At 47.3% G+C, this 1,051,522-nt stretch overlaps 6 protein-coding genes, 1 long non-coding RNA gene and 1 pseudogene across 12 annotated transcripts; 4 read left to right on the top strand and 4 right to left on the bottom strand.

Annotated features, from left to right (window-relative positions):
• Positions 1–3,984: 3,984 nt before the first annotated feature.
• ADGRD2 (adhesion G protein-coupled receptor D2) lies at positions 3,985–26,791 on the bottom strand. Its single transcript, XM_047069311.1, has 24 exons — positions 26,657–26,791; positions 25,441–25,535; positions 24,997–25,060; positions 24,457–24,669; positions 23,498–24,139; positions 23,001–23,099; positions 22,552–22,637; positions 22,010–22,291; positions 20,743–20,854; positions 19,888–20,022; positions 19,246–19,369; positions 18,689–18,794; positions 15,165–15,320; positions 13,814–13,917; positions 13,452–13,554; positions 13,036–13,189; positions 12,368–12,501; positions 12,166–12,281; positions 11,183–11,303; positions 7,133–7,174; positions 6,970–7,014; positions 6,131–6,189; positions 5,804–5,834; positions 3,985–4,253 (listed from the first exon to the last, which is right to left on the bottom strand). Exons 2-23 carry the CDS (start codon positions 25,474–25,476, stop codon positions 5,822–5,824), a joined length of 2,946 nt encoding a protein of 981 aa, XP_046925267.1. The 5' UTR covers positions 25,477–25,535; positions 26,657–26,791; the 3' UTR covers positions 3,985–4,253; positions 5,804–5,821.
• A 28,352-nt stretch (positions 26,792–55,143) lies between these two features.
• On the top strand, positions 55,144–114,162 carry PSMB7 (proteasome 20S subunit beta 7). Its single transcript, XM_047069292.1, has 8 exons — positions 55,144–55,220; positions 55,662–55,755; positions 56,483–56,580; positions 58,022–58,162; positions 64,307–64,422; positions 84,784–84,842; positions 110,852–111,003; positions 113,922–114,162. The coding sequence occupies exons 1-8, from the start codon at positions 55,159–55,161 to the stop codon at positions 114,031–114,033; spliced, it is 834 nt and encodes a 277-aa protein (XP_046925248.1). The 5' UTR covers positions 55,144–55,158; the 3' UTR covers positions 114,034–114,162.
• Positions 114,163–115,154: 992 nt separating this feature from the next.
• Positions 115,155–201,565, bottom strand: NEK6 (NIMA related kinase 6). 2 transcript variants are annotated; one of them, XM_047069280.1, is made up of 10 exons: positions 201,453–201,565; positions 160,735–160,852; positions 149,466–149,606; positions 148,090–148,152; positions 143,282–143,392; positions 138,784–138,892; positions 138,286–138,393; positions 128,152–128,246; positions 120,192–120,305; positions 115,155–116,753 (listed from the first exon to the last, which is right to left on the bottom strand). In XM_047069280.1, exons 2-10 carry the CDS (start codon positions 160,822–160,824, stop codon positions 116,643–116,645), a joined length of 942 nt encoding a protein of 313 aa, XP_046925236.1. In that variant the 5' UTR covers positions 160,825–160,852; positions 201,453–201,565; the 3' UTR covers positions 115,155–116,642. The 2 variants fall into 2 exon arrangements, with proteins under 2 accessions (XP_046925236.1, XP_046925226.1); XM_047069270.1 differs by lacking the exon at positions 201,453–201,565 and adding an exon at positions 168,194–168,291.
• On the top strand, positions 130,254–133,534 carry LOC124504030 (uncharacterized). The gene is made up of 4 exons (XR_006960288.1): positions 130,254–130,492; positions 130,897–131,119; positions 131,306–131,481; positions 131,707–133,534. It is a non-coding gene; the product is annotated as an uncharacterized LOC124504030 (long non-coding RNA).
• Positions 201,566–346,721: 145,156 nt separating the features above from the next.
• Positions 346,722–366,039, bottom strand: LHX2 (LIM homeobox 2). Of its 2 annotated transcripts, none has more exons than XM_047099958.1 (5): positions 365,920–366,039; positions 364,208–364,410; positions 362,816–363,223; positions 356,973–357,171; positions 346,722–347,009 (listed from the first exon to the last, which is right to left on the bottom strand). In XM_047099958.1, the coding sequence occupies exons 1-5, from the start codon at positions 366,037–366,039 to the stop codon at positions 346,722–346,724; spliced, it is 1,218 nt and encodes a 405-aa protein (XP_046955914.1). The 2 variants fall into 2 exon arrangements, with proteins under 2 accessions (XP_046955914.1, XP_046955906.1); XM_047099950.1 differs by having other exon boundaries at positions 356,973–357,178; positions 362,820–363,223.
• Positions 366,040–438,391: 72,352 nt separating this feature from the next.
• DENND1A (DENN domain containing 1A) lies at positions 438,392–947,842 on the top strand. Of its 4 annotated transcripts, XM_047069232.1 has the most exons (25): positions 457,897–459,769; positions 481,840–481,910; positions 569,690–569,733; positions 594,276–594,325; positions 606,016–606,135; positions 682,802–682,871; positions 687,978–688,058; positions 692,610–692,663; positions 708,100–708,210; positions 728,611–728,711; positions 745,060–745,105; positions 770,036–770,137; positions 795,175–795,300; positions 881,428–881,532; positions 881,911–881,998; positions 883,878–883,918; positions 886,204–886,275; positions 887,528–887,584; positions 896,115–896,246; positions 905,423–905,554; positions 927,017–927,105; positions 941,090–941,218; positions 941,521–941,610; positions 943,962–944,220; positions 945,375–947,842. In XM_047069232.1, the coding sequence occupies exons 1-25, from the start codon at positions 459,612–459,614 to the stop codon at positions 946,566–946,568; spliced, it is 3,522 nt and encodes a 1,173-aa protein (XP_046925188.1). In that variant the 5' UTR covers positions 457,897–459,611; the 3' UTR covers positions 946,569–947,842. The 4 variants fall into 4 exon arrangements, with proteins under 4 accessions (XP_046925182.1, XP_046925196.1, XP_046925176.1 ...); XM_047069240.1 differs by lacking the exons at positions 457,897–459,769; positions 905,423–905,554; positions 941,521–941,610 and adding exons at positions 453,345–453,557; positions 920,279–920,335; XM_047069226.1 differs by lacking the exons at positions 457,897–459,769; positions 905,423–905,554; positions 941,090–941,218; positions 941,521–941,610 and adding exons at positions 438,392–438,474; positions 920,279–920,335.
• LOC124505429 (uncharacterized) lies at positions 852,757–852,905 on the top strand (annotated as a pseudogene).
• A 2,942-nt stretch (positions 947,843–950,784) lies between the features above and the next one.
• Positions 950,785–971,677, bottom strand: CRB2 (crumbs cell polarity complex component 2). Its single transcript, XM_047099937.1, has 13 exons — positions 971,581–971,677; positions 964,009–964,332; positions 961,933–962,128; positions 961,673–961,812; positions 961,060–961,245; positions 960,749–960,862; positions 957,181–958,056; positions 956,583–957,091; positions 955,885–956,050; positions 954,300–955,083; positions 953,365–953,481; positions 952,691–952,808; positions 950,785–951,009 (listed from the first exon to the last, which is right to left on the bottom strand). The coding sequence occupies exons 1-13, from the start codon at positions 971,675–971,677 to the stop codon at positions 950,785–950,787; spliced, it is 3,852 nt and encodes a 1,283-aa protein (XP_046955893.1).
• Between the last annotated feature and the right edge of the window lie 79,845 nt (positions 971,678–1,051,522).

Raw genomic sequence — 1,051,522 nt, 5'->3', positions numbered from 1 at the left:
CCCCTTGCTCCCAGCTGTCTGTCCGGAATCCGGAGCACAGGTCCAGGGAGGAGGTTCGGGATTCCCTGGCGGGCCTCCATGTCCCTTGGGTCAGAAGTCATCCCTTCCCCCTCTCCAGGAAACAGAAGCAGAGAGAGGTTGAGCGGGCAGCAACTGGGGGAGAAGAGAGGGTCTCCAGAACCCCCTTCCAGAGACCAGGAAGGAAGCCCTCTGTTTTGTAAACTAGGGGTAACTGAGTTTGCAAAATTGGGCAGGCGCTGTGGGGCCTAGAGGGCTCCGGGGGGGACGGGTTAGGACACAGACCTCCTCCCTAGCCCTTCTACCCCATCTGACTTCTGCAGGGGAAACTCTGACACGCTATCTGAAAACAGTTTCACTACAATCATCTTTCTGCCCCTCTCCCACCAGAGGAGAAGCTTGGCACACTCCACGTTCTCCCCCCAACCCACAGTTGGCCAGCCCAGGCTGGTATGTATCTGCAAGGCTGTAGTCAAGAGGTTTGTGGGCTTAGGGGTTTTGTTGCTTTCCAGATGCTCCTTGAAAGGTATGTATGTCCAGGGCAGGGGACAGAGTTGAGGATTGAGGCTGGGATTTGGGGATTAGCACCAAGTACAGCCCATGGTTTCTCCCCAAACACCCGCATGCCAAGTACCCCATGGGCGGTGCCAGACCGCTGTTTCTGAGCCCCCACTTCAATCCGGAGAAGAGCTGTTGCTTGCCCCTCCTCAGATGAACAGCAGAGTGCCCTGTCGGGGGTGATGGGCTCCAGAGTGTCTGTGTATGGGAATATGGGTGAACTTGAGGAGGGCGTATGGGTCTCCAGCTTGGGGACATTGCTGATAAGCCCCTCCCTTGTTGGCCTCATCCCCTTGGGTCCCTTGCTGCAAACCCTTGAAGCTGGACTTCGGCTCCCTGGCCTCCTGCCCTATGTCCTGAAAGACACGGTCCAGGGCCAGGCACTAGGGAGTGGCCTTAGCTGTCCTCTGTCCGGGGCTGGGCGTCCACTGTTTTTCCTGCTTTCACGTTGCCACTGCAGCTTGTGCTGAGCCTGCCCAGTGGGAGGTGACTGGGCATCCGTGCTCCCCTGCCTTCCACTGCCCTGTCTTGGTCCCTGCCCCTGCCCACTGTGATGTGTGCCCCTGCCAAGGCCAGAGACCCACAGCCCCAAAACAAGAAGTGCCCTTAAGAATCTCCCCAGCCCCTGCAGCCCTGGAATAAATTTTGCAATTAGTTTCCAGCTCCCTTTGTCTATTTATGTTCCGGGGCCAAAGCGGAACCTCCCAGGTGGGTGTGGGTGGTCGAGGGTAGTGCAATGCTCTGATTGGGATGGAGGTGACAGTCAGATAACCTTTGGTTCAAAATCTGGGGCCAAAGTTGGGGCACACCAGCCACTGTTGGGGAGCCTTTTGGCCCCACCTCATACCTGGGACCTTGCGGTACCCAGGAGGCTTGGGAGATGCTTAGGTCTTCCTGGGCTTCAGCCTCAGTTCCACTACAGCCGTGCAGATGGGGGCACCTCAACCACCTTGGGCAGATGGGGGCAGTCATTTAATGAGCACCTACTGTGTGCCATCCCTCATATCCCTGCCCCTACCACAGCCCTGTGAGGTAGGGGTTAGAATCCAGGAGAGGGACTTGGTCAGTGACCTGCAGGGGCAGATTCAAACCTGGGTCCTCTTGACTTTGGAGCACTGGCCCTTTCCTCTCTGTCCATCTGGTGGTGGCCCCAGGGCCAGTCCCTCTCACTGATTCTCTTGCCCTCCCACCCCCGCTGAGCACAGCTGAGACCTGAGGAATGCCTCCTCGGCTCTAGACCTTGTCCCAGGGCTTCGCCGGCTTTCTCTGTCCATTTTGTCTTCCCGTCTGCTTCTCAAAGCCTCTTCGGCAAGTGGCAGCTCCAGATTACAGCCGAAGAAACCAAGATACAGAGGGGGCGAGGTGACCTGTCAGACGTCACACACCAAGAGGGAGTAGAGCCATCATTCAAACCTCCATCGTCCTGACCAACCTGACTACTCCTACGGCCACCCCTGGTCCACTTCAGGCCTCTGTGCACGTTAGAAAAAGATGCCGGGGCACACAGCTTGGCAGTGGCTTTTATGCAACGAAAGCATCCCTTTCCCTCCCGGCACCTTCAGAAGGGAAGTAGGTGCTCTTTTTCCTGCCTCTGGGGAGCATCAGGTCTTTTGGGAAGGCCCTCTTAGTCATCTCACGTTCCTGTGTGATCCATCGTGTCCTGGGGCCGGGTAAGATGAGGAAGTGAATGATTCTGCCCCTGGCGGGGACAGGAAGTGTTCACAGCAGCGGGGTCATCCATACTGGGTTTTGAAGGTTTTGAAGGTCCACCGGCTAGACAACAGTTGGGGGCAGTGTGGGCAGAGGCAAGAGTTGGAGCAAAGGGATGGAGGGGTGTCAGCCACGGGTGTCTGGGGACCTAAGCAAAGTTACTCTGGCTGGAGAGTAAAGAGAGTGGGTGGTGGGGAGGGAGGGTATGGAGCAGGAGGAGGGAAGACCCGAAAGGACTCCTGGGTGCCCACCCCTGGACGTCTCCTCCTGCCAGTGCATATGATTAGTTGGTGGGGAGGCAGGAACCTCCTGGAAGGCGGCAGAGGTCTCTGCAAAAGCAGGCTGTAGAGACCAAGTGCCTGCCCAACTCAGAGCCACCTCCTTGCTTCCCTGGCAACCCTGCTTCTGCACTGGGGCAGCAGGTGGCCGGGCTGAGCGCCCTGTTCTGTGGACCTTCGGTGGTGGTACCCAGCCTGCCCCGCCCCGCCCCTCCCCCCTGCAGCACCGCTGTGTCTTCCTGGAGCAGGCAGGACGGCCTCTGTCTCCCCCTCCCTCTGAGCCCGCCCGTCTTTTATCTCTTTCTTTGCCTGGGGTGGGGGTGGGGGGTCCTTCAAGGGCTTAAACATCATCTCCATGCAGCAGGTTCTGCGGTCCCACGGTTCCCTGAACATCTCTGAAGACAGCTGACATTCCTGAGTGCCTACCGTGTGCTGGGCCCAGGGACTACCACACAGGACTGCATTTACCCCTCATGTCACCTGTGGGGTGGGCCTGATGTCCCCCATTCTGCAGATGATGGGCTTTGGAAGGTTCGACAGCCCCCCGTCCCCAGAATGAAATAACCAGACCTCTGGCCTTTCGTGGTGGGTCCACCACCCCTGGACAGACAACCCAGGTGGGGCCCCGAGCGGAAGCAGCACATAAGGTGGAGAGAGCAGGGAACAGCTTGTGCCTCCCTGGGTCTCAGGGCTTCTCACGCAGCCCTGCCCTGCCTCCACTCACATGCGTCTGGAGTGGCTTCCTGCCTCCTCCAGGGAGGCTGCTCTCCCCCGCTCCTCCCTCCTGGGCTGTGCCACATCCTCTGGCCCCAGGAGCGTTTGAGCCAGGCTGAGGGCAGGAGGGCAGTGTTAGCAGCCCCTGGGCCCCTGCTTCACCTGGCTTCCAGCTCAGGGCCCGCCCTGGCACAAAGCCCTAACACATCATCACTGCTGCTCACCTCGGCCCCCAGCCCAGCTCTAAGAAGGGACCCGTGGCCCGTGGCCACAGAATCAGTGGTGGCAGGACCTGCTCCCACAGCCAGACTCCAAGTCCTCCTGCAGGATGACCCATCGTACCTGGAGCTGGTCCCACCTGCCCCCTGCCTTCTCCGAGCAGTCTGCCTGGGTGACTCCCACTCACAGTGACTGCCCCCGCCCCCTGACCCCCATGTTACCCAGCCGGGAGACTGTCTCTGGCCTCAGTTTCTTCCTCTGTACAATAGGGGTGATAGCGTTCATGGGGGCTGAGGTGAAGACTCACAGCTCTAAGGTGGTCAAGGGCTCAGTACCAGCCAGGTACACAGTAGGTGCTAATAGATGTTGGCTGCACCTACCCTGTTGAAGCTGGGGCTGTCTTGAGACCAAAAGACAAAGTGGCAGCTTCCCTTGTCCCACCCTTCTCCCAGGAAGCCTGGCAGGGTGACCCCCAGAGAGGAACAGGTCACAAGAGTACCCTTTATTGCTAGAGATACCACAGGGCTGTCAGAATTTCAAGGCAGGTGGGGAGGGTCAGAGCGGGTAACAATCTTGGACAGGAAGTTGGGGGACTGAGCTGTGGGACCTGGCACAGCACCCGGGAGGGGTTGGGGGGGGGGCTCCTGAGGGAGAGGCAGTAGGTGGTGGCGGAGGCTGCTGTCTGTCCCCGGGGGGGCCCCCAGTTGGGCCTTTTAGAGGCTTGGAGTCAAGTCCGCATGCACTCTCTCTAGAAACCTGGGAGGAAAATGTTGGGCTGAGCTGGCAGATAATCACGGTGGGGACCCCTGGAGGGGAACTGAGGCTGGGGGAAGACCTTGGTGGGGATTCTGGACTGGGGAGACCCTGGGCAGTCTCCCGCAAGCCCTCTACGAGCCTGTTTCTCTAAAGAACACCTGATGCCCAGAGGGCTCCCTGGTTTCAGGAGGGGCGGTGGCCGGCAGGTATCGCGAGGGACACGGAGCTGGCAGCCTTCACTCCCCGGCACCTCGTGTTCAGGCCACCTGAGAAGGTCGCAGGGTGCGGGGTGGGGGTGGCGAGGGCGCCCGAAGGGCGGGGCAGGTTGGGGGTCCGGAGGAGGGCGGGGCCGGCCGCAGGGCGAGGTGGAAGCGGCTCCGTTGCTACGAGCGCCCTTAGCAACGCACCCATTCAGCAGAGACAAAGGCGCTGTCACTTGAGCGCAGAGGCGCCGCTGCCGCTCTTGTTCCCACCCGCGCCGCGCCTGCGAGGGTGGGGGGAGGGGCGGGATGGGGGCGCCGGCGGGCCCCGCGGAGGGCCTACCGCGCGCTGGCCTGCAGGGGGCGCCTCCTGCGCACTTTGCAGAAGGGGAGCTGAGACTCCAGGGGACGGGGACACCAGCTAAGGGTGGAGGCCCGCTGGGAGGCTGGGGTCCTAGAGACTTGGGTTTCAAATGTGCCTCCGCTGACACCTCTGTGACTGCCCCTGTGCCTCACTTTCCCCATCTGCGGGGTGGGGCCTGACCCCAGCTCTGACACTGCTCAATTTCCTCATCTGCACGGTGGGAGGATGGTTTCCCCGTGTCCCCGGATTAAAGGAGTCAGCAGATGCCGGGCTTTATAAAGCCCAGAACCCAGCTCTGGTTAGGGCTGCACGAACATGCCTCTTGCCCATGCCGGAAGGAATCCCTTGGTTGGTTTGAGGCTGGGCAGTGCCTGGCGGCCCCTCCTACCTATGTAGTCTTAAACCTATGTTTTAAGACTGAGGGAACTCAGGCTCAGAGAAGCTGACAGTGACCACAGGCCCCTCAGCTCGCCTAGGGCCAGGCTGAACTCCCCAGGCTCAGTCCTCTCTCCTTGAGCTGCGCCTGGGATGGGCCCAGCCTTGCCCCGCTGCCCCCAGGCCCCCCTCACCTGTCCAGCTGGGGAAACAACCCAGAAGGAAAGCGCTTGCCTCTCACCGGGTTTGGAAGTCATTTCAGGGCACAAGGCATCAGGACAGGGGCTCTGAGTGGGATGTGGCCAGGAGGCCGAGGGGGGTGGGGGAGGCAGACAGAGTGGGTGCACAGAGGAAGGCGGGCTCCTTGCGCACTGGCCCTCCTGCAGCACCAGCTCTGGGAAGGGTCCCAAACCCATTCCCTAAGTACACCTCTCCCAAAGAGCACCGTGTCTCCGGGCCAGGCCTACAGTGTGCTAATGGAAGACTTCAGGCTTCCACGAGGCGTCAGGTGTGGCTGCTTCTCAAATCCCTTCCATCCTGGTGCAGTGGGGCTGAGGGGGTGTCCGGGTGCCAAGGGGAGAGGGGGGACCCCCCTGAGATGGGAGCTGTACCTGATGCCTTGAATGCTGTCAGCTCCACAGCCTGAGGACAGAGGAGGCTGTTAGGGGGGTGGGCCCCTACTCCTTCTGCTCCCCCTTGCCCTGGGGGCCCTTGGCTCCCTTGGTGATGACTCCCCCACTACCCATGGCCTTGGCGTTCAGGTTCTGCCAGTGTGCAGTGAGCACCTCCCATTGGCTCCCAGTGCCCTCGCACCTGCTGAGGAATGGGGCCCCTTGGATCCCCAGAGGAAGCCCCCCCACCCCCACCCTACCCTAGTCCCTGTGGGACATACTTGCTAGCCCCTTGGCAAAACCCTGCCACCCCTGTCCCAGCCTCACCGGTCTCTCAGGTTCTGCAATGGAGGAGAAGGTTGTGGAGATTCTGGGGCTGTGGGTCCCTAGCCGGGGAAAAACACTCGAGTAGGTGAACTTTTAGGAGGCTGAGGCAGGAAACTCTTTCTCTGCTCTCCTGCCCTGGACAGGACCTCATTATCAAAGACTCTAAGGTTCCAGTCAGACTTATTCCACAGATTAATGATGGAGAAACTAAGGCCCAGGGAGGGAAGGTAACTTGCCCAAGTGCACACAGCAGGTAAGCTAGGAAGCTCGTATTGAAACTCCTGGCCTGGCCTTACCCCCGTGCCCTGTCACAGGGCCCCAAACCTCATCCACCCACCTGACTTTGGGAACCCCTAAACCCCATCTGCGTGGAGACCCAAGGAAGACGACCCTGGGCAAACCCTGCCTCTGGGCTAGGAAGCAGGGGCCCCTGTTCCCTGGTGGTGTGGGAAAAAATAAGCCATTTCTAAGCTACCTTCCAGGCCCCGTGTTTGCAGAATTCCCTGGGCCTCAGTCTCCTTGTCTCTCAGATGGGTTGACAGGATCTGCCATTGCCTTCTCAGCTTTACCTGAGCACTGGGGAAACTGAGGCACTGGGTAGTACTCAGACTGGAGGGTGGTGTGGCCTTACCTCTAATAGCCAAGTGTCTTCGGGCTGGAGCCAAGGCTACAGGGTTGTTCTGAGAGACCTCCCAGGGACCAAGGGACCTAGGGTGGGACCCTGGGCCTATGGGGCTGGAGCAGACCTGAAAGAAAGGGGTGTCAGCACTGGAATCCTGGCTGTGAGTGGGACCTCCTGGCTCCCAGGATCCCCACCTGCCTGCACCCACCATAAAGGCCTCTGTTGCCTTTTTCTCAGTCATCCTCTGCAGGGCATTCCGGACCTAGGGGATGGGAATTTGGGGTCAGTCCTGGGACCCTCCCCCTGACCCCCTGGCCACAGGTCCCCAGCAAGTAAGCCCTACCCACCTCACCCCCCGGCAGCCAGCGCCCTTGACTCACCTCCCCGTTGTAGGCAGCGTAGACCAGGAAAATGTATGGCCCCTGGGGACAGACCCAGGATGAGGGTGGGTGTCACTGCCTGGGACCCCCTCCCTCCCACCTGGCCTGGGGCCGCAACAGAAACACACCCAGAGATACCCCGAGACATTCAGAGATGCAGGCTGATGACCACAAACCCTGCTGACCCACTGTGCCCTCCTGCACTTGGGAGGGGGCATCTGTGACATTCTACAGCAGAGAGAACCAGAAGGGGGCTTGCCCCACTACCCCCCATACCTTCAGCCTCTGGCCATCAGGCAGCCTCTTGTCCTCTATGCCTCTGTCCCCTGCCACCTGCCCCATCCTCATGGCTGCAGGAGTGGGTGGTGGGAGGGGGCACACCTTCCTGTAATCAAGGCTAAATCAAGTCCTGGAACAGCAGACCTGTGAATGCATTCTGACTCGAGCCTCTAGCTGAGTGTCTCTCCCAACCTCCTCCGTGTCAGAGGCCTGGCCTCCCGCTGTGTGTGAAGGACTCAACACAGTGGCCGAGTCATAGCTGGCTCTTACTCCCCACGCATGGGAGGACCAAGAGGTCTTGGCCACTCACAAAGTAACTTGGGGTTACAACCCTCATAGCAGCTCCATGATGGGGGTGGGGGTGGGGGTGGGTTAATCCTATTTGATGGGGAGGGACCCTGGGGCCTGGGGCAGGAGACAGAGCAATGAGTCCCAGGCCCTGGAGTGTGGCTAAGCAGAATGGAATTTAGAGCCTGGGCCTTCCTGATTCTACCTGGATAGGCAACAGCCCCTGTCCTGAGGTCAGACTAGAGCACACGGGTTGGGGTCCAGGGAGCTCCTTGAGGCCTCAGACAGACCCTGGCATCTCCCCCCCACCCCCCACCGGCCCCCACAGCCAGCCTGTCCTCTCACTGCAACTTCTGCACTGCCTTCCCCGTCCTGTCTCCTTTTACTGGCTCCTCAAACCCAAAGGCATCTTTCCAGACTCCAGCCCAACCACACCCGCGCCTGCCCAGCGTCCTCCCAGGCTCTCTGGTGCCCCCGGGATCATGTGTGAGCTCCTTACAACGGCTCAGGGGACCCTGTGCGGTCTGGCCCCCATGTCTCCTCCTGTCCCATTTCTCACCAGCTCACGTGACCCCCGCTCACGTCTCCATTGGATCTCACCATGCTCCCCTGACTTCATTCTTTCCCCTCACCGTGTCTGGGTGTTAGCTGAGAATCATTCTCTCCAGGGAGCACCCTCTCCGCCTCCCCATGAGTGGCTCCTCTGTCCCCACACTGCCCCCACGTTCCTCTGGTCTCTCAGCCTCAATCATGCCAGGCTGTCGGAGTGTGGTTTTGGTGTTTGTCTCTCCCTCAGGCTGAGACCTCCAAGGATAGATTCTTTGATTCTGTGCACAACTATCCTCTTTAGTAAAGAACACAGAGCAGGTGCGGACTGGCTGAATGAAACCGATCCGCTCCCGTTCACGGTGCTCCCGGTGTGTGCCAGGTATTTGGCTTTGCCCTTTGCAAGTATCCTCTCAGTTGAACCCCACAATGACCCCATGAGGTGGAGAATATGATCCCCCTTATAGAGATGTGGAAACTGAGGCCTGTTTCAATGTGTCGGGGCCCTCTAACAAGACTCAGCCCAGGTAAGTGTGAGCCAGAGCTGGTTAAAAGCGAGGCCCAGCTCTCCCACCACAAAACCCGACACGGGAGCCACAAAGAAACAAATCAGCCCTGAAGAGCAAATGAGGCCCGGCTGAGCTCAGTCCCTGTACCCCAGGCTGCTCCTTGCTCAACTCAGTAGGGAAGGAAGGCGGTCCTGAGGGCAGGTGCTGCCCGGTGTATGCCCCAGACAGAGAGAGAGACGGCGGGAGGTGGGCAGGGAGAGGAAGACAGGGAGGGAGAGCAGGTAGATGGAGGAGAGGGGAGAGGAAAGGCAGGCCTGGGGAGGGAAGCTGGGCAGGGACCTAGAGCCTGACCAGGGGACCTGCCAGCAGATGGTCACAGGACATCAGGGTGGGCCCAGGTCTCACGCCATCTGACCCCGCAAGGCAGCCTGTCCCCTCCTTCACCGGGAGACCTTGGTAAGGAAGGTCTGAGGCTGACTGGGAGGGGAAGAGAGGTCATGCTCAGAGGCAAAAGCTAGAAGGGTCAGGGGTCAACAAAAAGGGAGACAGCGAGAGGCCCACGGAGGGAGGGCCGGGTGGGATCCAGGCCAGAGGGGGAGGGGGCTGTGATGGAGACAGCCTGAGACAGAGAAGGAACCTCAGAGAAAGTTCAGAGACGGAGACATGGCTCCGCCTCTGCCCACCTGAGGGCCACGCAGGGACGAAGCTACAGTGGTCGCCATGGCGATGGGCCGCTGCTGCCCTGGATGCCACTTGGGGGGCAGGGTGGAGGGCTAACCGGGCAGTGGCCCAAATTCGAACCGGGGGAGCTCCAGGAGCGTGGGGCTTGTTGTGTCAGGGAAGGGGTGCAGCACCGCCCCTGTCCCCTGGCCACTCAGGCCCACGCAGGTCTCTGGGAGCTGTGCTTCTTTGGGAATAACTGGAACCCCAGTTTTTCTTCACTTTCTGGGCCCCTCTCTTGGCATGGCCTCCATTCTCCCCCAGCAGTGGCCCCGTCTTTCCTCTCTCCACTCCCACACCTGGCCGAGAGTGACGAGTCCCCACGGCCCTGGGGGAGCCGACACCATGGACCGGGACCCTGGTAATCACCACCCTCTGCACCCTTCCTCGCTCCCTGCCCCCTCCCACCCTCCACACTTCACTCCCTGGCCTTGGCCACGGTCAGCTCCACAGGAGCATGGCATTTTGCTGCTTCCTTTCCTGCCCTGTCCCCTGTGCCTGGAACGGTGCCTGGCACCTGGTAGGCATTTGGCAAATACCACGTGGATGGAAGAAAAGCTAGGTCAGAGCCCTTCCTGACCTCAGCCCCACACCCTGCCCAATCTGGGCAGCTCTTCCAGGAACAGACCAGGCCCACGTGCAGAGGGCTGAGAACACAGACTCTGGACTTGGGCCCCAGCACTGCTCCTTCCTCCTGCGGGGCCCTGGAAATGACCTCATGGGGTCTCAGTTTCCCCATTTGTAAGGCTTATTCGGAGATAGAAGTACGAACCTGGCCCGGGGCCCGCAACACTGAGGCACCCCAAGTGGTTGCTGACAGCCTCGGGCTCCTTCTCCCAGGAGAGGACAGAGGATCCCCAGGATGAGCTCCAGGTCCCATGACTCTACAGAATTCGTACCCGATTTCCTGAGCTTGCTTTGTCTCTCCCTGGGTCACCCCACTTCTCAGCCCTGACAGGAGCTGGGAGGAGTAGGTGCAGACCACAGGGAGGGGTGCTGGGGGTGCAAGGGAGGCCGAGGGCAAGGGCAGGGGCAGGGGCAGGAAGGGCCCTGCTTGGACCCACCTCCCTCCCAGCACTCGGTCCCCCGGGCCGTGCCTGTCTGTGTCCATGTCTGGGTCGCCCACAGGGTTGCAAACCCCCTGAGGACAGGGACCCAGTCTGACCCCTCTCCGTGGTGGCTCCCGGACACGGGACCTGACAGGCACCCAGGAGGGTTCCTGCAGCCCCACTGTTACTGCCTCACCTAGGCGGGCTGGGCACTGTCCTCCTAACCAAACCCTTTTCTGAAGTGTCGTCCTCACCAATGCAGCAGCTGATACTGTCCCACAGCGGGCCACCCGCTGACCCCGAGGGGAGAGGTCACCAGTGTCCTGCACCCCTTCCTTGGCTTCTTGCCGAGACCCAAAGAGTCTCTAGTACCAGCCAGGGGGCTGGAACTTCTGCCGCATCCCTGAGTCTCTGGACCTCAGCTTCCTCAGCTGTGAAATGGGCCTCAAATCCTTCCCAAAGAGGCGCTGCCTCTTTGATTTGAGGCTTTGTTCCCACTCTTGCCCTCACCCTCTGGCCTCTTGACAATGCCCCTGGTTGCTGTGGTGACTCCCATGACGGAGAAGACACTCCTTCCCCCAACTCTTGACAAACCAGTCACTCTGAGCTCCACCGCGTGTCAGAGCCCTGGTCCCAGATGGTCCGGGGCCCGGAGGTACCTGGAAGGAATTGAGGCCCACGGCGGCGTAGGCCCAGGCCGGGCTGAGGTGCACCAGCGTGCCGACCAGCCAGGTCAGGCCCAGGACGGGCAGCAGGACCAGCACCGGCTTCACTGTGGCCCTGCAGGAGAGCGGTCGGGGCTGAGGGACGCCAGCGCGGCCCGGGGGGCCCTGCAGGGTGCTGGGGAGGGCTGCAGCTGGGAGGTGCCTGGAGAGGAGCCGGAGCTACACATCAGGAGCCGCTCCTGACTTAGGTGTAGCTGGAAGCTTCGGCTGGACCTCCTGCCCCTTCTCAGACCCAGAAGTGGTATGAAGTAGGGTAGCGGCACTTGGGAGACGGGGTCCCGGTCCCAAACCTGGCTCAGAGGAAGGGCAGGGCAGCCGTCCCGAGGGACGGCTGAGGACTGGGCAGTGGATCCAGGGGGCGTGGAGTCTAAAGAAGTCTTCCCTCCTCAGGGGCCCCTGGGGCTCCCTGGCTTTTCGGGGACCTGCTGACTTAGGCCGCACTGCCTTTGGCAGAGAATGGGGGGAAGAGGAGGGTCAGGGGTGTCCTCCTTCTGGCAGGATGTGGCCCTGGAGAGTGAGGGGCATTCTTGGCAGGGGTAGGGACCTAAATCCTCACTCTGAACCTGAACTTCTGGGGACTGCCTGAACCCCGGGTCTCCCCTACCTTGTCCCTACTGGGTCATCAGTGCCATCGGTACAAGGTGAGCCCCCAGGACAGAGGCTTGTGTCTATATCCCCTCCCACTCACATACACTCAGGATTGATTACCATCCCCCCAGGGGACATGCATGGGCACGTGCTCACACGTGTCCACACGCATGAGTGTGCAGGTACGCACAAGCCGGGACACATGTGCACACACAGGCCCGTACATAGCCTTGCACACGTGGCCACGTGACCACGTACCGCCACCCTGGACTCACACATGCTCACACCCGACGAGCCTCACATCTGGCTGCCCCACTTCTGGCCCTCACCATATCTGGATCGTGATTTGCTGCCGCAGGCAGGGCTGGGGGCTCAGCATGCGGGCGCGGCGGCGGGCACTGGACACAGTGACCATCACTACGCGGACCAGGATGCAGGTGTTGGCCTGGAGACCCGGTGTCAGTGGGTGAAACGGCTTCCCCCTTTCCCAGTACGACCCTCCCCTCCAGGCCCCCAGGCCTCCCTGCTCACAGTCAGCACGAAGAGCACGGGCCCCACAAAGGCCCAGATGGTGTCCGTGTGCACATTGAGCCAGCAGTGGCCAGCGGCCACATAGTCGTCGGGGGACATGGCCACCGTGATGGCCACGATGGCCACGGGCACGCCTAGGGGAAGAATAAATGCCCTCAGGACCTCGCCACGCATTCTGTCCTCTCCAGGACCTGGCCTCCAACCCAGAGCCGCAGCCCACAGCTGTCCCACGGTAGCAGGTGCACTGGCGGGCACGGGGAGCTCTGGGAAGGGGGCTGGGTGGGCCCGATCCTTCTGGGGTGGCCTTGGAGCCCTGAGTAGCTGGGGAGCGGGAGAGCGAAACTGAGCTGAGGGCTCAGGCACGGGAGTCAGGGGGGATGGAGGGTGGTGACTGGCACGGGGGTCAGCGGGCCACGAATCGGGGAGACAGCGCTAGCAGTGGGGGGTTGAAGTGGTGGGAGTGGAGAGGGTTAAGAAGGGCTGGGGCTGGGTAAAGCTGGAGGGCGACTGGGCTGAGGAAACTGAGCTTGCGTCAGGGATGGGGGTGCTGGGCGCCAGGTGGAGATGGGGATCGGGTGGTGTCGGGCTGTGGTGGGGTGGGACAGCAACAGAGGCCATGCGAGGCAGAGTAGGGAACAGAGCAGGAGTGGAGAGCAGAGGGGCCTCACCCCAGCCCGTGGCGTAGTAGAGAGTCATCCTGGGGCCTGGGCGCATGCGCACGGCCACCACCTTGCTCCACAGCAATAGGCCCTCCACCAACATCCAGGAGAATGCGACCAAAAAGAGGAGATGCATTGCAGCTGTGACGGCCACACACGCCACCTGTGGGCAGGAGGGTGGCAGATCCCTACCAAGGCCAGCAGTGGCCGCAGCCCTGCCCTGGGTCCCATGCCCATGCCTGGCATTGCCAACCCAAAGAGGTACCGGCGGGGAACGTCTCGGGGAAGTGCCCTGGGCCCAGCTCCACCATTCTGGCCGTGTCCCCACCCACCCCAGGAAAATGGAGCCAAGTGACGATGCGGGGGACGACCCAGGAAAGATTGGCCCCCCCCTGAACTCACAAGCACGCCTGCCGGGTGCCCACCTTGTTGGCCTTTGCCCACTCGCTGGCCATGAGGAAGCCCTCGGCAGAGGCCAGGGAGAAGGTGAGGTTCTTGTGGACCGTGGCTCGCTCTGACCTGGGGACCCTGGACAGGCAGGGGTCGGTTAACAAGGACACCACCACCAGCCCCCACGCCCCTACCAGCCCCTGCCTGCTGGGGTCCCTGGGGGTGGGCTAACCACGGGCAGAGACAGCAGCTCCACGGGAGGCCCACAGCCCTAAGGGGGGCCCTGGGGCAGGCTCTTCCGGGGCCAGGGGGAGACGTGCCCGGAGGAGGCCCACAGAGGCCCCCATGGGTGGGCTGGGCCCCGGGGTGCCGGGCTGCTGTGCTGAGCTCATCTCACCCAGCTGCCAGGAAGAGCAAGAAGGCGGTGGCCAAGGCGCAGAAGGACACTCCGCAGCCCACAAACGACAGCGTCCTCAGCAGCGACTCCTCCCCGGGGCTTCTCTGTGGGAGGGCCGGAGACCCCAAAGTACAGCGAGCCCGTCACGGCCCTGACCTGCCCAGACCAGGCCTCGCCCTGCCCTGGTCCGGCGAGGCTCCCCAAGGCTCCCCGTCTGCAGTGAAGCAGGGGTGGGGACAGCACCGGCCAGCCAGGCCAGGCCTGCACACGGCAGGCACTTAATAAGAGAGCGTTTGCATGGCCTCTCCTGCTGGCCCTCCCTAAACTGGCCCTGATGGGTCCGGCTTTCGGCTTTCGCTGCAGCCGCTAAGAGCCGGCTCGGAAGCGACAGACACACCCACTGGGAGCAGACTGTGTGTGACCGCCCCCCGCTGAGGAAGGGGCCTGGAGCTGACAGGCAAAAACGGCCACGCTCTGTTTCCACAGGGCAAATGTGTCGGCGAGCACGCTTCTCTGGCGTGCTCCCCAACACACCAAGTGACCCCCGCATTCCTGAGGCTCTGGCCCTGCCTCACTCAACCTCAGAGTCCCTTGGCGGCTCTAGTAATGCACCTCCCCCGCTCTCCTCCGGGGATTTGGGAATTTGTAAACGCTGGGCCCTCCCAGGGGCCTCCCCCGGGTCAGTCTCCTTTCACGTCTGAGGTCCGAGTTCGGCTCAGCCGCGGCTTTACCTACAGGCTCTTCGCCTCCAGCTGAGACCTCTTCAGCCCCGACACCCACCGGCCCCACGGCCCTCCACCCTGCGGCCTGTCTAAACCTGCTACCTGCCTGTGCCCTCTCCAAGATGACTCCCTTGTCCCCCAGCTGCCCAGGCCTTTGTGCTGGGCCACCCCCTCCTCCCCCAGTCTGCCCACTGTTCCCCAGTGCAGGCCCCCTGCCCTCTGCCTAGGCGACTGGCCCACAGACCCCTCTTTGCTCTTTGCTCTGCCAGCCCACTCCTGGCACCAGTGGGGCTCCCTCAGGGCCATCCAACACCTGCTTAACATGTCCACGTCCGTGCTCTGCCCATCGGGTCTCCTCTAGGCTCTGTGCCACCTGACCCACGCCACCTTGCTCCTCCGCCTTCTTCTACTCCAGGACCTAGCACTGGAAGCTCCAGACAGTCAAAGTTCTAGAATGTGTCCAGCCTGCCTGTCAGTCTAGCCTCCTTGCCTCTGCTCAGACTGGCCCTCTGCTTGGAATGCCTTTCTGTTCAGTTCTTGGTCATCCTTTAAGACTTGGTTCTGACATCACCTTCGCCCACTCCACCCGCCCAGCCCTACCCGCCCCCCCCCCCCCCCCCGGTACTCACCTGGACGTCATACACCTGCAACAGGACAGCAAAGTTGGTGCTGTGGTTGCAGAAGCACGCGGTAGAGTCCCGGTACAGGGTGGCCACAGAGCAGCCGGTAGTGGCCCAGGAGCCCCCTGTGTCTGGGCTGGGGGAGGGGAAGGAAGAGAAGGGCTCCTGAAATGGGGTGGACATGGGGCTGGGGATAGGTGGCAAGCAGGGGAAAGCCTCTCTCCAAAGCGTGGGGCCCATCAATGCTCTGCCTCTAACCAGCTTTGTGACCTTGGGCACGCCTCTGCTCTTCCCTGGGCCTCAGTTTCCCATCTGTAAAGTGTACTTAACGCTCTCAGGGATGGTAGGGGATGGGGCTAATACCGGCGATTACCACTGATTAACTGCATAACTTACTAAGCAACAGTGATTGATGTTCGGCTAAAGATACAGGGCAGGGAGCTGGGGCTAATCTCTGAACCCTCCTCTGCTCCTTCAAATGCCCAAGGGTCATGGCTTTGGATAGATGTCAAGTCTAATGCTTATTTGATGGATGAATCTCTTCCCAGGCATCCCACAGAGTGAGCCTGCATATCTCCTATGATGGGGTGCTCATTACCTCCTGGGTCACAGATTCTCTTGCTCTGGTTTGTCCTGGAGCTGCTAGGTAAGAGGTTGAGGCCACCCCCATAAGAAAGGTGGCAAATGGAGACCAAAAACACACCTCACCTTCAAGAAGAATGGATGTCTTAAAAAAACAAAACAAAACCCAATTGTCTTATTTAAAGAACTTGAAAATGGCAACTCACCTGATGCTGAAGTTCCAGAAGGCACAGACAGGTTCCACCAGTTTCTGCGGGAAGGCCTAAGGGCAGGAAACAGGGGTAGAGTCGCTGTGTGTGTGTGTATGGAAGGGGGAGAGAGTCCAAGAGGATGCAGGGGGACATTGAGGCCTCTTTGAGTTTGAGGGTCCAGGGGTTTGCCCAACGTGGGTCATGGGTGAAGAGGTGGGAGAAAATGCCAGCAGGGAAGCAGAGGGGAAGAGGGGTGAGTAGGCTTTCATGCTAATATTGAAATGTTTCATGCATAATATTGAAATACTGGGAGCAAGCTAAATGTCCATCTTTTGGGGAGCGGTTAAACCGCGGTGACTCTTCCCTCTTGGGATGCTCTGCACCCAGCAAGAGGAACAAGCAGTTCTCAGTCTACTAGCAGGGAAAGAGCTCTGTTATACGTTGTTCAATAAAGACAAAAGCTGCACCTCGTTATACATGGTATGAGCTCATTTGCATAAAAAATACGTATATCCGGTCTATATAATTGTGAAAACACACACACAAGGCCTGGGATTAAATGCACAGCTAATTTAACAATGGCTAGATCTCAGTTTGAATGTGTTATGATGAACATGCCAGTTCTCTGGTAATTAAACAACGACAACAGTGTAGATTTTATGTCATTAAGCAGTGAGGAGACATCAGGCAACCGGTGGCAACAGCCCCAGTCCAGACAGGGAAAGCAGCCCGAGCTTAGGACTTGGGCTATTTGTCCCGACTGGAAAGAGTAACAGCAATGTCACCTTACTAGACTATGACACTGTGTGTCACATTCTTCATGTTTTTTATTGTGGGCGATCATCCTAGTAACCTAGGAGACAGGTATAAATTCATGTAATTTCCAACAAGGAAACAGCTTCAGAGAGGGAAATTAATCTGCTCAAGATCACACAGCACAGAGCTGAGGCTGGGTCCTGACTTGGTTATGCTCTTTCCAATAGTCCATGACGATGCCTCCAGGGAATGTAGTATTTCTTGGGTTGACTGAATTATCACCCCATGTATTCATTCGTCCATAATATTTTCCCCGGGGTCTCAGATACTATGTTGGGTGCTGGGAACACAAAGAAAACCTGCTGTTTGCTTTTGAAACGGATAATCATTACACTGCCGGTAGCATTTTCAAGTGGTATAAACGGAAAAAGCAGTGTGACTGTACAATCAAAAGCCAAAAAATTATGTATTTGTGTCCAGGAGCCCTATACCTGGCCACATATCCCCAGGAAACAGTCACCAGAATCAAAACGTATTATGAGTTGGAGTGCCCGGGTGGCTCAGTCTGTTAACCATCTGACTCTTGGTTTCAGCTCAGGTCATGATCTCACAGTTCATGAGCCCGAGTCTCACATCAGGCTCTGTGCTGACAGCACAGAGTCTGCTTGGTATCTCTCTCCCCCCCCTCTCTCTCCCCCTCCCCCACTCATGCTGTCTCTGTCTCTCTCAAAATAAATCAATAAACTTAAAAAAATTTTTTTAATGTATTATGAGTGAGGATTTTCACAGGGTTAGGCAGGGTTACTTGTTAGAAAAAAAAAAACAAAACGCTGCAGATACTCAGGACTCATGACCAAGAGATGGGCATGTTCATTGTGGACCATCCCTGGGGAAGGTGGTGGAGCTGGACTTGACCTCAGTCAAGGCCTATACATGCTAGGACTAAACAGCAATGAGAAAGGATATCTGTGACCAAGACAGTGCCAAAAACACCAGCAGGGAAAACAAGGGACATAAATGTTTACATGGCTCGGCTGAAAGAGGAAGGACTTTGATTTTGCAAAAGCAAAAAAAAAAAAAAAAAAATTATGGTTTTAGGAAAAATTTAAGAAAAATTGCAGGCATTAGGAAAAACAAATTATGGTACATCCATGTAGTGGAATCTTACTCAGCAGTACAGAGGAGCAAATTATTGAAACAGGCAATAATATAGATGATTCTCAAAAACACCAGCTGACAAATGAACCTTGAGCACAGCATGCCCTATATGATTCCATTTATGCGAAACTTTAGAAAAGAGAGACATAATCTATAGTCACGAGAAGTAGATCACTGATTTGGGGAGAAGGCTGCCTGGGGAGGGGCCCAAATAAGCCCTTTGGGAACGTGGAAATGTTCTTTACCTTGACTGGGGCAGTGGTACCTAAGTGTGTATACTGCTCAAAACCCATCAGGTTGTCTAGTTAAAGTGGATGTTTTAGTGTCTGTAGATTTATCTACTTCAATCAAATCGGTTTTTAAAGTCTTGGGATGACATACAAAAGACTGATAAGATGTGGTGTGGTGTGTGTGTGTGTGTGTGTGAGTGTGTGTGTGTGTCCAGGATTAGTGGTTGTGGGCAAAGCAGACTTTGGCTTTCTCTGAAACTACTGTTTCAAAAGCAGGAAGGAATTTGTGTATTTCATGTAATGAAATTAAACATTTCTTGGCCATCTTTCCATGTCAGTTTATGGAAAAATACCTCATTCCTTATATGACTTCTGCTGACTGTTCCACTGTGTAGCCCCACATGGCTTTTTGAGCCATCCCCTCTTGGTGGACATTTAGGCTATTTCCTCTCTTATGAGCACATTGCAGGGTCCTTGAGGACAATGGGATGGCTTGTGAGTTATTTTTCTTGAACATTTTTAGACTTTGGTTTAAATGAACAAATATTGGGGTATGGGAAGACCAAATCAGGGTAAGTGTACCGGTGGTGGTGGTTCCCAGAAGCACCCCCAGTACCTGGGTCTGGTGTTGCAAGTGAAAGGTCACGGCCGTGCTGACCTCCCCGGTTTCATCCCATACCTCAGAGGAGATGATGGCTGACCCCACCTGGGTGCTTAGAAACCTGTGGGGAGAAGGGGAGCTTTTAAGGGCACCATATCAGTTGGCTGTGCGGCAGAGGTCATGGATGGCTGAGGTCATCTCATCAGGACCCTGTGTGGGAGATGACACCCTCTGTGTCCAAAGAAACACCAGGAAATATCCTGTGCTTGAAATTTGGGCATCTGGGTTCCAGTCTTGCCTTGGGGACTTGGTGGTAAATTCAGTAAGCCCTGTCTTCTCTCTGAGTCTCAGCACTGACGCCAGGACCCTAGACAGTAGTTGAGCCAGGTTCCAGCAGCATATCTTTGGAAGGCCCAGAGATGTGCGTGTCTCGGGGATGGGGAGGGTTTGGCTCTGGTTGCTAAGGGCAGAATTACCTACCAGAATGATGGCTCTGGGATGGGATGGAGGCCTGGCCTTCCCTGGGGAGGGGATCCAGACCCTCAGCAGCCTACTGGGTAGGGCCCACTCACCTCTGCAATTTGCTTGCCTCTTCTGAGCTCTCAGGGGCCTGGGGCTCCAGGCCAGGTTCCCCTAGGGTTTGCCGGAAGACACTCGAGCTGAACCAGCTGTGGATCACGGTGACTCCAGAGAGGCCTGGCTGAGTGGGAGGAAGCCTAAGACCCCACCCTGTGACTGAGCAAGCACCACGGGTTGGCCCCGAGGGAGATGCTCTGCCCACCTTACGATCAGGGAAACTGAGGCTCAGAGAGATTAATTGACTTCCCAAAGATCACCCGGTTAATAAGTGGAGAAACGAGAATTCCAACCAGCAACAGGGCATGCACTTAACCTGGCAGCTCTAAAGCCCTTTGCCTCATGTCCTGATTCCCCAGCCCCGGGTGACAGCAAGGGTGGCGGCTCCCTCCACCACCCACTTCTAAGAGGAAATGGGTGGGGTTCAGCGGAGGAGACCAAGTGAACACCTACTATGTGATAAGCACTTTTAACCCCACAGCAGCTTACAAGGCAAGTACTAGCATGACAGTCTTCCAGATAAGGAAACAGGCTGTGAACAGTGAGGTGACTTATTCAAAACGGCAGAGTTAACCCAGGGCTAACTGGCGCTAACCCAGACCCCAGCAGGGCCCCACCACCCCCTCACCCTCACCCACCTTTCCCGAGGAGGCGTTCCACTTCACCTGCGGGGATGCGGATGTGGCCGGGCCCCTCCGGATGCCCACCGGGCACCGTGAACACATAGCCCTCCGTGCCAGCCTCCATCAAGCGTAGACTCCGCACCTCCAGGCCTGGGATCAAATGGGGTTGGGCGGCTGGACCTTCCAAGGGAGGTCTTTCTGCAGAGCTGGCCTAGCCGGCAGGGGCTGCCCCCCCTCTCCCCACCACAGGCCTGGGCCACTATTCCAGCTCAGAGAGGTTCAGCGACTTGCCCAAGGGAGATCTGACTTCTTCAGGTCTAGGGGAGGGGATCACTAGAAGCAGGTCCCTGGGGGGGGGGCAGGACCTGACTATCAGAAACCACTGGGTGCCTGGAGGACACAAGTTTTGCCAAAGTTCCCCATAAATGATCTCCCCCAGTCAATCTACAAACACTCACTGAGTGTGTACTTGGGTCTGGCCTGAGATCCAGAAATGACTCAGAAATACCCCTGGCTTTCAGGGAGCTTTGGCAAAAACGAAGTAATTACCACAAAATGCAACAGGAGATATTTCCAAGACATAGGGGTAACAGCAAGAGGAGGAACTGTCAGGAGAGAGCTAAAACCAGGCAAGGCATCCTAGAGGAGCTGATGCCCAAACAAGGTTCTGAAGGCTATACGGGAGTTTGCTAAGAGGTCGAGGAAGAAAGGGCATTGTGGATGGAGGGCGCAGCACAGACAAAGGCAGGGGACAGAATGGAGTGTCCGCGGTGGTGCTGACAGCTCCCAGTGACCAAAGCTAAGAAGAAATGTCTGAGCCCGGGCCCCCCCAGGGCCCAGATGTATGGGACGGGTGCACAGCAGGCTCACCGACACAGCGACGCTGGATGTGCATTCGGGGCCGCCCAGGGGTCAGCGTGGTGCTCAGCAGGGGCGCCAAGCGCTGTAGACTTGCCACCAGGGCCATGGGTCCGCCAACCACCTGGGAGGAGCCACATCTCAGCCCCTCCTGCTTTGCGCCTGCGGCTGCCAGCCGCGACCGCTGTAGTTAACACATTCTCAGAGATCTGTGAAGTGGCCTGCCTGCTCCAGACCCTCGGTGGCCCCGTAGGGCCTCCAGGATCAAGTCCTGGGTCCTCAGGCTGGTGTTTGAGGCCCTGCCCGATCGGCCTCCTCTGACGTCTCCAAGCCACGTCATCCTCCAGCCCAGGCGAAGGCCTGGTAGTCCTCCGTGCCTGCTGGCCGGTTGTTTGCTAGCTGGGCACACTCTGCAGGCGGGGCCGTGCCTTCCCCTCCTTTGATCTCACTCTGTGCTAGACCTATAGAAGGGACTCGACCTTTCGGTTCCAAAAGGGAAGCCGTGTGGGGGTGAGGCCAGGTGGGGGCGGGGGGGGGGCTTGCAGTAATGGAACAGCTACTCTAGGCAGGGCGGGTATGATCACCTCTGTTCTTCAGGGAGGAACACCAGGGTTCAGAGTCCAGCTTTTCCTAGCCTACCACAGTGCCTCAGTCCCTCAGCCAAAAATGGGTTTATACCCTTCCCAGGTTGGGCGCTCGCTGCCCAAACAGAGGAACCGTTCTGTGGAGCCGGCCTCCCACGCTGTGTCATCTCCACCCCGTCCCCAAGCCTAGGTCCCTGTTCTGTCCTCCGAGGCCACAGAGGCACCATCTCTGCTCCTTCTGCCCCAAAGGCTTTCAGGTGATGTCTATGATCCCTTGTTCTCTCCTTTCTCTAGGCCAATCACTCCCAAGCCTACAGCCACTTCTGCCAGGACGACGTTTCTAGCACCCATGCCATCTGGATAGCATCTCTCTATGCTCTCCTGAGCATCTGGGCTGTTTTGGAAGACAAGATGGCTGGATACTCAGCATAGAGGACCTGCCTCTGAAGGTGGTCAGCAGAATCTTGGATATGGGGGGGATCCTTATGGATTCCTGGCTCTTATTTTCAACCACAGAAGCTATTATTCACGAACAGTTGTATGTGGAAGTTCAAGTTACATCACAGGTAAAAGAGGAGCTTCTCTCGAACGCAGAGACGGACCCAGCGATGGGTGCTGACTCACCCACGGCTACACAACAAGCTGGTGGCAAGGACGGCAAGCCCCCCTGCCCCACCCAGCCCTGCCAGCCTCACCTCGCTGATTGAGAGCCACGCGCCAGCCAGCTGCTCCTCCAGGACCAAGCTGGCCACAGACATGATGCCCTGGCCTAGCTGCTCCCAGGGCCCTGTTAAGGGCTCTGGCTCCCCAGCCCCGAGGGCTGTCACTCTCTTTAGGAAGTGCACGACAGCCAGCAGTGCAGCCGGCCCCAGTGGAGCTGACTCCTTTGCCAGGACCCTCTCCAGGATACCCAGGAAGCTGGAGGCCTCAGCCAGCGACAGGTGTCCAGGGGCTTCAGAGAGGGGGTCAGGAAGCAGCTGTGGGCAGAGGAACCACTTACTGCCGGCCTGGCTGTCAGGAAGAGATCTCCCAGGGATCACACTTGGGCCCCACTAGGGTCTTCTTAGTGGGCACGTGTCTAACCCAGCTCTCCAGAGCTCCAAAATAGGGAATACGAACAACCTTAATCCCTGAAGACACATTTGGTGGGTGTCCCCTTTATAGGTGAGGAAACTGGGCGGCAGGGAGGTGACCCATAGTGTCCCCAGACTCTTCAGCCCCCAGGAAGGGGGCTCACCACTACGGTCTTGGCCAAGGCATTGACTCTGCTGATAACATCCTGGCCAGGCCACGACTGGGCATCCTGCAGCCGCTGGTAAGTGTCTGCAAAGGAGGGGATGCCAGGCTGGGTCCTGAGCAACACCGCCCAGAGGTGCACCACCCACCATTTGCTGCCGAGGGAGGAAGAGCATGTCAATAGCTGTGCGTCCGGAGCCTTACACAGTGTTCTAGATGGGGAAACTGAGGCATACAATGGCAAAATCATTTGCCCAAGGACACACAGCTGGGGTTCGTCCCCAGGTCTGTCTGGCCCCGCTGTCCTGTGGTTTGAACTCCGTGGAGACCCTGAGACTTTGAGAAGATTCTAAATTCCCAGTTTGTGCCAAGTGCTCACTCCCTCTCAGCCTACACTGGTCCATGCCCAGTTTCCCCTTCAGCAGAGCCCTGGGGACTGCCAGGGCGCACCTGTCCGGTAACAGCAAAGGAAGAAATGTGGTTGAAGGCAGAGCAAAGAGCCCTCGGTGCCGGATCCTGGGTTCCACGTAGGGCACTCTTCTGAGGGCACTGGCAGGGATGGGAGAAGTGTCAGCGCTTTATCCTGGTTCTCCAGCAGTCCCTGGAGTCACCTGTTCGGGCCTTGAAGGCACCTGCACACCTTAGGGGGCCAGGACGCGTAGCCCCGGAGTTAGGGGGCGACGTGGTAACCCGGGTGAAGGACGCTGCAGCCAACACAAGGCTGGGCAAGGCGGCCAAGGGTCGAGCCTACTCAGGCTACTGGGACTGAGCTTTTTGCCCGACGTCTGGGAGGCTTGGGGGAGCGTGACCAGAGCTGGGCGTGGCCAGGTTCACAAGTGGTGGGCTGGATCTTGAGCTCACAAGGAAGCGCGCAGAAGCCAGGGGGCGGGGCGTTGAGCCGAAAGGCGGGGCGGGGCCTACGAGCCAGAGGGCGGGGCGGGCCATACCTGGACAGAGCAGGCGCACCCGCAGGGGCGGCAACAGCGAGGGCGTGACGTCCAGGGCGCCCAGGTCCCAGCGGAAGAGCAGGCCGCCGGGTGGCGGCGCGCAGGCCCGTGCCCGACGCAGCTGCGCGGGGCTCAGGGCCCGAGCCCACAGGTGGAAGTCGGTGAGGTTGCCGCTGAAGGCATCGCGCGCCGAGAAGCCACCGCCCAGAGAGTCCTGATCCTGGCCCAGCACGAGGATGCCGCCCGCTGGCACCGGGTGGCCCGCGCCCAGTCCCCGCGCCCCGGCGCGCCGCCGCCCGTCGGCAAACAGCGCCCAGCGCCCGCCGCGCTGCTCCCACGTGGTGCACACGTGGTGCCAGCGGCCGTCGGCGCGGAAGGCGGCGCGGAAGGGCGCGTGGTGGCCGCGCACCACCAGCGCCGCGTGCACGGCGCCGCCCGGCTCGGCGAAGGCGCGCAGCTGCAGCGCGTTGGCGAGGGAGGGCGCGGCGAGGGAGAAGAGCGCGGCGGCGTCCGGCGAGGCGGCGTCCCACTGCACGTGCGCGCACGCGGTCAGCGCCCCCAGCGCGGGCAGGGGCGTCCGCAGCCGCGCCGCCCTGTCCGCGGTCCGCTCGCCGAACACCAGCGCGGCCGTGGGGAGCGCGCCTGTGGGGACACGCGGGCCGGGACCTCAGTGTCCTCAATCTGCGCACTGCCTCTGACCACCCACTGGCGGAGCTCCGGGGCCCCTCCTGGGCTTTCGGGTGTCTCCCAAACTCGGGAAGGAAGAAATGGGGGCTCCAGTGCCCATACCCAGGCGGTCAACCCTGCGTTTCAGTTCTGGACGAGGGAACCTGAAGGTGCGACGGGGACTTCTGGGCTCCATTCGGTAGGGCTGTCACTGTGAGCTCCGGTCTCTGGAGCCCCCCCCCCCCCTCGCCACCTCCTCCTCCCCACTTCCCAGGCCCTGGGCCCACACTCACGCCTCTGGGGGGGTCTCCGCAGAGGGGCCTCCCTTTGGCCCACCCAGATGGGGTTGGGCAGCCGTGGAGCAAGGACCTCAGCTGGGGGCGCCAGTGCCAGGTGGCCAAAACGCTGCTCACATGACTCTTGAGCCTGCCACCAGCTCAGCTGCTGCCCTGGGAACTTGCACACCCCGTCTGGGGTCTCCACCACCTCACCGGGGTCCACTGGAGCTGCAGGGTCAGAGGAGACACAGTGTGGGAGAGCAGTGTGTGGGCCTGTGACCCTTGGGGTGGGCTGGGCGTGGTGGATACTGAGCTAGGAGTCATTTGGGTCCGAATGCTCTATGACCTGGTGGGTCTAGTCCTTTTGTTTTGTCATCTGTATACTAGCAAGAATAAAATAGACACAAGTGAAACCTTCACCCCATGGCCGGGGATGGTGGGGCTGAACTAAATGGCATCTCCTCCCTTCCTTTGCCTTAGAGGCCAGTGCACCAGGTGGACCACAGGCTGGCGGAGCTGGGGAAAGGGGAGCCTCTCTGGGGCCTTTATACCAACCTGGGAGCCAAGAGCTCCTTGCTTCACCTGGGGAGTTGGAGTGTGTCCCAGAGAGACTCCTTATCTGAGAGAGAAGAAGACAGGTTGGGGCTGGGTTGGGGCTGGGTTGGGTCCCCACCCCAGTGTGTGCAGTTAATGGGTGCTCTGGCAGGGTGCACTGGAAGCTGCAAGCTCTGCAGTCAGACCTGGGTTCAAGTCCCACCCAGAGTGTGATCTTGGGCAGGCGCTTCACTGCCTTGAACCTGTTTCTCCCGCGTGAGGAATAAACAAGCTGATGAGTGAATGCAAAAGGTGTCGCACCAGTGGATGCTTTTAGTCTGTTGTTATGCCAGGGGCTTATCCTGTGTGACCTTTGCAGTGGCCTCAGAGGTGGCCACTTGGAACCCAGCAGCTTTGAGTCTCCCTTGGCTTCCTCCCCCACATCCCCCCACCAAGTTCAGGTACCAGGAGGTAGAGGAGGCAGTAGCACCAGGAAGCCATTCTGGATCCAGCAGGGGCCAGTGAGGGACAGCAGGGGTCACAGGTGTGGCCAGTGTGGACTGAAGAGGAAAAACGCAAAGGAAAGTAGCTCAGCATCCTGCCTTACTACCCGCTCTGTCCCCTACGGGGTCATATTCCCCATGTTTGGCTCCCAGACCTCACTGGGCTGGGAGCCCAGGATGGGCTGGGCACATCTATGTGACATTTACTTGTACAAAAGGATGGTCTCCAGGAGCCCCTTCTAGGACCACAGCTGGGAAACACTGTAGCCCTGGTGAGCTGGGAACGGCAGGGGGTCAGGGGGAGGGAAGGCCAGAGAATGGTGGGAACAGAGTGTAGGACCCTTGTAGGTCTCCTTGTGTTCTTTTGGGCTCATAGCTTGGCATTCAAGGTTCTGCTTAATGAGGCCTCTGCCAAGCTTTCTGGCCTCACCAGTCTCACTATCCGCCCGTGCAACCACCTTTCCCCCTACCCCCCAAGCTGCTCCCATTCCCCCATTTCTCCAGGCAGCAGCTCTTCTCCAGAGCTTTGACCATCCTGTAGCTCTTGCCCGGACTGGCCTTGCTCCCTCAGTGGCACCTCCTACAAGATCAGCTTGTGATCCCTTCATCTGCTCAGCACCCTGGCCAGGCGCTGTAGTGAGCTGAGGATACCCTAATTGTGGGTGGTTTGGGCATTACTCTTAAAAGTCTGGGGGGCTTCAGGCCTCCTGGGTCTCTGCTCCAGCAGTGGCCAAGCACAAATGGGTCTCAGAAAACACTGGAGATGAAATAATGCTCTACTGTGTCCTGCCAGCTGGCCTCATGCCATCTGGAAGTCTGAAGCCGTCACCAGTGATAATTCATACCCTTTCCCCCTTTCCAGATAAAGTGCCTAAATATGAAAATCAAACACATCCCAGCATGGGAAAACATGGGGGTTCACACTTTGGACTCTGAAAAGCACCAATTTATTGTCGCTTTTCCCCTTTTTAAACAGCACCTATGTCCGCCCTCCTCCACCCCCCCAACCCCCACTTTAGTGGGTGGGAATGGTATGAGTCTGGTCCAAGACTGAGGCTTGGTGCCTAGTCTGTGCTGGGCACACAGTGCGGGCTCAATAAATGCTGATTGTCTCACTCCCCTGTTCACTCTGCCTGTATTTGCCCCCACATACTCCTGGCCCCCCCTTCCTTGCTCACCAAATACTCGTTGGCACCCAAAAGGGAGATGCGAGGTCTGGCCGCCGCCACTGCGTGTCCCTCCTCCGCAAGGGGCCAGTGGGGAATCCCTCTTGGGCTGATGGGCCAGGACCAGGGCCTCCCCTTCACCCGCGCTGATCCCTCTCCTCTTCAAAGCCCAGGTCCTCACCTGCTTCTTCTGGCCCGGCGCCTACGGTCGGCTCACTCGCTGCGAACTGTTTCTGGGACGGAAATCCAGCAGCGGAAATCTGCTAGCTCTCTGCCGTACGGTGGAAACCTCGGGTGCGGGGCGGGGCCGAGGCGGTGCGGGGGCGGTACTAGCAGACCCCGCCCCTCGACCCCAGCCCCGCAGTCAGGGACACCCGCCTTCTGGGCGCGCGGAGGACAGGGCAGGCGCCCCAGCCGCGCGAGCAGTGGGAGGGCACGTGGGGCGGACCGCGGGGAGTTCCCCAGTTTCTGGACTGGACCCGCCGTGCCTCTCCCCCCTTGAGTAGAAGGGGCCACCTTGGGAGGCTTGGATCCCAAATAAATTTGTGGATCCTTTGAACCAATCCCATCTCAGGCTGGACCGTGGGAAAGGAGGGAGCGTTCAGTAGCCTGCGCTGGACCCCTGCAGGCCTCATTTCCTTTACCTTCAACCCACCGTGAGGAGGGGCCACCATGAGGACTGAGGGCTCTCCCCCAGGTTGGACAGCTAATGAGTCGCAGAGCCCAGCCTTGAACCTGGGTCTTTCGGTCTTCATCCAGGCCATTCAAAACGTAAGGGCAAGGTGACAGGAGAGGCCCTGTGTGTGTGTGTGTGTGTGTGTGTGTGTGTGTGTGTGAGGTGGGGGGAATTGAAAAGTTTTGGCCTCTGAGGGCAGAGCCTGGGACAAGTGGTGGGGCCAGGAGCAGGGAGAGAAGCTAAGGGGACTGGGGAGGGACACAGAGGTGGAGCTCCCAGTAGGAATGATGTGCATCTGGGACCCGTGGCACTCTCCTGCCTCAGTAGCAGGGATTCCTGCTTGGGAGGGAGATCAGACAGATCCAAGATCACCTCGACTGACCTGAAGCACGTTGCCTAATTTCTCTGAGCCTCAGTTTCCCCATATGTAACATGTGGATAATAGTACACAAGTCATGGGGCTGCTGTGTGATTTAAGTGACTGACAAAGCCTGTGGCTTCTACCTGGTGCGAGGCATACAGTCCGTTTAATATCCTTGTCAAAACTTACCTTACAGTTGTTAAAGTAGCCTGCTGGCTGGGGTCCCTGGGTGGCTCAGTTGGTTGAGCATCGGGCTCTTTTTTTTAAACTTTTAAAAAAATGTTTATTTTTGAGAGAGACAGAGAGACAGAGCATGAGCAGGGGAGAGGCAGAAAGAGGGAGACACAGAATCTGAAGCAGGCTCCAGGCTCTGAGCTGTCAGCGCAGAGCCCGATGCGGGGCTTGAACTCACGAACCGTGAGATCATGACCTGAGCCGAAGTCGGACTCAACTGACTGAGCCACCCAGGCGCCCCAAGCATGGGACTCTTGATTTTGGCTCAGGTCATGATCTCAGGGTTTGTGATTTTATATTAAATATAAATATATATATTTATATAAATAAATAAATAAACTTAAAACAATAGCTTGCTAGCAACATGATGGTTTATATTTTTCCAATTGTTTTTATTGTGGTAAAATACATATTAAAAAATTTACCATCTTATGATGATTTCTATTTATTTGTTTTTTTTTTTTTTACTTTTATTTGCTTAAGTAATCTCTACACCCAATGTGGGGCTTGAACTTACAGACCTGAGATCAAGCGTTGCATGCTCTACTGACTGAGCCAGCCAGGCACCCCAATGGTTTCTTTTTAAAAGAATAGGGAAGGGAATCAAAATGGTGATATATTGGTGTCCAGTGTGCTCTTCCTCCAGCTTTCCCTAGGCTCGAGAATTTTCAAAATAAAAGTTGGAAGATAAGAGGTCCCCATTGGGGCAGAGTTCTGAGCACTTCCCAGGTTCCTGGGCCTGCAGACTGTCTGCAGAACTTGACTCTCTTGTGTCTTTGTGGCCCACTCACCACCCCCCTCCCCCACACACCCAGGGAAAGCGGAGATGGTAGGCCCTCCCACATTTGCCCTCTCTCATTCAAGGCAAAGACTCTTGGGGCCCCATTTCGCGTATGTGCAAACTGAGCCCAGAGAGAACACTGGGCTTCACGTAGCAAGGAAGAGGTGAACCCAAGGTCTGCCTCTTAAGTCCACCCTCATTCTCTCGGTGGGTGCAGTGCGCTTTGTATCGACCCCAATTCTCCCAGCCTCCTTTGCATGCCTCCTGTGTCTCCTAACCTTCCTGTCACATCCCAAATCTCTCCCCATTGCCTAAGTTACCACCTTACCAGCATTGGTAACACCCCTGCCCAGGGACTCTGAGCCAACTCCCTCCCTTCAGTGGGGTCACATTTCCTAGGAGTCACTCCTGGAGATGGCCGAGTACTAGGGGGCGAGAGTGGGCCTCCTTGGAGCCTGAGCTGTTAAGACCAGCTTGGGCCACATTCTAACCTAATCTCTCCTCCCCAGAGCCTGGGTATTGTCCGACTGGCAGCCTAGGGCCATTCATCGCCTTTACTGGCGGGTGGCTCTGACAGGCCTCTTGTCTCGGTAGACAGGGCCTGGAGGCTGTTTTGAGTGATGGCCACTGGAGTCCCTGGGCTCATTGTCTGTGTAGATGGGGTGAGGGGCAGTGGAGCTGCCAGAGGTGCTCCTCCTGGGGCCTGGCCCTGCTTTGGCCCCTCAGCCAAACTGCCCATAGTCCAAGCCTAGGAATTTTGGAGGGAGGAGCCAGCAACCGGGACGTTTTCACTTCGGGGTTGCCACAAACCCAACAGAATTGGAGCTTAGCCATCAACCAGCTTTTCCGTGACCTGGGCAAGTCTCTGTACCCTGTATTTTCTCACACAGAATGTAGAGAATCACCCCTTCTTCTCAGGGACATAAAGGGTGGCTGTGAGAAGAGAAGTGTGAGTATCAGAACCGGGGGAGCCCCACAACCTGCCCAACTGTCACTTTTCTCCAGGGGCGACTGGCTCCTGCTCTGTAGATAAAAGTGAGTCCCTTCCCCTGCCCCTATCCCCCTGCTAGCCTGGGTCCTGAGAAACCGGATGGGCCCAGGACCAGCCTTGCCTCCCCTCTTGCCCACTCCAGCCCCTTCTCCGCTCAGCAGTCAGAGTGAGCTCTGCAAAATGTCCATCTGCTCCTGTCCCTCCCCTGCTCAAAACCTTTCTGTGGGTTATCCATCTCTGCCCTCCGTCCTCCCTCACTGGGCCGCTGCCCTGTTACACTCCAGCCTGTAGCCAGAGTGAACATCTTTCTGTTCACACCACCAGACCTTCACACATCCTGTTCCCTTTGCCCAGGAATGGGCAGGAGGGCCCCTCCTCCAAGGCCTTTGTAGCTCATTTCTACTCATCCTTCAGGTCTCAGACTTTCTAGGACGCTTTCCCTGCCCCCAACGTTAAACTGTTTCAGAAGCCCCCAGGTCCCGATAAATGCAGGGGAACTGACTGCCTGTCTGCTCCTCCTCACCACCTCCCCCTCCCCCGCCCCCCAGCACCCGGGCCAGAGCCTGCCAGAGTGAGTACTTTGTGTTTGTTGAAGGACTGGAGGAATGATCTAACAGATCTAGACACACCCAGACGGATGCCTTGTGACTCTAAGATTGGTGGGTGTGTGCTTGGGGGGTTGGTGTGGGGGGCAGTGGGAAGAGAATTCTGCTTTAGCGGACCCCCACGCCAGATACCCACACCACTCATTATGGCCGCTAGAGGGTGAAACAGCTATTTCTTGGCCAAGCTGTTTCCGGCCCTTCTCAGCCAGCGTGAAAAGACAAGCTCCTCCTAATCCTGTCCCCACCTGTCCCCACTTGTCCCCACCTGTCACTGGGGTAGCTCCATAAGCCAGAGGCAGCTGATGAAGTGGCCTCGAGCCGGGAGTCAAGACCCCTCCTTGCCCCAACCTCCGTTCCAGGCCCCCCTCTGCCACTGACAAGCACGGGGACCCAAGTGACCATGTCTCTGCACTTGCTCTTGGTTTCCCTCTCTTGTAAAGTTGGGCTTCTTGCCCCAGCTTAGAATGCGCATGCATATCTGTGACATACTTGGTCTGGAGACTGGTATGCAGCAGGCGCTCCATAAATACCTGTACGTATTAGGGGAAACCAAGAACCAGAGACAGAAAGTGAGCTGTGGTCGAGTAGCAAATCCACGGCACAGCCTAGCCCTCCCCTTTCCTCACACAGCCCACCCCACCCGACCCATCTGTTTTCTCCAAGTGCAAAAATATTTTTACCTCTATCTGACATGACAGTGCTCCAGCAGGTGCAGAGTTTCTTTCGGGGGTGATGAAGGGTTCTAAAATTGACTCTGGTGACGGTGGCACAATTGTGTCAATGTACTAAAAACAATTAAATTGTGTACTTTAAGTGAGCGAATTGTGCGGCATGTGAATTATATCGCGATAAAATGTTATTTAAAAAAATATAATGTGCAAGAAAAAGTGGCAGACCAGGAGTCAGAAGACCTGGCTCCTAGTAGCTGCATGGATTCTTGGCCCCGTTCCCTTCCCCGGTGACTTGGAGCCTATGCCCCACTCTGGCTTCCTGCCAGCAATTTGTAGGGTAAATTGGAAAGTTGAGTCGTAATATGAGCAGAGTTGAAACAAGCATCAACAGTGTGGCCGTTTCTATAAAAATGAATCTCTTACTCTCCAAGATGACTGGCTAAAGAAATGAACAAATACTTTACCAAAGAGGAAAAAAGAAAGTGAAAAATACATGGGGAAAAATTTTCCTCCTCAGTTTTAAACAAAAGAGTGAAAACAAAAGCAACTTTAAGGTATCGTTTTAAAATGGTAAAATTGGGGGCACCTGGGTGGCTCAGTCGGTTGAACGTCCGACTCTTGATTTTGGCTCCTGTCATGACCCCAGTGTCGTGGGATCAATCCCCACGTTGAGCTCTGCACAGAGTGTGGAGCCTGCTTAAGATTCCCTCTCTCTCGGGGCGCCTGGATGGGTCAGTCGGTTAAGCGTCCGACTTTGGCCCAGGTCACAATCTCGCGGTTAGTGAGTTCGAGCCCTGTGTCGGGCTCTGTGTTGACAGCTCAGAGCCTGGAGCCTGCTTCAGATTCTGTGTCTTCCTCTCTCTCTGCCCCTCCCTAGCTCGCTCTCTCTCTCTCTCTCTCTCTCTCTGTCAAAAATAAATAAACTTTAAAAAAATAATTCTCTCTCTGTCTCTGCCTCTGCCCTCTCCCCTGCTTGTGCACACTCTCTCTAAACAAACAAACAGCAAAGCTAAAAAAATAAAAATGGTGAAACTCTGTGCTGGCACAGTTGTAGTGAAATCAATATCCAAATACTGTTACACCATGTAAAATAGCACACTCACTCTTGGAAAGTGATAGACTAATATATTAAGAGCACCAAAAATGTTAAAATCTTTGACCCAAGCAATTCAATTTACGTTTGGGAGAGACATCCAGCTAAATGAAAATGCTTCATGCATGAATATGTTCATCATAGTAGTACGTACAATATTGGAAATGTCGGCAGCTCGTGTCCAACAGATACATTATGGCTTATCCACTTGAAGAAATACTTATTGTCAAACCATTAAAAAGGAGAATTACAAAAACAGTGTACAGATAAGGAAATTACAAGTGACATAAATTAAAGGGGGAAAAGTAGGTGTTAACTTATGATAAAGGAGCCAAGAACATTCAAAAGGGAAAGGAGAGTCTCTTCAGTAAGTGGTGCTGAGAAAACTGGAAAACCACATGCCAGAGAATGAAACTGGACCACTATCTTATACCATATACAAAAATTAGCTCAAAATGAATTAAAGACTTGAGCATAAGGCCTGAAACCATAAAACTCACGGAAGAAAACATAGGCAGTAAGCTGCTTGACATCGGTCTTCATGATGATTTTTTGGATTTTACACCAAAACCAAAAGCAACAAAGGCAAAAACGAACAAGTGGAACCATATCAAACTGAAAAGTGTCTACCCAGAGAGGGAAGACATCAACAACACGAAAAGGCAATCTGCTGAATGGCAGAAAATATTTGCAAACTGTATGTCTGATAGTTAATCCAAAATACATCAAGAACTCTTACAACTCAGTTGCAGAACAAACAAGCAAAAAGCAACCCAATTAAAAAATAGGCCGAAGATCTGAATAGACGTCTTTCCAAAGGCATACCGACAGGTGCAACAGACACGTGAAAAGACAGACGCTCAAATTCACGCATCATCAGGGAAACGCAAATCAAAACCACAATGAGATATCGCCTCGCACCTGTCAAAATGGCTATTACCAAAAAGACCAGAAATAAGAAGGGTTGGCGAGGGTATGGAGAAAAGGGGACCCTTGTGCACTGTTGGTAGGAATGCAAACTGGTGCAGCCACTGGGGAAAACAGTATGGGAGTTCCCCCCAAACATCAAAAATAGAACTACCGTATGATCCAGCGTTTGAGTTCTGGGTATTTCACTGAAGAAAATGAAAACACGAACTTCAAAAGGTACCTGCATCCCCGTGTTCATTGCAGTGTTATTTGCAATATTACAAATCATGGAAACAACCTAAGGGTCCGTTGGTAGATGAGTGGATAATGAAGATGTGGTGTATGTGTATATATGAAATATGATTCAGCCATAAAGAATGAAGTCTTGCCATTTGGGAACTTGAGAACATCATGCTAAATGAAATAAGTCAGATAGAGAAAGACAAATACTATGTAATTTCCCTTATATGTGGAATCTAAAAACCAAACTAAGCCAAACCACTGAGCTCACAGACAGAGACAACGGATTGGTGGTTGCCAGAGCTGGTGGGTGGGGGTGGGCAAAATGGGTGAAGGGAGTCAAAAGGTACAAACTTCCAGTTCAAAAATAAATAGTTCATGGGGAGGTAATGTACAGTACAGTGACTCTGATAATATTGTAGTGCATATTTGAAAGTTGCTAAGAGGATAGATCTTAGAAGTCCTTATAAGAAAAAAAAATCTGTATGTACAGTAATAAATGTTAACTAGATTTATTGTGGTGATCATTCTGCAATATAGACAAATATTTTAAACCACTGTGTTGTACCCCTGAAACTAATATAATGTATGTCAATTTTACCTCAATTTTTAAAAAAAGGAAAGGAAAAAGTAGGAAGCAAAAATTATGTGTTGTATAATTGTAACCAAGTACAACTCTAAGTAAACTCGTAGATATTATTGGAGACCAACGTAGCATTTGTGTCCTCCTTTGTTTTCAACATGTTCTTTCTCCACCTCCCTTGCAGCTACAAATAGTCATGTTCCCATTAAGATATAAACCAAAGTCTCCTGGAGGAATTCAGAAAAATCTTTTTGCTTTTCTGATAAAAGGGATTATCACTGTTTTCACCATCCTCTCCTCCTATTCTCTTCTCTCTGGAATGCAGGTGAGGTGCCTGGAGCTGCAGCAGCCATTTTGTGACCATGAGGCCCCAAGCGGTTGAAAAGCAACCTATCAAGGATGATAGGAACAGCAAGATTTAAAAATCCTGGGTCGATGGCATCATTGTGCTGCCTCCCAACCTAGAAACCACCTACTGTCAGTCTTTTGTTATACAAGGAAAATAGGCCACCATTTCTTTATTTTATTTTTTTTAATTTTAATGTTTATTTATTTTTGAGAGAGAGAGAGAGAGAGAGAAAGAGACAGAGCGTGAGCAGGAGAAGTGCAGAGAGAGAGGGAGACACAGAATTCAAAGCAGGCTCCAGGCTCCAAGCTGTCAGCACAGAGCCCGACACGGGGCTCGAACCCATGAACTGCGAGATCATAACCCGAGTTGAAGTCGGATGCCCAACCAGCTGAGCCACCCAGGAAGTCACCCAGGAAGCACCGTTGTTGTTCGTTGCAACTGAGAGCATTCTTAACTGATACGTGGACAAAGACGTGAAAATACACTGGATGGTGTATGAGATTTGCAGGTAGATAAACGGATTCAGATCCCATTTCTTCCATTCTGTTTTTGTATCTGTGAGTTCAGGCAAGCCACTTTGCCTCTGAGCCTCAATGTCCTCAGCAATGAAATGGAGCTAAGGACACCCACCTGTTGGGCTTTTCAAGGCTAGAATGACAAGGCAGATTTAGAAATGCTTAGTGATATCCATGTTTAGTCTTATCAAACTAAAAGTCTGAACTGATACAAAAACAACAAATGAGCTCATTGTGGTAGGAAGGGGAATTTGTCATGAATTTTCTCCCTTCCTTCCTTCCTTCCTTCCTTCCTTCCTTCCTTCCTTCCTTCCTTCCTTCCTCTCTTCTTTCCTCCCTCCCTTCCTTCCTTCCCCCTTCCTTCCTTCCTTCCTTCCTTCCTTCCTTCCTTCCTTCCTTCCTTTCTTCCTTCCTTCTTTCCTTCCCTCCTTCCTTCCTTCTTTCTTTCCCTCCCTCCTTCCTTCCTTCCTCTCTTCTTTCCTCCCTTCCTTCCTTCCTTCTTTCCTTCCTTCCTTCCTTCCTTCCTTCCTTCCTCTCTTCTTTTCTCCCTTCCTTCCTTCCTTCCTCTCTTCTTTCCTTCCTTCCTTCCTTCCTCTCTTCTTTCCTTTCTTCCTTCCTTCCTTCCTTCCTTCCATCCTTCTTTCCTTCCCTCCTTCCTTCCTTCCTTCTTTCCTTCCTTCCTTCCTCTCTTCTTTCCTTCCTTCCTTCCTTCCTCTCTTCTTTCCTTTCTTCCTTCCTTCCTTCCTTCCTTCCATCCTTCTTTCCTTCCCTCCTTCCTTCCTTCCTTCTTTCCTTCCTTCCTTCCTTCCTTCTTTCCTTCCTCTCTTCTTTCCTCTCTTCCTTCCTTCCTTCTTTCCTTCCTCTCTTCCTTCCTTCCTTCCTTCCTTCCTCTCTTCTTTCCTCTCTTCCTTCCTTCCTTCTTTCCTTCCTCTCTTCCTTCCTTCCTTCCTTCCTTCCTTCCTTCCTTCCTTCCTCTCTTCTTTCCTCTCTTCCTTCCTTCCTTCTTTCCTTCCTCCCTCCCTTCCTTCCTTCCTTCCTTCCTTCCTTCCTTCCTTCCTTCCTTCTTGTCCCAAATAATCTTTAAGGCTGCTCTTGCTCTCTGGTTTCCAGGCAGTGACCCCACCTTTGAGTGGAGTGTCTGGACCTGAGACAGAGGTCTGGCTTTCGGTCCTGTGTGAAGGTAGCGGTAGGTGGAGCTCGAGGCTCATGGCAGAGCTGGGCCGGGGCGCTGGGCTCTTCACCTGGTCCTGGCAGGCGGGCGGGCACTGGGGAGGCTGAGCATCACGGCTGTGACTCGAGGTAAAAATAATCAGGGAAGGACAGCTGCTTCCTTGTCAGCAACCAAGAGGGAAATAAAGCTCATGTCCCCTCCAGCGAAAACCTGCTCTCCGGGTCCCCTGGCTCCTGCCACCAACTGCTCGAAGTCTGCGTGCCAATCCAATTTGAACGCCTGCGATTCACCCCAGAGACGGCTTATTTTAACTTCATCAAGCACAGAGAAAAACATCCAGACTGGAGTAAGTGGGAGGGAGGAGAAGCCGCTTGGGGGCCTAGGCCGGGAACGGGGCCCAGCGCTTCTGCCCCTCCAGCGGGTAGACTTGGGGTCCCCTCCTCCTGACCTGGTTCAACAATTGCCCATGTGGTTAATTCAGCCGAGGCTCAGTGTGCGTGTCATGGGTGTTCCCTGAAATCAAGGGGGTAAGTTAACCACACGGCCCAGCTCAGAAGTTCGTCTCTGATGTCCTCAACCTCCTGTCCTGTCCCCTCTCTTCTCCGGTGCCCTCTCTGGGGCTGTAGCGGAAAGCCCAGATGTGCCGTATTCTCTCAGGCCTCCGTGCCTTTGCACGGCCGCCGTGCCTTCCACCTGAACTGCCTTTCCTATTTCTCTGTCCACAAGTTCTAGAGAGTTCCCAGTCATTCCTTAAGACTCTGCTTGCTTGGTGTCACTGGCTGCTTCCACGCCCCTCCAGGCAGATTGAGCTGTTCTCTGTGGGTCCCCCCAGGATTCTGTTTTAGCAAGGAAGTGGGGTGTCTCCTCTCCTTCCTTCTTGTCCTTTTTATCCATCTCTCTTCTCCTTGTTTCCGGCAAACATACGCAGCCTCTCCTCTCCACCAGGCCCTCTGTTAGCTGCTTGGGACAGATGCGGATTCCAGCCAGTCCCTGCCCCCAGGTGGGGTCTCTGGAGACAGTTGTCAGCATGAGGAGAGGTGATCTGTGGGGGCAGCCACACAGCCGCCTCCAAATGACAAAGTGAAGGATAGTGTTTGCGTTTCTCGTTTTCCTCCTTTATTATTATTATTTTTAATCAAGGGATGGCACAAGCAACATTTCTGACTTCTGCTCTGATTACCAGGGACTCACATTTTAGTTTATTCATTACTCTCTTGTTTTTATGAGCATGCAGTGCCTTATTAATGAAAATAATAACAAAATAACAAATATTTAAATAACAAAGTTTAAATACTATGTATCAGAAAACCCAGTACATTAAATAAAAAATAAAAAATTGAGATAATAATAAAAGAACTGTAATTTAAAATTAAAATTTTTTTATGTTTGTTTATTTTGAGAGAGAGAGAGAGAGAGAGTAGGGGGGATGCAGAGAGAGTGAGAGACACAGAATCCGAAGCAGGCTCCAGGCTCTGAGCTGTCAGCACAGAGCCCGACACGGGGCTCGAACCCGAGAACTGCGAGATCGTGACCTGAGCCGAAGTTGGACGCTTAACTGACAGAGCCACCCAGGCGCCCCTCAAATTAAAAAAAAAATTTTTTTTTAATGTTTATTTGTGAAGGAGAGAGAGAGACAGACAGAGCACAAGTGGGAGAGGGGCAGAGAGAGACAACGGAGACCCAGAATCCGAAGCAGTCTACAGGCTCCGAGTTGTCAGCACAGAGCCCGACACGGGACTTGAACCCACAAACCGAGAGATCATGACCCGAGCCGAAGTTGGACGCTTAACCGACTGAGCCACCCAGGTGCCCCCCAATTTTTTTTTAATGTTTATTCATTTTTGAGAGAAAGAGGGAGAGCGTGAGTGGGGGTGGGGGGGGGAGAGAGAGAGAGAGAGAGAGAGAGAGGGAGGGAGGAAGGGAGGGAGGATCCAGAGTGGGCTTTGCACTGACAGCAGAGAGCCCAATGTGGGGCTTGAACTCACGGACCATGAAATTACGACCTGAGCCCAAGTAGGACGCTTAACTAACTGAGCCATCCAGGTGCTCCTGAAAGTAATTTTAAAATTAAGGTTTACTTTTTTGCCTGGCTTAGTCTTGCTTGCCCTGCCTCCCCAGGGCGGCATTTAGTCTGCATGCATGGTTAGGTTAGGAAAACGCAGTGTCCTGGGCTCCAATGGGATGAAGAACTTACCTTCTGCCGCCTCCCTGCTCTGGGGTAGGAATCCGGGGCTTGTTGATCTGTGACCCCCCCACTGCTGAGCCTGGGGGGTCAGTCGTGCAGGGACAGGACTCGGGGCTGGACAGACGTTGTCTGTTCTGCAGGTCTGGTAATTTGGAATTTCTGGAAGTTGAATTGTTTCTCAGGCCGCATCGGAATGGCCTGGCATCCGGGAGAGAGTGTTAGCACAACCCAGGCTCAGTCTTGGGGGGTGTGGGGTGGGAGATAAGGGGATGGGGACGGTAGGTGCTGCTGAGGCAGGCCTTTCGGAGGGTAGGTAGATGGGGTGAGAGGCAGAAGGTGGGATCCTAGGTGTGTGTGGGACTGGCAGGGAGGGAGCGATGACAGACTGGGAGATAGAAAAGAGGGAACTGGTGTGGTGGCTCAGAGAGGTAAAGCAAGTCACCCAAGGCCACACAGCTGCAGTGGCTGAGGTGGGCTTTGACCTCAGCTCTGTCTGACTCCAACACCCACACTCACCTCCCGTGAGTAGTGGGCGGGGCCAGCTTGAGACACGATCCCTGGGGTTGACCTTGGAGTCCTCCACACCTTTGTCCTCTTGCCTCCACACACTGTGGCCTCCAGATGGACCTCCTTGCAAGAGGTCAGGCTGACCCCACTGGGTTCCTTCAATGGTGTCCACACCTGAAAGGTTGGATAGGGAAGCTATCCTGTGAAGACCGCCACAGAGTAGGGTGGAGAGTGCCCAGCCTGGGGGTCAGGCCAACTGGGAGTCCCCACGTGCTAGCTGTAGTAGGCACCCATCGCTTCCCGGGTGCCAGCACACCCCCTTCTTCGGGGAAATCCCCCTCCCCCACCACTCATGTGACCCCGCTCTGGCTGCCTCTCCTCAAAAGCAAACAAACGAGGAACACAAAACACACCAACTGTAGGCTTGGGCCACGGTTTGTCCGTTTCTCTGGTCGTGTGTGGAGCTGTGGAGTGAAGAGAGCAGGGGCCCTGACTCGGAGTTTCTGAGTAGGAACAATGTGAAATCAGAACTGCTTGTGGCCAGGTATCACGGGGTTAAGTTTGGCTGCCTCTAACAAAAATTGCAAATAAAAGTAGTTTAAACATGCAAGGGTTTGTTTGTTTGTCATGTAAAAGAAGCCTTGTGGTGTCCAGTCCAGGGCTCATATTACTGGCATGGACATCCAGCCTCATGTCATGGCCCCAAATGGTTGCCAGAGCTCCAGCCATTACACCCATGGTTTAGGCAACAAGAAGGAGAAAGTGGAGAAGGGCAAAAGAGGTGCTCCCTCCAGCGGAGTCAGCTTGTCTTCCCTTAGGCAACCTTCCCGTAAGTACCATAGAATACCTTCATTTACATATCACTGGTCGTAAGGGAGAAATGTTATTTATCACCTGGACATTTTACTGTCCAAGTAAAACCAGGCTTTCATCTCTGCCAGTGGCTACATTTCTTGTCATATCCGTATGCAGGGGGAGGGCATAAAGCAGGCCAAGAGGAGGGCGCTCATGAGATGGGAGACAGAAAGGAACAACCACACAGAGAGGGAGGGAGGGTGGAAGGGAGAGAAAGGTACAGAGACAGGCAGAGAGAGAGAGAGAGAGAAAGAGCGAGGCTGAGGGACTCACTGAGTCCCTGAAGGCAGCCCCCTCCTCGGGCTTCCTGGTCTCCTGCTCCAACACATGCTCCTTTTTCTCAAGTGAGGTTGTACTGAGTCTCTGTCACTTGTAACTGGAAGAGCGGGCAAGGATTTACCTTTCGTGAGCCTTGATTTTTTTTGTTCTGAGAAATGGGGATCCTATTGCCCACGAGGCGGAGCTGTGACAACGACTAATGGTGGCAGTGCCCACCAAGCACACAGCACAGGGAGCCCTGCCCGGGCATCCCGTGACCTGGAGCACCTGCCGTTTCTCCTGTTACTTCCTCCTGTCCAACTCCAGCGATCCTGCACCACGAGGGTTTACATGGAAACTGCATCATGTCTGACCCAGGGAGCTGGCCAGGCTCGGGTGAGTTTTCTGGACGCCTGCGTAGTGTGGGGTGAAAACTGAAGAAGCCAGAACAACGGAGAGAAGGGAGGGGCGGGGCTGGAGAAGTGCCAGGGGCAGAGAAAGCCACTGCCACCTTGTTGTAGGGGCATTGTCAGAGCCTGACGCCGGGTGCCAGGCATCGGGGAGTCCACTCTGAGCTTGGACACTGTGGTGGACCCTGTCCAGGACCCTTTCCTGCTCCTTCTGGGAACAACACCTGATTTGGGGGGAGCCCCTCCCTTAAAGGTAAGCCTCTGTGCTGTTGGGAAGGGCTGATCCTGCTCGGTGCTCCGTGGGTGGTATATTTGTTTTCTAATTACTGCCATAGCGAATTACACAAATTTAGCTGCTCCGTATAACACAGATCGATGACCTCACCGTTTGGTGGGTCAGATCTCTAGGTTGGCTCAACTGGCTCCTCTGCTCTGGGTCTCACAAGGCCAAAATCAAGGTATTGGCTGGGCTGCGTGTGTTTCTGGAGGTTCTGTGGGTAAATCACTTGCAAGCCCATTCAGGGTGTCAGCCAGATTCTGTTCCTATGGTTGTGGGACTGAGGTCCTTCTTCCTTGCTGGCTGTCATTCAGAGGCTGGGCTTTGTCCTGGAGAATCATTGTGTGTGTGTGTGTGTGTGTGTGTGTGTGTGTGTGTGTGTGTATATGTGTATATATATATGTATATATATACATATATATATACACATATATAATATGTATATAAAATATATGTAAATATATAGAAAAAAATATACATCTAAAACATATAAAATGTGGAGAGAGAGATAGAGGCAGAAGGACAGATTTACTTTAAGGAATTGGCTTGTAGAGGATTATTGAGGCTTGGTCAATCCAAAATCTACAGGGCAGGCTGGTGGGCCGGAGACCCAGGAAAGAGTCGTAGTTCAAATTCAAATGTAGTTGGCTGGCAGAATTCCTTCTTGCTCTGAGGAGGTCGGTCTTTAGTTCTATTAAGGCCTTCAACTGATTGGATGAGGCCCACCCACACTACAGAGGACAATCTGCTTTTTTTCAGGCTCCACTGCTTTACATGTGAATCTCATCCAAAAACACCTTTACAAAAACATCCCGAATAATGTTTTGCCCAACATCTGGGTAAAACTTGACACATAAAATTAACCCATCATAGAGCAGTACTTAGGTTAGTGCTTAGTTGAATAACCAACGATGGAAATCAGGCTGGGGAGGGCATCTTTAGAATTCTGCCTCCCACAGGGGGGCATATAACCCAGGTTTATCCAGTCAGGGTATGATTCTATGTCCCCGGCCCAGGAGATGGATTGTAGGACGGACACATGACCCGGGTAGCTCACTGGGTCTCCTACGAGAATTGCCGGAGGAGTCATTGCAACTGGGGCAGCCAGACTGGGAGAATGGTGCTCATCTCTGCCACGCTTTAGGGAAAAGTCAAGTGAACGCAAAGCCAAGCAAGAAGAGAGCAAAACCAAGAACAGGAAGAAGTTCTTGAGGCTATTATTTGTGTGCTGAATCCAGCCATCTCTGAAGTCGGCACTGATCAGTGTTGCTGAAAACCGATTCTCCCAAGCCAGTTCACCGCCAATCAATTAACGAATGATTACATCTCTAAAGAAACAGGCAATTGGCCAAATGAATCGAATGTGTCTGTTAAACAAAAATTATTTCTTTTCACTAGGGCTTAGAAGCACGTCCATGACCCCTGTAGCCAGAGAATTAGCTCCTGGCATCCTGCTGCCTCAGTAGATGGGACATCTGGTGACTACGGGATTGAGCTATGCATCACGAGCTGGCATTTCGGGTCCTCAAAGTCTTAGGTCCGGTGGGTGCAGTGGCACCACCTCATCATATATGAAAATTGTACATTAGTGTTTGGGCTCAACCAGGTTCAGAGGACAGAGCTCTGTGACTCTGAGGCCCGGGCCTGGGGCTCGCGAGGGCTGCTGTAGATACTCACCCTTCAGGCCTCAACTCCAAGCCTCCTGCCCCCCTCTCATAAGGACCCTATGACTACACTCCAGCCGCAGCTCCTTTCCACTTGACCTCGAGGCTTGGCCACTGCCCTACTCTGGATGCGGGCTCACGAGGGCAGGTCACTGGGCTCAGCCTCTCTCGGCTGGAGACCGAAATGAACAAGTCTGCCTCTGATCCAGCAACGCTCACAGAGCATCTGTTGTATGCCTGGCACTTCATTTGCTTTTGCCAATCTGGGGGGCAGGCTTCTCATCTCCTTTGTGGGCATGGAAGACTCAGAGAAGCCAAGCGGCTTGCCCAAGGTCACACAGAGCGGAAGTAGCAGGTTGGAAACGAGGTCCAGGGGACTCAGGCCCATAGACGGGCCTCAAGGATGTCAGCCTCTCCTCATCTCCGAGTCATTTTTCCAGGGCCCCCAATTTTAGAGTTCTAGCTCAGTTCCCTCTGAGTTCCGCAGGAGTCGGCTGGGGGCTCTTGGGAACAGAAGACATTAGGTTTCCTGTGCTGGGGGCCCCCTGCCACCCGGCCCCCAAACTACTGTCACCTTTTAATAGATTTCTCAGGGAATGAGTAATTTGTTGCTGGTGCCGGCTTGGCATTCGGCAGGAAGTCCCTGCAGGCCTGGAAGGTCAGCATGGAGCCACTCAAAGGCAACCGCTGGAGGAAGATAGTGGGTCAGTGCTGGCCGCTTAGCACAGCTGTGCCGCCAATTACTGCCCGGCCTGCTTCCTGCCGCAGACGTGCCCAGGGCCAGGGCTTTGAACCCTCGCAGGGAGGCCAGCTTCCAGTAAACAACCCAGGGCAGCGGGCAGATTGACAGCAGAAATGCGGGCGGCCGGCCGGCCACTGGTGCTGCTCACTGCTTCTGCTGGCAGATGGACAAGCCCACAGTCCCCTGGGGGTCCCCCGGTCAGGGGCTCGGGGGCCGTCAGAGCGTCTGAGCCTCACTGCTGGGTAGACAGGCTCCTGCCACGTCCAGGGGGATTTCTAGGCCATAGTTTCTGGGCCACCGAAGATGAATTTTTTTCTGGGTCGGGAAAGGAACCTGGTCTGGGACCCCTTCCCAGCCACCAGCCTGGGAGCAAGGATTTGGAGAAAGAACTTGCAGACGGACAGCAGCGTCCTGCTTCTTCCTCTCTCCCCAGGAAAGCTCCAGAAAGATCTGGGGTGCAATGGTGGCACTGCCAGGCTCTCCAACACCATCTTATTTGGCAGCTAAAAGAAAGGAGGTGCGCTCACTGCACGACTCTGTTTATGTGAAGTTCTAGAATGTTTGGGTATTAGAAAGTGATGGTCTCTTTGAGGGACCGACTGGAGGTAGCAGGAGGGAACTTTCTGGGCGGGGAGTGGAAGTGTTCATATCCATCTTTGTACTCTAATTAACATCCTTCAATGCACAAGCAGTAAATAGATGGATGTGAAGTGATATATGTGGGCTGGTGCTTGTCGCTAAGCAGCCACCTCAAGGCAACTGGCCCTATCCCCGTGGGATGGGACCATTAACTAAAGCCCCGGCTGTTGACACTTCGGAGAGAGAACTTGGGGTGCCCACCAGCCCCCGATGCTTCACTCACTGTCTGCCATGCTCCTTCAGGGCTCCCACGGGTCCAGAGGTGAATGGCTGTTTCTGTGCCCATGAGGCTGGATGGACCTAGCACGTGCTCCGTTGAAACATCCCATTGTGCCAGAGAGCAGACAGGGACTAAAACTTGTGGGGAGCCGTTTTGAAAGGGCTCCAATGGCCAAATTTGGGGCAATGGAAGATCAAAATGATGAAGAACGTGAATGGGTTATGACATAGGATAAAAAATAAATCCTTGAATTTGAAAAAAAAAAAGAATTAAAAAAACCCCAAGGGACTCCTTACAAAAGAGGGTCAACTAAGGAGCGACGGAAACAGAAAATGGCATCTTATAGTGAACAAAATCTGGGCAGAAATCATCAGTGGGTGTTACCACCAGTGGGTGAAAGACTACTGGGAATAGGGTATGCACGCAGTTTTCAAAGAATTAACCCACAAATTGGCATTCTAATTATGTAGAGGAGAAAATCGTTTTACAAAAAGAGAAATCTGACAGATACCACCTCACCCAAATGGTTAAACCTCAGACCACTAATTTTGGGGGGCACCTGGGTGGCTCAGTTGGTTAAGCATCCAGCCCTTGATTTTGGCTCAGGTCGTGATTTCATGGTTCGTGGGATCAAGCTTCCCATTGGGCTCCATGCTGAGTGTGGAGCCTGCTCGGATTCTGTCTCTCTCCTCTCCTGCTGCTCCTCCCCACCCCCCTCAAAATAAATAAATAAATAAATAAATAAATAAATAAATAAATAAGCATTAAAAAAACCCACCAATACTGGGATAAGCCAATATCTTCTGCACCCTGAGAAAGGACACATCACTTACGAAGAACTCCTTCCAAAAAATGCTTACATGCCAAAATCATCAGACAAGTCTATGCCGAGGACCATCCTTCAGAACCACTGACCTGGCCTCTTTAAGAGAGAAGAACAAAAAGCCTGGAGACTGTTCCAGATTGAAGGAGGCTAAAGGGTCAAATGACCAATTCAATGGGGATCTCTGATTGGGTCCAGATCACAAAAGTCATAAAGGTGACACTGGGGAATATGCAGACTAAATATTAGATAATTATATTGAAACCTTATTAAATTGCCTGAACGTGACAATGGTAATATGGGGTTTTTCGGTCTTTTTTTTTTTTCTCTTCAAATCTTATTAGGGAATAAGTGACAAATATAATTGTGTATATCCAGAGTGTACAGCATGAAGATTTCATTACATATGACAAAATGATTACCAGTATCAAGGAAATTAAACACATCCATCATCTCCCATAGTTAACTTATGTGTATGGGGGGGGGGCGGGGTCAGAGTGCTTACCATTTCCTTTCGGCAACTTTTAAGTATGCAAAAAATGTCTACATATGTATCCTTCCTCAAGGAATAATTACAATACTTAGCTTTCAATTCATCAATGTTTACTACCCATTGACAGTGTGCCCAGTGCTGTGCTGGGTGCCGAAATAGAAACAAAAAGAGAGTATCTGCTCTCAGCCCTCAGGGACCACCAACCTCACCGGGAGACCACAGCTAGATTCCCAGGCTCCAAGCCAACCCCTGGTCCCAGATGAGATTAGGGTCCCCAGCGATCCAAAGCTATCTGCTCTGTTAGCGGGGGTTGAGACTAATCCACTGGTCTCTAAACTTCTTCTTCTTCCTTTTTTTTAAAGGTGTGTGTGTGTGTGTGTGTGTGTGTGTGTGTGTGTGTGTAAGTAATCTCTACACCAAATGTGGGGCTTGAACTCACAACCCTGAGGTCAAGTGTCACATGCTCCATCAACTGAGCCAGCCAGGTGCCCCATCCAAACTTCTTAATTTCTTGTTTCTTTATCTACAACATGATTTCCACTTGGGAAAATAAATATATATATATAAAGTATATATTTATATTTACATTTATATTTATTTATTTATTATATATATATTTTCATATAAAATTAAAAGCTAACGAGTGTATGACAACACATCTAATATTTACAAGGATGCATTTTTTCCCTTCCAGTTTTATTGAGATATAATTGACATGTAATATTGTACAAGTTTAAGGTATCCAAATAGTGATTTGAGATATACATATATTGAGAAATGATTCCCACAACTAGTTAACACCCATCACCTTATGTAGTCACAAATCTTTTTTATCTTGTGATGGGAACTTGTAAGATTTACTAAGTAGCTTTCAAAAATAGAATACAGTACTGCTACCCAGAACTCATTTATCTTTTTTTTTTTTTGATGCATCATTGACATACAATGTCATTCGCTCCAAATATTACTTTCAGGTGTACAACCTAGTGATCTGACAATTCTATACATTACTCAATGCTCACCAAGGTGTCCCCGTATGATATTATTACAGTATTATTGGCTTTATGCTCTATGCTAGACTTTTCATCTCTGTGACTTATTTATTTTATAACTGTAGGTTTGTGCCTCTTTATCCCCATCACCTATTTAACCTACCCTCCACACCCCTCCCCTCTGGGAACCATCAGTTTATTCTCTGTATTTAAGAGTCTGTTTGGTTTTTGTTTGTTTGTGTTTGTTTTGTTTTTTAGATTCCACATATAAGTGAAATCATAGGGTATTTGTCTTTCTCTCTCTGACTTGTTTCACCTCGCATAATGTCCTTTAGGCCCATCCATGTTGTCATAAATGGCAAGATTTCATTCTTTTTTATGGATGAGTGATATTCCATTGAGTATATATACTACACCTTCTTTATCCATTCATCATCTATCGCTGGACACTTTGGTTGCTTCTATATCTTGGCTATTATAAATAATGCTGCAATAAATATACAGATGCATGTATCTTTTCAAATTAGTGTTTTTGTTTTCTCTGGGTAAATACCCAGTAGCAGAATTACTGGATCTTATGGTATTTGTAGGCATTGTGGTTTTGCAGGAGAATGCCCTCGTTTTGAGGAGAATCCTGTAGAAGTATTCTGGGGACAACTGAATTCAGTGTGTGATATTTGACTGGCTCCTGGATCACAAAAATCATAATGGATGGGTTGTTTTAATTAAAAAAAAATTTTAGGTGATCTCTATGCCCAACGTAAGACTCAGACTCATGGCCCCAAGATCAAGGGTCATACACTCTACTAACTGAACCAGCCAGATACCTGCATAATGGTTGTTATTAAGATAACTGGGGAAATTTGAAAGTAGATTGAATAATAGAGAGCAATACTGCATCCACACAATGGTATTGTGGTTAGGTAGGAGTATGTCCTTGCTTTTAGGAGATTCATGCTCTAGTTTTTAGGGGTGGATCGTTGTGTAAAGTTGTGTAACTTTCAATTGGTTCATCGGAGAGACGGGGAGGGAGGATTGTTCATTGCATTACTCATGCAACTTTCTGAAGGTTTGAAAAATTCCAACATAAAAAGTTGGGGAAAAATAATGGCTATGTAGAGAATTTGAAAAAAAATGCAGAGAGGCACAAGGAGTAAAATGGGAATAGCCTGATATCCCACCAGTGAGGAATTATAGCTGTTAGTAACATGATTTTTTTTACATACATAATGTACATATACGTTATAAAGTTGGAACCACGTATACTCTGCTCACTTCTCACTCTTTCTTCTGTCATTAAACATGCATTGAAAACACATTTTTTAATGGCCTCTTATGTTCCATCAAAAAATATTCAGTTACTCTGCTGTTGTTTGACATTAAAGTGGTTTCCAGATTTTCTTTAGATTATTGCTATATATTATAATATAAAGAATCCAGTATAATATCTAATATGTGTAATCCACTATCTAATATATACCCAATATATAATACATTATAAAATTCAATATAATCCATTTTAAATAATGCCACAATGAACATCTTTGAGGATAAGAGTCCACATAAGAGTGGAATTTTGGGGTTAAATGCCCTGAACTTTTTCAAGGATCTTGAACTTAAAAAAAATCCAGCTTTCCTGAGGTACAATTGATACACCAGAAAAAAAACTGTATAGATTTAATACACACCGTTGGATGAGTTTGGACATGTGTATGCATACATCTGTGATGCCCTTACCACAATCAAGGCAATAAACGTATCCGTATACCTCCAATAGTTTCCCTTTTTTCTTATGGGGTGTGTGTGTGTCCCAAGGACACTCACCGTGAGCGCTACCCTCTTAACAAATTTTGAGGTGCACAATACCGTGTTGTGAATCGTAAGCGCTGTGTCATATAGGATTCTGAACTATTTGGCAAATGGCTTTTCAGGAAGCTTGTATCATTTTACACTCCCACTAACAAACTACAAAAGTTAGGCACATCATTGCTAACACTGAGTGTTATTATTAGAAAAAATGTCTTTGCTAGATTTGATAGTGACAACAGCACAGTCAGTGAGAATGGTCCGGTGGACACATTTTGGTCCTTCTCTTGCCTGACTGTCATCAGGACCCTCCCTCCATCTCCAGCCTTCTCTCCCGTCGTGGTGGCTGTGATGTCATTCTCCCCTGGTCCCCGCCTGCCTCCCTGCCTGTGCCTTCTCTCCCCACTTCACCTGTGCCTCATCTTTACTTGCCTGATAAATTACTGTCCCTGGCCTCTGTCCTTGGCTCCCCTCTCTCCCTCTGCCCACCCTCCTGTGGCATCGTATCTACACTCGGGACTTGCACCACTTTCTCGAGAACTCTTGTACCTCTCCCCAGCCCAGCCCTCCAAGGCAAGATGTCCTAAGGGAACCCACGTGGAAATTCCTGCCCCCCAAGTCAGAGCCCTGGAGAATGTCACTATCTCCAACCTCTGACCACATCCTGTCTATCCGACTTTCTGTAGTATGTCTTGAAACTGTTCCCTTCTTGCCAAGGTCACTGCCATCACTCAAGTTCAGGCCACCTTCGTCTCCTCCCTGCTCTCCTACTTCCGGCCTCTCCCTGTCCATCCATCTTCTGACCAGTTGCCAGGTTGATTTTCACAACACGCTGTGTGATCGCGTCATCCCCCTGATTAATACCAGAGGAGGGGCTCCCAGGTCCCGCCTGCCTTCGTTCCTGCCGAGTGTCCAACTCCCCTGCCCCCAACCCCTCTCATTTAATGCTTCCCCACATGCCCGGCTCTTTAATGCCTGCACAGGTCTGCTCAGCCTGTCCCTTCCTTCGGGAGTGCACATTCTCTTCCTCCTGCCACCCCAGCTAGCCAGCTCCTGCTCCTCCTCAAAGTTCTGTTCACACTCCCACGTTTTGTTTAAAGGACTCGCTGACGCCTTTCCTCCCCTGGGGGAGCTGCCCTCTCTTTCTTTGTACTTCTTTGTACCCTGTGCAGTCCCTATCAGAAACTTCTGGTCTTTTAACTCTCTTATTCATTTCTGTATTCATTTTTCTTGAGGGCAGAGTCTTTGTGTTCCTGTGCCCGGCACAGTGCCAGACACAGAAGTGAAGTTTGTTCAAGGAATGTCTGAATGAATGAATGAATGAATGGGGTAGCATTTGCCTCGCTGTGGAAAGGCACGGCAAGTCTAGGACCGTAGAGAAGATACAGAGGAGGATGTGCCTCAGAGACACATTCAGAGGTAGGCTTAGCTGGAGAAAGCATCCGTCAGCTGTGGTCCAGCAGCCCCAGGATGCCTTGTTTGGGTGACATGCTCTGCTCAAACTCTCTTTGTCAAGTAAGCAGCCCCTTCTCCCAAGAGAGGACGTGCTGCTTCTCTGCTCACAAGCCTGCCATGGCTCCCCAGGGCCCTCGGGACACGCCCAGGCTTCAGAGCCAGCCTACCTGTCCCGTATAGTTGGAGCCCACCCAGCTTACTATCCTCACCTCTCCACCTCACCCCTGCCCTGTGGCCACACCCACCTACCTGCTCTTCTGCAGACCTGGCAAGCCCTATAACCTGCCCCCCCCCCCCATGTCTTCGTATGGGCTGTACTTCTCTTTGGAAAGCTCTTCCCTTCTCTCTACTCTCTTCCTCAAAGACCTGGTGTCAGCTTCACCTCCCCAAGGAGGCCTGCCCTCACTGACCAGGTACTCACATCTACCCGAATCTCCTCTGTGATGCAAACAATCCCACTTTCTGCAGCCCACACTCCAGGGACCCACGTCTCAGCCTTGACTCTCCCTCCCTGTGGTCATGGGCCTGTCCCTTGTCACTCTGAGTCTCAGCTGCTCTTTCTGTTCCTTCCCACTCAGGGCATCCCCCCTGTGATTCCCGCCCTCATGGTTTATTAAGAGAATCAGATATGTTGAAAGGAGAGGCCGGGACAGGCCTGGGTTCAAATTCTGGTTCCTTTGCTAACCAGCTACGTGACCTTGGGCCAGGCACCTCCTCTCTCTCAGCTTGCAGTTCCCCACCCTTGCGCTGGAAATCTAACAGCACCACCTGGGTAGCTGGGAGGATTAATGAGGTTGTGGCATGTAAAGTGCTTAACAGAACACCTGTCCTACATCTGGAAAGCTCTCAATGGGTGTTGACCATGATGATTAAACCAGGTAGAGAAAGGATTTATAATAAATTCTAACGTGCTACGGTAGCGGGAGGTATTCGCTGATTTCCCAGAGACTTGTACAAGCTCCAGATGGGAAAAGGGGGGGGGTGGTGCCCACTCCTGCTCACCGTCAGCTGGGGGGTCACTCCACAAGGGCTCATTTCATTCTCTGGGGTTAGGTAGTGAAACACCCATCCCAGGCCTTGTTTACAGTGATTGGGATTTTGTGGGTCTCCTCAGGGCACCCCAAATCCACTAAGTGTCCCAGGGAAGTCTGGAGTGGGTGGCGGGAATCCACATGGCTGGGACACGGCCGTGGGCCCGCTGTGCCTTCCCACTGGGCGTCTGTGGCTGGGCAGCGAGGTTCGGCACCTGGGCGCTGTGCCAGGCGCCCTGAAGCCTGGAGCAGCTGCTCTAATTCATGCAAAGGAAGGCGCCCAGGTTTGCCCTGTCTATTTATAGCTTATTTATGAAGAAGGAAAAACAAGGGCCCAGTTGCCTTAGCAACCAGGAGCATCATGGGCTGCTTTCCCTGCAGTGGGAAATTGGCCAAGACTCCCGGTGGGGGGCACCCCCGGATGTGTGTGTATCCTGACAGAGGATGGGGGTGAACCCTCTAGGGCCTGCCCCACTCTGGATTCCTAGCAGCCTACAGGCCACCTCCAGAGGCCCCAAGACAGGGAGGGTGCTTGCCAGGCCCTTGGAAAACCCGGGGTGATGCAGGGGACCACGCACAGCTGAACTCTCTGTGGAAAGGCACGCTCTGGTCTCTCGGTCTCGGTGCTGACTCCTGTCCTGTGGGTGCCCACCCTGCTGCCTCAGACCCTCTTGGGAACGTCTTCTGGCTGCGATCTGATGCCCCTAAAGGGCACTTAGTGCAGTGAACTGAAGGTGTAGTTCCCAGACCAGCACTCCTTAAGGCTGTGATCTGGCCAAGAGCCTGGCACCAAGGAGGGGCTTTAATAAATACTGAATGAACGCATAAATGAAGTGCTTTCATTCAAAGTGCATGGTCTTACTCAGGACGCATGAGGTAAGGGAAACATTGTAATGTTCTCTCATTTTACACATGGGGAAACTGAGATTCAGAGACATGAAGAGACCAGCCTGAGATCACACAGCTGGGAAATAGCTGGGCTGGATGAGAATCCTTGGGGAGGAAACCTTGCTTTTGCTTGGGCAAAGCCCCAGGGAACATGGGAGCTTGGGTTCCAGCTGAGCCGTAATTGAAGGGAGGTGTGGTTCTGTGTCTGGTCTGGGGCTGAGAGGCATGTGGTTTATATCTTGACTGCCAGTTGTCAGCTGTGCAGCCTTGAATCATTGGCTTCACCTCCCTGGGCCTCAGCTGTTTCATCTGTAAAGTGGGGCAGTGATGCCCGGTCCTTGGGGACCTCTAGCTCCCCGAGAGGGCAGGGACAGTATCTGTCTCCTAATCGTCTGTTTTTCCAGTGTTGGCACAGTCTCAGCGCCTGGGATGATCAGGAGAGATCCTGTGTACAAAGCAGATTGGGTGTTCTCAGGGAAGGTGGGTTGTTAACTATATTACTAGGGAACTGAGGCACAGAGAGCTTGATGGTTCCCCTGAGATCACACAGCCAAATCCAGAGCTTTACTGGTCTGTCAAGTTTTGGGGCCCTTGCTGGGGATTAAGTGGGACTGTGTCCACACCCTGGGGAGGGCATTCTGGACAGGGTTGCAGTCCCAGGGGACAGCAGTCATGTTGGACAGGGAGGCTGAAGCAGGGGTTTCTGAGTGCTGGGGACCGGGAGCTGCCCTTCAAACCACTGAAGGGACGGAGGCCCTGTCACAGGCTGAGTGGAGCTTGCCTGGCCTTGGGCTGAGCCTCTCAAAGGCCAGGCCCAGGCTGCCTGGAGGCTCTCTGTCGCCCTCTGCTGGCTCCAACTGTCTTTGCTGGGCCACCTCCAGAGGCCCCAAGACAGGCGATGCCTCCCCTCCAGCTGTCTGAGAGCGATAAAGGTACCTAAGAGATCCACGTAAGAGGAATGCCCCGGGACAAACCGAGATCACAAATCATTTCCATATCCTTTCCTGGCTCCTCTGGGTCGCACCCAGACTCTATGGCCACACAGGCGCCCTGCCACCGCCCTCTGGGGGCTGCGGGCTGCTGTGCTTCCTTTGCCGCAATCGCATTCGAGTCATCACTGTATCTGGTGATTGACTGCCCATCGTTGACGTTCCTTGGCGTGTAGAAGCATCGCACACTTCTGCCTTCAAGTCCACAAAGCTCTCCCTGTGTGAATGTCTGTCTGTAAACTCGCCCCACCTTTATTTATTTATTTATTTATTTATTTATTTATTTAGAGACAATGCGAGTGGGGGAGGGGCAGAGAGAGAGAGAGAGAGAGAGAGGGAGAGAGAGAGAGAATCCCAAGCAGGCTCTGTGCCATCAGCACAGAGTCCGATGTGGGGCTTGAGCCCAAGAACCATGAGGTCATGACCTGAGTCAAAATCAAGAGTCGTCACTTAACCAACTAAGCCACCCAGGCGCCCATAAATTTCCCCTTGTTAATAGGACATCAGTCATACTGGGTTAGGAGCTACCCTAATGCCCTTTTTCCTGTTGTTTTTTTAATGTTTATTTTTGAGAGAGAGAGACAGAGAGAGAGTGCGAGAGGGGGAGGGGCAGAGAGAGAGGAAGACAGAAGTTCGGAAGCAGGGTCTGCGCTGATAGCAGAGAGCCAATGTGGGGCTCAAAACCCAATGTGTGTGTGTGTGTGGGGGGCCTGGGTGGCTCACTTGGTTGAGCGTCCAACTCCGGCTCGGACATGATCTCACAGTTCGTGAGTTCGAGCCCCATGCCGGGCTCTGTGCTGACAGCTCAGACCAGGCTTCGGATCTTCTCTCTCTCTCTCTCTCTCTCTCTCTCTCTGCTCCTCCGCTGCTCACGTTCCATCTGGCTCTCTCTCAAAAATAAATAAACATTAAAAAAATTAAATAAAAAAAAAGAAAAGAAACCAATGCGAGGTTCATAAGATCATGACCTGAACTGAAGTTGGATGCTTAACTGACTGAGCCACCCAGGCACCCCCCTAATGACCTCTGTAACTTAATTCCCTCTGTAAAGGCCCTGCATCCAAATTAGGTCACATTCTGAGGTATTGGGGGTTGGGACTTCAACATAAGAATCTAGGGATGACAGGGGCGCCTGGGTGGCTCAGTCAGTTGGGTGTCTGACTTTGGCTCAGGTCATGATCTCACAGTTCGTGGGTTCGAGCCCCACATTGGGCTCTGTGCTGACAGCTCAGAGCCTGGAACCTGCTTCGGATTCTGTGTCTCCCTCTCTGCCCCTGCTGATGCTCTGTCTCTCCCTCAAAAATAAAGAAACATTAAAAAAATAAAAAAAATATATAAAAAATAATCTTGGGGTGACAAAATTCAGCCCCTAACATGCGGAGAGGAGGTACATCTGGTTCATCTTGTGTTCATTCCCTTGAGGCTGGGCCCAGGGCAGGAGTGAGAGAGTTTGATGAATATTGTAGAGGCGGTTCTAGGATTATTTCCTGACTCCCACGGCGTCCAGGGCATGTCAAACTGTCCTGTCTTGGTCTTATGGTGATGAGTCTCTGTCGTCAGGAAATGGACTTCTCTAGAGCAGAGCTCAGATCTTCTCATTTTTGACAATCACCAGAGGATACACTCAGACTTTTTCATCAGCAGATTCCTGTGGAGGTAGGTAGGTGAGGCTTCATTTTCCTAATTCCACACAAAGGGCCCAGAAAAGTAATGAAAGAGAATTCAATCTTTGACAAATATTTATTGAACACACAGTTGTGACAGACTATGTCACTTCATTCCACAGTTACCGAGGCTGTCGCTTACTTGCTATGAAATGAATGTATTAATATTAAGTACTATTTATTGAAAAGCTGCTATATGCCAGGGATACAAGCTTTCCATGTACAATTTTCAATTCTTACAGCAGCCTTTTACAAATCAAAATAAAATTAATCTAACATAAAATGCACCGTGCAGTTCGGTGGTTTTTAGTATATTCACAATGTCATGTAATCATTACCACAGCCTAATTCCAGAACACTGTCATCACTCCAAAAAGAGACTTTGTGCCTCTCAAACAGTCACTCCCCATTTTCTCCTCCCCCCATTTTCTAGCAACCACTAATCTAGTTTCTCACTGGAAACTAGTGATTTGCCTAGTATGGATTTCACAGAAATGAAACCATACTACATGTGATTTTTTTGTTTTTGTTTTTGTGCTGAGCTTCTCTCACTTAGTGTAGTATTTTCAAAGTTCATTCCTGTTGTAGTATTTACCAATGCTTCATTCCTCTTTATGGCCGAGCAATATTCTGTTGTATGGATGTACCACATTTTGTTTCCAAATGATGGGCATTTGGGTGGTTTCTATTATTTGGCTATTATGAATAATGCCGCTATGAATGTTTGTGTACACGTTTTTGTCAACATATGCTTTTGATTCTCTTGGGTATATACTTCAGAGACAAACTGCTCAGTCTATGTTTAACATTTTGGGCAACCGCTGAACTGCTTCCCACCAGGCCTGTATGAGGGTTCGGGGTTCCCCATAATCCTCGCCAACTTTTGTTATTTTCTGTCTTTTAAATTATAGCCATCCTAGCGGGTGTCCATGGTGGTTTTGGCTTGCATTTCCCTAATGACTGATGATGTTGAGCATCTTCTCATGTGCTTCTTGTTCATTTTCACAGCAGTCTCTTGAGATAACTGTTATTTCCATTTGGCAGCAGAGGAAAGAGATTCAGAACTGAGAGGACTCGCTCAGTGTAAGGAGGACGTGGCACTGTGCCTGGAACTCGCGTGTGTCTGTGTCCTAAGCCCCCACGGAGTCTGATCAACAGTAGACACAGCTCTTGTGTGGTCAGCAGGAGTCTGGTCTCCCGTGCCACCAACTTGGACAAGTCCTTTCCCGGCCCCCAGCGTTAGTTACTCCTCCGCGCCACTTGGGGCGAAATACTCCAAACACGTCCGGGCTCCTCTAGGAGTCCAGAACGCTAAGATCAATCGCCCAGGCGCGGAGTTTGCCCCGCCCCCTCAGGCCAGGTCGCCGCAGGCGCCGGAAGTGCCCTGCTCTTTTTTGCTAGTTCCCGCCCGTGTTCCGGAAATACTTTCTCGGGAAGATGGCGGCTGTGTCGGTCTATGAGTCCCCGGTCGGAGGTTTCTCTTTTGATAACTGTCGCAGGTGTGGCCATGCCCGGGGCCAGGTTCAGGGCGGGAGTGGGAGTGCGGTGCCGGGGTCGGAGCCGGGCCGCGGTCTGATCTGGGAAGTCCAAATGAAGGGTGAACGGCGGGGCCTGCGGCCTGCGCCCCGCGGCCCGTGTGACTCAGGGGAATGAGGGCCTGAGAGTGGGTTTCTCGTAAAGCCGAGTCTGCCTTTCCGCTTGCCCAGCGCACCCGGCCAGTCCCCATCTCTGCCTCCTTGGGCGAGATGCGACCTCTCTCTGACGCTTTGCATGCCGAATAACGCGACACTAGTCCTGATCTTGAGGGGATTCGGTGAACAGAGGGATGGAAAGCGAATAGTAGCTTTTCTCTTCCTGAGTTCCCTATTAGACATTCTTCGTGCCAGTGCGGCGCAAGGTGGTCCTGCCCTTCGACGCTTTATTCTCTGCTTTGCTTTCAGAAATGCCGTCTTGGAAGCTGATTTTGCGAAGAAAGGGTACAAGCTTCCAACGGCCCGGAAGACTGGCACGACCATCGCGGGGGTGGTCTATAAGGTGAGCAGGGATAGGCCGGTAGCAGCAGCAGTGACAGCTGATTACGGGATGCAGGCCACTTGGCCTCCTTTCGCTTCTCTGGGCTCTGTCAAGAAGGGCGCATATTTCAGAGAACGTCAGGAAAAGGGCCTTTGGGATTTGTCGGGAGGTTTTGTGCGTTTATCAACAGTTTATATTCTTTTCTCACTTTGCAGAATTTTTGACAGGAGACCAATACTTTTCTGTCTTAACGTACTGCTTTGGGAAGCAGGGTGATATAATGGGAGAATACAAGATTTCTGGTCAGACAGGTGTATGTAGCCATTTAACTTTTATGCTGCTTCCAACTTTGGGCAAGTCACTTCTCACACCCACGCTTTCCTGCCCATCAAATGAACAGAGTAACTCCTGACTTAAATTGTTGAAAGGGTCGAAAGAGAGAATGGTTATCGTGGTTAAAGATAAAGGGTGGCATATTTTATTTTATTTTATTTTTTTAACTTTATTTATTTTGAGAGAGAGAGAGCGAGCTTGCACACATGCGTGAGCAAGGGAGGGGCAGAGAGAGAAGGAGAGAATCCCAAGCAGGCTCCATGCTGTCAGTGCAGAGCCGGACTTGGGGCTCCATCTCACCAACCCCTCAAGGGTTTGGGGGAAGCAGGGGACGGCTAACATTGTTTTCCCTAGAGTAGAGAGGTGTGGGTTTGTATATGTGAACTTGTTTTAAAATATATGTTTTTAAAAATAGGATGGCATAGTTCTTGGAGCAGATACAAGGGCAACTGAAGGGATGGTTGTTGCTGACAAGAACTGTTCAAAAATACACTTCATATCTCCTAACATTTAGTAAGTATCAGTTAGTTTGAATAGCTCTTATATTTTCAAACTTGCCAGAGCCAACATGGAATTTACTGTGTTCCTTACTAAAACCTGTTGTTTAACTTGTATTTCCTTTTTATCTCCCTTAAATGGTATTTTCATCTGCCTGTCACCTGAGCTGGTTATCCTCACGTTCTCTCTTTGCTTTAGTCTTTAATTCGCTTGGTCCCAGTTCTGTTTCAGCTGTTCCGTCTGCTAAAGCTTTAGTTCATATGCTTGTTTCTCAGCTGGACTATTGCATTTGTCATTTATTTGTTTGTTTGTTTGTTTGTTTGTTTGTTTATAGCAGATTAAAATCCCCAAATTGTTTTTTACCTTGAGAGAGAGCTCAGGGGAGGGGCAGAGAGAGAGAATCCCAAGCAGGCTGTGCAGGGTCAGTGCAGAGCTTGTTGTAGGACTTGAACTCACAAACCATGAGATCATGACCTGAGCCGAAGTCAGCTGCTTAGCTGGCTGAGCCACCCGGGTGCCCCTGCATTTGTCATTTAAATGGCCTCTTTGCCTTTGGTCTCTTTATTATCTGTTCTTTTGCCATATTGAATTTTGTAAAACACAGATCTGATTATGTCCTTTTCTTCTTTAAAAACATTTCAAGTGACTTTTCACATTTCCACACTGCTTTCAGAATAAAATTGAAACTCTGTAGCATGATATTTAAGATCTTGCACAATGTCACAAAAATTTACCTTTTCAGTGTATTTCGCTGCCATCGTCTTGTGTTCCAGTTACAGCCAGACCGTCCCTGTTCGCTTCATCTCTGAGCTCTTTCACCTTTGCTTTTGCCAGTCCCTCTGCTTAGAATTGCCCTTTCCTCTTGTTTTTGCAGTGTTTCTTATTTGATCCTTTCAAATCCAGCTCATATGAAACCTCTTCTCAAAGACCAGAATTAATCGCTCTCTCCTCCAGTTTCCCATAGCATTTTGTGCTAATGCTACTATATCGTATTATATAAGGTATTATAAATTTTGCCTACTTTTGTTTCCTGCACTCAACTTTGCAATCAATTCCTAGGACTGTTTCATATTTTCTTTATTCTCAGCACTTTGGAATGGCTGGTACCTGGTGGTAAATGCTTGGTGAATGTTAAATTTTAAGGTTTTTAATATGTCTTGCTCTTTGGTACAACTCAGATATGTTTTTAGGAGTAGTAAAATGCTCAGTCTGGTAAGAGCACAGAAGCTAATGATTTGCAATGTTCTGTTGAGGCACAGAAAATATATTTGCATATAACAAGATGAGTGTTCTCAGTTTCACGTTTATATAAGATTAGAGTAGTTAACAGTGCAGAATATGCGCAAAAACATCTCTCTGTGTACCTAAACTTGATGGAAGTTACCCAAGAAGCTCCACTTCTAATTGAGCCCTTTGGTAATTGAATTTCATCTAAGTTTCTAATTGTATTTTTTAGTTGTTGTGGTGCTGGGACAGCTGCAGACACAGACATGACAACCCAGCTCATTTCTTCCAATTTGGAGCTCCACTCTCTCTCCACTGGCCGCCTTCCCAGGGTTGTGACGGCCAATCGGATGCTGAAGCAGATGCTTTTCAGGTAAGATTCCAGGATAGGCATTTCTATAGCATCTTTTTCTTATGTCTTAGGTTTTTGGCATCTGGGAACCTAGAAACTACAGAAAAAGCATTCAGGTATACACATTTTATTCTAGAAATCAGTTGTTAACCATTTTAATTTCAGAAGGCTTTTGATTATGTATTTGAATTTATGGCGTCTGTTTTCTTCCCCCATGAAGGTAACACATGTGACCAACCAAGTCATTTCCTGAGGCATAGGGTATTACTGGATTACAAACAGTCCTCTTTTGTTTATAGAAAGAAAGTTACCTTTGAGTTCATCTTGTGAACACAGACACAGACAGTTGGTTTTTTTCTCTCTCTTGTAGGGACAAAGTAGCAGTGAAATAAAAAATTGTATTTGTAGTTGGCTGTGAGTGGGTATAATAACATTAATATTAACCCACATTTACCTGTCTCTTTGTGCTGGGTCCTGTGCTTCGTGCTTTATGCACGATCTCCTTTTATCCTTGGAACTCTGAGATAGGGACTGTTAACATCAATATTTAAGTGAAACTGAGGCTTACAGAAGTATAGTCACTTGCCTGATCTGACCTTCATGCCATGCTGACTCCCACCCACAGCTCCTCTCAGTTTTGTCTCCTTTTTTTCCTTAATCACATCATCACTTTACGTTTGTGTAGGTCTCCTGGTTTTCAAATCCTAAGTCTCTTTTCTCATTTGCTTCTCATTTGCTTCTCGTAAAGAGAAGAGAGGCCGTGTATTAGAGCAGAGCTTGGAAACAGCCTGAGCATTTAGTCATGGGTTAGAATACCAGCTTCTCTTTTGGAGACCTGCATTACCTTTAATAGATTCTCTCTTTCTCTTTCTCTCTCTCTCTTTTTTTTTCTTTTTGAAGTTGATCAGAGGCCTTTATTATTCTGGTCCTCCTCATTCATTAAGCAGCTTACAAAAAACATTTTCTTTATCTCTGCTCCGAGCAGCAGCAGCTGTATCGAGGCCTGCAAGATTAAAGGGAAGCAGGAATAGAAAGCACAGATTGTAAGCTGCCAGCACACAGGCCATGTACTGCCTGTAGAGAAATTATATTTGGGTCACAGTGTCTTTAAAATTATAGTGGTCAATAAATCTAAATTGGGGAGATTGGAATTAAAAATCTGGATTTCTGGCTTTTTTAAAAAATGTTTTTATTTTTTCTGGCTTCTTTTGAAAAAATTCAGAAAGAGGGTGGGATGATAGGTGGCAGTAATCTTCTGGAACTGAGTGGCAGATGTTGCCTTTAGAAGTGGGAGAAGTGCTGTGGTCTGTCGGTCCTTGCCTGGTTTCACTTCCTGCTTGCCTGGCCCTTGCCTTTCTGTGAACTTGTGGGTCTTTGTCTGTGAGTCTAGCATGGCCCTGGGCTCTCAGCACGTGGCTGTGAGGCACAGCGTAGCTGTGTAGCAAGGGCTGTGGCATAGTTCCCATTTTACAGGTGGGAAGACCAGGACTTAGAAGTTTATGGGTAGGAAGTCTAGTCGTATCTACCTAATCCGTGCTCTGGCTGTACTGAGCCCTTATGTCAGTGATTTCCTGTTGTTTATGTCCATGGTCATCGTTGTAATCCTGGAGAATTATCGCTTATCAAATAAATTTTCCCAGTACAGTGGTGAGAACTTGTTAAAGCACATCTGTTATCAAGAGTTCTGAAGACCTTTGTGATTTTGATTTTAAATTTAAAGCTCCCTCTGGTGGTTTGTGTGGTGCATTACATTTAAAACAATTTTTAAACTTGTAAAATTGCAGTTAATAGCAAATGTTCCAGATTCTTTCCAATCATCTCGCTAAACCTAGCAGATGTTTCTGTTAATCTCTTTAGAGTGTTTTAGGAATTCTAAATTCACTTTTTTCAATGTTTTAATGTTTTTAGTTACTTTGTAAGATTTGCAAAATTTTAGTTACTTTGCACAAATTAAATTTTACCAAAGTTTTGAGAGGAACATTTAAAAATTTAACCAGGATGCTTGTGGTTCATTATATCTTCTTACATTTTTGTTGCGTTACATAAAATGAGTTACAAAAAATAAAGTGGTATAAGGGTATTTGACTTTAGAGGTTTTGGTTCAGGTCTCGTCTAAAGCATTTAGAGTTGTGTGACCTTGGGCTGTTCATCTGACCTTTCTTAACCTCATTTTCTTCCTCAGTAAAATGAGGATAATAGTTTCTGACTCTGACTTGAGGAGGAAATGAATAAAGAAGCAAGGCTTACAATAATGCCTAGTACAGGGCCTGATGCACAGTTAGATCCCCATAAAATTCAGAGGCTGAGAAAGAGAACAAGATGTAGTCAAGGTGCTATTACTGTTCTGTTTTTCCCAGAGTGACCCATTTCTGTGTAGGTGAGTTGGTGAAGAAAGGGGGTTTGATAAATAGAAGTGGACATCTTTTCCCTCATTTAAGCAGTTTTTTTATTTTACTTGTATGATGGCTGGATGTATTACTGTTCCTTCTGAGCATGAGCCTCCTAGTTGAATCTAATAGAAGTCTTTGTGGTTCTGTATTCTAGAAACTCTTTGACTATATAGAGGCTCTTTTATTTATTATATTAGTGGTGCTTTTTTTCTTAGGAAAGAATAAATATACATTGTAAAAAAGTTGGAAAATACTGAAAAGCCCAAAGGAAAAAATAAAGATTTTACAATTCAGGGAGAATCATGTTTTGGTTGGGTGTGTGTACTCCCACTCTTTTAAGTTGTTTGTTCACCCATTCATTTGTTCCTTCTTTGCTTCCTTCCTTATTACTAGTGTGTGTTCACAGTAAAACTTAAGACAGAAGATAAGAGATAAACTAAAAATACAAAAATTATCTGAGTTCCTACTACCCATAAGCAGTTGGTGCTAGCAGGTTACTGTATGCCTTTCAAGCTTTTTTTCCATTTACTAATACATATTTTGTTCCATAAAAATGGGATCATAGTTGTATATTCTATCCTAGAATACAACCTAATCTTCCCATCTGCCGGTTCATGTTGCATAGTTTCCATTTGGAGCATTTCAAAATGAATATCACCTTTGAAACAATTTTTGTAAAAGTAACATGCGATGATTATAAAAAATTGCTACAGTGGAAATGTGAAAAGAAGGAAGTAAATGTCACGTGATGTTTCGTTACTTAGACACAGATATTGTAAACCTTTGAGAACTATTTCTTCCACACGTTTTATACTGTTGCTTATGTGCTCCTTTATTACTAAAATGGAATCCTGTGTGTGGTTTTGTAACTGACCTGTTCTCATAATAGTATATGGTGATTGCTGTTCCCAGTAGTAGAAGGGTTTTTACCTTGAGCCCACAGAGGTGTTCTGGAGACCTGTAACCCTCCCAAAACAGTAGAACCTGTGTGTACATTGTTATGGGGTCAGGGTTCCACAATATGAATCCGTTTTTCAAAGGGGTCTATGACCCATCAGTATTAACTTTTGGTGGTATCGCAGTATTCCATTCTCTAGATGTGCCATAATTTAACCAGTTTTTGAATTTTAACAATATTGCTCGTTTTAAGGTAGTCCACGAACCTTTGAAACATAGAACCTTTAGGTACTTACTTGTGTGATTGATTTCTCAGGCTGTATTCTAAAGTAAATTCCTAGAAGTGGATTATTGAGTCAAAGGTATGCATGTTGAACATTTTGATACATACTGCCAAAACCACCGTTTGGAAAGGTTGTACTAAGTTGCACTACCATCAGTAGTGTAGGAGAAATAGCCAAACTATGGAAAGAGCCCAAATGTCCATTGACTGATGAATGGATAAAGAAGATGTGGTATATATGTTCAATGGAATATTACTCAGCCATCAAAAAGAATGAAACCTTGCCATTGAAATCTTGCAACCACGTGGATGGAGCTAGAATGTATTATGCTAAGTGAAATAAGTCGGTTAGAGAAAGGCGGATACCATATAATTTCACTCGTGGAATTTAAGAAACAAAATGGGTGAACATAAGGGAAGGGAGATAAAAGAAGAGAGTTGGAAGCAAACCTTAGGAGACTTTTTTTTTTTTTTTTTATGTTTGTTTGTTTTGGGGAGTGGGGAGGGACAGAGAGATGGAGACACAGAATCCAAATCAGGTTCCAGGCTCTGATCTGTCAGCACAGAGCCCGATGCGGGGCTCGAACTCACAGACTACGAGATCATAACCTGAGCCGAAGTTGGTCGCTTAACCAACTGAGCCACCCAGGCGCCCCAAGAGACTTTTAACTATAGAGAACAAACTGAAGGTTGGTGAAAGGAGATAGGTGGGGGATGGGCTAGATGGGTGATGGGTATTAAGGAGGGCACTTGTGATGGGCACTCGGTGTTATATGTAAGCGATGAATCACTAAATTGCACACCCTGAAACCAGTTTTACTGTATATGTTAACTAGAATTTAAATAAAAACTTGAAATTAACAAAAATAGTGTATGAGAAAACGTCACACAGATCTGGATCGTGTAGTGTTCTGTTGCATAGCTATATATATCCGTTTGTTTAGCTAGTTCTGTTTCCGCTTTTTTGGCATCATAAACTGTTGCAGTAAACATCCTTGTGCATTTATTTCTGTGTATCTGTCTTAGTATATCCTTAGAATTTGATTCCTGGAAGTAGCGTTTCTGGGTCAGTTTTTGAGGATTATAATAACTTGCCAAAGTATTTTAGATTCTTTTAAAGACATCAGACAGAGGTTATATTTAGCTTGGAAGGGAACTAACTGATTATTGTTGACTTTATGTAAACACTGTGTCTGGTAGGCAGTTGGGGTAGTGGGTCAGGCACTGGACCTTGCTGGGGGTGGTGGGTCTGGTAACTCCCCCTCCTTATCCCAGAGCCCAGAGAGCTAGTCTTGACCCTGCTATTACCTCATGTGGCTTAGGACTTGTTTCTTTTCCTCTGGCTGGGCCTCTGTTTTAAGACTGTTTTAAAATCCTTTCCTGCTCTTTAATTTTTCACTTCTAACTGGAAGATTTTTTTTTTTTTTTTTTAAGATTTTATTTCTTTAATTTCTATACCTAGTGATCAAGATCAAGATCAGGAGTCACACGCTGTACCAGGCGCTCCTGGAAGATTCTTTCTGAAAGAACAGTTTGGTAGTCAGGCATGGGGGAAATATTGGACTTGACTATTCTGGTTACCTAGAGCACTTCGTGATGAGTAGTTATGTCTCAGACAGTCTATAGTTAGGGCTTTGATTGGTTCTTGTGTTTATTTGTATCAGTTTTAACAATTATATCATTAGGCAAATTCAGCATGTGCCCATTTCATTTTTCTTCCCAAAGAGCTAAAGGCACATAGTGGAGGGCTTTAAATCTAACACATTTATCTAGCATAGCAATTCTAATGGTAAAAAATGGAACAAATACAGGGAAAGCAATCTGTAGAGGTAGAAAACCAACCAGATAAAGGACACAGAGGAGGAGATAAGTGCACAATTACACGGAGGTAGGGTGGGGTGGGAAAGGTATCCCCCGCCATGTTCCTGAAGAGGCGTAGCTTCGTCCTGTGGGCAGCAGCAGTGGGTTTTATAGGGTATTGTGGAGTTATTCCGCCGTTCACTTCCATGTACGATGAAATATTTTTCTCTTACCCAATATGAGCTTATATCTATGATGATAATTTTGTGGGTTTATTCAAAAGAGAAGGTGTTTTGACATGAGCCATCTTCCTGTGAGGCTGCGGTGAGGTGAGGTTGAAAATTTGAACAGCTTGAGTTTAGCCGCTCCTCAGAGTTCACTTTGAAAGTAGCTTATCTGCTAATCACTGAGAGGTGTGATGGGAAGGGTGCCGATAAATTTTGGAGTAAGCCAAGCTTGGCTCTGAGAGATTGGGCTGGCACTTAAGGTCTTTGGGTTCGTTTTCTCTTCTCTAAAGTGAGAATGATCCTCTTTTAAAGGGAGTTCTGTGACTAAGGAAATAGGCACGTCGGAGGGCCTCACACAATTGAGTCTGTATGGGCTGATAGTGGTGTTCCAACTCATGTTCCTTCAGTCCACATTTTGTTCCCATCAAACAGTAACCACTTAATGAAACAGTAGCAGTGTAAGAAAGCCTTTTGTTGTCTGACTTCTCATACAGCTTTTGGGTAAGTTACAGTGATGCATTGTAGACTCATTTTTTTTTTTTTTTCTTATACATACTCTGATCACCAGGTATCAAGGTTACATTGGTGCAGCCCTAGTTTTGGGGGGAGTAGATGTTACTGGACCTCACCTCTACAGCATCTATCCTCATGGATCAACTGATAAGTTGCCTTATGTCACGATGGGTGAGTGTAACATTTCCCTGATGTTTCAGAATCCTCTTATTTGCCAAGGTGGTCTCTTAAAGAGCTGGGCTATTTCCTATTAGAGGAGCCAGGGCAATATAGTGCTTTGATTCATTCTGCAACATTTATTGAGTTCCTCCTATGGGTTAGGCCCTGTTCTAGGTGCTTGGGATATAGCAGTGAACACAAGTTAAAGATTCTTGCTTGCAAGGAGTTTGTATTTTAGTGGGGGTAGACAGACAGTAACAACAACTGTTATGAATATATTAATATTTTAGAAAGTGATAAATACTAGGAGAAAAAGTTATGCAGGTGATTCTGTACTACAGTTACACAAGATACTACCTTTGGGGGAAACTGGGTCGAGGCCGTATAGAAACCCAGTGTATTATTTCTTATATCCACATGTGAATTTACCATCATCTCAAAACAAAAGGTTAAAAAAATTAATGCAGGGTAAGGGGGCTTTGGAGTGTGGGAGTGGAAGTCAGAATATAGTATTAAATAGAACAAAGTAGGTCTCAGGGTCAGGTTTCAGTGGAGAGAAGTTAGAGTGGAAGCCTCGTGGTGGGAACACGTCTAGTACATGCATTGACTTTTTTTTTTAAGCGAGGGTGACTGGGGCCCCTCTTAATTTCTGAGAGATCAGAGGCATTTAATTCCTCTCTGAACCTTGATTTCCTCACCTGTGAAATGGTATCAATAATATCTGCCATATACACCAGGTTGTAAGGATTAGAAGTAATGTATATGAAGCATCTGGTCAAATGCCTTGTCTATAATAGTGGTTACTCTTTTCAGACTAGCTTTCTACATTTGTATTTAGCTCTAAAGGCTAGTCAAGAGTATTTTTTTTTTTTTTTTAACGTTTATTCATTTTTGAGAGACACAGAGCACTAGTGGGGGAGGAGCAGAGAGAGAGGGAGACACAGAATCCGAAGCAGGCTCCAGGCTCTGAGCTGTCAGCACAGAGCCCGACACGGGGCTTGAACCCACAAACTGTGAGATCATGACCTGAGCTGAAGTCAGACGCTTAACCGACTGAGCCACCCAGGCGCCCCAAGAGTAATTTTTGCTTTTAATGATCACACACACGTGCGTGCACACACTTACACACAAAGGAGTGATAAAATTGGGATTTTCAAATTACGACTTTTATGTTAAATTTCTGAGTCAAATTGTGTAGGTGCAGAAATTTGAACAGGTCATGTGTAGCTGGTATTTTTCCAGCTGTTGTTTACCTCTTATGTTTTTTGTCTTGGTATCTTGGCTCTGAAGAGCTAGGAGAACTGCCTTGAATAGTTTGGAAATTGCCAGTTTGAGACCTTGCTATTCCATCGTGCTCTCTAGCCTCTTAGAAGGTTTTTAGACAACAGATGTTCCCTGTTTGCTGGGGAGAATGATTTACCCCCAGATACCATCTGGGCGAGTCTTTGTAATTATTTTAAAATGAAGATACTTACAGTAATTTTAGAATTGTTCGGAACTGCTTTATTCAAATATATTTGTTATCTCCATCATAGTACTGTTTTTATTTCTCCCTGTTTGATTGATGCCCTTAAATGGAGGTAAAGATGAATTAGCTCTTTCTCTTAAGTAGTTGCTTTTCTTCTTTTTTTTAACTAAAAGAATTTCACACTTGCAGAAAAGTAATGGTAATGTACAATGGACAGTCATATGTACTCTTTACTCATATGTGTCAGTTAACACTTTAGGACACTTGTTCTCGCTTTCTCAGACCTTATTACCGTTAACTTTTTGTGTGGAATCATTTGAGAGTAAGTAGCAGACACCATTATCCATCTCTGAATCCTTTGCCTTGTTCTCTTACGTTACCTTGATAAAATCATGACATTCAGGAAATTTAACGTTGTTACAAAGCAGGTTCAGTTTTAAGCTGGGAAAATTGGTTTCTTTTGCTTTTGAACTGTAGTAATTTGTCTTCCGAGCCCAATCCCGAATTCAGGAAAAGTTGTTGAAAGTGAGCAGTCAGGCGGTTGTGCCGCATGTACTCTCCCTCCTGGTCGACAGTGAACTTGCTCTTCCAAGTCTAGCGTGTCTCCAGGGTGATGCTCCTCAGCCTGAACTCAACGTGGCCTACTTCTGTTGAGAGATCTTTGCTCTACAGAGTCTGCTTTTGCTACCGTGAAAGACCAGATTAAGGAGCAGACATTTGTAACATCTGATGAATACACGAGTAAATGATTACTTTGAGCTGCAGTTTGTTCATCTGTTCATTTATGTGCCAACTATTTCTTGCCTTCTCTGTCTAGGCACTGTGGCTGGCTCCACAGATAGAGATGAACGTGTGGATCTTTGCCCTCGGTATAGTCGCAGTGTAGTGAGGGAACCAGATGTATGAACTGACAAGGGCAGTAGGTAGCAAGGCCAGTGGAGGCCCGAGGGAGAAGGGATCACATGGAAATGGGAGGATCTCAGGAAAAGCTTTGCTTCACATGAACAGAATCTTGAAAGAAGCATAAGTTACCTTCATTCATCTATCAGATACTTAGCACTCACGGTGTGCTGGGCACTGTGCTAGGTGCGGGAATACAGTGGTCAGCACAGCACCTGCCCTCAGAGCTTAGAGCCTCATGTGGGAGACAGGAATTTAAAAAGTAAGTACACATTCATCTGAAAGAATGCGCTGTGCTAAGTGCCCTGGAGGAAAAGAACAGTAATACGAGAAAGTAACAGGCAGGAATATGTGGATAATGGCTGTTTGGGAGGTCCTTACTGAGCAAGTGACATTAAAACATTTTCTAATGATAGTAATTTACGAACATGACAAAACATTCAAGTGGGAATATTACATGAAAAATAAGTGTGTTTCGTATTCCTCCTCCAAAGTAACCACGTTTAAGGTTTTTTTGGTGTTTTTTTCCAGATAATGTTTTATGAAACCGCTTCATGTATCTGTATCAGTCTGTCACTATTAAAGATACACAAATGAAGTCATACCAAACACACTGTTCCCTTATTGTTAACTTGTTTTGGAGAGGTTCTTTATCAGCACAAAAGAAGTTCTTTATCATGTAGATCTGTATCACAATGACAACTGCATAGAAATGCATTATATGGCTGTATCAGGACTTAACCTATTCTAATGATGCATATTTCTGCACTTCAGATCAATTCCTAGCAGTGGAATTTCAGGATGAGGGTATGTGTATGTATTGTTCCTGGTCCTCTGTGGCAAGCGACAGAATTACTGGATCATTTAAGGAAAAGAGAAATATGTTGGAAAGGATAGTAGGTGGCTCATGGAATAGCTGGGAGGGCAGGAGCTGGATGTGGGGCCGTGAGCAGTGTCAGAAATCCTTCTGTGGCATAGGCTGCCGCAGGCGAGCACAGAGTGCTCCAGACCGTGCTGGGGCCACAGGTGCTGCTGGGGCCTGGCTCAGCCTCCCTGACTCTACTGGAACGGATTCTTCCTGACATCCCTTTCACCACTGACGGAGAGTTCCTTATTGGCTGGGGGGGGGGGGGGGGGGAGGATGGGGGGCAGGGATGCTTCTAATTGGTGAAGTTTGGTCACTCGCTCCTAAGGGGGTGGGGTTCCCCAGAATAGGACGGGAGTCATACTATACACACTGCCACTGCTCAGCCCAGCAAAGTGGCAAAGGGCCATATAGCTCATTCTGCTTTTTGAGAGCTGTTGCCAAATTGCCCTCCGAAAAGATTGTACTAGTTTATATTCCCACCAAGAGAATGAGATTGCCGTTCTCTTAACAACCTTACCAACACTGGGTATTTGTGCCAGTCTGATGGGTGAAAGATGGGAAGATGTAGCACATAAGCAGAGACCTGAATGGTAAGTAGAAATTTGCCAGGAATTCCTGCCCTGCTCCTTGTCCCCAAGGAGAGACTTCAGGCCCTGTGTGCACTAGGGACCTGTACGGTCGAGGAACTAAAGGGCCAGAGTTTGCTGGACGGGTGAGGCAAGTGCTCTGGGTGGGGGGAGTGCTCAATGCAGGGGGCAGAGCTGAACTAAGACCTTCTGGAAGGTGGAGTAGAGGTATGACTAGAAAGCTAGGCCCGAGAGGGTCTCAGTGATAGAGGCCAAGTTGTTTGGCTTTTGTCCTGGAGGTTCCCATCTAAAGTTTTCACGCCAGAGAAGGATGGGATAAGGTTTGCTTGTTAGAGCAGTCTTACGGCTGTCGGAAGGAGGATTGGCATGAGGGAGTCAGGCAGAGATGGAGATTGTGTCTGGCCAGAAATATTGAGGGTGTGGCGGGGTTTGGTGACAGTAGCGGTGGCCACTGTCTTTACAGCGAGCCCTCGGTAACCAGCTGACCGTTAGACCAGATCGCAGGCGTCTGGCTTCCATCCTCTCCTGACTTCTCAATGCCGGTTCCTTCCTGGTTCTTGACTGCAGTGGCGCAGTTAGCTCCTTCACCTGGGGTCACCTCCCTTCCAGTTGGGCTGTAGGCCCCTTTCCCTGTCTCGTTTCCTGTTCCTCCTCTACCTGTCCCCTAGGCCTTTGTTGTAACAGAGGCACCTTGTACCTCTCGCCCTCCCCTGGGCTGGCTCCTACACCCTGCTGTTGTAGTGCTGCCTTCCTTCCGAAAGGCCTTTTCTGCCCCCAGTGTTCCTGCTGCTCATCCGGGGTCTAGCCCAGAAGCCAGTCCCTCGTGACTGCGCCAGGCTGGGTTAGCAGGTCCCTCTCGGGGCATTCCAGGATTCCCGCCTTGTCTGCTCGGCCCAGCTCTTGTCCCTTCCACGCATGCGAATGTTTGGCGAATGTTTGAAATCTCTCAGAGCATAGAATCTGTCTTGCCTCCAGTGCCCCAGAGTCCTGTGTGACTCAGTGAATATTTGATGGCGAAATAATTTTCTGATTCGCTAACTGGCTTGTGTCAAAGAGTATCTGAAACTTAGCGTTAGAAACCTTAGCTACTCGTTATTTTTGATGAACAGTTTCCAGTACCCTTGGAATGGAGTTGATTTATGATTTAGGTTGTGGTGCATATGGGGGGCCTGAGGTCCGCTGTGAGAGAATGGCACAAAGCATTGGGGTAAGGTTGTTTTTTTTTTTTTTTTTTTTTCCTTTAAAACTCAGTATCATTTCACATTTAAAGTGTCTTTGTGCCAGAGTCTCCTAGCGCTCTAGTGCTGTCACATTATTTTCAGTTAAAATTCTATGCGAGGGATGCTGCAATTGCTGTTTTATTGACGAGAGGCCTGAACTCAGATTAAGTGGTAACTTGCTTGTTATTGCGGCAAAGCTGGGATCTGGACTCTTCCGGCTCAGGCAGCCCTGGTACAACACGGCTGCTTTGATTTTACCTCTTACAGATGTTACTTCATTAAGCTATTAAGCCTTGCTTCTGAATACTGAAAATACCTCTACAGATTCCCAAAGGGCATTTATTTGTTTTGCCTATTTTCGACTGCCTGTGTGCGGATTTTCTATCCTGCATATTAAAAACGGTATTTGCTGAAACCACTTTGTAGTATCAAAGGAAAAATTTAAAAATTATACAGTTTTACCATCCAAGACAGCATGCTTTTTATTTTTTTGATTTTTATTTTTTCCAATCCAAGTCCGTTGTGAAGAGGAATGCTTTAGCAGAGAATACAAAATAAAACATAGTTTTTGTACTGCCCTGGCTTGGTGTTTGTCATTTTTTAAGTTGCTTTTAGCCATCGTTCCCTTTGGAGCAGGGCTGGCTCGAGTCTCTCCCTATGGCGATGGCAGGTGCGGCACTGCCTTTCTTCCTAACCAGCCAGTTCTTCTGGCTTCCAGTCATTGCTGTCGTCTTCCCTCCCTCCCTTCTCCTTTCCTTAGTTCTTTTTTTTTTTTTTTTTTTGAGAGGGTAGGGAGCTGGATGTTGAGGGAAAAACCCCACAATGGCCAAAATTTGGTGGATCTTGTTTTAATTCATGTTACAGCAGGGGCAGGACATGGATTGAGGGTCCTGACACACTCCGCCCCCCACCCCCCAAACCCCCTCCCCCCCGGGCACAGTTGAAAAATTTGCATGCAACTTTTGTTTTTAATGTTTGTTGATTGCGTGAGAGAGAGAAGGAGTGAGAGAATCCCAAGCAGGCTCCACGCCATCAGTGTGGAGCCCGACACAGGACTTGAACTCGTGAACTGTGGGATCGTGACCTCAGCTTAACTGATTGAGCCACTGAGGTGCCCCTGAAAAATTTGTGTGTAACTTTTGACTCCCTCAACACTTAAGTACATAGTAGCCTATTGGTGACTGGGTAGCCTTGCTGATAACGTAAACAGTCCAGTAACACATATTTTGTATGTATTATGTACTGTGTTCTTTTGATAGAGTAAGCTGGAGAAAATGTTATTAAGAAAATCCTAAAGAAGAGAAAATACATTTAAAGTGCTGCCCTGTATCAGAAAAAAATGCACGTCTAAGTGGACCCATGCAGTTCAAACCTGTTGTTATTGGGGGTGAGCTATAAACCAAACGTCAAACTACAGACACAATAGAAGACCTTCCTGAACGAGATGTCCCACGCAGCATTAGCATCCGCTGTGGAACTGAGGCTTTTCCTAAGTGTAGCTTAAGTGAGAAAAATGAATATTTCATGGAAATTCCCATGTTTTAGTTAAGTTACGAGTTTTTTATTACGAGAAATAACAAAACTTTGTAATTAATCTTCTTTTTTTTTTTTCCCCTGAATGATTTGACAGTAAGAGCTGGAAGCTACAAATTACCCGTAAGACAAGGGTGTCTAAATTTTGTCTACCCATGGGCTTGCATTGGCCACTAGCCAGGTGCCTGAAGGCTACTCTTAATTTACATGGAATAGAAGACACCTGTCTTGTCTTGTGCATCTTTAACATGTTGGCACAGCTTAGTGAGCACGGAGTCCAGGAGCTCCTCTCTGAGGTCTTGCTTTCCTCAGGATTTACTTGGGAGAAGAATGTATCCAATTCCTTGTGGTGTGGCCCTTGGACAGCTTCTGTCCTAAAACCTCTTGTGGACGTGATGTTGACCGTAATGACAGCAACGTTCAGTCAGCAGCTTACCCGTTGCATTGCCGGCAGCTGTCGTGAGATGCTTTACTGATTGAATCTTTGCAACATTGTGAAGCGGCTACGATCGTCCCTGTCTCACAGGTGCAGAAATCGAGGCTCAGAGAGGTGTGCTCACGGCAGACAGCCAGGGTGTGCGTGAACTGGGATGGGGACCCCAGCCTCTGTGACTTTTCTCCCTTGGCCGTATTATTGCTGTGAATGGTGTGTGGCATGTGGTCCAGACCAAATGTGATTTGGTGCATTCTCAAAGAAGAGGAGAGGGCCCCTTAGGTTTTGTTTAATTATTATTTTTTTTAAGAGAATAATTTGCAAGAGACTGCAGGTGATTGATTAGTGTGATTGTTGAAAGCCAGGCAGGATTCTTTGATTTTTCTTTATTAAGAAAGGGAAAAGGGTTTGGGTTGTATATTATTTTATAGACAAAATGGGGGCTCTTTTAATTCTCAGATTAATTAGCTTTTTCTTTTAACTTGCCAGCTTTTCTTTATTAGGCACACTGAAGTACTGTCAGGAGAAGCTTGGGGACCATCTTTTGCTATTAGTTTGGCAGTGTTCCTTGTAACGGCATTGGCAAGGTATATAAAATTTTTATTTTTGCCCACTTATTCACATAAGAATTAATATGAATACAATTTCAAGCATGACATTCCTGGAAATGAGGCCCTTGGACAATTTAGGAATACTAACTTAAGGAATAAACATTGGTATGCACCATTAGGGAAGACTTGGGGTCACTGCCAAGGCCATCCAGGTAAAATTTGATCTCTAGGTAAACTGGTTGTAGGATTTCCTAATTACTGGAATGTACCTCTCAAGCCTCAGTTTACAGAGCCCCCTAGCAATTAAAAAGATTTGGGACAGGGTAGTAAACGTACTGGATGTCTCACCTTGTGGGCAAAAAAAAAACGAGTCTTAGAATTAAGTTGGAACATCAGTAGGGAATTCAGACCTGCCATTTTCTCCGTATTTTTACACTAAAGTGCAACCTTTGTGCAGACATTTTGATATCTCTGCATGACTTGATTTTGAAAATTTTCCTGCTCTGGATCAAATTAGTGCACTGCAAGATGACAAATGTTTCTTCTTTTTTTACTTTTTTTATTGAAAAGAATTTTTTTTTCTTCTTAACGTTTATTTATTATTGAGAGAGCATGAGCATGGGAGGGGCAGAGAGAGGTGGAGGCACAGAATCTGAAGCAGGCTGCAGGCTCTGAGCTGTCAGCACAGAGCCCGACGCGGGGCTCGAACTCAGATCACGACCTGAGCCGAAGTTGGACGCTCAACCAACTGAGCCACCCAGGTGCCCCTACTTTTTTAAATTTTTTAAACTTTATTTATTTTGAGAGTGAGAGAAAGTGCAAGTGAGGGAGGGGCAGAGAGATAGAATGAGAGAGAGAATCCCAAGCGAGCTCCACACTGTCAGCATGGAGCCTGATGTGGGGCCCGAACTCACAAACTGTGAGATCATGGCCTGAGTCGTAGTGGGATACTTAACCAACTGAGCCACCCAGGTGCCCCAGCAGTTGTTGCTTCTATGTTCATTTTCAACTCTTAAATCAGGTGTGGACTGAACCACCATCACCGCATGTGGTTCATAGGCCTACGTAAAAGTCGTTTCGGAGGCCGTGTGGACTTCATGGCTCCAGCATTGCTGGGCAGTCTTTTCCTAATAGTGTGGGCTGAGTGACTGTAGGGGTTCCACAAACATGAGTCTCTGTCAGTCCTAGACTGATGCTCAGACCCTGCTTTCCGCAGGTCAGGGGCTCTGCAGTGGACGGCACCCCATGCTGTTGGGAGCTTTGTCAGACAGCTAGGGACTTCTCAGAGCGGCATTTCTGTAAACCACCTGAGGCATAAGCTAGAATCCTAGAGAAAGGCGGAGCCCCTGGCTCAGTCCTAGTCCTCCTTGTCCAGGGCTGCTCACCTAACCTTTCTGAACCCCAAGTCCCTCATTTCAAAAAAGAAACTGCATTTTTTTTTTTTTTTGACTTGGGAAGGTCCCAGGGTTATGGGGATGCTGCAGTGTCACGTTGTGTGTGAACACTCTGTAAGAAACCATGTATTTTTCTGTGCATCTGGTGCTCTTGACATTGTTTTTCGAGGTAGTGTGGGAGTCCAGTTGGGTTCAGATCTAAGTCCGACATTTACTAGCTTTTGACCATGAGCATTGATTTCATCTGTAGAATGGGGATTAGAGGAGCTCTCCCATGGGAAACCATACATAAAACATTCTTCGTAGCCCAGTGAAGGTGTTCAGTGCACGATATCTTGATTATTTTAGTGCTAATACATTCCCTGTGTGCAGTTCTGTACACTAAGATTTCTCTGGCAGTTTTCCTTCGATTAAGTACGGTGCATTTCAGAGGATTTAAAATGTACAATGCATGGATTTTATATTTTAACATTTGTGCTGCTGTGGAATACCAGGAAATGAAACCACTGGAAACCAAAGATTCACGGAAGTGGGATCATGCATCTTGATTCCTGGTTACTGTGAAGGTGGTATATGAAGCCAATAGATGGTGCCGTTATGTAAGAAAAAGAGAAAAATGTTTACTTCTAAAATTCATCATGTTGTTGCAGGGGATGTTATCTAGCCAGCCCTCCGCAGCTCTTAATCTTTTCTAATTAAAGTGGACTTTCTTCTTGGTTCCGTGTAAAAAAATATTTAATGTCTCCTCTAGGTAAAATTGAATTAATACATAGGGTGCTATTCCACCTGTTTTTTTCCTGCTCTGACATTTTACCGTCAAAGTCTTTTCTGACTTGAGTTCAGTCCTTCGTCTACCCCCAAGTCAAAGCCCTTGCCGGCAGTACTCTTCAGAACAGTGAAATGCAGCCCTTGGAGTTTTAATTTCTTTGCTTTAAACCCTGCTGCAGAGAGAGTGAGGCTAACTAATTCATCTTTACCTGCTCTTGTTTCAAAAGTGGGCCAGAATTGGCCCTGCTACAGGAAAGGGCCTTTATTCTCTTATAACCTAGTGTTCGATGGTCTTTTACTTATGAGACAGACTAAGCGGAAAGTCATTTTATGCATCGGAACACTTTTCACTGTGGAGTTCATTAGAGCAGGGATTTGCTGTCAGCCGTATCTGTCACGACTAGCTGTGTGACTTTGGGTAGGTTCCTTCACTTGTCTGGACTTAGTTTTTTTCAGTCTATAAAATGGAGGTAAAACCAGCTCGTCCCCAGATGGACTAAGTGAGAAAATACATGTAACCGTGCTTTGCGCATTTTTCCACCCTGTAGGATTTCTTATTTGCGCACAGGCTCTGTGGACCAGATAAACCTTTCCTGGTGATTCAGGCCGGGTGTGTCTTACAAATGATTAAACTCTGTGGTCCTTGGTCCTTGAGGGTCTGAGGGACATGAAAACTTGAGAAAGGCCTGCAAAGTGGGACAACCTGTAATTTGGGAAGTTGTTTTGAAACGTGGACCAGAGTGAAGGATGCCTGTGAAAGACCTGTCCGTTCGGACTGCCTTGAGCTCCTCCAGCAGGAGGGAGGAGTGGGTGCCCCACACCCACGGTGCTGAGTGAGCTTCGGTGTCCTGAGGGGGGCCTAGTGCTGCGGGAGACGGAGTGAGAGAGGCCTGTTTTACGAGGATTTCATCCTCTGTCTTATCCCCGAAGCATAGGGTTAGGTGGCTCCTCTGTTGGAAGGAGAACCATTTCCATCCTCATACCGTGGCGTTTCTTAAAAATACATTAATGAAACTTTCACTTTTGAGGCCTGGATGCCCTGATTTTAGTCTTTTCTTAAGAATTCGTGTTTTTAGGGACGCCTGGGTGGCGCAGTCGGTTAAGCGTCCGACTTCAGCCAGGTCACGATCTCGCGGTCCGTGAGTTCGAGCCCCGCGTCGGGCTCCGGGCTGATGGCTCAGAGCCTGGAGCCTGTTTCCGATTCTGTGTCTCCCTCTCTCTCTGCCCCTCCCCCGTTCATGCTCTGTCTCTCTCTGTCCCAAAAACAAATAAACGTTGAAAAAAAAAAAAAAAAAAAACGTGTTTTTAGCCTGTCAGGTCAGTGAGATGTTGCAGTTGCAGTTATAAAAAAAAGTCCCTGTTTCCTTCAAGTGGCATTTTAAATTACTTACTTAGAGTAAAATTTAACTCCTTTTTGACTATATCTAGAAAAGGAACTGCATTTTTTTGGGACATTAGTTTTTGAGTGAAAATGTCGTTGGATGCTTTAAAAATCTATTTCTAAGCATATTAAATGGAATAATATTTTTTTTTTTATTCATTGGGAATAAAAGGTAGACTCTTTGACATTGAGGTACATTTGCTGATGAAAAGGAAGCATTCTTTCCCCTCACGAGGGGTTTAAATGTAATACTCAGTGCTTACTCAGGAGTGAAAACATCAAATTAAACTGTTTATGCTGACAAAGGACAAATCTGGATTTCAGCAACCCATGCAAGATTGTCTGATTGCTTGGCCTGCCTCGCCTGGAAGCTTTTGGCCAGGACTTATAATGAAATGCACGCATACAATTAAACCATTTCAAGTCGGTGTCTTGGGTTTTCCCGAGCGATGTGAGGTGCTCCACTGCTCTCTAGTGGCTGAATGTGGTCCCCTAGCGCCAGCATTGCTTTATATTCATAAATCAGCTCTTCATACATTGGCAGTGTTGGCCTCCAGAGCAGGCACTAACACCGGGAGACTAGTCCTTGTAGACAGGAACGGAGTGAAAAATGATCCCAACCCATGGGTCTGCGGAAAGCACCGAATTTTACCCGGGACGAGTAGCCAGTTGACAAACAATGAGCAAGTGTGAGTAAGCACTCTGTCTGGGAGATCTGACACTGATGGATTAGAATGTTCTGTGTGTTACTCTCTTATCGCTGCATACATCTTACACCTTGGCAGGCCACGGTGGCAAACAGGTCCTTGGGCACTTAAAACAGACCGCTCCTTAGCAGAAGGAGCAGCATTTTTCCTGAAAAGCTCTGGTTAAATTGATTTGGGGGAAAAGCAGTAGAAATCCATTTCCGGCTGCCTGTCAGAACTTCATGACTTTGAGAAAAGAAATTTTGAAGACCTCTGTTTCCATTAAAACTGCCAACCCTGGAACTTGTTGAGGATGATTATATAAAATAGTTCCTGGAGGACGGGGACTTTGTCTTAGAGTAATTACAATAGCTAGTTTTTATTGGGCTTTTCCTGAGTGCCAGGCCTTCTGCTTTCTGTGTCCTTCAAGCTTCCCAGCCACGCAGTGAGGAAGATCCATTCTGCCGTCCTCTCCGTTGTACATTGTACGGGGGTGGAAGCTAAGGCCGGGGCGGCGTGGCTGCCATACTTGCAGCTTTCGGGCGACAGTCGCACTGGGCTCCGAGTGATGGTGCGTCCTGGAGCAGCTTGGCCGCCTTGCGGGGCGGGGCTCTCAGCGCCTCAGTGATGTGCTGGGGCAGACGGTGAAGTGCCGGAATTGTGCCCCCTCCTGCACAGCAGTGTGCCCTCTGATCCCGCTGCCTGGCGGGCTCCTGGGATGGTTTGTTTGAAGGAAGGAGGGGAAGTCGCCCTTCTGAAACATGGAGCCACGAGACCTGGGCTTGAATCTTGGCTCCACTTCTTATTGACTGTATTGCTTTTGCTAGTTGAGCCTGTTTCCTTGCCTATAAAGAGAGGAAATACCTACATCGCTTGAGTTCAGGGTCTGGGACCTAAAAGGCTCTCAGTAAATGCTTTTCCCTTTTCCCGTCTGGGATTTTGTGAGCATAGACCTTCTTAGAAAAAAGCAAATTCAGCCTGCTGGCTTTCAGTTCCTTCTAAGAGTTGGACTTAGAGCATTGGGTTTTAGAAAATTCTTTCAGTCTTTAATTTCTTCAGCATGTCTAAAAACATAGATTCTAGAATTGCTGAGTTTGATTTCGTGCTTTAAAGAACACTATGAAAATAACATCTCATGGCTTTTTAACAAAATTCTTCTGCCCTCAAGCTCTATCAGTTCAGGTGTTTTTGAATATACAGGACAGGTAAAAGTGATCGATAGTAAAATTTTCTTGATACCCTTCCTATTTTGTCCTGAATTCCTTCTGAAAAAGTGAAGGTCGCACTCACTGAAGTACTAATGCTGATAAGCTAAGATCAGAAATACCTTCAGAGGTTTCAGAAAATGGAGACTAATTTCATTGTTCTTTTTATTAAAAAAATTTTTTTGAATGGGCTTGTTTTAAAATAAATAGAACAGGTTCTTGAGTGGCATTGCTAAACAGTGAACGGCATCTGTTTAATCATTTAAAACATTTAACTAAAATTTCAATCCCATTTGAATTTCCAAGCAAAACTACACAAATTAACCATACCCAGATGTGTGCTAATCACTCTGCTGAAATGCGAAGAAAAAGCAATTTAGAAAGCATGCTTTTTTTGCAGTGGGGAGCTAAGAAAATATAGCTGTTTCCAGGCTTACTTTATTAATCTCGATTTCACGCGTTTGGTTTTGCTACGTAAGAGGCCACGTGGTGGAATGGAAGGAGCATCAGAACGATCCGGGTTCAGAATCCCAGATTTGCTAATCAGATTGGTTATGTGATGTGGGCAAGTTCCTCACCTCCTAGATTCTGTCTCCCCTTTTGTAAGATGGGACTACTCTGATCTGCCATGTCTGAAGAGCAGGCAAAACCAACGGGACTGTGCTTTGAAATTTTTTAAACACTATGTGTACTGTGTTATTGTGGTCTGTTTAGTGATTTGTGTGCCACAGTGTAGACTTCTGGATAAGTGGGAGCTGGCTTGGGGCTGATCTGCTCAGAGGACTTCATGATAAAGATGCTTTTACCTTGAAGGCCGTACTGAGGAGGCCCTCCTCGGGACGGTGGTAGACACGGTGTGTATATTTGTTTGAGATGATTGATGGCTGTCGTTCCTTGGAAGTATTGACTCCTGCATGGATTGACCTTCAGGCCCCTGGACACAAATTTCAGGAATCAGCTGCATGCATGCTGCTCTTAGCGTGATGGTGGCAGCTGGCAAGATCTTGGGGTTTTTGCGTTTGCTTCTTGCTTTTTCCATCCCTGTACCATGTCACATTCTTACTTTCTCCAAGTTTATACCTTAAAAAAATTGTAAGTAATGTCTGGTCTTTTGAAGAAAAATAAGAAAAATGTGAGTAAACAAAATAGTATCACTCAGATATAAGCATAATATTTTGACTTATATTTTTCTAGATTTGTGTAATATGTGTCATAGAAGCTTCTGTGTTAACATTGCTTTGGAACATGTTTTTCCCCTCTTGAATATTTTATCACGGACATCTTCTTATTGCCAAAAAAATATTGTGTTAATGACTGTATACATAATATTGTTTATTTTTTCCTATTGTCTGATTGTTTACCTCTAGTGTTTTGTTTTGTTTTTTGTTCTGCTAATCTAAACAGTGATCTTTTTATATACATAGTTTGGGTACTTATCCATTTATTTCTTTAAAATAACTCTAGCAGTGGAATTGCTGGTGGAGATGTATAACTTTATCCTTTCTGATTGATGTTTCTAAGTTGCCTGATAAAAAAGTTCTACTCATTTTTGCTTCTACGAGTGTGTTAGATTTGCCTGTTTCACAACACCTTTGTCAGCCCTGGGTATTATTTTTTTAATCTTTGTTAAATGTAAAAGTAAAAAAAATGATTATTTAATTTAAATTCATATTTCTTTGATTACTAGTAAACTTGAACAGTGTTTCTAAATGTACAGGCCTGTCACATTTTTTCTTTTTGTGTCAACTGCTGTGTCCTTTTTTCTGTTGACATGTTGGTGTTCTTTATCTGTGAGCCCTTTTTATTTATTGATGCCCTACATGTTGCATATATTTTCCTGAGTTTCACAGCCTATATTTTACGTTGTTTACAGAAGTTGGTCTCCCCCCCCCCACGCCCCCAAACCAGTGGCCTGCTGTTAATAAGAGCAGATACTTCATTTTAAAAGATTGGCTGGAGGTGTGGCCCCTTGGTATTTTTGCCTGGGACCCCCTTCTCCTGGAGGTTAGCAGTGTGGATGGCCCCCACTGTCATTTTGAAGCGGGTTAGGCCCCGACAGTCAGAGATGGGGAGCAGACCTGCTTTCCGGGACCCCACAGGGCATCTGTGGTGGGAGGAATTCTTTTAATGGCCACCAAACAGGAGCAGCCAGGGTGCAGTGGTGCCCACCTGGTGGCTGCAGTGGATCAGGGAGCGCAGGGCAGTTCCTGGCCCCCTCAGGCGGAAGAGGGCTGCGTTCTGTATCCTTCCCCCATCCCTGTCTCCACAGCTTGGCTGCTGGGTGGTTTGGGAGTCCCAAGGGGTTGAGCAGGGAGGAGGTGGGAGGTGAACTAGGGACATACGGTGGGTGCAGGAGGTGAGTCAGTGGATAGGGAGCCACTACTATGTCTTGCACCATTCTCTTTTCTCTTTCTTTCTTTCTTTCTTTCTTTCTTTCTTTCTTTCTTTCTTTCTTTCTTTCTTTCTTTCATTATTTATTATTTATTTATTTGGAGAGAGAGAGAGAGGGGGAGAGAGAGAATCCCACGCAGACTCCTGCTTGTCCGCACAGAGCCCGAAGCAGGGCTCGATCTTATGACCGCAAGATCATGACTTCAGTCGCTGTCAAGAGTCGGACGCTTAACCAACTGAGCCACCCAGGTGCCCTGCACCATCGTCTTTCTAAAAGCTGGTCACTGATCGCACCTTGTTTTTCTGTTTTTTGTTTTTTTTTTTTTTAATTTTTTTTTTTTTAACGTTTATTTATTTTTGAGACAGAGAGAGACAGAGCATGAACGGGGGAGGGTCAGAGAGAAGGAGACACAGAATCTGAAACAGGCTCCAGGCTCTGAGCTGTCAGCACAGAGCCCGACACGGGGCTCGAACTCACGGACCGCGAGATCATGACCTGAGCCGAAGTCGGCCGCCTAACCGACTGAGCCACCCAGGCGCCCCTCGTTTTTCTGTTTTAAAGAGCTTCGTTCTGGAAGCAACACTGGCTACTCAGCAACTGTGGGTGGGCTGCAAAAGGCAGCCTTGGTGGAGGTTGCTAAGGAGCAGCTACATGGAGACTACGAATGAGACGGGCTGTCTAGTAAAATGCAGGAGCCCACGGAAGGCATTTTACCCCTGTGGTATCACAGAGGTTTGGACCAGACCAGGACAGATAATATGACATGGTTTTGTGGGTGTAAAGCCTTTTTTTCCTTTTGAACACTGAACTTGCTTCACATCTGAGTTTGTCTTATATTCACCCCAGTATGGTAAATTAGGCAATAAATGTCTTTTCCACTTTATCAAGGCATTTATTGCTATCATCACTCCTTCAGGGCCAGCTCAGAGTTTTCCCCAGCTCCTTCATTTGGACAGGTGTCCTCAAATCAGCCTGGCTTAATTCAGCAGATTCTATTTAGTGCTTGCTGTGTGCCTGAGACTGCTAGGGATGGGGGTGCAGATACGAACCCTCGTGGTGGGGGTTGGTCAGGGAAAGCTTGTGGGAAGAAGCAGTCTCTCGGCTGGGGTTTGAAAGGTGACTAGGAATCCTGTAGACCGTCAAGGGGGCAAAGGGCATAGCATGTGCCAAGGTGGGATTGGCTTGAAGTGGTATAATTTAGGAAATTACTATCAGTTTTATGTTGGTGGGATGTCAAGTGTATGTGTCAGGGTTGAGGAGGGGGTCGAGGGAGACAGAGACCCGATCGTGGAAGGTCATGCACGTCTGCTCTGGCCAGTTGTGGTAGGAGAGGGTGACTGCCTCAGGTCACGCCTGAGACAGAGTCCTGCCGTGTGTTTATTCTGTAATGCCAGACAAGAAGCTTCACCGCTTTAGTGGGGTGACTGAATGGCATGACGTGATGCGTAGCCCATGGCGGGTGCTCAGTGTGCCCTGGTTTCTTCCTCCTTGGCTGCCTTCTCCTCCCTGCTCTTAGATAAGCTCTTTGAGGTCAGGCCTCACACCTCTTGCTCCTTGAGCGCATCCTGCATTTGTGGAAAGCATCCTCCCTCTGACCTGTGTTTCCTTCACCTGACATGCCTGCCGTCTGAAGCAGAGGCCCTCGTCTCCTGGCCTTTCTGTTCATGCATTCCTGAACGGGAAGCCAGGTACTTCTGACTAATTGTCTAAGGTGACCTTGGTTTTGGAATAGAAAACCCGTGTAAATGCTCCTTGGAAGATCGTTTGCCTTGGTTTTGGATTTGGAAGTGCCACGTTTGGGTAGGTTGATGCTGAAATAATGGAATGTATCAGGGCATTACTGTGGCTTAAAAATGGGATATAATATTTAAACGTTTTGTCGGTCTGTGGCTGCTATACTAGTGTGGCATTAGGTGATTTACTGTATATGGTTTTAAGCGGCATGGAAGCAAGATCTAGGAAACCTGAGTGAAATTATTGAAGAATACTGGTCTCCTGGAGTTTACCATCTGTTTTTTCTTTTGAATGGCCAGCTTCCGTTCCTTCCCCCAGTTGCATTGCCTTGAAATTATGTGAGGATTTGCATCTTGTTCTCTGGCCACTTTGGGCAATTGCAGTCATTTTTGAAATTCTGACTTCAGTTTTCTAAATAGCCGACACACGTTCAGGGTTTCCTAGAAACCTGTTGACAGAAAGTCCACGGCTCTCCGTCTCCGAGCGCTTCCACGGATTTCTGAAAAGGGGGCGCCAGAGTCCTCCTTTCCTAAAAAGCTGGGAGCAGGAGCCAATTTGCAAGTGATGTAGAAATTGTTTTTAATGTTGAATTTCCCTTTCTTCTCAAGTTTATTTGGAGTCTGCTTATCTTTGATCTCCGGAGCAGCAGAATCAGGCAGTTTAGCAAGCTTCTGCCTTCCAGAAGACTTCTCCATACCATGCCTGTGCTCTGTAGGTTGGAGTGTGTGTGTTGGGGGCGTGGTGTGAAAGGGGAAGTGGAAATACAGCGGTATAAATACCCCCGTGTCCTTTCTTGACCTCACCTGCAGCTTCCAGCTCTTGAAAAAAAAGTCATCCTCTCTGATAATGTGAGAAGCATCCCCACACTGAAGAGACTCTTTTTTGGGCAACAGTTTAGACATAGTACATAATTTCTGCTTATAGAAATTTGGCCTGCAGCATTGTTCCCTAACAGGAAAAATAATATTTTTGATAAGGGAAGAATTACTACATTGAGAGGAAAGTACTTTTCATTCTTTAAAATATTAGATGAAGCTAAACAGAAGGAAATATATGTGCCCAGGAAAAATTAGAGTAAAATTAACCTGTTTATTATGGTGAACTGCCAAAGAAAGGGTGACCTGAGAGAAAAAGAACAGGGCTGGTAATTTTTAAGGAAAAATGTCTTTTAAGGTAAGCTTAAGCTTAGTTTTCTCTTATACAGTAATTGATTACAGTTTTCCACAAAGTTGTTAGCTTTTAGGTTCCCTGCCCTTCCCTGTCTTTTCCTAACGTTTATTTCAGGCCTCTGGTACATTTACCCGTAGCTCTTCAGAGGGAGATGCTTGAGCCAGATTGGATTAGGCAAGGCTGCTCTTGGGCACATTTGGTGTCTAGAAATGTTTTCTTCCGAGATTTTCTTATTTGCAGTTTTCTTGTTTCTTCATGAGAGCTGGCCTCTGTTTTCCGCACAGAACCAGCTTGTCTTTTTACTGAAATCCAAGACTGGCTCTCACCTGGGCCTTAAAACTGGAGTTACTTTTTCTTCTTGATCCCTGAATCTCAGAGTAGACGAGTGACTCACGGAACGTTGGTGGACTTTGACTCTATTTTCAGGTTTTCAAGGACATGTTTATTAACGAAATTCAGAGGCTTGGCTTTGGTGAATTTGCTCTTGCTTATCTGCTGGTTTTATTTGGATGCACTGGTTTTATAGCTGTTTAATTTCTCTCCTTTCCAAAGGGCTTTTAATATCTCTTTAGATTCCCCCCCCCCTTTTTTTTAAGGAGAAAAAAAATGGTAAGAGGGGAGAATGGGGTTGCCTTTTGCTCCCAAGCCTAAATGAATAGTCATTGCTTGTAATACCGGTCTACACTTGACGCTTCCTACTGCTTTAGATGTGATGTATCCGGTGCTGGGAAGGTAATGATCCTCAACCACAGCAATATTCCATAACAGGAGTATCTGTCATATTCATCGGGATTACCATGTTCGTTGATTTGTGTCTGTAAATCTGCTGTTTCTACCCTTTAAATTTGATCTATAATTGGACCTCCTTAAATGGTTCAGATAAGGTAGTCTGTATTTTCTCAATGCAGCGTGGCTGTCAGCTTCTCCTTTTTCATTATACATTCAGCAGACTTGATAAAATCAGCAGGACACCTCATTTGAAACTGTTTAATCGCTGCCTTTTTCCTTTGCTAAAACCATTGAGGTGGTCAAGCGATGTACACAAATCATTTTAAATAGAAAATATGGTTTTCTCTGTGACCCAGCTAAATAGATAGTGTTATGCAAAACAAGTTAAAAAGTAATAAATGCCAAAAAAATCTTCTAATTGGAGTAAAAAATTGTGGGCAACTCTATCCTCTCTCCAAAAGTACAGTATCCTGAAATATTGCCAGGACTCTGTAAAGACAAGATGATGGTTTTCTAAAGATTCTCTGGTTTCTGAACAAAGCAAGTTTAAATTTTCAAATAGTGCTGAGCTGCCTTTTACATTCATTCAAAGGGGGCCCACGCTTATTTGTAATGCCTTTATATCCTACTTTTGTAGGGAGAATTTGCTGTCTGTTAATATCTATGCAGCATAACCTTTCAGCCATTTGCTATTGTGATAATAAATTTTTGTTTCTTTGTCTGTCATTTTGTCTACTCAGCTGTTACTCTTCAAAGTGCGAACTAAAAATAATAGCTCCAAATAAATGCCACATAATAAAGTGTTTTACAGTTGAAGCCGGAATAACCTGGTGGCTGCGGCTCGCAGGCCTATTACCATTGCCGGTGCTGTGGTTTCTTCCCCGTGTGTCAAGGTGACTCTACCAGGGCCAGCTCATTAAAACAATCTATTCTTTCTAACTGGCCTGGTATTTAGCGCTGTACCCAGCAGCCTGCCAAGGCACAGTTGTGGAGCACAGGTCTCAACAGCGTAGGATGTATGAAATTATGTGCCATTCACTTTTTTGAAAAAATACAAATTCCCCATAACCTCATTTTCATGCTTCAGCGTTTTATTGTGAATAATTTACAATTACTCCTGTCAGTGGTGGATGTTGGGCCAGTTGCAGATTTACCCGAGATAGTGGTAAGTGTGACTTCAGGCTTTTGAAGAGCATTGTTTACCTGGTTTATGTGGCCCTGTAGGATTAATATTTACACCGCGCTTGAGTGGGACGCTGGGCGTATTTTGCCATTTTTGCTGCCCCAAAGTAAACTCGACGTGGAGAAGCTGGGAGTTGGTAAATACACTAAAAATGCATCTTTTTTCTTTCAGGTTCTGGTTCCTTGGCAGCAATGGCTGTGTTTGAAGATAAGTTTAGGCCAGATATGGAGGTATGTCGGTCCCTGCAGTTTTCTTCTCTTTCACGTGTTTTTCCAGTTGTATGTTGGACATTTACAGATCGATTGCCAATTCCTCCAGAGCTCCTATAGCACTGCTGTTAGCTGGAACGCTCTTCGGCGCAGATAAGCATATTTGCTGAGAAGACAGGTTGGTTGCGAGAGCCTCGTTTTGGAGTGGCCCTGCCGTGCCCTCCCTCAGGCTTGGGGAGCCAGCACCCCTCAGCTATTTGCTCTGGCCTCTGGGCTGTCCGGGAGTCTTCTTGGCTGTAGATGCTGCTGCACTGTGGAATGTTTTTGTGTGCACTCAGCTTTCTGTGTCACGGTATCTTAAAATGACAAGTTTTTTTGTTTGTTTGTTTGTTTGTCTTCTCACCGAGAACAGAGAAACCGTGTATATCTTTGCGTGTCACACAGACCTGGTCTGAAAATGGAGGCCGCTTAAAAAGTCCCTATAGATGGTTCTGCATCTGGCAGAAGATGGGGACAAGATCGCGTGTGTAGTGGACCATGCTCAGAGGGTGATCAGGCTCTGGTGTCTCTAATATATTTTTAGGAGGTTCCGTATTACATTTTCTTTGGTGGTGGGGGAGGGTGGTACCTTCTGAATGGCATTCCACCTGTCTGCCTTAGTGATAGATGTACCCACCATTAAGCAACTTCCCTGTCTCCCAGACCTCCAAGAACAAACCCACAGGTCTTCCATTGTCCCTTTCGAAGGAGTGTTCCGTATGCTTGTGTGCATGGGACCGCATTATTCCTCCACTGTGCTTTGTCCCTGCCGCTCAGCCAGCTTGTGGGCACAGAGGTCCTGAAGGCAGCCTTCACTACCTGCTCTTGGTCTGTTGATAGTTGTTAATTTTGTGACAGGGAGTAGCAACTTGTTTTCGACAATTTAGTAGGCTCTTTATACCCTCTTCTTTAATAGGTAGGCATCTGCCGTTCCTGCCTTCGCAATATTGTTTTCTTTAGATACCAGAAGATGTCTCTGGGAGTTGCTTTTTGACAATGCTTTATGCCTAATCATCTTCGGAGAAGATTGCATGTTAAAACTTTTTGATTTTTCCACCAGCTCATTGTCATCAGAGCACCAGCTGTCATCGGAACCCTGAAGCTCTCTCTGCCCTTTAGGTTTGGGCCAAGTGCCCTGAGAGCCAGAGGATGTAGGGTTATGGATGCTGCCCAAGCAGGACAGGGGTCTCCTGCCAGAAGCTTTGTTGCCCTTGGTACGTGACGTTAGCACACACAAGTGACTTCGCCACAGATCGCTAGATTTCTCCCCTTTGTTGGACATCTGCTGGAATTGAAACATAATGACTAAAGATAGGATTTAGCTAGGTGTTTCGTAGTAAAGATAATAGAGTCTTGCTCCAATTAAGGATAGTAAGCAGGTCTAAGTATCAACTATAAATGAGATTAGGATTCTGTTCTCATTTCTCAATGTGAAAATTTATTCCCAGATCAGCATTATTTTCTGTTTGGGGTTCTTAAGTACTGAGAAAAAATAAGATGTACTAGGTCACTTAAAAAGAAAAAGAAAAAAAGGTCTCCCAGTCTCCAGACTAAAGGAGAGGACTTCCTGAGGCTTCACAAATCTATTAGAACTAACGAAGGTATGGGGAGAAAGACTCTGATGATTTTTGTTTAGAAAATCACCTCAGTAATGTCAAGCCCTCCTTTAAACCACATTAATCTTTTCAAATTTTCTTGAAAGCTTTGTCTATTTCCAATTGATTGGAACCTCCATATGTTAGAGAAAAATGGGAACCGCAGAAAAAGTTGAAAGCATGAGGTATATTAAAAGTGACTTTAACCCTCTGCTAAAGTAATTTTACATTATTTAGAGTTTGGATTTGAAGTGATTCAAAGGCCATGAATTTAATATTGATGTGATTCGAGGAAGTAAAGGGAAATGTGGTCATCCCTTCAATAAAATTTGTGCTATTATCACTCTGAAGAATGTGTTCCTTAGATCAATTTTGTATGCATCTCAGACCACTTAGTGTTCTGTATTAGCTATGAGACCTTCAAACAGCCTGACCAGATTCCCATTTCAGATTGATTAATTAATTTCCCAATTTCAGGTGACTGGTTTTGTTCACTGAAGTTGTTGAAACTTGACACAGATGGACAGTGAACAGAATCACTTCATTGTGAAGAAGGTAGTAACCTGTTTCCCCAGTGAAGTGGGTTTAAATGTAAATAGAAAGCAAATAATAGTATAACAACTGTCTGTGGATAGTATTTACTCTAACGGGACGTTAACAGATACCAAGAGAATTTATTATAGAGACTGAGCAGCTGACTGCTGGCCACCTTGCTTTGTTTTGATGGAGATTATGTGATGTGGTTTCAGCGGAGGCTGAGACTGCCAGTCAAGGTTGAGAGGATGAGTTTTAGTGACTTCTTTGCTATGAGAAAGAATTCAGCAAGGTGTCATTTCTGGTTTGCATAGAGCTCGTGGAAACATTTTGGTTTCAGATTTCCCAACTTTATTTTCCTTCTTTCCGGGAAGGCTTTCTGTCTCCATGACAAGAAGCCTTCCGTGACTTTTCTTTCTTGCCTGTCTAGAGATTGCAGGCTCGGGTGGCTAAATCCGCTTATTTCCTTCCAGTATGAGAAAGGATTATGGACATGTCTCACGCAGAGACCCAGGAGAGCGTTGCTGCCTCTCAGAGTGTACGTGGATTGCTAGGACGGTAGCTGTTCTACACGTCACAGAATTGCGTAGGGAAGGGGCCATTTTAGGCTAGCATAATTACGTATTTTTTGCCAGACAGTCATTTTTAGTCCAGACTCATTGAACAAACTCTTGGCTTTTTTATTGTCAAAACAAATCAATAAGAGGTACTCCATAGCCCCCCTCTCCTTTTTTTCTTTTTTAAAACTACAGACCTGTGCCTCGGACAGTGCTGGTCCTAGACTATAGTATTTGTAGGCTGAAAGCCCCTGTCTCCTCAAAAACCTCGTGTTCTTATTGCCTTTTGCTACACGGTCCAGCGTGGTAGCCAGCAACCCCACATAGCTACTGAGCATTTGAATGTGGCTAGTCTGACTTGAGAACACACTGAGTGGAAAATACACACCAGATTTCAAAGACTTAGTATAAAAAGATTGGAAAATAAATTTCATTAATAATATTCTATTGATTACATATTGAAACAGTGCTACTTTAAGTATATTGGGTTAAATAACAAATTACTAAAACTTAATTTCATCTAATTTTACTTTTTTTAAAATGTAGCTAATAGAAAATATAAAACTACATAGGTGGTTCACATTATTTCTGTTGGACAGGGCTGGGATAGCATTGTTTCTTGAACTTGTCATTTGCACATCACATTTAAGGTTTCTGCCATATCCAGGTGCCACCTGTACTACTACTACTGTTATTATTTAAATATTTATTTTTTTAGAGACAGAGACAGAGTGTGAGTGGGGGAGGGGCAGAGAGAGAGGGAGAGAGGGAGGGAGACACAGGATCTGAAGCAGGCGACACAGGATCTGAGCTGTCAGCACAGAGCCCGATGAGGGGCTTGAACTCACAGACCACAAGATCGTGACCTGAGCTGACGTTGGATGCTTAACTGACTGAGCCAGCCAGGTGCCCCTGTGCTATTATTTTTCTTGAAAAATATTTTAAAAATGAATTCACTGTTTTACAAATTGAGACATTACCATTTACATGTAATAAAATGCACAGATCTTAATTAAGTGTACAGTTAGAGAGGTTTTGGCATTTGGGTTTTTGTTGTTAAGGTTTACTTATTTATTTTGAGAGACAGCGTGAGCAGGAGAGGGTCAGAGAGAGAGAGGTAGAGAAAGAATCCCAAGCAGGCTCCATGCTGTCAGCATTGAGCCCGATGCGGGGCTCAATCTCATGAACCGTGAGATCATGACCTGAGTCAAGATCAAGAGTTTGGGATGCTTAACCGACTGCATTACCCAGGCACCCCAGATTTTGGCATTTGTGATTCATTTCGTTTCTTGTCAGTTCCCTTTCTCTTCTTCCCTACAACCACTTCAGTTCACCTTTTTAATATAAATTTAGTTTTTAAATATAGTTTGTATCTGTGAAATCCTGGGTTTGATGTGTTGGTTACTTTTCCCCCCAAAACACATGAAAGTGAGTGCACACTATTAATAGAAATTAAAAGTGTATTCGTGGCATCACCCATCGTGTGTCAACCCAGGGGTATGAATATTAAACTTTGGGAAATGTAGGGCTACATTTCCACTCCACCACAGCCCGTCTTGGCAGCTTGCTGTTCTTTGAATTTTTTTTTTTTAATGTTTATTTATTTTTGAGAGAGCGAGCGCAAGCATGAGTGGGGGAGGGGCAGAGAGAGAGGGAGACACAGAATCTGAAACAGGCTCCAGGCTCTGAGCTGTCAGCGCCGAGCCTGACGCGGGCCTCGAACCCACGAACTGGGAGATCATGACCTGAGCCGAAGTCAGACGTTTTAACTGAGTGAGCCACCCAGGCACCCCGGCTTGCTGTTCTTTGAGTACAGGGTGTACATGCTTGTCATTGAATCTTCACTGCTGGTGTCAGCCAGCAATGCATGCCCTCAGTTGCTTCTTCCTTTATTTGTGTCCTTGTCCTCCGTTGTACACACCTGTCCCATTGTTTTATGGCTGTTTTCAGGGACATCTCCCTCACTTGCCCTTGATAGGGGGAGATCCTTGAGGGCAGAGGTCATGAAATCATCTCTGTTCTTCAGCTTCTTATGTTCAGTAGGTGTTTGTTGAGTTGAGACAGAATAACCCTGCACTAAAGTAAAATCTGAGTCATCAGAAACCACTTGGGAAATTGAGGGGACTTTCTCTTCTTCCGACCTGGAAAGTGCTGAACGTTTGTTTGAGATAACGGAGGAAGATAACTACTACAGTTCTCAACATACAGCGTTGGGCAGAGTCAACAGAGCAAACACCCCATTAAGTACACAGGCGACACAAAGATGGAGCAAAGGGCAGATGCTCATTGGGAAATTATAGGCCAAAAAGCAGAGCAATGAAACCCAGCTGGGATTCATGAATGGCTAAGACAGGCCTCTGCTGTTTCAAGTTATCTGAGCCGATAATTTGCCTCAGGTAGAAGCCCTGGTTTGTGGTTGCACAGAAGCTGTCAGCTAACCATGTGAGTTTAAGGGACAAGTAGAGTCTTTAAAAACCTTCAGGGTACCTGGGTGGCTCAGTCAGATGAGCGTCTGACTTCAGCTCGGGTCATGATCTCACAGTTCCCGAGTTTGAGCCCCACGTCGGGCTCGCTGCTGTCAGCACAGAGCCCACTTTGAATTCTCTGTCCCCTTCTCTCTGCCCCTGCCCCACTTGTGTGCTCGCTGTCTCTCTCAAAAATAAACAAACATTTAAAAAATTAAAAAAAAAAAAAAATCCCCAACCCGGTTGTGACCCTGACACTGCTTTTAGTGGTCTTGCAGTTTTCGTCTTCTCGTCCTTCTCCTTGCTGTTCGTCTGGAAGTCCTCTGAGGGCAGGAACTGTGCTTCTTCATTTCTCTTTCCTCACACCTAGCATGGTAACTGGTGCATGGTGGGCATTAAACCAGCATTTGCTGAGTGAGTGGTTCAAAAGGTGTCAAAAACTGCTTTACTTCATCGTTCCCAGATTAACCCTCCTTTGATGCGGTTTGATAACTTCACCTTTGGTGTTCGTAGTACTCAGCTGTGATAGAAATGAAAGCAGAAAAAAATTGAATTACTTGTGATAAATTCCCGCTTTATTTTTATCAGCAAAGGTGCTTATTTGCTCTGTATTAGCAGGGTAGTGGATCTTGAAATGTGTGAGTTGACCTAATGACAAGGGGTCAGTTACGTTAGAGGTTTTTTTGGTGATGATGAATTGCACGGAGCCGTTCCCCCAGATTTTTTTTTTTTTTCTATTGTTAAAGCTGGGATAAGAATTAAGCCCCTGATCCTGGTTATTACCCAAGGCTGGCTAGACAGGAAAAATTGTGATAACCACACTGTGGCCTTTTGAGTCCATTTTCCAGTTAAGTATAAGGGATTTGACTGAAATACCTGGAAATAATGGTGTTAGCTTTGTGAGGGTATGTATCTTGAAAATTGTTACAATTGCTGAAATAAAAACATTTTATTTTAGGGCGGGGAAGGAATGAAAGGAATCCATCAGATAACTTGGGTTAGTTTTCTTTCCATCCCACTTCTTTGTAAGAAGGAATGTTTTCATTTTGCCCAGTGAGAAATTTAAACTCTTGAAGATTATAATTCATTAAAACGGGTAGAAGATTAATATTTAGTCTGTCAAGATCAATACTGTCCCCTCTTTGCACTAATTGTCAGAAGAGCGTGCGAGGGCCGCTGAAGGGTAGCGGTGTGCGGCAGGACCCTCACATCACAGGGAGATGATTCAAAGGCAAACTGTCCTGCACCCTCTGGTATCGACTTGCAAATTAGCATCTGGAATCTAATTAAACAAGCTTAATGAAAGTAGCAGCTGAATGCTGCTGGAAAAGACAATCAGCTTTTTTCCCCCTCTCTGATACATATTCTGTACTATTGAAGTTGGTCACCAAACACATCGTGTGAGCACAGTTAAAAAAAATTAGCATTTATTTGAAGAATAGAAACTGTTTTTCATTCTGTTATGCATTTGGCATGCTCTGGCGTCCCATGAGAGCCATGCCACAGCAGATAGTGCACAATATTTATAAATCCATGACAGGCAATAATAGCAACTTGAAAAATTCTTTTGCTAGAATCTCAAGTTGAGAGCTGCCAAAAGCGGAGAGGATCAGATCTGCAGTGGCAGCTGCTGTGCCCTACAGTTAGAATTCTAGACTTTGAAGATGCTCAGCTTAAAGAAATGAAGACTGCAGGCTTAGCCAATTTTTGCAGGTTTCTAGAGCTCTGGCGCTCTGCCTTTTGAAGATGAGTTGCTGAAGCTCCTACCACTGCCTGAGGCGTGCTAACACCAGCAGGATCTTTTTTTTTCCCCAGTCTTAGTGTGTCTTCAGTTTTAAGTAGCACATGCTTAGTCAGTGCCAACTCTGATGGTCCTTTCTCTGGTCACAATACCGAGGGATGAGCTCTTACCCTGTACCCTTCAGAGGGAAGCCGCGAAGATAGATGGTGACGTATACAAGTGCCACTTCAGCCGTCTGATTTATGGAGTCATATTTCATCGCTCGGCAAGTGCTGGCCTCTAGAGAAGCCCTTATAGATTGCTAAAGATGTGAGCAGCTATCGCCCTAAAGGCTTGTGGTTACCTCACAGACGTGATGCCAAACACCTAGCTACCGAAGAAACAGAATTAATCTGTCATTGCAGGCAGCTATAGATCCACTTTAAATAATGAAAGAGTTCATACCAATATGGTGTCCTGACAGCAAATCTTGGAAGTAACTATAGTTGGGTTTTTTTTCTTTTTTAAGTCTGGTAGTAGAAAGATACTGAAGTTACAGATTCGTTTGTCCTTTGCAGATGGACAGTAGTGTAAGTGAGCTGCATTATTTTGATTAAAAAGAAGAATTTCTTCAGTTTGGCACATAGACGGGTCCCCAAGGAACACATGGAGGATGGGTTCAGTGTGGTCAGGTGGAAGGGGGCAGGGTTGCTTGGGAGCTAGAGGATTGGGCTGTGAGCCTGTCTCCACTGTCCTCAGGGCATGACTCTTGAGTAAGCCACGGCCCGAGACTGTTCATCTAGAAGATGGGGATCCAGAGACCTGCCTCGAGGTCGCTGTCAGGATTAGATGTGGTCTGTAAAACACCTTATATGGTGGCTCACACAAAATTGGCTCTAAAATATGGCAGCTGCTTCTGTCTTTTAGTTACTCAGTGGTAGGATACAAACCTCACATAGCAACGACTAGATACGATTATTTGTACTTGCATCAGGCTTGGAGATTATAGCAGAATATAGAGGCGATTTCTCTTTCCCATCTAGAAGCTTAAAATCCGAGACAGACTTATGGGGAGGTCATAATGACAGTAGAAGAAGCCTGCTCAACACATACCACGGGCTGTGGAAGGATTTGCCTTTCTGCGGTGACGGGGGAGGAGGTGATGAAGATCCAGTAATCACGGTAGCCGATGCTCGTTGAGTGTTGGCACACTGTGCCAGACTTTTCTAACCGCTTCCTCGGCATTCTCTCCTTTACTTTTCAATAACTGTGCGGGGTCTGTACTTTGTTAGCGCTGTTTTGTGGAGCGGAACATGAGGATGTGGGGAGGTCAGATACCTTGCCCCGGGTCACACAGCTAGTCAGCGGTGGAGTCACCATTTGAATCCCGGTCGGTCTGTCCGTCTGGCTTTAGAGCCCTCCGGCGCGATCCGTCACTGTGCCATTCTGCCTCTTTGCTAGGCTTGAGATTCTCTGACAACAGAGTGGGGAAGACATCTTACTCCAGGTGAGCAGAGGTCTGGGCTGCTCGGGCTGTTCCTTTTCTCTGATGAGGTCTTGTGAAGACGGCAGAAAGCCAAACAAATGTCAGTGGAGGTGCGTAAACCTCTTCGGTGAGCTCAGCGATTGGAAGGAGCCCAGGAACAGAAAGACGCAAGGAAGTTTAGAAATCCAGAGATATTGGGATCTATAAAAAAAAGTCACTTGGCTGTGAAAAATATATTTTCTTCCTCTTTGAATTCATCGGACTTTTTCATCTTTTAACCCTTCTTCACCCCAAATACCCCGTGACTGGCTTTCTTCCCCCGCGAGTTTTCAGATATTTACAAGGGAGCTGTTTTCTCTATATAGGTAGCGTTTAGCTGGCATAAGCCTCTTCAGATTTAGTAATGAGACCAAGAAGTCCTTAAATATTGGTGAATGGCATTTGTCCATTTGAGGCAAATCATGAATAACTTGAACAAAAATAAAAAAAAAATAAGCAAGACTATCATATTTGAATAATGAGGTGCTCTTTTTTTTCCCAACTGCCAAAACTTTTTAATCTTCGTCAACAATTGTTCTGTCCTCCGTCTTATTTCGGTTGCATCTGTGTGACTCTGAGCTCAGGAGCCCTGACAAGCGGCATATGAATTCTGTATTCATTAGTGATCTTGATCCAAATGCCTCTGTCCCTGCCACGGGGGCTCAGGTGTGGAAGCTGCTGGCTAATCCCGCCAGCTGACATTCAGAGGTTTAATGACTCCATGGGTAGGTGACCACTCGCTGGGAGGGTTGCTGGCGGAACCCACACAGCAGACAATGGAGATCAAGGAAGACTATCAGTGTTTAGCCGAAGCACCTTCCTGTGCGACTTGAACCCTGTTGGCATCAAACAGAGTTTTAAGTAAATGCAAAATTAAAAAAAAAAAAAAAATCTGACCTTCGCTAGCTCTTATAAACAATGGTTTTTCTGTCCTGTATTGATATTGATGGGGTTTAAGACTGTTTTTCTTGTTACACTTTAATGGGTGTCAGCTTAATGAGCTGAACTTGACGCACTTTTCCAGATTTTACGTTTGTCTGGTTGCTACATCTGTTTAGGGGTCTTATGTATGTCTGGGAAAAATATATATAGTTAGAGCCTAAATTCTTTCATATTAAATGCTTTTAAGGATCTGTGCTGACGTTTTTGTTTACTGTGATCTCTAGCTTTGAAAAAAAATACTATTAGAATGTGAGTTCTTTGACTTGTGATGTGTCACAGGATGTTTTGACTCTTCTTTATTAGGTCCTGTAGTCTAAAAATGTTGGATGCCGGGGTGCCTGGGTGGCTCAGTCGGTTGAACGTCCGATTCTTGATTTCAGCTCAGGCAGGTCGTGACCCCAGGGTGGTGGGATTGGGCCCTGCATTGGGCTCTGTGCTGAGATTGGAGCCTGCATGAGATTCTCTCTCTTTGTCCCTCTGCCCCTCTCCCCCACTCATGCTCTCGCTCTCTCTGAAATAAGTAAATGAGATAAAAATGTTGCAGACTTTTTTTTTAAATAGTAGCTTCTTCAAGACATAATTTACATCTGTACAGCTCAGCTACTGTAAGTGTACAGTTCCGTGATTTTTGGGCTGTTCACAGAGTTGCACAGCTATCACCACAGTCACTTTGGGAACATCTCCATCACCCGCAGAAGAAATCCCATCCTCATTAGTAGTCACTCCTCATTTACCCTCAACCTCCCCAGCCCTGGGCAATAACTAATCTACCTTTTGTCTCTATAGGCTTGCATTTTCTGGACATTTTGTATAATAGGAATTATACAACATGTGGTCTTTTGTGACTGGCTCCTGTAACTTCCAATGTTTTCATAATATTTCATCCATGTTGTAGCATGTATTGGTACTTCATTCCTTTTTATGGTTTAATACTATTCCATTGTGTGGACATAACCACATTTTATTTACCCATTCATTCGTTGATGGACATGTGGATTGATTTTACTTTTAGGCTATTATGAATAATGATGCTATGAATGTTTGTGTACAAGTTTTTGTGTGGGGCATCTACTGTCTTTTCTCTTGGGTATACATACCGTGGAGTGGGATTGCCGGGTTGTATGGTAACTCTACGTTTAACCTTTTGAGGAACCATCAGACTGGTTTCCAAAGTGGGCTGGGTCACTAGATGTGCATTAGTTGTGTCTTTATTGTTGAATAAAACATGTATTAATGTTCCTTAATAATTTTGTCTCTGGTTGTATTTAATGTAAAGCATTAGGTTTTTTTTTTTTAGAGATGTCAGAACCCAAAAATATAATCCCCAGGGCCCTGTGTAGAATTCTTAAGTAGCGATTTCCAGTGGAGTTAAACAGTTAATTTTAGAAATAAACAGATAGTGAAGTTGGCGTTAGATTCCATGGGTGATTAGGAGAATCACTATTAAACCTTTAGATGATAAGGAGACCCTACTGATGGTTGTTAAAGCTTCTTACCAGATCAGATATGTTGAGTTGTCCCCCGTTTACAAAGTGAGTATGTTCTCTTAAGTTGGGGCACACTAGTGAATCTAATTTGCAGAGGCACAAAGGGACTTCTTGAGTTAAGGTTACTCCCTTGGATCTTTTCCTTTTGTGATGTTTTATAAGGCAGATGGAAGTTTGGTCTTACTCCTGATGATTCAAGAGCAGGACTTTGCTCCCTATGGTACAGAGTTTGGGATTTCACAAGTAAATGCTTCTCTCCCCCTGATTCTGTGGGATTCTTTAGTCTCCCTTGACTTAGGAATGGCCACTTCAGTGTCCATTCATCTGGCTGAGTCTGTTTGTCCTCCTCGCCTCTCTGTCTTCAGACCCTCAGTTAATGGTGGTGGCGGGCCATCATGTCCACCGTCACCGTTTTTCTTCTGTCTGTGATACAAGTTGAAGTTCAGAGTGGAATATTTCTGGGAAGGGGCAAAGGAAATTTTAGAAAGGGTGTCTTAATTTTTTCCCACTTAGTTTCAGGAAATAAAAGGGGATTGGATGGGAGGAGGCCCAGAAAGAAAGGTGTAGCTTACCAAAATCTCAGGCATGCTGGGAATGGGCTCCTCTGGGGGCCAGGCCTCTAGGCTTCAGTAGTCCGCAGATCTTCGGGAAGTGATCCTGTGTAAAATGCGAAGTCCTCTACCTCCAGATCTTTGAGGCCGTGTGGAGAGTACTGCAGGTGCCACACTGCCACAGTCACTGGCTTGGAGAATTCTTTGTTGGTTTTCTGCCAAAAACATTTCTGTGCAAAAATTTTTCCCACTGTGCTTATGTACACTGAATTTCATTTTCTTGTAAAGTCAATATGTAATCAATCAGCAGGTACTTATTGGGCACCAGCTGAATGCGAGACATTACACGACACTTGGTGCTGCGATCCAGAGGTAGGATTGCAGGAGGCTGTTCTGTATGATGGTGGAACGTTCTTATACAGCTATGGGCAAAGTAGATTAAAAAGGAGGGATTATTTTACTCTGTGGTATATAGGTAATTATTTATGATGCATTTCTTTGGAGCAGGTGTTCCCATTTGAAATGTTTTCACTTTACATATTTCCTGTAACTGAGAAAGGCAGGGGGAAATATTCCATACAGGAGAAATATTTCAGAGTATATTGCTTGCTGCACCTGTGGCAAAGATCCAGCAGGCAAAATGTAACTTCTTTGTGACCAGCAACTCTTCAATCAGAGAGAGGCAAGAGCTAGTTTCTAATGTTGAATAGAAATAAATGTTTGGTGACTTTCAACTGCATGGGTAGAATTAATAGGAAGTTATTATTGTTAACACAGTATTCTGGATCATGTTATCAAAGAGAAAAAATGAACTTCTTTATCCGTCTCTTACCAAATTAAATGGTCTTTGCTAACTTGGGTCTCAGGGACATAATTTAAGACACTAAAAATGTCCCCTTTATCTGGGTTGTCTTTTTCTGTTACTCAAGCCAAGACTGGACTGCCATAGCTCCTTGGAAAAAGAAATAAACTCTTTTATTATTTTTATTATTCACTGATTTCTTTCCATCCTGGAACTCTTATTTTATAAAAATTTTGAATCGTAGCTACTTACTGAACAGTGGCTTTCAGGAGAAGAGGGGGAAACTCCCCTGAATTTCACTGTCAAGTAAGGCTGTGTGTCAGGAATCCAAGAGGCTGTCTGTGGTTAGAGGCTCGTGGCTCTTAAACAATGGATTTCCACTTTTCTTGTATATAAGTTAGAGGAATATAAGAAATGAAATATAGGACTGAGTGTTATTGGATGGTAGCTTAGAATCTTATAAGTTTTGCCTTGGCAGGTAATTTGGCATAAATTGTTAATGTAAATCTGGGTTAGTGGTGAAGACGTTATTTTAGTAAAAAAGATAAACTGCTGATTAATTCAGCATAGAACTCAATTACAAATTGAAAGTGTCTCTGCGGGACTCCCGGACCCTAAAGACAGCAGATGTTGAATTGATACTCCAGCATATTTCACAGTGGTATGAAATATTAACATGGTTTATTATACTTGTGTGGTGTGTGATATCAGACAGGGGGAGAGGTGGTGGGCTTGTGGGTGTGCAAAGCAGCCAAACATTACACATTCGCTCATATACACTCAGTGTGATTAAGAATTTTAGGAAAGTTTCATCTTTTTTTTTTTTTTTTTTTAAATGAAATAGCTCTGTGGAAAAATGAAGTGTAAAAGAACATTTGGGGCTAAATATTTAAATGTGGTACCTGTGTACATTTACGTTATACATGTAAATGAACATAAAACAAAGATGGTAAACTTACACAAGATATTTAAATGTTTTTTAAATTTTTTTAATGTTTATTTATTTTTGAGAGACAGCATGCGAGAGGGGGAGGGGTGGAGAGAGAGGGAGACACAGAATCCTAAGCAGGCTGCAGGCTCTGAGCTGTTAGTACAGAGCCTGATGCGGGGCTCAAACTCACGAAGTGTGAGATCACGACCTGAGTTGGAGTCAGATGCTCGAGCAGCTGAGCCACCCAGGTGCCCCAGATACTTAAATGTTAAATGGGACCGCTGTGCACAAGAGTAGGGGAACTTGAGCAGTTGATCTGTCAGCTTTCATGGGCTGGGAGGTTTTCATGGGCTGCTGTCCTAGTTTTACCTTCTGATCTAGAGTGGATGGGAATTTAATAATGCCCCTGTAATTTGCATGGGCACAGAAGTTTTGTTTCACACTCTTCATATATCTGTATCAACTCAAGGAGGAAAATCAGCAAATATTATGTATCGGAAGATCTGAATAAATGGAACTGCCAATATTTGAAGAGATTAGCAATTTTTAAGAGGCGTGAGAGTAAAGTTGGCTTAGATGAGATATCTCAAAGCCATTACTACAGTTATGACAGGTTTTTTGTTTGTTTTGTTTTTTTGCATCACAGCCTAGTCTAGGTTTTGCTAGCTGAAGTAAAAACTGTTCCAAAAATAGCCAGATGATTATGGTCAGAACGAATATACCCTGGATACCTTCTGTTGTTATGAAGGCTTTAAAAAATGGTGCTTTCTCAAAAACACCAAAATTGGCAAAGGCGGAAGGGTAGTGCGGGAAGAAACGAGAAGTTTCTGGGTACCTACGTCATCAGAAGGACCTCTTTTATATCCCCATTGAGTCACCATGAGAAACCTTGGAAAGTATTGAGACGCGGGCCTCATTCAGAGATGCGAAGGGTGGCCTTATGTTCCGTTCACCTAAATCGTATTTTGATCTCCGAATGGGTGCCAAGCTCTGTGCCTGGGTATGAGCCATGGTCCCTTCCTTAGCGACATTTATAACTTAGTGGGGCGGACAGGCCTACGAGCCACTACTGAAAGTAGGGCATGAAAAGCACAAGAATGCAACATCTAAGGGGGGCACAGAGGTAACACAGGAGGGGAATTGGTGGGATCTGTCTCGGTACTTTAAGATGACCTCAAAGCACATGTGACTCCTTGCTTGAATTTTTTCGTCTTGGGGTTTGAGGAAGAGGTGGGACAGGGAGCCTGCAGAAAAGGAGAGACCATCCAGCCAAGGGGCATCATGTCACGTACAAAGGTGCAGGGTAGGGAGAGGTTCCTGCTGTAACTTTTTCTCAGTTGTATAACCCTGGAAGTTTGGACAGCTGAAGATATTTGGAAATAGGAAAACGAAACTCCAGACGGTGTCCAGAGTTGTCTGGGCGGTCATTTCCTGAGTCAGTGTGGCCTTTTAATTAGCATCCGCTCTTCAGTGTGGGATAAGGCCGAGCCTAGCATCCCTGTCCCTGCGTGTGAATATTTAGTGTAGAAAGCTGCCACGTTCCATTAGAGGTGGTTGTGCTTCGGCAGTGGGTGCAGGAGCTGCGTAGACTTTTCAAATGTCCTTTGAGATTTACGTGGCAGTGTAATTGGGAGATGCTGGTACTTAGTGTGTTGTGCATGGTGGAATGTGAGATTACCTGCCGTAATGAGACCCCAGCAGCATACCTCAGGAAGGTAGTTAAAGTTTTAACCTTAACGGGTAATGTTACTTGTGGGTTTCTGTGAGGTAATTTATACTGCTCTCCCCTAACCCTGAAACTGTGTGGAAACAAAAATAAGAAAATGGTATGAAGTTGTGCTAAATTGATATTTTAAAATTCTACCCGGTAGTACAGATTTTGGAAACTGTTTGCGGCGGACAGCGTGTAGAGCAGAGTCGCGCTTGGAGTCGTTGTCACCCTGTCATAACGTTGGAATATGGTTTTTCTAAACTTGGAACTGCGGTGATACCAGAATATTGAAGAGATTTAAGGACTCACTGACTTTGATTCCTTGACAAGTACAGTGATTTCTTTTAACTGAGGTAAATTGAGTAGGGGTGACAGAGGAGCAAAAACGAGGCACGATGGAAAGTGCATGTCTGGGCGCGAAGATTGATTTTTGCCTCTTGTGTAACCCCTGGAACCCCAGTGTATGAAATCCAAAATCCAGGCGTGAAATGGGCTTAAGTCAGTACTTGAGGGTACTCTTAGGAGGACCCTGGTTTGTAAATTGCACTCAGCTTAACAAAAGTTTGTTCTCTTATCCTCTGACTACTACTTGCCCTGAAATGTCAAAAGAAAATGAAACTGCGCTTGCCTTTCTTGATCAGTTTTGGTTAAGATTTATAATCAAACCGTGGCCTGATGGGAAAATAAAGTTAAATGGTATCTTTTTTTGATATACTGGGTGGTTGGAAAACAATTTGACTCATTCTGTTTGCTGAGAGGTTTTATCCATGTAGGCAAAGGAAAACCTTTGAATGTAGTACTGATGTGGTGAATCGATAGGCTGTTGTTTTGGAGTTTGAGGAGTGTACATTCTGTATTAGAGAAATTCATCAGGATTTTCTTAGTTTTACCAATTGTTAACAAGCACGATGAATTGCTGGAATGATTGAGTGGCATTATGTAAGCTTGCAGCTTTGAAGAATTTTAGAAGTGAACTATTTTAAAAAGGTGAACCCGTGAGCGGTCATCAGTTACACCTAAGGATTAGGCGAGCATCATTATTGATTTTGGAGACCAGTTGTTCTGAGGTTCTCGTCTTGAGTGAAAAATAAACATGGGCTTGTGAGTCCGACAAAACTGTGTAGAATCTCAGACCTTCTGTTGTTGGCCATGTGCCTTTGGGTTAGTCCTTTTCCCGGTCTGAGCCTTTGTCTCCTGGATTTGTAAATTGGACGTAAGGATTGTTTCTACCTTAAAGGGTTATTCGGAATAGTAAGTGGAAGAATGCACTTGGCACGGTGCCTGCACACAGTAATGTAAGTTCTTTTACTGTTTTCTTTTAGGATATAATTTCTAATGAAATACAATAAGTGAAAATGTGCTACTTAGTACAGTTCTTATTGACATGGCAATAAATTCTGTATGGAAGGTGTTCATGTGAACACAGGGTTTTATGGCATCATTTTGAATTTCATTTTTAGTATAATGGTTACTCATAATTGATTTGCTCCGAACTGGGGGTTGAAAAAGCAGAGTACTGAGTTACGATCCGTTGCCCATTGCATCAGTAGTTCTGCACGAGTTAGGCTTTTGGTAGCGGTGTTTGTGAACATTAGAGAAAGGGGGAGAATTAGATCAGGTTAGCATCTATCATGGATTTCCTGTGTATCAGGCACTGTGCTAGCAGTTTCTCCTGTGCATAGAGTACGTTGGTTTAATCCTTATGACCACCCCGGTGCCAGATGGTTTTAGGCCTCTTTTGCAGATGAGGAAATTGGGACTTAAAAATGTTGACTTTACCACCAGGGTCACATAGTTCATAAGTAACAGGACTTGGATCTCCTGGGTCTTCATTTTCTTAAATTCTTTGCCGCGGCTCCTCCCTCCCTCCTAACAACCTTAAGTAACTGAGAGGGTATCTGAAGGCCGTGTGTGCCTGGGATCCCGGGAAAAGGTGATCAGGCGGGAGCCTCAGGAGGAGCGTCTGAGTTGGTAGCTCCGCACGATCTCCACCCACCTCTTGCCCCATAACTCCCCCATCTGCTGTCTGCTTTACTTAGGTCTGTTCACTTTTACTTCCTTATAACTTTACTTTGCACACGGCCAAAACCTCATGACCACGATTTTCCCTTAGAACTTCACATTCTTTTGGCTCTTGCCCCCACAGTTGACGAACCCCCATACTTTTTCTGCCACACTCCAGAGGCCAGACAAGCATACTTGGAGAGCCCCTGCCACCAATGAAGTGGCATCTAAAAGTTGGCAAATGTTTTGGTTTTTTTTCAGAACAATAGCTTTTACTGGCTCTACCATTATCTTGTCTGTTTTTGGTGACACCTGTTAGGGGTGCCTACCGCAGGAGCTTACTGGTGCCTAGAATATATAATTTAAGTTAATCATTGCCTCCCATCAACCTACCAGAAAAACGGCTGCCAGGAAGTTATAAAAGGCCTTTCTGTGGTGGCCGAGTTTGTTGAGAGTTGGGTCAGTGCCCGTGACTGATGCTGGAAGTCCGGGCGGCACCCTCCACTTCCCGTCTCCTGCACTCCCACCTGACCACCATTTCCTCTTCGCCATGCCAGCCTCCCAGTGCTGTTGATGGTCCCTCTCCCTGCCCCTGCCAGCCCACCGCCATCTCACTGAGAACGCTGTAATCACCTGCTCCACTTTCGCCTGCTTTGGCCTCTCCTCCCCTCCTGCTTCTGGGTTGCAGTTTCGTAAAGCTCAAACCTAACTACATCATTTGCCGGCTTAAAATTCTCCACTTCCTCTCACCACCTCACATGCAGGGCCCGTGAGGTTCTCTGGCATTCAGCCACACTGAACTACCTACCTGACCACACCTTTCTCCTCCTCCCCACTGTCATGGTTTTACTCCTTCCATCACTTCTGCCCCTTGGCTTGGCTATCATTTACTTGTATGTCAAGACTCAGCCCAGTCTTCATCACCTGAGCCCCTTGACACCTCTGTACCTATAGTTCTCCCATCAGGCCTGCCTCTTAAGACTTCTTTACCACATTGTAGTGAGCTTATCTTCTTTTATAAAAATTTTTTAATATTTATGTATTTTTGAGACAGAGACAGAGTGTGAGTGGGGGAGGGGCAGAGACACACACACACACACACACACACACACACACACACAGAATCCGAAGCAGGCTCCAGGCTCTGAGCCGTCAGCACAGAGCCCAGCACGGAGCCCAAACTCACTAACTGCGAGATCATGACCTGAGTAGAAGTTGGATGCTTAACCGACTGAGCCATCCAGGCCTGTAGTGAGATTATCTTCTTGTTTCCCTTCTCAGCTCTACACTTTGGGCAAGGTCTTTGCTCAGACCTTATTTCCAGTGTTTAGCACAGTGTCTGCGGAGCATAGGAGTGTCGGCGTTAGTAAATGTTTGCTGAACCAAGCTGACCCGTACATTTCTTTCAGAGGTTTTGCATCATTTGAAATTTGCTTCGTACGTGGTCATCTTTAAACTTCCTCAGACAAAGGTGCTCTGTATTACGATGGATCTCCTTCTAGTCCTTCATAATCCTTGTGAGACTCTAGAAGCAGGATTGTGCTATAACACAGGCCCTGTAATAACCTTCCCACATGTGCCCTGCACTCTGCAGTGCTTTCTGTCCTCCAGACTTTGGAGGTGGGAAAGGCTCAATGTGAGTGTGGCTCTTGTTTTTTATCTTTGTTGTGACCCAAGGAACAAATTCAGTTCATTTTCCCCCCTCTGTTTTCATCTGCAGGAATTTATTGGCAGAGTTATCACTGACCACTGGAGAGAGAGAAATATTATGAAGATCTTATTACTACCTGGGGCAACTTGGTTTTCATTTGGAGGATTGTTGAGCATATTTCTTACTCTTTCTTTAAATCCAGTCTTGTTTTTTTCTCTGATTATATTTGATTCACTGCAGCCTTGGAAATATATATTTGTATACACATATGCTGTGAACGCTGATTTCTTCTTCTTGCAGAAAGCAATATGTTCCTGTCTCTCTTGGTCCTTTTCCCTCTGGAAGCTTAGGTGTTTTTCCTTCCATTCACAGTCTCAGAATCCAGCAAGACCTCTTGCTCCCCACTGATTTTCCTGTGGCGGGATAGGAGCACCTAGGCTTTGGTGATGCAAGGCACTGACCTGGCACCCATCCCTGACTCCCAGTCAGACACGGCCGTGTGCCATGAGTGCGTCAGCCAGCCTTTCTGGAGCCTCAGTTTCCTCTGCTCTCAGGCGACGATGAGGAGGATTAATTAAGTAACGTAAACATTTGGCTCAGACCCAGGGACTTGGTGGGTTCCCCTGTTTTCTCACACCCTGGCCTCTCCTTCTACCCTAGAACTTGCTAACAATTCTGTTTGTAAAGTCTGTGCGTCGGGGACGTTTCTGTCCCTTTATTCCTCCCAGCAGCCCCTGGACAGAGGCATTAACTCTGTTCTTCCAACAGGCACCCCGTGGCTCCCAGAGTTCAGTGCCGTGTCCGTCGGTGACCCAGCTGTCCTGGCTTTTCTCTTTCCGTAGTGGCAGCTTCTGCCCCATTTTGGCTCTGCAGCCTCAGACCTCTCTTCTCCTGGCCCTGAGTTGTGATCAGGCTCTTGCATCCTTCAGTGATCTGGGACAGGCCAGCTTGGCAGTGGCGTTGTTGGTAGTTCCTTGAATGTGAACACCCCTTCCCATCCCTGCTGAAAACCTCTGAAATCACTCCTGCACTCCCCGCAGGTTGGTCCTTCCCTGTTTGCATCACCCGGGTCCTGGGTGCCCAAACAGCTGTGGGGGAAAGAAGTGGCAGCACCCTGTAGACCTTAAAGACACAGTCACTGCCTCGCTCCCCCCCAGCTGCACCTCAGTTATGCCTGACAACCCCCAGGATCACACCGGCGGGCCGGGCCCCGTGGACCCCAACAGCTCGAGCCACAACCAAAACTTGGACACCTTTGCTTTTGTCACATAGCCCAGTCTGAAAAAAAATTAACCTTTTCCACCGTAAAATATGTGGCTACACGTGGGGTACGTCACATCTGTTACACAGTGCGGGAAGCATTCTGCTTGTGAGGGGGGGACTGTTTTAAACACTTTTTTGAGCTCTTTAAATTTTATTCAGCCATCAGCCACAAATGACTCCTTCAGGCCACATCAGTGGCATAGGCAGAACCCCGGCGTGTCCACAGGCCACTATGGAACGTTACGTTTCAACCTCTTCCTCTCACGTGTTTAAGGGTCTTTGAGTGCTCTTGTTCCCTGGTCCCCAGTTGGGACTGGTGCACTTCTGGAACTATCCCTTTTGGTCTGATCTGTCTCATAACTCATTTCATCTCTGAGTTTGGCAAAGCCACGAATGCGTTTGAAGTTGGTGTTTCATGTTTTCATTCGTCAACATCCGCACCAAGCCCCATGCTAGCAGCCTGGGATCCGGGGATGGAGACGGGGTGATTTTGGTCCTTTCGTTTGAACCCAGGCTCTCACCACACACCTGGACTTGTAATCTTTTCGGCTGCAGATCATCAGAGCAATAGCAGTTTTTGCCGTTTCGAGAAAATCGAAGTGACAAAAGATAATGCAGGTTTCCCAAGATGAATTTGGACTGCTTCAGTTCTCTTTGGCTAAAATTCTTAGTTTTTAGTAAAGGAGCAAACTGTCATGAACTAAATGGTCCTTGCAGATTTCCTAGCAAACAGGAAAAGTGATGGAAGCTGTGAGAGAGTTCAGCTGTGTCGCCATCCACAGCTCTCCCCGGAGCAGAGGTAGGACAGCCACTGTCCCCTGACTCCCGTGGGACAGTGGGGTGGAGGGCAAAGGGAGGCACCTGCGGTACCCCAAAGCCAGGAGAGCCAGGGCAGCCCTGTTCTTCGTGAAGAAGGCTGAGTGTTTCTTCCTTTTTCATTCAGTGCCTCAGTCACACAAACGGGCCAAGTTTCCCAGCAAATAACTCATTGCATTTCTTTCTCAATTCTTAAAAAAGTTCTAGGTCAAGTCAGCTGTTCCGGATGGCTTGCCATCACAGGTACTCTCACACTCCAAAGCCGTATCTAAAAGTAGTGTGCCAGGGTTTCCATCAGATGCACATTTAATGTTTCGCCCGCCCCTAATGCATGTAAAACGCTGCTCAGCACGCGTAACTGAATGGTAGAACGTAGAGGGTTTATTTAAAGGGTAGTAATTTGATGCTGAACTGTCCAGGGTGCCCATTGGCTGGGGCACCTGCATTTTCCTCTGGCGACATTCCAAATCTAAAAATCACTTAAGTGAGAAGAGAAATTCAATTGTAGCCGTAGGCAAGGATAATGTGGAAAAGTTTCTTTGCAGTACTATTTTGGACCTGCACCATAGTGGATGCCGAGGTAATCTATCAGTTTGTGAGTGTCTACAAAATGCAACTCTCTAGATAACAGGTTTAAAGTAAAGATTTAATACAGTCTCCATCTCCTATGATGTTGCAGTGACAGTTTAAAACTCATTCTCTAAATCTCAGCAGACTTTATAGCTAGCAGTGGGCCAATATAAAGTTTAATGGCATTACAACACATAAATCATCTTTTAAAGATGCTACTAGTAGCTCCAATATTAAATGCAGACAATCGCCTGTGTTATAAATAATTTATCAAACACCATTTCAGATTAGCCTTCCATGCTGAGTTATTTATTTTAGCCTTTTCTGTACGATTCCTAAGGCACTTTTTGAAAGATCCATTACTGGTCAGTTTAATGAACTTGGGGGTCTGTTTTGTCCCCTCAAGCACTCGGGTACAGCTGTGGTGACCATTACATGGCCGACGTGGACCTCTTTGTGCCTTTTACAAGTGCTGCCCATTTGTCATGTAGCGGTAAATGGAGCTGCACATTGGAGTCGAGGGACACATTGCACGATGCAGTGATGGAGACAAACAGATAGCTCTATAAAGTGCTGCTTGTCACAGCTGACTTGTAGTACAGTACATCACTCTTATTGTAATCTCATTTAAGAAGCCGGGGTGGCCCGGGGGACTGATATTCCCAGTTAGTTTGGTCTTTGTAGCCATAAAGCAGGAAGTGCTCCTTTTATATTCTCTGAACTTTTAGGGAGTGTGCTTTTTGCTTGGATTAATTATTACAGGAACTTCTTCACAGAACTGGGTGCAGATTCGTCAGCAGGTTTGTTTGGACCTCCTTCTCCTGGCCTGGGGTCTGGTCCAGGCGGTTGCTGCTTAGAGATAAACGGTCTCTGTGCTTCCAGGAGCCCTCTGGCTTGCTTCATTAAATAAGTTACCTTTTATTAAGCAACAGCTATATGCCAGACACTATAATAGGTGCTTTCTATACCTGATTTCTAATTCTTGCAGAAGTCCTGTGGTAAATCCTAATTTGTCATCACCATACTACAGGGAGGGGAGAGTAAACTCAGAGAGGTGAAGTGACTTGTCTATGTTTGCATAGCAGTAAGTAAGAAACGGGGTTCAGACCCAGTCTTTCTGCCTCCACCTCTGCCAGATTAACTTTTAATCACCAGGTGGTGGTGTTTTGGCCGAGGGTCTCAAAGTAAAAGGAAGCAGCCATTGGGCCAGAGGGCCATTTTTCCGGAAGCCAGGATGAGTCCTACTGGTTGGTGTGCACACTGAATCCAAGTTCCCCTGTGACTAGCAACGTAAATCCATGAGCAGCTGGCTGGGGGAGGACGCCGGCCTGGCAGTGGGAAAGAGCATGGCACCTGGGCCTGACCAGCTGGGGTCACGGGCTCTGCAGGGTCCTCGTCAGAGCCCCTCTGTAGCAGCTGTCCCTGGGCAGATGCTCCTCAGAACTCAGGTTACCCCACGGCTTCCAGAAAAGGGAGCTGCAATTTCTCTATGAAGAATGAATCCTAAAGGAAGAAACGGTGCTTCCTGCATTTATTGTGGGCCAGAGATGGATAAAAATGTGGTGTTTTCCCCAGCTCTTGCTTTTAGTTTGTGGTTCTTCTCGATGGTATTCTTAAATATTTGGTAGAACTTGTTAAAGACAAGAGTTGTTTAATTGTGAAACTCCACTATAAAGAAAACACAGTATGAATATGCCCAGTAGCATATTTGCATATGTGTCTAGAATTCTGAGTATGGAAATACAGTGGTAAAAGACAGTCTTCGACATACGAAGCATTTCCTGGAACATAGTAGGTGTCTTTTAAATATTTGTTGAAGACATTAACTGTGTAAGTAACGGGTAGACAACAAGTCCTTGGTAATTTTCACCCTGTTTGCCTTTTGACAGGTTTTGGTGGGGGTGGGGAACATGGGAAATAAGACATGGCTTCTTAGTACTGATCTCTACCATATTATTACAGTATAGAAACGTGTAAGGCGTGGTCTGTGGGCAAGGGAAACAGTGCTCCCCCACCAGTTGTGGAAATGACCACTGGAGGAACTGCTAGTTGGCCCAGAGATTAGTTGGCAGCCACCATCCTTCTCTTGAACATCCCCGGCTTCCAAAGATCCTAGGTGATTGAGGAGTGACATCCCCCAAGTCAGGGAACTGCTGTCCACTGTCCCTAAGTCACCAAGCAGTCCCCAGCCGAGCAGGTTACTTGTGAGCTGGTGTGGTGCTGTGGCATTCTGGCTCTGAAGTCCAGTGGACCTGTTTTACTGGTTACTAGCTTGGTGACCGTGGGCAGGCCATTCACCCTCTCAGCTATAGTTTCTTTTCAGTACTAACTTCAGAAGAGGGTGAAGGGCAGAGGTAAAAACGATGATTGGCCTGACTCAGCACTTGACACGTTGTAGTTGGTGCTCAATAAAATGTAAGGTTCATTCCATTTCATGGCAGCTTCAATCCTGTGTACATGAGATGGGGGTGGGACTGGAAATAAGATTGCAGGCTTGTGAGATTTTCTTCCTTAAGGAATTATCTTCTCTAGAATTGGTGGGGAGGAGAAGAATTTAAAAGGCATATTTTCTCAATTTTTAAAAGCCTTTTATACTTAGACAATAGCACACACGATAATTTATCAATAAATCAAGCTATACATAGTACATTTTGTACATTTTTAAGTTATTTAAGTTCATCTATTTACATTACAGAATAGTTGCAAAATAGAGGCAGATTCACCTGTGATCTCTGCACTGTCGCATTCTGGTATCTGTGTGCCCAGTTTAATTCATGGATATTAGATATGCATGCCTGATATCATGGGTAGATCTCCGTTTCCTCGGAGTCTTCCCCCATCCCCGTCCCCCAAATCTGCATTCAGTCCTGAGTGCTGCCAGTAGGGTTTGTGACACCCACCGGGTGCTGTTGGCTGGCTCGAGGCACCGGCAGCAGTGACGAGAAAAGCCGTGATGACAGAGCAAAGGAAATCCTCAACAGAGAAGAGAAAGGAAGAGGAGAGGGTTGGTCAGGAGCAGGGGAATAAGGAAGGTGCCCTACACACACGCGCATGCGCACATGTGCAAATGTAGCCATTTAGTAAGAGAAACAAGTTGGAATGAGGCTTAACGAGCAAGTGCGTTAAGTTACTGGTTGGTTTTTGCTGTCTGTTTGGTAGCAGCAGCCATCTCCCTAAGATGCTTGCTTTGCTACCACTTTCACTGGCTTTTGGCGTGTTGGGAGCCCCAGGAGAGAATTCCTGGTTAGAGGATCCTCTGTGAACGGATTCTCACGGGGCCGTAAATGCACACGAGATAAACCAGCTTCGTTGGTCCCACACAGGTGCCACTCAGGAAGTGAAAAAACCTGGTGGCGTAAAGATCCAAATAACCCCTCCGCTCCTCCTGCTGGGTTGCTGAGGATCCCACTTCCAGCAGAGCCCTCTCTATCCTTCTCCGAGTCTGTAGAGGGCGCTCATGTCACTGGAATCCCACTTCCTGGCCTAGGGCAGGCAGAGGAGCAGGAGCCCTGAGTGCCTCAGATCCTTTCGCAAGGGAAAGTCAGCAATCTGCCCTTCGGCGATCTCAGGACGCCTTTGGGGCAGGGAGTGATATTTCTCAAAGGGTGGTATTTAGATGAGCTCTTTAGTTCAGCTTGCACGCTTAGGCACTCACGTGCTGGTGGATTAGGAAGGGGCAGCACAGGTTAGAGTCCCTTCCTTGGGAGAATGGTTCGTTTTTGTCCTTCTTGCCTGAAGAACTTGTATTTGATGTTCTCCACGTCCCACTGTGCTGCCTCCATTACCTGCCTTCTGTTTTACTGCCTTGTTTTCTACATGCCAGGCACGTGGCCTTTCAGCCCTTCCCGAAGCTTTGCTGACCCGGCTGGTGTTCCCACGGCTCCTTCTCAGTTATCTGTTAGCCCATATCACACTTGCCTTGTAGTTACTTAGGTCTCATACCCCCACCGGACTCTAAACCCCTACAGGGCAGAGACCTTGGGGCCTCATCCATCTCTTCAGCCCTAGCTTCTAGCATAGGACCTGGCGTGTGAGAGGCCTTCTCGGGTAAGAAATGAATTAATCCACTTAAGTAACTGTTGGTGACTTAGACTTGCTTCTAAAATGAGTAGAAGAGAGAGTGATTCAAAGAAATGAGTCACTTCAGTGAATTCGTAGGCTCTTTATTAGAAGGCAGTAGATTTTCTTGGGTAAGAGGTCCTGCCCTTGGCTTTGCCACCATTTTTCTAGAACTATAATGTTTTGGTGTGTGTCCTACCACCCCCCCCCCCATGATACTGACTTCTTCATTATGTTACCTGGAGGCAGGTTCCAACCATTATTGCACACTTTTGACCAGGGGTTAGCAAACTACAACCCATGTGCTAAATCTGGCCCACCGCCTATTGTTAATAAAGTTTTATTGGCACGCAGCTACACACATTTGTTTATATATTGAGTGTGACTGTTTTGTGCTACCATGACTGAGTTGAGTAGTTATGACAGAGACAGTAGATCTACAAAACCTAAAATATTTACTTCCTGGCCTTTTACAAGAACAGTGTACTGACCCCTGTTTTAGATGACCCGTTGCTGTCTGCCAGCCCACAGTCCTCGGTTATGCAGGGATTATCTGATGTGAAGCAGCATGTTGAAGAAGGGGTACGTGCATAAAGGGTTTGAAACACCTGGTTCCAGCACTTGCCATTCGAGGAACATTCAGCACATTGTTGTGGTTCTGTGAGATCTCTTCTTCATCTATAAAACGGGCATGGAAAATGTCTGCCTCACAGGTGATTCTGTGCCCTGCCTGTGAAAGCACTCTGTGGGTGTCCGAGCAGGCCCTCAGAGCAACCGTGGACATTATTGCTGCTGTTCTCTTTCTCAGGAGGAGGAAGCCAAGAAACTGGTGAGTGAAGCCATTGCAGCTGGCATCTTCAATGACCTGGGGTCTGGAAGTAACATTGATCTCTGTGTCATCAGCAAGAGCAAGCTGGACTTTCTCCGCCCGTACTCCGTGCCCAACAAGAAGGGGACTAGGTGAGTGAAGGAGATGAAATTCTGCCTGTGGCCCTAACTTCCTTGGCCACTCTCAATCTCTCCGTGGCATTTCAACTGGGTTTTCTTGACTGTTAGCCACGTTAGGTTTAAGTAAATCCAGTGTCCCTGGGCCGGCCTTACACAACAGACCTGTGAGTCATTATTTGCTTTATTTGCTGTCAGGTGTAGAAAAGTGATTTAATTTGAAAATGTTGGTGGGAGAGGGAGAGCAGGGCCCAGGAAAGAGCCTTACCCTGGAGGGTTGTGGGGGAGAGGTTCGAATCGCCTGGTGTTCTTTCTCTGGTCTCTTAAAGAAGCCCCTGAATTCTGTATGAAATTCTGTGAGAAGCATTTTTTTGGGGAAACCAGCCCATAGCTTTTCTCAGAGTGGTCCAAGAGTCGCAAGCAGTTATAAACCATTCGTTAGGAGTCTCTGAAAGTCTTGGGAGCTGACTGGTGCCTCCTGCCCTCCAGGGAGCCCTGTCCTTTAGCCCGTGGCCGTGTGCCGAGCAGGCTCTGTGTGTCGGTGGTGCGGCCCGGGCTCGGACTGGGGGACAGGGTTCTAGACGATTTGCTGAATAGAAGTGGAAGGTTTCCAGCCCTCGTGGCTGGAGCATGCAGACGAGCTGCTCATTTGCGGTCTCCCGTGGCCGTCCGGCCGTCCTCTGGCTCCCGGCCTCTTCTGTGGCCTGCGTGGCTCACGACGTGGCTCCTGACCGCTGCTTCCAGCCGTGTCCGTGCGAATGCAGCACGGCAGGATTTATAAACTCGACCACTTCCGTTTCGCCCCACATCTAGCCCAGAGTGTGGCAAGCACCTTCTGGAATGCTTACTTTAACGCTCACTACTCATACCCAGATTCCAAATCGGGATTAATTCCAAGGAAAGAGTAGAACATTGAGAACCAGCACTGCGCTCGGCATTGTGGGAACTCCCGTGTGCTCATGGAGGGTAGGGCAGCTCAGCAGCAAGAAGTTCTCGCTCAGGGGTTGGAGAAATATCGTTGCCTGGCGTGTGACTTTGGGCGTGTCAGTGTCCCAGTCTTTGAAATGATGGAGCTAGATTAGGTGATCTCTAACGACCTGTGGGGTACCTGGCGCCGTACTGGGGGAGCTGGCTTTGCCAAGCTCCCTGATGGACTGCCTCCCCCATTATTTGCAAGATGCTTCGTGAGCTGAACAAGTCCATGGCGAAGAGTTCGGGGAGGGGGCGTGGTTACACTCCATCCAGACTGAACGGTGTCCTGGGTGAGGATTCCGGAAGCCATGTTTGAGCCACGGAAAAGTATTTGTGTTGGACAAGGAACCTGTGCTCAGCAGTAGCACATCTTAATTCTTGGAGACGCTGGCTTTCCTCTGGAAAGGAGACTGAACGAGAACAGAAACAAAATGATCCCGTCGGCTGGTAGTGAAGATTCAGTGAGGTGGTGTGAAAGGTGCTGGGCCCGTGGCAGGTGTGGGCAGCCTGCTCTCTAGACGGAGCTTGCTCGCTCCTCGGTGCCTGGGCCCTGAGGCAGGTGCCATGTGGCGTCAGGCCCCGTGACGACAGTGTGTACTCTGGGATCTTCCCGTCACCTTTTCTGCCAGTGGCTGATCGCTGGGGCACTCCCTGGGGTAGGGGAACCTCTCCCAGAGTGGGCAGTCCGGGGGGAGAGCGCGGGGGCAGAGCCTCAGGCCTGAGCAGGTGCAGACCCGGCCCTGCACCTTCCTCTCGGCTCTGCCCCCAGCCCTCCGCAGCCCTGCTCCGGGAGGGAAGCCCTCTCTGCATGCCGACACCGGGCACCATGACCAGGGTGGCGGGGCGGCTCCCGCGGCCAGGCCTCCCACAGATGTTGTGCTTCGGAGGAGTTGGGCGCAGCAGCCACGTGGGGCTCTGGCTCCAAGAGGACAGGCTGCCAAGGGCCGGTCTGGGGGAGGGAGCCACGTCTTCACACCGGCACGGGCGGGTGGGGCACATCTTTAAAAGGTGCTTCTGGTCCCTCCTTGGGACCCGAAGGTTTGGCAGAAACGCGGCCAGCCATTCTTTGCTGCTCAGGCTCCTCTGACGTCACCCACTTTTTTCTGCTTCCTGCTCCCTGTTTGAGCACAAGTGCCCATTCGAGGGGGTGATTTTCGAGGAGCACGTGGTCATGGCACAGCTAGCAGCCTTCTGTTAGTCCGTGCCAGATTGACAGAAATAATGTCCCAGCTGGGGACAGACCAGAGGAACAGTTGGATTTGTACTGTTTGACGATATTGTAATTCCTGGCCCCAGTGTGAGAATTAGCAGCTCAAATGTGGATCTCACAGACCGCTTGTGCTCAGAGAAACCGCTGTCGACTCAGAGAGAGGTGTGGGGAGTGTCGTCGCGGTGATCCGCCACGCCGCCACAGGCAGCAGGCCACCCTCCTCGAGGCTCAAGGGTGTCGTCCACAGTGACAAGCCCAGAGTGCGGCTGTGGGCCATTTTTATACTTAAAATGTTCTTGAAGTGTTCAAGAGAACATTTAAGTCATCCTTTTTTCTATACAAGAGAGGGGTGATGGCGGCTTAACAGATCTGCTTCCCGCTGATACTGAAAGGTGCTCTTGGGAGGTTGATGCTCGAAGGCAAATGACCAAGTGTTTTCCAGCATCTTCTGGGGATGGTAAGGTGGTGGGGAAGGAAATCTGAGTGCCCATTAAGTGCCAGGTGCGCTGCAGGAGTGCTTTTAATGCACATCTCTCCCAGGCGTCCCTGTTTTGTGGCACTTGAGCACCGAGGAGAGCGAGCCTTGGGACGGCTGAATGAATCCCCCCCAGGCTACAGAGCAGGGAGTCAGGAGAGCCAGGCTCTGCGTCCGGGCTGTTCGCCACCTTACCTGAGCGCGTGTCCCTCGCTCCGGCCCCGTGTGGGGCCCCTTGAGGAGATCCTAACTCGGCCTTTGTTTCTGTCCCGTTAGGTTTGGCCGGTACAGGTGTGAGAAAGGGACCACCGCAGTCCTCACGGAAAGGGTCACTAGCCTGGAAGTCGAGGTGCTGGAAGAAACCGTGCAGACGATGGACACTTCCTGAATGGTGTCCGTGGATTGGGGTGGCGGGGTTACTGCTCTACCGGACGGGGGGCAGTGGAGGCTCCCCCGTAAGACATTCATTTGGCAGTGTGTGCTGATGAAACCCAATAAAAAATGAAAACCAAACTGAGTGGCTGAGGTCTGGGGGTCGTGTGGTTTTCTTGGCCACCGAGGCTCAGTGACCTGGCCCGAGTGCCAGTCTGCGTTCAAGCAGGCGTGAGAGCAACGTAACCCTCCTGAAAGCGGATGAGGCCTCATCCGTTGCAGAAGTCAGATGGACCTTTCTCCCCACCCCTTGTGCTACTTCTCTTTCTTCAGGGCGGTCCCAGGTTTTTTTGTTTTGTTTTTTTAGGGTGAGGGCAGCACAGCCTTTTACCTCAGCAGCCAAATAGGAAGAAAGTAGAGACGATCAGTTCTAAGTACCCAGAAAATGCAGGTAGGTTAGGTGGACGGTTTGCTTCTCCGTGGCTGTGTACAACTGGGTGCGCTCCACTTGGGCCAGTTTCACGAAGTCAGAGGAACGCTTTGGGGCTGTCGGTAATGAGTAGGATGCCATCATTTCACAGGCACTCAGGCCTGCTGAATGGTTGAAATCTCACGCCTCCAGAGCGTTCTGGAGTAGGCGGTGTTGCTCTCATAGTGTTGGACGTAGATGGCATGCAGAAAGCAAGTTCATCTGGGTCTGAGGCGGATTCTGCCAAGGGTGACACAGTAGAGGCTCAGAGCCTTAAAGAGTAGGTGTTAAAAAAACCTGTGTGGAATCAGAAAAACCTTCAGTGGTAGAGGCGAGGCGGAAGATAGGGCTTCGACTCTCCCCTAGAGATGGCGTGCTGGGATACACAAGAAAGAGTCCCGGCACCAAGGTCTTCCAGGAGGAACCCACTCTCGGTCCAGTCCCCCCTTGTTAAAACTGCAGAGAGAGGGGTAGGGAGAACAATGCAGTTACTTAGGGCAGCGTTGTGGCTGACCATTGTCAGAATTATCTGGGGAGCTGAAGAAAATTCCAAGATTACTCAGAATGCCTGGGGTCGGAGAAATGTTTTTTAAAGGCGCCTCAAGAAATGCTGACACACGAAGCTGTTGTAAAATTACGAATCCATGAATTGTACACATTCACAGAAGTGACCCCTCTTACCCCATTTTATTTCAAACATGGAGAACAAGTACAAAGCAAAGGTTGCATCTGAAGAAAATGTCTCAAACCCGACAGTGTTACAGTAGAACAGAGTTCACACATGGAAACAGAGCAGTGGCCCAGCCCAAGTCCTTTATCCCCAGGGAGGCCTGGGCCCCTGGTCAGCAAGTTGGCTGCAAGCGGACCACCTGACCAGAACGCTAACAGAGCGGGCGGGCATGTCTCTATCTAGCTGGAGGGCTGAACTGTCACCAAGTCAGCGGGTGACAACTTAGACCATTTGAGGATTAACTTGAGTATAAGCAAACGATTTCCTTCAGAGCTTGAGTTTTCCTTAAGTTCACATTTATAAATTAGTCTTCACAGTTAATCCTATTTGGGAACAAATAAATGAACATAGTTCTGGTTTCCTACGCATAATACAGCTGTATGTTAACTCTTACATGGTCCATGGGTCAGTTTTGTGAAGGGGGGAGTGGCAACCATTTTGGGATCGTCTGCAAGGCGATGATGCTAGGTAACTTGCAGATTTTATTTCAAATTCTGTCAGCAACGCTGAAGGTAGATAGTCTTAGTCCCAGTTTACAGATGAAGAAATTAAGGCTCAGGCTAAGGAAGATGCCCAGGGTCGAGGCAGGAAGTTGCAGAACCAGAACTTGCACAGAGAACAGCCCAAGGGCATGTTTTATATATATATATATATTTTTTTGTACCCCATGCTTCCTTCCCACAGAGGACAACGCTTAACACTGATTGTTAAGTGACCTGCCAGCACTGAAGCAGGTGACGGAAGTGCCTGCTACATGGCAGGTGTTCAGGAGAAGGCGGCTGAGCCGGACTGCATGGAAGGCACACGTGGCTTCCCAATATTATTTGCCTTCTGAAGCTCTGTGCCAGATGCTGAGTTCTCCTCATCGTCATTCATCGAGTTATAAACATAGATAAAATATTAGGAAAATCACTCTGCTTAAAAAAAAATTATTTCCACCTTATCCTTTTACAACAGAGCAAGCACACAGCTTGATTTTTTAAAAAAGATTCTAAGAGCTAAACCGAACTTGCTACTAACCATTTTGAAAGGCTCACTACAAATCACACGGTCTCCTGCAACCCCCCTGTTCTTACAAACCTTGACAGGTCACTGAAGGAATTATCCTCAAGATTCACATTACAGTCCAGACACATGGGGCGCGTCAGTGGCTCGCCCAACCACTCACCCTTGGTAACAACCCAGCTGAGATTGTCCACAAAAGTTTAAAGAAAGGACTTTCGAATTTGACCACCGGTTAACGTGTGACCAGTGCCCCTCCCCCCAGCTGCTCTGCGTTCGGCATCTGCTGTAAAGCCCGGCCCCCTCGGGGAACCCGCTGAACCCTCTTGTCTTAGTTGATCTAGGCTACCAGGCGGCCACTTTGGAGAGAAGACTCAAGTAAGGCAAAGTGGTGCGGCTCTGATAAGGCACGCCGCGTCCACGTTCAGGTGCTTGAAGTCCACACGTGCATCTGTTTGGCAACCTGGTGCACATATCCGATGTCCGGTCTCTGGTTGGGGTCGGGGTAGATGCACATACTGACCAGTTCTCGCAACTGTAAGAGAGAGAACGCTGCGTGTTATTTGTAAGGAAGCAGCAGCCTCTTGAGGCTCTGCCGGCACTTGACCTGTCTCGACTCCTTCAACCCTCGCGGCTCTGGGGGGTGAGGGCTGGCACTTCCGGTAAGTGACGGGTGTGCAGGCACGGCCACCGCGGAGAGCCAGCCGAGACCAGTCCTGCGCCTGTCCGGCCCCGAAGGCCATGCTCCGAGACCTCGCGAGCGGGTACGTCCAGACAATCGTGAACTTCCAGCTGCCCATGCTGCTGTGTGCGTGTGCGTGTGCGTGTGTGTGTGTGTGCGCGCGCGCGTGCTGTCGGTCATGCGGATACCCAAACCAGAGGACAAAACTCAAGGCGAGGGCTTATTGATGATAATAAATGCATTAACATGCAGCAGGGCTGCAGTCTGCCCACCCCCTGGCCTCTTTATTGTGCTCATGAAAGACAGAGCTTTTAATTATACAGACACCGAAGGCTGCTCCTGCCTCGGGGTGGGGGAGGGGCGCCTTGAGCCTCTGATCGCCTCGTTCTTCTGATAGCCAGAGTGCCAATTATTTTAATGGTAATTAAAATAATGACCTTAAAAAGCCTACGTCTCAACTTGCATCACTGGGCTCGCTGCACTTTTAAATACCTGGTGCTGGAGGGGCTGGCCGGCCCTGGGGTCGGGGGCAACGGCGGAGAGACTCTTGGTTCTCAATAAGGGGGCTCGTGCGGACTCGGTGGCCACGCTGAGGGAGTCTGGGGAGGGCGGAGGGGTCACGCGGAGGCCCCGGGGCTACTGTACGTGCTCCACGTTTCACACCTGAGGTGTTTCGGGGTGCAGACGAGGTTTTTCCGGGTCGGGCATTGGGAGCATCTCCTCCAATCCGCGTGCCGCCTTTTTGGGGTTCCGCTGCTTTCTCGGCACCGGGAAGCCCCCCGGACAGGCGCTGAGGCCGAGTCTGCGGTCAGCCCAACACGCCTGGAGTCTGAGGCTGCCCACGACAAGCACGTACTTTTCAGAGCCCGACGGCAGTCAGGGGAAGGTGGCGGCTGGCCCCTGACAGCTTAACGTACCCAAGAAAAACACATCAGGGTAAAGTCATTGTGACTCCCAGTTACTCCTCTGTGAGTGGACTGTGCGGTTGGCAAGAAGAGCAAGTTTGGTAAACTTCAGAAATCAAGAGAAACAGACAATAAAGTGTCTTTATACCCATTTCTAAGAGGTGATGTAAACTTCAAAAGTGAGGTGTACTGAGTGACTCCGGTGCTAAGAAGCATCTCTCCTTAACACACTGCCTAGAAATGCTGGGTGTACGAGGTGAAAGCCAGATGCCCTGGGGAGTACGAGGTCACGGAGTTGGAATGATGGACTTGGGAGGGAAGGGTGCTGAGGGCTTTACTCAGCAGATTCATTCATTTCAGCTTCTGTCTGGAAGGCAGAGAGAAGTTGTGATCTCCAAATTGCAAGCCTAAGCTTCTAAATGGTACAGAGTTCCAAATTTGTTCATTTACTTATTTTTTAAAGTTTTGAAAATGCTATTTGTTTGTTTATTTATTTATTTGAGGGCGGGGGGGCGGGGGGGACAGAATCTGAAGCAGGCTCCAGGCTCTGAGCACAGAGCCCGACACGGGGCTGGAACTTGTGAACCGTGAAATCATGACCTGAACTGAAGTCGGATGCTTAACTGACTGAGCCATCCAGGCACCCCTCCCAATTTAAAACGGTAAGAAAAGAGGGGCCCCTGGGTGGCCCAGATGGTTAAGCATCCAACTCTTGATACTGGGTCAGGTCATGATCTCGCGGTCATGGGATTGAGCCCCTTGTCGGGCTCCATGCTGAGCATGGAGCCTGCATGGGATTCTCTCTCTGCCCCTCCCTCTCCCTCACACACACACACACACGCACACACTCTCTCTCTCTCTCAAAAATAAACTTAAAAAAAAAAAAAGGTAAGAAAAGAAAAACCAAATGCAACTATTAACTTGGTTAAGAAATCGAATTTTTCCTTTCCTGCCAACTTCCACTCCAGAGCACTTTGACTTCTTCCAACGATACGTAGAAGAATTCTGTAAACCACTGAGGCAAAGGCCATGAGACTGTGTACTGAACAACCCAAGGAATGTGTACTCCTGGTCCTCTCTCTCTCCTCTGGGAGCGTGCAAAGCCAGTGAGCACGGCCTTAAGTACGAAGGCTGCCAAGAGAAGGGTGGCTGACGACCCTTTTGGCCGGCCTGCCTGGACATGGGGTTCAAGCACGTTGGGAGACCTGGTCTCTGCAGCTCAAGCCCCTGGGAGACCAGGGCTGCCCCTTTCAGAACCTTCGGGATGGGGATCGCAGCGAGCTGCACAGGTGGCACCTCATCCCAGCTGGACACCTGGGTACTGGAGAGATGTGCCATCAAGATACGCTGGCACAGTGGTTGGGGGTGGAGTCTCTGGGTTCAAATCCTGCCTCCACCGCTCGCAAGTTACGTGACCTTGGGAAAGTTACTTTAACCTATCTGTGTCTCGGTTTCCTCAGTAAAATGGGAGTTGGGGAGCGGGGAGGACTCAACGGTAAGTCATAAACGTGGGCTGTTACCGTGACAGTAGCTTCCGGTCAGTGTTAGCCTGGTGCTAAACTGAGCGCATCACGTGCATTACCCTCATCCCTACGCCGACCCTGTGAGGTAGAGTCTAGGATCGTCGCCACGTTACAGACGAGGAAACGGAGACTCAGAAGGGACTCCCCCGAGAGCGGTGAAGGGAGCGTGCAAGTGAACACATCTGTCTATGCCCTCAGCCAGGCTGTGTCGTAAACCTGCCCTTTCATCTTCACATTTGATTCACAAAGGTGAAATCTTAGCCCTATTTTCAAGAAGACGGACCTGAGAAAGGGGACACTCAGCCAGTAGCTGGCACGACCCAATGCCAGACCTGTCCGTCTGCACCCAGAGCAGAACGCTGATGGTAAGAACCCAAGGTGTGACTCAGGTCTGTGACAGCAGGGAGACCAGTCCGCTTGCCGTGGCTTCCGGTCGTGGGAGCGGAGTAGCAGCCGGCCGGCCGGGCTACGGGGCAAGCCAAGGCCCCGCCGCCTCCCGCCTCCGCATCTGGTTCCTGTTGTCCGACACCACGTGGAGCCCGTCTCCGCGACCCGCAGCAGCAAGCGTCCCACTCAAGCACGGGGCTGGGAGCCAAATGGGCAGAAGTGTGCCCACGGGGCCTCCCCGGCCAGCTCCTGCTGGATTCGGTGCCGGTGGGCAGGCCACAGCCTGCTGCTGGGGGCCCACACTGGTGTCTGTGAAACCTCTCCCGTAAAACTAATCTACTTTGCCCCCTTGCTGAGTCGCTTTCCCAGAAATGTCCACCCGGCGAGGTGAACCCCCGCTCAACCCCACAAGATGCCTCTGCTCGTGAGCCACTGCTGGCCATTGGAGTCCCCAGGTCTGGTGACAGCAAACCCACCTTCTCAGAGTAATGTTCTCCAGGGAGAGGTGGGTAGTCACATTGCTCGATCTTCTGGCAAAGGGAGAAGAGATTCATCTTATCTCCATAGAAGGGGCTCTGGAGAGCTGCCATCTGCAAGGGGAGAGGGTGAGAGGCATGAGTCTGCAGCCCTGAGGTCCGGGGACAAGAGGGTCCGCTCCGGATGGCTGTACGGTCCTTCTCTGTCCTTGCTGCGACTGTCGGGCAGGCTGTCTTCACAACCCCAACGAAGCTGGGGTTCAATAGAAAGCAGCAGTTTTAACGTGATCCTTGTCTTATAAGCAAAGCAAGCGGCACAAGGTTTCAGTGACAAAACCCGAAGGGCAACGAGGCGGGGGGAGCCGCGCGCAGGCACACCCCGCCTCACACCTCAGCTCCCAAGGCCTGAGTTTTGGCCGTGTGTGCCGCGCCGGCAGACGGAAAGAGGCTCTGTTCACCGGGATCGGGGCCCAGCAGGCCCGCTCTGGTACCCTGTCTCCTACTTCTAAGAAGCAATTCCAAAGACACCCGTGGGAGGATGTCCGAGGAGTACATTCAGGGAATTACTTACCCGAGGACTAGCGTGTTGGGGGGGGGGTGGGGAGGTAAGGATTTGGTTTGCATGCTGGCTATTTCGCTAGCTGCGAGTTCAGGGTTCTCGCCCAGACATCATCAGGGAGGAGGGGCGGGAGGAAGAAGGCTGGCCGTTGGCCGCCAACGGCAGGGGCCTGGGACCCTCCACTCGGCAGAAGCTCCAGGGTGGAAGCAAGTGCCCGGCTCTGCCTCTACCTGCTGCGTCTTCTGTCTTCTGCCCTCTGGTCTCTTCGTCCATAAAACGGAAAGACGCTCCACGCACAGGGCGGTGGTGAGGCGTAGCTGGCACCAGAGGTGCCAGGAGCTGAGGCTTCCCGGACTCCCCACCCCGACCGTTCAGGGCACTGCTGGCGGGGTGTCTTCAGAGGGGGTACGTGGGAGCTACGGGCGGCTCCGTCAGGCAGCCGCGTGGCGGCCCAGCGCAGGGCCCGCCGGCCCCATCTGCTGATTAATCCACGATGGGATTCAAGTGCTTCTTGTCACTCCCACTCACTGTCGCCTGCCGCCGAGAGACGGCCCAACGCCTCCCGCTAATGAAGTGCCCTTGGGTAATTGTGCCTGCCCGTCCGTTTGGCCTCGGTTCCCTTCGAGGAGCCGGGCTGCCAAGTCCACTCGGTGCAGACTCCTTGGCCGGGGCACTGGGCTACCCGAGGACTCCTCACTTGTCCTCGGGCCCCGGAGGACAGGCCAGCAAGCGCGATCTCAGGGCAGGAAGGAGCCCATGGGTGCTGGGTTTATGGGTGCCCACTAGCTTTAGTGTCCCGGTCTGCCCCCCATCCTCTGTTCACCCCCGTGAACAGGTCTGGCGGCCCCCAGGGCAGGGCGGCCTCCTTCAGGAGGGCCCAGGGGGCTTCAGACCCAGGCAGCATCCTTGGGTCTACACACGGCCTCTGGGGAAGCAGCCGAGCGTGACCTGGAGACTGGTTTCCTCTGACCCCGGTCCAGGCGTCCGCCCGGGGCGGCACCTGTGCGCCCAGGTGCCTGGGCCACGCTCGAGCTTTCAGGTGGACGTTTAGGGCCGGCCTCACCCCTCCTCCCGTGACCAGGGACTCCGACCCCCCCTGAGGAGGGCTGCGGGGAGTGGCCCTGGTCCTCGGCAGGGAAGGCTGTGTACGTGGAGGCCCTGCCCGCCGCGGGCTCCGCCAGCCTGACGGGGAGCTGGCTTTACCACTGAGTGTGCAAAATGGCATCGCTCGGGTGATGCGTTTCCAATAGTTAAAATGAGAGCCTCGGGTGCAAAGGGTTAATTGGGCAGCTTCAAAAGGACATCTGTTGCCACATCGGAGAGCAGCTGAGGCTCTGGGGCGGTCACTCGGGGTGATCTGCGTGCCCCGCGAGTCGTGGCTAGATGATTAAGACAGATTTTCCTGGAAAGTGTTTCTGCTCAGAGTAGAAAGGACATTTAAAATGTTGGTCCACTAACACAGGCCCTGGCTTTCCATGTGTTGGAGCTGGGAGGCTGGCGAAGCCCTTCGACGAGCCAACCTGGTCTGCACGAACCTTGCTGTTTAGGAGTCCAAAAGGGCCCCAGAAATTGGTGGCCTTCAGCGCAGCCCTGCCTCCTTTCCGGCGCCCTCCCACACAGGCCTGACCGGGGTCGGCAGCGGCTCCACCAGGGAAGCCCTCCCCCCTGGCCTCCCCGCTGACAGCGGCTTCTCCATCCACACAGGCAGATTCTAGTGGCAGCGACGTCCCCCCACCGCTGCCCCTCCAGCTGCGGGCCCTGGGCCTTCCACCCGGATCAGGGCACTGGGCTGTGAAGGAACCTCGGGCTGCCTGAAAGGCTGGGATTAGAACGATTACCCCGAACGACGAGATCCTCGCACCGGCGACCACCCACGTCTGCACGGGCACCGCGGAGGAGGAATCGCCGTTTGGGGCCGATCCTGGCTGTCTGTCAGGGCTGCCGGAGCCGTGGCTCTCAGCGCTGCTCCTCAAATGCAGAACTGTCCCTCTGTGGTGTTATCGGGATGACACATGACCGGGGACCTGGGAGAGTGCCGGCACTCGCCCCCGCCGGGGGAGCTCGGAGAGACTGGTGTGCGATCTGAGATGTCACAGGAAGAAGGGCAACTGCCTTTGACTCCTGCTCTGTCGGGGCCTCCGACACCCATCTTGTCACCTAGTGTCTCCCAGAGGCCAATCACCAAGCGGTCTGCGGCCCTGTTCCGCCACGAGGTAAAGGGCAGCCGGAGCACGCTCTGGGTCAAGCCATGATTCCAAACGCGCCTCTGTGCCAGGGGCGGCTGATTCTTAGTCTGTTTCCCCGACTGCTTTCTTGCTGGGTCTCAGTCCCTTGAGGCTGCTGTGAGAAGGTCCCCCGCCGAAGATCCTGAGGCTGGCACCGGATGAGCCCATTCCTTCAGCTCGTGCTTCAGAGCTGAGCTCTCGTGTAAATAAATAAATTCCGCAGAGCCTGGGCAGTCCGCCGGACTGTAGTGAAAACAAAGCCCCGGGCCTTCTAACAAGGCCAAGCCCCAGCATCTCTGGGACAGCGGGGAGGCTGCTGAAGTCACCTGGGGGTCCTGGCTCCTCACAACCTGGTCTTTCGTCTCCTAGGGGCTCTGGGCAGAGGCCCGGGTCCCTTTCTCCGCCAGGGGCGCCTACTCCAGAAGGCCTGCCCGTCCTGCGTGGCCAGGGCCTGGCTCCTGTCCGCAGGGGAGTGGGCTCTGACAGGCAGCCTGGGGACAAGCGCCCATCCTGGCCACTTTCCTGTTGTGTGACCCTGGGAAGTCTCTCCACTTCTCCGAGCCTCAGTTTCCTCCCACAGAGCCAGGCAGGGACTGGCCTAGCGTGATTTCCCTGATTCACCCCAACGTCCCGGGCGGCGCTGGCCTGGCGGGGCTCCCCGCTGCTGAGCCGATTGGCCGGTCTCTCCTGGTGCCGACCTTTTCAAGACAGATCCCGGTTTGCGCCCACTCCTGGGGGACACAAGCCGGTGCTTTGTGGCAGCTCCTCACTAGCCACGGGTCAACATCAGCATCTTAAAGTGACCTCAGGCGTTCCTCCCTGGATACGGGGATGCCGTGAAAGGGGCATGGTGGGCTGAATAAAGGCTCCCAGAAACGTCTGTCTCTTAATCCTTGAAGCCTGTGAACGTGTTACCTTAAATTCCAAAAGGGAGTCAGCAGATGTGATCGAATTAAGTACCCCAGATGGCAGGTTCTTCTGGGTGGTCCAAGTGGGTCCTAAATGTAACCACAAGTGTCCTTACATGAGGGAGGCCGAGGGGGATTTGACTGCAGAGGAGGAGACGTGTTGCCAGAGTGCTATGAGGAGGGGGTCACGAGCCAAGGAATGCAGGTCACCTATTTTCCATGGAAAAGGCAAGGAAATGGGCTCTCCCTAGAACCTGGAGAAGGAACCAGCCTCACCAACACGTGCTGTCCACTGAAATCGATTCTGGATTTCCGGCCCCCAGAACGGTAAGCGGATAATGTTGTTTTCGACTTCGTGATAACCTGTTACAGCAGCCAGAGGAAACTCACACAGGGGGCTTTTGAGACTTCCAGTCCATGCTGGGGCTCCGGGAAGGGCAGGCCTGGCCGCATCGGGCAGGTTTTCTCTCGCTCTGTGCTGTCACCCCAGACCTCACGCACCCCCGCCCCCACCGGGCTCAGGTGTGTCCCTCCGGAGCCACGCCGAATCCTCAGATGTGGTCTGGAGGGGCTGCGTGGGCGCGGAGCCTCTGACAGCTCCTCTCGCCGGCGCTCCTGGAACCCACCACAGGCTGCTTAGCGGGAGCTCCAGCCGTGTCTGCGGGATGCTTCCTCCCAATTACCAAGCCCGGGGCACAGATGCATCTCCCTCCCTGTCTGCTGGGAAAACATCCGCTCCCCGCGGGGCCGGGGGTGTGGGGAGAGGGGTGGTGGCCCGCAGCAGAGCCCCTGCCGCCTGACATCCTCCGAGAGGCTGGCCACGGCTGGCCACATCAGCCACACTAGCCCTCTTCTGTGGGAGGCCCAGGTCCTTAGATCAGTGCCCGCTGTCCCCAAGGATGTCAATGCCCGAAGGACTTGACTGATTTCATTGACCTCCCACTGCCAACACGTCCCTCCCTGGCTGCCAGCTGTGCGGCCCCCCATGCTGCCGAGACGTAAATCAGCTCGGCCGAACGAGAGGCTGGTGCTGGTGAGCCACGAACGCGGACGCTGCCTTGTTTAGACGCGCGTTTAGGTGCCACCGAGACCCAGAGGACCGCCTACCGGGAACCCACAGGCCGAGTGTGGCGGGCCTGGGTGGGCATCGGCCTCCAGAAGCCGAGACAAAGGCTCGGGCAGGGAGCAGGGCGGCTCTGTGCCCGGGGCTTGGCACAAGCACAGAGAGCCAGCTGCCACCCTCTGGCCCCGGGGAGATGAGCCTGCCGCCTGCCGCACCCACCCTGGGCTCACACCCTGGTCGGTGGCCTGCGTGTCTGTCTGTTTATGTTTGCAGACCCTCGGGGTTCACAGAGGCAGGAAGCGGCTTATGGAAATCCCAAGCCCGGAATGGACAAATAAGAGGACCAAACCATCTGGACCAGGGACAATATCCACGAGGGCAGGGGGATAAAGCTGAGTCCTCCATGGAAAAGGGGGCCAAGCTGCACTCTGGTTTCCTGCTGGCCAAAGCAAAAAGGGAAACGTGGCCAGTTGTGGGGTAGATACCAACTGATCGGCCGCACTGGGTCAGCAGCTCCAGGCAGCGGGTGGGGGGGGGGGGCAGGGGCGGGGGATAATGAACTTCAGTGACCTGCCTGCCATTGCCAGAGGGCTTTCTCTGAGCCACGCTCTGTTGGTGCCTCACAGCAAGGGACGGTGTGACCCCATTTTGTACTGGGGCGACGGAAGCTCCTGGAAGGAGACGCTGACTTGCCCCAGGGCCTTCATGGGGTGAGGGGGCAGCTGAGCTCTGAACGCAGGTCCTTCTGCCCAAAGTGGCCCCACACCAGGATCCTGCGCGCTCTCACCCAAATTACCGTAGCCACGTGAGTTAGCTGCATGCACGCATGCGCACAGTCGGATTCAAACTCGCATGCCCCGCCCCCTGCTACGCGGAGGGCATCTGCCTGGTCCTGGGGAGACCGGGAGCGGCAGCCCGGCCCCCTGAAGACTGACCCCGGGGTGGACGACGCCCGGTTAGTGGGGGGCTGGAACCCCCTCCTCAGAGGGGCAGGGGGGCAGGGCTGTGGGTACAGGAGCACGGAGCCTGGGGAGGGTGGGCTTGGCTTTGTCACTGGCCTTAGCCCTGGTGGCCCTGGTGTTCACCTGAAGAAGAGACTGTACTTGGAGAGATGGCTGGAGAGACCCCGAAGTCATGATTCATCTCGGGAGGCAGATACCGGTGCCAGAGATTCTGAGACTCCGGAGCTTTGCCCACCTGGCTTTCATTCATTGTAGGCAAAATGCAACCGAACAAGCCCTCTGGGGCCATTACGAATGTGCAGGCACGTGGGGCACCCAGTAAAAGCGGGTTTCTTTCCTCTCCTGTCATCCTTGCTGAGGAGAGTTCCGACTTTCATCTCTTTTCTCTTGTTGCTAAAGACGCCAATTCCCCTCCACATTCCCTCCCGCACCCACCGTCCTTCCCAAGGTCACCGCCCACCCCCCTGCTCAACCACTCTGACTCCCAAACCCCACGGCAGCCGGGCTGTGGAGGCAGACAGGGACGGGGAAGGATACAGAAGGCAGCCCTCTTCCGCCTGAGGGGGCCAGGAACTGCCCTGCGCTCCCTGATCCACTGCGGCCACCAGGTGGGCACCACCGCACCCCGGCTGCTCCCGTTCGGTGGCCATTAAAAGAATTCCTCCCACCACAGATGCCCTGTGGGGTCCCGGAAAGCAGGTCTGCTCCCCATCTCTGACAGTCAGGGTCCGACTCCCCCTCAGACCTTCAAGATGACACCGTGGGTGGCCCACACTGCTGACCCCCGGGAGAAGGGGGGTCCCAGGCACAAATGCCACCTGGCTTCCTCTTTAACCACTAGGTTGCTTATTTAAAATGAAATGTCTGCTCTTAAAAGCATTTGAGTTGCTGCGAAGTTTCAACCTTGCAAAGGGATCAGTTGTGACCTCAGAGTCTCAATCAGCAACGTGGGGAGGGGGGGACCCTACTGCCAAAGGCCCTGACCACAGGGGCAACCACGGTCCCCACGTGGATCAGCAGTGGGCAGCTTTTTCCTTAAGTTCACGCCCGAGGACTGTGAGGTCAGTTCCCAGAGGCAACAGTCCCAAGGAAGCCAAGAAACCAGTCTCCGTGGCACCCACACACTCCCGGTGGCCCCTGGCTGCTACCTTGAGCGTCGCCGCCCTGGCGGTCACGGGCCACGTCAGCGTGATAAGGGGCCTCTTCAGCTTCTCACTTCTGAGCCAGACCCCGCATGTGCTCAAGTCAGCTCCGGGGAAAGCAGAAAAATAATCAAGGTTCCAATTTTGAAAGCAAACCGTGCTTTCTGGTCTCATGGCCCTTGGAGGATTGTCAAAGCCTTTCACATCTGTTGTTGCATTTATCTGGACGCTGACGGTGCAGGATGGGTACTATTCCCATTTTACAGATGGAGAGGCGGGCTCAGCAGGATGCACAGAATCCCAGAGCTGCCCAGCACGACGGGGCCAGGGTGCTGGAGGGTGTGGCTGCCAGCGTGAAGACACGGGGGGGCTCAGGCCCCCTGCCCTCCCACTGGCGGCTGCAACAGCTTCATGGCTAAGAATGGCTTGTGCTCCCAGACCCCCAGGGTGGCTGGCCGGAATGAGCGGGAGCTTCTATTTGTTCATGGCGTCTCATGACTGGGCCTGCCAAGACTCAGAAATATTCCCGTCCTTCCATCCAGATTGACCACCACATCTGGAAGTGGCCATTTGGTGGCTCCATTTCATGGCTCACGGGAGGGAACAGTGGTCTTTGGTGAGACCCATATTGCTGAGCCCGGGAGAGTGTGGACACCCTCTGTGGTGAGGGCTTCAGAAGCACGGGCCAGAGCTGACCCCTTCTGTCCCCAACAGAAGCCTGAGGCATGGGTGAATGCCAAACAGTGGACAGGAGCACCCTGGTTACCAGGGAAACTGGGGCAACCAGACCCCCTGCCTGTGCCACAAGCAGACACTGGACTCTGTTTCTAGTCTGTCTCCCTCTGAGCTGCCCAAGGGTGGCATGGAACCCAGTCTGCCACTGGTCACACATCTAACAATGTCCTCCAGCCCAACGGTGTTACTCAGGCAGACGATGGCTGAGTGGAGTGAAGGACAGGACCCAGATGGTGCCCATGTCACAGGTGGACACCGTACATCCCTGGGTTCCCACCTTGAGCTGGTCGGGGGAGCCCTGCCCCGGCTGGGTCCCTGACACGCATGCCTCCCTGAATGCCGCTGAGCCGTGAGGCAGACACTCACCTCATACAGCAAACAGCCCAGAGACCAGATGTCGGACTTGAAGTTGTAGCCATTCTCGTGGATCCTCTCCGGTGACATGTAGTACGGCGTCCCCACTGCAACACAGGAAGACGGAAGAGGGGTGGGTGCTTATGCTCTGTGCGGGGAAGGACGTAAGGGGGAGGGGAAGGTGTGGAGGCTGGGGAGAGATCCAGCCTTGGTCTCCCCGGGCGCCTGGGCAGCCCCCTCTCGCTCTCCGCCTGTCCCCCCTCAGCCAGAGGAGACGCTGGGCAGGACTGGAGCTCCCACACCGGATAGGGTGCTAAAGCCCCTGGGGACAGGGACCTCCTCAGACCTGAGAATCAGCCTGGGGGCTGGGCAGCTGGGGACAGTGTTTCTGCCAAGGGCCCGGGGGTGTGGGATGCAGTGGCCAGGCTCTGGAAAGCAAATGATCAAATGTCCTTTAGGGTGAGTGCTTGAATCCTAGAAGAGTCCAGATTTCTCAACAGTGGGAAGGAAAAAAAAAAACAAACCCAAAACCTGTTAATGCTGACCTAACATTCGTGTTCCTAACAGTCCCCCAAGAGGCATACCCACTTTACAGATGGGGAAATGGAGGCTCAGAAAAGCGGCGGGACTACGGTTCAAACACAGATCTTTAGGCTCCAGGAAGTGAGCTCTTAGCCCCTACCCTTGGCTGGCACCAAACGGCATGTCCAGACTTGGGGTTGGCCAAGATGTCTTAAATCAAACCGAGGACAGAAAAGAGATAGTAACCATAAAAGACAAGACTGATAAATTGGACTTCACTAAAATTACGGACTTCAGTTCCCCAAAAGACCATTTAGAGAGTCAAGGCAAGCTGCAGGCTGGAAGAAAACAGTCCTTCCATACATATACCCAACAACGGCCCCATACACAGAATATTTTAAAGCATCTATAATTCAGTAAGTAGAAGACAAACAACCCCCACTCTCAAGTTAGCAAACGACTTGAAAGGGCGCTTCACAAAAGAGAATTTCCAAGCGGCCAATAAGCACATGAAATGATATTTTTCTCATTACTCATCAAGGCAACACAGATTAAAAGCACAGCAAATTACCACCATCCACCCACCTGAGGTTAAAGTTAAAAAGACAGATATAAACCAAGCCTGATGATGTGGGGGGGCAACTGGAACCCTCGCGTATTGCCGATGGGGACAAAAAAATAGTACACCCACCTTGGAAAACCATCTATCGAGCTGAAAACGCTGCTGATCCCATAACCTGCCAGGTCTGTTCCCAGGTCAATGTCCAAGAAAAATGAGTGCTTCTGTCCATCAAGAGCCACGATCAAGAATGTGCAAAGTGGCTTTATTCACGATAGCCAGAAACTAGAAACAAAAGCCAATCGACGCTAGAATGGATAAACTGCTAACGTGGCCTGTTCACACAATGGAACAGTAAACATCAACAAACAGGAGCCACGAAACTGATCGATCTCGCAGACACGGTGTTGAGTGAAAGCAACCGTGACAGAAGGGCATGCGCTATCTGATTCCATTTTTATCAAGAACAGGGTATGTATATACGTGAGAATTCAGTTAAAAAGCAGAGGGGGCACACGCTTGACGATGCGGAATTAATTGTACAAAGATGAGAGGGTTTCCTGAGAGGAGGTGAGCTCCTCATCACCAGAGGCATGCAAACTGCAGCAGAGGGGCTGCTTTGGCGGGGCGGAGGAGGGGCCCAGAGTCAGGATTTGTAAACAGATCTGTGGTCTGAGACTCTGATCCCAGTCCATTCGGAGGATGACTGTCCTGGATGCTTTGCGATCAGACCTTAAAGGTTGCTACTCAGAGAACATTTCCACTGGCCTGCAGATGCCATCTGGACATGATGGTGGCTGCTGCTGCTCCAGCCAGAGTCTGTGTAAGGAGCCGGAGTCCAGGGGCGCCTGGGTGGCTCAGCCGGTTAAGCGTCCGACTTCAGCTCAGGTCATGATCTCGCAGTTTGTGAGTTCGAGCCCCGCGTCGGGCTCTGTGCGGAAGCTCGGAGCCTGGAGCCTGCTTCGGATTCTGTGTCTCCCTCTCTCTCTGCCCCCCCCTCCCCCGCCCCGTTCATTCTCTCTCTCTCTCAAAAATAAATAAACTTTAAAAAAAAAAAAAAAAGGGAGCCGGAGTCCAGCTTGGCAGAGGCTGAGCCTGACATGTGGCTTGTGACCTGCGATGGAAGGATGTCCTGCGTCACAAAACATGCGCGACCCTGAGGAAGAACAGGCCTTTCAGTGAGCTGGAAAACGACAGGCGCCCTAAAGCAGGGGCCCAGGCTTCAGAAACTCATGGGCCAAAGACATCCTGGGGCAACTTTGATTTTGCCAGGTAAGGTGGTTTTAAAAGTACAAAACCCCAACTGCCAGTCAGTGGCACTATTATTATAAAAAGAGAAGGCGGTTTAACACTAGAATAAGTGGGAGAACTCACAATCTCAAACTCAAGGACGGTCCTTTACATTGAAAAGTTTAGCTGTTTGAAAACTTGATTACCTTCTAGCGTTTTCTCAAGTCATTAGAGACGGATGAGGACTTACCACGGCCAACTTGTAAAGGCTGTGAACAGTGATGGGAAGCCCTGCCCTGGGCTTGAGCGCCCTGGGGCAGGACCTTGTTAACCAAAGGGTCTCGGTGCCCTGTGCAGGACCAGGCCCCGGGGGGCATCTTCTAAGTGCCTACTCACACAGTCAATGAATCCGTCCTCGCGTCACTGTTAACACCTTTTTCTTGCAGCCTAATGCACTGCCTGTTTAATGTACTGCCGTGGAGGAGCCTACTGGTTGGTGCTGTATGTGGACACCAACACCCTTGGATGGCAGCAGTCCTCAGCAAGGGCAGCAGCCATCACTTAAATGCATGTTGGAGAGACGGCGTCCTATATGCAACCTCTTCTGGTCACGAGGGAGCAAAATGAATGGGCAAATACGAAGTGGATGACAAGCTCTCAGACCAGACGGTAAGGGACTCTGGCACCAGGAAGGCTGTGGATGGAGGTCAGGGGCCTTGTCCCTCAGCGAGGGACAGCAGTGTCCACTCCTGGCCACATTTCACCCCTACTCCTGACCCAGGCCCTGGACGCTGCGAGCACAGGCTGGTCCCGACGCCTCTTGCCACCCTCAGTCTTGTCCTCTGCTCATCTTAGACCCACCTGGGCCTCTGCGGGAGCAACTTGGGACAGATGCCCTGCAGCGTGGCCAGGCCCACCTGAAAGAGAAGACTTCGAGTGCCCGGCCCCTGCTTGAGACCCTCATACTGCCACCCCAGCCCAACCCTACCTGCTCTTCAGTTCACCTCTGTGCCTTTGCACATGCTGTCCAGGTAAGCTGCCCCTCCCCCAGCCAGGGAAAGCTAGCTGCTCGGTGAGGCCTGGACTTCTGGGTTGTCCCTCTTTTCTGTCACCACTTTCTCCCTCCTCAGGCCTGCCTGTGGTGAAGGCCTTGGGGAACGTGGGGAAAGAAAGGTCAGGGAGCACCACTTCTCCCCCATGCTGCACCCAACCTCCAACCTCTCCATGGCTCCTTCTGCTTCTACCCGTTTCCACAGTGTGGGGGAAAGGCAAACACCCAGATGAACGTGGACTTTCTTCTAAGATGCCAGTGCTGCAGATTCCATCCATCTGCCTGTCCGTCCGTCCATCCATCCATCCATCCATCCATCCATCCATCCATCCATAATCACCCATCTATTGTCTGCTTATCTACCCATCCATCAGTCTATCTATGGTCTGTTCATCTATCCATCAGTCCACCCATTCATCTGTCCTGCATCCAGTGTTAACTGAGCCTTGATGTTGTGCTGGGCCCTCCCAGGAGTGGGCCCATCAGGAAGTAGTGAGTTTCCAGTCCCCGAAAGTGTCCAGAAGGACACAGAGAAAGGCTGGGGTGACCAGGAGCTGCAGCTGAATCACTTGTAGAAACCTGTTAAAAATGTGGACCCCGGCCCATCCCCAGACCTGTGGGATCCGAATCTCTGGGGCCAGCGCTCGGGACACGGCATCTCTCCCTAGCTCCGCGGAGATGCTGACACATGTCACAGTCTGGGGGGCTGCCCCCCCCCCCCCCATGGTCATGCTTTCAGATGCCAAGACACCTGTGGAGCAACCAAGCTTACGAAGTGTTAACTTAGGGAAATCTGGCCTGTCCCCGCTGGGCACTGGGTCCTCGTGCCCCCACCCCTGGGCAGATTCTCCAGATCTCTTGACCCCACCAGTGAGCCTTAAAGTTGGGGTGCTCAGCTTGCGCCGGGTGAACACAGCACCTCTTCCTGTTTTGTCAGCTTTTCCTGGGAATAAGTCTGTAAGACCTGCTTTCTATACTGACAACAGATACTCAAACGGAACGAAGCATAATGCACAACTTGCATGAGTTTTAAAGATAAAATGAGACACTTCAAAGAAATCCCAAGCTTGCGGCTGGCCCTGGAGGATGCATCCCCAAGCCCCAAGGGAGCGGTGATTCTGGGGAAGACTGGGAGAAGCCTACAAGAGGAGGGGCCCTGAAGGCCACAGCTGACTGGGCCCCCAGTCCTGCCCCAGGGGCCCCTGGTCACTGCCAGCAAAGCAGCAGCGCAGACTCTGAGACGCTCAGGCGGGCCCCAGCCCCCTTCCAGCAGCCTTCCCATTGGAGCCCCAGCCCCGCCAGATCCCAGCCAGCCCCCACCCTCACTCCTCGCAGTGGGGGACGGAGCTGGCGTATGAAACAGGAGCCTAACAAACCCCGACCTTCCCCGCGTCTTTGCCTAGAACTCCCGGATTTCAAACCGGGTGGATATCAGAGGAGAACGTGGGACCTCAAAGCGGAGGCTGATTAAAGGGGCCGCATCCCAGAGATGCGCCACTCCTGTCAAAACAAACTTTGCCGCGTCTGGAGATGCTTGCCGTGTTTGAAACGTGTTCATTAGATATGAAAAAGGCAAAGATTTCACATGAAGGAGACGCTGGCGTCTGTGGGCTGCACTTCTTCCCCACTCGGCAGTTTTGAAAATGGCTGGAGAGATGGGGGTCCCCGCTCGACACCCACCCGCCAGGTGTGACTGGGGGCTGGGACCCCGTGTGCAATCGTGGCGGCAGAGGTGGGGACCGCATGGACTCGAGGCAGCACGCGCTTCAACCCCTCAGCAGGAGGGAACTGAAATTCTCTCTCCCAGCCTCAGTTTCCCCAGTGGTGCAACAGAGGGGTTGCACTTGAGGGTCCCCGGAGGCCTCCGCTCCACCTCGTGGAGCCTTGGCTTCTCTCTCTGGAAAACGGGGACAGGACAACTGACCCACAGGGGCAGGTGGAGGGGCTCTGGGAGGCCCCCTCGGGCCCCAAGGAGAGGTGGACTGCAGCCAGGAGGGCGGGGGAGGGGGCAAAGCGAGCGAGCAAGTGAGGGAGTGGGGGAAGAACACAGGAAGGAGTGAGGACCAGATTCCGGAACCCAAGGAGTGGCTGGCTCCCTCCGGGCTGGGCCCTGTGACCCCCATTTCCATCTCACTGTGACCTGTCTTGGGAAACTCCCTCCCCACCCCCAACATCCAACCAGGCCCCCACATCCTGAGAGTGCTCCCCTCCCCTCCACCCACCGACTGGCTTGGCCCTCCCTGTCCTGCCTATTCCCACCCTTCCTCTGCCCCAAGGCGGGGGCCCCTGCCCCCCATGCCTGGCTGGCTTCTTATCCCCTCAAGGGAGAAAGGCCAGGTCCTCAGCCTGGCATTCGAGGCCTCTCCAGACTGTCCCTGCTCCTCGCAACACTGGATCTTTGGGCAGCCACATAGGCACCTCCCTGCCACTCTGTGCAGCACCCTGTTATCCAGGTGTTAGGGTCTCACCCAAGATGGCCCGGGGGTGTCGGATGGGAAGGCGGGCGGCCGCGCTTCGGGCTCTGGCTGGAGCACCCTGTGGGCACCGCGAAGGTGCCCACCTGGCGGCACCCGGGCTTCCTCCTTTGTTAATGGACGGAGATGCTCCCCTCCCCCAGGGAGGCTGCAGCACTGTCGCCCGTAACACCCGGGGTACAATTATTAGAACTGCACTAGGACGGGGGAGACTCTAAGTGGGTTCCGCAACCCGCCCCCCCTCCTGCCCCCAGGCTGTAAGTTCCAGAGAGTAGGGGCCTTCCTGGTGAACGGCCCGGGGCCGGCCTGGCACAGAGCCGGCCAGGTGAATGAGCGGACAAACAGGTGAGCTGCAGTTTGCTTCCCAGCCAGGATCGCGTCTTCCTGTGCTGTCCTCTTGAGACCCTCTCCTTCCCTCTCTGGTGTCAGCTCAACCAGGAACAGTCTGTGCCCTGAAAAATGCCAGGGTGTGGCAGACAAGCCAGGTGCCCCTTGCCAGCCAGGTGTGATCTCCCGGGACCTCCACCAGATCAGAGTTCAGAAACCAGATGTACCTGCCGAAGCAGGTTCTCTAGGCCAGTTACTCCCAAGCGTCCTGGCTGCTGGAACGGGCAGGAGGTGGCCCAGGGGACGTATCTACACGAAGCGGGGTCCCCAGGGGCGCTTGGCTGTGAGGTCCGTGTGCCCACTCAGCAGCTGTTCCCCAGGGCCCACCCGGTGCCAAGCGTGGGCACGCTCACGGGACTGTCAGCATGGCAAGGACCGGAGGCCATCCTCCCTGCCTGCAGCCCTGCCGGGAGGGTAGATGAGCTTCTCCCCTGAGTGGCTGGGCACCCAGAAAGCTCATCTGGACTCAAGCCCATTTCCCAGGATGCCGTGGCTGTGCTGGAGAGGAGCGGACACCTCAAGGAGCTCTAGTCCCTGCGGGCCAGGTGACTACAGGGATGTGGTATCCCTCCCTCTGGGCCTCAGTTTCCTCATCTGTCAAATGGAGATAATAAACCTCGTTTGGGATGACTTTTTAAAAAGCCACACATGTTTCAGACATCTTTTAAGCCTTGTCTTCTTTGTTAACTCACGTCTTCAATGAGGTCGGTGACTACAGAAAACGGAAGCAAAGGGGAAGCCCTGGGAGGATCGGGCACGGCCCCGGACCCCCCAGGGCTGGTCAGGGCACAGTTTAGAGACAGGAGCCCGGCACCCAGCCCATACACAGGGGCCCTCAGGGGACAGTTTTGCCTGCCCCTTCCCACACCACCCTGGGACTGGCTGTGTCTGGGGGCCTCCTGAGAGCAGGGAAGGTTGCGGGATCCCATCTCCAGCACCCAGCCCTGGGCCAGGGCGGTCGGCCAGGAGAAGGGAGAAGGAAGGAAGTTCTGCCCTGTGGTCAGGCCAGGGGTTGACAGCCTGGGAAAGCCAGCGTGCCCTGACCGCTGTACCTGTCTGGGCTGCCCCCACTCGGACCCTGCGAGGTGGCTGAGGCCCGGCACGCGCCCTGGGCACAGACTGCCTCCCTGCCCACCCCTGATCCCAGCCTGCGGCCGCCCTGTCACTGCCGCCGAACAAGCAGGGCCTGCTCTCCCAGCCCTACAATTTGTCTTGCAGCTGCCGCCGTTGCTCGGAGCCAGACACTTGCTTGTAGCTTGTGAGCTGTGTATGGGCAAATCTTTCATTTTTCTTTCATTACGCCGGCGTGTACTGTCACTTAATTTTTATGTATGCAATCCTTCCTGACAAATATGATCTGCTGCCTGGTAATTCGTCTGACGCTCATTCTGTTCCGCGCTCTAATTACGGCTCCTACTCCTGACACCGAGGCAGCCGCTCTGCCACCGCTGGGTACCGCACCTGTCAGCCCGGCCATGGCATGACTAATGCCCTTTCATGCCAGCCTCGTGTTAGCAAATACAGAGGCGGGGAGGGGCCCGGGGGAGGGAGAGGCAGAAGGGGATGCGATTTGCATAAGCCTTGCCAGGGGGTCAGCAGCCTCAGGAGAGGAGGTAGTTGCCAGGGTAACGTGGCTCCCGCCACAGCATCCCCACATAGTAGGTGTGCAGGGACAGCGGATACATAATTCATACTCACGCGCGGGGCGTGAAGGAGCCCTGACCCCCGAGTCCCTTTCTGAGTCACGATGCAACGGCAATTAGTCTGATATCTTGCCGGAGCAAATGTGTGCAGGAGACTTAGCTGTGGCAGACCCGCACTGTGGAGAGGGGGCCTTTCTCCCACGTCGGGGGGGGTGGGGGGACTTCGGGCCCTGGGTTTCAGCTCTGTGCCGTCTTGTGGTGGAGCCCAGCCCTCGGTTCTGAGAGTGGTCCTGGGGGCAGGGCCTCGCCAAGCCCCCTGCGGCCTCTCAGCTCCCTGGCGTCCCCTGGACACGGGCACAAGGCCCCAGGAGGGCTCCTTCCATCCACCACTGGGCCCAGTCGCTGCTCGGAGGCCTCGGGAAGACCCCGGCCTAGCAAGCAGCCTTTTCCCCAGTTCCAATTCCTTCTCATTAATATAATAAGTGCACCAGTCCGAGTCGATAAACTCACACTGTCGGACGAGCCCGTATTTCTGCCCGTTCCTAATGATGTGATCTTAACTGGCTCTGACGAGCGCGCAGTCTCCTCCGTGGAGGGACCGAGAGGAGGGACCTGACTGACAGGGGACAGAGGCAGTGGCTTTAACTCTTCTCTTTGACAGTTGCCCTTGAATGTCTGGCCTTTTGAAGCTCTTAAACCAGAGAGGTAAACAGTCCCAAACTCACCGAAGCACTGATTTTCATAAGGAAGGGTCCGAGGGGGCCAGGGAACAAGGCTTCCTCTCGGCACGGCAGGCTGGGGGGCTCTGGAGGGAGAGCCAGCACGGCTTCCACGGCCCAGCCCTGGTCTTCTGGAGGAAGCGTGGGCTCCGGAGGAGAGGCCCGTGTTCGAGTCCTGGCTCTGCTGCTATGTGACTCAGAAGAATCCCTCAAGCTCCCAGGTTCCAGATTCCTTGTTGGCACAAAGGAAGGGTCCTGTGGACCCTCGCGGCTATTGGAGGTGTGAGTAAAGTGTCATAAACACAGGGGACGTCCTTTCAAGCCCTGCCCACACCCCACATTCAGACACACACACACACACACACACACACACTCGCTCAGGTCGGAGCTGCTGATCTCTTAGTGCACTTCTCCTGATCGTGTGCTTTACCCCGAAAGCCTCTAAGCCATCAGGACCTGTATGAACAGTGACAGATTCCACCAGGAAAGTATGTCTCCGGGAGAACACCTCGCTGTCACCAGAAGCTGCTGTCTGTACTCACAGCATGCCGCAGGCACTCGGGGAGAGGGTGGGGGACACATGGGCTGGGGCCGCGGAGAAAAGAGTGGTTCCCAAGGGAGGGGGTCAGCCTTCACAGGGCAGGTAAGCCTCAGGAGCACCTTCCCCGGCAAACGCCACCTCCAAGAACCAGGGACAGGCTCGCTGGGAGCAGGATGCCCCTGCCATATCTGCATCCTTCCCACCCAGCCCTGGTTAAATGCGGATATGCCCTGCTGTAAGGCACAGGGGACCCCCAAGTCTGTGTTCCACTGGGGGCCTCCCGGTTTCTCTTTCCTAATCAAATGAAAACTCCTCATCCTCCAACATTCCACGTTTCATACCCAGTCACATACTCGGTGTATGGATTCAGAACTGGCATTACTTCACGGAACCCGAAACCCATGCATGCCCAAGTGTATCCCCAAGTCCAACCCTCAGGTGCTCTCCAACTCCCGGAACGGTACCGGCCCAGCGAGCCTGGCGCTTAGGCGCCCCCATCTGTGGCGCCCCCGTGCACCCCGCTCTCCGGCTCACCCGTCCCCTGCTCCCTGCACCACAAGCTCCCTTGCACCCTTCACAGTCCAGCGACAATGTCACCTCCGGCTGGGTGAGACCCTGGTAACCTGGTCCCTGTGGCTTCAAAACTGCAGTGTAAAAGCCAAAACCTGAAAGAGCGCCAGTGTCCCCCACCAGGAGGACTGGACCGAGCGTGGGGCATCCATGGGACGCAACATGACGGGAGAAAGAGAAAGACGGGACCGCCGTCCCGGACGGGCTCTGCCGTCCTTTCCTGGAACGGGCGGCGAGGCAGCATGAGGACGCAGGGGACCCCCAGCCGAGGCCTCTCAGTTCGCCCCGCTCTGGGTCACTGTGGTGAAGAGGTGAGTAAAGACTGGGGCTCAGGAAGGTATGTTCCTGCGTTAACGGACCAAAGGCCCTGTGGGGTGAACATTCGCATCTCCCCGCAGGGTCGCCCAGGACCGCCAGCCGCTGCTGGGATGTGTGCACAGGCCTCCTTACCTAGGGAGTGGGCTGCGGTGGTCTCGGAGCTGAAGAAGCGACCCAGGCCGAGGTCACCAAGCTTCACGACGCCCGTGGCCGTGATGAACACGTTGGCAGGCTTGATGTCTACAGAGGAAGAAGGCAGCTGGTGTGGGGGCAGAAGTTGGGGGGGTGGCGGGTAGGGCAGGACCCACAGTGTCGAGCATCTTGCGGGTCCTCGGGGGAATCAGAGAATGGGCACGTGCGAGGCCCTGGGCTGGACTCCCGGACTCCCCGAAGGCCAGGCAAGATGCTCACACGCCCCTGTCCGGGGAGTACAAAGTGGTCCAGCTTCCTCACGGATGTCCCCAGACCATTCTCCCCGGAGCAGGGAACGCTGCCTCCTGGGCCCCAGGGGTGCCCAGCACCCCACCCCCCGCCCCCGCGGGCTCTGGGGGGAGTGGCGGTGCCCGGACCCCGCGGGCTCTGGGGGGGAGTGGCGGTGCCTGGACCCCGCGGGCTCTGGTGGACGCGTACCTCGGTGCATCACCCGGCGAGAGTGCATGTGTTCCACGGCGCTGCACAGCTGTGCGAAGTACTTCCACACCGTCCTCTCGGGGATGAGCCGCTTCTGCTTCTTAAAGTACTGCAGTGGGGAAGACAGACAGGCCTGGGGGACGAGCCACAAGGGAGGTGGCCACGGGGCAGTGCCCCTGTCCTGTCCCCAGTGGTAGCTGGCACCTGGCACGGGGGCGGGTGGTCAGGCTGCTGAACAAACGATACATCTGGAACAGAGGGTGCTGTGCTCCCGTCTACACTTCAGCCCCAGACGGCCCTCTGTGGCCACCGGTCCGCCCCCACCCAGCGCTGACCTCCCTGCGGGTGGAGCAGGTCTGGCCCAGAGTGAAGGTCCTAGAGGACTTTGCAGAATGGATGCCTGGTCTGCATCTTGAAGGCTTCTCTCAATCACACTTTTTCTGTCATTTTCCGGACACATGCCCGCCTCCCACACAGCCTGATGGGGAAGCTCCTTGCTGGAGCAGACAGGCACGGACTCTGTCTGCCCCTCGCCCCAGCTTGGCCCAGAATGGGGGTACCCGATGCCTGGTGGTTAAATCCCAGCTGCCCTGTCCCCGGGAACCGGCAAATCTCAGTGCAGCAAGGAAATGGCAGGGCATTCTTGAAAGGACCCCCCAGTTTCAACAGGCACTAATCTACTTCATTGCCTGAAAAAACATATTTAATGCTCCAGAAAACAGAACGAAACCCAAAATGCCACCCAAGCTGCACTGAGTGAGCCGTAGGTAACCAAAGGTCCCGGAAGGAGCACACGGGGAAGAGGTCCTCACCCATGTCCCTCCGGGGAGTCTCCTGTGAGCCAGGCCTGAGGGGTGGGGTGGGGGGTGGGGCAGTGACTCACACACACCGGTAACCTGAGTACTGGGTTTTTGTCCAGAGGCTTTTTGCTTCAGAACAACCACCTTTTCCAAAGCAGCCAGAGGCGAAGCCATAGGCCCATTTGTTCGGGCAGCCGCTCGGGTGCAGGGAAGACAGTGGCCGCCCCAGGACACGCTCCCGGCCTAGGGAAGGGAGTTTGTGGCGGAAGACAGGACCTGGGCTCACACGGGTAAGCACCCGCCTTGTGCAGCCACTGTGCTGGGCCCTCGGCAGGGGTGACCGCACCCATCTTACACACGAGGAAACCAAGGGCCACACAATAGCTGGTAAGGGGCAGTCACGGCTCAACCCCAACCTCCCAGGGCCAAGCTCTTAACCCTAATTAACTCTGAATGACACCGGTAACCACCGGATGAGGGACCGAGCTCAGAGAGGTTCAGGAACTTGCCCAAGGTCACGCAGCTGGAGTGCCAGAGCTAGGACTTGACCTGGGCACTTCCGACAACGGGACGGTCATGGCCGAAAGCCCCTGGCCTGGCAGTAAAGCCCCATGAGGCTCTCCCGAAGCTCCATTCTGGGACAGGGACCTCACGGGTGAGCTGCCGAGGCTCCCAGCACAGACCGCTGGCACAGGACCCCACTCCCCTCCACGCTACCCCGGGTCTCTGTGGTGGGTTGGGCTGGAGCGTTGTTTATGCTGTGATGTTGGTTAATCCTCATTACAGCTTTTAAGCTCGGCTGCGAATGGTGCTTTTCTAAATGTCACGTCCTATAAGCGCCGTGTGACATTTAGCGGGAAGGCGCAGAGTCTCTGGTGGGTTTTGGGGGTGGCGGCAACTCTCAGCTTCACTGTCCGTCATAAATAACGTCGGCGCTGTGGCGGTGGTGGCACTGCTTGGCCTGAGGCTGCGGGCCCTTGGGACACAGGGCCTAGGCCAGTAGCCTTCAGGCTAGCCCAATGGGGCGGCCGTGGTGCAGCCCGGCCTGGGGCCCCGGCAAGGTCCCCAGTTCCCCTCAGTACCCAGAGGCAGCCAGAGAGTGGGAAAGGCCACTCGGGGAAACTGAGCTCCTACCAAGTCCCAGGCGTCGTGAAGAGCGTATTGCAGATGGGGAAACTGAGGCATAAGGCCCCCTTCCCGCCAAGGGAGGAGGGTCTAGCAGGTGTGTCTGCCTCCAGACCGAGGGTGTCTCTCCTGCCCTGCCTCTCCCGCTTGCTGGGGGCAGCACCCAGCCAGGGCCCTGCAGGGGAAGCAGCTGGCACTGCAGCAGAGGGAACAGGAACAGGCACGGGGGAGGGCCCTGTGACCGAGGGAGAGGAGGTACCGTGTCAGGAGGGGAGGGCTCCTGAGATGGGGCCGGGAGGCCGCCCCCCAGAAACCCGGCGGGTATGTGACCAACTTGATCTCTGGGCTGGTGTGGGCCCTGAGGAGGCCAGGGAGAAGGGGAGGGCAGCTGGGGAGGGGGCACCCCACCCCCCAGGCCAGGCACAAGGTGCTGGACACCCACATGCCTCCCTCCTCTCTTTCACCCGGAAGGAGCCTGCACCCAGCCCTGCACCCAGCACCCCCACCCCCCACCCCGCAGTCCCTCACGCACCCCCAGGACAGAGATGGAAACCGGGCTTTGTGGGCAAGGGGTTTGATTTGCCCAGTCGCCAACCCCCGACTGTTTGATTCCAGCCCCGCTCTGCTGACTGAGACGCTGCAAGGGCCCTGGGGTCTGCAGGGGCTTCAGGGTGCAGCACCCTCGCCATGGGCCACGTCCCAGGGCCCTTCCTCTGTCTCCCCTCCACCTCCTGCTCACGGATTCCACTCCTACCCCCCACCCCACCTTCTGCTGGGCATCTAGTCTTTCTTCTAGAACACCATGCAAACCATGTCTACTCCCCACCACGAGTCCCGGGAAGCTCCCTGCTGACCTTGGGGCAAGGTCTCGAATCCTGGGCCCAGACGGTGAGGCCCTGGGCGACCTGACTGCCCCACCTCCCCCCGCACTCCCTGCCTCCACCTCACCCAGTACTTTGTGGACTCTGGACTGCTCATCCCACTGGGTTCTTGCAAGCTGTTCTGCCACAACACCCCCTTCCCCCCTGCGCTGTCTCCTTCAGGTCTCAGCTCAGGCCACCTCCTCCAGGAAGCCTTCCTTGGCTCCCACAGGTCCTGAACTTGGCTCGCTCAAATGGACTTGTGACTTTTTGTTCATGGGTCTGCCCTCCTGTTAGAAGGCAAGCTCCCTGAGGGCAGCACCCACGCCTAGGTCTCGGCACCCAGCGGGTGCTGGATGCGTGCGTGTTCCGCAAGAGAACGACATGTGAAGGAGAAACACGGGGTGGGGGGGGGGTGGGGGGATGAAGGAAGAACTAAGACATGATAGAGCACATCTGTTCCCACCAGGGATCTGTGTGGAGATTAACATCCCGGCAAACACATTAATATGTCAACGAAAATATAAAAGCAGGTGATAACAGCTCAAGTAATGCCGCTTCCCAACGACGCCCGAATTCCTAGGAGCCAGATTTCAGAAGAGCAAGCGCTGAGCAATTGCTCAATCCCCAGCGCCTGGTGGGAAAGACGGAGAACCCATGTCTGGCCCCTTTTGCAAGTGTTGCCGGGAGCAAGGTGGGGGCTCCGGTGTAGCTGGCCTCGCTCAGAAGCAGCTGGACTGGGCTGGGGGAAGGAGGCGGTGGGGGCCCATGGCCAACAGCCTGCAGGCTGGTCAAGCCGGCAGGGAAGTCAGGGCCTTGAGGGAGGAGCACAGAGCGGGGCGGGGGGCTGAGGGCTGGGGCTTGGGGGTCCCACAGAGAGGCTGTGTGGCCTCAGGCAGGCGACTAAATCTCTCTGAGCTCTGCTGAGGACGGTGTGTGCTTAGTGAGTGATGTGTGTGCTCAGCACGGTTGTGGCTCACAGGAGGCGCTCCAGCGATGGAGCTGTGATGGTTCCTGAGTCCAGACTCTCGGTGGGCCTGGGCCTGGGCCTGGGCCTGGGCCTGGGCCTCAGGATGGGGGGCAATGGGGGCAGGGCAGTATGGGGGCTGCCGTGGGACACAGAGCAAGAGCCAGACCTGGTAAGTCATTCAACCTCTCAGAGACCCCCGCCTCAGCCACTGCATGGAGTGAGGTGTCCCTCCAGCGCCGGAGCGGCCCCAGGGGGATCACTTGGGTGCTGATGCCTGGAGGCCCTGGCTAGGAAACAGAGAGCGGCGCCACACAGGCACGGCGCTATCCCCCGTGTTACTGGGTATCCTCGGGTAAGTCTCTTAGCCTTTCCGGGCTTAGTTTTCCCTTTGGAAAGTTGGACGCACAACACCTTTTCCCAGATTCTGTGAGCTGGGGTCTGACCTAACATGGGGTTCTATCCCTGTCTCTACCGTGAGGCAGCCTGTGGGCAGCCTGGGGCAGTGGGGACAGCCAGAGGCGTGCTTTCTGTCCACGGCTGACCCTCTCCCAGAGCCTGAGCGGGCACCCTCCAGGCCACGGCTGAGGCCTGTGAGGCACTGGCCAGGGAGGCTGAGTGGCCCTGGTGGACAGCCTCCACCCGAGGCCACAGCAGCAAAGACTCCAGGCCGAGGCGCTGCCTGATCCTGGGCTCCCTGTGTCTGGACGGCCCCCGGGGCCGGCCTGCCTGCCGGCCTCACTCACCTTGATCATCTGCGAGAGGTCACCCGCATCGGCCAGCTCCAGCACAATGTTCAGCTCGTTGTCCTCAATAAACGAGTCCAAATACTTGATGATGTTGGGATGGTTTAGTTGCTGTCCAAAGAGAGAGAAAGAGGGGGAGGCAGAACCAATGAGGGCCGGTCCAGCCTAGCGCCTGCCCCGTGCTGGCTCACAGCACGTATTCATTAGCAGGGCCCTGGCTTTGCTACACAGGGGAGTGTCTCGGGGGAAAGGCCTGTGCTTGGGGATCAGGCAGACCCAGGCAACACTGGGAATGCCCTTCTGCATCTCTGAGTCTCAGTTTCCCCATCTGTACAATGGGCATAATGTATTCATGAGTAGCAGTGAGCATTAGATGCGCCGAGGCCTCTAACACAATGTCTAACTTGGTGACTGCCCGGACCCGAGACTCCATGGACACCTGTGGACAGGATCCTCCTCCTCCTCCTCCTCCTCCTCCTCACCACCGTGACCCTCGGCAGCAGGGCCGGGCCCCCACCGCCCTATTGCTGTGCTCAGCAGGCCTGTGCTGGTGCTCCCAAGTGCGCCCATCTCCCTTCTTCCTCCCTCCTCTCATTTTGACACATCCTTGTGAAATCCTGAAAAAAAACCCAACAGTTCCTGGCGTGCTCCGTGCTGAAGCCCTGCCTCTGGCCTGACCACCATGGCCCACGTGCTTTCCAGACAGGACAGCTCCCCACCAGCTGGAAGTCAGCCCCCGCCTGGCTAAGAGGGGACAGACCTTGGCAACTTTTTATAACTCAGACTGACTGTTTCCACCAAATGATTCCAGAGTCTGGGAAAGCAGAGGGGACTCAAATATTCTGCCAGGGCTTGGTCGGCCAAGTCCACGGGGGCGGCTGTCAGCAGACAAGCAGAGGCCACCGTCGCACACATTTTCTAGAAGACCTGGAAGTTGCTGTGAGAGGGGTGTGGATTTGTGCTGTGTGCCGACCTGTGCCTGTCTTCGGATTCTAAAATGAGGGGGACCTTGGCAGACATCACATGGCTGTGCTATCTGCCATTCGTTCTTTTCCCAAGCCAGGTCTGGGTGCGCAGACACCCCTCAATCAGAAGTCACAGGTGGCCTCTGTCGCTGGCCATGTGTCTGCCCTTCCCTCAACTCCACTCTATCCTGATGTCCACTGCCTGTCCGAGCCCTCAGGCCCCCTGTCCTGGGCCTCACCCCCTTTGTCAGCACAGCAAACAGCATGATTATAGTCTTAGCCTCTACATTTAGGGCTATGATCCGTTTCAAATAAATTTTTATGTACAGTGTGAGGCAGCGGTCAAGGCTCACTTCTGTCCCTTTGGACGTCCAGTTTTCCCAGCACCTGGATTAAGAGTCTTTCCTTCGTCCACTGAACTGTTGTGGTGCCTTCGTCAAAAGTCACCTTTACCCGGATTTTGTTTTGAGGCCTTCCCGGAGCGAACGCTGGCCATCACATCAGCTGATATTTTCCATTTACCAAGAAAAAAAATCAAAGCGAGTGGAATGCTGGCACTTGATCAAGTTGAAAACGCTTTGAAGTCTCGAATGCACCTTATGACGTGCCAGCGCTGTTGTTATTATAAACGAGAGTCCCCTGCTCTTTCAGCCCACTCTTGGAGCTCACCTCCCCACCTCCCCACCTCCCCAGGGGAACCTTACATCCTCCCAGGGAGGCCTCCCCGACACCCACCAAGGTCATCAGCAGACTGGGCAGCACAGTTTTTCAAATGACTTGGAAAGACTGGAGGGGGTCTGGGTGGGAATGGAAGCTTCCGTCAAGGGGGCTGTTACCTCAAGGTGCTGGCTCCTGGGGGGAGGAGGGGGAGGCCTCTCTCCCTGCTCCCAGGGCAGGCCTGAGGAGGGCAGGTGACGTAAGGGCTCCCTCGAATACCCTGCCAGGCTACAAAGGTACAGGCTGGGGCGAAAAGGGACCCCCAGAGGTCAGCTGGGGGCAATCCCCGAGGCCTGGAGAGGGAAGGGACTGACTCTAGAGGACGAAGCTCGGTCCAGAACCTGGTCCAGTAACCGAGGACTGCTGTCCACCCAGAGTCCCCTTCTGAGCCTGCAGCCTGTTGGGGAGCTCAGGCGTGTCTCAAAGGGGACACACCTGGGCCAAGGATGTAGGAAGTGCTCCAAAGATGCGAGTGGTGGGGTTTCATGGTTTGTGAGCGGGGGAGGGGTAGCTGCTTTGGCTTCGTGTATCTAGGGTTCAGGTAATAACACCTCAAGATTCATCTCCAGTGCAACTCCTCCTGGCAGCATCGGCCACCCTCTCGCTCTCTGGCGTCCCGACAATCCACGCCCATGTCTCTCTCACAACCTGGAGCTCCACAGGGTGGGGCTGTCCCCGAGGTCCCGCGCCATGCCTGGCAGTCGTGCTGGCTGCCGAGGGATGGACGACGGGCAGATGGCCAGACGGAAGGAAGGCAGAGGTGACAGTAAAGGGCTCAGGTCCCCCCCCTTGAATCTCTGCCGCCAGGGGCTTTGCTCTGTCCCACTCGTGGCCCCGCTGGGACGTGACACGGCAGTCTGTGAGGATCTGTCTTCCCTGCTGGCTGCAACCTCATGCCCAGCACTCAGTGCTGCTCAAAACTGTGCTGACTATATGAACACATGATCTCTGCCCGTGTTCCGACAGGGTCCGCCTTCCCGCCCCACGTCTGGGGGGGCCTCTGCACTGGGAGGTTTTGGGGTTCGGGTCCTAGCATGAATGACGTGAATGATGTTGCCCAGTGGGCCCTCTGAGAACTGTGGTTCCCTTTGTTTTGCAGGAAACACCTCGCGCCCTGGCGCATCCTGTTGACTTCCTCTGGGCAGGCGGGGAGCTGGATCGGCGTTCTGGAAAAGGGCTGGCGGTGAGCGGCAGAGGTTGTGACCACGATGACAAGGGCTGCCTGTGACCGAGCACTTACACACAACAGATGCTACACTGAGCCCTTCCAACCCATTTTCTAATTCCCCCGGCACCTGAGGACAGTCCTGTTATCATCACTCCCTTCTACAGATGACAAAACGGAGGCCGCGAGTGGTCAACAGCTTGCCTACAGCCACATAGCTAGTGAGTAAGGGGTATGCCCACTTCCAGAGCCATGGTCAATGGCACACGGCCACACTGCAGCCTGAGGAAGCCCCCGGAATAGGCCCAGGTCGCACCAAGCCTCACCTATGACTTCACTGAAGCCCAGAGGGCAGCCAGGGACCCTCACCTATGACTTCACTGAAGCCCAGGGACCCAGAACAAGCCGGCTCGGGACGAGCACACGTACAATTCCTTACTCGTTGTGAATGGCACATGTGCATTCTTGGCCACAAGAGAGGAGAGAGGGTGGGTGACCATGACAGCAGGTCCCCAGGGCTGGGAAATCAGTCTGAGTCCTGAGACCACACCCGGGTCCCAAAGTCGACTGTTAACGTAAAACTTTAAAAAGGTTATCCGAAGGGGATTTTTGGACCTGTAACAGTTGGAGTTAAGGACACCTCCCTGTAAGCCTCCCTGGGACCCATCATAGGCAGGGTCACAAATCACATCAGGCCGCATCCCCCCCCTGCTCTCAGCCGCTTCAGGGGCCTCCCCGTTCCCACGTTCGTTCGAGTCCCACATCCCAAGGGTGGCGTCCGAGGCCGCCACCACCTGGCTCCCCAATTCCACACTGCGGGGATCCCCCAGCCTTCCAGAGTCTGGGACGGGACCCTGCCCTCCTTGGGCCCTGGGTCAGCGGGCATCCCTCGCACAGTCACACCGGCTGCCTGCCTGCTCCCTGCTGCCTGGAAGCGGCTGAGGGCAGCCAGGGACCAGGCCTGAGAGCCCAGGGCAGACCCGGCGATATAAACCGCTAACCAGAAATCCCGCAGTGGGGCTTCCGCATCGTTGCGACCAGCAGCCCCACTTTACCGGGAAGGTGTGGAGCGAGCCCTCTGCCTCCTGAAAGGGGAGGACCTACTGTGTGCTCCACTGTGCTGGGCCCTCCTCGGATATTATTTTACCTCATCTTCTCCAACTGCCCGTATCCCGTGAGGCAGGTATTCTCACCACTGAGCAGATGGGCAAACTGAGGCTCCCGGAGGCTAAGGCAACTTGCTTAAGGTCACACAGCTTGTAAATGAAGACATTAGGATTTGAAGCTAGGCTCCTGGGCCTCCGATACATGGAACATTCCTCCTCCTCCACCACCCGTGAGACCCCAGGCAGAATCCCAAGCCTGGGGAGTAGGGAGGGATCTCCAGGAGAAAGCAGCCCTAGTCTGGGGGCGAGTCTAGTCCAGAGAGTTCTGTTGTCTCTGACTCTGGGGAGACCAAGGAGGAAGCCAGCGGGGAGGAGAAAGGAAAGGACACAGATACCACCACCCCCGCTCCCCAGCCTCCTGTTTGGGTAGGTCTGGGAAGAGCTAATAGGATGAAAACCCTCCAGCACCAGGAGCCCCGGGCCAGACAACTGGCTGTGAATCCTCTCCTGCATCCCGGGCTGGCCTTGCTGAGTCACCCCGGGTGGGGGCATCTCCTGGGTGGCAGTGATTCGGTGCCCTCAGGGGAAGGACTTTGGTGCCAGGTGCCGGTGCCCATAAACAGAATCAACGGGGGGCAAGGACGGCCAGTCTGGGGGCGCCATGAGGCCTGGGCAGAGGTGAGGTGGGGCCCATGCCCGCCCACTCATGAGAAAACAAATGGACCACTAACCCTCAAAAGGGTGTTGTTTCTGAACCTAACCGGCTGCGGTCTGTGACAGCCAACAGGTGGCCCAGGGTGGGGACCAGGCCACCGCAAGGAAGCAAGGGGCTCCTGCTCAGCCCAGGGCACTCACCTTTAGGAGGCCAATCTCCTTGACGCAGTCCTGCCTGGCTTTGGCGTCCATCATCTCGAATATCTTGGGTGAGAGGAAAAAGAGAGAGAGTGGTCAAAACCCAGCTCCCGGGACCCCCACCGGGAGCCACAAGAATGGGAACTCCCACCCTGGCTCTCCCACCTCCTCGCCGAGGGACGCCATAAACACAACGGCTGTTTACCGGGTGCCCATCCTATGCCAGGCGCTCTGGGCTGAATCCTCCCGTGAGGCAGGGGTTACTGGTGCCGACTTATAAAGACCGAGAAATGCAGTGACTTGCTGAGGTCACCCACTGGTAAGTGGGAGGCCAGGAAACGTGCTTGGAGCCTCAGTCTTCACCTCTGGAAATGGGGCCAAGAGCCTGGCCTGACCTCCCAGGTGGTCACGTGGGCTGAGTGAGAGGGTGTACGCACAGCACCTGCCACCGCACACCCTCCCCCCCCCCCCCCCCCCCCCCGCCACCCCGGGGCCCGTTCAGTGCCCGTTCGCCGTGGGCCCTCAGAATACCTTCTGACTCCCGGCAACAAACAGAAGGTCCCCACTACAAAACCCGACATGGCACAGAAAAGCAGGACAAAGAGGGCCAGGCGAGCCCCTCCTTGGAAGACAAATCAGAGCAGAAAATGGGCCTTTTCTAAAGAGAGGAGCCCGCCTCTCCTCCAGCGACCCGGAGCCACATGTGCGGTTTACAGACCAGCAAAGAAACCATCTGTCGCCTGGGTCCCCACCCGTGGCTGCGTCTGCGTCCCCTCCTCTGCCCAGGCTGTTAGGCTCATTCTCGAAGGACAAATGAGCAAACTGAGGTGTCGGGAAACTCTGCTGGGGGATTTAAAGCCACCTTCTGTGGCAACGTGCTGTTCAAACGTGCCCAGTGGCTCTCACTGAAACGCATCCTGGCAGGACTCTGCGGCTGCCAACCCATCTGCTTGAGCCCCCTCCTCCATTTCGGGGGGACACGGAGGTCAGGAAAGGCTCTCAAACCCAGAGGCGACCAGCAAGTGCTGAGTCGGTGTGGGTCAGAGGCTGAGCTCCCCCTCAGCTCGCTCTGTGGGCTCGGTGAGATGGATACTCGCGCCTCTGCGGTTCTTCTGATCTGAGAAACGGGGTGACCGCCCTCACCCACAGGACTGTTCTCAAGACACGACCCGGTATACAGTGGTGCTCAATGCATGCTCATTTGCCTTTCCCTCTAAGGCTCACGATGAGCCTTCATCAACAGGAGCCCACCTAATCCTTCCCACAGCCCAGTGAGCTGGGTGCCGATTTCAGAGGAAGGGTCGAGGACTGGCCGAGGGCCACAATGTTTAGACACAAAAGCTGGCTCCCGTGATGTGGTTTTGACCCCATGGGCTCACCTGCACCTTCTTTAGAGCCACCGTCTTCCTGTCCAGCAGGCAGGTGGCCTTGTACACCTCGCTGAACTGTCCTCGGCCTATCTTCTTCTCGATCTGGAAGTCTGCCAGCGAGCAGCGAAAAGACAGGGTGTTCGGGTGCCTCTGGAGGAGACAGACAGAGGGGTATCAGTAGCCAGGCTGTGGTGAGAGGCCGGGCCCTGGGCAGCTGGGGCCCCTTCCAGAACCCGGCAACTCCAGCAGTGCTCCTCCAAGGCCACGGAGAGACTTTGAATGCCGACCTCACTGTCAGAGACTCCATCGGCGCCCTGGGTGCTGTCCACACCACAACACCCCCCACTCTGTAGATGAGAATCTGAGGCTGCTGGTTTCCCCCATGGCACTTAGCACCACCCCTCATTACCTGATCCCACGGTCATCTGCTTGTTTCTGTCCCGCACTCCCAGAAAGCTGACTCCCTGGGGCCAGGGCCTCGCCCACCTTGTTCACTCCTGAAGCCCTTGTGCCCAGGCTGGAGCCAGCAAGCAGAGCAGGTGTGAAGGAAGTGACCCACCAAGATCCCAGCTAGGGCGAGGCCCCTCTGGGTCTCACTGGCCCCAAGGCCCTCCACGTGTCAGCCCCAACCCTAACCCTACAAGTCATTGTAAGATGTGACTTCCCCTCCCGGGGTAGCCAATCCCATCCAAGAGATGAGAAAACCAAGACTAAATCTGCAGTCTCACCATTCTGAGCCCCTTCTTTGAATAAACAGGCCCCTTTATGGCAACATGAGGGATCCAGACACCTCACGGTGACTCTCCAGGGGCCAGCACAGAAACCCACAACTGAGCAGTATGACCTGCCCAGGGATGGTGCTGCCCAGTGAGGCAGCAGTGGCCACGTAGCCCCTTGCCACCCCACCCCCCCCGCCCCCCGCAACACATGTGCAAAGTGCTCTGGGGAGGAGAGGAGGGGGTGCCTTCTTGGGCCCTGGAAAGGGGAAGAGGAGGGGAGGACGGCGAGGATGCCTTGGCTCTGGTCTGCCCCGCGCTGGCCTGCCAAAATACGTCCTCCTCCTGCTACCCGCCCCCTCGCGCCACTCTGGGACAGGGGGTCACCGCCACTGGGGACCCGCCCCGGCTGGGTGGCGGTGTGAGGACAGGGTCTCACATATAGAAGGGGGACAGAACCATCTGTGGAGTTCATTTTAGGGGGTGAGGGTGAGGCAAGAGGCACAGAGAGCCCCACCCAGGCAGGAAGGGACAAGTGTCTGAGTTTTCTGATGCGAAAAGCCCTCTTCCAGACTTGGGCCGGAAGCATCCAAGAGGGTGGAAGATCAGGAACTTTATTGGGCTGCCTTCTGGAACTCTCCTTCACCCGAATACCAACTTTTAGACAAATAAGCCCCGGAAGGAGCCTGAGGAGCCCTGTGGGGCTGGCATCCGTTTCAGTACGTCTGCTCTCAATCAACCTCGAGTTTTTCCTTCTTTTTCTTTGCTACACGAATGTGTTCAGTTTGAACTGTGAAATAGGCGAAGATAAGGAGAGCACGCCATCACGGCGAGGTGAGTAGAGTCAGCAACCTGTTATGGTAACTCAAAGTCCCCGCCCGACGACCACCCACGAAGCCTTTAAGACCCCACGTGCTCTGCCCACCCACATCCTCACAGCTCTGCGTCCTTGCTATTTTATGACTTTCTCTTGGTCACTTCGCTCCTTCCACACTGACTATCCTTTTTTGTTCTCGCTGGGCCTTCTGCCTGGAATGTCCCTCGGACGCCTCACCGTTTCTCTCCCTTCCACACTTCCGACTCTTCCCCCTTTGTGTTCACCTTCCAGCATTCCAAATCCCATATTTTACTTAGTTATCTTCTTTGTGTCCCGACCACTAGAAGGTATGCCCCGCAAAACGATGTGACATGCTGTAGGCACTCAATAAATGTTTGTTCAGTGAACAAATATTCACATATATGGAGATGGTGTACTTTCGAAAAACACAAAATCGTGGGGTGCCTGGGTGGCTCAGTCGGTTAAGCATCCGACTCTTGATTTCGGCTCGGGTCATGATCTCACAGTTTGTGAGTTCGAGCCCCGCACAGGGCTCCTCGCGGAGAGTGCGGATCCCTGCTTGGGATTCTCCCTCTCTTTCTGCCCCTCCCCCACTCACACGTGTGTGTGTGTGTGTGTGTGTGTGTGTGTGTGTGTGTGCGCGCGCGTGCGCGCACGCTCTCTCAAATAAACTTTAAAAAACTCCACAAAATAGTGTGAACGTTTTACTCTAAGACTTGCTTTCCCCTCTCTCACTAACTGATGGATATTGTTCACTGACAGTGATTTAAATAACTGCCAAATATAGTCCACAGTAGGCTTGTTTCTAGTCTCTCATCACTACAAATAACGTTGCGATAAACATCCTTATGTAGATCTCCTTATGCCTATTTTCTGGGTTGCTCACTGGTGACCTTGGGCAATTATACAAGCTGCTGGGTCTCAGTTGCCTTGTAAGGCAGAGGTATAGAAGCATGCCTGTCTTATAGGGTTGCTTTAAGGATCACGTGAGATTGCTGAGTACCACCCCCAGCACACAGTAGGTGCTCAGTGGTTTTTATTACTGACAAGTGGGGGTGGATCAGGAGAGAGGGGCCCTGAGCTGCTACTCCTCACCCTGGCCTTTCTGAACCTGCCCAGACCCAGCTCTGTGCCAAGGAAACCCTAACAGCACCCGCCTGCCAGGAGTGAGCGATGGAAGTCCGAGGCTCACAGCCTGCTGCCTCCTTCCCTCAGCAAGGTAACGGTGGGGCCAACCTTGGCTCTGAAGTCTTGAGGCATAATTACCTCTCCTGGTGAGAGATTTGAAGATGCTTCCTAGGGGGGCGCTGAGCAGAAGGCAGGGCTGGTGGAGGAGGAAGACCACAATCTTATCCACCATATGCCAGTGCCTGTCTAGTAAGTTGTTCAGTAACAATTAACCTACTTATATACAAAGTGCCCATGTAAGAAAGTACAAGCATTTATTGAGCACTTACTGTGTGCCAGGTACCGTGCAGAATACTTCCCACGACCCTGTGAGTAGGCATCACTGTTATCGCCATTTTAGGAAATTGAGGCTCAGAGGGGAGGCAGTGACCAGCTCCAGACCTCGCAGTGAGTAACGGGAGGGATTTGAACCTGGGACCCGAGACTCCAGAGTCCACGCCCTTTGCGCTATGCTGTGTGGCCTCCCAACTCAGATTCCTCCTCGGCTTTTCCTTCAAGATCCCGTGACTGGCCAGGTCTAGGCTTCTTGCTTCTTGCTTCCAGTCACCTGAGCCCCACCTGTCCCCCAAACAGGGGCCTCTCCAAAACTGCGCCCCTTAGTCCCCTCCATGTCCCCTGAGCTGAGGCCCTCACCTGCCCAGAGCAAGTGCTCAGGGCACGTGTGTCCAATGACACAATGGAACGGGCTCAAAGCAACCTGGTACGCTGCGGGACTTGGTGATGCAGCCACTGTCACTTGTGAGTGCAGCTGAAATCACACACCCTCAGAAAAAGTCACCTACAATGCATCAGTTACTGTACTAGCTGCCTACACAGATTTTGTGACTTAAGTCTCCTCACAGCTGGTCAGTGGGGAGCTGAGACCTGAACTCCCTGACCACATAGAGTCAGCTGCACTGAGAGGTGACATGGGCAGGGCCCCTCCCCTCTCCAGGCCTCAGTTTCCCCCCTGGGACAGCGAAGAGTTTGGAGGAGGTGATCTCCTAGGGTCCTTGCTCTGCAAACACTAGGTGAGAAGCCATCGCAAGTGGCTGGAGTCCCCAGCACTCTCTTGTCCACCCCAGAGATGTGCCCTGAAGGCCATGCTGCCCAGAGGAAACTCCCAGAGGACAGAGGTGACATCCCGGCTGGCATCCAGAGACTCCAGATGCACATCTGCATATGCGATGACCCAGATTTGCATTTCCTGTCACAACCCATTCGACCTAATTAGAGGAGTGAGCTCCTGTGTGGGGGTGGGGGAAGGGGTGGGGGGAGGGGGGGTGGGGGGTGGGGGCAGGTTCCTCTGGCAGCAGCACAGCCTGTGAGGGGGACAGTCTGGGCAGGCTCAGGGCCACCACCATCCTCACAGGGGTGGGGATGGGGCACTGTCCCCAGGGTGGCCTCTGTTCAGGTAGGGGACACCGCAGGCCACACGGTGCAGTGCCCGAGCCAGGAGAGCCCTGGCTCAGATTTAACTCAGGGGATGTGAGCAGAAGAGGAAGAGGTGAAAGGAGTCGTGGCCCCATAAGGCCAGACCTCTCTCAGCCACCTCCAAGGCTTCCTCCCCTGCTGGGGCAGCCCTCAGCCAGCTTGCTCTTGCCCTACAGCTGAGGTCCTCCACAACAGGGGGACGTTAGCGATATCAGCCCCAAGATTCCTCGGAGGATTCCAGATGGTGTTGGTGCCAACCATCCAGGGAGTTCTGAGCTGCTGGGCAGACCGGGGGGCAGACCGGGGGCTGGTGGCGAGCAGCTTGCACTATGGAGACGTCAAGGTAATACCCCAGCCCTGACGGCCTTTCTGAAAACTGCTCGTCTAATAATCCTCACTGCCCCCCGTTACATCTTGGACCCCACGCTGGCTCCTGGGGAAAACAGGCACCAGCCCTGGAGCACGGGTTGGCAGAGGGGTGACCCCTGCTCTGGCTCCATCAGCTGAGACACGGACACTAGGGTGCAGAGGCTGGAGTTCCCATCCCAGATCTGCCACTTCCTGGCCGGGGGCCTTGGAGAAGCCCTCTGGGCCTCAGTTTCCTCAACTGGACAATTAAGGTAATAATAGTGCCTCCTTCAGAGGGCTGCTAGGGGGTAAGAAAGTTACCGAATGAAGGCTCTTGGAAGAGCGCCTGGCACGTGGGAGATGCTATAGGGTTGTTAATGTCATTACTGGTATTGGCATTGCTCTGTCCGAGGTGTGGACCTCGGACAAGGTCGGCGCCTGCCTCCTAGGGGGCTGGGGACGAGCTGAGGCAGCGAGGTCGTGGCTGTTGTTATCACCATCACCATCATCCCCAACCCACGGAAGGTCTGCACTGGGCCTATTTCAAGCTGTGGGCTCTTTGGCTGTGAAAACTACAATGAATTTTAAAATAGGAGAATAAGATCAATGGTATGCCATTTCCTTAACACCCACCATGTCAGACGCCACGTTGGGGGTTTAAAGTATACCATCTTGGGGCGACTGGCTCAGTCGGTTAAGCATCCGACTTCCGCTCAGGTCGTGATCTCAGTTTGTGAGCTTGAGCCCCGCTTCGGGCTCCACACTCTCTCCCTCTCTCACTGGTCCTCGCTCATTCATGCTCTCTCTCTCAAAAAAAAAATATATATATATATATCTATATCTATCTCTCTCTCTCTCTCTCTCTCTATATATATATATATATACACACACCATCTCAGTCTTCACGGCCCCATTTTACAGATGAGGGAACTGAGGCTCAGAGAGGTCACTTACCCATCGTCACCTGACTGCAGTAAAGCAGTGAGGTGGACGTGCCCCTGTAGCCTTCTGACTTCCTGGTCCCCTACATGGGTCGTCCAGGACTGTTTGCCAAGGGACTGAGCTAGACCACAGGCTCGCTCGCCTCCCTTTGGAGGGCTATTCTGTGAGCCACTCACTGGGAAAATGTGGCTGGAAATTCTGACTCCTCACCCCCCTTCCCCAGGGTGGGAGCCCCTTACTTCTCCCCCAGAGGAGGAGCAGATGGGCGGAGAGGCCAGGAGGCGGCGGCAGGGGTGCTGACCCGCTCTGGTGCTAGCTGCAGTGAGCCCGCGGGGGAAACACCATCTCAGAGAGAAGAAGAGCCTCTGGGCGACTCCCTGGGCAGCAGGACGCTCGGCTGAACCAGGAGTCCCCTCTTTCCCTGATCCCATCCCTCCCCCAAGAAATACCACCAGCCTTCTCAGGCCAAGGCCAGACATGGCGGGCTGGTGAACCACCCCAGGACAGCCCCTCCCCAGAAAGCTCAGAGAAACCCAGGCTCTCTTCTGCAAGTCAGATCAAATTAGGCCACGAACACCTCCCACCCTGCGCTCAGTTGAGTTTAAAATGTTTGAACCACAATAAGCCTCAGCCAACGACAAATCCTTAAAAAAAAAAAAAAAAAAAAAGGAGCATAAAATTACATGTTAAAAGAATAAAAATGCATTCGCCCAATTAATTTTCTGAAATCTCATTAAAAAATTTAGCCTGACTAAGTCAGACTTCTGACCTGAATTTTAATCATCTTTACACTGAATGGGTCTTTTTTTTTCCCTGATATTTGCAATGCATCATTAATTTTAAGGCAACTGTTTCTGTGATTTTAAAAAGCATACTTCATCAGAATGACATTTCCTGTAAACGAATTTCACCTTTAAAGACATCTGACATTGTGTGTAGGGAACTTCTAATGGGTTCGGTATACGTGTATACGGTGATGTGTTTTAAATCTGTGTTACACAGAAGAGGGGCATGATTTACAGAGAGTCCATATTGTCAGGCTCTTCACGAGGCCATCCCTGCTCAGCTCTTCACAATCTGGCTAATTTCAAGCCCAAAGCTCATCTTCCCTCTTGCAGATCTCGTGACGAGAAGAAGGGGTGCTGTGGGGCCCCAGGACCCGGGGTGACTCCTGGCTCTGCCCCTCAAGAGCAAAACGCACACGTTATTTACCTCGATTTCCTTCCCTGCGAAACAGAGTTCTGAATAAGACCTGGTTCTCTGAGTTGGGAGGAGGATGGAATGAGGTCAATGCCAGGTGTCACTACTGGCACCATGGCCGCCATGACTGTCCCAACCTGAAAGTCTAGACTCTGCTCCAAGGGCCACAGGCGCGTGGGAACAGTGAGCAAGATGCCCAAAACTTGGAAGTCACCTGGTAACAAACCTAGAATCATCTCAGCTGCGGTGCGTCCCCCAGGACAATTCCCACTAACTGAGCTCAGAGAAAGCTGAGCTTAAACATACATAAAAGAATCTGGGAACCAGCCCCGATGACTAACGAGCCAAGACTTGAAAGGGGAAAGGCATAGAGAGCGTCAGTCATTCCACCACGAGGTTGGATACATCCTCGACTTCTCTCTCCCTCACCCCTTCAGTTACCAAGTGCAGTTGCCTTTCCCCCCCGGAAGTCTCTGGAATCTTTTCTCGCTGTGTTCAGCCGTTTAAGACCGAGACAGGGAAGGGAAGGGAAGGCAGGCTTCCTCCTATTTTCACCTTACTTGTGCCTTGAGCGCCAGAAACCGGTGTTCTTTCAAAAACGCAAACTCCCCTGTCCACCTAAGACCCTTAATGGGCTCATCATTCATTCACTATAGACTCAATTTCAGATGACACAGCCTTTCATCAACACCAGGAAGCATTGGCATTTAAACACCTGCCTAACCTGACTGGTCCTGCACCTTCAAGAGTGGCTCCTTCCTCCTCCTGGGACATCCTCTCCGTCCTGCCCCACACTCCTGATCTTTGCCAGCCCACACATCATCCCTCTAGAGCTCCCCCGTCCCACCCCACCCTCTGGGCTCCCTCAGCATCTGCCCATCCCTCCGTGGGGCCTTCCACCTCTCGTATGGACTGTCTCTACTTCTGTGTGGGGCTCCTTAGCAGACCCAAGGCAGAAATGAGACAGGTCCTTGCTGAATTTATGACACGTCGGCAAACACTTCTTGAATTTTAAAAGCTGTTAATATTTGGCCATTAAATCTTACCTAACTACCAACACTGCTTTGGGAAGATTTTTATAAAGATTTTGGCCTGTGTGATTCAGATCTAAGAGGCAGCAGTCTATCCATCCCGTGAAAAGTAACGCGCATTCCTCTTTCTCTGAATAGGGCTGAATGTAACTGAACTTGGCGTGCCCCAAGCAGGTTTGCAAAGACTTTCCAGATGGAAGACACATTAACCAGGGCTTTCTCAGACAAGAGCACCTTTCTCCTTCTTGGAAATTCACGTGGTTCTTAGTGGGTCAGCTATGTTTCATTCCTGACGAAAATGGTCTGCAGCACACTGGTAAAATCATAAAGCATCGGGACATTAAAGCTCTTTTTCTCAACTGCATTCATTCGTTCATTCATTCATTCACTCATTCATTCATTCATTCATCTGAAATCTCAATGATTTCACATGTGATTCCACCGGGTTCAGCAAACATATTTTCATAAGCTGACAGCTCTCACAGCTAGAAAGCTCCTTGAAATGACAAACCATTAGCCTGCAGCACAGAAAGTTAATGAAACCAGTTTGGAGTGTTTGTTAAGTTGTTCTTTTGACACTGTAGGTATTTCCAACTCTGGGCTCCTGAGTCGTGAAAACTAAAATGAATGTTAAAATATGAGAATAAAATCAGTGACAGGGGCGCCTGGGTGGCTCAGTGAGTTAAGGGGGGGGGGACTCTTGGTTTCAGCTCAGGTCATGATCTCACGGTTTGTGAGATTGAGCCCCACACCAGGCTCTGTGCTGACAGTGAGGAGCCTGCTTGGGATTCTCTCTCTCCTTCTCTCTCTCTGCCCCTCCCCAACTCACACTCATGTTCTCTCAATAAGTCAACTTTCAAAAAAGAGTAAAATCAGCGACACACATCTCCTTGACACCCACAATGTCAGACGCCATGATGCTTTAAAGTATACCATCTCACAGCCCCATTTTCCAGATGCGGGAACTGAGGCTCAGACAGGTCTTTTACCCAATGTCACCTGGCTGGTGATGGATGGAGTTGGGAAGTGAGCCCCACCTGGTCTAGAGCACAGTATTTTTGTCACTGTGGGCCCTGGCTCCTTCCTCTAAGGATGATTTCAGGGAAACAGCAGGGTGTCCTGCCCCGAAGGAAAATGCCTCTGTGGTCAATTTGAGGAGTTTCTATGGCCCGAAACTGGCAAGATTTGGGCCATGATGTCTCCCCAGCTGGTGTTTATTTATTTTTTTTTTATTTAAATTTTTTTTTTCAACGTTTATTTATTTTTGGGACAGAGAGACAGAGCATGAACAGGGGAGGGGCAGAGAGAGAGGGAGACACAGAATCAGAAACAGGCTCCAGGCTCTGAGCCATCAGCCCAGAGCCTGACGCGGGGCTCGAACTCACGGACCGCGAGATCGTGACCTGGCTGAAGTCGGACGCTTAACCGACTGCGCCACCCAGGCGCCCCTCCCCAGCTGGTGTTTAAATACTGGTGCTTCTTGAGTGGAGGAGAGAGGAAGCGTCTGTCTTCATTCCCGCCCGAACCTGCAACAGTGCCGGTGTGAACACGGCTGTGGACCCCAGTTCTGCAAACCCGGCCAGATGCTGGTGGGTGTGGGGGCATCTTCACCGACAGCCACTGCCCAACGACGAGTAATCGCGTCTAATTACACTTAACTATGTCATTACCCACTCCAGCATGTGCGACGAGAGGCCCGGACGCTGCGGCCGCCGCAGCCCGCCGCCGCCTCGCCTTGTTCGTGAAATAATTACGGGGCTCTCTCCTCTGCCAAATGAGGCTGTAATTAACCCTAATTGCTCAAAATGCAACTGGCTAATTCTGGAAGATTAATCAAGGGGGACTCAATTGTTAGTGAATGACTTAATATGACAAATTGCTACATCACCCGAGGAGGCCCCACGGCCCCCAGCCATCAGTGAGATGTCCTGGTGGACTCTGGACCAGCCGTGTCCATAGGCCTTTGGGCTTTCTGGGATCTGCATCCCCAAATTCCATGTAGGAAATGGGCCCGCATCCCATCCAGTAATGGGAACGAAGTACGAACAGTGTAGATGTGCTTGGACAGCCTGCGAGTGCAAGAGCATGGGTACACACACACAGACACACACACACACACACACACACACACACACAGCATCTACCAGTTCACACATCTGGCCTCTGCGTGAACCTATAAAGGTGCTCCCTCCCTTGGGCTGACGCAGCTCTACCCTGGGAAGCATGGCTTGATGGGAGCTCGGGTGTAGAAGGATTTCAGATCCGTCTGCCTCCTTGGCCAGGCGCCTTTGTGCAGCGTGCACCTGTACAACTGCACATGGCAACCCTGGCCAAGCAGGTCAAACACCAGCCCACCTGAAGTCCTCTGACAAGAACTAGGCAGTTAGTAAAAGCTGGTACAAGCCTTCCGTGCCTCAAGGAGGTAGCTGTCTCCGAATCTCCCCCTGATTCAGGTCTCACGGCTTTGGGGAAAAAGCCAACCCTGGACCTGACTTTTCATCATTCCAGGCTGTGCACCAGACCCTACAGCACCTGGCCCTGGCTCTCTGTCCCCCCTAGGCCTTTGTATACCACTTCCTCAAGAAGCCTCTCTGGCCATCTAGTTTGGATCGTGTGCCTTTTTCGAGCTCCATGGGCCCCCGAGTTTCTTCTGCCTGGCTCATCTTTCTCCCCCAGGAGGCTGTGTGCTTTCTAGGAGCAGAACTGGGTCCGTCGCACACACTGCCAGGTAGGGCTATACTACACGTATCTGTAGTTCATTCAGTCAGCAGGCATCGAGGGGCTCCTCTGTGCCTGGCCTGGGATGATGTGACCAGTGATGCCTCGCCCCAGAAGGTCCTCTGTTTAGGAAGGGAGACAGACTCAGGAACCAGCTCCCCAGCGGGACGCCGTGGCCATAACCCAGCACCCGTGCGGCACAGAAGAAGGAGTGGGGTGGAGCTGGAAGGCTTCCTAGAAGCAGCAGCATTTGGACTGAGGCCTGGAGGAGTTGGGGAGGGCACTCAGGCCCAGGGAACAGTGTGCACAAAGGCATGGAGTGTGAGGGCGGCTCGGAACCCCAGAAACTGTCTTCAGGGAAGCTGCAGGTGGCTGCCTGGCTCTCCAAGGATCTACATCAAGGCTGAGGCAGGTGTGAGGAAACCAGCGTCCTGAAGCTCTGCTGCTTCTCGACAAAGAGGCTGAAGAGGGCCAGGGCACAGCTAAATCCAAAAGGAAGGCCGGCCTCAGCTCAGAGCGAGGAAGCACTTTCTGACCCCGCGCACAGGCTGCCCCAGAGCCCCTCACTCTCTCCTTGGGGACTCCACAACATGGCCTTTCTACCCAGCGTGGATCCCACCGAAATAAAGCTGTTCCAGGCACACGGCAATCCCAGGGACAGACCAGAGTCTGGCACAGAGAAGGCTTCTCTGAGTGCTGCTGACTGAAACAAGGGCTGAGCTGGTGGGCAGTGAGCCCCACTCCCACCCCTGGATGCATTCGAGAAGCGACTCTGTCTAGTGGCTGCTGAGGGGCGTCCTCCAGTGCCCGGGATGAAGCAGCCTCAGGGATCTGTGTTCCTCGGTGAATCCCCAGTGCTCTGCAGACAAAGGAAGAGGCCTCACCTGTGGGTCAGGAGGGTGTGCGGGCCCCGGCGTGTGGCAGAGGTTGTTCGGGCTCCCTCCGTGGGGCATGTGGCTGGGCTGTCCGGCCATCCTGCATGCCAGCCTCACAAGGCACAGGCTGCAAAAGAAAATGAGGGCTTTCTTAGACACACGCCTGTTTGCTTTCTCTGCCGGATGGCACTGGGATGAGGCGGGACTGTCAGATTTTACATTTTCCAGATAGACCAGCCCGGGTGCTGGGCGGCCATCCAGCCCAGCAGTGCCTGGGCTAAGACTAGATACCCGACGTGACACGCTTTCCCTCCATTATCCTGTCTGACTGGGTCGCTGGGGTTATCTCTCCCCACTGGATAGAGGAGGTGGAAACACGCTCTGTGCAGGGAAAAGTCTAAAGGTGGCCCCCCTGCCAGCCAAGGATGTGACAGATTCAACCCCACAAGTGCTAGGCTCCAAAGCCTTGTTCTTTCCACATTACTGTCCATCCCGTGCCTCCTGGCAGAAAGTTACAAAGCCCCGTCCCCCATTACCACCCCCACAAAAACCCAGGCTGGCAGCCTGGGTGGTCAGGAGAGAGACCGTGAGCCAGACTGCATGCAGCGGCTGCAAGAAGGACCCAACCTCTCCATCCTCGCTGGGCCCTGATGCACAAAGCACTGGGAAGGCCAAGGCCATGGGGGCCCCTCACAGTGCCGCATACACCTCGGGGCAGGCGCAGAGCCCTCTGTACAGGGGAACCGCCCCTTCTACTCCCAGGGGAACCGCCCCTTCTACCCCCAGGGGTTGGGCTGCCACGTCAGAGGCCCCCAGGAGAGTCAAGGACGCTAGCCACAGCAGCTGCTCCTGATTAAGCACCCACTAGGTGCCCAGGCCGGCGCTAAATGCCATCTAAGAATCACTCCCAATGTCCCTTCCACCCCCAGGGTCACAGGCAGCCTCTGCTGGCCTCCCTAGCAGAGGCCTGCCTCGGGGGCAGGGACCAAGGCTGAGGCACACAGAGGCAGCTGTACAGCCGGAGGGGAGAGCCAGCATCCGGCTACCATGAGCCTCCTGGATGCAAGGGAAAAAGCCCTCCTTGGGAGGGAAGCCTTTCCTCCACCCACAGGCATTTCTGCAGCGCCTTGTCTGTCCAGGGCCAGGCCTGCGGAGGATGAAAGGGGCTGACGCCCAGGAGGCACCCGTCACACTGCAGGCATAAGGTGAAGGCCCCCGAATCTGGCTGCCTCTACTTCTACCAGACCCCGCCCTGGCTGTCCCACCGACTCGACACATCCCAAATAGAGCCCCTGAGGACTGGCCCAGGCTATTGGAGCAGCTTCGTCTATATCCTCTGGAGAGCCAGAGTCCCTAGGAATCAATGACCTCAGTCGATGACCAAGGGGTCCAGATGAAAGTCAGTGCCCTTGCCTTGGGTCAGGATACTCTGAGGTGTAACCCACACTCCAGAGCCCTGGGTGGGGCCTCCCCCGCTCCCTTATGGTCTTCCCCACTCGGCCCTCTCCGGGTCTGCTACTGGGGAACCAACCTAAGACATCACTTTCTCCCCGGACACACTCTGCCTCTCTCAATCTTGAACCTGGTCATCTATACCAGCCAAATCCCAAACGGAGAGCCTTCCCCTGGTCTAGTGGCTCAGCAAGCTGCGGTACATACCTCCTAAGTAAACACATGCCCCCATTAACAGGGGTGTCTGGGCTGCGGGAAGGGAATCTCTTCCTTCCTCCCCGCCGTAGGTTTTTCCAGCCACAGTGGGTGGCATCCAGCCCTCCCAGGCTCAGGGATGTCTGTGATGCCTTCTGATCTATCAAAGCATGTCCACCAAGCCCCAAATGACCCACGACGCTTGCCTCCCCAGCTCTGCCCCCGAAGGGACCCCCGGCCACTCTAGAGCCTGCACACTGGCATGATGGGGTCCAGTGCCCATGCTTCCTCTGCCCTCCAGACGGGCCCAGCTCCTCCCTCACACATTTCCTCAGCTGTTTCGGGGGGAAAGCCGCTCTCCGGCACACCAAGTAGACGGCAGAAATCAAGGCACCCAACTCAGGCTAGCAGGGGGAGCCTCCGGCGGCGGAGAGGGCATGCAGGGTGGGGGCTGCGTCCTGCCAAAGCACAGTCCGTGCTGTCTCCTGTCCGTGAAGCTGCCAAGACGGAGCCAGTTTTGACCCACAAACATGGCATTTTATGTGATAGATGTCTTGCTCCCTTTTTTCTCTTATCTCGAATAGGCAGCAGGGGGAGGGCACCGTGGGGGTGTCTATACCTCCGAGGCCTCTCCCCCCATCAAACCCCTCCCTCTGTCCCAGCGCGGGACTCACCTCCCACCTGGGTCCCCGGGTCTCCCAGTGCCTGTGCCCCGCTCACTGAGCCCCGCTCCACGTGGGCCACGGAGGCTTCCGGAGATGGGACCACAGCCCCCTCGGCATCTCCCGGCCATCTGTGCCTGAGCTCCCACACCGGAGCGCACGCCCCCAGGGTGACAGGGTGAGGACCAGGAGGAAGAGCCCCAGGATAAACAGACAAACACGAGCAGCTTCCTGAGGCAGCGCTGTTACTCAGGGGGGTAAACGTGTGCAACAATAAACCGGATTTGGAGGGAACAGAATGTAAAATGCGCATGCATTTTAAGATAAAACCGGAGACTCCTGCAGGCTCTGCGGCTGCTCGGGGCTGCACCCCCAGACCCCTCAGGGTGACATGTTCACCGTCCTCTGCCCTTAGGGAGACCTCCAGGGAAAGGTTGGAGAAGAACTGTCTTCAGCAAGAAGGTTCTGTCTTTATCTTAGAAGGTGCCAGAGTGGCCTAGAGGCCAGGTGCACGCATGTACTTGCTCATCCGCCCACCTGCTGACTCCGGATGCCCCTTCCCTCATCACACCCCACCCAGCCTGTGGGGGCCCGTGGGCCTGGGTTTGTATCTCAACACTGTCACTCACCAGCCAGGAGCCTGGGTGCCACACTGGGCAGACGCTTAGCAGGCGTTTGCCTGGGTCATTCCTGCCCGCCCCCGCCCCACCTCGTGTGGTATTAACAGCGCCCTCCCAACATCCGCACCCAGAGGCAGCAGACTGCACGCTCTCAGGGCTTCTCAGGAGACCCCAGACCTCACACGGGGCTCCGGGGGCACTGGCCAGGGGTCCCTGGCCTCATCAGAAATAAGAGTAATTAATAATGATCAGTCAATGATTATGTACCCTTCTTATGCTAGGCCTTGCTCTATACACTTCACCTCTTAGCCCACCTCGTTTTAACAACTCCATGAGATAGGGTCTATTATTGTCCCATTTTTCAGAAGAGGAAACCGAGGCACAAGAAGGTTAAGAGATTTTTCCCAGATCCACAGCAGTGCAGCCAGGACTCAAACCCACGGTGGCATCGTTGCCCAAAACCACCACGCTGCACTCCTCACAGGCTCTCAGTGGCAATTCATCATCTTTCTTTGTTACATACAAAGTTGAAAACTTCCTATGTCGTCCCCCCACCGAACAAACAGTCCCCTCAAAAACAGGACCTGTGCTGGGTGGGCAGGGGTGAGGGGCACGAGGGGCCATTTCCCCCACAGGAGCCCCACAGACAGGAGTCCCCAGGGTCCATGCCCTTTGGGACGGCACCGTGGTGACTCAGCTCTGCCGTCCCCGGTACCTTTTCTGCCAACCCCCTGGAGCTTTGGTAAATTACTGTGCCTCGGAGCGGTTCTGTCCAGAACCTAATGGAAGGGCGGCTCCATGTCCTCCCCAGTGAGGAAGAGGGGCCTTTGTTCTAGGAAAGAAGCAGCCAAGGGGGACTCTGCAAGCCACAGAGTCCCAAGTGTCAGAGAGGGACACTACACAGGGGAAGGAGGGAAGAGGGAACGCGGGAGGGGAGAGGTGGGGAGGAGAGGAGGAGGAGGAAGGGGGAGGAGAGAAGGAGTAGGAAGGGAGGGGGGGAGGTAGAGAAGGAAGAGGGGATGGTTGGGAGAAAGGCATGGAAGGTTCTCTGAAAAGAACCTTCAGTTTTTTCCGGTGGGCCAGATCTTTCCCTTGCATCCTGGGGCTGTTGGGAGACCCATTTTATAGATGAGGACACAGGCTCAGAGAGGGGAGGCTGGAGGTCATGTGGCCAGTAAGCTGCATGGGGAGATTTACTCTCACTGACTCCAAAGCCCTTCCTGGGTCCAAGATAGCCACTGCCTCTCGCTCTCCAGGGGTGCTGGATTTCAGAGATTTTGCATTCTGCCCGTCTATACCTCAGTGGAAACCCAACCCCTTCACCCCGGAAATTCCTGCCAAAAACTGCTTCTTAGGGAGTGTTGATGCAGAAAGGCCGAGGCACACAGACACAGAGAGCAGGGAAAGTCCCCCAGCACTCATGGGCATCTCATGGGCATCTCTGGGTAGCACAGGGAGCAAGCTGGCTGCCTGTGCCTGGTGGCTCCCGCCAAGTTGCAGAACAATGAGGCCCAGGCAGCCAAAGCCCAAGTCAGGGGCCAAAAATCCGTGGAATGTGAGACCCAGGCACAGACCACACTGAGGGCCACCTAAAAGAGGGCCTTTCTTCTACAGGAAGCAAGGGCCTTTCTTCTACAGGAAGCAAGGGCTCTGCATTTCCAAGGCAGGGGGGATGCACAGTGTGGCTCCCAGCCTGGGTTCTCAATGTGTGTGCGTCTATCAGGTGCCCGGGGACCGAATCAGGATGCATCTAAGGGTTTAAGCAAGGCCTGCTGGGGAGTCCAACTGCCTAGGTTCAAATCCTGGCCTGGCTTCATTTAACCACGCAGTGTCTCAGTTTCCTCATCTGGAAAATGGGGCTAATAAGTAAGATGTTCCTCTTAGGGTCACTGAGAGAATTAAACGTGTTACCAGATGTAAATGCTTACAGCAGAGCCCGACACAGGTGAGGCACTCTGAGATGCCAGTCGCTCCCAGCACGGTTATCGCTAACCCTCACTGGGCAACAGAGGGCTGAGTGATCGCCTCCATGTGACAGACACGGGAACTGGTGCTCAGAGAGGGGTAGGGGCTCGCCCAGGGTCACGTAGCTGGTAAGTGACAGAGCTGGGGCTCTTGGCCCCCAGATCTTGCTCTTTCTGCCTCACTGCACGTCCTCCTTAGGACCACTCTGGAACAAATGCTTTTATCACTCACGTGAAGCGTGGCTACCTTCGCAAAGCCCCCCGAAACTCTCCTCCAAGCCCTGGCCTTTGGACAAGGCTCTTACTAATGTGGGGCCTGGGTTTCATCTGGGCGCTCCCTGGAAGGGATCGGCTTCTGGGCTGGGCAGTGAGGTTTCTCCAGTGGCCTCTCTGACCAGGACTGTCACCTGGACCTTGCCTCCCAACTTCTGGAAACTTCACCTAGAAGAGTCGTGTCCCTCCTTACCCTACTGACAAATGCCACGCCTCGCGAGGCTGGCAGCTCAGTGGGGCCCTTGCCCTCCCCGTGAAAGATGACTCAAGACTCCAGGTAGGCTCAGGAAGGCTCAGGGTGAGGCCCCGGCTTGGGGCGGGTTCAGGGGGGTCTGTGCGCGTGAGGATCTGTGTGTTGGGGGTCTCATGGTGGTGCATTCCTACACTGTGTGGGCGCAAGTATGTGTTTATACCCCACTTTGTTCCCAGACCCTGAGGCAGAAACAGCGTGTCCTGCCTGCCCTTCTCAAAACGTGTGCACGCAGGTCGGGTCCTCCTGATGACCGCGAGACTTTGAGCCCGGCCATATTCTGGGTCTGTCAACTGAGGCAGGGGCGTCACTGCCCCTCATTCGGGGGTGGGAGTGGTGAAGGCCAACGCGGCTCCCCGGCTGCCAGGCTCGGCCAGGCCCTCAGCCTCCGAGGCTCAGCCTCCACCGGAAGCCAGCCCCCACGCCAGTTTCCCTGAGGAAGGCCCCTCTCGGACCTTCCAGCGGAGTGAACAGCTTTATGGGTTGTTTTCCAAATGCAGGAAACTATCGCTGTGACTTCCCACCCTCCCCTTTCCTCCCTGAACAAGTGACCCAACACCAGCGTGGGCACCAGGGACTTTCCGTCTGTCCAGCAGGCTCCCGGTGGCGGAAGCCCAGGATGGATGCCCACCGCCCGAAGCCGTCGGCCAACCCAGAGAGGAGAGATGCCACAGGCCAGCACTGCCTAACACACCCCTTCACTTACGGAGATCCGAGGCCCAGCCAGGAAACGCGGCAGCTCGCGGAGCCTGGCCGCTGGTGGGGTCAAGGCTAGACCAGCTTCAGCACCACAACACCCACTTCGAGCTCCTCCCCTGAGCTGAGTCACCTGAACAGCTCCCAAGAAGCCCAAGAGGTGCCATCACCCCCATTTTGCAGATGAGGAAACTGAGGCTCTGAGGAGAAACAGCCCTTGCCAGAATCTACACATCAGAGAATGCTGTCATTTAAACGTGCTCCTCAGACCAGCAAGGCCGTGAACAACCAAAGAAACTCCACTGACTTCATGTCCCAGGACGAGGCCTGGGGCCATAAGGAATGTCCTACCCACTCAGACCGGCTGGTGGGGAGAACATAACAGCTGCCACTAATGGAACATGTGCCGTGTTTGTACCCGGCCCGTGCCCAGTGCTGTGCGTACCCTGCTCCCTTACAGCAACCTTACGGCGGCTGCTATAATCTGCATTGTGCAGAAGAGGACACACAAGTTCAGACTGGTTAAGCGATGAGCCCAAGGTCACATAGCACACAACAGGCAGAACTGACCCTTGAAGCCAAGTCTGTGTGACTCCCCTGGTCCATACTGCCTTGGGAGAGTGAATGAATGAATGCGTGAGTGAGTGAGTGAGTGAGTGAGTGAGTGAATTCTGGCCCAGAGGTTTGGTTCTGGCTGCTGTGTCCTTCCCCCATCCTGGCCTCACTTCTCTTCTGGTCTTGGGATAAGCAGACGTTACCCATTCATCATTTGACAGGAAGCAGCCAGAAGTCGTGGGGGCCTGGGAGCCATAGGGGATGAGCCACAGATGGTGTCTGGTTTCCTGACTGGTCCTATGTCCCCTCACTCCCCCCCCCCCCCCAAAGCCACACATGCCGCTCCGATTCCTCAGCTCCAGGACCAGTAGAAGACTGTCTTCTCTAAGACACGGGACCGCGACCAGCCCCGTCCTTCCAGGATGGCAGGACCTCTGTACAGCGTGGGCCTGCAGAACCTAGAGGTCGGCAGCTGATCTCCTGCCTCGTAACCCAACCGCCAGCCCACAACAGGAAGGTTCCCTCCCCTGAACACACAAATCCCAATCTGCTGCTTCCCACCCACAGCTCCCCAGGCCAAGGCCCACGTGCCTGGACACGGCATTCCAAGTCCTGCCCGGCCGGCATGGGCCTGCCCTCCTGCATTTCCCAACTCCTCCACCCCACCCCAGGCCCCCGAACAGAAGGGCCTCCCCTTCCCGACCACATACCCATGTGGCAAAGTCCCACCCGTACATCAGGACCAGATCCTGGGTCCTACTCAGACTTGACACTTCCTGGGAGGTCTTGGTAAAGTCTCACCTCAGATGTCTCCATCCATAGAGAAGCAACAGTCGAACCCTGAAGAGCGGGCACGCAGGGGCAGTGGGGCGCTACCAAGGCCCCCCTTCCCCATCTGCTGGCGTCTAACTGATTTCTTGGTCATTCTCTCTTCCTCCTCTGCTGGCCTCTCAAACAGGAAACCCATCTGTGTGGTCATCTCTAAACCGTCAGTGTCTCGCCCAGGGCCTGGCGGAGGGAGCAGGCTAAATAAACTTCTGACCAGCCAGGGCGGGGAAGCCGGTGGTTCCTCCCACGCTCCTGAAACCCAAGCAAGAAACGTGCGCCTTGGTGCGCAGGGCCCCCCTGTCTCCGATCAGACAGAAATCACTGAGCCACTCAAAACAGACCTCTCCTCACACTGCAGGGCTTCCCAGAGCCTTTTTAAAATTGAGAAGGTTCCTAATCACCTTTCATTTCCTCCTGCTTGTTTAATCAAACTCGATTCTGGGGAGAAAAAATATATATATAGGAGCGGGACACATCTCGTCCTTCAGTTAAAGGAGCAGTGAGGCAACTCGTTTCTGTCCAGGAAGGCCTTTGGCTCCAGGACCTGGTGAAGGCCATGCCTCATCCCACCCGCTGGGAAGAGGAAGACACTTGGCACTTCCTCTGGGCCAACGCGGCACCTCAGCACATCCCCGCTGTGAGGTCTGCAATGAACCCGTTTCACGGAAGGAGAAACCAAGGCACAGAGAAGTGACCCACCAAGCCCCGGCCTCCAGCAGGATGGCAAGTCCTGTGTTTGAACCGAAACCTAACTCTCTCCAAAGTCTGGGCTTTAATCTCATTCGCTTGGGGCAATCCTTGGAGACCACCTCGGAGCTGGAGGAAGCTGGGATCTCACTCACCCACCCCATGGGCAATCCCATCATCCCAAGGACCCCTGCCCTTTAGATAAATGACTTCAGTCTCTCCTCAAGGCCTTCGCAGACTCTGCTCCCCCTCCCTGGCATGAACTGCCTCCAGGCAAACCTGGCTCCTGCTTCAGAACCCAACCTGGGCTACCTCCTCCAGGTAGTTCTCCTGGACTCCCTCAGTCAGCTACTCCTTGGCTCCACAGCCTTTGTCCTCGTGTTGTCGCTGCCTGTTCACATGCTTTTCCCTCCCCAGATGAAGATTTCCTTGAAGGCAGAGACCAAGCCACTCATCTCTGCAGCCCCAGCAGGCCACAAAGGGAGGGCCAGGTAAATGGCTCTCATCTAGTCCGTAAACGCCAGAGGCCAGAAAGGAGAAGCCTGAGGTCCTGGGGCCAGCTCATCCCAGGGGCCACTAGCAATGGATAATTTCAGGGAGAAATTCCTCTACCCCCATCTCCTGTCTCAGACCATAACTACTGCCCTGACAACCCATAACCCAAGGAAGAAACCCAGTGGAGCGGCCCCCAGCTTCGGTGTTTGGGAAAAGCGTGCCCTGGGAGCCACCATAATCCCACCCAGGGATTTCCACACGTGGGACGGTCTTGACCCCCTTGCCTTGCCTTATTTGGTTTCCTGCCCCCGTCTTAAGGTTTGAAGGGACAGCTATCCCCGGTGGGAGAATCTTCTGCGGAGAACTCACTGCTCAGACATCAGACACGAGCCCAGGCAGCCGAACTTCACCCGGGAGAAATAAAAGAATTTTTTCTGCCTCCCTCATAACCTCAGGGCTTCTGGCAGAGCCCGCAAAGACGCAGTGTGAAACCTGGTATTGACAACTGCCCTCCCCCGCAAGCTGGGTGGTGGCAAAGGTCATGCCGGGCTGGAGATGGTGCTGACCCCGCTGGCAGCCCCCACCAGGCGGACGATCAAGTGAGCAGCAGTGACAGAGGCACAGCCAGGTCGGGTGCCCCAGGAGTCCAGGCCCCAGAAGTCTCTCCTGCCTGCCTCCCTGCCACTTGCTGTGCACACCCTTGCGGCAAAGGTGGCAGCAGGAAAGAGTGAGGGCTTCCCCGTAGCTGGAGACAGGGCAGAGGCCAGTACCTTGCAAAGTGGCTCCTGAGAAGCTCGGGAGAAGTGCTGCTCAGCTCAGGGTCGAGGGTGGGTGTGTGCGGTGCAGGGGCCTCTGGGCATCTGGGAGGCCTCTCTGTGCCAGGGCGGGTGAGGGAAGAGGGGCCGGCCCTGTCTCGGTGTGGGACTTCCCCTGCCCGAGACTCCCTTCCCCAGTCCCTGCCAAAAGGAAACTCCCCCACCACCCGCTGCTCCAGAAATAACTCCGCTGCCACCTCCGTGGTGAATGGAACTTGTCACAGCCACCGGGGAGCCCTATGCTCACCAGGGGCTGGAATCTGATGGCAGCGGCCACCAGACAGTCGAGGAAAACACAAGCGTGCCCCAAACCAGCAGGCTGGGAATGCAATCAGAATGCACTCTGGGATCGCCCAGTCCTGCTCCCCTTTTACCTTCCAGGAAACTGAGGCTGGAGGACAAGAGGCTGGCTAGGGCTGTGAGCACAGCAGTGGCAGCATGTGGCCAGGACCCAGCCTCCCTAACCCCTTCCATACTCTACGATGCTCAGGCAAAGGGATGTGCTCTCCAGGCTCTTTATGAACCCCTTTCCCCCAACCCAGAAACAGGCACACTGCCAGCAGACGGCAGGATTAAACCAGCCTGGGCTTTGGGAAGGACAAGGTGTCCCTTCCCTTGTCCCTTGCACTCCATCCCCACCCGTCCCTGCTGGGGCCCAGCAAACGCTAAGAAGTATAAAAGTTCTTGCTGTCCCTTGAAAAGCCTAAGCCTTTCTAGTCTCTTCCTTTGTAAGCTGGGACAAAGATATTTGTTGCCTGAGAGAGGAGAGCTTTGGTAGGAGGTGGCCCTGCTTCGGAGTCCTGGGTCTGCCATGTCCCAGCTGCGGGTACCCCAGCGTTACCACCCTGGGCTGCTGGAGGGGGCCGTGATGTTACATGAATCAAAAGTACTTAGCCATGGGCCCGGCACATAACAGACACCCAATCAATGGAGTTACTATTGATTATTATTACATCCTTATTCAGGACCCATACTCTCCCACCAAGGCTGTAGATCCTGGAGCTGAGGACTCAGCGTGTCCCTGCCTTCCCTTCTTCCATACGTCTTCCCAGCTGCTCTGTGTGTGCAGGGTCTAGGCTGATGGCCGGTCACCCTGAGGTGACTCAGACAAAACCCTGCTGCCTTTATAGTCTCCACAGGAGAGAACCCCCGAAACACAGAAGCAGATCCAAAGGCCAGAAAAGAACATGAAAGGTACCTCCAGGAAAAAGACTGATGCATTCTCACTTTGGGCCAGGCAAGGTCATGGACAGCTTTCTACAACAGGTGGAGTATGAGGTGGCCTAGATGGATGGGCAGGTTTAGGAGCAGAGGGGAAGGGACACAGTGGGATCAAGGGCACGGAGGCTGGTGGACCTGAGCAGATGTGAACTTGGGAAGGCTCCAGGCCGGCCCCGGACCTCGGTCTCCAAAAAGCACCCCTGTGGCCAGCACCTGCCTCCTCCTCCAGAACAAGAGCCACCTCTACCTTGGGCAAACTACCCCCCCTCCCCCCACCAATGCCCCATCTGCAGCTCGACCGCTGGGACTGACACAGGCATATGGCAGCTGAGGCCCCAGAGGGCACACGGAGCCAGATCCTGGCACCATGGCTCGGCCACCTGCCAGCATACCTTCCCCGCCGGCCGGGCCCAACTGTCGGGCATATGCCAGGTGCTGGGCCCCTGGGTGGCCGCTGCTGGGTCCAGGCCAGCCTTCCACAGGCCTGTGGGGTAGACTCTGTGCCCAGGCCCTGATGCGTGCAGCACTCAAGGACCGTCCTCCATAACCTCGCTATGGGGGTGTCATCGGCCTTGACTCACAGAGGAAGCTCCAGACTGGCTGGACCAGGTCCCCGAGTTGGGCACTGTCTGATGTTTTTCTTCTGCTTCTGGGATCCTGTCTGCTGGAGAGGAATTCTCTCCAGGGCAGAGAGCTGCCTCTGAGAGGAGAGTGTGCTCCTGTCCCTCGGGACACAGCACAGCGCCCAGGGAAAACAGATTCACACCGTGTGAGCCAACCCCAGGGAGCCTTCCTCTTCCTCCTGGGCCTGAGGTGGTGAGAGACCTCCAGAAGTCTAACTCAGCTCTGCTCAGCCCCTGTGCCCTCGAACACTCATGTTCACTGCTGGTCGCTCCCCACGCCTGTCCACCTGGGACACGGAAGAGGGGGCAGAGCGGTGCCGGGGGGCGCCGACGGGCGCCGACAGGTGCACCAGCCCCTCTGTCAGCTGCAGGGCCTCCTGAGCTACCACGTGCCTCCGGCACCATCTCCACAAGGCTGAGCTCCACTTCTCCATCCAGTCCTGCCACCCGGCACGGAGTTATTGGCCAAGAGACAATCACAGCTTCTGGGGCCATACCTTCTGGGACAGGTGAGGTCCCTGCGCCTTCCTGTGTCAGGATCCTCGCTGACCCAAGCAGGGCCTGGGAAACGCAAGGCCATTTGTGACCCATACAGGTGATTTCTGCTCGGAGCGGTGGCATGTGGCATGGTGGCTGGCCGGGGAGGGGGTGTCGGGGTGGGGGGAGGCTAGGGCCTGGGACTCTCCCAGGACTGCGTGGCCTTGGGGAAATCTCGGCCTGTGTCTGGGCCTCAGTTCCCCACCTACAACATAGTGGGTCGGCTCCACAGTCGAGGGGTTCTTTCTGTGCTGACGCTTTGTAGGAGGTTGACGGAGGCCTTGCTGGTGTCCCCGGCTGAGCTCAGGGATCCTGTATCTAATCATGTGTGTAGTGCTGGGAGGAAAACCAGATCTTCTGGGTCTGGAATTGCAGAGGGGACACCCCGTCTGGTTCGAGAAGACTTTCAGAAGCCCCCTGAACACTGCCCTTCCCCACTCACGACAAGCCACAGCATATGGGGCATGGCTCACACACCCTCCCCCCCCCCCGCCCCGGGCTCCCAGACACACAAGCACGGAGGTGAGTACGTATGTGGGAGGATCACACACAGAGTACCCCCTAAGTGCGGCGTGCTGGGCCTGGTCCTTCTGGAGTGAGAGCTGCACACACTCGAGCCACTCGTGTGCTCATAAAATAACCCTGCAAGGCAGATACTGCATCCATCTGACAGTTGGGAGAACTGAGGCTCAGAGGTCACGTGGCTTGCCGGAGGCATCCCAGCTGGAGAGATGCCGACCCTGGATGAAAAATGCAGGCCTGAATCCTCGCTCACCTGGACATCCCCTGCAGTGTATAGACTAGGTTCCTGCCCTCAGGGAAAAAGGCAAATGTGGTGGAGAGGGGACAAGAGCAAAGTGCTTATCTAACGTTGCAAAATCACAAAAGGGGCCACTGCTTCTAACTTGAGCCGATCAAGGGGGCTTCAGGGAGGTGGTGGCTCTTGGTCCACCTGGGACCAGAGGGCCAGGGAGTCAGGAGGCAGCCCGGCACAGGCTCTAGAGTCAGAGAGCCCCAAGTTCAAATCCTGTGCTGCCTCTGTCCAGCCACATGAGTTCCAGGCCAGTCCCGAAGTCACCTCGTTGTCGCTCCCTCCTCTGTAAACAGGGGGCTGCGGAGGACCCACTTCTTAGGGTTGTTAAATGAGGACATGCAGGCAAAATACCAGCCTAGGACTATCAGGACCCTGGAACACACAAGAGCTCAATAAACGTGGCTGTCGCTATTACGATTACTCGTTATCATCGTGAAAAGAACAGTGCTTGTTCAACAGCAAACCCTTCTGGCAGCTCGCTCTGCAAACCAACTGTTCACAATAAGGCCAGTCTTCATTCTCCAGGGGACCCCAGTCTCATGGCCAACCGGGCCCCTGGGCCTGCGGATGTGGCTGGAGGCACCCGTGGTCTCTGGGGGATCCCCCCTTTCCGGAAACACGGGCGAGGCCACGCTAGCTCCTGCGGCATTCTCTCGGAAGCTGGGAAGTGATGGCAAAGCGTTTCACAAAGTTACCAGGACGATGAACCTGAGCCGCCCCCCTCCCCCAACCGTCTCAATAAAATAAATCTTGGCCCGCGGCTGGCGAGAGACCCTATATATTTACATGACGATCGTGCCTCATGATCACAGGGCTCGTGGTTCCGGCAGGCGGCGTGTGGCAGGGACGCCGGCGGTCCTAGGAGACTCACTATTTTCCGGCGACTTTTATTGTCCATTATATCCTGGCGTTTACAGGGCTCTGCTCCGGGCCTGGCAGGAATATCGCACACAGTGGGGCCGGCAGGCCTTAATACTGCAGTCGCCGCACAGCAGCTGTGTCTCCGGGGCTCATCCATCCCGCCCAAGTCTCTGGGCGACACCAAGACCCCCAGGAGCCGCGGGGGCTCTGGCAGGACAGGGCTGGGGATGTGTCCCAGGCACAGCTATCACCCCCCACACGCACCCCCAAGCCATCTGCTTGGCTCCAGTCTGGGGTTCCAGGCCGGGGACACTGCTAACTCTGTGGCCTTGGGCCTGCACAGGGGAGGGTGCAGAGGGGCGCTGGAGCCACTGCTGGCTCGTGAGGGCCGCTGGCTACATTCTCAGGGATTTCGGGAGACAGTTGCTATCACTTTGGTTGCTTGAAATCAAACACGGGAGGAAGATTTACACCGTGGAATTTGGCAAACACTAGGCGCCGGGGCTCTGGACAAGTGCCTCCCTCCACCCCCTCCCAGGGAGCTGTTTGTTCAACACTTGGCAGCAGACTTGGGGAGGGAGTGACCCAGTGGGCCACTGTGGGGTACGGGAACTTCAGAGTCAGGTGTGGATCCTAATTTCCTCAACCACTTGCCGTGTGGCCGGAGAGGAGTTATTTCCCTTTCTGAACCTCAGCTTTCTTATTGGTAAAATGGGGACATACCTAAGTTCCCAGGGCCGCTGCGAGGCTTAGAGCACCTTATGGGAAACCCCCCTGTGTCGTGCTTAATACGTATCAGGTGCTTAATAAACAGTAACTTTTGTCACTTATTCATTCAACACCTACCTGAGCACCTACTCTGTACCAGACACTGGGGTGGGGGTGGGGGATACGTAAATGCCCCGGGGGGGGGGATAAATATTTAATTCTTCACATCCGGACAGTTCTTGAACGTCTGCACAGGGATTTATACCCACACCATCTTATGAAGCCGCATGACAACCTGGAGAGGTGGGCAGAGCGGCATTTCTGAGACAGGGGCTCAGGGGTGGGCATGATTTGCCTGAGGCCCCTGTGTGGGGGTAGCAAGGTGGGGCTCAGCCTTGAATCCCCCACCTCCTGCTGCAGGTCCACCGTGGCACCCATCTCCGAATTCCCAGGCTCCGCCGGGCTGGCCCCCCGATGGTGCCCGGCTGACCTCAGAGTGAACCCACACACAGAAGACAGGAGAACTAGGAGCGAGGCGACACCGGTCCAGCTAGTCTCCTGGATCCTGGCCGCTAGTCTCGGCTCCGCGGCCTCCCTGCTCCAGGCCCTCCCCTCTGGGCCCCAGGATCTCCATCAGAAGGTTGACAGGGCTGCACTCGGGATGCTGTTGGCCCTGACGGGCCAGCATCTGTCTCCAGGCTTCCTGGCTTGGCCAAGTGTCCCCTCCTGTCCACAGCCAGAGAGGACTCGGGCGTGTCAACACCTCTTATGCTCCAGCTGGGTCCCAGGTAAGCCAGGGCCTTGTGGGTGGGAAGAAAGAGGGGAGTGAGACGGCACAGGACTCCGACCCAGCTACCCTGGGTTTGCTAACTCACCCCGCTGGGCAGGGCTCGCCTACCCATTTCATAGGTGAGGAGAGTTAAGTTCGGAGGGGTGACCCCAGGCTGGCAGCATCCAGGGCTCAGGGCTGGGGTCCCCAGCAGGGATCAGGAGGCCGCCAAGCCCCTCGGTTCTGACGCCCTGGAGGCCTACGGATGTGACGCTCCTGGCTACCCTGGACTCAGCCCAGAGGGACGGCAGAGCATTTTGCCGAAACAGGGGAGTGAGAAAAAACACAGGCAACACCGATGACTCAAAGAACCTTTGCAACAGGAGGTGGGCGGAAGTGGGTGGCATGCCTGGTGGGCTTCAGCTCACTTCCTAGAAGGATGTGCCACCAGCTTTTGCGCCCGTCACACGACGGTCAGCATGGACCTGCATTCGGGTGGTACCTCCTGGCCCGCCCGCCCCAGGGCCATCACAGGCTGGCAGGTGGGGGCCGTCCACCTGTCAAGGGACGGAAACTTCTCATTCCACAGATGGGGAAACTGAGGCCCGGGAAGCGGGGTGGGTGGGCTGGCTCAGGGATACACAGTAGGGACTGAAGTCTTTAAACTCCTTTACCAAAAGGGTAATTTTTCTATTTGGGGAAACAGGAAAGGAGAAATCCTCTGGAGCTTCAAAAGAAAAAAAAAAAAAAAAAAAAAGGGAGAAAAAAGAACTAGCAGCCGAACAGAATTGCAGCAAGGCCCCCAGCCAGCCCAAAGAGGTTTCCGAAATTCTGTGCAGTCTGAAGTTTTGCGGGCTGAAGGGTCACGCGATTTCCTTTGCAAGAGGCAGAGTTGAAAAAGTCTGACTGAGGGTGAAGGGGGAGGAGGGAAACGTCCACGGGACTAGAAATCATGAGTTTCAGCCTGGCTGCCCCAGTGACTTGCTGGATGACCGCAGACGAGTCCCTTGCCCTTTCTGGGCCTCAGTTTACCCTTATTCATTTACCACGTGCCAAGCCTTGTTCTAACGCCGCTCAAGTGACGTGAATCACCCCTCATAGGTACATTATTATCTCCGTTTACAGAAGGGGAAAACTGAGGCATAAGAAGGTCAGGCACGCTGTGCTGGTGAAGGGCTCGGATCTGGAGCAAGGTGATGCGGTTCCAGAACCCACGCTCCCAACGACAAGGCCCTCTCGCCTGCAGCATGCTGATCTCCAGCGGGCATCCTGCTTTTAGGGGCTTTGCATCTGGGGCTTGGATGCCAGCAGGCCTGTTTCTGAAGACACTGGGCCATCCTCCTCAATCTCGGCTGCCGTTCTGAGCTGCTGTCTTTTCTGTGACCTCTGATTGTGTCTGTTTGCTCAGCAGCCTTTATAACCACAGCCTGGGGCTTCGGGAGGCTCCCAGGTCACTGCAGCCATCGACTCATCTCTTTGAGCCTCCCTGGGTGCCGGGAGTCGGAGCAGGAATGGACGGCCCCGCTCTGATGTCCATTTTGGAGTTTTACACACAGGTCGGCCTCTGGGACCGCGGGAGGGAGACTTGCCATTCAGGCATCCAAGAAAGAGGGAAAAAACATCTATTCATAGCCAGACAGAGCCCGCTCTGTGGAAATGATGCTACCGACGTGACAGGCAGCCCAGCTGTGTAAGAGATTCCCGAAAAGCCTGACCCGGGAACGTCCACGTGGAAGGCTCAAAGGCTTGGGTGGTCACCGAGCTTATAAAATAACGCCTGGATGCTCAACCATGAAATTCCTGAGGGAATCAGGTTCTGACCCAAAACCTGTCTTCCAAAACAAAATTCTTCAGACGACAGACATGTTTTGGCTTAAGCAAGCAGACTGCTGATCTGTTTCACCCTGATCTCTAACGTAAGGAATACTCAGGCTACGAACAGCCACCGTATCATGTGATCCTACCCCAGGCCACACACCACGCCACATATTCGTCCACTTGCTCATCCCCACAGGGCGGGAATTACTATCTCCATTTTGCAGGTAAGGAGACTGAGGCTCGGAGAGGAAGATGTTTGCACAGCTGGGAGACCGCGGAGGTGGAGGTTTGAAATCCGGTGCTAGCCTGGAGCGGAGGGAGCTGGGGACAGACCCAGCGGAACCTGCTGTATACATCACCAGGAGGCCTGGCACACGTGGAAGAGGAGAGAGAGAGTTCTCCACACCTCCATCCCTCCACAGGCCTGGGAATAAGTCCTGCAGAGGGAACGGGGCGGGAAGGGCCGCCGTGACTGCAGTTAAAACGACCAGCGAGGCTGCCTCAGTCCTGCCTTTTCAAAGACACCGGAATCCATTAACTGAGGACGTTGTGCTGAGTACCCAGAAAGTCCCCCATACCACGTTCAAACTGTTGCACGTCCGTGGCAACTGCTAGCCCAACGTGTGCTATTGCCACACTTCTGTTTATTCCTGGGAGCAGGAGAAACTCTGAATCCATTCGAGAGCTCATGTCTCATCAGAGACCTCAGAAGGGCCCCAAGGAAGCCAGCAGTCCACATCCTATATCTTCAAGACCGGAAACCAAGGAACCGAGCAGAGAAGTGTCCAAGGACGTTCAATCATTTGTTCACTGAATTTTCAAACACGTACTATGACCAGCCTCTGTCCTCAACGGGGCTCCTCGTTTACAGATAGGAGTCTCACAGCAACACCTACAGCCCAGCGACATCACTGTTGTGTGTGCCCAGGGTGTGGTGACCCAGGGAAAGGTATGTGCAGTCTGTGTGTCCCATCTCAGAATGGGAAGCAGCTCTGAGCAGAGGAGCAGGGGGAAGGCACTCCAGGCAGGGAGAACAGCAGGTGCAAAGGCCTGACGGCTAGGCAAGTCCGGCATCAGCTGTGGGACAGAGGCCCAAATGACAGCAGTGGCCTCAGGTCCACAGCAGAAAGTCTAAAGCAGGACTGATGAGGGCCCGTGAGCATCTGCACACAGGGCTCATAAGGGCTGCAAAGCCAGACCCCCTTCCAGTGCTCTTCTGCACACCCCTCTGCCTCCCACGGCACCAAGCCCAGGTATAATTTTACTCAGTGCATCACGTGAGGAATCAAAGCCCCACATGTGGTTTAGCGGCATCTTCCCTCCGCCAATGCTACTGCACACACTTGACCTCCTCACGCCTACCATGGTTAGCTCAGGTAACTGTGTCCATCCCCAGGAGCCAGGAAATGCCTACAGAACCTTCCTCTCAAGGGACTATGTTGGGACCAGGTCTCAAGAGTGCTGTGAAGTGTACTTCAGGCCCCACGATACTCTCTCTTATCTGGCTTGTTTTTATTGAGCGCCTACTGTGCACCAGGCTCCGTGCGAGGCACTGGGAAGATTCACAAAAGGGGGTTACAAGCCACTAAGTCACACAGCCATCTCCTAATCGTTCAGGGCTAGAATCATTACTCCAATTTCACAGTGGGGGCGATGCAGAGCTCAGAGAGGCCCTGGGACTTGCTTGAGCGAGATCACTGGCGAGGAGGTGTCAGGGCTGGGATGCTAACCCAGAAACGTCTGACCACAGAGCCTGTGCCAAACTAGATAAGGGTCCCTGGAGGAAGAGAAGAGACTGGATCCCTCCTCCCTGCCACACAGGCAGCCTTTTATCCACAAAGCAGGCAGAGGCTTCGCTGGCGGTACTGCTGGGAGTGGCGGGGCCCTGTCATTGCCGGGAGGGGCCCCCTCCACGCCAAAAGCACAGCCAGGCTTATGCAGAGCACTGGGGGGGGGGGGGCTCTCGGTGCCAAGGTGTCCTAGCAGGTGCCACTGAAAGACTAGATACTGATGGCCTGTCTTTCAAAAAGTTGAAGTGAACCGATCCACTCATGTGTGGTGCCTGCATTAAAGGACAGAAAGAAGTCTAGGACGCAGAGCACAGACTCTGGAGTCAGAGTGCAGGGTGGCTAGGTCCCCTCCCATGAGACTGTCCAGTAGAGAGGGTGTCACACGACCTGGCCCTGGCTGTGGCGACGGCGCTCCCTCCCTGGACCTGGGTCCTTGAGTGCATCTGTCCCCTCCGGCAAGCACGTCAGCAAGGACGCTGGGGCCACCTGGGTCCTGCAATCACAGGCGGCCCTAGCAGTCCATCTTGGGGACCCTGTTTTAACTCAAACAGCGGCAGACACTCCCAAGTATGAACACTTGGCAATGCCCTATCCAGAACAGGCCTTCCTCCTCACCCCCTCAAGTCCCTGTCCCAGGCTGAACAGTGTCCTCACAAAACTCGTGTCTACCTGGAATGTGGGAATATGGCCTCATCTGGGAATAGGGTCTTTGTGGACGTCATCAGTGGAAGATGAGGTCACACGGGATAGGGTGGCCCAAACCCAACGACCGGTGTCTTTATAAGAAGAGGGACACACAGGGAGAAGGGCATGTTATGACAGAGGAAGGGACTGGAGTGATGATTCTACGAGCCAAGGGGCGCCAAGCATCGCTGGCAACCACCAGCAGCCAGGAGAGAGACATGAAACACTCTCTCCCTCGGAACCTCCAGAAGGAACCAACCCCTGCCAACACCTTGATTTTAGGCTTCTGGCCCCAGGACTGTGAGAGACTAAACTGCCGTTGTGAAAAGCCCCCAGTCTGGGGTGATTTGTTATGGGGGCTCTGGGTAACTCACCCACTCCCGCCTCACCCCCAAGCATGGCCGCTGTTCACAGGCCACCAGCTTCCCAGCCTCCCCAAGCACTGAAGACTTCCTGGAAGACTCCAGGCTCAACTTCTGTTTCTCAGGCTGCAGAGGAAATAAATCAGTGGTTCCCAGGTCTGGGGATTTCACAGGCCTGTAGCGTTTCCCCTAAATTCTGAAGATGGACCTTAGAAGGTTGCCAACTTTTTTTCCGGCACTTACGATAAAATTCCCACCTATTATCACCGTCCTGCGTGAAAGAGGACACCTGACATAAGAAAGTAGTTGATGCCAGGCCTGTCTTTAAGTTTTCTCATTTCCTATAGATGGGTGAGAATCTCACACAGCCCCGGGCCTGGCATGGATCTGGCACTGGGGAACCGGCAAACTCAAGCCAGCGTGCCCTCCCGAGTGATTATTTTTATTCAATCCTGGCCGAGGAGAAGTGAGGCTGGCCTCCCCCACTCTCCTCTGTGGACGAAAAAGGTTTTCTCCCTCTCAGAAATTTGCCCAATATACCCCAGTTAACCTGTGGGTCATTCCAGACTGGGTGATCTCCCAGCCCCAGGGAGGAGGCATTCCAGGCCAGTCAGTGAGGGAGGGTCCTAAGGAAAAGAAAATACAAAGGAAAAAGCAGGGGAAGGAGAAAGAAGCCCAGACCCTTCTTTTGAAAAGAAAAAAAAACCAAAGCGTGAAATTACTCAATGTACAGACATCACGGGCCGGATGACTCCAGCTCTCTTCAAAGACACCTCGTAAACCCGCACCCGGCCTCAGAGGGAAAGGCCAGGTGCCAGGCACTCCAGAAGGAGCTTTTCGAAACATCTGGCCCTGGCGGCTTGATGACCCAATGGAAGCCAGTCACCCTGTGCTTCATGAACGTCGCACCCACGTGTGCCACGTGGTAACCCGTGAGGTGTGCTGGGAGAGCCGTCCAAGGGATAAAGCTTTGTATGAGCGTGAGGAATGCTTCTTTTCCAGTAACTCAAGAGCGCTAATTCCCCCGCAGAAGATGCCCCAGAAGTGGAGAAACTTTTGCCTGGAGTGCTAGGATTAACGGCCATGCAGGGGTGGCCTTGCCGGGACAGTCTCGGGCACAGGGCGGCCAACCTCAGATGATAAGGTCTGATGCTGTCGCTTTCCGGGCCGGAGCCCATCGCTCCCTCCCTCCTATTCTGCAAGCCCCAGCCAGGGGCAGGGTGGGCCCCAGTTCTCAGGAAGCCAGGAAACACACTCTCTTCTGGGCGAAAGGCCCAGATTCCTTGAGCGGTCACAGGACACGCTTTTTCAGAGCTGATCCAAAGCCACAAGCGCAGACTGGAAGTTTCTTTGGGCAGCGTGAACCTGTGGGGACACAGACAGGCACACCTGGAACTCCAGGCTGAGAGCCGGCCAGTGAGCAAGGCCCCAGCTGGCGGCGGACTGGCCGGGGCTCTACGGACCTCAGTTTCCTTTTCATCCCATTGTCATGCATCAAGCATTTCTTGAGAAGCCTACAAAGCCAAGCGCTGTCTGAGGCACAGACCCTACCCATCCCCCCCCCCCCCAGAGGGGTCAAGTGGTGGACACAGACATTGGACCGCAGTAAGCGCTACGGGGGAAGTGTAGCTGAGGAAGGGGTCAGGCCATGCAAATAAGGACATGTGGCTTCACACGGTCCCTGGCACAACTAATTCAGACTGGGTAGCAAACTGCTTAGCATGTAATCAGCACTCAGATAAGCCAGGTCCTCCCATCCTCCCACTGCCCAGGTAGAGCACCCGAAGCCAGAAAGAGGTGGGCTGGTTGGGTGCTCGGGGACCAAGTGGGTTTGGGGCCCTATCTAGCCCCACATTTCCTGGGGAACCAAGGGGCCGCCCCCCTACCCTGCCCAACCCTGGCAGACTCCCTGCTTTTTCTGCGTGGGAAAGTTCTGCCTCTGACATCATGCCCACAGTAACGGGTCAAAGCCACCCCTTCTCTAGCCAGCAGGTGACTGTCCTTCCTGAATTTGAACCTGGGCCCCGTCACTTGTTTGCTGGGAAACCCTGGCCAAGTTTCATTCACCTCTCTGAGCCTCGCTTTCATGATCTGAAAATGGGGAGGAGACCTACCTAAAAGGCTCGCTTGTTCAATGACGTGGCGTAGATCAAGTCCGCAGGGTGTGACCGGCACACAGGAGGTGCACCTGCCCCATCTCCGCCCAGCACTGAGGGGAGGGGGTGCTTACAGGAGGGAGGGGCCCTGGTGCAGGAGCAGGAGCAGGCCTGGTCTGGGCAGGCCACGTCCAGCCCTGAGGGAGCTCGGTGTCCGGAAGGAAAGGCCAGACAGAGGGACCAGTGCTCTACTGGGAGCGGAAGTTCACACACGTGGGCAGACCAGCCTCAAGGCTTCTCTGCTGGGTGTCTTGGCCACAATCCTCACCTCTCTGAATCTCAGTCTCCCCAACTGAAATATGGCTTCTGGAGATAATAAAAATGAGACCCTAGATACATGAAGTCACCCAGCCAGTAAGTGACACATTTATCTCCTCACCCTCCTCTGTCCACTCAACATAAAAACACTCAGACTGCATCCCCAGCAGGTGCTAGGCCCTTTGGTGGGCGGGGGGGCTGAGCCCCTTAATGGTAGGCAGAACCCAGTCTCCTTTAGAACCACCTGGCTCCGTGGGATGATACCCAGCGGCTCCTGGGCTAGCCCGGGCTCACCCTCCTGGGAATGTTGCCTCCGTGGAAAACTACACCTGGACAGATCCCAGGAACAGCCAGCTTCTCCGCCGGGCGCGCCTACCGCACCGCACTGCCTTACACCAAACCTGAGGCTGTGAGCGCCCCTCACTGCACGGCTGACGTCGGCTGCCAGACGGGCCGACTCCCGGCGGGCGGGGGGGGGAAGCTGTGGCCCCAGCCCGCCCCTCAACACACACCACATGTCACAGAACGCAGAACTCAGGAGAACTTTGCCTCCTTCACGGCTTTGCCTCTGACTTCTCCAGATCAATCAACCGACCAAGCAATCAATCAATCAAGGGAGGATCAGAATTCAATCACAGTGACAACACAACTCGATCCCTGGGAAGCACGTTAGAACCAGGGATCCTGCAGATTAATGAGACGGCCTGGAAATCGGGAAACGAATGTAGTTAGGGACAGACAGCTCAAATGGGCCTGGCCCTTGGCTGATGCACTGGCATGAACTCCGACTTCTCTCATCCCCAAGAATCAGAACTGCTTCTCTGACGGGGAGGAAAGAAATGACAAGCAGAAATAGGATTTAGGGAAAATAACACACCCATGGCACCTTTCCCCCCCCTTCCCAGAGCAGTGCTGCAAGCTTTACATATTTTATCATTTATTCTCACGTTGTCCCCAGCAAGTCCTAGGCGTTGGCCTTGCCTTTCACAAGAAAGCTGTGAGGGAGGCTGGGGTGCGGAGGTGAGGGGCCTCCCGCCAGACACCCAGCAGGAAGGGTTGGGGTGGCGGGTGGGGAGGTGGGGGGCTGGGGTCGAGTCAAAGGGATGGGACTGCAGCCTCAGGCGGCTGAGAGGCTCGGAGACCATCCACACTGTCGTCCGTGCCGGCGCCTCTTCACCCCCTCCTGGTCTTATCACCTACCCTCACCAAGCCATTTTCCACACACGCCGCCAACACCACCACCCCTCCCGTGTCAGCCTTCGAGGCAGCCAGGTAAAGCCATCACTCCAGAGCTTAGCATCGAAGGCCTCCTTGCCTGTCGGACCCCAATCCCAGGTGGCACCTGTCATCCACCACGTCGGCCCCAGAGAGCGTCTTCTGGTTTCCCGCAACCCCTGCTTCCCACCCCCAATGCTCCACCCAGCATGCCCTCTCCACCCGTCTATCCCCTGAAGATCCTCCCAGGTTATCAGCACACGGGCTCCCAGAGGAAACAGATCTGGGTCCAAATCCTTGCTGTGTGACCTTGGAGAAGTCCCTTTACCTCTCTGAGCCTGGGATTCACTTACACAATGGAGCTGTTTAAAGGTGAAGACTAGCTGATGATAGCAATGTGAACCCCTGAGGGGTGCTCTGATGAAAAAGTACTAATAGCAATAAGAGGAGAAGCTGTTTAGGAAAAGATAGCTGATGATTCTATAGAAATAACACGCTGTTAAGAGAACTGGCACTGGCAGAGGAGGTGCTGGGCACAGGGTGGGGGGCCTCCACCCCTGAATGGGTGGAGGCCTAGGGGCAGAACTTTCCCCCCTGAATACACCCCAGTGACACACAGGCCCCAAGCTCACTCTGAGCTAACCAGGGACCAAGAGATGCCTCAGTGTGCTGCAGGGTCATGACTGCTTTGTAATTCTTCTGCGTTCCCTCTGGCTGCTAGCCTCGCCCTATGGCTTTCGTGGGCCTTGGCCTCACCCCAAAGCCAGGTATCAAGGGCCAACCAAGGAGACTCAAAGGGCACAGAGCTCATGGTCCCTCCCTTTACTGATGAGAACAGAGAGACTGGCCCCCCTCCCCCCGCAGCTGCCCATCAGGAAGTCGCTCCTGACATCTTGAAGCAGCTCAAGCCACGGTGGAACGTTCTTTCTAACCTGCAGCCCCAACTGCTTTGCTCCCTGACACAGGGTCTCCAGGTAGGATCCCAGATTGCCGACCCCGGGCCCCATCACTTGTGCCGTCTGCCCTCCTCTGAGAGGCTCACGGCACTTCCTGCCCGGGAATGTGAGCAGGAAGCGGGGCTGAACCTGCCCGGCTGCCTCTTTCCTCCTGAGCCCAGGCTCTTAAGACCTAAGGAACCAGCCATTTGTGGGAGTTTGGTTTTTCTCTCTTTTTCTTTCCTTTCCCCTCTAAGCAAAACTGCGTGGCAGCCGCTCCTGCCTCTGTCCCCAAGGCAGTTCGAACGGGCCCATCTTGTCCTTGCAGCAGTGACGGCGGTAATTCCGTTAATGGGAAGCAAGACGGATGGTTCATGGTGCCCAAAGTGCAGGAGGCAAGGAATCGGGCCGCCCCCGGGGGGGAAGGAAAATGTTGCCGGAACACACCCTCCTTTGGGGCCTTATTAGGTCTTGAAAGAGCTGCCGCACTCGCTAAAACCTGCTTTTGCCAGCAGAAGCCTCATTTTACAAATACACAACAACAAAAAAACCCGTAAATGGGAAGAAAACCCTGCAGATTAGGCTCCCCTGCTGCAGTGAGGCGGCGCGCCCGCTCAGAGCTCAAGTCTTTAGCCTCGTCGTCTCCGGGTTTAAATAAATAGGTCTGATCGCCGGCTCACCATTTCGTGAATACGGAATATACGGCAGTTTCCTTGCTGTTTGAGGGCTGTCTGCTAATGGAGGAACGGGACAGTCCTGGAAGCATTTCCTTTGAAAACGCCTGTCTGTCCCTGATGTCAGGAAACCCTATCGCCCTGGTTGTCAGTCCGGGGAGGACCCTTGACACCTTATCTTATCACCTACCCTCGCCTCCGGTCCCCAGGCCCACGCTTGCCAGGCCCTCGTCAACTGCTATAATTTCTCTGGTCTTCTGCCCTGAGGGTCAGGGGCATCTCAAAAGCAATTTCACTGTGGAAAGGGTGTCCATTTCCAAAAGTTCGCCAGGACCCACCCTCCTCCAATTCAGAATCAAGCCGCTGAATTGTTCTTTGGGCTTCAGTTCGTCCAAGCGCAAAATGAGGGTGGAGGGTGACGCCGGCAGGAGACAGCGGCGGTTGATAACAGGCTGAGCAAGTGGAGGCAGGCAGCTGGGGCTGTGTGACCTTGGCAAGCTGAGGAACCTCTCTGGGCCTCAGCCTCCTCATCCCTAACACGGGGCTAACGCTACCCGCCTCACAGGCGTGGAGGAAAGAGTAACTGCGATCACTTCTCAGGCCAATCTGAGCATTCTTCTCGACCACGCCCTCCTGCGGCACCCAGCACGGCCTTGACACATAGTGGGTGCTTGCTGAACATCTGCTGCTCTGGGTGGAGCACGTGGTTTTTGACACCCAGAGAAACAAAAACACCCGTCCGCACTAGAACACAGTGGTTTAGGATGTGTGCTCTGGGAGCCAAAGGCCTGGGTTCAAATCCTGACTTGGCCACAGACCCACTGTGTGCCCCTGGGCAAGTGACTCAGCTTCGCTCGGCCTCCCTCTCCCTGTCTGTAAAATGGGGACCAAAGAGCCTGGCTCACAGGGTCACCAAGAGGAGTCAGTGCAATAATACGTGGCCAGCGCCTGCCCAGGTTGGCCCTGGTAACCAGCAGCCCTGAGACCGAGCAGTTCAAAGTCTTGGGAATGCCTGAGGGAAAGTTCCCACATTCTAGCTGGGAAAACCACTTTCTCAAAGCAAGCCCCGTGATGCCATCCCAGCACCTCCCGGGAGAGCTGGGACCTAGAACAACAGGCAGTATGTGAACTCTCAGGAGACTGCCCTTGGAGGGAAGAGAGAGGCTGCAGGAGCATCACCCCAGGAGGGAGCCTCATGGCGGGGATGGGGGGGCACCCTCACCCCTCCCCACACCACAACTCCCATTCATCTGCCTCCAACACTCGGAGGCAGTAACACTGGACATACTTGACTCATTTCTTGCTTGTGACGGCTCTCCCCAACCAGAATGCCAGCCCCGTTTTGTCTCTTTTGTTCATTATGCCCCTTAGAACAGTGCCTGGCTCTGTTGGGTGGATGAATGACGAAACAAAGCAAGGAAGGGACGAATTCTTCCGGAGGGCAGCTCTGGGCTGAGTGATGGCTAACGTGGTCCCCGTGTGCAGAGGAGCTCCTGAACATCACAGGTGACACCAAACTACAGTCCTCGCCCCACACAGGGTTGCTTATTGTCAATACAGTAACAGTCTCCAACTGCTGAATGGCTGTTATGTGCGTTGCTTACCTCACCGGGTCAGGAAAACTCCCCCAGGGACAGGAACTGAGATTTCCCCCTCGCTCTGCCACGTGAGAAAACTGACGCCCCCGGTGGGAAGCAACAAGTCAAGGAGAGTGGTGAACAAAAGGCGGAGGCGTGGCTCATATCCAGGGTGTCCAGGTTAACCCCCCCACCTCCCTCCTCCGTATCTGGACCTAAGACCGCCGCACGGCTGGCTGGTCTCGGAGGGGAAGAGCTGGAGCGAGAGCCTCGGGACCTGCTCCCTGCCAAGAAGGGTGTTTGCTCAGAGGCAGGAGCTGACAAGCAGCAGGGTCTGGCTCCTGTCCCGTCCCCGTGCACACGCAACGGATAGTGGAGGCAGAAGACTCAGCCAGGTGGTGGCCCCGGCCACCCAGCCGAAGAGCACTCACTGGCTTTAGGGGTCAGCCAGGCCTGGGTTCAAGTCTCAGTTTCCAAACCATGTGGCTTATAGCTTTAGATGGTGGCCTCAATCTCTGAACCTCAGTTATCCTCACCTGAAAAATGGGGCCAGCCCAAAGTTGTGGGGATTAACCAAGGTAACACGGATAACGCGTTTGGCCATGCTGCCGGCACACAGTAGGTACTAAACGATAAGCAATAGTTAACTTTCCCAAGCCTCCCTCATTCGTGTTTTCAAGAGTGGCCAGATGTCCACATCTTGTAGCTGCCAGGCCCCCCAGTTTCAGGGCTGAGAACAGCGTGGGAAGCTGGTGGAATCTGAGCTCCCCACCCTCTCTGATCTCTGGGGCACCACCTGCTTGGCATTCTTCCTGAGTGAATGGGTCAGGACCTTGTCATTTGGTTTCTGACCCTTGTCACTCAAGGATAAGAAGGCGGAGGGGATGGGTTTGTCGGTACGATAACATCTGGCAACAACATGAGGAGTGAAATCGGGGAAGGGGGTGGCATTTCCAATTGGCTCGTGTCCATGTCTCTGGTGTGGGCTTGGCAAGAGAGGCCCAGGGTGAGGAGAGGGACCAGCTGGCCAGCTGATAGCACTCACATTGCAGGCCAGTGGTCTGCAGACAGCACCTCACAGGGGAGCTTCTCCCCCGGGTAAGATCCGGCCCCAAGCCCGTGCGGGGACGATACAGGGGCCGTGCTGTTGAAATTGGTGTCTCGGTGGGAGGAGGCTGCTGCCCTCCCACTGGGGCCAGCTTTGCACGCACTGCACGTGACCAGTGCAGTCTCGTCTTGCCCCGCCCTCGGAAGGGAGCCCCGTGCTTGGGAGTTTCATACTTGTGTCCGCTGCCTTTCAAGTCTTCACTTTACCTTTGAACTTGTGTTTTTTAAGTGAAGTCTGGTGGAATAGTGGTGCACGTCCTGGGGGCTTGGGGCCCGAGCCTACAAAGACTTCCGCTCCTGACCCCTAACTCATAACCCCTGCCACCCTCCACCCTTGGCAGGGGCCCGAGTGCAATCAGGGGGTCAGGTGTGCCACAGGGTAACTGCAAGGGTCTGTCCTTGCCCTGTGAGTGTCCCTGTGCCCAAGGAAGCACGGCATTTAACAGCCAATAAAAACCACCGTGACGGATGGAGAGAGACTGACAAGGAACGGGTTTTTTTCCTGCTTTTTAAACAAGAAGACCTGCATTTTCACTTTGTGCTGGGCTTCACAAATTATGTAGTTGACCCTACCTTCCATTTATACGACCTTCTGACTCCTATCCCCTAGCCTGGAGGCCCTTGGGGACATCCCTAGGCCTCCACAGAATTAGAAGACACCACGTGGTCTGCGAAGATCACTGGCCCTTCCCTCACCCCTGCCCCCAGACCTTCCTTTTGGAACCCCTGTAGTTGGTCACTTACTGCTGTCTTGTGGACCAGGCCCAGTTTCCAGGGCTGGGGATGTGACAATCAACAGGATGCCGAGCAGTGACAAAAACAGGCAGGGCCGATGGTGGCACAGACAGGTGGAGGGAGCCTCGTCCAGCGGAGCCTCGGGGAGGCAGGGAAGGAATGGTCCGCACAGGCGCACTGCCTCCCGAGGTGGGGAGTGGCCTCTGGGAGATGGCAGGAGCCCCTCATCTGTAGGGTGGTGACCCAGGGCTTACCTCGCAGGGCTGTCGGGAGACCCAGGGGCTACTGTTTTTAGCGCCCCCGCGTCGCACTGCAGGGACAGCGTAAGGCTCAGGTAAAGGCTGGGGCCCAGGACGGACTGCAGACAGCCCCCTCCTGAATGACCGCAAAGCCAACAGAGAAAAGCATGGCAGAGGGGCAGAACTGCCACTTCCTGCGTCCCCGCCTCGTGCCAGGCACGTGGCCTGGTGGCTCTGCTGGCACAGTCGCCCCTGCTGGGCTAGACATTTGTTCCCAGGGTTTCTACTCCGGCCCGACATGTCACAGACGTCATCTTTCTTTCTGTGATTCAGAAAGTCCAGTCGGTACCAGGTGGCAGTGGCAGCTTTTCCGACAGGACTGGTCACGGGCGGAGCAGAAGACACAGTGACTATGAGCTCAGACTGCAGCCAGCCTGGGTTTGGTCCTGGGCCCCTCCAGCTGTGGAGTCTAGGGCAGATCTGACCTGCCCGGGCCTCGGTGTCCCCTAGGTCACGTGGGATTATCAAGAGCCTCATCCTCGTGGGGTTGCTCCGAGGATCAAATGAAATGACATCGGTGAAGGGTATGGCTCACAGCAAGTGCTCAATAAATGTCAGCCACTGCTATTGTCACGAAACCCGAAAACATCAAATCAAAACCCTGAGCGTCGCGTGGTGCTTCCCAGGATCGCGTGAATCCGCTCCCTCCTTTCCAGCATCTGCCCCGACTCTGCTCCAAGACTACACTCTCCCCCCATTGTCATGGCGCATCAGTCCATAAATATTTAAACAACATGTCATCAGATTATTATAACATATGATCTATAGCACTGATGTGCTGCAGTTCTGCACATTTGGGCTTCGTTTTCAGAATATCGAGACATAAAATATTTATGTATTTAGCCAACCACGAGATCTCACATTCTGTCTCAAAATGCTGGGTGGCGGCAAGATGCGGAACTGAGACGCAACGTGTGAAGGAGATGCCTTGTTCTCACGTCGGTTCCTGGGGCATCTGGATTGTTTCTGGTTCATTCCAGGGCCTGTGAACGGTGGCTGGCTGGATTTGCCACAGGAAGCGGGGGGCCAGGACCAAAAGACCCCATCAAAATGCAGTGAGAGTTCAAACCACAAGGCACTGGATCATTTTCATTCAGCATCTCTATGGGTCTGTGCATAGTAGGTGCTCAGTAAACGACCACAGGGAAATGAATTCACCTGTAGCCCACACCACCACCCAGTGGGCTGGCACCCAGCGGGGATTTGGTAACATTTGCTCTTCTGTTTCATTCTGTCCCCAGTGCCCAGCACCAGTCCAGGCACAGAGTGGGACCCGGCAAATGTTGCCAATGAACAGCAATGGAAAGAATAACGCGTGACCAGATAAATCACTTAATTAGCTAATAAATTAATGAGGGATAATGACTCCCTGTCTGCTGGTCCGGATTACACAGTGTGAGACCTTCCTCCTGAGAAATAAAGGCTCTCCAGTAACCCGTAGTGGATAGGCAAAGGGTTTTTTTCTGGGTAATTAAATATCTCGATTGCTAACATTAGCACATCACAGTGACCATATGTCCTAGAATTTTCAGCACCGTGCAATTTCAAAGATGCCGCCCCGTAAGCCATTCAAGCATCCATGAACTTCTTACATACTAGCGACCAAAGAGCATCTTCCACACTGCCTCTCTTGTCCCCAAATGTCACTAAAATGCTTGTACAGACCACTGCCCTTTTGAGAGTTTGGAAACTGTGCTCATCATGTGCCTAAGCTCTAGATGGGTGATATCTGAAGGCCTGGCGTGCCACAAAAGCATGTGCAAACCAAAGTTGTTAGCTTGAAGTACAAGTATTTTCTGTGCATTAGTTCCCAGATGCTGTGCTGTCACCATTAAGAGTGGGCAGCCCTCACCCTTGTCCCCAGCCTCTCCACAGAGAAAAATCCAGTCTTCATTTCCTCTTGGGTTAGCTGAGGAGGCTGGCATTTAAAACAAACACAAAAGGCCACTAAAATTCCTGGGGGAGATGAACGAAGGAAATGCATACACACTGAGTCAGGCACACCAAGTCTGCACTTGAGATGCTAGTGTAACTAAATCCGGCTGGACTCAGCCGGACCCGCCAAATGTATGGGGGGGGGGCTCCCTCTTCCCCAGCTCCCTGTATGTCTGCCATGTGGTCCCCGGTGGTCCCGCAATCTGGGCACCCACCCTGGTGGCCTGCCAAGGCCACACCAGCTAGGGAATCACTTCCTCTTTCAACTCCCAACCCCCCGTTTTCTGGGCTGGGTGAACTGTGGGCTCTGCTCATTTGCTGCACAGCAGTGTCTGTGCCCAGAGGTGGCTTGGTAAGGTTAAACACCTCCCTTTCCCTAAGCAAACCCCGAAAGAGAAGTGCTCTGAGAAAAAGAAGTATGCCTGATAAAAAATGTAGCTTTGGGGCGCCTGGGTGGCTCAGTCGGTTAAGCGTCCGACTTCAGCCCAGGTCACGATCGCGCGGTCCGTGAGTTCGAGCCCCGCGTCGGGCTCTGGGCCGATGGCTCAGAGCCTGGAGCCTGCTTCCGATTCTGTTGTCTCCCTCTCTCTCTGACCCTCCCCCGTTCATGCTCTGTCTCTCTCTGTCTCAAAAATAAATAAACATTAAAAAAGAAATTTAAAAAAAATGTAGCTTTAAGACATGCACCCACTCAATCCAACCCAATGCTGCTCCTATACGGGCATCAAGAATGGCCCCTGCAGAGAAGGAGCAAAGAAAAAGACCCCAATAACTCTGGGAGGTACAAGCCCTCTATAAGTGTAGGTTTCTCCCTTGGAATAATTTGAGCCTTTCTCTAAGAAACCTTTTCTGAACAGAGAAGGGTCAGTTGGACACAACTCAGCCCTTGTCTGTCCACTGGGAGAAGCAAAGTTTGCTAACAGGTTTAGTAACTTCACACAGACACTCTTCAAGGATCCTGCCACTTGCTCACTTGAAACTTTCCATTCATTCAGTAAATATCCATTGAGCACCGACTACGTGCCAGGCCTAGTGCTGGGCACGGGGGATACAGTGGTGGTTCGCAGGTCAAGTCTTACCCTCATGGAGCTTACGTTCCAGTCTGGGAGGGAAACAACAAACAAAGGAAATCAGGAAGGGGTAGGGGTCCCGAAGAAAAATAAGGCCAGGTCAGGGAAAGAGGAGTAAAGGAACGAGGGACTCATTTTGACAGGATGGGGATAACAGGGTCACTTTGGAGAAGTGACTTTTGTGGTATCCTCAATGAAGGCTAGGAGCGAGTCAGGGGAACACTGGGGTGGGGGGGGGAGGTGGAGGATTTCAGGAAGAGGGGACAGAGGGCAGTATCTGCTTGACCCGTCTGAGGAAAGGTTTAAGGAGGCCACGTGGCTGGAACATAGCAAGCAAAAGAAACACTGCTGAGCATCAAGGCTCCAGAGGGAGCAGAGCCCCACTGCCCTTCCAATAAAGGCCAACCCCCCCCCCCCCCACCGCCAAGGTCCCGCAGGCCTCAGCAGTGTCTTTTCCCACCATTTGCTCCTTGCCACGTGCTGTTCCTTCCAGCTGCCTAGGAGGCCCTCTCCCAGGCCCTGGACCTGGCCACCAACTCACAGCCCACATGACAGGCACTTCCAGATGGCAGCCTCTGCCCTCTGACTCTGCAGACCAGACCCCGATGCGGCCGGCTTCCATCCAGCACACATGCTGATGGTAATTAACTAAGCACATATATCCTGGATTCTCAGTGTCTGTTTCTTCGTTCACACAGTGGGCATAATGACATCTACATCAGAGAACTGCTGGGAGGACCAAATGAGTTAATCCTCGTAAAGGGTGGGGCGGGCGACTGGGTGGCTCAGTCAGTTAAGCGTCCGACTTTGGCTCAGGTCACAGTCTCGTGGGCCGTGGGTTCGAGCCCCACGTTGGGCTCTGTGCTGACAGCTCAGAACCTGGAGCCTGTTTCGGATTCTGTGTCTCCCTCTCTCTCTGCCCCTCCCATGCTCATGCTCTCTCTCACTCTGCCTCTCAAAAATAAAATAAACATTTAAAAAAAAAATCCACGTAAAGGGTTAGAATGGAATGACACATACAGTAGGTGCCAGGTCTATGGAAGGGGGCAAGAGCTGGGGAAGTGGCAGAGGTCTCTGATTTCACACTGCTGGGGGTCTGCCCACAGCCCACGACCCCATCCCGCAGCCCACCCACCCACCCACTCACCCTGTGGTCTACCTGCCCTTCACCCCAGCCCTCTGAGACCTCCAGGCAAACCTCGCGTTTCCCTCAAGGCTGGCTCGGATGCCCTCCCTCCTGGAAAGGGTTCCTGCTTCCCCAGAGAACGAGCCCCGGAAAGATGCCTACTGCAGATGTTCACCAGCACCCAGAGGAGCTCGTGACACAACCTCTGTCCTTACCAGGTTGTTAGAGGCTGTGGGGTGGGGCCCTGAGAGGGTCTCTGGGACCCAGCTCCCAGAATGAGGCCTGACCCAGACATTGGGATGTATGACTCGAATCAATGAGTGAACGGACGGCCGCATACCAGCCGGCACAGGCGGGTCTGGTTAACCAGAGTCCATTCCACCTGCACGACTGTGCACGGGTCTGTGTTTCTGCATCGGACTCCTCGCCCACAGCCCAGGCTCAAGCACCATGACCAGAGCCTTGGCCTGAGAAGCAGGACAGCGTCCATGACCTTGGGAACTGGTCACAGTCTCTCGGGGCCTCAGTCTCCCCATCTGTAAAATGAGAGGCTTTCATGCTTTTATTTTTAAGCATCGGAACCTTGTGAACATTTTTTCCACGTAACATAAAGTTGACCATTCTGAAGTGACCAATTCGGTGGCGTTTAGCACATTCACAGTGTTATGCAACCACCACCTCTCTCTGGTTCGGAAACATTGTCATCACGCAAAATGAAACCCTGTACCCATTAAGTGGTAGTTCCCCATGCTCCCCTCCCTCAGCCCCTGGTAACCACCAATCTGCTTTCTGTCCCCACATGGACTTATAGATTATGGATGTTTCATATGAGAATCTTTTCTTTTTTTTTTTTTAACGTTTATTTTTGAGACAGAGAAAGAGCATGAACAGGGGAGGGGCAGAGAGAGGGAGACAGAGAATCTGAAACAGGCTCCAGGCTCTGAGCACACAGCCCGATGCGGGGCTCGAACTCACGGACCGTGAGATCATGACCTGAGCCAAAGTCGGACGCTTAACCGACTGAGCCACCCAGGCGCCCCGAGAATCTTTTCTTAAAATGACTCCTGTGCGAAGCCTCCTTATGTAAAACAGGTAACGGGGTTAGTGCTGTGGGAAGACAGGTCTGCCCTGCGCGACAACCCCCCCCCCCCCCAGCTAGAGTCCCTCTCCCTTGGTGACCCTTCAGGGAAGGCTCTGATCCCAGACCCCTTTCTTTTCACAATTCTGGTTCTAATGTTGGATTTCTTTTTTTTAAACTTTTTTTGGAAGTTTATTCATTTTTGAGAGACAGAGGCAGAGCATGAGCAGAGGAGGGGCAGAGAGACAGAGGGAGACACAGAATCCGAAGCGGGCTCCAGGCTCTGAGCTGTCAGCACAGAGCCCGACGAGGGGCTCGAACTCAGGAACCTCGAGATCCTGACCTGAGCTGAGGTCAGACGCTTAACCGATGGAGTCACCCAGGCGTCCCTCTTTTTTTTTTTTTTTAATGTTTATTTATTCATTTTTTGAGGGGGAGGAGGGGCAGAGAGAGCTGGAAACAGAGAGTCCCAAGCAGGCTCAGCACTGTCAGCGCAGAGCCCCACGCAGGGTTCGAAATCACAAACCGCGAGACGGTGACCTGAACCGAAATCAAGAGGGTGTCGTTTAACCGACTGAGCCACCCGGGCGCCCTAAAGTTGGATTTCTAAGGCAAGTCCCCCTTCACCCTCCTCCCTGCCAAACAGTGTCCAAGAATCAAGGGCCTCAAGCCTGGTGCTACTGGCCCATTTTCCCAATGAGGGAGTAGAGGTGCAATATTCCAAAGTGGCTCCGGAGTCCGCTGAGGCTCTCCCCTCCCCACACACAGCACGGCAAGGTCTCAGGTGTGAAGAGCGTTTGTGGCCCACGGAAGCTGCCTCAGGAGGGGCGGCCACTTCCGTGGGACAAGGACCCCCCCCCCTTTAGGGACAAGCCAGCCCGACAGAACCCCAAATGGCTTAGGAGGGAGCGCCAAACACGCACGGCCTCTCCCCACCCCCACCCGGGGCCCGGCCTCGCTGTGCGGACCCTCCGCGAGGGCTCCCTGCCCCCGGGCCCGGGGCTGTGACAGCCGCTTCTGTCAGCACAGACCTCTGATGGGGCCCGACGCTGTGTAAATAATTAACAAAACATCTGCCTTGCTTAATAACACACTGTGGCTGACACAGCTCTCGGGGCCTCCCGAGACCCTCCAACTCCAAGAGGACGCGTCAAAACCTTATAAGGCTCCCTTTCCGAGCCTCGTGGGGGGGTGGACGGAGGGCAGCACAAGACACTGACTTCTACACGTTTTCCTGGGCCGCCCAGAGCACCCGGACTTAAAGCCCGCCTCGGTCCAAACCGCGCGTCTCTTCCCGGTCTATTTTGAGGGTCATGATCACGGGGAAGTGCTTCAGCGGCCCCTGACACTGCTTTCAGCCTCACTTAGGGCCTCAGTAGGCAGGGGCGCTGAAAATGCTCCGGACAGAGAAACAACCTTCCTGGCCCAGTGACCCCGGCCCGGTGACCCTAGGAAACAACTAGTTTCCTCACCTCCCATAAAATCTCGGGGTAGCACTTCTGGGGTGCCACCCATGTGCTGAGGGGTTTATATCCATTGTTTCCTGTAGTTCTTCCCTCAAATGTTATGAGGGACAAATGTCCTGATATTGTCTCTGTTCCCCAGTTGGGGAAACTGAGGCTCCGGGAGGTGAATGGCTTGCTCTGGGACTCCCACCTCGCTCCATTTGGTGCCAAAGCTCAAGTCCTTAATGTGATCGTGGGTTAGTGCCTTCCCCTCCTTGGGCCCCAGTGTTCATTCTGTAAAATGGGCGTGTGGTTCTTCTCTGGACTGCTCTGGACTCACCAGAGCTGAAGGTCATTTGCAAGGCAACGGGTACCCCTTTGCACGTCTCTTCCTGACAACTCCCAGTTTCAAAGACTTTGGGGACAACAAGGAACAAGGCAGGGCAGACCTTGGGGAGAGGGGTGGTGGACAAATTCCAAGTCTGCCACTCACCGCAGTGACAAGGGCTCTGAGGCACCAACCCCATATCCTCAACTACAACTTGGGGGCTTTGGGGAGCTCTCCTCTAAGGCGCCAACTCCGTTTCTCAAGGTCAAGCACCGCCCCACCCCCAGCCTAATTTTGAAGTGTGGGGCTTCAACAACTCGAGGAAATGCAGAACCGCAGGCTCTCAATGGCAGCTTCCCTCCCCCTTCCCCTGCAGAAATTCCTTCACACTCTATGGAATTCCTACATAAAGCCCCTTTTTCTCTTCTATGAGGTCACCATCACACAGATGTCTAAGAGAAAGAAAGATCGGCTCCATGCGGATCAAGGCGGTTGGAACTGAATGCATTTCAGATCCCGACTGCACCACCTTTCAATTCGGCCGGCCCCTCGCTCGTCCGTCCCCCAGAATCCAGCCAAAGCAACCAGTTGGGTTTGGGGTGCGGTGATCCTGCCGGTGGATGCCAAGAGGCCCAGCCAGAAGACCGGGCCTTTGCCACCAGACCACCCGAGCAGTCGTCTGTGGAAAAATCCAGAATTGGAGACAGCACAGCAGAGCTGTGTATGTGGGTCTGTTTCCACACAAGCAAGTCCGTTGGAAGGACAGATGTCAAACTGCTAGATCACACTCCACGTTCAAGTTCCCAAATTGAACGTCACAGGAAATTACACCACCAACTGATTTGCCCCAACGTCCGCTCCTGTCTGGAAGCTGAGTTTGAGAAGGCTGTTGGTTTAATTCAGTCTGGGCCAAAGGAAGAGACTGCGAGTATGTCACCCAGCTCAGACAAGAATGGGTGAAGCCACTGACCTGATTTTTTTCTTTTTAAAATAAAAATATTTTCGGGGCACATGGCTGGCTCAGTCGGTAGAACATCTGACTCTTGATCTCGGGGTCGTGAGTTCAAGCTCCACAATGGGCATACGGCTTAACTTAAAAAAATACAAGTCTAAAAAAAAAATAAACATAAAACATAAAACCTTTTCTCCAAAGGCCATCTTGTCACTACCCAAAAGTCAGACATTAGAAGATGGTCACATACCAAAAAGCCACTGAAGATCTTTGGCCAATCCTGGTCATCGTCTACCACCCACGCGTTTCGAAGCCATTTCCCAGACCCCCTGGGAGGTGCTTAGACCACCCCAGATGACGCCCCACACACATGCCAGGAGCAGCCTTGCTCCCCAAAGCTCCACATTCTGGTCACCAGCATTCTGGCAACCATCCGAAGTGACGGCCAAAAGAAAGGCCCGTGGTATGTGCACACCGCTTCCTAAGAATGACATCAGCAAAAATAAATAAATAAATAAATAAAGATAAAAATGTAGGAACAAGGACTATTTTTACCTCCCCAAATCGCAGGCCAGACGGGAGAGAAATCCATCAATGCCAGAAATGTGGCTGAGCCTTCGCACAAGATCTATTATTTCACACCTTAAATTAACGCATCTCAAAGCAATTTGCAAATGTTCATCAATGTGCAGAACACGCTCAGAAGGGAGAGGAATACCTTTTCCTTCCCAACATCAAAGGACACTTGCAGGGGCCCCACACACCCCAAGCGGCACAGGTCCGCACGCACGCACAACATTCCTTTCAAGAACAGCATAGTATAAACCGTGATAAAAAGGAAAACGAACAAGGAAGAGAGACAGGCACGGGGCTAAAATGGCAAGTGACAAGCAGCCTACACGGAAATGATCCTGTTGTCAGGTGTTCAGCATTGGGAGCCGGGGCCCTGGGGGTAACGCGCCATCACTGGGGGTCCAGCACTGGGCTCTGCCTGAGGGCAGTGCCCCAGCTTGCTCCCTCCCCACACAGGCCCAGAGATGCCAACCCATGTTTAATCTCGGATGACTCACCAGGGTCCTCCACTCCCCACCCGCTAACTCCCTTGCTTGGTCTGACCCGAGAAGAGGAAGGGAATATTCTTCTCTTTTCGACAATTGTTTTGACACTTCCCTTCTGAAACCAATCTTTGGCACTTCATGAGCAAAGAAAAAAATGTGAACTGTAGACCTTTCTCTCTGACAGTCCTGGCCCTGGGCGTGGGTCATCCACAGCAGAAGGGCAAGAGTGGACAAGGAAGGAGGGCAGCACCTTCAGGAAGCCCTGTCCCGGAAGGCTGGAGCCGGCTGACGAACCCAGCCCTGAAGGAACCTGGAAGACAGTGACCATTACTTTCCAGGTCCAGTGGGAAGACTGCTGGCTCTGCTCAGACCAGCCTGAATTCAACTCCAGGGTCAACCGCATGGCAGTCCACGATCCTCGGCACGTTATTTAATCTGTGTCCCCAGTTTCCTGTAAAATGGGCATCAAGATAGTTCCCATCTAAGGGTGCCTGGGTGGCCCCGTCGATTGTGGGTCCAACTCTTGATTTCAGCTTAGGTCATGATCCCAGGGTCATGGGATTGAGCCTTGTGTTGTCAGGCTGCATGCTGAGCGTGGAGCCTGCCTAAGATTCTCTACGTCTCTCCCTCTGCCCCTCCCCTGCACAAATGCGTGTTCTCTCTCTCTCTCTCTCTTTCTCTCTCTCTCTCTCAAAAAAAAAAAGTTTTAAGTATTCAAATAGTTCCCATCTCATAGTGTTGCTGAGTGGATTGAGGGAAATAAGCCTAAAGCTTTCAGTATCGTGCCTGGCACACAGGAGACCCTCAATAAATGGTGGCCCCTAATTGTAGCGCTACCTACAGAAAATTATGCACATCGTTTCATCTCTTAGAGCCTCAGTTACCTCATCTGTAAAATGGAGATAATAACCCCCTACATCCTCATGAAGGTTAAATGAATAGATGTGTGAAAACACCGAGCACCCCGTCCGCGCACCTTCAGAGGACAGGCCTGAAGTCAGGCAGGCGACAGGATCCTGCCTCCACCTCCTTTCGGCAGTCCCAGGACACAGGCTCGACCTCTCTGTGGCACAACTGTGATCAGGGCACCGTAGGGGGCTCCATGAGCATGGCTTCCTTTCCCCCTTCCCTGCCCCCTCCTTGCTCGGAGCCACTGGAAACGCCACCGGGCAAAACCAGGAGCTTTGATTCTTCAAACCCTCTTGAAACCCCAAGCCCAGACCAACCTGGGCCACCGCTTCAGTCTGAGACTTTGTTTTGTGAGGACAGAAACTACTTTTTAGTCATTTCCGAAGCAGACTGGGACGGCAGTGGCTGACAAACCACAGGGACCATTTTAAATCCTGGGCCTTTTCTTCTGGGAAGTTAGGCAAGAACCTTCCCAAATGTTTGCCCGTGGGGCTCTCTGCCAGGGAGTGACTCATCTACAGCTCCCCACAGGCATATTTTATTTGGGGGTGGGGGATGGAGGGAGGGCCTGGCCTTGAGGGGAGAAGGAGAGGCAGCATTTCCAGCAAACCCAGAAGGTGTTTTCTTCGTTTTTTGGGTTTTTTTTTTTTTTTTTTAGGACAAAAAAGAAAAAGAATGTGGGTCTTTTTGTTTCCTTCCAGGTTTTGTTTGCTAAAAGAGACGTCCAAAGTTCACTCTGTAAGCTGCTGCTTGGGGAACGGGCGCTTCCAGCCGGCTCTACATCCCTTTCAATGAAATTCTTCTTCCATTAACACCACGGATTTTTAAATGTGCCTCCAAGATTTGCCTGCGCACGACATTTTCCCCTCAGAGAGACAAGCTGAGTTCTGAAAACGCAGGGGAACTAGGGCGCTCCGGAGTTTCTGAAGTTGGCCTTGAAGCAATTGAGACCTTCAACTGCAGAGATTTTCAACATTTCTAAAGCCCTCCCAAAAAACCGTCCCTCAAAGCTGCAGGACAGACCTTGGAAACCAGCATCCCCAGCGTGCTGTGCTGTTTCTTACTGTCTTGGGGACTCACGCTTGGAGCCCGGGCTCAACAAATGGATCAACTGGACGAGTATTCACCTACTTAGCAGAGTAAGCAGAGACAGAGAGACCCCCGGATACACAGACTAGTATCCTGGGACCCCTAGTCTCCCCAGGGTCAGGCCCCCCAGGCACAGGGGAAAGGTTAAAATCTGCCAGGGCCGGAGAGGGGTGAGAACAAAGCCAGGAGACCCAGAAAGAGTATTTAGGAAGAAGTGAACACACGTCCTCCGACACCAGGCCAAGTAGCTCTGCCAGACCCACCATAGCGCCAGCCCAGCCTGGGCACCCGGGGGCCCCATGCAGGGTCCCGACAGCGGGCCCCACCAAACGCCTGGCTCTGAGGCTTCCCTCTCTGCCAGGCCCAGCCTGGCTCCACCGGTCTGACCGCCGGCCCTCATTCACCACACACGGCCCAGCACCCACCAGGTGCCCACCCCTGGCCTACTTCTCTCCATGGGCTCCCTGGCATCGGGGCCAGGGGCTGACGCATCGTGCAAAACGCCTTGTGGGTGCCAAGGGGGGCCCTCGGCCTCCATAATAAACACACTCCCACACTCCCGGACACAAAATACACATCCACACGCACGTCTGTACACTTTAGTCCTCAAAGGCTCACAAATGCACACAGAAACCACTTGTGAACGCTCACACACGTGCGCGCACGTACTCCCCGAACCCACACAACTCCTTCACAAAAATGGGATCCCACGTGAAGCGCTTGGCACACTCCTTGGCAAACAGTAAACAATAAACGTCCAAAAGGGGGCCACGCGCGCGTCCCCCGCACTCCTTCACCGCAAACCCCACCACCCAGACCCTCCGCCGTGCACGCGCACACTCGGGCGCACACCCCGAGGGGCAGACGGACACACGCCGCCCACGCACGCTCGGACGCACGGCCGCCGACACACTCGGGCTCTCGCGTACACTCGCGTCCCGGCCTCCCGCGTACACCCCCGCCCGCCGTCCCCCGCCGAGTCGCGGCCGCGCGCGCGAGCACGCGCACCCCCCTCGGCCCGGCTGCGGGTGACTGCCCCGCCGCCCGGCCCCCGCCCCTTCCCCGGCCCGATCCCGCCGGGCCCCGGCCCCAGGCCACTCACCGGCGCGCGGGCGGCTCGGCTGCCGGCGGGAAGAGCGGCGCGCGGACCGGCGGGCGGCCGGCCGGAGCGGAGGGTCCCACACGAGTCGGCGGCGCCGCGGCCGCACGCCCGTCCGCTCGGTTCCGCCGCCGCCTGCGCGGGCCCGCGCGCGCTCCCGCCCCTCCCCACCGCGGGGCCGCGCCGCCCCCTGCGCTCGTGCGCGCTGCCGCCACGCTGGCCCGGGGGGCGCCCCGCGGCTACCGCCCGGCGCCGGGACCGCTCCGCGCCCCCGAGCCGTTTGGACCGCGGGTGATCCGCTCGGCCGAGCCGCACCCCGCGCCCTACTTCGAAGATGGGGAAACTGAGGCCCAAACTCTCGCAGCGAGTCAGGCCCAGCAGACTCCCCTCCACCCCTCCTCGGGTTCTAGACGTTTAGGATTAGGGTCCGCGATCAGAGGACTCGTGGACCCCTTCCATCCATTCTTGTGTACCCATCACCTAACGTTGCTCCCTTCACGGCCCTGGGCATACTGGCCAGTCAACCAGCGCTTATTGTGCGCCTACTGCATGTGGGCACTGAGGTAGGCTCCAAGGATATCTTGATGTGGCGAAGGTGCTGCTCCCTGCCCTCAAAGTGCCAACATCTCCTCATCTGGAGCTCCCCACTTCCTGTGGACCCCAGGACTAGTAAGAGTCCATGTGCAGAGCTTTCTGGGAGAAGGCTCTACTAATGAATGCTTAGGAGACAGAGTCTCCATGGGGTCCCAAAGGTTGCTGCTCAGTTCCCTGCTTCACTTCCTAAGGGAACCCGTCTCCCCCACCCCACCCCCCAGCCCCAGAGGGGACGCTTCTAGCTTACAAGGTTCCTGTTTCCACACTGGCTGCTTCTCCTCCACATGCAAAACTGTGCTATGTTCCCGAGGACTGGAACCAGGGACTGACACTGACTGCCTGACTACTGTCCAGCTTGGTCACAACACCGTGCTGGGCACAGAGAGGATACCCCAGTATTGCACCTGGCTGTGATCTGTAACAATAATGATACCAACAGAGTACCCACCGTGTGCCAGTCTTACGACCGCACCGCCATTCTGTGAAGGAGGCATGAGGCTGCTTTCGTGCCCATTTTACAGAAGGGATACATGAGGTTTAGAATAGAAGCTGAAAGAAACAAATTCTCTTGCTTAAAGTCACCCAGATGATAAGCGGTTGAACAGGTAGCTGGGCCACAGATTGTCTAATTCCAGTGCCTGCTAATCTAGGCAATTCTACCGCGTGAACAACATAGCCCTGGGCTGCTGGTATAAGAGAGGACAGATGGGGAGGCAGCTGGCCCAGAGGACCCAGCTCAGTCCCAGCCCTTCCACAAACCAGCAGGAGCAGAGTGGATCATTCGGCACATTTGTTAGCCGTTTAGTTGGGGACCCATTTACAACCTCACTTCGCATGATATACATGACAATAAATATCAGGTAGATCGAAGAGGTAACTATAAGCAATAACATTGCAAAAAGTAATAGAAATAAATAGAAGTTCTGAGACCATGTGTTGCAGGGTTACTAGCAGATCAGTGGTCTTGACCACATCCACTCAGCAAACAGTAATTGCTTCATTCAATCACCTGACGCCTATCTCTGCGCACCTGATACCGGTCAGGTACTATTCTAGGCCCTGGGATATGCTTGGGAACAAAATATCGCCCTGACTCTCCTGGGGCTTCAATCTGGGGGTGGGGCGTGGGGAGAAGAAATTGCTAATATGCATGGTGTGGTTAATAAGTTTGGTGGAGAAAATAAAATAGGAAAGGGCTAGGAGAGCACAGGGGTGCTTTTTCATAGAAGGTGCTGGAAGAAGGCCTCTCTGATGAAGTGATACTTGAGCAGAGGAGAGGTGATGAGAGGTCTTCTGTATGTAGGACAGGCCTGAGGTTCCAAGAACAGTCCTGGTAGGCTACAGGACAACCTGAAATTTCCCTTGGAAGGAAACTTTGAGAGCAGTGTCAGACCGCCAGGAAGAGAAGCCCTGGTGTAGGATTTTGCAGTTTGTAAAGCCCTACCCCAGCCTCATGGAGCCCCTTTAACAGGTACTCCTAATAGCCTCATTTTCTAATTAGGAAACTGAGGCTCAGAGAGGTCAAGCAGCATGCCCCAGGTCACACAGCACACAGCCAGCTGCAATCAGCAGAGATGGTTCACACCTCCCGCGAGCTGACGCCAATGCAGAGTGTTAGGGGGATAAAGAAGGCTTGTGCACCTCCCCGCCCCCTTCCTGCCCTCTTGGACTATAATTCAGGAGCTGGCAGGGTGGAGCATTCACTGTTTTCCCGGCCTTTCTCCTCCTCACCCATTTCCTTCCCTCTGGCATGGTCCCAGCCCCAGGTGATACGCTGAGGGCAAAAAAAGCAGGTCAAATTCAGCCCAGAGACTCTCCAGATTCCCTGCACTCCCCCCACTATGTTGGCCAGGGGAGGGGGTAGAGGGAAATGGGTGCAACCTGAGCCCCATTCGACTTTTGTTTTTAACTCAAAGGATTTTTCAGCGAGTCCCCAAATGAGTCACCGTGAAGAGGTGCTTCGCAAAATGACTCCCAGAATTAGAATCAGCATCTCCCTGTGCGCGCTGCCTGACACCTCCTCCCACGGTGGCATTTGTGAATCTAGTCTGGGAGAAAGCCTCTCTCTGTTCACCCCCGAGAGTTTCAGGATTAAGCCCATGTCGTTTCATTATTTCTCTGCATTAGGGGAAGAGAAGCTACCATTGCTGGCCCCTTCTCCACACCCAGCTCTGCATGAGGCATTTCATTCTCCCAGCGCGCCTCGAGATGGGGGCCGTGCTCTCTGTTTTACAAATGAAGAAACTGAGGCTCAGGGTAATAGAGTGGTTTGAACACAGCCAGGATTTGAACCCGGGTTTGCTGTTGTTGTCAGTATTTGGGGAGGGAGCAGTGGGGGACGAGAGAAGGCCTGAGAGACTAGAATCAGAACCAGGCCCTTTGGACACAAGGTTGTCTTGCCGGCTTCCCAACGATGGGAATTTTTGGTGGGGGGACAATCTCGGTTTTCCCAGGAAGTCTCAACTCTGCTTATTGTCTGGACGAGATTACTGTTAACAGCATCCCTTTTCAGTCCGAGAATGTCTCGGTTCGGGTGATCGACGTTAGGGTCACCTGGTTGTATGCAAACGTCACTGCATTGGGGGTTTCAGTTTTTACATTATATGCGGTGCAAAATGGGGGCCCCTTGTCTGCGGGGCCTTGTCCACATCCTGATGACTGCACTTCCAACCGAGAGTTTATGGAACTTTCTAGGAGTAGCAAACCCAGCTGGCTGCGGAAGGAGTCAGGGCTGTGTGTCAGGACTCTGTCCCACCCCAGCTCTGCCACTTACTCCCTGTGTGACCCTGGGCCAGTTTCCCAGCTGGCAAAGTGAAGGGCGGATCTCCAAAAGCCCTGTCAACTTTGACCTTCTAGGGTTTCCCATTGCCCGGTGCATGCTGGGAAACCAACTAACAATTTTGGTAAGGACCAGGAATGCAGGGAGCCTCCTTCCCTTCCAGGCCATCATACGGTTCACTTTTTTTTTAAACAACGTACCTCATTTTTAGCTATTTTAAGTTTTAAAATAGTGTTCTAATTTATTTTTTGAATAGCTAATAACCACAGCTCGAAATTCAAAAGGTGCCGGAAAGGTACCCGGTGAAAAGTTTCCTTTCCTTTCCCCTCCAGCTACCTCCTTCTTTTCCCTGGAAGTAACCAGTATTGCCAAACACACTCTGTTCCCAGGCGGTGTGTTTTGTGTGGTTGTGTGTGTGTGTGTGTGTGTGTGTGTGTGTGTGTTTTCTCATTTTTCATACAAATGATAGTGTCTGGTCCACACTGCTGTATGCCTTGTGTTTTCTTCACTTCCTTGGAGACTGCTTGCTATCACTTCGCAAAGAGCTACTTCCTTGTTTATGACTGTGTAGTACTCCAAAATATTTGCATTTCATCCCCCTTACATTGGCATTTGCTCTGTGTACTGTTCTAAGCACGGTGGGAGATAACAGAAGTTTTGGTCATGGCTCCAGCTCCCAGGGACTTACAGTCTGGTTGGGAGACAAGAAAAACCGAAAATACTGGCGGGACGAAGAAGCACAGGTTCTCTAATGATCCCCAAGTTCATTTGTGAGGTTTGGCTTTGGCGCTAATTTGTTTCCAGCTCCAGGTATGGATAGGGCTGTTGGAAGAGCCCCGACGTGGGTGCTTTAAGACTTGAAAACTCAGGAGTGCAGATTTAGGCATTCTGCTTCTTCATTCTGGGCCTCGGTGTGCTCATCTGTACAATGGGGGCAGTCGCCCTCTCTGCAGGACGGTGGTAGTGACGTGAGATCGTGTTCCTGAAAAGGCTTGATGAAGAGTGAAATGCTCCCGGGCCGGAGGGGCGGGGAGCCTGATGCAGCTGTAAGGAACGGAATATTAAGTGAGGCTAGCGTGCCTCTTCCTGGCCAGAGAGAAGCATCTGATTAAGCTTTTTGTGCTTTTCTGATCCTGTGATAGGAGCTGTTAAACAGTTATCTCCTTCCATCTTTGGCAGTGACATTCGCCAATTCCGGGTGTGCTACAGGCCAGTCCCGGAAGACCCCACACCCAGAAGAGGCCCTGGAACGTGGAAATGACATAAGCCAACAATCTTAAATTAAGGCATGGAGGGCTGTTGGGGATCACATCCCTACTCTCGTAACAGATGGGACTGGTTCAAAGCCACCCCAGCAAGAGGCAGAGTTGCACCCAGGGATGTTGCCACACCCCTGCACCTCCCTGCAGTTCTTCCGTTACTTGCCGTTTCAAGGAACAAATTCAAATGCTACTGACGAAGTGACGAGGGGCAACAATCCAGCACCATTAATACTAGTGTGTCCTTTAAAAAAATTTTTTTTAATGTTTATTTATTTTTGAGAGAGTGGGGAGGGGCAGAGAGAGAGGGAGACACAGAATCCGAAGCAGGCTCCAGGCTCTGAGCTGTCAGCACCGAGCCCGACGTGGGGCTCCAACTCATGAACCATGAGATCGTGAGGTCATGACCTGAGCCAAAGTCAGATGGTTAATCAACCGAGCCACCCAGGCTACTAGTGTCCCCTTTGATTCTCCAAAGTGACTTAGATCAACAACCAAGTATATGGCCCCCTTGTTACTCAGCTCAAATGGGTCAATTACTGTCCAGGTGAGTAAATCAATCAACACCTGCAGCGGGTACAGAGTCAGGCACTGGTGTGGTCCACGCATCTGTTCTGTGACGTAGGTAACAGTGTCCCCAATGAGAAAGTTTACAGAAGAGAAAACTGATGACGTTCGCCAGTGTGTCTAAAACACGGTTTAAGGGGGCATCTGATTGCACAGTCTGTGTTCCCACCCACTCGGCTTTGAACCCAGACAGCAGGTCCCAGGCTGGCCGTATGTCTCCCCCAGGCATCCAGGCATCCAGTTGGCTCTGGGTGCCAAATGAGGGGTCCAACTATCCTTCTAAAAGCATGTGGCTAAGGTGAGCCTCCTCTGGGCCCTCCCCTGCATGCCTAGTTGTGCTGGCCACTCTCAGAGCAGACAGAGGCAAGGGGCCCTCTGGATTTAGGGCCGATGACACCAGCCATCCATCCATCAACCCCAGGTCCCAGGCGTGTAGGGAGTGTTCCTAAGGAGGAGACGAGCATTCGGTCGTTGCATTTCTCAGCCCTGCCCCTCCCCACCCCCCAGTTTTCTGGGAACAGGTACAGTTTTTCCAGGCATCAGGACATGCCAGGCTTGTCTTGGGGACACAAAGAGGAGGAACCAGTGGAGACTGGAGACTGGCAACTGGGAGTGAGGACAAAGAGGGCAGGGCAGGGAATCAGAAAAGGGTTGATTGTTTGAGAAGGTGCTTGCCCGAGTCTGAACCTTGCCACTCCCTACCCACATCCTCAGACCGGCCCTCTGTACGAGGAATGGGGGCAACAAGGGGCTAACCCGTCACTGGGAAAGAAAATCCATTTTCCCTCATCCGATGATATTCTGAGGGACTTGGTTTTGGGGTGGCCATTGCTGTTTGGGGGTGATTCCCCCGAGGCAGGATACATGGGTAGAGGAGCACACCAGTGGAGAAGCAGTCAGTCTGGGGATTCCAGAACCCCTGAAGAAAGAGACTGCCTGGCTCAGGAATGCAGGCTTTGGGCACTGAAGGGAGTCGCTCTGGCAGACCCCCGGGATAGGCAGCCATGCTGACCCCATGCCTTCTGCCCGAAGCCGGTTGTCAAATAGCACGACCTGGTCTCATTTCTCAGCCCCCCCAGAACTGGGCTGGGGCCAAGGGGCTTGGCAGAAACCCAACCTCGGAGCCAGTCAGACCAGGGTTCGAAGCCTGGTTTGCCACCTGCTAGCCATATGGCCATGAGCAAGTCCCTCACTAACCAGAGCCTCAGTTTCCTCAGTGGGAGACTGGAAGTGATGACCTCTTTCTCATCAGGTCATGATTAGGCGAGGATACCAAGTCATCATGTGGCTGAAAATAATATTAACGTCAATGGTTTATCAGACTTAAGACCTAGCGCTTTACATTTTAATTTTTTTTAACTTTTATATATTTTTGAGAGGAAGAGAGAGAGAGTATGAGCAGGGAAGGGGCAGAGAGAGGGCGAGACAGAGAATCTAAAGCAGGCTCCACGCTGCCAGCGCAAAGCCCGACGTTGGGCTCGAACACATGAACCAAGAGATCGTGACCTGAACTGAAGCTGGGTGCTCCACTGACTGAGCCACCCAGGCGCCCTGTACTTTACCTTTTACATGTGTCATTTCATTTCATTATCCCAACAAGCCCTTGAAATGAGTGCCAGCGTTATCTCCTTTTCAGATATCCACACAGCTGGGGATTTACCTCAGTTTCTACACCAGACCAAAAAAAAAAAAAAAAAAAGGCTCAGAGAGGTAAAGTGACTTGCCCAAGGTCACGAAGCCAGGGGGAAATAGTGAAGCTGCAACTTCTAATAGATATGCAGATATATTGAGCTGGCACAGCTAACCCCAGACTCTCATCTGTAAAATAAGCGTAATGATACCATGAATCACTTCCCACTTCTGGCAAATCCCATCCTATATGCCTTTATTAAAAAAAAAAAAAATCCCTGATTTGTAGCGCTTGCCAATTTCCATGGTGTAAATACTCCCACCATGGCTGATTTAAAGCTACTGACAACAGCCTTCGCAGTTCCCAAATACTGAGCCACCGGTTCTTAAGGATCAGCTCTCGCCAGCCAGTGCAAACCTGGCCAGCACATTGCTGGTCCGATCTATCCCCCTCTCCAGGTTCTAAAGGGTGGCCCTGGTGTCAGTGCCTTAATATCCAATTTTCCTCTGTTAGGGAAGAAGGAAGGCAGCCAGCCTGTACTGAGTACCTACTGTGTGCCAGGAGCTATGCCCCTACATCCAAACCTAGGACCTCTTTTTATCTTTGCAACAACCCCTCATTGAAGGTGTTAGGATCTCTGTTTAATAGATGGGAAGAGTGAAGCTCAAAAGAGTAACATCCACTGGCTAAGGTCACCCAGAAAGTAAATGGCAGAACCAGGATTCAAACCCAATTTGCCTGCCTGACCAGACTCTTCCTTCCATCCTTCCTTCCTTCCTTCCTTCCTTCCTTCCTTCTCCTCTCTCCCTTTCCTCCTTTCTTTCTCCCTTTTTTCCTCCCTTTCTTTTTTCTCCCTTTCTCTCTCTCTTCCTTCCTTCCTTCCTCCCTTCCTTTTCTTTCTTTCCCTTCTTCTTTCCTTCTTTCTTTTTTTCTTTTTCAGACTCTCTCCCCTGAAGCAGGCTGTGTCCAAGTAGATCTGGGTCTGACGTGAACAGGTCATTGCCCCTTTCTGGGTCTCAGTTATTGTATCCATAAGGAGAAGGAATTGGGTGGATCAATATCTAATGATCCTTTCTGGCTTCAGTGAGTCACAATTTTAAGATTCCAAGTGGGATCTCAGTGGGGATGGGTGCTCATATCAATGGGCTGAATGCATCCCTGAAGAATTGTTCCCGTTAACCAGGGAGAGACGCACGCAGGAAGGGCATAGTGCCAACACGTACCTGCGATACGTGTACTTGGGAATCAGGGTGGTGTTATATAACCAACTTGGATCTGAACCCCAACCCCTCCGCTTCCTGGCTATGTGATCCTGGGCTAACAGCTTCACCTCCCGGGTTGTTTTTGGTGCTGCTAGAAGCCTGCCCTGTTGTCCTGGAAGCCTAAAGGAGCCATGAAGGGTCCCAAAGTGGAATCCTTTGCTGCAGGTAAAAATGGCAAAAATCCTCCGTCTTTATAAACTACCACGACTCCTTCCCTTCTCCAGCCCCCGTCTCCCCAAGTGGATTTTAGCAAAAGCCAATGCTCTTTGCTCCCCAGTCTGGAAGCCCAAACCAGCTGAAAGCAGAGGGGAAGGCCTGAGGTTTCTGTTTCCAGCGAAGGCAGAAGCCAAGTCCCTCCCCCCTCCCCACCCCCGCCAGTCTGGGCCCACCTCCCTCTGGCCTGCACCGGCTGGCTGGTCTTCTCAGGTTTCTGAAAGCCTGTGTTCCCAGAGGAGGCATTAAGGATGGAGGAATGCAGACCCGGGTGTGACGGTTGAGGGGCTGTGCTGAGAAGCAGTCTGGAGAGAGAGCCCCCCCAACCCCGCCAGCTGCGCCCCAGCCCAGCCCCCACTGGAGAGGAGGAGAAAGGAAGCGGAAAGGAAGCCAATCCAGCAGGCTCTCAGAGGAGTTCCTGTGCTCTGGGTTAGGAATTCTTGTGTGGGGAGGGGTGGGGAGTCGGGAGGGCTCAGACCAGTCGGAGAGAATGAAGGAATTGGTTAATCGGGGGGCTTGAGACAAGAGCGGACAGGGTCCTGGTCAAAGGCGCTTGATGGTGAATATGAGAAGGGACGAATATTTACTGAGCAGCTATTGCTTTCCAGGCATCAGAAAGCCTCTTTACCCGGGTAACCCAGCTATAAAATTGGGCCCTCTTGCTCCCAGCCCACGACCCATCTCAGCAGGGAGTCACATCCAAGAAAAACACGAAGCAAGCAACCCGCAAGCAAATGCATAGGATTTAAAAAAAAGATTATCCAACCCAAATCCAATTCCCAAACTCTGCAAGGCAAAGCGGCTCTTTACTGAAGCCCTCTGGAGCACGGCGGGTGGAGACACACGGAATCAGCACGTCCTGCTGGGAGACTTCCTAAAGTCAGCTCCAGACAGCACGCCCTCTCTCCAAAGTTTGCTTCTCGGAGCTCCTGCGGATGTCTCTCTTCACCTCTGCCTCTCCCGGATTTCTACACTCCTCTGTCACCAGGGGGTCACGGATTCTGGTTTCCTCCGGACAGCCCTGGCTTAAGTCTGTTTATTACTAACAGTGCCCCCTTGCATGCTCAAAAGGGTCCTGGGAGAACAGTAAATACCCCGGCTTTCCTCCTCACTCCCTGCCGACCTCCGGTCAGCCAGGGCCCCTCTGCCTGGCAGGCTTGCAAGCAAAGGGCATACCTTAGAAGGCAAGGGAAGGAACGAGGTTCTTCTGCCAGCACTTTTATTGTCTTGTCTCCAGCACCTGAGTGTTTTCTCGTTTATTCCATACAGTAGTGACCTCGCCAATCAGTCTGCATTCTCTCGATGAGAAAATTTAAGGCCCAGAGCTTAACACTTGGTCAAAGTCAAACATCCAGTGTATCCCAAAGTGGAGACTCAGACTCAGCTCTGCATGAGTCCAGACCCCTTATGTTTCCCATGAGATCAGGTAGAGTGACTGGAAGGAGAGGATCGGCGTGGCACATCCTTAATTTCCAAGAGAGGAATCAACAAGAAACCAACAAGCTCCCTCATGCTACATACAGAGACCCTAAGGCCCAGAGAGGGTTTGTGCCTTGCTCAAGATCACATAGCGCGTAACGACAGATCTTGAGCTAGAACCAGGCACACTTAATCCCAAAACATTCCTGGTTTTTCCTGAGCAGACAAGAAGGCTTGGTGCTACTCAAGGAGAAAGGCAGAGAAGCCTCGGTCACCAGTGTTTCCACCCCCACCCCCAACCCCCACCCTGTGTTGGTCCCACCCATACAACTAAGTATCTGTCTTAGTTTCCTTGTCCAACAGACCTTTCTGGAGTCACTTGAAGGAAGTCTTCTCCTGGCCTGCCCTTGACGGCCCCTCTCCCAGAGAAAGGAGCCTGCTCCCAGACCCCAAGCAACCCCACAGATCGGGGGAGATGTCATGAGGGTGGGAATAGTGTTCACACCCTGGAAGCTCTCACTGCAGTCCCCATTTGTCAAAGTCACCAGTGTGGAATGCCACATCAGAGGTGTCTTGGGTAACCATGTCACCCAAACTTAATATGGTATTTAAGACCCTCTCTCCCATATGTATTCTATGCTCCAGCCATTCAGTTCTAAGTGGACCCTGTTTTTTCTAGTCATCAGGCCTTAGCATATGCTGTTCCCTCTGCCTGGAGTGTCCTTTTCCTTACCTGTCTGAAGAACTCTTATTCATCCATCAGGATCTACATCAAATGCCCCTTCCTGGGGCATTAATAATCATACTGAGGGGTCCTATGGATTATTTACAACAAGTATCCTTCTGATTGGTCAGTGACCAGGACAAGTAGGTTTTTAAATATTAAGGATCTTTCCCAGCCTTTCCCTCTCTGAAGTCTTCCTTGACCCTAGACAGGGTCATCCTTCCATCTCCCAGGGTCCCTTGTACCTCCCTCTGCTGTAGCCCTTCTCCCCCTGGCTGGCGTGGTTGTATGTGCCTCCCCCCTAGATGGTGAGCTCCCGAAGGGCAGGGACACTGACTGGTCATCGTGGTGTCTCCTTAGGTCATGCCAATGCCCAAGTGGCCACGCTAGCCCTTCGGGTGCAGGTGCTGATCCCTGGAGGTGACTGCCAGGAGCTGGAGGAGCACCAGGACACTTCGAATTGTCCCCATTTTTGACAGGAGGTGCATCCTACGGGCTCTCACATCGTGTGTGCTCTCACATCAGCCCACCCCTTCTAGCTGACAGGAGTTGGTCCCACTTTACAGATAGAGAAACCGAGGTATAAAGAGATGAAGAAACTTGGCTAAGTAAGTGATGGGCCTGGGATTTGAACCCTGGTCTCAACCTAAACTGTCTACTCTTTCCATGCAGTTGCTGGGTCCCAAGCAACCTTGCGTGGAGAAGGGCATGCTCACAATGGGGAACTGAGGAGCATACACTCACTCTCCCCACCTGCAGCAGCCCCAGGCCAGGGGGGTCACAGAAGTGGGACTGACCCTTTGCTGTGAGCCCCCCATCACAAGCCTCTAGGTCAAGCTGGCTTTGGCTGCCCTTAACACACATTCCAGACAAGGATTCTAGGAAACGGTTTTGCAGAAGCCGTGGGGCTTTCCAATGAACCAAAGGCACAAATGACCCTCCCACAGGGTCACATTTGCACGGAGCCCTTAGAAGATCTTCTTTGTCCCAGATGCCACCCACATGTTCAGCTCTGTGTTGCTTTCAAGGGGAGTTCAAGGTGGCTTGGTGGAAGCAGCCCCAAGCCTTGGGTCATGGCATCTGAGTTCAAATCCTCACTCCAGTGTTTAACTTGCCCTATAACCTTGGCAAGCCACTTGACCTTTCTGACCCTTACTGGCTTTGTAAGGTGAGGGATTATTGGGAAAATTAAACGTGGTGATTAGTACCAAGTGCCTGGCATGGGGCTGATGTTTCCTCTACAATGGGGATTGACTGGGAGCCTAGAATATTCCCGTCTTTCCAGAGAGGGTCCCTAGTCTCCTTCCCTCCAGTCTCAGTAATCTACAAATTCCCCAGGTAAGAGCACCACACCCCCTTCCTTAACATAACCAGGTTTGACCTTCAGGCTTGTGGGTGGGGAAAGCACAGTCTTTTTCCCTCTGTCCAGAACACTCTCCTTTGAAGCCCATGTGGGAGGCCCCGGGCCTCTTTTAGATGAGATTTTGCTTGAGAGAAAGTCCCTGTACTCCAAGAAACAGAAAGCAGAGTCTTGTCACCTCCACCTCCATGTGGTTTGGACAAACTTTTCAGTATCTGGCTGAGCTGCAAACGCAATATATGAAAATTCCAATTTATTGAATACAAAAGTCACGCCTGGGGATTCACTGGTGGGTTCATTTAAGTAGTCGGCTCCCCTACTTACATTGTAAATGGGTCTCCCTTTATAGAATTGCAAACCACACACAACTTCTCAGATGCCTCCGTAGAGTCAAATAAAGTAGTCTTCCTGAAGTTCTACTGCATGCTGGAAGGTACCTGAGCAGGCATCTCAAGTGAACGCTTCTACCCTGAGCTTCACCGATGATGAAGCCAGCACACATCCAGCATCTCACCTAACTCACCAGAGAAACTATTATCTCCATTTTCTTTCTTCGTCTTCTCCTTCTCCTTTCTCCTCCTCCTCCTCCTCCTCTTTCTTCTTTTAATGTTTATTTATTTTTGAGGGGGGAGGAGGGAGAGAGAGACAGGGAGACAGAGGATCTGAAGCGGGCTCTGTGCTGACAGCAGAAAGCCCAATGCGGGGCTCGAACCCACAAAACCATGAGCTCATGACCTGAGCAGAAGTCCAATGCTTCATGGACTGAGCCACCCAGGCGCCCCTATTATCTCCGTTTTCCAATCTGAAAAACCAAAGCCCGCACAGCGGAAGAAACTCACATCAACTCCCACACAGAGTTAGGACCCAACAGGACTAGAGTGACCTCTCTCCTTTCCCTGTGAACTCGTCTCTTAAGGCAGAGTTTGCAACCTTTCCTCCAGCTCCCATAGAGTTGGTTTCTCTTCTCTGGGTTCCCTGCAACCAACAAGGTGAAGTCTCAACTCCTCAGAATGACAAGCTGCATTCTGACATCTACCGGTTTCTCCAGCCCCAGCGTCATCTGTGTTCCAGCTTCACAGAACACCCCTCCTGGCCCCCAAAATGTGACTTAGAATTATCACCCATGTGAACACTTCAAAGCTGCTAATGTGGATGGGGAAGGGTGCCATGGGCATGAAGGTCATAGATGGGTGCGTGTGCACCAGGGCTGGGCTAGGATGTAGCAAGCTAGACGCCCAAGGCGCAAAATGTAAGGAAATGGTTTGTCGATAAGTTAAACACAGAATTAACATATGACCCAACAATTCCCCTCCTAGGTATGTACCCCCAAAGAACTGGTGTCCACAGCGGCTCTATTCACAATAGCCATACGGTGAAAACAGTTAAAATGTCCATCAACAGATGAGTAGGTAAATGAAATATGCTATATCCATACAATGGAATATTATTCAGCCAGAGAAAGAAATAAAGCGCACCGATACAAGTGACCACACGAATGAACCTTCAAAACATTCTGCCAAATGAGAGAAGCCGGTCACAAATGGCCACATATTGTGTGACGTCCAGAACAGGCAAACTCATAGAGACACAAAGCAGATGAGTGGTTGCCGGGGGCCGTAGGAGGGGCGAGATGGGAGTTTCCTTTGGGAGTGATGAAAATTGTCTGGAACTAGATGGTTCCACAACAGTGTGAATGTAGTCAAAACCACTGACATGTACACTTTAAAATGGTTTCAGTGGTAAATTTTATGTCGTGTGTATTTCACCACAATAAAAAGAAAATGTAAGGAAGCAGTCACTCTTGGGTGCCGACCCGTCCCGCATACCCTGTGCGCACACGTTTTGCGCCTGGGTGCCTCAGCCACCCATTCTCACCCTGGTCCTGGTGTCTGCAGTCTTCTCCGTGGAAGAGAGAATTCTGTGTTTGCTCTGTAAGTTCTCTGCCCACCACCGCCCCTGAGAATCCTTTCTTTGGCAGTCCCGTTCATGGGCTGATGCAGAATAAAAACATTTGGTAAGCAGACTCAGAGATAGGGAATTCAGAGCAGGGATTGCCTGGGAACAGCCAAGAAATAGTTATTGGAGAGAAAAAAGAAATTATAGAGAAAGAAAACAGAGAGGGGGAGGAAAGAGAAGAATTATGAGGCTCAGTTTTTAGAAGAGCTTTAGTGAGATATAATTTACATACCATACAGCTCACCCATTCAAAGCGTACAATTCAGGGGTGCCTGGGTGGCTCAGTCGGTTAAGCAGCTGACTTCAGCTCAGGTCATGATCTCACGGTTCGTGGGTTCGAGCCCCACGTCGGTCTCTGTGCTGGCAGCTCGGAGCCTGGAGGCTGCTTCAGATTCTGTGTCTCCCTCTCTCTCTGCCCCTCCCCTGCTCACACTCTGTCTCTTTCTCTCTCTCAAAAATAAACATTTTAAAAAAGTGTACAATTCAATAACTTTTGTGTATAAAAAGGGTACAAACTGCCAGTTATAAGATGAATGTCTGAAGTACAGTGTGGTACCTATAGATCATAATACTCTATTGTATACTTGAAAGTTGCTAAGAAAGTAGATCTTAAAAAGCTTTCACCTCCCTCCACACACACACACAGTAACCAAGTGAGGTGATGGATGTGCTAACTAACCTGACTGTGGTACTCCTTTTGCAATATATGCTTGTATCAAATCATTGTACCTTAAACTTACACGATGTTGTATGTCAATTACATGTCAATGCAGCCGGAAACAAAACAAATTTTAAAATGGTTTTTAGTGTAGTCACAGATAGGTCAGCTGTCACCAAGGTCAATTTTAGGGCATTAAAATTTTTTTTTTAATGTTTACTTATTTTTCAAGGAGAGAGACAGAACGTGAGGGGCGGGGGGCAGAGAGAAAGAGAGAGACTCGGAATCTGAAGCAGGGTCCAGGTTCCAAGCGGTCAACATAGCACCCGATGGTGGGACTTGAACTCACAAACCATGAGATCATGTCAGACGTTCAACTGACTGAGCCACCCAGGTGCCCCAGTTTGAGGGCATTTTTTATTACCCAAAGAGAAACCATTTTTCTCTTCCTTCAACTCTTGGTTACTGCTTCACGGGATCAGGGTCAATGTCTGCCTGTGGGAATGGGACATCTCTGGAAGGAGGAGCTGAGGCCAGAGCCGGGGTGGAGCATGGCAGCAAAAGGCCCTGAGCAGACACGAGGTAGAGGGACACGTGGTTCAACCACTGAGGACAGCAACCTTAGGATCGCTAGCAAAGGCGAAGATTCACATGTCTAAAGACCTAGCTGTTCTACTCCCGGTTTAAAACCGAGGGGCTTTTGCATTTGTGCAAGAAAACGAAGTAAGGGTGATGAAAGGAAAAGGAAACAACTTTAGTATCCCTCAGCAGAGGAAAGAATCCTTCTACTGTGGAACATGTGCACGGGGGCTGTTATATGACAAGAAAGTGCATGACTCCCTGTGCATGTAGCAACACTTTTCAAAAACATGGTGTCCCATGAAAAAAATCAAGTTGTGAAAGACCGTATGTAGTCTAAATACTATATGTGCATTTTGTCATACATTTTATCATACAAAAGCAATCATATATAATTTTTAACTTCTTTTAGACGGAGAGAGAGAGAAAGAGAGAATGTGGCCACATGCACACGTGAGCAGGGGAGGGGCAGAGAGAGGGGGAGAGAGAGAGTCCCAAGCAGCCTCCACACTCAGCACGAGCCTGATGCACAGCTCAATCAGTCCCATGACCCTGGATCATGGCCTGAGCCAAATCAAAAGTTAGATGCTTAACTGACTGAGCTACCCAGGCGGCCGTTAACTTTTTATTTTGAAACAATTTCAGACTTAGGAAAAGGCTGCAAAATAGAACAAAGAATGTCTGTATACTTTCAGATTCCCTAAGTGTTAACATTTTACCATGTTTTCTTTGTCAGCGTCTCCTCACTATATAAACACATATATGTGCTTTATCATTCTTACCCCTCTAATCTCTGTAGGGGTATAGATATAGACACATATATAGATATATACACATACATACATATATACATATACATGTAGGAGGCATGCACAAAGAAACACACAAGCATATTCTTTTTCTCTGAGCTATTTGTCTTTTGTCTTGTTTTTTAAAGATCTGATTTTTAAAATAATCTCTGCATCCAATGTGGGGCTCAAACTTACAGCCCCAAGATCAAGTGTCTCATGCTCTACTGACTGAACCAGCCAGGTGCCCCTCCTCTGAGCTATTTGAACGTCAGGTTTACTGAGATATAATTTACATATGATTAACGTATGCCTTCTAAGTGTAGGATTTGAAGACTCTTGAAAATAGAATATGGTCTTATAACTACCACCACAGTCAACACACAGAACATTTCTGTCACCCCCAAACTCTTCCATGCCCCCTTGTAGTCCTTCCCCCCCCAACTCCCCCTTATAGAAATTTTATGAGTTTCGTTAAGTATAGAAGTTCTAGAAGTTTTATAGTATTATATTTTATGTCACTCAAGGAATTTTTCTCTTTCATCTAAGTTGTCAAGTTTATGGTCATAAAGTTAGGCATAACATTCCCTGATTATCTTTTCAATATCCTTAGCATCTATAGGGATGTATTTGCTTCCTTTTTGATATTGCAACGTGTGTCTGTCTGTTCTTCCTGATCAGTTTGGCTAGAGGTTTATCAATTTGATTTACATTTTCAAAGAGCCAGTGTTTGGTTTCATTTATCTTCTCTATTGTTTTTCTGTTTTCTATTCAGTGATTTCTATTCTTATCTTTGCTTTTTCCTTCTTCTTGCTTGCTTTGGGTTTGATTTGCTCTGTTCTGTCTAGTTTCTTAAGATGAAAGCTTAGGTAATTGATTTTGGAACTTTCTTCTTCTTGAATATATTCACTTTGGAGCACTTGGGTGGCTCAGTTGGTTAAGCATCAAACTCTTGATTTTGGCTCAGGTCATGATCTCATGATTCATGAGTTTGAGACCCATGATTCATGAGTTTGAGTTCTGTGCTAACAATGCAGAGCCCGCTTGGGATTCTCTCTCCCCCTTTCTCTGCCCCTCCCTCGTGTGTACCCTCTCTCTCACTCTCTCTCAAAATAAATAAACTTAAAAAAAAAGAAAATGAGTATATTCATTTTTAATACTATAACTTTCCCTCTATTATGCGGCTTTAGCTGCATCACACAGACTTTGATATGTTGTGTTTCCACTGCCATTCTGTTCCAAATATTTTATAATTTTCTTTGTGATTTCTTTCCACCTATTATTTGCTTATGCATACAGGTATATTAAAAGTCAAAACAAAATCCGTAGACGAAAATGATACACAACAGCTTCCAGATGGGGCTTATCCCTGGGAGTTGAGTGACAGATGGAAATAGGATAGAAGAAGCGATAGATATTAACAAAGCTCACCAACATTTCAGTTCTTCTTCTGAGCACATGAAATGATTACACTTCACTGACCCTTTGAAGTTGTACAGGGACATATGACTTGCTTTAGGCAATGAAATGTGAGCAGAAGTGACATATGCCGCTTCCAAATGGAAACATCTAAGAGCAAATGTGTGAGTCTTCGTGCTCCCTTCCCTGCATGGTGAGCCTTGGAGTCTCTTGTTGAGATCACAGCATCATAAAATGATAGAGCAGTCATCAGCCTGGGGTCCTGGGAGACTACAATAAATACAGCTCTCTCCAGGCAATCCTCACTGGATATAGAGAACAAGAGAGAAATAGACCTTTGTTAATTTAAAGCTACTGCGGTTTGGGGATTGTTTGCATAACCTAGTCTTTCCTGACTAATAAGGGAGCTTTGATGGGGTAGTTGGTGCGTGTTTGTCATAAAATCTTCTGTAATTTCTGCACATTTTAAATATTTAGTTTTTGAAAGGAAAGCAATATTAGGGAAAGAGGGGAAGTAGAAGAGGAGGAGGAGGCTACTGGGGTGTTGGGCTCCTTTGTTCTAGCTGTTTCTCTATCTCTAGCCTCTGGGTTTGGGCGAGTCGGGGGAGAGGGGCCTGACTGATTGTTTCTTCAACCAGATCATCATCAGGCCACTTGTCACATTATATACTTATTCGTACGTTTATTGTCTCTCACCCTGTAGAAAGTGAAGTCCTTAAGACCGGGGACTTGACGACCCCAGCATCTAGAACAGTGTCTGGCATCCAGAAGCAACTCAGTACCTGTTTGTTAAAAGAACTTATGCAGAAGGTTGATTCCGCTGGTCATCTCTGCCCAGAGAGGACACAGAACTTGTCTTTACATTCCTTCTCACTTCCCTCAAAGCGAACATACAGTGGAGTTGATGGAAGTGTGAGCAGCTGTTTACTCAAAGGCTCGTATATAAGTTCCAAAGCCATGTTTCTGTGCAACGTGTGTGTGTGTGTGTGTGTGTGTGTGCACGCCTGCATCTGTCTGGGCTTGGGATGAGGGGGTTGGGGGCCGTGTCCTTGTGTAGACATCTTCTTCTACTCCATCCCCTGGCCAGGAGGCAGGCACAGACAGGGCCTTCCCCACAACCTCAGGGAAGAGCCTGGAGCTTGGCTTTCTCCAGCGGTCGCAGGGAACGTGGGCCTCGCTCCCAGGGCTGTTGTGAGCTCCTCTGGCAGCCCCTGCCCTGGGACTCAGCTGAAGAAGTTCCCTGGCCACTTGGGCCCAGAGACGCTCTGGCTCCACCAGCCCACGCAGAAGCCTGAACTCGTGTAATTAGACATAATGACACATGGCGGGAGCTTCCAGCATCTCATGCTCTAATGACACATCAGCCTCCCAGCCCATCTCAGGGGCCAGTGAGGCTCTAATTAGGTCTGGCACCAGCAGGTGGGAGAGCCAAGGGGTGAGGGAGCAAGGAAAGAACCTTGGCCTCGGAGTTCATCAACCTGCGTGCCGAGTCCCGTTGGGCTACTTTTTGACTAGGAGGCGCTGGGCAAGCCAGTTCATTTTCCCAAGGTTTCATTTTCTCATCTGTAAGATGGGGCCGTAAATTCATACCACACAGGGCGGTGGTGAGGAGGGTGAGTCCTCCCCAGGGTGCTGCTGGGGGACTGGGGCTGGACTGCGGTGGGAATGGCCTGTGTTTTGGGGAGGGTCTGGGTGCAGGGGAAACCACCAAACCTCCCAAGGCCAGTTTGGCCAAAGTTAGTCCTCCAAAGGCTCGTTGAGGGACCACTGCCCCATATTACCAAATCGTCCGGTTTCCCAAAAACTTGTTTAAGAGATATTCTTTTCAGTTGTGTTAAGCGTACGTTTTTCTGTTAAAAAAATTTTTTTGGAATGTTTTTATTTATTTTTGAGACAGAGAGAGACAGAGCATGAGCAGGGGAGGGGCAGAGGGAGAGGGAGACACAGAATCCGAAGCAGGCTCCAGGCTCCGAGCTGTCAGCACAGCGCCTGACGCGGGGCTCGAACGCATGGACTGTGAGATCATGACCTGAGGTGAAGTCAGAAGCGTACATTTTTCTAATGGATCTAGTCCCTTCCTGGCAGCGTGTCAGGGGTTATTCAATGTGACCAAAGCTAAGCATCGTAAGACCCACACTCTTCTAGTTTATTCTTCTTTTAAGATAATATCCTATGAATATTTTTTCATTGTATCACAGGGGAAATTTTCATTTTAGACTGATTTTGAAAAAATCCCTTAAGAAGTCCTTTTCTGTTTTCTCAGGCCTCTAGCATCTGGGGGATTCTCTTGCAGATTTTGCTAAATAGGCAACTCCACAAATTGTCCAACTGCATTGCTTTGCTCAAAACGTGTTTCTGTTCATTATATTTTTCGATTTTGATTTCAATTTTTATTAAAATTGTACATGCCCTGTGTTCTGCAAGACTTACAGTGCAGCGTCCTACCTAATCTCTTTGCCCTCGATTCCCAGCCACCAGAGGCAACCGCTTTCAACAAGACACAGCAGTTTCTGTTTCTTTTACTTTTGTGCTTCTAAATAACATGCTCATATTGGGTTTTTTTTTTAATTTTATATGAATTCATTGTTTATTGTTGAAAAATCCTTTATCGAATTAAATGTATGAAATATCAATGTATATACAAAGGGATCTCACACATAATATATACCATCATCTTTAAAAAGGCGGGATGACGGGCACCTGGGTGGCTCAGTCGGTTAAGCATCCGACTTCGGCTCAGGTCATGATCACACGGTCTGTGAGTTCGAGCCCCGCGTCGAGCTCTGTGCTGACAGCTCAGAGCCTGGAGCCTGTTTCAGATTCTGTGTCTCCCTCTCCCTCTGACCCTCCCCCGTTCATGCTCTATCTCTCTCTGTCTCAAAAATAAATAAATATTAAAAAAAATTTTTTAAAGGCAGGATGTAAGTCATAATAATGGGTTCTTTCTATTCCCTTTTATTTCTTTTTCTTAGTCCTTTCTGTTTGCTTGTTTAAGTAAACTCTACACCCACTGTGGGGCTCAAACCCATGACCCTGAGATCAAGAGTTGCACATTCTACTGACTGAGCCAGACAGGTGCCCCTGTTCCCTTTTATTTCTTGATTTTCAGTTTTATTTATTTATTTTCATTTTTTTTAAAGAAGTTTACTTTTTAATATTTATTTATTTTTATTTTTGAGAGAAAGAGAGAGAAAGAGAGCAAGCAGGGGAGGGGCGGAAAGAGAGAGACACAGAATCCAAAGCACGCTCCAGGCTCTGAGCTGTCAGTGCAGAGCCGGACGCGGGGCTGGAACTCACGAACTGTGAGATCACGACCTGACCTGAAGTCAGACACGTCACCACCTGAGCCACCCAGGTGCCCCTTGATTATCAGTTTTAGATTGAATTTACTGCATTTTCTACTTTAACAAATAAGAGTTTCCTTCCCATACGATCCCCTTCCCTGCTTCTCCTGGTAACATCTTCCTTATATGATCAGATCATAGTTTTGGGTTAGATAAATATTCACAGTTTATTTTGTGACAATGTAAATGTTATTGATAGCCCAGCCACGGAGAGTGCTATGATTGCATTTACTTTCTTGTACATGTTTCTGTTGCTCCTGGAGTTATTCATCGTCCTGGTTTTTGCTTGCTTGGTTTCAGGGTGTCCATCCCGATTAACCCCAAACTCTCTACCAGGAGATGCGATCATCACACAACCCTCAGCTTCCTCTTTTTCCCAGAGATATACACCAGCAGTCTCCTTTAGCACTTTTACAAAGTTGTGCTGCGTGGGATTAAAAAAGAATTTTAAGGGTGCTTGGGTGGCTTAGTGCATTGAGTGTCTAACTCTTGATTTCAACTCAGGTATGGCCCCAGGGTCATGGGATCGAGCCCTGCATTGGGTTCATAGCAGAACGTGGAGACTGTTTGATATTTTCTCTCTCTCCCTCTGACCCTCACCTGCTCTCTCTTTCTCTCTGTCTCTAAAATAAAAACAAAATAATTTTAAGATACTTCAAATTAAGGAAAAGATGCAACAATGATACTAAGAACTCCAAACGCCCACCCACGTTTCACCAGTTGCCCCATGATATGACTTATAGAAAGTGAACCAGCCCAGCGTCCTTTCCTCCATCCTGCCTTGGGTTTCACACTCTTGATGTTTTAAAGATAACAGGGCGGTCATTTTGCAGAACGTTGCTCGGTTTGGGTTTGTTTGTGTTTCCTGGTAATTATGCCAGGATTGTGCATTTCAGGGCAGGGCGCCACAGGAGAGACACTGTGCTATCTCACTGCCCCTGTCAGGTGCCACTCAATGTCACCTTGTTCACACTGGTGGTATTAACTTCAATCAATTCACCATTTGACCCGGTTTCTCCATTGCCGAGAGCTTGTGTTATTTTTGTATGAACGAGCTTCTGGGTGGGGATACTTTAGCACTATGTAAACATACCACTCCTGGGTCGCCTGGGTGGCTCAGTCGGTTGAGCATCTGACTGCGGCTCAGGTCATGATCTTGTGGTTCGTGAGTCTGAGCCCCACGTCAGGCTCTGTGCTGACAGGTCAGAGCCTGAAGCCTGCTTCAGATTTTGTCTCCCTCTCTCTCTGTCCCTCCCCTGCTCACACTTTGTCTCTCTCTCTCTCTCAAAAATAAATTTGAAACATTTTAAAAATTGAAAAAAGAACCCCACTCCTTATTTCACTTAGGCCCCTAGGTTTAGCTTTCCTTGTGGTCACTTACTTGAAATCATCATCACGATCATAGCTGCCAAGAGGTGATTTTTCTTCTTCTTTTATTGTTTGGTATTTTCTTGTAAGGAAAAGTCTTCTCTTCTGCCCATTTGTTCATTTGTTTGTTCACAGCCGTGTGGATTCGTGGATTCCTATTTTGTTTGATGGGCTATGCTCTATCGCTCATTTGTTTTGATATTTGAATTATATGAGGCTTGGTCCCAGCTGGTTCTTGTGCCCTTTCAACCTGTCCCTTTGATCTCCGGGCACTCCTTCACTTTCTGACACCAGGCGCATCTTGTACTACTCTGGCCCCACCTCAGAGCCAGCCATTCCTCCAAAGAGCTTGATTTCTGTCTAGGGGGAGGACGGTATTTGGAAAACAAGCTCTTGGTGCTCAGTGTGCTTGTTACTGGAATGTTGCTTCTCCCAGACCTTTTTGGTGAACAAGCTGGAGAAAAACACATGCACACACACGTGGGCATACACACACACACACACACACACACACACATATGCATACGCATGCACACACGTGTGCAGCCCACACCTGCACATATACACACACACATATGCACACACACACACAAACACACACTTTAAAGGACACATTCTTGCTAACAGCTCCAATTCCAATCCAACACCACAGGGTTCTTCAGTGTCCTCCTTTCCACATTCACGCCTCCCTTGTCAGCGAGAAACCTGCCTCCTTTAACCTGCGGTGGTTGATTCATCTGCTCCATCCCCTGTCTATACCCGTCCTCTGACCCTCCAGGCTGTGGTCCCACCCGATTTTAACTCTGGCCTCACCAGGGCCACCAGCACCTGCCCGGTGACTTTCAATGGGATGCACTGAGAGAGGAAGGCAGGCAGGAGGAAGAAAGAAAGAGAAAAATAGGCCGACAGGCATGGGATGGTTTTTATAGCTTTAGCAGATTGCAGGGATTTATAGGAATGTTCACATTGTCTCTACCCCACCTCCCCGATGGAAAGAACTAGAACAAAGACTCAGGGGAGAATGGGCCGCACCCCAGGCTGCGCGGCAGATCCCAGAGATGGAGGGATCTGAGGGCCCCAGACCCTGGCTTCTGGTGGCCCTTTGAAGGCCTTGCCAATTCATCTCCTGCACATTGTTAAAGAAACAAATTTTAAGTCAGGCTAAGTGTGGCTAGCCCCAAGAATTGGTGATATGGCAAACCAATTCTCTGCTGAATTAACTCAGTCTAGGTGGGGGGTGGGGGGCGAAAGGTGGTCGCTCCTCACGCACTCTCGGGTCCCCCCCCCCCTTTCATCCAGAGTGCTTCTGCTCATCTGTGTTTAAACTATGGGGCCTCACTATGATCTTCTTAGGTTTAGAAAGAAGATTGAGCCTGGACGCAAGCCCCACTGGGCCTCCAGCTTGCTGTGTGACCCTGGGCAGGCTCCCTGCCTTCCCTGGGCCTCAGCTTCCCCTTTGGGAAAGGAGAGGTTGGGTTCTAAGTTCTGTGCATCTCTGCCTTGGCGTGTGGCACACACAGCTGGGGACCAGTGGAGTCCTCTTTGGCCATCAGTTCCCAGGGCAAAGGAGCCACCTTCCTTCCCATCCTCCTCCCCCCCCTCCCCTCCCAGGAATAGGGTGGCTGGCTGGGCCTGGGCTTGTGGCCAAGGGGAAGCGCAGACAATAAGCCAGAGTCACCCTGACTGCCTGGGGCAGGTTGTGCAACTTCCCCCGGCAAATAAGACTTTGGCCCCAGGACTTTGAGCTCTGGGCAGCCCGCTCCCCTCCCCCAGGCCACCCAGCTTAGGCGACAAGGCTGGGGGAGTGGCCAGGGTGCTTTCGGAGTCCCAGGGGCAGCCAGGCGGCTCTGGGTTCGTGGAGAGGGTCTCAGCAAGAGGGGTCGGCCCACATGCTGTGGGAGCCGGAGGAGGAAGCCGGCCAAGGGGAGGCTCTGTGTGAGGGTGTGTGTGTGCATGTGTGTGTGGGCAGCAGCTCCTGCGGGCTGGGGGGAGGCCTTGCCTGTGACGTGGTGATCCCCATGGTCACGGTCGTCAGGGGAGTTATACTAGAATGGTGGGCCCGGCTGGGTGCACGGGAGTAAACGCACCAGTCTGCGTGTGTTTGAGGGCGCCTTGGTGAGCCGATGTACGCACGTGTTAGCTGTGGTGGGCGTGCACGTTGTGGGACATATGCTGCAGACTACATACATGTGAGATGACGCACACCGTCGTGATCCCACGGGGCCACGTGAGGGCTGCGTGGCTCTGAGTGTGTACTGATGAGTGCGCATGTGAGCGTGGATCCATGTATGTGTGCACGTGTGGGTGGTCGTGTCTGCCCGTTAGGGGTACACATGTGTGCGTGTGCTGATGCATGTGTTAAGTGCCCGGTTGCTGAGCCCGCGGTCTCTGGGGGGAGGGGGGGGTGACGGTCTGTAGACATGTGTGGCCTCTGGGGCACGTGTGTGCGTAGGAAGTCTGGACGCTCATGCGAGTGCTCGCGTAGGACACGTGTCCCCGGGGTCTTGGTCCAGCTCCTCACCTGCTTCACCCCACCCCCTCCCACCAACCTGCCAAGGATGCTGTGTGCTCCCAGTGGGTCTGCATCCCGACCCCCAATTTCCCTCCCTGTACCACGGAGGGCGAGGTTGGACTAGAGCTATCAGGCTCTCCTTACTTTGGGGGGGTTTGTGTAATCACCCCAAGGAACACGCACAACATGAGGGCGTCGAGAGCCCAGGAATCCTGGGATTTACCTTGGCCCCTGGGTGAGGGGAAGGAGGCCTCAAAGGAATAGGTGAGGCCAAGGGCCCGGAGCCTGGGATGGGGCACTCCCAGAAAGGGCCTGAGGGGACCTGCTGGAGCCACCCTTCTGACCAGGCCCTGCTGTGGCCTAGAGGCAGGGGTTTCCTGGAGTGACCTCTACCCCGGACTCCGGAAAGGAAGAAGGGAGTAGGGGGATCACGGCCAGGGGACCTCTGTGAGCAGCCCCCAATAGGAGCCTCAGGGGGCACTGGTTGGGAGGCAGGACTACACCCCTCCACTCACTCAAAAGAGTCTGGCCTGGCTTCTTTGCTCCTTGAGGAGCGGGCCCCTGGGTGGCTGTCCTTTCACGGAGAAAGCCTTCATTCCCCTCAGAGCTTTGGCCCGAGTTTTAAAATTCAAGGCTTTGGCCTGAGTCCCAGGGAGGATCCTGAAGCTGGAGGAAAAGTTACACTTGCTGATACACAGGTCTGTCCAGGCCCTCTGCAGGGGTGGCAGGACGGGGTGCTCTTTGCCTCCTTCACTGTTTTCTTTTCTACCCCGGCTCCCAGCCAGTCCTCCCAGCCTTCGTGCAGACGAGCCTTTGTGCAGGGCAGCAAAGAGGAAGCATCTCAGCATCCTGGCACACTCCGTCTGTCACACAAAGGGCAGGGGTACCACTAGAGAGTTCTGTTTGCTGGGAGCAGGTTCACTGCAAAGAGCTCAAGGGAGCTAGAGTCCTGTCCAGTCCTGGTGTGGCACGCCTGCCGGGCTCGGACCCTGGCCCCAACCACCCAGGACAGGGACCCTGGGCTCGGACAAGAGGGAGGAGATTCCGTGGGAAGGAAAGTCCTAGAGGTCTCCTGCAAAAGTCAGGTCCAGTGGGAGACAAAAACAAAACAAAACAAAACAAAACAGAAACCACTCTAGGTATTTTGAACAGGGGAAATTTAATACGGGGGATTGATTCCACGGGAGAGGAAAGAGCTGAAAAGCCCTACAGCAAATGGGAAGGCAGTCTAGCTAGGGCACGAGCTACTACCACTCCAGGCCGGAGCAGCACAGGGAGGAGATGATGATTCCGCCCAGGGGTGGCTGAATCATGGCGGGGATCGCCGTGGGGCTGAGCCACAGGAGAATGGGTGGTTCTGCGGGAGCTGAAGACAAGGAGGCAGCAGTCAGCGCTGGAACCCTGGCTTCCCCCACCCTCCAGTCCCGTCCCAGCACTTCCCATTGGCCCGGCCTCGCAAGAAGCCAGTTGGCAAAGGAGCCTGGGAAAAGCAGGCTGCGGGAGACGGGCAGTCGCGAGCGAGCGCAGACGGACAATGCCCAGTACTTCCCCATGTTGCACTCTGCAGGGGCTGGGAACTCGGGAAAAGCAAAGACATAATTGGCACCGTCCCCGAGACTGGGGATATGACTAAGTTCTGATAAGAGTTCGATGGGCTTCGTGCGCGCACACACACGCACACGTACACACACCTGCCCTGGGCCGCATGCCCCCTGAACGTTGGATTCACGCTGTCCCCACCAGAGCCCAATGAACTCAGGACAAGGCCCTCACACCAAAGTCGAGGACACTGAGGCTTTCGGAAGGGAAGTGGCTTCTCTCGGGCCCCACGGCTGGAAAACGGCCGAGCCAGGGCTCACACCCACGTCAGTGCGACTCCAGGGACCCAGGGCCTAGGAGGAAAGTGGTAAGTCTGCCGTCCGGTGCTATTGTTGGGAGCAGATGCTGACAGACAACCAGCCTGGGTTGGAGGCACTGGGTAAAATTCTCAGGAGGAGAGAGGCGTTGAACCGGGTGAGACGGGCTGGGGAGAGAGCCACGGATGGCCGATTGGGGAGCATCGCGTGAGTGGCAAAGAGCAGGACTTGGGGACCCAACAGGCTGGGTCAGATCTGCCCTGCCACATACCAGTTGTGTGACTGGATCTCTGTGCCTCGGTTTCCTCATCGGTAAAATGGGCATAATAGCGATAGTCCCTGCTCCACGGGGCTGTGTGAGAGCTGAAAGTTGGAGAAGTGTTTGCTCCTATTATGTGTTATTCTTATTTCTGTTTTATAGGTGAGGAAATTGAGGCTCTGAGAGGTAAATCAGATGGCACCACTAGGAAGTAGAATATGACTCAAGTCTGTGCTGAGTCTGTGTCACCCTCTCCCACCCCTTCCTTCCCTGCCTGGTCCCCCAGACTGCCTGCTCACCCCCTGTGAGCACAACCCATCCCCGCCGTGATGTGAAGTGCCCTTCTCCTCGTGTCTCCCTCTGATCAGTCACCTCCTCCCTTTGGCCTCCAGGCTTGGAGGTGCCACCAGCTTCCCGCTGTCGCTCATCTGTGGGTAGCAGCACTATCCCCCCGCTGGGTTTCTTCTAACCTTCTTGCCAGTCCCTGTATTGACTTCCTTCTGTTAGAAACCTAGTGTTTCAAGAGCACCTGGATGGTTCAGTCGGTTAAGCGTCTGACTTCGGCTCAGGTCATGATCTCACGGGTCGTGAGTTCGAGTCCTGCTTCGGGCTCTGTGCTGACAGCTCGGAGCCTGGAGCCTGCTTCGGATTCTGTGTCTCCCTCTCTCCCTGCCCCTCCCCTGCTCACACTCTGTCTCTCAAAAGTAAGTAAATGTTGAAAATAATTTAGAAACCGAGTGTTTTGGTTTTCCTGCAGAGACCCTGCCTGGTACAGTAGTCGCTGTTTGTTGCGGTTTCCTTGGACCAGGGACGCTTCCAGGTGCCTTTCAGAGGCTAATGTCCAGGTTAGGGACCCTCACCACTTGACGGAAGAGGAAGCAGGGCAAAGGAGAGAGGAAGCCGTGTGCCTGCGGTCATGAAGCTAGTGAGAGGCAGGACCGGGGCCCCGAGTCAGGAGGTTGAGATCCAGAGCCCACGGCCTGCCCACCTCCCCGCCTGCCAGTGGCCACCCTAACTGTTAGGTGACTGCCTAGGTCACCTCTGTGACCTCCCTGTCTGGCTGCTCTGCCCCACGCCAGCCCTCAGAGACACGACTGTGGATGGTATCTCTGCACATCCTCTCCCGCTAAAGACCACCAGGGTCTGCAGGTGATTTCACGTCCTTCACGTTCGGTGGCCTCCTAGCTCTCCCTCCTCGTGGTGGCACCCCTTCCTGCCAGGCTCTTCTCCCCGCCCCGTGCCACTCCTGGCAGGCCCCTCCAGGCCAGGACCCTCGATGACTCACCCACGCAGGGCTTTCACTTCCTCCTCGGATGAGGCTCTTGACCTGCTGCAGCTGCAGAAAGGAGGTGCCTCCTTGGAGGCTTGAAGGCCAGGAGGACGAGTCGTGGGCCCTGTTGAGAGCTCTGGGCCCAGGCCTGAGGGGCTGGAGGGCTGTCTCTGCAGAGGGCAAGGTGGCAGGAGGGCTCCTGGGCCTCCCTGTCTGGCGCTGGGCTGGGCGAACTCTCTCCAAATGACCAGTCTTCTACACAGGCTGGCACACAGGGAGATTGGTCTAAGAACGTTTAAGCTGGAATTACGCCTCTCATCCTTACTGATGGCATTCAGTATACCCATAAACAGAAAGCCCAGTACCGTAGGGAAGCCTTGGAAATACTTCTGGGATCTCTTCACACAGTTTACCAAAAGTGTTTACACAGAAATACTTCCTCATTACAACCTGGCTTCCTCTCTCCCTTTAAAGCACTCTCTAACTCCCAGCTGCTCCAAGGAGTGGGGAAGGGCAAGGCTGAAAAGTAAGCCTCCTCGGTGCAGGTGCGTTATCCAACTTCCGGGGCCCCCATTCCTATCCTGGTTAAATGACCCTGCTGTGGAGTCAGACCTCCATTACACTCCTGGTCATTTTCTGACCGTATGACCTTAAGGAAGATGGTCATCTTCTCTGAGCCTTGGTTTACTCATCTGTAAAATGCAGCTATTGATAACAACTACAGCATCGTGTTTCTGTAAGAATTCGATGAGCTCAGCCAGGCAGAGCACCCGGCACATTGTCAACATTGAAACGCTCGGTAAATGCCAGCTGTCACAATAAATACTCCTGTTTACGATGAGGGTCTACGGGCTCATCCCGTCTGTGCTCGCGTGTTTGGGCCTGTGTCTGTCTACGGGGTGGTCAGGGAAGGCTTCCCAGAAGAGGTGACACTGGCCTTGTGTCTTACAGGAGAAAGTAGGGGAAAGGGTAAGGCCAGACGCCGTTAGAGTGTGGGGAGTGCGTTGGGGCAGGAGAAGGGACCGGGCCGAGAGTGGCCTGGAGGGGAGGCCTGAGCTCCTGGGGCCTCCACACTGCAGCCTGGCTGGAACCGACTGTTGGATCTGGGTGGGTGGGGGCTGCCCCAGCTCGGTCTCTGAAATGCTGGCAGCTCTCACCCTTCTGCCCCCTCCCGTTTCTGGGCCTCCACTTCCTTCCCCTGCACAGACCACAGAGGCGTTTCAGAGGAAGCTGCTACTTATTTTAGCAGTGATCCCTGGACACCCCCACCCGCAGCTGCCCCTGCCCCTCTGGGCCCCTGAAGAGGCACCAGGCTATTCTTCTGAGTCACAGCCCAAAGTACTTATGGGTGAGGGTCAGGTCCCACCCCTTCCCCGCTGCAAACTGGGCACTGGAAGACATGGGTTCAAGCCCCGCTCTGACGCTAACTTACTGGACGATGTCCCGGTCCCTTTATCTTCCAAGCCCCAGGTCCCCATCGGGGCTCTGGGACCTGCGGCAGGGGGCGGGCACTGACTTCTGGGCAGAAAGGGGGGTGGGGCTGGATATGCCCTGGAAGAAGCAGAGAGAGGGTCTCAGGCAGGTCAGGTTTGGGGAGCCAGAGCTTATATTTTGGGGGTCTGTCTTTAAGAAAAACAGAATCACAGGGGCGCCTGGGTGGCTCAGTTAAGTGTCCGACCTCGGCTCAGGTCATGCTCTCACGGCTCGTGGGTTCCAGCCCCGCCGTTGGGGTCTGTGCTGACAGCTCAGAGCCTGGAGCCTGCTTTGGATTCTGTGCGTGTGTGTGTCCCTCTTTCTCTCTGCCCTTCTTTGCTCACATTCTGTCTCTCTCTCTCTCTCTTAAATTTACATAAACATCAAAAAAATTAAAAAAGAAAGAAAAACAGAATCACAAACACAGATTTGCTTATGAAAGTGAATTTCTATTTAGTGAAGAGGAGTCCCGAAGTTTTTTTTTTTTTTTTTTCAGCATCCTGCAAATCTGCCTTTGGAAAGCCTCCTCCAAATCCTCAGGAGACAGTGGGGAGGGAAACTGAGGCAGAGAGAGAGGACGTCACAGGCTCTGCACAGCCACACAGCTGGGGAGTGGAAGGCTAGCCTTTGAACCCAGATTTGTCAAAAATCAATACCCACATTTTACCCCCTACCCTCAGCAGCCCCTCGTAGCGCCACTGAGGTGAGGAGGGCATTAGGGAGGAAGGATGAGAGACTGACAGACTGACAGACTGACAGCCAGGGCAGGGCAGTGCTGGAGAGAACACAGGGCTGTGGTCGAACAGACTCTGACCCAAGTCCCAGCTCTGCCCCTTTCTAGCCATGTGACCTTTCTGGAGTCTCTGTGTCCTCACGTGTAAAATGGGGTGACAGAAAAGCAGTTGTGGGTCCCGCACAAGGCAGTTCTATTTCTGTCTTCACCTGGATCTCGTAAGTTCAGCCTGAACCACGCTGATAATGCCAATGGCTAAAGCTTGTCTAGCGCTCACCTTGTACCAGACGTGGCTCTGAGTACAGCTACTGAACTTCACAACAGCATGATGAGGTAGGTGCCGTGATCACTCCCATGTTCCAGATGAGGAAACTGAGGCCCTGAATCCATACCAGGCTCTGGGCTGGGCGCCAGGCATGCTGTTGTGACACGGGGATGGTCTTTGTTCCTCAGGACCCCAGAACTCCAGAAGGATGCCGGTAAGTGTAACATTTGGGATCTAAGGGAAGTCTCGAGGGAGCAGAAGGGAAGGAGACGTTCCTTGGGACCAGAGGCTTCGTGCAGGACCTGGCATTTGAGCAGAGCCCTATGGATTCCTAAAGGAGTTTTCCACTTTGATCATAGTGGGGGGGCATTGCGGGCAGAGGGAACAGCACATGCAAAGTCAAGAGGCAGAAGGATGTTGGTGGGGAGGGGACAGGAAGCAGGAGCTTGTGGATCTGGGGGGAGTTTGTGGGCCAGGAGCAGTACGGAGGAGGCTGAAGAATTAGCTCCCTGGTTTCTGGTTTTCTTCTTGGGTTCCAGCCCCCGAGCGGCAGCTTCAGTCCTGCGGGACAAGTGTCTGCGAGGGGCAGCCCTGTGCGTGTGCAGGGCAAGTGTAGGACATAGAGTCTCAGTCGGGGGGCAGTCCTTGACATCAGTCTTTGGGTTGGGAAAGCCCGTGGCAATGACCCTTTGCTGCCTTCCCTCCTGTTCTTCTAGCTTTGACAATTCAGAAGCCTTCACCGGTGAAATGAAGCAGGAGAAGATGTGGTCCTTAGGGTCACCCCACTGACCAGCTCCTCTCTCCCCAGCTCCCTGACCCCTTGTCCAGCCATGAGTCCACACGTGCAATGTTTACCCAGAGCAGATGCTGTTCGTGCATTGCCCCTATTCCCTCGTTCTGAGGTCCCCTGCTCCGTAATGACTGTCCCCACTGCAAAGGGGGATACCCCCTATCCCGTCCCCAGCCGTCACGTCTCCACTTCCCCGCCTGGAACTTTCTCTGGCACCGCAGGAACCAACTTCCCACAGGGTACCCAGAAACGCCAGGGCCGGAATGTCCACGGGGGCAGCCTTGACCCAGTGATGGATGGTGGCCAGTGACCAAACACTCCAGCCTACCGGTCACCGGGTAGGACGGCTCTAGGCACACTGCTCACAGTCGCTCAGTGGACCCCCGGGGGGGCCGAGCCCCGGGTGCCCACTGGGTAGCCTGCTCCCTTTTCCCCCTTATTGACTTTCCCCTCTTCCCCGTCACACTTTCCCACTCACCCCTCCTTCCCTAGATTAGCGCCTCCCGGAGAAGCCACGTGCTCCCATCGTCTGCCCCATGTCCCCCCCACCGCGCTCACCTGCTCTCGTGCTTGTCCAGACAGCAAATATGCACGGTACCCACTCTGCCGGACCCTCGTGAGATAAGGGAGGCACAGCCCTGCCCTCGAGAGCCCGCTAACTTGCGTAGATGGACACGGGCTCCTGGGGGCCACGACCTGTCCGCCAGGTGGGCTGGGACAAGAGGAGGGTAAGTGCTGAGCTAAGCCACTTCCTCATCCAGTCGTGGGTCCCCACCCTTGGCTCTCTCCTGTGTGTAACTTTCCAAGGAAGCTTCCGGCAGCCTGGGCTGTGCGCGGCAGGCAGGCAGGAAGAACAATAGTTAACATTTGTGCTCGCCTCACTCGAACTGCTTCACACATATTAAGCCCATTCATCTTCCCCTCCGCCCTGGGACGGATACTCTTAATCTGAACTCCATTTTGCAGATGGGGAAAGTGAGGGACCAAGAGGCTCCTCCGAAGTGGTACAGGTAAGAAGTAGAGATTTTGGTCCAGGCAGCATGACCTCGAGAGCCTGTGGTTCGGCTTCTGTGCTCTACTCTTTGCGGAAGGAGGGAAGGCAGGACGGGTGTCGGTTTGATGCAGAAGGGAGGATTCAAATGCACGTGAGGGCCTGGGCAGAGAAGGCAGGTCAGCACCCCCCAAAAATGCCTGGACCCACCCACTTCCACACCAGTGTGCTTTAGCATGAATGCCACGTACACGCAAAGACAAGTCTACACAAAAGTGTGTGTTTCGCTAAATGCCGCCGTAGCCACCCAAGTGTGTAAATACGTGCACGCCCTCCGCACCCAGAGGCTTGTTCACACACACGTGCATGCATCTGGGCGTCCAGAAGCCACCACACACACACACACACGCACACACGCACACACACACACACACACAGGTTTGCACGTGTGCACAGGCATCGGCACGCGTGCACATCCACACACATCGGCACACGCGAATACAAATTAGCGGTCGCTTCGAATTCTTTGCTTAAAGAAAACTTGTGACTGTATTAAAAATGTAGGACACATTGGCCAAATAATTAAAGCGAGGAGCGAGGCAGTGGGACTTCTCACCACTCTCTCGGGGCCGCCTGTGCTGGGCTGTGCTCAGCGTGGCTTCGTCCTATATATTTGAGGAAGAGGCACTTTATTACAGTAATTTATCACCCCCATAAATGTGGCTCCTCTGTAACGCGGAATAATTTGGGAAGAAATATGTGTTAAAAATTAAAAATGCAGTCGGCATGCGCCCCGGCGGGTCTGCAGGGAGACATCGCCGCACCTCCGGTAACTGCCCGTGTAGCTCTAATACCTACAACTTCCATTATTTAAAGTGTGATTATATTTTTCCTGCTTGGAGCTTTGTCAGCTATAAATAAAAGATAAGGGTGAATTGTTGCGGGGCCTAGTAAGCACTTCCATTATTGGTACTTAAGGGGGCTTGGGGATGGAGGGAGCGGGCAGGGGGTGGGGAAGGATGGGAGGCCACCTGGGGGGTACCGCCTGGGTCTGGAAGGCGAGTTGTGGGCATGGGTGGGCCCAGTCCTTTCTCTGGTTGAGTTTTCCACTGGGTCCAGAGCGACGTGACCCCACGAACCTGGGTTCTGTTGTCCACCGTGGACCACGGTGAAAGCCATCCACAGAGGTTGCCGCCTGCTGTGGCTCCCTACGTGCCGACCCGCTCCTGTTCTCCCCAGGGACCCCACGACCATGGGACACCCAGGGGAGAAGGATGTCACCCACTTGAAGAGAAAGGGATTCATCCACTTGAACGTGTTTGTTTTTTCACAACCAAGAGTTGTTGCTTTGAAGTGAGTCCAGACCGTGGCTGTGAGAGAAAAAGGATTCACAAGAGAGTGTACGTGTGGGGGATGCCTTTATTAGCCAAAGCAGGTCCTTGGCCTCTGAGCCAGAGAGCTGTTCTAATTAAACAGAGAGAATGGGGCGCCTGGGTGGCGCAGTCGGTTAAGCGTCCGACTTCAGCCAGGTCACGATCTCGCGGTCCGGGAGTTCGAGCCCCGCGTCGGGCTCTGGGCTGATGGCTCAGAGCCTGGAGCCTGTTTCCGATTCTGTGTCTCCCTCTCTCTGCCCCTCCCCCGTTCATGCTCTGTCTCTCTCTGTCCCAAAAATAAATAAACGTTGAAAAAAAAATTAAAAAAAAAATAAACAGAGAGTAACACGCCTCTAACAACAATCAGATGGGAAAACAAATGTGTTCGTTTTGTCACAAGGAGAAAAGGAGCAAAATAAAGCTAAATGAAAAAGAAAAAACTGGAAATCATCTCTTTGTCCCGTTTCCCCAAGTCTTGCACGTTTCTCTAAAGTTTTCTCACTTCCCTGAGCCTCTGTTTGCTCGTCTGTAAATTGGGGATGACAGCACCCATCTATCTCCAGGGTTATTGTGGCAATTAAATAAGATAACATCTGTACAGCATTGGGACCGGCTGTCGCCATACCCCAGTTAGAGCTCCGGCCGTCACACTCTTCGGTATTTACCAAAACGATTTGAAAACTTCGGTCCACACAAAACTTTATAGCAGCTTTATTCATGACGGCCCAAACCTGGAAGCGACCAAGATATCCTTCAGGAAGGGAAACGGATAACCAAACTGTGGCCTAACCAGACAGCAGACTATTACTCGCAGATAAAAGGCAATGAGCTACAGGAATGGGACATTATTGTCTTATGGGTATGGAGTTTCATCTTGGGAAAGCGAAAACAGTTCTGGAGGCGGTGGGGAGGCTTGCACAACACTGTGACTGTGCTTACGGCCACTGACCCGTACACTGAAAAGAGTTCAAATGGAAACGTTTAATGCTACATATATATTTTTTAAAAATTTTAGCATTTATTTATTTTTGAGAGAGAGAGAGAGAGAGAGAGAGAGACAGAGCATGAGTGGGGGAGGGGCAGAGAGAGAGGCAGACACAGAATCCGAAGCAGGCTCCAGGCTCCGAGCTGTCAGCACAGAGCCCGACGCCCCACGGACCACGAGATTGTGACCTGAGCCGAAGTTGGACACTCAACTGACTGAGCCACCTAGGCGCCCGTTATGTTATTTATATTTTACCACAAAAAAAAAAAAAAAAAGAAAAGAAAAAGAAAAAAGAAATGGGCTGTCAGGCTATGAAAAGACCTGGAGGAATCTTAAATGTATGTTGCTAAATGGAAGAAGCCAGTCTGCAAAGGCTACATGCTCTATGATTTCGGCCGTAGGACATTCTGGAAAAGACAAAATGGCGGAGACAGTTTGGGATGGGGAGGAGAGGGAGGGTTGAAGAGCCTAAGTTCAGAGGATTTGGGGGCAGTGTCACGGTACTGCAAGATTCTGCAGTGATAGATGCACGTCATTACACATTTGCCAAAACCCGTAGGGTGCACAACACAAGGGGTGAGCCCCTACATAAACTACGGACTTCAGTTGATAATGATAATGCATTGATACTGGCTCATCAGTGGTGGCAAATGTACCACAGTGAGGTTAATATCAGGGGAAGCGGGTGGGGGGATTATAGGAGAACTCTGTGTACTTTCTGCTCCGTCTTAAACCCCAAACGGCTCTGAAAATCGAAATCTAAATATTTAAAATTCAAATGAAAAATAGGGGTGCCCAGATGGCTCAGTCGCTTAGGTCTCCGACTCTTGATGTTGGCTCAGGTCATGATCTCGAAGACGTGAGATGGAGCCCGTGTCCAGTTCCATGTCGGGCGCTTGGGATTCTCTCTCTCTCTCTCTCTCTTTCTACCCCTCCCCCACTCCTGCTTGCGTTCTCTCTCTCTCAAAATAAATAAATAAACTTAAAAGAATAAAATTCAAATAAAAAATAAAAACTTAGGATTAAGGGGCACCTGGGTGGCTCAGTTGTTTGAACGTCAGACTTCGACTTGGGTCACGATCTCACAATTTGTGAGCTTGAGCCCCACATCGGGCTGAGTGCTGTCAGCTCGGAGCCTGGAGCCTGCTTCAGATTCTGTGTCTCCCTCTCTCTCTGCCCCTCCCCTGCTCCCACTCGTGCTCTCTTTCTCTCAAAAATAAAATAGAACCTTAAAGCAAACAAGCAACAACAACAAAAAACCCTGAACACTTAAGATTAACCTTAAAGCTCTAAAAATTAATTTTAGTAATTGGACGGAAGTCATTTTCTCAGTTCTCAACACCACGGAAAGCAGCCTGGAAGCCATCTTAGCAATCATTCCGCCCGGTGACTTCCAAACGCTTTGTTTCTTTTTCCATCCCAACATTTACAGGGCCCCCCAATACACTTACAAAGCCTACCGTGACCAGAGCACGTTGGATGGGAGCAGCAAACAGGTTTGGACTGGCTCAAGCCACATCCTGCCTGCTGGGGCTCCCTGACAGTAACTGTCCACAAGCCCTCGAGTTGGCCTGCGTCAGCCAGGCCGGATCAGGGGAATTCGTCTGAGCTCCACAAACGGAAGCAGCTGATTCAGACCCTTTGGAGCTGGTCCTGGCTGGTTGCATTTGTCCTAAACCAGCTCAAACCACTTGCAATTGGCTGAAATTAGCCCCCAACCTAGAGCCAAGGGGTATGCCCCCAAAAGGAGCCCCAAAGGGAAGAGAAGCTGAGATTCCACTTGGGGCGATCAAACAGGAGTCTGGGCGCAGGTCAGGCTGCATCAGACCCGTCGGGACTGATGAGCCCATTGCTGCTGAGGCCGAAGGGAGAGGCTCTGGCGGACACAGAGTTCCTCGCCTCCCTCCCCAGCCCCTGGAGCACCTCCCTGGGTGAGTGGCTCTGAGGAACAGAGGCCGGTTGGGTTGGGCTGGGGAGAAGATCAGGCAGGTGAGGAGGAGGAAGAGACTCTTCTGAGAAGATGGGGGGAGAGGAGGTGCAGTGGGGCCCAAGGGAAGGCTTTGTAAAGAAGCAAGACCCTGGAGCTGATCTGTGCGCGGATGGGCATGGACTGGCAGGGAGGGAGGTGCTGCTGATGGAAGGGAAAGGGAGATAATGAAGGGTTCCAGTCCTTGAAAAGGTGAGAAGCAACAGGACCGGGGGCACAAGTGGCAAGATCAGCCTCTGAGAGGAGAAGGGTCGCAGCCTTTAGGTGTCAGGAGGGAGGCAGCAAAGACCAAGGCAGATACAATAGGTCCACGGGATGGGGCGGGGGAGACTAGGGTGGCAGTCACATCTCGTGGCACCTGTTCTTTCAATGACATTTGGGACAAGGTCACCTACTGAGAGCTAGGTGGGTGGCAAGGGGGTGGCGAGTTTGAAAGGAGAGAAGATAGGGCATGGTCACCCCAGAGAAGCAAAACACAGGGGGCTCTGGGGGGCAGCTTGAAGGGCCCATTGGAGGTCTGTGGTCACGAATTTAGAGCGAAACCCGGCAGCTCGGGGTGTGATTTTCTCCTACAGTATTCACTGACATGCAATAGCACAGGTCTCCAGAGTACCCAGTAATGCGATGGTTGGGCTGAATAAGACCAGAAATGCCAGGAGGGAACCACTGGACGGAACCAATGGCAAATGGCAAGGGAGCCAATCGAACGGATGGCAGTCCCCACAAGAATCCCAGAACCATGATAGGGGTGGTGCTTGAGCAGTGAGGCAAGTGTCGGTGTGGGGTGTTTATAGAGTGGGAAACTGAGGCCAGGCTGGAGAGGAGACTTATCCGAGGTCACACCGTTATCTGTGGCTGCGGAAGAAACTTCCGGTTTTTAATCACGTCTTAGGTCATTCACTCGTTTAATCGCTAAATTCCCGTTGAGTGCCAACTATGGGCTAGATGCTCTCCACACTGAGGCCAAAAGATCTGATTCCCACTCTCAAATGACTCACTGGATGTAAATATGAAATTAATTCATCATTTTCTTAATGTAGTACGTCTATCATTAAATAGTAACATGCACATTGTTAAACAAAACCCAGCACCGTTATGGCTTGTGTGGAGCTTGACGTATAGTGACTTACTAGTGGGATGTTGGGCCAGGATCTTGGCTTCATATCTTTGTGTCTCAGTTTCCTCATCTGTAAAATGGGGATCTTAATAGTAGTCGCCCCACCAGTGGAGATGGAATGAGTTAATAGTATATAAAGGGCTTCAACATAGTATGCTCTCAGTAATGTAGCTATTTTTGCTCTGTGGTAATTTGAATACACGTATATCCTAGATTCTCAAAAGACCTGTTGCGGCAGCCATTGTGGGTGTTGAACCCATATCCCCTGTGCACTCTCTTTTCCCAGACGTGGTGATGGTGTCCGACACAAGCCTGAGCCCTTCCTCTTGAACCCGGTGCAGAGTTGGTGAACGTGGGCCAGAGGCACTGAGTGGTTAACACCTCCAGGAGCACCCTTTAGCCAAGGGTGCGTGGGAATGGGACACCCTTGGGTGTGCCCCTTGGGTCAGACATTTCTTGGGCATGTTCTATTCTGCCAGTCCCCAGTGAGTCTGAGGCTCAGCTGCCCACAGTGGGCATCTGTTCATTAATACACACATTATCGGCCTTCCTTCTCTGTGTCCCTTCCCCATTCTTTATTGCTATTTCTGGGGATCAGCTTTAATTTTTTTTTAATGTTTATTCATTTTTGAGAGAAAGAGAGAGAGAGAGAGGGAGAGGCAGAGAGAGAGACACACACAGAACTTGAAGACAGCTCCAGGCTCCACACTGTCAGCACAGAGCTCGATGCGGGGTTCAAACCCACAAACCATGAGATCATGACCTGAGCCGAAGTCCGACACTTGACTGACTAAGCCACCAAGGCTCCCCTGGGGATCAGCTTTAAAACAAGCTAGCTGCTTTACTCCATCCTTTTCTCAGATCTGCTCCTGAGCTCAACCAAAGACAGTTGTGATACAAATGGTCCTAGGAAGTAGACTCTCGGGATGGGCCCCTGGGACTGAATCACTCACCGGCCAGTTGGCACCAAGGACCACATTGCTGGTAGGGGCAGAGTGGTTCCAGCCCCTGGTGTGCAGATTCTCTCACCTGACTGGGTTAGGAAGAGGTGCGGGTGGGAGAGAATGCCCTGGTTTATCTCGCGGCCCTAGCATCGGAGAGGAGGGGAGCCGGGGGGGCCGCTGGTAACTCAGGACTGCAGAGTTGTTTAGGTGAGGTTAACTGCCGTGAAAGCCCTGAAGGAGGAAAGTGTTGGTCAGCCCGCTATCAACCTAGGACCCGGTGCGAAAGCCAGAAGCCTGGGCGCTCAACTAGACCTTTCATTCCCAAAGCTGGAGGGCAGACTGTGCCGAAAATCAGACCCAAGATCTGAACCGGAGGAGTAGAGAAGGCACGCGGGAGGCTAAATTCTCAGCCCGGCGGGCCTTCTGTGTTGAAGTCAGCGAGCTGATAGAGAGAAGCGGGGGCCGTGAGATCTCGGATGGGAATGTTCGTGTGGATATGCTTGATAAACCTGAGCCTTGGGGCTGGGAGAAGCGGCTCCTCCTCTTTGCTAGAGCTTCCCGTGGGTGAGACACAATGCCGAGGCCTCACCTGCACCTGCGCTGGACGGTGTGGGCCCCTCCACAACACCCCCGCCCTGGCTTCTCCTCCTTGTGGTCCACACCAATAACTAGGTCTCAGCGTGGCCTGAGGGGGTTGGGATTGTCTCTTTAGGAGTAGGAAATGGACTCTACCAAAAGAACGGCCAGACCTGGCTGATGCGTAGTGGCGGGAACCAGGAGAACACCCCCAGGAGTGGGTCCTGAAGGTCCTGTACCAGGGCAGCGAGGCTGTAAGGCTGAATGGGGAGATGACTGATATGGGAGCACTCTCCCGTGACTCAGCGCATGAGCCCATCTCCTGGTGCCGCCGGGATGGCTTCCAATGGCTTAGATACGAAGTCAGTCCACAGTACATGAGATGGAGATGATGAAACTGTGGTGGCAGAGCACCAAGGGGGGACCAAAAGGCTCCGAGAGGTGGACGTATCACAATGGGCATAGTACGACATAAGACCAGCGAATTCACCAATGTGCTATGCTGGGCGTACCGAGGCAACGCGTGGAGTGCTGGCCTAAGTCCATCTCGCAGCGGGCCTCGTGGGTCCGCAGACCCACCCGTGGTCATTTCCCCAGTCCCTTCGTGGGGCATTGGCTTGGACACGCTCAACGGCTGGCAGAGCCCTCAGTGTGGTTCCTTACCCTGTGGTGTAAAAGGCCTCCTCATAGGGAACGTGGAGTGGAGGCCCCTAAAACTGTCCCCACCCCAGCCAAGATAGTAAATCAGAGCCATACCACATTCTGGGAGGCTGGCCGAGATTAGAGCCGCTCTCAAGGACGTAAAGAATGCGGGAGTGCTGGTTCCTATCAGATCCCCATTTTGTTCGGGCGTACAGCCCCTGTAAAACCTGAAGGATCACAGGAGATGATGGGGAATTAGCACAATCTCAACTACGTGCGGGAGCCTCGATCTCACTGCCTGCCGATCGCGTCGCCTCGGGCACTTAGTAAGCGCCTACTGATCTGCGGAATGTTACCTTCCACCCCCACGGGACACTCGGGAGGGGCAGAAGCACTTCAGAGTCACCTGGGGCAGAGGGCGGTGCGCATTCAGTGTCTTCCCCTTGCTTGCTCTCCCTGTCACCGAGGTTATGGGAACTCTCCTGCTCTGTCACCACAGAATCCGAAGGGATCCTGATCATCTGAACCGGGCTCGCTTGGCGCCTGCGTCAGCCTAACTAAGTGGAATCCACGTTTCCCAGAATTCCGTTTCCTGCATCTCTGGGGTAGCTCGGGTCGCGAGAAGGACGGTTTGAGAGGTTTAGCTAAGATGGGACTGAAGCCACGGACATGTTCATTTCACGCCTGGAAGGTGATGGCTCAGCGTGCGACGCGGCTGCGACCCCGTCTGTGGTCACTTAGCTGCTGACTTATGTTGTCAGGGGGTAGCAGCCGTGTCTCCAGCTTTGCCACCTCTTGCCACTACGTGTGCCAGCCCTACTTCAGGTGCTGGGGATGTGGCAAGACAGGACACGTTCCTGCTCTTACTGAGCGCACAGTCTCTCCGAGGTCAGTGAAGGGGGTGGAAAGTGCTTCAAAAACCGGTTCTTTGCAGCAACCCTGTGCTCTTAACCCTCCTAGGATCTAAATGACCTCCCGGGACAGTATGATCCTACCGTTGGGGTTACGATGACCAAGGTCATCCCAGCCTTTCCATCTCTCCCTCTCGGTTTCTATCTTTCTCTCTCTTCTGGGTTTGCATCTTGAAAGAGAAGAGTCTGCAAAGACACCCTCTGAACCGTTAGCAGGGGTCACTTTGGAGAAGTGATTTTGGGAACAGGGTTTTCCTGCTCCTTTAACACACCATGGAGGCAGAGAAATTACATAATGTGCCCGAGATCACACGGCTGGCAGTTACAGAGCAGAGCGGAGGCCTTGTCCCCCTGACTGCTTCACACATCCCAGTTCCTCCCATGACCAAAGACAGTCCTTTGCGCCTCTCATCCCTTCCGGCTCAACTTGGCCTCCAGACTTCCAACTCGGACTTTCCCCTGAAATCCCCTTGTGCCCTCACTGTCTTTGCCGAGGCTCTGCGGTAGAGGGACAGAATTAGAACTTGCCTCGTGGTGGGAGGTGGTAGCAATGGCTGCAGAAGAGAAGTGACTTTCAACTTCTAGGAATTGACTCTGACAATCAGATCGGGCAAGGGGCTGAGTCACCGGCAGGCCCCTCCGGCTGGGTTTTAATCAGGTCAGATGGTGCAGGGCGTGGGGGCGGGTGGGGGTGCAGAGGGCTCGGTTCCGCTTCCTCCCGTAGAGGCCCAGGCCCTTTCTTGCAGTTTCTGTCTCTTTGATGGGGAGGAGTTGCCCAGCAGGTGTCAATCCAGGCCACCTGGGTGGGCTAAATTTAGGTCCTAAGATGTCAAAGCTGTGAGGACCCAGTATCTTGTTTTGCAGGTGAAGAAGCTGAAATGGAGAGAGGTCAAGAGACTTTCCCCAGGCCCCACAGCTGGACTCACAGCTGGAACTCAAACCCAGGCCTCTCCAAAAGTCACCACACCAACTCCAGAATGAGTGCCCTTTCCAAACACCCACCAACCTGGGCTACCGTCCTGAGGCCAGCCCTGCCTTGGGGTTAAGGGTAGGGAATGGGACACTGCTCTGTGTCTGAGACCAAACACTGTTTTGGGGGCAGACATCTGGCTTCTAATTCTGGTTCTGCAATTTACTGTATGACCTTAGGCAGCTTCTTCATTTCTCTTGAAAGGAGGCATCATGGATATTGTTGGATTCAAGACACAACTGTAACCCAATTGCCTCGGACATAGTAGATAGGCAATGAATGTGAATTCCGTTTTCTTTATGCAATGATTTCCTAAGTGACTTTGGTGGAATCCTGGGGCTCTTTGACAATATCTCAGGGGTCCTGGCTGGGTGGGACCAAACAAACGGTCCCCACCCCCATCTTTCTTCCCTACCCCCACTGCCACGAATGTATGTCCCCCATGAACCAGAGTATTTCTGTCTTTATCTGTCATATGGTTTGAGTTATGCCTGAAATTTTTTAAATGAGTCTGCTACTAAAAATCTGGCCATCCTCCACGGCCTTAAGTTTGCAAACTCAGAGAGGACCTAGTGGAATCGCAGAGAAATAAGAATCACAGCGCTATTTTAACGTTCATGCATTTGGAACCTGCATTAAGGAATGTTGTGTTTGATTGTTGGTTTCCTGGGGCGGCAGGAGGCTGTGGCCACCTTGTGGGTTCCCACTCAAGTGCTATGGCCCACTTCCTTTCATGCTAATGGAACCCACATTTCAGTTGACCACCGGGTGCCCCTATGATTCACAGAACCCCTTCCCCACCACAAGGAGGGAGGAAACGTGCATTAATATGAACAAATCACAGTGGTTCCATCCTTCTTGCCAGTGATCAACTAGGGCGTGGGTGACAGGCCTGTGACAAGACTCTGCCCATGAGACAGGAGGAGATGTTTATGGGGGAGGAGGCTTCTGGAAAAAGATGTCCCTTTTGATTAAAAACAAAAAGCTACGTGGAGAAAAGCTGTCCCCTTCTTCTGCCTGCCCATGTAGCTGTGTGGCCACCTGACCTTCAGCACCCATCTGAGACTTGAGGGCACAGGCCCGAGGACAAAGTGAACCCCCAAGAGCATCTGTACTAATCCCCAATTGCTACAAGAATGCCACAAAACAACCATTCCCCAAACCCAGTGACTGACAATAGGCATGTGTTTGCGTGCTCACAGGTCACAGGTCAGCAGGTTCACCACGGTTCAGCTAATTTAGGCTGGGCTGGGCTGGGCCACTCTGCTTCAGGCTGTGGGTCAAGTTCCAGTCTGTTCCACATGTGTTTATTCTGGGGCCCTATGGAAGGGGCCGCAGCAAAACCAGGGACAGCTCTTCCCCCAGCAGATCACAGGAGCTCAAGGCCAAACCAACTGGCACAAGCACATTTAAGGCCTTGGCTCATGTCATGCCTGCTACATTCCAGTGACTAAAGAAAGCCACAGGCTGGGCCCAACATAGCGGGTCGGGATGTACATTCTCCCCAGGGGAAAGAAGGCCAGTAAATATTTGCTGACCAATACTACTCCAGCCTATCACAGAGGCATGCACCTGAAAATGGCCCTGTCTCCCTGCGGCTTCCTCCTCTGTGACACAGGAAATTCTGCCAGCTGAGAATGGCCAATGGAAGCCAGGGTGCAGGGAGCAGCTGCGTGGCCTCCTAGGGAGAATTAATTGTGAGAAAACGTGGATTCTGGAATAAGTGACGGGGCCTGAGCACAAAGCAGAGTCCCAGAGTTGAGGCAGTGCCTGGAAAATGAAAGCCCCCTAATTCCACTCTCCTAGCGAGATATGTGCTACTCCCAAGGGAGAAAGGCATCGTGTGGGTTTGAACTAACAGAACAGCTTCACTGGGGTGCCTTGCTGGCTCAGTCAGCGGAATATGTGATTCTTTTTTTTTTTTTTTTTAATGTTTATTTTTTGAGAGAGAGAGTGGGAGAGGGGTGGAGACAGTGGGAAACAGGATCAGAAGCACTGACAGCACAGAGCCCGACGTGGGGCTCAAACTCACAACCTGAGCCAAAGTCAGATGCTTAAGCAGCTGAGCCATCCAGGCCCCCTAAGCATGTGGCTCTTGATTATGGGGTTATGACTTCAAGCCCCAACTGGGTATATACAGCTTACTTAAAAAAATAAAAATCATCATCTCTTTCTCTGTGAAAGAACAACTTCATCAACTTATGCATCGCATTAGGACTTAAGCACTTTTACTCCGGGGACTTCCTGACTGACCAGAGTGTTTGTCACAGACCTGGGAGCTGCCTGGGCCTCAGGCCCTGGAACCTTCGGTAAGGGTCTGAAGCGGGTCCAAGACCAAGGCAGAGTCTAGGTGGAGCAGAGGCTGGTGTGGGAGACTGAGCGCCTCAGAGGACGGCCAAGGTGCCCAGCAGGCCCTGAGAGGTCCACCACACAAACAGAGGGGCGGAGGCCAACTGAGGCCGATGCCGCCCGGTCAGATTCATGGGCCCGTGGAAGGCCCCACTGGAGGACACCCAGAACTACCCAGGGGAAGTAGCAGGCAGGGGTTTGTGCTGGACCAGAGGTCTGGGCAAGGATGTGGGCCTGGGGGGGCTGGGTGTGATCTCTTTGTACCCATAGGCTGGTGAGACCTGGACAGACTTATGTCTTGGGCTGAGGATCCCGGGTTCAGTACCCATGTCTTCTGTGTCTCTAGATCCCCTGTGTCCAGCCCCGGGTCAGAAGAGAGCGGGCAGTGGGGAAGTCTGCTCAACGGGCAAGAAAATAATAACACGAACAACAAGAAACTTAACAACAGCAGCTGCTTCTGTCCACAGGGTGTGGACGGTGTCCCGGGAGACCCTAAAAAACACCTGGGGCACTTGATGTCTTACAGGCCCAGGTGTTTCCCTGCCTCCCTCCCCGCGCTGCCTGGGGTGCCCCACTGATTCCAGGCGGGGCTCTGGGGGACTGGCTGGTCCACAGGGAGCTCAGCCAGTCCGACCGCGAGGCTCAGTGACAGAGAATGTGGTCAAGTTTGTGGCTTCAGTGGCCAATCACAGGCACTCTGGTGCGTGCCCCAAATTAGTGAGATGTGTGTGGTGGAAGGGGTGGGCGGCATGTCTCGCTGGGCATGATCGGGCACCCAGGGGCCACACCGGCAGAGGTGAAGCCTGGTGGTGGCAAGAGAAGAAGGGAGGAGGGTGGTGGCTGGTGAGGAGCAGGGGACCTTTGGGGACTTTAGGGAAGTCAAATGTGTCATGGTCTACTGTGACCAGCCGGGCCCTGGGCACTCTGCCCACGTGATCTCATAACCGCCCTGCTTTGCAGGCTGTCCCCGTCTCGCAGATGAGGAAGCTGAGACTCGAGGAGGGAAGTAGCTTGTACTGGAATTCAGAGAATGCTGATCGGCCAATCATTCAAATTTCAAGCCAATCTCTGAGAGGGTCTAGCTGGGTGGGCAGGTGTGGCAGACACCCTCTGTGGCCCTCCAGCCTCTATCTCCTTTTCTGAGACCTGCACCTTCCCCGGGATGGCACTCCACAGGCCCTGTTAGCTGCCCACTTCTCTGGCCCCCTGATGACACCAGGGGTGAACGCTGACTCAGGCTGGGCCAATCAGCTTCTCTCTTTTGCAACTTAGCACTGAGGGTCAGTGATGCTGGGCTGCCTTTTGGTTAGCTGTTCGAAATGAGACATAAGGCAGGGTCAGACTGGCTGTATTTGGCCACGCGTTCATAAAATGGCAGAGAAAAGACACGATCGTAGAGAATCTGAAAGCTGCTTAGGGGAGAGAAAGGGAGACAGGGAGGGTGGGGAGGGTACCTGAAACAGAGAAGCCAGGCAAACGGGGGGGGGGGGGGCAGAACCCAGACGTTAAAGCCCAAAGAGTTAGAGCAAGCACCGAGCTGCCGTCAGCCTAGAATCCACAGATGCTCTGTAAACCCGCCCTCTTGTCAACTACAACCAAGCATTTGTTGGCAGTTTGTAGCATTTGCCAATTTCCGTGGTGTAAATATTCCCCCCGTGGTTGATTTCAAGCTACCGACAGATGTCCCGGGGAAGAGACAGCTGGAAAGACAGCCAACTCCATCCAGCACAGCCAACCAGGAAATGGGGATGAGGACTAGGAGCCCTGGCAGGTGGCCTGGAGAGACCTGGGGCAGGAAGGGAGGGGAGGGGGTCAAGGTAATACTCCCAAAGTATCACTGCAGGAACTTGGCAGGGGTGGCAGTTCCGTTTAAAGGAGCCAGAAAAGACAGCAATACCTGGTTTGCCGTGGGCCTGTGTTTGTGCCCCAGGGGACCACACTCGTGAGGCCTCTGTCTGGCAAACAAGGAGACAGTCCATTTCTCAGAACTCTGGGCTGAAAGCAGAGCTACACTAGCAGCAAAGGTGGGGGAGGTTTCATTCATTCATTCATTCATTCAACAAGCAGTTAATGAGCTCTGACTATGCACCGGGCACCAGAGTTATAGCAGAGAACAGGACAAACACTGATTTTCCCTTCCGTCAGGGAATTTGGAGTCAGATAGAGGATGTGGGCATAGAAATAGGCAGAGAAAATGCACTGTGAGAAGGGCTGGAGGGGGTGCACAGAGCCCTGGGGAGCCCTAAGAAGCAGCATCGAACCCCCAGTGGGGAGGGAGCATCAAGAGAGGCTGTCTAGGGGAAGGGTCTGTAAGCTGAGGGCTGCAGGAAGCATGGAGGAAGGGGCCCAGGGCTGGAGAAGGGAGAGGATTCGAGGCAAGGGAACAGCCTGTGCCAAGACCCCAGAGGCGGGAGGAATGAGGGCCATTCAGTCTGGTGGGAGGGTGGGGAGAAAATGACAGAGTCAGCAGGGGCCTGAAGGAGTGGTCGAAAGGCGTCAGGGGCTTTCGAGCTGAGGGCTGCTGTATCAGATACCCCTTCCCCTCAAGATTCTGGCTGCTCTGGAGGCAAAAGAGGGTCAGGGAGACTAGTTACTAATGTCCCAGCAAGAGCCAGCTGGGGCTTGAGCTGAAGAGAAGGGAGACTGACTCAAAACATATTTTGGAGGTACATGGGTGAATGTAGGGGATGAGAAATAAGTCATCAAGGATCCTGGCAAGATGGTTGGTCTGAAAAATGGAGCGATGGTGGCACCATTTACCAAAGTGTGTGTGTGTGGGTGGCGGAGGGTGGGGGGACCTGGGAGAGGAATGAGTTGGGGTGAGAAGCTTATTATGGGGGTGTTTTACCATTTTTTACACTAAGCTTTTTCCTTCCTTTGGAGAGCTTTTCACCTTGGGAGTCTTGATGGGAGCAGAGACTTCTACCAATGCAAATGCAGACAGAGTCCCTTGTTCAAAAATTATGAATTTCAAAAGATGGCAAGAGCAGACCAGTAAACCAAGCACAAGGCTGTATAGGCCACATGTCCTTGGAGTTGGCCTGACAGAGGCACTGATTTTCCCAGCATGACTTGCAGCTCAGGATGATATTTCAATAGATGGTTTTAGACGAACCATGGAATCAGGTGAAGACACCTAGGGATAGAGGGCCACAGAGAACCCAACACAGCCGTGGGCATTCAAACATTCAGAGGTCCGGGGAAGACAAGAATCAAGGAAAAAAATGAGAAGGAGCCAGAAATGTAGAAAACAGAAGGGTGAGGCATGATGGAAGGTGAGGGAGGGAGTTTTTCAAGCCTGAACTATTCAACAACATTGAATGCCTGCTGAGAGGCTGAGGGATGCTACCATTGAGGGATGCTCCATCAAGGAGTGGAGTTGAGGGTAAGAGGATGAGGTCCTTGGGGGCACCGTTTATCAAATGCTAATGTGCACAGACTTGTCTTGGGGTCTTGTCAAAATGTGAATTCTGAGCCCTCAGTTCCAGGGAGGGGCCTGAGATTCCACACGTCTAGCTCCCAGGGGATGTTGGTCTTGGACCACACTTTGAGTAGCAAGTCCTTAGGGTAGCGGTTTGGCTGCGTAGGAGAGACATCTGGAGAACTTGACCAGCATGGAGCACACCCTAGATTCAGAATCAAAGTCTCCAGGTGTGGGGCCAAGGCACTGGGAATTTCTAAAGTTCCACAGATGATTCTAATGTGTAGCTGGAGTCCAAGACTCATACTTAGGAGTTCAGAGCATAAGGCAGTGTTTGAGGCTTAAGCTAGCTCTTCTTTGAATCCTTCCAAGTATATTATTATTATATATTTATATTATGTATATAATTATTATCATTATTATTATTTAATACTATTGTTCTTAAAGTTACCATTTATTGCCCATTCATTGAGCTAAACACTTTACATTCATTACCAACATCATTATTATTTTGTGATTTCATTTTATTTATTTATTTATTTTTAATGTTTATTTATTTTTGAGAGAGAGGGAGAGAGAGAACGTGAGCAGGGGAAGGGGAGAGAGAGACAGGGAGACACAGAATCTGAAGCAGGCTCCAGGCTCCGAGCTGTCAGCACAGAGCCCAATGTGGGACTCAAACCCATGAACCATGAGATCATGACCTGAACCAAAGTTGGGTGCTTAACCAACTGAGCCACCCAGGCACCCATATTGTTGTTATTTTAAAAATAGGAAGAGTTAATGTTTATTGCAGGCCTGTCCTAGACCAGACACTACGCTAAGCGATTTGCATACATTATCTTATTTCACAAATGAAGAAACTGAGGTTCGGAGAGGTTAAAATACTTGCCCATGATTCCATAGCTAATACATGGTGGAGACAGTTTGCAATCTCACATCTGTCTGAATCAAGCCTATGATATTATCCATGATTGTATAAAACTGCATTTCTCAAATGTTCCTAATAATAAAGATGATCATCTGACATTTGTTAAAAAATACAGATTTCCGGGGCCCTTCCTTGGAGAACCTGGTTTATTAGCTCTGAATTAAGACTCAGGTCTTTATATTTATTTTATTTTATTTTTTAATTTTTAAAAAATATTTATTTTTTGGGGGGGGTGGGAGGGGCAGAGAGAGAGGGAGACACAGAATCCGAAGCAAGCTCAAGGCTCCGAGCCGTCAGCGCAGAGCCCGACACGGGGCTCAAACTCACGGACCCTGAGGTCATGACCTGAGCAGAGATCAAGAGTCAGACACTTAACTGACTGAACCACCCAGGCACCTCTCAGGTCTCTATATTTTGATCCCCAGGAGATTTTTATTGTCAGGCAAGCTTGGGAAACCCTGCTATCACACCTAGTGATAGGACTGTAATGACTTCTTTTATTGTTGACAATTATTTGTTCCCTTCCTGATAAGAGGATGGTATAGCCACACCCTGGCCCTACCCCCTGGTAGGCTGGAACATAGTTCTTGGCACCACTGCCAGGCTTGGCAGTGTGAATTACTTTGACCACCGGAAAGTAAGCAGTATGGCCTCTAAATGTCTAGCACAAGCTTTGAATACGGTTGTATGGTTCAGCTTGCTCTCTTGCACTTTTGTCCTCTGCCATGAAAATGACCTGTCCCAGAGAAGGGGCTATTTCTTCAGCCTGGCTTCCAGAACGAGAAGTCATATGAGGCAATGCTAACTTGCAGTCCCCATGAGAAATAAAGATTTGTTATTGTGACCCTTTGAGATTTGGGGGGAGTTTGTTACACAGCACCGCTGACTAATACGGTATTTATTTATAATACTATACAATAATAGTGGCATCTGTTGAGGACTTCTTATGTGTGAAGCACTTTATTTATATATTTCATCTCTAATCACAGCAAAAGCAAATTGTAAGCTAGGGATTATTGTCTCCACTTTAGACACGAGGAAACTAAACTCAAAGAGGTGAGGTGACTTGTCCAAAGTTGGGAGCAGCAAAGCCACTGCTTCCAGGGCTCTTTGCCCATAGTGAGTCTTCTTGCCCCCTCCCCGTCCCCCTCTTTTCCACCTCTCCCCTCTGCTTTCCACCATCATCAGTCTCAAGTGCAACCTGTTGGCAGAAACAGACATGTGCAATATGTAATTCACTTTAATTAAAATATATTTTAGTGGATTTTTTTTTTCTCTGGGACATAACTCATTTTGATGGGAACCCATTGGATTTTAATGGGAAACCTATTAGAGGAACATATTGTGATCTTTAATGAAGCTGGGTTGTGTGGAGAACCACCTACAGGTAATTAGAAACCCTTCAGGCCCTTGGGGAATAAGGTGAGACGAACTTCGGTTTGTTTAAGACAATTAATGCAGACAATGATCTGGGAACGAATTAAATGGTCCTTGATTAGGAGCAGCTGTGCAGGTGATGTCCTCAGGAAAATGGGACACGCAAGTGGGGCTTTTAAGAAAGAGTGATTATTAATGCTTATCTGTTTATATTGGCAGCCAACTTCACCAGGCTGTCAGTTTGATCAAGTGGCTCCATCTCGCCCACCCCACCTCTTCACGCTACCTCCCCTCATTGATAACTTCTGGGTCTGCCAGTGTCTCAAGGGAACTGCCTGCCTCTGGTAGCAGATGGGTGCGTCCACGTCGGCAGGCTGGGAGCTCCCACTCTCCCGCCGGTAGATGCTTCCATACTGATGGGCACTTCTACATCGGTGGGATTGGGAACCTCTGTATCCTCAAGGATGGCTATTTCTACAGTAGTTAGAATGAGGACTTCTATGCCTATTTGCATGAATGTTTTGTATTTGCATCTCTAGGATACTTTGTACCCCAAAAGGACTTTTTGTACTCCAAAAAGGAGGCATTGCTCCAAGTCTGGGATGGGCTCGTTCCTGCTGGAATACTGAAGAAATCCACATTGGAGGAAATAATAAACAGTGGTTTGTACTGCAGAGAGGAGCATGTTTCCCCTTTGCCTTGGCTGAGGGCCCCTCTGCACATGCAGGGAGGATGCATCTTCACTGGAAGAATGGGAAGGCTGTCTGGAAGAAGAGACATCTAAATTGGGTCCGGGTGGGAGTTAGCAAGAGGGCACTTCTATATTGACAGGAATGGAGCTCACAGCTGTGGGTGCTTCTATGTACATCAAAAGTATCTGCAGTGATTGGGTGGGAGTGTCCCCATGGACGGGAATGGGTATGATTATCTTGAAAGAAAGAACCGGTGAGTCTATACTGGCAGGGAAGGGTGCCTCACACAGGTAGATGGGGCACGTCGACACTCACATGAATAGGAATCCCTACATTTGCTTGAATGAGCGCTTGTATAGATGGGCATGTCTACATTAGCAAGGATGGGCCCTTCTATGCCGACAGGGCTAAATCCCAGAAAAGAACGGAGATTTCATACTGGAAGAGATGGTTGTCTCTTCATCGGTGAGCATGAGCACTCCCACACTGCTCTCTGACATTTCCTGGCCCCTGACCAGTACAACCAGAGCGATTCCACTGACTTCTCCGAAGTCCCAGACCATTCCCTCAACTTAAGGCAACTCAGCTCACAGTCCAGGGCCACTTTGTCCAGAGGTAGAGGAAGTGGCCACACTGTGGGTGGCACAGGACGGGGAGAGATAATGGAGAGAGGAAGCAGGACCACTGGTCACCTACCTGCCCAGGAGTGGGTTAGGAAGGGAAGAGCCCAGAGTGGATTCCAAGCAACTTTCTGGTACTCAGAACTGATGAGGCCGGGAGGGTGGCAGCCAGGACCCCCCACCAACACCAATCAGCCCCAAGCCCCTTCCCCAATCCCCTCACAGCTCAAGCTTCTGGCAGGGGCTGCTGTGAGATTCCCCATGCAACCCTGACACGGGGCTGTAGCTAAAACATTGGTCTGGCAGTTTTCCCTCTTTAAGTTGAAGTGTGATGTTGGCAGGCAGTGAGCTGTGGTGGCAGGCTGCCAGAGGGAGCATGTGTTGGAAATCCTTGTTCCACGTTGCAGCAATCTGGGGCTCCCCCACCCACAAACTGCTCCAGAGCCAGCCAGCCATGGGGGCCAGAGCCTTTCCCTGATGGGGAGCAGCCACCGAGGATAGGGAGGATGAGACACAGGATTAGAGAAACCAGGAAGAGAGGAAGACGTGAATAGAAATGGAGCCACAGAGAGACACAGAAACAGAACCACAGCCAGAGACAGACATAGAGAGACACATGGAGACCCAAGGTCAGAGCGATCCAAGGAGGACAGAATTGAAACAAAATAAGACGCTTGGGAGATTGGATAAAAATGATAGACTGGGTCCAGTCCACTCTCCTCAAATCTCCAGTTACAACAGAAGAAATATATGTATTGATGTAAGTGTATATACTATTGTAACAGTTGCAGAAAACAAGAAAGCCCTCAGTGGATCAGAAACTCTGTGCAATTCCTGAAAGATGGAAAGTAGACAGGCCTCAATTGACAGAAGAGCCCATAGCCCCAAACGCACAAGGATAGCATTACTGTGCAAAGTGGGGCTGGTTCCAGGAATGCTCCGAGCTCAAAGTCAACAGGAACACAGGCTATCCAGAGCAACAGGGGAGCCAGTGCAATAATCAAAATGAGCAACTGAGAGCTGCATTTGGAGCAGACAGTCTGGCCTATTCCTGCCCAACTGCCCCCCCCACCCACCCCCTGCCATTGCTCGTGCTGAGCAGCTGACAGCAGGGGAGTTTACCCATAAGCCAAAGCAGCGAGTGGACATATTTAGCTCTGAGAGTCAGGGACATGCCCTGGGGAATCTAGTGACACACTGGGAAGTGGGAAGAAGACCAACTTCCATCACATACCACTGACAACACTCAGCCACAGTGATCACCAGAGACAAGCTCTTGTGCAAAACCATCCTTCAGAGAGAGCAAATAGAGCAAATCACCACAGAAAACCAAGAAGGCCCAAGCATTTGAGGAAAATCAACACTGCGAAAGAGAGGACTCAAATTTAACAAACGGAAGACCTAAGACTCAAGGGAATAGACTTAAGGGGGCAAACACACAAAAAAGAAGACTTTAAAGTAGTATAATTACCATCCCTGGGGAGATTGGAGAAGATATCATATTCATAAATTGAGAACAGGCTGTTACTAAAATGAAGCACTGAGATCTTGGAATTTTAAAATAATTGTTCAAATTTAAAACTCAGTAGGTTGGCTGAATAGTACAAAATACAGCTAAAGGGAAAACTGGAATAAATTCAAAGACATGCAGCCCCTATACCACTTCTAGGTGTATGCTTAGAAAAACTTTTACATGTATGTAAGGAAATATGTGAGTGTTTACTGTCGAATTGTTTGTATTAGCAAAAAATTGGAAACAATCCATAATCTAACAGAGAATGGATAAGTAAATTGTGGCTTGTTCACACACAGAATCCTATGCAACAGGTTAAATAAATTACCTGGAGCTACATGACTCCACAGGGATCAGTTTCTTTCTTTTTTTTAATGTTTTATTTATTTTTGAGAGAGGGAGAGGCAGAGAGAGGGGGCCAGGGACAGAGGATCTGAAGCGGGCTCTGTGCTGACAGCAGTGAGCCTGATGTGGGGCTCGAACTCAGGAACTGCAAGATCATGACCTGAGCCAAAGTCAGATGCTCAACCTACTAAGCCACCCAGGTGTCCCAGAGATCAATTTCAAAAATATAATGCAAAGTGAATAAAAAGTAATTTCAGAATGATAGATTGGTACACTGTCATATAAAGTTAAAATATGAAAACAATAGTATATGCCTTTTCTATGAATTCAGTATAACATTGATGGTCATATTTCAAGAAAATGTACATTAAAATTGGAACATGTGTATCTAAAATATATAAAGAACTGTTACAATGTGATAGTAAGACAAACAATCCAATAACAATGGACAAAAGATTTGAATTCCACAAAGGAAGATAAATAAATGGCAATAATCACATTAAGAATCCCTAGCTTCATTAGTCATTACAGAAATACGAATTAAAATAATAATGAAGCACCGCACACACTATAGTTAAAAAGACTGGCAATACCAAGTGTTGGCAAGAATATGGAGGAACTGAAACTCTCGTAGGTTGCTGGTGGGAATGATGCAAAATGGCACAGCCACTTTGGAAAACAGTATGTTAGCATCTTATAAAGTTAAACACGCACTTACCCCATAATGTAGCAATTCTACTTTCGTGTATTTACCTACAGAAATTAAAACATATGTTACACAAAGATCTGAACACAAATGTTCATAGTTGCATTATTCAGAATAGTCCCAAACTGGAAGTAATTAGAATGTTCATCAACTGGTGAATGGATAAATGAATTGTTGTACAGACATACTACTCAGCAATAAAAAGTAATTAAACATGAATAATGCATGCAAAAATGTGGCTGAATCTCAGAAATATTATGTTAAGTGAAATAAACTGAACATAAAAGAGTATGCACTATCTGATCCCATATATGAAATTCTGAAAAAGGAAAAGCTATAGTGACAGAAAGTGGTTGTTGTCTAGGGCCAGGGTAGAAGCAGGCAATCAACTGCCAAGGGGCACAAGAAAACTTTTTTGGGTGATGGAATTGTTTTATATCTTGACTGTGATGGTGGTTACACAATTTCATACAAATACAAAAATTCATCAAATGGCACACTTAAAAATAAGTGAATTGTATAGTATATAAATATACCTTAATATAAAGGTAATTTAAAAATCATAAAGACAAAATTCAACATAGTTGTTACCTATGGGGAGAGAAGAAGAAGAAAGGAATTGGGAAGAGAACACAAAAGAACTTCAACTTTATTGATAATATTTTATTTCTTAGAAATAGAAATGTAAAGCAAATATGGCAAAATGTTAAGATCTGACAAATCTGGTGTGTACTAATGTGTACTAGTTTGTTATACTGTTTATTCTTTATACTTTTCTATATTATTGAAATATTTCAAAATTGTTTTTGAAATAATGGATTAGTGAGTTAAAAATAAGCTGAGGAATTCACTAAGACAGTGGTGTAGAATGGCCAAGAGATATGGAGAATGAAAAAAATAGTTAAATGACATAGAAACTAGATACTGAAGTGTCAACATTTTTCTAGTACTTAGTAGGAGTTTCATAAGCAGAAGGTGGGGTTGGGGAAGATAATCAATCAATAGGAGATCATTTCCCAAAGCTGAAGACAGGCAAGAGACTTGAAGTTGAGAGGATCAATCAAATGCTAAGCAAGATAAAGGGAGGGAGAGAGACTCATTCCTGACACACAGTTGGTAAAATTTCAGAAGGAAAAGTCTTAAAAGACAGAGGAGGGACGGAGGGCACTGCTTATTCTCAGAGGAATAAGATTCAGACTGGCAAATGATTTCTATTTGGCAACACTGGAAAACAATGGAAAAAGAGCTTCAAATTTCTGGAGAAAATTGTTTTGATCCTAAGATTCTGTGCATAACTCAACTGGCCTTCAAGAGCGAGGGAGGATCAAAGATATTTTGGACAGAGTGTCTCTGAACAAATATATTATTCACAGACTCTCTAAAAGAATTACTCAAGGATGTACTGCCATAAAAGAAAAATAAAATGAATACAAGACCAAAAAAGACATGGGGTATGGGAAACAGCGATTAAAAAAAAAAAAAGGCAGTATAAGCTAACTAACTTGGATGCAAATTAAATAAATAAAAATATTTTAAAAATCAGTACAACTTTGTAGTCAAGTCTAAATTTTGATGCTTAATATAACAGCAGTAGCAGCATCAACAGAATAACAGCAATAACAACCCAGGAACTTGCACTCCAGGTGATCTCAATGTAAGGTGTACTCAGGAGTGGGGATGGGGATTGAAAGTGTTTTTAACTTGTTCAAGGAGAAGATATAGATCTAGACATATATAGAAAAGTGCAAGTTTAAATACGTGTTAAGAGAAGGAGATTTCTCTTTCTGAGTAGGGTATAGTGGCTAAGGCAAGTCAGCCTCTCACTACATTAGCTAGGAAAAAAAAAGATAGATTACAAAATCATACTATTAAAAACATCACAAAGCTGTGGGAATGAAGACTAGATGAGCTAAAACCCAGAGCAGGAGGAGCCCTTTCTAGAGGAGTTGGTGATCAGCCTTGGGAATATTTCCCAATTCTATGCTTGTCTGAGGATCCTGTTTGGCTCAGGCTGAGAGGCTTTACTGAAGCAAAGAGAAAACAGCAAAGCTTTTGGTGGTCTTGTAGCACCAGTGTGGTAGGTGGAAACTGTCGAAGCCCACAATGCACTGTCCCCACAGAACATTTCTTGAGGTCTGGGCTGTGTGGGAGGCTGACTGGCTAGACCAGAATCTTCTTAAGAATTATGTGAAATCTGTGGTTTCACAGTACTTGGTCCCAATAGAGAGAGGAGACTGCCTCAAACACTAGTGTTCTATCAAGAGGTCAAACCTCCAGAGAGAAGAATAGGATCTCTCAGGCATGTAGGGATGAGGAGACAGACCTTCCAGTCTCTCAAGCAGAAGCTCAGGAGGCCATACCCAAAAAACAGAAATAAATCAGAGATAGGCTGAGACTTTCTAAACTCAGGGGACACCTGGGTGGCTCAGGCGGTTGAGCATCCGACTTTGGCTCGGGTCATGATCTCACGGTCCGTGAGTTCGAGCCCCGCATCCAGCTCTGTGCTGACAGCTCGGAGCCTGGAGCCTGCTTCAGATTCTGTGTCTCCCTCTCTCTCTGACCCTCCCCATTCATGCTCTGTCTTTCTCTGTCTCAAAAATAAATAAACATTAAAAAAAATTTTTAAGTCAACTCAGCCCTCATCCAACTCAATTCCTCATTGTATTGAACTGATCAGCTTCCATCTTGTCTAACAGGGGGATGGGTAAGCCTTCATCTGGAGCATCTGTGATTGTTTTATACACAGTGTGTGGCATAACATTTTTAAAACAATTGTTAAACATGTATAAGGGCAGGGAAATGTGACCAATAATCAATGGAAAATATAAACAATAGAAAAAAACTCATAGATGAATGAAATATTGGAATTATCAGACAAAGACTTAATAACTATGATTAATATGTTAAATTAAATCATTGAAAAAATGGGAAATATGAATGAGAAGATGGAGAACTTCAAGATATTTGAAATTAATAAAAATAATCAAATGAGCATTCTAAAATAAAAATATGAAAACTGAAATTAAAAACTCATTAAGAGATGCATGTGGCTCAGTCAGTTAAGTGTCTGACTTAGGCTCAGGTCATGATCTCACAGTTCATGGTTCGAGCCCCATATCAGGCTCTGTGCTGATAGCTCAGAGCCTGGAACCTGCTTTGGATTCCGTGTCTTCCTCTCTCTCTCTATTCCTCCCCCACTCATGCTCTGTCTCTCAAAAATAAATACACATTAAAAAATATTTAAAAAAAAAACTCATTAAATGGGCTTAACAGCAGTTTAGACACAGCTAATGAGGTAATTAGTGAAGTGGAGAATAGGTCAGAAGAAAATATTCAGATAGGTTAGAGGTATGGAGAGAGGCAAAGAATGCAATACACAGAAAAGAGACAAAGACACATGAGATACAATGAAAACAGGGAGTCTATCTCCCTTTTCTCTATTTTTTAAAAATATTTTCTTAAAGTTTTTATTTATTTTTGAGACAGAGAGAGACAGAGCATGAGTAGGGGAGGGGCAGAGAGAGAGGGAGACACAGAATCTGAAGCAAGTTCCAGGCTCTGAGCTGTCAGCACAGAGCCTGACGTGGGGCTTGAACTCACAGACTGTGAGATCATGACCTGAGCTGAAGTCGGATGCTTAACCGACTGAGCCACCCAGGCGCCCCTCCCTTTTCTCTATTATAACTGTAGTTCAAGAAGGAGAGAAAAGAGGAAATGAGGGAGAAAAGATATCCAGAGAGATAATGCCTAAGAACTTTCCAAGACTGGAAAGTTAGTAGCCCCCAAATACAGGAAGTTCAGCAAACTACAAGGAGATTAAAACAGGTAAACCACATGTAAGGGCATTGATATCATCTCAAAAACAGAAAGAGACACAGAAGGGGAAGACACACATTACTACATTTCCATCAAAGAATTACAGTAAGACAGCTGACTTCTCAATGGAAACCACAGAAGCCAGAAGGCAATGGAATGAAAATTTTAAAGTATAGAAGAAAAAAGAACCTGTCAACATAGAATGCTATCACAACAAAAATAACCTTCAAAACTGACATTTAAAATAAATAAAAGTAAAAAAATTCATTGCCAGACCATTTGTACTATAAGAACTACTGAAGAAAACTTTTCAGACTGATGAAAGCTTTCTCAGACTAGGAAAGTAAGCTCAGATGTGTGTATGAAACTACAGGAAAGAATGAAGAATGAAGAAAATAGATAAACATAAGGCTAAAAACTCTTTATAACAACAATGAGGCAAATGTGTTTTGACCTTAGAAACTATATAAGGTAAAATATATGACAACAGTACCAAAAAGATCAGGAAGAGGTAAATAGAGTTAAACTGCTATAATTTTCTTACATCCTTCAGAAAATGATAAAAGGATATAAGAAAACTACAGCAGTTTGACTCTATTTACCACTTCCTGATCTTTTTGGTATTATTGTTATATGTCTTACCTTTACATAGGACTAACTTAAGACCTGAAGCTATGGAACAATATCAAATGGTCTAATATACATGTAACTGAAATTCCAGAAGTAAAAGAGAGAGGAAAACCAGGTCAGAAGAAATATTCGAAATGATAACAACTGAGAATTTCCCAAAATTAATAAAAGACAACAAACCACAGATCCAAGAAGCTCAGAACACAACAAGGAGGATAACGTTTTTTAAAAGAGAGTTACATCATATTCACACTGCTGAAAATTAAAGATGAACTGAAAAACCTTAAATCTTAAAGGCAGCCAGAGAAAAAATCACATTACATACAAAGGAACAAAGATGGGAATCTAGCAGACTTGTCGCAGAAGCCACATAAGCCAGTAGCGCTTAGAATGTCATCATTAATGTTTTATTTTATTTTTTATTTTTTTTTCAACGTTTATTTATTTTTGGGACAGAGAGAGACAGAGCATGAACGGGCGAGGGGCAGAGAGAGAGGGAGACACAGAATCGGAAACAGGCTCCAGGCTCTGAGCCATCAGCCCAGAGCCCGACGCGGGGCTCGAACTCATGGACCGCGAGATCCTGACCTGGCTAAAGTCGGACGCTTAACCGACTGCGCCACCCAGGCGCCCCCATCATTAATGTTTTAAAGAAAAATAACTAGCAACCTGGAATTATCTACCTAGTGAAAATATTTTTCAAATATTCCAGATAAATTAAAACTATCCTTCTCTGAAGACAATAAAAGTAGAGAACCCAACAGGAACATAATGAAAAACTATTATAAACTGATAAGAGAATTCAGTAAAGAGGCAGATATAAAAACAACACACAAAAACCCATAGCTTTCTGAGCCATTGGTACTAACCAATTACAACACTTCCCAGGGAAAACCCCACTCACAATAGTATCAAAAAATAATAAGTGTCTAGGAGTATAAAGCGCCTGGGTGGCTCAGTTCATTGAGCATCTAACTCTTGGTTTTGGCTCGGGTCATGATGCCAGGGTCATGGAATTGAGCTTCGTGTCAGGCTCCACACTCAGCATGGAACCTGCTTAAGATTCTCTCTCTCTCTCCCTCTCTCTCTCTCCTTCCCCACCCCCCCCGCCACTCTCCCTCTGCTCACACACACACACTCTCTCTATCTCTCTCAAATAAAATTTTAAAAAATTCCCAGGAGTAAACTTAAGAGGGAATTTGTTCACATCTATGAAGAAATGTACACAACTTTATTGATGTAAATAAAGGAAGACTTAAAGAAAGACACACAGCATTCCTAAAGGGGAAGGCTTTATGTCACCAAAAAAAAAAAAAAATACAACAATAAACAACAACTCCATTTCCCTAAGTTAGTTTATAAATTCAATGCAATCCCAATTAAAATTCTACTGGAATTTTTCCAACTGATTCTAAGGTTTATTGAAGGAGGAAACATGTACAAGGATAGTAAAGAAACTTTGTAAACTTTATAAAGAGAACAACAATGGAATCTTTAAGTATAAACTATACAAATATAAAGTTATAGTTATTAAAACATTATGGTATTGATGAGGGAAGATATGAATGAACCAACAAAACACACGGGATTTAAAAAATAATCATAAAAGTTTTAGAAGAAAAAGTAAAAGAATATTTTCAAAATCTCATGGCAGGAAAACCCTCATTAAAAACCAAACCAAAACCAAAACCAAAAGTAAACCTAAAAGAAAAAGATAGATATGGCAAAACATATATAAAATTCTATATGTACCCTAGGGCTCATCTAGAATACGCAAATAGCAAACATCTCATGGCTTACTGATTTTCCACTTGTGACAGACATCATTAATCAATCTCAGAACAATTTCCTGCTGAACCTATACAAGTTTTCACAGTTCTGTCCAAAAGAGTACATTGGGCAGCTATTACCAGTTCCTTATACTTGGCATAAAAAGTGAAGCCATCTGACACCCCAGGGTTATATAATTCTTCCCTATGGATGTGACTTATAGGGGTATTCATGAACTTCTCAGGATAAAAGGCTTTTGTCCCCAGATCATCCAGGAGTACAGCTCCCTCAGAGCTCTCCTTGGTGCTGAAAAGTAGTCTCCATTTGCCTGTAGGTCCCTGGATCTTGCCACTTCCTACCCTGCCATCACTGTTCACATGGTCCAAATTTCCTATAGCTGCCAGAGATGTACCTTGTAAATAAACAGGACCCAGACTATATTAAAGGATGAGTAAAGAACAGTTTTGAAATAACTAATTCTGAAAGGGAAGTGTTAGAATTTGTTACAAGGTATGATCTAACAAAACCAGAACCCAGGTAATTGTGGCAGTCAGAATCAGAGAAACTTCGGTGAACATTAGAGCATCCTGCAAACTATGAGTGACGGTGTGCATGTGGGGGAGTGAGAATCTAATGTTTTCAACCTGAAGCACACCTGAGACAGAGTGAAGATGAAGCAGATCTCAGACACAGGAAATCAGAACCAAATTCAGGCACTGGGAAAGGTGAGTGACAAAGAATTATATGGACATTGATTAAATTCAATTGAAATGATCCTTATTGGCTAATGGATACTTATTTCTTCATGATTACTTCTTTATCATGTGGCTCAAAGACCCAACCCTCTAATCACATGGCTTGACTTTCTGGAATGCTCAGTGTCCATCCTAAGTCTTCTCATTAGCATAAACTTTCTTGGGGTCTATAAGTCACCTCATTAGCGTAAGCCATCAGGTGATTTCTGAGGGGCCCATCATGAATAACAAAGATACTCCTATTACCCAGAAAATTCCAAGGATTTGGTGGTACCTCCCAGGAATGAGGGACAAAGACCAGCCAAATTCTTTATTACACTCTGCCTGTACTTTTGTAATTATCCTTATATTTAGCTCCCTTTAATTTACCTGATTTGAGGGTGCCATCTCTTTCCTACTGGGACCTTGACTAATACAATAAATGAAACTAAAGTTAAACACATCCCTTCCAGAACTTCCATTGGCAAGAATTTAGTGACATGGCCATACCTAGCTGCAAAGCAGCCTGGGAAATATAGTCTACAGCTGTGAGTCCATGTGCCCACCTGTAACTCTGCTACAATGGCAGAAAAAAAGGATGTGTTTGAAGGAATAAATAGCAGTCTGTCACATTGCCTAAGCATTTTAAACATCTCAAAATCTTTGCCTGTTTGATAAACAGAAAATGGTATTTTGTCATTTTATTTTATTTTATTTTATTTTATTTTTTATTTTAGAGGGAGAGTGGTAGTGGGGAAGAGGGGCAGAGGGAGGGAGAGAGGGAGGGAGGGAGGGAGGGAGAGAGAGAGAGAGACAGAGAGAGAGAGAGAGAGAACGTTAAGGCAGACTCCAACCTCAGTGTGAAGCCCAACGCAGGGCTTGATTCCATGACCATGGGATCATGACCTGAGTCCAAATCAAGAGTTGGATGCTGAACTGACTGAGCAACACAGGTGCCCCATATTTTGTCATTTTAATTTTCATTTTTTGTTCACTAGAAAGGAAAAACATGTTTTCATTTCCTATTGACCATTTGTCTTTATTGTACAATGATTTAGTTTTCAGGTCTTTGGTCCATTTTCCATTGACTTTTTAGAGTTTTATTGATCAAATGAGCTCTTTAAAGTTTAAAGATAACTCTTTTTCTTGTCAAAGGAACTTTAAAAAAATGTTAGTTCAAAACCGAAATGAAGAAAGTAATAGACAAATCACAAAAAAGACAAAGTTCACTAAGCCTCACATAAGGTAACTTCTTCCTGGTGACTTATTCCTCATGGATTCATACACACTTTGTCTTCGTCTCTCTCTCTGCTAGTTCAGGTCTCCACGTGGCCATTCTAAGTGCCATCACCTTGGAGCAAGCAAATTAAAAATATTGCTATGGGGGCGCCTGGGTGGCTCAGTCGGTTAAGCGTCCGACTTCAGCTCAGGTCACGATCTCGCGGTCCGTGTGTTTGAGCCCCACGTCGGGCTCTGGGCTGATGGCTCAGAGCCTGGAGCCTGCTTCCGATTCTGTGTCTCCCTCTCTCTCTGCCCCTCCCCCATTCATGCTCTGTCTCTCTCTGTCTCAAAAATAAATAAACGTTAAAAAAATTAAAAATAAAAATAAAAATAAAAATATTGCTATGTTCCCTTCTTTCCAGAAGGTACAAATCTCCTCCTGTTCAGATTGCACCTAATTTGCAGCCTATTTCTCAAGCCCAGGAGACTGTCTTTACTGTAGAGGTCCAGTGAGTGTTAGCTCTTTTGGGGGTTTTCAAGCTGACCACTTCTGGAGAATTCTGGTTAGCCCAGTCACCAGGCTGGGACTTCACAAAATATGATTCTAATGTCTTAATTTGTATTCCTCCCTAAAGTAGAGCCAGAGTCAAGGACTTGGGAACCAAGAGTTTCATGCTGAGGTAATATCACAAAACTGGAGTAATGGAGAAGGGGAGTGGGAAAGGGGTAGGAAACGCCAGGGAGGGGTTGCATTAGACTGGACAAGTGACAGAGTCTTCTGGGAAATCTCTAAGGAAATATGTAGAATACACACTTGCAAATGGTCTCTCTAAAAGACAGTAGAGACATTTGTCCACTGGCTTCCCTCCCCCTATTGGCAGAAGCTGACCGCAAGACTGTTAACTCCCCTAGACTTCCCAGCTGCCTTGGAAAATCCCTAAGTGGCCACCATAGCTGCATTTGAACTTAGAGTTGGGTCAAGCGGATATGGTGTGGGCCACAAATAGCATGGCTCTGTTGCATTTTTTTTCAATATGTAAATACTTCAACCACATACTATGAAAAATACACTTGTTATATTTTGGGTGGGCCCATTCCCAAAGTGGCTGGGACCTCAGCAATATGGCGATGGAAGGGCTAGAAGCTGGACCACATGGAGAGGGTCTCCAGGTGGCACCCAGTGAATCAAACTCAGACAGGGAGTGGGATGCAGAGTGCGAAGACATGTAGCTCCAGGCAGTAGTTTGACAGGCTGAGGCTGCTGATACAGCCCTCAAGGGCTGGACGGCCTGGCCCAAAGGTGAGACCGGTGTCCCAACCATGCCCTATCAGAGCAAGGTATCCACAGGCAGGCAAGGGAGTGTGTGCAAGGATGTTCCTCGTAGCGTGGCTAATTATAGCAATTCAAAAAGATATGCTGGGCAAGCAGAAGGCACTGGTTACAAATTACGATGCAACCATTAAAAATAAAGCCAATTTGCATGAATTGCAGAAGACAAGGGACAAATTGAATTTCACTGGACAAAACCCAGACTGTGGGAAACTCTATAGGCCAAACAGCCAGCGTTTCTTAACAGTCAGATTTTTAAGAGAAGGACAGGGAGGAGGCAAACCTGTAGGTGAAAAGAACTTCAATGACATATAAATTTTTTTTTAAATGGCCAACTTAACTACAGTGTCTAAGTATTTCCACTTGGGTGACAAAACCACAGAGAAATGCAAAGAAGTGATTGACATAAAATAAGGACAGTGGTTATTTTGGGGTGTAAGGAACAGTTGTGGCCCAGCAGGGCACAGGGAGGCATTAGGGAGGCTGGCCAAGTCCTCTGTCTTGAACCAGGTGGTGGTCACAATGGTGTTGATCATAATTCATTAAGCTATACATTCATCTTACTGTGGCTTCTGTCTCTATGTTTTATTTTTATAATAAAAAGGTGGGCTTTTTCTGACCTGTGTTTCCTTTTACCTTTCTGTATTACCTGACTCTTACACAGTGAATCTTTTTGTTTGCATTGAATCATTTAAATAACTATTACTTTTATTTCTTTAAAGCCAATTTTATTTTAGGGGGAAAAAAGAATAAAGCACAGTCACCATGCCAAGCCCATGCCACCTGTCCCCAAGTCCCAACCAGCCCTGTCCTCCTGCCCTCATCTCAGCTGTGTGGTTCTGGCAGTCACATCCTCACTCCCCGGCACTTCATAGTGGCCCATGTTCATGGAACACTCACTCAGGGCCTCACCCTCTGGCACTGGCTTCTTCACTCTTCATGTCTCCAGTGACAGGACCTCCAAGGTGTCAAGAGGATGGCACACCTAGAGCATGGAAGCTGTGTGCCCCCTCCACCTCACACCTGCAAACACAAGTAAAGTATTTTTCCGTCAGGGGTTATAGGTGCACTCAATACGGACTTCTTCCGGGAGTCCAGTAGGGACCTGGAAGAGTCTCTGAGACTGGAGCGAGAACCTGGGATCCCGTGGAGGCAACAGCCTCTGGTAAGACCTGGCCAGATCCCTAGACTCTGTCAGGGACATGAAGCTCTCCCTGGAGGCTCAGCTCGGAGTGGGACTTTATCTGGTGAGAGTCAAAGGTGGGAGGAAGCCCATGGGTCTCCTCCCAGGCTGCAGGACAGGTGGGGACTGGAGGCTGGGGATAGGGGGGGCTCACAGGAGCCACAGACTCATCATCCTCCCCAAACCTGCTCAGCCTGCAGGTCCCCCAAATAAGTGGGCAGAACTGCCGCCCTCCCAGGCCCCACCCCCACCAGGACAGAGTGAGGATATATCTTTGACTCTTCCTTTCCCATCCTTTCCCTCTCCATGGTCTCACCCATTCCACCCCCCTACATCTCTCGAGTTCCCCATTTCTCTCCACCCCTGAGCTACTTTCCACATCCAGGCCTCTTTGCTACATTGAGGGTTAACTGCTGTGACTCCATGATGGAAGGCATGTGCTCCCCCAGGACACTATGACATAGTGACAGTGCCCTGCCTGCAGGCACCTTGCCAAGCACTTTGTTCTCACAACCCCACGAGGTGATGCTATTATTAACCCCACTTTACATATGAGGACACTGAGGCCCAGACCTGTTATGTCAGTTGCCACATTATGTCAGATGTCACATGCTGCAGTAAGGATGGGATTCAAATCCAGGCAGCCTGGATCCAGGCTTGGAGACTGAGAGTGAGGGCTCTGGTATCTGTTAGGTCTGGACTGGAATCTCCCAGTTTCTTGCCTAGAATCTTCCAGGTCAGTTGGGTTCTTGCCAAGCTCCCAGGAGCTTGCAAGCTGTGTAGCCATAGGAAATTCACTTCATCTCTTGAGTCCCAGTTTTTCCATCTGTAAAATGGAGACGCTGATCTTACCTCGGGTTGTGGAGAAGGTAGGAGGAAGCCATGCACGTAAGGCTCAATGGACGGTACCTACTATCTCATTGCTGATGGTGCGTCCTGCTTCCCACCTCCCCTGCTAAGTCCCACCCACCACCCAGCAGGCAGAGTAGTCTTTCTAAAAAAAAAAAATCAATTCTTAAAAAAATAAAAGCCATCTTGATCCCATTATTCCCTGGTTAAAACATTCTACATTTCCCCAAGTCTCCTCCTTGCTGCAAGACAAATCCTCTCTCTTTCCCCCAGAATTCAAGGCCTCCCTGATAATGCCTCTGATGTTCTGTCCCTGGCAAATCTCCTCCTCTGCCCCTCCTGCCCTGGGTTCTCCCTCTCACATCCCACACTCCGTTCCCTGGCCTTTTTCTTTACCTACCAGGCTCCTCACACACCCTCTCCTCTGCACATGCAGTTCCTGCCTCCTAGGACACAATTCCCCACCATGTCCACTTGGCACTCTCCAGCTCAGACCTTAAGACTCAAGTTCAATTTCACCACCTCTGTGGCTCCCCTTCTCTGCCAAGGTGAATTAGCCAACACTCTCCCCTCCACCCTTGCCTTGCAACGCCTTTATCCTTTATCCTTACTCTTACAATGCAAGGTGGAGTTATAGCATCTGTCTCCTTTACTAGAATATACGCTCTTCGAGGCAGAGACCATATGCAGATGAGCCACACCCAGCTTGAGGTTGGGAATGCCAAGTGGCCCTCCTCCTGGGTCCCGAGATCCTCTTTAGCCTTTCCATCTGCCTCCCTGGAGGACAGAGAAGCACCTGCTGTGGGAGGAAGCCCTGGCACCCAGGGTCAGGAGTGCCCCTTATTGGAAGATGCCTTTTGGAGGGCTCTGCCCAGCTCACAAGGCCTTCTCCTCCAGACTGCTCTCCCGTCCAGTGGTGGACCAGCTCCCTTGGACACATCTGATCAGATTGTAGGCAGTGGCCCCGAATGTCCAGTCTCAGCACAGAATCAGATGCAAAGACATAAACCACAGCCATCAAATAGGGAATTAAAAAGAATTCCAGCCTTCACCTGAATGTCAAGAACAATGAAGGAATCCAGACTAGAACTCACAGAAGCACTTCCTGCCTGTCCTTCCCTCTTCCCCGCCCCCACTAGCACCTGCTCCACTGCCTTTCACACACCAAATCCCCAAGATCCCCCTTAGGTTTCTGTTTTTCTCTCCTTCCTTCTTCCCAGTTCTTTATCACGTAGATTGTCTTAACCTCTCACCTGTCTCCTTCCTTCTTTCTGCTCCTATCCCCTATGCCCATTCTTCCGATTCTTCACAACCGGGGAACCAGGTTGGCAAATGATGGTTGGAGAACAGGGCAGGGGTAGGGAATGTACCTGACCTTGGCACATTGATAAATATCATCCCCACCACGTACACAGGGAACCGGGCACTTTCTGTTAGTCTTTTATTCCTGACACTGGTCTTGTGCACAATTTGCATATCATTACCATATTTATCCTCAGGTCTTGCAGCAATCCTGTGACACCTGTCTTTTCCCATGACTTGTCTGCCTTTTATAGTTTACAAAGCCCTTTTGTATTCCCTGTCTCACTAGAACCTCATGATAACCCTGGGAAGGTGGAGACTAATATAGTCCCCATTGTACAGATGGAAAAACTGAAAGAAACGAGATCACCTGCTTAAGGTGCCACAGGCAGGATTTGAACCCAGATCTTCCTGAGTCCAGGGTATGGCTCTTTTGTTCGTTTGTTTGTTTTTAATGTTTATTTTTGAGAGAGAGAGGAGGAGGAGGGGCAGAGAGAGAGGGAGACACAGAATCTGAAGCAGTCAGGGTACAGCTCTTAAACACTACTCTCTCTTTTTTTTTTTTTTTTTTTAGAGAGAGAGAGAGAGAGAGACAGAGAGGCAGGGGGAGAGGGAAGAGAGAGAATCTTAAACAGGCTTCACATGACCGACCATAAGATCATGACCTGAGCTGAGTCAAGAGTCAGATGCTTAACCAACTGAGCCACCCAGGAACCCCAGCTCTCCTGTCTTTTAAACTAAATCTTCTTTCAGCCAATGCTGAGACCACTGTATTCATATTAAGATACACACACATATACACGCAGAATCATATCCATCCACACAGAAACAAATCTAGATTCACACACATCTATACACTCCAACATGCAGAATAACCTGTGGATGCCAAGTGGTGCACGCGTCCACAGGGGCGAGCACAACACCCGGGCACACGTGTCCATACACAGTATAGTCTCCAGCAACCCACGTGTGCATCCTCTACTAGAAAAGCTTCATTAATATGGACAAGAGTGAGGCTAACCTCACTGCTCCCCCTGTGGTCCTCCAAGGCCCTGAACTCCTCCCAGGCCCCCCAGTACTGGGGCCTGCCCCTGCCTGAGACCCTCCACCCCCTTTCCCCCCTGCACATTTCTTTCGTTGTGCCCTTTCCTGAACTCAGCTCTGCCACCAGGCTCTGCTGGGACCTTGTTATTTTTACAGCTGCAGGGAGCAAACTCTCAGAGAGAAGGGAAGGCTTTGCTAAGAGGGTGGGTACCTAATGTTCTGAGTCACTGTCAGCCCAGCCTAGAGGGGCAAAGTTTTCCCCTGTTCAGCTGGGATGGTGGCTGTGGTCAGCCTGCACCAGCTCCGAGGTCTGCCGGAGGGACCTTCCCTGGCAAGCTGGCTCAGTACCTCTGCCAAGTCTCCCCTCGGGGCTGGGGACAGTCTGGGTTGGCTCTGGGCTCTGCGCCCAGAAAGGTCTCTAGACCAGCAGCCAGGAGAAGGGGATTCTGCATCAGTGAGGATGTGAGCAGAGCCCTGGAATTCTCCCTGTTTCACTTCCCCTTGCAGGGTGGGGAGCTCCAGGGCTCTATCCCTTTGTGTGGGTCAGAGAACCTATTGGGTGGTTCACAGCGTCAGGAGACAGGAGGGGAGGGCTGGTTCTGGGAATCTACATGAGGGAAGAAAAGTGTGGGGGAGAGAGGAAGGGAGAGGCTTGGGGACAAAAGGAGGGAAGAAGAGAGCATATTATGGGTAGGGTCTCCTGTTGGATGTAGAAGCCAGAGACGACCACCTCCTGAAGACACGTGCATGTTGCCATCTTGCTCCCACCTCCGTGAATCTGCCAAGAGAGCAGAAGGACTCTGGATTCTTACCGCTAACTTCCATCCCACTCACTGCGATCACTTTAGCTAAAGCGGCATCTTCCCTCCCTGACATCTGGCTGTAAAGACCCAGTGTGACATCAGATGTTCTCCTTCCAAGCCTCCCCTCTTGCTGCCCTGCCTCTCAGACCCACATCCAGCCTCCTAGGCCCCAGAGTCTCTGCCAAGAATTGTCCGTGAGATTGGACACCTCTGAGTCCCTGGCTGTGCAAGGAGTGGCCCCTGGGACAGCCTGGAGGCCCCATCCTGGCACAGGGTCTGGGAGAGGCCTCTGAGGGCTCCCCCAAAGATGCTCTGCATCTTTCTGCTGCAGAGCAAGGATGTTGTTGATTTTAGTGCAAAGAACTCATTATTTCGTTTTCCAGCCCAGAAAGCCCCACGCATGGAGTTAATTCCCCATCCTGACTTAGGGCTAGTGCCAGCCAGAATCGAGAGTTTTACTAAATACCCACTGGGCACCACTGTTTCCATCACAGGGTTAATTGGTCCCCACGAGCCTCAGCCAAGGAAGGCTGCTTGGGCTGGGAGTCCAGAGACCCGGCTGTCGAATCTACATTTGCCAACGCCTGTCAGCTCTATCAGACAAGGCCCTTCCCCTCTCTCGGCCTCAGTTTTCCTATCTGCAAAATGAGCAGCTGAACCTGGACAATTCCCAGAGTCCCTTCCAGCCGGCTCAAACTTTCCATGACATTCTGTGATGCTGACATTTCTATAATAGCCAACCACACGGTCTAGGATGACGTTCTAAGTCATTCCGTGACATTACAGCCATCTACAGCCTTCTCGGATGACATGGAAGGTTGGTCCTTGACATCTGATGACATTTACAACCATCTACAGCATTCTATGACATGTCTTGACATTTACAACAATCTGTGACATTTACAAGAATTCACGATATCCTGTGACATTGACATTCCAGAGCATTTTACGACATTCCTTGACATTCAACAGCACTCTATGGCATTCTAGCCATGATATTCTGTGGCATTCTGTGACATTCTAAATTTATACCTCTCTTCCGAGGGGCCCCCTGGTGTAGCCAGAGAAGCCTCATGCCCCCTCAAGAGCCTCCCCCAAATCTCCTCCCCAAGGTACACGATCCCTCTGTGGCCAGAGGTCATTGAACTTGGGCCTCTTGCGCCATCTGGCCACAATCCTGATGTGGGCTTTGGGGTTGGAGGGGACAATCTCTCCAGTCATCTCCTCAGGAGGCTTTGCTCCCAAAGAGATTCCCCCTCTCACCCCGCCACCAGAATGTTCCAATTAATGACTCCTTCCTTCAGGATAAGGGAGTCCCCTTGTCATAGCATTAAACTTAAGCATACCAAATATTTGTAAAACTTTGACCTATGGGAATGGCAAGTTTATATAGTTCAACCTAATGCAACAGAAAGAATGTGGGTTCGGGAATCAGTCCTGGGACAAATACCCGTGCTACCATTGCTTATAGCTGTGAAACCCAGGCAACCTCACCAGGTCTCACTTTCCTTATCCATAAATACAAATAAGAACTTTTTATTTAAGGGATTGGTGTAGGGGTCGATGGAATAATGCAGGTATAGAGTAAGGCCAAAGATCCAGAACAGAATAAGAAGGCCTCAAAGATCATCTTCCTTCTCCTTTGTTCCCTTCCCTTAAAACAATAGGAAAACAATGCATGTGTGAGGTAGCACAAGTCAAAAAAGAAGACCTACATTTTGGTCTTGGTCCAGCTACGTCCCCACAGTGTACCCTTGAGACAATGATTCTGTTCTGTGGACCTCAGCTTTCCCATCTGTAAAATGGGATGGGAAACACATCAATTCGAAGACCTTCTGGCTCTGATGGCCTGGGCTTCTTTGGCTGGGGAGGCGAGGGTGATAGAACACGGAATCCTGAAGTCTGGTGGGGCAAGCACTGGGGAGCAATGGGCCACCATAGTCTGTGAGGACAGGACACTGGCAAACGGGAGGAGGCAGACCCGAAGAAGCGCTTCCTTCTAACTACTGTGAGATGACAGGCTTGGTTGGAATGCTGCTCCTCCAGTGTTTTAGGAGAATGGCCCCAGTCTCCAGCTGAGGGTGTTGACAGGTACCCCACCTGGTGGGTGGTGCGGGTTCCAGCCTTGCAGGCCCTGAGTGGTGGGAAGGATTCGGGACCGGCGCTGAAACCTTAAGAGACTGCGCCCCCTGGTGGCCAGACTCTGTCACTGCAGCACAGGGCTCCAGGCCCAGGAGGCTGACTCACCCCCCTGACCGCTGGCTTGGTCTTAGGGCAAATTTCTTTTTGAGGGGACACTGGGATCGGGGCTTGGAAAGACGTGACTCAAGTGGGGGCAAGCCTATAGGGTGGAAGTCTGGTAAAGACCCTTAGTCTTTTCAACAAAGTTTAGTGAGCACCTACAGTGTGCCAAGCAGTGTATTGAGCTCTCCTGCCTAGTGTTGAACAAGACAAGGCCCTTGCTTTGCTTGGAGCTCACACAGTCCAGGGCTCCTAGACTGGCTGAGGACCTACTATGGACCCAGTTCTTATCTCTGGACTCTTCACAGTAGTCCTGGGAGGTGAGAATTATCATCCCCATTTTACAGGCAAGGAAACTGAGGCCTGAGAGGCCCACATAGCTGTAGGGGGCAGAGCTGGGATTCATTCTTAGGTGTAGATGATTCCAAAGCTTCCCATCACCTGAGGTTTGTGTGGCAGGAAGAGCCCATCCCGGGCAAGCCTCTCATCCCAGGTAGCCTCCTTTGGGAAATGGGGTCTGTGAGGTGCCAGTGGGTTCAGCAAGGGAGGGAGTGTCCTGACGCTCACGCCCTGTGCCCAGTGGGACCTCCTTCCAGAGTGGGGGGTGCTCCAGGGAAGCAGGCGTCCGGGAGGCTGGGCGTTGTTCTCATTGTCTCGGCCTTCTCTTTGTCTGAGGAGCATCCGGGGCTCGCTCCTCCCCTGGCGGAGATGGGGGCCAGCTGCCTGGAGGGTCTGCTGCTGCTCATTAGAGCCCTCACAGATGCCTCTCTCACGGGACTCCCCACCCCAGGGTCTGAGGGAGAGTTTGACACGAAGCTAAAAATAGCTGCTGTTTTGTTCCTTTGTTGGGGGGGAGGGGCTGGCAGAGGGCTCTGGCTCCCCTTAATGACCTGCCCACAAAGAACAAAGCCTTTGCTCTGGATTTGCTCTGCTTCTGCAGTGCCCCCGCCTCCCCAGCTCCTGGAGATGGACAGCGAATGGTGGTCCGGCTGGCAGGGGCAGGGCCGGGGCCCAGGACGCTGAGTCAGACAACCTGGGCCCCAACAGCACACAATGTGCGGTGACACCTGTGGGCAGGGCTCTGTGGGGGGAGGGGTCCGCCCATGCCATGTGACATAGCGTGTGATGTCATATCCCCGGCACCACTGATAGAGTAAGGGACAACAGATCACTGTGTGAGGCTCGTTGTAGGACTCTGTGGGATTGTGTGCAACTGAGCTGGAGACACCGTGTGGCTGTGTGCAGGTGACACCATGAGTGAGTGATGGCTGTTCATAGTGAGCTTCACGACGTGCAGGTGACACTGCGTGTGACTATTGGTGACATTGGGAGGTGGGGCTAGCTGCGCAGGTGACATAGCAAAGTGGCCCTGTGACTGTGCAGGTGACAGTGACTAACCAAAGGTCAGGAAGCCACAGCAGCCCCCATAGTCTGTCACAAGATTGACCCAGCTTCTAATTCCCTGTCTCTCTGGGCAGCTCATGGGGCCTCCTTCTTAGGGTTTCTCTTGCCCATGGCTCCTGTTCTGTTCTGCTCACTTCCTGTTGCTTTGCTCCCCTGGCATCTCTCTGCATCTGTGCTTGACTCGCGGGGGTCGCACAGATGTGGCCATCCATCACTCACTGTTGGGAGAAAAGCTGGACCAGAAGTAAGTATACCACACTCCTGCCGAGGCTTGTCCAGGGAAAGGAGGCAGCAGTGGGACTTGGGGACGGGCCGGGAGGCTCTCAGCTTCACCTGTAATGTTTGGGTTACTTCCCAAGGGGACAATACGTACATATATTACTGCATATAAAAAGAATTGAAGCAGATGTGACAAAAAAAAGTAATTTGTTGTTAATCTGGTTGGTGTGATTAAGAGTGATTATTACACTATTCTTTTGACCTCTCTGAATTTTTAATCTCTCAAAATAATTAAACAAAAGCAATACAAGCATGTGATAGAGTTTATTATACATAAAAGTGAACATTGATGTCAGGCATTGTGCTGCGTGCTTTATGTGGATTATCTCATTGGATGTTTGCCACAGTCCTAGAAAGGGGTATTACTAGCATCCTCCGTTTTATAGATGGGGAAACTGAGGCTCTAAGGCCCTGTGGCAGGTCTGCTGGCTTTGACATCAACTTCCACACTGCATGGGAGCTCAGGAAAGCCCTGAGTTTCCCTTTGCTGGATAACGTGGCACAGGGGGGAATGAGACCTCTGTCCTACGTATTAGTTATCTATTCCATACAAAAATCGTCCCCAACTGCAATGGCTTACAACAACAGTAATAATTTGATATCTCTCACAGTTTCTCTTAAGTCAGGAATCTGGGGCTGGGCTGGGCTGGGCAGTCTTGCTTATTGATCTTGAGTTTTCAATAAGATGTTGAGGGGCTGCACTCATCTGAAGGTTGGACTGGGACTGGAGCGTCTACTTGCAAGTTGGTTGACTCACGTGTCTGACAAACTGGCAAGACTTATCAATCCCTCTCCATGTGGGCCTCTCCTCAAGGCATCTGGAACCTCCTCACAGCATGGGTACTGGGACCCAAGAGTGAACACCCCAAGAGAACCAGGCAGAAGCTATCCTGTCTTTTATGACTTGGTCTTGAAGTAACATAGCAGCACTTCCTTGGTATTCTACTGGCTGCAAAGGAAGGACTGTCAAGGACTGTGCAGAGTTTGAAATTTTACCCTAATTGCATGCTAATAAGTTAGCCTGCCTCTGCTTCTTGGGTGCTGGCAGAGGACATGAAACAGACCAGAAGTTTGATACTCACAACAATAGCCGTAGTCAGGATTATAACAGAGGAACCCTGATTCCCACAGATCAGTATGAAGGGGGCTAGAAATCACCTGTACACACAGTGGGTTGTGTTACAGGAGCAAATCTGAGCTTAGGGGACCCAAATCTTCTATCACAGGCAGTAGCACGCTTGCTCTTTGCCCCAGATGGGGGCACTATGTCTTCTAGGGGGTTTGCCACACAAACGTCCATGACAAGAGAGCCCAGAACAGAGGATAGTCAGTGCCTGGCTCACAAGTCATGCCAAATGTGAGAGCTCTGTCTTAGTCAACTGGGGCTGCTGTCACATAATACCACATTAGGGGGCTTAAAGAGCAGAACTTGATTTCTCAGTTTCAGAGACTGGAAAGTCCAAGATCAAGGCACTGGTCAATTTGGTTCCTGGTGAGAGTTCTCCCGTTGGCTCGCAGATGGCCACCTTCTCACTGTGTCCTCACATAGCAAAGAGACAGAGAGATCTCTTACGAGGCCATCAGTCTAAGGGATTAGGGCTAAATTAAGTCCCAAAAGCCCTATTTCCAAATATAGTCACATTGGGGGTTGGGACTCTTACATAAAAATTTTGGAGGCACACAATTCAGTCCATATCTAGCTCCAGGTGAATTGTCTCCCAACAGGCACTGCCCAGGAAGGTGAAACGTCATCTTGGAGGCTGGCTATCACAGCTCAAGTTCTGTAGCAGCATCCTTAGGTAATCTCTTCTTTGTGCAACAAGTGGGGAGTGGAGGCCATAGCCTCTTTGTTGTTAGTGATAACATCCTTTGACTAACACCCTTAACTAACTGACTGATAACCCTCCTCCAAGCCCAGGTCCCAAAAGGTAGGAACTAGGGCCCTCATCTCTCACTGTGTCTCTGCCTTCTCTGCCTTTCTTTCTCTCCCACTTTTATCTCTGGGGCAGGCTTTCCTCAATGTCACATCCCTTCTCCTGGCTCTATCCATATGGTTATATATTTAATTGATAAATAGGACCAACAAGAAGTTGACTATTGTGTGGCCACAAAATCCTATTTTTGAATGTCCAAAGCTGAAATTTGTCTTTCTCTTATTTCTTCTGGAACATTCCTAATTCCCCCAAGGCAGATGGATGTTCCCTAATGAACCATTGCCAAGATCAGAAAATTTTTAAAAATTACATTGATCATTTTGAAAACCATTAAGTCAGTTTGCACACAGAATGGTTCAGAAACACAAGTGGGATTATCTAATACACACTATTTAAAAATGTACTTTTTACATTAGAAAGCATATTATAGATTCTATGTTAGTAATACAGATCTGTTTTTAAGTTTATTTTTAATTTATTTTTTACATTTTTAAAGTTTATTTATTTATTTATTTATTTAGAGAGAGCATGAGGGAGAGCAGGGGAGGGGCAGAGAGAGAGGGAGAGAGAGGACGCATCCCAAACAGGCTCCATGCACAGCTCCATGCGGGACTCGGTCCCACGAACTGTGAGATCATGACCTGAGCCAAAACCAAGAGTTAGACGCTCAACTGAGCCACCCAGCTTCCCCAGATCTACATTTTTTTAAAAAAACAGTGCTCTCCTGTTCCAGAGTATAGATACACCACAGTTTATTCAACCATAATTCTTCTGAAGGACATTTAAGTTGTTTCTAAATATTTCTGTATTACTGCAATGCTGTAGGGAATAACCTTACAAATATATCTTTGCCTGCATGTGCTAGTAGTTTTGTAGGATGGATTTTTACAAGTGGAATTGCTGGGATTTAGAATATACATATTTTATATTTTGATAGACATTTGAGTGTGCTCACTTCTCCACACCCACTCCATCACTGAATATCATCAAGCTTCTTAGTTTAGTAAATCTGTTGGGCAAAAAGTGGTTTCCTCACACATTTTAGTTTTAATTGCTGTTAGTGAGCTTAAGCTTTCTTCATCATTTACTGGCCATTTGTGATATTTCTTTCTGAAATACTTGACCATGTATCTAGCCCATTGTACTATTGGATTGCTGCTATTTTCTTATTTGTTTACAGCAACTCTTTATATGTTATAGATATTACTCTTTGTCTATAATATAAATTTTAGAGGCTTATTTCCAGTCAATTTGTTTATCCTTTAAATTTCCTTGATTCCTTTCACTGCACAAAAAAATATTTTTATAGAGTTGGATCTCTTTATCATTTGCTTTATAACTTCTGGGCTTCCTGTTTTTCTTCCACAAGCCCTTTATGAAATAAAGGCATTAACCCTGTCAGTAAGGCTGGATCTTGCTCTCTGAACATTGTCTGATGCTGCCATCTGAGGTCCTGAGACTGCAGCCAAAAGAGGTTACCTCCCCCTAGCCTGGCACTGAAAAGGGGGGCATCCCAGAGGATGATGATGGAGGCAGTGAGGGCCCCCCAGTGGTGTTTGTTGAACAAAACAAGCTGAACTCCCAGGAGCAGGTCTCTCTGGAAGGGCCAAGCTTTTTAAGAGGCCCCAGGGGGAGTCTGGGAGGGGCAACTCTGGATCCTCGCTGCCTGGGAGGCTGTAGGAGGAGACTGCACCTGACACCATCAAGCTTCCTCCCTGTTGTGCCTCTGCCAGCACACACTCATAGCCACTCACAATCGGTGTCACCCAAGAACAGCGAACACAGCTGAAATACACACCCAGGGAGGGACAGCAGAAATTCAATAAAAAATGCACGTGTGTGTGTGTACGCTCATGGACATACATGTTATGTGGCCCTATTGATACAAGGTAACACGTGCACATATAAGCATGCTCACATATACAAAGCACATGTACATGTGTGCACAAATATATAGAAACGTGTACACAGGTCCTTCCATGTACAGCTCTACTAAAAGATGCAGTATGTATCCAATGTATGCGTATCCAAACGTATGCACCTGCTGTCTCAGAATTCCAGCAAGAAATAGTTGGAACACTCAAATAAGGTGAACAGAATTTAATAAAGGGGCCGTTCACAAAGGTGAGGGTAGGGTAAAGGGAAACTGGAAGCAATAGTGATGCACCTGGGGGCTGGCAATAGCAAGGAGCCAGATTGCCAAGCCTAAGCCTGGAGGGTCAGGGGAAGGAGCCATGTGGGAGTCGGGGAGAGCTGTCGCTTTGCAGTGGACTGCCCAATAGAAATTGTGGTAGTCAGACCATCAGATCACAGCCACTACTGAGCCACAGCCTGATGGGGAAGGAGCCAACCTGTCCAGCCCCCTGCCCTGCGATCTGTTGGCCAGGTTTCCCATTGACCAAACCCAACTAGAAGCCAGACAAGTGTCTGATTGATGTGTTCCCAGGGTCGGGGTCTTGGGGGGCATGGCACAGGGCGGAGAGCAAGTCTGAGGGGGACAGAGTATGTCTAACATCCGTGCATGTGTGGTGATGCCCACACTCAGGGCACTAGGGTACACACACACACACACACACAGAAAGATACACAATGCACACATGTTCACACGTGTACGTCTGCCTGCATGCAGTTTAGAGCTCTGTGTACGCAAGCTCAAACAGGCACAGACCCACACTGGCCTGTAAGGAAGGCTGAAAGCAACACTCTGGGCCTGGCCTAGGCCAGAGGCTAGCCCCTCCCCCTTTGCCTCCCCCCCCTTCCCTACCCCTCCCTCCAAGCCCAGAGCCAGCTCTTTGCTGAGCTCTTTGTTACTCTTGGCAAAGACCGAATCCCAGCGGGACAATGGGCCAGCCAGGCCTGCACAAATCACCAGCTCTTTGGGGGCCTTTCAAGGCCTGGCCTGCCTGAGTGACAGCTGAATCAGGTCCAGAAAGGGCAGGGGGGAGGCACTCCTGGAGGCAGGCCCTATAGCCACAGAGCTTGGTGGTGTCCAGGCTCCTGCCTGACTCCACCCCCAGCAAGTTCCCCCCACCCCACTATTGACTCCCGTACAGGGACATCTGGCCTAAGTCAGGGAAATTGGAGCCCCTCACTCCTCTCAAAGCCTTACTCCCCACTCACATCTGGCCCATCCCCAAATCCTATCCATTTTACCTTCTGAGCCCCACCAATGCCACTCCCAGTCCGAGTCCTGGTTTCCTCATGGCCTGGATGCCAGCCGGGCAGGCCGAGGAGCTCCCTGCCTCCAGGGAGCTGCTACTCTTCAGCCAGAGGAACTTTTTTGAAATGTAAATCAAATCGTTTTCCTCTCCTGCTTAAGATCCTTCAATGACTCCCATTTGTCCCTCCAGATGAAGTGCCATCTCAGCCTCCTCGTACACTGTCTGGTCCCTGACCCCATACCAGCCTCTTGGCTCACTAGCTGCCCCCCTCCCTCACCCTGGGCTCCCAGTTCTCCCCAGGCCTTTGCACATGTTGTTCTCTCTGCCAAAAAGCCTTTACCCCAAGTACTTCCTACTGACTCCTCCCAGAGGAAAACTCCTCAAACTAACTGTGGGATGGGATCAAGTTGGGGTTTTTCCCTTTCAGCCCATCATGAAGAAGTGCTGTTGTAAAACACAATAAAATTAGGGGGGGGAATTGGAAAACAAAGTAAGGAAAAACCACCTTGGAAAATAACAGTTTCTTGTAAAGTTAAATATTCACTTACCATGTGACCCAGCAATCCCCACTCCTAGGCACATACCTAAGAGAAATGAAAACATATGCCCACACAAATCCTGTACAAGAACACATACAGTGGTTTTATCACGATCACGCCCAACTGGAAACAACTGAAATGCCCCTCACTGGTGACTGGATAAATAAACTGTGATACATCTATACATTGGACTACCACTCGGTAACAAATGGAAAGAACTACTGATTCTCACAACATAGATGAATTTCAGATACGTTACGCGAAATGAAAGAAGGTTGCATTCTGCATGAGCTGGTCTATATGACATTCTGGAAGAAACAAACTATAAACACAGAAAACAGGTAACTGGTTGCAAGAGCTGGGTTATTGCAGGGGGGCGGGGGTGAGCACTGATGACAAAGGAGCATGAAGGAACTTTTGGGGATGAAGGAAATGTTCCGTATCTTGATTGCGGTGGAAGTAACACGACTATACATATTTGCCAAAACTCACAGAACTATACAGTCGAAAGGGTGAATTTCACTGTGTGTACATTAGCTCCAATAGATCCAACTCTTAAAAAAATGCAAACTCCAACTCCATTTTTCTTACTGTGCTAAGATTGGCACAATGTAAAATTTACCATTTTAACCCTTTTCGAGTGTAAAATTGAGTAGCATTAAGTTGATTCACAATGTACAGTCATGTTGCACAACCATCACCACCTTGCATCTCCAGAACATTTTTCATCTTGCAAAACTGAATCTTTGTACCCATGAATTACAACTCCCGTTTCCCTCTCCCTCAGTCCTTGGCAGCCATCATGGTGCTTCTGTGTCTATGAATTTGACTATTCTAGGTGCCTCACGTAAGTGGAATCACACAGTATTTGTCTCTTGTGACTGGCTTATTTCACTCAGCACAATGTCCTCAAGGTTCATCCATGTTGTAGCAGATGACAGAATTTCTTTCCTTTTTAAGGTTGAATAATATTTCATTGTTATACCACCTTTTGTCCATTCATCCGTCGATGGACGTTTGGGTTGGCTCCACCTTTTGGCTGTTGTGAATAATTCCATTATGAACATTGGTGTGCAAATGCAAGACTATTTTTATTTTATTTTATTTTATTTTTTTCTATTCTATTTTATTTTATTTCATTTATTATTTTTGAGAGAGAGAGAGAGAGAGAGAGAGACAGAACATGAGCAGGGGAGGGGCAGAGAGAGAGGGAGACACAGAATCTGAAGCAGGCTCCAGACTCCAAGCTCCAAGCTGTCAGCACAGAGCCCGATGCAGGGCTCGAACCCATGAACCACGAGATCATGACCTGAGCCAAAGTTGGACGCTTACCAACTGAGCCACCCAGGCGCCTCTCAAGACCTATTTTGAAAAACTATTAGACTTAACACACAGAAAACTATTTTGTCCATTTGCTAAGCACTTACTCTCAATTTTATTATTCATCTCCCTAGTCTGCCTTTTTGGTAGCAAAGTTGGCCCATTCCCTGGGCTGGCTAGATCCTACCCTTCCTGAGCCCCCAGTTATCTCCCACAACTCCCTGGCTATGTCACACCCACTGGAGTGTCCTGTTTGGGATGCAGGGCTCTCTGAGGTAGCACTAGGCTTGAGTCTTTTCTAATTGCAGCCCCTAACTATCCTCTAACTGGGGTTGGGGGAAGGCCCAGGCAAGGGACTCAGTGCAATCCTGTCTGGGGACTATTGGGGAAGCAGGGGTCTGAACCCACATCTGTCTGGCTCCAGGTTTGTATTCTTTGCTGTAAGATACGCACAGTAACAATAGCTCTGAGTTAGAGACAGAACTCAAGGCCTGCCTCTCTCTAGCTGTCATGCTCAGGATTTTTATGGCTTGCAGACTTCTACTCATTTCCAAATTCAAGGTGGGGCCACTGGTCAAGAAGTATTAGTTGTTGTCTGCCTTGTGTTGGTGTTACCTGAAACTGGGTTCTCTTGGTGGGTGTTGAGCCAAAAGACACAACCAAGCCAAGGAATAGGAAAAGGAAAGGTTTCGCTTACAACAAGTGAAAAAGAATACTGTGGATATTTGCCAAAGCAGTGTCTCCTCGAACAGAAAATTCAGCATGGAATTGGAACAAAAGTCATCTTAAGGTGACAGAGTCCAGGTCAATTCTCTGGCTTTAGTAGGTCAGGTATCTGAGTGCTCAAAGGGGTTTAGATCCTGCAGAGATAGGTCAAGAATGTGCATCAGGTCAATCTTTACTTTTGAATCAGCCTTGGGAGTTTTACCACTGACTTATTGTTCCTGATGTGATTGAGCTATCTCCCGGTCTGATAGTGGCTGTTTGTTCTTACATTCTTTTGTTCCCTTAAAAGCATTATCCACTGAGGTCTATTCTTCTGCAATTTCAACATATTCTAGGAAGTTCTGCAAGAAAGGCGCTTTGGGTAAGTAGTGCTGGTCGGGCATATCACAGATGGGCAGGAGCCTGAAATGACTTTTCTTGTGTCTTGTTTTTTTTTTTTTTTTCAGGGGACCACAAACTCTTTCTGCTTACACTGGCTCCCGGGCTGTGGGCTGGGATGTACTACTAATATGCGTGGGCACACGTGTGTACCACAAATATGTTACCTAGGTCTGGGGGTTCAAAACGTGTGTGTCTGAGTTTCAGATGACTCAATTTTTGATTCTTTTTGAAAGAACAGTCATCTCTTTTCAAAGTCCTAGGGTCAGGGAAGGAGCTTTTAAGGGGTGATAGGAGCATAAATCTCTTTTCTAGTGGTTTCCTTGGCACTTGAGCTCTCAGAGGATCATAGGAAGTTTTTTTTTTAAGCTGCAATATACATACAGCATCATGCTGACATACATGCTTACACATAAACATACAATACTATGTGTTTAACCACAGACTGGCCCCTAAACACCTGCTTAGACGGATACATAAATCCAAAGACAACCATATACCCATAAATACACATAAAACAAATAATTGCCAGTATTCATTAACTGTTTCCTACAATCCAGGTATGGTGCTAAGTATTTTACATGCACTGCTTTACTAATCCCTTTGCAAAAATCAACCAATATGGGCATTCTAATTTTCACCCCTGTTTTACAGATGAGGAAAATAAAGCTCAGAAAAATCACTTCACTTCCCAAGGTCACGGAGCTAGGAAGTGGCTGAGCTGAGATTTGAACGTCCGTGGGCGAAAGTCTGAAACCAGAGTGCATAATCATTAGACAATTTGCGAACACAACTGCATACATCACATACTTGTGAATTCACACATAGATCACATGTACTGACACATTGATTCACACCTATAGGCATACACATGCACATGGACCCCCACATATGGCATACTTGTGCACAGAGACACATATACACACAGACATACAGTCAGATACCAGCAGACTCATAGCCACACATTTAAATGTAGACCACACGCATTCATACACACTGAGCTTATGGACATGAGTCCGTACGGAGCTGAATCTAAGACTTAGATCTAGGTTCTGGCATAGACTTCCTGCCCCTTGTTGCCTTCCCTGCTCCCTCCTGGCAGGTAAGTGCTTGCAGGGTTGGGCAGGGCTGCATTGAGCCCTGCCAGCTGGTGGGCATCCTCTGGGGACAGGCTCCTGCCTCCTGCTCCCATCCATCAGGTAAGCAGAACCACCCTTGGGGCCAGCATCACAAAGCGCCACACCTGGCCCCCACCCAGGAGAGTCTGAACTCAAGAAAACTTCCAGGTGGCCGCCACAGTGGCTCTCCCCAGACTCAGCCCACAGCTCCTGCTGCTTTGCAGCACCTTCTGCAGTCGCAGGTGTGGATTATGGAGGCAATGACCTCCTACCTCTTGTGTCTCACCTTCCATTCATCCCCCCAAGACCCCCCCACACCCTGGTGCACGTGGGGCCCCAGGGAACACAGAGCAGCAATACCTAGCCAGACTGGAAGTCAAGGAAAGCTTCCTGAAGAAAGAGGCATCTAAGCTGAATTCTTAACCTGAAGGTAGAATGGGAATGAGTGCATGAGTCAGAGCAGAGGAGAACTTTAGGCAGAGGGAAGCATGTGCAAAGTCCCAGAAGTGAGAGAAAATAACACCTTCGGGGACTTGCAATTGATTCATCATGACTGACAGGAACGAAGAGGATTCCAGAATGATCAAAAGCTTTGCTTTGTGTGCAGGGAGGCTGGGCCTTCCCTGGGGGAAAGAGGTGAGCTCAGAACTACAAAGGCCTTGGGCAACTGCCAGAGCGGTCACTAATTCAGGCCTCCATGAATGCTCTCGGACCCAGAGCACTGGCTCACTGTCCTAGGGCCACCTGGCAGCCCAGGACTTGCTCAGATGACTCAATGGTCATGTCTCACCTTCATGAGCCAAGCTAGTGACACTTCTGGGTGGGTATTAGTAGTCTCATTTTACAAGTGAGGGAATTGAGCCTTGAAGAGGTGAATTTGTAAAGCAAGAGCATGATCTGTCCAGAGCTAGCCATGAGGAGAAAGATCCTTCTGGGTGTGGTTGGGAAAGCAGCCTAGGAAGCCTGTGCTGTTATCTGGGTGGGGGTGAGGGGAGTGACAGGAGAGAATTAGTGGGCCTGAGGGGCCTAGAGAAAGGGGCCTCAGAGACCAGAGACCGAAGCTGGACTTCCTGGGTGGGAGTGGGTCTCCCATCCTTGGTGTGACCTAAAAGGCACTCCTTTGCTCTGCTTCATGCCATACCCAGCTTCAACCCCCTCCCTGAGAGTCCAGAGACTACCCACCCCCATGTCCATGTTGACAGTCTTAAATAAAACTTTCTAAGAATCCTAGAAAATTCCATTAATTTGTATGGTTCCCAAGTAATTTCCCTGTGAGTTGGGTTTATGACTGTAACTGTGGTGACTACACTCCTAATGAGACAGACGCTGCAGTCCCCTCTGCCCAGCCTCCAGCTCAGGCCTTCTCCTGAGCCAGGCCCTTGGCCTATAGAGAGTCAATGACCCTTGGCCATGAGAGGAAGGACTAGGAGGTACAAAAACCAGAGTTTTCATCCTGGTTCTGCCCCAGAACCAGCTTTGTGACCTCGGACAAGTCCTTTCCCTCCTCTGTGCCTTAGTTTCGTCACCTGGAAGAAAGGGGATGATTATAACTATCTCAAGGTAATTCATTACAAAACTGTAGTGAGGATTTAATTAGAAAATGTATGGAAATGGCCAAGCCCTATGCCTGGTTCTTAGTAGAGTTTCTATGGATGGTGATTTTTTTTAAGGGGGCTCCATATTTTCCATGGGAAATAATGTAATATTTTATAGTTCATAATTCAAAACTCTTCTAAAGTGGACCTCAGTCAAGCTTCTCCACCTTATCTTTCCCACAGAACATGGCAGAGCTCAGCAGTAAGGCTCAGAGAGCAGGAGGTGGTAGATATCAATGGAGCAGCACCCACTAGGGGAGGGTACTAATGCGGTCTCAACCTCTGTTAGTCTGAAAGGGCTCTGGGATGGGGGATCCAAGCCTGTGGGTGGAGATCTCTGTGCCTCCTTCTTAGGTGACCTGCATAACATCTCATCCACTTTATTGACTAGGGCTGCCATAATCTCCCGCTGACCAAAACCTTGGCTCTGGGTGGAAGACAGGTGGGTGGTTGGGAATGAATAGGACAGTCCATTTCCCAGATACTCCTAGGACAAAAAGACTCACAAATCAACCCTTCACCAGCGTGGACCCAAGGTCACCAGTGTTTGATGATTTGCCTGATGATGAAATCCGGGGTGGACTCCCCACCTTGTGAGGATGGGGAGTGGGAGGTCTCTGAGATCTGTGGCAGCAGCATGAAAGAGGGACTAGATCACTAGCCAAATCATTTTAGATTCAAATGCTAGTTCTATTACTTGCTGTGTACACATAGACAAGGTGCTCTGTGTCACTGATCTTCAGTCTTTGCACCTGCAAAATGGGGGAAATGACATCTACATCTCAAGTCCATTGGGCATATTAAATGAGATGACATATGTACACCATTGGAATGGTGCCTGGCACTTAGTCGATATGATAAATGTCCTCTTCTCCCAGCTGTTAGCACTAGTACCCGGGACAGCTCCCCACCCTTGCCTGCTTGGCTGCTGTCCACGGTTCTGATAAAAGATTACAATTTGCTGTTCTCTCCCCCTCGCTTCATGTCATTGACCACTGTAGCATTTGCAGAGGTCTTGGAGATCAAGACTTGAAAAATTCTTGTCTCCTCTTCTTTTCCAGTCATGATAATCTGTAGAAAAAAAGCACCTGTCCTCCTGGATCTCTCAGTCCCAGTACTGTAGTCAGGGATGTAGTCAAACCCTTGATGATTCTCTCAGCACATCTTCTAGCAGGATGAATCACAGGTACACACACAACAGAGTATAGGATTTGGACTCTGCCAGACCTGGGTTTGAGTCCCAGCTGTGTTACCTCACCAGCTCTATGACTTTGGCAACTTCTCTGAGCCACAGATTTCTCATCTACACAGTGAAGTTAGTAACTGTACCTCCTCCTTAGGGCTATTGGGAGGACCAACAGGAGATGTTGTTCCTAAAATGATTAGTAGTGTCTCAATAAATTCTCAATTAATTGGTAGCTATCATTACTTCAGACATCTGACTCTGAATCTCTCAATGAGGCAACACCAATCACCATGTGTCCTTTCCAGTAAAGTCAGCTGCAGACCCCTTGATATTGGGGACTGTCATGGAGGCCTGGCTTTCCTTCTACTAGCATGGGCTGTTGTACCTCCCAGGATACTAGTTCCTTTCTTTTTATTTATCTGTTCAGGATAACACCTGCCCACTCTCACTCCCTGTCTTTATCAATTCTTGTTTGGTTCAAGTCCATCCTGTACAGAGTTTGGTTAATATCTATTTGAGAAAGACAGGCAAACTTGGGTTTGAATTCTGGCTCTGCACCTGCTAGCTGGCTCTGAATTCGGGCAAGTCACCTAGGCTCTCTAGCCTCAGCTTCCTCATCTATAAAATGGTGATGGCTACATCCCCTTCCTCATGAGATTGTTGCAAGGAGCAAAGGGAAAATGCATTAAAGGTCTTAGCACAGATGTACATGGCAAGTGCCCAATACCTATTGTCCTTATTATCGTTCTTCTTGACTCCCTGATTTTTGCTTCTACCACTCTTTCCTCAGGATGTTCTGCCTTCTCTATGACAAGCTGGAGAGTAGAGAATCATATCTCCAGCTGCTGTCCTCTCTTCAGAAGCAAAGTGAACACCTGTATTTGGAGCTCATCTGGTGTACTTTCATCTCTGGAGGGGAAGACATGCACGGAGCACATCCTCAGTCCTCTGGGACCTTTATCTCTTACCTAGGGTTGCGATCTTAAGGGGAATGTTCAGCCTTTGTGGTTGTTTTTGCTTTGGGGTGTGTGTGTGTGTGCGTGTGTATGTGTGTCTGTGTCTGCGCACAAACATACACAAGATTATGAGTATGTATATCTGAGTGTAGAAATAGGTATGTCATGTGATTGTAGGTAACTTTTTATGGAATTACATGTAATATGGCACGTAAGAACATGTGCAAATGAGGAACAATAGTGTGTGTGAGGTTGTGCACATGTGTGTGTGTATGTGTGTGTGGGTGTAGCTGTTAGACATGGTGCCAGCTCTTTAGCCATCTGCAGGCTTGAGGCATCTGGGGCCATTCACGAAGTTGCTGGTTGCCAGCACCTGCCACTCTGAGGAGCATTCCCAGCCCGTTGTTTTGGGAATAGCCATGCTTCGATGACTCACAATCCTGCTTACTCAGAATTTTTCACAATCTGACCTAGGCAAGGGATTGTGAAAAGATTTGCCAAGCACATAAGTGGTACTGGGAATATGGTTAGCTTTGTAAAGACAAAGTTCCCCAGTACTTTTAAAACCACCCAGATTGAAACCCCTTGCTTACAGTGAGTGCTTAATTACCCAAGATTCTTATCTGTTCATTAAAGCAACTCTCCTGAGGGACCTTTTTTTTACAATACAATGTTAGCCATTCGTTCGCATTAATTTAAAAGTAATAAAAATTTTGCAATGTTCTATAATTCAGACTTATCACTAATTCACCAACACCCTCCCTCCAATTATTCCAAATCAGGAAAGTTCTATTATTTAACAGCAATATATCCAATACTCAAGGGAAATAATTTCTATGTCACCATTTAGAATTCAATAGCAATAACCTAGCTATAGAATCCCTTCATCTGGACAGAGCAGAAAATTTCCAAACCCTTAACCACACATTGTTTTCTCTGATTTTCACAACAGGTCAGGGGGTATAGTGCCCGTTTATCAGGGAACTGATGCTCACAGTGGTGAAGTGAGCTGTAGCCCAGGGCTCACAAAGCTGATTAGTGAAGGCAGTGAGAATTGGATCCAAGGGGTCTCAGTGGCCTCAGTTTCTCAACACACAATTGCCCCCAGAAAAAGCCAGACTGAACTCTCGTCCTTGGCTATAGGCTCAGGAAAGATGTAGTTTTTGGCAGTTTGTCGTTTCACTTACCCCAGGGTATTGTTTCAGGAAATAGTAAGAAGCAGAGAGATTTTAGCAACAGGGAGAAATTCCTCAAAAACCTATTTCTTCCCTGCCTCCTCCAGCTTATCCTCAGACCCATCCTAAATATCCACTGTGTGCATAACCTTGTGCTAGGGCCAAAGACTGGCTCCCAGGTGGGTCTGTTAGCTGAACCCAAGGACCTCAAGGTCCGATAAGGAGAGATGGAGACAGAAAAAAACAACTATTCCAACCCAGAATGACCTGTGGGGGCAGGGTGGGCAGGGCAAGGGACCGTGGAAGTGCAGAGAAGGGTGGCCAATGCACCCTGCGGGGTGGAGAGTCAGGGAAGCGGAATAACGTGGAGTTGAGTCAGCCAGGCAAAGTATTATGGGCTGAATTGTGTCCCCCAGGAATTCACATTAAGGTCCTAACCCCCCAGTACCTCAGAATGTGACTGTATTTGGAGAAAGGGTCTTTGAGGAGGTAATTAAGGTAAAATGAGGTCATATGAATAGACACTAATCCAATACGACTGGTGTCCTTATAAGAAAAAGATATTAGGACACAGCCACGTACAGAGGGAAGATGATATGAAGACAGGGAGAAGATGGCCATTTATACGCCAAGAAGAGAGAACAGATCCTTCCTTTACCATTGCCAACACCACGATCTTGCACTTCGAGCCTCCAGAACTGTGGGAAACTAAATCTCTGTTGTCTAAGCCATCCGGTCTGAGGTACCATGTTCTGGCAGGCCTAAGGCAAGCGTGAGGAGTTGCAAGTGCTTGGCTGCTGTGGGCTGTCCTGGGCAGGGGGGCGGGGGCAAGACTAGAGAGGGAGCCAGAACCAGAAGATGGGGGAACTGCGCATGCCAGGCTCAAGGTTTTAGATTTTTCCAAAGGCCGTGCAGTGCCGTGGAAATTTTTAAGCAAGAGAGAAACAGTTCTCTAACTACAGGTACCCAAAAGGAAAAAAAAAAAAACAAAACAAAACACCTAACAAGACGATGACAGAACAAACAAATCTTGGAAATGGCCCCCTGAGGCCTCTGGCTCATGGAAACAGCTCCAAAGCAGGCCATAGAGGAGAGGGAAGTACACAGGCTTTTAAGTCAAACAGATCCAGGTATGAATTTTAGCTCCACTATTTTGTTCATGCCTTTATCGATTTGCTTGGCTAGCAAATATTTACTGAGCCCCTACTATGTGTTCTAGGCACTGGGAATACGTCAGTGATCCAAACACAAAGTCTTTGCTCTTTTGGAGCGAGCCTCCGTTCTGCCATACACAATAAACAAATTCATCACTAAATATGGACATGGCAGGTTGTGATAAGAGCTGTGGACGGAAGTCAAGCAGGGGAAAGGACACAGATGGAGAGAAGGATACTTTTTTTTTTTTTTAGATCAGGTGGTTAGGGAAATGACATTGAAGCAGACACCTGGAGGAAAGGAAGGGATTGAGTCCAGCAAAAATCTGGGCAAGTACACTCCAAGGGGTGGGAACAGCAGGAGCAAAGGGTTGGCAGGGGTGACATGCTGACTTATAGCTGCTTCCTAACCCCCTTCAGAGGGCAGAGGCCAAGGATCCAGAAGCCACAGTTCCTGGACTTCGGTGTCTTGACCAGAGTGTCCTCAGGAGGGGTAGGGACGAAGGTCTGACCTGGAAAGCTGAGGAGTGAACGGGAGAGGGAATGGAGACCGCAGCTCCAGGTAGCTCTGGCAAGAAGTTTTGCTCCAAAGGAGGTCAGAGGAGTAGGGTGGTGCCTGGAGGGGATGTGGAGTCACGGGAAGGTTTTCTTCCGGGGGATATCAGACGTGTTTGTGTGATGGGTGTGATGCAGTGGAGGGGGAGAGCGAGGGCTCAGGAAGCAGGGGTGGTCACTGCAGAGGTCAGATCCTTGCTGGCGAGACGGGAGGGTCCGGGGGCATTTCCACGCAGGTCCTGGCCCCACCAAGGAACAGGGAAGGTGGAAAAGCGAGTGAAGGGTGGAAGAAGGTTGGGGAGACCGGGGCGTGTCGACCCAGCCCTGTGCTGCACTGGTGCCGACTCAGAAGAACAGATGGTTATATTTAAGGACTTTTCATGAGCTGGTTATTAAGCCATCGGCAGCTGGAAGTAGGCTGTAGTGGGAACATTTACACCACGGAAATCAGCAAGCGCTACAAATCAGGGCCTTCTGTTTTTAAATTTTTAATACTTATTTACTTATTAAAAATTGTTAATGTTTATTTATTTATTTTTAATGTTTATTTTTGAGAGAGAGAGGGGGGGAGACAGAGCACGAGTGGGGGAGGGACAGAGGGAGAAGGAGACACAGAATCCGAAGCAGGCTCCAGGTTCTGAGCTGTCAGTGCCGAGCCAGATGCGGGGCTCAGACTCACAGACGGCGAGATCATGACCTGAGCCGAAGGTCATGCTCAACTGACTGAGCCACCCGGATGCCCCTAATGCTTATTTACTTTTGAGAGAGAGAGAGAGCACGCAAGTGGGGCAGGGGCAGAGAGAGGGAGACACAGAATCTGAAGCAGGCTCCATGTTCCAAGCTGTCAGCACAGAGCCCAACGCGGGGCTCAAACTCACAAACCACGAGATCGTGACCTTAACCAACTGAGCCACCCAGGCGTCCCTATTTATTTTTTGAAAGAGAGATTGAGAGCAAGCCAGGGAGGGGCAGAGAGAGAGAGAGACAGAGAGGGAGAGAGAGAGAGAAATCCCAAGCAGTCTCTGTGCTATCAGCACAGAGCCCAGCTCGGGGCTCAGTCTCACAGACCATGAGATCATGACCTGAGCTGAAACCAGGAGTCAGACACTTAACAGACTGAGCCAGCCAGCTGCCCCAGAAATCAGGGCCGCCTTATCCAACAGCCGGTTGCTGAACCTTTTCCAACACATCCAATCCAAAGAGGCAGTTGTCTTCCGATCGCCTCATGCTCTCAGTGAAACGAGAAGGTGAGGTGGTGAGCTGACCAGGAGGAGGGGGAAAGGGAGCCAGAGAGGCGAGGAGAAAGACAGAGATATACAGCAATCATCTTGGAGTCAGAAAATCGTCATCTCGCCCAGGAAACTTTCTGGACGGTGTAACCCACTTCTTCCCACTTCCCACTTCCCACTTCCGAGAGCCCACTTCCTGGCCACGTGCCCCCGGGAAATTTGCTCCGTCACTTTGAGCCTCGGTTTGCACATCTGTAAGCGTGGAGTCCCGATTCCAAGGTGATCGGGAGCACGAAGTGAGGTAAGGCACACAAAACATCTGCCCAGGAGAAGAGGGCAGTGGACTGGTTGAATGGCCAGTGATCTGGGTCTCAGGTTTGTAGAGGAAGAAAAAGCTGGGGATAGTTCTCGCTTTTGGCCACTGCAGGAGGTGGCTGACGCCCCCTGCCCACCTCCAGCCGACCTCCTCTGTGGACCGGGATAGATGGAGTCCAGCTTCAGGCTCAGAACGTATTACCCCAACTTCCCCTGATCTATATATTTATCACAATACAGCAACTGCATAATTTAAAGTGGGTGTTAAAAAATATTCCAATGTGTTATGTGATTTTGCATTCCTGGGTGAAGAAAAATTGCTACAAGAAGGTGGTTAATTATTTCAAAAGACAAATTCCATGCAATAAAATAAAAATAGACTCCTTGTCCAGAGGGAAAGTGAGAAAAAAAAAGGCGGGGGGGGGGAGACATGAGGAATGGTCCTCTCTAAATAGAATGTGGATGTTTCCTCAAGTAGTGAGAGGGTCCGTGGGACAGAGGCGGACTCTGGGCACCTGTCACTGGCCAGGAGAGGAGAGGACAAGGGGCAGCGAGAGTGCCAGTGTGGAGACCCGTGAGGAGGCTGTGATTGCTCCAGACGTGGGACGCGGCAATGCCCTAGTCAAGGGGAGGGTGTGGTGGTGGAGTGAAATGGTGAGGTCCAAGAGAACGTGCTGGCAGGCATTGGAAAACAAGGCCCATGGGCCCCCTGGGAAGTGTTGAAGTGGGGAGCCTGCCCAGGAGGCTCTGGTGGCCCAGAGGGGGAGCAGATGAGACCTCCCGCTCCCTGTGGTCAGCTTGCTCCCAGGGATAAAAGGAAAGCACCAGACCCAGTTTATCCTCCCTACGTGAATCAGTCGGAACCGTCACTCCGCCTCCTCTGGGACAGAAGAGTGGAGGGAGGGAGAGAGCCTGGAGTTACACCCACTCAGCCACGTGCAAGGTGGCCTCCGGCATCACCCCAGAACCCCTGCACAGAAATGAGGCAGCAGAGGACAAGCAGGCTTCAGGGAGGGTGATGGGCTCCGCGTCGGCTGGGAGACACCCGGCACCGTACGACCAGTTCATTAGCCATCGGACACATCATCCCGGAGCGCGCGAGAGACCCCGAGACATTTGTGTCCAGCACGGTGAGCTCCCCCTCACCTGCCTTCTCGTGTGGTTTCTTGAGCAGGAGGGGAAGAAGGGGCTTCGGGACAAGTGCCAGGAACCTTGCAGAAATCCTCTGTGCTCAGTCTGCACACATCTGTGAAGCCTTCTGTGTCCCCACTGCTCGGTCTCCTCCATGCCTCGTGGCTTCTGGGTCTTCTCTTCCCGCCTCTCCCGGACAGAGGACTCCCAGAGGGTTTGCTGAATGAAGGAAGCGAGTTGACCATCAGCAGAGAGGGAGAGGCGAGCCCTTCTCTCTACGGCGGCGGGAATTTTCCTTCTGAGCACAGACCTGCTTGGCCTCCCTGCACTTCGGGGTGTGGGTTCATGCCCCAGTTTCTTCTCCAGCTCCCGACACAGCCTCAGTCGAGCGAGGTGTGGCCTCAGCCAGGTGACTTAGCTCAGCATTTCTTCACGGCATGATTGTTGAGGGGCAAGTCGTGTGCTGATGTGATGAGACCAGAGAAACTACTTTTATGAAAGGTGGCAGGAGCTGTGAGCCGGCTGGCTTGGGAGGGTGCAGAGCCCTTCTTGGGGGAACCCTGCTCCCTTATTAAGGCAAAACACCCCCGCGGGCCAGTTTGGTCAGGTAGGGCTCAGGGGGGAGGAGGTCAGGCAGTGAGGAGTCAGTGGTTCTGCCCATAGCTGCTCGTGGGCACTGAGAGGGAGGGGCCCTGGGGGAGAAGGGTCTGGAGAGGGGACAAATGCAATCCAGCAGGCTGAACAGGGCCGAGTCGAGGGCAGTTCCCGTGGTGGGAGGGCCTGAGCTCAGCCGGCAGGGACCATGTCTGACTTCCAGACGAAGGCGCTTCCTCTTGCACTCAACAACAAGTTGGGTGGGTAGGTCTTTGGGGAATGAGGAAGAGGGAGAGCAGTGCCAAGGTTCCACGCTGTGCTCACAGCCTGGGGTGCAGTGGCCTGAGAGGGAGCGGGGCATCAGGGAAACAGGCTGCCGCGCGGTCTTGAGACAACCCCTTTCCCCAAAGAAAGAAAGTGACAAGGTGACCTTTAGGGGCAGGGCTAATGTGAGAACGAGGCAGGAAGGGGGCTAGGTCCTGCTGTTCATGGGATGAGGGTGGTCGTTTTGTTTCAATATTGAGGCTAAGGGTGACCCCGGGGTTGCAAAGGCCTTAGAGGTCCACGGGCAGCACTAATGGCGAGTTACGTGCCCCGTGGCTTAGGGTCATCTCCGTGAGGACATCCCACCCCCTCTCTGGCTTTCTGTTTGACTTCTTGAGTGGGAGAGAAGGGGTGGGCATTTCAGCTGGTGCCTGCATGTGCCAGGGAGTGAGTGAGTGGCTCACATGAATGTCACATGTCACATTGGTGACGTGGGAGAAAAGGTCTCATCTCACCGGCACGGGTGTAGATAACGGGCTGGATTGGTGATGGACGGTGGACGGGTTCAGCCATCTCTGGGGCCGAGAGGCACTGGTCTCCTCCAGCCCCCGCAGACCGGCAGTGGTGGGAGTCTCAAAAGTTCAGCTGGCCCACCACGGGCCTCTGTGGGCTGCACACCGTGGGCGCACAAAGAAGCAAACACAGCTTCTGCCCTCAGTGAGCGGGTTGGGGGGGGTGCGGATCTGTGGGGGAACTTCCATGGTCTGTGTTAAGAATTGTAAGATGTCAGCCTGTGGGGAGTTTGGAGATTGCAGTCACGTCTGGGCACACATCCTTCACCACGCTTGGGCTTAGTTCGAGCAGCTGGGTACCTGTCGTGAGGCTTTTTGCGGGGGGGGGGAGGGGATGTGGCATATTTGTGTTTGAGTGTGAATGGGGGGTAAGGGGGGGATACACGCGTGTGCTTGAAGGTACACATTTGCGTGTGTAACTGGGTGTGTGCACGTGCGAGGATCGGTCGGTGCGTGTGAGCACCGGTTGGGAGGGGGGGCAAGCATTTGATTGTTTCTGGGAAATGTCCCTGAGTGTCTGCGAGTGTCAGAGGGTGGAGCTTAACTGGGGGACGCAGACATACGCACGTCTCCGTGTGTGGGTGCGTGTCTGCGGGTCGCCGTGGCTGTGCGTTATCCACCGGGAGACCTTGGGCGAGTTACCCAACCCCTCTGTGCCTTAGTTTCCCCGGGGGTGAAATGAGGATCCTTAGTACCCACCTCGTAGCTTGCGGCGAGGGCTCCGTGAGATGGTTGGCGCGGACCCAAGAGAGCGCCTGGCAAGCGTTAAGCGCCGTGTCCACGTTTGCTATTGTTATTACTGAAGTGTGAGTTCGCCTACGTGAGTACCCATGTGTGAGCATGAGCGTGTGTGTGTCACGCCCTCGTGAAGGGGCGGGAGTCCCCGGTCTCAGGTAGGGGACTCCCGGCACAAGGAATTCGGGGACAGATGGACCGGAGGCCTGAGGCCTGCAGCCGGCATTGAAGCCAACGCCCGAGGCGAGACCCAGGCCCGGCTCCTCTCCCGGAGGCATCGAGCCCCTTCCCGCTGCCTCCTGGGAGGACGGAGGACCTGAGCCAGACCGGGGTTCCCAGGGCCCTCCTGCCCTCCTGGGCCCGCTGCCTGCCCAAAGATCTGACAGAAGGTGGGGGGCTGGGGACAGACAAGCCAAGGGACCGACCCCTCCTGCTCGGCAACCTGACAGCTGTGGCCCAATTAAAATCAACAGTTCACAGGTGTTCCTGGTAATGACTCACGCGCAGAAAGCTCGGCTCCCTTTAGGGCTCTTCTAAAAAAATTTAGAGCTCTTTAAATTTTATTCACCCACGACATCAAACCCAGGGAGGAAGTCATAAACGTGGGGGGGGGGGCACTGCACACACGTGTGTGCACGCACACACTCACTCATAGGTACACGCGTGAACTAGCACACCCTTGCCAACACACACACACACACGAACACACGCCATCCAAATCCCTACCCACTGTCGCACACCCACCACGCGAGACACACTCACCCATGCCCCACCTGTTCTGGTGCTCTCTTGCTGCTCAGCAAATGACCTGTTGGCTTAAAGCAACACATATTTATTACCTCGCAGTTTCCGCGGGTCAGCGGTCTGGCCGTGGCTCGGCTGGGCCCTCAGCTCTGGGTCTCCCGACGCCGCAGTCAGCGTGGTGGCTGGGCTGTGTTCTTACCTGATGCTCGGCTGCCAGAAAATCCCCACCTAAACTCATTCAGGTTGTCGGCAGAATGAGGTTCCTTTTGGACTGTGACTACGTGGTTCTTTGTCCCGCGGGCCTCCTCGGCGTGGCCACTAAGCTCATCGAGCCAGCCGGGAAGATTTCCCTAGTCCGGGCTAGCCAGCCAGAGCTCTGTGCGTGTGCGTGTGCGTGTGCGTGTGTGTGTGGTACCTAATCACAGGAGTGACATCCCATCACCTTTGCCATGTTCTGTCGGTTAGAAGTAAGTCAGAGACGCCACGACACTTAAAGTGAAGAGATTATACAGGTGTGAATGTCGGCCACCCTTGGGTCTGTTCACACCTGCTCACATTCGTTTACCCACCGTTGGATGCGCGCACTCAGAGATCACACGCCACACCAGCCCATTCACCAACCCCTTTTGCCGGCCCTTGTATACACACTCAGCAGCCTTCAGGCCATCCGGAAGGTTCTGCCTAGCCTGGTCAGACAGGTGAGGCCTTGACACTAAAATCGCTCTGGTGGGGGCACCTGGGTGGCTCATTCGGTTAGGCATCTGCCTTCGGCTTAGGTCACGATCTCACAGTTCGTGAGATCAAGTCCCACATCGGGCTCCGTGCTGACAGTGTCAAGCCTGCTTGGGATTCTCTCTCTCCCTCTCTCTGCCCCTCCCCCCAGTCAGACTTTCTCAAAATAAGTAAACTTAAAAAAAAAATAAAGGTAGCCAAACACCTTCAGAAACTGGAAGCAAACACACTGGCCAGCACCTGTTCCCAGTGTCACTGCCGCTGAAGTCCTTTCCTGATTGCCCAGCTCCTGATCTCGCTCAGTCCTACCTCTTCTCCACATGTTCACATTCCCAGCGTCCACAGGGGCTTGGTCCCCAGACTCCACCCTTGGATCCTGGACTCAGTCTAACACCCACCCGGTGAACTGCCAATTCCTTTTGTTTTCTTTTAAAATTGTATTAAACGTTTATTTATTTTTGAGAGAGAGACAGAGACAGAGAGACAGAGTGTGAGCGGGGGAGAGGCACAGAGAGAAAGACACAGAATCCGAAGCAGGCTCCAGGCTCCGAGCTGTCAGCACAGAGCCCGACGCAGGGCTCGAATTTATGGACTGTGAGATTATGACCTGAGCTGAAGTGAGATGCTCAACCGACTGAACCACCCAGGAGCCCTTGACAATTCCTTTTTTCAATTTATTTTATTTTTAATTTTTGTAATGATTATTTATTTTTGAGAGGGAAAGAGACTGAGCAGGGGAGGGGCAGAGAGAGGGAGACACAGAATCCGAGGCAGGCTCCAAGCTGCATCAGTGCAGAGCCTGATGCAGGGGTTGAACCCACAGACCATGAGATCATGACCTGAGTCAAAGTCAGATGCTTAACTGACTGAGCCACCCAGGCGCCCTGTGACAATGCTTTTTTAAAGTGAAATCCATGACACTTTTTAAAGTCCCAACACTTGCACCATTCCTCCCAACTTCAGATCAGCACAGATCAATTTTCCAGGTGTCTTTGACAAGTTTATTCAATTGTCTGAAAATGTTAAATTAAATTACAGAGCCTTATGCACACCACTGGAGACTTCTCCGAAGGCCAATACCGTGGGAGGGCATGGTGGAGGTTTTGGAGCCCAGGAACTGGACAAAATCTTCTGACTCTCCATCCTTTTGTTTATAAAATGTAAGAATTGTTCCTAATCAGTATCAACTACAGTTAAATCTATACCTATCCTATGACCAGTAACTCCACTCCTAAGTGTAGACCACAGAAATACGTACAAATGTCCATCAAAGCACAGTTATAGAATGTTCACAGCAGAGCTATTCATAACAGCCCCCAAAATGGAAACCACACAAATGTTCATCAGAATAGAATGGATTCTCTCTCTCCTTCATTTCGCTCTCTCAATGTGTGTGTGTGTGTGTGTGTGTGCGTGCGTGCATACACACACACGCACGCACACACATTTTTTAATGCAAGGACATTCTCTTACATACCTTTTCTTACTCAAGAAATCTAATCCTGATTGAACGTGGACTGTATAGTAAAGGCAGAAAAAAAGAAAGAAAAGAATTGGGTTGGGGCTCCTGGGCGGCTCAGTCGGTTAAGCGTCTGACTTTGGCTCAGGTCATGATCTCACAGTTCATGGGTTCGAGCCCCGTGTTGGGCTCTGTGCTGACAGCTCAGAGCCTGGAGCCTGCTTTGGAGTCTGTGTCTCCCTGTCTCTCTGTCCCTCCCCTGCTTGTGCTCTGTCTCTGCCTCCCTCAAAAATAAACATTAAAAAAAAGAAGAATTGAGTGGATACACACATTGTGCGTACACAAAACAGCAATGAGAAAGAGCCGACCACAGCCACGTGCACCCGTAGGCGTGAATCTCCCAACAGTGAGCAAAAGAAGCCTGACACAGAGGTGAACATACCTCGTGATTCCACTTGTGGGAAGTTCAGAAAGGAGCCAAACCAACCTACGGTGTCAGGAATCAGGGCAGTAGCTGTCCTTGGGGGAGATGGTGCCTGGAAAGGGGACACAAGAGGTGCAGGCTGTGTGGGTGAAAAGTCACTGAGCTGTGCACCTGTTTGTGCAATTTTTCGTATGCGTGTGTTACCGCCACAAAAAAACGTAAAAATAACAGAAGACTGCCTACTGCCTGATTTGCACCTGGTACATCATAGCGACTCCCATTAAGACTAGCTCCTCCAAGGGGCGCCTGGGTGGCGCAGTCGGTTAAGCGTCCGACTTCAGCCAGGTCACGATCTCGCGGTCCGGGAGTTCGAGCCCCGCGTCGGGCTCTGGGCTGATGGCTCAGAGCCTGGAGCCTGTTTCCCATTCTGTGTCTCCCTCTCTCTCTGCCCCTCCCCCGTTCATGCTCTGTCTCTCTCTGTCCCCAAAATAAATAAACGTTGAAAAAAAAAATTAAAAAAAAAAAAAAAGACTAGCTCCTCCTTCTCCTTTGTGAAGAATGTTCTTCTTCGTGAGGGGGCAGGAAGAGAACCAGAATGTTCTGTCTTTCTGTTAGCATTACATTCCCAACAAGCGGTGAGTCTGTATCTTGTGTCTCTCTCCCCAGACACACCCCCGAAGCACCTTCGGTTTGTTGCAAACATTTTTCACAAGCTTTGACTTTTCCCCAGCCTTCAAACCTTCAAAACCCTCTTGCACTCCTCTGGATCCTTCTTAATTACGCTCCTCCTGCCACCCTGGGTAGCGCACTGGGGTTGTTCCCACTGATGTCCCCTTCCTCACGGGCCCCCTCGTGGTTAGATTGTCAGAATTTCCTCTCTGCTCTCTCATTCTGCAACTTAATAACCAGCCTTGGCCTTCCTGCAAATTCTTTGACATCCACTCTCCAAAGGAAGTGGAAAGCCAGGGAGCAGTCTGATGTGGGGCCTGGCAGGATGCGGGGACAGCTGGGAACACCCGGGCATCCTATTTGCATGAGGACTCACCAGGCTTCCAGGGAGATAACCTGGTAATGACTTTGGAACTGACAGGTGGGTCCAGGAAAAACCAGGACTCACAGTTTCGAATTAAAAATGGAGATCGTTATCTGTTAATCTCGGGGGCTGTCTGAGTCCCACTCTGTGGAAGTCGTTGTTTTCTGGGGCTGGGTGACAATGGCGATGAGAAGGAGCTGGGGCCAAATCGGTGTGGAACAAGAGTCTGAAAACTTTCTCCGTAGAAAGCAAAATCAATATTTTAGGCTTTGCAGGCAAAACAATACATAAATGAATGAGCGGGTTGTGTTCGAATCAACTGTATTTACAAGACAGGCATGATTTGTGGATACAGAAGATCGTCTGTCCTTTAAGAAATTCCTTGAGCCTCTTGGCAAAGGTAGCCGTGCAAACATCAGTCTCGGGGGCCCTTTGCGAGATTAACAGAATCAAACTCACTGCCGTGCGATGAGAATTGATCTCAGGCCCTCTTCTCTCTTCAGCCACCCTGGGAAGGGACTCAGGTGGATTCCAGATGGGAAGCCTCATTCCCATCACCCTACGCAGTATTGAATGGGCCCCGCATCACCGGAACCATAGACCGGATCCGTCCCAACTGCTTCCTACCACGCATTCCCCACTGTTTACCTGCATCCCACTCCTCTTCTGCCTGCTTTGTTACCCCTAATGCTGGTCCCCGTCACTTCCCTCCTGGAAAACTGTAGTGGCCTCTGCTGGTTTCCCCGTCTCCTCCCTTCGTCCTCTGCACCCCTAGGGGAATAATCCCTCCTAACTCTGATCATGCTATGCCTCCGAAACCTTCCATGGCTTCCACGGCCTGTTTAACAAATCCCCCATTCCCTAACGTAGTGTAGTGGAAACTTATTATTTCTGGGTTTCCTGCCCACTTTCTGGAAACTTCTTCATCTCCCATCCCTAACAGACACATCCGTGCATTGCATCCACAGGATTCTGGCATGAGCAGTTGTGTTAGTCAGCATGACCCTTCCTTGAGCCACAATCGGTTGGTCAAGGTGTGGGCAAATGACTCAAGATGCATCAATCAGAGGACTTGCCTGGAAATTTAGACCTGGAGCTGAAATGAAAGGTCAGGCTCTTTGGATGGCTGAACCTTAAGACACAGAAACCTAACAGCCTTGTTGGCTATGCCCTGCCATGACCCAGGAGAAGAAAAGGCCAGGTGTCAGAGGGAAGAAAGCAGACTGGAAGTCTAGAGGGAAGTGGGGTGTAAGACAGAGAGCACTTCCTGGGTTGGTTATTGGAGATGTCAGGCCCTGGTTCTGTCTGCGCCCAACGCGTGCCCTCAGGGAACTGGCCAGGCCCTCCAATTCTCCTTCTCTTGGACTTGAGTCTCCTAGAGGTGCCCCCCGTTACTAGCAACCAGAAGCGAGATTCCAAATATCACGATTGGGCCATGTGACCCTGACAATCAGAGGCATTGGTTCCTGGAGCAGGGTCCCAAGGTCCTCTGGTCTTCAGGACATTAACCTTTTAATTGAGAATGGAGAGATCTAGCAGTTCCGGAAAGAGCCAGGGTGGCCTGGTATCAGAGCGGGCAAGGGTTGCTGCCAGGGATTTGGGCCAGCAACTAGTTACCAACCAAACAGGTGTCATAATATCCAAAGATGCCAGCTGCTACCTGCCAGCAGAACTGACCAAGCTGATACAGCCGGAGCCTTTACACTCAGACTCCACCTCTTAGCCAGCTCAGGTGGCCACACACACTGAATGGCTAAAGCCACAGAAATGTATTTTCTTGCAGGTCTGGAGGCTGGGATCATGGTGCCAATTGATTTGGTTCCTGGATCTCTCTTCCTGACTTACGTGGCCTTCCTAGTGTGTCCTCCCATGGCTAAGGGAGAGAAAGAGACCGCAAGCTCGCTGAGGTCTCTTCTTATAAGAGCACTAATCTCATCATGAGAGCCCCACCCTCATGACCTCATGTAATCCTAATCATCTCCCAAAGGCCCCACCTCCAAATACTGCAGTGGGGTTTAGGGGCTCCATATGTGGATATTGAGGGGACACAAACATTCAGTCCGTAATACCACCTTACTATCAGCATTCACTCAACAAACATTTGTGGAACGCCAACTTTGTGCAAGGTGCTGGGATCAATAGTGTTGAAGACAGTGCTGGGCCCGCCCTCTTACTCCTTAATAGGTTGTGCATTCTCCCAGGGCCCCCTGTGGGCTTCCCTCTGGAATGCCCTTGCCCTTCTTCTCTGACCTCATACCAGCCTCCAGCCAGCCTCCTCCTCATAGAAGTCCTCTCAGAATCTCCAGTCTACATGGGCTTCCCCCTTCTGTCCCTTTTATTCCCAGCATGCTTCATGCTGCCAGAATCTTCTGGAATCCACCTCATGTTCACATTCTCTCTGTGGATCTCCCACCACCCCACACCTCCAAACACACGAAGCTTGAGGGCTTTTAGAGGACAGGGATGGGGTCAGGGTTATCTCCGTGTTGCCCAGCAGCAGCTAGACTTGAGCTCTGCACGTAGTAGGGACTTTAACTGTCCTCCTCATTGATTGCTGATAATCCAGTTTTATTCTGCAGATATGCTCTGCTGATGGGGCTTGGTGAGAAGCAGGAGTGAACGGATGCTGACAATTCCATAAGGTCACACTGATTACATCTCTCCCCTCTCTGAGCTTTTCACTGCTTTCCCCATCTATTTCCTTTTGGATAAAGGTCAAGCCCCTTAATGTTAAGGGCTGATGAGTTGCTACCTGATCTGAGCCCTGCTTACAGCTCCAGCTCACCTGGAAACTCCAATCACCCTGAACCACTAGCCTTTGCTCCCCTCTCTTGCCTCTGGGCCTTTGCACATGATATGCTGTCTGCCTGCATCAGTCTCCCCGGGATCCCTCCTCTTTCTCTTGGCTAACACTTAGCTTGCTCCAGGAAGTCGTTCATGATCCTTCCACCCCCACTCCCAAAGCCTGGTCCAATGGTCCCCCACACACTCTTCCCTTGTCATAACATTTGTCATTGTCATCACCTATTGAATTGCCCGTACTCTTTGTAAGATTTATGCGGGCAGTAACTACCTCTGCCCAGCCTAACTCGGTACCCAAGCCCCTAACAGAGTGCCCAGAGCCTTGCTATTCGGAGTGTGGTCCTCAGACCAGCAGCATCACCGTCATCCAGGCACTTGTTAGAAACGCAGCTCTTGGGGCACCTGGGTGGCTCAGTCAGTTAAGCGTCCAACTTTGGCTCAGGTCATGATCCTGCAGTCCATGAGTTCAAGCCCCACGTCTGGCTGTGTGCCGACAGCTCAGAGCCTGGAGCCTGCTCCAAGTTCTATGTCTCTCTCTCTCTCCACCCCTCACCCCACTCGTACTGTCTCTGTCTCTCAAAAAATAAACATAAAAAAAATGCAGCTCTTAGCAACCCTGCCCCACCCCATGACCTAGTCTACTATATTCTGTGTTTTAACAAATCCTAGGGAACTCATGTGCACATACAAGTCTGAGAAGCCCTCATTCAGGTCGGTTATTCTCAAACATTGGTAAGTCCTGGGGAATCTTTTAAACTACTGAGGCCCCCTCAACCTGAGAATCTGATGTACTTGCTCTGAGGTGGGGCCTGCAGACCTGGAGCGTTAAAACTCCCCACGTGATCCTAATGTACAACAGAGCTTACGAACCCCTGGTATGCTCAGTAGACACGCCTTGAATGAATGAACGAACATCTATTGAGCATTTCATACAATCTTCACAACGACCCTGTGAGGTATGAAATAAGACTGTTCCCATTTCACAGACAAGGCAGGTGAGGCTCAGCCAGGAGAAGAATTGCCGAAAGCAGTGGCAGAGTCCAAAGCCCACGATCTTTGTCCTGCTCCAAGCTGCTTCCTGGGACAAGGACGAGGATAGTCCTCAGGAATGAAACTTGGCTGCATCCTGGCTCTTCCTCCCTGCACGCAGCAGCCCCTGTAGGCACACGGGAAAACAAGCCCCTTGGGGCACCAGGAGGCAAAAACACACATAAATAAAACTTGAACCCCTGTGCCCGCTGCGAAGATTAGGCATATATTTATAAAAATCACCAGAGCCACTGTTCCTCGGTTTCGTGTTTCATTTACGGCGAACACAAATAGCTTCAGCACGAATATCTGGGATCAAAACAGAGCTTCAGGTTCCGGAGCATCTGTGCTATAGGAGGTGCAGTATGCGCTGAGATAATTTTAGCCAAATGTGTTATAAACAAGATCTGCAGAACTGCGCGGCGGGCTGAGTTTTGAAAACTTAGGATTCTAAATGTATAAATTGTTTGGAACATTTAACATCTAGTCATTAAGCAGTCACCCCCCTGCCCTCCGCTTTCAGTGAGAAGCCTGCCGCACGGCAGCCTCCAGCTGACACCCCCTTCCCAAGTATTAAATAGGGACCACTAGGCTGTGATGCACACACACATGCACACACACACACACACACGTGCGCGCGCACATACGCACACGCACACAGGCACGCGCGCACACACACCAGCTGGTCCAGACCGTTCCTTGGAAGGCTGTAGCAGCACGGAGGCAAAACATCCATTCACCGCTGTGCTGCAAAGACCGTTTCTCAGACACTGAGGCCTCTTTTTTTTTTTTTCTATTGAATTTTTAAAGGCAGTCTTACACCTCAGGTTCCAAACAGCCCCCTTGGATGGTGGAGAGGGAGGCAGAGAGGCAGGGAGGGAAGGAGGGAGGCACTGGGATGTTTATATCTCATCATGTAGTCTGTGCTACTTTGACCAGGTAAGGATATCGTTCCCTCTTTACCAGGGATAAAACTGAGGCAGAGAGAAGTGACATGCCCAAATCAGAGAACTGTCAGGAAGCAAAGCTGGGATTTCAACAGAAGGGGAAATTGTCTAAATGGCAGCCATATGGCAGACAGGGAGTGTTGATACCCACTTGAGTTGTTTCTTTTAGAATACCTGAAATCGTTCTTTCCCCGATTAAACAATCCTTTTTGAACCATAGCACTATGTGCACACACACAGCAACAAATCAAATGGTAGAGAAATGGTTGTGATCAAAAGCAAGTCTTCCACTCCTTCCTACCCCTCCCACCTACCAATTCCACCGGGGAAAAACAACTTAAAAAAAAATAGTTTGTCTTTCTAACTCTCTCTAGCTAATTTGTTTTTCTTTCTCTTTCTTGCTTTATCATCTTTGTACAATATCAACTCCATGATCTAAAAGATGGGAATTCGGCTCACTTAGTTTATCTCTTTTTTTCTTTTTCTCCCAATATGTGGTGCTTAATTATTTTTAAACCCCCTATTTGTTACCTTTGAAACTAAATGATATGTGAATAATTTACTTAAAACCATTGTGCCTTGTTCACAACACATAAACTACTTTTTAAAAAAATATTTCTTGACTCCTCACTTTGAAAGTAACTATTTTGCACTCCTGCCCTTTGCTTCTCCTTTCTGTCAGACTCTGTTTTATATTTACATTGTCACTAGCATTTACATTCTGATCTTCAACCACAACTAATACCTCTGTGCTTGGTCCACAGTTTGACTGTAGGTCGAGAGTCAAGAAATAGCATTTAAATTATTAACATGGTATAGATATTACTTACTGATGAGTCAAGTGATATCTTAGGATCTCACTGCTCTTAAAATCAAATTTCAGGACCTTTGGTTCACTGGTGGGAAACTTTTCCTAACATCACAGTCAAATCGATTTTCTTTTCATATGATCTATCAAACACTAAAAACATTGCCACAGTTTAGTGTACTTTGTATTTGGACCATGACTTTCTTACAAATGTTTGCTTCTCCTGGAGTTTATAATTGCCTTTCTTTTCTTTTTTATGCTTCATTACATCTTCCATTTTTTTTCAAATTTTCTATTATATATTTCTATTTATTTCTATTATATATTCTATTTCTATTTCTATCCACTAATCTGTTGAATTAATCCCTACTCCTTCAGATACTTCTCTTTCTAACCCACCCATTCTCCTCTTCTCCTTTCTAACCCTAGAACCGCACTGTCATTCTTCTGTTTTGCGATTGGACTCACTGTTCCTAATTTTCATGCCTTTTTCTCTCTGGGTTTATTTCCTTATTAATACTAGAAGACATCTTCAAATAACCTCCTGAAAAAGGGTGCATGGAAAGTAAAATTTTGTGAGTCATTGCATGCCTAAAAATAGTCTCTCCCTCACATTTGACTGGTAAATAATGATGGGCACTGCATCTAAGTTGAAAATAATTTTCTTTCAGAATGTTAAAAAATATTTCTTTCATCTTTTTGAACCCAGTGTTGCTGATGAAATGGCTAGTGCTAATCTGACTCCATTCTTTTGTTGGTGGACTGCTTTTTCTCTCTGAAAATTTTTAGGACTTCTCCTTTACCTTGATATTTCACAAAGATGTGCCTAGGTGCAGGTATTTTCTGATCCTTTGTTCTGGGCACCTGGTGGTCCTTTCAATGTAAAGATTATCTGCAAAATTGTGTGCTCCTATTTCTTTGGCTGCTTCCAACCCCTTCTGTTTTCTGTCCACTCTTTCTAAGGCTCAAACTGGTCCATAGATTTATCTTTCTAAGACATACATACCTATGTGTTTCAGGGTCTCGTGAATTTTTTTTATAATCATAATTTTAATCCTTCAGAGTTATTTCTTATCCTCTGTTAATTTTTTTCATGACAACTTGTCTTGGTTTTATGGGCATAATACTTTATAACCTGAGTATATTAGAGGATATTTTAAAAATTTCTTCTGTTCTCAGAATTAGTTCTATTTCCTCTCAGGTCAGTTTTTCTGTTTAGCTTGATCTTTTCTGAAAATTTAATAATGTTGGTTCCCTTCATATGCTTGCTGCTCCTTGGGTGTCTGTTAATATTTATAAAAGGACAGTGGGTTTCCTCTGCTTTTTTGTAATAAGTTTAGTTTTCTACTGGGACTCCCACCAACTGAAGATTTTGACTGCATGTTCTGCAAATGGTAGGGTGCAGTGTGTGACTGGCAAGGCTTTGTTTTAAGGCAAGTATGCCAAGAGTCAGCCCCCAAATGTTATAATGAGAAAACTTTCACTCTAGGTCACTAAAACGCATACCAGGAAACTTAGCTTTCCCAGACAACTTTCTTAGCTCTTTATAAAAGAGTCTTCCAGAGGTGCCTGGGTGGCTCAGTTGGTTGAGTGTCCAGCTCTTGATTTTAGCTCAGGTCATGATCCCAGGACCGCAGGATGGAGCCCTGCATCAAGCCCTGCATTGAGCTCCACACTGAACGTGAAGCCTGTTTAAGTTTCTCTCTCTCTCTCTCTCTCTCTCTCTCTGCCTCTCTCCCCCATTCATGGTCTCTCTCAAATCAATCAATCAATCAATCAATCTTCTGTTTTTTGGCCTGGGGTAAATGCTGCAGCCTGCTTTCTATGCAAGGTAAAAGACAGGGCTGAAGAGACATACATGTAATCCCATGTACAGGCCTACAGGTAACATGCTGCCTTTAGCCCCTTCTTCTCTTTTGTCCTCCACCAAACCTGCTGACTCTAGGACTGAATGTGCCCATGGACCTCCACTGCCATCTTCTCTGTGACCCTCTAGGAGTGTATTCTATGTTGGGCCCACTCTACCCACCAACCCTCTCCTATCTGTTTTCTACCTTTTACACATTTGCTGAATCTGTTGTTTTAAGAGAAAGATGGTGAGCCTCCCCAACCCCAGCATTTGCTATTGTGGACATATTCTTTCTTTAACTTAACTCTTCTTCTTTTATTTCTGTGGTATGTCAGGATCAAAGATGGGGGACAAAGGCATGGGTCCAGTGGTTCATCTTAAACTTGAAGTACTGAATGCCTGGATTCTGCTAGGAATGACCAATGGGTACCACATTTTACAGGTTCTAAACAGTAAGAGTAATGACTTTGCATTAAATAAAGTAAGTTTGTAGAATAAGATAATTCAGTATCTACAATTTACATTACGTAAATGACTGTCCACCAAATGGTAACACTTTTACAAACTTGAAGTAGGTTTAAGGCAGATTCTAATTGTAATGGCTGTTGGGTACTCTGTTTTCCAGATGGCTTTCATTTCCTCACCATGTCCAGTTCCCCAATGACCCAGTGAAGCAGGCATTTTTGCCTACCCTTTGCAGGTAAAGAAACTGAAGCTCAGAGAGGCTGAGTTGCTTGTTCAAGGTCACACAGTCAAAAAGGAACATTTCCCATGGATTTAGCAGAGCTGAGATCAGAGCAGCATCTGGAATGAGAGACTCCAACTTAAGAGAGAAGGAACCCATAAGTGGGAGGAAATATTTGCAAATCATATATCTGAGAAAAGATTTGTATCCAGAAGATACAAAGAATACTTACAACTCAATAATAAAAAGACAAATAACCCAATTAGAAATTGGGCAAAGGATCTAAATAGACATTTCTTCAAAGAATTTATCCAGTAGCCAGTGTGTGAATTATATCTCAATAGAGCTGTGTAAAAAAAGAAAGAAGAAAACAGATGGGAAATAAAGAAGGAATGAAGCCAGAATATCATCTTTTCATTCATGATGCAGTGACAGGATGAAGCCAGGAGGACCCAGGCTGAAGTAGGGGTGGGTGACAAGTGGGACCTTATCAGGAGTATGGAGGCACAAGCAGGAGACTAGACAAAGATGGCAAGTCAGTGAGATCTTTTAACAGTTACCCTTGTCCCATTGGGTGGCTGCGCCTGTCTTAAAATGACACTTGCATTATAATGATACTCCCAACTCCCTCAACTGCAGCAGGGTGGGGTCCTCTTATGAAAAAGCTCCTCCCACTCTCGCCCACCTCCGCCTCACCCCTGCCTTCTAAGAACAGGCTTCACTTATAATAATAGCTACATTAGTGGCAGGGAACTGGGATAAACTCTTTAAAAACATTTTTTACTATAGAAGATTTCAAACATGTACAAAAATAGGATGGTATAATGAACCCCCATGTACTCATGCTTCAGCTTCAACAGCTATTGATGTTTTGCTAATCTTGTTTCATTTATGCACCCCACCACCACCATATGCTAAGCTCTCTACTTATGCATATATTATCTTGTTGAATCCTCACAGCAAGCCCATGATGTAGGTGCTCTGATTATCCCCACTTTTCAAACTAAGGCCCAGAGAGGTGAAGTCACTTGCCCAAGGAAGTGGCAATGTTGGAATTCGAACCCAGGACCATCTGATTTCAGACCCTGTGTTTTTATGCTATCCCCAGCTGTGTGCAGCAGAAGGATAGAGAAGGATATCCCCAACCCCGCCACCAGCAACCCTCAATCCAACACCTGCTCTCTTTGACCCACCTTGCAATGAGCACTGACCCAGGGAGCGCTTATTTTTTCCCCACCTTTATTGAGATATAATGGACATAGAACCTTGTGTAAGTTTAAGGTGTCCAACACGATAATGTGATACATGTGTATGTTGTTAGCCTCGTGAGCGTGTGTGGTGAGAACATCTAAGATCTACTCCCTTAGCAACTTTCAAGTGCACAACACAGTTATTATGGTTAACTGTAGTCGCTGGGCTGTACATTAGATCCCCAGAATCTCTTGATCTTTTAACTGGAAGTCTGTACTCTTTGACCACTTTCACCATTTCTCCCACACCCCTGCCCCTGGCCACCATGAACCTACTCTCTTTTTCTATGAGTTCAGGTTTTTTAACATTCCACATATAAGTGAGATCACACAGTATTTGTCTTTCTCTGTCTGGCTTATTTCAGTGAGCATAATGTACTCAAGGCCCATCCACATTGTTTCAAATGGTAGGATTTTTTCTTTCCTATGGCTGAATAATATTCCATTATATGTGTAATAGATGTGTATATACACATATATATCACATTTTCATGTATATATACATATATTAACACATTTTTTTTATTGGCTCATCCATCAATGGACACTTAGGTTGTTTCCATGTCTTGGCTATAGTAAATAATACTGCAATGAACATGAAGATGTTCTCGTTGAGATAGTAATTTCATTTCCTTTGGATATACACATAAAGTGGGATTGCTGGATCATAAGGTGGTTCCATTTTTTTTTTTATTTTTTTAAAAAAATTTTATTTATTATTGAGAGACAGAGACAGTGCATGAGCATGGGAGGGGCAGAGAGAGAGGGAGACACAGAATCTGAAGCAGGCTCCAGGCTCTGAGCTGTCAGCACAGAGCCCAACTCGGGGCTCAAACCCATGAACTGTGAGATCATGACCTGAGCTGAAGTTGGATGCTTAACTGACTGAGCCACCAAGGAGCCCCAGTTCCATTTTTTAAAAGTTTATTTATTGAGAGAGAGAGAGAGGCAGAGAAAGGGGGAGAGAGAGAATCCCAAACAGGCTGCACACTAAGAGTGGAGCCCAACACAGAGCTTGAACTCACAAACCACAAGATCATGATCTGAGCCAAAATCAAGAGTCAGACGTTCAACCAACTGAGCCACCCAGGAACCCCAGAGTAGTTTCATTTTTAATTTTTTGAGGACTCTCCATACTGTTTTCCATAGTAGCTGTACCATTTGTACTGGTTTTCCTTTTCTCTGCATCCTCACCAACACTTGTTATCTCTTGTCTTTTTATAACCGCCATTCTAACAGGTGTGAGGTGATATACCTCATTGTGTTTTGGTTTGCATTTCCCTGATGGTTAATGATGGTGAGCACCTTTTCTTTAGGAAAATGTCTGTCCAGATCTTTTGCCCATCTTGAGATTGGATTATTTGTTTTGTTGCCATTGAGTTGTATGAATTCCTTATATATTTTGGATATTGACATCTTATCAGACATATATTTTGCAAATATTTTCTATCATTCCACAGGTTGCCTTTTCATTTTGTTGATTGTTTTTTTCACTGTGCAGAGGCTTTTAGATTTGATGTAGCCCCATTTGTTTGTATTTGCTTTTCTTGCTCGTGCTTTTGATATCATATCCAAAAAATCATTGCCAAGACCAATGTCAAGGAGCTTTTCTCCTATGTTTTATTTTCTAGCAGTTTTATGGTTTCAGGTCTTTAATCTATTTCAAGTTAATTTGGGGGACTGGTGTAAGGTGGGAGTCTGATTTCATTCTTCTGTATGTGAATATCCAGTTTTTCCAACACCATTTATTGAAGAGACTATCCTTTCCCCATTGAGTATTCTTAGCTCCCTTGTCAAATACTCGTTGACCATAGATTGTTGGGTTTATTTCTGAGCTCTCAACTCTGTTCCATTGGTCTATTTTTATGCCGGTACCATACTGTTTTGATTATAGTTTTGTAACATACTTTGAAAGCAGGCAGCATGATGCCTCCAGCTTTGCTCTTCTTTTCCAGAATTGTTTTTGGGTTTTCAGGGTCTTCTGTGGTTCCATATGAATTTGAGGATTGTTTTTTCTATTTCTTTAAAAAAAAGTCATTAGAATCTTGATAGGGACTGCATTGTATCTACAGGTTGCTTTGGATAGTATGGACGTTGTAACAATATTAATTCTTCCAATCCCTGAGCATGGAATACCTTTCCATTTGTTTGTGTCTTCTTCAATTTCTTCCATCAGTGTCTTACAGTTTTTGTTGTACAGATCTTTCACCTCCTTGGTTAAATGTATTCCTCAGCATTTTATTGTTTGTAATGCTATTGTGAGGGGGATTATTTTCTTTATTTCTTTTTCAAAGAGTTTGTTGTCAGTGTATAGAAATGCAACCGATGTTTCTGTGTTGATTTTGTTCCCGGCAACTTTGCTGGATTTGTTTATTCTAACAGTTTTTTTTTTTTCTGGAGACTTTAAGGCTTTCTGGGCATCCCATTTTTCAAAACATCCCATGTTAATGATGTAGAAACTGAGACTCAGAGTAGTTAAATAACACACCCGGGGTCACAGCTAGAATTCACAATCTGGGCTCCATTCAAAGTCTGCCTAACTCCAAAGCCTGGGATCTTCCTAGCACAAGATATTGCTTCTGCTGTTCAGCCCCTGAAACAGCCCTAAGCATTGGATGGTGCAATACCTAATAGAGAAGAAACAGAGAAGGAAAAGAAAGATCAGATTATGCACTTCAGCGCCTATAGCTTCTTCCCCACTTTAACTGCTATGCCCCCACCTGAGTGCATATGTGATGTGCAGCTGCCTATATGGAGGTGGGGAGTGACCATGGGCATCTGCGTGTGTCTCTGGATGTTTGTGTGTCTGTGAACATGTGGTACGTGCTATCATTGTAGCATGTGCTGATATGTCTGTGTGATATGTGTGTGTATATGGGGGTATGTGTAGCGTAAGTCCTGTGTTGGTATGTGTTTGTGTGTGTGTGTGAGGGGTTGCGATATATATGGAGATCTGTTTGTGTGGAGTGGCATGGGTTTGTGAGCCATGATGTGTGCTGTGTGTATGGGGGGGGCATGATGTGTAGCATAGCGTGTGTTCCAGGAGAGGAGATCCAGGGACTGGTCTCGGGCGTGTTTTCCCTCCTCGAGCATCCCAGCATCTTGCTGACACTGATCTGGGTCTGAGAACGTCTTTCCTGAATAAACATGATGTCATTTCCATTCCATTCAGCCTGCGCCGGGACAGCTGCTGTCAGCATCACTGAGGGAAATGCCACCTCGGCCCTGACAGCTGCCACTTGGCACACTTTGTAGAGAGCTTCTCCGGGAAGAAAAAAACCAGCCAGTCATGCAGATGCTATTTAAAGTATGTTGCATCTTGATGAGAAATGTAGAGGAAGCTAAAGTGTGCTGCAGGGATGGCTCGGGAGCCCGGGCTGGGGGGAGGGGGAGACTTGGGTGTCTATTGCACAGGTTCCATGTATCTCGAGCTAAGTCTAGCCTTACATCCCATTTTACAGATGACGAAACTGAGGCCCAGAAAGGGGAAGGGGCTTGTCCAAGATCAAAGAGCAAGTCAGAGTCACAGAACATGAGAGCTAGAAGTCACAGTCAAAATTTTCAAATGTAACTCCTGCAATGCATCAATGGGGAAACTTTGGCCCAGACAAGAGAAGAAATGTGCCCCAGTTCATGCAGCGAATCAACGGCAGAATAGAATCCAGTTCTCAGGGATGAGTATTTGACCTTTGGCTGGAACACACCGAGAGCTTCTGTCTTGCATACAGTAGGAGCTAAACAAATACTTGCTAAATGAGACTTGCGTTACTTTGGATGACTTGGAAATGCATTGAATTGTCCTTATCCCATCCCTGCCTTTCACACTCAGGAATATCACATTGCTTGCTATGCAGCTGCCTCTAGACCTTCCAACATCCTGGAATTGTTTTCTACTCCATCAGGGAGTATATATGATGTGCCTGGTCAGGTCAGGGGACTTCTTACTCCTTTAACTGAGTGTTATGCAAACCATGGCTTGAGTTTGACTCCACCTGGCTGACTTCTCCTCCCCGTTCAAACTCCTTTCAATGACATTCAAAGCTTTTCATCACCTGGTCTCTTTTCACTTTCCATGCTTTTCCCATTAATCCTATAATTTCTCATTCTCCCAGAGTAAACTATGGTCTTTCATACTTCCATATGCTTCTGCATATGCTTTTGCCTAGAAGGACCTTTCCCTGCTTGTCAAACTCCTACTCATCCTTCAAGGCCCCACTCTAATATCATGGAACAGGTAAGGGAGATGTTCTTGGACTCACAGCCTCATGGACATCCCTTGGTCACAAACCTCACCACAATGAGTTATATTTGATGATCTGACTCCTTTATAAGATCAAGAGCCATCAGGCAGTAACAGAGGCTGAGCAGTGTCTGTATCTCCAGCATCCAACTCAGAGCCTGAAGTAGAAGGTCTTGAAGAAATGTTTATTGAGTGAATATTGTGCACAACGACTTACTGATGGACCATGGCAGAAACTCTGGCCCAAAAGGCTAGGATAGCCCTGAAGAAGTGAAAGGAAAGAATGACACCAGCATGGCATTGTATTCCAGGTCAAATGAAGAGGTCAACCTCTAGCAATTCATAAAATTCAGTCAATTGTGTCTTTGAGATCTTACTTCTCCCCTTTCATGGCCCCCGTCTGACTCCATTCTCACACTTGTCTTGCACCTCACCGATACCTAGAACATCTACCAGGCTGCTTGTCTCTTGATGGAGCAAGGCTCTAGAGTGACCTCTTATTTCTCCCTTAGCTTCCAGAAAAATTCCATTACTCTCATTGAGATGGATTGTCTTGGATGTTGGGAAAGCAATCTGACTTATAATTCAAATATAACAAAATAGAAATAGAATACGATCAAAACTTGAGCATTCAAGTGAAAACCGAGTTTGACAACCGCCTTATACTTAAAGACTAACGAGATGTCGTCAAGTGCAGCTTTCTGATGTTGTATATCAAAATGTGTCAATATTTGGAAGCTCTGCACAGTACAGTCAACCAATATTTTCCAAATGACAATGAGTTACAATACAAAATTATGCAAAAGCTCCATTCAAGATGCAAGATATCAACTATACTCAAATTTTCAAAATCGAAATTAAAAAAATAGACGTATTTTATTTTAAAAATGCAAAATAGACCAGTGGATTTTTATGAAGCAGAATATGAAAAACTCACTGCTATGATTCAGAGTAAACATTGCAACGAGCTTTTTAGAAACTACTACTTCTCGGGGCGCCTGGGTGCCTCAGTCAGTTAAGCAGCTGCGTCTTGATTTCTGCTCAGGTCATGATCTCGCAGTTCGTGAGTCTGAGCTCCGCGTTGGGCTCTGTGTTGATCTTGTGGAGCCTGCTTGGGATTGTCTCTCTCTCTCCCTCTCTCTCTGCCCCTCCCCTTCTCTCTCGCTCGCTCAAAATAAATAAATAAACTTTTAAAAAACTACTACTTCTCAAGTTTTAGTGTAGTATCGTAGAATATATCTATAGTTATCTGAAAAAACTATTAAAATTCTCCTCCTTTTCCCAACTACTATTTGCATGAGATCAGAGTTTTCTTACATACTTCAACCAAAACAACATATCACAATAGATAGAATGCCAAGAACAAATGTAAGAATCTAATTTTTTTCTATTTTTTTAATGTTTATTTATTTTCGAGAGAGAGAGAGAGAGAGAGAGTATGAATGGGGGGAGGGGCAGAGAGAGAGACACACACACACACAGAATCCCAAGAGACTCAGAGAAATGCAGTGTCTTTGCCCAAGGTTCCAGCGGGAATGTGCAAAGCTGGGATTTGAGCCAGTCTTATTCAGTTACAGAATTTGCCTTCTTTCTGCCCCTCTCTGGTGAGCCAGTGTGTACGTCCATCCACACATACAATCCTCATGCAATCACTCGTTGGAAGTGCTTTATTTGTTTCAAGTCACCCTGTGATAGTTACTTGAGATGCACTTTATAATCTGGAGTGAGGCTTGTTCAGATTTCTTAGATACAGAAAATTTCTAATGCATTTAGAGGGCAGGGGGGAAATTATGAATGCCAGGATAAAATACCAGGACTATTTTTGGTCTCTCGAGCAATGGATTGATTCAGAAGGACTCAAATAAATTAGCTTTCTTACATTGAGTGATTCATTTGCTGAAAGACAAAATTTTCATACTATTTATCTTAGTTTGGAGTCTTCGAGACAACTATTTGGGTGCAAATAGCTTATTTGAGAGATGGTCCCAAGGAGGATGGTGAAGGAGCAGGGAAGCAGGTCAGAGAAAGGAACAAAGCCGGTAACGGTGCATTACTGCAGGGGTGACCACCGTGGGCAGTCTGGGCTTAGTCCACCTGGGGATCTTCAAGCAAGGGCATGGAACATGCCTCAAAGGGTCAGCTGAGGGGCAAGAAGCTGGGGGATTCATCCACCAGTTCCATCCCCTCATTGCTGAGGTTTGCTGCTAGGGCAGTAACTCTCCAGCATTTCCCCGTGCCCACAGGTGGGCAGAGCATGACCAGAGAACAGCCTCAGGTAGAGAGAGCAGGCTCCCAGCTTGTAGGGAATTGTCTGCCTGTGACCTTGGGATAAGCTGAAGGGACATGGAGAGGCCGCCGATAGCATGTGCCCAACAGCCATACCTTTCATCCCTTTATTCAATAAATCCTTACAGGAGCCTCTGTGTGTGTGCCAGGTCTTGTCCCAGGCCCTGGAGCTACAGAGACGATCGACCAGCACAAGCCCCACCCTCATGAAGTTACCCATGGGCTGGCCCTTCACACCCACACTCCCCTGAAGCAGGAGAGTAGATCGGGAGGCTTTCTTAGTAGAAACAGATACTGTTAAATAGCTGGATAACAAGCATATAGAAGCAGAAAGACTCTTCTTTCCTTTTGTCTTTTTTTTTTTTTTTAAGAGAGAACGCAAGTAGGACAGAGGCAGAGGAAGAGGGAGAGAGAGAATCTCAAGCAGGCTCTATGCCTAGCACAGAGCCTGACTCGGGGCTTGATCTCACGACTGTGAGTTCATGACCCAAGCTGAAATCAGGAGTCGGACGCTGAACCTACTGAGACACCCAGGTGCCTCTTCTTTCTTTCTTTCTTTCTTTCTTTCTTTCTTTCTTTCTTTCTTTCTTCTTTCTTTCTCTCTTTCTTATGATGCCACCATGGGCCTCTGACTGGCATATAAAAGCAATGAGTACCATTTTTGCTGTCCCTGTTTTGGGACAGTTTATGCTTTGCTGTCCCTGTTATAGGACACTTTGCACACATTATGTCATTTAATTCAAACAACCCTGCTGGTCGGGAACTGTGAGCCCCATTTTAAAGATGGAAAATTGAGGATCAGAGAGATGCAGTGACTTTATCAAAGACATAGCAGCTTAAAACCAAAGTCAATATCAATCCACCATCCTGGTTCTTTCTCCCCGCCACACCGTGGAAGGGAAGAGTGAAGAGGGGAACAGTGAGCAGGAGTGGGGAGAAGAGAGAAAGTGGGGAAAGGAAGAAGAAGGAAAGGAGAGAAACAGGGGTAGAAGAGGGAGAGCCTGTGGGGACAGAGCTTCGTGTTACCTAACACGTGTCTTCGTCCATATTAGGGAAAGTCACCCCTCTGAGCCATCGCAGCCCTACAAGCTTAGCTGCAAGGAACACATTGTGTGTAAAAAAAAAAAAAAAAAAGAAAGAAAAAAAAGATGTCCCTTCCTACTGATGGATGAAGCTCTTCCCAGGGCATGAGGTTTGGCAAGAAGAATGAGGGATGGATTTCGGGCCTTCTTTTCCCCTTGCTTGGTCCCCCTGAGCAGGAAGGTGAATCAGAAGAGCACAAAGGCCAGTTTGTATTGATTCAAGAGAAGCAGGAGAGCTCCTAACAGAGGCAATCTTTGCAGGTCCCACAGGCAGAATCGTGAAGACACTCAGTGTCTAGAGGTGATAGGAGAGCACTCTATTGACTTCCTCCTATCATTCACACTTCCGTCTTTCGCCCATCTTGTTCATCTACCCAACCTTCCACCACTCCTTCATGCTTCTGCCTCCTTCCATCTGCACATCCATCCACGCATCAATTCAGTCACTGCAAAAACCCTTTGAATCCACTCTGTACAAAAGTCTCCGTTGGATTCTGGGCAGAGGTAGTCAAGCAGGCACATCTTCCGGACCTTCGACGAGATGCAAACAATAGACACTAGGAACCAAAGGAGAAAAGTAGAGAGAGGAGGTATGGGGGTGGGGAAGAGAGAGGACGAGGGAGAGGGAAGGGGAAAGAGAGAGAGGTCACAGTCGAAGAGGAATTGTGTGAAAACAGGAAGAGAGGGGAAAACTACATGGAGGAGGTAACTGGTCTAGGCTTTGAAGACGGGGTAGAATTTATCAGGGAAATGCAAGTCATCAAAACCACAATGAGATACCACCTCACATGCATCCCCTTATGATAGCTACTATGCAAAAAAATAAAATAAAATAACAAGTATTGGAGATGATGTGGAGAAATCGGAACCCTTGTGCACCGTTTGTGGGAATATAAAATGGCACAGTCACAATGGGAAACAGTAGGCAAGTTCCTCAAAAAAATTAAAAATAGAATTAGCATATGACCCAGCAGTCCCACTTCTGGCTGTATACCCCAAGTAATTGAAAGCAGCTCTTAAAAATATATTTTAACACTCATGTTCATAGCAGCATTGTTAACGGTAGCCCAAACGGGGAAGCAACCCAAGTGTCCACTGAGGGATGAATGGATAAAGAAAGTGTGTTATGTGCATACAATGAAATATTATGCAGCCTTAGAAAGGAAGGAAATTGAGACACGTGCCACGAAATGGGTGAACCTTAAGGACATTAAGGAAAGCAAATAATCCAGTCCCCCCCAAAAATACTGTATGATTCCACTCGACATGATGTATTACAGCAGTCAAATTCTTGGAGACAGATGGGGCGCCTGGGTGGCGCAGTCGGTTAAGCGTCCGACTTCAGCCAGGTCACGATCTCGCGGTCCGTGAGTTCGAGCCCCGCGTCAGGCTCTGGGTTGATGGCTCAGAGCCTGGAGCCTGTTTCCGATTCTGTGTCTCCCTCTCTCTCTGCCCCTCCCCCGTTCATGCTCTGTCTCTCTCTGTCAAAAATAAATAAACATTGAAAAAAAAAAATTAAAAAAAAAAAAAAATTCTTGGAGACAGATAGTAGAATGGTGTTGCCAGGGGCTGTGGGGGGAGAAAGGAACGGTGAGTTGTTGTTTAACGAGCACAGAGTTTGGGACGTACAAGATGCAAAGAGTTCCGGGGATTGGTGGCACAGAGATGTGAATGTATTTAACACCTACTGAATGTACACGTATCCATGGTTAAGAGAGTGACTAAGGAAACAGGAAGGGCACCTGTGGCTGCTCCTCCCTGAGTGATTGGCAAATGACCACGTGGCACGTGGAACTGAAGGATGCATTCTGAGCACTTGCCAGTCCCCCCCATCCCTGGGGACAAATCAAACAAGTGGAGAGGCTGATGGCACAGCTGAAGCCTTGCAAGCAACGAGGCAGAGACCAGGACCAGCTGGGACTTGGGGGCTAATGTCGATGACATAGCCTTCGTCTTTATAGACTAGTGAAGTCCAAGGTGGCCAGGCTGCCCTTACACTTCTGATCCAAATATATCTATTAAAATTAAAAATGTGTATGCTCTTTGACCTAGCGGTGCCGCTTTTAGGTATTCATCCTACAGAAATACAAGAGACCAAACATATATGTTTATAAGGATGTTCATTGCAGTGTTGCTTATAACTTGGCAAGACTAGAAACAACTTAAATGTCCCTCAGTAAGGGGAGGGGGTGAAATTTATTCTGAGACATCAGTGCCATGGAATACTGTGCAGCAATTTTGTTTAAATGAAGTCGTTACAGATAGGGTACAATGATCATGGCATATCGTTATACGAAAACAAGAAAGTTGCAAAAGAGTGTGCATGGAATGATGACGCCATTTTTTGAAAAAGTCATTACTACTGCAGATCTTCATTTTGCATAGAAAAAGCTGTCTAGAAGATTAGACAGCAAAATATTCACAGAGATTTCTCTTGCCAGGCAAAGCCATGGGGAAACATTTGCTTACTATATTAGTGTCCGTAGGCAGTCTATGCAGTGGGTAATAAGAACCAACACTACAGTCTCACTGCCCAGGATGGGACAGCGCCCCGTTGCAACACCAACAAGCAGAGTGACCTCTGCAAGGCGTTCGACAGTCGTCCATCCCCTTCTCTGTAAAGTGGGAATGATGGTTACTTATCTCAGGGAGGGGTGAGGACTAAATGAGCCGGTGGACCGAGAGGCTGCAAAGCGTAGAGGTTCAACATTGAGGGTTTGTGCCAGGCAGACCCAACAGGTTGGATCCCCTGTTCCACTGCTCAGAAGCCTTGGGCAAGTCACTTAACCTCTGTATCTCGATTGTCTCATGCATCAGATGAGAATGAACTTAACTACCTTAGTATAACAGCCCTTAAATACAACTACCTTGTAAACTACGGTTTATATAGTTTATATATATAAACTGACATATAGTAAGTGCCCAACACACGTTGTTTGGTATATGGTTGTGTGATATTTGCATTTTTATGATGTACATGCATTTTATCTTTTTCAACACCTCTATTGAGACATATTTTTACATATTATAAAATTCACACATCTCAAGTGTATAATACAACAATTTTTAGCAACTTTACCGACCAGTGTAAACATCACCATAAATCAGTTTTCAGACAATTTCCTTCTCCATGAGGTTCCTCGTGCCTGTTTGCTGCTGATCCCCATTCACAGCACTCTGACCACAGGCATCCACTCTTCTTTCTGTCTCTATATTTTTGCCCTTTCTGGTCATTTCATATCAACGGAATCATACAATATGTGGTTTCTTATATCTGGCATGTTTCACTCAACATCGTGTTTCTAAGGTTTGTCCATAATATATTATGTGCCTGTCATTTGTTCCCTTATTTGATGAATACTATTCCATTGTACGGATATATGACCATTCCGTCTGTCTGCTCACCAGTGAATGAACATTTCAGTTGGCTACAATTTTGGGCTATTATGAATAGTGCTGCTAGGAGCATTCATGTACGAGTCTTTGTGTAGACATCATACATTTTCATTTATCTTGGGTAGAAGATGCCTAGGTGTGAATTTGCCGGGTCTTATAGTAAGTGCATATTTAACTTTTTGAGAGACTGCCAAACTATTTTCCAAAGTGGCTGCACCATTTTACACTCCCCCCAGTGCTATATGAGCATTCCCGCTGCTCCACATCCTCGCCAACACTTGCTATTATCTGTTTTGGTTTTTTTAGCCATTCGAGTAGGTGTGAAGTGGCATCTCCTTGTGGCTTTAGTTTGCATTTCCCTAATGACTAGACTGCATTTTACTTTTGTAGTCAGAAAACAGGGGCGCCCAGGTGGCTCAGGCGGTTAAGCGTCCGACTTCGTCTCAGGTCATGATCTCACGGTTCGTGAGTTCGAGCCCCACGTCGGGCTCTGTGCTGACAGCTTCAGAGCCTGCTTCGGATTCTGTGTCTCCCTCTCTCCCTGCCCCTCTCCCCTCTCAAAAATAAATAAACATTATAAAAAATAAGAAAACAAAAAGAGTTTGGATGAGTAACCATTCCTCTTTAGTGAGTGAAAGCTCTCCCTGCCCCTTTCCTGCCTCTCTCATTCCTGTCCCACCTCAACATGAACAAACACTCCCCCCCATCTGCCTGGGGGAGGAGGCCAGAGCAGACCCAGCGATATCAGCACCTGTTCTCCAGCAAAGGAACCCTGGCAGCTAGGCTGTTGAATATAATGGGACCCTCTGTCCTGCCCCAGACTATCTCCTCCCCGTGCGCACCTGCCCAGACTTACCCAGGGGGAGCCTAGGGCATGCCATCTTAGAAGGTCACAGGAAAGGAACAAACCACAGGGACTACGCGGGGTGTCCAGATGGAGGGTTTAGCCCACCTGCCTCCCTCCCTCCACTCAGGGCCAGGAACAAGCTCTAGACGTGAGAGCAGGTCAACCCACAGCTGCCTGGGCCCATCCTGAGTTGCAGGGCTCTCCACAGGGCGCTCACGAGGGACCTGGAAACTGGGTGATAAAGGCTGGGTCCTTCCCTGGTGTCCGGAAGGATGCCTGGCACTGAATAGTGGCACTGTGCCCCAGCACCTGTGTGCACATGCAGCGTATGGTTTAGCGGTCAAGGGCACAAGTTTTGGAGGCAGACACCATATCAAACCCCAGCACTGGGCTCTAAGGAAACCGAGAAGCCCCCACAGTGTAAGGAGTCAGTCACTAACCCTCACAAGCCAGGGTGACGAGTGCCGTGACAGGACGTACAAGGGACCTGGGGTCCAGGAGAGCGGACAGAACAACAGTTTGCGGAGGGCCCTCCCATGCTGGGCAGAGGCCTGAATGTTCCCCATCCTCCTTGGGGCCTTGTGACGTATGCGAGGTAGAAGTTATCTAAACCGACCTGCACGTAACCGATTTGCGGGACTGGTGGCTTCCCTCCCTTCCCTGGTTGAAACACACTGACACTGCCCACCAAGGCTCGCGGCTCAACCTTCTGCAGCCTTCTCCAGCCTGCCTGAGCTCTGCTCCCCCTGGCTGAGCTGTGAGCTACCAGAATCTGCAGAGTTTGCCTCCAGAAAGGATTGGCCAATTTGCGTTGATCGTTATAATTATGTAATTTAGCTAAATAAAACAAGAAGTGAAATCTGACTGTGAGAGAGAGAGAGAGAGGAAGTAATGTTTTGAGAACAACTAAGTCCGATGCTTTGGAAATAGGCAATAAAGACGGATTGCTAAAATTAGATCTGTTGCTGTAGTTTGGGGGAAGATGTAGGGTGGGTGGGAGGGAATAATAACAATGTAGAATTACAAACTCAGACGGCTTCACAAGGGTTCTAACGATCCATTTAGAAAGAAGAAGAGGCTGGAAATCTTTCGCAGGGCTCTGTGGCCGCAGGCAAACAGGCACAGGAGAACTCCAGTCAGAGGATTCGAACCCGGGGCAGCAGCTCCAGCCCCCTGTGATTATTTTATGTTACAATAAAGTGTTTAAAGTGTTTGTAAATCCATTATAGTGACTACCTTTCTCAGCTGACCTTTCGATTACGTAATCAACTGTTTCGTTTTGTTTTTGATGTTTATTTATTTTGAGAGAGAGAGCACGCGAGACACACTCGAGCAGGGAGGGGCAGTGGGAGAGAGAGAGAGAGAGAGAGAGAGAGAGAGAGAGAGAGAGAATCTCAAGCAGGCTCCACACTGTCAGTGCAGAGCCCCACCTGCAGCTCGATCCCACAAGCCACGAGATCAGCACCTGAGCCGAAATCAAGAGTCAGACACTTAACCGACTGAGCCACCCGGATGCCCCGCTAATCAACTACTTGTTAGCTGAGAGGTTTCTACTGGGTTATTATTATGCCCATTTCACAGACGAGGAGAGTAACGCAGGAGAAGCGAAGTACACTGTTTAAGGTCACACGGCCAAGAAATGCTGGCATTGGAACCCGGGCCTGAGCAGCTCCTGAGCCAAGATCCTCCCGCCCCTCCCACGGCCTCTGGTGGGTGGGGGCACTGAGTGTGAAGCGGAGACTGTGTGAGTGTGGGTGTGAGAATGGGTGTGTGGAGGGTGGTGTGGTGACAGTGTCTGCAGGTGACAGTGTGACAGTGTAAGTCCTGGGCATATGTGTATGTGTGGAGATGAGTGTGTGTGTGTGTGTGTGTGTGTGTGTGCGCGTGCGCATGCACATGTTCCTGACACGGTCTCGGTGCCAGCCTGGCCCACCTCCTCAAGTTTCCTCTGATAACTACACTGAGAAGCCAGTCCGGGTCCCAGCAGCATGGCCTCCAGAGGGGCGCCTGCCCCGTGCAGAGACGCGTCTAAAAAACCCTGGCAGAGGGAGCCTCAGGGACCTGGGACCCAAGGAGAACGCTTGGACATAAGTGATCAGGGCACAGCCCAGAAATGGCCCCACCTCATCTGCCCTCCTGGCCCCAAGGGGTCAGAGGGTGGTCGGCCCTGCCCAGTCCTACACCCCAAGGAGGGCCCAGCCGAATTGGTAATGTCAAGCCCTGCCCCCTCCTCAGCCCAAAGAGGCTGCCCACCTGGGCCTGCCGGGGACCTCCACCTTTCCAGCCGGCAGCCTCACCCTTTTCCGGGGGCAGTGGGCCTGGCTTCTTCATGGGAAACCTGAGGGCTCAAAGGACCCCCGATTTGGAACCCCTATGCTGTGCCATTTTTCCTGGGGGTATGTGGGTTCCAGGGCACATCAGGATGGTGCGGGAGAAAAGCCAGGCAGCCTGGGTTGAAATCAGCACTACTCACTCAGGGAGGCCTGGGCAACCCGGGCACTTGCCCTTCCCACAGCTCGTTCTCTGCATCTGTTCAATGGGAGCGGGGGCACCCCCTTGTGAAAGGCAGGGAAAGGCTCACACTCAGGACTCTCTAGGTCCAAGCTCTTGTTCTCACACTTGCTCGCTGTGTCAGCTTGGGCAAGTGACTTAACCACCCTGTGCTTCAGTTTTTCTCATGTATAAGAAGGGACTGATAATAGTACCTATTTATTCGTAGTTATGAAGGTAAAATGAATTAATGTATGTAAAAACTTAGAATAAACATGCAAGACACATAAATCTATAGCTGTTTGTTATTATGATTGTCATCATTATAATCATTATGTTTAACATTGCAGAGTTTAGGTGAACGTGAAATTAAATGCACTCAGCACAGTGCCCATAGGAGCCCGGGACATCTTGACTGCCCCTCCCAGCCTGGGGAGAAGGCGGGGAAGACACATGAGGAGAGACCTGGGAACGTCCCAGTTTGTACCAGCCTCTCCTATACTTTCTAGGACACGAACGTCCTTCCCACATGCTCAGTACTGTCCGCTATGCGCGTATTTCCTGTCTCCTACCTCGTTTAGGCTAATAGCAGACTTCAGCGGGGTTCTCGCCCCCATTTTCGAGACGAGATAACTGAGAAAGTTTCCAGGGTGTTTTACTGCCACCCAGAGGTCAGGATCCCAGAACATTCGAGTCAGAAAGAGCGTCAAGGCTCCCCGACCCCAGGAGTGGTTTCATCTCCCATGCAGCTGGGGCGGACTGGCCCTGGAGGCCTGCTTGAGGCTATGTGGGACCTCAGACAGAAAAGGTGCTGTGATTGATCAACACATGAACACAGAAGTGTTATTGGTCATCCCATTCTCACCCGTCCCCCTAACTTAGTGTATGACTTAGAGATGGGAGCCACTTGCCCATGGTCTCAAAGGACATAGATGGTGCCCAGTGGAGACAGACACTGCCCAGGCCAGATTCTTTCCCCCATCTGGCACTGGATCATTCCTGCTTTCTCGGGGAGAAATTTTCTTGGTGCTTCCTTCCCCATCTGTGAGTTTTCTAGGAATTAACTTATGCAGAGTGGACTGAGAAGCTTGTGGGAGGCTGCCCCTGCCTCTGCCCAGGCTCCTGCCGGATCCCGATGAGCCTCATGCCCCTGTAGCCTCCCACTCTGGGGCTGTTGGTTATCCGGAAACTTCAGGAGCAGTATGAACAAAGTAGGTCTCTGATATACCATCAAGCTGTCCTTGTCACCCAAGTCACTGGGTGCAGACCCAGCAAGCCTGCCCCACCATGCCACAAGAATGTGTACAGCAGCAGAAGATGCCAGCAAGGCAGCCAGAGCAAACAGGAACATGGGAAATACACAGAGATGCGCATAGCCCTTAAGCAAAGATGCGAAATTCACATATGTGCATGATACATATATGGTCACACATACACAGTCAGGAGTAACAGAGAACCCAGAGAATATAGCGTAACAAAACCCACACACACCTGCTACCTTGAGTTAAGACGTGGATGCAATGAATCATTTTTGCTTTAGACGGTTTTTATGAAAGAAACCGATGTTGAAGACTTTTAAATTTTTTTTTCAACGTTTATTTATTTTTGGGACAGAGAGAGACAGAGCATGAACGGGGGAGGGGCAGAGAGAGAGGGAGACACAGAATCGGAAACAGGCTCCAGGCTCCGAGCCATCGGCCCAGAGCCCGACGCGGGGCTCGAACTCACGGACCGCGAGATCGTGACCTGGCTGAAGTCGGACGCTTAACCGACTGCGCCACCCAGGCACCCCACCAGGCCGTTTTTTAAAACCCACAAACAATACATAGTATTGTGTGAGTTTTAAAATTTTGCACAGATGATGTCATGTTATACTTAGCATTTTCCAACTTACTTTATGTATGAGTTTCCTAGGGCTGCTCTAACAAAGTACCACAAGCCAGGCGGCTCGAAACAACAGAAGTTTATTCTCTTGCAGTTTCGGAGGCAAGAAGTCTGAAATCAAGTGTTGGCAGGACTGTGCTCCTCTGAGGTTCTGGCCTCTTGTGATGTCCAGTGGTTGGCTGTCAGTCCTTGGCTTCCCGCTGCATTTCTCCAGCCTCTGCTTTTGTCATTATGTGGCCATCTCCCTCTGTGTCTCCGCCTTCACCTGGCATTCTCCCTTTTGAGCGTGTCTGTGTCCAAATATCCCTCTTCTTATAAGGTCACCGGTGATGTTGGATTAGGGCTCACCCTAATGACCTCACTTTAGCTTGATTGTATCCACAGACACCCTGTTTCCAAATAAGGCCACGCTCATAGGTAGGACCTCAACATATCTTTCAGGGCGACACAATTCAATCCATAACACTTTTATTTATTTTTTTCAACGTTTTTTATTTATTTTTGGGACAGAGAGAGACAGAGCATGAACGGGGGAGGGGCAGAGAGAGAGGGAGACACAGAATCGGAAACAGGCTCCAGGCTCCGAGCCATCAGCCCAGAGTCCGACGCGGGGCTCGAACTCACGGACCGCGAGATCGTGACCTGGCTGAAGTCGGACGCTTAACCAACTGCGTCACCCAGGCGCCCCTCCATAACACTTTTAAAAATCAAAATTATACTCTTTAATATTTATCCAGTGTTGATAGATGTAAGGCGAGGCCCTTTGGTGTATGGTATGATGTTCTCTTTTATAAATAGGTAATACCGATTTATTTAATTACTCTATTGAGAGATACGCGAGTTGTGTCCTAGTTTAATATCCATGACATTTCCTTGACCACCGTGCAGGGATTTCTCTGGGGTGCATTCTGGGGAGCAGAACGGCTGGCCACTTGGTATGCGTATTTCCAACTTGCGTAAGTTACTGCCAAATTGCAGTATTTGAGAGTTCACATTTTCCCACATCTTCACCAACACTTAATAGCGTCAAGCTTTGAACCTTTGCCAGTCGATGGGTGTGAAATGGAATCTCTGCTGTTTAATGTGCATCGCTTTGAAGCAGTGAGGTTAAGTGTCTTTTGTATGCTTATTCACCATTCCTGCTTCCTTTTTTGTGAATCGTTCATAGCCTTTACCCGTTTTTCTCTTGGTTTGTCTTTCTCTTATTGATTTATGAGAGTTCTTTACATATGTGGACATTAATCCTACGTATGCTGCAAATGTCTTCTCGCAGACTCTTGCTCAGATTTTTAACTTTGCAAAGGGCCTTTTATTGCACTACAGTATTGGATTCGGTTGAGCCTAAAGCAAATAATATTTTCCTTTATGATTTCTGGCTTTTATAATTTACTCCTTTCCTATCCCAAGTCATAAAGAAATTCTCCTATTCATTCTCTACAAACTTTTAAGATTGTTTTTCACATCTAAGGCCTTAATTCATGTTGCTTATTTTGCGTACACTGTGAGATAGGGCCTGATTTCATTTTTTCTCATACAGAAAGCTTCTCCAGCCCCCATTTTTTTATAGTCCGTCCCTTCCCCTCACAGATTTGTGATGCCTTTTGAACTTACACTATGGTCCCATATAAGTTGGGTCTGTTTCTGGGATTTCTCTTCTGTTCCATTGATTTATTAGTCCACTCCTGTGCTAATCACCAGGATACATTCTTATCAAAGCTTTGTAATAAATCTGGATACGTTTAGGATAAGAGCCCTACCTTGTTCTTCCTCAGATTTATCCTCAGATTTTTATTTGTGATCTTAGCTATTCATGCACTTTTACCTTTCTGGGTGGATTTTAGAATCAGCTTAACAAGTTTGATGAGAAATGCTGTTGGGGGAATTTTAAATCGAGATTACGTAGATTTTATGAATTAATTGTGGAAGAGTTAAAGTAGTTAGGAAGTTGAATCTTCCTTTCCGTAAACATGGTACATATCTTCATTTCTGTGTGTGTGCCTGTGTGTGTATGTGTGTGTGTTCTCCAATAATATTTTGTATTTTCTTCACTAAGTTATTACACATTCTTTGTTCGTTCATTACTAGACCATTTAAAATCCTATCTTTTTTTTCTGTTACATTTGCAGTCTCATTGGTTCCTGGTAGATAAGCACATGATGGATTTTCTATGTTAATCTCATATCCAGCAACCTCAATCCCTTTCTTTCTAGTTCCAGCAGGAAAGATGGGGAGCTTTGGACTTGCTGACTTACAGAACCCAGGTCAGGACACAGTGTAGGCTATGTGTTTCGAGCACGGATTTTGCCATCTGACAGGTGAACCTGGGTTTGAGTCTTGGATTTACCACTTACTAGCTGGATAAATTACTTAGTCTCTCTGAACTAATGATCACATCCATCCCCTGAGTTATTTCGAGAAATCAGGGAGATAGAGTGCATAAAAGGGCCTAGCACAGTGCCGGGCACAGAGAAAATGTTTAACAGATGCTGGCTCTTATAATGTTTACCGAGTGGCTTCCCCTGCTTAGCTGGGGAGATAATAACCCATAGTAAAATAAATCACTACCTGCCTCTATTTATCATGAAACAGCTATACAGAGTTGCCAGCATTTGAAGCAGCTTGATTATAGATTAACACCCACAATCAGTGACTTCCCTAGTGACTGCTGATTTGGAATTCATGTTTAAACCCCAGTTGTTCTCTCTGCCATTTTAATACACGTGGCCTCCCAATCAGCAAGCAATGGATTGTCAATAACCATTGATGTGAGAAGCCTTGGAGGACAAGGATGGGTAATGCCCATCTCTCTGACCCTGCCCCATGCCCCCCGTCCTAAACCACTCTTGAGTGATGTGGTGGACATCAAGTGCTTTAGACTGGATGTATCCACCTGTCCAAATACGTATGTTGAAATCCTAACCCCCAATGTGATGGTATTTGAAGATGGGGCCTTGAGGAGGCCATAAGGTCATTCCTGATGAATGGGATGAGTGTCCATATAAAAGAGATCCAGGGAGCTCCCCCACCTCTTTTACCATGTGAGAACACAACAAGAAATGGCTGCCTATGACCCGGGAAGAGGTCCTCACCAGACACGCAATCTTCCAGCTCCTTATTCTTGGACTTCTGGGTCTCCAGAACCATAAGAAATAAATTTGTGTTGTCTATTAACCACCCGGGCTATGGTATTTTTGTTGTAGCAGCCCAAACAGACAAAGACACCCAGTCAGACCATCCCAAACATACCCTCCAAACAATTCATGTGGCTACTTCTTCATAATGTGGAAAAAGATAAAAGGGGAGAATTCTATCAATTATATTGATATTATTAGTAGTGTCACTACAACTCCTAATACACTGTAATCAACCATGTACACAGGGCTCAAATCCAATAGCTCTGAAGCCAGAGCCCAGAAAAAACTAGATGGTGGCTGTTGATAAAGAAGGAGAAATGGATCTGGGTAGGGGTCAGGGCTTTCTAAGACACAGTCAAAGGAAAACCAGAAAGTACACCTGAAAAGATACCCTGAAGGGTCGCATGATGTTTCAAGCTGTGTGTAATGCTCACGTGTTTTGTTCAAAGAAGCCATCCCATGGAGCTCCTGGGTGGCTCAGTCAGTTAAGCCTCCGACTCCGGTTCAGGTCATGATCTCATGGTTTGTGGGTTCAAGCCCCATGTTGGGCTTTGTGCTGACAGCTCGGAACCTGGAGCCTGCTTCAGATTGTGTGTCTCCCTCTCTCTCTACTCCTCAACCACTTCCATTGTGTCTCTCTCTGCCTCTCAAAAATAAATAAATGTAAACACACACACACACACACACACACACACGGAGTGAATATCCCTACAGAAGAAGTTTAGCTCAGGAAGGGGCAGGGCCAGGACGTGAACCCAGAGCCAGTCCAATGTTTCTAGTTTTTGTTGCTTTCCAAGAGAGCGAGTGCTTGTGGATGGATCCGCACCACTCCAGGCTTAGTGAGTGTCTTCAGCCACCTGTGAGTGGTGTCACTGGGCTGCAGAGTCATTTCAACGCGCTGCTGACTCTGGTCGCCAGGCCGAGGAGTATTTGATCACACTGGTAAGCACTTCTGCCCAGTGGCCGGGTATGGGTGCAAGTCCTAAGCTCATCCGGGGGTGAACTGAGCACACAGCCGTGGCCAGGGCCCTGGCTCTGGCACCTCCCTTGGGTGCCCCCCTGGCAGGATGGCTTCCCAAAGTACACAGCAGCTGTTCTGACTCCATGGAAATAGTTGAGGCTGGCACACCTTACCCCTTCTCCCCCTGTCTCCCCCAGACCCCCCACTCCCACTTGCCAGGGAGCCTGAGGCACAGCTGAGGCCAGGTTGAGGGTAGGAGGAAGCCTCTGGGGCCCAGTTCCACAGAGCCTACCCTGGCAGAACTTTGGGGCCCAGGGCATTGCCCCACCCCTTAAAACCAGCCAGAGTCAGTACTGCCGCAGACAGCAGCCTAGGGGGTCGGAGGAGAGGGGCTAAAAGAGAAGGCCACCAGAAGACTGCCAAGACCCCAAAGCCTCAGAAGTCACTGAGTCCACCACTTTCCGGCCCATTGCACAGGTAGGGAGAGTGAGGCCCCAAATCGGACTCTACAGGAATGCCCATCAGATCTGCCCATTGGAGAAAACATACAGGCAGACCCTGTCCTCTCTTCCCTGGAAGGGGACCTGAGAGGGCCCAAGCACAGCTAATTATCTCCCAGCCCACCCCCAAATACCTGTGCTTGACCTTCCCCTCCCAGAAGCTGGAACTGGGGCCCCTGAAGGTTGCGGGCTCACTTTCCATATGGCACTCTCTATGTGCTCCTTCTAAAATGACATTAAATCACTTGTCGACTCTTCCAAATTTCTTTTATAACAAAGGTGGTACATGCTTTGCTAAATAAATACACACCGACTCTACGGCCCAGCAATTCCACTCCTACTCGTGTATGCAGACATGAGTGCGTATGGCCACGAAAGGACCTGACGCACATGTTCACAGCAGCCTTGTTTGGAGTGGCTCCAAACCAGAGACAAGTCAATGCCATCAAGGGATAAATGACTTGTGTGTTTGCACGATGAGGTGTTGCACAGCAGTAAGAAGGGGATGAGCCACCGACATGTGCAGCAACACGGATGACTCACACCTTTATTATGCTGAACCAAGAAAGCCAGACAGACAAGAGGACTTTCTGTATTATGCCATACACATGAAGTTCAAGAACAGGTAAAACTATTACAGACAATAGAAGACAGGACAGCGCTTACCTCTGGGGGCAGATACATACTGCGTAGGGGCACTTTCCGGGGTGTTGGAAATGCCTACACCTTGACCTGGGTGGTTACATGGGTGTACATACATAAGTAAAAAGATTACCAAACCATACATTTTTACACACGTTACTGCATGTAATGCCACTTTCAAAAATAAAAATGTTTTCAGTGTATATAAGCTATAAAAGTACATGGGGGTGCCTGGCTGGCTCAGTCAGGAGAACATGTGACTCTTAATCTCAGGGTCGTGAATTCGAGCCCGGTGCTGGGTGTAGAGATTACTTAACATAAAGAAGAAATAAGCTCACGGTCACTGATAGGAGGTGACAAATGCAAAGTTCTTTAAAGAAATTCTAGCTCTCCTTCTCCCAACACCAACCACTTTTCCCTGCTGAGTGTCAGATTCCATTGTGGGTCTTGGAGTCCGTCTGGAGGAACATTGTTGGGAGATGAACCAGGAGGACTTCCCTGCCTCCAGAAACCCACCACTCATTTTTAAAAATGTTTTTATTTCTTTTTGAGAGAGAGAACGAGAGCGGGAGAGGGGCAGAGAGAGAGGGGGACAGAGGATCCAAACCAGGCTCTGTGCTGAGAGCAGACAGCCCAATGTGGGGCTCGAACTCACGGACCATGAGCTCATGACCTGAGCCAAAGTCAGATGGTCAACCAACTGAGCCACCCAGGCGCCCCCAGAAACCCACCATTCACTTGATGGAGGCAGGAGACGAGTTGCAGCCCACCTCCATACCCACCCTTCCAAGGCCCAGTTTTCTCAGATTGTTGTCCCCCTTTCTGGGGCCCTTTCTGCAGGAAGGGGAGGAGGAGGAGGACCCCCCCCCCGGGCTTGGCGGGAGCACCATTAGCCACATGACATATAGGCCAACTCTGCCCACTCATGCTCCTCCTAAGCCATACAGAGGAACATTCAGCCACCAGTTAGCAACTGAGCCTTCGGCTTGTCTCTGTCTTCTCCAGGGACCCTGGAACTTGGAACAAAGCAACGATCCCACCCCTCCACCCAAGATAAGATCACTCAAGAATCCCAAAGAGTTAGGGAGAAAAATAGGAAAGTTAAGGAGTCTCCACCTCCTGCTTTTACATCTCCCATGATGGGGAGCTTACTACCTTCCAAGGTACCTCTCCTCTCCCTAACTGGTCCTAACTAAACAAGTCCTTGCTCTCAAGGAGAGGAAATCCGTGGCTTGTAGCTCCATCACTAGGGTGACCAACTTGTCCCAGTTTGGCCGGGCCTTTCCCAATTCGGGTGCTGCAAGTCCAGTGTCCCAGGAAAGCCCTCAATCTGGAGCAAACCAGGAGGTTCGTCGCCCCGTTCCTAGCTCCACCCTCTGGGCCGGTTAGGAGACATCGCCTCAGGGATCCTCTTCCTGGGGTACCACGTCCAGGCCCAGCCGCCACCCCAGGCCTGATAGCGTAGCATTTCTTCATTCATACATTTACGTATAGCCCTTCAGAATGGCCTAGAGACGTTCAGGCCTGGGTGCTGCTTCGGGACAAACCTGGGTTCACATTCTGGCCGTGTGACTTTGTACTTGTTACGTAGCCTCTCAGTGCTTCTACTTGGTCTTCTCAAAGTGGAGATAATAAGCATCTACCTCCCAGGAGTTTTGTACATATTAAATGAGATAATGAATGGGAAATGTTTCACACAAGGTCTGGCATCTAGTAACTACTCATAGACTGTTAGCTTTTATTCTAGTATTCACTCATTCAAAAACATTTATCGTATATTTAGTCTGTTTGGGCCCCAGTTTAGGCACTGAGGACACACAAATAACCCAGACATGCTCCCCCTCCCCGCCCCACACACACCAAGCTGCTCACAGGCTGGTGTGGAAAGCAGAGGAAGACACAGGCAGTTATAGTCCAGCATGAAACAGGCTGTGAGGAGACAAGACAGAGGGAAAGACCTGGGAAGTTTCCCAGAGGAAGTGACTTCATTCTGGGCCTGAGAGAAGCCAGGGCGAAAGGTGTTCCCTGAAAGACGGACTAGTTTGGGGGCAAGGACTAGAAAGCATGAAACAACAGAGCTGCTCAGGGATTAACGAGGGATTCTGTACCACAGAGTCTAGGCTGTACGTGGAAGAGGCCAGAGAAGGAGGCAGTCTAGAAAGAATTTTTTTTCTTGATAAAATAGGAAAATATTTAAATGCAATAGAATATATTTATTTTAGTTTTATTTTTAGAGAGAGCAGGTGAGAGGGGCAGAGGGAGAGAGAGAGAATTTTAAGCAGGCTCCACGCTCAGCCCAGAGCCCAACGTGGGGCTCTATCCCACAATCTTGGGATCATGACCTGAGCCAAAATCAAGAGTTGGACTCTCAGATGACTGAGCCAGCAAGACACCCCTAGAATATATTTATTTTAACCCAAAAGCCAGTGTCATGTTTTTAGGGGAAATCCTTAAAGGCATTCCCATTACGATGAAAAATAAGAAAAGCGTGTCTATTTTCAACACTATTATTTAAAATAGTCTGAAGATACCAACCCTTATGATTAGACAAGAAAAAGAAACGAAAGGTATAAAAATCAAAAAGGAGGAAAATTGATCATTACTTACAGAATCAACGGAAAAACCTTTATAAATAATAAGGGACTTCAGTAAGGTGGCTGGGTGCAAAATTAATATACTGAAATGAAAAGCCTTCATAAAAATAAAACAGTCAGTGAGAAGAGATAATGAAAGAGAAGTCCCTGTTTACAATAGAAGCAAAAACGATAGAATATTTAGAAATAAATTTAACAAAAATAAAATATACAAGATTATTAGGAATGTACGTTACACCTGAAACTAATATAACGCTGTGTAGTTATTGGAATTAAATTTTATTTTATTTTATTTTATTTTTGGAAATAAAATTTAAAACAAGAAAGAAAGAAAGAAAGAAAGAAAGAAAGAGACTTTAATAAATTGCTGAGGGGCTTAGAAGAAAGCTTGAACACGTAGAATGGTTTTAGATTAGATGACTCAACATTACAAATATATACCAAATCTTTCCTAGTTTACATATTATATATTTGTATAAAATATATATGTATGTACATATATATATTCTGAATATATGTATTATGTTCTGGATACATATAATACATATATTCTGGTAAAAGGCTAATAGGAAGCTCCTTCTAAAGTCCTTATGGCAATGTGAATAAAAGGAAATTCTGAAAAATTCTGAAAAAAGAAGAATATGAGTGGGGACCAGTCTTAGATATTAGAACATAATATAAAACTACAATATTTTAAGGGGCGCCTGGGTGGCTCAGTTGGTTAAGCATCCGACTTCAGCTCAGGTCATGATCTCACGGTCCGTGAGTTCGAGCCCCGCCTTGGGCTCTGTGCTGACAGCTCAGAGCCTGGAGCCTGCTTTGGATTCTGTCTCCCTCTCTCTCTCTGCCCCTCCCCTGCTCACACTCTGTCTCTCTCAGAAATAAATAAACGTTAAAAAAAATTTTTAACTACAATATTTTAAACAGTGTGCTAATTTTAGATAGATGGACCAATAGAACAGAATAAGACATTTGAAAGCATACTTGTAGTGGATAAAATTGTGTCCCCCCAAAAGTTATGATCAAGTCTTAACCTAGTGAATATGACCTAATTGAAAATGGGTCTTTGCAGATATAATCAAATTAAGATGAGGCCATATTGAATTCAAGTCATATTGGATTAGGCCGTCATCCAATGGCTGGCGTCCTTAGGAGAAGGAAATTTGGACACTGACATAAACTCACAGGAGAGGCCATATGAACACTGAGGCAGATATTGGAGTTACACTGCAACAACCCATGCAATGGCAAGGGTTGTTGGAAGTCACCAGAAGCTAGGACAGTCCAATTGCATGATGTGACCCACCAGAGGCACCACAGGGAGTCTGGCTTTGCTGACATCTTGGTTTCAGGCTTCTGGCCTCCAGAACTTTGAGAGAAGACATTTCAGTTGTTATATGCTACCCAGTTTGTGTGCTAATTTGTTACAGCAACCCTGGGAAATTAATACAGTAGCTAAATGTGTATAGGAATTTAGTTAGAACAAAAGCGATACTGCTAATCAGTACCAAAAAGATGGATTATTCAATAAAGATGTTGAGACAACTCGGTAGCCAACCAGAGAAAGAGCTGAACCCCTACCTCACACCTTACACCAAAACAAATTCTAGAGTGAGTAAGACCTGGTAGTAATTTCAAAAGTGTTCTTAGACTAAGGAAGGCCTTATGAAATATAAAACAATTTAATGAATCCATAAATGAAAAGATTGATAAAGCTGGCTACACAAAATTATGTTTAATTCTTTATGAAAAATAATATAAACAAAGTCAAAAGGCACATATTATAGACATATCACATGTTCCTGACAAAGGGCTGATAGCCTTGCTATTTTAAGAGCTCCTACATAATCAGGAAGAAAAAAAAAACAACCTAATTAAAAGATAGGCAAAGGATATAAACAAACAGTTCCCAGGAAAGGAAATGTAAATGATTCTTAGTCATACGAATACATGGTCAACCTCCCTTGTAGCAGGAGAAATGAAATGACAGCTACGAGATATCATTTTCTATCTAACAGATTGACAAAGATCCAAAAGTTTGATAACATGCTGTGCTGGCAAGGCTGTGGGAAACAGACTCTGTCATTCATTGCAAGTGGGAGGGCAAATTGGTCCGATCTCCCTGAAGTGCGGATTTGGCAATATCTAAGTAAATTAGAAATCTACATACCCTTCCACCAACAACCCCATTTCTAGGAATTTACCATACAAAATACATGCGCATGGCAAGTTGACTATGGATATGGATATTTATTGCAGCTTGTAATGTAGCAGTAGATTGGAAATAGACTAATTTTCCATCAGGAGGGGACTGGCCAAATAAGTTCTGGAACATCCATTCTGTGGAATACTATGGACCGTTTTGAAAATGGAGCAGTTTCCTATTTCTGACGTGGAAAAAAATCTCTGATATGTAGTTAAAAGCAGGGAGTGGGGGGCGGGGAGCAAAGCTCAGAACCACACGGACAGTATAATACCATTTGTGTAAGACCTACTTTATGGACGTGTTTTCATAGGCATAGAACGTCTCCCCAAAGATACAGAAAACACGAATAACAGAGACCGCCTTTAATTAAGGAACCAGGACGCTGGATCAAGGTGACTACATACTTAAAACCTTCCTATTTTACATACAGGTGTTCCTCATCCAAAAAGAACTCGAATATATTAAACAAACAACAACAACAAATCCTGAAGAAAGCCCCAAAAAGTGAACGTTTTCATCTGAGATCCGAGTTTAACTGTTAGCGCCACCATTTCCTTGGACACGTTTTTTTTCAGCTCTTAAACTTCAGCTTCCCCAGCTGTAAAGTGAGAATGGTAACACTGCCCACCTAAGGATGGAGAGAAGGCACACAAGTGGCGAAGGTTAACAACTGGTGAATCTCCAAAGGGGTTCATGGAGTTATTGTATTATCGCCTTCTCGGCAATTTTGAAATTTTTCCCAAATAAAGTGTTTTGGTGGGTTTTTTTGTTTGTTTGTTTAAAAGTTGCTGATTCCTGTGTCCCCGCCCGACCTCTTAAGTCAGAACCCCTGGAGGTAAGGCTGGCAAACCGACTTTTTCTCCCAAGCACCCTTGTACTCTGAGCACCACCGGACCAGGACGTAGGTGGGGCGAGAAGCCAGGTGACCGCGCCTGGTGACTGGGCCACCCCAGCATCTCACTGCTGGCCGCTTCCCTCCAGGGCGCAGGTAAAGAGGGCCCTGTTCCCTTCGGGCACCTGCCTGACAGGGGACTGGGAACCGGGCTTTGGGGACAGAGACTGGGGAAGGGGACCCTGCGCTTTCTGCCTCGGGATTGAGCGAGAGAAGCAGAGCCCCAGGCGCCAAACCCCGCCCCCCACCCACCGCCAGGGCTCCCTTCGCGGGGCCTGTGCCGGGACACGCAGGGAACCCCGGCCCTGGCCCAGCCCCCATCAGATAAGGCCGCCTCCCCCGCGCTGGCAGCCCTCGGAGCCGGCGAGGAGTTTACGTAAGCCTGTTGTTGATGGAAAAACAAATGCACCAGCAGGCGTTTCCTGGCCTGCTTGGAGCCGCGGGCCCCAGACGCTGGCTCACCCCGGAGAGGCTCCGTCCAGACAGCTCCCCGGGGGGCTCAGGCGAAACTCTGGGGGTCCCCTGTGCCGGAAGACTGGCTCTTAGGGGGCCACCCAGAGCCCCACCGCCAAGCCCAGGCCGCCTCGCCCTTGAGCCCAGCATGCAGGAGGCGGTTAATCGGTGCGGGTCTTCGCCCCTCTCCCTCCGGCCCTAGCACCGGCCTGGGCCTCCCGGGGAGGCGGCTCTGGCCCTCCTCTCCCCGCCCCAGCCTGGAGCCCAGGAGGGGCCGCATCAGGCATCCGTCAGCACCACTTCACCCGGCGCTCGCTGCATGCCCGGCCCTGCTCCGGGGGGCGGCGGCGATGGAGGTATGGGAACCGGGAAAGAGCCGAGAATGAGCCTGTGCTAGGAGAACCTTAGCGGGGAATCGCAGCCGTCCGCGGGGCCTCCTTTCTTGCTTTTCAGAATGAAGGAGAGCCGAGGCAGACCTTCACGGAGCTGTCAAAGGCAGAAAGGAGACAACCAACCGAGGAGGACGTACCCCCCTCCCCAGCCCATACCCATGTTTGCCAGGAGGGAGGCAGATGACCAGGGTTCAGATCCCAGCTCTGCCAGCGGCACGACCTCATCACCTTATGCCCGAGTCTCTTTATCTATAAAATGAAGCTGATTCTTGTACCAACCTCAAGTTTTGAGACCGTAACCAGACATTTTGAGGATTAAATGTGATAATGAATACGAAACCCTTAAAGTATGCCTATCATAATGTCTGGCGCAGAATATCACACAGGAGCATGTCCCCATAGATGTAAATATCCGCCTTTCCATCTTAGCACGGACGTCTGCCTTTCAGGGTGGCCTTTCCTGACCCCCGCCATAGGTCAGGTGCCCCAGTTATACTCCCTCCCAAGTCCCCCTTCTCCACTCCTCCTGGAAGCCCTCTTTGCCCACGTAACCACCCCAGACCTGTGTCTTCTCCATCAGACTCTGCACCCGCTGTGTGCCAGGCTTCGTGCTGGCCCTGGGCATCCAGAGGCAAATCACATTCTGGCCCTGTCCTCCAGGGGTTCCTAGCCTGGTGGGGTAAAGATGGGTACACAGAGCAAGGGGCAATGAGGAGACCCAGTGGATTTGGACATCACTAAGAATGTTATGGGAATTACAACGAAATCACGTGCACAGAGCACTGGCACGCAGCAGGACACACAGTAGGTACACCCCAAAACCTTAATTACATAAAGCGATACTATTTAATAGTGGAAAGGCCTAGAATGAAACACTGACTCTGCCGCTTACTTGCTGTGTAAGCTCTAGCGAAGTACTCTTTCTTGGGGCCTCGGTTTCTCTGATTATCAAGGGAGATGCTATTATTAATGACCCATTGGGAGGCTCCAGTGGGATTCAAACAAGTCGATGCAGGTGGAAGCACTTTCTAGGCTCTCAGAGGGTTCGTTCTATCAGCTACAAACTATCCTATCAAGGCCAGTCGGGCGAATACAGCCGCGGACAAGGCTTTGGTATCAGACCTGGTCTCAGGACCCAGCCTGGACACCTTTTTGTTTTGTGACCTACGGCTAATGGCTCAGCCTCAGTTTCCTCATCTGTAAAGTGGGGATAACAATATCTCCCAGGGTGACGTGAGGGGCCAAGAAAATCAGAGTAAGAGATCGTACTTGTTGCACACTTATTCAATGCCAGACAGGGCTTTAAAGTGATTTTTATTTATGAATTTGTCCACTGCTATTTTACGGCTGGGAAAATTGAGGCAGAGGGATTTTAAGCAACCTACCCAAGGTCACACAGCTGGGAAGTGTTGCCAGGAAACAATCCTGGCAGTCTGGCTGGCACTGGAGTCCAAGGTCCTGGCCACCCTGCCTCCCTGCCTCCCCGAAGCTGCGTAAAGCACTTAGAAATGGCACATGGTCCAGCCTCAGCGAACAGTAGCCGTTATTATGATTTTATTAATATATGTGTTGATATCATCACGATCTTAATTACTCATCAGTCCCTTCTTCGCGCAGGGCAAGCTGGAGCTCTCCGGCCCTGGGTGGGTGCCAGCTGAGAGCTGGTGCCAGGAGCCTAAACTGTGGGCAAAGTTTTATTTCCTGGTCACACCCAATGACAGCCCATGGGGTGGTGAGGCTAGTGGGTCCAGTGCTGGGCTGGCTCCCAGGGGAGCATGAATGTCACAAGTGGCCATCTTTGCCCAGTCTGTCACTGGACACCCACTCGGCTCTTGGAGCAGGGCAGGGCCAGGAAGGGGAGGCGAGGGCAGACACTGGGCCTTTTGTGTCCTGCTCCCCACGCGGCCCAGCCCCGAAACCTGTCCCCACCCCTGCCCCGGGCTGGGCAAAGGGTGTGCAGTGCCCTTCTGGGAGAGGAAAAACTTCAGGCGGGAGTCAAGAGTCTGACCAATACCCTGGCTCCACTGCTTTCTGGTGGAGGGTCCTTGGGCCCGTCCCTCCCGGCTCTAAGCCCGGTTTCCTCATCTCCAAAATGAGGCTTAGAGAGCTGGACTCAGGTACAGGTGAGGGTTAGGAAGGGAGAGGAAAAGAAGATACTGGTCCTGAGAGGGCTGCAGCAAAGGGACAGGGAGGGGGCCTGGCCACCTCTCTGTTGGGTGGAAATGTGGTTAGGGTTTTTCACCCCCTCCACGGACAGGCCCCGATCGCCCTTGAACCCCAACACACACTTCCCAACCTGCAGTACACAGCAACCACCTTGAACGCCTGTGTGCACCCGAACACACAGAGGCACACTAACACACACACCTGAATACAGACACACCCCTGATCTCTCACACACACACACACACACACACACACACACACCCTTGATCACAGGCATACGTAGACCCATATCGACACACTCCTAGTAAGAGACACACATAGACACACCCCTGGAATACACACACACACACACACACACACACACATCTGATCACAGACACACACATCTCAACAATACAAAGGCGCCCCCAAATTAACACCCACACCAACATGATCGCACACACCCCCTTACACCCACCACACCTCAATGCAAGCTACATCTCCGACCCCCGCCCCACAACCCGCCCCCATCACACACGGGCTCCAGTGCTCAAGGAGGCCACTGGAGGGCAGAGTGAGCCCCTCGGGGAGCCCAAGGTGAGTGCCTGGAACTGCACCTCCTCACCCCTTCCCGTACTTGGGGAGCTCTTCAGGCTTGAGCCCAACACTGCTGCCCATAGGAGCACAGGAATGAACCTAAAAGGAGGGCAATGGGGGGACCTACTGTGTGCCAGTCTCTGCGCTGTGGGCTTCCATATGCTGTCACAGCCACTAGACCGGACACACACGTTAAGGGGCTCAAAATTATCACTCCCGTTTTGAAACTGAGGAGAGAGTCCGGAGCCCGGAATAGATCTCAGGTCTCTGATTCTCTCCTGCGAGTTTTCTTTAGTGTAGACACCTCCCGGCCAGGAGTGTCTGGGGCGGGCGAGGGGGTTGGAAACCCCAGGGCTATGCCGCGGTGCACCGCCAGGGGGCGCCCTCCGCCCGGCCCCTGCGGGGGCTCAGTCGCCTCGCGTCCGGCGTCCCTCTTCCCAGCCCCTCGGTGCCCGCGGTGCCCCCGCGGCTCCCCTGGGAGCTTCCCTAGGTCCTGGCGGGCGCCCCCGCAGGATGTCTCGGCTCCCCACCCCGCCGGATCCGACCTCGGCTCCGGCTGCCGCCCCCTCCCTGGTCCCCAGGGGCCATCTCCAACAGCTCCGGGCCCGCGGCCACCCCCTCGGCCCGGAACCGCCCCAAGCCCACCCCCACCCCGGGCTCTGAGAACCTCGGAGACCATCCCACAGCGCACGCAGAGACTCCTAGAGGTGCCTGAGCTGAGAGACCGCGCCGTTTCCCACGAGCAGCGCATCCCTGCGTGCGTGCCCTGCTCGACGCTGCGGCTGCCTGAGTTCTAACAGTGTTCACAACACCCTGGGAAGCGGGTGTTACCGTTACCCGTGTTGCAGATTTAAAACGCTAGAAGCTCAGAGAGGTTAAGTATTTTGCACAGGATCCTTGGAGCATGAGGTGGCAGGACTGGGTCTAGGGCCAAATTTCTAAGGATTAGACAGACCCTCAACCACAGTGATTGCCCCTACTGACATTTCTTCTCTGCAGGATTTAGAAAGTATTTAAGGACCCACCCGGTACCTGCCAGGCATCGTCTGGGTGTAATATAAAGACAGACGCACTGAGTCATGGAACTTACAGTGGCAGGAAAAATAGTAAAATAGTCCCAGAATACGCACCTACAGTTCATCATTAATTGGCTCACTTACTAAAGATGTGTTACTAGGAGCTAGGTGCTGGCCGTGGCAGGGAGGGCCCACCTGCCATGTAAAGCTTGGATGAATTTGGTGCACTTGGCCGACTTTGAGCCCAGAGACAGGTGGGTCCCAAGTCCTGCCGGAGAGGTGGGCAGGGACCAGCTTGTGCCCAAGTCTCAAACACCAGCTTAAGGACCAACTTGCTCAGGAGGGATGGGAAACTCAAAGAAGAGAAGCAATGGGCAAATGTCCCAGGTCTCTTTTGTGCCTTTCTCATGTGGCTTGGAGGCCCCAAAGGGAAGAACCAGCTAGCGCTATGATGTCTTAAGGCATCAAAAATTCAGCAAGTCCCAACCCCAAATCCTTAATTCTCGTCCCTCCACCACCCCCCCCCCAACATCCTTTTCCCCAGTGACTTCTCCCATTGCAGTGAAGGGCATCACCGTCTACCCAGTTATGGCTCTGTCCCCCGCTTCCCTCCTGCCCCCTCATAGCCAGTCTGCCTTCTCTCCACCCAGTCAGATGCCTCATCATCTGACTGATCTCAAGAGCCTCCTCTCATCCATCCCTGTCCCCTCCTGCCTTGATTCATCATTCCCAACTTCCTGGTGCTATCAGAATGAATACCTAATCATGCTGCCAGGAAAGCCCATGGCTGTGTCTTCAGCCACCACCCCGCCACCACCACCATTCTGGCCCTTCCTCTGAGAGCCCCAGCCACACTGGAGGGGTACACCTTTTAATGCCTTGGACCAGCTGGGCTCTGGGCCTTTGCACACACCGTTACTCCTTTTTCTCCGCCTCCCCGTCCCACCTGCTAAGTTAATTGCCACTCGCTTGTCTGATTTCTCAGTGATACCTTTCTCCAGGAAGCTGTCCTTTTCCTCATGTGTGTATACGCGGTCACGGTCCCACATATGCCTTATCACAGACATCATTAAGAAGTTACTCTCGAGGCTGTTGGACATTTGTATTCTCCACTAGTCTCGGAGTTGCCCTACTAGGAGGGCAAGGACCATCTCATTCACTGGTATCCCCAGTGACCGACACAGGACCTGCCACTCAATAAGGGTCCTTACACAGGATAAACCCAGTTCTGCTGCTTCCTGACCGGGCACCCTTAGCTAAGTCCCTTCCCCTCTGTGAGCTTACACTGCTCTTCCCTAAAACGAAGGCGCTAGGTCCCCAAGTGGCGCTGCCTATCAGAATCCCTGAGGGACTTTTCAAAACCGCCCAGGTGACCACCATCGACATCATCGAATTGGGAGTGGTGGGTGCATGGAGGGACAGTCGTTACAAGACTGAGTGAATGTTGATACCTCCGGAAGCCGGGCAGTGAGTGCACGGGCGGGCGTTCAGTACACTCTTCTGTTTACTTTGTATATGTTTGAAATTGTTCAAAATAAAAAGCTTTTTATAGGATACGCCAGCCAGGGCTCCTCCCCAGTGAGTGGTGGAGAGCTAGTAAGGGTATTTGGGAGAAGCTGCTGGAACGGTTCGGAAGCACGTCTCTGGCTAGAGGCTCTCTGAGGCTGCTTCCAAAAATTGGCAGTGATTCTCTCCTGCCCACGTGAGTGCCGTTCACTGGTGGAAAAATACCACACCCTGAGCGCACGCTTCTGTCCTCTCCCTTAATCCCCCTGTGGCCCCAAACACTTCTAGGTCAGTCGCCTGATCTTCCAACTCAAAAAGTCCCCCCACCCCAACATCAGTCTCTGCCAGGAGCCTCTTCTGGGCTTCCCCTGCATCTGGAAACCCCAGTCCCAGCTACACTCGCACCCGGTCTGCTTCTGTAAGATCCTAGCCTGGGCCTGAAATGTCAAGGTCCCCCCCGCCACAGTGCCTGGCATGGCGGGGGAATTGGTACGGGTCAACTGGATTGGCTGAATTGCGATGAAGGTATCTTTGGGGCCCCCAAACTGTGTGATCCTGGGCAAAACGCTTCTCCTTGGCTTCTCACTCTGTGAAATGGATGATAATCCCTGTCTCGTAAAGCTGTGGGGAGGACTCAGTGAGATCATGACTATAAAGGTGTGGCAAGTTGTGTGGCAAGATGGTCACCCCATGCAGAGCTAGCCTCTCCCTCCTGGGGGCGGGGCGGGGGGTCCTGTAACCCCCTGGGATTCCCTTATGTTGGGAAGTGGCTGGCTGTTGACACGTCCGTCTCCCAGAGAGCCCCGGGAGCCAGAGGGAGGGGCTGTTGGCCAGATAATCTCCATGTCCCCGGTCCCCAATGCCCAGCACTGGGCCAAGGAGGGGGGCGGGGCAGAAGAAGGGCAAGGTGGAAAGGGAGAAATGAAGGGCCTACTGGCACGCTTACAGTCCCCAGGGGCCAGAGGGTCCAGGTGGCCCTCCCTGGGGCTTCCGCTGGCAGATGAAGCCTGACAGCCTCCACTCTTACAGCAGGACACATAGGTCACAGCAGCAAACACTTCCTCTCCAGAAAGTCCCATGTGGGACTCCAGCCTGAACACAAGGTGGGAAAGGGGGCCTGTCGGGCCCGCAGCCTAGGAGAGAAGAGGGGTGTCAGAGGCAGCTACCCGTAGCCCCCAGGACGAAGTTCCTGGTGTTCAAGGTTATCTGTGCTGAAATTTCACCCACCTGTCCAGGGGCACCCCCACCGTTAAATCACTCTCCACTCCTGAATGTGTTCTGTGGCCTCTCGGCTGTGCCCTGGCTGTTTCCCCAGCCAGGAGTGCTCCCCTGCTCCCCTCCTCCACCCAGTCACATTTGGTTCATCCAAGTTTCCAGCTCAAATATCATCTCCTCCTTGGAGTCTCCCCAGTTCGCAGGACGCTTCCTCACATCTCCTCCATGGCTCCCCCCTGTATTTGGTCAAATACAACATGTACACAAATACAGCACGTACACATGGGTCCTGACAATGCCCCTGTCAAGTGGATACCCTTGGCCCCATCTTACGGATTAAGACACTGGAGTTCAGAGTGGCCAAGTACCTTGCCAAAATTATTTCAAAGCAGAGAAGACTCTGGAAGATCTGCCCCAGACCTCCCCACTATGGGGAAAAGGAGACTCGGTAGGCTGGGACAGGACGGGGGGAAAGTCACGGCCGAGACCTCAGCTCCTGTAGAGTGCCTAACGACGATCTTGGGCATGCGTCCCAAGAACCAAGAGACTCCCCATATTCACAACAAGTGGGGAGCCCAGAGGGTCTTGGAGACGGTCCCTCGGTCTCCTCTGTGGCAGCATGAGGGGAGGTGGGGACAGTGCCCCAGAGCCACAGATGGCAGTGCTGAGAGGACCTCCTCCTTCGATCCCAGCACAGGTAGACCGAGCTGGACTGGCAGCCTCAGCGCCTTCCCCACTAAGCACCTGCCCTCCTATGTCTGTCTCTCCCTCGGCCTGGGACTCTGTCTCCCTTCGCCCTCTCTGAGAGTCTCCCTTTATCAGTCTCTAAGCGCCCTTCACTGTTTCTCTGGCTCTCTCTGTCTTGGCCTCTCTCAGCCTCCGAATCTGTCCCGGGGTCTGCCTTTATCTCTGAGGCTTCTCTTCTCAGTCTCTTTGTCTTGTCATCTGTCCTCTGTGCCTTGACACTCTGAATCTTGGCCCCCGTCTTTGTCTGTCTGCCTCTCTGCCTCTTTACTACTCTGCTGCTGTTTCTCTCTTTTCAAAAGTCGGTCTATTGTTGATCCGTCTGTCTCTGCCTCCTGCCCCCTGTATGTTTGTCACTGTCCCTTTCTTTCTCTGTCACCCAGACTCTGCACTGTCTCTCTGCCACCCTCCCTATCTCCCTGTCTCGAGCACTATCTTTCCGAGTCTCTGTGTGTGTGTCTCTCCCAGTCTCTGACTCTGGGGAAAGCAGTGTCTCCTCCACAGCGCCCCCATCCCTGGCCTGACAGCAGCTTCCAAAGCTGCTCCCGTGCAGGGGGAGGGGGACCCCCGGGCATCATTCCAGGGTCTGCTCCATCTGGGTGGCAGTGCTGACAGACGAGATAGGGATCGGACTCGGCTCTGTCCGGGCCTGAGCAAGGGGGCACAACCAGGCTATGCGGGGGCGCCTGGGTGCCTGCAAACGTTTGCACGTGTGCACATCTGGGTTTGTGTGCGGGTCTCCCTGTGTGGGGTGGTCTGGGTGTCTGTCTAGATGTATTTGTGAGTGTCTGGGCCTGTTTATGTCTGTCTGCGAGCTTGTATGTGTGTCTGTATGTAGGGCTGTCTGGGTGTAAGCAGCCTCCATGAGCGTCTCCAGAGCGGACACGTGCGCTTGTCTGTGGGCACGTGTACAAGCCCCCGGGAGTACCTGGACTTGTATCCTGTGCTCATCCAACACGCCAGGCCCCCTGCTCGCGTTCTCTCATGCAGCCATCCGTGCGGTGCAGATCCTATTACCCTGTCTGACAGAACTTGGGGTCTGGAGACAGATCTGGTTCAAATCCGGGCTTCGTCACCACTGGCCGCCTGACCTCAGGCAAGTTGGCTGATCCTGAACAATCCTGAATTCATTCAGCAGAAATGTATCGATCGAAACCAGATAAAACGAATCCATGGTGCTAGAAGTCAGGATAGGAGCTACCTTGGGAGGGGTTCACAGGGAGGAGGCCCAAGGGAGCCTTTTGGGTGCTGTCGATGTCCTATATCTTGATCTGGGTGGTGTTTCCATGGTGGTTGTTCTTTTAGAAACCATTAATCAAGCTGTTCGTTTCAGATGTGGGCACTTTATGTACATTATACATGAATAGAATAGTTTACAAAAACTTACTGAGCTCCTGCCGTTTTCCAGGCACTCAACAGCAATAACCGCAGTAGTGTTTGTGAGTGTGTGTTTTTAACATTTCGGGAAGTGAGTCAGTCCAGGCTTTAAGCACTCCCAACCCATTCCTCCCCAATCCTGTCCCAACCAGGATGGCACAGGGAGGACAGGGGAGTCCCCAGTCCTGGGCTGGATTGTTCCCCTGCCCAATCTCTCCTGGCTGTTTTCTCCTGAGGGCAGCTCTGATTTTCCCTCTGGATTTTCACATTGGCAGGCCACTAAGGGACATTTTGCTAGGTAACTGCTGGCATTCGATGAAGCTGGGAACAAGATGCTCTGCAGCAGGGCTCAGAGCAAGAAATCAGGGATGTAAGATGCCCAGTGGACAGATACCACACCCGCTTGATGCATCCGGCAATGGCAGGCGATGCCTGGATACACACATGCCTGCTCTCCACCTGCAACATCCTCATGAGTCATGTCTGTGACCCAGTAAGAGATAGTGGGCCTCTACTATAGGCCAGGCCCTTTGCTGGGCCCTTCAACACACCTTGCCTCGTCCTCACTAGAGCTGTTTATAAAGGTCACTATCTTCATCTTCCAGCTGAGGAAATGGAGGCCCACAGAGGTAAAGTGACTTCCCTCAGCTCACACTGCAACAGGAGAGACTCCAACCTCATTCCGCCTGTCGCTAATCCTCTGTCCTCCCTGGATGTGTCTTTTCTGTGGGTTTCTGAGGTTGCCTGAAGCCTTAATAAAGGAGCTAAATTCATTTGCTTCTGCCCTCTAGGCAAATGATTTATTGACTTAATGAATTATTTTTTTATTCATTAGGAAAACTGGAGTTTAAGCTGCCCTTTGGTGACAGGCTTCACTCCTAATAGGGATAGGCCTTCCTTGTTGCCTAAACCACCCTCCCAGCCCAAAGAAGAGCAGAAAAGGCAGATGTGATGACCTTTGACTTCTATATTCAGCAGGATGTACTTAATATTTGAAATGAATGAACTAATGATATACTTTGTGGACATACTCTCCACTCGGCACCTATGGCACCATGTTAAGATGATCTCTTCTGGGGCGCCTGGGTGGCTCAGTCGGTTAAGCATCTGATTCTCGGTTTTGGCTCAGGTCGCGATCTCATGGTTCGTGAGTTTGAGCCCCACACAGGGCTCCACTCTGACAGCACGGAGTCTGCTTGGGATTCTCTCTCTCTCTCTCTGCCCTTCCCCTGCTCGCTTTCTCTCAAAAATGAATAAATAAATAAACTTAAAAAAAAAAAAAGATGATCTCTTCTGTCTCTGCCTCCACTCTAAATTCCTTGACAGCAGGGCCTGTAGGGACTTCGTCTCTGGATCCAAATTTCTGGCATTCCAAAGCCTGGCACAGAAGAAGGGACCCCATGCACATTAAAAATAAATATTATAAATAAGGGTAGACCCCAGATATACGTCTGGACTTTAGTAAGACGGTTAAGTCCTGTGAATTTCGCGCCCAACTAAACAGCAGTGACACCAACTAGTTTCAATAAGTGGTTTTATTACTGGTTAGATTTTACAAATTCTGATATTCGAACAGACTTCCACCTTAAAATTCTAAAACAACAAAGCGACCGTTGGAGGGGGTTTGATTTTTCTTTTTTTTTTTCTTTTTTTTAGGACTATTCAAAGTAACAAACTTTTTTTTTGTTTTTTTTGTTTGTTTTTGTTTTTGTTTTTGTTTTTTTTTGCATTTTTGCTCTGGTCATAAATATACAGAGAGAAAAAGAGGGAGAGAAAAATGAACAAGTCATCCAAAGTATGGACATAAAACAGTATTCCTAAGGCACGTGGCAGTCTTTGAAAATACAGAAGCTCTAGCCAACTTAAATTATTTGTTGTTTTTCCTCGCTCAGTCCACAAAACTGTACAGTGACACAAATGTTGTGTTGCAGATAGATTTTCCAAGTAACTCCTCAATCCACACCGCTGCATTAGCCGGACGCACAATTTTTTCTTCCTCTGTTTCCAGGCGAGATCCTAAAATGTGGTTAGTTAGTTGCTCAAAGCCTCTATTTTAAAATACACTTGGAATTCAACTAAAGATAATTTCTTTTTTAAAGAAATTGTGGGGCGGGGGGGTGGGGTGGGGAGGGCGTGAGTCACTAGAAAAGGTTGGTGAGAGTCGTTTGTGAGGGGCTGTGAGGCTCGTGGCCCTCCAGGTTGCCAGGCACAGAAGTTAAGACTGACGTCACAGTTGGCAGGGCGGGGCTAGTCAAGTCTGTGAGGGTGGTGGGCGTGCTGGAGGGGCTGAGCGAGGCATTGGAGAGCTCCGAGGCTGGCCCCGAAGGCGTCCCGGTCTGCAACGCTGCCTCCGTAGACTTGTCCACACCCGTGTTTTCCTGCCGTAAGAGGTTGCGCCTGAACTTGGCCCTGGCGTTCTGAAACCAGACCTGCGTGGGGCAAGAGAGAGAGAGAAAAGAAGGACTGGTTAGGGGAAGAGAGGCAGGGACTGGAGAGTAGCAGAGCATTCCCCAGGGATGCTAATCTGGGTTTTCGGGGGGGGGGGGATAAAAAATTGGGCTGGCAATATTTTGCTCTTCATAAAATAAAATTTGCCTTTGCCCTAATTGGCTATTACTGGGTTTCCCTTTCTGTTAGAAGGTTCTAGAGCTAAACAACATGGTAGGCACTAGCCATAGGTGGCTACTGAGGACTTGAAATATATATGACTAGGGGGCGTCTGGGTGGTGCAGTCGGTTAAATGTTCAGACTCTTGATCTCGGCTTGGGTCATGATCTCATGGTTCTGTGGGTTCGAGTCCCACATAGGGCTCTGTGCTGATGGCGGGGAGCCTGCTTGGGATTCTATCTCTCCTTCTCTCTGTCCCTCCCCTGCTTGTGCTCGCTCTCTCTCTCTCAAAATAAATAAATAAACTTGAAAAAAAAAAAAGTATGACTAGCCAAAAAGTGGCTCCTTGTAGATGAAAACACAGAATTACACTGGAAGATTCAGTATGAAAAAAAGAAGTTAGGATATCTCAATAATAATGTTTCTACCTGTTATATGTTGAAATGATAATACTTTGGATATATTGGGCTAAATGAAATATATTCTTAAAATTAATTTTATCAGCTTATTTTTGTGTTTTGAATGTAGCTGCTAAAAAAATTTAACAATTTTTTTTAACATTTATTTATTTTTGAGAGAGAGAGAGCATGAGCAGAGGAGGGGAACAGAGAGAGGGAGACACAGAATCTGAAGCAGCCTCCAGGCTCTGAGCTGTCAGCCCAGAGCCTGACGTGGGGCTCGAACCCACAAACCATGAGATCATGACCTGAGCTGAAGTTGGCCACTTACCCGACTGAGCCACCCAGACGACCCCCTTTTTTTTTTCAAATTTTTTTTTATAAAAAATTTTTAAATGGAAAATTACATACGTGGCTCACGTTGCATTTCTATTTGACAGCACTGTTCTGGAAGATGTGCACAAATCAAATCTTGATCATTGTTCACAATGGTTGAGAGATTTTTTTCTTCCCCCTTGAAAGTCACCTTTAAGCAGGCAACAGAGGGGCACCTGGGTGGCTCAGTGGGTTAAGCATCTGACTCTTGTTTTCTGCTCCGGTCATGATCTCATGGTTTGTGGACTGTAGCCCCACATGGCACTACCAGTGCCGAGCCTGCTTGGGATTCTCTCTCTCCCTGCCCCTTCCCTGCTTGCGCTTGCTCTCTCTCTCTCTCTCTCTCTCTGCCCCTCCTCCGCTCTCTCTTGCAAAAATAAATAAACATTAAAAAATTTTTTTAAAAAGAACTGAGCTTGGTATGAAAAGAATACCAAAGAGAAAGAATAAGGGTTTATTTTCATTTTTCCTTGGGCACAGACACACACACACAGACACAGACACACACACACACACACACCCATCCACGCCCATACCTTTGCACACAAGCCTGTTCGCTCTCAGGAAGACATGTGTGGAAACTCATCTCCACGGCACCCCCTCCCCCAACTATGACCACCTGTCTAACTGCACAGAGAGATCTAGCTGTACCCAGAGGTCCTCAGAGTACTTTGAGAGAGGCCTAGGAAATCCAGGCCACCATGGGGCTGGTTGGAAGGGGGGGGGGGGGGTTGTGTCTCCTAAAGAAAAAAGCCTGAAAGGCAGGGCCCCTTCACTTCCCTTTGCATGAGAAAAACACCCGCCAGAAGCCTCCCCATAAAACAAAGGGCCTTAGAGAATTCTACGGATTCTGGGGTGTCCAGTTGCATATTTCCAGATGTGCCTGCATCTGCCTGTCTTCCCAGTGTCTCAGGCAGGGGTGGGAAGACCTCACCCCTGGCCCCACCTTCCCCTGGAGACCACCCCACGACTTGGGCCTATGGTGTCAAACTAGCCTTTCTAGTTGCCTGATAAGATTTGTGCTCATTTAAAAAGCACATCCAGGAGAATCCTGGGGTAAGGAGAGAGACTTGGACCCTGTGAAGTCAGGAAATAAAGCTCTTTCCCCAGCATGCTGGATCTTCCCGGGAAGAAAGCACATTTTCCCCTGGCCTTCTGCCCAAAGCAAGCCCATCACCTTTTCTGGAGGTTTGCAGATAAGTATAGTGCTTCTAAGACCACCCTCAACGTGCTCCTCTTAGGGTAGGGAATCCTTCCCTGCCCAGCCTGCAGAAGTCTGCAGGGGTGAGACTGTCTCGCTGGCCCCGGGAATGGCTGATGGTAAAATGGATAAAGTCTGCAGAGGCCCTCAGGGACAGGAAGCGACTTCCCCAAAGTCTCACGGCCTCCGACAAGGCGAGAGCCTTGGGGCCACCCTTTGCCTCTGTCCTGGCCTGTGTGTCTCTCTCCAAGCAGTAGCTGGAGCAGGGAGCCCCGGGGGTGGGGTGCATGGCTCCCAGGTCCAGGGCTCTAAGCCCTCGGGAAGGGCTGGAACCAGTTAGCTGCCAGCTGTTTGCTCTTTCTCCTGCGTTGCCCCTAACAGTGATTTGTAAACAATGACACCATCTTCCACAACCGCCCTCTCTGCTTTACTGAATCTGAGGCGCTGGAAATCTGGCGGGTGAAAATCAACAACTCAACTAGAAGCAGGGTTGCTGTGGGGTTTGGTGTTGTGTTTTTCACCTGAAGCAGGGCTTCGCCAGAATTCTCTCCTGACCATTTTACAAAGGCCCCTCCTGAGCGTTTTGCTGGGGCAGGGCCCCCTGTCTAAGTCCACTTCATGTCCTTGGGATGTGGTACAGGGACCGGCAAAGACTAAGATTCAATAATATGCATTGAATTAATAGCAATGATGATAGATAACATTTGTGGACCACCATGTCCCAGGCACCATGCCACCCTCTAACGTGCAGTCGTAGGTTATCTTCAAGATAAGCCAAGCATCCCCACTTTATAGATTTGAAACCAGACAGGCTCAGAGAGGTGAAGTCACTTGCCCAAGGTCACACAGAGGCCAAGCTGAGACTGGAATCCAGGAATATCTGCCATTAAGTCCATACGCTCCCTACCACATGATCCTGAGTCAGCAAATAAATGAATGAATGAATGGGTGAGTGAATGAGTGAATGAGCACAAAAGCAACTGTGGTGAGGTGGACAGAGCACCAGCTGCAGTTTCCAGTTCTGGTTCTGCTACTGACCAGTCCAGTGACCTTGTGCTAGTCCCTTACCTCTGGGTCTGCCTCAGTTTCCCTACCTGCACAACAAGAGGGCCAGACCACCCCCGCATGACCTCTATGGCCCTTGGGGTTCTGACAGTCTGGGATTTCCAGCAGGCGCGAGATGATCTGCCCCACCCACCCGTCTTCTTAAACTGGCAGCCCCTTTTCTTCATCCACGAGGAGTGCCTTCGCCTGGTGCCCAGGGGACCCCCAGTAAGTCCTGGGTGAATGAAGAAGCCCACACTACCGCATGCCCCTCCTCAGGCACCCACTGGCCCTGCACGCTGTGTTTTGACTCACAAATTCCCTTCCTTAAGATTCTTTCATCAAGGGGACCAAGGGAGTAAGTGGAAAACCCATTTTGCCTCACAAATCCCTTTCTGGGTCACTAAGGGAACCAGCCCAACGACAAAAGCTTTATGCCCAAAGATGTCCATTGTGGCATTAAAAAAAAAAAAAAAAAAGATTTTATTTTTAAGTAATCTCCACACCCAACATGGGGCTCAAACCCACAACCCCGGAGATGAAGAGTTGTGTGCTCCACTGACCGAGCCAGCCGGGCACCGTTCCCCCTCCCACCCACCACCCCCCCCCCCCGGCTTTATTAACATTTCATTTTTCCATTGTGGTATTTTTAAATAACATCAACTAATGGCCGCGTGCAAAGTGTCCAACCAGATGGGGCAAGTGGAAATCATGACACAGACACTCCATGCAGTTGCAGGGGTAATGTCTTATGATGAATGTTATATGAGAAAAAAAAAGAATAAAGAGGCTATGTCTTGGGGAGCCCGGCTGGCTGGCTCGGTCGGTGAAGTGTGCGACTCTTGATCTCGGGGTTGAGAGTTCAAGCCTCGCTTTGGGTGTAGAGATTACTTAAAAACAAAAGCTTAAATAAAAGAGAGAGAGAAGCTCTGGTACAGCAACTTCATAAAGAAAGCAATGATGACAAATAATATTCACTCACTAAGTAGCAGGCATTGTCTAAGGAGAGTTTTAAGCATTTCACACATAGTAACTCATTAGTGCTTTACAAGGTAAGCGCTAACATTATTTTTTTTTAAGTTTATTTACTTTGATGGGTGCTTCAGTAGCTCAGTCAGTTGAACGTCCGACTTTGGCTCAAGTCATGATCTTGCGGCTCATGTGTTTGAGCCCCGGGTTGGGCTCTGTGCTGACAACTCAGAGCCTGGAGCCTGCTTTGGATTCTGTGTCTCCCTCTCTCTCTGCCCCTCCCCTGCTCATGCTCTGTCTCTCTCTGTCTCTCAAAAATTAAAATAAAAAACCTGAGAGAATCCCAAGTAGGCTCCTCGCTGTCAGCACAGAGCCCGAGGCGGGTTCAAACTCACAGAACCCAGAGATCATGACCTGAGCCGAAATCAGGAGTCAGACACTTAAACGACTGAGCCACGCAGGCGCCCCACAAGTGAGCGCTAACATGATTGCCATTTGCAATTCTTTGTTGCACATCTGTCTCCCTTCTGGATTGGAGTTCCAGCTCCAGCGGGTCCCATTCACTGTCTGGGTCACACCCCATCCAGAACATGGCGGAAGGTCAGCGTATTTGTTGAACAAATGGGTGGCCAGAGAAAAGCTAGCATTCTCGGTTCCTGTGTTCTCACACAAGTCAGTGACCACTAACCAGTCATCTGAAGAATGTTTTTAAGCTGTTGGTGGCTAAAATATATTTTCTGCCAAAGTCACACCGGGAAGCCCTAAGGAGACTTTCAGCCACCCAAATCGGTCAGCTCACCTCCCCTGTCCCGAAGCCTGGCCTACTGCCTTCCTGACCCTTCCCCAGGAAGGAAGAGGGACTGCTCAGACGGGCATCTATGTGCTGCGGGAAGGTCTGCAAGCATTTACAAAGCTTAAGGCCTTCGTGGACCTCTGTCCAAGGGACAATTCTCTCTCTCCCCGTGACCTCGCCCGCTGGTAGAATGTGAGAATTGTGGTGGCCGTGCCGTGATGACAATTTTGAGCACTTTTTATGCATTTACGGCTTTACAGCAGGATCCATGCTTTGCTACCAAGACATGGCATCTATGACCCGCCCCTTCCCTTCCCTTCTCTCCACCTGTACCGCTGCATTCTACAGCTAGACCCAAGGCGGGAGGGCCACAGCCCTACACTGGGCGATGCTGGAAATAGCTGTGGAATCAGACCGATCTAGGCTCGACTCCTGGCTTCCTCACTTACTAGCTGTGGGACTTAGGGCTAGGGTCCTAGTCTCTCTGAACCTCAGTTTCTTCATCTGCAAAATAAAGATAATTAAATTTTTTTATTGTGTATGAGAGGTAGGTTGACTGAACCCTACTGTATAAAAGTGTGTGTGAGGTACATGTGCATTGAGTCCCTAATCTGTAAATTTTTTTAATGCTTTTATTTATTTATTTTTTAATTTTTTTTTTTAATTTTTTTTTTCAACGTTTATTTATTTTTGGGACAGAGAGAGACAGAGCATGAACGGGGGAGGGGCAGAGAGAGAGGGAGATGCAGAATCTGAAGCAGGATCCAGGCTCTGAACTGACAGCACAGAGCCTGACGTGGGGCTAGAACTCACGGACTGTGAGATCATGATCTGAGCTGAAGTTGGATGCTTAACCAACTGAGCCACCCAGGCGCCCCATGTTTTTATTTATTTTTGACCCAGAGAGAGAGACAGAGCATGAGTGGGGTAGGGGCAGAGAGAGGGGGAGACAGAATTTGAAGCAGGCTCCAGGCTCCGAGCTGTCAGCACAGAGCCTGACGCGGGTCTCAAACTCACGAGCTGTGAGATGATGACCTGAGCCGAAGTCAGACACTCAACCAACTGAGCCACCCAGGCGCCCCCCTAATCTGTACTTTATACATTACACTTGAAGTCATCTCATTGGCTCCTTGCAAACACCCAGTGAGTATTAGTATCGTCTCCATTTTATAGCTGAGGCTGCTGGGGCCCAGAGAGGTTAAGTCACTTGCTCAATATTGCTCAGAAAGTAGGTGAGACAGCTGAGCCTGGACCTCACATCAACTGACTCCAAATTCCAGCAGGGTTACTGCATCCCAGGCCTCCCATATTGATGGTGCTTCTGCATTACAGATCCAGGAGCAGCCCAGAAAACCTACACACACACACACACACACACACACACACACACACACACACACACCTTATATCACCGACCTCTGGGAACACAGCCTCAATCTCAACCTGTCCCTGCCACACAGACTCTCTCCAAAGGGTGGAGGTAGACCACCACCTCCGCGGGGCTCCCAAGGCCTAGTACCATTAAGCTGGTGCAGACAAGTGATGAGGAACCATTTCATGGGCACCTACTTTGTAGCAGGCAGCATGCTGCCAACGCCTTCTCAATCCTCAGTTCTCAAGATACAAACTATTATTACCTTCGTTTCGTAGATAAGTAATCAGGCTCCAGGAGGAGATGTTAAAGTGCCTAAATCACACTGCTGGTAAGTCCAAAAGGATCTGAACCACTCTGTTACCTTCCAAAGCCACACCACCACCTGCCTGGCCCCAAACTGCCCTCACCCCGCCTCCCCCAGCTGGCCCAGCAGCAGTTAGGACCCCTGGGAGAGAGCCCCACCCTGCCAATGCCTGGCTCCTGAGACCTCCAGCAAATCACTTCATCTCGCTACTTCTTAAGCTTCTCATCTGTAACATGGGCAGGAAAACATTAAGGGAAGGTAGATGAGTGGCTGGAAAGATAATGTTTCGCAAACTGCTGCATAATCATGAACAGTTGTGCTTTAGGGGCTATTAAGGATCAGTGCAAGAGACCTGGATGTCTGAGAAGAGGGAGAAAAGTGGTCTAGTACGCCCCCACTCCCAGCAACATACAGGCCCTACATGATCCTCCCACTCAGGAGCGGGCACTGCCGGGTTGGCTTAGTGGAGAAAGAGCTACATCCATGGACCAGACAGGCCTGGATTTGGGTCCAGCTCTGCTACTTACTAGCAAAGTATGACTTGGGGCAAGTGGAAAGCATTTGGGCCTCAATGTTCTCATCTGTGCAGTGGGGAGGAGGTTATCATGATGCCTACCAGTGAGAACTCAATGAGCAAATGTATTTCACAGGCCTTTCAAAGTGCCTGACACACCGTAGTGCACTCAAACATTCATTGATCGGTAGACCCACCATGACTGTCCGTGCTCTTCTCTCTCAGCTAGTTCCATGTCCCTGGCTTTTCTGAGTCCCCATGGTAGAGGGGACACACAGGTGTGAGCAGGCCTGGCTCGGGATTGTAGGGGAGGAAGGCTCAGGGCAAGCATTCACCCAGGTCCCTCTGGTGAACCTTCCCTTAAACAAAGAACAGTTAGTTCTTCCTCTGGTCTCCAACAGAACGCCCCTCCCAACTGATCACACTACGGAGAAACCGAATGTGGGTCTGTCTCTACAGCTAATAGGTGAGTTTCTTCTGGGCCAGGACTGTGGTTCATTCATCTCTGTGTCTCCAAGGCCAATAGATATTGGCACCCCAAGGTGCCAATAGATATTTGGCCAGATGAAAGAATGAGAGACAACGATACTGGAAATCCGATTTGTTCCTAAATCAGGTAAACAAGCCTCTTGCCTCAAAGGCCAGCAGAGTGTGGCTCCTTATGCGGATTCAGACTCAACGATGGACACTTAGTCTCTATCATTTAGTCAGGATAACAGGGAGAGGTATATGTCCTAATGGTGCCCATTATATAGGTGAGAAAGCTATGGCTCAGAGAAGGTAACTAATTTGTTTAAAATGCACAGCCAGCGAGTGAGTAGAGGGACAGAACTGAACCGAGGCCCTCCTGAACCGAGCTCTCTGCTTGACTCCAAGTGCCTGCTCCTGTCCTGGCCTGATTCACCAAATGGCCCCCACCAACATGCCATAAGGGGCTCTAGAGAGAGGAAGGGACAAAGTATCCTAATAACCAGAGAAGAGGCTGATGACCAGATTCGCCCAGGGCTGAGGAATGGCGGTGTGTGGGGGGGGGGGGGTGCCAAGAAGGGTCCCCAGACTTAACCCAAGAAGGTCAAGTCCAAGGGAAATGGACAAGGGGGAATCTGAGACCCAGTCAGGAGCAGCAACGTCCTCACCCCTTCTCAAGCCCAGGCCAGAGGGACCCCTCAGACAAAAGGGACGCAAGGAGGGGAGAGTCCCACAAGGAGCCGAGCCCCGGGGGTAGGGGGCGGGCCCAGAGAGGCGCATCGGCGCCCCATTGGCCAGCACTCAACTCCCTCAGCTACGTCATTGAGCCCTCCAGAGAGGGGCTCCCCTCGCGTTGCGCAGGGGTGCAGGCCTGACTACAGGAATCAACCAACCAGCGCCCCAGTCACAGTCCATCCCGCCGCCGCCATCACACCCAAAACGCTTCCCCCTCCCCATGACATACTCGCAGGAGATCTTAGGGTGACTGCGCAGCCCTTGGTTTCCATCATCGTCATTCTCACTACCCCCCCCCGCCCCCCCCTGCAGTGTTGCAGTCCCCCAGCCCTAAGTCCCCAACCACCTGGGGCTGGAGGGGGAGATCAGACTGGCCTGGACTTGAATCTCAGTACCTCCCGTCCAGTTGTGAGACTCTGGTCAGATCTTCCTCTCTCGATTTCCTCCCCCCCCCCAATGTAAATTGCTCTCCCCACAGCCACAGGTTCTAAAGAATAAACTGGTTACATTGTGCTATAAAGAAAGATGCTGTCCCACCTTATCGCTGTACAGATGGGGAAACTGAAGTCCAGTGACCAGAAGAATCGCTCCTACTACTTAATACCAGTTGACTTCTTAACCTAGCTCATGTTATTCTTAGCTACCACCACTGAGCAGATACGTGTCAGCTACCGTGGTGGACACCTCCTCATCTCAATGGTTCCTCAAATAAGCCTGCAGCAAGATAATTTCTTGCGTCTGTTTCACATATGAAGGAACTGAGGCCCAGAGGGGTTAAATGATTTGCCCAGGACTGTGAAACGAGTAACAGGGAGAGCTAAAGATTTGAGAAGTGCTACTCCAAATCCCTGCCATGAATCTGGGTCAAACAGGAGCCTGGGACTCCCCAAACTGGGCTTCTTAACGTCTCTGAGGTAGGGACAGGACCTTCAAAGTCTAGGGAAAGCTCTGGATCCTCTATCCAGAAAGCGCCCTCACATACAAGTGCAATTCTGCGCAGTTTCAGAGGTGCCCATCGGCCTCTAGCTCCCTGCAGGCAGATGAGCTTCCCGGACCCACCCAGGGGATCAGCCCACACCCCCCCCCAACCTTGCTTCTGGGAGAGTCTAAGAAACAACAAAGAGACAGAAGAAAAATCTAGAGAAAGAAAGAGAAACTGGAGACGGCAAGTCAGGAAAAGAAGCAGAAGGAGGAAAGAGCTAACAGCAATTAGCTTGGACAGCCATCCTGGGATGCGCTGGGTTTATCTGAAATGCTTGAACCTTTTACTACGTGAACATATTTGAGTGTCACTCTAGTAATAAAGAGCAACTAAGAAGTGTTTACAAGAAAGAAAGAGGCTGAGTGTAGAGACAAAGAGGAAGAGGGACACACATACACAAAATAGAAAGATTAGACAAAAATTGGAAGAGGAAAAGTTAGAAAGAAAAAAAATCCCTGAAATACAGCTAGAGTCTGAGGAGGTAGAGAAAGGGTAGAGAATGACAAAGACAAGGGCACACATAGAATGGAAGGTCCTTCCAAAGCCCATGGCAGCTACGGGGTTCGGCCGCAGGCCCGGCAGGCCCCGGGTGCCCCCGCCCTCAGCCCCTGTCCCGGCCCAGCTGACCTGGAGGACCCGTTTGGTGAGGCCCGTCTTTTGCGCAAGCTGCTTCAAGTCCTTGGCGTCGGGGTTGTGGTTAATGGCAAAGTAAGACTTCATGGTCCGAAGCTGGTGGTGCTTGAAGGAGGTGCGCATGCGCTTTGTCTTCTGGCTGCTCGGGTAGGGCTGGTCGCGGTCCAGGTGCTCCGCGTCGTTCTCGTTGCAGCTCAGCGCTGGGGAGGGGACGCAGAGGCGGCGGGTGAACCTCCTGACCTGCCCCCTACACCGCCCCACCTGCCACCAAATGTTTCTAGCCTCAGGACCACACAGCGGGAACTGCACCGCGCTGAGGTGAAAATATTATCCCCATCTTCTAGATCTATAGGAGAATCTGAGGCTTCCCGAGAGCCACCTGCCCGAGTCACTCAGCTAGGAAATGGCGGGATTCAAACCCAGCTCTAAGAGAATCCAAAAACCATTCTGTGCCATCGTGTCAGAATAATAACAACCAACAGCTACAACTTGTTGATGGCTATTCGACTCCAGATGGATGATGTGCGTAAAGGCTTTATATATTTTCACCGAATCCTTAAAACAACTCTAAGAGCCTAGCATTATTTCCTCCTTTTTACAAACGTTGAAACTGAGGATTAGAAACGGGAGTCACTGGACTTGAATACAGAGCAGTGTTCAGGACTCCTGGGCCCACACTCTTCCTGTTTCCCCCTGCACTCTCTAAGGAGGGAGGCTGTCTCCCCCCGACAGTGTCGGCACCTGGCACCTGAAAGTGGATGACTGACTGACATCTCTCCACTCACTTTGATTTCACCCTCATCGGTTCCCCAAACCAGAAGTTCTGGATGACACTGGGCCGCCGGCACTGGGCTAAGGTCGGAAATTGTATCTTGCAGTTTAATCCTCATCCTCACCACTGCCCTGGGAAGTACTTGTTTTCCAGTTACACAAATGGGCTGAAGGGGCCAGAGAGGTTAAGCGATCTCTAGAAATCTCACGGAGTGGTAGGATTCTAACCCGAAAGAGAAGGAAGTTGGAGGAAGAAATTGACATGTATCTGACACCGAGGGTATGCTTTTGGCTTTACATACATCATAGGGCCTTCACTACTGCTCCAAGAGGTGGCTACTGCTTTTCATCCCATTTTTGAGATGAGGAAACTCCTGCGAAGGGAAATGAAGCCATGTGTACACAGCCACACCACTGGTAAGGGCTGAGCCTAGATTCAGTATTGCAGTCCTTGCCCGTTTCCTTCCACCACGCCACAAAGGCAGGCAAAGATGACGCACGACTCTTTGGGGAGCCGGTCCCCATCCAGAAGGGGCCCAGCTGGGGCCTGGCTGCCAATGCCTGGAAGGCAATGGGGGTGAGGGACAGGGGTGGAAACCTAAGGCCTCAGAAAGTTGCTTGGTAACCTGGTGCCTGATGGGGACATCAGGAACTCCAAGATTCCTTCATCACATCCCCAGCCATCCTACATGTAAAGTCTTAGTTTGGGGAAAACCTCAGAGGAGATCAATTCAGTCCCCTTAAAGCGGACAACTGGGAATATGTCTTGTGCCCCATCATATGCCCGTAACAGAGCTGCTAGATTTAGCAAATAAAAATGCAGGACATCCAGTTAAATCTGAATTTCAGATAAACAACGAACAGTTTTTTAGTACGGCTTTAATTTTGCATGGGACATACCTATACTGAAAAATTAATTTGCTGTTTACCTAAAATCCAAATATTGCATTGGATACAATTACACTAAAAAATTACTCATGTATTTAAAATTCAAATACTGCACTGGATACTCACACTAAAAAATGTATTTGGTGTTTACCTGAAATTCAAGTGTAATTGGATGTCCTGCATTTTATCTGGCAAAACCACTTCAGAAGTACTCCCGATCTCCTGGTGACCTAACTCCACCCACTGCTCAGGTGGGGAACAGTCCCTTGCAGAAAGAATTTGCAAGATGCTGGTCTTGTCACAAATCTTGAAGCTGTCAGCAAGTGGCTACACTTCCTAAGCGTCCCTTCCCACACGCACCCAGGCACCCAAGTCCCCCACCAGGGCTGTACTCCCACTGAGAGCGCCCAGGGTGAAGAACGGGGGTCCAGCAATTTAAAAGGGATCAGAAAATGACTCCAAACAGAATCCATGGAAACTGCCCTGCCCCCACTGCAGGGAGCGACCCTCTCCTTGCCCCCAGTCCCCAGCTCCACGGGGGGGTGGGGCAGGCCTCCCCACGGGGGATCTCTGGGCCCATCCCTCTGCCCAGTCCCCGCCTGGGCCTTGCTGCTCTTAATGAGCTCCGTGGGGACCCCGGCGCCCCATTCACCCAAGGGACGTGCCCTGAGTGCGGCCTAGATGGGAGGAGGTGGTTTGGGGGAGGGAGACAGAAAGGGCACAGAAAGGAGAGAAAGACACAGAGGTAGAAAGACAGACAGAAGGGAGAGAGAGTAAAGGAGAGGGGGGAGGGAGGGGAGGTGGACAGGGCTAGGAAGAAAGAGAGGAGAGACGGAGGAAAAGGAAACAGTGGAGATGGGGAGAACCGGAGAGAGACAGCTACAAAGACAGAAAAAAAATCAGGAAAAGACACAGAGAGAGCCTGAGGGGACAGCGAGGCCTGGAAAAAAAGGAGGACTGTGTGGTGGAGGGCCCAGGTTAAGGAACAGAATCCCGGATCTCAAGGAAACCAGGTCCCTTCGGGGAAGCGTATTCCAGAGCCGTTACTGGCCGGGGAGTGGCGAAAAGGGGAGAGAGGGGAAAAGAGGGGAGGGCAGAAAAGGAGCTGGCCCAAGATTGGGAGGCCGAGGTGGCCAGTGGCCCGGGCAGGGGGGCTGCGCTGGGGGAGTGAAAGCAGCCGGGAAGCAGCCGTTGAGTCCAGATTTGTCCGGTACCCCAGGCGCCCTCACTCCCGCCTCCCTCCCCACGCCCCGGCCGGGTCGAGATTCCCCAAGATCGGATCCGGGGAGGAGCGAGGGGCTGAGGGGAGGGGGAGGAACAGGCTTTCTCTCTCCTTTTTTTTTTTTTTTTTCCTCTCAATTAGGCCGATTCAATGGAGCTAAAGAGCTCGTAAAATCATGAATAATTTACTCGTGATCTGTTATTAACCCATCGGGTTTCGAGCTCTTGTCGCTGGGACTGAACCTGTAATCAAATCTGACTTCGCCTCATTTTACTAAAGACGAGATTGTAGGTTCAATTGTCTAAATAATGGATTGGAATCAAATCAGTAATTACGCCGCCAGGCACACACACAAAAAGCTGGGGCTGGGGGAGGCCCGGGCGTCCGGCCGGTCCGCGCGGGACTCCCGCGGCCGTGGCTTACAAACCCCGGCGCAAAGTGCGCGGCCCGGGCCTCGTCCGCGCCCCGGCCCGCTGGCAACCCCGCTCAGGGGTTTCCTTCTGCCTCTGGGACCGGGGCTGCGCTCTCGGACCCGAGGGGCAGCCGGAGCAGGGCTGCCGCGGCCACCGCCCCGGAAGGACTTTCCGACCCTGCGGCCCCGCCGCTTTGGCTGCCCTTCCCCAGGCGGCGGGCTGGGCGCACCGACGGCCGTCCCTCCCCAGTCTGCCCGAGCTCGCCGCCCTGGAATAAGGTGCCGCCGCTCCGCCACCGGACTGGCCCACGGAGCGAAGGGCTTTGCAAGGGGTCGGTGTAGCTGGGCTCCCGGGTGTGGGACACTCACACCAGCAAGCTCGTGTCCTCAACGGTCAGAAACACGCACACACGCTCTTGCCCATACACACGACCCGCAGTGCACCCTCCACCCTCCACGGTGCCCTTTCCAGCCGCCCCACGGCCCATACTGCGGCCATTTCTCTCCTGCCCGGTGCGGGGAGAGGAGGAGAACGGCAGCCAGACCCGGGGAGGCCTGGCTGGGCCCGGCGCGGCCAGGGAGGCGCCCCCTTTTCCCAACCCGGCCCCGGGAGCCCCGAATACGCGAGCGGCGCGGCCACCGCCGCCGGCGCGCCGTGTGCGGTTTCTTCCGCCTGAGTCAAGGCCAGAGACGCGCGCCGGGAGAGAGAAAAAGACCGGAACAGAGAAACCCAGACAAAAACACACAGAGGGAGAGAGACAGAGAGAAAGGGGGATCGAGAGAGTTGAAAGGTAAAAAAGAGAGAAGGGTCAAAGAAAAACAAAAAACAAAAACCGAGGAGATGGCATGGGTGGGGAATGCCTTGTAGTGGTGCCAGATCCCTTGAAACTCAGCCTCCAGCCACATCTTCTCGCTCGGTGCCGCCGGACCTCGCCAGCGAAGGCGGCAGAGAAGCAAGAAGCACAAATAAATTTCTGAAACTCTTCTGCCTTTCAATTCCAAACCCAGTTGCAAACCTGCCCACGTAGAAAAACATGATCCCACTCCCCACGCGCTCTGCGGCCGAGTCAGCCTGCTGCTTCCTACTGGGGGCCGACCCCATTTGATAAATAGACGTGGCTTTGTTTGGGGGGGGGGACCCGGCCTGGACCCGATTTAGTTTATTTTCAGGGTGCTGAGAGATGAAGGATGGAAGTTTTTGAGAGCCGGCATCTCCGGCAGAACCTTCGACAAATCTTTAATCTGCCGCCACAGACCTGTCTGCGGCCACTTCACCATTTACCAGACTGGGGGCTGCATTTTCCTCCCAACTCCACACACTGAGACACATACACCCATCCATCTTCCAACAAGCAACTTCGTTGGATCGAACAGGGGACAACCCCCACCCCACCCTGCCCCTGGCTGAATTTTCCTCCCCAGCCAGCTCAGATTTTTAAAGATCAAAATAACCCTGACTTCTTCCCCCACGCTGCCCTCTCCCCCCAATCCTGGGTTTTTGTTTTGTTTTGTTTCCACTTGCGCATTAGACTAAGGGGAAAAGGAGGAAGAAAACAAAATCCCGGAATCCGATTCTGTCGCAAACGAAAGAAAGAAAATAATTGCAAATAAACTCTATCTAGTTCAGAAGCCCGGGGAGTCATAAACCTTTCCCGGCCTTGCAGACGTCGGGCAGATGTTGACGGTTCAATTTGCCGGGCCCCAGAACCTCCACAGCTGTCCAGAGCTGGGAGGGGTGCGGGAGGGGGCAGAGCCTCTCCTGGAAAGGCTTGGGGTTCTGAGATGCCGGAAATGTGAAACGAGCCCTCCACCCGACTCCGTGAGAGGCCGGGCCTACTCCGGTCTTCTCATCCCCGGGCGCCGGCCTCCAAGGGTCGCCGCTCTCATCCCAGCACCCCGCTGGCGCCCAGAACTCCGAGGAAGGAGCCGGGGGAAAATCGAGACCTGGTGGAGCAAGAGGATCCGCGGGGCACAGTGACCCGCTCTTGTTCATAAGGGTCCTGGGCCCAAGTTTCCGGAGCCTGCTGCCCTCAGTACATTTCACCTGACAGGCCCAACGCCAGGCCCAGCCAGTTACCCCAGGCCACCACCAGTCCTTTCTGTTGGGACCGTCGCTGCCCTGCCTCCTTCATCCATCGCCACAGCTCCCTGTCCTCAGCCCCGCCAACCCAGAGCCTGTTTGGTGCCGGCTCCTCCTTGCTTTCTCTATCCTCACGCTTTCTGACCAACAAAGTGGGGGAGAGGCCCAAACCAAAAAACTGCCTCTAAAAATTCTCTCAGCGACGAGGCCCTGCACCGGGGTCAGCAAGACTCGAATGCACCTTCTCCTTCCACTCCAGCCAAGTGCGCGGAGGCTGGAGCCGAGGAGCCTAAACGTCCCTTCTGCTAGGTCCTGTGGCACCTAGGGTCTGGGGAATCTAAGGACTAGAGCACCCAGAGTGATATATACATATGCGTATCACACTGAGATTCACTCCGGCTTCAGGCGGTGGTCAGCCACGCACTTTCCCCCAACCCGACGGGGGCGCTCGGTGCGCCTCGAACTCACCAGCGTTGTAGGCCGCCAGATCCGCCCCGGGGCCGGGGCTCTTGCGCTTCCTCGGACGCCCCTTCTGCACCGTGCCCACGCCATTGTAGTAGGGAAGACCCAGCGGATTGGCCCCGGCTGCGCCCAGCCCGGCGCTCTTGGCCGCCGCCGCTGCGGCTGCCGCTGCCGCCACGTCGGCGTGGTTGAAGTGCGCGGGGTACTCGCCCTGCAGCAGCGCTTCGAAGTGCAAGCGGCAGTAGACCAGGCTGTCCTTCATGCCGAAGTGGTCACCCGTGGTCAGCATCTTGTTACACGTGGTGCATGTGAAGCAGTTGAGGTGATAAACCAAGTCCCGAGCGCGCATCACCATCTCCGAGGCCGAGATGCCCAGGTGGCAGCGGGCGCAGCGCTGCACAGAGAACCGCCTGTAGGGACCATGGAGGGAGGGACTGTGGGGACACACGGTTGGGTACCCCCCATATCCCTCCTCCAGGTGCCGCTGCTGCCACGGGGGGAGATCTACTCCTTAAAATGGGAACCAGTCTTAAGTTGGAGGATGGGGAAAGAGGGAACTAGATTTTGGCCCAGGTCTTGTCCTACCCTAAAATACAGTTTCCCTTAAGCATATGTATGTCCACAATGCTTCGACCTTACCCAGAGTCTGGGCAAGCCCCAGGAAAGCCTTTGCTTGGGAACGCAGGGAGAGGGAGGCTACCCACTTACCCTTTCTCAACCTTTACCCCTGCCCTCCATACCGGTACCTGACAATCCTACAGACTTTTGTAATTTGGCAGGGGGGAGGGGGGAACAGAGACAGGGAAAAAGAGAGAGGGGAAGGGAGAGAGAGAGAGAGAGAGAGAGAGAGAGAGAGAAGGAATATAAACAGACCCTAACCCTAAACCAGAGGGGAGAAACAAGAAACTTGTAGCCTGTTAGTGACTCTGGCTCTTTAACCCTACAGGCAGCTTTCACCCCCATCTCCACGAAAGACCCGGAAACGCACCCAACTGATCCCCCAGCTCTCCCTCCAACTTTGTCGCACACCAGCCCAGGCTGCCTGGGCTTGGTATGGGGGGGGGGGAGGTGGTGCTGCCTGTTTCTGTTCCCTCTGCTTGACCCAAGAAACTTCAAAGGGAGAGGGGTGCAAAGACCCCCCCCCCAACCCAAGCTTATTTATGGTCTAAGCTCAGAAGAGAGCCCTTTACTCTGGGTCCCTATAGTTCTCAGACCTTTCCAGGAGTTCCCTCAAATTCCTGTTTGAAAAGGTTGTCACCCCATTTGTACTGGCTTGGAGAAGGGGGGACCCAGGTGGGGAACCCTCCCTTGGGACTGGAGGCCAAGAAGACCGGGTCAGATTGTGTCTGAGATTAGGGGGTCCTGGGGGGCAGAGGGTCCTGAGTTGGGGGTACCTGTAGTAGTCTTCCTTGCAGTAGATGCTCCCATCCTTGCTGAAACAGGTGAGCTCCGACTCCAGGTTGAGCTTGCACTCGCAGCACTTGAGGCAGCGCATGTGCCACTGCTTGTCCACCGCCAGCAGGTAGTAGCGGTCTGAGATCTTGCCCCCGCAGCCAGCGCACAGCGCGGCTCGGTCACTGCTGATGGACGGCATGGTCTGCGGAGGGAGGGAGGCGGGAGACCGCAGCGCCTGCGTCAGCCTGCGACTTCACCACCGCTTGGAAACGGGCACCCTCAGCTCCCCCCCGGTTGCTCGGGCTAGCCCTAAACCCAGAGAGGGCCGCCGGGGTGTGCGGTGGCTTCCTCGTCCCCAAAAGGCCCATAGTGAGGAGGCTCAGAACCCAGGCCCGCCCACACAGCCCAAGCCGGCCACAGGCCCAGGCCTGGCTGCTGGCCTGGACGGATCTCCCTCCTTAGTTCTCCCCCTTCCTGCCCCCTCTGCCCTTTTCCCAGAAAGGCTTGGGCTGTGTTTGAGGGCTGGGGCAGCAGTGGCTACTCCAGTCAAGCCCTCCAAAAGCTCTCTCAAAACTGTTTCTTAAAGGAGCCACTCTGCTGGGCCCCAGGAAAAGGGGTAAGATGACCATTAAAAGTCCCCCTCTCTCTACACAGACTCCTCTCCTCTCGGGAGACACAGAGAGTTCCTGGCCCCGAGCCCCAGTGATCTCTGGATCCGTATGCCAAAGGTTTAGGCCAGGACAGGTCGCAGCCACGTCTGCCCCTCCACTACCTTGGCCACACTGGCTGGGGCCCTCTTGGGTTCTGGGAGATGGTGAGTGGAGTGCAGAGGCACCCTCAAAGTCTCCGAGTGCAGGACAGAATGAGAGTTTAATCCAGGAAGAAGAACTCAGAAGCCGGAGGCACTGAGGCTGCTGCCCTTGCTTTCCAAGTGGAGAGGCTTCCCTCCTGCTCCCCACCTCCTCGGCCTGGCCTCTAAAGGTCACTTCTGGGCCCAACTTGGATAGCGACTGCTTGCCTGGCCCTCTGGGAGGTCTGAGGTGAGGAACTGGCTATTTGGAGCTGGGCTGGCAAAGCCAGGTGTGGAGATCCAAATGGACTCCCCTTCCACAAGAGCCAGGCCAGGGCCTGAAGTCCCAGCCCTGGCCTGGCCTGGCCAGGTCGGCCGGCCAGGAGGCCAGGGGCGTGATCAACGAAAAGCACTGGCCCAGAAGACTTGGACCCCTGAAATTGTGTTGGGGAGGGAACTCCGATTGCCAGGAGGCGGGACGCGAGCGGCCCACGCCGGCTGGAGCCCCAGTGCTCCCGTTTGGTTCGCCTTTCCCAGCGCCGCAGGCGGCGCCGCCAGCAGCTACAGCCGAGTAGTGGAGGGGAACGCGGAGCTGGCGACCAGAGGGGCCCGGTGTAGTGAGAAGAGGGCCATCCCGGGACGCGGGTAGGACTTCGCTCCCACTTCGGGAGAAATGCTCTCTTGCACCCTCGGGGTCTGAAATTTCGGTTTAAACCTTGTTTCCCTCCTCGGCCCCAGCAGCCGGGTTTCCCCCGAGCCGGGAGCTACGGGCCTTGCATCCTGTCCGCGGATCCCCAGCGCCCAGTCCCGTGCGGCACGAAGGACGCTCCCCAAAGTGCCCCCAAACTTCGGAGAGCAGAAGCGCGGACCGACCCGGCCCCGTCCCAGCTTTCAGCCCCGACCCCGCAGCCGTGCGCCTACCGTCTCCGTGTCGCCGCGGTCGATGGCGGAGCTGATGGCGGGAGCCTCGCTCTTGGCCCTGCGGTCCATCTCGTCGATGACCCCGTGCACCTCGGGGCCCGACAGACTGTGGAACAGCATCGCGGCGGGACCGGCGGGGCCGGGGGCGCGGCTCCTCCGCGGGAGGGCTTGCCCCCCGCCTCAGCTGCCTGGCGCTCCCGGCGCTAACGGGCCCGGTGCATCGCCACCGCGGCCCCGGCCCCGCCCGAGCTCGGCTGCGCCCCCAGGCCGGGCTCCGGGCCCCGGGCGCCCGCGGGCCAGGACGCCTCCCGCCGAGGCGCAGGGGCAGCTACATCGCGGGGCGCCTGGGCGGCGGCGCCAAAGCCAGGGTCACAAGGGCAAGGGGCGGGGGGGGGGGGCGGGAAGGGGGAAGCCGAGGGCAGAGGTCGGCGCCCGCCGCGGGCGCTTTCACGCCGCGGGCATCGCCCGCCCGGCTTCAGCGCCCCGGGCGCAAAGCAGGAGCGCAAACTCTGCCCGAGGCGGCGACGGCTGCGGTCGGGGCTCACTCGGGAACGGCTAGGTGCCCGCGGCGGCCCAGCTGCCTGGACCTCTCCCCTCCCTGGGGTGTGCCCCCAGCCCTAGGAGACCCGCTTAGGCGCTGGGTCGGCGACTGTAGTACGGGTTTCTCCGAAGCCAGCGAGCCGAGCCGAGACACCGAGAGAATTGAAGAGGAGGAGGAAGAGGAGGAGGAGGAGGTGGTGGTGGTGATGGTGGTGGTGGTGGTGGTGGTGGTGGTGGTGGTGGTGGAGGAGGAGGAGGAGGAGGAGGAGGAGGAGGAGGAGGAGAAAAAGGAGGAGGAGCAGAGTGGGAGGTGGAGCCGCCGACCGCGGGCCCAGCCGCGCGCAATGCTCTCCAAGAGCGCGCCGAGCCCAGCCCCGGCTCTGCAGTCCGCGCCAGCCAAGCGTCCGCGCCTTTTCTACAGCCGCGCCTTACATCACGTCCTGCCGCCGCGCCATTGGCCGCCCAGCACCCCGGGCCCTGGCAGCGCGTGCTCCGGGAAGGCGGGAGACCCGAGAGGGAGGGGAGAGCAGGAGGAGGAGAGGAGCGACGAGATGGTGGGAGCTGGTGGGCAAGGCTGGAGGGAGGGGGCGGGAGGAAGGGAGGGAGGAGGGAGAGCGCGGGGTTTGGAGTTTTTAAGCTACGAACAGTTTCCTGCGATTCTTTGGGACGGAAAATTAAACCCTCTCTCCCCGCCGTCTCCATCCTAAGAAGGCGCAGCCAGAGGATGCTTGAAGAGCTCTCACTCGGGTCTCCCCTCGGCCCAGAGCCGCCGCCTCGGGCACCGGCTGGGGAGGCTTGGGAAGGCAAGCCTGGGGCAGAGCTGCGGGAGCCTTCGGCTGCTTCCCGCGGAGCTCAGCCTTCGGCCCAGGCTCCGCGCTGCGGGTTGCGGGCGGCCGCGCAGGCCTCCTGAGGACCGGGCTGAGCCAGAGCGGCAAGAGCCAGCGGGAGCTGTTAAGACTCCGGGGAGAGGAGGGCCAGCCGGAATAGCCTCGCTCCAAGCAAGCTAGGGCCCACTTTATGGGAGCGTGTAGCTCATTCCTGCACTTCCCTGTCCCTCTGCAGCCTGGAAGAGTGGACGGGCGCATGGCTTTAGGGACTAGGAAAGGAATAGGTTCGAATCCCAGTTCTGCCATTTACGTGCAATGTAACCTTAGGCAAGTGACTTAACTTCCTTTAGCCTGTTTCTGATCTTTCCACCGAGGGCCAAGACAGCACCCTCCACACAGATGTAATGAAGAAAAAAAGATCATGGATTTAAAGTACCTAGAATACAGTAGGCGCTCACCAAACTTTCATCACTCCCTCTTTTCTTTTTCCATCTCCCCCTATTAAAAACTTTCCTACTGCAACATACATTCAGCGTTCCTGAGGTTCCTAAAGACCACAGGCCCATCCTCTGCCGGCTGGTTGCATCATGCCACAGACCCAGCTGTTGACAGACGTCCACCCTGCCGCCTGACTGCACCACTTCTCCAAGATCAACAACCCGGCCTGTGGGTAAATCTCAACTGCCACCCCAGCCCCCAGACTTCAGGCTCAACCTAGTCTCTTGGGGACTCAAGGATGACACCTAGGTGTGTGGTGAAGCTGAGATTTAGGAGATAAAAAGTGACTGTGGGGAAAAACTCAGTGAGCAAGTCAGTGACAGAGTCCCATTTTCTGGGTCTGCTTTGGAGGCGGGTCAGTCTGATCTGTGCGGTTCATCTTACAGGGCAGAGCTTGGGGGGGGGCACAAAGTCCTACCTTCTACCTACCGGACGTAACTTTCAAACATAAATATATGTGTGCTTGTACTGCCCAAGCACATGCACTAGTGTTCGTGTGTGCAAACACACATGTTCATCTCTGTTGGCATAAAATACGACCAGCAGCGATGTAGAGCTAGGGTCTACACAGACACATCAAGTGTAAGTGTCCAGTGCCAGGCGGGAGGATGCACTTGTAAACGGGTAAATTGCATGTTATACATGCAATTGCATGTTCAGACAATACTACCTAAATCACTGCGTGCGCTTCTCCGAGGCCACGTTTTGCGTATTTGAAAAAACTCCTTAAGTTACAAGTATGTGTGTACACGCTGCACATGCACAGATGCCCCAATGCGACGGAAGGACCATCAACCCAAAGACGCGCGCGTGCGCGAGTGTTCACACAGACGTGTGCCTTGGCGCCTGCACACGGCCCGCGCCCAGGCACGCGGACGCCTACACGTATACACAGGCATGTTTTACCGACGCATCTGGGGCACTTTCTTTCAAAGAAAGTAAGGAATGAAAACCTAATCTGGGAGTCACCGGGGTTCATCTGGAGGTCGCCCAAAGGGTAGAAAAAATTGTAACAACGCTGGAGAGGGTGTCCTTGGTGCAGCTCCGCGCCCAGGCTAGATGGATACAATACGCTTTCGAGAATTCTAGGGGCTGCTTTAGGAGGAGGGGGGCGGGTGGGGGAGGAGGAGCACTCGGCAACTCTTGCCGCGGGGCTTCTCAAGAAACAGGGAAACGCACCCTGCGGCTCTTCACTCCCCCCCCCACCCTCACAAATGTAAGTACACGATTTTATCGCCTGTCCGACCCGCAGCCCACGCCCATCCCTGACCGACCCCAAATTCCCTGGCAGTCAAGATTCCCGCCGGTGCGCCCGCTTAAGCATCCCTAGGTGTCAGGCTGGGACGCGCCCGGGTCCGCTAGAGACTCAAAAGCATCTCCCGCCGCGGGGCGGGATCTGGGTGCCCTAGCCCTGGGCTCAGAGGCGGGTAACTTTGCTAATCTCCCCCAGCGGCGGGGCGGGGGTGGGGGGTGGGGGGGACGTCGCACAACCGCTGAGCCCTGTCCGTGAAGACTAAACAAGGAAAGGAACAGGCTGTAAACACACATCCTGACACGTGAGTGACATTTACACGGTGCGAGAAGCCGCAGCCGAGGGGAAGGCAGGGGGTAGGGGGAGCAGGTAAAAGTAATATTCCGAGGCGTCGGAAACGGCGGCCCCTCGACGCCCCTCCCCCAGATAGGGAAAAAGAATCCCGAAATCCCCAGAACCTGCCTTTTGTGGGAGGTGACAGGTGAACGGGATTCAGGTCTGGCTACTCACGCCGCTGCCTACCTCCCCACCATCTGCTTCCTCGCAGACAAGCAGACCCGGCGCATAATGAGGTAGCAGCCTCCAGCCGGCCACCGTGACTAACTCAGAACAAAAGCGCTCCCTCCACGCCTCTTCCAACAAAGGGGCCACCAGCCCCGGCGCTCCCCGAAGGCTGCGGGGCTCCCGGCTGCCGGCTGCGGAGCTGCCGCGCGCAAACTTCCCGGGGCTCCCGGGGCTGCCGGCGCCACGGAGCCTGGGCCGCGGAGGGAGGAAGCACACGCGGCCCAGAGAAAGTGAGGCCGGGCGGGGCGGGGGACGAGGGGGTGGGATCCGGGGAGCCGCGGAAGGAGGGTGATTGATCAGTGCGCTGTTCCCGGCGCTCGGTCCCGTTATTAGAGGCGGCCAAAGCAGGGCCACGCAATAACCTCCGAATCGCCAACTAATTGACGCTGCAGGCAACTACTTCATTGTGCGCGCTGGTTTTATGTCTTCATAGCCGGTGATTGACAAGGTGTAATTAGTCATCTCACTCGGTGATAAACATGGGCACCCTCCTCCCGCGGCATCAGGCCGTGTGTACCAGCAGAGGAAGCGATAGTTGACGCTGATATACCATTAAATCAAAATGAAGACGTTCAGAAGTGTGTGTTTGCTGTGACGCTCTGATGGTTTATTTCTCAAATACGGCACCAACAGATTTACTTGATTTGCAAGTTAACTACAACATTAACTGGTTTTATTTATTTTGCCTCTTCCTTCCTCTTCCTAGGCAGGGATGTTGCTCTTGGAGAATGTGAAGACAGTTTGCTTCTTGACAAGCGAGCGAGCGGGCGCCCAGATTTTTGCAGCCTCTCCGAGAGTCTCCCCCGAGGGAAAGGCAGGCAGAGAAATCGCCGGATTTGGGAGTCACTAGGGAAGGATTCCGCGCGGAGGGAGCCGCCCTCCTTGGCCCCAGACCGGCTGCCTAGGGCCCCCCCTTTGGGCACTGCCAGTGGATGACCTGAAACTCTGAGGATGGTCTTGGGGATTGGGGTCGGGGAAGCCTCTCGGATAATAACTGCAAATAGAAAAAGAGGCAAAAACAATTTCTTCTCTGCCTTGAAGCAGAAAGGACTGTGTTCTTAAAGCCGCTGGTTGCAGTCACAAGGCCAGTTGCCTGCCTCCGTTGCCTGCGTAAAGTGTAATGTCGCCGGTTTTTCCAGTAGCACCATTCAACAAATTATATTCCTTGCTCCCGGGAGTGGGTCCTGCTTAGGGGAGTGTGTGTGTGTGTGTGTGTGTGTGTGTGTGTGTGTGTGTGTCCCTCTACAGTGAGGCTACTAGAAGTGCTGGTTACTCCTTCCAGAAACCTGAAGGTTTAAATTTTAAAAGAAGAGGGAGCATTGCTCCCTGGGATTGCTATAGTCTGTCTTGACCCTAATTCTGGTTAGAGAATGGCAGGGACTGAACAAAGCCACCAACATCTGAAAGTCCACTTCGAAGGTATCACACTAGCCCCCAGGATCCGCCCCCCCGCCCCCCCCCCCCGCCGCCCTCCAGTGGGGTAGGCTTCCTGCACTTTCCCCTTTCTAACCTCTGTCTCCTGTTTATACAGCAGAGGGATTAATGGTGGTTCTTTGCCACTGCGCAGGAATGTGGGGTTGTGGACATCTTCAAGAAAAGATGGGGTGAGGCCAAGTCACAGGGATGGCAGAAAAGCCCCGTATCTTCAACAAGGATTCCCCCCTCCCTTCCCAGGCCTGTGGGCCTCCTTCAGCAAAGAGGGGGAGTGTTTTATATTGATGTGAGAGGCTGTCAGTCAGCAGCAAATCAGCTCAGGCATGGCTACCTCTTTATGAAATCAGCTCATTGCCTTGGTCACACCTTAGAGAAAATCCGGTGGTCGCCGCTATCGATAATAAAAACTGGTGGGGCCTTAGTTGTTTCCAAGAAGAACCTCATGTCTGTGGACAGATAAATGCCCATCTCAGGCAGAGAAAGCCCAATTCTTCCTTCCCTTCTCCCTGCAGCGATCTGAACAATTCCGAAACCACCTCCCTGGGCGTCAGCTGAGCAGGTTGGGGGAACTAACCAGGGCCCTCTCTCTAGGGCCCTGTTAAATGCACAGAACTTAAAATGAAACACGAAGTGTGAATTTCAGGTTTGAACATGATGCATCAGGATACGTGGAGGCTGGCAGCCCCTTTCCTCCCTCCTGCATTTCGGTAGCAGGTATTAATATTGTATTAAATGTTATGAGGAAGTAAGGGCTGCGGAGAGGAATATGCTCAGATGCAATTTTGTCAAGGTTTTTATCTGTGATTATGATTCCAGATGTAGAAACTCCCGGAGGAGGGAAATGAGGGGCTGCTGGCGTGTGACATGTGTTTTAAGGTGTTTGGCAGTGTTTCTCAAAGTGGTGACAAAATGTTCAATTTTATTACAGCGAATCGGTAAAAAAAATATGAATACTAGGTCAGAGACGGTTCACCCCAGCAAACGGATTTACCCTTATTGATTTGGGTGGGGAAAGTTTGTATCTGGGTCCTGCTTAAATCACATTGTCAACAGTGTAAATCTGTCATATCAGATTATTCTTAAAGAACACTTGTAACAAAATACACAATAGCTGATTGTATCTCCCCCACCTACTAATTTCCATGCAAAGATGTAGATTGCCCTGGGCTGGGGCACACATACACACACACACACACACACACACACACACACACAGTAAATATTGCAACAAGATGGTCAATTTTTTTTTTTCAGCCGGTATAACTACAGCCATTCCTTGAGGGTAATTTCTTTTTAATCTAACCCAGAATACGACCCAGTCCTAGAGGGGCCATTTTGCTAATCTCACTGCCTTTTAGGTTGAAACACAAATAAACGGCAATAAATTTCTTCACACAGGGAACCACGTTTCGCTGAAAGGAAAATCAGGAAGACTTTGTGTGAAAAAAAGGGGGATGGGGGAGGAAGAAGCTGAACTCTCGACTAGCTGGCAACTCTTGTATCTACATGCATGCCCTGGAGACTGGGAGTATTTCCCACCACAGTCTTTTTTAATTTAGAGGCATCTCTGCCATCCCTCTCTGACAGCAGGATACCCCTAAACTCTTTCTAAGCGAAGGTTTCCCCATAAACATTTTATGAGCTTTACATACACTAATCGACATGGGTGCCCAGCCAGCACTGACCATACCAGGGAATGGGTTTGGTAAACATTTCCAGAGAACAAAAAGAGGGGTTTTTGGCTAAAGATGCTGGACCAGGCTCCTCCTTGGGTCCCCAGTCATAGGATGAGAGTCTCTACACACTTGCTGTAGGCATTGTTGTATAGATCACCCTGTGTCTAGCAGACCCAGTACGTTTCTCAGCCCAGTTCACGAAGAAACCCACACATAGCGCCAGCGTCTACTTAATTTAGGCTAAAGAATGTTGATTTTGGCTTCCCAGCCACTGGCACTATTTTACCATCACAAAACACTCTAGGCTCCTAGAAGAAATTGCACCTTCCTTCGAGGTAAGAAGGTTCCTCTTCTGTGAGGTGATGTAGGATGTACGTTTCTGAGGGGAGCAGTAAGGTTGCAGGAAGGGAAAATGCTCACTGTGGCCACCATCTCTCACCCTGAACTTCCGGCAGAACCATTCCCCTACCCCAGCCCAACTTCCCACTGGACCCATTAGCAAATCTCTACTGCTATTTGGGAAGCTGGCATTGTCTCTTTAGGCGAGGAACAGTCATTTCCCACATGTTTCAGCTGAAGCCCAGCCCCTCATGCCTTCCCCCCCATTTTTATTCTTCCATTAATTAAAACAACTAATGTCCCATCGATTATCTTTGCGTGAATGAAAATCATTATGGGCCCTTGCAGGTATACCGGAAATTCTGTTTGCTTAAGTATTCACACTTTGATTTCCAATAGACTCATTTTCTCAGGCATAAAGAAATTCAAACAAAACAAAACAAAACAAAACAAAAAACAAAATCTCCTGACACTTTGCAATAAAGCAGGAAGACTAGTAGTAACGAGCTTGTGCTGATCTCTTACTAGAAGTGTTCAGATGGCCCCCGTTTTAGAGCTGAATTATACTACCTGGTAAAGGATTCTAGACAGTTAAAGCAAACATTGATAGGTCATCAGACACAGGTTTTGAATTTGTGCTTGTGTTGAGTCAGATGAGCTGATCCAAATTCACTTTTACATTACTGTGCTAGTCCTCGAAAGTAAAAAAAAAAAAAAAAAAAAAAAAAAGGCAGGGGACAATCAGCTCTATTTGGAATTTCTCAGCTACTTGGCCATTTCAGCTTGTATCTCCATTTCTGGGGGCTGCCATAATTAGAGCAATCTATTTTGCATTTACTTCTCTTTGCAAGCACTACATTATTCACTCTTTCCTGTGCTTATTAAACAGTGCCACCTGCACCAAATTCAACAAAGCTCTTCCATCAGTCAACCCAGCTAAGGATCCCGGACCATATATTATCATTAATTGAGGCTCAATTGAATAGTTGACGATAGAGGCATGAGTAAAAGCAACACATTTTCTAGGACCTGTTTATAAAAATATTTTAAGCAAAAAGCAAAAAACAAAAAACCCCCACACATTTATTCTCCAAATTGTTATCTTTTATAAACTCATTTCATTCTCTCTGTACAGTAATTCAAGTAGCAATTAGCAAGTCTTTTAATTAATGAACTATTCCCTGTAAGTCACCAAGGTGCCTCCAGTACAAATGTCCTCCTTCACAAGGTACTAGCAAATGCAGTCAATATTTTGTCACCCAAAGCCTTCGAAGCTGACCGCCTCGATTGTCCTAAAGCTATAAAAAGGATCTGAAGACTCAGAGACAAGGCTGGGAAGCAGAAGACAATTTTCAGTAAACCAACCATGGATAGTCTGAATCCAGAGAAGGAGTGGCAGAAGGAAGGGGACCATCAGAGAGGAGAGGCAGAAAATGAATGTAGGTAGGTATCAGTGGTTAAAGAAAGACACAGAAAGTTTTGTGCAGAGATGGGACCACCTCGGCTCCAGCTATGTTATAACAAACTCTCCATCTAAATGCTGATGATTTACACATTTTTAAGAGCCTCAAACCTCACTATGCCTTGTTCTTTAAAAAGCGTCCTGCTTTGTTCAAAATACTGCTTATCTTTGGCATTGTCAACAGCTCTGCATCTGGGAGAGATTAATTAAGTGATAGGTCAGACACAATGAGGTGAAAGGGCATGTCCACCCAATCAGGACTGATTCATCCATTTCTTGGTGGATCAACTTTTTTGAGGGATGCCAATTTCAGTTCTATTTCCAGGGAGGATTTATCAATAGGAATGCCTGAGCTCCCCCAGTGAGCGTCTCTTAGCTGGAAAAGATTTTTCTGCAGATAGAGAAATCTAAAATCTACACCCTGTCTTTTTAAGATGTGAAACCAAAACCTAACTATAAATTGTATGCTTAAGTTTCACTGATCTGGGTGAAGGCTGATTTTCTTGAACACGATCCTTCTATAAAATAGCTAATTGGATGATTGCAAATAAGATTGCCAAGCAACTCAATCAAAAAAATGAAAAGTTTGCTCTCTCTCCTCCCCCTTCCCAACTATTTCTTATTACCCCTTCCTTCCAAAGTCCACTTTTAACTTCTAGAAGGCAAAAGGAGAGAAAGAGATGTGAAAGAGAGTAGGAGAGGAGGTGAGAGGGGAAAAGAATGAAAGGGAAAGGTTTTCTAGATGTCGACTGATTTTTTTTAGACCAATTAGAGGTTATCTTTAAATCTCTATCCCTCCACCCCTTCCACACCTTTCTAAATAGATCTTTAGATTAGCGAGAAATTAGTTAATTGGAAAGGACTTGTGGCCAGTTCACCCTGTTCCTAACCAAAAAGGTCTTAAGGACCTTAGACTCCACTCCCAGAAATGACACCTTCTTCTCCATCTCTTTAATAGCACATCAGTCTGGAGCAAAATTGTGGCTACCAGTGTGTGTGTGTGTGTGTGTGTGTGTGTGAGAGAGAGAGAGAGAGAGAGAGAGAGAGAGAGAGAGAGAGAGAGAAAACGAGACAGAGAGAAGGAAGTATACTCCCAGTCTGTGAATAAGCTTCAAATAAAGTGACTGTTTTGGGTAGACTCCCCCCAAAAACACTTGGAATATCGTTACCCTATTTGTGAACACCATTTCAAATGAAGTTCACATTTTCCAAAGCACTTGGTGGTGGTGGGGGGGCAGTTAAACAATGGTTTGTGTTTTTTGTAACTGACCAGCTATTTCTACTTCTCCAAAGAAATGCAGAATGCCAGTTTTTGTAACTATCCAATTCTTTAAATCATCTGGGATCCATCTATATTTATAAAACCGAGCAGAAATACTTAACAGCCTGATCAATAGCCATTGACCGTCAGTGAACCCCACACCCTAACATGCACAGCTTGATCATGTATATTTGATCATCAAAAAATTCAAAGCATCTTGCAGCACCGTATCAAGCTTCCCATAAAATAGCCTGCCTTTTTCTGTGGTCTTGAAAAGAGTGTGAGCTTCTCTCTCTTCTGCATTCATCTATCTATCTATCCATCTATTTACACACACACACACACACACACACACACACACACACACGCCCCTCCCTTCTGGAGAATTTATTGCTCATATATTTGATGAAGAACAAGGTAATTAACTGTGAGGCTGTACATCTGGGTGGCACTTCATATCCATTGCAATAATAAAACACTTTTTTCCCATTTTAGCAGAAGAAAGGCTAGTCCTGCCCACAGATTCAGAGGACCCCAGAGTCTCCGTCTGCAAAGCCTCCTTGTTATAAATCCTGCCTCCCTCTTAAGTGATGGCACGCACAATTGCACCAAGGGGCACTAAGTTTATCTGTGCAAAAGCATCATTGGGGAAGCTTGTCCCTTCTCAGACCTTCAGCATCAGCTTGTGAGGGTTTGAAATAGACGTGGCTGGCTCCTCTGTCCTCAGTCTGCTTGCCAGCAAACAGGGACAAGAGTCCAAAGGGTCTGTCTTGCAAAGGGCCACAAGTAGAAGAGGTGTATTTTGGGATCTCAAGGGCTGATGTCCCGAGCATGTGCCAGTAACCTCCAGTACCCCCCAAAAGGACCTAGCCCTGCAGACTCTTCTGATATTCAGGGGTCAGAAGGCTGGTTCTAAGTTTCTCCATAAGGTATGCCCGATCTGTCCAAGCTGCTCCAAGGGTCCAGCCCAGGAATACCAGCTGGCAAGCCTGCTCCAAGGCTACAGCACAGTCATCTAACCCCAGCTCCAGAGATCACCCTCACCCCCCTCTCCCAGCCAGTGAAACATATTACCTGCAGAACCTCCCATTTCGGGAGTCCCCTGCTCTGTATTCCGAACCGTGCCCGGGACAAATTTCTTGGGGCCCTTCCTTCTAAAAGCAGCAGCATCTGGGCTGAGGCTCCCTCCTTTATATGGGGGGGGGGAGACTTCATATGATAATACGTGTAATATGATATGGAATGACAGAATGCATGACAGTTGCCCATAATACGGAGAAGTCAGTCAAAGGACAGAGGGGACATTTGGATAATTACCATCCATTGGCTAGTCAATCACGCGAACAGAGAGAAACTGCACAAAACCCACAATGGAGTTGGGAAACAAAAGAGACCCGAGCCAGACTCAGGATTAACCGGTCTAAAGCGATCTAAATGCTTTTGTATCTGAAGAACTGAGGCTCCCCGGTTACCCCCCCTTCCCAATCCCAGGGAACTAATTGCGGGGATCAGAGTTAAAGCTCTCTCTCTCCTTTCCCCATTCTCTTTGTAGACTGCTCACCACGCAGAAAAAAAAAAAAAATGATTTCTCTCTCTGTGTTCATTAAACTATTTTAAAGTTAAAGGGATGGGGGAGGGAGGCTCGATGTGGCCCCTCAGCCCAGAGGCTGGGATTCTTCAGCCTTCGAAGGGGCTGGGACAGTCTCCTTGCCCTCAATTCTTTGTTTCGGGGTAAAGTCTTCCCTCCCTGCCCCTGGAAACAAATGCCCTGTTCACTGGGGAAGTTGCCCTTTGCCTGGAGGCTAACATGGATGGCTGGTACCCTGCTTTGGGTGATGAGTCCCCATAACTGGCCCCTGCACCAGAAAAACACAAGGTCCAACCCCTGGCCGAAACCTCAAATTGAGTCTGCACACTCAGAATTAAGTGGGCTAAAAAGGTGACAGAGAAGGGGATCTAGGCTTCAAAATGGGAGAGTGAGACAGAAGACGGTTGTAAATTGTAAGGAGAGAGAACTTCCTTATAAACTGGGGAGTGAGAAAGAGGAAGAAAATCCTAAATCGGAGCAGGGAGAGAATACGCTTAATTGGGGAAAGAAACGAGAAGAGTCTCTTTCTGCCGGAGAAAGAGAGAGGCAAAGAGTTGAATCCTCAAAAGAGACACAGGAAAACGGTCCCATAAATTTTTAGAGACACAGAGATGAAGGCGAGAGAGGATGAGGATTCCTTGAAAGATAAACGACAAGAACAGAGATCTCTGTCCCCGAGAGCAAGACCCCCCACCCCCACCCCCTCGCCCCCGATCCCAGGACGGAAGGACGGGTAACTACTACCTCACCCATTTCCCACCAGGTCCTCCCTGTGCAATTCTAACTCGCCCAAAGCCCTCCCGGCCCCGGCGGGGCTCTCGCGCGTCCCCGGCTCGGTGGCAGAGGTAGCTCCGGGTCAGAGTCGGCGGGTGCCCTCTGGGCCCCTGCGCGCGCCGCCCCCACCCCCACCCCCGCGCAGCCCCCAGACTCCTGGGGCGAGCCTCGGCGCCTCCTTACCTTTCCGAGTCCTCCGCAGCGGGTGTGGCCGGCTCTGCGGGCGGCCCCGGGCCGGGGCCGGGGGGCAGGGGGCGGGAGCGCCGGGCTGGGGGGGAGCGGCAGGGTGAGAGCTGGGGGGGCTGGCACGGTGCCCAGGGGGGGCGACGGGGCAGTTGGCAGCCCCGGGGCGTGGGGACGAGCCCGGCCCAGCCGGAGGAGGTGCGAGATGGGGGAGGCCGAGGAGGGGCGCCGGGGCCCGGGCCGGGGGGCGGGGGGCTCCAGCCTGCGGGACCGGCCCGGGAGCCGGCCGAGGCGCCGGGGAGGGAGGCCCGGCGCCCGGGCGGCCGAGGACCGGGCGCGCGGATCAGAGGGGCTGTTTTGTCGCCTCGGCTGACAAATCAATCAGGGCCCGCCGAGCCGGGGGACTGGCACCGTGTCTGCGGCGCTCTCGGCTCCCCGGCCGGCCCCGCGCCGCCAGCTGCCGGCCGCCTCGAGTGGGCGCGGGCCGCGCGTCTCCGGCTGGGTTGCGGTCATTGGGCTGCGGGCGCGTGCGGCCGGGGGCGGGGGCGGGGGCGGTGGCGCGGCGCCGGGAGGGGGCGGGAGGAGGCGGCCCCGCGGCGCACCCTCCCCGGCCTCCCCCGCCCCGCCCGCCGCCGTCCCGCGCCCGCTCCGCGCGCTCTTGGGCCCCCAAGCCCCCGGTCGCTGTCACTAGCTCTGGCTGTTGGATCTGGCCGTCCCTGCCGTCCTCCCTCGGTCTCTCTTCATCTCCCGGTCTCTGTCGCGTCTCTCTGTCTGCCCTCCTCTGCCGGTCTCTCACTGTGTCCCCAGCGGTCCTGCTCACTGCGCCTCTCTTTTTCGCTTTGGATGGTGCTGCTGACTGTCTTACCCCTCTCCCCTCGGTCGTTCCCACCATCTTCTCCCTCTCTTCCTTCTTGCTACCTCCCCTCACTCTCCACCCTTCTCTCCCTTTGCTAGGAGGACTCGCTGTCCCTCCCTCTATCCCTTCTTGGAACGGCAGCCCGGGGAATGCAGCTTAAGTCATTTCTCCGCTGAGACCTCGGACAAGTCACTTCCTCCCAGCTGCAGTGTCCTTTTCTCTAAAAGGCGTTAAGCGGCTCTTGGTGGTGAGGCTGGGAGGGGCACTGGGTGGGGGGCACGCAGGAGGTGCTCAGTGACTCTGGTTTCCCCTCTCGGAGTTCATACTTACCCGGAGGCAGCAGTCACTGTGGTAGCCGCCTGGAACCAGGGCTCCTGGGGTGCCACGTGTGCCCCGCAAAACCCTTGTCGCCAGCCTTGAGGGCCAGGACGAGTACCAGAAAGCCAGTTGAGCAGAGAGAGTCAAGGGCTTTTTAGGGTCCCCAAAGTCCTCTCTCCACCTCCCCAGAGCTGGAACCGACATTTCAGCCTCTGTCACCTGCTGGTTCTCCCTCACTGACACCAAGCAGAGGGGCAGTACTCTCCTGTCCTTAGACGCAAGCAGGAGAAAACCTATTTCTCCTGACTTTACACCCGCATACGTGTGCGCACGGGCGCGCGCTCACACACACACACACACACACACACACACACACACACCATGAGTGACTTTAAGTTTCAAAGATGTTTCCTGGATGGAGTGTGATTTCAGAGTCAGACAGATTCGGTGTCAAGACCACTTACCTAGTGCATGGCCTTGGGCTAGTCCTACCACTCTAAGCTTCAGTGTCCTCATCTGTAAATGGGAACAATAACTACCTCCTTTCTAGGATTATTTTAGGATTATCCGTAGTATGCATAAAGTGCCCTGCCTATAGAAGGTTATTCATTCTGTTCAGCTTTTCTTCAACAAATACTTATTAAGTATTTTTGCTTGGCACTGAGGACACAGCAATTCGCAAAGCAGGCGTGGTCTCTGCCTTCGTGCAATTTGCAGTCTAGCTAGGGAGACAGACTGTGAACAGCAATTCCATAATTATTTCACGACAGTTGTACAAGTGCCATGGGGGAATACAGAGTGCAGTGAGACCTAACATCAGGGAAACTGCCCTGGGTGGGGGCTCAGGAAGGGTTTTCTCAAGGTGCCATAGAAGCTGAGACCTGAAGACAGGTGTGGGGCGAGGGTTGCAGTTGGCAGGAAGTGGAAAGGAGCTGCTAAAGGGAGACTGTTCTTGGCAGAGTGACCAGCATGTGACAGGGCTGGGAGGCAGGAGGGAGCCTGGTGGGTGGTAGGAAGGACCTGTAGCTGGACCAGAAGGAAGGAGGGGCATGAGGCTAAAAAGGGTGCGGATGAGGCTGGAAAGGTGGGCAGAGCCAGGCATGGAGGGGGCGGGGCTTGTAGATTCTGAGGAGGAGGCTGTACCAAGGTACAGGGGAACCCCAGGAGTCCTGATTTCTCCTGTTCTGAAGTGGAAGGAAGACTGAAGCCAGACCCACTTCGCATATATGTCCTTTGCCTTTGGTCCTTCTTGGGGATGTCATCTCTTGTCCCCTCCTCTGCTCTGTCCCAGCACTGTCCACTCCACAGTGTCATCGCCTGCTTTGGCACCTATGTCCCTGGGACCTATGTCCCCGCCCCCTGGGCACACACCCAGGCTTGGTTCCTCTCTGGGCCCTTACAGTCAGTCCCACAGGAGGTGCCCACAGCCGGCATTTGATATTTGAACAATCAGTAGCTACCAAGTGCCTGATGTGTGCCGGGCTCTATGCTGGGCATTGCCCCTGCCATCACAAAGTGCTCGTTTTGTGGGGACGACACTTCGGAACAGACAGGACTAGGACGGCCATCAGGAAGGAGTCCCACAGGAACTTGGGATGTGGGATTGGAAGCTCTTTGATGGCAGGCCCGTCCCAGGTTTACTCGCCTGGTGTGGTCTTAAGGGTGTGGCACAAGGTGGGCACTCGGTGATGTGTTGAAAGGATGAGAAAGAAAACTAAGGTTTAAATGATCCTATAGTTAAACTAAGGGTGAAGGACAAGTAGGAGTTCAGTGAGCCAAGCGAGGATAAGGAGACTTGCCCGTGGAGATCTGGTTAGTAGCAATACACAGACGGGAGGAGACCCAAGAGTCTGTATACAGGGAGGGAGATAATGCTTACTGAGCTTCTCCAGGCCAGGCGGGTACTGGGCACTTTCGTGCAGTTACCTTAGCTGACCTCCACAGTGCCCCTGCCTCATCAGCACTATTGACCTCGATTTTCTGAATAAGCGCTGGGGCCCAGAGACGTGAAGTCACTGGGCTCAGGTTGCACAGCTAGTAAGAGACTGCATATGCACTTGAACCCAGGTCCGCCCGCTCTCCTTCACTAAAGAAGAAAGCAAAAGAGGAGGGAAAAGGCAGAGGAAAGAGACAACCGAGAACAAAAGAAGAGCTGTGGCAAAGGAGTGAGCTCCACGAGTAATTTTTCCGCTTAAAAACAATTCCCATTTCCCAGCCCTGCAGAGGCTGGCGCAGCGGATCTGAGGCGAGGCCGGCCCTCTGACTCGCAGGAGCCTGCCGAGGGGCCCCGGCAAGCTGCTTCAAAGCCAGCCTCCTCAGCACAAGCGCTTTTCAACTTCACACGGGAAACTTTCCAGGGCTGACTTCTTGCACTTTGTTTCCAAATCAAGAGATGGGGAAGTCCCTCTCAGCCCAGCAGGGAGGAGATCGCACTGAGAGACTTGCCCTGGGGTTCCCCACTTGGCACCGGGCTCCCCCACCTCCCAAGGCAACCTCCCAAGGCAGGGAGCCTCCCAAGGCAACCTCAGTGGGGTGAGGGCAAACTGCCCCCTGCCCTAAGTGGGTCCCCAGGGAGGATTCAGGATGTGGGCTTGACAGCAGCTTCCTCCTGGACAGATAAGGCCTCTCTTCCTGTGTCCTCCCAAGCCTGGTCTCTGCCAGGGTTCCCGGTGGTATTTGCTGACCAGGTGCGACCGTCTCCCAAGGCTTATTATAAAAATACACCTTGCTCTTCTCTGGGCAGCGGCTTCAAAACCAAACCACACTCACTGTCATCTCGTGATCACCATCTCGAGCAGCGGCGAAGGGTTTTCCTAACCCTCGGCTCCCTCTGATTTTTGGAATTCAGATTTGGATTTTGGATGTACATCAAGAGGCTGGCTCCATGCATTTTAATTAAGCTGTCTTTTTTCATTTATTACTAATACGCTCCTCTTAACTATGATTTATTTGTTAAACAAAGCACCATAAGCCGTCACTTATTCATCTTAATTTCAACAAAATTAAAGTAGTCGCTGTTAGATTGCACCTAATTGCTCTTGCAATGAAAAGAACGGAGATGTTAATCAAAATAAATTGAAGATAAACAATAAAATCATTACATCTTTGCAGCGGTAAGTGTAACTAATCAGTTTTGACTCTCAGCGACCAAACAGGAATAATGAATGTGTCACTGAAGGCGTGCTCATTAAGGAAAGCCGCTGCGGCCTGGGTCCTCAGGGCAGCAGACGGCCACCCTGCCCATGTGGCCCTGAGGGTTCTTGCCTCTTGGGTTGGGCAGAGGGGCCTGTAGCAACAGAGAGAGCAGGGAGGAAGCTCATAGAATGGGAGACAGTCCTGAGTGAGGGATCCTGAGGTTGCCCTGCTACAGAGGGGTTCTCTCGCTCTGATGCGAAAGCAAGAGGTCCCAGGTCTATTTCCAGACATCCCAACTAACCAAGGACGGGGAGAGAGACAGGCAGAGATCCAGGGGACACAGACAGCTGGACACACACTGGGGGACATAGTAGAGAAGAGTCCAGGAGAAAGAGACAGGAGAAAGAGACATAAGTAGACAGAAAGAGACCGGGACAAGAGACAAAGGAAGAGGGGCAGAGCAAGGACAGGAATGGATGGTCAGACAGGACCTGTGAGGAAGAGGCAGCTGGGATAGGGTGGTGGAGGAGGGATGGAGAATGAGCCCAGTAGGGAGACGGAGACAAAGAGACAGAACCAGAAGGGTCTGCAGAGGTGGATGCTTGTTAATATTGAGCCAGTTAAAGCTCAGGAGGTCTCCGGCTAGGATTCCGGAGACAGAAGCCATCCTCGAGAGTCTGTTCAGGCAAGTGACCATCAGGTTGGGACCCCAGGACTGGGCTCTTGGAACACAGAAGGGTGGGGACACTGAGACAGATGAGGAAGAAGACCACCCTGGGGAGTCTCCTGGGCTCATCCTCTAATTACAGGGATTTGCTGGGCCTAAAGGGTCCAGACTGTAGTCCCTTCCACATTTTATAGGCTTCTTCTTCTTCTTCTTCTTCTTCTTCTTCTTCTTCTTCTTTTTAATGTTTTATTTATTTTTGAGAGAACACAAGTGGGGGAGGGACAGAGAGAGGAGACAGAGGATTCGAAAAGGGCTCTGTGCTGATAGGCTGACAGCAGCAAGCCCAGTGTGGGGCTCGAACTCACGAACTGCGAGATCATGACCTGAGCTGAAGTTGGATACTCAACCAACTGAGCCACCCAGGTGCCCCTCACGTTTCATAGACTTCTGTACCAGCCCTTGGGTCGCTAGCCTGGGCACCAGATGCTTAGCCAGAGAGATACAGCTCAGGGTGTTCTGGCTGAGGCTGCCTCAGCAACGCCCCTTTCCAGGCTGGGAAGACCCAGAATGCGGGCCACTTTGGGAAATGGGGCAATGCGAGGGTATGGCTATTGTGGTAAGATTGGACAACCAGGAGAGACAACCTAAAAGACATATTTTTTGAATGCCAACCATGTATCTTGCCCTGAGCTGGGCCCAGGAAATAGAGATGAATCAGATATGATCTTCCTGTATCAATTTCCTTATCTTTAAGCTGAGGTTAATAATTGAGCCTACTTTCTGTGTTTATTATGAGGATTAACTGAGTTAATATTTGTAAAGAGCTTAGAATGGTGGTTGGCCCCGGATAGGGCCGTGTATGTGTGTGTATGTGTGTGTGTGTGTGTGTGTGTGTGTGTGTGTGTGTTAAATAAAATAAAAATTAAAAAATAAAATAAAATAAATCTCTGCCCTCATGGAGAACAGAGTTCGAAAGAAGAGATACATTCATTAGCAGTCAAGTTGACTCCAGTGGAGTAAGGGTCCGTACAGACGCACTTCAGGATCCAGAGTGGAGGTAAAGCCTCCAGCTGAGCAATCTTGAAGGAGGAGTAGAAATCAGTCAGATGAAGAGCGTGGGGAAGGGGAAAAGAATCTTCTGAGTAAAGGGGACCATGAGCAAAACCATGTGGGCAAGACACGGCAGGATACATCCGGGATGTCAAGGGAATCGGAATTGAGGTCAGGCAGGAGACCAGGGGCTCGAATCTTGATGCGTCTTGGCATAACCATTGACGAGCACCAGGGCGGGCATTTACGGTTTGTTTGTTCGTGCCTGTTCAGCATGCACTTGCTATCCTCGGACTGGCACTTTTCTTTGGGAATTGTCTTCCCTGCCTTTTTCTCCTTCTTCCTTTCCAGTCCACCTGGTTCTGGTAGAAGCAACGCCACCAAGACGCCAACGGAGGGAGCACGTGACCTAGGCCCAAGCCAATCAGCACATTCCATTCCTGTGGCCACAGTGATTGGCTGAGGGATGGACAATGGGGGAGAGCCGCTCCTGGGCTCAGGCTCAAGGGCCTGGGGGAGGTCTTTGAGTTTTGTGTCCCTCTCTAATATAGCAGGATGTAGGGCCCAGGGCTGCTGCCACCCTCCCGCTGCCACGCAGAGCTCGACACCGAAGCCAACAGAGCAGAAGGCAGCACCACACATCAAAAGGAGTTCCAGTAACATCGTTTGGCCTTCAAGCCCAGCCAAGATGAAGCTAGCTAGCCCTAGCCCCCCGTTTCGTGAGCCAATAAATTCCTTTTTGTGTAAGCCAGTTTGGGTTGGGTTTTCCGTCACTTGGAACGGGAAATTCTAGCTGATAGGCTTCAAACGGGAATGTGACACCATGTGTATTTTAGTAACATCACTCTGTCAGTCACGGTGTAGCCGAGTGACGGAAGGGGGTGAGCTTGGAGGCAAGGAGGCCAGAGGGGAGGCTGGCTTATGATGAAGCCACCCAAGACGGCTTATGAGGAAGAGCAGGCAGACCTAGGAGCTCTGGTCGCCACCAGTACGCGAGTTTCTTGCTGCTGTTGTAACAGATCACCGCAAGCTGGGTGGCTGAAAACGAGGAAGGTGTATTCCCTCACAACCCTGGAGGCTGGAGGTCGGATTCGAGACTCAGCAGGGTCGGACTCCCTCTGAAGGCTGTAGGGGAGGATGTTTCTTTCCCTCTCCCAGCTTTGGCTGGTTCTAGGTGTTCCTTGGCTGGTGACTAATTCCCATCTCCGCTTCCGTCTTCACGTGGCTTTTTTCTCCTCCCTGTCTTCTCTTCTGTCTCTTAGAAGGACACCTGCCATTGATTGGATATAGGCCCCACCTGTGTAATACAAGATGCTCTCATCTCAAGACCCTTAATTATGTCTCCCAAGACCCCTTTTCACGAATATGTTCACGTTCATAGGTTCCAGGACATGGACGTGACTTTTTGGGGTCAACCCACTGCAACCAGCAAGGAAAATGATCCCCAGACCCCGAGAGACCTGAATGAATATTGCTGATTAGAATCAGGAGGCCAGGAAAGATGAGGCCGTGGTGAGAGGGCACCAGGGGGCACAGAATTTAATATATCCCGGCTGGGAGGAGTTCATTCCAGGGCAACAAGAGAATTTGCACACAGGATTGCCAAGCCACTGTTCTGGTTTCCCAGGGAATCTGGGAGAACCAGAGAAGGCTCAAGACCCTAAGAAGTGGACAAGGGTGGTTTGCATTTTCAAAGTCTGCAGGCCAAGAGATTCAGCAAACACAGTGGTGGTGAGCTTGACATTACTCTGAGCAGTTTTCCAGAAAACTCAGGGCTTGCAAGAGCACTTAAAAGAGAAGGCAGTGATTCTCAGGACTGCACACTGATTCCCTAAGAACAAGGTGTGCCAGATCAGTCTCATTTCTTTCTTTGCCGGAGTCACTGGATGGGTAGATCATGAAGGATGTGGTGAATGGAGTGAGCCCAGCCTCTCCCTGTGTTCTTACGAACAAGACAGAGAGACGTATGATGGATTTGAAGATGACTAGGAAGTTGACTACCCATAATCAAAGGGTGTTGACAGGTCTCTGTTTCATGGAAAAAGAACTCTAGTGGGGTACCTTAGCTCCTCTATACTAGGCCCTGTTCTGTCCACCCAAGTCACATGTGATGGTGCCGATCATTGGACAGCCTGCTTGTCCCACTGGCAGATGGTTTCGGGAAGGAAGAACCAGAGATTGCTGAATGATAACACTCTTTTTTTTTTGATGGGGGAGTAGTAGAGGGGTGCCTACTATGCCAGGACCTGAACTAGGCTCTGGTAGAAAAATGAAGAATCAGACAGAGAGACAGACAGGTACCTGCCCTTATAGAGCTCACTGTTCAGTGGAGAAATCATACAAGCACATTTAGTGTGGTAAGCATCCAAAATGATCTCAACAGGATGGGGTTTACAAGATGAGGGGAGGCAGGGGAAAACATGAACACCTGCCCCTGGCTCCAAAGCACCAACAGCATCAGCTCAGAAGGGAGACCTGGCCAACAGCAGCCCAAGTGAAGTGGAGAGGGCACTGATGTGTGTGGGGGGGGGTCCTCCGGCCCTGCCATGCTTGGACCTTGGCTGACCTGCACTCTCTAATTTCATGTAGAGCCTTTCCGCTTCTATAGAGTAGCATAGAAGAGGGTTTGAAAGTGGGCACAAGGAGTGGTAAAGATTCTAAGGACAACCGGAGGCAAGAATAGGAAGGTTCAGAATCATACTGTTGATTATTGTGGGACCTGGAAAACCAACGGCTGGGGCAGGGGTGGTTGGGAGGGAGGCAGTGTGGTGTCCTCCTCCCTCACCCCAGGCCAAGATACAGTTGACCGTGACTTAGGAGCCCTAGAAGCCACCCCAGAGCAGCATGGGTTGAGGGGGGCAAGGAGGGTTGGAGATACAGAGCCACTGACTCTTCTAGGAAACTTGTCTACTCCCAGGCCAAGGACAGAAGAAATCCTGTTACATGGGAGGGAGGGAGAGACGCACACCCACATCATCACCATCTCCCAGGCCCTGCGCCTACCTCAGTGCCTGGCACACGACACGGACTTAGTGAGGGTGGCCTGAAATAGAGCAATTTCCAACTCCGGTTCTCTGTGGCGCCCATCTCAGAAGCTCATTTTTACCATCTGTAAAGTGGGCCAAGATGAGCAACGCACCATGTGACAGAATTGTGTGAAAATTGAACAGAAAAACTGAACAGAAAGCCCTGTTCAAATACAGGGAATTAAAGAAATATAAGAAAGCAACCTCCGTATGACTGCCTCATGCCCTTTTAGTCATATTTTAGTGGCAAAAAACAGGACCAATTTTCTGATAAAAATTTTTCTCTTCAATTAAAGAAGGATAAATTAAGTTGTAGGGACTGACACTTTTTCTGTGAGACACAAGGCATACTAGCGATATTCCATAAATGTGTGTTTGCTTCCCCACCATCGGTTTATATTAAGGAAGGGGAATTTAAATGGAGATAGGCCCGGGACGCCTGCTTGGCTGTCAGTCGAGCGTCCAACTTCGGCTTAGGTCATGATCTCACGGTTTCATGGGTTCGAGCCCCGCTTCGGGCTCTGTGCTGACAGCTCAGAGCCTGCAGCCTGCTTTGGATTCTGTGTCTCCCTCTCTCTCTGCCCCTCCCCTGCTCGTGCCGTCTGTCTTTCTCAAAAATAAACATTTGACAAAAATTAAATGGAGATAGATAGACCTGTGCAGAGGAGAGAGGTTTGGCCAACCTGAGATCTGCTTCCAAATGTCCTCAGCTGGGACCCTGAAGTGTCTCACCATGTTAGCTCCCTTCCATCTGGAAGCTTCACCTCCTTCAGTCTGGTGACCAGATGATGGCCTTGGTCGTGAAAGTTCCATTTATGGTACCAGGCAGAGGGCTTAGGGACTTCACTGGATTGGCTCACTTTTCTTATTAACAGAGCCTATCACTGTCCCCTTTTATAGGTGAGGAAACCGAGGCTCAGAGGGAGAAGTGACTTTCTCCAAGTCACACGGCCAGCAACTGGCAGAACTATGTGTCAAGCCCAAATTTGTCTGGTCCCGGAGCCCATGACTGTAACTAGGACACTAAGCTGCTTGGGTGCACACTCTGGAGAGCCGGTGGGGCTGGAAGACAATGATGCCCTGGGAGTGGGGTTCCCTGGGCTGTCAGCAGGAAGAGGTAATCTTCCCAGTCGGTGGCGCTTTAAGGCAATTGGACTCCATGGTGTCTATGCTTCAGCCTCGTCTAGGGATTTCCACGAAACAGGGGGTGGCTCCTAAATTCCCCTTTGAAGTGAGAGCAAGAAGCAGGAGCTCCTGACGCGGGATGGCTGGATGGCGTGTGTCAGCGGAGGGCCAGGAACACACAACGACACCATCATAGTGGAGGTCAGCATGGCCCAGAGGAGCCTTGGGTTGGGTGCAAAGCCTGGTGGTGGGGAGAACCTGCATTAACTCTGTGCCGGGCCTGGGGAAGGTGGAGAAGAGCCCCGATTTGGCCATCGTGTCTCTGTTTAAGCTGAAGAAACGGAGACTTCAAAACACCCTATATAGGGGCGCCTGGGTGGTTCAGTCGGTTGAACGTCCAACTCTTGATCTTGGCTTGGGTCATGATCTCACAGTGTGTGAGTTCAAAACCCACATCAGGCTCTGTGCTGACAGCATAGAGCCTGCTCGGAATTCTCTCTTTCTCCCTCTCTCTCTGTCCCTCCCCCACTTGTGCTCATGCTCTCTCTCTCTCTCTCTCTCTCTCTCTCCTAAAAATAAATAAATAAACTTGGAAAAAAAAGAATTTTCACATGATCTAGCAATTCCTCTCCTAGATATATGCGTTCAAAAGAATTGAAAGCAGAGACCCTAACACCCATGTTCATACAATATTATTTACAATAACCAAAAGGTAAAAGCAACTCAAGTGTCCATTGACAGCCGAAAGGACAAACAAGATATGGTCTCTGCATACAGTGGATTATTATCCAGCCTTAAAAAGGAAAGAAATTCTGACCCCTGCTGCAACACGGATGAGCCTCGAGGACATTGTGCTGACATTCAGCCGTCACACAAAAGGATGAATGCTGTACGGACCCACTTATATAAGGTACCTCGAGTGGGCAAGTTCCCAGGGATGGAAAACAGAATGGTGGTTGCCAGGGGCTGGGGACTGGGGAATGGGGAGTCCTCATGTTCATGAGGACGGAGTTGAAGATTGGGCAGATGAGAGGAACACCTGGGTGGCCCCGTCGTCGGTTAAGCGTCTGACTCTTGATCTCAGCTCAGGTCTCGATCTCAGGGTCGTGAGTTCGAGCCCCATTTTGGGCTCCACACTGGGCATGAAGCCCACTTAAAAAAAAAAAGATTAGGAAGATGAGAAAGTGGAACATGGATGGTGGTGAGGGTTGCACAACAGTGTGAATGCGCTTAATGGCACTGAAAACTTAAAATGGTTAAAATGATAAATTCTAAATTATGAATATTTTTTTTTATTTTAAATACTTGTTTTTTTTTAATTTTTTTTCAACGTTTATTTATTTTTGGGACAGAGAGAGAGCATGAACGGGGGAGGGGCAGAGAGAGAGGGAGACACAGAATCGGAAACAGGCTCCAGGCTCTGAGCCATCAGCCCAGAGCCCGACGCGGGGCTCGAACTCACGGACCGCGAGATCGTGACCTGGCTGAAGTCGGACGCTTAACCGACTGCGCCACCCAGGCGCCCCAAAATTATGAATATTTTAACACCATTAAAAAAACCAAAGCTGACATTGTCCCTACTTCTTTTTTTTTAAAGATCTCATTTTTAAGTAGTCTCTACACCCAATGCAGGGTTCGAACTCACAACCCCAAGATCAAGAGTTGCATGCTCTACCGACTGAGCCACCCAGTCACTCCGCCCCTATTTCTAATAAAATGTCTTCCCAGATGAAAAGGTAAAAACAAAAATCAAGAACAATGTGCTATGTAATCTTTTTTTAAAAAAATTTATTTATTTATTTTGAGAGCAAGAGCACAAGAACAGGGGAGGGGTAGAGAGAGGGACAGAAGGAGGATCCCAAGCAGGCTCTGCGATGTCAGCACAGAGCCCAGCGTGTGGCTCGAACTCGTGAATCTCGAGATCCTGACCTGAGCCGAAATCGAGAGTTGGATGCTTGGGGCTCCCGGGTGGCTCAGTTGGTTAAGTATTCAACTTCGCCTCAAGTCACGGTCTCACGGTTCGTGGGTTCGAGCCCCACGTCGGGCTCTGTGCTGACAGCTCGGAGCCCGGAGCCGGCTTGGGATTCTGTGTCTCCCTCTCCCTCTCTGCCCCTCCCCCAGCTCGTGCTCTATCTCTCTTTCTCTCAAAAAGCAAATAAACATTAAAAAAAAAACAAACAAAAACTTGGATGCTTACCTGACTGAACCACCCAGGGGCCCCTGTGCAGTGTGATCTTTAGTGAGGGCTCACAGCATGCTGGGTACCGTGGCAACTGAGTTCCATGCATCATCTGTTTAGTCCTTTGGAACCGTCACAGCGGTACCCGTTTTCCACGTGAGGAGGCTGAGTATCACAGAGATACACCCCAGGCCTTACAGCTAGGAAGTAACTAAAGCCTGTGCTCTTTTGTTTTGTGACTTTTTAATTTAATTTAATTTAATTTAATTTAATTTAATTTTATTTTATTTTATTTTATTTTTTAAAATATTTATTTATTTTTTGAGAGAGAGAGCGCACGAGCAGGCCAGGGGCAGAGAGAGGGGGACAGAGGATCCAAAGTGGGCTCTGTGCTGTTAGCTGATAGTTGATCTCAGCTCAGGTCTCGAGAGCCCCCCCCAATGTGGGGCTCGAGCTCATGAACTGTGAGATCAAGACCTGAGCTGAAGTCAGACCTGAGCTGCTTAACGGACGGAGCCACCCAGACTCCCTTTTTTGTGTGTGATTTTAAATGTGTGTTTATTTATTTTTATTTGCTTCAACAGTTTTTTTAAATGTTTATTTGTTTTAGAGAGAGAGAGAGACAGAGCCTGAGTGGGGGAGGAACAGAGAGAGACAGAGACACAGAATCTGAAGCAGGTTCCAGGCCCTGAGCTGTCAGCACAGAGCCCCACACGGGGCTCAGACTTACGAAGTGCAAGATCAAGGCCTGAGCCGATGTGGGACGCTTAACCCACTGAGCCACCTACGTGCCCCTAAATGTTTATTTATTTTAGAAAGACAGAGAGAGAGAGAGAGAGAGAGAGAGAGAGAGAGCGCATGAACAGGGGAGGGGCAGAAGGAGGGAGGGACAGAGGATCTGAAGCAGGTTCTGTGTTGATTGATAGCAGACAGCCGGACATGGGGCTCAAACTCGCAAATTGCAAGATCATGACTGGAGCCGGTGTGGGACACTTAACCGACTGAGCCACCCAGGTGCCCGGAGCCCATGTGCTGACACAGGGAACTTGCCCAAAGGAGCACAGCCTAAAGTGGCAGCCCTGTTTGTCAGACTCTTTTTGGTGCAGAGGCAGAGTGAAAAGCGGGGAGAAGTCAAAGTCCTTGGCATACTTGACCTCTAGGCAGGGTGGACAGGCAGCCCAGGGGCTGGCAAAGAGGGTCTATGAGAGGCCGGTAGGGAGCCCTTCCTATGGCGGACACCCTTTTTGTATCTTAGAAAAGTCCTTGGGGCAGCTTCTCCTCCCCGTGTTTTATTGCCTGCTGGGAATTGCAAGGAATCAGAGCATGTCCAATAAATGTTTTATTCTATCCTGAGCTGGCTCTCTTGGGCAAAATAAGCTCCTTTCTCCGGGAGGAAATGAAGGGGAAAGCATTTTTTAGGGCACCTATGTGGCAAGTTGTCTCTTTATTTCACCTGGAATAACTTTTGACTCCGAGAGGTAAAGCAACTTGCCTAGGCCCACACAGCTGGTCAGTTCCCAAGGCCCAAAACCAGCTTCTGGCTTCTGGCCCAGGACCCAGCAGATATTACCCTCCACTCTGGAGCTTTCTGAGAGCTGAGGCTGCTTCCCTCCCAGCCTCTGGGGGCCCCCTGTCTGGTTGTCCAGCAAGAGGAACACCCAGCAGGGCTGTGGGCCCAGGAAATCTCTTGGCATTGAAACTACAGAAATCCTCTTCCGGCCCCAAAGGGCACTGGACTGATTAAGTCATTAAAGACCTGTGAAGGTGACTTTTCTTGGGATGGCCCTCCACGCACAGATCCCTGCCTGCTTCTGCAGCCTCATTTGTCACCAGCCTCTGTCTTCCCTCCTCCCAGCTCCCCCAAGCCACTGTGCTCTTTCTCTCCCCAGGCCTTTGCCCCTGCTGTTCCCTTCCCACAGGCACCCTCACACCCCCTCTCTGCTGATCTAATCACTTCTCATTCCTAGGTCTCCCTCAGCTTACGCATCACTTCTTCCGGGAAGCCCTCCCCGATTCTCGCCTGCAGCCTGCACCACACATATGTTCCTAGGTACTTGTATATGTACACTCACTCTCACACACACACACGCTCACACTTACATACTCTCACGTGCTCACACACTCACACGCACGCTCACACAGACCTTCTCTAGTGTTCACGGTTGCGTCCCCAGTGCCTACAACAACACCTGGCCCAGAGCAGGCCCTCAGTACATTTTGGTTAATTGAAAAAAATACATTCAGACTTTGTTAACAATCTGGGATTTGCCACTAAGCAGCTGGAGAGGCCTTGGGCAAGATGCTCAAGCTCTCCAGGACTCAGTTTTCTCATGGGTAAAATGGGTATGATAAAAGGCCCTACCTCACAAGGGGTGTGGAGTCGATGGGAGGTTCTACATAAAGTGCCTGGCACACTCACTCATTGTGAGGCCTTAGCAAATTGTAGGTACCCTATGCTGGGGTAAATGTGCCCTCATCATAGCCCTCAAGCTTCCTTTGCTGAGGGGAAAATAGTATGTGCAGAGATTAATATCTGCTTAAGAAGCCTATGAACTCCAGGGGCGCCTGGGCGGCTCAGTCAGTTAAGTGTCCAACTCCCGATTTCGGCTCAGGTCACGATCTCACAGTTGACGAGATTGAGCCCTGTGCTGACAGCGAGGAGTCTGCTTGGGAATCTCTCTCTCCCTTTCTCTCTCTGCCCCTTCCCTCTGTCAAAATAAATAAATAAACTTAAAAAAAAAAAAAAAGAAATCTTATGAGCTCCAGAATTAGAAGTTTGAGGCATAAGTACCTTGACCTTCAAGGAGTTTATGGTGCCATGGGGGAGAAAGGCCCTTCATAGACAGTGACAGAGAGGGCTGTGGTAGGGGGGTCCTGGATGGTTTCTGGGGCCTGGAAGGCCCCAAGGATGGCTTTCCGGATGAGGCAATGCTGGAGCTTTACCAGGAGAGAAAAGGCAGAGATTTAGGGGGAGGGACATCCTGCAGGCAGCAGAAGAGGCGTGGGCAAAGGTATGGGGGCACCACTGAGGAACGGTGAATCGATCAGAAGGACTGGGCACTTGCTGGGGCTGGAGGAGGCTGGGGGAGGGTGGGCACTGGCCAGTGAAGGGTGGAGGGAGCCGCCATCTTAAGGAAGCTTTGAGCTGTAGGCCAAGAGGGCCATGGCAAGTTTCCGAGCGACTGAAGGGTGAGGTTGAGAAGGTGGCATCACCAGATTCACTCTCTGGAAAGAGCATGGCCGGGGCTGAGACTGACAGAAGAGATTCCGTAGGGGGCACATAAAACATGATCCCCCTAAGTTCATAGACATAAGTCACTGGGTTTGGGGTCAGATAGGCCTTGCTTCCTCTCTGGCTCTTCTTAAAGCTGTGTGGCAGGTGGCTGGCCCTTTCTGAGCTTATAGTTCTCACTGTGAGTCAGGGACAAGGAGACTGACCTGCAAGGGTGCTGAGGGGATTGGGTGGGATTCTGGATGTGCGAGCGCCCGTGGGTGTGGTGGGCACCACACCAAGGCTCACTCCTTCCTCTCTGGGCCTAAGGGGGACATGATCCCAATTAGCCAAAGGACTTGGGTGTAACCAAAGCTCCAGGTCTGTTTGGTGCCCATGTTAACCAGGTTCCTTCCAGAAGCAGCCTTCGGGACTTTCTGGAACACACCCAGCATCTCCAACACCCCTTATTAAAGACACCCTCCAAAATGGCTGGAGTGTCATCACCTCAGGAATGGGCAGGTGGACCTTTGTAGCCGCACATCAAAGCTGCCCATCCCTGGTTGCAGAGTTTATAACCAGAGTGACGCAGACACAAGATCTTGTGCTCAGGGAGATGTCCCTGATGCAGACCTCCCATCCACCTCGCTAGTCTGCCCCCCAAGACACGGGGAAGTGAGGGAACTTCAGGAGATTCAAGGCATACTGGATGCAAGCTATGAGTTCCAAAGGCTCACCAAGTAGCTGAGAATATGTCATATTCCTTCCCTCTCAGCTCTGCACACACATTAAATGTCACTCTTGTCCCCTACGATGTCGCCCTTTGTTAATAATAATCACATCTCTCATTTCTTGACCCTGACTGCGTGCCAGGCACCTTGCTAAGTTCTTTCCTTGGACAAATTCTCTTTACAACATCAAGAGATGTATAATTGCTAGCCCCACTTTACAGATGAAGAAACTGAGGCTCCCAGAGGTTACTTCACTTGCCGAAGTTATCGAGCTGAGAACTGGTAGGCTAGGGCTCAAATCTGGGTCTGTGAGCTCTAGATCCTTTACTTATCGCTGTTGCACTCTTCAGTTTGTTTAAAAAGATCCTGTCTAGGAGTACCTGGGTGGCTCAGTTGTTTGGCCGTTGGACTCTTGGTTTCGGCTCAGGTCATGATCTCGCGGTTCGTGAGTTCGAGCTCTGCGTCAGGGTCCGCGCTGAGAGTGTGGAGCCTGCTTGGGATTCTCTGTCTCTCCCTCTCTCCCTGTCCCTCCCCTGCTCCTGCTCACTCTCTGTCTGTCAAAATACATAAATAAACTTTTAAAAAAGCTCCTGGCTAGACAAGGGGATGGGGGCAAAGATCCTATCAGTTGGGCCAAGGCCGGGCTTTGTTGCAATCTGAAAGGCAGGTAGTGGAGTCTACAGGAGGTTGCTAAGTCTCACTAAGGAGAGACTGGAAACAGAGCAGGGACTGGTCTCTTTGGGGCTGCACTGCCGGAGACCAAGGTGGAAACAGGGGGCTGGAGGACCCCACTGGGTGCTTCTCACAACCAAACGCAGCTCTTACCTAGTCCCTCACCCCAAAGACCCTTGCTGGCTCCCTGTTGATGCTGGGACAAAGTACAACCCCCTGTCTGGCACGCAAGGCTTTTCCTAAGCTCTCCACGTCTAACCCTGTACCCCCCAGCCCTACTCCCTGCCACTCGGCCCCTCCTGAGAGCCTCACCACTCTTCCATAGCCCTGTGCCCTTGTACATGCTGACCCAGCTGCCTGAGATCCCCTTCCTGCTTTTCCCATTCGGCGAACTCCTGTCCATTCTTCAGCACCGAGCTCAGACATCAGGGAAACCAACACAATCTTTCCTGCTGGGACATCTCCTCTCTCTCTCTCTTAATATCTGTCTCTCTCTCTACCTCTATTCCTGCCTTTATCTCTTTTTGAATGTTTATTTATTTGTTTTGAGAGAGAGAGAGAGAGAGAGAGAGAGAGAGAGAGCACAGAGGGGGAGGGGCAGAGAGAATCCCAAGCAGGCTCCACACTGTCAGTGCAGAGCCCAATGCAGGGCTCGATCTCCTGAACTGTGAGATCATGACCTGGGCCGAAATCAAGAGTTGGACACTTAGCCGACTGAGCCGCTCAGGCCCCGGCCTCTCTCTCTTATTTCTACCTCCACTTCTAGCTCTCTGTCCCTAGCACAGGGTGCAGTACAGACGAGGCATGTGAGATGCTTGGAAAAGAACAGATGAGCCAAGGGGATAGACGAAGGTTATGGATGTGGTCACGGGAGGCTCAAAATGCTGTCCCTGGGAAAGGAGAGAAGCAAAAGCCTGAGGGAGAGGTCAGCGTGGCTGGAGGGAGATTCCAGTTTCTTTTGACTGGCTAAATGAAAAGCGACGCCCCAAGATTCTTTTTCAAGAAATATTTTTAATGGGCTTTAGGACAACTAATTCTTTGACAGCTTCATTACACTCATAACTTCTTCTTTTTGTTAATTTTTTAAATGTTTATTTATTCCTGAGACAGAGAGACAGAGTGTGAGCGGGGGAAGGCCAGAGAGAGCGGGAGACACAGAATCCAAAGCAGCCTCCAGGCTCTGAGCTGTCAGCACAGAACCCGACGTGGGTTTTGAATCCATGGACCGTGAGATCATGACCTGAGCCGAAGTCGGATGTTCAACCGACTGAGCCACCCAGGCACCCCATACACTCATAACTTCTGAAGGGGCCTCGTGCCCCTGTCCAAACCCAGAAACCTTCCCTTAGTTCCGCTCCATTTCCTTACTGATTCCAGAAGTCAGAATAGGATAAGATCTGCTGCGGTAACAACCACCCCAGAATTTCAGTGGCTCCTTCTGTGTGCACATTGCGGGGTGGCCGGGGACCTCTTCTCTACATTGTTCTCCCTCAGGGAACCAAGCTCAGGAAGGCTCCTCCTCTGTGCCCCTATGATTGCTGAGGCAGAGAAAAGCCAACACCACAAATCGCTCGCTAGCTCTTAAAGCTTCTGTTCAGAGGTGACTCACGTCATTTCTGCTCATATTTCACTGGCCAAGACGAGTCACGTAACCTAATTTTACAAATTGGCAGAGAAGTGCAATCCTAGCATGTGCCTTGAAAGCAGAGCAACGGAAATATTTAGCAAGTAGCACGAAGTACAACCGCACGCATCAACATTTACTGTGCACCTACTATGTGGCATGTGTGGTAGGAGTTCCGGAATGGGAGGTGGGAAGTGCTCTGCCCCCGCGTTACCCCTGGGGTGTCCCTGGGGACTCCTGCCGGGCTCAGTTACCCCTTCTTCACACTGTGACGTTGCCAAAACTCTGCACACATAGTTCCTTCTGCTTCGAATGCCCTTTCTCTCTTTAGCACTTGGCAAATTCCCATCCTTCCTTCTTCCTTCTCTTCCTCCCTCCCTTCCTTCTTTCATTTCATAAATATATACTGAGCACCTCGGTGTGCCAGCACAGTGCGTGGTGTTTCAAGATTCAGTACAAATATATCATGTGTTCTTGGAGATTTTCCCTGATTCTCTCACTTGAGTAACAAATGCTTTCTGCTCTGGGTTCCCAGCACTTTGGATAGTCCTCTGCTTATCCTCTTGGCCTCCAGGTATCTGTGTCCACACTGTATTTGCTCACTAGGCTATAAGCTTTGCAAGGGCGAGGACTGTCTCTCATTCATCTCCATATTCTCATTCCCTGTGCTTGTGTTCAGAAAAGGATTGTTGACTGACCAGTCAACTGGCTGAGTGAATGAATGAGCTAATGAATGAATGTCCGATAATAAGTTGCATACAACTTATGGACATGACTTCCCACTGCATTTATTTTTTATTTTTATTAAAAAAATTTTTAATGTTTGTTTTTGAAAGAGAGAGAGAGAGAGAGAGAGTGAGCAGGGGAGGGGCAGAGAGAGAGAGGGAGGCACAGAATCTGAAACAGGCTCCTGGTCTCTGAGCCATCAGCACAGAGCCTAACACGGGGCTTGAACCCATGAGCCATGAGATCATGACCTGAGCTGAAGTCAGACGCTTAACCAGCTGAGCCACCCAGGTGCCCCTGGATTTTATTTTAAATGCAGTGGGATGGGACACCTGGGTGGCTCAGTCAGTTAAGCATCCGACTTTGGCTCAGGTCATGATCTCATGGCTCATGGGTTCAAGCCCCGTGTCAGGCTCTGTGCTGACGGCTCAGAGACCAGGAGCCTGTTTTGGATTCTGTGTCTCCCCCCCCCCCCCCGCCCCTTCCCTGCTCACTCTGGCTCTCTCTCAAGAATAAATAAACATTAAAACAATTTTAAATAAAATAAAATAAAACCCAGGGGTGCCTGGCTAGCTCAGTCAGTAGAGTAAGTGACTCTTGATCTCAGGGTTGAGAGTTCAAGCCCCACGGTGGGTGTAGAGATCTTTAGAAAAGGCAAAATAAAATCCAACCCCCTTTCCACAGCCTCCCAGGCCCTGCCTGATCGGACCCTGGCCCACCATGTTCGGTTCTATTCATCTTGCAGACAACCAAAAGAGCAAGTTCATTCTTGCATCAGGGCCTTGGCGCCTGTCATGCCCTCCTCCTGAAACACTGTATTTCCAGGTCATCGCTGGGCTGGCTCCCTCTTCTCATTCTAGCCCCAGCTCGATCGCTGCCTCTTCGGGGAGGACTTCCCTGACCACCCAGTCTAAAGCAACTTTCCACTGCTCTCGTTAGCGCACTCTCTGTTTTATTCCGTTCAAAACACTTCCTCTGAAGTTATTTAGTTTCTTTATTTGCCTCTGCTCCTCTGTTCTGCGCCCTCCTTCTAAAACACAAAGTTTATGAGAGCAGAGACCTTATCTGACCTCTTCCTACTGCTGTCACTGGGGCGCTGAGTGGTGCCTGGCACGTAATAGGTGCTCAGTTCTTATCTGTTGGATGAATGAGGGAAAGGTACAATGTGAGCCATTATCTAAGAGTGGGGCAGCCTAAACAAGGGGGGGGGGTTCCGTTGCTCCCCATCTGCCAGCAAAGCCACAGGCCAATCAAGCCACAGGCCTTGAACCTCCTGGCCCTCCCCCCCCCCCCCACTGCTTCCTTAAAGGTGGGTGAGCCGCAGAGCAGGCCGTGAGATGTCTGCACATCGAGGACATTGACATTCTCAACAGGCACACGCCTGAAACCCCACCGGGCCATCCCTCCGGTCAGAAGCAAGAACTTGACTCGGAGCAGAGAGGTCCCGCGGGCCATCTCCTCGCTCACCTCACTCCTGGCCCCCGGGCCGCGTCGCTGCCTGCTGCCCGAGCTCCCGGCCCCAGAGCAGCTGTGGCGCAGCCCCGGGCTTTAAAGCCAGACTGGGTTTTGCTGCTGTTCTTCCTCAGAGGACGGGGCACGGGGCAGCCATAGCCCGGCTGGCAAGGCAGACACAGACTTCAAAGTCCGCTTCTTTAACCGCTCGTTGCCAGGCAGCCGGAGGCCAAGGGGCTGCGGGCAGGGTGGGGTGCGGCCTGCATCGGGCAGTGCTGCACGTGCTGGGGTCGGGGAGGGGGCCGTCTCCCCTGCTGGGGCCAGGCAGGTTCGTATTTGCTTTCTTCTCTCGGTAGCAGGTGAGAGCGCCACGAGGAAGCATCGGGAAGATTCATGGCTGGCTTCCCCGTGTCCTGTATGGGACTAAGTGGAACACACTATACTCTCTCGAACGCTCCAAGTGTCTTCCTTGCGGTGTGGAGACCAGCCCTCTCATTCCCCCACGTTGGTTCACTTTTTCCAGAGGGCAACTTTGCAACCCGTGAACATGCTCTGAAAATGCATACCCTGGGACCTGGTGGGTCTCCTGAGGACTGTGCCCTGTAGAAGCTAATACAAGTATACGTTGATTCGTACGGGAAGTTGTTCCTTTACTGTTCACATAAAATGAACTGTTGGGGTCCTATTAGGTGCAAGGCACTGAACTAGGTACTAAGAATGTGTTCATGAACAGACAGACGTGATCCCTTAGGATGCCTTAAAAATCTCAGAGCTTAGGGGCGCCTGGGTGGCGCAGTCGGTTAAGCGTCCGACTTCAGCCAGGTCATGATCTCGCGGTCCGTGAGTTCGAGCCCCGCGTCAGGCTCTGGGCTGATGGCCCAGAGCCTGGAGCCTGTTTCCAATTCTGTGTCTCCCTCTCTCTCTGCCCCTCCCCCGTTCATGCTCTGTCTCTCTCTGTCCCAAAAATAAATAAACGTTGAAAAAAAAATTAAAAAAAAAATCTCAGAGCTTAGTGGGGGAGAGAAAAGTCGAACAGCCATTCACAGAGCTCCTTAGTTGAGATTATACCAAGTCCTTTAAGTGAGCAACGCAAGGCATGGTGGGACAAGGTACAAGCAATGCTTTTGCAAGTGAAGAAAGGCGGCAGCCCAGGTATCTATCCACGGGTTAGCGGCAAGGGAAGTTGGGGTGCATCCATACTTGGGATTCCCGTGCAGAAGGACTGAGGGAGCTCTCCGGGGTCCCTTTTATAAGGGCACTAATCCCACTTATTAGGGCCCTGTCCTCATGACCTAATCACCTCTCAAACCTTTACCTCTCAGTACCCTCACAGTGGGGATTAGCTTCAACCTACAAATTTGGAGGTGGGGTGGGGGGTGGGGGGGACAAACATTGGGTCTATAGCAATCTGTTAAAAAGAATGAGGCACATTAAATGCGCTGACAGTAAAAGATGTTCTCGATGTAGTGTTAAATTTTTTTTTAAGGTGTATGGTGTGCTTAATTTCTGTAACACTAACAATTATTATGTTATTTGTGTGTGTTATTAATATTTGCATGGGAAGAGACTGGGAGAATATGTTCCATGTTGTTAACAGCTGTTATTTTGGGGGAGGGGAATACCTGTGACTTTCACTTTTTAAACATTCCGATAATGTTTGAATTGTTAAAAATAGACACGCAATACCTTGGTAAAAAGAAAAAATAAAGATGGGGGGGTGGAATCTGATGCCGACCATTCTTGTGACTATCAGCCGTCCAGAATCAAGGCTTATTCAGAGAGTGGAATCTTCCTTCTGGGAGACATAGTTCCTTCCACCCAGGCCAAGAATCACAGTAATTAGGGAGTGGAAAGGTCTGTAAATGTCAGTATGGTGCAGTGAACAGAGCGTGAACTTCAAAGTTGGGGAGAAGCGGGTTCTAATCCTGGCTCTGCCATTCTCGAGCTGGCGATCTGCATGGATTGTTGGGTCTCAGTTTCCTCCTCTGTGGGAAGGATCTAATAATCTCTCCCTCACAGGGTCGTCTGCAAATGCTACCTTAGAGTTTTCTCGGAAAGCTACTAACTCGGTGGCTTTAAATGGAGGGAGTGCCTTTGCCAGACCTGGAAGCATCATATGGAATCGTTGGAAGAGGAGAAACAATTTTGCTCTTGGGTTTTCTTGCAGGGAAGTGGAGTTTGCTTACATCATCCACCTGGGAAAATCCAGGAACCCGCCTGCTTGCTGATAAGAAGTGGTGATTTCGGGGTGCTTTGCTCAGCATCCCTCTCTGCCACAGAGAAGGTATCGGAGTTTGTTGACCGAATACATGAGCGAACTACTCGAACCTAGAAGTGACTTGCGGTTGTCACCCAGTGTGGAAATCAGCTGGACAGTTCACCGAACAAAACCCACATCTCACTGCCCAAAGAGTCTGGATTGTGAAACGTCTTAGGTATAATCCCACCAGGCACACTTCCTCATCCAATACGAGCCTGGGGGATGCTCAGACTCAAGCTGGCTCTCAGGGGTCTTGGCTTCAGTAGCCAGCTCCAAACCGGAGAAAATAGTACAATTCAGGCAGGAAACTCCAGTAAGAAGATAATATTCTGAGTTGATTATGTAGCAGACACTGTTGTAAGCCCTACACCCGGATTGACTCATAAGCCCCTACAGGACATGATACCACTACCCAGATCCTTCTGTGGCCTGATGTTGAGGTGTTCCTACCAAGCCGACGCTCAGCCAGCAGGTGGGTGGGCAAGAGCTGAGCCCAGGGTGCACCTGGGGCCTCAGAGTTTCCCCCAGACACATGGGTACCAGATGGGTGATGGCCAGACTGCTCCTGGGCTCCACCTGCCCAAAGGGCAGGTGTCTGTGCCCTCCCTCCACCGCCCCGCCCTGGTCAAGACAAGTCCAGAAGCCTGGTGCGCTGTGGGCCAAGGCTATGCCTGGGGTCAGGACAGCCCTGTGTGGGATGGCCCCTCCTGGCCAGTCCTGCAGGCCTTCTTGGAGAAGGGAGTGTGGTCACCTCGTAATGAGCTAGTCTCTGGCACACCAAGCCCAAGGTGGAGGCAGAGGGTGATGGAAGACGGCCCACGGTCCTCACTGGAAGGCCAGGGGCACTAGAGAGAGGCAGAGGCTCCTCTCTGCTCTCCCTGCTTCCCACTCCTCTTGTACCACGAAGCCGTGGGGGTCTTTTGAAAACACAAACCCGACTCTACCATTCATTCTCTGTTAATGGCCCTCAGAATAAAGTGGTGGCTGTTTATCTTGGCGTTCAAGGTCCTCTGACCTGGCCTTTGCCTTCCTCTCTAGGATCATTTCTGACCATATCCTCCACCCCCACTCTAAACACACACTCAAACACACTCACACACACACACACACACACTGCCATTCTGAACAGTTTCCTGGAAGCTCTCTTAAGCTTCTATGACTTTCCATCTGCTGTTTCGTTTGCCTAGAATGTTCTGTCCCCCTTCCTCACCCAGCTAGCTCCTACTTCTCCTTCACGTTGACCTTCACGACTCAGCTCTGGCAACATCTCCTCCAGAAAGACTCACTGACCCCCAAACTGGGTTAGGTGCCCTCCCTGGTGTCTCGTGCCCCCTCCCTCCATCACTGTGCGTATCAGGCTGGAGTTGAACCGTTTTTCTGTGTGTCTCCCTCCTTAGACCATGAGCGGCTCCTCTCTCAGGCTGGACTGGGGGTGTCTCACCGCCGTCCCCCCCGAGCCTCGCCAGGCCCCGTGGAGGGCAGGTCACCGTTCGGGCGATGGTTGCTGAGTGAATGAATGGATAATAGACAAGAGACCCTCAAAGTCTCTCCCTTCTGCCTCTTTTCCTTCAAGATTGTGAGACTGGCAGCAAGAGGGTTAAAGCATGGAGATGCTCCAACATTGTTAGCAGCGTGAGGACCAGGTGAAACCAAATGGTTACCAGGCTGCCAGGCCACATCCACCAGGCTCTGCTTGTTCCTGGCACCACATATGGTCTGCACGCCTGCCCGCCTGCCCAGGAGAAGGGCTGAGCCGGGAGGGCTCTGGGGGCTGCAGGGCTCAAAGTGTGCGTGCCTGGTGCAGGGAGGAGGAGGGGAGAACCGAGGGGATGCAGGGGAGATAAATGAGGAGGGAAAGGAGGAGGAGAGAGAAAAAGAGAGCGATCGAGGATGAAAGAAGAAAGAGAAGGTGGGATGGAGAGGAGAAGGCGGGGTGGGGGTGGGGGAAGTAGGCAACATTTACCCAAAAGAGAAATGGACATGACGCTGTGATTCTTGGGAGCTAGACAGCGAGTGGACCAAGAACTCAGCTGGCCCACGGGACTTTCAGGTGACACGGAAGCCAGGGGAAAGTGAGCAGGAGAGAGAAACGGAACTGTGAAGGTTTGATCAGGAAAGGCCTACCAGGGGACCCTGTTGGCACTCTGGTGTGACCCAGAACGGCACATGCTTTGGGGTGTCTTGACATTTTCTGGGCCCCCTTCTCACGGCTGGCACTGGCTAAGGTCGCTGTGTCATCTGCCTGGGACACCCTGAGCTCAGGCTAGAAATTTGTGGACCACAGAAACCATTTCTTCCCCTCAGTCCGATGCCTGGAGAGTTTCAAGTCTTGTGCTTGTGCGGGCTGGCCAGACTCCAGTTCTAGGAAGGTGGCCTGGCAAGCCAGTCATTCCTGGTGGCTAATGCAGAATTTTGCAGAATCTTGTGACATTAGGCCACCAAAATGATGCTGACTTGCTGGTTTTGAGGGACCCAGACTGTTCACATAGGACCTGCAAGAAATCTACGCCCAGTGCTCCGCCAACCTTAGGAGGACCCACCGGGTTGGAAGGGGAAAGGAGTGTCTGTTTGAGGAAGGGCAGCCTTGGCTTCCCTGCTGAGCTAAAAACGGGCGGCAGGTGCAGCGCGTGCAGCTGTGACAGTTGCCGGTCCAGCCAGCATCTCTCTCCCCGCTATGACCGCCAACCGGGGTCCTGAGTTTCTTCGCCCACCTGGAGAGGAGGACATCCTCTCTCTCCTCCTCCATCAGCCAGGACAAGGTAAGGAGGGAAGGTGGTGGAGGATGTTGCGGGGAAAGAGAGGGGACGTGGGCACAGAGGAGTCAGAAAGCTCACAGAGGAAAGTAGCTTTTATTCAGCTCTAAACGTGAAAGCTGAGACACAGGCTTCCCCAAGAAAACAAAGGCGACTATCTTCATGACCTTGGGTTCGCGAAGATTTTTTTTAAAGCCGGACACACAAAAACCTTCCACCGTAAAGAAAAATATTGATAAATTGAACTTCACTAAAAGTTCTGTTCATCAAAACCCATCATGAAGAGAGTAAAAAGCAAGCCACGAACTGAGAGTCTTTGCAATGTGTTTATCCAACAAAGAACTTCTACCTAGTATATACAAAGAGCTCTACAAATCAATACCAAAAAACTCCCCGGATAATCCAATAGAAAACTGGACCAAAACCTTAACAAGACACTTAACAAAATCAGGAATCCAAATGTCCAGTAAACGTAGGATAAAATACTCAGCATCATTAGAAATCACAGAGGTGGAGGGGTGCCTGGTTGGCTCAGTCGGTGGAGTGTGCAACTCTTGATCTTGGGGCTATGAGTTCAAGCCCCACATTGATCATAGAGATTTTTTTTAAAATTTTAAAATCTGGGGCACCTGGGTGGCTCAGTCGGTTGAGCATCGACTTCGGTTCAGGTCATGATCTCACGGTCCGTGGGTTCGAGCCCCGCGTCGGGCTCTGTGCTGACAGCTCAGAGCCTGGAGCCTGTTTCGGATTCTGTGTCTCCCTCTCTCTCTGCCCTTCCCCCGCTCGCACTCTGTCTCTCTCTCTCTCTCTCAAAAATAAATTTTTTTTGCTTTCATGTTTTCTATTTGAATTATTTACATTTTATTTTTTTTTCAAAAATGAATTTTAAAAAAATTAAGCAAATTTTTTAAAAATTTTAAAATCTTAAAAAAAAAAGAGGAAATCACGGAGGTGGAAGTCACCATCACAGTGAGATATCACCCCACACCTTGAATGGCTAAGATTTAAAAATCTGACACTCTTGGGGCACCTGGGTGGCTCAGTCAGTTGAGTGTCTGACTTCAGTTCAGGTCATTATCTCACCGTTCGTGAGTTTGAGCCCCGCATCGGGCTCTCTGCTGTCAGAGCTGAGCCCGCTTCGGATCCTCTGCCCTCCTCTCTCTCTGCCCCTCCCCTGCTTGTGCTCTCTCTCTTAAAGATAAATAAAACATTTAAAAAATGTTTAAAAATTAAAAAAATAAAATAAAAATCTGACACTCTCAAGTCTTGGTGAGGATGTACAGCAACAGAATTCTGTACTCTGCCGGTGGGAGTGTGAATTTGCACAACCATTTTGGGAAACTGGCATTATCTTCAAAGGCTGATCACATGCACACTTAACATAGCCATTATTAAGTATTTAGTAATAGAAGCGAGAGTGCAGATGCACCAAAATGTATGTACAACAATGTTCATAGATTCAGAGACAGAAAGTAGAATGTGGTTACCAGGGGCTGGGGAGGTGAGAGTGGGGAACTATCTTTTAACGGGTACAGATTTTCAGTTTGGGAAGATAAAAACATTCCGGGAATGAATACCATGATGGTTGCACAACAACGTGCATGTACTTAATGACCTAAACTGTGCACTGAAACCTGGCAGAAATGGTCACTATGATGTCCATTTTGCCACAGTAAAAGAAAAGAATATTCAGAGCGACTTTTTTCATATTCATCCACCTAGAAATGACCTAAATATCCATTCAGGATAGAACGGATCAGAAACAAAAGGGAACAGAATGGATAATAAATTGTGATAACTCTGTATAAGGGACTACCACTCTATAGCAATAAGGACGAATAAATCATTACTACAAGCAACCACAGGAATAAATCTTACAGACAGAATGTTGAGTGAAGGAAGCCGGTTTCCATCTACGTAGAGTTCAAAAACAAGCAAAATGAACCTATGGTGTTAGAGGTCAGAAAAATGGTCATCTTAGGGGAGCAGGTAGGGAGCAGTGAGGATGTTTTGATGTGCTGGTAATGTTTGGTTATCTTCTTGTGAATGATGGTTACACTGGGGTGCTTATTTGAGAAAATTCATCAAGCTTATGATTTGTAAATTGTGAATATTTCTGTGTTCCTGTTGTATTTCAGTAAAAAGTTTAGGGGCACCTGGTGGCTCAGTCGGCTGAGCTCCGACTTCAGCTCAGGTCATGATCTCACAGTCTGTGAGTTCAAGCCCCGTGTCGGGCTCCGTGCTGACAGCTCAGAGCCTGGAGCCTGTTTCGGATTCCGTGTCTCCCCCTCTCTCTGCCCCTCCCCTGCTCACACTCTGTCTCTGTCTCTCTCTCTCTCAAAAATAAATAAACATTAAAAAAAATTTTTTTTAAGTTTAGTTAAAAAAGAAAAAAAAACTAACCTTGTTGTTGGGGAGACATGCATAAATGACTCTCATGCCACCAATAATCTATTCTGTGCCTGACACCTTCTGTATTAGTCAGGGCTGTCCAGGGAAACAGAAACAACAAGAGATATATATTTATTATAAGGAATAGGCTCACATGATTATGGACGCTGACAAGTCCCAAAATCTGCCGTGGGCGAGCTAAATCCCCAGGAGAGCCAACGGTGTAGTTTGAGTCCGAAGGCTGGCAGGCTCAGACCCAGGAAGAGCCATGTTTCACGTCAAGTCAGAAGACAGGGAAAGACTGAAGTCCAAGCTCAAAGGCAGTCAGGCAGAAGGAGTTGCCGCTAACTCAGCTTTTTTGTTCTATTCAGACCTTCAACTGACAAGATGCGGCCCACCAACATTAAGGAGGGCCATCTGCTTTATTCTGTCTACTGAGTCAAATTGATCTCATCTCATCCAGATACACGTAGAATAATGTTTGACCAAATATCTGGGCACCTTGTGGCTCAGTCAAGTTGACCCGTAACATCAACCATCACACCTTCCCTGCATCAGCTCAGTTAGTCCTCCCAGAAGCACTAGAGAAGAGCTTAGGCTTTAAGGCACCCTATACACTTCCTCAGTGTCTATCGGCCTCCAATTTCTGCCACATGCATAAGCTTGGGCTAACTTGTTGGAAGAGGAGAGAGCTCATGTGGAAGACTGCTGAGTCACCTAGCCACGGCCACCCAAGACCACCAGCCCCCAGTCCACCCACAGGCTGACCTCATAGCCACTGGAGAGCTTTACAAAGTTCAGCCAAGGCTGGCTTGAAGCAGTAGAACTGCCCAGCTCATCTATAGGCTCATAAGCTAAAGAAATTGTTTTAAGTCTAAGGTTTGGGATGATGTGTTAGGCAAAAATACCTAATGGATACATCCCCGAGGCCCTGTGTGATCCCCAGTGGCATTGGCGCTCCAGCCTTGAGTTCCCAGTGAGGATGTTCCTCAATCTTATGTTACAGTGGCACAGAGATGCATCCCGTCTCTCCTCTTAGACTGTGAACCCCTTGAAGGGAAGGACTCTGGCTTGGCTTCTTTGCCCGACTCTAGGACCCTTAGCAGTCAGGTGCGCGATCCTTGTTGGTGCGTGAACACGTGGGCGGCACCAACCCACTCATTAACATGTGACACAGTCAGGCAAGGGAGTCCTATCAAGCTCACAGCATTTCACCACCCTGTGCATATGAATTCCATTCATTCGTTCACAGGCAGAGATGGCTCAGCTCCAGTCCCCACAGTTGAGGAGCTCACAGCCAAGTTGGAGAGAGAAACTCATGAAGAATGAACTGCAGCAAGGAACCGAGCACCCTGATGTCAAGTGCAGCAAGGAACGGCAGTTCAGGTGGGGCCGAGAGGGTGGGCCGTGGCATCAGAAAGGCTGTGAGTTCAAGTCTCAGCTGTTAACTTACTAGGACAAGTTACTGAGACTTTTCATCCCTCCTGGTGCCATAAGGATGAGATCATTTATGTCAACTGCTTTGCATAATTCCTAGTGAATAGCAAGCCATTGTATTCATCCTAAAGATCGTTATTATTACACCGGGAGAACCAAAGATGGAATCATCCAGGCCCCCAATTCAAAAATCCTAAATGCCCTGAAAAACAGCACCAACACACCAACGTTTTCTTTCAGAACTGACTAAAACCTCACCTGACCTGACACGAAGCTATTTTAGTCCTCATTTAGCGTGTGAATATTCATGCAGTCACTGCAGACACATTAATGAGTTTTGTTATGGGGACCTGCTCCATATTCTGTTTAAGCTCTTGTATACAATATGGTATATGAGCTTTATATATTTTGCAAGATCGAGAAAATTCCGAATTTCGAGGCCCACCCAGCCCTGATGCTTACTGTCCTAAGCATTTTATGTGAAGTGGGTGATTTAGTGGATATGTCGATTGGGGGGAGCAGGAGACAGGGAAAAGCCTGGGAAGTTTTGTGGGGAATCATCGCTTCAGCCGAGCCTGAAACGGAGCGCAGATTAACCATGGCAACAAGGCAGAAAAGGTGCAGCGGGCAGCGGCAGCCTCTGTAAGATGTTGGAGGAATAGAAGTGAGGATGTTCTGTGGAACCGCAGTTCTTTAGTGTAGCTGACAAGGGGAGGGCCGGGGAGAGCACCAGGGTAGGAGGCCGGGAGGTGTGGTAGAGACCGGATCATTGAAGGTCTTACACGCACAGCTGAGGAGTTCGCTATCTATCCTACAGGCAATGTGGAGTTGTGGGTTCTAGCAGAGGAGGGCCAGGTCAGACTTGTGTTTTAGGGAGTTCCAGGTAGGCGAGACCCTCCTTCGAGCGGCTTGCTGAAATCCAGACTCACTCTGCCTACAGCCTCCCCCAATCCACCCCGACCACACATGGAAATGAGGCTGCTTTGGCATGGTTTGCCTGGCACAACTCGACTTCTAGAAAACATATCTGTAAGAATCGATCATGTTGTGGCAGGAAACCAACAAAGAAGCAGGCAAGTGTGGCTTTGAGAAGTCGATAAGCAAGGTTCTGTGGGCAACCTCCAACCACGACTTCCTCAGCTGCCCCCTCCCCTGCCCCCCTCCCGGCTTCTATGCCATCGGGGCCGACCTGGCCTGCGGGCCAGGCCCAGCCGGAGAAGGGCTCACAGCTCCGCTGGTCTCTGCTCCATGACGCTGTCACACACACTCAACAGCACCCATTTGCAGCCCAAACAGACACTGTTCACTTCTCAAGTTGGTTTTAAATTTTGCTCTTTTTGTTCCTGTTTTTCATTTAGATTTTTGGCTGGTTCAAGTTCGACAGGCAATTTCAACACTGAGATCGAGGGGAGAGAATATAGCCTGTAAAAGAGCAGACGACGTGCGTGTCTCGTGATGTTACTGATTTTAGAGGGACCCTAAGAAGGTACATACGTGCATTGAGTCCGTTCGGCCAGGTCCCCAGATTCGTGGCATCCCACTGTCTTCATCTAGTATGACCCCCGCCCCTAGTTTTTTGGTCCACTACCTTTCTTTCATAACCTTGACCCTGCCCCCAAGGCATCCACCTTTGCGTATCGGGTGTGTGTTCTTTCAGTCCATCTTCCGTATCTTTATTCACATGTACGTAAATATATAGCATTGCTTTGCGTGCACTTTTAAAATTCTACAGAGGTGATATCGGCGTGCATCTAATCCTGTTTCTTACTTTCTTCTTTTGACATTATCTGTAAGTGGATGTAAGTCATTCCCTTTGACAGGTGTCGTATTTCATCCCATGCATTTCCCACATTTGACTTACTCATCTCCTTGCTGACGGACATACAGGTTGCTTCCGGTCCTTTGCCATTTTATACGACACTGTGATGAGCATCTTTATGCCCGGCTAGGACAGAAGCTACGCAATCCTGGAAGGAGTTCAACGTGTACCACCCATTCATTGCATGAACGTAAGCGTCAATTTCATCATCTGTTAAAAAAAGGGGGGGGTAGGTGAAATAATAGCAACCCTCCCTAATACGGTGCTCCATCCCCAAGCTCTCAGAGCCTGGCACAAAGTAGTTACTCAATAAATGTATATTGACTGGAACGACTCTTGTAAGGATCAGCTGAGATACTGCATATGAAAGGCCCTTGGAAATGCTGAATATATATATACACAAATGGGAGTTCTTACTACTTTTACTAAATAACCATTACTCATGGTTATTTAAGTGAAATTAACCAGCAATGTATAATCCCAATAAAATGAAACTTACTTATTTTAAAAATTAAGGTTTTAGATTTATTTTACATTTTTTTTAACGTTTATTTATTTTTGAGAGAGAGACAGACGGTGAGTGGGGTTGGGGCAGAGAGAGAGGGAGACACAGAATCCGAAGCAGGCTCCAGGCTCTGAGCTGTCAGCACAGAGCCCGACCCGCGGCTCGAACTCACGAACTGCGAGATCATGACCTGAGCCGAAGTCGGACGCTCAGCCGACTGAGCCACCCAGGCGCCCCTTTACATTTATTTATTTTAAGAGAGAAAGAGAGAGCGGGGGAGGGGCAGAGAGCGAGGGAGAGAGAGAATCCCAAGCAAGTTCCGCACTGCCAGGGTGGAGCCCAACGTGGGGCTCGAACTCACAAACAGTGAGATCATGATCTGAACTGAAACCAAGAGTCAGACGCTCAATCGACTGAGCCACCCAGGTGTCCTAAAATGAAACATATTTAAATGACGACAACACCAGGACTTACATTCTGCATGTGTCCCCAGTTTTTCTGCCTCTTCTTCCTATCCACCTTTCTTCACATCAGGAAACATTTTCTGAAGATTAATCGAGTGGGCCTGGCTTGGGATTGGGAAATCTGAGACTGGCCTGCCAGACCATCCAAAGGCCTCCCCTGGGCCACCTTGGCCTATAAAACCCGGGTAATGCCATGCACCCACCTCACTAAGGTGTTGCAAAGATTAATTATGGCTTGTAAAGGGCTTTGAAGATGAAACGTGCTTGTTATGGAAATAAATGGCTTGAGACGCAAAGCTTTCTTCAAGTCTTCCTTCGTGCCCTCTCTCTTGCTGTTCTTGCCTTTAAAGAGCCCCGGATGAGTTCAGAGGTGAGGGTGACCTCCCCATGACTCCTGTGGCAAGCCAGGGTTGAACGCAGACTTCCCTGAACAACATATAGATGTGACCCCTCGCTGCCACTTTCAAATTGAAACTCCTACTCCATTTCCTAACCAGCCGAGCTAGGCTGGTTCAAATGCATTAAACAGACTCAGCAATCGGGTGGCGAAATGTATTTCCGATACCAAGCTTTCTGCTGCCAAATGTAATTATTCAAATTGGTAATTAAAAAAAAATGGGGTTTCTTCCCCCACCATGTCCTCCTAGATTTAGAGGTATCAGAAGTGGAGAAAATGTGGGCCAAATGTCTTCCAGTGGCAAAGTGGAGAAAGCATGGGTGTTAATGTCTGACAGACCTGAGTTCAGATCTCGACACGACACAGCCTCTCACCTGCCATGAGCAAGTTATATAACCTCTTTGAACTTCAGTTTCCTAACCTGTCAAATGGGGATAAGAATCACCCTTATAAGAGTTATTGTCAGTGTTAATTGAGTGGATTCAGGAAATGTACATAAAGGGCACTCAATAAATGTTAGCCATTCATAATAACACAACCAAAACCTGGTGAGAAAGGTGTTATCATTCCCATTTCACAAATAAGGAATCTGAGCTCAGAGAGGTGATGTGTCTTGTCATAACTTGCAGAGGGAAAGTGGGGTGCCAGGATTCAAACCTTGATCTTCCTGACTCCAGGGCCCTGGGGTCACCCACACGTGACCTCATCCCTGCACGGAAGCTTGTTTTCCAGAACTGGAACGTGCAGTAACTGCCAATGCAAGCGGAGAGAGAAAGAGGGAGCCCAGCAGAGTGTTGGAGCCTGGAGGGTGGCTGTTCCCATGCCACTGAGTTGTTTAATCCCACGTTTCTGTATTACATTGGCATTCCATATGTTCACTCCTCATTTCTCGCTTCTCATGTTAACCCTTGCTTACCCAAGTAGGGAGTGCTGGCTAGAAGCATGTTTTCTGAGGCACCCTGGTGGGGCCAAGAATGTCCTGGTAGCTTTGAGGGCTCCTGACCCCTGAGCGGCGCTTCTGCTGTGGAAAATCTAGAGGCTGCTCAGCCTTTCCTGGGTCTAGGCCCGTGGGCCTCATCTTAGCGCATGTGGAAGTCAGTGTGGCCAGATCCCTAATGGAAAACCAGGATCTTTGTTCGTATTAACTCGTGTGCATTCAACGCTCTTCATTCTTTTCCTCAACAGACACTAATAGAACTTCTACTGGTTCTGAACGCTGCTTAATTACAATGGTCCTGTTTGATATTTCCCATCTGTCAGCCACTGCACTTTCAAGGCATCATCTCATTTAAACCTTACAAAAGATGGGGCGCCTGGGTGGCTCAGTCAGTTAAATGTCCGACCTCGGCTCAGGTCATGATCTCACAGTTCATGGGTTCGAGCCCCACGTTGGGCTCTGTGCTGACAGCTCAGAGCCTGGAGCCTGCTTCAGATTCTGTGCCTCCCTCTCTCTTTGCCCCTCCCCCACTCATGCTCTGTCTCTCTCTCAAAAATAAGTAAAAACATTTAAAAAAACTTAAAAAAAACTTACAAAAGGGCTTTGGGTTAAATATTAATATCATCATCATTTTGCAGTTGAAGAAAAAGGACTCAGGGCAAAAATGAGTGCCGAATAAGGAACAGAACCCAGGTTTTTTTGTCTCTACCATCTGTGCTCTTAGCCACGACAACATACTTCCTCCTTGAGGGCATGCATGGCATCTCATTCATTTCTTCTCTCCAGCCCCCCAGCACTGTATACAGTAGGTGCTCAATAAGTGTTTGCTGTTGAATAAATACATAAAGTGCTAGATAATCACTAAGATGTGTATAGTGCTCTACAGAGTTTGCAGAATGCCTGTCTTTTGCATCAGACGGAGGAGGTAGGTTTCATGATCCCATTTCACAGATGAAGCTTGTGCGGTAACTGAACTAGGGCCACAGGAAGAATAAGAGGCTGGAGCTTGGGCGAGACTCCAAAATAAACTCACAGGGAAGACACAACATCCAACGGAGCTGCAGAGTGGAGAAGTATCCGTCTGGCTGAAAGAATACGGATGTTACAAAGCACTAGAATTTAAGCCGAAATCATATGCCCAGCACATGTTTTCTGAAAACATTCACATCACTTAACGTGGCCGGTGTGAGGTTTCAGATATTAAAATTATGAAAGAGCAAAGCAAGATGTGAAAGGCAGAGATGGAAAGAGAACAAAGTAAACTTCAGCCTTGTCACCACCTTCCAGAAACTTCTCAAGGATCCAAGTTTCTGACCCAAATTCACCTTCAATGGTATAGCTTGTGGGTGGGAACCATGCTGTAAATAGACAGATTTGAAGATTTGAAGCTGGGTTCCAACTCAGACTCAGTTACTTTCCAGCTATGTGGCCTTCGTCAAGTGTCCTTGACCTCCATGTCTGAGTCTGTATAGTGGAGATCAATCATGGCTTATTGGAATAATGACATGTTTTGTAAATTATTATGCATGTTATTTTTTTACTTCCTTTTTAGAATTGTAGGAGGTAAAAATTATAATAGTTATTTAATATAACAGCAATACAGGTTGGAATAAGCTAGATTTTGCTATAATAAGAAGCAACCCCAAAAACTCAGTGGCTTAACACAACAAATGTTTATTTCTTTTTTCTTAATGTTCATTTTATATTCTAAAGAGAAAGAGAGAGAGGAAGAGAGAGAATGAGCAGGGGAGGGGCAGAAAGAGAGGGAGACAGAGGATCTGAAGTGGGCTCGCGATGACAGCGGAGAGCCCAATGCAGGGCTCAAACTCGTGAACAGGGAGATCATGACCTGAGTCAGAATCAAGAGTCACACACTTAACTAAGCCACTAAGGCACCCCAACAAATGTTTATTTCTCACTCATGTTCCGTGTTCATCATGGGTCAACATGAGAACATGCTGTTCATTGCGGTCACAGAGGGAGTCAGGATAAGCCACCATCTTGTTTATGATTATTGTATCCAAGGGGAAAAAGGGATTTAGGGGGTCTCCGAGGGTTAATGAACTGCGTTAGCCTGGAAGTGACACATGTCACTTTTTGTTCACAATTCTGTGGGCCAGAACATGTCACATGGCCCAAGCAATCACCAGTGGGTCAAGGTGAGCCTATTGTGTGCCTGTTAGTGGAGAGAATCAGAAACATTTGTTGGGGCTCCTGGGTGACTCAGTCGGTTATGCGTCCGACTTCGGCTCAGGTCATGATCTCGCAGTCTGTGAGTTCGAGCCCCGCATCGGGCTCTGTGCTGACAGCTCAGAGCCTGGAGCCTGTTTCGGATTCCGTGTCTCCCTCTCTCTCTGCCCCTCTCCCTCTCACGCTCTGTCTCTCTCTCAAAAATAAATAAATATTTTAAAAATTAAAAAAAAAAAGAAATATTTGTCAAATGGTATCCACCATTCATTGAGTACTTATCACATGCCAGGCATTGTGCTGAGGGTTTTTCGGATGTATCTATCTGTTCATGCCTTCAACAATCCTCCGAAGCAGGGACTTCTATCTTCAGTTAATCCTGGAGCAAGCTGGCACTCAGAGACGTGAAGTAGCTTGCTCCAGGCTGCACGATGAGTAAATAGCAGAGTCAGACCTGACAGTCAGGTAAGAGCGCCTGCCCCTTCCCCTGCGTGTGCTCCGACAGCCAGGCAGGTGTCCAAACCAGGTGGTCAAGTATTTTCTTGTTCCAAGAGCTGATATTAACAGAGCTCCTCCTCTGTATTAATCCCTTTACTACCCTCTCAGGTTATACCTGAGAGTTCATTTCCATGTGAATGATAAAGGATCGGAGGCTCAGAAAGATGAAACAACTTGCCTTGGAGAGGTAGCTCTTGAACCCAAGCCTTTCTGGGTCTAAAACCTATGCTTGTTTTATACCCGCTCTTCTCTACTCCTCCTCATTATTTGTCATCATTTACTATAGTAACGATAGTACGGAGGAGTGGGAGGCAGAGAGGGTAAAAGCATGGATGTTAGAGCTAGATTGCAGCTGCATTTGAATTTGGGCTCTGCCATTTCCTGGCCGCGTGACCTTGGGTGAGGATATCACCTCTCTGGGTTTCCGAGTCCGCAACATGGGCCGATAACCGTACCTACCTCATAGGCTTGCTGTGAGGAATAAATGAGATTGCCATTGTGGTGAAAATAATAACTAATATTTTTCAAGAACTTACTGGGTCCAGGTACTGTGCTCAGGGCTTTATCTGTGTTGCTTTATAACTTTTTATTTGGGAATAATTTTAGATTTATAAAAAAGTTGCAAGGATAGTACAAAGTGCTCCTGTATTGCCTTCACTCCACTTTCCCCTAATGTTAACTAATGTCTTACGTAATCAAAGCACCTTTGTCAAAATAAGTTAATATTCGTATGACACTATTACGTAAATGATAGGCTTTATTCAGATATTATGAGCTTTCCTACTAATGTCCTTTTTCTGTCCTACAGTTCAATCCGGGACACGACATTGCACTTAGTCATGTCTCCTTAGTCTCTGCAAATCTTTAAGTGCATTCTTTTATTCTCATTTTCTGTTGAGGAAACTGAGGGTCAGGTAATTAAGTCCCTGGCCAAGGTCACAGAGCCAGTAGGGGGTGGAGTTAGAATTCCACCCCAGGTCTGTCTGACTCAAAGCCCAAGTCTTTATCATTCATAAAGAAATTATCGCAAAGAAGTCCAATGTTCCGAATCACATCAGCACACAGAGAATAAGAAGCTCAGAGGGAGAAAAAAAGACTAAAGCACAGAGAACTGGCTTTACAGCTTTAGAATACTAACTCAGCATGATCTACTCGAAACACAGCCAAAGTCCGGGTAATCTGTTCAGTAAGGAAGAGACTCAGGCTGGTGAGTGTGCACCTTGGGAGTCATGCAAAGCCATCAAGCTAAGCTCTGGCTTAGCCACTGGCAGAGGGGGTCCCTCCAAGGGCCAGACTGCTCACACCCTGGCAGCAAAGCCTGTTGCAGAGCACCCTGGCAGAGGCAGGAAGTCAGCAGGACGAGGGCCAGAGACAGGACCACAGAATTCCTTTAATAGGTGCTTCCCGGGGGCTCCTGCTGTCCAGTGCACACGATGGAGTGACTGCACCCAAACCACCTACCGCAAATTTGACCTGGTGAATATCTACTATAAATCGTCCCTGCTTGCCTGGCATTTCATGTGTCTAAGCTCCAGGGAGGGGGAAACAAGAGGAGGGTCCTGACATTCTGTGTCTTCAAGGAAAGAGAAAGGATCGGATGGATCGGACAGTCAGTGCGTGGAAAACTGAGGGAGGGCGCCCCGATCCTTCCTGGACCCCTAAACCCTGGATGTTGAGCCCGGGCGTGGCTGCTCTGGCACAGAGTTGGGCAAAGAGCAGGTACCAGTGATTACCTGTTGAGCGTGTGAGCAAGTGAATTAATTAATTTGCACGTATTCCAGTACCCGGCATCAAGCATGGCACCTGCTAGGAACTCAAGAAAAGATGAAATAAATTAATCAGACCACTTAGATCTGGGCCAACGTGCACGACTCTGGCTGGCACTTAGGAGCTCTTTAAATGTTTTTTGACCCAGTTGGTGGGCCATGGCTAGGGTCTCCGGGGAGAGATTTCTACCTTGTGGTTTGCAGTCTATTCGCATGGAGACACAGTATGCCATAGCTGCTGGGAGTCTGGGGCCTGGCTTCTCAGGTTTGAATCTTAGGTTTGTTACCTACTGATTGCCTGACCTTGGACAGATCACTTAAACTTGTCTATAAAATGGGGGATGAAGATGATGATATTATGTACTTTAAGAGCTGGTATGAAGATTGAGTCAACACACACACGAATATATGTGTGTGTTTTAATCTGTTCACATAAAATTTAGCTCGATTTTATAACAGAGGCTGACCCATAGTAAGTACCTCCCAGGGTTAGTTATTATACGAAAACTTCCCAGCCTCCTCCCTGCCCCAGCCCCAATTCCGATTTAAATGCCTCTCTAAATCTGACTTACCTGTAATCTATTACAGAATCTGTTTAAGTTAGCTAATATTAAGTGAATTCTGCAATCAATATTTATAATGTCAAATAAAACAGAAGTTAGAGTGCATCACACAGAATAGGGAAATGTCCTATTTGATGTTTCTGCTATAATACATACGCATGTGTGTGCTCAGGGTTGCAATGTTAAAGAAATTTCTTCCAGTGGGTCACAGTAAAAAGCCAATGCCTCCAGAAGCAAATGGTGAATGGCTTTCAGCAGAGAGGGAGGAGGAGCAGAGGAGAGGGCTGGCTAGCCCCCCAAATGAGCTTCGCAGCCTACCTCTTCCTTCTGGCCTCTGTTGCCAAATGACCTCTGGGAAGACGCCTCTCCTATTTGGCCAGCCCCCTGTCACACTGGCCCACATAGCTCTGTGGTTTCTACAGAGAACTTACTGAGCACTGCACCGGGCCTTGCATACACCTTAGCTCACAGAATTGGCCCCATCAGGCCACGGAAGTGGCTCTCAAAGTGTGGTCTCCCTGTGAGCTTGTTAGAAATGCAAATTCAAGCCGCAGCCCAGACCTACCCCATCAGAAACTCCAGGGCTCAGCAACCTGTGCTTTACCTCCAAGTGATTCCAATGTAATCCGAAGTTGGCAAGCCACTCCCCTTTGAGGAAACTGTTTTCCTTTGGGACAACTGAGGCTTCGAAAGAGGAAGTGACATCCCCAAGACCACTTAGGGAGGAAACAATTGGGCCAGGATTCTAACGCTATTAGCACACAGCAGTGCAATTTCTTACGTGTCTATCCCTCCACTGGATAGTGAGTCCTTCCCGGAAGAGACCAAGACTGACTGATGTGTTCCTTTTTTCTCATCTTTATAAACACGTGGGCCTGAAACACAAGTGCTGTGTGACCTCTGATGGCTGGGTGAAAAATCACACACATCCTTTAAAAAGTCAGTCCCGGTGAATGCTCGCATCACGTTCAAATGGACATAACCATCTCAGATTGGAAGAGAAGATACACACGGGATTGAGGAGTTCTTGATTAGCAAAATTCCCCAGAGCCCCTCATGCAAATCATAGCCCAGAGCTGAGTCATACTCAACTTTGACTCCTCTCTTAAAAGGGTGTCAGTTCCAAGTGGAGCTGTGTGGGGGCGGGAGGGGATGGGAGCCAGAAAATGGTTAACAGTTTGATAAAGTTAAAAAAAAAAATCCTCTACTGGTTGTGAGACTTTGCAATAATGAGAAGTCAACACAATTAGACAAGGCACTAAATTTTTGTGCAGAATGCCAGCTGTCACTCTTCTTGACTAGCTCAGATCAAAGAAACGTATTTTATCTCCTAAGTTATTAGACATGATGGGGCCATTAAGTGGAGATATTGTCATAAGAAATGTAAGAACATAAGAAAAATGTTGCTTGCTTTGAAAATAAACATCTCACCTTTGCTTCTTTTTCCCTGTGAAAAGCTGAGAGCCATCAAACTATTAGCTTGGGCCTTTCCAAAATGGTTGCATCCTGCCATCTTTTCCGGCAGTGAGACCTGGGGTTTCAGTCCTTCCTCTCGGTCCCTAACGTCTGTGGGTCGGAACCATGACACTGAGAACCCAGCAGAGGTTCCTGTTAGCTGTAGCTCATCCCTGCTTTCACCAGTCATAACACAACCTACCACTGATCCAAAGCTCTACGTGCTTTGAAAGGAGCTCATCCTTAGATGTCTTTCCAAGTGCCTCACCTTACTTAACCTTTCTTCATCTCTAACTTGGATCGGAAAGAGCTCCCTCTTCATTTCTTTAAGGAACACGGCCACTTGTCTGGCCCGAGAACGGGCCCTGGGTTGGTGACGTTTACTTATATTCGCTGATTGCACGGGAGCTGGGGAGCTCCAGGGAAAAGACTTCATATCACTCAGGGGCCAGGATGGGAAGAAGGGACGCGTTCAAAAGGGAATGCTTAAGAAGAGTTTGGTGTGAAGGGACTATTTCCAAGGACGGGCAGCATTGAGGATGGTGAAACACCACAGGGGCAACACCAGGGTGACATTACTCTCCTTGGTGTGAGGAGGCAAGGAGAAGGGGAAGTTACTGGAATTTGAGGAGAGTAGTAGCTGAGGACAGATGTCACCGATAGAACCTGTGGCCCTGGAGACCAGAGGCAGCCTCTGCCAAACCACATGCAGCCCCATCCCTCCCCCTCCCCCTCCCCCCTCCTATCCCCTCCCCCTCCCCCTCCTGCCCTCCAATCTGCTGCTGGTGTTTCCCATTGGCTGGACCTGACCGGAAGCCAGACTATAAGGGAGCCTGGCGGACTCAGTCTGTATGCTCAGCCTCCAGGGCCTAGAGCAGAGTGGAGACCGGATCTGGGGAGTACACGGAGAATTCCCAGCACGCACTGAATCCCAAGCACCACGGAGGTTTGGACATATCCAGACAAGATAGGGTTGGGTGATGGAGACCCTGCAAAAGCCACACTGCAGGGTAAGGATGAGGGCTCGAGAGACTTTAACATCAAGTGGTTTGGCATAATGAGTGAGACTTTACCAGGAAGGTGAACACAGGCACTAACAAAACTCGTCCTGCGGTTGCCCCAGGGAGCAAAGGGCTTTGTTCCCGCCCGAATGGAAAGAACTTCAATACCTCGCTGACTTCTGTGACTCTCAGGGCTCAAACAGCCTTGCTCTGGGGACCCGCTGTCACCAACTGAGCACACAGGAGGCATGTTCTCCTCACCTGATAAGGGTCATGAGGGGGGCTTCCAGCTTTCCAGCTTCCTGGTCCCTAGATGGTGGCTCAAACATAGGCCCAGAGGCACCTGAAGTGCCCCTCTGTGCAGGTGTGGGTCGCAGCAGGGATGGGTGTGGGTCCCACCCTGCCGGGTGATATAGCGAGCAACGTCCAGGTCTGTGATGCAGACACACGTAGGCGCGCTGAGAATCCCAGAACCGCTTTGCAACCGCGAAAGCCTGGACTTCTTAACGAGAGAGAGAAGACTTTGGCGTACTAATTAATGCATTGTCCTCAAGGCCATCGAAGCCAAAGATCTTTTCCCACCCTTGTGGCTGAACTTCAAGGTAGGAATTTTGGCCCCAGTTTTATTAATTTTTTTTTAAGTTTATTTATTTATTTTGGTGGGGGAAGGGGCAGAGAGAGAGACAGAGACAGAATCCCAAGCAGGCTCCACGCTGTCAGAGCAGAGCCCAACGTGGGGCTCGAACTCACCACCCGTGAGATCACGATGTGAGCTGAAGTCAAGAGATGCTTAACCAACTAAGCCACCCAGACGCCCCATTAGAAATGAGGATTCGATCCAGAGAAGACAGCCTCGGCAGACCGAGGGCACCCCTCCCAGGCTCTTCCTCTTCCCTCTGCTTCCATCACACCAGCCTCCTTGCTCAGCTAGAACTTGCCAGGCTCATCCTTGTTCTAGCACATTCGTGCCTGCCCTTCCCTCTGCCTGGAAATTTCTTCCCCCCAGATAGCCACATCCCCTACTCCTTCACCTCATTTAGATCTTCATTAAGTGACACCTCTTCAGAAAGCCTGAGTGTTGACCTAGAACACCCCCCTCCCCATCCAGTTTTTTCTAGCTCCTTACCTTGCTTTGCATTGCCATCACCTTGTTTTTGTTTTGTTTTGTTTGCTTGTTTGTTGACAGCCTGTCCTAGGCTCCATGGAAGCAGGGCTTTGTCTCATTCTTAGAACAAGTGCCTAAATGCCTAAGCCCCTAAAAATCACATAAGGATTTTATTATTTTATTTTATTTTATTTTATTTTATTTTATTTATTTTATTTTTTTAATTTGAGAGAGAACAAAAGCAAGCAGGGGAGAGGGGCCGAGGGAGGGAGAGAGAATCTTAAGCAGGCTCCCCACTCAGCACGGAGCCTGATGGGGCCTCAATCCCACCACCCTGGGATCACGACCTGAGCCGAAATCAAGAGTCAGATGCTCAACTGACTGAGCCACCCAGATGTCCCTAGGATTTTTTTCCTTTAAAGTTTTTTCTTAAGTTTATTTATTTTAAGAGAGAGAGAGAGCAAGAGTGGGGAAGGGACAGAGAGAGAGGGAGAGAGAGAGAATTCCAAGTAGGGTCTGCACTGACAGTGCAGTTTGATGTGGGGCTCAAACTCATAAACCACGAGACCATGCCCTGAGCCGAAATCAAGAGTCAGACACTTCACTGAGCCAACCCGGTGGCCCGGATTTTATTTTTTGAGATGAAATTCACATAACATAAAATTAACCATTTTTAAATGGACCATCCAGTGGCATTCAGTACATTCACAATGTTGTGCAACCTTCACCTTCATCTAGTCTCAAAACATTTTTTTTTAATTTTTTTTTCAACGTTTATTTATTTTTGGGACAGAGAGAGACAGAGCATGAACGGGGGAGGGGCAGAGAGAGAGGGAGACACAGAATCGGAAACAGGCTCCAGGCTCTGAGCCATCAGCCCAGAGCCCGACGCGGGGCTCGAACTCACGGACCGCGAGATCGTGACCTGGCTGAAGTCGGACGCTTAACCGACTGCGCCACCCAGGCGCCCCGTAGTCTCAAAACATTTTTATCACCCCAGAAGCATCCCTTGTGCCCACTAAGTAGTCGCTCCCCATTCCCTCCTGCCTTCAACCCCTGATAACCACCAGTCGGCTTTCTGCCTCTATGGATTTGCCTATTCTGGGCATTTCATAAAAGATGTGGCCTTTGTGACCAGCTTCTTTCACTTAGTATCATGTTTTCAAGGTTCTTCCCTATTGTAGCACCATCAGTCCTTCATTCCTTTTCATGGCTGAATAATATTCTATTGTATGGATATACCACAATTTGTGTATCCATTGGCCAGTGGATGGATCTTTTTGTTGTTTCTACCTTTTGCTATTATGAATAATACTGATAAGAACATGCATAAGTGTTTGCTTGAATACCTGTTTTCAATTAGTTTGGTTATCTACCTAGTAGAATTGCGAGGTCGATGGTAATTCCGTGTCTACATGTGGGGGCTTTTCATAAATATTTATGGAATGAATTAGCAAATGAAAGAAAGAAAGAAAGAAAGAAAGAAAGAAAGAAAGAAAGAAAGAACTAGAAATCCAGGTTTTTGCAATTCCCGAGTGCCCTCTAATCTGCCACATTACCTTCCAGAGGAGGGGACTGATGACTGTGGGTACCCTGAGGCCTAATCAACCTTAGGACAGTATCATGCATTAGCTGACATATAATAGGTGCTCAACTAAACTAAAAAAATGAGACAAATAAATGCTGCTGTGACCATTTTTATGCATTTATTTTGTCTACAGCATTGGTTGTTAATGTCAGACAGATTCTGAGAGGGAAATTACTATATCAAAGAGAATGAACTTTTAAAAGTCTTTTGATGTGTACACGAAACTGCTTTCTGAAAAGGCTGAAAAATTTTCATTACCTGTCTCAAGAATGTTTAGGCTCATTTAGATGGTTCTACCTGGTGGGTGCTTCCTGTTGGAGGAGAGTTTTCTGGAACTGTCTCTACCGTCCTCTTCAGCTAGGTAAACAGAAGCTAGGCTGATTGTTATTGTTGCTTTGCTTTTCCGTATGGTTTCTCCACCTGTATGATGCGCTCCAGCCAACGCGTGTTTCTTGGAGTCGATAGCCTTCTTTCTCTTGAACACTGGCCCCCGCCTGAGCCCCGGATGCACCCAGCCAGTTGGAATTTCTGGACTTAGGGACCTCAGGAATGCAGCCTGATGGAAATGAGGCTAAATTAGTTCTTCCAAAGAAAATGCCCATTTGGAAAATGACTTCCCGTGTCTGTGCAGCCACAGGCTTGCCATTCTGGAGAGACGTGTCAGGATATGTTGTGCTTGGCGGCAAATGAAAGCTGAGGGGTTTATTGCCACTATTAGTGATTATTTGTATGGGGCCGTAGGTGTATACAGCCCCTTACAATGCCCAGAGGAAACTGGAACAGAGGGCAAAGTTTCCGCCCTCGAGGGACATCCTGCCTTGGCTGGTGGTGAGAATGGGTGCCCATAGGAACTGAATGGACTGGCACAAACCAGGACTGTCTGAATGACTGGGAAGAACAAACTGGGAGAAGGAGCAAAGAAGGATTCCTCAAGCGCCTCTGTGTGCCCGGTATTTTAAGAGACATGTCTTGTTTAATCTGCTAAATAATCCTAGGATTTAGGGATTTTTATTTCCATTTTCAAGTGAAGGGATTGAAGGTTAGCCTCCTTCTCCCACATTGTCTTAGCATTTCCCAACTGTGTGAAGGGTGATGATACCACCGTGGATATACTACTAGGGTGAGAATTGCAGGAGGCAGCAGAATGGGTAAAAGTGGGGCTAGAAAGAAAGGACTGAGACGTTTTTTAGGGATTCTGTGCTCTTTGCACTAGAATCTGCCTGACTTGGGAGTTTGTGTGAGCATCCGGGGTTCAGAATCCAGCAGACCTGGGTTCAAGATCTGCTCTAACCCAGGAGCCTGGGATGCATCGCTTCTCTTTCTGAGCTTCCATTTTCTCCTCTGTACATGGAGGTAAGGACCTCTGCCCACCCGGTGGTTCATGTGAGGATTAAACAAAGCAGTGTATGAATATTGGTGCACAGATGTCAACAGTTGTTGACCTACCACCAGAAAGAGTTGAGGAGGAACAAGCGGTGGGGAGGTACGATGGGTGCTGTCACTCACATGTTGCTTAATAGCTTGATGCCTCAGTTTCCTCATCTGTAAAAGAGGAATGATCAGGCGTCTTCCTCATCAGGTGAATGGGAGGATTAAAGGAATTAATACAGGTAACAGACTTTGAACAGTGCCTGCTACAGGGTAAGCTCTCAATACATCTCCACTGTTAATATTATCTAATTCCAAGGGGCGCCTGGGTGGCTCAGTCGGTTAAGCGTGTGACTTCGGCTCAGGTCATGATCTCGCAGTTTGTGAGTTCGAGCCCTGCGTCAAGCTCTGTGCTGAGAGCTCGGAGCCTGGAGCCTGCTTCGGATTCTGTGTCTCCTCCTCTCTCTGCCCCTCCCCCGCTTGTGCTCTGTCTCTATCAAAAATAGATAAATGTAAAAAGAAATCTTTTTTTAAATATTATCTTATTCCTCTTGACTTTAGGTTGGATCAGGAGGCTATACAAAATGAATCAGTCATTTGCTGGGGCGGTGGGGAGAGTAGAAGTCACAATGAGGATCACTTGATCCCCTAGCAGGGAGGGGAAGGACCCAGTGTTGTCTGTTCTACCTCTGGGTGTGGGGGTCTGGTCTGATACCTGGCATCACCCAATCCTGAGAGAAGAGCTGTGTCAAGAACCTAGTCTGCCAAGGTCAAGTGGGACATGAGTGAATGGTGACTTATCATAATGGAAGAATGGAAGAACTCGGAATTTGGGATTTCCCTAGCTGTGAAGATGGTGCCTAACCTCACTGAATGTTGTGAGTTTGAACTCTGATTATATATATATATATATATATATATATATATATATATATATATGTGTGTCCAAAAGAGACACACACACACACGTATGTATATATACAGGTGCATGTTAAATAGCATTATTTTTTAAATGTTTATTTATTTTGAGAGAGAGAGAGAGCACTATCAGGGGAGGGGCAGAGGGAGAGAGAATCCAAAGCAGGCTCTACACTCAGCGTGGAGCCTGATGTGGGGCTCTAACCTACAAACCGTGAGATCATGACCTGAGCTGAAATCAAGAATCAGATGCTTAACTGACTGAGCCACCCAGGCATCCCTAAACAGTATTATTTATTGATTTCTTACTAATGTTCACAAGAGAGGAGAAGAGGGGTGGGCACATATTGAGCCTTTGCACATGCTGTTCCTTGCATGGAATCCCCAACCCCCATGCCAGCCCTGCTATTTTCTTTGTCAATTAACAAATATGCATGTATGTGTACTATAGGCCGGACACCGATGTTGAGTGGGTCCTTGCTTCCTAGAGCTTAGCTCAAATAGTAAGGCAGGTACCATTGACTTCCCAGGTGCCATAGAAGCTTTCCCTCAGACAGAAGAGAAAACCAAAGACTTTCTTTGATGTCTTGATGAAACCTGAAAGCAACCACTTAGGTCCATTGCCCCCTGCTGCTCTTTGGCTGGGTAACTTCTCCTATTAATTGGGATGTCAGCTTAAAGTTCACTTTTTCTAAAAGATGCCATTGATGGCCCATGCCAGAGGTCAGGTCCCCTGTTTCCTTAACATCGTGGACTTCTCCCTCATCCTACTCATCATGATTTGCCATTATTTGTCACGTAATTTAACATCACTACTACTCCGTCCCCCCCCCCCCCCGCTAGACTGCCAAGTCTGGGAGGGGCAGGGGTGGCGTCTCTTCTCAGGTCCATATCCCTTGGCAACAATTGCATAGCAATCAGTGAGGTCTCTATAGAACCCTATCGAGTGAGGAAATGAACAGAAGAGAAAGCATTCTGAGGGCAATAATATGAAATAAATGAATACACACATTAAAAACCCTTGTCTTTCCTCCTGCTTGTGCAGCAGAGATGAGAAAGCGGTGCTTTGGCAAACCAGGCTGAACTCAGCCTTTTGGGGCCAAACCAAGTAGAGGGATAATTATTTTTTATTTTTCTCATCCGCTTCTTGTTGCCGTAGGTGCTGAAGGCCGACGAACTGTGGGCTTTGCTGAGTCCACAAGGAAAGCCCCTCAGGGTCTCTCTGCTGGAGGCCTGCCTCCCCCCCTGCCAGATCTGTACCTCTGCCTGGGGTTTCATCCACTCTTTCATGTCTGGCTCCTCCCCTTTACTTGAAAATCCGTCTCCTTGTTTTCTGGAAAGTGCCTCATTTCTCCCAGGAGGCCCAGGGCTGTCTCCACTCAGGGGCTGGAGACCTTGGGCTGGACTTGCCGGTGGGCCCCAGCCAGCCCCCCCCCCCCTCCCGCCGCCAGACCCCAGCGTGGCCTTGATTTCTTTCCTCAGAAGCTGTGCAGGCTGGGCTGGGTGGGATCCGGCGACAGTTCCCACCAAACTCCCAAGCTGACTGCAGACATTTGTGCTGTCAACAGAATTGCAAAAAATGCAATTCGTGTTGTTAATGAGCAGCTTGTTTGGGTAAACAAACCAGGTGAGGTGAAAAAAGCGATGCTCTCCAGTAGGAAACACAAGTGAACATTAGCCAGATGGAGAGCCGTGCTTCCCCACGCTTCCTTTTCGGAAAGGCTCTGGGTGGCTGGAAAGGACGTTGCCTGCGCTGCATGGTAGCTGGGACCGTGCACACCTCCCACCTGGCCTGGATTTCCTCCTGAGGGAGAAGAGCCACCTTGTACCCAGCACAATCCTGAGCCTGGCACTGTGCCTCATGTCCCGCCAGGCCTTTATCTGCTTTATTACTAGTTCTCAAGCACCGCGTAAGATGGCTGTTATGAAACCAGTTTCACAGCTGGGGAAACCGAGGCTCCGACCTGAGAAAGAGGCTTGCCCAAAGTCATAGTGGTGGGTTTGAACCCCGTTCCACCGGACTCTTCAGGTCTCTGATCCCCCCACTCTCCCACGTAATTCCCCCTGCCCTCATTCCTGCCTACCCAGTTCCTTAGTCTAATGGAGGTGTCTGCAGCTGCCACTAACGACCTCCTCTCTCAGCCTGTGAGGCTAAAGAAAGTTTTAACTTCCCTTAGTGGGGGCCCCCCATCTGCCTAGTGAGGGTGGCATGGCTCTCTGAAATTCGTGCGGGTGGATCTTGGACCAGCTTCCCCATGACAACAAAGAGAGTGTGTGCATGTGTGTGTGCATGCATGAATATGTACATTTACCCATCCATTCCGAGAGGAAATGCTTGCCCCTGGAAAGTCAATAACTTAGGGGCATTCACAGTCCTGTGTGTATAAACTGACTGCATATTCTGTTTTGTTAGCCTCAGATCATTCCAGAAAACACAAGCACAAAAACACACACACACGCACATACACACACACACACGGATATGGCTATACTTTACAAACGTGAATGGTTTGGGTGATTGCAGTGGCTAAATCTTCTCCTTGTATAGACAGGGCCGGGACGAGGGAGATTCAGAGTATAGGCTCAAGTCCACATATGTTTCTGAATTTCTCTCCACATTGCTCAAGAGAAAAACCCCATATTACATTCATATGTTATAATGCCATGAGTTATTTTCTCCTTAGCATTCAAGGGTAAAGAGTCCATTAAGCTGTCATCGGCCACATTACCAGCAGGAGAAGCCAGGGCAGACAGTTCGGCTTTAGCTGCCCGGAGCACGTGTGCTCCGCCCCAGGATGAACACTCTGTGGTGTCCGTGTATGCGTTGCCCTAGAAGCAGAAATCAATTACTCCCACTGCTATTAGAGAGATGATCTGGTTGGGAAGGCTTGCTGTGAATGCAGCCACCGTTCATTATCGAGCTCTTTATATGTATTATATCTTTTTTACTCTAGGAAAACCGAGGCTTGGGGAGAGAAAGAAACTGTCACAGAACCAGAGCATGCTATGTGCTGGGGTCTGATCCAGCCCCCTCCTGTGCACTTAACCACGAGGCTATCCTGCCTCTCCTGCGAGTGTTGGTGATTTACTCCACGCACATGGCCTGTATCACAGAAGCTCCCAGCTTTTGACGGACCACATATTACATGTCAGGCTCCATGGATTATCGTTACTCAATCTTCACCAGAACTCTGAGGCAAGTGCTTCTATGAGCTCAGTGTAACAGCCAGGGAGACTGGCTCTTGAGAAATGAGTAGGGACTTGCCCAAATGTGGTGGGAATGTGTGAATGATGGGGGGTTGTTTTCCACTCTGCTATGCTGCCATCCAGCTAGAGACACAAGCCTGGAAGTGGCGGGGGGGGGGGTTCAACAGGCAGCTTCCTTTTCTGAATTCAGATGAGTTTTCACTCAAGGAAAGGAACAGCTCAGCTCCTTCCTTCATGTTGGTGGGAGCCTTTTCTTTGAATGAACTGATTATGTTCAAAAAAGCAAAAAATAATGTATGCATATTAGCTGATGAGGATGCTGTTCTAGATATTTTTAGCCGAGCTGAGAGAGAGGGTGAGAGAATGGAGCTTGGTAGAAGTTGTTTTGGAAGAAGAGGCAGCTTGGGAATCAGACAGCCCTTTAACATTACTATCAGTTCTCACTGCTTTTGGCTGGGTGACCGTGGGCAAATCACCTTCCCTTTTGGAAAATGTGTATCACCGTACCAACCTTTCTGGGGTGTTGTAAAAACTGAGGATAATGTGAATAAAGCATGTGGTCACTGGTTACCCATTGTACCTATGATAATTATTCATTTATCAAATACTCATTGTCACTGGGTTCTCGGTGTTTATGGATATAATCATCTTATCCTCATCACCATACCATGAAGCAAGTACTGACAGTATTTTCATTTTCCAGATGAGGAAACTAAATTAAGGTTGAGTAATTTGCTCTTGCAGGGCCACGATGCAACCCCAGGCAACCTGTGCCCTAACCACCATTCAATGCTGCCTGCATCACTCCTAAAGAGATTGGACTTTCACTACTGGAAGCAGAGCTCACAGGAGGGTCATTATTTTTAGGGGGAAGAATCTCCTTTGAGAACCTCACAAAGCTCCCTACAAACTAGGAACAACACTGTCACAGAACTGGGTCAGAAGATCTCTCTAATACCATGGCCACTCTGACCAGTGGAAGCTCTGCTCAGGCCAAGAGGTCAGAGAACAGGGGTCTTAATCTCCACTTGGATGCTAGGCAGGCCACCACTGTCACTCATTTTGTGTGCCCGGATGTGGGAAATGGGAGGAATGCTAGGACTGAAACTTGAGAATTCAGCGGATTTTTTGCTCACAACCAAAATACTAAAACGGTTAGTTTAGGAGAAAGGGTAGTTGAAATCAAGAGGGAAAAATAACATATAATACCTATAGTAATTATATATATATATATATATATGCATGCATATGGGGTGGAAAAGTATAAAATAAAGGAAAACTGGCAAGAGAGTCCAAGAGTACAATGGGGCAGAGTCCTGCAAACTCTATGGTTTACTTCCAAAAGGGTAGAGGCCCGTGGTTACCATCTTCAACGTGGAAGGGAGGAACAGGGCTGTGCCTCTGGAGTTCAGGCCTGAGTCTTGCCTAGAAGACTGGGTTAAACAGATGGAAATGGGAGCAGCCCTAGGACAAAGGGTCAGGGCTGGGAAGACAATGGGTGTCGAATCCCAGAGTTGCAGAGAGGAGGATGTGGAATAACACATTGTAAGAGAGTGAGCCAGAGAGCTCGGAGATCTGAGGACCGGGACAGGGGTAAGGGTCTTGGAAGCAAGTTCCAGAACACAGAGGTCCTTTTGCAAGGTGTCCAGCATGAGACACCAGGAGGAAGCAAGGTGACTGTAGGGATCACACCAGGCCAGACCCTGTACTGTGTCTAATCTACTGACCATCTCATTTGTAGCTGTATCCTTAGCACAGGCATGGGGATCAACCACACAGTAATCTCACAGGGAATGTTTGCTGAAGGCTACACCACAGGGGTGGGGAGAGGGATGGGTCTCAGCTGGGAGCGAGAAATAGTCCTCAGCACCGGACCTGGCACGAAGGAGGAATTTGGTGCATGAGTGAATTGTTTGTTGATGACACCTCCCTTGGGTCTCCGAGTACTAACGAGGCTCAGCCCAATGCACTGACTGTCTTAGGAAGCCAGCAGGTGGAATGCAGGATCTAGAGCTGGAGGCTGGTGAATCTTGGGAGAGGAGCAGGTGTCTTGCTGAGCTCTGTAGGTACTAATGGGAATTCAATTCTTATTGGCATCTGGGTAAGGCTTAAATCAGTGATTCCCTACCTGGTTGTGGATCTGCATTACTTGTGGAACTTGTTAAAATACAGAGGCTCTGATCTTGCTTCTGAATCAGAGTTTCCTGGACCAGAACTCCGGACTCCACATTACAAACAAGCTTCACCAGTGGTGCTGATGCACAGAGCTCATTATGGGAAGCAAAGCCTTAAATCATCAATTCTCATTGGCCTTTCTTAAAATTTGTCTTTTAGAGTTTGTTGTTAAGAAGACACTATATAACAGCACGCATTGAGCCATTACTAAATTCAAGGCTGATCTATGTGGTTCATATATATTCACACATTTAATTCTCACAACGACCCCATGAGGAAGGTACTATTATCCCCACTTTACAGATGAGGAAACTGAGTCTGAGAGAGGTTCGTAATTTGTCCGAGTTCACACACATAGCCAGGCAGTCTGGCTCCAGAGTCCATGCTTCTTAGCTTCAACCAGAAAAGACTTAAGTACATAATTTCAAATTCATGTAGAGCCAGGAAAGGACTGCAAAGGGATTGTATGTGCTATTTATTCTTTAAAAAATTTTTTTAATAATTTAAAATGATTAATATCACTAAGAAAAATAATATTTGATGAATTAATGAATAAATCAACGAAGGAAAGCAGAGGGAGATAAAACACTGTATCCTAGGGAACTAACAAATAAACCCACAAGTGGGAGCTGGGGAAGTTGAGTTGAGTCCTGGCTTCTCTTTTCTAGCTGTTTGATTTCAGGGAAGTCGCTTAGGCCAGCTGTGTATCAGCAAGCAAGGATAACAGTTCTTCCCAGTTATTGAGCAGTTAGAAAAATCGAAACCATTAAGTATTTACAAGGTGATATTATTAAACACTAGAAAAAGAATGAACCTTGTACTCAGAGAGCAGGTGAGCTTTCTTGCTGGGGTTACTAATCACATGAGAGGGAGGGTTCAATCCCTGTTTGCCCTCAAAAGAAGGTAAAGACCTTTACACTACATACAAACATTAGCTCTAAATGCATTAAAGACCTGGATGTAAGAGCTGAAAGTATAAAACTCATAGAAAAGAAGCACAGGAGAAAACTTTATGGCATTGGCTTTGCAATAATTTCTTGGACATGACACCAGAGATACATGTAACAAAAGGAAAAATAGATAAATTGGATTACATCAAAATTTAAAACTTTTCTGCATCAAAGGACTCTATCACCAGAGTGAAAAGGCAACCCACAGAATGGGAGAATATATTTGCAAATCATATATCTGTCAAGAGGTTAAAAATCCACAATACATGGGGCGCCTGGGTGGCTCAGTCGGTTAAGCGTCCAACTTCGACTCAGGTCACGATCTCGCGGTCCTTGAGTTCGAGCCCCGCGTCGGCTCTGGGCTGATGGCTCGGAGCCTGGAGCCTGCTTCCGATTCTGTGTCTCCCTCTCTCTGCCCCTCCCCCATTCATGCTCTGTCTCTCTCTGTCTCAAAAATAAATAAACGTTAAAAAAAATTAAAAAAAATCCACAATATATAAATAACTCCTGTAACTCAATGACAACAACAAAAAACAACCCATTTAAAAAAAGGAACAGGGCCCCTGGGCGGCTCGGTCGGTTGGGAGGCCGACTTGGGCTCAGGTCATGATCTCGTGGTCTGTGAGTTCGAGCCCCGCGTCAAGCTCTGTGCTGACAGCCCAGAGCCTGGAGCCTGCTTTGGATTCTGTGTCCCCTCCTCCCTCTGCCCCTCCCCCACTAGTGCTCTCTCTCTCAAAAACAAATAAATGTTAAAAAATTTTTTTTTTCTAAAAATGAACACAGAACTGGAATCAACATTTCTCCAAAGAAGATATGCAAACAGCCAGCAAGTATGTAAAAAGATGTTTAGCTTTGCTATCTTTAAGAAAATGCAAATCAAAACCACAGTGAGATACCACCTCCCACCCATTAGGATGGCTACCATGAAAAAAACGAAAACAGCAAGTGGTGGTGAGGATGTGGAGAAATTGGAACTCGTGTGCCCTGCTGGTGGGAATGTACAATGGTGCAGGCCCTGTGGAAAACAGTATGGGGGTTCCTCAAAAAATTGAAAATAGAATTACCATATGATTTGGCAACTCCACTTCTGCATATGTACCCAAAAGAACCGAAAGCAGGGATTCACGATATTCAGATACCTATGTTTATAGCAGCATTAAAAAACAGTGGCCGAAAAGGTGGAAGCAAACCCAAGTGTCCATTGACGGATGAATAGATAAACAAAATGTGGTATACACATGAAATGGAAAGGAAGAGAATTCTGACATATGCTTCAACATGGATGAACCTTGAGGACATTATGCTAAATGAAATAAACCAGCCACAGGAGGATAAATACTGTATGATTCCACTTACGTGAGGTTCCTAAAGTAGTCAAATTCATAGAGACAGAAAGTAGCATGGTGGTTGCCAGGGGCTGGAGGAGGGAGGGATGGGGAGTTATTGCTTAATGGGTACAGAGTTTCAGTTTGGGGAGGTTTTAAAAAAAGTTCTGGAGATGGATGGTGGTGATGGTAGGAAAACATTCTGAATATCTTTAATGCCACTAAATTGTATACTTAAACATGGTGAAAGTGGTAAATATGTATATTTTTCTTTTTTTTTAAATTTTTTAACATTTATTTATTTATTTATTTATTTATTTATTTATTATTTTTTTTCAATATATGAAATTTATTGTCAAATTGGTTTCCATACAACACCCAGTGCTCATCCCAAAAGGTGCCCTCCTCAATACCCATCACCCACCCTCCCCTCCCTCCCACCCCCCATCAACCCTCAGTTTGTTCTCAGTTTTTAACAGTCTCCTATGCTTTGGCTCTCTCCCACTCTAACCTTTTTAACGTTTATTTATTTTTGAGACAGAGAGAGACAGAGCATGAACAGGGGAGGGGCAGAGAGAGAGGGAGACACAGAATCTGAAACAGGCTCCAGGCTCTGAGCAGTCAGCACAGAGCCCGAGGCGGGGCTCGAACTCACGGACCGTGAGATCATGACCTGAGCCGAAGTCGGACGCTTAACCGACCGAGCCACCCAGGCGCCCCAACATGTTATGTATATTTTATCACAATTTTAAAAAGAAAAGATAAGGGGTGCCTGGGTGGCTCAGTTGAGCATCCGACACTTGATTTCAGCTCAGGTCATGATCTCATGGTTTGTGGGTTTGAGCCTCGCATTGAGCTCTGTGCTGACAGCATGGAGCCTGCTTGGGATTCTCTCTCTACCTCTCTCTCTGCTCCTCCCCCCGCCAAAGTAAATAAATTAACTTAAAAAAATAGAAAGTAAAGAAATATATTAATTTAATACACTAAGTTCAAATTTAAGAAAGAAAGCATTTCCCAAATCTTATTCTGTGGCTTATTATTTCTAGGAGATGAGCCTCAAAATGAAGGTTTTGAGGTCATTTATTTATTCAGTAAATATTTGTTGGTCACTGCACACATGCCAGGCTCTGTACTATATATTGAGGTCTAGGTATGAATGAGCCTGATGTGGTTTCTGTCTTTATCAATCTGGCATTTACGACAATAATATTTCCATTTATCGAATACCAAATATATATACAGTAGGAATCCTACATTATTTATTTCATTTCATCTTCATGAGGTGGGTATTATCATCCCCTTATAAAAAACGAGAAAATTAAGGCTCAAAGAGTTTAAGTAACTTTCTCTAAATTCACTCAACTAGCAAGCTGGGTCTCCTTGATTCCGGTGTCCATTCTCTTAACTACTGGGAGTGCCTGTGCTCCCCTCTTAGGAGATCCCCAATACACTTTGCCACATGAACGTCCATGAGATGTTCAGGGAAAAAAAAACTAACTTGATATGGTTCTGTATATCCCAAACTTACTTCATTATATAATGTCTTCTTTTTTGGGTGAAGGGAGCAGTACCCCCTATTAATGAGCTGTGGATTCTCTCCAAAGAATATAACCACAACACCCAAGAGAATTATAAACATACGTCTGCACAAAAGCTTATATGTGAATGTTCATAGCAGCACTATTTATAATAGCCAAAAAGTGGAAACAACCTAAATGTCCATCAATAACAAAATGTGGTCTAGTCACACAATAGAATATTATACGACAATAAAAAAGAATGATGTATTGAGAGGTAGTACAAGATGCATAAACTTTGAAAACATTATGGTAAGTAAAAGAAGCCAGACAGAATGGCCACATTATTATATGATTCCTCTTGTATGAAATATCCTGAATAGACAAATCCATAAAGACAGAAAGTAGATTCAAGGCCAGGGGCTGGAAGGAGGGCAGGAAAAGCGAGTGTGTGCTGATGGGTACAGACTTTTCTGGGGCGTGATGAAGTGTTACAAAGTTTAGGTGGTGATAGCTGTCCAACTTTGTGACTATACTAACGACCATTGACTTATACACATTAAAATGGTGAATTAAAAAAAAATTAATGTTTATTTTTGAGAGAGAGAGAGAGAGAGAGAGCACGAGCAGGGGAGGGGCAAAGACAGGAGACACAGAATCCGAAGCAGGTTCCAGGCGCTGGGCTGTCAGCACACAGCCCGACGCAGGGCTCAAACACACGAACCATGAGATCATGACCTGAGCTAAAGTTGGATGCTTAACTGACTGAGCCACCCAGGCGCCCCTAAAATGGTGAATTTTATAGCATGGGAATTCTATCTCCATTTTTAAAAAAATATATAGGGGCGCCTGGGTGGCTCAGTTGGTTGAGCGTCCGACTTCGGCTCAGGTCATGATCTCACGGTTCGGGAGTTCGAGCCCCACGTCAGGCTCTGTGCTGATGGCTCGGAGCCTGGAGCCTGCTTCAGATTCTGTGTCTCCCTCTCTCTTCCCCGCTCATGCTCTGTCTCTCAAAAATGAATAAACGTTAAAAAAAATTAAAAAAAATATATATATAATCACAACTAAGTGTGCTAGGAACAACATGTCACCGACCCATTGGTCCCGGTGTTTCATACTGTATTGTTGATGAGGTATTAGAAATCTTTGGGGTTGCAGGTCCTTCCCTAAGTAGATACAGATCTCAAAATCCTAAGCAGCAAAACCCAAACAGGTACAGAGAGTGGGGGCAAGCTTGGAAACAGGAGCATCAAAGTGTCTGTGCGGGTGGTATCACACACACCGTTGGACTATTTATCTGCCAGGTACGCTTAGCCTATTTTGACAACAGTCCAGAAGGCAAAGTTCCCAAGCCCTTCCTCATCACCGGAAGGTTTCAATTCCAACAATTGATTATGCCATGTACTTGGCAGAGAGGCCTCCTTTTATTTGAATAACATCAGATTTACCTAGGTTTATAAAACAATAAGCCAATGAATTATAGACTTTTAGAACTGGTAAGGACTTTGAAGAGCGGTCGTCTGGCTTATTTCTCCTACTTTGGATATAGGGAAACTAAGGCCCAGAGAAACACGGTGACTTGCCCAAGGTCATATAGCCACACCCAGCTTGGCTGAGACTGCTGGTTGTCTTGCACTGTCTGTTCTCCCTTTCTTCCCTGGAAATGACCCCCTTCAGCTATGCACATGATTGTCTGAAAAAAAGGGCTATATTTCTTAACGAGATGTGGTTGTATTAAGTTCCGGCCAATAGAACGTACATGGAAGTGGTGGGAGGAACTACAGGGAAGTGTACTTAAAGATGGGTTGAGATGGGCATGACCTCCTTTCTTCCTGCTGGCTGGGTTGCGGATTAGATGGCCAGAGTTCAAGCAGCTTTCCTGGACCACGAGGTAGAAGATTGGGAGAACAGGGGAGCAATATGATAGATTTCCGGGTCACCCAAAGAGTCTGACACAGACAGAGGACAGGTACACAAGCTAATGCAGAGTAAACACTACCACAGCACCAAATCAGCTGCCCTGTCCTGTTTCTGTGCCTTCAAATCCTAGAGTATGCTTTGTAGAACTGCCATGCCAGCTCTGGAATGTGCAGCTCCAGACCTTAGGTGAAAGAGAAATTTCTTTTTTTTTTTTTCTGTCACTGTTATTTGAGTCTTCCATCATTTACAGTTGAACTAAATTGTGCTTCAGAATATAAACAATTGCATTCTGGGTTGGAAACTCAGGTCTCCTGAATCCAAGTACAGGACTATTTATTATGAAGATTATTACTGTTAATCATGAAAGCAAAACTGGGCCGAGTTGTGCATATAATAGTTGCTGATAACTTTTGTGTGCTTTTCATAAGCTATTCCCTGTTTAAATACTTTATAGATGTCATGTATTCATTTAAATCTCAGGTCAACTCAGCAAGATCTATGACCATCATTTCCATTTTACAGGCAGAGAAACTGAGGCACAGAGAGAGTGAATACCTTCTCAAGGGTATACATTTAGTGAGAGGTAGAGCTGCGATCTGAACCCAGGTAGCCTGGCTCCAGATCTTGGGCTCTTAACTCCTACATTATACTCTCTCTTATGATGTGAGCTCCTCCTCATCCTCTATAGCCATTTTACCGAGGAGGAAACTGAAGCAGGCAATTTTCTGATCATTTGCTTTAAATTGCTCTGCTAGAGAGTGGTGCAGTTAGCATTAGAAGCCAGACTCCTAACTCCCAGTTCAATGCTCTCTCCCCAGACCACCCTGTAGTCTCAGAGGCCACCTGGACAGATACATAACCCCCCAAGCCCACTTCCAGTCTTCCCCTCCAACACACATACACACACACACACCACCCAGCAGGCACCCAGACATTTTTGTGGCCAGGATGGCTACAACCTCCTTTGAAAGGCAGCCAGCTTTGCCCTCCACCAAATAACTTTGTTTTATTTATAGTCTCCTGCTCAGAGCTTTTGAACTGGCTGCTCATTCCAGGGAAGATCTTGATAACAACTGTTCTTTGGAGAGGGTCCATAAGAAACAAGGTGAATAAACACCACAGAGGCCCTGCCCGTCTAGCAGAGTTTTGCTCCTGGGGGTGTTTATAAGTCGGTGTTGGTGTCTGGGTGCAGAAGACTTGGAATTCAAAATGGCGGTTTGGATTTTCAATTTCTTTCTTTTTTCTTTTTTGCTTTAATTCAAAAAAGTTTATTCTTTTAACAATCTCAAGGCATAGGTCAAAGAGAGAGATTACCTTTATACTGAATACAACTCCAAAAGAAGCAGTTCTTCTTGCTTTCTTTGCTCCCTGCCTGGCTGGGACCTAGGGCCAGTTACTGTAGTGATTGAGGGGTGGGGGGACACTTCACGAATTTACAAGAGCCAAAACGGCAGAAAGAATGAATGGCATCTTAGGACAGAAGACTGTAAAAGAAAAAGAAGTGGAGGAAGAAGGAGAAGAAAGAAAAGACTAATTTCAAAAGTGAACCATGAACCTGGCATGTTTTCTGACGTGTGGCCAAAGGTGCCATCCTAAAGCATAACTGTGTCACATGTGTTTGGAATTATTCAGCCTGGATGCTAATCTCCGGTCCACCAGTTGCTAGTTATGTAACCTTTCCTCTTTGAGAGATGGAGGTGGGGGGGGTGCTGTAAACTCACTAGATTATCGTGAGATGCTAACCATGTAGGGGAAATATAGTGCCCGGTTCAGTGAGAACACTCACTCACCCACTCAGCCAACAGTAGCTATTGGTAGCTGTCTTTATTGCTCCCTCTGTGATTCCTCCAGGCTTAGAGGGAAGGATACTGAGGTGTTCATGAAAGTAGCCCCAAGGGGGAAAGGAGGCAGGCAGCATGTTGGTGCTTGACTCAAATACGTTCATTGGCGTTGTTACTCTTTGTCAGGGGCCGTTACGGTGACACGACCTTCCTGCATGGGAACCTCCCAAATGGCTTATAAAGGGAGGCAGAGGTCCTCATGGGTAGGGCGGAGCAGAGCCACTAAACGGGTAGTACAAAGCCCCCAGGTGGCGTTCCTGCGGGTATGTGAGGTCTCCTTACAGATCTAAGGGGAGAGGAAGGGGCTTCCATCAAGCACCATGCTGGGGAAGTGGATAGTGTGCTAGAGGAGAGGGTCTGCGGTTCCCTTAAGGAACTTACTGGAAGGTATGGCATTTAAAAAAGGGAAAACTTGTGCTTTCACGGAAGCCTGATTGGGAGACATGATCTCAACGCCAAAGCTACTGAGCGGGAGGACTCCAAGGGGAGGAATGGGTGCAGGCTTCTTCAGGTGAGCTCGGGAGTCTCTAAGGGACGAGGGTCTCTCTTCAGGGGACTGTAAGGTCTCCACCGGAGCGCAGTCGGAGTGGGGGAGGCCCTCGGGAACACCGCGCCCTCAGCTCCGCGAGGCCGGCGGACAGACGCGCCCTTCCCGCCCCCCACCGCCCTCAGGCGGCCCCGCCTCCCGGCAGCGGACTACACTTCCCGGCAGCCCCCGCGGGTGGCGGCGGCGGCGGCGGCGGCGGCGCGGACAGGAGGAGGCGGCTGTGTGAGAGGCGGAGGGGGCGGTGCGCGCCGGGTACGCGCGCCGGCGACCATGGCGTTCGCCGGGCTGGAGCGAGTACATTAACCCCGGGAGGCGGCGGCGGCGACGAGGGAGCGAGCTGCGAGCGGGCGGGCCCAGCCTGAGGGAAGGGAGGAAGGGGCGGGGAGAGCGCCGGAGGGAGGCCGGTCGGCCGCGGGCGGGCGGGCAGCGCAGCGCCGAGCGGGGCCCGCGGGCCCATGAGGAGGCCCGGGGACCATGGGCTCCAGGATCAAGTGAGTGCGGCCGGGCGGAGCCGGGCCGGGCGCGGGGCGGCGAGGCCGGGCGAGGGCTGCAGGCCGCGGGCGGCGCGGGGGACTTGTTGCCGGGGCCTGAGGGGCGCCCCGCGTGCCGGCGTCACGCGGGGAGGGGGACGGTTGCCATGACGATCCAGGGAGGCGCGAGGGCGGGGTACGCGGGGGGGGTGGTGGTGGTGGTGGAAGGGCTCTGGTGGTCAGGTGTCCCCTGTTCACCTGAGGGCGGGAGCCGCAGAGATTACGAGGTGGCCCCTTTCCTGGGGTAACAGAATCTCTGAAAATGCTCATACAACTGTTGGGGGGGGGGGAGGGCGAGAAACCTCCGGAAGCAACTCCCCAAATGGGCGTGTTTGGGGCTCCCCTGAGAGTTGGGTAGGTCTTGAGAGGTCTGCTTAGGGCCTGCGGTTCTCGGAGGGGCCACTCGTGGATTTAAGGTCTGGATGGCCCGAGGGAGGAGGGCCCTTTTCTCTTTCCTCCTTTAAAAGCCCTGTTATCTGTGAAAGTCTCCACACAGCAAGGGCCAAAGGCTATGAAGATGCCTCTGTGTCGTAATTGAGCACCTGATCCTGATGGTGGTTGGAAAGGCTTTGTAATCCAATCTGGCAAATTCCTCCACTCATTCATTCACCTGGAATCCTCAGTGGGGGATTCGTTTTCCGGGGATGTTGTTGATACATGGAACTTCAGAACCCGTGGAAACATTGTTGCCTTTGCTTCTAGACCTAGAAGTTGACTTTGGAAAGTGCAAACTTTTATGCAGTCCAATTTGGGTGTGTTGCTTTGGGCTCTATCTCCCCTCCCAGCCGGGTCCTTTTTCGGCCTCTCCCTTCCTCAGCTCCAGAGCATGAGATGCCTTATCTCTAATCACTAACAAATGTTCAGTTTTCTCTATGAGTAATAGAATTGTTTGAGGGCACTTAAAGTGGACAGCATAGGCTTTTCCCTAAACGGCTTTCATAGGACACTTGAAACCTGCTTACAAGAAAGTCTGCGGAATGTGTTTATTTCAGCGCTTTGAGAATGTTGCTTGGGAAGTTTGAAAGGGGAAGGAAGGGCCTTGAGGATGAACTCTCCTACTTATTCAAATGCTGCCTCTCAGGTGCAGTCCGTGTCCTTGTAGCGTGACCCTTGCCCATCCTTGTAGTCCCCTGATTGACTCAGGCTTCCCATTCACTAAATGTCTCCTGTGCTGCCGCAGCCCTGAGACATGCGCTAAGTGAAGCTGCGAAAGTTTGCTTATGATAATGAAAACGGAAGAGGTGCGGGAGCCCACTGTTCATTCTTGACTTTGTGGAAAGGAGGGGAGAAAGTTACAAGTGTGCTCCAAACAACAGTTTAAGGGGTTTGGGAGGTAAAAAGACGTGGTGTGTGAAGCCTCGGGATTAAGGAGGTACTCCAAGTTCAACTCCTGCTTCCAAGTAAGAGTTGTGAACTTGGATTTCGATAGCACTTAGAAACACTTCCCAAAAAGCCACCTTACGGTCGCAGAGTATGCTTGTGAGGATGCTTACCCTTGTTACAGAGACGTTCGGAAACTTGGCCGACCTGAGGGGGTCATTGTCACAACTAGCGTGAAAATCCAACAAGTGGAAGGTCAGATGACGGGGCATCAGGTCTCTCTCTTGATCTTGAAGGTTGTAGGTTAACGTGCATCTCAGGCGCGTTTTGTGGAACCCATAAGTGTTCTGAGCACTTGGGCAAGGGAACTTACTAAGGTGTGAAATTAGCATAAAGAATAACCTTCTTGGTCTTGAAACTAGACTGCTCTGGGATAAAAAACTTAGGCTTGGGGAAATATGTTTGCTTTACCTGTGGTGAGACTGGAAGAGGAGCTGTGAAAAGTAGTTGTAATTTACGGTGACTTTTGACTAAGCAGCGTCTGTGTGCAGCTGGGAATGGGGATGGACAGGTGGCTTGGGACCATCTACTTCGATGCTGCCCTAGTCTTTGGAGGAAACAGAGCTTTGGCCACCACTGCCTGTCGTACCCTGACAGGAAAGAACAGACTTCGCTCAACGTGTTGAGCTGCCTGAGTTGAAATCTAAGTGTACAGGCTCTGTTGTGTAGGGACAGTTGGGGGGGGGGTGCGGATTTGTAGGGGGAGTGTGGAACAGAGAGCACTGTGGGGCCCCTCTGGGCAGGAGAGCACTGTGGCTGCCAGGCTTCCCACTTTTTGCTGCCGTGTGGCCCAGTCAGGCTGACGATGTGGAATCAGATCTGGGTTCAAATTCCAGCTCTTTTGTCTACTGACTGTGAAACTTGGCACAAACTACTTCTTTCACCCTCAGTTTCCCTGAGGGTAAAATGGGGGAGACTATAATGCTGCAGAGTCATAATGAACAAATAAATGCAGTGTCCACGGGATTGCTGGGCCCGGATTAAAAATTCAGTAACTGTTAGTTTTCTTTTATACCTTCTCAGGAATGTCAGGGAATGGCATGCTATGAGAAATGGAAGGAAGTTTTGATGATCAAGGAATTAGACTGTTAATGCGAAGAGCAGGACTTAACACTCTCATTATTAAAAAATAAAAGTTGATTAAAAACAATGTGTGTAATTGTGCAGCTGGTGTCTCTTGTATCATCAGTAAAGCAGGTGAGTTGCCAGGCACAGGTGCTGAGATTTAGTGCTTGATCAGACTTTGAGGCTAAGGCTGGTTGAGCACAATCTCTGTGTCAGGCGTGGTGGTATTGCCTTGTGCGAACCATTTTATCAGATCCCACAACTGTCCAATGATGTAGGTACTACTAACCACATTTTTCAAATGAGAGAATGGGAATTTATTGCCTAAGATTAGATGCCATCCCCAGGAAGCCTGCCTTGATGCTGGTTCTGCACCCTGAGTCTCCTCCCCAGCCTAGGCCAGCTGCCCTCCTCTCTGCATCCCCCTCCCCAGCCTAGGCTGGGTGCCCCTCAGCTGTGTGTCCTCTCTTCAGCCTAGGACAGGTGCCCTTTATCTGTGCACCCCTTGCCCCGCCGAGGCCACGTGCCCCTTGTGTTTATCGCCATCACAGCACTAAAGTTAGTTCCTTGACCGTCTTCCACATTAAGCCAGGCATACTTGAGAGCAGGGACTCTCTTTGTCTTTGAGTTCTCTGTGTCAGACCCAGTACCTGCCATATAAGGTTGTTTAGGAAGAATTTGTGGAATGATTTAAGAAGTCTGCTAGGATCTGAGTTAAGATCCTAACTAAGGCTCTGGCTTGAGTACACGTAGAGTTAAAAGAATAGTTTGCTACCTAAACTCTTGAGGACAAGAGTTTTTATGTTTTTAAGTCAAGTTGCCCTGGTCTATGCAGAGAATTACTTATTTTTTTCTGAAGAGTGTTTTTTAGTTCATGTTCACTTAAGGAATATCGTCTGGCTTCAGACCAAACATTTACTTGACCAGGGAAGGAAAATGTCACCAGTATGCAGGTAGCACCCTGGAAAGCAGACCTTTATCTAGAGGGATGAAAGGAGCAGGGGTAACTGGCAGTCTTCGACAGGTATGTTTAAATCTTATTTAGTGTTTGAGTGATCCCGGTGGACTAGAATGTGGTTAATGTGAAGCAATTTAACTGATAATGCAGACATATAGCAGGAAACTGTGTGGCAGTTTAATATTGCTTGTGGTGACATCTTAGAAATTGTTTCCAGGCACCGAGGGCAGGAAGTGGATTGTAAGTAATCGAAGGAAGTATTCTAAGTGAGTTTGAGGAAACCTGACATTTATGGATGCAGAGAAGAGCATACTCTAAGATTTGAAGGCATAGGGACAGGGCAGAGCAGCTTATTTGGCCTTGTGGTGGTATTTATTTTGCATTAGCCTGTGTACCTGTCTTCTGTCCCTGTCAGACTGTGACCTCTTTGAGGTTGGTGACCCAGAAGCGTATCCGTTTATTCATTCACTCACTGTGGAACTAAGTGTGAAGCACATATTGAACATTCACCCACAAAATGCTGGTGATTATTATGTTAGTATTGTCGTAATTAGTAGTACTATATCATGTGCCTGGTAGTGGGCTGAGTGCCCGGGACACAAAAATAAAGGTTTTTCTTAAAAAAAAAAAATAAACTAAATAAAAAATAAAGGTTTTCCTTCACGTTAAGGTTTTCCAAAATAGTAGTGAGACAGAAATGCAAAATAAAACAAACTCCCTCTGGGGCCCCGCCCCACCAAAAAACCCGAGTATGATACAGTACGAGCAGTGCTATGGTAGAGATGCAGCTTGTGCTGAGTAGGTGAAGGGATGGAGAGGCTGTCTGCCAAGGTGGCTTCATAGAGCTGTTTTAGCTGAGACAGGAGAGGTGATAAGGGTGTGAAAAGGGCAAGTGGTGGCAGTAGTCCCCACCGAGGGAGCAGTATGTGTGAAGATGTGGCATACTAAGAAAATAAAAACGTTAATTACCATTTTTAGGCACATGCCAGGAATTGTGTTAGACACTGAGAATTACGGTGCTGAATAATGCATATTCATTCCTACTCTCATGGAGCTTATAGTCTGGTGGACCCAACAGATGAAAAATCACAGATCAATTCCCATAAAGCTATGTGGATGTGCTAGAAAGGAAACAAGATGCTGAGTGACAATGCAGGGTGGCTGTCCTGTTTTAAAGCAGTGAGGGAGGGTTTACTGTAGAGCTGACATTTGAGCTGAGACTTCAAGGATGAGAAATCATTAGTCCTGTAAAGAGACTGGGCAAGACTTTCCATTCCGGACAGAGTTGAGCATATACAAAGGCCTCGAGGCAAGACAATCCTAGACCCGTTTCAGGATCTGCTAGAAGTCCACAGGTTTGGGTAGTGACTGATGGGACAGAGCCTTGTTGTAAGGTCTGAGATCAAGACTGGGGCCTGAGTAGGGCCTTGTAGGCCATGGCAGTCAGAAAACAACTTGAGATGTAATTCACACAACTATAATATTTGTTGTTTTTTTTTTTTAACGTATAATTAAATGATTTTTAGCTTGCTCACAAAAGTGTGGTCAATAACTACTATCCAACTTAACATTTTCATCCAGCCCAGAAGGAAACCTCATGCCCATTGGCATTTGTTTCTCATTCCCCCCAAACCCTCTCAGCCCTGAGCAATCACTAATCTACTTATAGTTGCTGTAGATTTATACTGGGCATTTCGTATAAGTGGAATCATACAATAATTGCTGAATAATATTTCATTGTATTGAGAAACCACATTTTCATCCTCTCATCAGTTGTTAGGTATTTGGGTTGTTTCCACTTTTCCACTGTTATGAATAATGTTGCTGTGAACATTTTGTGTGGGCATATGTTTTCCTTTCTCTTGGGTATATACCTAGGAGTGGAATTGCTGGATCATATGGTAACTCTGTTTAAGAAACCGTTAAACTGTTTTCCGAAGCAATTGTACCACTTTGTGTAAAGTGGTTATCTCCTTGTGGTTTTGATTTGGCCCAGATGAGTTGCGTGGAAAACAAAAGATCAGCGTAGAAAGAGATAGGTTTCTCAGCAGAGGTTGGAACTTGAACTGAAAGAAAGGTGATGTTTGTCTCTTTTCCTCCCAGACTCTTGGGGTTCAAAGTCCTTTGGCTTCAGCCCTTGTTTGTTTGGGAGATGCGGGAAGTACGAATCCCCCTACTTCTCCGCCATGTTGGCCTTCTCGTAGAAAGGTGATATTTGGAGAAGGGAGGAGGCATTCCTAGAGGAAGAACAGCGGAAGTTTTATGAGTTGGGAGTGGGAGAACCCCTTCTTATTGTTTTCTGGTACAGAGAAGCAGCTTTGGTTTCTTAGGATAGCTCGGCTCCAGTCTTGTTTTCAGACTGCTCCTCAAAGGATCCCATTACCAAAATACACTACAGACTTCCTTCTTTGTGAGGCCTGTGTGTAGCATGGCTGACATGTCTCCCTAGTGTGGGATGAGAGCAGAAGTTGATATGTGCCTTCCTCCAGGGCTTCTCCCACTATTGTCTCTTCTATTTCCTCTCGCCACCACAGTGCTCCCCTGCCAGTCCCCGTGGAAGATGGTACGAAGGGTGGCGGAATGAGAGTCTTGTTGCAGACCGTGCTCCCCATTGTCAGTGCCCAGAATCAGTCACTTGAATTGTCATGACTTTTCTGAACAGTGTATTGGGTGCCACTCTGTCATTCTCGTCTTAGCCCATTGCAGTCAACTTCAAGGGTTTTGCACAGCAGCTAGGAAGGTTGAAACAGGGAATGTAAAACCTGGAATGTTGCTTTAGGAAAATATGTTTCAGACTGTTACATCTGTGTGTAAGCTCCTAGCTGGAATTCTAGTTGTGGGTTGCAAAGATTCAGCCTTTTTCCTGGCCCTAGAGGGAACTAATCTCTGGGTTTACAACATCCTTTTGCTTAAAAGGATTTTGTTGGGAAATGGAAAGATAAACAAGGAAGAAAAATAAACCAAAGAAAACAAAAACAAAGTTGGTCTCCTTGACTTTTATTGGAATCCATACCCATTCTTTCCAAGTATTTAGGACTTGAAAAGGAGCCAAATAAAGGAAGTAACAAAAGGTATGTTCAAAACATTTGACTTCCTATAGAAAAGATAGGTTACCTTCCCAAAATTCATTTGTAAATTGGTTACAGTATTTAGAATGTATTTTTTTTTCTTAGAGACATGTTACTATATATGAATCAGTGGTTGTCAAAGATAAAGACTTTGTAGGCAGAAGGAACTGTGTAAAAGACAGGTATAGCTGAAATATAGGATATGTGAATAAAGGTTAGGGGTGAAATTGAAAAAGTAAGCTTATGCCACCGGGACATGATGCCATTGAAAGATTGAGTTGGGAATGTGATACGATCAGATTTGGGTTTTTAGGAAGATTACTGTGGCAGCAGTAGTTTAGAACAGTGATATCTCAGGCTTGTACAAGATGATGCACTGGGGTGTGAAAAGAATATGTTAGAACTTATCTTTGTTTTTATTCTTATTTTTCTTAAAGTAGGCTTCACACCCAGTGTGGAGCCCAACGTGGGGCTTAAACTCATGACTCTGAGATCAAGACCTGAGTTGAGATCAAGAGTTGGGGGCTTAACTAACTGAGCCACCCAGGTACCCCTTCTATATGTATGTGTTTTTTATCAACCTTCAAAATTTTCTTTTGTGTTTTCAAGTGTATATATTAGTATAGTAAGACATTCTTATAATTTATAAATCATTGTATCAAATGTATGCTTAAATTTTTTGATAGGGAAGGAGTACATGGAAAAAAAAAATTGGAGACCACTGGTTCATGGAACTGCATTACAGATGCTGTAGAAGATCAAGGCCTGATGTGAGGTTTTAGTTGTCAAAAGAAAAAGGACAGATTTGAGAGAGATTTTGGGTAGAATTGACAGGACTTGGTGACAAATTACATGTAAGGGGCGAGAGAAGAATCAAAGATGATTTGCCGAGGTTAGCAAAGTTACATTAGAAATGAGTGTTTGGAAGGTGAGGGCCAGTTATGTAACGTGTTTGCTTTTCTGAGGAAAAGTGGAAAGTTATAATTGGGAGAAGGCGTTTTAGTCTGCAGCGAGAAGGGAAGAAATCTTTTAAGGGCCTCGTAGTGAATGTGTGTGCTTCATTTGATGAGTAAGACTTTAAGTGGCCTGAGCCAAGTTGCTGAAGGGAAATCTGTCCATGTTAGATGTTAGAGAAGAAATAAACTTTTGAACTCACTTGAGCCACAGGAAAGGTTTCAGGGATGTTTCATTGATCTCGCTTAGGCTGTATGAATAAATAGGAGGAAGGAAACTAATGTAGAGAAAGATGCTGTTTGACTCCGAGCAAACAGTTCTTGTACTCCAGGGTGTGAGAGGAGCTGGGGAATGTGGGCCTTGGAGACCCGTGCAGTCCCCATCTGAGTCCTGAAGCTAACAGATTCACCTGTAAGGTGGTTGTGAGGGCTAGAAGTGACCTTGCATCTCGCCTTCAGTGGAGAAAGGATTGTTGAGTAAATGGCAGCTGTCACTACTACTGCTTGGAGAGGACGAGCACGCCTGTCTGAACCACCTGGAGTCAAAGCAAGTGTTCTTTTTTATAGGCTTTTTTTTTTTTTTTTTTTAAAGCCAGAGAGAAAGTATTTGCTTGCTCTCCGTGAGTATGCTAGGATGGTGTGTTTTACATTTTACTGAATTTATTTGAAGGTTTGTGATCCTATGCAAGGCACTGTTCCTCTTGCTGGTTGGGAGAAAAGAAGCTCAAAGTCCACTGAAAGAGATAAGAGAAGCATGCAAATAATTAGAACAATAGTGATTAACATCATGTCTCTTCTCTCACAAACTATTTGAAGATTTTATTCACCTTTACATAAGATTTATACCTTCTTGTATTTATCTTTGTGTAGCTGGTGCTGTTGTTCACGTCTAGCCTTTTTTTTTAATTAAAAAAAAATTTTTTTTTTTTAAATTTTTTTTTTTTCAACGTTTATTTATTTTTGGGACAGAGAGAGACAGAGCATGAACGGGGGAGGGGCAGAGAGAGAGAGGGAGACACAGAATCGGAAACAGGCTCCAGGCTCTGAGCCATCAGCCCAGAGCCTGACGCGGGGCTCGAACTCCCGGACCGCGAGATCGTGACCTGGCTGAAGTCGGACGCCTAACTGACTGCGCCACCCAGGCGCCCCCCCCAAAAAATTTTTTTTTTAATTTACATCCGAGTTAGCATATAGTGCAATAATGATTTCAGGAGTAGAATCCAGTAACTTATCCCCTACATGTGACACCCAGTGCTTATCCCAACAAGTGTCCTTAATGCCTCTTACCTATTTAGCCCATCCCCCCAACCACAACCCCTCCAGCAACCCTGTTTGTTCTCTATATTTGAGTCTCTTATGTTTTGTCCCCCACCTTGTTTTTCTATTTTTTTGCTTCCCTTAGCTTCATCTGTTTTGTATCTTAAATTCCACATATGAGTGAAATCATATTTGTTTTTTTCTGACTAATTTCAATTAAATAATACACTAGTTCCATCCAGATTGTTGCAAATGGCAAGATTTCATTCTTTTTGATTGCCAAGTAATACCCCACTGTGTGTATATACCACATCTTTTTTTTTTTTTTTTTTAATATGATGTATTGTCAAATTGTCTATCATAACAGTGTGTAAAGTGTGCTTTTGGTTTTTGGGGTAGATTCCCATGGTTCATCGTTTACATACAACACCCAGTGCTCATCCCAAAGTGCCCTCTTCAATGCCCATCACTCATTTTCCCCTCTCCCCCACTCCCCCATTCACCCTCAGTTTGTTCTCTGTATGAGTCTCTTATGGTTTGCCTCCCTCCGTCTCCGTTTGTAACTGTTTTTTCCCCCTTCTTTTCCCCCGTGGTCTTTTGTTAAGTTTCTCAAGATACACATACGAGTGAAAACATATCTGTCCTCTGACTTATTTCACTCAGCATAATACCTTCCACTTCCATTCACATTGCTGCAAATGGCATGATTTCATCCTTTCTTATTGCCAAGTAGTATTCCATTGTATATATAAACCACATCTTTATCCATTCATCAGTTGGTGGGCATTTAGGGTCTTTCCATAATTTGGCTATTGTTGACAGTGCTGCTATAAACATTGGGGTACATGTGCCCCTATGTATCAGCACTCCTGGATCCCTTGGATAAATTCCTAGTAGTGCTATTGCTGGGTCCTAGGTACCATATATCCTTTATCCATTCATCTATCGATGGACATTTGGGCTCTTTCCATACTTTGGCTATTGTTGATAGCACTGCTATAAACATTGGGGTGCATGTGCCCTTTTGAAACAACACAGCTGTATCCTTTGGACAAATACCTTGTAGTGCAATTGCTGGGTTGTAGGGTAGTTCTATTTTTAGTTTTTTGAGGAACCTTCATACTGTTTTCCAGAGTGGCTGCACCAGGTTGCCTTCCCACCAGCAGTGCAAAAGAGATCCTCTTTCTCCACATCGCCCACATCTGTTGTTGCCTGAGTTGTTAATGTTTGCCATTTTGACAGGTGTGAGGTGGTATCTCATGGTTTTGATTTGTATTTCCTGGATGATGAGTGATGTTGAGCATTTTTTCATGTGTCAATTGGCCATCTGGATGTCTTCCTTGGAGAAGTGTCTATTCATGTCTTTCGCCATTTCTTCACTGGGTTATTTGTTTTTTGGGTGTTGAGTTTGGTAAGTTCTTTATAGATTGACTACTAACCCTTTATCCAATATGTTATTTGCAAATATCTTCTCCCATTCCATAGGTTGCCTTTTAGTTTTGCTGATTGTTTTCTTCACCGTGCGGAAGCTTTTTATCTTGATGAGATCCCAGTAGTTATTTTTGCTTTTGTTTCCCTTGCCTTCAGAGACCTGTTAAGAAGTTGCTGCAGCCAGGGTCAAAGAGGTTGTTGCCTGCATTCTCCTCTAGGATTTTGAAGCTTCCTGTCTTACGTTTAGGTCTTTCATCCATTTTGAGTTTATTTTTTGTGTATGGTGTAAGAAAGTGGTCCAGGTTCATTCTCCTGCATGTCGCTGTTCAGTTGTCCCAACACCATTTGCTGAAGAGACCGTATTTGCTCCATCGGATATTTTTTCCTGCTTTGTCAAAGATTAGTTGGCTATACATTTGTGTCCATTTCTGGATTCTCTATTCTGTTGATCTGAGTGTTTTTGTGCGAGTACCATACTGTCTTGATGATTACAGCTTTGTAATACATCTTGAAGTCTGGAATTGTGATGCCTCCAGCTTTGATTTTCTTTTTCAGGATTGCTTTGGCTATTTGGGGTCTTTTCTGGCTCCATATAAATTTTAGGATTGTTCTAGCTTTGTGAAGAATGCTGATGTTATTTTGATAGGGATTGCATTGAATATATAGATTGCTTTGGGTAGTATCAATATTTTAATATTCTTCCAATCCAAGAGCATGGAATATTTTTCCATGTGTATGTGTGTGTGGTCTTCAATTTCTTTCATAAGCTTTGTATAGTTTTCATTGTATAGATTTTTCACCTCTTTGGTTAGGTTTATTCCTGGGTATTTTATGGTTGTTCACTTCTACTCTTTAACTGCTGATTTCTTTTTCCTGGGTGCTTAAAATGATTGTTTGTAAAACTTTTTTTAGGGAAATTTTAAACATCTACAAAAGTAGAGAGAATAGTATAATGAGCCCTCAAATGACCATCACTGTTTCAACACTTACTAATTTATGGCGTATCTAGTTCCATTTATAGGTAACTACCCATAACTCCTTCTGCCCTCCAGTTCTGAATTATTTTGAAGCGAATCCCAACTGTCATATCTCATTCTTAAATATTTCCATATGTGTCTCTAAAAGAGAGACATTATTTTTAAAAAGGTGACATCACACCTAAAAAAAAATTCCTTTGTGTCATCAAATATCTATAGTCACTAAAAAGTTTTCTAGTTACATCTCTTTTTAAGGGTTGATTTATTTAAATCAAGTAAGATCATACTTTTCAATTGGTTGATGTGTATCTTTTTTTTGCAATTTATTTATTGAAGTGTGTTATTTATGCTATGTAGTTTACACTGCATCCTGTTTAATATGTTCTGTCCCCTTTATTTCCTACAAATTGGTAGTTAGATTTAGTTACTTGATCAGATTCAAGTTCATTTTCTTGGCAAGCATACTTAAAATGTGATAGGTACTTCCATCAGGAGGCACATTATGTCTGATTATCTCTCTTTTTGGTCCATTAATTTATTAGGGGCTATTAAATGGTGATATTTTGCTTCTATCATTGCTTCATATTAGCTAGAATACTTCTATATAGAAAAAGTTTACCATATCCACTGTTTGGTTACCCTGAGGTATAGTTTATCTAGGAAAAGCAGGATAAATATTTGTTTCCTTTAATCATTTTTCAAACTGAGTTAATTGGCTAGTGTTTTCCAGAGGGGACTGTTTTTTGTTTTTGTTTTTTTTCCCAAGGGTCACTTTAAACACATGAATTTAAACCTATTTATTATATTTGGATCTACTGTAGTTCTCAATGATGTTTAATTTGTCCTTTGTCTAGTGACTGCTTCAAGTTAACTTCCAGAATCCTTTTGACAGGATCCAAGTAGTTTTTTTTTTTTTTTTAATGTTTATTTTTGAGAGAGGCAGTGTGAGCAGGGGAGGAGCAGAAAGAGAGGGAGACACAGAATCTGAAGCAGGCTCCACGCTTGGCACCATTAGCACAGAGCCCGACTCAGGGCTTGAACCCATGAACCGTGAGATCATGACCTGAGCTAAAGTCAGAAGTTCAACCGATGAGCTACCCAGGCAACCCTCCCAGTAGTTTTTAATATCTCCCTTGCTTTTTGGTATGACAAGATGTTCTAGGCTTATCTTGTATTTTTCCTGCTCCAGACCTGTATTCCTGTTTCTTTAAGGAGTCTTGTTTCCTTTTAGTGGGAAATGGTATTAGAGATTTCACTTTGGGTTTTAGGACTCTTGTTTTTGTTTTTGTTTTTGTTTTTGTTTTTGTTTTGAATGACTACTGTTGTCAGTCATTATTCTAGACTTTTCCAGGGATCAGCACTAGGAAGTTGTGTGTGTGTGTGTGTGTGTGTGTGTGTGTGTGTTAAAGGTAAACTTCACATTGATATTTCCAGTTCAAGTCTATAGCATTGTTATTTAACTTTATCACTCTTGTATCTGAATCTCCTGTCATTCGTACCAAAAAGTGCTGATTTCCAGTGACACCAACATAAGTATCTTTGCTTTATCACACAAGACCCACATAACTCCAACATTACTATAAACAACACCAACATTATAAAGCAACACCAACATTACTATAAACAATATGATTACTGAAAACTGGTTGGTTTTGTTTTTAATTTGGCAATTCTTTCAAGCCTTGCGTTGGGTTCTGTGCTGACAGCTCAGAGCCTGGAGCCTGTGGATTCCAGGTCTCCCTTTCTCTCTGCCCCTCCCCCTACATGCTATCTGTCTCTGTCTCTGTCTCTCTCTCTCAAAAATAAACATAGTATAAACAAGGTTTTAATGTAGCGTTTAAAACAAAAAACAAAAAAAAAATGTTTAACTTCTATCCCTCCCTCATCACTCTGTTCCTTCCCTCCTTCGTAGGTAGTTTTTAAAAAAATGTTAATTTGTCATTAAGAAAAAAAAGGTAAATACATATGTGTATTCACACCTTCTCCCACCAGTCCTTCAGGTAATGATAGCATTCTGAATGTGCTTTTCTCTCTTTTTCTCATTTTATACCTTGTAAAGAAGTCCCTTCTAGCAGTGTCTAGGGGTCATCCTCATTTCCTTTTTTTTTTTTTTTCCTTTTTATTTTAGAGAGGGAGTGTGAATGGGAGAGAGGGGCAGAAGGACAGAGGGACAGAGAGTGAGCATCTTAAGCGGGCAATATTTGTTAACTCCCTGAAGTGAAAGACGATGAGCACCTTTATAGTAATTATCTTTTCCTCTTCTAGTGTTTTAGATACTTATATTATTTCGAATTCTTAGAATGGTTTTATTTTGACATAATTACTTAATCCTTTTTATTCCATTAACTTTCAATAATGTCTCTTAATTCCTTACTCTCTAAGGGAAGGATACCTTTTTTCTAGTTTCTTCTAAGCTATACTTTTATGTGGTTATTTTAGTTCTGATCCATGGCCAGAACCAAGTCTTTTATTTTTTTTCTTTATTTTTTTAAATCTTTATTTATTTTTGAGAGAGAGAAACAGAGCATGAGTGGGGGAGGAGCAGAGAGAAAGGGAGACACAGAATCTGAAGCAGGCTTCAGGCTCTGAGCCATCAGCACAGAGCCTGACATGGAGCTCGAACCCACGAACTGTGAGATCATGACCTGAGCCGAAGTCAAGAGCTTAACCAACTGAGCTACCCAGGTACCCCTCCAAGTCTTTTATTATATATCCTTAGGTTAAGCTTAAAAATTAAATGTTATTGGGGTACCAGGATGGCCCAATCAGTTAAGTGCCAAAGTCTTGATTTTGGCTCAGGTCACGATCTCACGGTTCATAGGTTTGATCCTTGCACTGGGCTCCGTGCTGATGGTGTGGAGCCTGCTTGGGATTCTGTCTCCCTTTCTCTCTGCTCCTCTCCTGCTTGCTCTCCGTCTCTCTCTCTCTCTCTCTCAAAATAAACATTATTTTAAAGCATTAAAAAAAATTAAATGTTATTATGAGTATTTAAATACTATTCAACATAGGCCAGGTAGGGTGCTGGAATAACCTTTTCTTTCTTCTTGGTGCATTACCATCCCGTTTGAGGCAGAATGTGCTTAACATCAGGGTCACAGAAACTTTTTTCCATATAATCCATCTAGAATAAAAAAAATTATGCTCTATATGCTAATACATACATTAGTGTTGCATTTATTGTCACAAAAAACACATGGGGACACCTCCCCTGTATAGAGAGCAGCACAAGGTGTCATGTGAGTACTGCCATCCTCATGTTGGCAGACAGAAGACTCTACTTTGCAGTCCTTGTGGGGGCTGGGGCACTTTTGGGAGCATGAGCCTTGGCTTTGATTTTGACCTTGTTGGTAGTCTCAGTCCAGCAGAGAGAGGCTGGCACCCTGGCAGTGTTGTAATAAGCTTGTTTCTTAAGCTTGGGGCCCATGCCTTTCAGAACATTGAACTTGACAAAGGCCTTGATGGTCTTAGCTTTTTGGTTTTTTTTTTAATTTTGTTTTAATGTTTATTTATTTTTGAGAGAGAGAGTGTCTCTCTGCGGGGGAGGGGCAGAGAGAGGGAGACAGAATCCACAGCAGGCTCCAGGCTCAGAGCTGTTAGCACAGAGCCCGAAGTAGGGCTTGAACCCATGAGCAGTGAGATCATGACCTGAGCTGAAGTCAGAGGCTCAACTGACTGAGCCACTCAGGTGCCCTGATGGTCTTAGTTTTATTTTATTGTTCTGCATCTTCATTAGATCCTTCGTGTGTTTTCTTGACAAAGTTTGAGGTTCTCAGGAACTTGACAAAGTGTATCTTTATGATTAGGGCTTCCTGATGCCGTTTCTGACCCATTTTGCAACTGATTATGTGTGGTGTGGTTCTTGGACTTGGCTGTGTCTGCATTGCTGCCCGCAGTCCAGAAAGTGCTTGAGACTGGAAAAGAACGAGCTATATCTGGATTTTGATTTTTTAAAATCGTAAGTCTCTTCCTCCCCTTCTCCCTGAGTTTCTAGTCTTTTTTCTCTTCTTGCATTATTTGCTTTATCACATCGTTAATTTTTTCAAACTTGAGATCATACTTGCAGTTTTATTAAGGCTCTTTTTTTTTTTTCCTTCTTGGTTTCTTCCCATCTTCCTGTTGTGATCTGTGCAAAGCTAGCTATTTTGTTGTAATCCTGGAATGTCCCTATTTCATTATTTCCTGGCCCCTGTGTTCTTTTAATTTATTTGCTGGGGTACATATTCAAGTTTTTTGTTTTGTTTTTTTAAATTTTGGAGAGAGCAGGGGACGGGTAGAGGGAAAGAATCTTTTTTAATGTTTATTTAAAAAAATTTTTTTTATGTTTATTTCTGAGAGAGAGAGAGAGAGAGAAGGCATGAGTGGGGGAGGGTTAGAGAGAGGGAGACACAGAATCTGAAACAGGCTTCAGTCTCTGAGCTATCAGCACAGAACCTGACATGGAGCTCAAACTTGTGAACTGTGAGATCATGATCTGAGCTGAAGTCAAACACTTAACTGACTGAGCCACCCAGGCACCCCTTAAATGTTTATTTTTGAGAGAGAAAGAGACAGCATGAGTGGGGATGGGGCAGAGAGAGAAGACACAGAATGTGAAGCAGGCTCCAGGCTCTGAGCTGTCAGCACAGAGCCTGACATGGGGCTCAAACTTGTGAACTGTGAGATCATGACCTGAGCCGAAGTGGGCTGCTTAACCGACTGAGCCACCCAGGCACCCCTTAAATGTTTATTTTTGAGAGAAATAGAGATGGAGACAGAGACAAACAGCATGAGTGGGGAAGGGGCAGAGAGAGAGGGAGACACAGAATCCAAAGCAGGCTCCAGACTCTGAGCTGTCAGCACAGAGCTCGATGTGGGGTTTGAACTTGCGAACTGCGAGATCATGACCTGAGCCGAAGCTGGACACTTAACCAACTGAGCCACCCAGGCACTCCAAAAGAGAGAATCTTAAGCAGATTCCACGCTCCGCTTGGAGCCTGATGCGAGGCTAGATTCCACAACCTGGGATCATGACCTGAGCTGAAATCAAGAGTCTGATGCTCAACCAACTGAGCCACCCAGGAGCCCCTCAAGTTCTTGTAAGAGACAACCACACCAGTGGACTTGCAGGAAGGATGCATTTGAGTTTTTGCATGTCTGAAAAATGTCTACTCCCTTACACCTGATCAGTAGTTTGTATGGTTGCTAGAGTTCTGGGCTGAAAAAATTGCCCACAGAACTTGAAGAAAGTTTCCCGCTTTCACCTGACTTCCTTTGACACTGCTTCGGAAGGGGAAGGGAGTACTTGCCCTCCTGTTGACTGTTAGGGTATATGTGTAGGTTCCCTGTTGAGGCTTTGTTAACACTCGGGGTAGGGAATTCCCTTTACCTAGGGAGTAGGTGGGAGTTCTGATTCCCCAAGAGGCTTCTGCTGACACCTCTCTGGCTGGGTAGAGTGGTGCATTTTTGCTGCTCTCCCCATGGCCTCAGTGACTGCCACGGGTGAGCGGATGTCCAGGTTTTCCAGTTTCCACCGAAGCCACATCGAGGGGCTCCTCATTACTGCTGGGGATGATGAAAGTCCCAGCCCCCTACTTGACTTTCTTGGCAGTGGTGGGTGGATGGGATTCTTGATGACAGCCCCGCCAAGGTAGAAATTTGGTTTCTTCCCTGTTTGTCCTTCGCTGACCTGAGCGAAGGTGAGGCTGAACAGGTTTTTCTGGGGTGCTTGGCTGGTGTTTGGTGGTGGGTTTTTGTCTTTGTTTTTCTTTTCCTAAAAGGTTTCTGACTTGTTAGGCTGGCCCTTTGGCAGACTTTTGTTGGAGTTTCTTTTTGTTCTGCGTCAATTGGGATTTATGGGTTGCCAGCTTTAGTCATGAATGGAGGTTGAATTTTATCAAATGCTTTTTCTACATCTATTGAGATGATCATAGGATTTCTTTCCCATGTGTTAATGTAAGTGATGTTTATTTTCAAATGTTAAACTAACTCTGCATCCCTGGGACAAACCCATTTGGTCGTGATGTATTATTCTTTTTATATATACTGCTGGATTCAATTTACTGATATTTATTTTATGGTCACATCTATATTCATAAGAGATTTTGGCTGTAATTTTCCTTTATTGTAATGGTCTTGTTAGTTTTTGGTATCAAGGTCATTCTGGCATCACAAAAAGGATAGGAAATATTTTAAAAAACTGTTACAGAAGTGGTGTGGTTTTAGTATAATAAATTATTGGTGATTGTAGATTTTTGGATGAGCATTGAATTTAGGAAAATTAAACATTACTCATAAGCATTTCCTTAACCCCAGTGGTTATTTGTGTTTCCCTATAATATGAGGGGATAAGTAATCCCTTCTCCCACCCTCCTTATATACACATATTTATTTTACTTTTTTTGGCTGGATAATTCCATGTCAGGTGAAGGCCATCATTATGTTTCATCTGTTCGTATTTTGGTGCATGTCTCTTAAGAACACCTGTATTTTTCTATATAATGAGTGTACTTTTGTCACCATCAAGAAATTTCATACACCACATTATCCAATAAACAAGTTTACATATTCCCATTTGTGCCAGTGATGTCTTTTGCAGCTGTTTATTTTTGAACCTGGGTGCAGTTAGGGATCATATGTTGCATTTAGTTGTCATGTCTCTTATTCCCTTTTACTTAGAACAGTTCTGGGGTGCCTGGGTGGCTCAGTCGGTTGAGCGTCCGACTTTGGCTCAGGTCATGATCTCACCGTCCGTGAATTCGAGCCCTGCGTCGGGCTCTGTGCTGACAGCTCAGAGCCTGGAGCCTGTTTCAGATTCTGTGTCTCCCTCTCTCTCTGACCCTCCCCTGTTCATGCTCTGTCTCTCTCTGTCTCAAAAATGAATAAAACGTTAAAAAAAATTTAAAAAAGAACAGTTCTTCTGCCCTCCACCTTTTGCCTCTAAAACAGACTTAAAATTTTTTTTTTCTAAGTTTATTTATTTTGAGAGAGTGTGAGCAGGGGAGGGACAGAAAGAGAGGGAGAGAGAGAATCCCAAGCAGGCTCTGTGCTGCCAGCGTGGAGCCAGATACGGGCTTGATCTCACAAAACCATGAGATCACAACCTGAGCTGAAATCGAGAGTTGGACACTTAGCCCCCCTAGGCATCCAGGCGCCCCTGAAGTGGACTTTTTAAAGCATCCAGACCAGTTGTTTTATAGAATGTCTCTGATTTAGAATTTGTGTCATTGTTTCCTCATGCTTAAGTTCATGTTAAAACATTTTGGCAACAAAACAATAGGTAATGTGTCTAATGCCATGCATTTATTTTTTTTTATTTTTTTTTTAAAGTAGGCTTCACGTCCAACATGGGGCTCAAACTCACAACCCTGAGATCAAGACCTGAGCTGAGATCAAGAGTCGGGTGCTTAACCGACTGAGCTACTCACGTGCCCATAATGCATTTTTATTCTCTTTGGAGTTACTCTGTTACTCTTTTTTCTTCCATCCCCCCCCCTTTTTTTAAAGGCTTTTATTTGTCATCTTTTTTATCCTCTTGTAGCTTTCTGTTCCTGTTTTGTAAAACTCATGTTTTTTTTTTTTCTGTTCTATTTAAGGATACCAGTTTCCTGAAACATATTTCTTAATCATTTTCAGAGATATATTCTTCTTCCAAGAGATGATGTTCCCTTTCCTCCGTTTTTAAAAGGTCTTTTATTTTCCACATGGCCTTGAGCTAGGTGAGCCCTATCTAGATCTGCTGTTTGCCATAAGCGGGGTGAATGGGTTACCATGGGCACTGTTTTTTTTGTGCCCTGGGTGACTATCCGGTCCCCTTCTCAGATCTTGCAGCTGAAAAACTGGTTCATGTTCGCTGTTCCTGTTGAATTCCTAGTGACTAGCAGGCATTATGCCACTGAGGTAGAATTTTATTCCCTCACTGCCTGATACTCTCCTATTTTAAACTAATGATATACAGAAAAACTACAGTTCCCAAAGTATACTCCTTTAGAGTTGTTCTTGTCTCTGTTCTCACCGTACTTATTGTGTGCAATTATTATAACCAGTGTAACTCATTTTATTTTTTTTTTAAAAATTTTTTTTTCAACGTTTTTTATTTATTTTTGGGACAGAGAGAGACAGAGCATGAACGGGGGAGGGGCAGAGAGAGAGGGAGACACAGAATCGGAAACAGGCTCCAGGCTCCGAGCCATCAGCCCAGAGCCCGACGCGGGGCTCGAACTCCCGGACCGCGAGATCGTGACCTGGCTGATGTCGGACGCTTAACCGACTGCGCCACCCAGGCGCCCCAGTGTAACTCATTTTAAAAGTAATTCAAGAGATAAGTGACTCTACCTACCTATTAAAATGTGTGTGTGTGTGTGTGTGTACGATCCATGACTATAACCAGGATTGAAGGGCACGGTGAATAAAGGTAACCCATTATAATAGTAGAGCCGTAATGAGGACTGATATTTGGGTATTTCCTTTTGGTTTACATCACATTGTCTTCAAGAGTCCAGCTATCAGTGACGGTTGTCAAGAAGTAATATCAGAAGAGGAGAAAGTCTTCACAGCTAGATGGATGATGACTCAAAGGTTTGTCACTTGGGTGACCAAGAAAAAGGTGACAGAACTTGCTTTAAGAAGAGGGAAATTGAGATTTTCTGGGTTTTGATTTTTTATTGGTTTGATTTGGGTTCTATGGAGTGTGAGGTTACTGTCCATGTGGAGCTCTCCAGTGACAGTTGTAATCTTGGACCTGAAGGTCACTGGAAAGGTGGGAGCTAAAGATAGAGTTTGCGAGTTGGCTACAGAGTGGTGAGCAGGAAGAACTAAAGACATTTCATGAATCTTTAGCAGGCAGATAGAGGGCCAGAGGAAGGGAAGGGTCAGTAAGACGTCTTACCTCCTAAATCCAAACATCAAGTCGTGTGTGTGTGTGTGTGTACTTTCCTCCTTCTCTATTGCTGTCCTCTTGGTCCTGGCCACCATCTCTCACCATAGTGGCTATAATCCCTCCCGACTGGGTTGTTTACCACTCTTGCCTCTCTCCAGTCCTATCTCTGCAGTATCCACAGTGAGCCTTCCAGAGGGCAAATCTGATCCTGTCAACTCACTGATTAAAATCTTTTAGTTGTTCCCCACGCTTCCAGATTAAAGTCCACACACCTGACATGGCTTATGAGGCCCTTTGAGATCTTGACTCTGTTATTATACAAATAGCGACTAACATTTATTGAAGTCTTTTGAATGTTAGTATTTATTCTAAGTACTTGATATGTGTTATCTCCCTGAATCTTCACACTTAATCTTTCAATTTACTCTTAACAACATGATGGAGAAGGTACTGCTATGATCCACATTTTGCAGATGAGACAGACACAGAGAGATTTCCAGTTGCCTAAGGTGACAGAGCTGACCAGGGGCATCTACTGTATATTATGTAGTCCTTACCATAAATCTAGGAGGTAAGTATTGCTACCCTCTTTTACAAATGAAGTAATTCCAGTCAGAGGTGATGTTTGCCCAGATGACACAGATTATGGGTGGTGGAATTGGGATTGAATCCCAGATCTGTGTGACCCTGAGCGTGTTTTCTCCTCCATTCTGTCTGACCCTGGCCTGATCTCTAGTACCCCTTATGTCCTACTTCTAAGCACACATGCATGTACCCTTGGTTCACTTCCAATCATTCTTCAGGTTTTAGCTCAGATAGAGCTCTGGAGAAACCTCTGAGCATCCCCTTTACCTTTCCTGCTGCACTTGGAGGAGCTTTGCCCATCAGCCCTAGTTGTTACTGTTGTTGATTTTCCCCAGAGTGTACAAACTTCATGAAGTCAGGTACTGTGAGAGCCTTGCTCACTATTAAACTTTGAAGGACTTGCACAGTACATGGCACATAGTGAGTACTCAGTTAATACAGATTGAAAAATTAATGTTTAATACAGCGTAGAAGTTTGGTGTTGACCAGGTTTCATCTTTAAAGAGTAGATAATCAGTAGTCTTTTCGTATCTTTAACTCCCAACTATTTATGATTTTTCCAAATAACTGATGATCCTCAAATCATGTGGTTTTTGGCAGATTCCCTTTGGGATTGTAAATATTTACTTTTTGGAGACTAATATTGTTATGCTTTATTCCTGGAGCAGAGAAAGTCCAGAAAGTGCTGATTTAACTGGAGGATGCAGCCTGGATGTGCCTCACTTGTGGTGACTACAGTATAAATTCATTTATTCTTATACTGATCATTGAAAGTTGTTTCTACTCTACTTGTAAGATGGTTATTCTCTTTGGTGCCAGAGGATGGGCATTCACAGCCTGGAATTAAAGAGGAAGAAATTTATAGAGTGTTCTGATGGCCTACTTCTTAATCTTTTCTCAGGCAAATTGGTCTCACCTTTCCCATCTTGGACTGACTTCCTCATTGGAAAAGTTTCACACTGCGTAGGAAAGAACAATCTAGCAGGAATATGAGTTGCACATTATTAGCTCAGTGGTGCTCAAACGTGTTCAGGTGATCGAGTGCCTGAAAGTCATGGTATTGTGTGGAATACTCTGAAATATTTATACATTAAATGTCAAACTACATTTCCCCTCCCTAAATCTGATACTATTTTATATTCTATTTTAGAAGAGACAGGGAATAGCAGGTGAGAAAGGTTTAAGAAAAACTTATGGTAGGAAAACTTAAAATTAGATTACATTATTTTTCTCATGCAAATTGAGAAGAGGCCATTTTTGGCCTCTCAGTCTAGTTCCCAAACCTCCAGTGTTTTAAGTAGCATAGCTGAAGAACTATTAAATTCATTGAATATGGGGGAGAGAAGAGAGAACTAAAATAGAAGGTGACAATGTCAAGGTTTTCAATTTGGGAGCATCAAAACACCACTGACAGAAACTGGTGAGTCAGGAGGGAGAACTGGCAGTGAGGTCAAGAAGAATGACTTCGGTTGACGGTAAACTTAATGACAGGTCAACGAGAAAAATGCAACAGGCAGTTAGAAGGTAGCTTTAGCACCTATCACATAGTGTGGCCTTCAGAAAAATACTGGATAGCACTGTTACCAGGAAGAGACTGTAGAGCTTTGGAAACTATTGGCACGGATGAGAAACATGAAGCTATGAGCGTTGTTTTCAGACTGAATATAGCAAAGCACAGTTCAGGGTTTGAACCTAAGAGGAAAGAGGAGAGACCAAGATAAGCAGCATAGCATGCTGTTGGGATCACAGTGGAAATGGGAATCCAGAGAAGATGATTTGGTTTAACAGTGGGTTGTGGATGTCCTTTGAGAAAATGGTCTCAGGGTGGTGTTCCACTAATTCACTCCCACAAGGCAGAAATCTAGGAGTTGTCCTTGATTATCTCCCATATCATTTGTCCCTTCAGTACAGTGAGGGAGTGCTGTCAAATTCACCCTCCTAAGCAGGACACAAAAGTGAAACTATACAAGAGTAGTGGATACGTTAGACTTTATCAAAATTAAAATATTTTGCTCATCGAAAGACACTCTTCAGGGAAATGAAAAGACAAGCCATCAAGTTCTGAAAACTCAATTTGTAAACTCTTGCTACTGAATAAGAAAATCCAGTAAAGAAAAATGGGCAAAAGATTTGAACACTTTATCAAAGATGATCTACAGATGGCAAATAAGCTTATGAAAAGATGCTTAGCATCATCAGTCGTTAGGAACATGCAAATTAAAACTACCTTTGGAAGGCTCTGTACAACCAGAAGAGTGGCTAAAATTAAAAAGACTTACACTATGAAGGGTTAGTAAGGATGTGGAGCAGTTGGCATCCTCATGCATTGCTGACAGACTCAGATGAGCCTTGGTCGTCAAAACCCACTTCATGGGGTCATTTTCCTGAGCTCCTCTCCTTCTCTTATCTCCCTGTTTCCCTGGGCCTCTCCGTTTGTTCTGCAGGTCAGAAAACTGGGGCTTTGTTTATCCTGTTCTGGGCACTTCCCACGACTACATCTGTAGTCCAGACCTAGCAGTGGGAGGACACAGAGGAAAAGAAAGTAATTGGGATTTGCCCCATTCTCTTAAGGTTGCACTACTCATTGGAGAGGAAGGTTCTTCACACACTGCTTTAGGTACCTGTTGATCCCCCTGCTTCTTTTCCACTCCTTGAGCCTGAACTAGAGTGCTTTTCCTGGAACTCTGTCTATGCTGTTGTCAACTCCAGTTTTTATGCTGCCTACATCCATGCTGAGTGATGCCAGAGGAAAGAAAGCGGTAAATGTATGGTTTATCACTGGGTTGGTGAAACTGAATTCTAGTTTTCTACCCCAATCCATATACTATTATTTCCCTTCTTGATTCCTCAGACAGGTGCTCCATGAATTTTGCCCTGGTTGTAGAGAGGTGTAGCTATGAGAGACCAGGTAGAGTATGCCTACTATATTTTTACTTGGAACCAGAACTTCTACATTTCTTTTTATCTTGCTCTGCATTGATTGGACTTCTTGAATGTGTATCTGTTGTCAGTTTTGGAACATTGTCAGCTTTTTTTCAGACCGAGAACTAAGTGAAGATGGGAACCCAAAAAAGGTAAATAGAGCATTAAAACCAGTTTGGGTTGTACCCCATTTTCTTTACCTCGTCTGGAGTATTAATTAGTCTCATAATTTCTGTGTCTACCTTTGTCTTTTGCTTTAATAATTTCTGTCTCTGAACACTGTTCTAAATAATTTCTGTAAATTCTTGAACTCATTTTGGTTGTATCTCTAATTCATGTTGGTTGTGACCTTTCTGCTCTTAACCAACCATAGAGTTATTCTTATTTTGAGAAATGCTTTGTTCTTCTTCAGTTTTGCTTGGTCATGTCATAGTTTATTACTCTTTACTAATTTTCAATCCTTTTTTTTCCTTTAAGCTTATTGAACATTTATTCCATATCCTGTCTTTTGTAATTGTAATATCTGAAATCTTCAAAAGTCGGATTCTGCCATCTTTTATTTCTGAGGTTCTTGTTTATGGGCTTTGTTTCCCTGAGGATTCTAATTTTTGCCCACAAACGCGTATTTCTTAGAGCTGTGTATGTGTGTGTATTTGTGTGTGTGTGTGTGTGTGTGTGTGTGTGTGTGTGTGTGTGTGTGTGTGTGTGTGTGTTTAGGCCAAGGTTGAAGTGAATTTTTCCAGAGAAGATTTACATACTTTTTGTTAGTGTTCTGCAGCCACTTTCAGTTTGTGACCACTTCAACTTGAATTCCTGGGCTGAGGTTTTTGACCATTCAGTAGCAGCCCCTTGTGAGGGCCAGCTTGTGGTTGAACTTGCAGGAAGATTGCCAAGTTTTGAGAGTAGTGGTTTTCATTATAGTTCTTGATGTGTATGTGTGTGGATGGGTTTCTATCTTGACCACCTTTGTAGTCCAAGTTTAAATTATGAGGTGGGGAGCATATGTTATTCTTTCTGCCTCAGGCTGGATGTTACTTTTGTCTTGTATTCCTTGAGCCCCTTTTAAATGGGAGAATGAATTTTGCATTGAACTATGCAAATGCCTTCAAGGGGAAAGCTAGTTTTTGTGTTTTGCTTACCCTGTTGGGTTTCTCTCGGCACTTAGTTCTTCTTCATCTGAATCTTCCTGATTTTCTTCCAGGCTCATTAATGTATTTATTGGAGAAGATAAAAACATCCATTATTTGTAATTATTTTCAGTAGAGGATCAGAAAGTTACTTAGCTTGTCATATTGCCAGAAATAGAATTCACAGCTGCAATTTTTCCAAGTTTCAGCCTGATTTAGTTACTATCCTTCAAACTTTACAGGAACACTTATGCCTCAGTACTTTGATCAGGCTGTTTCCCCTGCTTAAAATCTCCTGTTTTCCCCACCTAGCCAAATCCTGTTCACTATCCAGTGTTCACTTCAAGTTCTACCTCTTCAGGAGAAGCATCACAGAATGCCCTAGCTCAGTACTTCCCAACTGTTTGGAATGCTTGTACCAATAAAATCTCAAAAACAAGTTTTGTGGAACCACATGGAAATGATTATCTCCCATCATTATTTTTGAAAAGAAATGACATTTTTACAGCAAAGAGCAGGAAGAACATGTCAGATTAAGGACGGTTTTAAAAATTGAATTAAACACTTTTATATGGAGACCACACTGCAAAGTCCCTGCTCTCCCCCTCATTTTGCTTCTGACTGTAAATAGCCTCATTGCAGACTGTCCACAGGTAATTGGACCCATTGCCTTCAGCCAGGATGAGGTCTTCAACTTGCAAGCCCACAGCATTTTATTACCAATTATGTGGCATACATGTAGTCATGTATTTTCTCATGGCAGTTCATGTTTGACTGTTTACATTTTGTTAAAAAAATTTTTTTTTAATGTTTAATGTTTTTGAGAGAGAGTTGGAGCATAAGCAGGGGAGGGGCAGAGAGAGAGGGAGACACAGAATCTGAAGCGGGTTCCACGCCCTGAGCTGTCAGCACAGAGCCCAACACGGGGCTTGAATTCACGAACCGCGAGATCATGACCTGACCCTAAGTCGGACACCTGAGCCACCAGGCACCCCATACCTTTACATTTTATTATAGTTTATCTCCTTGAGTGGGTTGTAAGCTCCTTAAGAGCCATTATATGTATGTATTTAGATTATTCATAAATATGTGTTGAATGAGTTAAATTTAGATGCCTCTGATGATAGTTGAAACCTAGAAATATTTATAGAGCACACATTTGAGTATATCACAGCTTTGAATGTTGTTTATTTCTTGAGGAAAAAGAAGTTCTAATATGAATCATGAGTCTCTTACTCATCTCCCTTCTCCTCAGGGAAATTCATTCAATTAACAAACTTACTGAGTGCTTGTTAAAAGCCAGGCCTTTTGTTAGAGGCTGAGAATACAAAGATGAAGTGAAACAAGGTTCCAGTCTAGTGGGTAATATGTACATAAAAGTAGAAAGCATGGAATACCACCTGGGAAGCCTTTTAATAGAGCTTTGAAACCGGTCTTGTGACAATGTGGAGAGAGCAACTGAGTTTTGTAAGGGAGTCAGGCCTCCAGAGAGGAGGAGAAGGCATTTGTTCATTTATTCATTGATTCAGCAAATAATCTCAAGTCCCTATTATTTGCCAAGCACTGTTCTAGATGCATCTTGAATAAACAGGATGTTTGGAGGTAGAGCACATTTTAGGAAGGAAAATTGTGATCAAGAACATACCCTTTGAAGGAACAACAGACCTGGGTCTGAGTTCATACACTGCTACTTACTAGATATTTGTCCTTGGGGCAAGTTATTTAATTTCTACAAGGCATTTATTTATGTATGTACGTATGTATGTATGTACGTGTGTATGAGAAAGAGCTTGAGCAGGGGGAGAGGGAGAGGGAGAATCCCAGGCCCATGCCCAGTGCAGAGCCCAACTCAGGGCTTGATCTCATGGCTGTGAGATCATCACCTGAGCTGAAATCTCAAGTCAGATGCTTAACTGACAACCACACAGGCGCCCCATCTACAAGACTGGTTTGTAAAATCCACAGACACTCCCTACATCACAGGATCGTCATGTGGATAAAATGAGGTGTGGTATATAAAATACTTAGCACAGTTCCCTGCCCTTCTGAAACAGCTCAATAAAAAGTAAGTGTACATACAAGGCATGGGCGATTGAGGCCTGATGAGAAGCTGAATGTGACTGTAACATGGGAGGTGTGTGTGTGTTGGTAGTGAGTAGTGGCAGAAGCTGAAGGGTCTGGCTGGGGCTCAATTGGAAACGGCCTTGCTTGTCATGTTAATTAGTATCTTTATTATTAAAAAAAATTTTTTTTTAAATGTTTATTTTTGAGAGAGAGAGAGAGAGAGAGAGAGAGAGAGAGAGAGAGATACAGAGTGCAAGCTGGGGAGGGGCAGAGCGAGAGGGAGGCCCAGAATCCCAAGCAGGCTCCAGGCTCTGAGCTGTCAGCACAGAGTTCGACTGAGGCTGGAAGTCAGGAACCGTGAGATCATGACCTGAGCTGAAGTCAACTGCTTAACTGACTGAGCCGCTCAGGCACCCTTTTTTTTTTTTTTTTTTTTTAAGTTTATTTATTTTGAGAGTGAAAGAGAACAGGCATACAAGTTGGGGAGGAGCCAAGAAAGAGGGAGAGAGAGAATGCCAAACAGGTTGCACACTGTCAGAACATAGCCTGATGTGGGGCTCCATCCCATGAACTGTGAGATCATGACCTGAGCTGAAATAAAGAGTCGGATGTTTAACCGACTGAGCCAGCCAGGTGCCCCAGTATCTTTATTTTGAATGCATTTGGGAGTCTTGGAGATTCATGTTTTTGTCTTTATTGACTAAACCGTGTTGTGACATGTAGAGCTTAGCACAGTAGTTAGGAGCGTGGACTCTGACGCCAAAATGCCTGGGTTCTGGGTCCCAGCTTCCTCATTTCCTAATTGTGTGACTTCAGACAGGTACTTGAACCTATCTGTACCTTAGTTTCTTCACTGGTAAACTGGATTGTAAATTAACCTATCTTACATGTTTGTTTTGTTTGCATATATGCTTTTTGAGCTACTTTTTTTTTAAAGGTGTCAGAAGAAATATTTAAAATTTAGAATAAAAAGCAGTAAAAGTAGATCTATATGATGGGTCTCTTCCCTTCCCCCTAAGGCCTCTGAGACATGTCTGCCCTACACTGAAAACCACTGCCCTAGAAAAGTGACCATCTTTCACTTGTTCGTTGAATTGATATTCAGGACAAATAACTTATGAAAGTTGGGAAGTTAGCATTTGTATTAATCTAAATATTTTGATAAAAAATCATGAGCCTTCATATTAATTAAAACATAACTTTGTATTTTACAAAAAAAATTTTGCAAAATCTTTTTTTTTTTTTAATTTATTTATTTTGAGAGAGGGGGAGAGAGCATGAGCAGGGGAGGGACAGAAAGGGAGAGAGAGAATCCCAAGTAGGCTCCACACTGCTGGCAAAGAGCCCCGTGCAGGGCTCAAACCCATGAACCTGAGATCATGATATGAACCAAAGTCGGATGCAAATCTTTTTGACTTAGAATGCTAGAGCTACAAGATGTCAGAACTAGAAAAGATCTTAGTGATCTGTTTATAGATAGGGAAATTGGATTCTACAGAGGGAGGTCTTTAAAGCTGTGCTATAGCCAGTCCCCATGTGCTCGTGTTTTAGACCTTTTGGCCCAGTGTTGTCTCATTTCTTGCCCAGAGTGGCATAGCCAGTTCATTGCCAGAAGCAGGGCAAGCAGACAGTTTTCACCATTCTAGGAGTCCTGCTGCTTCTACCTCTTGCTGTTTTGCAGTATGTATTCTTGGCTTTAATGTTGACTTTGCTCTGAAAGTTTACTCGGTGAGACTATGGGTTGTTTTTTGTTCTCCTGATTGATCTTAGAGCTCTCGGAGAGTACCTAAGGATTGGGACTTGGGCTGATTAGGTACTCCAAGATGCCTTTCCTATATTGTTAAGTTTTAATAGCTGTGATTAATAACCGTCTATCCATAAATCTAGGATGTAGGTAAACTATGAAAAATAAAGATGTTCTAAATTAAAAGTGGGTATTATTATTTACCTGGGTGAGTAAGCAGACCCACCATAGCTGAAAATCATAAGGAAAATTAAAGTTGTTTTCCTCTCTGTTAATAGTCTTTATATTAAGGAAATGGCAGACCCTTGAATGGGTGTCCATGACTGGTCACACAGAGCCTGCACGCTCCTGAACATTCACTCGGGAACTAAGGTTCTGCAATTAGGCTGTCAAAACATTCTGACAGTGTTTAGGCTTTTCTAGTCTCTCAGGGACCATACAGACTCTTGTGTTGGATTTTCTGTCTTTCTTAGTCTTTCATTTTTAAGCACTGTTATTTAAGTGGGTCCTAAACCTGGCTGGCTATGCACCAGAATCACCTGGGGAACTTAAAAATTTTTTTTGGGGGGGAGGGCCACTGTAGATCCTCTGAACCAGAACCTCTGGGACACCTGGGAATCTGTATTTTCAAAAAGTTTCCTCAGGTGATTTTCTTCAAACAGTTCACTGACCGAAGTTCTAGAACAGTTGTATAACTGACATCAGCTCTGAGGTTTCATTCTGGATTCTTAGGAGAGAGAATCTGACTCAACTTATTCTCAATCCTTGTCCATGTATTTTTTCTAATTGAATAGTCCTATATTTTGCTTCTTAGTGATGGATGAATTTATAGCAGTTTTCAAGCTATATTCCCATAGAACTTTGGTTTTCCATGAGTTGCTGTTAAAATTGAATGATGCTGGATATTTTTCCCCAGGTCTGTCTCTTTCTGCCCCCGCCCCCATAAATGGACAGAATATTTCCATTTAAAGTAAAAATTTCTGTTGGACAGAAACTCTTAATTTTTATATAATCAAACCTCTTCATTTTTCACATATGGTTCTTTTTAAAAAAGTTTATTTTCATTATTAGTAATCTTTTTTTTTTTTTTTTTTTCAACGTTTATTTATTTTTGGGACAGAGAGAGACAGAGTATGAACGGGGGAGGGGCAGAGAGAGAGGGAGACACAGAATCGGAAACAGGCTCCAGGCTCTGAGCCATCAGCCCAGAGCCTGACGCGGGGCTCGAACTCACGGACCGCGAGATCGTGACCTGGCTGAAGTCGGACGCTTAACCGACTGCGCCACCCAGGCGCCCCTCATTATTAGTAATCTATACATATCACGTGGAGCTTGAACTCACGACCCCAATATCAAGAGTCATGTGCTCTTCTGACTGAGCCAGCCAGGTGCCCCACTGGTTTGTGCTTTTGAAGTCTCCTATCCTTTGCTATCCAGATCTATGGTTTGGGCTTTGAACACTATCAGAGAAGGAGTTCAAAGAGAAGGAGATTAGATGGAAATGGAAGAGTTGTAGATGGAAGAGAGAGAATGAAATTATCTTGATTTCAGTTCCAAATTCCTTTCTACATAGATGGTCCTGTTGTCTGCGTGACAACGTGACCTTTTCAGTCCATATGCCTTTAATTTTTCTTGCCTTATTTCCCTGGCTGGACTGTCTAGGACAATGGTGAAGTGGTGTTGGTGGACATCCTTGGCTTGTTTCCAATCCTGGAAGGAAGGTATTCAGTATTTTACCATCAAGTATAAGGTTAACTGTAGGTTTTTCATAGAGGTTCTTTATTAGGTTGAGGAAGATCTCCTCTATCCCTGGTTTTTTGAATTTTTTTTTTATCATGAATGCGTATTAAATTTTATGAAATGCTTTTTGTGGATTGATTGATAGAATTGTGATTTTTCTTCTTTAGCCTATTAAGATGGGATAGACTGTATTGACTGATTTATCGATATTGAGCCAGCCTTACATCGTTGGAATAAACTCCACTTGGTCATGGTGTATCTTTTTGAATTCTATTTGCTATTTGCTACTATTTTGGTAAGGAGTTTTTTTGTCTGTATTTGGGAAGGATATTGACCTATTGTGTGTATGTGTGGAAGTTATATTTTTGGTAGTGTCTTTGTCTGGTTTTGGTATTAGAATAATACTGGCTTCATAAAATGAGTTGAAATGATTCCTCTTCTGTCTTCTGGAAGATACTGTGAAGAATTGTTTGTTTGTTTTTACATTGAAGTATCTCTATGTACAGTGAGTTATTAAGGTAGGTATCTTGGGTGTCTGCAGTTAAGATATCTGGGGTATCTGTAGTAAGGGAGGCATCTTGGAAGACCCATTCAGGCAGTTCATTTAACCCAACTTAATGAAGCTTATATCCTTCGTGTACTGACGGAAACACTGGCAGCACACAATGAGGCCCTATTTCCGGATCAGACTGTGCCAATTTGAGTAGATGCGGCAAGGATGAGAACCCTCGCCAGATTTCCTCGGATGGCTCCAGGAGAGCTGCTGGTGACGTCTTGCTCTCTTGGGTGCAACGAGGCAAAAGGTAGAATTGGTATTCTTTAAATGTTGGGTAGATTTCTCCAGTGAAACCATCTGCATCTATTGAGATGATCATTTGACTTTTTTTATATAGTTCTTGTAGTACCATTTCTGATGCTCTTTATTTCTTGGTATAGATCCATATTTCCATCTGGCATCATTTGTTTCTGCTTGAAGGACTTCTAACATTTCTTGTAGTGTAGGTCTGCTGCTGATGAATTCTTTCAGCATTTGTGATGTCTGAAAAATCTTTATTTTGCCTTCACTTTTGAGATATTCTCTGGGAATAGAATTTGAGGTTGTCAATTTCTTTCTTTCTGTACTTAAAAGATGTTGCTCTACTGTTCACTCATTTGCCTTGCTTCTGACAAGAAATCTGTCATTCTAATCTTTGTTCTTGTGAATGTAACATGTGTTTTTTGTTCTACTTTTAAGATTTTCTCTGTATTACTGATTTTGAACAATTTGATTATGATGTGCCTTAGATTTCTTCCTGTTTCTTGTGCTTGAGGTTTGTTGAGCTTTTTGGATTTGTGCTTTTATAGTTTTCATCAAATTTAGAAAGTTCTTGGTCATTATTTACTTAAAATAGGTTTTCTGCCTCTTCTCCACCTTTGGGGATTCCAATTACTGATATATTAGGCTGTGTGATGTTGTTCCATAGGTCAGTGATGCTTTGGGTTTGTTAGTTTGTTCCCCATTCCCCTTGTGTGTTTCATCTTGGGTATATTCTAAAGATCTTCAAGTTCACTAATCTTTTCCTTTGCAGTGTTTACTCTGCAGTTAATCTCATTTGGTGGATTTTTCATTGTAGTTTTTATCTCTAGAAATTCAGTTGGGTCTTTTTTGAATCTCCTGTGTCTCTTAATTTTGTGAACACTTGGAATACAGTTAGAACAATGGTTTGAATGTCCTGTCTTCTGATTCTAACATCTGTGTCAGTTCTAGGATGTCTTCAGTTGATTTTTCTCCTTGTTATGGGTCATATTTTCCTGATTCTATGCATGTCTGGTAATTTTTTATGGACTGCCAGCCATTGTGTATTTAATTTTGTCGGGTGTGGGGTATTTTTGTATTTTTCTGAATAATCTTGGCCTTAAGGCAGTGATTGGAGGCAATTGAAGGGTCTTCTCATTTGTTTTGCATCTCTCAAGGGATTGCTGTGCTTTGCTGCCTGATATCTTGAAAAACATTGTTTCATACATTACATTAGTTGAGTTTGAAAGAGTTTGATCCTTCTGGGTCTTGCCTTTAAGATTTGCTAGGTGGGACTGAAGCAATAATCAACCTACGGCCAGTTATTCCCCATTCCTAAGGTAATACCCTTTTCTATCCAATGCACTATGAATTGTGAGTTTTTCCGCCTTGGCTTGGTTTTTTAAGTTTTTTATTTGGTTTTAAACAACCAAAATCTTAACAGAAAGTTGGTAATACAATGTGAAGAACTTAAAAAAAAAAAAAAACCCAAATCAAAACAATTTTAAGTGAGGTGATGATCTGATGCCCCCTGAAAAATTCAGTGGGCTTTTCCTACAAATAAGGACATCCTCCTATGAAACCACAATCTAAACCTCAAAATCAGGAAATTAACATCAATGCATTACAACTCTAATCCTTAGACCCCATCCACATTTCAGTAATTCCAATAACATTTTTTTTATTATAGCAAAAAAAAAAAAAAAAAAATCCAGGTCAGAATCACACATTGCATTTAGTTGTCATGTCTCTTTGGTTTCCATCAGTCTGGAAGAACTCTTAGTCTTTTCTTGATTTTCATGACTTTGCTACTTTTAAAGATTACAGGCCAAATATTTTTTAGAAGATCCCTCAATTTGAATTTGATTGAGGTTTCTTAAGATTAGATGCTGGTCAAGCATCTTTGGCAGGAATATCACGGAAACGATGCTAGTTTTCCCATTGCTTTCTAACAGGTTGTCTCATTACTTAAGTTGATCACTTTAACGAGTTAATTAAGGTAGGTTTTGCTGAACTTCTACACTGAAAAGGTACTGTTTTCCCTCTTGCAATTAGTATTTTGTGGGAAGGTACTTTGAAACTATGTATTTTGTTTCTCATTCAGTTTTCAACTTATTCATTTACTTATGCCAATGTGGACTCATTTTCCTATTTTATTTGGTGGGTTAGTAATCTGTTAATGTCATTATTGAACTTGATGCTCAAATGACCCCAGATCTGGCCAGCGGGAACCTTTTCAAGCTTGTCTTTTTGACAGTTCCCATCATTCTTTGAGCACTTCTTTGCTTTCTGACACAATAAGATGTTCCAAACTTATCTTGTACTTTCTCTGCCCCAGCCCTGCAATCGGCTATTTCCCCAAGGAGTTCTGGTTCCTTTCAGAGAAGAATTGTATTTAGAACTTAATGTCTGGGTACTAGGTATATTCATTGCTATTGCGTGTTGCTGCTTCCAGCTGAGCCAGGAAATATGTGTATGTTCAAAAGTCACATTACAGGGGCTCTTGGGTGGCTCAGTTGGTTAAACATACTACTTCAGCTCAGGTGATGATCTCACTGTTCGTGAGTTGAGTCCCGCATTGGGCTCCGTGCGGACAGCCCGGAGCCTGGAGCCTGCCTCAGATTCTGTGTCTCCTTTTCTCTCTCTGCCCCTCCCCTGCTCTCGTTCTGTCTCTCTCAAAAATAAACATTAAAAGAAACTTCCCTTATAAAAAAAAAAGATTACATTTACATTTTATTTCCTTATGGATATATTTATTGAAAACTTTGAGTTCACAGTAATACTTCCAATTCAAACCTAACTCTACAGAATTCTGGTTTCTTGTTAACTTCGCTTGTAAGAAAGCAGGCCCTCCTTACTGGTCTTGGGCTCCAATTAGGCACATTGCCCCTTCACCCCTACCCCATGTGGATGCTCTCCTCTTTCACCTTGCTTTCCTGGGATCACAGCACCTACTCTGGTGGTTTGAAATGCCACTGCCGTCCCTGCTGCCCTTGCTTGGACTCTGATACCTTGCTCTGGTACCTTGCTTGGACTCTGATGCTCCATCATGCTGAGCAAGCCTGACCCAGCCCCACATGGCCAACCTCTTTATACCTACCCAGGCTTCCACACCCCACTCTAGGGTGCCCTTGTGCTTGGACATGCTCCTCACCCTCTTGGGTTCTGACACCCATGTACCTCTGTGCAGCACACTCCTCATTCCACTTATGTTTCAATATCCTTGGCCCGGCTGCCCCTGTGTGTGAACACACTTCTCCCTCCACTCAAGTTCTGGCTCCCCCTGAGTGAATGTCTTCCTTATCCACTTGGGTTTTGCATTGTATTGCGAGGCCATCCCTTAGGATGGATGTCCTCCTACCCTGCTCATGTTCTGACATGCCTTGTCAGGGTCTTTGAGGGACATTTTCCTCACCGTGTTCAGGTTCTGACACCCCACACTGGGCCATTGTCCACATGGACATCTACCTTGCTTTGCCTATGTAATAACTAGCACTAAACTGTTCAGAAAGAGCAGAGGAAACATTAGGGAAAGGGAGGCTTTTAAGTATTTTTTAAGAACAAAAGTTTATCAGTTGTGAAATAGATATGATCTTTGCATATGTTATAAATATGGTTGAAGACTATTTCACACTGCAGCTCAGCACGGCAGAGAATTTCTTAAAACTGTATGGAGTATTGTACATGGCTGAGGGGTGTGCAGGCACTGTTTTTCTTGAAATCCAGCTAAATTTCTTCCATTTGCTTGCTTTGCTCATAGTGGCATGAGAATCTTTCCATAGACATATATGGAAAAGTGAAACTTTGAAAGTCCTCGCACAGCAGGATCTGTGTATCTTTATTAATCTGATCCTGAGAGCATTATTAGAAATGAAAAGTTAAGTGTAAAATCTTGAAACGACTTGTTTGTATAATTACACAACTAAGTTAATCATTTTCTAACAAGTCTCAACAATGACTGCATTCTTCTATGGAGGTGTTAACTTGTTATGGGTTAGAAAGCACCCTTTGATACAGCATTTTCGGCCTGGAAAACGGCTTTAATTTCAGAGTTCACTGAAACAAATGGAGACTTGTTGGAAATATTAACACTACTCTTTTGCTTGTTTGTCTGGCTTAGAGGAATCAATGTTCAGTAGGTGATGTTTGCTAGCATGTTCTGAGGCATATACAGTTTCTCTTGACTATGTTGTCAACTTGAAGACAGTTCAACTGGTATGAATTTTGAAATATACCTTAGCCTCCTCAGCATATAAGTCTGTAACTAAAGAAACAGTGTGGTAAAGTCAGATCATTAGACTAGGTTGCTATTTTGCTTGATAGATAGTAGCTATCTAGTGTGTGAAGATTTGATGCTGTGAAATGGGCGAGGGGTCCTAACACTGTGTTGCAGTTTGTAGCTCAAAGTAACACTTGAAGGGATGAGGGCCTAGCATTATAGCATGGTTACCATATGCGGGGAAGATTCATTTTGTGAGGAGTTAGTGTTCTATTTTTCTCCTAATCTCATAATATGTTGTAATTGAAGAAAAGTAGATCCTAATTGAAAGCTGATGATCCAGCAGGGTGATCAATAGCATGATGCTCTAAAACAACAACAACAAAAAAACCCATTAAGCTTTCCTGCTGCCTGAATATTGTCAAAGCCTTTGTCTGTTTCATGACTTCAAGCTGAGTGTACTTAATCATTTTGAGAACATGGCCCTGAGCACTGAGCATGGCCCTTCCAGTGAATCACTGAGAATTGTGTTCAGAAGAGTGGTATTGAATAGAAATGCTCTCTTGGCTTACTTTCAGGCTTCATTCTCCCAGAAGCAAGAACTGAACAGACCTCCCTTCTTTCAAACACATTTTAGCTGTTTGTGTGTCATTTTTCTGTATTTAAGAGCCAAGGCTGTTGTCAGCAGGTGTGACTTATTGATACCTTTGACTCCAAAGAAAAATATCTCTAAAGAGTAACAGTCGTGTGTAAGCAGTGTGTTCAGTAAGTTACCTCTTGTCAGAGAGAGAAACAATTATTGGGAGTTGGAAACCACATGTCAGGTGTTGGAGGAAGACTCATTCGTCAAACACTTAGTATGCCAGGTGTCAGACTAGGGTTATGAGAAGACAGTCGGTGCCCTCATGGAGCTGCCAGTCTAGTGGGGAAGTTGGGGGAGCTTTAGACAAATACTGATGCCCGGAGATTCTGATTTAATTGTTCTGGGGTGTGGCCTGGGCATTAGGACTTCTAAAAGCTCCTCGTGTGGGGCTTCTGGAAGCATCCAACTCTTGATCTTGCCTCAGGTCATGATCTCACGGTTTTTGAGTTTGAGTCCCACGTTGGGCTCTGTGTTGATGGCGTGGAGCCTGCTTGGGATTCTGCCCCTTACCTGCTGGTGTGCATGCGCACGCGCGTGCGCTCTCTCAAAACAATCTTTGAAAAAAAGCCCCTCGGGTAATTGTAATTGCATCAGAGTGGAATGTGGTAAGGACAGCAAGAGTGGGGGAAGCACAGGGAGCCCTGGGAAGGTAGAGGAGGGGCTCTCAACCCAGTCTGGGTTATGGGTATGGGGCATTGAGGAAGCCTTCCCAGAAAAGAGGAAGTGCTGAGCCGAGGCTTGATGAGTGCATTTGTCAAGGGCAAAAGACCGGAAAGACTATTCCTCCCAGAAGAGCACCTGAATAATGTCGAATGGTAAAGTGGTTCGATCATCCTTTGGCTGCTCCGTGTTGATTCAGCTGCTCCCTTGCTTTGACTGTGGTTAGTTTATCCTCTGAGTGTCAGTACCTCCTCTTTAAATGGGACAACAACACGTACAGGGTGGTTGAAGGTTAACTGAGATAATGCACGCAAAGTGCTTAGCATCACGCCTGGCACATAGAAACAGTCACTAGTGGAAGTGTGCAGTGACGATGTTATTAGAGAACCAGAGCATGGTTTGTTCAGATGGCTGCAAGTAGTTCTGTCCAGCTGGATGTTCGGGTACAAGACTGCAGGAGATCAGGGTGGGTGGCAAAAATATTGGTTGGCAGGTGGGCAGGGTTCCAGATCATTGAGGTATACGAATGTAAGGCAATTAGTAGTGGGATATCATGGCAGAACCAGGACATTTCCATGGTAATATGTTAAGCTAGATCATGAAGTGTTCTGGGAAAACTTGGGTCCATATTGGAAAATTGGCTCCGAATATGGTATTCTCAGCATCATTACGTGTACTGAATTAGCAGTGAGTGTTAATAGGACAGAAATAGGATTTTCGGTTCCTTTAGCCAAGTAGTTAAAAATATTGAGCATCTTGAAGAGTAATGGAGGAAATAAGCAGTCTCAAGGTAGTCCCAGAGACTCTCTGGAAAGTGTTATAGGCTTAGTTGTTTATAGGCTTAATGAAAATATTAAGAGTCTCTTGGTCATTTGCATTTAGAAGAGACACTTTTAAATTTGTTTTTTTTGTTTTTTTTTTTTTTTTGATTTGCAGAGAAATAGAAAATGCTTCCATCTGCATTGGCTTCACTGGCCCTTAAAATAACTTATGTATATTTGTTGGTATGTTATATAACTTGTCACAACATTAGTCACCACTTCTTCCATAAGGCAACATGTAAGTGATCATGGATAAGCATGACTATAACTTATAATTATAGTCCAATTTGTTCTTAGTGTTTTTAGTCAGCTTTTTGCTTTTTTTTTTTTAAAGAAACTGTCATAATCTTTGGCTCCATGTAATAAGAACTCTGGCAGCTATTTGAACTGAGTGAAAAACTTAGGTAGTTTTATTATTACTCATTAGGATGAGGCAGTAACCATGGATAGCAAGAGAAGAGGAGTAAGCTTCAGTGCTTCTACAAATGCTGCTTTTCTTTGAAATCATTTTATTGCAAAAGCGCTGTGGAAATGATGGATTCTTGAGGTATACCTTAGGATTATTTTATGTTGTATGTACTAAATTATTTGGAAGAAGAGTTCCATTTAACTAGATCAATGGTTCATTCTTAGAGTGAGATCACTAGTCCAGCAGCGTCGCTGTTACCTGTTAGAAACAAATACTTGGGTACTTGTTAGAAATGCTTATGCTTGGGTCCTACCCTGCCACCCCCCCCCCAGCCCCCAAACTCTGGAGGGGGCTGGAAATCTCTCTTTTCACATTTTGACAATCATGGAAGTGTATAATCACTTCCGTCATTTATTGAAATCTTTCAGACCCCAGGAAGGCTAGTCTGTACTTCCTTTATTCCTTCTACTTAATGTTTGATTCTGATTATGTGCCAGGCACTGTTTAGGTACCTGGGAAACACTAGTGGGTATGATCAACGAAATCCTTGCTCTCCTGCAGTTTACATTCAAAGGAGGGAAACTGACAGTGATCCAGATTATGACAGGTATGCTGTGGAAAATTAAAATTAGATGGTAGAGAATGTGTTGGTGAAGGCCTTTCTGAGGAGGTCAAGTAGAAGCTGAGTTTTGAATGGCAGGAAGGGTCACCCATATGAAGATCGATGCAAAGACTGTAGATAGGAATGAGTTCGGTGTGTTTGAGGAGCTGGAAGAAGGCCAGCGTGGCTGGAGTGCAGTGAGCACAGGGGAAATGTATGAAATGAAGTTGGAGAGATAGAGGCCAGATCATGTAGACTCTTGTAAGGACTTTTTTCCCCCTCCTCAGTTTTTAAAAATTTTTTTCTATTAGAGTGAGTGTGCGTGTGCACACATGTGCACGTAAGTGGGGAAGGAGGAGGGGGAGAGAATCTTAAGCAGACTCCATGTGCAATGCAACACATAGCTTGATCCCAGGACCCTTGGGATCATGACCTGAGCTGGAATCAGGAATTGGACACTCAAAAGACTGAGTCACCAGATGCCCCAGTTTTGTTTGATTTTTTTTTTTAATTTTAACTTGTTTTATTTTTTATTTTTTTAAATTTACATCCGAATTGGTTAGCATATAGTGCAACATATGCTAGATGATTTCAGGGGTAGATTCCTTAGTGCCCCTTACCCATTCAGCCCATCCCCCCTCCCACAACCCCTCCCATAACCCTCAGTTCTCCATATTTATGAGTCTCTTCTGTTTTGTCCCCCTGCCGGTTTTATATTATTTTTGTTTCCCTTCCTTATGTTCATCTGTTTTGTCTCTTAAAATCCTCGTATGAGTGAAGTCATATGATTTTGTCTTTCTCTAATTTCGCTTAGTATAATACCCTCCAGTTCCATCCACGTAGTTGCAAATGGCACGATTTCATTCTTTTTGATTGCTGAGTAATACTCCATCATATATATGTGCCACATCTTCTTTATCCATTTCATCCATCGATGGACATTTGGGCTCTTTCCATACTGTGGCTATTGACGATAGTGCTGCTATAAACATGGGGTGCATGTGTATCTTTGAAACAGCACACCTGTATCCCGTGGAGAAATGCCTAGTAGTGCAATTGCTGGGTTGTAGGTTTGTTTTGTTTTGTTTTTAATTAGGATAAAATACATATAAAGTTGACCATCTTAACCATTTCTGTAGTGTACAATTCAGTAGTTTGAAATATGTGCATCTTGTTGTGCAAACATCCCCATCATCCATCTCCAGAACTAAGACTTGACTTTGACTTTGTGTGATATGGAACACTTTGGGGAGGTTTTGAGCAGAGGCCTAACATAAACTGACCTTTACAATAAATGGATTACTGGCCACTAAGGTGAAATCTGACTGAAGGAGGGCAAGAGAGGAAGCAAGATCAGTCAGGAGAGTATTATAGCCATCGAGGTGAGATGATGGTGACATGGCAAGGATAGTAGGGTTGGGATGCTGAGAAGCATTCAGATTCTGGATATATTTTGAAGATCAAACCAACGGTATTGGCTGCTTATGACATGTAAATGATTGTGGTATATTGAACAGAGGAGTCAAAGATGATAGCAAGTTTTTTTTTTTGGTCTGAATAATTGGTGGATTTCAGGTGATGCGGATTTAAGGAAGAAAAGCACCATTTGTTAAATTAGAAATGCTTCTAATGTCTATCCAAGTGGGGATGTTGAGTAGGCAGTTGAATAAGGGAGTCTGGAGTCGGGGAAGGTTGGAGACATGATTTTGGGGCTTGTCAGTATTTGCATGGTAATTAAAGCCATGAGGCTGAATGAGATCATCTTAAGTAATGAGTGGAGACCAGGAGAGGTCCAGGACTAAATTCGAGCTTACCCTCTCTTGCCTTACCCTAATGCAAGGGGATTAGTAACGGAGCAGCCAGTAAGGTAGGAAGAGAACCAATAGAGTGATATCTTGGAAGGCAAGAGAAGAAAGTGTTTCAAGTAGGGAAAAATCGATCACCTGTGTCAAATGCTGCTGAGAGATTAAGACAAACCCTGAGAATTGGTCATTTTAGCACATTTTAGCAATGTGGAGGTCATTGGTAATCGTGACAAGTTGTTGCAGTGTTGTGGTGGGTTCAGAAGCCTGGTTGAAGTGGATTAGAGAAAGGGAGGAGAAGCAGCAGAGACAGTATAGACAACGTTAGGACACTCTTCACTTAGTAGGTCTGTACAAAATGCCTCAAGCTAGTGGCACAGGTTAGTGTATCAGAGCTCCGGTGTTTAAAACTTTGGTATGTAACACCTTTCTATGCGCATTATTTGTTATTTTAATTTTCCAAATGAAATTTTGAGATGAAATAAAGCCAGTTGCAAAATAGGCTTAAGAAAGCTTTGTTTAGGTCTTAGAAGGAATCTTCTTGATGTTCTTTAGATGACCTAAGAACATTCCTTTTCTTTCATCAAACACTCCACTTTGAGATCCTTTGAATGAAAGACATGTTTCCATATGACATTTTCCACAAATATTTGGTGGCCGTAGGATGCTGACCTGGTAGAGCTTTTTGTACCCTCCTGCAGGGAAAAAAGCACAAAAAATTTTAAGGCTCTTTTTAAAAAATTTTTTTAATGTTTGTTTATTTTTGAGAGAGAGAGAGAGCATGAGCAGGGGAGGGGCAGAGAGAGAGGGAGACACAGAATCTGAAGCAGGCTCCAGGCTCTGAGCTGTCAGCAGAGGGGCTCGAACTCCTTGACCACAAGATCATGACCTGAGCCAAAGTGGGAAGCTTAACTGACTGAACCACCCAGGCGCCCCTTCAGGCTCTTTTAAAACTTCAGTTTACTTTGTTTTATTCTGCTTTTCAAATAAAATAGTCTGCTTTACTATCTGCTTTTAAAATTATGTTTGACAATGTGTATTTAAATACCTTGAACTTTAGAGCAGCCAACTCTTTTCACTGTAGGTACTTATTTAAAGCAAAATCTTAAAGTTTCTCTTCAGTGAAGGAGTGATGATCTTCACAAGACAACTAAATAGACCCTTGATCGACAAAACAGAGTTCTCTTACTTCTAAGAAGAGGGAGTATTAACATATTTTATTGAATCTAAGATGCCATTATTTGTAAAATGCAGTTATATATATTACTAAGAAAAAAACTGCTGCCATTTAGCATTGTAAGATGCAATAGATTGTAAGAGGTGTGGAAATGTGGGGAAAAAAGTTCATCTTAGAATCAGTGGAGCACAGAATTTGTGCACCAGGAGGGTGAATTCTGACCACTGGCAGGCCACGTAGAATCTTTTTGCCTCAGGTTCCTCACCTGTATGTTGAGAATAATAATAACTGATCCACCTGCCCTCATAGGATTATAGTGAGGTTGAAATGACATGAATGAGAGTTATTTTGAAACGTGGAGTATACTGAGCAAATTCAAAGTATTTATTTGATTGAAATTAACCCTTAGAACTGACCAGGTGACTCAGTTTCTTCTCTGAGCCTTGTCAGGTATAGAATACAATTCAGTTACAGACATTTAAAAGTATAACATTTTTGGGGCTCCTGGGTGCGCCTGGGTATAACATTTTGGTTAAGTGTCCGGCTTTGGCTCAGGTCATGATCTCACGGTTTGTGAGTTTGAGCCCCACGTCGGGCTCTGTGCTGACAGCTCGGAGCCTGGAGCCTGCTTCGGATTCTGTGTCTCCCTCTCTCTCTGCCCCTCCCCCACTCACGCTCTGTCTCTCAAAAATAAATAAACATTAAAAATTAAAAGTATAACATTTTCTTCTGAACGCTTTTCAGTCAATCTGGAATTTAGTCAATCTGAATTTCATTTAATCATTTTTTTAAATGTTTATTTTTGAGACAGCAAGTGAGAACAGGCTCCAGGCTCTGCTGTCAGCACAAAGCCTGATGTGGGACTCTAACTCAGACCTCACAGACCTGGAGATCATGACCTGAGCTTAAGTCGGATGTTCCACCTACTGAGCCACCCAGGCGCCCCTTAAATGTTTGTTTATTTTGACAGAGGGAGGGGGTCGGGGAGGGAGAGAGAAGAGTGCGAGTGGGGGAGGGGCAGGGAGAGAGAATCCCAAGCAGCTCGGAGGCTTTATCTCTCGAACTGTGAGAGAACATGACCTGAGCCAAAATCAAGAGTGGACACTTAACTGAGCAACCCAAGTGTCCCAATCTGGAAATACCTTTTTACTATAGTTTCAGAATCAAAGAGAAAATTCAAAGATAATATAACCCAATGTTCTCATCACTCAGAATTAACAACTGTTAATATTCTGTTAGTGCTGTGATCTTTTTCAAACTTATGAAATATTTATGACATAAAGAGGTAAAAGGATATAATAATGAACACTCATATGCTTGCCATTGCCGATACTGGTGAAGCCCCCTTTGTGGGAATGTTATGTTAAGAAAATTTTTTTTTCTAGTGTTTGTTTATTTTTGAGAGAGAGAGAGCATGAGCAGGGGGAGGGGTAGAGAGAGGGGGAGATACAGAATCCGAAGCAGGCTCCAGGCTCCCAGCTATCAGCACAGAGCCCGATGTGGGTCTCAAGCCCACGAACCGCGAGATCATGACCTGAGCCGAAGTCGGACGCTTAACCGACTGAGCCACACAGGTGCCCCAGGAATGGTATCTTTTATTTAGATTAGCATCTTGTCTTCGTAATAGCCTACTGGTGTAGGGTACCGTTTCTCTTGTTTCAGTCTTTAAGTGAAAATAAGCAAGCTGACTTCATCATATGTATTGTATCCTGGAATATGTGGGAAAGCTACTTTGTGCTAGTGTTGCCTGGGTTTGAATTTCCTCAGAATTCTACCTGTGGCTTTGGAGATACAGCTGTGTAAATTCACAATACGACACCTATGGAATCATAGTAACGGCTAGCCTGTTATTTGCCTGGCATTGAACCTAGACAGTTTTTGTGTGTCTTAAGTTTCACAATAATTCTTCTGGTTAGGTATTTTCATTTTAGAAATGAGGAAGGGCATGGCTCAGAGAAGTTGAGGACCTTGGCCAAAGCTATTAAGTTGTGGAGCTAATGATTTTGATGAAGGTCTGCTTTATACCATAGCCCACATGTTCTGTACCACGCTGCCTCAATCCTTGTCAGTAATCACGATCTGTTTCTTTTGTAGGCAGAACCCAGAGACCACGTTTGAAGTGTATGTTGAAGTGGCCTATCCTAGGACAGGTGGCACTCTTTCAGGTATTTGCATGTTCCATTATGATACGTTTATTGTGTGAGATAGCTGTGCATGTGGGGTATGCAGATATTTCAAACAGTGGTTTATCTTTATGTTTAATTGTTTTTCCTTTTATATGTACCTGCATCATCCCAAGGAATGGAGAATAAGCACAGTGAACAATTTAGAGTCACTGCTATAAGAGGCTTAAAACATGGCTCTTTTCATTGTAACCATTGGGTTTCGGTTTGTATCTTTCACAGATGCCTGGAAGTCAGCTGTTCAATATGAACTATTGTCACCTTGCTAATGAGGAAGGCTAAGAATTAGGTTACAAAATAATATAAAGGGCAATCGCGGCCACTAAACTGGAAGATGTTTGAAATGGATTTAATGTAGTATAAGTTTTATGTCTGCAGGTAAAAGAAGGTTGGAAATTAGTTGAAGGAAGTACCTCCTCTGGCTTTAGTTTTTGGAATAATTTGGACATGTGTTCCTGGACAAACAGGGTCTTGATAAAGGAAGAGTATCTTGCAGAGGCTGAGTATATTATTTCTTAACCTAAAATCTTTCTTGGTTAATGAGAAAAAAATAACCCTCTAACCTAGTGCTCTTTTTCTTGGTGAGTAAGAGAGTGATGCATTTGCCAGAGGTAGTCAGGGAGCAACTCTTGGTCCACACACACAGACAATTGTGTTGTATTACTTGGTGTTTTAAGGGGAGTGAATTTACTTGGATTAGAAACTTGGAATAATCAGGATTCCAGTGATAGTTATGCTCTTAATTGGCTATGCAAGATTTTCAATTTCATTATGTTAGACTGTAACACTCCTGACATAGCTGCCTTTCGTTCAGTCTCTGTTGTTCTGTTGTCCTATGTGCTTGACGTACATAGTCCATCCTTACAACAGCCCTCTAAAGGTAGCTGGGTGGCATCTTCATTATACCTACGAGAAAATGGAATCTCTGGTCAAATAACTTCCCAAGATCACATAGCTACTGTGTGGGATAACCAAGATTTTTGGTTCAAGTCTTCTTTACTCTGCTAAGTTGAGGGCAGTGACCATGTTGGGCACGTCTCTTCATGTCACCTGCAGGGCTTTGCAGAAGGTCACTAATATTAAAATGCATGAATTTCTCTTAATATCAAAAGTGAGATAACTGTGTGCTTCACTTTCTGGATTATGGAACGAAGGCTGTGAAACATGTTACAAATTTGTGGTCATTCCAGAAGTAGAATGTTAATATCCATGTCAAGTTATGCCTCTTATTCTGCATCTGCTATGAGGTATGCCCCTGCAGCAGCTTCTCGGTAGGCTGACTTTACAGAGTGACCATTTGATGATGGCTATGATTTGACAGATTTAAGGACAAACCTTTTCTTATTTCTACAGTTGCTAATATTTCCTCTTGCAGTGTTCTAGGATTTCTTCCCCCCCACCCCTGAAGTTAAGATGAAATTTTTTTCGAATATGAACAAAATGTGAAATGTACCAATATGATGGAAAAATAGGCAAAATGCAAAGTCTTTATCATAATTCTCTTACCCAGTCACCTAGTTCCTCTTCCCATAGACAACGTCTTTCTTGTTTAACCCTTTATTGTATTTTGAGAACTTACTATGAAAATATTAAAAAAAAATGAAAGTTATAAGAATGGTCAAGTGCGTATGCCCTTTCCTTGGATTCATCAGTTGTTACCATTTTGTCATATTTGCTTTAACACGCTGTATGTGTATACATATTATTTTTGCTGAGCCATCTGAGAATAAGTTGCAGACATAGTGACCCTCTACCCCTAACTACTTCACCATATATCTCCTAAGAATTTTCTTACATAACTCTAGTACAATTACTGAAATCAGAGAATTAATGTTGACATAATGTCAGTTGTCCATATTTAAATGTAATCAGTTGTCCCAGTAGTATCCTTTATAGCATTTTCCTTTCTGATCCAGAATCCGATTCAGGATCATGCAGTCCATTCAGTTTCACATGTATTTAGTTTCTTTCAGTAAAGAATAGTTTTGCAGTCTTTCTTTACCTTTTATGACAGACACATTTTGAAGAAGTTAGGTCTGTTGTTTTGCAGAAAGTCCCTAGGTTTGGATCTGATCATCTCATGATTAGATTCAGGTTATGGATTTTTGGCAGGGGTCTCTTTGTGATATTGTGTATCAGATCAGCATGCACATGATGTCTATCCCATTATTTGTGGCAAGAAGTACATGAAACTTATAGGTACATTTTAACAAACAATTAGCAAGTCAGTGCCCATGTTACTGCTGTCCAGGCTAAGAAATAGAATGTTGCATGGGTCTAAGGAAATACTGTTCCTGGCAAGAGGAATTCTTCCCTGGCCCTGTGCTTCAGTGGGCCTTGCTTCGGCCATCTTCTGTGGGGCAGAGAGTCTGTGGAGCCCATGGGACATGCCCACTTAGAGCCTGAACCCTTCCATGGTAGACCACACTTAAGTACCTAGGATCTCAGAATTTCTTGCCCACATGGCTCTGAGCCTGTTTCCAGAGCCTGTGTGAGTCCCTTTCCTAGGGTCCGTCCTTCTGAGGGTGGACTAGGCTGCTGGTGTAGACAAGAGATGGCCTAAGTGTGGCTGTTTGTGGAGAGTAGGGTATGGGGTGGAGCTTGGACTTGTGAGTGGAGGTGCGAGGTCCTTGGCAGTGTGGGATGGAGAAGGGGGTGATGAGCAGTGGGCCAGTGGCTGTTTCTCTCTGTACCACCATGTTTCTGCATGGAATGCTAAGGAATCCAAAAATTCTCTGTATGAGTCTGTCTTTCCAGGCAATTATAAAGGTATGTTTGTCATGATAGGAGGATAGATCAGATTTTATGTAATAGTTTGTAAGCTTGCTTCATATCTTTTAAATATTTACCCATGGGGTATGTGGGCCTCTATTCGTACTCTTGCTGAGGCCCTGTAAATGTTGGAGGTGGGTTTGGTTGGCACCCCAGAGGTACCTCCTTTGCTTTCTCCAGAGGTAACAACTATCCTGACTTTTAGGATAATCATTTCTTTGTTTTTCTTTCCAGTTTTACAACATAAGGATACCTCCTTGAAAAATATAACTTAGTGCCTGTTTCTGAATTTTGTAGAAATAGGATGATTTTTTGTGGAGTTTTGCTTTTTTGCTCAAGACTATGTTTGTAGGGTCCTTCATGTTGTGTGTAGCACAACATTCATTTTCATTACTGTCAATGCACGTTAGGATTATATCCATTTTATCCATTCCACTGTTGAAAACACTTGCTGTTATTTGCCGAAGCAATACTTCTGCGATCTTTCCTTGTACATGAATCCTGGCATACTTAAACATATATTTCCTTAGGATGGATACCATACTTAATTACTGGATCATACTAAACTGTTTTTCAGAATTGTGCTAGTCTATACGTCCTCCAGCAGTGTTTGAGACTCCTTATGGGCCTACAACTTTGTCAGTCCTTCGTACGATTAGATGTGTTGATTTTTGCCAAGCTGATGGTTCTTTAGCAGTATCTCCTTGTTGTTTTTACTTGCAGTTTCCTGATGACTAATGAAACCAAGCACCTTTTGTTTATTGGCCTCTTGAATAGCTTCTTTTTTTAAAGTGCCTGTTCAAGTCTCTTGCTAATTTTTCTTACTGAGTTTTCTGCCTTTTCCTCATTGATTTATAAGATTATCTTTGTCTTACGGATGCCGATTATCTGGTTGTACGTATTAGGAATGTCCTCTTCCACTGTATGGTTTTTCACTCTCTTTATGTTACCTTTGATCAGAACGTCTAGATTTTTTTTTTTTTAATTTTTTTTTTTCAACGTTTATTTATTTTTGGGACAGAGAGAGACAGAGCACGAACGGGGGAGGGGCAGAGAGAGAGGGAGACACAGAATCGGAAACAGGCTCCAGGCTCCGAGCCATCAGCCCAGAGCCTGACGCGGGGCTCGAACTCCCGGACCGCGAGATCGTGACCTGGCTGAAGTCGGACGCTTAACCGACTGCGCCACCCAGGCGCCCCAGAACGTCTAGATTTTAATGTAGTAGAGTTGATCAATATTTTCCTACCCTCCAGATATGAAGGTGTTTTCCTCTAAGAAATTTATAGTTTTGCCTTTAAGTCTTTATTAAGGATTTTAGTTTTCTATTAGGTGACTAGCCGATTTAAAAATTGGGAAACTGGGGGTGTCTGGGTGGCTCAGTCAGTTAAGTGTCTGATTCTTGATTTCGGCTCAGGTCGTGATCTCAAGGTTGTAAGATGGAGTCCCACGTAGGACTCAGGCTCGCGCTGGACGTGGAGCCTGCTTAAGATTCTGTCTCCCTCTCTCTGACTCACCCCCACTCACGAGCGCACATGTGTGTGTGTGTGTGTGTGTGGTCACTGTTTTTCTCAAAAATAACCATAAAAAAAAAGATTCTCTCCCTTCCTCTCATTCTGCTCCCCCCTGCTTCAAAAAAAAAAAAAAAATTGGGAAACTATAGGGACACCTGGCTGGTTTAGTCAGTAGAGCATGCAGCTCTTGTTCTCAGAGTTGTGAGTTCAAGCCCCACACTGGGCATGGAGCCTACTTAAAAATTTTTTTTTTAAATGTTTTTGTTTGTTTTTGAGACAGAGACAGTGCATGAGCAGGGGAGGGGCAGAGAGAGAGGGAGACACAGAATCTGAAGCAGGCCCCACGCTCTGAGCTGTCAGCACAGAGCCCGATGCGGGGCTCAAACCCACAGACTGTGAGATCATGACCTGAGCTGAAGTCGGATGCCCAACCGACTGAGCCACCCAGGCGCCCCAAGCCTACTTTAAAAAAAAATTGGAAAACTAAATAAGGATGAATTACTGGGATCTGCTACTCCTTTACTTAAAACATCTTAAGGAAATGATCAGGTACTTACTTCTAGGAGTGCCTGGTTGGGTAGAGTGTGTAACTCTTGATCTTGGGGTTGTAAGTTTGAGCCCCATGCTGGGTGTAGAGACTACTCAAAAATAAAATCATAGAAAAAAAAATGATCAGGTACTTCAAAATCATACCTAAAAAAAAAAAAAAAATTCCCCCACAAAAATGACAGATGTGAGAAAGGCCAGTAAGAAAAATTACTGAACTTTAAAAACAGTTCTTTTCCCCTCGATTACATGTCTACATTACAAAAGACATGTATCGTAAGCTCTCTGTGTGCTGTGCTCTGAAGAGCATCCCATGACATCCATGGAAGGGACATGTGATCTCTCAGTTTCACTTAGTGCATCAAGACCCATGACACTGAATGGAACACCTTGGAAACATTGTGCCAGTAAGGTTTGGGAACACAAACCAAACTCACGGTGCCGCTCGCTTTCTTTGGGAGTTTGTAAGACTTCTTAGTTGCTATTACCAGGAACTAAGCTGTCACTTAGTATTTGATTTAAGGTACCCTTTGTCTATTTCTACAATCTTCTTGTTTTTAATAAAACTTACTATGTTTGCCTTTTTCTGATGTTATTGAGTGTATTATTGTCTGCCACTTTAAATGATTACAAGGAATCTCCCTTAAGATTAGTCTTTGTTCCTTGGATCTGCATCTCTGATGTCTGCCAAAGTATCTGAGCAAACTTAGGTATAAACCTTATGCTCTACAGTACTGGTGTCTGGGCATAATCTTCTCTTTGAAGTTTGTTTGCATCCCCCAGAGGGATTAATTCCCTGCTGTGAGAAGGTGGGTTAGAAAGCACTGAAACTACTTTACGGGCCTTTAATTGGAGGATTTAGTATACATTTTGTTCTATAAACTTCTGTGGGAGTTTCATTCTTACAATTTTTCTTATACTGTGGTATGTTATATCCTCATTGTAAATAAAAAAAACCTAAAAATTTTCTCAGGTTATTTGAGTACATATTGACTGATTATCCTAGCTTGTGTGGTTGTTGTTTTTTTTTTCTTTCTCTTTAAATTTTTAGTAGTTTTCTGATTGGGTTTTGAATATGCGTACAATTTAGACATTTTTGAAAAATTAGAGAAAAATCCTCACTCAGTGGGTAAACACTGTTAATGTTTTGGTATACTTATTTCCTTGTAGTCTTCTTTTGTGGGTGGGTGTGTATAAATAACACCTATAAACTTTTTCCCCGAACTCCTGCTGTATGTGTGTTTTCCTTGCCATCTCCCCCAAATCATTAAGCTTTTTCTGAAATTATTTGTATAGTTTTGTGAAAATCCTTTCAGTTGCTGTGAATTATTATATCATGTTAATGAGCAATATTAAATTATAATTGGATCTTTAGACTGTTTCCAGAGTTCTCTTTTTGTAAATAATGCCGGCAGACATCTCTGTACAGTGCTCGCTACTTAGGTGTGTGATTTTAAAAAGAAGCTGGAACATTTCGAGTAGAGATTTGATCTACTTTGCTCTTCATTTTTATGCTTCTTTGGCCGTGTCCCATTTTGTGTACTCCCAATTTATGCATTTCTTCAAGAGCCCACCTTTACCCAGGGATCCCGGAAAACGAACAGAGCCATCTCGAGCCGTGAAAGCTGCCGAAGCTGAGTTCAGCCTGTCTGACAGAAGGTCTCGGAAGAGGGTGCTCTTGCAAGAGGGATGAGCCGGCCGGTCCCATGATCAGATGGTTCTGGCCATGCCGAAACTCTGGAATGCATTCCAGACACAAGTGTCTCCTTACAGCTGGCATCCCTGGGCCACTGCGTGGGCAGCCGCTTGGCCCCGGAGACTGGCAGCAGCATCAGGTTCTCCAAGGCTGTTCGTGCCCCCACCGGCTTCCTGCGGTGTCGGCTCCCCGACCAGTGTCCTAAGGCAGTAGCCCAGGGGCCGGTTGGTAAAGAGAAGTGGACGGCCCAGTTGAGACACTTGTGGGAACTCGGAAGGAGGTTAGCTGAGGTTTGCAGCTCTAATCCGTTAACGTTAAACCAACAAAAACCCTGGCTTTACAATGTCCCTTGAGTATCTGTTCCCATTTCTGGATCAGCAGTATCCTGAAGAAAACTGAGTCTCATCCAACTGAAGGGATTGAATGAGCCTGATTTGTTATATTCTGAATTTGAGCTCTCACTTTGCAGGACTCCTAATTCTACGAACTTCGCCTAGATCTGTGACCCCAGTGGACACTCAACTTTGTTAGATGTTTTTAAAATTTTTTTTTTCAACGTTTATTTATTTTTTTTGGGACAGAGAGAGACAGAGCATGAACGGGGGAGGGGCAGAGAGAGAGGGAGACAGAATCGGAAGCAGGCTCCAGGCTCTGAGCCATCAGCCCAGAGCCTGACGCGGGGCTCGAACTCACGGACCGCGAGATCGTGACCTGGCTGAAGTTGGACGCTTAACCGACTGCGCCACCCAGGCGCCCCATCAACTTTGTTAGATGTTTTTAAAAAATTGATTTAGAAAAATAACAATTTACACTGTCTCTTTAGAAGTGGAGCGGAAGGAAAAAAAGAAAAGCCCTTTGAGAGTTGTTTTACTTCAGATTAAAATACTATTAGAGGTACTAGCTAAATTTATTATCTTCTTTTCAGTAATAAGGTAATCATAGCAAGCTTTTGAAGAGTGGTGATAAAGTAAGCTGACTTTTACTGACTTTTCATAGTATTGACTTTTCATAGTATTGACTTTTCATAGTATTTGACTTTTCATAGTCAAAAGTTGACTTTTCATAGTATTACTTTGTTACACCTTAACCCTATAAGATGGCTCTTATTTTTGAGGAAACTGAGGCTCAGAAAGGTTAATTTGCTTGCCTGGATTGGACAACCACCAAGTTGTAAAATCAGGATTTTAACTTCATTCTTGTAGCATCGTCCCAAAAAGTACTGGCTAAGAATACCTGCATATGCAGTAATTAGAAACATCAGATATTGGGAGGGAAGAAAAATCAGGCTTGTACAGAAAATCAGGGGAAGGGCAGTTTTCATTCATGAGCTGTACAAGGATTTCTTTCTTTTTGTTGTTTTTTTTAAATGAGTCAGCATGATTACTTTAGCTTTTCTTTCTTGTTCTTCTCTTGAATTTTCCGGTGAAAGTGAGTCCATTTTTATGGAGTATTAAGGTATGAACCATGATTAGCAGTAATGTAGGGACAGATTACCACTCACTCAAAAGATATGGATTCCCTAAAAGTCTTTGTAATTTTTCCTGACTCCTAAGTACTTGACATGCCTGTTGGAAAACCTCTTACTTGGGCTAGAGATGTGGAACCTCATCTCACTGTACTTTTTTTTTTTTTTTTTTAGTTTTTTAATGGTTTTTTGTATTTATGTTTGAGAGGCAGAGAGAGGCAGAACACGAGCAGGGGAGGAGTAGAGAGAGAGGGAGACACAGAATCTGAAGCAGGCTCCAGGCTCTGAGCTGTCAGCAGGGAGCCTGACTAACATGGGGCTTGAACTCACGGACTTCAAGATCATGACCTGAGCTGAAGTCGGATGCTTAACCAAATGAGTCACCCAGGCGCCCCTCAGTGTACTTTTGAAGCTGATTTTCAAAAGGGGTACCTTTGAGAATTGTAATGTGCCTATGTTTTAGTATTGTTGGAATATTTCTTTAAACTATAGTTGAGCCTAGTTGAGCTCATTGTGTTAAAGCTTTTGCCTACCACCTAATGAAGTAAAAAGTATTAGCTGAATTATATAGGTAAGAAAAGTAGCATTCCATGTGGGCAGAAATTACTTTCTTGTATCTGTATATTCCAGCAGATAGAACAGTACCTGGCATATAGTAGGCCCTCAATAAGTATTGGGTAATTAAAGCGTAGAAATAAGAAGTGACTTGTCCAAAGGACAGAGTTGGAATGGGTGTGTGTGTATTTTTAAGCTTATTTATTTATTATGAGAGAGCTCACGCGTGTGTAAGTGGGGGAGGGATAGAGAGAGAGAGAGAGAGAGCGAGCGCGAGGGAGAGAGAACCTCAAGCAGGCTCTGCACTGTGAGCATGGAGTGGGGCTCAAACTCCCAAACCGTGAGATCGTGACCTGAGCCGAAATCGAGTCAGAGGCTCAACTGAACTGAGCCACCCAGATGCCCCCCCAAGAGTTGGGATTTGAAGTCTAGTCTGACTGTGTTCTTTACACAAGTTTATGAAAACTGTCATGCAAATTATATGTGTGAGTACAGCTTAAAGAATAAACAAAAATGTACATACCACCACTCAATTTAGGAAATAGAACATTTTGTATCTTTGAATCCCTTCTCAAGTTGCCTTTCTTTACTGAGATTACATTTTGAGTTTTACCTTAATTATGTATGCTTGCTTGAAGCTTATGCTTTTTTTTTTTTTTTACACTATGCTGATGCTCTAAATTGGTGAGGTAGAATGACTTTGAATTGCTGTTCTTAAAAAGTCACAGAAATTGAGCCACATATTTTCTTAATATTTAGTTATTTGAAGCTGATTCCAGATTTCATCCTAAAGTGTGCAATTTAGGGGCCATCTGGGTGTAAATTACAGTGTAGGAGAGTTTCAGGATTTTTGGTAATTCGTGGCAGTATGATTTGTGCTGCATTTGTGGTTCACAGTGTAAGGCCTTTGGCCCTCTAGGTGGAACAGCAGTTCATTGATCTACTAAACCATAAAATGCGTGTGAGCAGTAAGTTTGTTGATACAGAGTTTAGTTCCCTCAAAATACAGTTTGAGTCTCATTTTGTCAACTATAAAATGGAAGCCTTAATAGTACCTGCTTCATTTAGTTGAAAGGTCAAATGGGAGTGCACCGAGCAGGAGACATGGAAAATTCTTAGTAAATGAGAGCTATTATTTATCATTTGTTTTAAAAGTTATTTTAGAGAAGGTTTAGGTTTACTGCAAAACTGAAAGGCAGTTGCAGAGGTTTCCGTATTCCCCACTCCAGGCTTCCACAGCCTCACCCATTGTCAACATGCCCCACCGAAGCAGGACATTTGTTAACTATCCAAGAACCTACACTGACATGTCGTAACCACCCCAAGTCCATTGTTTATGTCTTGGTTTACTCGTGGTGTTGTATATTCTGTGGTTTTAGAGAAATGTATAGTAACATGGGCCCATCATTACAGTATCACCCAGAGTATTTTCAGTGCCCCCCAAATCCTCTGTGCTCTGCCTGTTTATCCCTTCATGCACCCCCAACCCTGGCAACCACTGACCTTTTTTATTGTCTCCGTGATTTGGCCTTTTCCAGAATGTCATATAGCTAGAATTAGACAGTATGTAGCCTTTTCAGATGGGCTTCTGTCCCTCAATAGTACACATTTAAGGTGACTCCATGTCTTTTCATGGCTTCCTAGCTCGTTTCTATATAGTGCTTAATCACACTGCATCGTCTGGATGTGCTACAGAGTATTTATCCACTCACCTACTGAAAGACATCTTGGTTCTCTCAGGTTTTGACAATTATGAATGAAGGTGCTCTAAACATTCACGTGCAAGTGTTTGGGTGGACGTAAATTTTCAACTTCTTTGGGTAAATACCAGTGTGACTGCTGGATGGCAAAAGTATGTTTAGTTTTGTTTTTGTTTTTGTTTTTTTAAGAAACCACCACAGCCGTCTTTCAAAGTAGCTGGACCCTTTTGTATTCTGCCAGCAGTGAATAAGAGTTTCTACTTCTCCATATCCTCACCGGCATTCGGTTTTGTCGGTGTTCCAGATTTTGGGCATTCTAATACATGTGTAGTGGTATCTTGTTTTGTTTTATTTTTTAAAAAAAATTTAATGTGTATTCATTTTTGAGAGAGAGAGAAAGCAAGCAACCAAACAAGCAAGTAGGGGAGGGGCAGAGAGAGAACGAGGGAGACACAGAAACCGAAGCAGGCTCCAGGCTCAGAGCTGTCAGCACAGAGCCTGATGTGGGACTTGAACTCCCAAACTGTGAGATCATGACCTGAGCCGAAGTCAGACGCCCAACTGACTGAGCCACCCGGGCTCTCTGGTATCTTGTTTTAATTTGCGTCTCCTGATGACATATATGGAACTTTCACATGCTGATTTGCCATCTATATATCTTTTTTAGTGAGGTGTCTGTTAAGGTGTTGGGCTCACTTTAAAAAATTGGGTTGTTTTCCTACTGAGTTTTTTTTTTTTTTTTTTTTTTTTTAAGAGAATGAGCATGTGCATGAGTAGGGGAGGGGAAGAGAGAGGGAGAGAGAGAGAGAATCTGAAGCAGGCTCCATGCGCATCATGGAGCCTGATGCAGGGCTCGATGGTCATGACTCTGAGATCATGACCTGAGCCAAAATGAAGAGTCAGTCACTTACCCGACTGAGCTACCCAGGTGCCCCTCTTATTGAGTTTTAAGAGTTCTTTGTATATTTTGGATAACAGTTCATTATCAGATGTGTCTTTTGCAAATATTTGCTCCAAGTTTGTGGCTTGTCTTTTCATTCTCTTGGCAGTGTCTTTGGTAGAGCAGAAGTTTCTAATTTTATTTTTATTTTTATTTTTGAAGTTTCTAATTTTAATAGAAGTCTAGATTATCAGTTATTTTTTTCATGGAGCATGTCTGTGGTGGTATATCTAAAATTCCTTGACCCGGAGTCATCTAGATTTTTGCCTATGTTATCTCTAGTAGTTTTATACTTGTGTGTTTTATGTTTTGATCTATGAATGATTTTTTAAAAAATATTTTCGTTTTTATGTTTATTTTTGATAGAGACAGAGCACAAGTGGGGGAGGGGCAGAGAGAGACAGAGACACAGAATCCGAAGCAGGCTCCAGGCTCCCAGCTGTCAGCACAGAGCCCAACGCGGGGCTTGAACTCACAGACTGCGACTGTGAGATCATGACTTGAGAGGAAGTCGGACCCTTAACCTATTGAGCCACCCAGGCGCCCCATGAACGATTTTTTTAAGGAAAACTTTCAAAAGTTTTTTAGAGAGCACGCATGCACAAAAAGGGGAGGGGCAGAAAGAGAGGGAGAGAATCCCAAGCAGGCTCTGTGCTGTCAGTGCAGAACCCGACACAGGGCTTGATCCCACAAACTGTGAGATCATGACCTTAGCCAAAATCAAGAGTTGGACACTTAGCTGGCTGAGCCACCCAGGTGCCTTGATCTAGGATTCATTTTGAGTTAATTTTTGTGAAGGGCGTAAGGAAGGTCTGTGTGTAGATTCAATTGATTGCATGTGGATGTTCACCTGTTCCAGCATCATTTGTGGACTAACTTGCTCCTTTGGCAAAGATCAGTTACTATATGTGGGTCTCTTTCTGGGTTCTCTCTTGATCTGTTGTTTCGCCAATACCGTCTTGTGTTGGTGACTGTAGCTTCATAGTAAGTCTTGAAGCCAGTCAGTGTCAGTCTTCCAACTTTGTTCTCCCTAATATTGTGTTCACTCTTCTGGGTCTTTTACCTCTCCATGTAAACTTTCAAATCAGTTTGTCAGTATCCAGAAAGTAACTTGCTGATATTTTGATTGTGATTGCGTTGAGTCTAAGATCAAATTACAAAGAGCTGACATCTTGACATTGAGTTGTCTTATCTATGGACGTGCAGTCTCTCTCCGTTTATTTAGTTCTTTGATTTCATTCATCAGAGTTTTATAGTTTTCCTCATGTAGTTCTTGTACATGTGTTAGATGTATACCTAAGTAACTTATTTTAAAATACTACTTTTAAGTCAAGAGTTCATGTCTGCATAGAACTGTTATTCAGCAATTGTTAATCAAGCTAACACAGCTGAAAAATGGGAAGTAAATAAAAGTGATGAGCCAAAGTAGATTTCTCAGAATCCATGCATTTAAACTTAAATCTTTTATTCACGGAAAAGTCCTTTACTTATGCCCTATGTGCTTTGGTTTGCCCTGAGGACTTTTCTTTCTTTTTTTTAAACTTTTTAAAATGTTTGTTTATTTTTGAGACAGAGAGAGACAAAGCATGAGTGGGGGAGGGTCAGAGAGAGAGGGAGACACAGAATCCGAAGCAGGCTCCAGGCTCCGAGCTGTCAGCACAGAGCCCGACGCGGAGCTCGAACGCACAGACCGTGAGATCATGACCTGAGCCGAAGTCGGAAGCTCAACAGACTGAGCCACCCAGGTGCCCCAAGGATTTTTCTATTATATTGATTGCTCAGCAGGGTTATTGATCACGTTGATGACATTGTATCATTGTATTAGTCAGGATTCTTTTTGTTTAAGTGGCAGAAACCCAGTGAAATCTGGCTCGAGCAAAGGAGGGGATTTTTTGCTTCTCAGTACCTCGAAGCGTAGTGGTAAAGCTGGCTTTCGGTTTTGGTACATCTAGGTCATCTACTTGCATTTTCAGAGATTTGTCACCTCTTTATCTCTTGGTTTTCTGTCTAGTGTGTTGGGTTCATTTCTGGGCAAGTGCTTCCCATACAGTGCCAGAGATGGCTACTGGCAAATCCAAGTTTATATTCTATCAGTCTAGTCACCCAAGTGGAAAAAGAGGGTCTTACATTATTTTGTGCCATAGTCCCAGGGCTGACTGTGACAGGCCCAGTTTGGATCATAGGCTGATCTGTGAACCAATCACCAAGAGATTGGGTGGGGACTCTGAAATATTGGTTGGGTGTTGAGGGAGTACGTCTGTGGGGGCCTGTTCAGTGCCACCTGGATTCTGTAGCCTGATAGTGGGGCAGGGGAGTTCTGCAGAGAAAATCTGGTGCTGTTAGCAGAAGAAGGGAGAATGGATGCTAGGCAGCCAAAACAGATGTCCATTGCAGTCATCAAGAAAATGTTTTATTCAAAATATTCTTTTCAGAAAAGCAGTGAGATGTATAATCTAGCTTGGAAAGATTTACAACCAAAATGTTTCAGTGCTTAAAAGTATAGGTCTTCAGCTTTTTCAAAAATTGCCATATAAGCCTGATTCCCCAGGAGTCTGTGACTGGGATCTTATCATCATCCATCTAATTTTTAGAGTTCTTTAATCACTTATTCTTTGAGCACTCACATTTAGGTTCAGCACTGTGCTAGACTCTCTGGAAAGTGGAGTGTAAGCTCTATAAAACAGGAACTAGACCTCATATTTTAAATGCTTAAGAGACTTTTTTTTTTTTTTTTAAACCTTTAGGAAATTGTATTCCAGCTTTTGAACTTCTCTGGTATTATTTCACAACACATTTTGCATTTCCTTCTTTATGTTACATTGAAAGCATGCGGTGTGCTCAGAGGCTTTCATTAGAAAAAGAAAGCTTTACTGAAGATTTCACTATGAGCTTGCTTTGCCCAGCAGGAAACTGTAATAAGTTGCTTGATTTAAAGACAGTTTTCTTACCTTTAATGTGTTCACAGGCATTAGAATTTTATGCTATCACAAAGCCTTATTTGAAGAGAAAATAGATGCAGATGAATTGCTGTCTAGATTATAACAATGTCATTAAGTATCTTCATGGATAATTTGTAATAAAAACAATGTAATGGGAAAGACTGTAGGCTTTGAAATCAGATTTCTTCTGCCACTCACTAATTGTTTGACCTCGGGGAAGTTATTAAACTGAATTCTAACTTGGCCATTGTTTAAATGGGACTTATATCTATTTGGCAGGTTGTTTTGTAAAGTAGAAACAATATGTATTTAAATGTCTAACGTAGACACTTATACAAATTAGGCATTCTTGGAGTGACTTAATTCAACATTATACTTAAATGAAAAACAAAAAACCTAAACTCCAAACCAAAACCAAACAACAAAACTTCCTGCAGTTGTGATTTTGTTAAGAGATTAAATCTTCCTTCTGATAGAATTAATTTAAATTCCTTTTTGAAAGGGTTCAAGGGGCGCCTGGGTGGCTTAGTCAGTTAAGTGTCTGACTCTTGATTTCTGCTCAGGTCATGATCTCATGGTTTGTGAGTTTGAGCCCTGAATCAGGCTCTGTGCTCACAGCATGGAGCCTGCTTGGTATTCTCTCTCTCCCTCTCTCTCCCCCTCTCTCTGCCTCTCTCTCCCTCCCTCTCTCTCTCTCTCTCTCAAAAATAAATAGACATTAAAAAAAAAAAGCATTCAAATACCAGAATAATAGTATGATGAAGATTGAAACTTGATGAAAAGAAAACTGAGTGATAGTTTTCTCTTTCAGAAAATGTAGGATTTACTCTGGGTTTCCAGAAAAGCATACTCTGGATAATTTCAAATGATTATTATATATATTTTCCCTCTACTTACATGTTAAACTTTAACAAAAACAATGATCAATTTTAGTTACCAGAGTTTCTTATTTGAACTGGCTTTTTGTGAGGCAAGTCAGATACCAAGAAAATAAACTGGTATCAGGGACTTAATAATTAATAGCCCATTTCTGAAATTTGTTGTATAGTTCATGTATATGCAGCTCAATTCTCTGTCCTTAGCAGTAATCATCACTGATATTCAGAATGATGGAATTGGGTTCTAAAACACGAAAGGAAAGAGTTTTATTAGTTAGATTGTGCTTCTATGAAAGGAAAATTGACAAAAGAATTTGGGAAAGATTTTCTATAAAGACTGGAGTGAAGGATGTTTTCATCGTGGCTGTCAGTGAGATAGAAAATCAACTAAGCAAAACATTTACCTTATTCCCTCTTCCTACCAAATATTTTGGTTAATAAGAGTTTCTTCCCTGCCTCCCCCTGCCCCCCTTCCCCGCCCCAAATTTCAAACATATAATCAGCAAAATCTAGCTAAGAGCATGGTTTTTAGAATCAGATCATCTGGATTCAGATTTCAGTTACACCACTTATGACTTCCATCCCTATGTGATTTGGGGCAAATTACGTAATCTCTCTCTTTGTTTTAGTTTCCTAAACCATAAAATGGGGTGACGATAATAGTATCTCCTAGTGTTGTTGTAAAGGTTAAATGAGAAATAAAAGTTGAAGAATTAAACATAGGATGAGTACTTCTCAGTTTGAGCTTTCATTAAAGAAAAATAGGTTGGGTTTGTTTTGATTCTTCGAACTAAAAGTTGAGGATCATTGCGGGGCTGAACTGGGGTAATGTCACTTGCTCCTGTTGTAGGTTCTTTCCTTCTGTATTCGGGATGGGAGGGCATTAAGACTGGATCTAAGGAAGGCCCAGGCCCAGGGCCTTTGGGAGGCTTGACTAGGTTTCTCTGTTGCCTCCAGCCTCCCCTGCAAGTCCGGTTTAGGTTTTTAAAAAATTCTTAATCCCTGGGGTGGACCCTGGAACAAGCTGACCTATTTTCTCTTGCTGAATGGAGATTGAGTTGACTCAGGTTTTATTTGGGCTTCTCTGGATCTGATGCAGGATAAAAGCTCAGGTCTAGACCAATTTAAATTGAGATTTAAGGCTGACCACTGTTATATTTCCTCCTTTTTGTTTAGGGAGATCTTTTTATATCACCCTACATTCCTCCAGCAATATTGGTTACAAGCCTGTGGTGTGATAGGTGGTGGGGTGGGGGTGGGGAGGGGATTCCAGACAGAAGGCAAAGCATTTGCAAAGCTATGGAGGGATACTTTTTTTTAATTAATAAAAATACGATTTTTAGCCAGATGATCAATTTGAGGAGACCCTGTACAATCACACTCAGCCTGGCAGTTCTACAAGACCAGAGATCTTTATTTGGTTCACTGATACGTCCCAAGCACCTAGAACAGTGAGTGCTGCATAGTAGTAGCTATATCTGTTGGAAAAATGAATTAACACAATTCCAAGTTGAGGATGATCGGATCCTTTGATTGCTGTGAACCTTGATATTTTGATGAATCTCTGCGGTTTCATTGCAGACTAATAGGTCATGTCCAGTAAGCTAATGGCTGTTCAATTCACTATATTCTGTTTTTTAATGGAAATTCTTGGACAGCACTAGGGGAGGGTATTTATGGTAGAAGCAAGAGTTGTCTTAGTTTCGTCCAGCAGTTTTTTGGAAGAGCTCTTTCTGCCTTTTCTGTGAGCAGATGTGCTCAGGATGAAAAGTTTAAAGGAAGGCGCACTCACATTCGGCTCACTAGGCGAGGAATGCCTTTTCCTCTTCATTTAGTAAGTGTCCATCAGACTTCCCAGAGTACAATGAGGCATTTACCCAAGGCCTCAGCGGCAGCCCGTACTTTCTGCATTTTAGGCTTTTTCTGCCACCCCTGGGAAACTGCCTGGTGGTCTGGCATCATGGGAATTTGTCTCACTGAAAGCTCTTTCTCCACCCTTTCCTTCTGGAGAGGCAGCGGGTGTAGTGGCAGGAGCTCTGGCCTTGGCATCTGAATTTTGGCCACAACTAATAATAGCATTCTGGCCTTCAGGAAGTTCTTCATCATTTTTGCTGAGTCTCCTCGATTGCAAATATGAGTTCGATAATGCTTAAGATTACTGTGCGGACTGAATCAAACACTAACAGCAAAATAATGAACAGTGCCTTGTTAGTTTTCTTTCTTCTGTCACATCAAATCATTGTTTTCCACTCTTCTCCTACTGACACAAAAGGACACCCATATTTTTCCTCGCTTGGACAACTTAGTCTTTGGAACACTCAGTAAGAATTTTCTGTGTGTGTGTGTGTATTTGGTGAAGCAATGTGGAGTTTTGTTAATGTATTTCCAAAAACATGGAGAAGCTACGTTAAAAAAAAAAACAAAACGACAACGACAAAACCGCCTCATATACTTAATTTAGAAGTTTTCCACAATGTGGCCTTTAAAGTAAGGATCTTCCAAGGCCGATCCTATGCCCATACTCTGCTTCCTATAGAGGGCATAGGATGTTTTCGTGTTTATGTGTTGGTGAGTGAGTGAGCGTGTGTATGTGAGAGAGAGAAAGAGAGAGAGAGAGAGGGAGAGAGAATGAAAATATGTGTGGTGAAAGAGATATTTTAGCCTGCTTTTGTAACTTTAGCTTTCTGAGCAATGTGCCAAAAGTTATTTCTCCCTAGGGAGTGTCTCTTTCAACAGTTTTTGAAGGCAGCATAAATTCTCACTTGGTGTTCAAGGAAGATGGTAATACAATTTAGTACAGCCAGAGTATTTTTCTTTAACTTGTTAGGAACCAAAATGTGATTGCCGTGGCAAAGTTGTCAGCCCACTCAAGTTTAACAAGCGTTGGAAGGATTAGTAAAGGAAATGTAGTTTACTCTGCAGCTTTTATGACAAAGAATTTAAAAGGTTTTGCTTTAAGCCCCTCCGTGTGTTTCTTCCTTTTCTCCAAAACATACCTCTAAGTTGAAAAGAGAGATGAATCTCTTAGGGAGAAACTATTAACTCTGAGGGAGTTTATCATTGTTTGAGAGGAAGCAGAACATTTACATTTGAATCAGCGCTGAGTGTAGCTTGTGCCCTAATCTCGTTCCTCCTAGAAGTTGGTGAAGAGTTTAAGTACTTCCTACTTTGTGTTCTGGTCCTTGTAGTGCCATCCTAATTTTCTCCGGGATCATAAATTTCCTAATTCAAAGTAAGCAAACTTCGGAGACAATGTGCATTGGCATTGCTTGGAAATGCTTTCTGTGGTTGTCACAGCTCTCTGAGCAGGGCCGCTGGCCAGAATGGTCCTTGTTTTCACAGCACGGATTACCACACTAAAAAATACCATAAAAAAGGGCAGAATATTAAAGGAAGTGTGAAATAGAGCAGATAAAATCACCTCTGTCACATTCCCACCCCAGAGTTTTGAATATTCCAGTTGACGTCGTTGCGACTGGTGTATAATTTTAAATGGGAAAGTAACACCTTATTTGTCATGAACATTTTGATCAGTGTTTGAAGGCTCTCTCAAAGTCTTCCAGTTTGTTAATCAGTTCTCTATTATTACACATACAAATTCGGCCCCCTTTACGACAGTACTACTCACAAGTTTATGGACTTTTGGGACCAAATCTTTGGTATTGCCTTTTTTTTTTTTTTTTTTTTTTTTTTTTTTTTTAAAGCTGTGTGGGACAGAGAAGGGTTGGGGACATGGAGAGGCAGGTAGAGGAACAGAGAGCTGACGAGGACTTTGCCAAAGATTAACTGTTACAGATGGAAATGTTTTCCTAACTCTACATCTTGTAAAAAGCCTTAAATTGAGCCATTTTCTGAGATTAAAAAAAATACTTCTGTTTTGCTCTATCATGGATTAAAGTACAAATTCTTTTAAAAAATTAGACTTTAGGGATTCTTGGGTTATTTTTAATGCGTGCTTCTATCACTGATTTTTATTTTCTTATTTTACTTGAGGACCATTGGTGGATTTAGGTCATTTTAGCTTAAAGAGAATAGGAACCATCTACCTAAAAGACTGGTTGGTGGGAGAAATTCTTTGTATTTGCTCTTAAGTCTTGTTAAGACAGCTGTGTCCTGGACTGGAGTTAGCTTTTGTAGCAGCTGTGAAGTCCTCACCTTACATAAAATGTTCCCAGTGAACGGTTGTTTCTATAACTTGGGACCGTCATTCAAACCCACCCCAAAGAAACAGCGTATGTATAATACTTCCTAGGTGTCAGATGAAGAAATCTCGTTGGAACTATAGTTTAATTAAACCCAGTTGTGTGTGTGTGTGTGTGTGTGTGTGTGTGTGTGTGTATTTTTTTTTTTTTTTCCTTAAAGGAATTTAGTCAGGGTTTGGGGAGGTAACCTGTGTTCATTCCTTAGAGATTGGGACAAGAATTTTGCCTTTGCTGAAAGAGCTTATGTAGTTAGGGACTAGCCTGAAAATGATTTGCCTGGCATTTGCACTGGGCATATTTGGAAAGGAAAGCCTCTTTGCATTGTGCATTTAGAAAAGTGTCTGTAAGCGTGCTTAGAAAATGGCAGCATTTGCTGGTCTTGGCTGTCAATGTCTTGCTGCTACTGACTGTGTTTAACCAGAAAGGGAAACTCAGAGTAGAAAAAGTCTCACTCCCAAGACTTTACAAGAAAACCCCTCTTTGTTGATTTATATATATATATTTTAAAGGAGCTTGACATCTTCATCAAGTTCACAGTGGGCTTGCTTTGTTTGCTTTCTCTTGAATGCTTGATAAGATTTTTCTTCTATTGTTTTGTGCAGCAAGAACAGATCTTTCCATGGCTGGGGTGGGTTTTTTGTAAATCCACAATATGGTCATTGTCTGGTGGTGAATAATTGTGGCTGCTTTTTGTACAACCAGAACTAAGGCTTTGGCTGTGAACAGATTCCTTCTTAGCGTGAAAAGGGACTAATCCATGTAAATACAGCCCCAAAATAAAGCTTTACAGAAAAAGGGGAAGGCCGCTAAGCAGGAGGGCACAGGTCAGCAATTTAACCTTTAACCTAACAAATAAGAAGCATGAAAGTTCCAGAATTGGTTTACAAAAGAAAGCTCCTGTGATCTGTCAGTTTTTCTTTTCAGGAGGGAGCTGGGTGAGAGATCTGACTGACAGCTAGTGCCTTTTAACTGCAGACTGAAATTAACTGCCAAATCGAAACTTGAATATGTGAAGGAGATTTTTTCTTAAATAAATTGAGGTAGCAGAATAGGCTAACATAAGCGTTGGTCAGGCTGGGTCTCCCAGGAGGGTTTTACCCTTGGAGCTGGGGCATAGGCATTTGACTGGACTACCTTTAAGGTCCCTTCCAAGTTTAATAAAGAGTCTGTGGTCTGCCGCTTACCAAAGTAGACATGAACTTAGCAGTTTAAGGCCAGATGAAACTCCTTCCTCTTTTGTTACTATCATTGATCCCTTTGTAGACTTTTCATGGCTCCATAAATTAATTGCAGCCTTTACTAAAGATTGGTTAAGAGCTTTTTGTAAATATAATTGATGCGTTTGTCACAAAATAGCTATCTAGAGATTTCATACTATGTACAACTTTTACGACCTGATGCACTATTAGAAACTCTATTGAGCCACGTGAGCACTGTAAAGCAGAGGACACGGGCTTTCTTTCATGTGCTGCTGCTTTGTTCAACATGCTTAGGCATTATTAGCAGATACAATTGAGGAAGTTAAAGCTGCAGAGAGTGAAGTAGAGGTGTTTATTAGGCAATGCAGCGGGGGAAATGGTAAGCTGTGAAAAATGAGGGAACTGCCCTGTTTCGTACATGGGCTTGAAGAGTTAACAAAGTAAGGTTTTGTGCTAAGTGGTAAGTTTTACTTTTATGCTGTTGTTGTACTCATTTACAAACTTTGTAAACAGTTTGTATTTATTTAATCACAACAGGTAATCTTGTTAATGAGTGTTATTTTTTGCTTAAAGCGTAATACATCTGAAGTCAGCTGTTCTGTTTCACTATAGAGAATTCTGTAACTGATAAAAAAAAACTTTAATTAATGAGAATCATTCTGATTAAAAAGAAACAATGAACTAATGACTTTAAAGTAGGCTCCCTGTAGATTAATAAGAATGGTAATTATGCTGTGTGATTCATTGTGGAAAGAAAATCCCAGGGATGATTGTTTTAGTTTTGCAGGTGTCCACAGTATGACTGTATAGGTTGTTTAAAACTTGCTTTTTCTGAGGGCCTCCCAGGCTGCCTCAGTTTCCCCAAGGGTGTTAGAGACCAGAGACAACATAATGTTGCGGATTAAAATTAGCATGAAGTTAAGTGGCCACCTTCGGTTTAGCTTAGGCATCTACACTCTTTTTCCCAGCTTATTATGATAGCCTCCTCACTGGCCTTTATGCTTTCCTTCACATCCGTATTTAATGCTGTCATCTGAGAGCTCTTTCGGAAGCACAGCTGAGACCACAGGACTCCCATTCTTAGAGCTTTCCGTGTCCTCTTATCCCCACAAGCTCAAGTCAGGCTCGTTAGCTGGGCCAATGAGGTCTTCAGTGATCTATCCCCTGCCTATCCCAGCATCATCTTGGCTAGCTCATTCCCTGCTAAATAGGCATCTTCCAGTATGTCCCAGGCAAAGTGCATGCATGTTTTCTATTTCTGTGTCCTATCTGGTTTCCCCAAAATGTAAGAAGGCTGGTATCTTTAAAGGGGGGATCTGATGCTGATGCTTTGAAAACAGCTAACGTGTATAGGCTTCACCCTGTAAACAGCGCCGTGTTCTTTTCTTTGCTTCTCACAGCAGCAATACAGAATAGGCCATGTTTTCTGAGAGGTACTTAATATTTGAATGGATGGATGAATAAACGAATGAGCGAACTGTGGAGTCAGAAAACAGGAGCGACAGTCCAAATTCTTCTAATTAGCCATGTAATTTTAGATTAAGTAATTTGACCTCTCAGCCGATTTGCTGATCTGTAAAATTAGGTGTGTACTGGTGTTCCTTGTCACGCTAGACGGTGTGAGGTCTGAGCGAAAGAATGCGCAGTAAATAAAAATGCTTCTCAAACTATAAACCCCATGCAAATGTTGGTTTCTGCTGCGAATATCCTTACTGTATTCCAGGTCCTATAAAGGAAGAGCAAGCATTCACGGATATAGATAGATTTGTGTTTTAATGACTGAAAGAACATCAGAACTGTTTTATTCATATCGTGTGAAAATATAAGCCCACTTTGATAGCAAACAGAAAACAGTATACCCTTGTTTTCTTTCATGAAGAAAATGTCAGGTTTATACTGTTAGTAAATGCTAACAAAGGAAGCACACACTCTGTGGTAAACTGGTGTTCACATGTAGCATTTAGAGGCTTGTCTTTGCTCTGCCTTCTCCTTGGGTTGCTGCTCAGGAACCTTAGAGCCTTTCTTGCCTTCCAGTTCTGTGAACTACATGCAGCTCTTTGGGTAAGCTATTATTTTTGTATGCATTTTTTTTTTGACATTATGCATTTTTGTATGCTGTTATGATCTCCGGCTTGATGTGTCCTCCTTTTATTCTTAGCCTCTTGGTTTACACGTGTATTTTTTATCCTTTGAACTATATATATTTTTGTAAGATACCTCAAATTGTTTCTAGAATGTGGCAGAGTGTAAACTCTTCCAGCGTGATCTTAGTCCTACCTTGGTTTCTCCTGTCACCTGCAGACCGATAGATAGTTGCCCAGTCTGTGTCTTTGGCCCAGACTCTTGAGTGACAGGCTTGGATCCTTTGCCAGTGCTGCTTCTAGATGTGCCACAGGTAACTCACATTGAATTTAACAACCCCCCCCCCACCCCCGCCCCAACACATCTGTCCTCCCAGGCTTCTACCCCCCCACCCCTCTCCCCGCGGCCACCCAGCAAAGCAAAACTGAAAAGCCAGTCCTAAACTGTTCCTTCTGTTCTGGGGTCTTGTTGAATGGTATTAATACCCATTCACTCGTTCATGCCAGAAACCTGAAAGTCATCCTGTTCATCCAATTAAATCTCAATATTTTTTTTTCATGTTTTTAAAAGCCTTTAAAAGTATTTTAAATAATCTCAGAGTTGGAGAAAAGCTACAATTACACTGCAAGGAACTTGTTTTCTCCTGCACCGTTTGTGAATGAGTTGCAGACTTCACCCTCAGATAATTCAGTGAGCGTTTGCCACGAACCGGGTGACTCTCCTGTATTACCACAGTATACCCATCAAAATGAGGACACGAACACTGATCCAGTCCTGCCACTTAATTCTCACAGTTTTGTCGGTTGTCCCAGTAATGTTCTTTAAAGCAAAAGGACTCCGTTCAGGACCACATACTGCATTTCGTTTTATGTGTCTTTGGTCTCTCTCAGTCTCAGCTTGGAAGAGTGCTCAAGCTCTCCTTGATTTTCGTAACCTTGATATCTGAAGATTCTCAGGCCTCCTGTTTTTGTCGGTCTGATGTTTTCTTATGGTTAGATATAGGTCAATAAGGATCTTTGGCAGAAAAATCATAGAAGTGACGTTGTGCTGTTCTTGTATCGGATAATGGGACAATTTCAACTTGTCCCATTACTGATGATGATCATTTGATTAAAATCGCGTTTGCCAGCCTTCTATATTGAAAAGTTACTCTTTACTGCTTTGTAATTAACAAATGTTTTGAGGACAGTACTTGAAATTATACAGATGTTCCACGACACTTTCAATTTGTTTGACTTTGGACCCATTTCCTTTTCTAATTCAAGGCTCTTATTGAATTACTCACATTATTATTTGAATACATTGCATTATTCAGTCTGTTCCAGCTTTGACCAGCAGGAGCCAGCTTGAAGGAGCTCTTATGCTCTTTTGACATGTCCTCCTCATTCTTTGCTTTCTGGCATAAGATGTTCTGTGGTCATCTTTTACTTTCCTTTTCTTAGACCTGACCTCTGCCATTTCTCCAAGGAGTTCCAGTTCCTTTTAGTGGAGGAGGCTATTTAAGAGCCAAAGTCTAGGATGGTAGGTGTGCTCATTGCTGTTTGGGTCTTGCTGCCCGTAGGCCTTCTTAGTGGACAGAGCTAGAGAGTATGTGACGTGTATGTGCGCACACATTTACATTTGTATGTATTTCTGTACCCATCTGTGTATATTGAAAAGTGTGAGTTCGTGCCAGTACTTCCAATTTCAATCTAACACCACGAGATTCATTCTAGTTTTCTCCCTTTGCATATTTGTAACTTCCTCCTTTGGCAGCAAGCAGCCTGGTTCCCGTTATACTTAATACATCTACTTATTTTGTCAATCTCTGGTATATGACGATCATGGCTGCCACCACCCCCTTCCCAGCACGAATGCCCTTATCCACAAGGGTTCTGATACTGAATGCTACTCTGCCTCAGCTGCTTGGATGCCCACCTCATCCAGCTTGGGCTTTGACAACCCATGACGGGCTGGTCCTTCCTTATGCATGCTTTCTTCTTCTTGGGTTTTGAGACCCCGTACATGACTGCCACTTCCCTCCATGTTGCCCTCTTCATCCTGTTTGGGATTTGACACCCTATATTAAGCGGACTGTGCATGGATGGCCCTTTAGCTTACTCAGGTGCTCTGACACCTCACATCAGGCAGCTGCTCCCTGTGGATGCCTCGTCCCTCCTTGTGCTCTGACTTCCGGCACTGGGCAGCTCCCCCTGTATGGACACCTTTGTTACTCTTCTTGGGTTCTGACACCCTGTGCCTACAACAAGGATACCCTCCTCATATTGCTTGGACTCTGTCTCCCCATGTTAGGTGCCTTCCGTTGTAGGTACCGTCCTTAACCTGTTCTGGACCCCTATGGCTACTCTTGCAAGTGTGGATGTGTCCCTTGCCCTTAGAATTAAATAGTCAACTAGGAAGAGGGGAAGGGAAAGGGGAAGTTGAATGTCTTGATCTCGTTCCTATCTTCTTTTTTGTCATCCTACTCCATTGTCTTAGTTCTGGCCCTTCTTATTCTTTCTTGGATTTTTGCCACTTAATTGGTTTTCTTGGCTGGAGTCTTTGCCATTTCTATCTATCTTCCATCTTGCAGTTAGTGAGAAGTGTGTATTAAAGAGATATGATCATGCTCGTGCCTTGCTTAAACTCTGTAACGCCTTTCCATTACTTACCGGGCAATACTCCTGAGTATGACGTACAAAGCCCTTCATGACTTGGCTGACCTCTTCTCCCTCATTTCTCACCAACCCCTGGCATTGACCTGTGCTCTAGCTGAATCACTTTAATTTCTTCTACCTCCATGCCTTGGCACTTGCTTTCTCCTTTGTGTACCATTGTCTTTCTCCTTATTTTCCTGATATACTTACATTGTCCTTTAGGACTCAGTTCTGGTACCCCCTCTTCTAGAAGGCTGCCCTTAATTGTCTCTCTTACTTCTCCCTCTCCCTTACCCCATGCAGACTTGGTAAGATGACAACTGTCTTTCCCTATTATACTTAGGGGCAGGAACCATATTGTCCAAATTCTTTTCCAAAGGATTACCCTATTCAGTAAGTAGCTTGCTAAATGAAGAGATATTTAAAAATACTTGTTTTAGAGTATCTCTCAGTTAGTGGGATTTGTTTTGTCCAAATAAGCAAGGCAATATTAGTATCAGTTGTTTGTGAAGCTTTTGAAATAGCCCCATTTACATAGGACTGGACACTGTAATTGTATTTCTTTAGACTGGGGTTTTACCTATAGTTACATTTACTTCTAGAATATCTCCATGGATTTATCCTTTTTTCTCCTAGCAGGGTGAAAAAGAGATTTAGAATGTAGCAAAGATTGGCTCATTACCTTCTGTTTCTCATCCATTGCATTTATTATCACTATGCATGCAGTAGGCCACTATCTACGTAGCTGATAAAGATATGCTTGACTGAGAGAAGAGGGGAGACAGACTTCACCTAGATTGTTAACCATTTGCCTAATTGGTGAAATTGTTCAATTCGTTGTTTTTTGGTTTATTTTGCTTTCTGGATCAGTTTGAATTTAGTTTTTTGCTCTTAGGCAAAGTTGTAACCTCAAGGGTCCTATAATTTACAATAATTGTTTGTTTATTTATTTTTGAGAGAGAGAGAGACAGCGCGCGCAGGGATGGGGCAGAGAGAGAGAGAGGGAGAGAGAATATTTAGCAAGCTCTATGCTCAGCACAGAGCCTGACATGGGGCTCCATCTCACAAACCATGAGCAGAAATTAAAATTCAGATGCTCAACTGACTGAGCCACCCAGGCACCCTGCAGTAGTTCTTTAGAAAGGTTGTGATTGGGATCAAGAAATAGTCTCAGGTTCACGGGCAGGAGAGTTAGCCCAGGGCTGGAATGAATGTTCACTACTTAACATTTTGTTCAGAGAGACTAGGAGGGCTGATTGTCAGAAGAAAAGTACTATGAATAATCAGGCTTAAAATGAGATAATGTAACAAATTCAAAACTGATTTGTAAATACTTCCACCTGCCTGAGTTATTGCTGCCCAATACTTGTGTCCCCGTGGGTTTCCTTTTTCCTGCAGATTGTACGCTCAGATAATACAAGTGACTTGAAGTTGAAGGTGTATACTTAATTTTTATTTCAGAAGTAGCTCATTCAGGTGTATTGTAATAAGTATCTGAAAGAGGTGATTCTTAACCTGAGAAATTTTCCAGCCCAGTGAGAGAGGAACAGTAGCCTTGTGGAGAAGCGGACATCTCCAGACAGAAAGCTGTCTCTAAGTGCTGCCCTAGAGTGATACTGAGTGGTTTCTTTACTCTGTCATTAGCCCTTATTGTGTCATGAAAGAAATCTCTTAGAAACCCTCACGGAAGAATTTGTTCCTGAAAACCTGAGTATTAGCAGAGTAAACTAGCTAGAACTCATAATTTCAGTATCTTCCATTCAGGGCCTTTCATGAAAGTGTTGTTTTAAGTGAGATATTTCCTTCTATCCCTCCCTTTTCTCTTACACAACATCTGGGGGAGTCATCTCTACCCTGCCCTGTGCATAAGCTATCACTGGTTGTTTATAGTCAAATTTAAAATGAAGATAATCATCTATCTTTGGGACTTTTTTTCTTAACCAATTGTATTCTGATCAGACAATATTTTTGAGTATGTCAGGCTATTAAGATACAGTTCATAGGGCAATGTTTTCAGGATGTTCTTGAGACTCAGTCCTGTGTTTCAATATTCCGTATGCTGCTGTGGTCCACAAAGTGACCCTTCTTGTTTTTAATCGCTTAGTGATCCTAAAAATGTTTTACTGGGGACTCACAAGTGCACTCACGATGTGGTGTCATTGCCGTCAGCATGGATTTGCATGGTCTGACTCCCTGACAGTCTGGGCTTTCTTCGTATACTGACTGATGTAATTCAAACAGGTATTTGAGGGACCAGTAAGTGTGGGGGATATAAATAAAACACTTTGTTTTTAAGGAGTTTAAATCCGGTGAGGAAAACAAACATTAAACCAGTAACTATAGATATTTGGGATAAGTATATTAGAAGTAGGCCCAGGGGTGCCTGGGTGGCTCAGTTGGTTAGGTGGTTAGGTGTCTGACTCTTTTTTTAATTTCTTTTTTCTAATGTTTGTTTATTTTTGAGACAGAGTGTGAGCAGGGGAGGGGCAGAGAGAGAGGGAGACACAGAATCTGAAGCAGGCTCCAGGCTCTGAGCTGTCAGCGCAGAGCCTGAGATGGGGCTCGAACTCAGGAACAGTGAGATCATGACATGAGCCCAAGTCAGATGCTTAACCGACTGAGCCACCCAGGCACCCTGGTGTCTGACTCGATTTCAGCTCAGGTCATGATCTCACAGTCATGAGATTGATCCTCCCATTGGGCTCAGTGCTGACAGCTTGGGATTCTCTCTCTCTCCCTCTCGCTGCCCCTTCCCTCCTCAAAATAAATAAACATTTAAAAAAATAATTAAAAAAGAAATAGGCTAGAGTGCTGTGGGAGCTTTAATAGAGGGAGCAGGGAGCAAACAATTGTCCACCCTATTGTGATGGAAATCTGTGTACCCCCAGCATCTCTCAAGCCCCTCCCCTCTTTCATTCCATTACAGCCTCAACTCAGAGCCCTCTATCCCCTGAACTAGATCAGGCCTAGATGGGGATGAGGCACCTTAGATATAGTTCCTGAAGTACAGCTTCTCAAGCACAGGTCCTTCTAACTTTTTTTTAAAAAAAAATTTATTTATTTATTTTTTCAATGTTTGTTTATTTTTGAGAGAGGGAGAGAGAGAGCCAGAGACAAAACACAAGTGGAAGAGGGGCAGAGAGAGAGGGAGACACAGAATCCGAAGCAGGCGCCAGGCTCTGAGCCATCAGCACAGAGCCCGATGTAGGGCTTGAGATTTCAAGAACTGTGAGATCATGACCTGAGCTGAAGTCAGAAGCTCAACCAACTGAGCTGCCCAGGTGCCCCCTAACTTGTAAACTAAGAGAAAGTTATCTGTTCCCCCACCCCAACATATAATGATGAGACAGTCATAGGATGACTACTGTAGACACCTTTCTTCTAGAAGTGGGATAGTGGAAGGCACACAGGAGCACTCAGAAGGCCCTGCTCCATAGCAGTCCTGAAATAAGGTTTGGCAAATATCAGAAATGTCTTGATGGAGACTCAGTCCTACTCCTGAGAATGATTCTTCAGGGCTCTTAGTCCCACCTTCTAGGCTTTTGGATTCTGAGTTATCTTTTTATATTTTATTTTATTTTTTAATTAAAAGGGAATGTTTGTAACTCAGTTTTTGCAGCCTGTTTCTTGCCTGTAGAGTTTGGTGATTCCAATGCCTGTTTTGTTTTTTCTTCATTCTGTGTTGTGTTTGTTAGTTTTAGTTGGCAGTGTCTTTCCCAACACACTTCTGTGAAGTCCTTGGTTCTCCTCTGAATCTTTGGAATTTACTCCTTCACGTTATATTCATATCCACAAATGTCTTTTGAGATTAGCCTGTTTCTGCTTTGGGTTTCTGATGAGGCCACTGAGGGAATTATACTCTTAATCTTATAAAAAGCCCTCTTGTTTGACTGAATGGTTCTCTGTAATAGCACCTTGGATCTTTCACTGGTCTTACAAAGACTTTAAAATTTTTTCCTTCAGCTTCATCTTTAGACAGTGTTTTCCTAGGAATGCCCTGGATTTGATCTTTGCTCAGGGGCCATTTCTTTAAATTTAACATCATTTGTCATCTGGAGAGGCTAGAAATGGGTAAAGAAATTGACTTATATGCATATGTGATAGAATACTAGTAAGTAATAAAAAGGAACAAAGTATCGATACACTCAGCAACATGAATGGATCTCAACCTGGTGATGCTGAGTGAAAGAAACCAGACAAGAAAGAATATGTACTTTCTGATTCCGTTTATATAATCTGGTGGAAAGTGCAAACTAATCTACAATCAGTGGTCTTCTAGGGATGGGTAGTGCGGAGTAGAGGGGAGGGGTAGATTACAAAAGAGCAGGAGGAAATTTGGGGGAGTGATTGATGTGGCCATGACTTCATCAGTGAAAAAATAGGTTAAAACTCATCAAATTGTACACTTCTGTCCTTTTATTTTCTTATTTTTTCAATCTTGTGTTGAAATGTGTCTCTTGTTTTTTTTTTTTTTTAATTTTTTTTTCAACGTTTATTTATTTTTGGGACAGAGAGAGACAGAGCATGAACGGGCGAGGGGCAGAGAGAGAGGGAGACACAGAATCGGAAACAGGCTCCAGGCTCTGAGCCATCAGCCCAGAGCCAGACGCGGGGCTCGAACTCACGGACCGCGAGATCGTGACCTGGCTGAAGTCGGACGCTTAACCGACTGCGCCACCCAGGCGCCCCGAAATGTGTCTCTTATAGTAACATTTAGCTGGATCTTCTTTTTAAAAAAAAAATTTTTTTTAAGTTTATTTATTTTTGACACAGAGAGAGCGAGCGTGAGCTAGAGAGGGGCAGAGAGAGAGGGAGACACAGAATCTGAAGCAGGCTCCAGGCTCCAGGCTCTGAGCTGTCAGCATGGAGCCGGATGTGGGGCCTAAACTCACGAACCGTGAGATCATGACCTGGGCCAAAGTCGGATGCTTAACCGAGTGAGCCACCCAGGCGCCCCTAGCTGGATCTTCTTCAATTCAGTCTGATTATCTGTATCTTTCACTGAGAGAATGCTTTTTTACGTTTCATATTTTCTTCTTTTTTTGCTTTCTTTTGGATTAATCAAGCATTTTTATTGTTTTGTTTGTTCTCTCTCATAGTTTCAACTTAAATAGTGTTTTTTTTAATGTTTTATTTATTTTTGAGAGAGGGGCAGAGTGCGAGTGGGGGAGGGGCAGAAAGAGAGGGAGACAGAGAATCTAAAGCAGGCTCCAGGCTCCAAGCTGTCAACACAGAGCCCAACACGGGCTCGAACCCACGCACAGTGAGATCATGACCTGGAGGCAAAGTCGGATGCTTAACCCACTGAGCCACCCAGGCACCCCTCTATATTTTTAACAGTTACACTAAAAATAATAGCAGCTATTATTCTGTGTGTTCAATGTGTAAAACACATTGTTCTATGCGTTTTACATGTATGTAGCTCATTTAATCCTCATTAAAATGCCGTGAGACAGATAGTATCATTGTCTCGATTTTATAGGTGGGGAAACAGTTGGCATGGAGAGGTTATGTAATCTGCACAAGGCCACACAGCTATCAAGTAGTAGATCTACTCTAGTACTACACTACTCACATAGCATGCCTTTAGAATCCATGGTGTTCGTTAAAATAAATATGTAGTCTCTGAGCAATTTTAGCTTGCTTATGTAACTTAGCAAGTTAATTAGCATATTCTCCTTCCTCCTGAAAAATGTAAAGGACCTGATGTTGTTTAAACTTTAATCCCTCCTCTCCAGCTTGTATGCTTTTATTGTGGTGTATTTTACTTTAAACCTATATGGCATTAATTTTTATATAGCCGATTATTTAGATCTACTTGGTATACTTTTATTCTAGCTTGAATAATATTCCTTTGTTGCTGGCAAATCTCTCAGTTTTTGTTTACCTGAAAAGTTTATTGTTGTGTTTGTCCCCCCCCCCCCCCCCCCCAAGATTGATAGTTACCCTCTTTAAGCACGTTGGAGATATCCTTTAATTGTCTTCTGGCTTCTCTTGGTGCTATCGAAGTCACTTTGCATTCTACTTATCCAGTTTAGCAATCACCTATGTCTGGCAGTGGATTTTTCTTCTAAATATCCTGATTAAAATTTAGCTCTTTGAATCTGAGGACTGAGACCTTTTTAATATTTGATTCTCATTTCTTTCCCCGCTCTCTCCTTCCTTCTCACTTTTTTCCTTCACAATTTTTTTTAAATTTATTATTTATTTTAAGGAGGCTTCACTCCCAGCATGGAGCCCAATGTGAGGTTTGAACTGAAGGCGCTGAGATCAAGAGTTGGATGCTAATGACAAAGCCCCCCAGGCACCCCTTCCTTCATAATTTTAAACCATGTTATTTTGTGTTTTCTATCACTTCCAGTCTTTTTTTTTTTCCTTTTTCCAGTTGCCTAGTTCTCTTTTCAGCTGTGTCTAATTGCTGTTAAAGCCATCAATTTAGTGTTTAATTATTTTTTAACAGCTTTGTGGGGATATATAATTCACATATCATTCAGTTCTTCTGTGTAAGGAGTACCGTTCAGTAGTGTTTGGTGTATTACATTAATCTATTTAAATTGTGGCAATATCTATCCTAAAATTTGCCATGTCAGCCATTTTAAGTGGCTTTAATTATATTCACCCTGTTGTGCAAGCATCATCACTATTATTACCAAAACCTTTCCATCACCCCAAACACAAACTCTGTAACTATGAAGCAGTACCTCATTATTCTCCCTCTCACCAGCCCCTGATAACCCCTAATCTACTCTGTCTCTGAATCTGCTTATTCTAGGTTATTCAGATGAGCAGACTTACACGATGTTTATCCTTTGTGGCTGGCTTATTTCACTTACCATGATGTTTTCAAGATTTGTCTGTGTTGTAGCATGTATCGGAACTTCGTTTTTTGTTTTTTTTTATGGCTGAATAATATTCCATTGTATGTCCATACCACATGTTGTTTATCCATTCATTTGTTGATGGATACCTGGGTTTCTGCCTTTCGGCAGTTGTGAATTGTGTTGCAATGAATAATAACATATAGGTATCTGAGTCCTTGCTTTCAATTCCTTTGGGTATTGCTGTGGAATTATTGGATCTTATGGTAATTCTGTTTTCAGCCTTTTGAGAAACTGCCAAAATTTTTTCAAAAGCAGATGCACCGTTTTCCATTCTTCGAAATAATAAGAAATAATACATATTGGTCTCTGCCTCTGGTCCCTGTCACAGGCCTCCTAAAAGTTTTGTAAGTAGAGATACTAGGAGAATCTTTTGTTCTCATGTTTCGTCTTTGACCATAGTTCTCAGCACAGACCTCCTACAACCTTTGTAATTTCCTAAGTGATAAGAGCACTAGGAGCATGTTTTATTTTATTATGTGGATTTGACCCCAGTTCCTGACACAGGGCTTTCAAATCCTTTGGAATTCCCTAGGGAATAGGAGTGTCTTTTATTTTAATGAGATGACTCTGAGTGAGCTCCTGGGTGGCTCCTGGATGGGGGCTGGTCTGAGACCAAGCCATGATTAGAAGCTTGGAATCTTCAGCCCTAACTTCCATTCTCTAGAGAGGAGAATGAGGTTGGATATGGAGTTAGTAATTGATGGAGCGTAGGTGATGAAACCTCTGCAAAAATAGTATGGGAGCCTCCAGTTTATGAAGACATCTATGTTCTGGGAGGGTTACATACCCTAACTTCATGGGAATGGAAGGTACTGTGCTCGGGACTCTCATAGACCTTGCCCTATGTCTCTATTTCACTGTCTCCATTATCATACCTTTTATTTTATAATAAACTGGTAAACGTATTTCCCTGAGTTCTGTGAGCTGCTGTAGCAAATAATCCAGTTCAAAGGGGAGGAGGTCAAGGGAACCTTTGCTTTTGGCCAAGCCAGACAGAAGTTGTGGGTAATCTGGGGACAACTGTTTCCCCCGCCACCTACCTCCCCTCTGATAACCATCAGTCATCTCTAGTTATGAGTCTGTTTCTTGGTTTGTCTCACTCTTTTTTCCCCGTTATTCATTTGTTTTGTTTCTTAAATTCCACATATGAGTGAAATCATGTGGTATTTGTCTTCTCGCTGACTTATTTCACTTAGCATTATACTCTCTAGTGTCATCCATGTTGTTACAAATGGCAAGATTTCATGCTTTTTTATGGCTAAGTAATATTCCATTATATATATACACCACATCTTCTTTATCCATTCAGCTATTGAAGGACACTTGGGCTGCTTCCATAATTTGGCTATTGCAAATCATGCTGCAATAAATAAACATAAGGGTGCATACATCTTTTCAAATTAGTGTTTTTGTATTTTGGGGGGTAAATACCCAGTAGTGTGATTACTGGATCATACAGTAGTTCTATTTGTAACTTTTTGAGGAACCTCCATACTGTTTTCCACAGTGACTGCACCAGTTTGCATTCCCACCAATAGTGCCTTTCCTCCACATCTTTGCCAACACCTGTTGTTTCTTGTGTTAATTGATTTTAGCCATTCTGACAGGTGTGAGGTGATACCTCATTGTATTTTTGATTTGTGTCCCTGATGACGAGTGATGTTGAGCATCTTTTAATGTGTCTGTTGGCCATCTGTATGTCTTCTTTGGAGAAATGTCTGCTCATGTGAAGCAGAGAGGGATAGAGAGGGAGAATCCCAAGCAGGCACTGCGCTGACAGCGCTGAGGGACTAGATCTCACAAACTGTGAGATCACGACCTGAGTCATAAACCATGAGTTGGACGCTCAACTTACTGAGCCACCCAGGTGCCCTCTGAAGCACAGAAGTTTTTAATTTTGATGATGTCTTATCTATTTTTTGTTTTGTTGTTTGTGCTTTGGTGTTGTATCTAAGAAACCATTTTCCATCCTAAGGTTTCAAGGATTTATTCCTATGTTTTCTTCTAAGATTTTTATAGTTATATTTCTTACATTTGAGTCCATAATCAATTTTGGGTTCGTTTTTGAGTATGGTATAAAGAGCACGTCTAACTTCATTCTTTTGCATGTGGCTATCCAGTTGTCTTAGAACTATTTATTGAGAAGCACTGGGGTGGCTCAGTCTTTTAAGTGTCCAACTCTTGGTTTTGGCTCAGGTCGTGATTTTGCGGTTTCATGAGTTCAAGCCCAGCATTGGGCTCTGTGTTGGTCATGCAGAGCATACTTGGGATTCTCTGTCTCCTCTCTATCTGCCCCTCCCTCACTTTGCACTATCTCTGTCTCTCTCAAAGTAAATAAACTTAAAAAAGAAAAAACTATCTATTGAGAAGACTGTTCTTTTTCTGATTGAATTGTCTTGGCTCCTTTGTTAAAAATTGGCAGTTACAGTGCACAATTGTAAATATTTATTTTTAGACTCTTCCATTCACATCCTTATGCAAATACTATGCTGTCTTGATTGCTGTAGCCTTAAATGTTGAAATTGAGAAGTGTGAATCTTCCAAGTTTGTTCTTTTCTAAGGTGGTTTTGGCCATTTTGGGTTCCCCGCATTTCCATATGAACTTTAGGGTCAGTTTATCAATTTCTGCAAGAAACAAACAGCTGGGTTTTTGATAAGGATTAAGTTGAATCTTAACATCACCATCTCAACATCAAGTCTTTCAGTCCATGAACATAGAATGTCTTTCAATTTGTTTTGATAATGTTATTTTTTCCTATAATGTTTTGTAGTTTTTAGAGTAGAAGTTTTGCAAATTCTCTTGTTAAATTTATTCCCATGTATCTTACTCTTTTTGATGTTATTGTAAGTGGAAATTTCTTAATTTCATTTTCATACTGTTCATTGGTAGTGTATAGAAAAAATTGAGTTTTGTATATTGATCTTTATCCTACTGCAATTTTGCTGAGCTAGTTTACTAGTTCTAATAGTTTTTAGTGAATTTCTTAGGATTTTCTTTATATAAAATCATGTCATCTGTGAATAGAGATAATTTTACTTTTTTTTTTTTTTTGAGAGAGAGAGAGAAACAGGGCACAAGCAGGGAGACACAGAATTCAAAGCAGTCTCCAGACTCTGGGCTGTCAGCACAGAACTCAAGAACTGTGACATTCTTGACCTGAGCTGAGTCAAAGTTGGATACTTAACCGACTGAACCACCCAGCTGCCCCTAGATAATTTTACTTCTTGCTTTCCAGTCTTGATGACTTTTATTTCTTCCTTAGTTGCCCTGACTGGAACCTCCAATACAATATTGAATAGAAGTTGCAGGAGTGAATATACTTGTCTTTTTATCCTAAAGGGAAATATTCAATCTTTTACCCTAAAGTATGATATTAGCTGTAGGTTTTTTGAAGATGCCCTTTATCAGGTTAACCCCATTGAAGATCTGGTCCCCTTCTGGTGACCAACACTTTTTTTTTTTTTTTTTTTTAATCCAGTGTATAATTGGCTAGAAACCTGTTAGCTTTGTCCTGGTCGCCTATCTTCTCACTCATCCTCCATATTCAATATATAAGAAAAGTTTGATTTACCTAAATGTCTTAAAAAAATTTTTTTTTAATGTTTATTTTTGAGACAGAGACAGAGTGTGAGCAGGGGAGGGGCAGAGAGAGAGGGAGACACAGAATCGGAAACAGGCTCCAGGCTCTGAGCTGTCAGCACAGAGCCCGATGAGGGGCTCGAACCCACAAACTGTGAGCTCATGACCTGACCCTAAGTCGGACGCTTAACCAACTGAGCCACCCAGGCGCCCCTACCTAAATGTCTTTAAAAGCGAGATATTTCTTTCTTCCTTTTTTTTTTTTTTTTAAGTTTATTTATTTTGAGAGAGACAGAGACAGCGCCAGTGGGGGAGAGGCAGAGAGAGACAGGAAGAGAGAGAATCCCAAGCAGGCCCCTCATTACTAGTGCAGAACCCGGCACGGGGCTCGAACTCACATAAACACAAGGTCATGACCTGCGCCAAAACCAAGAGTTGGACACTTAACCTACTGAGCCACCCAGACACCCCCAAAACTAGGTATTTCGTTGTCTCAACTATCATTATCCTTAAGTCCCCCCCCCCTTTTTTTTTCTCACTGGGTGACTCCCATTCCTTCAGATCATACTTCATACATTACATCTTCAGGGAAACCTTTTCAGATCACCAAAGTAAACTTGTTCCTTACACTGTATGCTCTTGTAGCACTTCTCATAGCTTGCAGTTAAGCTGCTACAAGTCTGTAAGGGTAGGATTACCTTCTGTTTTCTTTACTGCTGTATGGCCAGTGTTGAATACTAAGAAGATTTAATAAATACAGAATGAATGAACCAGTGAAAATGAGCTAACTTATGTGGAAATACTTTTAAGATGAACATTGCTAGAGAAACACATATTATTTTGATGATCTCAACATTTAGAATAACTGTGATTACTTTATTGAATTTACAGTATTTTGCTTGGGTGTAGAGAAATTCCAAGGTCTGGTGGTACTTCACGGTGGATCATCTTGGATAGACTCACTTATTACTGATTAGATTTTGTTTACTTGGATTATGGAGTTAGTATGACAGTAACAAAGGGTATGGAAAGGTCTCTCTAGAAAACACTATAAGACTTCCTAAATGACACCTTCTTGGTAATAATCACATTTGGTTTAAGATTTCACTTAGCACAAAATGGGTTGCAGAAAGCCAAACCTTCGTATATATTCAAGTAAAGGTGATGACTTTCTTCACAATAGAGCAGAGATGAGAAAGCTCCCGCATTTGTTATTCTGAATGGAGCCTTGGGATGAAATTCCAAGCAGCAGAATGCCACTTAACATTCTGCATGCTATTTTGCTCTTTAGTAGTATAATTGTAAAATGAGGCAATAAAACCAGAGAGGATATAATATTTATACCTGTGCAGGCACTTCACATGATAAAATGTCACACGGGACTGTTTACTCCATGCTGGTTATTTGGATAATGCCCCACCTGCCTACTGACAGGAGGTGCTGAGTCTTGCATAAATCTTGAAAAGAAGGTTAGGGTTAATATAGTGAATTTTTCAGCAGGAAAAAAGAATACATCATATGTGATAATAATAATGGCTACTCTTTGAGCACTGTTTTTGTGCCAGCACTGTACTGGGTCTTTGGGGACCAGAGAGGGACAAAAGGGGAGAGAATTAATAACAGTGAATACCTTCCATGTGTCAGTTACTCTGCTACACACTTCACTTAAAATCTAAACCTTAACAACTCTCCCAGGTAGGTGGTGTTATCCCCACGTATATGTGACTGACTCGTGTTTATGTCATAAAAAAAATTCTAATGACCTCACTAGAGTTCTGTTATAATTATCATGTTTAAACTTTGGGGGGTGTGTGTGTGTCTGTGTGTGTGTGTGTGTGTGTGTAATTTTTTTTTTTTTTAGTTTAAATAGCCTTTTTTTTTTTTTGAGACAAAAAAAAAATTAATGAGAAGAGACAAAGAAACATCAAAGAGCTTTTTCCTCTGATTGCTGTGTTAGAACTTTTGCCTGAAAATAGGTTACATTCCTTCTGTTTTCAGCTGAATCCTCATTAACTTTACATTTTAATGATGTCCAGGGCAAATTACACCATTTATGGTCAGTGCCTTAAAGGGATGCTTAACAGGGACTTAAAAAAATTTTTTTTTCTTAAAATGGTGGATGCATTTACCCTGGGAATATAAATTGATGCAGAATTCTTTAAAAAAATAAATAACAAAAAACTCTTGAAGTGGGGGGTTGAATTCCTGTTTCCAACTATTCTGACAACTTAATTCAGAGGAAATTATTTTCAGCTTAAAGTAAAATGAATCATTGAAGAGTGTATTTATAATATTTGGGAGTATGTAACTGAAACCAAGGTCCTCCATTTATTTTTGAAAATAGTTTCAGTTTCTCATTTACTTGGATTTAAATTCAATTTTACTGCTTAGCTTTAGAAATAATTCATAGGAGGTAGATGCTCCATAGGAATAAATGAAGACAGCTTCTCCCAGTTATGAAAAAAAGCAAGGGTGATTGAAATGCTAATATGTTGATAGACAGATTGTATTTGCACAAGAATGAGGGAATATGCTGTAAGGTGGAACTCTTCACAGGATTCCAAATTATTCAATTTAAAAGAACAATATGAACTACGGAGCTGTGCTTTCATTGTAAGCTTTGAATGCTTAATTATTATTAGATGATAAGTTAGAATAAAGTGTCATGTTGTGTCAAATACTGTTTATTTCCTTAACAATTATTTGATAAGTGGATTAAGGGAAATTGGCCTGTCGAGGGAACTGTAATTATAGGAATACCCACCTAACATCAGGTATTTGGTAAGGTTTGTGCTTCTGTTTTTTAAATGCGTTTAACTGAATCCCTTCTGTGTGCTAGGCCGTGGGCTGATGTCCTTGTGAAGGCTTTTTTGAATGCAAGGAGAGGAATTTCACTAAAACTAGCTCATGAAGGGCAGGGATGGAAATGGAGGGATCTGTTGTAGAGGGAAGAACAGGAAGCCAAATACGGCTGGGGTTCCTGAGGACAGACTAGGACTGGAAAGTCATGGACCAAGTGACTTTCTCTCTTTCTTTGTGGCTTTCCTCATTCTCATCCTCCACCCCCACCGGCTTCCTTGGTTACTGTCACGACATGGTTCACATTGATGCACGCAGACTGTATGATCTTTCAGACCTGGCTTCCCATGGCTAACAGACATTTTTGTGTTTGTTCCCAGCACAGAGCATGTGGCTCAGCTCAGGCCCTGGATGATCCCTGTGGTCACCCAGGTGTCATGCTGCATGCCTTTCCATGCCTCACCTGTGGGTGAGCGGAGAGTGAAATGTAACCGGATGGTTAAGACATGGCCTTTGCCTGTGGGCAGCCTTTTGTGAGGATGATGATGCACATAAAAACAATAGTCTCTACTTAATGTGCTGAGGACTTCCCTGTAAATAAAAACGGATGGACTGTCGTAGTCATCTGTGATGTTTGGAGACTGAGGAAATGGTGGCAGGGCTTGGGGGGTTACCATTGAGGGCAGATGGAATGATTTTCTTTTGGAATGACATTTCCGAGGTAGGACTCCTCAAGGGTCCAGATCCTTAATTGGATCCTGCCTGCAATTGTGCAAAGAAACCGACTTTAGAAAGAAAAGTAAAACTTCTTAGTTGGGTTTTCCTTTCAGGTGTGTGCAGCACTGAACAGTTGGCCGAAGTACCTGATACAGTTCAAGGAAGTTTTGCAGTGTTGGAGTTGGGTCCATTGCGGCTAATGACTCTTGATATGGCTCTTTCCCTACTTGTCAACATTTCAGTTTTCTAATGACCTAATTAAAGTACTAGTAGATTTTTGCATTTGCTTTTCAACCATCCTCTCCTCATCTTTCTTCTTTTATAACTGAGCCTTGAAATGGAGCAAACTCCAGGGGGGTAGTAAAGATTGTGGATATTGATGTGGGAAACAGAGGCAAAAGAAAAAATTAAATTTCCTTAGTACCTACAACCCATTGACAAGTCCTTGAAACAGGCAGTGACCTTCCTTTAGGGAGCTCGGCTGCCTCCATGTTGACACTTTGCTAAGGGCAAAAGGCAATCTTAGCTTAACATTATCCCTACCCCCTAGGATCCTGTAAGTGTGCTTTAACATAAAGAAATTCCTTTGGCAACTTCCTTTATCTCTACCCCCAAGATATATGTTAGCATTCGTCCTCTAGGCATAGGGCGCACTAATAAACATCTGAAGGGTCTCCTGACTGAAGGTTTACTAAACAGTAATAAATGACCTTTTCCTAACAATAGCTAGCCTACCCCCCTCCCCCCAGGGGCCTGGAAATCTTGTTTCCTAAATTCCCTGGAGGCTTGTGCTGTTCCTAACCCACTCCCAACCTGAAAGTATATATGATAATCTGTCAACCCTCACAGCCCCTGTACAGCCCTTTCTGCCCACAGGTCCTGTCCCTGTGCTTTAATAAAAACACCATTTTGCACTCAAGAGGTCTCAATTCTTTCTTGACCATTTGCTCCAAACCCCAGCATTTCCACATCAGATATGACATTTGTTGAGTTTCTATTTGCTGTATATATACACACACATACATGCGCACACACGTGTGTATTTTATTCTTCCTAGAGCCCATAAGGTATGAATTCTTGTCTCCCTTTTACAGCTGTTGCAAACAAAGCCACAGAGAGATTAAGTAACTTGTCCTAAGGTAATCGAGCCACTAAGTAGTGGATTGGTGATTTGATTCTAGATCTATTTTTTCCCCACTCTACCATGCTGCCTCCAAAAATATACACCAATGTCTGTGATATCTCTGTTTAAGGATAGCGGTTCAGGGGCGCCTGGGTGGCTCAGTCGGTTAAGGATAGTGGTTCATTTGTGTTCTGGAATGTTCAGCTTCTCTGATGGAGCAAGGTGTTTTGTTTTGTTTTGTTTTTTTCCAGTATAGTTCAGCTATAAAAGCATAAGTTCAAGTATAGCCATTTATAAGCTGTGTGATGATAGGCTGTGTGAGTTAGCTCTTTATTTTTTAATTTGTAAAATGCAGTTATTAATGGGCCTGTCCTAGAGGCTTGGTATGAAGAATAAAGGATCTAGTACAGTTTTTGTCACATGTGTTTCTGTCATGCAAATTCACTCATAGCCAATTGGTAAAGAGAGGAGTGTTAAGTAATGTAGAAGTTGCATCGGTTTGTATATTTTATACTTCCAAGTTACATTAGGTGAATTCAAAGTAGATTAATGCTGTTTTTCTTGGTCTTTACCTTTGAGCAGATTTTCCACTTTAAGTTCTGCCTTTTTTGGGGGGAGGTCTTTAGGAAGAGAGGTTTTGACCTTGAGGTTTAGGATGGGATTGGCACTGATAGGGTAAGGCCTCCTGAATTAATGCTTGTTGCCTTTCTTTGTAGAAATTACATAGTTTTGAAAAATAATTTAAAAATAGTTTTGTATTTCAGTTTTCAGAAAAGCTATATATGTATGTATGTTTTTATCCATATTTTTACTCCCCGGACAGGAGAATGTAGTCGCTTCGGGTTGTGGTGATCTAACAACACTATTTTGAAGTTTTGTTTTCTCCTCCTTTAACTTCACCTGGTTTGTTGAAAAACACTCAGTCCTTTCAGGGGCAAGCAAGGGGGTGCTAATTGTGGACTGTTTGAGTGATGAGACACTGGTGTCTGAATGCTTTGGGGCAGTGTATTGCTTTGCTTTTTTTAAATTACAAAAACATAGTAATACGGGAAGAAAACAGCATGCACTGTGTAAAAGGCACAGGCTCTGTTCTCAGCTTGGAATTTAAATCCTGGCCCTTCAGTGGCCAGTAAACTGACTTGAACAAGGCACTTAATCTTTTTGAATCTCCGTTTTTTCACCAATAATACAGAATTATCCTCGTCTGCCTCACATAGTTCTCTTGAGAATTTCATGACATTAGAAATTTAATGATGTGATGTATTCAGAGTGCCTCACTCATAGTAGGTATTTAATAAATGTTTAGTAAGGGAACTAGAGAAGATCACAGAGATACACTTGTAATGTGTTTTGTGCAATAAATACTCCAAATAATTTCACATTGTTACTGTTTTTGTAATAAGTCACTGTCAAGTGAAAAAGAAATGGAACTTCTTTTGAAAAAGTCTGGCGAATCTTATATGTGAATAACCACTTGTAAGACAGCCTTAAAAGTTATTTTTAAAAAAGCAATGTACACCTGTATAAAAATTTGTTATACTGCAGTAGTATTTTCTCAAAGTTGAAATGAATTGATTATGTCAAATCAGTTCAAAAAATCCTGTAATATGAAATATTTAAAAGCTTAGACTCAAAGTAGAATATATTTTACCTTTTGGGTCACTTTTCTTTGGAAATTGTACTTTAGATTCTCCCCCTTTAATAAAAAAAAAAACAAACCACAAAACTATATTAGCTCTTTTTCTTAAGCCACCTTTTTCTTCTTTATAATTTTATTTGAAAAAATAAATTTGTATTACTTTCTTTTCTCTCACAGGCGGCCAAGGCTAGTGAGTGAAACACCCATAGTCCGCTAATTTGCATGAGCTGGGTTACACCGTTAACTCCTGGGTTTCCTCCAGTCCTGTTATTTCATATGTGAGTGAACCCAGGGCTATCATTGCCCATTAGCCTTTCCTCACAGTTATTTTGTGAAAGTCAGAATTGATGTGTGAGAGTTGTGAACTCTTTGGAGACACGGTGCCTTGGACCTACTGGGGTAAATTTTGTTCACAGTTGGCACCTAACAAAGTACCATAATCTGCCGGTGCCGTGTTTATGTCAGTAAAATTTCTGGTTCAGCAAAGACTTTTTATTATCCTTGAAACTTAACCTATAGTGGGCCACAAGTCCAGAAGAAATCATGATCGTAACTGCTACACACCTACTGTGTGTCAGACACACTGCTGGATACTTTACAGATAGGATCTTCAATCCTCATCACAGCAACATGGAACATATTTGTCATTTGATGGAGGCGAAGAAAACTGCCCCAGCCACACTGCTTTTGCCAGGCTTCATAGCTGGAGCTCTCCCCACTTTTATATTCTGTATTCATAGCAACCCCAATGGAGCTAATGGAAATCAGAATGTATTTTGATGGAAAGTTAGTGGTTCTCTTCTGCTTAGTTTTTTGTTTTGTGTTTTCCATTGGAGTACATGAAATGTGTTGTGGAGGAACGGGAGAAAGGTACTTAGATTTTCTCTCATGTCTTATGAAAATGAAGAGGAAAACATTGATATCCAAGACAAAAGAGTGAGGGAAGTTAGTAGTTTGTGGGCAGAGTTTAGATTAACCAGACTTCTGGAAGGGCTGTTGGATTTTTGAGTTTATTATTATTATGCTTGGATATTTGTGTGGTGGGGCTGGGGGAGTGGTCCTGTGTGTGCTTGGCCCTCATAAACCAGAGGGACAACAGATTTTTTTGTTTTCCTTCCATGACTGTATAGTTGAAAGCTTTCTTTTATCATTTTGCTGCCATATGTGTTTGTGAAAATCAGTTGCGCTGTAAAAATTCTTACTTCCTGGAAACCAGAAACCCATTCAGTAAGTGTCCCTGCCTTGACCACTTCCTCTTCGTTATTTCTAAATGATAGTGCTGCTCTGGAGCATTCCAGACATTCAGCTAGCTAGGATTCCTTTTTCACGTTTGCTATTTGGTGCATTTTCTCCTGTCTTATTTCACTTCTTTGTCCTGATGAGTTCACCAAGTATAATAGAGGAGACATTTTCTTTGTTTTTTTTTCTAAAGCAAGTTATTTTAGAGAGAGAGTTTACTAGTGATAAGAGCTGTTTATGTCCTAAGCGATTGATTTGTAATTAATGTTGCCTGGGCTCTCACATGTTGGCAGAATTGGTAACAGCTTGCAGAATTTTTTTAATTCACTTTTCTTTTTGGTATTTTGACAATGTCATTCATATCTCATGAAAAAGTACCTCAGACAGGTTAAATGTGTTAAAACATGGAATGAAAAGGATGGAAGGAGACCCAGTGCTGCCTAGAAACCTTGATCTTTTGCCAAAGTATTTAAACAATTTAGTGTTTTGGTTTCCTAGCTCCAAGCTGCTTCTCAAATCCCTTGCTAATTAATCCAGTTAATGCTTTGTGGACTTACTATATGCAGTGCTTTGGCTTGCTCGGCTATCATTGAGAAGTCCGTTTTGTTTCTTGGAGCAAACCTAAGCTCTGTTCGGGTGCAGTGATACACAGGAGATTTGCAGACGTGAGTATAGTTTTTCGTCTTTAAAACCATCGTTAAGTGTGTATATCTGTACGTGTATGTGCAGTTCCCTGCTCTACATAGTACTTAAGGCTTACAAATCTCAAGATAAAAAAAAATTGACACAAAGCAGAAAATATAGATAGAAAACATCTTTCACACCAAACTAGAGAACTGATTAACTGTGTGAATTATGCAAATTGTTTGACTTCTCTATGCCTCAGTGTTCTCATCTGCAAAATGGGGAAAGTGATCTTTCTTGTAGTGCTGTTGTTATAATAAAGTGAATATCTTAAATGCTTAGCCAGTGCCTAGCACTTGGTGAGACTCAGTAAATAATGACTACTTTCATTATCATGTTATGTTGAACAAATTCTTAGGGTGCTTTGCTAAAATTTGGAGTAGGTAGATTCCTTTCATCTGTTTTTCTTTTGGCAAAGGAATTTTGAAGGTCTCGGTTTGTGTCAAGGATATAAAATTCAAGCACTCATTCTTTTAAGAAGGATAATAAGAAACAAACAACTGTATTTTGCTTCAAACTGTGGTTTTAAGACCCACTGATGTGGATTGTCAGTACAAGTGGTTTCTTAAAACATTTTGAAAGGTAAATTTCTCTCATTTGCTCACTTGAAAGCTTAGGTGCAAAAAAATACATGAGCTGTTCCCCTGCCCCCTCTGCATCCCGCCCTGCCAGTTAAATCAAACATGGATGCAAATTCGGGAATCTTCACTGCTGGTGAAGCTGATGGTGGCTTTCAGCCACTCCATTTCTGAAATCCTATATTATGCCTTTTAACCTCATGGTGTGTCCTAGTGATTCAGAATGAATCGGGTCCTCATTTGATCATTAGGGGAAATACTCCCCCTTCCCTGAGGATTTCAGAAAAGAAATTGGCTGACAAAACATGTTACGTTCCAATTTTTTTCTCCCTGCATACTTTAACAACTTGATGAACTATCGCAGAGTCAAAAGATCCATGTAACTCCCATCCAGGCCAAGAAATAGAACATTGCTTAGGTCTTACAAACCATTCTTACATGTCATTCCAATCACTACCCTTCCATTCTCTCTAAAGAGAAACATTATCTTCTAAGAGCATTGATCATTTTTGCCCAGTTTTGAACATCTGTAAGTGGAATCATTAAATAGTCATGAGTGAATTTTGTTTTCTTTTGCTAAACGTTAAATTTGTGAGATTATCTTTGCTGTGTGGTCCTGTGATTTGCTCGTTTCATTCATTGCTATACGGTGTTCCATTATATGAATATGCCATAATCGATCCATTCCACTATCAACAGACGTTAATATTTCTTTCTTGTTTGGGCTATTTCGAGTAATGTAGCCATATGTCATTATTGTGACTATATCTGGTGCTTACGTACTCACATTTCTGTTCTGCTAATATAATTAGGAGTGAAATTGCTAGGCCGTGGTATATGCGTGTGTGTTTAACGTTAGCATAAAATGCAGCAGTTTTCCAATGTGGTTGAACCAGTTTGCATCCCATCTATGTGTGAGAGTTTCTATTGTTCCATATCTTCACCAACACTTAATATAAAGTATCTGTCCAATTTTAACTTTTCTGGGTAGTGTATAATGTATTTCATTTTGGTTTTAGATTGCATTTTCCTGATTAGCAATAACATTGAACATCTTTTAATATATTGATTGGTTATTTGGCTATCTTTTTTTTTTCTTTGTGTATTCTGGTTATAAGCCCTTTGATGGTTATATACATTATAGTCCTCTTGTATTCTGTGGCTTATATTTCCACTTTTTAAAACATTTTTCATTTTTTAAAATTAAAACAGATATATTTTATTTTTATATTTTTGAGTGAGAGTGCATGCTGGGGAGAAGGACAGAGGGGGAGAGAGAGAATCTTAAGTGGGCTCTACCCTCAGCATGGAGCCTGACAGGGGGCTGGATCTCACAACCATGAGACGACCTGAGTTGAAATCAAGACTCAGACACTTAACTGACTGAGCCACCCAGGCGCCCTCTATCTTTCCACTTAAAAAAAAAAAAAAATTATTTATTTTGAGCCAGAGAGAAAAGCGCAAATGGAGGAGGGGTAGAGAGAGAGGGAGTGAGAAAGAATCCCAAGCAAGCTCTGCACCATCAGCGTGGAGCCCGATATGGGGCCTAAACTCATGAACTGTGAGATCATGACCTGAGCCGAAGCCGGATGGTTAACCAACTGAGTCACCCAGGTGCTCCGTGTCTTTCCACTTTTGATGAAATCTTTTGCTCAACAGAAATTTTTACTTTTCATGAAATCCAATTTATTAATAATTTTCTTTATGCTTAGTGTTTTGTGTCCTGTTTTAAAACTCTTTCCCTATTCCAGGGATTTAAAAGATTTTCTCCTATATTATGTTCTTGAGGTTTTAACATTTAATTTTACCTTTCACATATAGTCTGTAATTCACCTGGAATTGTGTGTGTGTGTGTGTGTGTGTGTACACATCTACACGATGAGGTATAGGGTGATAGGGCGGCAGGGGCAAAGAAAAGTGTTGCCGATCCCCTGCTCTATATTACTTAATTCTGTGAAATTTGTTGAGACTTGCTTTTCGGCTCAGAATTTGGTACATTCTTCTAAATGTTCCATGTGTACTTTAAAGTACATTGTGTGGTTGTGGTTACAGTGTTCTATCTACATCAGATCTGGTGTTTTTCCATTTATCTATGCCCTGACCAATTTTTTGTCTTGTTCTTTCAGTTGCTTGCAGAAGATACGTGTATTAAAATTTTATTCTGTGATTATGGTTGTTTTTCATTTATGCTTGTAGTTCTGTCAACTTTCTTTTTTTTTTAATGGTTGTCTATTTTGAGAGAGAGAGAGAGAGAGCATGTACATGCTGGGGGGGGAGGGAAAGAAAATTCCAAGTAGGCTCCATGCTCAACATGGAGCCAGATGCGGGGCTTGATCTCACAATTGTGAGATCATGACCTGAGCTGAAATCAAGAGTTGGACGTTTAACCAACCGAACCACCCAGGCACTCCCAATTTTTGTTTTTTATATTTTATGTGGTATTGGCATTGTACACTTAGAATTATTTCTTCCTAGTGAGTTGATCCTTTTATTATGAAATGAATTTTATATTTATTAACGGTTTTTGCCTTAAGGTTTACCTCATCTGATATTTTAAAAATCGAGATACAATTTATATACTATAAAATTCACCATTAAAAAAATTTTTTTTAATGTTTGTTTATTTTTGAGAGACAGAGAGACAGACAGATCGTGAGCAGGGGAGGGGCAGAGAGAGAGGAAGACACAGAATCCGAAGCAAGCTCCGGGCTCTTAGCTGTCAGCACAGAGCCTGACACGGGGCTTGAACTCACGGACCATGAGATCATGACCTGAGCCACTGTCGGACACTTAACCTACTGAGCCACCCGGATGCCGCAAAATTCACCATTTTAAAGTGTACTAGTCAGTGCTTTCGCAGTATATTCACAAGTTGTACAATCATCACCACTATCTAATTCTAGAATATTTTTATCTTTGAAAAAGTAACCCCATGCCCGTTAGCAATTACTCCCCATTCCCTTTCTCCTCATCCCTTGGTAACTATTAGTCTACTTTTTGTCTTTATGGATTCACCTACTCTGGACATTTCATGGAAATGGAATCATACGGTATGTGGCCTTTTGTGTCTGTCCGCTTTCACTTAGCATAATGTTTTCAAGGTTCATCCATGTTATAGCATTTATCACCACTGCTTTCCTTTTTATGACTGAAGAACATTTCATATGGCCCACCCTAATCTTCATTCCTTCTCTTAAAATAATCACTATCATAACTCTACAGTAATCACTTTCTGTGTTTATCATTTTATCACTTGAATGTACCTCCTAGGCAGCATAGTTTAATCTTGCGCATTTAAAGATTTTTAATGTGTCCCTTTAAATTTCTTCTACATTAGAAACTTACCTTTCATTGCTTTGTTTTTATTGATATTTATCTGTTGATGAATGAATACCAGTCATGTGACTAATAGAGTTTCCCATAGTCTCTATTTTGCTGATTGTGTACTCAGGGTGCACTTTAACATGTTCCTTTCTCTTTGTATTTTCTACAAATTGGCTGTTGGGTCCATAGGCTTGATTGGAATTATGTTTGATCTCATTGTCAAGGCATAGGTGGTGGCATGTTTTTTCATGCAGAGACATCTAGTGTCTAGTGACCTCTGTTTTTATGTTAACAGCTGTTGTTGCCCACTGTCTAGATCTACTTATTAGTAGGACTACTTTTATAAGGAGACACTATCCCTTGTTTACTATTTGCTAAATGTGTTACTCTTCATGATAAAGGTTGGATAATGGTGGTTTCTTTCCCTTTACCAGTTTTCAGGATAATGAATTAATTTGTATTTTTCTGCTTCTTTGCATGGCCTGATAATCTTTAATTTGATGCCAGAAATAGTGAATTTACCTTGTCGAGTGCTGGATATTTTTGTATTCCTATAAATATTAGTGATCTTTGTTCTGGGACATAGGTAATTTACTGTTCGAATGGGAAGCAATTTGATCCTTTTGGGTCTTACTCTTAAGATTTGTTAGGGCCAAAGCACCATTTAATCTGGGACTGAGGCTAGACCCTTCTTTGTACCCTACCTGGTGCCCAGTGAATCATGAGTATTTTTCCAGCCTCACTGGAAGAGCAGTCACTATTCTTGACCTTGTATTAGTATGGGCACTGTTCCCTCCAATTCTCTTGGGTGATTCTTTCCTCATCTTTGGGTAGTTTCCTCATGTGCACGTGTAGATCAGCAGGGTTCTGAATACTTAAGGGAGCCTTCAAAGATTTCTAGAGTTCTCTGTGCAGCTGTTTCCTTTTTGGTATACTTCCATGCTAACTCTAATCACTTTTGAGTTCCCTTTACACCCTTAGCTGTGTCTTTTCAACTCAAGGTATCTGATGGGATCCTCCTGTGCATTGGCCTGGAAACCTATAGGCAGCAAGCTGGTGCAGTTGTAGGCTTACTTCATTTGTTTGCCATTTTAAGGGGCCACTTTTGTTCATTTCCTGAAAACTCTTGTTTCATGTTTTTGTTTTTGTGTTATTGTTGTGGTTGTTGTTGCTCCGGCAGGAGGTGAATCCTATCTCTTGTTATTCCGTCTTGAGCCAAAGCCAAGTAATTTTACTAGACTATGTGATGGTTGGTTGTTCTAGGTCAGTATTCTCCGGGACTAGGTGTGCTTTTTCAATATGTAATTTCAAGTCTTTTTTTGTTGTTGTTAATTTTGAGAAGTTTTCTTGAATTGTTTTAGTATTTCCTTGTTTTTGTTCTTTTTGTCTTTTATTATGCATGCGTTTGATTTTCTTTGCTTCTCTTCAGTATTTGCTACTTTATTTTGAATTCTTTTCATCTGTTTCTTCACTTACTTTGGCAATGACTCCCCTTTCCCCTTACCTTCTGTTTCTCTTCAGGTTGTGTTTGTTTGGTTTTTGTGTTTCCTCTGATTCATCTTCCTCTCCTTTTTTCCTAATTCTGATTCTTTCCTGAGTTTATTACCTCATTTGTACATTTTTACAGTTCTGTCTTCTTTCATGTCTATACAGTTTTCTTAATGTATTTTAACTAGTTTGAAATAGAAAGTTACAGTTTTGAGGGGCGCCTGGGTGGCGCAGCCGGTTAAGCGTCCGACTTCAGCCAGGTCACGATCTCGCGGTCCGTGAGTTCGAGCCCCGCGTCAGGCTCTGGGCTGATGGCTCAGAGCCTGGAGCCTGCTTCCGATTCTGTGTCTCCCTCTCTCTCTGCCCCTCCCCCGTTCATGCTCTGTCTCTCTCTGTCCCAAAAATAAATAAACGTTGAAAAAAAAAAAAAATAAAAAAAAAAATAAAAAAAAAAAAAAAGAAAGTTACAGTTTTGATTCTCATGGTCCTGTTTTTCTGGCTGTAGGGATATCGGTCTGAATCTTATTCTGATTTGTCTTATTATAACTTCCTATCTATTCAATTTTGGTTCCGCTGCAGCAGTTTCCCTTTAGTGGAGGGCCGTATCCTGGAAGAGAGCCCTATATGAGGACTCAGAGTTTCAAAAATTAAGCTGCTGTCCTCCAGCCTCCTCCCCAGAATATCCTCTTCATCTGTAATATTTTAATTGGCTATAAAAATCTAGTTATCTGCAGTTATTTTCCCCCCAGAATCTTAAAACTATTATCTCATTGTCTTCTGGCTTCCATTGTTTCTACTGGAAAGTCAGCCTTAAGTCTTGTTGTTGTTCCTTCAGTGGTAATTGTCTTCCTTTTTTCTGGCTGCTCTTAAGGTTTTCCTCTTCATGTTTTTTTTGTTTTGTTTTATTTTAAAGAGAGCACAAGCAGGAGAGAGGGGCAGAGAGAAGAGGGGCAGAGGGAAGAGAGAGAGAATGCCAAGCAGCCTCTAAGCTTAGCACGGAGTCTGATGCAGGACTTGATCCCGTGACCCGGGGATCATGACTTGAGCCAAGATCAAGAGTTGGACGCTCAACCAACCGAGCAACCCAGAAACCCTCATCTTTTGTCTTCAACAGTTGTGCTATGTTGTGTTGCTTTATATTTGTCCTGCTTGAAGTCTGGAGTATTTCTTGAATCTAGGATTGGATTTTTCTCAACTGTTTTGGGCCTTTCTCACCATTATTTGCCTAACTATTGCTTGTAATCCTAGTCTCTCCTCACGCTGCACCCCCCCTGCCCCCAACCCGGTGGTCCAATTACAATTTAGACTTATTTATAGTAATTCATATATTTTTTTATTCTCTATTTTTTATTTTCCAGTCTTGTCTATTTTGGCCTAATCTGGAGATTTTCTTCTGGTTTATCTACCAATTGACTAACTTTTCACCTTATTTGACTTTCTGTTAAAATTTGTCCAGAGGGGCACCTGGGTGGCTCAGTTGGTTGAGTGTCTGACTCTATTTTGGCTCAGGTCTTGTCCATTGAGTTTTTGATTATGTTTCCAGTTCTCAAATCTGTTTTTTATTGTTTCTAATTCTATGCAGAATCCTTCCATCTTTCCTTCCTTCCTCCCTTCACCCTTAGGCAACATTATTTTAGTGTCTGTGTCTTTTAACACCATTATTTGAATCTTTTATGAGTCTGTTTTTCTTGCCTCTGGGACCCTCTAGTTTTCAGTCATTTTGCTTTTCTTGTTTTCTTGGTTATTTTTTGAGTACCAGTTATTAGCTATTCAAAAGTGTAGATCTATTTTAAGGCCTAGGGTAAGGATTTACATTTATTTTTGGCATTGAGGCTAGGAGCATTAGCAGTCTGCCATCTTTCTTTCTCTCCCAATCAGGGATTTAGATCTGTGAGGGTTCACCTATTTCCTTTTTACTTTCTCATGAGAAGTTCTAACTATCTAAGGTCCCAAACCAAAACCTGACATGCTTCCTGGGACTTTTTCCCCTTTATAGGCTCTGAATTCCAGTTTTGTCCTCTTAACCTGTTGGTGATTTGAAAACTCTGATCAGCTGTTAGCCTCCTACTCTCCTGGAATCAGTCTGTATCTTTAGGCGAAATGTGGCCTCAAACGCTAGAATAATTTTTTTTTTTTTTTTTTTGAAGATTTCTTCTCCGGGATCTCGGCTCAGTGTAATTTGCTACTTTTTTGGTAATTCTTTGATGCCTTTGAACAGTTGCTCTTTTTTTATATTTTATTCATCTGTTCTATTTTTTCTGAATAGGAACATTGATCTAAATCCTAATTCACCTTAACTGGAGTGGAAATCCAGCTCGCTTTTTAAAAAGGAGCCCTTTTTATTCGGGCAGTGGTTTAAGTTTGTTATAATGTATCCTAATCCTAACATTTGCTCTTTGAGGAAGATGGTATTTATCCCCATTTTCCTTATGAGGAAACCTATGCCTGAATAGGTTAATGAAGTTGTCTAAGGTCACAACAAAATTGTTACCTTGAGACACTAAGTAATTCTGTTCCAGGCCTACTTCTCTTTCAGACTTTGAACTTTAGAATAGCAAGTACCTCGATATTGTATGGCAGGTACACAGGAAATCTAAGTGATAGAGAAACGAGTCCAAAGAAGATGAGTGTTATGTGGGTGTATATATGTAATGTAGACTATAGAAAACCTATAATTAATTTCATATGCATGAATAATTGGGTGTGAATCCTCCCACACAATCAGTTGAGTAGTATTTAGCTATTTTTCAATGTAAAAATCATCTTCCAAGTATTTGTCATACATTACAAGCTTTGATTCCTTGTTGAATCTCTCTGTGTATAATTTTCAGTCCATACTGTGTGATTAATCCTGGGTGTGTTAGAATTACAGAAATTATTTTCCAGCTTTCAGTCGCATTTAAATTATTTCTAGAGTTGTACTTTGTACTTTGTTGTCTGTTTCCATACTGCTTGGGATCACATTCAGTTTGAGAGAGGAACTTTTAATTTTTTTTTCAGAAACATTGTATTTTATTTTGTTTCATTTTTAATTTATTTAAATTCAAGTTAGTTAACATACAGTGTAGTACTTGGTTTCAGGAGTAGAACCCAGTGATTCATAACTTACATACAACACCAAGTGCTCATTTTTTTTTTTTTTTCAACGTTTATTTATTTTTGGGACAGAGAGAGACAGAGCATGAACGGGCGAGGGGCAGAGAGAGAGGGAGACACAGAATCGGAAACAGGCTCCAGGCTCTGAGCCATCAGCCCAGAGCCCGACACGGGGCTCGAACTCCCGGACCGCGAGATCGTGACCTGGCTGAAGTCGGACGCTTAACCGACTGCGCCACCCAGGCGCCCCACCAAGTGCTCATTTTAACAAGTGCCCTGCTTAATGCCCATCACCCACCTCCCCTCCAGCAACCCTCAGTTTGTTCTCTGTATTTAAGAGTCTCTTATGGGAGCACCTGGGTGGCTCAGTGGTTAATAAGCATCCGATTTCGGCTCAGGACATGAACTCGCGGTTTGTGAGTTCAAGTTCCGCATCCGGCTCTGTGCTGACAGCTCAGAGCCTGGAGCCTGCTTCGGATTCTGTGTCTCCCTCTCTCTGTTCCTCCCCCACTGTCTCTCTCTCTCTCAAAAATAAATAAAGATTAAAAATAAAAAAAAGAGTCTCTTATGGTTTGGTTCACTCTCTGTTTTTATCTTATTTTTCCTTTCCTTCCCTGTGTTCATCTGTTTTGTTTGCTAAATTCCACATATGAGTGAAATCATATGATATTTTTCTCTGACTTATTTTGCTTAGCAAAGTACACTCTGGTTCCATCCACGTTGTTGCAGATGGCACGATTTCATTCTTTTTGATCACCGAGTAATATTCAAGAGAGGAATTTTTAAAGTACTTTTTGGTAGATCTCCAGCTAAGAGAATCTAGTTGTTGTTTGGACCTTATGTCTGATGCAAAATCTGCATTCACATTTCTTTGGCCACGACTTCCACAGAGAAGGCCACGCAAGTCATGTGCCAACAGGCAGGGATGCAGAATTCTCTCCAGGAAGGAGCAGTGAAAAACCGGGTACAAAATTTACAATCAGCCACATCTTCTTTTCCAGATGAGACTTTCATATGATAAATGGATGATCTTGTAGAATTCAAGCCAGTTTACCTTACTGGTTCTAGGATGGCTTTTCTCCCATAGTTTAATGTCTGAAATCATGATGCGTCTACAGTAGACGGGATCTTATAATCGCTGCAAGCCCGACAGCTGTTGTGATGTTATTGCGTAGGCATGGAAGAACTTGGCTGTGAGTCCTGGTGGTACGATCGGACACCTGCAACTACTGACCTTTCAGAATCATTTGAGAAAGTAATATGAGGCGTGATTTTAATCTGAAAACTTTCTCTTGACGTCCTTTTGCAAGATCAGCATCTATTAGAGATGAGTGTCAGCAACTTGGGAAAAAGGTCTCAGAGGCCATAGAGAAACATTTAATTTTGTTTTAGAAAAGCTGCATTATCAAGTGCTCCTGGCAACAAGGGATCATACTGTGTGGAAAACCTGGGTGGAGGACCCTGAGTTGAAAAGTGATTCAGAAGAGTTGCGCTCTGAATGTGGAAACATTTTAGGAATACTTTCATTAATTTATCATGCTTATATTTTATGTTTTATGTATGCACAGTAGTGTCTGATTAAAAACTCTGTTCTAAAAAACTGAAGAAGTTATTTTTACTTAAGAAACCATTGCGCCGTCATTTAATTTTCCCTCCTTTCTTTTGGGATAGTGATAGACTGGTGCATCTTACTCTCAGTGGTTTCTGAGATTCTCTGAAGTACAATAACTTGTTTCTTGCATACTTAAAAAATGTTCAGTATTTATTGGGTAAATGGGGCCGAAGTTTCTTTCTTAGAAGGCATTTTTATAGTACATGCCTTGAGATTAATTTTGAACTAACTTTATTCATTCTAGTTTTAAGTAAGATATATAAAAGATGGATTAGTTATACCAGTGTTCTTTTTTTTTTTTTTTTTTTAACATTTATTTATTTTTGAGAGACCGGGCACAAGTGCAGGAGGGGCAGAGAGAGAAGGAGACACAGAATCCGAAGCAGGCTCCAGGCTCTGAGCTGTCAGCACAGAGCCTGACGCGGGGCTTGAACTCACAAACCACGAGTTCATGACCTGAGCCAAAGTCAGACACTCAACCGACTGAGCCACCCAGGCACCCCTGTTTTATTTTTCTAGTTTAATCTTATATTGGGGTAGGTGGCTAAAACCTTCTCTTTTGAAATGAAATAAGTTTATAGTAGTAGATTGTGGGGGTATGCTGGTATCAGAAAACAATTGGATGATACGTGTAAGAACACATCTGGAAGAATATTTTTGACATCTTTTTTATTTCATTTTGTAGCCCTCTCGGTTTTGAAGTTACCTTTATGTTTTAAATTTAAATTACATACATTATTTATAAAAGTTAATGATATGCCATCTCTTGGTGATTTTCCAAATCTAAAACTTGATTTAACAGCAAATCGAGGGAATGTGCCTTCTTGACATTCCATTCAGCAAACCATTAATGATGCATTGTGGTAGAATTTACAGAGCCAAGCTGAGCACTGTTCTGCCTTCAAAGAACTTTATTTATTATTTAAAAAAAATTTTTTTTAATGTTTGTTTATTTTAGAGAGAGAGAGAGCACGAGGAGAGGAGGGGCAGAGAGACAGGGAGACACAGAATCTGAAGCAGGCTCCGGGCTCTGAGCTCTCAGCACAGAGCCTGATGCAGGGCCCGAACTCACGAACCGTGAGATCACGACCTGAGCCGAAGTCAGACGCTTAACCAACTGAGCCGCTTAGGCGCCCCTGCCTTCATAGAACTTTAAATCTCTTGTTGGCAGGTGGTTGGCAGTTAAAGGTCTTGGCGGTCCCACTCTGGATTTCAGCGTCATTGTGGTTTAGAGGTTAGGAGCATAACTTCTGCAGTATGTCTAGATCTGAGTTTAAATCCTAGTATTGCTCCTTTGTCAGCTTCTTCAACGTTCCTCACCGCTCCAAGCATGGTTGTGGTTGTGAGTACCTAGCACACTGTAGAAGTTCAGTAACTGTTGATGCTGTATCGTATTCCTCATTATCACCGTCATAATTCTCATCTGCATTTCAGTGTAGTGAGAGAACTTTGATGTCAGGTAGACCTGGCAGGATTCCAGTCTGTCTCTGACATTTATTAGGTGTGTGGTATCACACCGTCTACTTGAAGGCTCCTCTTGAATTTCTCCTTATGGACATCTTAGACCGAGCTTAGGATCTTTCCCTCAAACTTGGCTCCTTCTACAGCTTTCCCATCTTAGAGTTGTTTGTATCAGAAACCTGGGAGTCATTCTCTCTGTCTTCATCTCTCCTCTCGCTCACTCATTCATCTTTCGTGTCCAGTTCTGTCTCTCATCTCAAGTCTGCTAACTTGTCTTCCATTGCCATCCCCTGCATCAAAGCCCCTCCCATTTCTCCAACGATTGCTGTGGCCGCCTACCTAAACTTACTTCAGGCTTTGCCTATTTACAGTTAATTCTCCACAGAACAGCTAGAGTACTCTTTGGGAAACATATCTGATCCTGTTCCCTACCTCCCAGTCCTTGTCCTAAACTTTTCAGTGGTTTCCTTGTACACCTGAATAAAGTCCAAAGCCCTTAATGTGCCCCGTGAAACCCTGCATGGCTTGGCACCAGGCTCTTCTGGTTTCGTTTCCCTTGTGCTCAGCGATTGTTACACTGGCCTTCTTTTATTTCTTCTCTTGACCCAAATTCCTTCCTGTCTCAAGCGTGCTTCTCGTCAACACTGTTCCTTCCTTCCACCCGTACCACGTTTCCCTACTTTTGTCTGCCTGATTCCTTTGCATCCTTGGAGTCTGTGCTCTTGTGATAATTCTTTTGGGAACCTTTTAAAATCTCTCCTTCTAAGTTGGATCTCTCTGTTAGGTACCGTCGTAGCATGCCATGCTTTTCTCTGTAACACTTACCTCCCATTTAAGGTCTTCCTTCCATGGAATCTAGTTTTTTGAGGGCAAAGACTGTATGGGTTTGTTCATTGCTCGGTTATTCCCAGATTTTTAGCACTAGTACCTAACACAGAATAAGCGATCAGTCAACATTTGTTGAAAGGAAGTTACGTTTGTTGAAATGACTAAACGTGACCTGACTTATTGGGTTGGTGTAAGAATTAGGACACAAATTGTATCTTATTGCATATTATTAGGTGGCACATAGTGGATCTGTGGTATTATTCTTTTTTCCCCTTCGTCTTAAGCATCACAAAGGCCTGCTGGTAGTTTTTAAATGAACTAGGTTGTGACCCACTCGTGGGTAATGAAATCAATTCAGTGGATCTTAAATGAAAAAAAAAATTAAATAGCAGTTCTCAGAGAAAATAACATCTAGTAAGGAAAAGCATTGTTTCCTGAAACTTTTGTTCTGTGGGCATAATGTGTGTACAAGTGGAGATATAACATATTTCTTAATGTGGGTAATTAATGGGCAAAAGAAGTTTGGAAGCCACTATTACAGCTGTAACACAATATAGTATATAGCTTCTGAGCAACTCAGTGTTTATGTTAGGGCAGCTAAATGTGAATTTATCCAGTTCTTAAAGAAAGGTAATTCCATATACTCTTGCTGACTTGTTAGTATTGCTGAAGTCCCTGGAATCTTTTTTAGGCATCAATGTTATCACCAAAACTTCTGGGATTTCTAATTTTTCCCTTTTATATAGAGCCTGTAACTATCTATCTCTAACCTGCATATTTTTTGAAAGTAATTTTTACTTCTGTATGTTATGCACCATGACCTCGTCCAGGGTATTGAAAAGATAGCTCCAGTATTGTTAGTATTTATTACGGTGACATCTGTCTTATATAAACCATATAGTGATGATGATAACATTATGTTATAATGGCATTCTCTAATAGCTCAAAGTATTGCTCTTATTAAATTTTATTGCCTTAGTGACTTTATAGGCTAGTATTACTAGTTTGATAAAATCAAGCGCTGTACAGATAAATAAAAACCCAGATTATATGTATGGTCATAGAAACACCCAGACGAAAGGAGACCAAAGCATTTCAAGATTAAGACCGTAATAGTTATGACTGTGGTAGCTTGGTAAGTGATTTCATTTTTCAGTGAATTTTTAAAATACAGGTTCGATAAGCATTTGTGTAACTGAACTACGATTTTCTTCTTTAAGGCCAGTGGTCACTTCCAAACCTTTGATGCTGTTGGCTTCCTCAGCATTAATCATTGTTTTATACTCAGGTCTCCAAGGATGCATAAATTATGATAATGGAAGCAAGAGGAGGGCTGAAGCTTGTGGTTGCTGCTGCCTTATTGTGTCCACTGGGATGGTGTATTCTGTGTGCTTGTCCTCTGCAGATTGTTGGGCTGAGAACTGGATCCCGTTCCCTGCAAAGCTAGAGACAACAATGAATTTTAAAAGGCACGAGAGTAGTCCTATTCATCTGTTTGGAACTCTTATAGACTTGATGGACCAAAATTATTCTGGGGATCTTAGGAAATCTGACGCAAGCGTAGATTGTCTCCTTCCTCACAGTTAATCTGTTTTGTAGGGATTAGTGGCAAATGCTCAAATAATTCACATTGTTACCTCTAACCCCCCATAAGGAAAGACTGCACTCAAGCCACAGAGTTTAGTTTTCAGGTTTTCTCATGACTGGTCTCTGTCAGCCATTGCAGACTGTTGAGCTCGGTGTGGTCCTGTTCTCCGAGCAGGAGCCAGACAGTGGTTCCTTGTTTACTCTTCACATTTTTCATTTTATTTTTTATTTTTTATTTTTTTTCAACGTTTATTTATTTTTGGGACAGAGAGAGACAGAGCATGAACGCGGGAGGGGCAGAGAGAGAGGGAGACACAGAATCGGAAGCAGGCTCCAGGCTCTGAGCCATCAGCCCAGAGCCTGACGCGGGGCTCGAACTCACGGAGCGCGAGATCGTGACCTGGCTGAAGTCGGACGCTTAACCGACTGCGCCACCCAGGCGCCCCCACATTTTTCATTTTAAAAGTGTGCCACTTGTTTTGGGAAATTTGAGAAATAGGATATTTAAAATGCAATATAAAATTTTCCCAACACTCAGGTAAATTCCTGTTATTTTATAACGTATATTTTTCAGTCTGTTGTCTGTTTACATATGAGAGAATACTGCGTGTATTTTTTTCTGATAAATTTGAGATGAAATGAATATTTTTAGGGAAAATACATTACCAAAGTAGATGAAGAAGAGGTAGAACACTTACCTGGAGTGATGTGCATGGAGGAATTTGATAAAGTTGTCAAAACACTATTCGTAAAAAGTTGCTAGTTCCAGATGGCTTAGCTAGTCAGTATTCACATCTTTGTGTAGAGGATGCCTGTGTTATTTAAATTGTTCTAAAATATGCTTTCCGATGTCTTGCTTCTTCATCTTGCTAAGTTGCTGTAACCCAAATACAAAAATGCTGGACAAAAAGATAAGATCAGTCTGTACTTTTCTTTTTGGTCTTATGACAAGGAAAACTGACATTGGATAATCCGCAATCGTGGTGGTGTTCCAGCCATGTGTTTGAAATCCCACAAGAAAATAAACTTCGTTATATTTTGAATATAAAATGCTATTACATTATTCACTTTAGATATAAATAACTTATACATTAAAGCTTTTATCCTACAAAAGATGATTTATCATCTCTAAGATACCAAAAACAGCAATAAAAAATTTATTTTCCATTCTCTGTGGCTGCCTCTCAAAATCACCTCGAAATTGCCTTACGTGATGCAGTACTGACTTACTATTTCTCACACTTCTGTGGGTTGGCTGGGCTCTCACCTCAGCGTTTCTGCTCCATGCGTTGTTGGCTGGAGCCACTCATTCAGCTCGGAGCTCCGATGTCCAAGATGGCTTCACAACTGTGTCTCATGCTTCACCTGGGTGGCTGGAACAGCTGGGTCCAAACTGGGCCTTTCTCTGTCTCCATGGCCCCTCTCCTTTCGGGAGCCCAGACTGAGATACATGGCGGCCAGATTCCAAAAGGATGCAAACAGCTCCAAGCTGCCAAGCCTGCAGAGGCCCAAGTCCCAAAGTGGGTCCGTGTAATTTCTGCTGCGTTGGGTTGTTCAGAGCAAGTCACTAAGGCAGCCTGACTGAAGGAGACGGCAGCAGGCTCCATGGCTGGGGGGGGGGGGGGGTGGCGTGTGCCAGAGGCGAGGGACATGTCTGGGGATAGTCTACCATATTAGTTTAAACAGAGCATTGCTAAGATCTGCAAGCCCTCTGTGTGCTCCTTCCCTGAATTTACCCTCCTCTTGTCCCTCACTCCCGTCCCGCATAACCTCTGCTCCTCCCCCCACTGTTTTCATTGTCTTGCTTTTCATGATCGCTTACCACATATGTAGGTATCTCTAAATAATGTATTATTTAGTTTGCATAGTTGACATATATATTTCTTCGAGTGATCTCTGAAGTTTCAATTTAGAGTACCTACATTGAAGATTATTTACAAAACTCAGAGAAGCAACCAGAACAAAACTAAATTAGCTTCTGCTCCCAATTCTTAGGTATAATCATTGGTAACATTCTGGTATATGTTAACACGTGTGTATACCCCCAAATTTATATCAAACATCTCTTGTTCTCTGAATCTATTTCTTGAGTTAGAGTGGTAAGGACTTCTGCTTTATCTGATTTTGTAATAACTGGTTCCTGAATTTTGTATGACAAATGGCAAGAACTTGGATTTACTGGAGATTCATTTAAACATTATTTGACTCTGTTAGGATGGTTAGAGTTTGCATAGTGAAGGATGAGATACGTGTGTGTGTGTGTGTTTGTATGGTGTGTAACTTTAAGCAAAGGAGGCAGAGGATCATATGGAAATGCTGCTCTTTAAAATTTAGGATGGGGAAGGGGTGCCTGGGTGGCTCAGTTGGTTAAGCATATGACTTCAGCTCAGATCATGATCTCGTGGTTCGTGAGTTCGAGTACCGCATCAGGCTCTGTGCTCACCACTCAGAGCCTGGAACCTGTTTTGGATTCTGTGTCTCCCTCTTTCTGCACCACCCCCCCCACCCCCACCCCAAATAAATAAACATTAAAAAAAAAACATTTTAAAGTTTAGGATGAAGAAATGGTCTTAGTAAGTAGGTGACAAATGTTATTCTGTCACAGTCCTTAAATTTTAGTGTGTATGACAGTCACTTGGAGAGCTTGTGAAAGCACAGCTTGCTGGACCTCGAGCCCAAAATTTAAGTAGGTGTGGTGTAGGCCTGAGAACTTGTATTTTTAAATTTCTAAGTTACAATTCTGCTGGGCCGGGGACCACACTCTGAGAACTTCTGTTCTACAATATGATTTTCTTTTTTTTTAACGTTTACTTATTTTTGAGACAGAGACAGAGCATGAATGGGGGAGGGTCAGAGAGAGGGAGACACAGAATCTGAAACAGGCTCCAGGCTTTGAGCTGTCAGCACAGAGCCCAACGCGGGGCTCGAACTCACGGACCGCGAGATCATGACCTGAGCCGAAGTCGGCCACTCAACCGACTGAGCCACCCAGGTGCCCCTCTACAATATGATTTTTAATGGAGGTATTGTATTTCATTACATAAATGTGTCATACTTTATTTAGTCAATCCCATATAAGTCAGGTATCTAGTGTTGTTACTATAAACAATATGGTAATGATCATCATGTACATTTATTAGCATTTCATTTGAATATATTTCTAGAAGTTGAATTACCTGGTCAAAGGGTTGGCACATTCTTTTTTTTTTTTAATTTTTTTTTTATTATGTTTCTTTATTTTTGAGAGGCCGAGACAGAGCATGAGTGGGGGAGGGGCAGAGAGAGAGAGAGAGAGGGAGACACAGAATCCGAAGCAGGCTCCAGGCTCTGAGCTGTCAGCCCAGAGCCCGACGCGGGGCTCGGACCCACACACCGTGAGATCATGATCTGAGCCGAAGTCGGACGCTCAACCGACTGAGCCACCCAGGTGCCCCAAAGGGTTGTTACATTCTTAAGGCCTTTAGTATGTAAATCCTAATCATATGCCAGAAGACTGTATTCATTATATTCCCAACTAGGAAAATATGAGAGATGTAAATGAACATTCCAAAGTCTCTGAGGGACGTTTCCAAATGGGACTCTCAAAATAATTTAACTGAAATAAATGTACTGCCAGCATAAGGTTATTATTTTGTGAGGGTAGTACTCCTTTGGATGTAAAAATTCCAATGTATTAAAAAGCATTGCACATAGATTTTAAATATGTCTTCCTCAACCCTCCCAACATGTGGACCAACATGCCATTTATCATTTATAATCTTACAGTGAAATCTCTGTAATTTTCATTTCCTGTTGTAATTTGACACAAAGATATCTTTCAAAGCAGTTCTTCCGGGGATAATAATTTCTAATCTTGAAGGCTAAAGATTGGATCTGAATCTCATGTCTGCCACTTACTTTGTGACTACATTAATAATCTAAGCTCTGGGGCACCAGGGTAGCTCAGTCGGTTAAGTGTCCGACTTCGGCTCGGGTCATGATCTTACTGCCTATGGGTTCGAGCCCCATGTTGGGCTCTGTGCCGACAGCTCAGAGCCTGGAGCTACTTCGGATTCTGGGTCTCCCTCTCTCTCTCTCTGCCCCTCCCCCGCTTGCACTCTGTCTCTCTCACTCTCTCAAAAAGAAATAAACGTTAAAAAAAAAAATCTAAGCTCTGATTGTCATTTCTGAAACGACAGTAACCCTTGGAGTTGTTTATGTAGAGAGAGTGGGTATTTATGGAACAGGGCCATATTCTCTTGCTATAGCCCATGGAGTTCTGCCTGAAGTCACCTCCTTGTGTGAGCCTCAAGGGAGGATCACAGTGAGAGACCAGTTGGTGGATTACTGCACTTTTTATTCTGGTGGCCATGTTTTTGCCTTGAGAGGGTGTGGGGGATAGAGTTAGCTTGGGACTGGGGACTGATGACTACTCTTGCCTGTGTTTAGAATACCTCTCTTTATTTTCCTATTTAGGTATCCGCTATATTCCTTTAATCTTTTCACTGGATTGTTTCGAGGATTTTATGAATGCTAAAACATGTGAAAGCTCTTTGAAAACTAGAGTCTTTTTTGAACTCAAAGTAACATGATGTTTGGCTCTATTCAGAGACTAATGGAAGGAATCACTTAATGGTCCCCGAGGATAGTTAGTATTAGAGAGCCAGGTAATTATTTATATTCCTCTAAATTGTTTTCTGATATTTGTTACAGATTTTTGTTACAGATCTTTGTCATGGATTTTTGATGTATCAAATGTTCCCAACTTAAGAGGGGGTCATTTAAATAAGTTTATAAAATCTGTGTTTGGAATTATAAGTCTCCTTAGACACAACTTCATCCACAGCATTTAATTTCTCAGACCAGTCCATACAGGCCATTTCATCCTTTGTTTGTTTGTTTGTTTGTTTGTTTTTGGTGAGGAGAACTTGGTGCAAATGACAGTTTGGACTTTAAAGTCATACAGACTTGAGGTTCAATCTCGGTTTTGTCCCTTAGCTGCGTAACCTTGGGGAAGTCTGTTAACTTCTGAGATGTGCTTTCTTCTTCCATAAAGAATGATTGTGCCTATTTCATAGGATGGCTGTGAAGATTGAAAAAGGAAAATGTGAAGTCAGTTTGGGGCCCATTGGCAAACAGGTCCTCAATAATCATTTTCTTTCTTCTTACCCTCTGAATATGTTGTTGTAAGTTTTCCTATTCTTTTTGAGTTACTACAATACCTTTGGGTGTTTGTTTGTTTGTTTTTTGTTTTTTTGGTACAGATTGCTAGATTGCCCTGAACGACTAAATTATAGATATATTTTAGCCTCTTCATATTGGTAGATGTTATGTAATAAAGGAGAATAAAGTCAGTTTGGAAAATTAGGTAGGTCATAATAATGTGTATCTTTAGGAATTTTCTTAGAAAACATGCTTTTAATTAATTAAACAGTTACCCCATTTTAGGTACTAGAAGTTACTCCTGATCTGCCGCACAATGGCTGTTTGCAATAACTGACTTTTTGATCCTTTTATGAATTAGATTTGTTGAGTGTGTGCAGTTTATAGTCACGCAAATTTATTGAAGCAGTTCTGTGGTCAAATGTGTATTTGGGAGGGGGGATGTCAGACTTTACACATTTGCTGATTATCTAGTTAGGAATACTGCTTATGCTGGTCAATGGTTCCTGCTGATTTAAAAACAGAAGGTGCATCTGTAGACAGTGCTTAGATGGTATAAAATTGGTTGCATTAGCATCTGACACTGCAGGAGAGCAAATTATATCTTGAACGAATAATTTTAAAGAATACAGCTGTTTGTGATATCTTTGTAATGAAGGTACCATTTTATCTCCATCGTTTTACTTTCAGTAAGATTTTAATTTCCTACCTAACCACATCACTTCTTTTCTAGTGGGATTTAGTCTTTATGGGTTGAATCGTTTCTAGTTTTATATTTTTAATGAAGAAGATTGTCAGCATTAGGAATTCCTGTAAGGCATTTTAATTCATTTGTTTTCAGCTGAAGTTGGAACTGTTGCTAACCTTACACAAATATCAGTGAATAAGACTGTAACTGATTGGCTTTAAACATATTTTATTAGTATTAATATTATTCCAATTATTGCATCTTTGGTTTTTCTTGTTTAATATCTTTTAGGTAGCATCACTTGGACACAGGAAACTAACGTGCATTGTTCTCTTAATAAAGACGTGGTTGTTCTCTGATTTGATTGTTTGAATTGTGTGAATTGGAGAGTAATGTTTTTTTAGCATGACACTTTGGGAACTGCTACTTGGTTAGGATACTTTTGTTCCAAGGTCTCTTTGAGTCAGTTCCTATTAAAAGTGAAATGTGACAACGTGTATAACAATGAGAATATTTGAACAATACAAACTTGTATTATTATTGTATGGCTTTGAGGAAAACCTCATACTGTGTCTAATTGAATTGATAATGCTTAATGAATTTTTAAGCCAAAGAGTACCTTTTTTGTTTCCTTGACCATTGAGTTTACGTTTTTAAGTATATGTAAAATATACTATAAAGTAGGTAGAATGCTGAAAATTTGCAGCCTAAAAGATAATTATACAGCAGTTGCATTATAGCATTTCCAAAGAAATACTGCTAAAAATTGTATTCTCAATAAGTTCTAATAGATGGCAGAAGGAAGGGGTAAAGAATATTAAATTAACATTTGCTTTCATTAATAGTTCCTGTGAATTTTTATAAAAGAATTGATCACAGTGAATTTATTTGGTAAATTATCAATCTCCGTATTACATATCTTTGTAAGAATGCCTTGGAGTGTCATATTCAGAAACATATCATTAACTTAAAATGGTGTTCTTTCCCTTTTTCAAGAGAACAAGGAATTTACATTTAACTGCTTGATACTAGCTATATTATGTAAATTATTATGGTAAATGTAAAATTATGTAAAAGCCTCCCAAGTAGTTATAAAGTAGTAGTAGTTATGAGGATTTCTATCCAGTGAAATAATTTTTGTTATTTAAGAATATCACTGTGAATGAAGTTTAGTGATGATTACAGCAGTAGCAAGTAAGCATTTCTCTTTTCTTCATGCTGTAACTATTGAAATAAACATTACTTAAGTGACCCTTTTCTAAATCTAAGCTTTGGAAAAGAAAGGAAAGCCATGAGAGTATGAATTTTGAGGGCTAGGTAAAAGTTGGGGTTTGTGTCCCCATGAAACTCTTAAAATTTGGTATTTCGTGACTGTTAAAGAAAGCTGGTAGGAATGTCTGACCACTTTGCTCATTGCCCAGTATTTTCACTTGCTAGATGGTTTTGTATCTGGATTCCTTGTGCTTTTATTGGATAAAGACATATTGGTCTTTTTTTCTTGGGTCTAAGAAAAGTTGACCCAGTATGTTCTTTTCTACCAAATATCCCTAGCTATGGCTTGCCATGTTGAAGGGATATTAAAAAATACCCAACCCTTTCTTTAAACATTTTTTTTTTTTTTGATGAGGAGGGCTTTGCCAAGAGCCCTTAGGAATTAGGAGTAAATGGCTGTGATCAGACTGTTTTGCTATTTTGGAGAAACAACTGACTATCCACTTAAAAACAGTTGCCTGCTCATAGCCTTCATAAAAATAAATTTCAGTTGGATTAAAGACCTACATTAAAAAAGGAAAAGTTCATAATATTTGAAGAAAATGTGAGAATAGTTTTAGAGTTATAGATAGGAAAGAATTTCTTGAGTAAGATATGAAAAAGCACAAATCCTGATGGAAAGGACTTGATGTAACCACACCTAAAATTTAAAACCTTGGTATGGCAAAGGAAACTATAAACAAAATAAAAATTTCAGATTAAAGGGAAATTTTTGCAAGGCTTGGGACCCAAATACATAAGGGAACATATGCAAGAAAGAAATAGGAAAACAGGCAAAAAGTATTAAACAGGTCACAGAAGAAGAAAAAACCCAAATGGTTGATAATCCTATAAAAAGATTGCATCATTAAAAATCAGGGAAATACCAATCAATGCCAAGAGATACCATTTCTTACATGAGAGTGGCAGAAAAATTTAAAAGTTGAATAATACCAAGTATTGGTGAAAATGTGGGCGGACAAAAACTCGTAACTCTTTTGGTAATACCTAGTAGAGTGAAAGGTGCTCATACCCTAGGAACCAGCAGTTTCACTTTTGAGTAGATAATGTAAGGAAATTCTCACATATGCACAAGGAGGTATAATCAGTATGTTCATAGCATCATTTTTTAAATAGAAAAATATTGAAAACTTAAATGGCCACCAGTAGAGGAAATGGATAAACTATGACTTATGTGTAATCAGAGAATTTTATAGCCATTAAAACGAATGAATCCAAATTGGACAAATCTCAAAAAATATAATTGAGTGAAAAAGCAAGCTGAAAAGGCAGTATCCAGATATGTCAACGTTAAAACCGCAAAACAACTCTATATTTTTGCCATGCGTGCATTCATGTGTATTAACAGTGTACAAGCAAGGCTTGTACAAGGAAGGCTGCACACTAACCTCAAGATGATGGTGATTCTCTAGAAGGAGGAGAATGGGATGAGTGTAGGAGGCAGTGCTTTAGCTAGATTTGTAAATAGAAATGTTGCAGAAGTTAATGTTTCTGCCCATCGGTTGGTGAATTAATAGATAAAATGTGTTAGACTCGTATAATGGGAAAGTATTCAGCTATATAAAGAAACTACTGATATATGCCACGGCGTGGATGCACTTCCCAAACATTACTCCAAGTGAAAGAAACAAGACACAAGAGGCCAGGTATTGTACGATTGTATTTAGGTGAATGTCCAGAAAAAGCAAAGCTAGAAGGATAGAGTAGATTAAGGGTAGGAAAATAGGTTAATGGTAAAGGGGCATGAGGATTTCATTGGGGTGATAAAAATGTTCTAAAACTGATTTATGGTGATGGTTGCACAAGTTGGTAAATTTACTAATAATCATCGAAGTATACAGTTCAAACTGGTGAATTATGCCATGCGTAAAATGTACTGAAGTCACCCCATAAAAAGTTAATATTAAATCTTTGTAGCAGTCAATATGAAAGTATTTCCGGGTCCAATTAAAAATTATTAAGGGGTGCCTGGGTGACTCAGTTGGTTGGGTGTCCTGACTCTTGGTTTCAGCTCAGGTCATGAACTTATGGTCTGTGGGATCAAGCCCTGCATTGGGCTTCAAACTGACAGCACGGAAACTGCTTGGGATTCTGTCTCTGTCACCCTCGTTCTGCCCCTCCCCTGCTTGTGCACATGCATGCACGCTCTCTCTCTTTCTCTCTGAAATAAACTGTAAAAAAAATTATTAAAAAGGACACTTTTTCATGTCATTTACAGTTCCAGATCACTTTATTATTTTTAAAAATGTATTGAGATTTAGAAAGAGGTTAAATCCACGAAAGTAAGTATATAGCTTCGTGAATGTATATAGTCCTGTAACCCTTACCCAGATCAAGATCATTTGGAGTACAGCAATGTGATTATAGTTAACAACACTGAATTATGTACTTGAAATTTGCTAAGAGGGTACATCTTCAGTAAGTGTTCTCTCCACACACAAAAACGGTAACTGTGCGAAGTGATGGATATGTTGTCCAGCTGGATTGTGGTGATCATATAAGAATATCAAAACATCAAATTGTACACCTTAAATATATACAGTTTTTTGTTTGTCAATTATACCTCACTAAAGATTGGGTGAAACATCCTGTGTGGCATCCCAGAAGGGTCTGTTGTGTTTCCTCTTAGCGTCCTCCCTTCTCCTGCCCCCAAAGACAACTACTGATTTGATTTTTATTGCCAAGTATTAGTCTTATTTTTGAACTTCATAGAAGTGGGCTTATATAGTTTTATTCAAAAATATGTCTATGAGATTCACCCATGTTGCATATAGTTCATTCTTTCTCATTGCTATACAGTCTTCCACTGTAAATATACTACAGTTCATCCCTCTGTTGATTGACACTTTTGTTTTCTAATAAAGCTACAATAAGCAATAAAGCTACAGTGAATATTCTTGTACATGTCTTTTGGTATACATATACATTTGGTTCTCCTGGGTATATATCTAAGAGGGAATTGCTAGGTCACGAGGTGGGTGTATGTGACTTTCACTAAATATTGTCAAATTTCTAAAGTGGTTGTCGAACTTATTCTCCCTCTAGCAGTGTATGAGTTCTGGTTGCTCCACATCGTCCTAAACCACTTTTTTTTTTTTTATTTTTTTTTCAACGTTTTTTATTTATTTTTGGGACAGAGAGAGACAGAGCATGAACGGGGGAGGGGCAGAGAGAGAGGGAGACACAGAATCGGAAACAGGCTCCAGGCTCTGAGCCATCAGCCCAGAGCCTGACGCGGGGCTCGAACTCCCGGACCGCGAGATCGTGACCTGGCTGAAGTCGGACGCTTAACCGACTGCGCCACCCAGGCGCCCCCTAAACCACTCTTAATGGCTCCATTGCGTGGGTTTACCATAATTTATTTACCCATTTCCCTGTTGATTGATATTTGGGTGGTTTCATAGTTACAGTATTTTGAAAAACACTCTAATGAACTTTTTTGTAGAAGGCAGTGGCTTCCATGAGTTCTATAAATGCTTTCCTAGAAGTAAAATTGGTGATTTGAAAGGCATGGGCATTTAAAATTGATTCTATTTGTGCTTCTGAAAAATTATAATTAATTACTTTCCATCCAACCACATTCTCTGTTGCTGACTGCGTGAGAGTGCTTCTTTCCCCAGATGCTTCGGCCTCCAGAAGTTTTCCATACTTTTAACCTTTGCTTACCTGATGAGGGGAAGACAATGACAGGACTTATGGGACTGTAAAATTTCAGCACCTCTTTCCACCCCTTTTCTGGCATCTTGCAGGGTGGTAAGGTATGGGGCCTAGTGTCCCATCTCCTTTGGAAATGCTTTCAGTTTTGGAGTCTGCGAGGGGAAGGAAGGCCAGGTCGATCGCTTAACAGGATCTAGTCAAGGCTTCGTGCAAGAAAGGTGAACAAATTCAAGCTCAAATGGAAACATTGGCTACCTAGATAACTGTGGACTATGTTGGTGTGGGATAGGGAGCAGATACATTTCTTTGGCAGAGGCTGCCACCTCTCTTCCCTCATCTGAGTAGGAATGAGAGTCCTTGTTGACCCTTTCTTTCAAAACTCTCCTAATTTCTGTTGTACTTGAGCAACTTTGGCAGAGTATTTGTTACCTCTTATGAGGGAGAGAACACAGGTCATGTCTCTTGATGCCCTCTTAGTGCCTAACATGCTGCTTACCAGTAGTGGGTGTATAAAAAATAATTTTTCAGTGAATGACTCCTTCATTGAAAGACTCTTTTTTATCACCTTGGAAAGGCAATATCAGGATAGTTTGACAACCTCGTATTACTGCTCAAGATTAGACCTTCTTGGAGAGGGCCAATTGTGATCAACTGAGGGCAAGGACAGGCTAGGAGCCCAGTGTGGGTTAGCAAAGGCTCCTGTCTGGCTGAACCAGGATAATAGGACAAATGTAAAAGATCAGATGTCTTACCAGGAAAGGAAGGGGAGCACTAAGACAGCAGGGCTGACCAGGAAGGGTCAGGATTTTAAGTAGAGCTCAGAAATAGAGCTGAGGTGAAGACTCCAATCATATGTAAGCAGACGGTCGCAGAGAGGAACTGAATCATTGGCTACTTTGGAAGCTGTTTAGTGTCTTTTTTTTTTTTTAAGTTTATTAATTTTGAGAGAGAGAAAGAGAGGCAGTGCAAGTGAGGGAGGGGCAGAGAGAGAAAGAGACAGACACACACACACACACACACACACACACACACACAGAGAGAGAGAGAGAGAGAGAGAGAGAGAGAGAGAATATGAATCCCAAGCAGGCTCCGCACTGAGCCCAATGTGGGGCTTGAACCCCTGAACTGTGAGATCATGACCTGAGCCAAAAAATCAAGAGTCGGACACCTAACTGACTGAGCCACTCAGGCACCCCAAAGCTTCTTAGTGGTTTTATCTGCCTTATGCATAATGGGGGCCTTGGGAGGAAAACGAGTATTAAGCATCTGCTAGGTGCCAGCTACTGTTCAAAGTGCTTCACATCCACTATTAATCTTGAAAATTCTGTGAGGCAGATAATTATTATGCCCAATTTATATATAGATCAGGGCCCTGGGGCTCAGAAAAACAGGTTTGTGCAGGATCACACAGCTGATAAGTAGTTGAATCAAGATTCTAATTTAGGACTGAGTTCAGTGCTCATTTTCTTTTTTGCTTGCCACACGATTATGAAAAATATTAAAAATGATAGTAATGCCTAATATATACTGGTAGCTTACACATGCCGGCCCTTAGTTCAACTTCTTTAAGTGCATTATTTCATTTATTATGTCATAGCAGCCCTATAAAACAGATACTGTCTTAATCCCCATTTTACAGATGAGGAAGCGAAGCCCAGAGAGGTTAAGTAGCCAACACAAAGTCACACAGCTGATTACTAGAAGAGTAAGTGTCGAAATCCAGTTCACGCCAGCTTCTCGGGTTGTAGTCTGGAGTGATCTTGCCCAGATGGTGTCCAAACAACTTCATTAGCCTTGAGGGTCTGCAGCTTTCTCCTGTCAGGCACAGGGATCACCTTACTGTTCACCGTTTGCATAATCCTGCAGGTGCCAGGGGCTTCCAGAAGAAATAAACCTAGAGTTGGCTGTGTATGTTGAGCTAACCCATATAAGCTACTTATATGGGTTGTCTTCCATCAGGTGAGATGGACTGTGTAAGTCCTAGGAGAGGGCCATGGTGTTGTGGGGCAGGTTCGTCCTGACTAGGATGTGTAGAGAGAAAGGCCTGATCAATGCCCTGAGATAACACTCCACAGCCAGGGTTTACTGCATCCTGTGAACTCAGTTGCTCACCCCCGCCCCCTGTTGCATCTGGGAAGAGTCAACCCTGACAAAGTCCCATTCCTATTCTTGGGGGATGATTTGCTTGTTTATACAAAGGTATCTACGTGAGGGACTGTGTGAGCAAGTCTGAGAGCAGAGCCATAACTGTCTTTGCTACACCTTTATCTCAATGTGCCCTGAGCACAGACTAATTCTCTGAGAACCCTAGTTTATTTGGTCTTGAAGAGCTTGAAGAACTTACTGGAATTTTGACAGTGGTTAGCTTTAGGCACTATAGGGTTTGCATAGGGTCTGTTTTGTGTACCAGCCTTCTGCTGCCCTCTTAACTGCTCCCTTCTCTCCCCTGCCGGCCCACAATTCCTATGGGTCCTGTTTCTCCAGCCCTGGCTCCTCACCTGGCTCTACAGAGCTTGCCTTCCCTTGTGATTCAGCATGGATGCAGAGTCCAGAGCGTAGGGAAACCCTGAGTGAACTTCATCCAGAAGAGAGTTGTGCTTTTAAGACTGTTGAGGAAATGCAAGTGGAGGAGGAGAGATCTCACAGCGTTATTCCAAGCCAAGAATTCTTGTGTTATCTCCTACAAAGTGTTATTGGTTGAAATGGAGGCTGGGCCTTTATAGAATGCAGGTTTTATAGTAATGGAAGGAGGGAGGAAACCCCTCCAGATAATGAGGTGAAACCACAGAAGCAAAGTCGTGGAACCAAGCAGAGGACGAAAGGGGTCTTTAAAATTCTCATTGTTATGTCAAGTGTATCGGTCTAGTTTAGGACAGTTATTGAATTAATTGCTTCTTTTCTTTCTTTTCTTTTAAGTTTATTTATTTACTAGAGAGACAGCGCAAGCGGGGGAGGGACAGAAAGGAAGAGGGAGACACAGAATCCAAGACAGGCTCCAGGCTCTGAGCTGTCAGTGCAGAGCCTGGCACGGGTCTCGAACTCACGAGCAGTGAGATCATGCCCTGAGCCGAAGTCAGACGCTCAACCAACTGAGCTACCCAGGTGCCCTGAGTTAATTGCTTCTTAATGGAAAATAAATATTTCAGTGTGCAGACTTCCTAAATCCTTAAAAAGGGCCTATATAGAATGGTATTTCAGTACTAGCCACTACTGCTTAAATTTAAAATTTCACTTCATTGAAAGGACTTTATTTTGTTTTCTGTCTTTTATGAGAGTCTTGTTAACTCGGTAGGATGGTTGGCCACAGGGAAAACCAGAAAGAAGTGCTTTCCTCAGGGCCATTTTCCTTTAAAGGATACTTGTAGATATGGATGTTTTACCAAAGCAGTGAGTTGTCTGAGGATTTTAGATCATAGGATGACAGAATTTCAGAGCACAAAACACTCTTTTAGTCAACACTTCCAGTTTATATTTCAGAGAATTCACATTCAAAGACTTACTTATGATCACATAGTGGCTGAATCTAGGCCTGCTGATTCCCAATCTGATACTTTAGTATTCGTGCTAAATCTTCTTCATGTTATAATGGTTATTGCAATTTTCTGAAAGCTTACTGAAAATGATTGTGTGTTAAGAGTCAGATATTGTTCTAGGTGCAGAAGACACAAAGATAAATAAAAGTGGTTCTACGTTCAAGAAGGGTAGGGTTAGGTAGGGAAAGTCAGCAAGTACATGGAAGATTGTCCAGTGTGATAATAGCACAGAGGTATGCACAGGAAGCGTATCAGTCAAGGTCTAGTTGAAGATAAGAGAAACCACTCTATCAGAAAAGGAGTGAATACAGAGAATTCAGTCTTACGGAATCATTAGAAATCCTGAATGTAGGAATACGCTTTAAGTTGAGTCTCCAGGAATGACTTTCAGAGTCACACTGTAGAGGTAGCTAGAAGATTCTGGAAGCTGCTATCCCAAATGTCAGCCCCAGGGTATTCCCACCTTTGACCACTTGGGCTTAGGAAGTGTCTAACAAATTTGTTGCCTCCAGAGCCACCATGCCATTCCTGCTAGTTCTGCATTAGAAAAAAAAAAATCTTTTTGTTCCCTCCTGGCTCTCTTCTTGCCTGTGCTCTGATTTCAGGTCTCACCAAGTGGATCTGATTGGTGGAGCCCAAATCATAGCTGGTACCCTAGTGTCAGGGGCCTTAGAGAAATAAAATTTTTAGCTTTCCAGCCTTTATAATACTAGAGGACCCATAGAAGGAGATTATAGTAGGGGTCTTACTAGTAATAGTGTTAGTAATAGTAACGGGGCGCCTGGGGGCCCAGTCGGTTAAGCGTCTGACTCCTGATTTCGCCTCGGGTCATGATCTCACAATTTATGAGTTCGAGCCCTGCATCAGGCCCTGTGCAGTTAGCACAGAGCCTGCTTGAGGTTCTCTCTCTGCCCCTCCCCTGTTGGTGCTTGCTCTCTGTCTCTCAAAACAAACAAAACATAGTAATAATAACAATGTAATATATACATATAACAACGTAATATATATGTATAATATATAGAACACATGATTTATATAATACATTGTGTACGCACGTAATGTAATTGTAACATAATGCTCAAAGTAGAGTGAGCCAGTCTATAGTTAACTGGGATCAAGGCCTGAGAGGGGCAATCAACCTGCTAGTGGTGGGAAAGAAAGGCCAGAGAATTTTCACGGAAAGGAGTACCTGACCTGAGACTCAAAGATGGAATTGAAGCTGTCTCACCTTTTCTGAGGAACGTTGTACCCGTTGCTGGTATTCATCAAGTCTGTAAAATAGCTATCCTCAGAGCTCTGTCCTCAGACGAGCAACATCAGTACGACTTTGGGACTTGTTAGAAATGGAATTTCTTGGGTGCCACCCAGACTTACTGAGACAGAAGCTGAATGAAGCCGTTCAGGTGATTTTGATGCACACCCAAGTTTCATAACCTCTGCTGTATTAGTCCAGTGAGTAAGACCTGTAGTCAGCGGTAGTAGATTCCTGGAAGAGGCCGGTGGGGGGGCATAATAAGCTATATATGCACCGTGATTAAAATCTATAGATTTTTGAGTTAAATCTATGGGTTTGAATCTTGGCTTTTACATTTGCCCATCTGTGTGATTAAGAGCCAGTGACGTCACCTCTCCTGGTCTTCTGGGGATAACAATACTTGCAGAATTGTTGAGCTTCAGTGACACGGGTCTGTGCCTCTCACAGATGGGACGCAGGATGGGCATAAAGTCTTTTGGAGGAGACTTGATGAGAAACACCCTTAAATTAATCTTTCTTGGGAAATTTTATAAAGGCATTTCAGAGTAGAGTTCAATTCAGAAAGCATTTATGGCAGGCAGTCTGCTCTGTGTTTGGCACTGTGCTTGAATGCCATGGTGCCTTGATTCTTGGGAAGAGTACAGATGGTAGAGAGATGTGGGTCCCGGCCTTGGGAACTGCTTATTTTATTAAGAAGGCAAGTACTTAGACAAGGGAAGTAACAGTCTAAGATAGTAAGATAATTAGATGCACAGTCAGGTGTTAATAATTTATGATGCTACGAAAACAGTAAATATTACAGAAGCTCAGAGGAAATCAGTCATTGTGAATTGAAGTAATCAGGGGTAGATTCCTGGAAGAGGCAGATGGGGACGTTATATGTGGGCCGTTTAAGTCAAATTTCTCAGGAGCATATTCCTTTATTTACAGAGTTTTTTTCCTCCTTTTTTCTTTTTCTTTTTAAATTATGAACGTTGTTTAAAAGTGTGAAAAATTCAGGAAATAAGGCAAAAAAAAAAAAAAAAAAAACAACCCCGTAATTCCACAACTCAGACACATAGCTAGAAGTTTTGCTGGGTTTCCATTTTGTGTCTTCCGAAAAAAAAATTTTTTTTAATAGCAGTTGTTGTTACGGTGTGATGCATCTTTATATTCCATTGTGAGTTAATTCTTCTTAATGCAGTGATGTTAGCATTCTCCCATGTTATTATAGACAAAACCTAATTTTGATGGTGGCATATAGGTGTTGGGTCACTTGAGTTTATTAACACTCCCAATTTTGGAAATGATGTTTGAAAAAACATAAAAGCAATTGTATTTCCTTGGGATAGATGCTGAGAAGTGGAATTATGAGGGTATGGATTGTGGGCTCAGGAAACATGTTGCCAAATTATTTGCTGGAAGGAGTGGTTGAATTTATGCTCCCTTTCTTCCTTCATTCTCTTTGACTCATTCAGTATTTATGTGCTAGGCCCTATTCCAGGTTCTGGGGATATAGTAGTGAATGAAATAGGCAAAATTCCCTGCCATCAGAAAGCATACACACTAGTAGGGGGAAACAGATAATAAGAAAGTATGTAGTATGTTGGATGATAAAATGTGCTAAGGAGAAAAATAAGACCGGGAGAGAGAACAAGGAATTGTGGGGAGAGGGAAATTATAATTTTAAATAAGGTGATTGGGCAAGGCAGCGCTGGGAAAGGAACTTGTGAATGAAGACAGATAACACATGCTTCATTCCTGGGTATTTATCTCACAGAGCGAACGGTGAGGGAAAGGGCCGCGAAGTGGAAGCATGGCTTGCGTGTTTGCAGAAAGGCAAGGAGACCTGTACGGCTGGAACGGAGTCAGGGGGCAGGCTAGTAAGAAGCGAGGTCAGAGGGTTGCTGGTGAAGGACGACCTGACTTAAGTGATAGGATTAATCAGGCTGCTGTGTCGAGAACAGTCTGTAGGGAATCAGAGGCAGGAGCAAGAGAACCCTTTGTTAGGACACTGTTGTAGTGGAAATGATGGTGACTTAGACCAGAGTGATAGTGGTGGGGATGGAGAGAAATGGTCAGAACTTGAGTTTATTTTGAAGATTCAGTTGACAGGATTGGCTGACAGATTGGATCTGAAATGTGGGAGAAAGATCAGGAGTTTGGCATTGGACATGTTAAATTTGAGATGTCTGCTAAGGCATCCAAGTGGAGATGTTGAGTAGACAGTGAGATAAATGAGACTGGAGTTGGAAGAGGCCTGAGCTGGAGAAATAAGTGTAAAGTTGACAGTGCATGTTTGTATTTGTCGTGATGAGACTGAAAGAGACTGGCGAAGGAGGACATCAAGAAAGAAAAGTGAAGTCCAAGGACTGAGGTCTGGGGCCCTTCAGCAGGGAGAGGTTAGCAAGGAGCTTAAAAGAGAAGCCGTGAGTCAGAGGGACGCTCTGGAAGAGTGTCGAGTGGTGCTTATAGGCCAGGTAAGATGAGGAAGGAGGACTGATAATTGATGTTAGGAGTAAGAAGTGAGTTGGTGTGGTCATTAGTACGGGAGCAGTTTTACAGAAGTGCTGGGGCATCGAAGCTTGGTTGCCATGGGTTGGAAGAGAGTGAGAAGAGAGGAATTGGCAAGCGCGAGTATACTCTTGAAGTATATGGCTGTAAAGACAGTGAAAGAAATGGGGTGGTAGCTATGGGGGGCTTGCCCTTTTACTTTTTTTTTTTTACGTTCATTTATTTATTTTGAGAGAGACAATGTGAGTGGGGGAGAGGCAGAGAGAGAGAGGGAGAGAGAGAATCCCAAGCAGACTCCACACCAGCAGCACAGAGCCCGAAGTGGGGTCTGAACTCATGAAACCGTGAGATCATGACCTGTAACTGAGACTAAGAGTTGGACACTTAACTGATTGAGCCACCCAGGTGCCCCAGGGGCTTGACCTTTTAAAGAAGCATAGCAGAAATAACTGCATGTTGGCATGCTGATGGGAAAGATCCAGTAGAGAGGTAAAATTAATAACATAGAATTGGTAGAGCAATGTCTGAGTTGGCGAGAGGGGATGGGGTCCTGGTGCACAAGTGGAAGAAGGGCCTTTGCAAGGGCACAGACAGTTCATCGTATCAGTAGGACAAAGGCGGAGTCTGTGGGTCAGTGATCTCAAGTGGCTAGAAGACGTGGCGGAGGCTTGTGGGAGTTCTCTTCTGATTAATTTTCTCAGTGAAGGGGCAAACGAGGTAATTAGTGGCAATTGAGGATGGAGAAGGTTTGAGGGGAGAGAAGAAAGTATGAAACCCTCACCGTGGAGAACAAGAGAGTGAATGAATTAAGGAGAATGTGGTATAATTACCTAAGCTCACTTAGAGTAAAGAATCCAAATTTAAAGCTAGATTAGTCAGCAGAGTTGGATGTTTTTCTCTAGCCGGTACCGGGGTGCAGGTGGATCATTGGATTTTTGCCAAGTAAGGTTGACAAAGTAAGGGAGGCATAAAGATGTTGAAGTATGGAAAAGAATGGTTATAAAATAGGATTTAAACTGGGTGAGGAGGATAGTGTGGACCTGAGGTAGATGAAGGGGAGTGAAAAGATTAGTAGAGTGTCCCTGTGGGGTTGAAGAATGAAGACAATACTGTAGGGACTGAACTTAGAAGGGAGGGTCATGGTTGGAGGCTTAGGTGCTGGAAACTGATTATTGAGGGATTTTCCGTTTTTGGTAACTGCAGAGTTTGGGTATGACCATGGGAGTGAGTAGCTGAGATTGGGTAGAGGATCAGATCCTTGGCAGGGAGGAGGCCAAGGAATCAAGAATTCAGGGATTCGGAAGGATTGTCTGTGTGCATAGTGGAATCACTAAGACTTGTGGTGGGAGTGGCAGTGGAGTCAGTGTCCGTGCACCAGGATCCGTGTGACTCAAGGAACGAGGAGTAACCCCGGGATTGGTAGATGAGAACAGAGTGGGGGTTGGGGAGTGTAGTTGGAGAGTAGTTTGGTGACCTCAGGTTAAAATCTGGAATTTTGGACGATGAGGGAGAAAGGTCCAGAAGTGGAAACAAGGAACAGAGGCTTCCAGGATGGAGAGGAAGCATTCGACAGTGGAGAGGGCTCCAGAGGAAGCCAGCAATAGGTCAGGGTGAGAACGTAAGAGTGGGAAGGGAGCTTAGTGCGAAGAGATTGAGAATTCTACTGATCACTGACCAGGAGTGCCAGAAGGCGAGTGAAGGAGTTTCAGTGAGTGTGCCAGTTTTGTTGTTCCTTTGCCAGCTACACTTCAAATTCATTGCACTTGTGATGGAGGACATGGTTCTCTGTCTTTTTAATTTTTTGAAGTGCCAGTGTAATTGAATGTTAATTCATAGAAGAATATACAGTTGGCCATGTTTGTAGATTGTGCTGCCTGACAGCATGAACCGGAAGGGTCTGATTTGGATGTGGGAGGAGGAGAAAGATGAGCAGAGCATGTCCCGTTTTGTGGCAAAGCCAATTGATCAGGCTGGCTAGGTTTGGAGATTGATTTTTAAGAAACAGAGATGAAATTGGGTGGTTTGGTGTTAATGGCCAGGCCAAGGATTCTAGACAAGTCTAGCTTTACAGCACAAAGGTCTTGAAAGATGTTAAAAGTGGAAAAGGTCCTCAAAAAAATGAAGTGTAGAATTGTCAAATGATGCAGCCATTCCAATTTTGGACATATATCCAGAAGAAGTGAAAACAGGGACTTGCACAGATATTTGTACACTGCTGTTCATAGCAGCATTATTTACGATAGCCAGAGCTAGAAGAAACTCAAGTGTCCACAGATAGATGAATGGGTAAATAAAATGTATACCCATTCAGTGGAGTATTATTCATCCTTAAAAAGGAGGGAGGGGCGCCTGGGTGACTCAATCGGTTAAGCATCTGACTCTTGGTTTCTGCTCAGGTCATGATCTCAGTTTCGTGAGTTCGAGCGGGGTTGTCTCTGTCTCCCTTCTCTGTCTGCCCCTCCCTGGCTCACGCCATCTCTGTCTCTCTCAAAATAAATATATAAACTCAGGGGGAAAACGGGAAATTCTGACACATGGCCACAACATGGATGAGCCTTGAAGACCTTGTGCTGAGTGAAATAAGCCAGTCACACAAGGATACATACTGTATAATTCCACTTATATGAGGCACCTAGAGACGGAAAGTAGAATGGTGATTGCTAGGGGTTTTGGGGAGGGGGGAAAATTGGAAGTTACTTAGTGGGTTCAGAGTTTTAGTTAGAGAAATATGAGAAAGTTTTGGCAGTAGATGATAGTGATGGTTGTACAGTAATTCAGTAGCTGGATTGTGTACTTAAAAATGTTAAAATGGCAAATTATATATATATTTTACTCTCTGCTACCCTCCCACCCCCCACAAGTGGTATAGGATATATAGGTGCTGCTTCTTTAATGGTACAGACAAGGACTAGGCAGCAATAGCTTGTTTCCAGGGAAAGAGAGGCAGAGTTCTGTCTATAAGAAAGTCTTCTGGTTGACAGGCACAGTATATATCCCTTGCTGAGGTGTCAGCTCTATCAGTACTAATGTGGTAGTTTGGCCTTAGCATTGGGGTTCTCAGTATGGTTTAGAGGCAGTGGAAACACATTTCCCAAGTAGGAAAACATTTTCTCTGTGTTCTTATTCATTCGGTTTAGCAAATAATTTCTTTCGTAGATAATCCAAGGATAACCTCTACTCTATAAAAATACTCAAAGTTCATCGGAATTCATCTTTTCATTCTTTTTTTTTTTTTTTTAATGTTTATTTATTTTGAGAGCTAGGGAGAGCGAGTGCCAGCAAGTTTGAGCAGGGGAGGGGCAGATCCCTCCCTCGAGATCGTGACCTGAGCCAAAATCAAGAGTCGGACGCTTAACCGACTGAGCCATCCAGGCGCCCCTTGGAATTCATCTTTTAATTATCATATTTACTAGTTGAATTGAGTGCTAGTTACTTTGGAGTCATTTTATTTATATCCTCAACTTGGCAAAGGAGTTTAAATCGAGAAATTGGAAAGCTCTCATTCATAATCTGCTAAGGCCTATTTCATGACAACATGTTTTGGTTATTTGTCCAGATGTATTCTTATTGTTGAGTCACAATAATAACTAGAAGACAGATCCACGAGAGGACATACATAAATAAAGCCAAAAAAGAAAGCCACTGTTGGATTCTTGGGAGTCTGATGGATCCATGCTGAATCCCAGCTCTGTTTCTTAACTGAATTTGTTCTTAGCCTCACTTCTCTTATTTATAAAACAGGGATACATGTACTTACCTGGCAGAGTTGTTGTTATGATTAATTAAGATAATAAAATAAACCATCTCTGGCAACAACTGGGATACATAGGCATTCAGTAAATGGTAGCTGGTAGGTAACATTGTAATTATTACTGCAAAAATGTTTAACGGAACTGTTTCTGAACCCCGGAATGCAAACTTAGAACGCAAAGAAATTAGCAGAAAGGTCCTTCCATTTATACAGAGATTCACCTCAGGGTTTCTGTAAATCTGGGAGAGTCCCTAGTGCATTTGATGTTTACAGATCATTAGCAAACAGATGCCAGGAGGCAAATAAACTGTAGCTTAAGGCTTTTCGAACCACTGACGATGAAGAGAAAAGCAGTTTCTGATAAAGTTATAACATCTCTAAGTACGTAGTGGCAGGCAATGGGAAAATTTTAATTGGGTTTATAAAAGTTTATTTCAGGAACACATGTACTTCCAATTTGAGGCATACCTATACATCTGTAGCCATCTAATTTATAGTGCTTGCTTATTTCTCCACTGGGGTTAATAATAAAACAACAACTAATATTTATTGTATGCTTACTTATATGCCAATGTGTCTTTAGGAAGGAAGCCTGTAGTGTTCAGAGGCTTGTTTTCAATGGGATGTTTTAAAATTGGCCTTTTATCCATTTAGAGAGGCGGGTATTTAAGGAGTGTGTTCTGTTTATTCTATTTTGCCAAAATATGTGTTGAGCAGTTGTAACAGGGCAGACCTTTTGCAGGAGACCAAGCTAAATAGAACACGGGCCCTGGCCTCACCAGATACTGACTCCCTGTCCCCTGGACTGTTCACAAGGGGGCCTGTGGTAGCACGAGATGAACCATGCATGGTCTGGTCCTAGATTCCACGTCTGGCTCTGTCACTTCTTCCCTGAAGCTTTTCCTGTCCTTGTGAAAATTGGGTTCGATGCCCTTCTTCTAATCCTGGCACAGCACTTGGCAAGCTCTGTGGTTATTGTTTAATTCTGCGGATTTTCCGCTAGGGTTACACTGTAGACTCCTTGAGAGAGCAAGGACTGGCCCCTTCCTCATCTGGGCCAGTCACTTCTGCATATTTATGCCGTGAATAAATACTGATTTTCTAATTTTGGACAAATGGTAACCTATTGCTTTCTTTAACGATGATGCACTTATGATAGTCCTAATGTCATAGCTTTGTTATGAAGATAAAATTAGAAATTTTATTTTAAATTCCTATCACAGAGCCTGGCACATAGTGGGTACATGGTCAGTCGTTGTATTTGAATAACTGATGAAGTTCTCTCTTCCCCCCTGGATCTGATAGAGGTGTTTTATCTATTTGTGAAAAGACTGTATGCAGTGATGTTACATTTCTAGTACACAAAGGACACAGCTTCATTTAGGTTGAGTCTGAAATAGTTATTCACATTGGAATAAAAGTCGGACACTTATGGTACACATTCAAAAGAGGGGCTAAAACAAATCCTAACTTACAGGGAAGTTAAATGGAAACCTGGGATTTTAACCGTTAAAAAAAACAAAAAAGGACCTTCATCAATATGTATCAGTTTGATAGATTTTAGCAATTAGTTCCAAACTTAGAACTGATTTTTAAGAACCTAAATATTTAAATAACAATGAAAGTTGAAAACTAGGATGTTCAGCAGGCAAAAAAGAGAAGTATAAGTGCACATATTCTCTTGACTTTTTTCGTCTCTCCAGTACACCCCCTTTTTCCATTTTAAAGCTCCCTTTGGGGGGCGCCTAGGTGACTCAGTTGGTTAAGTGTCTGACTCTGGATTTCAGCTCAGGTCATGATCTCTCACAGTTTATCGGTTCGAGCCCCACATTGGGCTCTGTACTGACAGTGCAGAGCCTGCTTGGGATTCTCTGTCTCCCTCTCTCTCTGCTTCTCTGCCTTTCTCTCTTTCCATCTCTGTCTGTGTCTCTCTCTCTCACATACATACACACACACACACACAAACATTAAAAAAAAATAAAGCCCCCTCTGGAATTCGACTTGTGTTTGATTTTGGGGTTCATGTGGCATAAGTTTGAGAATCAGGTTTTCCTAGACCTTTTGTGGATGGAATTAATTATGAAAAATATTTCAAATGATTGGTAAGTAGCGGCATTTGCTAGTCAAAAATCTATCACCCTTCCCTAGAAAGAGAGATGAAACTCCCAAGATTTTACTGCGTAATGTCAGTGGACTTATTATTTGTAGAACAGTTGATGCATTTAGGACTTGCTGATTCACTTAATTGGTAACTGTACTACATTCATAAGTCCAACAACTGAAAACAATAGGTCAGTGTCTGCTGTTTATGCATAAATAGTCACATCAGAGCGGGATATGTCTGAAAGGCAGAATCTGTTAGTTTGAGGAGGAATCTGGCACGTGAATGGTTCCATTGCTTACCCTTCTGAGGTGGGTCGTGCTCTCCTTCCCTGAATAATGTTGTTTGGGTTTTTGTTGTAGGTGTAGACGGTGACCTGTTCTTGTGTTATCAAGCTGGCTGCTGTTAAGTAGTATTTGAATGTGTTTTAAATGCCAGTGTTGAGGGAAAAGGCTAGACTGGATACATAGTTTTAAAACCAGTGATGACTCAAAGTTTTCTGTTTCACCGCCTTTATGTTTTAGAGCAAAAAGTTAAAACCTACATAATTTTTGTTTAAGAAATTCCACTTTTACATGGAAACCAAATGTTCATTTAAAGGACTTTGAAATGCCTTTTTATAATAGTGAATTATATTCCTTTGTAATTTCAGGGTAAAACCTGCATTTTGAAATCAATAATTTTTTGAGAAGAAGTAATTTTTAATTTAAAAACATTTTTAAAGGAAAGACAACATAAATTATTTTGTTCCACTGTTAAGAAGAAAGAAATCATGTTGATGTTTTTTTTTAACTATGTACAACATTTGTAATATTCCTTTCAAAAATACATTATTTTTAATAAGTAAATTTTAACTATGTTAAGTGGAATAGTTTAGTAGAATAATTGTATTTAGTTAAAATGCTATACTAATGATTTAGGTATTTTGTAATATAAAGTAAGTGAAACTGACTCTTTATAACAGTAATGAGTTTAATAGGTAGTGTCCTTAAAGCTCTGTTTTAGTGCAGTCCAGTTTGCATTCATACTGTCCAGAAACTTTAATGCTACATTATACAAAAAAAAAAAAGAACTTTTCTTCATGAAGATTAAAAAAAAAAGTTTATTTCTGAGTGCGTTTTGGGGAAGATTGAGCTCGTCCTCAAAATATACGACTTCTCAGACTACTTTCTGAGACTGACCATTTTCAGTGTATAAAATTTGAAAATGTCATTAGGGAAAGAGCAGGGTAATGGACTATTTACCCGTTTGCAGCATATTCTCATCTTCTCATCTGGAAAATTAAATCTGATTACAGCTTGGATTAACATTTACGGTTGTGGGAGAGAGGAAGATGGTCCCTTAAACAACATGGAATTGAACAATGAGATTATATCGTTTATAGCTAATTTTAAAGGCTAGCTTTTGAAGGGAAGATTTTTATAATTGTAAGCTTTAATATGTTCACTGTTTTGTTTCTTACTGACTGAAATATCCTAGAGGTAATGACTGGATAAACTGAGAGGGCATTAAATGTAATGCTTTCTGCCTTGATGCCTACCATGTTAAAAGTGAAAGCAATGTAGATTCCCGTGTTAACGGCTACATTTGCAGTTTCTCTGAAATTTCCTAAAAGAGCTCCAGCTCTAGAAGATTGTGACATTTGGTTAGTGTGCCGTTGTTACACATTTCGTAGAAAAATGAAGTCAGTGTATTTTTCGATAGTCAGTTAAAGTGTCACGCCTTGACCCTTCAAATGGAGTCCTTGGTGTGACAGAGAAAAACAGGCAAATAACTTGGTAAGGTGTGAGTGTGTGCACACATACTGGTTCCTGATCTACAAATGAGCCCTCATACATAACCACAGTACTTTTATGAATTATTTTGCATTTCTGTTGTAAAAGATCTGTCTACCACGTTTTCTAGGAACTTGAAGCCTAAGGCAGAACTCAAGGTTTTGGAGCCTGTGTAAAATAATTTATAGCACCGTTCCAGCAAGTCTTGCCCAAACTCTTATTCTATTAATTAAACATCCTGTGGCAATCTGGTATATCTTAAAGATTTAAAGTATGTTATGGTAGAAGACTCGAAAACATGAACAATTGAGGTTGAAGAAAATTAACCTTTCTTTTAAAAAAAAATCAAGACATATTTGTTCTGAGACTCCCCCCCCCCCCCCCCCCCCCCCCCCGCCGCTGTGAAGACATAGCCTCTTAAGCATGGTCATGTTCGGTGCCTGAATCAGATCGTGCTGTTGGGATTCCCGTGCTGTGAAATGTCCTAAGTATGGAAATGCTTCTGGTGGCTTCCAGTGGAAGTGGTGCCCATGTGTCTTTGTGGAGACCTCCTCTTGCAGGGCCACGGTGCTGGAAGCAGGGAGTAGCCCATCACATGGACATAATGCAAAGCCTTGTCCCAGAGCCAGCTGCCTCTTTGAGGTGTATGTAGTTAAGAGATGTATGGACTCTACCATACCATGCGTCTTGTGGGGAGATATTTTTAATATATTTTTTGTCAAAAAGTATTTTCCTGAGAGATGATGAAATTAGTTTTTAATTTTGTTAAGAATCAGCCACTTAAATCTGGAGAAAGTTGCCGAGAGAGAAGGAAAAGGAATGTTCTTAATTTTCCTTCAGGGGGACAATTCTTAGAGAAAAAGCTTGACATATGCCCATGCTTCTCTTCTTACTGCCAATTGCCTAAGCAAATTGTTGCTTTTTTCCTTGGTAGTTCTCTGATCTGCAGATTTTTGTGTTGAAAGTTAGCTGTTTGGTGACACTGCATTTGGCGGTGAGGGTATGAATGTGAGAAGGTGTTTTGGAACATTAGCAATTACAGTATTGGATGGTGGATAAAGAAATAGATATATAAATATTAGACCGATGCACAGTTTTCCAGTGTATGTTATTTTCCATATAAAGATATAGAACATTTCATAAAATGTTCCCAGACCATTTAAAACTCAAAGAAATGCAGCTGATGCAATGAAATACATAGAGTCCTTGTAAAAACATACAGACACGCAAGTGGATTGCTGCCAGACAGAAAATTTAAAGGCGGTTTGCTTAACTGCAGGGTGCTACGTTTTGCACAATGTGCCATGCTGAAACTGTTAGTAAGGCGGGTGTTGTGTTGCTTGAGAAAAGCAGATTGTATTTGGACCTTTTAAACTCAGATGTTTCCAATGTCGATATTTTGGTGACATTATGGCATTATGATCGACTCAATGTGAAAAAAGAGGATTTCACTCTACTGTGCAAAATAGACATTTTAAGGAAACTCAAATCAATTATTTTCGTCTTTTTTTGTTAATTTTTACAAAATTCCTTTCATAGTGTTTTATCAGATCGGATCTTTAGCTAATTGAATGGGACTTAGTAGGTTGGGCTTTGGGTTTTAAAAAGCATTGCCCTCCCTATCTGCCCCCATTCCGCTTTAAAAAAAATATTGCTTTAGAGAATGTTAAGAACCCATGAAGTTTGCTTTTGTGACCGTCAAGGCCCTAAAGGAAAGCACAAGCTTTATGCTTGGATCGTAGTAAATAATAATCCATGTATTCTCTTGGAACGTGATTCTGTAAAACTCTGGGCATCTCACTTTGGGGTTAGTCTGAGGACAGTTGAAGGAATTTGATGATGATGGTGATTATGCCTACCACTGAGGCAGTGTTGAGGATGGCATGATTTGAATGAGTTCCATCTTGGCATTCCATGGTCATCTTTACCGTTAGTATATTAAAATAAGTTGTTTTCTTTTTATCCATGCTTTCTTCTCGTTTTAAAGTTCTAGACTGCATATATGAATAAAATACATTTTCTAATTATTAATGTAGTTTCTTATTAACGTAGTTGACCAAGGATGTAAGAACCTTCCTTCTCCCACCCATGAGTAGGAAACTTATTTTTTAACTTGAAGAATAGATCACAAATTTTGGTTTTTGACATTTATCCCCTCAGAGAATGGTGATAAAAAGATAAGTCTTTGTGTTTTTTGCCATCTTTATTTCATGAGTATTTTTGTGGTTCCTGAGAAGCATCAACTACTGCAAGAAAGAGGACATGATATTAAAGATGTATATGTGAGTCATTTCTATATGAGGTTTTCTGGTTAAAGAGTGTTAATCACATGACAGTTGGAAGAAAAAGAAGCCTTAGATTATTTTGTGGCTTTCTGAACTTGTTTTTCACCATTTCCCTCAGTGGCTTGCTTACAAGTGCATTTTTGTTTCAGTCTTGGGCGCAAATTTTAAATCCTAATATGCCAGTTTTTTTCTGCACCAGGGTGACGTACGTATGTTTTAGGAATTGGAACCACTGCCTCTTACGGAGGCTCTCCCCACCCCCACCCCAGCAGCACACTTTGAGAGGTTTGATGGGCCTCTGGCTGTATCTTTGCATCCTGCTGACTAATTCTTCCCTGTAGACCTAGTGCTGCTCAGCCCACACCGTTAGCGCCCTCTGGCCTCCTGTCCCACGAGGGCCAAGTTCTTGAGTGATTTCAGCCCTTCCGGCCAGAGAGAAGCAACAGCTTCTTCCTCAGGCTTACTGGGGCAGCCGTGCACAGTACCTCAGAGGGGGGTCACTCCAGAATTCTGCTGGTCACAGTCTACACGGGTCCTTTGTCCTATCTACTACTTGCAGATGAAGGTTAAGAAGGAAATTGGTCCCCAGTTTGTAAGTCAACCAGAAGATCCTTCAAGAAGAGTTGAAATGGTCTACAAATAGTTTCAGCTTTTTTGCGTCACCCATTGGTGGAAGCTTTGTTTTTTTGGTATGCCTTTTGGAATATTCCTGCTTTTGTTACTAGTCTTGGGTTTTGAAAAAATAACATCCATTGACTTGAATGACTTGAAAACTGGTATTTCTAGGGTTTAAATGTAGTATGTGAATAGGCTCTTTGTTTTCTCCCTTTTTGATTCTTTGCTGCAGAAAGGTTCTTGGCTGCATTGTTGTGTTGTGATTTGGAGGGTTTTAACTTTTAATGTGGATTCACTCATCGAGAAGTAAATTGATGTTTTAAAAGGTAGTTATGAAAAAAAAAAGATAGCTATGAAAACCGAGTAGTGTATTTTGTGATCAGTGTGCGAGGGGACCCTCAAATATTATGCTTTTCCACAAGCCTTTGCACTGATATGTGATTTCTCAAATATGTAATAATATTATCACTCCCCCATAATGTGTCTCTGAGGAACCAAGTCTTACTCTTATTAGAAAAGATTGAATGTTTTCCTAATCAATAGCAAATGGAGTGCTAATAGCTTTTAATTAGTACACTTCTGTATTGACTTACAGACGATGGCATTGGATTATCCTGCAATTATGATTGAGGAATCAAGTGAACCCTTTGGTAATTCCATTTTAAACAGATGGTCATAAAAGGTGTTTTCACCTATGTATTTTTATAGTTTCTATGCAAGTCTTGTTATGTTCAGTAGAACATAATATCTCATTTCATGATATTTTGTCTGCACTGCCAAGCCAAAAGTCTATTGTTTGGTTCTGTTTTGAAGAAAACTTCATCTGGTTTTATCTGTATTTTCAAGAGTTCATGAGTGTTTTGCTAAGGGTATATTTTATTTTGAAAAGCAAAGAGTTTTGCATTTGTTCCTTGAAAGAATTCTTCTCTTACTCCCCCCACCCCCGCCAACACACACACACACACACACACACACACTCACACTCACACTCACACTCACACTCACACTCACACTCACACTCACACACGCATGCAATCTGAAACTGGTGTTTAAGGTGGTTTATCAAGCCCACATCTGTAACTGTGAAAAGGAGGCTTCTGATTAGAGAAAAAAAAGTCAAGCCAGGTTTAAGACTCATTTTCTTTGGAAAAATATATTGAGTGCAATTTGCAGCGGGCAAGATTTTTGCATTAGGTAATAGTCTAAAGTTAACAGTAGCATCAGGTCTTCAGAATTTTTCTTTTTTATATTTCTGGAGGAGGGTAATGGGAGTGCCTTGCCGAGTCCGTCCTTGTGCTCATCAACATAGCAGCCTCAGCTGCCCCCCTTGGATCCCCTGCCAGGGCTGCTATCATCTTCTGATCAAATATTAATGTGTGATCCTCTGCTTGCTCACTAATCCAAAGCCAATTAATATTATCTGTCAATTATTTACAGATCCTGAGGTGCAGAGGCAATTCCCGGAGGACTACAGTGACCAGGTTCGGAATGCGTAATTAATTTTTTACATGACAAAATTTATTTCAGAGTTGTTCAACATATTATTACTGTTCTTTTTACTGAAAGAGATAAATGAATTTTTAGAGGGAAGAGAAATAGCAATTAGGAACCCAAGACAAAAAGTAAAAACAGATGAGGTATCGGATTGAAAATCTTGGTGCTAGATTTGGGGTGTTAACCTTCAGGAACAAATGCACAAAAAGTAAGGAAGAAAAATCTATCACAAATTTTTACTTTTTACGTTGAGGTATGCTGTAGTCTGCAGTTCGTTAGGAAATCCTTTTTGGGCTGCCTGTGAACTTTTATTTATTTATTTATTTATTTATTTAAATGCTATTTAAGCAGTCAAGAACCAGCATAACAAAAAAAGAGAGGATGTGGAGGGAAGTTTATAACATTTCCTGGAATTTGAAATAGATTATGAAGCTGTGTGTTATGGTAGTACTCCAAGAAGAAGATATGCATTCAGGAACGGTGAGGTTAGTTCTAATGATGGTAGTGAAAGTTGAGGTTGGTTGGTTGGCCCTGCCATCTCGAATTTCCTGTATCCCGCAAGCATGGAGTGAAGTGAAAGGAAATATTTTAGTCACAGAATAGCGCTGAAGTTGTGATGTTGCTCTACTCTTGATAATTAGATCCGGGTTATACATTCTGGATTCCAGTGTCTATCTTAAGAAATATTAGAGATGTTTTATAGCTCTTTGGGGGGCATCTTACATTTTTAGTTCAAATAAGCAATTTGGGATGCTTTTTAAAGCCATTTCAAGATAGAAGCATCCTTGATTACACTGAGTAAAACAATTATAAGGTCTTTCACATGTAGAATATTGTACACAATAAAAACATGTTTCTGAAGTACCTCCATTGAATTTTGTCTATTAAAAAATGTCCTTGAATGAGGATAAGTACAATGGAATAGAAATATCCAGTACATAGTTGTAACACCTTTGCAATGTGGCCTGTTATATAGAGGGCAAGGTATCTGAGACATCTTTATGAATACAGGGGACATAATGTGACCAGGAATATAACTGGATAATCAGTATAATGAGATGCTTTGTAATGAGATTTTATTGTACAAGAACCCAGGAGAACTGGTATGGTTTGCTTTGTGTGTGATCTCAAGACTCTTGAATGAGATTTTAAAAATACTAATCTTCTCTAACCCTTGCTTCGTCTTCCAACAGGAGAGTTACATTTTTATCTTGCCTTAAATTGCTGTGTGATTGATTGAACCCATTGGATTTAAACTACACAATCCAAAGATTATAAGACCTCATTATTAATAATTTTTTTCATCAGTGTCTAAAGAGTGAAAAATCTCAAAGTGTGGTTCTGAATAGACTTGAGTCCATAGCTCTTAAGAAAATCATTATTCTAAAATCTTTTGTCTAGGTAAATAACCTTTGTGGTCCCAGGTTCTGAATTAGCCAACAAGAGAGAATTTTGTGGGACAAACCTGAAAATAACATGGTTAACATCTGCATCTATTCCTTTAAACATAGTTTCTTGCTGTATCTGAAACTTTTTGACCAGAATGACTATTTCCTCTTTTTGGTGTAACTTTTAAAAATCACATGGGTAGTATGTTCATGACAAAATACTTAGGAAATATGGATAAATCAGCAATAAGTTTAAAAAAGAATGAAAAGAAAGCAAACGTAATTCATCTATAGTTTTTACTCAGAGATAACCACTATGACAATTTGGTATTTACCTTCCCATGTTTGTTTTTCTGAGTATATGTTTGTATGTTTGGGAGGCACATATGTGTATATACACATATGTATGTACAGTCCCCATATATATAATATGTGTGTGTATATAGAGAAATACTCTTCTGTTGCATGTGAAACTCAGTTTAGAGATTAAATATTATGTTATGAACTTAGTTCCCTTTACTTTGGTTAATGGATGTTATCACAAGTATTTCATATGTTGAAGTTGGAATAATTTAAAATTACGGTAAGAACCTAAAAAAATGATGATTTTCAGCTGTTTTAAAGTATTCACAGGATAGTTACTTGTTTTCTTTGTTTAGATCTGTTAACATAATGTTAAAATTTGGAGGACGGTACTCATGGGCTAGATGCAGACTTAGGAGAGTCTTATTTAACATTTCTTCCAACTCGGCATACATGGTTTCCCTTCCTTATCACATATAACTCAAGAACGAAGGGTGAATGAAAGGTCTGCTTTGCTTTTGGGGAAGTTACCTCCACGTTCCCTGAAATTGATTTGACAGTTGATTGGATGGTCAAAGGAATGAGACCTGCATGTTTCTTATTTACCTTTTTATCAGTTGGGTGCCAATCTTCTATTTTTTCCTCCTCTTCTCAGCATTTTTTGGATTAAACCAAATTATCTTTCCCTTTGGTGTGCTATATTAAAGGGTTCTTAGAAATGTTTTATTCCATAGAAACCTTAAATGCTGAATATGTGCTTGATCTAGACAACATTTCTAGTATTAAAACATTTATGATGTAATCTGTAAGGAATATGGGAGCTAATTCACCACAAAGCATAGTGCTTGTTACTACATACGCACGCACACAAAATTCCCTCCTCCAGTTTTCCTCCTCATTCGCCTAACCTACCAGTGCTTGTTTTTACATATAGTGTATTTCCCATGTACCAGCACACTTGATCAGAGACACTTGCTGCTGCTAGATGTTTTATTCTGTGTGTTCTTTGTACCTTACAGTAAAAGAATCTGTCACAAATTATTGTGGCTCACTGCTTTAGAAACTGAGAAAAAAGGGAGGTTAGATTGACATCTGTGACTGAATAATGATGACCAGCCTTTTGGCTCTCCTTGAGCCACAAAGCTAGCACTGCCTTTAGAGTGGAAAAAGAAGTAAGAAGAAAGGGGAGGGATAAAAGAGAGTTACAAATCTGTGGTCCCGGAGATGTATTACTGTTGGGCCAGTTGTCTGCGTGGTATGATAATCCATTTTGATCTTCTCTGTCTTAATTGTCTGCTAAAGACAAATGGGCAGTAAAAGTTCATCAGTTTCATCTTTTTGCTTCTCGTTTAGAAGCAGAATAAATGATCCATCACTACAGAAGTAGCCTTTCTTTCTGACACGGAAGTAATGCAGACCCAACACGTTTTATTAAAATGTTTTCCCCTCATTATTTCGCTCCTCTCAGCTCTGATAGATCTTACTGTTTCATAAAAAATGTAATCTGAAATGTAAATAAGGGTCTCGATTCAGAAAGAAGAAGTAATGAGCAGCCTGAGCCACATCTTAGGACTCTTGATTGTAATTACTGACAAAGTGATTTCTCTGTGCCCCATTTTTTTTTCTTCCTTAAGTTGTCTGTGACACCCTCAGACCACAACGACATCTATGGTTTAAAACCATTAAATCACTGTAGCACTCAATATTTCATTTAAAATCTGGTAAGCCTGCTATCTTGAAACCTGAAAGTATAGGCTTTGTTAATTCCGGAAAGACATGCAATTCCTGTATTTTTGAAAATAGAGGAACAAACCAAAAAGGCAAAAGCAAGGGCTTCTCAGAGTTCACATTATTTATTCATCTGCTTTTGTTTAATGCTTAGCTGGTTTAAGTACTAAAACATCAACATTGATAGGATCCTGACTTGAATCCTGCATTTAAAAAAATAAATCTTGTAACAACGTATTTAAGAAATTTAAAAAATTGTGTCCCTAAGCGTAATATGAAGTAGTCTAAATTTTTTTTGGTGGGGGGGCGAGTGGTGTTAAGATTCCGAAATCACGGATATGATTTTTTGGTTACTTTGGTTTTGGTAGCTTAAACCACATTCTTTTCAATCTCTCACTCCAGGTTTAGATAATGAAGTTCTTAATAAAGCCTGGACCATAGAAAAATTTGTTAAAAAAGACCAGAATCGCAATAAGATTATTTTTCCTTTCTAGAAATGGTTCTCAAAGATATCAGCATGTCAATCTAGCATTAAAAATAAAATACAAAACATGAATACCTTTTTTTGTTGGAAACAGCCTGTAGTTAATTAAGTAGATTTATAATTATTCTGTTTACTGTATTCATTCATAATTATGGAAATAATTGGTAAAACTTCATTCATTGTGATTAGTGTAGTTTTAATGAATACTAATTGAATTAAGGGAGGAAAGGATAGTTAACATGTTAGCAAATTATGGTCAACCATTCTCATCAAAATCCCATCTTTGGTTTCAAAACATTATATGCTTTTCTAGATTAAAAAGGGCCTTTAGTAATTATAACATGTACTATGGGATAATTTGGAGTAAAGCTATGGTAACCTATCAGAAGATTTCCATAAATAGCCTTGTAATATGTCAAGGGTAATAGGCATTACACATACCATTTTAAAACATGTTAGTTATAATACGATTACCTCTTGTCCTAAAACATGAAGAATTAATAATTTGTTCTCACAGTTGCACTTTTTACAGCCTGTTTGTTCCAAGAGTAGTGCTTAGAGGGGGTGTGCGAGAAGTTGCTTCTCCAGTGTGCTCATCTATATTTTGGTGAAATATAGCCAGTGTCTTAGAGGTTTTTGAATAGAGGTCTGAGCACCCTTACTCACCCTATTTATATAGTTCGCTGTTTAGAGTTGCAGGTAATTTTTCTTTCCACTGGCACTGAAACAGAGGTTATAATGAAACCAACAATCTTTATGCATTTATAGAAACTATAAAAATTTTATGGAAATCTTTATATAGAAACTAACAGTGTTTCTTGTACAAGCTCTATAAGCAATGTAGAAACATGGGACACTGGGAAAAATAAAAAGGTACCCTTTCTTTTATGGTTTTATATGGTCTGTGTGATTTTAAAATTTCACTATAGGCAGTTAAGCAAATTATAAAAACATACATCACCTATATACTAAAAAGGAACAAAAATATGTTGCATAACTTAGGCTAATTGTGATGGAAATTGGCATTTGTGAGTTGCGTGTAATTGCTTAAATATGGAGTTTTCATCTGTTCATACTTCAGGTATGCTCTAAAGAAAACATTTTTTAAGCTCACAATTATTCATAGTGTAACCTATGTAAATGGTTTGGAAGATTCTGATTAGAAAGACAACAGAGATAATATTTACTCAAGACTTAAACTACCTGTATGTTGGTGATGGCCTCAGTTCTTTTGGTGAGCTCCTGTTTAAAAACTTTTGTGTTATTTTTTTTTCTAAATCTTGATAAGCCAGAGACTAAACATTTCTATTCAAAACTTGTTCATGCCCTGATTCATTGAAAGAATACAGATAGAGTAACAACATAATATATAATAATACAGAAAATTACAGATATAGTCCACAGCTCCTAAATTTTCTGTTACTGTGAAAGGAAGTCTCATACTGACATTATATAATATGACATACGTGTGTAATATTCACACAAGATTTAAAACAAATGACACAATTTGATTTTTCTCATTATTGTTAGGTGGAGAACCACACTGCTGTGCGCCTGGTTTGCATAAAATGTGACGTTGATTCCAGAAGGATTCTGCCAGTCTTTCTATAGTGACTTATCTAAGCTGTAGAATCTTCAAATTGGAATTGAGACTTTGGGCCTTGCTTTCACCAAACTCACAAAGAGTAGAATCAGACCTGGGTATATCCCATTTCTCTTGGAAACTTGAGCTTCCTTCCCCCACCCCCATTCTTCTCCAAGGTGTGGGTGCTGTCATACTTCCAATCTGCTCATATAATCTGCTCAGATATGATCCACTTTAAATGGTGAGGTCACGTTTGGTCCTGGAAACCATATACATGGGAACAGAATATATTGATTCATTTGAATCTCAGCCAAAGGGTCAAATAGATCACACTTTAAAATGGCTCTAACAGGGGCACCTGGGTGGCTCAGTCGGTTAAGCATCCAACTTCGGCTCAGGTCATGATCTTGCAGTCTGTGAGTTGGAGCCCTGGTCAGGCTCTGTGCTGACAGCTCAGAGCCTGGAGCCCATTTCAGATTCTGTGTCTCCCTCTCTCTCTGACCCTCCCCTGTTCATTTTCTGATTCTGGCTGCATTTTCTGATTTTTTTCCCCCTTGTGCCTTTGATGGCAGAAACTGGGAGACTAGATTTGATTTTATGCATTAATTGAATGAGAGATTGATAAGTGTAGTGTTTGCACACTGTGAGCCAGATACCGTATCAGGTAAAGAAGAGAGAAGTAGTAGATTCCATCCTTCCCCTGAAGGACCTTAGTGTCTAGTAGGCTACAGGGGTAATGGGGTCTAGTAGGGGTCTAGACCTTACGGTCTAGTAGGCTACAGGGGTTGTTTTGTTGGACTGTTAGAACAATGGCATGACCAGAAATTGGGGATGTCTCTGAAAACTAGGACCTTTGGGTAGGGATGCCACCGTGTAATCACATTCCTCCAATTTCTTGTCCTTTGTGTTATGACGCTGTAGAAGGTAATAAAGTTAATCAGAGTAGTACAGAGAAACCCAAGTGGAAAGTCCTGAAGCTGCCCTTAAAGATCATCTTTTAAGTTTGTTTTAGATGTGTGCTTTTTCCAAGAGTCACTGTTGATTTATGGATTTTTCCACCTCTTGCTCAAAAAGGTCCGTTTCCATATTTCTTAGTAACTTGGCAGTCTGGGACTGTAGATGGAAACATAATTTTCTCATCCACAGATATAAACTCTCAATCTCTTTAGACCCTAGGAGGTGATTGTTTAGCATAATAGCAACAGAGCACCCCGCTGAAGCAGCTTTCTTCAAGTAGTGCGTCAGTATCCACGATTGCCATCCAGTGTAGCCATTTTGATGGACCACATTACAGATTTTGAAAAGATTCATTGATAGATTGCAGATGTATAAATGCAATCCAGATTAAACATCTGCTTCCTTGTATATGTTTAAGAGTGTCCTGTTCTTGATGATTGTCTTGGTTTTAATGTTTTTTCGAGTATAGGTTCACGGATGGGTAAACAATAATCCTAAAAAAAAAAAAAAAATCTGTCACGTGTTGCTTTTATTTCTCCCAGTGTTGTTACAAGTCAAATTTATCACCTTGGATGAATGTCAAAATTCATGCTTGTTAAAGTGTGTGCTGAAGAGAAAGCCACCTTGTATATAAGAGCAGCTATCCTGTCATATCTATATCATGAGTTTCCCCCTCTCCCCCATTTCCAGAAAAGGGTGAATTTAAGAATGGGATAGGGTTGGGCTGACTTCTTAATGAAAACTGTATTTCAAAACCTTAAACATGTAGCTGAACTCAATTGAAAAATTGATACATTTTCTGACTTAAGGCTTTTCTTTTAAGTTGAAGATTTCTTCCCAATTTGGTCACTCCCCAGCTGTTACAGTTATATAGAAGGAACTCATTAAAAAGACAAATTCTTTCTGAGCTATTCTTTCTGAAAGCGCGCCAGGCTATGCAGCTACGTTGTACTACTACTTACTTGAATCTAACGCCAGGAAATGGTAATTATGCAATCCTTACTTACACATTCTTATTAGAAGTGTTCTTCTGGTTTTATTCTGGCTCCAAAAAAGCCCCACTAAATTTTAGACATCTGTGAATACTATTGGATGGTCTTGTTTCTGGTGAGTTACTCCATGATTATGACTAAATGGACTGTGGCTGTTTTTGAGAGTTGTAGTCTGAGTCTTAACTTTAGCCTCACGTAACCAGTCTGTTACACATAGGGCAAGTCTGTAGTCATCCAGTCTCATTCATTATCCCTCCTAAGGTGCTCTCCAGTCTCCCTAGTGTGCCATTTCTCTCTGCATTCAACTCTCAACTTCTCTCATGTGGACTCTTCCTGATGGCCTACAACCCAATGTCCTTATAATCACTACCTTCCATAAGATGGCCAAAGATAATTTTCTAAAACCTACGTCAAATCACACCATCTCTCTTTAGTCAAAACTCTTGATGGTTCCCTGGTGCCTTCAAGATTGACACCAAATTTCTTAACTTGGATTTAAGGCCCTTCACAGCCTGACCTTGACTCAGCCTCCAGCCTGCTGTCCTACCACTTTTCACTTTATAAGCAGACATAGAACACCTCACTTTCCCAACATGGTTTGCTTTCTCCCACTTCTGTTTTTGTCCAAGCTGTTTTTATGGTTGAAATGCCTTCCTCAAGCTCCCACCAGGTATCCCCCAGGTATACTTCTGTTCAGCATTAATTGCCCTGCTTTGTATCACTTCCTCTGTGAAATTTGCCCTGACTGATCAGTTATTCCATCTCAGCACTTGGAGAGCACTTGGAACATTGACTCCTTACACCGTATTATTGTCTGTCAATCTGAATTCTTCAAGTATAGGAATGACTGTAGTCCGTGTTAGAGACTCTTTTCAGCAGATAGGATAAATTACAGGCCCGTGAATAATTGTGAATATGAAGTATGTAATACACAGACATAATTGTTAAGGAGTCCAGGTTCCAGAAAGGAGACTACAGGTGCATGACAGTGGTAATCAAGAACATGGACTTTGGAGCTAGACTGATTGGGTTTGAATCCCAGCTCTGTCATTTAGTGAGATTTACCTCTTTGGGATGTCATTTCCTTCTCTATGAACTAGAGATAATCAGAGTAAAGACTTCCTAGGACTTTTGTGAGGGTTAAGTGATTTTGAAATGTGTAAGAGTGCTCAGAATGAGAACAGGCATCTAATAACCAATAGTTATGTAGTGCCTCCTCCTTCTAGGGGGCAGATTTAAGGTAGCAGTTACCCCAGTTTGGGTACTTTTGTTTTGTCAGGTATTAGGGTTATATGTGATGAGCTTTGCCTCTAGAATTTGACAGGTCCTAAGAAGAATTCTAGAAAACCTTTCCTTCATAAGCCTGCACTATTCCAGAGCAAAATTTAGAGAAGTCGTAAAAGGAAGAGAGAGTACTTTGTCAAGTAGAGATGAAGAGATATAATCAGAAACCGTTTCTGAGTATTTATGTTCTAAAACGTACTGAAAATGTGGAAACTCTTGTAATGGTGATGAAGGGGTTTCAAATAACTAATTATTTTTCATTTATTTCATTTCCATCGTGAAATCTGTTTTGAGACTTTCCGTGTTCAAAACCCCAGAAATTTAGTAACGGGGCCCACAGTCCTTGTGAATTAGCCCTTTTTGTTGCATATAGTGATTTGTACTATTGTGTTAGCTTTCATCTTTTAAGTACTTACATGCAGCAGAGTTAAGAGTCTTGTGGCTACCATAATTTCAAACTGTCACCTTTGGTCAGTTTCAGATTTCAAATGTGAACTAGCATGAAGCCCAGACTGTTGGACTACTCTGTGGTGTGTGCCTGTGTGTGTATTTGCAAGTGGGGATTGGTGGGTAGAAATGAAATGGTATTTATGAAAGAATTAAGATTGTCTTTGAAAGAGCAATGAGTTGACCAGAGTCACTTGCTTATATATCAACCTTGTGAAATGTGTGATATAATACTGTTTCACGTTGCTTTTATTCCTGGAACATTCTTACCCAGCACTTTGTCTAATAAATACTGACTCATCTCTCAAAAGTCAGGTCACATGTCACCACCTCTGAGGAGTCTTCCACATCCCCTTGGTAGAACCTGATAGTACCTTCCTTATTCCTTGACCATACTTTCTGTCAGAAAACCCAGCACACTTTATTGCATGTATCTTCATGCATGTATCTTCTTCCTCCCCTAGGCAGGAAGTCGGGGCATCTTACTTGCTTCCTATCCATATCTCTAGGACCTGGTACTGTGTATGGGTATATGTATTCCAAATATTTGCTATATAATAATAAATGATTGTTTGAATAATGTTCCCACTGTGATCTTGGGCTCAGAATTTGAGGTAGGACAAACCAAAACCCACATTTATTGAATCCTATCTTACCTAGCAGAGGCTTTTAAGGTTCTTGTATTTGAATGTATTTCAAACAGGATGCCTCTTTAGTAACATCTAATTTTAGAAGTGTAAACTGTAAATTGTTGAGAGCATCATTTTTATCAGAGAACTCTTCCAACCTCCCAGATACTTCTCATCTCTAGAGCTCTAAACCGCTGGTAAATTGAGTGTTTCTAAATTTCTAAAATATATCTGTTATAATAAACAGATTTAATGGCAGCTAAAATCTTTGCATTATTCATGTCTCACTTCTTTCTTTTTTAAAATTATACTTATTTATTTTGAGAGTGAGTGAGCGTGACTGGGGGGAGGGGCTTAGAGAGAGGGAGAGTGAGAATCCCAAGTGGGCTCTGAGCTATAAGCAGAGACCCCAACACAGGGTTCGATCTGATGACCTGTGAGATCATGACCTGAGCCAAAATCAAGAGTCGGATGCTTAATTGACTGAGCCCCACCCAGGTGCGCCCCATCTTAACAATAATCCCCCCTACAAATTTTAAGTGCCCCCCTTTTTGTGTGTACATTTGGCCCAAAGAAAAGTAGAAGGCAAGTATGCCCATGTTATATGAGGTCTGGCTTTGTAAAGGTCATGTTGGGCAAAGGCTTTAGTTTTTCAGCCTATTTTTTTTTTTCATCTTTAAAACGGGAAGTGTAGTAATTTTGTAGAACTGACAGGAGAAGTGGGCATGATATATACACAACACCTGGATTAGTCTGGTTCGATAAAGATTATCTGATGTAGCATGAGGAGAATGAAGCAAAGAGAAGATTTTCCTGTTTCCATGTAATTGATGATGTCTGGTATTGTATTAAGTCCTAGAATATAGATAAGTTTTTAATGTGGATAAAGAGCCTAGAGTCAAGTGATAAAAACTATTCTAACCTCTCTCCCCAGTTTCCCATCACAAGGCAGATAGAACAGCTGTGTGTTCTTTCACTACCCTCCCGACAAGCCATGGGTTTCTCTCTAAGACTCTGATGACCATAGCATCTAGGGCACTTTCGAGAGTGAAATGGGCACCATGATAACACAGAAATCATGAGCAGACCAGGATGTCTTGGGCAGGCTGGCACATGAGACTCCCCTACCTAAGAGCCTGTGACCCAACAACATGAATCTTTCACTCCACTGCTGCAATTGGAAAGTGAGGTGGGAGAGAGGCTTTAGCTTCATTTGGCGTGGAGGGCTACCACTGCAAAGGTGTAGCTGTGTGAGTGTTTGTAACTGTGGAGACAGAATCCTAATCAAGTAGGGACCAAGAATGAGACTCTCCTTTGTAGTCAGCAAAGCAGCAAGCTGAGAATTGTGGGAAGAGCTTAAGCTCCAGGGGTAGATGAACTTGGGTTTGAATGTTGGCTTGTCCATTCACTGTCTACTTGCAGTTAGGCAAGTTATTTCACTCTTCTATCTGAAACTAATGTTATTCTGCTTTCAAAGTTCAGTTCACGCGTAAGAAGTTGATAATCGTTATAATACATAAGATTACTGGCAGGATCGTTGAGCATCTGTACTTCTAGCACAGGTTGTGCAATGTATTAGCTGCTTTGTCAGTCTCCTTCCGCTGGTCACTTTACCCCCTCCAGAGAGCAGATGACCATTGGTATATGAGGAACATAATGAAGGCTGGATCAGAAGAGACTTACATAGGTCAATTAGATACTTTAAATTATATACATAATTCTTTTTTCTTAATGTTTATTTATTTTTGAGAGAGAGAGAGAGAGAGAGAGAGAGAGAGAGAGAGAGAGAGAATGAATGAATGAATGAATCCCAAGCAGGCTCCACACTACCAGTGAGAGCCAGATGCGGGGCTTGAACTCTTAAAAGGTGAGATCATGTCCTGAGCCGAAACCAAGAGTCGGCCACTTAACTGACTGAGCCACCAGGTGCCCCTAAATTATATACATAATTCTTATGTTTATTGGGCACAGATGGCAAGCTTTTGACAGAAATGACTGATACTACATTTATACCAACTTTAATCATTTCTTCCATTCCTTTCATTTTCTATATCAAAAATAAATATTGATTCTCTGGTAAATTCCGGTCTCCTGTGGCCCATTTGGTCTCATGGTTTCCTATGAAAGTTAAACAAGAAGACATGTAGGCTGTTAGCACAGTGCTTGGTAGTAACAAGTGCTCAGTTAATGCTATGTTTTTTCTTCTAAATCCCCTTAGTATTGCCCAATCATTTTTCAGCACCATCTTTCACTGGAAGTTTCCTCTGTGCTGGGTACTCCACTGGACACTGGCAGTGGGTGTAATCCCTAGCATTCTTAGCTCAGTCTAGTGGGAAAGACATGTAAATAAATGTATTCCATCAATTCTAAGAGGCACACATTTTCACATCTTAACATCTTAACGTCTCTGAAATTGGGATGCATCTTAGAGTCGATGGTAGATCATTTATGGCCATTTTTTCCCCTAGTGGTACTGAAAGATAATAGTCTTACAATCAGTGGCTTCTTAGATGCAATGATATACAACAGGTTACCGCAGTAAGAAGTCTGCTTTCTTTGTATACGGGAAAATGGACTTTGGGAATCTCAGAAGAAATAACAGATTATCAGGAGCATGTTCTGAAGAGAGATTTAAGCTGATCCTGTGTTCAAATTTGTTACACGTCTTTTGTTCTCTTCAACTACAATCCCTCTCCATGCTGCTGGGTTATTATTAAGGCTCCTGTGTGAGGCCCCTCTTCCTTCTCAGGGGCCTGGCAGGCACCCAATTGCGTGTCTTTACCGTCCTGAAAGAATGTAGGGTCCTAAGATTATGGTCAGTGTAATCCTAGGAATGATAGCAGTAGGATTGGCGTGGGAGCTCAGGTGAAGAGCTCACTGAGGGTAGCTTCTGAACCCCTCACAATCTGGAAGACTTTGCGGGTGGCAGCAAAGTTAAAAAGCGGCATGCAAATGGATGTAAAGGATTCAAACCCTCTTCGTGACTTCCAGTGCTCTAGAATAACGTCCAGACTCCTTAACATGCCCTGTAAGGCCCCTCATGATTTGGCCCCTGCCACCTTGTCCAACCTCATCTTCTTGCGTTCTCTTTCCCTGCTGCCTCTGCTTCAACATGCTAGGCTGACTTCAGTACTTTGAATGTGCCCAGGTTCTTGTTCAGTGGCTCCTGCTCATGCTTTTACTTTTTTTTTTTTTTTTTTGCCTTGCCTCTCCCTGTTCCTCTTCCAATCTTTGGTGAACACCTCCTTGTTCCTAACATCCCAGCTGAGAATGCCACTTCCTGAGATGCCTTTCGTGACCCTTCCATCTAATTTCAGGCCCTGTCATTCTGTCGTAGAGCACTCTCTTCTGTCGTAGCTCCTGCCACGGTCACCTTCTACCTTTGCGAGGCATCCATCTCTCCAATCAGATCACGAGCTCCGCACAGACGGGGCCTTTAGCACATCGGTTTGAAAAGATTATCTTGCTTAGGGAAAAATAACCCTCTTCATCTTCTAAGATGACTGAAATATTTCTTCTAAAATACATCTTCTAAAAATATTCCTCTTCTAAGATGACTGAAATGCTCTTGATTCCAGGGGCTCCCTTGTGTCTCCTTTCTTGTTTGTTAACATTGGAGAAGCTTTTAAGGAGTTGGAAGCTTCTCTTCACGGATTTATTTCAAAATTCAACAACCATGGCAAATAAGTTGAATCTAAGTCACACAAATGGATCGTCTGTCCCCCAGTGAGTAATAGTGGTGCCCTGAGTTCTTTTCTTGTTTCAGTGGGGTGAAAGAGCTGAATGAGTGGTGGGGTTCCAGGAACCTAGATGATACATCTGGATTTTCAACATGTTAAGCTTGAGGTACTTACGGGACATGGGGCAGTAATGTCCAAAAGGCGGGGCGCCTGGGTGGCTCGGTCAGTTGGGCGGCCCACTACAGCTCAGGTCATGATCTCGCGGTCTGTGGGTTTGAGCCCCACATTGGGCTCTGTGCAAACAGCTCAGAGCCTGGAGCCTGCTTCCGATTCTGTGTTTCTCTCTCTCTGCCCCTTCCCTGCTTGCTCTCTCTTTCTCTCTCAAGATAATAAACATTAAAAAAAAATTTTTTTTAATTAAAAAAAAAACAGAAAAAGAAATGTCCAAAAGGCAGTTGGAATAGAGCCTGGTGCTAGATGTAGTCTAGGAAGTGAAGATTTGAATCGGACTCTCTTACAAAGCAATGATAATTGGAATTAAAGGGTAAATAGACTATGAATGGAGGAGAGTGCAGAGTTAGAAGAAAGAAGATAATATCCTGGAAAACACACTTAAGGGGAAGAAGTTGAAAGAAGGGCCAGAAATTAAGTAGTGAGAAGGCCCTGGTACATTCTACATCTAATAGCACGTTGGGTCCGTAACATGTTGTTCGCATGAGTGGTGAGTAAAGCGCTAGAAAAGACTTTTCTTTTAATACTGCTTTTTGTGATACTGTAAACAAAATAATTCTCAAATTGAAGAGCTGCCCATGATCCGGAGAACATCAGTCTATCTGTTAAGAAAACCCTGAACCTTACCTGTAGTAATAGTGAACTGTTAATTTAAGAAGTTGTTTCTCTGAAGGGTTTGTGCCAAAAAACAGTTGTGAATTTTGAATAGTGAAATATGGTTGGTTTGTAATTCTTTGTTTTTTATTTTTGACAATTTTTTTTAAGTTTATTTTGTTTAGAGAGAGAGCATGAGCAGGGGAGGGCAGAGAGAGAGAGAGAGAGAGAGAGAGAGAAAGAGAGAGATTCAGAAGCAGAGCCCGATGTGGGGCTTAAACCCATGAACCATGAGATCATGACCTGAGATGAAACCAAGAGTCGGACACTTAAGTGATTGAGCCACCCAGGTGCCCCTGTTTCTGTTTCTGTATTTTAAATAATTTTCTAAAAAGAGAGCATGTTGGAATGCAGTAGATATTTGGCCATTTAGCAATATCCATGTGTGAATTGTTGGCTCACCATAGAGCCAATACGATTGGCATGGCCATTTGACCTTTCAGAAATTTCTGGATTGGGGGCTGGCACACTACAGCCACCTGGCCAAGTACTGCCTCGGAGTGGCTCTTATGTGTGTCCTTTGAGCTAAGGTGGTTTTTACTTTTATGAAGAGGTTTTTTTTTTTAATTTTTAATTTAATTTTTATTTTAGAGAGAGAGTGCAAGGCAGGGAGAGAGGCAGAGGGAAAGAGAGAATCTTGAGCAGACTCCAAGCTCAGCATGGAGCCCGATGTGGGGCTCAATCTCATGACTGAGATAGTGACCGGAGCCTAATTCAAGAGTCAGTGACTCAACCGACTGATCCACCCCAGGTGCTCCTATGAAGAGTTATTAAAAAAAAAAAAAAAAAAGCCCTAGAAGAATCTTTGATGGAGTCCATAAATGTCCTGCAAAGCCTTCAAATATTTACTATCTGGCCCTTTAGAGAAAAAGTTTGCCAACTCCGTCTTTACTTGGTAAGTGGTAAGTGAAATGAACCAAAAATTCCTTAGGAAAACCTCAAATTGATGATTGTTGTTCCAGAATGTCTTGCATGTCATAAAGCTTTTCTTTTAAATAGTGACTTAGCTGTTGAATTACGAGAACATGTTTTCGTTGGTCAATCAATCAACACTTGACTGATGGATAACTGCCTTGTGTGACTTGATAGTGTGGTCAGAGGGTGGAGGCTTTCAAGATTGTATGGTATCTTCTAGAATTGATCTGAAAAGTGTTTAAATCTATTCAGATACTGTTGTTGTGTTTACAGTTTATCCCAGCCTCAGGTAAACACTGGCATCCACATGTTAGAGCAAGATATGTAAAGTAAAATAAAACATATATGTGGAATTATTTTCTTTGTTTACATTTTGCTGGCCCTCTGAAGAGCTGTCTCTAGCTTCAAAAGAAAGAAATCCTTGAGTATTAGATTCTGGAGAATTATTTAAATTGCATACATTTTTTTATTTCAATACTGTTTCATATCACCTGCCTTCTGTCTGTATAGTGGGATGTCATTGATCTGTTCTGAGTATAAATTTCCTCAGTTCTCGAGTCCTCCTGATACCATTTTATTAGGATCTGCAAGTTGTGGGAAATAAAAGTTGATTTGAAACCATTCTGTAATTGGAGATGACTGTTCAGTGATGCCCTGTCTAATCAATTGCTAAATAATTCTCTCTCAAAAGCAGATTTGATATTTACATTTTGATCTTCATAGTCTGTTCCCAGTGTTTGTTGATGGCGTCTGACATCTCCTGCCACTGGATAAATAAAGCCTATTATTTCCTTTTCAACGTTTTAAGCGATTACTCTCATACAAGAGCTGAGAAGCAGAAGGTTAGATATATTATCAAACTATGATCCTGCCTATCCAAAGAAGCTGGGAACCTTGATTAATATGCCTTGTTAACTGATGATTTCAGTTCCATACTGGTAGTGCTAGAATAATTTGTATAAACCAAGCAGTACAGATTCCTTATTTTAGCACTAAGACTTACAAAGGCTTCTTTTAGCAGCCTTTAATTTTGTACTTATGTATGTGACATAGCCTGTGGCTGTGATAGCTACTGTGAATCTCCAGTTGTTTGGGGATGAAAGGAGGAGGCAGCTGGAAACTCGGTAGCTACATCTAGCTGTCTACCTAGAGAAGGCCTTGATTTCAAGTTTATCTAAACAAGCTCGACTAATCCCAACTATCTAGGGGGATCCACTGTCAAAACAAGCAGCGTGGCCCTGAGGCAAACACAGCTATACAGAAATGAAGGCTGGGGCTTCCAATACTCCGATGACTGCATACTGGAGGCTTTTTTTCCCCCCTGAAAGAGGGTAAGAGAGGTAGAATTTGCATAATGCCTTTTCATTGGAAACTTTTGGAAAGCTGACAGACCTCCAGCTTATAGATCTGCAGCCACAATACAGAGTCTATAGGAGAATCCTTGAATGACCTAACCATATTGAAAGAAAATATAAAAGCGTCCAAGTATAGCCAAGTGAGAGAGGGAAAGAGGCTGATGCATTGTCTAACATCTGCTGTACTTCTCGTTAGTTTTGTTCTTTGCTATTCTGTGTGGACTTTGGAGAAGCCTAAGACAGCCTAACACGAATCCTATAATCTTCCTTCTGAATATTTATGTAGTGTGCCAGCTTCTAAGCTGTCCTTTGCGTTTCCCTACTTCCCCCTCATTTTCATGCTCTCAAATGAGGCCAACATTTCAAAAGCTAAATAAATGTTTGTGAATGTTTATAAAAGATTTGCATAAATTTGTCCTTGTCTGACAGAGATCACTTTTTTCTTATGCCAGTTCTGAAAAAAATTTTTTTAAGGTTTTGGTGCTTGTCTGGACAACAAAGTCCTGCATCCCAGAACAATGATTGCTGATTAAGTGGGTATGCAATTGTGACTGAATAGGCTTTCAAGATACTGGGTAAAAAGGCCTATCATCTGAAGGCCGAATCATAGCATTTAGAAAATGTTATCAGAAGTACACATTTAAATCTATTTTTTTGGTACCGTGTCATTAGGTAAGACAAAGAGTGCTTACAAGTTTAAAAGTATAACTGCCCACCGGTTTTAACAATTCTTCTGTATACATTTTAATAATCAGAACGTTTCAGTAACTCAGAATATCACTGGTCTTTCCTACGGTTGGACACATTTAAAAATAATTTTTAGACCTGGAGGCACTCTTTGGAAACTGTAAGTCTACCAGTTGTGCGTGTTTAACACGGTTACTGGGGTGGTGATCAGAGGAAATCGGACCCTCCTTCAAGACATCTGAATGCACAATCATACCTTGAGAAAATATAAACTACACGAAATATGTGTTAGGGCTTAATTATAGGACACACACACACACACGCACACACACACACAGCCCAGACACTTGTGCCGCCGACGTGTTTTGCTGAATTCATTTATCTTTTAAAATTAGAATAGATTTTGTGGGGTGGCAGGGGATGTTGTGGGTAGAGGTGCTAATTCAGTTCAGAGATATTCAAAGATTGGCAGGAGAGAGAGGTAACAGCCAGTTCTGTTAGTCCTTTGGTTGTATTGGTTTAGAGGCTTAAGTTGTCATTAAGGCACAAACTAGAGCCACTTCTCTGACACAGTTTTTATCACATCTGCTAGGCTTGTGTCCCAAGAGGAGACGTGGAGAGCAGTGAATTCAGCATGGGCCCATTATCGACTGCTTTTTCGTGTGTTGTAAAAGGAGTGAGACCTCAGGGAGGCTTGGAGCCTCCTCCCGTGTAATGTCCAAGTCAGATTTGAAGGACTGGTGGCAGGAAAGCTTTGGCCTTTGGGTGTGAATTCTTAGAAATAGAGGCACAATTAAGTTTAAAAAATTCAAGGACTTTGAGCTTGATAATGAAAGATTTTTTTTTTCTAGACTAATGTGAGCAGAAAAGTTGCCCATCTGTGCACATTTTTGTGTGCATTTAAAATATTTAAAAGCTGACAGCTTTTAATATGCTTACAAAATACTATTTCTATCAGTGCTCTTTTTTTTTTTTTTTTTTTTTTTAATAGCATCTTCCTGAGGGCCAGTTACTTCTTCAGTGAAATCACGTTTGCACGTTTTACTGTTGGGACCCTATTCCTTTGGTAGGTGTTGACTTGTATTCCCTCCTCGCCCATTTTCCCTATTCTTTCTTCCTTTTAGGTATATTGATAACATAAATGTTCAGATGACAGGACTTAAAATGTTTAAGGAAATGAAACAAGGCAAAATATTTTATAGTAATAATGTTAGGGCCAACCAGTGCCACCAAATGCTAACTGTAAGAGATTCTAACCAAATCATTTGTCCATCTTCTAAGTATTTGAAACAAGTGTCAAGAAGTTTATTGGTGTTTAATACTGACCTTAAAAATATAGCTCTCTCATTTTCACCTCTCTGCTATAAGCTTTTACGTTAATAAAATGAAATGTTAGAACAGAGGATTTTACATAACACTGTAATTTGGGAACGACTTTAAGTAATTTTTTTGAAGAAAAAGAGGGATAGAAAGAGAAATTTTGTTAGTTTTTTTTTTTTTTAAATAAGATCCAGTATTTTTACTTTTGGACTTCACTTCCTGAAGCTCTGTACTTAAAAGTAGTTCTAGAAGAGAGGTGGCTCTCCTGCTGTTGTTAGCATTCCACCGATGTACTTACTATCCATGATAATTTAGATATAAAATTTATATGATACATGTTACAGAATATAATGAATTTTGTGTACTCTTTTGTAATTTTATCTTTGAATGACAACAGCGAATGTGTATATTAGGTATTGCACAAATTAGCATGATAACATAGGTAGAACTCAAAATTAACATTTATATTTAAAAAAAGAGTAAGGTAGGAGTAAACATTGAAATATACCAAGGAAAGGAAGCAGATTCTGTAGCATTGGAGCAGCACTGTTAGAAATTTGACCTGGCTTTTATGTTTAGGTTGAAAGGCCTTTCTATAAAATCCCTTATGCAAAGATTTTTCTCACTGAATAACATTTTTTTAAAGTTTGGTTGTAAGTATAATATGGATCTTGGACTTAATTTGACATTTACAGAGAAAGAAAAAAATTGTATTTCCTCTTTTCATATTTAGAAATTTCTGATCAACATTCTTGAACTTGGTGCTAATTAGGCCTCTAAAAACTTGTTACCATTCTGCTTTACCCTTCTCAGTCGTACGCATTAAAACCTCTGGTAGCTTTTACTTGGAGTCCCTGGTTTTAACCTGAAATGGTTTAAAATAGAAATTTTGTTAGCTTTTTGCGTGTTTGGATTTTGTGTGTGTTCTGTTTTTAACTTTCAACTTGAGTTTTAAGATCATCAATCAAAGGCTTTTCTTTCAAGTCAGTGCCACTCATCTCAATTGCAGGACTTGGACGGTCAGCATTTCCCTCATGCTATTAAAAACAAAAAATTAAACATTGAAATAGAGTATTTTAGGAATTTAAGCTCCACTGATCTTTTCATCACAGTCTACATTTTGAAATGAACAAATAAATTGGATATAAAAAAACTCAGGAAACGTTCTCCCACTCTGTTTCCCTGTCTGTCCCTCCTTAACTCTTTTTGGACAAAGGTAAATTATCGACCGCTGTATGAGCTTTCAGCAAGCTACAAGAGGGGCTGATTATAGCTCTCCGTGTTTTAAAATATACATTCATTTACTCAAGCTGTCTGCTTCCTTTATTTGAATGTTTGCCTGCACACATTTCCTTTTTCCTTTTGAACTATTGAAAATGTGTCTCATCTCCCAGCATTCTATAACCCCAGTGGACATTATAGTCAGCCTGCACTTTTGTCTTTCAGATGGCATTTATTTGTGGGGTGTGTATGTCTGTGTCTGACTGTCGGTGGTTTTCATCTGCTGAATACAACTAATTTTTGTTTATGGGTTTCAGTGAAGCAATGAAAACAAAGTATTGACATCCAAATTGATGGCCGTTGCAGGATCTCATACATCTCCCCACCCACACCCCAAATTCAGAGTGAACTGGTTAGCCTCATTATTCATAATCTCAGTTGACTGCATCAAATGTAGTCTTCGAAGTTTTGCTTCCAGATAGAATTCTATGATGAATAATATTATAAATTAAAAACTTTACCGTTTTTTTTTTTTTTTTTTTTTACATTTCTTTATTTTTGAGAGACAGAGACAGAGCATGAGCAGGGGAGGGCCAGAGAGAGAGGGGGAGACACAGAACCCGAAGCAGGCTCCAGGCTCCGAGCTGTCAGCACAGAGCCCAGCACAGGGCTCGAACCCACGAACCGTGAGATCAGGACCTGAGCCGAAGTCGGACGCTTAACCGACTGAGCCACCCAGGCGCCCCGTAAACTTTACCAGGTTTTTAAGAGCACATCTCAGTTTCAGTGAAAATTCAATTTACTTTATCCAGATTGGAGCAAGTCCCCTCGATGGGCCTTCTCACCAGATGAGAATTCACACTGGGGGAAACGAATCCAAAGGAGACTGACGTGAATCTCGAGTTCTTTTCTGATTTCCATTTGCAAGTGAATCCAGTGTTAGGTGTGTTGATTTCGTGTTTGGTTCATACTCTGAGGCTTGGTATCTCCTTGTGGGCAGAGCTTTGTAGCTGTTGTTTCTCTCCTATACTGTGCAATCTGCTGTTTGATATATGCATAACTGAAGGTTTGTGCAACTGTCTGTCCTCCATGCATCTCCCCACCCCCTCTGCTCTGCTTTCCTCCCACATGAAGTATCGTTGATTTCGTTAGGAAGAAAAGCCCTTTTAGAAATCGCCTATTTCATAAATTGTCTGGTGACACAAGGGGTTGAATGCTGCATTCTTGTCTCATTTATTTTGAAAACTTTGCTACTGAACTCACCTTAATCAATGAGCTCGGTGTTGTCTCCAATAAGTTATGTGTTGGATATATTGATTGGGAAGGATTTTAGAAAACCCGTCTGGGGTTTATAATGTCAGCAGTGTTTTGATTATGAAAAGAGTTGGAACCTGGGGACGTGGAACCAGGTGGCGAATGTCCTAAAGCCAGCGGTGACATGGTGGACTGGTTCTCTCCTGGGATCTAGTTCATGCCCTGCACTTTAACTGTGGTGACTGGCTACTATAGATGCACTTTTTTTGCTCATTAAAATGTTAAGAAATCAAACTGTACATAAAAAGATTTGTGAAAATATAAACTTGGGAATTGATCTGGAGAGCTGGCACGATTTTCCCCACCCCCTGCCTTAGCAATGAGGTCATTTACATTTCATCAGCCGTACTACATCTTGAAGACCTGATTTATGTGGCAGTAGTTGAGGTTGTACTGAGGCTGGTTGTCTGAAACAGCTTGTGTAGGCGAGAGAAAAAGGGGAGAAAACAGGAAGATTACCATTTACAAAGAAAGTTCCCAGCCAAAGACACAGAGAGGGCAAAAAGGGGTTGCTAACTGCCTAGTGACTTTGGCCAGTAGAGTTACCATTGAAAGACACTCTGCCATAAATATAATGCTCAAAATATATTTATATCAGGGTTTTGAAGTCCCCTCTATTAGGGAGTGGTACTTTTCCTATCCAGGTAATTGTGTTTTTTCCTTTGGAAAAGGACGATACGGTAGTTAGATGTGTATATATAGGGAAAAATCAGTATTAAGAAAACTGGTCTATTTCAGCAGTTTTTACGTATAAGATACATTGCTTGTTTCCCCCTTCCCAAACTAAGACGTAGATTTTTCAGTTCTGATTGAGATAATGTGTGAATATGCCTAACACAGAGTAGATGCTCATTTTTGTTTTCTCCTCTGACAGCACACCACTGTCTTGTTTGACTTAAATTGGAATATCAAGCTCTTGTAATATCACAAACATGAAGAAACATATTGTAATGCACAAACATGTGCCTACATTTGCCTATATTCCCTTCCCTCCTCCCCTTCTCCTGCCCTATTGCTTAATTAGACTTATCACTGCTTTCTTGGGTAAAAGGAAAGCTCTTGGGAGGTGGGTTATACCCAGCCCACATTGGGTATTTTGATATTTGTTCTAATATTATCTGACAGACAAGTTCACGGTTGGTTATTACTCTTGACATTAGAAAGTGGTAAGTAGTTTCTATATTGTAGTGAGTAATAAGTTGGGCATATTAGATTCCTTTGACTCTGCTGTAGAGCACAATGCTTCCTCGGAGCCATGGGGGTCCTTTCTTTCAAAAATCTTGAGGCCTTTTGGCAGCTCCACTCCAGCATAGAGTAGAGAAGCACTTCTGCACCTGTCACTTCTGAGGGGAGAGGATAACTGTCTTTGTAGCTGATGTTGGCAGTGAGTGAGCACCGGGTACTGAGTTTTAAAGGATGCTCAGTACATATACTGAAGTCAGGAGATGCTTTGTGGTATCTGGAACTTGATGGGAAAGGAATTTGTAAGGATTTCTTTTTTGCATGTAAATCATAAGAGTTTTGTATACGTGGGTTAGAGTATGTTTTAGAATTAAGACTGCAGACGTTGAATGTTTTCTGTGACCGTTTTCCCAATATTTGCCTGATACTGACATTATGCACTAAGAAATGGCTCATTTTTTCTGATTCTCAATTAGCTTTTGCAATTCATTTAAACATGACTGGTTTTAAAACAATATGTATGGACTTCTGAATGCCACATTATGGAATTAACTGATGTGTCAGTGATGCCTCATAGAACATGCTGAAGTATTCTTATCCACTCTTTTTCATTTTTTAGTTTCCTCTGCCTTCACTCTTTCATGACATGCCTTAACAGTACTGCGATATACACAGTAGCAGTCCAAGATGATGTTAAAAAATAGGATATGCTCAATTGAATTATGTAGGCGGAACATGCCTGGCAGAGCAAGTCAGTGTGCTTTCTGCTTCATTGAGTGGGTTATTAGATTGATGTGGTTTATTTCTTGAATGATAGAACTGGTTTTAAAAATAAATGAAGCGAGAAGCATCAATTCAGTTAGCATTGATAATTCATTATTATTGGTTAGAAAAGTGCTACATTTGTAAACTGATCTATAATTTATCACTTGGATTAGGATTTGCAATGGGCAGGTTTGTTTTAATTTGAACCAGCTTCTCAATGGGCGAACAATGTGTTCTTCATTTTGTCTTGAGGTTGAGATTTTAAATAGTTAAAGAGCAAATCAAATGCATGAGAGGAATACTTTTTTAAAATTTATAACGTTGGTCTGTGAACTTATGATAAGCACCAACTGTGGGCTGTCCAAGTCTGCAGTTAAATTAAGTCAAGCTAGAGAAAATTTTATGAAGGAAGTAATAATTAATTACTTGTATATGTGTTTAGCTATGTGTATATATGCCATATATGTGGAAATGGGTCTCTTGGGAAAAGACACACACACACACACACACACACACACACACACACACGCACGCACGCACGCACACACACACACACAGTGTATTGTGTCTTATGTAGTGGTGGTCTTAATGTCAGAAGCCTCTCCTTTATGAATCTTCGCAATGTTGCTCTGCTTTTTATTCCCTTTTTGTACACTTCCCTTAAATGTTATGTTTGGTTTTATGTACACGTTTGTAAAAAGGTATCTAATCTGGTAGTTTGCTTCGGATTTTCACAAATTACAAGCAGGTGAGTGTGCCCAACTATAATGACATTTAACTGAAAATAGTGCATACTTAAAATTGCTGGTGTTGTGATTACAAAATAAATCTATGCCAGAGACGGCAGCTTCTTTATAAAGTAAGTAAAGGAAGTTTTAAACTCTAAAAAATGTAGTTGACAATGTTCAGGGACAATTACCGTCAAGTTGGCTTTCTCTTCTGCTTGCGATTTGGCCTATTGATGTAGGGAAGCGTTGTCTAATCCCGGCCCCCTCTGTTCCTAGGTAACAGGCAAAAACGGTGCCAGCAACAGCGGCCCTGCCAGGCCAAACCCATGTGGCTCGGTGTTATTCACTCTGATCCATATGGTCAGGCTGGAGATGGTCCCTGGAGGGGTGTTAACACTCAGCAACCCAACCGCCTCCCTCCCTTCAGAGCTTTCCTGCACGGCTCCTGCTGCTCGCCCATGTGTGATTCTTGATTAATTTTTCATTTTTAATGAAGTTTGATCATGTTTATTATTTCTCATGATTGACTGCCTGTACTCCTCCCATGTAATTGATAAAGCCCATATTTCTTCATCTGTCTCCTCTTTCTTTAGGGTAAAGTTGCTAGATTGTGTGCCGTGGTTAATGCTAGATTTATTGGTCCCATTAGATGTATAAATTATCTCTCTTTCTCTCCACAGGAAGTTCTACAGACTTTGACCAAGTTTTGTTTCCCCTTCTATGTGGACAGGTAGTGTCAGATTTTCAAACTTTACTAGAAAAAAAAGTGTCAATAAACCTGCTATGGAAAATAAAAACCACACCATTCTTAACATTCTGTCTGTTTAACCAAGATTTAAAACATCTATGTTTGAAGGAGAGTTGCAATATTCTCCTTTCCTGGGGATTTTATTGACACTATCAAAAAGTTTAAAGCTTAGAGCTTTGCATTGGTCAGTCTGTGAGATGTTTTTCACACGGCATTAAATTTTTGATTTTGGTTATCAGTCTCAAACCATGATTAAGAATGGTTGGTATTTATTCCAGTGCTATTTAATTTTACTTAAATATGAATATATTTAACTTAAGCAAGCAATGTTGCATTATTCCATGGCCTTACGAATATTATATAGACTTTGTTTTTCTTTGATTCAACTTAAAATTTAAATGATCACAGGCCTATCTTGTTTAAAGGTGTTTAGCTATTTAAAAGACATGTTGTTAAATAGCATCTTGCGTTTTAGGTGGCTAAGAATGGCATTTATGGGCATATAAGCATTTTCTGTAGCTTTCTAGACTAAAAACATACAAAACCATCTGAATATTACCTTAGATTTTGCATTCTGGTAAGCTGTTGGAAAGGTATCGATATAAGAACTCCAAGATAATTAAAATAGTCCGAGGGTTAAGAAGAAAAAAAAACATTAGTTAATGCTAACAATTTTGGAAGAACTTTTTTTTTAACTGTATAAAAACTATACTTGACTAACAATATTAATAAAGTGTCGAAGCAGTCTTCTTAATCTTATTTTCAAGAAATGTCTCCTGTGTGTTTCATTACAGTTTAAGCATTATTTTTGCAACCTACATTGTGCCTTAAAAAGCCCACTTTTAGTGACAGGGCTTTTAGAAAATATCATTATAAGTAATAGCTGCCATAATGTGTTCTAAGGAAACTATACAATGGCCCATCTTCAGGAAGGTTCTGTCTTGTATTTTAGTGTGCCCAAACCAGGCAGGTCTGAAGGGTTTTGGTGGTTTAGAGAGCACGTGGGGAGTGTGCTGTTTGGTCTTCTCTACACTTGGTAGGAGGGGCGTTCCGCTTTGTTTGGCAGCAACCTGAAAATGGTGTGAGATGAGAATTGGTAGCCAAAGGAGTTTAAAAGAGTATTAAAAGGAAAAAGAGTACTAAAAAGCAGCACTGGAATGTTGCCAACTACTTATAATCACTATTTTCCCTGGTTCTAACATGTTATTTTTAAGCCAATCAGCCATTGTAGTATTTCCAGACTTGGGCCTTTTTAAATCCTGGTACCCATGTTGTTTTAGCAGTGGATTCATGCTCAAAACAGAATAGCCTTAGTTTTAAGAGGGTCAGTCTTTGTAATGAGAGTCCTCTTGTCTCTTCTTTATCCTGTTCCTTCTTAAAATAGCAAGGAGGTAGGGTTTTCTTGAGAGACATTTAATGCAAACTTCACATTTATATGTATGAATTAGCGATGCATGAAATTTCCTCCAGTCGCCTATAAAATGTATTACAAATTATGGCAAGGGCATATTTATATAAATTAATAAAGCTGAGATGTTTTTATTTAAGTTTTTTTTTTTATTTTGTTTTTTAAGTTTTTAAAGTGTTTTTTTTTTTTTTTTTTTTTTTTTGAAGTAATCTCTACACCCAACATGGGGCTTGAACTTATGACCCTGAGATCAAGAGTTGCACGCTTTGGTGACTGAACCAGCCAGGCCTGGAGCCCTAAAGCTGAAATGTTTTAAAATGTGGTTAGGAATCTAACAAAGAAAAATGAGAGAGCACGTTTTTACATGACTTCTTGTAGTGGTGATCAGTTTGGGAGAGGTATTCCTTAACTGACTTTAAAATCGAACTTTGGAAGAAATGCACAATGTGATTAGATCCAGCCTAGTTCGCCCCTCTTTTCCTCTCATGGCAACCACACCCCTCTACTTACCTACCTGTCTGGGTGATTACATTCTTGAAAGAAAGCAGAGTCTTTAAATAGTTCTAAAGGTTTTTTGTTTTGGTCACCAAATCCCCTGATACCTTTTTTTCTGTTGTTAGAAAATTTTTTTTCTTCTAAAATGCTTCTCTTTAGATCACTCTTCCCTGATCAGGTTTCTCATATTTTTAAACAGAATGATTTGGGACAGACATGTCCCTTTATGGATCTGCTTTAACCCTTGCCTTGTATAATGGATCTTCTTTTTTTAATGTGTGTAAATTTATTTTGAGAGAGAGAGAGAGAGAGAGAGAGAGAAAGCATGAGTGGGGGAGGGGCAGAGAGAGGGAGAGAAATTATCCCAAGTAGGCTCCACACTGTCAGCCCAGAGCCCAATGCAGGCTCAGTCTCATGAACTGTTAGATCATGGCCTGAGCCAAAATGAAGAGTTGGACGTTCAGTCGACTGAGCCACCCACGTGCCCCTATGATGGTTCTTTCTTACATTTCGTTATGTTCCACAGCCTGTAAGTGTTGATAACTTTTATTGATAAAAAAAAACCCACCTCACTTTATTTTGGGGACTGTATTTTTTTCTCTTTCCCCACTTGTAACCTTTGCATACTTTAATGCCGAAGAGATAATAATGATGGAGTTTACTTACAATAAACACAAAGGTTTTAATGTTACTATTTTTTTTTTATTACTTTGCAGTTGGCCCTGTCGAATGGATATGCCCAGATTCTGAGGCCCACAACCCCCCCACCCCCAATGTATTTATGATATCGTTTGCTTTAGAAAATATGTCAGCATGAGAGATGAGTAATGCCCTAGGTGATTACGTTCAAAAAAGAAAGCTTCCTAATCTTTTTAGTATTTGTACTTTTCTACCCCAAGGAACAGTAATACAACTTTCCGACACTTCTAGTCTATATCAAGAGTGGGATTTTCACAGTCATCATCAAATCACCCGTTAACATTGACATCTTACTGTCTCTTGTGTTGTTTTAAGATTTTTCTTTCTGAAACTAGGACTTATGAAAAATAATAATGCCAGTGGCTCTTCAAAAGAAAGTGCTTTCTCATGTGTTACCTCACTTTATCCTCCTATCCTAAGAGATGAGAACGGGTGCTATTATCCTCATTTGAACAAACTCTAAGCTGCAGAGAAGTTAGGATTTGCCCACAGCCCCCTTAGGCTGCTGGCACAACGTAGATGTCCATCTCCCAAATGAATACATTTTTCTAGAACATTGTTGTGGGAGCATCAGTCACCAAACAGAGCAGAAAGGAAGGAAATTTGTATTTGAGCCCTTAATTGACTCTAGTCAGCGTGCTGGACGCGTCCACACTGGTACTTCATTTGTTTCTTCTAAAAGATGGATGATGGTGGTATCTCTTTTACAAAAGAGCAAAGGAAGTTTCCAAATGTGTAGCCCTCTGTCGGGCGGCACGGAAATGGTATTGGACTTGGGGTCCCGCCCACCATGTGTTTCTGAGTGTAGTTCAGGAAGTATTACAAGCACGCATTAAAGAGTATCTCTCCAAATGGACAGTGAGGTTAGAGAAGACTGAGATGGTCAGAGAAAACTTCTCACGGTGGGGGAGACGTGGGTTGAGTCTGCAAGGACAGTAAGAAGGGGGTAAGTGGAAGGGAGAGCCTCCCTCCCCATCTGTGCTGAAGAGCAAAGCAGAGGAGAAACCACGAGTGAGCCTAGAGCTTGCTCAGCCAGAGCAGATGGAGCCTGTTGGGGAGAGGGTGACGTGTACCGTGATAGCTTGGGCTCTGGCTACAGGAGGCCTTGAAAGTGTGTGGGAGCAAGATGAAATTCATCTGGTTCAGACGTCCCATTTTACAGAAGGGAAACCAGGATTTGTAGAGGTGAAATGATTTGCTTATGGTCACAACGAAGTAATCACAGCTGGGAAAGAAACACATACTCTTACTCCTAGTGCAGAGTTACTTCCACCCTATGCTGTACTTGAGGCTCTTGGTGGAAAGGAGTCTTGACGTGACCTGTTGAATGGCTCAGTCGGTTAAACGTTGGGCTTCGGCTCAGGTCGTGATCTTGCGGTTGGTGAGTTCGAGCCCCATGTCAGGCTCTGTGCTGACAGCTCAGAGCCTGGAGCCTGTTTCGGATTCTGTGTCTCCCCCTCTCTCTTTCTCTCTCAAAAATAAACATAAAAAATTTTTTTTTAAAAAAAGGGAAGAAAAAAGCTTTATGTGCCATTTCATACCGTGGTGCTACTTGCTTGCCCTTGGTAGCTGGCAACCTGCTTCAATCGGAGCACTCAGGAGACTCGCTGGAGGATAGAAAAGCTCTTCCTTCCTTCCAGGTTTGTGCTTCTCCTCTTTCAGAACCCAGCAAGTCAGCTACTGTTCGATTGCCCTGTAAATCATCCTGTACCCCAGTACACACAGATGACATGAGCAAGGATGAAATGACATGATCTTTTAAGGGTCAAGGGAAGGTGCAGTTTGTTGGTTTAGGATGTAACCAGGGATGCAGATGGGATTCACATGCTGTTTGCTGTTTTGTTATGTATCTGTTATGTGCCAGGCAGTGTGCTGTGTTCTCCTGCACTAAAGGTTTACACATTTGACAGCTTACCATCACCATAATGCCAAATATGAGGAAACGGGCTCAGAGAGCTTCGAAACCTTGCCCGAGGTCCCACTCCTAGTAAGTGATAGAGCAGCTCTCAGAACCCACATTTATCTGACTTCCAGTTCCACCTTACTTTTTCTCTATCACACCACCTCCATTAGATCCATCACACCAGAAATAAAGTAACCAGGGGCACCTGGGTGGCTCAGTCGGGTAAGTGTCTGCCTCTTGGTTTTGGCTCAGGTCACAATCTTACAGTTTGTGGATTCGGGCTCCGCATCAGACTCTCTGCTGACAGCACAGAGCCTGCTTGGGATACTGTCTCCCTCTTTTTCTGCCCCTCCCCTGTGTGCACGCGTGCACGCGTCCTCTCTCTGTCTCTCAAAAATAAACATTACAAAAATTAAAAAGAAATAAAGAAATACCAAAACAAAAAAAAAATCAAAGTTTCTTTCAAAGCAATGTATATTTGTTGTAGAAAAGCAGAAAATTCTAATAACGGAAGAGAACGAAACCTAAGGCAGAAAATGAAACTAATGTGCATGATTAGTGTGTCAGTCTCTGCCTGCCCAGACCTGCGTCTATACATTCATCATATTCTGCTTTGTGAAACCGGATTCGTTTGGCCCACTTTCATCCCTGTCTGTCGTCTTTGGTTTTGTCCCGTGACTTTTCTTACCAAGGTCATCTGCAACCTCTGTTTTGCTCCTCGCGCCTTTGGTCACTGTCCACGGCATTTGACAACAGTGAAGCAGCGGGGCTTTAGTGGGCAGATCATTGGGGGTAGCAACCTGGAGGACCTAGGTTTTATTTTTTGTTCTGCCACTGACTTGGTCCCTGATGTGTGGCAAGTGACGTTTCCCCTAAGGGCCTTAGTTTTTTTCTTCATGGGTAAAATGAGGGGACTGGATTAGATCTCTCCTGTTCCTTCTGGTTTTGATACTGTTTTGATTTGCCAGTTTAGGATTCAGTTTTGCTTTGTCAGGTTCATGTAGGCGAAGGAGTGGAGAGATCTCTCTAAATCATCTGGTGAGTTTCTCGAGCAGATAGGTATTGCCCTGTATCTGGCAGTGTGTAACCTACTCTAGGTCCCCAGACATTTTGGGTCAATGCCATTCTTGCCACTTGGATCTTCGAGCTTGGAATGTGAGAAACTTGAGTCTTAGGCAGATGAAAGGTTTATGGAAGGAAGCTTTGAGGCTCATGTAACTTAAGGTTGAGATGTGGTAGTATGATAAAACTTGATCCCTGCCCGATGTCCTGTATGCACAGAAGGAAAGGAAAAGCAGCACTAGGGGGGCCCTGCAGTGGTGCTTGACAGGTAATTGTTAGTGAGCCATATTAAATTGAGGATGACAGAACGTTAGGTTCCATGTCTCAAATTTTATAATTTCATAAACGATTATTTTCACTTTGTATCTACTATATGCTAGTTACTTTGCATACATTGTTTCTACTCCCCAAAACCACTCTGCAAAGTATTTTCATTTTGTAGGTGAGGGTCAGAGAGGTATAAACTTGCCTGCCCTCCCAGAGCTAATGACCAGCATATCTGGGATTCGAATCCAAAGGCCTGTTTCTTCCCGCTCCTGCGTCATGAATCTCTGCCTCTGTTGAATCATCAAGAGCAGCTTAAAAACCAGTTCTGCTACTTCTCTATCCTCTTGTTCCCGTTCATTGTCCTTCTTGGAAGAGTTAGCTACACACTCCAGCTTACCCCTCAGCCCTCTTCAGTCTTTCTTCTGCCTCTGTCATTCACCTCGAGCTTTTCTTATCAAGGACATCTGCAACCTGTATATCACTCACTTCAATTTTTCTGTCCCATCTTGATTCATGGGTACAGTTGACCATTCCTGCCTGCCTGTTCTCCACTTTTCCTTTGATGGTCTTTTATCTATGGGTAATCTCGTCCTGTTCCTCTTTTGTTTCTCTGAATGCTCTCGCTAAGTGACCTTGTATTTTACTGTGACATTAAATACATCTGGGTGTAGACAACATCAATTTATAGCTCCAACCCAAACCTTCCCTCTGATTTCCTAGGTAGTATGTTCAACCACGTACTTGACATTTCTATCTCAGGGTTTCTCAGACTTACCATACCCTGAATGGAACTCTTAGCTCTCCCCCCAAACTGGTGTTTTGTATCATGAAAGAGTAATTTGCTGTCTTTTTACTCTCCGTACATCTGCAAGCCTGTCATTATGCACGCCAGCTGGCTGTAATTTGGAACTCTCCACCCGGACCCCACCTTCACTCTTCCCACCATGAGTTAAGCCTCTACCTTGTCTCACCTGGACTAGTCCAGTAGCCTCCTGATTATTTTCTCTGCCTCTACTTCTGCCTTCTCCTAAACTATTCTCCACATAACATTTACAATTGGATTAGACTGTTATTCCCTTGATGAAAACCTGTCAGTGGCTTTCCATCACCTTTACAAAAAAAAAAAAAAAAAAATCCCAAATTTTTACCGTGACCGACGCGGCTTTCTGTATGATCTGGCTTTTGCTTTTATCTAGCAACTTCCTATCATGCCACTTTCCCTTTAGCTCCTGTATCTTAGCTGCACTGGTGTCCTTTGGGATCCTTGAACATGCCTAGCTCTTTCCCACCTGAGAATCTTTGCCCTGCTCATTCCTCTGCCTGAAACACCCAGTCCCCTGTTTCTGAAGTCGTTGCTCCGGCTCGTCCTTTGTCATCTTTGAGAAGCTGTCTCTAACCTCCTTGTCTGAATAGGGCTTTGCCTTTTCTTGCATTTTCTTCCCTCCTTGTTCTTACTTTGGTTTCATAAAACACTGGTACAAGCTGTATGCTTTGTGGTACACTTGTTTATTCCTTTCCAGCTAGCTGGGAATCTCTGTAGCAGGACAGATGGTGTGAGCACTTTTTACGGGATAGCACTCTAGTAGTTGCTCATGTAAGATGGACAGCTAAACTGAAAGTGAGATAATACGGAAAATCCCCTCTCTCCCTGGAAGGTTGAAATCATCCTGTCTGTTGACATGCTTCCTGTCATTTATACACTGAACCTGTAAATAACTTCGAGATTAAGCAAAATGCTGCTGGAGGAGCCTTGGATGGTTCACAGGCATTTCCAAGTCAGCCTGAATGTTAACATCTGGTTTGAATATTTGTTGCTTTTCTCCCTTGTTTTCCATATTCATCTAGGCTTGGGAAGTGCAGTGAAGGGTGGTGTTGGCCCTGGTCTCCTGGGCTTATTTCGGGAAATACTCAAATTTGGTTTCCCTTGCTCAGTGGGCAGTGGGTCTGTTTGAGAAGACAACTATCTGGATCCCTCACATACCTGAGTTCCTTCAGTGGAGTTGAACGCTGGAGGTGAGGGAAGGGTTTCATCGTGTTTAGTGGAGGCCGGCAGGATGGAGAGGGCTTTGAAGCAGAATGGGGCTTGGAATTTCGTTTTAGTCCTGATACCTTGAGAAAACAAAACCAACAAAACAAAAAGACCATGTGCCTCAGTTTTCCCATCTTATAAAGCAAGAGACTCGAGCCAGATGGTTTCTGCAGTTCCTCCCCGTTTTAATCATTGTGAAATCTCTGATCCCTGTTAAAAAGTTCTGGATTCTGATACTGGAGGTAGACACAAACCCTGCAGCGTCTAACGAAGTAGACCCTTTCCCCAAAGTCATTTTTATGGAGAAAGAGTGAACACTCTCCCAGAGTACAGCAGCAAGCGGAGAGGGAATGACAAGATTCCTCAGAGATTGAGAACCCTTCAACTTAACCTCTGAGCACCCTTGCCTAACTTTTAGTTTATTGCAGATGGTCCAAGGAGAAGAGATTTGAGAGTTTGCTGCTTTAGGACCCCTTTTGCTTGTTTGTTTAAGTGGCTTGTACTTTATTAGTGTTTAAACTTTTTTTTTCTTTTTTTATTTTTGAGAGAGAGTGTGCACGATTGGGGGAGGGGCGGAGAGAGGGAGACACAGAATCCGAAGCAGAATCTGAGCTATGAGCACAGAGCCTGATGATGGGCTCAAACCCACAAACCACGATATCGTGACCTGAGCTGAAGCTGGATGCCTAACTGAATGAGCTACTACTACCCAGGCGCCCCTACCCTGTTAGGATTTAAAAATGGTGAATCAACTGAGAATAACAAATGTTGTCTCCTAAGCTGTGTCCCTTTACTCGTTTACATTACTGTAAGCATGAGCAGCTCCCTTGGTCTCCCAAAGGACTGTCCTTTACTGAAAAGATGCAACTGAGAAGAGAGAAAGGCAGGCTTCCTTTCTCCACTCGTAAGGATTACAAAAATGAGTCCGTCAGGAAGATGCTGAGCAAATGCATGATTTTAATATGAATTTTTGTTTTCCTTCCGACAGTAACTTGACAGCTTGAGTCTCTCTTATTAATTGTTTTTATTATGGACTGGCCTTTATGGTAAATGCTTACCTCACTTATTCCCAAAACCTCCTTTGGGTTGAGCAGTGGTCTCTCATTGTTATTCCAGGTAAAGAAACTGAGGTGCTTAGAGGTTAAGTAACTTGCTAAATGAAGGCCCCGTTAGCAAGTGATTGAGTTGGGATTTGAACCAAGTAAATGAGTAATGAATCTTTCTTTGAGCCTAGGATGTCGCTAAAAGCATTTTCAGCATTTTTAATGGTGGTGAAAAGATAAATAGGGAAATTAATGACACTCACTTCACAAACCAAGTTGTGTTCATTCTGTGTCCTTTTCCTAAGGATCCCGGGTGTTTTCTTTTCATTCAGTCCTATCAATACCCTTTCCTTCTCAGATGCCTCATTTTAAACATTCTAGAAGTGAAATCACACCCTGAGTTAAATTAATGAACAGTCATATTTTATATGATCACATAATAGTATGTCACAAAAGCATGACCTTATTTGTAATTTAGAAATCATTGTGACCTGTTGCTTTAAATATTTTAATAATTCAAGTTTTTTTCTCTTCCCCCCAGTGAGGCCCACTTTTCTCCCCAATCACTTTAATTATGTGAGCTAGAATCCTGTTTCTCACACATCTTCAGTTCTCAACCTTGTTAAAATTAATCATATAATCCCCCTTTAAAACATAGTATTAAATCACCATAGTAACACAGTATCCAAGCTTTATTGATAAAACATAACAGCCATAGGAAGGTAGAGTTTGGTGTCCCCTGGACAGCTCTATAACTTTTATAGAAATGTGTTCCTTCTCCTGGCTTGTGTAAGGTGGAGGGGTAGCATTACTTACACCTGTTTTATTACACGTTGCTTTTAAATTGCCACCTTGTTTTCGCTCACCTTCCTAGTTAAGAAGGGAGAGTGGAACACTTTCTTTTCTTTCTGAATTATTTTCTTGTACTCTGTAACCACCCTCTAGGGGATGGAATTGTTTCCTTAAACATGACCAGGTAGGGTCCATTGACCCTGTTGTACTGGGATACCTTGAAAGTCTCTTTCATTTTAATTTTCTTGTGTGGTTTGTATAAGGAAGTGTTAGAAATGAAGGCTATCCATATTTGAAAAATTAACTACATATCCTATTCCAAAGACTCAGTAAATCTGTCTGCCTTTGGAAGGGGCTTGGTGAATGATTTTTCATTTCTGCTGGCAACTTATAAAGTAAATTACAGGTGAGAGCATTGATTTGAATATTTATCAATTTGAGTATATTTTGTAAAATACAATATATGTAAAATACAATGTAAGTTAATGAGTTAGTTTAATAATTCAATGTCAAATTCTAAAATATTATGGTAGCATAGATTTGTGTATTAGAATTTGGAATATTTAAGTTTTTAAAAAGGAATCCAAGCTAAGTGGTAAACTGATTTTAAAGAGGGGGTTTTAAAAACATTTTGCAGGGGCGCCTGGGTGGCGCAGTCGGTTAAGCGTCCGACTTCAGCCAGGTCACGATCTCGCGGTCCGTGAGTTCGAGCCCCGCGTCGGGCTCTGGGCTGATGGCTCAGAGCCTGGAGCCTGTTTCCCATTCTGTGTCTCCCTCTCTCTCTGGCCCTCCCCCGTTCATGCTCTGTCTCTCTCTCTGTCCCAAAAATAAATAAACGTTGAAAAAAAAAAATTTAAAAAAAAAAAATAAAAACATTTTGCAAATGCCAGAAACATTTCTAGATTAATCTGATTAGTAACACGCTTTTTAATCTCTTGAAACATATTTCCTATTTTATGTTTTATGCGTGGCTTGCTGATTTTTGTGTCGATGCAGGAATTTTTGGCTTTTTTTCTTTACTGTTTGTCTTTAAAGCCTGTTTCCATTTCTTAGCACCTTGCATTATTAAGACATTTGGTATTTCTGTCCTGTAACATACATGTTCCTCCGGAACCCCAATGTTGTGAAAGACAAGAATTCAGGACAGTAGTAACTAACCTTGCCCTCTTGAATTCCACCTCCTCCCCTTGGAAGCTCTGTGAGCATGATTCGCTTACATGCCTATTCCGTCCTGTAGTTGCCTTTCCTGTAAAATGGGAACATCATCTAAATTCCAGGGTTGTTTGGAGAGTAAATGAGATGGAATGTATCAAGTGTCCAGCTTGGTGACTGGCACACAGTAGACGCTTAAGTTCTGTTGCCATTTTGTTTTCTGAACTAGAGGAATGGTCAGGTGAACATCGTTAACAGCAAGCTGGCAGGGTAGGCTTTGGCGTCACAAAGGCCTAGGTTTAAAACCCAGCTTTTTGCAGCTAACCAGCTGGCACCTTAGGCAGTGCTGCCCTAGGCTGTTGCCTTGTCTATAAAATGAGGTTAATAGAATGCTCCTTTCAGGATTCGGTGGAATGATTAACAGGGCTACCTGCCTGAACTCAATCTGTGGAAGGCATGGGAGCTCCAATGAGGTGATGAGGCGGTCACTATGTATAAAATGAGGTTAATAGGATGTATCTTCAGGATTTGATGAGATGATTAACAGGGCTACCTGCCTGAACTCCATAAATGGAAGGTTTGGTAGCTACTTTGGTAGTGAGGTGGTCACTAGAATGGGCTGCTTGCGGTCTTTTTTGTTTGTTTGTTTGTTTTTTACTAGCTCACAGTCTGTTCCCTTCAAGTGTGTAAATTTTGAGTTCATTTGTAAAGAGTTTCACTGAGAAAGGAAATGTTACAGGTTCAACGACTTGTCGTGATTAGATACTTTATCAAGAAACTCACTGCACATTCGTTTTTCCCTTTGTTCTGTCTTTGCCGCAGCCTCACAGTTAGCCAAGTTGGCCAGAACTTCACGTTCGTGCTCACTGACATTGACAGCAAACAGAGATTCGGGTTCTGCCGCTTATCTTCAGGGGCGAAGAGCTGCTTCTGTATCTTAAGGTAAGGGAGAGTGGCTTTGGCTCTTGGCTACTTCCATGAAACAATGTCAGCCTCCACGTTGTTCCTCTGCAATTAAATTTTCCAGCTGTTCTCCTTATTTTCCTATCTGTTTCCCACAAGTCACTGCATTCGGGGAGAAGGACTCCACAGCGTTGTTCTTGCACTCTAAGTTCTGCAGATAATTGTATTTATTTATTTGCATCACGTCCCTTGGGTGGGAAAGGGATCATGGCTTCTGTGGAGTTTGTGGAAGCTGGGGAGTCAGCATGGCTTCGGTTTGTCCCGCTGTTATCTGGAGCTGTCAGAAATTCGCCTGTTAGGCTTTCCCTTGGACATTTTGTGTATGTAAGATTATTAATAAAGTATGTGTCTGCAGCTCAGGACGTCTTGCAGACACTGATTGTGTCCTCCTCAAAGTAACACCCTTGCCCTCTCTGGGTCAGTGAGGGAGTAACTGTTTCCCCAACTGGGCTACTTCTCTAGAGGTTTGAAAAAAGTATGGGATCCTGGAAGAAGGCTTCTTTAGGTCTTCCAAACCCCTTTGTACACCAGAACCACACTTGGCCTAATGCTCTGTTTCCTCCTGCCAGAGGGCCAAGGTGTGTTCCGAGGAGGCGAGGAGGGGGAGGATGTGTGGAAATCCGATTTTGGAGCTGCTGGCTCTGTGGGCTCCTGCTGGGCGCCTCCTAAGGGGGAAGTAAAGGCATCCCACACACTCTCCTCTCCATCTGCCTCAGTTAAGTAGGTGTCAGAGGGGCCTGCCTCCTGTCTCTCTCTGCTCGTGTGGAGCAGCCCCGGGCAGGACAGCAGGGAGGCGCCCCTGACAAAACCCGGGTCCCCAGTCTTGGGCTTGCGCCCAGGGATAAAAGGCCAGACTCTATGAATTCCAGAAAGAGTGGTTCTCTGGTACATTAGTTTTTGCACTTTCTTCCTCTCCTCACCAAGAAAAGACCTCCCATCCCAGCCCCCCAAACACATACACACGCCTACCATAGGAGAAAGAGGGGCTGACTTTTGAAGTACCTTTGTTCAATAACTGTCAGTCTGGTTTACATTTCTCCGCACAAATGTTGTTATTGTTGTTGTTCATCAGCAAAGTCAGCTCTCTTCTTCACCAAGCATAAGGTCTGTAATTCGGCCCTAGAGGGCAACCGCTGGAAAGACCACGGGAAGGAGGGACAATGCGGATGCTCTGTGAGATTAAATGTGTGTAACTGCTCTCAAGCTGGCTCAGGAGCCCAGGCCCAAGGGTTACCCACTTGGAGCATTACCGTCTGATGTAAATGATGATTTACATTTTGATTCAGCAATGTTGGATTATTTTTTTCTTTTTAAACAAAGTTTTCTCTTCCATTTTGCCTAACGTTGCATTTTAGACTTGGCTAGGGCGCTGATATTTATATAGTCATTTAGAGGAGATGGGGGTTTAAGACAAGTTCTTAAAGTTTTGCAGAAAGGCTTTTTTGTTGTTGTTTTTTGTTTTTGCATAACGTTTTGGTTTACAATGTTTCTTCCTTTCAACGCTGGGATGTGCATGTTTGGGGGGCGGGGTGGGACTCTGAACTGGCACTATCTCATTCACTCAAGAAATTTCTGAGAGTGGAAAACTGTTGATGTAAAAACATCAACAGTGTGTATTTGACTTTGCGTGTCTGTGCGTAGGGTCATGGATGGCTTGCTTACAAGAAGCTGGTTGATTAGCCTTCATGCTGCCATCATTTAGAATGAAAAAAAAGCAGCAATTGGACTGTTTTCTCTCTGTTATCCCAGCTTGGAACTGTGGGAAGAATTTGGTGGGTTAATTCATTCACTTGTTCGTCAGCCCTTACTTGAGTGCCTAGTATTAGCTGGTCCCTGCCCTAGAGGAGTTCCCAGAACAAACGGGAGAAGTATGATCATGCTGTAGTATGCTATAGATAAAGCATAGGACGGTTCCGCGGCACAATGTCTCCTTACTATTCATGTTCTAGGGCCAGAGGATAGTGATTGTGGTTAAAAATAGAGTCCAGATGAAGTCTGGGACACGCGTTTCACGGGTATTCAGCATGGCGGGCGGAAAGCTCACTTCCCTTGCCCAGGTTGTACATATGCAAAAAGCATGCACAGGGCCACTTCCCCCTGTGGCTTCGTTTGGGAACATTGCTGAATTGAGACTGGCATTTGAATGGAAGGGTCTGCTGTTCACCTTGGGTGACCAGTTGGCAGCATGTTCAGTGGAGAGTGGAGAGGTCTGCCGGGAGAATGCAGGTGCGATTTAGGCCTAGGTTCTATTATTAGCATTTTCAGTCTCCTTGCTTTTTCGAGATGCTTCATCTCCTTGCTTTTTTTTCAGATGCTTTTCCTTTATTATTATTATTTTTTAATGTAATTTATTGTCAAATTGGCTAACATACAGTGTGTAAAGTGTGCTCTTGGCTTCTGGGGTAGGTTCCCGTGGTTCAGTCACCTTACATATAACACCCAGTGTTCATCCCAACAAGTGCCGTCCTCAATGCCCATCACCCATTTTCCCTTCTCCCCCAGCCCTCCATCCACCCTCAGTTTGTTCTCTGTATCTAAGAGGCTTTTATGTTTTGCCTCCCTCCCTCCATTTTTTTCCCCTTCCTCTCCCCCATGATCTTCTGTTACGTTTCTCAAGATCCACATATAAGTGAAAACATATGATATCTGTCCTCCTCTGACTGACTTATTTCACTTAGCATAATAGTCTCTAGTTCCATCCACGTTGCTACAAAAGGCCATATTTCATTCTTTCTCATTGCCATGTAGTATTCCATTGTATATATAAACCACATCTTCTTTACCTTTTCATCAGTTGATGGACATTTGGGCTCTTTCCATAATTTGGCCACTGTTGAAAGCGCTGCTATAAACATTGGGGTACAAGTGCCCCTATGTATCAGCGCTCCTGTATCCTTGGATAAATTCCTAGCAGTGCAATTGCTGGGTCATAGGGTAGTTCTATTTTTAACTTTTTGAGGAACCTCCACACTGTTTTCCAGAGAGGCTGCCCCAGTTTTTATTCCCACGAACAGTGCAAGAGGGTTCCTGTTTTTCCACATCCTCACCAGCAATAGATGCTTTCCCTTTAGTTCACCAGTGCCTTGAGGTCCAGTGTCTGTTTGCAGTGTGCCCGGTGCTCTAGCTCGTGTGCTCATGAGCCACCTCTACTTGTGCTCTCCATTTCTTCTCATGGTGGGGAGGGCTGGGTAGCTCCCAGTGATTGTGTCTTGTGCAGACATAGTCTCCACTGTTCTAGGATTTGGCTTCTTAGGATCGCTCCCTCTCTGACTGCTCTCCCAAGCTCATGTGCTTCCTGGCCCATATGAGTCTCTGGGCCTTTCTGCCTTCACACCTTTATCCATCCACCCACAGCAGCCTTTTCCAGGCAGAAGTAATCATCCTCACCTCTGGGGGCACCTAGCATGCTTTGCATACTTCAGTTACATGCTCATAAGCCTGGATCATCCTTTTACCTCTTCCTCCTCTTCCTCTAAAATGAACTCATTAAGGGTAAAGATAGTGTCTTAAGCAACTTTGTATCTCCAGCACTTAGTGCAGTCCTTGGCCAACATACTGTGTGCATGGCCTTCAGACACGGAGATGTATTCCATTTGAATGCAAGAATAGGACACTGAAGGCTCTGAGTGACAGGACAGGCCTCATGGGACACCAGTTCAAGAGAAAGTGTGAAATACAGTAGTAGAGAGATGTGGTTCATACTCCCAGACTTATTTCTGTTAGTTACAAGAGGTACTCTTGAATCTCACTGTGGAGATCTAGTGTTGAATGACAGGCATTGTGTCCATAAAGTCCGTAAAGGACTAGGCCATCAGTATTAGAAACTTTAAACTTAATTTCACAATGAAAGGTTCTTAGAGACCTGTCATAGAATATAAGTTATTGGGTCCATTGTTAGAAGTGTTGTCTGTTCCTTCCCCCTAGAATATAAGCTCCATGAAGCCTGGGAATTTTTATCTGTTTTGTTCCCAAATATACCCAACGTATAGAGTAATGGCTATGCATAGTAGGCACTTAGTAATACTTGTTTCATGAAGGAAAGAATTCCTGATGAATAAGCCCTGTGTTTATTTTTAACACAGGTTTAATTCTGTCACCAGCTAACCTTGACAGAAATGTAGTTGTGCTAGGGTATGAACAAGTCTCATTAACACAAATACCATGGTTTGTAAAGTTCAAATGCATTATTTTGTCCCACGGTTGACTAGTTCTTTATATTTAGGCATTTTACTTTTCCTTGAGATTTGCCATAATATTATTTAACTATTTGCTGGATGGTAGTCAATACTGGATTAAAAACACAGCTGGGGATGGGGGTACCTGGGTGGCTCAGTCGGTTAAGCATCTGACTTTGGCTCAGGTCATGATCTCATGGCTCGTGAGTTCGAGCCCTGCATCGGGCTCTGTGCTGACAGCTCAGAGCCTGGAGCCTGTTTCGGATTGTGTCTCCCTCTCTCTCTGTCCCTCCCTTGCTCCCCCTCTGTCTCTCTGTCACTCTCTCTCTCTGTCTCTCTCTCAAAAATAAACAAACATTAAAAGAATTAAAAAAGCACAGCTAGAGAGCAACAGATATGGGTAAGTTCATCCTTCTTCATTATAAACCCAGGAATGTGAGACAGAATTAGCATTTTCAGGTAGCACCAGCTGAGTCTGTTATGGTATAAGCATTTACCTCTGAAATCCTTCAAGTATCATAAAGTGACCTAGAACCATACTTTTTTCATGACTTCCGACTTGTCCAAATGGCACATGTTTCATCAAGGCTAAAACTGTAATGAAATATGTTATTTATAGCCAACTTCTGGTTGTGGAGAAACAGAAGGAGCGTAAGAGTTCAAAGCCATAACTGTGTTGTTTGTGGGTGTGGATTATGGGAGATATGTCACATAATAATTAAATTTTTTACTTTTTATAAAGGAGCCTTTTAAATTTTTTTCGAATCTTTATTTATTTTTGAGAGAGAGACAGAGTGCAAGTGGGGGAGGAACAGAGGGAGAGGGAGACATAGAATCCAAATCAGGCTCCAGGCTCCAAGCTGTCAGCACAGAGCCTGACTCAAGGCTTGAACTCATGAACCATGAGATTGTGACCTGAGCTGAAGCTGGTCGCTTAACCAACTGAGCCACCCAGAAGCCCCAAAAGGAGATTTTTAACAAAAATTTTTTATTTAATTAATTATTTTTTTAATTTACATCCAAGTTAGTTACCATATAGTGCAACAATGATTTCAGGAGTAGATTCCTTAATGCCCCTTACCTGTTTAGCCCATCCCCCCTCCCACCACCCCTCCAGTAACCCTCTGTTTGTTCTCCATATTTAAGAGTCTCTTATGTTTTTGTCCCCCTTCCCGTTTTTATATTATTTTTGCTTCCCTTCCCTTATGTTCATCTGTTTTGTATCTTAAAGTCCTCATATGAGTGAAGTCATATGATATTTGTCTTTCTCTGACTAATTTCGCTTAGCATAATACCCTCTAGTTCCATCCATGTAGTTGCAAATGACAGGATTTCATTCTTGTTGATTGTTGAGTAATACTGTATTGTGTGTGTGTGGTATATATATATATATACCACATCTTTTTTTTTTTTTTTTTTTAAATTTTTTTTTTTTCAACGTTTATTTATTTTTGGGACAGAGAGAGACAGAGCATGAACGGGGGAGGGGCAGAGAGAGAGGGAGACACAGAATCGGAAACAGGCTCCAGGCTCTGAGCCATCAGCCCAGAGCCCGACGCGGGGCTCGAACTCCCGGACCGCGAGATCGTGACCTGGCTGAAGTCGGACGCTTAACCGACTGCGCCACCCAGGCGCCCCTATACCACATCTTCTTTATTCATTCGTCCATCGATGGACATTTGGGCTCTTTCCATCCTTTGGCTATTGTCGATAGTGCTGCTATAAACATGGGGGTGCATGTGCCCCTTCGAAACAACATACCTGTATCCCTTGGATAAATACCTAGTAGTGCAATTGTTGTGTTGTAGGGTAGTTCTATTTTTAATTTTTTGAGGAACCTCTGTACTGTTTTCCAGAGTGGCTGCACCAGCTTGCATTCCCACCAACAATGCAAAAGAGATCCTCTTTCTCCACATCCTCGCCAACATCTGTTGTTGCCTGAGTTGTTAATGTTAGCCATTCTGACAGGGGTGAGGTGGTATCTCATTGCGGTTTTGATTTGTATTTTCCTGATGATGAGTGATATTGAGCATCTTTTCATGTGTCACTTGGCCATCTGGATGTCTTCTTTGGAGAAGTGTCTATTCATGTCTTTTGCCCATTTCTTCACTGGATTATTTGCTTTCTGCGTGTTGAGTTTAATAAGTTCTTTATAGATTTTGGATACTAACCCTTTATCTGATATTTCCTTTGCAAGTATCTTCTCCCATTCCGTCAGTTGCCTTTTAGTTTTGCTGTTTGTTTCCTTCGCTGTGCAGAAGCCTTTTATTTTGATGAGTTTATTTTTGCTTTTGTTTCCCTTGCCTCTGGAGGCATGTTGAGTAAGAAGTTGCTGCGGCCGAGGTCAAAGAGGTTTTTGCCTGCTTTCTCCTCGAGGCTTTTGATGGCTTCCTGTCTTACATTTAGGTCTTTCATCCATTTTGAGTTTATTTTTGTATATGGTGTAAGAAAGTGGTCCAGGTTCATATTTGTGTTCTACAATTTTCTTATGTATGGGAATCTTATTTAAGCTCTTGAGAAAGTTTGAGTAGCTTTTTTTTTTTTTTAATGTTTGTTTATTTTTGAGAGAGACAGAGACAGAGCCAGTGGAGGAGGGACAGAGAGAGAGGGAGACACAGAATCCAAAGCAGGCTCTAGGCTCTGAGCTGTTATCACAGAGCCCGACGTGGGGCTTGAACCCATGAACTATAAGATCATGACCTGAGCCAAAGTTGGGCATTTAACAGACTGAGCCACCCAGACGCCCCTGAGTAACTGCCTTAGTACCTATATCAAACTGTTCAGCCCCTATTATACATTTTGGGAAGAAATAACTTGTTTCATCAAGACAGGATCTAAATTTTTTTTTAGTTTAACATGTAAGATTTTCTTCAATTAATGAGTATCTTAGTAGGTAGTATAAACCAGGAGTGAACAATGTGTAACACTTGGTCTTTGGCTTTTTATTCACTTCAAGTTCCCTTGATACAGAGGTAAAGATCTCTCCCCAGTTCTCTATAAGAACCTTTCGGATATCATGTTCAGATATCATTCAAGATTTTGATGAGCTGAACTTTTAAAGTTGGTCTTACAAACTGAAAACAATATATACTTTTGGTCCTTTACCAAATTTAAAACTTAATATGCTTCTGGGTGCACCGTTCCCAGACCACCTCTGATTTTGTTACTTCCCCTCCTGTTTCATTTCGGCTACGCTTACTGTCCTAGGAGCCACTAAGTCTTTGGGAAGGGACTATGTAAACAAGGAAAATATGATGTGATAAGTGCTATTTAAATCAAAAATATGTATGTGCGAGGTTCTTTGGGGTCACTGATTAGGCAGTGCCCATCTCTGGCTTGGAATCAGAGAAAGTGTTGCTGACGGTTTCCAGTTAAACTAGGTCTTACAGAATCACTGGGGGTTGGTCTGGAGGAGAATTGGAGAAGAGCTTTCTAGGCAGTGAGAACTGACATGTAAGGCCCAGAGAAATGAAGGATATAGCAAGATGGAATACTGATGTGATGGTAGGGGATGATACCATAAATGTCTTGGGGCCAGGTTGGGAAAGCCCTTGTGGGACATGCTCAAGAATTTGGATTTACCCCATAGCAAATGGAGCATGCTCAGATGATAGGGCAGGCGTTAGAAATATGGATGTTTATAGACCAAAAGGAAAGTGGCTTTTTATACATGTAACTGGTATTTACACATGCTTGGGATTTTCTGGATAGTGTTAGAAGGGTTGCTGCACATCACCTTGGGGGTAGCACTCTGATTTAGATGAGAAGTTTTAAGCCTCAACTTTAATTGTTTGTTTGTTTTAAACTATAACAACGAAATACATTTCTGGGACCTTGCTGGGGAATTACTGTCCTTTCCATGCAGATTGGCATATGGGCTTGTGTTTCAACATTAATTGTGTTAAGTGATAACCCATCTTCCTTCTGGAATACTTTCTGACTTAATGGCAGGAACAACTATTGCGTCCTTTTTCATCTGAATTGTACTCATTTCTACTATAAACACAGAAGAGCTCAGTTTTCACAGAGAAAAAAGAAGCTAGAAGTAATAAAATAGTGTGGTTTTAAGAACTTTGGTTTCTCCCCCTAACTGTTCTAGTGTTTTTAAAACAAGACATATAGTTCAGGAGAAAAATCAAAGGACTCTTTCCTTAAGCAGGTGCGGTGGCAGAGCCCTTTTGGATGGATTGTGTGTTAGCTGCTTTGGTTTAAAATAAGTGTATGGGGGGTGGGGAAGGGAGTCGGGAAGGAAGGCAGTGGGGACGGCTCCCAGATTTTTACCTTGAAAGCAGGTGCTGCTGAAATATTCCAGAAACAGATGGAATCTCCTATTCTTGTTTTAAGCTATTTATGGTTGTCTCGCCTGAGGGTACCCTGCTATACAAAACTACACAGCCTGATGTTTGAGGGCAGTTTGGGCATCAAAGCTGGGGCCCCTCTGGGAGAAATCAGCCTTTCTTCCCAATGCCTTAAATACCATTTGGGAAACCTGGATCTTTCATACTATTTAACAGAGAACTTTCCTCTGCTTTTCAAGTGTTTCCATCTCTCTGGAGCTGTTTGATTTCTTCTTAATTTCTCCCCCTTCAAAGTATGGTAGGGTACAGTGTTGTCTTCTGAATGGTCAGCTGGGAGAAGACCCAGTTGCTATGGCAGATTATAATTCCACCCGTTGTGGATCTGTCAGGAATTGAACCCATGGCTTGCGTCCTGTGAAGGCTCTGGTTTAGTAGCCTCAGGACCCTTTCTGACATCTTCAGTATTTTGAAAGGCTTGCACGGGGAATGTGTTCATCAGGACATCATTTTGTGGGATGTGATAACTTTTTTTTTTCTTAATTAAAAAAAATGTACTGGTTGGGGAATGTTGCACATTTTATTGCCACACAGATGCCTCCATACTTAGAAACGTATAATCCTCTGGGGAGCCACAATTCAACAATAGTAACAAGCTGTACAGTTTAAAAAAAAAGTCACCTTTGAAGAGAAGAAAGGGACATAAACGAAACTGCTCTTACTGTCCAAGCAGAGCCTGCTGTTTGAGGGCTGGGAAGCTGGGCAGTTGGAAGGACAGGTGTATCTTCTGTAGCAGCGGCCGGCCTCAGGGCTGTCCACTGTAGGAGGAAGCTTCTTTTCTCCTCCTGGTCCTTTTCAAAGGACCCCAGCCTGGCTCAGCCTTCCCTCAAGCAACCTGAGCCCAGCATTGTGGGTATTTGAAATTTCAAGACTTTGGCTACAAGAAATTTCTCCTTTTGGGACTGAATGAGTTGGAAATGACAAGAGACACGGTATTTTGTTGATCTGTTCTGAATTTTTTTTTTTTAACGTTTATTTATTTTTGAGACAGAGAGACACAGAGCATGAACGGGGGAGGGTCAGAGAGAGGGAGACACAGAATCTGAAACAGGCTCCAGGCTCTGAGCTGTCAGCACAGAGCCCGACGCGGGGTTCGAACTCACGGACCGCGAGATCATGACCTGAGCCGAAGTCGGCCGCTTAACCGACTGAGCCACCCAGGCGCCCCTTGTTGATCTGTTTTGAAAGCAGAACATTTCCTTGTCTTAATGATCACAAAGCTTACCATAGGGCAGCAAGTGAAACCACCCTAAGTAGGAACTCCAGGAGTGCACTTTGGTTCTTTCGTTAGTTTCCCCCATATGTCACTCATCTTGTCACCTCCACCAGCTACTGCTGACGGTTAATGTTGTTATACCATTTCGTAGATGGATAGACTAAGTCAGGAGAACTCATTACAGAGGATTTGGAAAGGAGCAGGGGTGGCGGTGGGAATGATCATTTGTTAGCATTTATTTAATAAGGCAGGTGGCTTATATAATTCGCATTCTTATTGCAACTTGATGAAATTATGTCCATTATAGAGAAGTAGGGATTGAGACCGAAAGAGTTGCCGTGTGACTTGGCCAAGATCTCACCAGGAAGGAGTAAGTGAGGGAATTTGGTTTGGAACCCAGAATCCAACCCAAAGCTCATGCGCTCAACAGCTTTGGGCTTATTTCTCATAACTTCCTTTTGGCTCTGAGTCAAAGTTTCAAATTTTATTTTCTTGCCACCAGAGCAACCATTATGAGTTTCAAAAGTTTTTTTGTCTGTGTATATTTAGTTAAAAGAGCCATGATGGGTAGTTTGCCGCTGCTCCAGGATTTCAGAGGTGAGCTTGCAAAAATCAGTATACTACATACAGCCCACCCTCATTTTATAAATAATGAAACTGAGACCTGAAGAGAGATTGTTGTGCCAAGTTCTTTAGCTGGCTAATAGCAATCTTTTGCCCCCCACTCCCACTCCAGTCCAGAGTTTGTCCAGGATATGGCAATGATTCTTCCAACTCAGGAGAATAAGGCCAAGGCCACCTGGACCTAAAGTTTTTTTAAGACTCTGTAACCTCCAGTTAGCATCAAGGAGTCACGTTGCCTTTTGGCCAGCATCATTGCAGTCTATGTGAACAATCCAACCATATGATTACAGAGTAAAGAAAATGATCCGCTCTGTTTAAATCTGATGCAAAGTCTGTTTGAATGGAAAACCAGTAAAACTGAGCCTGCCTTCTGAAAGAAAGAGTCTTAAGAATTCCACATGAGGGACTCTTTTTGGGAGTTGGAAAACATTCTATAGGAGAAGCCAATTGATGCTTTTTGGTGGAGTTTGAGTGTCAGCAATTTTTTTGGACCCCCACCCCCAACCCCCTCCCCTTGCAAGCAAACCACTTTCCTATAACAGCAACAACAAGCAGAAGGCATTTATTTGAGCCTTATCTTTGCTTTTCACTGGGCAGGAAGTGGAAAGGAAAATAACTCAATATGCTTCACACCTAAAATTGCCCTTTGGATCTAAGCTGCACTCTTATTTTAAGAGCAAGTTAGATTTGTGAATACAAAGAGGAGTCTGAATTTAGGTTGTCTGGCCCTTCCAGTGATCAGTTTAGAAGCAGTGGGAAGCCTAGCATTTGTCCCTCGTGGAGAAGCTCCAGAAGACTGAGATAATTGTGTACCTCTTTATATCATGTCAAACAGAAAAATCATTGTGCCATCTAAAGTTTGAAGATGCCACAATTCTCGTAATCACTTATGAGCCATTGATTTTTAGGATGTTGTTTTATGAGACTGTGAAGATATACTTCCTCATTAGAGGAATTTAGAAAACCTTACAGAAGTAAGAGAAGGAGTTTATCATCCCATGACTCTAATAGTGACTAGAGGTGTTTTGTTCCTTGCATGGGATCATGCTGTAGGTGGAGCTTTGTACCTAGCCTTTTCACTTAGTATATTGTAAGCATCTTTGCATATCGTTAAATGTTCTTTCCTGGGAATGTTTTTGACTGTGTACTTTGTGTGAGGCTGATTTACAAGGGAAGAAAGCTCTTAGTAAAATCTGAGAAAGTATTTTTTGTCAAGACTTATGTTCTTTTAAAAAATGCATTTGCTGTAGTGAATTTGTCATTGCGCTAATTACTTTGGTAATTCCGTAAAAACAACCCAAACAACCCAAAAGCCCTCAACTACTTTTTGCCTTCACATCTGAGACATTACCAGATTCTCGATAGGGAAGATAGTTCTTAGCTTCTGAAAACAATGAACATAAAAGTATGGAAATAGTATCAAAGTGTTCATTAAATCAGGTGGTAAATATTATGTACTTAGTTTACTTTTCCGTTCCATATTTCACTTTGTACATTTACGTCTTTAATCCTTTTCATCAGTATGAGTTGTATTGTGAATGGCAAAAACAGTAATGTGGCATAAAGGGAATACTTTTAAAGTTAGATAGCAATACATTCTGAATGAGAACTAATTACACATATCTCAAGACTTTATGTAAAACTGTACGGAAGTTTTAAACATTGTAGGCAAAATTAAGTTCTGCATTCTAGTATGCAGTGGAAATTGCCTAGATTTTTATTTCCTAGACATGGGTCATGAAACTATTGGCAATCTTCAGTACAGCCAAGGTCAGTTGCCCTTTAACTCTCAGTTCACAGGTGTTAGGCTGCTACTCTGGAGCTTTTTAATCCCTTATCTATAACACAAAGCAATATATATTATAAAATTAATTCTGAGAGGCATCGTTTAGGGTTTCTAATCCATTCTATTTCAGATGCCTTTGAAGTAAAGTGGGTGGAGCTTTGTATGTGGGGTTAATTGTCCCATTGTTCATTTATTCAGTCTGGTATTTTAACTAGCTCTTTATTTGTATTAATGAGTCCAAAATGCAGCAAAAAAATCCTTGGCTCTAAAAAACTTGAGATTAAAAAAAAAAACCTTATTTAAAAAGTGTGATGGAAAACGGAGTTGGGTGAAATTTAGTGCCCTGTACTTTTTTGCCTGAGCTCTTAATGACTGGTTTCCTTTTTTTTCTTCTTTTAAAATATAGTCCCATAGGAAAGCAAGAAGTCTTTGGGGGAATAAAAAGCAAAAAACAGAAAGCCACTGCAAGCAAAAACAACTCCAAGCCCAAAGACTCTAGGAAAGTATATTTCCTAGTGTCTACTTAGGATTCTGCTAAGTTAGGATTTTTATGGTCCCCTCTGCTTAAAAAAAAAAAAAAAAAAGAATTTTGGATACCAATTTTAGAGAAATTTTTAGTTTGTACTTTCTCTTTTTTATTAGTATAAGAAAGTATACTAGAGGCGCCTGTGTGGCTCAATCTGTTAAGCGTCTGACTTCAGCTCAGGTCATGATCTTGCGGTTTGTGGGTTCAAGCCCCGCATTGGGTTCTGCACTGACAGCTCGGACCCTGGACCCTGCTTCAGATTCTGTGTCTCCCTCTCTCTCTGTTCCTCTGTTGCTTGTGCTTTGTCTCTCAAAAATAAATAAACATTAAAAAAATTAAAAAGAAAGTATACCAAATGTTGATCATCCTCATTAAAGATAACCAATGTTTCCTGACCACTGGAGACTATACTTGTTTTTTTACTTGTTTTGTTTTTTGTTTTTTTTTTTACTATTCACTAATATTTCCCAGTTATATATATCCCCAAGTATTATAATTTTAGATCTTTTTATTTGAAGAGGTAGTTTAACTTTCATATGGTGGAGCTCCTCCCTGAACCTGTCCTTTCCTTGATTAAGTCCCTGTGTTGTGATAGAAAACACTTGCGCTGCATGAGTTAAAAAAAAAAAAAATCTTCTTAAGAATTGCATTTATAATAAACATGTTTTTTACATATCTGTCACTCATTTTTGTCTCTGTTACTTTAGTGGTGAATTGAGGATAAAACTAACTCAGAATATTGTGGTAGGAGATTAAATAGTGAACACTTGATAAAGCTCTTTATATATTGTATTTACTATGTTTAATTACAACCTTGTGCCTTCCTTTTGTAAATTGTGAAATATAACCTGCAAATAGGAAAGTGCATTGAGTTTAACTACATACGTACACACACACACATACACATAAACATATACATATTTATATATATGCACACACATACACTAAGTACACACTAATAATTATATAGCAAATATCCATGTAATCCTCCTGTAAGAAATCTGTACCCCAGAATAATTTTTTTCAGCTGCGTATGTATTCCTAAATAATGTTGGTATAGTTTTGTCTGGTTTTTGAAATCTGTATGAATGAATTCTACAGTTTGGAATTGGTAAGTCTTATTTCTTTTGCTGAACACTTTTGAGATTCAACCATGCTGTTGCTTATAGTTGTAGCTTGTTTTCTTTGCTATCTAGCATTCCGCATTGTGTTTGAGCATGCAGTTATAAGTGTCCATTTGGGCTGTTTCCGGTTCACGGCTTTAATGAACATTCTTGAACAGGTAGCTCGCTGTGTACAGACACTAGGTTTTTTGGCGTGTAAACCTAGGAGCCGAATGGCTATGTCATAGGGTACGTGTATCTTCAATTTTATTGGATAATGCCAAATTGTTTTCTAAAGTGGCATTAGAATCTTATGGTTCTGTCAGCTGTGTATGAGAGTCGCCATAGTCCCACGCTGCTGCTTACATCCTGCTTTTTAAAGACGTGCAACATGCTCTTTCCTTTCTCAAAGCCTGTGAGATCCAGGGACTGTCCTTCTTCATTGACCTCATTGTCTAAAGAGGCGTTTCTAGAGAAGGAGGCAGTCCCTGGGGAGGTGAGAGGAAGGTCAACCGTCCCTGAAAGGTAAAATGAGCTATGAGGTGGCAGGGCCTTAAGAGCATGGTCAGCGGTCTGTACAGGGCTTAAATCCTAGTGCTGCCAGTGTGGATGTGGGCTTTTGGGTGCCCCATTTACTCTTTTTGAATCTTAATTTCCTCCTATCCACTCTTTTGGTGAGGATTAGAGCTAATATAAGCAAAGATGTTGGCAGGGCAGTTGTTGGCACCTTCCAGTATTACACAGTGCTAGAGTTACTGCTAGAAGGTTAGGCCAGTTGTAACATACATGTCTTTGGCATAGGTGTGGTTTGTGTGGGCATGTACACGACCAAGTCTACATGAACCTGGTCGTGTCAACATAAAGATGACACTTGGTGGCCATGAGGTAGGCATTTACAAACTTGTGGCTGAGGGTATAAAAAGGTTCGGCATTCTTAGAAAACAGTTGGCAGTATATATTCAAAACCCTTCAATTATTCCCACTTTTGAGATTCTGTTCCTAAGGAAAACTCAGGAATATATGTACAGAAACATGCATGAGGATGCTTATTAGCATGTAGAATGAGAAATTAGAAACCATTTGTGGAGAGGGGATAGCTACAATATAGCCATTAAAATGATGTTTTTTGGTGATTAATGACTTAGAGAACATTTTGGACATAATGTTATGCAGGAGAAGCAAGAGGTGAATTATGGTATGATCTGTGTTTTGTAAGAAATTTTTAGAAAAGCGATGGGTTGATTTGGTAACAAAGTATTAACAATAAGATTAGGTAATAGAATTATGAAGATTCTAATTTTCTTCTTTTTTTGTCTTTAAAAAATTTTCTTCTTTTATGTCTCTCTCGTCATACCCAATCCAAATGTTCTTCGTACCACAGTTTACAGATTTTTTTTAACTTGGAAAAATGATATCTACCATCATATAGCACATGATTTCAAATACAGAATGCTAAAAACAGTAGTGCTTTAAGTACCCAATGGATGACTAATGCTGTAGTGGGTTTTTCTCCCCCTGAGTTTTTGGTATAGACTTGAGCCCTAGGAAGACCTGTGTTCAAATGTTGATTCTACCACTTACTAGATCAGAATGTAAGCAGGTCATATCACCTTTTTGAGCCTGTTTCCTGGTCTGCAGAATAGAAGATAGTTCCCATGGCAGCGTGAGGATTAAGTGAGATTTTTGATGTTCAATCCAAAGTCATTATTCCTGTGTTGCCTTGCAAGATTTAAAATACCACCATCAAGGGACACCTGGGTGGGTGGCTCAGTTGGTTAAGCTTCTGACGTTGGCTCAGGTCATGATCGCACGGTTCCTGAGTTTGAGCCCCACATAGGGCTCTGCGCTGACAGCTCAGAGCCTGGAGCCCACCCTGGATTCTGTGTCTCCCTCTCTCTCTGCCCCTCCCCCACTCATGCTCTGTCTCTATCTGTCTCAGAAATAAACAAACATTAAATAAACAAATAAATAAATGGATGTTAAAAAATTAAAAAATAATGACCATCAGTTATGAAATGTACCGTTGATGTGAAAATGGCTTTTCCTTGCTTTCAAGAAGCATCTTGATTCAAAAATGTTAAAAGTGAGTTAGAGTTCATCTTAACTGAGAAATGATTGTATTAATTTCACAGCGGGATATTTAGCATCTGTCCCATAGATTATTGCTATTCTCCAGTCACCTAGTTGACCTTTTAATTTTCTCAGAAATTTCTGTCTTATTTGTGTAAAGGGACTAGGAGCCTATTCCCAATGCGTGCCTCAAACCTGCTTTTTATGGCCTCAGGATCTCTGTCATAACCCGTTTTATTCTTTCACAAACTGAGCCCCTGGGGAGCTGTCTGCACTTTTCAGTGTGATCCAGCTGAATTCCTTCCCTTCCCCACTCGAGCCCTTTGATTTGCCAGGTTTTTGTTCATCTACCCTAAGGATGGACTGAGATCGCTGAGCTCGGCCTCTCTTGTGGTGCAAAGTGAGAATTGTTTTTAATTGGGCAGAAACATGTGGAAGGATCAGGAATATCTCAAGGGATTACAGAGAAATTCCAAATTTGTACTACTTACAGCTTGTGTTTAGAACAGGGTCTGCTGGGAATAAATGTTAGTTAGTGTGGCCTGTGACCTTAAAAACTGTTGACATGGACTTCAGCCAGAAACTAGCCACAGACCTCCTTTGTTAAACTCATTCATAGCTCCTTGAAAACTCTAGTCAGTGAAAGTTGCCAGCTCCAATCTAAGCAGAGCGCCTTTTTTTTTTTTTTTTTCCCATGCTTTGGAAACAGAGGACGCCCCTTAACCAGCAAGGCTTCTTTAATAGGACTACATGGCCTTAAACGCAATTGGAATTGACAACTTCCTGGCTTGGGTTTGCCAACTGGCAGGCCTCTGAGGCCGCGGGGACAAACAGCGTTGGGGCGCTGTGCACTTGTGTTTGTGTATGTGCAGGGGAGACTGAACTCCAGAGCGCTGCGATACCCCTTTACTCCAAAAGCCACACTCTGGCCTGAATTGGACATGTCTTCCTAGTGTTCTGGCTGGGACAACTCTGGATTCTCTCTCCATATGAGGGAGGAAAAGAAAACTGCCCTTTCTTTTCAGTGGTGTTAGGCCTAGCGTTTCCCTTCTCCCCCTCCAAACCCTTGATTTAATCTTCTTTTCATCTGTGTTGTGTTGCTCAGATACAGAGTAAGAGTTTGCAACTGAGATTGGAGAATTGTTAGTGCTGAGCGGTACCCCTCCCCCACTCAGGAGCTTTACGTGACAGATTTTAGTTTCTAAAACTGAAGCTGAAGGGGCAGCCAGAGTATCTCTTCATTTTACTTATTGAGGAAACTGAGGCATGGAGAGGTTAAGCTCTCTATCAAAAAGGATCCTAAAAACAGGCCTTACACAATTGGCTGCCTCTGCAAACCAGCATCTTAATTAAACAAAAAACCAGTATTTTTCCTAGTTCTTGTCTTTAATCCAAAGACTACATTATCTGAATTTGAAGACAGGGAGGCAAATAAAATGCGTTGAAAAATGAGTAAGTTAATCCTACTAAAAAGAGGAAACAGTTATTCTGCTTACAAAGTTTATTTATTTTAATACTGCAACATGTTGATGGTGGGTAGGGAATCTATCTTAGTTATCAGCTGTCATCCTGAGATACAGTCATATCCATCGGTCTCTCTCTCTCTCTCTCTCTCTCTCTCTGCTTAACCATTTGTTAAATTTTGGTGGTTGGGAAATAATACTTCTTTTCCGTTAAGCTGTGGAAATTGTTATTTTTAACATAAATGCTCTAGCAAACCCCATCACTTCTAAAAGCTGCTGAGGTTTGGTGTGATTTCAGCCAGGCATGTGTGAGGGGAATAAAGGGGATGTCATGTTGGCCTAGGAATCAATGGCACATAGGCCTTAGGAACATGACAACTCTGGAAAGAGAAATTATATGATTTCCTAGAGACTTCACAAGAGTTTAGATGTAATTACGAGAGAACACTCACATGTACCTGATCTGAAGACGCTGTGTAAGTATTTGTTGAATGAATAAAGTGGGTGAAATAAGTTATTTCCCAGTCTCAGTTTCCCTTCCTCACCACCCTTACCTTAGAGCATTTATTCCTCCCACAGAAGATAGATGATGCTCTCATGTTGAGTCACCTAAAGTTCTAAAGAAAAGCTTTTAGATTTAGTCAGAACTAGACTCAAGTTCTGACTTCTTAGCCATGTGACAAATCAGAACACTTTTCTGATCCTCATTTCCCATATCTATAAAATAAAGATAATGAGACCTACTTTGTAAAGTTGTTAACATACAGGTAAAAATGTTATATAAAACATCTAATTTGGGAGTTAGTAATGTGGATTTTTTTTTCCAGAAAGGAACTTATATTTTCATCATCTGCTTCTCTTTTCCTTCTATCAAAGGGAATCCAATGAAAAGGTCTCAAATACTTTGCTGCCTCTGTGACTCTCACTGCTCATTCAGGGAATGTAGTTACTCTGTAGACCAGCTAAGAATGATTGAAAATGTCCCAGACTCTACATAGAAAATCGTTACAGAGCCCCTTTTCATGACATTACTGATTGCATCTTTGTCTGTGTTTCATACTTTGTATTGGAAAATTTAAATGCTGCGATTTGTGTAGATTTCCGTACCAAAGACAGAAGTAGATGGTTTTTCCATATACTTTCTTGCCTTATGCAGCTCTTGTGTAATACGGTGAATCAGAGTGATATTTCACTTTGTAGTATTTTATAAACATGTCAATACAACAAATAGTTATTACTTGCATTAAATTGAAAAAAGTCTTTAGTGGGCTGTGGAAATTGTTTAATGGTTGCTTACCATACTAAGAATAGATTATGTTGTTAGACAAGATATTTAGATAGATTAATAGGTGATTAAGAAAGCCAGATTCTATGTTTGATTGCTTTTTTGACAAAAAAATGATAGTCATCTCAGAACATTAAGCAGTACAGAGAATTATGTAGAATTCTTCAAATTTGTGTTGAGTTCCCCTTCGTATGGGAATTCACTATAAATTATCTCTTTCTTAAACACACTTAAAAGTTGCTTTATAAGAATTCTAAAAGTCTCCTCCATTTGAGCTGATGAATCCATTGGGTTTCATAACCTCTGTATTTATTGTGTGAGTCTCACTCTTGGTGTTTTGCGTGAATAGCAAATTATAGGAAGCCCATTTTCTGTCTCCTACATACCAGGGGATTAAGAATGTGCTCTGGACAAGGTGGAGGAGGGTGAGGAATTCTGGTGTGTAGAGAAGGGAAGATTATTTTTCAGATTTCATTTTACTGGAATATTCCCTCTCCCCCCTGCCCCCCGCCCAAGTTCATAAGATGAGAGTATGTCATCTTTTTTTCTAAAGATTTGCCCCTCTAATGCTACCTCATTTTCTAAACTTTCATTAATAGCTCTTTGCAGCTGAAGCAAATATTTTAGATCTTTCTTGTACTCTCCTCCAGCTGGGAGTGTCTTTCACACATCAAAGACAGATATGAGCCTCTCATTAAAAATGATAGTATGAGTTCATCATCTCAGAAGAGTAGGACCTGAAAACTTGAGATAACTTTCAGCTACAAGTCAGATCTAAGCCGGACTGAGATTTTTCCTTGGGTTACCACATTTCTTTTCTCAATTTGTCACTCCAGATGCTTTAAAGTCTGCCCCCCCCCTTAGCTTTATTATATCTGAAGATTATCTTTATTTAGTATAGGAAGTTAGTTGTAGAGCTTAGGAATGATAAATGCCTTAGAATTTATTCTTAATGAGAAAATAAGGAATCCCGAAGCTTAGGAAGAAAGCCTAGGGTGTTTTTTTCCCTCCCTCTTCTCCTAGTTTTGGGCTAGGCTGTCATACTCCCTAACTGCACTGCCTGGCCTAGTGTCTGCAAGATAATTACTTAAAACTTAAGTCAGCTCTGAAAATTCACAAATTCCTTTTCTCCTACCTTTTGCTAGTGAAAAGCAACACTAAAGTCAGAGTGGTTGGCAGTGTTTTTGAGAGTATGGGAGGACAACAGATTGGGTCCTTTAGATTTTATTTTTGAAAACATTTGTAGACTGAGGTAAAGGCTGGAATGTTAGATTCTAGCTAAAAGCCATACTAAGTATCTTTAGGTGCTTTTGTACATATGTGTGTGCGCACACACACATGAACATGTTCTAACAAAGTCTTATGGGTTCCATCATTTCCATCAATAGCCACAGCAAATCCAGATTAAGCCTTTTCCATGGTATTTACTTTCCTTACTTTGGTCAATTTCAAGCTCTGTGTTAGTATTTTCTAGCCAAAGGTGAAGGTTGTCCCCAGATAAATATTAGGATGGCCTGCCAGCCAAATCCCAGGCAACCCACTGAATTGCTCTCTTTGATAGCAGAAAGGTCCATCCAGTTCAAGTTGCTCTGAATGGTATTTAACTATAAAACAATAGCCTTAACAAAAGTTACTGGTGTCCTTCAAATGGTTTCTGAGCCAGGAGCCAATTCTTTTGGCATTTTAGCATATGAGGCTTGTTCCATAATAAATCAGAGTACAAGTTTTCAGAGCATTACGTAGCCAACAAATGGTGGGGCAGCGGGGTTAGGGAGGTTGGGAGAGAAAAGTACATAGATGTATTGCAAATGCATGAAGCAAAAAATGAAAAGCAAGCAAGCAAACAAAAACATCACCCCCCGCTCACTCACACGCACATGCACATGTACGCACACACAAACCCAGAAGCTGTTGACTCGGCAGATTTTCATTCTTTATGGCTCTAGGGACAGGTTTAAATTGGGAAAAAATTTTTTATTCTCTTGCGCTATGTTGAACAGAAATGCAGTGTTTGATGTAATCTGGCCCAGATGTCAGCAATGCGCAGTTTTGTGATGATTATTTATCTTCAGGTTTTTACTCTGTAAAAGGAGAATCTGCAGACAGTTGTTTAGGGTTGTAAGTTCCATTTAGTGACTGTTTTTGAAATCCTGTGTAACAAATAAACATATAGATTAGGTTAAATATGTATTAAATTTCATTTCATTTTAGCTATTAATCTTAAAATCCTCTTTAACAAATGCTGTTTACGAGTCCCCTGATAAATGTTAATATGTTCAGCGCTTTTCATTCTGGGTATTGTTCCTCTTACTTCAATTTCTTATTCTTATAGGAAGTTTTCTCAGCTAAGATCATTAAACTCATGGACTCTTTTATATGGTCTTTGAAATAATTTTCTCATGTAAATTTCCCAGAGGGATATTTGTGTTTTTTTGGTTACATAATAGCTTCAAGTGTAAATGGTGATTTTCAATAACAGCTACCAAATGGCAGTCTATTTACTTACTTGGAAGTCAGGTGTATTTGTTTTAAGACTATTGTTTTCAAAGTATTTTCAAAGGATGGGAATTGCTCATAATTTACACCAATCCATTGTTGGCCCCCTTGGCCCCCTTTGAAGTGCTCCAATGGCTGCTAAGTCCCCTGAAGAGAGTGGGGTTAGAAATTTGTTTTCAGAGGTTGGAGAGAGGATGTCCTGTTGTCACATACTCCTATTTTAAAGATCAAGGGATGCACACAAAAATCTTTGCTTCTGTTATGTTTCTTCCAAACACAACTAGGTTTTCTTAGGAAATTTCATTCAAATTACTCAATTATATGGTGGGCTGCCCTTTAAGGACTGAGTTCAATTCAAGGTTAAATTAAAAATTTTTTAAATGTTTTCCATATTAGATGCCAACACTAATTCAAACCTAATATAATTATAATCCTAACTCAGGCAGGATTAACTACTGTGCTCCTTTAGGTCTCCTCATTGGCTTTAACAAAATTGTCTTAAAAATGCTGAATAAACTATATTGACATTCTGTAACTTTAAGTGCCAATGTGGGGCTACTGATCTTAATCAATTAAGGCAGTCTTCGTTGGCAGCATTTTAATATGTATAGAAAAGATTAGGTTTAATATCCAGGTTCAAGTTTCATACATGTAGCACTAATAGGCCAGGTGACATGGGACCAGTATCATCCTCAACTGTAAAATGAAGGAGTTGGACTACATAGTTGTCATCATCCCTTAAGACTCAAATATTCTATAACTTTAAAAAAATTTATTTGTTTTTGATAGAGCACGTGCATGCGCATGTGGGAGGGGGCAGAGAGAGAGACTCTTAAGCAGGGTGTGCACTGTTAGCATGGAACCCGATGTGGGGCTCGGTCTCATGAACCCCTAGATCATGACTTGAGCCAAAATCAAGAGTCAGTCGCTTAACTGACCGAGCCACCCAGGTGCCCCTGTGATCTTTTTTTTTTTTTAAATCACACCATCTTATTAAGTTCCAATGAGCTTATTAGAGCTTTATTGCCGCGATGCACATTTCCTGGATGATTTCCTTATTCCCATGAATGTGTTTGAGATACATGATCAGAGGGATTATAGAAATTTTAGTACATTCTTGCTAATGTGTGGCAGTGTTTAAAACTTTTAAAGTTGCATTTGATTATTAGCATTTTCGTAACCTTTAGATGGAACATTAAATATGAGACCTCATCCATTTTTTTTTAAAGCAGGTAGAAACAGTGGCTTTATGTTGTCATCATCTTCCCCCCCCGACAGCTCTCCCTGGGGAAACGAAGAGAGCAAGGGACTTTCTCCTTGCAACAACATAACATGACCTAGCCTGAAACCCTGATGTAGTAAGAGAAGACCACTGCATAAGAACAGTCAAGACCTTTGATCTAGACTCTGCTTAGACTCATGGGCTGTGTGACTTTGGTTAAGATGCTGGATTTTTCTCCCTCTGTTAAATGGAAATGATAATGTTAGCCCTTCCAAGCTCACAGGTCCTGTTCTCAAACACTTACTGAAGACCTTCTTTTCATTTATTCGTGCCGTCAGCCTCAATTAAGACAAAATTGCTATTGGTGTGTTTACTTATTGTGAGGAATTTTGCCTCTCAATAGAACTGCATGTCTAGGTCTGAGTACCTATGGAGAAGGTGCAGTCTAACTGCCTTCAGTGATTTTTCTAAAAGGTAGATGTTGCTTTGGCAATTCTGAATTCTTGGTTAATAATAAAAACTTCTCTAAAGGAAATACATCTCAACGCTTACTATTTTGAAAGGATAATTTCTAGATGTTCAGGCGAATATTCAGTGCTTGTGTATGCAGTGAGGGTGATGTAAGGAAATCATGAAGTTGGCCCCTTTGGAAATTTAAAAATCATAATAGCATCCTAAAGCTTCCGGAAGTGAGCACTGTGGTATAGTGGGCAGAACGGGAGCTTTGGAATCAGATGGGTTTGTGTTTGCTTCCCAGCCCCCCACTTGACAGCTTATGATCTTTGTTAAGTTATCTAACCGCTTGAAACCATTTTCCTCCATCTCTGAAATTCAGACATAAAGATTTGCCTCAAGGTGTTGTTGTTTGAGACGGTATTTGCAAATCAGCAGAGTGCCTGGTAAATAGTAGGGACTCTGAATGGTAACTATGCATGCCTCCCTGGATTGACAGGTGTAGAGCATTGAGAAGTGATCATAGTAGCAATTGGACTATTTTAATTTTCATCAACTGGTTAATACTGGGAAGGTCACTGAGCCTTTAGATGGCTGTATCTTTTTATTTGTTCCTTGATTCTCCTGGGTTGAAAAGCCCAGAATAGGGGTGCCTGGCTAACTTGTTGGTTGAGTGTCCAACTTCGGCTCAGGTCATGATCTCACGGTTCGTGAGTTCAAACTCCACGTTGGGCTCTGTGCTGACATCTCAGAGCCTGGAGCCTGCTTGGGATTCTGTAACTCCCTCTCTCTCTGTCCCTCCCCTACTCATATGTATGCGTGCTCTCTCTCTCTCAAAAATAAAATAAACATTAAAAAAAAAGCCAAGAATATAAACTCAGAAGGTTCAAGTCCCAGCTTTTGTTTTTTTAAGCTACATCTCCATAAGCATATCCTCACTTTTCTGGACTTCTTTTCCTCATCTATATAATGAGAACAGTCATAAGTCCTTCAAAGGATTGTTATGAGTATCAAAAAAATAACATGATACAACTTTGTAGTATTGATCCCTATACAAGTTTTACCTGATGACCGACTAGAAATCTAATATGGCTTTTAATTTTTATTACTTAAAAATTTTTCCCACGCCGTGTTTTGGATGTGTTAATATAAGAGAATGAGATAGAAATTTGCCAAAGAGGTAGAAGCCATTACATTTGGGGGAACTGAGTGCTTGGTATGGTGATGAACATGATCCCATTCTGTCTTCACGACAGTCTGGCAAGGGAAACTGTATTTTCATTTTATAGAAGAGGAAAAGGAGCCTTGGACATTAGTTATTAGCTAATAAGTTAATATTAGTTATTAACTAATAGTGTCAGTATTTGAACCTAGCTCATCTGATTCTAAAACCTGTATGCATTTGACTCTTCTCTGCTGCCCCATCCCATACTTTCTGTCTTATCGGAGTTAGGTTAAGGAGACAATTATTAGGTGTCTATAGGTCTGGATATGCCACTGGAGGCCCAGGGGTCTGATTGGAAGACACATAACCAATCAGTTGTAATGTTGAACACTGCTAAGAAAAACACAGAATATTAGATGATTGTGTAAATGGTTGTCATCTGTGTATTTTAAACAATTTCCTCTGAAAAACTGACTTCTTTTGGTTTTTCAGGTATCATATTATATAGCCTTATAACCTTAAAGTAGTTCTGGTTTTTGAGTGAATGCGACATCCTTTATTTCCATAACTTAAAAAACTTGCTAAAATATGCATACAAATTCAATAACAGCTCATATTTATTAAATACTTGATATTTGCTGAATGCTTTCCATGCACTTGCCACTTCTCATTTAATCCTTATAAGGACCTTAGGAGAGGGTGCTATGGTCTCCATTGTACAGATGAAGAAACTGAGACTTGGAGAGATTAAGTAGTTTGCCTAAAGTGGTACAACTAAAAAAAATGACAGGATTCTTCTGATTCTAGAACCTGCATTTCTTTTTGAAAATTTTTAATGTTTATTTATTTTTGAGAGAGACCAAGAGAGCACAAGTGGGGGAGGGGCAGAGAAAGATGGAGACACAGAATCCGAAGCAGGCTCCAGGCTCTGATCTGTTGGCACAGAGCCCGGCTCGGGGCTTGAACTCACAAACCACCGCTAGATCATGACCTGAGCCGAAGTTGGATGCTTAACCGATGAGCCACCCATGTGCCCCTAGAGCCTGCATTTCTAAACAAACTTGATCAAATAAGGATATTAGAGAAGTTTAAATCTATTTCCTTTTAAAATTAAGAGATACTGCAATCCCTATCAAACTAACACCAGCATTCTTTACAGAGCTAGAGTAAACAATCCTAAAATTTGTATGGAACCAGAAAAGACCCTGAATAGCCAAAGCAATCCTGAAAAAGAAAACCAAGGCTGGAGGAATCACAACCCTGGACGTCAAGCTGTATTACAAAGCTGTAATCATCAAGACAGTATGGTATTGGCACAAAAACAGACACTCAGATCAGTGAAACAGAATAAAGAACCCAAAAATGGACCCACAAAAGGATGTTCAACTAATCTTTGACAAAGCAGGAAAGAATATCTAATGGAATAAAGACAGTCTCTTCAGCAAATGGTGCTGGGAAAACTGGACAGCAACATGCAGAAAAATGAACCTGTACCACTTTCTTACACCAATACACAAAAATAAACTCAAAATGGATGAAAGACCTAAACGTGAGACAGGAAGCCATCAAAATCGTAGAGGAGAAAGAAGGCAAAAACCTCTTTGACCTTGGCCGCAGCAACTTCTTACTTAACACACCTCCAGAGGCAAGGGAAAAGCAAAAATGAACTATTGGGACCTCATCAAGATAAAATCTTCTGCACAGCGAAGGAAACAATCAGCAAAACTAAAAGGCAACCGATGGAATGGGAGAAGATATTTGCAAACGACATATCAGATAAAGGGTTAGTATCCAAAATCTATAAAGAACTTAATCAAATTCAACACCCAAAAAGCAAATAACCCAGTGAAGAAATGGACAAAAGACATGAATAGACACTTCTCCAAAGAAGACATCCAGATGGCCAACTGACATGTGAAAAAATGCTCCACATCATTCATTATCAGGGAAATACAAATCAAAACCACACTGAGATAGCACCTCATGCCTGTCAGAATGGCTAACATTAACAACTTCAGACAACAACAGATGTTGGGAGGATGTGAAGAAAGAGAATCTCTTTTGCACCACTGGTGGGAGTGCAAACTGGTGTAGCCACTTTGAAAAATAGTATGGAGGTTCCTCAAAAAAGTAAAAATAGAACTACCCTATGACCCAGCAATTGCACTAGGAGGTATTTTTCCACAGGATACAGGTGTGCTGTTTCAAAGTGGCACATGCACCCCAATGTTTATAGCAGTGTTATCGACAATAGCCAAAGTATGGAAAGAGCCCAAATGTTCATTGATGGATGAATGGATAAAGAAGATGTGGTAGGGGTGTGCATGTGTGTGTGCGCACACGTGCGCATGTGTGTGTGCATACATACATGTATATATACATGTATGTATGCACACACACATGCACACACACTATATATACATGTATACACACATGCATACACACAATGGAGTATTACTTGGCAATCAAAAATAATGAAATCTTGTCATTTGTGGCTACGTGGATGGAACTAGAGGGTATTATGCTAAACGAAATTAGTCAGAGAAAGACAAATATCATATGACTTCACTCATATGAGGACTTTAATGTATAAAACAGATGAACATAAGGGAAGGGAAGCAAAAGTAATATGAAAGCAGGGAGAGGGACAAAATGTAAGAGACTCTTAAATATAGAAAACAAACAGAGGGTTGCTGGAGGGGTTATGGGAGGGGGGGATAGGCTAAATGGGTAAGGGACACTAAGGAATCTACTCCTGAAATCATTGTTGCTATATGTTAACTAACTTGGTTGTAAATTTAGAAATAATAATAATAATAAAATTAAAAAGTAGATACTATGACTAATTTAAAAATTGTTCAGTTTACATACAATAAAATTCACTTCTTTAATGTACAGTTTTAAGTTTGACAAGTGCATAGGCCTATATCTAAACTGCAGTCAAGATGCAGACAATTCCAAATTCCCTCCCAAATTTCCTTGTGTTGCCTGTTATAGTCAAATCCTCCTCCTGTTGCTAACCCCTGATGATGACTGATCTGTTCTCCATCCTGATTTTTGCTTTTTCTGAAGTGCCACTAAAACGTAATCATATGATCTGTTTCTTTTGGGGACTGGTTTCTTTCACATAGCAAAATGCATTTGAGATACATCTATGTGGTGCATATCAGTGACTCATTCCTTTTTATCATTGAATAGGCATTCCATTTATGGATGTAACCACAGTTTGTTTATCCATTCATTATTGAAGGGCTTTTGGGTTGTTTCCAGTTTTTGTGATTATGAATAAGACTGTTACATACATTTACATACAGATTTCTGTGTGAACACAAGTTTTTGTTTCTCTTGGGTAAACATCTAGGAGTGGGATTGCTGGGTCATATGCTGACTCTATGTTCCACCTTACAAGAAACTGCCAAACTGTTTCCCCGAAATGGCTGCATCATTTTGCATTTCTACCAGCAACATATGAGAGTTCCAGTTGCTCCACATCTTCACCAGCATTTGGTATTGTCACTTTTTTTTTTTTCCTTTTTATTCTGTTAGGTGTTAGTGGGATCTGTTGTGGCTTTCATTTGCATTTCCTTAATGACTAGTGATTTTCGGCATCTTTTTATGGCTTATTTGCCATCTGTGTATCATTTTTGGTAGCATCTATTCAAATGTCTTGCCCATTTAAAAAAATTGGTTTGTTCATCTATTGTTAAGTTTTAAGAGTTTTTAAAGTGTTCTTGATACAAACCTTTTGTCAGTTACAATTTGCAAATATTTTCTTTCTGTGGCTTGTCTATTCATTCTCTCAGGGTTATTTCACAAAGCAAAGGATTATCATCTTGGGAAGGTTTATTAACACATCAGTCTTTTATGGATCATGCTTTTAGTGTCACATCTAAGAACTATTGGCCTTCCTCAAGGCCACAAAGATTTTCTCCTGTGTTATATTTTTGGGAATTTTGTGTGGTTTTATAGTTTACATTTGGATCTGTGATCCATTTTGAGTTTTTTTTTTTTTTTTTTTTTTAGGGTATGAGGTTGAGATTTTTTGGTGTTTTTGATTTTTGCATCTGGATGTCTAGTTGTTACAGCACCATTTTTTGAAAAGTTCATCTTTATTGAATTACCTTTCTGCCTTTGTCAAAATGAACTATATTTGGATGGGGTTGTTTATGAACTCTATCCTGTTTCACTGGTCATTGTGTCTGTCAATACCATACTGTCTTGATTACTGTAGCTTTATAGTAAGTCTTGAAATCAGCACGGTTCTTCTAGTTGTGTTTTTTTTAAAAAATTGTGCTTGGGGCGCCTGGGTGGCGCAGTCGGTTAAGCGTCCGACTTCAGCCAGGTCACGATCTCGCGGTCCGTGAGTTCGAGCCCCGCGTCAGGCTCTGGGCTGACGGCTCAGAGCCTGGAGCCTGCTTCCGATTCTGTGTCTCCCTCTCTCTCTGCCCCTCCCCCGTTCATGCTCTGTCTCTCTCTGTCCCAAAAATAAATAAACGTTCAAAAAAACAAAACAAAAAGAAAAAAAGAAAAAAAACTGTGCTTGCTATTCTAGTTCCTTTGCCTTATTGCATAAATCCACTGGGATTTGGATTAATATTGAGTTGAATGTACAAATCAGTTTGTGAGATTTGGCATTTTAACAATGTTTGAGTCTTCCATGAACACGGTACATCTCTCCATCTATTTAGGACTGAATGAATTTCTTTCTTTGGTATTTGGAGATTTTCAGCATTCAATTCCCATACAGATTTTCTTACATTTATACCTAAATGTTTCTTTACTGTTTTTGTTGTTGTTGTTGGCTTTTTTGAGGGAGGAGGTGCTAATGCAAATGGTATAGTTAAAAAATTAAATACTACTTTTTCATTAATTTCACTCTAACTTAGAATCTTTGTTTTCTGTAGGTATTTTCCTATCATTTAAGGTCTTTAGCGAGTAAAAGATTGTTTCTGGATGTTTGTTCTCTGATTCTTCATCTGTTTGTGACTTCATGGCCCTTAAACCATTTCGTAATTATGATGTCAAAGCAGAAACTTCAGAGGATACATCTGGGAGGATCCGAAAAGGGTTCTCTGTGGACTAGTTTTGAGACAATCCATGTTTCCTTCTTTCAGTTGGTGTCATAGCATTTTAGAATTTCTTTTGTTTTGCTATGCCTATGAAAATACAATTCAACTTCTTTTACCTCAAAATCTTGTCTAAAGTATGTGTATTAACTTTTAGCTTGATTTAGAATGAGGCTTTGTAGTATACGCTCTGAAAAAAGAGGGTGTTTTCCGGATCTTTCCTCTTAGATGACTTAAGAAGAGAATAGTTTCAGGGAAAATAACAGCAGCTGTTACCTCCATTGTATTTCCTTCAGTGGTTCTGTACCATCTCCTGTTCATGGTTTATTGTTGTATAGCATACGCACTTGGTGTGCGACCAGGTAGAGAGGACGTATCCTGCCTTAATGCTTTCAACACTCATTGTCTGATTTAGTTCTTTTGGCAACTATATAAATTACAGATGACAGCACTGACCTGAAGGTCAGCAGTGACATGACCAATGTGGAGTGGCTGCCGGAGGGCATGACTTGAACACAGGCCCCCCCCCCCCCCCCCCCCCCGAGCACCAGGATTCCTGGTCTTCCCTACTCTGCTCTCTCAAGATATATCTTCTCCAATTTTAATACTTTGTGGGGCTAACCTTTGGGGTGATGGGAATCCTTTGAAAATCTGCTGAAAGCTCCAGGAACTATTTTCAACAAAGTGTTTTAGGGATGTCCTTATAAAGTTTTATGGGGTTTTCACAGAACCCCTTCTATGGTCTTGAATCCTAGGATGAAAATCCATATTCAGGACTTCCTCTTTGCACACTAATTTCTTTTTTCCAGTTACCAAGAGCCACCCAAGTGCTGTATTCTCTCCTGTGACACTTGGATGCTCATTGATCCTCCCCAGCACGGATGCTTGCTTGTGGGCAAGGGGGAAAGGCCTCAGGCGCCTCTTCCTACTCTCTTCACTTCCTTCTACTCGCTCCATTCATTTTGGTTTTTTTTTTTTTCTTCATTCGTTCTCGGTCTGTGCTGGCCCTGGGGATTCAGCTGTGAATAAAACCCTATCCCTGTCCTCAAGGGCTTCATGGTCTAGTGCATTTCGGAAATAGTCATGCTTAGAATGGCTAAAGTTTGTTCCAATGATGCAGAGAGGCAGCATGGAGGAGTGGAAGAATCTGGATTTGTAGTCAGCCCCTGGGTTAAATCTTAGGCAGGTTATTATTGAGTTATTCTAGGCCTTTGTGTGAAGGGAATAATGATCATGGCACCTACCTTACGTCATTTCTAAATGAGAGCTTTTCCTGGTAAAAAAAAAATGACTTTTTCTAGAAATTTAATACACATAAAGTCTTCAGAAGAATGACTGTTGCAGACTTAGCCTTTATTAATGTTTCATCGTTATTAGCAATTAAGACTTTTTATTCTAAAATGTTTGGGGGTGAGTCAATGCTGTGAGTCGGGACCTGTTAATGGAGACAGAGCAGTAGCCTAGCGCAACAGAAACTTTGATATTTAAGGTCTGTATTTGCTAACATCCGGCCAGATTTTACTGACAATGGGTTTAGACAGTGAGGAGAAGTTCTATTTGGCTGTGCAGTTTTTCTTCCTTGCTAAAAGCTGCCCTCGGTTTTCTTTTGTCGTGTGCCGTTGACCTGTGAGAATCCAGTTTTTAAGTGACCACACAGGTATTTCCTCGGGACGAACACTGCCTCAAGATTTCCATGGCATAATTTGTGACAGGATTAAGTTATGCCACCTTTGAAGTCAGTCACAGCCTGAGAGCACAAGAAGTTGTTTACAAAAGGAGCCCATCGATTCTCCCTCTTTCTCTGGAAGCATCCGAGCAGTGAGACTCGCACAGTCTGTTTGGCACAGTGGCCGCTCTCAGCTGGCCTGGGGCCCTCCTGCCGCTGGGCAGAGAGAGAGGAGGCACCAGGGCCCTGCTTGTGGCTGAGCAGAGCCCGCCTGCCGGTCTGCGCGAGCTTAGCTGGGACCTTGCAACCGTGTGCCGCAGCCTGCTGGTTTCGTTGCAATATCTTTTCCTTAATATTTTCCATCTGGCCAACAATGACCTATACAAAGACAGACACAAACCAGGATTTGAATTATGAGGAGTGTGATGCTAAAATGCTTCCAAATCACACTCTAGAACCTGGAGTCACGGGCGGCTGACTTTGCATACTGGAGCGAAGGAAACTTTTCCCAAGTTGGTTTGTAAAGCATTCAGTCACATCAAAGACCTGAGCCATTCAGCTTTTAAGTGTCTTAAAAGGCTTTGTAAGTTGTCTCTGAACGTCACTGAATTTTTGCATTTAATTCACAATTATGCACTAATATTGGGAACTTTTTGAGCAAAAATATAATGAGGGTCATGAGCCAGTTTCATATGCAGCAGCTACATTTTTAGCTAAATCTAAAGCTTTAATAGTTAGTGAGGCCTGGGGCATAATTGGTTATCATTGCGGTCTGAATGGCATTACAGTTGCCGGGATGATATACTATAAACTTGGAACTCCTTGAAAATGAGATTTCGGAACCGAATGAAGAGTTGCCTTTGAGTTTCTCTTTGCTGAGAATTTTCCCGATGATGCGTTTGTTAATGGCTTTTGAACCAGACTGAAATGGTATAGAGTAAAGCCAGTTTCATGGTCTTGAGTCATTAGAAACCAATTTAGAATATTAGGCAAAATTAGAAGGCACGTTTACATTTTGACAATTTTGTATCCACTCTCAGAACACTTAGGGATCGTTTGTAATTTTTTTTACAGCTTGGTTCTTTGAAGAATTGCTAATCCTCTCAGTCTTTTTGTTCTTAGAGCGTCCTGTAGACGAACAGAGGTGAGTTGCTCCTTCCTTTTTCAGAGGACAGACATGTGCTCAGAGAGGTTATGATCCGGCGTCTGTGGCCCAGCCTTGAAGGAGAGGCTGGGTGGGGAGGCCTGGCCAGGCATTTTGATGCTCAGACCTCAAGTCCATGCTGCCACCTCCTGTCTGCATCCTAGCTTTCATTTGAAATCAACCCGGCTTTTCTTCTGAAGTTTGCTCCATGAATATATATATATATATTTTTTTGCCATTTTGTGCTCCTCCGGCTTCTCCTCACTTTTCTCTTCTCCTCCCCTCTCCTCCCCCTCACTCCAGGTGGTTAACTCTCAGTGCCAAAGTTGAAGACAGATTTGGCCTGGAGCCAGCATTGGGAAGGCAGTGTTTATTTTTCAGTACCGCTAAAGGATGAAATTCATGCTAAAGTCTTATGAGGGAAGTTGAGGTGTGTGTGGTTTTAGAACCTGACTGGATGCTCCACATCTGTGACCCTGGCCCTCCCTCTTTCCAGTCTGCCCTGATGAGTGGTGCTGGTTTTATATTGTGGCTCTCAGTTTCCAACTCTGGGGGTTAGGATGAGAAATGCAGGTTAATTGGAGCAACTCAATTGACTTTAAAAATGGGAGCGAGCGCCGACTGCTGAGACTACAAAGGTTAGACTAGTTCAGTGCCTTTGAGAAGAATAAGGAAGGAAGGGAAATCTGGAATTTCCTCTCTCTCTCTTTCTCTCTCTCTCTTTCCTTCCTCTTTCTTTCCTTCCTCTTTCTTTCCTTCCTCTTTCTTTCTTTCTTTCTTTCTTTCTTTCTTTCTTTCTCTCTCTCTCTCTCTCTCTCTTTCTTTCTTTCTTTCTTTCTTTCTTTCTTTCTTTCTTTCTTCAATCAGGGCAGCAGGCACAAAGATCATACCAGAATATGGTTAGCGTTACAGTCTATTCCTTCATTCAATAAACGTCAGTTCAGTAAACATTTACTGTGTTCTACACGAAGCAGCAGTGCGGAGACGAGGTGTTCTTGTGGGAGAATGTGGTCAAGCCAACAGTTTCAACGTGGTGAGTGTGTGAAAGAGGAGAGCCCCGGGGGAGGTGGGAAGTAAACTGAGACTGACAGGGCAAGTGAGCATGTTTAACCCAGGGAGTTGGGGAGCAGGGGTAGGAATGGGGAATAGAAAGAGCATTAGAGGCAGACTGAATCACACAGCAGAGAGGCCAGGCAGCAAGGCGGCTAGGCACGGCCAGGTGCCTCTGCCTAGTGGCAAGTCATTAACTGTGCCTCCAGCAGAGTGCCTCTGGCAGGGGGAGCCTGAGAGCAAGGACCTCACATGCCACGTCGTGGCTTTTGGACTTGAACCTGAAGTCAGTGAAGAGTGACCTGGGGAATCTTAAGTAAGGGAGTGACATAATCGGATTTGTGTCTGAGAAAATCCTTTTCACTCCAGTGTGGAGATGCTGATGTGGGTCCCAAGCCTCGCTTCCTGACCTGTGTTAGTGCCGAGTGGTAGAGGAGAGCGAGGAAGCAAGCTTGCGGTCGAAGGTGAGAGACAGGGCGTCACTTCCACACTTGGAAAGACTATCATTTATGATCTAGAAACCTTGAAGGCTAATAATTGAAAAGTCCTGTTTTGTATACCTAAATTCCTAGCGTTTTGTCTCTTAAATGCCCATGAGATGTTTGTTGGAAGAATGAATGCCATTTCTTTTGGGCAAAGGTGGCCGATTTAGTCTTCTCATTCCATTTTGCTTGAACTCTCCTATCTTGTGTTTCCCAGGTGTATGCTCACAAACCACAGAACTGAAATAACGCACACAGATCCTGGGTGGCAGCAGGAAGCCAATCTTGGCTTCCGAAACTTGCCAATGATAAGTAAGAGTGAGTTGTAAATTATCGTGGACCAAACCATGAAGGAATGGTAAAGTTAATTCTGCTAAGATTAGTCAGAAAATAGTTTGAATGTGTTTTGAATCGCCCTGACAGAAAGGTGAGCATGTGTCTGTACTGTTTGCTGGGCCTGGTCAAAAGACCGTATTTTGCTGAATGAAAGGATCGGAGGGGCAATTCTTCTGATCTTTTGCTAGGCTGAACTGAGTCCTCCACTTTGATGACATTTGAAGTTGCAGGCCCATTAATGAGAACACTTTAGCTGGTCTCAGACCAATCTTTCTTCCTCTTCTCTTTACCTTTGTTCATTTGGGGCCCCCCTCTTTGGTCCCTCAGCATGGGCAGACCTTCTTCCATTAAAGAATAAGAGCATTTTCCCCTGGAGCTCAGGCCATCTGAGACAGCTGCCCCTTCTCTCTGCCCGCCCCCCCCCCTGCCCCCCAGCCCCAGCCCCTCTTGTTTTCTGTCTTCTTTAAGACTTAGCTGAGGGGGTGAAGAAAACCTTTTTTCCTCTCGCCAATCCATTACACTGCTCTCAGGGACCTTCCCCTGTTTGAGTACATGGTGATTTTGAGTTACATTTTGATGTAGAAGGTGCAGTCTTTAAAGAAGAGTTCACATATTTAATTGATGATCATGGCATGGAGGGAATAGAGTAATTGAGTATATTGTCCATTTTCAGGATGGAAATTAAATTAGAGCCAGCCTTTAATTAAGAGCTGCGGTAGTTACTGAGGCAGTGCGCCATGGTGAAAAGGGGGAAGGCTTTGACTCCACAGACTTGAGTTCAAGTGTTGGTTTCCTCATTGACCAGATTTGTGACGTTGGGCAAATACTTAACTTGGCTTCACTCTCCTTCTCTTTAGAATGGGAATTAATAACACCAGCAGAATCTCGGTTGTTGAAAAGGATGAAGGTCAAATAAAATAATAGATATTGAGTACCAGCTCTGTTTTTGACACCTAGTGAGAACTCTCTGTAGGACAGTTGTCCTCATGATTGTCATCCACAGCGGTGGCAGCATAGTGCCCTGTGGAGCGAGTGGACCCGGGTCAGGACAGGGTGTGTGTCCTAACCCGAAGCCACATTCTGGCGGTGGGTGTGATGCTGAGGAGGGGACACTTCGCCTCCCAGAGCCTTAGCTTATACAGCGAGGGCTGCTATTTCTACCCTAAAGGGCTGTGGAAACTGAGATGGTGAACGTCCAGCACTAGTCCAGACCTTGGCAAGTCATGGGCATCCCAAACGCAGACCTTTGTCAATGTCATCTGGACTCTCCTTTGAAAACATTTTTTTTTTTCCAACAAAGCCCCTAATTCAAATTCAACGTTGGCCTCAAATTTTGATTACTCTCAACGTTGCTGCAACAGAAGCACGCCCAGAAAATAATCATTCCAGTGTTCCTCTGAACCTGGAATGTACGAGGAATCAAATGCAAACATATAATCCTCGATATGAATCTTGGTAGGAGACTCTCGTTTCAACTGCCTTGAGAAATTGCACTGAGTATGGAAAGGATGTCAGAACTTTAGCCAGAGCTGCAACTATAATCACATTATTTTGCTGCTGCTCAGTGGAGCTAAGAAAGCTTAAGAGTATTACCATCTGGGCAAAGCCAACCAATGGTGAACTGTGAACTGCTTACCAACTTAACAGAAACTCTTGCTACCTCATTCATTAATTAGGCCTTTATGGCACACCTTCTCTTGGTTGCCTGGCAACCATAATAGCAGTCATTAAATTCTGTCATTTTGTATTAACCCTTTGGCCCTGGGTGGATTGGGAGCCCCCACCTTAACACTAATGCATTTTACATTAGTACATCTACCTGGGAAATCCCATTCCCTTGACACATAAGCCGTAAAGAGCAAATAGCCAGAGTCCAAAACCAGAAAAATTTCCTTTTTTTCCTTCACATTAGTGTATGTGCTTTTAAGGCTTTACAAAATGTATCTGTCAGGATGGAGGCCATTTCCCAATTTGCTGACAGACAGACATAACATACACCCAGCAAGATGAAAAGACTGCTGGTTTCCCAGAAAACAGGAGCTGACTGTGACTTCTGTGGGCTTATGGAGGAAGGAGCCCGTGTGAAAACCAGATGGGAGAGCTGTGAAGAGTTGTATGTTTCCAAAATTGCCTTTGTAGCTGCTTTACAAAAATTTGGACCATGCATGCTGGAGGGATAGGGGCCATTCCAACGACACACTGCTTGGCATCTCAGCGATGGATTAGCATGGTAGAGAATAAACTCACAGCAAAAGCTGTGAGGAAATGGAGTGGCCAAAAGGCAGCCTCTAGGAGACGGTCAAGGGCTCCCGCAGTGTTCCGTCCCCTATTACTCACAATTCCGTAAATGTAAACACGGGGTAAAAGTCCTAAATTAAAATAGGGTTTAGGAATTTAAAATGATATATTCTCTTTTCTTGAATGGACTGAAATGATTTGGGGCATGTGTGGTGTAAGTAAAATAAAATAATTCAGTTTCAAGGAAGTAGTATTTTTCTCTCACCGAAAGGAAGTTAGGTTTTGGTTACACAAACCTAGGTTCAAATCCCCACTCTACCCGGTGGCTGTGTGATTTTACACAGCTGGCTTGCTTTCTTTTTGAACTCCCTTTCCTTATCTATGAAGTGGGGGTAATCCTTTCCCCCATAGGATTGTTGCAGGGGTTGAATGAATTATATACATCTATGGTCAGAACTTGGCCCATGATATGTATTCCATACATTTTTTCAGCAAACGAGTACTGGGACTACCGTGGTGAGCCAGACACTCTGCGTTTCTCAGGAAATTTTACCGCCACAGTTGGTGTCAGATCCCCCTTTTCCCCCAGTTTACCAGTAAGTCCCAGAGAAGGTGTCGCCTGCCTAGATTATTTGACCAGATCTGAGAGTCGTATTTGGGTCACCTGACTAATCTGGCAGCTTCTCGATTAATTTTGTAAGAAGTGAAAAGCAGCCACGTGCATTCACTCACTAAGCCGGAGTTGTTTTATCAGACGTAAAAACTAGATGGTGCATTTGTGGCTCGTGTGATTACAGTGGGGTGGCCCTGTCTTAAAGTTGTTGGCATGGTTTATTGAGAAGTTAACATAAAAATGTATTCTTCATGCCTCCATCCCGCCAAGAATGCATGTGATACTAAGAGCATCTGGGATTTTAAGTGGTTACTGTTTGTTAACAAAGCAGTAACTTCCCCAAAGGAGTTTTGCGAGTTGGGAGAACTCACAAAGGCAATTAATTTTGTTCTTCGGAGCAGTGCCTCCACTGCATTCGTTTGCACTTCATGCAAGCTTAAATTATAACCCAGGAGCCAGTCCTACCATGATCCGATTTGATATTTAGTTTTGATTTTATTAGTAGTTGTCTTTAATAGATGTCTTGTCATGTAGGTTTCCTGATTATTAGTAATTTAAATTGACTCTGAGAATGAAAGGAAACCGCAGGCAAGAAACTGATGGGCTGTGACCACAGCGGTCCTCCAGCTCTCACGGCAGCTGTGACGCCTCGGCCCCCCCACCCAACCCCCTCCAAGGCTTTGAACAGTCTTGCAGCTAATGCTGAAAATGAGAGCTTAATACCGTTAGTGTATGGGAACCTGTAAAAACAAGTGAGCATCGTAAGTGTTTTTTCCTCTTTGAAGGTAAGTGTTGTCCATGGGTCCCCTCTCTACTTGATCAGATCGAATTTGACCCAGGAGTAGCGATCTGGGAGGATGCTGACTGAAAAACAGTGATCGCAGGAGAAGTAATTTCCCTTGTTCTTATGCAGGGCCTTTCCACCACCCTCTGGAATTGCTTATGGTGTCTTTGTCAAGGGAATAGATGAACACTTGCTTTTCTCTGCTGTGCTTTCGGTAGTGGCCAGATGCACATGTATACTAAAAGAGGCTGTTCTCTGGAGTGGTCCAGGGCAGTGCAAGTCATGCTCTTCAGGGGCATTTCTTGTGGGCTTTAAGATCCAGTGCTTCAGCACTAATTTCCCTGAGCTCCAGTCCTACGGTTGATGACCCTGGAATCTCGTACCTTAGGGTAGATTTAGCTTACTTTAAATCCAGAGATTTGAAAGCCAACTCTAGGTCATTTGCTAAATAATTCTACTCATTAACCAAGCATGTATTAAGTACCTGCTTATTCAGGCATTTATGTGAAGGAAGGAGGGAAGGACATTATTTGGGTGAGTCACTTTCTGTCTTGAGGTAGCTCCCAGTCCCTCAAAGAATGGTCTGACCAAGGCAGTTTTTATAGGAGTTCTGGAACCTCATGTGATATGGCCCCACCCCAGGGTCTCTAAGCCACAGAGTTATTTTTTTGCAATAATTTTGTATTCTCATTTTTCTTGCCGATCCAGAAAGTTAAATTGTGAACAAAATATATTTTAGAAGTGAGTGAAAAAAAAGAATTTTTAAGAAGTCAGTGAAATCTGTTACGGAGAAATGTTTGTTCCTGGCAACCAACCTGAAGACTTTTCTTACGGAGCTAGAGCCTAGAAGGGAATCCATTTTCAACTTATCTGTCCCTCCCCTTCTCCCCCCTACCCCAGCCCAGTTTTCACCGTTTTTATAGTGGTGGTAACATACAGGCATGTGGTAGTGTGTGAAAGCATGCTGCTTTTCTCCTGCCACAGCACTCCTGGCTCCCTCTCCAAGAAGGGCTGGCTCTGAGAGGTTTTGTCCTCCCAGCCTGCTGGTAAACAAGGTGGCCCAGAGGAAGTCACCAGCACAGCCTCCCACACCTCTGGGGCTGATGTCTGTGACTGAAGCAGGCTCAGTGAAAATTCAAGAGGACACCAGTCCCAGCCTGCCAGAATGACTTTTTTGGAATATTCGAGGGTGGGCACTAGTTACCGCCGCCCAGGCTGATCCCACTATAAATGTACGTTTTCCAGCATATGATAATGCCCGTACTTTGCCTTTTGCTTACTTGATCAATTCTAACATGCCTGCTATAGGCAAAGAATGCTTTTAATTATACACATTAATTTTTAAGCAATTTCAGAAGTAAATTTCAATTTCTGGATAGCTTTTGTTTGTAAGCCATGGGTCTAGCTTTAAAAAGGGACATCATCTTACGATTTATTTTTAACCTCCCCTCCCTATATGAAAAAGTAGAGCGCCAAAGTCATGTCTAGACTCAAACCTCAGCTCATCTTTTATGAACTAGGTGTCCCTGGGCAAGATATTTCACTTCCAAACTCCAGTTTCGAGAGAAAACCAATTAATTAATTAACAAATTAATCCCCTCTCATTGTTGCTAGAATTAAATATAATGTATATATGAAATATCGGCAGATTGTGATGCTTAGGAGAGTCCAGCCTTTTTATGTTCTCATTCTCTTTAGTTTAAATTTTAAAATGTATTCATTGTCTTTACCGTGATTTGTGGGAAAACTGTGTAGTTTGAAATGCCATAATAAGGAGTTTGTGCAAAGCCGTGATGAAAAGCCCGAAGTCCCATTGCCCTGCTCCTATGAACAGTTGCTGTGAAGAAATGGAAATGCTATTCTGAATTGACCTGAGCCAGTGGTCCTGTGCTCTAGTCTCTGATTCCCAGATGATAACAGATGTCTCTTAAGTGATTCCAGGTGTTCTGAACATTGTGAAATCTCTTATCTGCCACCTCCACGGTTACTCCTTAAAGTTCTTTTATATCGCCTCTTTAATAGTATTTGAAGGATCGGGGTTCCTTGACAGCTGTTGGAACTCTAACTCCCTACTTGAAGGGACGCTGCTTTTAGTCCTCAGGTGATCTCCAGACTTTCATGCTGTACTGTTTGATTCGAGCCCACATGCCAAATAGTTTTTAATATGTTCTCCTTTTTTATTAAACAGATTTTGTCATGTCCAGGAGATTTCCTGCCGGTAGCAGCTCTAACTTTTTCTCACCATCAAGGCATTCCCTGCCCCTTGTTAACTCTCGGCCTGGGATTTTCTGCATACTTCTGTTCACAGTATTCCTGTTGGCATCCCGTGGGCTAGGAAATCTTCCCTGACCACCTTCAGAATCCAGTCCTCCCTCTCCCATAATTTAGAGTGTTTTATGCATACTTGTAGGTTCAAGCCTTTCAAAGCCCACATTCACTTTGGGGGAAGTTCTCGTGTGTCACATCTGAGCTTCACTTCTGTAGCAGGAGTTGAGGTATTTCGGTAGAACATTCTGTCAGATTAAATACGATGGGAAGTATTTAAGTATGTAAGTATGTAAGTCCGTTACAGAGTTGGACTTGATGTCTAAGTTAAGCTGTACATCTTAACAGCTTTATGACCTTGGCCTAGTATTTCGGCTTCTGAGGCTTCTCGCATTAGGCTGTTGCAGTGGTTTTGTTTTCATTCTGCCCCAAACCCAGTGAAAAGAAGGGGAGTGGAGGTATTGGCTTGAGATGGAAGGAGACGTAGACAATTTCCTATGTTTTAGCAGAAGGGAAGGAAGACGAGGTGAACGTACATTTGCATGTACATCCCATGTCTGGCCATGTAGCTGTCGTCCTGTGGTGGTAATGGCTGATATTTATGGCATGCTTACTCTGTGCCACCCACCATTCTAAATGCTCCAAATATGTTATTTGACTTTCCTGCAGTCCTGTGAGGTCGGTGCTACTCTTATCACCCATTTAGAAATGAATAAATAGCACAAAAAGGTTGACTTACCCAAAGGACAAGGGAGAGAATAAGGGCCTCGGTGACCTGGTTCCAGAGCCCAGCCATCCAGTGGCATTTAATAAATATTTATTGAATGAATGTGTTTTTGGAAAGTTGAGGCAATTCCTGTCTGTTAGCTTCTATTTTCTTGATGAAGTAGGTGGTGAGATGAGACACTGAGAGTGAAGAAGAGTGTGTGTGGAGAGGAGATGTTTGAGTGGAGAATGGAGGAGATGTAAAATAGTTATGTAGGCTGACTGGTGAAAACAGAATTGCTGGATGGTGTTGAAGGCTTAGTTGGTACTGTAGACTCTGGAAGTGTGGAATTTTTAGAGGCACAATATGTTTGTGGGGAATTTTTTTTCCCGACCATGCTTATCAGCCCAAATGTAGGCACAGAGAAGGTAACTAGCTGTATTCATTCAGGAATTAGGTGTTTCCATGCATATGTAATGAAATGGAAAGAAACATGATAGACCACAGAACTCAGCTAGGTGAGGCAGCAGTGAAGAATGAAGGGTCTAACATGGGGAGGTGTATGGTCTGGTAACAGTTGTGAGATGAGTAAGCACCAGGGACAGGAAACTGGTTTCAGAATTGGGGATTCTGAATTGGTGACTTCAGAGGCAGAAGAGGTTTGGGAGTGGCAAGGTCAGAGGGTCACTAAAGGAGAAGGTACAGTACAGAAGATGTACAGAAGGTGCAGTACAGAAGGTGGCCGAGGTACAGTACAGAAGATGGTCAGAAAGATGACAGGTCATTGAAACTCCTGAGAGGCCAGGGTATTGGACACAGTCAAATATGCACTTCTGTTTTTAGGTAATATTTCCCAATAGCAGGGGAATCATTAATACTGATGTATATTTGTTTATTCCCTTTTGTATGAACATTCTCAGGTACATATTACTCATCCCAGTAGGTGAGGGAGACGAATGGAAACAACCTCTTCCAAGGTGTTTTAGTTATATTATAATTTTCAAGGAGGTGGGATGTCCCTAGCAACATTTAAAGATTATCAGAACTTTCTAAAAGTGCAAACCAGGGACGCCTGGGTAGCTCAGTCAGTTAAGCATTCGACTCTTGATTTCAGCTCAGGTCATGGTCTCACGGTTTGTGAGTTCAAGCCCCATGTCTGGGTCTGCACTGACTGCCGAGCCTGCTTGGGATACTCCCTCCTGCTTCCCCACCTACCCACCCACCCCCCACCCCCTTGCCCCTCCCCTGCACCTGCTCTCTTGGTCTCTCTCAAAATAAATTAATGAAAACTTTAAAAAGTGCAAACCAAATTTTTATAATACTGAATTTTTTAAAAAATAAGGTACTTTTAGATGCAGGGCAGTTGCACTTTGGGGTTATCTTTCATTGGCTGGTGAGTGACCAGAAAGTATTCCCTAGAGCAATAGTTTTGTTGAACCTTGCACATTTGGCTTTCAAACTCGATAATGATATCCCGATTGTTTGTTGCTTGCAACTGAAAAAAAGGCTGTTGAAACTCATGATACGTGGTGCCTTGTTAGAAAATTTGGTTGGTGGTATAAAAAACAGAACAGGACAAACAAAAGACTCTTGCATCAGAATGCTCTGTAATTACTTTATCTTAGTTTTTATAACTTTAAATGCATGCTTTTTGATTAGCGAATATAAAATGTTTATAAATCTGAGTATTATTTACATAGGTAGGTAAGGAACTTGCAAATGCTTTGGTAGCTCATAAGTATGTTGGTTTGATGAAAAGAGCATTAACTTGAAATCAGAAAGACCTGAGTTCAAAACTTGCTCTACCCAGTGCTATGGGTTCTTTAATGGTAATTGTTAATTCATTGAGTTGTGACAAGGATTAAATAGCTTGTGTAGGTAAATGTTTGGCAGGTAGTAGTTGCTGAACAAATATTAATTTTCCCCATTATTCCAGTGATTTTTAGATCATTTGGCTTGAGGAAACTTTGGCTTTTCAAGTTCCTTAGAAATCCTAAGTGGGGGGGCACCAGGGTGGCTCAGTCAGTTAAGCATCCGACTCTTGATTTTGGCCCAGGTCATGATCTCATGGTTGGTGAGATCGAGCCACAGTCCAGCCACTGCGCTGACAGTGCAGAGTCTGCTTGGGATTCTCTCCTTCTCTCTCTTTGCCTCTCCCTTGCTCACGTACTTGCACACTCTCTCAAACTTAAAAAAAAAAATTCTAAGTGGAAAGTTTGTCATACATTTTCCAGCTTTCATGAGTGTGGCCAAGTTTTAGGAGAAATTTCAGTAGGTACTATCAGAAATACAGTTCATAATGTAGGGATATTTGCCAGAATTGACCCTCGTAGAGATTGACCTATATGGGTGGATAGTAGCCATTGTTGAGGCGGCCATGCACCAAGGGGGTAGAAATAAGCCTTGATGCTAGAGGAAGGTGGGTATTTGCAGAACGCTTAACAGGACTAGGGAAGTGCCCAGGGGAGAGGTGTAGGGAGTAAGAGGCCTCTGACATTTGTCCTCTGAGGTCAAGTTCAGGAGTTAGCAAAGCAGAGGCAGTGCCAGGCCAAGCATAGAGACTCCAGGGAAATCACTTTGGGGAGAATGAGACAGAGAAGGCTTTAGAGCAGAGTTGATCCCAATGTGAGTCAGTTCTTGATCATTACAACAATTCCATCCAAAAGGCATGAGAACAAAGAACATACCTTCTCACCTGGAAACGGGGGCACTGGTGCTCAGAGAGGGGCCAGAGGCAGGGGCAGGGCTGGGAAAGAGAAGTCCCTGGAATTAAGGAGACCTCATACAGAGGGGCCGCTGAGCTGACAGGAGACTTGTCTACTCCACTTAGGCCTTCCCCCCTGATAGGGTTGCATAATGCTTGGCATCTCCACTTTTAGACAGAGAACAGACCTGACCATTTTCCATCCTGCTGGGTTGTGGAACGACAGCTCTTGATATGCTGACCAGCTGCCTCAAGGTTGATTCCAGGGGAACAGTGGGAAACTTACTGATAGCCAAAAGAGGCTGAGACAGAAGTAGTTATCACAAAACTGTAAATGAAATTCAAGTCATATGTTTAACCCAGGGTCACGTATTTATTATGTAATACCTGAGAATGAAGGGTCAAAACCAATGACATCACAAATCAAGTGATCATTTATTAAGAGATTAGAATCCAGTTAAAAACAAAACTCAGTTTTGGGTATGTTAAAAGAGGTGGAAAGAAGCAGAAGGCTCTAGGAGTTTTGTTTTGTTTTAATTTTACTCCTGATTATATAATCAATATACGCTCATTGCTCAGCCTACTCCCCTAGCAAATTGAAGGTGCTATAAGAAAATAGAAGAAAAAAACCCACACAACCCTACCATCTGCATGCAACAATTATGACATATTCTTTTAGTGTTTTTCATGTACTTATATTTTATATATGGTTATTTAAAATTTATTTTTTCTGTCATGAATATATTTAGGCTCTCGCATAAACGTAGAGCATACCAAAATTGAAGAAAGTGACCCATAATCCCCTCTACCCTGAGAATGTAGATGTCCAAAACTATTAAGCAAGCACTATATCAACATTTTCTTGGTAAATCGTTAATATAGAAATATGTAATTGAGATAATACAGGTTAATAAAAGGGTACAGTTGACAACCCTTCAATTCCACTTCTCTATCCAGAATATCACTTTTATGCATAGTTATTACATGTGTTATGTGATGCATATGAAAGAACAGAACATGTATAAGGTGTCATAAATTGAATACCTGAGAATCTGCTGCCCTAAGAATATGACCACTGGCATTAAAACTATTCCTGTGGGACACGTGGACTGGTTCCAGTTGTTTTTCACTTGTTTGTTGTTATTTTGCTGTAACAAACACTATTATGGACGGTCAGAAGAGAAAGCCTGGAAGCTGATACCACATCTTCTGACCCATCTGTACATTTGTCTGTGAGTTCTGCTTTTTCTCCTGCTCTCATGGATGTACTGTCCAGATTCTTGGCAAGAGGAGAACCCGCATCTGCTAGGTTCCATCCGCTCTCGCCTACTCAAGATGTGATTCCATCACCTCTCCCCTTTCTATTCTATATTATCGCTTCCCTCGCTCTGTACTCTCTCTTTCCCCTCATTGTACAAGCGTGTGGCTGTTTTCCCCCATCTTAGAGGGGGTGTGAGAAATCACTCGTTGGATCAAATTTTTTTTTTAATGTTTATTTTTGAGAGAGAGAGAGAGCACGTGCACACACGTAAGTGGGGAAGGGGCAAAGAGAGAAAGGAGGACGCAGGATCCAAAGCGGGCTCTGTGCTGACAGCAGACAGCCCGATGTGGGGCTCCACCTCCCCAACTGTGAGATCATGACCCGAGCCGAAGTCGGAGGCTTAACCGACTAAGCCACCCAGGCACCCCTGAACCAAGTTCTGATATCTTTCATCATCTGATCTCCAAGGAACCCTATTTTCCTGTTTTCTTCCTACTTTCCAGGCTTTTCTGTCTCCTTTGCTGATTCTTGTATGGTCTCCCAAATCTTTCAACATCTGCGTGCCCCAGGGCTCAGTCCTTGGACTTCTTTCTCTTTGAAATATATTTAATCTGCTGATTACATCCAGTGTCATGTGATGGCTCTAAGTACCATCTGACAGCTCTTAAAATTAAACATCAATCTCAAGCCTGGACTTCCCTGTGAATTCCAGTTGTCTACAGCTCTGCTTGGCTGTTTGACAGGCAGTTTTTTATAGCATATCCAAAATTCAGCTTCTGATTCTCTCAGTCTTCCCCATTTTACTTAATAGTAATGCCATCTTGCCTTGTGATCATGCCAGAAACCTTAGAGCTGTCCTTGACCTCCCTCTTGCTCACACATTCTGTATCTAGTCTCCTGGTCAGCTTTCGCTTGTATTCAAGTATATCTTAAGGATGTAATCACTTCTCTTCACCTTACTGCTACCACCCTGGCCCAAGCCATAACCATTTCTTGCTGGATTACTACAAGTGGCTTCCTGGTTTTCAGTTTTAACCTCTTAAATATTTTTATATTTTATTTTATTTTATTTTATTTTATTTTATTTTATTTTATTTTATTTTATTTTATTATTTTATTTTAGAGAGAGAGAGAGAGAGAGAGAGACTATGAGTTGGGGAGAGGGACAGACTGGGAGAGAGAGAGAGAAAGAATCCCAAGCAAGCTCCACTTTCAGCGTGGAGTCCACCTCAGGGCTCGATCCCATGGCCCTGGGATCATGACCTGAACTGAAATCAAGAATTGGATGCTCAACCAGCTGAGCTACCCAGGTACCTCCAGTTTAAAAAAAAAAAATTAATGTTTTTATTTATTTTTGAGACAGAGAGAGAGCATGAGCAGGGGAGGGGCAGAGAGAGAGAGGGACACTGAATCCGAAGCAGGCTCCAGGCTCCGAGCTGTCAGCACAGAGCCTGACGCGGGGCTCGAACTCATGGATTGTGAGATCATGACCTGAGCCAAAGTCGAACTCTCAACCAACTGTGCCACCCAGGCGCCCGGGGCACCCCCAGTCTTAACCTCTTAGCTGCAACTTTTCTCAAAAAGCATTCCTCATCTGATCCCACAATGCAGAAAAGGGTTTGAATGACTATTTTCTCAATTCTCTCAAGGAGGGAACATAAATAGTATCATTCTTGATCTATAGAAGTGTAGTTAATCCTTTACATACAAAGGAATACTTAAGGCATTAAGCGTCCCCCCACCCCAGTTTCACTGACATACAACATTGTATTAAGGCACACAATACAATGATATATGCATATATTATAAAATGATTACCACAGTGCATTAAGGCTTAATTCTTTCCTTAGAATTTTGAGAAGAGAATGACAGTGTCTACAGTAGGCACAGCACCTGGAGGGATTTTAAAAAAATTGTCAGACCACTCCTTGGCCCCATCCTCCAGTGGTTTTGTTTTGTAGGCCACGTCTTTACAGTACAAGGCCCGAGGTAATGTGGTCCCCTATTTACCTCTCCTTATTTTCATTCCATTTCACGCTTCCTCTCACCCACTCTGCTCCAAACATATTGTCCCCTGCATTGTTTCGCCTGGTCAGTGTTCTTCCAGATAACGACATGATTTGCTCTCACCTCTGATTCACGTCACCTGCTTAGTGAGACCTTCTCCGACCCCTGTGTTTAAAATCACCCCTTTATATACCTCATCCCCCTTCCTTGACTTACTTGTTTCATGCTATTTCAGTTCTCTTTTTCTCATCCTTCCGTTTGCTCTCATTATCCTAGGAAACTTGATTTTCCTGTTATCATTTCCCACTTCATTTTGTGCTTTTTTCTTCAACTTTTAACATTCATATATTCATCACCTAGATTTTAAAATTAACATTTTACTATACTTGCTCTACCACATGTCTATCCATCCATCAATACATCTTTTTTATGCATTTCAGAGGAAGTTGCAGACATTAGTACACTTCACCTCTAAACACTTCTGCTTATGTATTACTAACTAGAATTCAGTATTTGTTTATCATTCTTTCCCCACCCTTCCTAGAGACAAGTTATGTACAATGAAATGTATAAATCTTAAGTCAACTATTTGGTGAGTTTTGACAAATGCATACACCTGTGTGGTCCAAGCTCTTCTCAAAATATGGAGCATTCTCATTACCCCAGAAAGTTCCCTCATGGTTTTTCACAGCCAAACCCTGCACCTGTCCCCCAAAGGAAGCTACTTTTATTATTTGCTTCCATAGGCGAGTTTTCCCTGTTCTAAAACTTCATGTACTCTTTTGTGTAAGGATTCTTTCCTCATTGTGATGTTTTTGATATCCATGGTGGTGTTGGTTTATCAACAGTTCTTTGCTATCTATTGCTGAATATTTGTCCATTATATGATTATGTCCCAGTTTGTTTATCCTTGCTCCTATTGATGGACGGCTGGGTCATTCTAGTGTTTGACTATTGTGAGCAACGTTGCTATGAACACTCATAGAAGTCTTTCTGTGATCACATATTTTCATTTCCCTTCGGAAATACAAGAAGTAAAAGTGTTGGGTCATAAGATAGTTGTATATTTAGTTTTATAAGAAATTGCCAGGCCTTTTCTTAAGGTGGTTGTACCATTTTGCACTCCCCCCATGTATGAGAGTTCCAGTTTGGCATCTGCACCAATATTTTGTGTTGTCAGTCTCTTTATTTTCAGTTATTCTGGTAGGTGTATCTCACTGTGGTTTTAATTTGCATTTCCCTGGGGACTAATAAGCCCTTAATGTGCTTATTGGCACGTGCAGAAAGTTGGTTAAACCTTTGACTTTTTCTTTATTGAGTTGTAGAAATTCTTTATATATTTTAATACCAATCCTTTGTCAGATATATATATTTCACAGGTATTTTCTCCCAGTCTAGAGCTTGCTTTCTTAATAGGCTCTTTTGATAAACGTTTTTTTTTTTATGTTGATGAAGTTTATGAATACTTTCCCTTTATGATCAATATTTGCTCTGCTTTACAAAACTTCTGCCTGCCCTCAAGTTGCTCTTATGTTTTCTCTTATGCGTTCATCTAGAAACTTTATAATTTTTGCATTTAAATTTGTTCTCTATCCTAAATTAATTTCTGTACCCGGAATGAGGTGGGGATTTGGTGTTCATTTTTTTTCTTTCCATATGTTTATCCAGTCTTTCCACATCATTTGTTGTGAAGAGTATTTTCTCTGTTGGGTTGCTCTGGTGCCTTAATGATTGTATAAGTGTGAGTCTATTCTGTGCCATTGTTGGATTTATTTATCTTTATGCCACAGTCTTGAGTACTATAGTTTTGAAGTGACTATTGAAGACCGATAGTATATATGCTCCAACTGTGGTATCTAGATTGCTTTAGATATTCTAGATCATTTGCATTTCCATGTATATTTTAGAATCAGTGTGGCAGTTTCTACAAAAACATCTGATTGCAACTGTATTGAATCTATTGCTCAGTTTAGAGAGAAGACATCATAACAGTATTGAATCTTTTAATCCATGAACATGGCCTATCTCTCCATTTATACATATCTTTAATTTCTTTCAGCAGTATTTTTTACTTTTCAGTTTCAAGGTCTTACATGTCTTTCATTACATTTATTCCTAGGTATTTTAGGGTGTTTTGTTTTGTTTCGTTTTACAATGCTGTAAACAGAATTGTTTATTTTATTGTATTAGCCAGTTGTTTGATATACATGTAATTGATTTTTTTGTATATTGACACTGTATCCTGTGACCTTGTTGATTTTAGTTATTAGCTGTTATAGTACTTTATTAGATTCTCTAGGTCATATAAACAATCATGTATCCTGCATATATAGAGAGACAGTTTTACTTCTTCCTTTTGGATTTTTATGCCTTTAACTTTTGTTTCCTTCCTTATTGCACTGGGTAGGACCTCCAGTGCCATGTGGAATGTTGAACACAAGTGGTGAGAGCAAATATCTTTATCTTGTTTTCAGTGTTTTACTATAATGTATAACAAAGAACTGTAGATTTTTTTTTTAGAGATACCCTTAAAGGGAGGAAGTTTCCTTCTATTCCGAGTTAACAGAGGTGTTTGTTGTTGTTGTTGTTGTTGTTGTTGTTGTTGTTTATCATGGATGGGTATTGACCTTTGTTTTTTACTCTGCATCTATTGCTATGAACACCTGTCTTTCTCCTATATTCTTTTAAAATGGTAAATTACAGGGGCACCTAGGTGGCTCAGTTGGTAAAGCATCTGATTCTTGATTTTTGGCTCAGGTCATGATCTCACAGTTTGTGGGATTGAGCCCTGAATTGGGCTCTGCACTGACAGCGCAGAGCCTGCTTGGGATTCTCTCTCTCCCTCTGTCTCTCTGCCCCTCCCCTGCTCATTCTCTCTTTCTTTCTCTCTCTCAAAATAAATAAAACATTTAAAGATTGAAAAAAGTAATCTTAAAAAAATAAAATGGTAAATTATAATCAATTGCTTTTAAATGTTCTAAACCACTTGATAATATTTTATCCTTTTTATATATTACTGGACTTTGTTGAATATTTAGTGTAGAAATTTTGTCTCTGTTCATGAGAGATATTAGGTTATATTTTTTAAATATCTTTGTTCAGTATTATTATTGGGGTTATTTTTCTTTTGGATGTTTGAAGTTTCTGCCTTTCACATTTAAATTTTTAATCTACCTGGAATTGCTTTTTATGGGTATTGTGCAGTTGAATTCCAATTTCATTTTTTTTTTCTCCATTTGGAAATCTAGTTGCCCCTGTAATGTGCTTTGAATAGCCATTCTTTCCCCTAGGGGTTTGCATTGTCCACCTCATCATATATCTATATCAAGTTTTCCTTTATCTACAGGTCTTATTTCGGGTTTTTCATTCTGTTAGCTACTTTGTCTATCCCTATGCTAATATTTTGTTGTGTTGGTTACTGTAGTCTTAATATTTGTCGATAAAGTTTCCTCACCTTCTTTTCTTCAAAAATGTCTTGCTTTTCTTAGTCCATATACATTTTAGACTTGTGTTACTAAGTTTCATAAAAGCCATGTTGAGATTTTGATTAGACTTTCTTTTTTTTTTATTTTTATTTTATTTTTTTTTTAATTTTTTTTTTTAACGTTTATTTATTTTTGAGACAGACAGAGACAGAGCATGAACGGGGAAGGGGCAGAGAGAGAGGGAGACACAGAATTGGAAGCAGGCTCCAGGCTCTGAGCCATCAGCTCAGAGCCCGACGCGGGGCTCGAACTCACGGACCGCGAGATCGTGACCTGGCTGAAGTCGGACGCCCAACCGACTGAGCCACCCAGGCGCCCCAGATTAGACTTTCATTGAATATGTAGATCGGTCTGTGGTGGATTAACATCTTTATGTTAATGAATCTATCCAATTTCGAATGTGATGTCGGTTTTTTTAGGTCTCGTTTTAATATCTTCTAATAACATCTAAACATATCTTCTATAGTGGTCCTGCACATCTTTGAGTCATTTTTTCCAGAAGAACTTATTTTTTGTGTGTGTGAGTTTATCAATGGCATGTATCTTTAATTTTCTGTTGTTTAGCAATTCAGTTTTTAATATCTTGATCTTTGGCCCATGTACCTAATTAACTCTAGTTATTTATTACGTGTTCTTTTGGGTTTCAGATGGAAATTCATGTAATTTATAAATGACTATTTTGTCTTCTTTCCCTTTTTAAAAATGTTTATTTATTTTGAGAGAGAGCGAGCGAATGCGCACATGGGTGCCCAAGTGCATGTGAGTTGGGGAAGGGCAGACAGAGAGGGAGAGCGAGAATCCCAAGCAGGCCCTGTGCTGTCGGTGCAGAGCCTGACCTGGGGCTCAGTCTCAGGAGCTGTGTGATCAAGACCTGAGCCGAAATCAAAAGTCAGATGCTAAAGCGACTGAGCCACCTAGGCGCCCCTCTTTCCTCTTCTTTATACCCTTTATTTCATTTTTTTTTTTTTTTGTCCAGTTGTGCTGTCCAGTATCTCTAATACAGTGTTGAGTAGAATTAAAGATAGTGGATTTTTTTTACTGTGTCTGATCTTAAAGAGTATTTTAACATTCCTCCAGTAAGATAGGTCTTAATTAGTTATTTATTAGGTTAAAGAGGTTCTTTTGTGTTTCTGATTTGCTTTTAGTTGTTTGTTTCATTTACTTGCCACAAATTAGTGTGTCTAATTGTTGATCTTAAATGAATTTGCTTATTCCATCTTCCTGATTTGTCTTTGGAGTTCTGTAATTTCACAATGCTTTATCTCTGATATAGATTTCTTTTATTTCTCTTGCTTGGGATATCTGGATCAGAAGTTCTGGAATGTTATCAGCCATTATTTCTTTGACTTTTGCCTCTTCTCCATTCTTTTTATTACATTCTTTTAGAAATCTGATTAGAATGTGTTAGGCTTTTTCACTCTCTCTTCTTAGTTGCATATCTTTTGCAGACTTTCAGGGTGGTATGGCCATAGACTATCTTCTTTTTCACATGTAATTTTTTTCTCTTTGTCTATTTAGACCGTATTATGGGTAACATATCTGGGTTTATTTTTCAGTTCACTAATTTTACCTTTACATGTGTCTAATTTTTTCGATTTGTGAAATTCCATTTTATTCTTTTATAGATCTGCTTGGCTGTTTATCGTCTTTTGTACTCATTTTCAGTCTTTTATTTTTTAAACATATTGAACAGTTTTTAATATTGTTTCTGATTATTTTAGTTGCCTATAAAGTGATATTTGTAGGACATTTTTGAGGCCTTGGTTAAATTTTGAGTCCCTCTACACTAGATCTGTATTTCACTTATGCTTCTGTCACCTAGATGTACTGATAATTAATTATGCTGTCCTATAAATTATCTGTTTGCCATTTTATGAGACCATAGTAGGTGAATTTGGGTTACAAATCCATGTGAGAGCATATTTTAGTTTGAAATTCTCAGTGGAGATGTTTGTTTCCACCCTGCAAGAGCATCCAGAATAGAACATTTTCTGCTGGCAGAATTTATGCAGATTTAAAAATTTTTACACTAAAGATGTAGCCCTCAAGCACCTAAATTTAGGCTGTAGTATACTTAGGAGGTTTCTAGGCTTTACCTCTTTTCACTTCTGCCTTGTATCTCCATCATTTGGGAACTCAAAATGCCCACAGCTTGGTAAAGGGTTTCAGGGTAAAAGCCAGCTTTGTTGCTAATTTACCTGAGTTCCTGTTTCCATTTCATCTTCTGCTCTCTGGAGTATTTGCTTTTTGCCAGATTAGCAATTTGTTTTTCCGAATATCTAATCTTCCGTACGCCAAAATGGAAGACCTAACAATATGCAAACACACACAAGCACAAATTCGCCGATTTTAAGTGTACAGTTCAGCAAATTTGACAAAAGTATACAGTTGTGTAACTACTACCATAGTCAAGATACACAACATTTGTTACCCTGAAAAGTTCCTCGTTCCCCTTCTCAGTCATCCCCTCCCAACTTTGGCCCTAGGCAACTGAAGACCTGTTTTCCTTCACTAGAAATTAGCTTTGTCTGTCCTGGGATTTCATGTGACTGGAATCATATATTATGTACTCTTTTATGTCCATCTTCTTTTGTGCATCTTAACATTTTTGTGATTCATCCATGTTGTTATGTATATGAATAGTTTGTTCCTTTTTATTGCAGAGTGGTATTCCATTGTATGGATATATCTCCGTTTATTCCCTCGTTGGTGGCCATTTGGGTTGTTTCCGGATTTTGGTTACCCTAAATAAAAGTGATATGTTTAAGCTTTTGTATGAATGTATGATTTCTGGGTCTTGCGGTATAATAACTTCATAGGAAACTGTCAAATTTTTCAACAATATATAATCGTTCAATTGCTCCTTGACTTCATCAACTGTTGATATTATCTTTTTCATTTTAGCCATTCTATTAAAATCATGGTAGTGTCTCATTGTGGTTTTCATTTGCATTTCCTTGATGACTTACAATGTTGAAAGTCTTTTCATGTGCTTATTTCCTAGAAGATAACTATATCATGTATTTCCTTTGGTGAAATGTCTATTCAAATCTATTGACTATTTATTAGTTGGGTTCTTTGTCTTACTGTTACTCAGTTGTAGGGGTTCTTTATATACTTCAGCTACAAACCTTTTATTAGATATGTGGTTTGCCAATATTTTCTCTTAATCTGTGGCTTTTCTTAAATTTCCATAACATTTTCTTAATTTCAGAGTCCAGTTTTTCCCCAATTGTTTCTTTAATGGTTCGTGTTTGTTTTGTGTATTTTATGAAATCTCTGCATGACCCAAGAACACAAACATTTTCGCCTATATTATAGATGTTTCATAGATTTTTTCTCTTATACTTAGAGATCTATTTCAATTACTTTTATATTTGATGTGAGGTAAGGAAATTGATATTAAAAATTATGAATTGAAATTAATAACATACTATTTTCTAGTAGCATTGAAATATGAAATACTTACACCTGAAATTAATATATTCTCTGTCAACCTTAATTTTTAAAAAAATGAAATAGGGGTAAATTGAACAAAATAGTTGCATTCCCTGGACACCGGAAGGTGTGAAGCCTTTCTGAGAAATGTTCACAGAAGATCTACATAAATGAAGTGATAAGCCATGTTCATGGATTCTAGAACTCAATGTTGTCAGGATGTTGTGATGGTTTATTGTACATATCGATTGCGCTATGCTGTGGTGCCCGGTTGTTGGGGCAGACACTAGTCTTAGGTGGTGCTGTGATTAACATTTATAATCTGTTGACTTGAAATAAAGGAGATAATGCTCCAGTACTTGGTTGGGCCTCATCCAATTAAAGTCCTTAAAAGCAAAAACTGAGCTTTCTTTGAGAAAAAGGGATTTTTGCCTCAGGACTAAAACATAGAAATCCTGTCTGAATTTACAGCCCGCTGGCCCACCCTACACATTTTGGACTCAAGAATGCAATATCTCCTCTTACCTGAGTTTCTAGCCTGCTGCCTGCCCTAGAGATTTTGAACCAGTTCCTTAAAATAAATCTTTCCGTGTGTGTGTGTGTGTGTGTGTGTGTGTGTGTGTGTGTGTACACCCCCTATCGATACGGTTTTTCCCCTGGAGTACTGTTACAAAGATGTCAGTTCTTCCCAGGTTGACCTATGGAGTACAATGCAATACCACTAGGCTTTTTTTCTAGAATTCAGTAAGCTGATTCTAAAATTTGTATGGAGATTTATATGGCAAAGGATTTAGCTAAAATAAGTTTGAAAAGGAAGAATGAAGTTGGAAGAACCACATTACCTGATTTTAGGTCTTATTGTAAAGCTGTCGTAATCAAGACATTGTGATATTGGCACAAAGATGGACATACAGATCAGTAGAACAGAATAGAGAATCTGTTTGTTTGTTTGTTTGTTTGTTTGGTTGTTTTTGACAAAGGTGCCAGAGTCATTCATGGGTGGGGAGGGGAAAGGATAGTCCATTTTAAAAAATGTCAATGGAACAATTGGAGATCTACAGAGGAAAAATGAAAGTGACTTTTGAATGAATGAATGTACTTCTTTTCAGTACAGAACCAAAAAATAATTAACACCATCCTAAAATAGAAATTGTTGTGTATTTCCTTTTCGATCTTTTCTAATGATACATGTAATATACATATGGTACACATGTACGTATTTGGAAATTTACATATTTGAGATCATGTACCTTTTTTATCGTACTCTCTTTTTACATATTTTTGTAATATTAAAGTGTCCTCTCTGAAGGACATTTTTTTCCTGAAGGACATTTTAATGGCCACATAATGCTAAATCATGAAGGTGTTTCCATACCTCACTGATCCTTCACTGTCGAAATTAATAATAGTAATAGTAGCTGCTATTTATTGGTTACTCGCTACCTAGGAACTGTTAAGCATGTTACATGAATGTTACTGTTGAATCCTTATGACAACTTTAAGATATTTAGCTCCATTTTAAAGAAAAAGAGGGACACCTGGGTGGCTCAGTCAGTTGAGCGTCCGACTTTGGCTCAAGTCATGATCTCACAGTCTGTGAGTTCGAGCCCCGTGTCAGGCTCTGTGCTGACAGCTCAGAGCCTGGAGCCTGCTTCGGATTCTATGTCTCCCTCTCTCTCTGCCCCTCCCCCCGCTCATGCTCTGTCTCTCTCTGTCAAAAATAAATAAACATTAAAAAAATTTTTAAAGAAAAAGAAACCAAGGGTTTAAGTAACTTGCCTGTCTCTAATGTGTGAAGCTTGGATTTATAATCAAATTTCTTTTATTCCAGTCCCTGAGAAAAGCAGACTGCCAATTTTTATTCTCTTTACAATTTTTTGCCATCATAAGAAGCTCTGAGCTGGGTATGTTTGTGTTTAAATCATTGTCTACATTTCAGGGGCGCTCGGGTGGCTCAGTTGGTTAAGCGTCTGACTTCAGAGCATGTCATGATCTCACAGCTTGTGAGTTTGAGCCCCGTGTCCGGCTCTGTGCTGACAGCCTGGACCCTGCTTCAGATTCTGTGTCTCCCTCTCTTTCTGCCCCTCCCCTGCTCATGCTCTCTTTCTCCTTCGAAATAAATAAACATTAAAAAAAAAATTTTAATGGAATTACATCATGCTGGTCAAGTCACTTAACTCTTCTCTGACTTGTTTTCTGTTTGTGAGAAGATCACTAGGTTTATAGCTTTATGACCAAGTGAAGTGTCCTAAGGAGGGAGTGTTTCCCAGTGAGCAAAACCTTACCAATTCTTGATTGGGAAGACACTAAGGAGGCAACATGGTGTTTTGGCTTTGGATCCAAAGAGAGCTGGATTCAAATATAGCCCTAACATTTATCAAGTGATCTCACACACATTTCCTGAGGCTCAGCCCCACTTTTCTAATATCTCAGAATGTAGAACAAACACATGCTGATCTTCTAAACAAAAGGATCTCAAGAGTCCTTGATTTGTTCTCCAGTGCACACACTGCCGCCCTCCCCCCTCACGTCCTACCCCCCCATTAGGGTACAAGAAGCAGGGTAATCCCGCTTTCATATGATGCCAGTCTTTCTTCCTCTGAGGAGTTACTCATTTCAGCCTCTTCCATATGACATGGTAATGGTGGAGTTAAATCTTCTTGGTTCTTGACTTCTGTCATCTGCAGGTCTGTTATCCTTTGCATTCTCTTAACCTGTTGTTTGAGATCATAAGACCCAAGTGAGATAGGAGGTCACGTCTAAGTTTATGGAAAAGATTGTTTTTAAGCAGCTAAGGATTGTGTTTACATTTAGAATATCCTTTCATTTTCATTTCCAAGTTTAAGGCTTAAGTACCCACCCTTGGTGTTAGGGGAGGAAAGATAAAGACAACTCTAACTGTCCATTACACCTGGTGTCAGTCTATAACTCCTTCTGCAGTTGCCGGGATTTGCACTAAGGCGCCAAGAATCTCAGAAACCCACCACAGAAGAGGAGGAGGAGGAGAAAGGCTGATAAATTAAAAGTTGGAGAAGATTAGCTAGTAGGTAGAATAATGCCCATCCACTTGTACTCACTTCTGCTGATGGGAGCATGCACTTTTAAATTTTGTCTATATTAATAGAGCCGTGGTGATTTTTGCTTAGAGAAACCTCTGTTAAAGATGATTGTTTTTAAGTGCAAGAAGAGAGGAATACGGAACCTAGGTGGAGATTAAATAATTATGCATGTGTGCATGTTTATAAATATGCATGCTTTCTTCCTTTTCTCTTCCTAAAATGGCAAGAAGGATATCTGGGGAACAGAATGTACTTCTTCTACAAGCAGATCTTTACCTTGTTGGAATTTGGGGATTCCTCTTAATGCATAAGGCATGCCTCTTTCACTGTTTAGCTCTGATTTCCATTTTAAATTTAATGGGCTTGGTTAAATTAGTGTAGTGGCAGGTATTTGGTAAGGCATACTGTTAGGTAGCATCTTAAAAAGTTTGTTTAGAGTGAGCCACAAAGGGTCCTGGTGAGCTTTGTGGTTTTTATTTCTTGTTTTCATATGCCTTAAGTAACCTTAAGAGGACATGATATGTATAAAATAGCCATCGTAATTTAGAAAGGAACATGCTCGATCCCTGTCTTTCTCCGTCTAATGAGTTCATGTAAAAAATATATCAAAAGAAGGACTCGTAGCAGAATCCTCACATTTCAAAGGGGAGTATATTTATTATAAGAACTGCTGATTCATTAGGAATGCTTCCTAATTCGAACAGCAGCAGCTGCTTCTGGTTAGAATAAACTCCATCTCTTCTGTGCCCTCTCTCTCCAAGGGGATGTTAAATTTTGGTTTAAGACTTTTCTCCTGCTTTAGCTTTTTCTCTCCCTTCCTCACCCTTTCCTCAATTAGGATGCTTTATCCTTTTCAGTGTTCGCACGATTTGAACAACCCCCACCTTTAAAGAATGACTTTTGCTAAGATTACAGATGCTAATAAAACCCTTCTGATAATGTGTTTTGTTTGTATTCACAGTGGCAGTGGAGTGCACTGTGCAGCAGAAAGAAAAAAAGTTGAGACATGTTGTAGTCGTGAATTCTAAGTGCAATAATTTAAAATACAGAGAGCATTTGAGAAACTGCCATTGTCCGTTAAATGAAACCACCGTATTAACGTATCATAGCATGCTGTTCTAATCACTTTTCTCCAAATACCAGCTTTTGAAAGAAACATGGTGGTATTTTTCGTACAAAATCTGAAATCGTGTAATTGAATGGCTTGGCAGAATAGGTAAATGAATGTAGCAACATGCATTCAAATATGTCTCTTTGGTTTGTAATGAGCTGATTGAAGTTCACAGTTGTAAGACTCGCCATTTTATTTCCTGATTTTACATTCTCAACCCAGACAAAGGTGCCAGTTTTTTATATTAACAGAAAAAGGAAGAAGAAAATTGTTCATAAAAATCAGGTGAGCTCTTTTTGGGGGTCACTATTGGATTCTGTGCGCCAGTAGCTTTTACTCAACTGTCCTTCTATAAAATAAAGAATCCTCGAGTGTGACCATTTCTGTTTGATTTTAGGATTATTAACAACCCCTCCTAGGGCTTAAGGAAATTCTGTCACATCTGATGGAGTTGGTCATCTGCCACGTGTGTGTGTGTGCTCTCATGAGAAAGATAATTGGTGCCTGTGCATACTTCTCTCACAGCACTTATCTTGGTAATTACACTTGTTGATTTATGCATCTGATTCTCCCTCTGGACACTGAGCTCCTTAAAATTAGAGACTGTTTGTGGTACCTCTTAGCCCCAGGACCCAGCAAAGAGCCTCCCAGTCAATGAATGTTTGATGACCAAATGAGCCATGGAATACTAAAGGCAAATGGGGGTCAGAGTAGATGTCAAAATACACAGTAGACGGAAAGATCATCGTGTTTGGAGCTAAACAGGCATTATTTTAAATCCTGGTTAGTAAAGGACTCTGGGAATACCATGTGGAATCCAACTAAATTTTTGATGTTTCAGGACAATTCTAAGTATTGAAGACCACAGCTGCTCTACGTTCTCTCAGACAAGAGAATCCATGGGGTTTTTTTTGTTTTGTTTTTCGTTTTGTTTTGTTCTTTGTTCTTTGTTTTTTGTTTTTTCACTCTTCTTGGTAGGAGGTACAGCAGAAAAAAGAGAATAATACCAGGGGGTTGCAGGGCCATGCATTAGGGACAGGGATAACTACTTCTGGGTTTGTCGGGATGTCCTTTTGGCTGTGCAAATGTGTGGCTCTGGGTTTTGACTCCCATTCTTGCTACAAAATAAGAGTGTTGAGTAGTTCAGAACGGCTGGCTGCTCTTATACCTCCTTTGTCTCACATACATGGGTCAGGTGGCAGAGAACTTTTGTTATACCTTTTCTGATCATGGAGCAACCCCTTGCCACCGCCCATAGTACTATAGTTAAACCTCTGGACCGGGCATGGTTTCTTAACTAGGAGAAGACATGATACAATACGGAGGTACAATATATTACCACCCCAGTGTAGGCAGACTGGTTTATTTCATTCACATGTGAGATGCATCTCAAGTAATCTGTTAACGTTAAGTTACATAGCTAATGAAGCTTGTGAATGTTACACTGTTTTAGTACGTTAGGTGGACTGGAGGTATTCCTGTAATATCTCCTCACTTGGGATAGAGTGACAGCTCACACCATGAAATTGTGATACACGGGCATGCCCACGGGGATATGTTACTATTAAAATGTGTCCTTCATTGGTCAGCACTGGGGACAAGGCTAAAGTATATGGTGTGGCTTAAGAGATCATATATAGAATTATAGGACTGCATACCCAAAAGAGTGAATTTTAATTGATATTTAAAAGATACGAACTTTAAAAAGGTAGATGGTGGTCAGAAGAGGTGGTAAACAGATGATCTCAATATAGTGTTGTAGGAACTGGGAAACATTAGTGGACACCCCTTACGGGGTGAGGAGGGTTGACTTAGATGGGGCAAAAGGAAACATTTTGGGGTCCTGGAAATGTTCTATGTGTTGATTGTGGTGGTGCACACAGCTGTGTGCAGAGTTATCAAAACTCCTCTAAGTGCACACGTGGAATGGATGGGTTTTATTATATGTAAACCATAATTCAAAGTTGATTTATAAAAAAAAAAAAAAAAAGAGGATTATGAGCTCTGGAACAGGAAGACCTTACTTCAAATCCTGACTGCTACTTAACTACCTTGGTGATTGCTACGCATCTTTGAACCTCCATTTCTTAATCTGTCAGTCGCAGCTGAAGATACCTATGTCATGTAGCTGAGGTGAGGAGAGATAATGGCCTTGAAACTGTGTAGTCCGATGCCTAACATAGCTGAGGTGTACTAGATATTTTCACTCCCATCCCACAAACGGCTCAGTATGCTGAACTGGTCTTTAGCTGAAGCTGCTTTATTTTATACCCATAAAAGTTAAGTTCAAACATTTGTGAAAGGTAAAAATGTTAACATCCATATGTTTGTTTAATGATAGCTCTTATAGACTTTACTGTTGCTATCTTTTATATCACCATAGCATACTAAATCTTATAGGGTTAAGTCTTATTTAATTAGGAACAATATATGGTATTCCTTTAGTCAGGAAAGCACAAGGAATTATTTGCAGTGTTATTTTGAAAAGAGTCATTCATTGAAGAATGATTGAAAAAAAAATACTGGTGATACAGTTATGATCCCTACCTTTTTTTCTTTTGCTTTCATTCTGTCTTTGAAATGAAATCTTTATCTTGCATCAAGTAGAGAAATATTAATAAAATCCCTATTGACCTAGCCCATTCTTTTGTGACAAATACAATCTTAAAAGTAACTGTGAAGAATATACATAGGCCTGTGGCACCTTAGCATTTTAAAGGCATTTAGAATAATCCAGAATATGGCTTAGAACCACTCCGTGGCCTGAGAGAGCAAGTAGACCTCTTCTACCCAATAATCGTAACAGGAGTTACCTATTTTGAGTACCTGATATGGTCTGTGAACTGTAGTGGGCACTTGGTATTATTTATGTTACTTTGTTATTGAGTTGCTTAATTTGTTCTGCCTTGTTGGGTCAATAGGAAGTGGCATCCTTTTGTAGAAGAAAGTGGGCTTGGAGAGGTGAAGAACAACTCGGGGGGCCCTTTGGTAGGTGGGGGAACCACACCTGTTGCTCTGGGCTGTCCACATCAACCTCTTCTCCCACCGTGTCATACAGCAATGCTCCCTCTTTAGGCCATCCTTTGCCTAAAAGGAGCTCATTTTTTTTTAGCTCTTCTCCTAGAGCCAAATCCTAGGATTTAATTGCATTTAGTAATTTCTTTAAGTAATTAAAAGGGCGCTGACAAAAGCCTTTACTTTCAGAAACTTCCTTCTTCCTTGAGGACTTAGGCCAGCTACGTGGGTCTTAAGACCTTTGAGTTTATCTGCTTCCAGACTTCCACTCTGTTAAAGTGATACCCTATAAAAAGATAAATCTGATCAAATTCCTCCTCTGCTTAAAACTCTGCTTTCAGGAAAAGAACTAAACTCCCTAGTCTCGCACATAAAACCCATAAGCTGGTCTCTCTGGACTTCTCTGGGTCGTCATCTGCCAGGATTTCCCTGCCCCTCCCCCACTTCACAAAACATTACATAGAGAACCCTCTCACCCCACCGGTAGGTGGGATCCAACCACCTCAAGTCATTTATGGTTCCTTGTCTCTGCCTCTGAAAAATTTTGTTCCCTTCAGACGGAAGCGCTCCTTTGGCTTTCCTCGTTTGGCTGACACCCTGGTCTAGTCAAGATGCTCTCTCCTTCCACGTTCCCATAATGCTTGGTGCCCACCTGTATCACAGCATCCTCATGTCGCATTGTGATGAACTGTTTACATGTCTGTCTTCTCCTCAGAGACCTATGTCCCTTGGGGACAGGCAGCACTGTGTCATGTATTTATCCTGGCTGTTGAGCACAGGGCTGGCATGTATTGATGCTTACTAAATGTTCATATAAATGCCCTGGTGTTAAAGATTTGGCCTCACGATCTAACTCTTCTTTCCTTTCTCAACTTAGGGTAGCCTTGGATAAGTGAGGGGGTCTCACTTTCTGAGGCCCACTAGAGTTTATTGAGACTAACTGTTCCCACATGAAGGAAGGTCACTGAAAACCTTATTAGCCAACCACCCCTTCCCTTGAACTGAGATCTATGATAAACATGATGCAGTGGAAAGAGCACAGACTCTGGCATGACCAGTAAAGAGTGCAAACTTCCATTTCATCCAGAGAGCCCATTGGGGAACTGGGTCATCATAGTTATTAAGCATGCTTAAGGAAATAAGGTAGGCTTTTGATTCCACTCCCTGAACAATTTGTTTCCCTACCACCAAGCAAGATGACTTGGAAGTTGGTAGGCAGAGAGGAATTGAACATGTGGCTATTTTTTAATTTAAAAGTTAATAACAGTAGGGGTGCCTGGGTGGCTCAGTTGGTTGGGCATCTGACTCCTGAAAGTTAGTAAAAGTAATATGTAATTGATTGTAGAAAGTTTGGAGAATATAGGAAAACACAAAAATGAAAAATTATTTGTACATATTACAGAGCCTGCTTTTATATCTAAATCTATTGCAAATATTTTTCTGTTAAAATATTTTCCTGTAGTCTGATTTTAATGAATATATAACTCCATCATTTGGATAGTTCATAATTTATTGTGAACTACTGTACATTTAGCTTGCTTCCAAGTATTTGCGCTTATTTAAATTTTTTTTTTAATGTTTATTTTTGAGAGAGTGAGAGAGAGAGAGAGCGAGTGAGCATGAGCAGGGGAGGGACAGAGAGAGAGGGAGACACAAACTCCAACACAGGATCCAGGCTCCGAGCTGTCAGCACAGACCCCGACGTGGGGCTTGAACCCATGAACTGTGAGATCATGACCTGAGCTGAAGTTGGATATTTAACCGACTGAGCCACCCAGGCGCCCCAGTACTTGCCCTTACGAACAGTACAGAGTACTAAAAGATGAAACAACCTTTTCCTAATTTTTAATAGATTTTTTTAAGTTTACTTATTTTATTTTGAGAGAGAAAGAGCAAGGGAGGGGCAGAGGGAGAGGGAGAGAGAGAGAGAGAGAATCCCAATCAAGTTCCACACTGTCAGCACAGAGCCTGACGTGGGGCTTGATCTCATGAACCATGAGATCATGACCTGAGCCAAAATCAAGAGTTGGAGGCTTAACTGACTGAGCCATCCAAGTGCCCCGACTTTTTTTTTCTAATTTTTAAGACACTGCATGTTTAGTACATAAGCCATAGAAATTGGAGAAAAGAATGTAAAAGGAAACAAAAATTGTCTACAAATTCCATAACCTGGAAATAACCACTGTTAATTTATCTTCTAGTCTTCCTATGAATGTATATGATTACCTATGAAACATAGTTGTGGACATTGCTTCTTTTCAATCTATATTATGTCATGGATATCTTCCTGTATCATTAAGGATTTTATTTATTTATTTATTTATTTATTTATTTATTTATTTATTTAATATGAAATTTATTGTCAAGTTGGTTTCCATACAACACCCAGTGCTCATCCCAACAGGTGCCATCCTCAATGCCCATCACCCACTTTCCCCACCCTCCCACCCCCATCAACCCTCAGTTTATTCTCAGTTTTTAAGAGTCTCTTACGATTTGCCTCCTTCCCTCTCTGTAACTTTTTTTTTTTCTCCTTCCCCACCCCCATGGTCTTCTGTTAAGTTTCTCAGGATCCACATAAGAGTGAAAACATATGGTATCTGTCTTTCTCTGTATGACTTATTTTACTTAGCATAACATTCTCCAGTTCCATCCATGTTGCTACAAAAGGCCATATTTCGTTCTTTCTCATTGCCAAGTAGTATTCCATTATATATATAAACCACAACTTCTTTATCCATTCATCAGTTGATGGACATTTAGGCTCTTTTCATTAAGGACATTTTAAAACCTCATTTTCTGTTTCTTGGATTTAACCTAATTTAACCATTCTCTTAGCACATGTTTAGGTGTGTGTATGAATGTATTGCTATTATACATAATAAAGAACTACCGTTTAAAATATATTCCCCCCAAAATTAAGCCACAACATTTAATGCTGGTGAAAATACAGTAAAAATAATTCATGTGTACATTTTTGGACCTTCATTTTAATGTTCTGCTTTTAGTAGTTACTCATTGAAGGACAACTTTACTGCTGTCTTTCAAACTATGTGAGTTTAAGAATTTATATCCAAGAAACCTGTTTCTGCCAGGTTTGCTGTTTGAGCCTCCTTTCTCTAAAGATTAGTTTTTAGGGACTCTTTTGAGGAAGACTCACAACTGGTACTGTCACTGGGGATTTAAGACTTACGCCTTTTTTAACCAAACACTTCACCTCCCTCTAAGCTACCATGTTTTGAGTGAGTTTAACACCACCAGTTTTAGGCTTTTGTAACATTGCCGACTGCTCTTCTAGGTTTATAATAAATCAGTCAGTCATAGGCACCAATATTATTTAAAAAATAAGGAGTGGCTGGGAGGTGTAGGGTTGTTTTTGTATTTATTATTGTTTTTAAATCAGGGCAACAAAACAGAGAGTGATTGATGGCATGTTGTTTCAACTCAGTCTCCCTGTTAGTGGATCCTCAGCTCCTCCTCGGCTCAGGATGGGGTCTGCCCAGCCTGTTGAAGGGCTCACCTGAGGAAACTGGTTCGTGCTATGGCTGTGTTACGTGGTTATGAGAAAATGCACACCTCACCTCTTCTCAGGGGGGCCCAACCGCTACTCATAAATTTCAAGTTGTGTTTTTATTGCCTCTGTCAGATCATTCCTAACGCCATAGTGGTTTCACATACAAATCTAACCCAGGGACCTGCATGCGTGGAGGCTACCCTTTATTCGCCTCTACCCAGTGCTTGGCTTATATTAGGCAGTGACTGGATGAATAAGAGCTAGCTACAGAGCAGATGAGTTTAATGGTTGTTCTGTTGCGACAATTTGAAAACACCTAATCAAATGTCAAGTGCGCATGTCATCTATGGCATTTCACTGATGCCATTTCATTGATACCATTCCCAGAGAGATTTTTTTTCAGTAAAGAACCTGCTGGTGTAGTAAAGCACACACACCTACCTGAATTTAACCCTGATCTGCTTTGTGGCTGCGGGACTCTGAGCAGGTTACTTACCGTGTCTGTGCTTCAGTTTTCTTATTTGTTACTGGGGAGATTTAATGGTACCTGTTTAATAGAATTACTATGAGGAATAAATAGGCAAATGCATCTAAAGCTCTTGACACATGGCGATTTCGGAATATTGGTGGTCTCTACCATTATTACTTTTATGTTTGGTGCACGATAAGGAGCACAGCAGTAAAGGTTCTTGGATCTAGATGGGTCTTGCAGTTGGATAGATGATGCTACCCTGTTCGGGGTGGCTGTGTCTCTGTGTGATTAATTTTGTATAAAGAAATCTGCTTCCCTCAGCCTGGCCCATGTGCGCTAAATGAGATCGCGGTAGAGGTTTTCTCCAGGGTAAGAGAATCCCATGAGCAAGACAGAGGCCTGTGGCAGAATGAAGCAGGGGAAGGGCTGCTGGGCTTGCACAAATTCCTTTTTCCTTCCCTCAAAACCTTTAGCCTCATTTCCAAGAACATCTTGGGAGAGACCTCTTGGTGAGAGAGTTGCTCTGTCACAAAAGGTAACTTGAGAGCAGTTTCCTGTCTGTCCTTGTTGCTAGCTCTTAGTAAGGTCCTGCTTTGTACCCAAAGGAGGCTTTGAACATCAGTTGTCTCGAACAATCCCTAGTCTTATCACTTATTTTAATGTTCCTTGCACAGGTCACTCTTGGATGTGGTGCTCTGGGCAATCTCACCCCAGAATGCTTCCCTTCCTTTATTTAACCTCTGACCTGTGAAAACAAGAGTTAATCAAGAGTTCTAAGGTAGCTAAGAGGAAGGGGAAGTGTTTGGTTACAAATTAAATATGAACAAGTCATAAGTCATAAATCCCCAGTAGCGCTACCAGTTGTGTGTCTCAAGTTGCATATGGTACAGGGTGTTTGGGTTATAAATTCAAGTTCAGGGCTCTCTGATCACTTGAGGTTAGATGCCCGGTTGGTTTTCTTTGGGCCTAAAATCTCTGCCTTTTAAAACATTACTTTTATTGGACCGGCTACCTTCACATCCTACTTTCTCTCCGTGTGCCTGTCTGTCCTTCTTCCTTTCTTTACCTGCCTGCCTGCTTGTTGTGATTGGTGTGCTGTTCTGTGAATTGAGACAGAACTGCCCTGAAAGAAGTGAAGCATATGGAAAAAGTTGCCAAGGAAAGGCATTGAAGCATAGAGCGTAAATGGGTTTAAGAGACAGCCAGACACTTTTATAGAGAGATTTGCGATGGAATGATACAGCATTCGAGCAGAGATCAGGGGCGGACCTGAGCTCAAATGAGTGCTACTCGTGGAAAACTGATGCCCTGTCTAATCCAGCATTCCCTTAATTGTCACCATAAGCGTACATTTAAAGCTTTATACTCTAAATTTAAAAAGGCAACACAGCCTGTTTAAGAATCTGTGACCCGGGCCATGATTTGTCTAGATAAATTCTTAGAAATCCAGATCTAAGGTAGCAGAGGCATTGGGTCTTGGCATGAAGCTCTGGAAACTTAAAAACTGAAAACACCGAAGACATTTTAAATCCAGCCATTTATATTTGTGTTTCTGGATCTAACATGTACACTAATACCTAAAGCAATAAAGAGCTGACACATGACTAGTGTCCCTGGAGCTGGCAGAGTAAGAAAACATGCTGAATGGCTGGGAGGAAGCCAAAGTTGGATTGCTCAGAACACTTCCAGCAGAGGGACTTTTGGAGGCAGGCTTTCATTTATCAGGGCATCACAGTGAGAACCACAGGTAAGAATTCTAAATCCTAATTTCAGGATTGATCATTGCATGGGATCGTGCTGTGCAATTAATAATGTGTTGCATGGAGCGGGTAGGGCAGAAATCCTACGGGACTAGTTTTGTGTCTTGCGTTGTGCTTTTAGTAGCTATGTTGTCCCAGGTAGGTCACTTCACTTCTCCGTGACTCCGTTTTTCTCACCTGTAAAATGGGATGATGATCCATCTTCTAGAGTTGTAAAGAATGATACTTCAGAGCTCCTGAAGCTTGGTAAATGTTTTCCCTCTTTCTCCACTTCTTCGCTCTGAAACGAGAATATCATCAAACGGTGTCTCAGTGGGTTCATTAATTTTGTTGTTTACTCCTGAAAGTAGGACAGGATTTCTTGTGTAGCCATTTCTTCTCCTTGCTGTGGTTTTTTTTTTTTTTTTTCAGTAGAGACAATGTATTTCTCTTTTAGTCTATGAAAGATTCTGTAAGGTGGGCCTTGGTTAGAACCGCCCTAACCCATTATATTATATTATGGTAGTAATTTAAAACCATAGAATAAGATGCTCTGAATGGGGGGAAAAAACTTGTAGGTGTGTGAATACAGGAGCGGGCTGCATCATAAGCTCTCTTAGGAAAATGATGAAAGGCCTGTGCGCTCGCCCTCTCTGGGCTCAATGGAAAATATCTGAGAATTACACTCAATTGTCAGTGCAGGTGTCATTACTCCAAAGATCTTCTGTTACCAACACTTCACCGGTGATAACAGAAAAGTGCCTCTGTGCTTTCCTCCTGAGCAATCTCCCTCAATCACAGCGACGCTGTCATCGAGAAGACGACAGCAGATCTGCTCTCTAAAAGCAACAATTATTGAATACCCATCAGGAGAGAAAAGAGCCTTCTTACCAAAGTCAAATCCAAGTGTGTGTTTGGGTAGATTTATGTAAGCACAGATGTTTTATGGGAACTTTTTGTGTTTTTTCCTAATGCAAATTAATATTTCTACTCATTCAGTACATGCGATATATCTTCCTGCATAGATGTAGTAGGTATCACAATGGGATGCTAATTATGGACATAAATCAGAGATTTTTGAGCTTAACTGGCTACCGTAATAAATTTACAGTTTGACGTTAGCAGCTGTGAGCAAAGCAGAATGCTCACATTGAGTGAGACTAGCTTTGATCTCCCAAAGGGGGTTGTTTGTTGCCCTAGTCAAGTTCCTCTGACTTCTGATCTTCCTAGCACTGCGAGTATGGTCTTGGCAGGGAAAAACATTGATTACTGCGTTCCAGGCACAGTGGTAGGCACCCTCACATATGTCACCCTCACAACAGTTGTGTGAGTGTAGGTAGTGTATCCCCATTTTATACATGGAGGGGGGAAAAATGCCTCAGGCCACAGCTAGGGACAGAAGTGATACTCAGACCCAGGTCAGTCTTCTGACTTTGTACTCTGTGTAAAAGAGATCAGCAAGGTCATTTCTGTGGGAAGCCTTCCCAGAACTTCTCCTCTGTTCCCTTTATGCACCTCTGCCCTCACACAGGCCCTGTGTTGCTGACGTCATCTGCCCATGTGTCTGCTTTTCCCTCCTTAGACTGTGGGCTCCCCAAATGCTGAGACCTTGGTCTCTTTCCCCGTGTACCTGATACAATGCCAGGCATTTACTGGATGGGCCTCAGTAAGTGTGGAGAAATGTGTGGTTTGACGGACGATTGACTGTCACATTTGCAGAATGAATGATCTGGAAACGTGTGATGTTTGGACTGTAAACGTCACTTCGGTTTTAAATTCCAGAAAAGCATTTATTGAAGCTTAATGTGGTTAGCTCAGGAGGATGTGGTGTGCTTTTCTCATAAGGATGAATGTGGACTCTTTGGTGCTAAAGCTGTAGTTTGAAAACTGTGGACCGGCACACATGGGTGGTTTTGTTACGCGTACAGATGGGAGTGCTAAGAAGATAGGTCTTCTAGAAGGCAGTGTAGTTGGGATCTAGGGTCTTCTCTACTTCCCAGCTCCTGTTAGGAGGGCAGGCATGAAAAGTCTAGAAGTGGAAGAGAGGAAAACTCATGGTGGAGCTTTTCTCTGCAGGTAAGTGTGGAGACCAGAGTATCTTCTGAGGAGCCGGAGAAATGGGTTAGAGATGGTAGAAGGGAAAGTTTAGAGCAGACTCTCTTGGGGAACTTGGCCTGACAGAGGATTCTTGAGTAATTCTAAAGGCTCACCTGTGCTTGAAAAATTAAGTGGCCCAATTAAAACAATCAGCTTGGTTTTGTGACATTTTCCCCACAGTGCTTGAAGTTGGAACAAAAAAAAGTAGGTGCTGGTGTTCACTTGTATTGGATGGGTGGGCTAAGGGCAAGAAACGTAACTTTGTGGGTCCTTCATGATCTACTTTGACTTTTACTCCAATGATTTGTCACAGACTCCAGCAGTCCACTGGCAGGGGTCATTTTTGGTTCTGGATCATTTTCCTAACCCAGATGCCCTGCCTTCCAGTAAGGGTTGATTGACTGTTAACTCTAGTGGCAGTGGCCTTAGTAGAAACTGCAGTCATGAGTTACAACTGTCAAGGGAACTTCTGACTTACTGAATGTCTAACATGTGCCAGGCACACCTTAGAGATTCAATAGTCAACACACAGCCGTGATGCCTGCTCTCATGGAATTGACACTAATGGAGAAGACAAAGAAAAGAAAGCATACATTATAAACCATGGTGACTCTGCATGTAGGGTGAGCCCAGAGGGCCTAACGTTCTGGGAATAAAATCTCTATTTAAGTGGCGACCAAAATTTTATACTAAAAATTAGGGGAAACTTCCTTTAGGATTTTATCTAGAAAGAAATGAAACGCAAATTTTGGAAATAAATTGAGTTTGGCAAAACCTAGCTTTTATACCAATGATACAGTCTTTCTTAGAAAGAGTAACTAATGAGTCCACAATGGTTTTTTTTGTTTTGTTTTTTTAGGGGAGAGGTGATTTTTCTGACAAAATGATACTCTATGTTTGACTTTCTCAGCATAGTCATAAAAAGCCATTTTTCCAAAAGTACTTGAAGACTTTATCAATTTCCCCAAGGCCTCTCTTAATCTTTTGATATTGAATTCGTCTTCTTTTGATGTGACTGTGGTGCCTCCATCCTTGCTTTTCTTGACTTTTCTCTTTGTCCCTTGTTATCTGGTCTGAAGCTCCCACGTCTTCATTTGTGGGTTACTTTCCTCAAATCCAAGCACGTGGCCAGCATCTTAAACCAGGGCTTCATGAAATCCTGCATCCTTTGCAATGGTTGTGGTTTTATTTACATTTTATCGTAGATGTTTGGCCACCAAGACCCTGACGGAGGAGCAGGGATAGATACTATGTCAAACCAGAAGGGGCGAGTGGGGACTTACTGGTTTAAGTGGCCACATCATTGGTTTTTCCTCTCGTAACGGCTCATGCTCTCCTATTCACTCTCGTGACTGCAGGGCATGAGGATTTCCTGTACAGAGTCCTGAAGGCACCTCTGTCCCAGACAGAATCAAAAAGAGCTTCTCAAAGCTGAGATTGGCGAGAACGTTAGGTAGAGGTTCCAGGCACCAGACTTGGGTGCGTCTGCATCCCTCAGTTACATTCGTTAGGTGGTGTATATCTTCTTATGGAAGAAGAAACCGAGTCTTCAAGAGATTGCTTTCCTGAGGTGGCACGGCTAGAAAGTTTCAGAACTGAGATTGACCCAGGGTTATTTCTCTTCAGCACATGCCGCGCTGCTCTGCATTTTTCTTTTTTTTCTTAATTGTGGGCCGGGGGTGGTTTTTTGAAAACTTTAGATACTGAATGCCAGATAGCCTTAACCAAAGGATGCTTTGTCATCCGATGAATCTTGGCAACATCTGACAGGAAACAGGGAAAAGAGGGATACGTCTCTTCTCTTCAAGTACCCAACGTGGAGTTTTACGAACTCCTTAGGCAGTGGAAATCACTGAGAAAAATTGAAGAGCGTATTCAATTCAATTGTGTCACTCTCTTTAGCGTTAAGTTCATTCCAGACGTCAGTTAAAAGCAGCTGTAGAGTGCTCAGGGAGGTGCTACTTCATTGTATTTCTAATATAATGGTGTCTCAGTGTTTAAATGTTAAAATTTTATTATAAAGTACTTTTTATTATTTATATTAGAGCCCAAACATCCTCTTGATTGTCTTAAAAATTAGGTATATAACTAGATTATCAAAGACTTTCGGGTAACAAAGTGGACATGATCTGGGCAGGCTGAGATCCACTGGACCGTGCTGAGGGGGAAACCGTCACTCTCCACCTAGTTCTAAATACTCATCCTCAGACTGTTACTTCTCTTTAATTGTCGCTTTGGTTTCCCAGTGATAACAGAATGAAGGGATGAAGGGGAGGCCCATCAGTTCGGCATGTGACAGGCCCTCTGGAGTCTGGCTTTTTTGACCCCTACCTTGCCTTGGGTCCTGCAGCCAGCACCCCCTTCTCTCTGGCTCCTCCAGCTGCGCACAGGTCTCCAATCGGGCCCTGAGGGACAAGCCTGCGAGTCATTGCTCTTGAGATTTTTTTCTGTCTCTAATGCTCTTTATCCCCGCCCCTGCCAGCCTTCCTCCCATACATGGAGAACGACTTCTTGAAAACTTAGCTGTTGCTCAACCTTCTCTGTGCCCTGGGGATTGACTTCCCCCATTGCAAGCAGCTGTTCTCTCTATTGCATGCCCCTCCCGATAGCCATGGTTTTAGATTTTTTATTTTCCTTGCTCATATTATTATTCTGTATGCTCTAATTGGTCTACGTACGCTATTTTTTTTAAAAAGTTTGTTTATTTATTTTGAGAGAGAAAGAAAGAAAGAAGGAAGGAAAGAAGGAATGGAAGGATGGAAGGATGGAAGGATGGATATCCCACGCAGGCTTCACACTGTCAGTGCAGAGCCTGATGCGGGGCTTGAACTCACCAACCCTGAGATCATGTCCTGAACTGAAACTGGACACTTAACCAGCAGAGCCACCCAGGTGCCCCTACTTACAGTATTTCCGATGATACAAAAGACCCTTTCGATTCTCTCCTCTCCATTTTATTACAATTTTGAAACAATAACATACAGAAAAGTTGTGAATACAGCACAAATGCTCCATTTGAGAGATGTTGCCAAAATAATACCCAGTAGCCCCCAAATACCTTAGTGTATTTTTTAAAAAGGACACATTCTTTTACATAACTACATTATAATCATCACCATCAGAAAATTAGTATTGGTTTTGATACAGTGCTGCCATGTAATACTTGGACCACCTGTATACGTGGAGACGCAAGCTGTAGTTAGAATCACATGTTGCATTTAGTTTCGTGCCTCTCTCGTTGTCTTACTCTGGAAGAGCTCCTCAACATTTCCTACGCTTCTGTGAACTTGACATTTGGCTGTTAGCTTGTAGAAGGTCCCTCAATTTGGATTTATCTGATTTTTCTTCCTTCCGTGCCTAGAACGCGATGGAAGTATTCTGTCCTGTTTCATTGCATTCTGCCAGTCGATATACCAGTTCAGTTCGTCCCGTTACTTGATTGAGGTCATGTCTCCCAGGCTTTTTCCTTCTTTTCCCCTTTGTAGTTCAAAAGTGTATTGTGCATATCCTCATCTTCTCTCATCCTCATCACACTTTCAATTCATTTATTCCTGTTAGCCCAGACTCACGATTTCCTAATTTATTTATTGTTCTATTATCTCTTTCTATCATAATTTGTTTTGGTGCTCAGATTGTCACAGATTTTGTCAGCCAGAACCCCCCTCCCCCAACTGGCTTTTGTGTCCTGTCGGCATGCCCTGATCATGTGTTGAGCACTGCCTTTTTTCTAGTACAACAAGATATTTCCCAGCCCCAGCCTTGGAGTCAGACATTTCTTCAAGGAGCTCTGGTTCCTTTTTGTGGCAGATGGTCCTTAGAAACCAAGACCTGGACACGAAGCATGCTCATCGTAATTGGGGTGTCTCTGCTTCCAAGCCCCTTCAGTGGCTAGAGCTAGAGAATATATGTACATATAAGGTGTATATGCACATTATGTACACATATACATTTGTCTTTCTGCTCATTTTATCTGTCTCCATGATTTCACACAGTTTCATCGAATTCCAACGTGACACCATAGGTTCATTCTTGTTTTTTCCTGGTCCATATTTGTAACTCTCTTCTCTGATAGTAGTAATGGTTTCCATTATGCATTTACATACTTGATCGGACTCGCTCCGCTGCAGGTCCTTTCCTCCGTGGCCGCCCTCCTCACCCCACTTGGACTCTGACATCTTAGGCAGGGATATTCTGTTTGGACTCTGACCTCTGAGGCTCTGCCGCCTCCTCCTACCGTAGACCTTCTTCTCGACTGCTTGGACTTTGCCTCACCACCCTTCATGGAAGCCCTCCTACCCAGTCAGGCTCTGACACCCCACACTGAACTGCCTTCCAGATGCTTTTTTCGGTCCTCTTAGGTTTCAATACCAGTCTAGCCAACCTCTTTCTCTTGACCTAGATGCTTTCCTACCAGTACCAGGCCTTTGCCCCTCCTTAAATCTTTACCCCCTCTTGAGTGCTGGCATTCCAAGCCAGGCCACCTTCTGTGTGGGTGCTCTTCTTATCTTGCTGGAGCCCTGGCTTTCCCTTGCCAGGGAACCCTCCTCACCCCACTCAGACCCCAGCACTCTGTGCCGGGTTGCCCCTGAAGGAGGCTCTCCTCCCCCCCCCCCCCCCTCCTCACGCTTGAACTCTGACCTCCTGCTCACAGCTTTTGCTCTCTCAGGTGGCCACCTTCCTCAGCTTGGTCAGTGGCTGCCTCTGTTGCTCCCTATCACGCACACCCCTGCCTTGTTTGGGCTCGTCTGATGTCTCTGAACTGAACTATTAGCAAGAGATGTGGGGAGAGCTTTTTCAAATTTGTAGTGGCTTTCTATCTAAATGCTTAACGACACTGGCGTGGAATCCCATCACACATACACTTACACAAGGTCACTTAGACACGTGTACACACACAAAACAGTGGGAACGATTATCCTGACAGTCCATTCAGTGGAGCGAGATTAGAAAAGTAAGTCATCTGTCCTCAGTTGGACTTGGTTCCTGAGTTCAGCCGGAGGGTAAGCAGCTCTCCAAGCTGACAGATTGGAACAGAGTTTTCATTCACCGTGTCCCCCAAACTCAGGCCGGCTACTTGGTGTCTACAAAACCATGTCTGCTCTATGTTGGGGGTAATTTAAGGACCTTTTACAGGTGATTTTTACTGTGGGCCATTTGACTCTAAGCACAGTCTCTGGAACCTACCCCTGCACATCCTACCAGGGCCTGTGATGGCCCCATGTCAGTGAGGCCGTGTATGTAGGAATACTCGGCTACTACCTGAGTTCTCAAGTTTAAGGCTCTGTATTGCTTCACACAAAACAAGAGCCTGTTGTCCATTTGACTGTTAGGCCAGGGAGTGACGGCAGAGCCTCAGGGACAAAGTTACCTGAGCCACAGTTTGGTGAGAGAAGCATGGATCATGGCCAGTGCCTTGGAAACGAGCTTGTCCTGTTTTGGCTTTGTCCCATCGAGGCTCTGCTGGTTGGTTATGACAGCTTTATAAATTGATCCAAAGTGGGAGCTAAATAAAGCCCTGGGAAAAGAATTCCAGCTCCCCCTACCCAAACTATTTTGTTGTGTACGTCTCTCTTCCCTACTAGGACCATGGCCTTCCTGAATGCAGGGACCCTTTGTCCTCTGGCGATTGTGCCCTGGCCTTGGACTGAGCCCACCGCACAGTGATGCTCTGCATCGCAGACTCGAGCAGTTGCATAAAGGTAGCGAGCAGAGCAGGCCCAGGGATGTTTGGAACTGCTTTAGATGTCTAGGGACGAACAGTGTAATGGAGTGTTTGTTTCCTGTCTCTGGACCGGGAAGTAGTGTTTACTCCATGATGACAGACACGCACAGAATGGAGTGGAGGGTCTCCATATCCTCACCTGCAACCTCGCAGGCCATGCAAAGCCGTTGTGCCAGCACTAATGAAGCGATACAGGAAACGCCACTGGATAAAGTTCAGCTGTGAACCCTGGCCTCCCAACAGGGGAAAAGAGGGATCCTTTGAAGAAGAAGACAGCTGGGTTTTGGTTTCAAGACCTTAACACTGCCATCACTGGATATTCATCTGTCAGTGAACAGGGGACAACATGTGGGGAACAGTTGTGTCCGGTCAGGCCAGAGGGAGAAAGAAATGGCTGATCTCCAGGGTAACTGCAAAACCTCCCAGGACTGAGGGTTCTGCTTAGTGTAGCCAAGAAGAATTGATTCGGTGAGGTGGAGGCCCAGCGTGAGAAGCTGGGTGCTGCCTGGCCACGTCCCCTAGCAGCGGAGCACGTAGAGGCTTGAGGGTCAGGGCCCGTGCTAGTTGATCAGCTGAACCTAGTGGCAAAAGCCTCCTGCACGAATACTGCAGTCCTGACTTCCCAGAGAATCCGGCCTGCCCCATCACTTCATCAAGCATTCCTAAAATGACTTCAGCTTTTCTCTCATTTACTTGAGGCCGTGGTTTCCTTGCGAGAAAATATTTTCTCTTCTTCCTTTCCTACCCACCCCCCCTCCTCCCCTCCTTCCTTCCTGACTTGGAGTTGCTGGATTTAACTAGTGGCATTTTTTCTTTCAAGGGATAAAAAAAAAAAAAAAAAATTGTAAGCCTTGGTTGAATTTGTTTACTAAGAGTCCTCTAATCTGGGCAAGAGTTTTCGTCTGAGGGGATTTATTGTTCCCACTATAATGGCTTTTAACTCAGCCGAGGTTTATTTAACAGAATAGGAAGGGAGAAACTTATCTCCTCCCTAATCCCTCTTGAATGTTTACATTGCTCTGCCAAAGTAAATGCTGCGTAAAGTGGCAGCAGTCATTTGCTGTGTAATAGTCAATATGCAGCTGCCAGGGCTGATTGAAACATATTAACAGAAGTGATAATACTGTCATAGAAGTGAAAAGTTAAGTTGCTTATCAGTATATTTTGATAAGCTACTTAAATTTTACAGTAGCATGTGCTGGCTTCAGACAGACGTTAATGATGGAGAACTGTGCACTTTATCTGTCCCCTGGATTGCCTCTCACTTCATCTATTACCCTCGGCCGTACAGCTGGTAATCTGTACGGGGTGCTGAGTTCCCTCCGCCGGCAGGATCAGTGCTCTCTGCGCGTCCAGCTCTATCAGGAACAGACCCTGTGAGCTCAGCAGGGCGGACGTGAGCAGGACAGCAAGAGCTTGCCTGGTACGCCACTCTCCTCATTTGACTCTCTGTCGCTTTGGAAAAGTCTCTTATGGAAAACAAAGCCATTTCAATGAAGTGACAATACTTCTTGGGAGGCAGGGCGGGGGGGGGGGGGAGATCGTTCAACAACAATTCTGTAACATTAACGTGCTTTTTGCTCGTAGTCTTTGTATAGTTCTGTTTGTTCAGTCAACACCAAGCGCTGGGCCCCATGCTTGGCCCTGGAAAGACAAAGTGAAGAAAGATGTGATCCTTCCTGTCTGTCTGTGCACAGTGTGTTAGCAAGACAGACAGGCCATTGAGTGCCACATGGCGTGTGGAATGTTATAACGGGAATATGCATGTGACCGGGGCAGCACAGAGAAGAGGGAATTAGGGCATCAGGGGTGGGAACGGGACGTGCAAGGGGGAACATCAGGAGGGTGAGTGGAAACCCGCTAGAGTAGACCATGAAGGTCAGAGGGAGGGAAGCGCCAAGTGTCTGCAAGGTCGGGCAGGTTTCAGGATGCCTGGCCATTCTCAGAGGGAGGCTGCAGTGAGAGAAGAGTGCATGTGGGGAGGTGGAGAGGGCAGCCAGAGAGCAGTCGAGGACCTGACAGTGAAGAGTCTCCAACATCAACCTAAAAAGTCCGGTAGTGATGGGGCACCACTGCAGGAGCTGGGTCAGCGTGCCGCTTAGATGTGCATTTTGGAAGGAGCATTCTTGAAGCCCCACAGAGGGTAGAGTCAGGTCAGGACCAGACTGTCCTCAGAGTGAAGGAGCAGCATGGTGAGGACCCAGCGGAGGCCAGTGGGGACAGAATTAGAACTGGTCCTGCAGTAAGTATGGAGGGCGTGCGGTACAGGTGGGACGTCTGATTGAATGTTATGACTGGTTTCGGGCTCGTGGGGCCTTTGGGACACCAAAGTGCTGTGTGTTTGCTTGTGTGTCCGTGTGTGTCCGGTCACGGGCACTTGATTAGAGGCTTTCCTGGAAAGGGCGAGTGTGGTGGGAGAGGCCTGGGGGCCTATTCAGAGATGGTTCCCGATAGCAGAATCTGCTTTGAATTTCTTCTCTGTGAACCTGTTCTAGCTCTGAGGCATGGGAATAATTTATAATGGACATTCAATCCTCTACCTTACATAGACAATTTTTTTTAATCCCGGAAATAATTAGCATTCTACTAGTCTGTGTTTCCAGGAGCCTATGACGGGAAGCCTCTTTCAGGATGTAGAAGAAAATCTGAAACCTGCCAGTCTTGCATTAGCTCCTGGTTAAAGTTTTTGACCTGCATACTAATAGTTCGTGTTTCTGCCCTTCTTTCCACAGCTATCTCCCCTGGTTCGAAGTATTTTATAAGCTGCTTAACATCTTGGCGGATTACACGACAAAAGGCCAGGTATTTACCTTATATTTTATTCTTTTTAGCAAGTAACTCTAACATTTTGATTATTAAAGTAATACATGCCTTATGTGTCACCAAAATGTTTACCAAAAAGTAATGCATGCCCATTATAGAACGTTTGGGAAATTCGGGAACTAGGAAGGAAGAGAAAATCACTCCTAATATGTCCCCCTAACCGCCCTCCCTAAAATAAGAATCGCTAGTATTTGGAGATGTTTCTTCCTTTGCTTTTTGAGTTAAAAAATAAATAGACCTTTAGCATTCAGAGTTAATATTCACAATATCTGATATTCCCAAGCAGCCCTGAAAGTTCATGACATGTATTAAATTATAATTTTGCTGAATTTGAATTGCTCATGTCATGCTTGCAGGGCTCGGATCTGTGAATAAAACACTTAACTGGCAAGTGACCTAGCCACCTGTCCCAAGTTCCCATTTCCATAAGGCTTTGTTGTGCTCTTTCAGTAACTTCTCTAAGGGTCTTGGAATTACTTAAAAAGTTATCTGTACCTTATTGTACTTCTGGAAGAAATGATAGGCTGAAGGTCTTCTGTGGATGTGAAGGGTCGACGGGAGCTGTGTTTAGACTTTCATAGCTCACAGTTTTCAGGTGCAATAGCGACAGAAGCATTTCCCCATGCTAGTAAAAACATTGTGAATATTTTTCATGGCTGCATGGCATTTTATTATGGACCTTGGAAGCATTTCCCTACTGTTGGGAGTTTTTATTACTTGGGATTCCCCCCCCCCTTGTAAGCCATTAGCCATTAGCATCTTTGAATGTAAGGCATTTCCTTCATTTTGGATTATTTACTTAAGAGGAGAATCTCAGATGGGCCCTTTTAAGGGCAGTGCACATAAACATTTAAAAACGATTTGCCAAACTGTTTTCCAAAAGAATTGTACCAGTTTCTTAAAAGATACCCTTTGCTGCCAACATACAGGAATGCCTGGTCACCAAGCTCTCACCAGTATCGTTGGTTGAATTCACTGTTTATCTGATAAGTGAATAGTCCCACTGTTTTCATTGCATTTCTTTGATTATTAGTGAGTTGGATGTTTGTCCATATATCTAACCTCTTATATATTCCTTTTTGTAAGTGGCGTTAGATTTTTTAATTGGTGATACGTTATTATTCAATGCTACAGAAATTTTTTTCCCCTCATACTTTCTACAGAACATTAGTTCTGACAAATGCTCCATGCAAAAAGGTGCCGTAGTTCAGTAATACTGCGGTTGGGGAGAGGGAACGTTGTGTTTCATTTTTGTCTCCTTAAGATTCATGTCCTGGTGGTTCTAAGAAGGTCCTGCAGTGGAGAAATGTATGTTACTCAGTGCTTCCCATCCTGTTTGGCCCCAAACCCTTTTTATTCCATGACAAATAATAATATTCTGAGATACTAGTGTTGCCTGGAACATACTTTAGGAAATGCTGTTTTGGAGAAAAAGTGGAAATTGTGTGTGTAATCAAATCTTTCCTTCAAGTTAGATTTACTCGCCAGCAATATATTCCAGAGGCCACAGTAAACAGAAGGAATAACCAATAGAAATGACTCTGAAAGGGTGCTTAGGTATCAGGGAATTCTGTCACACAGGAAGTGATTTATTCTTTAATGAATGAATTCAGAGGCGATCTTGGGTCTCTTCATCGATTTCTGTTCACAATTCACTTCACTCAAACATTCAGGTTTTCACTCAAATTTGAAAGATGTCTTTAGTAAATAGAATGGCAGCACATGTAAGCTCTTAACAGTCTTAGAATTGGAGACTGACTCATGTAATTTTTTTCTTCCATATTCATGCTCCAGTCAGTTAAAACATAATGGACTTTTAAAAACATGTCTTGTGATACAGGAAAGATTGGGTGTGCACAACCCATGCGTAGGAGAAGATAGGATTATTGCCCTGTAAAATTGGTGTACCAGTCCTCTGGGCCATTGCCCCAGGAAGGACCCTGCCTCTTGGAGTGAAGAGTTGAGATCAGTGATATGTTTTAGTGGAGTCTCTTTCCACTGTACCCAATACTCTTTCTGTTAAATTCTTTCTGGTTAAAGGAGTTATGACGCAGATGAAAGGGAATCTGTGTACAACTGGCTTACTTGTCGGCAAGCCATGGGTTATCAGATTAGAACGGGGAGGAAGAGCTTTTATTAAAAGAACAGAATCCCCTCCCCAAATCCAAAAGTCACTAGGAAGTTAGGCTTCAGCTGGGGGGCTTAGGTGTGGCTGGTGACCATGATGGCTCAGAGTGGAGTGTTGGAACCTAAGCTACATGATGAGGGTGTCTGTCTGGGTCGCTGACCCTTTTTGGTTATTTTTGGTTATCAGACTGTGGATGGGGCATGGAGGGCATCCCTGTGGAAGAGTTGGCAGGGGTTGAAGAGGGCATCTGAGCCAGAGAGCAGCCTGGTTGAGGGTGTTGGAGCCTGAGGGATGAAATGGTTCATTACGTGGGATAGTGGTGGCAGTGGCTTGGCAGCAGATATCCGAATGCTGGGAGGATCTAGAGGGATCCACAAAGGAAAGGAGACGGCAGTGGCCCAGCACTGGAGGGTTGGAACCCAGGGTGGGGAGGGCTTTTTTGTTGGGAAAGAGTGAACAGTGGTGGCCTAGCACTGGATAGCCATATTCAAGCAGGGCAAGAAGGGCCCCTGGGTGGATAGGGTCAGCCGTAAAAGATAGGTTACATACAAATTAGTAAGTATATTAAGAAAATAGGATCGGTTGTTCACTTCTGTGGAATTTAGTTACAAATATGAAAAGGAAGGAAACTAGAAGGATTCCTTTGTTGGATTGGAATTAGACCCATTAGTATGAACCCTATGGCTTTTGATATATGTGGTAGATATAGAAATCAATAAAGATGTGTATATTGTGCATCTCTCTGTGTGTGGTATATTCTCTGGCTCTAACCACTAAGAGAGTCTGGGATCAGCAATACCCAAGTAGCAGTGAGCACATCTAGTGTGTAAATTGTGGTTTCTAAATAACATTTTCCACTAAAAGGAGCCAGAACTCTGAAGAAATGTCTAATTCCAGGGCTGGAGCAGGGAAAGTATAAAATGAGCCTGGAATATCTTTTTGTGCCAAAAAGTGCTCAAAGGAAATGCTCAAAACATGATGGGGACATGTCAGAAAGACCAAAAAAGTGAGCTTGAAAGACATAATAGGTTCCCACTGGTCCGATCTGGGACAATTTCAAGCATCAAAACAAATAGCAATAGCAAAGGATTGCAGTCATTGAGTAAAATAGGAAACTGTGTGTCCTTACGTGTGTGTGTGTGTGTGTGTGTGTGTGTGTGTGTGTGTGTGTACAGACAAATTAAAAGTCTGATGAGGAATGGGATATTTACCTAAAGTATCACTCCACAAAATGCTTGCTAAACACAGAGGGAAAATGAGTACCTTCATAATAGAGACTTCAGATGAATTAATGAAATGATCAAAGTGGAACATCATCAATCATGGAACAAATTGAAGTCTGAATCAATAGAAAACATCAAACAATTGAGAGTTATTCCACAGAATGACTGGACTCACTGTCAAGTGCCTATGAATCTAAGAAAGACTCAAACTGTTCCAGACTGATGAAGACCAGAGAATCCTAACAACTAAAGGCAACATGTGATTCTGAATTGGATTATTTTGCTAACCAAGGACATTATGGGCACATTTATAAAACTTGATGAGATCTGAGGATTAGATGGGAATGTTCTATCAATATTAATTTCCTGATTTTGATGATTAATTGTGGTTGTACAGGAGAATGTCCTTTGTATATATGGATGATGGGGCATAATGTCAGCAACTCACTTGTACATAGTTCAGGAAATAAAAAATTGCTGTCTTACAATTACTCTGTAAATTCGAGATTTTTTGCAGACCAGAAGTAAACGTGTGCATGTGCACACATTCATTTATCTGTGAGAGACTGGAACGATTTATCAGAGTTCGGAATGAAACAAGTTTTTTTTTTTTTAATTTTTTAAAAACATTTATTCATTTTTGAGAGACAGAGTGTGAGTCAGGGAGGGGCAGAGAGAGAGGGAGACACAGAATCCGAAGCAGGCTCCAGGTGAGCTGTCAGCACAGAGCCTGACATGGGGCTTGAACTCACGGACCGCGAGATCATGACCTGAGCCGAAGTCAGACGCTTAACCAACTGAGCCACCCAGGTGCCCCTGAAACAGGTTTTTGATCTGGACTCATCCTCTTTTCCCTCTCCTTTAAGTTTATTCCAAAGACTGCCATAGAGCAGCGGAGAGGCCTCTGGGCTTGAACACAGAAAACTTGCATGCGGCTCCTGGCTTGAGCCAAGTTGTTGCACCCTCCGGAGCCTCAGTTTTCAATCTGTGAAGTGGGGTAGTTGTGAGGATCAAACAGGTAACAAATGGATAGAACTGCAAGCTTAATACTATTCTGTCAGCACAGAGAATTCCACAGAGTGGGAGAAATGGCTTTTGCATAATTCTATAAGCAGTGTTCTTTTGAGCATTTTAAAAGTGAATCTGTTCTCAATCGAATAATTTGTACTGCTTTGTATTTCATTCTGTGGCTCAATTTCACTAATTAAAATGCACAGCCACCATACTATATTGCATGCTGTTGTATGTAGTTCATTTTAACTTTCCATAATTGGATGCTGCTGTGTACATCCAGCGAGCACTCAATAAAATTAATTGAGGGTAATGATGATGAAGACAAGATCTATAGTGTCGTCGTTGTTTCTCCCAACCACCCCCGCCCTGTAAGCTGGGATTGTTTGCATTTAAAAGTTGTTGCTATGGAGTTGAGAGGGTAGGTTTGCTGAGAGCTTATGGTATATGATCCATAAAAGGCGGTCATGGTAGGTGTCTTACTCAGTAGAAAATGTCAAACTTGGTGTAGGAGGATCTGTTTGGCTCTTATATTGAGCCATAAAGCAGTGTCTTTTGTCCAACCTACTTGAATATCAAGCCTGTTTCTATGCTGCGGCCACTACCTCCCCAGCCCCCTCTGTCAGGAGGGCCTCCAGCTCGCTGTGTGCCCAGACCTCCCTGCTGGCCTCTGACTGAGGGCTCAGCCTTGCTTTTGTTACTTAGGCCTTTTATTTCTTTCAGGAAAATCAGTGGAATGAGCTTCTTGAAACTCTGCACAAACTTCCCATTCCTGACCCAGGAGTGTCTGTTCATCTCAGTGTGGTAAGTGGGGGCAGAAAATTAATGATCGCTGAGAAACCATTTCATCATTAACAGTAAGATGGAGTTAGCCGAACAGGATCGTCTTTTGTTGTCTGCACCTTCCCCAGCCCTGCCTCTGAAGCCTCTGGACTCAAGACAGGCCAGAGAGTTAAAGTTCTTCCCTTTCTTTGGGATTCCATGAGGAATGGATCCCAAGTGTCCCCAGGCTCCCCTCTTCCTGGTTGGCATCCCATCACTAGCATCTCCTGGATGGCAGGTGCCGGGCTTGGGATGTGATGGCTGGCCCCTTCCCGCCTCCTCAGCCCCCTGCCTCATGCTTTCCTTCCCTTCTCATCATTGCTGTGCATGCCCCTTTGCTGAAGCCCATGCTGTCGCCCCTGAGCCCTCAACACTGCCTCTCTCCTCCTAACTAAGGTAACCCACATTTATCCTTCAGAACTCACCTTGGATTTTATTTATAGAGAAATCCTCCCCTTGCCTCCCTTCTCTCCACAAGGCTTAGACGAGGTTTTCTTCTTTGCCCTGAGCATCTTGTACGCTTTGCAGTGTTTAGTCACACCACATCTGTTCTCTGGTCTCGGCCACTAGCCCCTCAAGGACAGGAATGGAGAGAGCCTAGCATGGTTCCTGGCCCACAGGAATGATTGTTTCTTTGAACTCTTTTAAGTACACGCTACGTGATGTGTGGTGCGCTCAGCTGAAAACCCTCCACACTGGGAAGTTTCAGTCTAGCTGTAGTTTTGCCGGTGACCTCGGTGATCTTAAAACCTTTAGCCTGTGGGTCCCAAGCTCCTCATTGATCGGACAAGATGTCAGAAGAGGTGTAGGGGATCTTTTTCATATTTCAGTTACTGGAGTTCTCTGATTCTCCAGGTCAAACCTTTGCCACCACCTTCATCAGAATTCTCAGATGGACACCCATTGGCCAGCTTTTGACTGATTACCCAGGGGCTATTTTCCCTATGTTGTGGGATCTGAATGTTTAAAAAATTGTGTTGGATGTGTGATGTGACATCTGTCACCCCGCTGATCACAGAATCCAGCTGATTTTGCCCATCCCCTTTCTCCCTCACCTCTCCATGTGTGTCCCTCCCAAAGCTGTGCCTTTGGTCGAAGAGCACGACCTTCCCCTGATAGAGGAGGATCGTTCTTTAGTCAAGGGCATAGGAGTAGCTGTGCTCTCCTGCTAGAATCTCCAAACAAGCTCTCAAGGTCCATTTGTAGGAGAAGATAGGGTAGTCAAGCTTCCAAGGCTCTAGGTACATCCAAATGAGGTGTTGCATGTGGCAGTCTGCCTTTCTTTAGATAGATAGATAGACAGACAGACAGACAGACCGACCGACCGACCGACTGGTCTGGTAGATAAAAAGATTTATTTTTGAAATAATAGAAAGTTTTGTTGTTCAGCTTCACTAGGACCAGGTGCAACATTGGTATTCAGTGGTTAGTGTATTTGCCCTCATAAAGAAAACATATCTCACAGGGTTTTTTTTAATGATCAAATTGAAAGCAGTATTACTACCAATAACTAATAATAGATCTTCTATTTCGTTAAGTTCTTAATTTCTGCCAAGTATGCATCTCTAATGCTCAAAACAACTCTACAGAACAGATAGTAGCATTCTCGTCTCATAGATGAGGCTTAGAGAGAAAAAGGTACTTGCTCACCCAAGGCTGTGTGGTTAATAAGTGAGAAGACTGGGGTTTTCAAACCCAGGGCTAACTTCCAAGCCCATGTTCTTTCCACTAGGCCATGAGTGTTGAAAGAAAGGGAGCAAAGAAGAAACTGGTCTGATAGAGGTTTTTGTTCATTCTAATAGAAGAGAGGAAGGAAAGGAACCTTGTTAGAGAAATTCTTGAAGGGAAGACTGCACGGAAAAGATGATGAAGAAATGAGCTTTAGACCTGTTCGGGTCATTGCCAGATAGCTAAGCAACCTTGCCTTTGTCCCTGTCCCTTTTCCTCAAGCAGCTTGATCTCTCCGCTTCAGTCTGTAATGACATCCGACAGGTAGCTGTGGAGTAGCCTGGCTGGGTCACCAGCTGCTGGGGAGGAAGGGCCACTCCTTCCCCTGAGTGGCTGCCAGACCTCAAGGACAAGCCATCCCAGGGGCAGGAGAAACTGTTGGGGGGAGGAGGTGCAGCTGTTTCGTGCCAGTGGTTCCTAGGAATGTTTCTGACCTCCTCTGGTTGCTGCATTTCATGGGTGATGGAGCAAGACAGAATCTCAAAGGACAGCCTGGGGACTACTTGGTTTTGGAATTGCGTTGCCTCACTGTTTACAATCCATTGCATCTGTAAAGGCAGATATTTGTTTCTTTCCTATTCGGGAGGAATTCTCTCCATGTTGCATTTCGGATTTTGAAGGGCTAGTCACATTCAGCTTATAAAACCTGAAATGTGGGAAAATGGCAATCCTAGACTTTGTGTCTTTGGCCAGAAGAGACTACTTCTGTGTGTCTGGTAGAGACAATTGAGAAAAAATACAAATGCAAATTAGCAGTCGAGAAGTAATAATTTTCTATTAAAATATAATGTATGGAATGCTAGGCACTTCACGTGTATAACGTTTATTCTTCAGAACAGTTTTGAAGGAGACCTCAGGTTTCCCATTTACAGGTTCAAAAACTGAAGTTCTGAGCTATCAAGCGAAGTTGACTAAGTTCACGTAACTATTAAATGGTGACTCTGTGGTCCTTGTTCCTTCTCCCTTGCTGTGCAGGCCACTATTTTGTCACTCCATCACCATGTGGACATCCATTACTGAACATTTCCTGGGACTCCCCCTAGCCGTTTGTGATAGAAGTTGGTATCTCATAGCATCAAATTTAACCTTGTATTTTACAACTCATTGTTAAATTGAATCGGATGTTAACTAGCGTTTTTTTAAAATGTTTATTTATTTATTTTTGAGAGAGAGAGATTGTGAGCAGGGGAGGGGCAGAGAGAGAGGGAGAGAGAGAATCCTAAGAGCCTGACAGTTCGAGGGGCTCGAACTCACAAATGTGGGATCATGACCTGAGCCAAGATCAAGAGTTGGACAGTTAACTGACTGAGCCGCCCAGGTGCCCCAATTGTTAACTAGTTTTCATGCTGCATAGTCTCTATTATAAGACTTCATAGGTGGTATTTTGGCACAGACATGCAGCTTTTGGAATGATGCTTTGCAGAGAGGGGTTTTTTTTTTAAGTGGTCTTTTCATAATTTTTGTTTCTGCCTTTTAGTTTACTTTAATTCAAGAGGCTTTAGCTATAATTTGTTCATAAAAAGTATAGGTATAGCAATCTGTTTCAGTGGGAAGAGAATAGCTCTCGTTCTCTGGACCTGGTTTCAGTTCCTGGTTCTGTTACCTGCTAGCTGTGTGCCCTTAGCCTTAATTTACCCATTTATACTATGGAGATTATATCATCTTAAAATTTGTTATGGAAATTAGAGATAACATTTGTACAACTCCCTGACATAAACCCTCCCATGTAGCAGTATCCAACAGTCAGTATCTGTTGAATATCAGGCAAGCAGCTTATACTATTACTGTTGTTGTTGTCATTATTGCAGTTGTCACCCAGCCTTTCATTTCAGGAAGTCTATACAACCCATTCTTCTTGAGACCTACTTATTTTGCAATTATCCAAGAATGGAGGGGAGGGACTTCCTGAAATGTCACTTGGGGGTCCAGGTTTGAACTTTGGCCGTGGCTAAGCTGACCTTCTCTGCTGCGACCTTTCCTGCCCTTTGCACAATCCCATTTTTAATTGGCTAGCACCAGCCTCTCCCGTCCTGCTTGCCATTGTCCTCCTTGTCTTTAGTAGCACAGAAGAGGTGTCATCAGTTCAGCCTGTTGTCATTTAACTCAGGGACATATGCTCGTTACATACATGGGGATGCCTCCTTGAAAGTTCTTTGAACAGGTCAGGCTTTCAGCTCCATTGAGTCTCCCACTCCCTTCACTGGAGATTACACTGGAAGTCAGGAGGCTTATTTGCAGAGCCTGCATAGGGGACAGAATTCTCCACTGTTAGCCATCTGTAGTGATCTCAGTGCAGCAGACCTTCAGTTAGAGCTGTCCTTAACGTCACTTGGGCCTTCGGGGCAGATTTTGCCCGCAGCTTGTATATGGATATAACCTCAGATGCTAAAATGAAATGGCAGGTTTGGTTGGTAAGACCATTGCTGAGTGAACCTAGTGATACTTGGTCCCTTGAGTCCACTTGCCTCATTGAACAATAAATTATGAAGCCTGCAGCTTTCATGTGTTCAGAAATGTGCAAACATTGTAGGGGAATTTAGCCTTTAACCTCGTTGAGCTGTTCATTTATATCTCCTAAAGATGTTCATCTCTCATAGAAAAGAATTCCGTCTACCAAACTGATGATTTAACATGTCTGGCTGTAATCCAACATTATCCAAAGAAAATATTCTGTGGTCGTTTCCTATGAGTGAAACTTTCCTCAATTGAGTAAGGAACTATCTTCAGATCCCTTACTGGATTTCTGAGTAATGTGCTTGTGGCATATGTTTACAAAAATAAATAGCATTTGCTTTTCTTTTCCAGCATTCTTATTTTACTGTGCCTGATACCAGAGAACTTCCCAGCATACCTGAAAATGTGAGTACTTGGGGAGAAAAGTTAAGTTTTTCGTCTTGTTTTTTACTTAATTTATTTTATTTTTGTTAATGTTTATTTAATTTTGAGAGAAGGAGAGACAGAGCACAAGTAGGTGAAGGGCAGAGAGAGAGGGAGACGCAGAATCCAAAGCAGACTCCAGGCTCTGAGCTGTCAGCACAGAGCCCGACACAGGGCTCAAACTCACAAACCATGAGATTATGACCTGAGCCAAAGTTGGACACTTAACTGACTGAGCCACCCAGGCGCCCCTACTTAGTTTTAAAATAAAGTGAAAGGATACATTTTCCCATTATAAAAATAATGCATTACAAAAGCAAAGGCAAATAGAGACTATTTGAAAGGAAGAGAAAGTGTAAAGACAAGGAGGGATCATTCCTCATACTTCTCAAAGGTAATCCCCTATTAACATGTTGATGTCTCATTCTATTCTTTTGGGAATGTATGTTTCACATAGTTAAAATCACCTATCACATAAACATTTGTCTATCTTATTCATAAAAATCATATTTGGTGGTTGCATAGTATTTCATTTGCTATGTGGTTTACTTAGCTCTTCCCTTAGTGTTGTGAATTTAGATGGTTTTTAGTTTTTCTCTTATAAAGAAAATGCTTCTATATGAAGAACTTTCCTGTAAAGATTTTTTTTATTCGGGTAGGTTTACTCAAGTACAATTTTACTATGGTTCTATATTCGCTTTTAAGAGAGTAAAAGAAAATATTTGTGGGTATGAGTGTGAGGCCCCTCCAGTCCCACCTCTTAAAGAGTTTGGAGCAGTGAACTTGAGTCTGAGGGAGCAGAGGTTAATGTTTGCCCTCTGAACAAGATGAATTATGTATCTAGCCTTAAGACATATTTCCAAAATGTTTTACTTCGATTATAAATAGTACTATGTAGGGGCACCTGGGTGCCTCAGTCGTTTGGGTGTCTGACTCTTAATTTTGGCTTAGGTTGTGGTCTCATGGTTCATGGGATCAAGCCCTGCATCAGGTTCCACATTGGAACCTGCCTGGAATTCATTCATTCATTCATTCATTCATTCATTCATTCATTCTCTCTCTCTCTCAAAATAAATAAATACATAAACACATAAATAAATAAACATTTAAAAATAAATAAATAATACTATGTTGAATTAAATATAGATTCACCACCATGTAGGCACTTGATTACTTTTTTAAAATTGTATCAAAATATAATATCTAATTTACCATTTTAACCATCTTTGTGTATACATTTCATTAGTGTATATATATTCACATCGTTGTGCAGTCATCATCAGCATTCATCTCCAGGACTTTTTCATCTTTCCCAACTGAAACTGTGTACCCATTAAAAATCAACTCCCCATTTACCCTCTCCTCTCATCCCCTGGCAACCACTATTTTTTCTGTCTCTCTCTCCCTCTCTCTATGAATTTGATTAGGTATCTTCTTTAAGTAGAACCATAGAATATTTGTCCTTTTGTGTTTTACTTATTTCATTTAGCATCACGCCTTTGTGGTTCATCCATGTTGTAGCATGTATCAGAACTTCCTTCTTTAAGACTGAGTAATATTCCACTGTAGGCATAACAGCCCTCTCCATTTTGTTTATCCATTGATGGACACTTGAGTTGTTTCTACATTTTGGCCATTGTGAATAATGCTGCTGTGAACATTGGTGTACAAACATCTAGATGTTCAAGTCCCTGCTTTTCATTCTTTTGGGTATATATTTGATTATTAAAGTACTGGAATAAGTGGTATATTTCTTTATAACTACTACAGATGCACAGAAAGGAAATTCGTTTAAATGTCTGTAAAACAGATAAATTATAAGTGTCAAGTAACCATGCTTTATTAATGAAGTTATTAGACTGTAGAATTGTCCTTAGGTAAACATCTTAGTCAGTTGGGACTATCAAATATATCCATAAAATTTATTATCTATATGATCAGGCTCTGGTGTAAAACACTGTTTTCTTTTTGTTTGACATTAAGTAGTAAAAAGTTTGGACTTGTCATTCCCATTTCAGCAACAATAGCTAATATTACTGGGTACTACTGCTTGTCAAATGATGTATTCAGTGATTACCTGCATTTTTTCATTTACCACTCTCTTAATAAGCTTAGTTGCTAACTATCATAATTATTATTTTATATATGGAAACAGAGGCCCTGAAAATTTAAGTAACGTGTTCAAGATTCTGCGGCCAAGAAGTAGTAGGATTAGAGTTCAAACATTGGTCTTTCTGATGCTAGAGATGAGCCTTCATATGCTATGCTACACTTCGAGCCCACAATTTTACCTTTCACCTCTCAAAAAATTCCATGGAAATGACAAAAGAACTATAAAATATAGTTCCAGAGGGAGCTGCCATGCACCAGGAAATTTCAGGAATTTCCACAACATAAAGGAGATGATTATGGATACTTAGCAGTCAGTAAGTAGACAATGGAAGAACCCAAAAAAGAACTAGAAAAATCCTGTGGAAGAGAAGAAGCAGGGTCTTACTGTGGACAAATAGCAAAAGGCTGTTTGTCGCAGGATTATTTTCAAATGCTATGAAACATTTATAAAAATTGATTATGTCCCAGATCACACTGAAAACTTTTAAAGAGAGAAACTCAAAGTCTTACAGGCCAGTCTCTTTTATGGCAATGCATACGACTAGAAATTAATGATAAATAAAAATTTAAAAATAATCATCTACTTGAAATAGTGACTGGGTCAAAGAGGATAAAACATTAAAGTTGTGTATTATTTAGATATTAATGGTAACAACACAAACAACAAAAAGCCAACGGATGCAGCTAAAACTACCCTCAGGGGGAAACTGATAGCTTCTAATGCTTTATTATAAATGAGAAACTTAGAAAGTAATGAACTTGACTTTTAGCTCAAAAAGCTGGAAAATGAATAGCAATAAAAAAGCCAAAGTAGAAAAATGAATTACGGTTTAGGTAAAAAATTTTGTTAAAGTAGAATTGAAAAATAAGACTTTTTAAAAACTGAATTTTTGAAAAGAAAACTAAAGTAAAATTAAAATTATGCAATAAATTTGGAACAGGCAGTAGAAAATTTTCTAGAAAAATATAAGTGATTGAAGTCAACCTAAGAAACAGGAAATATGAATATAGAACCAGAACTTGAAAAGATTAATGAAGATTTTTTGGCCATCTCTACACCCTGCTGTTACAAATGTGCCAGCTTTAGGTGGTTGTATAGGCATGTTAAGGAACAGATATTATGTAAACTGTTCCAAATCATAGGAAAGGTATGTGCGTATATGTATTATACAAAAGCAAAAGAAAAAATCACTTGTAATCCCATATCTCAGAGAAAGTCACGTTCCAAATTTTTCTTCCCTTCCTCTTTACAATAGTACTAGTTTTCACACTATGCAGGCTAGAGCCCCAAGGTTGCTATAGGACCCTGGATGGCCAGGGGAAGATAGGTGTCTGGCTGGCCAGAGCACAGGTCACTGCTCCTGCTTTATTCATAGCAAGTTTATTTCTAGCCACTTAAGTTGGGAATTAGATAATACTTTGAGATTAAAGTGTCCTCTTGATTTAAAAAAAAAAAAAACAGTTTTAGAAGCTACGTTTTAAAAAACATAGTGGGGAGGGGTACCTGGGTGGCTTAGTCGGCTAAGCGTCCGACTTTGGCTCAGGTCATGATCTTACAGTTCTTGAGTTCAAGTTCCGCGTTAGGCTCTGGCTGACAGCTCAGGGCCTGGAGCCTGTTTCAATTCTGTGTGTGTCTGTCTGTCTGTCTCTCTCTCTCTCTCAAAAATAAATGTACATTAAAAAAAAATAAACACAGTGGGGATCATACCAAATATATACCTTTATGTCAACTTTTTTTTAATGACAGTGTATTATGGACATCTACCCTTGTCATTAAAATTTGTTATAGAATATCTTTGTTATAAAAAACATTGAACAAGTAAGAAGTACATATAGAAAATGAATTACCATTGTCTGTCCCCTACCCCTAGTCCCATTCTCCCTCAAGTTTGTATGTCCTTCCAGACCTTTTAGGCCTTTCTCTATGTATGTGCAGTGTCTGTCGTATGTGTGAGTACCTGCGTGTGTTGTAGACATTTTTTAAAGACATAAATGTGATACTATTCACATTGTTTTACAACTCACTTTTTTAGTTTAGTGTATTCTTTTTTTTTTTTTCAACGTTTATTTATTTTTGGGACAGAGAGAGACAGAGCATAAACGGGGGAAGAGCAGAGAGAGAGGGAGACACAGAATCGGAAACAGGCTCCAGGCTCCGAGCCATCAGCCCAGAGCCTGACACGGGGCTCGAACTCACGGACCGCGAGATCGTGACCTGGCTGAAGTCGGACACTTAACCGACTGCGCCACCCAGGCGCCCCTTTAGTTTAGTGTATTCTAAAACCTGTTTATATTTACTTCATCCTTTTTTAATGATTTTTAAATTTAATGGTATTACTATTATGAAAATTATGCCTATTAATGCCTTAAAAAATCATATAGTACCACATAATTGTTGATGAAAATTTCAAATTCTCCTTACTTTCCACTTCTCAGAGGCAGCTACTTTCAAGTTTTTAGCAATTGCAGTATTTCTGTCCGTGTTTTAAACCAATGTGTATATATGGCTACCTCTTAATTTTTCTGTCTCAGATATCACCTGTTAATTTTCTTATGGAAATTGAGAGTTTAGGTCTTTTACCGTCTCTGAGCCCCTCTCTCCCCAGAAAAAAAAACTTTTTATCACTTGCATGTTTTCCCTCCCCCATTTTTCCTCTATTTTCAGGAAAAATTTTAAATCCATAATGTTTATAAATAAGCATGTGGAAGGAGACATTCGATTATGATTGCGTTTCCTTTCTTGTACAACTTTTTGTCAATTAAGAGTTTCTGGATTTCACATCTTCCTGTTTATTTTATTCCCTTCTGGTGAAACATTCTCCAGTAGTTTCCTCAGAAAGTATTGTGTTGGGGGCAACATTTTGAAACTTTCCATCACTGAGAATGATTATCCTACTCCGGAATGAATTGGAAGTTTGCCTTCAGAATTTTGAAGATGGAACTGTGTTGACTTCTAGTTTTCCTGTTAAAACTTGGAAGTTGTAAGCCTTTCTGATTCCTGATTTATTTTTTAGGATCCTTTATTTGTCTCTGGTATTCTGAAATTGTATAACGATTTGCTTTGCTCTGGCTCATTTTCATCTTCTGTGCTGGGCACTTGGTAGGTTCATTCAGTCTAGAAACTCATGTCCTTTAGAGCTGGGAAGTGTTGTCACATTATTTCTTTGAAAAAATTGTTCTTTATTTTTCTCTTTTCTCTGGGGCCTCTATGGTAGGATGTTCAACTTTTGTGTTGATCCTCTAATTTTCTTTTCTGGTTTCTGTCATTCCCTTTTAATTTTCCTTTTCCTTTTTCCAATGAATCTTTCCTCCCTGATGAATTTCTTCTGCTGTCATTGTTGATATCATGAAGAATTGATTACAAAGTTTCAAGTTCAATGTTTGGTCTAAGAGAGATATGGCTTTTGATGGACCTTTTCTTTCCCTTCTTATTGAAGAGTCTTTTGGTTCTGTTCAATAACTTGTTGTTTAATGGCATCTTGTTTTAGGAGTGCAATATTTTTTTTTTCTCGTCTCTTTGAGACTATTGTGTATAGATTTAAAAAATTGTTCTTCTTCCATGTTTTTTTCTTCAATGTTTTCTCTCTTCTGTTTCGTTCTGTATCTTTGATTGTAGAGGCTTTCTTCAAGTGGCTGTCCAGCCCTGTTTAGACTGAGGCACTAAAAAGCTAAGTGGAAGGTCTGTGTTCATGAATGGGGCTTGTTACCTGGGGCCTTTATTGTAGATGATGGATCAGAGGTCTGGTTACTTAGGGGGTCTACGGGGGAGCTCTCAAATGTCAGTATCAGAATCTTTTCTTTAGATCTAGTAAGTTTTGTTTGTGTCTGTGAGCATAAGCTTCACCTACCAGCATTCTGGAAGCTGAGGAGGGTGGTGAGTTATGGGATATCAACATTCAGGATGTGTTCTTTAAGTCCCCCTCCCATTTTTTATTTAGTGCTTTATCCTCTGTCCTTAACTATACCTGGTGTCCCCAAGATTTTCTGGTTCAGTGCCTCCAGAAAGGTTCAGTGCCTTTCTGCTGGAGGGGTGTCAGAGTGAGCCTCTTGAGAGAGAAGAATCTTATTTTCACTGGCACCTTTTTTCCAACCTTCAGAGGTTCTGGGTGTCTTTGATTCCTGAGCCTTTTTGGAGTTCTGTGGCCTGAATTGGGCTTGAGCTTGCGCCCTGTCCCTCTGTCCCAGCTTTCGTGTTCAGCCCTTTGTCAGCTTCCAAGTCACCCTCCATGAGTTTTTCAACCTCAGTTGGTGCTGTGATTGGTGTTGTGGGCACGTTGGGCCAGATAATTCTTTGTTGTGTGGGATGGTCTTGTGTGTTGTGGGGTGTTAGCAGCATTCCTGAGATCATGTAGTGATATGATGGTAGCACACACCTCTCCAGCTGTGACAGCTGAAATGTCTCCAGACATTGCCACATGTCTCTTGGGATGAATGACCCAGCCTGAGAACCATTTCTTTAGTAACATCTGCTTTCTGGCTTCTAAAAATTTGACCTCTCTCTTCCAGTAATGTCTTTTCTCTTGTTCTTTGGGGTTTACGTCTTTTAAAATTCTTTCAGTGTGACTTTTCCTGGGGGGTTATTGGAGAGGGATGGTATCAGAAAGTAAAGACAAATATGTGTGTTTAGTCTGCCATATTTTACTGGAAGTCCCTCTAGTGTTTTAACTGTACCTCTCCTACTAATAGACGTTTAGATGGTCTCTAATGTCTTGCTATTATAAATAATGTTATAACAATTATTGCCTAGGTGAGGTTCATTATTTTAGTTTTTTTTAATTTTAAGGACTGAGAATTCCTTAAGAACTTAAATTTAAGGTACTTGAAAGTTCTGATAATTTCTTAATTTTCAAAACTGCTATAACTAAGGTTAGAAATAGGTTAGGAGGAAAAAACAAACCTGTCTTCTTCATAGCCTCAGCTCCAATTCCTGTCTGCACTGCCCCCACCATTAAAAAAAATTTTTTTTTTTTTTTGCATTCCCTCTGCTGGTTTTGCCACTAATGAACCAATTCCCTGTGTATGACCCATTGTCCCCTAAATCCTCCTTTGCAAATCGGTAAAAGGCTGGCCTTGTTTGTTTCTAAGCGGGAATAATAAAAACAATCTGCCAGACTCCTAACATACATGGTTCCATTTAAATCCTTACAGCTCCTCTGTGAGAGGTAGACGTGAGCCCCATTTTATATGTAGGGACCCGGGGCTCACAGACCTGAGGTTACCAGCCCAAGGTCTGTACCTAAGTGGGGTGTAGTGACTGAGGTTGGTAAGGAAACCAAGCATTTTGTTTTCATTACGCCAGCCTGCCTCCCTGCAGTTGGCTTTTGATATTCATGAGGAAAGAGAAAAAAATTATTTTTCATGTCTCAAATATGAAGTGAAGCAGGAACGCTTTTCCTCTAAGGAGAATCTGAACTTTTGTAGGACCAATTTGTGTGATTTTTGACATAGAGTCAGTACTGAGCTCTAGCCATGTTGAAATTTGCATTTTAATCTCTTGGTGATTTTTCAAGGATTAATTTAAAATGACTAAATTGGTGCATTGCAGATTGAAACAAGCAGTAACCACGGGGTTGTTAATATGACATAGTCTGCGGTAGTGGAAGGAACATGAGTTGTGGACACAGCCAGACACTGGGCTCCACCACTTGGGGACCTTGGACTACTTACATATATTTTCGGAGCCTCAGTGTCCTTATGTAATTAAAAAAAAAAAAAGGGAGGAACAAATGAAGCATTGAATGATTGAATGTAAAGTTCCAAGTTCAATGCTTGGTGCAAGAGAGATACAGCTTTTGATGGTCCTTTTCTTTCCCTTCTTCTCTTTGCTTTCCTACAATCCTAGTCTTAACCTCTTTTGAGGTCTGTGTTGTGGCTACGGGCTAGGGCACATTACTTCTGGGGGGGCTTGTCTTTCTCTGGGTTTTTGCTAACATTCTGGGTTGTGAAGATCATTTCCTTTCATGGAGTGTGTGTCTGACCACACAAGTCTCTTAGCAGCTTCCACTGACACCGTAATTTTTGAAGCTTAGAAATGGTGCCAGGAATGAAGTCCAGGACTCCAGTGCCTACCACATGGGGGGTTCTGTAAACATTTATTGACTATCTCCTCTAAGGGCCATACTGAACTTAAGAGAATAAGCAAAGAAAAGGATGGAAGGACTTTGGCACACGGAACTTAATTCTGCCGCCAGAGAATCCTGTTGCTCTGGACAGCTTCAGAGAACGGTTAATGGAAGAAAGAGATAACACCTACCATGGATCAGTTCAGGCAGTATTTGTTATGTCATGGGATCTTCACAGCAGCTTGTGGTGTGGTTGCTCTCCCTGCTCTGAAGAAGAAATGAAGCCCAGAGACCTGAAGTAACTTGCCCCTAGTCAGCCGGCCAATAAATGCTAAAACCGGGCATCACACGCAGGTCAATCTGATCCCAGTGCTGAGATACTGCTGAGCCCTGGGCCTTGGGCTCCATGGCTTCCTACGCCCTTCTAAGAAATTGCTCATCGGCAGTTTCAGTTCTGTCATTAATTTTGTGAACATGTTTAATGTCATTTCTCCTTCCAGAATGAGAGGGATTAGTATTTTTTCGTCGCTGCATCTCTGTAATTAGCACTTTACCTAGAACATAGTAGATTGTCAATATATATTTATAGAATGACTGAATGGTTGGCTGGCTGGCTGAGTGAATGAGTGAGCAATGCAGCCACCCCGCGGAAAGGGGAAAATAACAATTCTTCTCACTTGGCTTTTGGGTCAGTGTGTCTGCAAGACATTAATGAAAAGCAAACATAGAAAATTCTTTCCACTTTTAGATCGCTGTTGAAGTTAATTCTCATTAATCCTGCAATTTCTGCGTCGAAATATTTTCTTCCTTTTCACTGAAAAAGCATCACTAGGTAATTGTTCATCAGGGTTTTTCTCCATCAAGATAACACATGTAGGAGTGAATTTTATACAGGCAATAGTCAAATGAGCATAAATCTTTATAAATTTTAAACAATTGACCTGCACTAAAAAGAAATCCCAGATCAGGAACAATAATAATAGGTATGGGTAGTAATAATAACATTGTAAACTGGCTGTATAAGGGACTTTTTTTTTTTAAGCACCCAGGTTTTGAAGTTTACTTTTGATTAATGGATAATCATATAGACCTTCATTTGGGATATTAAACAAACCTGTCTTAATTATCTGGTCAGTGTCATACCAAGTGGTTAATGATGCAGGAAAAGCATTTAGAATGGACAGTTACATATAACATTGCCCAGGCTCCACTTTGTCAAAAGATGTACCATGATATAGAAAAGATTTATGAACTCATCGTGACTTTGAAAAATAAACAAAGTTGAGGTGGTACTAGAAGGCCTATTATCAAGTACTGAGATTGTAGAGAATTCCATTGTTGCTCTTAAGGGTTGTCAGGTAATTGTTTATTCTAATGGTTTTTCCATTCACATAGGAGGGATAAAAGTTGACCTCTGGGTAAACCCTGCCTTCTTTCCTATAATATACTTCTCTGATGTGATTGCTTAAGTGAGTTTGTGGAATTCTTAGACAGATTATTTTAGAATGCAAATTTATAATTCCCTTTTAAGAATCCCACACAACTAAAGTAACCTAAATTCTTAAAAAAAAAAAAATCAATTGAGGATTCTAAAGTTTTACGTTATGGGAAAATAATCTGAGCAAGAGTTATTTCAGGAAATAAGACCCATTGGCAAAACCAAGCCTCTTGCCTTAGAAGCCTCCTCCAGACACAGTACAGTAAGTCTTTATCATGTGTACTGTGTATGAAGCTGAAAGTCACAAAGACTAATAAAATGACAGACCGTGGGGCGGATTAGCATCTGTTTCGAAGGCTCCAAGGAGTACCCAGCTTAGAGTCGGTTCTTTGGTTTGGGGATTATCTCATTTCCCCAAGGTATTGAACCTAAGACGCTTTTTCTCTAAGCCCCACTATATCCCCTCCCATCCTTGGCCCATCCCCCCAAACCCCCACCTGCTTCCTAACCCCGGGCGTGGATCACAGTGAGCCTGAAGTCCCCAGCCACCTGGATCGGCACAGGAGCCAGCAGGGATGGCTAGAAGTAAGCAGCTATTATGGGGCTTCTCCTGGGGGAAATGAGGTTTGTCAGGTGCCTTCCCCTCCTCTTTGTCTGGATTTAGAGCCACAGAGGGTTAGAGCTGGAAGGGACCTTTACCGTCATTTCTTTGTAGTGATGAGAAACGGGAGCCTGGAGAGGCTAAGGAGCTTGTGCAGCACACGCCTTTTCCGAAACTCAACTTCGAGGCTGTTTTGGCCCTGTTGACTAGAAACCTTCCTTGGACCTGAGCCCTTCCCAGCCCAAGTAGTGGTCAGTTTCATATCCCTGCTACCCAGCCCTACAGAGTAGGCCCATAATACATGCTAGGCAGATAGGAGAATGCTCACAAGGCACATCAGTGATATGTAACTGAAATAATGCTTGAGCTCTGTGAGTGGAAACAGAATGTCCTTAAACCTAAAAACGTACTGGCACTGAGAAAACTGAACCCTTCTGAGTCTGGACACTGGAAATAGTCCTTCTAAGCAAGATTTTCCTTCCCAGTAGGTGAGTCACACAGAGAATTCATTGTCAGGGAATAAAGGGAATGGTGATTTAGACTTAGCCTTGGTGGCATTATAATCCAGGACACTAGGCCCAAGACCAGGTGAGCGGCAACACCTTGCTTGACAGGATTGGTGGTTCTTTAGAAGGAGGACTGATCTCACATTAAATGAGCGGACTCTCCCTCTAAAAAACCAGGCAAGTGGACAAGTGTGGTACTCCGTAACCTGGAAGTCCTGAGCGTTGTTTGAGATTCTTCCTCCCCCCCTCCACTTCTCAGGTCTAATTCATTATCAAGTCCTGTGATTCCACTTTACAGAGATCTGTCGCATCCATATCCAAAGCTTTCATCTCAGTAGTTTTTTTGCTGTAGTCATTCATTCTGGGAATATGGCACCAGCCTGTTAACTGATTGTGCTGCCTCCTGCTTGCCCTCTCCTGTGCGTCCTCCATAGGACCTCCAGGAAGATCTTTCCGAAACACATATGTGATTATATCATGATCCTTCAGCAACTCTCTCTGACCCACAAGGGAAGTCTAGGCTCTCACAGAATCTGCACCCAGTTCCCCTGCCCCAGCATGTCCCCTGCTCTAAACCCTGCTCTTCATTTTACTGAACTGCTAAGAGCTCTTCTCTCCTCCTTGCCTCTGTCTCTGCCTGGAATACGCTTCTTCCTGTGTCCACTGAGTGAACCGTTGGTGGGAGGCCCAGACCTAATATCTTCTCCTCTGTCAAGCCTTCCTCCCGTATCGGTCCAGCAAAGTTGAATCTGCCCTTCTCAGGCGGCCCTGGAGTGTGTGCGGCCTGGACCACAGTACTTTGCACACCATACTGATGCCATTGCCATCCCCAGGCTAAATTCCTGGAAAATGGGGATCATCTTTTCTTTAATCTCTGCAGGCCCAGCTCCCAGGTTGGTACTAAACACATAGTAGGAGTTAAATACGTTTGTTGATTGACTGATTACAGGAGACAGAAATGGGAGGTTGAAGATTTAGTCCCACTGAAGGAAAGTGCTAGGAGAGTGGTATACCTTGTGTCCTTTATAAATATAAGCTCACAGTATATTCTGGCTGCAGTCTTGACCTAGGACAACTTGCTATGGAAGTCGTCTCTTCTTGTTATTCCCTACACTCTTGTCTTACCCATCAGACATACGTGATTGAGCTGGCTGTGAAATAAACACCTGCTTCTGCATGCAGCCCCTCCCCCATTACCTGATGAACAAACCACCTATTTCTTTACACTTTTAATAAATAGAGCCGCACACACCTTAAACAAGTCCCAGTCCCACCCCCCTGCCATTTTATCTGACTTTGTGAGTTGCTAGTGTCAATTTTGTTTTCCATGAGCCCTTCACCATTGATCACTTCATCCAACCCAGACCCAGGTTTTCTGACGTCAATGCTGTGTTCTTCCTAATACACCACCTTGTCTGTCTTCCAGGCTGGTGTGTTCCTCTTAGTCCAGCTAAGGAGTCTTAGTCACTGCTTTCTCTACTTATTGATTCTTTCATCAAACTGCTAAGTGATGGGATATGTCATTATACCCAGAGGGACCTCAGTGAAGTGACAGAAACCTACTTGTAACTGAGTGGTTATAAGATAGAGACCAATCACCATGCCTGCTCAAAGTGGAGGAGCTTGACAAATGAGGAATCTAGGAAGACTTCCAGGGGGAGGTGACATCTCAGCTGGGTCTTGGAAAGTAAATGGGTGTCCTCAAGGAGGAGAAGAGCATTCTAGGAGGAGGAAACAACAGAAGTAAAGACCTGAGGGTAAGAAAAGGCATGGCAGGTTTGAGAAATTGGGGATTGGTGGGGCTCAAGCCACTGGATCCTTTAAGGCACAAGGGAGAAAACCCCTTTCTCCAAGGGGTGTTCTTCGGAGATGAAGCATGGTGGAAACTGTAAATGTTCCCTGCAGCTGCTCCCAAGGCCTGCTGTGCCCCACAGGTGCTCCCATGGCCTGCTCTGCCCCACAGGTGCTCCCAAGGCTGAGTGAAGTTCCCGGGGCTGTCGCCACTCCCACCCACTCCCACCCGCCTGGGCGGGTGGCTTCCCAGAAGGAAAGAGGCAGGGGAGGAAGCAGATAAGAAAGACAGCTTCTGTTTAGACACAAATATCTTGGTAATCAGCACAGATGGGATGAGAAATACCAAAAAAAGTACATGACAGTTTAGAGAGAATTTGGCTAAATGTTACATATTTTTAACATACCTGTGTAGAGTTTTTGGAACAAGCACCTGAATCCCTCCGAACCCGATTGGGCCTGGGGGTTATGCCTCAACCAAGTGGTGTTTTTATTTCAGAAATGTTTCCTTCCCCATCCACAAAAGTATCCTTATGATTTTTTTTTTTCTCCCACCAAAATAAGGTGCAGGATTTGTCTCTGACGCTGTGTCTCCTTATTTGGACGGCAAGCTGTGTAACATATTTCTACCCAGCGTGAAGCTTCTTGGCAGACTCTTGAGGCCACGTTTTGGTGGCTTCAGAGTTATCTTTGGATCTGTCAAAAGTGCTAATGGGCTTTCTGGCCTTCTTTAAGCTCCTCATTTCTATTTTCTTTTTACTTCCATCCTCTCCTAAAAGAAAAATTTATGTAATTCATCAGCAGTTAAGCATTTTACTGAAATGCTCAGCTGAGGGCCTTGTATTTTTGTTTGCGAGAATAGCTCTGCCATGTCACGGTCTTCAGAACAAACCCCACCCTGACATCATCAGCTCAGCACTCCTCAGTCCACCGGGCAAGAGATCCACTTGTTGACTCATTGAGACTGCCTTTCTTGTTTTTGGTTTTCAAGTTTGTTAAGAGGCAAGTCGGCGTGGTGGTTAGAGCAAGGGTTTCAGATTCAGGAGACCTGGTTTTGAAACTGGGCTCTGCCTTTTCTAGCTGGGTGACCTTTGCAGACTACTTACCCCTCCTGAGCCTCAGTTTCTACATCTGTAAAATGGAAATGAAACTGCCTTTTTCAGCGTTGTTGAGAAAGATTAGAGAGAACACAGGTAAAGTACCTGTTGTCCAGCACATAAGGATTACTCAGTAAATGGGATAACAGTTCTTAACAGCAGTGTTTCTCTTTCAGCAGGCATACTTTGATCCTGCTTTGTTCCTGTGCTGTGCTTTCTTTCCTGAATACAACTTTTACCTACAATTTTTAGTGATATAAACGATGAGCACAGGCTTAGAGACAAACTCACCCAAGACTGAATATGTACATAGTGTGTAACCTTGGTCATATTACTTCATTTTCTCTGTTGCCTCTGTTTTCTTATCTGTATGTAGAGACAATAATACCTGTTCAAGGAGTGGTTTCAAGATCAAATGAAATAACATATGTAAAGCTGTGTGTATTGTAGATGTTTAAAAATGTTTAAGTGGGTCAATGTAACGTAAGGGAAAATATATGGGCTCCGGAGTTGGATCTGAGTCCAAATTCTGACTCTACCAGCTACTGAATCTCTCTCAGACTTACTTTATATATTGGGGGAGAAATGCCTCATTGGAGTTTTGTGGAAAGTGCGTAAGATCACACATACAAAGTATCTGCTATAGTACCTGGTACTTGGTAGGTAGTCAGTATATGGAACTGTTAATTCACTCACTATAAAGGTCACTGGTTAACCTGGTATTCCAATCAAACAACAATAAATCATAAGATAAGTGCCCATTCTTTTTCCCAACCCGTAATATTGTTGAAAAGCACTTTATGCTATTTTGCATGGAAAATCCACCTGGTTTTCTTGAATTCATGGGTTATGGCTCTTTCATCATTATACATTGCAACCCCTTGGCAGTAGTGTTCCCTCCCTGACCCCTTTCATTTTCAGAGGATTATATTGTGTGGCATTGAAAACCTGTAACATGGAGGAAATTAACATATTCATGTATATTATTAAAGTCAGGTGGGTATAGAAAGGATTGCAGAAATGAAACACATTGTATTTTTTCTGAAACCTAAAGAGGGCCAATCTAGAGTACTAATTAAAGAAATGAAGTCCCGGCTACAGACAAAAGCTGGTTAAAACACTGCTTTGTCACCACTTGCTGCTTGTCTGCAATTTTTTTTTTTTTTGCCTTTTGAGTGAAATACCTGGAAATTGTAAATCTTCGAAATTGCTCCAATTCCTGCCGAGTCCTTTCAGAGAGTGTAAACTGTGGAGGAGGGGGACGCCAGCAGTGATGACAAGAGAGGAGCGTGCCCAGCCTTTGCGGGTGGGATCTGTTGGACAGAAACGGGCTCTGTGCCAAAAGCATTTTGGTCCTTGGGTACTTTCTCTTGACTACGCGTATGGTGCAGTGCATTGGGAAAGTCTTAGGATCTTGGGTCAGAAGATCGGAGCTGCAGTCCTGTCTTTATTGCTCATGAGACTCTTTGATCTTGGCATCCCTCTCTGAGCCTCGGTTTCCTCATTTGTAAGATTGCAGACTTCCTGTCCTGCTCACCCTTTGGAACTGATAAGAAAAGCAACACAGTGCTGCCTGTGACCTCACGTAAACTGTAGTCACCACACACAAGTGCTTCATCTCTAAAGTCTTCCAACTTTGCATTTCATGATTTTACACACAGTGGGATTCAGCCTCCCAGGTGGAAAGAATAGGACAGGGGCAGAGGAGAGTATACTTTCTGATGATTTTTTGCTTCACATGCTTTTTTAGATATCGCCTGTAACAAGAGCAAACAAAATAAGCTACGATCTCCCCTTCTTGTTTCTCCTAGAGAAATCTGACAGAATATTTTGTGGCTGTGGATGTAAACAACATGTTACATCTGTATGCCAGTATGCTGTATGAGCGCCGGATTCTCATCATCTGCAGCAAACTCAGCACTGTGAGTAGACTCATGAGATGGGCTTTTTAATTGCTGTAATTGAAAGATGGATCAGAAAGATTAAAGACAATTTTAGAAAAAAATCAGCCACAATCCCCTCAACATGTCATTTTCATTAATTATTCATGTTTCTTTATAGTGCATGTTTCATTTATTCTTATAGCTTCACAATCAGTTATAAATAGTCTTCCATTTGGTCGTGTCATGAACACTTTGCATATTTTCACATAAGCTTCCGTCATTGTCATTTTCTTTACATGTCTGCATCATATTCCATTGTATTGATGTGTCATCATTCCCTAGATCTTTCTTCTCTCGATGGCCATTTAGGTTGTTCATAGTTTAATCCTTTAGTAGATAATACTGCAGTGAACATCTTGTGGCTGCTTTGGACGGATGCAGTTCGTATTTGAATGAGTTAGACCATCAGGTCAAAGCACTTGATGAACACTGTGACTTAGGGACTGCCACATCACTTCCCAAACAGGCTGTATTTGTTTATAGTGAATGCTGCCAGCTGTATATGAGTTACCATTTCTGCTGCAGCCTTGCCAGAATTGTGTGTGTGTTCATGCATTTGTGTGTTAATTTTGCTAATAAAATAGGTATAGAATGGTATTGCAGGTTTGCTTTATTTCTCTTTGGTTACAGGTTACTGAATATTTTCCATGGGTTTGTTTTCTGTTTATATTTTGTTAATGTCTTTTCCCATTTATCATATAGGACTCTTGTTTTTTGTTTTTTAATAAATTGGAATGAGGTCTTTTATATTGTAATAGCTTTTGCTATATGTATAATATAAACATTTTTTCATATTTTTATTTTAGTTTTTTGTTTTTAACTTGCCAAGTATAGGAGTTTGTATCATTCCCTATATTTCATAAGGAAAATTCTCAAAGACAGAAAGTAGAAATCATTTTACAGTAAACACCCATAGAATTCAATCTAGGTTTTTCCATTAACACCTGACTGTGCTTGTTTTGGCACATATTTATTTACCTGCCCATCCCACATGCTATCCATCAATCCATCATATTTTATGACGCATTTTAAAGTAAATCACAGACATCAGTATACATCCGCCTAAATAATTGAGCATGTTTATTATTAACTGAAGTTCAGTATCTCTTTATAGTATTATTTTTCTTTTGAGGTTAAACTTACATACAGAAATTGACTGGGAGTGGAATGCCTAACAGGTACCTCTCTGTTAGAGAGGGTAGAAAGACCTTCTTATAGTGAGAGTTTCCCTAATGAAGGGTCTATGGATAAAATCAGTTGAGTGTTTACATATTACTATAAGGCACCTAATAATGAAAACTTTGTGAGGCTATTAGAGTTTTCTTTATGATTTTCACCATAACTTCATTATTTTATTATTTCTTTGGTGTTGTTTGCTTGTCAAGAACTCACAGTTTTTTCATTGTGCCAGGCCCATAGCATATGCTTGGTGATAAAAGCATGGCCCTTGCCCTCAAGGGGAAAACATCCCAGAGTAGACCTCTTGCTTTGTTTTGCATTTTATTTTAAAGTAGGAGTGCAGTTCATAATCTTAGGACCTGAACACCCGGACTGAGTTTCAGACCTAGAGGATTGCCGCTGTGTCTTTATGAGGCCAATGAGAATAAAAGTACGGTCAGGGAGCACCTGGCTGGGTCAGTTGGAGGAGCGTGTGACTGTTGCTCTCGGGGTCGTGAGTTCAAGCCCCGTGTTGGGTATAGAAATTACTTAAATAAAACTTTGGGAAAAAAATGAAAAAAGAATAGAAGTACAGTTGAAAGAGTCTAGTCCAGGGGTGCCTGTCTGGCTCAGTCGGTTTGGCATCTGATTCTTGATTTCGGCTCAGGTCGTGATTTCATGGTTCATGGGTTCGAGCCCCGCATTGGGCTGGCTCTGCGTTGGCAGTGCAGACCCTATTCAGGATTCTCTGTCTTCCTCTTTCTATGTCCCTGCCCTGCTCCCTCTCTCTCAAAAATAAAGAAACATTAGGGGTGGCTGGGTGACTCAGTCGGTTAAGTGTCCGACTTCAGCTCAGGTCACGATCTCACAGTTCATGGGTTCGAGCCCTGTGCTGACAGCTCAGAGCCTAGAGCCTGCTTTGGATTCTGTGTTTCCCTCTCTCTCTGGCCCTCCCCCCCACCCCGACCACGTGCTCTGTCTCTGTCTCTCTCAAAAATAAATAAACACTAAAATTTTTTTTGAAGTGTAGTCTATAACCAGTTAGTTATATTGGAGTATTAAATTTCAGTAGAACAAAAAGACATCATATTGATTTAATTTAAATTCCCTATAATAAAATTATGATATTTTGAACTCTTAATATGTGCCAGGCACTGTGCTAAGCGCTTTGCAATTACTAACTCATTTAATCCTCACTAAAACAGTGTGTGGTAGGTTCTGGTATTGCCTCCTTTTTATAGATAAGGAAGAATGTACCTTCTGTGTGATTTTTTTGTTTAGGTAAATATAATAGATCAAACACACAAAACTATTTCTGTTCTTTCCCAAAACTAAAATGAATTCAAGAATAAATCAACAAGCACAAAGAGCAGATGAAGCAGAGATTTTTAAAAATAATAAGAAAATACTATTATCAGTGTTATGCCCGTATTTAAAAACTAAGGTGCAGTGGACAGTAAAACATAATTTATCAAAATTGAATCAAGAAAGAAAAATTGAATAGGTCATTTACTTTATAGAAGTTGAGTCAGCATATAATTTCTTTTTTTCTGAAACACTCAGATGGTTTTACAGATATGTTTTGTCAAACATCTCAAGGAACAGATAGATCCCTGCAGTCTTAGACAAACTTCTTGAGAGTCTAGAAAGAAAGAATACACTCCACCTTTTCTTGTGATAATTGTGTGACCTCGACATTCAGCCACACAGGAGATAATACGGGAAAGAAAGTTTATCAGCCAATCTCAGTCATAAACATAATAGTTTTAAAGAAACTGGTAGCAAATGTATGAAAAATATAATTCATAATAACTAAGTTGGGTTTATTCCAGAAATGTAAGGTTGATAATATTAGAAAAGTCTGTTCGTATAGCTTACCACATTAACATATTAAAAGGGAAGATTCATAGGGTCACCAATAGACCGAGAAGCATGGTGAGTTCATGAATAGGAAGACAATGTATTTAAGATGCCATTCCACTCTAAAATGATCTATATAGATTGCATACAGTTCCATTGAAAATCCCATTAGGATTTTACACAGTGCTTGGCAAACTGATTCTAAAATTAATGCAGAAAAGTCCAAGGAAGAGCGAAGACATACTTGAAGAAAAAGAATGGGTCATGGAAACTTGCTTTACCCGCTATCAACATGTTTTGTAGGGCTGTAGTAATTAAGATGCTAGTAATGCACAGGAATACACAAATCATCTTGACGGAACAGGATCGACATTGCAGAAACAGGCCATGTGTGTGGGGCTCTCGATAGACAACTGAAGTGGCATTGTAAAATCTGAGGGAACGGATGGAGCTTTCAATAATTGATTATCCACATGGGGAAGAAAAGGGAGACGATTTCTATCTTACACTCTCTGCAAAACCGAATCTCAAATGCGTCAAGGACTTAAGTGTGAAGGGCAAAGTTTTAAAACTTCTAGAAGACAAAATAGAATAGTATCTGTGATCTTGGAGTAGGGAGAAATTTAACCAAATAATCCAAAATGTACATTGTATAAAGGAAAAGATTAAAATTGGGGAAGTTTGTTCATTAAAAAATATTCAGAGAATGAAAAGACACATCACAAGCTGGAGTTGAGATATTTGCCATATGTAACAACTGACAGAGTATTAATATCTGAAATATATAAAGAACTACTGCAGTTGAAAAGCAGAAGACAAGTCTATCAATGGAAACATTGGCCAAAAGCACAAATCGGCATTTCACAGAAGAAAATGGCTAATAAAATATGTGGAAAGATGCTCAACTGCCTTAGTAATCATAGACAAGCAAATTAAAATTACAATGATTAAAATACTAGGTTTGCAAAAATGCGATGTCTGATAAAGTCAAGCGTTCTATCGAAATTGCATTGGGGAAATTCATGAACTACTCTGAAAAGTATGTGGCACAATTATTTGCATATACTTAAAACTCAGCACTTCCATCCCTGGGTAGAATTGTGTGTGTTTGTGTGTGTGTATATGTGCATGCATGTGTGTGTGCATACACCTACCTACACACACTCATTGGTCATTTATAGTGGGGTTCGTGTACAAGTATGTTCATAGCAGCATTGGGTCTTTTGCTTTTGTTTTTTAAACCTGGACAAAGGCTGCATGACCACCAACAGAGAACAGATAAATTATGGTATAGTCATACGATGGAGTCCTGTTATCACTGAAAAAGAACTAACCTACCAACATGATTAGGTCTTTAATACAGACTTTTGAGTGAAAGAAGCTACTGAAGAATATACAGTATGGTTTCATTCACATAAAATTCAAGTAAGAGAAATTAAAAGGGATATTACTTACGGATACATACAAACTGCATGGGGGCAAAAGATATGACAACACAAAATTTAGGTAGCAGTTTCCTCAAAAGGAGTGAGAACAGTATAGTCGGAAAGAGGCATACAAGGGACATCAACAGTATTGTTTTCTGTCTTGAGCTTGGTTAGGGAATCAGCAAACTATTCTGTCAGGCGTCCAATAGTAAATATGGCTTTGTAATCCAAATGGTCTTGTAATTACTGGACTACAACCTTATAGTTTACAATCCGTAAACTAGTGGGAGAGCCTGTGTTCCAGCAAAACTTTATTTACAAAAATAGGCAGGACAGACTTGGCCTTCAGGCTGTAGTTTGCCAACCATGAAGCCAGGGTGCTGGATTTCAGATTCTTAAGTTTTTTTTTTTTTGTTTTAAAAGTTGATCATATGGGAGCACCTGAGTGGCTCAGTCGATTAAGCGTCCAACTTTGGCTCAAGTCATGATCTCACAGTTCATGGGTTTGAGCCCTGCGTTGAGCTCTGTGCTGACAGCTGGGAGTCTGGAGCCTGCTTTGGTTTCTGTGTCTCCCTGTCTCTGCCTCTCCCCCACTTGCACTCTGTCTCTCAAAAGCGAATAAACTTAAAAAAAAATTTTTGTTTTACATTGATTATATGATATACATAATTTTATATGTATATATATTTCAGAATTTTTGAAAAGTTGAAAAAGAAGATACCAAGCCCCTTCATCGTGAAATGTTACAACACAGAGATAGAGACAAAGCAGTTTTTATGCAAAGGTTAAGAATTAAAATTGCATGAGATTTGGCAGGGGCAGTTCTAGAACCCAGAAGATGGTGCAGCAGTATCTGGTGCTTCTCGGGGAAAAATGATTTCTCACCTGAAATTCCATGTGTGTCTAATGGAAGCCGCTACCGTACCTCATCAACCTCCTGAGGTCCCTGTTCCTCCACTCTGCCTTCTCGGTTGTGGATACACCATCAGTTCTCTTGAGGGCCAACCACTCTGCTGATCCACCTGACTTCATTCAACTGGTATTTTTCCTGGCCCCATTTTAAGGCAGTGGGGATACAACAGGCAAAAATCCCTGTCCTCACGAAGCTTACGTTCTAGTAGGTAGACCTTCAGTAAACTAAGTTAAATATATAGTACGGTAGCTAATGATTAATACTAAGGAGTATAATAAAATGAAGAAGGAGACTGAATGGGAAGGGTAAGGCATTGCATTTTTAGGTCGATGGTCAAAGAATGCCTTATTCGGAAGGTGATGCTACAGGTTCCTTCTTACTGCCTTAAGAGAATTCCTCTGACGTTGAGCTCCTCTCTGATGTGTCTGTTTGCTTCTCTATTGGCTATTCTTAGGAGCTTGCTGATATGGTGGAATAGCTCCCAAACCTCAAAACAAAACTTCCACATCCCCTTTATCCCATTTTTATTCTCCTTTTTAGAACAAAATTCCTTGAGAGTTACTTCTATTAAGTGTCTAGCTCTTCCCCTCCCCTCTCCCCAGTCTGCTGTTAGGATTTAGCCCCATCCTTTCCACTGAAACCACTTTGTTCAGGGCACCGATGACCTCATATCAAGTAAAATTGAAATGAATTAGTGCTTACAGAGTCCTTAGAATGGAGTCTGGCCTATAGTGTGTGTGTGTGTGTGTGTGTGTGTGTGTGTGTGTGTGTGTGTGTGTGTATAAATATATATTATATATATAAATATATGTATTTATAAGAAGTTAATAACATCTATAATGGTAAGTAAAATACTGTTTAAAATTAGGAAATTGTTATTTAGAAATAAATACTGTGTTGAATGTGAATACTAGGAATTAAGGTTAAGGACTTTTTTTTGAGCTTTTTGTAGTTTTGTTTTAAGGCTATACACATGTATCACTTTGACTTAAACTTTTTGTTTAAAAACAGTTGATTTTTAAATAACTTCTGAATTTTAATGATTCATAGTAGAAACCTCTTTAGGAAGCAGGGGGTGGTGGCTCTTATATCTCACATGTGGTCAACAGCATCCCGATGTGTAATTTCTCCAGGGATACAGTAGGTGAGCAGACATCAATTTTATCCAAGCCTTTGTACTTCTCCAACTTAAGAATTTAAAGTGTTTTTTTATTTTTTTAAGTTTTATTTACTTAAGTAATCTCTGTGCCCAACGTAGGGCTTGAACTCATGACCCTGAGACCAAGAGTTGCCTGCTGTTCCAGCTGAGCCAGCCAGGTGCCCCTAAAGTTTTCTAATTGTTGCCTTTTATTTCCTTAGTAGTGACTTTTCATTGTCTTTTCAATGACACGGGGAATGCAAAGGTTGTTTTAATAGCCTGAGGTTTCTTCTTCTTTCTTTTTTTTTCTTTAATGTTTATTTGTTTTTGAGAGAGAGACACAGAGCATGAGCAGGAGAGGGGTAGAGAGAGGGAGACACAGAATCTGAAGCAGGCTCCAGGCTCTGAGCTGTCAGCACAGAGTCCGACACGGGGCTCGAACTCACAGACCATGAGATCATGACCTGAGTCCAAGTGGGATGCTTAACCAACTGAGCCACCCAGGTGCCCCTCTTGCCTGAGGTTTCTGATGGCCCTCTCTTGATAAACCAAGATGTGGCCTATCATTACCTTGGCAAACCACATTTTCCTCAATTTTGTTTGATAAGATGTAGGCTTGATCCTCCTCAGGACCATCAAGCATCTGAAAGATGAAAACTGTCGAACACTCCAGAGTGCCATTTTCTATATAGATGACTGTGTCAATAGAGATGAACCCAGCAATATTTAGTTCAGAGTCAAGTAATACTCATTTCGGGCTTTTCTTGGTCAATAATGTGATACTCTATATAAGAAAAATGTGAGTTTTTGTTCTCTTTGCTCAGTTAATGCATATTGATTGTTTTCCTTTATAAATGATAAATAGGGAAGGCTTACCTAAATCTTGTTCTCTAATGTAAATACTTCAGTGTGATCTCTTCTGGCACAAAGGCCGCATTTTTCTTCCAGATTTTTATATCTGAATTTAACTCCTGGTGCTTTTATTTTTATTAATTTTTGTAAGTCTTATGGATAGCAGGTTGGTCTAAGACAAGACCTTTATGGACATGGTGTCCTGTAATTCCAAGAAGAGTCCTGGAAGATCAGTATTATCCCCATTTCACAGAATGGTTCATCCCCTCAGAGAGATGAAGTAAACTGACCAAGGTTAGGTCCTAGGACCTTAGGGCCTTAGGATGCTGTGTGGCTTCAGGAAAGGGAGAAACAGCCAGGAGGATGACACATACAAATGACTCATAGTCCCTTCACAGCGCTTGCCTTGGGGATCAGGTATGTTTATTGGGTGTCACCTCAAACTATTATCAGAACCCTAGCCGTGGGAACTGTCAAAGGAGCCAGAGGCACATTGTTAAAATATCCTCCCACTGAGGGAATTTGAGAATTCTCCTAGAGAGCCAAAGAAATAGTCTGAGCCCAGTCCGAAGGATAAGGTGGCTGATGGAGCTGGTTAATACTGGTTTGGGTAAAAAATAAGTCCCTGATTGTATAGTAATTAGAGGAACTTCTTGTGTAGCTTGTAAATCGTTCCAAGACTGCCAAAGAGGTGTGTTGACCGCATCAGTGGACTAAGTGTGTAGAACGCCCTCATTCAGATTCATACCCCTGTGTTTTATAAGGGAGGTCCCCAGTTCTCCCTCACACCCTGTTAAAATTCTTCTAAGTTAACCTTTTTCAACCACCTACGATGTGCCGGGCATTGTGCTAATCCTGTGTGTATGTGTTCATTAGTTTTTGCAGCAACCCTAGGAGCTAGTTGGTTGGTTCTCTTCTCCCTTTGCAGATGAGAGTATCTGGCCCTGGGAAGGTTGCAGTGTCTTGTCTAAGATGCTTGTCTCTGCCAGCAGAGATGGGATGGAAACCCATCACCTTAGAATGCACATTCAGAACATTTTATTTCAGATTTTTTAAGCACTTGCTATATGCCCGGCCCCACCCAGCACCAAGGGAAAAAGAAGGGCGATACGTGAATTTCTAACTGACACACTCGCCCATGAGCACTGCTCAGATTGAACCCACTGTGTCTGTGGTTGTTACATTCACCCGTCCCCTAGCCTCACCCCAGCCATGAGCGTGGCCTTGGTGGGTCCCTGGGTGGTATCTTCCCCAATTCACTGTGGCTTCAGGCCTCTATTACTGCAGTTCCTGTCAGCCCCTGGGCATCTTGGCCCTAATCGCTCCTTCTATAATTTAGGGGTAGTGCAAGAAGTTTTGTAAACCGAGAATATCCAGTAAATGATGACAAAGGCATATTTACTTTCTAAAGGAAAGTATTTTATTTGTTTTAATTAATTAATTTGTTTTATTCAGTGGACTTGTTTTTAATGTTTATTTATTTTTGGGAGAGAGAGAGAGAGAGAGAGAGAGAGAACGTGAGCAGGGGAAGGTCAGAGAGGGAGGGAGACACAGAATCCAAAGCAGGCTCCAGGCTCCAAGCTATCAGCACAGAGCCCAGTGCAGGGCTCGAACTCACGAAACGTGAGATCATGACCTGAGCTGAAGTCAGGCGCTTAACCGACTGAGCCACCCAGGCGCCCCTCAGCAGACGTTTTTTAAAACAATTTCTGAGGAAGGAAGCACAGTTGAGTGACAAGACCATCACCTAATTAATTGAGCCTCCACATCTAATTATTTGTGTAGTACTCACAACTATGAAAAGAATGGTTACTTTTCTGATAGTACCTCATTTAGGGGAGAAAAACCGCCAAATGTCTTCTCCCTGTCAGTTTCTTCCTAAGTGTAGTGGTGGAGGACGTGGGTGAGTGATACTGAGTGTCGTAGGTGTGCAGAGACGGGTACCTTCCCAACCTTGCCCCAGTCCCACCCCACCCACTCCCGCTAACAGCATCCATTTACCTTGGTGCCGCCTGGTCTCGTCACCTAAGAGGGCCAGTTTGTGCACGAAGCTGTTTTTTCAGACCTGGCTTCATTTTCGCTCCTTTCCTGATGAACTCCACCTGTTCCTGACTATGCCAGCCTGTGTCATGGGACGGGTACCCGAATGATGTGTGTAAAGCTTTCCTAGCTCTCCTGGCCTAGAAATAACTAATCCTGTTTGCTTATCTGCAGCTCTTGAAGCAGAGAGGAGAGTGGCAGTTTAAGAAGGTTGGAAATACTGGACCGGAGCCAGGCCCTCTCTGCCTGCACACTCCACTCTGCATGTTCCAGCCGTAGGAACAAACTGCATTATTTTGTTTCAAACTGTGCTCAAGGGAAGCCAAGACCTTGTAACTGGAAACTTACCAAACAGAGAATTCTAAGACTAAATTTAGTGTTCTATTTAAAAAATAAAATAAAATCGAACATTTTGTTTGTTCATCTTTTATATGTTAAAAAAAGAGAGATTAACCTAGTTCACACTAACAACCTAAGAAGAGTATTCAAAGAAGTGAGAAGAAAACTAATCCTCTTGGTGAAGAGGGAAATCCTTAACAAAATGTAATGAAGTGGCGTGAAATACAGACTCTGCAGCCAAACTCTCAAACAGTGTAGCCTCTCTAATCTTCATCACATAAAATTTTATTGTGGCTCAGAGAATATTAAAAACTTAGAAAGAAATGAAAGGAACTTCCACTGGCAGGAAGTAGGAGAGAAAAGATTGGTATGTTTTCTTTATGTGGGTTTTTCTCTGGTTTTGAAACGTAAATACAATTACCTGCTTTTTGAACTGTGTTCTTCATTTAATTACATGTGCATTGGTTTTCTCCTGTTCATGTTGAGCTGTAACTAGAAAGAAGAACCTGGAGATGTTACAGCGGCTACGTAATATAGAATCAACCGTTTAATTTGTGAGACTTGAAAAATTGCTGTGATTCCGGGGCGCCGGGGTGGCTCAGTCGGTTAAGCGTCTGACTTGGCTTCAGGTCATGATCTCACGGCTCTTGAGTTCAAGCCCTGCTTCAGGCTCTGTGCTGACAGCTCAGAGCCTGGAGCCTGCTGGATTCTGTGTCTCCCTCTCTCTCTGCCCCTCCCTGGCTCACGCTCTCTTTTTCAAAATTAAGAAAATATTTAAAAAAAAAATTGCTGTGATTCAACCAACCCTGGTATCCCTGACTAGTTTTTGCTGCACCTCTCCTGCTTCTGCTCCCATTGCTTCGGTAAGCATCAAGCACCTGCTTTGGACGAGATACAGGATTCAGATTGCTAGTGATTCCCAAATGCTCATCCGTGGGTTATTTGTGTTAAAATGGCCCAGAGTACTCATCTAAAAATTCAGTTTTTTGGCCACCATCTCCAGACATTCTGGTTCGTAAGGTCTAGCATGAAATCACAAAAGTCTATTTTTTTTTTTTAACGTTCCTTAAATGATTGATACACAGCCAGATTCGGAAACAGTGAATAGACTGTTCTCTAAGACAAAAACAATATTTTTTCTTTGAATACTGTTATTTTGCCTCATTAGACTAATTTTCATTTTGAGACTGCATAATGGAGGCCGATTAAGTTTGTTTAGAAGATGTGAGTATAGACTAGCACTAAAAAATTCTTTGTTTCCATGTTTCTCTTTAGGAGAGCTTTGATTTTGGCACTAGTGAGTCTAGGATAGGACACAGCTAAGTATAACCTATTTAAGCTGTCAGTAATGTTGGTTGCTGATGCATTCCGCGGTTGTAATTTGGGGTGCATGTGTATAAAGGAGACCTAGAGAGGTGATATTTCTTTCCAGCCATTGCATTGAGAGCACAGCAGAGAATTTTATTTATTGTTTTAGTGGTGTGGTCAGTTTGTGAAAATAGTATATTCTTTAGGTTATAGGACTGATTATAGCTTATTTTTTATTATGCCTCTTCTGAACCAAATCTCTACCCCAGAGCACTAATGGGTAACGTATTCAAGTCATTGGTATCTTAATATGCTTGAAAAGCCCTAAATGGCACCGATGTTGGCAGATGTCATATTGATGTTGTTAAAGAAATTTGAGCACCTACCGGGTGCTAAGTCAGCAAGAACAAGGAGTCCTGATTTCCTGCGGTGTCTGTAGGCTGGAAGTGTGGTCACTTTGAGCTAGAGCCTGATGCGAGATTAGGCTGTGCTGTTGGGTTGCTACAGATCTTATGAAAACTCACATTTTTTCTCTTTTGCTATCTTGATAGCTATGTAGTCTGCCAGCTAGATGATTCAGCCAGCGTGCTGGTGATCTTTTCCCAAGAAAAAGGACAGCAGGGCTGGATGAGAGAGCACCAGACTTCAAATCAGGATGGTGATGTTCAGTTCCTACCTGTGTACTTAATCCTGCCTACCCATCTGGTCTTGGGCCACTTACTTGATTTTTCTGAATCTTTCTGTCCTTTTCTTTTAAAAATGGGGATAGTATTGGGGCGCCTGGGTGGCTTATTCAGTTGAGTGTTTAACTCTTGATCTCGGCTCAGGTCATGATCTCATGGTTTGTGGGTTTGAACCCCACATCAGGCTTTGTGCACTGACCACACGGACAGAGCATTCTCCCTCTCTCCCTGTCTCTGCCCTTGCCCCCACCCTGAGCTCTCTCTGTCTCTCTCAAATAAAATTTAAAGAGATAAAATAAAAATGGGGACAGTAGTAACACCCACGTTAGGGTTGTTGAAAGAATTCAGTGGTCGTAGATATGAAAGCACGCTGCCCAGTGCTGGCTACATACTGCCCAGTCAGCAGAAGTAAGTGGGCTCCAAAGGGCAGCCAACTCTGATTTGACTTTTAGAAGTAAAGAAGGCTGTAGAGATCCTGGAAGTGTTGTGAGGATTTAATTTGTATAAACGGTAATAGTAGATGTTGAATGAATCTAGGCAACAGAGGATAGTCATGGCAACTCATGAGGTTTTCCATATCTACCCACTTCTCATTAGTCACTTAGTCATTGACTAAATTGTCATTTCTTGTTCAAGTCTCCACAGTCATGACTACATAGAGATTGAGTGGCCTAAAAAGTTGCTCTATTTACTTGACCCAGTGTTACCACATGACCAGGCTCCCAGGGAGAGGTCTAGCAGCTTCCTGTCTGCATCCTACCAGGCTCTGATTTCTCTGTCTCTCTGTCTCTGTCTCTGTCTCTCTCTCTCTCTCTGAAGTAGACCTGATTCTTGCCCCAGGCAGAATTAATGATTCCTTCTTCATAGGCTAACACACTTGAACCTCTATCATAGCACCTCTTTCATAATGCCTTTGTGTTGAAGTTGATTGTTGGCATTTTGATCTTTCTCTCTCTATTTTGAATTGCTTGAGGGCATGGCTTGTACACATAGTGGATTCTCAGTAATTGTCAGATTAATACAGATCCTAGCACAGAGGCAGTTTCCTGTGAGCTAAGAGCACAGGCTCCAGAGCTAGACTCCCTAAGTTCATATCCTAGCTCTGGCACTAGCTCTGTGACCTTGCACAAGCTCCTTAAGTATGTAGTCACCTTAGTTTCCTCATCTGTAAAGTGGGGACACTGTGGCTACCCACCTTGCAGTGGTATTATGAAGATGAGATGAGTATATAGAAACACTTAGTACAGTGCTTGGCAGTAGTGAATACAGAGGAAGTGGTCGTGGTGGCTAGAGCATGGCTTCAATCTATCTGAGTTGACTGGTACTTTCTAAGATTGGATTTGCCTGAAAAAATGCTACAGGGGCGATTCTCCCCACCACCTCATGCCTTCATATCTAGTAACTCCCACCACCTGAGGTTTCCTCAGTTTCTTCACGTATGGCTACCTGAGAGGTGGGTACTCATGATTCCATGTTCAGTTACACCATCTTTCTTTTTAAAAAAATGTGATCCTTTATTAGAGCATTAGTGTAAATTGGCTAAACATAAATGAAGAGCTTAGGAATATTTTCAAAGAACTGTTAATATCCACTTACCCAAGAATTGAGGCGGCACATTTCTTCTTGAGTGCCAGCTTGGATCCATTGGCAATGGTTGCGTGGTTGGAGGAATCTTCAGGCCGTGGCCTGACTCCGTAGTTACTCATGTCCATCAGGCACAGAATGGAAGACAGCACCTTGCTGTCCCTGTGTTTAAATGAATTATCAATCCCCATGTAACTTTGCCTTTTTCTCTTTCACTTTCCTCACTCTTGGTGCTAGGGGCCTATTGGCATAATAGTTTCCCATACCGTAGCTTCTGCCCCTGCTTTGGAAGCTAGAGCTTTACTCTGGCAGTTTCAGCTGCTTTGCTATTTTGAAGTGTCAAATCTTGACACAAAAGCTTATCGTCCTGGCTAATAACTTACTCTAATTACTTTACCTAGTAGATAGCTTTAAAAAAAAAAAAAAAAAAAGGGGGGAGCCAGAAGTAGTTAAGCAGGGCATCGCCTGAGAAAGCTTCCTCTTGACTGGCTGCTCGTGCTCTCAGAGGAACGCACTCTGCTTGATTCCATGTTGGTGGGTTGGATTTTTTTTTTTTTCCTTTCCCCAGAGGATAGTGGAGAAACAAGAGGTAGGATGAGTTCCATCCAACTAAAAGAGAAACTACTGGAAGAAGGATTGTCTCCACCCCCTGCAAAAAAATAAAATAAAGAAGCATTACATTTTGGCTTCTAAGAAAAGCAGGACTTTCTTTGCTCTTTTCCCTCTTTCCACGCACATGTCTGGCATCTGTCTAGACCAGCTGAAGGTCTTTGATTTCTGAGGCCTTATAAGTTGTCTTTATGTTAAAGCATCTTTGATAGTTTCTTAAAAGCCAACTCTTCCCTCACTAAATATAGTAAACACAATGTGATCATAGCTGAACCGTTTGTAATGAAAGGTTTTTCTTATACCCTTGGAAGGGTTGAGTAGATTAACTTTCATAGTCCCTGCAAAAAACCTTTTTGTTGATTTCATTGTGGGTTTTCTATTTGAGAATAAGTAAAAATCAAAAACAAACGAAATCCACAACACTATTTGATTCACGGCACCGTTTATTTCCTGATGACTACAGAGGTGGTTTATAATTAAACAGAAGAATCTAGTTCTCAAACTGAGAGAGCTGACAACTTCTACAAGGCATACAACATTTTCTGCAACTGTCCTGCTTTGGAAAGTTCTTGGTTGAAATGAGTCGACTTAAAAATGACCTATCTTTAAAGTTAGAAATCTGGTATTCTTTCTGTACTCTGTTCGTTTGTAATCAATTTCCTGGTGTTTGGCTTCAGAGGGGAGATCCAGATGCTGCCTCTGACTAACCCCGTGATGAAGCAGGTGTCAGTTTGATCTTTCCTGAGTTCTAGGCTATGAAGAGTGACTGTGCCCATCTGATTGTCTGCCAGCCGTTGGAACTCAGAATCTCAATACCTTTTAGAGATGTGCAGCTTCAATTGTGATCTCTTAAGCAATTACAATTTGTTAAATGTCTGGTAATTTTGCCTGCCGTTCCTCATGATGTGAAGCTGAAGGCATCCTAACATTCCCCAGCATTTGCTCAGCACCTGCTCTGTGTCCAGCATAGTAAGAGAAGAGGAAGGGAAATCCAGTGTGGTCTCTGCCCTTGAGGAACTCACATCTTTGGTTTCACGCCCCTGGTCTCCTAAGATGATCTACCTCTGAGATATCCAGAGTGTTGGGGGTCAAGCACAGAGGAAGGCTGTGCCCTCCACAGTCAGGTGATAAGGCTGCAGTGGTTCTGACGTAGCACGTGAATTCCAGGTGGACCCCTATAACTGTAGACACGAGAAAGCAAGACTAGCTTTGAGACAGACCCTGTTTTACTTAGTCAGTCATAGCTTAGTATAGCTGAGGAAGGTGAGCTGGGGCAAAGGAGGCACATTCTTCACGTCAAAGGATGGCAGTTCCTCTAGATCAGAAATTGTCAGAGCTGGAAGAGGGCACAGAGATTACAGAGTCCAACTTCTCGTTTTCCATGTAGGTGAAATTGAGACCCAGGAGAAGAAGCAGCTTGCTCAGATCAAAAAGAGTTAATGGAAGCTCCATGGAAGTATATGAAAGGGAACATGACAGAAAGCCGGGCTTTCAAATAGGTGTGCCAGACTGGGGTATAAGCCTTTCCATTTGACCAACAATCATTATGCCACTGTCTAGAATTTCCAGTGGATTGAAGACCGTATAACACTTTAGTTAAGTATCACTAATCCCCAGGAAATTATCACATCTGTGTTTGTTTTAAAAATGATTATTTTCTGTTAATTGGCACTTTACCAGATGATTTGGTCATCTAACAGCACGGCAAATGTATTTCTACATAACGTGGCCATACTGATAGGAACAGTATCTTGCCTAACTCAGAATCCTCCGTATGATGTGTAGACACAGGGTAGACACTGAGAAATTTTTTTAGTTAACTTACATGTTGTGGAAACACAGCGGCTATTATAGCCTGACAGACCTGGATGTGAGTCCCAGTTCTGTCACTTATGAGCGGTGTGGCTTTGGGCAAGCTATTTCACCTTTGAGGCTGTTTCTGTATCTGAAATGTGGTGATGACTGTATATGTATGTAAACTTGCACACTTCTTAAACAATACTTTGCAATATCCTAAAATCCCCAACATGGTACCTGGCACATAACACTGTTGGGATTCCTTTTTTTTTTTTTTTTTTTCTTTCCATGGAGAGAGTCTTACTTTTGTTTCATGTTGAACTGCCGAGCTGCCATTAGGAATCTTTACACACACACACACACACACACACACACACACACACACACACACTCTCTCTCTCTCTCTCTCTCTCTCTCTCTCTCTCTCTCTCTCTGTGATTTTTCCAGCTCTATCATTGATCACTCTCCATGTCCTATTCCTATTGCCTTCTTTCTTTCTCTCCCTTTGCCTCAGAGAAAACTAATGGAGCCATACAGAAAGCTCCAAGATAGAACTGACCTTGTGCACCTTTAATTGAGGACAGAATTTACTAAAAGTGCGTCTAGAAACCCACCAGTGGTTTACTTTACAATCTGTGTCCTGGCTAGACTGGCTGTTGGCTGTATAATTTGTCTAGTTTTGTCTGGAGTCTTAGACTATTCAGCTGCTTCAGGGCAAAATCTTTTGGGGTGTCATTAAATGGGATTGATAATTGGCTTCTGATGAATATTCATTGTGACTAATGACTTTGGGCAAATTTTACACATACTATCTTTCTATTCTCCCACTGAGTGAGATTTTGATAGGATCATTTTCTTCAACTTGCACTTCAATTAAATATTCACAATGCCCCTTTGTTGCCTATAATCCAAATTGTATACTTCCATTACTTTAAAATTTTGTATTCTGTAAGGAATGAGCATAGGCTTTTAGGAACCTTAGTTTTAAAAATGGAGTTGGCCTTAGAGGTGTTTTTAAATTAAGTGGCTGATGATAATTTATGGGATATAATGTTATTTCTGATGAAGCTCTGATAAATCCCAGCACTTTTCTTGTGGTTGCCTCACCACTATTCCTAAGTAACGATGTACATTGTTTTGCCACTTAGTGTTTTGGAAAAGAGTCAAACAGTTTTCCTGTTTGTTTGTTTTCGTAATCAAATGGGTAAATGCATTTTACTTCAATTGCAGAGATTTGGCCTTTAGAAAACTCCCAATGAAGATGATGATGAAACACCGTAAAAGTTTGATTTTTATGAGAGATAGGTAATTTTAAAATCTTGACATTTAACTTTTAGGGTTTTTGTTTTTTGTTTTTTTAAGGAAAAGGAGACATGAAAAGAACATTGTCTGGAACTAAGATCTCTGCCACTTTATTGCTTGAAATAGGATTTTGACTCAAACCAACTTAAGCTAAAGAGAGGCAGGGAATCAAGTTCTATCTCAACCAGGAACATTCTATTGAATGACTTTTTCAAAGAGAATTACAAGTGAATTCGTGTGATGAGGACATCTTATGTTTGTATGTCACCTTATAGATTTTGAAGGGCTTTTACTTACTTATTTGATGTGTTGCAGAGTTATAGAATAGACATTTGTTGAATGAATGGATGAATGAATCCATCGACACGATTTCCCAGAAGTGGCATATTTGTGTGTCTGGGCTTGCCCTTATTGTTTTGGAATTTGAGTCATGTACCCCAGTCTGTGAGACTCATGGAAATGTTGGTCCGATAGTTGAAAGCCAGGCCACTATCTTTATATTGTGAATATATTTTAAGTTGGAATTGTTTTTTTATTTATGGAAGAAACATTGCATTAACTTCCACCTACATCTGTGCTGTGCCACTGAGAGAACATGGGGAAGAAGAGAGACATGGTCTTTCTGGGCCTTACAGTGAGAGGACAAATATGCAGACAGGTCTAGTCCCATTAATAATGGGGGCTTACACCCAGGAGAGCCGTGAGGGGAATGTAGTGCTTTCGCAGAGACCCAGAAGAGGAGGAGTTTGCTAGGGGCACAGATCCAGGAAAGGAGTACATAGCTACTCCTAAGTCTGAAATGATTTATTCAAAGGATAAAGTTGGAGAAGGCAGTAAAGACCATGGAGCTGCTCTACAGGTAGACTGAAAGTTGATGGAGACAGGCCTGCTCCAGACGTGCCCCCAAAGACTCCAAGTAGGATGTTACATGACCGGACCTGCATTTTAGGATGAGTACTTTGGCAGCTGGTTAAAGTATGGGCAGGAAGAGCTGGGGCCCAAAGCCAGGGTAGCCCTCCGGCCTGACTTCAGGGTGCAGTTGGAGTGAAGTTTGTTCATTTTCCATTCATACGACACCAGCAAAGATTTTTCATCTCTTCTAACCCTGAAGAGATTAGTCATGTAAAATGTGACAGCCTTCTTTATATGGAATCCTACTGAAATGGGTTGAGAAGGGATGGATTAAACCTACAAGCCTTGGCGGAGTCGCTGGGAACAGCTCTTGAGAGCTTGCTGGATCAGCTCCTGTTCATGACATGTACCTGATTTAAAGAACAGGGTCTGGAGGGAAAAGGAGGCGGGGGAGAAAGTAGCGGCCCTGGATTTAATACACAGCTCTCACAACTGTGAAACATCAGCAGAATATCCAATTTAAAGCTGTTCATGTTACACTAACCTCTGGGATTCTTTTAACTGGGCCTTGGCACGTCACTCTTTCGCCACGTAAATGTCCTTCTGTCAGCAAAGGCCAGTTAACAGCTTCCAAAAGAAGCAAAGTCCTCATGGGAACAGGCTTCCCAGAAACCAAAGAAACATTAAAGAAGAAAGGCAGAAAGAAACATGTGTTGTTGGCTTTTGTCGCTTCATAGCCGTATCTCCAAAGGTGTTGGGTTTTTTTCCTTCTATATTGAATTTTGTAGCAATTTTATTCCATTATATCTTTGTCCCTAATTTTTAATTCTCTCAAATCCTCAGATGATGTGTCTAGCTCTTAAGAAAAAGAAGGAATATGTCAAAAGAAGACGGAGCGGAAGGATTAGTCAATAAACAGTGTTGGGGCAATTGATTAACTATGTGGAAAAAATAAATTCTCACCTCCGTCCTTAAACCTAAATTAATTCCAGATGGATCAAAGAGTTAAATACTGGGGAAGAATTTGGAGGACTTTCTTAGTATAACAGCAGTAGAAACCATCATGAAGGAAAAGATTTGTCTGTGTAATTATTTAAGCCTTCTCTTCCCCCAGAAGTGCAAAGGAAATTACAGAAGGATAAATTATTTTCAGGAATGTTACAAAGGATTAGCATCCTTTGTATATCCAGTGTTTGCTTGTAAATTACTTTTTCAAAATACTAATGCTCAAAATACTAAGAATGCGAACAGACCATTTACCTAAGAAATATTACCAAGAACAGTGACAAGAGGTTAAGCCTTAGTCATGATCAGAGGAATAAGAAGAAAATCCAGATAGATACACTTTCAAAGCTACTAACTTGACTACGTTCTTAGTGCTGGTGAAGTATGGAGAGAACATTCTAGTACATGGCTGTGGGAGTGCAAAGAGACTCCATTCTTTATTATATTATTACATTTATTATATTATAGTTATTAAGTGCCTTAAAATATTTATAACCTTTGTCTCTGAATCCTATATTTAGGAACCGTGCATAAAAAGTATTGACATGGGGCAGACTGAGTGGCTCAATCTGTTAAGCGTCTGACTCTTGATTCAGCTCAGGTCATGATCTCATTGGTTCGTGGGATTGAGCCCTGCATCAGGCTCTGTGCTAACAGCATGGAGTCTGCTTGGGATTCTCTCTCTCCCTCTCTCTCTCTCTCTGCCCCTCCCCTGCTCAGGCTCTCTGTCTCAAATAAATAAATTAAAAAAAAAAAAAGTATGGACATGATCTGATTATATAACATAATGGTGGGAGAGTAGTTAAATGTAGTTTGGGAAATTCACTGAGTGTCATTAGAAGATAATGTTTCCTAAGAATATTTGAGGACGTGGGAAAATGCCAGCAAATAAACATAAACTTAAAAAAAGGTAAACGAGCACTGTATTTACAGTAATCCTAATTTTATTAGAAAAGGAAATAAAAGTGCCAATGTATGTAATACCCCAAAATGTCAAGTTATTTTCAGGTGGTGAAGACTTTTATTTTCTTTTATCCCTTTTCTCCATTTTCTAAAACTTTTACTGTCCATTGTGCATTAGCCTCATAAGCGGGGCAGGTGGGGGATTTCTTTTGAAAAGCAAGCTCTCACTAAATTTGAATTAGAGTGATTGGATTAGCTTACAATTTTAAATATGTTGAAAATTGTGTATTTAATTTTATTGCTCAACTCCAGTGACAGCATCTCCTTACTTTGATTTTCTTTAAATGTTTGAGAAAGACACACACACACACACACACACACACACACACACACACACACACACAGGAAGAGAGAATGAGTGGGGGAGGGGAAGAGGGGGGGGTGGACAAAGTATCCGTGCTGATAGCAGAGAGCCCGATGCGGGGCTCGGACTCAAGAACCACAAGATCGTGACCCGAGCTGAAGTCGGATACTTAAAAGACTGAGCCGCCCGGGTGCCCCCTCACTGTGATTTTTTAGCTCTGATTCTTTGATTTGCTTCTGTTGCAGTTGACTGCCTGCATCCACGGGTCTGCCGCGATGCTCTACCCCATGTTCTGGCAGCACGTGTACATCCCCGTCCTTCCTCCACACCTGTTGGACTACTGCTGGTAAGGCTGCTACTCCCCCTGTCCTCTGCTGTTCCTTCTCTAGGAACTGATGAGGATGTTAGGTCTGTAACTTGTGATGCAGCTGGTGACTAAACTAGAAATAGTAACTGGAAAATGACATGGATTTTCGACCATGGATTACATGGCCCTTTTGTTTCCAAACTGTTCTCATCTATGTGATGGCATTCTTAAAAGTTCAAGGCAGTAGATCATACTTCCCATTTCTCACTTTGGGGAAACCAAAGCACCAAGTAGTGGTGTGATTTCTTCCCCCCAAGATGGACTGGGGACTGGTGAGAAGAACACTTGAGGTACCCAAGGTCTTCACGTTTCGGCCATACCCTGGCACATTCTGTAGGAGTCGCTCTGGCTGTGGTTGGGGAGCACAAGCCAGACCTCAAAGCCCTCTGCTTTGACGGGAGTTTCGCTGTTCAGGGGAAATGTATTTTAGTGGAAGGCACGCGGCCTTAGAGTCCGCTCTGCCACCTTGGGCGAGTCGCTCAGCCTAAGACTTTGTCTCCTCATCTGTAAAATGAAGTTGTGCCATAAATAATATATGAAGATAAATGATACAGCAGAATAAAGGACATGATGTAGAAAACCTGACTCATGGTAGGCACTCACAAAATGTTTCTGCAGATACATTGTCACTATCTGTCCTCCACGGATTACCAAAAAAGAGTGTGTGTGTAACTGATTTGGATCTGTTTTTCTTCTGAATAATTTCTTTCTCTGGTGTTACTAAAGACATTGTCTCCAGACAGCTCAAGTCAGCAGACGTTGATAAGGGAGCACTGTACACGTATAGGAAAAAGTACCGCCTGAGAGAAATTAAGAGCTTCAGGAGGAAAGGACCCATTGAGGGATCACAGCCCTGTCACTTAAGAACAGATGATTTAGGGGGCACCCGGGTGGCTCAGTTGGTTGAGTGTCTGACTTCAGCCCAGGTCATGATCTCCTGGTTTGTGAGTTCAAGCCCGCGTCAGGCTCACTAATGTCAGCGCAGAGCCCGCTTTGGATCCTCGGTACTCCCCTAACCTCTCTCTACCCCTCTCCTGCTCACGTGTGCACACGCTCTCTCTGTCAAAAATAAATAAACATTAAAAAAAAAAAAAAAGATGATTTAGGATACTTGCCATCAGTTCAGATTGAGTCGAGGTCATAATTCTTGCTGGGTTCTTCCAGCCCATTTTGCAATCCTGTCACTGAAAAGGTTCATCGAGGTAGTCAAATTGTCCTGGGAGCTTAAAGGTATTCCGCAGGACTCCTAATCTGAATGTGTTGTGCTCGCTCTCATCCCAACAAGTCATGTGTACAACCAAGATGTAACTCAGGGCCATCAAGTAAAAATCAGTCACCCTCTCCAGGGCAGTGCAGGGCATTAAGTACCTTATCAAGGTAGGTGTTTTTATCTGTGCCTTTCTCCCACCTCTTAAGAAATTAAGGGACTGTCCCTCTGCTTAGACTTGCCACTTCCTCTTGAGCTTCTAAACCAACTCTCTTGGTTTTTCCATTCTGCCACATATCTCAGAGGAGAGGACTGTGTTTGCTGTCTAGTAGTTTGTTGTTGTTTGAGTCAAAGACTGGGAGGTTGGGTGGAGGAGGACCGTGACGCTCTGAAAGGAAGAAAGAGGTAGGGGGAGTGAGAGGGGGGAAGAGGACAAGACACAGAGCCAGGGGAGGTGGAGGAGGATGATGAGGGGAGTAGATGGAAAAGGTAGAAAGGGGACATGTGTTCCCTAAGACTCACACAGTGAGTCCCAGTTTCCTTAGCACACCTCCTGCCCCCCACCATGTAATAGTGTCACAGGCACCTACTCCCACACAGACAGGGGCCCCCTGTACCCATACATACACACTGACATGGGTCCCTTCCCTATGCCTGTGTCTCTGGTCCCACCCACCCGCAGACTCCCCCTGCACACCTCAGCCCAGGCATGTGCTCTAAGAAGAAGCCTTCAGGTTATCCCTGGAAGAGACTCCCCCGTGTGTCTTGATGCTGAGCCTCAGATAGGAGCACTGGTGGGCTTCTGAGTGACGGTATTGGTAGGAGGGGGCAGAGTCATTGCAGTTCCTCTGCCTCCCAAATAGTACAACCTTTTTTTTTTCCATTATTTGGGAAGCTTTGGTGGCTAAATTGTCAGCTAGCTTAAAACTAGCAGCTTACGTTCCCAGAACCATGCAGAGAAAAATGCTTTGTCAGTTACAGCGATAACAGTAGCTGCCATTGTTGAACGTCTCCTGTGCCCCAGTCTGTGATGTCACTTAATTCTTCTAGCAACCCCATAAGACAGGTATTGTTAGCTCCATTTCACAGATAGGTAAACCAAGGCCCCAAGAGGTTTAGTAACTTGCTCCAATATAGATAGCGTGTACTGTATGATTCCATTTTTATAAAAACAAACGTGTGTGCATATAAAACACAAAAATGTGGATATATGTACATATGTAGATGTATGAATGTGGATATATGTAGACACACACAGATACACACAGGCAGAAATCAAAGAGGACATACACCACGGTGTTAGCAGGGATTGGTGATGGGGAAGAGGGAGAAGAATGCTGCATGATTTTTGTTTTATTTTATTCTGTTTCTCCAGTGAAAAGTATGGTTTCCATAGCTTACAAGTTTCCCTTTAAGAAAATCATTTATTCTAGCCAGTTGTTATTTCCAGCCCTCCATTCTTGTTTGCTTAAAGGATTTATCGGCTGTATTGCTCTTTGCTGTGGAAGGTGATCCCAGATCCTCTTTCCAACTTCCTCTCTCAACGCCAGCCCTCTCATGAGCTGTGGTAGCGGCCTGTCCGAGAGCGATGATGCCGACAGGTCTTCCTTAAGAGGGAGACTTGACAATGAAAACTATTAAGCCCTTGTCTCTCCCCCACCTTGCACTCCAAAAAATCCAAGTGAAGACTTGTCTTTTTCAGAGCCTGAGTGGGTTTTTTGATTAGGCTCCATCTTAGAGGTTTCTGTGTATGTGACCGTGGTCCCTCTCCTGGTCTCTTGTTTTCACAGTAGAACTTTTTTTGACATTTGACCAGAGGATGATTGCAGGCCAGTGGGGGGTTGGTATCTGTTTATTAACTACAAGATGTAAGAATGATGAAATAAAAGACCCCAAGAGGAAAAACAGATCCTCCATTCAAGGCTTGATTTGATCACCTTCAGCCTGCTACCAACTGCTTTGGTCAGAAACTACAAATGTCCTGAAATTTGAGTCAATGCTAATAACTTTATTCTATTGTGCTCGGTGACTTTCACCACTGTTGAGTTTAATCCTTGGTGGTAAGAGCCAGCAGGGATAACTAGCATTTTGAGTAAAGTGCTAGGAGCTTGAAACATGTAAATTTGAAGGAGGTTTGTTCCTCTGCAGATGATTTAAATGTTAAGTACGTCCCCATGCAGGGGATACACGAAATGGAATCTGAAAACTATTATCTCCTGTAGAAATGAACTCTCAATTTACTCACTGCACAGGAAGGGCAGATTCTAGTCATTTTCACTGCCAGCAGGTGCCCTTTCTATGCATAATAGACTTCGAAAGTGTAATTAACACATGAGGACCACTGCTGCCAGTTTTTCTTCAGGTACATGCTGCTCGGGGTTTTCAGGACAACAGTGTAGGCTGTAAGAGCTTTTTACATGGCACTTGAAGATGAGGTGTTCATTGACTTCTGGACAAAGACATGTTAAATGAGGCTGAGTCCAGATCCTGCTGTTGGTATCGCAAGTCATGGTGCTTGGGCCCAGAGCCCCCAAGAGCTCTAATGCAGCCTAGTGTAGAACAGAGGCCAGGAGCCCAAAGCTCTGGGATGCGGTGAATGTGTGGAAAGTATGATGCTGAAATCCCCGCAATTATGTGGACTAATTGCACATTCACAAATACAGCAACCAATTATCTGAGTTAACTTTAATTAGAGGTATAATCACAGATTTTAATTATCTGAATAAATCAGTTTAGTACAAATAGTCTGCCCTGAATATTTCCCAAATTAAAATTTTCAGCTCCCTTCCCATTTTTGGAGAGGGTGGTAAAGAAAGTGCTGAGGCTTTGGATTCGGACAGACCTGGGTTCAAATCTCAATTTCATCTCTTATTAGCTGTGTCACCATTAAAAATCTATTTTATCTCTCTGATCTGCAATATTTTTTTTCTGTAAAGTGGGTTTAATTTACCTACTTTGAAGAGCAGCTTTAGGAATCAGAGATGTTGGTCATCCAGTGGTACACAGGCCATTTAGTAAATGGTGGTTGTTCTTATCATGGTTATTATAAACATGGGACATGGATTTTTGGTTTCCAGAAGGTTTAACTCACATCAAACATTCTTGCTTCTGCTGCTTTGTGAGCTCAGGGGAAAACTTTATAATTCATCTTTTCTTTTTACCCCTCAGATTGTTTTTATTTTGATTTTTTTTTTTATTTAACTTGAGTTATTGTATGGTTGTTTTCATTTGCAGCTGTGGCATAAGAATGAAAAGAAAAGAAACAAAAGCAGATGGCAGAGAAAACGAAAGGAGTAAGACATTTCCAGCCCTTATGAATATTTAAAAACATGTGCTGCTGGTTCCTTTCTACTTTAGATCTGTACCATTTTCTTGACTTTGAAAGTGAAAATGAGAATGTTCCCCTACCTTGGCTGATGGCAGCCCTGACCTTGGCCAGTGTTGGGAGAGCCTGCCCACTTCTGGGACAGAAGGACTAACTTGCTGATGAGAATCTGCATTTCCTTTCATTATAATAATCACCATCTCTTGAGTAGTGTGTACCAAACTCTTTATAAACACTATTGCAGATCTTCAAAATCAGGCCATAAAGTAAATAGTACTGGCTCCACTGTATGGATTAGGAAATTGAACCTCAGGGAGGTTTAGTGATTTCAACCACTGTGACACAGCTAAGAAATGGTAGAGCTTGCCCTTGAAATGTAAGGCCTCCTCATGTTAAAGCTTTCCTTATTAATATCCTCCAAAGTTTTAGAGAATAAGTTGCACCCATCACCAAGATTTGGTGAAAAATTTTTTCATGTAGGCTCCTTGATAACTTGCTAATTATAGACTTACGTTGTTCATTCAGAAAACATTTATAGGGCCCTTACTGTGTACTGGGCACTATGCTAATTAAATGTTGCTAATAAAAGGTCCCAATAGAAACCACATGGTATTTCCCACATAAATTCCTTTTTCTGCCTTATTCTTTCAGAAGTAGTCCTAAATAAGGACTCCAGTCAGTTCCCAAATTGAATCGTGTCTTTGGGTTATTCTGGACACTTGTGGACCCACCTTTTTGACAAAATATTTCCAGGGCAGATCAGGGCAAGTTCACATTGTCCCCCAGGGGCCAGCCAGATCAAGAGCCACGTTAGTAGCTAATTCTGATGCTCTCTGAGGACACGGTTGAACCAAAAAGTTATATCCTATGTGTACAATTAAGGTGTGAATTTTGCATTTGTCTTTGTAAAATGCATTCTATTTCCTGACATTTCTAGAGGATTCTGTAAGCCGTTTTTCCACTCAGCTTGGGCATGCTCAGATTCTCTGTGAGAGATACCAGTTCTAGATCCTTTATCCATGCTGCCTGTCATGTTCTGAATCGGTCCCCACATGCTGCATCATGCATTCCGTCTAGAATTTTTAGCAAACGGTCTGAAATGTGCCAGGGTGCACGGTCCATGTGGGTGGAGGGCATCAGTCTGGACACAGCTATGAAGTGACTTCTGGATGACCGGAGCTAGGTCCAGTTGAATCTCTGTCTTCATTGATGCCATGAGATTTTGCATAGGGAGTAAATTGATTCTCAAGTTAGTGGGATTCTTGATATTCTTAGTGACAGAAATAAAAATCAATGAAGTGTGGTGTGGTGGAAACAGAAAAACCTGGCTTTGTTCTGGCTTCCCCAGTCACTAGCTTGAACCTCTCTGAGCCTCCTTTCTCTTCTGTCAAACATGGATAGTAATTACTACTGACACAAAGCAGGTGTTCTATAAATAGTACGTACTATTTTTTGTTATTAATAACTACATATACGTATTTATAGTTCTATTAATACGAATGTATATAAATGGCCCAAGAAAATCCAGTCGAAATACACAACCCCCAGGTAGAATGGGAGTAGGTTAGGTAGACAGGTGTGGCTAAAATTCTCCTATAAATACCAAACCCTGGGATAGGTAGGTTTTGTTAAAGATTGAATCCTAGAGGCTCCTGGGTGGCTCAAGTTGGTTAGGCGTCCAAGTTCGGTTCAGGTCATGATCTCGAGGTCCGTGAGTTCGAGCTCTGCGTTGGGCTCTGTGCTGACAGCTCAGAGCCTGGAGCCTGTTTCGGATTCTGTGTCTTCCCTCTCTCTCTGCCCCTCCCCCATTCATGCTCTGTCTCTGCCTTTCAAAAATAAATGTTAAAAAAAAAGATTTTAAAGATTGAATTCCAATAAGTGAACAAAAACTGTCATTTCTATTGTACAGCAAGTATTTATGAGTGCCTACTACAACCCATTGGGTTGGCATTGGGCATAGAAAGGTAGGAGAAAACAGTCCTTCACAAAAGAACTCAGGTCTCCAGGCAAGAATGGGAGAACAGATTTTTTTAAGCTAAGAAGCAACAAGTCACCAAGACAGGGTGGAACACCACACCAGGAGCTCCTCTGGGAGCAGGAGGATGGGATAAGGGCCAGGGTTTCAGTCCCAGGTAGAAGAAGCAGGGAAATGCACCGTGTGTGTTGGTTGAATAAAAGGAAATTACAGATTTCCAGATAAATCTCTTAGTAAGAATTGGCTAAACTTGACCCTGACATTTGAACAGAGAGGCTGAGTAGGAGACAAGTTAAGTTTTGGGTCCAAATCCTGGCTCTGGTCCCACTGAATACATGTCTTTGGGTGAATCACATAACGTCTCCAAGCCTCAGTTTCCTCATCCACCAAAGTATAGCTAAAAATATGGTTGTCCGTGAAAAGCCTGACAACCAGAAAATTTGTTTGCTGTCCACCATCAGAGCCCTACGTCAAGATGCACGTGCATTTCCTGCAGCAGCACCCAAGACTGAGAATGCTGAGAGCCTTTGGAGGAAGTTTTGGACAATTTATGAGTAAAGTGTCTTCCTGGTGGAAAAAATGTCAGAGAGAAGAGACTGGGCTCTTTGTATTATCGATGCTATAGATTCTGTAGGAAGGTAGGGTTCTGTAGGTTCTATAGGTTCAAGTTCTCCATTTGATGTAAACAAAATTTTTTAATATTTATTTATTTATTTATTTGAAAGAGAAAGCACAAGCAGGGGAAGGGCAGAGAGAGAGGGAGATACAGAATCCGAAGCAGGCCCCAGGCTCCGAGCTGTCAGCACAGAGCCTGACACGGGGCTCGAACTCACAAACTGTGAGATCATGATCTGAGCCGAAGTTGGACACTTAACCAACTGAGCCACCCAGGCGACCCCCATTTGATTTTTTTAATTAAAATATAATTCATATACTGCAAAAATTACCCTTTTTAAAACTCTACAATTCAGTGGGTTTATGTGTATTCCCAAGGTTGTGCAACCATCACCACTATTTCCAGGTCCATTAGATTTTTTTTAATAAATATTTTTTAATGTTTGTTTATTTTTGAGAGAGCACAAGTGGGGGAGGGGTAGAGAGGGAGACACAGAATCTGAAGCAGGCTCCAGGCTCTGAGCTGTCAGCGCGGAGCCCGACGCGGGGCTCAAACTGACGAACCAAGATCATGAAACGAGGTCATGACCTGAGCTCAGTGATCAATGGATCCTGACCTGGATCCATTAGAAATTTGATACATTCTTTATTGTTAATAAGGTAATTCATCCTTATTTTAAAACATACATTTTTTTTTTAACCTTCCACAAACATATCCAGCAGAAAGCAAATGTCCTGTGAAAATGAGCAATCCATGTAGGTGGTTGGCATCAGACCCTTTACTTGGTCCCTCCAAGGTGCCCCTGTTGGCCCAGATGCTAGGGATGCAGCAGAACAGCTTATCCGGCCTCAGCATCTCGTGCCCGCAACGGGGCAGAGACTTGCAGGGTTAGAGAAGACATCGTGCCCCTTTACCACGGGATTGGCCCTTCCGAAGTTGGAGGTGGGGATTGTCGGCTCACCCACCCGCCCTGCGGCCCTCCATCTCCTCTGCTGCCACATATACCTCTGAGCAGCAGAACCCGCCCTGCTGGGCCCACCTTGCCAGTCCCCGCCCTGCTGCCTGATGTGTTACAGGGCAGCACGGCTTGCCTCCCTTGCCCCGGTGTCTGACTGGCCTCCCTGGAACACGGCTGGCCCTGACCTCTGCTTATACGACCAAGCCTTGGCCTGGCTTTCCATTTCTCGAGACACATTCTGTGTCTGATTCCTCACTCCTCCCTGACATGGAGCCTGTCTTAGACCCAGTACTTAGAAGACTGTGGCACTTCTGTGGCACAGCATAGCGGTCTCTATAGCCAAAAGATTCTAGACACGTTCCTGGACACCAATAGAGCAGGAGCCACAGTAGTGCCGTCGTGCCTCAGCAGTGGAGGAAGTTACCTCATGGCAGGACTCTGGGGACAAGTGCCCCTGCCTCTCTCCATTGTTGGGACAAGGGAGAGTCCGTGGGGCCACCAGCACAGTGCTAGGCTCAGCATAATCTCTCAACCAAAGTGGGTTTGTGATCGCCCTTAAATATTTGAAAGAATGAGAGGCCAGGCTAAGAAGTAATTGGATGCCGTGCATCTTGACACGTGACATATCTTAGTCCTGGAAAGACAAAAAGAAGAAATTTTCCCCACTTACTAGTTGCATTCTGAATTTTTACATTGACGAGAGGGGCTTGCTTTCTTTTGATTTATCCATAAACCTCTTTCACGCTCTCTCTTTCTCTCCTCATTTCTTTCAAACCTCCCTCATTCATTCCTGCATTTCTAGGAGAGTCTCACGAGCTGTTGGTGGATCCCAACTTGAGATTTCCCTTTGCATCTGGCTCCGGCTGTTATGGTTCTCATTGAACTCTCTGGGGCAATAGAGAGCCCTGTCTCCTGACCTTTTTTTTCTGTGATTAACTTCTCCTGCTGCAGCGGTCTTAGCCATGGAGCCCTGCTTGATGTTTTCCAAGTATGTCTCCTTCCGGTAGACTGAGGAGGCACAAAAGGGCGGACCACTTCAGGCTTTGATGTTGACCTTTCCAGGTTTTCACCCAGGCGTTATCTTTGTAGCTCACGTATTCGTTTAGGTTGGGTTCGGGGGGCTTAAAGCTCTGAAAGCCATCTCCCCCCCCTTCCAGGGTTACCCCAGGAAGCCACAGGGCCCCACTCAGAAGGGCACTGTCCCCTCTCCCCCCTTTCATGCATCAGCTGCAGCGATAGACATGTGTCCCATTAGCAAACCATCTCTAGCGCCCGAACCATGCACACCCAGCTCCCCCACTGTTGTGAGCCCTGTGCTCTGGCTACCCAAGCACACATGAAAGTGGACGGTCTGTGCCTCCTCTCCCGGTCTGGGATTGCTCTTGTCCTCTCACGGGTCCTCATCCTGGGCTATTGCTCATAAATCAGGGACAGCGGGGTGGAAACCAGGCATGAAGTTAAATACCTTTTTCCCCTAAGAGAACCTTGATTAACTCATGGCATTTGTGCCCCTTCCACTTTTCAAGCCATATTTTCTGCCTCTTACCAGCTGTGACCTTTGTCGAGTCACTTAATCTGTTTGAGCCATAGATTCCTCTGTAAATTATGGAGATCAGCCTTTCAAGATTGCTGCCACGATGAAGTGAGGTCATCTGAGGTCTGCCCCACCACGCCTTGTATGTTTCCTTATAGCACTTTATACACATACTCTAATACGCTTATTTAATGCCTACTCTTAACTGTAAATTCCAGATAGGCAGGTACCAGAACTGTTCTCTCCTGTGTCCCAGCCCGATGTGATGCCTGACACCTAGTAATATTTGTTGGTTGACTGACCAGCATATGAAAGACACTGAGCACATAATAAATGTGCCATCAGATGTTAGTTTTCTCTTTTCTGTCCCCAGTTGCCTTTTTAAAATTCAAGCTCCTGAGCGGCTAGTTTATTTTTCTCTACGGACGCCGTGAATCCTGTTACGATCTTATTTTCCTGGGTGGGTGTCGGCAGCTGGAGTGTCACAGCCAGATTTGTGGCCCTCCCAGCCAGTGTACGAAACCTCACCCCAGCTTGCGATTTTTCCCTTTGCCCCTGTTTCCTTTCCTGCTTTTGTTGCTGTGTTAACCTGCTTTAAAGCTTGTTTAGAACAAAAAAAAAAAAAGAGTATCAATTCATTTAAGGGAGTAAGGCTAACAGATTTATTCTGTGGAGTATCTACTTGCTGTTTTATTTTTCAATTACAGTTGTCAAATGACTTTTTTTTCTTTAAGTTAGCATAATGGTTAAGGGAGGTTCATATTTAGCAGGAGTAGTATAAAAGACTTTGCAGTAGAGGGATTTGAGCTGGAATCACCATTAACTGTGACCATGGGCAGGTTTCTGAGAATCCTTTTTTTAATCCGTAAAATGGATGGTATAAATTGGATTCTTTGGGGGATTAAATGAGATAAGGTAGCTAAAGCCTCCTGCACAGCCCTCTGACTCCGGGAAACAGGAAACAGTTGGGTTCTCCTGTGGCTGACCATCTAGAATAACTGTGCAAATTAACCTGTGCTTTATGCCAAGTGGGCAACCCACACAGAAGCCTCTAAGAAGGGAGGTGTTTGCAACCACTGGGGTTCTGTGAGAAGTGGTGCTTAATGGGCACGCAGGTTCAGGAGGACCTGAAGGAAGAGGGCTTGAGGCCCAGGGGACACCGTATGACTAAGGGCTCAGAGGCAGGCTGGGAACAAGAGGATTCCTCTGGTGAGGGGAGGTGGGGATTGGCGTTGACGGGACATGATGTGACACGGTTGAGACCTGGTCCAGCTGCTGACCGGCCCTCAGAAAGCAGATTAGAGGAGATCTAATCTCCTTCCCCTCCTCCTTCCACTGGCCTCGCCGAGGCTGGGCTTCTGGGAAACGTCTTGTCTCAGCAGAGCAGACTTGGGTTCTGGTCTGTTCTGTCATTTTGCCAGCTGTGTGACCTGCATGACCTTCACGTCTTCACCTTTATGGTGGCAGTAGCAGTAGTGCCTGCCTCACACTGCTGCCGCGAGGGGCCGCCGAGAAAATGCCTGGTGAGCCCCTAGCCTGATGCTGGCTGGCTCTTGGTGGGCGTGCGGTGAACGGTGGCCGCTGTTGTCGACTCCCTGTGCACACTGGCCCTTATACCGGCCTGCACGCCATCCGTTGGAGACCAGAACTACGATCGTGTGCGCTCTCTGACAAGATGTGCTGTGAGGTCTTCGCTCGAGCCCTTTCTCCCACCTCTTGTCCTTTAACCTGCCCACCCATGCCGGGCCCCGCTGTTTCAGAGCAGAATTGGAAACCATTTGGCAAGCTGTATTTGCGCTTTTGTTTCTTTTCCAAAGAAGAAAGAGAAGCTCAAATGATTAAGACTTCTTTCAGAGTTTGCCTTTCCTTTGAAAGTAGTGGACTGAGGAAAGACTCCTGGGCTCCCCGTAGCCGGTCCGTCCGGGATGTGATTGAGGAGGTGTGTGCCTCGGAGAGGTCCACTGGGCCCTGCAGCATGCGAACTCCAGTGCTGACTTTGCATTTTTATGGGGATGAGCAAAGCAGTGGACCTTCCATCCCCCCTCCCCGCCCCCTCCAGCCCCAGGGGCTAGTAGCTGATTCCTTCCTGAGGTCGAAGAAGAGGTGTCTCTCACCTGGGGGTGGGGGGGGCCCCCACCTCTCCGCGGGTCCTCCCGCCCCTCCCCCTTTGTCCTGGGAAGCTTTGTTTTGTGTCTTGAGCAGCCAACCTTCTTTTATTAAACCTCACTCTTTTCCAATTAGTAGCCACTCACCTCAGGGGAACATAATTAAGAGGGCTCTAGTTGTCTGGAGAAGGGAATGAAACAAATTGTGGAAGTGCAGTAATCGTGAACGGGGCCGCAGCACCATTCCTAAGTCTGCGGGAGCCATAGCGGTGTGGGGAATGAGCTCCTGCGTAGAACTCAGCTGTAAGAAAGGCCTGAGTTCATAGGAGGATTGGGTGAGTAGCCCCCTTGGGACATCAGCACTTCTTTTGGCTTAAGTACCAAGTGTGTTTCGGGAGACAGCATGGGCACAGCCATCCGACAGCCCCAGGTTGGAACTGTGGTTTCAGGTTCACCGTTTACTAGCTGTGTGACGTTGGACAAATTACTTCACCTTTCTGAGCCCGTTTCCCAGACTGAAAATGTGGATAATAGTGCTACCTTGCAGTGTTGTCTTGAGAACTGTGTGTAAATAACGCCTAAAAGCAGCTGGGTTGTAGTAGCTCGATAAATATTAGTTCTTTTTCCCCTTAGTAGGATTCAAATTAAACATACCTCTCAGGTAAAGGTCACTGCCTTGACACCAGCTTCCCTTTGCAGGGAAGAAGGAAGGAAGAATAGTTTTTATTCTTCCAGAATGTAACTGATGAAGTCAGATACTGCAGTAATTCCCAGAGAACAAAGGCCTAATAGAGATGTACCCTGTTATGCTATTCGGAGAAGCACGATGCATCCCCCAGTTGCCATCGGCCATAGGGTCGTTGTGACACAGTTGTCATGGCCTGCCTCTGTGTGAACTTGGTCATAGCTGTTAACATTATCACCGCTTTAATTATGTGCATTATTGGTTTTGCACATGTTGCGTCTAAATGCCATTTAAAATGGCTTCAACATCACACTTAGAATCGCCATTAAAATGTAAAGTCACTGCGAATGCTGAAAGGCACCAACAGCAGATAAGCATGCTGTTCATTTGCTGTTGAGCAGATGTTTGCATTGCTGTGTTCTTGAGAAGCAACGGACAAGTTCTTTTGGGGACCTAATAAAGGAAGACAGGTTCTAGATGAGGATTGATTGTACCTTGTTCCTGAGATACAATCAAACCATTCTTTGGGCGCTCAGAGAATGGGTCCAGTGGGACCTGCCATGTCAGGGACTCAAAGAGAACCCATCTGGACTTGATAGGTTACCGAGCCTACCACGTGCTGTTCCTGTGCCTGGCACTTCGTGCGTTATTGCAGTAGTCCTGAAGGATTCCCACCTTAACAGAGCCTGCCTATTTATTTATTTATTTATTTATTTAAAAATTGTTTTCCTTTTTAATGTTTGTTTATTTCTGAGAGAGAGAGAGAGAGAGAAATTATATGCACTCTAGAATTTCAAAGATAGAAATATGTTCCTTATTGTGGGCCAATGTTGGGTGAGGAAAACGTGAAAACAAAAGTACCGTTCAGGTGATGTGATCCCCTCTCCTCTAAATTTCTCCTTACCATCGAAAGACAAAGAAAAGAAGATTTCCAAAGAAAACGAGTCAGTATCTGCAGTAACTACTGAGGTTTATGGAGAACAGAAACTTTCAAGACCCACCTAGGATTACCCAGTTACATATTTGCCACATTGAGATGTTAAGCGGACTCTGGGTTTCTTTTTTCTTTTCTTTTCTGTTCTCTTTCTTTTTCCTTTTTTTTTTCTTCCATTTTCCTCTCCCCACTTGGAATTTGTAATTAGTATCTTTGCCTAGTGAAAATGCAGTCAATTCAGGGAAGTATTTGAGGCTCTGTAAGCAAATGATGACAGTGTAAAAGGTATTTGTCCAAATTTGCATTTATACAAAAGCTGGGGCTGCTGTGATTTCAGAGTAAGTGTGCTTTCAATATTTTCTAAATACAGAGCTGCCGCAGCCCTAGCAATACTTGGCTAAGAAATTGCACTTCTATGATAGGCCGTGATTACTCTTTGGAAAATTATTGGGCTTAAAAAAAAATGCCTACCTAATGATACCTGAATGGTGAGTCTCACTTTGTCCCTCTTTGCACGTGCAGTCACTTCTGCAAGACTACTGTTCCCGTCTTTCAAAATATCGTTGACTTTTATTGCAGGACAAAAGGGCATGGCATTAAAACCTATGCATTTAAAATTCTAGAAAACATTTCTTTTTCAGGGAAGAGACTTGAGGTAGACGGAGACTTGCTCCGTATTTGTTTTCACCTTTTCCTCACAGTTGTTTGAATGGTCTTTTTCTGTACATTAACTCACCGGCTAGAATTTCAATTCTGAAATTCTGATGAAAACCCCACGTCATTTGTCAATTGCATGAGTCGATGCAGGAGCTGGAAAAGTTGCTAAGATTCGGTTAAATGTTACAGATTGGAGTTTTTCCTCCCTTCTATGTGTTAGGCTGTGCGGCTGGACAAATTAATAAGTGGCCATTTTTCTGGAATTCTCTCTTCCTGCTTCCTTTCATTACATTAGGCAAGGTTCCACGAGATGAGACATTTGCAGTCTTAAGACTTCCTGCCAGGGTTCAGACTTTGTATTTTTGACATTGAAGCTGTCGTGTTCCTGAAGCTACTTAATTAGAAACACATTCATTTCAGCGTACCCTGGAGAAAGCTTGGACAGCAGAGCCCGGCACACTGGGAAGTTCGAGTATTTGTGTAACTGGCAGCTAAACTAATGGTTTACAGTTTAAGGGGAAAAAATATCGCAGGGCATTTCCTTGCCCCTAGAAGCGAAGAGAAGCTGAATGTGCACAGCAGATACCTTTTTTAAAAAGGAGAGAGGAAGAAGAAGAAGAAAGCACAGAAAAGACAACTCCACTTTCAGTGCAGTTGTGTGCATAATTCTTTCTTTGGCTATTATCAAACACAAAAAGTCTTCTAGAAGAATAGTTCCCAAACTGTGCTGCTAATATTCAAGTCTGTTTTACAGGCTCCCAAGATCTATTACTGCTGAGATCTGTAGTGAGGAGGACATTTTATATTCTGGGGAAGGATTTTTGCTTGAAGAATTTTATTTGTTGAATGGTAATGAGGGAATTGTGCCCTCTCTTATTTTTAAATGTTTGAGCAATTTTAAAATGCACATCTGATGTTTAAAAACCTTCATTCCCTATCGATTGCTTTCAGAATAAAGCCTAAACTCCTTAGTATTCAAGTGGATGCACCCCTCTCCTTTCTCATTTCTACCCTTGTGGTTCTCCCAACGCTGTCCCCAAGAAAGCCATCCTTGTGGGTGCACTTCCACTCTCCTGGCTGCCCCAGAGGGAAGGTGCCTGGTCACCTTGGTTGGAGCCAGGTACCTTTCCTCTACGCCCACAGAACACCCTTGACCTTTCATAGGATGTGTTGCATACTGGAGAGACACTCCGTTCCTCCTCCTCCTTGACTGCCGTCCCCTACTCCCCAGAAAATACATGCATGGGAGGTGGGTCCCGGGGTTTTACGTTCAGTATTATGAAGTCAGCATGGCCCAGAAGGAGGAAATTCAGAGCCACGCCAGGTTTGCTGCTTCCTGTGTTTTGTGGCATTAGACAAGTGATTTCAGCTCTCTGGGGGCTATTCTTTCCTCTGTCAACTGGGGATAAAGCCTACCTGATGCCATTGTTGGTGTGGATTAGGAAAGATGAATTTGCAGTTCCTCACATAACGCCTAGCACATTTATTATTGGTAAGTAGCATCATAATGTGATGCACACAATGTGTGCGATCATGCTTGCACACACACACACACACACACACGCACACGCACGCACACACACATATGCGCTCCTGAAACCAAAGAAGATCAATCCATAGTGCCCAGGTTTTAAGAGCTTTGGAGTTGGGTTCTCATCTTCTGCTCATTTGATGACTTAGGGAACCATTGCGCTGTGAATGAAGCAGTCGGAAGGGGCTTTTTGAATTGGGTGGTGTGTGTGCAGTCGGGGAGGGGAGCCTTGCTCAAAGTTCCCCATGTACTTAGGCCAGTCAGAATGGACAGTTAGATCACATCTCTTGAGGTCAGAAGGAAACATCAAATAAAAAAAAAAAATCAGTCTTCTTTGAAACCTGTTATACCTTGCGTCCAACCTTGTTAACTGCTTTTTCTGTTGTAACTGTGGCGATTTGTTGTCACTAGTGTCCATTTGTGCCACGAACTCTACTAACCGCTTTACGTGTATGTTCTCTCGTTCTGATCACAAGCTGCCAGTTTGATTCCGGTATCCCATTTTAAAGATAAGGCAACTGAGGCTGTGTGCTCACATGGGGCTACTTAGGGATTGACACCAAGGTCAGTGCTCTTCCCACACCGCCCATGCTGCCTCTAATGCTGCCCACGTTTTGAAATTCTTCTGAAGTTTCTAGGCTTGGGAACAAAATGTCACATTAAGATTTTTGTTGTGAAAGGAAATGTAACTGTGCATACGTTTATTAAAACAGTTTTTCTCCAAATAGTGAACCATCTGTAATTTTCTGTCGGAAGCAACAGACATTAAAGCAGCTGTGTGTCTCTGTTTCTCTTCACAGTGCTCCCATGCCCTACCTCATAGGAATCCATTTAAGTTTAATGGAGGTAAGTTGGCGCCTTTCCTCCCCAGATCTCTCTACTCGCGGCTTTGTTTTGCTATGCGGCAGTGGAAAAGACACAGTCTCGGGATTCACAGCTCTGCACATGGGAGCGTGTCGAACCAACACCTCATGCTCAGCCCCCTCGCAGGTGCACAGAGCTGAGCATCTGGCGGAGGCCCTTTCCACTGGGCTCTGCTTTCCAGTGTTTTTCCGCTTTGCTTGGAGGTTGTCAGTTTTCATGGGTGAGGGAGAGAGGTTCAGAGAGGCAGGAGGAAAGGGAAGGGAAATTGTTTGCTTTTCAAAATGATGTTTATTATAAATCACTGTAACAGTACAACATTTTTCATTGTCAAAAACACGGTATAAAAAAGTAGGTAGGTATATAAAGAAGAAAGTTGAAAAGTGTCCACGATACCATTATTTCAGACTCAACTACTATTAGCATTTTATTATTCTTCCTCCTAGTCTATATTCTGTGAATATATATTTTGTATAAATATGCATAACTGATATATATATATATGTATACATATTATATATATAGTTTTAGGTCTGTTTCACTTAATATTATGGCATGGAGATTTCTACATATTTTAATCCACTCTCAATATGAATAATTTTTAATTTGTTGCCTGTCCATCCACTGTTTGGATATACCACAACCTAACCATTTTCCTATAATTGTTGGACACTTGGGTTGTTTATCATTTTTCACTATTATAAATAGCATTTCAGTGAACATCTTTATGCATAAGGCTCTCTCCGCACCCTGACTTATTTCTTTAGCACAGAACCCCCCCCACCCCCCGCCCCAAAGTAGAAATGCTTGGTCAAAGCTAGGAATCTGGTGCCAGATTGCTTTCTGCATGGCTGTACCAATTAGATAGCAGTTCTTTTAAAGGGCTTTTGTGTGCTTTTGTAAGTGCCATTGGTTTGTAGACATGAACCTTAAGCTTTTCCCTCCTCGAGAGAGAGAGCTTAAATTTGTACTAGAGCAAAATGGGGTGGGAGGTGGGGGCTTGCCTGTTTTGCACAGGAGATAAGCTCCCAGAGGGAAAATCTAGAGCCCTGTCCGTCTGTGATGATGCTTTGCATGTCTTAAAGGAAGTGCTACTTCTCTTCTTCTGTTGCCTTCATTTCACGTCGACGAGGACCACCTGCTTCTTCACTAACTGTTGCACACTGTGCTATTGTGCTTACGAAAATGAAACAAGTTGGTTATCGAAAAACCTGTTTGTTTGACATTGAGAATCTTGATCAAAATAGACCACAGAAATCTGCTCAAATTTCTAATTTGACAGGACGGCCATGTGGCTCCTACATTCTGTTAACAGTTCCTCCTTGTCGTCACCCAGCCCTGAGCACATACAGTACACAGTTTATGGACGATCTCGGGTGGTGTATTTAGATCAGATTGAAGAGATTTCTTCTGTGTTTTACCTTTGTTTGTCAAGTTTAGGGGTGTATTCAAGGCTTCTGTGTGAAAAATTGAAAGTGAATACTTTTCTAACCGACCTTTCATGCCAGTCGCTGCAGAGTTTGAGACACAAATGTAAAGACCATTTGGTCTATCAGAGTCCACAGCTCTTTCCGGCCCCTCCTCCTGCCTTCCAGGCTGTTCTAGTACAGGCTTTTTCAGACTCTTTTTCATGTCCCTTTACCTTCAGCATTGTCCACGTTTCTAGTCTTAGCTTGCTTTTCTTCTCCACATGCCCTCTAGTCATCTCTCGTAAGGCTTTTGCTTCAGCTACCAACGTGATATTTGTGACTCTCAGCTCTGAACTTCCTCTGGCTTCTCTTTCTCTGAACTTCAGATGCCAAGTTTCAAGTGCTGATGGATTGTCACCTAATGGACTACAGATGTCTCAGACTCAGTCTTCCCCAGACAATGCGTTGCGTGCGCGCGCGCACACACACACACACACACACACACACACACACACACACACAACCTTCTGGTGTTCCCGGTCTGTGAGTGGCACCATTGCCCACAGAGGCACCAAAGTGGGACACACCAAGCATGGCTGAGTTCTCCTCTCTTCCTCATTCTTTCTCTCGAAATAGTCACCAGGTTTCTGACATCTCTCTCCACCTGTTCCTTCCTCACTGCCTTCGATGACCTTTTTCTTTGCTTTCTTGGATTCCTGTGAAGCCTTATTCATTCCTTTGATAAGCAAAATGAAGGCCTCTGTGTTCTGAACAGTTTGCTAGGCCGTAGAGAGAGGGAGACGGACATGAACTCAGGCCAAAGTCCCGACACGTGGTGGGGTGCCTTCCGCCTCGTTGCCGTACCTCCGTAGCCCGCCTTCCAGCCTCTCTCTGCCCTCCCCCATGTCCTGCTGTCTCCACTGCTGTCCTCTCACTGTCCCTTGCTAGCCAGTGCTCTCCCTGATCCATAAGCACACCCACATCCCTCCTCAACACCCCCTCCCTCCGGCTAAGCTTGCCCTTCTCCACCTCTTCCCAGAAGTCCCCAGTTGTCATCTTTCACGTACTGTACTTCTTGCCCCGGATGATAGCTGTCTGCTGCTCTGTCCTCTCCGTCATCCCTAGAAGTATGAGTTCTTTGAGAACAAAGACTGTGCTGCATTCATGTGGTGGCCTCAGCACCTAGCAGGACGCCGAGCACGTACTTTCTGAAAAGAAGGATTGAGTGCGTGCTTGGAAAACTGGATTCCAGGACACATTCAGAGCCTCACTGTTTCCGGGGAACCAGCACCATAAGTTTACTTAAAGGTGGAGTAAATTTTTTACTTTTTATATGATCGTAAGGAATTTTTGAAAAGACCTCTGGTAGTAAAACATGTAATGCAAAATATACGTAAATTCTGAAGCTGAAACTTGAGACAGTTTTGCCTTTAGGTGAATGGGTGCAAATCCACTCTCCTTCCTCAGCCTTTGAGGGATTTTACGTGAGAAGGTTCAGGAAGCATTGGGCAAGATCAGTCTTAGACCTGTTTGACTGAAGTTGGGGAGGGGTTTGCCATGCCAAATTCTTGTGTGATCAGCAGTAAAAGAAAAGCCAGATCAGTCGTTGCCCCATTCCTGAGGCCAGCTAAACCACTTTTCCAAGCAAAGTCGTGTTTCCCGGGTGTGTTGGGTAGCCGTGAACTACCAAATCGTGGAATTTAGTCTCTTAATCTCCTCCCGTGGATTTCAGCTCAGACTCGGAATGCTCTAGTCATTCTTTTTGATTGGGTTTATCTGGTTCTGTTATACTCTTCAAGGGAGAGAAATGCTTCCCTGAGATTTCTTCCAGGCACCATGGGCTGTAACGCTTGGGGAGGAGCTCGTACCTGGGGCCAAAGGAAAGCTCTTTAAGGAAGGAGCTTGGGAAGGCCCATCTCCTCTCGCACACTAGTTTTCTTACTGGCAATTCAGCAAAAGGCTTATTTTTGACTGTCTTGTTATTTTTTCTTGAAAGCTATAGGCACCTTATTATGCCTTTGCATATGTGCCAGAATTTTTTAAACTTCAAATGAATGTGGCAGATGTTCATAAAAGTTTAGAAAAAGCTACCATAGGAAGACTTTTTAACCATTTTTATGACACTCAAATTTGTTGCACAAAAGGAAATATAAATTATAACCTAGTGTTCTCATTTGAAAAAAAGGTTATTTTGGGGAAAGACCTCATTCTGGTCTTCCGTTCTAACAGGGTGCCCCTGCTATTTGTTTGAATGGTAACCCAGTCACCTTCGAGAGTCTGCCTTCCTTCTGAAGTGACAAGTTTATAGTCGATCCGGATTCTTACCCCTCCTTCCGCCTTTTTATATTCTTTCTCTCATTTAAGCAAACATTAATTTGAGGCTAGTGGTAAGTTAGCAGGATAGCCAAGGGTATTGGCATGGACCTAGTTTCTTCTTGGAGAGAGTGATCTTGTTAGCTGGCAGCTAGGAAATACCGAAACGTGGCCAGATTCCACAGGGCCTGTTTCCTTTCATTCTTTCCACCTCGGTTCAGTTCAGGAGACGTTTCTGCCGCCCCTCTTCTGTGCCTGGTCTGGTGGCAGGTGCCAGGTTACATCTGGTGGATGGTGCTTCTCCGTTTTTGATAAATGAAGACTTTCCTCTCCAAGCCTCACAAACAATGCTTTGTGTCCAGGCCTCAGAGTGCTACGAGGGAGGTCGGCAGAGTATCGTATGCGTGTATCCCGGTGGTCAGGAGGGAGGAAGGAGAAGCGACAGCTGTGGCACAGTTGCAGACGGAGGCTCGGGTTAGCCTGTGTATCATACCCCACCTGTACACAGAGGCGGTGAAGTGCAGTGGTTAGAACGTGGACTCTGGATTTTAGCCCTCCGAACCTCCTGCTTACGCGATCCTGGGGAAGGTAATGACCTCTTAACGTCTGTTGTCTTACCTATGAAACGAGGACAGTGGCCACATCTCCCTTACAGGATTGTTGGGAGATCCAGTGAGCTAATGCTTGTTGGGTGCCTCACATAGTGCCTGGCACATAAAGAGTTCAACAGAGATCAACAACCGTTGATGTTTTTATTTCCTCAGTGGGTTTAAAGGCATTTACGTTGTTAAGTCGGTAGCTTTGGGAGCACGTTTCAGAGACTCTTAGGTTACCAGGGCCATCGTCCTCATTACCTAGGGAAGGAGAGTTTGTGGTCGCCCTATTTTCTCCTGGTCTGCAGTGCTAGAGACACTTTTTCGGGGATGGGAGCGGTCCTTTTGTAGAATTTGAATGCACTCTCGACCCTCTGCTTGACCACTGTCCTGCTGTAGTAATTTCGGGCAAGATACGTTGTCTCTCTGCCTCTCCCTTTCTTCATCTGTAATAGCGGTTAGCACCCATCTTTTAGAATCACGGGAAGGATTAAATAAATACATGAGTCCTGTGTGTGTCCAGCATACGTGAGTGCCTGGTCTGTGCCGGGCACACGGTCCACGTCCCCTTCTACGGTGATGTTTTGAGAGCCTTCTGAGTACCAACTACGGCATCCTGCTAGGGGTTCTGTATGAAATGGTGAGCGTCACATAATCCCTGCCTTCACAGGGTTTCGTCTAGAGCAGATGCAGGCAAGTAGAAAGTAATTTAAGTGAATTTGGGAGGCCATGGGTCCGGTAGGGGAAACACCAAATCTAGCCTCGAGGGCTGTGCCTCTGACAGGAAGGGAACACCTAAGCTGAAGCCAGGGAAACCGGGAACAGCATCTGCAAAGACTTAAAATGACCACCATGGAGCTTTCCAGGAAGTAGGAGTAGTTCAGTGTGTGACGGGAGCACAGAGCTGAGGTAGGCAGGCAAGGACCAGGCCATCCAGGGCCTTGTAAGCCTTGTTAAAGAGTTTGAACTTTATAGGGCAATGGAGAGCCATTGAAGTGTGTAAATAGGGGAGGGACATGGTCAGGCCTTCTCCTTCTGGGCCATTAGAAACACAGTCCTTCCATATAAAATGCTTGGAAACTGCTTAACCATGTTAATAAAGTAAATTGATATTTATAAAGATCAAGGTAATTCTTAAGTAAATTACACACCACAACCATATATATAAAATTCAGATGTGTTGGCATCCCAAACCCAAGCTTCCGAACGGCTCCCTTGCTACCATGCTGTGGCCGAGGTGTTTGCAGCGATGACTTTCTTCGAGGGTTTAAGCACCACTTTTACTAGATTTTGTCTTTTCCTCTCTGTTTCTAAGTACTTTTCATGAATTAGATATTCTTTCTACAGCCCAGTTTGAGGATATAAATTTATTTTTTAATCCATGAAATGTTTGTTTATTTGAGAGAGAGAGAGCATGCGTGCGTGTGATGAGCGGGGGAGGGGCAGAGAGAGAGAGAGAGGGAGAGAGCGAGAGCAAGAGAGAGAGAGAGAGAGAGAGAGGGAGGGAGGGAGGGAGACAGAGAATCCCAAGCAAGCTCCCAGCTGTCAGCACAGAGCCCGACGTGGGGCTCGAACTCCCCAACCTGGAGATCATGACCTGAGCCGAAGTTGGACGCTCAACCAACTGGGCCACCCAGGTGCCCAGAGGATAGACATCTAGACTGGCAGTCGGAACAGGGGGAATGCGACCCAGAAACCAAATTCCCCGGCCCCTTGCTACCTCTGCCACCGTTGCAATTTCAAGAGGCATGTGATGGGTTCACGAGGGCAGGAGACCAGGCTTCCAGCATTCTGTTCTCTTTCTCGCCATCCTCTCCCTGGGGAGGCTTGGCGGGAGCTCCTAGAAAGACACCTGATTTTGCAGATGCACCAGGTGCTTGGCACAGCCCTGAGGCACCGCTCCTGAGGCCATACCCGGGTGCCAAGGCAGAGCTCCTTTCAGTCTCTGGGAGCCAGAGGGGCTCCCGGTGTAAGTAGCGGCTTTTTACACAAAATAACAGGATTTACTTATTTACAGAAAAGAAAAATAACCCTTCCCCCCTGCCTTTGCATCTCAAAGAATCTGAATTTCTGTCAAATGAGTAGGCACAATTTTAACTAGTTCTTTCTTTTCCCTTTTTCCCTCAGCAGAGAAAGCCTTTAATCCTTTATTCATTTTTTTAATAGATATATATTTATCTTTAAACAGTTTCATATGAGTGGGGAGTGTTTCCTGTTCACCATCGTGCCATTTGCTTCTTCGCAGGACTCCACAGGTAGAGGGTAATGAGATGTAGTTCACCCTTGTTAAAGCTGAGACTGGTGCAGAGCTTGGAGCCACAATTCTATTCTAGATGGGAGTGGGGACCTGTATATGTATCCTCACAGGAGTCGAGAAATCCCGGGTAAGGTTTGTTAGTGCTGAGTAGTCCTCGTCCTGCTTTGTAAGAAGGTGATATTTGCCTGAAACATTCCACCTGGGAGTTTCAGTCGCAGGCTTGCGGGGAGAGCTCTGGCAAGAAAGGCCAAGGGTTGGGACATCTTCTGAGTCCTTGCTCAACACCGGACACGGTGCCAGGTACTTTACCCATTTTCACTTTGGAGCATTCCTTGGAATCTCTCCGCCAGGAAGGGGTATCCACTTTTGCAAATGGGGAAGCTGAGGCTCAGGTAAAATAATTTCTGTCTAGTCCCTCGGCCACGATGGGGTTGTGAGGACCCAGAGACTCTGCCCTGTGCGCCGTCTACTCAGGCTGTGTGGATCATGCCTAACCCCGCCTCAGTCTTGAGCAGAGGCCCAGCTTCACCTGAGGTTTTCCTTCTCGGGTGGCCTCCATGCCGTGCACGGACGGGGGATGGTGGCCAAGGGACCCGGGAGTTCGTGTCTGGCGGCCTCATTTGTGTCCAGAGAAGGGCTCTGACTATACTTGTAACTGGGGCTGGGTTACTTAGCCTCTTCACGACGTCATTCTCTCGTCAGTAAAATTAGGATTGTATTTGCTCCCTCAAGGAGTTGTGAGAATTCAGTAATATAACAGATGTGAAGGGCTTTTTAAAAATACTACACCAATAAATTATATGTAAAAAAAAAAAAAAAATACCACGCCAAACACGATTCTTTATAGTTAAGAGCAAAGTTTAGGGCACTTGCTGGCACTTGCTTTATTATATAAAGAAAAAAAGTAATCAGTAGCTCAGCTTTGCTGGAATTTCCTCAGCATACTGTTTGTTATCCGGCAGAATCGTCACACGTGAGTCTGTCACACGCACAGCGTTCAGGGTGACCGTTCAGAAGCTCCGTTCAACTTGGGGCCCGAAGGAGGTCCTGGACTGTGCCTGATGAGTTTCCCCCAGAAGCTCTCTCCTCTTCACAGCGGCTTCTACATTTACAATAAGTGGGATTTGTTTTGTTTCTGAATTGTTTTAGGTTTTAAAGAATTTTTTATTTTAGAGAGCATGGGCTGGGGGGAGGGGCAGAGGGAGAGGGAGAGAGGATCTTAAGCAGGCTCGGTGCTCAGCACTGAGCCCAACACAGGGCTCAATCCCACAACTGTGAAATCATGACCTGAGCCGAAATCAAGAGTCGGATGCTTAACTGCCTGAGCCGCCCAGGCGCCCCTGAATGCAATTCTTAAATGTCACTTATCCTGATGTTGAATTAGTTAATACAAAACAATTTAAAGCTCTAGTAGTAATTTATGTAATCAAAGGGAACAAGTAATTCTGGCTGATTTAAGTATCTCTTGCAGTCAGTACATTTTCAGTCTAATTTGTTGTGACTGAAATGTTCTCTTGTGAGATGAGATAAGCCTCTGTTATAGATTAGAAAAACTGAGTAATTTATGAGGGAGAATCCCAGTAGAAAATGTGAAACCATCGTTGATGCTCTTGTTTGCCAATTTTCCTATCATCACTTAGCCAGTCATTATATGTAAGTTCCGCTTAGCAATGTGAAAACCGACTTCAAAGAAAATTTAGTTTATAAACTGTTACTAAGAGAAAGCTTGAACTAATCAAAATCCTATCAGGTTAAGAGAAAGAGCTGCACGCAGGGGGGCGTGTGGCGGAGTGAAAAGGACTCTTGGGCTCTAGAGTTAGATGGCCCTGGATTCAAATTCTAGCCCTAGTTAACGTCTGGTTAAAGTCCAGATGACTTTAAACAACCTCCTTTGTTGAGCTGAGAGGTCAGTTTGGCAGGTGGGGAGGGTGTTGTCATTGCATCACACAGTTGGACCACTCTGTGCAAAAGGATTATTGTGTTATCTTCTTAAGAGATGCGTGTTGGAAGTACTCAGTGATATCAACCATTGAGTGAAGGTCTGCCAGTATACGTGGCACTTGAGCCCTGTCGTTTCTAGTTGTCACCCCCGTGAAGGAAGTGTAGATTTTGCAGGAGGTCGGGTGCTTCTTTGAGCCTTAGACACGTCGCTCATAAAATGGGTACGTTCCCCACGTCGTGGGAGTTTTTAATGAGGAGCAAGTGAGGGAATTGGTACCTGACGCATGGTAGGTGCCAAATAAATGGAAGGGGCTATATGTGTATCGATATTTGTGTAGAACCGAGAAATCTTCTTTAAAGCTAGTTAAAAGGCATCTACCTAAGTTTGACTCTGCCCTCTTTTTCAGCTTCCTTTTGTATTTTTTAGTGAGTGACTTTTTCTAAATTGACATTAACTCAAAGGCACTTTTAACTGAGCAGAGCCACATGGGACTGGTGACTTCTTAAAGTCCTTGGAAGTGAATAGGGGCGGGGCTGTTGTGGGAGCTCAGAGACCAGTCTCGTGATGATTGAAGAGCCGTACCCTTGGCCTAGGCAGATCCCACTTGGAATCCGGGCACATGTGGTTTTGTTTAACACCATGCTCCACAGACTCACAGTCCGAGTTTGTGACCATCAGACATTTGTTGTTGATATGTGAGGTCACCCCAGTAGGGGTGTTTGTCAACCAAATTAAACTTCCTCTTAATGACCTAAAATAATTGATTCGGAAGGCCTTTAAATGGGCCGTGGCAATAGGTGAGCAGGCTGGAATCTGGCATTTTCTGCACAGATTATTGCGTGTTATTCTTTTGCTTTTAGGGGGAAGACATGGGTGGACCATGGGCTTTTGGGGCAGGCAGTGAACCTAAGTTTGAATCCCAGCTCCACCATTTATCTAAGTGTGACACGGGCAAGTCACTGAACTCCTGTGCGTGTGTGCCTTAACACCTCCATCTGTGAAATGGGACACCTGCCTTAAAGTGATGACAGCTAGAAGTAACATGGCTGACGTTCCATGCATGTTAGTAGACCCTCACTGGATGGTAGATACTATTATTAATAAAGTGTTTCTAGTAGGCATCTGTGAAGAAGATAGCTTAGTACTAATTTTGTGCAAAGCGGTCAAACTCTGATGTAGTAACCGTACCTTTTTTTTCCCCCCTGCTAAACTGATTTCTCCATAAACTGCTTTCTGTACTAAACTTAAACGCCCATAGAGAAAAGTGTGACTAAAATTGGAGTCTGTAAACCTCTCTTTACATATTGTTTGATTCTCAGCTGATTTCAAAATGCATTTAAAGTTGAATATTTAAGATCTACGCCATGTGGGCTACACAAGGAGTGAGTTTTTTCTTTGCCTTTGGATTCGGACATTAATGACCTAAGCTCTGGCCTTTGCAGGTAGAGTGGGGCCACCGCATTATATTTGTTAGAAGTAAAACACTGGCTCAGAGCTCTTCCTGATCAACAGTGGCGCTAAAGTTTCCTTGTGTGTTTGGAAGTTATCAGTATCCCACAGAGTGGTTTATGTGTCCTGCGTAAAATTCTTCCCTCCATAGACACAAATATCTGACAGAAACTAAAAGCCGCAGGCTGGGGCTGCCGAGGGGCCTGGACATGGCTTTAACCAAATATAATACCTGTTAAGCTTTGGCATCTATCGTTTTTAAATGATTCGATGGTAATAAATTTATATCCCGCCTCTTCAGCATTTTATTGCAGATATTTTGTACTGACCGAATGGGTTAAATTATGAAGCTTGATAAGTACATATGCACATTACCCATCCCTAGCTTTAGAAGAAAAAAAAAAAAGGAAGAAAAAGATAGCTATGAGTTTGGAAGTCATCCCAATTTTTAAAAATAAGAGAATTTGGACATTTTGGCATATGGGGCTTTTTAAATGAAATTTCATGGAACTGAAAACAGTCAATTTTAGGTTTCCAAAAATTGTTTTGATTTTCATTGGTATAAATTTGCTGCACATGGTTTTAGGGAAGTTCTGAGAGATGCATTTGGGACTTCGGGGTTGATTTTCTTTTTTTTTTTTTTTTTTGAGATTTGTGATTTATTTTTAAAAGGTGATTTTTTTTTTTCTCCCCTAACTCAAAGTATAAATCGGAGGAGAGAGAGTTCCATTTCTAGGACAGCTTTTTTGTAATGACATCGTTAAGCATTGCCAAACAACTGGACTCGGGGCAGAATTATCGAGCATCATTTTGGCACCCACCGTTTGGACACTGAGCAGCCGACTCTTCTCCCCCCCGTCTCGGAGCTAGAATCTCGAGGCCAAATGATTTGGGCCATTCCATTAGCAGCAGCTGCTGGTGATAAGCACCGTGAGAGTCACCTGTGTAGGGTCAGGCTTATTGCACATCAAGGTTCGGCAGTGTCGGAAGAGAGGGAAGATGCCCAGGAGGGGGCTCTAGGCCACCTGCTGTGTGAGGATCAAAGGGTTGAAAGGTCAGAGGGCGCAGCTCCCTTAACCATATCTGTCTGTGCAATAGCTGTTTCAGATTGTAAATCTTGGCGATTTCATTAAGTCCTCCTGGCTGCTACTGGGGCATTGAAATAATAAAATTTTATATCTGTTGCCTTTCCTGCCTCTGGCAGCCAGGCTGATACATTCTCTGCAAAATGGGGCGTCTTTATGAAAAGCTTTCCTGGAATGATCAGAGCGGCCCTGGTGAAGCTTCACATTGGGAAGTTGGGGTTCACAGAACCTCATCCTCTGGAATGGTTTAAACGCACGCACGCACAGACCGGTTAGCAGCCTTTGTGATTTATGTAACACCTCTTTTCCGAAAAGCAGGTCACCAAAGTATTACGTATTGCTGAATGCTTAATCTTACACGTAGGAGGAAAGCTTTGCTTTCTCAGTGCTGTGTTAAATAGCCCCTGTTCTAATGACTCCGGGGTCCGTCCTCTTGGGCCATCCGGAGCCTCTCTACAGGCATTACTTCCCACTCGGCAGACCATTTGGGTGTTTTTAGAGACGTGTCTCCTGAATATGATTTTCCAAACACTTTTCCTAGATCTTAAAGTTGTTATGGACCTTTAGGGCTCCTTGGCTCTTGGGCAAGACAAATCACAGTAATGGCTGCCCCTTTACTGCCCATATGTTTAAGACCCCCTGTAGTTTGTTTGAAAAGTTAAGAGATTTTCACAGTGAAGGTGCCATTTCTGAAATTTAAAGTGTTCCTTTTCACCGGGAGATAAGTTCACTCTGATTAAGTCCGTAATTCTCACTAAGCCATGTTTATGGGGGCAATAAACAATGTTTCAGCGTGCTTGTTAAATTGGGTTTCCAACCTCTCCACTCTTTAAAAATTGACATTTCAAATAAAAGGCAGGTGGAGATGGGAGTCCAGGTTTTCTGTGCCTAGTGATGAATGAATGATGGCAAGTGGCAGTTGTGTGGGAGGAATGAGGTCCTGTTTTATGGGAGGGTGACCCCAAACCATTTTGGGACTAGGGAATCAACGTCCCCTTATACCCCCAGTGAAACTCTTAAATTCAAGTTTCACGGTTTCAAATTGGACGGATGCTGTTTTTGAAATACTGCCAGCCACATTGCACACATTATTTAATTTCACAGCAAGCCTGTGTTCCAATAGTGGTGGCCCCCTTTTACAGATGATGAAATTTGGGCACAGAGAGGTTAAGTGACCCGTCCAAAGTCACATTGCTAAAAATGACAGGACCAGAATCCAAACCCAGTTATTTCATTGTGTGAAGTGGTTTAGTGTATACAAAAGAAGAACACGATACTGGTCCAACTTTTAGGGTCTGTTTGCTGTTAGGTGTCTGGCCTCTGGTAAGTCTATCCACGAAGGTTACAAAATAAATATGTGACCTCGTCACTGTCCGGTCTTTGCTAAGCCAGGAAAGTGGAAGGGGCTGCACAGACAGGAGAAGGAGACCACTGGGCTTTGGGGTCGGACAACCCCAAGCTCTAGTCCTGGCTCTGTTGTTACCCCGGGGCCTGGTGCAAGAGTTTCAGTCTTCTGTGCTATAAAATGGGAATAATCATGCCTGTTCCATGGGACTGCTCTGAGGATCAGATGAAATAAGGTATCTTAAAATAATAGTGTTTATATTATACTTTATAGATGACAGTAGTAAGCCTTAGCGCAGTATCTGTGGATATAGTAAGGTTGAAACAGTTATTTAAAATTTTTTTTAATGTTTACTTATTTTTGAGAGAGAGAGAGAGAGAGAGAGAGAGAGAGAGACAGAGAGTGGGCGGGGGAGGGGCAGAGAGAGAGGGGGAGACACAGAATCCGAAGCAGGCTCCAGGCTCCGAGCTGTCAGCACAGAGCCCGATCTGGGGCTCGAACTCAGGAACTGTGAGATCATGACCTGAGCCGAAGTCGGATGCTTCACCGACTGAGCCACCCAGGCGCCCCAAAACAGTTATTTTAAAGGCAGAGTGCTCTCTCTCCCTCCGCCCCTCTCCCCCACTTGGTTTCTCTCTCTCTTTCTAAAATAAATAAAATGGAAAAAATAAAAAATAAATAAAATCTAAAAAGAAGAGGCACCTAGGTGGCTCAGTTACTTGAGCGTCTGACTCTTGATCTGGGCTCAGATCATGATCCCAGGGTCCTGGGATTGAGCCCCGTGTCGGGCTCCACGATGAACATGGAGCTCGCTTAAGATTCTCCCCACATACACACACTCCCGCTCCCTCTCCCTGTCCCATGCCCTTCTTCCCCACTCCCCTTCTTGCTCTCTAAAATAAATAAAATAAGTTAATGAAAATAAAGGAAAAGTGATAGGGGCAGCATGAAACGGAGACGTCACTAAACAAGTTTTATTTTCGTTTTCGTTTTTTGAGGGCCCAGCCCCGTATTGTCCACCGTGCTTGGCGCTTAGGCCTTTGAGAAGGCAGTGTGCTGTGGGACAGGAACAATCAGGAAGGTTTTGTGGAAGAGCAGGGCCTCGTGGGACGGAGATGATGACGGCGACCTTCGGGCCGTCTTCGCGTCTCACCCAGGGCTCCACACTTCGTCTCTCGTTCGTGCTTTGCAACAGGCCTTCCTCGTCTTCTGTTCACAGATGAGAAAGCGGAGTCTCCAGCATAGGGAGGGTGCTTCAGTTGGAGGCAAAACACCACCAGCCCAAGGGCGGACTTGTCCAGTGCGCTGCCGGGAGAACTGGCAGAACCGGGCTCTCACAGAGGCTGCTGGCACCTACCTGCCTTCTAGCTGGCCCTCTGTGAGATACGTGCCCTGCTTAACCTTTAGTCTTCTCGACAGTCCTGAGGCTAAGGACAGTGACTCCCGTGTCACACGGAAGAAAACTGATACCCAGGGAGGTAAAGTGCCGCGCCCGCAGCTACCTGGCTTGTGAGCGAAAGAGCCAGGACAGCAACCTCGTGACTTTTTGACCTTGGGCCCTGGACCATCCAGCAGAGGAAATCGAGCAAGTTCCGTGTGAATAGAGATGCTCTCTTCCCCTATACATTGCTGTGCCTTTTCTTTTCTTTTCTTTTCTCTTTTCTTTTCTCTTTTCTTTTCTTTTCTTTTCTTTTCTTTTCTTTTCTTTTTTCTTTTCTTTTCTCTTTTCTTTTCTTTTCTTTTTTCTTTTCTTTTCTTTTCTTTTCTTTTCTTTTCTTTTCTTTTCTTTCTCTTTTCCTTCTTTCTTTCTTCTTTCTTTCTTTCTCTCTCTCTCTCTCTCTTTCAAATTCTTTAATGTTTATCTTTGAGAGACAGAGCACGAGCGGGGGAGGGGCAGAGAGAGCGGGAGACACAGAATTGGAAGCAGGCTCCAGGCTCCGAGCTGTCAGCACAGAGCCCGACGTGGGGCTCTGACTCTCACACCTCGAGATCGTGACCTGAGCCGAAGTCAGACACTTAACTGACTGAGCCACCCAGGCACCCCGGCTGTGCCTTTTCTTAGGTCATTTGGTTATAGTTTACCTCACCACTCCTTATCCAGGCCGTCTCGTAGGTAGGCTGAGGGCCTCTTCAGTTCAGAGATCATGCTTTATTATCTCTCTGTCCTTAAAACCTAGCATGGAGTTGACATGAATGACCGACTGACATATGACTGACTGAATGAGTGAATGAATGGGTGAGTGAGTGAATGAATGCTCAGGAGATGTATGGTCAAGAAAGGAAAAATGGCCCATTGGAGAAAAAGCTCTGTGCTGACCCGGGTTGAAAATCCTTGGACTTGTTAATGAGAGTCAGTGCTTATTACCTTGTGAGGAGTGGATTTGGCCTGACCTGTGAGGGGCTTACACCACTTCCCTCCCCTGTCAAGCTTCTGTTTCTGTTTAAAGCACACTGGGAAATTCCAGCGGTGTTTTCAGGGGTCCTCTGAACTGTCGGGCTTAGATTTTTAATTTTGTGGAGCAGGAAGGAGCAAATCAGTGACTCCTGGCTCCAAAGAAAAACCACTGCGTTTATCAACCGCTTGGCAGTTCGGTGACCTTTGGGGCCTGAGGAAGGGAAGGAAAATGTCACTCTTGCCTCTGTGTATATCTGAGATTTCAGGAGGGAATAAAGAGTTTAGAGTACCTGAAGGTTTGCCTTTCCTCTTCTTGTCCTTTCCACTTTCCCTTTTATTTCTCTTTCCTTTCTTCCTAGGAGGCCACCAGCTCCCATGCTGTTCTTTGTTATGTGCTCATATATATGCGCATGCATTTGAGCACATTTTATATGTGCTGTATAGTGGAAAGAACATTGGCACGTGGAACCCAGATTCAAATCCTTTCTCTGACACACACCACGTTGTAAGAACATGGGCAAACCATTTACTCTCTTTAGGCTCAGTTTCTTCATCCATCAAATGGGTATGATATTCTGCAGGAAACCCTCTCCCTGGGGAATTTTAATGGAGTCTGGGCCAACCCTCGAGCTATGAAGGGCTTGATTCTTCTGCTACGTGCTTGACAAACTTCCGCTAAGTTACAGTTGCTCAATATGCTTGTTGGTTGAAACAGTGGCAGAACAATTAATAAGATGCACTGGGTAACTGGGCGTTGGTGTTCAGCTGCTTGCAGTGTGTAACACCACTGCCTCTAAGCCCTACGACTTTGGACCAGCTATTTTTCCTCCCTGAGCCTCAATTTCCTTCTCTCCACGGGGGTGTCATGAGCATTGCATTGTATGGTACTCAGAAAGGTTTGGGCCGTGGGAGGACCACACCGGCTAACAGCTCTCACGTCGTTGTTGTAAGAGCCCGTACGATGATGGAGGCAGAGCGTGTGCCCCAGTCCCCGGCCCGTGCCGGCCCTCTGTCAGCCTAGCTGTGGCTTGGCCCGTCAGGCACATGGTTGGCCTAAGAGGGGACTGCACGAACCCAGCATCGATCATGTGGTATAACATTTGGATTAACACCCTATTAAGATGGAAGAGCCATATTCGCTACCTTCCAAAATTAAAACAGCGGCTGAGCAGTCAGGCTTAAGGGAGACATAGTGTCAGAAGCCATATCAGTTTGCCTCCCTCCCGGAGGGACAAAGACTAGACTTTCTTGGAGCCAAAGCAGAGCATTTTGTGTTCTGATCCGGGAAGATGCTGCGTCATCTTGAAACAAGACGTCCTTGCAGGAAGGACCTTGTCTGGACCTGTCCCCTTTGCTTGGTGCTCTAGTTGCTGGTCTCAGAGGTGCTGCCTCAGCCTTGGGGAGAGGCGACTAGGCTTGCAGACCTCAGAGGTCACTGCAGCAGGGATTAGTGGTCAAGGCCAGTGCCCAGGTCAGATGGGAACATGGACATGCTGTTGCCAAACAAATATTTCTTTTCTTTTTTTTTCCTGGTTATTTAATCTTCTCACAACGCTAAGTATGTGGTGATAACCACATTTTATAAACGAAGAACCTGAGGTTCAACGAGATTTAAATTCCCTGCCCTGGGTCCCATTTGCAGTAATTAAAGAAGATAAAACCCAAAGCCCAGTCCACATGACTCCTGCTTCTTCCACTTGGTCCTGCTGCTCCCCCAAACCGAGCTGTCACAGGACCACGGGGGTCTCTCGGAAGGTACGCAGATAACGTTGCTGCTTCGATCCTCACTGGAGAAGCAACAGGACAGATTGAAGAAGTAACATGTACCCTGGAGGTGTCGACTTTTACAGATTTTCTTTTTTTAATTTTTTAAGAAACGTTTATTTATTTTGAGAGAGAGAAAGTGTGAGTAGGGGAGGGGTAGAGAGAGAGGGAGAGCGAGAATCCCAAGCAGGCTCCGTGCTGTCAGCGCAGAGCCCCACGCACGGCCTGATCCCACGAGCCAGGAGATCATGACCTGAGCTGAAATCCAGAGTCAGACGCTCAACCTACTGAGCCACCCAGGCGCCCCTACGGATAGATTTTTCTGACAGTGAAATACATTCTAGAGTGAATCCTTTTTATCAAAATAATTACTGTTACTTTGTTTTTCATAATAATAATAAACACCCAGTGTTTATTATATACCAAACATTATCCTAAGTACTTATACGTATTTTAACTCGTTTAATCACCATAACAATCCAGTGAAGTCCATGTTATTTGCTTTTTGTCTACATACTATTGAAATATGAAATGGATAGGGCAAAGCACGCTCATCCGAAGTGCACAGCGAGATTTGTGTTTACGAGGCAGGTACACCCGTGCGACCACCACCAGATTGAGAAACAACGTTACCAGTCCCCCAGAGGCTCCTCTTGTGTCCTCTTGTAGTCATTCTCCCTCTGACCCAAAGGTAACCATTATTCCCGGTGTCCTGTTTGAATCACATTGAACAGATGAGTAAACTGAGGCACAGGGAGCTTAAGGGGTTTGCATGCGGTAGCACAGCTGTAACTGGCAGAGTTGGGAATTCAGACTGAGGCAGACGCTCCAGAGAATGTGCTCATATCCCTGAGACCAAGCCAGGAAAAGAACACTAGATTGGTGGTGGTTTGAATTGTAATAGCACAAAATCATCAGACTGAAATCTTACTAGCTTCTGCCTTTGGTCTGAAAATCAGTTTACATTCTTACAGTCTTGGGGCACCTGGGTGGCTCCGTTGGCCGAGCGTCCGACTCTTGATCTCGGCGCAGGTCATGATCTCACAGTTGGTGAGCTTGAGCCCCACGTGGGGCTCTGTGCTGACAGCACAGGGACTGCTTGGGATTTCTCTCACCCTCTGTCTCTGCTCCTCCTCAGCTTGCTCTCTCTTGCTGTCTCTCAAAAAATAAATATATAAACATGCTTTAAAAAATTAAATTCTTACAGTCTTGCAGCTCTAATCTATTTTATTGGCATAACTTTGAAATTGCAAGGATGGAAACTCACTTCTGTTCCTCCCCACCCCCCATGTATTGCTCACCCACTGCAGTCAGGTGCTGTGTTAATTCTTTACACACGTTGTATCACTTAACCCTCACAGGTCGTCTGTGCGGTAGGTAGTATTCCCATCTTAAAGATACGAACACTGAGACTCAGAGGTAAAGAGCTTGCTGGAGGTTACACAGTCACAGAGACAAGGCTTGAATCTGACCGTCTCATTCCGGAGCCCACGGTTTTAACCACCGTGTTAACTCCTATCTTACTTCCTGTGTCAACTATGAGTTAATTCTACACTAATTAATCATGATAATTTCACATAATTATTGTCATTGCCATCATTATTCTTATTCCCCTCTCACTTCCCTGAGCAAATTCCATTTTGCTTACTTTGGGCTTACGTTGTCCATTTGGGCTTTACACTGACATCTGCTTCCAGGCTGCCTCCCAGCAGAGTGGGTCCAGCCACAGTATTAGTTTACTCTCCGGTTCACGAGCATCTGCCCTGCGTCAGGCACCGCGCTGGGCACTGGAGAGGCAGCGACATATATGCCCCGGCTCTGCCCTGGCGATGGTCCTACTGGAAGGACAAGAATAAAAATGCACTGCATGCTGGTTCGCCGACCTCCACCCTAGATAGGGAGCCTGCTCCTCAATGTCTAGGACCAGCTTTCCTCCACATCCTGCTCCTAGCTTCCTCAGCCAGGGAAGTATCGCATTCTCCTGACCACTCTTTGAATCCCCTGGATTACACTGCCAGTGCAAACCCTTGCTTTTCATCTTACAGGCTTCTGTTGGGTCCTAACTTTTGTCACTAGTTGTCCAATCCCTTCCTTGGACAGGCAGGATCATCCCCATCTGTGGGGGGTATTGGTGTGGTTTGAACTAGTGTCACTACTTTCTATGTTAGGGGAGGAAATCCGTTGTTTTCAGACCACCAGTTTTAGAAAGTGAGGCTCAATAAAGTCTTGGTTGCAGGGGAAACACCAAAGGTAGAGTGTTTCTCAAATAGATTCCACTTTAATGTAGAGAAGTATACTAGAATCTCTAGAGGCATTGGATTTTTATGTTTATCCTAAGAGGTCATGAGTGGAAAAGCAAAGTTAAAAAAAAAAAAATTCCTGAGCTAGACAAAAGAAAAGAAGGAACAGGGAGCCAAACTCAGCTGCAAATCTGAATGTAGCAGGGACAAATGACCTTGTCAGATGGCATTCATTCACCATTCGTGCATTATTAATTTTTTGCCGTCTTTTCTGATTTTATTCTCTGTTCTGGACATAGTACTAATGTTTTTATCAACTTCATTGGGTTACAGTTTATGTGCAGACCATCTATTTAAAGCATGCAATTTAATGAATTTTGACAGTTTCATACATTTGTGAAATCACCACCACCACAGTAAAGATATAGAATATTCCCACCACCCTCAAAAGATTGTTGTTGTTGTTGTTGTTGTTGTTGTTTTAAAGATTTTATTTTTAAGTAAACTCTATACCCAACATGGGGATTGAGCTCACAACCCTGAGATCAAGAGTCACATGCTCTTCCGGCTGGGCCAGCCAGGTGCCCCAAGTGATTGTTCATTTTTATTTAACAAAATAAACCACAGTAAAGATATAGAATATTCCCACCACCCTCAAAAGATTGTTGTTGTTGTTGTTGTTTTAAAGATTTTACTTTTAAGTAAACTCTATACCCAACATGGGGATTGAACTCACAACCCTGAGATCAAGAGTCACGTGCTCTTCCGGCTGGGCCAGCCAGGTGCCCCAAGTGATTGTTCATTTTTATTTAACAAAATAAAGCTCACTTATCTTGAGCTTCTCGTGTGCCAGGTGCCACTGTACCACTTTAAAAATGTTGGGGCGCCTGGGTGGCTCAGTCGGTTAAGCGTCCGACTTTGGCTCAGGTCACGATCTCGTGGTCCGTGGGTTCAAGCCCCGCGTCGGGCTCTGTGCTGACAGCTCAGAGCCTGGAGCCTGTTTCAGATTCTGTGTCTCCCTCTCTCTCTGCCCCTCCCCCGTTCATGCTCTGTCTCTCTCTGTCTCAAAAATAAGTAAACGTTAAAAAAAAAAAAAATGTTAACCCGTTTAATCCTTACCACATTCTTATGAGGGAGGCACTGTTGTCACCTGCAGTATATAGAGGATGACACGGGGCACAGAGAGAGTGAAATGCCCACATTTGTACAGCTGGTGAGTGTTAAAGCTGGGTTGGAACTCACAGACTGGCTTCCAGATCCTGTGTTCACCTCTCGCCTCTGGTGCCTCCCGTTTGTTCATTCATTCATTCATTCATTCATTCGTTCGTTCAGGAATTGCCTCCTGTGGGCCAAGTGCTGGAGTAGGAGCTGCCAGTGTAGAGCTCTCTGTCTTATTACCCTAAGAAGCCCGTGGACTAGGGGAGGAATTGAATACTTCTATAAATAACTCTAGGTTGGCATTTTATTCTGGTTGTAGGAATGACCTCAGGGCAGCACAGGGAAAGGCAAACTTACTGCCAGCCGGGGCCCTCTGCAGTGAGGCTGGCCAGGCTTTGCTGAGTTCTCAGGAACCATCAAAGGAAAGGGAACAGACAGGCAGGAGAGCCACTGTTTGATGAATGCCTGTTCGGGTGTCCCTGGAATCCTGCCGACTCTTCCACGTACGTTCGCTTATCCAGTCCTCCCAGCAGATCTGTGAGGGGGTACTATCTTGAACCCCATTTCACAGATGAAAACCTGGAGGATTTTGGAGGTTGAGTGAATTGCGTTAAGGCAGCCCTGGAGGTAGGGGGCAATCCTTAAGTGAAGCCTGTGTGTTAGAACCCAACCCCTCTGCTGCCCCCACCACCTCCCGACTATGATGTTCCCCTCCCCTGTCCTGAAAGGCCGGGGTCAGGCTGAGTCTGTCTGTGACAAAGCATAAAGAGAAAGACATTTCTGATTAACAATATTTATGGGAGGATGCCATTTTTGTGTGTTTCTCTGTGCAAGAAATGCCATTTGGAAAGTCGGTGTGCATGTCAGTATTTTTTTTTTTTTTCATTCTGAGAAAAAGCCTATAGAGTCTGGTGGGGGGAGGGTTTGCAGCTGGCAGGAGCTTTGGCATATGTTGTAACTAAAAAGAGAGGGAACGTGTTGGTGGGACAAGCTACCGGAGAGCTGTCTCGGTGTGCCGCGGTACTCGTAAGTGTTTTAATTGGGTAGGGTTTTTGGAGGACTATTTTGACATCTGCTCGTGTCTTTGCTGATTTTTCTTCACTTAGAGTAGGAAACACAAGCTGTGGATAAAATGACTTTAAAATAATTGGAAGTAAAGATATCTCCCTCAAAGTCGAATTTGAGAGGGACACTTTTTAAGAAGTGGAAAGGAAATTCCACTTCTAGGAACCTGTCCTAAAGCCCAAGGCGTTATGCCTACAAATTTCATGACAATATCCTATATAAAAATTATTTAAAAACCGGCGGTAACGGCCAACGGGAGGGGCTTGGTCGAGTTTGTTTCCACGAAGTGGAACATTTTGTAGCAATTAGCGGTGATCTTTACAAAGTTTTTAATGAAGTGGAGCATTCCTACATTGTAATGAGAGAGAATCGGGAAGAAATATTAAGAACTATTTTAACTATGTTTTTGAAGTAGGGATTGAGGTGAAAGGATATGGAAGGAGACATCAAAACACGATCTCCAAATGGAGGGATGAGCGTCACTGTACTTTCCTTCTTTGAAATTTTTTGTCTGTCCCTTTTTTTTTGAACAGGCCCATGTGATTTTTATGATACAAAAGGCAAGTGGTTTTTTTGTGTGTAAGAGCAAGCTCGGCCCTGAGAGGATCCATATAGCTTCATGCCCTACAGGTACTCGTTCTGAGGTCTGAGCGATTGGATTTGGGACGTCTTCAGAAATAGCGAGGCTTTCGCGTCAGAGCGGGTTCGAACGTCAGCTCTGCCACTCACCAGCCGTGTGATTTGGGGCAGTTTATTTGACGTCTCCAAGCCTTATTTTCTCATCCCTACCATGGAGATGGTAGTATCTGCCTCCTGGCGTGGTCGGGATTCAGTGAGATTCAGTGAGCTGGCTCCCAGTAATGGTCTAGCTTCCTCCTCCACCAGCTCTTCCCACCCCCACCCCAGTGTGAAGGGTTTTGTGGGGTTGGTTTTGTGTGTGTGTGTGTTGACGAGGGAGGGTTTGGCCTTTCTTCATTGCTCTTGTTTCCTTGAGCCTTTCAGGGATAAGGCACCATCCGGCTGAGCTGGCCTCCGATTCTTTCCTTGGGAACACTGAGCTTCAGGAAGGCCCTTGAGTCTACGCCAGCCTCTTTGGAAGAGGCCTTGTTGCCAGGAGGGCAGCTTTGTCCTGTAAGAGGAAACTGTGCCGACCCAGCTCCTTGCCTGGAGCCTGGTGCTTGGGCATTTTGGTTACTAAGGGGACCCTGGCCTGCTAAGTCAGAAAAAAGGGCCAGGTTTTTTCCTCTTCTTCAGCCTGCTGCCATTGTTGAAAAAGTAAACACTCCACACAGCTTAACCGGCAGGCCCTCCAGTCAGGAGTGGGAAGAAATCAAAAGCCTGTTCCAGCCCAGGCCGCGGAGAGCCCACAAGGGCTGGTCTGTGCTGCTGGGGCCCCTCTGGGAACACAGAAACAACGCCCAATTCTGGTCCAGAATCAACATCCCTCTTGCTGGGCCTTTCAGCCCCCGAGGCTTCTCTCCAGTGGCCAAGCCCCCTGCCCCCTTCTGTTTGGGACTATTTTAGAAGGTCAGATGAGACAGAAGAGGCAGTTCTGGGGTGCAGTGGCCCTCAGCGCAGTCCTCCAGGCCTGGAGTTCCCTGCTGAGTTTTGGGGTTCCTTGTGGCCTCTTCTCCAGTTCTATTTCTGGTGTTTCAGCTTTTGAGGTGAGAGCCCATTAGCCTCCAAGAAGGGGCCAGACGGTTTTTGCCCTTAGGCCATTGGCACTACGGCTTTCAGACTTGCTGTAGCAGATGTGTGAATTATGAAAGTAATAATAACAACCACTATTTATAAATCCTGTGTGCCTGGCACCGTGCACGTATTACCTCTACTCCCTCACAGCAGCCCGGGGGGCAGGGGTTAGAGGACGGTGGTCACAGTCATTGGACCAGTTTTACGGATGAGGTAGCCAAACTGTAGCCACATAATCCGAGCCACTTCACCTCTCTGAGCCTCAGTTTCTCATTCCTGCAAACGGGAATGGTGATACTTTGCCTCCAGCTACGTTGTTGACAATGAAAGAATGTGTGTGAGCTCCACGGGTGATATGAGTGAAAGAGATTGTTGTTGAGGCTATTTCTGTAACTTCCTGCCAGCACACTGCTAGGTCTTAAACTTTTTGGACTGAAAAATGAGGTGGCAGTGGAGCCCCGGACAGTTCACCAGGAGTCTTAACGTTCTCATCTGAAAAACGGGGGTTGTGCTTTATGAGACCCTGGTGATTTGTATTATTATCAAGGCTGTTTGCTGCCAAGTTTTTACTCTGTAAAAGTTTTACTCTGTAATTAATGTTTGGAGGGGAGAATAAACTTGTAAGTAGGCAGGGAATCTTGTCTCTCCTCTGCGGTTCTTAGCCCATAGTGAGCACTTAGGAAATGTTGACGAATGGATTGAAAGGCTTGCGGGCTAGCCCCTGGTGGCGTGGAAAACCCAATAGCAAAAGGAGTTTGAGGCTCTTAGGTGTGTTAAGTGGAAGGGTTCCCGGACTCTGCCACCTGGGACCATTTTTCAACCCTAGGAGGCTTCTGACCAGCTCAGCTCCACCCTCCTGCTGGGAGGAATCTCAAAACGTTTACTTAGGTACAGGCTATGACCTAGAGACTGGGGTTTAGCAGCCATCGGGATGGTCCAGGCCCATCACTAGGCTGTGCAGTTCTCTTCGATGAATTAGGAAAAGGCGTCTATCTCCTCTCTTCCACGGCCACCACCCCTGACCCAGACACACGGCTTAGCTGATTTCAGCCCCAGGTGGCTGGTGGGACGTCCCTGGGCAGTACATACCTGCACGGATATATTCAGTGCCTCAGAGAGTAGCTAATAAATTGATCGCTTATATATGTAAGGTGACTGTACGTCCCGTTGGATGTCTTCTGCCCTAGCATAATATGCCCTCTTTCACACCAACAAGCGTTCCAGTTTTGACCACAAATGATAAGGTCTTCCTAATTAACTGGGGCCAAGTGAGATAAAGACAACAGTTGTGAAGTTCTAGACTCTAAAGGAATGAGCTTTGATATTGGACAGGAGAAGAGGGTTGAATGAGATTGGGAGCGGTGGGTAGGCGGGAGAGAAATGGAGGAGGATTCTAGCAGTGGGTGAATAGTGTGATTAAAAATTAAGAACTCAAGCTACACATAATCTTGTACTTCTGCAGACTATGGAGAGCTGCTCCCAGAGGGTGGGCCTTTCCTTTCTCCATATTTTACCCATCCCTTCTTCCCCGCACAAACATGCGCACCTAATAAGCACGTCTCCCTTATCTTTTCCATTACTGCGCCAGTAGAGTAATGGCTCATGGCCAGAGCCTCTGAGCCTTGACTGACTTGCTAGGTTTCTGTGGAAAATGGGACCCAACTGAAAGCGTGACCTCCCTACTCCATGTTTAAGGGAAATGTTGACATGGTAACACCAGTCCATCTACCATATTCCATCCCAAGAATGGTAAGATCCAAAAGAGAGATGGGCAAGTGGCTTTTGGTAAGTGAGTGGGGACAGATTGAAGACAGTCATTTGGGCTTAGCTGTACATCAGAATTCCTGCAGCCAGAGTTTTAGACTATAGATCCAAGTGTTAAAAAAAGAAAAGATAAGAAAAAAAGTTGAGGTGTAAAGATCTCTCTTCCTAACCGTGTGACCTGAGCATATTAACTTAGTCATCTTCATTCTTGTGAAACCCTTTCCCCTGCTGGGACTTGGGGGGGACTGTAGAGCCCCCAGAGTTTTTGTGACAGTTAAAAGGCCTAAGAGATGTGACCCACCTAGCATTGGGCCTGCCACAAAGTGAGCCTTGGCAAATGTCACTGTTCTTCTTTATTCCGCTTCCCCGGAGAGGGCCAGTGGAAATATCCGTGTCCTCATGGTGCTTCAATTATTTTTTCTTTCGGAATTTTTTTATTTGCAGAAAGTCAGAAACATGGCCCTGGATGATGTCGTGATCCTCAACGTGGACACCAACACCCTGGAAACTCCCTTTGATGACCTCCAGAGCCTCCCAAATGATGTGGTGGGTAATGAGCTCTTGAGGTCTGACTCCCGTGAGTTCGGGCAGTGGACATGAACATGACTTTCGAGAACGGAAAGGAGGGGAGACTTTCGTGGTTTTCCTCTGGCCTAAGAACTACAGTTTGTTTCTCTGCTGCGTCTGCCACCTTTGTCTCAGTGAAGGAAAGTTGGAGGGTGGTTCATTTTGTTTAGTTGCTTTGCTCTCATAACATGCATCTGGGGGGCTGTGTAGTGATCCCAGCGTCTAGTCAGCTCCTCTTTGTGTGGGAGCCTCGGGGACTTGCCGTCCCCTCTCCGGCATATTGCCGCGTCCCGAGGACAGCACAGCTTCCCCTGAGCAACCCCGGAGGGCTTTCTGTGTGAGCGATATGGGACACTTCGGATCTGCATGTCTTTCCTGGACCATCATCAAGCAGCCATTTTCCCATGTAGCAAGATATCTGCTGACAGTGCTCTGAATGTGGCTCTCCGTCCCATAAATCCCAAATACCTAACGTCTGGACAGGTAGTGGGCTCTCTTTAGCAAAAGCAACCGGCTGCCACATTTGCCACGCCGACACCTGACCACCTACCTGTCTCAACGTTGCTACTCAGGCTGCCTCATGGGCAGCTGTGCGAAGCAGACCCAATCTCCCCCATCGTCCACAGGAACGAGGAGGACTGGGGCTCACTGGGAAATAGGGTTTTGACGTTTCTGGTGTGACCTCCATGGCTCTGTCTGCTGGAGGAACTATAAAGTTATTCTGACTTCCAGGCTGAAGGGGGTAGATGTTCCCGGCCCCACGTGCTGACGTGGGATCGGGTCTGTGCTGCTGGGTTTGTGTCATGGGAAGTGGAGCTCCGTTCCTGCCGGAGGTCCCCGTGGCACTTTGGGGTTAGCTGTCTGGAAGAGATGCTGCTGTTTGTTGATGAACAACTTGCAACGTGGTTTCAAACTCCTCTACTCTTAACTCAGTGTAAGATTTGGGGAAGTCATTTGTGCTGCATGAAGATATTCTGGGGCACCTGGGTGGCTCAGTCAGTTGAGCGTCTGACTCTTGATTTTGGCTCAGGTCATGATTCCGGGGTCACAGGATTGAGCCCTGTGTCCAGCTCCGCGCTGTGCGTGGAGCCTGCTTAAGAGTCTGTCTTCCCCACCTCCCGCGCCCACTCTGCTCCACTCCCCTGCTCTTGTGCATGCGTGCTCTCTCTCTCTCTCAAATAAAACTTAAAAAAACCACAAAATTTAAAGATGTTCCATTTGTAGTCTAATTAAACAATGGCTACCATTCATTGACTTCCTATGTGCTAAGCTCTGTGCTAAGAGCTCGTACTGACCCCTCATTTCCTCTTCACACTGCCCTGAGGAAGGCATTTTCCTTATTCCTGCTTCATGCCCAGAGCTAGAAAGAGGAGGAGCCAGGAAGTGAACCCAACTCTGTCTCTCCTGAGAGCTGCCAAGCCCCACATCCTCTCTAGGGGCCGTCTGCATTCAGGGATCGCATGCAGTTAGCATTATAGCCCAGTGGAGTAGGTGTTCTCTCCTTTACATAGGGCAGATGAGCCTCAGAGAGCACATGCCCTGCTATAGGTCATATGACTGGCTGGGGCAGAGCTGAGATTGGACGGCACCAAAGCCCACACTGCCTCCTCTCCTTGTACCCTGCCCCCCGCCCCCTTCTGAGGCAAACAGATGGCAGAAACAGGAAAAAGGAAAGGACCAGACACCATGAGGCTACCTATTCGTGTCAGGACAAGGTATGGGCTTGGGATCTCAGGGCCTCCTGACCATAGTTTGAATCACTGGTCCAAAGAATATGTGGCTTCCACCCTGGTTCCTTCCTAGGGAAAAGCTTTCCCCTTAATCCATGGGTGCCATATGTATGGACCTGTCAGTTCCTGAGTGAATTTTGTAAGTGAGCCTGAGGTATCAGATGCTAAGAATGGCCAGGGGCCTGGGGCAGCCCAGAATGACTGGCTGATAGCTAGGAAACAGTGGGGTAGACTGGTCCCATCTGCCGTGTGCGGGCCCAGTGCTGGGCATCAAACAGCAAAGATGAAATAGATCTAGTCCTTTCCTTCAAAGAGGAAAGTAGGGGAAACAGATATGTTAATATATATATATATATATATATATATATATATATATATATATATATCACGATGTAGCATAATAGGGGTCACAAGGGAAATAGGAATCAGGCACAGAAAGGCCCAGGGATGACAAAATTTGGGAGATGGAAATAGAGGCTTCCTGAAGATGGCACATTCCAGGATGCTTTTTAAATGATCGTTGCAGTGGTCTCGGGGAACCAAAGGAATGTAGGCAAGTTATTTTTTTCTCTCTGAGCTCAGGCTCCCGTGTTGGAAGGAGGAGTGTGAGCCCTGTAGTTAGGATTGCTGTAGCAAATAAACAAGATGGTTATGTTCCTCAAATGCTTAGAACAGTGCTCACGTATTGTTAGTGTTCAATAAATGGTACCTGCATTTGTTTTTCATAAAATTGTTGTTAATCATTGCAGCCAGAGTTGGAGGACAGTTATGTTCCCTAAAAGTCCTCTGCCTACACAAAAACGAGGTCTGTGGCAGGGTTGAGAACGTTCTACAACAGTGTTCAGCATGGGGCTCCAGAGCCATGAAAGACTCCAAATAATGGATAGGGAATGTGGTCCGTAAGGCATTTGTGTTTCCGGGGAATGCATCGGTTTGCTCCCATAAGGCTGTGTGAACTGTCACATCCTCGAGAGAAGAAACCACATGCTGTGCATCTTCGTGTCCCTTGCCTTCAGCACAGAGCCGGGACTTGCAGGGCACCGCCATGTCCACAGCTGACCTCACAGTTTCCCCTTTGGTTGGAGGTGCTTGTTTGTGGCATCTGACAGATTCTGCTTCTTCAGCCGTTTTGTCAAATTCTCTTCTCCCGTTCTCCCTCCACCACTTAATCTAGGCTCTTCGTTTTCTCCCCACACCATTAGCCACCAGCCTGTGAACTTGCTCCTCTGACTCCAGCCTGTCCTCCTCTTGCACCAGAGCAGCCTTTCCAAAAATAAATTTAACTGTATTTCCCTCTTAAAACTACTCCATTAATGAACATAATTAAAAAACAGAAACAAACAAGCAAAAAAAAAAACGAAACAAAAACCCATTACCTCCCAGTGCCTATAGCTTAGAGGCGAATTCCTTTTGTTGGCTTTGAAATCAGACAGACGCGTGTTTCAATCCTGGCTTCTCCACGTACTAACCGTGTGATCTTGATCAAAATTACTTAGACTCTCTGAGCCTTAGTTTCCTCATAGGTTGTTGTGCGAATTGAAGGTAATGTATATAATATATGTAAAACATACATCCTATGAGTGTGATAGATGGTAGTTAGTGATGATGATTATGGATGATGATTTATGGATATTTACGATGAGCATGGCATTCAGGGTCCTCTTTCATATTCTGACTCTCCTGGGTGTTTTTCTGATAGCTTTAGCTGTCTCCCCTCCCAGCTCCAAACTCCGTGCATAATTGGAACTGTTACTAGTTCTGCAAACCTTGCATGTTATTTTATAACTCCAAACTTTGCATATAGTCCCCCACCCCCCGCCCCAAATGTCCTGCCCCACCCGCCAATCTCCTACTCAATCTTCAAGACTTACTGTAAATGTAAAACTATAAAAATCTTCCCTGGAGCACTTGGCTGGCTCAGTTGGTAGAGCATGTGGCTCTTAATCTCAGGGTCGTGAGTTCAAGCCTCACATGGGATGTGGAGCCTACTTAAATAAATAAAGAAGTAAGTAAGTAAGTAAGTAAATAAATAAATAAATAAAACCTTTCGTCACCTCTACAGGTCATTTCACTATATCTTTCTCTTTGTGTTCACAGCCCCTTGTATAATTGTGTAATTATACTTGTGTAATTCTACTTCTCACCCAACAGTATAATTGAGTATATACTTCTGGCTTTTCCTGTGAATTGTGACTTCTTTAAAGGCAGGAGTCAGGTTTTATTCATCTTTGTTTCCCAGAGATGCAGCAGCCACTGAATAGATAGATAGAAGGGCAGAAGGGACACATGGATTGGGTTATTTTGGTAGATGAAATCTTGCAAAATGTGGCACCCGTGCTGGAAATTTTACTGAAGGAGGCCTCTGTCACGCTTCTAGCCATGATGGAATAATTGGAACTGGCTTTATCTTCCCACCATTAACAACTACAACTCTGGACAATTTTAAAAAACAGTAGTTTTCACATATTAGACAACAGGCCACGCAGGACTTCGATTCCTGAGAGAAAGGAAGCAAGTGAGGTGAGGCCTGCCATTCCCCTGGCTTTTTGCCTTGAGGCATTTCTGGACCATGGTGCCAGGAGGGGGTCCCCAGCAAAGCACACCAGTTTTGCTGAGTCGAGGGGTCAGAAAGCTGAGCTTAAGGGCGAGATGGTTTAAATTTGTGGGTCAGAGTACCGGACTGGAAGAAGGCGCTCATCACAAGAGCTCTAGAAATCTGACTCAAGTCCTCTTGACTAATGTGCTAAAGACTGACCTGCCCCTGTGTAGGGTGGAGCTCATACAGACTCTCGCTCACACAAGCTCTGACCAGCCAGAGTAAGATCTTGCTGTTCAAGGAGGACAGTCGTTAGAGACCGCCGGAGACCATGCCTTGGTAGGACTCTAAGTTCGCTCTAGGGTAAGGATTCTTTTAGCCTGGCCCTAACCGAGGTTAAAAGCAAGCCTCGAGAAGCATAATCTCTCTTGTTTAATCTGAGTACCAGTTACGTGGGCAGGAATTCATTCATCAAGCTGAACACCAATGTTATGTGTGTGTTGTATATTTCAACTTCAGTAAAAGTTTTGAAACTATTTCTTTAAAAAGAAAAGGCCTTGAGAGGTTCAACCTCATATGCAAGGAATTTAACTTCCCCTCAAAATAAACTACAACTCTCTTTAAAAGAAGACAGTAGGGGCACCTGGCTGACTCAGTCACTGGAGCATCCACTCTTGATCTCAGGTTTGTGAGTTCAGACTCTATGTTGGGTGTAGAGATTACTTTAAAGAAAAAAAAGCCAATAAAATCCATACACAACAGTGTAACATTCACAGTATCTGGCAACCTATTTTAAATATATGAGAAGTGTTGAGATCAGAAGAAATGTAGCCCATAACAAAGAGAAAAATCAGTAAAGAAGCTCAGAAATGGTGGAATTAGACAAAGGTCTTGAGATGTAAAGGATTATAAATCAATATGCTCGTGAATTTAAAGGAAGACCTGAACTATTTGAGAAGAGAATAGAAAACATAAAAAGAATGAAAAGGAACTTGTAGAGGTGAAAAACAGAATACCTGGAGTGAAAATTTCATTGATAGGATTAAGAGGATATTAGACACCACAGCATAAAATATCAATGAACTTAAAAACATAGGAATAAAAACTACCCACTGTGAGGCAGAGGAAGGGAAAACACTGGAAAAGATTAATAGACCCTCTAGGACCCATAGCACAATATCAAGAGGATTAAAATGCTTATCATCCTAGAAGGAGAGGAAGGTGGGGAAAGACAGAAGAAAAAATATTTAAAGAAATTATAGCATTTTTCTTTACTTTTGATGAACATTGTAAATTCAGAGTTCCAAGAAGCTCAAGGAACCTCAAGCATAGTAGATCCACACAAAACCAGAGCCCAGAATGATAATTACTCAGAACCAGTGATAAAAACAAAGGCTTAACATTAGCTGGAGAAAAAAGACACATTACATAAAAGGAAGAAGTAATGACTGAAGTCTTCTTATAAGAAACCACATAAGCCAGAAGGTAATGGAATGACATTTGTAAAGTAATGAAGGGAAATTTTTATCAACCTAGAAATCTATATCCTTCAACAGGATGAAAATATCCTGCAAAATTGAAGACAAAATTTAAGACCTTTTCAGATGAAAAAAGTGAGAGAAAAATCACTGTCAGCAAACACTACGAGAAATACTAAAGGAAGTTCTTCAGATAAAAGAAAAGTGAAACCATTAAGAAACTTCAACAATAAAGGAGGGAAGAGTGCCAGAAATAGTTAATATGTGGGTAAATATAAGAGACTTCTTTCATCATTTTTTGTATCCAAAAAAAAATTTTTTTGACGTTTATTCATTTTTGAGAGACAGAATGCAAGCAGGGGCGGTGAAAAGAGAGAGGGAGACACAGAATCCGAAGCAGGCTCCAGGCTCTGAGGTGTCAGCACAGAGCCCGACACGGGGGCTCGAACCCACAGACCGCGAGATCACGACCTGAGCCGAAGTCAGACGCTTAACCAACTGAGCCACCTAAGTGCCCCTAGACTTCTTTCTTCATTTTTAATTTCTATAAATGATAACTTGAGTATTTAAATTAAACAAAAACTAACGTATTGTGTGTTGTAACATGGGTAGAAGTGAAATGAAATGTATGGCAGCGGTAACAACAGAGGACAGTGTGTAGATGGAGAAAGGGAAGCATACAGTTTTCAGATTCTTAAATTCTATGTAAAATGGTATAACATTGTTTGAAGGTAGCCTCTTCAGTTAAAGATGTATACCGTAAACCTTAGAGGAGCCGCTAAGGGGGAAAACAAGATGTATAGGCAATAAGCCAATATTGAAGATCCAAACCATTTAGAGGGAGGGGGAAGGATGACAGAACCAAACACAGAGGGAACAAGTAGAAAAGTTAGCAAGATGAGAGATTGACCCACTATATTGATTATTGCATTAAATGTACATGGTCTAAATATTCCAATTAAAGGAGAGTAATTATATAAATCATCAGGACCCAGTGGGATGCTGTCCACAAGAATTTCATCTCAAAGAGTCAGCCAGATGAAAAGGAAAAGCATGGGAAAGGTAACCATGCAAATACCAGCCAATAGAGAGTTGGTGGGAGATGAGAGGCAAATGTTGCTCATAGAAGAGTTCCAAATATCTGTAGATACTGTCCTCTCAGGAGAAGGAGCTTAATCGTCCCCACCCCACCCCACCCCACCCCCTGCAACACACATACACTTGAGTGGGGCTGGACTTACTTCCAAGAAACAGAGTCTGTAAAGGGAGAAAGTGTAACTTGAATGGACAGATGTCAAGCACTTCTTCAAGTGATCAAGTTTAATGTCACCAGTGATGTTGTGTGAAGATTATGTAACCTTGATATGATGAGAAGGATACATGACCTCTCAGGCATTCTTTCCAAAAACCCAAATAATGACAAAAAACTTCAGTTAACCGAAAATTGAGGGACATCTTATAACATACCTGACTAGTACTTTTCAAAACTGTCAAGGCCAGGGGCACCTTGGGTGACTCGGTTGAGTGTCTGACTCTTAGTTTCGGCTCAGGTCATGATCCCAGGGTCGTAGGTTTGAGTGTGGAGCCCGCCTAAGTTTCACTCTCTCTTTCCCTCTCCCCCATTCATGTGTGTCTCTCTCTTTCCCTAAAATAAAATTTGAAAAGCTGTCAAGGTCATAAAAAACATAGGAAAGCCTGAGGAACTGTCACAGACCAGAGAGGACTGAAGAGAAATGACAAACTAAATACAAGGTGGAATTCTGGATTGGATACTGGGATAGAAAAAGAACACTACTGGAAAAATTGGTGAAATCACAATGAGGTTTAGAGTTTAGTTAATAATGTGCCGGTGTTGGTGTTAGTTTTGACAAATGTGCTCTCGTAATATAAGATCTACTAGGGAAACAAACCGTGGAGTGTATAGGTACTCCCTGTAGTATCTTTGCAACTTTTCTGGAAGTATAAAAATATTGCAAAATAAAAAGGATATTTAAAAAAAAATTTTTTTAACGTTTATTCATTTTGTGAGAGAGAGAGAGAGAGAGAGAGAGAGCAAGCATGAGTGGGGGAGAGGCAGAGAGAGAGGGAGACACAGAATCCGAAGCAGGCTCCAGGCTCTGAGCTGTCAGCACAGAGCCTGATGCAGGGCTTGACCCCACAGACCGTGAGATCATGACCTGAACCTAAGTTGGATGCTTAACTGACTGAGCCACCCAGGTGCCCCAAAAGGATATTTTTTAAAAAGGAAATAAGAGAGTTTTATAAAGAACTCTGTGCCTATGATTTTGATAAATTAGATAATCAAATTCTTTGAATACACAAATTACCGAAAGTTACTCAATAAGAAATAGAAAACAGAAAAAGTAGCACTATTTCTATTAAATAAATTTGAATTTGTAATTAAAACTTTCCCACAGAGAAAATTCCAGTGCCAGATAGTTTGGTTAATTCTATCACGCATTTAAGGAAGAATAAATAGCAACCTTACACTAACCTTTTTGAGAAGATAAAGGGGAAAGGAACAGCTCCCACCTTATTTTCGGAGGTTAGCATTACTCTGACATGAAAAGCACATGAAGAATCTACAAGAAAAGAAAAGTGCTGGCCAATATGCCTCATAAATACAGATGTAAAAATCTTTAACAAAATTTTGACGAATTGAATACAATCTATAAAAAGGCTAATACCTCATAGAACCACATATTTTAGGAAAAATTCAACCCCTCTCATGTTAAGAGCTCTTTACAAACGAGGCTTCCTCATTGTGATCAAGAGCATCTTGGAAAAACCTACAGCTAACATCTTACTGATGAAAGAATGAATGGTTTTTCCTCTCAGAATGACAACCAAAAGAATGTCTGCTCTTCCCATTTCTGTTCAGCAATGTACTAGTGGTTCTAACCAGCTTGCTAAGACAAGGAAGAAAAAAAGGATGAAGTAAAATCGTCTTTTTTTCAGATATGATCATGTGTATGGAAGATCCTAAGGAGTCTTGTAAATTAATTTAGCAAGCACGTAGGATAAGGTCAGTATACAAGAGCTAAATATATTTCTATATAGTGGTGATAAGCAGTTGAAAAGTGAAAAATTTTAAGTGCCATTTAAAATGGCACACAAAATATTTAGGAATAAATTTAACAAAACATGTGAGATTTGTATACTAAAAGCTATAAAATATTTCTGAGAAAAAAACCTAAAAGACCTAAACAAATGGAGAGATATTCCATATTTTCGATTGGAAGACTCCACATTTTAAAGATGTTAATTTTCCCTGAATTGATCTATAGATTCAATATATTCCCAACCCAAATTCCAGATGGCTTAAAAAAAAAAAAAAAACTTGACAAGCTAATTCTAAAATGTATATGAATATGCGAAAGATCTAGAATAGCCAAAACAATGTTGAAAAAGAACAAAGTTGTAGGACTTACATTGCCTACTTTCGAGACTTACTATAAAATTACAGTAAGTGTACATATATAGTTCGATAGGACAGAATAAATATTTCAGAATTAGGCCCAACTGATCTCCAACAAATATGCCAAAGTAATTTAATAGAGAGATGTTAGGTTTTTTTCAACAAATGTTACCCGAGCAACTGGATATCCACACAGAAACAAAATGAATCTACTTTTACCTCACGTAAATTCTAGTTCAAAATGGATTCTGGACGTAAATATAGAAGCAAAAACTATAAAATGAGCAGAAGAAAATAGAGGAGAAAATCTTCATGAGCTTGGGGTAGGCAAAGATTTCGTAGACATAGAAGGCACGCATCATAAAAGCAAAAGCAATCAATCAAACCTAATAAAAGTAAAAACTTACCCTCTTCAAAAGACACCATTGAAAAAATGAAGAGGCAAACCATAGCCTGAGAGAAAATATTCTCCCTACCTATATATGAAAATGGGTTTTTATCCAGGTTATATGAAGAAGTCTTAAACCCTGTAATAAGGAGACAGCCCAGTTAAACTTGACACTTAACAGTAAAAGATCTTCAAATGGCCAATGAATATGCAAAAACATGCTCCTTGAAGGAGCAGGTTAATATTACAATGAGTGTACCACCATATACCCACTGGTATAACCCAAATAAAATGACTACAGTTCTTATAAATGTGTATGTTAAACATATGTTTACTATTTGACCAACTATTTCATTCCTAAGTATTCACCCAAGAAAATTAAAACTTATGTGCACACAAATATCTGCGTGTACATGTTTTCAGCGGCTTTGTTCATAATCGCCAAAAACTGAAACAACCCAGCTGTCCTTCACCTGGTGATTGTATAAACAGTGATATACTTATAAAATGGAATACTACTCAGCAACAAAAAGAAACAACTGATCTGCCCGACAACATAGATGAATCTGAAATACCTAACACTGAGTAAAAGAAGTCAGATGTAAGAGAATATACTATATGATTTTATTTATATAGAATTCTAGAAGAGCAAAAGCTAGTCCTTGGTGGATGAAAGCAGATCAGTGGTTGCCTTGGGCTGGGTTGGAGAAGGCAAGGAGTGACTGACAAGGGTACCAGGGCACATTTTGGGGTGAAGAAAGCATTCTGTGTCTTGATTTTGGTGGTGGTTACACGGGTCCATACATTTGTCAGAACTCCTCCAGCTGTACTTTCTATGCATTCTATCATACATCAGTTATGACTTATGTTCATTTTTTAAAATGAGAGGACTTGGAAATAAATTTAAAAAGGAGGCTCCATGGGGCGCCTGGGTGGCTTGGTCGGTTAAGCGTCCGACTTCGACTCAGGTCATGATCTCATGGCCCATCAGTTCAAGCTCCACGTCGGGCTCTGTGCTGACTGCTCAGAGCCTGGAGCCTGTTTCAGATTCCGTGTCTCCCTCTCTCTCTACCCCATCCCCACTCATGCTCTGTCTCTCTCTGTCTCAAAAATAAATAAACGTTAAAAAAAAATTAAAAAAAAAAAAAAAGGAGGCTCCAATATCGAGTTGCTTTCAGAACATCACTCTTGATTTTCATGTGATTTATGAACATGGGGAAAGGGGTAACTTGGGAGGTAGGGTGGTTCTGGCTTTCTAGTAGGTACCTAGATAGTTTGGTCTCAACTTCTGTAATTTTACGTCAGTTATCTTTTTCTACCTTAAAAAAAAAAAAAGAAAAGAAAAAACAGATTGACCAGGTTAATGCTATTGTATTTTGCTGGGTTCCATGAGACTTGCAGATTTGCCGTTCTCACTGACAATATTGTATTGTTCCCCAGCTGTGGATTTTAGAGGAGGAATGTTGCAAAGATAGTACGTCTCTTATTGATTTCCACGCCTGTTTATAGACTTCATGTTTATCTCAAGCCCATGTGGATGCTGAGAACAGAAACATAATGTCCCCTCCCTCTGCAGCCATTTAACGAAACACTCTTCATCTGTTTCTCTCCTAAATTTTAAATAAAATCTCTTGTTCCTTCAAGAGCATTAAGTAAGTATAGGCTGCTTGGCCAGTACATAGTTTGGAGAGCTTTTAAAAAGCTTGATAAAAGGGAACTCAAATTCTTCCAGGCTTCCAGTGATGTGGACGTACCACATTTTATTACTGGGGAACAAGATTTCCCATGGCTCAGTTAGGGCCCTTTTTTTAATATTCCTTGGCCTGAAATTTGTAGGCTTTTGTGTAAGCACATGTATGTGGAGGCCTTTACTGTCTGCTTACTCTTTTCCTTTTTTCACTCCATGTTTTTTGTAGCCTGAGTGATGCTCTTTTATAACAGGCTTTGTTATATCATGATATATTTAAATAGGACGTTAAGATGTGTATTCTTTTTTTGACTCAATAATTCGACTTCTAAGATTTTTTTTCTGGTAAATACTTCTAAGTGGAGAAAGCCACCTAACCAAATAGCATTGTTGATGTTTTGTTAACCAAAGGTGGAAGCAACCTTAATATCCAAAATTAGGAGGAGTAATTAAGGTAATGTATCCGTTTGCCATTCAGTGGAGTGCACCCTACAAGTCATTAAAAATGATGGTTATGAAGACTGTGGGCAACACAGGGAATGCTAAAGATGCAACTTAGTGAAAAAAAAGCAGAATAAATGACACATCTACTATGAGACAATGAAGAAAAATAGCCATATACACAGAAGTAAAAGATTTTTAAAAGATCTCCCAAATTGCCAGCAGTAGGGTGTTAAGATAGTAAAGCTGTGGGGCACCTGGGTGGCTCAGTCGGTTAAGCGTCCGACTTCGGCTCAGGTCATGATCTCATGGTTTGTGAGTTCGAGCCCCGCATTGGGCTCTTGCTGACAGCTTGGAGCCTGGAGCCTGCTTCGGATTCCTTGTCTCCCTCGCTCTCTGCTCCTCCCCTGTTCATGCTCTGTTTCTCTCCCCTTCAAAAATAAATAAACATTTAAAAAAAAAAAAGATAGTAAAGCTATGAGTTAACATTTTCCTCCTCTATTTTTCTAAATTTTCTATAATATTATCACCAGGTTTATGATAGGAAAATCATCTTTCTTCCCCTCATCTGAAACACTTGAATGTTTGGGCTTTGGGCTTCCTGGTTTGTATGTCTTCAGGTGTCTACCTGTCACCGTTCATCCCTCATGCTTTTAAGTCCTTGTCTGTAGGACTCTGTTCTGTGTTGGCCACTCTCCTTGACGGTGTCCACTCCACGACTTGTAAATTTCATGCAGCGAGGGCAGGAGCATCCTGACCCAGTGGGCCTTGCCCTGAGTGTGTGCGTACGATTTGTCAACAATCAAGTATTTTATGGGGGTTTATGGGACTTCATTAAAGATGCTGGAGCAGGAGCACTGTGGGACATCAGAAGAGACCTCGGCAATAAACCGCAACTCCAAGCTTTGGAATGCAGTAAATGTTTAAAAGACTTCCTTCCTTTCATTACTGAATTTTACTTTACTTTTATACCAGTAAAGAGTTGTGTTTTATTGGTTGAAATTTCTTGATTCCGTTTCCCCAGGTCTGTTTAAAAGCTACATTTTATCTTTGAGGATGTTTGGCTCGTGGTAGAGGAAGGGCTGCCAGCGGATTCAATTAACTGGCAGAGCTCACAGATATTGTACACGGGTTTCTTTTTTTCTCCTTTTTCACAACTGCTACATAAACACAGCTGGGTTTAATATTTGTCGTAACAAAGATTTAACTTGAATCCTTGTACGCCGGGTAATTAACGCTTGGAATCTCGGCTACTTTTTCGTTCGTCCGTTTGTAATCCTCTGCATTTCTTTACTCTGGCTATCCAGATAATGAAGTGCGCTCCTCTAGGTCTTTGCCCTGCCTTAAAACTGCTTAATATTTGGCCGTTCCCACTAGAGAGCAGATGCTTTTCTTTGCAAGAATTGAATTTCTGTCAGCTCTTTTATGCATCATGTGTTTGGAACTGTAAGTGGATCAAGTTGTTCATCACAGCAGGGACACTGTGAAACACATCTATTATACACACTTCCCACCCCCCCCCTTCCTGTTTTTTTTCTCCCCCGAGGAGGTGGAGATGCCCAGATCCCATTGGAAGATAGCTCACTCTGTGGGGATGTATCCATGTGATCCACCATGGATCCAGCCTGGCTGCATCCCTGAGCGTGGAAATCTACATCCATCCAGCCCAGGATTGTTGCTGAGACAAATCCCGCTCTTATCTTTGTAAACACCGTGCACTTCATTAACTCCCAAATACACACCGAGTTTGGGTCACTAAATAAACCCACCGGGTTTAGCATAGCATAATGAGTGACATTTCAGTAATTGATGCCCTAGAAAATGTTAATTGTGAGTCCGCTATTTTATTTTTATGCTACAGTAGTGGCTAGGGTTGTTTTGGCTTTGGAGTGGAGTTGTACGGAAAAATAGTCACCATCTATGAGGCTCCTACTCTGTGCCAGGCACTGTGCTAGAGGCTCAGAAAATGTTGACATTTAATCTGCGTAACAGTTCTGAAACAAATGTGGTGGGGGTGGGTACTTTACCCCTTTTTTATAGATGAAGAGAAGAGGTTAAGTCACCAGCAAATAGCCAGCATCTAAAGCAGAATTTGACCCCAGACTAAATCAACACACTTTTGGGTATGGTACCTTCATGCTCAGGGTTTGCTAGACATACATTCATTCATTGGTCAATCAACGCACTGATTCATTACACGTGCATGTTACATGCTGCGGTCCTTCCATTTGAGTTGCCTCATTCTTCCTCAAGTCCAAAAGCCAGTTGGCTTTTAGCAACCAAGCACCTTTGTATCCATCCATCTAAATCTGAGCTGCTGGTGGTACTTGGAATTGTTTATTTAATTTTGCTTTTTCCATCAGAGCTCAGTGTGAATATGATCCAACTTCCCCAAGCAACGGTACTGTGTTCTTACAGTTTTCATTTTGAGAATTTCCATCCCTAGATTTAGCTTTGAACTGATGGCTAAAGATTCCCAGTCCGAGTAGTTTCGTTTGTCAACATCGCTTTGAAAGGCAGGAGTCTTGATGATGTTCCTGCTGTGATATACTCATCTTTTAGGTCTCAGATAGTGGTGGTGAGGGCAAAAGTGCCTTTTGGTACATTTTTAATAGATATCATTCAATTTGCGGGAGTCATTCTGAGACGTTCACATGTCTGACTGAAATACCGCTCATCTATAGAATTAATTATAGTTAAATGGATAGATGGCTTTTGCCCATGAAGAACGTCATTAATCTCTTGATCAACATTTTTAGTTATGATTAACTTTAGTCTTCCTGCAAATACTTCAAATTAGAACCAGGCATTAGTGTCCTGGTTCATTAAAAATAGACCAACCCCTTTATTTTTGATTTGCAGTCCATTTTGTTGTTGAAAGATGTTGGCATTTAAAAAAAAATCGGCAGAGAATATGTTGTAAAAAAAAAAAAAAAACGTATAACTTCCCTTTTGCAAGTGTGTATCTGTTTTTTCAAAGGTAACTTACATTTGTATTTTGTGCCTTGTGTTTGCAAGAGAATGGTTCTTGGTTTATTCATGTTGACAACTGAAAAGCCTTAGACCTAATTAAAAGAATTTCCACGAGCACCTTTACTGAACCATTTCATTACGCGGCACTGCACAGATTGCATTGTGAAACATGGTGATAGTTTAAATCTGACCTTTAAACCTAAACTGCCAGAAGTATGGGGGAGAAAACCCTTCTTTTAAAATACTCCCCGGATGCATGTATATATATAGGCATACTCGCATGCACATATTTGGTTAGAAATAATCCCTTTATTGAATGACCACCTAATAATATAAATACACATTTACTCAGAGCTCAGCTCTTGCTTGTAGCCTCCTTTAGCTTGGGCAGGATTTTCAGCTGCATTAATTGTGTGTGTGTGTGTGTGTGTGTGTGTGTGTGTGTGTGTGTGTGTGTGTGTTAAAGCTAAATTGTTTTATAGGGAAAACAAAGACAATTTCACTTCCTCTGAGCAAAAAAAAGGGGGGGGGGCTTTTGGAAGAAGAAGAAGAAGATTACAAATAGGTAGAAGAATGCAAAGTTGTTGCTTCTGTGTTTCAGTTTAAAATGCCAGGGTACTTAGATTAAATGCATGAGGTTGGGGGGCTGGAGGGCTCTAGTCTGTGGCGCACTATTGTTAGGCAGGTAGTGGAAATGGGCCTTTTTGTTTCAAAATTCTACTTTTTTACTCCAAGAGTGGCATTTTAAGGACTTGATAGTTCTTAAGATGCTCAACAAAGCCATTATAGCGTATAGTGAAGTAGCCATTCACATAATGAAAATTGATCCTTTTGTCTAACAAAAACTGCTTAGATTGTAAGGCTTGCCTCCAACTTTCTGACTTAATGCTCAACCAGTGAGATGTCAGGAGAGAGACAGAGGGGAGCAGCAGCCTGGGCCCCGAGGGTCATAGCCAGCTCCTGCTTGGAGCTCCACGTAACTAGCACGGTCTCCACTCCCCCATGGAGAACCAGGATCTTTGAGGGGAAAATGGGATGCAGAAGAAGCAATTAAAGCCAACTGAGGTCAAGGTACAACCATGTTCTCAAGAAAGAAACAGAAAAACAAGGAATGAGAGGAAGCAATAATGGAGATAGATTTAAGTTGGGGAAGAAATAAACCAGTATCAAGGACAAATCTAATTTGCTGGTCTTAAGAAATCCTGGCAGCAGTGAGAATCCATGAAGTTGCACAGACTTGGAGTAAGACAGACCTGGGCTTGACTTTGGTCTGGCCATGTGACATGGGGCTGTGGCTCACTTTCCTTATCTATATAGTGGGGATAACCATGCCTGTCTAGCCCAGTTGTAACGTTTTTATTTTTTTTTTAATTTTTTTTTAACGTTTATTTATTTTTGAGACAGAGAGAGACAGAGTATGAACAGGGGAGGGGCAGAGAGAGAGGGAGACACAGAATCTGAAACAGGCTCCAGGCTCTGAGCTGTCAGCACAGAGCCCAACGTGGGGCTCGAACTCACGGACTGTGAGATCATGACCTGAGCCGAAGTCGGACGCTTAACCGACCAAGCCACCCAGGCGCCCCCAGTTGTAACGTTTTTAATACAATGCTGGGTATGAAAACACCTGCCATGGTGTTTGGTACCTAGTCAGGGGCTTGATAAATACTAATTCCTCTTCCTTTCTCGTAATGAATTCCTGGTTTCAGACAGTCGGGTGGGATTGCCTTTACACATCAAGACTTTGTGCTTCAAATTTGAGGCAAGAACGAAGCCATTGGTAGATACACTGCCATTTTTCATTGCCCACGTGAAGGTAGTAGAGGGAGCCAATGTATCTGTGTCCCTGAAAATAGGAAAACAAGGCAATAGTTCCTTCTCTCCTCTCCAGACCCAGACATTGCGCGGGGGATCTTATAGCAGCCTTGATATCTAGTCTGTTCAGGAAAGGAAAAATCAATGTGGCTTGGTCCTTACAGGCCATTTAAAAAAAAATTTGTTTTTTAATGTTTATTTGTTTTTGAGAGAGAGAAACAGAGTGTGAGCAAGGGAGGAGCGGAGAGAGAGGGAGACACAGAATCTGAAGCAAGCTCCAGGCTCTGAGCTGTCAGCGCAGAGCCCGATATGGGGCTCAAACTCCTGAACCAGGAGATCATGACCTGAGCTGAAGTCAGACGCTTAACCAACTGAGCCACCCAGGAGCCCCCTTACAGGCCATTTTTAAAAGGAGAAAGAAAGTGTGATTCTAGTGCCTCTTTCCAGGTGCTGCTGGATGTCTGGGCAAAACAAAAAAATCTTTTAACTTCATTTCTTTTTTTTTTTCTTTTTTTTTTTTTTTAATGTTTATTTATTTTTGAGACAGAGAGACAGAGCACGAACAGGGGAGGGTCAGAGAGAGAGGGAGACACAGAATCTGAAACAGGCTCCAGGCTCTGAGCTGTCAGCACAGAGCCCAACGTGGGGCTTGAACTCACAGACCACAAGATCATGACCTGAGCCAAAGTCAGACGCCTAACTGACTGAGCCACCCAGGTACCCCCTTTTGACTTCATTTCTAACACTGGGCAGTTAAGGCGAGAAGTGGGGCCCCTTGCACAGGCTACCTGAGTCAGACTTTTTAAAACTCTCTGCTTGAAGTGTTGTGCCAGCCCTGAGGATGGTCATGGTTCTTGCCTTCCTAGAACGTCCAGCCTAATAGAAAAGAGACATTTATGGGATTGTTGCAACATGCACCATTTCACATTGAAGGAACGGTACAAGGAGAGTATGTGACAGGGAACCTTGGTCTACTCTGAGGGGTCAGACCCAGGAAGGGATTATATTTGAGCTGAGACCTGGAGGATGACGGGTCGTTGTTCAGTACGGGAGCCACTATTCGCGTGTGGCTATTTAAATTTTAATTGATTACAATGGAATAAAATAAAAACTTCAGTTCCTCAGTCACACCAGGTGCATTTCGAGCACTCAGTTGCAGCTACCACAGCAGACAACACAGGCAATAAATTATTGGCAGACGGGCCTATTGGACAGCGCTGGGTTGTGGGCAAGGGGGTCATGGTGTTGGGAGCACTCCGGAGGACCAGGCCCACCAGAGGTCTTGGGGTGCACGGGAGGCCAGTGTGACCGGAGTCCAGAGGGTGGACGCCATGGAGGGGATGCAGAGCCTCGAATCTGAGAGAGGCTGAGGCCAATCACCCCGGGCCTTGCAGGCCAGGCTAGGACTTTAGTCTTTATCCTCCAAGCAGTGGGGATGCTACTGAAAGATCCTAACAATCAGAAGTGCATAAAATAGACAGTGAAAGCATCCCTGCATAGTTCATGCTTGATACGTGGCGCTTTCGATTTTTGCCATATATACTGCTCAGCAACTTGTGTTTTTCCCCGTCTGGCAGTATTTTGTAGATCCCTTTTCCTGTCAGAAGTGGACAGGAGCGTCTTAGAGGGGGATAGGTGAATCGTGGGCCGTCTTTATCTCCACCTTCCTGCCTCCCGGCCCACAAGTTGCAACCGAGTAATAACAAAATAAATCCGGGGCGCCTGGGTGGGTCCGTTGATTAAGCGTCCGACTTCGGCTCAGGTCATGATCTCACAGTTCGTGAGTTCGAGCCCCGCGTTGGGTTCTGTGCTGACAGCGCGGAGCCTGGAGCCCACTTCGAGTTCTGTGTCTCCTCCTTTCTCTGCCCTTCCCCCGCTCCCACACTGTCTGTCTCTCTCTCTCTCTCTCTCTCTCTCTCTCTCTCTCTCAAAAATAAGTAAACATTAAAAAAAGTAAAATAAAATAAAAAGAAACCTGTATCTGTTGAGCGCTGATAAGTTATCTTCATTCTGGGGGGGAAGAAGGTATGTAAAAATACTGGTTATTCAGAAAGCTGAATACGAGGATGATGATATACACCACCCGAGAGCCCCTTTTGGAGTAGTAGGAAGCTGCCTGTGGCTCTTCTGGGGGAGCCTGACTACAGACAGCTCTCCTGCACTGGGTCCTGGCCATCCGCACCCGTTCCCGGCACCTCTCCAGCATGGGGCCTGCGAAGATTAGGATCAATGGAAGGAGTAAGCTACTGTGCCCTAAGAACGAGTTATTTGTTCTGACAGAGGGTGTCACAGAAAGGGGCTTTTTTTTTTTTTAATGAAAGGATTTTGTTCAAGAATAGGATAAAGAATATCCCAGGCTTAGGGGTGGTTTGGAGACCTCTGAAATTCAGTAGAAGGCAGCGTTGGAAATGGAGCTTGAGCCGAGCCCATAGAGGGCCTTGAATATTGTGCTAAGAAATTTGGACTTTGATTATGTGAGCACTATAGAGCCACCAAAAATTAAAAAATTGTTTTCAACGTTTATTTATTTTTGAGAGAGAGAGACTGAGAGCGCAAACACAGGAGAGTCAGAGAGAGAGGGAGACACAGAATCTGAAGCAGGCTCCGGGCTCCGAGCTGTCAGCACAGAACCCAACATGGGGCTCGAACCCAAGAACCACAAGATCATGACCTGAGCCGAAGTCAGAGGCTTAACCAACTGAGCCACCCAGCACCACTGGAGCCATCAAAAATTTTAGAGGAAGGGAGTGATATGATGTAGCCTCTTGTTTTAGAAAGGCAAGTTCACGCAAAGGTTGTCTTAGACCAGGGTGAAAATAGAAGGGCCACCAATTGAAAGGTGGTCGCAGTAGTCCAGGTAAAAGAGGAAGCGTGAATACCAAAGCAAATTAGGCTATCCGCTACATCCACTATCCATTTTACGCCCATTATATTGTAATCTTCACAACGTAAGTAGGTTGCAGATACGTCATTTTACAGCAAAGGAAATGGAAGCTCAGAAAGGTTAAGAAAGTAGGAAAGCCAGGTTTCTGATCTTAAAATTCGGTGAGTCAGGCTACCCTGCCACCTGAGGAGTGCATGGGGACAGAGAAGCAGGTGAAATCAAGATCTGTGAGGTAGAGCCTTCAGTGACCAGGTGAAGCAAGAACACGGTACAGGGGTGGGGGGTGGGGTGGGGTGGGAAATACTGCTTTTGTCATTGCACATGTTGCATTTACAGTGTTAAGACTGGGCTGGCTGTCCGCCTCAACTGCTTCAGCATCCGGAGGTCCGTTTTCCCTGCAGTTCTGGTTGTGTCTAAGTGGTGGCTTTCTGCAGAAGGGGAATGGGTGGGGATCTGTTTCTCCCCCAGTCCTTCCCAACTGAGACCAGGTTCTTGTAGTGATCAGTCTGCTTGAAGAATGTGATCCTAGACTTTCCTCCAAGCAGAATGGCTCAGCCCCTGGAAATGCCACTTAGGATATCAAAACATTCTTTTGCCTGTTCCTTCGTGTAGCAGCAAGGGCGGAATGGTTACACCAGCCAAGCACTGCTGGCCCTTCTGGGAACTCAGTCGAGCAGGAGCCGTGGTAGCCCCACTTCACCTTTGCGGTCCAAGCGGCCTCAGCAGGGTGTCATTAACCCTGTTTTCGGGGTCAGGGAAGGCTTTGCAGATGAGGGGACATCTGGATTCCCTCTTTTCCCTTAACCCAGGGCAATCTTTCATTTGACCATTAAGGAAAAATACCTCATTTAAATTCTTTATTATAAAAGGAACATATGCTTTTTAATAAAGGATAATCAAAACAATCAAAAGTGCATAAAACGGAAAACAAAAGCATCCCTGCATACTTAAAGTTTGATACATGGCATTTTAGATTTTTACTACATATATAAGCATATATGTATGTATATGCATATATAAATTTTTAAATGATTCATGCTGTATATATTGCTCTGCAACTTTCATTTTTCCTCCCACTTGGCAGTATTTGGTGGACATCTTTTCACATCAGTTCAACTACTATCACATACTTCTCAGCAGTTATGCAACATTTCATTGTGAGGATGTGGTATAATTTACTTCCTTGGCCCCGTTTATGGGCATCTGGATGCTCTCTCAGAGGGTGCATAGATGTTCCCCAAAAGGACAGGAAGGGACAAGACAGACCACGCTGTCTGAGTAGTCACCATGTGTATGGGCTGGAGAGTGGTGTAGGCTTCTGGATAGTAATTCACCACCCGTCCAATATACGTTAAGTGGGGCTGAGGGAAGTGAGGCCAGTTGAGCAGAGTGTCAACAACGACTCTTGCGACATTGCGATGTTTTTCTGCAGGTGGTGATGGCCAAGGGTGGGGGCGTTGAAGGATTTTGACGGAGGGATTGAAGTGACTGGATTCGTAGGTTTCTGACATTACTGGAACAGCTGTGGGTGGGTGGCACTGAGGGGACACTGGAGACCGAGAGCTCATCTAGGAAGCTACTCCACCAGTCTGGGCCAGAGAGGGTGGATGGAGCTGGATGGCACAGTGCCATGGTCATGGGCACAGAGAGGAGAGGGCGGATTTGGGACCTGTTTGGGGTGGTGGAGGATGGCAGTGGGTGAGGAAGGAGAAGTGTGGAATCTAACATCTGCCTCTGGCCCTGGAAAAGAGGAGCTGGGTGACACTGCAGTGACCAAGATGGGATGGGGGGGGGGGGGAGAAGCTGATGCATTCGATTTAGTATCCTCTTCTGTTTGTTTCTGTCTTCCTCCCGATACCTCATTAAAGGAGGAAGCCATCCTCATCAGCATTTCCATCGCCCCCAGATTATGCCCAGCGAACCCCGATGTTAATGATTTGACCAGAACCCCCGCGAGTACTCCCGGCAAGTTCAGTTTTAGATGTATGACTGTGGGTTATGTTAAGCCTTCGTCGGCCCTCGCTTTTATTTAAAGGACAAAATGCTATCACCGGTTATCAGATGCACATATGCTTGAAGTTTCCAAGTTGGAAGTGCTGACAGAAGCTTCTCCACGTTGCCGGGTGAGGAGAGGTCTTCCGAAGTCTTGGCCTAAGTGGTCACGGGGGCAGCGAGAGCCCAGGACCACTTGGCTGGTTTCAGACCAGCTGGGGCAGGCGGGAAGGCACACACTTGTATTTGCTCAGTTACAATCAGCAACGACTTCTTTGTGTAAAATGATAATGAGGCCATTAGGAGAGGCTCACCTGAAGTGCAGCGTTGTGAATCCAAGGTAATTAAACACCTCCCGAATGAAAGGGAAAGGCCGGGGAAGGTTAAGTGAGGAATAATCTGCAGCACAGGTGGCCCAAGGCCTTTGAGGAGCTAGGAGAGTGACAGTGGTGTGCACCATTTCAAAGGATGGAAATGTCACCCTCCTCCCTGGGAGAGGCAGCATTTCTGTTACTGGGAAGGTGGGAAGTGGGCCATATATATATATATATATATATATATATATATATATTTTTTTTTTTTTTTTTAACATTTTAATAAAGCATGTTTCTTTTTCACATTGCTGTTTCAAGTTGAAAGTCCGTGACAGAGTCTGCCTGGGTGCCGAGTGGCCTGCCTTGCTCTTCATGGGCTCTCACGACTGGCGCGGGGCTTATGTGTCCCAGAACAGGAGAGGTCACCATCAATGGGATATTTACTCCCAGGTGTTGAGACATACTCAGAACTCCTTCTAGAGGAAAACTGTTTTCCTTGGCCTACTTCCAAGCAGAGAGAGGGTAACCACCCCCCTCTGTGAATATTCCCATTGCTTCTGACTTCCCAGAGAAGGACATCAGCCGTAGCCCTACCTTCGCTCAGTTTACTGCTCAAACACATAGCATGCCCCATTAGCAACAGCACGGGATTTTTTTTCCCTCGGCTCGGTAAGCCCTCCATGGTGACTTACTGTGTGCCAAGCACAGTGCTCCATGACTTCGTGTGCCCTTCCAGCTCATCTTCATAGGCTCTGGCAACAGAGGATTTTTTTTATCCCTTCAGTTTCTTCAAAATTTCTGCTGTCTCCATAGCGTTATTCATAATGGCCAAAATGCGGAGACAACCCAGGTGCCCATTCCTTAGATAAATACATAGGATAGATAAGATGTGGTATGTCCGTATGGCAGAATATTATTCACCTGTGAAAGAGAATGAAGTATTGATAAGTGCTACAACATGGAGTAACCTTGTTTATAATGAGCGTGATGCGAAGTGAAGGGAGCCAGTCACAAAAGACCGCATATTGTATGATTCCGTTGATGTGAAATGTCCAGAATAGGCAAATCCATAGAGAAAGAAGGGGGATTACTGGGTACGTAGGACAGGGTGAAGGAGGGAGGTGGGGGAGACTGGTCGGGAATGAGAAGTAACTGACGGTAAGATGAGTTTCTTTTGGGGGTGATAAAAATATTTGGGGATTAGATAATAGCGATAGTTCTACAACCTTGTCATTATACTAAAAACGGCTGAACTATATACTTCAAATGAGTGCATTTTATGGTATGTAAAATATATCTTCATAAACCACTAAAAAATCCCTTATCAGAAGCTTGTTAATAAGAAATAATGTCCTAGGAGCATTTCTAAAGTCTATGTAATCTATCCCAGATCTGGGATCCTTAATATATTTAGGTTCACAGGCACCTTTAGGGATCTGAGGAAAACTGTGGAGCCTATGCCCAGAAAAATGATCATCAGTCGTTCATATTAAAATTTGTAGATGATTCATGGGCCACCTGCGTCTAATTTTTCTATTTTATTCTTGAATAATGTCAGGCCGTTACATAGTCCTACATCTAAGCCCATACACCTTCCTGAAATGTCACCTGTGTGCTTAAAAACCGTCATTAGGTTTACATTTCCCTCAAGAAGAAGGAAAAAACTCCTTAATGTACTCACAGCACCTCTGACCTCTGCCTCCCTCCCGCCCCCCCACCTCATTTTAAGCCATACTCTCCACCATTCTCTCCACGGAACCCACAGTCCTTTCTATTCACTGAACTCCTTCTCACCATCGGGTTTTTTCCCCTTGTGTTTGGTACCGTTCCTTCCCCTCTTTGCCAAGTTATACTTCCCCCTCCAGATTTCTTTCTTTCTTTTTTTTTAGAATTTTTAAAAAATGTTTATTTATTTTTGAGAGAGAGGGAGACCCAGAATCCGAAGCAGTCTCCAGCCTCTGAGCTGTCAGCACAGAGCCTGATGCGGGGCTGGAACCCACGAACTGTGAGATCGTAACCTGAGCCAAAGTCGGATGCTCAACCGACTGAGCCACCCAGGCGCCCCCACCCTCTAGATTTCTGTTCAAGCCTGATTCCCTCTAGGAAGCCTTCTTTGACCTCCTTAGTGAGCTCTGTCATACACACATCACAGTAGCAAGGTCACACGGATTGGTATTTTCCTTACTGGAATGTCAGCTTCATGAGGGCAGGGCCCATGTCTGGTCCTGCTCACCATTGACTCAAGGCTACCACATTGCCATGTTCCCGGGGTACTTTTCATATGGAACACAGTGTGAATGGTGTGCCCGGAAGTTGTGCAGTGTGGCATCCTGAGGGGGACGGAAAGCATGTTCAAAACAGACCAGGAAGCTTGATGTTGTCTCTGTCATTGGGGGCAACAGCCACCATGTTACACAGTCTTTCCCGCATTGAGGATTCACAGGGAAAAATCTCTTTTAGTTCCCACTTCCAGGAAAACGTGTTTTCATTTGTTCGGCTGGTTTGTTTGTAATACATGGATGCAAAGAATCTCACAACTCGTGTTTCTCTTTTTGCTTTGACCACGAGGAGGCCCTTAAGTCAAATTTGCAATGTAGTTAAGACCTTATAGCTTACATTTATATACTAAGTATTTCTGGTGGCTTTTCCCAGTTCCATGGCTTTCTTGTCTATTTTTTAAAATCTCTTGAGGAAATATCTACAAGCTGCTACTGTTTCTTCAGAGTATGAAGTATATAGTAATTTATATTATACATATATTTGTATACATTTGATAAACAATTTTTAATATACTTATTTAACATATAGAGTATGAGGTGTGAGATATATATTGTATGTTCTAAATAAGCCATTTATTTCTAATATATAAGTAAGTAATAATATGTAAGTAATTTGAAGAGGAAGTAGAATTGGCACCAAGATAATGTGTGTGGTTTGGGCTCAGATTCTAAGACTTTCAATTCATATTCCAATTAACCACTTCTTGGATTTGTTCCTAGACCTGTATTCTAACCTCTCTGAGACTCTTTCCCCCTTGTGAGACAGGAACACTAATCTCTTCCTTGCAAGATTGTTGACAGAATTAAATTAGAAAATTGATGTGAAAGCACTTACCTGGTAACATTGAAACTACTTAGAAAGTGGTTTTGTTTTTGTTCTTATCTGATACCCTCTAATAGGAACGACCTTCTATTCCAGTTGGAAAACCTACCCTAATACTGAATGCAATTTTGTCCTCCCAGCAGCGGCGATATGAAAGCCATCCCCCGCCCGGGGAATTGCTGGAGCTCCGTGCGTGTTGGGCTTAGCTGGCCATGCTCCCACCCTGCCCTCAACCTGTGTCTCCTCTCTCTCTGTCACCAGATCTCTTCACTGAAGAACCGGCTGAAGAAGGTCTCCACAACTACGGGGGATGGTGTGGCCAGGGCCTTCCTCAAAGCCCAGGCCGCTTTCTTTGGCAGCTACCGAAACGCTCTGAAAATTGAGCCGGTGAGTAGCTTCTTGGCATTTCCAAATCCATGTTTGGTCAGGGCTGAGAAATGTACCGCAGGGGTCACAAGAAGCCAGCTCTTCATCTGGTTGTTGAATTCACCTAGAAGAGTGCGTGCGTGCGTGCGTGTGTGTGTGTGTGAGTGGTGAGGCCAGGAGGGCACCCTCTCCTCACCCTACCTCTTGGCATAAAGAGGTCGTACTGCCCTTGTGACTGTTAAGATCCCTCCCTTCCCGGGTAGCCCCAGCTGCATGTAAATACGGTGCCCAGACCTCACACTCACCTGCTCTCACCGTGGATCCTCTCCACTTAACAAATGGGGAAACTGAGGCTCAGAGAAGCAACACGACTTGCTAACCAGTGGAGGAGCCGGATAGTCCCAAAGCCTGTGCTTTCCCTCTCTGTCCCAGTGCCCTTTTCCTTTAAAGGGGCCTCTACTCCACCCTTGAGAAAGCAAGGTGTCCTGGGGATTCACTTCTTAGGTGCGGCCAAGGTGGAGTGTGCAGAGGACTGGGAAACAGTGTTACCCGCCTCCATGGCCCTTCAGCCTTCCTGAGCCTCAGTTGCCTCATCCATGTCCCCCGCCTGCCCTGTGAGGTGAGAAGTTATTGTGGAGATCTCAAGACATCGGGTCAAACCAAAGAAAGTACCCACTGTCCCAGCTTCAGTGGGAAGCTTTCATCTAATACCCCTCTACCCGGCCCACTCCTGGCCAAGGAGAACGGAGAAGTTGGCTTGGGGAGCTGGGTCACTCTGTATAGGAGAGAACGTGGAGGGCAACCTTGCCGACAGCCCTTTTCTGTCAGGAGCACAGAGTTCCCTTCATCCTGAGCCGGCGGGTGATGGCAGCCGACCCCGGTCGGAGTGGGGATGAGGGACCAGCTTAGGCTGCTCTGTCTGTCGGCCAGGCCTGTTTGTTTCTGTCTTTTGTTTTAACTTGTAGCATTTTATTGTCTTAAATGACAGCAGGTGAGTATATGTCAGACGGTACATTTCGTGTGCAAACTCTGATAGTGACTCTTGGTTATGCTTCCCCATGAGCCACAGTTATATGTTAAGATTTTTATTTTTTTTACCACTTTGATTCAGTCATGTGTCTCAGCGAGACCCAGAATAGGAGCAAACACCTGCTTTCCCTTCACCCAGGACATACTGTCCGCAAAGTGGGGGTCAGGGAGTGGCGGCCTCGTGCCACCAGCCTCCTGTTCCTTGTCTCCCGTCTCGCACTGAGGCCTCACTTGCTGAGCTGCCTCAGCCTCAGGCAGTGTCATGGTCACATAACAAAAGGGATGCACTCTCTTCGTGCTTCCTGTGAACGACTTCCTTGAGGTCCTCTAAAGCCCTTAGTTAAAGCACATTCTCTGGGTCTGCCTCCTGGTCTCCAAGCGAGGCAGCTCGCGTTCTGTGTCCTGACCTCGGGCCCAGCCAAACCAGTCACGTTTAGGGCTGATTTGAGCGCCCGTATAATTCAAGAAAAATTTGGCTGTCTTCCCATCGTTAGAAGGAGAATGGGATAACTGGCCCGGTCCTTCCCCTGTGTTGCTGGGAACTAACAGACGTGCGGTGTCTCCACTTTTAAAACGATCTCGTTATCGTCGTGTATGTGTCGAGAATCCGAAGGCTGTTGGATCTTGGTAGGCATTGCTGGATATATGATCTGGGCACAAGTTGCTCCTCAGAAGAAGTTTATGGTTGTACTTTGCACTTGGCTCTAAAAGGCATTGGGTTTAAGGACGGAAGCCCTGGAGTTCAAAGCCTGGCTGTGTACTTCCAAGCGGTATGACCTTGAACAAGCCACTTAATCTCTTTAAACTTCAGTGTCTTCACCTGTGAAATGAGGATTAGGATACCTATCATTCTGCATCCCCAGATGGTTATAAGGATCAAATAAGCCATAAAACGTTTCATATGGAAGGTGAAACTTGACCTGGGTCTGATGGTTTAGGTTTGGAAAAAGAAAGAGCCTCCGTTGGTGAGGTGGCTGTGGAGTTAACTGAGGGAGCAAAGGCTTGGAGGCAGTACCCCTCACGGCCACTTTGGGGCCGTGAGTTTGGGTAAGGAGAGGGGGCTGCAGGAGAGAGGTTGGAGCCAAATTTGACAGAGCCTGGGATGCTAGACTAGAAGTGTAAACTTCACCCCGTAGGGAATGTTAGTTTTTCAGCACAGATATGTTTGAACAGTAAATACAGGAAGCAGGACCAGGAGACCGTCAGGGGGACTCAGAAGAGAGCCCTCTGGTGGTGACACCGGGAAGAGGTACCATGAAGAAGAAATGTCTAGATGGGTCTACAAAGGTAAAAAATAAAGGGCAAAGATAAAAAATTATGGGGCAAGAAACGTCAAAATGCTTCCCAAGACTTCTGGGAGAAGATGATGATGCCCATAAGTAGAAAAAGAAAAAACATAATGCAAAGGTGTTCCCAGTAGCTGTATTTATCATGGTAAAATCATAAACAGACTAAGTGTTCCGAATAGGCAACTGGTTAAATAAATTTAAAAATATCCATCTGCTAGAATATTACATAGTCGCTAAAAGCAGCGTTTTGAGGGTAGGATAACGAGTTTGGTTGTAAACATGGTACCTTTCGTGGAGTCTCAGCTGCCATTCGATCGTAAAATGCACCCTTACTTTAGGTACCATTACGAAACAGGAAAGGGTGCTGCCGATGACAATTGGATGCCATCAGTTGTAAGACACATCCAGATTCCAGAGATGTGTATGTCTGTGTGAAGAAATCTGCGTCCTAGAATCAGTGAGATATGGCAGATTTGTCGTGCTTTCTGTCCCATTCATCTGCTCCCAAAGAGGTTTTTTTCTGGAAGGCCAGGAGGGAAGCCAGAGGGCCTAAAATTTTCTGGCCAAGAATCATCACCATGTTACCTGGATGGTTTTTGAACCATAGATTTAATTCTAGGCAGTTCCTCACATCCGAAAGATGGGATAACAACACTTTCAATGCAGGATTGTTTGGGGATTAATTAAAATATTGACTGCAAAGCACATGTGAGCCCAAGAAGGGATGACGGATAGGGAGCACTGGCCACATGGGGGTGGCGTGGGGAATGGTGCCTTGGGTGGCAGTCAGCACAGTGCTGAGAGGGAGGTTAGGATGACCTCCCCGGGGCCACTTATCTTTTAGTTGTTTCTCTGGTTATAAAAATAGCACCTGTTCTTGGTTTAAAAAAAAAAAAAGTTTAAAGTAACAGAGAACTAGAAATGAGAAAACACCCGTGATCCCATCATCTGGAATTAAGACATGTCAGCATGTTTCTACCTAGGCTTTAGGGCTTGGGGGTCCTTTTTGTGTCATTCTGATTGTTTTTTTGGTTTTTCACTTTCAGACAGTTGAGATATTCCTGGCAAGGCTGTCCAGTTCCCAGTTAATTTGGTTATGCCTTTAGTATATTGCAAGCATTTTTTAACATTATATAAAAACGCTTCTTAAACATCATTTGTAATGGTGGCACATATCTCATCAGATGACCCCAGTGGTTCTCAACCCTGGTGTGGATCAGAATCACCTGTGGGGCTCTTTAAAAAGGCAAGTGTCTGAGGTTTGTGTCGAGTTCCCACAGGCCCACCACATTATCCTAACGCTGGTTCTTTCGATCGTCGGTAACCTTTCACCATTTAAAAATTTTTTTTTTCAACGTTTTTTATTTATTTTTGGGACAGAGAGAGACAGAGCATGAACGGGGGAGGGGCAGAGAGAGAGGGAGACACAGAATCGGAAACAGGCTCCAGGCTCCGAGCCATCAGCCCAGAGCCTGACGCGGGGCTCAAACTCACGGACCGCAAGATCGTGACCTGGCTGAAGTCGGACGCTTAACCGACTGCGCCACCCAGGCGCCCCACCTTTCACCATTTTAAATCACACTGTGATGAACATCTTTATATAAATCTTCGTGCACGGGCTGAATCATTTCCTCAGGCAGAATCCCTGACGTGGATTCACTCGGTCAAAGGATCGGGGTACACTGAGGCCTTTGATACATAAGGGGAGGGGAGAAAGCTGGTGGCCAGGAGCAGGTGGTAGCCTGGAGGGGAGAGCCTCTGAGGCAGACTGCAGCACAGGGCCCAAGCAGCAGCCTTGTGTGCGGAGAACATTCCATGGCTGATGGCAGAGGAGAGCCCGCGGGACGGAGGGCACAGCCAGCCGCTGGGAGCTCCTGTGGCTTGTCTGCTATGGCCACTTTGTCGCATGCCCACGGTGACCACCACGCTGCTACCGTGTGGCGGCCTCCCACCCTGGGCCAACCCGCGTAGTCGCGGGACTTGGGTCACCGCAAAGTCACAGCGTTTGGGTTTTCTAAAACACGAGACATGACAGACTAGACTTGTGCTCCTTTCTACTCTGCTTGGCGGCCAGCTCCTGCTGTGCCCCTTGGTGCCCCTCTGGCTTTGGGAGGAGGGCGAGCCCCAGGCTGAGGGGCCCAGAGCTCACTGGAGACTTTTAACTCTTTGGCCTTTTTTTTTTTTTTTTGTCTCTCCTACTGGAAAAATTTCAAAATGCAGCTGGCTGGGGAATCTCGAGCTTCGTTTTCTTTCCCCTGCCCGGAAGGGAAGAGGGAGGCAGCCCCCTGCTGAGGCCGGCCACATGCCAGAGCTAGGCTGCTCCCGTCCATGCCTTCTGCCGTGTGCTTGTGCCCGGCCAGGAGGGCCTGTGTTGGCTCCCTGGCGGTGTCTCTTCAGGGCCCCCGTGAAGTCTTTCTCCCAAGGGTCAGAGACTGAGACACCAAGGGTGTCCAGTTAGAGCCAAGTCTACCTGCTCGGCGGCCTCCCACGAGGCTGGAGCCCGGTTCATCTCCAAGTCGGTCCACATCTGTGATGTCAACAGTTCCCTACAAATGCCCCCTTACTATCCGTTTTACAGGGCGGGGGTGGGGGTTGGGGGTGCGGGAACAAAGGCCCAGCTGGCCGGTGACTTCCTGGTGAGCAGTAGAGCCAGGAGGCAGCCTCAGGTCGGCCTGACTCCAAAACTCAGGTTCCTTCCACCACACCCTCTTGCCTGTCTTTGTTCTGGTTTCCTCATGCTCCGTGTTAACGACTCTGTCTCTGCATTTCCAGCGCCGGGCCGGGGCATGACACAGTGCAGGCATCAATGAGTATGTTCTGGAATAGCAGGTGGCAGGACGGTTGAAAGAAAGTAAGAAACAGAGAAGTGTATGAGGCCAGGATTGTGCTCAGGGTGTTCAACACAAACCCGCCGCATCCTGCCTTGTCTCTGAGGCTTTGGAGGTTGGTGCTACCTGGCAGAGGGGAGGGTGTCTGCAGATCACGGGACCCATTTTTCAGTCACCCAGAGGATATGAGGCGCAAGGCCCAAGATATTTAACAGTATCGGCCACGCCAACTTGCTCTCTTCCACTTAAAGGACAGAACCACAAGCAGCGAGGTAGCCCCGTTCGGAAAAACCCCCTTTATCCATGTCAAGCGGGCGGCCCAGGCTCCAGCTCATTTATTTAGGCCTTTCTTGCTCTCTGACACGCCTCCTAGCAGTTGCCAGGCAACTCTGGGAGGAGCAGTGTGTGTTAGGGATTAACTAGTTAGGGCTGGGGTCCTTTTTGGCAAGAAGGGGATGAAAGACAAATGATTTTAATTGCTGGCCCAAGGATCCTTTCTGTGCCTGGTGGAAGATTGCAACTTTTCAAGGATAGGTGATAGCAGTGTGGTTCTTGAATTTGCCTCGAACGAATGAATTTTTAAGACTCTTACTTTTGCCACACTCCTTTGTTTAAAATTATATCATCGCGAAATCTGAACGAGACTAACCCTCCCTGTGGAAGACGAACCACAGTGGCCTCAGTTTTAAAGAACTTTCCAACAGAGAATTGGGTGCTTTCATTTCATCCCTTTTCCTGTTCAGAGTTTCTCGCAGCTCACACGTGGAGTCATCTTAAGGCAGTGCATTTGAAAGTAGCTGTTCCCCCCCTCCGGCCCGCTGCGCGTCTTGGTAAATGTTAGAGAGCAAAACTGACGCCTCCTGTTCTGGGCCGGTCATCTGCCGAAAGGCCAGTATAGATGGAGCGCCATGAGAGTTGTTGACTCGGCAAGCCGGTGCGGCTCTCTCTGGGCCAGCCTGCCAGCCAGACCCCCCGCACCCCCTCCCCATGAATGGAGCACAGCCCCTGCCCTCAGGGAGCCGGCGCTGGGGTGGAGGCGGTGAACCGAGCGAGCATCACTGTTGTATGTTCTGCAGGAGGCCATGCGGGCGGCGTCTAGCCCAAGAGGCCCAGCTTCCAGATCAGCTGTGGGTATGCTGGCATCATCCACCTTACAGCCCCTGATTTTGCACGTGATTCTGCTGAGTCATATTTATCCACCTAAAAAAACCCTTAAAGACGGAGAAGTTAAGATGAAAGCAGATTGATAGCCTGGCTTTCAAGCATGAGCGGGTGAGGCTGTGTCGGAACGGGTCGGAAAAACACCACGTATATCTGTGTCCTGGTTGAGTGACACCATTGATCTCCTGGTTTCGAAAAAGCGCAACTGTGTGTGTGTGTTTATTTTCAGCGTGCCAGAAAATAGAAGAATGTTTAGACACCAGAAAAATTAAAACATCACGACCGTCCCACTGAACTAGCCCAACTACCTCAACCACCTTTCGTAATATTCTCTTAAATTATTTTTTCATTTTGCAAAGCGTCTACATAGCTGCTGTCAAATCTAAGTGAGAAGTTTGTTTCCCTTCCGTTTAACATCACCTCCCACGCATTTCTGGATAGCTGCAGAGCATTCCTTCAGGCATAGCTACCATAATTTCTGGAACTACTCACATCGGACCTCTAGGTCGTTTCCAGTCTTGTAGCGCTATAGTTAATACTGCGCCGAACATCTTTGTGAATAAAGCTCTGAAACACCATTTCGAGGGCTCCCGAGTAGAAGAAATACAAGTGAGATGCAGGGACCTGACGGGGTGCCAGCGCGTCACCACGTGGGAAGGAGCAGATTTGCACTGACCCCGTCTAACAGCTCGGGGGGGGGGGGGGGGGAAGCATGAAGAGCGCTTTGTGGTGTGAGCGGCCTGCTCTCCACATAGGCGAGCGGGGGGCACCCAGAACATATATAAGGGTGTTACTAAGTTATGCCTCCATCTTGTGCTAAAAAAAGGTTTGAGGACCCTTCAAAACAATGTGTACTGCAAGACAAGAGTCAGGATGTGAGGGAAGCGGGGTGGTGGGGGGAGGAGAAAGCCCGGAAGAGGCCGGTGTGTGCGCCTCTGTGCTGACTCTCAGATTCTCCACACAGCTTGGGAGTAGAGGGCTGGACGTGGAACCCATGTCTGTCTTCCAAGCCCATGCTTTTCTCTTTTCTTCCTTTTTTTTTTTTTTTTTTTTTGGTGGTAAAACGTAACATAAATTTTTTAACTTTAACCATCGCTAATGCCGTTCGGTGGCGGTAGGGACAGTCCCAATACTGTACAACCACCATCACTATGTGTTTGCAACATTTTTCATTACCCCAAACAGGAACTCTGAGCCCCGGAAGCAATAGCTCCCCATTCCCCCAAACCACCAGCCCTCGCTAACCTCTCGTCTACTTTTTATGAATTTCCCTATTCTAGATACATCATGTAAGTGAAATTAGATCGTATTTGTCCTCCTGTGTACGGCTTATTTCACTCAGCGTAACATTTTCAGGGTTCGTCCACGTTGTAACGCGTGTCAGCCCTTCATCCCTTTTTCAGGCTAAGTGATATTCCACCGTATATATGTACATAGCCCATTTTGCTTATCCATCCTTCTGTTGATGGACACTTGGGTGGCTACCACCTTTTGGCTATGGTGAATACTGCTGTGAACATTCCTGTGCATCTATCTGCGGGCGCCCCTGTTTTCAGTTCTTCTGGGTATATACCTAGGAGTGGAATTGTTGGGTCATATGGTAATTTTATTTTTGAGGAGCCACCAAATTGTTTTCCACACAGAGCCCATGCTGTCTTTAAGCAGACAGTGGTGTGTTTGTGAAGCATGGATATGTACCCATGAATATTCTGTAGGAAAAGTTGGTGAAAGATTTTATTTTTCCAGTTTATTTTAGGCAAGCAGATAGGGAATTAAAGCCAAAACCTACAGTCCTGAGCTACACAGATGCATTGACGAGAGGAACCTTGAGTGGACTAGAGAAGGGGCTAGTGACTTACTGGTCACCGTTTTTTCTCCGTGTAGTGTTCATCCCAGGTCGAGGTCACAACCCTGGGAATGAAGCAGGGAGAGGAGAGGTGTGACCACCTCCGGGACCCCAGGGACCACCACTGTAGCTCCGTGGGTCTGAGCAGCCGAGGAGGCAGAGTGGGATGGACAGAAGATGTCTTGAGCCACCTGGGTTTTTGTCCTGGCTCTGTCATCTGCCAGAAGATGACCTTGGAAACCACTGAACTTCTCTGAGCCTCAGTTTTCTCATCTGTAAAATGCAAATAATGCCTACCTTACAGGACTGCTGAGAAAAACAGCAGTAATGTGTGTCAAGCACAGCACAGTGTTTCTGCTGACAGTAGATATTAACTAAATGATAGTGACGACCATTCCTGGGTCAAGGGAGTACAGGAGGAAGAGGAGAATGCCATCTTCTGGAACAGTGGGGTCCATTCTTGCTTAAGTGTCAGATTACCTGAAACCAGTCACAACACAGTGAGATCCCGACCCATTTATTCCTGTCTTTTGAAGTAACTGAAAGTTTGGCTTTTATCTCAAATGCTACATAAAGGATGTGTAAGAAGACACATAATATCAAATAAATACTGAAGGAAATAATTATTAATGGTATTGCTCACTGGCACTTACAGGCAAATACGGGGGTGGTAGGTACCAAGGGTTTAAAATTAAATACATTAGAGTCGATTTTCTTTAAATGTGCAAGAGAAAATATAGTTAATATTTTTGCTGTTTCATTCAAACGTTTCTTGCCTCTTGGGAGAAGATGACCATCATTCGATATTGGCCCCAATCTCCACGGTCCATCTCCCAGGGCAGGGACCCCTATGTTGCTGGCATCTTGAAGCCACACCACAAATGCTCACTGGCCTGAGAGCCATTGCTCTAGACTGCCCAAGGACAACGTAGGTCCTTACGTTAAAGAAGATGAGAACTGGAAGGAAATCCTCTTAAACACGATGACCGAGCTTATCTGAATGAGTTCGAAAAGCATCACTGAATATAACCAAAATGAAATTCCTGTATGTCCTAAAATACTTGAAAAAATAAACCACAGCGAGTGTATCTTAGACCATCCAGGAGGAGTTCTGTGCTTCCACTTGATCTCCTATCATAATCCTGGCTCCTTTCTTACTTTGTTCCTATAGGACGGGACCACATTTTGTACTCCTTGGGGTCCCTCACACAGTCTGATATTTAGCAGGTGCTCATTAAATATTTGTTGAATGTGTAGGTGGACAAATGAATGAATGGTACCTGCTTTCCCATGCTGTGCATCGGAAAGACTAGTGGTCATATTCCAGAGTTACATAATAGAGATACTTGGTTTAAAAAGCAACACAAAACGCAGCTCCATTAGAGTGTGAGAAGAAGAATGTGATACAAACACCATATTGTGAATGCATAAATGTAAAACAAAGGCACAACCCAGCAGCTACCTGGTAGCTAACCACAGGCAGTTAGGGTCTGCAGAAGATCCCCCTGCACGAAATCGCCACGTGCAGTAAATGCTCAGTTCGAGAGGTGAGTGTGTTAATGGAATAAACACAGTTTTCAATACTGTATCTTTGCGGAAGCAGCAGCAAAGAGAAGTGGTTGCTATTATTGGAGTTTTAAGTCAAATGATCTCACTTTAGGGTCTTTTACTTTTTTATGGAGACTCTGAAAAGGAAACCTTTCTGATCCATTTCCAAGCAGTGGTAACATTTGACAATTTAGAGCCTGCAACAGTGAGCTGTGGCTCCATGAACTAGGCAGACTGTGAGCTTAAGAACAGGATTCTGTCTTATTCTTTCTTCTACCCCTGGCACACAGTAGTGGCTCAGTAACCTAAGACAGAGTGATGGTGGATTTGTTCTCTGGAGGACATTATGGTGTTTGTGATGATTAGAAGATAACATTGTGGATTTATTTCCCTCTCCCCACCTCCCAGACATGCATCCACGCTAACTTTCTGTGGGATGTGGGTATTCTCAGAAATACCCGGCTGTATCACATTCAGTCTTGTATTGCCCTTTCACAAAGAAATAGAAACCTCTGGAAGGCAGCAGAGTGTCATGATTACTCGTGTATCCCTGGCACAGAGCCTAATACACAGAAGGGGCTTAATAATTATCTGTGGAGGGAGTGACATTATAATAGTCCTTACCTATAATGTCCTTAGTTGTTTGGGAGCTGAAACATAGCTTTGTTAAGTAAATCATTAAGACCTGAAGTCTTAAAAGAAAACAGTATAAAGCATTTGTTATATGCTAGACTGTCCGTTATTTGATTTTTACAGCCCCCATATGGAGAGAGTGTCCCCATTTTACTGATAAGAAACCAAGGCTAAGAAAGGTCATGTCACTTTTTCAAGAAGTGGCAGAGCCAGGATTCGGACCGTCCATCTGTCTGATTCTAGCAACCGTGCTCTTTCCTCTGACCACTTGCCGCAATGGTGATTACCATATGGTCCATGTTACGTACAGTTTGAGGGCATTTCAGAAGCAAACTGAGCTGGTTCCCTCTTAGGAGTCAATGTCTCCAATCTGTGCAAATGTTTCTTGAAAAATACAGGTTAAACTAACACCATTTATAAATTCTTTTGCGAAGGGGAAATGTCAAAATTTTAGACGTCTTTTAAAAAAACATTCCTTTAATAGATAATTTTAATTGCCTAATATTTTGTTGTTTAAATATTTGATACTTGTGGTGATAATTGGATGAAAAAGTAAAACATTTGAAAGGGCAGCCCGCCCTCCTCTTTTCCTGGGCTGACACCTAGTGGTGAGTTTTGTCATGGCAGTGTTAATCCGGGTGCTGAACTTTCTTGATAGTCCGTTGATTTTAGGATTTTTAAAAAATCAGTTATTTACATCATAAAAGTAGCTGCATTCATATAAAGTTAACTTATGAGGGAGCATCATAACAATGGAACTTTTATTTGATTTAATGTGAGATTTAATTATAATCCAGCCTTGCTAGCTGAAAATGATACAAGTATTTAAAATCTTGGTGTAGTGGGGGTGCCTAACTAGTTCAGTTGGTAGAGCATTGCAGCCCTTAATCTCAGGTTTGTGAGTTTGAGCCCCACACTGGGCATAGAGATAAATTAAGTAAATAAAAAAAAGAAATATAAATTCTTGGGACAAACAACGCTTCCCTGCCCCCCCACAAACTTGGCCAGTAACCACCCTGCCCTGGGCACTGGCTCGCACACACCGTGCCTAAGACTCGATCGTTGTGCTTAAAGACAGTGCGGGGCAGAGAGAGAGTTGCATTGAGGCGTGGTAACTGCGACGGTAGAATGTCGTATGAGGTGGTAGGCACCCGAATGCAAGGCGAATCGCTCCGCCCGGGTGCAAAGGGGAAGTTTCCGAGGAACGGACGCATGTATGTGGCACTACGAGAGGAGGAGCAGTTAGTTCCCCAGGAGCAGGGCAGAGAGTAGGTCACGCAAAGGCGAGGAGCTTTGGAACTCCACGGCATGGTTGAGTGCCGAGGACTGTCACCTGACTGGAGCGTGGACAGGAGAGTTAACCCAGGGTAAAGTGGAGAAGGGGTCAGGTCCAGTCCATGAAAGACCTAGATGGTCACAAAAGAGCCTTTGCACCAATACCATAGACCAGCATTTCTAGAACAATGTTCCTGGAAATATTAGATCCACAAGATATTATGTTTTCTGATCACATAAAATTTGGGATTGTCGCACAACGCATACTGTAACTCTTTTTTTTTTTCTTTAAGATATTTGCTATGCACGTTACTGAAGCCTTGCTGTAAAGAAATCTGGTTAACTTTGTTTAACCTAGCATTTTTCCAAAACCCTTTCCCCGACCAAAATACCTATTAGCATTCCACGCATCTACTATCCTCACCACAGTTTGGGAAACACTTCTGTAGCTAATGATTGGTGATGAATTTTTCTCACTCTGAGGTCATGGAATTAGGATGCCAACTGTGGTCATTTTGCCCCTGTCTCTTTGCTGTGAACCTCAGAGAAAAGCGTGCTCCTTTTCCAAAGCATTTTTTGTCTGGCCAGACAGAGGTTTGTGGCCAACATGTGGCCTTGAGACATAGAGCCCAGCCATCACTAGACTCTCTCAGTTCAGGATCACAGGCTGCCAGCTGGTCCCCTCAGTCCAGCACCTCGATCAGGGTGTGAGTCAAGATCTATCCAGGACGACAAAAACCCCTTCAGATGTTTACAAGAGGGAAAATAATTCAAAGGAATGGTCATCCAGCTGATAGAGGAGATGAGACTCAGGGCAGGGAGGTAATCCAGAGATCAGCAACAACGGAGGTGGTGTACCTGAGTTCCAGCGTGAGGGTCAGGGTCACCGGACTAAAGCTGGACCCTCTGGGTGTGTGCACTGGGCGCCTGAGTCAGAGAGGAGGTGAACCACTGCTGGATGACCCACCCAGGCAGAGAGAGAGGAGAAAAGCTCAGCTTCTCCCTCCTGTCCTCCTCCCCCTCCTCATCACTCCTCACAGGCCCTCGCATGGGCCCAACCGGGCAGGAAGCCAGCCGACCTGGGCACCCGGGTATCAGCCTTCCTTCTTCTACACAGAACCGAAGAGCAGAGAGTTGGTCCGAGGTCAGACAGGGAGCAACCAGAACCCAGATAATCTATGTAGTAGCACGCTCCCCACCCCCACCCCTGGCAAATAATGTACAACCTGGTAAAGTTAAAAACCCCTGATTTCTAGTTGGACTTGATGCCAACCTGGACCCTGCCTCTTCTCAGCTGTGCGACTCTGGGCCAATTATTCTGCCCCTCTGAACCTTAGTTCTTCAGTTGTGAAATAGGAAGAAGAATCTCCACTGAAACGATACCTTCACAGGGCCTCCTTGACATATTCGTGGCCGGTTCCTGTTTTATGATGAAATACGAACAAGGTATTTACAGCTTTTCGAGCTTAGCGTGAAACTAACGGGAGTGTTTTGCAAGTCATGTATGTCGGTTGACCACTCTGAACTTCAGTGAATTGGCTGAAGTTTTATTAGCTAGCAGTCATTACCTAGTAGGTGTTTTATTTCTTATCTTAATGTATTCACATCCCGGGGACATTGGGGGGAAGCTTGAAAAATGTGCCCTGGAACGTTCACGTGCTGGAGGGGTTCTCTGCGTGTATTATTGTTACCAGTTCAGTATGAGCTAAAGACAATTGAGATTCCAGGAGAAGGACCACTGAAGAGATGTTGCACCTTGGGAATCACTTCCTTCTTGAACCACAGATTTTTTATTTTGTGAGCAGAAAAATGCTATCCTCATAAAACTATTTAAAAAATGTTTTTAAGCATTTATTTATTTTTGAGAGAGAGAGAGAACAAGCAGGGGAGGGGCAGAGAGAGAGGGAGACCCAGAATCCGAAGCAGGCTCCAGGCTCTGAGCTGTCAGCACAGAGCCCGATGCGGAGCTCGAACTCACGAACCGTGAGGTCATGACCTGAACCAATGTCGGACACAACCGACTGAGCCCCCCAGGCGCCCCTATAATTACTTTAAGAATTAAATGAGATGGCACATGTAAAGTACTTGTTCTCTGCCCTCCGCAACAAACTGTGGAGGCAGCTTCCACTTTATCCAGCGAATGTCCGATTCACCAGCAGCCACATTGCGCGTTGGTGTGGCAGGATTTGGGGGAAGCCTTAATGGGAGATTATTTGTGTTTGGTTTGCTGTCCCTGTTAGTGATGTGACCTGGCAGGCCTCCGCTCCCGCTCTTCTCGTCGGTCACAGCTCACTGGCATTATTCATAAGCCATTTGCTTAAGACTTTCTTTGCCCATATTCCCACTGTGATGCATTTTTAGTCTCCTCTTCTCCTCCTTTCAAAATGGTCTGTAGGTTTTGAGACTGTCCTGAGCAAGTCATTTGTCAGCTTAAAAGGTCATTATCCTTTGAAGGGGAACTTTTATCCTGAGTTCATTAGTTTTATCCTCGTTTGATGAGTGTTAAGCAAAAAAAAAAAAAAAGGGGGGGGGAAGCCCATCTATTGAACACGTGCTTCTTGCCTTTTATTTTTATCTTCTTGGTTAAACGTGTATGGTATTATCCCCAAATTGATAGTTAAGGAACTTAAAGCAGAGAGACTTGAAATAATTTACATCAGCAACTTGGAACAAACATTACCGAGACCCTACTCTCCCAGACGCATTCTAGATGCTTGGAGATAGAGCAGTGAACAAAATAAAGTCCCAGCCCCTGAATCCCTTATATTCTAGGCAGACACAGGAAACAAAGATGAAAGTGTGTAATGTGTCGGGTGGCGATAAGTGTGCATAAAAGGAAAGCCGTGGAAGGGAATAGAGAGCCCCGGATGAGGTAGATGCTATAATAAGAGAGAGAGAGCTGGATTGGGGGCCAGGTCTGTCTGCCTGTAGAATTCATGTTTTTGCCACTGGTCCCAGTCTGCTGCTGGTCCTCTTTGGTGATGGCTTCAGTGAAGCACCATAAACTCGGACATTTTGCTTCTCAGTCTGGACTTGACAATTCAGTGTTTCGGGGCGGTGACATTGCATTCCAAGGGTACAAAAGACATTTTTGCTGCACTCCCTGCTGTCAGCCGCACGTAGCCTTTTCCTTCATCTCTCTGGTTTCCCAAACACATTTCATCTTGGTGCAGAAAGCATCTTGCCAGCTTGGACTCAAGCCCTAGTTCTGAGCAGACCAGTCTGTCCTAGAGGAGGGTCCCTGTGACTGCTGGCTCAAAGGAACTCATTGCCTCTTTTCTCTCTACTTCCAAAAAGTGATGTCACAGGTAGTAGCTTATGTAGTCTTAATTTCTGTTTCCTGATCTTTAGTATTCAGTAAGGCAGTTGAATTCCATGAGTAGGTACTGGGCACCAAGAGATGGACCAAGTATGGAACCTGCCCACAGGATTCAGCCGGACCTGGGTTCCACTTTTCTATTTATGTAACTTTGAACAAGTTAATTAAGCCCTCTGTGCTTCAGTTTCCTCATCTGTAAAAGGGCAGAACAAACGTTATTTGCCCCAGAGGATTAGAAGATTCAGTGAAGTAATACAGCATGGTGCCTGGCATATGAAAGGAACTTCATATTAGTTGGGCTTTTTAAAAAGTAAACTATATTTCAGAACAGTTTTATGTTCACAGAAAAATTAAGTGGAAGGTATTGAGGTTTCCCAAATCCCTCCTGTTCCCACGCATGCATAGCCTCCTCCATTAATAATACTCATTTTTATATAAAAATAACTCTTTAATTTATAGCTGAGTTCTCTCTACTTTCTATCCTATGAGGAAACAGTAGAGTAGATAGGAAGTATCCTTTTTCATAGTGAAGACCGTATATGTGTTTTAATGAAAACGATGGTAAAAATTCTCATCATGATGATAGTTTATAAAGAAATGTTGATATCCAATCTTTACAATTCTTCCCACTGGATTGATATTATATGCTTAAAAAAAAAAAGTACTGTACTGTAAAATAGATCGAGAAAACTGCCTTAATCACGCAAACAGCTTAACCAATTTTTATAAGACTAACATTGCCTGAGATGAGAAATAAGGTTTTACTACCCATCACAGAAACCCCCTTCCCTGAATGCCCTTTCCCCCTTGCCAAAAGTAACCACCATCCTAAATTTCCTATTTTTTAAAAATAGTTTTATTACCCAAATGTTTATTCCTAGATTCTATAGTTTAGTATTGGCCATTTAAAAAAAAAGTATGGTTTTTGATTCCCTTTTATATGTTCCTCCTCCACCCCTTTCATTTCATTACAATTTATCTGTTGAAGACCCCTGACCTACAGATTTCCAGGGTGGGTTTTGCCAGTTGTATAATCATGGTGCTGTTCACCATGTTCCTCTGTCTTTTGTATTTCTTGCTAATTGGCAACTGGATCCTGAGATTGGATACACTATGGTTCACTCCCTTTGTCAAGACTGTGGGTGGTATTTAGCAAGACGATCAGAAGCATGTCAAAGTCTGGTTGTGTCTCTTGTAGTGTTTTTACTAGCCAGTGATGCTTAAGCCTACCTCTGTTTATTCGTTGGGAGTTGCAAAATGGTGATTGATGTTCTAAGTTTATCACTTAATTTTCATTTATTGGTTGGAATATTTTTATAAAGAGACATTTTCCCTCATTTACTATTTTGTTACCCAGTGGTACAGTTCATATGGCAAAGGTAAGATAAATACTTGGTTCTTTCCCTTTATGTGCCAGTTTTAATATAATGAATTAGTTCTCTAACACCCTCAAAATGGGCCAGTTCTTTTTTATGTGTAGATTATGACCTGGTGGATTTAAACATTTGATGGTTTGGGGTCTCTTACAATTGTTATTATTAATAAAATTCAAACTCAGGTTTGTGCCTGAGTACTTTTTTTTTTTTTTTAAACGTGATCCTAGTAGTCTTTGATAGCTCCCTTGTTATCTGATATTACAAGACATTCCAGGGCTTATCGTGGACATTTCCCACCCCCAAACCTGGAATCATACATTTCTTCAGGTAGCCCTGGGTTTGTTTTAGTGGGAAAGAATATCTCAAGACTAAAACCTGGGTGCTAAGTATACTTGCTGCTCCTTGACTGGTCAGTTTCCAGGCCTCTTCAGTGGAAGAGTTAGGACACACACACACACACACGCGTGCGCACGCATGCATGCACATGCACACGTGTATATATATTGATGCTTCCAATCCAAATTCAAGACTATAGAACTTTTGCCTAACCTCTTCTCTGTTAGGTTTGTATTTCCTTTCTTCCATACTGAGAATTCTGGTTCTCAAAAGGACACAGTGGATAATAGAATTAGAATATCCCATAATTACTAATTTGTTTTCATACACAGCAGCCTCAGTAAACAATACTAACGCTAGCAGCAGCACGATTACAGAAAACCTTTTAATCCTTGTTTGCGTATTCTGTCCCTATTCTCCCCAGCTTTTGGCTAGTTGTACTGTTTTTCCACTGCTGCAATGTTCAGCCTTTACTTGCCCTTCTCTCTCCCTCTCAGCCCTCCTGGTCTTAGTCATCAGGTCATAGTAACCAGTTTTAATGGTGATGTCTCTTCAGTCATTTTTGGTTGTATCAGATGCTCACTCCCTGGTGGATTCCTCAGGAGAGGCTCATGAGAACAGTACTCCCTCTTGTTATTAAAGGTTGATCATTTTCCTGTGCCCTTTCCACATGAGTCAGTTTGGCTGGATATAAAATCCTTGGCTCATACTTTCTTACCTCAAGGATCTTAAATATGTTATTCCATTTTCTTCTGACAGAAAGTGTTGCTGTCAAAGTCTGATGATAATCCTAACATTCGTTAAGTTACATGTTCTTGGGGGGCCTGGGTGGCTCAGTCGGTTAAGTGTCCAGCTTCGGCTCAGGTCATGATCTCACGGTTCATGAGCTGGCGCTGTGCGTCAGACTCTGAGTTGACAGCCTGGAGTCTGCTTCGGATTCTGTGTCTCCCTGTCTCTCTGCCCCTCCCCCATTCACACTGTTTCTCTCTCTCTCTCTCTCTCTCTCTCTCTCTCTCTAATAAACATTAAAAAAATTTTTTTTAAGTTACGTGTTCTCTTTTACTAGGTGCCAGGGATTTTTTCTTTCTCTTTTAAAGTCCAGTAATTTTATTAAACTATCTTGGGTGGTCATTCTGGGTCTTACAGGGATATAATGTCTTACAATGTATGTGAAGCAGATAGTTTCAAGTTGTTTTTTTTTCTTTTTTAATTTCAAGAAAATTGTTCTCAAATGATAGGCTTTAGCTTCTGTTCTTTGCTTAATTTTTCTTCTTGAGGGGTTTCAATTATTCTTATATTTGATCATACTTGCCTGTCTTCAGTATTTTTCACTTAAAAATTTTCTCTCTTTATTTCTTTAACTTCTTATATTATTATTGAAATAGAATTTTTCTTTAATTTTTATTTTTAACATTTTTCTCTTTTGTTAAAACATGATCTGGCCAGTTGATTTGCCCTTATATCCCCTCTAAGGTTGTTTCTAATCCTTTTCTGCATTCTATCTTCTCATTTCTAAGTTTTTATGATTCAGATATATGTTGCTCTTTGAGGCTTTGTATATTTTCTTAATGTCTTTAGCACATTTGGACACCGCAGATTTCAGTTTGAATCTATTTTGTAGACATATGTTCAGGATATATTTTTGTGGACATTTCTTTCTTTTTTTCGTATAACTTTCTGTAGGACTTGACCTCAGTGCCTTTATGTTATTAATTTTTACGTGCACTTCGTTTTCCTGACTTGAGAATGAGATGGAGTTCAAGAACGCTTTCCTAACTTCATAGAGCTCCCTCTTCTGTCATTTTTGGTAGCGTTCAAAAATTCTGCAGCTGCTTTCTGAACTTTTCTGGCTGTGTTCCCTTCTCCCACTTTGATGTAGCTCTTCTTTTCCCTTCCTCTCTCGTGTCTCCGTCCTGCTCAGTTTTGCTCACTCTTGATTCCACTCCCAGAAGCTTCTTTCCCCAGCGTGGATCCCTTTCTTGAAACGGGGTCCTGACACATTTTGTCCAATATCCACAGGGGCTTCTTTGTTGGGGCGGACCCATCCAACCCTCAGTCCTTCTTCCTGTCGGCCCCTTGTGCTCGCTGCTGTCGCAGAGGTCAGAACCATCCCAGTTTCACCGACTTTTCTCAGACTGGCCCACCGAGCTTTCTGCAAGATCCTGTCAGCTGTTCTCGTGTCTGTCTGTCAGCGACGATGCTGGCACCGAGCAGGTCTGTAGATTCGCGGTGTTGATGGTTTGCACTCACCTGCCTGCATTCTGGGACCCACTGTTCATCTCGTTTTGTCGTCAGTGTTGCACCTTTGAGGTTTTACTACCTAGTTGTACCTTAGTTTTAAAGGTGGGGATTTGAAGACACTAAAAAAACAAAACAAGCAAACAAACAAAAAACCTGTGCTGCTGCCATTATCACCACCACTAAATTTCCAGAATTCCCCTTTCCGATTTCCCATTTCTTCCTGAGAAGTCCGGGGGAGGTAATGTGTCCCCACAAGTGTAGGACGTGCCCTTGTGGAACTTACGTTGCACTGGAGGAGGACCAGTAGTAAACATGAACAAAAGATGGAAGCATATGATCTCAGACAGTGAAGAAAAGAAAACACCAGAACAGGTAGCGAGTGATCAGTGTGAGGGGTGTAGGGGAGGTGCTCTCCTTTTCGGTGCTTTTCTCCAAGGAGCGGGCATCTGCACTAAAACATGAATGATAGGAGGTAACGGGTATACAGGCGCCCGGGATGAGAGTGTTCTGGGCAGAACAAACAACCAGGACAGAGACTGGAGGTAGGAGTGGGTTTGGCCCATTTGAGGCTCAGAGTGCAAGGCAGTGTGGCTGACGTGGAGCAAACACAGGCAGAGTCCCAGGAGACAAAGCCAGAGAGGCAGCCAGGGCCAGATCGTGAAGGAATCGCCGTCCTTTTGGGCTCGGGAAAGAGTTTGGATTCTGAGCCAGGTACAGTGGAAGCCAGTGGAAGAACTTTAAGCAGAAACGTAGCATGACCGGTTCAAGGTTCAAGAAGCTTGTTTGGGCCGCTGCGTGGAGAAAGTGCTGTGGGCACTCCAGAGTAGAAGTCAGGGAACGGTCAAGGAGTCCGACCGTTGGGGAGAGACCCTGTGGCCAAGTGGAGATGGAGAGGAGTAGTCAGATTTGGGGTATAATTTGGTGACAGGACTTGCTAATGGGTTGGATGAGGGTAAGAGAAAAATCAGGGATTCTTCTAGGTTCTTGGTCTACTTCCAGTTTTTTGTCTTTTTTTTTTTAATTTGTTTTAACATTTATTTATTTTTTGAGAGACAGAGACAGAATGTGAGCAGGGGAGGGCTAGAGAGAGAGGGAGTCACAGATTCCGAAGCAGGCTCCGGGCTCTGAGCTGTCATCACAGAGCCCGACGCGGGGCTTAAACTCATAAACCGTGAGATCAACGCTGAGCCGGTCAGGTGCCCAACCAACTGAGCCACCCAGGCACCCCCAGTTTTTTGTGTTTTTGAATCTTATTTCTCTGAGAAGATCCAACAGAACTTTGCTCCTGAACAAATAAATAGATAATACTGTAAAGCAAGTGAAAAATAACAAGCCACAGACTGAAAGAAGATATTTGCAACTGAACAGAGCCTTGGTAGAGTATATAAAGAATTTCTGTAAACCAGGAAACATTAAAACAGGGCAAAGGTATGAGCAGACATTATACAGGAGAATTAACATCAGTGGTCCATAAACTTACTGAAAATATACTCAACTTTATAATAATAAATCAAGGAAACTGAAATTAAGACCACCATCACTTTTTGCACCTACTGAACTGGCGAAAATTAGGAAGTCTGTGACTATGTGGAGCCATGGGAGCTCTTATTTTGCTGGTTGAAGCATAAAATCGGTACCTGAATTTTATAAAACTGAAACTCTGGCTCATTTAGGCTAAGAGACACGCACAAAAATTGCCACAGCGACAAAAAAACTGGAAACAATTCAAACGCCATTGAAGGATAGTAGGCAAAGTACAGTATGTTTATTTGATGCAGGGTTTTTTCCCCAATTTTTTAAAATGCTTGTTTATTTTTGAGAGAGAGAGGGGGGGGGGGGACAGAATGTGTGAGAGAGAGACACACAGAATCCAAAGCAAGCTCCAGGCTCTGAGCTGTCAGCACAGGGCCTGATGCGGGTCTCAAACCCACGAACCACCAAGATCATGACCAGAGCTGAAGTCAGACACTTAACTGACTGAGACACCCAGGCGCCCCTATATGGTGCAGTATTTATTATACCACCATGAAAAACAGTGAGTTACTGAAGCAGCAACGTGGATGAATCTTAGCAACTTGCAATGTGATACCAATTTTTAAGGCTCAATAGTAAGTAGAACTAATTATTATTTAGGCCACATAATGTGTGCTAAAACTTTTTTTTTTTAATGAGAATGGGAATGAGAAACATAGAATTGAGGATAGGAATTTGTGGAGTATGGGGAGAGGGACAAGAGGAGGCAGTGGAGGGGATACCAAGACAAGGCAATGATAACATCAGTCTGTTTTCTTAATCTCAGCCGTGGGTTCACAGATGCTCATTTTATTGTTATGCTGCACAACTCAGTATAGGTTACATATAGTCTTTTGTGCATAAATATAAATTGCATGATAAATAAAATTCAGTGGAATTACAAAGTAGGTAAAGTATTAATGATTTCCAAATACCATAATCTCATACCATGATGTTTAATATCCAGCTCAGAGTCTGTGAGATCTGGACCCTTGTAGTATAACACGTTTCAGACCTCTTAAAGGATCTCAAAATGTGGCCTCCCCCCCCCCCCCGCCCCCGGTATGTTGAGGTTGTGGATCTCCTTCGTGGCTGTGAAAGAGGGGGTGGCCCAACCTGAACGTGAGTACACGTTCTCTCCCAGGTTTTCGGTGACCAAACACAGAAAAGCCAAAAGCACGAAAGAATTCAGAAATACTTTCAGCAGATGAATTGCCCCCTGCAGCTTTGAACAGAAAGTCTCAGAATGATCTGCCGGGTCCCTCTCCATAGCGGCCTCGTCATGTCTCCTATCCTAAGACTACGTGACTCACTGGAAGACTCTTCTCAAGTTGCCAACACTTCAGACACCCCACAGGACGCATCCATGCAAATCATGGTCACCAGCCTCAAAACTCCAAGAAGTCTATCTTTCTGAACCCATTTATAGCACAGAGAACGGCAAGTCAACTTTAGAATCTGAGAAAGTCAGACTCCAGTGTGGCACCAGCTAGAGGAATTCGCTGTTGTAGAGAAGTTACAGTATTATTACACCATTTCTTTTTATCTATTATTTAAAACTGTCCTCTTCTAAACCTCAGAATGCCAAGGATAGTGGCTCAGTCGGTTAAGCATCCAACTTCGGCTCAGGTCATGACCTCATGGTTTGTGAGTTTGAGCCCCCACATCGGGCTCTGTGCTGACAGCTCAGAGCCTGGAGCCTGCTTGGGATTCTGTGTCTCCCTTTCTCTCTGTCTCTCCCCTGTTTGCGCTCTCTCTCAAAAAAAAAAAAAAAAATGCCAAAGGATAGCAGAATGTTCCTATAGATTCCTTAGCCTTGTTCTTGGAGTGCTAAGGAAAGTGAGTGAATTGGTGGATGGATGGATAGATGGATTTGTGCCATTTTGTTTTTAGTCAAGCTAAGAATCCCATTGAGGGAAAAAAAGCCCACCACTAAAATGAGTAAAAGCATTAAAAAAAATTTTTTTTTAACATTTATTTATTATTGAGAGACAGACACAGAGCATGAACAGGGGAGGGGCCGAGAGATGGAGAGACACAGAATCTGAAACAGGCTCCAGGCTCTGAGCTGTCAGCACAGAGCCCGATGCGGGGCTCGAACTCACAAACCGCAAGATCATGACCTGAGCCGAAGTCAGATGCTTAACCGACTGAGCCACCCAGGCGCCCCAAAAAGCATTTTTAATGCTTTTTTTTTTTTTACAACATCTGTTCAGTACCTACTGTGTGCTCGACACAGAGCTCAGCACTTTGCAGCCACATGGCACGTTAGAGGTAGAACTGTGATCCAGATACGGGACTTGGCTCTGAAGAAAATGTGCTCTTCCTTTTGCCGGAGAAACACATTGCAACAGCAGAAACCGAGGAAGCCGACATGAGAGAATTCACCCAAACATTAACTTGTAGCCCTGCAATTTCCACATAAAATGCCCTAGACGTACTCGTGCGTGGGTGAGTGCCACCTCTGGGTAAAGCAGTGGCCGCCACTCCCTGTTACTTATCCATATCTCACATGCTGCTTCTCTGATTCATTTTCCGCCCTAGACTGCAACCTTACTGGTTCCTTTTCTGTTGACTAATACACAGAAGAACCCTTGCAATTCTTAGAAGATACAGTGAGAAAGAGTGCAAGATTTAGAGAACAGACAGGAGTCCATCCTGGCTGAGTCTCCATATCTATCAAAGTGGAACCTTACCAGCAATTTCAGAAGCTGTTATGAAGGATGAGGTGCATATTACCGTAACGTGTATAATCACCACATTGTAGATGCTCGGAAAATGTCAGTTTCCAGTCTTCCTTCCCCAGTCAGTCACCACAGCCTTCCTGGAATGTTAATCCGAATGTCAGATTTAGGAAAATGGCCAGTGGAGAATAGGTACTTCCTACATGTTGGGTGATGCTAAGCCAATGACTTTCTGGCATGAGCAGGTTTTCTGTGTGTCTTTTAGTTTTTAATTCTCTTAAAAGAAGGGATTTTTATTTTCAGGGCAGTTATTTTATTTTAGCTGCTATTTTCTAGGTTCCCCGATGCAGATTTCGCATGAGTTTTCAAAGAGAGCTATGATAGAAGCTACAGACCCCACCTCCGCACTTGAATCACATTCAGAAGATTTTAGGCATTCCTAGTGCTTTAGCCAACAGTGATAGTTTGAGGTAAGAGTAGAGGGTTTGACCTGAGTTGAGGAACGTTCTACAAGATAGCTGGCCAGTACTCTTCAATACTGTTAATGTCTTGCAACAAAGAAAGACCCAAGAATTATTCTAGATAAAAGGAAAGTGAGAGGAGAGCTGCATGTAGTGTATGATCCAGGATTTTCTTTTGCTATGGAAAGACATCATTGGGACAATTGGTGAATTCCAAATAAAGTCCGTAGATGAGATTTTTACTGTATCAATGTCAAATTTCCTGATTTTGATCATTATACTGTGGATATGTTCTTGATTTTAGGAAATAGAGTCAGTTTGCTATAATGCCTGTTTTGACAACACAAGATTGTTCTAATACAACTGGTAGATTTGGGAACAGTTGCAGCATAATGTGAATTTCATGTTTGGTTATGCACGATCTCATCCGTGAGAAATACCAGGTGAATGCAGAAAACTGTGCCCAGATTAACCAAGATGTGTAGGAATACACAGAACGCATACCGGCACACACCCCTCGTATCTGCTGGCTGCCTCAGTTTACCGCATGTGTTATGAGCCACACGTTCTGTCCACAGCAGTGTTATATCCCTCCATCCTTTTCCCACCACGCCACAGTCTGCCCATATGCTGCGGTCCTCCTGACACACACTTCCACAGTGAACTTCAGGTCTTTTTCTAACGTGTCACCAATGAAGTTTTTGAGCAGTATGCCCCTAAGCATGGTGCTTTTTAGGAGCATGTATGTTACACTGTAGCATAACTGATTCTACTTAAGTATATAGGGGTAGGATATCATGTCTTAAATTTATTCTCAAATGGTTCAAAAAAATACTTTATGCAGATAAAATGTGTTTATAATATATAATTGTACGTATATGTTCACATGCACATGCAAGGGAAAGGAGGAAGGATAAAGCCATTATGGTAAAATGTTAATATTTGGGGAATCTAGGTGAAGGGTAAATGGGAATTCTGTATACTATTCTTGCAACTTCTCTATAAATCTGAAATTGTGTCAAAATAATGTTAAAAGGTTCAAAGGGGAAAAAAGAGTAGAGTATTGGGGAATGTTTTTTAATTTAATTTTAGAGACAGAGCACTTGGGAAGAGGGGCAGAGGAAGAGAGAATCTTTTTTAAGTTTATTAGAGAAAGAGAGAGAGAGCATGGGGGAGGGGCAGAGAGAGAGAGAGAAAGAGAGAGTGTCCCAAGAAGGCTCCACGTTGTCAGTGGAAAGCCCAGTGCGGGGCTCAAACTCACAAGCTGTGAGATCATGACCTGAGTGGAAACCAAGAGTCAAACACTAAATGACTAAGCCACCCAGGTGCCCCAGAGAGAGAGAATTTTAAGCAGGCTCCACACTCAGCACAGAACTGGACATGGGGCTCGATCCCATGACCCTGGGATCACAACCTGAGCTGAAATCAAGAGTCAGACACCCAATGGACTGAGCCACCCAGGCACCCCAGGAAATTTTTTTTTAATTGAAGTTCAGATGTGAAAAGGAAGGAAATTAAAAGGGAAGGGAAAAGGACTCATCTGGGGAAAAGAGCAAAGCAGATGGGGGGAGAGGATCCTAAACACACCTTCCACAGAGTAGATTAAAACATGAGCTGAGTTTGAAGCAAGCATTTATAAAATATTATAGGAAGACTACATCTACAAAATGGAAAAGAGAGACATTTTGCTTTTCCAGGAAGATTTTTTTTGGGAGTCTAGCCCAGAATACTGAAAAACAGAATAAACTTACATATATGGAAATCACATAAATTAACAATTCTAAATTAGCATCTTTATTCTCTTCCTAAATAATACAGAATTCCTGTATTACTAGACTTATTTGGACACCCCCATGTACAAATCTTATCATTATTAGAATATTAGTTTCACTTTTTAAAAGAACATTACCAATAAAACTGTAATTAGTTTTATAATTTATCAGTGTGTCCACTACTGTTTCTCCTTGGGGTGATTTTTGTCTTTGCAGGTCTGAAAATATATTTTGCTATGACTTTTGAAAGGATAGTTTATCTGGGTATGAAACTATATATTAATAGCTTTCCTGCTGCCCTTTAAAGTTTAGTCTTTTCTCATCTATTTTTATTGGCGAAAAGTCTGTTATCAATACAACTATTATTTCTTTTTATAAAAATATCATCTTTTCTCTCTAGGAACTTTTTCATCTTATATTCTGCAATTTTACTATACTATATCTAGGAACGGGTTTATTTTTATTAATCTACTTGGTACTAATAGTGTCTTTTCAATCCGAGAGCTCATGTATTTTCTCAATTCTGGAATATTTGTAGCCACGATCTCTTCAAATATTACTTCTCTGCCAAGCCTAGGGTTTCTTTGTTTTTGTTTTTTATTCTGGAGACTCTTATATAAATATGTTGGAGCTTCCCAACCTGTTAGCCATGCCTTCAAGTGTTCTTCTTTTCCTCTTGATCTGCTTTGTTCGACTGAACTCTTCAGAGGTATCTTCCAAAATAGGTGATCATTTTCTAATTCTGTGACTTAAAAAATCCTGAGATTGTAAAATATCTAGTAATATAGAGAACCTGGATTTGACCCCAGGTCTGCCTAACTTCTGACCTAGGCTCTATCATCTGTGACTTAATAAGTTCATCCCCAAAAGTTAAAACCCCAGAACAGTGAAATCGCTTCAGATCACTGTGTTATCCTGTCATGTGAGTGGATGTAATTGGGAGGATGAATGTGACTTCAGCCCAGACTGAGCAGGATGCCACGTGCTGGAAGACCTGGGAGGTGGTTAAGAGTTTTATTTGGCCTCTTTCCCATCGTCACCCTCAGTTGTTTCTGAGAAAGAGAACTTTAATTTCTCTTTGTCTTTTATGATACACAAATTTCCATCTTTCCCATTCTTTTGGCTGTCTAAATAGATTGTTTACCAAGATTTGTTTGTATACCACTTGTCTCTTCTCAGTGGCAGAATTTTGGTTTTGTTTTATTGGGCAGATGTTGTTAAACTTAGAATTTTTCAACCACAGGGAAGTGATGAAATGTTTACAATGTTATTCTATAAATATAAAAGAGTCCATTGTTGTTATTATTCAACATTTGTTAAGCGCCCACAGAGTGCTGGGTGTTGAATATCACTGGGGGGGGGGGGGTGGCGGGGAGGAAGGGTCCAAGCTCACAAATTTTTTTTCTGTGCAAATCACATCCCTTAAAATTTCTTTGTAATATTATATCTGTTGTTTATTTCAAGTCGTTCAGTAACATTTTGAAGGAGCTCACACCACCCAGCTTGGGCATTACAGCCAAAGAGGAGGGTGACACATATATTAATTTGTCATTCACTCATTTAAAAAAAATATTATATTGATCATCTGTTACTTGACAGGGGAACTCACGGTCCCATAAGGAAAACAAACACGAAAAGCAGTTGCAGTGCAGCATAATGAAACGTGCTAGATAAGAGAGCAGCACAAAAGAAGACGTGATGAGCTCTGCTCAGATAGGTTAGGGGTGGCTTCCCACAGGGGGAGATACTCACTCGAAATGGGTCGTTTCCCAAAAGCAAAATATTACTTTAAATTGAGAGGACAGCAAAGCAACCCTTTAGAAAAAACTCCAGCTGTTCTGCATGGCTGGATTATACGGCTGTCTTTGAAAGTCGTCTCCAAGAGGTAGGGGCCAGTCTGTGGAATTCTCTGCTTCGTGGGGAATTTGGGTGTCTTTCTGTGGGCAGTGACAGCGGAGGATTTTAAGCAGGGAGCATTTGCATTTCTGGGGGCATCAAGGAAGCTGGCTGGAAGGAGGGGAGACCCTGGCAGAGACCGGTGAGAAGGCTGTTGTCATCGCTTTGGGAAGAAAAACAACCCAGAACTCTAAAACAGTGGAAATGGAGCAAAGAGAACACATGTGAGGAGAGTGAGAAGAGGTGGAGTCAATCTGTCAAAAACGAGGGGTCAGCTGGAACGCGAGTGGGCTAGGATGCTCTCGAGGACTCCGGCTTGGGACATCCATCCTGATGGAGGGCACCATCAGCCTCCAGCAGGAAATCCAACAGGTATTTCTTTGCACCTTGGCTTCTGACGAGCGATCCCCGGTCCTGGAGGGAACCAACAATATCGCTTTCCCACAAGAACAGCGTCCTGGAGAGGCCGCCCGAGGGAAAAAAATGGCTTCACTTTCTCAGCTGCTTGCTAAGAAAGTAATGAGAACAACGTGTGGAAACTTAGTTCTTCTGATTTAACGTCTTTGGAGGAATCCTCTCCTTTGCACAGAAGAGCTTTGATATTGAGTTCATGACTCCTGCCTTTAGCTTTCTTTCATCATTGCAGATGGAGTGCTGGTCATGTGTCTTACCAGCCAGCTCTATTCTCATGTGCCTCAAAATGTTCTTTTTGAATAATTAGACTTTTTCACTTAATTTAAAAAAAACACACATCTCTGATGCCTATTATGCACCCTGCATGGTGGCAGGAGTTTTCATGTGCCATCTCATTTAATACTGCAACCCGAGAGATAGGTAGTGACACCAGTTTTACAGATGAGGAGCTGAGATTCCAAGACATTAAATAATCAATCCCAGGTCACAAAGTCAATCAGTTGCAGAATCAAGGTTGGAAGCTGATTCATACCACAAATCTGTGGATTTTTTTTTTCTACCAGTCTGTGGCTGTCCACTCAGGACTCGAACTTCTTTTCATTATCAGATGCATCTTTGGGATTTCTCTCATTCGTCCATTCATTGTTGTAACCACAAATAGCCCCTCTTAGGTGTCAGTAAGCAGATTGGGCACTGGATAGGCAACAAGGAATGAGACAGACCAGTGGAGAGAATGACAAGCAAATAGGCAATTATAATATGGTCTAGTGAGTGCTCTGGAGGGGAAACAGTGGATGATGTGGGAGATCTTAGGAGGGGTGCCCAACCAGGAACCGGGGTTGAGGGAAGGTGCCCCAGAGGAAGTGATACCCAGGCTGAGACCTGAGGAGTGAGTGAGAGGTAGCCAGGAGTGGGAGGGAAAGCAGCCCCCAGGACAGGGAGTAGCGGACACTGGCCCAGGGAGGGCATGGCAGGGGATGGAATTTAAAGATAGATTTGGGTCAGATCAGGGAGGACCTTATAAGCCAAATCAGGAAGCTTCAGATGAATTCTAATGTCAGTTGGGGCAGCTCTGGAAGAGTTTTGAAGCAGGAAAGTTACATGAATATGTAGGCATTTTCAGAGGTGGCTGTGGTGGTAGTGTCCAAAGGGAAACGACAAGCATGAAGGCAGAGACCACCCGGGAGGTGGTTACCGTGTGATCCAGGGGTGAGAGGATGGTGACCTGGCCTGCAGAAGCGACCACAGGCATAGAAGAAGTGAATGGGCTTGAGAGACGTGACGGGCGGAATCCACCGGTCTTGGTGCCCGAGGGGACAGAGAGGAGACAGAAAAGTAAAGCAAGACCAGCCCTCAAGACTAAGTGGGGCCATTCACTGGGATGAAGGAGGAAGAACCGGCTTGGGAAGGACAAGGAGTTCAATTTTATTCATGTTGAGTGTGTCAGTGGACATCTGACCAAGAAACGCCCTGTGAGGCAGCTTTGGATATGATTCCATGAGGTCAGGAGAGAGGGGTGGGATGGAGACACAGTTTTAAGAGATGTCAGCATACGGATGGTAAATAATTAACCGGGGAAAGGGTATAAAGTAGGAAGTAAAGAGAACGTAAGCCAGAGAACATCCGTATCTAAAATACCAAAGACAGAGGAGGCAGTAGAGGAACCAGGAAAGGTCCATCCAGAGAGAGGGGTTAAAACCAGGATAACATACCAAAGCCAAGGGATGAGAGTGCTTATGTGTGTCCAGCCACTGAGAAGAGGCTAATTAGATAAAGACAGAGAATCTCCTGTGGGCTTTAGCCACAAGGTCTTGGGAACCTTGGGTGAAATTAGATAGCTTCTGTGGGCAGTTTGACTGGTAGGAGGCAGAGAGAAAGATGGTGAGACCCATGTGGTTTTATAGGGATGAGGGAAAACTTGGGGGAGGAGGGTTGGTGTGTGTGTGTTGCTTTAACATCGGAAGAAACTCGAGCACAGCGAAAGGCAATGAGAACGAAGCAAGGCGCTGAGATGGAAGGGGTTTGGCAAAGCAGAGTGGTGGGTTGGCCTTGGAGCAGGGGAGAGGCCCTCTGCCTGAGCATCACTGGGGAAGGAAGCCTGGGGGTGGAGATCCAGGAAGGACAGGGGTGGAGGGGGGAGGGGCTTTCATCTGATGGCTCTAGTTTGTGACACCCAGGTGAAGTGTGTGTGTGTGTGTGTGTGTGTGTGTGTGTGTGTGTGTGTGTGTGTTGGGCAGTGGTTGAGGACGAAGAGGAACAGGGGTCAGCGGCTGGGGAGAGTGGAGCAGGTTTCAACAGAGAATGGTGGAGAACACTAGGCGAGTGAACCTGGAAGGTTCATGGTTTTCTTTGACCTAATGCTGGGGGGTTTACCCACTTGTGGAGAGGAAGTGGACTTTCCATGGTCTGCCTCGTTTTGTCCGGTTTGCAACACGGTCTCAAATTTTTTTCCCCTGTGGCTCCTGTGGAGAAGGGTCGTAATGCCGGCTGATTATTGTTCAGTGAGTTATCAATCAGAGAGAGAAGGATCCAGTTAAAGCAGTCTTCTCTCTGCCCTCTGGCGTGTGGCATTTGCCCGCCACCTACGTTAGTACACAGGGGTTGAGGTGAACTCTTGAATCGTGTCTTCTCTCTTGGAGTTTAAACAGTTAGCACATATATCAGGGATGCCCTCAAAATGGGAGGCCGCAATTCTTGCTCTGCTCCTTCCTTCGGCCAACCCCCCACTCCCCCAGCAAGGGTCAGTTTAACCCAGGAGGCCAGGTCATACGTAATGACAGGCCCTGGGCATGGGGGAAGAGCCCTTCCTACAGAGACCTCTCCCGGAAGAGGGCTTCTCTCCTGGGCCGGGTTCCTGCACCGACATCTCCAGTCTCCCTGTAGAAATAAAACACGTGTTTAAAAGGAAGCCTTGCCTAATTTCAGATCCTGGCTCTGAGGCTCATTCACAGTGTGACCTTGAATGTGTCTCCCCCTTTCCTGAGTCTCAGTATTATCATCTGTAAAATGGAGCGATTATACCTACTTCCCAGCATGCTTCAGGGAAATTCATGACTGTTCCCTGTCCTTTCCCCACTTCCAGTTATTGAAATAAAGAGTAATCCCCAGCTTTGCAGAGGTGGGCACATACTGAGTTGAAGCCCCATCTGCCTCCTGCTAGGTGGCTAAGTCAGAGATAAGCATTTGGTTATGCGCCTCACTTTCCGTAATGAGGTTGCACACCGCCATCCGCTCGTCTGAGCACTGAAGGACCCAAAGGTACAAATGCTTCATCAGTACGACAGAGTGACGGCCCTTCAGACTCCCTCTCTGAGACGAGGCCCCTGTCCGTGGCCAGTCTGAGACATTAATCCCAGAGGCATCTTTGATGGGAAGACAAATGTGGTCCATCCACTCCTCTGTCAGAGGTCAAAACTGGCAGCCTGTGGGCCACATTCAACAAACCCACTTATGGGTGGTAGTTTGTCAAGTGGTATTTTATATTTTAACCTTTCTGGGGGGATGCTTGCAAATAGGAGGACACGGAGACGGGGCGTGACGGCTCTGTCTACACCACTCGCTGCTGTCTTACGCCCTGCTCCATCACTCATCTCGTTTATTATGCTCCTTGTGGGTCCGTGAGGACGTTTTGAGTTTGCAGCCTTTATTTCTAGATTGACTCTAGTTTCAGTCCTGAAGTAAGCCTGACCATTAACCCCACAGACACCACTGAGTTTTTTTTTAATCTTCTTGTTGTATTTGCCGAAGGGTATTGTTGGGGATGTTATTCACTTATTCATTCAAAGTCTGTTTATTGGATGAATGCCTACTATGTGCCAAGTATGATATATACCCTGTTCTCAGCATCTCTGTGCCCTCTGTCGGAAGCCCAGCATAAGTGGCCTCTTTCAGATAGGTGCAATTCATTGCCAAGTCAACTTCCCCATTTACATATCTTTTCATCCCCAAGACGCCACCGGATCCTTCTCTCTTTCTCTCTCAGACTGCATGCTCAGATCACCCGTTCTGTCACCATGCTGTTTCTACAGGTGCAAAGGGCCTGCTCTGTCATTTCCTTAGTTTTTAGGGAGTCTCGGGCTCCTGCTTTCATCACCTCCCAGAAGCTCCAGCTTGTGGCCTAAATTTCTAATTTGTCGAATGCAAAGTTGATTCCATAGAGCAGACCCAGATAGTTTCTACAAGTATCCCATACACTGAAGTACTTCCAGGTAAATTCATTCTAAACTCTGACCCCGGGATGCAGTTCGCCTTTTCCGGGTCAAGGCAGGCTGAGGAGCAGAGCCCTTGGCGCCCAGCCACTTAGCATCTCTGGTATGAGATCTCTTCCACTCTTTTGAGTTGCCACTCTTTCCCCCCCCCACCCACCATTTAACTAGTCCTCCTTTTCATTAGAAGTAGGTTAATTTAATGGTATGAGGTATCTTTCAGTTTCAGCTCAACTATTCCAAGAACAAGCTGTGACCTTTTCAATGAGTGACGTGTCAGCCTGAAATCCGTTCAGCCTACCAAATAAACACTATGGGTGTTTTACCAAGACGTCTTGGGTTCACTACTCTGTAACTTCTTAGCTGTATGACCCTGAAAGCAAGTCACAACTTAGTTAGCCTTGGTTCCATATCCTGTTGTTCACATGGAATAAGAACTATCACTTCCCATGGTTCTGGTGAGAAAGGCCTCAACAGGATGAGGAACATGAAGTGTTGAGCAGACCATGTGGCCTGCGGCTGGGGACTAGCCTACTGGTGCCGTAACACGTACAGGAGGTATATTGTCGTCCTGAAATCTGTTTTGTTAAGGAAATTACTGATTGTGGTCTCCTGACTCCATATGTTACCAATTAGATGTGGCCTCACATGTTTTCTCCATGTTTCTTCCCTCCGCCCCGCCCCGGAACACATACTATACTGTGAGTTTTCTGAAGGAAAAGGAAGTTTCTTATTCATCTTGGTGGATGCCCACTGAGTGTTCATTCAAGACTTGGCTCAGATGCCGCCCCCTCCCCTAAGCAGATTTGCTTATGGCTTTCTCTCATTAGACTTCAGGCTCCTTGCAGGTGGAGACAGCATCCGGGATGTCTCATGTCCCCAGAGCAGATAGAGTTTGCACTCAGTAGATGCCAGCTGATGGAATGAAGTGAAGTCATCAGCGCAAGGCCCAGGACATAGTAGGAGCTCATTAAAAGGTAGCTGCTGTTATCATTATTAGGACCAAAAGAGAGAGAGAGAGAGAGAGAGAGAAGAGAAGAAGAAGAAGGAAAAGAAGGTAGGCATCTATCTAGTCACCCACTTTGGCATGAATCGTGGACATTGATTGCAAGACTATTTTAGAGAAACAAAATGGCCCTTTATTCATTTTTGGGGAGGGGAGGGGGCTTAACAAGAGAGTCTTTTTCAAGTGTTTGCTCCATCTTGCTGCCACTTTACTATGTGTGGCTGCTGTTGCTATGGCAATTCTTTAAGCAGTTGAATAGAACAGCACTGAGTTGTTGCAAACCAGCTCTAATTGCTCCCATGCACCAGGCCTGCCCACACGACCACTCTCTGCACAGCAATCCCTTTTTCAGATGCGTATTTTCATAAATCTCTGGGCATTGTGCAGCTCCCTTGCTCTCGTGACACTGCCATCCTCGGGCAGAGGGCACGAGCAGCAGCTCCGAGTAGGGGAGAGGGGTCTGCCAATTTTCTCTGTGTGAGCGAGAGGCGCAGACCCCCACGTTCAAGGGGGTGGCAGGATGCAGGCACAGCAGGGCCTTGAAACCAAAGAAAACATTTGTGGGATAGGTTTATTATATGTAGTTGCCATTGTTGGGCAATTTAGTCATCTTTTTCAAGCCACCGGTACCATTCCTGTGCCCTCCTGCCAGGGGACCCAGTTCACTGTGTAGTGAGAGCTTCTGGTTTTAACCCGAACGTGATTGGGAAGAACGGAGGCAGGAGTTAGCAGGTTCTGTGGCTCTTCTGTGTGCCAGGCACTGTCCCAGACACTTGTACGCTGTTACTCAGTCCACTGATACGTTGGGCTGGGGGTGGGGGCGGTATGATCCCCGTCACGGATGAAGAAACTGAAGAGCAGAGATTTGGTGTCAAACCCAAGGTCACAGCCATGGAGTGTACGGCTGGGATAAGACCCCCAACTCTGACTGACTCCAAGGCCTATGCCCTTTTCACTGGGCCACGCCGTCTCCCAGGAGGAAGGCCAGCTTTTGGCAACACTGGGAATCCAGATCTCACCTGCCTTGTGGCACGTGACATTCTGCTAACGCCCCTGTCCTTCAACCTGTAAGGCCCTTCTTTAAGGAATCGTGACACTTAAAGATTGCCCTAGGAGCAGCTTCACTGTAACTAAAGCTTTTTTTGAGAATTAGCAATATACCAAGCTCAGTACCATATGAGTACCACAGTTAACCTTACACCTCCCCAAAAATCTATGAATTTGATATCATTCCCATTTTATAGACGGAGAAGCTGAGGCTCACAGAAGACAAGTCACTTGCCCAAAGTCACAGCAACTAGGGGTGACAAAGCCAGGATTCAAATCCAGGTCTGACTGCAAAGCCATGTAACCAAGAGGCGGCCTCCCTCGGGGCTGATTCGGAAACGGATACTCACTCCGTATCCACTGAAAACTTTTCCTGTGAATATTCCGGGAAGCTTAATCACCAAGGGGAAATTTTTCTTCCTGTTCCTGAGCTATGTGTAAAGTTACTTGAAACTTAGACTGCACACAGAGGGACTGCCAGTACCCCCCAGGAAACTGCATTTTGTAAGCTGCCGCAGTGCATGGGGTCTGTGTTTCCAGAAGAACCTTCACTTTAACAGCTCAGTTCTGCACTACATTAGGATGGTGGAACTGTGCTTACAGTTTTTTTTTCCTTTTTCTTTTAATGAAGTTGGTGTCATAAAAAGGAGGAACAAAAATTGAATACATGTCTCACAGAAATGGTATGACTCCTACTTTAGCAGCAGGATTTTTTTTTCTTAAATTGTTTTTTTTTTTTTAATGTTTATTTTTGAGACAGAGAGAGACAGAGCATGAGCAGGGAAGGGGCAGAGAGAGAGAGGGAGACACAGAATCCAAAGCAGGCTCCAGGCTCCGAGCTGTCAGCACAGAGCCCAACGCGGGGCTCGAACTCATCAACTGCGAGATCATGACCTGAGCTGAAGTCGGATGCTTAACCCACTGAGCCACCCAGGCGCCCCAGGATTGTTTTTTCTTAATACTCTACAGTGAACACTGATTCATTCATTCAAATAAGTTTTATTGAGCCTACTATGTGTTAGACCCTACACCAGATGGAGGAACAGAATACTGTACCAAGAAGCTTTCAGCTGCAAGTGTGACTAAAAGAATGTGGCCTTTATGATCAATCATGGGAGGGTCAGAGGTAGGCAGTTCAGTGATTGGCTGCTTTAGTAATTGACTGATGATATCAAGAACTCTGTTCTTTTATTCTTGAGTCTCGTAACTTCAGCCTGTTGGTCATGCCATCAGGCAGTCTTCCTTCCTGGTCTCAAGATGACTATGTCACTTCAATGCATTACTTCCTCACAACAATCTTTCAAGGCCGGGAAAGGATGGGTATCTCTTAAGATCAGAAAACCTTTGCCCGAAACTCTCCTGGTGACTTCTCATGTGTCATTGACCAGAATTGAGTCCCATGCACATACCCTGACCAATCACTGGTAAGGGCATGAGACCACTGGGATTGGCTGTGAGGACCCACCCCCTGCCTCTGGGATGGGACCTAAATGACTTGTCCTCATAGAGGGGGATGGCGGCATGAACGAACTGGGGGTTGTGTTAGGAAAGAGAGGGGAGAGAATGAGGGTTGGGGAGGCAGCCAACAGTAGGGACTAGAAACAGTACATTCTGGTAAAATAGGTACAGAAAACAGGGAGACAGACGTATCATTTGAAACGTGTCATCCGAGCTCTTCCATGATTCTACTTCAGACGGGGCGGTCAAGGAAGTCTTTTTGGAGCTGACATCTCACCCAAGAGGTGAAGGATGAATTGGGTGAGGGGAGAAAATGTTCCAGGCAGAGGGAAGGAGGTAACCCAGCACCTTAGAAGGACTAAAGGGAACTGGGGAGTTCAGGATGGAGCGAGCAAAGAGGCAAGTGGCCTGAGTTGAAGTTAGAGATCTAGGCAGGGCTGGATGACATAAGGTCTTACAGGCCACACAGAGTTGGGACTTTATTCTCAGTCAGTGAAAAGCCGTGAGGGTTTTTAAAACAGGTGTAACACGATCAATTGTATGCTTTCTAAAAAAAAAAAAAATCACGCTGGCTGCTGGGAGGCGGGGGCCTTCATGGAAGCACGGAGAGCAATTAGAAGCTGCCTGTGATCACCCAGGCAGGAGATGAGGGTTCCTGGACTCTCATGGCGAGAGTGGGAACGGAGGGAAAAGTTCTTTGGGAAATGGGGTCCCTAAGACTCGCCAGGCACTGTGCTAAGTGCATCCCCATGCCTCTCTCGTCCAGTCTTCTCTGTGCTCGTGTACAGAGTTTTCTTTTTGTAAATTAGTATGCCCACTTTATAAATAAGAAAGTTCCAAGAAGTGGCCTGCACTGGGTCATAGCATGCAGACCAAGCCCGGGGAGGAGAGGAGCTGGGTTCCCGGAGAGGTGGGCGGGACCACTCAATCGGTGTTGCACTGGGCTCATTTGCCTGGATGGAGTTTTTGTTTCCAAGGGTGATTTTCAGCACTGCTGTCTCCGTGGGAATCTTCGTTGGGTACAGCAGAACCATGTCTGTGTCTGCATTTCCTTGTGTAACACACGGCTGTCTTTATAATGAGTGCCTTCTTCAGTATGGGGTTATCAGAGTAACTCTGAATCTGTTCTACAACTAAATTAATGATATCCAGGAAACATTTATTTGGCTCCTTTTCTACTTATAATATTGTTACCAACTAATTGCCTTTGAGTGTTCCTACTTAGAGGGTCCTTTCTGCTAGTTAAAATCTGTCCCACGTAGGTGTAGCCCTAATACCACTCAGGGCTACCCAGTCAGTTGCGAAGTTTATCTTCTTGGTATAATAACAGGAGCAATCATAGAAATTTACACCAGAGCGAAGGGCCAGGTTGAGACAACATCTGAAAAATCATGATGTGTATTGTTTTTTCTGATTATAAAAGTAATATGTTTTCACTGCAGAAATTTTAAAAAGGCAGAAGAACGTGTGAAAAAAGGTCACTCACGTTCCCACTACCCCGAGGCAACCAGCATTAAATTTTGGTGCATCTTTTCACATGTTTTTATGCCTCTTTACATAATTGAGCTTACATATAGTCCGTACAGTTTTCTTCTCTTTTCATGTGGCCCTCTTCATACGGATTTTCCTCCGACCTAGAGACAGCGTCTTTATGAACAGTTGTATAATTCCTTTGACTAGTTGTGAAACAATGTACCTAACTGTGCCCCTCCCGAGGAAAATTTAAATTTTTGTTGTTGTTTTGCTTGAACAATTTTGTATACAGAGACTCCTTAGCATTTGAGTTTTTCCTTAAACTAAACCCCCAGCAGTTCCAATACTAGATTAAAAGACCAGCATACTTTTAAGGTTCTTAATATACGTGCCAAATTATTTTGCATAACTGTTACTACCGTCTGTAATTTTTTTTTTTTCCTATTGAGACAGCAGAAGCAGGGGAGGATCAGAGAGAGAGGGAGAGAGGATCCCAAGCAGACTCCATGCTGTCCGCACAGAGCCCATTGTGGGGCCTGATCCCATGACCGTGAGATCATGACCTGAGCTGAAATCAAGGGTCAGACTGAGCCACCCAGGCGCCCCTGCCATCCATTCTTATCTACATTTCCGTTTACAGTGCCCCTGGGCTACAACTAGGAGTCCTTGATCTTGTGAACATTTTACATGATTTTTTTTAATGTTTATTTATTTATTTTTGAGAGGGAGAGAGCATGCGCACCAGTGGGGTAGGAGCGGAGAGAGAGAGAGGGAAAGAAAGTTCATTCAAACCAGGCTTTCATCCCACTTCCTTCTACCCCAGATCTTCACTCCCTCCTAACCCCTCTCCATTACTTACACACACACACACACACACGCAAACACACACACACAAGGTAGCTACTACATATAATCATTTTCTATTTTCCTAAGTATACGTTTGGGGTAGGTCAGATTGCTGGGTCAGAGGGCAACTGCATATATAACTCTACTGGATGTTGCCAAATCCCCCTCCACAGGGTTGCATCTTCTCTCATTCTGTCCTTTTATCCCGCGGCTTTACCGGTAAAGTGTGTTGCTAAATTTATGGATCGTTTCCAATCTGATGGGTACAAAGTGATGTCTCAGGGAAATTTCGTATAGCTCTATTACTGCAAGTGGGGCTGAATCTCTTTTCTTACACTTAAGGGTAATTTGTGTTTCTTGTGCTGTGAACTATAGGATTCTCTTGTCCATTTTTCTATGGAGTATTTATTCTTTTTCTCGATTTTTAGGAACTTTTTACGTATTGGGTTAATACGCCTTTGTTTACGATACAGATGACAAATATTTTTTTCAGGCTGGGAATTCATAAAACGACTGTTGACCTTGCATTTCTCGAGTATTATACGTATACATATATATACATATATACATATATATACGTATATACATATACATATATGTACACATATATATATATATATACACGTATATATATAGCTTCTGTTTGACCCCCACTCTTTCCTTCCTATCTTTTTCATCCTACAGAATAGAGGCTTTGGGGGTAGGTGTTGGGCAAGGCCACAGAGAGGAGGTGTGGAAGGTTCTGAGTTCTCATCCAGGATCTATCTCAAGCAGACACTATAGCAGGCAGTGCAGGAAATCCTTAGCGGGGAGATGTTTCTCTGTTCTGCACGGCCATTAGCCTTCCAGGCAGCAGTAAGCCCGGCTGTACTGATCACCCCATCCTGTCCATGAAGCAGCAAACCAGCCCCTTCCTACCAGTGGTCAAGGGCAAGGCTCCGTATGTTGTCTTTAGAGGCAGAGCAGGGCAGCACCAACCCCAACCCCAACCAGTACTTCCAGTTCCTTGTGTAACCTGGGAGTAAATTGCCTGACCCTCTGGGCTTCCCTTGCTCCAACAGTAAAAGAAAGAGATGGACTTGATGAAATCCAGAGACTCTTCCAGCTCTGACATCCTTAGACCCTGGGTCTTATTGGCTTCCTAGCAACCAGGAAAAGAGGTAGAGATCTTGACTGAGAAAATTATCGTGTAGCACTGGAGTCTATAGAGTATCTTCTGGTTGTATCAGTTTTGTTGGATCTCCTCTGTCCAGTAGGACTCACCCTAAAAAAAAAAAAAAGTATTTCCTGCTTGAAATTTCTGGTACCACATGCATGCAATGTGTGTAGAGAAACAACCTCTACCACAGCGAGCCAGGGGTAGTTTTGGGCCTCTAACCAGAGTCTCTGACCCCAAAGCCTGAACTCCTTCCCCTGTGCCAGGCTGACTCTTGTTGTGGCTGTGGAGTAAACAAGGAAGCCCGGGCTGCACTGAGAATAGGAGTCGACAGAGAGACTTGCCCTGAGCTCTCCATCCGGAGCTCAGTCCAGGGCCGCCTCATAGGGCGCTGGAGAAGAAAGGCCAAAAGGTAAACAGACCTCAGAATGACATTCCAATGGTAATAAACCTGAAAGATCCAAGTTCCTGTAGCCCATTCAGAAAAGAGCCACAAGTGATGCAGCTCGTTCTCTAGTTTCCAGAAATACCAGACATGTTTTCAAATATGGCAGCATGACTTCTTCAGATTGCCTAGACCGAACAACTGTGAGGCAGACACCCTGCCGGGCATCTTCCCATCTCATTTAGCTTCACCCCCACAGCAGCTCTTGAGGTGTGTGTCATTATCCCCATTTTCCGGTTTAGGAAACCGAGACTCAGAGGGATGAGATAATTTTAGCCAAGATCACATAACCATTATTGGCAAAGCTGGTATTAGAACCAACATCTGCTGGCTCCGAATCGACTCCTCCTTCCACTGTTCCAAGCTGCCCACAGGTCTTTATTGTTGCCAACCCAGTTTATGTACACCCTTTCTGGGGCCACCCCGCAGATTTGGGAGTCTCCCAGTTGTATTGCTTCTGGTAAGTTTCTGCCTGCGGCTTTGTTGAGCCGTGCGGCACTCTGTCGTCGCCGGCTGCTGCGACAGCCAGGGGGCCGTGCAGCAAGGAAGGCCGCTGAAAAGAGGAGCGAAGGAACTCTAGTCCCCGTGATGCCGAGGACACTCACCTCTCGTCATTTGAATCTATAAGTCCACGTCCCAGGATGCTGTTCTTGCCTGAGATCTGTATGTATAGAGGCCTCTGAGCTTTCAAGTGAAGTGAGCCAAGTGCCGGCCCATTCACTCGCACCCCACTCCCGTGGCCAGGGGCCACGCTCCCCCCCGAAGCTAGCACAAGGCGAGGTCTTCATGGGGCCTGGCCCTCGGCGTTCACAGAGGAAAAATGAAAGTTGCTTTATTCCCCGGCCTCTTCATAGCTCCCATTATGACGAGAGGGCTCCACAGTGAGGAGCCGGGGCTGTGATATTTCTGCTTCAGCATGAGAGATTCATATGTTTGACTAATCAATTCTTTGGCACTGACTTCCCGTCCTGCATTTTGTTCTCCTGCTTTTGATCGTCTGTTTGCCTTTTTGCCATTCTGCTGGTTCTTGTTTGGAGCTTTTATTTTCCAGGAACACTTTGACCTACTGGATCCTCTATACTCTTCTCTCTCTCTCCCTTTGTCATTTTCCTCTCTGATTTTGGTTTCCCGTGTGATTGACCGCACACAGCTTCCACATACAAGCGAAGTGGAGACCCTCCAGTCACGAGGCCCTGATAACTGCGGGGTTTTGTTTTGAGAGCCCAGGGACCCTGGACTGCAGCCAGCCCCGAGCCGCCCAGCCAAGCTGGGCGGCAGCTTTTCTGTCCCCCATCCCAGCCTCGCCCTGCGTCATGCAGTCGCCGATGGCTTGGCGCTCTGTGGTCCACAAAGCCCGCTGTTAAGGGGGGAGGTGCACAGAACTAGTTTTTGGTCCCGTTTCTCAACGGAAAGAACTGGGGCTTGGAAGGATGAGGTGACTTTCCCAGCGTTTCAAGCCCGTAAAGTGGCCAACCTAGGAGCAGACCCAGGTCTGCTGAGAAGCCAGGCTGTGTTCTGCGGTGCCACCGCTGCTGTCATCAGTCGATTGTCAGTGTCTTCCATTGTCGGCCGACGTTGGCCGAGCAGCTGCTTTGTCCCCAGCATGAGCTTGTCCGGCGAAGCTGCCCATGCCGGGACGGCTGCCACTTCCTGAGCACTTGCTCCGTGCCAGGCACGGGGCCGACTTCTTCGCCTACCTTAGTTCTCAGACCCTTGCGGCAACCTGAGCTCGGAGCGGCAGAGGAGCTTTGCTGAGGCCACCCTACTAATGCCACAGCCAGGACTGGGGCCAGGTCTGGCTCCCCCTGACATCTGGGCTCTTAGCAGAGAGCCAGAAGCATAGCAGGGGGGGCGCCTGGGTGACCCAGTCGTTTAAGCGTCTGACTTTTGGCTTTGGGCTCCGGCCATGATCTCATGCTTTGTGAGTTCGAGCCCCATGTGGGGCTTTGCACTGATGGTGCAGAGCCTACTTGAGATTCTCTCTCACTCTCTCCCTCTCTCTCTGCCCCTCTCCTGCTTACACACACACACTCTCTCTCTCTCTCAAATAAGTAAACTAAAAAAACAAAAACAAAACAAGAAAGCATAGCAGAGGGATTCTTGCCTTGCGAAGGAGTCTGGGAAGTCTCTCTAGAGGCAGGGATATTCGAATGGGGCCTTCGGGCTGAGTAGGAGTCCGGCAGTCACAGGAAGAAGATGACTTCTTTGCGTCCTGCTTCCTGACCTGTTGTTCTGGGCTCACCTTGTTTTCCTAATCCGTATTTTGCGTTTGAGGATCTTAAGACTAGAGGGATCTTATCACCTGTTCCACACTTGAGTCTCTTCCACGACAATCCTCCACAGCCCGCCCCCAACCCCACCATGAGGCCTTCCAGCCTCTGCTTGCACACCTCCCGTGCCAGGAAGCTCGCTTTCTTCTGACGCAACTGTTCCGTCTTTAAAATGCTCCTATTGTTAGGAAGCTTTGCTTATTTTAGTGAAAAGGACCCAGGCTCTCCCCCCACACACACCCCCACCCCCTCCGGGTCGGAGAATGCCTCAGGGCCACGACGCTCCTTGGAAGCAGTTGACAGCAGTAGCTGGAATGTGAGCTGGAGGTGAGGTGTGTGCATTTCTGGCTGCGGGGAGGGAAATACGGAAAGGCCAGCCAAGTGGAGTCCCAAGCCCTGGGTCGCATCTCACTCTGTCAGTTTTGCTGTGTGACCTCACATGGGTTACTCTCCTCCCCTTAACTTCCTCCCCTGTCGGATGGGAATAACAACCCCCCCCCCCACTCTACCCATCTCAGGTGGCCGCCGTTCACTAACACGGCAGGCAGACGCGTGCTTAATAAGGCAGAAAGTGCCGCGGAATGATGCAGTGCCGGGGTAGATGCAGGGAACATGAGGAGCTCTCAGTGTGGCAGGAGGCACGAGAGTGAAACTCTGGGACGCTCAGGGCCTCAGGCAGTGCTGCTGGGGCTGTGGGGAAGACAGCGGTGCTTGGCACGTTTGTCTGGACTTGTGAGCTGTCCTTGAAGAGGCCGACTCTGCTGACCCGAGACTGGGAGGAAAAAGGAGCGAGGAGGCAGGGACAGCTGGAGATACTTTGCAGGTGGTTTCATCCGAAGTAGGTGGCTTCTCAGAAGTGGAGGAGGAGCAGAGACGGGCAAGTTGGAGACGGGGCCGAACACAGAACCCAGCGAGTGAATGAGTGGAGATTTCTTGGCCGAGGCCCGGAACGCCTACAGTCTGAGTGGCGGGGCAGAGACTTACTTCAGTGACGGGAGTGCCAGGTTTGAGGACCGCGTGGGTCATCCCAGGGGTGGCGCTCAGCGTGCTGGGAAGACAGGCCTTGGAGTTTCAGAGGAAAGTCAGGCCTGGAGCTGGAGAATCAGAAGGCTTTTATCCCTCGTCAGTTCATCTAACATTGTAGAGGCCTGTTTGGTGCCACCCAGGAGTACTGAAGGCACCCTTGTGCACTCCCTGGGAGTGTGCCATCCGTCGGCAGCCCGGGGGGAAGGCTGGGAAGAAGGTGGTGAAGATGGGGCGGTCCCTGCCAGGTCCCTTTGTGGAGCGAGCACCTCCGCGTGTGAGATGCTGCGCTGCAGCGCCCCTAATCCAACTCCCCCCCAGCCCTTCCCAGTGAGTGTTGCCATCCCCACTTTACAGATAAGGAAACTGAGGTCCAGACGAGTTTAGGCAGCCGACTGGTGCCTAGAAGACACCCCCCCCCGTGCCGCTGTACTTGCTCGTGCGCTGTCTAGCGGTGAGCGCCTTCGACAGACTGAAGCTCCTGACGTTTGCTCAGAGCCGAGCCCATCCGCGATTCCGTGTGTGTATTCGTTATCCAGCGGGCACCTTCTTTTTGCAAATTATCTCCGTGTGCTGGTGTGTGCGTGAGCGTGAAGATCATCAGGCGAACCATCCCCTGCTCACCTTTGAAACAGTATCCCTACTGCACAGCCCAACAGACGCACAACGGTCTTCCCCCATCTGTTTCCTTCCTTCATTTCCTGTCCGGTTCTTGCGCTGCGCCTTCTGAGGGCTAATGGTAGATCGTGACGTCAATATGCGTTATGTAAGTCGTAATTCTGCTTTATATTTAAATGAACTGTGTGCACACGGAGCGTAAGATGTATGCAGGCCACAGTCGGGGGTCCCCGACTCTGAATTCCTCTGGCTTCTGTGGGTTTTTTTTCAAGTTTGAAAATGTGTTAGGAAGAAGGCAACATTATGATAATTGGAAGTTCAGTATATCTGTCTTTTTCCTCTACTCTTTTATACTTTTTAAGATACAATTAACACTTCACACTTCACCTGGTCCCTCCTTGGTTACCTTTGACACTTCCTTGATATTTATTTAGATGTTCATGGCACCTTCGCTTTGAACTCTGGTTAAGAAAATCAATAACTTTAACATAAGCATTTTTTCTTCACTGAAGAAATGCAATTAGTGAATTACATACATGTGGACATCCCTTTACCTTTTTTTCAACGTGTCAAAGGATCACGGCACAATTATGTGAAAATAGTAAAGAAAAGTGATTTACCATCAAATCAGAATACCTGCTGTGAAGTTGCAAGAAACAGCTCATTTTATTACATTTCCCAGAACAGAGCCTCTCACGGAAGATGGGAAAATGTAGAGCGAGAACTTCATGGGTGTCGTCTTGGAATTTACAAACCATGAATGACGCATTTATTTGAAAATGGCTCTCTCTTCTGTAAGCGTGTGTGAATGCAAATTTCAAGACATACTGGGAGTCAACTCTTTCCTATCAGGTGCAGATAATATAATCTATCGTCCTCACTGAGAATGAAAGTAAAAAAATGTGCCTTTTGCCAAAACTTTTGCTACTTTCCCAGTTTCATTTTAGGAGGCTTGTCTTGTGTAACGTTGGCTCTGGGTTTGCCAAGTCTAACTGAGGCAATGTTTTTCTTGATTAGTTCCATCCCTCTTTGCCTCTGCTATTTGGGAACTGTCAGATAATGTCATCATTAACCCGTTGCCGACGCGCTTGACAAAAAATTCTGAAACTCTAGATGGATTTTGATGTTAGAACTTGAAAGATAAAAAGAGAGCTGTTTTCTGAGTGAACGCAGTTTAAGGGAAACCGAACAAAATGGAACGAGATTTCACTGTAGAAATGGAAAACTGTCTTTTGACTCTCTGAACACTAGTTATTTTAAGACAAAAAAAAAAATTATTTTCCTATGTTAATATTTCCCTGCTTTCATCCATTTGGGAGAGAAGATCCTAATCTCACAGAATCAACTTGCGTGGCTCTCAGCCTAGAGCCTTGCCCACAAACGCACAGTGAAGGAGTTAATACACTTAATCGTAACTATTGTTCTTCTCCGTTATAATAAAGAGGCCAGTTTTTGTGTTTGAATCATTTGCTACATCAGATGACTTAGGTCATCTTTTTGGAGATCATAAAATCTACTGGAATTTCCTTTTGGACAGAAGTTATGGATCTCGCAAGAGAAAATGGTAGTGATTACACTTACTCCTCTCTGCCCAGTTACCCAGACAAAAATATTATAAGCGTTTCAGCATATGTGGAAATTTGGAGCCATCTCTGGGTTCTGAAGTTTCAATAGGTGTTTATTCCGTTTTATGCCAGAAGCGACATCTCTTAGTGGAAAAGAGCCTGAACTGAAGACAAGTCTGGGTTGAAATGGCTGTGTGAACAGATAACTCACCCTCTCTGAGCCTATTTCTTCATTTGTGAAAGGGCTGTACTCACCCGTACCTCAGTAAACTGTCGTGAGGACAAATGTGGAAATATTTATTAAAAACAATAGTGGTCACAGCGCTTACTCGGTGCCGAGCACTCTTCAAAGCACTTGACACGTTACCCATCTAGCTTCACACCAACCCTGTGAAGTGGACACTATTATTTTTCCTATTGTACGGATGAGAGAACCACAGCAGAAGCAGAAAATGACTTGCCCAAGGTCGCACCGATGGTAAGCGTTAGGGTTGTCATTCTGACGCAGAGGGTCTAGCTCCAGAGTCCTTGCCCTTGGTCACCATACTACGTCGTCTTTCAGAGCCTGGCATGCAGGAGGTGTTTGATAAGTGCCTGTCGTATCTGGAACCTTCCAGCTCAGGCATCTACAGGGGGCATACTCCTGCCTGCTGGGGGGCAGTAGCACGATAGATGGCATTTCTAGCCCACTCTTGGTGACCACAAGGCGCTCGTCCAAGGGAAGCCACGTTGCTGAATAGAAGAAATAGCACCTCTGACCCAAGGCTATCTGGGATCATCATGTCACTGGGGAGTCTCTAAATATGCTATTTCTAAATTTCAAAGCTAGTTTGAGCTATATTTACAGCGTTTAGCATGTGAAAAAGCATTGGGAAAGTGGGCTTTTAAGTGGAACGGTTGTGTAATGGAATATTTCACGTTCCGGTTCAGCCATAAAGCTCAGGGCTGATAAACAAAGCATCTGAAACCAAATGGCTCCTCGTCTGACCCCAATTAAAATAAAGATTTCATTCCATTCTGTCCTGACAGAGAGGAACATATTGTTGCCTTTAAGGGAGTTTGGTTTAGTTAATGAAAGAATTTTATTTCATTTTTTCCCCCCAAATACAATATCTAATTAAATAAGATTCAATTTGTTAGGACTTCTGGTAGGGATATGTTAACTCTTTTAAAGCTGTGTTGCCCACGTGCCTCAAGATGTAGAGGGTACTTGTAAAGCCCACCTCACAATCTATTGTTTAGAGAAGAAATAAGTTCAAGTCATTTTAAAGACAAACATCTTCAAGGCTTATCTGTTGATACATCTATCACGGCAACCTGTGTATGTAGGTAGCATGGGTTCTATATAAAATATCACATATTTACATAAAGCCCCGTTTCCTAGAAGCATTTGTACTTGTACATATTGTAATTTACCAATCACCATAGATCTGTCCATATAGAATATCTCACACAGGGAGTTGTAGCTGCTAAAATATGTTAGGTAACATAAGTTGGATATTGATGCCAAATTATCACCGAGTTCCTTCAGAGTTATCTTGAAGAAATATGTGACTGTCTAAAGAATTCATCATTTAACATTAAGAGTGAACACCAGCCAACTCTTCTGGGGGGGTGGGTGGCGGAGGGGGGGTGGTTCTGGTGTCGTGCTGTCACTTTTTTGTAGCCTTTTCTATATGTGCTGCAGCCCATCATGACTGTTGAGTTCATAATTACCAAGCAGAACATTTCAGTGTCATTGTGGGAAGTTCTCTTCACTCAGCTGGGCATGAGGGAGGCGTCTGGCTTGCAAGACCCCGACGGGTCATCTCTACACCTCTGAAGACTTGACTGTGTAGTTCATGACGCTAAAGGGAAAGAGGGTGGCCTGGGCATCAGGGCACCTGCCCCCGGGCAAGCCCCTCCCATCTCGGGGCTTCCATTTCTTCATCTTTAAAATCACTGAGCAGGGTCAGTGGATCCCTGAAAAGCCCCTTGGCTCTGCCTTGTTCAGATTCTGCATTCAGTAGAGCGGAAAGTACAAGACGCTTTAAATCCACTAAGAATTTATAGTCAGATGCTAAGGATTTATGTTCTGAGAAATAAAAAGTCTTTAAGACTATAAAACCTAAGGCATTTAAACCACGTTAAAAAAAAAATCTATGACTTTGCGTGCAGTGGCTCCTTCTGACATTCAGTGGGCATTGACTCAGCGTAATCGAGCACCTATTCTGTGCACGCCCAGTGCAAGGTGTACAGAGGCAAATTATTCGCGGCCCTGCCTTCCACGAGCTTATCTGCTGGGCAGAGGACAGGGGAGTGAGAAGCAAGTAAAGAGGTCAGCCCTTTATTAAAAGTGTACTCTGGGACCGAGGGAGTGGGGGGTGAGATGGGACGAGGGGCAGGTGTCACAGAGGTGGGGATATTTTGGCTGGACCTTGAAGGGTGAGTGCAGTTTTTCCAGTTGGAGATGGGTGTTCACTGTAGGCAGAGATACACAGAAATGTGGGGGCAAAGCAGTAAGTTCTGCACTATCGGAACATGGGTTTGGGCCAAGGGAGGAATAAAACTAGAAAGGAAGGCTTTGTGAAAAATCTTAAACTCTTACAAGTTCCATTCTAAGGTGTGTGCTCAATGTTTTGCAAACTGGTAGTAATGAGCGTTCTTTGAATATAAAGGATTCTGTGGCTTGGAGATTCTGGGAATGCAGTTGAATTAGTTCCCCTTTTATTTTTTTTTTTTTTTAAATTTTTTTTTTTTTAACGTTTATTTATTTTTGGGACAGAGAGAGACAGAGCATGAACGGGGGAGGGGCAGAGAGAGAGGGAGACACAGAATCGGAAACAGGCTCCAGGCTCTGAGCCATCAGCCCAGAGCCTGATGCGGGGCTCGAACTCCCGGACCGCGAGATCGTGACCTGGCTGAAGTCGGACGCTTAACCGACTGCGCCACCCAGGCGCCCCTAGTTCCCCTTTTAGAAGTAGACAGTGTACGATAAATACATACACCTCAGCAGTCATGTGTGCTAAACTTGGTTTAACCCAGTGTTGCTCAGTCTTTTGGCCGTTGAACCCTTCTGAAGCAGAAGACCTCTTGATGCCATGGGGCCAACTTTAGGACCGAGAACTTGAGATGGGGAGTTCCGCTGGAGAGCTGTGGTCAGTGGAAATACAAGATCCGGTCTGCATTTTAGAAAGATCATTCTGGCCTGGAAGAGAAGTGGAGCTGGGGGAGAATGGCAGGGACAGTGGCACGGATATCAGGAAGGTGACTAGACCCCTGGTTACGCTTGGAGTTGTTTGAGGTGCATTTCAAGGAGAACCCCGTCCGGATACAAGCCACGCCTTCTCCACGCTGATTTGTGAGCCTTGCAGGAGTCCTACCAACAGGAGCTCTCCAGATGCTGACGTTTAAAGTCATCTCCCTGGCAGCCTTTCAGGAGCGCACAGATAACGTTGGTGACTGACACAGGAATGAACTTGGTGTTGGGATGTTGGAGGCAGGAGGTGAAAACTGATGCTGAAGTCTCCGTGGCTCCCTGAAGCCATTTTTGAGGGCCTACTACGCGCAAGGACTGTGCTAGGTACTTGTACGGACACTCCCAATTATTCCTTGAAACCATCTAAAGGCACTGCTGCTGTTCCACCTGGATGAGGAAAGAGAAGCGTAGAGAGGGTGGTTGACTATCCCAATGTACCATGGCTGACAGGCCTTAAACCCATCTGACTAACCTAAGTTCGTGGCCTTTACAACTGAGCTATCCTGCCTCCCCTAAATAGCCTCCATTTAAAAGCACTGACCATCTACCAGGCACTGTGCAAAGCATTGTGTGTTATTTAATTTACTCTCCCCAGCAGCCCTATAAAGCAAGTGGTGTTATCCCTGCCTGATCCACAGGCAAACTAAGGCTTTTGTCAAGTAGCCAAAGTCATAGCTGGACATTGCAAAGCCAGGAATTGAACTTCAGTGTGGCTGCTCTCTTCTCCCCCTGAATAATTCTGAGGAGGTTGTTCAAGAAATTGCTCAGAAATGTTTCTCTATAGAAATACTAGGGGTGTCACCTGGGTGGCTCAGTCGGTTAAGCGTCTGACTTCAGCTCAGGTTATGATCTCACGGTTCAGGAGTTCGAGCCCTGCGTCGAGCTCTGTGCTGACAGCTTAGAGCCTGGAGCCTGCTTCAGATTCTGTGTCTGCCTTTCTCTCTGCCCCTCCCCCATTCACGCTCTGTCTCTCTGTCTCTCTCTCTCTCAAAAATAAACATTAAAAAAAAATATATTAGGAAATGGGTGGGCATTATTTTTGGTGCAACAAAATTCCAGCTCTGGGCTAAGAGTTGAGCCCGATGGTTCGATCCTTGCCTTGACACTGGCGATGCAAAACCCAGATTTGAGTGAAGCAGTTGTTGCGTTAAATTCATCGCACGTTATCAAGCCCCTACTCCAGGCCTTTCGCCGGGCTCACAGCTGGAGACCCAGGCTTGAGCAGAACCCTGCCTCTGCCCTTGCTGTCAGCTGGGATACCCATACAGAGAACTCTCAGTGCCATGTGTTAAGTGCAATTACAGAAACCTGTTGAAGTAACCCAGGAGAGGGAGAAATTAACTCCATCTGGGACATAAGGGCAGGCTTAATGGGAGGTATGTCTGCCATGGGTTTTAAAGGATGAATAGGAGTTTGCCAAACAGCAAAGGGGGAAATGCCCAAGCTTATTTTTCGCTCTTGGATTGGATGTTGACGATCCACTTAAGAACAGCAGCAGCATGCCTACAGAGCTTGAAATCAGTGCCCTCGTTGTCTTGATTTGCTGTTAAGAAAAATCTAATCCCACCCTGTCTGCCAGCCTGACATGATTGGAATCCTGAGATGTGGTGACCTGTGGAGGCCTTTTACGTCTGTCTTCTCTGAGCGGCGTTTACAAATGTTTGTTCATTTAGAGACCCTAGTGTATCCAGGTGACATGCTTCACTTAAAATCGTTCAAATGATGAAACCTAGGGAAAAAGTAAGTAAATTATTAGACTTTCTGCTTTTTAATTAAACCCGCCCGCCCTCCTCCCCCCACGTGGGCTGACTGGCTGGAGTGAATGCGGGGTGGGGGGGGGGGTTGTTTGCCCGGGTGTGAAGGGATCGCATGCTTCCTTGCTCATCCATTCATTCGGTGGTGGCAGGATGCTTGCTCTGGGCTGGGCTCCGAGGGTACAAGGACGGGGGCACAGGGCCCGCTTGCCAAGTGCTCACAGATGAGTAGAGGAGTCAGAGGTGTTTGTGGGTAAGAAGTACTGTGGGAGCAGCCAGCTCAGCCAGAGGAGAGGTTGCTTAGCAGCATTTGCCTAAAGCAGTGACTGAGCTGAGCCTTGAAGGATGAATGAACCACCATCGCCATCAACCTGTAAGCAGGAGGAGGTGGTGGGGAAGCATGTGGGCTTGGGAGGCAAACTGCAGGGTCCCGGTGCCAGCTCTGAGTGCCCTTGGCAAGTCCTTAATCTCCGTGTGCATTGTCTCCTCATCTGTAAGACGCGACTCGCTAATAGGCTCTCCCCTCTTAGGGTTGTTGTAAGCATGAATTGAGTCATTATTTGTAAAGAGAGAACTCTGCCTGGTACCTTGTGAGAGCAGTAAACAACCATTGCCTTGTACCTGATGCCGGATTATAAGTACTTCGGCTCCTCCCCACAAGCCTTCCTGGTGTGTGGTTTTATCCCCGTCATCCAGATGAGGAAACCGGGTGTTGAAAATGGCTAGTGATTTACCTAAAACCATGCGCCTCGTACGTGGCTGAGCCAGGAGTTGAATGTCAGCGTCCCAGGCCCCGAAGCCCTGACTCCCTCCGTTCCTCTGTGCTCACATCTTTACTATGTACCTCCTTCCAAGCTCCGGGATTTTGTGAATGGTGTTTTTGCTTCATTGATAGTTAAAGCTCTCTTCCTCAGAGGAAAATTGTTGACCTTTGTCAGAGTATGGTAGAGAGAGAAAGGATGGGCTCGGAACAAGAAAGACCTGACTCTCACTTCCCAGCCCCACTCCTGCCCGGCATGCTGGTGATCTCGGACTCTGCTCTGGCCCAGTGCACTGGTGATCTTGCCCAAGTCCCCTTACTTCCTGAGCCCCTTCAGGGACACTAATTCCTGCCTCACAGGAACGGTCGTGGAGGCGAACGAGAAATGTGTGTAAAGCTAGTGTGTGCCGAGTGCACAGAGTAAGGACTCTGCAAATGTCAAGTGTCCCTTTGTCTTTCCCTACCCTTCCGTGTTGTACAAAACCCTTCTTTATAATTAGAATTCCCCCGCGGTGATTGCATTCAAGGCTGGACATATTTAAACCATCTCTTAGCGTCAGCATGTAAATTCTTCTATTAAAAGTGTCTTTCTGACACGAACCCTAAAATCACACCCATCTTTTTTCCGTAGCGCGTCCATCTCCATGTACATTCTTCAGACTCCTTGCCCAGTAATTACGGCCTTTCCCTCTCCCAGCGTGGGGTCTGGCTTGAGGAGGCAACTGCTACTTCTGTGGTTCTGCTCATAAAATCCGTGTCCCATTTCCCAAGGTTTGGGATGTAACTTGAGGAGTGGAGTTTTTGTTTTTTGGTTTTGGGTTTTTTGTTTTTGTTTTTGTTTTTTTAGGTGGGAGGGATATGGGTCTGTGGAACTAAAACTCAAAACAGACAATATTTGTGTGGCTAGCCACAGAAGATGGATTCAGCGTACTGTTTTTATGATCGGAATAATGCCCGTAGGCCCTCGTCTAGGGAAGCAGGGTAGCAGATCGCATCAAGAGCCTCCAAAACACTCATGCCAGTGGACTCAGCGAGCTTTCCTCGAGTCCCTGCCGCGTGCCGAGCCCCGCGTTAGCAGTCACCCCTCTGCTCTGGCTGCGCACGTTCGAGTAAAGGGGGTCAGCCTCCCCAAAACGCTTCCAAAACGGCATCAGGAGCTGCCCAGTAAAGGGGAGCACGGAAGTTATGGAGTCCCGCGGAGGGCGTGCCAAATCCAGCCCAAAAAGGGGCTGCAGGGACTCAGTGTTGAACGTTGTCACCCCAGGAAAGTTGTCACTCCACCTGTCATGGAGGCGAGCTGCACGGGTGGCCATGTAGCTAGAACAGCCCAGAAGAGGTCGGGAGACTGCACGGAACAAGCAAACGGGGTCCAGATCCTGGGAAACCGAGGGATGCACGTTCTGGTCCTGGACCCGAAATGAGTTGGATTTCAGCCCCGCGTGAGCGGCCTCACCGAAATGGTGCCCCCCAGCACGCGAAGGACAACGTCCTAATAGCGGCTTCTAATGAAAATTTGATCGTGGTCCTGGATGCACCGCTGACCTGCGCGCACTTGCAAGTGGGGCTGATTCATAGGACGTTTGCGCGGCTCTGCACATTTCCTGAAGAGGTATTTTGTCTCATTGTTGCTTCCTGGTCCGGCAGAAGGTCTAGTTTGTGTGAGGCGGCTTCGGTAATTAACCAAGTGTGTTCTGTGGAGGGAAGCGGGAGGACTCAGGGCCCGGCCGTCTCGCTCGGCGTGTTCATGTGCTTAGTTGTAAATACCGGTGAAATCCTCAACAAGGACGACCTGGTTGTGTGAAAAATAAAAAAGAACCCGCGCCGAACGTGTCCTGTTCAGAATCACTTGATGAAGCGGAGTTTTTTGAACTCTGACTGGAACTTAATTTTAGCTACTTTTTTTGGGTAAAGCTCCAGAGGAAAGCAGCGAGACTTTGAGATCTTTAAATTTCCTTTTTTGGGAGCGATGACAGTGCTCCTCTAAAGTTTGTTTCTTACCTTTCCACCTTTGAGCAATTGATTTTGATTAGAAACATTACACCCAGCATTTACTTTGACGTCCCTGAGTACAAACAGTCATTTTAATGGTTTTTTTAAAAACAAAATCATGACAGGGACATCAATCCTTTGCCTGGTGTATGAAGGCCTGGTATATTAATTGGCTGTCAGATTCTGAAGAAATAATGGATTAATGTGCTTGATCGTAACGCTGTGTTCAGAGACTGAAGTTTGATCCTGATGTCCCCAGTCTCTCTGCTTAATGCAATTACAGATATGCATTCAGGACATTTGAGTGGATTGCATTTCATTAATATGATTTGAGCGGACAACATTAGGCTGCTGTCGGGTCCTCTCTGACAGCTAATTACTAGAATGAAGCGTGTATACCGCTAAGGAACAATGGTGCCCTTATTGGGGCCATTAAAACAATAGAAAAATAGTGCTTTAAAACACTCAGAGAGTTACATTCCATACTAGTCATGAGCCATGAAGACCGCTCAGAGGGGGATGTTGGAAAGAAAGACATGGACAAACACTGGAGGAGTCTCTAAGAGCAGGACTCTCTTGTCTTTCAACGAATCCAAAAGTTTAACCAATAGGTTAGATCCTTCCAAAGGAATTTGGGGCATCGCTGGCTCAGTATTGATCTGGGGGTGCTTTCAGGAAGTATCATAATCTCTGACCATTCAGACCTCATATCTTGCCTCCTCCCCACCCACCCACCCACCCTAAAAGGTCTTTCACAATGGAGAAAGTAGCAATGTGGAATACCCACGGTTTATTACATTTTTCCTTTGAGGAGAAAAAGTGGCCTTTGTCTCGTGGGGTTATAACTCAGCCATATGGGCTATCTGAATGTCTACCCTTGGAGGGAAGAGGTGCTGGTGGTAATGAAAGTTTGTCATCCTGGGGGTATCTCTAGCTCTCCGAACCCCCTGAGTCTTACGAAGCATTCACCTGGCTCCCATCGTGTGTCCGGCACTGCTGATAGCTGGTGACAAAAAGATGAATCAGGCACAGTCCCTCATCCCTGAGCTCCTCAAGTCCTGTGAGGGACAGACATAAAGAAAGAAAGGGAGGGGAAAGGGAAGGGAAAGGAAAGAATGAGGCGGTGCTGGATTGGAACAGATGGATGTTTAAGAGAAGGGAAGCCTGAGGGCTTCTCAGAAGAGAACCTAAGAGGCTGATCTTGAAAGACGAGTAGGAGTTTGCTACAAAGTTAGGAAGTGAGTGGGGGCTTCTAGACAGAGGCTGCCGTGCAGGGTGGTCTGAACTCCAGGGAGGAGCCGCCTTAATGATCCATCTAGGACCAAACTGGAATGGAATTCTTAGCTGCACTCTCGGGGGTGTGTTCTGCGACCTTGAGGCACCTTTGGCCAGTGCTCCCGAGAGGCTGTGGACAAATCTTGAACTCAGCAATAAGGTTCCTGGATTCTAGCCCTAGATTTACTCCCTAAAAGCCATGTAAATCCCCCAAAAGTCATTTGGCCTCATTTTTCTCGTCTGTGAAATGGAGGTAGCACCCGCTCTGTCTGTCAGCCTCACGACGGGTCAGGTTTGATTTAAGAGGATGCCGTTGTTACGTATGCCCAGGTTCCCCTGGCTGCTGGTAGGTGTCAGAATCCAGAGTCAGACTCAAGTTAGGCCAACTCCGTGGCCTGTATGCCACACTGCTCCTGGTTCCTTTGGAGAACGAGTGTGAGAATCAGCTAAGTGGGAAAGCTCGGGGGAGATCCAGTCTCCTCTTTGGAACCTCCTATAGCAATACAAGGTAACATGAAAATCCCTGCCACACTACCAGGAAATGTGACGAGCCTCCGGCCACCTGCCCGGTTCTGTATCCCTAGGAGGTAGCACCTCTGGTGGAGGGCACCTTCCCAGAAACCGGGGCGGGCTGTTCCTAGAGTCCCAGAGACAGATCACCACCCTCCTTCCCCCTGAGATGTCTGCTTTTTATCCAAACTGCCACCAGGAGAGAGGGCCAGAAGCTGTTCGTGAAGTGATGGTGGTACAAGCTGTCAGCCTCTGGTCTCCTGGCCTCTACTGTCTCCTCTGTCGCTCTCCACACCCTGTCCCTTCCCACCTGTAACTCAGGCAGCTCTTCATCACCCGGGTGCACTTCTCAGATGCCCTGAAGGCAGTGTGTCCAACTCTGACCCCCAGAAATCAGGTCCTTGGCCAAGCTACATTTCTTCAAGTATGTATACCCCGGTTAGAAATGCCAGCCCCAACGGGACAGCTTAGGGCACAGGCTGTGATTACTCCTCTGTGTTCCCTAGCTCCTGGCCTAAGGGAGGCGCCCTGGGAGACTCTTGGATAAGGGGGTACCGGAAGCCAGAGAGAGTTGCTGATGTGATAGCCCCACTCCCTGGGTAACCCCCATCTGCCATAACGGCAGTTCCCAAGTCCTCGGTTTTCATTCTGACCGGTGAGTCGCCTCTCCTCTTATGCTCTTGATCTCCTGAACGATTGCAATGACAAGAGGACCCTGGTGTAAGTCAAGTAGCAGGGAATGGGTGTGTGAGTAAACGGCATCCCTCCCCGCCATGGCCCAGAGTTATGGGATGGGGATGACGAGGCGAGGCCCGCCCTGCCTCTCTCCAGGCTCCGATACCACCACATCAGGGAGTGTGAGCTTCCTGGGGACCAAGTGGTGCCTTAGTCGTCACGCATGCCCGGTGCATCACCCGGTGCCTGGAAGAGGGCCCCAGGGGTGATGGGCCTGGGGACCACGGCCCTGCCTGGGAAGGACGCTCTGCTCACCCGAAGCCCGTCACAGAATGTCGGACACGTCTGCTGCCTCATCAAGGGTTCCTCAGGTGGGAGCCACATGTGCCATTATTCCCCAGGAGCCCCACGGGGTGAGCCCAGAAGCCCCCGCTTTCTTCTCTGAATTTTATTTGCTAATTTCTCCATGGGAAACACAGCCCTGCCAAGACCTGTTTCCCTCCTATTACCTGGCTGGCGTTTTTCTAATGGTTCCCTTCCTAATGATCCTCAAACAAAGAGACGATGGTGGAGGGTAATGCATCACTCCTGCCTCTCGCTCCCTGGTCATTCTTGCTAACAGGCTTAGCCGTGCTTCACAGTCATTATCACATGTCGCACTGTCTTTGGGATGCAGAAATGATTTGCCAGCCCCATAATGCTTCATTTTTACTAAAATGAAGGCAGGACAAAAAAATTCTTATAATAAAAAAGTGTACACTTACTCCTGACAGATCTGATCTTAAAACCCTCCTCTGTCCCGTGGTCCATACAGGATAGTGTCTCAACTCCTTGGCCGGGCATCCGAGACCTTCACGACCTGGTCAGCGATCTCTTTTCACTTCGCGGTCTCCTCTCGTCACCCTCAGGCCCCTTGTGGAGACACTTGTTCCCAAAGGCCCCAGCTCTTCCTCTTGCATTCCTGCTCATCTCTGTAGGCGAGACGCCCCGCGGGGTCTGCAGAACTGGGCTTTCCAAGCTTAGTACCAGTGTCACCACCCTCTGTTCCTCTGTGACACTCATCCTGACAGCCCAGGTAGGATGGGCACCTTCTTTCCGGCCTCCTTTACTACCCAGGCAGGCCTCTACCTAATGTCCAAGCCCCTCAGTGACAGGAGCCCCATCCCCATTAGCGTCCTTGGTGGTCCCTGGTGCCCAGCACAGAGCCTGACACACAGCGACCCGTATGAACATCTGGGAAAGGAAAGGAAGTCCTTCCCCGAGAGGTCCCCCACGTGAGGGTTTTGAGGTCCAGCACCCAGGTCAGAGAGGGCCGACTAGCTTAATGGTGAGCTCCCCCAAATCTGGACTCACAGAGGAACAAGTTGAGGGTTGGGGTAACAGAGAAGGAGCCGCGTCTGGGACATGTTACTGTTGTTGTGTCCATGGCACATTCAGGTAGAGATGACCAATGGGTACTGAGACCTTCAAAGCAGAGCTCTGGGCTTCCCAGGATCTTTGATGAGCCAGAGGCCCCTCCAGCCTGGAAATCCATAAGGGCAACTGAAGTGTTCTTTTTCCGTGAGATGGCAAGAGGGGCACTCACACAGTCTTATGTGGAGAGGGCCTCAGAGACCCTTCTAGTACTTTCTGCTCACCATAGTCAGCTGAGGGCCAGCATGCTGACGACATTACTCTGGGAATGTTCACTGCAGACACTCGCTTGCAAGCTCCTTGAGGGCTGGAACTATACAAACTAAGGCCCTACGATCCCTATTTCCCACAACCAGAATTATACAGGCAGCCTGTGAGGTTTGGCCAGAATAGACCTGTCCCCTCCCAAGAAGACTACTTGAAGGAGAAGACATCTTTGGGTGTGTATGTTCTGGTCTGTTGGCTAGACAGTCATTTTACTTGACGGTCGTACTTAGTGTCTCCAAGCCTTGAATCCCAGAGTTGGTAGGCAACTTTGATGCGTGTATCACTCTCTTGTGGGTCAGCTGGCTTCTGCTGGCACACCTTTGATGTTGGGGAAACTTACTCTTACAGAGCCAAAATCTTCCTACAGTTTTCATCCACTGGTCCTAGTTTTTTTGTTTTTGTTTTTGTTTTTTTCCCTTGGTAGTCACGTAACGTCACGTCAGTATCGTTGGTGATTTTTCTACTGGTACTAGAAGGGCACAGTCCTTTTGGACTGAGCCTTCTCATCCAGTTCTTCACCTGGTCTCTGGAGGGCTATGCTTTGCCATTGTCCAACCTCAAATGTCTGGAACACCAGATGCTCCAGGTGTGGCTGACAAGAACAGAACTCAGTGGACCCCTCAACCTTACTTTAGCCGTACGATGTCCAATACAGGAGCCGCCGTCTGTGTTTGGCCTCTGAGCGCGTGAAATGTGGCTAGTGCGGGTGGAGATGTGCCGTAAGGGTAAAATATACACCAGATGTCTAAGACTTAGTATGAATAAAAGAATGTAAAACTCATTAATAATTTCCTATATAGATTACAGGTTGGAATTATACTTGTTGTATACGCTGGGTAAAATATAATATATTAGAATTTCCCTATTGCTTCTCGGCCTTTTGGCCAAGATCAAGTGTAGAATTTCCCACGTTTCTTTTTACTTTCCACACGTGCTACTTAGTAAACTTAAAATTACGTATGTGACTCGCATTATTGTTCAATTAGACTCCACTGCCCTTGAGTGCAGTCTGAGATTGTCTACTTCTGTGAATGGTTACGGGTTGCCTTATTCTTTTTTTGAACCGTATCACACATGGGCCATTGCTGAACACATACCAAACATAAAATTCTGCCTCTTTTACACCTACCATATAAACTGCTTTTAAAACAGGTCAGCCTTGACTAGTATATCTAGAGTTGATTTTTTTGAACCTAAGTGTAGAAATTTACATTTGTCCCAAATACATCTCAACTTGTTAGTTTCAGCCCATGGTTCCAGTCTCCTGAGAATTTTTTTAATCCTTACTGTCACCAGCTCCTTTACAGATCTGATCAGCATTTTCTATGTTTCTAAGTCACTATCGATGATGTTGGTCGAGATTAGAACAAAGTAGAGAGTTCTACTGCCCGCCAAGCACATTGGCCAGCAGTTTTAACAACAGCTACAAACCCATTATCCAGCTGTGGTTGTTCAGCCCATGTTTGTCCATTCTGCCCACACGAAGACTGGGTTTTTCCAGATGTCTGATGAACACCAGCCTGTGTTGTATCTAAAGTAGCCTCCTCTTCTCCCACCCAGTCTCACCCCCAAGCTGACTTACCCCCTATTAAGAATGGGAACACAAAATATGGTATGACTTCTTCTGGTTTTAGACACCAAATGGATGGACTCCTTTTCACTAAAGTGTTAATGACTGGTAAGGTCTGAACTTCACCTTTGTGTTAAAAAATAATAATAATACATGATTTAACCGGGGCCTTCGGTACCACAGGCAGGTGGAGAACTTTATTTGGAGCTCATGCCGCTAAGGCAGAGTCAACAGGGAAGAAGTCTTGAGACTTAGTGGAGGAGGAATAGGGGCCTCAAGTCTTTCGTATAGTTGATGATGAAGACCCAGTCAGTGTAATCCAGCAAGTGCCAGGATTCGTCCATGGGAGCATGTCCTTTGTGTACCCACCGCGGAGCTGGCAGTTCAATGAGCACTTCTACCCACACTGTGTCTTTTTTTTTTTTTTTAAGTTTATTTATTTTGAGAGAGTGAGAGCAGGGGAGGGGCAGAGAGAGGGAGGAAGAATCCCAAGCAGGCTCTGCACTGTCAGCGTGGAGCCCGAGGTGGGGCTCCATCCCATGAACCATGAGATCATGACCTGAGCCAAATTCAAGAGCGGTACACTTAGCCGACTGAGCCACCCAGGTGCCCCCCACGCCCTCTGTCTTAATCTCCTTTAGTCTTCATATTTTTTGGAACTAGGAATTGAGCCTCTGACTTTAGATCACATGGTTTGGCGTGACCTTCATCTGCAGTCTCAAGCCCAGTCCCCTCCTTTTTAGCTAGGCGTGTACTTTTGGTTCTCTTCTGCAGCTGTGTGCACGTGGTTTGTGTGTGTGTGTGTGTGTGCGCGCGTGTGCACTCGCACGCGTGCATCGCAGAGGGAACAGAAAGATATTCTCTCAGCTGTTATAGGGCAGAGGGAAAATCTTTTTCCCATTTCTACCTTTGAAGCCTTTACTCTAACAAATGTTTTGAGTGTGGGAGGCCAGAGGGGAGCATTTGCAGACCTCCTGCCTGGCCGAATTGTAAGCATTAGCTGTTTTTCCTGGGTGGCTTGGCAGGCCCTTTCTCCCTTTCTTTGGGGCTGAAGAAAAAGAAGGCAGGCACCACACAAAGGTGCCTGTTTTCAAGTGCACTGCATGAGGGACACTCACTTTATTTCTAGTTTATGAAGCATCCCCCCCTCCGGGAGGACAGAACTTACTTTGTGTAAGCAGACATCTCTCGGTAACACCGTCTCTTTAAGAAAACTACATCCTCTGCTTTAAAGATTTTGAAGTTCTTGGGGCGCCCAGGTGGCTCAGTCGGTTGGGTGTCCAACTTCAGCTCAGGTCATGATCTCGCAGGTTCGTGAGTTCGAGCCCTGCATCGGGCTCTGTGCTGACGGCTCAGAGCCTGGAGCCTGCTTCAGATTCTGTGTCTCCCTCTCTCTCTGCCCTTCCCTCGCTGGTGCTCTGTCTCAAAAATACATAAACCCTAAAATAAATAAATAAAAGATTTTGAAGTTCTTGCCACGAGGGTCACTAGTCCAGCACCATCAGGGGACAAGGCCTCTCCAGGACCATAGGGCGAGTCCCTTAGAGAACTAAAACTGAGGCAGGCTTGTGGGGGGTGGTGGGTGGTGGATGGAGAGCCTTGTGAATATCTTGTCCAGCAAGAAGAGCGTGATTTCTTGAGTCGGACCAAACAATTCTGGTCCACTCTTCAAACTGCTGCAAACCAGACTCCTTCATTGGGGTCCGTCTCAGAAGACGTGGTGTCCTTTGCATTTAGAATTAGCTGGATGTAATGAATTCTGGGTTTTACATATTTATTACCATTGTCCGTGCTCCCTCTGGTCTTGTAACCACTTCTACTACCCAGCCTGACTCCCTCCGGGGAGAACAAGAGGGAGGCTCAGAGGTGCTGGCAGTCACGGAGGCAGCTGGGGGAGGGGAAGCCCTGGCTGGCTTACATTTGAACCAGCAGGGTTCAGATCACGACTCCCTCATCCATTTCTTTCCTCCAGCAAACATTCATTGCAACCCTGCCCTGGGCCAAGCCCCGTGCTGGTGGATAGAATGTGGAGATGAGTGAAATCCAGCCTCTGCCTTGAGATCTTGTCTAATGGTAGAGGCGCACCTGTAACCGACGGGAGGGATACCCTGTGGTAACCACCGGATGGAGGAATTGGGGGCTTTGCTGGAATTCCAGGACAGAGGCTTTAGTTCACGTGGGAGACACTACTGGAGCTGGGCCTCGAGAGGGGAGAAGGACGCATTTGCCAAGAAGCGTGATAGAAAGCAACTTACTTAACACTCTTCAAGCCTCAGTTTCTACATCTGTAAAAGGGGGTTATAATACATCCGTTACAACATAAAGGCTGCAAACATATCAGCATTTGCTTTCAGAGTGCTTCATACTGTTCAATGGGCAGATCTTTGGTTCCCCCTCCCTCCTCTTTTTCCCAATTATTTGAAAGCTATTGATATTATAGGATATTGTGTATATATATGTTTTTGTGATTTTTGTTGTTCAGACCAAGAAAATGATGGAAAACATTCTAAGGGATCTTTGGGCAAAAACAAACAAACAAACTTTGAGAAACAAACAGGGGCCTTTGTAAGGAGCATGTGGGGCCAGAAAGTGTCCACAGGACATCTGCACCCAGGAGAGCCATTTGGGGGCCACACGCATTGATCTGAAAGCAGCCTTGGGCCCTGCCATGTCCTTGTTTGCCTCATATCAAGAACTGAGACTTTGGCTTATAACGAAAAGACAGGAGGGGGGTAGAAATGACCATGGAGACTGTTCTAATTTAGGACAGTAGCAGCAGTGAGATTGAGGAGGGAAGAAAAACATACCTGCGGGCGGACTGAAACGGCCCTAGACCTGGTTAAACTCTGGCTTGGCCTCTCTCGGTTGTAGATGATAGAAGTCCAGCCTAACTTGGGCAGAAAAGGCAGGAGGGAGAATTTCTTGGCTCATGTGACTGAGAAGTCCCAGGCTTCTCTTACTACGAGCAGGCTGGATTCAGGAGCTCCCGTGATGTTGGCTAATCTCTCACTGACCACTGTTTGGCTCTTCTTTTCCCGTCAGTTTTTATTTTCAAACATTCTCTTGCTTTTTGATAGAGGCATGAGGGCCCGTGTGGTCCGTAGAGCTTGAAGTGAGGCATGCACATTCATAGGAGCCTGCTTGGCCCAGCTTGGCCACATCTGGGCCCCCCTGAACCAATCACTGTGACCAGAGGATGGGGTCCTTATATTGGTCAGGCCAGGGTCACATGCCCACCCGTTGGCTGGGTGTGGGTTGGCAAGATGAACCCCGGCCGGGAAAGGGGATTTTGCTACTTTCTGTTCACATGGGAATGAAGAGACAAATGTGGGAACGAAGCATCCGGACAGCAGGTCAGTGGTGGGGCGGAGGGAGAAGTGGTTATCATGGAGGGCTTCACCGAGGTACTTGCGTCGGAGCTGAGGCTCTAAGGACAAGGAGGACATCACCAGCAGAGTGACCCTCAGAGTTTGTTAGCTGGACCCTTGCGGCTCAGTTGGTAGGACTTTCTGAGAGCTCCCGTTGGACATGGCTGCAGGTGTAGAAGATCAGTGGGGTGTGCTCTGTGGAGTGGATCTCATGGGGGAGACAGGTTGCCAAGCTGCCTCCTTCCCTGCCTCCCAGGAGTCTCTGAGGGCATGTTGCTGAGATGTGAAGCCTCCTGGGCAGGCTGGTGGCAGGGCCCAAAGTCATGGCAAGTGAACTCTGTAAACAGTGCAGACATAGGGGCGCCTGGGTGGCTCAGTCGGTTAAACGTCCAGCTGCAGCTCAGGTCATGATCTCGCGGTTCGTGAGTTCAAGCCCTGCATCGGGGCTCTGTGCTGACAGCTCAGAGCCTGGAGCCTGCCTCGGGATCTGTGTCTCCACTCTCTCTCTGCCCTTCCCCTACCCACACTCTGTTTTTCTCTTTCTCAAAAATAACATTAAAAAAATAAATAAATAAAATTAAAAAAACAAAAACAAAAACAGTGCAGACCCTCCCCGGCGCCAGCATCCAGATCCCGGTTTCCCAGGTGTAAGTCTCTCCGCTCCTGTGACCTTGCCCGAGGACGCCCTGCCCTTTGGCTAACTCAAGCCCAGTGTGGGGGCTGTATTGGAATTATTTTCCCCCTTCTGTCATGATCCGCCCCTCTCCTTTTACGGGAGTTTTAAACACGCGATAATTGTAAGTGAACCACTTTTACAAACGGTTTATTTATTATTTTTTTAAAATGCTCTCGGGCCATGATTTTCTTATGCTCCTTTTACAGATGAGGGAATTAGGGCCCGTTTGTGACTTGACCAAAGCCACCACAGAGCTGAGAAAAGAGGCAGTGCCGGAACCCCTCCATCCCTTCTCTCCCTGCCTCCCCGCGCACATCCACCGTATCGATGATTTCTTGGGAGGCCGGTCAAAGATCCCAGGGGGAATCACTCCCCTGTCCGCGGGTCACTGAGCTCACAGGCCAGGGAGGAGGTAGATCCAGAAAGAGAAATGTGCCCAGTGCTAGCTAAATGTTCGTGGTGGCTAGAAAATCTGGAAATCGAGGCATGAGGGTTTTATCTTCCACATGTGGAAGCCAAGAAGGAGATCCTTTGATCCATTCCTTAGGTTTAGGAAAGCTTGTGGTAAAAACCCAACGCGCAGCTTCCAGTACATGCTCCTCAAAGATAAGTGAACACTAAGAGGGAGGCATCTCCTTGGATGGTCTGGCTCCTTTCCCTGGAAGCTGACCCCATGCTGTCTGCGTGTGTGTGTGTCTGTGTGTGTGTGTGTGTCTGTGTCTGTGGTGCGTCTGTGGTGCGTCTCCTGGCGGAGCATGGCGGGGGGAGAGCTAAGGCCCTTCAGCCTCTCCAAAGCCTGTGGTCAGGTACTCAGGTGTGGGAGCCCTGTTCGCAGCCCCTGAGCCTGATCTGCTTGTGTTCAGTGGAGATTACAGAGCTTAATGATTAGCTCCTCCAAGCTGCAGCTGATGCCAGCCTCTACCCCCTTTACACCTAATTAGTCTCATTAATGAGCTCCTCTGCTCTCCATAGAGAGAGTTTCCTCTTTGGAATAAGAGGCAAAAATACCTTGCCCAGGTAGATTGCTGAAGCCTTTAATTATTGCCCACACCTGCTAAGCCTTGTGACTCACACCCAGTGATAGTGCTGAGCGGAGATGGGGCTTGTTTATAAGCATGAGCAGATTTTAACTCTCTCCACACCAAGAAGCCTTTTGATTTAAAGAGACACATTTCCCCAAGACCTCACAGCTGCTCATTTCAAGCACACCAGGCTCCGCCACTCACATGGGTCGTCTCTAGATGGCGGAGGCACAGCTTTTGCCCTCAGGGAGCTCACAGTCTAGTGAGACGACAGGCAGGAAACTACGTGGACAGTTGTTCTGACCTCTATGGCCAGTGTACTCCCCACTCTCACCCAGGGCCTCCGTTTCATGCCACGCCACGCCGTGGGGGCCACGGTGGACGCGAGCTCGTGCTGTGAGCCTGGGACCGGGCAGGAGTTACGGGCAGGTGGATGACCATCGAAGGACTACCCAAGCAGAAAGAACCCGAGCAAGACTCAGAAGTGAGAGCACGCCCCGTGCACCCACAGACCTGCCAGCCTTTAGTACGACCTAAGTCGAGGGTTTGGGGGGGGGTTGGGCTATGGGGCAGCAAAGCAGGAAGGGGAGACCGGGACCAGAGCAGGAGGCCCTGCGATGCAGGGTGAAGACTTTGGACTTCCTGTCCGTGTCCCCGCACCCTCCCCAGGACCTAGCATGGCTTTTAAAGTAGGTTTGCGGTCGATGTTGGCAAACAGAGGGACGCCCAGCCTGAAGGTAGGACATCCACTGAAAGATTTAAGGCAGCGGAGGGACAGTGCGTGAGGGCTGGCTGGAGGGATCCCTGGGTGGATCTCCCTCTGCTCGTGCTCTGATGGAGGAGAGGACGCTGGGATTTGAGGGTCAAGTCCTCGCCACAGCCCTTTGCCCCCGCGTGAGAGGGTTGCCCTGGGCTGCCCCACCCTGGGTAGTGGGGGGTGGGATTCAAACCCAGACCCGTGGGCCCGCAGAGTCCAACTGTCTGTCTTCACTGTGTGGCCTGCTAGATGGGGGCTTACTAAATGTCTTGGAGTGCAAACAGAGAGTTTCCTGGCATGGGCTCTTTGGATGCTGAGTAAGAAACTCTGAGGACAGGCACACAGGCTTCCCAAAAACCAGAGCAGCCAACTCAGCACAGCCAAGTCACTCTAACCAATTTAGACGAACTTTAAGATGAATAAAGAGAACATCTAACAGCTTACGTGCAGTGAGCACATGCACTAGGCAACACTAACCAGTTTGCTGTATAGTCCCAGGAGAGAGAGAATGAACCTTTTTTTATAAAAACAAAGCCATGTCTCAAGGACAGTAGTGACAGCCCCCAACCACCGAGCCTCTATTACATGTCTGGCCCCGAGTCAGGTGCTTTGCATAAAATCTGCCCCGCACGACAACTCTGTGAGGTAGGTTGTGTTATCCCCATTTTACAAACGCCAAGCTGAGGCTGGGAGAGCTAAAAACTTTCCCACGGTCCCACGGAGAGTGAACGGCAGAAATCCTCAGCCCAGCCCGTCCCACCTCAGAGCCCGAGCCACCCCAGAATGCCCTCCCTCGGCCGCCCGGAACGTGACGCCGATCAACTCGGGGCGCCTGCTTCGTGACAGATGGAGTGCGGGACAGACTCTGGCAAACTGAGTGTGCAAGCATTCGGTCAGACAAGAACCGGGGCGCCTGGCAGCACCCCCGGGACCGGGCTGGCAATCCTTTCCGGACAGAGATGGTCTGCACACAGAGGCAAGCATGCAAGGCACACGCTTTGCTCTACTTGGAGCTTGTTCCCTGGGTCCCTGGGGGATGCCGTGAGGGGTCCTCAGGCAGCTGGGCAGAAGGGCCCAGCTGCTAGCCTTGGAGCGGCTCGCTAGCCCCTGGTCCGTACAGTGAGCAGTGCGAGAGCACTTTCTGCGTGCCAGGCCCTGCCCTCAGGGTCGGGGATTTAGCAGTGAGCACGACAGCCCCTGCTCGGGGCCTCTGCTGGGCTCTCGGGAAGGAGGGGAGCGCCGGGGCTCTCACCTGGTCCCACCCGCCTCTCCAGGGCCCTTGGCCTGGTAGGGGGGATGGTCCGTCTGCCGGATCTAGGCCGTGCCAGTCCGTGTCAACTCTGACCTCCTGAAATAGCTCTTGAGTCCCTCCGTTTCCATTCCTGCCCCCTCGCTTCCGCGTCTCTCACCTGCGTTCCCCTGGCGGCATCTCAGCGGGCGCCTTGCTTCCACTGTGCCTCTTTGGCAGACACATTCCGGGGACCAGAATGACCTGAAGTGCAAATATCTACTTCGCCCCCAAGCTTTAGGGCTTCCCCGTTACTTTAGAACATCTTGGCCTAGAAGGGCCTGCGTGATGTGGGCCCAGCCTGCCTCCCTGCCCTGACTCACGCCCTTGCCCCTCGGTTTCTGTATTCCAGCTGGTTTGGCCCTGTTCTCGGCTCCTTTGCACCCCTCCACCCCACCGAGGCTGGGGGAGGTCCTGCGTGCCTTCCTCTGTCAGCACACCCGTCACTCCCCCGGGAGCATCTTCTGCTGCCTCCGGGCCAGACCAGATCTTGGCACCCTGGCATATGCTCTGCCAGCAGGAACTCCTTCAAAGCCATTACCCCAGGTGGGAATTGCACCGCGCGAGGTTGTTTGACTACTACCCTCAGGTAGCTGACCGTGAGAGCCCAGCAGGACCCTGGCAACTCCTGGCTGAATCGATGAGCGAAAGGCAAGGACCACCCGGCAAACTTGGGAAGGCAGAGTCCTTTGAGTCGGGTCTTGAAGGATGAGTACACATTTGCCAGACCAAGGGAATGAGCTACCATACGTAGAACGCACAACGTACATAACGGTGACCTACATACTGAGCCGATGCCACACACCAGCGCTTTCAGTCCCGGCGGCGTCCCCCTGAGGTTGGCGGCATCAGCTCCAGTTGCCAGGGGAGATAGCTAGGTTCAGACAGGCCCAAGCTCGCTTTGCTCACAGGTGCCGGCCACACTGGTTCAGTAGGGGCACAGAATCCGCCATGGAGGACAGGCGTGTTCAAAACCTCATGACACTGGGGGTGGGGGGGGGGCGGTCGGCCGGCTCATGAGGCTTTGCTGAGATGAGACCCACTTTCTTAAAAGCTAACTCTTTTCTGAGCAGGGACAGAGGAGCGTAATCAGATTCAGTTCAAGCGTTCCTCCTCCAGGAAGCCTTCCTTGATCCCCCCACATATGGCAAATAGCCGGGACAGCGATGCCTACGGCAAACCCTTTCTGGGTCACTAGCTGGTGGCAGCATGGCTGGCAGAACCTGACCTACCGTTTCCTTATTTGGGTTTCTTAACCTCTCAGACCCACAGTGTCTTCACCTTCACGGTGGGAATAATGACACCTAGGGGGGCAGAGGCTACATGCGTGAAGCCGTCTTCTGTAGCACCCGGCACAGGCAGGCATTCGGTAAACGTGTGCTTCCTGTGGCTGAGGCTTCTCCCCGCCATTTCGTTCCCCCCTCCCCCACTGCCACTTCTTCCTGTGCATCGTCGCTGCTCCTGTAGGTTTCTAGGTAGCTGCCACCCTGCCTTCACTGTCTCCACCAACTAATAACTGCTGTTTAGCTCACCCATGCATATTTTAGCCTCATAATTTTTCCTTCTGAATCAGCCTCTGCAGATTCTAATCACCTCGCTTTCTCTTCCCTGAATTCCCTCCAATTTGGAGATTCAAAAGAGGCGCTTCTCTGCATGAACATGCTGTGATTCAATTTGAAAATAAATTTCTCCTGGCAGCAGCCATCTCTCTGAAAAGTGACATTTAAGACTGACAGTGGACAAGATTGTAAACAGGTTTCCAATAGGAAAAAAAAGTCAGTGTTAAGTGCATTCTATGAATTTTTTTAAACAATGTGTGCATGTGTGTGCACACGTCTATAATTGCAGCCTTGCTGTGACACCGTCTGCTTCAGGAAGAATTCTGGGATAGCGCAGGTCTGTTTCGAACTATCTTGGTATTCTTTTACTTCTCAGAAATCAACTTCATTTCCTGGGACTCACTCCCATACAGGATTGTGGATGCTTAGTTCATTCAGTCATTCAACACGCAGGTAGTCAGTGCCACTGTGTGTGAGGCCGTGTGCTCAGAAAGGTATCGCAAACCGATATTCTCTATCCGTAAAGAGCTTACGTCCTCAAGAGGGAGGCCAGTGGATAAGCAGGTAACTATATGTCATGTGGTAGAGACAGGCTCGGGTTTCACGGGAGCCCAGAGGATGTTCCACAGTGGGGAGGCCGTGGGGACAGGGACGGCTTGGGGGGTTAGTCTTGTGAAGGGAGGAAAGGACATTCTAGGCAAAGGGAGAAGCAGGAAGGTCTGAAACGGTGTCCAGTACCCGAAGCTGTAGGCAATGTGCGGTGACTGAGATGTCTGGGTCTGGTTTGCAGGGGGAGGTGTTAGGAAATATGGCTGGAGAGGCCTCTGGGGGGCTCGCAGGCCAACCAAGAGCCTTGGAGCCCCCACAAAGACAGCAAGGAACAGTGTGGGCTTTAGGCATGTGTGATGTGATCAGGGGGTCAGAGGGGCCCTTTGGGAAGATCCCTCGGGGTAGCGCTGCAACAACATTGGGTGGAGAGAGCCTAGAAGCAAAGTCCGGGGTTGATGAGGAGACCCTCGAACCAACCGGGGCGGCCTGACAAGGTCAGAGGGAGGGCTCAGGAGATCAGAGCTTTTAGAAGGTAAAGAAGGTGGCCCTGAAGCAGAAAATCTCTTATCTTGTGTTTCTCTTAAAACAGCTTTGTTCCTAATAGCCAAGTTACCAGCTGGCTTTTATTGTTGCTGTATTGTGTTGCGTTGGTCTATCCCGACACAGGGAATGAATCGCTAGTAAGACGAGTTCAGCTGACACTTGCCTTCTCCTCATCATTACTAGGTAAAATCTCTTTCCGAGGGTTCTTGAAATGGTTTTTTTTTTTTTTTTCAACGTTTTTTATTTATTTTTTGGGACAGAGAGAGACAGAGCATGAACGGGTGAGGGGCAGAGAGAGAGGGAGACACAGAATCGGAAACAGGCTCCAGGCTCCGAGCCATCAGCCCAGAGCCTGACGTGGGGCTCGAACTCACGGACCGCGAGATCGTGACCTGGCTGAAGTTGGACGCTTAACCGACTGCGCCACCCAGGCGCCCCTTGAAATGGTTTTGACTCTTGAAGTGTTTGGCCGGACCACAGATTACCCTGCAGTTACTTTCTAAAGGAAGAAGTGGGAGGCTCCCGATGTACGACCAGAGCAAGAGGGAGAATCCTTTGGTCCCTGTAGAGAAGTTATTGGCAAGAGGCCGTTGGGGTCCTGGTGGGGCAGACAGACCCAGTGGGCAGTGAAAGGCCTGGAACTGTCGGGCCAGCTCTCATCCAGATGCTCCAGACTGACCAGCCCCCAGGAGCCCTGGGGCAGAGGGAAGTGGAGGCCTGAGCAGACAGCCTGTCACAGTTCAAATGGGTTGCTAACTACCACGGGAATTCCAGAGCCATCTTTTAGGGTCACGTGAGGATTAAATGCGGTAATGATTGGGAAGCCACCTTAAAAGCCGAAAGGTTTCCCTTTGGGTGAAAGGGAAAAGAATGCAAACTGTTAATTGCTGGTGTGCTGGGACTTAGTCTGATGAGGGGCAAGGTTGAAAAGAAGGACTGGAAATTTGGCAGTGACCTTGGGATGCTGCTCTTCCCTGTAGCTCCTCTCATCAAGAGCAAATGAGATTTGTGGTGCCTGGGTGGCTCAGTTGGTTAAGCATCCGACTTCTCAGGTCAGGATCTTGTGGTTTGTAGGTTCAAGCCCCACATCGGGCTCTCTACTGTCATTGCAGAGCCCACTTTAGATCCTCTGTCCCCCCCCCCACCCCATGTACATACTCTCTCTCAGAAATAGAAAATAAATATTAAAAAAAAAAGCAAATGAGATTTGATGATGGTAGTGGCCTTTTGAAAGGTAGCAGGCAACAGTAAAGAACCCAGACCTTAGACTCAGACGTGCCTAGATGTGAACCCCACACCCCCTACCTCCTCATTACATGGTCTTGGGCAAGTCCCTTGACCTTTCAGAGCTTTGTTTCTGGAGCTGTAAAAAGAGAGTAGATGCCTCCATGTGCTTGTCACATGTACATTTGTGTATGTGCCCACGTGAGAGAGAGAGAGAGATCTCCCCACCTCTTTCAGGGGAGGGACCCTGACTGGTTTAGCCATTACTAGCCCGGTGCTTAAACAGTGCGCGGCTCACAGTAGATGTACGATAGTTTGTTTTTCATTTATAACTCACTTGTAATACCTCCTGTCACTAGATGAGCAGTAAATTAGATGACACGATGTCATGGTTGAAGTCTCGTCAGGACAAGGTGACTATAGAACAGCACATCCTGCTACCACCCTCACCCCTCCAAAGTCTGATATTCCGTGTCCCCTTGTGGGAGTTTTACAGTGAACGTTCTCATGCCTACCATCTAGACTGTACCATTAACATTTTACTACGCTCACTTTGTATAGACTTATCTGTCCATTAATCACTGCATTTTAAAGTTAGTTCAGATATCAGCCCTTTACTCTAAACAATTGAACATGTATATCTCTAATTTTAATAAATACTTTTTATGAATAGCAGACACACTCAGTAAATTGTTGCTATCATCATCATCATCATCAAGGAAAGGAGGACAGTTGTGGTGATTTGATATTCCCAAAGACAAGACACCTGCTAGCCTTGTTGTTAGGACGAGCCCGCCATTTCCTGGGAACCAGGCTGTCCTTATTTCATGGACTAGCCTCAGGCAAGGAAATGGCTGGAAGTCACAGCCACCGTGGTGCCCCCCGGCACAGACTTCAGACTTCCGCCCATCCCCTGGATGCACATCCCATTGACGATGTCCAAAAGCCTTGGCAAGACTCAATAATGCAACTGTAAAAGGGAGGTTTGGGTTTTCACAATGGATTTCTGCAGAGCTAGTTGGAGTTTGGTTATCTGGGCTTGGTCTGTCCCAAGTTCTGCTGGGTCAGATACAGTCCCACCCTCCTCTCTTAACATTGTCTATCACAGAAGGGACCTGGGGCACAGAGGTCAGGAGCTGAAAGGTCATGAGTACAGGTTCTAGTAAGTCAGCATCTGGGGCACTGACCGGTGGCCTTGGCCTCACTAGGACTGTTATTGTCCACATGTCCCAGTGAAAGAGCCCAGGATATAAAAGACTCTGAGAACCTGCTCTTTCCCAAGAACGATGTGGGGTCATAGTCACAATTGGTATGTTTATAGTCAGTTAACAACTGTTCATTGAGCCCCCTTGTCTTTGAAGCTAACCACCTTGGGAGAAACCGAGGCCATCAATCAGAAGGATTTGAAAAGCAATTTAGTCTATGACGGCGTCTCATGTCCATTTAATCCTTACATCCATCTCATGGAGCCAGGAATTTGCTACCATGTCCCACTAGGCTATGGCAGGAGATGAAGGAGTGAGCCAGGCTTGGCCTCAAATCCCAGTCCCGCCCTCACTGTGAAATGGCCTCAAGTTGCTTAATGTGCTGTCCAGCCCTCAATTTCATCTGAAAATGCAGGGATGTGATCCCAGCTTCCTTGGGATAGTGTGTGATACAGCCTATGTAAAAGTGCCTACGTGTTTAATGAATATGTCCACTACCTACTCCAGAAGATTCTGCCCTGGGCACCGGGGATATGGTGACGAAAAAGAGGAGCAGAGCCCCTGCCCTTGTGGTGCTTACAGTCTAGGTCAGGCACAGACCAGAGCCAGACTACCCGGGCTGAATCCTGCCTGTGTGAACCCAGGGAAGTCGCCTTACATTTCTGTGCCTCAGTCTCCCATTTGTAAAGTGGGACAGCAGCATTATCTACATCGCGGGGTTGTTAACGAGGATTACATGAGTGGGTGTATGTAAAAGGCTTAGGTACCTGGCACAGAGAACGCACAGGCGTTTGTTACTCTTATTACTGTTATACCTACCACCCCCACCCCCCAGGTTCCCAAACGCATTAGAACCATCTAAGCAGCTTTGCAAAGGTCTGAACCGGGGCCCAGGAATCTGCATTAAAAACCTCCCTAGGTGAGTCTCCTTGTGATACCAGATGTAGGAACCACTGATCAAAGTTAGCTTCTCATACAGGTGTGGAAACTGAGACTCAGGGACGGAGGGGAGCATGCCCAAGGGGTCACGGCTAGCAAGCCCTAGACCCAGAACACCGTCTCGGACTGCTGGACCTTGAACCACATCTGGGTTCTGCATTCCATTGTGACAAGTTCTCATGTAAAGGGTCCAGCAGACCTGAATCAGCTATTTGGTCTGGAGAAGATCATCTCTCAAATAAGGGAATCCCTATATCAGGCACATCAAGACCCTGCCCAGATAGTTTAACCAAGCCGCCCCCAAATATGTAGAGTCCACCAGCCATGAAATAACTCCTTGGAGGAGGTGTATAAGAAGTTGTCTCCCCCAAATGGTCTCTTCATCTGCATATGTAGATGCGGGAATATTTACACAACTCCAGCACTCTATCTGGGTGACTCTTATAATTAATATTTACTTAAAACAATCATTAGTCTCTGCTGGGCGACATTAAACCCACGTTAGCAGTATTTTTAGCTGGGCCTTCCCCACACCTGTGATGGCAGGCGAGCACGCGGCAGCGGGAAGCCCTGCGTGCTTTATAAATAAGCCTCCCTGCACCTGCACGAGCCTGCTGCACGGTACTCGGGCAGCAGGCCAGGGGGCCTGGGTGGACAGCTGTCCCGATGTGCGCCCAGGGCCACCCACACCTCCGCTCGGGGTCCTTCCTTCACTCTGCTTCCCCAACATCAGAAATGAAATGCATTTCTCTTGCGACCGTGTGGCATCCGTGCCCCGGGCTGGACCCACATAAAAGACATGATTTTTCCCAAAAGGGTGGAGGATTTCTCCAGTAAGGGTGAGGGGGGATCACAGCAACAGTCGCTTGCTGGATGCTCACGGCTGGTTTTATGTTCATTCTTCCCTTTAAGCCACACAACAGCAACATGACAAGGTAGGTCCTCTTGCCCTCCTCTTCCGGAAGAGGACACCGAGGCTCAGAAAAGACTACACAGCCAATAGAGAAGGAAAATGGAACTGACATTTACCAAGTGCCTACTACGTGCTGGGCAGTTTGCATATATCGTCCCAATTAATTCTCGCAAGTGGAATTCGCTCACGGGAGATAAGAATGATTATTCCCATTTTGTAGATGAAGAAACTGAGGCTGTACAGAGTTTTAAGTTACATGCTCAAGATCACATCGCTAAGTGTCAGAGCCAGAATTCAAACCCAGCTTGACTCTCCAACACGAGGCGTTTTCTCACCTCAGCGGAGACCTTAATGAGAGACATTTGCCACACATGTGGGCAAAAAAGTATGGTTTCATACGGAGCCTAAGATTTTGTCATTTTCTTAGGACTCTGCTGGTAAGTCTTTCTACTTAAAATTTTTGAGGTTTGTAAAGAAATTTTATCCCAGTAAAAAAATGTATGTAGAGTTTAATAATTTTCAGGGATCTTCTGTAATTATTTAATCCTTGTAATAGTCTTCTGAAAGTAGGTGTTACAGAGGCCCGTTTCACAGAGAAGTAAACTGAGCTCAGAGGGACCGAGTGCATACCCAAGGTGAATACCTGGCCGGCCAGTGCTCCGCCTCAAAGCTCGTGTTTTCTGCACACTCACACAACATTGCTCCCAGGTCTGGATCTGTTCTGTAGGGCCCAAAGAGTGAGGAATTTAGACCCTTTTCATCGAGAAAGAGATAGGGGTGGGGGAGTGGAGCCGATGGCAAGTGGAGCCCAGCCGCCGAGCATCCCCCCCCGTTAAAGGCGGTGACATTTCCTCACCCATAGGAGCAGGCCGGAAGTTGTGATGGTCGGAGAACTACAAAAATAGCAGCTTTCACACTGATTCCTACATGGGCGGAACTGGTGGTTCCAGGGCAGATGAGAATGACTTTACAAGATGAAAATGATCAGTGAGGGCACGCAGGTCTGGAGGGGAGCGGAGTTGGCATTTTTTGGCCCTGCAAATAGCTGCCCATCTGCTCTCTGTCAGAATATGTTACGAGTGCATCTGGATTGCTGCCCCTGAGTCTCCGCTCCAGGCTGGTCATGTGGTTGTCTCCACGACAACTCCAGGAGCGGTGGAAACTGCTGCGCTTTGAGCCAGATGCTGTTCTGCACATGTGGTCTAATTAGACGGTGTTCCCGGCCTCCCGCCTCCCTCCTCGGCCCCTCCTCGCGCACACACCGTGCTCTCTCTTCTCCCTTCCTCCCTCCCGCCAGCCCTCTTCTTCCCGTCCTCAGTCTGTCTGTCTTGCTCTCCACCCCGTTGGCCTCTTCCTCAGAAATGCTCCTGTTGCCTTGTCTGTGGTGAATAATTCATCCAACAAGCACGGGATTGTCTGCACTGACCCGGGCCCCGTGCTAGAAACCGGCGATGGCAGACACAAATAAGCCGCTGCCCGCACCGTCGAGGAGCCCGCCATCTAGCGAGGGAACTGACGGGCAGACAGGCAGTGCAGATACGGCTGCGAGTCCCAGGGTGGAGGTGAGCACAGGAGCTGTGGACCCCGGAGCAGGGACACCTAAACCCGAGCCCAGGCAGGAGGGAGGCGAGGCGGTGCGTCCGGGGCAGCCGTCCCCAAGTTAAGGCTTGAAGGATGAGGGGGACTTCTGCAGCCTGAGAAAGCAGGAGGCCCTCCTGGCAGAGGGCACAGCGCGTGCGGAGGCGGGAGCCACCGACCAGTCTGGACGGCTGGCTCTGTGTTGCGGGAGTGCAGGGTATTTGAGGAGGCTTGGAGCCGCGGTTGACAGGCCGCACAGGGCCACGCTGCTCGGAGCGCAAGCGCGTCTCTCCAACTCCGCACCCCGCCTGGACGCGCAGGCGCTGGGAGCTGGGAAGGGGGCGTGACGTGGTGGCCGTTGCAGCGGCCAGGCCTACAGGGGGTGCTTTCAGGGGCGAGGCTCCGAATAAACGAAGCCCCTTCGGCAGTCGTCCCTGTGGATGAGGTCTGCTCTTTGGACACAGGAGGCTCGGTTCAGGGCCGGGTGGGTCGCTCAGGCAGCAGCTCCCGGCATATGCCGAGCGTGTGTGTGTTCTGGGGTCCGGCATCCCCCGCTTCTCAGTGAAGATGCCCCCAAGTGAAGAAGGAGAGTGTCAGGATCTCACTTGTCCCACCTGTGATGTGCCCCTCCAGCCCCGAGGACACCAGCTCCTCACTGTGCCCCGTCACGGGGCCTTGTCACAGCCCCACTCCTGCTCACGCTGTCCTCTGCTTTTCCATCTAGTGAGTCCCTGCTCCCCAATTTTTACGGCACCTCTTTCCCCGTGTGGCCTTTCTTGGACACCCCCCACCCCCGCCCAACAGAGCCACCTGGCAGTGCTGTCTCAGCATCCCTGTCACAAGTTTTTGTCGAGTGAAAGGTACAGAAGGTCCCGACAAGAGGCAGCTGGGTGGCTCAGTCAGGCAAGCGTCCAACTTTGGCTCAGGTCATGATCTCATGTTTTGTGAGTTTGAGCCCCACATCAAGCACTGTGCCATGAGCATGGAGCCTGCTTCGGGTTGTCTCTCTCTCCCTGTCTCTCTGCCCCTCCCCTACTCTCTCTCTCTCTCTCTCTCCTCTCTCTCTCAAAAAAATAAATAAATAAACCTAAAAAAAAAAAAGGTCCCAACAAATGTAACACCCAGCTCTCACAGGGCATCTGAAAGAGCTGTTAGGACTTCAACCTCCATTAAGCGCCTGCTGTGTGCTTCTCAGTAGTCTCACCTTGACAAATACTGTATCATTTCAAAACTCTCAATAGGACGTAGGTAATATCCCCAATTTACAGATGAGGAAAGTGATGCTCACAGAGGCTCACTGGCTTCCCCATTCGTGGAGCTCTGGGCTGCACTGAGCCTCTTTTGAGTCCCCCGACCACACATAATCCCCACCTAGAGACACCAGACTCCTTGGACTGGAGCTGCACTATGTGGAAAAGGACATTTTTGTGTGGGAAATCAGCTGTATCTTGAAATCCCCAGAAACCCGAAGGAGAAAAAAAAATATGTTTGGGGAACTGAGCATGCTCAGAGTGCCTTGGGGTGTCATGGGAAGAGTGTGCCTGGACTTTGGGGTCAGACAGAATTGACTTCAACTACAGTTCTGGCTCTCCCCAGCTCTGTGGCCTTGGGCAAGTCACATCCCCTCTCTCTGTAAGATGAGGGATAAAAGAGCCTCTCTTAATAGGGTTATTCAGGTCCAACCCTCAACCACAGTTAGCCTGTGCCTGCTGGGCCCGGTCGGTGGCAGACGGCAGCTTTGGTGGTGGTGCCTCTTCTCCTTGCTCTGAGTCATGGTCTTGACTCCAGCGACCCCCACACGTGTCCTGGGCAGGCAGTGCACATCCCATGACCTGAAACGAGGCTGAAAGCGTGTTTTGGGTGGAGAACCGTCATTATTTGGGGCAGAAGACTGATAAATGTTCAGCCCCTCTAGAGGTCAAGCCCCGAGCCAAGCAGTTTATGTGAATCACCTGCTGATCCCACGCAGCCCTGCGGGGAAGTATCTCCTCCATTTTATGAATGAGAAAACGGCCTCAGAGGGTTTAGGCTATCCACCACATTCCAGATGCAGTAAGTAGAGCCGTCCTTCCCACTCGAGTTCGTTCTCCTTTCCCAGCTCTGTACCTTCCCATTTTACAGATGAAGACACTGAGGCCTGAGCAAAGAAAAGGAATCAAGGCCGAGTTGGGTGTTTTGACGCCTCTTGGGTTATTTCACCTTCACATTGCTGCCACCCATTCATGGCTAAAAGCTCGCTGCCGAGGCCGCCTGGGCATGAGCCCCCACCAGGCACCAGAGATCGGGCCTGGATCAGTGACCTTCGGGAGAGGGGTGATCCTGAGTAAAGCAGCGAGTGAGCCCGAGAACTCAGTGCCAACAGTGCTGCTCCGGAGGACCACCCGGAGGGCCTTGGGGACTGGCGGGCAGCACTCACCTCAGAGGCTTGGGATTTTTCCTTCCCACAGACTTATTTGTGCTTCCTCAGTTTTATCTCCATGTCCTTTAGCCTCATGACCCATGAGTCCCCCATTTTCCTGCGTCTACAACTACTGTTAGCCTTCCTGCCGGTCACTTTCAGGCCCACTGTCTTCTGTCCCAGGGACCCAGCAGGCCTTCAAGGCCACCGTCTCTGCAGTAAGCTCCCTGAAGTCATCTTCTCCTCGCTCTCAGGAAGCCGAAACCCTCTTCTCCAATCAGTTTAGCACCTCCTTTCCTGGGACTTAGGGATGTGACCGTCACTGTGTTAAACCCAGAATCTGGCTCTCAGTGACAGGCAAAGTCTGGTGTGGCCAAGATGGCTGAGCGAACAGGAGTTTGACACCATGATCTCGGCATGTCCGGTGCAGGGTCCGTACCGGGGAGGGGAGCTTTCGCTCTCCTGAAGCATGGGGACGGCCACCAGCTTTCTCTCACTTCCAGCCGGGCACCGTTCTTGAACCTGCCACCATAATGGGACTGGGTGGTTAGAGCGCGCGGCAGGTATCATTCCCCGCGTATCGGGAAGCAGACAGGGGCTCCAGGTGGTGAGATGGCTTCCGCAAGCCCATCGTGGAGCCAGAACACGCTCGATTCTCCGAAGCCCGCTCTCTTCCTCGCCGCCCTCCGATCTATCTCTTTAAACTGCTAGAGCACCCCCCGCGGGCGGCTGCTTGGTCAAATGCCATCGTGTGACTTTGCTTCCCACTCTGGCTCTGCCCTCGGCTACGGGAGCCTCAATATCCTTGTCTGTAAAATGGAGATCATACCTCCACCTAACCTCGCGGGCTTGCCGGGAACAGTAAGTGAGATAATGCATGTGAAACCACCTAGCACGGGGGGCAGCGCTCAGTAAGCGGGAGCTGGTTTTAATCACTGCACCTGCTTTCCTAGTAGAGCCGATTCCCATCTGCATTTCTTACGGAAAGCAAATCTTAAGCCAGTATGCACGGAGACCCTCTTCATTGTGCCTCAGCTTCCACAGGCCTCCCCGCTCATCTGCCGTTCCCGTGCTAATCAGAATTTCCTGACTTCTCCCTGTTTGTCTCGGTTAATGCAGAAGGAAGGGGCTGCTGGCACAGAGGAGCCAGGCGTGGGCCGACGCGCCTGTGATTTGAATGTCTTTACTGTAATCTAGCGAGTGTGTGTGTGGGGGCTTCTGTCAATACCGGAGCGGCTGGCCGGGACGGGCAAATGCTGTCATCCCGGCAGCCCCTGCCCCGTGCAAATCAGCAGAGGAGCTCTTGTTGGGCACCCACATTCCCCCTGACTTGAATCACCCGAACGGCGAGGCGGCCTCCCAGGGACACATTGATTCTTTGTTTAGGGCTTGTTACAGTGACAGGGGCCCAGGCTGGGAGTCTGCCCCTGGCGTGCCTGGACCGCCGCACAAATGGTTCACAAAGCTATCTCGGTCCCGTCACCCCAGACCGTGGCTCAGCCCGGGCCAGCCTGAGCCGTCTGACTGTAGCCGTGTCGCACCCACCCTGCCAGGCCCACCTTGGTGAGGGGAGAGCGTGTGTGGACTTGGGAGTCGTTCGGACCCACCCACCCCGGGAGGACCTCAAGCAAAAACACTTCGCCCGCATGGGCGTCCGTTCCTCATCTGTGGAACGGGAGGCCTGTATAAACGTTTGTGAGCTCTGGTGAGGATTCGGTCAGGGTGAGGGTCAGGTAGGCCCACGGCGAGAGCTCGGCCGACCTGGGCCCCTTTCTCCCGGACTCGTGGCTGCTGTGGCTAACCTGAAATTATCGTACTCTAACCCTGCCGCCCCACCCCTCCTCCTCTGCCTCCAGGAAGGGTTCGGCATTCTCTAGGCGAGACACCACGCTAAGCCTTTCCTGTGTTGGCTGGGAACTCACCCTGGTTTCTTGGCAGCCGCCACAGCGGACCGTGTGAAGAGCGGCCCCTGGGACCCAGCTCTGGGAGCGGCACCATGGCCCTGGGCAGGGGGCTCAGCGTGAGATTCCCAGCGTGGCCTGTGGGGTAGTACTAGCTACCCGCCAGGGGCTGTGGAAGCCCCCTTTGCACGCTTCAGACAGGGTTCCTGGCTGTGCTGCACTTTAGCCAGGGACTCGGGTGTTTTATTAGGAACGTGGAGGTATTGAAACAAGATGCAACCACGTTGGGACTGCTGGTGATAGATGGGGCCAGATTTTCCGATTTTCCTCATTCATACATTTTAAAAACTGAATGTTGATTGGGCTAGGCGCTGTGCTAGTCTCTTGTACCTACAGCAGTGATTATCCGCCTCGAGTACGTTGGAGTCCTGGAGAGTTTTAGGAACTGCGGCCTCGTAATGGTGCCTGGGTGACTCAGTTAAGCGTCTGACTTCGGCTCAGGTCATGATCTCGCGGTTTGTGGGTTTGAGCCCCACGTCGGGCTCTGTGCTGACAGCTCAGAACCTGCAGCCTGCTTCAGATTCTGCGTCTCCCTCTCTCTTTGCCCCTCCCCCACTCACACTCTGTCTCTCTCTCTCAAAAATAAATAAACATTAAAAAGTTGTTTAAGGGGCGCCTGGGTGGCGCAGTCGGTTAAGCGTCCGACTTCAGCCAGGTCACGATCTCGCGGTCGGGGAGTTCGAGCCCCGCGTCAGGCTCTGGGCTGATGGCTCAGAGCCTGGAGCCTGTTTCCGATTCTGTGTCTCCCTCTCTCTCTGCCCCTCCCCTGTTCATGCTCTGTCTCTCTCTGTCCCAAAAATAAATAAACGTTGAAAAAAAAATTTAAAAAAAAAAAAAAAAGTTGTTTAAAAAAAAAAGAAACCGTGCCCCTGTGGCATGGGGATTTGAAAGGCACCCCTGGTGATTCCAGTGCGTGGCCAGGGTCAAGCACAACTGACCACAGCACTGCATCCTTCCCGGTGTAACCCCCGGCACCCCCCCTGAGGCTGGCGGGAGAGTGAGGATCTGAGAGCTGCTGTCATCTGCGTCATTTGCACACAGGGCAGAGCCGGGACTGGAACCCGGCTCCGCGTCCCACTCCCCTGCCTGCCTCTTCGTGCAGCTGATGCCGCATGCCCGGTCCTGAGGGTAGCCTGCCCTCCGGGGAGCCTGCAGCGCGTTGGGGGTGTCGGCTGGCCCAGGTGGCGTTGGTGTGGAGGCGGCGGGTGGAACTGAGGGCTTCTCTCCCCCTGAAGGCATCAGGCAAGGTTCTCAGAGGACCCAAAGTGAAGAAGGAAGCCAGAGGAGTGCGTGTGCGGGGAGAGGTTGGGTGTAGCAGGCAGTCCAGAGTCTCTGGGGCAGGAGATGAGTGTGTGGATGAAGGAGACAGGATGTCGTAGCAAGAAAACCCAGCTGGGGAAGCGTCCTGCGCACGAGTTTAGAAACCCCACCTCCATGGGCCCACAAACTTGCTTGAAGCTATTCTAGGCTGCTGTTACTAAGTCAGATGGCAAACAGAGGTCAACCTCCAGAGCCCCTACTGAGTATTTATCCCGTAAAGGGAAAGGGGAGAAGTGTCAGGCCTGTGCCCACTTTTATGCTTTTCTGCCATCTTGAAATTCTTAATTTTACCTTCAAACTTGTGTTCGGTAAAAGTAGCCCGAGGGGGCATCCATCCAAGATGGAGCGTGTGCATGAGCAGAGAAGGCCTGCACAGATTTCCTCCCCGGAGTCTTGCCATCCCAGCCACATAGAACTTCTCGGAGCCCCACGCACACAGTCCCAGTGGACCCACAGGGTCTGGGGGTTCGGCGAGACTCAAAGCGCTGACAAGGTAAAGCTGTCATGTCCACAACCGAGAAAGAGGGGCGCCGGCAGCCCCAAGAGAGCCACGTTCTATGTTAGAACTAAAACTTGTTTCAATGCCAGCAGAAGGCAGTGCTGTTGTAAGAACCTCAAACGATCGCATTTCCCATTCACGCGGTATTAGCCGCCTACTTACCGTGAAAATGACCAAGAAGGAAAGGAAAAGATGGAGCAACCATAGTTCCTCTTCCTTTCTCATCAGTCAGCGGAAGGCAGAGAGTGTTAGTAGGACGTGTGTATATCAGGAATTGAAATAAAAACATTTAATTAGTTTTGTGCAGCATTTCCACTGGCTGATAAGAACAAAACACAAATGCATTTGTGAGTTATGAAATACGATCCCACATGTTAGCATTTAAAACTGGCACATTGCACAGTATAAAGTTGAGCAATGATGCTAATAATTAGCTATATTATTAGCTAATAATTGCTAATATTAGCAATCATGCTAATAATTTAAATTTTTATTTTTTCTTTACATAGAATGACATTAAATAGTAAACTTAAAAAGCACCATTATGGGCCTAGAAAGAAACCATGAAAGAAAGAAAAAGCCTTATATTTTAGCATGGCGCTTATAGACTTAACAGCACTATTTTTTCCTGCATATTCTTGTTGCACTGTGTCCCACACATTATGTTGCCAGCCCTGGTAAAACCCAATCTCTGCCCTTAAGAAAATGGTTATTGGGGTGCCTAGGTGGCTCAGTCGGTTGAGTGTCCGACTTCAGCCCAGGTCATGATCTTGCGGTCCGTGGGTTCGAGCCCCGCATCGGGCTCTGTGCTGACAGCTCGGAGCCCGGAGCCCGTTTCAGATTCTGTGTCTCCCTCTCTCTGACCCTCCCCTGTTCATGCTCTGTCTCTCTCTGTCTCAAAAATAAATAAACATAAAAAAAATTAAAAAAAAATTTTTTAGGGGCGCCTGGGTGGCGCAGTCGGTTAGGCGTCCGACTTCAGCCAGGTCACGATCTCGCGGTCAGGGAGTTCGAGCCCCGCGTCAGGCTCTGGGCTGATGGCTCGGAGCCTGGAGCCTGTTTCCGATTCTGTGTCTCCCTCTCTCTCTGCCCCTCCCCCGTTCATGCTCTGTCTCTCTCTGTCCCAAAAATAAATAAACGTTGAAAAAAAAATTTTTTTTAATAAATTTGTGCAGGAAAATAAGGAGTGTAGTACTTTAAGTATGGACCAGCAGAACGAGGAAAGTTGTCTCCTCAGAAGACTGTAAGAGGAGATTTTATTTTTATGCCAGTACCCACAAAGCTGTGGATAAAAGCCATTTATTTCTAGGAGTCTCAAAAACCTCTGGAATCACCAACTTCACCTGTTAACAAAGATTGATTCATTAGTAATGAAGTTTTCAATTGGTTCCATATGTCAAGAAGATAATCCAGGAGTAAAACTTGTCTGTTGGTACCAAAGTCCTCGATAGGGTTAAGCAGCTGTGTTTTACTGTCCTCCGGGTCATAGATGGAAAACTCTACTAATGTGATCTAAGCTTGAACACTCACGATCTGACTTGCCTGCGTTCACGTAGCTGTCCGCCAGTGGTCCCATCGCTAAATGTCGCCTAAGAAGACAAAAGGTTTAATCAGCATAACAGGAGAACTAAATCAGCAATTCTTACAAAGGAGGGTTTCAGGAGACACCCACCCTTACTCCTCTCCGCTGCAGGGAGTGGAGTGGGGTGGCCTTTTCAACCACAGGAGGGAGAACCGAATAGCTGGGGCAAATGGTTCAGCTTCCTTGGTCTGGACCTGTGGCAGAAAGCCTTCACGGTCGGTTGCTTACCCCTGGGAGTGTTCATCTCTGTGGGGCTGGTGCGTGGGACATCTGTCCACACTGAGACCACAGGCTCTGTGGCAGCAACCAGGGTCAAGCTCATGACCCTGAAAACATGAGGGGTCCCAACCTGAAGGAGTCCCATGCTCTCTTACAGATGACCAAACAAAACTGGGGCCTCAGAGACAACCTGGGCCTGGAGTGGACCTCATGCGTGATGGCTGGGCTTTGAAGGCCATTGCCATTTATGGGTCTCGTGACCTTGGGCAAGTGACCCTCCCTGTTATTCTGTAAAGATTTAGGTGAACTGTGGTGATTACCATTTCCTTAGATGGTGAGTAGCTCCAGGGAAGTGAGCCCTCTGTGCCTGTGGTCAGCCAGACCCCTATACGTGACAAGGGGTGACAGTGTCCCTGTTCTTCACCAGGATTAGAATTAAACAGTTGCTCTACATAGATGGGATTTGCTTACCTGACTTCTGTTCACGCTTTCAGGATCCGCCAAGATGTGCCCACTTTCTCGCACAGTTTCTGGCCTGCTATCCTGGGAGGATTAGCCTTTTCGTCTCCTGGCTCCTGTGGACATTTTGCCGCCCACCCCACTCCAGTAGCTCTACACTGTATGTTAGCATTTGTCCCCGTGTCTAACTGACACTGCTGATGCTGTCCTTTAAGCTTTTTACAGAAAAAGCCCCCATTGTCACATTTTCCCTGAATCTTTCCCATCCGTGCCCTTTTGTCCATTTTTATGGCGCAGACATCTGATCCAGGGGGGATGTCACCTCCAGTAAGTAGGCAACAGGCCCAAAGTGTTCATGTCTCCATAAAGCTGAGATTCTTTCTGCTCTCCTACAACTAAATTCTGCCTCAGGCTACCCTTACATACAAATCCGGTTGCAAACTCTCTCTCGAATTTATTGGTCCCTCAGCAGACTTCTTCCTGGCAATGCTGGGCCACAGCTCTAGGAGTGAATGCTAACAGCTCCAATGAGCATTTCCTCCAAGGAGCTCTAAGCTCCCTGGACACCAGTGTCACTCGCCTGGCATCGTGATCGGAGACCTCTTTACCATCAGGCCAAATGGTGTCTCAGCCACACCAAGACCACGGGGCTCCTGGGGCAGGAACCAGGGTCAGGCTCATCCTGTGGTTCTTTAAGCAACATTCCTGAGCTTCTAGCAGCGGCGGGCGTGGAGGTGGGGATATAGAGGGGGGCTCTGCATTGTGTCTGGGCAGTGTAGCCCGAAGTCCAGCAGGACCTCTGCCCTCTTTAGCTCCTGGTCATAGGGACACCAGTGAAGATTACTCCCACCCAGGCAGGGTGGGAGCATTGAGCAGGGGTGAGTGACTGCCACACAGAGGGCTGTGTTTAAGAGGAAGATAGTCCAGGGGCGCCTGGGTGGCTCAGTTGGTTGAACATCTGACTTCGGCTCAGGTCATGATCTCACAGTTCGTGGGTTCAAGCCCTGTGTCGGGCTCTGCTGACAGCTCGGAGCCTGGAGCCTGCTTCGGATTCTGTGTCCCCCTCTCTCTCTGCTCCTCCCCTGCTCATGCTCTGTCTCTCTCTCTCCTTCAAAAATAAATAAAAACATTTTTTAAAATTTAAAAATTAAAAAAAAAAAGAGGAAAATAGTCCAGGTGCAAGGAACAGAACTGGCAAATGCAAGGAAGCAAGTGGAAAAGGACATGCCATGTGATCGGGAGAAATGCACTTAGAGCAGAAGGTACCTGCCGGGGGGTACCTGCCGGGGGTATGGGGAGGAATAAGGGACACAAAAGGACTCTGGAAAAGAAAGCTGGGCTCAGCTTAGGAAGGGTTTATCTGCCCAGCTAAGGAGCTAGGACCGTTTCTCTCCTCTCCCACACGGTACCCTGTGTCCATAACTCCCGAGCTAAGTGTGCGATGTTGAGTGAAAATGGTGCCCTCTTGCCAGCGTGAGGCTTATAGTCTGGTGGAAGAAGTGAACATTAACCAGATCATCACGAAGTTTAACCCCTCTGCAGTCACAGTTCCTGAGTAGGCTAGTAGCATGATCTAACTGTGCATTTTGGAAATCCTGAAGAACTGGAGTAGACAGGAGGGGACATAGAATTCAGTCTCCACCATGGTGAGCAGGCCTGTGCCAGGCAGTGATGGCAAATAGGGACAAACTTGAGACCTTTCCCTGGCAAACCAAGGAGGACTTGGGCCGTGTGATAGGTTCATGGGTAGCTGTGGACAGTGCCAGCTTAAGAAAGAAACATGGAGCGCCTGGGTGGCTTAGTCACTTGAACGTTCTACTTCAGCTCAGGTCATGATCTCACGGCTTATGGGTTCAGGCCCCTCATCAGGCTCTGTGCTGACAGCTCAGAGCCTGGTGCCTGCTACAGATTCTGTGTCTCCCTCTCTCTGCCTCTCCTTGCTCACGTGCGCTCTCTCCCTCTCTCTCTCTCTCTCTCTCTCTCTCTCTCAAAAGTAAAGATTAAAAAAAGTTTGTTTTAGAAAGAAACAGATTTGGGGTAAAGTCTGGGTGGGATTATAATTGAGAGTTTTGGCCATTTTGAGTTTAAGGTGCTAAAGGACCATCCAGATGGGGATTGAGACAGATATGATTTTAGAGCGAAGGATGCCAAGCTACAGTATTATCAGGAGTCATCCGTGTATGGGTGACACTGCTCATGGATGAGATGGCCTGGAGAGGGACTTCATTGCCCTGCTGTGGTTCCCAGGATGGGAAGCAGAACTTGCAGGCCACAAGGATGGGATGTTAGGTGGGCCTTTGCTATCACTAGCCCATCTCAGCTGTTCAGCAAGGAAGGTGTAGATACATGTCAGAGTAGCAAGTGTCATGAAAAGCTCTTTTTCCTGAGGAACCACTATGCTTTTTGTCCTCATGGACAATTGTAAAGTTTGCACATTTCCCTTCTTGCTTTTGCAGCCAGGAAACTCAGAGCTAATTTTGTAACTTTGTTTTAGGAACCATATGTACAGGACGTGCATATCCAGATACTCTTTTCCTAAGTAAACACGTTTTATATATTTACGTATTCTTCAGCTCTGATTTTTTTCTTTGTTTCAGGTGTCGGTGTAGGCTGTCTCCGATCCTTTGTAAAATTAGGTGGGGTTTAACTGTATAAAAATAAGCACTCCCCCCACCCTAATTGGGGGGGTGGCATCCTGGCACCTTTTGTAGAATGTCTGCCCAATTGCTGAGCTAATATTGGCTAGACTGAAGCAGGAGGAACCCTTGGAATTTACAGCAACCAGACAGTAAATTTAACACTCACACAACTCATTAAAACAGGATAAAAGTGCAGCTTCAAACATCTCTGTTTGCCACCAAGTCTGTGAAGGGAGGAGTCCCTTTAATTCAGTTCAAGGTAGAAAAGTCTGATCTTTCAGAATTGAGGCTCCACCACTGGAATTAAATACTTGTCTGAGTAGATGAGCACTCCAGATACCTTCAAAGAAGGATCGAGGTGTTGACTACAAGGATGGGCTGTGTCTTCCGCTTAGGGTGTTATTTTCTTCACTCATAAAGTGTAGTTGGGTTAAAGCGTACCTTCCTCGTCAAACGTCATAAGCACACAGTTGACTGAATGGTAAATCTTATTTTTCATCATCCCCGCTTTTTAATATAAGTGATCATTTTAGGGGCTCCTGGGTGGCTCCGTTGATTAAGCATCCAGCTCTTGGTTTTTGCTCAGGTGGCGATCTCGAGGTTGTGAGATCGAGCCTACCTCTGGCTCCGTGCTGAGCACGGAGTGTGCTTGGGATATTCGTTCTCTCTCCCTCATAAGCGTTGTCAAAGTAAATAAGTAAATATTTTAAATTTATAATTTGCTAATGGTTGAGAGCCCTGTGTAAATGGTTTCCAAACTGTGTTCCACGGCCGAGGCCTCAGGGACTGCAAAGGTACTGGGGTGAGAGAGGAGGCCCAGCAAGGAGAGCCCAGCCACCACCACCCCTGCCCCTTGCTTCCCAAAGAGCATCTGGGCAGTTTTACTATCAGGGCTCTATCTGTACAAGGTGCTACCCGAAGAAAGGATTCTCTTCAAAGTGAAGAGAAAAGCTTGGAAATTAATCGCGTTGGAAGGCACATCCCACTGGCTTGCTGTCGGTGGGATGCAAGCTCCTATGGAAGGGGCCAGGGGTGGGGTTCAGAAGCTCCGCCTCCCACCAGCTCTGGGACTTTGGGGGGTGGCTTTTCCTCTCTGAAACCGCCTCCTCTTCCACAGAATAGAATGCCTTCAATGACAGTAGCCACTTCGCCAGGTAAACGGGGATTAAATAAATTAGCAGATGGAGAAGTGCCGTCTAACTGAGTCTAAGAACTGACCGCCTTCGCCCCGTGCCTCCAACCCTCCTCTCCCATCTCCATTTCTCAGGAGGAGCCAATCACCTTCTGTGAAGAAGCCTTTGTGTCCCATTATCGCTCGGGAGCCATGAGGCAATTCCTGCAGAATGCCATCCAGCTACAGCTCTTCAAACAGGTACCGGCCCTCCTGAGGGTGGCCCGTGTCTGGACCCCCGATGGGGCTGTCTGCAGCTGTCATGTTGGATGGACCGAGGCTCAGCCTGAAGGGGCTCAGGGTCTGGGGAGGGGGAGTGGGCGCAGAGGGTGGTCAGCGACCAGACGGACCCTTCACAAATGTGCCATTCGATTTCACAAGTTATCGTAAACATACAGCCAGTATTTTGAAAACTCACTTTAAAAAACAAAACAAAACAAAAACCTCACGGTTCCAAAGGCCCTTTCCTGTCTTGGGAAACGTAGCGGTTCTTTGGTTGTACCCTCAGGTGCCCAGCTGAATGGCTTTCCCTCTGTTTCTTTGCATAAGCTGTTGCGCTTTTGTTCTTTCTTTATATAGTTTATCGATGGTAGACTGGATCTTCTCAATTCTGGCGAAGGTTTCAGTGACGTTTTTGAAGAGGAGATCAGCATGGGCGAGTATGCTGGTGAGAAAGCGTTTTATTTTCCTTTCCGTGCTGTGGGCCGTTATGTGGGACTAGAGTGTGCGTGGCAAGGAGTGACATTAGCTTCTTTGTCCCTTCAGTGGGGGTTAGGGAGAGACTGATTTTACCCTTGAAATGCTTGAGGAATCCCTCTTCATTTTCTGATACGACAGAGGTACCTTGGCCTGTCTGAGATCTTCTGTCCTGAGGTCACCTGCTTCCCCTGGGTGGCCAAAGTCTAGTTAAATGTAGTGGCCAGCATGCTACAGCACAAAGCACTCAGGATGTCGAGTTAGAAGAGCTGGCTTCAAATCGGGGCCCCCACTTCCAGCAAAGTGGTGAGAACTTGGTCAGGCCATGTCCCCTCTTCAGCTGAAGCGTCCCCGTCTAAGCACCGAGGAGAACGCTGCCCACCTCACAGGAATCCTGTGGAGATTAACTCAGAGTCCATGAGGAAAGGCCCGTGCAGCCATCAGGACAGGATGCTAGCACAGGTTCACTGCTAAGTGGGCATTTCTTTAAAAGGTGACAGTCATCACAGCGTGCCCGGTCGCCACAGACTATTAGACCTGGAGAGGTCGGCCTCTCCTCTTTCGGAGGAGGCATCTGAGGCCCAGAGAGGTGTTAGTGACTCTCCAATCCCAATCTGGCCTTCTTTCCGAGTCCCAAAGCCTTAGTCTTTGGCAGTGAAGCCAAAACCAAGTGCAAAATCATAATACTCATGCTGTCAGCCCCCTCATTGCTGGGTGTGTGTCTGGTCTGGACTGACTTTATAATCCAACTCCTAGAGTCGGGCAGAATCTCACCTATAAAACCCCGTTTATAGGCCTGACCAGCCTGTGCTGCACGGGGAGCGCAAGTCCCCAATAAACCGAGTCTGTGGACAGTGACAGCGGGTCACTGATAGACATTTCCAGAGCCCCATGGAGTAAGAACCCGAGGACCCGGTTTTGCCCTCGAGGAGCTTTTACTGGTGGCAGAAAGAGATGCATAACTAAAGACAAACACAGATTAAACCAGTGCAGGAAAAAAGAGCAGAAATAGGCTCTCATGCAGTTAGACTAGGACTCCACTAATCCTCATGCTAACGTGAGAGCTTCACAAAGGAGACCGCACTCTCAGAGTTGAATGCCAATTCTGAGGACAAGATGGGGCTTCCTGTGTTATTAAACTCAGTCAAGTCATTCAGAGCTTCTAGAAAAGCTGTCCGGTGATAAGACCTCATTATTCCCCCAGATAAAATGAGTAAGTTCCCCAACAGCGCCTCCCTTTCCTTTCCCTGTCACTGCCCCGGAGTGTTGGGGGCTGAGTGTGTGTCCAGCAGTGTGGGGACACGCAGCCCTGTGGTTCCTGCCCTGGGCTGGCTCACAGAACTTCAGAGAATGTGGACTTCTGAGTGAGTGTTGCCTGTTTTAGAGGGCTGGTCAGAGGAAGGGGCGGGAGAGGCTTAGCGAGGAAATGACATCGGAGCCGGTCCCTCAGCACAGAGAGTGGGGAATGGCGGCCGCCAAGGGAACAGCATTGGTGAGGGAATGGAGAAAGCGGGGAATGCAAGTACGGGATGGAAAAGCTGAATGTGGGAGGGGCCCAGACGAGACTGGAGAAGAGAGGGCTGCTAAGGGGTTGCACCCGAACTCTATCCAGTCAGCAGTGGGGGAGGAGGATTTGGGTTGGCGCTCAGGGCACTGATAGGATCAGATCTCAGTTTGAGAAAGAAAACTCGCGGCAGCAACGCACGGCTGCCTCCTGCAGGGAGTAGAGCACGGGAGCCTCACGTGTTTCTCTAGATTTTGAACTTTCCAAGTCCTGCTCGCTGTAAGCAATTGGAGGAACTCCTGGGGGCACATGACATTAACCCGTTCTCTGATTCCTCTTTCCCCAGGCAGCGATAAACTCTACCATCAGTGGCTCTCCACAGTCCGGGTGAGTGTGCACCCCCTCAGAGCTACCCGGGCCCCTCTGAGCCTCCTGGTAGCCCTCTGCCTCCCCTGCCACCCACAGGGTGGTCATCCCGCCTGGGGCCCTCCATTCTTTCAGCTGAAGATGCTTCTGTTTGTAAAGCCAGGCCATCGAGTGCCAGGTGGAGGCTTGCAGGAGGAGTCTGTCCGAAGCATCCTTCTGTGAGGGCAAGGAGAGCCAGGAGAAGCTTCCTCGTCTCAGGAAGCTGGCCCAGGAGTGTTGAGTGGATGTTGTCATCCTAGAGTGTTTTCTGGGGCGTCTCCTTCCAGACCAGCACGATTGGGACATTTTCGTGGGAAAACCAAAAATGTGTCCCTCTTGCCGCCCTGCAGTGTTTTTCACAGCAAAGGCTCCCAGGAGGGTAGAGAACAAATCACTGGTTTTTTTATTTTATTTTATTTTTTTTATCCCCTCGCTGTGGTTATGAACAGTTTCTGGCTGTGTTAGAAGCCAGGTGCCTAGGTCTTCAGAAGCCACTAAAGAATTCAACTTCTCGCCTTTGCCCGGGTTTATCAGTGTGCATGTGCTGAAGGCTTCCTGTGTACCGGGGGCCATGCTGGGGACACAGTGGGGAGCAGAAAGACACAGGCCCTGCCCTGGGGAGCTTGCTGTCTTCTTGGGGAGGCACACGTAAACAGGCAACTGCAACATAATGTGATAAGTGTTCTTTTCTGCTTACGAGCCAAGCACACCACTGCCAAGTCAGGTCCCTTGGAAGTGGCTGCATTTGGCCGAGAGTAAGGAATTCCTCAATGAAAGACCTCTTTTGTTCTTCTTGTATGGCCAAACACTGCACTTGGCAAATCACAGACCAGCAATAAGGACTTGCTGATTGATTGATAAAAGGAGTTTTAATATTCCAAAGGACCATTGAAATAGGATACTGAGTAATTTTGGAAAGCAGTATGGAATAAATGAGCAGGTCAAAATTTCATATTGTCCTATGACACAGAATGCTTTCTGGGTCAGACTGCAATGTTTTTTAATTAAAGCTCAAAATTTCTAATACGGGCTGTTACCAAAAATTGTGCTAAGTGTTAATCCTAATAATTACATTACTGTATCTTATTCTTTTATATGCCCACTTGATCCAGTCTCTTTGTTCGAATCAGTTAGAATTATCTTTCCAAACCAGCACAAATCAGATTATGTGATACATTTGATTAAAAATCCTCTGGAGTGCCGGCTCCATATCCTGGCCCTTCGTGAGCTGACCTCATCTGACCTCAGCCCCGCTGGCCATTCCTCCCATGATGCACTGACCACTTCCTAGGATCGCATGGCTTTTCGGCCTCTGCACTTTTTTTAATGTGCTCTTCCCTGTCTCTCGAATGCCCTTACCCATCCTATCCCCCTGTGTGAACTCCTCATCATCCCTCATGGACCAGGCCAAATGCTTCATCCTCTTAACTCCTTCTCTGACCTTGCAGACCACGAGCTGCCTCCACGCGCCTTGCGCACACAGGTAGTGCGGCCCTCAGGACCTTCAGCTGTGGCTATTTACCCTGGGGCACACCACCCCCCCCCATACTGGAGGTCCTTGACGGCTTAGGCCAGCCTTCCCGTGACTCCATATCCTGCAAGGCTAACACAGGTGCCTCCGCAGTGAGGGCTCACAAAATACCTAGAGCCTGTGCACTACGTATCCATCCCTTGGCCTCCTTTGTGTCCTGGGAAAGCCATCTTTCCTCCTCTTCTCCCCGCTCTCCCAGAGAACCTAAACCAAGAAATTGGTATGTCGGATGTGTACGAGAGCCATGATTAATGTTGATGGCTACTCATTCTTTCCTTTTCTCAAGATATCAATGTTAAGGGAGGCAGCCTGCCAGAGTGATTAAAACTAACAACACAGAAAACCAAGGTGAGGAAAGGAAGGCACATGATTCCGGGCAGCCAAATAAACTAGAATTTCTTGAGAAGTCATAGATTGCCGTGGGGAAAGCTTGCCTCAGAGAGCCTGGGAAGAGCTTTTCTTCCAGCCAGCGGACTGGTGCCAACCAAAATACTGGGCCCCCCTGCGCCTAGTTATCAGTGTCTGGATCCGCACCCTGCTCTCCCAGAACCACCCATAGTGATTCTACCATGGCCGTAACTACTTGCCCAGGACCAGTTACCATCTAGGCCTGTTCCTCTAATTAAATTACACGCTCTTGGAATGTTGCTTAACTTGTTTAAAGGGAAGAGGTTTCTGTTGGTGTTGGCCTACTGTTCTCTTCAGTCCAAGTTGCCAATTGATGTTTTTATTATAGAAAGGAAGCGGAGCCATTCTGAATACCGTGAAAACAAAGGCGAACCCAGCTATGAAGACTGTCTATAAGTTTGTGAGTACGGGTCTTGCACTCAGGATCCAAACAGATCTGTCCCTTAGCATGACTAAACCCTTATTTACACCTGACCCTGCCTTGCAGAGGTGAATCAGGGGCTGGCTGTATCCTAAAGCTTCCGAGGCTCTTAGAATCATGTAGTGTTGATATTTTGTGACCAGGTCGGTGATGTTTTTCATTGAAACTGTTTGTGCTCACAGTTGCTGCCCTCAAGAAATGGGAAGCTACTGGTTTTAGCTTGTACTAAAATAGAGACTGGGTGGCTTAAGATGCTGGCTGTTCTGTGCCGGTGTCCCTGGGACCTGGAGGCGTGGTCTGCGGAATGTTCTGGTAAAAACCTTTCCTGTGGGTATCCCCATTATCACGTCAAAATAAAGCAGCTCCTTTGCTGGTTACTAAAGACCGTTCACGGTGGGACACACTCCCTGATTTTTGTCCCAAATTCTTCATCAATCTCTCTCACCACTGCCCTATAGGACGTGCATTGTTTGTGAAACCCATGCCCACAAGCAGAGAGAAAATAGGAGAACACGTCAGTTCCCGATCCGATGTGCCATCTTTTACAAGCCTCAAGTATTTTTTTTTTTTTCTCATGGTTTCTCTTGCTTGCTAATTTGACTGTGAGCCACTTAACTGGGGTGGTTTTGTTTTATTTCCATTTTTAATTTTGTTAGTCCTTTCCGTGCTTAAACTGTAGTTATTTTAACCGGGCGGGTGGCCTGCCAAGAGAACCACACAGGTCTGAAACGACAGAAAATAAAAGCTAGGGTGTGTGCCGAAATGAGATTTAAGGAACGGCACTAGGGGCACCCAGCAACGTGTCTGCTCAGGCCATTCAGCCCCGGCAGAAAATTGGTCCTGAGGCCCTGCCCTGGTGAAATGTAATAGATATTCCGATTCTGGCAGCCTCAAAAGCTGCTGCTCGACACTTACTGGTGGCTATCACCGGGCTGCTGAGATAAATAATCATAGAGAGCAGATGAAGGGCTTTGGAGGGGGGGGGGGGGGCGGAAATCAGTGCCATCAAAATGCAGAAAATAAAATCTCCGTAGCCTCTTTAAGGGATTTTTTTTTTTAACCTCTTAACGTTGTATTTGTTTTCATAGCCATTATGTTTTCGACTTGATGATCCCATTTTTCCTTCCTTTTTCTAGTAATCAGAGAAGGTGATTCACGACGGATTGAAATCAAGCATAGTCCCTGCTGGAAACAGAGAGGGAATCTTAACTTAAATTAATTTTTCATGCAGGCAAAAGATCATGCAAAAATGGGAATAAAAGAGGTGAAAAACCGCTTGAAGCAAAAGGTACTTGAAGTTCTTATTCAAAATGTATAAGCACCGTGTATGAAATGCGTGGCCACAAAAAAGTATGATGTGATCAATAGAGGGCTGTTTGATACAGTGTTGTTAGCACACTTCAAAATGCATTACCAGCTGTCCGGGAGTTTTCACACTGTTATAAATATTCACAGACAAAAAAACTGTCTTCAAATAACATTAAGACTGGCTTAAACCCACAAAGGCAAGCAAGTTCAGAGTCCCCACTGCCAGTCTGCCCCTTGCCCACCCCACCAGGCCTGGGGTTCACCGGGCTGTATCGAAATTGGCTCAGCGCCACCCCCACCCCCCGCCCCCCATCTGGGCACCACAGCCGACCTCTGCCCTGGGGCTGCTTATGACCAAAACCCAGAAGCATCTCCAGGGAAATGACTGCCATGATCCCGGCAGGCACCTGGCCACCATGCAGACATAGGGTACAAAGGGTGGGTTTCTGGAGGACGCCGCGGGCTCTCCTCACGGTGGTGGGTTCACCAAGAGGAGCCCAGCAGTTCCCATTTCAGACTCTCGGGAAACAGGGAGAGGACTTTGATTATCTTCCTGGACCATCAGTAAAATGGTATGAAACCTACAGGTGCACGCTGGCCCGGAGTCCCCTGCCTGATTCTCTAGCCTTGTACAGGGAGGTGAACATAGCAGAGGGCATTTTTATATTATGATGAATGTCATCAGTATTACTGTTGTCACCCTTCAGTCACCACTTCCTAAGGATGGTCCGTGCTGGGGGCTTTTACATTTAAGCCTTAGAACAGCCCCGGGGCGGGGTATTATTCCTATTTTGTGTGTAAAGAGACTAGACTGTGGTTCGGAGGTGAAGGAATTTGCCCAAGGACACACTGCTGGAGCCTACAGAAGTGGGATCAGGTTCCAGACCCGTCCATTTCTAGCATCCATGCTCTTACGACAACAGCATTTCTTACTGCCCGTCTAAAACAAGTGTTTGCTTTTCCAAAAGATGTTTGGGAGCACTTGACTTCGTTATCCCACACCCCCCAGTGTGCAACTCGAACAAGGGCCTTTGTCTATCTTGGCAGTTTTTAAAAAATTGAAAGCAGTTTTAATTTTATGAAGTCAGAAAGGACCTCTCATTAACTTGCAATGGTCAAAGGAATTGATTCCTTTCTTTTAATTGCAAAATAATTTGTTCTGACTAAGCATTTAAATTCCTAGTTTCAGCTGAGAGTGAATTTTTAACGGCCAAGATTCAAGTCCCGAAATAAAACTCCTGTCATGTAAATCCAGATAGACCTTAACTGTGGTCTGTTGCACCCTGCCAGAGGCCGGCAGGTGGAATTCTTGGATGTTAAGTCCTATACATACTTTTTTATCTCCTACCCCAGCCGCGTGTAACTGAGTGGGATAAAATACAGAGTGACAGGGAGGGGGGAGTTCTCTCACCAAATTTTCCCTCCTTGATGACCTGATCTCGGCTCAGCTGGTGTTAGAATACTACTGGAAGTAAGTAAAGAAAGGGGTCCCTCCTCAGGCGGAGGACAGATGTTCCTTATTGGTCGGATCTGCTCTCTGCAGGCCATCGCCTCCCTCCTGGTACACGGAAGCGCTGGGCCTTCCGAAAATCCTCTTTTTATGATACGTAGCATTTCTGCAAATAACCGGTCCCGCTCCGGTTTTGTGATGTTGTTGTTCAAAGCTTCACTTAAACAATCCAGATCGCGCTCCTTCCACGCCGCTCCCCCCCCTTCCTCTCCTTGATAGTATCTAAAGCAGATTTTTCCCTCCCCTTCTCCTCTTCCCCCTGCCAGTCTTTTCAAGAATAGCTTCAGGAGATAATGTTCTATAGAAAGTGTCAGTACATTTCAGGTGACACAAATGGTGAAGGCATTTTATAGAAATGTGGCTTGTCACCATCGGACTGTTGACAGATCTATTAGTGCACCTTTTTCAATTTTCACTTTTCCCCCCTTCGGTCTTACAGATTTCTACAGGCTTGATATTTTGCAGTTGTTCTTGGAAGAGCTATTTTGTAATTGAAACTCTAGCATTGTTCAGTGCAGACAGGACTTGGTCTTCAGTGATGTGCTCTCCTGCTCCCTTTCTTGAGCTAATTTAGGATTTGGCTTCATCTGACCTCTCTCACTGCGGCAGAAAATATTTCCTTGGCTTTTTTTTTGTTCCCCTCCCCCCCCACCCCCCACCCCCCTTCACACAGCAACATATCCGTGTGGCTCCCCAGATGCGTCTAATACAGACATCTCAAGTTTGGTTCCTGCTATGAAATTGAGGCAGTTCCCAACAAAGATCCAATTTTCAAATGTACTGGGTTGCCACCTGGCCTCCTCTAACTCTGCATAGTGATGGTGACCTCGCAGATATAATCAAGAACCCAGTCTTGCCCTCTGCGCTCCCGCCTTGGGTTTGAATTGCAAATAGAAAATGTGGGGCCGACCTGCGGAGAGGTCACCATGGTGTGTGGAGGGTCCATCTCTAATATGACTGCACAGGGCCCCTTTTCCATCCCTTGTTCATTTGTGCAGCAGATTTTCAAAGCATCTGAAAGAGGAGCTTTCACGGTATCCGTGTGACCATTGGCAAATAATTGTTAATAGATACTATAGTGTGGCTTTATTCCGTACCTGCTCTGCTTCAGCCCAACAACAAAAAAAAAAAAAAAAAAGAAGAAGAAGAAGGATGGATAATAACATGTTTCTCTGGACAAATGCAGCAAGGTGGTCAAGTTCTTCTGTAGCTTGGCCTTCTTTGAAGTCAAGCTCAAAATTAGGAAGAAGAAGAAATGGCCAAGATGCTTCCCGGCTGTCGCTTTCTAAACAGAGTGTAGTGCTTTCCTCCAGAGCATCTCCCCGCCCCCCCCCCACCAGACCTGGCCTCCAGAAGAGCGCCGCCGTGTGGCTGGGCTTGTGACTGTCAACAGATTGCACTCCTACAGCGTCACACGAGGGTGGCATCGGAGTGCTGTTTGGAAAACAGTGGCCGCACACACACTCCTTCTCACCTGCAAGGAGCATTAAGATATTCACATCAGAATGTCATTTTGTCATCTCCTGGGAAACCCCTGAAGAATTACCTTTTTTCTTCCATATTAGAGTGACTGAATCGAATGGGCCCATTTCACAGCCCTTTTTAAAGTTTTAAATCTTTGATCTTGGAGACACAAATCGAGCTTGTTGATAAAGAGCTTTTGATGGAAAGGAGCAAATTCACAGCTGGGTTAGCGAAGCCTTGAGTTTCTGGCCAAACGTCTCCTAGTGTACTGAAGGGAGTAAGTGCGTGTGGGGCAGGCAGATCTAGGTAGACTCGCGTAGAACAGACATTTTCACACCTTATCACACAACTGTCAGCTCCCTGTCTCCAACACATTAAAATAACGGCGCAGCCTCATTCACAGAAATTTCCAACTTTGGATATTGTTTCGATATCAATATCCACATTTTAATTTTCATTTGCCGCGGCGTGAGGTAGCCTGGAAAAGAAGGGCGCTGCACGAATCTGAACTTGGAGACCAGTAATCTGAGTCGCCGATATTAAGGGCTCAGCCTCACACCTGCCTTTAAACCCCTGGCGCCACGCCACGGGGTGGTAGTTGAGCTTCTGAGGTAGATAAGCCGGTTGTGTAGGATATTAACTGTGTGACCTTGAGTAAGTTACTAGACCTCTCTGAACCCAGTTCTTTCTCATCTATAACTAGGAGAAGGATCCATTTTTATTGGATTGTTGTAAGGATTAGAAGAGGTAATGCCTTGCAACAGCAACACTTAGTAGCCACTCATTAAGTGGGAATTTTCATCCTATTCGTTTCCTCATGTCCCACATCGGGGCAGCCGATCTGCCCAGACACCCACGTGTGCATATACCCTGAGAGCATGGCTGACATGGGGTCACCGTCCTTTTGGTCATCCACACAGCCACCAGGGCAGTTTTTCTAGGCCACAGCTCTGAGTCACTCTCTTGATTAAAACCTTTCAGACTTTTCAAACCTTCCTCCACCTCAGCCAGGGGGTTCTTGAAATGCCCCAGCCGCTGGGTCACCTGCCCTTCCTTAACCGGGCTGTGCTCTCTACATACCCCTGGGCCAGGAAGTCTCTACCTACATCTCTGCCTCATGAAGTCCTGTCCTCAGCTCCTTCTGGGTCCAGCCCCCTCCCTAGCTTGTACCCAAGGCCACTCAGCGCCCCCCGCCTCCCCTAGGTTTCTGCCTTCTGCCTTCTCAGAGGTACTCTGTCCGGTGACTTACTGTACATGTCCCTGCCTCTTCCACGGACAGGTGGAGGTTAGACCCTAGTCATGCTGTTTGATTCCAGCAAACCCTTAGGGAAGGTGATGGGAATTGAATTATTTTCTGACTCCTTGGCTTTACCAAGAGATGGGAACTGGTAGGGCCCCCAGGGCTCCTGGTAAGAGATTCGCCACCGTGTCGTGGCCTCCGATCTACAGCTGTTGTCTAGTGCCTCCCTCCCCTGTGACCCTTCGGGAAGGAAGGAACAGATTTACCCTTCCTGTCAGCTTCTTGGTTTTGCTTTTTCAAAATGACATTTCCATAGTCTTTTTTTTCCCCTTCTGTTTACAAACAAACAACAACAAAAAACATGTTTATTGGAGACAATTCAACAAATCAGACAAGCAAAAAGAAAATGACCTTGTTTTATAACCTGCATTTTCACTTACTATATTCTGAGCATTTCCCAGACCACTAAAGGTCTCTCTCTTCCGCTCGTCCTTGTTTTGCTTGGCTGCGGAAAATTTTATCTGATGGGCATATATACATTAGTCAGTCCCTTTGTTGGATACTTAAGTTAGTTCCAGTTTCTTCTAGGCAGGTATTCTCATAAGTAAAACGTTGCAGGAATTCTTAATTGTTTCATTAGGATAAATTTCTAGGAATGTAATTAATGGGCCAGAGGGCATGCACCTCTTTTAAGGTTTTGATATAAATTGCCAATTTGTATTCCCTCCAGAAGGGTTTGGGAGAGCCTGTTTTCCCAGACCCTTTGCTGACAGCTTCTCAGTTCTTAGACCACAATTTCTTTAATCACAGGATCTCTACTATGTGTGAGATCTCTGCCAGTAGGTACAACAGAGTTGGCCGCATTTCTTTCTTTACCAGGGCTCCTCCCAGCTCTGCTCTCCCTGGGAGGAAGCAGTGAGGTGTCCTTCCCCAGCTGCAGGAAAGAGTGAAGAAGTTAGTAAGTTAGCGGGGCAAGCCACGGGACTGTGAGAAGTCTTATGCACTTCAGGATCTTCTAACTGAAGAAAATTAACGTGCAGCATTGTTTTTTGATACACAAGCACATTTGTATATTGGACACGTTTGCTTTCCAAATGTTCAATTCGATTTACAAAGATTTGTTAGAGAGCATGTACTACTATATATTGCAGGCTCTAGGGCAGAGAACCCAAACCCCAAGGAAGGCAGTCTTTAGGGACAAGCAGATAAGTGCAAAGAGACCGTGAGGCACGGCAGCATAAGGTCAGTGTTAACAGTAGGGATTTCCAGGGATCACACCTCACGGTCTCTTGAGCACCTCCTCAGCTCAGGATGTCTTCACGCATGCTGCTGTTATGAGTTGATGTCAGTATAAGTGCCAGAAATCCTGTAGTTCTTGGTTCCTCCACTTTCTAGCTTGTGTGGCTTTGGGTGAGTTGCCCTCTTTAAGCCTTGTTTCCTCACCTATAAAAGAGCCATCATCCTGTTTACCTCATGGTTGCTGTGGAAACTAAGTACGATGGTGAAGGTCAAGGGTCTGGAAAAGTGCCTGCCAATAGTGGGCGCTCAACACAACGAAGGGAGCTCCTCTTAGATAGCGCTCTTTCCATCCCCCCCCCCCCCCCCCCCGGGATACAGATCGAAGGTTCCGTTTGCACGGGAATGTAACATTTTTCAAGCTCCCTTGTGTTCTGTCTCCTTTAATTCATTCTTCCCGTAGCTTTGAAGTTCACCAGGCAGGTGGTGGTCTCCCGGTTGTACAAATGAATAGGTACAAAAAGGTTGGAAAGATCAGCTAGTTGATGGTAAAAACAAACTAGAAGACAGTGCTTACTTACAAGCTTAAACTAAGACACTTTGCCCCAAACCACCACATATATTTTTTTAAGAGGCTATCATCTTATAATTTTATTACTGTGAATATTTTCTTACCATGTAACCTTACTGCTTCTTATAGCCAGTCACTCACACACACGCACAATATTTTTCCTGAACTAAAAGTGGATTTATTTTTTTCTTTTTCTCTCTCTCTCTCTCTTTTTTTTTTTTTTTACTCTTTGGCTTTACCCAACCTTTGTGTCTGTCTTCTCAGTAACCCCACCTGGATCCAGAATGCCCCCTTTGCCCTTTGTTACTTTCTGGTGCAGATGGAGCCCCTCCCCCTCTTTGTTCCACTTGACCTGAGCACCTTAGGGCAGCCCCTTTCCAAAAGAGCCCTTTCTAATTGGCTGTCGGCAGCCTCTCATCACGCAGCCTCAGCCAAGCTAAGACTTGGGGGCCACTTAATGCAAGCCCTTCCTGTGAAACCAAGAGGCCATCACCTCCCTGTGTTGTCACCAGGCAGGACCAGAGTCTGCAGCTGAGTGTGTGGGGTTGAATATAGATAGATAGATCCCTAGAGTTTATTATAATAAAGTCTATACCTTATTATTAGTAAGTACTCCATTATTATTAAGTGCTGTACATAGGACATTATTGAGCAATAATGTTCTAGACGCACTTATGTTTTATCTCCTTTACTCCTCCTACCTACCATATCCCCATTTTACAGATGAGGAGATTGAGGCTCACAAATGTTATGTGTGTTTCTTCCTTAACGCATTATTATCCGAGAGAGGACCACTTTGTTCCATTGGCCACCATTCTCTTTATTTGGCTAGGTTAAAAGCAACCAGTTGTCAAGTCTTTTGTGTGCAGAATTTAATGAGTACTAAAGGCGTGTGTCTTGACCGAAATATGTCTTTGTTTTAGCAATGAAAAGAATTGGAAATTTCCTTTATTATTTCATTCTTTAAAAAAAATTTTTTTTAATGTTTATTTATTTTTGAGAGAGCGAGAGACAGAGTATGAGCGGGTGAGGGGCAGAGAGAGAGGGAGAGACAGAATCCGAAGCAGGATCCAGGCTCCAAGCTGTCAGCACAGAGCCTGATGCGGGGCTCGAACTCACAAGCTGTGAGATCATGACCTGAGCGAAGTTGGATACCCAACCAACTGAACCACCCAGGCGCCCTTCCTTTATTATTTCATTCTGACTGGGAGTTATTTTTACTTGGTAAAAAAAAAAATTATTATCATTTAAATGGGGTTTTTAAAATTTTTTTATTTGTACATTTATTCTCTGCCTTGTTCCAATGAGAATCTAAGCAACGTTCATGACTTGAGTAAAACACGTGGTCCACAGAGCACAACTGGGCACCATCATCCTCCCAAAGAACCAAAGGAACCATTCCCTGCCTTTTGCACAGTGGAGTTTTTCTTTTCTTTATACTTTGACTTCACTCACCAGAAGTCCAAATTCAGTGTAAATTTCTGAATTTAAAAATATTACTTTTTGGTTCCGTAAGTGTTCTCCAAGTCATAAAATCCTAACTCAGACCCGGGTCTCGGTCTCGTCATTCTTTGCCAGACAGATAAAGGCTAAGAAAGATAGAGCATAAACACCTCATTCTCACAGACAGTAACATCATCAGGAAGCAAGTGTGGAGAAAGTGTCCACACTCACAAATAACAAAGTATGCAAATTAAAACAACAATGAGGTCTAATTTTGCACCTCTTAAATTAGCAATACATTTTTTTAAATGATAAGGCTAACAAGTACCATGAAGCTGATAACTCATCCATTGTCAGTAGTTGGTGTAAATTGCAAGGCAATTTGGTAGAATGAATAAAAAGGCTTAGAATGTTTATATCTTTTGACTTAGTAATTTTATTCCTAGGGATTTCTATAAAAGAAATAATCCAAAAGAAAGAAAAACTGCAATGTTTATCACTATGGTGTTTAGAAAGACACACACACACACACACACACGGGATAGCCTAAATGCCCAATAACAGTAGAGTGGGTTATTAAGTTATTATATAGCCACTCAATGAAATATTATGCATCTATTAAAATTATCATTAAAATGACTAGTACTGTGGAAATGCTTATAATATAGTAGGAGAAAATAGAATGTAAAATTATGCATGAGCTGTGATTGCAAGTAATTTTTAAATGTCTGCATGTGGACAAAGTGAATATGTAAAAATGGAAATAGCTGTGCAAGGTAATAGAACAAAAAGACTTTCCCCCCACTGTTACGAATTGTTACCTGGTTTTTGTAATTTAACGTGTATGATTTGGGTTTCTCTAATCCTTAAAAGTCAAAGAGCCAAGTTAGCCTTCTGCTTCCTCCATCGCCCGGAGGAGAACGGGCTCTGAACATCCCAGAGGGTGTGTTCCGGGGCAGGCCCCTTGGCCATGGGCCTGGAGGGAGCATCTGCACACAGCAGGTGCCGCGACCCCAACACCAACCTCCACTGGCTTCTCTCTGCAGGACATCACCGAGAATGGCTGTGCCCCCACCATGGAAGAGCAGCCGCCAAAGACTGTGCCGTCCCCACTGGTGGAGGCCAAGGACCCTAAGCTCCGAGAAGACCGGAGGCCAATCACTGTCCACTTCGGACAGGTACGTACCCTGCCCTTTGGTTTTTTAGCAGAAGCTATATATAGCACCTGCAGCAGACAGGCTTTCCACTGCCGCTCTCGTTGGCAAAACAACTCCGTGGAGTTTTGCACACCTTTGAACGTTTATTTGGTTACAAGCGTGTTTTGAAGGTGAACTCTCAAAAATTTTGAGACAGCGTGGCTCTGCTCGTAAACTAGCTCAACTCTTGAATGAAGTCATTAAATGCAGCTACCGCCTCCCCCACTCCAAGGCACTCCGTTTAAGGTGCCTCCGTTAGCTAAGCATCTCATTAGAACACTTTAGCATCCCAGGCCCTTCTTTGCACCTTCAAATAAAAGGCAACAAGCGAAGTCTTAAAAAAAAATCTATTAGGAGTTCTTTATTAATGTACTTCCTGAAAATCAATATCGGGAGTGGTGCTTCTCAGAGTAAACACCCACACTACTGTTCTAGAGATCTGATTCTTTCTCCAACTATTTTTGATGACCTGAGCATTTGAAAAATTGTCTTATTTGTTTGATTTTTCCCCCTTAAGTAAAACATTGTATTCTGTAGAAAAACGGAATTTTTAAATCTATTTCCAAGCGGTGGCTGTATTTTAGTTGAAATAGATTGTGCACTCTCCCTTATTTCTCTTCAATTGACTCTCCTGATGAGCAAAAGTCATAATTATTTGGTTTGTGAAAAATGGCTGTCAGCGAGATGTGACTGTAACAAGAATTCGCAAGGTTATGTATTTTTAAATCGCTTGACTCTTTAGCCATTTATCAGATGGAGCATAATTAAAATAGCCTCTTTTATTTTATCTTAAATATGATTGCTTTTCCGTCACATAAAGGATCTAGATACATTTTTAAATGCCCTGTTTTTAACAGACATTTATTTATCAAGTGCCTACTGTGTACCGGCATTGAGCTATTTAGGAATGAAGAGAATTAATGAAATGGTTGCTTTGGGTTATTATTGTAAGGGGTGAGTTTGTTGACACATAAGAATCTTCCTGTGTAATCAGTATTTTCAGATAATACGTTCATATGTCGTAAAGTTGTGGGGGGTCACCCCTTTTCCTGATTTTACACTTAAAAGGGACGTGATAAAAATGGAAATGTAGTACAAGAAAGAGGCATTCTTGGGGGCAGTGCTCCCTTGGTTGAATGCTTATCTTCAGATTGTGTTTGTTGCTTTTGCACCCTCAAGAGCGGCCTCCTCCGGGGCTCAGGCCCTGCTGGAGACATCTGCACCCCATTTCCCTGGCGGTGTTTGCTGAAAGCACAGCCCCCATTGTAGCCAGCGTGGCATTCTAGAGCCAGCTTCCTGCTTTCCTTTGTCCTCATTCCTGCACACACTAACCTTCCCATGAAAAGAGCCCCTCGCTGGAGTTTGAAGCCCATTACAGAGAAAGAGGGGGCGGGGGAGAGGGATTTCATGGTGTTAAACATTCCATTTTCGAAACACAAAAAAGGAGGCCCTATTTGAAATGGAGAAAAACCTTCTTTCCATTTCAGCAAGAAGTGGAGACGCTTTAATGTCATTCCCAGCTAAATGCAGAATAAGAGTGTATGTGTGCGGGTGGGGGATAAACAATTAAAAAAGCCACCCCAAACTCTGTTGAAATAAGAACTGTCTGTGCCTTCACAGGTCTGTAAACTGGAGAGGATGAAAGTGGCTTTTTCTCCCCGTTTGTCACTTCCCTCACGTGGCTGCCAGCATTATGCAAGTGTACAGGAAGGCAGGATTTTTTTTTTCTTAATGCATGCATGCGGATTAAGGTCAAGCCCCAAGTATCAGCCATGCAGCGGGCTCTCCCTTACAGCTGCAGCCACAGAGCCTACCCGCAGCCGCGAGATGCCTTAATTGAGACGTGCTGTCAAAGTGACAAACACATTTGCATACAGTCTACACTCTATTTATTTTCTCTGGAAAGGTCTACAGTCTGCTGTTGGTTGAACATTCTTAATCAGTTTGCCGTAAGTGAACTGCCAGCCAGCTCACTGCTGCCGGCCGCTTCTTCATTAGGTGACAGATTAGCTGCGGGGGGGATGGGCCGGGGAAACCGCAGACCCCTTTCTTTTAACTCTTTCCGGCTTTGCCCCTCACCCCCCCCCCAGGCTGGGGTGTCCTTCGGTGCTTTTCCAGGCACCCCGGTTTGGTGGGCCGCTGACCGGAACCCGCGGTGTTTCTAGAGCGCCTACTACTGGCAAGCAGGAATTTTAGGGACTTTCTATTCTCAAAGAACAGGCTTTCGAGTTCCACTTCAAAAATTTTGGCCACACCCTCCTACCATCTGTGCTATTCTTGTACTTGCTGTGTTTCTTTAAATAGGCTCAGACCTGACGTCGGTACCAGCTTTAGCCTCGTCCTAAGTAATGACGTTGACAGAATCACAGGTCTGACGTCTCAGTCCAGTTTTTTTCTCTAAGGCATATCAAAAAAATCTTGTTAAGTGTCCGTCCATATGTCACCTGAAATACTCATGCGACCCCGACAGTACACATTCTGTTTTTGGAAAATGTGTCATCTGTGCCCTCGCCCTTTGAGGAAGGGATCGTTAGGCACATTTTAAGGATCCGGCACTAAAGCCCGGGGACCCAGGGGGACCTGGCTGGGGCCACAGTGCCAGCACCTAGGACAGTCCACCTGCGAAGCCCACTCCGGCTCCCTCACCAGGCAGGGATTTCAGCTGTTTGATGTGTCTGTTAAAGCGAATGTGTCCCAGCGAAAGAATTTGAACTAGCCAGACAGTACAGGCGAACCTCAGAAAGAGTTGGCCTTGGCTGTGCGTTTCTGTGGATCTCATTCTTTAAGGACGCTTAGCTTTCCATCTGGGCCAGAGACTGTAGAGACGGTTATCACATTCGAGGAGTACGTGTGGCCAGCCAGGGGAGGTCGGTGGGGACACTGCGGGGGGAGGGGGGTGGTTGTGCCCGGGAGCTGGCAGAGGGAGGCCTTCGAGGAGCCGGGCGGGGCCAGAGCCGACTCTGCGGGGGGAGAGGAGGTGCTCTCTGCCTCTGTGCCTCCCTGCAGCTTCCTCCTCTGAGGCTCTGACCAGCCCTCCATTTATTTATGCATCTATCTGTTCATCCGTGTCTTGAGACCTACCATGTACAAAAAACAATAATAAGTCCTTGTGGGGCGTAATGAGGGAGACAGACTAGCAAATGGACAGTCCAGCCCTGAGTGAGGAGCACCGATGTGGGGTGAGCTTGGGGCACTCTCAGAGGCAACCCCTTCCCCCCGAGGACCGCTCCCCACAGTCCCAAGTTGGGCCCTATAATTAAAAAATGTTTTGTCAACAAACTGACCTCACAAAGGATTCAACTGTTTCCTAAAGCAGACACACGTATGGCCGTATGGCCGCGCCTGAGGAGCCGTGTCGATGGTTCCAGACAAGAGCGAAGTAAATGGATCCTCAGTTAGCCCCTGCATCCTGATCATGCGTGCTTTCTCTTAAAGAGTTCAAAAACCTCAAAGAACTTGACAATGCCCGTTCCTACCTTGGAAAGTATTTAGGTTTAGAGAGGCTTTAAATACCTCTTTCTTCCCCTCCCAAGTTCGGAATAGTTGAGAAATAAGGCCCAGGAGATAGTCAAATGAGATAAGAATGCCAGCTTTTTTACTGATAAGGCTGAAAGGAGAATACTGTTTTAGACCTGAGGCCAGATGGGCTTGCTAAAACTTCACTTCAGAATTAAAAAGACCGAGCTACCCCGCACAGGAGAAGGGGGACAGTTGCGGGCAGCGCCTGCGACTGGCTGCTCCGCAGGAGGGAGGCGCCAGGGTGCAGGGAGCGAAGCGCATGGGCAATTCTCCCACACCCCCCCGCCCCCGGGGAAGCACTCCTCCCCCCTGGCAGGGGTGCAGAGAGAAGCTAAGGGGTCCCCCCCCCACTTTTCTCTCCTGGGAGGGGGAATAGACATTCCCTCCTCTCCGTGGCGGTGGAGGGGTGAAGAAGCCGCGTCCTCCGCTCACCCTTCAGCCAGAACACCTTGCCTTGACCCCTTCTTTGGAGAAGTCCTCAAAGGTAGCACCACCCTGGAAACCACTTTGTTCCCTGTGTCTAATAAGGTGGACAGGCCACTAGGTGCTCTCACCTCTGTGCTGGTAAGGAAGAAAAGCACAACACCCGTTGTACAAATGAGGAAAGAGGCTCAGGAGACGCATGCTTGAGTAGCTGATTCACACCGAGCAGCCAACAGCACCTCTGTTTCTCAGCCCCCACCCTGGCTGGCGGGACCCGACTGGCCGCACGAGCCTAGTGACTGGGTTCTAGTCCTGCTTACGTGCTGGCCACGCTATGCGTCTCAGAAGTAGGACAGCACCCCCCGCCCCACCAGCAAAAACATCATGGTAAACCCCCTCCAGGGCCCCATTCGTGTGTTTCCTCCAGATGATTGGTCCTGCAAACTACACGATCGCCTGCCTTCCAACCTGGAGATCCCCAAAAGCGCATCGAAAGGTGCTCTGCTCTCCCACTTGAGCAGAGGCTTCTAAATCTCTTTAACATAAAGTTTGAAAAGCTGGCTAAACCGAAGCCCAAACTAGGCACTAGCGTGTCTTCCAGAGATCTGGGACAGAGTGGTTTGGATACACCCCCGGGAGCAAATCTTGGAATATGGTTGCCTGCTCGTCTGTGCATATGGAGAGCTCTTGCTTGACAAGCATGAGCTGGGCCATTTAGTGCCAGTCTCGCACTAGGCTGGAAAAGCTGCCCAGCCCGTGACTGCCTTCTCAGCACCGTTGGCTCTGAGTGCCCTGAGAAACCCCTTCTGCCCCATTGAGCTTGGAAGTCACCCGCGATTCCTTTCAAGTTAGCCACTGCCTCCCAACCACCTCCCACAGACGTTCCCGTAATCCCCGGGCACCTCAAACCACAAGCCTGCAGTCTGAACACACACATTCCCCGCCAAACTCACTCCTCGACCTCCGTCTCCACCTCAGTGAATGGCCGCTCTCTCTCCAGAAGCCTGGGTCCACTCACCCCCTCCTCAGAGCCTCTCCCTTCCACCTCCCGGACACTGCTCAGTCCCTCTCCTCTCCATGGCCTCCATCACAGCTTTGGTTCAAGCTGTGTCATCACTCAGATGGACTGGCCCACCGTCTCCTGACTGGCGTCTGGCCTCCAGACTTACCCCCGACTACATACCCCACACGGCCTCTCAGGGTCCACTTGAAGCGTGTACAAGTGGCCTTGTCACCTCCCTGCTCCTCCCCAGCCCCAAACATTCCCCCTTCTTCCTTGGCTTAGCACACAAGGCCCCTCATGGTCTACCTGTCTGCCCTCACAGCAGGGCCCTTTTGTAAATCCTCTCCTGGGAAGAGTTAGCCGCTCCTGTCTCTGTGCTACCCTAGAACTTGGCACACGCCGTGCGTCTCGCACAGCCTTGTAATTATTTCTTTGATGCGCGTCCTCCCCTGTGAGAATGTGAGCCTCTGGAAAGTCTACCACAAGACCTGGCGCTGAACTGGCGTGCCGTAAACATCTTAAGGTTTTATTATTGATGTGGATTTTTAAATTGATTAATAATTGATTGATTATTGTTTAAGTACTTGCGGTGTGTCCAGCCAGTCATTTGGTTTTATTGCAGTTGCTCTGCTTATAATTCTGTTCACGTGAAGAAGAAAAATGAATATTCCATTAGTGGCCAAAAACTACTTCCAAATCACTTTCCATAAATAAGGGGTTTATTTCCAAGTGGAAACAGCTTTGTATTATAGGAATTTAGATCCTCTTATTTTGTGTTTTTATGAGCTCCCAAGTCTAGTCCCGTGTGCCTGGGGAAAGGAAGGGAGGGGAAAGAGGCAGAGGAATGGGGGTACCCCCTGTTCCCAGGGTGGGTTGAGCCAAGGAGGAGGGGAGCCAGGGAGAGCAGTCAAGGGAAGGAAAAGTCTGGCATCCCTTGAATTACATAAAGCAAAGATTTTGTCTATAAAAGAGACTAAACTGCATGACCAAATGCAAAGGAAGAACTTAACTTGGATTATGGTGGGGTTTGTTTTTTTTTTTTTAAGCTTTAAAGACATTCTTGGGGAAGTTGGCAGATTTGAAGATGGACTAGGATGTTAGTTGATATGATGGAATTATTGTTAATATCATGGTTGGTGAGGGGCTATCTTTATTCCTAGGAGATGCATACTGAAACATTTAGGGGCAAAGAACCATGATGTCTAAAACTTGCTTTCAAGTCGCGTGGTCAAAATATTATGCGTGCACACACACGCGTATATACCATCCATTCACAGAGGCAGAAGAAGCAAACACAGCCCGCGTCCCCCCCACCCCTCAAAATGTAACTACTGAAAAGGCAGATGCTGATCGGTTGCTGGGGGACAGGGTAGTAGAGAGAACAAAGCACAGGTTTTAGCATCAGGCGGCTCTGGAATTAAATTTCAGCTCTGTTACTAACTAGCTGTTCCTAACTAACCTCAGTGAAATGAGTTTCCCCATCTTGGGCGTGGGGATGGTAGTACCCCTGTCCCAGGTTGTTGTAAGGATTTAGTGCGATATTATCTGTCCAGCTAAGTGCTGCACATAGGCCCTCGGTAAATACGTGTATTTCTCCAGTGGGGAAGCAAGAGCCAGCTGGTGGTCACCCACTGACACGGCCCCCCAGCCAGCCTGGCTGCCCAGGCCCTGACCATCATCGTGGCTCTCAGAACCCATACCCCTCAATGGCAGCCTTCCTGCCTGTGTGCGCTGGTGACTGACCTGTGTCCCCACAGCTCTTGGTGGGAAAGCCGACACCTCGACTGAGCAGGGCTTGCCTCATGGAAGAGAGGGCGAGGGGCTGGCGGCATGGCCAGGAGATGGCGCCGGAAGGAGCAGATGTGACTAGGACAGCAAGCACAAGAGGCCGTGGGGCAGGTTGGGGCACCAGACGGGAGGGAGCCGATGAGCATCGTGGTCTGTAGTCCAAAGTCATTTTCGTGCTCTGATTCGTCAGCCGTGTTTTCACAGTCCACAGAGTCCCCGTTGTTTCCAAATCCTGGTTCCCCTTTTTCCATCGCCCCTCTTCCTGCTCTCTCAGCCATGTCTGTGCGTGAGAAGGCGGATGCTACTGTGGTGGTCCCCCACTCCAGCCCCTCTGGCTCCGCTCCAGCTTTTGTGCCAGCTGCAGCCTGACCACAGCCTACTCTGCCTTCCGTCCCGGTGGGGTGGCTGTCCAGAGTTGCTGGGACTCATTCACTGCCATTCCAAAAGCAGCGAGGCCCCTAATTGCTGGTGGGTCTGTCAGGTCTGCCCGGAGAGGGTGGCTGGCAGGCCTGTCTTTCCACGCGGACTCACTTTTTCAGGAGCCCAGGCTAGCCCAGAGACAGCTTTCCAATGGAAGGTTAACAAGGCCAGGGTTTGCTCCTCTGGGCACACATGTTCGATTTGGGAGGGGAACCTTGCCAATCAAAGAGAGAACTCAGATTCTGGAAATTCATAACAAGTGGGAAACTCAGGAGAATTCTGATTAAGCCTTCTCAGATGCTATTCGTCTCGTCACCGGGAGCTTGAGAAGGCCAGAGAGTTCAGCACTGCGGGGTGAATTTCCTGATGCGCCCTGGAAGGGCCGGGAAGTGTCAGCAGCCAGGAGAAAATCCGGGTTCGGACAGCAATGTAGCTGGCCAAGCTATAGCACCTGGTCTCCACTCAGCACACGTGAGGATGGTCAGCTCCCTCCCTGACCACCCACCTTCCAGAACTTTTGAGCAGTTTACCAACAGTTTGAGCACCTCTTGTATGCGAGGCATTGGATGGTCTCAGGGCAGTTGTGGGAGGGGCGTGAGGACGAATTGCTCATGTCGCGCCGGGCACTGAGCGGAGACCCGGAGAACTGTGTTCCAACCCCAGGTACGGTGCTCGGCAGTACCCACAGGTTAGCCCACAATCCTTTCAGCCACCTGGGGGAGTTCCAGGTATTCTCTCCCCTTGCAGAGGGGAAGACGGGCCAGACAGAGCGAGGATGGAGACTTAGCCAGGGTGTACAGCTTAGAAGCAACAGTCAGGATTCCAAGCCATGTCGTTTGTGACTAGAGCTTGGGTTTGTACCCCAGCTCTGTGCTGAGAACATGGCATCTTTGTTCTGGTCGCCCCGGTATCTGCTTTTACCTCATCCCTGTTTCATGAGCTTCTCTCACTGCCCTTGGCCTCCCCCAAACCTGCCCCACCCCAGTTCTACCAGGACGCCAGCCCACTGTACCCATACATCCCTCTATTTCTGGGGTCACATGTTGCTCTCCTCAACTGGTCTGTGAGGCATAGGGACATCAGAAAACATCAGCAAGCAATGAGATAGGCAGCCCCTTTGGCCCTCCAGAATATGGGACCCTCCCCAAGATTTCCCTCCCCGATCACAGACTCACCTGGTGGTCGGAGAACTTACCCAGTCTTCAGGGCTCTGCCGGAATGACCCCCCTCTCAAGCTCCCCTGCCCACCGCTGAGCCTGTTGGGCTGGAAGTACCTGCCATCCTCCACGTCAGGCCGGTGCTTCTCCCCCTGTGAGGCTCTGCTAAGTGCCCTCCAACCTGGACAGGGTCCCATCCTTTCCTCTTGTCCCCAGCACACAATTTGTACTCGTTCATTCCACTGCTCTTCCTGGGTATCTTCTCCAGGCCAGATCCCATGCTGGGTGCCGGGGGGAGCCCCTCGGTGAACCAGCTCCTACTTTGTCCACTGCCAGGAAGGAATGTCCTTCCTCCTCTGTTCCTCCTGACAAAAGCCCATCAACGTTTCAGGGCCCCCCTCAAGCCCCTCTTTCCCAAGGAGCCCTCCCTGACTCCTCCAAGCAGAGCTCTTCCCTCCCTGCTCTGGATCGGCCCCATCCCCATGCCTGACACACTGTCCCTTCAGCTCTGTGACCTTGGCAGCCTCACGGGGCCCGGCACAGAGGACTTGTCCAGGCAGAGTTTGGGGAATGACCGAGTGCTGAGTGAGTACGTGAAAGGTGGAGAATTGCAGGAAAAGGTGGGAGTAGCTCCGTGCACGCCTCGAGCAGCCGCTCAGTTCGGCAGAGCAGGAGAAACTGAAAACAGGGGTGGCTGGTATTCTGAAGGGCCTGTGTTCCCTTTGAAACCCCCGTGCGTGAGCGACAGGCCTCCTGCGTCCCCCGAGTCTGTGCACGCTCCGCAGCGTGACAGCGGGGCCTCTTTGCCAGAGGACTGACCAGAGCCTAAAAACAGCATTTCTTTTAAGGTCTGTGCTGGAGCAGCTCCGAATCCAGCTCCCTGCCAGCGAGATATTGAGCCCAGCAGGACAAGAGCAGGAAATCTGATTCAGCGAGACCAGAGGAGGCATTTTCTCAGATTAGAATTCTCTGTGCCAAAGGTGGGGAGTTTATCATGGTAGGGAAGGGGAAATAAAACATAAAATATTGAAAATAAGTTATTTCCCACAAGCAAGATCCTCTGGGAGAATGGGCTCGAATGGTGTCAGGGGCCATGCCGGGAGTCCCCACCCCATGGCTATAAGCGTGCTATGCCAGGAGCCGCCTGTCGTGTTGTCCCCCGTCCATCCCTAAGCACATCTGTGAACTAGGTAAATTATTAACCTGGCCATGCCGAGAAGGAAGGGATGACAGACTGAGCAGTGGCACCATAAGGACGGGTCAGGTGGACTGGGTTGGTTTTCATTATAACGTGGACCTACTCTGTGGGATTCGGGCCTCTCACCGGCAAATCACCTCACTTAATCTTCTCAACAACCGTGTAAGATTGATACAGTTATTATTATTTTTAGAAAGCCAGTCCCAGAGAGGTTAAGTGACTTGCCCAAGGTCACACAGTAAGTGGCAGAGCAAGAATTCCACACCAGGTCTGTCTGACGCCGGAGACCAGGCTCTCCCCTCGCTCTGAGCCTCTCGTCAAACTCTCGTCGTCATTTCTGCCTGGTTTCCTGAGGCATCTGGTGGTAGCTGCCAGCGGCGTGGGGCCTGTTTAGACTCCAGCAGTGTGGACAGGATGGCCGTGGAGGTCAAGGGCACTTTGTTCTGCCTCTGCTCATGGCTGCTGCCTGAATTTGGGACCTGGCTTTCTCCCCAGAATAAACCTACAGAGTCCCGGATTCCTTACCACCACAGAGTGAGGAGCGTACAAGGGACAGTGATGTTGCCCTTCTGAATGCCTGGGTACTGGGTGCTTGCCTTTTCTCACATTATCTTACCCAGACTGATGCAGTGGGGTCTAGACCGCCCTCCTCTTCAGTAGGGTCAAGGGCCTCACCCTAATCCCCCGGCTGGTACGACGGTTTCAGACTCAGAGCCCCAGCTGCTTTTCCCTTTACCTCCAGGCCCCCTGACCTTGGGGCACCTTGGCAGCAAAGGCTGCGTGCCAGCCTCCTGCACGCTGGATCTGGGATCGCCCTGACCGTGTCCCTCATTTGAGCTATTGCTTTGCCACGTTGGTTTTATCGTCAGTCTGCTTGTTTCCGCGTCTTCTGCAGTGTTGCGGTGCGTTTGTTTGTTGATACTGCAGAGAATTTTAAAATGTAATCAAAGTACGAAAACAGAACGTATAAAAGGGACTGCTCCCAAGGGATCGTTGATTCTATCCCACTTGAAATGCAAAGTGTGGTAGGGGATTATCATTGCCTGGGAGCCGTTGAAACTGAGTTTCTGAGGTGTTGCTCCCCATCAGCCATCCGGTTCCATGGTTACGGGTACATCCCGGCCCTCCCTGGGATGCCCCGGTCCCAAACTCCTTCTAGGTGGATCCCTGTTTGCACTCTCTTTCCGGAGAAGAGACAGTAAAATCTTTGCAGAGGGCCAGTAGGTGGGGTCTTGGCAAGATGGCGCCTTGAGGCCGGCTGGAATAAAGCAGTCAGGAAGCCCAGGAGACTGTCACTTCCCAGGCCTGCTAACCAAGGGGTTGTTCTTTCTACAGATGGGGGAAGCAGGGTGGGAGGGAAGCTTCTGCCCCAGGGCTATGTCCCAGACACCTTCAGTTGCCCAAGCCATGATGACCAGCTAAGAATTCTTCTTCCCCTGCCGCCCTTCTGTCTTTGGGGGTAAGAATCCTGAAGACTTGGAGTGTTTTTTTTGCCAGGCAGAACTCTGAGTTTTTCTTTTATGTCCTCATTAATGCCTTCCTTCACTTATCCAACATATAACGAGGCGTATCGGCTGCAAGCCCTGTCCAAGGCCCCAGGGTCACAGAGGAATAAGATATGGTCCTGCCTTCATGGCATTCTTTCCAAACCATATGGAGAGAGAAATGCTAATGGACGTAGTGCACTGGCTGGAGAGGGGCCCTAAGATGTTTGGCCGAACCAGGGCAGGCTTCTCAGAAGAGGTGACATTCCTGCTGCATCTTGAAAGATAAGTTGTATATTAGGTGGAGGCGGAGGAGGAGGGCATTCCAGGGAAGCAGAGTGACCTATGTAAGGATAGGAGAAGCTGACTCTTCAGAGGAGAGGGAGGCTAACACGGGGAAGCAAGAAGCCAGGAAGCAATTGGCAGGGCTGGGAGCCAAACCGCGTAGGTGGGCAGTGCCCAGGTCTCCGGGGAGCTTGAAATGCGTCTTGTGGGTGTCAGGGAGCCAGTGAAGATTGTATTTGAGGGAGTGGCATCCGGGAACTTTCTAGGCCACATGGGAAGGGGTGGGAGGTGGGTGAAGCAGGGAGGCTGCTGACGAGGCCGCTAACTCACAGTCAAGAGCTAGTGGGAGTCTGACCTAGGACCCCGCTTATGGGGGTGAAGAGGAGGGAAAGGTTTGAGAGAGATCCGGGAGACACAACCTGGTGGTGGGCTGGCTGCCCTCCGCGGGAGCTATTGAAGTTCACCTTAGAATGACCCAAGGCTAGACACAGGCTGAGCTTCTCTTCCGCCCGCCAACATGCTCTCATGAGATTTGAGGCACAGCCCATGAGAGCGGGAGTATCTGTCGGGGTGTGCAGACCCAATGGACATCCCCCTCCGTAGCCCAGTGTGAAAGGTTCTGCCGAGGGACAGAACGGCCAGCTTGGGGGAAATAGGGTACAGTGACCTCCACCCTCTCTGTCCGCTTTTGCCCCAAGGCTGTCTACCAGCCGCCTTTCTTTTTCCGCTCTCTCTGGGTCCTGTTACCCATACCTTATTCCACCCTCTCCCCCTTCCCGGGGTGTGGAGTGTTACGGCTCCTGCTCTCTGGGTTGCCAGCTTTCCGGTGTCCCAGGTCATCTCTGCCAAGGATGATGGACGGTATTATGCTAAACTTTACGGGCAGCCCCTTAAAATGCAAGCCTCTGCCCGTGATGGATGGAGAACATCCGGTTGTTTAGCCGACCACTTAAGGTTTGTTGCAAACCTGCAAGAACCACGCACAGGCGTCTTGTTAGGCTCGTCGCGACAAGGACCCCATAAATAAATAGCAGAGCGTGCCTTGGTGCGTCAGGGCTGGAGTATGGAAATAGAGGCACCGTATAAATAATACATATTTACAAAATAAATACATCAGTATGTTAGTATATGCAGCCATAACCAAATCACCCAGCGTAACAACCCGAAAAGCTCCGAGGGTCGGCCACGTGATTGACTTCCATCCATCAGTGTGTATCAGTGGAAGGGAGGGGGTCCTCCTGCCCGCTGACCTCGAGGCCTTTGTATTGAGGCAAGTGGTGAGGATGCAGGTGGGCATCCTGACACGCAGCTTTCCTGCCAGGGTCTGAAACCTGCCGCGGCCGTGTGTTCCTACAGATGTCTTAAGGTCTGCCACCAAACAGAAGGCTGATTAGCACCAAGTTGCAGGATGTAATGGGTTGTGCCTACAGGAAGATGGCTGGCTGGGGTGGGGGGTGGAGGTGGAGAGGGGAGCGGATTTTGAAATTCTGCAGATTCGCTTCAGCTTACGAAGAGAACCCGTGGGTCGACGTTCCGGGTGACGCGTGGCCGAGGCCTGTAACCTTCAGCCTTTCGCCCTGAAGGTAGGGCTGGGCTTTTCAGAAGGTCGGCTCCCCATCTCTGCTGCCCCTTTCCGAGCCGTGAACCCCACTGGGCATCTGGCTCCAGCATCTGGAGCTCCGAAGAAGCGGCTGACAGAATGGCCACTGGAGCGAGCGCCCCTCCCCTCGCTCGTAATGGCACAATGCTGGATTTCAGTATTTTAAATGAAAAGTATATGCAGTTAGCTGTGCGCTGACAATGTCCTTGAGGATTTGACAGTGAGATTTTCCAGTAGTTGGTCTTCGTTAGGATCCTGGCGGTGTTTAATAAGGCAGTCGAACTGCTGGCACCTTGGGTTCCTGTTTGTTCTCCGAGGGCTCTGGGGCTGCTGCGGTAAGCACATCGACCAGAGCTGATCATTACAAGGGCGTACGCCACCATGAATAAAAATGTCACACGTTTTCCCATCTCACAGCGGTACAAAATGTCAGTCCTGTCAAACACACATTGCAGGGAGCTGTGTGCAGTCCGTACAAATTGGAGAGCCGCATATTCCCCCGGCCTTCTGATATTCTCCATTTGAAGCTGAAGAAAAACAGTTGTTAACCTATTAGCTAGGATTTTAAACTCTGCTGAGGCGGTGGAGGGGTAGACTTTGACACAGATAGAAATGTATTCCAGGGTCCAGGAATTTTAAAACCAGGTCCTCCATCCATTTGTTCCGAGGGAGGGAAAAAAAAAAAAAAAAAAAAAAAAAAAAAAACCCTCTGTCTCCTGAACCTGACTGTCTTTCTTTAACAGACACACTGGGGAAACTTGGGGATGTTTCACATCTGGGCATCGTATTGCTTCTCACTTTCGCATTCCTCTCAAAAAGTCTCCAGCTTTTCGGCATGGCCCTGGGGCTCAACCTGTTGGACCGGGATACCTCTCGGTTGGGAGTTTTTCCTGATCAAAAGCATGCCGGAGATGCCGCCGGCCTTCTGGGCATAGCGGCTGGGGTCCGGGGACAATGACTAGTTGGTCTGGGTGAGTCAAATGCTGGGCGATGGCCTCCCTGATCATTTGGTCCCGGTTCCACAGTCTTGGGCAAGCAAGTACTTTGCACTTAACCACGCGCCGGCCTTATGCCCAGAGCCGGTGGTCCAGGTGTGAACAGGACGCGGTGCCACCTGTGAGGGGCCCAGTGTCATCAGCAGAGGGACAGAAGAAAGAAGCCCGGCCCCGTAGAGCCAGGAAGAGACAGGTGGCTTCCAGGGAAGGGGCAGGGGCCTGAGGGATGAGAAGGATCTATCGGGGAGGCAAGAGCAAGACGGGCACACAAGATGAGCATTTGACCGCGAAGACGGGTGGCACAGGAGGGACAGGGCGGGGTCTGTTTGGGGCTAGACAGAAGGGGCTGCTTGTTGTGGGGTGAGTCATGGGGCTGGTGGGGGCAGGGCTGGCCTCGGACAGCCTGCTAAGGACAATCTGTGGGGCTGGGCCCAGCTCCTCTAGGCGGCGAGCGGACCAGGGAGAGCAGTGGAGAGGCTTTCGTGACATCAGGCTCTCTATCCAGAGGATGCCATGCAGTTCTAGCTGTACAACTGCAAAATCAGGAGAAGATTTTTATTTTAATTTGCTAGTGGCGTACTGCTTGGGGTGGACATCATTCCGGAGATGATAAATTAGCCTCGGTTTTGCTGAGCTGGCCCTGGCCCTTAAATGCACTGAGCAAACCCTCACCGAGTCAGGACACAGGCCCGGTGAAATGCAGGTGGCTGCAGAGGTGAACGCTTCTGTGTGGTCAGAACAGACGTAGCAGGGCCGAAAGCTCCAAGGATAGTGTGGGAGATCTCCCCAGGGAGAGGAGAGCACCCTCGGCCTTGAGGGGATACGTTTCTGCATCTTCCTTCTGCTAGTTGGATGTCAGGTCTGATGGAAGGAATGTGGGCTTCTTTGGAGTCAGACATACCTACCTGGGCTTGGATCCTGGCTCTGCCACCTGTTAGCTGTGAGGTCTGGCCTGGGCAAGTCACCGAGCCATGCGGCCTCAGTTTCTTCATCTACCAAATGGGGATTTTTCCCCATTTTTCCCTTCTCTGCAGGGTTGTTGATGTCATTAGAGGCCTTACGTGTAACACTCCTACCACAGGCCCCGGTATGTAGCAAGGGCCAAGAAAACAGTAGCCCGTGTTGATATCACGGGACTTTTGTCTCCCGACATCTGGAAGCCCCTCCCCATGACCCCCCCACCTCCTGGGAATGTCACCCAGGCACCCTCGATGGCATCCCCGATGGCTACCCTGGTGTAGGTAGCAGCGAAGCACCCGCCTCCTGCTTCTGTCTGGGCAGAGAATGGTACGCGTCGTCAGCAAAGCTCCCTGCCCAGCCACCAGCCGCATCTGGTGCCCGACCTCCGGCCACCAATGGGATGCCACCTATTCAGACCGAGCAGCTGCACCTGACTAAAAACAAAAGGCACCCCTCCCCCACCCCACTGCCGGCCCTCCTCTCTACCCCCGCCTCTGTCCCCCAAGCGGCTGGGGTCACCCGGCCCCCTCGCAGCCTTCCTCACAGCTGCCTCGCCGCTTTTGTTCAGCATGTGAACTTCCCCATCAGCCAAGCTCCTTGCACGGGAGGTAATCAGGGATCTTGACAAGGCTTCAAACCACAAATGCCACTACAAATTAACCAGCACCACTACAAAATACTACTCCTGTCAACATCAGGGAGGAAGGCACCGCTCTTCGGGACCGGGCTGAGATGTCTTTCAGCTCCACACTCACTGCAGAGAAAGTGCCTGGGACCAACCTGAGAGAATGGCCTCGCAAGGTGACCTGTTGAGGGGACCGTAACCTAAGCATCCCCTTTCCGGAGATGATGGCTTACAGACCTAGTGGCAGGTGCCACGGCTTCTCTCAGAGGACCACCTTTGGTCCTGAGTGTCCCCTCACAGATGATGCCTCGGGACGGCAAGTCACGGCATGTCGAGACCCTCCTCTGCCCGACAGCCAGCCTCACTGACTTCCTAACTATGTTGTGTGAGTTTCAGCAAGAGACTTCAGTTTCTACGTCTATAGAACAGGGATCATGATGGAGCCTCTGTCCAGAGTTTTAGGACTGACTGGGATATTTGGAGTAACATTGGCCCATCCAGGGTGCTCCAAGATAAGAGCCCCCCACCAGCCTCCCTTTCCCATGTACAAGCACCTCCTTGCCACCTGCTGTGGGCAGGTTGGAAACTTCATCCTCGGCCGTGATGTAGAAAGCCCACCCTGTGCCGCATCTTGTAAGGAGCGTCCCTCCAAGATTACAGCCTGGAGCATGGAGGTAACTCTGCAGGTGCTCAGGGCTGGAAGGTTCCAGAATCCTGTCTAGGGGCCCAGGGCCCTGCCCAGCGCTGTCGGCACAGAGCGAGTACGCCGGGACACCAGCGCCCAGCCCCTCCAGCTGTCCTTGCTGAAACGCTGAAGCAGAGGCAGGCATTTGATCCTCCCACAGGCAGGACCAGCTCTCAAGGGTGGACGAGAGGACTGCAGGTAATGACAGGAGTTAGGAAACAGGTAGGAGCTGTGCCCAAAAGAGCTGGTTGGGCATGTCAAAGGCGACGCTCTCCGCAAAATATAGCCCCAGTACGGTCCTTTTTGGAGGCATATCAAAAGGAACCTTCTTTTATTTCCACATCTTGCATAATAGCAGCTTTCCAGTCCCGAGGAGTAGAGGAGGCCTACTCTCAGCCCAGAGGCCCTTTGTAAAGCCACAGAACGGTTTGCCTTCCTCTCCTAACCAGGGCCGTCTCATGCACAGGTCAGAGAATTGATGTGGCTACAAGCCAGGAAAATTAACCAGGTGAACGCCTTCCTCCTTAAACAGTGACAGAGTTTAATTGTGAATTTTCTCTTTCTCCCTCTCCTTCCTGGCAACATACCTGGTTGGGGCACATCCCTAGGATAGAGAAATCCCAGGCATCTATCCAGCCTCCCCTTTGGGGACGCTGGGGCAGCTTCCTTATGGGCTACACAGAGTCTGACGGGGAAGAGGCAGCTCAGAGCACCATTCGGACAAAGGACCCGAGACCTCCAGCTGCCATCAGGCACATCCACTATATCCAGCCCTCAGAAGGGGGAAGTGTGAGGGCCCTGGCTGCCTCCACACCCCAAGCTTTGTATGCACAGCCTTCTGCTTTCAACAAAGCTCATCGATCGCGTGGGCCTCCAGCATCTCTGTTCTTATGCCTCCCTTGCCATGCCACCAGTCTCTGATTGGGGTCTGGCCTATCTCCCCACTGACTTTGACATTTCACCTTCTGTGTGGCCTTAGGTAGCACCTGTCCCTCCACTCCCTCCTGCCCCTCCATTCCCAGCAGCCAAATGGCGATGCTGATTGTGACCTCGAAGCATGTTGAAGGGATGGTCCAAGATGTGTCCCGCTTGGGGACTGAGTAAATCCATGCTTTGCTTCCTAAACAGCCAGCCCCTCCCACTTAGATCACAGGACCCCGCCCCGACCCACAATTAACTTCAGATGAGCTCTTTGACCCTCTTCCGGAGGCCTGTCATCCACTGCCCTATGTGGCCCTGGGCAAGTCTTTGCTTCCCCTCATCTGTGAAATGGGGTAACGACCCTCGTTTCCATCCAGAGGATTCCCCCGGCAAGCAAGCAAGCTGGTTAGACGCCATACCACACAGGCAGGCCGTGCTCTGGCTGTGCCTACTGTGCAGGCTGCCCCCCCCCACCCCGACCCCCACCAAGCACGCACTGCACCCTCTGCCCCAGGGCCGTGCCTCCAGTCAAGCATTTGCCACCCGGAGCCTTGTGCAGGGCACCCGCTCATCCATGCCGCCCAGGTAATTAAGTTGATATTCCAACACGGCTTCCCCTCCTGACCTTTTGGAAACAATGTGTTTTGCTGCATCAACAAATTAACTGCAAATCAGATGCTGTCCTCATAAATGTGGGCTTCGTAGCCAATGAGCATACTCACCTGGCTCACACGGCTGACAGATACAAACGCCAAGGGCCGGGCAGAGGCCAAAGAGTTCCTCTCTTCTCTGGGACTTCCGTGTCAATCACACTTTCGGGCTTACTCTCTCACGTTTACATCGCGCAGTAGTCAGGTGGCCGGGAGCAGTGAGTTCACAACATGGAGGCCTGGGCAGGGCCCTGTGGCTGGCGGTGGGCAGAGGGGGGGAATGCCTGTCCTTAGAAGCCCACCCATCCTCCTCCTCCCATCCAACTTCTACACCAAGGCTTTGATATGTCCCCCCAACCCCTTACCTAAATCCCTCCCAACTCCCAAGAGAAAAGCCACACTCCTTAGCCTGATATTCAAGGACCTATATTATGTGACCCCACCAGCCCATCCAGGGTCCTGGCCTGACCTGTCCTCACATTTATCCTTGCTCTATCCATGTTGGGCCACCATAGTTCCCCTGTACTGTGCACTTGAACTCTCTACCACCCCTATCCAGTAGAGAAGCTCCCCCTGTGGACCTCCACAACCTCCACACCCCTCTATCCCCCCTGCATCATCACCCATTCTATCAGAGTGGGAGGCCTTGGAGGACAGGACTGTGTCGTCTTCACTGATGTGCACTGTTTGTTAAATGAATGAACAAATGAATTCATACCTCCTTTGGAAGGCACTGGAAAGACATGCTCAAGGAAGGAAGGGGAAGATGTGAGTCACTCTCTCATGCACGTTTTCTCCTAGGCACAGATCTCTAACAACAGATTCTGTCTGCAGACGGATTAGAAAAACCACATCAGAAGGGATTCCAGAGGACTTTGGAAATTTGGGTTGACAAGGGTAGTGCGATGCACTAAGAATACCTGCTTGTTTAGTTCCTGCTACTAGCTGTGTGACCTCATACTAGTCCCTTAACCTCTCTGGGCCTCCTGTTTCCTGCCACTATAGCAGAGAAATGATCCTCCTTTAACTTGCCTCACTGAGGGATATGAGTCTCAGAGGAAAGAGGAGAAGCAGAAATGCTTTGAAAGGAAAACACATCGTATAAATAAGAGAGATTATTATTAAAATCCAGTCACTTTCAACAGTGCCTTGCTGACAGTACACTCCCTTGGAAAACCAAGGTCTTCACATCCACGGGACCTTTCTGGGAAGACTTGTCAGTCCAACAGGGGAAGAGGGGATCAGCTGGTCCTGTTCATCATCAGGCGCTGGGCCAAAGCCCCCAAGGCCACAACTGCACTCCTGTTGTAGCATCCTTACACCAGTGCATGTGACTCAAGAGTTATTTCCATTTTGCGGAAGAGTGAACTGGGACTTGGGTTAAATAACTCGCCCAAGTGGCAGAACCAGTATTGAACTCAACTGGAAAACGGCAGAGCTGACACACGAACCCACGTCTTTCTAACTCGAAGTATATCTCTTGGTTTTAGCCCAAATACTCTTTATAAACTACGAAAGGTGTTTTTCTACGATAGGTCAAATGCCACCAGACCATACATTTCTTAAGGACGGGAACTGTATCTTACTCTCCTGAGTCTCTGGGCCTGGCCCCAAGCAGTTGTTCCGCAAACATACGTAGGAGGAATGCTTCCGCTCTGTGAGCGTGAATCTGCTTCCCTGATTGGACACGACCTTCAGGAAAACAGGTGTATGTGTTGATGATCAAAACCTCCAGCCCCACCATCCCTCCTACCCTAGCCCAGCTCAGGAAGTGCCAGATGAAATGCTGAATGGAACTCTTCTTAGCAAAAGATTGCCAAAGGCCCAGCCTTTTGAACTCACTTAAGAAACAGCAGTCAGTGTAGCCGCATTTTGATCCGGCCAGGGAATTGAGGGCCGCGTACAACGTGATTTCTGTGCACAGGTGCCCGGACCTGGCTTTCTCAGTGCTCTGCTCCTTCTGATTTAAGGCTCTTCTAGTTTTGTCTCCACATACGCCACGGTGGGAAGCACATCGGTTCCAGAGTTGAGGCCCGAGACCCACTCCCAGGACTCCCCAGTACCAGTTGGGGCCACGAGCGGGTCACTTTGCCTCGCTGCAGTCTGTTTCCTTGCTCACAGATAGATATGCTCCTCATACTAGGGCCATGCAAAGAGAAGAACAAGCCGGTAGCGGCCCTGGACTGGGGACTGCGGTGCAGAGAAGAATGTGAGCGGGTCTCTGCCCTTGGGGAGTAGGGGACAGGGCTCCTGGCCAGCTCTGCAGCCTCCCTGGGCCCCCGCTCACACTGCCAGAGCCCCCGTTTTCTTTTTTTTTCTTTTTAATGTTTATTTCCTTATCAGAGCGTGGCCAAAAGAGAGGCAGAGAGAGAACCCCAAGCAGGCTGCGCACCCTCAACGCAGAGCCCAGCACAGGGCCCGATCCTGCGAACTAGGAGATCGTGACTTGGGGCGCCTGGGTGGCGCAGTCGGTTGGGCGTCCGACTTCAGCCAGGTCACGATCTCGCGGTCCGTGAGTTCGAGCCCCGCGTCGGGCTCTGGGCTGATGGCTCAGAGCCTGGAGCCTGTTTCCGATTCTGTGTCTCCCTCTCTCTCTGCCCCTCCCCCGTTCATGCTCTGTCTCTCTCTGTCCCAAAAATAAATAAATGTTGAGATCGTGACTTGAGCCAAAACCAAGAGTCAGATGTTTAACCAACTGAGCCACCCAGGCCACCCTGCCCCCACGTTCAGTTAGTCCCCGAATCAGCTTCCACGCACTGGGGCCACGTACTGCAAAGTGGTGTGTTGAGTTTATCCTTACCCGACTTCTTTCTTCACTCCCTCTTCCCACCCAAGTCACCACCACTCACCCTTGTGGCCTCTTCCGATTGTCCCCGGGGCACTCAGCTCTCCCCAGCCTGTGTCCCCAGCTGCCATCCCACCCCAGCAGACTTGGGAAGTTCTCGGAGTGGTGTGTCCGCTGGTGCGTGGCCCTGTGGGAAGTGCCATATACCCCAGCAGTGGGGCCCTAACATAGGTACCACATCACCCTTTCATAGTGACTTTAAATCCCCCTGACTTACTCTGCTGGCTTCTGGGTCGGGTGTGATCGAGAGTCTACGTTCTCCCCACCATGTATAAATTCAGTTGCAAAAGGACCAGCACTTCCTGGTGACAGTCAAAGGGAAAGAAGTTAAATACAAATTCTGGAGAACGAACATTTGTCAAATCTCTGCACGTGCCAGAAACTTTAAGCCAAGGATCTTTTGCTGAGCGCCTATTATGTACCAGCACTCAACTAGATCCCAGGATAAACAGAGAAATGACACCCTGTGTGCTGTGAATACACTGGTAGCAGGGAAGTGCAGGGAGGGACTCCTGGGGGCAGTGACACCTGAGCCAGGCATCAGAGGACAAATACGAGGCGCCCAGGGTGAGACGCAAGGAAATGAAAAGGTGCTTCAGGCAAGGGGACCAGTATTGAAGCACTCAGGGAGAACAGGAGGGTAAGCCGAGTGGGATGGGGTAGAGGGGCTGGGGAGGGATGGGGCGGTGTGGGGGGGGGGTGGGAAACACCAGGGAGGAGACAGCAGAGGTCTGTGGGTGGCGCCCAGTGCCTGGAGGGCTTTGAACGCTGCAGGTAGCGTTTTCCAGGGAAGATTAACAGCTGTTATAGGGAAAGTGAGTCTGTGTTCAAATAAATTGGGAGAAATAGGACATACAAGAAAAAAGTTAATAGGGATTTGCCTGTTTAAGGTGGGTTTTTTACTGCAAGCCTTGGCAGCCTTTGCTGTGCTAACTGGCATTGTGAATCTCCAAAAGGAGCAAGGCGGTAGGCAGCATTTCCCGGACGTGTCAGGCTAGGGAACCCCCTTTTCTTCCTTCATACAATGCATCTCCCGGGATGCACTGGGAGATGCCTTGGGAGACGCTGGCCTTCCGCTGAGATGATTTAAGCTGGCAAATGACACGATTGGGCATATATATATATATATGTATATATATATATATATATAATTTTTTTTTTTAAGTCCACTCTGGAACAAGCGTGGAGATGGATGGGTGGGGGAGAGGCTGGAGGGGGAAAGACCTGCTAACGGTGATGGTTGCTAAAGTCTGCTGGCGGCACGGTGGGAAGATCTTGGCGAACATGTCTCACTGAATCTCCCTAACAGCCCCCTGGGGTGGGTAATCCACTACCTGCTTTTACAGATGAGGAAAGTGAGGCACAGGTGGTTATATCATGGGCCTGTGGAAATCCAAATGGTGGGGTGGGGGGCTGGGGTTCAGCCCAAGACTCTCTGACCCCAGAGGCCGCCTCCTGGGGGTTCTGCCACCCCCGCCAGCAGGGTGGCAATGACTCGGTCAGAGGCGATGAGCCGCAAGGACTGTGGGCTGGAGAACTGGTCGTCCAGAAGTAGAGTGGCCAAAAACAAGTGAAGCGGGGCTTGGGGTGGGGGGGGGCGCGGGGTGATGAGGAGAGGCGGGGGAGGGATGAGGCGGCAGCCTGTGCACACTGCAGGAGGCACCCCTCTCCCTGTCCTTTTACTTTCCCTTGATCAGTGTGGGCTGAGGGGCTCCATTCCCTTTTGCCCCACACTTTTCCTGTAAACATGATGGAGAAGAAATAGGGTGCAGTGGGCTGCCGGGCTCATTTCACTGGCATTTCCATCTGGGTGGCATTTCCAACCCCCGGGTGGGCTCCAGCCAAGGACAGGTCTGTGAGCACGGTTGGGCCCATGCTGCCAGCTAAACAGCACAGGGCCCAGAAAGCCTCAGTGTATCTCCAGTGTATCTCCATCCAGACATGCTCTGGACGTGCTACAGGGGGCCCAATTCTCTACCGAGTGCCTCTGCCGTCTCTCCCCTTGGGCCACTCTGACAGACCCTGTACCGGGACCCAGGGACCCAGGGACCCCCGAGACATGGCCCCTACTCTCCAGGAGTTGGGTCCAGAGAGTGAGCTCCAAGGCAGGTCTGGTATCCAAAGAATTTCTACAACCAAATGAGCTTTAACACACCGTCCAGGAGAAACCTAGCGGGAGCCTCCCATGCAAGTCACACGTGGAATTCTAAAAACGTTTTAGTAACTACATCGAAAGAGTAGAAAAGAACACGAAATTAATCGTAATGATATTTAACCAAATAGCCAAAATACTTTCATTTCAACACGTAATAAATATAAAAAATTGTTTAGATGCTTTACATACTTGTTTCTAACTGAGTATCTGAAAGCCAGTGTGTATTTTATACGTACGGCACATCTTAATTCAGACCTGCCACCCATGGCTATCGGCTGCCGAAGGGAGCAGTGCAGGTATAGACTTTGTGAACCTCCTGGGTGAAGGGGGAGAAACCAACCGGAAGCTTCCCAGGGTTTGCGGAGGGTCGTGGTTTGGTCTAGTGTGAAGGCTTCCTTTCCTTCCTCTGCCTGCCCACCCCCCACACCTGTCTGGGGCATCTACGCACGCAGGCCATTGAAAGGACAAAGCTTGACTTTCAAAATAAAGGGTCGGAGGGGACAGCCAACAAGCCTGTGCTCTCTTGGTTTTTATTCAAATCCTGATTTCAAAAGCCAAGCGTTTTGTTCCATTTTATTTGTTCATCAGACATTTATTTTGCAGATATTCCCCCCCCCCCAGGGAACAGGGATGAATCCCTCAAGGAAATGAACATTTGAAAGATAGTGCAGGGGAGGGGGCGCTGGGAGGGAGACACCGGGTGATAAGTCCCAGGTAGCAGGGAGCACCGGGCAGGGGGAGCATTGAAGGCAGCCTGTGACCCACTATCTTGAATGACAAGTAGACATTTATTTGCCAGGCAGATCAGGATGGGGTGGGTCATTCGACCCTAAGGGGCAGGCAGGAAACGAGGCATGAGAGTCCAGGGCCATTTGAGGGTCTGCCCTGGTGAGCAAGGATGAAGATTGGGAGGGGTCTGTATGGGGCACAAGAGAGCCCAGGTCTTGGAGTGCCAGCCCACGGCCTTGCTGAGCTGTCCCCCAAGGAGGCAGGAAGGGCAGCAGAGGTCTCGAGGTTGGGGTGCAACAAGGTCGTATTGCATTTTAGAAGATCCCCCCGGGCCCGTGTGGAGAATGGCTGGAGGAGATCCTGTTGGGAGATGATTACAGTGATCCAGGCCTCAGAAACGCATGCGCAGGGTCCGGCGACCAGTTGACATGGGCGTGAGAGAGCGGGAGGCATCGAGGACGCTTCTTGGGGTCTGGCTTGGGCGACTGGATGCGTCCTCTCGTGTGCCGTGTGTGGAAATGCATCAAACCGTCTCCATGTGTACTGATGTTTTAAGTTTCGCTTTAATGCAGCCACAAAGACTCCGTCCCACTCGCCCGCCGCCTCCCAAGATACAGCGCTCGAGGCCCGTGAGTAGCCAGTGGTTCTGCCCTCCGCCTAACACTGCCTGAGCCGTCCTCCCCGCCTGACTAAACCTCGGGAGTTTGAACTCAGCTGCCTTGCAAAACAAAACCGGGAATTGGGTTTTTCAGCTTCCCTCTCTGCGTGGCATGAACCCAAACTTGCGTTTTCTGGGCTTCTGTCTCCTTTTCCCCGAACCAGTTTGACGACTTGTAGGCCAGAGCTGTAGGTAGCCGTGGGCCACCGTGTGGTGTGTTTGCCGTGTGTGCGTGTGTGCGTCACTTGAGCACATCTCCTAGGTTGACTCCTACTTCTAGCCAGTGAGCTTTAAAGCCCAGCTCCAACTGCCTTTCCTCACAAAGGAAGCAGAAGTCTGGCAGCAGGGGTCTCATTCCTGCCTGCTCTTGGTTTGGAAATGCGTTTGATGTCCCTTTGCGAGGGCAGAGGCTACGCCCAGAGAATCTCGAGCTAGCTCGGATGGAGACAGGGCCTCCGGTTCCAGGCCTCACGTGGAGCTCCACCTTGCCCAGTGAAGTCCCAGGTCAGGGCGACAAACCCACCGACACCTTGGAATAGGGTGGGCGAAGCAGACCTATCCGAGTTGTTTTTGTTCTTGTTTTTAAGTTTATTTATTTGGGGTGGGGGGAGCACGATCAGGGGAGGGGCAGAGAGAGAGGAGAGAGCAAGAATCTCAAGCAGGCTCTGCACTGCCAGCGTGGACCCCAATGCAGGGCTCTAGCTCGCAAACCATGAGATCATGACCTGAGCTGAAGTCAGACGCTTAACCGACCGAGCCACCCAGGTGCCCCCCATCCAAGGTTTTTAAAGACAAAAGCCATGGAAAAGTATTGGGTGTGGGGCCCCGTTTTCCTTAGAAGCTCAGACTTGGGCTGTGCTGAGGCGTAACCACTTCAACGGGTTCCTTCAAAGTGGAAACTTGCCAGGACCGTTTGGTGAGGCCTGTTTACCGAGAGAAGAGTTTCTATGTCTCAAAGCAGACTCAAAGCAGCAGTCTCTATGTTCAAAGCAGCCACCGCTCCTGCAGCCCAGCAAGAGGTCAGGTTCCCATCCAACTATGACCAGAGTGCCCCACAAACCCACATCCCAACCCCTGCTCCCCCTTTTCCAATGCACACATCCAAATTGATCTTGTGACACGTGGCAGCCGAGGGGTGCAGGTGGCCAGGCCCTACCGTGTCTGTTTTTAATCCTTGGTGCACACGCCCAGTATCGATTGGGTAGCTGCTCTCTGTGCGGATGTTGGAAAATTCTGTGGTGCTCTTTTCCTTCCCTTCCCTCCTGTGTGTAAGAGTTAGAGGGCAGGGGTGGAGGTGGGGGGGGCGAGGGCGAGGGCGGTGGGGACTTAGATACCTTCACCTAAAGCACGCTCAACCAACTGAGCCACCCAGGCACCCCACCTCTCTCCCTTTAACACACTTTCTGGGGGCGCCTGGGTGGCTCAGTTGGTTGAGTGTCCAACTTCGGCTCGGGTCATGATCTCACGGTCCATGAGTTCGAGCCCCGCATCAGGCTCTGTGCTGACAGCTCAGAGCTTGGAGCCTGCTTCCGATTCTGTGTCTGCCTCTCACTCTGACCCTCCCCCGTTCATGCTCTGTCTCTCTCTGTCTCAAAAATAAATAAACATTAAAAAAAAAAAAAAAAAACACCTTCTGTCTAACATGCCCTCATTCCCCAGAGGCCTTGAGAGAGAAAAACATAGATGATCCTTGTAAAGCACCGAGCACAGTGCCTGCCACACAGCAGTGGCTCGTACTCTTAACGGGCTTTTAAACCTTAGAACTTCCTTTTTTTTTAATGTTTGTTTGTTTGTTTATTTATTTTTGAGAGAGAAAGAGAGAAACAGAGTGTGAGCAGGGGAGGGGCAGAGAGAGGGAGAGACACAGAATCTGAAATGGGTTCCCGGCTCTGAGCTGTCAGCACAGGGCCAGACGCAGGGCTCAAACCCACAAGCCGGGAGATCATGACCTGAGCCGAAGTCGGTCGCTTAACCGACTGAGCCACCCCGGCGCCCCTGAACCTCAGAAGTTCTAAGGAGTGACTCAGTTTCTTAGTGACTATCATTTGCCGAGGATTTTTTATAGTCAGCAAGTAATCCTAGCTGGGCCTCACAGTAACTCTGTGAAGTAGACATCATCTCCACCCATTTTAGAGATGAGAAAACTGATGCTTGGTAACCTAACCCAAGTCCCTCAAATGCAGAAAGGGGTCACCAGACTCCAGAACCCATGGTCTTTCTGGCATACTGAGCTCTCCCAGGACCCTCCACCTGCAGTTCCATGGAATCTGCCTTAGTGTGAAATACTGGGCCAGAGCCTTTGATGGAGAAAAAGTAATCATTAGCAGTGAGCTGGGCTTTCTGTGGAATCTCTGGGGCAGTGTTGGGCCTTGGCAAGACACAGAGGTGAAGAGAATTAACAATTATGCACTGAGCGCCTTTTCCGTGCCTAGGACTGTGCTGGTCCCTCGTGTGATTATGGTCTCATGTGTCCCCACCACAGCCTGGAGGAGGCAGAGCTATTTATCCAGCAGGCAGCCGAGACCACAGAGATGCTAAGAGGCCAAGCTGGCCGCGGAGCCCGGGCCTGCCTCTCCACACTCCTCACCAAGCAGCCTCTCCTTCAGCCAGCCCTACAGAGGGCTGCTCTCAGAATTCCCTGTAGAGACCTGGGATCCAAGGCAGGCAGGGACTCTCTTGCAAAGCGTGATCCGGGACAGGACTGCTTCTGCTGGAAAAGCTCAGGTATTGGAGACAGCTCCTGTGGATTCCGTGCGGTCTCACCAGCGTGGGGATCCGTGTGGACTGGGGGAGGCCCAGCCACACCCACCGGCAACTGAGGACTTGGGAAGGCAAACGTTACCCCAAGAAACACTCGAGTAGTACCCTCCTGTGCCACTGCTCTGGTGTAGGAAGCGAGCGGATCGGTACCCTGGGCTCTGCCCACCCTGCGTTATGGTACCCTCGGGGCAATGTGCCTGGCAGAACCATTTCTCCTGAGCTTGGAAGTCGAAGAGGCCTGACCCGATTTGAATCACAGGTTGACAATTCCTGACTGTATAACTTCAGGCAAGACGTTTAATTCTCGGACCCTTAGTTTGATCATCTATAAAATAGGCTCAGCAGCCCCCGGCCTGGTGAGGGTAGTGAGATCACATGTGTGTGGTGCCTGGCATGAGGTGGGCATGTATACCACACTTCTGCCACCCCACACACCCTCTGCCAAGCAGGGTCACTATGGACTAAATTGGGGGTCCTGGAAGGCTCGTGCTTTCTGGGCCCGGCAGCGCCCCGTGCCCCGGAATCTGCCCGCTGAGTGTACTCGTGTAAGCCTTTCCAGTATGCACCGCTGTCCGCTCCGGGTGACCCTGGGAGACACGGGGCCCCTCGAGGGCCTTGAAAAGAATGGCCCGACCGGCTCTCCTGTCAGGAGCCTCTGGCCCCCAGCCGGGCTTTACCGCGTACTTGGCCACAAACGTCTGGTTAGCAGTGCGGCCGTTGGCCCCGGGGTGGCAGGAGCATGGGGGCTAGCCGTTCAGCCCTTCTGGAAGAAGCTTTGTAGCCAGGCACCTGTGGCTGGAGTTCAGATGTTACCAGAGGATTTAGATTTTCTTTTTAACAAGAAGAGAAAGGAAAGAGCAGAAGAAAGCCTTGCCAGTGTCTGGTGGACTAGGGGGAGTGGGCTGGGGCGTGCAGGGGAGAGGCAGGCTGTGCCCGGCCGCATGTGAAGCGCTTTATAAGCTCTGTATTTATTATTTCTTGCTCACCATTAAAATCAAATGTACTCGGTGCTTTTGTATTCAATACACATTTAACCCTGCCGACTTAGATTTCTCAGGTTTTAAATCCAGTGGGGAATTGGCTGGTTTCCCAACTTTCCCCACAAGTCCCCCTTGAACAGAGCTCAAAATCCCTGTTTAGCATTTTCTCCCCTGGCGCTGCTGGGATCCCAACACCGGAGGGGCCGGTGGCTGTGGTGCGTGCATGTGTTTTCTTCCCCCTCCCCCAGCCCCCGCCCCTGCTAAGCACCCCCCAAAGACGATGTGATCGCTGAAATCTGACGGGCCAGTAGTCGGCATCGTCTTGTGATTCGGGCTTCATTAAACCATTTTGTCTGTGTGTGTGTGTGTGTGCGTGCGCGTGTGTGTGCCTGGTTGCGGCTCCAGCTGAACGTCTGTGGCCGTGTGTGTGCACGCAAGTGTGTGATTCGTGCACGTACCTTCGACTCTCGTGAGTGTGTATTTGTGAGGCTGAATGCCGGCGCCTGGAGGCCTCTGTGCGTGTCTCCGGATGGTTGTCTGTGAGTGTAATTTGTGTCTGGCTTTGTCCACACCAGTCAGGTGTGTGTGACTCTGGGTGTGTCTGTAGCTGTGCAGGTGACTGACTGTCTCCGGGTCTGTTGTGCCTTCCTCTCCCTCCCCCGCCTCCCTGCCTCCCCGCTCCCCTCCCCCACCCCCTCTCCCTGCTCTGTCTGTTTTATCATCCCTAATGAAGCAGTCTTCTCCATCGATCCTGCTGATTGCCAACCCATTCCTTTTGTTTGTTGGCGCTGAGCCATTCGGCGGCACTCTGACAGCTCAGCTCGTCTAATTAGCTCTGTTGTTCTTTTTCCCCATGTTTCACCACGTTGCAAGTTCAGTTGAAGTTGCCACAAACTTAATCCCCCCATTTCAGCCACAAGTTCACATTCCAAACCCGCCTTTATTGTAGCGAGGAGCAGCCGTGTGCGAAGAGGACAGGCTGACAGGCCTTAATATCTGACCTTTCCCGAAACCCCCACCCCGGGACCTCTGGGGCAGGGCAGAACTGCTCCGTCAGCCCACGCTGCACATCCGCCTTTGTGCTGAAAAGTCTGGGGGAGCGTTCCAACCCCGTGATCCTGCTGAGCAGCAGCGAGAGGGAGAGGAGTCTGGCTCTGTGCTGGGAAACCAGTTCAGAGTTTGAGCGGACGTAGCCCGGACGTCTGCTTCGGAGCAGACACGGTTCTGATAACCGTGGTAATGATAGTAGCAACGTTATTATGCGCTTCTTAGGTTCCAAGAAGCAACGTTCACCTGTTCCTCAAAGTCTTGCTGAGTGACCACTGTAACACTACACACGGAGCAGGATGCTAGGCAAGGGTCATCCTGGATGGCATCTTCGAATTCAGAGATAGCCCACCCTCCTCCTCTTTTTTGTTATTGATAAGGTCACGGGGAAGCCCGGCTGGTGCCAGACTCCTTGCTGGTGCTTTCCCGCGACCATCTCATTGGATCCTCATTCAGAGTAACCCTGGTGGGGGGGAGGTTGGATCCTCATTCAGAGTAACCCTGGTGGAGGGGGTGGGGGGGGGGTAATGGGGTGGGGGGAAGACCACAAGTGTCGTGGAATGCACTTGGCTGTTACCGTGTGTCTGATTTGCCAAACAAGGCTGAGATCAGACTGGCCACTCCACAAGAAAAACTTCGGTTAGATCAGACATGCAGAGACCTGAGGGCTTGATGAGACTCTATAAAGACTTGTCTTTCATGCAGCCAACTTCTGTAATCTGTGTTCCTTAGCCATTGTGCTGTGTTGCCCACAAATTGCTGGGGGGTGGAGAGCAGGGGGCTCAGGAAAGGGGGGCCAATAAACGGAGTATGTGTGTGCTCTTCCTTGTCTTGTCTGAGGACCTCAGCAAATTGTGGCATTGTATCCACTTTGGCCCTTCATCTGCAGAGAGAGAGCCAGCCCTCTGCATGGGGACGTCCAGGCATTTTTATTGGCAACAAAAGTCACAGATAGACTTTCTTGGTTTAGCTGTCTCCAGTCCCTCTCTGGCACTGGAAATGTTCAGAGATGATGGGGCCAAAATTAAAGCCACGTAACGTGGACTGGAACAGACGAGGATCCTTCTAAGGACACCTAGAAATTCTTAGCCTAACTCCCATCACAGGCTCTGGTGGGGGAGGAGGGAGGTGGCCTTTTCTGTGGGCCCACATCTTGTTGCCACAAGCCAGCTGTGGATTAGGAAGCCGTATGCTTCCCCGTCACGCACCCCCACCACCGACCCTCAAGCTAGGTCCCCGTGAATGTAGGAGCCCCACGGGGTGTGTGGCATCCAGGCCGAGCCGTGCTCAGGAGGACTGCACGGACACAACCTGGGGAACAGAAAAATGATTTTTATTGGTGCTCGGTGATGGCTATCACTTGCTTTATTCCCCGTTCCTCCTCAGGAAAATAAGCATCCTATAATTCAGTTGTAAAAAGAAGGAAATAAGCACGTGTACCCTAGAAATAAAGCCCGAGTGAAACCTTTTCATTGTACCAAGCCAGTTTCAGAGTTCTAGAAGAAGGCGAGGGGGGGACTTACCATCAAGGAGGGCCTCCGCATCCCGGTCCCACGTGGACGGTGTCTGGTCGAACTCCCACGGCAGCCCCGCAAGGAGGGGGCAGGTGGAGCCGTCCCCTCCTTGCAGATGAGGAGACCAAGCTCTTCAGAAGAACCTTTCCCACTTAAATAGGCCACGGATTTCCCGTGCGGGTATCTGCTGCACACTCAGTGCCACGTTCTCACGAGAAGCAGAGGCTTTGTAGCCTGTACTATGCAAATGCCTCCACGTTTATTTTGGGGCTGCTCATCTAGATGTGTGGAATGTCCCTGTGTGGCTTTTCCAACTCACTCCTCGGGGACTTCCCTCTGTGCCCGCTGCAGGTGCGCCCTCCCCGTCCCCATGTGGTAAAGAGACCAAAGAGCAACATCACGGTGGAAGGCCGGAGGACGTCCGTCTCAAGCCCCGAGCAGTGAGTACCCCGTCGCTCGCCTCCCCTCTGTCTGCCAGAGCCCAGTGGGCCAGGCCTTTGCAGGGTCCACGCTGCAACCCTGGCCTTTGAAAGGCTTCCTGGAGCCCTGAGCGGGTGTTTCAACAAAGAGGTCAGTCGGGGAGCTAGGCTTGATCTTCCGCATCGGTGTTTGCTCGCAGTTCTCATGCCGGCGGGAGGCCCCAGAGGCCTCCAGCCAGGCATCTGGGCTGGGTTTTGAGTGGTGACACCCAAAGCGTACTCAAACAGGCTCAGAAGAAGGTTCCAGGCCTTTTCTTATGCCAAAGGTATAAGGTCAGCAGGAGAGAGCTAGGAACCTGGTCAAGGAGCTGACCCATTTAACAAGGGCCACCACCCTCCTAGGCCTGGGGTGCTCGAGGTCTCTAAAGCTTGGCTTTACACCCAGGACAGTCCTTATCCATCGCCCCACACCCGTCCGTACTTTTGCTCACCTGTGCCATAGCATTTATTTTACTAGGGCTTGGCTTTTCCACTTCCCCTCGGGCCCAGAGTTCTGCAGGCAGGCACTGGGTGTTCTGCCCGGAAGCCAGCAGAGGGCCCGACTCGGAATCGATGCAGGACAGATGCTGGATAGACGAGGGAGACGACAGGTGGGCAAGCAACGCCTGAGATTGAGCTGCCCGGATGATGTGAGGCTTAAAGCGGCACACGGCCCCAAGTCCCGAACTGTCTGGAGTGCTTCCCTTTGTCCCCAAGGCCCACAGCCCTGGGGCTCTCCCCAAACAACTCAGCAGCTACACACCAGCTTCCTGCGATGCTTTGAAAAAGTCCACGAAAGCCTCTCGGTCTAGGGTTTGTTAGGGGAACCAAAACTGTTGCCCCAGGGACCCTGAAGTCCCTTGGCTGAGGCGAGGAACGCGCCTCCTGTCTGCTCTACCTTCAGAAAAGTTGTCAGGAAACAAGCTAAAGGAAATGGCAGGCCCTAGCCAGAAAAGGAGCCAAAAGGAAGAAGAAATTCTGAAATGGCCACTTGTGGCCTAACCCAGGTTGCAGCACACTTGAGCTCTTCCAGGATTTCTGGTTTACAGTATGGCATTGCTGGAGGCCACCGTGTTGTTATAGAACCAGCCGACCTAGGCCTACACAACCTTGCCCAGAAAGCAATGGGAGATGGTGTGTGTGTGTGTGTGTGTGTGTGTGTGTGTGCGCGCGCACAAGCACGCACATCTTGAGAGATGCTTGGTTATGCGAACTGTGGAAGAGAGGAGTCCTGAAGTTGGTTGTAGGTACAACTTGTCCTCTGCACAATAGGACGGTGGGAATCTTAAGGAGTAGTTTTGGCCCTGACTGGCATGGATTATGACTGCCCCCGTGTGGAGAAAGTCCTCCATGGCTCCAGAGTTCCTCAGACCCTGAAGATTTCTCCTTAGGAAGAGATGAAATTAGTTTACTTTCCTTTAAAACCACGTCTTTAAAACCGGGCTAAACCTTTTAGACACCGTGCTGGGATAGAGAGTTGTGAGTCTGTAGATACTGAAATGCAAGCCTAGAGTCGCCGTGCATGCCCAAGAGCACCCAGAGCCAGCAACACTCCACGTTTTACTGAAAACCATTTCCTATTTTGTGGCCAGGGCACCAATTAGAGGTTAGAATTCCTGATTTCGTTCATTTATGCCGCTGCTGTCCCAGCCCAGTGATAGGGGAAGCCTCTTCAGTCCATGCCCCAGAGCCAGCGTCTGGCCATCCCATCATCCTGGTCGTTAGCCCAACTGCGCCGGTATCACTTTTCATTTCTTTGTGCAATACGCCTTGTTTTAGGTTTCTGTTCCGGAAACATTTGGGTTGAAATGAACCAGTGGGAACACGGGCGCTAGTTCACTGGCAGTGATAGAACGCAAATGGCAGGTTCTCTGTCCGCCACGGCAGCTCCAGCCCTGCAGGTGGTAGAGAAGTACATTTGGGGATGTTATTCCAAGAGTTTCTGTTCGTATTTTTTTAGTGGGGGGAGGGGTGCTGTTGTCCCCTAATACCAGCGACATTTCTGGTGCAACCGGGGTATTTTCCTGCATCTCTTCCCATGCTGCCTACCCATCCCCCCCACCTCCCCACCCCCACCCCCCCCACCCCCGTTGTGCTCCTCCACTTCCAAATGCCATGTCACAACAGCACTTGGATGTGTTTTTCTCAACTGTCATCAGCTCCAGCTGGCAAGACCAAGTTCTTGAAACACAGGAAGCATCCAGCGGAAAATATTTTAATAAAACAGACTCCTCATAAAATATTGTTCTGGGGGGGAAAGAAAGCAGCTCCACCAATCTGTCAGCATTGTGTTGGGAGACACGAGAAGACAAGCCGGCAGGCAGGAGCCAGATCCTAATGGGCCTTTGTTGCCGGTGGTTCCGTGTGGGGCACGTGGACTCGGTGCCTGGCCCTTTAATCTGGCCTGGATTTTCTGGACTCACGGATCTTTGTCTCCGCTGGGAATATCAAAGTGCATCGGCAACTTAGAGGGTTCGGACGGCAGCAAGAGACAGGAGATCTTTGAAGTGGAGCGAGAGGTTCCGTCCTCCCGGCTTCGGCCCCAACTCTCACTTCCAAATAGACCATTAAATAATTAACTTTGTGGACGGCAAGATGGAGCTGATTAACAATAAGACAGTCTCCTTGGCCTCCCGCAGCAGCTCGGAGTCTGGAATTCATCAAGGCCCAGGAATATCGGCTGCCAGCTCTCTGGCTGGCCCACCCGTTGGACTCTAGTTCTTTCTTTCCAGATGATGTCCATCTGTCCATTCATGCATCCGTTCATTCAGCAAATAGCTTCAAAACCCTACCAGGTGTGAGCTATTTGGGACCTTTTAAAGACGGCCTTTAAAGAGAATCCCCGTGCCGATTCTTTTTTGACTTGCGTTTCCCCAAAATGAAATTTTCTCCTATGTCAAATGCTCTTTCCGAATCAAAGGTGGGTGTCCCAGCCCCTGACAACCGTCTGATGACAACTGGAGGAACACTTCAGAAAGATTTCTGGGGAAAACATTCCCTCTGTTTTTCAGTTAACACCAGCTAATTAATATTCAGTGACTATTTCTTCTCCAGAAGTACTAGCTACTTCCATTATTATTCAGAACGGGCTGCCGGAATGCCCTGAGGATTCCCCAGGGTGAGAGCCAGGGCTGGGAGGGGTCAGGCAGTGCGGGCTGGGGGTCAGAGACCAGTTAGCGGCAAGCACAGCCCAGCGCCTGTTGTGTTCTAGGCCCTCTTCAGCCGGTATTTGTTTCTTCTTCCACCGAATGGGAACTAGGGCTCAGAAAATGCATCTGACCGGTGTTCCCGGGGTCATCTGGTCAGAAGGTGGCGGGGCCAGGACTCCACATGCTACTTGATTTCATTCTCTCCGCTACACTCTGCCGCCCACGGGGTCCCCTCGTCATTTTGGTGATTCTGTGTCCTAAGATGAGTTGCCCCACGCGCTACCCTTTCTGTCTGGTTCCTTGAAGTTGGGATCTAGAGCCGTTCAGTCGTCTTTCTGGCAAAGAAGCAGTGTCCCCTGGTGCCTGAGTGCTTCTGCCTACGACCTTTACTGAACCATCCCTTAAGCTTGAGAAAGGTAGGTGGTGGCTTTCCCCTCTCACAGAGAAACTGAGGCTCAGAGAGAGATCTTCTAGAACTGGCTGAAGGTCGCTGGGCTAGAAAATGGTGTGATCGACCGTCTGATAACACAGGCCTACCCCTTCTTCGGTACCATCAAGCTTTTTGGTTACGAACCTAAGTATGACCATGAGTTACTGTGAGTAATGAGGACAGTGGGGGTTGCGGTGGGCACAAGGAGTTTCCCATCTCCCGCCTGTTAAAGGCTATTTCGGCCGCAGTGTGCATGGCTGTCAGGCCCCAACTTATTTTCCCTTTGGCCTGCCAGGGATCGGAGAATTTCTCATCCAACGTGACGCTTAGAAGGAGCCTGCGGCAAACTCTCAAAGGCAGCGCTGGGCTCAGTACCGCCCGCCCCTCAGGATGGCACGCGGTGTGCAGACAGAGGAGTGGCCTGCTGGTCCCCAGGTGCCTCTGGCGGGCCGGGCTGCTCGTCATCTGTTCCCCGTGGTGGGGGCCGGGCAGTGGCCCTCGCAGAGTTGCTGAGGGTACAGACAGAGTCACATACAGCCTCCACCTCACTTAATCTTCACGACAACCCAGAAGGGTAGGGCTGTCTTCTGAGCCTTAATGGCGAAGAGGCTTGCAGTCAGTATAGATCAGAGACGAGCCCCGTGCCGACCAGCTGCAGAGCCTGAACCCTTTTGACGGCACACCTTTGTCTCCCCTCCAGCAGGCGAGCCAGGCACCACCCCCACAGGAGTCCTGACTGGCTGCAGGCCGCTTATTTGAAGTTTCATCGTACTAAGTGGGAATGGTCAGGATTCAGGCACCGAGGGCCCACCAGCCATTGCCCTGCTCACCTCGCTGGCCAGATCTGTACAGCCTCTGCTCTTTTCAAGTGATTTTGTTTGTCTATAAAAATAACCCCATAACCTTACAATCCAGAAGTTGGGCAAAAGAGACAAGATCATTCTGAACCTCCCTGCCTACCAGCATTTCTGCAGGTTCCCCTCCGGTCTTTTTCCTATATATATCTTGTAGAGCTGCAGCGCCCTTGCAGTATTCCGTCCTGTGGACTTGCCCGTGTCCTTGTAACCCCTGCCGTGCGTGACTGTGCCAAGATCGCATTTTGCGTCCATGCGTGGGCCGCCTCACCACGCCCCCTCCTATTGGATCTGTACACTGCCCTAGATTGGATCTGTAGACACGAAACGGCGGAAAAAAATGCCCCTGTTCTTAAAGCTTTTATCATCTGATATCGTCATAAGGAATGGAATGATTAACAACTACCATTAATGCTGGCCAAGCACCTTATATACACCGTTTCATTTAATCCTCGCAAGAAATCTTGGGAGTGAGGGTAAGGTATCATTGGCTCTATATTATAGAAGAAGTAGCTGAGACCCTGAGAGGTTGTCACTGCCCTGTACCCTTATCCAGTCATAGAGGCAAATTGCTAAATAACTTGCTGAAAGATTTGTACCACTTTGCACTCCCACCAAAACTCTGGACTGCCTGCGAATCTGAGTCTGGGGGGACCCAGAGGAGCATGTGGCTGCATTAGGAATACTTTTTTTAAGTTTGTTTGTTTGTTTATTTACTTATTAATTAGAGAGTGCAAGTGAGTGAGGAAGGGGCAGACAGAGAGAGAGAGAGAATGAATCCCAAGCAGGTCCACACTGTTAGCACAGAGCCCCATGCGGGGCTTGAACTTACGAACCACGAGATCATGACCCGAGCCGAAACCAAGAGTCGGATGCTTAACCGACTGAGCCACCCAGGTGCCCCAGGAATCCTTCTGACCAAGGAGAAATTCCGCAGGCTGTGCTGGCTGGGCTCATAGTCTGTGCACCAAATGGCCAGCCCCCGCTGCTTAGGAATTTGTAGAGTCTGATCATCCAAATTGCACTGCGTGACCCCAGCACCCAAAGCCCCAGAAGATTAAAATAAGATCAGAGGAAGCTGCCAGAAGCATTTAGTGAGAGCTCTACCCACAGACGAGGTCTCAGAACACTGCAGTTGTATCTCTTTGGGCCAGGTGCACACGTGCTCTGGCCAAAGACGATGTTCCACGCCCTGCCATGTCCTCAAGACCAGGGCTCAGCACAGCCCTGGTGGTGCTGGCCACAGAGCACGGCAGGTTAGAGCCCCGTTCCCTCCTACCCAGGCCCAGAGCTGCCCCAGGGGTGTGGTTGGTGAACTGTTGCCAGGGCAGTGGCCTAGGACTCTGGTGCCAGGGACAGACCTGGGTCAGCATCTTGCCCACTAGCTGCCAGCCAGAGACCCTGGGCAAGACTTTTTGCCTTTTTTTTCTTTTTTTTTTTTTTTAGAGATCATGAGCTGAGGGGCAGAGGGGGAGAGAGAGAGAGGGAGAGAGGGAATGACAGAGAACGAACGAACCCCAAACAGGCTCCACACTTAAGACCAGGGACCCTGGGATCATAACCTGAGCCGAAACCAAGAGTCGGATGCTCAGCCAACTGAGCCGCCCAGGCGCCCCTGCCCCCCCCCTTTTTTTTTTTTTTTTTAAAAACACAGTGCCTGTTCACATCCCAAAGAACATGATTTGGGAAACTGCCCACAGGAGCCACACTGGCATGCTAGGTTGGCGGGGCACAGCGGTCTCGCCTCCTGCAGGGACTGCTGCTGTCAACAATCTGATGCCCACCCTGTTGCCCTCCCCCATCAGCTGCCCCTCCCTCCCATGCCCACAGCCCCCTGGCTGCCCCCCCCCCCATACCACACTGACCTGCCCCTTGTATTCTCTTTACGTCACACACACAGGGGTCTAGGAGCCCCTCCAGGACAAGGGCCATGTGCCCTTTGGCTTTGACTCTTCAACTCCCAGACCGGAGCCTAGCTTAGGGCTCTGCTCGGGGACATTTACTGAATGAATGGACAAGGGAATCACTGAAGGCTTATAGCTCATAGCACCCTGGAGATGGGGAAGGGATGTCAGTTAACCACAAATGTGGAAAGAGTGCCTACTGTGTGCCAAATATGATTGGGTGTGACTGTGAAGCTACCAGCACCTGTCCCGCCCAGGCCATCTAAGAGCCAGAAACTGCCATCAGCCCCAGGAGCAAGTCTCCAAGATGCCAGCTGGGCCCTGGGCCCCAGGGGTAGGGACAGCTGTCTCGGTACTGACCCCCTGGCAGCCTGCCAGGACCCACTCCCTGAGCAGCCAAGAGTTCAAACACTGGAGCAGAGGGTCCCAGACCCCATTAGCAATGTGAGAGAGGCCCCTGACCCCACTCAGGCCCCCCTCCCTCTCCAGCAGTAGGTTCTGGGCCCTGGAGACAAAGCCACACAGCAGAAGCCAGACGTGGAGCCTGAGCCCAGACCGGAAAAGAAGGAACTGCTGAGGAGACCCCAAGGATGCGTAGCGGCCCAGGCAAACACAGGTCTCCCTTGTCCCCAGCCACTTCTGCCTACCGCTCAGGGGGAAGGAGCCCTCCCAGGAGCTTTCATGACAGGGAGAGTTAGTTCCAGCTGAGAACCCAAGCCTTTAGCGCACCCCCGGGAGAGAAGGTGCCCCACCCCCAAGACCTGCTGCTTTCAGCCTCCTTTGAAAGTTTTGCCACCTCTCCTGAGCCCCTCCCTCTTCCAGGAGTCCCGTCACCCTTTCTCAGGGCCTGTTTCAGGCCCAGCACTTCTACATGTCACCTTGGTTAACCTACTCTCCCCCCCCCCACCTGCCCCCAAAAGTCATCACGGCTCAGGTGTGTTCACCTGTTCAGCCAGTGAAGGAACCAAGGCTCTAACAGGCGGAATGGTGGCCTTAGATCCAGGATGTGCACCTGGGTCTGCAGGGTCCCATGGCCACGTCCACTGCTTTCTCACCAGACACCCTGTCCTCCACCACTGCTCCCAGGGCCCCCACAGGAGACTCAGGCTCAGGGCAGGCAGAGGCGGTCCTTGGGGTGAGGGCTACTTGTTGTTTACAGTCTACACAGTTTCTCTTCTGGGTAGGAAACGTGTAGACGGTGTCCCCACCCCCATCTTCTCTCTACCAAAGAGCCTGAAGAATGGGAAGGTGAAGCCCGGGTCCTGTGTTCGGGCTTCTCTGCCTATGAGAAGGACTGGGAAGGAGGACTTCTCAGGGCGTCTCGGGGATGGGTATGGAACATGTGAAGTTGACACTAATGATTTTTCAAAAGAAGGGATGAATGAATGAACATAAACGTTGACAGACAGATGGAATGATGAAGATTGGAAAGATAAAGGGTACAGCCAACCCTCTCGAGAGAAAGAGATGAGGCCAAGCCAGTAAGGCCCCCTCCCCAGTCCTCACATCACCCCCTAATCTGGCACGTCACCTCAGCCCTCCTGTGGGTTCAAGGCCCTCCTCCACCACCTGGTCCCTACCAACCCTGCCAGTCTTTTCTTGAAACTCCCGCTCTGACCTCAAGCCCCTTGTGCCCACTCCTCCCAGAGACCCCTCCAGGCCATCCTGCAGCATCCATACTCAGCATTGGAAGCCCAGCTCCCACATCACCTCCCGAATGGAGCCTCAACCAAGAGCCCCTGAACCAGGGGTACCCCCCCCCCACTGCCCTCTGGCAGGGCACGTTCTCAGTGGGGTGAGAAAAAGTTGATCTCACACCCACCCATCCCCACCAGACCAGTTGACCTGACAGGAAGAACACCCTCTGCTGGCGATCTTGACTCATGACAGCAGTGATTCAGTGTTCCTGTTTTAGAGTAGATCATCACGTACAACTGAGTGCAAAGATCCAGTGTCCAGCAGGTTCTGTATCTGTCTCCAGTTCTTCCTCCCTGAGAATGGTCCTAGCTCTTAACCCAGGTCACACAGAGAATAGCTCCAGTGCAGTTCTGGAGCTTCCCTTGGGGGCTGTGCACCAACTTGTTTCCCCCAAAGACCCTCTGGCTTGCTTCAGGGCTCTGTTCTATTGTTTTCATCTATGCATATGCCCGGGTGTGGTCTGGAGTCTTGGTCCTGTGTTATGGTGATGGAGAGATGGTGTGGGAGTTCTGGAAGGCAGCTACGCTCCCTATACCACCAACACATGGCGTGGGAATTGTGATGTGCTACCACAGGCCCAACTGACCCGAACCCTCTAGGTTAGGGGACCTAACCCTGACCTAACCAGTTAGGGGACCACTAACCCTGACCAGGAAAGTCTTTGAAAGCAGGAGCCACCTTATATTCGTCCTTGAACACCTAGGGAAGACCCTACACCAGATGAAAATGCCCAGACTCTGTCTGTTAGCAGGTGAATGTGGCATATGGATAGTAATTGAGTATGTACTATCCCTGGGCATGAGGCCAAGCCCTTTACGAATAATTTCATTCAACTTTGTGACAACACCCTCAGGAGGGCTGTAGAACCCCCATTTTGCAGATAAGATATTGAGGTGCAGGGAGGTAAAATGACTTTCCCAAGGTCATCTGGCTGGGAAGTGGGGGGTGATGGGAAGCTGCACAGAATGGCACATCTACTGGGCAGGCAGGACCTGGCCTTGTCCTGGGGCCTGTCCCCGCTCATCGGCCCAACAGGAGCCTTGTAATCAAAGGATGCCAGGGCGGCCGTTTACAAAGTGAAGATCCTTTGTGCTGGAGTGAAATGATCCTTTAAAAAATGATCACCGGCTCCCCTCGTTACCTCTGGAGACCAAGTCCTTGCTGATTTTTCCCTTCCTTATCTCAAGTACATTTAAATGTCAATTAAATTTGAAATATCTACATTTGTCAGCATTTCATTTTGGGCCAGCGTGACGTGCTGCTGATTTGTCCACGCGATGTGACACATGAAAAAAACTCTCGAGATGCAGATCTTCCTCATTAAAAAATAAGCCCATGCGATCCCGGCACGGCGGAGAGCCACAGAGCACGTCCCCGCTTCCTGACGCCGTGTCTCTGACATGGTATTTAAAAAGGAACAGCCGCGCCTGTCACCACTGTCACACGCGTGCGCTAACCGGCGACACGTTAAACCAAACATTAGAAAGGGTTCGGGAAGTCATCTGCATGGGAACTCCGAGATGAGGTGGGCAGAGGCGGGAGCAGCCGTGGGAGATGATGGGGTCTGAATGGTGATGGACAGCGGGCCTTTCTTTCTCGCCAAGACTCTGGCAGCCCCTCGCTGGGTAGCCAAGTTCACCACGACCTGCCTTTTCACAGACAGCTCTTTGTGTGTAATCAAATCCAGGCGAGTGGTGGGTGGCAGACTGCAGGCTACTAGCTGAATTGGGTTAATGAGGGAAGAGGTACGCTTTTTTTTTCCCCCGTATTCTGCCTTAAGCTAATAAAAAATTTAAACCTGGACATTTTCAACGATTCATCCTTTATCTCTGACAAATATCTGACTCTGTGTTTCAGAGGAGGACATGAGCAGCTGAATTTAAATCAGTTTATTTTGAAATCTCACCTTTTATTAAAAGTGGAAGGGGGCACACCCTGCCCCTTATCGCGTTGTTTCAGATACACAGAACTGAAGAGGCGGGATCACAAAGTGGTTTGGAGTCAAACAGATCCAGACTCCTGGCTCCACCTATGGTTGCTGTGTGACGCTGGGCAAGCGACTGGCCCTCTCTGAGCCTTGGCGTTCTCTGCCAAGTGAGCACGTGATAAAGGAATTAAGGAAACCGTACGGCCAGCGTTTAGCTTGCGTCGTCATCATCATCCATGTGGCCCGAAGCCTGAAAACACTCTGATCTGACCAAACCACCTGGCAAGGGTTTTCATCACTCTCGAGAGACAGACGGCATGTTCCGGAGATACCCTGGGCCTCTTGTGGAAGCCACTGTCCAGCCCGCCTGGCCTGGCCAGGCCAGGAGAGCTGACTGGAGAGGGAAAGTGGTTCCCTCCTGCCCCTCTCACCCCGCAGGCCTGCTACGCGACCACACCAATGTGGGGAGGCCCTGGACTCGGACAGGGGTGTGAACTGCGGCAGCCGGGTTGAGTGAAGCCAAGGTCCAGTCCAGCACAAAGGCTGCTTGCTCTTCTGTGAATCCAGACCTTCCTGGCATTCGGCTCATGTGCCAAGCTGTGATTGCTGCTTTCTGGTCGAAGGCAGAGGAGGAGACCATACTTGGATGGGTGCTGGAAGGGCACTCAGGATGGATTTGAGGGACACCAAAGAGCTTCATTCAGGTTGACCTAAGCAGAGGTGTGTGTCCCCTCGTACGCCTCTACCAGCAGCCCGGCTGACGGGACAGTGAGGGCCCTGGCCTAGAATCTCTGCTTGTCACTCCCTCGCCAGGTCACGTGGTTGCCTCTCTCTCCTTCACAGCGATGCCCAGTGCTCACCTAGCACTCAGGAAGTGCCTCTACCTGGAAGTGTGGGTGGGTGGGTGGGTGGATGGATGGTTGGTTGGATGGACAGACAGACGGATGGACGGACTAATGACAGTCCCATCCTCTGTAAAATCAGCACAGTGATACACCTCCCTGCTAGGCTGTTGGGAGGGGTGGAAATAATCCATGTAAAGCCCCTGGCACAGGGGATATTATTTTACACATTTTTCCAAGACTCCTGCCTGTTCCTATGTACCCAACACCCTCACCCCCAAATGTGGTCCCACTCTGCAGCCTCAACGTCTCAGAGGATAGATGGGGAACCTCAGGGGACACTTTTATACCGTAGCCCCAAGCTGATGAAAGGGACAGGTGCTGTGCTGGGGCTCCAGAAAGGCGGGTGACATGGATGGGGGCTGCCTCATCTCCCCAGCACACTGGCTTCCAGACATTTGACTGCAAACCTCCATCGCACTAATGTTGTGCCCCATGTGGGGATAAAGAGAAGAAGGAGCCAGGCCCCTGCCCTTGAGGAACTCGACTTAGAAACAGAATTGCAAGAGGTTAAATGGTATGGATGAAGTGCTAAAACATTCAGCCCAAGGGGAAGCTAGCTTCATCTAAGGGGAAAGCTCCAGCTGGGGATTCCAGGGAGACTTTCTAGAGGGCCCATTGAGCCAAGTCTTCAAGACCTCAGTCAGTGCAGGAGGCAGAGCAGGAAAAGATGTCAGGGAGGTCTGCGGGGCGTGTAGGGGGGCGGCAGGAGGAGGCTGCAGGGGTGGACAGGCTCAGGCGGACAGCGTGGTGTCTATCCTGCCTGCAGCTGGCGCTGGGCACTGCCTCCCTGCAGCCCTCACCCCTGCCCACCCAGCACATTCCAGAGCTCCCCAGAGTGGAGCAGGAGGCCACCCTCCTCTCCACCCTCCACCCCTCCTCACCTGCTCAGGAGAGCCGTCCAGTGCTGGATTTAAACAGTTGAGTAAATCATCCTGTGAGTACCTGGATGTTATTATTCTTAACACTTACTGGGTCTACTCACCACACAACCAGCTGCCTCAGAATTGCTCTGCAGTGTCGTAGATTTGCAGGTGTCCAGCGGGAGAGTGACAAGGTTGAGTTGGTGAATCAGAGCAGGATTCCAGTGGCTGTGTGGGGTGGCCCGTCTGTGCCTTGTTTTATGTCCCAGTGGGTGTGACAGGAGCTGGGTGGCCTCGTTTCTGTGAATCACATCTTCTTGCCCTCTGTCCTGAGTCCGGAGGAGAACACCCCACCTAGGCTGATGCTATCTCTGGTCTGGGAAGGACAAGTCCCTGACACCCAGGCAGGCAGCCTGGGCAAGGGGAAGAGCCCAGCTACCCGCCACCTCCCTGCGTGTGGCCCTGGGCAAGTGGCTTCCCCTCTGGGAGCCTCGGTCTCCACCTCAGTATGAGGACAAACCGCTTAGCCTGCCTAACTTCCAAGGATGATGCAAGGAGTGAGGGGGTTTGGGTATGCGAGTGCCGGGGAGCTCTGCAGCTCTGGGAGCCAGCCCTGGGTTCTCCTTTTAAAAGAATAGCATATTCTTGGTGACAACTGCCTTAGCACTGGCGATGGCAAATCACAGCCCAGCCTGCTCTCCTGGTCCACCAGGAATAGCTGCTGTCCGTCACGGACCCTCCGGTGTGGTTCCCATTCACTCTTATGGACACGGTGCCCTTTTATGAAAGGAAAGCTGGAAAGAAGTGCATCAGAAAGCAGAGAAAGGAGGGGTGCCTAGGCGGCTCAGTCCGTTAAGCCTCCGACTTCGGCTCAGGTCATGATCTCGTGGTTTATGGGTTCGAGCCTCGCGTCGGGCTCTGTGCTGACAGCTCAGAGCCTAGAGCCTGCTTCAGATTCTGTGTCTGCCTCTCTCTCTCTCTGCCCCTCCCCTGCTCATGCTGTCTCTGTCTCAAAAATAAATAAACATCAAAAAAATTAAAAAAAAAAAAAAGAGAAAGGAGCCAGCTCTGGCTGGGGGTGTTGGAGGGGAGACTGCCCCCCACCCAGGCACCCCTATGCTTCCTGCTCCATCGTCCCCCGAACTTCACCTCTGCCCCCCTCACTGATATCTGAGCATGCCCAGCCCGGTGTGTAGGCCCGAGCAGCAGCTGTGGAGCCCAGATGTGACCCCGGGTCTGTCCGGCCCAGCTCCCCCTCTCCCAGGCCCACACCTCTCCCGGGCCCTGGTCAGTGTATAATTCATGGCAGCCACGCGGACTTTCTCGGGGCTGCGTAGTGTTTGTGTTTATCGAGGTAGAGCTCACAGGTGGCTGACAAGGGAGATGTATTTTTTATAACAATGAATATTTAATTTCCACATCACAGATGAAAAAGACTCTCTGAAGAGGCATGTGAGGGAGACTCCAGAGAGCAGCCGCTAATCAGAAAAGGGCCTTCTAGCCAGTGCCCCTCCACGTGGCTCACTTTCTTCTTTAACTTTCTATTTTTATTTTTCCCTGATTATTGAAGTAGGTATGCACATTGAAGAAAGTGTAGAAGACACAGAAAAATAAAAAGAGGCAGTGTGTGTGGGGGGGGGGGATTCGCCCCTAATCCCGCTACATTTTGTGGACATTTAGGTACATCCCTTTCCAGTCTGTTTTCTGTGCGTTTTCCTGTAAGTAGCTGCGAGAGAACGCAGTGCAATTACAATTCTGCATCCTGGCTTTTAGATTCTTCTTTCTTAGACACACTATAGTTGATGGGTGGGTAATATTCAGCCAAATGTACCATAATTCACTCCAGCAGACTCCTGTTGCTGGAAGTTTAAGATGTCCCGTGTTTTGATATCCTCAACATGGCAGCAGTGAATGTCTTTGTGTGTCCTTCTTTGCTACATTTAGGGTTTTCTAGACAGACGTGGGGTTGCGAGGTCATAGGTGGCTGGATCCGTGTTTAAGGCTCTCGACACCTATGGCAAACTCATGGTTTCTCTTCTGTTCGGGACCAGCTTCCTCACCTTGGGGGACCGGTCAGGCCTCCAGCGCCCTCTGGCCTTCTCCAGGGAGCCTCTACCCCAGGTTGGCAGGGGGAGGCGGGGGCCAGGCGCCGAACGCAGACGCCCCCCTCCCACCGGCCACATGGAGTTCTGAGGGTGCCTCCTAACTGCCTCTTCTCTCTTGTCTTCCTCTGCCCCAGCCTGGTAAAGCCCTTGCGACACTATGCGGTCTTCCTCTCCGAAGACTCCTCTGACGATGAATGCCAGCGGGAAGAGGGCCCGAGCTCTGGCTTCACCGAAAGCTTTTTCTTCTCCGCTCCCTTTGAATGGTCTCTCCTTCCTTCTTCCATTTCCCTGAGCTCTGCTTGGTGACTCTCCTGGGCCGCGTGGGGGAGGGGGCCGGTGCTGCTTGCCCTTGTGTGCGGGGAGGGCTGTCTGGAGCCACTGCCTTCCGGTGCCCCTGTGCCACCGCGCGGGGTGAGTGAGGGTCCCCCGTGTGTGCCTCTGCCCAGGGTGTTCATTCTGCCAGCCCCGTGGGCTCTGTGGTGAGGAGTGAGGTGACGGGGGGGGGGGGGGGGTGGCAGGGCCGACAGGTGTGAGACGGGAGCATGAGTCTCTGTCCCTTACCCAGGAGACTGCACTTGACCGTTAATGGAAGTGGTTGTGGATGCCTGGGTCCTCCTCCAGCTCAGCACATCTCGGAAAACTACAGAGACGGAGGGTCAGATTTTAACCTTAAAAGAAAAAACACGTATTGATATGGAGCGTATATGTTATTGCTGACAGATCCAAATGTTGTATCGATCTGCCTGACTTTAAGATAATTTATATCATCGCTGCTTATCGCCTGTGCCTCATGCTAATTATAAATTGCAACTTAGAAAGAAAAAAGAAGGTTCGCCCACAATCCAGCCACCGCCCAATGTTAAGCTTTGGTAGTTACCCCTTCTTTACCAGTTCTTGCCCTTCTACCCACAAGTTTTTCCCAGCTGGGCTCAAGCAGAGGGACAGCTTTTGTCTGCGTTTGTTAACGAAGTTGTAATGTTTTTAATGGGAGCCTTTTAGAGAAGGGAGCTGCCCTTTGCTGAACACCCACGGGGCCACAACCAGCCTCTAGGGAGTGAGCTATTAAAACCATCTTAGGGAAGAGGGGATTCTTCCCCTCCACCCCGTCCCAGCCCCTTCCCCTGAGCCAGGCCTGTGAGCCGCTCAGGGCACCTGATAAACCCATCACTTCTGCTCCTACCATCGCCCCCTGGGGTAGCAGGGTTCTGCCACCAGCTCACCTGTGACCACAGGCAAGTCAGTCCCCTCCTGTTATCCTCACTTAGAAAGTGGTGGCCTAAGTCAGTGTTGCCCGAGTTTCACAGGCCACCTTTTCTGTACCTTGAATCTTTTTCTTTAAAATTTTTCTGTCAAAACTTCAAAAAATTAACCTTCTCCTCAGCAATAATATCTCTAATATCATAGGCCTAATGTGTCAATTATTATCTCTACTGTTAGTTAAAATAAAGGTAGAACCATTGGAATAAGACCTGTTCATCCACATAATCATCTCAAAATCACCTTGCAGATAAAAACGCCCTGCCTGAGTGATGTCCAAGGACCCCCCACCACAGAGTGCGGGGTCTCGTTCTTTTTAAATTAATTGATGCCTTAATTATTTAAATAGTGAATAGCGCTCACTCCTTTGGCCATGACCTAAGAAAAGTAGAGGTTCTTGTGTGTGGTGTGTGTTACTAAACAGGAACTGGCTCATAAGTTAACTATACTGGAGTAAAAATAAATAAAAATAAGTCACACAGGAAAGGCAAGGAACTGGCCCATCGCAAGTCCAAATACAATGGTTTCTTTTTAAAGAATACTGTTTCCTTCCTTAAGTGTAAGGAGCACATTGACTTTTCTTTACCCCTTGGTTGTGTTCAAGCTTGGTTAAAAGGTCTTTAATTCCTTGGTCAGATGGCTCAGAGTCAGTGGAAACTTTTGAAGTCTCTCCAACTCGGCATCCATTGCTACCTTTTGCTCTGTGACCTAGGGTGAGTTACTTAGCCTCTCTGAACTTCAGCAAGATACTAAAGGCTGATGGAGTCCTGACTGCTGAGCCCTCTCTCTGCTGTCGTCGGTTCCCTACCCTGGTTCCTGCAAGTGTGACTTTGGGACCAGCAGGTGGCGCCCTTCCCCCACTTTACCAGAGCCGTGAGCAGTTTCTGCTGAGACACAGGGGACAGAGCCAGCCCTAGCCTCTGTCCTGGTCTTCACTAGAGTCAAGTCAGGGTTTATCCAGGCACCATTCTCCATGTACCCAGTGGTGCCCTGGGGGCTGAGGCTTGTGAAAAAGGAAAGTTAGAGAAACCTTTCGTCACCTATGCCTGAGTCAAACGTACAGAAGGCTGTTGACAGCCTCTGTGCCTGCCATTTGCCAGGCACCGTGGTAGGTGGTTCACATAACCACCACCACCTCCAGCAAGGGAGATACACTCTGGAATGGGGAAGAGGCTGAGGTTCAGAGAGGTTAAGAGACTTGCCCAAGGTCCCACAGCAAGTGATGGCAAGACCAGAGCTAGAACAGAGGTCAGCACAGGCTGAGACCCAGACAGTTATTCCTGAGGGTCCTGAGGCATGCTGGGTAGTTACGCGGGGGGAGAATTTCTCCCAGCTCAGTTCCCCATGAGCCACGGGGAGGTGGGAGGGCAGAGACTGGGCTCAGGAATGGGCAGGCTGTCTGTTCCCTTTCTAATCACGTCCCGTTCCTCATGCCTCATCTGGATGGCTTGCAAGCCCCCTCCCCAGTCCTATGGTGGGTCCTGTGGTTTTCGGAGGAACTAAGTGGATCCCCTTAGTGCAAATTAGAGCCAAAGCAATTTGCCCAGGGTCCCACAATAAACAACAGAACCCAAATTCAGCCCCAGGTCTGTCAGATTGCCAGTGCCCAGACTCCGGCACTCACGGGGACCCCAGGACACTCACCTGTCCCCAGGCCTCCCGGGTGTACTCTTCCTGGGGGTGGGGGCCGCTGGCTCCTCCCGTGGAGGCTCTGGGCGGGAGGATCCAGCCTGCTCTGCCTCCTCCCAGGCCTCAGCCATATCGGACACTCAAGGAGTCAGACAGCGCAGAAGGTGACGAGGCAGAGAGCCCAGAGCAGCGAGTGCGGGAGCCCACAGGCCCTGCCCCAGCTCCACCTGACCGAGCTGCCAGCATCGACCTCCTGGAAGACGTCTTCAACAACCTGGACATGGATGTCCCACTGCAGCCACTGGGCCAGGCCAAGAGCTTGGAGGACCTTCGGACCCCCAAAGACCTGAGGGAGCAGCCAGGAACCTTTGACTATCAGGTATGATACCGGGGTGGGGTGGGTACCTGTCAGGGCCAGTGCCTTCCACACACGAGGCAGATACCCCCGTGTGACAGCGAAGGAGACCAAGGGAGAAACAGTGACTTTTCCAGGGTCCTCGGCCGATGCTCAGGGTCAGTCTGACTGCAAACCCTGCCGGGCGGGCCAACAGCCCGGCCAACAGCCAGACAGTGAGCCAGCCTCACAGCGATCACCGTAGAAGTTGCTACGCCTGGTGGAAATCCACCCCTCACTTCCATTTGTGCATCAGACAGGGGTGTGCTGGTGCTCCACTCTCCCAGGACCCCAGCCCCACCCCCAGGTGGGGCTTTGACCCCTGATCCAAGTGGGCGTGCTCCCGTGCCCATCGAGTCTCCTTGGAGAACCTTTGGATCAGAATTCCTGGATTCCGGATTATTTGCATGAGACCGCTGATCCGCCGTCGCGACTTCCGATCTGTCTCATCCCCTCTCTGCGCCTGTCTCCCCACTTGCAAGTGGAGGCTGCTGAGTCTCTGGGTCTGTGGAACTGACAAGAGCTCCCGTGGGTCCAGTGATTCGAGCGCACCCTCCTGCAGGGAGTCCCCTGTTCCCCTGCCGCTGAGGACCAAGTCCGGGCCAAGAGAGGGGAAGTGGCGCCCAGGTCGTGTCGCTTGCGAGTGGCAGAGCCGGGACATGAGCCCAGTCCTGTTTTCCTGCCAGCCAGGGAAGAAGCCTTTGCTCAGGCCCCGTGCCTCACTCACCTTCAAGCTCACAGGTGATTAAAAGTGCCCACATGCTTTGAAAAGTAAAAAAGGCCCAGCCAGTAGACGGTCAATAAATGGAGTCATTTTCCTAAAACTGCTTGGCGACACTGACGTAAGAGGACAAGGGCTTTCTCTGGAATCCCTTTGTGCGGTGAGAAAAAAGCCTGACTTGGAGTCGGAAAAGAAGAAAACAGAGAAGCCTGGGCTTGGCGTCCGGACAGACCCGGGCTCTCTGCTGGTGCCCTGGGCCCGGCTGCTCTGAGTCCCAGGGACCCGATCGGCCACACGCCTGGGATCCCAGTCTCGGCGCCCACCCGGCACACGGGAGGGGCACGGGGATGGATATGTGCTGCCTTCCAGTCTGTCCAGGTCAGTCTCTGGTCACTGCCTCCCTCTTTCTCTCCAACAGAGGCTGGATCTGAGCAGGAGCGACAGGAGCCGCGGGATGCCAGTGGCCTTGAAGCTCACCCACCCGTACAACAAGCTCTGGAGCCTGGGCCAGGACGACATGGCCATCCCCAGCAAGCTCCCGGCCAGCTCCCCTGAGAAGCCCTCGTCCCTGCTTGGGAGCTCCCTGGCTCTGCCCCGCAGGCCACCGGCCCAGGACAGCATCCTGAACCCCAGTGACAAGGAGGAGGCGCCCACCCCCACTCCGGGCAGCATTACCATCCCCCGGCCTCAGGGCAGGAAGACCCCGGAGTTGGGCATCGTGCCTCCGCCCCCCACTGCCCGCCCGGCCAAACTTCAGGCGGCCAGCGCCGCCCTCGGGGACTTCTCAGAGCGGCCGCAGGCTGAGTGGGAAAGGCGAGCCCCTCTGAGTCCAGCCCCGTTCCCCGGGCTCCTCCCCAGCGCCGCCCGCCAAGGACCCACCGAACCACTGCAGCCGCTCAGCCTGGCCCCAGGGGCTGCAGGCACAAGTGGTGACGCCCTGCTGGCCCTCCTGGACCCACTTAACACAGCCTGGCCAGGCAGTACCCTTCCACCAGGACCTTCAGCCCCAAATGTAGCCACCTCATTCACACCCCAGTTCAGCTTCCCCCCAACAGGGACCCCCACCCCATTTCCACAGCCATCGCTCAATCCCTTTGTGCCAACCGTGCCAGCGGCTCTGCCCGCCATGCCCCTGGTCTCCACACCAGCCGGGCCTTTCGGGGCCCCTCCTGCTCCCCTGGGGCCAGCTTTTGCCCCCAGCCTCCTGCTGTCCAGTTCTGGCTTCTGTGTCCCACATAGATCTCAGCCCAACCTGTCTGCCCTCTCCATGCCTAACCTCTTCGGCCAGATGCCCATGGGTGCCCACACCAGTCCCCTGCAGCCCCTGGGCCCCCCGATGGTCGCCCCTTCGAGGATCCGAACATTGCCCCTGGCCCGCTCAAGTGCCAGGGCCGCTGAGGCCAAGCAGGGGCTGGCCCTGAGGCCCGGAGAAGCCCCCCTCCTTCCTCCCAGACCCCCGCAGGGCCTGGAGCCAGCACTGCAGCCCTCTGCTCCTCAAGAGGCCAGAGACCCCTTTGAGGATTTGTTACGGAAAACCAAGCAAGATGTGAGCCCGGCCCCGGCCCCAGGCTCAGTAGAGCAGCTCAGGAAGCAGTGGGAGACCTTCGAGTGAGCCAGGCGCCGAGAGCGAGGGCAAGCCGGGCCACGCGCTGTGCCGCCCGCCGCTGTGCTCCGAGGCTGGCCGGCCCCGCTTCCCCTGCTGTTCTGTTTCCGCCCAGGTTCTGCCGGTGGGAAGGGATGGGTCCCCTCTCTGCCGCCCCTCTTTCCCCTCCACGCCACCCATCTCTGAGGTCTGGCCGCTAGCAGATGGTGCCAGTTCTGGCCTGGGAATGGACCCAGCTCCTGGGCGCCCACCCCAGTAGCCCTGCCATCACCCCTTCCCTGCACCCTTGATTAGGTTTTGCACTAAAGAGGTCAGCTGGGCGAATGACTGCCCCAGACCAAGTCCTACCCACCGTCCCCCTGGAAACCTCCCGCCGGGAGCCCCAGGGCTCCACAAGGCCTCCCCTCCCCAGCTCTGTTCTCTTGCCCCAGCCCGGCCCTGCACACCCCCGCAGGAACCAGCACAGGCATCGGTGGTGGCCTCGGTGTGAGCTCGTCTATACCAGACACATGTGGTCTGGAGTTTGGAGTAAGGAGCCCCCCTCCCGGGCTGGAGAGCCTGCCTACCTGGAAGGGCATTTACAACCCTCTCTAGCAATACCCTCACTCGTTCTTTCTTTGTTGAGTCTTCACCCAACCCCAACCTTCAGTTGTTTCTGGCTTGGGAGGGATTTGGGGCTGAGGGATCCTTGGGAACCCTCTGACAGCCAAACACAGTCGCAGCCAGCCCTGTGTGGGGGCTGGGAGCACCAGCAACTCTTGATTCGTAGAAGAGAAAATAGCAACAGGTAAACTGAGTGCATCCGGAGGAGTGGGGCTGCCGTCCTGTGCCCTGCCTCTAGTATGTACTGAAATGGGGCCCAGCTTCTTGTCGCGTGGGACCTCGGGGGAAGAGCTGAGAAGCAGGCACCCAGATCCCAACTGGGAAGCCAAGCTGAATGCCACAGACTGATGCAAGAGCCCCAGCTGCTGTTCAGGAATGGGCAGGGGCTCTGAGCCCTTCTCCAGGCCCTGGGGGAGTGCATGAACTTGGCTTCTTGCAGCCTGGAGGCCGGAGAAGGGCCAGGAGCCACCCCCTCCCCCGCCCACATAGCGTAGAAATTCCTGAGGCCAACGTCACCAAAGCTAAATTGAAATGTTTTGTTATTGTTTCTTTTATCTATCTTTTCCTTTCTACTTTATTGATTTGACGATTCTTAAAATTGACTAGTTTCAATAAACCGAGTTAAAATATGGCCCAACCATTTAAGAAAACAACCATCTGAGACATGCAGGAAATTGTGAGCATTTTGACCTGATTTCTCATTTCCTATTTGTGAATGGTCAGACACACAGTCTCAGAGGTGTCTGACAGGGCCAGGGGGCTCCTGGAGGCCCCCGGAACCCCAAGGAGCCTTGTCATCGTCTGAGGGACCCTGTGTGGGTCCGTGAGGCCGGGAGGGCTGGCCCGGAGTTTCTCGGACACCAGGTGTGAGATGCTGCTGGCACACAGCCCCTTCCAGAGCCGGTCACGGCCCCTTGGGCAAGCCCTCTCTCTCTCTCTCTCTCAATCTCTGCGTGTTCTCGGCCCACTGAGGTGGCGAGGGAGCCACATGGTGTCTGGGCACATGGGCCCCTCCAGGATTCTCAGGTGTTTCCGCACCGGTTCCAGATCCGCCCACCCACCCCGGGCGGCCCCCCAAGCCCCGTCGGAGACAAAGTGTGAGACGAGGGATGCTGTGGGGCCCCAGGGAAGCAGAGCCCACCCCGTGGTCGGTCTCCCCGGCTGTGCTGGGGGCTGGTGGCGAGCACTCCGTGTCCTCGAGAGCATTGTTGTCTCTTCACTGGCTGGATTGAATTTGCACCCAAGGGTGAATGTTGTGTGTGCGTTCAATAAAATCTTCTTGGGGAGAAGGTTGGTATCCCTGTGTCCTGAGGAAGCTCTGGGGGAAAGGGAGGGCTCAGAGCAGTCAGGGAAGAATCTGACCCCTGGCCCACTCCCCAGCCTCTGTTCCATTTGAGCCTCTGAGACCAGGTCCTTCTCCCTCTGGAGTAGGGCATGGGCGGGGGGTAGTCACAGGCATGCCCAGGCCTGGCCAGTCCTTGGAGCAGGGCTGCAGGTCACCGGTGGTGTTGAAAGTGCCCACGCTCCAGGGAACAAGTTCAAGGGAACAGCAGGAAATTCAGCCCCATAGATAGGTCATTAGCAAGGGCAGAGCCTTAAAAACCAACACCTCTGTTGTGTTGGGGAAGATTGGGACCGAGCACCCAGAGTAGGTATTAAACACACCCAGTCACCCTTCATGTGCCCATCATCCGGTCGTGTCCCCGTCCCTGGGCTGTCCTTGAAAAGGACAAGAGAGGAGGACAACATAGGGCTCCCCAAAAAGTGGCACTTTTATTTATTGGGGTTCCGTGTGTCTTAGGAGTCTGCAAGGACACAGGTTTGTCAAATCCCTGATTTAATAAAGTAAATAACCAAAGCACCAGCTGTGGCTAAGGTGCTGGTACCAGATGTTTCCTCCCCTACCTTCCCAGGAGTCCTAGTGGAGAAGGTTGGGGGAAAGGTCCCACCTCCTACAGGATAAGGACTCATCAAGCCCCTTACCCTAGCGTTCAGGGCCCTTCCTGTCCCAGCCTCAGCTGAACCCCTCAGTCTGAGCCGCCCACACGCTCCCTTACCCCTCATCACCACGTGGTTCTCCCACAGATTTGATCCTGTGCCTCTGGAAGCTGCCTGAGACCCCGAGGGGAGCCGGGGAAAGTCAACCGCCAATCTAAAACTGGGAAGGGGTCCCCTGGCCTTGGCACAGGAGGTGCTGGCCAAGGAAACAGGAGGGACAGAAGGGCATGTCTCCAGGTCAGGGACAAAGGGACTCCGTGGGGCTGGGAGGAGGCCCGGCACTGGGTGCCGGGAGGGCGGGTGCTCCTCTGGGATCAGTGTGATGGCATTACCAGGGAAGGGACCGACTGGAAGGAAAGCAGCACATTCTTCCTCTGTGTCTGTGTCTGTGTCTGCAGGACCAGCCCCGACACAAAGAGGCCATGCCAACATTTGCTGAGTTCAGCAAACAACTCGGAGGACTTCCTGTGAGTCCTGAATCCACCTCCCCCCTGCCCCCCAGCCATTTAGAGAGATGACTGGTCTGTAGGTGAAGGAGTGGCCTCGCCAGGCAGCTGTGACTGGGGAGTGCTGGCCCTGGAGAACCAGAGGTGGTCAGGCGGGACGTGGCGGGGGGGGGGGTGTGCGGGGGGGAGGCAGAAGTTTTGCTCCTTTATCCTCTGGCCCGCTTGCAGGCCCCCGGGAAAGCCCACCCCCAACTTTCTCTCGGCTCCAGCCAGAGGGACAACCCTTCCCGAAAGCTAAAAGGGTGACCCAAACAACCCAGTAGTGCACACCGTCCCGGGCTCTTTCCCCGCTGTCATCCACTGATCCTCACCACAGCGCCGTGAGGTAGGCGGAGGCCGCAAGGTGGGACGGCTGGGGGCAGCCCGTCCTCTGCTCCCGCAGATCCGCCCTGGCTGTGGTCCGACTCTGCCACACAGCCGCCGGAAGGAGCATTTGTCCTGGGAGCCAGGGGCCGCTGGCTGATGACCACCCTCCTTCCGGTTTCCCAGTTGCCTCCAGGTTGGGGACAGCCTCAGACATGGGAGAAGACGCCAGAGCTGGGGGGGTCTCGGTCCCTGGGCAAGCCTTGGCCTGGCCTCCCAGAGAACACGTACTGCCCCTGCCCCAGGGCTGCGAAGGGTAGCCCCGCTGCCCAGCCGCACCTCTGTGGGGCCTGCACCCACTACACGGTCCTGCGCGCCCACAGCAAAGGCACGGACAGGCCCACGAGCCCCATCCAGAACACTCTCACTGGCATCTGCAGATCAGCAGTCCCCAGGTACGTGCCCACACGCACTTCTGAACGCACCGTGTGCACCTGCGTGTGCCCCTCCCCGGCACAGCAGTCCGCCTGCCGGGGCAAGAGCTGGCAGGTCCGATGGAGACGTCCACGGCCTTGCCAGGCCCCGGTCTGCTTCCCTGAGTGCTTCCCGCGGTGCTCCCCTCTCCCGTCCACAAATGGGGCGCAGGCAGGGGCTGCCGGCAAAGGTGACACTTGCCCAGCAGGTCTCCCAGGCTCTCCGGCAGCTCCCCAAGGCTGGTAAGAGGCCAGCCACTTCCCCGCAGGCTCCTGGAAGCGGCTTCCTTGGGTCCTCGGTGGACGCACCTCGCAGGTGCCAGAGCCCGCAGCCAGGCAGGCCTAGATGAGTCTCTCCTCGGGCGGCACCTTGAGGACACTGTCCATCTCCAGCCGGGCCCCAGCCACCTCCTGCTGGCTCGGGCTGTAGGTGCCCTCTGACTGGCGGCGCTTCCTGGCCGCCAGGATCCCTGAGAGGAGGCCCAGGAGGAGGAGGAGGAGGCAGGCGCAGGCCGCGGGCACCGCCACCTCCAGCAGCGGGAACGGCAGTGGCAGCGGCAGGCTCTTCTGCAAGAGACCAAGTCACCAGGCCTGAGACCGGGGAGCAGGAGGGTGCGAGCCTGTGCGTGGGGTTTTACGTGACACTTACAGCGGTCTAACGGAGGGGGAGTGAGGACACTCCCTCGTGTCCCTAAGGACAGGAATCTTTGCTTTATTTTGTTCACCGGTAAATTCCAAGTGCCCAGAGCAAGGCCTGCGTGGTAGCTCTTGGTAAGTACTGAAGGAGAAAACAGGGGCTTTGCCCAGATTCCCCCACACGACTAGCAAGCCAGGACGGCAGTCCCCTCCGTCTGCCCCCAGTGCCCATGCCGTGGCCACACCACCGTCCTTCAGTCTTGAATTCCAGCTGCAGGCCCTTCCTTTAGTGGCCAGAGATGGCCCCTGCCACCCAGCCTCCCAACTCGGCCTCCCCCGCCCTGCAGTAAACTCTTCCAATCTGAGGCCACGGGGACTTGATCCCTCCCCATGCCAAAGGGTGGTCTGGTTTTTTAGTGTCTGTGGAGACCATGCTTAACTCTAAAGTGGGAGGCCTCTCGGGAAGCAGTAAGAGAGGCTCCCCGGCCAGGTGGCCTGTGCAGGGCAGGAAGGGGGGGGGGGGCAGGCCGACCTAGCTGATGGGGAGCTCAGAATCCACCAGGGTCTGCCCAGCTAGGGAGACTGAGCTTTAGGGAGCCCAGAAGACCTCTCCATCTCCAGTCACAGATTGCCAGGATGCCACCATCAAAGATTCTACGGGCCTGGAATTGTTAAGCACCCCCCACACACACACCTCCCACTAAATCACCAAATTCCTGGATTCTGGAGCCTAAGAGTCTCAGACTCCTCGGCCCTCCCTCTGTCCCGTGAAGCCTCTCAGCCCACTGTGACCTGCATCCCAAGTCCCAGTACCCAGCCCTGAATGAGAAAAGGCATCCAAGGCTGTAGAGAAAAATTCATAGCAGCCCCGAGTGGGCCCTCACCAGCCTCCACCCCTGGGCACTTCTTGGGGAGCTGTAAAGCCATCTCCTCCCTTGGCCCCGGGAGGAGGGTAGGTGGAGGAGACAGAGGCCGTAAAGCTCAACTTGAAAGGAAACATTCCCCAGAAGCAGAGGGGATTTGCGGGTTTATGACCCGGGCTGCCAGAAGCCTGTGGAGATCAAGGCTCCTCCCCAGGCCTCCCGGCCTACGTCTCTCCCATTAGCACCCACTGTGGGCTCACTGCCCACTGGGCCTGTGGCACCTGTTCCACCCCTCAGTGGGGAGGGGGTTTAAGCTCAAGCGGCCTGCTGGGCCCCATCTATTGGGCCCCTCCTCAGCTGAGCCTCCCTGCGGTCATGGGCTGCCTTGGGCAGCAGAGGCTGCTCTGGCTCAGAATCCTGCGCTCTCCAAATCGTCCTGCTCTAGAATTCTGGCACACAAACCACTGGAGATTACAGGCTCGCGTATCGGCCAACTGAAATCCCAGAATTCCAAGATCCTGTGGGTCCCGAATCCTGATCCACAATAGGACTTGGCCGCGCCCGGCCGTTTCCCTGCCAGTCCCGAGGGAGGGCGGGCCCCCCAGGCTCTCCCCACTAGTCCGTACCCCAGGACAGGGTTGGTCCAGGAACAGTGGGCCGTACATGCTCTCCGCACCACCCCCCATCCCCCCATCATCTCGCTAACGTCCAAGACAGGACACCCCCCAAGCCCCTGCAGCATCACTCACCACCACTTCACAGAACTGGCCTGAGAACCTCGCACTGCAGATACATTCATACACCCCACCGGCTGCCCGGCAGGTGCCCCCGTTCAAGCAGGGGTTGGCTTCACAGGGGATCTGACATCTGGGAAGCAGAGAAGGTAAAGGCTGAGGAAGCTGCCTTCTTCCCCCATCTGCTTTAGCTTCTCAACACTCCCCCCACCCCCAACCAATACACAGGTGTCCATCCGCTGTCCCCATGGGCTGTCCCCGGCAGGTGACTGAAGCATACTGGGACCTCCACCACCACCCCCCTCTGCCCCAGCTCATGGCTGAGGATGACTGGCTCCATCGGAAGCACAGGGCGGCTGCCCAGGTGTGCTGATGCCCTCTCTGCGGAGTGGGCCCAGAACTTGCACCTGTCCAGTCTCCCTGGGCGACCCGAGGCAGGCAGGCTGAGGACAAGGCTCTAAGAAACACCACCAGGCAACTACTTCCCCAGGTGACAGCATAACAGAGGACGGCCTTGGAAAGCCCAGGAGAAAAGCACTCGAGTGGCAGAGGTAGGCTGTCTGGCACTGTGATCACAGTGAGGGGTGGGATGGTGAGCAAGGATCCACACCCCACTTTGCCTGCCCTGGTTGGAGGGCATCCAGGGGCCCACCGTGCCCAGCTCCCAGGCCCCCGGCCCCCAGACCCACCTCTGGCCAGCAAAGCCCTCCTGGCAGCTGCAGTTGGCAGCCCGGGGCCCACCCTCACAGGGGCCACCATTGAGGCAGGTGAAGTTCAAGCTGCACGCCTCTGGCAGGACAGGCAGTCTGGGGAGAAAACACAATGTCTACGATGGGAGCGGCATGCGGGGGACCTGGCCCCAGCCCCTGAGGCTACAACAGGCCACTGGAGCCTCTGTGTTCTGAGCTGTGGAATTTGGGGCCCACCTGCCACAGACTTAGTGGTGTCTGAGGTGGAAGGGATGGGGCATAGGGTGGTCCCCACCCCCAACATAGTGCACAACCTTCAGACCCTGGATGGGAACCTCTCCCCACAGAGAGAGTCCTTTGAGAAGCTGATGAAATGTCAGGACTCTCCTTGGAACAAAAACCATGTTCCTAAACGTAAAATTTGAGCCTGGGGAAGGAGGAAGTCAGGCCAGACAACCCTCCCTAAGCTTGCTTCCAAACGGAGTAGGGAGTCAAAACCAGACTGACTGGGAAGTGTCAAAACTTCCAACCATCTCCTTCTGCCCCCGTCATCATCCTCAGGGGATTAATGGGCATGAACGTGAATGGTGGGCGGCTAGGCAGGAAAGCCTCCAGGTGTTCTTCCAAACCTAGCCCTGTGTTCCCCCTGCACCCCCAGACGAGAGCGTTATTTATCTCAAATTCAAACTGTTCTGGGTCTTAGCTGGCAACCCTAGGGGCCTGCTGTTCCCATTTCACAGATGAGGGCATGGAGGCTCCGAGAAGGGAAGTGGCTGGCCCCCACGGAACCAGAGCATCGGCTGCGGGGGGGGGGGGGGGGAGGAGGGGGGAGCTTCGGCGGCCCACCCCCCACCCCTGAGGGCCGCACCCCCACCCCCACCCGCCCGGACAACCCACAGGGCCCCTTGAGCCCAGGCCGCACCGGCCCTCCGCACCTGCAGCGCGGGCCCACGAAGCCAGGCGGGCAGCGGCACTCGAAACTGCCGTCGGGGCGAGAGTGGCAGCGGCCTCGAGCACAGGGCGCCGAGCGACACGGGTCGGCGCGGGCCTCGCAGCGCGGGCCCTCCCAGCCCGGGCTGCAGGCGCAGGCGAAGGCGTCGAAGAGGTCCCGGCAGCCGCCGCCGTGCAGGCAGGGCGAGGGGACACACACGCGCGAGCCGTGGCAGCCGAGGCGCGGGGCCGGCGCCCCGGGCCAGGCCGAGAAGTGCTCCCGCGAGCCGGGGGCCGCGCCGGGCCGCGGAGACGCCAGGGGCAGCGGGAGGCCGCCCACGGCCACGCGACCCAGGCAGCCGGTGAAGTTCTCGGCCAGCTGGACGAGCGCGGCGCCCGGACCGCGCAGGAAGCCCAGGTCGCTGGCCAGGCCGCGCAGCGCCACGGGCGTCGCCGCACCGTCCAGCCACAGCAGCCAGCGCGACGCGGCGGCCTCCGGGCGCTCCATGGCCAGGCGCACGCGGTGCCAGGCGCCGTCGGCCACGCGCGGCCCCGACGCCGGCAGCACCGCCCCGGGCAGGCCGCGGCCGCTGCGCACGCCCGCCGCCAGGGAGCCGTTGAGCACGGCCAGCCAGACGGTGTGGGTGCCCGCGGCGGCGCGCAGCAGCCCGGCCTCGGAGTCGCGCGTGCGGAAGGCCAGCGAGAGGCCGCTGAGCGAGCGCCCGGACGACGCGTTGTGCCCGCTGAAAGCGACGGCGGGGCCCTCGCGGAACGTGGCTTCGGCCACACCTGCGGGGAGAGGGAGCGTCCGGGAATGGCCCAGCGGCCTCCACCCGGGCCCAAGCACCCGGGTGAGACACCTGCCGTCCCCACTGCCCCTGCCCATCTCGAGGGGTCACACACACGGGCCTGTCATCTAATCCCAGGAACTACTCTTCCCCCCGCCCCCCGCCCCCGGCTGTGGCTTCCACCCACTCATAATTCTGTACCTCGGAGAACCAGCTTCCGGCCGTGCTGGGGACACCTGCCCCTACCCTACCATGGCCCACCCTACCCTCCAGGTCACAGACCAGGCAATAGTTATGCCTCAAAAAATCTGCCCCCTTCCCTGCTCAGTGTACTGGCTCTGTCTCATCACTGAGGCTATTCACTGCAGCATCTTTTTTAAACGCAGATTTTTAAATGCTGATCATGCATTTTAATAAAATGCAGTCATCTCTTTAAAATGCTGATCATGTCCTTCTCCTGCTTAAAACGGCCCCATGGCTCCCCACGACCCTTGGGAACAAGTCCTGAGCTGCCTGGCCTAGTTTTCAAGGCCCCTCCTGGCAATAGCTCCACCCCAACACCTGTAACTATGTTTCACTTGTTCTTATAAACCCCGGGGCCTTTGCTGGTGCTATTGTCCTTCCCTAAAATGTCCTCCCCTATGCCCAGTCTTGCCCTTGGAAACCTGGTCAATGCTGTAACCATGCTGGGCTGGGGGTGTTGGCATCCTGGTCCACTATGTGCCCTCAGGGTAAGAGTGGGCTCTAACTCAGCTTGGGTGTCCAGGATCCAGCATGTGGGCTGCCCACGGTACACACTCACAGACAAAGCCATCGGGGACTTCCTCGCAGGTGGCAGGCGGGAGGCAGGGCTGGCCAGGACACCACAGCCGCTGGGCACATGTTGGCCCCGTGAAGTTGACAGGGCAGGTGCAGTGGAAGTCATTCCAGGTGACGAGACACATTCCACCATTGAGACAGGGGTCAGGCTGCAGAAGAATCAGGGCAGGGGTTGGCTCAGGCCTGGGGGCTATCACCACCCCTCCATAACCACTACAGACACATTAACTCCTCACAGACAATTAGAGAGGATGTCACCATTGTCCCTATTTCACAGATCAAGAGACTGAGGCTCAGAGAGGAGAAGCCACTTGCCTGACTCACCCAGCCAGTAAATAGAGGAGCCAGAGTTCAAACTCCCGTCTATTCCAAGGCTGGTGCTTTGTTCATGGACCCAGGAATGTCCCTGTCCCCCAGGTAGCTCCTACAGAAAGGCTCAGCCAGCCCTCTGCCTGGGCCCGGGTGTCTGTCTCAGACCAAGACTGGGGAGGGAGATATGGGGACCACCAGAGGGCAAGAGCAGCTGGGCCAGAGAGAATAATGTGAATCCAGTCTCTAGCAGTGGTGACCTGGTGCTTCACCTCCTGCCATTTTCCTCACCAGTAGAAGGGGATGCTAACCCCCCGTGATGCACGACAGACCCTGGAGAAAGGGACCCACCCCTTTCCCCAGGGAACTCACACTGCATGTGTCCTCGGAGACGCAGCCCATGGTGAGGTTCCAGGACTGCCTGCTGCCCAGCTCACCGGGCTGGCTTGAGTTCCCCGGCAGCGGCGGAAAGAATGGGAGGTGGAGGTCATTGAGTCGCAGGTCCTGGAGGCAGCCTCGGAAGGGCCCACCCCAGGGCTGGGCGTCCGCAGGGAGGAGCCTCCCACCCACGTGCACCTCCTGCCCCAAGCCCTGCAGCTGGTCAGGCCCGAAGCTGAGCGTCACCAGGTGGCGGAGCCCATCATCCCAGCGCCCGGGGAGCACCAGAGCGGGCCCGCCCAGCACCTCAGCCTGGATCTGGCCCTTGCTCAGGAATACTGTTAGCCCAGCTACTGAGTCATTGGCAAGTTGGAGCAGCAGGCCAGCAGGTTCCCGAGTACGGAGGAGGAAGGACACGGTGAGGTTGGGGCCTGGCAGCTGGTGGAGCAAGAAGGAGGCAGAGCTCAGGGTGCCCCCCAAGCCAAAGGTGGCAGCAGGAACCTCTGCGGGGAGAGAGGGTATCAGGTGAGAGGCCTGTGAGCGAGGGGAAGGCATACTCTCTGCCCCAGGGTCCCCCGGGCTTATTCCTCACCATCAGCACATGTAGGACCACTGTAGGGCCGGGGGCATTTGCAGTGGAAGTGAGTCCACAGGTCCACGCAGGCCCCTCCATGGGCACAAGGCGGAGGCTGACACTGTTCACGGCGCTCGCAGCCCAGGAGGACATTCTTGCCGAGATCCTCAGGCAGCAGGAGGTGACCGTCCACACGCACGTCCTGGAGGCAGCCTTCGAAGGCTGCGCCACCCAGCTGGACGGAGCAGAACCTGGTAGGCGTCGGGGCCACGGAAGCCACGGGAGCTGGGGCCACAGGACTGGAAGCCACACACAGCCGGGCAGGGCAGTCCTCATGCCAGAGCCGCAGCTCCAGGACCCCCGGGCGGAGCGAAATCTCGGCTTGGTGCCAGTGGCCATCATTTAGGGCCAGGTCCAGCGGCCCCAGGGGAAGCACGGTGGCGTTGCCATGGCTCCAGAGTGTGGCCTGAAGCGTGCCCCCCGCCAGTGCCAGCTCCAAGCTGTCCTGAGTGTCAGTGCGAGTGGCCAAGGCACCGGCAGGTAGTGTGGTGCGAAACCTCAGTGCCAGACCCGGGGGACCTCCAGCTGGCACCGAGGCCCACACAGGGCTCCCCGCCACCACAGAGAAGGTGGTGTTCTGGCCACAAAAAGGTCCGTGGGTACCAGGTGGGCAGCGGCAGGCATAGCTATGGAGCCCAGACTTGAAGATGGGGATGCAGGTGGCAGCGGGTGGGCAAGTGTGGCCCTGGCAGCCGGTGAGATGCACAGAGCAGTCGTGCCCGCCCCAGGTCTCCGGGCACCAGCAGGTATAGCCTGCCACGGTGTTATCACAGGTCCCGCCATGGAGGCAGGGCTCCGACAGGCATTCGTCCACATCTTCCTGACACGTCAGGCCTTCAGGAGAGACCAGGCCAAGGTTCAGCACTCAAGGCAAGAACCACAATCTTGATGCAGAACTTACACACCTTTTGGGACAGGGATCTCAGCACCTGTCAACCAAACCAATTCCTAATTCCCAAAAGATTTCTCATGGTCTCCTGAAGTCCCTGGAGGCTGGTATCTAAGATGCCCCTTCCCTTACCATGTCTGGTGGGCCTCCATGCCCCGTGGATTCAATCCCCCAAGCGCTCTCTGTTCCCCACCCCCCCGCCTTTCCCCTACTCCACCCGTCTGCCTCATCAGCTCTGAGGGCCACAGTCTAGTGTCCTCTACTTTGCCTGCCTTCAACCACCCCTACCATCCATCTCCTGGCCTGGCCAGATTCCCCTGCTGCTTAAGGTTCACTCACTCACCTTGGCATTCCACATCCCTCGGGGGCTGGGCCCTCCCAGGCCCTCAAGTCTCAACCCTGCTCCCCACACACCTCCAACTGCCTGTTCCTCCAGGCATTTCCTGGACAGCATTTCTCTGGGGGCTTTGCTCATACTGTTCCCTGGAATGCCTCCGCCTCCTCCTCACTGACCCTGCCTTCAAACTCCTATTCACCCTGCAAAGCCCAAATTCAAAGGGTCAGTCCCCTAAGGGGCTTTTTCTCTGATTCCCAAGCTATTGTGTCACTCCCGACTCCTTGCCCACCCCCAGACACAGCTCCCCAGAACCCTGTACTGAAAGTATCTGTTTACTCAGCTGGGATCTCCTCCAGGGACCTGAATACGTCCTTGGTGCCCAGCAAGGGGTCTGGCACAGCTTTTGTGGACAGAGTGCCAGATGGAGGAGGGAGCGGGGGTGGGCATATGCATCCAGTCTTCATCCCCCAGTCCCTCTGCCCCCAGGGCCCCATGCTGAAGGGGCCACATCACCCTCCCCTCCAAGAGCTCCCACACGAGGTGCTCTGGTCCCAGTTTGGGTCAAGAGACCACAGCCCAACCCAAACTCAGTCAGAGCCTCCATAAAACAACCAAGGCTGGCCCTTGACCCGACCCATATCCCAGCTGGAGGGGCCCAGGCCCAGAAATGCCACCAGGATTTGAATCCTGGTCCCAGTCAGCCCACAGACACCACAGCCTCCTGGGGACAGCCGGCCACACCTCACCCTGTCCAAGGCCCTGCATACCTGCCAGGAGCCACAGGCCCCCCAGGAAGGTCCACAGAGCCCGCGGCCCCATTGCATTTTCCCATGGATGGCCGAGACTGGTGGGTGGGTGCTGAGCCCAGGGAGCAGAGCTCCCCGCCTGGCCAGCCGCCTCCTTCAGAACCGCCTCAGGAATGCCAGGCACTGGCCTCCCCCAGGCCAGCACGACCCAAAGGGAGGATGGGGGTGGACAGTGGCAAGCAGCACAGCCCTGCAGAGGGGTTCCCCCGCCCCGTCCCTGACCTCAGACCTGACCTCCCTGTCACCCGTCCGCTGAGCTCAGCTTGGGGAGGAGCTGGGCTTTGGCTGACGCTGGTGAACCTCAGGAAATGACACCCCCTCTCTCAAGCATCCATTACTTCATGTGTAAGAACCCTACCTCATGGGGGTGGGGTGACAAGGAGGGAACGAAATGCACAGAAACGCTCTTCGGAGGCAGCGTGTGCTGTGGGGGGGGCCCAGTGTGTGCCAGGGGCCTGCAAGGCCACTGCTCCCGGGCAGCACTTGGGAATCTTGGCCCGCGGGCACAGAAGACGGGCTTTCAGGGCACCTGGGGGTGGTGGCCACCCCGGGGGTAGGGGACACCGAGCCCAGCATCTCTGGGCAGCTGAGGTGGGAGGGACGGTAATCACCACCTCGTTCCCCTGGGCAGGGGAGCCAGTGCCCAGGAAACCTGCCAGCGAGAGGAGGCAGTGTGCCCAGGCAGGAATGTGGGCCGGTGTGGGGGAAGTGTCACAGGCATTCCAGAGGGGGCAGGGACACTCAGAGAGCGTGTGAGTTCTTCGGGTTCACCAGTATCTGCGCAAGGGTAACTGTGTGTCTACGCATCTGCTGTACCAAAGGCAGGGAGAGGCTCTCTGCAGCCCAACTCCTGCCCCATAGGCAGCAGCTCCCCAGAGGTCAAGTGGTGATGCCCCCCTTCACCTCTTCTGTCCTGGCCAAACTGCCGTCCTCTCCCTGCAGGCCCGTCGGCTTCTGCCCAGCCCTTGGATGCCAGGTGCCTAGAGTTCTCTCTGCGCATGACTGCACACATTCTCCCGGACAGCCTTGGCCACCCGTGGCCCCAGCTGCCACAGTTGTACTCCTGACCCTCAGTCTCTGGCTTTTCCCGGGCCCCAGTCCCAGGACTGCCAACCCCCACCCAGGCTCCTCCCTATGGGTGCTCCACAGACACCCAGACTCAGAACGGACAAGGCTCACCCAACATTACCCAGGGCAGAAGCAGCCAGCATTCCTGACATCTCCCACTCACACCTGGACTAACCCCTAGGGCCGGAAGAGTGTCCCTCCTAAGGGTTCTCAGTCTAATTAGTTTCCTCCGCTTTCACCTCCAAAGCCCGGTCAGTCCCCACTCAGCCCCTCTTAGCTGTCACCTGGACCCCCACACCCGCCTCCTTCCTGATCTCCTCATCCCCATCAATCCAGCCTCCACATATCAACCAGAGGAACCTTCTCACCCCAGGCCCACCAACTCTGCCCTGGCTCTGCCCGGGAGCCCAGCCCACCCCCAGGCACCTGTGTAGCCATCCGGACAGTGGCACTGGAAGCCATTGGGCAGGTCCTGGCAGCGGCCTCCACTGAGGCATGGCCGTGAGGCACACTCGTCCACATCCACGTCACATTCGTCCCCTGCAAGAGGGCCAGCCGCGGTTCCCACCTGTGCCCTCAGAACCACACTAGAGTTGGAAGGGCCCATTTTAGAGCTACGGAGACTGAGACCCGGCAAAAAGTGCGGACTCAGGCAGGTGGCAGCCTGTGTGGCAGGGCCAGGCCTGCATCCGGACACCGAGGGACCTGCTTCCCTGGAAGGGTGTAGGGGGACTCACCCTCAAAGCCCGGAGGGCAGCGGCATAGGAAACCCTCAGCGTGACGGAAGCTGAAGGTGCCGGGGAAGGCAGCCTGGACGCCTCCGTAGAGGGCTGGGTCTGAGCGCTGCAGGCACTGTCCCCCATGCTGGCAGGGGCCCGACGCACACTCGTCCTCGTCCACCTCGCACCGCTGGCCACTGTAGCCTGGAGGCACACGTGCGCGGGCAGCCCGTCACACGGTGTCACCGGGCCGCACCCCACCACTGGTGCCAGGCCAACCCGGGGCCAGGCTGGGACGACAACTCAGAACAGGGGCACCAACGGTGAGGGAGGGATGCAATGAGGAGGGTAGGCACGACCGTGGCAGCCCTCAACAGGGTCCTGTTACCATTATTAGCAGCACTAGTGAGCACTTTGCACCTGTCGAGGCTCCACGCGCATTACACCTTTCCCTACCTCGCAACAATGCTAGGAGCAGGTGCTGTGATGAGCCCTATTTGGCAGATTACTGCAAACCTTGACTTCAGAGAAGCTGCGGTCACCCGCACACCCTCGGAGGGCAGGTGAGCGCAGGCGCACACCGGCCCCACGGCCCGGGGCCGCGCCCGTGCGCCCCAGCACGCGCACGCACCTGGCCAGCAGAGGCAGCGGAAGGTCCCGAGGCCCTCGAGGCAGGACGCGTTGTTCGCGCAGGGAGCCGACGCGCACTCCAGCACCTCCTGCTCGCAGCGCGCGCCCTCGTAGCCCGTGTCCGCGCAGTCGCACCGGAACCTGGAGCGGGGAGCGAGGCCCGGCCGGCCCGGACTGAGCACTACTACAGCACCTGGGGCCCACCTGCCTCCACCGCCTTCCCGCCCCGCGCAGCCCCCTCCCACGCCTCCGTCCGCTCACCCGTTGACCAGGTCGTGGCACCGGCCCCCGTGCGCGCACGGCTGGCTCTGGCACTCGTCCAGGTCCAGCTGGCAGCTCGCGCCCCCGTAGCCCGGCGCGCACACGCAGCGGTAGGAGCCCACGCCGTCCAGGCACGAGCCCCCGTGCAGGCAGGGCCCCGAGGCACACTCGTCCACCTCCGTCTCGCAGGTCACCCCTGGACAGGGCCGAAGACACAGACAGACGGATGGACTCCCAGAGGGAGGTCGAAAGAGGCCCAGGCAGGCCGCCCTGAAACCAGCTCCAGACAGTTACAAGGAGCGGAAACTTGAGGCTCCGGAGAGAAGCCGTTGGTCCGTTCATCTAGAGCAGGTATTTCTTGAGCCAGCAGTGGCAATGGGGTAGAAACCAGACAGACGTCCCTGTCTCCTGAGCCCACAGCGGTCTAGCCGGGGAGACGGTGATTGGGCCAGTGTTACATAGATGAGGACTTTTAATTGTGATAAACTCGGCAATGGGAGCATGCTGGATCCCCAAAAAGCAAGAGCCAGGGTTTTGGCCTTGGGTATTGGGAGTCAGGGAAGGCTTCTTGGAAGAAGAGCCTTTTGAAAGATGAGTGGCACGCACTACATTGGGATGGGGCTGTGATGGCAGCTGGATTCCAGGGTGGGGAACTGGTCAGGAGTAGCTAAGGGCTGGGGCATGATGCCCTCAGGAAGGGGAGGATGGAGGGGCAGGAGCAAAGGAGAGAGGGGAAGAGGCGAGGCAGGGGTGGAGGTATTGGGGCATTGGGGGCCCCAATCTGGGCTTATCCTAAAAGTTGGAAGCAGCTGAATCACCCGGTGCTGTGGACACTGTAGAAGGCTCACTCTGCTGGCTTTGAAGAGCGTGTAGAGAGAGGGCCTCCATGGTGGAGGGATGTGCCCCTGCGAGAAATGCTGGAGTGACCAGCCTCTCCTGGCTCCCCCTGTACCGTCTTGCTTCGAAAACTGCAAGTCCTGGGTCCTGGGAACCCCCTCAGTCCGAGCCAAAACTGAAGACAGTTGGCCAGGGACCGGGGATGTGTGGAGATAGAGGGAGATGGAGAATTTCAGGGTCTGGGGATGTGCCGCCTGAGTTCATCCGGGAGTCCACATGTCATGGTAGACTCCGGAGGCCCTGCCCCCTGCCCCCTAAGCGGGGTTGATTCTGGGGGGCCAGGAGCCGAGCTGGTTCCAGCTGGAAACGTCCCCCCTTCCCAGCTCAGTGAGCACAAAGCATGGCCCCTCCTTCCCGTGACCCCCTCACTCCTCCCACCCCAGTCCTACTCCCACCCTCCCTGTGCCAGGGGGAGCCAGGCCCTGGCCGCCTGGAATCCCAGCCTCCCCCGCCTGGCTTGGAACGGAAGGAGGAGGAGAGAAATGAGTCATGGCAGACTCTGCCCCCACTCACATCCACAACTCAGCCAGAAAGTGTTCCCCCAAAGCGCCCAAGCACCGCACATCTGGCACACGCACACCTGCTAACACACCTACGTTTCCCACAAATACTTTCAGGGAGCCCAGACACCCCGCAGGTGCTGGCAAACACACAGGCCCTTGGCGTGACCTCCCTCCACACACACAACTGATACTCCAGACACCGAGACTCTCAAGTGGTGAGAAAGACACATGGGACCCGTTTCCAAAGTGCCGAGATCCATCTCCCCTGGAACCCAGTCCCTCTGGCCTGTACCCCTTGCTCCGGGGTGACCTGAAACTGCCTTCTGCCCTCAGAGCACAGTTGTCTGAATTCAGGGCTGACATAGAACCAGCAGTGTCTATACTGCAGGCTCCCCACTGCGGTATAGACTGCAGCACCAAACTGAACTCTAGAAGGGACTGAAATAACATTTGTGCAGTGTCTGTTAAATGTCAGGCAACATGCACACTCACAGGTTCGTACTCTCATCCCGAGCTGCCAGGTGAGCCCGAGAAGCATCAGTTCTGTAGCAAGACCCAGAGTGGATGTCTCTACACTAAAGTCGGAGCTGAATTCATGATTTGACACCCTGAGCCGCTGACGGGATGGACAGGATGGACATTACAGACCTCCTCCCAGGGCGGCTGAGGCTGTTACCTGCATAGCCAAGGGGGCAGTGGCACTCATAGCGATCAGCCAGGTTGCGACAGGTGGCCCCGTGGTGGCACGGCCGGGATGCACACTCGTCAATGTCCAGCTCACAGCGTGGGCCCTGGAATCCGGGCACGCAGTAGCAGCGGAAGCCATCGGGATCTGGGCCCTGGGGCATACACAGAGCGCCATGGTGGCATGGCTGGCTGGCACAGCCCCGGGGCTCCGTGGGCCCACAGGTGTAGCCACCATTCTCCATAGCCTGGCACTCGGCCCCTGGAGCGCACGGGTCTGAGGCACAGACACTTGGGGTCTCCGATGGCACCGTTCCTGCAAAGAGAGAAAGTTGGCTGGGTGGGGGGAGCCAGGACGTTCCCCTCCCCACAACTCAGGCGCACCCCAGAGCCGGAAAGCAGCATGGCTCTGTCTGTTTTCAGGAGGATAGAGGGAGGGCCAGGGACTCTACAGGCCACGCGCATCAGGAGGGTCTCCGTAGCAGAGAAATGGGACCCGGATGCCTGGCTACCCACCCCGACCCGGGCAGGATTAGAGGGCAGACACCCTCTGACTCTGGGAGCTTTGCGCTCCACTGTCTGACCGCCTCCCTGCAGGGGCCCTTTGGGGCAGGCTCTGTCATGCCCATTTTACAAAAGAACAAATTGAGGCTCAAGAGAAAGCAAAGACTCTTGCCTGAGGTCTCACGGCAAGTTAGCACTGGGACGACCTTCAAGCCTGTCACATGTTTCAGCCCCCTGGGGGGAGGGGAGTCTGCTCTGGGTCTCCCTTCTGTGGCTCCTCCGTTTCCTGGGCGGGGGGGGGGGGGGGGGGGCTGTCCTCCCACTGTCCCCTCCACCTCCGTGTGAAACCGGAGATGAAGGACTTCAAAGGCAGGGACTGTGAGCTGGGCCCCCTCCCTGTCCCTCTTTTTCACCCTCTTCTTCCCCCTCGGGCCTAGAAACCTCTCAGGGGATCCCTGGCCCTCACTGTATCTCCCCTCAGCAACTGCCTGACCGCTGGCATGGCCAAGGTCACAGGGTACAGGACAGGTATTGAGACCTGCTGACAGACACCTGGCTCAGGCCACTGTGCTGCCTCTACCGTGTTAGAGGGTCACCTGCTGATCTAGAAGCCAAGTTACTGAGAGAGCCAGCTCCCCGCCCCCTGCCCCACCTGCCTGAGAGCCTGTAGTGCTGGATTAAGAGTTTAGTCTTTGACATGATTTCACTCATATGAGGAATTTAAGAAAAAAACAGATGAACATATGGAAAGGGGGGGTGGGGGGAGAGGGAAACAAACCATAAGAGACTCTTAATGATAGAGAACAAACTGAAGGGTGGTGGAGGGAGGTGGGTGGGGGAGGAGCTAGTTTGGGGATGGGTATTGAGGGTACTTGTTGGGATGAGCACTGGGTGTTGTATGTAATTGACAAATCACTGAGTTCTATTCGTGAAACTGATATTGCACTGTAGAATTTACATAAAAATTTGGAAGAAAAAAAAAAGAACTTAGGCTTTAAGTAAAACTGCCCTGGGTTCAGATCCCAGCTCAATTACTAGCTCTAAGACCTTGAGCAAGTCATTTCTCCTACTGAGCTTCTGTCTCCCATCAGAAAAGAGATGATAATAGGGCATGCCTCATAGAATGTGGGAGGATTCAAAGCCTCAGGTATGCAGTTGCCCGCTTGTGGGAACTCAGTAAGTGATGGGGGGAGAGGAACCACCCACGAGCAGGAGCCCCCCCCCCCAACCTGGGGCTCTGAGAGGTGCTCCTCCTCTGCCCAGGTTGTCATCCAGACACTAACCAGGCCTGGAACAGCTTCAGGCCCTGTGCCTCCCTTCCCCCACCTTGGTGAAGACCCCCCCCCACCCCCCAGATAAGGCTCAACAGCCTCTCCAGAGCCATCCACATTCCACCAGGCAGGGCCGTCCACTGGCCGACCCCCACCCTTCCCAGCCAGGGCCCAGCAGGATGGGGGACAGGGATATGGAGATGTGGACCATGGCGCCAGGGAGAGAACCTGGCTGTCAGCCCCACCCCCGAGTGCCCAGAGCACCTGGTACAGCTCAACACGGGCTCCCTCACTCCCTGACCAGGGCTCTCGTGCCCACCCAGGGCTAAGCGCGTTGCAAGGGGCAGGCGGACAGAACCCTGTAGGACTCCTGCATCCACAGGCCCCTCCCCAGCTCGAGGCATCAGTCCCCAGCCCCCCTCCCAAGCCAGGTCACGTAGGTGAGGGCAGCGTGTCTGTCTCTCTCTGAGGGGCTTCTGGGAAGCTCATCCTTCTTTTTCCCACCCCAGCCACTGTGGCTGATCAGTTTAGAGCCATGTCCTTTAGGGCTGGATTGTCTGATGGGGGTGGGAAGATGGTCTGATGGGGGTGGAAAGATGGTCTGAGGGAGGTGGAAAGATGGTCTGAGGGAGGTGGGAAGATGCCCGGATGGGGGTGGGGTGAATCAAGCTCCTTGAGGAAAGGACACAAGTTTGGGCATCAGACAGACAGGCCTGGCTTATGGGGTTCTAACAGTGCCACCTCACGGGGTGTCGTGAGGAGCCACTGAGGTGACCTGTGTGAAGCCTGGTGCCTGGTGAGGGCTGTGGCCATTCTGATGAGGGTCCGTCAACCCAGCACAGCCCAGGACTGGGAGACAGTAACCATAGCGCCCACTCTGAGGAGCCCTAGCTTCCGGGTCCTGCACCAGCAGGCCCTTCATTTAATGCCAACAAGGCGCTGCTCCTTACCGTGTGGCCTAAGGGACCCCCACCCAGATCTGGGGCTTTGCCCCCAGTTCAGAGCCTTCCATTTCAGAGCAGATGGGACCAGGATGGGGAGACAGTGTGTGAGGGAAATGGGGCGGGTGCTGCATCACCGTGGGGCAGGTGGCCCATGACCCCAGGAGACACAGTCCAGCCACAGGGGAGGAAGGAGCTCCTCCAGTGAGAGCCAGGTGGAGAGGGAGGGAGCTGCCTGTCCCAAAAGGCATGCAGTAGCCCCGAAAGCCTGCCTGTGAGAGACAGCCGTCTTTCTTGTGCATTCCCATTGATCTTAATTAATGTTCACCTTAGGAGATAGATGGTGCTGTTATTCCTGTTCTACAGCTAAGGAAAGTGAGGCTTGAGATGAAGTGACTTCACCGTCCCACAGCCCATAAGAGGCTGGAATCCAAACGCAGGTCTTCACCCCAGGGGTTTCCAGACCCTCCGGCCTGTGTTAAGAATACAGATTTCTGACCCCTGCTCCAGACCTGGAGATTCAGAGCTCTGGGGCCTGGGGCCTGGGAATCTGCACTGCAGCATGCTTCCTGGGAATCCTCTGCACGTCGAGGCACGGAACCGCTGACCTTAGGTCCTCTGTGTTGCAGGAGTGAGACCATAAAGCCAGACTGGCCCTGGGCTGAGAGGCAGAGAGGTGAGGGCGGTGGGGCAAAGGGGGGCCGTCCCTGAGCCAGCCTGGGGGGGCGTGGCCTGTCGCCAGGGCAACGAGGGGCCTGTGCTTATCTTTACAAATCCTTCCTGACCTCTCAGGCTGCCTGGGACGACCTGGCAGGGGAGGGATTAACTGACACATGCCCCTCCCCTTTGACCCGCTGCCCTGTCCCCTGGAAGGCCCAGATCCCGACACCAGGAAGGGAATTCTCTCCCCAGAGAGAACGACAATAATAATATAACGGCAATCATTTACTGAGCTCGTACTATATGCTCCAGGCTGTGGTGCACGTGTTGCATCTATAATTACATTATTACATTTGATTCAAACCAGGAAAGGTGGGCCCGGGTGAGAAAACCGTCTTCCCACTCAGAGAGGTTATAAACTTGCCCCAAATTATCCCTCAAAAAACTAAGTAGATTGCCATCTCCAGACTTCTGAAAGGTCCACATCTCCCAAAGCCTGTGAAATTCCCACTTTGCAAATGCCAAATCACCAGCCATGTATTGTCATTTTAGTGCATTCCAGCCCCGCCTTCCCCAGACACTGGAAAAAGTCTCTAAAGGCTGGAGCAGGCGCGGAGGTTCCAGGATCAGCCTGGGCAGAGCGAGCTGTCCTTCACTCAGTGCTTAGTAACTCCTACTTTACGTGCACTTGTAACAGGCCTAGTGATCACTGCTGACAACTCATGGGAAGTGTTTACTCATGGGTGGATTTTGAGAAGCTTCTTGTCTTGACAAGGCAAGAAAGAGGAAATTTCTTTCTCTTCTATTTTCTTTTTTAAAATTTTAATGCTTAAAAAAAAAAATGTTTACTTTTGAGAGAGAGGGAGGGCACCGTCACGTTGGGGAGGGGCAGAGAGAGAGGGAGACAGAGAAGCGGGCTCCGTGCTGACGGCAGAGAGCCCGATGCGGGGCTTGAACTCACGAACTGTGAGATCATGCCCTTAAGCCGAAGTCAGACGCTTAACCGACTGAGCCATCCAGGCACTCCAAGAAAGAGGATATTTCTAAGAAGTGGCCCAAGATCTTGTAAGATGTGGGAGCTTCTGACACAGGGGCAAAAACTGTCCATCTAATAATATCACTAGGCCGCGAGGACAGGACTGAATAACAGTACCATATGATACAAATACTGCCTCAGAGCCATCAGGAGAGGGCTAAGTTACTCTAACAAGACAGGAGAGTTTGGAGTACTCTTTTACAAAAAGGTTTACCCCCCAAGGCTAAAAGGGGGCAGGGGGTAAATATTTATAATTTTGGTAACAGTTATGGCAACAATGGCTGTCAGGACTCACTGCCTCCCTGCTGCCTGGCACTGGCTTTGGTCTCAGAGCCCTAGGGCCGTGGAGACACTGCCCCTGTGAGGGCCAGACGGACTTGGTGAGGTTCTGCCGCCCAAACAGGCCACTGTTAACTATTAGTGTCTCCATCTAAAATGTGCTTAGAAACTGGGACTTCCACGCCAAACCTAAGTTGGGGAACCACTGTGTTTTCTCATCAAATTCTTGTGATGGCCCTCAGAGCTACATGGCTTGCCCTCTCTCAGCAGAAGCACGGAGAAGGGGCGTGACTTTGCACAGGCTAGCACTGAAGCCAGCTGTGAAATGCAGGCCCTGCCACACACTAGCTTTGTGACTCTGGGCAAGTTCCTGACCCTCTCTGGGCCTCATTTCCTCCTCTGTAAACTGGGGGTGTGAGAGCCGACCTCACAGGGCAACGGTGAGATTCAAAGTCCATCCTGTGGCGCGCCTGGCTGGCTCCGTCGGTAGAGCATGCGACTCTTGATCTCAGGGTTGTGAGTTTGAGCCCCACGCTGGGTGTAGAGGTTACTTAAAAATAATAAGTAAGTAAGTAAGTAAATAAATAAATAAATAAATAAATAAAATCTTTAACAAAAACAAAAACAACAAAGCCCATCATGTTAGTTCATTAGCACAGCATCTTCCAGGTGGCGGTCAGTGGTAATATTTATTCGTTGACCAACGAACCTTTACCTGGAGCAGAGCTGTCTATCCAGCCAGTCTTGAGGTTGGTTCACATGTGTGTGGTGCCCCGTTCCACCCCTGCCTCTGTCCCACAGTCCGCCCGCCGGCCCCCCCTGGTTGGAGGCGGGGCCAGACTTGGGGGACTGAACTGCTGTCCCTTTGTCAGCAGGCTCCCAGGGTGTGGGGAGGGATGTGAGAGCCCAGCACGCCCCATTGTACTCCAAGATGCTTGGCCCTCTCCACAGCAACCAGCCAGGCTTTTGTGGCAGCGTGGGCCCAGGGTGGAGGGGCTCGGCTCCGGGCCTGGCAAGCAAGAGCAGCGGAGCCAGGGGCCCAAGGGCTTCCAGAAACCCCCATCCCCTCTGGGATAGAAACTCCTTTTCAGGTGGCACAATCCCCAGCCCCTCTCCTGGCACTCAGGCCTCGGGTGCTGGTATCCAGAAACGCTCATGCCCACGGTGCCCTCACCCCAGCCTTTGGGGATCCCAGAGGAGGCCCCCCGCACAGCAATCACAGTGGGAAAGGCCGCCCCTGGGCACCCCAGCAGGGTTGTGCGGAGGTGAGCACGTACATCAGTGTCCATTTTTTCTGTAGCACCCATCTACTTTGTGTCGACTCTGCGTCGGGGTTCGCGTGAACGTACATTTCAGCATGAATGCACACGTCGACACACGCACACTGGTGTGTGCAGGCGTGTGCCTGTGGACACCTGTTCATGTGGTGCTGTGTGCCCTTGTGCATGCCACACCAGTGTGCAGGTGTGTGTGTGTGTGTGTGTGTGCATGCATGTGTGTGATTTGTGTGTTCACATGTGCATGTGTTTGCAGGTAGTCTGTCATTTTTCTGTGTGCACGTGCATATGCGAGTGCAGACATTGGAGGGCAGGAACGGATAGCAGATCCACAGACCAGGATTTCATGCCCCTCACGTGCAGAGAGCAGAGTGCAGACCCTCACCTCGTCTCATGAGCCCAGATTTGCCTCAGGGGCCCAGCTCGTAAGCCCCCATCCCTGCCAGAGCCTCAGTGCCCTCCACTACAAAATGGGGTCCTCATCCTCCCCAAGGGCCCTGCAGAGAGGAGGAGATGAAGCCTTCGTGAGGCAGGCCCCGTGAATGGGGAGGAAGCCCCCAGGGGCCCGGGGAAGCTTGACCTCCCACCCTGAGAGTCCGAGGGGTGAGTCCCCTCACCGCCTCCCCTCCCACTGCAGTGAGGCCCAGGCCACCCGCCCAGGTTGGCTCCCCCTCCCTCCTCCACTGGAGGCGGGGTCAGGGGACTTCCCAGGCCTGGCCCTGTAGCTATAGTGACCGAGACAAAGCGTCCCCCAGACCCCCCAGGAAGAAGTCCAGGCGTGCACACGTGAATCCATGAATCTGCTCGGACAAAAGCAAAACCGTTTGGCGAATGGGGTCGGGCTTCAGGAAGCCCTTTCAGCTTGGCGTGGGAGTGCCAAAGAGGGGACAGCGGTGGGCACACATGCTCCTGAGTGCCTGGCCACCCCCAGGGGCCCCAGAGCACCCCCAGCCCCGCAGTGCAAGCAAGGCTAATACACAAATGGAGGGATGCAGGTAGCTGCCGGGTTTCCCTGATCTCCTCCTCCCCCTTCACTGCAATCCACTGGGCTGGGGTCTGCTGCCCCCACCCCACGTCCCCATGTCCCCATGTCCAGAGCTAAGACACAGTTCAACCCACTTGACAGCTTATGTCCCACAAGTTGTGCTCGGACACAGCACACCTCACCCAGAAAGCCTCAGACAACGGCTCACCGCTCACCCGGGACAGCTCACAACTTTAACACACCCACGGCTCGCACCCCACAGCCCAGCGCATGCTCACAGCAGACCCTGGGGTGAGGCTCACACTACCTGCAACCCCCCACACTCACAGCCCAGGACTTCCCAGCCCCAGCACCCCTCCCAAGCCGCACAGCCCATCCCAGGATCCCTTCACAAAGCCCCCCCACCACCCCACACAGCAACAAAGTCCCAGGACGCACTCTCTTCCACACAAGTTCCGGCAGCAGCGCACCTCTCTGCACCCACATCTTGGCCTGCGCCCAGCCCTGCAGTCCATCCTGGCACCCACACAGAGAGCCCCGGGGCCTGGCGTGTCTGCTTTGGGAGACAGACCCCCAGCCCCCCACCCCCCAAGGCTTGTGCCCCAACTCACCACCCAGGAGGGCCAGGGCAGGACTCAAGAGCAGCAGCTGCAGCAGAAGAGGGGCCGGGGGCCTGGGGGCCAGGGTCCCCGGCCTGGCCAGCGCCATGGCAGCACGCTCAGCTCGCGGCTGTGGGAACAGGCGGCCTGGCTGGCTCCACACCCCCCTCTCCCTCCAACCAGCACTAATGCCGTGGACAGAGGCCCGGCCCCTCCCTCCCTCTCCTCCCGCCTCCTCCCCCACCCCAGGCCCTCCCAGGCTGCTCCACTGGGGACAGACTGGAGAGGAGGGGTCTGACCCACCCTGTCTCCCCAAGCCCCAGGGCTCCAGACAGTCCTTAGGGGCCCCTGCAGTCGGATCTGATCTCCGTGCCCCCCCCAACCCCCCCTCCTCCCACCTCTCAGGTCCCGCTGCCTCAGCTTCTAGGGGAAGGGGGGGTTTCTGTTTTCCCCAGATGATGCCAGCTACTCCCAAGTCCTAGGTTATCCCACCCTGCTGGGCCCCCGTTCCAATCTCCTCTCAGCCTGAGCCTCCCTCCCCAGCCTAGGCCTGAGCATCCAGCAGCCTCTCACACCTCTTCTCTGCTCAGAAGCCCCAGCCCCTCCCACCCAGCCCATTCCCTCCCAGTGCTCCCCACCTGAACAAGGCCTCGGCCACCCTGCGGCCAAAGCCCCCTTCCCCTCCCCACACTCAGTCCACCAGCTCTTGGGGGCTGCTCTTCTCACTGTCTCTTAATCCCATCCCTCCCCTTCACTCCCTGGGGCCCCACGCTGCCACACACAGCCCCTCATACCATAGCCCTCAGGATAAGGCCCCTGACTCCCTCACCAACCAAACTGAACTTTTTCTGTTTCTCCGCCTTGGCCTAAATCTTTGCCTCTGCTGTTTGCAACTCGGGAAACCTCACTGCAATCCAAGGCAGCCCATTCTACTGAATGGCAGCTCTAGCTAAGCAAACTTTCCTTCTCCCCTGCTGGGAAGTCCTTCTTGTTGTCTGACCTTACCATCTCTTGCTGCATTTGATGTTTGCTTGCTGCCGGCTGGAGAAGGGAATGTTGTTTGCATGGAGAGGAGAGGTTCTTTGGGGGACCTGGCCCCGGGAATCCAAGCCATCTCAAAGGCACCACAACATCAAAAAGCAGCCCATTCTTTCCTCCCCTGCACTCAGCTCCGGGAGAGGAAGAAACTGTTGCTGAAAGGACTTTCTGAACCTAGCCACTGGCCTCTGCTAGTGCACCCCATTTGGCTCAATTCAACGACCATGGACTCTGGCCACCCAGACCTTGTGCTGGGCTGTGGGATGTGACCTGACACCCAGAGGGCACAGTCTGGAGAGACAGACCTGACTGACTGATTGACTGATTGATTGATTGATTGATTGGGGGAGCTCAGGCTGTGCTCGCAGGTCCACAGAAGAGCAGGGAGAAGAGTGGTGGCATCACATGCCACACGCGTGGCCTATGGCCCCGCTGGTCCTCCAACCCTGGCAAAGTGCTCAGAGAGGGAGCCGAGGGTCTGGGTGGACCCGTCATCCACATCCTGCCCCATCCCCACCCTGGAGTCTTGTTCCCTCTGGGGTGGGAGGTGCTCCTTGGTCTCTGGGACCCTCCTCACTCCCAAACCACCTTTATTTAAATTCCCTGCCTCTCACAGATACCAGGAGCTCCCCACCAGCACCAAGCCCCTCTCAACTCTGCAGGGAAAAGCACAGGCCCTACAGCTGGATAGATCCCAGTTTGCACCCAGCTCTACCAGTTATTAGCAGAGTGACCTCGGCATATGTCTTCCTTCCCTGGGACTCAGTTTCCTAATCTGTGAAACAGAAATAAGTTCCCACCCTGTAAAGCTCTTTAATGAGCTGCAGCGGCAGAGCAACGTCTGTTTGTTCTGTGTCTCAGAGGTTCCTAAGAGATCCAAGCAGCTGGGGAGGAGACGGACAGGAGGACAGCAAGGCTCCCACAGCCCCCTGGGGCTCTGGATACACAGACACAAACATCCACGCTTTTACAATGAGCCCTGAGGTCAGGACGCCAGCCCAAACTCCTGTTCGCGCCCCAGCCCGCGTCCTGCAGCCGCTGGGCACCACCTTGTGGCCAGACCTGGAAGTGCCCTGCGAAGTCTGGAGGACGGGTGGATGTGGACGGGGAGGGAGGGATGCAGAAAATGAACAGCCTGGGCCAGGGAGCCCCACGTGAGCGAGAAGGAGGAGGCCAGGAGCCACGGCATGGCAGGCGGGCGGAGGTTAGACAGGGCAAACCGCTCCCTGTCCGGGTCTGGAGAAGAGACAGTGAGAGTAGGCCAGCCCCTCTGCAGAGACGGGCCCTTAGGAGAATCCGTTTCCCCATCCTCCCGGCCTGGGGGGCAGGTGTGAGGAGGGGGAAAGGGAACCAGCATAACCTCATTTCACCCCCTCAACAGCACTGCAAGGTGAACATTGTCCCCATTTTGCAGATGAGGAAACGGAGGCTCCAAGAGGTGAGATTGGCTGCTGGGGTCCCACAGCTAGCTAGTCAGTGCAGGGGTGGGATTTGAACTCGGGGTGGCCTGACACCAGCCCTTTCCACTCCTTGAATCCTTGACTCAAGGCTGAGTAGCTGCACTCCACTCTGCTCAGGAATTACTTGCTGGCTTCTCCCTGGTTGAGGGCACCCACCCCCTCTGGAGCCTAGGGAGATATGCCGGAAAAGCCCCAGCTTCGGCATCCCCCCTGCTTTGCATGAATCCTGGTTCTACCCTGTGGCCTTAGGCAAGTTTTGTTGGTCTGTTTTACTCTTCTGGACCCCAGTTTTCCCATCTGTAAGTTGGGATAATTGTATCTACCTCAGGGTACAGTGAGGAGGGGGCGGCTGCCACCAGGGACTGGATGGGGGAGGGGATGGTGCCCGGGGCTGCTCCCCACTGAGGCGATCTCCAAGGTGACATCTGCCCTGGATCCCCCCACTTGGGTCCTGCATCTCCCTTCTCCAGGGGCCGTGTCCACTCTTCCGTCTCCCACTCTCTACACAGATCCCTCCTCTCCTCCCCTCCACCCCACTGGTCCCTAGGACTGCCTTCGCTCTGGCTTCTGGGAGGGGGCCAGTGGAGGCACAGCAGGAGAGAAGAGGGAGCGGGGGAGGAGGGGGAGCGGGGCATTTCCTCCTCCTCCTCCTCCTCCTCCTCCTCCTCCTCTGCCTCAGCTCAAACCAGCTCAGGTAACCCTGCTCCTTTGAGCAAACCTGCTCAAAGGTAACCCTTTGTGGCCACATGGGGCCACCTTCAGCCCTGACCTCTCTGATCTCTCAGAGGCCTTCCCCACTCTCACCTACTCCCCCATCCTTGGAGTCTCCCCCGTCTCCCCTGGCTTCCCTTCTGCCTTCCTGGCCTTCTCTTGCTCTCTTTCCTCCCAAAATGTTGGGGTGCATTGGGATCTGTTCCCAGCCCCCTACCCTTCTCACACCTCCCTCCCTGGGTGAGCCTGTTTATACCTGTGAGCTCTCCGCCAGTGGGTCTTAACCATTTCAGTGCCCCCTGGACAGATATCTTGTATCACCCTTTATTCCCTTGAAATGAAATGGCATATGTTTGTATATAGTTCCCCAAGGAGAACCATCCCAATGCCCTAACTGAAATATCAGAACGAGCCATTAGAGGCTAGTGGTGAAATGCACAGATGCTGGTTCAAATCGTGGCTTCTACACTTTCCAGCTGTGTGACCTTGGGTAAGTCACTTCACCTCTCTGTGCCTCAGTTAGCCCTCCAGTAAAAAAAAGAAGGGGGGGGAGGGATCTTTTTTTCTTCTGTGCAGCACTTTGCTGCATAGAATATCATGAGGATTACTAATTATTCATGAAGCACTTAGAACAGTGCCTGGCACACATTAAGAGCTAAGCAAGTTTTGGTTAAACTAATAAGGAAAGTAATTTAAGAGGATGTGTATTGCAAGTTGTAAATACTTTTATCGACTACGCTAGAAGACATGGTAAAGTAACGAGACACTTCTGCCTATACATAGAGCCCCTCCGAATGTGACAGCCACAAGTGTGGACTGTTAAGGAGAATGTCAAGTTGGCAACTCAAATACCATAAGTAGTGTTGACATTAAGTATGTAATTTTTTCGAAATGGTGACAACTCAGGGTAAGGTTCTGAACAGGATAAAGAGCAATCTTCCCTCAATTTACATGGGAGTTGTATTTCTGGCAATTTCAGTGTATGTCGAAATTCAGAATATTCATACAAAAATGCTCTGTATTTATTTGCAAGACTTGGGCTCTTGCTCCGACACAAACAGGTGTTTTTTCCTCTACTTAGATGTCTGGTAGAACGTTCCGAAGTCAAAGGGCATGTGGGACATTCTTCATGGTGTGGACTCTTCTGCATGTCACAGGGTGTCCAGAACCCCGGGCCCCACCCACTAAATGCCGGTGGTGGCCCCCAGTCATAATGAAAGCAGACAGCACCCCCAAAATCCCCCCAGTAAAGCACCTAGGAGTTCCCCGAGTTCTATAGCAACTGTCAGAAGGACTTTGTCAAATCCCTAATTGTGTCTCCTGCTTGTTGACTTCCGATTACCTCAGGCCAAGTTCAAATTCCTGAGCCTGATGCCCAAAGTCCTCATAATTCAGCTCCCTGCTTACCTTCCCCCAGATGCGGATCCATACCAGTAACCCCCACCCTCTCCCCTACCCCCTGCTCCTTGCTGCCAACTGAACACACACACACACACACACACACACACACACACACACCAAGTTGGCTTTTTGCTGGCAAGTCTTTGCTCCCAGGGTCTGCTCCCTGGAAATCCCACCACTCCTCCCTCCACCTGGTTCAATGCTGTGCTGAGGCCTTGCTAATCCTTTAAGACCTGGTTCTGGCACCCCCTCCAGGCTGGGCTGGGTTCTGGGTCACCTCCAGGCTTGGTTGGGGCCTCTCCTGTGCTCCCACAGAACTCTGGGCTTCCCCGGAAGACCTCAGCACTGACCATAACCTGTTTTAGTTGCCAGTCTAGTCTTAGGTCCGCACCATCCTAAGGCAGAACACATGGCGGGTGAGAGCCATTCAGCCCTCGGCCTTCAGGAACTCACATCTAGTGGAAGGACAGACACGTGGACAATGCCAGGAGACACTCGCTCAGAGCCTGCTGGGAGCCCCAAGGACAGAGAGGCCAGCCGCCAAAGGGCAGTTTCCCAGAGGAGGTGGAACCTTGGGGTGTGGATAGTTTTCCAGGTAGAGAGGAGGCAGAAGGCTTACCTGGCTGAAGACTCGGTGGGGGCAAAGGTCAGGTGTGAGAGAGGGCACCGTGCCACCGTGCCCTCAGGGACTGCAGGCAGGTGAGTGTGGCCTGAGGTCAGGAGCTGAGGGGCTGTGATCGGAGGTGAGGCTGGTGCATCAGCAGAGGACAGTTCATGTAGAGCTTATAAGGTGCCAAGGAGGTTGGGCTTTGTCCTTGGGGGCACTGGGGAGCCATGGGAGGGGTTGAAGCACGGGAATGAGACGATCGGTCTGCAACCTCTGGGAGGAGTGTAGAAGATGCACTATAGGAGGGTGAGAGTAGAAATAATCCAGGGAAAGGTCACAAGTCTAATTAGGACAGGGACGAGGGTGGAGAGAAGGGAGGGCATTTGTGTGGCAGAAACAACAGACCTTCGGGTCTGCTGGGGCTGAGAAAGAGAGAGAAGGCCAGAGTGTACTGCAGCATTCCCGCTTGGTGAACCCCGCGATGATCAGGGTGGAGATGGGAAGAGTCAGGATGGCTTGGGGAGGGTGGTCGCCCAAAACTCAGTCCTCCCCAGCCTACAGGATTGGCTGCAGGCCCCTCTGGAGTCACTAGAGGGAGCTCCAGGATAGGCCAGGCTCCCCTCTCTAGCCAGCTGCCAGTTTCCACCCCTTCCCCAGGGGATAGGACACCACACTGCTCAGATGTGGGCTTTGGGGGGCCCGCCAGGGCCTGGCCCGAGTGCAGCTGCTTACAGACTTGGGTCGCCCCGTCCTCCAGCCACTGGGTTTGCCGGAGGGGAAGGGCACTTCTTGAGCTGAGAGCAGGTGGTGGGCAGAGGTTGGGGACTGTGGCAAGCAGCAGTGACAGCCTGTCCTGTCTTACCTTGCGCCTCCCCCTCTATTCTCACGGGGTGAAGGGGAGCAACCCAGTCGAGTTCACATCACTGTCAGAGGCAACACCAATCACCAATGCCAGCCAGAACTGCTGTCCTCAGCTGGGGATGGAAATGGGCCAGAGCTCCCCAAGTCAGAGCGGCTCTTGAACTAGGACAGTGCAAGTGACCTTGACGAGACCCCCTGACTCTTCCTAAAAGAACCTGGGGTGAGGGGAAGATCCCTTGAGCCACCTCCTGCATCCTCTGGGACTCCCAGGCATGGGGAAGATAGCATTCCAGGTGGGGCGGGGCGGGGTGGGGGGGAGCCTCTGTCCATAGGCAAAGGCCTGGAGGCAGGGAAAGCCTGGCAGGTTTAAGGAATGGGGCAGAGGGCAAGTTGGCTGGAGTACAGGCAGCAGGGAAGTGGCCCAGAGGCTGCTGGGAGAATGGGGGCACCATTAGGGAGTCCAGATGCTGCCTGAGAGCAAGGGTGGGGGGGCTTCAGCAGGCTTCTTGCGAGGCAGTGCCAGGAGAGCTCAACGCCAGAACAACCTGGCATCTGCAAAGGATCACTCCAGCTGCAGAGAGGGGAGTGGCAGAACAGTTTTTGGAAAAGTGGCCTCTCTACTTGAGTCTAAATGGTACAATCTCTTAAAGTTTTATGAAAACAAAAAATGAATAACGAATGGAGATCCTGAAAGAGGAAATCCATTTCCTTTTAAATCTGATGGAAAGAGCACATCCACCCCAAAATAATACCAGCAGGATTTTAATAATCTGTAACAAAACACGCAATGCCATCAGAACTCACTCCAAGCTGCCTCCTCAGCTGAACCAAGAACCCTGAACCTGAAGTCTGTTTCGACAACATAGCGCTCATTGCCCACATGGAGAAATTGAGGCTTGGGTGGGGTCAGGGACTAACCCAAGGTCATATGGCAAAGTTGGAACTGGAACAGAGACTCCTGACTCTCAAGTTTGGGTCTCCTCTCTCTGTACAAGGCTGCTTGTCTGCACACATTTCACACACGCACCCACACACACACCTCACACCGCTGCACAACACACAGGAAATGCTTTCCAAACTCATATATGCAAGGGCGCCTGGGTGGCTCAGTTGGTTAAGCGTCTGACTTTGGCTCAGGTCATGCTGTCTCGGTTGGTGGGTTCGAACCCCGTTTCAGGCTCCGTGCTTACAGCTCAGAGCCTAGAGCTTGCTTTGGATTCTGTGTCTCCCTCTCTCTCTCTGCCCTTTCCCCACGTGTGCTCTGTCTCCTTCTCAAAAATAATAAAATTGAAAGAAAACTCATACGTGCAAATATCTGCATACATATGAGATCCACAAACTCACAGATATGCTCACATAGAAGTATGCGGACATCCACACAGTTTCCCGCCCCCAGAAAACCCAAACACCTAAACAGACATACTCACATTCACACACACAGGGGCTTGTGCACACAACCATCTGATCAGTCCAAATCTGAATCCTCGAATGTATCCAGGTACCTACACAGGGCACACATGCATATATCTGCAGAAAGACATAAGATGCAAAAACATCCCTCGGGGGCCCCTGGGTGGCTGGCTGTTGAGCGTCTGACTCTTGATTTCAGCTCAGGTCATGATCCCAGGGTCGTGGGATCAAGCCCCGCGTCAGGCTCCACCCACCTAAGATTCTCTCTCTCCCTCTGCCCCACTTCCCTGCCCCCACCTCCCTGCTCACACGTGCTCTTTTTTTTTTCTAAAATTCAAAAGTAAAAACCCACCAACACATCCCTCAGTACACATCTACAAACACAGCACTCACGCATCAACAGACACAGAGACTCCTAAAACTTTCACAGACATTGCTCACACATACAGCATACCTCTCACCCCGTGAGACCCACAGGCCAACACTCCGGCCTAAACAGCCATATCCTCTTGTTCACCCCCAGGCTGTGCTGGCACCAAGGTCAGCGTGGAGTGTCCCAGAGACCCTGTCATGCCTCTGCAAGGGCCTGGGAATCTGAGACGGACAAGGGCCTGTAAGAGGCCAAGGACACCACGCCCTCTGGAAAGAGCTGGCAGTGATTCAGAGCAAGTGCCCAGGCAGCTGGGGGCCGGGAGCTCAGCCCCTACATTCTCCCCACCCAACAGGAGTAAGTGGGTGGGTGTTCCTTAATGGGGGGGGGCACAGGGGCAGAGTAAAGATGGAGGAGTTCAGCTACTATGTGGGTTTAGGATTCCTTCTTTCATTCATTCATCTGATACTTAACATTTTCTGAATCGGGCAAAACGAAGACAAATAGACAAAGCCTCTGCCCCCAGGAGTGCAGTCTAAGGGGTGAGCAGGCACACCCAGAGCTGTGCTGTTGTTTTACACATTGTGAGAATGTCTACGAGGCCTCCAGAGATCTGGGTTGCATCTGAGGCCTTGGGCCACTGAGCAATTCACATTCTTCTCTGAGCCTCAGTTTCCTCATCTGAGAAATAGGGACCACAATCTCCCTGACCACCTGCCGGGTTTGTTGTTAGAATCAAATTCGATGATGGATGTGGCAGCGCTTTGGGGGGAATGGGAAAGTTTTAGTAAAATAAGACATTTATTAGGCACCGGCTGTGTGCCAGATCTATGGTATAGGACTGTGGGTAGGTGCATGGGCCCTGGAGTCAGAGAAACCCAGCTGGGTTCTAATCTCTGCTTTGCCAGGACTAGCTGTGTGAGCTTGAGCAGGTTCCTTAACCTCTCTGAGCTTCTACTTTCTCATCCATAATTGTTGTGTAATAATAATACTCACTTTATATGAATGCAGTGGGATAGTGCACCTAAAAGCATGGGGCCTGCCACAAAGCAGATGTGCAAATAAGTCAGTTCCTATATTTATATATAAGCTTTCTCTTATTCATTCACCAAACTCTTGCAGAGCATTTACCATAAACCAGGCATGATTCTAAGGGCTCTCCAAATTCTGACTCATTTAATCCTTCTAGCAACTCTACTATTATCCCTGTTTTACAGCCAAGGAAACTGAGGCCCAGAGAGGTCCCGGTCACTTATTTGAGGTCACACAGCTGCTAGAAGTCAGAGATGGAATTGGAACCCAGGTCTGTCGGTGTCTCTAAGCCCATCTATAAGACATGCATTTCCCTCTCAGGGCTCAAAGTCCTCCCCTCTCCCAAGCAGCAAGCAACCCCTATTAAATAAATCATCCAGTAACGGTTTCTAATTCCCAGACTTGGTTGCAAATGAATTATTCACATTGTAGGGCCTGCAAACGGCCGGCTGGGCCTCATTACCCAAGAAGGGCTCCCCGCCCGCAAGATGCTACTCCCTCCCCTGGGCATGGGTCCTGGTGGGCCAGCCAGAGGCTGCCAGAGTGTTGGCGGGTGCCGGGGCTGCTCAGGGAACTAGGGGGAGGGACTCTCCTCCTCCCGTTCGCAGCCTTTGCTTTCTAATAAGCTCACGGCCTGGCATTGTTAAGAGAACGTAAGCTCTGGACTCCGCCGGTTCTGGGTTCCCATCCTGGCTCTGCCCTGAGCAGCTGTGTGACCTCAGCTAGGTGGCCTACCCTCTCTGGGCCTCTGGAGAGGCTGACCGGCCCACCCCACTTCACACGTTCCCTTCTTCTTCCATTTGTGGGCTGAGGCTTGTGCTGCCCAGCCAGGCCCTGTGCTGGAAGCTGGGGACAGAGGTCCTGTCCTGCGGGGATGCTCAGTCTCCTGTGTCTCGTCTTCTATCCCCGGTATCCGGCTGAAAGCCAGGTCTGAGCCAGAGCCCGGGGCTGGTTGTAGGGGATCCTGGGTGCTCCAGGGCCAGTTACCCACCCCAGCTGCTCAGAACACCGACTGCTGATGGCTCACTGGGTTACCCCCGCTGCCAGGGCAGCAGGAACCAGTGTCTGACCCATGTGAAGGTACCAAGGCCCAGCTCTCTTGCCCCAATTGGGACAACCTGAAGGACTGTCCCAGCCCCAGGGGTCTCCACAGGGGCCTCGGCTGCAGCCTCACTGTGGGTCAGCCTCTCCCTCTGCCCAGTCCTGCCTTCCTCCTTCCTTCCGTGGTATCTCCCCAGGGCATGCCCTGACAAACCTGTGTGTAACCCTCCAGCTCAGCGGGTTTCCAGGAACTCCGCATAACGTACCTGTCACAGACAGGGCCCAATCTCAGCCTCAAATGGGACCCAGTCCAGGTCACCAGTACTCAGTACCGCTTATGGGCCAAGCCTACATTCTGCCCCAGTCCGAGCTCCGCTTCTCGTCCCACACTGAGCCCAGGTATCCCATGGGAAGCAGAGGATTGCCGAAGGCAGAAGTAAGAGATAATAAATGGAAGGTTGAAGGAGATTGGAGCCTGGCGTAGACTGAGAACAGGACCAGAGCAGACCTCCCTGGAGAAGATGAACCGACAGCCCAGTCAGCCAGGAGGTGGGGGGGTCACAGAATCTCACTTCCCAGAGAGGGCTTTTTCAGAGACAACTGAACAGGATCTTCTTTATGGAAAAACCAAATCTGAACCGAGAATGATAAGAATGATCCTAATAGCTGCCATTTCTCGAGCAAGGAGTGTGTGTCCTGGGCACCGTGCCATGGGGTCTACATGATGGTCTTACTGCCTCCTCAGAACAGCCTCATGAGGTTCCATTATGACCCACTTTACAGATGAGGAAGCTGAGGCTCAGAGAGCTGAAATGACTTGCCTTGTGCCTCAGACATGGCAGAGCCAGCATTCGAACCCTGGACCATTCTGTGCTTCTGTGGGATCTAGGCTCAAGCAGAGACTGGTCTCCCAAAGCAAGATCCAGAAGGGGCTTCTAGGCCCCATGGGTCATCTGAACAAGCTGTTCACCAAGTCCCTGCAAGTGCCCAGGGCTGCAGAGGAGTCAGGAAGAGAGTGGTGGGCAATCCTCGGGCCTGTGTAAGGTGACCTGGCCCCAGCTTCAGGCAGCCCGCCGTTCTCAGGGCCCTCCAGTTCCCATTATTTGATTCCTACAGCCATGCACATATCCATCCACCCATGCTTCCGTGCATTCTCCATCCGCAACTGTGCAGTGAGCGTTCTCTGTGGATCAGGTCTGGCCTGGGTGCTTGGGACAGAGCGGGCACAGCCCGCCCTCGTGGAGTGTACAGGCTGGCAGGGGAGCCACATGTTAAACAAACAGCCCACGAAGCCCGGATGCATCACCACTGTGCTAAGTGCTGGGAAGAGGCAGCTCAGGATGTCGTGAGTGGATGTAACAAGGACGTCTCTCTTGGGAGTGTTCTCTGGGCCCCAGGGAACTAGTGGGCGGGAAACCTGCTGAGACAGCCCCATGGGCTTGGCCTCAGGGGACAGAAGCTGTGAGAAAAGGGTGAATAATGCCCCAGCGGAGCCAACTGGCCCGGTGAGGCCGCAGCCAGCCCACCTTCAGATGGGGGTTCCTTGGCTGCAGCAGGAGGTAAGTCGGGAGGTAAGTGAGGGTTGGGGGTCTTTTGAAAATCTCCCTCCAGATTTCCTTTGTGAGCCTTCCCAGCTGGAGCCTGAAGCCTCCAAGAACTGTATCAGAGTTTTAGGAAACACAAGAGAAGTTATTTCAGGAGAAGGGAACAGCATGAGCATACGTGTGGAGGTGGGGATAGTAGACAGACTCAGGAAGGTAGAGCAAGGAGAGAAGGGAGGAGAAACTGAGCTGTGGTCCTCAGGGGTTTCATTAGCACCCTGGGGGTTCGGTCCCCACCCTATACCAGTAGTAGTGATTACTGTGGAAAGCTGTGTGCCCCAAGAAGGTCATGTGTGACCCCCCGCTTCGTCCTCACCAGATCCAGTAAGATTTTTACAGCTGGACCCCATTTTACAGACAGCAAAACCAAAGCCAGGGGAGGTTAACTGTGTCACCCAAGAGCACAGAGTTAGCAAGTAAAGGGTCAGGATTCAGTCCCAGCCCGTGATCTTTTTTTTTTTTTTTTCCAAATCCCAGCCCATATTCTTAACAACTCCCCTAGTGTGCTCAGCAAACAGTGGGAGGAAATCCGGATATATGATGGGCAGCGCCCATGTTCACTCCACTGTGGTCTTGTCTGGCCCTCCCACTAAACAGAGTTTATTTACCTCTGTCACCGCACGACACTGCACCCACAACTGGTGCTTAGAAAATATCGTGAATAAATAACCATCCTAAGTGCTCACCATGTGCCACATCAGCACAGCCCTACGAGGTTGATATGATTATTAGCCCCATTTCACAGGTGGGGAAACTGAGACTCGGCTAGTAGGGGGTAAGGCCGTGATTCACTAAGCAGCAGGTAAATAAATCAGCAAACTCATTGATAAGCGTGAGTAACGACCAGTGAATGGATAAGAGCAAAGGTAAATAAGTAAGTAAGGAGTTGAAGGAGGGACAGAGGGAGCCAAGGTGAGATGTAGGTCTCAGTGGCGTGCAGGAGAGGTGAAAGCCATTACACCTGTCCCACCTCCAGCTCCCAAGAAAAGGGCTTTTTCTGCTCCCAGGTTGGCCTGGGGTCTTTCCAGGCTGTTGCCTAGCAACAATGCCCTCACCCCGGCCCCTCCCCCTTTGACTGGCCAGAGCTGGGGCACAAGCAGCCAGCCCCAAGCCCCCCATGGGAATGGGGACCCTGGGCTCTCAGGCTGGGGGCACGAAGGCCAGGGCCAGAGAGGTGGGCCTGGCTGGGCTCCAAGGCTGAGAGAAATGCCCCAAGACCTACCCGAGGGAAGGGCTGCTTCCATTTATTCTGCAGACTGTGCATCTGGCACTGGGTTCATAGCTGCCCAGAGCAGTGACCTGGGGCCCTGAGTTCAAAGCACTGGGCTGGAGATCTTGTATGAGTCACTTCCCTTCCTGAATCCATTTCCTCGTCTGTAGAATGGGGACACGGTGCCCACTCGTCGGGGGGACAGTGTGGGAATAGAGCGGGGCCAGGCAAGCCTTCACGCCAGGAGTATGCCGGCCACTTCTAGAGGAGAAAGATCTGGGGTGAAGACCTGTCACAGCCCCCTCCAAGAGAGGATAGCATGCCCTGCGTGGGAGTGGAGTCCTCGAGGGCTCCCTGAGGAGGTGGGCCTGTGGGACCTCCCTCAGTGGGGATGGCAGAGGAAGCAAACATCCTTTCTAAGGCCCTGAGGCCAGAGACGGGAGCCCACCCAGTAGCAGTGACTATTTGCCCACGGCCAGGCACATTTACATTTAGTCCTTACTGCAGCTCCAGAGTTTGGAAGTTGTGCCCCCGGCTCAGAGGAAACCACGGGTTGGCTCAGAAAGGTAAAGAGACTTGCTCTGGGTCACACAGCTGGTGAGCCGAGTGGCAGTGAAGTCCAGCTCCCTTTCCCCTGCTCGGACGGGTGGAGCCGAGAGCAAGTGGCAAAACAATGCCACCGTGGAGTCCTGAGGGGCCCCTCCCGGCCCCGTGAGGGAGTCTGGACTTTGTGCAGAGGGCAGTGGGGAGCCACTGATGGTTTCTGAGCTGGGAGAGAAGTGACCCAGGCTGGGTCCTCAGGTCCCTAGGTGCTGTCCTGGGCCATCTGTCTCCACCTCCCACCCCTGCCACCCTCTGCATCCACCCACCCCCCCGCTTCTCAACCACACCGAGAAGCCATGTGTGACGGAGGAGAATGTAAAAATATATGTGTAACTGAACAACAACGTGCTGACAGAACACAGCTATAAATACTCTGACGGTGCAGCACCATTCCGCGGATCCTGCTTCCTGCTGCCTGAGGAGTGGGGGCACGGGGTTTGACAGGTGGGGTGGGAACTCGGAAGGGAAAGGAAAGGGGACGACCACTTGTGGCCCCACTTTGTGCCAAAAGCTTCACGAGTAGTACGTCTCTGATTCTTCCTCCAAACCCCAAAACCCCCTCAGAGAATCACTACTGTCGTCCCCAGTTCACAGGTGAGGAAACTCAAATTCAGAGAGGGAGGTCGTCTGGTCAAGGTCACACAGCGAGGAGGCAGTGGAGCTGGGATTCCCGCAAGCCCTGCCACGGGCCAGCCCCAGCCGTCCAAAGAACAGCAAGCGGGCTTCAGGCTCTGCTTCCCTCACTCCTCGTCGGGGGCCAGAGAGAGCTTTAGGCTTCCAGGCACTCCCCTGCTTCCATGCCTTCCATGGCTCCCCAGTGCCCTCTAGATAAAGACCAAACTCAGTGAGGCCCTTAAGATCCTGTGCTCTGGCCTCTGACCATCTCTGGAGCCCACCTCCCGCCATGTCCTGCTCTCTGTGCCACAGAGATCTGTGCCTCCGTTCCCTTTGCCAGGCATGCTGTCCCTCTACCTAGGGGCTTCAGCTCAAGTGCCACCTCCCCCGACCTCCCACCACAGCTGAGGCCCTCTCGTGCTTTCCCTGCGATTTGTGAAGCCCCATTGTGACCCGGTGGGTCGTTAGGGGTGGCGGCCACAGCCGGTGAGGGCGGAGACGGGGCAAGCTGCAGGCAGCGCGGCCACAGGGCGGGTGCCCCCAAGTGCTCGGCCCCTCAGGAGGTGCCATGTCACATAAATGCCCCTCTCTGGTGCACGGGCGGGGCCGGGCAATGACCGCACCAGGTGAAGTGGCCTTCGATCTGTCAGAGACAATCTGGGGTGGCGTGAGACAGACGTGGAAGGGAGCTGGCCTCTGGGCTCCGGGGTGAGCAGGGAAGGAAATGGAGGAGGAAGAGAGGCAAGGGGGCTCCCGGGGCCCCTGCAGAGGGCACTGGATACCCACTGAGAAGTCTTGGGAGTAAGTTGGCCCCGTCTCTCGGACCCTCGCTGTGTCTGGACCAGCCTTCCACACGCGGTCTGAACCTGTCTGCACCTCTGGCCAGCGTGGGGGCAAAGGTAAGGCCGCCAGCAGGTTCCCTGTTCGTCTTCAGACCTTCCCAACGGACCGGCGCTGCCCCATACAATGCCCCACCTACGGCATTTTTACTTTGCATTTTCTAGTAGCCACTTAAAAAAAAAATAAGCAGCTGAAGTTAATTTTAATGTTTTATTTTTTTAGTGTTTATTTTTGAGAGAGAAAGAGAGAGAGAGAGTTCGAGCAGGGGAGGGGCAAGGACAGAGGGGGACACAGGAGCCAAAGCAGGCTCTGTGCTGACAGCAGTGAGCCCAGTGATGGGACTTGAACTCATGAACCGTGAAATCATGACCTGAGCCAAAGTCGGACGTGTCACCGACTGAGCCACCCAGGTGCCCCAAATTTTAATGTTGTATTTAACCCAGTAGACTCCAATATCATTTCATGTAATCCAGCTTTTTTAAATTGTTGAGATTTTTTTTTAACTTTTTTTTCTTACTAAGTGTTCAAAATCCAGCGTGTGTTATATACTTACAACACATCTCAGGTTGGAGTAGACACATTTCAAGTTCTCAACGGCTACATGCGGCTATTGCACTGGCCACTGGGAAGCACTGCTCTAGACGATGCCCTGACAAGAGCCAGGACCATGACTGTATTCACCACAATTATCTCTAGGGTCTGGCATGTAACCCATACTCAGGAAATGTTTGTTGAATGACTGGCTGACCGACTGGGTAAGTGGAAGAATGAATGAATGAATAAATGAACAAGCGATCTGAGACGTTGTTAGATCAAAAGCCAGATTCCCAGCATGTGCCATGAGAAGAGCCTAGAAATAAATTCTAGTCCCACTTTTGCATCTAAGCCTTTGCATGACCATAAGTGAGTCCCTCCCCTCTCTGGATCTCAGTTTCCCCATCTGTACGATGGGTTGTGGGTTGGACTGCATGATTTTTTTCTCTGCCTTTCACTAGAGGTGCTCAAGGGGAGGCTGCTGTCCTCTCTGCAGCTCCCTTCCCTATGTCAGGCCCCCGGGGAAGTTCCCTGCCCCATTGCCCCAACTACCCCACTCTCCCTCCTCCTGTGTGTGAGACAGGAGGTCTCAGGAGAGGCCTCCAGGTGACCTTCTGTGCAGAACAGAGCCAGGCCTCAGTGGACTCCTGCCAAAAATAGCCGTGGCACAGGGAATGAGGCTACCATGTATCCTCGGGCTTGGCCCTCCTCCTTGGTCACTTCCATATCTCACATTTGTTCAGAGCTAGGAAGAGAGCAGGGCAGCGCTTATCCCTTTGATTCTGTAGAGAAGGAAAAGGGAGGCCAAGAGATGTGCGCAGTCCTGTCCAAGGTCACACAGTGAACAGGGCAGAAGTGGGCCTCTATTTGCCTCATCTGAAAAATGGGCACAAAACCTGCCTTCCTCCCATCGAATGTCAGTGCCTCAAACCCAGCCTCTGCTGCCTACAGCCCTGTGATACTGTCTCGCTGTACCTCTGGAACTCCTTCTTTGTCAATGGGGATAACAATCATCCGATTGCCGTGCCCCTGCAATGTGTTAACATAGGTAAAGTGCCTCGAAAGTGATAGATATTATTATTAGCCTTCACAGGGGAGCGGTCCGCAGTTCAAATGAGGCGAGGGGTGCGACTGGGATTTACAAACTGTAAAGTCCTCTCTTGAGAGGCGGGCACTTTTTGGCTGCAAACGAGGTTGCAAACTGTACTCCACACAGTGACTTGCAAAGTGTTTTGTGAACGTTGCCGCATTAAGGAGGCTGTTGCAGATTAGCTTTTTATAATCTGAAAGGCACTTCAAATTCATAAATCACTTTGGAGACCTTAGGGCTCTTTGTAAGGGCTTTCTAGACTGTCGAGTGCAAGTCTGAAACGAGTGGCCTTTCAAAGCCATGGGCAAGAAGCAGGGTGGGAGCGGGTAGAGGAAGAAACTAGAACCAGAGAATCACGACAGCAGCCCATTTCCCCTCTGATCTCGGCACCATCGCCACCCATGCCAGCCGGTACGGAGAAATTCCAGCGCATCTGCAGATTCCTGCTATTCTCCTCTGAGGCCAGGGAGGCCTCGCTGCATTGCTGACTCAGCCAAACGGGATGAGTTAAGCAGGAATTGGGCCCCATCTTCCTTGCACTTCTGCCTTGTCTTTTTTCTTTTTCCTACCACAAAGGCAATGAACCTGACACCATTTAAAGATTTCCCTGTGGGCTGGGAAGGTGGTGAGCTCCTGGGCTGCCCGATGACCTTGCTCTGAGGCCCAGACTTGGGCCTGCTCTAGAGACCCAGCCCAGACTGCCTGCTACCCCCGAGTTGACAGAGTAGCGGGGGTTCAAGGGCTGGGGGCAGGTGGAGGCCACTGCCTTCAAACAGATGTGGGGGGCGGTGCAAAGGCCCCAGGTTCTTGGGTTCCAATCCCAGCCCTGCATGTTTCTCACCTACGACCTTGGGCAAGTTCCCTTACTCTGAGCCGGGAGTCCCTCAGCTGTAACTTAGACTGATAATGCTCTTTTTTTTTTTTTTAATTTCCTTTTAATGTTTATTCAGTTTTTGAGAGACAGAGACAGAGTGCAAGCAGGGGTGGGGCAGAGAGAGAGGGAGACACAGAATCTGAAGTAGGCTCCAGGTTCTGAGCTGTCAGCACAGAGTCCAAGGCAGGGCTCGAGCTCATGAACCATGAGATCATGACCTGAGCTGAAGTGGGGTGCTTAACCGACAGAGCCACCCAGGCACCCCTGATAATGCACATTTGCTTGCAGGCTTTGGGTGGCCTGGTGTGCATGCAAATTCTGTCCCTTCTGCTATCCATAGGCCTGTGGGCTTTCCAATAAGGGAGAAATAGAAGGTGAGGCAGCCTTTACAGCTTCGGGGTCATGAGCATGGCATTTCAAGTCCTAAAGACCTGGATTCAAATCCTGGCTCTGTGACACACAGCTTTGTGTCTTTAGGCGAGTCACATCAACCCCTTGAGCCTTCATTTCCTCAGCTATAAAATGGGTGTAATAATAGTTGCTACCTTGCAAAAAGCTGGTGAGTATTTGTGTGGCACAAAATGGCACCTAAGGACTGTTCCATCAATGGTAACTGTGATCTGCCTCTCCCCAAACCATGTGGGGAACCCCAGTGTACTTCCTAAGGCCATGCAATTCCCCTTCCTGTGCCTCCTCACATTTGGGCAATTCCTTGATAAAAAGCCTGCCTTACCATGTGACCCAGATGACATCTGGGGCCCTGAGCCCTCTTCATCCAGCTAGAGTCTTCTGCCCCTGCCGTTTCTGCAGAAACCTTTTCTTTTTTTTTCACAGCCCCATCTCCTTATGGTCCCTGGACTGCATGATGTTAGACCCAGAGTGGAAGCTCCTCTGAGCTCCTTATACAAACCACGCACAAGCAACGCACCCTTTGCTGTAGGTGTCGCAAAGGAGGGTCTACCGGAATCTGCTCCAGAGCCGTCTCCCTGAGCTCACCCCAGGCTTTCTCCACCTGCTGGCTTCTGCCTCTGTCCCTCCTGCCCTGCCTTCTCTTCCTCTCCTCCCTTTTCAGGAGCAAGACATCAACATTTTGCCTTCTGCCTCCCGCAGCGTACCTCATTTTTTTGAACCAAGCCAGGCTCTTCCCGGGATTGTAGTGAATGCGAGTTTGCTTCATCTAGTTGCATCCATGGGTCTGTGTGATATTTCAGGGCTGGTACCATGTCCCTGCGCACTGTTGTATCCCCAGCCCCCAGCCCAGTATTTGGCCCCCACTAGGCATTTGGTAAATACGTAGCAAGTAAAAATGAGTGGGACAGGGGCTACCGAGGAAGGGGACCGAGAAAGTTGCCTTCTGTGGCTGTCTGGGGCCTCTTGCTCTTGGAGGTCAGTTCTGTGGCAGAGGGACTAATTCAGGACGAGGCTGAAGCTGATGTGTGTCCGTCTCAGGCCCCAGAAACGACACAGTGCTAACACATTCTTGGCTCCTCCAAGGGCCGTGTGAACAGTAACACTCGGGGGTCCTTCTTTAGGGTCTAACACATCGGCCTGTCCTGAGGGGTACAAAGGGCAACAGAGAAACAGGGCAGGGGCTCCCAGGACAGGCTTCCCATCAGACTCCCTGGGACTTTACTCCCCGTAAAGTATTTAACCACCAGAGCCACCTGGGCCTCACACCTCCTTCCCAAGACCTGATTCAAATGTCTGATGTGGGACGTGGTGATTGATTTATTAAAAGTCCTAGGTGATTCCAATATACCTCCCTGACACAGAGAAAAGAACTGTTTCTTTTTTTGTTTTTAAACTAATCTGTCTGTAATGCCTGTGGGGTTTCCACATCGGGCCCCCTGAGGAGCAGGCTGTCGGTAGGCCGGTGGTTCAGGGTGAGGGCCTGGCCAGATGGGAGAGAGGAAGGGACATGGGCTTTGCAGGCATTGGAGAACCTGGGTTTGAACCCTGTCCTCCAGCATCCCAGCTCTGTGGCCTTGGGCAAGTCACTTCAGCTGTGTGCATGTCGGTGTCCTCTGTTAATTGACAGAATTCCTACTGCACAGGTTGGTTGGGATCAATCGCCTAACACAGGGTCCAGCCTAGAGCCGGTGCTCCATAAAGTGTGGTTCCGTTACCTTCCTGACCAAGCTACGGGGTGGGAGGGGAGGTCCCCTGGGGCCTCCAGCCTGGCTCAGATCCTGTCGGGAAGAACCCCGGCCTGGGAGAATGTTCTAGTGCTGACCCATCATGATATGTGACCTTGGCCAAGTCCGCCTCGGTGACCCCATTCAGCTCTGACCCGGGAGACAGGTGAGGGCTGACATTTAAGGGGGTGAATAGATCTGTTTCAGCCAATTCTCTGGGGCAGATCATTCAACCTCTCTGAGCCTCAGTTTCCTCACCTGTGAACAGACATCCAGCAGTGTGCACATCTCACTGCAACTCTGTTTGGTGACGTCATGTCGCTAGCTTGGAGTGGGCCATGGTGGGAGTATTGACACCACGTAAATTGGCAAACATTACAAATCGGGATTTCCCCGGCCTCCCCTTCCATCCCCACTCTGCCCCTGACAGTCAGTTCACCAGCACATCGGCCACCGGGACTCCGATAAATCAACTTTCACCATGGTTGTTGGGAGATTCAGAGAACTACTGCCTGTTAAGCAATTAGCACAGCACCTGGGACTTAGCACAGCACCTGGGCATTAATATGTGCTAGTCACACACACTTAAAATTTATCAGCTATCGCTTTGTCTCCGGCCTGATAAATGGTGATCACATGTGTGATCTCATATAGCTTTAACAACCCTAGGAAATATCTAGAAGAGGAAATTCAGGCTCAGATGGGCTCGCTGACTTCAAATGCAGTTAGATTTTGCAGGCCTACTATGTGCTGAGTTTATTTTTATATACCCATCTCAGTTCAGCCTCACCAATCCCTTTTTCTCACTACAGTTGAAAGGCCCAGAATGGGCAAGCGACCCGCCCAAGGTCCCACGTTGCGCACGGGGCCTTGTATCTGTCTTGAACCTACATGCACGGGTCTCCGCTTCTGCCCGGCTCCCTCCGAACCACATCCAGCTGCATTCTCTTCTGAATCAGGGTAAGCTTTGCCGATATGATCTCTCTGGCCCTTTCTAGCTCTGACATCCTCGGTATTTAAATCAGCACATGAATATTTCACAAGCATCCCCGGCGAAAATAACCCCCTGCCTGGTTATGTCAGGCCGAGGCCCCAGTGGCTGCCGGGCGCTTCAGCTATTTGCGAGACCTGCAATTCCGCGAGGCCGCCCGGCAGCAGCCAAGGAATCGATAGCCTTTAAATAAGTAATTAGAGGAGCTGAGGACGTCGGCACAGCCAGGAGTGAGCAGGGGAATATAAACTCATAACTCTCCCAGACTCACTGTGGAAGGCCGGGCTCTGTTTCTTGCTCAAGACATGTGGCGGGGCCTGGGGCAGGGCGAGGGGTGGGGGAAGCACAGGGAAGCGGAAGATGAGGCATTTATTGAGCCCTCCCCATGTGTCAGGGCTTGCTTTCATCATTGCCATGCCCAGTGTTCTCCAAAGATGTTAAGGCTCAGAGAGGGGAAGTCAGTTGCCCAGGGCCACACAGCTAGGAAATGGCAGAGGCTGCAGGCCTGTCTGACCTGAGCACAGATTTCTCTCAGCTTTGGCACTATTGACATCTTTTTGGCCAGGTAATTCTTTGTTTTGGGGGTGGGGGGCCCTCCTGTGCATTATAGGATGTCTTAGCCCTGGCCTCTACCCTCTAGATGCTGGTAGCATGTCCTCCTCACTTGTGACACTCGAAAATGTCTCTGAACATTGCCATATGTCCCCTCGGGGGCAAAATCCCCCTCCGCCCCGGTGAGAGCCCCTGCTTTAGAGTCTGTGTTTACTAGGCTGTTCCTCTCCTCTGCTGCCGGTGGCTCTTAGGAAAAGGATCAAAATCTTTCTCCCCACCGAGAGAGGCAGTTCTGGAACCAAAGCCAGGCCAGGTGAGAGCACACCAGCTGTGTGACCTTGGGCTAGTTCTCAACCTCTCCGTGCCCCGGTTTCCCTATCTGTAAAATGAGCCCTCGCCCCCACAAAAGGTGATCGTGAGGTTTAAATGAGTTAGCGTATGTGAAGCATTCAGAGCAGTGCCTGGCACACACAGTGTGAGCCATCACGACAGTCCAAGGGCCTGCGTGACCAAGTCCCAGCCCATGCCTGTTCTCCCCATCAGAAAGGGGAGAAGGACCCCAGCTCCTGCTAGGGAGCTCCACAACAACTTCTGCTGTTCCTCGTCCTCCCCTCGCACTCCCCCTCCTGCCAGCCTTGGAGATGCTGGAGAAAACAGCGACAAGGACGGCCACATAGTCCCACAGGATCACAAGGCACGAAGAACAAAAACTGCCTCTTCCTCTTTCCCTGCAGTGCTGGTGGTGCATAGAGAGGCGTGTGGAGGCCCGCACCTGATTTACAAAAGCATCCGATTAAAATACAATTCCTTTTATTATCCAGTAAACTATAAAAATACATATAAACAAACACATTTTGTCACTGGAGTTGGTCAGCACATTTTACTGGTCTATAGCGTGTGTTTTTGTTACACTGACATCTGTTAAAAACAAGGTTCCAGAATGCTGTCCTCCTTTGGGTGCTTGGGAGAAATAGTATCTAGAAAGGCATTCCAGGGTGTCCTTACAGGAACAGCTCCCAGTGCAGGAGCATATGTGGGCGTGGCTTAAATCTTCCCTTTCTTTAGAAGGAAGGGTCCCTAGACATTACCAGGTCTAGTCTTCTCCTAGTGGAGGAATCTGAGGCCCAGGACTGTCCTTTGTCCAAGATCAGAGAACAACTTGTTCAGCAACCATTTTCTGAGTGTATTAGTGAGCCCCAGCTGCTGTAATAGATAGGCCCTCAACCTCAGTGGCACAATGGAGTTGTCTTTCTTGCTCACATGGCAGGTGTTCTGGTTAATGAATGAGCCTTCTAGATGGTGACTCATGGACCCAGGTTCCTTACTTGTGGCTGCACCCTCCTCTAGGGCCTCAGAATCATCCGCTTTCAGCTGGATGGGGAAAGAATTCTGAAGATGGCACATTTTTACAGATTTTTACAGGTTTTTTTTTAATTAAAAAAATTTTTTAATGCTTATCTATTTTGGGGAGAGAGAGAGACAGAGTGTGAGTGGAAGAGGGGCAGAGAGAGAGGAAGACAGAGAATCTGAAGCAGGCTCCAGGCTCCAAGCTGTCAACACAGAGCCCGACACGGGGCTTGAACTCATGAACCATGAGATCATGACCTGAGTCATGTTTAACCATGGATGTTTAACCAACTGAGCCACCCAAGTGCCTGGAGTCTTTTTTTTTGTTTTAATTAATGTCAGCCTGGGGAGTGGCCCATGTTGCATCTATGCATGTTCCATTGGCCATTCCTAAGTCATATTCCATACCTAACTGCAAATGAGGTTGGGAAGTGTAGTCTGGCTGTGTGTTCAGAAGGAAGAAGACACAGGCTGGTGGGTAGTGGACCAGGTCTCAGTGTCTGGCCCTGGGCTAGAAGCTGCCTGGGCAGGGATGGCTAAGAAGGCAGACCTGCCCTCTTGGGGCTCACAGTGTGGAGGCGGTGGGGTGTGGTAGCAGGTGCAGGCAGCTAATGTCCTCAGCCTGAGGTTCAGAATAAGGACTTGTCTTTTTGAGCCCTCCCTCCCATTGATCACTGGAAGTCTATTTACTTCTCTCTAGAGAGACCCCATCCCACGATAAGTCTGAGACTGCTGGGGTCCTTGCCAACTCAGTCCAAAAGGAGTCAGCGATCCCCGTTTCTAAAAGACTGCAGAGAAGAAACTGGAACGCCTGGTTCATTTTCTGAAAGGCCCTATTCTCTGCAGTCTTTCCTTTTCGGGGGAGGTGGAGGGAGCCTCTCTCCCCAGGTCACCTGTCACTTCACACTGCCACAGGCCTGGGCTCTCAATAGAACAGCTCTGGAGAGATGGCCTGGCTCCTCAGTTCACCTGCACGTGTGTGCACACGCACATGCACACATGCATGTATGCACACATCCCTCAGAGCCACCTATAGCAGGGCATCTGGGTGGCACAGCTGGTTAAGTGTCCGACTTCAGCTCATGTCATGATCTTGGAGTTCGTGGGTTTAAGCCCCGCATTGTTGGGCTCCATGCGGGCAGCACAGAGCCTGCTTGGGATTCTCTCTGCCCCTCCCCAGCTCACACACACACACACACACACACACACACACACACACACTCTCTCTCTCTCTCTCTCTCTCTCTCTCTCAAAATACGTGTATGAACTTTAAAAAAAAGAAAAGAGCTAGCTATAGCACACATTTGCCACTTTAGTTAACCAGTATCTATTTGGGGGATCCCAAGATGGTGAGAGGACCTCCCATTACAGAAGCTGATCGGGGCAGATATCTGCACCCCCATCAGCTAGAATAGGGACATGTGGCCCAGAGTGTGGCCAAATGGACGTGCCCTCCCAGGACTTTGTTTTGTTTTGTTTTGTATAATTTTTTTCAACATTTATTATGTTTGAGAGAGAAAGAGCACAAGCGGGGGGGGGGGCAGAGAGAGAGGGAGACGCAGAATCCGAAGCAGGCTCCAGGCTCTGAGCTGTCAGCACAGAGCCTGACTCGGGGCTGGAACTCAGGAACGGCGAGATAGTGACCTGAGCCAAAGTCGGATGCTCAACGGACCAGGACACCCAGGTGCACCCCAAGGACTTTGAATCTTTACAGTGACACAGGCACAGGGCCAGTCGAACTTTAAAGGGCACTGCAGCAGAATGGCATCTAGTGATGTGTGATACATCATCTCCATGGCCCAAGGTGCCAGCAGGAGCCCCAGGGACCAGCTGGCAGATGGCACCTTGGCTGGGCCTTAACTCTCTGGGTTCCTGTTAAGCCTGTTTCTCCAGTTCCCTTGCATGCACCACCTGACACTTTTCCAGACAATTCCTTTAGGTTAACTGGAGTCAGTTTTTACTAACTGCAGCCGAGAACCCTTCTTATGCAGCCCGTGCTGGAGCCAGGCCACCAACCCACACCCTCCAGGATTTCCTTTGCTGCCAGCTTCACCCAGGGCCATCCCAGATCCCACCCCCCCCCACACACACACACAGGACTAACAGCTTCCACACTCAAGGGAGAAGCCAAGGCTCCTGGCTCTTTCCTCCAGGAGATTCTGAGCAAATCTCTAATTAACCTGTCTGTTCACACTCCTTCGACATCCAAAGTTCTCAAGAGGGCTGTGGGCAGAACCAACATAATTGGTTTTCTTTGCAATCCTGTGTATTTTATGCATTTAAAACTGTTATTCTGAGAAGAGATCCATCGTCTTCACTCAGTGCCAAAGGGGTCTGGGGTGCCAGAAAGGTGAGGATCCCCCTGGACTGCTGGTAACAGGATTCCCTCCTCCATGATGCAAGGCCCCTTTGCTTTATGAGACCCCTAATGGGTTAGAGAACCACCCCATCCTCCCAGGGCCATTCTCTCTGGAAAGAGATCCCTACTTCCTTCTGGGGCCAGCTCCTCTCCCCACCCTAGAGGTAGGTGGTCCCAGCAGAGGCCGCCATGTTGTCACATAACCCCACTCTCCAGCTTCAGCTGACTGGTTAGGGAGGGCCGGGCTCTGGACCCAAGCCAGGCCAGACAGGCCCTTCTCTGCAGTTGCTTTTTCTTTTGCTTCTTCTTTCTCTTTCTCTTTTTTTCTTTTCCTTTCCTTTCTTTTGAGAGAGAGAGCATGAGCAGGGGAGAGGGGCAGAGGGAGAGAGAGAGAGACTCTCAAGTAGGCTTCATACTCAGCATGGAGCGGGACATGTGGCTTGATCCCATGACCCAGGGATCACGACTTAAACCAAAATCAAGAGTTGGACACTCAACTGACTGAGCCACCCAGGTGCCCCTCTGCAGTTGGTTTTCTAAAGTGGAACTCGGGGTCACCAGTTACACTCTTCCCTGTGGGGGCTCAGAGTTGAGAGTGGTCAAGTTTCCCACAAAGTAAGGGAAGCCAATTGAGTAGGACAGAGAGGCTGAAGAGAGAGAGACAGAGACAGAGAGACAGAGAGAGAAGAAAGGAAGAAAGAGAAGGGGGGGGATGCGGGGAGGGGAGGGGAAAGGGAAGGAGAGGGAGCTGGCTGCATCCTGGCCCATGGTTTGTTTAGTTGTGACCCTGCTGGTTTGGTATTCATTTAGGTATGGTTATTCATTGCTTCCTTAAGTTCCCCATTTTTGGCCTCAGCTAGTTGGAAATGTAGTTTGTCACTGTCTGTCTTATTCCCACTGAATCCCCAGGGTCTGCACAGAGACTGGCACATAGTAGGTGTGCAGCCAGCACCCGTGAATGAAGGAATGAATGAATGAACAAGGTACGGAGGAGAGGGTGAGTGTGTCTACGTGGGGAGATGTCAGGAATCATATGGGGCGGGAGGTGATGTTCAAAGTGGGATTTAAAGGGTTAATAGGAGCTTTCTGGATGACAGCTGTGGGGGAAGAGGCTGGAAAAGACAGCAGAGACTAGGTTGAAAAAGGCTTAACTATCAGACTAAAAATTGGGATTTTTAAATTATTTCTCATGCCTCTTTATTTTGAGAGAGAGGGAGAGAGAGAAAGTGTGAGCAGGAAAGGGGCAGAGAGAGATGTGGATGTAAAATCCAAAGCAGGCTCTGTGCTGACAGCAGCAAGCCCGGTGTGGGGCTCAAACTCATGAACCGAAACGCAAGAACGTGACCTGAGCTGAAGCCAGATACTCAACCAACTGAGTTACCCAGAGCCCCAGGGTTTTGGGGTTTTTTTTTAAATTGTATTTAAATCCAAGTTAGTTAATATATAGTGTAATAATGGTTTCAGGAGTAGAATTTAGTGATTAAACATTAGGATTTTTAGGGGCACCTGGGTGGCTCAGTCAGTCAAGGTTAAGCGTCTGCCTTCAGCTCAGGCCATGATCTCACGGGTCCGTGGGTTTGAGCCCCACATTGGGCTCTGTGCTGTCAGTGTAGAGCCTGCTTTGGATCATCTGTCCCCTTCTCTCTCTGCCCCTCCCCCCCATGCTCTCTGTTTCTCTCAAAAAATAAACATCAAAAAAAGGTTTTTTTTAATTGGGGTTTTTACAAGTAGTGGCTTATCTAGGTCTAAATTCTAAGTGTTCCTAATGATGCCTGAGCTCCATCTATATGAGCAAACGTGTGGGTGCTCTTAGGCTCCCCTCATGGCCCTGCCTCTAGAGACCCTGCTAATAGGAAAATCAGGCTCTCTTTCCATCCCATCCAACACCCTCTCTCATCCCCGACTGCCCCCACAGCGGTCCCTGCTAAGCCTTCTTGTGGCTCCATCCAGCAGGTCCTGACCTTCACCGACCTCTGGGCAGCCTTCCACCTTCTGACCTTCACCCCCACTGCTTCTCCCCTGCAGCTCCTTGTCTGTCCCTCTCGAGGTCTCTTCTTCCTGGACCCACAGCCATTCCTTAAATATCAGTGGCCTTCAGTGCCTGTACTGCTTCCTTCCCTCGCTCTGCACTCCCCCTGGATGGCCCCTTCCCCTCCTATGGCTTCAGGGACCACTTCAAGCTGCACATTCCCATCGGCTCCAGACGCAATTATCCGGAGACTGGACCTTCTCCTCCGGGCTCTGCCGTGGGCACTTTGGACGCAAACACATCCCAAATCAGACTCATCATCTTCCCCTCCTGCCCACTGTTTGCACCCTCCTCCTGATGTACATACCGCCTCCTGTTCTGTGAAGAGCCTGTGAGGAGAGGGAAGGAAACAGGCTCGGAGGAGGGCAGGACTGAGCACATGGAGTGTCTGCCTGACTCCGGTCATGCTGCTCGGTTAGGACTCAGGATGGGGCAGTATTTCTCACCTCTGACCCCCAGGCTTCCGGGGGCCCGGCCAGTAAACGTTGACCAGATCGATTTCCACCGTGTTGGGAAGTCAGCGGTCAGCTGCTGACCACACTGTCAATTATTCAGGCTCCCTGGGATTCCACCAAGAGCAACGATTTAACTAAAGCATGGCTCCATTGTCCTCACGCACCCAACTTTCCCTCAGAGGCCTGGGCGGGGGGGCCGCCTCTTGGAGCAGCCAGGCTCCAAGGTCTGACCCAGCCCCTGCTCCCACTCCCCAACCCATATGTCCATCCAGGACTTGAGAGCATCTTCATCATGCGGTGTCTTGGAGGTTTTCCTGGGCCAAGGCGGGGGAGGGGGCTGAGGCCTTGAAGGCATAGCTGGGACCAATGGCCGGAAGTTACCTGAGGCAGGTCCCGGCAGGTGTAAGCTAGCGGGCAGCAGACCACCATCCGGAGGCACAGCTATCACACAGAGAGACTGGACTGTCAAGGAGAAATAATGATCATTTTCAGGGTGCTTTAAATTTGCAAACTTTTCATGACATGCATCATCATGTGGCCTCCAGCCTTTTTTGGGAACCAGGTGATACATAAATAAAAACACGTTCATTTGATAGTTGCTTATTGAACAGGCCAGGCACATTGCTAGGTGCTGTGGATGAGATAAGAATATCAATTTGGCCCCGCCCTTGAGTAATACTAGCACTAATGCTAATAATAAGGGGAACTCTGATGTGTCACGGAAGGTTCTAAACACTCGACATGCTTCAAGGCACACTACCCTCATAACAACCCAGTGAGGTGGCTGCTGGAGCTGTCTCCATTTTATAGGCAAGGCAAGATTTTACAGGTGAGGCACAGAGAGGTACAAAACGTGCCCAAGGTCACACAGCCTCTGCAAATGATGCAGCTGGAATTAGAGCCCAGGTGCCTGATTTCGAGCCCCTGCTCTCAGCCTCTCTGATCAAAGTTGTGTGTGTGGGGGGGGGGGGTGGTTCGTTGGGGTTAGGTAGATGATCACATATGTAATGATCTAACAGAGCTGTGGAGGAGAGATCAGAACTAATCTATCCAGGTTGCAGGGAGGAGGTGACGAGTCAGTGAAGGCTTTCTAGAAGTGTCCTTTAAGCCAAGAACTTCGGGAAGAAGAGTTGGATGGGGGAAGAGTCCAGGGAAGGAGGAACATTTACAGCGGTAGCACTTCCAGCTGGAAGACCCTGCAGCCCCAGTGCCCTGGGAGGACCCCCTCTGGGCCTGGGCAAAGGGGAGCAGGCAGACGGGGCCACGGCTGCGCTTCAGCCTCCCCCTCACTGTGCCCACTTCCTCTCTGTCTGCCAGCTGTATTTTTAGAACTCTTACTTTCCGATGGCTGGTGGGCTGGCAGTATCTGGGCCTTCCTCGGGACTTTTATAGTCTCCTACCGCGGGTGTCTCCATCACAGCCCTCCCCTCGGAGACCTGAGCTGCTGGGCTGATCGGAAGCCCCTGAAGCCCTGACTGCTTCACCGACACAGTCGGGAACCGGTCCCCTGGGGTCAAGGGGCCCACACTCAATTGCCAGTTGACACTGGCCACCTCTTTCCCCTCTGTCTGCTTTCTCTCTTTCTTCCTGCCAGTTCAGTGCCACTCTGCTCCACGGTCCCGATCTGTGTCAGACACCGGGCTGCTGGGCGCTGACAAGACAGACCTAAAACTGACTTGAGTGCCTTTAGCATCGCCTGTGCTAGAGGCAGGGTGAGTGTACACGATTCATATCCCAAACTGGGACGTGCGTGAAAGCAAAGGGGCGCTGTTAACAGTTCTGCTGGAAGCACAGCATCAACCCAAGCAAACGGAGATGGGAGGTCACCGCAGTTCAACAGAAGGATGGAAAAGTGAGGAGAGACTTGATGAATGCAGGGGCAGGTAGAAGGGAGTCTTGGTCAGGGTAATGGCACTTGCAAGGATGCAGCAAGTTTGGGGATAAGTGGAGAGTTTATGGTGGCCATAACCCGGTACCTGGACCATGGAGAGGGGGCGGGAGGAGAGCCCAGGGTGGACTCCTGCTGGGAAAAGGTGGACAGTTCGGTACAAGTGGAATAGAGTGGCAAGACCTGTCACCCCTGGGCCCATGGCAGGCATCACCAATTGATCATTGCACTCTCCTTCCCATGGATTCAACCTGCCAGCCCTCAGCACAATGCTGGGGCTGGTCACTTCCAGCTGTCAAGCTGTGCACTAGAGGAAACCTATTTGCCACAAGGGGCTCAGCAATGGGCACAGGGTGTACTTAGCCGGAGAAAAGGCTGGAGTTCAAATAGAGAGAGGCCCAGAATGCGGGACCAAGGAGCTGGAATCTTCTCCAGGTGTTAGGGAGTCGTGTTAGGGGGAGGGATGTACCAAAGACTAACATTTCAGGAGTCTCGGGAAGGTTGCCGAGGTGGCAGGGAAGCCAGTGAGGGGGTGCCGACATCCAGGTGAGAGAGGAAGACCTCTCCCCTCCCCTGAACTGGGAGCAGAGAAGGTTGTCTGATGACTGAGCAGATGCTGTGGGGCAGGAAGAGAAGAAGAAGGCATTGAGGATGCCTCCCAGGCTTCCCCGGGGCCTGACTTGGAGTCTGGGAGCGCACTGTCTGCCAGGCAGGTGTGTCAGCACTGTGGGGGTTCCTGATGGGCAGCTTTGCTCCAGAGGTCACCAAACAGTGCAGGATCTCCGAGGAGAGGGCCACCCTGGACTCGGTGCCCCCAGGATGGGGGTGGGGCAAACTGGTTCGGCAGGTGTTACCAGAGAGCACCGGGGCCTGGAGAAATTTGCCTTTTGAGGGAATGAACCATCACAAAGATCTCATCCCTGCCCCTCAGGACCCTACAGAGGAGAAGGGGGGCCTGCAGTGGTTCCCGCCCCATCTCTGAGCAATGGGAGCCCAAGGGAGCTGCTTGCAAAGTTTCAGGGTGACTTCCACAAAGGGAAACTGACGCTTCATTCCCTGGTTGGATGTCCGCTTAGCCATGGGCTGCCACCTGCCCCAGGGTCACCAGAGTGGGACATGGACACACGGCCAGGGTAAGGCCCTGGGGTCTGGTTCTGGAGAGGAGCAGGGACCGAGCCGAGTAGAGTCTGTGGAGGGCCAAAGGGAGCGGGGGCTGCAGACTCCCCGGCGCCCTCTCGGCAGGGGGGGCAATGTGGCTGCGGGGCCAGCTGACAGGTGCAGACTTGTCTGGAGAGGGACCCCCGGTGCCTGGGGGAGGGCCCGGGAATTCAGTCTCTGGTCAGTGGGATCTTTGGGAGCCTCCACCCACTATCACCAGACCTACAGGCTTTGAGCTAAGTCCGCCCCAGCCCTGACTCCCAACAAGGGAACCAGAGCCTGGCCAGATGTCACTAGAGGAACGGCCATTTCCCTCTTCCTTCTCCCCCAACCTCCACCCTAGAGGTGAACCTGGAGGTGTGTGCATGTGCGTGTGTGTGTGACAGAGACCACCCTGCCCTCTCCAGCCCTCCCCCAAGTGCATGTGCTCTTGTGGGTGCACGCACACACACACACACACACACACACACACAATTTGAGGCCCTAGCTTAGCTTACCTTGAACTCCCAGCTTAGCTTACCTTGTGGAAAAAGAAGAAAGTTTGTTTTGGGTCAAATCTGAACCTGAAGTTTTAAAATGACCAGGTGTTTTTTTTTTTTCTTTTTTAAGTAGGCTCCACACCCAACATGGGGCTGGAACTCATGATCCTGAGATCGAGTTACTTGCTCTACTGACTGAGCCAGCCAGATGCCCCTAAAAATGATCAGGTGTTAACCAGAATGAGGCTTTTTTTTTTTTAAGTTTGAGAGAGAGAGAGAGAGAGGGAGAGGGAGAGAGAGAAAAGGATAGAGGGAATCCCAAGCAGTCTCCCCACTGTCAGTGCAGAGCCTGATTCGGGGATTGAACGCACAAACTGAGTTTATGACCTGAGCCTAAGTCGCATGCTTAACCGACTGAGCAGCCCAGGCACCCCTGATCCTTCTTTTATAACCAAAAGGTCTAAAAGCTAAAAAATGGACCAAAGCACTGTCAAAGGTGCATGTCTCCCAACTGGTAGGAGAGTTCACAGGGCCCGGTTGGTAGCCATTATTAGAAAAATAACTGTAACCTAATGAGCTGAAAGTCCTTAACAAGCTGTTTACAAAGGGAACCCCAAAAGGGAATTGGATTTGAAGGGAGAAAGATGATTAGACATAAGGATGGAGTGAGGTGTTGTTGAATGAACTAGGCAGAGGGACCCAGAAAGGTTGGATACCTGCCTCTGCACTCACCCCTCCCTACAAGGTCTGGGGGAGCCGTATTTATGGGAAACGGGGTCACTGTGTTATTGGTTGGGCTTCTGCTCCCAGGCCTGACTCCGAGCCCTCCCTAGGCCAGCTTCCTCCAAAGCCAGACCCAAATCTCAGGATCCCTTTGTTAAGTGGGCCCAGTGGGATGGGTGTGAGGCAGGGGATCATGCAAATGACCTTTCAGGGGGGAAGGAGCCAACAGAAGCAAGCCTCTGGCCCCCACTTAGCCCACCACTTCTACAGCATGGCTGGGAAGGTAGCAGAGGTGGAGCACAGGGTCCAGAAGGAAGGAGGGGAGAACACCAGCATGAGGCATCGGGTTCCTCCTGGCACCCACCTGCTGGTAAACATGGCTCAGTCCAGGGATCTGACTCCTGAGGTCTAGTTCCTTGTGGGTGGAGGTGAGGAAAGGGAAGCAAAGGGGTGAAGGAGGGAGCTCTTGCCTCCCCTAGCTCCCCATGCCTAGGGCTGTAGAGAGGGGTTCAGCCTGGGCCCTGAATTTGGGGGGGGGGCCTGTGGCATATCCAGGGGTGAAGGATAAGAGGTCAGGGGCTCTCAGGAGAGAACTTGGGTAGAAGACAGAAATCTGGGAGTCATCGGGGGATGCCTCCAACCTCGGTGCAAACGTGCAGACGCAGAGAGGAGGAGAAGAGGCAGCGAGGAGAAGGGAGCCTGGGGGAAGCCAACTTTTGGAAACCGGAGGAAGAGCTGCAGGAACTCGCCTAAGAGCCTGCAGCTGCCAGATCCTGGCCACCCTCCGGGCCAGACCCCCTCTGGCAGCTGCCAAGACCCATCTCTGCTGCTCTGGGAAACCTAATGGCCTGCGTCTGCCCAGGTGGGCAGCGGGACAAGTTCACCTCCCCGCTTCCTGCCTCCCCCTCCTCCAGCGTCGGCTACTGCTCTGGGCCGCTCTCCGGGGCCAGCCAGCGCTGCCCTCCCCCTCAGGCCCCACGTTCCAGACTTTCTCCTCATCAGTTTACCAGCCTGGTCTCATTCCCTCTCCGGAGCCTCTCGCCAAGTTCTGCCTGGCTCCCTGCCCCTCTCTTCTCCTCTCCTTAGAGCAGGAGCCAGTTGGGGCCCCTTCTGCAGACGCAGCCTCGTGCCAGGCCCGGGGACCCCTCCCACCAAGCTAGCACTCTCAGCCTTCCAAGCGCGTCTGCGTCTGTCTTCACACCCAGTTCTGACAAGAGGGTTTATGCTCCGTGTCTGAGACTGAGCCCCCGGCACTGGTCTCTGTCCCATGTTTGTCACATATGCCCAACCTGGGCCACACAGACTGGAGTCAGGATCTTCAAACCCTAGCCCCAGGCTGCAGCCACAGGGATGCAGACGGGAGCTGATATTCTCAGGGTTCAGGGCCTCTCTAAGCCTCAGTCGGCCATCTGCAGGCAACCCATTTGTCAGCTGGGGTCCCCCAGTCCCGTACGATTTTAAAAATACCGGTTCAGATCCATATTCCACAGCCCGTGGAAATGCAAAAATATCTTTAATATCCTTTGGAGAATTCTGGAATGGTTTGTTTTTTCACACTCCCCTCTGCATCAGATCTGTGGCTTCTGGTAAATTCGTTTAGTGTCTGGATTGGGCCGCTGACCCAGGCCTGCTGTTTCGTTTTTACACAGCTCTGGCCGAGACAGGGAATGCAGTGGCCACCTTCCGCTATTTCCACCAGAAACCCATGGAGGAAGGTATCTGTGTGTAAGGCAGGCAGGCACAGGGAGATTTAGGGAAGTGGGGTGGATGGTTCCAAGTGCTACAATTAAATCAACTTCAAACGGAACACTGGACATCCTGTTCTTAAAAGTTCTCGGGTCACCCCACCCCTGGGAAGTTTCATGAGCCCTTTGACCTCACTCAGTTCCCCAGCCAGTCCTGGCTCTTTATCTTCCTTGTTTGCATGTCTCTTCCTTGAAAGGCAAAATAGTGCAGTGGTTCAATGCAAGGGCCTGTCTCTGTGAGCTTGGCTGTGCGTCTTATCAGCTGTGTGATCATAGGAGAATTACTTAACCTCTCTGAACCTCAAGCTTATCTTTTATGAGAATCATAAAAGTTGAAGGTAACAGGATTTGTGGTGAGGATTTCATAAAGCAATTCATGGGAAGCCCTTAGCACAGTGTTAGCTCAATGATGTTAGTCATTACTACTACTACCATTATTATTAAGTGTTTATTTTTGAGAGAGAGAGAGAGAGAGAGAGAGAAAGAACACAAGTGGGGGAGGGGCAGAGAGAGAAAGGGAGACAGAATCTGAAGCAGGCTCCAGGCTCTGAGCTGTCAGCACAGAGCCTGACATGGCGCTTGAACCCATAAACCATGAGATCATGACCTGAGCCGAAATCAAGAGTCAGACGCTCAACCAACTGAGCCACCCAGGCGCCCCTTTTACTACGATTATTATTAACCCCTCCAAATTCTCTTCTTACTCTCCTCCGCAGAACAATTCATCCTTCTTGGGCATTATCCCAAATACTGCACATCTGTACATATGTAAGCCCAGGAAGGGCTGAGGCACAGAAAAGACTTATTCTTTGAACAGGATTGACCCTCCTTTGAAAGGGGGCCAGCTGAGACTGTGAATGGGCCTAATGGTGACCCCACGGTGGTGGTAAATACTAAACAAACATATGCCCTTCCTTCCTCTTTCTCTATCTCCCCACCCTGCTCCCCATTAGGCTGAAAGTGTATAGCCGTGACCAGCAGTGGCAGATCCGGGGCCTCATGGGAATTAGCTCGATTTTCCTGAGGTATTGAGAAAGAGGTGCCCTTTTGCAGGGGTTCCTACACAGCCTGGAGTTGCTGTGGGACCGTTTTTTCTACCTCATGGGAAATCCTAAGAATGAAGCCAACATAAACAAAAAGACAGTTTCTGGGTGATCTCATTTGAGTTCCTGTAACCTACCACACTTAGATTCAGCTCTTGAGTTTTCTTTCCAATCATATAAGCCCAGAAATCCCCCTTTTCTTTTTTAAGCTGGTTTGATTTGAGCTTCTGTCATGTAAAATTGGATGAATCTTGACTAAAGATTATTGAATCTTGAATTTCAACTACAAATGGGGTATATTATAAAGCAAGGGGGGATAGCATGGAATTCACTGCAGGAAGTATAACCAGAAATCACAGGAATGGAAAGGTTCCTCTGACTCCATTTCTCTCTCTCTCTCTCAGGCCAACACATACAATCTCCCATTTCTGCTTTTTCTCTGCATATCTGCTTCTTGTTTTTTAGTTCTGCTGAGCTGTGTTTTTGCTGGCTTATCCAGGTAAAGGTCCCAGGGCTAATGTTCATTGGCCCAGATTTGGATCATGTGACCACCCTGAACCATTCATTGTGATTGGTCAAACAGTGAGCCGTTACCTCTGGATCTGGGGATTAGGATCAGGCCCACCTAAACCAAACAAACTAAGAGGATGAAGAATGGTTTAAAAAAAAATCAAAGTATTGTTTCCAGACCCATGGGGAATGAATGCCCCCCCCTCACACACACACACTCAGCATCTCTAACATGGAGTTAAGTGAATTTCTGTTTGACCAACCAGTCAAGCCCTGAATAAGCTCAGGGCCAGCCTCTTGTCCCAGAAGAGCACCTCTAATGGAAACTTCCACCTGTGACAATAGCTTCTGGAGATCTGGTTTTGCTTGGGCTTTCTTTAATCTCTTTTCAAATCTTACCACATGCTAGAGGGGAGCTGGTTCTGACTCTGGCCCCTGCATGAGGCTCTGGCATGGCGTCACTTGAATTTTAAATGCCCCATCACATGGAATGATGATGGGGAGGTGGGGAGCTCCAAAGGAAGACGCCAGGGAGCGAGGAAGGGATCACTGCAGAGGGACCCTCTGAGTGAGGCCTTCAAGGATGGACAGCAAGAACTCAGGGCTAGAATCAAGAAAACAAATGATCACAAGTGTAAGTGAGGGTGCAGAGAACTTGGAGCCCTCATACATTGCTGATGGGAATACAAAATGGTACAGCCACTTTGGAAAACAACCTGGCAGGTCCTCAAAAAGTTGAACACAGAGCTACAGTATGACCCAGCAACTCCACTCCTAGCCATACACCCAGGAGAAATGAAGACTCATGTCCACACAAAACCTTGTACATGAATCTTCATAGCAGCATTAGTCATAATTTCCCAGAGTAGAGACAATCCAAATGTCCATCAACTGGTGAATGGATAAATAAAATGTGGTACATCCATTCATCAGAATATGATTCCCCCATGAGAAGAAATAAACTGGTACCTGTTACCACATGGTTGAACCTTGAAAGTCTTTTTTCCTTCTTTCTTTTGGCAGATCATCAAACCTTTTCTATTTTAAAGCTAGAAGGATTCTTAGGGTTGGCAAACTATGGTCCACAGGCCACATTGGCCTGGTTCCTATTTTAATACATTTAGGGTTTTTTAATTGATTTATTTTTTAAATTCCAGTATGGTTAACATATAGTGTTACATTAGTTTCAGGTGTACAATATAGTGATTTACCAATTCTATACATTATTCAGTGCCCATCACAGTAATTGTACTCTTAATCCCCTTCACCTATTTCACCCATCCCCCCACCCACCTCCCCTCTGGTTTTCAGTTCTTTATAGTTAAGAGTCTCTGGGGGATTTTTGTCTCTTTTTTCCTTCGTTTTGTTTTGTTTCTTAAATTACACATGTGAGTGAAATCATACGGTATTTGTCTTTCTCTGACTGGTTTATTTCATTTAGCATTATACCTTCTAGATCTATCCATGTTCTGCAAATTGCAAGATTTCATTTTTCTATGGCTGAGTAATATTCCATGATACACACACACACACACACACACACACACACTACATCTTCTTTATTCATCTATCGATGGACACTTGGGTGGCTTCCATACTTTGGCTATTGTAAATAATGCTGCAATAAATGTAGGGGTGCATATATCTTTTCAAATTTGTGTTTTTTGTATTCTTTGGGTTAATACCCAGTAGTGCAATTGCTGGGTTGTAGGGTAGTTCTATTTTTAATTTTTTGAGGAACTTCCATACTGTTTTCCAGAGCGGCTGCACCAGTTTGTGTTCCCACCCACAGTGCACGAGAGTTCCTTTTTCTCCACATCCTTGCCAACATTTGTTGTTTCTTGTGTTTTTGATTTTAGCCATTCTGACGGGTGTGAGGTGATAGCTTATTGTGGTTTTGATTTGCAATTCCGTGATGATGAGTGATGTTGAGCATCTCTTCATGTGTCTATTGGCCAGAACCTTGAAAATCTTCTTAAGTGAAAGAAGCCAATCATAAAACATCATATATTATGAGATTCCACTTGAATGAAATGTCCAGCATAGGCAAATACATAGAGACAGAATGTAGAGGAGGGGTAGTCTATGGCTGGGCAGAGGTGGGGGTGTTAGGGGGAGAAAGTGACACTAATGGGGATTGGTGGGGGGGAATGTTGGAAAGTGATTGTTGAGAATACACAAAAAACATTGAATTGTACACTTTAAATGAGTGAATTGTATGGTATGTGAATTATATCTCAGTAAAGCTATTAACCAAAAAAGAAGTATTATGTATATAGATATAAATATAGATATATCTACATATACATATATAGATATATCTATCTCTATCTCTATCTCTATCTATCTATCTATATTTTTTAGGAGGTAGGAGAAGAGGAGCCTATGGCACATATCAGCCTGGGAACTCTGGGGGCCAAAGGTCTGATAAGCTGGCCCCCTCCCCACCTTTCATTCCTTGGATTCCAAAGCAATTAAAAGGAATTTGGGGCCTGAGAATCCAGCTCTGGGGCATAAAGGAAAAATGCTCAGATGAAAAAAGGGGAGAGGAGAAAGGCTGTCTCTGACAACCCGAGGTGGGCAGGAAGCTCCATAAGGAAGCAGAGCATCGCCAGCGTGGGTCATCAGTTCAATGTTGAGGAGAGAGCTGTAGGCACAGTGCAGCTTCTGATGGATGCCAGTGTCCTTGGTGTGGAGGACCTCTAGCTGGTACCATTAGTGGTGTCCGCTTGGCTCTCAACAACCCCCCCCCCTCCGCTGTTGCCCACTCTCTAGCCACAGAGGTGGGCTCCTGGCAGCCAAGTTTGTGCTGCGGGGCCCTGGGCTATAGCAGACTGTCCTGGTGTGAACATCTGACCCAAGCTGAATCAGTCATGGTCAAGTTGGGGTCTTGACAGAGGAAGAGGACTTCTCTCCCAATGGCTAGAATATGTGAACTAGGGGGCTTTAAGACAGCCACACCTCCTTCCCCAAAGTCCCTGTGGGCAGGGCTGAAAAGACTAGAAAGCTGATTCCCCAGCCCATTGGAATATTCTAGGTTCCCAGTGGAAGGAGCTCTAAAGTGAAAGCACCTGGGGACCCTTTGGGAGCCTGAAGGAGAGCTGTGAGCCCTGAGCTGCCAGAGCTGTAGCGGTGAAGTGGGGAAGCAGGTAAGGAGGATTCTAGATGAACAGCACTGATGGGAGAAGGCGGGGAGAGGCTGGGTGTCCTAGCAACTTCCCCAGAGAGGGTTTGGGCATCAAAGACCATGGCCATTGGTAACCACGGCTCCTGGCCAACAAGTACCAGGGAAGCAAAACTTCCACAAATAGCGACCTAATGGCCTTGTTAGTGTTATCAATAATTAATATTTTGTGCCAGTACAGCCCATTATACTTTTCAAAAGCATATCCACCTTCACAACCTCATTTGCTCCTTCTCCATCTGTACTGGGGAGAGATGTGGTATGCTCTGAGAGTTCCCACGCCCACTGCCCCTTCTAGAATAAAGCTACCTGTGTGACCCATCCCTCGCACACTGGATTAAGGTTTGCGCCTGACATAAAGGTAGCCCCTCCACGGTGGCAGCAGCTTTGGAGGTGGCACAGCAAGAGACCAGTCCCCAGCTCAGATCACAGTAACCACTGGAGCCAACACAACCTTTCTCTTGGGGTTTGACAGTGAGCCTCCAGAGAGAGGCAGTGCTCTGTTTTTGCAAGGGCAGAAGCCAAGAGACACAGAGAAGGCAGTGACTAGAAGCCAAGAATGAGTAAGAAGTGACGGTGGTAGCCAGGAGATGAAATGAAGGTACGGGAGAGACGTTCACGGGCAGGGGAAGCAACAGGCTGGCCGAGGTGGAGGAGACAAGGGAAGGGCCCTAAACAGAGAACAGTTTTGGCAGATGGCAGCCCGTGGCCTGGGCACTAGAACAACAATGAACCCTGAAGAACATTCAGGGTTTTGTCGCCACAAAACACAGTCAGGTGGCATAGATTCCCATCTCCCTTATTGTCACAGGTATCCTCAATGGAATCCCTAAACAGTGACCACCTGAGTCCTCTATTCCTTAAAGCAGCCTTACAGCACCATTTCAGCCCCAGCCCCGCCAGGCGCCAGGCGGAGGTGATTTCTGGCCAGTGTCAGCACATCTCAGCAGGAGCCTTCCTCTTGTCTGCTTTTGAACCTTCTCTTCCCCAGAGGGGTGCCTGTTGGGGGCGGGGCAGACTACAGGAAGAACCCTGCTGTGATGTGGTGACATCAGTCAGGATGTCACCTGCCTTCAGCCTGAGTAGTTCAGAGGTATATCTCATCAGAGATGACCAACTCCTTGATTAATAGCTGACCAAATTGAATCAAGATATGATAAAGGAATCCTTTTTTCCTCCCTCCCTCCCCTTCTCCCTTGTTCTCCCCCTCCTTGTTTCATCAAGCAAACTTGACTCTCAAATGAGTCACTTGCTGTCTCAAGCACCCAGCAGAGTCTGACTGGTATCTGTCCCAATTCTAAATTCAGTCTGGCCCAGTTTGGGTCAGGTGACCACCTCTGGTTCAACTACAGCCAAGGGAACAGGGTTGTGTAGTATTAATATGGCTACTGTGGCTTCTCAGGGGGAAAAGGGAGGACAATGCAGACCAAGACCTAAAATGTGTGCACGAAACAGAACTAAAATCGGGGGACAGGAATTAACATTTTTAAAAATTGACATATTGAGTGCTTCAGGAACAGTCCATACAATTTTAAATTGATTTCGATCTTCACAACTCTGTGAGATAAGCATTAATAACATGCTTTTGCAAATGAGGGAAGCTAGACTTGTGAAGTTAAGGCACTTGCTCAAGACACTAGTAAGGGATGCAGCTGGCTAAGAATCCAGAACCGTCGAACTCCAGGGATTATGTCCTTTCCGCTAGCACACTGCCCGCCATGGACTTGAAACGGTGTTTCTGCCCTGGCTTTGCTGATGGCTCAGACTCCACCGACTCAGCCTCACGGAAGGGCCTTTGAAGCTTTCTAGGTCACATTCATCAACATATAGCCGAGGAAGTAAAAAAGAGACAGTTAGTGACCAGCCCGTGGTCACACAGGAATTCAAAGAAAGGGGGACAAGCACCCAGGTCTCCCAAGTCCCAGGCTGGGACTCTTCCCTGCACAGCGTGCTGCCTTGGAGGTGTCCTGAGAGCCTGTTCCAGGGCTGCTTTTCTCCCTGCAGAGCTAAGGGGCGAGGGTACCCCATGCTGCTTCCTGTTCTATGTCTCTGACTCTGCTCCTTCTCTGGTTCCTCTGTTCTTCTCTTGAATGTAACATTGGTCCCTCTCACCTGAAGTCCCCCAGCAGCAGAGTAATTTGGCTTCGCAACTGACCCCTTTGTTCTGCCCTTGGGACTCTCTCTCTCCAAATAGACTGCAAATGTCTTCTTTGACATTCCCTAAATTCCTAACATGACCCAAACATCCAGAAAGTGCTTCATAAGGGCTAAGATAAGTGTTAGATAAGATCATTGGAGTATGTGTCCCTCTGTGGTCACTGCATCCATTCACCCACTGTCCATCCATCCATCTGCCCATTCATCTATCTGTCAGTCATCTGTCAAGCCTTGGGTCCAGGCAGACTGGGTTTAGGAGGGGATCTCTGGGATGCCATACTTATTCACCCCTCCATGTCTTTGTTTTTTTAGTTTATTTATTTATTTTGAGAGAGAGAGAGAGCTAGTGGGGCAAGGGCAGAGAGAGAGAGAGAGGGAGAGAGAGAATCCTAAGAAGGCTCCACACTGTCAGCAGCACAGAGCCCAACACAGGACTCGAACCCATGAACTTCAAGATCATGACCTGAGCTGAAATCAAGAGTTGGATGCTTAACTGACTGAGCCACCCAGGCACCCCACCCCTCCATGTCTTTATCCATGCTGTTCCTTCTGCATGGAATGCCCTTCCCATCTTCCACCGTCTGACACGCATCGTCCAGCCGTGGCCATAACATCATCTCTACTGAAGAGTTTTTCCCAAAGCCCACGCTTGACTAAGATCTCTTCTGTGTCCCAAAACACCTTTTACACTTTTGAAAGGAACACTTTTACATTTTTGAAAGGAACAGCTTTAATAAGATATAATGCATATAGCACAAAACTCACCCTCTTGAATTATACAATTCAGTGGTACATTCAGAACTGTGCAACAATAACAATCACAATCAGAATAATCTGAAATTCTAATTTCAGAATATTTTCAGCACCCCCTGAAGGAACCCATACCTATAGTAGTCCCTCATCATTCTCCCTCAATTCCTCCAGCCCCTGGCAATCATGAATCGGCTCTCTGTCTCTATAGATTTGCCTATTCTGGAGATTTCATATACATGGAATCAAACCATATGTAGCTTTTTGTGACTGGCTTCTTTCACTTGGCATGTTTTTAAGGTTCATCCATGTTGTTCCATGTATCAGGACACTTAAGGGTTGTGACAACCTGGAGCCCCATTTGGTTGCTTTCGCCCTTTTTGGTCCTGGGGTGAGTTGAGTGAAAAAGAGACCCATAGACTTAGAGTCCTATTAGATCCAAAGTGGTCATCCTGGAAGGCTTATTAAAATCAAAAGGCAAAGAACAGAACTTCTCCATTCCAACTGTTCATAACCCTTCCTCCCCAAAATTCAGCTCCCCCTCCAAACTGTAACAATATCTAATGACAGGCGTTATCTGTCAGCTTTGCACTGTATCTTTGTCCTGAACTCAGAGTTGTTCATCCTGACATGTGTCATCCTATCTCAACAGCTCTTGGCATCCTGAGACCCTCTACTCACAAATATGAAAGAATCCAGACTTTATAGACATCTCTGTCTCTGGTACAAGCTCTGTCCCCCGGGGTCTTTCCCCCATGTCCGTCACCAATAGATGAGGCAATTACCAAAATCACTTATATCCTGGATATTAACCAGTGGGGGAGAAGTGGCAAAACCCTAAGATACAGGGATTGTAGGTTGTCGTTGACAGGACTGTTTCATGAATAAGGTGGTGTAAGAGTCCTAGAAAAGAACAGGTGAAATTATTAGCTTGAGTAGCTTTGATTTCAGGCCATGGGAACTCAGTACATTCTCCTTCTACTAAGACCCTCCCCCCACCCTCAGATGAAAGGATTTATATCTATGCCAGTCACCCTATCCAACCCCTGAGCTACCTGTGGTAGGCAGAATAATAGCCTCTAAAGATGTTAATGTCCTAATTCTGGAACCAGTGAGCATATTAGGTTACATAGCAGAGGAAAATTAAGGTAGTGCATGGAATTAAGTTTGTTAATCAACTGATTTTATGATAGAGAGATTATCCTGGATTATCTGGGTGTACCCAATGGGACCACAAGGGTCCTTCCTTATAACTGAACAGAGGAGGTGAGAGAGAAGTTAAAGTGAAACATGGGAGAAAGACTCAAGCGGCCATTGCTGGCTTTAAAGATGGAGGAAGGAGCCATAGGCAGAGGAATACAGGTGACTTCTAGAGGTTGGAGAAGATGAGAAAGTGGATTTTCCCCCAGAGCCTCCAGAAAGAATACAGCCCTGCTGACATCTTTATTTTAGCCTAGTAAGACCCAGTGGGGACTCTGACCTCCAGAACTATAAGATAATACATCTGTGTTGTTTTAAGTCCCGAAGTTTTGTTAACTTGTTATAGCAGCAATAGGAAACTGATGCAGATTATGGTATCTGGAAGTGGGGTGCCAGACCATACCTAATTCATCGCAGAAGCATAGGGAGACACTACACACCAATGAAGCATTCGGATTCTGCCTCGGATAATCCAGGATTTGTATTCCAATGTTGGCATGCTGTGTGCCTTGAGCAATGACTTGTCCTTTCTCTAGACTTTCCTCATCAGTAAAATGGGAGTAACTATACTTCCTCATGAGATTGCTGTAAAGGTTAACAAAGAGCATATGTGTAATTGCTTAGCCTAGTGCCAGGCCCATAGTAAGCACTGAGTAAATAAATGTTACCCAATATTATTATTATCACCATGCATCATTACCTGTTTTTTGGGACAACTCAAATCAGAGCTAACTCCTCCTTCCCTGTTGTATCTAAAAGGACAGTACCCAAAGGGTACTTGGGCTCAATGTGGATTGGACTTGGTAGCCAAGAACATTAGTTCCTAAGAGCTGAGGCTCCAGATAGCAGGCATGCTCTTCATACAGGTGGCCTTACATGGTTCTAGATGTTTGTCTAGTTTGGAGTGGGGCAATCACAATGGTACAAAGAGACAAAGGTGTCTCCACGCATAGGAAGGTGAGGGATAGAACCAGGGGAAAGATGTGGGTTGCTAGGTGGAAACAAGTATGAGGTCTAGGGTCAAGATGGGCCAGTGTGGTCAAAGATGGGCAACAGGGAAGCTGGGTGGGCTCTTGAACCCAGAATGTACACTAGACCGAACAATTAATATTAAGTGCTACTCCCACTAGAATGACTACAACAAAGAAGACAGAAAATGCCAAGTGTTGATGAGAATGTGGAGAAATTAGGACCCTCCCACATTGCTGGTGAGAAGGTAAAATGCTACAACCACGCTGGAAGTTTGGCATTTCTTCAGATAGTTAAATACACGGTTGCCACATGACTCAGCATTTCCATTACTAGGTATTTACCCATGTCCACATGTACGTCTACCCGAAAATTTGTACATAAATACTCACAGAAGCATTTTTATAATCACCCAAAGCAGAAACAACCCAAATGTCCATCAAATGAGGAATGGATAAATAAAATGTGACATATCCACTTAATGGAACATTATCTGGCAATAAGAAAATGAATTATTGATGCATATGCTAGAACATGGATGAACCTTGAAAACATTATGGTAAAGAAGACGGACATGAAAGACCACAATTTGTCTGATTCTCTTCATATGAAATTTCCAGAATAGGCCAATCCATATAGACAGAAGGTGGATCCATGGTTACCAAGGACTAGAGAAGTGGGGGTATGGGGAGGGGCTCCTGATGGGTACAGGGTTTTTAGGGGGTGATGAAAATGTTTTGAAAATAGATAAGAATGATAGTTGCACAACTCTGAAGAGATCACTGAATCGTGCACTTTAAAGGGGTAAATTTCGGGGTATCCATGTGGCTCAGTTGGTTGAGCATCCAACTCTTGGTTTTGGCTCAGGTCATGATCCGAGGGTTCAAGCCCCACGTCCGGCTCTGTGCTAGCAGTGCAGAGCCCTCTTGGGATTCTCGCTCTCTCCCTCTCTCTCTGCTCCTCCCCACTCACACTGTCTCTGTCTCTCTCAAAATAAATAAATAAATTTTTAAAAATTTTTTAAAAAATAATAAAAGCTAAAGGAGTGAATTTCATGGTATGTGAATTACAGTCTCAAAAAAGCAGTTGTGGGGGCGCCTGGGTGGCTTAGTCGGTTAAGTGTCCGACTTCGGCTCAGGTCATGATCTTGCAGTTTGTGAGTTCGAGCCCCGCATCAGGCTCTGTGCTGACAACTCGGAGCCTGTAGACTGCTTCAGATTCTGTGTCTCCGTTGTCTCTCTCTGCCCCTCTCCCACTTGTGCTCTGTCTCTCTATCAAAAATAAATAAAATGTAAAAAAAAAATTTAAAAAAAAGCAGTTGTGAAGCAAATTTAGGTAGTACCAGTCTTTGAGTGCCTACAGTGTGCCAGCAAGTGAGCTGAGTGTATGCCTGAGTTTGTTACCAGGCTGTAGGGACAGGGATGATCTACTTGGTGAGCCTGAGCTGGTATGGCTTCCTGGAGGAAGGTGAGGAAGAAAGGGGGCAAGTGGTCCAGCTTGGCTGACAGGTGCTCAAGATCTCCATGGGGATCTCCCACCCAAGGGGGTGATGCTAGAGAGTGAGCCGGCCTGAGACATGTGGTCACCTGGAGACAAATCAGATCACCTAAGTCAGACAGGGGTTCTGAAAGTGTCTCCATCTGTGGCCGCCTGCTGTCAGGTGCTCAAGAACAGGGAGCCTGGACATCTCTCACTATACGACCTTCTGTAGCCCACAGGAAACCTTCAGGACTTTAAGCAGAAGGACATGCCCAGTTTGTGGGAAATGGTACAGGAAGAGGCGAAAGGAGAACCAGACAGACGAAGGAGGAGGCTGGAGGCATCATCAGGAAGTGAGGCAAGTGGGAGAGCTCACACTTCAGTAGGGAGATGGGCAATGTGTCAGGGTTCTCCAGAGAAACAGAACCAACAGGATCTATCTACACCGATATTTATATCTAGATCTGTATCTATATATCTATATCAAGAGATTTATTCTAAGGAATTAGCTCATGCAGTTATGGAGGCTAAGAAGTCCCAGGATCTGAGTTTGGCAAGCTGGAAGCCCAGGAAAGCCAGTGATCTAATTGCAGCCTGAGTCCAAAGACCCGAAAACCAGGGCAGCCCACGGTGCATGTTCCAGATTGAGGGTAGGAAGAATCCAATGTCCCAGCTCAATAGTCAGGAGGGTAAAGTTCCCTCTTCTTCAGTACTTTTGTTCTACTTATCTCCTTAATGATTGGAAAAGGGCCACCCACCTTAGGGAGAGCAATCTACTTTACTAAGTCTATTGAATCAAATGTTAATCTTATCCAAAAACACTGTCACAGCCACCCCCAGAATAACGTTTGACCAAACGTCTAGCCACCTTTGAGCCCAGTTCAAGTTGACACACAAAATTGACCACCACAGGCAATAAGCAAGTAAACAATACACTTACAATATTTGTTCCGGTAGCAGTAAACAAGTAAGAGAAAAAATGAAGCAGGATGAGGGACTAGAAAAGGGTGGGGACAGAATGACAGGCATGGAGCGTCAAAAACAAATATTTGTGGAATGAATGGCTGGATCTTGCACTTCTGTAAATGTGACTTCTTTCTTTCTGTCCCAAATTACTTTGCCTTATGTTAGGTTTCAGTTGCGGTGAATGCTATTTTTGCTGGGGATGAGGTATTTTTTTTTTTTTTTCAAAGAATCAGCAGCTTGAAAGATGCCATGTTCACACGTTCATTAGGAATGTCACAATTGATATGGCCACTGGACACGCTTGACTTCTTTACTTATGATTTCTGGCGCTTTTCCTTTGAGGCCGCTCAGAATAGCTTCTGACCCTGCTCACTCACAGAAACGGTGAGATCAAATCTTCCTGCACTAACCCCATCGTAAGTGACTTTGCTTTCGCAAGCTTCCTCTGCCCTTAGCGAGTAACCGGATGGTTAGAGCAGATTTCAAATGTGGCTCTCTACACATAGCCATCCTTGATTTGCCTGCTATCTTCTGGTAAAGCGCATTTGTTTCCAGAAATCTCGCTGCAATCAGTAGAAGTTGTGTGCCCACTACTGAAGGCCAAGTTTGGGCCATTTGGTGTGGGTCTTGAACCCACGAGCTGTGAGATTATGACCTGAGCCGAAGTCGAACCCTTAGTCGACTGAGTCACCCAGGTGCTGCTATAGCATGATGCATATATGTATGAATGTCTCTGCATGAGTGTGAGTATATGGAGCCTAATACAGTTGCAAGAACTCAGAATTCGAACTCAAACAGATCAAGGTTAAAGGGGCAGTTCGACCATGTTCTAGCTGGTACCTTCGGGCACGTCACCTCATGAGGCCTGTTTCCGCGCCTGTAAAACAGAAATATAGGCAGATAGCCAAGAGAAACGAAAATCTGTATCCACACAAAAACTTGTACATGAATGTTCACAGCAGCGTTTTTCATATAATGGGGAATGAAACCCAAGTGTCCTTCAACTAATGACAGATACATAAAAAATGTGGTATATTCATATGATGTAATCCATACAATGGACTATTATTTGGTCATAAACAGGCAGTAAGGTACTGCTACCTACTATAATATGGGTGAACCTTGAAACACGCTAGGTGAAGGAGGCCAGTCACAAAAGACCATGTGTGTTAGTCCACTGCCGTAACAAAGTACCACAATATGGGTGGCTTAAATAACAGAAATGTATTGTGTCACGGTTATGGAGGCTGGAAGTCCAAGATCAAGGAATCAGCAATGTTGATTTCTTCTCAGGGCCACGAGGGTGAACCTGTTGGATGCCCCTCACCTAGCTTCTGGTGGTTTGCTGCAATCACTGCTCCAACTCCTTGACTTGGAGAAACACTGCCCTCAGCCTTACCCTCACCTTCACATAGTGTTTCCCCCCATGTCCAAATCTCCCCTTTTTATAAGGACATCAGTCATGTTGGATTAAGGCCTACACTAATGATCTCATCTTAACTAATTGCATCTGCAACGACCCCATTTCCAAATAAGGTCGCATTCTAAGGTACTGGGGGCTCTGACTTTTGAGGGGAAATTTTGAGGGAACACAGTACAACCTGTAACACTACATATTATAGGATTCTGTTTGTATGAAATATCTAGAATAGGTAAATCCATCGAGACAGAAATAGATTAGTGGTTGCCAGGGACCGGGGAAAAGAAGGAATTTGGAATGACTGCTAATGGGTACAGGGTTTATTTTCAAAAATGTTCTGGAATTAGATAGCGGTGATGTTTGCACAAGTCTGTGAATGTACCGGAAGCCAATGGATTGTGCACTTTAAATGGGTGAGCTACATGGTATGCGAATCATATCTCAAACAGAAAAGCTATTTTAAAAAATAAAAAGTGTAGGGGCACCTGGGTGGTGCAGTCGGTTGAGCGTCCAACTTGGGCTCAGGTCATGATCTCACTGCTCACGGGTTTGAGCCCCACGTTGGACTCTGTGCTGACAGCTCAGAGCCTGGAGCCTGTTTCAGATTCTGTCTCCGTCTCTCTGTCCCTCCCCTGCTCATGCTCTGTCTGTCTGTCTCTCTCTCAAATATAAAATAAAACATTAAAAAAAATGTTTTAATGAAAATAAAAAGTGTAATGCTGCCTACTCTTCTGCCATATTAGGGTTATGCAGATCATGTGATATCATAAAAATTGAGTGGGTTTGGGAAACGCTGTGAAGACAAAAAACACTTGCGACTTTTGGTGTTTATTTTTTTTATTTTTATTTTTATTATTATTATTATTATTTTTTATTATGAAATGTATTGTCAAATTGGTTTCCATACAACACCCAGTGTTCATCCCAACAGGTGCCCTCCTCAATACCCATCACCAACCCACCCCCATAAACCCTCAGTTTGTTCTCAGTTTTTAGGAGTCTCTTATGTTTTGGCTCCCTCCCTCTCTAACCATTTTTTTCTTCCCCTCCCCCATGGTCTTCTGTTAAGTTTCTCAGGATCCACACAGGAGTGAAAACATATGGAATCTGTCCTTCTCTGTATGACTTATTTCACTTAGCATAACACTCTCCAGTTCCATCCATGTTGCTACAAAAGGCCATATTTCATTCTTTCGCATTGCCACGTAGTATTCCATTGTGTATATAAACCACGATTTCTTTATCCATTCGTCAGTTGATGGACATTTAGGCTCTGTCCATAATTTGGCTATTGTTGAGAGTGATGCTGTAAACATTGGGGTACAAGTGCCCCTATGCATCAGCACTCCTGTATCCCTTGGGTAAATTCCTAGCAGTGCTACTGCTGGGTCATAGGGTAGGTCTATTTTTAATTTTTTGAGGAAACTCCACAGTGTTTTCCAGAGCGGCTGCACCAGTTTGCATTCCAGTGTTTATTTTTTTTTAATGCTTTTTTTGTAACATTTACTTTTGAGAGAGAGAGAGAGCAAATGCAAGCAGGAGAGGTGCAGAGAGAGAGGGGACAGAGGATCCGAAGCAGGCTCTGCGCTGACAGCAGAGAGCCCCATGTGGGGCCTGAACCCATGAATTGTGAGATCATGACCTGAGCTTAAGTTGGACACTCAACCAACTGAGCCACCCAGACAATTTTTTTTAAGTTTATTTATTTATTTTGAGAGAGAGAGAGAGAGAGAGAGAGAGAGAGAGAGAGAGAGCGCGCGCGAGCACGTACATGCTTGGGGAAGGGGCAGAGAGAGAGAAAAAGAGAATCCCAAGAAGGCTCCTAACTGTCAGCACGGAGCCCGATGAGAGGCTGAAACTCATGAACCATGAGATCATGCATGACCTGAGCTGAAGTCAGACACTTAACCAGCTGAGCCACCCAGCCGCCCCTTGGTGTTTAATTTTTAAATACCTTTGGTTTTTGTTATGTGCATTCCACCCTAACTACATGCTGAATTCCCTATTGATCCCAAACCCATGTAACGTAATAAAGAGAAGCCTAGCATTCCTTAAAAGCTAACTTTGTTGCTCAAAGTCTCACTCATAATACTTAGAAGACTGTCTTCTCTAAACCTGCCCTGTGATTCCCATGAAATGTTCATCCTTTCTGAACGGATGTCTGCCGGAGACTGGCAATGAGTTGCCAGTCTCTGGCAGGCTGTCTCCTGTGCGGGATCTCTGGGTATGAGGAATATGGATCAGTAGATTGTAGGTAAACAGTCCAGTGTCAAATCCATCTTGGCAAAACCCATTCTACAATCCCTTCAATGCCCTCTTCTTCTATCTACCTGCTAGACTTTATCTTTGGGGCCTAATTGTACTGGGACCCCATCTTTGCTGTGTATCTTTGGCTGAGTTGCTTGACCTCTCCGAGCCTTAGTTTCTTTAATGGTGAAAGAGGTCACCATTTTCTTCTAAGGTTGTGATGAGAAAGCACTGAGATTTTTCTGGTATGGTCTGGGAGCCCTACTTAGTGTTGGTACTCTGTCTCCCCTTCCCTCCCCACCAGCCTTCAAGGAAAGCCTGATCCCCCAGGTCTATCTTGACTGAGAACTAGGGACAGTGGAAGGAGCATGGCCTTCGGGGTCAGATACACCTAATTTCCAGTCCCAGCTTTGGTTGTGACCTTGGGCAGACTCATTTAACCCATGCCATGGCGTTGGGGTGAGGTGAGAAGCACATGGGAAGTCTCTAGGGGGCTGTGTGGCTACAAGCACCTCTTGTTGCCACTGCCCTCTGACCTGACACCCTCACGGCCTGACCCCGGCTGCTCCTCATGGGACCCCACACTCTGATCCTCTGTAACTCACTCATCTACGACATGGTGAGGTTCCCGGCTCCAGGTCCCTCTCTGCAGCCCTGTGTGTCTTCCTCGCTCACCATCCTCCCAGCAGACCTTTTATGAGCCCGAGACAGCTTCCAGGAGCCCTGGGTCAGCTGCCAGTCTCCAGTCCTGGCCTTGCTCCTGGTGGGTGTGGAGCACCCGAGGGACCGGGAGGGGCCCCTCAGTCATTCCTCACTCTGTCCCTAGAGTTGTGGGGCCTTGGGCAAGTTCCTCAAGTCCTCTGTGCTTCAGATGCCTCCTCTGTAAGTTGGTGATGGTAACAGCACCTCCCTCTAGGGTAGGTGGCTGTGTAGACTAAGTAAGTCATCCTGAGTGAAGAATTTAGATCACAGTCTGGCACACAGTAAGTACTCAGTAACTATCTGATATTACTGTTGCCTATTCATTCAATTATTCACTCACTGCTGTGCTCTAGGGACACAGATGAACCAGATGAGACCCTCCCCTCATGGAGTTCCCAGTCCAGATGGGCAGGCAGGCAGGCCATTACTGTACATGGTGACAACACAGGGCCGGTGCCATGAGAGCTGGTAGGAGAGAGGCACTGACTCCTCCACGGTGGGTCAGAAGAAGCCTCCTGGAGAGAGACCATCTGGCTGGGCCGTGAAGGAGGTGTCCTAGTTCACCGGGTGGTGGAGAAGAGGCCCAGAAGAGGGCAGTTCAGGGATGGGAACAGCATAAGCAAAGTCACAGAGGCTGGGAGAATGGGCCCACATTTGAGACGAAGACTAACAAACTTAGCAGCCCCTGTAGCTGTCCCCTCCACCCCCTCCCACTCATCTGGAGCCTGCCTTCGGGGCTGCAGATCCACAGATGCCCAGGAGTAAACGCTCGGGGGGATCTGCCCTCATCCAAGACAAACGGAAGATGGCAGGTAAATACCCCCAGTGTCCCTTGCCCCTTGGAGTGGAACAACTCTAAGCCATGTTTCACCCCATCTCCCAGAAGTTTCTGGGGAGATGGGGCCTCAGGCGCTCAGAATGACACCTGCTCATGAACGAACCCTATGTGGGTGCTCACCGCCCAAATGCCTCATTTGGACCCCAGTTGTTTTCTCTGGGTCTGCTTGCTGGGGCACCCCACCTAATACATCAGGTTACGTCAGAGCCTACCAGACAGGTTCATTGTCCGGAATCCTGTTATCCACTGGTTGGTGACTCGGTTAGTTCTTGCTGCAATTAGTGAGCATTCGGGCCATAGCCAGCACCAGCTAGACACGGAGGGCGACTCAAAGTGGAGAAGACAGTCCCTCAAGGAATTGAGAAGGCACAATATATCTGAAAAGGAAAAAAAAAAAATGGGAAAGGCAGAGTTCATTTAGGGAAGAGCAAGAGGCAGTACCACAGAGCGAGGTGGGAAGGGAGGCAGAAGAGACACGAAGACTGGGCCAGCACGTGGACACAGAGGCCTGGAAGGCGTTATATGGAGGGGTCTCTGAACTATAGGAAATGGGGCATTGTGGGAGGGTTTTGAGCAGCGGAGGGATGGTGCAATCTGTATGTGAGAAGGACACCTTGGTGGAGGGGGAAGGCTGGAGTCAGGGAGGCCCAGGAGGAGGCTGCGGGAGTAGTTTCAGCCGGACCTCTGTGGTTCGGACCCCTGTTCAGCTGACCCAGGCTCCTGGGGGCTCCTCCCGAAGCTCAGGAGGGCCATCTTTTCATAAAAGTGTGGAAAACTTCCTGCCTTCCCACCCTTCCTCTCGGACCGGCTTCCTGCTTGGCCTCCAAACCTGTTCCCATTCCTCCTACCTTCTCTCATTATCTCTGGTTTCAGAATGTTTGCTTTGGCTCCCACTGTCTCCCGTCTGCTCTCTCCTGCGGTTAGTGGTGGATGCTCAGCAAAAAAAAAAAAACCCTCCTTCCTGCAAGCTGGCTCGGACTCACGGGGCAGGGATCGTCTTCTTTCTACTTTAAGTAAGCGGAATTGGAGCAACCTTGGCCTTGGAAGACAGACTTTGTCTTCTAACGACTTTCCTCCAAAACCACAAATGCATTTTGTCTCGATTTGAGGTGGTTCTTGCCTCTGTCTCAGCAACCTCAGGGTGAGTGTGAAGCAGCACCTGGCAGCCTTAAGATGTCACAGCGGATGCTGTGCTTTTGTGAAAAGTCGATTTCTCTGCAAACCGGCCGAGAGGGCAAAGATAGCACCAGACTCCGTCCATTCAGTAAATGACTGTGATCCAGGCCTTGAGCAGGGAGTCATCAGATAAGACGTCTGCTCCCCAGGCCTCCATGGACAGTGAGACTGGTCACGTGAAAAGGTGCCAAGTGCCGGGTGTGGGCTCTCAGAGGCGGCGTGTGCAGTCTCCAATGAACTTGCACGTGCCTAGCACCATAGCTGTGCAACCTCTCGCAAGTTATTGAACCTCTCTCTGCTTCAATTCCTTGTCTACAGGTATAAGAAAGTTCTTCCCTGGTAGTCTTGTTGTAAGGATTAAATAAAGTAATATAGGAGGAGCTTAATGCAGAGCTTGGAGGAATAAACACCAAGTAAATGCTAGCTATCCTTTTTTTCTTTTTCTTTAATTCTCATGCCAGAAAGTTCTCTCTTTTAAAGGGTACAATTTAGGGGCACCTGGGTGGCTCAGTTGGTTAAGCGTCCGGCTTTGGTTCAGGTTATGATCTCATGGCTCTGAGTTCGAGCCCTGCATCGGGCTCTGTGCTGACAGCTCGGAGCCTGGAGCCTGCTTTGAATTCTGTGTCTCCCTCTCTCTCTGCCCCTCCCCTGCTCATGCTCTGTCTCTCTCTCAAAAATAAACAAACAAATAAATAAATGAAGTGTACAATTTCATGGTTTTTAGTATATTCATAAGGTTGTGCACCCATCACCACTGTTTCCAGAACATTTTTATTACCCCAAAAGAGACTTCTGTACCTGTTAGCAGTCACTCTCCCCAACTTCCCCTGCCCCAGGCAATCACTGATATACTTTCTGTCTCTATGGATTTGCCAATCCCAGACATTTTATAGGAATGTAATGATACAGGGGCGCCTGGGTGGCTCCATCGATTAAGCGTCTGACTCTTGATTTTCTCTCAGGTCATGATCTCACAGTTTGTGAGTTCGAGCCCCACACAAGGCTCCCACTGTCAGCAGTGCAGAACCTGCTTGGGATTCTCTCTCTGTCCATCTCTCTCTGCCCCTCTCCTGCTCTCTCTCTCTCCCTCAAAATAAATAAATAAATATTAAAAAATGTAATCATACATATATGTGTGGCTTTTTATGCCTGGTTTCTTTCACTGAGCATAAAGTTTTCAAGGTTCATACATGTTGTAGTATGGAAGCAGTACTTGATTCTTTTTTTTTTTTAATGATTTTTTTTTAAAGTTTACTTATTCATTTTGAAAGGGAGAGAGACAGAGAGAGGGAGAGAGTATCCCAAACAGGCTCCACACCGGCAGCGCAAAGCCTGATGTGGGGCTCGAACTCATGAACCGTGAGATCGTGACCTGAGCTGAAACCAAGAGTTGGACGCTTAACCCACTGAGCCACCCAGGCGCCCCTTGATTCATTTTTAAGGCTGAATCACGTTCTACTATTGTAAGGATATTTTGTTCATTCATTCGTCAGCTGATGGACATTTGGGTTGTTTCCACTTTGGGGCTATTCTGAGCATACTGTCATGAACATTCGGGTACGCGTTTTTGTGTGAACATATGCTTTCATTTCTTCGGGTAGATACCTAGGAGTGCAATTGCTGGGTCACGCGGGAACTCTGTGTTTCACTTTTTGAGGAGCCGCCAGACTGTTTTCCAAAGCGGCTGCACCAGCTGTTCTTGACTGTAGCTCTCAAAACACTTTCCCACACACATCATTGCACAGCCCCAAGCACCGGGAGGGAAAGTGATATGCCAGAGTCCCAGGGACAATTAGTGGCAGAGCCAGGACCTGAGCCAAGAACTTTGGGGCCCAGACTTATTATGTCACTTGAGGCACCCAGGCAGGATCAATCACCTGGGTTTTACATTGTGCCCCCAATGGATGAGAAGTGGTATGAGTTGTTGCTTCTGCTCACGGCAGCTCACTTTCCAGCAGGTATACACGGTGATAGCTCTAGCTTTTTCGACCCCCACCCCAGACACAAGAAGGCCCTGAGCCCCCCATTTCCACCCTTGTCAGCAGACATAGCCCCACCTGGTTCCTGAGCCCAAAACCAAGGGGAACGGTGGCAGGTATGATCTAGAAATGGCTGTGCCGTGCCAGACAGGTGGGTGGTGTTTTGGATGGGAGGAAGCCCTGGGAAGCTTCCTTTCCCAGCTTTCACTTCTCCTGCCTTGATTGGAGGCCAGCCCTGCTTCTCTGCCTTCCTGGTGGGGCCCCTGTCCCATTCCTGACCTACACCAGACTCTCCTCTTTTGTGACCCTCCCGTTTATCCAGTGCCTCACCCAGACCAGGATCTGCTCACAGCTGAGTTCCCAGGCCTCTCTGATGCTCTGCTGAAATGACCTTGAACTATGACTTGACCTGGCCCAAACTCCGTTTTCTCATCTCTCACACCTATTCCATCGGGTGGTGTAGGAGCAGCATAGAGCGCTGGTGAAGGGGAGGGGGTTGGCACTGAGACAAGGGCTTTTAGATACCTAAATACCTGCTGGGTAAGCAGCCAGATCTATTTAAAGGACCAGGGATTGAGCAGTTGCTTTGGAGATGACTTAAGCTTCCTAGGCTGATGAGCCACATCCCAGCATGTTTGATAGCATCGCATGACACTTGTATCTCATGCAAGTGGGACAGAAAACCGAGTGTGAGCTAGAGAGCCCAGAAGCCTGCTGAGATCATGGCAGGCTTCCTGGAGGAGCAGGCCTTGCAGGATGGGCGGGGTTCGCAGGGAATCTAGAGAGAGGGCAGGAATCTGGGAGGGAGAGAGGCACAAAGGCAGGACAACAAAAGTTGCTTCAGGGGGAAAGAGCAAGGAGATGAATCTCTCTTTTTAAAGTGTAATACAGGGCCACCTGGGTGGTTCAGTTGGTTAAGCGTCCGACACTTGATTTTGGCTCAGGTCATGATCTCACAGTTGGTGGGACTGAGTCCTACATCGGGCTCTGCTTTGACAGCATGGAACTTGCTTGGGATTCTCTCTCTCCCTCTCTCTCTGTCCCTTCCGCTCTCTCTCTCTCTCTCCCCCTCTCTCTCTGTCTCCGCCCCCCCCGCTCTCAAAATAAATAAATATTAAAAAAATAAAATCTAATACAATGTTGTCTTATTCAAAGTGATGCACTTTGGTTGTAAGACATTTAGCAGGGAGGGGGAATTGTAAAAATACAATTAAGGAAAGGAGGTAGTCTTGGGGATCCTCACTCCCCAGAGGTAACTAGTTCTAACATTTTGGTGTGGTTTCCTCCTCCTCTTTTAATGAGCATATGTTCATCATACCTGTTCTTTTTCTTTTTTAAAAAAGCAAAAATGGACTCATGTACTATATACTGTCTGTGACCTACTTTTAAAAATGCAGCATGAACTGCGTTCCCTGTCACTAGATATTCTTCTTCACCACTATTTAATGACTTTATAGTATTCTCTCATATGAATGGCGCATAATTTATTTAAGTAATTTTCTATTCTTGGATATTTAAGTGGTTCCCAATTTTTCAGTATCATAAGCATCTTCTACATGAACATCCTTGTGGCTGAAACTCGGTGTACATCCTTAATTATGTCCTTGGGATAAGTTTCTAGTAAAGGAAGTGCTAGGATACCACGATGCAGACTTTAAAGAATCTTAATACATATTGTCAAATTGCCCCCCGGAAGACTTGGACTTGTTTATATTCCGACCAGCAGAACATAGGGTGCCCGTTCTAGCGTTTCCACGAACACGGGGTGCGATTTTTGTCTTCGTGAATTTTATAAATTCAAAGCCAGCACTCATGAACCCAAGTTTCCTGAGATGGAAACGGAGGGGCTAATAATGGTATCTATCACAGATTTGTGGTGACAATCAAAACACATAGGGTGCATTGTCTGCTTTAAACACACACACACAATTTACAGTTGTTAGTGATTATTCTAACTCGATCATCCCTGGAATGAGGAGGCCCTATGAGTCAAGGTTGAAAAGATAGTTGGAAGCCAGCTTTGTAAAGGGCTTTGTTTATCTTCCTCTGAACTATAAAATTAATACATGCTTGTTAAAATTGAAACAGCCCACAGCTTTGACGGTGAAAGTGAAAGCACTCCTTCACCTCCTCACGGTTCTCCCCCAAGAGATTAGATGTGTAACCTGCTAATCTTCTCCCCTGCCTTTACAAACTGTGTGTGTGTGTGCACACCTGTGGTTGTAATCTATTGTTGCTGTTTTGTAGAATGGAATCCTGTATAGGATTTTGCTGCCATCTCATAACAAAACACCTACCTTATTCTTTTGAACATCTGCTTGGATGCTAGCACTGGATAAAGCATAATTTTTTTTAATGTTTAAAATGTTTCTTTATTTTTGAGAGAGAGAGAGAGAGAGAGAGCGCCAGGGAGGGGCAGAGAGAGAGAGGGAGACACAGAATCTGAAGCAGGTTCCAGGCTCTGAGCTGTCAGCACAGAGCCCGATGTGGGACTCAAACCCACAAACCGCGAGATCGTGACCTGAGCCGAAGTCGGATGCTTAACTGGCTGCGCCACCTAGGCGCCCCTGGATAAAGCATCATTTGCTTATTCTTTCCCTGAACAACACAGTGACAGCTCCTCCTCAGATGCAGACCCTGATGCACTTGAGCTGGTATTTCTATAGTGTGGGTTCCTTGCAGTAGGATGCGAGGTCAGAGTGGTTAGACATTGTCACGCTGTCCAATTGCTCTCTGAGGAGATTGTACCAATTAATTTATTCTCCGGCCAATCCTCCAGGAGCGTGTGGAGGGCTGGGGATGCCAAACTCAGGAGAATTAGGGCAGCCCTTCTGTGGCTTGGTCTAGGTTAGAAACAGCACCTGGCTCCCCTGTAAGTCTCTTAACTCTAAAAGTTCTGAGAGGATGCAGAAGCGGGCCAAGATCCGTCTCTGGCACAAGCTTCTTGCTGTCCTCCGCTGCGAAGCAAACCACAAAGGAATCTTTTTCTTGTTAATTAACTAGGGTTTTATTAAACACCTTAGCAGCTAGCCAACTGCTCTGACCCAGCTGTTCCTAGGAGACATTTTGATGAGAAGTTTTGTGTTTTAATTTATACATCTTCAGTGACAGTTTTTGTGTCAGGGTGAGTGCTCTATAATCAAATATTAAATTATCTGAGAGACTCAGCATGAAGCCTTTACTCTCTGCCAGGCACTAGTCTGGGCACTGGAGAGGTAGACGTGAGCACAAAGTTCCTGCCTGTAAGGACGCAGAGTGTAGTGGAGGAACCACGAGTGACAAGGTATAAACCTTGCATTATGGGGGCACAGGGGTGGGACCAAAGCTCTCTCTCTTTGGGGAATCAGGAATGTGGACAGTGTCTGGATCTCAAAGGCCCAGGAGGCCTTTGTCAGTTGAAGAAGGGAGAAGGATTCTAGACAGGGGGAACAGTATGGGTAATATATCTGAATGGGAAATAGCAAGTTGGGGTCTGGTGTGGCTAAGAGATTAGTTGTGGGTCAAAGAGGTGAAGTCTGGGGGATATGCACAGGAGAGGAGGCTGGAAAGAAAGGCTGAGGCAAAACCATGAAGGCCCTCAAATGTCAGGCTAAGGAGCTTGGTCTCTATCCTCTAGGCGATAGTGAGTCATTGAAGGCTTTAGACCGAAGTATGACACAATCAGAGCTCTGGTCTAGAAAGATCACTCATGCTATTTGGAGAGTGATTTGCAAGAGGGCAAAGCTGGAGGCAGAAAAGACTAGTAGGTTTTTAAATAAAGCTATTAATGTTACTAGAAGTATTTTAAAATTCTAAGTAAGTAACAAAGATGGCTTGAAAACATCACTGGCCATAGCTCTATGGCCAGTGGCAGAGGAAGATACTGAGCATAGAGAACATACTTTCTCCACCTCAACACCGTCAGCTGGACTGGAGAAGGAAGACTCATGATCAGTTCATTCTCAGTCTCGTTTCTTTGTTTTAATTTTTTTTTTTTTATCGTGAGAAGTGTACTCTTCAATCCCCACCCCCTCTCTCACCCATCCCTCCACTCCCTCCTCTCTGGCAACCACCAGTTTGTTCTCTAGAGTTAAGGGCCTGTTTCTTGGTTTCTCTCTCTCTCTCTCCCTTTGCTCATTTTTGTTTCTTAAATTCCACATATGAGTGAAATCATATGGCATTTGTCTTTCTCTGACTGGCTGACTTACTTTGCTTAGCATTACACCCTCTAGCTCCATCCATGTTGTTGCAAATGGCAAGATTTCATTCTTTTTTACAGCTAAGTAATATTCCACTGTACATATGTATGTACCACATCTTCTTTATCCATTCTTCTGTCGATGGACACTTGAGCTGCTTCCATAATTTGGCTAGTGTAGATAATGACTACAATAAACATAAGGGTGCATATATCCCTTTGAATTAGTGTTTTTGTATTTTTGGGTAAATATCCAGTAATGCAATTACTGGGTAGTAGGGTAGTTCTATTTTTAATTTTTTGAGGAACTTCTATATTGTTTTCCACAATGGCTGTACCAATTTGCATTCCCACCAACAGTGCATGAGGGTTCCTTTTTCTCCACATCCTCACCAACACTTGTGCCTTGTGTTTTTGATTTTAGCCATTCTAATAAGTGTGAGGTAATATCTTATTGCAGTTTTGATTTGCATTTCCCTGATGATGAGCGATGCTGAACATCTTTTAATGTGTCTCTGGACCATCTGTATGTCTTCTTTGGAGAATGCCTGTTCATGTTCTTTTGCCCATTTTTTAATTGAAGGATTTGTTTTTTGGGTGTTGAGTTGTATCTGTTCTTTATAGATTTGGATACTAACCCTTTATCAGATTATGTTATTTGCAAATATCTTCTCCCACTCCATAGGTTGCCTTTTGGTTTTGTTGGTTGTTTCCTTTGCTGTGCAGAAGCTTTTTATTTTTATGTAGTCTCAACAGTTTATTTTTGCTTTTATTTCCCTTGCCTCAGGAAAAATATCTTGAAAAATGTTGCTATGACCAATGTCAGAGAAATTACTGCCTGTGCTCTCATCAAGGATGTTTATGGTTTTAGGTCTCACCTCTGTAGGTCTTTTATCCATTTTGAGTTTATTTTTGTGTATGGCGTAAGAAAGTGTTCCAGTTTCAATCTTTTACAAGCGGGTGTCCAATTTTCCCAACACTATTTGTTGAAGAGACTGTCTTTTGCCATTGTATATTCATTCCTCCTTTGTCAAAGATTAATTGACCATATAAATTGTGGGTTTATTTCTGGGTTTTCTATCCTATTCCATTGATCTATGTGTCTGTTTTTATGCCAGAACCACACTATTTTGATTACTGCCACTTTGTAATATAACTGAAAATCTAGAATTGTGATACTTCCAGCTTTGTTTTTCTTTTTCAAGATATTTTGGACATTTGGGGTCATCTGTGGTTCCATACAAATTTTAGGATGGTTTTTTTCTAGTTCTGTGAAAAATTTTGTGAGAATTTGATAGGGATTGTATTAAATCTGTAGATTGCTTTGGGTAATATAGACATTTTAACAATATTTGTTCTTGCAACCCATGAGCATGGAATGTCTTTCCATTTCTTTGTGTTGCCTTGAATTTCTTTAATCAGTGTTTTATAGTTTACAGAGTACAGGTCTCTTACCTCTTTGGTTAAGTTTATTTCTAGATATTTTACTGTTTTTGGTGCAATTGTGAGTGGGATTATTTTCTTGATTTCACTTTCTGCTTCTTCATTATTAGTGTGTAGAAATGCAACAGATTTCCTCACATTGATTTTGTATCCTGCAACTATACTGCGTTCATTTATCAGTTCTACTTTTTTGTTTTGTTTTTTATTCTTTTTTGTGGAGTCTTTAGGGTTTTCTATATATAGCATCATGTCATCTGCAAATGGTGAGAGTGTTACTTCTTCCTTACCAATTTGGATGCCTTTTATTTCTTCATGTTGTCTATTTGCTGTGGCTAGCTTTTCCAGTACTATGTTGAATAAAAGTGGTAAGAGTGGACATCCCCATCTTGTTTCTCTCAGTCTCATTTCCAATCAAAGAACAAGACTGAAATTAACAACGAGACACCTTATTTCACTAATATTTTGAAACCCACTTGCACAAGAGGGTCAGTAAACAGGCACTTTTTTAATATGGTAACGGCAGTGTGCATCAGAACAGAGTTTGACAGGATGTATGGCAAACTTTTAAATAATTCTTTGCATCTTTCTATCTAAACATTTTTCCTCCAGGAATTTATGCTAAAGGTAATAAAAAATGAAAAAAGAAAAACCATTGAGGATAAAGATGTTTATCATTCTGTTATTTATGAAAGCAAAAAAGTGGAAGAGAGTATATGTCTAAATTAGGGCAGTTTTTAAGTTAATTGTGGTCAAACTGTATTTTTGCACATATTAAATCCAGTTTTTAAAATAATACCTAATAACATAGGAAAAGTACTGTTCTGCAATACATTCAAAAGCAGTATATAATGCTATACAGAACATGATCCTATTTTGGTTTTCTAAATAGTGATCTGTTTCCAACCCTCTCTATCTGGAAAAAAAAATCCACAGTAGGGTTAACTGTGGCTATCTCACTAAATTTTGTTTTCTTCCCTATATTTATTATTCTCTAAATTGTCTACAGTGAGGATGTAGCGTTCTAATAATTAGAAAAAGCAATGAAATTATTTTTTGTGTTAAAAAAAAGGCAAAGGAAATCCATGAAAATGGAAATGACACAACTAATAAACCCACAAAAGGCTCAACCTTGCTAATTCTTAAAAATGCAAGCTAAAGCATTGTTGTGATCCTATGTTTTAAAGGACCGACTTTAGAAGAAGAGCCTGCTAGTTACACAGTCTGCATTGGCAACAGCGTGAAGAGAAGCACTTGTATGCTGCAGATCTGGGTATAATTTGGTTCAGGCTTCTTGAAGAACAATTTGCCAGTCTACCTCAGAATCCTTCCAAATGTGTAATTTCTCTATAAAGTGGGTTTTATTTTTTTTTAATTTATTTATTTATCTTGAGAGAGATAGAGGGAGCAAGCAGGGGAGAGGCAGAGAGAGAGAGGGAGAGAGAGACAATCCCAAGCAAGCTCTGTGCTGCCAGCAGATCATGACCTGAGCCAAAATCAGGAGTCGGATGCTTAACCGACTGAGCCACCCAGGCGCCCCTGTAAAGTTCATTAAAAAAGATTTTTTTAAATGTTTATTTGTTTATTTTTCAGGGGAGGGGTAGAGAGAGAGGGAAACACAGAACTTGAAGTAGGCCCCAGGCCCAAGGTGGGGCTCAAACCCATGAACTGTGAGATCATGACCTGAGCCGAAGTCAGATGCTTAGCCAACTGAGCCACCCAAGAGCCCCTGATTTTACAGATGTGTAGAGATGCCTGAGTGACTCAGTCGGTTAAGTGTCCAACTTCACCTCAGGTCATGATCTCGCGCTTCCTGAATTCGAGCCCCACGTCAGGCTCTGTGCAGACAGCTCAGAGCCTGGAGCCTGTTTCAGATTCTGTGCCTCCCTCTCTCTCTGCCCCTCCCCTGTTCATACTCTGTCTCTCTCTGTCCCAAAAAAAAATAAATAGGGGTGCCTGATTGGCTCAGTCGGTTGAGCGTCCGACTTCGGCTCAGGTCATGATCACACTCTGTGAGTTGGAGCCCCACGTTGGGCTCTGTGCTGACAGCTCAGAGCCTGGAGCCTGCTTCAGATTCTGTGTCCCCCTGTCTCTCTGCCCTTCCCCTACTCATGCTCTGTCTCTCCCTGTCTTTCTCTCTCTCAAAAATAAACACTTAAAAAAATTATAAAAGAAGATTGTATTGTAATTGTATTCCTCAGATAACTTAAAGACATAGTTAAGGAATTGTATACAAGTTTATGAGCAGGAAAGCCTTTCACAGCATTTAAAAAAAATACTAGTAGGGGCGCCTGGGTGGCGTAGTCGGTTAAGCGTCCGACTTCAGCCAGGTCACGATCTCGCGGTCCGTGGGTTCGAGCCCCGCGTCGGGCTCTGGGCTGATGGCTCAGAGCCTGGAGCCTGTTTCCGATTCTGTGTCTCCCTCTCTCTCTGCCCCTCCCCCGTTCATGCTCTGTCTCTCTCTGTCCCAAAAATAAATAAACATTGAAAAAAAATTTAAAAAAAAAAAAATACTAGTAAAGAGTATTTACAGTAATGTTATAGACTATATTTATGGATGTGGAAATGTGTATTACATATTTAAAATTTTTCAATATAGATCAAAACCTTCCCTTGGTGTGATCCCTTTAAAAAAAAAAAAAACAAATTTTAGGTAGCTCAGTTGGTTAAGCATCTGACTCTTGATTTTGGCTCAAGTCATGATCTCATGGTTTGTGGGATCGAGCCCCCATGTCAGGCTCCACACTCACAGCATAGAGCCTGCTGGGGATTCTTTCTCTCCCTCTCTCTCTGCCCCTCGTCTCCTCTCAAAATAAATAAGGACTAAGTTTTATATATATGATATATAAATGTATATAAATATATATTTCTGTATTATATATATTATATTTATAGATATATGTTGTGTATATAAAGGATCTGGAAGAAGAAGAATATACACCTGAATGCTAATATTGGTCATATCTGGGTAGGTGGGGATTATGGCTATTTTAAAATATCTTCAAAATAATAATTTTCCAAACAAGTGTAAAAAATCTTTACAGATTTTGAAATACATTATGGGTATTAAAACCCACCAGTTAACTGCCGTCCTGAAGGCTCAAAGCTAAGAGCGAGTGCTACCATGGGTTCTGCAAGGTTAGGCTCCAGAAATAGGCTACAGAAGCAGCAACCTGGTCCCTGGATGAGCAAGAACCCTGCTCGTCTGATCCATGGAAGAAACACTTCCAGTTCGCCTTTTCCTGAGGACCAGGCTGACACGTAGTAGGACAGGGAGGCTGGAGAAGCCTAGACACCAAGGGTGGGATCCTGGGCAGGCTTGCTGTCATCTGACTCCTGGAACTCCTCCTGCCCCCCTTTTGTCGGACCTCCTTACCCACCCACCCCTAACACTGCATTTCAGCAATTCAGATTTTCTTTCATTCTCTCACCTGAAATTTCCTTTTTCTTTCCATAGAAACTTTAGCTGGAATGGTCCCTTCTCCCTGAAACATTTCCTTTCCCACTCCTCTGTCACCTGGGCAACTTGTACTTCATGTTTAATTTTTTTAATGCTTATTTGAGAGAGAGAGAGAGAGAGAGACAGAGAGTGAGCAGGGGAAGGGCAGAGAGAGAGGGACACAGAGAATCCCAAGCAGGCTCCACAGGGTCAGCACACGGCCCCACGCAGGGCTTGAACCCACGAACCGTGAGACCATGACCTGAGCTGAGATCAAGAGTCAGACGCTTAACTGACTGAGCCACCCGGGCGCCCCTCATGTTTTATCTTAAAAGTCGTTTTCTACTTTTGAAGATGATGGTTAGGTTTATTATTTTGATTGTAGTGATGGTTTATGGGTATCATATATATCAAAATGTACCAAAACATGTATTTTCAATATATGTTCAGTTTATTGAGTATGAATTATACTTCAAGAAAATTGTAAAAAAAGAAGTCACTTTCTCAGGGAGACAGACAGGTCCTGAACTCCCCCAGTCCCCACCTCCAATTCCAAGCTGTATAAGCCTTCTTTGGTATATGTGATGAGTATGAGTAAATGATTCATGTCCTATGGTGATGAATGAATGAGTGAGGGCACAGGCTCAGCCTGTGCCCAGAGGGCTAAGGAGTGGCAGAGACCCCAGGAGTGAGGAGGGGGCAAGGGAGTCTGGAGATGGCATTAAAACAAGTTAAGAGGGGTGCTCAGAAGTTGGAGTCAAGCCAGAAGCCGGGCCGGTTAGGTACTGTGCCTCAGTTTCCCCAGGCTGGAAATTAAAGAGGATAGTAATACTATTAATAGCTATCTTATAATTGCTGTGGTCTATTTTTGTTGAGGATTAAATGAGTTAATCCGCATGCAGGGTTTGGAACAGTGCCTGATGCCTGACTCCATTGGAGGTACTAAGTGTTCATATCAAGCCTTATTTGGTTGTGAACAGCCATCAATAAGTCTGGGAGCCCCTGCTGCAAACCTGTGATTGATTTGGATTCAGGTTAACGGTGGGTGACTTCAGGGGTCATGTCCTTTCCCTAAGAGACCCCTCTTGTCCTCCATCTCCCTTCACCCAGCTGCTGGACAACCTCTATCCTTTCAACCTTCCTGCCGGTACTTGGAAACCCCTGCCAGTGTCTCTACCTTATTTTGCAAAGCTGTGTTTCTGAAGCCTCCTCTCTCCAAACGGCAGGAAGGCACATATGCTGCAGCTTATGCTTCTATTTAGAGGTGGGGATTTGAAAAGAGAGTGTACACACGTGGATAAGCATTTGTGTGCTTGCTCGTGTGGTCTTATAGTTGTGAACGTGCGTGTGCCTGAGCTTGCATGAACCCACATGGTTGTGCATTTGCACATGTTCACAGGCATGTGAACTTGTGAATGACTGCCTGAGCATGTAGATGAGAATGCACTTGGGTACATGCACATGCATTTGTGAGCATGCATGTGTGCCCATGACCGTGTGTGTGTGTGTGTGTGTGTGTGTGTGTGTGTGTGTGTGTAGTGTTGTAGGGTGTATTTCATGTGCATCTCGGTTTGTGTGCATGTTTGCACATGCGTGCTTTTGTGTATCTGTGTGCATATGGTGTAAGCTTGCCTCTCTTCACGCCCCAGGAGGCATCAAGGCAAGTGCAAACCACAAGGAACAAAGGAATAATCTGCATAATTTAGCCTTTGATCTCAGGCCACCCCCAATCCTCCCTAGCTCTCACTCCAGCTGCCAAGCTATTTCCCCAGCCCTGTGGAACCCGTCTTCGAGCTTTGTCTTATAGAAACCCCAGCCTCTCCTTGCTACCGCAGCAGAGGAATCGGGCTAGACAGGGTAATGAACATTTATTGAGTACCTATGGTGCATCAGGCATCTGTACAAGATGCCTCACAGACATTCTCAAATCTTCCCATCAATCCCACAAAGTGTAACAATTCTTCCCATTTGGTGTTCGAGGAAGCTGAGGATCAGAGGGATTAAGCTATTTGTGTAAGTGGTGGATCTGGATTTGAACTCAAGACTGTGTAGGCAGAGAGCCTCCGCTCTCTCTGCTTCATGAAGTTGTCCTCCGGGAGCATGTCCAGCCAGCGGTACGGAGAAGATGAAGTGCAGCCAGAGCTCCTGGGGAGGGAGATGTCCTGGGAGACACAGATGTGAGGGGAAAGGGATGCGAGCAGGAATCAGTAGGGAGTGCAAAAGTTGCCCTTCCTCTGTTTTCATAAGAAGGGCTGGATGGAGAAATCCCCGGTGTGCAAATGGTCCACAGATGGAGCAGGGAAAGCAAGGGATGGTCCAAGAGCAGAAACAGCAAGGGTGAAAAAGCATCATTGTTGCCACCCCTATCTTCAGGACCCTGAGAATGCCACATCAAATCTCTCCGTTTTCTCAACTGGAAAATCTGCCTGGGAGATGGGTTTTATAAGCTCTTGCTAAAACTAGCATTTGTTGATCTACTGTGCTAAGTCATGGAGCCTTATAATCAATTTGTAAAATAGTTACTACTGTTGTTCCCATGTTACAGATGAGAACACCAGGGCTCTGAGAGGTCATATTGCTTGCCCAAGTGGCAGAGCAGGACACAAACCTGAGGGTTGTCTGACCCCCAAAACCCAATTAGGCTTCCCTGTTTCAAAGTTTATTTTTTTAATGTTTATTTATTTATTTTTGAGAGAGAGAGAGAAAGGGACAAAGAGAGAGGGAGACAGAGAACCCCAAGCAGACTCCATGCTGCCGGCACAGAGTCTGATGTGGGGCTTGAACCCACGAACCGTGAGATCATGACCTGTGCTGAAACCAAGAGTTGGACGCTCAACTGACTGAGCCACCCAGGCACCCATCTGTTTTAGAGTTTAAAACAGGTAGTATATAAAATACCACAGACATAGTAGGCACTCAACAAATGATAGCTGATAATAATGATAATGATGATAAAGAATGTGGAGGAGGAGGAGGAGGAGGAGGAGGGGAAGGAGGAAGAAGAAAGGGTATTTTGCTGAGAGTTGAGGTGGCATTAGGTTCCTCAGGTGTCAAAATTTCTGGAAAATCCCACACCATTAGCAATCATTTTTAGAACAATGAGTTGCTTTCCTTAGAGAGCACAGTGATGTCTGTTCCTGTGACAGCTAGGCCAGACCCAAAGCCCAGCTACCACTTTTTAGCTCTGTGGCCCTGAATACCCTAACATCTCTGGCCATTATTTCCTGATCTATAATGTGACGATAATAATAGCCCTGCCAGGTTCCTCAAAAGGGTAAACATACAGTTACCACATGACCCAGTAATTCCACTCCTAGGTGTTTACCCAGGAGAAAGGAAAACAGATGTCCACACAAAAACTTGTACACAAATATTTATAGTGCCATTATTCATTAACAGCTAAAAAGTGGAAACAGCCCCAATATCTATCGGCGAGTGGAAGGATAAGCAAAATGTGGTAGACCCCTATAATGGGCTAGTATTCAGCAATAAAGGGGAGTAAAGTGCCAAGATGAGCTACATCATGAATACGACGTGAATGACCCTTGAAAACATAATACCGAGTGGAAGGAGCCAGTCACCAATGCTCGCATGGTGTAGGATTCCACTTGTATGAGATGTCCAGAATAGGCGGGCCCGTAGAGATGGAGGGTAGCTAGGTGGTGGCCCAACGGAAGATGGAGAATGGCTGTTAAGGAGTAGGGGGTTTTCTTTTTGGAGTGACAAACATGTTCTGAAAGTAGAGAGTGGCTCTGAGTGCACAACTCTGTGAATATACCAAAAACCAGTGAATCATATACCTAAAGAGAGTGAATTTTGGGGCACCTGGGTTGCTCAGTTGGTTAAGTGTCTGACTCTTGATATTGGCTCAGGTCGTGATCTCATGGTTTGTGAGTTCAAGTCCCACGTCGTCGGGCTGACAGTACGGAGCCTGCTTGGGATTCTCTCTCTCTCAAAATAAATAAATAAACTTCAAAGAATGAATTCTGTGGTATGTGTATTACATCTCGAGAAAAAACCATAATCTGTTTTTTTGTGAAGTTTAAATGAGAGCCTTTAGGTAAATCCCCTAGCACAGAGCATGCCTTGCAGGAAGCACTCATTCAGCGCTGCATAATTCAAATAAATGCTAGCTACTATGACCATTATTATCCTTACTAGACTAGCTGGTGATTTTACTTCCTTAACCTCTGAGAGCTTCTGACTCCTCACCTCAAACAGGAGTAATGATACTTTAATTAGGGTTTTTTAGTCAGAGGCAACAGACACCTACTTGGGCTCTTGAGTGAAAAAGGAGTTGTTCATTGGAAAATGCAGTGCAAATGACCGACTTAGAGAAAAGGACAAAAGGTGGGCTCAGAAAGAAAAGACCCAAGGGACAGAATCTAAAGAAGAGTATCTGAGAAGCTATGGACTTCTGGTGAAGTATGCGGTCCAGAGTCAGGCTATAGGGGCTTGAACCTAGCTCAGCCCAGAAAGGCTGTGTGGCTTTGCTTTGTTGCCTCGGTCTGTTCGTCTGCTGGACAGGGAAGATACGGAAGATATCAAGGATTAAATGAATTAACGTCTGGAATGCCTTATTATTATTATTATTATTATTATTGACAGGGCCCCGTTGCTGGGATGATTCAACTTAGTTTCTCTGACCGTGCATGGCTCTGTCTAAGGTAAGATCCCTAGGGAGTATGATGGGGCTTACCTACACCCCTACTCCAGGAGAGGCTGGAGCGTATTGATTGATAGCCTCACTGAGGCTACCAAACTATGGGGGCAGAAGTGATACCCAATGGAGAATCCAGCAGAAAGGGGAGGAGGCACTTAGCAGCAAAGCCAACCCAGGTCTCCTGCAAATAAATCCTTCAGAGGATCACAGATAGTACATGCAAAATGCATGGCACACAGTAGGCCCTTAACTACTGGGATTCTTCTTCTCAGCTGATGGCTATTCTCTACCTGGGGGCTCTGAATTTTTCATTACCGTTGCAATAAAGATCTGGGACAGATTGCAAAAGGCTCTGAATGCTGTGTTTAAGGCATCTGTATTTTATTCTGAGAAACAAGTAAGGTGCACCATCTCCTGAAAACCCCATGACATTCTCAGAGTCCCTGCGGATAATACTCTGCATTCCCCAAGCCTCCCAGCTGTGTGACGATGGGCCTCAGCTTCCCTGTGCCTAAAATGTGGTCGCCTTTTAGGTTCTGTGGGGCTTAAATGAGATAGTATTTATAAAGTACTTAGAATAGTGTCTGGCCCAAGGTAAATGCCCAATGAATTGTAGCGGTTATAATAAATAAAATGAAGCTCAAGAGCCCCGCCTTATGATGTTGATGGGAGAATCGATTAGAATCGAAGAGGATATAGCACTTTGCACACGGCACAAGGCTGTGTCCCAGAGTCCTTGATTATAATCCCCACTGGTGTAAGACACACCTTTAGTCTAAGCCTTACTGTTTTTTGTGAAATAAAATAATGTTAAGGGTGCACATGTAATGACAAGATGGAGCCTGACCTCAGAAGCATTGAAAGATCAAAAGGGTGTGTCTTAGAATGTGAGGAAATAAAGTATTGATAATTCAATATTTCACATAATTAAAGAATGTTCTCATAGAGTCTATTACCAATTTCCCAAAACTTAGAACACAATATTGCTTACTTAATGCTAAAAGGGCACTGAGCATAATTTAATCTTTCCTTGAAGCTTTTGAATTTCCTTGAAGGCAAGATCAGCAATTTTAAAATACACTTTTAGATCCTATAGCTCAATGGTTCTCAACCCTGACTACACATTAGCATCCCCCTTGAGAGCTTTTAAAAAATGCTGTTGCCTGGGTCCCATTTCAGACCAATTAAATCTGAGTCTCTGGGGGAGGAACCTGAGCACTAGAATTTTTGCAATTTCCCAGGTAGTTCTGATGTACAGAGAGTATGAGAACCGTTCCTCCCAGCAGGGGCTGAGCCCACCGAGGGTGTATTTGCAGATGAGGTTGAAGAGATCTGCAGAGGCTGGGTCACGGAGGGTTCCATACACCAGGTAACAAAATAGCCCACAAATCCAGGGGCTGAAAGCAGTGATTTCTTATTTCTCCTGATTCTGTAGGTTGGCTGGGCACTTCTTCTGCAGGCCTGACCTGTGCTCTGTCCTCACTCGCGCAGCTGAATTCAGTTGGTGGTTTGGCTGGGGACTGGCCTAGCTGGAACAGCTGGACCTCTTTCAACGTGGTCTTTGATCCTTGATTTCTTCTCTGCATGGTGCTCTCAGGACAGTATTCTAAGAGAATGAGGGTAGAAACTGCAAGGTCTTTTAAGGCCTAGCCTTGGGAGTCATGTAATGTTACTTCTGCCTCATTTCTTAGAGCAATTCACAAGGTCAGCACAGACTCAAGCTCTGGGAAAATGGGCTCTACCTCTTGATAGGAGGTGTGGCAAAGTCACATTGCAAAGGAGGATGCATCTGATAGGATGAGTTTGTGGCCATATTTTGCAGGCTACCACACAGGTGGAAGATGGTGAAGCCTGGCCTAAAGCAGGGGCAGCAGAAAAAAGTGAATTCATTTATTCAGTCAGTCAGTGTTCAGTAAATATCCACTGAATGAATATTTATTGAACACTACCTTTATAGAAGGCACTTTTCAAGGCATTGGGGAGACAATGGCAGAGTACTGCTAGTGTAGAGCTTACAATCTAGGGAGGGAGGCACACAAAAAGCAAATCAATATACTGTATAATGTGAAATTCAAAAGTGCTATGAAGAAATGTAAAGCAGGATAAGGGATTAGAGAGGGCTCTTCCAGACGGAATAGTTAGGGAAGGCCTCTTTGGGTAAGTGAAAGCAGCAGAAACCTGAGTGAAGTGAACCATACAGATGTTTAGAGTTTGGGAGGAGATCAGCAAGTACAAAGGCCCTGAGGCAGCAACAGGTTTCATGTTTGAGAAACAGCCAGTCCAATGTGGCTGGGCACAGGGGGTGAGGGAGAGAGCGAAAGATGATGAGGTAGGAGAGGCAGGCAGGGTTCACAATGTGTGGGACTTTGTAGAGCATAAAGATTTAGGATTTTTATTTCAGTTGTAAAGGGAGAGGCCATTGGAAGATTGTGTGCAAGATTGAGCTTTCTTTCAAAAGGCTCATTCTAGCTACTGGGTTGAAAGAGATTGAAAAAGCAGGGGTTGGGGAGCAGCTGGGTGGCTCAGTCAGTTAAGCGTCCGACTTTGGCCCAGGTCATGATCTCACGGTTCACGGGTTTGAGCCCCGCGTAGGGCTCTGTGCTGACAGCTCAGAGCCTGGAGCCTGCTTCAGATTCTGTATCTCCCTCTGTCTCTACCCCTCCCCTGCTCATGTTCTGTCTCTCTCTGTCTCTCAAAAATAAATACATGTGAAAAAAAATTTTTTTAAAGAAAAGAAAAAGCAGGAGGGTTGATTGAGAGGTTATTACTCAGACAATATTTGGAATGGAGAAAGTGGTATATTTTGAAGGCACAGCCAGTAAGGTTTCCTGAAATATTGGCTATAAGGTGTGGGAGGAGAGATTAAGGAGAAGTCCAAAGCTGTTGGCTTGAGCAACTGGGTGAATTGTGGTGCCATTTACTGAGATAAGGGGGGTATTCCTGGGGAAGAAACTAATGAGTTGAGACTAATCAAACATTTGGTTTTAGGTATGTTAAGTTTGAGATACCTTTTAGACCTGAGTAGGCACTTAGCCACTGAGTCTGGAGTCCACATTGGATGGAGTTCCAGATAGAAATCTGTGTGTTATCTAGGGTTACGTCAAATCTGGAGACTGGATGGATCACTTAGGGAGTGAGTTTGACAGTGTGGAGAGCTGAAGACTGAGCCCTGGGGCACTGTGACATTTGCTGGTTCATCCAGCCGAGGAGACTGAGAAGGAGTGGCCAGTGAGGTGGAAGATACGGAGGAGGTGTGGAATCCTGGAAGCCCAGGAAGAGAGTGCTTCTAGAAGAGAGGGGGATCAATACTGTTGAGTGCTGCTGAGGAGGCAGGTAAGCTGAGGCAGAGAAAGAACCATTTGGATGTGGCAACATGGAAGCCACTGGTGATTTTAAGATTAAATGGAGCAGAGTGGAGGGGGTTGAGGAAAGAATTAGGATAATCACAGAGACGGGTTGTGTGTGTGTGTGTGTGTCTGTGTGTGCATTTAGCTGAGAAAAAGTACAGAGTATTTCTCTGTTGTGGAAGCAGTTTACTAGAAAGGGAAATTATCAATGATGCAGGAGAAAGGGGGACAAATGAAGGAACAAAGGGCACGTGAGCCATTGGACACGGGGGAGCAGCTGGCCTTAAGGCAGCAGGGAGGACACTTCTTCCATTGTGTCCAGAGTGCAGGCAGACCACACGGGCTCAGATCGGGCTCAGATGCAGGTAGATCGGAAGACTCTGCAGTAGGGTGTGGAGAGAGTCAGGAGAGGCATTCGGAGAGCAGAACAAGAATGAAAGAGTCCCTTCAGGACTTACTGCATGTCCCAGTGAGGCCATCTCTTATCAACAGCCTCTCCCAACACCTGTCTGTGCCAGGCGCCAGGCAGAGGGGCTAGCAGATGACTTACCCAGTGCCCCTGCTGATGAGAAGTTCACAGTCTAAGAAGGGAGACAGACCTGTAAACTGACAACTTCAATACAATGTGCTATTAATAAAGATGTGTACAGAGCGTTTTGAGAACAAAGAGGGAGTGAGTAACTCTGCCTGGAGGGGTCAGAAAAGGCTTCACAGAGGTGAAATTTAAATTAGGCTGCAAGGAGGAGGAGAACATTATCAGGTTGGCTAGAGGAGGAAGGTCGTTCAAGGTGGAAAGAACTCACGCAGCGCAGCGAAAACCTCAGAGATGAGAAAGATCTATTACTTCTTTTTTTGTTCCACCTGCCTCTTCCCACCTCTCCCCTCCCCATTCCCGAGCTGTCGTCTCTCAGGCTTGCTTAGTTCAAGAGGAAATTTTTCTTTCTGGAAAGTTTAATAAACTTCCGTTCAGCCTGTACTGAGTCATGACAAAGGTGTGTTTCACACTTAAACAAACGTCTCAGATGTTATTTTTTGCACTTGAAGAACAAGCTATTTTTAAAGAAATCCAAACTCACTGGGACTCAGCACGGACGAGTTCTGTGACCTGTTTTTAAGAAGTGAGCTTTGGAAAGGAACATAGTGACCAGCTGTGGCAGAATCAGAGGACCTGGCAATTCTTACCTTTAAATGTTTCAGTGAGCCAGTGAGTAGTTTCACCTTACTAAGTTGCTCATTTTATCTTGGCTATCTGGTCTTCTAGAAAGCTCCCAGGAAGCATGCAACAATTATCCAACAACAGAATGAGGGAAGATGAGGCCAGCACTCTCTCAGAGTGGCAGAGAAGACAGAGAGAAGGGGGTGGATTTGAGAGGGGTTTAAATGGTGCAGTGAACAAAGGGAAAGATATTTCCACATGCCCCAGAAGGGTTGATATACCCATCTAGGTAGCTGGCCTCCTTGTTGGATGGGCCATTAATTCCTTTCCTTCCCTCCCAGAGCATGCATCCCCTTCCCCCGTTGAGTCTATGCCTCTGCTCCCTTGAATAGGGTCTGTTCTGTGACTACTTTGACCAACTGAACACAGGGGAAGTGACTCTGGGCCAGTCCTACAACAAATCTTTAATAGTTTATAAGAGCTATTGCTGTGAGAAGCCCAAGATAGATGAAGAGGCTACATATGGGTAGTACAGCTAACATTTCAGCTGCTCCCCGGCCAACAATCAGTGTCTGTTGCTAAGTACATGAGGGCGCCATCTTGGATATTCAGCCCATTGAGCCTTCAGATGAATCCAGCCCCTGCTGACATCTGAGTACAATTGTGTGAGTGACCCCAAGTGAGAACTACCCAGCTGAGCCCAGTTAACCTACAGGACCATGAGAGACAATGATAAATTGTGTTAAGCTGGTCAATTTTAGGGTGGTTTGTTACACAGAAAGAGCTGATCACAATATCATATATTTTCATCAATTGTTGCTAACACTAGGCACTGTGCTAGGCACTTTTCGTTTTACTGCTCACGACAACTTGGAATTAAGTATTATTATACTCCTTTTGGAACATGAAACGATGCTCAGAGATGTTTCAGAACTGACCACATACCACTCTAGCACGTGTCCCATAGGTGCTACAGCTGGACACTTTCCTATTATATACATCATTTCATTTCTCTCAACCCAGCCCCTCCTCTCGAGCACTTCGGCTCAGAGAGGGGTGCTAGACTGCCCAAGCTTTCAGCCTGAAACGCCTGCACTGCCTTTGTCCACTTGGTTGAAACGGAAACAGCTTGGATCTTTAGAGTCAGGAGACCTGGAGCTGAGTCCCAGCTCTGCCACTCAGTTGCCGTTTTATTTTTGGCAAATCACTTCCCCTCCCTGGGCTTTCATTTCCTTTTCTGAGAATAAGGTGATTGGGGTAGAATTGGGTTGTTTCTAAAGCCCGAGTAATATATTAATTCCTCCATGTAAAAAACTTCTCTTATAAAAATTTCCAAACATACCCAGATGCAGAGAGCACAGTGAACTTTCATGTACCCTTTATCTAGTCTTGATAAATCATTTCCATTTTGCCATACTGTATTTAATTTTTGTCCCCACCTTTTTCCCCCCTTACTAGAACATGGCATATCTAAATTAGGGTTGCCAGACTTAGTAAATGACAATACAGGACACTCAGTTAAATTGGATAACAACAAATAATTTTTTAGTATAAGTATGTTTTGTGCAACATTGTATTTTATCTTGCAGCCCTACCTTAAATGCTTCCGTTTGCAGTTTTAAAAAGAGAGATTTTGGGGCGCCTGGGTGGTGCAGTCGGTTAAGCGTCCGACTTCAGCCAGGTCACGATCTCGCGGTCCGGGAGTTCGAGCCCCGCGTCAGGCTCTGGGCTGATGGCTCAGAGCCTGGAGCCTGTTTCTGATTCTGTGTCTCCCTCTCTCTCTGCCTCTCCCCCGTTCATGCTCTGTCTCTCTCTGTCCCAAAAATAAATAAACGTTGAAAAAAAAATTTTTTTAAAGAGAGATTTTATTATACAATTACAAGGTTCTGATGACACCTGATGATATCAACAATAATTCCTTAATAGCATTTAATATGTAGTACACATCTAAATTTTCATGTTTGTCTAGAAAATGTCTCTCACTGGTAGTTTGTTCAAAAGGAGATATATTTGGTATTTGTATTTACAAATTGTAGTTTGTATTTTGTTCCTAAAGCTCTTTAAAAAATATTTATATTTTATTATTTAAAATTTTTTTTCAACATTTATTTATTTTTGAGAGACAGAGACAGAGCATGAGAGGGGGAAGGGCAGAGAGAGAGAGGGAGACAGAGAATCTGAAGCAGGCTCCAGGCTCTGAGCCGTCAGCACAGAGCCTGATGCGGGGCTCGAACTCACAAATTGTGAGATCATGATCTGAGCCGAAGTTGGACACTTAACTGACTGAGCCACCCAGGCACCCCCAAAAAGATTTTTATTTTTAAGTAATCTCTATATCCAACATGGGGCTCAAACTTACAACCTTGAGATCAAGAGTCACATGCTCTACCAACTGAGCCAGTCAGGCATTCCTGGTTGTTAAAACTCTTAAAGTCACTTGTGATCTAGAACAATCCCTTCTTCCTCCCCTGCCTACTGCCAGCTTTTCTTTTTTCGTGTTATTAATTTATTGAAGTAATTGGGCCACTTGTCTTGTAGATTACATGTTCTGAATTTAGCCAGTTGCTTCTTTATAGTGTGTCATTTACTTGCTCCTCTAGCCCTTGGACTTCCTATAGATGGTAAGTTTTATTTAAAAGCTTCATCGGATTCAGTCTAACCTTTTTGGTCCAAATAGAGATGGTGTGTAGTTTAGAATGCATCTCACCTGGAGGCACAGAATGTACTTTCATGTAACTTTTAGTAATGCTAACATTTGTTAGTGGATTCAGGTAGTGACACCCTTATTTCTTCTTTGTCATGTTCCCTGTCAATCCTTGATGAAAATTTTACCATCTATTGATGACCATTGCCTAAATCAGGTATATTGTTAGGGTTTACAAAATGACGATGATCTAATTTTAACATGCCTTCTGATTTATTAGCTGAAATTGTTTTGTATAGAACTTTTTCTTAGCCTCTGGGGGTTGTGGATTACCTGAAATTTAGTTCATAATAAAAGGCAGAATAAATGCTCAACTTTTTTAAAAAACAGAACCCTCCAGTTTTTATGAAATTTCCAAGCAATGACGATATTACCAATTTAAATGATCATAAATTTTTGTTTTACTTCTCTGCTATTACATTTTTGTGTCACTTTTGTCCTAAAAATTTTGAATCTTAACAACATTGATGTTGTTGCTAATATGTTTTATCCCATGATAGACCTATTTTAAAGTAGCAGCACTAATATCATTACTAACAGTAAGACTATTAAGAAAAGTTTAAGATTCCTCCCCCCCACTTTATCCTTAGAATATATCTCATTAATGATATATGGTCAAAAATACTTTGTTTTAGGGTCAATTGGAGTGATTCTTTTTTCTTCTGTGGTCATGTTATCAACCTGATTATAAAGTCATGTCCACGTTTTGGCTTGTTTTTCATTTTAGGGCTTATTTAAAAATTTATATGATTTAATAATTTAAATATTTACATGAATCACGTATGTGATTTCAAAGTCAAAGGTATCTAAGAAGGCTAATTCAGAGAAGCCTCACTTCCAATCTTTTCTCTTCCACTCTGTTCATTTTCTCCCCTATAGAAACCCCCCCTTTTTAAATGTTTGTTTATTTTTGGGGGAGAGAGAGAGAGAGAGAGAGAGAGAGAGAGAGAGAGAGAGAGAGAGAAAGAGCAAGTGGGGGAGGGACAGAAAGAGAGTAGGAGACACAGAATCTGAATCAGGCTCCAGGCTCTGAGCTGTCAGCACAGAGCCCTACACAGGGCTTGAATTCATGAACTGTGAGATCATGACCAGAGCCAAAGTTTAACCAACTGGGCCACCCAGGTGCCCATCCTATAGAAACCCTTTTAAAGCTTTCTCCACCCCAGCATTTGACATTTGGGCTGATGTCATATTAGGCATATTGGGCAGCATATTGACATTTTGGGCTGACAATCCTTTGTTATGGGGGGTGATCCTGTGTATTGAGGGTATTTGGTAGCATCTCTGGTATGTACTTACTGGATGCCAGTTGTTGTAACTAAAAATGTCTCTAGACATTGCTAACGTGTGTGGGGGCGGGGTGGGGGGACGACATTACACCTACTTGAGAATCACCATTGAAAATTTTTTTAATGTTTATTTTATTTTCGAGAAGTGGGGGAGGGGCCGAGAGAGAGGGAGACACAGAATCTGAAGCAGGCTCCAGGCTCTGAGCCGTCAGCACAGAGCCTGACGCGTGGCTCGAACCCATGAACTGTGAGATCATGACCTGAGTTGAAGTCAGATGCTTAACCAACTGAGCCACCCAGGTGCCCCAAGAATCACCATTTTAAAGAAGACAGTTTCTTGCTGGCTTGAAAATTTGACCTCTGATCTCAGGTATCTGCATTTAACATTAAAGTTGTCACTTTAGACAATCACTTTTACACCAACATGAGCACTAAATTTGGGGTACCAGGAATCATTTACAAGGTGACTGTCACAGTGCTCCAGAATATGCTTATTTTATTGTTTTTTGTAGATTGTAATGGAAACTGAGACATGCATTTAGAAACCTCTCCTATAACTTGTGGCCCCTGAAAATGTGTCCACCTAGAGATCCAGACACCTCCGTATTTTCCCTGCTTTGCAAAACCCTGGGGCTAGGTGATTTCTTAGGGCTTTCCCACTGCCTGAAAGCTTTTGTATTCTAAAAGTCCAGAAGCTTGCTTTTCAAACTGGGGTGGACAGGATACTAATTGAGAGCACCGGGTTGAATCCTAGGTCTCTAACTTATCAACTCTGTGATGTAGTGCCAGTGACTTACCTTCTTGGAGCCTTAGTCTCGCCAATGATAAATTAAGAGGAAAATTGTACCTACTTGATAGGATTGTTGTGAGGATTAAAGACATAATGCATGTTAAGTGCTTAATATACTTACTGCCTGGCATATAATAAGTGCTTAATAAATGTTGGCTGTTAGTATAATTGCCACCAGGGCTAGGTGGTGGTGTGCCAGGAAATACTCAGAGCCACAGGATAGATCAGGAGCATCTTCATGGAGTGTGAATTTCTACTTGAAGAGTTGGAAAAAGAGGGTTTGAATTTTTCTCCTAAAGAGAAGTAATCAGAAACATTATTTTCATGTTAAAACAAACATGGGAATAAGAGGTAAAATTTGCATGGATTTTAAAGATAAAACATGAGACTTCATGAGGTGCCTGGATGGCTCAGTCGGTTACACGTCTGACTTTGGCTCAGGTCATGATCTCGCAGTTCATGAGTTTGAGCCCCACAATGGGCTCTGTGCTGACAGCTCAGAGCTAGATCCTGCTTAGGATTCTGTGTGTCTCCCTCTCTCTCTGCCCCTCCCCGCTCATGCTCTCTCCCCCTCTCACTCTCAAAAATAAAAAATAAACATTAAAAAAATTTTTAATAAAGATAAAACATGAGACTTCAAAGAAATTTTGTACTTGAGCCTGATGAATTTGGGCTTCATCCCCAGACCTTAGGGAGGCTGTCTCCATCTCCCCTGCTGTGAGACAGCTTTGGTGGGAGCGTTTCAGCAGTAGCTCTGGGCTGTTTTGCATCTTTGACTGATAAAAGTATCAGGGATATTGGAAGAAATTCTGTAAGAAGCCAGGACTTCCTGACCAGGAATCCTTGCTACTTTCTTGTCTTCTTTGGGGTTTGTTCCCTGAGGAAGGGGAATGGGAAAATTTGCTGGGTAGTCATTCAATAAATATTTATTAACTAACTACTATATGCCTGGCACATTCTAAAGCATGCAAATGGAATAAATCAAACAGTCTGCCCACATGAAACCTTCAGTCTACTGATCATTCAATATCAGTAGCTACCATAGTCTTGATAAGGGAATTGAAAAGGAGAACAGTAGGGGGGAATGGGTTTGAGGTTTAGGGGAAAGACCTGGCTGTTATGGACAGTCAAGTAGCATCTGAGACTTCCAAATAGAGACCCTGAGTCCGAGTAAGCTGTTGAATGAGAGTCTAGAGCCATCATTCTCACATTGGGCTTTTAGACAACTGTGGTGGAGTATGGGTAGTCATAATGGCATTTACCGGGGGGAAGCCAGGAATGCCAAATGTCCTGTACTGCATGGACAGTATCATATGGCTTTTGAATGTTGCACTGGACATTTATGTAGGTGAAAGTCCTATATGCAATGATCTGAGCCTAACAACTAACTCCATCTTTCACATAGAGACCAAGTACATTCTAGTGTGATTTTAATATTCCAGGGAGGTGGGGAACCTAGGTGGCTCAGTCCGTTTCTACTCAGGTCATGATTTCCTGATTCATAAGTTTGAGCCCCGTGCCAGGCTCTGTGCTGACAGCCCAAGGCCCAGAGTTTGCTTCGGATTCTGTGTCTCTCTCTCTTTCTGCCCCTCCCCTGCTTGTACTCTGTATCTCTCTCTCTCAAAAATAAAATAAAACATTAAAAAATTAAAAAAAATTATTCCATGGAGGCAAATACCATGTAAAATGAATGAAGATTATACCTTGCTGTGCTCAGACTCTACCAAGAGTTATTCACTGTTTCTTTTAATTTTTTTTTTATTTATTTTTTTTTAATTTTTTTTTCAACGTTTATTTATTTTTGGGACAGAGAGAGACAGAGCATGAACGGGGGAGGGGCAGAGAGAGAGGGAGACACAGAATCGGAAACAGGCTCCAGGCTCTGAGCCATCAGCCCAGAGCCTGACGCGGGGCTCGAACTCCCGGACCGCGAGATCGTGACCTGGCTGAAGTCGGACGCTTAACCGACTGCGCCACCCAGGCGCCCCTCTTTTAATTTTTTTAATGTTTATTTATTTTTGTGACAGAGAAAGAGAGAGAGAGAGAGTGCGAGAGCGCAGGAGTGGGGGAGGGACAAAGAGAGAGGGAGACAGAATTCAAAGCAGGCTCCAGGCTCTGAACTGTCACTGCAGAGCCTGATGCAGGGCTCAAACTCATGAACCATGAGATCATGACCTGAGATGAAGTTGGATGCTTAACTGACTAAGCCACCCAGGTGCCCCTTATTCACCATTTCTAAAAATCATGTCAGCGACAGCAATTCTGCTGTGGTCTTCAAGTCTTCAATTGGTATCTGTAGCTACTGATTTTGGGGCCATGCTTCTCAACTGTAAGGTGTATGTGATCACCTGGGAATCTTGTTTCCCACCCCTTCCCTCCCCTTTCATTCTCCCTTAGAATAGAAAAGATATTTGGGCAATAAAATCTAAAGAATCAGAAGGAAGGGAGAGGCTGACATAACAGAGGGGGTGGATTAAAGAATGAAGTTCTTTAGAGGGTAGGAAAGAAGAGCATCCAGGCCCAGGAAAAGGACCTGGTCTTTGGTGAGAGGAGTTGGTTTTTGTAAAAGTGGGGAAGGAGAGAATGACTGGAGGTGTGTGGGTAGATTTAGAACCATGGCAGCAAGAAGTTGAAGGATGTAACATTCCCTATGTCCCACCCCTCAGCCACAACATGACTAGCCACCTTTCTGTCTTCAGCTTCTCTCTGTAGAGCTGGCCTATGGTAGGGAGAGGCGTAGGGAAATCGGACTGACCTCTCTATCTCCCAGGGCAAGTGCTTTGGTAAATAATATACAAGTAAGGTATTATTACTATTACTACTATACCATTGTTATTTTTTTTCCTTTAGATCAGCACTAACCAATAGGACTTTCTGCAATGATGGAAATATTTTATTTATTTATTTAGTAATTAAATTATTTTTAAAAAGATTTTAGTTTTAAGTAATTTCTTCACCCAACAGGGGGCTCGAACTTACAACCCCAAGATCAAGAGTTGCATGCTCTACTGACTGAGGCAGCTGGGCACCCCAGAAATGTTTTACGTCAGTGCTGTTCAATATGGTAGCCACTAGCCACATGTAGCTATGGAACACTTAAAACATGCCTAATGCAACTGAGGAACTAAATTTTAAATTAAATTAAATTATTTGATGTAATCCCCTCCGCC

This window comes from Lynx rufus, unplaced genomic scaffold, assembly GCF_022079265.1.
Source record: "Lynx rufus isolate CCGP_SWC_20201006 ecotype Redwood Valley unplaced genomic scaffold, mLynRuf1.p SCAF_10, whole genome shotgun sequence".
NCBI classification, from domain to species: domain Eukaryota; kingdom Metazoa; phylum Chordata; class Mammalia; order Carnivora; family Felidae; genus Lynx; species Lynx rufus.
This window is presented reverse-complemented; position numbering and strand designations above follow the sequence as displayed.

What these genes read in the sequence shown, in the direction of transcription:
- NEK6 (XM_047069280.1), bottom strand. Translation starts at nt 160,824, where the DNA reads ATGGCCGGACAGCCCAGCCACATGCCCCACGGAGGGAGCCCGAACAAC. An exon ending in ACCTCTCGCAGATGATCAAG is followed by an intron (nt 138,893 to 143,281) that starts GTGAGTGAGGCC and finishes TCCCCACTGCAG; the next exon opens with TACTTTAAGAAGCAGAAGCG. An exon ending in TCGCCGGGTGATGCACCGAG is followed by an intron (nt 138,394 to 138,783) that starts GTACGCGTCCAC and finishes CTTCCTCTGTAG; the next exon opens with ACATCAAGCCTGCCAACGTG.
- LHX2 (XM_047099950.1), bottom strand. Translation starts at nt 366,039, where the DNA reads ATGCTGTTCCACAGTCTGTCGGGCCCCGAGGTGCACGGGGTCATCGAC. An exon ending in ACCGCGGCGACACGGAGACG is followed by an intron (nt 364,411 to 365,919) that starts GTAGGCGCACGG and finishes CTCCCTCCGCAG; the next exon opens with ACCATGCCGTCCATCAGCAG. An exon ending in TGCAAGGAAGACTACTACAG is followed by an intron (nt 363,224 to 364,207) that starts GTACCCCCAACT and finishes TGGTCCCTACAG; the next exon opens with GCGGTTCTCTGTGCAGCGCT.
- PSMB7 (XM_047069292.1), top strand. Translation starts at nt 55,159, where the DNA reads ATGGCGGCTGTGTCGGTCTATGAGTCCCCGGTCGGAGGTTTCTCTTTT. An exon ending in TCTTTTGATAACTGTCGCAG is followed by an intron (nt 55,221 to 55,661) that starts GTGTGGCCATGC and finishes CTTTGCTTTCAG; the next exon opens with AAATGCCGTCTTGGAAGCTG. An exon ending in AGTTTAGGCCAGATATGGAG is followed by an intron (nt 84,843 to 110,851) that starts GTATGTCGGTCC and finishes TCTCTTTCTCAG; the next exon opens with GAGGAGGAAGCCAAGAAACT.
- DENND1A (XM_047069232.1), top strand. Translation starts at nt 459,612, where the DNA reads ATGATCCTCAAATCATGTGGTTTTTGGCAGATTCCCTTTGGGATTGTA. An exon ending in AGAGCCTCCCAAATGATGTG is followed by an intron (nt 770,138 to 795,174) that starts GTGGGTAATGAG and finishes CTCTGTCACCAG; the next exon opens with ATCTCTTCACTGAAGAACCG. An exon ending in GAAAACTACAGAGACGGAGG is followed by an intron (nt 941,611 to 943,961) that starts GTCAGATTTTAA and finishes GCCTCCTCCCAG; the next exon opens with GCCTCAGCCATATCGGACAC.
- CRB2 (XM_047099937.1), bottom strand. Translation starts at nt 971,677, where the DNA reads ATGGCGCTGGCCAGGCCGGGGACCCTGGCCCCCAGGCCCCCGGCCCCT. An exon ending in TGGTCCTACATGTGCTGATG is followed by an intron (nt 957,092 to 957,180) that starts GTGAGGAATAAG and finishes CTCTCCCCGCAG; the next exon opens with AGGTTCCTGCTGCCACCTTT. An exon ending in TCTCCGAGGACACATGCAGT is followed by an intron (nt 956,051 to 956,582) that starts GTGAGTTCCCTG and finishes ATTCTTCTGCAG; the next exon opens with CCTGACCCCTGTCTCAATGG.
- ADGRD2 (XM_047069311.1), bottom strand. Translation starts at nt 25,476, where the DNA reads ATGGCTTCCTGGTGCTACTGCCTCCTCTACCTCCTG. An exon ending in GGAACGCCTCCTCGGGAAAG is followed by an intron (nt 19,370 to 19,887) that starts GTGGGTGAGGGT and finishes CCACTCAGCCAG; the next exon opens with GCCTCTCTGGAGTCACCGTG. An exon ending in ACTTGCAACACCAGACCCAG is followed by an intron (nt 15,321 to 18,688) that starts GTACTGGGGGTG and finishes ACCCCATTTCAG; the next exon opens with GAGCCCTTCTCTTCCTTCCC.